Consider the following 1,153,433-nt stretch of genomic DNA (forward strand, 5'->3'; position numbering starts at 1 on the left):
CATGCCAAGTACCTCATGAGAAATGCCAGGCTGGGTGAAGCACAAGCTGGAATCAAGATTGCCAGAAGAAATATCCATAATCTCAGATATGCAGATGACACCACCCTTATGGAAGAAAGCGAAGAGGAACTCAAGAGCCTCATGACAGAAGTGAAAGAGGAGCGAGAAAAAGCTGGCTTAAAACTCAACATTCAGAAAATGAAGATCATGGAACCAGGTCCCATCACTTATGGCAAATAGACCGGGAAACAATGGAAACAGTGAGAGACTTTAGTTTTTTGGGCTCCAAAATCACTGCAGATGGTGACTGCAACCATGAAATTAAAAGACACTTGCTCCTTGGAAGAAAAGCTATGACCAACCTAAATAGCTTATTACAAAGCAAAGACACTACTTTGCAAACAAAGGTCCGTCTAGTCATAGCTATGGTTTTTCCATTAGTCATGTATGGATGTGAGAGTTGGACTATAAAGAAAGCTGAGCACCGAAGAACTGATGCTTTTGAATTGTGGTGTTGGAGAAGACTCTTGAGAGTCCCTTGGACTGCAAGGAGATCCAACCAATCAATCCTAAAGGAAAACAGTCCTGAATATTCATTGAAAGGACTGATGCTGAAGCTGAAGCTCCAATACTTTGGCCACCTGATGCGAAGAACTGACTCATTTGAAAAGACCCTGATGCTGGGAAAGATTGAAGGCAGGAGGAGAAGGGATCGACAGGATGATTGGCCGAGATGGTTGGCTGGCATCACCAACTCGATGGACATGAGTTTGAGTAAGCTCCAGGTGTTTGTGATGGATGGGGAAGCCTGGTGTCCTGCATTCCATGGGGTCACAAAGAGTCAGACAAGACTGAGCAAATGAACTGGATGCAAGAGTTGCTGGTTCGATCCCAGGGTTGAGAAGATCCCCTGGAGAGGGAAATAGCAACCCACTCCAGCATTCTTGCCTGGAGAATTCCATGGACAGAGGAGCATGACTGTCCATGAGGTCACAAAAGAGTTGGACAGGACTTTGAAACTAAACAACAAAAAACTTTCAAAGTTAGTGGAAGAAAATAATAAAGACCAGAGTGGTAATTAATGACAGAGTGACAAAAGAAATAAGTAAATAAGAGACATCAATAAAATTAAAAGTTGGTTCTTTGAAAAGATAAACTTGATAGACCTTTAATCAGATTCATCATGAAAAAAAGAAAGAGGGCCTAAATAAATAAGATCAGAAATTAAAAGAAAGTTTCAACTGATATCACTGAAAAGCAAACAACTATAAGGGAATAGTCCAAACAGTTTACACCAACAACCTGGATAACCTAGAAGAAATGGAAAATTGCTAGAAATATATAGCTTTCCAAGCCTAAATGTGGAAGAAATAGAGCGCATTCACAAATCAATTACTAGTAATGATGTTAAATGAGTAATAAAATCTCCCAACAACAAAAGTCTGGGACCAAAGAGCGTTACAGACAAATTCTACCAAATATTTAAAGAAGAGTTAATACCTGTACTTCTTCGGCTATTCCAAAAAGTTGAAAGGAGGAAACTTTTTAAATTTCAAAAAATTGAAAAGGGTTTCTCCCATAGCTCAGTTGGTAAAGAATGCACCTGCAGTGCAGGAGACCCCATTTTGATTCCTGGGTCGGGAAAAACCCCTGGAGAAGGGAAAGGCTACCCACTCCAGTATTCTTGGGCTTCCCATGTGACTCAGCTGGTAAAGAATCTGCCTGCAATGTGGGAGGCCTGGGTTCGACCTCTGGGTTGGGAAGATCACCTGGAGAAGGGAAAAGCTACCCACTCCAGTATTCTGGCCTGGAGAATTCCATGGGGTCACAACAAGTGGGACACGACTGAGCGACTTTTACTTTAACTTAATACCTATCCTTTTCCAGCTATTCCAAAAAATTGAAAAGGAGGAACACTTTCTAATTCATTCTACCAGGCCAGCAGTACCTTGATACCAATCCCATATAAAAATACTTCAAAAAAATAAAAATTACAAACCATTATCCATGATTAATATAGATGAAAAATCCTCAACTAAATATTAGGAAGCTGAATTCAATAATACATAAAAAAATGACACATCATGATCAAGTGGGATTGATTTCAGGGATGCAAGGAGGGTGCAGTATGTACAAATATCTCAACATGAGACACCACATTAACAAATGAGGTGTCGTTTTGTTAATGACATGAGATGACATGGTCATCTCAATAGATGCAAGTAAAGCACATAACAAAATTCAACATCCTTTCATGATCAAAACTCTAAACAAGGTTGATATAGAGGGGATATACCTCAGCAAAATAGAGGCCATTTATAACGAACGCCTGGTGAACACCACACTCAATGGTGAAAAGCTGAAATCTTCTCCTATAAGATCAGGAACAAAACAAAAATGCCCACTCTCACCATTTCTGTTTAACATAGTACTAGAAGACTTAGACTCCACAATCGAAAAAGGTATAAAATGCATCTAAATTGGAAAGAAGCAAAACTGTTGCTGTTTGAGATGATGTGATAATATATACAACTCTGAAGACTCTACCAAAAAACTATTGGAACCAATAAATGAATTTAATAAAGTTTCAGGATACAAAATTAATACACACTAATCTGTTAAATTTCTGAACACTAATAATGACCGATCAGAAATAGAAATCAAGAAAAAATCCCATTTGCAATTGCAACAAAAAGAATAAAATATTTAGGAATAAATTTAACCAAGAAGGTAAAAGATTTGTACTCCAAAAACTATGAACATTAATGAAAGAAACTCAAGATGATAGAAAAAATTGAAAGATATCCCATGTTCATGGATTAGAAGAATTAATATTATTAAAATGTCCATATTACCCAAAGCAGTCTACAGATGTAATGCAATCCTTCAAAACAACATGGTATTTTTCACAGAACTAGAACAAATAATTCAAAATTAGTATGGAACCACAAAAGATCCCCAAAGACTCAAATCAGTCTTGAGAAAGAAAAGCAAAATTGGAAATAATCACATTTCCTGTCTTCAGATTTTACTACAAAGTTATGATAATGAAAACAGTATGTACTGGCACAAAAACAGACACACAGATCAATGGAACAGAGTAGAGAACCCAAATATAAACCTGCACACTTATGGCCAATTTATGACCAAGGAAGCAATAATATAAAATAAAGAATATCGATCTCTTCAATAAGAAGTATTGGGGAAACTTTACAATTACATGCAAATGAATTAAGCTGGACTACTTTCTCATACCATATGCAAAAATAAATTCAACATGGTTTAAAGACTTAAATGTAAAGCCAGAAACCATAAAAGTCATAGAAGAAAATGTAGGCAGTAAGCGTTTTGAAATAAGTCTTAATATTATCTTTTGAATCTGTCTCCTCAGGCAAATAAAGCAAAAGTAAAAATAGATAAATGGAACCCAATCAAAATAAAGAACTTTTACAGAGCAAAGGAAAACAACACCAACTGAAGAGCAGTTTATTGAATGGGAGGAAACATTTGGCAAAAAATATTTCAGATAAGAGGTTAATCTCCAAAGCATGTAAAGAACTCATACAATTCAGTATAAAAAATAAACAATACGTTTAAAATATGAGCAGAGGACCTTAATTCTAGTGTTTTTTCCAAAGAAAACATGCTGATGACCAACAGACATATGAAAAGATACTCAACATCACTAATCATCAGGGAAATGCAAAACAAAACCACAATGGGATATCACCTCACAACTGTCAGAGTGACTGTCATCAAAAAGACAAGAAATAACAAGTGTTAGTGAGGATGTGGAGAAAAGGGAAGCCTGGTACAGTGTTGGTGGGAATGTAAATTAGTGCAGGCACCATGGTAAACAGTATGGAGTTTCCTCATAAAATTAACAATAGAACTGCCATTCAGTTCAGCAGTTCCACTGCTGGATATTTACCCAAAGAAAAGGAAAACATTAATTCAAAAAAAAATATGTGCACCCAAATGTTCATAGCAGCATAGTAGATACAATACCTATGAGATGAAAACAATGCTCGTTGACAGATGAACAGATAAAGAAGATACAGTGTGTATATATACAATGGAATATTACTCAGGAATAGAAAATGAAATTTTTCCATTTGCAGCAATGTGAATAGAACCCAGAGATTAATGTGTTAGTGAATAAGTCATAGAAATACATCTTACATGACATCTTAGATGTCACTTCCATCTAAAAAAATGAAGCAATGTGTAGAACAAAACAGAAGCAGACTCACAGATACAGGCTTCGGGTAGAACCAGGTGTAAGGCAGGGCTTTCCTTCTGCTTGGTGGCTGTCACCACCCTATCAGGGACAAGATCAAGTTCCACACTGCTGGAGCAGAAGCCCTGGGGGAGCTGATTCAATTCACTTTGTGTGTGTGCCCTTCCTGTACCCAACAACTTCTTGCCCCAGAGGGGAGCAGTGCTGGAGCAAGGGGGGCTGGTGGGGGTATTCCACGAGGGTCATGACACAGGCCATTACAGTTTGATCACCATCAGAAATGCAGATGGTCTCTGATGGATGACCCGTGCAATTGTCCATGGTCATGGCAACCCTCACTTTGGTGCTGGAGTATTTGCTTGCCTCAGGCTGGGCCAGGCACCTGCCTAGTCTCAGGAAACCTGTCAGATCACTCATTTCGTTTTAACCTATCCTTTCTGCCCTGCTTCGAGAGCAAGCAAGTGTTCACGCTCCCCGCAAGCAGAGTTCAGGTGTCCCCTGGGCCATCAAACAACCAAGGAGGCCTGTCTTCCCTTTGTCAGACCCCAGAGCCCAATATGTGGTTCTAACAGCTCACTCACAAGGGAGGGTCTCCGCTAATGTAATTTGCCATTTCCTCCGAGTTCCCTCCCAAAGGTATGGGTCCTGCTACTGCTTCTCTGCCCTTCCTGTCTGATTCTGTATGGATCTTTCTTGCAGCTTTGGTTGTACAGGAGTCTTTCTGCTAATCTCTAGTTAGTTTTTACTGAGAGTTGTTCCACACATAGATATATTTTTGATATGTTAGTGGGAGGAGGTAAGTTCCCCGCCCTCTTATTCTACTACCTTGATTTGAGTTCTAATGGATTCTAGTGCACTTTTCAGTTCAGTTCAGTCTCTCAGTCGTGTCCGACTCTTTGCGACCCCAAGAACGGCAGCATGCCAGGCCTCCCTGTCCATCACCAACTCCCTGAGTCCACCCAAACTCATGTCCATCGAGTCAGTGATGCCATCCAGCCATCTCATCCTCTGTCATCCCCTTCTCTTCTGCCCTCAATCTTTCCCAGCATCAGAGTCTTTTCCAATGAGTCAGCTCTTCGCATCAGGTGGCCAAAGTATTGGAATTTCAGCTTCAACATCAGTCCTTCCAATGAACACCCAGGACTGATCTCCGTTAGGATGGACTGGTTGGATCTCCTTGCAGTCCAAGGGACTCTCAAGAGTCTTCTCCAACACCACAGTTCAAAAGCATCAGTTCTTCGGTGCTCAGCTTTCTTTATAGTCCAACTCTCTCATCCATACATGACTACTGGAAAAACCTTGACTAGACGGACCTTTGTTGGCAATGTAATGTGTCTGCTTTAGGTTTATTAAATTTGAGTGCTAAACTCAGAGTTCTGTATATTCCCTCATTCCTCCCCAGTTTATACATTGTTAATATATTGCAATGTGTGTGGTGTATTTGTTAAAACTGATGTGCCAATATTGATACATTATTAACAAAATTTCATAGTTAATTTTAGAGTTCACTCTTTGGGTTATATATTCCATCAGTTTTGACAAATCTATCATGACATATATCCACCATTATAAAACCATACAGAATAGTTTCACAGCCCTACAGATCTGCTGTATCTCACCAATGCATTCCACTTTCTCTCCCCAAGACCCCTGACAACCACTGATCTTTTAAATATCTCCATCGGTTCAGTGGCTCAGTCATGTCCGACTCTTTGAGACCTGGTAGAGTGCAACACACCAGGCTTCCCTGTCTATCACCAACTCCCGCAGCTTGCTCAAACTCATGTCCATCAATCGGTGATGTCAACCAACCCTCTCATCCTCTGTCTTCCCCTTCTTCTCTTGCCTTCAGTCTTTCCCAGCATCAGAGTGTTTTCCAATGACTCAGTTCTTCACATCAGGTAGCCAGGGTATTGGAGCCCCAGCATCAGTCCTTCCAATGAATATTGAGGACTGATTTCCTTTAGGCTGGACTAGTTTGATCTCCTTGCAGTCCAAGAGACTCTCAAGACTCTTCTCCAACAGCACAGTTCAAAAGCATCATTTCTTGGGTGCTCAACTTTCTTTATACTCCAACTCTCACTTTCATACATAACTATTGGAAAAACCATAGCTTTAACTAGACGGACTTTTAATGTCTCTGCTTTTTAATATGCTTTCTAGGTTGGTCCTAGCTTATCTTCCAAGGAGCAAGCATCATTTAATTTCATGGCTGCAGTCACCATCTGATTTTTGAGCCCCAAAAATTAAGTCTCTCACTATTTCCATTGTTTTCCCATCTATTTGCCATAGTTTTACCTTTTCCAGAATGTCATATAGTTGAAATCTTCCAATGTATATAGCATTTTCAATTTGACTTCTTTTACACAGCAATATTCATTTAAGATTTCTCCATATTTTAAGGACTTAATCGGCCATTTATTTTTATCACTGAATAATATCACTGATAATATAATATTATATGGGTGTAGAGTTTGTTTATCTATTCACTTGTTGAAGGACATCATTGTTACTCCCAAATTTTGATAATTGTGAATAATGTTGCTATAAACATTTGTTTGCAGGGTTTGTGTGGACGTATTTTCACCTCCTTTGAATGTATGAATACCAAGTAGGGTGATTGGTAGATCATATAGTAACAGTATGTTTAGTATTTTAAGAAACTATCAAATTGCCTTCCATACTGACTGTACATGTTGCAGAGAATAAAAATGAATTCCTTTAGTAAATGATAAAAATTCCTGTTGGTCCACATTCTAAACAGTGTTTGATGTTGTTCATGTTTGGATTTTAGCCATTCTACTAGGTCTATAGATATATCTCATTCTTATTTTAATTTGCATTTCCCTGATAACATGGATGTGGAGTATCATTTCATATGCTTATTTTCCACCTGTATATTTTCTTTAAAGAGGTGTCTGTTAGGGACTTTGGCCCATTTTTAAATTGAGTTGTTCATTTTCTTATTGTGTTTTAATATTCTTTGTATATTTTGGAATCAAGTCATTTTTCCAATATATGCAAAGATTTTCCCCAGTCTTTGGCTCAACATTTAAAATTTTTTCACAATATCTTTCAAAGAGCAAAAGCTTTTTTTAATTTTAATGAAGTTCAGGTTATCAATTTTTCTAAATAATGAAGTGCTTTTCATTTTTTAGTTTCATTACATTTTAGCAAAACTATGTAAGACCAAGTGTTATGTACCATGAATTGCGATATTTGCCTCAGGTTATAGCCTTTGAGATGTTTGAAAATCTTATTAAAATCTGTGATAACATGTCTTCTCCTGACTTTCATGCAAATATTTCCTGCACAGACAGTCAAACACAGGCAATCTCTGTTTTCCTCCAGGGAGAATGTTCAGGAAAATTTTTTCTCTCAGGAAAGGTGTAATGACTAATGGGGCCCCTTGGAAAATCTAAATTCTCAAGAGAGTCATGAGAATTGTTTGTTTTGAACTGATGGTAAAATACAAACTTTGGTAGATCTCAAACATTACATTTAGAATGGATAAGCAATAAGGGTCTACTGTATAGCACAAGGAACTGTATTCCATCCCCAGGGATAAACCATAATGGAAAATAACATTTAAAAAAAGGATTTATGTATGTGTCACTGAGTCACTTTGCTGTACAACAGAGACTGGCACAACATTGTAAATCAACTATACTTCAGTTTAAAAAAAGAGAAAAAAAAAATACAACCTTTGCTCCCCAAAGTACAGACAGCAACATTTTTATTATTCTCCAGCATCATCAGAAAGTAAAGTAAACATTTTTAACCCTGGAATTTCTCACTACAGAAAGTGAAAGTGAAAGCACTAGTTGCTCAGCCTTGTCCAACTCTTTGTGACCCCATAGCTGATCCACTGGGGCTCTTAGAAGATGGAACAGTCTACCTTCTGTAGACTCTTAAGGTAGCAGCCTACCACTAACACCATCATGTATAGCTGAGATCTGTCTGCCCTGGTAGGTGGTTTGGGATAAGAATTATTGTATTAGGACGAGGAGGCAGCAGAATTCACCTGGGCTATGGTGAGAGGAAATTTAGGTCCTGGGTGTCTGTCTTTCTGAGCCAGAGTTTGTATTCAGTGCAGCTGGATTGGCAAATAAAGATGTTCTCGTGGGGAGCTCTTCTTAGCTGAGCTGTAAACATGAGCCTCTTGGATCTGGTTCCCATCCTTCTCCTCATCACCTCCAATAATGTGGTTAAGGATGGAGGCCAGAGCTGGCACTAATGAAAGGAGACAAAGAAAATGAGAGCCTCCTTGCCCAGGCTGTGACCTCTGCATGTGGCTCTCTGAACCCAGCCACGGAGGGAAAAGACTCATTAGGACTATGCTAAATACTTTGTTCTTCCTTTATAAATGTGGTTTTAAAATATTTGCTACATTCAGTTCAGTTCAGTTCAGTCGCTTAGTCATGTCCAACTCTTTGCAACCCCGTGGACTGCAACACACCAGGCCCCCCTGTCCATCACCAACTCCTGGAGTTTACTCAGACTCATGTTCATTGAGTCGGTGATGCCATCCAGCCATCTCATCCTCAGTCATCCCCTTCTCCTCCCACCTTCAATCTTTCCCAGCATCGGGGTCTTTTCAAATGAGTCAGTTCTTCACATCAGGTGGCCAAAGTATTGGAGTTTCAGCTTCAGCATCAGTCCTTCGAATGAATATTCAGGACTGATTTCCTTTAAGATGGACTGGTTGGATCTCCTTGCAGTCCAAGGGACTCTCAAGAGTCTTCTCCAACACCACAATTCTAAAGCATCAATTATTTGGTGCTCAGCTTTCTTTATAGTCCAACTCTCACATCTATATATGACCACTGGAAAAACCATAGCCTTGACTAGATGGACCTCTGCTGACAAAGTAATGTCTCTGCTTTTAAATATGCTATCTAGGTTGGTCATAACTTTCCTTCCAAGGAGTAAGCGTCTTTTCATTTCATGGCTGCAGTCACCATCTGCAGTGATTTTGGTGCCCAGAAAAATAAAGTCAGCCACTGTTTCCACTGTTTCCCCATCTATTTGCCATGAAGTGATGGGGCCAGTTGCCATGATCTTACTTTTCTCAATGTTGAGCTGTAAGCCAACTTTTTCACTCTCCTCTTTCACTTTCATCAAGAGGCTCTTTAGTTCTTCTTCACTTTCTGCCATAAGGGTGGTGTCATCTGCATATCTGAGGTTATTGATATTTCTCCCTACAATCTTGATTCCAGCTTGTACTTCCTCCAGCCCAGCATTTCTCATGATGTACTGATTTAAGTTAAATAAGTAGGGTGACAACATACAGCCTTGACGTACTCCTTTTCCTATTTGGAACCAGTCTGTTGTTCCATGTCCAGTTCTAACTATTGCTTCCTGACCTGCATACAGGTTTCTCAAGAGGCAAGTCAGGTTGTCTGGTATTCTCATTACTTTCAGAATTTCCACAGTTTATTGTGATCCACACAATCAAAGGCTTTGGCATAGTCGATAAAGCAGAAATAGATGTTTTTCTGGAACTCTCTTGCTTTTACGATGATCCAGTGGATGTTGGCAATTTGATCTCTGGTTCCTCTGCCTTTTCTAAAACCAGCTTGAACATCTGGACTTCTCAACCCTACTCTTAATTACTGTGTGTGGGCAACAGCACTTACTGAATGTAGAAACAAAGTGGGTTTTTATAGTAAGAGTTAAGGTTTGAATTAATCACTCAGTGTTTTAGACTCGATAGTTATATCGATCATTTACATGTATCATCTCGTTCAGTCATCATAACATATCCTGGAAGAGGGCCCTATTGTCAGTCTGTGTTATGTGTGCATGTACCAGAAAATAGTGTCAGACTTTCACCTGGACAGTCTGACTCTCGAGTCTTGTGTACTTAACCATAACAATGTCATAGGTCAATATCATTGTAATTCAATAAAGAAGTCTAAGCTATCCCAAGGATGAATATGTTAACTGAAGAAGTATCTCTGCACTGTCTCATGTATGCAAAGTGAGCTGCTCTTTGCTCTCCGAGGCCTGGAAGATCAGAGACCATTTATGAGAGGTTGGTTGTCCTGGACAGTAAAACCTATGGACAGAGTTGCAAAAGGTATTGGACTTCTAGAGGAATACAGACCATGAAGAAGGTGAGAATTAAGTCTAGTCTCACTGAGATTGGTGATTTAGTTCAACTAAGATCAAAAGTCATTACAAAGACATCAACACCCTCTGTCTTTCTCTCTTTCTATCTCCATCTCTGATTTTGTCTCTCTGTTCCTCTCACTACAGGCCAGGCACTGCACTTTACAAGAATTATTTCATTTCATTCTCAAAATAGCCCTTTGAGGCAAGAGACAATCCCCACTTTACACATAAGGATATGGAATTGGAGAGATTGAGTAACTCACCCAGTTCACAGCAAATGACAATCCAGTTCAGGATTGTACTAAGGTAGTCTGATTCTTGACCCTATAATCATTACCATTGGGTAATGGCCTCTTTAGAGCAGATCTATGGGTAAAAATCAGGGAAATCGAGAGGCTGAAACAAAGCAAGTGACTCATACCAATGAGGGCGTTGGGCTTTCGAAAGAAAGGACTTGCATTTGCCAAAGAAAGCAGCTTGACTCCAAAGAGATATGTGAACAGTGAGTGTAGTAACAAGGAAGAGCTGTGGCTCCAAGGGTCAGGGATGGAGGCGGTTCTCTGGGAATGAGCTGAGAAGTGAAAGAGAGCCAGTGCAAGAGAAGACTGACCCCGCACGTTCTCACTGGCTCCTCAGCAGCAGAGAACAGGCAGAATGGACGTTTGATAGTGTTTTGTCTAAAAAGAGCCCTTTCCCAAGACAAAGGAATCCAGATTTCATTTGCGGCATTCCCAGTGGTTAAAAGGGTGATATTTATAGAATGTTGCTCAGGTAGGTATCACATTTCACCTGTAAGATGAAGAGCTCCCCAAGGGCAGGAACTGGACCCTGCTTATCACTTTTCACCAACATTAGCACACTCCCTAGCACAGAGTGAGTACTCAACAAGCGCCATTCATGTGAATTTATGAGCCTTTATCAGTTAACTACTTACACAGAATTTTCAATGTTAAACTATCTTCTGATTTTTTTTTACATTAAAAAATTTTTCTCATTTGCAGAACATAGTATGTAGAATATAATTATAGCTAAAATGTATTTAGTACTGCCTGTGTACCAAACACTGTATTAAAATCTTTAGATTGTAATCATCACAACAAATTGTGAAGTAAGTGCTAAGAGTATCCTCATTTTTAAAAATTGAAGTTTAGAGAATTAACACACTCATTGTCACTATAAATAAAAAAGTGAAATCAGAATTCAAGTTGAGTCAATCTAATCTTGAGTAGGTGGCACAGTGGTAAAGAATCTGCCTGCCAAGGCAGGAGATGCAAGTTCAATACCTGGGTTGGGAAGACCCCCTGGAGAAGGAAATGGCAACCCACTCCAGTCTTCTTGCCCGGAGAATCCCATGGGCAGATGAGATTGGTGGGGGGGCGGGGGGCGTCACAAAGAGTTCAACACGACTGAGTAACTGAGCACACACAATCTATATTAATTGCAAATCGTTCTTTTGAAAAGGACCTTCTGATATTTACGTCTTCAATGGCTAGACCAGTCCTGTTTTATAGTTGACACTCAATAAATGACTAAATAAAATATGATCATTTCGCCAAAACTCCTATCCAAAAAAAGGTATGTACCTCCATAAAACATGTGACTTAAATATGTCAACCATTAGTCTTTCAAAGTTAGACATCTTATTGACCATTAAACCATTTTAGTTCCATATTCACTCAGTTCTTGCCAAAGTTTCTTATGGGTTGAATATTAGTAATTACATCCCATTTGCCAGTGATTCAGAGGTATTGCCAACATATTAAGACTGCCTAATTTAAAGGGAGCTATGTATATTCATTTCTATATTGTAGAACAGAGGTTATGTGCCTTTCAAAAAGAGCATACCAAATAGCTTAACCAGGATGGTGCTTGTACTAGCACAGTAGATACATAGAATGTGTTAACCCTTCTATGTCTTGTGTGATATGGTGGAGAATTAGGGGCTATAACTACTGCAGGTGATAGGGATGGGATGCTGGGGTAGAAACAAGTTCAGAAGCAACTAGAAATTGGATCCCACAAAGTCCTTGGCATTTCACATGGGCACTGCCACCTACTCACCTATAGGACAACTGTTCATTGCTAGGTTGTATAGACTTGTGCTTTTCTGGTGTCAATGTTGATACAAGTCATCTGTTGTTGTTCAGTTGCTCAGTCATGTCCAGCAGTTTGTGACCCCATGGAGTGCAGCATGCCAGGCTTCCTTGTCCTTCACCATTTCCCAGAGTTTGCTCAAACTCATGTCCAGTAAGTTGGTAATGCCATTCAACCATTTCATCCTCTGTTGTCCCCTTCTCCTCCTGCCTTCAGTTTTTCCCAACATCCCCATCTTTTCAAATGAGTCAGTTCTTCGCATCAGGTGGGCAAAGTATTGGAGTTTCAGCTTCAGCATCAGTCCTTCCAAAGAATATTCAGGGTTGATTTCCTTTGGAATTCACTGGTTGGATCTCCTTGCAGTCCAAGGGACTGTCAAGAGTCTTCTCCAACACCACAGTTCAAAAGCATCAGTTCTTTGATGCTCAGCCTTCTTTACAGTTGAACTCTCACATCAGTACATGACTACTGGAAAAACCATAACTTTGACTAGACAGACCTTTTCCAGTAAAGTAATGTTTCTGTTTTTGAATATGGTGTATAGGTTTGTCATAGCTTTTCTTCCAAGGAAAAAACCTCTTTTAATTTCATGGCTGCAGTTACCAGGCACCATGATTTTGAAACCCAAGAATATAAAGTCTGTCACTGTTTTCATTGTTTCCCCATCTATTTGCCATGAAATGATGGGACTGGATGGCATGGACTTAGTTATTTGAAAGCTGAGTTTTAAGCCAGCTTTTTCACTCTCTTCTTTCACCTTCATCAAGAGGCTCATTAGTTCCCCTTTGCTTTTTGCCATAAGGTTGGTGCCATCTGCATATCTGAGGTTACTGATATTTCTCCCAGCAATTTTGATTCCAGCTTGTGCTTCATCCAGCCCAGCATTTTGAATGAGGTACCCTGCATATTAAGTTAAATATACAGCCTTGACGTATACTCCTTGACAAGTAGTCTGAAGATCTTGAATAAATACTGGTTCTGATTCAGCAGGTGTAAATGCAATGGGCAGAATGCATTTCTGACAACTTCTCCTATCTTGCTGATGGTGCTGATCTACAGACCACTTTGAATATTTATGATATAAAAAGCTTTGTTAAATCTATGGTTCTTAGGAGGAAGAGGGAGGGAAATGAAAGAAGAGTTAGAATATGGTCTCACAGGATGTTATGGTTGTGATGCTTTATCACAGATTACAGGGAAGACATCATTTGCCTTGCTTTCTTGATGAACTTTGACGAGAGCTCTGGCTCACTTTGGTCTATTTCATTTGTTTCATTTTTTGCTTGTTCTCTGCTGTTTGTTTTTAATTTGAGTAACCCTTTTAGGCCAGGGAACAAGGTGCATCATTGAGCATAGTCTGGTTTAGTCCTCAGAGGCCTGACTCAGAGCCAGGACATCTAGCTTCTTATCCCAATTTTACCAGATCACTGTGTGCCTTTTGGAAAATCACTTAATTGCTGTGGACATCGGTTTCCCACTGTAAGATGAAATGTTGAACCAGATGATCTATAAGTTCCTCCTAGATCTCTAATTTTATGCCTTTCTGCTAGCTTTCTAGCATGTAGGGTATTTTTTTTCTTTTACATGAAAACAAAATAAAGTCGATTATCTTGAGAATTGAATAAATTTAATTCCTGAGCCTTGCACATTATAGAAGTTCAAAAGTAACCACCAAATTAAGAATACTAATACATATACACCGAGGAAACCAGAATTGAAAGAGACGCGTGTACCTCAATGTTCATCGCAGCACTGTTTACAATAGCCAGGACATGGAAGCAACCTAGATGTCCATCAGCAGACGAATGGATAAGGAAGCTGTGGTACATATACACAATGGAATATTACTCAGCCATTAAAAAAAATACATTTGAATCGGTTCTACTGAGATGGATGAAACTGGAGCCCATTATACAGAGTGAAGTAAGTGAGAAAGAAAAACACCAATACAGTATACTAATGCATATATATGGAATTTGAAAGATGGTAACGATAACCCTATATGCGAGACAGAATAAGAGACACAGATGCATAGAACAATTTTATGGACTCTGAGGGAGAAGGTGAGGGTGGGACGTTCTGGGAGAATAGCACTGAAACATGTATATTATCATATGTGAAACAGAACACCATTCCTTGTTCGATGCATGAGACAAGGGCTCAGGGCCGGGGCAATGGGATGACCCAGAGGGATGGGATGGGGAGGGAGGTGGGTGGGGGGTCCAGGAAGGGGAACACATGTAAACCCATGGCTGATTCATGACAATGTATGGCAGGAACTATTACAATATTGTAAAGTAGTTAGCCCCCAACTAAAATTTAAAAAATTAAAAAAAAAAAAAGTAAATGGCTGGAATGGCAAAAAAAAAAAAAAAGAATACTAATACATATCTAAGAGCTATGAGTGGCATAATGTGTGGAGAATTAAGGCATACATGAACTGTCCTCCCTAAGAAAAAAAGGATTTTGATAGTCTGTTTATAAAGGATTAAAATATCATTTATTTTCAAAGCATCCCAGATTTCTAAGTCTGTGCTGGTGTTGCATCACAAGTGTTAATAGCTTGCATTTATTGAGTGCTTATTCCATATCAAGTACTTTTCTCTGAGGACACAACCATTAATATCAATCTGATCTTCACAACAATTGCTGGAGGAAGGTTTTACTATTATATTCAATTTATACATGAAAAGAATCAAGGCACAAAGAAGTTAAGCACCCCCCAGGGATCACATTGTCGGTGAGTGGCAGAGTAGGACTCACCCAGATCTTCCAAAGGCAGTGTCTGTGTCTGTAAAGTAAGAGGCTGGGGAATGCAGCCATGTGCTGACAGTCACACCCCAGAGACAACTGTGCATAAGGAAGAAACTCACACATCTTCTGCGGAGCTGTCTTAGTTAAGGGAAGTGCTGTGCTGTGCTGTACTCAGTCACTCAGTCGTGTCCGACTCTTTGCGACCCCACCGACTGTGGCCCACCAGGCTCTGTCCATGGGGATTCTCTAGGCAAGAATACTGGAGTGGGTTGCCATGCCCTCCTCCAGGGGATCTTCCCAACCCAGGTCTCCCACATTGCAGGTGGATTATTTACCATCTGAGCCAGCAGGGAAGTCCTAAGTTAACACTAGCAGCTGACATTAAAAAAACAAAAGCAAAAACCTATAGATCGTCTTAGTAAATTCTGCCTCTTCCTTCTCTGTTGTTAAGGATCCCAAACAAAGTCTGTCCTTTTAATTCATAATTACTTAAGAAATACACTTTGGAGCATTGTCATTTTCATTCTTTGCCATCCGTTTCTTTTTTTTTTTTTTTTTTGATTTTTATTTTTATTTTTATTTTTTTTTGATTTTATTTTATTTATTTATTTTTTTTTATAAATTTATTTATTTTACTTGGGGGCTAATTACTTTACAATATTGTAATAGTTTTTGCCATACATTGACAAGAATCAGCCATGGGTTTACATGTGTTCCCCTTCCCGAACCCCCCACCCACCTCCCTCCCCCTCCCATCCCTCTGGATCATCCCACTGCCCCGGCCCCGAGCCCTTGTCACATGCATCGAACATGGAATGGTGCTCTGTTTCACATATGACAATACACATGTCTCAATGCCATTCTCCCAGAACGGCCCACCCTCACCTTCTCCCTCAGAGTCCATAAAATTGTTCCATGCATCTGTGTCTCTCATTCTGTCCCGCATATAGGGTTATCGTTACCATCTTTCAGATTCCATATATATGCATTAGTATACTGTATTGTTGTTTTTCTTTCTGGCTTACTTCACTCTGTATAATGGGCTCCAGTTTCATCCATCTCAGTAGAACCGATTCAAATGTATTTTTTTTAATGGCTGAGTAATATTCCATTGTGTATATGTACCACAGCCATCCGTTTCTGTTGCAATCCCCAAGATACATGCACTGGTGTCTTGGGTAGTTTTCACAATTTGTTTCCTGCTCTTTTACAGATTTACTTTGAAAAGTGATGGAATCCACCCATTTTATGCTGCTCTTTATCTGTATTGTGTTCAAGTGAACTCCAGAATCGAGTGCTAGCAGTATATTTATTGTAGGCATCAAATTATAAATTTATAAACTTTATAAATCAAGTTATAAAATTATAAATGTCTAATGAAATCAATGCCCAATGCTAACAAATAATGTAAATGTTTTCATTTCACCTAATACTGACTGTGTTGTCTGTCTGCTGAGTTCTATCATACACTTACATCATTTTTACTCTTTAAACAGTAAACACTATAAAGATAGTTACTACAGTTTAATTTTAACAGAATACAGACAATTTTGAGCTGTAGATATTTATCTTTATGTTCCTAAAAGAACTTTAGAAGTTTTAATTTTTGTGAAAATCCCAAATCTTGTATTTAATTACTGGTTGTCTTACTTTTAAGTTTTCATTTTTATGAAAATATTCATTTATAGCCAATATTTCTAAGTTTAGATATATTTCTCTAAATTGTTCTGTACACAAGTTTCTAGTTTACCACTTGTTCATGAAAGGCGGTTTCCTGATTTCTATAAGCTGGCATATAGTGTAGACATTTGAGAGCATATCCATGTCAAATAAGATAGGACCAATCTCATTGTACTGTTAATAGGTTCTTTTGTATACATTTATGTGGGCTTCCCTGGTGGTTCAGTCGGTAAAGGATCTGCCTGCAATGCGGGAGACTTGGGTTTGATTGTTGCGAAGATCCCTTAGAGGAGGGCATGGCAACCCACTCCAGTACTCGTGCCTGGAGAATCCCCATGAACAGAGGAGCCTGGCGGGCTACATACAGTCTATGGGGTCGCAAAGAGTCTGACACGACCAAGCAACTAAGCACACATACATTTATGTCTTGTATTTGTTCACATTTCACTCTGACCACTTGTAGAAGCTGTCCACAGGTTAAAAGTTGTATCAACTTAACGTGTAATAGAAAATACTGTATTTTGAAGTGATGTATTTCCAAAATTTTATACTTCTAATTATTATTTAAAACTTTTTATTTTTCTATCCTAAATTGACTTTTTATAAGTGATGTTTATGTGGTATTAAATATTGAAAGACATGTCCTGAAATATTATTTTCATGGAATTTAGCAGGATTTTTGTAGTTTACATTACTTTTCTATTTTTCAGATGTTTTGCAGTTCACCTGGGCATGAAAGGAGAAATCAAGAAAGTAGTCTTAATATTTATGGGTTGCCTGCTATGTACCAACTTTACTATATAATCAGGAGCACTTACCATGTCCCTAAATAAATACATGGTTCTTCTCATAATGGACCACACACCTGTGGAGCACAGGTAAGCATGTTCTCAAAATGTGATAATCTGTGAAAGATGTACCTCAAGTTTATGCCTCACTTCCAGCATGTCAGGGGTCACACTATAAAAACTCATTCATTTGTAAATTGCACAATTGCTTGATATGAAATTCATAACCTCGAATGTCCAGGATAAGACAAAAGGACAAATAAACATGCGGATACCTTAGGCAACAGTTGTCTCCACGCTCCTGGAAGAGGTGATGGTTTCTAGAGAAAGCCCAAGCCCTCTCCCTTCTCCTGAGGGAGCAGACTCTTCAGCACCTCTTCAGAGCAGAGACTAGAGAGTAATTCAAGTGGTTTACCTACTTTGATGGTTTGTGTCTTAGAAAATCCTCCCCTGGGCAGTATCTAATAAGACCCCCTGGGAAACCTTGCCTCTTTGGACTTCCCAATCCATTCCCTGCCTCCATAACCAACTCTCTGCATCTCCACACCTTGAGTGGTTACTTGGAATCAGCTGCTTTTTCAGGGTGCGTTCTGCCCACCTCTGCTCCACACAAGGGACCCCGATCACACTGGGGAGAAGAGAAGTTGACCTACAGAGGTTAATGCCAGGAGCTTATTCCATGTCACACGGGTTCAGCTTCCTTACGGGTTCAGCTGAACTATCTGAAGGCTTGAGAACCACAGCAGTGCTGGGATTCATGAAATCCAAATAATGCAAAGCATTCAGGGACTGTAATGAGTGATGTTTTCTCAGGGGTGTGCCCCGGGGCTGTCTGTGTTTCCTAATCTTGTCCTGCTGGGGATGAGAAGAGACACAGAAGAGGGGGGTTGCTCTGTCCCCCTCCCCAGGGGAGGTGGGCACGCACTGCATGTCACAGCCCACCCCTTCCAGGGAACCCTCTAGAGCTACAGCGAGGCTGAGCCCATCAGAGAATAAACCTCCTTTTCTGAGGATCTGGTCCCATTTCCAATCTGGAATAGAGGTGAGGGCTCTACGGCTCCCATAGAATCTCCCCAAGGCAGGACCCCATCCAGCCTTCAGGTGCTTTCCTCTTCTGAGGTCTTGAGTCCAAATGGGGGTGCTAACCAGGTTGCTGTATTTTATTTTACCATCAGTTCCTCTTGTACATGTAGTAACACCTAGTCTTTTGGCTTTGTTTTTTAATTTAATTTTTATTTTATATTAGTGTATAGTTGATTTACAATTTGTGTTTGTTTCAGGTAACAGCAAAGTGATTCAGTTATACATATATCCATTCTTTTTTAGATTCATTTCCCATATACATTATTACAAAATATTGAGTAGAATTCCCTGTGCTATACAGCAGGTCCTTGTTGGTTATCTGTTTTATATATAGTAATGTGTATATGTTAATCCCAAGCTCCTAACCCTCACTTTTACACTGCTATTCTTTTTAAGCACAGGTAAGAAAATTCAGTCTTCTATAAATGTGGGCTGATAATTATTCTGCTGTGGGGATAGTTTGAGGAAAGATTAATGCTAACTTTTTAACATATTGCTCACAAATAGTGTAAGGATGTATTTAATTTGGTTAATTTCATTCTATACAGTGGATAAGTAGCTGCATGAAAGCTATAACTTTGTGGACCCTGATGCTAGATAAAAGAATAAGAAAATACTGGGTGTTGAATTTAGGTTAAAAGTATGGAATAATTTTTATAAACTGAGGAAGATTTTTCTGGGATATATTAGGGTGTGATCTTTCATTTCAGGGAAACGGACATTACTTCAGTCTTTATGTTTATGTCTCATCAATATAACTACAATATATAATCTATGAAGCCCATACACATCTCATCCATTACCCATAACTTGGAGAACAGTGTCAGGCACACAGAAAACACTTTAAATATTAGACTTTCCCAAATCTAGAGTGTATATGAATGAAAGTGAATGTATGTGTGTGTGGTTGTGTGTGTGTATATATGTATATGTGTGGATGAGGAAAGTGCAGAAAAGCAAAAGAGTTGCTACTTAAAGGATAATCTCTTTAGTTGTAAATAGAATTGTCAGCTTTAAGCCCTTTTTAATCCCCAGTATCTCTTAAACTAATCATGCACTTTCCAAATAAAGACATTGAAGGTCAGAAGCCAAAAGCTGCCTTACTGATCCTTCAACCCTATATTATCCACAAAAGCACATTGTTGACTAACATTGTAATACAACCCCTGTGTAGTAGAAATATGCTCAATTTTTGTCTCAGTTAATTCATTTAATTATTTAACTTGTATTACCTCCATTTTCACAGCAACTTCATATAATAGATACTGTCACTTTTGTCCTTTCAAAAATTTTAATACTAGGGCTTGAGAGGTTAAGAATTCAGAATCATACAAGTAGTAAATGCATGTCTCATCCTTAAGTTTATGCTCTTTAATTACTACTCCATCATGCCTTTCTACCATAAATGATCAATCCAGAGGACAGAAAATCTGTAAGGATATAGCTGAATACCATCCATCACCTGGACACCTATAGACTACTTCATCCACAGCAAAATACACATTCTTCTCAAGCTCACATGTAATATTCGCCAAGATAGAGCATATTTAGAGCCAAAAAATGCACCTGAACAAATTTAAAAGAATAGAAATCGCACAATGTCTGTTCTTAGATCAAAATGGAATTAAAATGGAAATCATTAACAGATTTAGCTGGAAAATCCTCCAAATATTTGGAGATTACACAATCACTTTCTAAATAACACATGGGTCAAGGAAGAAAGAGCAACAGAAATGCTAAAATATTTTGATCTAGAAAAGAATCAAAGAAGGGTTCGATTGAGTACATTAACTGTAACAGACATTTTTTATAACTTGGAAGTAAGCATGCAGTACTTTGGTTGAACTGAGAGTTTAAAAATAGCTTTTGTTTTTAGGAATGCTCTGTGACTCACACCCACAACATTAGAAAAGTGTTTGTCAGCCCATCAGATCTTAAATTTTACTTTTTGAAATATAGGCCCCATCTAGTGCTGACAGGTTTGTTCATGTATAAAGAAATGATTCCAATCTTAGATATTTACTTTGAAACCACAGAGATCCTGGATAATGTATTAGTCATCAAACAATTTGCCAATTTTTAAATTGCTAACTTGTACATACATATCAGATGCATCATTTATAGCATAAAATGATGCTTGAATGTTGTATTTGAAATTGGGATGTATTTCATTTCTTTCTTAGTCTCTTCTTTCAGTTCTTATAGTCTTTAGAAAATTAATCCATTTGAGTTCAGGTAAGAGACTTCTAATACCATGTAGAATAAAAATAGGGCTTCCCTGGTGGCTCAATTGGTAAAGAATCTGCCTGCAATGCAGGAGACCCAGGTTCAATCCTTGGGTTGGGAAGATCCCCTGGAGAAAGAAATGGCAACCCACCCCAGTATTCTTGCCTGGATATCTGATGAACAGAGGAGACTGGCAGGCTGTAGTCCATGGGGTCACAAAGAGTCAGACACAACTTAGCGATTAAACCACCACCAGCATAAAATATGAGGGAAAAAAGAAAGAAAGTAGAAGTGTTTTTCAGGTGTTCAATGCTTAAATATTTTGGAGATTCTACAGTTGTTATTACCAAACTTCAGACAGCATTCTTTTTGGCCTTGGGAAGAATGTCCTTAATTTGGTATGATTATTCTCAATGACAGAGGATGAGATGGTTGGATAGCATCACCAACTCCATGGACATGAGTTTGAGCAAGCTCTGGGAGTTGGTGATGGACAGGGAAGCCTGGCGTGCTGCAGTTCATGGGGTTGCAAAGAGTTGGGCATAACTGAGCAACTGAACTGAACTGATGCTCAAAAACATTTAAGTAAGTCTGAAGTACCAGACCCAGTTCCAGGGTGGTCCAAGCATTCAATATTTAGGCATTCATTCACTCATGTGTCTCATTCATTCATTTGTTCACTTAGTAAACATTTGCTAAGTGCCAGAATTACAAAAATGGATACACCTGTTCTTTGTTCACAAGGGATGTGTTACAATCCAGTTGACAAATGTTCATAAAGAATTTTAATATATTCAATAGGCCCTCCTTCTCCTGTCTCTCCCTTTAGGTTTCAAAGAGATTCCTATTTTGTAAGCAGTGTTTCTTTTTTCTTTATGTAATTAACTTGGAAGTTACAAAAGGAAATAAAAGAAGACTTAATAAAGGGATGAAGCATTTTATAAGAGGTAGATTCAGATGCATTTTCACAGCTAAATGTTTTAATATGTTTTATGTATTTTCCAAATAAATTTAAAAGGTTGTCCTAGAACAATGATTTTTAATATAATCCTGAAAAAAATAGACCTTCATCATGTTTTAGGAATTCATAGTACAGTCGATTTAATTGTGTCTTGCTAATAATTTATTGATGTGTTAGTTGCTCAGTCATGTCAGACTCTCTGTGACCCCAGGGACCGTAGCCCACCAGGCTCCTCTGACCATGGAATTTTCCAGCAAGAATACTGGAGTGGGTACCCATCCCCTTCAGGGGATCTTCCCGACCCAGGGATCAAACCCAGATCTCCTGCATTCCAGGTGGATTCTTTACTATCTGAGCCACCATGTAAGGATCCTCATTTATTGATAATACTTATTTAAAAAAAAACAGTCATTTGTTGCTTCTAGAGAAGGATCTAATGGGAATGTCCTTCAGGATTTGGATTAATTCCTCAGAAAAGCTTTCCCTGGGTTGTATTTCAATGTGATTATCTCTGCCTATGACCTGGACCCCACTTAGTAGATCATACTGCTCAAATTTTAAAAAAAAACATAAATAACCCTGAATGAAATTATTTATTATAAAAAATTGGCAAGAACTTTGATTATCAGCACATGCTCTTTGTCAAAATGTCTGCATAAGAAGGCAAATGAATACCTCCTGGTTGGTTGGTGAGCGTGGAATCAGGGCGGGGGCAGAGGGGAATGCTTAACTGGAGGTCTTCCCAGTGAGAGTATTGATCTCTGATCACTGAAGCCATCTGACACAGGCCTGCAATAGGACAACACATTCATCCCATCAGGCCAGACGCCCTTGGACACTGCTGAAGATGTGCTGATAACCACTGGCGCATGGATCACCGCCTGCTTTATTCCTCAGTCTTTCCATAGACAAGGACCTCACACGATTGTTATATTTGGATTCCTGAGTCACAGTCAGATCCTCTCTTCCTTCTTCCACAAAAAACAATGAAGTGAAAGTGTTAGTCGCTCAGTCGTTTCCTACTCTTTGCCACCCCATGGACTGTAGCTTACCAGCCTCCTATGAAAATGGGATTTCCCAGGCAAGAATACTGGAGTGGGTTACCATTTCTGTCTCCTGGAGATCTTCCTGACCCAGGGACTGAACCCAGGTCTCTTGCATTGCATGCAAATTCTTCACCACAGAGAGCCACCAGGGAAGCCCTTCTTCCATGAGATTGCAGCAGAGCTCCTCGAGTGGAGTTTTTTTGGGTGCACTTAGAACTCTCCAGTTATAAGTCTACACAGTTCTCTTGTTTTCCTTCTCCAGTTCTTCCCATTCACGATGAGTAGACTTTACAAGTTTTATTTCTCTTTTTTCCGAGTTCCTCAGGGAGTATCTCATTATTGTCTCCATTGGTATTAATGACTGGTATTTATTTATATTAATGACAACTAGACCAGGATATTATCAACAAAAGCACCTTTCTGTACATTAATCCTAGAGAAGCTGCTTCTTCCGAAATAAGCAGGTCCAAATTCAATCGATCAGCCTCACGTCATGTTTGCCTAGCAGTAAGGTGCTAACTAAATGTTTGCACCAGCAAAGATGTTATATTTGTACATGATATTTTGCAGAAGCTGTTATCCAGGACTTAGGACAAACAAACATCACCAGTTCACAAAAGCATCAAATACTGAACCACCAAATTAATGCTATATACATCTCTAAAATGACAAATTTACTACATTACTTTCCAAAAAAATTAGCTATCTGTAAAGCAGATATCAGTTCTTATGTTGCTGAGGTAGGACCAAGTTGATTTTTTTAATGAATTGTCATTTCTTGTCTTTTTGAATTTCATGTATGGAACCTGATGCAAATGCTAAACCATCACACAAGCCTACCACAGACTTGTTCCAGGTATGGCCTTTCCCGCTTATTTTATGACCTAGATTTTCTCTTTTAATAGGAGTAGAGTAGTAGGGTTACAGGTAGTACATGGGAAACTACATCTTCAAGTGTTTCACCTGCATCCACACCCACCCACCACGTGTGAGTGGCTGACTTTACGGTCATTTACACTCTTGCACAAAAGGTCTAGATTCACAATACATAAATGCTGTGCAGCACTCCCCAACCCAATTCCTACAAATTGTAGAGGTTGTTATTCAAAACAGTTGTTTGGTAAATTAGTAACTATGATGGCATCAGTACACTCACAGCCAACGGTTGGTTTGATTTCATCACTTATTGTAAAATAAAGATATTCACTAGAGTTCATGTGGAGCATATCCACTGATTCCTTCTTAGCAACTTAAACAATCACATTGTCATAAAAGTTGCTCTTTATCTTTTTGTTCCTCCTGTTATCATGTAAACTGCTCTACATCTAGAGAGCAAAGGTTGATTTCGACTGCTGAAGGCAACACAGTTGATACCTCTATTGAGAAATTGGAATTACATCTCCTCTCTTGGACTACTCTAATCCTCATCTTTGGTGTTCTTCCTTTACTGATTACTTCTACATTCCAGAAATTCTCTTAGTAACAGATATGCAGCTTAGTAACTTGTCGTAATTTAGTAACGTGCCTTAGTAACTTGACACGTGCAGCTCCAGAATGATTCCTATGTCGTGGTTATTTTATCTCCTCTTTTGATTGGACATTCCTTCTTCCCATTATGTATCAGTGGCTCTGGTAACCTATCATGGTGACACAATCCCTTTCTGTAAAACTGTATGTCAGGTTATATTATTAACTTAATGTGTAACTAGTCATCACCTTAAAATCATGTCCTTTAAAAATGTTATTTTTTCAAAAAATGTCTAGAGGTTTTCTACAATTCTGTCCTAAGTGATCCCGTTTTATCATTTTCATAGTGAAATGGGAGAAAATCAGACGATGGTTACAGAATTCATCCTACTGGGACTTTGTCTTGGCCCAAGGATTCAGATGCTCCTCTTTGGGGTCTTCTCCCTGCTCTATGTCCTCACCCTGCTGGGGAACGGGGTCATCCTGGGGCTCATCTCACTGGACCCCAGACTGCACAGCCCCATGTACTTCTTCGTCTCACACCTGGCCATCGTTGACATGGCCTATGCCTGCAACACGGTGCCCCAGATGCTGGTCAACCTCCTGAGTCCAGCCAAGCCCATCTCCTTTGCTGGCTGCATCACACAGACCTTTCTTTTTCTGACTTTTGCTCTGACAGAGTGTCTGCTCCTGGTGGTGATGTCCTATGATCGGTATGGGGCCATCTGCCACCCCCTCCGGTATTCTGTCATTGTGAGCTGGAGAGTCTGCATCAGCCTGGTGGTGACTTCCTGGACATGTGGCTCCCTCCTGGCCCTGGTCCATGTGAGTCTTGTCCTGAGGCTGCCCTTCTGTGGGCCTCATGAAATCAACCACTTCTTCTGTGAAATCTTGTCTGTCCTCAAGCTGGCCTGTGCTGACACTAAGCTCAACCAAGTTGTCATCTTTTCGGCCTGTATGTTTATCTTAGTCGGGCCCCTCTGCCTGGTGCTGGTCTCCTACGCGCGCATCCTGGTTGCCATCCTGAGGATCCGGTCAGGTGAGGGCCGCAGGAAGGCCTTCTCCACCTGCTCCTCCCACCTCTGTGTGGTCGGGCTCTTCTTTGGCAGTGCCATCGTCATGTATATGGCCCCCAAGTCCCGCCACCCTGAGGAGCAGCAGAAGATCCTTTCCCTGTTTTACAGTTTATTCAACCCCATGCTGAACCCGCTGATCTACAGCCTGAGGAATGCAGAGGTCAAGGGTGCCCTGAGGAGAGTGCTGTTCAAGGAGAGTCATTTCCTGTTGGAGTGACATTTGAATCACACCCCACCTCAAGAGTCTACTTGGAGGCTTGGTACTGAGTACCCACCAAAGCTCATCCCTCTGTGTCTCTGAGACTAAGTCATCCAAGACACTCTGTAAAGTACTCTCTTTTCCTCCCTAAAAATTATTTAGGTTTTGCTGCATTTGTTATATGTAATTCTATCAACCATATTTACTTTTTCATTTAACTACTTGGTGAATTAAGTTGATCCAGAGAGGAAAAAAAAAAAAAAAAATTTCTCCACTGTTAAGGAAAAGGAGTACGTCAAGGCTGTATATTGTTACCCTGCTTATTTAACTTATATGCAGAGTACATCATGAGAAATGCTGGGCTGGAAGAAGCACAAGCTGGAATCAAGATTGCCGGGAGAAATATCAATAACCTCAGATATGCGGATGACACAACCCTTATGGCATAAAGTGAAGAAGAACTAAAGAGCCTCTAGATGAAAGGGAAAGAGGAGAGTGAAAATGTTGGCTCAGAAAACTAAGATCATGGCATCTGATCCCATCACTTCATGGGAAATAGATGGGGAAACAGTAGAAACAGTGTCAGACTTTATTTTTGGGGGCTCCAAAATCACTGCAGATGGTGATTGCAGCCATGAAATTAAAAGATGCTTACTCCTTGGAAGGAAGGCTATGACCAACCTAGATAGCATATTAAAAAGCAGAGACATTACTTTGCCAACAAAGGTCCATCTAGTCAAGGCTATGGTTTTTCCAGTAGTCATGTGTGGATGTGAGAGTTGGACAGTGAAGAAAGCTGAGCACTGAAGAATTGATGCTTTTGAACTGTGGTGTTGAAGAAGACTCTTCAGAGTCCCTTGGACTGCAAGGAGATCCAACCAGTCCATCCTAAAGGAGATCAGTCCTGGGTGTTCGTTGGAAGGACTGATGTTGAAGCTGAAGCTCCAATACTTTGGCCACCTCATGAGAAGAGTTGACTCATTGGAAAAGACCCTGATGCTGGGAAGGATTGGGGGCAGGAGGAGAAGGGGATGACAGAGGATGAGATGGCTGGGTGGCATCACCGACTCGATGGACATGGGTTTGGGTAAACTCCGGGAGTTGGACAGGGAGGCCTGGTGTGCTGCAGTCCATGGGGTCACAAAGAATCGGACACGACTGAGCGACTGAACTGAACTTAACTGAAGGAGCCCAAAGGCTAAAATAGACACTCTACCTCTGACTCCACTGGGTGTGTGCAATAATAGCAGAACAACAGGCATTAGTGATATAACCACATTCATAACAATTTTTCAAAATACTGTCGCTATAGGCAGAGACCCAGAATCCATGAATAACTGCCCATTTTCATCCCACATTCGGATGTTTCCTCTCATTTGTAAATCCTCTTACAAAGTGTGTGTGTGTGTGTATGTATGTGTGTGTGTGTGTGTTAGTTGCTCAGTCATGTCCGACTCTTTGCTAAGCCATAGACTGTAGCCTGCCAGGTTCCTCTGTCCATGGAATTCTCCAGGCAAGAATAGTGGAGTGGGTTGCCATTTCCTTCTCTACTTACAAATAGTAAATGTACCTAAATGCCCACTCAGACTTAGGGGAAATTGATTTTGTTGATTAAATCCTGTAATCAGCCTTACAATTTCTGTTATCAGAATGTGAGTCTCACATACAGTTGGCATCCCAGGGAACTGCCCAACAAAACCCATTGCCCAGTCTGCTCTGGTATTTTGATGGCCACTTGTTTCCAAACTCTCCTCATCGTCTCAAGAAAAATATCTTAAGATTCTCTCTGAATAGACATACACTCTTCACCAAGGAGTAGTTAGAAAGTGCTGCAGCCCAGCTTTCAATTGCTGGATGTGAATGGAGAGTCCTACACAGAGATAACTGAATGGAAAAAGGGGTGTAATAATAATAGTTAACAGTATTATTAAGTACTCCATGCCACATGCTTCACATTGATAGATACTTTATAGAGGTCATCTCCTTTCATCATCATAACAAGTGCATTTTTCATTATCATCCCATTTTATAGATGCAAACGTTAAAGCAATGGCAAATGTGAGACTCACATCCCAACAGTATGACTCCCAAGTCTTTTCTACCAACAAGACAGTGTAGTACCTCACTATTGGAGTTATTAAATTAAGAATAAGGTGAACCTATCCCAACATAGGATATGTTGGGAGGCTTTGTGTTTCTTCTCAGTCTGATGTGTGCCACGGTGAATCTCGGAGAACTAGGTATTATTTATTGAAGGCTTCTGGTCCTGGTCAGAGAGTTCTGTGGGCATGGTTACTAAAGATGTTCAGAATTTTGTAGCAACACAAAGAGGGTGGTAACGGAGGCTGTTGAGATTAGAGGTTTAGTTTAGACCTGCATGGTGTTAAGACCCAGAACTAGGACATTTCCAGTGTCACATACACTACTCACATGTTCATACACATGTGTGTGCATGTATGCACACATATTTACTGAGTGTTCACTATGGCGAGGCTCTGTTCTAAGCATCTTATGAGTATTACCTTTTTAAATCTTCATAGTAGCCCTATGAGATAGAGACTATTTACCACTTTTTAGACGTGGAAACAGAGGCACAAAGAGATTAAGTAACTTAACTAAAGCCTCACAGCTAGTAAGTACCCAGTCCAGAATCAGACCTAGGCAATCTGATTACCAAACCCATAGACATACCTATATATAAAAATCAAAAAGCTTGTGATGTTCTGGGAGAAGAAGGAAGTGGAGGAGAAGGAAAACTTTCAACATCCAGTCAAAGATAGGCCTTGAGCTTCACGAAGAAAAAGTACTTAAATTTGCTAAAGAAAGCAATTTCACTTTACACTGGTGTGAAAATGAGGGAGAAAGAAAGGATTGTGACTCCAAGGGTCCAGGGTAGAGGTAGAGCCTGTCAACCAGGAGGATAGTGAAACAGAGAACAGTACAGAAAGAGGTAACAATGAAGCTTTAAATTGATGGTTCGCCAAGTTCAAGAGCATTAGAAAGAGTGCTTGCAATTTGTCCAACATGGGTGTAATTTTTAATTTCAGTAATTCCTAACACAGTCTTTAAATGGTTGTTTCATTTCACGACGGATGTTGCATACTACGTTGCCATGTGCAGAAGCATATCCCCTTTAGCAGCACAGGGGACCACTCAGCCTTGGAGGGAACAACCTGATGAGGGGTCCCAGCCAGAGCTCAGGCGCAGTGGTCCCTCTATGGGTCAGTCGGCCAGAGGCTCCCGGGGACTGACATCTCTCCCTTTGAACCCATTCCTAGGCAACCAAATACTAAGAAAACACGTGAGACCTTCCCTTGGGCAAAGAGATTCATATTTTGTTTTTTTATTTCCAACATTTTCTGATCTTTCACCTGGGATCTACAGAACATTTCTCAATTACGTATCATCTCTCCATGTGGGGAAGGACAAGTATCAGTTTCTCTCTTTATCCTTAATGCCTTAATGCTCCTAACACAGAATAAGCACTCAGCAAACACTCCTTAAATAAAGGATGCTTTAACTATCAGCCACATTTCCAAATTTTCAGTGGAGCTATCTTCTGATTGCTATCTTCCTTAAGTCTCTCTAATTGTAAGTTATAGTTACAGAGTTTATCATAGCTGATAATTATGAATTGCTTACTATATGGTAAGAACTATATAAAATACTTTCAAATAATCTTCATATCAAATCTGTTGAGTGGGTACAGTTGTTATCCTTATATAATGATGAGGAACATGAACTTCAGGAAAGTGAATTGATTTACCCAAGGACACAAAATAAAATACATAAAATTTATTTTATTTAAATAAAATAAATAAAATTCAAGGTCAAGTGTTTGGCTTTAAAATAACTCTAAACCACTCTTTTCTAGAGGATCTGCTGATATTCACAAACTTAATGGCTGGCATCAGTACTGTTCATAGTAGACCCTCAGTAAACTGAATGAACTAATCACAGTCCCTGTGTCCAAATTTCTACCCATAACTTACAGGCCTTGGAATGGGTTACCTTGTATCTGTTTAAGTCAAAGATCTTACTATCCCTTAGGTTTATCCAGTTCTTGTTTTTAGTGTATGCTTATTTGATGAATATTAATAATCAAGAATGGAGTATTGGTCTAGGATCACAGAGAGGAAAGGAAACACATTTGGGTGGAAATTAAGCATTTACTGTGAAAACTGCTAGGACTGTTTATTCATTTCTGTAACAGGGAACAATGGTCCTTCGCTTTGCCGAGGAGCATGTGCGCTCGCTGAGCCTGTGATTCTGGAAGGTCAGGATGGGACTGGTGCTGGATGGAAAGGCATGGGAGGTGCTGTCCTTAAAAAACCCAGGTAAGAGGGTGGAGACTGTTATCAGTAATAGCTGCAGTAATGATAGGAGCGGGAATTCATGTGTGGCGGCGGGCTCATTTGCTGCCTGAGATTGGCACCTGCAGCATATTTGGCGTGTGGACTGGAGATTGCCAACCACAGACCTGGAGGATTGCTGTTTACCACTTACTGTAAATGTAGCTTTATCGTTTTTAATATGGGCTGTGGAGAGGGGGAAAAAACAAATGAGCGGAGAGCTGGAATGCTGTCCGACTGGGTGAAAACACGGCTATGTTTTCCCAACCAGCAAGGGGAGTGTCTTATACTCCTTACTTTCCTGACAAACTTGGAACAGCGTTGGCTCATTTTGGTCTTTCTTGAACCTGTGCTTCTCTTTGTTTCTAATTTTTGAAGTTGTGCTGGACCAAAAGTAGAGGTGAGTCCTTGAATACAGTGTGATTCAGTCTTAGATTCAGGACATCCCAGTTCCCATCCCAGTTCCCGCACTGACTCACCGTGTGACCTTAGAGAAGTTTTTTACTCCTCCGGCCTACAGTTTCCTCATCTATAAAATGAGAAGTTGAACTAGACAATCTTTGTGGGTCTTTCTTATTTTCTACTTTTTGTCTCTCTGTTGGTTTCCTCATGTTTCATTGGAATTTGGATGTTGAATTTTTCCAAAGGAATATAGAATGAGTTCCATGCAGAGAAAAGGAAATGAATTCTTGAGATAATTGAATATCTTGGGCTCTAAACATAGTAGGAACACAATAGTAATGGCTGAATTAATAAATGAGTTGAACATTTCATGTTCCAGGAAATAGGAATTGTATAAGGCTGGCTGAAGCATAAGGTGAAATGCCCACTCTAAGAAAAGTTAAATATTATTAGCCTTGTCAGATGTTGTTAAGAGTAATCTCACTGGATAGGTTCTGGGACCTGGAATAAACTTAAATAGTGTCTAATTTTGTATCCCTAAAATAATAATTTTAATATATAGTATTTATTGAGCATTATTAAGTTTCAGGTATTGTGGTGAGATACATGCATTATTTTTTTTTATGGCTGAGCACCTTTGCTGTCCACCTGAAACTATCGCAATATTGTTTTTTTAATTTATCTATTTTTTAATTGAAGGATAATTTCTTTACAGAATTGTGTTGCTTTCTGCCAAACATCAACAGAGATACATGCATTCCTATCTGGTCTAAGCTTCATAACAGTTCCAAGTTTAGTACTTTTATCACAGTCATTTTTAAAAAGAAGAAATGGAGGCACAGGGATGGTAAGAGTTACAGGAAAGTGTATGACACAACCTGAGTTCTAATCTAGGTCAGCCTGACACCACAACCACACCCATAATCACTAAGCATACTGCCTCCCCGTAGCCTGGACTTCTGGAATATTTTTCTACATGCAGTAAAGTAAGACTCAAGAAAATCACCCTGAATATTCTGAAATTCCAGTGTAAGAAAAAATTTAAAATATAGCTAACAGAGTTTCCAAAGAAATATAATGAACAAAGTGGTAATATACAAACAAATTGTTTAACTGAGCAAAAATTCCTGGATACAGTAGAGACATATGAACCACACACAGTAGAACAAGTGAAAACCACTAATGAATATTATGAGAGATGTACAGCCTCTCTAGTGATTAGAGAAACTAATTTTAAAGCATAGGATACCATTTGTTTGCCCATCAGCTGGACAAAAAGAAAAAGATTGATACTTTCTAGTGTGGCTGAGCATATGGGCAATTAGGAATTTCCCCATAGTCTTGGTGGGAGTATAAATTGATTTCATGGTTATTTGGGAATATGTCTTCCAAAATTAAAATTTGCACACCTGGGATGCAGCAATTCCAATTCTAGGAACATATCCTATAGAAATATTCACATACACGTGTTAAAAAATATGTATGTGTAAATTTATTTTAAATTGAAAATTTTATAATAGCCAAATGCCACAAATAAGCTTATATCTTTCAACATGGGGTTGTTTAATAAAACATTATATAAGCCTATATTTTGGAATATTTTGTAACTATTATAATAAACAAGTTTTAGTAATTAAGTTTAGTATGGGTAAACAAGTAATATTTGGAAGATTCTCATAAGTAAGAAAGTCATGTTGATATAGTTCAGTTCAGTTCAGTCGCTCAGTCGTGTCCGACTCTTTGGGACCCCATGAATTACAGCACGCCAGGCCTCTCTGTCCATCACCAACTCCCGGAGTCTACCCAAACCCATGTCCACCGAGTCGGTGATGCCATCCAACCATCTCATCCTCTGTCGTCCCCTTCTCCTCCTGCCCCCAATCCTACCCAGCATTAGGGTCTTTTCCAATGAGTTAACCCTTCGCATGAGGTGCCCAAAGTATTGGAGTTGGCCGATTCACACAAAGAAGTCTGGGATATATGGTCAGTGTATGTTATTTCCCAGGAATAATAGGAAATGGTTTTGTTAACCATCTAGTGGTCTCTGCCACAAGTAATCAGAGGCTCTGAGTTCCTAGCTCTCTGGCCCTTTAGGACATCAGTGAAACTTGAGAGACTTGGTGGTACTAAAGGTAGGAGTAGAGAGACTTGAGCCTCCTCCCAGGTCCTCAGCAGCAGCACTGCCAGTGATACAGATGGATTTGTGTTTGATGTTATGTGAAACACAATCCAAATAAAGCTCCAAGGCAAATCCTCTAGGCCCCACTACAGCAAACATTCTGAATTGCTAATACTCCCCAGATCACTTCCTGAGGGACCCAGCTGGTGTCAGCCCTGATCATCAAATCTTTAGATAGTAGGAAATCCCATGGACCTGAGTTCAGGTGTGCCATGATCAGTTTTGGGTTTTTTTTTTTTTGCCCCATCTTTGAAGTGTTAATAATATGCCACCCACCCTGTCTGTTCCAAAGAGGAGCTGGGAATTTCAAAATGGTAATATACACGTCAACAATTTTTAAGCTGAAAAGTACTAAACATTATTTTTAGACCTATAAAATAGAGATTCATTGGTTCTCTCCTCTCACCTTATTTCTTTTCTGCTTCCCTACTTTCTCTATGTACTTTTTCAGTTCAGTTCAGTTCAGTTGCTCAGTCGTGTCTGACTCTTTGCGACCCCATGGACTGCAGCACACCAGGCTTCCCTGTCCATCACCAACTCCTGGAGCTTGCTCAAACTCATGTCCATCGAGTCAGTGATGCCATCCAACCATCTCATCCTCTGTCATCCCCTTCCCCTCCTGCCTTCAATCTTTCCCAGCATCAGGGTCTTTCCAGTGAGTCAGTTCTTTGCATCAGGTGGCCAAAGTATTGGAGTTTCAGTTTCAGCGTCAGTCCTTCCAATGAATATTCAGGACTGATTTCCTTTAGGATTGACTGGTTTGATATCCTTGCAGTCCAAGGGACTTTCAAGAGTCTTGTCCAACACCACAGTTCAAAAGCATCAATTCTTCAGTGCTCAGCTTTCTTTATGGTCCAACTCTCACATACATACATGACTACTGGAAAAACCATAGCTTTGACCAGATGGACCTTTGTCGGCAAAGTAATGTCTCTGCTTTAGGCATCAGAACTTTTTACATGGCCCCTTATAAAACACACAGGATTTAAAATGTGCTCTCTTTAACTAAAACCCAGTACAATTCATTTCTTTAGAAGATTTTGGGGAAGATCCAAAGAAGACTGTCTGAACGAAAGTTATATCTGGGCAAAGGGTTAGATTTGAGATAACCCATTAGACAGATAAATGATCCTTTCTTCCAAGAAGGTAGGATGTGATAGGAGATTGGACACTCATGCTTGAAGATGGTGGAGAGAATGGAAAAGTCTGCATCTCCAGTTACCCAAAATGCATTTCCCATGTTGTTTGTATTGAGCTGGAAGAGCAGAAAGGAAGTAGTAAGTGAAGTTGGTAAAAAGTCAAGATGCTAAATGATTGAACAGTGTGCAGTAGTCATCCAGTACTCCATGCCTGGATCCTTCTCCATGGAATTCAGCAGAACAAATCGTAGTGTGTGTGCAGTGGGAATCCTTCTGTGGGCTGCAGCAATGCTACTGATAGACTAATACAGACTTCCTGAGCTATTTTTCCTTTTATGAAGCCAAGGCCTACCCTGTAGGATTTTAGAGGGACCCTAGGCTTACAATGATTTCTTCTTGCCTTCAGATACCCAGAATTTCTTTACCAAAACCTTTTGTTTCACAATCACAAATAAGCATGCAGATGCACGTATTTATGCTAGGTTGTAAATAGTAGGTACTAGGGAACCTGTTTTGATAAGAGTTACAGTCCTAGATGCCAAGAAACTGACACTCCTCTTGCCAATTTCATCTATTTTAATCCTCACCTCTTCTGAAGCCAGTGGCCACAGGAGATTTTTAGCTACCATCTAAGTCCAACCTAGACAGCATATTAAAAAGCAGAGACGTTACTTTGACAACAAAGGTCCATCTAGTCAAAACTATGGTTTTTCCAGTAGTCACTTATGGATGTGAGAGTTGGACTATAAACAAAGTTGAGCACTGAAGAACTGGTGCTTTTGAACTGTGGTGTTGGAGGAGACTCTTGAGAGTCCCTTGGACTGCAAGGAGATCCAACCAGTCAATCCTAAAGGAAATCAGTCCTGAATATTCGATGCTGAAGCTGAAACTCCAATACTTTGGTCACCTGATGCAAAGAACTGACTCACTGGAAAAGAGCCTGATGCTGGGAAAGATTGAAGGCAAGAGGAGAAGGGGTCAACAGACGATGAGATGGTTGGATGGCATCACTGACTCAATGGACATGAGTTTGAGCAAGCTCCAGGAGTTGGTGATGGATAGGGAAGCCTGGTGTGCTTCAGTCCATGGGGTCGCAAAGAGTCGGACACGACTGAGCGACTGAACTGAACTGAACTGAAGTCTCTAAAGTCTCTGAAACCTGCCAGAAGACAAGAAAATGGCAAAAACAAAACCAAGCAAAACAAATATCCACTAAGTTTCACAAGTGGGGGCCGATTACATAAAGAGCAGTAACCACCACCCCTCATACAATGGAAGGTCATGCAGTTAGCAGCAAACGAAAAACAATGTGATGGAACTTGCCTGGCAGTCCTGTGGCTAAGACTCTCCACTCCCAATGCAGGGGGCCCAGGTTCAGTCCCTGGTCAGGGAACTCGATTCCACATGCCACAACTAAGACCTGGCATGGCAAAAAATAAAACAAACAATGTGGATGCTCCTCTGTATCTTATATAGAAAAATCTCCAAGATACACTAAAAGAAAGCAAGTAATAGGAGACGTGGATAATCTATGGCCATATGTGCTTATATGTACATAAAATAACTCTGGAGGGATACATCAGAAGCCAAAGAGAGAGGCTGGAAACTTGAATGATGGTGATAAGCAACAGCATAACTAGGCTTACGTTTATAAAACTTCAACTTCTTTAAGAAAAAGAACATACATTTATGACTATCAGATTAGTTCTGGCCTTGAAAGGGGCCCTTGGTTGGGACTCTGAAGCTTAAGTTTCACCAGCATCACAATAAATCTACCTCTTAAAACAAGTAAAGGAAGCAGAATGTCAAGAAAAACTTTTGAAAGCTGCTTGTCATTTGAGCCACTTTTACCTATTGAAAAGCTAAATTAACAAAACAATCTATAAATTGTAGCAATATTTCCTTAGATCAGTCTCCCAAGGCAAAAGAATTAAAAGTAAAATAAACAAATGGGACCAAATCAACTTATAAGCTTTTGCACAGCACAGGAAACCATCAACAAAATTAAAAGACAGCCTACACAATGGGAGAAAATATTTGCAAAAAATGAAACCAAATGGTTAACATCCAAAATATGTAAATAGCTCCTACAGCTCAATATCAAGAAAAAACGAACAACCCATCAAAAAAGCGGGTAGAAGACCTAAATAGGCATTTTTCCAAAGAAGACATACAGATGGCCAAAAAGCCCATGAAAAGATGCTCAACATCACTAATTATTAAATCAAAATTACAATGATGTATCACCTCACCAATCAGACTTGCTATCATCTAAAAGCCTACAAATAATAGATGCTTGAGAGGGCATGGAGAAAAGGGAACCCTCCTCCACTGTTGGTGAAAATGTAAACTGGTGTAACCACTGTGGATTATAGGACTATAGAGTTTCCTTAAAAAACTAAAAATAGAGCTACCGTATAATCTAGCAATCCCACCCCGGGATTTAGAGGGATCTAAATCCGACTCCATTTAACCAGGACTTATATAAAAGGAGGGGCTTCCAGGTGGCACTAGTGGTAACACACCTGCCTGCCAATGACATAAAGACATAAAAGACGCGGGTTCGATCTCTGGGTCAAGAAGATCCCATGGAGAAGGGCATGGCAACCCACTCCAGTATTCTTGCCTGGAGAATTCCATGAACAGAGGAGCCTGGCAGGCTACAGTCCATAGGGTCGCACAAAGTCGGACATGACTGAAGCGACTTAGCATGCAAAGTAGGTCAAAGGAAAAGTTTTATACCTTTAAATTTCAAAACATGTCAATGTGTAAAACATGATTTTTTAAAAATCATATTTTGAGAAAGTTAAGACAGATTTTTACATAAAATTTACACTAACTAACCTAAAACTCTAAAGCAGCCTGAAACTGTTTAGAGGGCAGCCTATTGAAGTCCCAAACCTTCACAGGGAGAATCAATTCCATATTTGATGTAGACCAAACCAGAGTAAAGAGAGGTTGAGAAGCAGAGTGCTCACATTCAAAAGTCTCAGTAATTATTCAATGCTGCGATGAATTCATTATTCGAATTAAAACATAGTCTCAGGGATTTTTTTTTTTTTTAGTGGAACCAATAAAATTTCTAGAAAACAATTCTGTAAGCTCCTAGCAACTATTAATTCTTCCCTGAGCTCACCATCACAGTGTTTTAGCTCCCTTAATATAAGGGACCTCCTTTTTCCAACTCTGGAGAAGACTGAAAAGAGCCGTTCAGTCAGCGTTTCTTCCTTTTATTTTCTTTGGTGATTTAGAGTCGCTTTGCTAAATTCAAAGAGGACAGGATCCCTTGTGGTTCGTTGTTCAGTGGCTAAGTCATGTCCAACTCTGAACTCCATGAACTGCAGCATTTCAGGCTTCCATGTCCTTCACTATCTCCTGGAGTTTACTCAAACTTATGTCTATTGAGTTGGTGATGCCGCCCAACCATCTCATCCTGTCGCTCCCTTCTCCTCTTGCCCTCAATCTTTCCATGAACACAATGAAAAGGATCCCTTCGGAGATGGTTAAAACCCAAATCTGAGGATGCAGAGCCTAAAAGAAACAATTCTGAGATAAGAGAACAGTGGACCACTAAGTATATGGAATTATTCTGAAAATGAGAAAGCTGCCACTGATTGAGAGCTGCTAACTTAACCATTAGAATATATGAGATCAAGGTTTACAATATATGAGAAACCTTTTGTTACTTGAAAATGATGTGTTCCTAGCATGATTTAGAGCCAAGATAGCACTTCAAGATTGATCTCGGCAAAGACAGCTTCTGTGACCAAAGGCTTGTGACCTAAAGCATTTATTTCCACCAGATGGTGCTATAGCTTCTGCCAAGCAGAAGACTCAAATTTCCTTCAGGAACTAGAAATCCAAAGTATGCTAGGATTGGGGATCAAATTGGTTGATGAGTCTTTCAAAGAAGCATTTTGTACAAAGACATTCTGGTGGAGCTTGATGCGGGCTATGAGGGTGAAGGCTGTTTCCGATGATAATGGTTCCACCACCTCCACACATCCCTGGCTCAATGTCTCAAGGCTTCACACTCACCTGCTGCCCACGCCTTTCCAAAATGCTGCTCTAACCCCCGTCAGGCCCGTGTCAGGAATAGAACGTGCATATTAAGGAGTGGTGTAGAGTGTCAGCGATCATGGGAGTGTATCTCCCACACCCACCCACACTTTCTATCCAGGGGCAGCTCAAGACTCAGCCTTTCCTTACCACTTTACTCATACTTTCCTTTAAGTTTCCCTGGGTTGGTATTTTTATCTCTCTTCGGGCTTATCAGAGGCTGCTTTAGAATATTATCGTTTGCATCTAAATTCTCCAAGTTCTTCTGGGACAGAGTCCATGTCACAATCGCCCTTTGCCTATCCCACAATGAGCACCTTACCTTGAATTCATGCACAGTCCTGATATCACGAATGCAGACCATCTAAAGAAAGTGCCCAGTTGCCTTGGTAGCCTGACTAATCAGGCAGATGCTAACCACCTGGCCACTACCTAGGCGCTAGGGGTGTGATGTCTTAAGTCACAAGCTCTCTGGAACTCTTTGATCATCACCGAAAGAATAGGATTGAACTCTCCACCTAACTCTTAAATGTTTTGCTTCTGTATCTTTAATGGCTTCAGTATCCCTGTCGTGAGGGAGCCATGGAAGCAGGACTATCTGTACCATAAGGGAATTAGGACTTTTCTGCTAAAGTGAATGGCATCTCTCTCTCTCCATCTTTATTCTCGTCTCCATTTTTCTGTCTCCAATTCCGTGCCTTAGCAATCAAAACTGGGACACAGCAATACATGCTGGTCACTCCCTCTTCCTCTTGTTGCCGCAACCTCTTTGCCCCCACAGGGAGTTACAGGCAGGTAAGTGGGAACCTAGGGGTGCAGTGTCAACAGGATGCTCTGGGTCTGCTCTTAGGAGTAAGACAGAAAACGGGCTGTGCGGCTGAGCGAGTCGTGGCTGCCTTTGGAAGAATGGAATAATATGAATAAAGGTTGAAGAGTTATACTTATACCTAAGGACAATCCCTGGGGACTTTGAGAACTGGAGCAAGATACTTCAAGAGTTAGGCATTAAGGACTTGAGATTAAGAGTGAGGCCAATAACATGGTTATCAGTTTTTGCCATCAGAAGGAAAGGTGATACACAAAAACCCAACTCTTTCTTTCAATAATATGATGAGATTTTCATCTAAAAAAGATAAAATATTAAAAAAATACATATGCACATTTCCCAGCTTCTCCTAAATAAGAAAAAAATCAAATATATATCTACAAAATGATAGAAGAAAAATTTGACGTTAAGCCCACATCACAGGAATTTTTGGGACCCTGAGTCCCTCATCCTGCCACTGTTAAGAGCTGTATAAAAATTTATGTATATATGAGCATGTATTTGTGTATGCATGTACAAAAAGAATATAATGTGGCTCATAAACATATATATCCACATACACATTCACACATAAGGTAAAATTAAAGGCGGGTAAAAGAAGAAAATAGGGCAAAAGAAAAATAAAAGTAGAAGGGATAAGGGTTCACAAAGAAAAATGACTAGAACTTCAAAATTTATTCTGATTGGGAAAAGTGAAAAGCATAAGAGTGGATAGCACAATAGCATTTATATAAACTAAAAATATGTCTATAAGGAAAGCTGAGCACCAAAGAATTGATACTTTTGAACTATGGTGTTGGAAAAGACTCTTGAGAGTCCCTTGGACTGCAAGGAGATCCAACCAGTCCATCCTAAAGAAGATCAGTTCTAGGTGTTCATTGGAAGGACTGATGCTGAAGCTGAGACTCCAATACTTTGGCCACCTAATGTGAAGAGCTGACTCATTTGAAAAGACCCCGATGCTGGGAAAGATTGAGGGCAGGAGGAGAAGGGGACGACAGAGGATGAGATGGTTGGATAGCATCACCAACTCAGTGGACATGAGTTTGGGTGAACTACAAGAGTTGGTGATGGACAGGGAGGCCTGGCGTGTTGCAGTTCATGGGGTCGCAAACAGTCGGACATGACTGAGTGACTGAACTGAACTGAAAAATATGTCCAACAACACAGAGTTCTTTTTTATAATACAAAAGCAGTAAAGAAGCAAAACAAAGAAGGAAACTTGAAGAAACCAAAGGAGCCAGAGGAGACAGTGTGCCATGAAGATTGTAATCAATCCACTTTCTGCACCTGCCCACCCCAAATCAAAGTTAAACAGGAAATTATAGTAAAAAACCTAGGAAGTGCCATTATGGAGATTAGCTCCAGAGGGTGTGGAAGTTTGGAATAGAGAAGAGGGAAACTTCACCAAATAAAGTGACTTTAATGTTGAATCTTGAAGGATGTGTAAGAGTTTGCAGAAAGTAGGAGAAGAGAAAGTGTAAGCTGAGGGCAATGGAAAAGCAGGTTTCTAAGTACAATCAAAAGATAAGAAAGCAAAGATTAGAGATCATTTGTTATACTCTTTTTTAATATTAATTTGCTCCAGGTCTTAGCTGTGTCACGTGAGATCTCCGATCTTGTTTGTAGGATGTAGGATCTCTAGTCGTGGCATATGGGATCTAGTTCCCTGACCAGGGATCAAACCCGGGCCCTCTGCATTGGGAGTGCTGAGTCTTAGCCACTGGACCACCAGGGAAGTAGCAATTTGTTATACTCTTAAGTGACCATGTTGAGATGCAGATCTGGCCCTTAATCCCTGCTTTAGATCCTTGAATGGCTTCCCTTGCCCTCAGGATAAAGACTCAGATCCTAAATGTGGTCCAGCCAGGCCCCCCAGGATGTCTGGTCTCCACTCACATCATAGTTTCATTTTGTGCAGTTCCTTCCCCACATCCTCTAGATCTGAAACACTCTAGCTTTTGTTCATTTCCTAAAATGAGCCAGTGACCTTCCAGCCTCAGGGTTTTTAAATCCTTCACCTCCACCTGAAACCCTCTTCCCCATCCTCTTTGCCTAGTTCATTTCTATTCATCCTTCAGAGTCAGCTGAAATATTACTCCCAAACTATTGAATTCTCCAACTCCACAGACTTATTCTCTTAAGTTAAACATATAAACTTTCTGCACCAATTAAAATTATAATAGTTATTAAGTAATCACTTGTTTAATGTTTATGTGCTGTCATAATATAAGCTGAACATATTTGCCTGTACTCCAGGTATCTCTGGACTTCCTACTTTGGCATTCCAATCCCTGATGATGAAAAGGACATCTTTTTTGGGAGGTGTTAGTTCTAGAAGGTGTTGTAGGTCTTCATAGAACCATTCAACTTCAGCTTCTTCAGCATTAGTTGTTGGGACAGAGACTTGGATTACTGCAATGTTGAATGGTTTGCCTTGGTAGCGAACCGAGATCATTCTGTCGTTTTTGAGATTGCATCCAAGTACTGCATTTCAGACTCTTTCATTAACTACGAGAGCTGCTCCATTTCTTCTAAGGGATTCTTGCCCACAGTAGTAGATATAATGGTCATCTGAATTAAATTTGCCCATTCCCATCCATTTTAGTTCACTGACTCCCAAGATGTCGATGTTCATTCTTGCCATCTCCTGCTTGAACACGTCCAATTTACCTTGATTCATGGACTTTACAGCATTGGACTTTACTTTCACCACCAGACACATCCACAACTGAGCGTAGTTTCCGTGTTGGCCCAGCCTCTTCATTCTTTCTGGAGCTATTTCTCCGCTCTTCCCTAGTAGCATATTGGACACCTACTAACCTCGGAGGCTCATCTTCCAGTGTCATATCTTTTTGCCTTTTCATACTGTTCAGACATGACTTAGCAACTGAACAACAACAATGTAAGCTGACATGGTAAGGACTGTGTGGACCATGATATCCCCAGCCTCTTAGTCAATGCCTTGCACAAAATGGAAATACAACAAATACTATGTTGAATAATTGAGGAAATTAAATAATTGAATGAGAGTACCTCCTTGGGTTGATGAGGGTGACTGCTTGTAGACCAACTACTGGAAGTGATAAAATCTAAGAGTTGAGGTCCAATGGGATCAACTTTCTCCCATTCTTTCTATAAGGGATGAAAGGATATCCAGAGCAGGATGCTTAGTGGATCTACTGGGAGAATGGGATGAAAATATTAGAACTTGCCATTATATTTATATTCATCTCATTATTTTAAATGTCTGTTTTCTATATTATAAAGAAGTACATGTATATCATTTACAAATGAATAAAACACATATTGGGGATACTTATTGACATACTTTTATTGATAGAAGGTAGGATAAAAACTGTTTTAAATCTGCTGCTGTAGATGACAGTCTCCATTATCATTAGACATCCAAATCAGCAAAGAGCCATTTTCCAATAGCTCTGCTTGACCCAACACCACTGACAGTCCATGGGTTTGAAACAACAGCAAATTTGTAAAACTTGTTAGATGACTATGATAAAGGCCTCTGGTAAAGAACGATTGCTTTTATATCAAGAGTCCCCAATCTGGCTTCTCATCATAGTCACATGGGACACTTAAAAACAAACCAACAAACAATAACAAAGAATCTTCCCTAAATATTTTGCTGATTTGCCAGGTTTGGAAACCACTGCAAAAGAGCCAGAACTCCACTCGATGGACTTCACTGGTTTTAGGCTCTTTGCCAACAGGGATTATCACCGTTTTTATCCCCATCCTTAACAAGATTTGGGGATGGGAGAACTTCTGAAACATCTCCAAACAAAACGCTCAAAAAAAAGTCAGATTCTACAAATAATAACACTTCCGGAATTGCTAACTGAGTTGCTTACAGAATTGCAGGACAAGATTCTGCTGTCACTTTACAACTGCTGGCACACTCCGTGGCTGTAACCATTCTAGGGAAAGATATGGTCATTCTCAGATATTATTGCCCAGGTATTTTGTCCATGGGATTTCCCAGGCAAGAATACAGTAGTGGGTTGCCATTTCCTCCTCCAGGGGATCTTCCCAACTCAGAGATCAAACCTGTATCTCCTGTGTCTTCTGCATTGCAGGTGGATTCTTTACCCACTGAGCCATTGAGGAAACCCAAATAAGATGCAGATAATTAACAGTAATATATTAATATTATCCTATGATATATGTGCCCAAGTTAAAAATACCTATAGGTAAAATTTCAAGAACTGTGAACCTCTAGAGACCTAGGGAGAGTGTGAAGTCAAGCCATGAAGGATCTTGAAGGTCACACAGACTACTGAATTTGGACTTTATGCCTCCAGAGATGAGGTTCCTCTAAAGGGTTTTGTTCAGTTTTATTGAGGATAATGGACAAATAAAAATTGTGTATGTTTAAGGTACACAACTTGATGTTTCAGTATACATACACATTATGAAATGATCACCACAATGCAGCTTATTAACATTCATCACCTTACATAGTTACCACTTCTTTTTCTTTTTCTTCTCTGCTAATTCTTTACCACACTTCATGGTGAAAGGGGCTTCCCTGGGGCTTATGCTTCTATTTTGGGCATATTCCATTCCCACTATTGGTGTGCCTTTCCTCCTCTCCACCATGAAACAGAATACTTTTTAAAGACAAATCAACTCAAACATCATCTTATCCATGAAGCTTTTTCCTACTCTCCAAGCAGTACTTTCTCCTTTATGCCTGCATCACACTTTGTGTAGATCTCAACATAATACTCCTCACACTCAGTTATCCTTATTTGCTACTTGTTTCTCCTCAATTAGATTGAGAGCTCTTTTGGGGGCAGAGAGTTGGTTTTTGTATATTGAGTTCTAAAAAAAATGCATATTAATAAATGGAGGGAAAAAAATGTATTTATACATTGAATAGCATTACATTTAGGCTAGAGCCAATGTGCAAAGTTTGAGAAAAGAAATAAAGGGAAACCAGGGGAAGACATAAAGGGAAACCAAGGGTGAGAAAGAAAAACACGTTCATCAGAATAGAACAGGATAGTTAAGAACCACACTGGTCAAGTCAGGGTGGATTTAAAGGAGAAAGATGGAGCGACCACAGTTGGTCAAATTAAGAAAAGAACTGAGTTCAAAATCAGTTCAAAATCATTCAAAGGTGGGTCAGGGATCAGGTAAAAAGCAGATTCAAAAAGGCCAGAGAAGTATAGAAAGAACTGATCCTGGATGAGCTGAGGGTCATTTAACTAAGTGGGAGGCCAGAGAGCCAACAACGTGGGATGGTGGCACCAGGAAGACATCTGGTCAGGTCAGTGACAGCCCGGGGGAGAAATCCGCTGAGCTCCCGCTTCAAAAGGTCACTATAATAATCCCTTTGCTCTCAAAACCTAGAACTACACTGGACAGTTCTCTGACCTTCCCACACTGTGCTGGATCTCAAAGGCACTGACTCCAGTTAAAATGCCTGCACACCTCCCCCTCAAATCCAGACCCTTTTATTTTCTTCCCCCATTGAATACATCTCTCATTCTAAAATAACTTTCCTTTGAATTAGTTTACCTTTCCCAGCTCTTATCGCCTTCTTATTGTAAATGTATTCATTCAACGTGCACAACTACCAGGCACTGTTAGGAAAGGAAACCAGCCCATATCAATCACCTTCTACACTTGTACTAAGGCGATTCTATAGATGAGCTTAGTGAATCACCACGACAACCTAGGGAGGCAGGTGTTATTAAATATTACTTTCCCCACATAAGACAGTAGTAAAACAAAGCCTAGAAAGACAGAGGAAGCACAGGAAGGTTAATAATGCCAAATTTTTGCATTAAGTAAGTGGTGAGCTTACTTAATGACTGTGTGTTCTTAGTCATGTCTGAGTCTTTACGACCCACTGGACTGTAGCTCACCAGGCTCTTCTGTCCATGGAACTTTTCAGGCAAGAATACTGGAGTAGGTTGCCATTTCCCTCTCCTGGGGATCTTCCTTGGCCCAGAGACTGAACTGGCATCTCTTGTGTCTCCTGCTTTGCTGTTGGATTCTTTACCTGGTGAGCCACTGGAAAGTGGTGAGGATGGGATTCAAACCCACCCCTATCTGAATCTAAATTCCATTCTCTTTCTACTCTATCATTCTCTCTCCTCTCTGATCCTTTACAGAGAAAATCACCCAAGTAAAATATCAAGATCTCGGAGTAGGATGACAGACCTTATTAAGAAGCCCACTCACCAAGAACATGCATCAAGCAATGGACAAGAAAAAAAAAAGAACGCTAGCTTGCACAGTGAAGGGAAGAGAAAACTGGAGTGCTGGATGATTCCCACATTGCAAACACCCTGCAGACAGGGTTGCTCCATGGGGAAGATCAACTCCCTAAGTGGTAATTTTCAGCTTTCCTACATCTAACAACTAGTTGAAAAGTCAGATCAAGCCTTGTATGCCTAACTCTCAATGATCCCAAGATCACTGACTCAAGGGTAGTGACTTAAGAATAAAAAAAACCCAAAAACGCCGATAGGTCAAAGTTGGCAGATTAAGAGAAGGTCAAGTCTCTGAGACTTGACACTCAGAGAAGATGAAGGGCTAGAAGGAGAACCACGGGAAGCCAGAGTGGAGCAGGAAGAATAATCAGGCTGGTTTAGAAGGCAATGCCAGGGACTACAATGGTGGTCCAGTGATAAGACTGCTTCCAATGCAGGGAGCATGAGTTTAATCTCTGGTTAGGGAAATAAGATCCTACATCCCATGTGCCGCATGGTGCAGCCAAAAGATTAAAAAAGAAGAAGAAGGCAGTCCTAGCACCTCTGACCACACTACCCACACCCAGGAGATAGGACGAAACAGCAGAGATCAGTCACTTCTGCCCAGGATCCAAATGGCTCAGCTCAGCCATTAGAAATCAAGGGCTATCTCACACTCTGGACTGAGTTTTCTCTCCCAGTTGAGGAATAGACAGTTCTAGCTTAAACTTTTTGACTAACTGCACTCCCCAATCTTATCCTCTTGCTGAGCTTATGGCAAGTGAGAGGCCTGTGCTTACACACCTTAACTCTGAGTCCTGGTTTTCCCCATGTCCACCCACACCTTACACAGCAGCTCAGAGTAGGTTAAAGGCTTCTGGACTACTTAGGGCTTAACTCTTCAGAGTAATACAACCAAAGTAGCACATTCTTTAGATATAGAGATGTATCAGGACCCTACTGGAGAAGAGACCAAGTGACATTCTGTCCTAAAGCCTGTTCCGCATGCTGGTAGGCCTGGTCAGCTGGGATCAGTGCAGTAACCAATGGGCACAGTAATCTGGAAGTGGTCTAACCAACCAACTGTTGGGCTTATAGACCATGTCAGTCCTAAGAACAAAACAGAAAGCCCATTAAGATTCTACTTACCTTCTCAAGTGATGCTAGTGGTGAAGAATCCACTTGCCAATGCAGGAGCCATGGGAGACTCAGGTTCAGTCCCTGGGTTGGGAAGATCCCCGGGAGGAGGGCATGGCACCCCACTTCAGTATTCTTGCCTGGAGAATCCCATGGACAGAGGAGCCTGGTGGGCTACAGTCCAGGAGGTCACAAAGACTCAGACACAACTGAAGCCACTTACCACGCATGACTTATTTCATCACGGAAACCCATGGAGTAATGAGTGAGGTTATGGACTGATCTAATTGAAATGAACACACCAAAAATCTCTGTCCCCTACATGAGGGATCTTACCAGGTGCGTAGGGGACCACACCATAGAATGTTTTGGGTTTCCTGAAGTCTGTGAAAGTGAAAGTCGCTCAGTTGAGTCTGATTCTTTGCGACTCCATGAACTATAGAATCCATGGAATTCTCCAGGCCAGAATACTGGAGTGGGTAGCAGTTCCCTTCTTCAGGGGATCTTCCCAACCCAGGGATTGAACCCAGGTCTCCCGCATTTTGCACGGACCAGCTGAGCTAGCTACCAAGGAAGCCCTCCCTGAAATCTGTGAAGAGGCATAAAGATAGACCCACTCAACCTTGGTCTCAGAGACCAAGAAAACACAAAGTTTCCCTGAAAACATCAGAGAAAAAAAATATATAGGCAGGAGAAAATGCACAGACCTGAGATGTAGGCTTAGATATTTACATACCAACACACATACTTGTCCTGGGAAGAAGCCAGAAGGAACCTACGTCCTGCGAGATGTGAACTCAGATCATACAAAGAGGAAAGTCCTGGACAAGCTATTTTGGAGAGGCCTGGCACTGGGAGAGATGGCCTCCTAGGGAGTCAAGAGCCAAGAGGAAAGGGAAAGACAGGGGACTGGGGGATTGGGGTGGGGGGCAGGAGTGCAGGCAGAAAAGTGAAAAAGGAGCGGGATACACCCTTCTCCTGTAGGAAGAGACTGGCAGCCATCAAGCAAGAGAAATTAACATTGAAGCCTGATGATAAAGACTCAAATACAGAGGAACACAGAAAAACTCAAGAGACACAGACTGGCCAAGAGGCGAGCATCAGCAGAAAGAAGATCACCGAAGTGGGGGGCGGGGGGCGGTCAGGGGCCAGCTCAGGTAAAGACCTGGAGAAACACGCGGGAGAAGAAACCCCAGGCAGACCTGAGAGACCTAGCCGGCCCAGGAGAGGCCCCGCGATCCGCTCTCCGCTCCCACGCCCTCCGGCCGGCCCGCGGGCCCCGGGCTCCCGGCCCGGCCCGGCCGGCACTTCCCAGCTCTGACGCGGGCGCTGCCTTCACACCAATGAGGCCGCGGCGCGGAGCGGCCCCGGCCCTCCCCCAGGAAGGTGTGTCCCTGGTTTCCTCACCTGAAACTTCCGAGGAGAACCCGATCCCTCCCTCCCGGCCGGGCGGGGCGGCCGGGGCCTGCGCTGGGGACTGCCGGCCGGCGGGGGACCCGAGGGGACGCGGCGGGGGGGCGCCCGGACAGCATGTGACACTGATCCAGGTGGGTGCCCGGTGCCCGGCTCCGGGCGGGCGGCTGTGGCGCCCCGGCGGAGGGGAAGGGAGGGGGCGGGAAGCCCCGGAATCGAGGCCTTCACCTTGGGAGCAGCCCCCGCTGGCTCCGGGGGCGCGGGCTCCAGAAGTTGGGGGGGAGCGCGCGGGGCAGGTGGGCGGAGGTGGGGTGCGGGGCCCGAGCACCTGGATCTGGGAGAGGGGCGAGAAGCGGGAGGAAGGGCTCCTGCCTGGAAAACTTTGCTTCCGGCCTGGTCCCCGCCTCGGAAATGGGCACTCTGCCCCTAAGATGTTCCGCGGGCCGGTAATCAGGGCTCTTTCTTCCAAGTCTAGGCCCCGGGGAAAGCCCGCTCCTGTAATAAGGTGTAGCCGAGATTCCCTTTGTGGACGGACGCCCTCCCTGGAGGTGTTTTGCTGTCTCCTTTTTCCTACTCGGGCCGGGCCTTCCTTCGCTTATCTGCCTGTGGACTCGCCTACTGTGTGTGCGTCTAAGCTATTCGCTGGGAGCCGAGGAGGTGCCTCAACCTGTAAACAAGGGCTCGCGCCCTGCCCGCTCCCGTTTCCCCACACAGGGGAGGGCTTCCGAAGCCTCTCGCGGATCCCAGCATTGCCTTCAGAACTGGGCGAGGTAGGAAGGGCGCTGTTCAGAGCTGGGTGGGGGCGGGGGTGCTAGAACACCCTTCCGAGCCCCGATTCTGAGCATCCCTCCCAGCTCCGTTCCACGATTCTCAGATCTAAGCCCCTGCTCGCCTTCCTGAATCTGGGGTTCCCAAGCCAGATTTGCCCTCCTGTCTGCCTAGACGTGAACTCTGGCCAGGACTCTTGTCAGATTGAGGGGAAGGGTGTGTCCGACAGTCGAGGGAGGGTGACTTTTCTATCTTTTGTCCCCTTCTGTTCCCCTACTGCTGTCCAGGGTCTTGCATCCTTGGCAGCTCCAGAATCCCCAGCCCCTGACTAAAGAGCTCCCGATGTGGCCTCTTGTTCAGACTTCCTGGTTTATCTCCCAATCCCCTTACCCCCACACCCTGGGCCCTGGCAAAATGGGGATCATCTGTTCTCCAGTCTGTGGGCCTGAAACTGGAACCATGTCCATGGAGGGGGTTCTTGGGGGGCTGGGGAGGGGAAGGGATGTGGGGCGTCAATCAAATGAGACTGTCCTGCAGGAGGAATGTAGGTCATTGTTCTGGTGGGGCAGAAAGAGAAGGCAGGAGGTGGGAGGAGGAATCTCTTATCAGAAGGATGCGGTGGTTCTTAGTCAAGAGTCTTTATCATTTTGGGGTTCCTGGAGTGTATGGTTGTCCACAATGTGGTCTGTCTGAGGTTGTCTGCGGCCTCATTAAGCATAGTGTTTGTGGGATAGACGAGGAATATGTCATTCGTGGTGTCTGGAGCGGTCAGTCACAATGTGGTGTGGACAAGGATGGGATCGGGGTTACTCAAGTGGTGTATTCCCAAGCAGATGATTTACAGCATCTGGTGTAGACAGGGGTGAGTCATTCACCATGTCTGTGGAGTGAACTGGAGCTGGTCACGTACAGTGTCAACAAGGTGACCGTCAGGGTCTATGTTAAGGACACAAACAGGTCACTCACACTGCTCTGTGGATGGCACCGGGGCCACCGGTGGGTTTGTGGGGTCTGTGTTAGCATTGCCACTAACGATGGTCTGTGTGAGCCCATTGGGGCTACAAAGCAGTGAGTGATGTGATGTTTTCAGACATTAGGAAATAGATAGAGGTGTTTATTACAGCTTTCACTTGGATGGTGGGGCTTTCCTCAAATGTGTAGAATGCAGGTCTTAGCAGTTAGTGGTCCAGAAAGCTACTCTCATTTTGATGTAGCATTGAGGGCAGTAATGTCAAACAGTGAGTAAAGGCATCCGTCTATGGCTCTTATTTTGGAAAGCAAAATGAGAACATACCTTTTGATTTGGTGGGTATTTTCCTAAAATAGAATATAGATGACGCAGTGTAAATGTTACAAAGCAGTGGCTGATGTGATATTTTTAGACATTAGGAAACACAGGTGTTTATTACATTTTTCAGTTCGATGATGGGGGTTCTACCTTCCTCAAATAAGTAGAACACAGGTCTTAGCAGTTAGTGGTGCAGAAAGCTACTCTCATTTTGATGTAGCATTGAGGGCAGTAATGTCAAACAGTGAATAAAGGCATCCATGTATGGGTCTTCTTTTTGAAAGCAAAATGAGAACATATCTTTTGATTTGGTGGGTATTTTCCTAAAATAGAATATAGATGACACAGTGTAAATGCAGAAGTACCGTAATCGCGAGAGTATTTCAGTGATTTGTGGTGTAAGTCAGGATATTTGAAACTGACGCTGCTGGAAAATCCAGGAAGCATGGTCTTCAAAAGTACGCTTGGCACTTGGCGTTGGACTGAAGAAGCAGTACTGTGATGAGGGGTGCAGGTGAGGAGGAGGGATATCTTTGAAATACAAATTCACATCTGGTGAGTTGAAATAGACCAGAGCTAAGGTATTGGGGGCTCTATGGGGGAGGTTGAGTTCTGTCACACACTGTCATTGGGGTGACTTGGAGTTTTGTCCTGAAAGAAGTCGCATGTGAGCAGGGGCAGCAGATGCAAAAATGACCATGGCCTGGAGGAAGACCAGGTCACTGTGGAACCATGCTCTGTCTTTGCCTGTGCTTGAAAAATGATCATTCACCCCCAGTGCAGAAAGTGATGAGACGGTGGCTCTAAGATAATGGGAAGTGCAAAAAAAATCTCTCTCGATGCCTTTATGTGAGTAAAACCACATTTTACAGATTTCCTTTAGCTCTGTCACATTCTTGGTTTGTAATGCCTGATTCCTATAGGATTATAGCACAGGACCAAGAAGAGGCATATGGGGGCTGAGCCGGTGACCACCAGCAATGCCAAAGGGGTAAAGATGGTGTTAAGAATAGTGAGTGTCAGTGGGACACAGACATGCACTGTGTGACTAAAGTAGGACTGAAGATGTTTGTGCAGCACATTCTGTCCGTAGATACAACCTGAATGTAGCAGAAGTAAGCGTATGTATTTAGAGGCTGCTTATTTTGAGTACATGACAGTGTTTGGGTCTGTTCTTGTTGTTTAGTTGCTAAGACTCTTTTGCAGCACCGTGAACTGTAGCTCACCAGGCTCCTCTCTCCATGGGATTTCCCAGGCAAGAATACTGGAATGGGTTGTCCAGGCGATCTTCCCCACCCAAGGATCGAACCCACATCTCCTGCACTAGCAGGCAGATTCTCTACCATGGAGCCACCAGGGAAGCCTGTGTTATGGGTATAGGACTGGGATAATACACATGTCAGGGAGGCGAGACTACAGATTTAATCACAGGGTCTCCTTAGGCAGGTAAGAGCCAAGTTTCACAAAGTGTTTATGGTGAGCAAATATATTATTTAACATGTGGTTGGGAAAAGAGGGTCACGTCACAGCAGGATCATCTGTAGTGATTATAGTATTTTGTACTTAGGCTGAGTGTCGGGGGCAAATCACGCACTGTGTCAATTAACTGGAAAAGAACATAAAAGCCCTTGTACACGGTATGCTTGTGTTAGACACGGCCCTTTAGCCCATAGAGATGGTATCTGTGTGAAATGACCAGGAGCTTGTCACATGCGACAGCTGCAGGGTGGCTAGGTTCATGCTCGTTTGGTTATGTCAGGCTGTCCCCCATAGAATCTGCAAGGGTGGTTTAGTGTTTGTGTGTGTGTGTGTGCGCGTGCATGTGTGTGCTTATGTGAGTGTCTATGCATGTGCAATATCTCAGCAAGATAGCCGGCATTGAGGGTGGTGGGTTTCCTCTCTAAGCTTAGACCAGACAGGGAAGCATGAGTCCAGGTGGAGCTGTGAGTTCTATAGGGCCCCAGGGTCTCCTCCAGACTAGTGACCGGCCAGCTTGCTTACAGCTGGACTTCCGGTTGCTCATGGTAGACTGAAGTCAGGAGACCATAGTTTGAGTTCACCTGTACATTTGCTCAGGAAACTTGAAGGTTAGCTGACTTTCACTTTCCTCATCTGTAGATTAGACAAAATTTTCTTTGTGTCTCCAAAAGTCCATCCTGCTCATAAATCCTATATTTGTCTCTTACACTTTCTTTCTTTCTCCCAAAATACTTAACAATTCCTGACATTTCTATTACCATCAGTGTTACCAATCCTTTTTTTACTTTTTATGTTGCCTTCTTTAATCTTTATTAGAACTCTTTGCAAACGGTATATAGTATCCCCTTTCTGAAGGTAAGAAAAAAAAAAGTTCAAATACATGATTTCTACAAATCTGTTAAAATTAGCAAGACACGAAAAAGGCAGAACTTAAACTTGGACAACATTCTTGTAAGTCTGTGTTCTTCCTTCCTTCATCCGTGCAATAAATCTTTGTTGAGGGCCAACTAAGCTGCGGGAAGAAGGAATTGAACAGTTAACATGGTGGCATCTGTGTTTTCATGAAGCTCATGTAGTGTCTATTCAGATAACAGACACCACATGCGTAACTCCAAGTGTGAAAGAAGTGGTCAGATGTCCTCTGGGCAGGAGAAGAGGACTCCAGGTAGCAGAGCCACACCTGTGAAGGCCTGCAGGTGACAGAGGAAGGGGAGCTGAAGGCTCTGAAAGCCAGTGGGATGGGGGAGGTGCTGACCGATGAGGATGCTGCTGGAGGGAAGACAGAGGCCAGGTTGTGGAGGGCATGTAACCCACGATGTATATTTGGGTTTCATCCCAATAGTTAGAGACTATTGAAGAAATTTAACCAGAAGTGGGGCTTTTGATCACTCAGGCGCTAAGGAGAAAATGCCTTGGAAAGAGGGCAAGAGAAGCTGTGTGGAGGCCAGCGGCCAGCTGCAGTGACCTGGGTACGAGAGGGCAGCCGCATGGACCAGACTCTAGCAGTGGAGATGGAGAAAAGTGGACAGACTTGAGTGAGATTTAGGAGAAAGGATCCAGAGGACTTGGTGCTTGATTAGATATGGGGAATGTCAGCCAGGAGGGAAATAAGAATTTTATTCTATCATGGAAAAATATTTACCGAATGCTTCGTATGGGCCAGGTATTATGTCCTGTTGTTTAGTCGCTAAGTCGTGTCTGACTCTTTGCGACCTCATCATGGACTGCAGCTCACCAGGCCTCCCTGTCCCTCGCTATCTCCTGGAGTTTGCTCAAGTTCATATCCATTGAGTTGGTGATGCCATCCAACCATCTCATCCTGTGCTGGCCTCCTCTCCTTTTGCCTTCAATCTTTCCCAGCATCAGGGTCTTTTCCAGTGTTCGGCTGTCCTAGGTATAGACAGTTGAGCAAAACAGATGTTGTTCTTGATCTTGTGAAGCTCATTGTTTGAGATTGATGATAAACTAAAATACACACATAATTACATAATTATAATTGCATAAGTGCCACAAAGGAGAAATAGAGTGAAGTCTAGTTGATAAGTGCTACAAAGAGGAGCAAAGTAACCCAGTTAGAGGGTTCAGTCAGTCAGTCAGTTCAGTCACTCAGTCGTGTCCGACTCTTCGTAACCCCACGGACTGTGGCATGCCAGGCTTCCCTGTCCATCACCAGCTCCCAGAGCCTACTCAAACTCATGTTCAAGTCGTTGATGCCAACCAACTATCTCATCCTCTGTCGTTTCCTTCTCCTCCTGCCTTCAGTCTTTCCCAGCATCAGGGTCTTTTCCAATGAGTCAGTTCCAACGAGTCAGTTAGAGGGTTGGGGAAAACTTAAGAGGAAAAAATGTAGTCTCACAAATAACAAGAAAGAGTATGTGTAATGTCAAATTAGTGTCCACTGTAGTGTCAAATGTCAAATGCTGGCAAGAACCACCAAAAATAAGCATCCATAGAGATCAGTCCTGGGTGTTCATTGGAAGGACTGATGTTGAAGCTGAAACTCCAATACTTTGGCCACCTCATGCGAAGAGTTGACTCATTGGAAAAGACCCTAATGCTGAGTAGGATTGGGGGCAGGAGGAGAAGGGGACAACAGAGGATGAGATGGTTGGATGGCATCACCGACTCAATGGACATGGGTTTGGGTAGACTCAGGGAGTTGGTGATGGACAGAGAGGCCTGGCGTGCTGCAATTCATGGGGTTGCAAAGAGTCGGACACGAATGAGCGACTGAACTGAACTGAACTGAGAGTCTTGTTTAGAGTTAACAAGTTGAAGGTTGTAGGGGAGGTGAGCAAAGTTGTGCTGTTAAAGCTTGGTTGGAGGTAGGTGAGATACAAGGATATGAAGAGAGCAGGTGTGAAGAACTCCATGTACATGTTGGAAAGAGAAGAAAGACACAAAGATGCTTAAAGTCTGGTGGGATGGTTCCAACAGAGAAGGTGAAGGTGCTAGAGAATGAGCTAACCCACTGCATCAGGTCCTGAGAAAGCAGGCTACAGAAGATGGCACTTAGAGATGAGGATGCTCTGGCATAGTCAGAGGGGGAAGATGGACAGAGTGAAGTGTGGGTTGCTCTGAACTGCAAGAAATGGAAGCAATTCCTAAGAACCAAACCAATTGGTTTGTAAATTCTTTGAAAAGTAGCAAAGAGAGGTGGGAAGGTCAAAATGTGACCAGTGACGAGATGGGTTCATGCTAGAGAGAAGGGGAGAGTAAGATGGTGAGGGGGTCCCCAGTTTGATGGACCTCGTTGTAGTGGGTATCCATTGTATCTACTCTCATTCTCATCTAATCTCTCTGGTTCTTATCTAAGTCTAGCTATCATTCCACTTTACTACAGCTGTTCTATAATTGAAACGCAATTTTTTTGTTTTGTTTTGTTAATTAGTCACAGGCTTTGCTAGACACTCTGGAAAATAAGCTGAGTGAAATTCAGACCCTCTGTAAAGGAGATTATACGGTGCTGTGGTATGTCAGACACTGGCCATAATGGCCAGACCTGTTTTAATCCCGTCAGTAGTTTAGAAGGAGGATTCCCCTCCAGACTCTGCTCCTCTGGGCTGTAAGATCTAGGGTGTGTCACTCAGTGTCTGGGAGTTATATGGGCCTGAGTCACTCTTGGTGTCCAGAGAGTCGACGGGGAGACACCATGACGTCATACCATCTAGAGTTTAATGACCACTGGGGCATGCTGGGAGCTCTCTTGCAGCGGTCTGGTGCCCTAATGTAATTGTTTTTCATCTGTCTCCTTCACAAGACTGCAGCCTCCATGAGGACCCAGTCTTTTTGCCTCGTTTGCTCCTGAATGCCCCACCCTTGAAAGGGTGACTTGGCAAATATTTATTAAATAAACAAATCAATGATAAATTTTGTAGAAGCCACTGCTTACTTTGTGAAAGACTTTTTGTCCCAAAGAATGACTGCAAATGGCACCAAAGAATGACTGCAAATGGCACCAAAGAAATGCCCCATGCTTGTTCTTTATGGTCTGTCCCTCTGGATGAATAACAAATAAAGCGGAAGAAGGGGTGGAAACTTGGTCTCTTATTGCTCTTTAGGATTCAGCACTGATGGAGGCGGAGAAGCCCCAGCACGGAGCCTCAACTCCCATCCCTGCTGGAGCAGAATTCCCTGTTATCCGGGCAGCTCCCATGAGGAGCAGCCAGACCCTTGCCTTGGAGCCTGCAGCTGAAGAGGGCGAGTACCCGTGGTGTCAGTGGGCTGAGGACCGCACACTCTTGGAGACCCAGCAGAGACACGTGAGGAATGCAAATGGCCGTGCAGCTGAGAGCATGACCTCTCTCCTCAACGAAGCCTCTACAGAGGTGGAGACCGACCAGGAAACCCTGACGGCTGAGGCCTGTGGTGACACCCCCTCATGCCGGGAGGCCGGGCCCCGGAGCCTGGCGGACAGACAGGCAAGAACCCCAGCTTCCCTGGAGCTCCAGTGCTGCCCTGACCAGGGTGACTGTCCAGACACAGCCTCAGTATCCAGGGACCTGGATGGCAGCGTGGAGGTGGACTTTAGACCAGAACTCACGTCTTTGATATTGGAAACCAGACAAGCAGAATGGAAGGAGGAAATGTCCCCCGACGCCTGTGCCCGGACCAGAAGCGAGCCTTCCTGTGACTATGAGCACCCGACCGAGACCAGCTGGTCCCCGGAGGACTCGGAGCATGGACCTGCCAGCCAGGGAAGTCCAGGCCCCGTGTGTCTCCAGGGAACTGAGGGGCTGGAGGAAGGGGGACTTCAGGGAGAGGCTGCTGGCTCTGCTGGGCTTTCCGGGGCTCCGGAGCAGATGGGAGAGCAGGTTAAAGGCGCAGAGGAAGAAGGAAGACAGAAACAGCAGCAGATGCAAAATGAGGGCATGCTCGCAGGTCAAGGAGGAAGAGAGGGGTGGCGCTGTGGGGAGGAGTTGGGGGGTCTGAGTTATGGGGAGGGGGACTGGAGGACTCAGGGCCACGGGGATCTAGAACATGGGGAGCAGAAGGGGAGGGAGTCAACAGGGCCAGAGAAGAATGAGGTGGATGCTCAGGACGGGGAGAATCAAAGCTCAGCAAGTAAGTCAGAGAAAAGAAGTGGAAAGCCCGAAGATCCAGGTGCACAATGGGAAGCCAAGGCAGCAGAGGGGCAGGAGGAGGAGGTGGGGTCACCAGAGGAGGAACCAGGGGGCGGGGAGGGGGACACGCCCTGGGGAAGAGGAGAAGAGAGTCGCACAGAACAAGGAGAGCATGAGGGTCCCACTGCGCTGGCTCTGGTCGTCCCTGAGGTCTCTCCTCCCTGTGACGTGTCTCTAGAGGCCTCTTCTCCCCTGACCGGGATCCTGGGGACTCAGACAGGGCCTGGGGCCGAGGATCCATCCCCCGTAGCTCCAAGTCCCGCCCCGGAGCCCACAGGATGCTCCCACCAGCCCTTTTCTTTACCTGGTTCCTGTCCTACCAAGGAGTCGCCGGATCCAGAAACTGTTCATTGCCACCAGCAAGAGGGCTCTGAGCTGGGGCAGGAGACTGCATGCAGCTGGGGCACTGAGGTGGCCTGTGCCTGCAGACCCTCTGCGACTCCTCCAAGGAGCCCAGAGGCAGCTCCGCCCAGTCCTCTTGAAGGGCCCGCCTGCACGGCTGCCTCTCCCAGGAGGGAGCCCTCTGTCCTTGCCTGTTCTCCAGAAACCTCCAGAGTGTCTCGCCCGACCGACAGTCCATCTCCCCATGGGGCTCCTGAGACCCCCCCAGCAGCCCGCTACGGCTTCCCCCTGGTGGGCCGGGCCAGCCCCCCGGGGCCCCTGGGCAGCCCCACTGGAGCAGTCCAGCCTGTCAGAAGCAACTCCTTCCCCGGGTCTCACGGGACAGAGCCAGCCCCACACCTGGCGGGAATATCCCTGTCCTCCTCCCACTCAGAGTTGCCCCAAAGGCCCCCTAAACCTGTCATCTATGGCTCTGTGCTCCCAAGAAGGGGCAGGAGAACTGGAAGGGACTGTGCCATCATTCCAGAAGCCTCGAGTTCACCACCTGCTCCCGGGCAGGACTTTGGAGAACCGGCCTCAAATCCAGCCACAGCCAGCAGCGCCCCCGACAGTCAGCCGTGGGGCCCCGAGAAGCACTGGGCCTTTGCCTCCGGGTCTCCTGCCTGCGGCTCCTCCCCAGCCCCTGTCGCCCCCATAGACCTGAGGATCCATGAACCTCTGCCCCCGCCTCCCCCAGAGAGGAGGCACATCCAGCCCTCCACAGTGGAGAGAGACGGCCATCCCCCTGCAGTGGTCCCCATGCTGAAACGGTACAGCCATCCTCCGCCACTCACCCTGGGTCCGGGGCTCCACGGCCCCCCCAGGGGCCCCCCAGCCCATGTTCCCGACCCCTTGGTGGCAAGGGAGCACCGACCGCTGCCCTCCACGCCGGTCGTACCACCCCACACTCAGCACTCTGTCTCTCCCAGGCAGAGATACAACAAGCCGTTACCCCCCACCCCCCACACCCCCCAGCCCCACCACTCCCTTGTCTCCTCCAGCATCTCAAGGATCTACAAGCCTCTCCCTCCTGTCCCTATCCTGGATCCTCCTACTGAACCGCCCCCTCTGCCCCCAAAGTCCAAGGGGAGGATCAGGAGCTCGCAGGGAGGACTCGTGAATTCAGGGGACCAAGCCAGGCCGAGGCCTGTTTGTCAAGAGTGGACCATCTCCACCCCGCCTTCTGTAGGACGGGTCTCCTGGCCTCCAGCCACAGGCCGGTCAGGCGACGCTTTGGCTTCCGTAGGCAGGTGTAAGAGTGATGTGGCCCCAGGCCTGGCTTTCAGTAACATAACAGCCCTTCTGAATCCCTCTTCCCCGACCACCCCATGGACTCCGGAGGTCCAGCAGCCCACCTCTGAACCAGGGCTTTCAGAAGAGTCCGAAGCCCCTGCCAGAGGGTCTTGGAGAAGAACAGCCTCCCAGGAAGGAAGCAATGGCTTGAGGAGGTCAGAGGTAGGCCCAGCGAGGCAGCCGGAAAAACCGGGCCATGTCCTCCTGGAGAAGGCGTCCAGCTGGCCCCACCGACGGGACCCGAGAAGGCCAGCGGAGGACGGCAGTGAGGCGGCAGTGGCCCCCGGTGAGGGGTCGAGTAAGCACAAGGACTGGCACCGGCAGGGCCTGCGAAGACCCTCCATCCTCCCCGAGAGCCCTTCAGGTGAGTGTGGAGCACGGACCACAGCGACGTCGCCTCAGAGCAGACTCTGCCCGGCCCTCTCCTCCTCATCCGTCTTCTGTCCTCCAGGCTCCTGCTGGCTTCCCTCACCCACGTACCCAGCCCCAAGCAGAGGAAAGTCCTCTAGAACGTCTCTGAGTTCATGGCGAGGCTCTTTCTTCTCCCCTTCCGTCTCTCTCGCTCTTCTGTGGTGTGTACTTTTATTGTGCATCTCTTTTTACCCATGTTGTTCTGGAGGCCCCCCCCCAACCTACCACCACCACCCCTGAGTACTCTCCAGTTACAAATACTTGCTTGATGCCTTTCCACTAGCAGAGAAGGCATCTTCTACTTGTCCAGTTCACATTCTGACGCAGTGGATGGGGACAGACCTAGTACCCGTGTCTTCAAATGCCTTTGACTTTGGCTCTTCCCTTTCTCAAAGACTCCCAGTTGAACCTTTAACTCAACCCCCATGTCTACATCTCCCACTCTAGGTCTTAGGTTCAGTTACTTTACCCATTTTCCATTTTCAGACACAAGAGGTCCCGCCATGGAAGGATCCCCTGGCCTGTCAGACGCCATTGTTTTCCGGTGAGTCACCCTCTCTCGCATTGGATACAGTTTTCTCTCTTTCCTAGGATACTGAGATTTTCATTAGCTGACACAGGTGCTGGGACCATGTCTTTTCCAGGAGTAGGGAGGGGAAGGGACAGACACCAAGATTCCAGGGTAGGGAGATCTTTCATCTACCTGGTTTTTTCAACTGAATCCCAATCTCCCATCCCTCTAGACCCTTTGGCCGTGAACTAAACCCCGCTGTAAAAGTTCAACGTGACATCCATAAGATCTTCAAACCATGCAAAAGTGCACCAGGCTACAGCTTGCCTCTCCAGAGGCTTTGGCCGTGATATTCTAGCACGTGTCCCAGTGGTCAGAGGCTGTCTTATTTATCATTACTTGGGGCTTCTCCGTGTCTGACGGCCAGCAAGCACCATGGAGCCCTTCTCTATCCCACAGGGAGAAAAAGCCAAAGGAAGTCATAGGAAACTTTTCAAGACGGTGCTCCAAGCTCATCAATTCCTGTGAGTACCTTGAAACAGGACTGTGGACCCGCGTGAGTGTTCTGCCTGAGCTGGAGAGGGGGGTTCGTGGCCATCAGCAGTGAGACTTGGCCTTCTGTAGGGAGAAATGCCAGGAGAGCCACGCGGCTGGGTGACCTTCTGTTTCGGAGCCTCAACTCCCAGTCTCCCTAATTCTCTCCCTCTCCCGCAAACCTCTTCACCCCTGTAGCTCAGCTGCTTTACCAGGAGTACAGTGACGTGTTTCTGAACAAGGAGATTCAGAGCCAGCAGCGGTTGGACAGCCTCACGGAAGCACCAGGGCTCATCTCGCCCCGGCAGCCCCGAAAGGCCCTGGTCTCCTCGGAGTCCTACCTGCACCGCCTCTCCATGGCCTCCAGTGGCTCCCTGTGGCAGGAGATCCCCATGGTGCGCAATAGCACTGTGCTGCTCTCCATGACCCATGAAGACCAGAAGCTCCAGGAGGTACCATCAGGGCAGGGTGGGGCAGGGGCTGCAGAAGGGAAAGCAGGGTCTCCTCTGTTCACGTCCATGTCTCCTCCTCACCACCATCACTGCCATCTCCATCTCCATCATAAGCGGGCTGTCCCTACCACAGTCACCACCGCGACACCGGGTCATCCCCAGCGTGCTGGGTTTGAATTGCTTTCTGAACGTCACTACTCTCCCTCCTATCTCCCTCCTCCTCACTCCATCGACCATTTACTGCTCCATGTTATTGGTTTGAGCTCATACAAAGTGACCATGCCCCTGAATTTGATGGGAGGAGTATATGCTCAATCTAGTTAGTCTAGCTTCAGGCTAGACTTAAATTTCCCTCTTCAACCAAAGGTTCGGCCTACACTGAAGTTTTCCTCTTCAACCAAGGTACATGCAGGGGCTTTTAGGTGTTCCCTTGGTGAGTAGCCCGTGCAACTGTCCTGTGGTTCATGGGTCTCATAGAGGCTTTTGAATGACCATCAGGATCTGCTTGGTCCTTCCTTCTAATAGCAAGACTACAGTAAAGGCTGTTGGTCTCATGTTAAGTTACTATCATTAATGTGTTCTACCTGGAGAGCTTATCTTAATAAGCAGTCTAAAATATGGGTTAAACCTTTCTTCTTGGGAAGACAATATGGCACAATGGAAAGGCATTATGGAACAATGTTTAAGCATTTAGATTCTGGCTTAAATGACCTGGACCCATTTTAATATTTGCTAGCTATTTAACTTGAGCCAAATTATTGAGCTGGCCAAAAAGTTCATTCAATATTTTCCATAAGATGTTATGGAAAAATCCAAATAAACTTTTTGGCTGGCCCAATACTTGATCTTTCCAAGCTTCTGTTTCCTCATTTGTAAAACTTGGTTGCAAAGAATTCCTGGGAGAATCAGAAAAAGATAAATTCAATTTACAGTATTTACAGCAGTACTATTTACAATGGCCAAGACATGGAAGCAACCTATATGTCCATTAACAAGTGAAGGGCTAAAGAAGATGTGATGTGTATACCAATAGACTCACAGACATGGAAACAAATTTATGGTTACCAAGAAAGAGTATAAATTAGGAGCTTGGGTTTAGTAGATGCACACTACTATATATAAAATTGATAAACAACAAGGACTTACTGTGTATCAGGGACTATATTCAATATTTTATAATAAACTATAATGGAAAAGAATCTGTAAAAGAATATATATATATGTGAATGCATATGTATGTATCAGTCAGTTCAGTTCAGTTGCTCAGTCGTGTCCAACTCTTTGCGACCCCATGGACTGCAGCACGCCAGGCTTCCCTGTCCATCACCAACTCCCGACCCCACCCAAACTCATGTCCATTGAGTCAGTGATGCCATCCAACCATCTCATCTTCTGTCATCCCCTTCTGCTCCTGCCCTCAATCTTTCCCAGCATCAGGGTCTTTTCAAATGAGTCAGCTCTTTGCATCAGGTGGCCAAAATATTGGAGTTTCAGCTTCAACATCAGTCCTTCCAATGAACACCCAGGACTGATCTCCTTTAGGATGGACCAGTTGGATCTCTTTGCAGTCCAAGGGACTCTCAAGAGTCTTCTCCAACACCACAGTTCAAAAGCATCAATTCTTCGGCGCTCAGCTTTCTTTAGTCCAACTCTCACATCCATACATGACTACTGGAAAAACCATAGCCTTGACTAGATGGACCTTTGTTGGCAAAGTAGTGTCTCTGCTTTTTAATATGCTGTCTAGGTTGGTCATAACCCAAGGAGTAAGTGTCTTTTAATTTCATTGCTGTAATCACCATCTGTGGGGATTTTGGAGCCCCAAAAAGTAAAATCAGCCACTGTTTCCACTGTTTCCCCATCTATTTGCCATGAAGTGGTGGGACTGGATGCCATGATCTTCGTTTTTAGAATGTTGAGCTTTAAGCCAACTTTTTCACTCTCCTTTTCCACTTTCATCTAGAGGCTCTTTAGTTCTTCTTCACTTTCTGCCATAAGGGTGGTGTCATCTGCATATCTGAGGTTATTGATATTTCTCCTGGTGATCTTGACTCCAGCTTGTGCTTCCTCCAGCCCAGCATTTCTCATGATGTACTCTGCATATAAGTTAAATAAGCAGGGTGACAATATACAGCCTTGACATATTCCTTTTCCTGTTTGGAACCAGTGTGTTGTTCCATGTCCAGTTCTAACTGTTGCTTCCTGACCTGCGTACAGGTTTCTCAAGAGGCAGGGCAGGTGGTCTGGTATTCCCATCTCTTTCAGAATTTTCCACAGTTCATTGTGATCCACACAGTCAAAGGCTTTGGCATAGTCAATAAAGCAGAAATATGTATGTATCAGTTAGTTCAATTCAGTCGCTCAGTCGTGCCTGACTCTTTGCAATCCCATGAATCGCAGCATGCCAGGCCCCCCTGTCCATCACCAACTCCCCGAGTTTACCCAAACTCATGTCCATTGAGTTGGTGATGCCATCCAGCCATCTTATCCTCTGTTGTTCCCTTCCCCTGCCCCCAATCCTTTACAGCATCAGGGTCTTTTCCAATGAGTCAACCCTTCGCATGAGGTGGCCAAAGTATTGGAGTTTCAGCTTCAACATCAGTCCTTCCAATGAACACCCAGGACTGATCTCCTTTAGGATGGACTGGTTAGATCTCCTTGCAGTCCAAGGGACTCTCAAGAGTCTTCTCCAACACCACAGGTCAAAAGCATCAATTCTTCAGCACTCAGCTTTCTTCACAGTCCAACTCTCACATCCATACATGACCACTGGAAAAACCATAGCCTTGACTAGATGGACCTTTGTTGGCAAAGTAATGTCTCTGCTTTTAAATATGCTATCTAGGTTGGTCATAACTTTCCTTCCAAGGGGCAAGCGTCTTTTAATTTCATGGCTGCAATCACCATCTGCAGTGATTTTGGAGCCCCCCAAAATAAAGTCTGACACTGTTTCCACTGTTTCCCCATTCATTTCCCATGAAGTGATGGGACCAGATGCCATGATCTTAGTTTTCTGAACGTTGAGCTTTAAGCCAACTTTTTCACTCTCCTCTTTCACTTTCATCAAGAGGCTCTTTAGTTCTTCTTCACTTTCTGCCGTAAGGGTGGTGTCATCCACATATCTGAGGTTATTGATATTTCTCCCGGCAATCTTGATTCCAGCTTGTACTTCTTCCAGCCCAGCGTTTCTCATGATATACTCTGCATATAAGTTAAATAAGCAGGGTGACAATATACAGCCTTGATGTATATATGTATGTATTTTGCATGTGTATATATGTGTGTGTATAACTGAATTCTGTACTCTGGTATACACTTGAAACATTTACAAATCAACTATACTTCAATTGAATAATATTTTTTAAAAAGTTCCTAGTGCATAGTAATCAGTGAAAAAATGTTAATCACTTTTTTTTATTGAAGTATAGTTGATTTACAGTATTATATTAGTGGTTCAGCATTTTTATAGGTTATTTCTTATTTAAAGTTATTAGAAAATAATGGCTATATTTCCTTGTGCTGTGCAGTGTATCCTTGTTGCTTATTTATTTTATACATAATAGTGTTTACCTCTTAATCTCAAACCCTTATCTTGCCCCTCTCCTCTTCCTCATCCCCATTGATGACCCTGGTTGTGCTCATATATGCAAGTCTGTTTCTGTTTTATTGTATACATTTGTTTGTTTTATTTTTAGATTCCACATACAGTAGTCTATAGAACATGGACTATTTGTCTTTCTCTTTCTAACTTAGTTCACTAAGCATAATACTCTCTAGGTCCATCCGTGTTGTTGAACATGGCATGGTTTCATTATTTTGTATGGCCAAGTAATATTCCATTGTTTGTGTATGTGTGTGTATTTGTATGTAGGTATGTATACCACATCATCTTTATCCATTCATCTGTTGATAGACACTTAGGTTGCTTCAATATCTTGGCTCTTGTAAATAGAGCTGGTATGAACATTGGGGTACATGAATCTTTTTGAATTAGTATTTTCATGTTCTTTGATATATACCCAGGAACTCCTGAATCATATGGTAGTTCTATTTTTAGTTTTTTGAGATACTACCATACTGTTTTCCATAGTGACTGCACCTATTTACAATCTCACTAACAGTGTGCTAGGATTCTCTTTTCTTCACATCTTTGCCAATAATTGTTATTTGTAGACCTTTAGATGATGGCCATTTTGACAGGTGTGAGGTGATTTCTTATAAGTTTGATTTCCATTTCTCTGATGATTAGTAGTGTTGAGCATTTCTTCATGTGCCTGTTGGCTATCTGTATATCTTTGGAGAAATGTCTATTTAGGTCATCGGTCTATTTTTTAATCTGGTTGTTTGCTTTTTTGGTATTGAGTTTTATGAGCTGTTTATATACTTGGGTGTTAAGCCATTGTCAATCACATAATTTGCAATAGGTTGTCTTTTTGTTTGTCAGTGGTTTCCTTTGCTATGGAAAAGCTTTTAGGTTTAATTAGGCCTCGTTTGTTTACCTTTGCCTTTATTTGTTTTGCCTTAGGTGACAGATCCAAAAACGTATTGCTACAATTTATGTCAAAGAGGGTTCTGCCTATGTTTTTTAGGCATTTTATGGTTTCTGGTCTTACATTTAGGTCTTTAATTCATTTTGAGTTTGTATTTAATGTAATGCCTATCAAGAGACCCATGACATTTTTCACAGAACTAGAAAAAATAACCCTAACATTTATATGCAACCACAAAAGGCCCAAAATTGCAAAGGAATTTTGAGCAAAAACAATAAAGCTAGAGGTGTCATGCTCCTTGATTTCAGACTACACTACAAAGTTTCAGTAATCAAAACAGTTTTATACAGGCACTAAAACAGATACATAGATCAATGTAGAAGAGTAGAGAGCCCAGAAATAAATGCATTCACTTGTGGTCTGTTTGTTGTTGTTGTTCAGTTGCTCAATTGTGTTGGACTCTTTGTGACCCCATGCACTGCAGCACACCAGGCTTCCCTGTCCTTCACTGTCTCCCTGAGTTTGCTCAAACTCATGTCCATTGAGTCAGTGATGCCATCCAACCATCTCACCCTGTTTGCCCCTTCTTCTTCCCTCAGTCTTTCCCAGCATCAGGATCTTTCCCAGTGAGTCGGTTCTTTGCATCAGGTGGCCACAGCATTGGATCCTCAGCTTCAGCATCAGTCCTTCCAATGAATATTCAGGACTGATTCCCTTTAGGATTGACTGGTTTGATCTTCTTGCTGTCTCTCAAGAGTCTTCTCCAACACCACAGTTCAAAAGCATCAGTTCTTTGGTGCTCAACCTTCTTTATGGTCCAACTCTCACATCCATACATGACTGTTGGAAAAACCATACCTTTGAGTAGATGGACCTTTGTCAGCAAAGTGATGTCTCTTGCTTTTTAATATGCTGTCTACCTTTGTCATAGCTTTTCTTCCAAGGAGCAAGCATCTTTTAATTTCATGGCTGCAGTCATCAACTGCAGTGATTTTGGAGCCCAAGAAAATAAAGTCTGTCACTGTTTTCCTTTATTTCATGGTCTATTAATCTATGACAAAGGAGGCAAGTCTATGTAATGGAGTAAAGACATAAGTGGTGTCTTCATAAGTGGTGCTGGGAAAACTGGACAGCTCCAAGTAAAAGAATGAGGTTAGAACATTTCCTGACACTGTATACAAAATATTTACTATTTAGTTTCAAGTCAAACTGACCTGAGTTTGAATCCTATATTCACCATTTATTAGCAGTGTAACCTTAAGTTATATAACTTGACTAAATCTGTTTCCTCATCTAAAACTCAGGGATGATAATGACTACTTTTCAGAGCTGCTGTGTGGTTTAAATGAAACAACTCTCATATAACTTTGAGCATGGTCTTTGGTACATTGTTACTGTTCAGTCACTAAGTTGTATCCAACTCTTTGCAAGTCCATGGACTGTAGCCTACCAGGCTCCTCTGTCCATGGGATTTCCCAGGCATTATACTGGAGTGTTCCTTCTCCAGGGGATCTTCCCAACGCAGGGATCGAACTCGCATCCCCTGCATTGGCAGGTGGGTTCTTTAAGCCCTGAGCCACCAAAGAAGCCCATCTGGTATATAGTTTGATACATGTTAGTACCATACTCTTCCCCCCTTTCAGAAGTGGGAAGGAGTAAAATTTTGGCTGTAAGGACTTATAATAACAGTGCTTTTACCAAGCTAAATAGGTATAAATTTTTAGGTTTTTTGAAGCTCAGACCTGAGGGCCTTGTGCTGACTTCAACTTTTAAAGCATGTGGGAGATATTTAGAAAATCACTGGTCTGCCCATATTTATGGACCAATGAGTGGGCAGGTGATATGAACCCTATAGCTATTTCACCAACACCAGAATTCAAGGAAGTCTGCCAGCATTCCTGGGCCAGCGCTGGTCTCACGTTTCTGAGAAGACAAGCCTCTGTGCTTATACACATACATTCCTTTCCTGAATTAGCACTTCTGGGAAAAGGTGCTTTCACTGATTCCATTTCTTTTGACTGTCACAACATTTTTTTGTGAGGAGGGGGTCACTGTATCAACACAGACAAGAAACCTGAGGTTCAGAGAGGTTAAATGAGCCACCCAAAGTCATATAATGAGTGACTATTTGAGCCAGGATGCATGTGAAGCCCCCGTGTCTTGGTTTAGTGTTGTGTGTGAGCGGCCTCCAGCCATGTCGTTAGTTATCCACATCATCTCCCAGGTGTGTGCATGTCCTTTCTCTTTTCTGTCCATGCATCTGTCTTGAAGCTGCATGCTTGGGTGATGAACTTGACCAACCCAGCTAGAGAACAGGGCTGTGAGTCATTGTGCCTCCTGCTGGAACTTCCCAGCAATTGGGTTATTTCCATTAAACCACAGTTGCACCATCTAAACCTCAAATATCCTGCTTCCCCTCCATTGCTCCTCAAACTCCAAATTACCTTCATCACCTAAGTCTATTCCTCTTCCAGAGATCTCTAGTTCATTTAGGAACTCAATTATCACTCACCCAGTTAAAGTGTGTTAATCTCTCAGTCATGTCCTACTCTTGGCAACCCCGTGGACTATACCCCACCAGGCTCCTCTGTCCCTGGCATTTCCCAGACAAGAATACTGGAGTGGGTAGCCCTTTCCTTCTCCAGGGGATCTTCTCAACCCAGGGCTCAAACCCAAGTCTCCTGCATTGAAGGCAAATCCTTACCCTCTGAGCCACCAGGGAAGCCCCAGTTACCAAGCTGAAAAACAGGCATTAGCTGTGACTCTTCTTGTTATTTCAGCTTCTATTTCTAGCAGATAACCAAGCCTTTCCGAATCTCCCTCCTATATCATTATGAAATTGGCTTCTATCTTGCCATCCTCATGGCTATTTAGGCCTTCATCTCTCCTCTGGAATTACTATCACAGTTTCTTTAGGTGTCTTTCTTGCCCCTTTAAATCTTTTCTCCATGCTGTGCTCAGATATATCTTTATATAAAACAAATTAGACCAAGTTATCCCCCTACATAAAGGGTCTTTTCATATCCCCATTGTCGTGTTTTACCTTGTTTATATAATCCTCAGACCTCACTGCCTCTCCAGCTTCATCTCCTACTGCTACTTTGATACCCTTGCTTTCAATGATACTCAGTGTATCTGAGTTTCCTGAAAGCCTCATTTCCTCTTCCACCTCTGAGAGTTTGCACATATCTTTCACTCAGCTTCAAATGTTCTGTCTCCTGAGATCAGGTTGGATTCTGGTGTTGACTATGAGTTCTAATAGGATGTGTCCTGTGCCCCACTCTACCCCTGAAATATTACACAGTGGCTAACATGCGCCAGGGATTCAATAAATGTTTTTCATTAGTCTTCCTCCTCCCTAACCTCTTAGGCCAAATTTGAGCTGATTGTGTCAGAGGCTTCCTACCTGCGCAGTTTGCATATAGCTGTGGATCACTTCCAACATTCAGAGCAGCTCCGGGCCACCCTTTCCAACCAGGATCACCAATGGCTCTTCTCTCGTTTGCAGGATGTGCGTGACGTCAGCACCATGTGAGCGTCCCCTTCTCCCATAGACCACTCACTCAGCCTCACGCTCTTAGCCTGTAAACCTCTTGTTGGGTTTTTCCATTTTCAGAGCCCCCTCGTTGCTCCCTGCATGATTCCCAGAGGCTGTAGGGATAGGGAGAGCAAGGAGAGGAGGAGGAGGGTGGGTGGATGGGAACATTAACGGATAAATGAGTAAGAAATGCTTCCTGAATGGAGGTTTTGGTTGTCCTGGGGGCGTGCACAGCACTGGAGATGAGGCGCATGCATGTTCAGTCATGTCCAACTCTTTGCGACCCCATGAGTTGTAGCCCGCCAGGCTCCTCCATCCATGGGATTTCCCAGGCAAGAATACTGGAGTGGGTAACCATTCCCTTCTCCAGGAGATGAGGTGGGAAACAGATGACGATCAGAAAACCAGAACAAGATGAAAAGAAGGACAAGACATGGAATATTAGAACCAGAGACTTAGATCAGAGGCAAAGTAGCGGCAGGGAGAACCCTGGTGCGTGACAAGGACTCTAGAGCTAAGGACAGTCAGTAGACATTATCGACTAATGGAGAGAAGTTCCAAGCTCTAGCCACAGCAGGGGTCGGCCAAGTCCTCACTTGAGACTCACAAGTCTCACGAGACTTGTTTCAACTCTATGCAGGTTTCTTTCTGACCTGGAAGAGAACTTTGAGAATAACATCTTCACCTTCCAAGTGTGTGATGTGGTCCTGAACCACGCCCCCAACTTCCGCCGGGTCTACCTGCCTTATGTCACCAACCAGACCTACCAGGAACGCACCTTCCAAAGCCTGCTGTGAGACCTGATCCCCCGTTCGGTCCCCACATGGGCCCTGCAGTGACCCCCAATACCCAGCCCAGCATGCCCCCCAAGAGCCCTGCAATTGCCACCCCCACCGCACTTCCAGGACGCCCTCAGCCATCCCCCGTGGAGCTCCTGTGCATCAAGTCCCCACCATTCTTTCTCAACCTACAGACATTCCATTGAGCCCCCACACCCCACGCCTTCACTCTGTCCCCATACGCCCTGCGCCCCTCCTCACTCGAGGCTCCCTGCCCTGCAGGAACAGCAACAGCAGTTTCCGAGAGGTCCTGGAGAAGCTGGAGAGTGCCCCCATCTGCCAGCGCCTTTCCCTCAAGTCCTTCCTGATTCTGCCTTTCCAGCGCATCACCCGTCTCAAGCTCCTGCTCCAGGTACTGCAAATCCCCTCTCAGCCCGCTCCCCTGAACCCAAGGCTGGTCCTTCCTTGTGCTGTGCTCCTACTCCAGGTGGACAATGAGCTGTCTCCCCACGGCCCCCACCCTCCTTTCCCAGAAAGGTTGGCTGCTCCAGTTTGGTTCCTGACCATCTCCATTGACCTCTGCTTCCTCTTTGCCCATCCCTTCTCTCCACCTGGCTCCTGCCTACGCCTTGTTCTGTAGAACATTCTGAAGAGAACACAGCCCGGCTCCGCAGAGGAAGCAGAGGCCACGAAAGCACACCACGCCCTGGAGGAGGTAGGTGGCCACCATCCCTGATCAGACCCCCCAATTGTCCTTCACAGAGAAGTCTGCCCCCGCCCTGGTCCATGACGCCAGGAGTCACAGGTCCCGGCTAATGCGATCGCTCAGCTGCCTCACTGCACTGACCAAACCAAGCATTCACACCACCCAGCTGCAAGGACACCCCACACCAAGGGACTGTCCCCAGATTACATCTTCCTTTGACACAGCCAGGAATGTTCTAGCAGGTCTCCCCAAAGTAGACCATCATCCTTGCGCTGTCTTTGCTCAGTTCCAAGCCAGCAGAATGAGGAGAGCTATCACAGCCAGTTTCCAGATTTCTTGCAGTGGACTCAAAGCTAAAGCATCTTAACACGGTTCTCTTCCTTTCTCCTTGCCCTGCTGAACACACAGCTGATCCGAGATTGCAATAACAACGTCCAGAGGATGCGACGGACGGAGGAGCTGATCTACCTGAGCCAGAAGATTGAGTTTGAGTGCAAAGTAAGTTCATCCCTCAGGTACCCATGGGTCACCTTCTAACACAGAACTAGTCTCTCTCACAGTATCCCAGTCTCTAAGCTCCTTTCTGCACACCTTCTCTTCTGCCCTATTTCTGGAATACCCATATGCCTACTTCTTTTTTTTTTCTGTAATTAAATGTATTTATTTTTAATTGAAGGATAATTGCTTTACAATATTGTGTTGGTTTCTGCCAAACATCAGCATGAATCAGCCATAGGTATACATATGTTCCCTCCCTCTTCGTCCTCCATCCCCACTCCCCTCTCTAGGTTTTTACAGAGCCCTGGTTTGAGTTCCCTGAGTCACACAGCAAACTCAGTCTCTATGATATATTGTTAAGGGAAAAAGGGAAGATGCAGCTGTATAGGTATTGCACTATCTTACTTTTGGTGAAAAAGTAGGATAAAAATCTATATGTATTTGCTTGTGTATTCATAAAGAAACTCTGGAAAGATACCTAAGAAATAAAGGACAGTGGTTACCGGACAGGGAGAGAGTGCCTTTGAGACCTGGGCAGATGCTACTGCTGCTGCTAAGTCGCTTCAGTCGTGTCCGACTCTGTGCGACCCCATAGACGGCAGCCCACCAGGCTCCGCCATCCCTGGGATTCTCCAGGCAAGAATACTGGAGTGGGTTGCCATTTCCTTCTCCAGTGCATGAACAGGAAAAGTGAAAGTGAAGTCGCTCAGTCATGTCTGACTCTTAGCGACCCCATGGACTACAGCCTACCAGGCTCCTCCGTCCATGGGATATTCCAGGCAAGAGTACTGGAGTGGGGTGCCATTGCCTTCTCCGTGGGCAGATGAGAGAGAACTTATCAATGTATACCTTTATAAAGATATACTTTTGGTAGTTGAACTATTCAATATTTTAGTCTCCATCTAGTCTAACCAAGGCAATATAAAATTGAATCTAGATATAGGGCCAAAATGTGGCATCCAAATACAGATTTAAAATAGACATTCTACATTCAAATTTCGATTCAGAACAGATACTATCCTTACCTCCCCAGAGGAGAGGGAAAATCCCTCATCTACATGTTAATCAGTGTCCAGCACCCTTAACATTATACAAACTCCAGGCAGACCCCACTGAGTTCTCTGTATTCTCATCCACATCTGTTTCTGACTGCTCCTCTCACATCTCAGGTTATAATCAAAGAAAGAACAGATGTCGGAAGCACCCTAAACCTTTAACTTCTACAAGACACATCATATACTGTTCTCAGCTCTGGGGCGTTGTCCACACATCCCAGTCAGATTCTCCCATCTCTTTGTCAGTTCTGGTTTCTAAAGCTGAGCGTTCTCATGGAGTCACTTTCCTGGGTTGAACCATAGGGCATCTTCCATTTGCGTGAGCTGGGGACATGGGAGCCACCCAGCAGTAGTTGGGAGACAGCTGTAGTCAGATGCTTCAGAGAGAAGCAGAGTTTAAGTGGATGGGTCATGAGCAAGAAGGAAGATGTGAAGGGTTCATTGTCAGTGGTGGGACTTCTGAGGCAGAGGCCTGGTGAGGAGGGCCCGGCCTGGGAGAAAGCCTCACGTGTGTCCTGTGTGTGACGCCACCTTCTTTCTCTTCCCTGCTCCGTATAGATATTCCCGCTCATTTCACAGTCACGCTGGCTGGTGAAGAGTGGAGAGCTGACGGCCCTGGAGTTCAGCGTCTCCCAGGCGCTGCGGAGGAAACTGAACACCCGCCCAGTCCATCTGCACCTCTTCAACGACTGTCTGTTGCTGTCTCGGCCCCGAGAGTCAGTGACTGGAATGGGAGGCCGGAACATGAGGGGGACGTGGGATGAGGCAAGAGGGAAGGACTGAAGGGGACAGAGAAGGGTCCTGGTCCTATAGAGGAACCTTCTCAATGGCTCGCCCCATAGAGTCCAGGTCATGACTTAGAGAAGAGGAAAAAAGATCCAAAGCCAAAGAGGACAATCCCACTGAATTACATCCCAAGATCACCCAGCAGGACCTTTACCATGTTATAGGCAGGGCAGAATGCAGCATATTAGTCTATATCATGTTTGCAAATCAGTCTGTGTTGTCTCTGGGCTTCTTTGGTGGCTCAGATAGTAAAGAATCTGCCTGCAATGCAGGAGACCTGGGTTCAGTCCCTGGGTTGGGAAGATCCCCTGGAGAGGGAAATGGCAACCCACTCCAGTATTCTTGCCTGGAGAATCCTCATGGACAGAGGAGCCTGGTGGGCTACAGTCCATAGGGTCGCAAAGAATCAGACACAACTGAACAACTGACACCATTCTGGGCTGGGCTCAGCCTACTAGCCTAGCGATACTTCACCAGTTCCAGATCCTAACTCTTTGGTCCTTAGAAACTTTATACTGGTTCTGTTTCTTCAACTTGTTAAAGTGGTGAGCATCCATTGCCCTGGATATGTGGTTTGCCAAGCCATTGACAGATCCCTTCCAGGGGCACGCTGACACCATCTTATGGTTTTTCATGAGAATTTACAGGCTGAACATGCCAAGGACAGGGATTTTGAATTGTAAAGATAAGCAGGTGGATGAAGTCTGAGCACCCCAGCATCAGGCTGAAAAGCCTTGTGTTTTGCAGGGGTAGCCGATTCTTGGTATTCGACCATGCTCCCTTCTCCGCCGTCCGTGGGGAAAAGTGTGAAATGAAGCTGCACGGAGCTCACAAAAACCTCTTCCGACTCTTCCTGCGGCACAACGCCCAGGGCTCCCAGGCCGAGTTCCTCCTCCGCACGGAGACCCAGTGAGATGGGGCTGCTCAGTGGGGCTGCGGGGAGGGGGGGAAGACAGCCGGGCAAGGAAGAGGGACCAAGGCAGAAAATATGTCCAGAAAACAGCTACAGCACCAGGCAGTCCATTCTGGACCAAGGAGCATCCACAAGCCAGCCTAAACCCAAACTCCTAGGGCTGATAGATGACTTTGAGGAGCCTGGGGGTGGGAGAAGGTGTCAAGTCCCTGTTACCACCAAGGCTTAGCATCTGTTATGCTAAGAAGGACAAAGCGTGTAATTGATTTATTGACATCCATGACTGAATGTGTATGAGCCAGAAATTCCTCAGTGCCCAAGGCTGGAGGGTGTATGCATGAATAAGTCATGACTTAGATAAGCACTGGGTGCCTGTAGCTCTCTTTGCTCCCATCTTCCCACCCAGTCCTCTGTTGAACATAAATCCATAGTGTTGAGAACTTTTATGGGCTCATCTCTTTAATAATAATAATATTAATAAAATATATTCACACATGCATACAGTGCAAAGAGTATTCAAAATAACGTCTAAAAGTCTGGTACACAGTACCTCCCATGATGAACAGTTGTAGCTATTACAGCTGTTACAAAAGATATAAGAAACCTCTTCTTTGAAACTTTTGACCTGACACCTAATGGTCTGGGGGTCCTCACGTTGTAGATGCTTTACGGTTTTGTCCCATTGGAAGACGCTTCAGGGTAGGATCAGTAATGCTTGCCCTCACTTACGGGACAGAAGGGCTGTACAGATGCAAAATATCACCAAAGTCAGGTCATCGGATACAGACTCGCATTCTTTGTCTAGTGCTTTGGATAGCATCTTCCTGAAACAGTGATGGTGTCCTCTCTCAGTTACTCCAGCGTGGTTGGAGGCAGAGGCTCAGATAATACAGAAACCTTCAGATAATTGCAGAATTAGGCTCGGATCATATTGGGTTGGCCAAAAAGTTCATTTGGAGTTTTCTATACCATCTTACGGAAAAACCTGAAGAATCTTTTTGGCCAACCCAATATTACATCACCAAAAAAAAAAAAAAAAGGTAGATGCAGCCCCCTGACCCAGTTATGATTACAGAATAACTTCGTCTCTGCGATATTTGACTGAAGGAAGGTGGGCAGAGTGTCAAAAAGTATGCAGAGTAATAGAGGGAATCTCAACTGAGCTGAACATTTCACTCAGTAGACGTCCCCAGATGGAAAATCTCCATGTGCACAATTGACAGTTGACTTTATGCCTCTACTTGAAAGACAAGAGATGCCCTTAAGAGGGTCAGCTTGGAAAGAGAAAGGGAAAGATAAATGGTGACAAGATACATGAGCATGTAATTCATGATCCGGTCAGATTTCCATCCAAGTGGAGCCCCGTTGACTTTTGTCCTAGACATCACTGAACTAGACAAGTCTTTCCCATGGTCCCTCCACTTTCCCATCACCCGCCCCTGTCCTGTACCCCCAGTGACCCTGCTTTGTTTTCTCAGGAGTGAGAAGCTTCGCTGGATCTCAGCCTTGGCCATGCCGAGGGAGGAGTTGGACCTTCTGGAGTGTTACGGTGGGTGAAAGTCCAAGAGGGAGGGAGAGGTGGTCAGAAGTCTGCTTTGGATGCAGTTTAGGAGGCTGGGTGGTACCAAGATGCATCTGCATAAAACTGCTCATGCCCATGGCAATGCCTCACCCCACCCCCCATACACTCCTTGTCTCGTTCACACTTTTTGAATATTCATCCCTTTAAGTCTATCCTGCTACTTGTTTGCCTAAATTTCACTGACTTGAAGGTCTTGGGGAAATAGGGGGAGAAAGTCCGTGTGGAGTTTGGGGGGTAGCAATATAGTAGATATGTTCTGACCACCCCATCCCTGTACAGGATGACCTGAGACCCTGCCTCTACCCCAGGCTTCCAGGCACCCACAGGCAGCCGCAGACACACACGTTAGGAAGTGTCTGTGTTGAGCCTCATAGTTGTCCTCCATCAAGGACTCTGATTTATGTCCAGAGAGGAACTGAACTCAAAGGAACACTGAGCTTTTAGTGACTCAAAAAAACAAACAAATACCAGGCACTTTGGAAAAGGCCGTAGGAGAACTAGGATGTAGATGGAGTTCTGTTCAGGGTGCGATCCATCTGCTGCACTTCACTTTCTCAGAAGAGAGAGAAAGCGAGAAAATTCTTGCTCCATCACTGTGACTTTGTGCATGGGAGATACGGACAAGCTAAGTACAGGTAACAGTGCATGGTCTGTTTATTCTCTAAGAGAACCAGTGCAGTGTGGTAAAGTAGAAAGAGCCATAAACCTGTGTAAGATAGAAGACTGTGGATCAGGCATACTCTGGGGCTTCTTAATTGAACTTCAAAACTTTGGAAATTTCCCCTGGATCACAAAACCACAGAAAATCCAGAATGTCCTTGAGTCATCTTGATCAACTCAGTCATTTATAGAAAAGGAAACTGAAACGAAAGGGCATTCAGTGCTTAGATTATACCAGGAAGTCCACTGGGTAAGTCTCATTTAGTCCCACAGCGTGTCCCATGGAGAGAATGAGGACTGAGTCTCAGAATCTACCATGGAGTTGGAGGGGCAGAACACAAACTTGGAACAATTAGGTAAAAGATAAATGGTTTGTCGCAGACAGTTTTAAAGGAGTTCAAAATCCAATGAGGATGAAAGACACAGGGAAGATTTCAGTGCTTAGCAGAATCTCAATTCTTTGTAACAGGGGTCACTAAAAGACGGTCACAACCTGTTTCTCTATTCGTCTTCACTAGAGAGAGAGAATCTTTGGTTCATTTCGATGATGGCATTTCTATCTCCTAATCAACCGTCTTGTTCCCTGGGAGAAGAGGGAGACTTCTCCAGTTGTCTCTCTTGTTGGTAGCTTTCAACAGTTTAAACTCGCTCTCCTCCAAGAGAGGAGAACCAGTAGCTTTCTCCTCTCAAGCTACCACCCCTGCAAGTCCTCCTTCATGTTCTAGTTCCTGCCTTTCCTCACCCCTCTCACGCTCTTCTCTTCCAAGACTCCCCACAAGTGCAGTGCCTTCGAGCCTACAAACCCCGAGAGAATGATGAGTTGGCGCTCGAGAAGGCGGACGTGGTGATGGTGACCCAGCAGAGCAGCGATGGTAAGAGGGGAACCCACAGGGGACAGGCCGGGTATGGAAGATAGGACGGTGTGGGCAGATGTCCTCATTTCCTAGGGCTGCTCTAACAAAGCACCAGTTGGTAGAAATGTATCCTCTCGTGGTTCTGGGGGCCAAAAGTCCAGAGTCAAAGTGCTGGGCAGGCCGTGCTCCCTCTGAAGACTCTAGGAAAAGGTCTTTCCTTGCTTTTTCCAGGTTCGATGGCCCCAGCTGCCTTGGCTTTTGGCAGTATCACTCCAAGCTCTATCTGAATTCTGTGTGTGTGTAGGTGTCCAAATTTCCTGCTTTTAATAAAGATACCAGTTATGTTGGGCTTCCCAGGTGGCTCAGTGGTAAAGAATCCACCTGCCAATGCAGGAGATCTGGGTTTGATCCCTGGGTCGGGAAGATCCCCTGGAGCAGGAAATGGCAACCCACTCCAGTATTGTTGCCTGGAGAATCCTCATGGACAGAGGAACCTGGCAGGCTACAGTCCATGAGGTCATAAGAGAGTTGAACGCAGCTAACAACTAAACAACAACAACCAGTTATACTGAATGAATGGCACACTTTGCTCAGGTATGACCTCATCTTAACCTCACTAATAATACCTGCAACCACTCTACTCCCAAATAAGACCGCATTTTGAGCTTAGGACTTCAACATATATTTTAGGGGAATACAGCTCACCCATGAGTGGAGAAGGTTCAGAAGTGGGCAGCTGCAGACTGTATCAGGCCTAGAGCAGCCAGGGTGGGTACACGAGAAGGCTGAATTCCCCATGCTGGGACTCTCCAGTTCCTTTAGCCTTCAGGTCACAAGTACGTCCCGGAACGAGGTCCGGGAGAAATTATTGTGAGTTTTTTCCAGGTAATTCTTCTCCCCACCCATCCTGTGCCCGTAGGCTGGCTGGAGGGCGTGAGACTGTCAGATGGGGAGCAAGGCTGGTTCCCTCTACAACAAGTGGAGTTCATCTCCAACCCAGAGGTGCGCACACGGAACCTGAAGGAAGCCCACCGAGTCAAGACTGCCAAGCTACAGCTGGTGGAACAGCAGACCTAGCTGTTCTCTGGGAGGAAAGCCCTGAGCTTAAGGCCGAGGTGTTCCTGGACAGGGCTGGCCCGGGACGCGGTAACAGAGGCCTTCTGTGCATCAGGAACTAGACCTTCTGACGCTGAAAGACAACACCCAGCGGCCAGGAGCTAGTCCCAGGCCTCCTCTTTTTTTGTGCTTTGTACTTGGTGCGGGGATTTTGAGGGACTTTGCACTGGACTCTGAGAACCTTTTCTCATAGAAAAAGGGATCCATGGGGCCTAAGCCAAGGAACTTTACTTCTACCCTGCAGCTAAACGCTTTCAGAGTGCAGATTCAGAGCTGACCAGAGTTTCCATCGTGGCCGTGTGTTAAACAGAATCTGACCCCAGTCCACCGGAGGGAGATGTCTAAGGAGGATGGACAAATCAGATGGGAGGGTTAACCCGGTGACCTTTTAAGGTATCGTCCAACCCTGGAGATAGCCCGTGATTACGGGGCAAGGTCAGTGCCTGGGTCTCTGGGGTCTGTCGGCGGCTATGTGAGGTGATCCGCTCTCACTCTAATAAAGCTGGCACTTCTCCGAGTGTTTTCTCCCCAGACTCCTGAGCACTGAGCAAGGTTCAGAACATGGGATTCCGTGGTTCAGATGTCATGAAAGACCACGATGCTGACTGGGTTACAGCAATGGCCGATTCTCTCTTTGACTCTGGAGAGTTTGGGCAATGTTTCTGCTTGTTATGGCCTCAGAGTTTGTATTAGGAAGTAGAATGAGTTGATGGGTGACGAAAACTCCAAACCTTTTTTTTACTGAACCCACAAGTTAAGGTCCAGGCTAGTTTAGGTGGATTTGGAAATGCTACTCAGACCCCTCATGATTTTATATTTTGACTTTAGATACTGTAAGGGTGTCATCACCGCCGCTTCATCCTCTGTGTGAGAAAGAGCGTGGTGCAGAATCCTAGAATCCGGGTCACAGGATTACTTCCAGTTACTGCATCACCACGACACAGCCTGCCTACTTCTCGGTTTCCTTAAATGTAAAATGCAGAATTAAGCCACGTAACCTCCAGACTCCCATCCAGCTCCGTGATGTATGATTCTCCATCTATCATCAGGTTGCCTTTCTCAGTTGGAAAACATCCCCGCTTACAGTTTTTTCTCATATCGAGTCATCACACAGCAGTGGTACAGCCATCTTTTAAGTGGGCACATTGTGGTCCATCCCTGGACATTCTACCCCTCTGCTTTATCTTTAGTGGTGGTGGTTTAGTTGCTCAGTCATGTCCCACTCTTGCGACCCCATGGGCTGTAGCCCGCCAGGCTCCTCTGTCCATGAGATTTCCCAGGCAAGAATATTGGAGTGGGTTGCCTCTGCCTTTGCCATGCTTTATCTTTAGAGGGCCTCAGGGTATAATTGCATTGCAGCTTTGTACAAAGGTAAGAATAATACTCTAAATTTGGTCTTATACCCAAATAACTGTGATATGACATGATAGTATCACTTTTGATAACACATTTTGTTTACAGTCCATCCTAAAATGCAAGTTAGCCTACTTAATTTTTAGAAAAGTTATCACTATTAAGTTAATTAACTTCGGAATAATACTAATTTACCCTAAACAGGCTGACAATGCTAAAAAGTCTAAAATAGAAATGACTTTAGAGAAGTTCGATTGAGATTTTACATCTTTTCATAAAGCTAGCTTTTAAGTATTAATATATGTTAAATGTATATATTATACGTAAACTAACAACTGCTTTTTCTTAATAGCAATAACAGTTATTTTGATCCAGATCTTTTGTTCACACCAGTATTTGAACACTGGCTGTATGACTCAAAGAGAGCCATATCCAAGCTTATATTTTCTAGGCAAACTCTCCCTTACTCTCCCAGGGAGATAAAATATCAATTTCTGAATGATATACATGTAAAAAAAAAAGTTTTTAGTTAAGTGACTGCTTCTTTGCTTGAAGTTGCTAAGGTTTTCTGAGCACCTTTAAGCTAACTTCTATTAAGGCTGAAACTGTCTTGAGGTATTTAATATATGTTTGTTTAATCAGGTTATTCTCACCTAATCTGGGAAATTAAGAGACAATTGGCTTCTACTCATCTTTAGGTCTTTCATTTTAAAAACAAAAAGCAACAACAACAACAACAAAAAAGCTTAGGTATGAATAATGTTTCCTGAATTGAATTACTAAATTTTTATACTTTGGGTTTCAAAAAATTGGGCACATTTCTTGTTATTGTCCCTTCCTTCTTCAGATTTTCAGAATTTAACTCAATTTATTCTTTAGTCTTCATTGGCATCAGTGCATTAGAAACTGAGCAATTTCTTATGAGAAATTGTGAAAATAACCAACACTTTCTGGACAGACTGGATTTGACGTGTATATGACTATATACGGTATTTTGTTGGCATTTTTCTGAGGAAAACTGTGCACAATGTCTTTAGGAGTCCCATTTATTGCTCCTTTGCTGAATTGTAACAAGCTTGGAGCTTAAAATCCTATAGATATATGCTGAGTCACTTCCTTTGGGCTCTTGACCCTATTAAATTTCCGTCTGTCAATTTTATCCACTCACATGACTTAGAAAGCTGTTTTGTAATGGTTATTTTCACCATCAGCTTTTCATTTAGAGTTAACTGTGATGTTATGATTCTTAGTGTTCAGCACTTACGCTGGCACAGTCATTTATAATGACTTTAATAAGATCAGCTTACATGTCAGTATCTGGAAGGCTCACAGTTTGAGATGTGTTTATTTCCCCTGATTTCATTTTCTCTTAAACAACTTCTATATCCACAGCACTAAGTAAAATGGATTTTGGTCCTAGGATGACTGATTTTTTTTTGATGTGACCCATTTTTTTAACATCTTTTATTGAATTTGTCACAATATCGCTTCTGTTTTATGTTTTGGTTTTTTGGGATGAAGCACGTGGCATCTTAGCTCTACGACCAGGGATTGAACCCTCACCTCCTGAATGGAAGGCAAAATCTTAACCTCTGGACCTCCAGGGAAGTCTCTACTTTGTTTTTATTAGTCTTTGGGATAGAAGTTGTTTAAAAGTCTTCAAAAATGGAAAGAAATTACATTCACTGGCTCTCCTTTCACACACATATTTATCCCCCTGAAATAAACCCAGTTTCCTCTTGGACCCCGTGTCGATCTACCCATAATTGTCTCTATTTAGTGATGCCCTGCTTATTATAACTTCTTCTGGTTCATGAAGCTGGATTGGAAATGCAGTATTTTGGTGCAGCAGCCGTTTATAGGCGAAACCGAACCTCAGCCACCCACCCGGAGACACAGCTCTGAGACCCGGGCGTGCTTGCACTTGGTCTCCACACCTCTAGGTAAATATCCTTCTGCTGGTGGTGACTTGACCCATCACTCACACAGCTCAGTTCCCTTAGAGCCGCATCTGCTATAAATATGACTCAGGAGCTGCCTGATTGCAGAAGCTCAGAGCTTGCTGTTTAACATAATCTCCTGAAATCAGGTGTGCCAAGGGGCCAAAGGTTACAAGCAAATGAGCTAAAGGGAGACAGACGCCAGACTTAGTCATGTTTCAGGTAGACTGAAAACATCCTCTATCCCTAATGGCTTTCGACCCATTTCTTCCACCCGTTGCCAACGCCAATTACGGAGTGGAAATTTCTCCAGCCTCTTCCTCAGAAGAGGGTGAAGCTGTGGCAGAATTTCCAGGGAAACATCCCCAGAGTGAGGCTACGGCCGGAGGAAGACCCCTCGGGGAGTGTAGGTAAGTGAAAGAGGGTGTCTTGTCTCTTCTTTCCGGGAAGGCTGGGCACCAGGAACTGGGGAAGCAAAGGGGTTGCGTCGGTGTGAGCTGTAAACTTTTTTTTTTTCCCAAGCTGGTAAGGGAGCTGGGAGGGAGTGACTACTGATCCCAGCTGCTTGCTGAATGAGTCACTGCCCTGAGGGCAGAGCCTGCTACAGGGAGGGGCCTGAGTCTGGCCCATGGAGCTCCCCAGAAGCACCAATGGGCAGATAGATATTTTCCTGGCATTTTACCTGAGCAATTATCTCTGAACAATGCCGTTGGAGCCACGTTAGTTTGCACTGAATGACATGGAGGTTCTGAATCTGCTTATGGGCCTCGGGGCCCCAAAACGCCAGGGAGAGAGTTCCCACTCTGCTGGGGAAAGTGGCTGAGGGCCACAGACCAGGGAAGACCCTGGGAGAGTCTGTACAGAGTCCACAAGGCTGGCAAGAGATTTCAGCCATCACAGAGACAGCCTCCGGAAGAAAAGGAAAATGCAGGGAGGAAAGAGGGCCCCGTGGATGGGATGCATCCATCCAGTTGTAGAGGGTTTTCTTTCTGAGATCCACCATTGGGGATGGGAAAATCACCCGCTGTTGGAGTGGAAAGGACCCCAAAGGTCTTTGTGTCTAACCCCTTCCTGGTCACACAGGAGCTTGGTGAAGGGGGACAATTGGCTTAATGTCACACAGCCAGAGAGTTGCAAACTGCAGATCCAAACAGCCTGCTGTTTACCTCTAGGATTTTAGCACCTGATCTGCGCATTTGTGTTCTTCACAATAGGTTGAGGGTGACTTGCTGTAAAATGCAAAGGTTGAGTAAACAGAACATGGAGAGGCAGATAAGTTTTGAGAAAGTGAGAGGAGCTGGCGATCAGACTTGTGGAATGGTTAATAAACAGGTTTTAGTGATTGGACTAACTAAGCTTGGCCAGGCAACAGACTGGAAAGAAAGATAAGGTGTGGCTTTTGCAGTCATTCATCATCCTTGCACAGCAGAGCCTTAAGAACTGGAGAGTTTCCTGAGTGTGGTATGTGTGTGTGAACTGGAGAGTTTCCTGAGTGCAGTGTGTGTGTGTGTGTGTGTGTGTGTGTGTATGTCCTCCGCTTTAGGGGAGGAAAGGACAGGAGGATCCTTGATAGAAGGCGGAATGTGTGCAGAGATACTGGACTTCCTCTGTGAAATCAGTGATACTGGCATTAGCAAATAAAAGGGAAAAAAAGATGAAGGAGGAGTTTTCCAGTTGAAAATCAAAAAAAATGAATGTATAAATTATTTTTTTTCAAACATCTGACAATAGTCCTTTAAATAAGTTCTGGGGACACATTTTAGTTCCCTGGGTATGAAAATGTACCTGATTTCACTGATTCAAATAATGAAGAGTTATAGGAAATAACAGGGGTTCCCTGGAGGCTTAGTGGTAAACAACCCACCTGCCAGTGCAGGAGGTGCCAGAGACGCGAGTTCGATCCCTGGGTCAGAAAGATCCCCTAGAGAAGGGCATGGCAACCTCCAGTATCCTTGCCTGGAGAATCCCATGTATGGAGGAGCCTGGTGGGCTACAGTCCATGGGGTCACAAAGAGTCGGACATGACTGGGTGATAGAGCTTGAGCACCATGGGAAGTAAAAGTCAAACCAAAAATGAATAATGGACAAGAAGGCAAAATAACGAAATGGGAACAGATTGCACTCTTGGCAGCTCCAGGGACACAGATTGGGACAAGGGTGTCAAGCGAGAGAGCACATTGGCCAGAATTGGATGGAAGGGATGATGTAAGCAACAGCAGGGCGAAAGATTCCACCCGGGAAGGATGGGTGGAATCTCTGTGGGTGGAAATTCCATCTCAGACAACACACTGTGCAGGAAGGGATGTACTTGAGGCAACTTGACCAGAGCAATCGGGCTCAGAAACAAGATGTGAAAGTGATACACAAAGACGCCGCCGCTCTAGGGCTGAGGCAGAAGCCAGCTCCCCTGGATTTCCATATTTTATGACGCATTCTCCTCTCAGACGCCTGGGCACCATAACCCGAGGTCAGTTTGACAATCTCTCCCCCCTACCCAAACAGTGAAGTTCTGTTGATTGCTTCCCTCTTGTTCTCCTTGTTGTTTTTCTGTCGTTCAGTCTGTCCGACTCTTTGCAACCCCATGGGTTGTAGCCCACCAGGCTCCTCTGTCCATGGGATTTCCCAGGCAAGAATACAGCAGTGGGTTGCCATGCCTTCCTCCAGGGGGTCTTCCCAACCAAGGGATCAAACCTATGTCTCCTGCATTGGAGGCAGATTCTTTACCACTAAGCCACCAGGAAAGCCCCTTTGTTCTCTTGTGCTGTGCTGGGCTTAGTTGCTCAGTCCTGTCCAACTCTTTGTGACCCCATGGACGGAGGAGCCTGGCAGGCTACAGTCCATGGGGGTTCTCCAGGCAAGAATACTAGAGTGGGTTGCCGTGCCCTCCTCCAGGGGATCTTCCCAACCCGGGGGTCAAATCCAGGTCTCCCCCATTGTAGGCAGATTCTTTACCATCTGAGCCACCAGGGAAGCCCCCTTGTTCTCCTACCACTATTATAATCTCAATACCTCATTCCTGGACACTGGCACGATGTCCCACTGATCTATCTACTCCCAGTCTTTCCACCGTCAATCTTTGTGGAAGAGAGCCTTATAGCGATTTCAGGTTTGACTGTATCCTCTTGACCCCTCTGATTAGCTAACAGGTAACAAGTCTGGATCCACCCCAGCCCTCCAGCCCCACCTCCCTCCTCTCACATGTTCCCTTATCTATGATTCACTCCCCTCCAGGCAGGTGCCTCTCCAGCTTTGGAATATGAAGCTTCCTCTTCCCCTTTTACAGTGCTCTCTTCTCTATGTCTCACAACAATGTCCCTACTTCTTTTTAAATCAGACAGTACTGAGTGGATAAGTTACTTAAGTACAGACCAAGGGTCTATGGAGGGATTTGATTCTAAATCTAATCTAGATCACACCCATTGTTTTCTTACAGTCATCCCCACCTTCTGACCTCCTTTTTTTTTTTTAAATTTATCTCCCCCAACTCTAGTATTCTTGCCTGGAAAAATCCCATGGACAAAGGAGCCTGGTGGGTTATAGCCCATGGGGTCACAAAGAGTCAGACATGGCTGAGCACACACACACACCTATCAAAATACACTGCTTCTTGAAGTTGGCACCTCCTGCCATAGTTGACATCCCATCCAAAATTTACCTATTTTGCAACTTTGGAGAAATACATAAGCCTCTCTGTGTCTCTGATTTCTGCCTATCAAATGAATAATACATTCTGGGGTTGTTGTGAAATGAAATTCCCTATTAAAGAGCTCGGAGAAGGCAATGGCACCCCACTCCAGTACTCTTGCCTGGAAAATTCCATGGACGGAGGAGCCTAGTAGGCTGCAGTCTATGGGGTCGCTAGGGGTTGGTCACGACTGAGCGGCTTCACTTTCACTTTTCACTTTCATGCATTGGAGAAGGAAATGGCAGCCCACTCCAGTATTCTTGCCTGGAGAATCCCAGGGACGGGGGAGCCCAGTGGGCTGCCGTCTATGGGGTCGCACAGAGTCGGACACGACTGAAGCGACTTAGCAGCAGCAGCATTAAAGAGCTAGATACACAATAAATGCTAAATAAATGGCTACTACCATCATTAATATTTTGTCTGAAGACCAATTTCTGAGTAAGTGAGCTAGTTCGGTTCTTCCTGTCATCTCATAAAATATACCCAAAACTGTCCATCACCGATAGCGTCTTACCTATTGAGAGTTTTCAGCTTTTAGATGACATATTGGTGTTCAGGAAGCAAGAGTCTCTATCTGCATTTAGTGAGTTGGAAGATAAACTGAGAAGACTCCTCAGTCAAGGCATTCTTAGGAAATCATTGAAATATCAGTGTCCTCCTCTGTAGACTGGGATAAAGTGATCTGATTTGCAAAATTATTTGTCCAGCCTCCTCTCCAGATCCTTGATGGGCTTTGCATCTTTCCTCATCAGCACCTCTTTCAGCTCTTTCCACCCTAACCCTAACCCTCCTGCATTGCAGGCGGATTCTTTACCCTTGCCCATTCCTCACCAGTCTCAGTGCCACCTTTTCTTCTTATACTTTTCCTTTCATTGGCATTTCCCCGAGTCCATCCTAAGACCACTTTCTTTTGTGCTGCGTTCTGTCTGTCTGAGCCATTCTGCATGGTCTCTTGACCTCAACTAGTGTTTTCTATGCTGAAGAAGCTCAATAGTAGCCTCTAGTCTTTCTCACGGACCCCAGCTCCCCGTTTTCCTCCCTAGACATGTCCACCCAGACAACCGGAACGAAAGCCTCAACGTGCACAAACTAAATGGCTTCCCTGTCCTGGTATTTGCTCCAACCTCATTATTTCCTTTCACAATCAATAGCATTTCTTAATTACCAAAGTCTTTGTCTGCTTCTCTTACTCCTTGAGTCCTTTCAACTCATTTCTTATCACGTCATATTACAATGATTCTGATTCTGAAATATTTCTCAGACCTGACCCTCTTCTTTCTTTAGCTTTCTGTAGCCTCTCGTCATCTCTCACTTAGACTCACTCTGTAAGTAACCTGGTCCAGTTTCCCTGCGTCTCCTCTCTAAGCCCTCCAATCTTGTGCTTCCTTTGTCTTTCTAAAACCCAAATTTGGGCAGTAAGTGAAATGTGCATGAGTAAAAAATGCCACTGCCTCTCTCATGGCCCAGAGAATACAGCTCAAGCATCCCAGCACTGAATTTGGGCCTTTCCCCCTGGAATAGGAAATGGCAACCCACTCTAGTATTCTTGCCTGGACAGAATTCCGTGGTCAGAAGAGCCTAGCGGGCTACAGTCCATGGGGTTGCAAGAGTTGGACAGAACTGAGTGACTTTCACTTTCACCCTCTCACCCTGTCCCTTACCAGCCTCCACTGCCACAGTCCCTCCATTGGCCTCTTCTATGTACAGATCCAGCCAATGTGACCTCCTCCCTAATCGTCTTCCCAGTCTCAATGGCCTTCCGCTCAGTGTACCTTCTGCCTGAAGTGCCCTTCCTTCTCTGCTTATCCCACTTCTGCTCTCCTTTAAGAGAAATGCCCTGGACTCTGACGCTTTCTGAGCCACCGCGGACAGGGCTGCTGCAACTTCTGGACCTATATCTCACCTTGTTCTCATGGCTGAGTTCCTGCACAGCACCCACCTGTAGTGTAACTGGCCATTTGTGTTGTCTGACTCCCCAGTGAGACTGTGAGTTCACTGAAACCTGGAAAGACAGTTTGTTAATCTTGTGTTCGTTCACCCAGTGCTATATAGCTGCCTGTAAATCCTCACTGAATGATGGAATGAACATCTGCCTTCATTTCTCAGGACTTTGTTATGAAATTCAAGGGAGAGGGTATTTTTGAAAGAACATCATACACTAAACTGCAACTATAAGAAAGCTAACTATCCCAGATTGTCTCTCTGGCCTAAAACGATACCTCTTCTAGGTGAATGAAGGCGATTCTTCACTTCTAAGAAAGACTTACTCTTAACTAGTTAAGACCATTTACGACTTGGAATGAAATCAACAAAAGCCAAGTTGTCTTTTGCAGCCTATTTTCCTGTCTTCTGTTACTGCAAGTGATGTTAAAATATGCATTTCAAAATACATTCAAAAGGACTATCGCAGAAATATATAAATGAATAATTAATAATGTGACTAGCAGAAACAGAAAATAGAGTAGGATTCCAAAAGATTTTAGAGCATTTTTTCAGACATGTGCAGAGCAGGTATGGAAGGTTATGATGGCAGGGGGGAGGAAAATACTAAGTGAACAGGACTGTTTAGAGCCTGAAATACAAGAAAGCTGAGTGGAGGTACAGAGGCCAACTGCTGGCTCTTGGCTCCTGGACAGTCTGAACTGTGAAGCTATGGTGGATGTAGCCATCCCTAGGAAAGCGCTACAACTAGGGTTGCCAGCTTTAGCAAATTAAAATACAGGTCACCTCCCCTCTTGCAGGAAGTATACTAAAAAAATTTGTTGTTTATCTGCAATTCAAATTTAACTGAACACTCTATATTTATCTGGCAAACTAAGTTGCAACCCAAATGACCTGAGTATCTTTAAACCTGATCTCAGTGGCTCCGCGTTTTAGAGAAAGAATTATTATGGGCTTTGTTACTGTGTACACCCGGGATACTTTAGGGCCACAGTTACAGTGGTGGTGGATCGCCATCTAGTGGAAACATTGTGAGCTTAAATTGGAGGCATGCTGCTGCTCCTGCTGCTAAGTCGCTTCAGTGTCCGACTCTGTGCAACCCCACAGACAGCAGCCCACCAGGCTCCGCCGTCCCTAGGATTCTCCAGGCAAGAATACTAGAGTGGGTTGCCATTTCCTTCTCCAGTGCATGAAAGGGAAAAGTGAAAGTGAAGTCGCTCAGTCATGTCCCACTCTTAGCGACCCCATGGACTGTAGCCTACTAGGCTCCTCTGTCCATGGGATTTTCCAGGCAAGAGTACTGGAGTGGGGTGCCATTGCCTTCTCCCAATTGAAGGCATAGAAGAGTTTTATTCTGGAGTTCAAGGAAGGATTCTGCTCCAGCCAGCTGCACACTCTGAGATTGTACTGTTGGAGGGTAATCAGATTCAGAGAATAGGGGATTGGGGGGAGGGTTAGTGATGGGTGGGGAGGGTTGGTGATCGGGATGGGTGGTGGTTTAATGGCTAAGTCGTGTCCGACGCTTTGCAACCCCTAAGGCCCGTCAGACTCTACTCTGTCCATGGGATTTCCCAGGCAAGGCTAGTGGAGTATTTCATTAGTCATGTATGGATGTGAGAGTTGGAACATAAAGAAAGCTGAGCGCTGAAGAACTGATGCTTTTGAACTGTGGTGTTGGAGAAGACTCTTGAGAGTTCCTTGGACTGCAAGGAGATCCAACCAGTCAATCCTAAAGGAAATCAGTCCTGAACATTCATTAGAAGGACTGATGCTGAAGCTGAAACTCCTATACTTTGGCCACCTGATGCAAAGAACTGACTCATTGGAAAAGACCCTGATGCTGGGCAAGATTGAAGGCAGGAGGAGAAGGGGACGCCAGAGGATGAGATGGTTGGATGACATCACTGACTCGATGGACATGAGTTTGAGCAAGCTCTGGGCGTTGGTGATGGACAGGGAAGCCTGGTGTGCTGCAGTCCATGGGGTCGCAAAGAGTCGGACACGACTGAGTGACTGAACCGAACTGAATACTGGAGTGGGTTGCCATTTCCTTCTCCAGGGGATTTTCCTGGCCCAGGAATAGAACTCTCCTCTCCTGCAGTGCCAAGCAGATCCTTTACCTCTAAGGCACCAGGGAAGCCCCCACATGACTAATATGCGCATGCTCTGCAATCTAGGGAGAGGAGTAGCCTGGCCCTGGAGCTCCAGCGCAGTGTCAGCTCACTCACTCTCACCAAATCCAAAACGAAAGCTAGAGCTGACTTGCTCAAGAGCCTTCCAAGTGGGGATGGCTCAGAGGAATATGGAACTATGATGTTCTGTGTAATCACAGATAATTATAACAAAGAATGAAAGAAGTCATCTAAAAGGTCAAGAGCTGAAAAGATGTAAAAGTTAAAAGGAGGCACATCCTGGAATTTTAAGGATATTATCTCAGAGTGTTCAAAGAGTTCAGAAGAAACTCAGTGCTGCAAAACATGCTAAAAATCAATACTAACATTAAGACCAACAATGGTAATAGTAATAAAACCAAACTTGGAACAGGGAGAAAGGAAAAAATAAATATGCTTCTCGAGGCAGACATTATAAGGTAAACATGGAATTCAGAGAAAGCAAAAACAACTGACTCTCACTTTGGCCTGTCTTCTCCAGAAAGGATAACATTCTAGAAATGAAAAGGACAAAAAAACACAAGATTGTCTTAAAACCCAAACAGGATGCTTATAGCTGATTTAAACAATTCTATATTTCTTTCAGAGAAGAACAGGAGAGGATGCCTAAAATTTAATAGAAGCAATCCTAATTTTCAAAGAGATTATTTGTAGAAACTAAAGGAGAATAAACTTAATGCAATATTTTCATAAATTGCTAGAAGAGATTATTGAAAGATGGTTTGTGAACACTTAGATTAAAAAGAATCATAAAAGACAATAGGTGTTCCTTATGAATGACTCATGCCAAACTAATCTCATTTATTACGTTGTTAGGTTTCTAAGAATGTTAAATTATTAGGGTGCTATAAAGAGGATACTTTTTTTTTTTATTTTAGTGAGTCATACAGCAAAGGTTTTTTTTCTCAAAATCCTAGAGATGGCAAAGGATAGCCCTGGATAGTAACAGAGTTAAGGAACATTTTATCTAGTTTAACTCTGTACTCAAAAAAAAAAAAATGCTTATTAATATTTTCAAAGAGGTCAAAATGTTCCATATTTATTTGTATCTTGTTTACTAATTATAAATGACTTGATTGTAAAACTCATAAAACATACTTAACAGAGAGAACAAAATTGCAAAAATATGGCTAATTTATGTAAGGGCTCCAAACTACTTTAACAAGCTCAATAAAGGATAGTTAGATTGCTTCCACATCTTGGCTATTGTTACCGGTGCTACAATGATTATTGGGGTGCATGTACCTCTTCACATTATGGCTTTCTCCGCATATGTGCCCAGGACTGGGATTGCTGGATCATACGGTAGTTCTAGGTTTAGTTTTTCAGGAACCTCCATACTGTACTCCATAGTGGCTGTACCAATTTACATTCTCACCAGATAGTATAGGAGCGTTCCCTTTTCTCCACACCCTCTCTGCATTTATTGTGTTTGTGGATTTTTTGATGATAGACATTCTGGCTGGTGTGAGTGATATCTCATTGTAGTTTCAATTTGCATTTCTCTAATAATTAACAATGTTGACCATCTTTTCTCATACCTGTTGGCCATCTGTATGTGTATTTTGGAAAACTGTCTATTTAGATCTTCTTCTCATTTTCTAATTGGGTTGTTGTTTTTATATTGAGCTGCATGAGCTGTTTGTATATTTTGGAGATTAATCCCTTATCAGTGGCTTCATTTGCAAATATTTTCTCCCATTCTGTGGGTTGTTTATTTCTTTCCTTTCATTTATGGTTTATTTTTCTGTGCAAAAGCTTTTGAGTTTAATTAGGTTCCACTTATTTATTATTTTTACGGTCATTACTCTAGAAGGTGGATTCAAAAAATATTGCTATGATTTATATTAGAGTGTTCTGCCTGTTTCCCTCTAAGAGTTTTATAATGTCTGGCCTTACATTTAAGTTTTTAATCCATTTTATTTTTGTGTAAGTTGTTAGATAATGTTTTAATGTCATTCTTTTTAATGTAGCTGTCCAGTTTTACAAGAGCCACTTATTGAAGAGACTGTCTTTTCTCCATTGTATATCCTCACCTCCTTTGTCATACGTGAATTTATTTCTGGATTTTTTATCCTGTTCTGTGGGCACCACTCTTATAAGGAGCATGTGCAAGCCCATATTCTCTTGAAAAGAGGCATTTAAGGTGGTGAGAGTGAGACCAGGCTCCTTGAGGCCAGGGCTCTGAGGAATGACATACAGTCCTCAGATCTTGTGATACTAGGTTTATTCTTTGTAGCACTATGGAAAGCAAAACTCAGATTCAGTTAAACAATATTGACTTCCTCCTAGTAGAAGAAAGAACTTCATTACAACTACAGCTTTCAAAATTCTATAGGCTCTTATGTAAAGGAGTTAACTGCCCCCAACCCTGAAGCCCCCACTGGAAAGTTCAGACTTAATGATGCTCCATCAGTGGTGGTGTAGAGCTCATTCCTGCATCTGCCCACTGGTTGGACTTGTCAGCCCAGGATTCTGTGCTTCTGAAATGTTTTCCCCGTTTTCCCTTGGTTTGATCTTTTGTTCATTCTCAATTCTCACATTTTGTTTTCAGTACAGTGTTAGAGACTGCCTAAGATTTAATTGTCTATAAGCACAGATCTTAAATCCCATCACCCTCCAGTTCTTGGCTTTAGATACCTACTGTTTGCTAAAAATACAGGGCGTTACTTATCTAAGTTGTTGTTGTTATTGTTTAGTCACTAAGTTGTGCCCAACTCTTTCATGAGCCCATGGACCATAGTCCACCGGGTTCCTCTGTCCATGGGATTTCCCAGGCAAGAATACTGGAGTAGGTTGCCATTTCCTTCTTCAGGGGGTCTTCCAGACCCAGGAATGGAACTGATATCTTCTGCATTGCCATGCAGCTTCTTTACCACTGAGCCACCAGGGAAGCGCTTACTTATCTGAGCGGCAGGAGCCTAAATCAGTAAAGATCTGGATGAGAAAACGTCCAGCCTCTTTGCAGGCTTAGAAAGCAGCAGTGTGTTGTGGGAACTGATGGCAAGAGAGGAAAAATAGCATGGAATTGAACAGTTACTGTCTTCTACCCCTTATGTAGAATAAATTTTTCCCCTTACACGGTTTTTAGCCTGCTCATTTCATGGGTGTCATGAGACAAAATGTGAAAGCAGAAGAGAGATGTATATTTTAAAAGACCCAGTTACATCATAATTGTTGTTTAGTTGCCAAGCTGTGTCTGACTCTCTTGTGACCGCATGGACTATAGCCCACCAGAGTCCTTGGTCCATGGAATTTCTTTAAAACCCTACACAGATACCCAGACATGTGTTTGTGTAGCTAAGATGATTCTTCTCCATTTCTAAATACTTTCCCTTTTCAGTTCTTATGGGCCACGACCCTAGAACTAGTATGATGGATATAAGTTAATATGTGTTTTTGAAAAAAAAATTGTTTTCCAATAATCATAGCACTGGAGGTCCAGAATGACACCCCATGTACACTCAAGTGCACGGTGAAGTGGTTTGAGCCAATAGCCCTGAAATTCTAGTTATTTGGACACTGCAGGGTCATCAGAAGTGTGTGTGTTAGTTGCTCAGTTGTGTCCAACACTCTGCGACTCCATAGACTGTAGCCTGCCAGGCTCCTCTGTCCATGGAAATCTCCAGTCAAGAACACTAGAGTGGGTTGCCATTCCCTTTTCCAGGGGATCTCTCTGACCCAGGGATCGAACCTGCATCTCCTGCATTGAAGGCATTCTTTACTGTCCGAGCCACAAGGGAAGCCTGGAGGATCATCAGATGTGGGTACTAAATAAATATACATAAATATAAATATATATATATATATATATATATATAAAAGAGCATTCTCTTCTTGGTCTTCCCACCCCCTCAGTCCTACCCTATCCCTTCTCCACTTAGAAAAAGAAGAGTTTTGGGAAAATTAGTCATGGTTCACAATTCTAGAGACTTGGCCTAATTAGCCTCGAGCTTCTCTCGTCATCCTATCCCCAGTGAAGTGTTAGTTGCATCAGTTGTATCTGACTCTTTGCGACCCCGTGGACTGTAGCCCACCAGGCTCCTCTGTCCGTGGGATTCTCCAGGCAAGAACACTGGAGTGGGTTGCCATTCCCTTCTCCGGGGGATATTCCCGACCCAGGGATTGAACCGCAGTCTCCTGCCTTGTAGGCAGATTCTTTACAGGCTGAGAGCTACCATCCCTGCTGGGCCCAAATTCCAGAAAAAGGCCCAGGCTCAGGTTTGTTCAGGCTCACTTCTGGGTTTGAGACGAGAACATGGCTTAAAGGTAGGACCAAAGACAAGGCCCAGGAGGCCCCATTCCTCTGCCAGCAGGAGAGATGGGGCCCAGAGGGTTGCCAGGCTCCACTCAATCCTGCCCCATGGGGTCAGTCCCTCCCAGGCCGCCCAGGACACAGCTGCCCAGCTGAGTGGGCGGCAGTGAAGGACACGGAGAAGGGAGACACGTAACTACAGAGGAACCCAAGAGGAGGAAGTTTACTGGTTACGGTGGCCACTGGCTCATCTGTGAAGCAAGGAAAAGAAACAACATAAACGGATACAACCTTCAGAGGTGATACAGCCCCCCCCCCCCTTTCTTCAGGACCACCATCCAGAACTGTGGGGAAAGGATTCATGGGGCCGGGCCTCTTCCTTCTGAAATCAGTGTCTGGCAAAATGAGCCCTGGAGTCCAGTCTCTCCTTCAACTTCGAGCCCCGTCGTCTCCTCTGGGGCGCTCCAGCCGTCTCCGGCAGGGCGGCCTCTTGGTTCTTCGGCTCCACGGCTAGGGGCCATGGCTACTCTTGTCTTCTTCCTCCCGGCCCTCCTTGGGGGCCGGGGGCCGCTCCCCTGGGGCGGCCGGTGGTTCCTCCTGGGCTTGGCTGCGCGGGGGTCCCGCTGCAGGCTGGGCACTCTCAGGCATCTGGGCGAGGCCCGGAGAAGGCGGCCTACCAGAAGCCTGCGCATAGGGGGCGGCAAACAGGTCCAGGAAGCAGCTGTCCCCTCCCGGGGGGCCCCCCAGAGCCTGCGGACAGAAGGCACTGGGGAACGGCAAGTCTGGCAGGCAGGGGTCGGCCCAGGGCACCGTACCTGTGGGGCCAAAGCACATAGCACAGAGCGGGCGGCATGAAGGGGCCCCAGCACGTGGGGCCATAAACCCTGCCTTCGGTGACGGAGCCCCTCCCTGCTCCATGGAGACATGGGTCAGGACCCCAGAGTGGGTCTGCCCTCAGGACCAGGCACACCCTCGTCTCGAGGGCCTGTGGTGGGGTCACAGCGACACAGAGTCGGGCCTGGGGGTCGGGCCGGGCACCCTCTCACATGGGCGGGAGGAGCCCGGGAACCAGAGTCTTTCTCCCCCTTCTTCTTCTGAGTCTCCTAGGGCGGTCACTCCAGGCTATCCAGGGTCCAGGTGGCCCCTCGGACACTCCCATCAGCTGCCACCTACTCTGCACTGAGTGTTTCATGCCCGTCATTCCTAGTCCTCACCAAGCCCTCCAAGAGATGGGAATGGTATTCCCACTTGAGAATCCAGGAAGCTCAGGAGAAGCTCAGGTGATGGCTGAGCTGGACTCCATACTTGGCTTGGCCTCCCTTCAAAGCTCTTACTCTGCTCTGAAACCTCCAGGAAACTGGAGGATGAAGAGCTTCACCAGGACAGCTCCCGTCTTGGGGCTCTCTCCCCTCTCACCCTCCTCAAGCACCGGGCGGGGCGGGGGGCTTCTCTTCCAGCCCTGACTCACCCATGTTCCCGGCCGGCGGCAGCAGGATGGGCCCCGATGGAGGGCCTTGGAAATAGCCCTGGGATGAGCCCCCGCCGGGGCCACAGGACAAGGCAAAGAGAGGGTCTTCGGGCAGTGGCGGAGTCAGCGAGCTGGGCAAGGGAAAGGGGTGCAGGTATGGAAACTGGGGCTGGAGGGGTGGGAAGAACTGGGTCTGTGGTGCTTGGGGGAAGAGGAACGGTCCTGGCTGGCTGGCGCTGCTGGGTTGGTATTCCTGGGGCTCCAGGTCCTCTAAGTATGAGCAGGCAGGGGGTGGAGTGATGCTGTGGGGGACAGAGGAGAGCTTCCTGAGGCTCTGATGGTTTCATTCCTACCACGCCCTTCCCCCCACCTGCCTCTCCATAAACCCCAGGCCTACTGCCTCCTCCTCCTCTTCCTGCTCCAGCTTCTCGCCCTTCCTCCTCCTCTACAGCTGTGATGCCCTGATCCTTCTCCTCCGCATCCCCTCACCCTTTAACCCTCACTACATTTACTAACTCCTTGCTTCTCTCAGGGCTTGCCTGGTGGCTCAGACAGTAAAGAATCTGTCTGTAATGCAGGAGACCCAGGTTCGATCCCTGGGTCGGGAAGATCCCCGGAGGATGGAATGGCAACCCACTCTAGTATTCTTGTCTGGGGGCAGAAAACCCCATCTCTCAGTTACCCTCTCCCTGCCCAAGCTCCATCCATCTTTCCTCCTTCTGTGCCTCCCCCAGGATAGCTCAGTATGGCCCCCCGTGGAGTGGCGGACAAGTACCTTGTTCCCCACAACCCACAAGGGCCATCCTTGTGGCTGCTGTCACTGCTCAGGGAATCCAGCAGCAGCGGCATCAGCTGTGGGGCGTGGACAGGGCCGAGGGGAAAGGGAAGGCTGGCTCTTCGGACAGGTGGGGGGCTAAAGAGTGGTGGGGTCACAGGCCCTCTCTGGGGGCCCTCATTCTGCAGGTTTGGGCCCAGAGTCTGGTCAGACGTCAGCAGCATGGATGGCTCTGGGAACAGAAGTCCACGGGGGGTTGTGAGTAAAAGAATGGGGAGGGGGTGCAGCCTTGGCAGTGCTGGAGGGGGTCAGAGTGCAAGAGGCCTGGGCCCCCCTGAAGAGGCCCCACTGAACAAAACCTTGGAGAGTTCTGGCCGCTCCCAGCTCTTCCAAGAAAGAGCCCTTTGACTTTGTCTTCTTCCCCAGACAACCCTCAGAAGGGGGTCAGCTCACCTGGAAGGGAATCCTGAGGGAGGGTCCCAGGCTCCAGGTTCATGGACTCGCTAGGTGGCAGCTCAGCCACAGAGCTGGAGGCAGACAGATCGGAGACTGCAGGTCAAGGGGTCCCTGGTCTCTGACCGGGGCTTCCAGGTAGGGAAAGGGACCCACACATCCAAGCTCTGTCTCCCTACAAGGCACTGGCAACTCCCAACCCCACCTGGTCCAAATCCCTCTAAATATCAGCCAACAACTCTCGCTCGGACAGTAAAGAAGCCACCTGAGATGTGGGAGACCCGGGTTCGATCCCTGGGTCAGGAAGAGCCCCTGAGAAGGGAATGGCCTCCCGCTCCAGTATTCTTGCCTGGGACATCCCACAGACAGAGGAGCCTGGCGGGTCATAGTCCGTGGGGTTGTAGAGAGGTGACCATGGCTCACACACACATACCCCATCATGTGCCCAGCCTTCCGACACCTTCCCCCTTCTAGACCCCAGGATCCCAGCTTAGACCTCACCTCCTGCCCCCGGGGAGGGGCCAGGAAGAGGAGAAAGTCTTACCTGCGCTGGCTGCTGGCAGGGGCAGGGGTGGGACCGGCAGGTGCGTCCTTACTCTCCTTCCCATTCATTTTTCGCCACTTGGCCCGGCGATTCTGGAACCACACCTGTAGGGGAGGAGACACCTGAAGAGCTTGAGGAACAGGGCAGAGCCTGCGGCTCGGGCCCGCTGTCCCATGATGGCTGTGACTGAGGAGGCCCCTGCACCACTCAGACTGGTATGAAGGGTTCATCTAGATGGGGTCTGAGTCACCTCCCTGCGTCATCTAAGGCCGCGGCCCGGTGGAAACAGGCAAGAACACAGCCCTGGCTGAGGCCTTGCTCCAGCCCCTGTTGGGGAGCTGCTGAGTACTTGCTAAGCTCCCCTAGAGTCCCAGCACATGGGCTCCCCTCCACCCCCAGACTGGGGGAGTCAGCAGCCTTTACCATGATGCGTTGGGGTGTGACTCCCACCGTCTGGGCTATCTCCTGGCGCTTATCGCTGTCTGGATAGTGGTCGTCTTGGAAGAACTTTTCTAGCTCCTCCAGCTGGTCTGGAAGAAGAAAGCACTGGCTTTGAGGAGGACGGTGCAGTGATGAGGAAGCAGAGGAGAAACACACGCCTTCCAGGAGGAACCACTGTCCCCTACCCAAGGGCCTCCCACAGCCTGGTGGCTAAGTTCCCCCAGTGGGCTGGGGCCTCCTCTGGCTTGGGCTTTGTGCCAAGGAGCTGTGTGATGGTTACTTTCCTATTTCTTCTATGTTCCGATAAGAAAATGCAACCTTTCCCTCTGAGGGTCAGAAGTCACGGCCCTGCAGAGGTCAAGAGAAGTTCCAGCCAAGGTGACGCTTAAGCTAACTGCACTCCCGCTTCTTGGGGCCACCACGTTCTCCGTTGGGTCCACCTTTTCCCAGACACGACACCAGGTCCCTCAGGTCTCCTCTCACCTCAGAGACTTACCCGAGCGGTACAGGGTGCGGGTCTTTTTCCTGACCTGGCAGGTCACTTCCGGGGACCTCTTCTCCTGCTCCGTGTTTTGGGTGTTCTGGGGCAGTGTGTTGAGGAGGTTGGCCAGATGGCAGGACCCCCGGCCTAACCCACAAGGCACCGGGTTGTACGTGGTCCGAGCCGGGTTAGTGCTGCTGCTGGGAGATGCCGTCGAGGCCGGACCCACAGCGCTAGGCTTCTTCTGCTTGCCGGCGGCTGGAGAGTAGGGCCTCTTCCCCGGCCTCCCCTCTGTCCCCGGGAAGGGAGGCCCTTGCCCCTGAGGCTGGGGTCTAGGCGAGGCCAGGGTTCTGCCTTCGCGGAGAGGCCCTGGGCTGGGGCGCTGGCAGGCTCTCCCAGCCCCAGCCCCTTCCCCAGGGGCCTCTGACGGCTGCTTCTCCCCGGAGATGGTGCAGGAAAGGGGCACGTCCTTGCCTAGGGCGTCCTGAGTGTGGGGGGTTGACCTCTGCAGGGCTTCCTCCTCCTCCAGCCTGGCAGCGGGGGACTTGCCTCCACCCTCCCGGCCTGTGGAGAGCCAGCACCCTGACTTCAGCCCAGAAGAAGGAAGAGCCTGGCCCAGGAGGACATGCTGCTTCCTGGTCTGCAACTGGTGTCCTGTTTGACCTTAATCTTTCATTTGTCTACTTAGCAAACGTGGTAACAGTTCCAGGTGTACCTTCCTAACTCGGCTACTGTGAGGATCAAATGAGGGAATCCTTGCCTGGAGAATTCCATGGACAGAGAAGCCTGGCAGGCTACAGTCCACAGGGTCACAAACAGTCGGACACGACTGAGCTACTAACACATTCGTACATACATAGCTTGGAAAAGCAAAAGCACACAGATGCAACCATGAGGGGTCTGAGCTCGTGAACCTAGATGGTGGGGGAGCGATCCTAATTTGGGGGGAACTTACTCCCTGGGAGTTCCCAGTTTTCTCCCAGACACCTGGATTGTGAGTTTGAGATGGAGACTCTGCAGCTGATCAGACTGGATCCCAGTCCTGCTCCGAACACAGCGTCAGGGCTCAGAGCAGGGACACGGCAGGACTGAGTGGTGTCCGGAGGCCCAGACAGGAAAATCGAAGGGGAGCTAACAGGAATGTCTACCTCATCTCCCACAGAACTGGCTCTCTCCCCACTGACCCTCCTCACCCCTATACACACCCTCAACCCCTCCCTGCAAAGCGGGACCTCAGCCAAGGGCCTGGGGCCCAGGCCAGCCCCCCTTTTACAGGTCTGGAAGGGTGACCTGACGGGCACTGAGCGTTCCCATCACTCATCCTCCAGCTTGTCTGTCCTTTTCTGAGCTATGATTGATTCATCAGGAGTTTTACCAGGTCCTGGGCATGGTGCTAAGCACCTTTCAGGGATCAGTCCGGTCTGCATTTAATCCCTGTGAGGAAGGCATATGCATCTCTTCTTCTAACAGATGAAGAAATGCGGGTGGCAGGGTTCAGTGACTTGCCCAAACTCACAGCGCAGGGCTCTTGTTCACCAGACGGAGCCATTCCGAGGGTCACCAACCTGCCCCTCATTTCTCCCCCAGCTTATTCATAACCTCCAGAACTCTCTCAGGTCAAGGAGCTGCTGTATTATTTCTTACTAAACTGGAATTATTTTTTGGGGGGGAGGATATTTTTAAGTGGAGGCTCACTGGTGTTTTGCTTTGGCCTGCACAGCACCTGGGATCTTAGTTCCTCCACTAGGGGTCTACCCACGCCCCCTGCATTGGAAGGGCCAAGTCTTAACCACTGGACCATCAGAGAAGTTTCCAAGAGCTAGTTGTTTTTTTTTTTTTTTTAAATGAAAGTTGCATGAGATTGACTAGCTTAAGGAACGGCTTTCTAACACTGTGTAAAGAAAGATGTAGGTCACGGGCTAAGGTGCTTTGTCAGATCGTTTCCTAGTGTACAAGCTCAGGGTTTGCAGGCTTCAACTCCATAACTAAACCGAGAGGCTGGATAGGGGAATGCAGAAGAAGGGACAGACTGGTTTTACAATATTTTTGGAGCACTGGAGCCTAGCAAACCTGGTACACAGTAGGTGGTCACTAAATGCAATGTATCAGAATGATAGCCTTCCTAAAGTGGCTCAGCGGTAAAGAATCTGCCTGCCAATACAAGAGACCAGGTTCCAACCCTGAGTCAGGAAGACCCACTGGAGAAGAGAATGGCACTCCCTTGCCTGGAGAATTCCATGGACAGAGGAGCCTGGTGGGCTACAGTTCATGGGGTCGCAAAGAGTGGGACACGACTGAAGAACAAGTCAGGGTGATAGGCCCTGGTAAGAAAGATGATGGGTCTTGGAACCTAGAACAGCAGAGCCTCAACCCTGCTTTCCTTCCCTGGTGTAGAGAGATCAGAACCCCAGAAAGGAAGGGTGCGGTGGGGCGGGCTCCCTGGCCCGCGACACCCCCTCAAATCCCCCTCAGCTCCCAGCCCCGGCCCTCCCGAGCTCTAGAGGCCTGGCCGCTGGGCCCCCGGGCTCCCGTGCACTCACCCCGCAACTCCGGGCCGCGCTCCCGGGTGGGCTCCATGGCCTGGACTCCCGCACGGGGCCGCCCACCTGCCCGCCGCCTAAAGAAGCCTCGCGCGCGGGCAGGTGTGCGTCCGCGAGGCCCGCCCGGGAGGGAGGCGCGCGGGGCAGCTGCAGGGAGCGAGGCCCGGGGGCCACGCAGCTGCCCGCCCCCGCCGCGGCCGGGAGGGGCGGGTGCGGCCGCTCCCCGGGGCTGGGGGGCGATGCACGCCGGGCGTGGGCCACAGCCCGCCTCCAGCGCCGGCGTCCGGGAGGCTGCCGCGGTTATCAGCGCCCACCGTCTCCCAAGGCCGGCCTTGGCATTGGGCTCCGGTGGCGGCTTGCGCCTTGGAGACGGAGTCCTTCCTTGGGGACCGGGGAAGGCAACTTAGGGAGTCACTTATCCTGGGAGCCCCAAACCACTGCTCCACTGAGGTTCCCCCAAACCTAAGCCCCCCAAACCCCATGCCGATTGGAAGGTTCCCTAGAGCCCCGCGCTAGAAGAAGCCACGCCACGGGGCGAAGTCTACACGTCTCGGATGGACACAGTTGCAGGAGACCCGGAGGCCACAGGTAAGCGGGCGGAGGGCAGGGAGGCCATGCGTGCCGCTCAAAGTTTTGGTCTCAGTTTTCACCCGCTTGAGACCACTTTTACTCGCCGAAAATGGGTGGGGTGGAGGGCACAGACGAGAGATCTACAGGCGTGATGTTTGTGACTCTTTGTTCACGGAAGGTTTCTTGCCTTTTTTATAAAAGAGTTTAAGAATTTAAAAATCTCATGGCGTCGTCCTCTCATCTGCCGTTGAGTGGGAGGTGATGGCCAAATTGAAACAGGTGCGTGGGGGTGGGGGTGGGGGTGGGGGTGGGGGGCCGTCCAGGACCGAATCCAGGTGTTTTGCTTTTAGGATTGAAAAGCACGCTCTGGACAGCGCGTGCTTTCAGGCTGTAATCACCTGTTGGTATGTTTTTTTCTGCGCCTTAAATTCTTTTGAGGTGCTTGACCTATACATGTGAACTTTGGAAAGCTGGCAGTTCGAAACTATAGACATATGAGCGAGTTAATTTTGTGATAACATGATCAAAATTCCAGGCCCTCTGGTGTTTCATTCTGACTCCAGTAAGACGAATATCTTCAGGTAAATGAGCGGTTTAGAAATTGGGGCCAGTTTCAGCTAGAAATCTGGGCCATGTGAGCAAGAAAGAGAGGGCAGCTAAGTGGCTTTGTTTGTGAAAAGTCACCATTTGGTGACATGGTGGTAAATGAAATACAGTAGTCTGCTTGATTAAACATTTATAGGACACTGTCTGCCAGGCTTGGTGCAGAAGCTTACTGGTGAGAGGGGATTAGAACAATGATACAAGAGAAGGAACAGTGTCCATTCACCAGGGAGGTCAGTGGTGGGTTAGGAGGATGCACGGAGGAGCAGGAAGCTCTGCTGGACTCGGATTAGGGGTGGGGCAGGAAAGGCCTTCATGGAGGGGGTGACACAGATCTGTGAGCTGAAGGTTAAAGGGAGAGGCATTGCTGCTGTGTCACAGCCCTGCTTCAACTCTGCGGTGACCCCCATCTGCCTGTGTGATAAAAACCAAGCTCCCCGAACGGGAGAGGGGACTTGCGAGGTCTGGTCCTTTCCTCTGAGGCTTCAGCTCGCCTGCTGCCCACACCCACGTGTTCCAACTTTATTGTCTCCTTTGACCTTGTGTTTTTCAAGGAGCTATTGCTGAAACCCCTTGGATCAGAATTTCTTTGGAAATTTGTTTGACATGTAGCTTCCAGGCCCCATTCCCAGAAATTTTAATGGGTCAGTTCAGAGAGGCATCTAGAAAGTGTAGCAAGCCCTTCAGGTGATTCTTGTTCACATCAGAGTTTGAGACACTTGGTAGAGCTGCAAAAACAAAGTCAACTGAAGCCGTCCTAGGGCTGGGAGTGGGGAAAAGGGTGCTGGGGGTCTTTGTGGGGAGCTGGGGGGGAGGACCTTTTGTCCTTTACTGAGGTGTCTGCTGTAGTGCAGAATTAATCTCTTAATATTAGGTTATCCTATCTCATTAAGTTAAGAATAAATCATCCTTCCCCACCATCATTTACGTTGTATTTTCTCTCTGGTTGCCCTCTGAGGGTGAAGGTCAGAAGAGCAAAGACTTGGTTACCCATAGATGGGCTGCCACCCTTGCACAGAACTTTGAAAAATATGAGGTCTAATGTATAAAAGGGTTTGCTCCGAGGCTTAAGGAATTGAAGATGTTGGCATTTTCTCTCTTTTTTTTTAGAGTTTGTGATTTTATTAATAATCCTTTGGCCAAAAGTGAAAATACCGACTGAAGGAAGAAGATGTTGGCATTTTCTAAATATGTAAATGATTGAATTTGTTAGGCTTGGGCTATGACATTCGGGAAATTGAAGTTCTCTTTCATTTTCTTCTTTCCATTTTTCCTTCAATAACATTCTTGCCTTGCTGTTTTGTGGCTTTGCAAAAATGGTATGGTTTTGTTAATTTGCATGAATATTTGATTTAATTACTGTAAGTGAATTTAGTCTAAGAAGGCTTGGGAGTGTGTCTTGATGTGTTTGGTTGAGAAGGGAGTGTTTTTATAATAAATGCTGTGAAGAGTTCCATCTTTCACAGAGAACCTTCAAGGGAAGAATGTAGAGAATGGGGACTGCTCTTTATTGGGAGGACAAAAAAATTTCTATTTTGGGGTACTTGGAAATATTTATTTCTAAGTCTTGGTATAAGGCATCTTCATGATCTTTAGGCAAGTTCATGTACATAATCTCGTTTAGAGGGAAGGGTTTTCTTTTGGGGTAGGGGAGGGGGCTGTCCTTAGTTTTCAGAGCCAAACTGTAAACCACCTCCTGCACCCTTTTAGGAGGAGCCATTTATTCCAACATCTTTTCTTCTCCTCGATAGGAGAATGACAACAAAAAGGTAGAGGTCTGATGCTACTAAAGAATATAATTAATCTTTTTTTTTTTTAGTTTATGTGGAATTAACCATACAGTTAGTTTAAACACGTGAAATAAACATTATCTGTCCTTCCTCCCTCCTTCTCCATAATGAGAAAAATAACCAGTAGAAGGCAGTTGACTGAGAAAAGTTTTCAAAGCAGAAACACAGGGTAATTCATCCTTGGCCTCCATGGGAGTACAGGGCAACAGGTCATTGGAAGTCCTGGGACCAGAGGCAAAAATACAGTTGTGAAAGGCAGAAATCTGAACAGGCCCTGGGTCAGGAGCTCAAAATCTCCGCAAACATGGAGGTCAGGGCCCCAGGAAACAACCAGGAGGACAGCACCACCCAAGGCAGAGGAGGGCAAAGGGGACCAGAACGTCCCGAGCCTGAGGAAGGCACGTGGCTGGACGATCAGATGAATGCCGTGGGCTTATTGCGACGAAGCTGAGGGTGGCCACGACCGGGGGAGACACAGGGCTGCTAGAGTCTCTGCGGAGCTGCTTTGCTTGGGAAACCCCAGGAAAGGCTGGTTGGAAGTTGCTGGTGATGGGCATTGAGAACACCTGGCTTAGAGCAGAACCCACTCTGGCAGTGAGAAAACAGGTTCTGGCATGCATGCTCCTGATCACTTCTAATCCCGTGCCCCAGACTGTCAAGGTTTTATGCATCTAACAAGAATAGTGAGCCTGTCTAAGCAGTGTGGTTGGTGCTGCTACTTTTTAACTAGGCCATACTCATAATAAAGGGGCTTCCCAGGTGGCTCAGATGGTAAAAACGAAAACCTGCCTGCCAGTGCAGGAGATGAGGGTTCGATCTCTGGGTTGGGAAGGTCCCTTGGAGAAGGGAATGGCAACCCACTCCAGTATTCTTGCCTGGGAAATTCCATGGACAGAGGAGCCTGGCAGGCTACAGTCCACGGGGTTTCAAAGAGTCAGACCTGACTTGGTGACTGAACAACGACAACTCATAATATATCACCATGGCTTGTGTTTTTGTAACTTGCAAAGTGCTTTCCCTTCCACACTAATCCCCTCCCGATGCACGTCTGTTTTAGAGGCAGACTGTCTCCTTTCTGCTCCCTTCTGCTCCTCTCCAGGATTGCAAAGCTTGAGTTCTCACTAGAGCCTGGCATCCGAACTCGCCTCAAAACCTGGCCCCGACCTTCCCTCAGGCTTCATCTGTGTCTTCCTTCTCCTCATCTCCCCTCGACCCACCCTACTCCTGTCTCCTCACAGTTTCCTCTGGTTCTGACCCTCTCAACCTCGCCCTGAATGGCCTTCACCTTCTCATGCCTCAGGGCCACAGATCACACTGTTTATAGGCCTGAAACAATGTCCAGTCCCTTTGACTTCTGGCAAAGTCTTACACTTCAAAGCCCAACCCCCGTATTCTCTTCCCCGGGAAGCCTATCTTGGCTTTCCAGCGCCAGAAGGAATTGCTGCTTCCTGTGTGCTCCCACTGTGCTGTGTCCACAATGATGTATTACATCACCTAACCCAGGCTGTCCAGAGGAGAATTCTGTGGACTGTCCACCAGCCGGTGAGTTCTTACGCCTTAACAAACATCTGTTCACACCAGGCGCTTCCTACCTGCTCTACAAACATCAGCTCCCTGAATTTCCACAACCCCAGAAGGTTCTGTCGTTAGCCCCATTTTATCATGAAGAAACTGACAGAGAGAGCTTATGTGCTTTGCCAAAGGTCACAGAGCTGGTAAGCGGCACACCCAAGAGCTGGTTCCCGCCTGTACTCGTAACCACTGGGCTTTCCTGTTTATTTCATTTATATCTGTGTCAAGATCCTCCCGGGCTTGGCATGGCGGCTTGCATACGGGGATCAATAATTGCTCATTGACCAGAAATTGATCACCATTGCCAGGAGTTAGAGAGCAGAGGAGGGAAGGAGGTGGCTGTACCTGGGCAGGGGAGCAGCACTGATAGAGCTGTTCTGAATCTTGACCGTGGTGGTGGTTGCGTGAGTCTACACTGAGATAAAATGGCATAGAACTAAACAGAGTTGGGGGCTTCCCTGGTGGCTCAGGTGGTAAAGAATCTGCCTGCAATGCAGGAGACCCGGGTTCGATCCCTGGGTCTGGAAGATCCCCTGGAAAAAGGAATGGCAACCCACTCCAGTATCCTTGCCTGGAGAATCCCATGGACAGAGGAGACCGACAGGCTACAGTCCATGGGGTCACAAAGAGTCGAACACAACTGAGTGACCGACACACACTAAAACAGAGTTGACCCTGGAACAGCATGAGTTTCAACTGCACAAGTTCATAAGTGTGCAGATTTTTTTAAAAAATAATAAATAATGTAGAATTACATGATCCATAGTGTATTAGCAGATGTGGAACCTCACATAGGGAAGGGCCACAGATACAGAGGCCGATTATAAGTTGTGCGTGGATTTTCGACTGTGCAGAGGATTGGTGCCCCTGACCTTTGCATTGTTCAAGGGTCAAGTATATATGGGACTCGCCAGGCAAGAATACTGGAATGGGTCGCCATTTCTTTCTCCAAGGGATCTTCCCGACAAAGAAATCCAACCCAAATCTCCTGCATTTCAGGCAGATTCTTTACCGACTGAGCTATGAGAGAAGCCCCAAGTATATATACATGCAAATGAGAGGGTGTAAAACTGGTGAAATCTGAGTAAGGTCTGTGGATTGTACCAATGTCAGTTTCCTGGTGTGATTTTATACTGTAGTTATGCAGGCTGTTACCCCTGGGGCAAAGGAATATGGGATCTCTCTGTATGATTTCTTAACACTTCCTGTGAAACTACAATTATTTCTCTGATGTCTAGGTGTAGGGTCATGGCTCCCAGGAGAAGGTACTCTGCCAGGAGCCCTCAGGGTGCAGAAAGAGAACTCTGCCTTCTGGCCAGAGTGAGTTAGTTACTGTTCTTCTCTTGCTTTCAGGACATGGACTCATGTCCTCCTGGGCTTTGATGCCTTCATGGTCTCCTGTGACCTGGTTACCCACCCCCTCCAGATCCAGTGAATCGTGTGAAAGGTGAGGTCACATCATGGTCAGCAGGTTCCTCTGTGCTTTAAGGCACTGAGCTTTAAGGTCCACTAACATTCGAGTGACAATTTCAGCTCTTTGGAATTGAAGATGACCTGCCCTTGTCTTTAAATGTCTCCTTTTGCTTGATATCAATCAAGAGCAAGATCACTAGTGTAGGTTAGAAGCTACCAGCAACTGCCTTTGCCTGCTGGAGGGGATGGTGAAATATTAGGCGTGCGTTTAAGTGGGACAGAGAGATGAAGTGAGAGAAGACTGGATTGATTGCCCGAGAAATAATTAGGCCAGCAAAACCTGTCACAAAGTTTGTCGGAATGACAAGGGGGCAGTAGAACCGGACGGGCTGCTAGACCCTGTTTTAAGCTTGCAAAAAGACTTCTGATCATCTCCAACTTGTAACTGAGGCGCTGTGTGTGATTACATTGATACAAGGGAATGTGGGCCTTGCCTGGGCCACCTGGCGTTCAGTTAGGCTGTGTCACGCAGCGTTCCAAAGAGAGGGAGCAAAAAGCAACAGAGACAGGGAAAGACATATTTGGGATCAGAGATGCAGCAGACAGTACGGACATGAATTTGAGCAAACTCAGGGAGATAGTGGAGGACAGAGGAGCCTGGAGGCTGCAGTCCATGGGGTCGAAAAGAGTTGGACACAACTGAGCAGCTGAACAAAAACAACAAGAAGATGATGTTAGATCCATCTTCTTTAGTCGGGAGATAAAATTTCTGATCTGAATTCTTGGATATGCTGCTCCAAGGCCCATTTGTTTTGGGCTCACCAGCAAGGGCAAGCACTGTGGGCTTTCAGACTTTTCAAGCTTAACCTTATTTTCAAACTGAACTTCCAATTCCCACCTGAAAATCTGTAACACCCCCAAGACTCGCCCTCTTTGTATCAGTCACCCAGTTGGAATCACCCTTGATTCTGTGCTCTCCCTCACAGCTTATGTATAAGCTGCTACAACATTCAGCCAGTTCAACCTCCAAAGCCTTTAACTTTGCATCTCAAAGCTTTTAACTTCTCTCCATCATCACCAAGCCCCTCTCCTCTCGGGCCTGTTCTCTAGTGACAGCTTCCTAAACGTATCTCCTGTCTCCAATCCTATCCCACTGTAATCCATTCTCCACAGACTGGCTAGGGAGACAATCTTAAAATGAAAATTGTCATATGTGCCTCTGCTGTTTATATGCTTAATGACTTCCCATTGTACTGGGAGGAAAATAAAAACATCTTACCAAAGCCCTGTGCGATCTGGCTCCCGCTTCATCTCAGGTGACTGTTCTGGTCCTTCAAGCACCTTAGACATACTACATTCTTCTGTCTCAGGGTCTTTACATATCCTGTTCCCATGCCTGCAAATCCTCTTGGTGGTTTTACGGCTGATTCCTACCCAGGTCTTGGCTTAAGTGTTATTTTTCCAGGAGGAGTCCTTTGGCCACATTATCTGCCTAACACCTACTTCCTAATATTTTCTGTGTTTTTATTGCTATTCTTAACACAACATGTAATTATACTTTAGTTTACAGACTGTCTCCTCTACAGTATCTCGAGCTCCCCGGGTACTGAAACTACTGGTTTGTTTCGCCCGTATAAATCTATGTAAACAGCAGCCCTGGCATGGTGGCTGACTTATGCATGTTAGCTATTTGGCGTGTGTGTGTGTGTGCGCACGCGCGTGCACGCGCACACGTGCGCTCACATGCTCAGTCGTATCCGACTCTTTTGCAGCTCCATGGACTGTAGCCCACCACGTTCCTCTGTCCATGGAATTTGTCAGGCAAAAATGCTGGAGTGGGTTGTCATTTTCTCCTCCAGGGGATCTTGCCGACTCATCAATCAAACCCAAGTTAAGTTTCCTGTATTGGCAGGTGGACTCTTTACCACTAGCACCACCTGGGAAGACAGATGAATGGATGAATAAAAATATGGGTTTGTTTGTTTTTTTTTTCAGTTGGAAGGGAGAAAAAGATTATCAGATTCATGGTACAAATTGCAGTTTCTGGTAATTCATAACCTGATATCTAACAGGATTTGATAAGGCCGTTGAGTTGGAATGCTTCCTGAACGTGTTGGCCATTTTGAGAACTGGGGAAACCAGAATCCAGGGATAAAGTGTGGCATTTTAGTGCTTGTTGTAAGGAGTACAGCAAGATGTGGCATACCTCTTTCGTAAAGTCCATACTCATCAGAGGCCACGGCTTTTCAGAGAGAAAGCAAAAGCAGAGCTACAGCTTGTTAGGGCTTCTTCAGTCTTCAGAAAAAGACACAAGCAACTTTATATTTAGAGTGAGTGTTTTATAGACCACATATAGGTGAATCTTGTTTTTTATATCCAATATGACAATCTCAGCCTTAATTGTTTAAGATGTTTAGACCACTTATACAATGCATCATTCACAAATAATGGTTGTTAATATGGTTGCGTTTAGATCTACCCTCTTGCTGTTGTTTTCTGTTATCACATCTGTTTTTGCTTCCTCTTTTTATGCCTTATTTTTGAATTCAGTTCAGTCTCTCAGTCAATGTCCAACTTTTTGTGACCCCATGCACTGCAGCACACCAGGCCTCCCTGTCCGTCACCAACTCCTGGAGCCTACTCAAACTCATGTCCATTGAGTTGGTGATGCCGTCCAACCATCTCATCCTCTGTCATCCCCTTCTCCTCCTGCCTTCAATCTTGCCCAGCCTCGGGGTCTTTTCCAGTGAGTCAGTACTTCGCATCAGGTGGTCAAAGTATTGGAGCTTCAGCTTCAGCCCTTCCAGTGAATATTCAGGACTGATTTCCTTTATGATTGACTGTTTTGATCTCCTTGCAGTCCAAATGACTCTCAAGAGTCTTCTCCAACACCACAGTTCAAAAGCATCAATTCTTCGGCGCTCAGCTTTCTTTATGGTGCAACTCTCACATCCGTACATGACTACTGGAAAAGCCATAGCTTTGACTAGACAGACTTTTGTTGACAAAGTAATGTTTCTGCTTTTTAAAATGCTGTCTAGGTTGGTCATAGCTTTTCTTCCAAGGAGCAAGTGTCTTTTAATTTCATGGCTGCAGTGACAGTCCGCAGTGATTTTGGAGCCACCCAAAATAGTCTGTCACTGTTTCCATTTTTTTCCCCATCTATTTGCCTTGAAGTGGTGGGATTGGATGCCATGATCTTAGTTTTCTGAATGTTGAGCTTTAAGCCAACTATTTCACTCTCCTCTTTCACTTTCATCAAGAGGCTCTTTAGTTCCTCTTCGCTTTCTGCCATAAGGGTGGCATCATCTGCATTTCTGAGGTTATTGATATTTCTCCCGGCAATCTTGATTCCAGCTTGTGCTTCATCCAGCCTGGCATTTCCCATGATGTACTCAGCATATATGTTAAATAAGCAGCTGACAGTAAACAGCCTTGACATACTCGTTTCCCAGTTTGGTACCAGTCTGTTTTTCCATGTCCGGTTTTAACCGTTGCTTCTTGACCTGCATACAGGTTTCTCAGGAGGGAGTAAGTGTTATTTTTGAGTAATTAAGTGTTCATATGATTCAATTTTATCTCATTTGTTGGCTTATGAATAATAAGATTGATTTATGACATTTACTGACTTTTTTTAGTGATGGCTTTAGGACTTTGTGGGTACATGTCTAACTATCACTGAAGCTTACCTTCAAGTGACATTATACCATTTCACAAAAAATATAAGAGCCTTGCAATGGTATATTTCTGTTTTCCCTCCCATTCTTTCTACTATTGTCATACCTTTCTCTTCTACATGTTATAAAACACACAATACATTGTTACTATTTTTGCTTTCAACGGTCAATTTTTTAAAATACTTTTAAAAAGAAAATATCGTATAGTAACACGTATATATGGAATCTAGAAAGATGGTACTGATGAATTTATTTAGAAACAGACATAGAGAACAGACTTATGGACACAGGGTGGGAGAGGAAGTGGGTGGGATGAGATGTATGAAGAGAGTAACATGGAAAGTTACGTTACCATATGTAAAATAGATAGCCAATGGGAATTTGCCAAATGACTCAGGGAACTCAAACAGGGGCTCTGTAACAACTTAGAGGGGTGGGATGGGGAGGGAGATGGGAGGGAGGGTCAAGAGAGGAGGGACATATGTATACCTGTGAATGATTCCTGTTGATGTTTGGCAGAAACCAACACAATTCTGTAAAGCAATTATCCTTCAGTTAAAAAATAAACAAAAAATAACTATTTTATGTTTACTTAAATGTTTACCATTAGTAAGCATTTATTCCTTTGAAAGAACAGATCTCCGTCTAGTATCATTTTCCATGTTAAAGAAATTCCTTTACCATTTCTTGTGATATAAATCTGCTGATGGATTTTTCAGCATTTATATGTCTGAATAGTCCTTGTTTTACCTTTATTTTTGAAAACCGGGTATAGCGTGTTAGGCTGACAGTTGGTTTTCCTTTTGGTGCTTTATATTTTTTTAATTTTTATTTTAAAATTTTAATTGGTGGAAAATTGCTTTACAATTTTGTGTTGGTTTCTGCCATACAACAATACAAATCAGTCATAATTATTCATATATATATATATGCACACACACACATATATATTTCCTTCTCCTGAGCCTCCCTCCCCTCCTTCCCCTCCCTCCATCCCACTCCTCCATGTCATCACAGAGTGCCAGGTGGGCTCCCTGCGTTATTTAGCAACTTCCCACGATTTTACACGTGATAGGGTATATATGTCAATGCCACTTTCTCAACTCATCCCACCCTCGCCTTCCCCCACTGTGTCCACAAGTCTGTTCTCTACTAGCTTCATCAGGACCATTTTTTCTAGATTCCATATATATGACTGTTTTTCTCTTTATGACTTTTTTCTCTTTCTGACTTGCTTTATTCTGTATAAGAGGCTTTAGGTTCATCCAGTTCACTACAACTGACTCTAGTTTGTTCCTTTTTATGGCTGAGTAATATCCCATCGTAAAATGTACCACAGCTTCTTTATCCATTCATCTGTCATTGGACAGCTAGGTTGCTTCCATGTCCTGGCTATTGTAAATATTGCTGCAATGAACACTGGGGTACATGTATGTTTTAGAGTTGTGGTTTTCTCAGGATATACGCCCAATAGTGGGATTGCTGGGTCATATGGTAGATTTATTCCTAGTTTTTTAAGAAGTTGCCATCCTGTTCTCCACACAGTTGTACCAATTTCCATTTCCACCAACAGTGCAGGAGGGTCCCCTTTTCTCCACATCCTCTCCAGCATTTATTGTTTGTAGATATTTTAATAATGGCCATTCTGACTGGTGTGAGCATTTCTCTAACAATAAGCGATATTGGTCATCTTCTCATGTGTTTATTGGCCATCTGTATGTCTTCTTTGGAGACTTTTGGTATTTTAAAGATATGGGTCCACTGTCTTTTGCCTTGTATTGTTCCTGAAGAGAAGCCTGCTATCATTTTTAAATTTGTTCCTCTGCCTCTATGCCTTTAGTGGATTTTAAGATTTTTCTCTTGATTACTGGCTCTGCAGATTGATTATCACATACCTTAGTGTATATTTTTTAATGTGTCTTGCGCTTAGGCTTTGTATCACTTCTTGGATTTGTGCGTTCTTAGTTTCCAGCAAATTGGGGGATTTTTCATCCATTATTTCTTCAAATATTTTTTCTGTCTCTTCTTCTCGTCCCTTCTTTGGGGAGCCAAATTATACTCAGCCTTTTGAAATTGTCTTATGGTTCACTGGTGCTTCATATGCTGCTTTTCTCTTCTAGTAGGCCATTTCTTCTCTGTGTCTCATTTTGGAGAGTTTCTATTTCTGTGCCTTCACATTTTCTAATCTTCAGTATCTATGATTAGTTCCATTCAATTTTTTGTCGTCTAAGACATTGATTTTTTTTTCATCTCTATAAATTTGATTTGGATCTCATGTCCTCCATGTTTCTACTTAACATACACACATTGTCCTTTGCATTCATGAATGGAATGTAATTATGTGATTATCTTCTATGGAATGTAATTATGTCACTGAATGTTCTTGTCTACTGTTACTGAGTCTGTTTCTATCAATATGCTTTTGTCCTAATGATGAGTCATATTTTCTTCTTTGAATATCTGGAAATGTATTAGATGTCAGACATTTTACCTTGTATATATAGCAGACATGTATGTAAATAGATACATTTATATCTATATCTCCTATGTATACAACAAGATCTGTGTGTGTACACACACACACAAACATATATATATTAGTTAGTTTATTCTTGAGCTTTGCTCTGTGTTATGTTACTTGCAAACACTTTAATCTTTTCAAAACTCACTTCTAAGTTATGTTACATAGAACCTGAGAAGCCTTCAGTCTAAGACTAACTTTCTCTACCTCAAAGGCAGTATGCTTCTGAGTCCTCTACTTCAAGGCTTCTTCCACTCTGGCTTACAGGACGACAGCCTATCCCTGGCACTGTGTGAACTCCAAGATTGTTTTGCCTTTTCACTGGTTCTTTTCCCAGCTAAGATAATTTCCCCCCACACATGTAGTGATCAGTACTCAAGTGGGGATTTGAGGGGAACCCCCTGAAGATCTCTGCGTCTCTTCTGCAGTATTCTCCTCTCAATGCAGCTCTCTCCGCTCCGTGTAGGGCTTCCTTTCCAGTACTGCATCCTGTGAATTCCCTCAATTCTCAGTCCTGTATCCTCAACCCTGCCCTAGAATTTCCTCCAAGCAATAACTGGGGTAATTGTAGGCCTCAGTTCATTTATTTCTCTTTTCTCAGGAATCACTATTCTGCGTCGGCTGTTGTTCAGTGTCTGAAAGTCATTGTCTCATAGATTTTGTATAGTTTTTACTTGTTTAAGATGGTAGGGTAAATCTGATGCTGTCTGTTACTCCATATTGGCTGGAAGTGCTCACAAACTACCTTATAAATTTCAGTTAGTTCTCCCCTGCCTACAAAGTCAAGCTCATATTCCTTAGATTAGTATACCCAGTCCTTTACAAGCTGACCTCATGATGGCCCCAGCCCTCACCCTACCCATTTTCAGTAAATCAAAACAATTTGCCAGATCTTGTTTGTATCTAAACTTTTTCAGCTTCAGTGCATTGTTGTTGTTTGTAATCTCTAAGTCGTGTCCAACACTTTGTGACCCCATGGACTGCAACATGCCAGACTTCCCTGTCCTTCACTGTCTCCCAGAGTTTGCTCAACTCATGTCCATTGAGTCAGTGATGCCATCCAACCATCTCATCCTCTGCCACCCTCTTCTCTTCCTCCCTCTATCAATGCATTGCACATGCTCTTCTCTCCACCGAGGAAGACCTTCTTCCAGTGTGTCCCCCGTCTAGCCAAATTCTACTTGTTCTTTAAGACCCAGCTCAAGTATGTATTCCTCTCTTAAACATTTCCAGACCTCAGTGTTAGCTGCTACTGCATGTTCTCTCCGCGCTGAGGGCACACCTCTGTCATAGATGTAGGGCACTTTTATAGAGATCCTTAGTTGGGCTTCTACACCTGACTGAGGTCTCCTACTCTTCTTGAGGGTAATAACTTCTATGTCTTAGGCACACTTTTATCCCTCAGCCTAGCCCAGTACCCGACTTGTAGTAGATTCTTGGCAAGTGTTTGCTTAAGGAGTGAACGTCCTGTCTCAGTGCAGATAGTATTGGCTTGCCCATTTGCAGAACTTGGAAATTATAAATAAGGAAACCGAAACAGGACTTGCATTACAAGAGCTGCCATCGGGTAGCAGGTGTTCTACATGCTGTTTATCGGTGAGGGTGCTGAGCAGGTGCAGTTTTCTTCAAGGACATTATCCCACCATTAAAGCGATTTATAACCAGTAGTTTGTTTCTCTCTCACAGATGGTATACTTCTGTGATTTCTGTAAGAAGTATGAGCACAGGAAAAGTTATTTCTTGGGAGTTGCTTTGAGTTAATGAAATCCTTATTAAAGCATCAGCTTCAACTCTGAGAGATGATTGTCATTAGGATATAATTCTGACAAGATTGAAGGCCAGGATCTTAGAGACTTAGAACTGAGATATCCGTGAATTGCCTTGGACATGTACAATTAGGATAATGTATATTGGAAATTCAAGCTTCTTGATTGTTCTTTTTTTTTTTCACTTGTCATAATACTTTTGCTTTTTAATTTTATTTTTAACTGGAGGATAATTGCTTTACAATATTATGATGGTTTCTGCCATATATCAACATGAATCAGCCACAGGTATACTTATATCCCCTTCCTTTTGAACCTCCCTCCTATCTCCCACCCCATCCCACCCCTCTGGGTTGTCACAGAGCACCAGATTTGGGTTCCTCGCATCATACAGCAAATTCCCACTGGCTATCTATTTTACATATGGTAATATATATGTTTCAATGCTTGATTGTTCTTGAAAGCCAACAATTTAGAAAAGAGCAAACATTTTGGAAGCCTGACTCCATAATCAAGATGGGAAAGGGTAATCAGCTGTGTCACCAAATAAAACCCACCAAAAATGTAAAGAAAAAAATCCTGAGTTGATTTACTTGCTTGCCAGGCAAGAGAAGACACAGAACCAAAGAAATTCACTAAATAACTTGGGGGTGGTGGGAGCATGGATCGAGGTGTTTTATCTGCTAGAATGAAGGCTTCATAACATACTGAGCAGTGATTGAAGACTCCTTCGTCTCTGAATGGCTCAGGATACTCCATGTGTCTATATATGATTTACTAAAACAAGTCCATTCATCAGAAAAGTGTCTATAACTCGATCCCATAAGGGTCTGACAGATTACTCAAAATTCTAAGTCCTTGAGCAGCTTGGTTTGAATAATAGTTTGCTGAAAGTTTGCGATTGTTTAATGATATCACCTGGTTGGAAACTGTTTTGGTGAACCCTAGCTTTGATTTTGATCTCTCCTAGTCATATGTAGCTGTAAGTGGAAGGTTTCCTTTTATTGGGGTGATAGTGTGATTTTTCCCATGAAGAAATTTAGAGGAACACACCCAATTTCACGTAGAGAAGGGTATGAAATGGGCTTTGTATTGGTAGGAGAAAATTAATGATGTTATACACCTAGGACTCCTAACAAACTATCAAATGCTGAAGAAAAGAACTTGGCCTCTGGAGAAGGTAAAGGTTAGTTTTGCTTTGCAATTTAGCCACCTGTTAGCTTGACAAATTTACCTATGTCTCAGTTTTTTTCATGTAAAACAGTTATAACAGTATCGATCTCATTTCAGTTGATGGGAGGATTAAGTGAAATAATATATGTAAACCAAGTCCCACAGTGGCCTACCTGCTCCTTACATGATAAACAGTGAGTAGCTGATGGCTTTCCTGCCCTGCAAACCCCCATGCACATGCACCCCTATATAAGTGAATGCCTCAGCTTTTCCTCCATCCCCTCTGGAGTCCTGGTCTCCTTCTGAGCATTCCCCTCCCATACTTGCCCCCCTTTCCCTGTTTATCCCCTTTTATCTCTCCCTTCTCCTTTCAGTACTCGAGATCCTATTTGTAGGTCCAAAAGATATTATTGTTGTTCAGTCACCCAGTCATATCCAACTCTTTGCGACCCCATGAACTGCAGCACGCCAGGCTTCCCTGTCCTTCACTGCCTCCGTGAATTTGCTCAGACTCGTGTCCAATGAGTCAGTGATGCCATCCAACCATCCCATCCTCTTTTGCCTCCTTCTTCTCTTGCCCTCAGTCTTTCCCAGCATCAGGGTCTTTTCCAGGAGTCGGCTCCTCAGATCAAGTGGCCAAAGTATTGGAGCTTCAGCTTCACCATCAGTCCTTCCAGTGAAGATTCAGGGTTGATTTCCTTTAGGATTGACTGGTTTGATCTTGCTGTCCAAGGGACTCTCAAGAGTCTTCTCCAGCACCACAGTTCAAAAGAATCAATTCTTTGGGGCCCAGCCTTCTTTATGGTCCAACTCTCACATCCATACATGACTACTAAGCCCAACTGTAACTTGACTATATGGACCTTTGTCAGAGAAGTGATGTCTCTCCTTTTTAATACGCTGCCTAGATTTGTCATAACTATTCTTCCAAGGAGTGTCTTTTAATTTCGTGGCTGCAGTCACTGTCTGCATTGATTTTGAAGCCCAAGAAAATAAAATCTGACACTATTTCTGCATTTTCCCCATCTATTTGCCATGAAGTGATAGGACCGGATGCCATGATCTTAGTTTTCTGAATGTTGAGCTTTAAGCCAACTTTTTCTCTCTCCTCTTTCATGTCCATCAAGAGGCTTTTTAGTTCCTCTTCACTTTCTGCCATTAAAGTGGTATCATCTGCATATCTGAGGTTGTTGATATTTCTCCCAGCAATTTTGATTCCAGCTTGTGATTCATCCAGCCCAACATTTTGCATAATGAGTTCTGCATATAAGTTAAGTAAGCTGGGTGACAGTATACAGCCTTGATGTACTCCTTTCCCACCGCTGAACCAGTCCCTTGTTCCATGTCTAGTTCTAACTGTTGCTTTTTGTCCTACATAGACCTTTATTCATATTTTTCAATACTAATCTACAACTTGAGTACAGAATTCCTCTTTGTTACAAGGTTCTAAATGCTTAGTGTTGGAAATTGAGCTTCTTTAGGGAAGGAAAATAATCAAATGTAACTCCTAAGGAGTTTTAGATTTGGAAACATTAGAGAATCAGCGTCATAGATGCTCAGAACCAATAAGTATGTCTCCTTTTATCCCTCATCCCAAATACAGAGCCCTGTGTGGCCTATAACATCATCTTGATTTTTCCTCAAGCAGCAAAAACCTTCTGTGACTGGGTTGGAACTATTGAGCGAGGCTGGGTGGTCTGTCATTCTCTATGATCACAAAAGAAATTGGGCAAGATGTGGGGATTCTAGGAGACAGAAGAATTAGTGGAATTATGAACTAACAGATGCCCAAGTTCATGCAGAGCTAGTGGAGAACTGGGTACCTTGTTATAGGAAAGGAAATGATATGCCTTTGAAAATTTATGAGACTCCTGATTACTGGCCCTAAAACCTGAGCTGATTACTGGCCCTAAAACCTGAGAGGAACTCTCAACTTTTTCCACCATTGTCTTACCACATCTAGTTTGAAGCTTTCGTTTGCTAATGGAAGAATTTTCCTAAAGGAGTGACACAAATACATGGTAGGGAGTGATGCAGAATGATCACCATGTTGTTTTGCAACTTCTTTAGGCAAGTTTGAGATTCCGATGTTGACTGTACATAAAGCCCATCCATGAAAGACGTGTGCAGTGTGAATCTTGAAGCCGAATTTGTATTCTGTAGACTGATGTTGAATTAAATCTCAGAGCGAGAGAGTTTTGGGTGGCTCAGCGATAAAGAATCTACCTGCAATGCAGGAGTAGCAGGAGACATGGGTTTGATCTCTGGGTGGGGAAGATCCCCTGGAGGAGGGAATGGCAACCCACTCCAGTATTTTCGCCTGGGGAATCCCCATGGTGATAGGAGCCTGGGGGGCTACAGTCCATAGAGTTGCAAAGAGTCAGACATGACTGAAGCAACTTCACACACACACACACACACACACACACGAATAGCTTTATTGCTTTGCCAGGCAAAGGGGGCTACAACATGACTGAAGTGACTTCACACACACACACACACACACACACACACACACACACACACACACACACACACACACACACACACACACACGAATAGCTTTATTGCTTTGCCAGGCAAAGGGGGCTACAACATGACTGAAGTGACTTCACACACACACACACACACACACACACACACACACACACACACACACACACACACACACACACACACACACACACGAATAGCTTTATTGCTTTGCCAGGCAAAGGGGGCTACAACATGACTGAAGTGACTTCACACACACACACGAATAGCTTTATTGCTTTGCCAGGCAAAGGGGGCTACAACGAGCTAATGCCCTCAGAACTGTGTGTTCCAACCTGGAGCAGGTAGAGAGAAGTGTCGTAGTAAATGGTTCAAAGAGGGTGTGATCAGTTCATGGACATTCTTCTCACTGGTCAGTAGTGAAGTCAGTGGAAGTCAGCATTGTCAACCTTCTGGTTCCAGAGGGTCTGGGGTCTACATGCGGCCAGCAGCATACTGTTAACTTCTCCCACCAGGTAGGGGTTTCAGTATCTGCATAACAGCTCAAAGACTATGTTATGTGTATCCTTTGAGGGGGAATCATGACTCTGCTCCAAGGCTGCACTGTTTATCCTGACTATTTCTCACCTATCTCACACCCCGCCTATCTCACTTCCCTAATTAACAACTGATTGAACCTGCTGTTGGAACTCAGGAAAGGTAATAGAGGCTGAATTAAGCCCATTTCCTATAATAAAGAAATAGGGGACACAGGCTTTTGTACCCAGCAGCCCCACAGGGTCCTGGCTCCTCTTGATCTTGCCAACTAAAAAAATATTCACAACCTAAAAGTTGAGAGTTATGTTTTATTCAGTAGAATTTTTAGGACTTCAAGCCTGCGTGGCGACATCTCAAGTAACCCTGAGAGAACTGCTCTGAAGAGGAGAAAAGCCAGGTTATATTGAAGTTTTGCAACAAAGCACATGTCAAAATGATTATTGTTAATGAAAGAAAATCAGATATCTCCAATTAAGGAATTTAGTGCTTTTCCATGTATGGAAAGATGCAAGAGTCTGGGCTCACTGAAATCATTCCTTTGATATGCACCTCAGCCATTGGGGCCAATATCCTGTGTTTTCATATCAGAGTTTCCTTAGGGCTCACCAGCTCATTGTAGGCTGTGGCTGCAACCGCTAATGACTGACGTCCTTTGCTGATGCGGCAGAAAATATTCCAGTTCCGAGTCTGAAGATATCAGAGGTAAGAAGACAAGTTACCTGCTGCCCACAAACTATTACATGAAGGTAGAACAAGAAGATGTTAACTGCAGTAAACACTCACACTTTGGAAGGTCAGGAATGGAAGTTCTTTCCATTTACTCTTCTTTATGGCATCCTCTCACAAGAAAGAGGAACATTTTCTTCCACTTTCTGGCCTTTCTCTGCTGTCCGAGGGGAGTCTCACATTTTTAAATATAAGCTCTCCCACTACATAATTAGTCCAATTCTTCCCGTTTCTTTAGAAACTTCTACCCACCTATTTGCATTGTTAAGTCTTTCCCCAACCCCCTATGGCTTTCATCCCCTCTCCTTGAATGGATTTTATTGATGTATGTATGAAGCATTCTGTGTGCAAAGCAGGATGCCTAGGTTATAGAATAACATCGATGCAGAAGACTGTTGATCCTCAGTGGTGCTCATAATCTCATGGAAATAGGTAGGAGAGAGATATTGCCTGATAACTTTTTAAAAATTAATTTTGGGTTATGCTGGGTCTTTGCTGCTGCACTGTGATGAGTGGGGGCTACTCTTCATTGGGGTGCCTTCTCTTGTTGTCGAGCACGGACTCGAGGCACCCAGGCTTCAGGGGTTGTGGCGTGTGGGCTTAGTTGCTCTGAGGTATGTGCGATCTTCCCGGACCAGCGATCAAATCCACGTCCCCTGCATTGGCAAGCGAATTCTTAACTACTGGACCACCAGGGAAGTCCCTGCTAAGATAACTGTTTGAGCTACTGATTTTCACAGGCATATCTTGGCAATATTACAGGCGGGGTTCTAGACCATTGCAGTAGAGTGAATATCAGAACAAAGTGAGTCACATGCATTTCTTGGTTTCCCGGTGCATCTAAAAGTTATGTTTACACTATACTGTAAAATATTAAGTGTGCAATAGCATTGTGTGTTTTTAAAATGTGTATACTTTAATTTAAAAGCATTTTATTGGTTAAAAATGTGAAGCATCATTTGAGGCTTCAGGAAGTTGTATCTTTTTGCTGGTGGAGAGTCTTGCCTCAGTGTTGATGACTGCTGGCTGATCGGAGTGGTGGTTGTTGAAGACTGGGATGGCCGGGGCCATTCCTTAAAATAAGACAGCGATGATGTTTGCCACATCAATTGACTCTTCCTTTCATGAATGATTTCTCTGTAGCATGAAATACTGTGTGATAGCCACAGTAGGACTTGCAAAATTAGTGTTGATCCTCTCAAACGCTTTCATCAGTAAACTCTTAATTTCTGTGGTATTGTTCATTCTCAGTCCTTTTTTTTTTTTTTTTTTATGATTTTTTGACATGGACCATGTTTAAAGTCCTTACTGAATTTGTTACAGTATGTTTTATGTTTTGGTTTTTTCGGACACGAGGCATGTGGGCTCCCTGACCAGGGATCAGACTTGCATGCCCTGCATTGGAAGGCCAAGTCTTAACCGCTGGACCACCAGGGAGGGCCCCTCAATCCTTAAGCGATCCTTTGACCCTTTGCTCTCCAAGCATGCGTTCTCTTCTCTCTTTATATTTCTTTCTCTTCAGTATCTGGAGGAAATTATTATGGGTCCTAATTTTGGCCTCTAGTGTTCTCCAAGTCTTATAAGCATAGGCAGAAGAGGAATTTATTGAAAAGTACATGAGTAGTTCAGAACTTCAGGGATGGGGAAGGCTGGGAATGTCATATACGGAAAAATGACTCAGCAGAAGTCAAGTTCCCACCCAAGGCAGAGTCTGGGTTGGGCGTCCCCACAAGCATCTTGACACTAGGGAGGTCAGTGCTGTGAATTACATTTCTTCACTCTCTCTTGTGTCTTTGAGACTCTCCTTTAGGACCCAAAGTCCTGCGTAGCAACACCTAATTGACATGGTCTTGATGCTTCCTAACCCTCTAGCCGCTAAAGGGTAGAAGCGGGAATAGCTGGTTTCTAGGTTATCCCCTGGAGAAGGAAATGGCAAACACTGCAGTACTCCTGCCTGGAGAATCCCATGGACAGAGGAGCCTGGCAGGCACAGTCCATGGGATCGCAAGAGTCAGATACGACTTAGCGACTAAAACACACCACAGGTTCTGATAGTGAGAAGTAGAGGCCTCCTCCCACCAGAATCCACACAGTAAGGGTTCTTCCAAAATAGGAAGGTGTCTGGAGGCTGAATATATAAACAAACTTGCCCTCTGAGCGTTATTTCCTGCCTCTGTTCTATCAGGAAATTCAGGTTCATCCTTGATCTGTAACTCTAGCCCTCCTCTCTCTCTCCTTTGTCTCCTGTCTTTACAGTTACCTTCAGAGCCTTCCTCTTGATTGTTCCGTGGTCCTCCAGACTTATAAAGACTGAACACACCATCTCTTTCCCTCATTTCACCCTGTATATTCCTTCAAGAATCACCGGGGAAACTAGTTAAAAACGCAGATTTCCTTGATTCACTCCTCTCGCCCACAGTCCTGAAGTTGTGCTTCTGGAGTAGGGTCCAGGGTGCTTCAGGTTTTATCAGGTGGCCCAGGTGGCTTTTCTACTTGTGATGGATATTCTTTTTTGAGAAACAGGGTTCTCGTCTGCTATAAACTCCAGCTAACATTTTTTCTCAGCCATCTCTCTCAAATCTTTCCTTTCCTTAAAGCCGTATACCTTCCGTATTGTGCACGCTGTTTTCAGGACCACGTTTCTCCATTACTGGGTTCATTATCTGTGTGTGTCACCAGTGCTGGTGTAGAACCTCTCGTAGGCAGCTCTGGGGGGTCACCAGGCAGGTAGAGGGAGACTGCCTTCCATTTTCCACTGCCCTGGAGATTTAACTGTTTACCCAGAAGCGGGGTCCTGTGTGACTGCTCTGGGTGATACAGTGGGAGTTACCCAGAAAGGCACAGGTTTGGACCAATCAGTACGGATGCTGACTGTGAACAGTGGGTACCTGATGCAGACCTGACCTGAATCCTGATCATCATAAGTAGTACGTAACTCTCTGATTGGGCTTCTGGTTCTGCAGTCCCACAGGCCTTCACGGAGGCCCATCTGCACAGTCAGGCCACAAGTCAGGTGAGTTGTCAGATATTCTGCAAGATGCATGTTAAACGTGACCTGCAGTAGAAGCCATTCCCTTTCATTAGGACATTAGAACACGCCCTTATGAGTTCCTTTAGACACCCTCCTTTCCAAACTTCATGCTGAATCCAAAGCTTTCTTTTTCTCCTACCACGATGCCATTTGCAGGAAATTATTCTGAGGATTTTTTTTCCCCTTTTCACTGCTCTGCTGCTAATAGTACAGCTTTACCTCCCCTCTTTCCGGTCAGCAAAGGGTTAGAATCAAGAGGCTGCCTCCCTCTGCATGGACAGTTTTTTATTAAACAATTTTCTTTTGTACTTTATATATTGATGTGGTTTTGTGTCTTTCCTCACCTTGACATATTTTTGGTAGATTTTAATTTAAAAGTTGAAGAGGGAGGTCTCCTTTCCTTGATGCTTTGACCTCAGGGTTAGAAGATGGTTGTAGTAAATCATTAGAGGCAAAGAGGTGAGAAAGTACCATTTATTCCGGGCAGGCTCTACATCATAGCTTGACCTTCGACTCATAAGAATGCTAAACACCAGAAGAGAAGCGAGCACGGTCTCTGTTCCTGACCTTGAGCGAGGGGAGGACCTGCACAGGATCGCTGCTCCCTTGTTCCCAGACATTAGGAGAACCCTGCTCCTCTGGATCAGATCGGGAGCCTGGCGGTGGCACCAGCCACTGAGTGCACAAGCTGAATAAAGACAGAAACTTAGAGCATTTCCAGTTTACCTCGTAACTGGCACGTACAAATCGAGCTTCACACATCTGCGCTCTAAGAAATACCACGTTTCTTATGCTCTCCAAGTCATTCTCATTTTGATGATAAATGTCTGTCTAGGCTGCCAAGAAATTTGACGTGTCTTTCTGCAGGCTCCTCCTGGGTTCTGGGCCTTTTATACAGGAGGGAACCCCTGACTTTGGTCATCTATCCCTATAGGTCATCCTTGGGGCATCTCTTGTCCTTGTCCACAACGTCTCTGGCCCGAGAGCTCTCGGCATGGGGGGAGGGAGTCGTTGGCAGAGTGGACCAGGGATCCTGTCCTCTGTCCTCTCCGAGGCCTCACTGCTTTCCCCTCCCATAGTCTTCCCCTTGGTCTGGCCCTTTCTGTCTCAGAGGAAGGCCTTTCTGCTCATCTGCTTCTCTGACCCCCTCCACTTTCCCCCTCAGACCTTGCAGAGGGGGTGGGTTTTGTTTTCTTTCTTGTTTTTTGGGGGTGCGCTGTATGGCTGGCACAATTTCAGTTTCCCAGCCAGAGACTGGACCCGAACCCTTGGCAGTGTGAGCCTGGAGTCCTAACCACTGCACCAGCAGGGGATTCCCTCCAACCTTGTCCTTAAACTGAACTGTGAGCAGCCCAAATGTTAGTTTTCCTTTCCTTGAGAACCAGGCAGACAGAGTCTCAGCCAGTGAGCGTTCCATCCTCGGGGTGTAGGAGAGGAAACACAGACGAATAATGAAGGCCATGCCCTGAAAGGACTTTACGGCTTGGTAAGGAAATGGACTGCCCTGCACGTACTATTAGGAAGTGCACGCAGTGAGGCGGAGCTCAGTCCCAGCTCTGCTTGGAAGCAGCCAGCTTCAGTGTTCCCAAAAGGAAAGTTGGTCTTGAGCACGTGGAGCCTCTAAGGGGTAACACCTTTGAGTGGCAGAGTCGGTCGTCACCAAGGGCCGAGAGAACAGGCCGTCTTGTGCTCACAGCTGAGCATCCCCACTGGAGAGGCCACTGCAAATCCTCCTCTGTCAGCCTTGCTTTGTCTGTGGGACACCGTCACTCCAACCTTTGGAAGCAGCCATCAGAAACCATTAACATTAACCATTAACATTGTTGATCCTGAACATCTTGTAGAGAAGACCAGCCCAGGAGAACAGATTCAAGCATGTCCATGTGCCATTTGGTTTTGAAGCTACTCCTGTCTGTGAACCCAGGACACTTGTATTGACGTACGTTATAGTTAAGGCTTGGCTGCCATCTGGTGGAGGACGTTCTCTAATAGGTACATTTCAGTATTGAACCGGTAAGTAAGATGCCTGTGCCATCGGTCACTGGTACGCTTGGATGCCTGGAAAAGAGATTTTGAAATGGTTTGGTTGTCTGAGGGGAATTAAGGACCTTTGCTGTTGTTTAGTCGCTCAGTCGTGTCCGGCTGTTTGCGACCGCATGGCCTGCAGCCCGCCAGGCTCCTCTGTCCATGGGATTCTCCAGGCACGAATATTGGAGTGGGTTACCATTTCCTTCTCCAGGGGATGTTTGCAACCCAGCGGTCGAGCCTGAGTTTCTTGCACTGGCAGGCAGATTCTTTGCTGCAGGGCCACCAGGGAACGTGAATATAACTGTGTTTATGGCATGTATGTGGAGTTCTGTGTCTCTGCAAATAGGATTACTCATTAATCAAATAAGCCTCCAACAGCAGAGTCAGTGTCTTCTATTCCCAGCTCTGAGCTTGTGCAAATGAACACCTAGCTCTGCAGAACAATTTTGAGGCCAGATTTATTAGGATTCTTCCTTCCAGATGGAGCTCGAATGGAACCCTAATGATTCCAGCCCAGGTGTGAAAACTCCTGGAAACCACCCTCTCATAGAACAGATCACAAGGAACAAATTCCAGCAGGAAAGAAGCGCCATTTCCCTCTATCAGATGACTGCCCTGTAAGCAGAGAATGTGGAAAAAAAGGTAGAATGGAAAATCAGTCAAGGTTGATTTTTTGAGGGTGAGCTAGGTCTTCCTTGCTGTGCACAGGCTATCTCTAGTTGCAGTGGGTGGGGGCTACTCTCCAGCTGTGGTGCGCAGGCTTCTCGCTGCAGTGGCTCTCCTTTTGTGGAGCGTGAGTTCTAGGGCGCTGGGGCTTCAGTAGTTGTGACGTGCCAGCTTAGTGCCCCTTGGCATGTGGAATCTTCCTAGATGAGGGATCGAACCCATGACCCCTGCATTGGCAGGCAGAGTCTTAACCACTGGGCCACTAAGGAAGTCAGAGTCCGTTTTAACAATGCTAGATACCTGATAGATCTTCCTTAAGTTGACTTCTTCCTTTTAAGTGTCTGAAAGGACTACACAGGCCAAGGGAGAATGATCTATCTGCCTTTGCATTCTGGAACCATTGAGGATAGAAGAGACATCTTGATATTGTATAATGACTGATAGTATATTGCATCAAATTTATACCCCTTCCCAGATTCCCTTGGCTCCATTTTCCCCAGGCCTCTAGATGCTGAGTCCGTGAGAGTCCCACCACTGCTGTCCCCTCGCTAACACCACTGTCCACCTTGTTCTCCCCAAGGGTGACTAGGGGTCTAGTCAAGTCATGCATGGATACCAATGCTGCCCTCATCCTGGGAGAGGCCACAGCAGGCCACTAAAGTGCCTGGAATTTGGCTTCCCTGGTGGCTGCTTGGAAAGTCTGGTGGCAAATCTGGTGGAAATGCAAGGGGTAGGGACTGAGCTGTGGGCAGAGGACATAGCTTGTGCAGAGGCCTTGAGAGAGCAAAGAGTTCGGAGAACTGGAAGTACGAAGAGTGGCCGGAATGTGGCAAGCAGGCAGGAGAGGCAGGTGGAGGACAGGTGACAAGGGGCTTTGTGGGATGATCTGGGACCTTCACCCGCAGGCAGAGGTAAGCCAGGTATTGCTGCTGTTTAGTCGCCAAGTCCTGTCCGACTCTGTGACCGCACAAACTGTAGCCTGCCAGGCTCCTCTAAGAATACTGGAGTGGGTGGCCGTTTCCTTCTCCAGGGGATCTTCCTGACCCAGGGATCAAACCCCCCTTTCTTGCATTGGCAGGTGGATTCTTTACCACTGAGCCACCATGTATAGAAGAGTTATACCAGTGGGGTTGCCTTTGAAGAAGATCACTCTGGCTGAGGCATAGAGACGTGGTTGGAGGGAGATAAAACTTGGGAAAGGGAGACCAGTGAGGAGTTTGGGGGAACAGAGGCTGGAGCTGATGGTGGCAGGTGGTGACAGATGACTGGTGGACAGGTGACCAGAGACGCTTTTCTGACTCTGCCTCTCGATCTGGGTGAATTATTGCAACTTTCTGATGTTCTTATCCACGCGCTGGGGTTCAAGTTCCCTGCTTCCTGGTCTTATTCTGAAATGAAATAAGGTCATATGAACATCCTTGCTAAATAGTAGTTACTTTAGAAGTCCTATTTGGGTGTGAGGTATAAGGAAGGAGTGACCTCCCCCGATGAGCACAGCTCTCCTGCCAATTAAGCTTGGCCACCCCCACGGCCTAATCAAGGCAAATCCTGGCTTTCCTCACGTCGAGCAACACAGGTGACTTCCCTGAACATACAGAGGCTCATCTTTAAATACCGTCTCCACTGGGTTAAGGATGGAGGCCGAGCTACTTCTGGTAACAGAAATGTCAACCCCAAATGGCTGGCAGGCCACTTGAAACAGCCACACAGAGATGTGCCAGCTGGCATTTGCCGCATGCTGTGTGAGGCACGTACTAAAACACAGGCTGGTGAACATTGTCATTAACAATCCTCGAGCAATGATGTGTTCCTGCAGTGAAAAACAGGTGATGGATTTGAAATGCAGTTTGAACTTAATCATTTGGGTGAGGTTATTTCATAGTTGGCTAATTTAGCAAACCAATTTTAAGGGTGCTAATTAAAAATTGCCCGAGGTTATCAATTTGCTGCCAGAGTGCCAGAAAAAATGGACATGGAAGAGTTTCAGTCAAGCTAATTATTCAGTAAGACATAAGACTTGATTACCCTGTCAGGGGAATTTTTAAAATGGGGATACTTTTATTTGGAACACGTCTTTTTATTTAGGGGAAGAGTTATCAAAAGATTAGAATGACATATAGCATCACATATGACTTATTTGGGGCTTCCCTAGTGGCTCAGACAGTAAAGAATTTGTCTGCAATGCAGGAGACCCAGGTTTGATCCCTCGGTATTCTTGCCTTATTCATCATTATGTATTTTATATTTTGAATCCACCTGCCAATGCAGGAGACACGAGAAGTGGGTTCACTCCTTCGGTCAAGAAGATTCCCTGGAGAAGGAAATGGCAACCCGCTCAAGTATTCTTGCCTGGAAAATTCCATGGACAGAGGAGCCTGGTGGGCTACAGTCCATGGGTCACAGAGAGTCATGACTGAGCACCACATGCTCCAGTCTTTAGGGCAAACTCTTTTCTTGCATACTCACTGAAGGACCTTGGGGTTCTGGTTTCTAGTCTCTGGATTGTAGGGAATGGCACTGAAGCCTGAAACCCAAAGTACATAGTTATCATTTCTGTCACCAGACAGTCATCAGAGTCTGATGGTTTCGTTAGAGCATTTAACATTTAGCATTTCACACGCTGTTGGCTGGTGAACTTCTTCTTGATGCTTTTCCACTTTCTTTGGAAGTTTATACAAATAGTGGTGTTCAGGAAATCTGCAGAAGAATTAGACTGTAAGCTCCAAGGGGACAGGCACCATGATTGTCTTATTCTGTGCTTAATTTCCAGTGCATGTCATGTGGCAAATTTTCAAGAAGCACTGGTTAAATGCAGAAATCCATAATGTGCCAGGTGTTGCTCTAGGGACTTGGGATGTATCAGTGAATAAAGGAAAAATCCTTGCTCTTTTGGAGGTTACATTCTACCATGAAGAAGAAGTAATATCATAAATAAGTACCTTATCTGGCATTTGGGAAGTGATAAATTCTTTGGAAAAAAAGTAAAACAAACTAAGGGGATTGAGGGCTTCCCTGGTGGCACTAGTGATAAAGAATCCACCTGCTAATGCAGGAGACAGAAGAGATGAGGGTTAGATCCCTAGGTTGAGAAGATTCTCTGGAATAGGAAATGGCAACCCCCTCCAATATTCTTGCCTAGAAAATCCCATGGACAGAGGAGACTGGTGGGTAACAGAGCATGGAGTTGCAAAGAGTCAGACACAACTGAGCACGTGCGCACACACGCACACACACGCACACTCACACACACACACACACGGGATTGAACCCCAGAGGTGAAGATGTGGAGTTGGGATAGTTGGGCATGTTTCTTTATTAAAAACTTGCTCCAGGTAGGCCTCATTGAACAGATGAGATTCGAGAAATGATTTGAAAATGCCAAGGACAGTAGCCTAGTGGATATCTGGGGAGGAGCATTCCAAACAGAGAGAGAGCAAATGCTCTAAAGAACGAGTACATGTGAGTATTTCAGGAATAGCAGGGAGGCTCGTAAGGCTTGAACAGAATGAGTATGGGGCTTATAAACTTCTCTTAAGCTGCTGCAGGGTTTTGAGTAGAGAAATGCCCCTGATTAGACATGGCAACTGTGCTGAGAATACTTGGCGCAAGGGGAAAGAAAAGTAGAAATAGGGACCAATGTTGGGGGGGGTGCAGTGATTCAGATGAGAGATGATAGTGGCTCGGACCAGGGTGATTGTAGCAGAGGTGAGAAGTGGTCAGATTCTAAATGCATTTTGAAAGCAGAGCTAGAAATTGTAAGAGAATACGGAGAAACCCAAAGGATATAGTTTCCATGTCTGTATCAGTTATCAGAGTCTGATGGTTTCGTTAGAGCATTTAACATGCTTTGAAAGTGGCTGTTGCAATTCTCATTGGTGGCCTGGGCTTGAAAAGTGGGAAGGATGGGGTTGCTATCGCTGAGATGAGACGGTAGTATGTGGAGCAGATTTTTGGAAAAACAGCACAAGTCCAGTGGTGGATGTGTTGAGTGTGAGAAGTCTATTAGATATCAGAGTGGAGGTGTCAGGAAGACAATTTGATATGTGAATTTCCATGCAGATATTTTCTGAAGTCATAAGTACTAAATGAGATCATTAAAAATGAACACACATGGTGAAAAAAATAGTAATCTCTTTGATCCTTTGTATTCCTGTGGTCCTGGTTGTAACTTGTCCTTTTTCATTTCTGATTTCGTTGATTTGGGCCTAGAAGGCCATTTTTTTCTTGATGAATCTGGTTAAAAGGTTTGTCAGTTTTGGTTATATTTTCAATTAACTAGTTTTTAGTTTTATTGATCTTTTCTATTTTTTCATCTTTCATTAATTTCTGTTCTGATCTTTATATTTCTTCTTTCGGTCTCATTTGTTCTAAAAACTATAAAATAGTTCCTTTAGGTATAAATTTAGTTTTTATTTGATATTTGTTCTTGTTTCCTGAGGTAAGCTTATATCACCAAAAAATTTCCTTTTAGATATGCTTTTGTGGCATTACATATATTTTGGACTGTTGTGTTTTTGATTTGTCTCTAGGAATCTTTTGATTTCCTCTTTGATTTCTTCAGTGACCCATTGGTTGTTTAGAAGCATATTGTTTATTCTCCACTTGTTTGTATTTTTGCTGTTTTTTTTTTTTTCCTTATAGTTGATTTCTAGTCTAATAGCACTGTGGTCAGAAAAGATACTTGATATGATCTCAGTCTTTTAGAAAGTTTTGTGAATTTTGTTTAGAAATTTGTGGATTTTGTTTAGAATTGTTTTGTGGCCTAGCTTATGATCTGTCCTGGAGAATATTTTGTGTGTACTTGAAAAGAATGTGTATTTTGGCGCTTTTGGATGGAATGTTCTATGTACACCGATTATGTCTATCTTCTCTAATGTCTATCTTTCTCTATCTTTCATATAATGCCAGTGTTTCCTTATTGATTTTGTGGATGACCTGTCCCTTAATGTAAATATTAAAGTCTTACCAATATTGTGTTACTGTCCATTTCTTCCTTTGTATCTGTTAATATTCGTTTTATATCTTTAGGTGCTCATATACTGGGTGAATGTATACTTATAATTGTTGTATCTTCTTGGATTTATCCCTTTATCATTACGAAATATTTTTCTTTGTCTGTTATTACAGTCTTTAAAGTCTAATTTGTCTGAAATAAATATTGCTATTCCAGCTCTATTTTCATGTCCATATTCATAGAATATCTTTTTCCAACTTCTTACTTTCAGTCTGTGTGTCCTCAGGTCTGAAATGAGCCTCTTGTAGGTAGCATATATGTGGATCTTATTTTTGTATCTATTCAGGCACACTATGTTTCTTGATGGGAGCATTTAGTTTACTTAAAGAAATTATTGATAGGTATGTACTTACCATTTTGTAAGTTATTTTGGGGTTGTTTTGTGGCTCTTTTTTATTCCTTTTTTCTTCCTTTGCTCTTTTGTGATATGAGGTCTATTTTTAGTATTATGTTTGGATTCCTTTTTCTTTTTTGTATGTGTATCTACTATAGATCTTTGGTTTATGGTTACCATGCTACTTATTTTCTTAAACATAGAAAAAGACAGAAGTAGAATAAAAAGTTACCTACAGTTTCATTATTCAAAGCTAACCAAGGTAAAAATTTAAATATTCCTCTTCGAGTATTGTCTAATATTTACATAATTGTGATCAAAATGTTCATATGCATTGTGTCCTTTTTGTTCTTGACATTAACCTATTATCATAAACTTCTCACAAACATCTTTTTTTTTTTTTTACTGGATACATAAACATTCATCTTCTGCTATATTAACTGTTGTGTTAATATTTAAAGGTAATGCTCACTAGCATTACAAGTGGATTAGAAAGAGAAGCAAACTTCCCTCTCTTGTTTCCCCCATTTCTTTCATCCAAGATGAATGTACCACTTTTCCCCTCTTTTTCCAGTCTTTCTTGTCTCCATTCCCATGAGTATTTCCTTCCTTCCTTCTCTCTCTTTCTCATCTCTCTTCCTCCTGGCCTTCTTTCTCTGTCTCTCCCACTCTCCCTTCCTCCCCATCATCTATTCATTTAATTATAATGTATAACTGTTATGGCGTCATTGTACTTGTCTGCCTTGCAGTAGACATTCAAATTTGTGTTTAAGGATGGCGGTATGTCAGTTTGGAAAAGCTCATCTAACTGGATTTTCTGCTTTATGGAAAGTTAATTCATTATTAAAATGAAATGGCACAGGGTTAGTCTCCTCCCTAGGACTTTGGAATTCTCACTGAACCAGGGAAACTCATTTTCACCTACATTCTTTGATATGCATTCTTAAAGAGGTCAAAGACTTCACCAGCCATAAATATCCAACCTAAAAACCTGACTATCAGATGCAGCAGCAGTAAATTTTCAGTGAGGCCATAAGAATACATTTGTAAAAAATACGAAGTTAAAATTGCTTCTGATGCTTTTAGTTAAGCAGCACACATCTAGAATGTAGCATATCCTTGCCTTCAAGCTTCATATAGATATGAACTCTTGGATTCCAGGGGAGTTATTCAGTGTAGAATCTTGGAAATTAATTTAAAAGTGAGATACTGCAAGTGTTAGTCCGACCTTGGATTGAACACCCAGGAGTTTACCACGTCAAGAGGGAATGAGTCCATTCTGTGGTTGCTAGAGGGAAGAATTGTTTGGGGATTTTTTAAAAATCAAGATTAAATGTAAAGAGAAAGTGAAAGTGAAATGGTTAGTCGCTCAGTCGTGTCTGACTTTATGCAACCCTATGGACTGTAGCCCGCCAGGCTCCTCTGTCTATGGGATTTCCCAGGCAAGAATACGGGAGTGGGTAGCCATTCCCTTCTCCAGGGCATCTTCCTGACCCACGGGTCAGGTCTCCCGCATGGCAGGTAAATTCTTTATCTTCTGAGCCACCAGGGGAGCCCTAAGATGATATGTGCCTCTCCTAAAATCTACAAAAGGTCCTGGTATGTGGAATATGAGTAAGTGGAAACCTAAGTAACTTGCGGGCTCCTGTAGCTCCTGGTTCTTTGTAGTCAATCCATTCTTCCTGTCTTCTTGAATCTGATATTACTTACTGGTTTTTGTGTTGTGGAGCTTCAGCTCCTATAAATTACACATCTACCCAAGGGAAAGGTGAAGAAGCCTTCCAGCAACATGTGGAAAGCTAATATTTGTTCCTGAAAATTGAGATGAATAACCATAGCATCAATGTGACTAACACCATTTATATATTTATATGGATACACAGTTACTTAGCAACATTTAATCTAGAGAATTAATTATGAAAATGATTGCATAGCCATGTCTTATAATTTAGGGTAAATTTTAATTTTTGTGGAAAACTTACTTTTTTCCTAAAACATTTCTATCCTTCCATTTGGCCTTAAAAAGAATGTATTGCCTTCTTCATGGTTTTAATATATGACTTTTTCTCATGAAACTCATTGTTGGTGCCACTGACATACAAATATTCAAACTGACCATGCTGCTCAATTCCTTGCAATGGAGTTGAATAAAAACCTGGATTAAAAGGTCAACTTTAAACTATGCATAATAAATTCACTGAGTAAAAGCTATCCCAACAACTTTCTGCACCATTTCTTTCCATCTCATTATTCATGTAGGCTTCCCTGAATTTTAAGGAGTGCAAATAAAAGAGAAGAATGTGTAGACCATTGGGGCCTAGAAAATTTTTTTCGTGAATAGGGAATGAAATGCAGATTGAAAAGTATTTCTTAAACTAATGAAGTCGATACAGTTGAGAGAGAAATGATGAACACTTAATATTTCCTATAGTTCAAAAGAGTAAAACTTCTCCATTATTATAAAAAATCTCTTACTCTATGGCCTTCACATATTTGGTTCCATAGCCATAGTATTGAGAGCCTTACTGTTTTTGAGATGATTATTTTTAATAACTGATTTTTATAACTGATACTAAACTTACTGGGATTACCCAGCAGGGTGTAGTGGGACAAAGCATGGGGATTTCTAGAAGGGACAGGTGAGCAAAATTTCTTAATATTATATAGAATGCTTGTTCATGCATTATACAAATATAGTCTGAGTAATTGCTCGTGTTAATAAAAATAACATGAAGATAAGTTTTTTGGATAAGATCGAGGTTTCTTGATTTAAAAAAAAGCTAATTCTTTTGCACATTAATAATTTTTGTAAGTTAACAGTGCTATTTATTAATAGAGAATGCTGAACTAGACTCACAAAATAATGAGATCTTGTGCGAGTAATGCTGTTGGAGATAACGTACCATTTTTTAAAATGGTTTTAGACTCCCCAGGCTAATTTCATATCCATGTTACAGTTTTAACTTGTGAAACAAGTAGATGTATATATAATCAAAGAAAATAGAATTGATTTCAATGGTCTCCAAGTATTTGAAAATAACGTCTTCTTATCTGTAGTCTATTTCAACTCATGACAGCCAATCATTCCTGGACTCGCCAATGCTAGAAATAGCTCCAGTTATAAGATTTACTACTCTGAACATTTTCTTTGTTCCTTCTTATTTTTCCATTTTTTCCTGGCAAGTTAGCCCAATTAAAAGTGCTCTTCACATTTATTTTGATGGTGATTGTTTTAATCCAGACCATTCTTCCAAACCTCTATTATAACTTGCCCATGGCTTTCATTTTCCTTTATCTATTAATTTTGTGAAAGTGAAAGTTGCTCAGTCGTGTCCGACTCTTTGCAACCCCATGGACTATACAGTCCATGAAATTCTCCAGGCCAGAATACTGGAGTGGGTAACCGTTCCCTTCTCCACGGGATCTTCCCAACCCGGCAGTTGAACCTGGGTCTCCCACATTGCAGGCAGATTCTTTACCAGCTAAGCCACAAGGGAAGCCTTATTCATTTTAAGCAACTTCAAATTCCTTGCCTTTTGATTTCCTTTTGCTTACTGGCTCTGTTTTGCCTTGGAAGATGTCTTGAAGCCCAGCTTTGGTGCTGTGAACATTACTTCCTTCTTCAGATACGTGAGTGAGGAAGTTTATAACCAGGGCTGTCCAATCTAGAATTAGGACACTTATCTTTAGGACTGAGAAACCTATTCAAGAGAAACTTTATCATCTACTTAAATCTTGGATAGAGTTAGGGATCAAGGAAGAGCAAGAATAACATTTTTCAGGGGCTTGGAAAGCTGTAGTATTTTCCTAGGGCCTGGGTCCAAGTAAGGAGGTTAGTTAATGTACCTGTGGTATCACTCAAATGTTCTTTGTGGCAGACAAGGCCCTATTCTAAGATTGAAGGTACAGCAGATAACAAGGAATACAAAGTCCAAACACAAACTCTCCAGGGCTTTATATTCTAGCAAAGGATTCATAAGGCTAAACAACTAAGCACAAAATTAATTATGCTATTCAGATGGGACTCTGCTCAGTTCCTGAAGAGCTGTATATTCCTAATTGCCCATGTTGATTGTTTGAAACTGTTTGTTTTGATTGTTCAAACACAAAACTGGCTATTAAATATTCACTAGTCTTTAGGGTTTAAAGATACTTTTATAAATTTTATTCGTTTATTTTTGGCTGTGCTGAGTCTTTGTTGCTGCATGGGCTGCTCTCTAGCTGCAGAGCCCGGGCTTCTCATTGCAGTGGCTTCTCCTGTTGTAGAGCACAGGCTCTCAGGCTTTGGGCTTCAGTAGCTGTGGCTCCCAGGACCTAGGTCGCAGGCTCAGTAGTTGTGGCACATGGGCTCAGTTGCTCTGTGGCATGTGGATCCCTGACCTTCCTGGATTAGGGGTCGAACCTGTCGTCTCCTGCACTGGCAGGTGGATTCCTATCCACTGAACCACCAGGGAGAGTTCTGATGAAATGTGGTCCACCGGAGAAGGGTGTGGCGAACCACTTCAGTATCCTGGCCTTGAGAACCCCATGGACAGTATGGAAAGACACAAAGATAGGACACTGAAAGGTGAACTCCCCAGGTCGGTAGGTGCCCAATATGCTACTGGAGATCATTGGAGACATAACTCCAGAAAGAATGAAGAGACGGAGCCAAAGCAAAAACAACACCCAGTTGTGGATGTGACTGGTGATGGAAGTAAAGTCCAGTGCTGTAAAGAGCAGTATTGCATAGGAACCTGGAATGTTAGGTCCATGAATCAAGGCAAACTGGAAGTGGTCAAACAGGAGATGGCAAGAGTGAACGTTGACATTTTAGGAATCAGTGAACTAAAATGGACTGGAATGGGTGAATTTAACTCAGATGACCATTATATCTACTACTGTGGGCAAGAATCCCTTAGAAGAAATAGAATAGCCATCATAGTCAGCACAAGAGTCTGAAATACAGTACTTGGATGCAATCTCAAAAACGACAGAATGATCTCCGTTCATTTCCAAGGAAAACCATTCAATATCACAGTAACCCAAGTCTATGCCCCAACCAGTAATGCTGAAGATGCTGAAGTTGAACGGTTCCATGAAGACCTACAAGACCTTCTAGAACTAACACCCAAAAAAGATGTCCTTTTCATTATAGGGGACTGGAATGCAAAAGTAGGAAGTCAAGAGATGTCTGGAGTAACAGGCAAATTTGGCCTTGGAGCACAGAATGAAGCAGGGCAAAGGCTAACGGAATTTTGCCAAGAGAACGCACTGGTCATAGCAAACACCCTCTTCCAACAACACAAGAGAAGACTCTACACATGGACATCACCAGATGGTCACTGCCAAAATCAGATTTTGTAGCCAAAGATGGAGAAGCTCTATACAGTCAGCAAAAATGGGACCAGGAGCTGACTGTGGCTCAGATCACGAACTCCTTATTGCCAAATTCAGACTTAAATCAAAGTAAGTAGGAAAAACAACTAGACCATTCAGCTATTTCAAATCCTAAAAGATAATGCTGTGAAAGTGCTGCGCTCAATATGCCAACAAATTTGGAAAACTCAGCAGTGGCCACAGGACTGGAAAAGGTCAGTTTTCATTCCAATCCCAAAGAGAGACAATGGCAAAGAATGCTCAAACTACCGCACAATTGCACTCATCTCACACGCTAGCAGAGTAATGCTCAAAATTCTCCAAGCCAGGCTTCAACAGTATGTGAACCGTGAACTTTCAGATGTTCAAGCTGGATTTAGAAAAGGCAGAGGAACCAGAGATCAAATTGCCAACATCTATTGGATCATCAAAAAAGCATGAGAGTTCCAGAAAAACATCTGCTTCTGCTTTACTGACTATGCCAAAGCCTTTGACTGTGTGGATCACAACAAACTGTGGAAAATTCTTCAAGACATGGGAATACCAGACCTCCTGATCTGCCTCCTGAGAAATCTGTTTGCAGGTCAAGAAACAACAGTTAGAACAGGACATGAAACAACAGACTGGTTCCAAATTGGGAAAGGAGTACATCAAGGCTGTATATTGTCACCCTGCTTATTTAACTTATATGCAGAGTACATCATGAGAAATGCTGGGCTGGATGAAGCCAAGCTAGAATCAAGATTGCTGGGAGAAATATCAATGACCTCAGATATGCAGATGACACCATCCTAATGGCAGAAAGTGAAGAAGGACTATAGAGCTTCTTGATGAAAGTGAAAGAGGAAAGTGAAAAAGTTGGCTTAAAATTCAACATTCAGAAAACTAAGATCATGGCATCCAGTCCCATCACTTCATGGCAAATGGATAGGGAAACAATGGAAACAGTGACAGATTTTATGTTTTTGGGCTCCAAAATCACTGCAGATGGTGACTGCAGCCATGAAATTAAAAGACACTTGCTCCTTGGAAGACAAGTTTTGACCAACCTAGACAGTTTATTAAAAAGCAGAGACATTACTTTGCCAACAAAGGTCCGTCTAGTCAAAGCTATGGTTTTTCCAGTAGTCATGTATGGATGTGAGAGTTGGACTATAAAGAAAACTGGGCGCCAAAGAATTGATGCTTTTGAACTTTTGTGTTGGAGAAGACTCTCGAGAGTCCCTTGGACCTGCAAGGAGATCCAACCAGTCCATCCTAAAGGAAATCAGTCCTGAATATTCATTGGAAGGACTGATGCTGAAGTTCAAACTCTAATACTTTGGCCACCTGATGGGAAGAACTGACTCATTTGAAAAGACCCTGATGTTGGGAAAGATTGAAGGCGGGAAGATGGGAGGACTGAGGATGAGATGGTTGGATGGCATTATGGACTCAATGGAATGAGTTTGAGTAAGCTCTGGGAGTTGGTGATGGACAAGGGAAGCCTGGTGTGCTGCAGTCAATGGGGTCTCAAAGAGTCAGACAAGACTGAGTGACTGAACTGAACTGAGCCACCAGGGAAGCCCTAAAGGTATTTTTAAAAGAAAAAATTCAGTTATAAGTTGGAATCTTACTCTGATCAGTTCCTTTCACTGTAAGTTAAAACCCTTTTCAACCTTTGGACTAACAGTATTATGTGAGATGTCTTGGTTCTTAGGGACTAGCTATATGAGAAATTAGGAGAAATTTCTTAAACTTCTTGGCTGTGGGTGATCCTCAGTGCTTTGTGGATGTTTTTTAAGGTGTTTGCAGGGATGGTCTTACTTTTTCTCTTTTGTTTGCTGTGTATTGTACAAAGACCTTGCTTTCAATGGCAGAATTAAGTACACAGGGAACAAGTCCTTGGATCTGTTTACTTCTCCATTACCTGGGAAGAAAAATGGTGTGGCCTTGACCTCTCTCCCGGGTTGTAACTGTAGCCGTTTTGTGCACAGTGGTGAGATGGCACATTAGCTCTGAGCCCCCGGGGGTGCCAGGCCAATGCTGAATAACTGATCAGGGCTGCCTGCAGTACTGTTCTGAAATGACTCAGACTGGGGCTCATCACAGAAGAAAACTATGATTGATAAGTGCAATCTGCTGTGGGCAAGGAGGGGTAAACTCGACTGCATGAGCCAGGAAGTTTCCATTCCATATATATTGACTGCCAGGGAACGGCTTGACCTTGCGGCTTCAGTTTTAATCTTCCCCGGCTATGGCGATCATTTATTATGAGTAGAATGCTTTAGACACAACTTAAATAATCTAGCTCTCCTCACCATTCCTAATGAAGTTAAATTGATTTTATTATTCCCCAATAGGATCACATTTAGCCTGTTGTCACTGGTGGGTTATTCCTCTTAGCCCACATTTGAAAATTAAAAGCTATTATTAGGTGGTGAAGATAAAATGGTAATTTATACTCACATTGTCCTAAACTTGGGAAAGACATGTATGCCTAATGCAGAACCTTACAAACACTCTCTCTCTCTTTTAAAAAAAAGTCCCTGTATGCATTTTACTTTACCCTTTGCTGTTATTTTTTTCAATCTAGAAGAGATTTCTAGGTGTTTTTCAGTCTCGAATAAAATTATCATCAGAGGGCATGTGTGTGTATAGACTAGGTTACAAGACAGATTGTATTTCTTGTGGATCATGATCAAAACAATTTGAAAGTCACAATTCAGACCTTATTTCCTTTATAATCCCAGAGCCTTAGGGGAGAGAAGAGTGGTTTCTTGCTGCTTTATGGATTAGGCAGATAGTGTATGTCTCAGTCACATCAAATCCAGGCAGGGCTTTATTTTGGTTGTTCCAAAGCTTTGGAGGCATGAATTTGGACAGGAGTGGTAAGCCAGGTCTGTTTAAAATGCATTCTGCACATACAAGATACGAAATCTTGAGCAGTTACCTTCATGAAGGCCCAGGCGATCTTGGCCACCTCCTCCTTGCCTGGACCAATCCCCTGGAACAAGTGAAATGGCCTCAGTGCCCCGCCCAGGAGAAAACTGCTGTCTCCTTCGCAAAAGTTAAGGCATGAACACGTATTATTCTGCCTGACCTGTGTCCAGGGGTGTGGCCCATCCCCAGTTCCTTGAACCACAAAGAAAACTTAACTACATTTTACACTCCAGTATACAATAGGTGCAGACAAATACTGACTTGTGTAGAGGAGCAGCAGAGTGAAGTCAGAAGGGCCAAGGAGCACAGGCCACTTTGCTGGCAGAGCCTGGCTTCCTGTTTCTCTTCTGGCTGCAAGGGGGAGGTCAGGATCTGGATTAATAAGGGGGTGGAAGGAGGGGCTGCCTGAGGAGGCTTGGAAAGTTCACGGGAGGTCTATCATCAGTCTCCCTGTGTTAGTGTAAGAACAGTGAGTCCTTGTTTGAATGATGTGATGTGCTCAGTCTAGCCTGACTCTCTCTGATCCCATGGACTGTAGCCCACCAGGCTCCTCTGTCCACGCGATTTCCCAGGGAAGAATACTGGAGCGGGTTATCATTTCCTCCTCCTCCAGGTGATCTTCCCGAGCCAGGGATTGAACCCGCGTCTCCTGCATTGGCAGGCGGATTCTTTGCCACTGAACCACCAGGGAAGCAATGATGTGGTGAGGAAGCACATAAAGAAGAAATTGCACTTTGGGAGTTTAAGGGATAAGTGAACTGAAGTCACTCAGTCGTGTCCAACTCTGAGACACCATGGACTGTAGCCTACCAGGCTCCTCAGTCCATGGAAATTTTCCAGCAAGAGGGGTCAGATGCTTAGCTCTCCAGAAGCCTGGCAGGATCGGGAGAGGAGCCCTGTCCTGTGGGGAAGGCCTCCGATGGGGTGTCTGGGATAAATCCCAGTGCTTTTGTTCCCCCTCAACTTCAGCCAACTATATTCTTCTTGCCAAGCATCCACTTACTATTGCTGGCAAGATTTTCAGGGTACATACGGCATGAGTCTCTTGTAAGAATATCTTAGTGGACATACCTTCGTATTTCATAGGTTGTGACTACATCTTTAGTAATGAGTAGATGACAGATGAGCCTGGAACGGCCAGTGAACCAGAAAGCAGTAACTGGTGCTGGGAAGGTCACGCCCTCTCCCACTGCTCCTCCCTGCTTTCTAGCATCATACTTAAGGGCGGGCACCGTCCAGGGCAGTGGTTTGCAGGTCTTGTGTTTTCTGTGGGTTAGTCACTCAGTCGTGTCCGACTCTTTGCGATCCTATGGACTATAGCCTGCCAGGCTCCTCGGTCCATGGAATTCTTCAGGCAAGAGTGCTGAGTGGGTTGCCATTTCCTTCAGCTTTCCTGTTGGTGGTTCTCAGTTAAATGAGTTAACGAAGGAGTTGGTGCTTGACTGAGCTTTTTTTTTTTTAAAGTTTTTTAAATTGAAGTAGGAAGTACGGGCTTCCCTGGTGGCCCAGTCGTAAAGAATCCACCTGGAGACGTAAGAGACACGGGTTTGACCCCTGGGTTGGGAAGATCCCCTGGAGAAGGAAATGGCAACCCACTCCAGTATTCTTGCCTGGAGAATCCCACGGGCAGAGGAGCCTGGCGGGCTACAGTTCATAGGGTCGCAAGAGTTGGACACGACTGAGCACGCACAGGACACAGGACGGGATATAGCTGAGTGGCTGATTCACAGCGTTTCAGATGTACTGCTTCAGTTTTATGTGTATTTCTTTTCTAGATTCTCTTCCATTATAGGTTATTACAGGATATTGAAATACAGTTTCTTGGGCTCTACAGTAGGTCCTTGTTATTTTATAAATATACAGTAGTGTGCATCTGTTAATCCCAAATTCCCAGTTTATCCCCCCTCCCCGACTCCTTCCCTTTTGGTACAGGTTTGCTTTGTATCCCAGACCCTCTTTACAGCTGTCTCTGCGGTGGGCGGGGGTGGGGGGAGTTGGTATAGGGACGGGAGCTCTGGGCTCTGCATTTGTGCCAAGAGGAGGCAGAAGGTTGGAGAACCCGCTCTCCCACCGCAGCACTGGCTGTACGAGCCCTGCAGTACTCACACCCATGCTCTGGTCCCTTCTATTTCCCTAGAGGTCTTCCTCCACCAATTTTCTTCACTTTCTCTACCGTGGAACTAGTTCCTTTCCTCTGTTGGTTCTTTTTTCTCTAGCATGTGCAACGATCTTGGAAAGCAGTTTAACCCGTCCCTCCTTCCTAAGTCTGACAAGGTAGACAGGTGCTACCTATGATCCCCATTTTATAGATGCAGCAACAGGTCGAGAGAGATTTAAGTGTGAACACATGGCACCAGGGCTCTAGAAAGTAACTTCTGTGGAGGCTAGAGAAAGTATTCACCATCATCCTGGGTTGCTCTCAAAAATCAGGTGTGTGAAGAATTGCAGCTGTGAATCAACCTTTGAGCAGTTTTTTTTTGGGGGGGCGGGGGGTTATGTAACGTTTATTAAGAAAGATTGGTCATCATAAAATACAGGTGAGAATATGGATTGTCTTCTTGAAAAACAGATAGGCACGTTGATAACTAAATATTTTTATTTCACATCTGGATTCAGTTTCACATGTATTTGCATAAATAATTTAAAAATGATCTCTAATGATTAACTATGCACAACTGCATGCTAGTTCAACAGGTCCCACTTTCATTCTCTACTTACAACGCGACCCTCACTCTGTTGTAGCACCAGAGAGAAGAGAGAGGCTGGTCTCTTTTTCTACAGCAACACTGGGTTTGCATTATGTAAAGCAACTGGGTGGGTTCTACTTGTTTTAAATTTTAATAATCAGGCTAGTGATTTTTTATTTATCATTAAAAGATAATACCCCAAACTGTTAAGGTCATAATAAAATAGCATGGTTCTAGCATCTGAAGCTAAAAGGAATTATTTTTTCAGTGAAAGCGAATCCACATAATACTGAGAGAGCCAATCTTATTAGACAGAAGCAAGCACGTAAGGGTCAACAGGAGGAGGTGTGTGTGCTGGACACCACAAAACCTCAGAGCTTTCTCAGCTTCAAAACTGCAAACCATTTTCTGGGGGTACATGGAGTGATTAATAAGAGTAATCAGGACTGAATTTGAGAGGGAGATGATCCACGTTAGTTTTCCAACTGAATCTAACAGAGCATGTTTACTTTAACAAATAATGATTCTCCCCCACCCGTCACAGTAAAACTGAAATCTGTCATTTATAGTGTGACCTGAATGATCAGAACATGAACACATGAACAGTCTTTAAAACTAGCGGGCTTCCCAGGGGACAGGTTTAGAGTCCTGGCAGCCAAGGTGGACTGTTCTTGTTGAGCATGATGTTTTTGGCAAATGAGGTATTCAGAGGCACAGCGATGGGGGTCAGTACTGGTCAGTTTTTGATGGCCATGGTCCAGAGCAGGGGATGATCCGTCTCCACAGTCACAACACCAGATCCATCGTAGGTGTTGGAAGTGCTGACTAGTGTTCCAAAACCAAGCATCTGATTTGCTGTAAGAACATAAGAAAACAAAGGTTTGGTGAGACCCAATTTCCCTCCAGTGTAGAATGACTTTGTTGAGAGTTACCAAAAAGCAATTAAGCACACACTTGGAATTAATAGATGATCTATAAGTGAGATTCTAAAGCTGAAAGTTTCTATAACTTGCTGTGACCACTCCTCCTAGAGTTGGCTACAGGTTATTTATCCGTTTGGGGTATATGTCAGTCTCAACACTAAATTTCAGTAAAATGTTTTCTTTTTCTTCTTTACCAATTTTAAAACCAACATCCATTTCTGTAATAGGTTACTTACTTCTTGCCTGGGTGCAATTTTAATTTTTTTGATGATTCAGAATTAACATTTTAATATTTAATTAAGCTCTATAAAAAGGCAGTTTTAGTTTCGAGTATAAGTGATATGGGACAGAAAGCTAATTATTTAAAAAAAAAACAGTATAGGATTTTGGTCATTTTTCTTCATTAAGAAAAAGAAGCCAAAGTGAACAAGGCTCACTTTCTGTAAAATTAATCGGAACTCAGAGGTCAAAAAGCAGACTTCCAGGTCATTACTTGTCAAAACAAAGGTTTTGGAGTTATGTTGTATTATTAAAATTTATATATTTATAAATTACATTAATCTATAGTATATATATTTCCTAACAAAAGTTTGCTGAAGTAATGTAGGAATCTATTGGTAACCTCATTTCTCTTTGCCTATAAAAGAGCAGTTGACATTATCGACATGACTTTAAATCATGACTATCCTGTCAACGTGCCCTGATAAAATCAGAAGAAATCAGAAAGGGAAAAATAAATGTTATGCAGAGAAATAAACAAATGTCAAGAGCCAGAAAAGGCCTCTTTTCCTTCCAACAAAGTGCAACTATGAAGTTACACAGCTTTGAAGTAAATAAAATAATTCAATTATAATGGTCACTCCCCGCTAGAGGGAGCCTGTTATCTTTCTGAGGAAATCTTGAAAATGCAATTTAAAAACTCAGAACCAGTATTATAGGATAATATATCATCAGTATTACCAGTTCACACAGTTTACTTATTAAAACTCTAACTATTTCTTTTTCATAGTTGTCAACACGTTTACTACTAATGCAAACAGGAAGTTACAAAGCAAAACTGCAGGACTGCAGAGTCAACCTCATGCGACCGTTGCCCTAAGAGGCAATTCAGTGTTTTTGCCTCTCCAGTAATCGGGAGCTTTTCTTAGATGAGGTTTCTGAATGATATGAATAAGCATATACATTAAATTTACAAGTCCAGGCATAATTACATATTCAGAGTGTTAGGGATGATGCTTGTGGAGGGAGTCACAGGAAGTCTGTTAAGGAAGAAGCCTTGTTCTCCTAAAGGACAGGGAGCGGTTCACACATTTCATAGCGTTTATTCAGAAAGGCAATTTAGGGGGCTTCAGAGGACTAGCTTTAGAGTTGGAAATTCCCCGGTGAAGCACTGGGTACACACAACCCCCCTGGACTCGACATAGTGCGTTTAAGATTCTGGTGACTAATTAGGTTAAAATCCTAGTTTTTACCTGGGCTCAAAGAACAAGAGTACAAAATTACTTCTCTAGTTTGCTGTTGCACACAAATTCCTTTCTGATTTTCTGAAGGCAGACTTGGGACTTTGGATTATCCTGGGTAGACAACTATATTATATATATTGGTTTTTCTAAGACATTGTTGCATCCTAAATAATTTTTAAATAGGACAAGAACTGAAATAGATTTATTAGGATATAAGAATGTACAGTTTTTACTTTGCATGAAATATTTGTGTTAAGGCCATTTTTATCCAATCTTATAAATTTTTTTTTTCTTGCAATGTTTAAAATTCCACCAGGATCAGTTATTAAACATGTTTTAGTTGGTTTTGGTTGCTGTAACAAAAGGCATAGGCTGAGTGGCTTAAATAGCAGACATGATTTCTCGTAATTCAGGGGCTTGGAAAGTCCCAGATCAGGGTACCAGCATGGCTGGTTCTGGTAAGACCCCTCTTCCTGGCCGGTTTACAGATAGCTGCCTTCCTGCTGTATCCTCAACCGGTGGAGAAATCTCCTACCTCTTCCTCATTTTTATAAGGGTGCTAATCCCACCATGAGGGTCCCATGAGGTTCTCATTACCTCCCAAAGGCTCCAGCTCCAAATATGGTCACACTGGGGATTACGGCTTCAATATATGAATTTAGGGGGACACAAACACTCAGCCCATTAGGGGGACACAAACACTCAGCCCATTAACAATGGTTACAGTTAATGGAAAGGTTACAATGAAATTCATTTGTCTCCACCTCTATGAAAAGTAGAATAAAAAGGATAGAAAACAAAGATAAATAAGCTGAAAACACAAAATCATGAAACTCAGTTTACTACAGAGTTAACTACTAATCACTACAATTATTTTGGAGTATGTTTTTTTCAAAGAATTATGCTTTTAGACAAAACATTCAAGTCTCTTTTAGAAGAACTAAAAATTTTTAATAAAGTATTTGAAATTAGTACTGAACTCCCCTCTCCCCAAATGTTTGAGGGTCAATCATGAAATAAAATAAAATACATAAGATTGGCAGAGAAATAACTTCCTGTAGACAGCAATAAAATTACTTTTTTCCTTCTAGTTTTGAAATAGTTGACATAATACTGTATAAATTTAAGATGTATAGCACATATAATGACCTATGCATATAGTATGAAATGATTTACAAAATAAGTTAACATCCATTACCTTATATAATTACATTTTTTTCCTTGTGATGAGAACTTTATAATGTCTGTTCTCTTACCACCTTTCAAATACACCACACAGCATTGGCCAGGATTCTCACCATGTCGCACATTATATAGCCAGTACTTATTTATCTTATAACCGGAAGTCTGTATCTTCTGACCACTTTCATCTCATTCTCTCCACTCCCTGCCTCTGGCAATCACAAATCTGATATTTTTTTTTCTATGAATCTGAGTCTTTCAGATACCACGTATAAGCAAGATCATACAGTATTTATCTTTCTTATCTCACTTAGCATAGTACCCTCAAGGTCTGTTCACACTGTGGCAAATGGCAGGGTTTCCTTTTTATGGCTGAACAGGACTCCACTGTCTATACACCACAGTTTCTTTACCTACCTGTTCAGGGACACAGGTTTTTCCCATATCTTAGCTATTGTAAGTGATGCTGTAACGAAGATAGGCGTGCAGTTATCTTTGGACATAGGGATTTTGCTTCCTTTGGATATACACCCAGAAGTGGGATTGCTGGTAATATGGTGAAAGTATTGTAAGTAATGCTGTAATGAAGATAGGCGCGCAGTTATCTTTGGACATAGGGATGTTGCTTCCTTTGGATATACACCCAGAAGTGGGATAGCTGGTAATATGGTAGATTTATGTTTAATTTTGAGAAACCTCCATACTGTTTTCCATGGTGGCTGTACCAATTTACATTCCCACTAACAGTGCATAAAGGTTCCTTTCTCTCCACGTCCTCTCCAGAATTTGTTCTCTCTTGTCTTTTTGATGACAACCAGTCTAATAGGTATAAGGCAATAACTTGGTGTGGTTTTGAGTTAATTTCCCTGATTAGCGATGTAAACTACCCTTTTCATGTATCTATTGGCCCTCCGTATGTCTTCTTGGAAAAATGTTTATTCAGGTCCTTTGACCACTGTTTTTTTCAGTTTTAGGAGTTCTTTATATATTTTGAATATTAACCCCTTCTCAGTATGATTTGCAAATATCTTATCCCATTGCTCTGGTTGTCTTTTTGTTTTGTTATTGTTTCTTTTGCTGTGCAGAAGCTTTTTAGTTTGATGTAGTCCCACTTGTTTTTTATTTTGTTGCTTGTGCTTTAGATATCATATGCAAAAAAAATCATTGCCAAGGCCCATGTCAGGAAGCATTATTCCTGTTTTCTTCCAGGAATTTTATGGTTTTATTTATTTTCTCAACCCTTTACGAGTTAATTTTTGGTGAGTGATGTAAAATGGGGATCTAATTTCACTCTTTCACATGTGAATATCCAATTTCCCAGCACCATTTATTAGACAGTTTTTCTCCATTGAGTATTCTTGGCCCTCTTTTTGTATTAGCTCACTGTATATGCACTGGTTCTCAATTCTGCTTCATTGGTTTATGTATCTGTTTTTATACCAGTAGCGTAATGCTTTTATCACTTCCCTGGTGGCTCAGACAGTAAAGAATCCGTCTGCAATGCAGGAAACCTGTTTTGATCCTGGGTTGGGAAGAAGTAAAGAATCCGTCTGCAATGCAGGAAACCTGTTTTGATCCCGGGTTGGGAAGATCCCCTGGAGGAGGGCATGGCAACCCACTCCAGTATTCTTACCTGGAGAATCCCCATGAACCGAGGAGCCTGGCGGGCTACAGTCCATGGGGTCGCAAAGAGTTGGACACTGAGTGACTAAGCACAATGCTTTTGTTATTCTATCTTTATATAGTATAGTTTGAATTCAGGAACTGTGATACCTCCAGCATTACTGTTTTTTTCTCAGTATTGCTTTGGCTATTCGGGGTTTTTTTGTAGTTTAATATGAATTTTAGCATTTTTTTTCTTCTGTAAAAATGCCATTGGAATCTTGACGGGGACTGAGTGGTACAGATATTTTAATAAATATTCTTTCAATTCACGAGCATGGAATGTCTTTCCATTCATTTTACTCTTCAATTTCCTTCATCAGTGTATTATAGTTTTCAATGTAGAGATCTTCCATCGCCTTGGTTCAATTTATTGCTAAGTATTTTATTGTTCTTGATACTATTGTAAATGAGAGTATTTTTTCCAGATAACTCATTGTTAGTATATAGAAATATTTTTATGTATCTTGAATTTCATATCCTGCAACTTTACTGAATTCATTGCTCTAACAGTTTTTTGATTGAGTGTTTAGGCTTTTTTATATAAAATTATGTCATTTACAGACTAATTTATGTTTTCCTGTCCAATTTGGAAGACTTTTATTTTTCTGGCCTGATTTCTCTGGTGTGGACTTCCAGTGCTGTGTTGAATAGAAGTGATGAGAGTGGGCATCCTTGTCTTGTTCCTGATCTTAGAGGAAAAGCCCTCAGTCTTGCCCCTTTGAGTATGGTGTTAGGTGGGGCTTGATATACATGGCCTTCCTGTATTGTACTGAGGTGCATCTCTTTCCTCTAGCTAGTTTGTTGAGACTTTAGTATGAACAGATGTTAAATTATGTTGAAACTTTTCCTGCATCAATTGAGATAATCATATGATTTTTATCTTTCATTCTATTAGTGTGACATATAGAATTTATTGGTTTGGATATATCGAACTATTCTTGCATCTGGGAATGAATACTGCTTGGTCATGGTGTATGATCCTTTTACTGTGCTGCTGAATTCAGTTTGCTGTTTTGTTGAAAATTTTTGCACCTATATTTATCAGGGATAATTTATCAGGGATATTGGTCTGTAGTTTTGTTTTCTTGTAGTGTCCTTATCTGGCTTTGGTGTCAGGGTACTGTTAGCCTTGTAACATGAATTTGGAAGTGTCCTCTCTTCTTCAATATTTTTGATATTTTGAGGGTTGGTGTTAACTCTTCTGTAAATGTATGGTAAAATTTATCAGAAGACATCTAGTCCTGGACTTTTCTTTTTGGGAGATTTTTGATTACTGATTCAGTTCTCTCCTAGTAATTGGTCTGTTCAGATTTTCTATTTGTTCCTGATTGAGTCATGATAGGTTCTGTGTATCTAGTAATTTATCTACCTTTTTTGTTGTTGGTGTATGGCTGGTCACTGAAGCGTCTTATGAACCTTTGTATTTCTGTATTTTCAGAAAATCTCCCTCTTCCTCGTGGTTTGCCTCAGTAAACAAATATTTATTTTTTTCCAAAGAGCCAGACCTTAGTTTTGTTAATTTTTTTCCCTATTGGTTTTTTGGTCTCTATTTTGTTTTTTAATCCTCTAAACTGTATTTCCTTTTCTGCCTAACTTTAGGTTTCGTTTGTTCTTCATTTTCTAGATTCTTGAGGTGTAAAAGGTTATTTGAGATGTATTTTCTTGAGGTACACATTTATAGATATAAACTTTCCCCTGAGACCTACTTTTGCTTACCTCTTAAGTCTGTATGTTTTGGTTCTATTTTCATTTGCTCAAGATACTTTCTCTAATTTCATTTCATCTTTGATCTATTGGTTTTTCAGGACAGTGTTAAGTATTTAACTTCCATGTATTCGCAAGTTTTCTAGTTTTCCTTTTGTTATGATTTCCAGTTTCATGCCACTGTGGTCACAGAAGATATTTGGTAAGATTTCAGTCTTTGTGAATTTGCTAAAACCTGTTTTGTGGCCTAACATATGATCACGCTAGAAAACGTTCTGAGTGCACTTGAGAAGAATGTGTGTCCTGCTGTTATTGGACACAATATTCTGTGTATGTCTCTTACAACTTAGTCAAGTGTTTTTCAAATCCATTCTTTCCTTACTGATCTTCTGTCCAGATGATCAGTCTTTGTGACGCCATGGACTGTACAGTCCATGGAATTCTCCAGGCCAGAATACTGGAGTGGGTAGCTTTTCCCTTCTCCAGGGGATTTTGCCAACCTGGGATCAAACCCAGGTCTCCCGCACTGCAGACAGATTCTTTACCAGATGAGCCACCAGGGAAGCCCAAGAACACTGGAATGGGCAGCCCAGCCCTTCTCCAGCGGATCTTCCCAACCCAGGAATCGAACTGGGGTCTCCTGCATTGCAGGTGGATTCTTTACCAGCTGAGCTACCAGGGAAGCCCCCATTATTGAGCATGGGGTATTAAAGTCCCCAACTATTTGTTGTTGTTTATTTCTGTTTGCTTTCCTTGTAGTTCTGCTAATGTTACATTATATAGTTAGGTGCTCTAATGTTGGGTGGGTGCCTAAATATTTACAATTGGTATATCTTCTTGATGGATTGACCCCCTTGTCATTATACAGTGACACTCTTTTTATCATTTTTAGCTTCAGTTCAGTTCAGTCGCTCACTTGTGTCTGACTCTTTGCGACCCCACGGACTGCAGCACACCAGGCTTCCCTGTCCATAACCGACACCCAGAGCTTGCTCAAACTCATGTCCGTCGAGCTGGTGATGCCATGCAACCATCTTATCCTCTGTTGTCCCCTTCTCCCCCCACCTTCGATCTTTCCCAGCATCAGGGTCTTTTCCAGTGAGTCAGTTTTTTACATCAGGTGGCCAAAGTATTGGGAGTTTCAGCTTCAGCAGCAGTTCTTCCAGTGAATATTCAGGACTGATTTCCTTTAGGATAGGATGGACTGGTTGGATCTCCTTGCAGTCCAAGGGACTCTCAAAAGTCTTCTCCAAAACCACAGTTCAAAAGCATCAATTCTTTGGCGCTCAGCTTTCTTTATAGTCCAACTCTCACATCTATACATAACTACTGGAAAAACCGTAGCTTTGACTAGATGGACCTTTGTTGGCAAAGTAATGTCTCTGCTTTTTAATATGCTGTCTAGGTTGGTCATAACTTTTCTTCCAAGAAGCAAGTGTCTTTTAATTTCATGGCTGCAGTCACTATCTACAGTGATTTTGGAGCCCCCCAAAATAAAGTCTCTCACTGTTTCCACTGTTTCCCCATCTGTTTGCCATGAAGTGATGGGACCAGATGCCATGGTCTTAGTTTTCTGAATGTTGAGCTTTAAGCCAACTTTTTCACTCTCCTCTTTCACTTTTATCAAGAAGCTCTTTAGTTCTTCTTCGCTTTCTGTCATAAGGGTGGTGTCATCTGTAGATCTGAGGTTATTGATATTTCTCCCGGCAATCTTGATTCCAGCTTCTGCTTCATCCAGTCCAGCATTTCGCATGATGTACTCTGCATATAAGTTAAATAAGCAGGGTGACAATATACAGCCTTGACGTACTCCTTTCCCTATTTGGAACCAGTCTGTTGTTCCATGTCCAGTTCTAACTGTTGCTTCTTGACCTGCATACAGATTTCTCAGGAAGCAGGTCAGGTGGTCTGGTATTCCCATCTTTTGAAGAATTTTCCACAGTTTGTTGTGATACTCACAGTGAAAGGCTTTGGTGTAGTCAATAAAGCAGAAGTAGATGTTTTTCTGGAACTCTCTTGCTTTTTCAATGATCCAGCAGATGTTGGCAATTTGATCTCTGGTTCCTCTGCCTTTCCTAAATCCAACTTGAACATCTGGGAAGTTTACGGTTCATGTACTGTTGAAGCCTGGCTTGGAGAATTTTGAGCATTACTTTGCTAGCATGTGAGATGAGTGCAATTGTGTGGTAGTTTGAACATTCTTTGGCATTGCGTTGCTTTGGGATCAGAATGAAAACTGACCTTTTCCAGTCCCGTGGCCCCTGCTGAGTTGTCCAAACTTTCTGGCATATTGCTGCTGCTGCTAAGTCACTTCAGTCGTGTCCAACTCTGTGCAACCCCATAGACAGCAGCTCACCAGGCTCCGCCGTCCCTAGGATTCTCCAGGCAAGAACACTGGAGTGGGTTGCCATTTCCTTCTCCAGTGCATGAAAGGGAAAAGTGAAAGTGAAGTAGCTCAGTTGTGTCCGACTCTTAGCGACCCCATGGACTGTATAGCCTACCAGACTCCTCCGTCCATGGGATTTTCCAGGCAAGAGTACTGGAGTGGGGTGCCATTGCCTTCTCCGTCTGGCATATTGAGTGCTGCACTTTCACAACATCATCTTTTAGGATTTGAAATAGCTCAACTGGAATTAGCTTAGTGTCTATTTTTCCTGATATGAGTATGGCTACTGTTGCAGTGGAAAGGAAAAATGTGGAATTAAGTTTTTATTCTTTCCCTTTCTTGAGAACAAAGAAGATAAACAGAACAGTGAGCAAGGCCTGAACATTCCTAGTTTTCTTTTTACTTTAACTGCTTCTAACTCTGAATATCTATATGTTTGCTTTTCTGTCCCCTAACTCCATATGAGCTATACATTTCACACCTATTATCCTTTGACTCTATGCCAAATACATCCTGTAACTGGTGCTCATCTTTACGGCAGTCTCTTGTCTTGTAGTTACCCATTAGAAAGAAGGCCGCAGAGCCACGGAATCGTCAGACTCAGTTACTGGGTTACTGACACCGGTCTATGACTGGTTTTAAAACAATGCGAGAGGAAGACGACAAGATCCAAACACCTTTGTTCCTCATCACCAACTCCTGATGGCGAGCCTTCATCCTATATAAGCCCCAGACTCCTCACGGAGGGGCGAGCACATTTCTTGAGGGAGAAGCCTACTGTGTTCCCCTCTCCGCCAGCTGAGAATTAAAGGCACCTTTCTATTTCATCCAGACTCTGTCTTTGTATTTTTTATTTGGCTTTGGTGGGTAGAAAAAGCCAAATTTGGAGGCAACAACATTACCTTTGTTTTCTTGGTTATCATTTGCTTGAAATACCTTTTTCCATCCTTTCAGTCTCAGTCTCTGTCTTTAAAGTGAATCTTTTTGTAGGCAGTATATTTTTTTATTTTGCTTTTTAAGTCAGTCAGCCAATTCTGTGTCTTTGATTGAAGAATTTTATCCCTTATGGTTAAAGTAATTATTGCTGGAAGACTTACCATTGCCATTTTGTTATTTGGCTGTTTTGTGGCTCCGTTGTTCCTTGCTTCTTATCCTGCTGCTTTTTTTTGTGATGATGACTTTCTGTACTGATGTACTTTCACTTTTTCTTGATCTTTTGTTTAACAAGTTTTTCCACTGTGGTTAACCATGATCCTTATATAAACCATCTTACAATTATGATATCCTATTTTAAGCTGATGACGACTTAACTTCAGTAGCATTTCTGCAATTACAATTTACTTCTTCCTCTGTCACATGTTACAGTTTACATATTTTTTTATATTGCATATACAGTAACAACTATAGAAGGTATGGCTTCTTAATACTTTTTTTAAACTTTTAAACTAGAGTTGTAAGAGAATTATGTGCCACTATTACCATATTAAATAATATGATCTTGGTTATTTAGCAATACCAGGAAGTTTTATACCCACGTTCATCTGGTTTTATGATGTAAGTGAGCATCATTTTATTTCTGCATGAAGAACTCCCTTTAGCATTTCTTGTAAGGCAGGCCTGGTGGTGATAAACTCACTCAGCTTTTGTTTGTTCAGGCAATTATGCCTTCATTTCTGAAGGACAGCATTGCCAGGTATAGTATTGTTGACAGATTTTTTTCTTCCAATATTTTGAATATATTATCCCATTCTCTCCTGGCCTGAAAGATTTCTTTTGAGAAATCTGCCCATTATGGGAATTCCCTGAAATGTAATGTGTTGCTTTCTCCTGCTGCTTTGAAAAGTCTTTTTTGTCATTGACTTTTAGAACTATTTGGGTCACTCTATTGATATTTGATGTTCTTTGGGCCTCATGAATCTAAATGTCCATTTCTCTCCTTATTTTTCAGGAAGTATTGCTCTATATGGGCTTCCCTGGTGGCTCAGATGGTAAAGAATCTGCCTGCAATGTGGGAGACCTGGGTTCGATCCCTGGGTTGGGATGATCCCCTGGAGGAGGGCATGACAACCCACTCCAGTATTCTGACCTGGAGAACCCCCATGGACAGAGCCTGGTGGGCTACAGTCCATGGGTTTGCAAAGAGTCGGACTTGACTGAGCAACTAAACACAGCACACATTGCTTTTATATATTTTCTGCCCCTTTATCCTTCTGGGGTACACATAATGCAGATATTGTTTCTTTTGATGGTGTCCTGTAAGTCACATAGGCTTTCTTCAGCTCTTTTCCTCTGATGGAATAGTTTCAAATGCCCTGGCATTGCTTCTTTCTACTGCATGGTCAATTTTGATTTTAAAGCTCTCTACTGAATTTTTCAAGTTCAGTTATTATATTCTTTAGATCGAGGACTTCTGTTTGGTTTATTTTTGATGGTTCCTATTTTTTGTTGATCTCATTTTGTTCATGCATTTTCCCCCCCTGATTTCATTATCTGTCTTCTTATAGTTCACTAACTTAAGAGGATCATTCTGAATTCTTTGAATTTTGTGGATTTCCATTTCTTTAGGGTCCTTTATTGGCATTTTATTATAACAAATTCCACTGGTACTATTATGTTTACCTGATTTTTCCTGATCCTTGGTTTCTTACATTGGTATCTGCACATTTGAGTAAACGATCTCTTCTTCTAGACTTAACAGGTTACATTTGGCAGAGACAGTCCTTCCAGTCAGCTCAGCTTGGGATTGTGGACATGTGAGCTGGTAGACCCTTTGGGTAGGTGGGGCTTGCCATCAGGGTGGTCTTTGTGGGCAAGGCCACTGCCTGAGCTCTGAAGCTGTAGGGTGTGTGCTGTGGCTGGACAGGACTGCTGGCTTGGTTCTCTGGCCAAGTGAGGCTTTTGGAGGGGACTCGGTGGTTGCCTGGGTTCTCTGGTCAGGACTGGGTACTGTACTTGTCAGCAGCTGTGGTTATGGATTAGCTTGCCTGCTTGACCAGGACTGCTGATTGGACCCCAGAGTCAGCACAGCCCATTGTTTAAGGACCTAAATTGTGCACCTGATTCTCTGGCCAGACACAGCTGCTGGTTTTGCAGTGCAGAAGGTGAGACACACTGGTCCTGTTCTCTGCTCAAGAACCACCGTAAGTGGGGCTGTAGGACGGGCTCCGCAGTTTCCCATGTGCAGGAGGGTGCTTCAGCCTCACGCCTGCATTCTTGGATGGTCACAATGGTATCTTGTCTGTGGATAGTTGTTAGGGCTTTCTGTGAAGGCGACCAAAGTGGCGAATGACCTATGTTTCCATCTTTATGATGTCACTCCTTCACAAATTACTCTTTCATTTCTACCCCAGGGGACTGGCTGGCTGAACATTTAATTTCAATTCAACATTTAAATTCAAATTTTTTCCCATTTTTGTTTGCACAGAGTATAGAGGAGTTAAACAACTTAGTTGTTCTAAGACAACCAGTCAGTCTGATCAAGCGCTGTTTTTAACTGTAGACAAAAAATAAAAGTGATAGCTATATGTAAAACTATGAGCAACTATGTAGTGTGTGATAAACATAACCTACAATTGCTTGCTCTGTTTGAATATAAAAATTGTGTCTTATCTATTTGCTTCAAAGACATCACTATCAATTGTTTTAAGGAAAAACTGTAGTCTAATGATAATAAGAATATTGGCTTGTGAGGACTGGTTAAATTCCTCTTCCAATGAAATTTAATGTGAATTATATTACAGAACACAGAGGCATAGTCTGACTTATTGAGATTTTCATATTTTAGAGAAATAGAACTTAAAAATATGAGTAACATTAAAATTGATTTTATAATTTTCATCCATTATCTCAAACTTTTCTTTCCCAGAGCAAAGGATGAGAACTAGGCACTTAATACTCTATTGCTCTCAGTGATGTCCTGCAGCTTTTCTCCAAAGCTGGAAAGACTAAAGACTGCAAAGCCGAGGTTGGCAAATTGGCAGAATTCAAATATTCAGCTCTTTTCCTATCAGCTGGAGGGGAGGAGGGCCATTTGCCCTGGATTCCAGCCCACCTTATTTCTGTAAGTAAGAGAGTGAGGCTGCGTTTTTCTGAAGTGGGTGAGTGCGTGCGTGCGTGCTAGTCACTTTAGTTGTGTCCAACTCTTTGCAACCCTATGGACTGTAGCCCATCAGGTTCCCATGTCCACTGGATTCTCCGGGCAAGAATACTGGAGTGGGTCGCCCGAGGGATCTAACCCGCATCTCCTGCACTGAAGGCGGGTCCTTTACCGCTGAGCCACTGGGGAGGCCCCTCTGAAGTGGGTGACAGTGTGTACGGAGTCCTTTGGAGGCCTCTGATGCACTCAAGCATAGGAAAGCAAGAGCGGCGAGCGCTTGATCCCTCTGCCCCTGTGTGACTGTTCTGCTTAGATGCCACCACGGAGGCATCTCGCTGTCAAAACCTGTGAGCCCCTTCATGATGTTAGTAGGTCAGACCTAGGATTAAACCTTGGCTCTCCCACTCTCTAGTTCTATGAACTTGGTTATTTAACTTTCCAACTTCAGTTTCCTCATATGCAAAATGTTGATAATCATGTCTACTTCACAGAGAAGCTGTACAGATTATATAGTCAAAATTCTAACACATAATAAATATTCAAGACATTTTCATCCCTTTTGCTTTCTTCTGTTATTCTGCCAATAAGATCAGAATTTCCTCTCCTACCTTAACAGTCTTTTAAAATGAAAAGAAAGAGATGTCATGATTTGAACAATTAGCAAATACCTTAATTCAGCTACTAGTTTATAGCCAGCTGATAGACAAAATGAGATAAACTCTGCCAGGCTAGGTTATGTGTGGTACTTAAAATCATTTCAGGTGTTGTCTGCATACATGTATAAGCTTATGTGTTTGACATGTAATTATGAAGGTTATACCCTGTGCTGGCACTAAGGATACAGACATCAATGTGTATGCCTTCAAGGACTTTGAAGTTGCTCAGTCGTGTCCGACTCTTTGCCATCCCATGGACTGTAGCCTGCCAGGCTCCTCCATCCATGGGATTTTCCAGGCAATGGTACTGGAGTGGGTTGCCATTTGGACTTTACATTTTAGTAAAAGGTAAAGATGTGTATACTGTCTGATTCAGGAGATGGGATGAGATTCAGGAGCTAATGAGGCTGGAGCCAGAATGGGTTGTGTATTCTAATGGGAGGCCACAGACATCCCATCCCCCAGAAACCTGGCTTCCCCCAAATCTGTAAGTTTAATACATTATTAAAAAGGTAATGCAAAAAATCTGAAATCCAATAAAACTGAGGGAGTAAAAGAGAAGGAAGTGAACAAGCTTTGTCTGGGAGATGCTATGCAAAGAAGTGGTATTTTGGATGGAATAATTCTCCTTCATTCAAGACATTATCTGAGCACGCACTTTGTTCAAGGTACAGCAGGTTTTTATCTGCAATTTACAGATGAGGAAAATGAAGCTCAAGAGGTTAAATCCACAGGCTATGATGATCGTAAAAGTTGTTAGACACATGTTACTAAGGGAGGTTAAAGCAATACTTGGAAGAGCTCTAAAAGGAAACAACTGATGCTGGTCTGTTTCCCTGAAGTGCAGACCTGTCAGCACCTGACCGAGAAGGGTAAGTGGATGACTTAGTGAGACCGATAAAACTGCTCTCAAGACTTAAAGGAATACTATCTCTTCCATACAGACACATGTTTAATGAACCTATTATGATGAATCTCTAGGTTCCCTACCATCCTGGAATATTAGGTTAAGTTCTAGGAGTTAATTAGACTTACTGGACATCATTAACTATTTCGGACACAATGGAACCACTGTATGCTCTATGTCCATCAATTATTCTCTGAAGATGCTCAGCCTATTTAGAGTAATGGCTGTACGTTAAGAAAATGTGACTCAGGTTTCATTAGCAGAAAAGCAAACCATCTGCCTCTAAAACCAATTCTCTGTGATTGGTCTTTACACTTAATTTTTTGAACTACAGATTTTAAAATGTCTCTAGGTACATAGGTGAGACCATTTCTATTTGAAATTGCCAATTTACATTTTACAATAGGAACTCTCTGAGTAGGAGTATTATTATTAAAACAGCATTTATATTATTCTGTTATAAAATAGCACTTATATTATGGTGGTTCTTGAAAATTTTCAAAAATTTAATTGATATATTGCTTTTTCATTTTCTTGAAGGCAGAAAGTCAGACTGTTTCTAGTTTTGATGTGTAGAATACATGAAACTTCTACTTTCTTAGCAAGTTTCAAATATTCAACTCACTATGCATTATTAACTGTAGTCAGTATGCTGTATTATCACATCCCCATGACTTATTTACTTTATAGCTGGAAGTCTGTACCTTGTGATCATTTTCATGCATTTCTCCCATCCTTTCACCCCACCCCCCAACTTATGGCAATCACTAGTATGTTCTTCGTATCTATGAGACTGGTTTTTATTGAATATTTTAGATTCAACATATAAATCAGATCACCGTGTATTTCTTTCTCTGTCTGATGTATTTCACTTAGCATAATGCCCTCAAGGTCCATCCATTTTGCTACAAATGGCAAGATTTCCTTCTTTTTATGGCTGAATAATATTCTTCTGTGTGTGTATAAAATCTCACATTTTCTTTATCCATTTATCCATTGACAGACACAAAGTTCTTAAAGTTGTTCCCATGTCTTGACTATTGTAAATAATGCTGCAGCGAACATGAGGGCAAAGATAGCCTTTCAAGTTGGTGTTTTCCTTTTCTTTGGATTAAATACCAGAAGTGGGACTGCTGGGTTAGATAAAAGTTCTCTTCTCAATTTTTTGAGGAACCGCAATACTGTTTTCCATAGTGGCTGCACCAATTTACATTTTCACCGGAATGCACAAGGGTTCCCTTTTTTCCACAGCCTCAGCAACACTTGCTATCTTTTTTGATAAGAAGAGAAGTCCAACAGGTGTGAGGTGAATATAACTGACTGTGGCTTTGATTTGCATTTCCCTGAGGATTAGTGAGGTTGAGAACCTTCTCATGTACCAGATGGCCACCTGTATGTAGGTTTCCTATGGAAAAAAAGGCTATTCAGATCCCCTGCCCATTTTTTAATTGGATTGTTTGGATTTTCACTATTGAGTTGTATGAGTTATGTATTTTAGACATTAATACCATATCTATGGTTGGCAAATATTTTCTCCCTTTTAGTAGGTTGAGTTTTCATTTTGTTAGTGGTTTCCTCTGCAGAAGATGGTTTCCTTTCCTGCACAGAGGCTTTTTATAGTTTAAGGTAGTCCCACTTATCTGTTATTTTTTGCTTCTGTTGCCTTTGCTTTTGGGGTCAAATCCAAAAAAATTACTGCCAAGTAAACGGCAAGGCGCTTTTTCTGTACGTTTCCTTCTTGGAGTTTTATGGGTTCAGGTCTTATGTTAAAACCTTTAATCCATTTTCAGTTCATTTTTGTGTATGGTGTAAGATAGAGGTCAAGTTTCATTCTTTGGCATGTGGCCATCTACTTTTCCCTACAGCATTTGTTGAAGAGACTGTTCTTTCTCTATTGTTTCCTTGGCTTTATTGTCAAAAATCAGTTGCCCATATATGCATGGGCTTATTTCTGGGGCTGTTTGGGTCCACTGATCTGTGTGTCTTCTTTTATGCCAATATCATACTGTTCAGTTTCACTTTTTACTTTCCTGCATTGGAGAAGGAAATGGCAACCCAGTCCAGTGTTCTTGCCTGGAGAATCCCAGAGACGGGGGAGCCTGGTGGGCTGCCGGCTATGGGGTCGCACAGAGTCGGACACGACTGAAGTGACTTAGCAGCAGCAGCAGCATACTGTTTGATTATTATAGCTTTGTTATATAGATCAGGAAGCATGATGCCCCTGGCTTTGTTAAGATTGCTCTGGCAATTTGAGGTCTTTTGTGGTTCCATACAAATTATATGATTGATTGTTCTATGTTTGTGAAAAATGCCACTGGAATTTTGATAGGGACTGCAATGAATCTGCAGATTGTTCTGAGTAGTATGGACATTTTTAACAATAATAATTCTTCTACTAATGGAATATCTTTCCACTTATTTTGTTGCTGTTGCTCACTTAGTCGTGTCCGACTCTTTGTGACCCCCATGGACTGCAGCACGCCAGGCTTCCCTGTCCTTCACCATCTCCTGGAGCTTGCTCAAACTCATGTACATTGAGTTGGTGATACCATCCAACCGTCTCCTCTTCTGTTGTCCCCTTCCATTTATTTTAGTCTTATTCAATTTTTTCTAACTATGTCTTACAGTTTTCAGTGTAGAGATCTTTCACCTCCTGGATTAAATTTATTTAGGTATTTAATATCTAGGTATTCTTTTTGATGAAATTATAAATGAAATTTTTTTAGTTCCTCTTTCTGATAATTCATTATTAGTATATTGAAGCACAACAAATGTTTGTATTGATTTTTTGTATCCTACAACTTTACTGAATTCATTTGTTGGTTCTAACAAGTTTTTGGTGAAGTTGTTAGGGTTTTCTCTATGTAATGTAATGTCATGTCATCTGCAAATAGTAACAATTTCACTTTTTCCTTTCCAATTTAGATTCTTGCCTAATTGTTCTGGCTAGGACTTCCAATACTATGTTGATAAAAGTAGTGAAAGTTGGCCATTTTACATGCATTTAATTTAATATACAAGAAAATTATCATTTTAACATGTCACCAACATAAAAATAGTTGAGATATTTTTGCTTTTTCATATTAAGTCTCTGGAATCTGGTATGTATTATATTTACACTTACAGCATATCTTAATTTGGACAAGTCACATTTGAAGTGTTCAAGAGCCAAAGTAGCTAGTGGTTACCATATTGATTATAGACAGCACAGCTCTAGGTTATTTAAATAGGAACCATACTTAAGATTCAATTATCTGTTTTTCCAGAGGACAGATACTGATTCTCATTTCACCTGCATAAGGGGACTTTTACATTCAAAGTAAGCATATCAAATCCATTTGAAATGATTTTCTCATCATAGGAATGAATCAAGAAACACTCAGATACTTAACATATGCTCAGCAATGAGAAAGACTGCATCTTCTGCCCTTTGGGATGAAGGTTTAAAAATATGTAGCAGAAATGAAAAACAAACTGAAAATGCAAACCTAACTTAAAATCAGTAGCAGAATATATGTGTGTGTGCGCGTGCCCGTGCGTGCAGTCGCTCGGTTGTGTCTCTTTGCGGCCCCATGGACTGTTGCCCACTAGGCTCCTCTACTCATGGAGTTTTCCAGGCAAGAACACTAGAATGGGTTGCCATTTTGAACTTCAGTGGATCTTCCAGACCCAGGGATCAAACCTGCATCTCCTGCACTGACCAGGCGATTCTTTACCACTAGTGCCACCTGGACACCCTAGTAGAATATACACCACATCCCATAAGGAATATTATGACTCCTTCCTGGACATGTGGCAGATGGTCCTCTAATTGTACTGCTTACTCCAAATCATGACCTCTCCTTCCCACTCCTCTAAATGCCTTGTCTGATCACACCTCTCTCATGAAAGAATACCAAGGGACTCTAGTTGCCTATAACCTTCCTGCCCCCGATCCTAAACATAATGGCTTGACAATTAAGGCCTTTCATCGTCTAGTTCCTCCCCTATAACCTACTTGCCAGCCACCGCCATGCTACTTGCTTTTCCCTTAATAAACCTAAATGTAAGACTAGATACTATAAAATTCTTAAGGGGAGAACATAGGCAGAACACTCTCTGATATAAATCACAGCAATATCTCTAGATCCACCTCCTAATGAAAATTAAAAAAAAATTACACAAATAGGACCTAATTAAACCTAAAAACTTTGGCACAGCAAAGAAAACCATAAGCAAAACATAAAGTCAACCCACAGAATGGCAGAAAACATTTGCAAATAAAGTGACCAACAAGAGATTAATCTCCAAACAGCTCAATATTAAAAAAAAAAAAAAAAACCTAATCAAAAACGGGTAGCAGATCTGAACAGACATTTCTCCAAAGACAAACAAATAGCCAAAAAGCACATGAAAAGATGCTCCACATGACTCTATTAGTGACATGCAAATCAAAATTACAATGAGACATCACCTCATACTAGTCAGAATGATCATCAGAATGTCTACAATCAGTAAATGCTAGGGTGTGGAGGACAGGGAACACTCCTACACGGCTGAGGTAGAGAAGAACACTGAGAGTAACACAAATAATATATTCAGTAATAAAAGGAATCTCCAAAAGCATGTGGAGAGAGGAAAACCTCTTCTTTACTGAAGACTGTCAACTACTAAAGGAGTTAGCAACAGAAGTAGAATATTAACAAAGCATCATTTTATAGCTTCCGATGTAATAACTGGTTCAGGTAAGGACCGTCACTGGATGCTAAAACCACTGAATAAAATGTTGGGGAGCAAGATATATACAGTCTCCAAGTAATACTCCATGTAGTACTTTTAACTGAAAAAAAAAAAAGAAAAGGTAGCAGACAGATCCTGTGAACATCATCTTAACCAAGCAATCAAGCTCAGCATCACCAGTAAAAGGACAAACTGACATTATGTGCCTACTGATAACAATGCTGGTGTGAAAACAACATCACTTATTGTAATACTTTTTGCCAAAGATGCTTCAGCTGAACATAAACATGGGGAAAGTGTCAGAGTAATGCAGACTGGGAAGCACTTGACAAGCTAGAAGGTCATGTCAAGAAAGATGGAACAGAGATTTTTCTGGATTTTTAAAAGAGACTAAACTGACATGACATTAGACACAATGCATGGTGTTTTTTTTTTTTAAGTTACAAAGAGTACATTATAGGGAAAATTAAGAGTGTATTATAGAGTACATTGTAGTCTATCAGTATAGACTGCATAACACTATTCTATCAATGCTGTATTTTTTTGGAATAGATAGTAATAGTGCTGTTGTTTCATATGAAAAAATATCCTTGTTCTTAGGAGATACAAGCTGAAGAATTTCAAGGATCAAATATCATGTATTCAGCATAGTCTGAATTGGTCCAGAAAGCAACACACACAGAGAGAAATGGAAATACAGGAGAATTTCTTTAGGTTTGAAATGTTTCAAAATTAAAATTCAATATTAAAATTTGGACAAAAATTTGGGAAACAGGCTAAGAACTTGTAGAGGGAAAGTATTTTCATCTTGTTCACCTTGATTCCCCCAAAGCTGAAGTAATGCCATTATAAGAATCAAAGCAAGAGACAGATGTTCACTGATTTGAAGGGCTTTAAAATAAATCTGAATGGAAGACAATGAATGCCAAATTGAGGAAGAAGTCAGCTGGCCTTTGATACCTGCATCACAGCTTCTTGGAAGAGCCATAAGAAAGGTGGGTTTGAGCTCTGCCTGGGTCAGGAAGATGCTCTGGAGAAGGGCATGGCAACCCACTCCAGTACTCTTGCCTGGGGAATCCCCATGGACAGAGGAGCCTGGGGTCTACAAGCCCATGGGGTCACAAAGAGTCAGACACGACTGAAGCAAATTAGCACGCATGCATGTAAGAGAGATGCAGAGCGGTCAGCCTGCTATGTGGGAAGGAGTCCTTCCTCTGTCAACCTATTGAAGCTCAGCAAGGACAACCTTTACTTACACTTATTGATGCAGGGGGACCTGAAAATTAACCTGACTTATGTCCCAGAACTTTTCAGCTCCTGGGCAGTGATAAGAGGACACTTACTACTCATTGTTATGCAGGGCTCTGATAATAAGTCCTTTCTTTCAGGATGTTATCTCTCAAAATCCTCATCTGTAAGACTCCTCCCCAGGTGAGCACTGGTCACCTCTCTATCCTGACAACTAATCCTTCCTTGAACTCAAATGACTAAGAAAGGGCTATTATAATTCTATTTGAAAGTGGCTGCATTTATCTTCATCTCTCAGAAGTCACACATTCTCCTTGCCCTTGGATTAGAGCCTTCCTTAGAAGGCTCCTGATGTTCAATTTTTCTTCCATCTCCCACATTTCCTGTGTCCTGTCTCCACAGCCGGCTGTCCAAAAAACAGACCAAGAAAACGCAGCTGCTTGGGGGAAAATCAAGGCTGATTAGGCCAGTTAGAAAAATGCCTCTCAGCATTAGGACTTTCAAATGCTCAGGCTTGCTTCTCCAAAATAAACAAAGGTTATCATTTTCTTTGTTAAAAAGAAAATAAGTTAGGTCATTAAATGCACTAAATTCTACTCATAAGCCCCAGGTTGCAGTTAAAGAGCCAAATAAAGCTATTTTTAGGGGGAAAAAAATACTTTCTGGGTTTACGAAATAAAAAGGGCCCTCCAAATCCATAAAATGTGACCTGTTTACATTCATTATTGGTGGCAAAATGAATGATCTGTGTGGAACTGGCCCAAAATTTTTCAGTGTGAAGAGTCTGTATCAGATTTAAATGTGCATGCAAAGACAGGGACATTAGTCTGTCCAAAGGCTGCTCTGAGCTGATTTACTTTGCTCTGTTTTCCTTTGCCTCCTGGGGCCCTGCTCTGCCACCGGTGGACACTGGCATGCCCCCAAAACGTTCACACAAGGGGGAGAATGTTGGCTATATATGGCAAAGGTCATCCCAATTTGTTGCTGACCGGCTGCAGAACACTGGACAAGTCATTCTGTTCTCATGGCCTCAAGTACCAACCAAGAAAACAGGGTTGAACTTTCCACTGTAATATTCTAGGGCTTTTGCTAAAAGTTCCTCAGGTGACCTCAGCGTCTATGTGCAAAATGCCAATAATACCTGTCCTTGGTTACCTCTACCACAGCTGTTGTGAAGATGAAAGGGTTAATGTCCATGAAGGGCTTTGACTTTTCCATGAAAGTACTGAAAATTTGTTGTATTATCATCATTTAATCTGCATGGAATGCAGCTTTAAAGTGGCATTTGCTTCTATCCTTCAAATGTCAACAGAGATTATTCTAAGTCCATCAAACAGATGGAAATGGCATAGAAAAGTGAAGAAAGAAAAGAATATGTGAGGTAGCAAAGGATAATTACTTAACATCAATCTCAAACCTGCAGGTGACATCCACACAATCTATGCTCTTTTAGAATTTACCAGTCAAATCAGATAACCCTTAGCAGACTGACAAATAAAAAACATATAAACATTATGCTCAGAAAAAGGCATAAACATATAGGGAGGACTGTTACAGGATGCTGTGAGGGAGGGGATGAGAAGAATGACATGGGTGGGGTTGGAAAAAGACAGTGGCAACCTCCAAAAACTGCTTTGAAGGACATAACTCATTTAAATAAGATTCGATTAAACCAGTCTATAAACCAGCCTATTTATGTGCTCTGTGCTCAGCTGCATCTGACTCCTTGCAACCTCATGGACTGTAGCCCGCCAGGCTCTTCTGTCCATGGAATTTTCCAGGCAACAATACTGGAACGGGTTGTCATTTCCTACCTCAGGGGATCTTTGCCACCCAGGGATCAAACCTGAGTCTCTTGAGTCTCCTGCGATGGCAGGCGGATTCTTCACCACTGTGCCACCTGGGAAGCTCAGTCTATTCCTACTTCATGCATAATGACATGGGTAAGAACTAGGATACATGTTGTTCTAATTGGTGAAGGGACCTATTAACCTTATTGATAACCATATAGATTTCAACTGGAGACAGTATGTGACAGGTAGGAGGTAGATTAAAGCTGTCACCTTGGGTGTAGATGAAAGTGGTGAAAGTGTGGAAATCATAAAGACAAAGACACGTTTTGGCTTGTGACACTGGAGAGGACAAGATCGGGGTGTCCACGCAAATAAAGCCAGGCGACCGCAAAAGGAGATGAAGGCCTGGCAGAGGAGCCTGGCGGGTTACAGTCCATGGGGTCGCAAAGAGTCGGACACCACTGAGCTACTGAGCACACATATCATCATATATATTTAAGTTTTCCTGTTACTTAAAAAGAAAACAACTCAAAACAGAATGGTACGGATCTTCAAAATAACCCATGTGTAGAACGAACCTCTCCCTAAAGGGAAAACAGGACCACTTCGGAGAAAGGTTTACAAATTCTGAACACAAGGTACCCCCATTAGGTTACAATGAGGGTTTTTTTTTTTTTAACATATAATGGTGTACATATTTACACATATCCCTATCTCCCACCTCCAATACACACACCAATATGTGAAAAGAAAACTTGCTATTATTTTTACCACCTAAGAATTAGAAAAGTCTCTGCATGTATACACTGATAAATCTTAGTAGTGAAGGGCAGCTGCCATCAGAAGCTGATTCTCCCTCTGTGGCTTGCAACACTTAGTTAAATTAATCCGAGGACTCTTGAGTCCTTGAGTTTGCAAACGGTGTTGAAGTTCTGATGAACCATGTAAATCTCTCTGAGACTCTGGCTCAATCTGGATAACTCTGCCAGATCCACTGTTCCCCTGGGGCCCCCTTGCTGATGAAATGTCTGCTTCCCACAGGAAAGCATCTCCCTTGCTGCCTGGCTCCCCGCTTCCTCGCTGGCCACGCCCTCTCTAGATTCCATGTCAACTGCGGTTCCCTAGGACCGCCTCCCACTACCTCCTGTGCTCTTCCTACCAGGGGCATCAGTGTATCTCGACATCAACTCTAATAAGAGATGATCTTTCTGATACCGCTTAGCTTGAACCTCTTGTGAGACTCTTGAAAACGAAATCCCAATGGTCACAGTGGCTTTTCACTGCCTTGTAGAAAAATACTGACAAAACAGAAACAGTAGATAGGTGTTTACGATCAAAGCAGAGTTCATTAGATCATGTGGCTACTTTTAGAACAGAATTTCAGTTAGTGAGAGTCTGCCCACTGTCTTTTAGGAAAAACTACACTTACGTCAAATGTTTTATTACTAACAGAAATGATTTGTTACAGTGAGGGTAATAAAACAGTGTCTTCTTTATCCATAACTGTATAAATGTATACAGCTTGCTTCTAATAAATTCCATCATGACCTATTTCCATTTTTAATTTCCTCTCACTGATACACAATGATAATATTTCATATTAGAAATAGCTGGCATCTTACTATATGAATATTCTAATGAGTCTGAAAATATTAGCCATTCTTAAAAACAAGCTACTTTAATGCACAAGTAATATATTCCCTCCCGCTCTAGTTGTAATAATCAATCCACGTTTCAATATTCATACCATGGATTCTTTTCTGCTGGCAGCATGAACTTCTCTCCTTTCTTGATGGACTTGCTTTGCATTAACTATTTGCATACAAAGGTTGCATATTATCCCAGGCTCAAACTTAAGACTTTCTAGTTAGCATTTACTGTATCAGTGGAATAGTGGCATGTATATTCTCACACATTAAATGTTCAAATGTCTTTTTCTCCCCATCAGGTATGTGACTTGGGCTGACTTCTTTTATCACAGAATTTCTAATCTGGAAGGGCCCATGTCTATGATCTAGTTCAGTGGTTTAACACAGATAAAAATGAAGCTGCTCGCACTTTGACCAGTTAGGGTCTTAGGCTCAGGGCTCCGTCCACTTGGCTCTGTTGCTGTTTAGTCTCTAAGCTGTTCTGTATCTATAGGAAATGCATTAGGTAAAAATTAAGTTGAAATGCAACTAATCTACATTCACTTTTAATATGGGAAAATTATTTCATGGTATAGAAGAAGGCTTAAATGCCAGGGCTTTTATTTGTAATTCTAAAAAAGTGATCTCTATCATTAGAGAAAATGGAAAAAATTAATTTGTAATGAGTGGCTGTATTTTCAACTATCAGAATGAAAATTAATGTTTCAAAATATCTGACATCATTCCTCAAAACCTGAGTTATATAATTCTTATAAGCTAAAGTTATATCAAAGCTGCAGGTTAAGAAGTGATATTTATTTGGCATGATATAGCCAAATTTACAACAATCTATTTAGTAAAAACAATCATTGCTAAAAAATTGAATTATTTTTAAAAACTGTTAAACCACAAGTATATATATATAGAAGCAGCTTGAGAGTATCTTTTCTATATTGGTAATTAAGAAATAAACAATCCCATATACTCCCTGCTAGCATCTAGGCTGACAGAAAGATCCGTGCCTGGTTCCTCTGATGCCATCTGGCATCTAGTCGGTAAGAGGCCTCACCAGTAGGCCCCTCTGATTCTGGCCCTGGTTGTGCCTTGCTGATGAGCAGATCTAAGCTCCTCACTGGTCCCATCAGTAGTAGATGGAGCATCCCAAACCACCCTCTTGATGGTTGCAACTGTGACTTCTCAATTTTCTGCTCTTGAGCAGACTTTTTTTTTTTTCTGAGAAGCAATCCGAGGCAGTAACTCTCTCTCCCCATATTCTTCCTAGAACATCTCAATCATCTCGAAAAATGTGTCTGACCTGAGCTCCTGTGGACCTCACTCATGAACGCTAAGATGCCTGTGATGTCCTCCGATTGTGGGCAGATCCCCTGCTGCAGAGATGACAGACATGACTGTGATGTCTCTGTTCTCTGCACTTAATAGTTGAGGTTTTCCAAGGAGTGACTACAGAGTGGCTTCTCCTTGGGCACTGTGGCTGCCTGATGGATCTGGAATAATGTTTGTCTCTGATGTTGGCTTTAGGGTGGCTTCACTTCTGAGCCAGCAAGCCTCTTGTGTCACAGTCACATTCCATTAGTGCTAGAATGCCCATTTTCTATTTATTGACGGACATGGCAGTTTCCTTTCTTTGGAATCAAAGGGGCATTTCCTACAGAATGCATTGTAGGACTGTGGACTGGTTCCAAGTTGCTGAAGGCATTAATCTGAACTGATAAAATCTGTCTCTTCTGGCCCTCATTCCATAGAAGTCTTACTCTTCCAAATAAGCCCAGAGATACAGACAACCTAACTCAGTCCCTCTTTCCCTGTCAAGCGATGAAGAAGCCATCTTGGCAGACTGTCTTTCCTTCTAAACATCTTATGAGAGATGTGTAGACTTTCAGCTGGGGCCAGGGATGAGCATTCTCTAGATACAGGCATGAAGTCAGGCATCTGGACACACATCTGTCTCTGATGGGCGCCCTGGTGGACTTCTTCCTGGCACCCTGCTGGGCATTCTGCCCGAAAAGAGTGATCGATCTCTTCTTGATTCAGGATTTAAATATGCTTCAATGTTCTAAATAAATGCTACTTTGTTTACTAAGGCTGCTATTTTGATAGATCTTTTCCTCTCTATGCTGCTCTAATATTTTAAATTAAAAAGGGACAGATTTTTAAAAGTTTTGCACAAATGCAAAATGCTTTTTTAAGCAGTAATTAGTCTAGTATGGCTCTTATAGTGTGCAATGCAAGAATGGTGATGTGTTTATTTAGGACTATTTAAGGTAGCTTATGGGGCTTCCCTGACAGCTCAGTTGGTAAAGAAGCTGCATGTAAATGATTTTATACAACATGGAAAAATATGTAAAATCTAAGTAAAAAGCTATCTTTACTTTAAAATAAAAGGCTCATATATTAATCATATTGAACCTTTTATTAGAAGATACCTACCAGGGTTGGTGATATAAGCTCATGACCCTCAAATGCAGAGTTGTAATGCACTACTAAATTAATATACTGGTACATTCTGTAGGCAGAGACATTAAATTTTTAACAGTGCAATTGACTGCATGTAGTTCCACCTTCAAACAGGACGCTTGTGAAAAATTGCAAAAGCCATGTTCCTGGTATGTGATATATGTTACTGGTTTCTAAAATACTAAGATAAAAAGATCTACTGTTTTGATTTAGCCAAAACCTAGTGTGCAAAGGGATTTACACAGTCTCAGAAATAGTTAGGAGATCACTGTAGGAAAATCCAAAAATACTATACTGTCTTCTAAGTTTCTCCTAAATGGCTAATTCATGACATTTGGAGTTAAAGAGATGATATAATTACAATGGGGGAAAACTGTCCCTTAAAGCCCTTTTAAAAAAAGAGTATAGTAAATTTCTGTTGGGTTGATTTGATTGCCATTTTAGGATATCTGAAATATCTCTTTGTACACCTGTGATTTTAACATTTAAAAAATATATGACAAAGGCTAGTTACTGTCATCTGCATAGACATTCATATGCTTTATGATGCAAAAGACTAATTCTTAGGGGTAGAGTGGGGAGCTATATGTAGAGTCTGAAAAAAATTCTTAAAATTGCACTTGTGTTAAGTGTAAAATTTATTGTGAAAATCAGACATTAAGAGTGATCTTTTTATGTTTATTAAAATGAATCATGAGTTTTTACAAAGGTAAGAAACACTGGACTGAGCAAGCATTCAATAAGAATGCTTGAAAGGGGGTCAACCCTGATCCATTCTTTGTTGTGGTAATGGACCTGCTGTGCTCCATAGTACAAGACCGACATTACAGCACATGCTGGCAGGGCTCCTGGCTGGAATTAAGGGTGCAGAGTTACGTGTAAATGTAAAGCCTTGGTGCCAAGAACAAAAAACTTTATGAAAATGAGGTGAGGAATGCTATTTTATAATTATGCATAGAGCTGTTCTCAATTTGTAGAAGTTAGTCTGCCAATTTGACAAATTCCAGTAAAAACCAGGAATCCCTAATTGTTTACACCATGAGAAAGTACTTATCTTAAAAACATTAATTCTAAAGTTCGCTCACTACTCAGAATCATGGAAGGCCAGGAGAGACCAGGTTTGTTTTGCTCTCCATTGTACTGCATAGTTAGCAGAGTACTGGGTCTAAGGTGGACTTATTATAAATATTTACTGAATGAATAAATGAATACTGAATGAATAAATGAGTATCTGAATAAATCAACCAACATAAAGACTGAGAATGACTTTTGTACCGATCCAGAATGACTGTTGAATTGGGTATCTGTTCTACAAACATCCACTCAGGCCCGAGGGTCTAGGTATCAGGTAATGCATCCAGAAAGCCAAGACACAGACCAACCCACGCTCCTTTGGTATTGATCCATCCTGAGGATCTTTTACTGACTTCTTTTCCTAGAACTCAGCATTTCCTTACATGGTTATGATGACTGAAGCATACCGACCCCAGGTGTTCCAAAACTTATTTACTATTGCTTCTCAGCCACCTGAAAGGTGAGTCCGGAAGCACCAGCGGGGGAGGAGCGTGGCCAGAACCCTGTTCTGTTATTTCCCTTTCCATCCTTTGAGTTCATGTCATAAAATACCACACATCCACGGACAAAACTTTGAGAAATGTGTTTCTGACAAACTAACTGTTGTGTTAAGCTTTTCATTTTAGCACCGTGTTTATGTAGAAGTCGTGGCTCTTCCTAGCTGGTATCAAGGTGTTTCCCTCGCTAGATGTAAAAAGCATGTTTTCTATGGCTCAGTGGTTTTACTACTGGAGGAAACATCCCATTAAATTTTCCCATCAGGCAGTAAGGAGAAGAGAGATTCATTATGTGAAGAGAGGCAAGGTAAAGGTTTACTATATAATCAATCAGTGGTAATACACGCTTGTTTCTCTATCAGAGAAACTGCTCCTCACATGTCTTAAGGGAACAAGGGAATTTCTTTAACAGTAATCCTGAAAGTAGGCATATTCTGATATGACATTAATCATAACATTTATCATGCGATATGGTTATACATCTGTAAGTTTAAATTCACCTTAAACTCTCGTAAGCCCGAATAGCCAGTATGAAGAGTAAGTTTTCAGGATAGGTTTATCATGGTTTTATACAGCTCAGTGGAGTCATTAATGGAAGGTTTGGGTTAATATCCTGCATTATTTGAACTCTGTGAATCTAGATTTGAAAAAGAAATTTGCAACATGCTTGAATGATGGAAGTTCTTAGATCACTGAGGATGAGAACACTGGGCTGGAAACCAAGTCTCAGGAAGCGGAGACAGCCCTCATCCTGCCTGGGGTCTCAGTCTCAGTCTCGGTAGGTGATGTCCTAAGTCTCTACGTCCTGAGACATCAGGCCTGCTCTTCCACTTACACGGCCTAGGTTCACCTTATGCAAGGCGGGAAATGCAGTTTAAAAAACAGAAAAACTTTTCCTTTACAGTACAGCTTGAATTTCCATTAGTTCCTAAAATGTATTCCTATAGATTTCCTTATGCTTATTCCATTACTGACTATTTTCTGGGTCTCTTCTGTCTCTTTGAGTTCTATATTCTGAGATGGTAAAGCGCCCACCTGCAATGCACTGACCCAGGATCGATCCCTGGGTTGGGAAGATCCCCTGGAGAAGGGAATGGCAACCCACTCCAGTACTCTTGCCTGGAAAATTCCATGGACAGAGGAGCCTGGCGGGCTACAGTCCATGGGGTCACAAAGAGTCAGACATGACTGAGCAACTAACACACACACAAAGGAATAATAGATTCTAAGCAGAAGGACCTTTTAAGTTTCAGAATGATAAAGCGGTGAGAGACTGAGTATACAAATAGACAATGGAAAGACCACATGTAAAATAGAATCTCTGACCTACAACCTGCAAAATCTTGCCCAAGAAACCAATCTATAGTAACCAGCCCAGAAAGTCAGACTGCTATATCTATTAATAATCCAGGAAGCCAAACAATAATTTCTAACAACTGAACCCAAGCAGTTGAGACTTGATCAATAATTGACAAATTACCTAGTTTTTTGTCCCTGTTTTCAACTTTTAGACCAGCCAAAGAAATCCAAATATTGGAGGATGGAGGGGAATGAGAAGTGCTCACCACATTGAGAAGGTAACTTGAGACCAAAAAAATGAGGCAGGAAGCTCCATATAATTGATGGATCAGTTTACTGTAGGGTGACTTAGAGGCTAAGAGTGGGCAGACGTTCAGAAGCATTCGAAGGTGCACTCTGTACCACCAAGAGGCCGTTGGGACAATTTCATACTTAGGGTCTAGGGGTATGCGCTTGGAAACAGGAAGCACATTTCTAGGTCAGGATTTATGAATGGGTCACCAGTCTTGTGGGCACTGGGAATGTATCAGCAAAGGTTGTTGTCACTGTCTGGAAACTAACAAAGCATACAGGCCACCTGGACTTAGTGGTTGTTAAACAGTATCTATTAACTACAAAGCCCTTGACAACAGAGACATGATTTATCACATAGTCCTAGGTAGGGTCAGTGGAAGGACAGGAGGAACTGTCTGGGCCCAAGATGGCAACAGCTGTACATCAAACATGCTCCTTTAACCAGTTACATAGGAGGGTCCACTTCTAGCTAGCCTGGCCTGCAGCTTCTCCAGGCCAAGACTCTAATTAGGGTGACTTCAAGTCTTCCACTTCCCACTACAAAGCTTCCCTACTCCTCAGCCTGCCTTTGGGTCACGCTGCAAGTGACTATAAATAAGTAGTCTCTCTTGTTCTCATTTGGATGGTATTCATTTATTTCCACAGTGAGACTAAAAATAGACAAAGAGAAAGCACTCAACTTCTGCTAGGTCCTCTGTCGAGGCAATCTTTCTTTCTTTTCTCGGTTAATTATTTTTAATTGATAACTACTATTCAAAAACTTCCACATACTCAAAACCTCCTACACTATACCTTGTATTATCCACTCTGAGCATATGCTTCTATCTCAACTTCTTAGGGAAACACGTCCAAGAACTGCCTCAGCATCTTCTCAGCATTCACTGCCAACAGCTATAGTTTCATTCAGTCAATGAATTTCTCCCTTCCCCTGGTCACCATAGAGAAGGAAACATCTATTCTGTCTGATGCGCTAGATCCCACTGTCTCCAACCGGCTCACAGCTTTGACCTACCGATTACTGAGCACTCTCTCGTTTCTTCATACTCTTCCCATCTCTTTCCTTCTCTCTCTGAGCACCAAGATGTGTTCAAGGCTCTGCCACCTGAAACTCGGTCACTCCCTCCGTGACTCCAAGCCCCTTGCAGCTCTCCATCTGTCTCTCTTAAGCACGCTGGAGAACAGACACTGGGATTCCTTATCTGTTCTTCAGTTTCCATTCATTTCACACCCAGATGCAATGGAGGTTCTACTTGTTACTTCACTGAAACTGTACAAAGACTACCAATGACTTTTCCCCCCATAACAGTGTGTATTCTCAGTGCCTAGTATCATGACTGACCTGTGGAAGAAACTCGTTTTCCTTGATTTCTTACCTTTAAAAATAGTTCTGCATTACTGAGCTGTGAACTGGCTTTAGCTGTAGCTGAATTAACTTACACAATCTTTGTAACAAACAGATGAAGTAGGTGGTGTTATTGTTCTGGAAATTAGGGCTCACACAGAGATTAAATCTCCCTCACACCTGATCCATCCCAAGATCCATCCTTGCCTTTTCCCTCTGAAATAACAACAGGAGTAGACAGGAAAAAAATACCCTGAAAGACCCAGATTTCTGCTCATTTCCTGGCACATGAATAAGAGCTCAATATTTATGTTGAGTATTATTCTTCTTCTAGCACCCAAAGCCATGGTATAACATGGAGTGTACTAATACATTTTGACTCATTTAATGTGCCCAGAGGGATCAGAATAGTGATGCTTAAATAATTATTTCTGCTGGGAGCTATGGCCTGCTGGGGCTTTAAAGGCAAGGAGGGCATTTTTCTTGGACCGGGAGGCTGCCAGAGGCCTTTACCTGGTCACATTGGTCTTAGAAAAGAATAGGAAAAAAAAAACCCTCATTTTTCCTTTCTCTGCAATATGCACCTACTCATTTCTAAAACGGCAAATTTATGAATGGTGTTATTTGGTAACCACAGTCATCTTTTTGAGAAAAGGATTTATCTTTGTCTCATTATGGCAAATATTAGATTGTAGGTGTGAACTGAAGGGGAGAGCAGTTAAGTCTTTTTTCTTCTATTGTTTACAAATATTGAAATTCATAAGACGTAACTTTGAAAATCTGCTACTACAGGAAAATAAAGTGTAATTAGAGTTGAACAAAACAAAAGGGGAAAGACCATCGACTTCCTGATTTACGATCTTGCCTCCCTCCCACTGGAATCAATTTACAGTGGATGGGAAAGATCGGACAGCCGGAGGGACAAGGGCTTGTTAACACAAATTATAAGGAAAGGAGCTCCCTTCGAATTTCAGGAACTGAGCCAAGGGAGAAAATTAGAGTGGGAAACTATTTACACCACACCATAACAGTACTCACGTCACTGAGCTCCTCAAAAATCCCTAATCAAGTAAAAGCATTAGCATTTATTGTCTTTCTGCCTAAATATTGTTAAATGCTTAGGAAAAGTCCCCAGAAGACAGTTACCAGTTTGCCAAGAGGTCCCAGGAAGAATTGCTTGCCAACTGCGAGATGTATTTCCTTAGTGGAAGAGCGAGGGAATATGACAGGATCCATGCTGTTACAGGCGCTGTGTTACTTTAATGATGTTGCCCTCATGGAAAGAAAATTATACCAAGAAAAAGAGACAGGAAGAAGCAAACAGTTCACTAGCTGCTGACATTAAACAAAGGATGGGTTTCTGGCTTGAAATACAATACAGGCAAAAATCTGGGAAGAAATGTATAAATTATTTAGATAAGAGGAGTTTAACTCAAATGTGGAAGGGACAGGGAGGAAAAAACATCAGATAAACTGCCCAAAGCAGGAAACCTGGGTGGCTGTGATATCTTTTTGGAGCCAATGGAGGCCATGAGAGTATTCTGAAATTGTCATGAAAGCTAGCTGGGAGCACTCCCAATGGCTGAGGTGCTGTATACTAACAGAGAACAAACAAACAAACAGAACCCCTCCCAACAACAGGATTCTACATTTTATCATTGTTGCTTTTCAGTTGCTCAGTCGTGTCCAACTCTCTGTGACCCCCATCAACTGCAACACCTTAGACTCCTCTGTTCTCCCCTGCCTCCTGGGATATGCTCAAATTCATGTCCATTGAGTCAGTGATGCTTCTAACCATCTCATCCCCTGCCATTAATAGTAAATATTACTATCTTGTCATCATAACTGAGGATGGACTCATAACGGGAAAAAAAATGAAAGGTTTCCTTTATTTAAGTGAATTTAAAAGATGGGGAAATGGAAAAGTAAAAAGATCTGAAAGATCATAAAACCAAAAAGTGCTTACATTCAGTAACAGCTTACATTCAGTAATGACTTCAAAGCTACATTTGAACAAAGTGGAAAAAAAGAGTTGCTCTCTGCTTGGAGAAGATGGTGTAGCATCAGTGACTCAGCTCTTCTTGGGAAGAGGGTCTTGTGTGTCACACAGGAAACTGAGTTCAAGGTATGGGGATCACTGAAAAGGATGGTTCGATCATGCTTCAGTAACGGGTTACTTTTCAGAGACTATTCTTTTACTTTTATATATTGTCAAGATTAACAAGGTGAAGTGTGGGCTAAATTAGGACTATACAGGCAGAGGGATTGAGAGACGGTGAGTACCTTCCCCAAAGAGGACTGATCAGAGGCTCTCTAGAAAAGCACTGAATGATGCAAGGTTCTGTCCTTGGAACTATACCTATTCAAGTCTGTATCATCATTTTGGAATAAAACCCATAAGATTAATCAGTGGGTGACAAAATACTGAGAGAGATAAACTAAAGAAAGAAGCGAGATTCACAATGATCCTGAAAGTTAAAGTTAGGAGCCAAAAGCAATGGGGAGAACTGTATACTTTAAAAGGGTGAATTTTATGGGTATGCAAATTATTATTTCTTTTTACAAAAGCTATTATGTGAACAAACAAAAGCAATTACAGATGTTTAACTGGAAAATGTAAAGCTTTGTATTTGAGTTACAAAAAAAACCCACCATACATTCTGGATAGGAAAAGCTTAACTGGTTATACTTTATGGGTTTGGGTAGACAATGAGCTCACTTATTAGCCAACAGCAAGGTCCACTGGAGTCTCAGCTTCCTGAGAACCAGACTTATCCTTGAATCCTCAGCACCTCATGTCATGTGTGTACAGGATAGAAACATAATAAATATTTGTTACACATGTTGCTTAAAAACAACCAAAATAGCCAAAAACTAATGCAACTTTAAGTTACAAAAGCTTAAATGTAGGAGTTTCTTTCTGTGCACAGGATCGGTTATTTACCCCCATGGCGCCCTGATGGAGAAACATCACCTCCCAGAGTAAACTCTTCTGCACAGGAGGAGGTCACCACTCTCTCAGTCAATTACACGAGGCACTAAGGCAATAAAACAGAAGATAAAAGAAGTCCATCTACTCAGATGGGACGCTGGCCACAAGCTAGGGGAAGAAAACAGCCTTCTGAGGTCTTTATTTGTGGACAAACTTCAAAGGGAACTGGCTGTTTATCTTCCACAGTTATGGGGTGTTTCTGGGCCAAGACTCCCCAGATAAGGCATATTTCCTGGAGCCTCAGGAATTAACATCGGTAAGAGACTATATTTCTATTATTGGTCATACAAGAGACCCTGAAGTTTGCAATTACCATCTCTAGCCTAGAATTTCCCTAAGTTGTAGGCTTTTCTAGAAGGGCATTAAAAATAATCACAAAATAATGCAAACCCACAGCCAAGCAAACAGCCCTACATCACTTTCCAAGCCATAATTCTCTCTCTTATTTTTCCATTTTTTAAGACCTGCAGCCAGAAGAACTTTAATGGGAGACAGAGAGGTGAATTCCATGTGAGATGAACCAAGCCTCTATCATCTTGGTATCACTCTCAGAAATATTCTAGCTGAACGAGTAGGTTGATAGTGTGTGGCCATAAGCACTGTTTTAGATTATCTTGACAAGTCCAGTTAGTCAGTCCAACCAAGTCAGCTCAGAAAAAGGAGTCTTATGAGTCAAAATAGAGGATTCCAATCAGGTTGGGTTTCACAGACCACAGTTTGTATTGGCCCGAGACTCATGGAAGACGGTCTTAATTATGTAGCCCTAAAGATATGGAATACTTAGTCCAAGTATGGTTTGAGATTTAAAAACAAAGCAAAGAAAGTTGATACCAATTTGTAGTAGGTAGGACGGAAGAAACAATAAGGGATGAATCTGAATAATTATAAATGAATTCATTCAAGAAAGTGAATGTATCCTTAAATTCTTTAAAATGATTTGTTTATCCAAAGAATTCAAATGACCCGTTGTTTATCCTGCTATGCAAATCCTTTCTTTTTAAACATATAATAAAAAAAGATTTGATGGATAACCACATGTTCCAAATTAGTGACACTGACTTCAAAGAATCATTAAGCATACCACCTTCAAATGTAATAATAAGTATTAGAAGTTACAAAGTCCTTTATCCTGGCCAGTCTTCAAGATTTATTCGAGATGAGAATACAGACTTTTAATTATTATGGGTGATAATAATTATCATTCTTTATGAATCTGCCTTTGAATTTGAGAATTGGTTTGAAAGTTTAGGGCAAGAAACTGTGGTCTACTCAAGTCTCTCTATATATCTGAGTATACCATATTTAATATCCACAATCCGTTCCTGCCTCTGGCTGCTCTGTCTTTCCCTAAAACCTACGACTCATCTGAAAGCAATTAAAATGTACAATGCACTACTCACTCTGCTTTCTTTGAAAAATGTGTATCTTGGCTGTTGGGACACAGGGAGAATAGATGGGCCCTTACCAGCTCTGTAACTCTGTCCCCGTTTCAGTAGTATTCCACGACATACACTCAAATGTCACCAGTAATATTTATGCTTCTGCAAAGTGACATTTTCTTTCAAGAGACAGGATTGATGGGCCTAGAAAGAACCGGATCAAGCAAGAGTTGAATTCTAGACTATTAAGCAATAGGAAACCACTGTATAAATTTTCACAAGGAATGACTGGATGAAAGCAGTATTTTAGGAATAGTTGGCAAATATAGGAAGAGTTGGCAAATGTAGGAATTGGAATAGGATACTTTTGCATTTAACTTACTATATGCTGTTGCTCTGCTGAGGTTACTAGTCTTTTGTAAGCAAAAACCAGGCTTTAGATTATTACTCCCACAGCACTGAACTATTTACATTGATTGATATAGTCAACTGCTCATGTGAGAAAATGATGCCTTGAGAATGTCCAGCTAGTGTTAATGATGGTCAGTCTGGGATCTCATGATTAGCAAAGCAATGATTTCAGTTCTTGTGGCCAAGGCAGCTTCATTCACACATTTCTCCAACAAATATGCTCAAGTACTTATAGCTGTTGTGGAGGAGGAAATGGCAGCCCACTCCAGTACTCTTACCAGGAAAATCCCATGTGGTCACAGAGTCAGACATGACAGAGCATGCACACATACACACATCTACAGCTATTAAGTGAACATTGGCCATTTTTTTTTAAAGTGTAAAAATGTTCCTACAACTTGACCGCTTTTTGAGGAGAAGAATTAGGGGATGGAGATGTGAAGGCTAAACCTACTGTATCTGTTCCTTGGGCTAAGACTTTTGATGTATGAATTATGCAAAAACTAGAGGTTTTTTTTCCTCCCCCAAATATTTCACTGGAAGATTTTATAGGCTGATCTAGATTATCTTACTGCCTATAGCAGAGGCTTTCTTGGGTACAAAATATGGTTCAGTGTTGCAGGACTCTTCATCCAGAGCAGAGTCTGCCCCTTGACACTGGTGTGGCCATGGGACTTTTAGCCAATGATACATGAACAGAGAGGACAGTGCACCAAGTCAGAACACAGGTCCCGGGAGGCTCAGCATGTCTCTGTTTGCCATCTTGAGTGTCTGGCACTGCGCTGAGAATGGGCTGCACTAAGTCCAAAGAGAGAAGTCAGGAGCATGGCCATCCAGATGCCGCACCAATCTATTTTAAGAGGCAGAGCAGTGACACGGCAGGTGCTATGAAACAAGTCGTCTTCGATTAGCCAAATCCTACCTGAGCTGTAGCTGCATGAGCAAGGCAAGTGGCTATAGTTTTAAGTCACTAAGTTTTGAGTATGCAACACAGCATCTTTGGGCCAGTAGCTTATGGCTGCAGTGGCCAAAAATGGATTATCAGAGTCGAAGTTTGCAGGTTCTAATGTGGATTTTATCTGTCATTCTTTTCCCCCCATTACACTAGTTATGACACATATAGAACTTAAACTATGCACTTTTGGTGCCTTTTTTTAGCAACTTGTAGTTCTCCGTTTAACTGCCTTGGCTTCCCTTTGCCTTTCGTACTTTTTGTTAGTATGTATATATTTTCCTATATTTTGGAACCCCTTTTTTCCATCTGTAGGGAATTTTTTCCTTCTTTTCTTAGACACCAAAACTCAAATAAAGATCTCTTTAACCTTTCTTTCCTCCTTAAGATCTTTGTTGACCTTGGGGAGGGGCAAAGGAACCATTAATGATAATCTGTTACCCTCATTCTTACTTTTGTTGAATGGGACCCAAACCAGGTTATGACAATTTAGAAAATACCTCTAGAACTTGCTGGTTTTTTTTTTTTCTTGTAATAGAAGCTTATACATCAGAACGTGTGAATGAAAATGCAAAGGTAGAAACAGATCCCATGAAGTGTTTGGATACTCTGACAGCTGCAATTTTTCAACATAAATTACTGCACTTAGCTGCAAAGCCTCTGTCATAGGGAGACAGGACACTTCCAAAATTGCCTGCTGCCCTCTTTAGTAATAATCTGAGTTTTCACAATCTAGATATTCCATGATAAAAGACACCTCGATGCACACAGATGGAAGAATTCAGACTTTATGTATATCCCTCAGAGTATGCACATGCTACTCCTATTCATCTTCCCCCCCTTGTCTAGATGTGGCACAAGGTTATCAGGCAAGAAGATGTGGGCAGGAGAGGAAGCTTGGCAGTCAACAGGTGAGCCCGTCCACTCTCTTGCTTTCCTTTTAATCAAAGAAAAGACTTGACAGAATTCACTGTTAGCCTCTTACTGGTACCTTCCGACGGCATTAGGTAGGGGGAACTCTTTTTTTTCTAGCATCACACCAACAAATTTATTTTAAAATGCACAACACTTAACGTGTTCCTCAAGGCATTATCATTTCTGAAACAGTATGGCTAAGTATCTTTAAACTACTTAAGAGATTTTTAAGGACTAAATTTTCTCATTTTTTAAAAAAAGTATCAATCTGCCTTTTAGAGATATTTGAGATATACCATCACACAAATGCAAAGTTTCGTATGTATGCACGTTCAGTCGCTAAGTTGTGTCTGACTCTTTGCAACCTCACGGACTCTACCGCCAGGCTCCTCTGTCCATGGAACTTCCCAGGCAGGAATACTGGAGTGGGTTGCCGTTTCTTTCTCCAGGGGATCTTCCCCACCCAGAGATCAAACTCACATCTCCTGCACTGGCGGATTCTTTACCACTGAGCCACCCGGGAAGTCAGATGTTTTGTGCATATTAGTAAGAGTCTAGTTTTGGGGATGTATTAATAGTTGAATTCTGGTGACCTTTCAAATAAAGTAGGATGGGCTCACACCTTGTCCTAGATCCATGTAAATCAGAAGCCCAACGTCTCTCCCTGCACCAAGCTGCCCCTAAAGAAGTAAGTACCTGCCCACATGACCCGCTTCTAGGAAGCCAGTTTGAAGACTGCTATCTATGATGCCAAATTTCTGAGCTCCTTTCTTCCAGGACTGCAAGAATAGAAACTGCTGGTTTAGGGATTATAAAACAGGATTATGAAGAATAAATAATTTCCATATTTACCATACTTTCTGCCACAACCCAAACAGGCTTGTAGAGACAAGACCAAAGATATTTACTGTCAATTTATTTCAGATATGGGCAACGTCATGAGCTGTCAATAGATGTCCTGCAGTCCCCAGCTTTAGCAGCAGGTCAGCAGTAGGGTCATCTGTGATACAGGAAGGGTACCTGCCCAGAGATGCCCACCTCCTAACACCCGGAACCTATGAATACATGTTACCCAGTGAATGTAGTTTTAAGGTTGCAGCTAGAATTAGATTTTCTAACTTGCCAACTTTAAAATAGGGGGTGCACCCTGGATTATCCAGGTGAGCCCAGGGTAATCAAAAGGTCCCATAAATGTGGGAAAGGGAGACAGAGTCAGAGATTAGAGTGATAAACTGTGAGTAAGACTTGGTCCAACACTGCTGGCTTGAAGATGGAAGAAGAGAGCAAGAGCTGAGGGAATGTGGGAGTTTCTAGAAGCTGGAAAGATCAAAGAAAGAGATTCTTCCCTGGAGCCTCTAGAGAGACACTGGTCAGCCAAAACCTTAATTCTACTCTGGTGAGACCTACCTCACACTTCTGAACTACACTGATAAACCTGCGTTGTTTTAAAATGCTGCATTTGGGGCAATTTTGTCACAGCAGCCAAAGGGAGCAAATATTTCATCTCATTAATGAGACAGATTCAGGTGGTGGTGGTACCTTAGTCGCTCATTTGTGTCCGACTCTTGCAACGCCATGGACTATATATAGCCCACCAGGTTCCTCTGTCCAGGAATTTTCCAGGCAAGAATACTAGAGTGGGTTGCCATTCCCTTTTCCAGCAGATCTTCCTGACCCAGGGATTGAACTCAGGTCTCCTGCATTGCAGGCAGATTCTTCACCAACTGAGCCACCAGTGAGACAGGTTACTACCTAAATTATGACTAAAAGCTATCTAGACTATGCATAACTGAGAGACAACAAGAATTCAAAATGTAAGATAGCAATCTTATTTCAATGCAAACAGCTTTAAAAAAGAAAAGAAAAAAGCATAGCACCTAAAGAAAAAAGACAGAAAACTGGACTTCATCAAAATTTAAAACTTTTGTGCATCAAAGGGCAGTATCAAGAACATGAAAAGACAACTCAGAGAAAAATAAAGTATTTCCAAATCACGTATCAGATAAGGGCAGTATCCAGGGCATAGAAAGAACTCTTACAACTCAACAATAAAAAGATAACACAGTTTTTAAAGTGCAAAGAATTTGAATAGGTAGTTCTCCAAAGACAATATACAACTGGCTTGCAAGCATATGAAATGATGCTCACTATCATTAACCACTAAGAAAATTCAAATCAAAACCACCAGATACCATTTCAGACATCGAGAACAGAACTGGGGGTTGCCAGGGAGGAGAGTGGGTGGGGGAAGGATGGACTGGGAGTTTGAGATTAGTATATGCAAACTATTATATACAGAATGGATAAACAAGATCCTACTGTATAGCACACGGAACTATATTCAATAGCCTGTGATAAATTATAATGGAAAAGGGTATGAAAAAGGATATATGTATATATGTATATACAGAATCGCTAGGAAGTACAGTAGGAAGTAAAAACACTGTAAATCAACTGTACTTCAAAAAAAACCCCACTAGATATTATTAATAATTCACACTCATGATGGCTTAAAAAAAAAAAACAAGTATTGGTGAGGATATTCCTCCTACATTACTGATAGGATTATAAACTGTTATACCCACTGAGGAAAAGAGTTTGGCAATTCCTCAAAAAGTTAAACAAAATTACTACATGACCTAGTAAGTCTCTTGAGAGTCCCCTGGACTACAAGGAGATCCAAGCAGTCCATCCTAAAAGGAAATCAGTCCTGAATATTCATTGGAAGGACTGATGCTGAAGCTGATGCTCCAATACTTGGGCCACCTGATGTGAAGAACTGACTCATTGGAAAAGACCCTGATGCTGGCAAAGATTTCCTCCTTCAGGCAGGAGAAGGGGATGACAGAGGATGAGATGGTTGGATGGCATCACCGACCTGATGGACATGAGTTTGAGCAAGCTCTGGGAGTTGATTATGGACAGGAAGCCTGGCGGGCTGCCGTCCATGGGGCTGCAAAGAGTTGGACGTGACTGAACTGAACTAGCAATTCTACTCCTAGGTATGTTTGAGTCAAGAGGACTCAAAATGTAGGCTCACACAAAAACTCATACATGAATGTTTATAACAGCCTATTCCTGATAGACAGAAAGTGAAAACAACCAACCCCAGTGCCCTTGAACTAATAAATGGATAAATAAAATGTGTTGGTATAGCCATCTGATGGAATATTAATTAGCCACAAAAAAGAAAAGGATATTGTTACACATTACCATGTGCTCGGGCCTTTCACGCTAAGTGGAAGAAGCCAGACACAAAAGGCTACATATTTTAAGTTCCATATGAAATGTCCAGAATAGGCAAATCCATAGAGACAGGAAGTGGATTACTGGCTGCCAGGGAAAGGGAGAGTGAGGGACTGGGACTGACTGTAGTCTACACAAAGTTTCTTTTCAGGGTGATGAAAATGTTCTGGAAGTAAGTGTTAGTAATGGATACACTAAAACCCACTGAATTATATGCTGTAAAGTGATACATTTTATGTTGTACCTCAGTTAAAAAAAGAAGAATAGAATCCATCCACCTAACACACCATTAGAGCTTAGTACTGAATATCCAGGTCGTGACCATGGCCGTGTCACCTTACTAAGTTGAAATGATGTGACTTGCTAGCTGACTAACTCTCGGTTTTCCTGTGTACTTTAAGAGCCCCCATCACAGGCCCTGATCTTCTAACAAACCAAACTCCAATCAGAATACAAACACAGACTCAGCATTTTTCAGCTCAGTTCAGTTCAGTCGCTCAGTCCTGTCCGACTCTTTGCGACCCCATGAATTGCAGCACGCCAGGCCTCTCTGTCCATCGCCAACTCCCGAAGTCTACCCAAACCCATGTCCATCGAGTCGGTGATGCCATCCAACCATCTCATCCTCTGTCGTCCCCTTCTCCTCCTGCCCCCAATCCTTCCCAGCATTAGAGTCTTTTCCAATGAGTCAATGCTTTGCATGAGGTAGCCAAAGTATTGGAGTTTCAGCTTCAGCATCAGTCCTTCCAATGAACACCCAGGACTGATCTCCTTCAGGATGGACTGGTTGGATCTCCTTGCAGTCCAAGGGACTCTCAAGAGTCTTCTCCAACACCACAGTTCAAAAGCATCAATTCTTCGGCGCTCAGCTTTCTTCACTGTCCAACTCTCACATCCATACATGACCACTGGAAAAACCATAGCCTTGACTAGATGGACCTTTGTTGGCATTTTTAAATTCCTTCAACTGAAATCTTACTTTGTGAAGCACTTTCTCATTTTCTCTTCAAGTCAGTTTATGCCCTTGAGTTTCTCTTGTTCTTACATCCATCATCTCCTCATTGACAAGAGGCCCCCTCGATCCTGTGCTACCCCTTATGCTTTATCAATGTCTGAGTCCCTCAACAGAGTCATCCTGAAGTATCTGCCTGAGTATCTGTCTACCAGTTTAGAAGTGAGACACTTTCTACTCCTTTGGCGATTTCTTTAGAAATTTTGGCATGCTTGAAAGTGAAAATGTTAGTTGCTCGGTTGTGTCCAACTCTTTTCCTCCCCATGGGCTGTGGCCCACCAGGTTCCTCTGTCCATGGGATTCTCCAGACAAGAATGCTGGAGTGGGTAGCCATTCCCTTCTCCAGGGGATCTTCCCGACCCAGGTCTCCTGCACTGCAGGCAGATTCTTTACCATCTGAGCGACAAACTTATCAGAACACAAAGCCTAATATTCCTCAATATTTTTACCTTCATTCCAGACAAAACAAGAATCTCAGGACGCTTTAACTCCATTTAACCATCCTAGCTTATATATGTCTATATGTTATGGTTGTTGTATATTTTAATTCTGTGTATTTTATCCTTCAATTTTTAAAAACTTTTAAAAACTTATATTGTAAAATAATTACAGACATACAGGAGGTTGTAAAGAAATGTACAGGGAATTTCCAGGCACAGATAATTCTATTAATGACATCTATATAATACCCAATCTATAATGCTAAAAATATTATAAGATTACAGCCTGTTTTATTTTTTGGCCATGCCACATAGCATGTGGGATCTTGGTTCCTCAACCAGGGATCAAACCTGCTCCTCTTGCAAAGGTGGAGTCTTTTATCTACTGGGCCTCCAAGTAAGCCCCTGATCTCTTAAAAGTAATATAGTGATGACAGCCTTCTTCTTGGTCAAAAAATTTAAAAGGTCAAACAACATGGGTCATGGTAAGCATATAGCACTTTACTAATTGTACTAATAAGTCCAAGGGTCTGTGGAGAAAAACCTGGGTAATACATCTTTCTATGTTTCTTCCAATCAAAGAGGATTCATCTTTCTACTTTATAAAAAGACATACAACTTTCTCATCAGGTCATTGTCAAGTTATCTTTAAAATATAAAGAGTTATACTCCACCTCTTAACCAAAGGAAAGTCAAATATATGCAGGAGAATATAGAGGAATAGAACTAGCTGAGTACAAAGCCACATGTCTTCTTTCCTTTCTCCCCAAAATGCAAAGATCAGAATGCTAAGCAAGAATACATGAATGCATGTTCTGATTTTTCAGAGATAGCAAGGATGTGCAAATAATGAAAAATACCTCATTTTTTTTCCTGCATATATCAGCATAGTTGTGAGCATATGTATATAAAAATGTTAGAAATACAAACAGGAGCAGTTTTTTAAATTAAAAATATAATAATAATCCTTGATGGTTTCTGTCTTATATTCTCTCTGCTGTTCAGTGATATTTTCTTAATAACTTGAGAACTGTCTTTTTTTTTTTTAATTTTTAAGTACATTATTGACATGAACTCAATGACCAACACCATTTTCCTTCCCTAATATGAGTTGTCTCCTTATCACTCAGAGTGCATGACAGCCTTAAGGTTTGAGAGTTTTGATTGCTAGTATTGGAAAGTATCTAGCTCTTTGGCACATGCTTGCATTTATTGTACAATGCAAGGTACAATACATGGCAGGTATATGTGTATGTGTATGTACACCTCATACATGGCAGGTGCTAAAACAATCACGACTAGTTTTCAGATGTGCTGATTTGGTCTCCCAGCTCGATTCCACATGCCTTGAAGGCAGCATCTGGATCACCTGGGTTCCAGTTAGCAAAGCAGAGTCCCAGGCCTCACCCCAGACCTAAAGCCAGAGTCTACATTTAACAAAACACACTAAAATGTGAGAAGTGCTGACTTAGGTCATTCTTTGAACAATCAACCCCTCCATTTCACGTCTCTTTTCCTTCACCATCAGCTTTCCTTCTTTTTTGAAACATCCAGGGTTCAGTATTTTTTTAAAAAGACAAAAACAGAACCGAATTTCTGTCCATGCCCTACCACTTTCAGTGACTGAGCCCTCCTCTGCTGATCAGACTCCCAGTTTGGTTTCTCTGGTTACCACACTTCTGGGATGAATTCTGTGCCCCTGCTCCCTTTACTTTTAATTTTCTCATTTCCGTTTCTTTGGTTACCACACTCTTGGAATGAATACTATGTCCCTGTGCCCTTTACTTTTAATTTTCTCATTTCCTTCTTAAAACTCAGAAACTTGACTTTCACTCCTGTGTAGTTCCATACACATACAAAGCACTAAAAACATGCAGATAATTAACTAGAAAAATGCAGATAAAACTAAGATCCATTTTTCTAACATGCATTGTCCCTACTGCCAGCTAAAAATTGGCACTTGCCATCCACCTCTACAAGTTGTTGTGACCACTGACTTTCAGTACCCCCCAAAAGTTCAGGGTGGAGAGTTCAGGAATGAGGCACTCTGTGTTCTGGGAACAACTACTAATAGCAGAACAAGCCTTCAGAGAGTTGGATATTTTCAAGAGAAGATATATGAGCCCAATTTTCCACCTCCTCATATCTAGAATTGAGCACCAAAGAATTGATGCTTTTCAACTGTGGTGTTGGAGAAGACTCTTGAGAGTCCCTTGGACAGCAAGGAGATCCAACAAGTCCAAGCTAAAGGAAATCAGTCCTGAATATTCATTGGAAGGACTGATGCTGAAGCTGAAACTCCAGTACTTTGGCCACCTGATCCAAAGAACTGACTCATCTGAAAAGACCCTAATGCTGGGAATGATTAAAGGCGGGAGGAGAAGGGGACGACAGAGGATGAGATGGTTGGATGGCATCACTGACTCAATGGACATGAGTTTGAGCAAGCTCCGGGAGTTGGTGACGGACAGGGAAGCCTGGCGTGCTGCAGTCCATGGGGTCGTGAAGAGTTGGACATGACTGAGCAACTGAACTGAACATATCTAGAAAAGCACTAAAATCCTTCATGTTGACGACTGCTCCTTGTGAGTAGCAGAACCTTCTACAGAAACGTGTGCTTGACTACATGTACCCTCCACTTCACCAAAATCACATGTGTATATACAGACCTCCTCCCGCCTCTTTGGAGCAGTCTCTCAGAGCTGTCTGAGGCGCTGTCTCCTGGGCTGCAGTCCTCATTCTGCCCCAGGTGAAATTTAACTCAACTCTCACGTTGTGCTTTTTTTTTTTTTTTTACCCCAGTCAGCACTATACTGATTGGAAATGAATTCTCTTAGCAGCATTTGATGCCTGATGATTTTCTTGTGCCCACTCCTATCCTGTATCCACTCAAGATCATTCACAGATCTGTGCTCCTGCCTAGTGACTGGATCAGCCAAACTTACCACATGCTCTCCACAGCACTGCTCCAACCCTGACAAGCAGAAATGTTAACATCTCTACAGAAATAAACCATGAATATGGAAGCTCAGATGGTAAAAGAATCAGCCTGCAATGCAGGAGATGTAGGTTCAATCCCTGGGGTCAGGAAGATCCCCTGGAGGAGGAAAATGGCAACCCATTCCAGTGTTCTTGCCTGGAGAAGTCCATGGACAGAGGAGCCTGGCGGGCTACAGGGCTACAGTCTGTGGGATTCCAAAGAGTCAGACACCACTGAGCGACTCACGTTCACTGTATACAAAGAACTCATGAAAATAAAACAAAATGAGGCCTGGTAAGGAAAACTTATCTATTTTTAGATCTGCTACCTGAGGCTTCCAGTCTCCTAAATGCTAGAATGCAGGGGTTTACCTGTGTAGTCATGCAACAGAAATGAAGAAAAGGACAGAGCTGTCAGCGGAAGCCACAGTATTCATCACCATCGAGTGTTACAGGAAAAGCTGACACTGCTGAGGAACCCACAAAACCAAACCAAATTCTCCTCTTAATCCCAATGACTTTCTTTCCTTTATTCTTCCTTTTTCATTGTGGTAAAACACTTCACGTGAGATCGACCCTCTTAACAAATCTGTAAGCGCACAACATTGCTGTTAACTACAAGCAGAGTGCGGTAGACTAGAACTCTACACATACGCATCTTGTGTAACTAAACCACTGTGTCCTCAGAATGGTGTTTCATACAACAAAGGTCTGAAGACTGAGATGCTTTGAAATTCACTGGGTACCACAACACACTCACTGTCTATGGATTTCGAGCAGTCTGCTCGCTAGTGATTGGTGGTTATTCATCAGGCCGGTCTTTGATGAAGAAAAATGAAGAGCCAGAGAAGCAAAGAACCACAGGGGAAGCTAAGGTGCTCACCAGCCCCCCTCAGACAGATCGTGGAGCAGCCACCGATCTGTTTATCTGACGCATGTGAAGAGTTTGCTCACGCTTCGCCTCTGGAAATGGGCCATGACTTCTGCTGACAGATTATGAATTGTGGAGTATGGCCAGCACCTGGCCAGACAGAGAAGAGTTCATAAATCAGGCTCAAAGCAGAAATGCCTGACTAAAATTCTTGAATTCTCTGAGGGGCTCACAAAGGATGTATAAGCAGAGAACCAGGTAAACCTACATGTGTGTATATATGTGTGTATTGGAGGATATGACAGAGTACTGATTGTCCATAGGCCACTGTTAAGGTTCTGCAAAGAAGTATTTTTTGTTGTTATTTTCGGTTGGTCAAAGAGTTTTGCTTCATCATGGAACAGGGTGGGAGTTTGATGTCAAGAGTGGAGAGTTGCTTGCAGAAAGATTTGGGCTTGAAAAAGGAAACTGTCTTGAAAAACGAAACTGGCTAGAAAAGCATTTTCTAAGGCTTTAATAAATTCCAGGGGCTTTTACGTTTAGTCTAGCTCTGATTTTTTAATCTTGATGTTATTTCACCATTTCCTTCTAACATTTCTCCAAAGGAAATGACTGTCAGACGTGTATCTTAGAGAAATAACTGATTCAATAATTAATCATCAGCAATTGTCAGATCATTTTTAGTCAGCAATAGCCATCCTAAAAAATCAATTGCTCTACTTCAGAGAACTCTTCTATTTTAAGCTTTCTTATGGGACCCTATCTTTACACACTCAAGCATTAGTGACTGAGTGGCTTCCCGGGTGGCTCGGCTGGTAAAGGGCCCGCCTGCAACGCAGACCAGGAGACCTGGATTCCATCCCTGGGTGGGGAAATCCCCTCGAGAAGGGAAAGGCTACCCACTCCAGGATTCTGACCCAGAGAATTCCACGGACTGGATAGTCCATGGGGTCACAAAGAGTCAGACAAGACTGGGCAACTTTCACTTTTCTCCTTGCCCTCTGTATAAGGGGTATAATGCATCACGCTCTGTGCTATAATGAAAAACCCCAAGACATATGAAATGTAGAAGGGGAGACAAGCATAAATTCATAGAACGTTTAATTAGACTCAAGAAATAGTAACTTTTATATATAGTCTTGATTTCCCAAGTGGCTATGGTAAAGAACCTGCCTGCCAATGCAGGAGACGTGGGTCCCTGGGTCAGGAAGATTCCATAGAGGAGGAAATGGCAACACACTCCAGTATTCTTGCCTGGGAAACCCCATGTACAGAGGAACCTTACAGGCTATAGTCCATGGGGTCACAAAGAGTCAAAAAGGACTGAGCACGCATGCACACATACTAATATACAGTCTACCTAAGAGGGTGGATAAAAGGTCTTTCCCACAGTCTCAGATGGATGGGTAGCATTTGAGAAGTAAGAGGGAAAAGCATTTTGAGCACAAAGGCTTCATTTATTAATTCCTCCAAATCTTTAAAACAACAGAAAAGAAAAAAATATTATTTTTTTCATTTGTGAGCTAATATAGTATTTAAATCCTAAACTTTAAAATTTAACTATTTAAGATGTTTAAAATATATGAACCAATCCGTGATAAATCTGACAAAAAAACCTTGTAGGACTTTAAAATTAAAAGCTAGAAGTCATTGTTGAGAAAAATTAAATAAGGGCTAAAGAAATGGAGAGATACCCTGCATTCTTAGACCAGAAGATTCCAGATTGTTAAAAAGGTCAAAATGAGAGGATTTACACCGTTTGATTCTGAGACTTATGATAAAGCTTCAGTAACACAGACACTGTGGCAGTGGGTTATACGGACAGATGAGTGGAAGAGAATGTAAATGATAATGTATGAATTAACATGAATAATTAATATATGAGTAATTAATTTCAACAAAGATTTCAAGGCAACTCAGTGGGGAAAGGAAAAAAATCTCCTACAGCTGGTGCTGGAGCCACAGGAAAGCCATCTGGAAAAATATAAACATCGAGCCTTAACTCATCACTTACCAGAATTAATTTGAAATGGGTGATAGATTTCAATGTAAGAGTGAGCAAGCAAGCATTATGAAACTTATGGAAGAAAACACAGGAAAATATTTTAGTGACCTTGGGTTAGAAAGATTTCTTATTTAAGAAAAGGGATGAGTTACAAAAATTTTAAAAGATCAATAAGTTGGATTTCATAAAAACATCTGCTCTTCAAAAGAGACTTAAGAAATCAAAAAGTAGCCATACACTGGGGAAATATATGTAAAACGTTTGTCCCCAAAAGGACCTGTATCTAGAATATGTCAGAACTGGATTAACTCACTAATATCAAGAGTCTCTCTTGGTCACGGAAGCATGTTTCACAGCCTCCCTAGTCTCTACTCAACAGATGCCAACAGAACCCATGTTAACGACAACCAACAATATCTCAGGTATTACTAATGAGCCCATGAGAAGCAAAACTGCCCCAGATGAGAACCACTGATTTAAGTAACATTTTACTAAGAAAAGATATATGGTGACAAGAAAACCTATATAACCTATGAGTATCAGCTAAAAACTACTGAAAACCATTAGAGTGATTGATAAAAGTATATAATATACAAATATTAAGGTAAAATATGAAAATACCATGAAAGGTAAGATTTTACATTCAATACTAAAATATTGCCAAAGTAGAGGCCTTGTGGTAAATGATAATAGTATAAACAAAACCAGTGTTGCCTTCAGTTCTGGACTGCCTAAGTACAAGTAACTTTAAAGAAAACTTTTAAAAAATTCTATACTTTTCTACCTGAATACAGTATTTGAAATATTTATATATATATGTAAAGTAGGTTACATTTCATCCAAGTTGTCATCACTTCATCCAATCCTTGACATGATATGTAATTTTTAATGATGGGTAAAAAACTTTGGAAGTACTCTATCTAAAATTCACCTAAGTATTAATAAGACCAAAAGTTATAACGACACACTAAATATAACCAAAACTGAGGGCAATATTCACCCCCTTTCTGTCACAAAATAGGTAACTTTTGCTCACAAAAACACAGTAGGCAGGGAGTAAGAATTTTCTGTGGCATCTTCTGATAAGAAGAATCACTGCCAACCCCAACAAATTCCCAAGACATTTTAAAATGAGCGATGTAGTTACCAGTTCTGAAATAAATCATTTTTATCCATGCAAATTAGTCAGTCTTAGATCCATGGGGGAAAGTTTGCCTTCCTTCTCTCTGTGTCTGAGAGGCTGAAATATCTGATGGTCATCTCAACTAAAATGTTTGCAAGTCCAAAATCAGAATCATCCCCCATGTCTGTCATCTCTAGCATCCAAAGTGGTCGTCTGGTCCATTTTGTGCCTTGCTTAGTCACTCAGTCACGTCCGACTCTTTGCAACCCTTTGGACCATAGCCTGCCAGGCTCCTCTGTCCATGGAAATCCCCAGGCAAGAATACTGGAGTCGGTTGCTATGCCCTCCTCTAGGGGTTCTTCCCAACCCAGGTATCAAACCGTTGTCTCCTTTAACTCCTAAATTGCAGGCAGATTCTTTACCGCTGAGACATCGGGGAAGCCCCTGGTTCATTCTATTTAGTTCAGTTCAGTTCAGTCACTCAGTCGTGTCTGACTCTTTGCGACCCCATGGACTGCAGCACGGGAGGCCTCCCTGTCCATCACCAACTCCCAAAGTTTACTCAAACTCATGTCCATTGAGTTGGTGATGCCATCCAACCATCTCATCCTCTGTCGTCCCCTTCTCCTCCCGCCTTCAATCTTTCCCAGCATCAGGGTCTTTTCAAAGGAGTCAGTTTTTCGCATCAGGTGGCCAAAGTATTGGAGTTTCAGCTTCAACATCAGTCCTTCCAATGAATATTTAGGACTGATTTCCTTTAGGATGGACTGGTTGGATCTCTTTGCAGTCCAAGGGACTCTCAAGAGTCTTTTCCAACACCACAGTTCAAAAGCATCAATTCTTCGGCACTCAGCTTTCTTTATAGTCCAACTCTTACATCCATACATGACTACTGGAAAAACCATAGCCTTGACTAGACGGACCTTTGTTGGCAAAGTAATGTCTCTTGCTTTTTAATATGCTGTCTGCTGCTGCTGCTAAGTTGCTTCAGTTGTGTCCGACTCTGTACGACCCCATAAATGGCAGCCCACCAGGCTCTGCCGTCCCTGGGATTCTTCAGGCAAGAACACTGGAGTGGGTTGCCATTTCCTCCTCCAAAGTATGAAAGTGAAAAGTGAAAGTGAAGTCACTCAGTCGTGCCTGACTCTTAGCGACCCCATGGACTGCAGCCTACCAGGCTCCTCCATCCATGGGGCTTTCCAGGCAAGAGTACTGGAGTGGGTTGCCATTGCCTTTTCCAAATATGCTGTCTAGGTTGGTCATAACTTTTCTTCCAAGGAGTAAGCGTCTTTTAATTTCAAGGCTGCAGTCACCATCTGCAGTGATTTTTCTACTTAAGGTTAATTCAATAAAAGACAAGGGAATTATTCCACTAACGAGGATCTGTTAATTCCTTGTACTTCCTAAGAAATGCACTCTGCTTTCCACAAAGTAAATAAACTGAGTTTATACTACAGATTTCTTGTATGCCTGCCTACCTATGAGAACAAAGATCATTGTCATAGTCGCTATTTAAGGGGTAACAACCCAAGAGGAGCATGCATTCAACAACTAGGGACATGGTTCATTTTAGGTAGCCTTTGAAGGAATAATTTAATACCTTCTACAATTTGATAATGACAGGAAGAATGTACTTTGTCCCTTGAGTAGGACAAAGACTGCAGAACTTAAAAATTTGGATTCATATACAAGAGACCACTTATTTTGTTCTGCAAAATATGTTTCCATTATGCAAACAGTATTTTGGAAAGGCTAGAAAATAAGAAAAATCATGCCAAACCTTATTACTCTTAAGCATGTGACCTCGCTTTGTCTTTATGATTTATGAATGTGACTTTTTTTTGTTTTGGACAGTTCAATGCTGGCATATGCTGGGGTCCCAAATCTCCACCATCTACTGCCTAATGATCTGAGGTGGAACTGATGTAATAATAATAGAAATAAAGTGCACAATAAATGTAATGTGCTCGAATCATCCTGAAACCATCTCCCTACCCTGCCCATAGAAAAACGGTCTTCCATGAAACTGGTCCCTGGTGCCAAAAAAGGTTGGGGACCACTGTATATTCAATTTTATATTCAGCTGTTAGATTTATTTTCCCAATGAAAAATTGTTTCTCAATAGCAACTTTCTCTTTCATCAAGCCAAAAGTAGCCATTTAAAAAGGGATGGAGAGGATAACTTTTTAGCTCTCATCAGGAGTTTATAAATTGTTTCCTCTTCTTTTGAGGATATTACAGAATCTCAGCAGAGGGGCGGATTGTCTCCACGCCGTTCCTGATTCTGCTTCTCATCCAGTGACTCTGAGTCTACCCTGTGGTGCCATATTCCTGCTGGGATGCTTAGAGCTTCAAAAATTCAAGTAGACACTTGCATATTCTATCGTTCATTTCATCTTGACCATAACTGTGGTGATTTGCCCTCTTACATTTCTACTTTTATTTTTCTTGTGCTTTCTCCCCATCCCCCCTTTTTTTTCATGGTCCACTGTCTAATAGTTTCCTGCTTTCTATTTTTAAGGATCCATTTTTTTTTAAACTGCTTAAGAATTCTGTAATTTAATTTCTCCTTTGATCATTTTTATTTCTTTCATTTGACTTCCTTAGGTATACTGTATTGGGCTTCCCTGGTAGCTCAGTTGTTAAAGAGTCCACCTGCAGTGCAGGAGACCCAGGTTCGATCCCTGGGTGGGGAAGATACCCTGGAGAACCCACTTCAGTATTCTTGCCTGGAAAATCTCATGGACAGAGGAGCCTAGTGGGCTATAGTCCATGGGGTCGCAGAGTCAGACATGACTTAGCAACTAAACCACCATACTGTATTACTCCATTTATAGCCCGAGTTAAAAACAGATTCATTTTTTTTAAAGAGTGCAAGTATTCAAAAAGCTAAATATTTTCCTGAGCAAACTTTATTCTAGCTTATGCAGGATTTTTTTTTTTTTCAGTTCTTAAAATATGTTGTGTAGTCCTTTTGATTCAGGAGTTGCTTAAGAGTAAATTTTTACTTTCCAGAATGCTATTATGAATTTATGGATTACTACAATTTTTGCACTGGGACAGAATGTGGAATGTTTAATTTTTATTTCAGAGTAGAAACTGAAATTTCTGGTCACTGAACAGTCAATTTTGTAAATTTCTAAGGCGATTTAAAAATTATTTTGGCATATAACTTTATTCATATGCATATTTTTGCAGTATATTTCATATACATGTATAAATAAATATTATATATATTTGTATATATATATCTTTATCTATAATGTAAACCTTACTAACCATAATTCAGATATTTCACCTCTTTTTGTTATTTTGATCTGTCATGGGCTGATCGAGGTTAATTAAAGCCTATAATCACTATTGTGTTTCTATCAGTTTCTTCTTTCATATTCATATAATCTATGCTTCACAAATTTTGGTGCAGTAGTGTTTGGGTATATACTTACAATCTCATTATGCCCTTTAATATTACAAATTCCTCATTCATCTCTCTGTTGACATAGTTTACTTTGAATCTTGCTTTGTCTAATAAAAATCTCAACAGCAGCTTCATTCTTGTTAGTCCTTTTAACTTTGTTTAAATTTAACCTTTACGGGTCACTTTCCTTTTTAAATGGATTTCTTGTAATTATTTAGCGTGTAGATTTTTTTAAACACAATCTTTCTTTCTATTAGTTTTGTTTACTCATGTTTGGTTTAAGTTCTTATTTTTGAAGTTAGAAGTCATACAACATACATTTTTATACACAAAAGTGTCTGTCCATCTTCTAGATTGAAAATTCCTGGACAGTCCACACTTACTAACTTCTGAATCCTTACAAGTCCCAGAGCTGTGCATAAGGGTTGGATCCACAATATATTTGTTACCTGGCTTGAACTGAAATGTTAGAATGAGTGAACCTCCAGTGGTAGAGTTTGAAAAGCACTTGACAATCCAGGGGTGATAAATTTGGGACAAGAATCTTACTGGCCTCCCACAAAGCACAACACCTCCATTGCTACATTCCCAACAGCGGGTGCCTGCTACTTCTGCAGCTGACAGAGACCAATCAGACAGACACAACTTTGGTCAAGAAGAATAAAGCACAAGGCCCCTCCCTCCTCAGCCACTCTGCCATTATTGCCAGTCAATCTAGAGACAGTTCCAATTTGCAATGAGATTTTTAACTGCTTCACTTGCTTCTCTTAGATCAACGTGATAGCTGTAAACAGCAATAAAAGAATAAATCTAACAAGTTTAAAATTCAAAGGAACACAGACAACGCTTAGGCCTGGAAAAGAACCACATCAAGGCAACTATATTCCTTCCTTTTCTTGTTCCACTTAAGGCTCCTGTTATCTCTGCATCCCTCCCAAAGCCATTCTTCATTTACTTTAAATTCTAAGTTGGTCTTCCTAAACATCCTTTGAGAGACATATTTCTGAATTCTTTAAAGCAGTCTTTGAACGAATGGGACTACAGCCACCAGACTGTTCTTTTTTTTAAAGTGACTCTAAGGGTCTGCTGGCTCATCTGTTCTACCCACAGTAAAAACAGTACGACCCTGACAATCCTGAAGGAGATGGGAGAGTGGGGGGAAATGTGAGTGGGTTTGTTTTGTAGGAAAATAATTATTTTAAGAAGGCATATATGCTTAGAAGCTATTTTATTAAGTAATATATTATGGTTCTAGATGGGCTTCCCTGGTGGTTCAGATGGTGAAAAATCTGCCTGCATTGGGATAGACTCAGGTTTGATCTCTGGGTCTGGAAGATCCCCTGGAGAAGGGAATGGCTATCCATTCCAGTGTTCTTGCCTGGAGAATTCCATGGACAGAGGAGCCTGGCGGGCTACAGTCCATGGGGTTGCAAAGAGTCGGACACAACTGAGCAACTAACACATACACATGGTTCTAGATACAAGCAGAAAAAAACAGTCTGAGCTACATACAAACCCAAACGCTAGACCGGAACAGTCTGTGCTGAATGAACACTGAATAGGTAACCTGAATAGAGCTACAAGAAAGAAAATTCATGGTCCTTGGTATTGGGAAATATTTTTAGAATCTCAGGAAGAAAGCCCATTGGCCTAGGGAAGGACAATTCCCCTCCTCTCTGTTGAGGAGGACTGACTTTGAAAGGCCATTAAATGTGGTCTCCATCTTAATAAGTTTTGAAGATTCTTATGGGTAATTTCCTCACAACAGATTAAATGACATTGTTTTTTGAAGCAGATATCTAATCAGTCAAGCTTTGCATACTCTTTCATGAAGTAAATAAGCTAAAACAAAAATTAAAGAAATGAAAAGGGTGGTGGTGGGGGGTGGAAATGTATCAGGCGTCTGAAAAAGTAAAGATATTCAGAAACATTCTGACACTCCACAATTTAAGTGGTTTTACTAACAACAAGCTGAGAAGAAGATAGAAAATGTCCTTTACTTCTGGAACCTAATTAGGGTGTGAAGTTTGCTCTGATAGCTGTGAAACAAAGATTGAAAAGAAATAGAACAATATGGGACCCCAGCAGGGCATACATTTATATGTGATGGAAACTAAAGAAATTCAAACCCAGGTAAATGAACCTTTTTTTTCTTAGTGTCAAAACAAAATAGCACTTGGATTCCAATTCATTTGTACACTTTGGGTTTCTATATTTTTTATCATTCTTCCCAAGTTAAATTTCCAAACTTTGAAAAGTAACTGTCGGGTCATCCACTGTCGGTGATGGACAGGCAAGGAGAGCTTCGGTGCACAAGAACCCCCGTACCTATGTGCAAACTGCTGATCAACCTACAGTCTCACTTGTCAAAGTTTGCACATTCTGATGGATCTGACATTCTGATTCAAGAGACAAGAGAAGCCTACACCCCCACCCCAGTCTTTTCTTCATACTTAAATTTAAGGGGGAAGAAAAGCAAATCAGCTAAGAAAGAAATGTGACAATGATTCCTGTCTTTGAGTAATGAGTGGGTGATTTAAGATATCCACTCAGATTATTAGGCTCTTTATGTCAATTGGCTCAATTTCCTCCTTCCTATCGTTACTTGTATAAACATACTGAAAGCCATGAAGCTAATTCAAGACAGTAGGGCTTTACCTGGCTTTCATGGTTTGACGAATCATCACTTTTCTACTCCAGTTCTACCTACCTACAGAGTAACTCTCTATGAACCCCCCCTCCCCCACCTTTAATTAACAGTGTTCCTACACAAACTTCCTTTCATTCCGTGGCGGTAGATCTGGAATGGAATACAAACTGCAGAGTTAAAGATTTGGACTGTGTGCTGTATTTAGTTGCTCAGTCGTGTCTGACTCTCTGTGACCCCATGGACTGTAGCCCACCAGGCTCCTCTGTCCATGGGGATTCTCCAGGCAAGAATACTGGAGTGGGTTGCCATGCCCTCCTCCAGGGGTCTTCCTAACCAAGGTCTCCTGCATTCCTGGTGGATTCTTCCCCATCTGAGCCACCAGGGACTGCCCCAAGTCTAATCAAAAACAGACACATTGTGCAACCGTGGGTGATTCATGTCAATGTATGGCAAAAACCACCACAATACTGTAAAGAAATTATCCTCCAATTAAAATAATTAAAAAAATAAAATACTCTTAAAAAGAAAAACACAGCTGTCTGGTGGTATGTTATATAGTCTGTGTGAATTCCATCAGAGTTTAAATTCAGTTCAGTTCAGTCACTCAGTCATGTCCGACTCTTTGCAACCCCATGAATTGCAGCACGCCAAGCCTCCCTGTCCATCACCAACTCCCGGAGTCTACCCAAATTCATGTCCATCAAGTCAGTGATGGATTTAGAAATAAATGACTCAAGTAGCATAATGAAAACTGTGACAGATAGGAAAATATGCTGAGCAAATTTGTCAGTTCAATCGAGCAAGTGCTCAACAGTCTCCCACATTTTTTGGCCAAAGTCTGTAGGTCCTGGGGCTTCTGAGGTTAAAAGGAAGCAAAAACAATAGGAGCTATTCTCCGCATTGTTTGCAGTCTGGACAGAAACTGCTTATTGTCCCCTGATATCCAGGTTTCCTTCATCTAGAAAACCAGAACCGCTGATTCTTATCTGGGTACATAGCTCCTGAGAATAGAGATAACATTTCTTAGTCTCCCTTGCAACTAAGTATGTCCAGGAGGCAAAATTCTAGCTAAAAAGATTTATGCTGAGGTTTTATAGCAACCTAAGGGAATTTTCCTTAAAAAGACACCTGATGCTTTTGCTCCTTAATTTCTGTGCTGCTGCCTGGAACACTAACAGGATAGAGCTTGAGCTGCCACCCTGTGACCTGGAGAATGAAAGCCCCACCCAGGAAGAGTGGACTGGCAAGGTGCAAGATGCCAGTGTCTGGGACAGCTGTGTGAAATGCAGCTGCCAGACCCTGCATGGAGAGTAAAGAATTAGTTTCATATCCCAGATCAACCTCAAATTTCTTTTTATTATCAATGATATTTAAAAATGACTTAAAAAGTTTGCTGCCCAATTGTTCAACTGCTGAATGACTTTCATCTTACAGAAGGGTGAGATTAGAACGAAACCCAGCATTTTCCTGCATCTTATTAACGCCCCCCTCCCTGCTCCTGTATATCCACCCGGGGGTACTTGTGTTCTCGGTCAGTGAGAAACCTCCCACGATTCACTGGAACTCAGTGCAAGATGTCCTGGCTGGCCTTGGAGCAAGAGACTGCCTGGTAACTCCCACTTGTCCCTTGCATCTCAAAAGAAGAGGTATGGTTTGTAAAAAATATATATACATATAAAATGATTTTTTTTCAATAATTCAACAAGTTTAAATGCAGTGGAGGCCTAATTCATTGGCACTTGATGACTTGCAGTCTTTTCACAATACGGCAGCCCGAGTATTTCTTGTAAAGTATAAGTCATAGATATGTTATTCCTTCGCTTAAAACTCTCTAACGTAGCTCTTTCTGAACAACTGAAAAAGCAAAAACTCTTCTTAGATCCACAAGAGAAGTGAGATCGCAAGGCAAACCACTGCCCCGAGAGACCAACAGGTGGACACAGAGCGTCAAGTCTTACTGAAGTAGAAGCCCCTGGGCTGAAACCCCCACGGGAACCAGTGCTGGGGCAGGAAAACCTGGAACTGTCATCTGTGAACTGCTGGAGGCTCAGGATGGACCAGTCTGAGAGATAAAAACTCCAGGAGGACCCACTCATAAGGAGCACCCAACTTTTGTGAGTTTTACTTCTAGGAGCTTAACTAGATTTCCACAGTAAATATCAGAGAAAAATCTCCCGATGCTTCTGGCAGAGGGAAGGGAAAGAAACCTTTTGAAATACACCAAGAGCATTCTGTTCTTAGCAAGACCTGCCCTCAGGAGGAACTATTAATATTTAGCCAGAGCCTCATCTGCTGGGGTTTTATCAAAGCGTAACTGACCTGGGGAAAGGAAATACCCAACTCCAGCCCACATCAGCCATCCTCTCCCATCAAAGGGCAGAGGTGGGAACATCTGAGAAGCACATGTGACATTCATGGTCACAGGCACAGGCTCACCAAAAGACAGAGATCTAATCCCTGGATGAGAGAATACTCCCCTCCTCCTATGTCACCACCACATTACTAAAGCCGTACTTACAGCAATTCCTTTTACCTTGTTCGTCGTATCCAGCTATCAAGAAAAAAATGACAAGGGATATCGAAAGGCAAGAAAGCTTCAGGAGACAATACAAGGATCAGAATCAGACTCAGATATGATCGGGAGGCAGAAATTTTAAGTAACTATGATTAATGTGCTAAGAATTATAATGGATAAGGTAGACAGCATGGGAAAACAGATGGGCAATAAAAGAGAGAGATGAAAATTCAAAGGAAGAACTAAAAAGAAATGCTGGAAGTCAAGAACACTGTGACAGAAATGAGAATGCCTTTGATGGGCTTGTTGGTAGACTGGAGATGGCTGAGGAAAGAAGCTCTGAGCCTGAGGATATTTCAACAGAAACCTCTCCAAAACTGAAAAAGGGAAGAGAAAAAAGACACACAAAAAAAAACCTACAAAAAGAACTGCCCCCCCCAGAAGAACAGAATATCTAAGAACTGTGAGAGAACTAGAAACGGTGTAACAAACGTGTAATGGGAGCACTAGGAGAAGGAAGAGAGAAAAGAAGAAATATTTAAAACAACAATGACTGGGAATTGCCCCCAGCTTAGTGTCAGACACCACAGATCCTGAAAGCTCAGAGAACACCAAGCAGGATAAATGCTCAACATCTTCACGTAGGGATGTCATTTTCAAACTACAGAAAATCAGTGCTAAAGAGGGAAGCCTGAAAGCAGCCACAGGAAAAGCTCCAATTCCTCATGACCATCGACAGCAAAAGCTGAAGTCTTTAGACTCCCTGTAAGGCCATGCAGAGACCAGGGTAGGTGAGGATCCGCCTGCTTCTAGATAGATGTAGAAATCACACACTCTTTTATTCTGTCTTCTTTCAGGGACGCTTTGTTTGAATGTGTGTAGGTGAGTCCCCTGTTTGTCTATCAGTCCACATTTGGATTTTCACTCAAATGAAATAATAAGGTGGTACTGGTCAATACTTTAAAAACAACAACAAAGACAAAATGTTGTAAACAATAAGTCTATTCGGCTCCAAGTTTCTGCCCCTGAACCTATAACTATTTGATATATATATGTAATTAATACCTAACTTAACTTTGAAGTTATTTCTCTGCCATCCTCTTCAGCATTTTTTGACAAATAAATGGAAAAGACAATATCTTTAAGATGATCAATCTGCAGATTAACCACGTAGCAAGCAAAACATTTTAGTGAATAGGTTATAGATAGATATATGTTTCCATACCACGTAAGTATCCCTTAGGCCAGTTGAACATACATTCACTCATTTTTGTACCCACTTTTGCCTTGAGGACAGTGTTTATATACCAGTCATCATCTACCCTAAAGCACTTGCCTTACAGTATGAATGAATGTATTATGAATTTATTCTAAAGCAAAGCAGGAGTACTGTGGATAACAGTGAAATGCTGAAGTTGAAGCCAAGTACCAGCAGGTGCAAATTCTGGCTCCACCACTGGACTTCTTTCTCTGACTCACCTTCTAAGTATTATATCCAACCACCCATTTATTTATCATGTATTCATATATATTCATACATACATGTGTGCGTGCTAAGTCGCTTCAGTCATGTCTGACTCTTTGTGACCCCATGGACTGTAGCCTGCCAGGCTCCTCTTTGCATGGGGATTCTCCAGGCAAGAATATATATACCCACACACACATATATGTGTGTATATATACATGAGGGAGAGTGTCCATGCACCAAGGACCATCATACTAGCACTGTCAGTGAGAAACCACATTCAGGAATTGAAGGGCTTCCATGATACATCCAGAAAGGGGTGTGACAATACACAGGTAAATACAATTATGATAAACCACCAAGACAATTACCATTGTGGTAAGTGGGATGGAGGAAATTAGAAAATGAAAAATATTGAGAGCAACTGAGGAAAGTCACATTAGAGAAGGTTTCCATGCAAGGTCCCTTTGAGGAGGTGAGACCTAAAGAATGAGAAGTGACTTGCCATGCAGAGAGCCGCGGGAAAGGAATTCTGGGCAGAGGGAAGTATGAGCACTTCAGAAGGGAGAGGGCTTGGCACTGCTCAGCCTGCAAGAGAGGCCTAGCTGAGGACAGTGGCTGACCTGGGTGCGGGTCTGAGCTCAGAGGAGAGCAGGAAGAAAGCCTGTGGGCCTCGGGAAATGTGCGTGTTGTTCTGTTCTCAGAACCACCAGGATCCACCTCAGGGGTTTAGCCAGGGAGGGATGTATGAATAACACTTGAGAAAGAGTGCTGAGACAGAGGGGCTTCCCTTGCAGCTCAGTTGGTAAAGGCTCTGGATCCCCTGGAGAAGGAAATAGCAACCCACTCCAGTATTCCTGGGCTTCCCTGGTGGCTCAGATGGTAAAGCGTCTGCCTGCAATGTGGGAGACCCAGGTTTGATCGCCGGGTTGGGAAGATTCCCTGGAGAAGGACATGGCAACCCACTCCAGTACTCTTGCCTGGAAAATTCCATGGATGGAGGAGCCTGGTAGGCTACAGTCCTTGGGGTCACAAAGAGTTGGACACGACTGAGCGACTTCACTTTTTTCTCTTTTTTCCAGGATTCTTGCCTAGAGAATCCCATGGACAGAGGAGCCTGGCAGGCTACAGTGTAGTCAATGGGGTTGCAAGAGTTGGACACATCTTAGAGACTACACTACCACCACCATCAAGACAGAGGTGTAATTATACATCCCAGATCCTTCCTGACTCCTCCCTCATCTACAGTTCTCATACTCTTGCCTGTTGAGTCTCTCACTTTATCGCATGGACTAATTGGTCTCCCTGCCTTCAGTTCTGCTGCTGCTGCTGCTAAGTTGCTTCAGTCGTGTCCGACTGTGTGCAATCCCAGAGACGGCAGCCCACCAGGCTCCCCCGTCCCTGGGATTCTCCAGGCAAGAGTACTGGAATGGGTTGCCACTGCCTTCTCCAATGCATGAAAGGGAAAAGGGAAAGTGAAGTCGCTCAGTCGTGTCTGACTCTTAGCAACCCCATGGACTGCAGCCTACCAGACTCCTCTGTCCACGGGATTTTCCAGGCAAGAGTACTGGAGTGGGTTGCCAGTGCTTTCTCCAGCCTTCAGTTCTATGCCTTCAAAGATGTCTTTTACAAAACAAGTCAGACCAAACCATCCAAACTAGCCTGTCACTCTCCTTAAATGTCTGATGGATACCCATTTCGTGAAGTCCAAGCTCATTAACCAGCTTATCAGGGTCCTTTATGACATGACCTTAAGTGGTTTTAATACCCATTCCCCGCTATTTTGTGTCTTACACCTTTCAGTTTTAGTGACAGCAAACTGCACTGGATCTCTGCACCTCCCTTCCTGTCCCCACCTCCCTGTCTGTATTTATGGAGTGTTGAGAATATCCTCTCTCTTTCGGGCCAACTCATCATTTAAACAAACAAACAAACAAACCCCTTTCCCCTGTGCTCCCACCACCACCTCTTACAATGCAGAATTCACTGCCATGTTTCTGTTTCATGCCTGTATCTGTCACTGAGTTTCCCTGAAGATACTCAGAGAAAGGTGCCTGGCTTTCAAGTAATGCTGCTTGGAGATTTTGGATGAAGATGGCTGTGTGGGTGAGCGGGGTGATGTTGATCATGGGCGGAGTCAGCACAGGGGATCATCCTTAGCAGACAAGGATGCTCACCCCGCTGTCATTCATATGCATCCTTTTGCCTCTCCCTCTTTTTCCCTTGTCAACTGGGAAACTCCTGTTCTTTTTGTTACGTGCACACATTTTTCACTGGGCACTCTGCTGGCAGGCCTTGCAAACAGATGATAAAATCCTGGCTGGGTCTGTCTACAGGGGACTTGGGAGTCTAGTAGAACTGGGACAGATTCCTAAAAGAAAAAACAACTATATGAATGTGTAGGATGAAGTGATAAATGAGATTATAGATAGCAAGAGCTGACATCTTGAACTAAAAAGAAAGCCTCACCTCATTTATCTCTTAGAACAGAAGGCAGGAGAAATATTTTGCATCACTAAGCCTTCATTACTTTTCCAAAATATCCTGCAGAACGCTTACTAATATATTATGAAATTCTCATGAATAAGTCACTCTAATGTCACATCTCAAAATAAGTGAACAAAGGTTATTTTTCAAGTTTTTCTGCACACCTTGTTTTGCATGTTACCTCTAAGAGATGACAGATACCTAGTTAGGTATATTTATAGATTTGATGTACCATAAATCTTACTGTTTTTTTCAATAATCATGCCTAACTGCTGATGAATGTATAAACCCATTTTTATTACTTAAAATATGTTTAAGAGGATTCTAGTTTTGTGACATATCTATGTTCCAACCCTTTGCCAGTCCTACAGATTTGAGTGTGGGACTGGCACAGGGGAGATGGTAACCCCTGAAAATGCATTTTTCAATCTTGACCAAGTTTTCAAGCTCCTTCAGGATGCAAAGAGCAAATAGCCCTTTTAGCTGAAGAACAAAAGAAATTCAGTTGAATCTATTTGGAATGGCTTGACAGTACATTTTGTGCCCTTTCTCACTCCACATGCAGACTTCATCACTCAGCTTAGTGGGTTTAGTTAAAATTTCATTGGATCATAGAAAAAGTAAGGGAATTCCAGAAAAACATCTACTTCTGCTTCATTGACTGTACTAAAGCCTTTGACTGTGTGGATCACAAAAAAACTGGAAATTTCTGAAAGAGATGGGAATAACAGACCCCCTTACCTGCCTCCAAAGAAACCTGTAGGCAGATCAAGCAGCAACAGTTAGAACTGGACACGGAACAATGGACTGGTTCAAAATTGAGAAAGGAGTACATCAAGGCTGTATACTGTCACTCTGCTTATTTAACTTATACACAGAGTACATCATGCAAAACGCTGGGCTGGATGAAGCACCAGTGGAATCAAGACTGCCAGGAGAAATATCAATGACCTCAGATATGCAGATGGCACCACCCTAATGACAGAAAGTGAAGAGGAACTAAAGAGCCTCTTGATGAAGGTGAAAGAGGGGAGTGAAAAACCTGGCTTAAAACTCAACATTCAAAAAATAAAGATCATGACATCCAGTCCCATCACTTCATGACAAATAGATGGGGAGACAATGGAAACAGTGACAGACTCTATATTCTTGGGCTCCAAAATCACTGCAGACGATGACTGCAGCCACAAAATTAAAAGACACTTGCTCCTTGGAAAACAAACCTAGACAGTATATTAAAAAAGCAGAGACATTACTTTGCCGACAAAGGTCTGTCTAGTCAAAGCTATGGCTTTTCCAGTAGTCATGTATGGATGTAAGAGTTGGACCATAAAGAAGGCAGAGTGCCAAACAATTGATGCTTTCAAACTGTGGTGCTGGAGGAGACTCTTGAGAGTCCCACTAAGATAAAGCCTGATACGGAAAACTGACAAAAGGGGGCACAGGGTCAAGGAGGGGGACTGGGGAGGCGAGTGTGCAGGAGCCAAGAGGAAGATGAATGGAAGTACAGAGCAGCTCTGTGTAATTATGCAACTTCACGTGGCTGCAGAAATACAGGGAACAGGCTTCAAACCAAAGGCTGTGTTTCTTCACTGATCTGAAGAAATAGGGCACGCGGTTACCTCCATACGTTCACTGTAGTTCAGTGTTCCATGCCCTCCTTATGCACATGGTATTGGGGCGAGGGGATGTTAATTGTTTACTTTATGGAAACAGGAACAGGAGCAGGCATTTAGTTTTGACAGTGCTGGAGAATCTGTGGGTGAGTCTGTGTTACTTACCCTCGGTGTTTCTGTGTTAATCTGATTTTGGACTGTTCATGGGTGGTGGCTGCTGTAGGCTATGATTAGATAGATGGATGCATATAGCGATCGTTAACTGATGAATGACTGATGACAGTGTTATGTGTGTGTCATCCTGCACCCTTAGAAACAGCCTCTGGCCTCCCAGAGATGTAGCCTGTCAACCAGAGGGTGATGATCAGTTAAAACGGAGGCTCTGGTTGCTTTTCTTGGAGGTGCTGGGGTGGGGGCGGGGATATGGCAGGCCCCAGGAAGACTGAGGTAGTTTCCCCTGGCCTCTGTCTTTTCCAGGTTTCATAATTCTACCAGTCAGATCATGGCTATTAATAATAAGGGGACAGGAGAAGACTGTAGGATCTCAGCATGGGATTTGGGAAAATCTAGTAAGTACTACACGGCTGATTTCTCAATTAAAAATGCCTGGTACTAGAGAGCTCAAGAGCCAGGGCTGGAGGGTGTGCAGCCTATTCCTCTGCATGTGCAGCCTTAAGAATCACTGGCTGACCTTAGAGATTTTAGTGGTACTGCACTTCCTAAAGTTTAGATCAGATTAAACAGACTAGCTAATGCTATTCAAGTAAAATGGTAATTCTGGCATCATTCCAAAGGGGTGTTGTGTGTGTGTGGAGGGGGGGTGGTGTGGCTAGGAGGGCAGACATATTTTGGTCTCTTGCCTGGAATATCCCGTGAATGGAGGAGGAGTGTGGTAGGCTACAGTCCATAGGGTCGCAAAGAGTTGGACACAACTGAGCGACTTCACTTTTATTGAATATATTTGACTTCCTGAAGCAAAGACATGAACAATATCTATCTACCTATCCATCCATCCATCTATGCATCTGTCTGTCTTATCTATCTATCTAAGGGTGGGGGAAAAATAGAAGCATAAAATAGGGAATCAGGCTTCTAACAGGCAGACTGTACATCACAAGTTTCAAAAACAGCAGGTGAGGAGAGGCTCTTTCCTTTCTGAATCCAAGGAACTCAATCCTGTCTATTAGGCCCATCCTTTTGAACTTTAGTCCTACCCGAAAGATTCTAGCTGAAGTGAGGCTGTCAAGAAGACAAACATGAGCTGATGAAAAATCACTTCGGATTTAGAATGCCGAGAAACTGATTTATGCGACGAGGCTCGCTGGGGCCCTCCTGCATATGCAGCACTGTGTTCCCCGCTGGCTCCTGGGGTCTGGGCGGGAGAAGGATGGAGGAGCACTTGGGAAGGGCACCAGGATGGAGCAGGAACGGGCCTCCTCCTCCTCCTCCCCTCTCCCACTGAATCAGATGGGGTGACCTGGACCAACCCCGCAGGTCTTGATTTTCTAATGTTTTATGTAACATTTATATCCTACTTTGTGAAAAACACATAAAATTCTCCAAATAATGTCTATGTATTCAGGGAATCTTTTTATGTCCACACCCTTTTGGTCTAAATTTCTGTAAAAGTTAGGGAGTGCTCAAACCATATCTAAATAATAATAGACTGATTAAGATTTTCTGTATTTTCCTAAAAAAAATACATCCTATCAGATGTATCAGGAAATAACTGAGGGAGGGGCAATATTTAAAAAGTAACTTTTCAATTTGAGTTCAATTCAGTTGCAACTTCATCTTTATGCCAGAAGTTCTGAATTTTTTTCAATTTTATGAAATAAAGATTTCCACCTATATGGCCCCCACCTATATGGTCTTTTAAAAGTACCTCAGGAAATTATGGAGGAGGGAGAAAAAGAGGGTCTTACATTTCCTACATTTCCAGAGTTGTACGAAAAATTTGAAAATTATACTTGGGAAAAATTCCTAAATTTTATAGTGCCTCACAGTTCACGTTACTTCACCATCCACTATCTCATTTAATTTTCAAAACTACAGAAAGAAAGGAAGAAGGTATTGGCACCCACATATTAAAAGCCAGACCCTAAGATTCCAGGAGGGTAGCTGTCTTTCTACATTTGTTCTTCTTACTATCAAAACAGTGACATTTACTCATTCACTTATAAATATGTGAGCAGCTGCTTTTGTGCAGGCACTGTTCTAGGTTCTCAGGAAAAAATCCAGTAAAGTAAAAATCTCTTGCCGCCTGGTGATTGCGTTCTGACAAGGAGTGACAGAAACCATAGGCATGATAAAAAGTAAATCATGATCTAATATTAAGTGCCATACAGTCTACTGAAAGTAACCAGAAAGTAAAATACTATCTGTTACAAAGACTATCAAATGGATTTGTGAAACAAATGAATGGGATTTCCAATTAATTAATTCAATAAAACACAATATTCCATTATCTATACGTCTAATAGACATTTAAGTACTACAAAAGCATTATGCAAACAGACAACCTTTTTTTTTTTTTTAATGTAGCAACCAAGTCTTGCTGCATGTACACAGTGAACTCGAAACAGACACATCTTTATCCCCTTGGGGCTACATTATTTGAAGCAGAAGTGGAAGCGCCACTATTCCATCCGTCCTGTAGATGGCACTGCAGGTCCAACAATGATCCCTTGCTCACAGCCTTGCTGTCACCGTCTGGCACAGCTAAGTATCACCTTGGGTGCTATGAAAGCCCCATTCACTCTAAAAGCAGAACTCGCACTGCAATGGCAGGACACAACTTGAATTTGTACTTTCATTAAAACTTTCCTTAGGTCTAACAAACTCTTAGGTCTCACAGAGGCTGAACCCCTGCTGAAAATTACTGTTTATGCTGCTGTATCTTTTTTGGTTTGTTACCAGTTATAATGGCAACAAACTAAAAAAAAGTGTGTTCCCTGAAGTGGACACATGATTCAGTGATAAACTGACACATAGTCAATCATTCCTGTGAGTTATGGGTCTGACTCAACCCAAAGGATGCTTTTTTTGGCATTTGAATTTCCCTTCCTAACCCAGGAAGTTTAAGTAATTTTGTGCAAGGAGGTGGATTTAATGTCCGCTGAAGGTAAAGGACAATGGGATGAAGTGGGGGCTTCATACAGCAGTCAGACCGTGATGTCCATCCAGAAGGCGAGTCTGACAGCTGAAAGCAAGGAACTGCTCTGAGTCAGTAATAGAAAGAGAAAGCTCAAGGCTTCTGGCCCTGAAACTCGAGACTTTTATTTTATTTCATCTTGACTGACTGCTTGACTCACCTTTTGGCCAGGGTCACGAGTGGCTAAAGTGACAGGACTGATTAAGGAAGGGCAAATATTCAAAGCACGCCGTAGAAGATCAGACTACAATCTAAGATCTTTTCCCGTGCACCTGAATTACACTTGGCTTTTCTGGCTCAAGTCCTGTGCTAGAGAACACGTCACAGTTGATCAGATGTTCAACAAGCATGTTTCATTAGACTGGCCTCTTCTTTGCAGGTAAATCCTAAAATATGTGGGAGGCTGGCCAGTTTGGCTGTTAATCATCATGGCCATTCAAGTGTCAAGATACTGGTTTTCATGGAGGAAATTCTGTCTTCAACTAGACGGCCACAAAGTAACACAGTTCCCCTGTGGTCCCCAGCCTGTGGCTCATTATGCTCTGTATTCAAGGGGATGCCTGAACTCTCCCAGGTGTCAAGGACAACGTCAGTCCTGCCAAGAGAAGTCAAGCCATCTCTCCTGCCTTCTGTCTGAGCCAGTTACTCTGCAGAGCTGACACAGCAGTGATGTGGTGTTCTCTTTTTATCCCTTCCTTGGAGCTTGCTGCTTCATCCTTCCAGTCCACAGGGTCAAGTGAACCTTAGTGACAGAACTGAAGAGTGAAGAATGATATAGAAACAGATGTTTCATATTCAGAAGCAGTGAGGGCACTAGAACGCTACGGCAATGACAATCTGAACACACAGACAAAGAGAAGATGTAATCTATCAGTCCTGATCCACTGTTCCTCAAGCGGACCACAATGATTTTATTTTTCAATTATCTAGGAGCTGAGCTATTGAAAGGAATCCAGCAAGGACGACAGGGCTCTCAGAATCCTGGCGGTACAACAGCCTAGATCAGAAAACCAACAAATAACCTGTCAAAGCGATGACTTTCCTCTTCCTTCCTACATCCTAGGCTTTATTGGTGAGCTAGGAGGCTTCTTTTAAAAGAATTCCCCAATTTTGCTACATGGCAGGTGTATCATTTGACATAATCATTTCAATTACTCTAATATCACACATGACATTTTAGTTGAAAAAAATTTAAAGCACAACTTTTAAGGGATTCCTTGATTCAACACCTATTATTTGGTGCATTCACTGCTGGTAGTTACTATGGGGGAGCTGTCCCAAGACAGAATTCTGCCCTTCTGCCCTCCAGCTAAAAATTAAGAGCACTGCAGGCCACTATGGCCCAAATAAAGTTAAGACTTCAAACATATCAGTAACTGTTTTCCTCCATCCCTGTCTTTCTTGTGCAAATATTTGTCTTCCTGCTTTAAAGGATTCTGTTAATCCATGTTGTGACAAAATTCTCAGAAAAAAAGAAAACTTTATCTGCAGGAATATAAAGTAATGTAGAAAAAATTACAATCTGAAGGAGCAAAGGGGAAATAAAGTAAAGAAAGTCAAGGTATGGATTCTAATTTGTAATTCAAAAAGGAATACCCTTAATATGACCACATAGCGAACTTATTGGAACTAAAAATCATCATTTAAAAAGTCACAACATGCCAAAACTGATGGCAGGAGATGAAGGAGTGTATGGACAACATTTCTGGGGTGGAGTTCTAACACTAAACAAGTATTTTCTTTTTGAAAAGAGAATCCCTTGACAGCATATAATCTACACTTTAGCTATGTCCAAGAAACCAAATGAATATGTTTAATTATGCTGGATGGAAGCAGAGCTGCCTGGACAGGCAGTCACAGAGAAGAAATAATCTACTCGCCCAAATAACAATTTAGTGGCAGGCATGGACATCAATCTTTCCCTTTTCCTTCCTTCCTCTTTCTGCCCTTTCTTTCCTCCTCTCCCTTCCTTCCCTCCCTCCTTTCTTTCCCCCCAGATCTATGCATGTACACATGTATATACATATCAGTTCAGTTGCTCAGTTGTGTCCGACTCTTTGCAACCCCATGGACTGCAGCACAAAAGTCTTCCCTGTCCGTCACCAATTCCCGGAGCTTGCACAAACTCATGTCCATTGAGCCAGTGATGCCACCCAACCATCTCATCCTCTGTCGTTCCCTTCTCCTCCCACCTTCAATGTTTCCCAGCATCAGGGTCTTTTCCAATGACTCAGTTCTTCTCATCAGGTGGCCAAAGTACTGGAGTTTCAGCTTCAGCATCAGTCCTTCCAATGAATATTCAGGACTGATTTCCTTTAGCATGGACTGGTTTGATCTCCTGGCAGTCCAAGGGACTTTCAAGAGTCTTCTCCAACACCACAGTTGTATGCATGGATGCTAAGGCTGTGAGTCCCTCCCTAGACACTAATCATTTTGTTCCATTAGAGCTATAAGGAAGGCCTTACATATGACAGACCCTCTAGCTACAAGCAGCCATGTGGGCTACTATAGAAATAGTAAGTGCTCCATATGAGGGATAGGTTTTTACCACAACTGCTAACTAACATAAACAGATGTTCCCTTTCTACAGAATCTTCCCATTTACACCCAATGTTCTCTTATCCAAAATAATGCTTTTCCAAAATTGAAATTTTGTTGCTTTTCACATCACAAAGCGTAAAGCCAGGGGTTATAAAACATATGTACAATGAGAAGGACCATCCAGACTGGTTTCAGTGACCCACTAAGAATTCGGAGAGAGTGTGTGTGTGTGGTGTTGATATAAAGAAGAGTCCTTTAAAGACTCAGTATGGGGTAAAGAATCCACTTGCAATGCAGAAGACCCCAGTTCGATTCCTGGGTTGGGAAGATCCGCAGAGAAGGGATAGGCTACCCACTCCAGTATTCTTGGGCTTCCCTTGTGGCTCAGCTGGTAAAGAATATGCCTGCAATGCAGGAGACCTCGGTTCGATCCCTGGGTTGGGAAGATCCGCAGAGAAGGGATAGGCTACCCACCCAAGTATTCTTGGGCTTCCCTTGTGGCTCAGCTGGTAAAGAATCCACCTGCAATGCAGGAGACCCCGGTTCAATCCCTGGGTTGGGAAGATCCCCTGGAGAAGGGAAAGGTTACCTACTCCAGTATTCTGGCCTGGAGAATTCCATGGACTGTGCGGTCCATGGGGTTGCAAAGAGTCAGATACGACTGAGCGACTTTAAGGAAAGAAGATTAATAAGTGGTTCTATTAACTTAGGATGGCTTGTCTTTGGCCCCCCCATCCCACCCTGTTATGCACCTCCTGACACCCATCTCACATATACCCTGTGTGAGCAAAGGTGTGCACACAGCAGAAAAGCAGCTTTGCTTTAAATACAGTCCTTCTTAACCTTGACTGCATAGGAAATACCTGGGAAGCTTTGCGGAAAAACAGCGTCAAAGCCACACCTGAGACTGATTAAATCAGGCCTTCCAAGTGAGGGACAAAGTACAGGCACCAGTACATTTTATAACCACCTGCCCCAGGTGACTCCAATGTACAGACAAGGCTGATCCCTGCATTTGCTTCAAAAAAAGTTCAAGAGGTAGAAAAAAAGGTATGGGCTCATTTTCCAGAAAGCCTAAGGCAACTAGTTCTCTGCAAAATTTTCAAGTATGTCTGACAAACATCGCTCTATAGCAGCCTGTGCTTTCAGGGATCCTGGTGCGACGTTATTTTTATTTTAGGTTGAAGGTGGTACAGGGGTGGTAAGACATCAGTTCTGGAGCCAGCCATCCAGAGAACACTCCTAGCTCTGCTGCTTGAACACTCTGTGATCCCAGGCAACAAATTTGCTCGCTCTCTCTGATTCCCCACCTGTAAAATGGTACTCAACTCTTTTCAGATTACCTGAGATAATTCAAAGGATGTACTCAAAAGAGTCTCTAACATATATGGAAGCACTCAGCATTCACTTGTATTATTAGCTATTATTTCTTAAAGAAAAAATTAAGCAGAGGCCACAGCAAATTTAGAAAGACATATATACAATGTTATGAATGTATTTTAGTAACTTTCAAAACTGTATGTGATAAGTCACAATACAAATACAGCATTTGTATTATACTTCAATCAAAACATTTGTTTATCTAGCTTTATTGTTTAAGGTTCTAGGTAAAATTTTGGTTGAGCTAAGGGATCTAAAATTTAAGATGTTTAAAATCGCTGTGTTAACATGACTTACCCTTACTGCATAGATTTAAAACATATCATAAGAAATATTCAGAGGCAATAGAATGTTCTCATTGGGGTCTCTCTGATTTGTGTGTTAATGTGATGGATTCCTACTGTAAATAAGGGGAAAGCTCTCTGGCTAAGATTTTGGCTTTCACGTGGTTTACAAATCATTTTGCTTGGTACTGTACTAAGAAGCCTTGCTGACAGTGATAAAATAACACTAATTAGGCTGGTTTTCTCGGAGATGGTTTTGATCACCACCTCCTGTACAATGTTATAAACCTCCATCCTGAAAAACTATGGACTGAGGTTTGTTAACATTGTACAGGAGGCAGTGATCAAGACCATCCCCAATAAAAAGAAATGCAAAAAAGTAAAATGGTTGTCTGAGGAGGTCTTACAAATAGCTCAGAAAAGAAGCGAAGTGAAAGGCAAAAGAGAAAAGGAAAGATATACCCATCTGATGCAGAGTTCCAAAGAATAGCAAGGAGAGATAAGAAAGTCTTCCTAAGTGGTCAATGCAAAGGAATAGAAGAAAACAATAGAATGGCAAAGAGCAGACATCTCTTCAAGAAAATCAGAGATACCAAGGGAATATTTCATGCAAAGATGGGCACAATTAAGGACAGAAATGGTATGGACCTAACAGAAGCAGAAGATATTAAGATATGGACCTAACAGAAGCAGAAGATATTAAGAAGAGGTGGCAAGAATACACAGAAGAACTGTACAAAAAAGATTTTCATGACCCAGATAATCATGATGGTGTGATCACTCACCTAGGGCCAGATGTCCTGGAGTGTGAAGTCAAGTGGGCCTTAGGAAGCATCACTACAAACAAAGCTAGTGGAGGTGATAGAATTACAGCTGAGCTATTTCAAATCCTAAATGATGATGCTGCACCTAATATGTCAGCAAATCTGGAAAACTCAGCAGTGGCCACAGGATTGGAAAAGGTCAGTTTTCATTTCAATCCCAAAGAAGGGCAATACCAAAGAATGTTTAAACTAGCACACAACTCCACTCATTTCACATGCTAGAAATGTAATGCTCAAAATCCTTCATGTTAGGCTTCAACAGTATGTGAACTGAGAACTTCCAGATGTACAAGCTGGATTTAGAAAAGGCAGAGGAACCAGAGATCAAATTGCCAACATCTGTTGGATCATAGAAAAAGCAAGAGAAGTCCAGAAAAGCATCTACTTCTGCTTCATTGACAAGGCTAAAGCCTCTGACTGTGTGGATCACAACAAACTGGAAAATTCTTAAAGAGATGGGAATACCAACCACCTTAACCTGCCTCTTGAGAAACCTGTATGTAGGTCAAGAAGTAACAGTTAGAACCAGGCACGGAACAATGGACTGGTTCCAAATTGGGAAAGGAGTAAGTGAAGGACGTCACCCTGCTTATTTAACTTCTATGCAGGGTACATCCTGCAAAATGCCGGGCTGGATGAAGCACAAGCTGAAATCAAGATTGCTGGGAGAAGTATCAATAACCTCAGATATGCAGATGACAGTACCCTAATCGCAGAATGCAAAGAGGAATTAAAGAGTCTCTTGATGAAGGTAAAAGAGGAAAGTGAAAAAGCTGGCTTGAAACTCAATATTCCAAAAACTAAGATCATGTCATCCAGTCCCATCACTTCATGGCAAATAGATGGGTAAACAATGAAAACAGTGAGAGAATTTATTTTGGGGGGCTCCAAAATCACTGCAAATGATGACTGCAGCCATGAATTAAAAGACGTTTACTTCTTGGAAGAAAAGCTATGACAAATCTAGACAGCATATTAAAAAGCAGAGACATTACTTTGCCAACAAAGATATATGTAGTCAAAGCTATGGTTTTTCCAGTAGTCATGTTCGGATGTGAGAATTGGACTATAAAGAAAGCTGACCACCAGAGAATTGATGCTTTTGAACTGTGGCATTGGAGAAGAAAGACTCTTGAGAGTCCCTTGGGCTGCAAGGAGATCCAACCAGTCCATCCTAAAGGAAATCAGTCCTGAATATTCATTGGAAGGACTAATGTTGAAGCTGACATTCCAATACTTTGGCCACCTGATGCGAAGAACTGAGTCATTGGAAAAGACCCTGATGCTGGGAAAGATTGAAGGCGGGAGGAGAAGAGGACAACAGAGGACAGATGGTTGGATGGCATCACCAACGTGATCAACATGAGTTTGAGTAGACTCTTGGAGTTGGTGATGGACAGGGAAGCCTGGTGTGCTGCAGTCCATGGGGTCACAAAGAGTCAGACATGACTGAGCAACTGAACTGAACTGATGAGAAGGGGACCACAGAGGACAAGATGGTTGGATGGCATCACCGATTCCATGGACATGAGTTTGAGCAAACTCTGGGAAATAGTGAACGACAGGAAAGCCAGGCATGCTGAGTCCATGGGGTCGTGAAGAGTTGGAACCAACTGAGTGACTGAAAACAACAGCAAAGAGTGGTTTTAATAACAGTCTTTAACTGAACTAAAACCACTGAGAACATGATCGGACTCTGCTAACACAATGCTAAACCTGGCCTTGAGCTTTATAAATTTTAGAAGTTTCGAATGTTCATGGAAAAATTAATATTCAATTTTGGTAGAAATATCCCATTTCAGCTGCCCATTATGATCTCAAAGAAGACAGAAGTATAATTTATTACATGATCGGACTCTGCTAACACAATGCTAAACCTGGCCTTGAGCTTTATAAATTTTAGAAGTTTCGAATGTTCATGGAAAAATTAATATTCAATTTTGGTAGAAATATCCCATTTCAGCTGCCCATTATGATCTCAAAGAAGACAGAAGTATAATTTATTATTGGTACTACATTGGCAGGTCAGTGGAAACATGTTACCAATGTACAAATTAGAGCCTCTAATTCTAAAATAATTATCAGCCAATTTCAGAGTTGTTAACACTATTAAAATTATGAATGTTAGTGGATTCACCCTCACACATCAAATTTTGATTAGATAATACTACGTGCTAATAGATGTATCATCTGAATTTCTTAAAGACTTTTTAGTATAAAAACCTTGATAAAATTTTTCAATAATGTATGCAAAGCTAGGGAGAAGGAATACATGATTGATGGGTTTCCCCTTACAATGTTTATTAAAGGTCCTGATTTGGTTGGTCTCCAACTGTTTCAGCTCAGAATTAGGAATTCTAGTTCTGATGTCGGCTCAAGTGCACTGATTAGAAAAACATTTCACAGAGCTATTAAAAAAGCAAGCTAATCACCAGAAATATAGTAGTGATGAAACAATATTTCATACTGGAAGTTCCTAAAGATTCTGCTTTTCCATTTATTATAAGACATATGCTCTTAAAGAAACATCAATGAACAGTTAGTACCTATATATAAATACAGAGGAAAATATATTCATTATCTGTGGGTAATATTTGAGTTTTACCTACAAGATAATCCTTCCATCAAGAGCAGCGGGTGGTGAGAAACACAGTACACTGGATGTGCGGTTGTGGATCTGTAATTGTGATGATTCTCTCATGTCTCAGGAACTTCATCTGCAGGGCATGAGGCCCTTTCAATTGCACCACTTTGTTTTAAACAAAAGGATGGTAGGTTACCTGGTTGAGTCACAACAATGGCGCAGAATAAATTGCAGAAACAGACTTGTCACGTTTCACAAGGAGAAGCGACATTTCGAGTTTTGTGTTTGTTGTAAAGAACCAAATGATCTCACAGAGCCTATCCCTGAGGCAGAGAATTCCTTCTTTCATAAACAGTCATGGAAGTTTGAATTTGGAATTTTAAAGGTCAAGGATACATATTGAAAATGATAGTACAGATGATCCCTGAACAACCTGAGGGTTCATGCACCTGTCATTTATAGTCGGCCCTCCATATCCATGGTTTTTGCTCATCCTAGGACTCAACCTACTGCAGACTGTTTAGTATCTATAGCATTCACTACTGAAAACTTATCTGTATGTAAGTGGATCTGGGCATTTCAAACCTGTACTGTTCAAGTGTCAATTTTAAAATATTTAATAGAGCCATCAGTTTTTTTAAAAAGTCACTCAAAAAATCTTGTCCTTTTAGAATGAGTGACAAAAGGCTTCTTTTGTTTATTCAAATAATTAACATGAGGTTCTAGCTTTGTAAGTAGTCTGAATTTTTTTTTAAGTTATTTACTATATCTTTCTTTAATCCAATCCATAAAACGATCCCATGAATCACTGCTGAACACAATGGGGATCGTTTCCCTCCTCTATTTAAATTCTTTCCCACTTACTTACAAAACAGAAATAGTCACAAGTGTAGCAAACAAACTTATGCTTGCCAAGGTGGAAAGGAGAGAGGGATAAACTGGAAGACTGGGATTAACATACACACACTACTAGGTCATAGCTCAGCTGGTAAAGAACCTGCCTGCAATGCAGGAGACCCCAGTTCGATTCCTGGGTCGGGAAGACCCCCTGGAGAAGGGATAGGCTACCCACTCCAGTATTCTTGGGCTTCCCTGTGGCTCAGCTGGTAAAGAATCCACCTGCAATGCGAGAGACCTGGGTTTGATCCCTGGGTTGGGAAGATCCTCTGGAGAAGGGAAAGGCTACCCACTCCAGTATTCTGGCCTGAGAATTTAGTCCATGGGGTTGCAAAGAGTCAGACAGGACTGAGCGACTTGCACTTTCATCTGTAAATAGATAATGGGTAAGGACCCGCTGTACAGCACAGCAAACTCTACAGTCTGCAATGACCTACATGGGGAATCATATAAAAAAGTGTCGATACAGGCATATATACTGATGTTAGTTAATATATATATTAACTTTGCTGTACGGCAGAAACATAACGCTGTAAGTCAACTATATTCAATAAAAATTTTTTAAAAATAAAGTAAAACCTTCCCTCATTGCCTACAGAGTAAGATACAGATTTCCTCTCCTAATACAGAATCTGAGCCCATCTAAATTACCAACCTCATCTTTCAACTTTCCTCCACCTCTATGCACACTTCAGCTACATAAAATACTTCCTGACCTCTCATGACAAACTCTTACACAAGCCGCACCATAGTCCTGAAATGCACTGTTTCTTTTCACAGTTGCTCCAAAAGATTTCAAAGATTATTTGCAAATGTAATATATCATAGCTTTCCAAGAGAACAAATTAGCATACAAATAATGAGCCTTAGGCATCAAAGGAAATATTCAACTATAGGGAAGAAATATGCACTTATTCATAAGTTACAAAATATTTAAATCCTGTGTGAAGAAGTATGCCTTTTCCACACTTAAAAATAAACAATAACAAGGTCTCTGACTTGATCCTATCCATAGCCCCAGGGAAAAATAGAAATTACTATAATAATGGAAACTCGCAGAAAAACATGGACATCCTAACAGACTTAGAATTCGTTTAATATTTTTCCATGTTCAAAAAAAATCAGGCTGCTGTACTTCATATTCCTGTTCTCCTGGTTTTACGGTTCTTGGTAATTCTTTTGATTATTTTTGTTCTCGGGCAGGGCTGCCAAATCCTTTCCCAACCTTCATCCATTCGGTAGTCAGTCTCCTCAGTTCCAGCTCCGACTCTGCTGCCAAGCTCTCCTTCACTGCTTTGGCATCAAAAATGAACTGCTGCCTCACAAGAAAGCTGCCCTGACAACCAGTGTGTGCACGGCAAATAGTAATTTCCTTAAATCCCTCTCCTTGAAAAGATCAGATAGAACACAGTCTCAAACATTAGAGGCCTTTGGTCGACAGTTTACTTCTGCTTTTGATATCTCTGCCTCCTCTTTCTGGCACTTTTCCCTTTATGAATTCAGTGATACAACGATAAAATTTGTTTTTAAACAGGCAAGGACATAAAATACTGGGATTTTTCGTGTGTGTGGTTCCCATGATGAAAATGAAAACCTCCAATGAGAGCTGGAAATAACTGAGTAATGATTCTGATAAATATTCTAAACCTACCCTATAATCTACAGTTGAGTATATTGATTCTTAGAACTTAAATTGCCATGCCACACAGTAGCAGAGGTTGATAAAATCTTGGCACATATTTTAGGAGAAAGGTTGGCAAGTTTCAAACTTTTAAGACGTTTCTGCAAAAATTATGTCAGCCCCTTTGAGGCTCTTTTCTAACAGTTTCATTCCTTCCAGGGTCCATCTCTCCTTGGATAAACTTGAGATCCAGTTTTCCAAATCAATGAAACCAATGTGTACTTTGAATCTGAATTACTTTAAAAACAATTTAATAAAGCAAAAGATTCTGGAATCTGTTCTTATCAAAGGTATAAGGCACAAAACAGGGCATTGTGAATACTTCAGAACACACATAACAAAGGAAATCATTCAGCACCATTTCAGCTTATTCCCTCACTTAGAGGAGATTCATGCATATTTAAATGAATTAATTTATTTTCTGCAATTTGCTCTTTGAGAGCCTAAGTGGCCATTTGCTGTTGCTTATTTCAGAATTCTGTGCCCTTGTTCTCTGAGTCACCAACTTATAGCTTGAGTGCTCCAGGTGTATTTATGCTCCCAAGGTATTTTAAATTACCCATTAGGAAATCCAATTTCCTATTTATAAGACTCAGAAGTGATTTCCCACTGTTAACTTTTTCTTAATTAAGGCTATAGACCCATATTCACAGTTAAATTTTTGGTACAATACTATTGGCCCTATGACAGTCAATATTTTAGAATGTCATCAATATTCAAATTAAAGACAGTCACTTAAGATGGGCTATTCTTGGGGTCTCTTGGGACTGACATTTGGGGTATCCATAAAATCCATCACCATTAACATCCACTACTTATTACATTCTGTGACAATCACTATATACATACTACTTCATTTAATTCTTTTGATAGTCCTATGACGTGGTTATCATTTTCTCTATCATTAATTCTGTTTTTCAGATACGAAGATGCAGTCTTAGAGAAGTAAATCACAAGATCACACACCTAGTAAATGGCAGAATTTCTTCCAAGTTTTACACTGATTCATGAATGTCTAAGGCATGTGACTGTGTTCCAGAGCATATAGGAATGCTTAGGACTTGGATTCCGTCTTCATCTCTGATCGAATTAGGGTAAGGAACCTAACACAGTTATACAAATCTTACAATCCAAGGCTGGAATGCATTTAAGAGACACTCCCAAATGCTTTGAAGACTCAGAAAAATCAAAGATAGCAACTGGTTGGAGGTATACATCTTCAAAAGGTTGCTTTGAATGAGCCTAGAAAATAAGGTGGGATTCAGGAAATGGAAGCTGTGGAGTTCAGAGCTTCAATAAGTGGCTCACTCTTGGGCACTGGCCTTGGGCTATGAGTGACTCCAGCAATAACATACCAAAGAATATGGAGGATTTGGTTTTCCCGTGGATTGAGAGCCTACTGTCCAATGGTGGACTCCATAGAAGTGGAGGATTCCTGGATTTTGGACACAGCAGAATTGGATCACAGTGATAAACAGGGTTCCTTTAAGACCTGTTTTTCTGGATCTCTCAAACCACACCTTGGTTAGTCGGACTGTTTTAAATAGAAACATCTACCTTGGTAAATTTTAGATTCATCTCAAAAATCATCTCTGATTCGTCCTGGTGCTGCTGCTTCCACATTCCTCTAGGCTTTGGCCCAAAACAGTCTTCCAGGCACATCACTGTGCCCTTCTCCACCCCAACCTCCCACTCTGCTTTAGTGTCCACTGTCCCCTATTCTTTCTAAGAGAATTAACTGCAGCTTCGTCTTTCACTCTTCATGATGTACATGGAACATCAGGTTCGCAGGCTTAATGAGGCTAATCTTTCATTCCTGATTTAATTCTGGCACCTGCCATGTGACCCATCCCACAGGGAGTTAACAGTCATCAACTAGTTGCTCAGTGCTCGCTCTATGCAGGAACCAAGCTAAGTACTCAAGATAGGGCAGAGAACTAGACAGGTGATGTCATTGCTCTCATGAAGCTTACCTTTAAGTGAGGGGAAGAGAGATATCAACACTGCTGTATTTAAAACAGGTAACTACCAAGGACCTACTGTAGGAACTCTGCTCAATATTCTGTAATAACCTAAATGGGAAAAGAACTTGAGAAAGAATAGATACAGGTGTATGTGTAACTGAATCACCTTGCTGAACACCTGAAACTAACACAGCATTGTTAACCAAGTATACTCCCATATAAAATACAATTTTTAAAAATAATTTAATAAGAGGATATGAAACAGTGATGACTGCAAGGAAGAAGATGAAACAGGGCAATGTGCTTTGCTGGGATGGGAGGGTGTGGGTTCTCATTCAGATCTGCTTACTGGAAACAGTCTTCAAGGAAGAAATAACATCTTAGCTGAGATGCATGCTAGAACGGATACAATGTGGAAGATCCACTGGAAGGTAGGAAGAATGGTATTCTGGGCAGAGGGAAAAGCAAGTACAAAAGAGTCTAAGGCAGGAACCAAAAGGGCAGTGTGACTAGAGCCAGGCCAAAAGGTGCCAGTGGCTGCAGACAGAGGGAGGCCAGATCCTGGGGTAGGACCTCAGCACAGACAGGGATGTGGCTTTCTACTCTAAATATGAGGGAAAAGTCATCAAAGGGTTCCCTCTAGGGGAGGGGGAGACACAGTTTTGTTTTGCCTTTAAAATGATGGCTGTGGTTGCTCTGTGAAGGATGAGTTAATGAGGTGATAGAGGAGGAACCCAGGACAGATTCCAGGAGAGGTAAGAGGATGGCCTGAACTTGGAGCATCGAAGAGGAGACATGGAGAAAGGAAGTGTAAGGTGCCTCCTTAGACTTCTGTCTCAGAAGACTGTCTGAGGGTCTTGGTTCGCGCAGCTGTGTATGTGTATGTGCTGGTCTTCCGCCGCGGGAAACAGAGCGGGGGGCGGGGAGGGGGGACAAAGTGCAAGGATTAGCAAAGATTTAGTCCACATCAAGCTCGGCACCTGGCACTCCTCTGGGCAGGAGAGACAAGTTTTTAAACAAAACAGATGAAGTTTCTACAGCCTAGAGCAGCTTATGTTCCTGGGATCCCAGGCCTAGTGAAGAATAGTCAGAGAGGTCAGGGGCGGAGCTATACATTAAGGGAAGCAGTGGCACCGATGCATTTACGGCTACTGGCTTGATAAGATCACTTAGGGACAGTGTATGGAGAGAAAGGGCTCAAGACCAGACTAAACAAAGGTGGGGCATTTTCTTAATGAGAAATAAAGAGAGCAGAATAAATCTGTTGATGTTCAGGTTAACAATTTGGCATCAATTTGTTTGGTTTTATTGACAGACATGGCGAAGTAACCTCCTCATCTCTCCCCACCCGCCACTGAATTCTCAGACAGTTTAGGAGCAAGCACAATACAGTTATCGATGTACTACTCTCATTTTCTCCTTCTATTCCCACCTTCTTTACTAAAATTGTATTCAGGGTAAAGTTAAGCTGAAAACACAGTTAACTATGCATTTCAGCTACAAAACTCTAAATAATTTGTGACTGCCACAACAATTAGAGGTAAATCAGTAACAACACTGCATACACCATGAAGCGCCAGTAGGTGAAGGTGAAGGTACATACAATTTCCACAACCCTGACTCCAATCCACAGGGTACTTTTCGGTCCAAAGAAGTCTACTGAACTGCCAGTGAGAGACAGTATTTTAAAAGTGACCTTTGCTGCTGCTGCTGCTGCTGCTGCTGCTGCTAAGTCGCTTCAGTCGTGTCCGACTCTGTGCGACCCCACAGACGGCAGCCCACCAGGCTCCGCCGTCCCTGGGATTCTCCTGGCAAGAACACTGGAGTGGGTTGCCATTTCCTTCTCCAATGCACTAAAGTGAAAAGTGAAAGTGAAGTCGCTCAGTCGTGTCCGACTCTTCGCGACCCCATGGACTGCAGCCTACCAGGCTCCTCCATCCATGGGATTTTCCAGGCAAGAGTACTGGAGTGGGGTGCCATTGCCTTCTCCTAAGTGACCTTTAACATGCTTTAATGAATTTAAAAAATCAACCAAAATCATTAGTACTTATAAGAGTTGCAGATTACTTGTGGCGTAATTTAGAACTGATGGAGACCGTGTGGCACTCAAGAACTGCTGCCCCAGGTCACACTGCCTGTGATCAGTCACCCCAATGCACTCTGTCCACGTTCCGCACTAGAAGTCTTCTGGGGAGAAATACCGAATTGAAAACTCATCTATGTTCAATAATTAGTCCTTGCTGTGGTCTAAAGTTTATTCAAAAGTTTATCGCTCTCCTTGACAGCTATTTTAAACATTCTAAATCCTGACTTTACCCAGTGCCTTATCCACCAATGCTGTGGCTGATGTACTGATAAAGATTCATATGATCAATACATGCCTTCATCCATAAGCACTGTGACTTTAAACCCTAATTCAACATTTCTCATTTCTAGTTTCAAAGGTGGAGCTAAGCATGGTCTCTTTAAAGCCTCCCATTGCCTCCTATCTCTTCAGGGAAGGTCCTTCCCACGCTTCACCCACCATCTCCCCATCTCTCTGGGTCTCTGGAGTCGCTTGCCTCCTTTTGACTCTCAACGTGAACAGACTTCTTTCTGCATTGGACCTAAGGACTTCTTCTTTCTACATTGGACATAAGGACTTCTTTCCTTGATAACAAAACTTCAGATCTGTATTATTTCTTGAATCACTGATCAACTTTTAGAAAGCTTAGTACTTCTGCTGCCCCTGGGCTCTCAACATGCATTAACTCTTCTTTAACCACCTTGAACAACAGAAGCTTGGCCCTGCCTGTACTATGCTACTACTTTTCTACACTTTCAAGAGCAATCAAAGTATTTCCATGGTGAAATCCAATCAGTTAAACTCCCTTTTGCATATGATCCTACTCATTGGGTAAATGGTATCATCCTTGCCTCTTCCTGTCTTGCTCACTGTCCCCTCTGACTTACAACTGTTTTCTCCCCTAAACTTGAACTTACCCTTCATTATTCTAATTGTTTTAAAGGTTTATAATAAAGAACTCTTGCTTCAACATCTTTTACTATAATGCAGTTGACTCTGGGTCCCATTACAGAATTCATGTGGGTAGATGCACTGCACATTCAGCCAAGCTTGCTAATTACACAGAACATGCAAGGCTCTATCCCAGAGGATTAGGAGGAGACAAAGACGGTAGCACCAAATCCTTCAGGTGAGTGCATTCTAATAAAAGGAATAAAAAGTCTGCACAAAGAATGACACTAACAGGTACACAGAGTGAAGATCTGTAAAGCCCACTTTAGGAATTCAATGGGAAGAAAGAGAAATCGCATTTAGTTAGGAACACTTCATGAAGGATGTGATTTGAAATGGCTGTTGAAGATGAGTTAAGATTTTAGTGGGGGGTAGCAGAGAGGAAGACACTCAAGGGAGATCATACTCTGAGAACACTGGGGGTTGGAGGCATGTTTTAAGGGGGGAAATGCCACGTGTGTTGGACCTCAAATGCTTTTCACAGGCATCACAGGTACAAAACAGTCCACTTCTGCTACTGAGAATAAAGAAGAAAGACAATGCTAGGTGTGGAAAAGACTGAGCTCATTTAGTTCAAAGTCACACAGTTTAAAGGAAAGAGAGTGAAACCTCATGGCAGGTGAGAGCGGTGCTCGTGTACATCGAAACTCTGGCAGCAGAGGGTCAGGATGAACAGGAGACCAGCTCCCCTGTCTTTGTTCACCTTGTCCAACAAGTGCACGCCTGACACCCGCCCTCCTTGGTAATGTATCCTTCTAGAAGGGGTGTGTGGCATGCTTAGTCTCTCAGCCGTGTCTGACTCTTTGTGACCCCGTGGACTGTAGCCCACCAGGCTCCTCTGTCCACAGGGATTGTTCAGGCAAGAATACTGAAGTGGGTTGCCATGCCCTCCTCCAAGGGATCTTCCCAACGCAGGGACCAAACCCAGGTCTCCTGTATTGCAGGTGGATTCTTAATCCATCTGAGCCACCAGGGAAGCCCACTCTATAAGGAGGGAGCCTTATTTATTTAATTCACCTGGTAATTAGCATGCACCATGCAAGGTAGAAGGAAATGGCAACCCACTCCAGTGTTGTTGCCTGGAGAATCCCAGGGACGGGGGAGCCTGGTGGGCTGCCATCTATGGGGTCGCACAGAGTCGGACACAACTGAAGTGACTTAGCAGCATGCAAGGTATAGGAAATAAAACTTTATCTATAGAATATCAGCCTTTGGTGAGATTCAGGTCAACTGAAAACACCCCAGGTTTGAATTTGTGTTTTTCTTAATTATATGTCAGCTTTAAATTGCCCAAATTGTTTCTCTCTCCTGGCAGACTTAACACTAATATACTGCAAATAAATAATTTTTTTCTGATGGCTAAAAATAAAACTAGGTTATCAGTTGTAGCTAGTAAAATCAGAAAGCCTTCTTGTTTTGATAAGCATGTTTCTAAGACACACACACACACACACACACACACACACACGAAAAGCCAAATTTAGGAATAGTTGAGAGACAAGCTGTTAATTTGCAATTAAATGTAGTCTAGAAAACAGATGAGTGAAAAAAGCCAATGCGATTTCTCCAAAGTAAAACCTTGCGAATAAATTGAGAGGCAGCCAAAGTGTGATGCTGGCACTAGGGCTGCCAGGAGATCACAACAGTACTAATAAATCATTATCAGAAGGTGTTGTATTGCTGCAGCCAGAGCGTCCACTCTGGCTCAGAGTAAATGAGGAACACTAATCATCACCATCTCCCACTTCTAGCCTCACTTATGAACTTCTGAAGAGTGAGAACTTTCAGCAGGAGATGATAAAACTGAAATGAGGACACAGGGTGTCCTTGGTTGCGATGTTCAGCCACGGCCCTACGGTGAACCGCATCGCATGCCATCTATGAGATGGGGGGATGCACACGAGCCCTGACACAGCTTCCCAACCAAAGCCTCCTGAGTCTGGTCCTCTTGCCGCTTCTCATGAGGACTTTAATTGCCACCTCATAGGGAATTAAAGAGGCGAGACCCGTCTCCATGAAACATTAAGCTCCTGGCATGTATGATCTGGACCCGCTTATTTCTCTGGGGCTTCTCTGGGGGCTTCCCTAGTGGCTCAGCTGGTAAAGAATCCTCCTGCAATGCGGGAGGCCTGGGTTTGATCCCTGGGTTGGGAAGATCCCCTGGAGAAGGGAAAGGCTACCCACTCCAGTATTCTGGGCTGGAGAATTCCATAGACTGTATAGTCCCTGGGGTCGCAAAGAGTTGGACATGACTGAGCAACTTTCACTTTCAGCAGCCATGGTTCCAAACTGAAGAAAAGAAAACCTCTGACATCATCTAGCAACTCTTTCTATTGATGAAAGATCCACATGACATCCCTGTGCCATATAATTCAATCGTTTCAGAGTCAGAGCTTGAACCCCATTGTCCTCTTTCCTCCACATTAATAAGTGATGTAAACACCTGCATAAATGTTTTCCACTACATTTCAAGGGAAACTCAGGAATAAATTACAGAGAGAAGTTATAACATGTAAGTTAGATGTTATACAATCATTTCCAGGAAGTTACTTTGTTAACCGGTTTAAAGCATTGATTTGTTTCCTTCTGTGGTTGTTTTAGAATCTCCAATCCCAAAGAAAGGCAATGCCAAAGAATGCTCAAACTACCGCACAATTGCACTCATCTCACATGCTAGTAAAGTAATGCTCAAAATTCTCCAAGCCAGGCTTCAGCAATACGTGAACCGTGAACTTCCAGATGTTCAAGCTGGTTTTAGAAAAGGCAGAGGAACCAGAGATCGAATTGCCAATATCCGCTGGATCATCGAAAAAGCAAGACAGTTCCAGAAAAACATCTATTTCTGCTTTATTGACTATGCCAAAGCCTTTGACTGTGTGGATCACAATAAACTGTGGAAAATTCTGAAAGAGATGGGAATACCAGACCATCTGACCTGTCTCTTGAGAAACCTGTATGCAGGTCAGGAAGCAACAGTTAGAACTGGACATGGAACAACAGACTGGTTCCAAATAGGAAAAGGAGTACGTCAAGGCTGTATATTGTCACCCTGCTTATTTAACTTATATGCAGAGTACATCATGAGAAACGCTGGGCTGGAAGAAACACAAGCTGGAATCAAGATTGCTGGGAGAAATATCAATAACCTCAGATATGCGGATGACACCACCCTTATGGCAGAAAGTGAAGAAGAACTAAAGAGCCTCTTGATGAAGGTGAAAGAGGAGAGTGAAAGAATTGGCTTAAAGCTCAACGTTCAGAAAACTAAGATCATGGCATCTGGTCCCATCACTTCATGGGAAATAGATGGGGAAACAGTGGAAACAGTGTCAGACTTTATTTTTTTTGGCTCCAAAATCACTGCTGATGGTGATTGCAGCCATGAAATTAAAAGATGCTTACTCCTTGGAAGGAAGGTTATGGCCAACCTAGGTAGCATATTTAAAAGCAGAGACATTACTTTGCCAACAAAAGTCCGTCTAGCCAAGGCTCTGGTTTTTCTAGTGGTCATGTATGGATGTGAGAGTTGGACGGTGAAGAAAGCTGAGCGCCGCAGAATTGATGCTTTTGAACTGTGGTGTTGGAGAAGACTCTTGAGAGTCCCTTGGACTGCAAGGAGATCCAATCAACCCATCCTAAAAGAGATCAATCCTGGGTATTCATTGGAAGGTCTGATGTTGAAGCTGAAACTCCAATACTTTGGCCACCTCATGCCAAGGGTTGACTCATTGGAAAAGACCCTAATGCTGGGTAGGATTGGGGGCAGGAGGAGAAGGGGATGACAGAGGATGAGACGGTTGGATGGCATCACCGACTCGATGGACATGGGTTTGGGTAGACTCCGGAAGTTGGTGATGGACAGAGAGGCCTGGCGTGCTGCAATTCATGGGGTCGCGAAGAGCCGGACACGACTGAGCGACTGAACTGAACTGAAGGCAGAAGAAATCCACCCTCTCTTGCTAGTTCCCAAATGTACCTCTTTAGCTTGAGAACTTACTTTCTCTTTGTGTAATCTGTACCTGGAGTTTCCCAAGCACTATAGCAAAACCACATTATGCACATACTTCTTCACTACAAACTTACCCTTTTATGTAGATGCTTCTATTTCAGTCTGATTTGGGGGCATTTCCCCAGACTGACCTTCCCTTCTATTAATTTAAGCCTGAATGTGTGCATGCTAAGTTGCTTCAGTCGTGTCCAACTCTTTGTAACCCTGTGTAGCCCACTAGGCTCCTCTATCCATGGGATTCTCCAGGCAAGAATACTGCAGTGGGTTGCGATGCCCTTCTCCAGGGGATCTTCCCAGACCCAGGGATCGAATCCACATCTCTTACATCTCCTGCATTGGCAAGTAGTTCTTTACCACTGGTGCCACCTGGGAAAGCCTAGTGTTCTCTCAATATTTTCAGCTTTTTCACAATTTGGCCTCCAAGCAATCTATAGTGGCAGCTCACTGCTGAGAAACCTGCCTGCCACCTAAACCTCAGCAACCAAGCCTTTTCATCAAAAATCCTGCTTTAACTACTGTGGAAAAGTTTACCTAACTTCCTTTGTGAATGCTAAATACATCTTTTTTTTCTTCTTGGCTCCTTATCACACATACTCTGAGATCCAGGATGAATGACAACATTTAGTTTACAATCACCCTAGAAATCAGACATCGCAGTGAGCATACATTACACTTAAATTACACTCTTCTGTTCTGCATGGGTTCTGATTTATGGCTCACAGAGTGGAAAGGAACGTCTTAGGCAGGGCTCACATCATGATATTAATTGCTAAGGTGTTAATTCTCTGTCTTCTTTGTCTTTGAAACTGCCCAATTTGCAGGAAAATTCTACTTTCATTTAGAAAAAGGATGTTAGGGTAGGGTATTTCACTAAGTCTAAAACTTTAAAAAATAAATGACCAGAGATGGCTCCACTTTCTGTGCATGGAGGACTACGTCAGAAAACATGAACTTGGACAATTCAATTAACAGCCAGTGTCTGCTTCCTCACCTATAAAATGAGAATAGTACTTAACCTGCAGTAATCTACAAGCTGATTGTATACCTGGATGAGAATGAGTGTAGAAAAGACATAAATAGGAGAAAGTATATTCAAGACACAGAGTATGATTATTTCAACCCTGCTGAAAATTCTGCCCAGTGAGCTGTTCCCATAGTAAAAGTTTATTCACTTGAACCCTTGATTCTTTCTCTACAATTCAGGTAATGAGCAAAAGTTATTGCTTTCTTGTCTCAGTATATTAGCTGGATGGTTGAATGCACAGAGCTCACATCTGAATCAGCACAAAAGTGAAACGTGGAGGAGGGGAAATAGAAAGGGACCCTTGAGCTTACACCAGAGTCATTCTCATCTGTCAACCTGCCCACATAAATACCAGGAAATCAACTCATTTAAACAACTTGGGAGGCAAGCCCGAGTTACAATAGTGTTCTTGAATGCAAGTCAATGAAAAATTGGTCTGCTCACAAATTCCCATTTGTCATATTCCCTGCAAATGCACATTAATTGTTTTCATATTTAAATGCTGAGGAGCAACCATAACAAATGTGTGTTGTCAGGTTGTTGGGAGTTTTCTAAAAACAAAACAGGATGACTATAGCATAGAGTAAATTACTGTTGGTTCCATGTGCTCTCAGGCAGAATCACAGAAGGGTAAGGACTTAGGAAAAGTCATTCATATCTGGTTCAAATCCTATTAACATAGAATTGGAGCTGAATTAATATATAGTATTAAAAACATACACAGTATTTAATACAAATTTGTTGTAGGCCATTTGCCATTAGTTTTATATGCCTGAAAATGTAGTATCTGCTTAGCAGTGGGCTTCCAAGGTGTTGCTAGTGGTAAAGAGCTGGCCAGCGCAAGAGACATAAGAGACATGGGTTTGATCCCTGGGTCAGGAAGATCCCCTGGACGAGGGCATGGCAACCCACTGCAGTATTCTTGCCTGGAGAATCCCCATGGACAGAGGAGCCTGTCCATGGGATTGCAAAGAGTCAGACACGACTAAAGCAACTTAGCATGCGTGGAGAATGTTTGAAAATCTTTCAGAATACTGTAGTCTAAGAAAACTCTTGTTCCTCTTTGTACTTTCCCCCCCAGAGGAATAATATCTACTGTTATTAAGTTCCCTCTCATCTAACTTTGCCTTTTTCATAAAAGCTGGGTCCCTCAAGTTTCCCGTGACTGTTGCTTTGTGCAATGATTCTCCAGTGTTAATATACAGAACTTATGAACATATCAAAAGTTGCAGTTTTGTGCTCTATAAACCCAGACTGACCAAATATATGTATATAATAAGAAAACCCAAAGTTGCACCATATTGTAGGACAAGTATATTCATGCAGCACTGGTGTTTGTGCGTGTGGAAGGAGCAGGAATAAAAGCAATGCAGGTAAATAGTCAACCAGTAGTTTGTTGGTATGTATGTGCTCAGCAAACTAATGATACAAAGCTGGTTGATAGATCCATAAAAACCTGTAGAGTCCTGAGATTCTAACAAAATGTGACTAAGAAAGCAATATAAGGAGGAGTCAAATTTTCTGCCTTTTGTTTTTCACCATCTTAACCACACATACATGTACAGCCTCAAAGGCTAAGCAAGAGAAGTGATCACAAAAGGATAGAAAGGAGGAATATTTTGAATAAAAACCTGGTAACAACCCCCAGCTGACCAGAGCTTTTGTTCTGGTCCTGTGTGAACTCTGATTTCCTTCATGGCTCTCAGGGATCAGAATATGCACTGGGCTGAATTTGACTACACTTCTTGAAGAACAGAAACCAAAGGCAATAGAAATTGAGACCTTCAACCCACCCTTTGTGGATACCAAATAAATCATGTTCACACAATTTATTTTGTGTCTGTTTTTTCTAGAGTCTTTACCACAAGTTATCTGAGGCCAAGATGAATGACAACATAGAGATCCAGTTTCTCAAGGACAATATAAACAGTCTTCATACAGTAGTTTTAACTGTATGAACTGTAAAGATTCAGTGATGTAATAATTGCATTCAATATGTATTATTCCAAGAAATTATTAATTATTGATTACAGACTTATATGATAGGCTGAATAATGGCACCCCTAAAATGTCCACATTATAATCCCTGGAATCTAGAAAGAAGGTATTTGCATGGCAGGAGGAAGTTTGAATATTTGATTAAATTAAAAATCATGAGCTAGGATTAGCTTGGATCACCCAAGTAGTCTCAGTGTAGTCACAATTTTTTATTTTTAAAAAAGAATAGTTTTGAGTCTGAGTCAGAGAAGGAGATGTGACAATGGAAAAAGAGGTCAGAGATCTGATGATGCTGTGTTGATGGACTTGACAGTGAAGGAAGGAATCATGAGTCAAGAAATGTGGGCAGCTTCTGAAGGCTGAGATGGTATGAAAAGGATTCTCTACGGGAGCACCCGGGAGGAATATAGCTCTGTCAGTAACATAAGACCCATTTTGGAATTCAACCTGCATAACTGGAGGTAACGAATGTACTGTTTTAGGTCCTTAGTTTATGGTTATTTGTTACAGCAGCTATCTGTGTCTGACACAGCTACAAACTTACATTGTGAAAATTTTAACAAATATGGCTATTATTTTTAATCTACCTATCAAACATTACATTCTTAAGTTTACCTATCTTTATATATGTAGGCTTCCCTTGTGGCTCAGCTGGTAAAGAATCTGCCTGCAACGTGGGAGACCTGGGTTTAACTCCTGGGTTGGGAAGATCTCCTGCAGAAGGGAACAGCTGCTACCCACTCCAGTATTCTGGCCTGCAGAATCCCATGGACTGTAGAGGGTCACAAAGAGTAGGACATGACTGAGCGACTTTGACTTTATTTGAATCTATTATCAAATATCAACATTTTCTACACTGCTAATAGTGAAGGAACCTATAAGAAAAAAACTGTATTGGGATAGAGGCACTGATTTCCAGGAAGCCATGTGAGGAAGCCATGTGACTTGTGGAAGTAACTTTTAGATATTAGTTATTTCATTTGAAAACCGTAAGTTTAGACAAACAACTATATGCTTTTCAACATTATGATACTGTAATTATCCTAAATTCTAAGTAAAGGAAATATCATTCCTACAGTTTTGGACTATATATCATAGAGATTGTCATTTGCTGGTATTTACTATCAAGAGTGTATTTCAAAAAATCAAGATGTGGTATCAACATAATTCAGGTTTCTTTTTTAAAAATATATTCCATTAATAAAAAATGCAATATTGTACTATTTCCATAATTTAGTAAAAAAATATAAAATCACTAAAAATAGAGCTACTATACAATCTAGCAATTCCACTTCTAGGAATATATCTGCAGAAAACTGTAATCCCAAAGTATTTACATGCACCTTAGTTTTCAATGCAGAACTGTTTACAATAGCCAAGACATGGAAGCAACCTAAATGTTTACCAATGGAGGAATGGATAAAGAAGATGCGGTGTATACACACACACACACACACACACACACACACACACACACACACGGAGTATTTACTCAGACATAAAAAAGAATGAAAAATGCCATTTGTAGCAACATGAATGGACCTCAGATTGTCATACTGAGTGAGGTAAGTCAGGCAGAAAGATAAATATGATATTGCTTATATGTGGAATCTAAAAACATGGCACAAATGAACCTATTTACAAACAGAAACTGAATCACAAGTTACCAACCAAGAAAAGGGGAGGATAAATTGGGAGACTGGGACTGATATATACACACTACTATATATAAAATAGATAACATATAAGGACCTCATATAGAGCACAGGGAACTCTACTCAGAACTCTGTAATGACCTACATGGGAAAAGAATCTAAAAAAGAATGGATATATGTATACGTACAACTGATTGTGCTGTACACCTGAAACAAAACACTGTAAATCAACTATACTCCAATTAAAAAAAAATCATTTAATACAGCCTAGAGTAATAAACTCAGTACATACTGTTACACTTTAAGTCATACCAAATATTCACTGTCCTACAGATAGAAATGTAAAGCTTTCTTGAGAAACCTTTGCAAAATATTTATCTGTAATTGTAGTCTAATTTATTTACACATATAAACATTCTAGGTATAACTATCATAAAAGTAAATCTTTCATGCATTTAAATTTACATAAATTTCGGACAGAACTTATTATTTTCTGCGGTCTGAAAGATCCTTAGTGAAAAGTTATTATTGGAGAAAAATCAATATTGGAATTTATAGCTAGCATTTTCCACTTATAAATAAAAATGACCTATGGAAACATTAATGGCTTTTCTAAATTAATAACATAAAGCAGTGAAGATGTAAAGCCGCTGACAGCTAATTAAACACAGAAGGGGGAAAGGCAGCTTGTTGTCTGTATCCCTGTGTGGAGATAAGTGCTTTTTTAAAAACACTTAGAGATTATTCGATATTATCTTCATGTAAATGAAACTCCTTTCCCAGGAGGTTGGACTTAAATGTTCAGTGACCTACACTTGCTCCTTAGAAGGACTGGCCAGTCCCTATTGTTGTTGTTCAGTCACTAAGTCATGTGCAATTATTTATGACCCCATGGACAACAGCACCCCAGGCTTCCCTGTCTTTTACCATCTCCCAGAGTTTGCTCAAACTCATGCCCGTTGAGTTGATGACGCCATCCAACAATTTCATCCTCTGTCACTCCCTTCTCCTCCTGCTCTCAATCTTTTCGAGCATCAGGGTCTTTTCCAATGAGTTGGCTCTTCGCATCAGGTGGCCAAAGTATTGGAGCTTCAGCTTCAGCATCAGTCCTTCCAATGAATATTCAGGGTTGATTTCCTTAGGATTGACTGGTTTGATCTCCTTGTTGTCCAAGGGACTCTGAAGAGTCTTCTCCAGCATGACAAATCAAAAGCTTTAATTCTTCGGTGTTCAGCCTTCTTTATCGCCCAACTCTGACATCTGTACATGACTACTGGACAAACCATAGCTTTGATTATGTGGCCTTTTTTCAGCAAAATGATGTCTCTACCTTTTAATATGCTGTCTAGCTTTGTCATAGTTTTTTTTCCAAGGAGAAAATGTCTTTTAACTTTGTGGCTGCAGTCACCATCCACAGTGATTTTGGAACCCAAGAAAATAAAATCTATTTTTTATTCATTAGATACAAGCTGGCCCTTAGGTCTCGCTCTTCTCCTCCCTTCCCAGTCTCCAGCAGCAAGCACAGAAATAAAGGAGGGCAAGGTACAAGGCACCACGTATCTCTGGATCAGAACACACTTCTAGTGTGTCCTGCAAACTAGTTTCCTCTATGCTACCTCCTCCCCAAATCTGCATCCTGCCAGCAAGACTTGTTTCACTGCTGTTTCACTCTGGCTGCCTTGGTTGACTTCCCTGGAGCTTCCCTCTTGAATGCTTGGACCCTAAGAGTAGATGTCAGTGTGTGCGTGCATGCCTGTTAAGTCACTCCAGCTGTTAAGTCACTTGCAACTCTATGGAATTTAGCACAGCAAGTTCCCCTCTCCATAGGATTCTCCAGGCAAGAATACTGGAGTGGGTTGCCATTTTCTCCGCCAGGGAATCTTCCTGACCCAGGGAGTGAACCTGCATCTCCAGCATTGGCACGTGGGTTCTTTACCACTAGTGCCACTTGTGAAGCCTAGATGTCAGTACCACCTGGATAGTAAAACCAGTCAGATTTCACAAGGAAAAAAACCCTACAAAACAATGTATCTTAGGAACAAGTATGCCAAAATCCTCAACAAAACACTAGGAAACTGAATCCAACAACAAAGAGAAAGAATTATACATCATGACCAAGTGGAACTTCTCCCAGGGATTTAAATTTGATTTAATACCTGAAATCCAAGTAGTGCAATGTATTATTATATCAATAAGATTTTTTTTTTAATCACAGGATCATCTCAATAACCAAAAAAAAAACCCAGAAAAAGCAAAGTCCAATACCCTTCCACAATAGATAAAAACAAACAAACAAACAAAAACATCCAACAAAGTAGGAATATAATGGGCTTTCCTCAGTCTGATCAAGGACATTTGTGGAAAACCAACACTGAATGCTTTCTTTATATGATCAGAACAGGACAAGGGTGGCCACATTTGCTACTCTCAAACCTATCTGAATACTGTTCAATATTTGACTGGAGGTCCTAACAGGACAATCTGGCAAGAGAAAAAAGGTATCCAAATTAGAAAAGAAGTAAAACTATCTCTATTTATAGATGACATGATCTTGTAAATAGAAAATTCTAAGATGTCCACTAAAACACATTAGAACTAATAAATATGTTCAGCAAGGCTGCAGCATACAAGATCAACTGATACAAAAATCAATTGAATTTCATATACTTGCATTAACCAGTGTAAATATGAAGTTAAGAAAATAATTCCATTTACAGTAGCATCAAAACAATGTAATACTTAGAATACATTTAACAAAAGAACTACAAAACTTATACTATGAAAATTATAAAGCTTTGCTGAAAGAAATTGAAAAAATCTGTAGATACTGCAGTCCATGAAGATTCTGCATCCAGGGATACAACCAACCATGGATCAAAAATGTAGTACCATATTTAACCAAAAAAAAAAAATCTGCACATAAATGGATCCACGCAGTTCAAACCCATGTTTTTCAAGGGTCAACTGTACTTCTCAAACTGACTTAGAGTCAACATAATCCCTATCAGAATCCTAGCTGACTTCTTTACAGAAATCAATGAATTAATTCTTGACCATTACTTTATACCATATACAAAAATTAATGCAAAATGGATCAAAGACCTAAACACATGAAAAAAAGCTATTATAAACTCTTAAAAAATATAGGAGTAAATCTTTATGACATCAGATTTGGCAATGTGACACCAAATCCTAGATGTGACACCAAAAGCATAATCAACAAAAGAAAAGATAGATAAAGTAGACTTCATCAAAATGAAAAATGATCGCTCTTCAGAGAACACCATTAAAAACAGTGAAAAGAGAGCCTGCAGAATGGGGAAACAAATATTTGGAAATCTTACATGATTTGTATCTAAAATATATAAAGAACGCTCACAACTTAATAATAAAAAGACAACCCAATTGTAGAAGGGCCAAAGGATCTCCAAAGAAGGGATACAAATAGCCAATGAATACCTGAAAAATATATTCTACATCATTAGTCACTAGGGAAATGTAAACCAAAACCACAAGATACCACTTCACACCCACCAGGATGGCCAAAGTCAAAAAGTCAAATAAATATAAGCATTAGCAAGGATATGGATAAGTCAGACCTCTCACACAAGGTTGGCGGGACTTTGAAACAATGCAGCTCCTTTGGAAAAGAGTCTAGCAGTTCCTCAATGACTGAACATAAAGTTACAACACGACCCCACAACTAGGTGTGTACCCATGAGGAATGAAAATGTGTCCATACAGAAAGCTGTAGAATAATGTTTATTTTTCATAATAGACAGAAGGCAGATGTAATCCAAATGTCCATGAGTGGATGGATAGATAAATATGATATATTAATATTATACAGTGGAATATTATTTGATCATAAAAAGGAATGAAATACCATTAAGTTCTACAACATGGATGAACCCTGAGAACATGCTAAAGTCAAAGAAGCCAGTCACAAGAGGTCATTATATAATTCTATTCATATGAAAATCTAGGATAGGGAAATCTATGGAGACAAAGTAAACTGGTGGTTGCTTAGGGATGGAGGAGAGGGCTGGGTGCGGGACAGGAAGAGTATGGTGGCTGGTAGGTGAAGGGAACTTGCTTTTTGAGCTGATGAATATGTTTGTAATTTGACTGGCAATGGTTGCACATACTGGGACTTCCCAGGTGATTCAGTGGTAAAAAAAATCTACCTGCCAATGAAGGAGACTCAGGAGTTGTGTGTTCAATCCCCGGGTCAGGAAGATCCCCTGGAGTAGGTACTGGCAATCCACTCCAGTATTCTTGCCTGGAAAATCCCACTGACAGAGGAGCCCGGTGGGTACAGTCCACGGGGTCAGAAAGAGTCAGACACGCTGAGCACGACCATGCATGGTTGCACATAGTTGCAAATAAACCAAATATCACTTAATTTTAAATGGGTGAATTTTATACATCAAGTATATTTCAATAAAACTGTTTAAAAAATGTCTTTTCCTTCCAGCTTAGTTGACTAATATCAGAATCAATGCATGACTTCTAGAAGAGTGTACTGGTCTGATTACTTTTGCTTAAATGATTTGGTTATGGTCATGAACCTTTATAGATAGAGTGAACAGCTCAAGTATGGCCCTTTGTAAGACCTTTTCCAGATACAAATATGGAAGTGACATCATCAGACCTCTGTGCCAGGGCTCCCTCTGACCTAATGCATATAGGCAGAAGTTAAGTGGTACTTTGCAATAAAACTTTTTTTTTTTTTTTTAAAACTGCAACAGTCTGTGATCCTTTAAATATAATGTGTGTGTGCTTAGTTGTGTCCAACTCTTTGCAACCCCATGGCTCACCAGGCTCCTCTGTCCATGGAATTTTCCTGACAAGAATACTGCAGTGGGTTGCAATTTCCTCCTCCAGGGGACCTTCCTGACACATAGGTCAAATCTGCATCTCTTGTATCTCCTGCATTGACAGGTGGATGCTTTACTATTGTAGGTGATTACAATTTGATTTTTTTTTTAATTTTTAAAGGGTAAAATAATGACTCATACAAATATAAAATGAACACAAAGATTTCAATTAAGTCATTAATTAATGAGAAAACTAGTATGATATATATATAAAAAAAAAAACGGTTTCAAAGGTGACTACAAAGGATAAACCTACTAAGACAGCCAGGAATGCTGAAATGGATTTGCTAATAGAAAATCGGCAATTTACATAGGGTGATAATGCATGGAGTTTTCAAAACAAAAGCTCAACTGAATTATATGAATAGGAATCATATACAGTATGATCAGCCCTTTACCAGTCAACTTCCAATTCCACAACATTTCTAAAATAATCAAAGATGATGAAAAGCTAAGTGTCACACAGAACCAGATAACCCTTCAAGGGCCTCTGGACTAGGCCCAAGAATCCACTTAAAGATACACAGATATCTTTTTGCCCATATCAATGGTTTGTGCAATTTTTCAGGACAGATTTAAGAGTGGTATGTCTATGCATATAATTTGACTTTTAAGTTTCTATGCTATTTGATCTACCATATTTCACTAGTTTTAACACATACATTTCCCCCACATCTCTGCAATTATAATTGGTATAATTTTTTCTCAGTGCACATAAAATAAGGAGGCATCTTATAACTGATGACATCTTAGATATGATGAAATACAGTCATTTCACCAAATTATAAACTTGAGAAAGTGATTTTGGGGTGGGAAGCTTTAGCTAACATCTTCCTTGCAGAAAAAAAAAAAATAATTTTTTAAAAGCCATCCTCAGTATCATCACCTTTGACTATGTGTTTTAGATAAAAATTTTAACAATGTCTTCAACTCAAATTGGATTACTGATTATCAAACGAATTAAGATACAAAAGATACAGCCCTTTAATCAGAGAAGAAATGTTGACATCACAGTTTGAGTGCTTTTTTTTTAAAGCACTGGACTAGAAAAGCAATAATTAAAATAATGATAAATTTAAAAATACAAAACAACTCACACACTAGTGGCACTAGCTCACAAAAGTTATGGCCTAAGTATGTATGCTGCTGCTGCTAAGTCGCTTCAGTCATGTCCAATTCTGTGTGACCCTATGGACAGCAGCCCACCAGGCTCCTCTGTCCACGGGATTCTCCAGGCAAGAATACTGGAGTGGGTTGCCATTTTCTTCTCCACTAAGTATGTATAGCTATTGTCAAACCATGATAACTCACTAGAATCACTTTGTAAGGTATAATGGAGTGAGAAATAAGACTTTTCACTGAAACTACATTAATAGCAACTGTAGTTTTGTTTTTTTTTTAATAGATGCTTGAACTGTTCCCTTGATAGGCTGCCACTTAAAAATCCTCACAGAGAACTCCTGCAGGAAATCTTGGTACCTGTACACACTTATTACAAAGTATTTCCATAGAGATGAAAAATCTTTTCAAACTGTTTTCTCAGAATTTTTTTTCTTTCAAAACTCTTTCACTTGGGCTAGATTTGAGTCTCTTTCAGTCAATGCTATGAAATTATTTCATTCTGTCACTTATTTCTATACTTTGAAAAAACACAAAAGAAGGAACAATGGATGCATAATTTCAAACTCAATTTGAGTTATAAAGCAGATGCCTGGGCAAATGGAGGGCAACTCTATTTAAAATTTTTCTTAGGTAAAAGTGTAGTGAAGTTAAAATTTTGTCCTTCAGAATTTTTTATATTTCTTCCAAATTAATGTTAATTTCCTACCACTACGTCTTCTTTCCTGGTTCCTTTGCTTTCTTTCCCTGTCTACAGTTTCCTTCCCCTTATTTTCTTCTCTTTATCTCAAATTCACTTTAGTGATATTTTTAAAAACATCAACTTATTTTCTATGGAAAGTATATAAATAGCATTGCAGACTTGATACATAAATATAAACAGCACTGAAGACTTGAATTCACATTCTGAGTGCATCGATCCCTAATGACATGAATTTGGGCCCCCGCTAAGTAAGACTTTGAACTACCATGTCCTTATTTGAAAAACGGGGGGATCTGATAATTTTTCAAAATAAATGAATGACACCAAGCCACAGAGGTAAGGAAAACCAGATACAGCGGAAGTTAAACACGCTGCAGTAAAACTGCAGCACATCAGAGAAAAATAAAAGGTCTGTCTAAAGGGTAGAGTTAGACGCGGATTACAAACAAAATGAGTTTGACTGTGGATTCATCACAAACAAAAACAGAAATCCATAAGAATATGGCTGAAAGACAGTTTTTATTATGTTAATATATATGGCTAAAGTGTTCATCAAGATGGCAAACAAAGAAAAGACATTTTTTTGATAGAAGAGCAGACTCCTACTTATTCCTTCCTCACTGAAAGAATCTCAATTTTATTTGGGGTGACTATGTCCTCAGATTAAAAGACTTTCATATCCTAGCCTCCTTTGCAGCTCGGGTGGTATGTGATAGTTCTGGCCACCGAGGCAAACGATTAAATGAGGAAGGATTTCTGGAAACGCCGGGAATCCCTGATGCCTGTTTTCCTGCAGTTTGCGCCGTCCCACTTCCCCACCATGTTTTCCCACCTGATGCTAAACAGCGGACACTCGAGCTGCAACAGAGACATCTTATGTTTTGAGGCAAAGGCTGAATAAATCACAGAAGCTTTGCCCTGTAAATACTTAACTCTGCACTTTATTACACAGCAGTGGCAGGGTGGTGGGGGTGGGAGGTGGTGGTGGTGGTGTGCTGTTTAAAACTATTATTTCAGTTACTCATAACTGAACAACTATTTGTTACAGATGAAGAAGAAAGAAACATGATTACGAACCCAGGTCACATTTTTGGAAACCATACAAGTGTTCAGAAATATAGTAATCCAAATAAAATCAAGTGTATGTCCACACAGCACAGATTAACTCAGAGACTGTAATTTTTTAAAGGTGTACTTTACAAAGCAACACTAAGTATAAGGTTTCTAGAGATGAGTCCTTCTATGACTCATCAAGTACAGGATCTTATGGACAAAATTTCTAATTATCAAAAGCAATTCAAATTCTAATTAAATGGAAACAGAAATTATGTTTATGGATGAGAAGACTCAGTTTTGTACAAGAATTTTCGTTTCCAATTGTTCTAGTCTCCCAATGTAATCTCTAAATTAAGCCTGATTCTGATAAAAATTACAATGGAATTTGTGTGTGTGTAACATTTATAAAACTAAAAGTTTTTGAAGAAAAGAAAAAAGCCAGGTGTGTGTGCCAATGGGCTTCAGCTGTATCCGACTCTTTGCAACCCCATGAACTGTTGCCTGCCAGGCTCCTCTGTCCCTAGGATTCTCCTGGCAAGAATACTGGAGTGGGTTGCCATGCCCTTCTCCAGGGAATCTTCCTGACCCAAGGATTGAACCTGAGTCTCTTGCAGCTTCTGCACTGCAGACAGATTCTTTACTGTGAGCCACTGGGGAAGCCCCAAAAGTCAGGAATATCCATGAAAATTTTGAAGAACAAGGTTGGTAGGCTCAACCTAGCACATTTCTGTATTTATTATAAAGCTATGGTAACTAACGCAGTGTGCTATCAATACAGGTAAAAGAATGTGAGCCAAGGGAACAGACTAGAGATCAGAAGCATACCTATGAATTTGAAAACTTATGCAAATCACTGGAAAAAGGATGATAAATGATGCTAGAGCAACTGGTTATCAGTAAGGAAAAAAATCAGATCCCTAACTCATATTATACACAAAAATCAATTTCAGGTGAAAGAAGAGACCTAAAAAAAAAATCCCTTAAAGCTAAAATGTAAGAACATCTTTATGACCACAGGGAAGAGAAAGATGAATTATGACACAGAAATTACAAATCTGAAGGAAAAAGATTGATAGATTTAACTGTGTTTACCTTAGTAAGCTCTCTGTGTACAAAAATGCCATAAACAAATAGAAAAGGCGAAATGTAGCCTGAAGATCATCATGGTGTGAAGAGCTTCTAAAAATTAATAAGAAAGAAAAAAAATAGTCCAATGGCTAAAGGGCAAAAGAAAGTAGCAATGAATGAAAGAGGAACCTACATGGATAATAGCTATAAAGATATTTCCCCCCACCAGTCTTCAGGAAGGACAGTGAAATATCATTGACACTCATCAGACTGGCGAAAATGATTAAATCTGACATCATCAAGAATGCAGCGAGGACATGGAGCACAGGGACTCTTGGATACTCCTGGGATGAGTGTGTACGCTGGTATTTCTGCTGAGCCACACGACATGTTCAGTATAGGCGAGGGTGCATTTGCCCATGACGCAGCTATTTTATTCCCATGAGTACACGGCCTAAAGAAACTCTAGTCCCATATATGTGTGTGCGTGCTAAGTCGCTTCAGTAACCTGTGTCCGACTCTCTGCGACCTTATGGACTGTAGCCCTCCAGATTCTTCTGTCCGTGGGATTTTCCAGGCAAGAATACTGGTGAGGGTTGCCATTTCCTCCTCCAGGGGATCTTCCAGACCCAGGGATTGAACCCATGTCTCTTACGTCTCCTGCACTGGCAGGTGGGTTCTTTACCATTAGCACCACGTGGGAAGTCCCAGACACACATCACAGAATATCCACAGCATATTGCTATGAACTAAGATACTGATGCTGGGAATGACTGAAGTCAGGAGGAGAAGGGGACAACAGAGGATGAGATGGTTGGATGGCATCACCAGCTTAATGGACATGAGTTTGAGTAAGCTCCGGGAGTTGGTGATGGACAGGGAAGCCTGGTGTACAGTCCATGCGGTCGCAAAGAGTCGGAGACGACTGAGTGACTAAAGTGAACTGAACTGACTGAAGATACTGTAATATACGTGATTGCAACAACATCTGTAAACATACACTTGTGGGTGATGGTGCCACGATAGGGACATGTTGTTGTTTTTTTTTTTATAAATTTATTTATTTTAGTTGGGGGCTAATTACTTTACAAGGGACTTGTTTTAAAGACAGTCTGTGGTGTGACATACCACAAATTGAGCCATATGAATCAGACTCCTTTTAGAACTTGTGGCATAATATTTTACAGTGGGTATAGACAGAGAGAATGCCAGCCTCGAGACCACCTTAAGATGATTTTGATGCATTCCCTTCGGAGGACTTGCTTATTCTCCTTGACCCAAGATGTGAGCACCCCCTGACTAGGTTACTGCATCTCCTTTCTCCTCCTGCAGCCCCATCCTGCCATGTTGCAGATGTGACAAAGTGACAGGGAACTGAGAGCTCTGCTTTCACAAGGGCACCGGGTACAGCCCTAGTGGCTCAGACGGTAAACAGTCTGCCTGCAGTGCAGGAGACCCAGGTTCGATCCCTGGTTTGGGAAGATCCCCTGGAGAAGAAAATGGCAACCCACTCCAAAATCCCATGGATGGAGGAGCCTGGAAGGCTACAATCCATCGGGTCGCAGAGAGTCAGACATGACTGAGAGACTTCTTCTGAGTACAGACAGACCCACACTCTGTGAAAATAATCCATCCACTGGTCTCCAAGCCAACACAGTGTCATCTCAGTTATCTTTACTACTTTTTAATGAGGCAGTATTACCTATCAGAAGACCCTATTCATTAGCACTATTACCACAGATCATTGATAAAACACTTTGTCTCAACACTATTGCTTGTCACACCTTGTGAGGTTGCTATTACTTGCTTCCACAAAGTTGTAGAGAATAAAGTACCTATTTCAAAAGTCAAAGCTGTCTGTAAATATATAGATAAGTAATAGCGTAGAGCACTTTGGCAGGGCTGAGACTTTATCACAGACAAGAAGACTAAAATCTTGTCATGCCCAAGGCCCCTTCCTGGAGTAAACTTTATTATTCAGATATTGTATGCTATCACTTATATGTGGAATTTAAAAAGTACAACAAACTATTCAATAGAGCAAAAAAGAAGCAGACTCACAGACATGGAAGACAAACTAGCAGTTCCAGTGGAGGGTGGGCAACACGGGGTAGGATATACAAACCCCCAGGTACAAGACAGGCTATGAGGACGTACGCACAACACGCGGCGTATAGCTAATATTCTGTAATAACTGTAAATGGAGTGTAACATTTAAAAACCGCATAAGAAAATTTTAAGTTAAAACCATAAAAAAAAAAAGAATTAGGATGAGTACATTGTTGTAGAACACAGCGGCTCTGAGAACATTCTAAAAAACACTGACGATTCTCTTGTATCCTATGATTCTCACCTGTTCAACCCCTAAGATAAAGGAAGCAATATGGTGAAGGACAGGGGAGCCTGGCATGCTGCAGTCCGTGGGGTCACAAAGAGATACTTAGTGACTCAGTGACTGAACAACTGCAGCGTCAGCAGCCTGTTCACTGGGCAGAGCGCTCAGCCTGTCTTGGTGTCAGCCCTGGAAAGTGAAGTCACTACCAGATCCGGGAGGAAGTTCACCACTGGCTAGAACGGGTCCTTGGAAATAGTGGGAGCTCCAGACAGTAAACCAATGGTCTTAGGCTGGCAGTGTTTTCAAAAAAAGCTTCTGATGGGAGCTCATGGCAATTTCAGGTAACCGGCTTCAAAGCCTGTCACAGGTTCCTGTGCACTGGAGGAGATCTGTTCTCAGCGTCCTTTCAAATTCTGATAAGCTGGCCAGACATTTGCTTCAAAATATCTCTAGTTTTTCCTAATTGTGTCAGCAGTGGCTCCTAGAAAGACCTTTTAAAATATCTTTTGATCTTCAGTGCATTTATCTCTTGAGGTATTTATATCTTTGTGGGACCCCAAAAGTTTTACATGTTATAAAAGAATATCATGGTTCCATATTTTACTTTTTACAACCTTAGAGGTATCGGTCAATCATGAGATAATCCCTTTGACATTCACTCAGAGCTCTTTGATTAAATCGTTAACTGTTATTCTTGGGGACTAGGGGTGATTGGTTTCTGATGCCAGTGGTTTCAATGGCTGATGAATGGTGATTGGTTTCAATGCCTGATGGTTTCTTTTGGAATCAGCATTTATTTCAGGAACAGATCCACCTCATTTTTTGTTCTTTTCAAACCAGACAGTTTTAGAGTGACCTAGTACAGTTCTTAAGTACTAGAGAACATTTGAAAATTTAGTCAGAACAGCTAATTTTATAAAAATCACAGATGTTTAAATAACTACTTAGAAGAGCTACTTCTCTTGAAAAGCAAGGTAGGTTTCAAGCATACCAAACCACGAAAAAGGCTGGACAGACTGCTTAGCTATGACACCAAATGTATGACCCATAAAAGAAAAAAACTAGACATCAAAATTAGATTAATGAATTTAGTTAATTAAATTTCAGAAAATAAACACACAAGTCAAAGAGTCTGAGAAAATATTTTCAAATCATATTACCTGATATAGGACTTCTATCTAGAGTACATAAAGGAATCTTATAAGTCAATGTAAAAAGAGCGATAATCCAATTAAAATACATGCAAAGATTTAAAAAGATGTAACTCCAAAGAATACACACAAATGGCCCATAAGCACATGAAAATGTGTTCAGCATCATTAGTCATCAGGTAAAAGAAAGTAAAAACCACAATGAGACATCACTTCATACTCACCAGGATATGGAGAAACGAATCCTCATACATCACGGGTAGGAATGTAAAACTGGTATGGCCGCTTTGGAAAATAGTCTGGCAATTCATTGAAAGGCTAAAGATAGAGTTCCCATATGACCGAGCAATTCCACTTCTAATTATTTATGAAGATAAATTTTGTAAAAAAATAAGAAAGAAAGAAAACCTCCCTTTGTGCAAGGGTTTTACTTACTGAGGTTCCACTTTAGGCCTGTTGTCGTCACCTGATTGCAAGGCTGTCCAACAGGAATGAGGCCACACCAATCACCTTCCATCCCAGTATCCACATGCAATTTGTGCTTTCCCTGAGGCAGAGAAGGAATGATCATTAAGACGGGAGAAGAAAAGACTGCACGTTAATGTGCACTGAAGATCTGGTCATATGCACCAGGAACCATCCTAGTGATGGTTCACATAATTTATCATACTTAATCCTAACAACAAACCTAGGTTAGATAGCATCACCAACTCAATGGCCATGAATTTGAGCAAACTCCAGAAGATAGTGAAGGACAGGGAAGCCTGGCGTGCTGCAGTCCATGTGGTTGCAAAGAATCAGACACAATTTAGTGACTGAACAACAACATGTACTGAATCATCCTACAGAACTTTCACTTGACTTAATACTAGCAACAGTTTTACAAGGTATCTTACTGTTAATTATTACTTTAACATACCAGAAAATTGAAGTTTGCAGAGATTAAATTGTCCAGGATGCACAGATAACAAGGAGCAGGATCAGGATTACTCCCTATACCTTCCACTTCCAAAGACTAAACTGATTTCATGTGCTAAAGAGACAGCACTAAAGGATACAGAATTCAAGGGTCTTAATGAAATGCTTGCTAGAGGGTAAATACAACATTGCTTCCTAAGTAAAATCTCTGCTTTTTACCTGAGAACTGAGCTTCTGACCTTTAGAATTCAATGTCAACCCTACTAGTGGTGAGTCTGTTTCCTGCCCCCACAGCTCTAGGAGATGCTCGGTGACAAGTCTGTCTACCCGGAAACAAGAGTACCGCCCCTGGGAAGTGAGTATGCTCCTTCTATTCTGATTATGAAATCGGACGTAATTTAAAATGTTTTCTATTTTTCAGTTTACAAGAAAGTTAAAAGTAATGCTCAATCAAGGCCACAAGGCTTGCTTTTAAATAAAATACTTGGAAACTCTTCTACAAAGCAATGCTTTTCTATTCCCACCCTACTTGCTATTCTGTCTTTAGGGTTACACAGTCTTTATAAAAAAATATCTCAAGTTCTTATGAGACAATGTCAACATATGAATACATTCAATAATAGAGTAAAAAAGGTCTTTTCTTCATAATTCAAACAACTGTAAAGGAATAAGCTCCAAAATATATTCTTCATTTTAATAAAATAATGTTTTAAAGTATATTTAATATATGACATATTACCAGACTAAGGTATTTAGGTCTCCTTATACAATTATTTTACTTGTATTGTAACTATAGCTATTGTACTGTATATTGTAATCTCTGAGAACTTATTCTATGGTATACAGGCCTCAAGATACAAGTAGGATTTGTCTTCTGTAAAAAGACTGCTTTTATTAGGGAAAACAGTTTCTAGGTTACATGAGTTCTTGTATATAACACAAGTTCATTCAGACATTTACTACCTATACAATTCATATACATATATTTCTATTTGAGAATTCAAGCAGAGGGCATAAATTCAATTTGAAGGGCTTGAATATACATTCAAACACAAAGAAGATTTTTAAAGAAAATTTAAACTACATTTGAACTTGGTGTCCATAAGTGGAAGAAAGATAGGCAATATACGTAGATATACAACAAGCAATAAATTACATGCACACAGAGAAATGTGGGTGGATTAAAAACACAATGTACTGGGAAAACATAATGCATAGTAGGAAACAGAATCATGATAAATTAAAGAACCCATCTATAAAATGAAAATAAATGCAAACACAACACACTTCTTCTACTAACAAAATTAAAAATATATATTAAAATTTCAAATATATAAGCATATATACACACACTAACAATTTCCTCTCCCTAATGGGAATTGCTATCTTCCCAGGTGACTCAGTAGTAAAGAATCCTCCTGCCAATGCAGGAGATGTGAGTTTGATCCCTGGGTTGGGAAGATCCCATGGAGGAGGAAATGGCAACCCAGTCCAGTATTCTTGCCTGGGACATCCCATGGACAGAGGAGCCTGGCGGGCTGCAGTCCACAGGGTCGCAAATAGTTGGATACGACTTAGCAACAGAGCACAAGCCCAGTGGAAATTGATACAGGAACAAAAGGGAAGGGATGATCAATCAACCAGAGGACTATAATCTGGATCAGAGATGATGGCATGCTATGAACTAACAGGTATGACCAACACAAAAGGGAAGGGATGATCAATCAACCAGAGGACTATAATCTGGATCAGAGATGATGACATGCTCTGAACTAACAAGTATGACCGACCCAACATTGACATCTCATAAAAATAACAAATGCATATTTTACATATGAAGCAATACAAGATTTAGAAAATTTTAGACTTTTCTGGGGCTTCTTTGGTGCCTCAGCTGGTAAAGAATCCACCTGCAATGCAGGAGACCTGGGTTCAATCCCTGAGTTGGAAAGATCCCCTAGAGAAGGAAAAGAAGATTCCCTGGAGAATACTTTTCTGAAGGAAAAACCAGAGAAAATATTCTAATAATTCTAAACAGTAATTCAGGAAAGAGGAATGATTGGGAGGTAGCCATGGGAGAAACTCAAAAGTGAAATAAAAACTAATCTCATTCCTGAATAATGCTCTTTGGGGTTTTCATGTAATTTAGAGCACAGGCATATAAACTATATTATTATTATAGAAGTTTTCTACCTATTTCAGTGTAAAAGCAATGCTATAATTTTCAGAAGGCACAGGTAAGGAAAAGCACAGAAGAAAGTGCAACGGGCCTCATTTCCTCATCATTTCTGTCATACGGGAATTAGGAAACAGAGCCTAGAGTTGCGGATTTTTATAAAGGGGGATTTGAAAGTTCCTCCTGGCCTGAGTTATAGGTAATACGGGTAAGGTGCCCAAGTGGCAGCAATGGGACTGAGAGGTGGGATCTGAAACAGCTCCAACAGCTCCATTCTCCATCCTCAAACCAGGGTCACAGACGAGCTATTCACACAACTGTACACATGAAAGCTGTGACCAGGGCATGGAAGGCAAAGCACAGGGAGGAAAGAAAGGTACCAGATCAGAGATCCAATCAGGTCTAGGCGAGGGCAGCGTGTAAGCAAGGGGCACGCTTAGCAGAGACCCTCGTCCGGGAATCCAAGGATGAAGGAGCGAAGGGGCGTGCAGGCCCGCACACAGGCGCGGAGGCCACGGGGCGGCTCACGGAGCGGGTAGGGGGTGCCCAGGACCTTGTCAGAGGAGCAGAGCTGTTCTGTGTGACACTGTGCTGGTGACTAAGCGACCCGAGGCCTCCATCAAAACCACAGAAAGATCAACACGAGGAGTCAACCCTAATGCAAGTGATGGGCCTTCGTTAATGTATCAACACTGGCTCAACATGTACCACACTAATGCAAGATAATAGGGGAAACTGCTAGCGGGAGAAGCGGGTATGTGGGAACTCTAATTGGCTCAATTTTCTGTAAATGTAAAACTGCTGTAAACATAAACAGTATTATTCTTTTTTTAAAAAATGTCTCTCAATGACCTTTTCACTTTCTCATCCCTTAACGAACAGCAACAGGCGCTGGTGGGTTTGAAACCACAGCCAGCCAGATGAACCACACATGGGGAAACAGGCAGCGGCTTCTCATCTGTCTTTACCACTTTATTCTGCTGGGGTTTTTTCCCCTAAGAAAAAAGGTGTTTTTCTCTGTTTCCTTTTTATTTCAGATATGAGCTACCTTTATTTCTTTGTTTAGAATTTTTCCCTAAGCTTATTTACACTGAAATAGCTTGATACGTGAATTTTGAGTTTTGTTTCTCCCTACTAAAAATAATTCTGACAATACATAAGCTAAATTTAATACAAATTATTATCGAGAGGTGCCAGATGTAACGGCCTTTAACAAATTCAGAAAGTAGTTACAAAGCCTCTTTTCTCATCAACAGAGTTCATGAAGAGAGGGTACTGCAGAAATTCTGACCTCCTTCAAGTCGCTTTGGCTTCAGCAGTGAAAGACTAGGAATGATGGTCCCGTGTTGCACTGGCGGATCCCAGCCTGATGAGGGCTGGACTGCTGGGGTCCATCAGAAAGCATAGCACATCAGAGGGGCTGCAGGGACTCGCAGTCTCCTGGGCGCTGGGTGGCAGAGGACAGGGGACGAAGAAGGGTAGGAGATGCTCACGTGAACCAGGTGATTTTACCTCTGTCTCTGGTAATGTGTCTCTGACAGAACTGTCACTTCTTCATTTCTCATCAAAGAGCGACACATGGGTCCTTGGGTATCTTATTTTCAATGTGTTACTGTTAATTCCTGTCTTTTCATCTCGTTCCTCCTTCTGTGGCCTGCTTAATGGTTTGGAAGTGGTCGGCTGAATGCATTACCACGTTTGGTGCTCTGGCTAACTGCAGTCAAGAATGACAAAGGAAATAAGGAACGATTTCTCTCTTCCTCCCTAGGAAGACTCTTTAACTTCTATCGTACAATACAAAGGAAACAGCATAAACACATGTTAAGTTTTATTATCCCAGGGAGAGGGTGACTGTTACAAAATCCACTGATTTAAATGACAGAATGGTAAGCTTTCTTTTCCAGCACTGCTATATATTCATTGCCTTCCTCATTATTTTAAGATTCAACAGACCTTGAAATTTTCAATCTGGGGATAAATTAGTTTGTGGACCTAGAAAGTCAGATAGGTCTTTGTCTTCAACCAATTAATGTTTTTTTCTCCTGTTCCAAAAAGGAATTAGCTACAAGTGAACTGGTCTTTGTGTTTCTCACTATGCAAATTTAGCTTCCTATGGTTAACTGAGAGCAACACTATGCTTTTCTCCTGTATACTCAAGTCTATGTGACACCTTTACAGCGAACAACAAAAGGAATTTCTGTTCTTTCCTCAGATTTCTCAAGTCATAATATATTCTAGCCTATATGGGATTTGACACAGGCAGGCATGCAGCCTGACAGTATAGAACTTCCCTAAAGATTTATGTCATTACTGGAGACCAAAGGCACATGAACTAATCATTGACTTCCATCTACTCTCATGAATCACTGCTCAGCTTCCTATTCTGTTGCCTGTTCTGAGCTAAGATGACTCTTTGAAGTCAAAGACGGTTCTATAAGGTAAAGACAGAACAAAAATAAATCACAGACAGGTTGGTTTTCCAATCATGGTTATTTTTAACATATTACCAACTTCAATAAGGGATGAAACTGTAATTCAGTGAAAGGTAAGGAAGACACTGCTTGGCATCCATGCTGAAAATCCTACTTTCGAGCGGCTAAAGGACAGGCAACATCACAGTCACTGTCACTGTCCCTAGGCTGTAATGTCAACCTAGAGCAAAACATACACAAGTGGACACCTAGTGAAGGGGTAAAACAATCACTGTCCTTTTGATTGCATTTTACCTCTTCTGAAAATGACAAGGATATGACCGAGAGAAGAAAGAAAAGCTCACCCTGGAGTTTACTTTTGCAAAAATACCAAACATTGAGGCCTCTGAATCCAGTTTACATCTTTAAAACCTTTAAGTCCAATAACAATGCCAAATTTTATGCTAAATTATCTTAGTGGGGCACTCACAAAATACAGAGCAATTTTAACAAGCTCATTCACAAAGCAAGTGAACAGTGAACACAGGAAGAACACAAATGTCCTTTGTACTCACTGGAAAATATTCAAGGAGCAGATGCTGATGCTAGTTTATAAGGTGGATAACCTTTTATCAAATTGCTGTTAAAAATTGATATTACACACTCTGTGGCTAACTGAAACTAAAATTTCTGACACACAGTTAGACCCAGTAGGAATGGAATACTACTGTACATGGATTTAAAATACAAGGCTAACCTCTGGTAGCTCATCTTTCCTTAGTTTGTGTGGGTACTTAAAAGTTATCAGTGAATAACACCATGGGAATTTCAATAGCTGCAGGAAAGATCACTGAAAGAAGTCAATGGAAGGATCTATACTATATTTACTAGGGAAAGAGGTTACCCCTCCCACACCAAGACAGACTTTTTGTGCTGGTACATTTCATACTGTGACTACTCACATAATTTAGTCACACGAGAAATGGGCTTTCCGGTGAACTTACAACTATAAAATCTCAGAGTTAGAGGACTCATATATTTACTTTTTTTCTGCTCCACAACTGTAGAATTCAGAACTCAAGCATGTTAGTTTAATATTTATTCATTTATTTATCACTGATTCACTGATTGTGTTTCCTTCTGAAAATGCATTAATTCCTTGTTATAGAGAGCTTTCAGTTTCCAAGCATATCATAAAACCACATTTTCCAAAGTTTATCCCACAGAACCCTACTCAAATAGTCAGGAAAGATTAGAGCACTCGCTTGGATTCCCCTCCTGGAAGTCACAGCACACACCAGCACCCTAGGTGTTCTAGGCGTTTCTGAAGCAAAAAACTCTATTCATCTGAGCAAGTGTTTCCCAAACTTACTTGACTACAGATCCTTTCCCTGCCCCTTAAAATAACACTGCACAATTACCCATGAAACTTGCATTTCATAAAATCCACCTAGGAAAATACAGATTTGGAATGGTGATTTTGCACATGGCATCTGAAACTATGATTTTTGGTTGAATATTTCCACAGCCAGAACATTTCAGTGATATGTTTTGAAATTAATAACCTCCATCTAATTTTTGTTTGGGAAATTATTTAGTCACCTGAGGCTGAGATCACATGTATTTTGCTAAGAGGTAGGCTTACTTTCTGATTAAAAGGCTAATGACAATAACCTGTGAGGCTACTTTATTCAAAAGTCAAAAATACTTATGAAACACCCACTACTGGAGAAGACAGTAAAATACTATGACAGGCTGATTTTCTCCTGAACTCCCAACACTATAGTATTTCAAATTAAAACTGATACAATCCAAGTTTATCCTTTCTACCCTAGCACTTTAGTGTTGACTTTTTTTTTTTTAATACAATGTATCCTATCCTATCTCTAAGCCTTCCTTTCATTCCAGTTAAGAGAAAATCATCCGGGGAGTGCTCTCATGCTAAATTGTCAGAAACCTACTCTTTGCTCCTCCAAAAGATATGGACATTTTAAACGATGACTTCTAAAGACAATACTTATCCAAGAAGAAAGCATTTCTAACAGTGGAAACAGGACAGGTTACACTGAAAGATATATTTTGAGTCAAAGAGTGATCACAGAGTTTTCAAATAACTTCAGATAAATGTTACTCTATGGAATGTAGCATGTGAGCATGAGGCCCACGTTCCCCTGTCCCTTCTTAGGTTTTATCTCCATCCTTAACTGAGAGAAGCTTTAAAGCAAAGGTCAAACTCTACCTTCTTTTGAAAGCTCCCTCTGGATTCCAGTTAACATAGATCACTTGCTCTTAATGTCTACAATTTTTAATTGTTATGCTACAAAATAGAGAGCATTTTGTTACTGTCTTGCATCTCTTAAATGGGTGCATGTTATAGCCTAAAAAACAATAACATTTCCTTGAAGGCAAAACCCCACCTTTCATTTCCGTTAGATATTTGGCACAGGGGAAGGAACATATTAAGTATCCAATAAAGCATCTGAATATTGTTTTAGAGCAAAAGGAAAAAGTATCAATAAAAAGGCACCGATAAATCTTTATCAAAATTAAAGTAGAGGACAGAGAGCCCAGGTGAACTGAAAATTCTTAGGCACTAGATAGAATTCTTTGTGTACACAATGTCTGCTCAAATGGACGCTAGGATAAACCACATACAACCAACAATTACAAATACCCCACTGACAGGATTCCATGCACTTCTCTCTGTTAGAGCAGAGGCTGCAAGTCACTAAGACGGCTACAGGAGTGGAGGGTAATTGTGAGATAGCCTGACAGTGGACACACTCCTGGATAATCCTGTTCATTATCCTATCCAAATACACCCCAGGAATCGTGTCTGCTTACTGAGATGCAGTATGGCTGATGTTCAGCGTGTTTAACTGGGCTGAGTGTCTCCTTTGGTTTTGTTTCGCTTTCCACTCCTGCTCACAATGCTCATGGGATATTGTTAGTGCTACCGAAGAAGGGCAGAGAAAAAGAAAACTTTGCATTCATTTATTTATTTCAAACCCCAGCTTGACTATCAAACTTTACATACAAGAAGAAATAATGAGAAAGTTCCAGTTGAAGAAAAAAGAGAAGCAAGATAACAATTTTTGACTATGTGCTCTGACCTAATATTCTTCCAGGTACATAACTCTCCTAACAGTCGGGAGTGACAGAGTTGCTACCAAATTAGAGGCTGTGGACTCAGTATCATCATTAACTTGCTCAAGATCACTCAAGTATTCACTAACAGACATGGGATCTAAACCCAAGTATGCTGGGATTTTAATGTCTACTTCATTTTACTATATCCTCCTGCTTTTCTTCTTCAAAAGCCAGTCGACCATTTCATTCCTTTGTTTTTTTTCCTATTCTTGATTTTTGTTCCCTACAGTCAACCACCAAGTTAAGCTTTTGCATGATCTTGTCCAACGTTTATCCTAAATAATAAATACTTGTGCAGCAAGTGAACTAATATCTTCCTTGACCCCATCCATCTCTCTTCAACATTTCCCATTCTATTTACACATCCCCATTCATTTAACTGTCCTTTGCTAGTGACTGATCATAAGGAGGGTGCTGACAAGGATATGGGAGATGCTCATTTCTGTTTCCAAAACACGATTACTGGGTCTTCCAGAAGTTCATAAAGAATGGTTAAAGAAAAAAAAACCAAAGAGTGGGCTAAAAAAATTAAAAAGATTAACACACAAAAGTACTGTCTAAAAGATCTGAATATTTTTAGTCAGGAGCAGACAGAACATTTTGCTTCTTCCCCAGATCCTATGATGTATAAATTAGAAGCAGTAGTTTATTCAAGTACAAATTCCAAGATTTGGTTCATGCCTCACATCTTTGATGAAAGCACTTCTTCCCTGAAGCCCTCCATGAACCCTTAGCCTGGGTTACTTGCACATTCTCAAGGGAGAAACTGTAGCCCATTGATTTTTGTATCTTTAAAACACTGACCAACCTTGGACACATAGCTGGAACACAGTAGATGTTTATCGAAATGGGGTAGGGGGAGGCACTAAGCTTAGCGGTTTTCATGTAACTTCTCTTGACCTCCGAGTGCCAGCTATCACCTCACTGACCCATTTGTTCCTTTATAGATTAAAACTCCTAGAAAGGGTTCTCTAAATTCACCGTTCCAATTCTTTTACATTCATTCCAGTTAAGCCTTTGCTTAATTAACCTCTTTTCTACATCGGCTTTCACCAAAACAACCCATGACCTCCAAGCTGCTAAACCCAACGGTCAATTATTAGTCCTCTGACTTAAACTGTCAGTAGAATTTGCAATGGGTTATCAATCACTCCTTCGTGATATACTATCTTTACTTTGCTTCCAGAACACTACTCCTCTTGGTTTTCCTCTTCACCCACAATTTCCTTTGCTGTCTCCTCTTCTTCTCTCCAAACCCTATACCTGGACTGCCTCAGGGCTTGGTCCCTTGGTCTCAGGGAGATCTTCCTCTCTAATTTACTTAGTAATCCATGTGTCTTCTTTGTGAGCTCAGCTAAATTGTCTAGATCTTGGCAAATCCCAGATTTGTATCTCTAGCCAGAATTCTCTGGTCCTGAGCATACAACTGCCTGCTGAACACATCCTGATTTTTTACCTCAAACCCACCCCTATACACAGCTTTTGATCTGAGTGGACTTCTCATCTTTCAAACTGCTCAGGTGAGAAGTTCTTTTTTTCGTACCCCTGAGGAAATCCCATTTACTCTGTCTTCTAACTATATTCAGATTGCTATCCCTTCTCACGATTTCTTTCACTACTGCCTTATCCAAGTCACCATGACAGGATCTCCCATGGTCGCACCAGAGTCCACTCAGCTGCCAAGATGACCCTTTAAAACCAAGTCAGACCTGCTTGTCTCCACACTGACCCCTCCCTCAAAAGAAATACTCCTAGCTTTCCGAAAGCTTTCCATTTCCCTCTGCTAGCCCCTGAGGACTCCGGCAAGGCTCGAGATCCTGTCCATGGAGTGAGCCTGAGGAAAATGCTATCATTATCAATGAATCTTTGTTCTGGGCCAGCCTGAGGTAGTCTTTTCTATGTACAGGGCTACAGGTAAAAGGCACAGGTGCTAAAGAAAGGTTTTTGGATTTGAACTGCTTTTCACCATGTTAATGTTTTGTTTTCCTCATCCATTAAACCAGAATGAAATATTGTTGTGAGGATTAAATGGCTTGATATGTGAAGTGTGTACAATCATGCCTGCCACAGGTACCATAAGCTCTACACGCATTCACTGCTGTTATTTTTTATCATATACGAAAGGACTACAATGAGCAACAAAACAAAGAGTCTCTTGTAATTTTAGCTAATTTACCTGCCTCTCATTTTTTGTGTCATGAATGTTAGGGTAATTTCGTCTTCTGAAAGCAATCTGAAAAGTACCCCATAATATAGTAAGTATTATGTATTGGCACAAGGTTAAAATAAATACACCTTTGAAGTTATATATCAACAGATTGCAACCTTAGTTTTCACAGTAGTTTTATTTTGGTACCTCTTACAAATGAAGTAAGAGTCTTTAACATCAGAAAGGTAAAAGTGCTGATTTGGGTAGGGGGTAGTTTTTGGCTCTTGTTGTTATTCAGTCGCCCAGTCATGTCTGACTATTTGCGACCCCATGGACTGCAGGACACTAGGCTTCCCTGTTCTTCACTGTCTCCCAGAGTTTGCTCAAACTCATGTCCATTGAATCAATGATGCCCTCCAACTATCTCATCCTCTGCCATCCCCTTCTCCTCTTACCCTCAAGCTTCCCCAGAATCAGAGTCTTTTCCAATGAATCGGCTCTTCACATTAGGTGGCCAAAGTACTGGAGCTTCAGCGTGAGTCCTCCCAATGAATATTCAGGATTAATTTCCTTTAGGATTGACTGGTTTGATCTCCTTCTTGTCCAACAGACTCCAAAGAGTCTTCTCCAGCACCACAGTTTGAAATCATCAATTCTTCAGTGCTTAGGTAAAATTATGGTAAGATTTCTGAGAGAAATATCATGCCTTAATGCAGTTTAGCTTTATAGCTCTGTGCTGTTAAGGAGATTATCATCACACTGGCACAACTAAGCGACTGGGTGTGATGCATTGGGTCTGAAGTAGCAAGTAATATGGCAGCAGTCAATGTTTGTCACAAATCAAGTGATCATGGACTCACATTCACCTCACAACTGAACCACCGAGTTGTTACTCTCCTGTATTCCTACAGCCATGAAATTAAAAGATGCTTGCTCCTTGGAAGGAAAGTTATGACCAACCTAGACAGCATATTAAAAAGCAGAGACATTATTTTGCCAACAAAGGTCCGTTTAGTCAAAGCTATGGTTTTTCCAGTAGTCATGTATGGATGTGAGAGTTAGACTATTAAGAAAGCTGAGCACCAAAGAATTGATGCTTTTGAATTGTGGTGTTGGAGAAGACTCTTGAGAGTCCCTTGGACTGCAAGGAGATCCAACCAGTCCATCCTAAAGGAAATCAGTCCTGAATATTCATTGGAAGGACTGATGCTGAAGATGACACTCTAGTACTTTGGCCACCTGATGTGAAGAGCTGACTCATTTGAAAAGACCCTGATCTGGGAAAGATTGAAGGTGGAAGAAGAAGGGGATGACAGAGGATGAGATGGTTGGATGGCATCACAGACTCAATGGACATGAGTCTGAGTAAACTCTGGGAGCTGGTGAAGGACAGGGAGGCCTGGCGTGCTGCAGTCCATGGGGTCACAAAGAGTCAGACACGACTGAGCAACTGAACTGATTCCTACAAGTATATGTGTTCACATGAATCTAATGCTCTTTTATCTTATTTCGCTGTGGTGGTCAGTCTCCAGGGTAGCAACCAAGGAACATTACCTCCTGGCATCTACGTCCTTGCCTAGTGACTCTCCTACACTGAATAGGACTAACCTATGTACCAAATGGCTGTGCAGAGAGGAATGGAGCTGCTCCCTGCCTCCGAACAGCACCTGTTTGCCAGCTATGGGAGTGAGCCGCCTGGAAACCATATGATTGACGCCAGGACAACTGGACTTCATGAGACCTCAAGTTTGAAGGATCCAGAAGAGCCCAAACTCCAGATCACCAAAGAAATTCTTAGACTAAATAAATGTTTGTTGTTGTTTTATGACACCAAGTTTTGTGGTGACTTGTTACACAGCCATAGGTGACTCACAATCTCCAACTCTTTCTAGATGTCTCTTTTTGCACTGTTGTATCTTTGTATCCCCACTGTTTATTTTTCTTCATTTCCTTTGCCCTGTTTCTTTAAATATTCCTAAAACAGACAAGAGGTATGTATGTGTGTATATATAAATATATATGAAAGTGAAGTCGCTCAGTCGTGTCCGACTCTTTGCGACCCCATGGACTGTAGCTTACTAGGCTCCTCTGTCCATGGGATTTTCCAGCCAAGGGTACTGGAGTGGGTTGCCATTCCCTTCTCCAGGGGATCTTCCCAACCTAGGGATCAAACTCGCGTTTCCCCCATTGCAGGCAGATGCTTTACCATAGGAGCCCAATATGTGTGTGTGTGTGTGTGTGTCACACACATATACATGTATGTATATATTCACTTTTGTTCAAGAGAATATATGGATCCCTTTTAAAATATGGCAGTTTTGTTTTTCTTTCTTTCTAAAGGAAAACAACCGGCTTTTCTTCACCTCCTTCTCTGTGGGTTGTTTGCAGTGATTTTTCCATCTTATTTATTGTTTCCTAAACCATCAACTTGAGAAAGCTAAGGGTGAAGCCAGAGGAAAAAAGATTCCACAATTAATAGGTTTAGTTGCTCAGTCGTGTCCGACTCTTGCACCCCACGGACTGTAGCCCACAAGGTTCTTCTGTCCATGGGATTCTCCAGGCAAGACTACTGGATTGGGCCGCCATTTCCTTCTCCAACAACAATTAATAAATTGCATCTTAACAGAATTAAGATACATAACAAAATCATGAAAACACAGCATATTATGTTTAAGCATACTATACTATCTAAATTCACTATACTGAAGGTATTTTAAAAGACCATATTAAAACAAGAATGAGCCCTATTTCATGATGAATTTGGCATAATGGGGGGAGGAGGATCATTAAAAATATTATGCATTAACTATCTCACTTCCTACTCAAAGGTCACTTATTTAATTTCATGTAAATAAATGATAAAATACGACCAGTTATTTTTAATTTGGATACCATAAAGTTTCCACAGTTGGATCCTCTAATTCCAGACGTATTTCAGGAGCAACACATGAGAGGCTGCTCCCTGGGTTCTTGACCTTCTAGTTCCTCCTCTTCTAATTTTTTTATACAATAAAAAAATTTGTTTTAGTTCTGCTGGTACCAATTTATGGTATCCGAGAAACTCCACAATGATGGAAAAGAACAGGTGCTCACAACAAAGTAGAATTACCAACATATTTATGGCCCTATCATTTGACAGGGAAGGTCAAAGCTTCTCGGAGTTTATTCATAACCCTGTACCGGCTTTCAATTCTTGGAAAATTGCTCCTTGATACCCAGCTTCCCTGAAATCACAGAGACTGGCAGCCACTCTCTTCAGGCATAAATCAGATTCTAAATAACTGATAGCACTTTTCCGTCTAGCCCTGGACAAGAAAAGCACCGTATTTTTTCTGTAGAATGTGGCTGCTTAGGAAAAACAGCACAGGATGTTTTTAGGGTTTAATTTCTGAAGTCATCTGTAAGAAAACATTCTTTGGGATTATAAAAGACAAGGCCCTGCTCTTGAATGTCACTGTCATTTTTATATCCTCTCCTCTTTCATTCTCTAAATCCAAATTCAATACTATTATGGACTTAGTGCCTGCTTATCATGATTAATCTTGTCATGACTTTGTCATTTTGTACTTAAAATGTAAAAATGTGTGACTTTGGCACACTAAAATACAGGCCAATGACACAATGACAATGAAATAAGTGGATATATGTGTGTGTGTGTTCTTATTGTTGTTCAGTCTCCAAGTTGTGTCCGACTCTTTGCAACCCCATGGAATGCTGCACGCCAGGCCGTGTCCCTCACCGTCTTCAGGAATTTGCCCAAGTTCATGTCCACTGAATCTGTGATGCCATCTGACCATCTCATCCAATTAAAGAGAGATACATAGTTTTTTAAAAAGCCAAGAAAACATATTATGAGTGTTTTCCTGTAAGATGTCAGCAGTTCTTTGTTGCAAGGAATCTTAGGAACTAGGCTTGGGAAGACTTTATTCTAATAATTAGTAACATTATTTTTTAAAATACTTGGCATTTAACATCTGTCATGGTAGTTGTCCATTTCTTCTAAGATATACTGAATGTACCTGGGTCTTAAAAACAAAAAAACATACTATGTGAAAAATAGTTAAAAACTGTGGATCTTCAATCAGCAGGTATGGTTTTCAACTAAAGAGTTACCTCTTTCTATGTTATCAATGAAAATGATTGTTGTTTTTCATTAGTGGTGTTGTTCAGTCACTCAGTCATGTCCGACTCTTTGCGACCCCATGGACTGCAGCATGCCAGGCTTCCCTGTCCTTCACCATCTCCCGGAGTTTGCTCAAACTCATGTCCATTGAGTCAGTGATGCCATCCAACCATCTCATCCTCTGTCGTCCCCTTCTCCTCCTGCCTTCAATCTTTCCCAGAATCAGGGTCTTTTCCAGTGAGTCAGCTCTTCACATCTGCTGGCCAAAGTATTGGAATGTCAGCTTCAGCATCAGTCCTTCCAGTAAATATTCAGGGTTGATTTCCTTTAGGATTGACTGGTTTGATCTCCTTGCAGTTCAAGGAACTATCAAGAGTGTTCTCCAGCACCAAAGATCCAAGGCATCAATTCTTCAGTGCTCAGCCCTTTTTATTGTCAGGCTCTCACAGTTAAGAGGATTCCAAGCACAAGACTACTTGGAAAACCATAGCTTTGACTATATGGACCTTTGTAGGCAAAGTAACGTCTCTGCTTTTCAATATGGTGGCTAGGTTTGTCACAGTTTTTATTCCAAGGAGCAAGCATCTTTTAATTTCATGGCTGCAGTCACTGTCCACAGTGATTTAGGAGCCCAAGAAAATAAAGTCTGTCACTGTTTCCATTGTTTCCCCATCTATTTGCCATGAAGTGATGGGACGGGATGCCATGATCTTAGAGTTTTCTGAATGTTAAGTTTTAAGCCAGCTTTTTCACTCTCTTCTTTCACCTTCATCAAGAGGCTCTTTAGTTCCTCTTTGCTTTCGGTCATAAGGGTGGCGTCATCTGCATATTGCTATTTCTCCCTGAAGTTTTGATTCCAGCTTGTGCTTCATCCAGCCCAGTGTTTCTCATGATGTACTCTCCATATCAGTTAAAAAAGCAGGGTGACAATATACAGCCTTGACGTACTCCTTTAATTAGTAGTTCATCTTAATAAAAATTAATATGATGCTATTAAGGGCCATTCAGTTGACTGTTTTGTCAGAGAAGTCTGGCATTCAGTCCCAGTTGTACTATTTCAGCTTGTACTTGGCACTGGGTTGGTAATAACAATGCCAAAAGAGTCAGCAACTCCACAGAGCTTCTACTGTGGTGGGGGGATCAGCAGGGACTCGTGTCTCACTACCTGGGATTGAGAGCTGTCCTGCCACTTACTGGTCCTGTGACTTTGCACAAGTCTATTAATCCCTCACACCTCAATTTCTTCATTTGTAAAACTGAGGTAATGATACTATCTAACATCAGAGACTTGTTGCCAAGCTTAAATTAAGCAGCGCACATTTAACTTGTATGCGACCAGGGAGTTGCAAAGAGTCAGACACAACTGAGCGACTGAACAACAACAATGAAGTGCTCGTAACTGAGAGCACGATGCACAGTTTTTAAACATATCTCAGCTAGTCCACTCGCACCATTTTATCATGGCGAATAATAAAAATGACGGAGGTGGGACTAACGTGTGAATTTTGCACTTGTGTGAGGAAAGGGGTTTTGCTATTCATCGTTAACTTTTCTCTAATTTTGCCACATAAGCTAATGAAGAAAACAAGAGGCAGAAGACAGGTGACAACATGGTCCACATAGGCTTTTCTATGACATACATTCATCTAACTTCACCGCTGTCTACAGTACCTCATTCAGCCTCAACCCTGGTGCCATGGCCGGACTACACAGCAGTCTTATGTCACTTTCCCAGTTATCTCAAGGCTGCAGTGAAAACACAAATCAAATAAGTAGACAGAGAGCCTACTGCAGGAAAGAAAAAAAACATACAATCCAATCATTATGTATCTTTAAAAAATGCCGTAATGCTACTGCCTTAATTTATATCCCAGCACCACCATAAATGCCACTATGATTCAAGGTATAGCTCTGTTCGGACAAATTACCCTAGTAGTGGTCAAAACCTGAATCCTCACCTTCTAAGTTGAACACCACCATCTGGTATAAGATGCTATTTAGAAAATGTCATTTAGGGAAATTTTTAATTCTCAATGAAGTCTTAAATATTACTAATACAACTAACTTTTAGACCTAGTACTCCTTAGCCAACACTGAATAATTTAAGTCCCCAGTCCTTTCTCTCCTAACCTACATATATATCAGTTCAGTTCAGTTCAGTTCAGTCACTCAGTCGTGTCTGACTCTTTGCGACCCCATGAATCGCAGCACGCCAGGCCTCCCTGTCCATCACCAACTCCCGGAATCTACCCAAACCCATGTCCATCGAGTTGGTGATGCCATCCAACCATCTCATCCTCTGTCGTCCCCTTCTCCTCCTGCCCCCAATCCTACCCAGCATTAGGGTCTTTTCCAATGAGTCAACTCTTCGCATGAGGTGGCCAAAGTATTGGAGTTTCAGTTTCAACATCAGTCCTTCCAATGAACACCCAGGATTGATCTCCTTTAGGATGGACTGGTTGGATCTCCTTGCTAGTCCAAGGGACTCTCAAGAGTCTTCTCCAACACCACAGTTCAAAAGCATCAATTCTGCGGCGCTCAGCTTTCTTCATCATCCAACTCTCACATCCATACATGACCACTGGGAAAACCATAGCCTTGACTAGATGGACCTTTGTTGGCAAAGTAATGTCTCTGCTTTTAAATATGCTATCTAGGTTGGTCATAACCTTCCTTCCAAGGAGTAAGCGTCTTTTAATTTCATGGCTGCAATCACCATCAGCAGTGATTTTGGAGCCCAAAAAAATAAAGTCTGACACTGTTTCCACTGTTTCTCCATCTATTTCCCATGAAGTGATGGGACCAGATACATATATATATATATATATATACACTCAAACAGAAAACGTTTTTTAAAATCAGGATAATTCTGCTATATGAAGGGCTTCCCTGATGGCTCAGATTGTAAAGAATCTGCCTGCAATGCAGAAGACTCTGGTTCGATCCCCGAGTCAGGAGATCCCCTGGAGAAGGGAATCGCTACCCATTCCAGCATACTTGCCTGGAGAATCCTACAGAGAGCCTGGGAGGCTACAGTCCCTGGGGTCGCAAAATGCTGGATGTAACTGAGTGACTAACACTGCTATCTGAGAAGCCTGCATGATGTCACAGAGGAAGAGCATAAGGCAGTACACAGAGCACAAAATTAAGGCAAGTGAAGTCCACAGGGTCACAAAGAGTCGGACATGACTTAGTGACTGAACAACAACAAGCGTGCCTATGACCTCAGAGAAATCTCATTCTGCAGACCCACTTCGATATGATGAAGGTCTCCTTAGCTGCCCTTTGTGATTGACTGCATTAAGCAAACTACCACATGCCTGACAGGATCTTCTGGTGTTTCTCACTGAATAGGAAACTTTTAGGTTACTCCAGTTTTCAAATAAGGGGGTATGCAGAAGCTAACAGCATTGCAAAGTTAGTAGTGATGGGTGAAAAATGTGAAAGAACTAGGGCAGAAAAGAATGTAAAGCTTCTGGACGTGGGGGTGCTCAGAGTCCTAGCAGTGCTGGGAGAAAGTGCTGAAATTGAGAGGTGTCAAGATTTACCATTTCAGAGCTTGAGTCTCCGTTATGGTAAGTCTTCTAAGCACTTAAAACTTAAATGAATATGGAGTGGATAATGAGATTTCTTTCCTTCGAAAATGAAAGCCTGATGAACAATGCCTGAAAAGAACAACCAGTCATTTTTATGAGTGCTCAGCACAGCAATATAAGGAACATTTTTTTTTTTCTGTACTTAAAAGAAAAATTTTCTTTGTTTTGGCTTCTTAAGGATGGTGACATCCCTTGTTTGAAGAAATATCACTGCTATAAACTTATCTAGCTAAGATACTGTACTTTCTTCCTCAATACTAAAAATCAATTATGAATGTATTTTAAGATGTAAAACCATAGATTTGTGTTAAAGACTGTATATCCTAATTAGAATTTTAGTATTATTTACAACAACCAAAATGATTAGTTCTACTTAAAATATATGTATATGTGATAATGAATTGGTTACAGCTTGTAAGAAAATAAATGACAAATTTACAGACAATTGTACGTAACAGAAAAAACTCGTGTGTGATAAAAATAAGAAATAAGTCATGTAAAAAATCACAGTCTAGGAAGAACCTAGAGTTAAGGACCTTTGTGAGCCTTAAGAAAGAGAAAAAGTACTTCATGCTATTGTTTGATTTTTTTTTTTGTTTTGCAAGCCCAGTTCAGTTGAGTTCAGTCGCTCAGTCGTGTACGACTCTTTGTGACCCCATGAACTGCAGCACGTCAGGCCTCCCTGTCCATCACCAGCTCCCGGAGTTTACCCAAACCCATGTCCATCGAGTTGGTGATGCCATCCAACCATCTCATCCTCTGTCGTCCCCTTCTCCTCCTGCCCCAATCCTACCCAGCATTAGGGTCTTTTCCAATGAGTCAACTCTTTGCATGAGGTGGCCAAAGTATTGGAGTTTCAGCTTCAATATCAGTTCTTCCAGTGAACACCCAGGATTGATCTCTTTTAGGATGGATTGATTGGATCTCCTTGCAGTCCAAGGGACTCTCAAGAGTCTTCTCCAACACCACAGTTCAAAAGCATCAATTCTGCGGCGCTCAGCTTTCTTCACCATCCAACTCTCACATCCATACATGACCACTGGAAAAACCATAGCCTTGACTAGATGGACTTTTGTTGGCAAAGTAATATCTCTGCTTTTCAATATGCTATCTAGGTTGGCCATAACCTTCCTTCCAAGGAGTAAGCGTCTTTTAATTTCATGGCTGCAATCACCATCTACAGTGATTTTGGAGCCCAAAAAAATAAAGTCTGACACTGTTTCCACTGTTTCCCCATCTATTTCCCATGAAGTGATGGGACCAGATGCCATGATCTTAGTTTTCTGAATGTTGAGCTTTAAGCCAACTTTTTCACTCTCCTTTTTCACTTTCATCAAGAGAATCTTTAGTTCTTCTTCACTTTCTGCCATAAGGGTGGTGTCATCCGCATATCTGAGGTTACTGATATTTCTCCCGGCAATCTTGATTCCAGCTTGTGCTTCTTCCAGCCCAGCGTTTCTCATGATGTACTCTGCATATAAGTTAAATAAGCAGGGTGACAATATACAGCCTTGACGTACTCCTTTTCCTATTTGGAACCAGTCTGTTGTTCCATGTCCAGTTCTAACTGTTGCTTCCTGACCTGTATATAGGTTTCTCAAGAGACAGGTCAGATGGTCTGGTATTCCCACCTCTTTCAGAATTTTCCACAGTTTATTTTGATCCACACAGTCAAAGGCTTTGGCATAGTCAATAAAGCAGAAATAGATGTTTTTCTGGAACTCTCTTGCTTTTTCGATGATCCAGTGGATATTGGCAATTTGATCTCTGGTTCCTCTGCCTTTTCTAAAACCAGCTTGAACATCTGGAAGTTCACAGTTCACATATTGCTGAAGCCTGGCTTGGAGAATTTCGAGCATTACTTTACCAGCATGTGAGATGAGTGCAACTGTGTGGTAGTTTGAGCATTCCTTGGCATTGCCTTTCTTTGGGATTGGAATGAAAACTGACCTTTTCCAGTCCTGTGGCCACTGCTGAGTTTTCCAAATTTGCTGGCATATTGAGTGCAGAACTTTCACAGCATCACCTTTGAGGATTTGAAATAGCTCAACTGGAATTCCATCACCTCCACTAGCTTTGTTTGTAGTGATGCTTTCGAAGGCCCACTTGACTTCACATTCCAGGATGTCTGGCTCTAGGTGAGTGATCACACCATCATGATTATCTGGGTTGTGAAGATCTTTTTTGTACAGTTCTTCTGTGTATTCTTGCCACCTCTTCTTAATATCTTCTGCTTCTGTTAGGTCCATACCATTTCTGTCCTTTATCGAGCCTATCTTTGCATGAAATGTTCCTTTGGTATCTCTAATTTTCTTGAAGAGATCTCTAGTCTTTCCCAATCTGTTGTTTTCCTCTATTTCTTTGCATTGATCGCTGAGGAAGCGTTTCTTATCTCTCCTCGCTGTTCTTTGGAACTCTGCATTTAGATGGGAATATCTTTCCTTCTCTCCTTTGCTTTTCGCTTCTCTTCTCTTCCCAGCTATCTGTAAGGCCTCCTGAGACAGCCATTTTGCTTTTTTGCATTTCTTTTCCATGGGGATTGTCTTGATCCCTGTCTCCTGTACAGTGTCACGAACCTCTGTCCATAGTTCATCAGGCACTCTGTCTATCAGATCTAGTCCCTTAAATCTATTTGTCACTTCTACTATATACTCATAAGGGATTTGATCTAGGTCATACCTGAATGAACTAGTGGTTTTCCCTACTTTCTTCAATTTAAGTCTGAATTTGGCAATAAGCAGTTCATGATCTGAGCCACAGTCTGCTCTCGGGCTTGTTTTTGCTGACTGTATAGAGCTTCTCCATCTTTGGCTGCAATGTTGCCAAAGACAAATTTCTTAAATTACAAATCAAGCAAGAATTGTATAAAACTATCTTGTTTCTATTTTAAGAAGCATTCATTAATTAAGGTTCTGCTTTTTAAAATAGTTATCTTGAGGTAAAAATTGTTGCCATGTTAAAAATGATTCATATTTGCATACACTTAGGCATTTTTGTCTCAAGGAAGATGGTCCAAAAACTATAATATCCAATATTTCATAACTAAATCCCATGAACATACAGATTTATATCAAAACTATTTTCACATTCAATTTAAACATGAGTCACCTTGAGTTATTTTTTAGAATCTAAATGTGAGATAGAGAAATATTATCATTTAGAAGGTGAATAGAAAATGTTCTATGAAATATGCACAGGGAGTCCTTAAAACAAGTTAGAACTGCACATTTCCTTGAGTACCTATGACTCTACAAAGATCCAATATTTTGGATAATAAAAAATGAAATTATGATAAAAATTGCATACGTAGCAAAACCCCACTACAATACAATTTAAAGTGTCTTCAATTCCAATTTCTCAAATAAAATTTTTCTCAGTAACTTTAAACAACATAGCTCTAAGTTTTAAAACCTAAATGAAAAAAGAGAAAATCTTCACAGAACAGCAATAATTTAGAATATTAACAAAACCTCATGTTTGTTTCAGACTCTCAAATACAACTGTCTGTTCAAGGTTCAGTGAGCATCTCTAACAACACAACCACGTGGAACGCCTATTCTCACCTCTAGTTTTCAGTCCATCTTATTCCTCTCCCAGTTTTCAACATGTCAGTAAATGGTAACACCACTGACCAAGCCAAAAACTAAACTGATTGTTCCACTCAATAAAGGGCAACATGAACAAAGCTAATAGATGATGTAATGAGAAAGAATACTTCATAACATTCAGAACTGACTGGGGATTTATCTTTAAAATGTATCTGGAGTACCTGCAAATCAGCAATAAAAATTTGACAGTATTGCTGACAGAAAAATGAGTAAAGACAAACAAGGATATGAAGAGTTGCTCAGACTTGCTAGTAATTATAGAAATACAAGTGAAAACAATGAAATATCACTTGATTCCTATATACTTTATACCCAGAAATTTGGATAACGTGAAATGTTGGGGGGGATTTGGGGATGATTTTCAAAACACACATGCATGCAAATAAATGCACACACAAAACTCCCTCACACACGGCTGACTTGGTAAAACCATTCTAGAGAGCAATCAGTCACTAGTTAAATAAAGTAAACGTATGTCCCATTAACTCGTAATTCTTTTCCTGTGTGTATTTAGTTGCTCAGTTATGTCCAACTCTCTGCGGCCCCTTGAACCATAGACAACCAGGCTCCTCTGTCCGAGGGATTTTCCAGGCAAGAATACTGGAGTGGGTTGCCATTTCCTACTCCAGGGGAACTTCCTGACCCTGGAATCAAACCTGTGTCTTTTGTGTCTTCTGCATTGGCAGGAAGATTCTTTACCACTGGCACTACCTGGGAAGGCCAGTTTTTGGTTTTTTTTTCAGTTGCACATGTAAGTCAAAGAAAAGCTCACATGGGGGTCCATAAGGATGTATACATGAGGTGGTACACTGGGAAATTATTTGTGGTGATGTAACTGAGTGGGATTGGTGGGAGACGCAGGATTTAGAAGCAACTTGGTGTCCAGCACTCAGAAAGTAAATAAGCAAATATAATAGATATACAATATTTAGGGCTATGAAAAGTTAAAAGGAAGAGAGTCAATGTATACACAGCAACACAGATAAACCTTAAAAACATAATGCTGAATAAAAAAGATGAAGGAAGCTTAAAAACACATTGCTAAGTAAAACAAGCCAGTCTAAAAGGGCTACATATTGTATGATTCCAGTTATATGATATTCAGGGAAGGAGAAAACTATATAGAGACAGTGAAAAGATGAGTGAGATTCCTGGGGTAGAGGGGGAGTTGGGGAGTGATGACCATGTGAAGCTCAGTGGATTGTCAGGATGAGAAACTACACTGTGTGCATCATATTGTAAAGGTGGATGCACAACAGTAGGGGTTTGTCAAAACCTACAGAACTGTACAACACAGAGAATGGATTTTATCATATATAGATTTTAAAAACCATTTAGGAGAATCAAAGGATTTGGGGATAAAATTTAGACTCTGAAAAGACAGCCTAACTATATTACAAATATATGGAACAGCCTGAATAGAGGGAAAAGGAAAGGGTGTTAGCCTAAGTACTCTGGAAATGAAACGAGTCTGTAAAACTGAAGGCAAAAGAACTATGTAGAAGTACTGTCCTCTTGCTGATAAAGTTGTTTCTTATAGGGGTACAAGTTATTAACTCTAACACTGAAACACTTGCATATTTGAATTAAATAATTAACTAAATGGATGGTAGGTGCTGAGATCCACGTTTGACACTGTTTAAGTGAGAGGTTACAGACCAGCAAGAGAAATAAGCTAGAATGATTCATGTGATAGTGGATTACAGTTGGAAATATCAATAAGAACTCATGTGTAACTTAATAAATATGCAGATAGTTACATACAGAAGTTCGTATAAATATGAATATATACACAGGTTAAAATACACATCTACAGTTCTTTGCTGAGAAGGTCTAACAAGTGACACCCCAGGAACAATAAGCACAGTTAGCATCCAGATCTTGGCTCCTAAAGCCATTGTTCAAAAAATGTGAAACAGAACTCTGGAAAAATATGTGATTCCAAGACTAGGGCAGGAAATATACAAAATGAGCTTGGAACACCTTCTAGTAGAAGAAAGGAAGCATGTGTGTGAAGACATGTGTGCATGTGTATGCACGCACACACACATACACACACACTTAGAGGCTCTGTCAAAAATGCATAGGAATCAAGTGAAAGAGTTCCTAGAGACCAGCACTGGAACAATTTGAACAACTCAATAAAGTAGGATTAGAATACAAATCAAAGTATAAAATAAATATTCATGACCTCAATCTGACAAAAATAAATTACTGAATAAAATTTTAAATGGGGGAAAAAGAGGGAAATCTCCTACAAAGAATTTCAATTAATTGTGTAGCTACTCCACCCTAATGGAGGGACAATCTAAACCTCCACTCTTTAATGTACACTGCACACCATGACTTCCTTCAGAGTCAGATGGAAGGAGGCTATACATTAACCTTATGTGGAAAAAAAACCAGACACACAATATTTAACACAGGTGATCAAGTTAACAAAAAACCAGTCATAAGGAGTTCTTGTTTAGTGAGTACAGTTTCAGTTTTATAAGGTGAAAAAATTCTAGAGATCCACAGCATAATGATGTGAATACACTTAACACTACTGAAGTGTACACTCAAAAATGGTTAGGATGGTAAATCTTATGTTATGTGGGGGATTTTTAACTACAACTAAAAAAAAATAAAGACTAGACTGACATGAAAAAAAAAAACAAAAAAAACAGTCATAAATCATGTTGATAATATGCACCCTTGATATATGATAAAAATGGCACTTTAACTCTGTGCTCTTTCTCTTTAAAACAAAACCCATTCTATTAATGAGTAAAACATCAGACAAATTCCAACAGAGGGCTATGCTGCAATACATCTGACTAAGATTCCTCAAAATTGTCAAGGTCAACAAAAACATGGAAAGTCTGAGGGAAAATAACAACAACAACAATAACAAGAAAACCATGAAGAAAAGCACAAGGAGATACAACATCTAACTGTAACATAGGAACCCAACATAGAAAAAGGATACTAGGTTAAAAAGTAACGACATATGAATAAACTATGGACTTTTTTTTGTAACGACATATGAATAAACTATGGACTTTAGTTAACAACAATGAATCAACTTTCGGTTCATTAGTTGTAACAAATGCACATTATTTATAGGTTACTAACAGGGGAACCATGTGCAGGGGCCAGGGGGCATACATAGGGACTTTCTGTGCTACCTGTTCAATCTAATCTGTAAGTCTGAAACTGTTCTAAAATATAAGCTTTTTAAAAATTAATTGCATAAGAAGAGAGTAAAAAAAGATAAAACAGTATCACTTATACCAAGCATAAATACATACATACACCCACCCAACAATAAAATGATAAAGAAGAAAAACAGAAAAAATTACATGCAACATGTATTACGGACAATACGCAGAGCTTCTAACAATATACAAACAAAAAAGCCAACAACTTTACACAAAAGATAGGCAGTGCAGAGAAAAAGAATGTGAAGAGTTTTTAAATATGCTCAATCTCATCTGTAATAAGAGAAATGCAAATGAAAACTACTCTGGGATATTATTTCTCACCTGTTAGATCAATAAGACTGAGAGAAAACAGGGTACTCTTATCATTACATCTGACATTCTTATGGGGGAGCATTTAGAAGAAACTTTTTGAGGCAGTGATCACAGTTTCAGGGATCTATCCAAAAGATACACTGGCAACATACAAAGAGACACATGCAAAAGTCTCTCCAATCATATCACTGTAGTACTGGCTTAAAAACAACGAAACATCAGTGGAGTGTATCAGAAGGGCTAGAAATACATCCACATATACATGGATAACTGATTTTTGACAAGCTGCAGAGACAATCCAGTGGAGCCAGAATAGCCTTCCTGACAAATGCTTCTGGAACAATAGGATATCCATATGCAAATAAATGAATGTCAACCCATACCCCAAATTGTATACAAGAATTAAATCAAAATGGATCACAGATCTAAATGTAACACGTATAACTGTAAAGCTTCTGGGAGCAAACATTAAAGAAATCTTTGTAACTTTAAGTTAGGGAAAGATTTCTTAGATAAAAAACTAAAAGCATGATCCATGATAGAAGAGATAGATGGGAATAGGCTTCATCAAAATTTTAAAGATCTGCTCATCAAAAGATATTATTTTCAGGTGGTATTGAGTATAAATGGGAAGTCTAAGTATGAACTCATGTTATCTTTAAAAAAATTCTACCTTTGTCTATTGAATCAACTCAGTGGCTACAAGAACCCCTTAATGCCTACTTTATGGTCTCTCTCTCTGTGTTTCTTACTGAAAGAACACACTGCAGATATTGAAACAGTCAGCCAGGAAATGTACGAGATGAAGCCAGGAGCATGCTATAGAAACAGCAAGTATGCTATCAAAGACTACAGGATTTATATCAGAAAGATCCAGGAGCCAAATGAATTCCCCTCCCACTGGCCAAAGACAGGATTCTTTGAGTAGAAATAAAGATAACAGAATGAACTGATAATATGTATCAAATATGATTAAAACCATGAACTTAAGAACAATTAACTGATTCATGTGGAAGAATGCTAGAGAACTAACTCGTTATTCTGAAAATTAGTAAATAAAAGAAAAAAGATTTAAGTGTACATCCTACCTTCCTTTAAAGACTGTTCCATAAGATAGCATAGTAGCTGACCTGAAGGACATTGATCTTTACAGAGGCATTTCAGGAACAAAATTAAGCAGTAATGGGAAAACAGTTTATCATAGCATTGAGCAACCAGTAATAAATCCATGAAGGTGAGTGATAATCACCAATGGTGTAGAACATCATAATAAAGAGACAACCAAATGTCACGAGGCAATGTCACCTATTTCAGAACCACTCCCTCCCATTTTTTAATAGTACTGATCACAGTTCTAGAATTAACTATAAATTACAAAAAAATAAAGGAAAAGAGAATGTATTCAATGATACCTTGCCATGCAATGAACCCAGAATGTGGAAAATTTCAAGGAAAAAATGACAGTTTCCTCAACAAAAGTGCTGAGGCGTGAGGAAAGAACAACAAGAAGGAGAAGAAAAAGGAAAATAGAGAAGGGAACTCACTGATGAAAAGAGATAACAAAAATATTAACCAACTGCAATGCATGGATCTTGTTTGGATCCCTGATCATATAACAAACTGTAAGTACAAGCTAAGTTAGTTGTTCAGTTATGTTGGACTCTTTGCGAACCCATGGACTGCAGCCCTCCAGGCTCCTCTGTCCATGGAATTTCCCAGACAAGAATACTGGAGTGGGTTGCCATTTCCTTCTCCAGGGGATCTTCTTGACCCAGGGATCAAACACAAGTCTCCTGCATCACAGGCAGATTCTTTACTGTCTGAGCTACCAGGGAAGCTCATAAACAAATCTTAAAACAACAAAGACTATGTAAAAACTGTTACCAAGCAATTATTTTTAACTTTAGTGACTTTAGGTATGGTTTTTAGGAATCCCTTTCTTTTAGAGATACATATAAAATATTTTAATGGTCATAAAAAACAATATACATTTTGCAAAGCACAAACAAAAGGACAAATTATATTGGAATGGTTTCTTATGTGATAAATATGGAATCACAGGTGAAAATGGGATTTGAACCAACAAATCAAAATCAAACAATGAAACAATCTGACCAACGACAATGATATGCCAGGAAACATTTGATGAACTCCAACCTCTCCACTTGAAGCCAAACAGAAGCCAAACACAATAAAACAAAAAGCAGTTTTATATATAAGGCCCTATATGTTTTAATTTTCATGAACATCCTATGTAGTATCATCTCCAAGTTACAGATGAAGAAACTGAGGCTCAGGCAGTCCCCAAGAGCTAGTCAATACAACCTACAGTCAAGACCCTAAGCTCCCACTCAGAGCCAAGGCCCCCAGACAACGCATAAATCTGCACAGATTAACTGAGCTAGTAAACCACAGGATTATAGACATCACCTGGCTTCTTCAGATACTCAGTCAACTATTCTATAATTAACTGTGATATATGGTTTCCTTCTAACTCCCTTTCTAATGGTTCTGAATGTCTTCCTTTCTTGGAATATAACTTCTTTCCAAAAAAGTCTTGTTATAATAAACTCCTATTTTGGATATAAATGCAATTTTTCAGAAGAAAGGCATCGTGGATAAAAGGAATAAAGGATGAGATTTGTAGCATTAATTTATTTTTTTAATGTTGTACATCAACATTTTTATGCTAAGTAGTAAGTTAGAATTTGGTTCATAAAATTGTTTTAAATGAAGTGTGTGTTCAGGAGAGGGTGATTTTAGAGAATTATGTACTATTTGGCTTTAGAAATGAAATTCTTTATGGCAGCCTACTGGATGATATGCAGTATTAAGTGTTGCTGCTAATAATCTTGTGGCTATATTTAATACTATTCAAAACCATGTTATGCATGTGACTACAATGAATGGGTGCTTGTAAGGGCAGAAATCTTTCTATCTAAGTGAAGTCGCTCAGTCGTATCCGACTCTTTGTGACCTCATGGACCTGTAGCCTACCAGGCTCCTCCGTCCATGGGATTTTCCAGGCAAAAATACTGGAGTGGGTTGCCATTTCCTTCTCCAGGAGATCTTCTCCACCCAGGGATCGAACCCTGGTCTCCCGCATAGTAGACAGACGCTTTAACGTCTGAGCCACCAGGGAAGTCTCTATCTAAGATGTACGTTCAATGAACAGAATCTAAGATCTGCATACTGACTTGGGTCGATGGCCAATCTGCCTAGGCTTCTAGCACTGAAAAGAGCCTTAATTTGTTTTTCTCAGGAGAGCAGAATGAAGTAACGAGGAATACTTGAACCGTAAATGTGCAGGCAGAGCACCTGGGAACATCCCATCTCTACATCTACCTGGCTGTAAGCAAGACTTTCAGCTTCAGGGATCTCACCTGAGAAACAGGGAGAGAAGGAACGTCTTCAGCCTGGCACGTGCTGAGATTCAGTATTGGCCACCATCATCATTTCCATCATTACTAAAGAACCTGGCTGGCTACCTCTCGGTCGATGATTTCTGTTATTAACTCAAGGTGAAAAGTCCTATCGAAGAATACAGTGAGGCCCTGTCCCTACTAACAGGTAAGATAACGAGGTATGCGAGTATTTGTCGGAAGGAGTACGTTTTCAAATAGAACTCCAAGGACAGGCTCAGGGCTTCCATCAACTCTTAAAATATTTAAAACTTTCAGAGTGTGGAGAAGTGTACATTTTTCTGAACAGAAGGTTCAGACTTTTTCTCATATTCTCAAATGGACTCATAACCACCAAAAGCTATAAATCTCTGTCTAACATTGAAGGATTAAAATCTGAATTCACTAACAGGGCGGCAGAGGTGATCTTCAATTGCCTCTCCAACCTAGCTTCTTCCCCTTCATCCATCACCACTTCCTCCTCTTCTATCCCAGAAACATCAGGCTTTCTCCGGTTCGCCCAAATACGTGGCTTGGCTTCTCTAGCGTACACCTCTGCCCACGTCCTCCGTTCTCTGTCTTCTGACCTGTTACACATCTGTCTCCTTTTGAGACCATGCTCACACATGACCTTCTCCAGGAATCCTCCCTACCCCTGTCTATGGTACACTGCGTGCTGCTTCTCTAGGCTTGAGTAATAGTCTGTATGTATTTGTAATACTGCACATCTTTTATCTCATTGAAAAAAATGATCTAAACAGATTTAGTAAAGTTTTTTGACAGAAGCTTACTCATCATTAATCTAGCAAAACAACTGATACAAATAATGTGATGTGATGTGCTCAGTCATGTCTGACTCTTTGTGACACCATGTACTGTAGCCTGCCAGGCTCTTCTGTCCATGGAATTTTCCCAGCAAGAACACTGGAGTGGGTTGCCATTTCCTCTTCTGGGGGATCTTCCTGACCCAGGGATCGAACCCACGTCTCCTGCATTCACAAGTGGATTCTGAGCCACTTGGAAAGCCCACCTGATATAAATAAGTCCTTGTTAATATGCTGGTTGAATGAATACATAAAAAAAATTGTCCAAGTCTTTTAATTTTTCTGAATTCTGGCTCTGTTTCTGGAAATATTTTATAGTGTGAAATATGCTCAGAAAAAAATATTAAGCTCTATTCATAGCTTTTCAATTACTATTATCAAAATTTCAAAGAGGGCCCACTTCTTAATAGGCTAGCTTCACCCAGGAGAAAATAAATCCTTTTCCACTGTCCCTTGAGCAGCATCTCTGTATATTAAACTTGCCTGATAAAATAAGACCAGTGTTCCCTATTCTGTGCCTTTTACCTTGAGGGCTTCTGGTAGGAGTGAAATTGGCTTCCTATCTTCAGACAACTGGAAAGGCCAACGTGCATGCAATTAATCAATTCTGAGGCTCCTCTATCAATATGACTCTTTCCAAAAGAGAAAGGCTCGGGGTTCATTATCATTGTTATCTCAGCTATAATAGAATATTTTTCTTTCTTGATAAGGAAACTGATTAAGTCCATTCACTTCTATTTAAAACCTTATCTACACTCCATAAAAGTGGCAGTGAAGCCTGATTCTGTTAGAGAAGAAGTTGGCTTTACACGTTATACTTGCTTAATAAATTCACCTCTGAAAATTGCTCCTTCTACACCAAATGACATCATACTAAGCTCACGAATCATAAAGTCAGAAACAGAATTACAGAAGGGAGAGACCTAAAGGGCCAGTCGGACACGGACTTGGAACCTGGCTTGATTGTTAAATGGAAGACTAACCCTGGACAAGTCACTGCATCTTTCTATGACCGAGTTTGCTCCTTAAAATCAGGTCCTACTGTCTCCAACTCATAAGATGTTATAAGAGCAAAGTAGTTTTCTCATCAGAAAGTGCACAGAATAACCTGAGGAACATTTTCAAATATACATAAGCCACAGCTCAGAGAACTACCTAGTTGGAATTTCCAGTATGTTCCTTCAAAAAGCTATCAATACACATGGATAAATTACCATACAGAGGTGCATCCACACAATAGTGTTCTAAGTAGCCATGAATAAAAGAAAGAAGATGATCTCTATTACTGAATATAGAGCAGTCTCCAAAATTACCTTTCTTTCTGCAAGGATCTAGAATATTCTGAAAGAGGGTGGTGGTGATGAAGAGGGTAAAAATGAAAACAAGACATCTGATGATAACTTTTTATGAAGTTTTGACTAGTGTAATTACTTTAATAATTAAAAAAGAAAATCTTATAACTACAAATAAACTGTGACAACGGAGAAGGCAATGGCAACCCACTCCAGTACTCTTGCCTGGAGAATCCCATGAATGGAGGAGTCTGGTGGGCTACAGTCCATGGGGTCGCGAAGAGTCGGACACGACTGAGCGACTTCACTTTCACTTTTCACTTTCATGCACCGGAGAAGGAAATGGCAACCCACTCCAGTGTTCTTGCCTGGAGAATTCCAGGGATGGAGGAACCTGGTGGGCTGCTGTCTATGGGGTCGCACAGGGTCGGACACGACTGAAGCGACTTAGCAGCAGCAGCAGCAGCAGCAAACTGTGACAGGTGAACCTAAGAGTTAAATCTATAGCGTAACCACAGAAAGAACAATATTTATGATTTCAAATGACAAATTTTAGACACAATACTCTGGCTGGACTATAATTTAAAGACAATGGAAAGATCTGCAAAGAAATTTTAAATTTCCTTCAGTAGTTTACTATTTAGTGGTAGTTTAGGTATTATAATTTTTAAACTAGTACTATACACTATAGTGTAAAAGCATGTATAGTATACAAGCATGTTATTTCAAATCAGGAATTTTGAGGGCAGGCAAAAAGAAATAAAAATATAATAATGTGATAAGACATTTGCAATTTAATTTCAAATGGTCACCCTCCCCTCAAATACACCTATTCATAGATAAAGCATACAATGCTTAAAAATTTTAAAGTGATTGGGATGTGCTGCTTATTATACTATTCTTTCAAATTCTCTGCATATATGACAATTTTCACAATAAAAAGTTCACTGGGAAGAAACAAAAAGCTATGCACATGATTCCAGCACCAGCTCCTGAAAGCAGCACTCTCAGGGCATAGGAGAGACTTAAACTGGTTACTCTTCCTTCATGCTTTTGGGGCCTCCACAAGGTTCAATGCAATTCAGAGAAGAAGCGGGGATTCTGACAAGACAGCAGCTATGAAACAAAGGGTACAGGACTAGGTTGCAGAAAACTTCCTAGACTGTTGATGGATTTTCCACGCACTCAGAATGCTCTTCTATGCAGTTTCCTCATCTGAGAAACAGGAACAACGTACCTGTCTGCCAATTTAACAGGGCTGCTGAGAATCGAGTGAGATGATGATGAAGGTACTTTTTGTAAACTCTAAAAACTATTTTTGGTAATTTTCCAGCATTTCCAGTATAGGCGTTATTTCACAACTCATGCATGGCTCTCAAGAGTCTTCAGTGATGGTTTAATATTCAGCATGCCTTCGACATTCAGAGCATCCAACCTACTTAATATTGTATCAGCATTGTCTCCATCTGCATCAGAAGACAACAGGAAATCGGGGGCACCCCGGTGTTCCATTTTCTGTCAAAGGTTACCATTTTCACTCTTTCTCAGTCTATCGATTATCTTGGTTATGCTCTGCTTTGCTCATTTGCTTCCTTGACTCAGATATATTTTGAAAAATTTTATTGTTAAATTATAACATATGCATCAAAGTCAAATATTCTAATTCTGATGATGATAAAGTTATAAAGGACTAACAGGAGCTTTTAAAAGACTAATATATATGGAATAGTGGTTTTCAGGAAAAAAAATCCTCCCCCCAAAACCTTGCTGTCAGTCAGATTGGCTTGGAAGAGGTAAGACTCTTGGGCTACATGTGTGTGCATGTATAGTGTGGGAGAGTTGCTAAGTTGTGTCCAACTCTTTTCAACCCCATGGACTGCAGCCCGCCAGGCTCCTCTGTCCATGGGATTTCCCAGGCACGAACACTGGAGTGGGCTGCCATTTCCTCTTCCAGGGGATCTTCCTGACTCAGGAATCGGTTAGATGTGTTATATGTGTGTGTGTGTGTGTGTGTGTATGTATGTGAGTGAGGTACCTTACCCACTCCTTGTACCACAGCCATTCAAACTATGAATGCATAGTTTGAGTAAGTACCCTTGAATTCCAGCCCTCCTAGCTTAAGTTTACTTGGATAAATATTCCACTTTTTCTTCAATTTTGATTGCACTGGAACAAATAAGATCAAAACGCTCCCCAACTCAGGGGGAAAAAGAAATCTTAATTGGATGAGAAGTCATACAACTCGGCTGGAACTGTATGAAGCTCTCTATACAGAAGCTTTCACTGGTGCCAACGTTCTTCCCAGAGGCTCATTTCATTTCCCTGCTGGTAACACTCAAATCACTTCACAGTTCATTGATACTGCATTGGCAACCCTTTGTTTTCAATCAAAGGAAGACGCTGAAGCAATGCTCAATTGAACAAGTCTACATGACACAGTGTACTTGTGTCCTTGCCACAGAGGACTGGGGAGGGGGGGATAAAGGGAAATATGACACTCAGCATCCAATATTCCATGACTTTCCCCAGAATTGGATTAGGATAAATTATGATGACAGGGCTGAGACAAACGCTGATGCTATCTCTTCTATTGTTTCACCTGTACACAGCACTCTTTCGGATTGCATCGAGACCCCTAACCTGATTCTCTGTCACTCATGGTTGAAAACAAAGGGCCACTGTTCAAATAAGTTTTTAAACAGTTTCCATGGAGACTGAATTTTATATTTCCTCCCTTGCTGCTTTGGAATCACTAAGGGATCGCCATAGGTTTTTGCTGATGGGCATCTTTCTATAAATCTCCCTGAATGAAAGACTTCTTTAAGGTCAAAGAACTTGCATGTTGTGTGGGTGAGCGATGGGCATCAGGGTGGTCATTGCTCACCTTTAGCCTTGAAGCATCATTGTATTCAGGTTGCTTTAAAATCTACCACCCCTGCCACCATGCTCCTCATGTGTTTGCTCGAGAATTAGCACATCTGCACTTCCCTGGGTGCTCCAGTGGGTGAGAATCTGCCTACCAATGCAGGACACAGATTCAATCCAAGATCCCACATGCTGCAGAGCAACTAAGCCCATGAGCCACAACTATGAGGCCCATGATCTAGAGCTCACAGCTTGAGCTGCAACTACTGCGTCCACGTGCTGCAACCACTGAAGCCGACACACTTTAGCGCCTGTGCTCTGCAACAACAGACGCCGTCACAATGAGAAGTCTGCACACCGCTCTCAGGGGGTAGACCCCCACTTGTGCAATTAGAGAAAGCTCACACACAGCAACGAAGACCCAGCACAGCCAAAAGTAAGTAAGCAAATAAGTAATTTTTTAATAAAAATAAGAATAGAGAAGTGCAAACCACAGCCACTAAAAGAAGCTATTGCTCCCCAGGTGAACTTCCAGCAAACTAGGAAGAAAGCACATGCCCAGAAGGAAACAAGCAGATGAAGTCAGGGTCTCTGACTGCCAACCCGGGATGCCCAGGCACCCTGTATTGTCCAAGGGGTGGCACCAATGAACACTCTTGATGATGAGAATAGTACATGCTGCTGCTGCTGCTGCTAAGTCGCTTCAGTCGTGTCCGACTCTGTGCGACCCCATAGACGGCAGCCCACCAGGCTCCCCCATCCCTGGGATTCTCCAGGCAAGAACACTGGAGTGGGTTGCCATTTCCTTCTCCAATGCATGAAAATGAAAAGTGAAAGTGAAGTTGGTCAGTCGTGTCCGACTCTTCGAGACCCCATGGACTGCAGCCCACCAGGCCCCTCCGTCCATGGGGTTTTCCAGGCAAGAGCACTGGAGTGGGGTGCCATTGCCTTCTCCGGAATAGTACATAAGATCACCTGAAATTTCTATTTATTTGGACTTGCCGTGGCTGCCTGATGTGAAGAACTGACTCATTAGAAAAGATGCTGATCTTGGGAAAGATTGAAGGCAGCAGGAGAAGGGGACAACAGAGGATGAGATGGTTGGATGGAATCACCGACTCGATGGACATGAGCCTGAGTAGGCTCCGGGAGTTGGTGACAGACAGGGAGGCCTGGTGTGCTGCAGTCCATGGGGTCGCAAGAGAGTCGGACACGACTGAGCGACTGAACCACTGGATGAACTAAGTGTGGCTGTTGTTAGTTCACCTTTGATTAGAAACAGGCAACTCTGTGTTTTTTTCAGGTTTAGAAAATGAGAGAAGTTACAACCTAATAAATTTTGTTTTATGGATAAACTGCTCGAGGCCTATAGGAGAAAAAAATGATTTCAAAAAGTGAAGCAAGGAGTTCACATGAGGGAAGTTCAGAGGCTTGCTTGGAAATTCTGTGCAGGAGACACAGAATTTGAGTAGGGGTCACTTGAAAGAAGAAGGTGACTTTAATAGACAATATTTTGGGGCAGAGAAAGGAGTGATTGTGGTCAGTATGGAAAACAAGAGACAGGTCAGTTTCCCGAGGTCATGTAACACTAGAAGAAGATGGACCAGAAAGAGGGAGATGTCAAGGTCTGCCTCAGAGCTTCACACCGGTGCCCAGACCAAGGGGCCCATGGAAAGAAGGGCCTGTCGGGACTGTGGAGCTGGGCGTAGGCCACGAGGACCTTCTGCTTGCTTTGGAGGAGAATACGGATTTAGAACAGGTCACGACATACTTCACCAGCATTTAGTGAGACAATTAGGGCCCATACAAGTGTGACCCATCTTACAGAGGTGCAGCGTGGCAGCGGCACTCCAGGCTGTCCTGGAAAAGAAATAAAAACACAGTCCCCAAAACATTCCTGCTGTGGTTTTGAACCTGGAAAACGGGCTCACCAAAATAATTGTGTAGGCCATCATTAATTCCCAGTTAGTCAAAAAAAATCCAACTGCTTATGAGGGAACAATAAAAAAGGGCAAACAATAATAAAGAGAAATATATTTCTACCTGCTCTCCCATTTAATATTCAACCATAATAACTTGGCTTCTACCTACATTTTACCATGAAAACTGTACCTTATCAGTTGCCAAACTCATTATATATCATTTCTATTTTTTAATTCCTGACACCCTTGCTGATTACTCCCTGGTCTCTTAAAACTCTAAACCACCTTGGTCTCAGCGTCACTCTCTTTCAGTTCTGTGTCTTCTCCTTGAAGGTGCTCCGTAGAGCTCCACCATCTGCCACGGCTCTTTTCATTCTATACCTTCCTTCCAGGGTAAAGAGTCCAGTTCCAAGTTTTTAATTACCACATATATGTGATGATTCTTACGGTATTACCAGCAGGCCATGATATACATCTCCTGCAACCCTTTCAGGCAATTTTACTCCTTTCCAGGAAGAAAGACCAATCTCTTTATGTCCAAGATCAGCTGACCATCTTCCCATTTTTCCTGTTCTTCTCATATTCTCTCCTTCAAAGAAAGACAACACCCTAATCCTAGGCATTGCATTGACTCCATTCTCTGTGTTCCTGGGAAGACTTTAGAGTCCACATCCCAAGAAACCCTACCATCCTTTCTTCACGCCCATGCTTACTTAAGTTTACTTACTCATCATTTCCTTCGTGGATTTCTGTATTAGTTAAATGGCCTCCATTTCTACCCTAACCAATTTATCCTTCACATTGCTTCAAGAAAAAGAAATGCAAAAAAGCAAAATGGCTGTCTGAGGAGGCCTTACAAATAGCTGTGAAAAGAAGGGAAGAGAAAAGCAAAGGAGAAAAGGGAAGATAGTCCCATCTGAATGCCGAGTTCCAAAGAATAGCAAGGAGAGATAAGAAACCCTTCCTCAGCGATCAATGCAAAGAAATAGAGGAAAACAATAGAATGGGAAAGACGAGAGATCTCTTCAAGAAAATTAGAGATACCAAGGGAACATTTCATGCAAAGACGGGCTCAATAAGAGACAGAAATGGTATGGACCTAACAGAAGCAGAAGATATTAAGAAGAGGTGGCAAGAACACACAGAAGAACTGTACAAAAAAGATCTTCACGACCCAGATAATCATGATGGTGTGATCACTCATCTAGAGCCAGACATCCTGGAATGTGAAGTCAAGTGGGCCTTAGAAAGCATCACTACGAACAAAGCTGGTGGAGGTGATGGAATTCCAGTTGAGCTATTTAAAATCCTGAAAGCTGATGCTGTGAAAGTTCTGCACTCAATATGCCAGCAAATCTGGAACACTCAGCAGTGGCTACAGGAATGGAAAAGGTCAGTTTTCATTCCAATCCCAAAGAAAAGCAATGCCAAAGAATGCTCAAACTGCCACACAATTGCACTCATCTCACACGCTAGTAAAGTAATGCTCAAAATTCTGCAAGCCAGGCTTCAGCAATACGTGAACCGTGAAATTCCAGATGTTCAAGCTGGTTTTAGAAAAGGCAGAGGAACCAGAGATCAAATTGCCAACATCTGCTGGATCATCGAAAAAGCAAGAGAGTTCCAGAAAAACATCTATTTCTGCTTTATTAACTACGCCAAAGCCTTTGACTGCGTGGATCAAAATAAACTGTGGAAAATTCTGAAAGAGATGGGAATACCAGACCACCTGACCTGCCTCTTGAGAAACTTGTATGCAGGTCAGGAAACAACTGTTAGAACTAGACATGGAACAACAGACTTGTTCCAAATAGGAAAAGGAATACATCAAGGCTGTGTATTGTCACCCTGCTTATTTAACTTATAAGCAGAATACATCATGAGAAATGCCCAGCTGGATGAAGCACAAGCTGGAATCAAGATTGCTGGCAGAAATAGCAATAACCTCAGATATGCAGATGACACCACCCTTATGGCAGAAAGTGAAGAACTAAAGAGCTTCTTGATGAAAGTGAAAGAGGAGAGTGAAAAAGATGGCTTAAAGCTCAACATTCAGAAAACTAAGATCATGGCATCCGGTCCCGTCACTTCATGGCAAGTAGATGGGGAAACAGCAGAAACAGTGGCTGACTTTTCTGGGCTCCAAAATCACTGCAGATGGTGATTGCAGCCATGAAATTAAAAGATGCTCACTCCTTGGAAGGAAAGTTATGACCAACCTAGACAGCATATTGAAAAGCAGAGACATTACTTTCCCAACAAAGGTCCATCTAGTCAAGGCGATGGTTTTTCCAGTAGTCATGTATGGATGTGAGAGTTGGACTATAAAGAAAGCTGAGCACCAAAGAATTGATGCTTTTGAACTGTGGTGTTGGAGAAGACTCTTGAGAGTCCCTTGGACTGCAAGGAGATGCAACCAGTTCATCCTAAAGGAAATCAGTCCTGAATATTCACTGGAATGGCTGATGTTGAAGCTGAAACTCCAATACTTTGGCCACCTGACACAAAGAGCTGACTCATTTGAAAAGACCCTGATGCTGGGAAAGATTTAAGGCAGGAGGAGAAGGGGACGACAGAGGATGAGATGGTTGGATGGCATCACCAACTCAATGGACATAAGTTTGGATGGACTCTGGGAGTTGGTGATGGGAGGCCTGGCATGCTGTGGTTCATTGGGTCGCAAAGAGTCGGACACAACTGAGCAACTGAACTGAACTGAACTTGCTACCAAACTATCTAAAATGTTAACCTAATGCTATTTCCCTGATAAAAATGCTGAATACTTGAACTTGGCCCTCAGTATAAAGACCATCTTCCTGAGAATGTAAACAGGCCCCTCATGACCTAGAACCTTAATTCTAGCTGCATCTCTTATGGCTCCCCAAGATCCAGCATTTTAGAGTTCCCACAAAGGTGGCAAGTTCTCTAAGGCTCCTTTGCCTTTTAACATTAAAAGTCACTCATTCATTCATTATCTGGCTTTGCCCGATCTTAGGTGCAGCATGGAGAATCTTTGATCTTAGTTGCAGCATGTGAAATCTCAGTTGCCACATATGAGATCTAGCTCCCTGACTAGGGATGGAACCTGGGCCCCCTACATTGAGAGCGTGGAGTCTTAGCCATTGCACCACCAGGGAAGTTCCACATTAAATGTCTTCACTCCTTTCTTTGCCTGACTGCTCATTAGCTAGGATCTCCCTGAGACACTGCAAATTCTCACCATAAGCCCTGGGACCAATGTGGGTTAAATGTTTTTTCCATGCTGTCCTCATAGCACCCAGTGTTTCCTCATAACAAGTGTAAATTTTGCTATTTATTCTCCCATCCTTTCCTCTGAAGTCTACATAGCAGAACAGAAGCAGTGCCTTTTAGTTCTGCAGACGCACTGCCCACCGCTGTGTAATATCACATCATTGGTACATAAAGAATGTTTTTTGTTGAAGCATTCTATGCCGTACATTAGGCTTCCCTGGTAGCTCAGCTGGTAAAGAATGTGCCTGCAATGCAGGAGACATCAGTTCGATTCCCGGATCTGGAAGATCCCCTGGAGAAGGGATAGGCTACCCACTCCAGTATTGATGGGCTTCCCTGGTGGCTCTGATGGTAAAGAATCCACCTGCAATGTGGGAGGCCTGGGTTGGATCCCTGAGTCGGGAAGACCCCTGGAGGAGGGCATGGCAACTCACTCCAGCATTCCGGCCTGGAGAATTCCATGGACAGAGGAGCCTGGTGGGCTACAGTCATGGGGCCACAGGGTCGGACACGACTGAGCAACTAAGTACAGCACATGATGTACATCAACAAAAACAGAATCAGCAGAACAGAAAAGAAGCCTACAAAAGAAACACTTTGTGAGTGTGTGGTGTCACTTCTTAAAGAAAGCTATTTCATTAAACATGGGTAAATTCACAGAGGGAAAGTTCCTACAGAGATCTAAAGGGGACATTCGGGTGCTCACAAAATAAGAGTTTGCACGGCTCTAAAATTTTGTTGTCTTACTGCAAATTAAAATATAATGTTTGCAAATATGTTCATCTGTATTTGCAAAGCACAAATAGACACAGATGCAGAGAACAGACGTATGGATATTGGGGGTTGCGGAAAAGGAGGATGAACTTGGGAGACTGGGATTGACATCTATACACTATTGATCCTATGTATAAAATACATAACTAATGAGAACTTGCTGTATAGCACAGGGAACTCTACTCAATGCTCTGTGGTAACCTAAACAGAAAGAAAATCCAAAAAAGAGGAGATACGTGTATACAGTATAGCTGATTCACTTTGCTGTACAGCAGAAACTGATACAACATTGCAAAGCAGCTATACTCCAATAAAAATTTTAAAAAAGGATGTAGTTAAAAAAATCATATTAGTTAGCACACTGTTCAACAACAAGAGAGGTTTTTATGGTTTTTAAGTGGCATGTAGTGGAGGAGGAGGAAAAGCACGCAGACAGGGAGAGGGGAGGGGGCGTGTGGAAACATTTTGCCAGAAAGCTGGGCAAGGTCTGAAGCAAGGGAAGGAAGGGGTGCTTAGGGCAGCTGTGTGTCTGGGTGCAGTCCCTGTGGGAAAGAATCTGCTGCCCTGGCGTATGGAGCAGACAAGCCAAAGAAACAGCGCGAGCAAAGCAATGAGACGTTTTGAAGAGTGCCGTGCCTAGGTCAGACACTGAGCGGCAGGACTTCCCGGAGAAGGAAGCTCAGCCGGGCGCCGGACGGAGGAAGGAAGCGGGCTAGCGGTTTCCCTGGTGGAAGAAGAAAGGGAGACTGGGCGAGCTGCGTGTGACAGGCCATTCACAGACATGAAATGCCCTAGTGGTCCTTTGTTAGATATCGCTGCGTGAGATCTACTTCATTCGCAGCATAAATTTCCTCTCAAAGAAACGCTATGCATAACTCCGGGCAAATCATTTTACCTGTAAGTCCCTGCCACCGCTCATCCATAAAATGACCTCTAAGGCTTCATACTGTTTACGCTAATATTGAATGGCTGTATGCTTCAGGATAAATTATACAAAAGATTCTAAGATGCCACGCCACAACAAAAATTGAGAAGATAAAGGAGGAGAATGAAATAATAATTTTAAAGAAAGGAATTATAAGTGGATAATAAATAAGGAGAAGATTATCAGTGCTGTCTATAGGGTCTATTCATTCTGAGAATCACTTCTCTGAGTTATCACTGATGAGAAGGGGCTGGATGTGTGGACAGACAGACCCAAACCCTCAGCTCTCTGCAGAAACCATCATGCATACCAAATTTACATCATGAATATCCAGCTTTTCTCTATCAGACTATTAACATCTTTCTATCATATTCATTATCAATATTACAAATGTATATGGAGAAGGTGTCAGGACTTTATACAGTAAATAACAGATTCAGTGAGATGGAAAAAAAACAAGCAGTACGAAACATGACTATGATCATGAGGAATTAATATTTACAACATATTTGGAAGTTTGTTCAACTGAGTTAAAACCCGACAGCATCCATTCTGTAACCATTCTCTTGTATATCAGATACTGGAAGCCTGAATAGGAATCACCAAACGAGGTTTAGGATAATGCAAAAGGCATGCCTTATTAACTCTCGGACATCTCATTTCTTGGTCATAAATCCTATTAACTTGTATTACCAACTGCCATAAAACTTGGAGATAAAAGATAATTTATGCTCAGTGTACAGAAGCTAATGTTTCTGGACTTCTGAGAAGCACAGGACCAGAAAATGAGAAGTTGTGTATGTGAAGTCAGCAGCCATTCACACTGCATGGTGATTGTGACAAAAACGCTCTCAGCATCTGGCTGTCTTCATGAGGAACACAGCCTAACCCGTCACTGACATCAGTGAGGTTTCATGGCTAAAATGTCTCTCGCCAATTTCATAAAATCTGCTCATAAAAGGGCATGATGTCTTGTTAACAACACATTTTTTTTCGAAGTAAAAGAGGGATGCTTGCTCCTCAGGGAGGAGCTATTAGGCAGTCAATTTTCAATTTGCTACTTTAAAATGGCAGTTTGAACATCTCTTGAAGCAAGCGCTACCTACTGTGGTTTTCATTCATAATGACATCTGACCCCACAGCAAGTGCAACACGCCAAAATACTACCAAAAAGACATTATCTACTAAAAGTCAACCTGCTGAAAACTTCCGGTCTTCCAAATTTATATAGACCTGGAACTACACTATTGTCTCCTTGTTTTAAAATCCAATTTATAATAAACAAAAACAAGTCAGAGGAAGGGGGCTGAAAAGAGAATTAGATGAAAGATTTTAGGCTGCAACAATCTATGCAAATTTAAGTGAATGCACTCAAGACATACAGGCCAGTGACAAAGAACTAATATACCTTTAATGAATGAAGGATGATGGTTTATTTATACAGCAGTCTCACCAAACTCCTGTATGTAGACTCTCCGAAAGAAACGCAGAACATTACAGTAACACTAAGATGACTTGAGGGTAGGGAGGCTTTTTCCAAAAAATCAGGAGAAGCACATTTTAGTTCCACGGTCCAGGGGTATCCCAGGCACTTTAACCATCACGGAGCAGACATAGCACTAAAACATTTTTATCAGCTGAAGGCCACATCTCATTCCTCCTGCTATTATCTTCAATTTCAGACAACTAAGAATCATAGAACCAATTCTAGAAGATCTATGCTGTCCTCAAGATCTATGCTGTCCTCAAGATCTAGAAGATGCTGTCCTCAAAAACAACACTCATATGGTAATTAATATTTATACTGAATTTTTAGTTCAGTTCAGTTGCTCAGTCGTGTCCTACTCTTTGCGACCCTATCAACTGCAGCATACCAGGCCTCCCTGTCCATCACCAACTCCCAGAGTTTACTAAAACTCATGTCCACTGAGTCGGTGATGCCATCCAAACATCTCATCCTCTGTTGTCCCGTTCTCCTGCCTTCCATCTTTCCCAGCATCAGGGTCTTCTCAAATAAGTCAGTTCTTCTCATTCAGGTGGCCAAAGTATTGGAGTTTCAGCTTCAGCATTAGTCCTTCCAATGAATATTCAGGACTGATTTCCTTTAGGATGAACTGGTCGGACCTCCTTGCAGTTCAAGGGACTCTCAAGAGTCTTCTCCAACACCACAGTTCAAAAGCATCAGTTCTTTGGCGCTCAGCTTTCTTAATAGTCCAACTCTCACATCCATACATGACTATTGGAAAAACCATAGCCTTGACTAGATGGACCTTTGTTGGGAAAGTAATGTCTCTGAATTTTAAAATGCTGTCTAGGTTGGTCAAAACTTTCCTTCCAAGGAGTAAGCATCTTTTAATTTCAAAAACAATACTAAAATGATAATTAATTAACATTTATACTGAATTTTAGCACCTTTTTATGTATTTTAGTGGTTTGATGATAATCTCATTTAATCTGCTTAAATGAACAAAGATTTTTTTTGGAGGTAGATTTTGTTATAATTGAGGAAAACACATAGTATTATCTTTGTTTACTTTCAAGGTGTAGCCACAAGGTAGGATATACCCTTCAAGTGCAACCAAGGTTAATCTTTTTTGAAAAGAATGTTGTAGAGAACATACACACACACACACACATATACAATAGATAATGCCTAGTCTGTAGACTGTGACTTGTTTAAAGAGTGTCATTTCCATCTTAGCCCATTAATCCCATGAAGGAGGAAATGTAGTGGAGTGGAACAACTGTTGAGTCAAAACACTGCTGTGTGACCGTATGACTTGTCCTGCTTTCCTCCTCCCAGGATTGTTATGAAGCTCAAATAGATGCTTCTTATAAAAGTCCCCAAATTATCTCCTGTCTCAAGATCAAGTGTCTGATGACTTTCAATTTAAAAGTACATTTAAAACACTTTGAAACTATTCTTTGTCACTAAGGCATACCAGATTGATTTCTTCAGTCTAGTTCCAAAATATCTGCAAATGGTTTATGTTTATGGTGTGCCCATCCTGACTATGATTACAATAAGCCCTATCAACCAGGTACAGCATCCCACAGACATCCATCCTCAATATGCACACTACCGAATACAGACGTGAGCTTTACCACATATGCAATGTACAACATGGAGATATGTGAAAACACATATTACACAGTCATTTTAGCTCCAATGGTACATAACCCATTTCTGGGATGTAGGTTGTATTTCTACAATAATTTTAATATAGCTTTTAATAGATTTTTGGTGTTAATCACATTTCATAAGTATATCATTAAGACTGCTTAAAAATATGGTAGAGTGTGTACGACTGATTGGTATCTTAAGCCCTCAAACACACTCATTTGGGGTTTTGCAGTTGTCCTGGAAGCTGACTGATGACTCTGTCATACAGAGTGAAGTAAGTCAGAAAAACACGTAAGGTATATTAATGCATATGGGTGGAATCTGAAAAAGTGGTACAGATAATATTATTTACAAAACAGCAACAGAGACAGGCATAGAGGGAAAACAAGTATGGATACGAAGGAGGGATGGTGGGGAGGGGTGGGATGAATTGGGAGACTGGGATTGACATATATACATTATTGATGCCATTTATAAAATAGGTAACTAATGAGAACCTACTGCACAGCACAGGGAACTCTGCTCAGTGCTCTGCTGCTGCTAAGTTGTGTCTGACTTTTTGCGACCCCGTGGACTGTAGCCCGCCCGGCTCCTCTGTCCATGGGATTCTCCAGGCAACAGGACTGGAGGGGGCTGCCATGCCCTCCTCACTCAGTGCTCTATGGTGACTAAATGGGAAGGGAATCCAAAACTGGGGGATATGTATATCTGTATAGCTGTACAGTAGAAACACAACACTGTAAAGCAACTGTACTCCAATACAAAATGCAAGTGACTGAGAAGCAGGGACCCACGATGTGTCTCTGGTTGGCCTTGCTAAGCCCCAGACCAAAGTCTGCGCTAAACATTCTCACCGCTCCATATGATGGAGGGTATGGTCTTGCATGAGCTTTCTGCTTCACACTATGCAATCATTACTCACTTAGGATAAGGTAGTTTTCTAGCTGTTTCAATATAATAAAAACCAACAGACCAGAAAGAGATTCTAGAGGGCCTGGTGGCTTAGACAGTAAAGAATCTGCCTTCAGTGTGGGAGACCCAGGTTCTATCCCTGGATGGGAAAGATCCCCTGGAGAAAGGAATGGCAACCCACTCCAGTAATCTTGCCTGGAGAATTCCATGGACAGAGGAGCCTGGAGGGCTACAGTCCACAGACTCACAAAGACTAAGTGACTGACACACTCATAGTATGTGCAGGCATGCTCATCATGATCACTGTGGGGAACTGCAGATTCTCTTCTTTAATAATTAAACTTGGACACATATTACAAATGAAAAGAAATGATGATTACAACACTATACATTTTCTGTGGATCATGATCCCAGACTTTCTCTGCCAACATCAGCTTCTGGTCCTCTGACAGAGACAATGTCCTGTGCTCAGTCCTCTTTCTGACCCATGGCCTTCCCCTCTTAGACCACCTCACACTGGGCTGGGGCAGTGTAACTGTGTCCCCGCCAAAGGCGACACAAGCCACTGCCAGGCCTGGCCTTTAAAAACATGTGGTACCTGGTGGTCCAGGGGTTGAGACTTTGCACTTCCAAAGCAAGGGGCGTGGGTTCGATCCCTGGTTGGGGAAGTAAGATTACACATGCCACACAGCCAGAAAATAAATACATTTATAAAAATTTTAAAGAAGAAAACGTGCAGTGCCACTCCTTATAGTTATCTTTTTTTCCCCTGCTGCCTCCATGTGTCCCAGTTGGCTCAGATAGGAAGTGGACCATACAGACCATAGTAGATTCTCCATGAATGAGAAAAAAAAAAGTTAAGCTTAATCTCAGTTAAGCCTTTGAGATTTGGGAGTTAATTATCACTGCAACATACCCAGGGTAGATTAGTGCCCTGGCCAATTGACAACAACAAAAAGCTAGAAAAAAATAAATAAAGGGAATCTTTCAAAATGTATCAAACATCTCCTCTCCTCCCCTAAAGAATACTCAAAACTCAAAAACTAGGTTTTAATTGAAAAGGAACACCAAATCTAACTTTCACCTTCCAAGCTTTTTTTTTTTTTTTAACCGAATCATGAACTTGCACTTCACTTTCTTCAGCCTCTGAGTGTGTGGAAGGTCATCAGGAAAGTGAGCTTGAGCAAGGTAGGAGTGTAAAAGGAGACTGCACTGCTTAACCAGAGGCTCACGGAGCAAAGATGAATAGAAACAACACTCCCATGGGAATGCTAGGAAAACTGCCAACCAAATTCTGGATGAGAAGAGGAACAAGTCTTCCTGGGGCATCTGTAATCAGAAGTCAAACTCCCAGCAGAATTAGCTTCAAAATATATACCACCTGGATGGTCCCCCAAAAATCTCAAACAAAAGCTCTTAAGTTTCTAGGGTCTATAAATAACCAGGCTAGAGGTCCACTCAAGAGTCTCCTTGGACTCACTTTTAACTCCTATTTCAAGAAATTCCCAAGGGTAAAGTTCCCAGAAATACGAGGTCACAGAGAAAAATCACAAGATACAAAAAAAAATCAAGGTTACAAAATATATACAATAATTACATTTTAAGAGTTTTTAAAATGTGAGTAAGGGGAAAGTATGTAAGAGAGATGATTTACGACAGGAGTTTAAAAGGCTTTGCTACTAAAAGGATAAGTTCAGTAGCAAAATAGAACAGCTAAAGCAGAAGAGTGAAGTGGTTTGCAGAGGTGATGAGGAACTTCAGAATGCAGCCCAGAGAAACTAAGAAAATACGAAGGAGAAGTTTTGAGATATATGTGATGCAATTAGAGGATCATATGTATATAAATATGTGTGTGTGTGTGTGTATATATATATATATATACACATACATACACACACTCAATTGGAGTTGCAGAAGAAGAAAGAAAGAGAATGTGATGGGACAATACTTGAAAACATAATGGCTGTGAGTTTTCCAAACTGAGGACAGACAGCAATCTATAGACAGAGAATTAATTCTAAGAAATCCCAAGCTGAATACATTTTAGGAAGTCCATATTTATACAACAAAGGTACAGAACACCACAGACAATGAAAAGATCTTGAGAGTAGAAGTCATTTTTAGACATGACTTTTGCCATCAGTTAATGTTCCAATTTTACTTTTCAAAAATTATCCTATGATATCTAGTTACTTCTTAGCCAGAGTATTTATACAGAAACAAGTTACAGATGACTATTTTAGTGTTCATATAATCATATAAATAAAATCATAACAAAACAACAAAGCTCAATGCTTCACAACTGTAGAGAGTTTCACACTTCAGAAAGTGTTGGGAAATTCTAAGTATTTAACAAACACCTAAACAGAAATCTAAGAAGCATATCTGTGCATGTCAGACTGCTAACTGATCTATCCCAATGACTTTGCCGTAGCTTATGGCAAAAAAAATCACACTCTAGTATATATCATTCAAGGTTTTTCACAGTCAGGATCTAAATGAGTCTTCTGGATCTCAGAGTCTTCTGAGTCGGATATTTCAATATTTTCCATATGGCTGCTCAGTATTACCTGTAGATCCCACAACATGCCCTGCAGCTCTGTCTTTCTTTAGTGGCTCCTTCTAACTGGAATGACTTTCCCATCATTTCCCATAACAGAGATCTATTCATCCTTCCAGGGTCTGTTGAAACATAAGCTCAACATAATGCATGTTCCATGAAAGCAAGGGTTTTGCTACTGCTGGCTGCTATATGCTCGGAAAAGTACCTGACACACAGCAGGTACTCAATAAATATTTGTTGAGTTAATTGATTGAATAAAATGTGAATGCCTCTGTAAGCATTTCCTTACCACACCCATGACCAGATTATATAATCTTTCATCATCTTTATGTTCTAAACTTTTGATCTTGCTTTATTTTTGTGTTTAACAAATGTCTCCTTCACTGGACATGTACTACAGATCTTTAGAACTACAGTTCTAAAGAACCTGTTACTATTGCTGTTTAATCTTCAATTACCCAGCAGTGTAACAGGTAGGCAGCACGCACTCCATAACTGTTTGCTGACCAAATAAATGGACAGTATGAAGTTTGAAAACTGAATTCTTTGGCTTCCTTTTCACATCTCACAGAAAGTGTTCCAGAAAGCAACAAAGCCAGGCAGTGCAAAGAAAAAAAAAAAAAACAACGCTCAAGTGGCTGAACAATGGTGAGCATGCATTAAAACTTGCCATATTAACCAAACAACAATTTTTAGGTAATGACAAGCTACAGATGGCGAACAGCAGACGGAGTGAAAGCAAAGCTATATGTAGTACATTACAATGGAGGCAAAAAAGAAAAAACAAAACAACTGTCCACTGTTTTTAAGAAATGTTACCAAGCTATCATGTTTCAAACTGAAATACACCCATCAACCTCATAAAATATGTTTATATAATAAGAATTCTATTCTAAGCACTACATTGATAGAAAATTTCCTTGCTGTTTATCATGGGAAATGAATGACATCATCATGAAGGTGAAATTAACAAGGAAGCAACTTATGAACAGTAAAAGTTAAAGACTTTAAGTATTTCACAAAATCAAATACAGTTTCCAATTATGACAACACCGAAAATATTCGAGAATTCCATTTGAAATATTGCCAAGCTTTGTGCTTCCTGTGCTGAGATTTTTCTCAGCACTCATTCAGCTGCTCAAAATGCAAAAATGCTAAATTCAATTCTTAATCAATTTAATTAAAAACCTTAGTGTCTTTCTTTGGTTTTCTTTTTCTAAGTACAACAAAATGAAAGTTTTGCAGCTTCTCTTCCACCTATTTCCCCTTCAGTGACCGGAGGCAGTCAAACTTGTCAACTTCGCTCAGTTGAAACACATAAACTGGGCAGATGTTTTCACCTTATCTACAAAAATCTTACAGGTTTTGTAGAAGCAAAGTGCGGACACTGTATTTAATCCTCACTTACCGGTTGGAGCAGGTAGATGAGAGATTCCTCTTGGATTATTATAACTGGCCAAGAAGTTATTCGAGGCGCTTGGAACAAAGTGCTCACAGACGCCATGATCTGGTCAAAACGTCCAGCAAGTCCTCCCAAGGTCACAATCAGATCTACCTATGAAACCACAGGAAAATCAGCAGTCACATATTTAAGGGATTTAAAATTATTAAATAGCATTGAATACTTCCATAGAGCTTTTAATACTTTCTTTCATTAGATAAGCCATGAATAAATGGCAGACACTGGATGTGTTGTTTGATGAAGGAATTAAGTCCCATGATTGGTTAAGTAGCTTCTGAGAGCAACATTTTTGGTACAAATTGTAAGTTTTTCCCATTTGCCTATTCACCTGGAAAACTAGCCTACTCTTCCTTTAAAACTCTGTTCCATGCTTCTTCCACATGGAAGTCTTCCTGATTCCACAGCTGGTGCTGCTCCCATCTACCCACAGAGCATCCCTGTGGCCACACTGATGATACACAGCACCCAACAGGGAGTGAGCCTGTTTCACAGGTCTGAGGTCTGTCATTGCCCCCCACCACAATCCAAGTATGTTAAAGATCTGAACTGCCTTCACTGAACCTAGCAAGTTGCCTAAATTCTCTGTACCCTATTTTTCTGTTCACATGGAAAAACTGGCTAACAATGGCCAACTGACAGGGCTGTTCTGGGGATAAGATGAGGACGCTAAATGGGTTAATAAGTGCAAAGACTTAAAACATGTTCACAACACAGTGATTGTTTCAAACGTGTCAGTTACTCCTCCACTGTGTTATTTTTGGTATTATTACATTTATATTACTATTAATATGTTTATTATTGTTACATGTCATTTGATATGTTCATTTTTTTCACTTAACACTTTAAGGAAAGCATTTCCTATCATTACAGTGTAGTTTATTTAAACATTTCCCTATTGTGGATAACACATTTCCATGATATTTATATATAAAATTACTGTGATGCTTCCTAACTTATAAGAACAATGGTTGAAGAATGGCCACGCAGTGGAAGGGTGCAGGGTCACAGTCACCGAAGGTCTTCAGGAGAATGAAAGAGAGGTGTTGCCTGGTCTCTTCCCTTTGGCTAGTCAGCCTAATCTTCTCATGTATCAGCAGAGTCAAAGCTGCTATACTGATCATGAAAATGGAAAAGCTGGAGAGCTTAATCAAAATATTTTAAGTGAGAAATAGAGTATTTCCTTCCATATCAGTAAACAAGAATGTCACAGTCATCAGTGATTCCTGCCCGCCAAATATGAACCCCTGATCCCCAGGGGCACTCAGGAAGGAGAACAGTACCTGCTCAGTCTGGCAGCCTTCAGGCTGCAGCCACTCCCTGTGGTGAGCACTGAGGAACTCAGGATGTGATCAGTGACCAACACAGGATACTGGCCTCAGAGAGCTGAGAGGCATGTGGGAGGAATGATTTCAGTAAGCCCAGACTCTTGCATCTTCTCATACAGAGAAAAGTGCTAAATTCCTTAACTTAGGCTATCTGTTGTTGTTAGCCACTGTTTTGTCTGACTCTTTGCGACCCATGGACTATAGCCCGCCAGACTCCTAGATCCATGGGATTTTCCAGACAAGAATACTGGACTGGGTAGCCATTTCCTTCTCCAGGGGATCTTCCCAACCTAGGGATTGAGTCCAGATCTCCCACACTGCAGGCAGGCTCTTTATTGTCTCAGCCACTTGGTTTTCTTTAGTTTTTTTAACTTTTTAAATTTAATTAATTTTTCTTTAATTAACCTTTTGATGTTCAGACTACCTGCCCTCTGCTGAAAAACTTCTCTATAACCTGGCCCCTCCCCTCCTCAGAGCAGTCATCTCAGGCTCACCTGAGATGCTGCCTCCTGGGCTTGAAGTCCTAAAAATTCCCACCGGATAAAACATAACTCTCAACTTTAATGTTGTGACTATTTTTTGGGTCAACATAAGTAAACTTTACATACAATAAAAACTGACAGTTATACTACTCACTCTACCTGAAGTAAAGTTGAACTTATTTAAAGATAGGAAGTGTTTGACTATTAGTTTTTAAATAGTACATTTACTATGGTGGCTCAGATGTTAAAGCATCTGCCTACAATGCTATAATGCAGGAGACCCGGGTTCGATCCCTGGGTCAGGAAGATCTCCTGGAGAAGGAAATGGCTACCCACTCCAGTATTCTTGCCTGGAAAATTCCATGGATGGTGGAAACTGGTAGGCTACAGTCCATGGGGTCACAAAGAATTGGACACAACTGAGCGACTTCACTTTTAAAAAACTCAAATAACATGTACTCTGAAGAAGTCATGATTTTAGGAGAATAACATGACACCCCAGCACCGGTACAACCTGCTCAGTTTCTGGAGGAACAGTAAGTGGCATAAGTCGCCATAAAGCCGAAGGCTGTGCATCTCACAGGTTGTGACCCTGGTCCTCCTCACAGTGCCTAACACATGCAAGACACTCAAATGTTTGATGAATGAATAAATGAAAACACCTCAAGAAAGGACCAGTCAGCCAAAGGAAGAACTAGATTAACTACCATAAAATGAGAATATATACATCAGAAGGGGGATTTGTAACAACACAAAAAGTAAACTACACAGAAGAATCACAAGGTTGGGAACGAGTTTCCTATTTTTGACCTTTTCAGAGTGTAGGAAGAATAAGAATTTTGATTTTGAATAAGACACTTTGTGTCAAAACGATAGTATTTTAAAACAAGTATAGCACACATCTAGAGGATCTAATTTTTTTTGGAGATCTTTCTGGAACTCTGAGAATTAGATTTGAGGCAGAGGAAGATCATGCACCCTAAGATGCATGTATTACTACTAATACAAAGGTGAAGATTAAGACATCTTAGTCTTCAGAAGAAAGGGGTGACCTACAAGCCTTTTGGGTGTCAAGTCAGGTAATGGCTTTTAGCAGTGCTTAGAAAATCTTATTAGTAACGCTCCAGACCAGAGGGGAATGGCTCAGAAATTATATAGGAACTCAGAAGAATTGAAGAGAATTTGCCTTAAACTGAAAAGACGCTATAAGAAAGAAGATAAAACCAGTCAATCCTAAAGGAAATCACCCTGAATATTCACTAGACAGACTGATGCTGAAGCTCCAATACTTTGGCCACTTGATATGATAAGCCAATTCATTGGGAAAAAAAAAAAAAACCCTGATGCTGGGAAAGACTGAGGGCAGGAGGAGAAGGGGGCGACAGTGGATGAGATGGTTGGATGGCATCATCAACTCACTGGGTATGAGTTAGAGTAAACTCCAAGAGATAGTAAAGGACAGGAAAGCCTGGTGTGCTGTAGCCCATAGCTTTGCAAAGGGTCAAACACAACTGAGCAACTGAACAGTAATGGAAGATACAGTAGAGAAAGTTCTAAGGCAATAGTAAAAAGCACACAGCACAGTCCTATCTACATAATCCTAAATTCACAGCAGAACAAATACCTGATGGTAAAATAGTTTATTCACTATGTAGATTCTAAAATCCCTTATTTTAGGTTCTCAATTTTTCATTACTATACTCCAAGCCTTGAGGGATCCCATAACCTTGGGGCTGAAATTTAATCCCCATTTCCACACTGGGATATCATGATGAATAAGCAGTATCTGTAAATCAGTCACTGAATTTTTCAGAATAAGGAAGCAGCAAGATTACTTCTCATCACTACTCATTTTCTCTACAGGAAGTATTTAGCAAGACTGATTATAAAAACATTAGGGGATCAATGTAAGCTGTGGGGGGCGGGGGCAGGGAGGAGCCGGCCAGGAGCTGTTTCTGTAGTTGTCTAGCTCTGGCTGAAAATAGGACATCCAAAGAGACAGAAGAAAGAAGACAGACACCAACCCTGTATATTTGCATAGGGCTTCCCTGGTGGCTCAGACAGTAAAGAATCTGTGCAATGCAGGAGACCCGGGTTTGATCCCTGGGTCAGAAGACCCCCTGGAGATGGGAATGGCAATCTACTCCAGTATTCTTGCCTGGAGAATTCCATGGACAGAGGAGCCTGACAAGCTACAGTCTACGGGGTCCCAAAGGGTCGGACATGCCTGAGTGACTAATACTTCCACTTCACCTTACAAGCCTAGATGCCTGCCTTTAGGAAGGACTTTTCAGGCTAAAGCAGGCTGTTTACAGATGGCCAGGACACCTTTTCTATGTGGATCCAAAGCCTGGTGCATTACTTCTAACATCACCCAGTGTAACATAAATTTTTAAAACAGTATTTTCTGGATGCCTCAGCATTTCCACAGACTGTAAGCCCCTGACTCCGAGGACCAGGTGCACCGGGGTGATAAGACTGGTCTCTACCACAAGTTCCCCTTCCTGCCCTCCTCTGACTGACCCAGTGACACTCAAACACACCAAGTGACAGCCCCTCACACTCCTGCTGTGTCCCTGCTCTAAACCCCCCAAGGCACTTGCTCACAGGGCCTCACTGTCTGACGGCTCCCCACCTGCTTGGTTAAGCTCAGACCCTGCGCCGTCTGCCCGTAAGGCTCCTGCATGGCCCGCTGCACACCTTTCCCCTTTAGGACCTGTGAGCTCAGCAGCCATTTAATTTCAAACGCCTCTCCTTGGCGCTAACTCTGAGTCTGCATGTGTCTGCACCAGACTGATCTTCAAACCCCCCAGGTTATTCCTTACAGCACACACAGTCAGACTTTGTTACGACTGCTGATACACCTGTGTATCTCTCTCTCGTTCTAGAGGAGACCTAAGAAACACAGACACACAGCGTGTGCGACACAGCAGACAGTAAGCATTTCTGAGGTTCATCGACGCACACAAAAGCAGGGAAAATTGAATAAATAACCAGAGAGGCAAGAAGTTGATTATTAGGCTGAGTTAACGTCATCTAAACGGAGAAGGCAATGGCACCCCACTCCAGTACTCTCGCCTGGAAAATCCCATGGATGGAGGAGCCTGGTAGGCTACAGTCCATGGGGTCGCTGAGAGTCGGAAACGACTGAGCAACTTCACTTTCACTTTTCCCTTTCATGTACTGGAGAAGGAAATGGCAACCCACTCCAGTATTCTTGCCTGGAGAATCCCAGGGATGGCGGAGCCTGGTGGGCTGCTGTCTATGGGGTCGCACAGAGTCGAACACGACTGAAGCGACTTAGCAGCAGCAGCAACGTCATCTAAAATGTACAAAATAGTACTTCCATACTTGGCAAGCATTCCCATAGTTAGCAGCTTTTGAAAACAATAACTTATTTCACATGTGTTACCCCGGGGGGGGGGTATATATTTGCTGATCATTTACCATCTATTAGGTACTAAACACTTAAGATAGGTCAGTAAACAAGACAAACCACCACCAACCCTGTGTCCACACGTCTGTTCTTTAGGTCTGCATATGTATTCCTGCCCTACAAATAGGTTCATCTGTACCATTTTTCTAGATTCCACATATATGCATTAATACACAACATTTGTCTGTCTCTTTCTGGGCTTCCCTGATAGCTCATTTGTTAAGGAATCTGCCTGCAACGCAGGAGACCCCGGTTTGATTCCTGGGTTGGAAAGATCCTCTAGAGAAGGGATAGGCTACCCACTCCAGTATTCTCGGGCTTCCCTTGTGACTCAGCTGGTAAAGAAACCGCCTGCCATGCGGGAGACCTGGGTTTGAACCCTGGGTTGGGAAGATCCCATGGAGAAGGGAAAGGTTACCCACTCCAGTATTCTGGCCTGGAGAATTCCATGGACTGTATAGACCATGGGGTCGCAAAGAGTCGGACACAACTGAGCGACTTTCACTTTCACTTTCTGACTTCACTCTGTATGATAGACTCTGTGTCTGTCCACGCCTCCACAAATGACCCAATTTTGCACCTTTGAATGGCTGAGTAATATTCCATGGCATATATGTTCCACATCTTCTTTATCCATTCCTCTGTTCAAAGAGTGTCAGGAAGGTAGTCATGAGAACTGAATGCAAAATTAGGAGGAATCAGAGTAAAATCTAAAATCTAGATCTGAAAAGAGCCTTAGTAAGCCACTGTAAAGTCCTGACTTTTATAGCATTACATGGAAAGCCATTCTGAGCAGTTATCAGTTCTGATATTATTTGATCCATCAGCAACATCTGACAAGGTTATTTTTACCTCTTCCCAGATATAGTCCCTTACAGAAATATGGGCTTTCAGCAAAACCATGTTTCTTTGATCTCATTGGTTGCTTCTTCTTCTCAGGAACCAACATAACAACTTTGGAATAGCCCAGAGTAAGGTCCTTAATTCTCTTCTGTCATTACATACTCTGCCTTGGTGTTCTCTGGCAGCCTTGTGGCTTTAAATACCAACAATGTCAACACTTTCTAACAGTCTATTGTCAGTCCAGACCTTCTCTCCTTAACTCCAGACTCCCATATTCAGTGTTTACTTGACATCTGCATTTGGAATCCAACAGAGATCTCCACGTTAACCTGATCTTTCCCTGAATCATGATCTCCCACTGTTTTCCCCACAAAAGCTATTCTACCCCAAACTCCCAGGGTCATTCTTAACTCCTCTCTCTTGTACTCCGTAAAAAAATTCTATTGGTCCTAAGTTCAGTGAAAGTCACTCAGTTGTGTCCCGACTCTTTGAGACCTCATGGACTGTAGTCAACCAAGCTCCTCTGTCCATGGAATTCTTCGGGCAAGACTACTGGAGTGGACATGACTGAGCGACTTTCACTTTCACTTCACTTTCAAAAAATTAAACATAGAACTTCTATATGATCCAGCAATCTTTCTTCTGCTCCTTCTAGGTAATATACAAAAGAAGTCATGATCTCAAAGAGATAATTACACTCCGATGTTCACTGCAGCATTATTCACAATAGTCAAGACATGGAAACAAAGTATCTGTCAACAGATGAATGCATAAAAAAGATTAGAAAATAGGTGAGATGCATATATGTGTATGTGTGTATTATACATATAATACATACACACATACATACACACAATGGAACAATATTCAGACATAAGAAAGAAGGAAATTCTACCATTTGTGACAACATGGATGAACCTGGAGGCTTGAGATGCTAAGTGAGATAAACTGGATAAAGAAAGACACTGTATGACCTCACAAGTAAAATTTTAAAAAACTAAGCTCAAAGGAGAGTGGAATGTCATCTACATACTGCTATATTTAAAATGGGTAACCAACAAGATTTACCATATGGTACATGGAACTCTGCTCAATGTTATATGGCAGCCTGGATGGGAGGGAAGTTTAGGGGAAAATGGATACATGCATACAGATGACTGCATATCTCTGTTGTTCATCTGAAACTATCACAATCTTGTTAATTGGCTATACCCCATTACAAAATAAAAAGTTTAAAAATAAATAAAATAATTCTAAACTCAAAAAAAAAAAAAGAGAGAGAGGAGAATGTCAGTTGGGAGATAGGGAAGTAGAGAGACATTGGTTAAAAAGTACAAACTTCCAGGTAAATGATAAGCTCTAAATATCTAATGGACAGCAGGATGACTATAGCTAACAATACTGAACTACATACTTGGAAGTTACTAAAAGTAGACCATAAATGTTCTGTCACAACAACAAACAAAAGTAATCATGTTAGGTGATGAACTTGCTAACTAACTCTATTAGGGTACTCATTTTGCAATATGTATGTGTATTAAATCATCCTGTTATATACCTTAAATGTACACAGTATTATACATCAAGTATCTCAATAAAGCTGGAAAAATAGAGATACTTTATATTCTTTTTTTTTTCCTACTTGGTCTTCAAAATCCTCAATGTATTTCACAGTGATGGCACATCTTAAGTTAGGCTAGCTACACGTCAAGTGCTCAGGTGGCCAGTGGATCACACGGGTCTAGAAATAGCAAAGAACAGTGAAGTCATCCACTCCTACTTCTGGGGCCCCTTCTAGAAAAAGCAGTAGGAGAAAAGACAAAACATTCAATAGCACTACTATGGCTGCAGAGAACCACTGTCCTTAGAAAAAAGCCCACTTTCTGTTTTTGTTACACATGAAGACATTATAAATACAGGGGATTTTTAACAAGGATGGACCATGAGTTTCAGAGGGCAATGAGAGGGAGAGTGTGCATATTCGAGGGCAAGTCTCCTCATTTTAGAACACATCTACCATTCTCTAAAGAGTGAAAGCTACTCTCAGAGACTAACACATTTTCTGTTGGCTGTGATCCATCAAAGATTCAGTGTTTGTAACTCTAAAAAATGTTGCTACAATCCTATTAGATCTACAGAGAAAATATTTTAAATAACATATTTGTGCACACACAAGTGTGTTATCTATCATGCCATATTCTATAATATACAAAATGTTAAAGATCAATTTCTAATTGATTTCTATACATGTCCTACATCCAAGTCAGGGTATTTTACATGGACCTTTTTTTGTTAGCAAAGGGAAGTGGTGGAATAGAAACTGCTTTTGGCTCTTCATCTGGATTAAGGGTAGCACAAAAAACTCTGCAACCCTGGGTGAATACGCTGGAGACCTGACTACAGTATAGTGTTGTTGTTGTTCTGTCACTAAGTCCTGTCTGACTCTTTGCAGCCCCCATGGACTGTAGACCACCGGGCTCCTTCATCCATTCAATTTCCCAGGCAAGAATACTGGAGTGGGTTACCATTTCTTTCTCCAGAGGCTTTTCTGACCCAGGGATCGAACCTGTGTCTCCTGCATTGGCCGGTGGATTCTTTACCACTGAGCACCAGGAAAGCCCAACTATAGTACAGTATACTCTCTTAATAACCACAGAACCATATACGAGTCACATGACCCCCTTGTGACACAGGTGAGTCATCTATAAAGGCAAGGGACAGACTGAATTCCCTAACCTGTTTTTCAAGATTTCTTTCACTTCTAACAGTCCACATGAGATTCTCTGGTTTCCATTCTAATAGGTTAAATAATAATTGTGTCTATTTTGTTTAGAGAACAAATGAAAAACTTGGCTTTGTGTTATCTGCCTTAATAGAATCAGGACAAGACTGGCTGAAGGATATATAACACCAAAAGGAGAAGCAATTTCATTTTTCTATTATAGCAATGAAAGCCTTTTGGTAAACAAATGACATGTTTTTCTCCATTTGTCTTCAAAAAGACTTAGATGACTTAGATACAGCATGCATGAAGTCTACAGCAGGGACAATGGCTGTCAGCATATTTTAACTGCATTGACTCTTCATAAATTGAGTTTTGGAGATGCATAAATGGACAATTTCTTTGTGGCTATCCCTGATAGACAGGGTGCCCATACAATTTAATGCACAAGCTGAGACACCCTTGAAAGTAAAAGGGAACATTATACATAATTACACCAAGTATACAGGCACAAAACAGGACTATCCCATGTAAACCAAGACACATGTTTATCCTGCTGTTCGAGAATTCCAAGTATGTAGCCAAATGAACAAAATTAAACACGAGGGCCTCAAAAAATTTAGACATTATTCTTAAGCTTCCCTCAACCTTCAGAGATCCACACTATATGACAACTAGGCTTGAACAGAAAATGAAATTCTCTGGTCCAACTGTTGGATGCTCTAATTTAAAGATAGAAGGAAGACCCAATGCAGGCTGTGAAGGAAATCACTGGATCAGAAGAGAACAGAAACAATAACCTGACAACAGCCCAGCAATATCAAAGTATGTTTCAATAAGCCGATAAAATAATTCAAGTGATTGATGTGAAGGACAATGCGACACCAGAGAAATTAAAGACCTGAGGTTTTACGGTATAGGAATATACCATACTGACAAACAAAGAGTGTACATGGCTGGATCTTGGCAGCCTGCGGAAAACAATACTACAGGGACCCTATTTAAATTTCAACAAGGCCCAATGAGTCACAGTTTAATGGCAGCCTGTTTGGGTGAGAGAGAAATCATGCCTCTTGCAGTGGCAAGATAATAAGGCTCCAGATTTTTCCTCAAATAATTCACTCTCCATCCTCCTTGCTACAGCCTTAATTCAGTCATCACCTTCCTCACCAGGGTGACCCCACTGGCCTCCCGCCTGGCTTTCTGTAACCAAGTAGTTTCCTATCTGATTACAGAAGAAAGCTTTCTACATCTCAAATCTGATCATGCCAATGTTCTCTTGAAGTATTAGCTCTCCAGAATCTACAAACTAAAGTCCTGTCTCCTCTAATACTCACTTGTAAGTTGCATCCACAACTCTCACCCCCATTATATTCTAGAAGTACTTTAGTTCTCAGAACACATCACATGATTGCAAACTTGAGCGCTGGAACTATGCCCTCTCCTCACTCTCCCTTGTAAAGTATTTCCAAAGATGCCTACCTCCACTTCTTAAAAAAAAAAAAAAAGAAAGAAAAAAATAAAAAAAAAAAAAGAAAGAAAACTTGTTTGAACAGAGCATTTTCATCTAACTATGTCAAACTGCAAATATGTTATTAAGAGATGTCATAAACATATTTACACAAAGCTTGTTTTTGAACATATTCTTTGAATGAAAAGTTTAAAAAAAATAAAAAAAAGAAGAGGAAGGGGCATATTTATACCTGAAAAGTGAACAATGTACACACACTTGTTTGTATTTGACAGAAAACTATGGAGGCAATGAAAAGGGTCTATGCTAAGACTCCCAGCTGTTTTAAACTATAATCCCCCAGTAAAAGTTGTAGCAATAAAAGTCCAGGCAGTCCATACCCTCACTAGAGAGGTCGGCATGCCCAGATTGGAAGCAATTCTTTTTGCCAGAGGTCCTTGACACACTGGCTGCAAGTCCGCAGCAGAGGAGGCCAGGAGAGACGGGCCAGCCCAAATGACAGGTCCTCTCCCCGCCAGCGCATTCTACTAGCCTCTTAGAGGAGACGGGTAAATGGTGCGAGTATGCGTGTGTGATCAGGGCTTTTGGTATTACCTAACCTTGGATATCCCAAACCTTAGAGTTTCACTTCTGGTCTTGAACACTCAGAACAAAACCCTCTCTTGATTCTGGTTAGTTCCTAGTTCATCTTCCAGATCCAGCTGAGCTACCATCTGCACAAGGAGAGTCCAGACTAGAGAAGGTCCAATTCCAAGGGGCTTCCCACCTGTCCTACCCCACTAACAAGGGCATCCACTTCACAGACTGCAAGGCCTTAGGGTCAGAAACTGTCTCATTCAGGTTGCACTCTTCAACCTACAGTACTTCGATTGGCTGGCAAACATGTTACAGACATCTGTTAGCTGAACAGTTACAGTTTCCATGCTTTACCTCTGGTGAATAAGACTAAACATCATCAAATACACACTTGAAGTCTATTTTCCAAGGTCCCTATTTCTTTCTCAGGTTCTTGATGGAAAAGATGACTGAAGAGTTATCCTTCCAAGAATCCTGTAACTGGTTCTTTTATTACTATCATGAAATTTTCCATCCTTCAATTCAGCTTGCACACAGCCACGCCACTAACTTTCTAAATTGTATTACGATGTCTCATTCAAAATTTTCTAACAGGCTAATGTTACCTGTAGATCAAAATTCAAATTTTTAATCTAGAGATTAAAGATCCTTCCTTTGTGACCCCAAACAGTCTTTTTCATACTGATGTTCACTTCTTCTTAGAACTCTTGCTGCATACCAGGAGTTTTCCTTGCTTTCCCTCAGCCTGCTATTTGAAATCCTTGATAACACTTAATTTCAGCTGCCCTGGTCATGACAGAGAATAGGACAATGACTGAGTTCATGCCCAGAATAATGAAATGCTTTTTTGATTTACCCTGGGCTTTGAATTTTTCAGTTAAACATTTCAAGCCTGGTTGTAGTAACAGTGTTATCTTTCATTACAGATCTATCATGAGTACTAATATTTCCTTGATTACCTGGCCTGTAGGTTCTCAAACCATATCAATGAGAGACCCCTGGGGAAAGAACATTTTTTTCCATATAAACAAAAAGCACAATAGTTAAATGTGGAAATGTGTTATTTTTTCTTCTATGTAAATATACAGGGATGGCAAGAGCAGATTTGCATGTATTTACATTTCTCTATATCAGAAAGTGAATGCCAAGGAGAGCTGAATAGAAAAAATAAAACACAGTTCAGTTCAGCCACTCAATTGTGTCTGACTCTTTGCGATCCCGTGAACTGCAGCATGCCCGGCCTCCCTGTCCATCATCAACTCCTGGGGTCCACCCATACCTATGTCCATTGAGTCGGTGATGCCATCCAACCATTTCATCCTCTCTCGTCCCTTCTTCTCCTCCTGCCCTCAATCTTTCCCAGCATCAGGGTCTTTTCAAATGAGTCAGCTCTTCACATCAGGTGGCCAAAGCATTGGAGTTTCAGCTTCAACATCAGTCCTTCATTTGTGTTTTTGGTTTTTTTTTTACACAATTTAATTCTACTATCTCTGCTAAAAATTAAATTCTTTGAAGAGTCAGGAAATATTTACAAGTAAAATTACTTAAAATCATGGTCTGTATAAATAACATGGATATTATAAGTCTACTAGAGGTCATTATTGTCTCCAACTCTCATGTCATCTGAGGTCTTGAGAAATGGAAAGATGTATCATTTGTGGTTTAGAAAACCCAAAATACCTAGCATGGCATCTTCAACATAGTTGGTATTTAGTGCATAATGAAAACTCGAAGTATGATTTGTATCATATTCAGGAACCACTAGCTATTTGGAAGTAGAGTTTGAAAGTATATTACAGTTTGGGTAAATGTCGTCCATTGAAGTTAATTAACTGCTTGGTAGATGAATGAAAAAATTCACATCGGCTTTCCTGCCCATCCTACTGAAAAAGCACCAGATATTTTCACCTAGGCCAAAAATTCTGTAACATACATGATGTCCTACTAAAGCTAAGCATTGAGAGCGCCAAGCAGGCATTCTCCCCATTCGCTGGAACGTGGGTTATGAGGCACCAGAACATGGAACCCACATCCTCTTTCTCTCATCCCCTTTCATTCTCACCACTGAGCAAGCTGAAAACAATTTTCAAAACCTCTGCTTTGTTCCCAGAAGAGTAGTATTTCTGTACTTGTGATTATTTTTAAAAGCTATTATCCTATCTTGCATCATCATGATTTGCTTTCTATACTACAAATAATATTTCTTGCTTTTGCTTCAGCCATATAACAAGTCTTAGCTGTGTATTCTTGTCTAAAATGATAAATGAAACTCTTGGCTCCCATGTCGGGATGGATTAGGTTCGGCTATTCGTAGCACTTCGGGTGCATTATTTTCCCAAAGTTTAGTGGCATAAAACTCTCTTCATTTTTTATTGACCAGTTAATAATAGGTGGCTATCAGGCTTGCTGTAGTGCAATCCTTAGATTTTGCAATCTGGTGCAATATAAATAGTTTATGTTAATTACCCCCTTCCCACCTTCTGGGAGAATACAGACATTTTGATTGCAAATTTTGCACTTGGTCATTAACACTCTGGTTTCTAGATTATGCATTGGACCATTTTATGATGCCAAATGAAAATGTTAAAACTGCTACTGCAGTGACATTAATTACTTAAAGCTTATTTCTTGCAATGTAGTAAGTTTCCTTCAGCTAATACATGTATACAAAATAGCTGATCACCTCATCATCCCCAGGTTTACTTTTAGTTTTAAGTGAGGTCATTTGCTATTTTGCTAACTGTATTCCATCTCCATAGGCATCATAGTAAACCGAATGCCACCTGGGAAAAAATATTTGTTTAATGATAATTTCCTCTTTCTGAAATAACTTTCTTTATTTATACAGATGTTTTGAAAAAAAATCAAAACCCCTAGGGTCAATTTTATAGTCATCTAAAATCTCTAGTAGAAATGGATGAAGAAATAGAATTAAAATGTAACCAGTGAACTCTGAATTCAGATACTCTTATTTCTACTGTGTTTCAACTATTTTGACACAGCTGCTTATACTGTGAAGTACACACAGTCACATACATACTGACAGGGTAAGGTTCCTAGTGGACCCAGAAGAGATGCTGATATTATCTTATTTCTATGCCATCTATCTATTAAGGACCAGCATGCTGGCCATGGAATGCTAAAGCAGAACTTCTGGGGAAAGAGGCAGTCATGGAAACAAAGACATTTTCCACTTCCAACTACAAAGAGAGTGAACAGAGAGTGAATGCTATGGCATCCACCTTCTCTGATTTAAATGGAACTATCCGAGATAACCAGGCTCATCACCTAACACAAAGAAGGCATTACTATGTATATATCTCTTCTCCTGATTACTTGCTAAACTACCACCAAAAATGTATCAATCTGATGTGCATATCCCTGTGACATGCAGTTAACATCATTTCAGTTCTTCATCTATGACTTAAAACTATAGCACATCATTTCTTAAACATGAGTGTTACAGGGTTTTTAAGTAGCCTATTGTAAATATTTACCCTAATATTTAAAAAATCTAATATGAAATAAGTTATTCTTCTGTTGGGCAGGCAATCTTCAGTTGGTTAGATGAAAGGCTAAACTAATGTTTTCGGGGACTGCCTACTGCTTCCTCTCTATCATTCCCTATTATTTCCCCAATACCCTGTTCTCCACTCCCACTGTTGTCTTTTTTTCATTTTAGCCCTAGCATAAAGTTAGAAATAAAAATTTGTTTACGAAAGTCTGAAATAATCTTTTGCTGTTAAACCAAGACAAACTCTACACGTCTAGTCTGTAGCCTCAAATAAATGAATTTATTCTTTAAAAAAACGTAGATACTATCAGTGTGGACAATCATAATTATGAGGTAAGCACTGCTACATATGATATATCTGGAAAACAGATACCTAGAAAAAGAAGAAATTTTATAATCTACTAAGCAATTTCAGGATGTTCCATTATAAGTGGATGAATCTTTCAGAAGATTAACATAAGATAGTTTCCTCCTCCATCTGTTGTTTCTGCATCTCCACGATACAGTAACTCTAAGTAAAATAGTCCTTTTCACATCAGGTCAGTGTTCTCCTGCAAAGGAGTAACACACCAACCATATCTGCAATTCTCTGCATTAATAAGAAATTTTATCTGGTAAGTGAGTCATCCAGCTGAGAGTCCTGGTAAGCAGATAAACTTAACCCTTGTCCCGGGGCCCATAAAAGCACGCCTTTTCCTCTGGCAGGGATGAATTAGGCTGCCACAGCCTTGAGGGCAGTTAGCTTTTTATATCCATCACAGCATCTCCTGAGTCACTCCAAAGCACGGGGAATATCTATTTTCTCTTGTTGCACAGCACTATAAAAAAGATTGCTGGTCTCTAAGAAGAAGGAAAAAACAGAGATGTGAATTTCTCTTTTGAAGGCTTTTCCAAAATGATCTAGGAAACAGCCTGCTAGTTCACGCAATGCACAGAAATTTTTCTTCTCCTTGCTTCCTCCTGATACTTAGCTTGCACATCATTTGTCCCAGAACCTGAACATGTAAGTAGGTTTGTCACTTGACAAAGATAGCAATTCTGGTTATACAGTAAAAATTAAAAGGGGGTCTGTGTAGGCATACTGATGTATAGTCGAATGTGCATTTATGTGTGTGTGTGTGTGTGACATGTTGCTTTTTAGAACTTCACAAAAATTACCAATTAAGTTTACAATATCCCTTTGGGGTAGATAAGCACAGGAATGAAGGTAGAAAAACATGTCATGAGAGTCTTACAATGCCTCAGCTACAGAACTGATGTTGAAATTGTACAGTATTGCTTTCAATATCAATTCAAGGAATTTGGCAAGATTTATCCTTGTCAAGTTCACAATGGCCATGGCTTATGAGACAATTTCTATGTATTCTTGTTTGTCAGCTCTCAACTTTCTCAAGAAACTTAAGCTTAGAAAAATAAACAGGTCCCAGAAGTAAAATACCAATATTTTAATGAAATAAAAAGAAGATACCATGTGTACTGTTTTTAGAAACATACAACACACATCCCCTTCCCCTGCCCCATATAAAGAAGAGAAAAGCTGGATGTGTGTGTATGACCAAGTAACAGTGGATATATCCATGTACTGGACAAATTCAAAAAGTGTTCAATTACAGTGGAATGAGAGCTGGGGCAGTAGAATAAGTTTTGTTACTGTCAAAACAGATTACTAAATAAAGTTTACCAACGTTTGATATAAAGGATGTTCTTCCATATATGTATATATTCATTTGATGAATATTTATGGACTGCCAGGAATTGCTTTAGATGCTGGGAATACAGCAGAGAACAAACAAGCACAATTCCCTGCCCACACAAACTTTACATTCCAGCCAGTGAACACAGAGACAACTACCCTAAACATATCTGATGGTGACAAGTGGAACGCAGAAATTCAGCAGGAAAGGGGAAAGGCCTGCTGAACCTGGAGATGGAAGAGGAGGAGGGATGGGGGCGGGGAACTGTTTAAATCAGGTGGTCATACCAGGCTTCACTGGTATGAGGTGCAATTTCATTAGAAAAAAAAACTTCTTATTCCATTTTCTCAAATGTAAATTTAAAGGTGAAGCAGATGGACTTCCCTTGTGGTCCAGTGATTGAGAGTCCGCCTGCCAAAGCAGAGGACACAGGCTCGACCTGTGGTCTAGGAAGATCCCACATGCTGCAGAGCAACTAAACCTGTTCACCATAACCACTGAGCCTGCGCTCCAGGGCTGGAAGCCACACCTACCGAAGCCCACGCACCTAAAGCCTATGCTCTGCACTCAGAGCATCCACCACAATGAGAAGCCCATGCACCACCAACAGAGAGTAGCCCCCACTCTCCACAACTAGAGAAAGCCCGCACACAGCAACGAAGACCCAGCACAACCAAATAAATGAACTGTTGTTCAGTCGCTAAACCATGTCCAACTCTTTCCAACCCCACGAACTGCAGCACGCCAGACTTCCTTGTCCTTCACTATCTCCCAAACTCTGTTCAAATTCATGTCCAGTGAGTCAGTGATGCCATCCAACCATCTCATCTTCTGTCACCCCCTTGTCTTCCTGAGCTCAGTCTTTCCCAACATCAGGGTCTTTGCCAATGAGTTGGCTCTTCGCATCAGGTGGCCAAAGTATTGGCGCTTCAGCATCAGTCCTTCCAATAAATATTCAGGACTGATTTCCTTTAGGATTGACTGGTTTGATCTCCTTGCCGTCCAAGGGACTCTCAAAGAGTTTTCTCCAGTACCACAAATCAAAAGTGTCAGTTCTTCGGTGCTCAAATTTCTTTATGGCCCAACTCTCACATCTGTACATGACTACTGGAAAAACCATAGCTTTGATCATATGAATCTTTGTCAGCACAGTGATGTCTCTACTTTTTAAAACATTATCTAGGTTTCAAGTAAATAAATAAATAAAAATTAAATAAGTAAAAGGTGAAGTAGAGAAGAGTTCTATACGAACAAATCTGCTTTTTAAAAAGCTGGAACTATCCTGAAGAGGCAAGCCACAGCAACTATGACAGTCTGAATTAGTATATGGTGACCCATCTGTCTGTTTCCTTTATTAGACTGGAGACTATCTGAGGCCATTGGTTTGGCCACCAAATCATAGCACACTGACCTGGCTACAGGTACCACATGGAAGTTTGTTAAGCTTATTAGCAGAAGATGCCCAGAAGCTTCCACAGTATATCTAAGGGAAGAAAGTCTACCTTTGGAACTCTGAGGCCAACTTTTGACATATGTTGGGTAATACATCTCTTGGTGAGCACAAGCCACACAGTGAGCACAAAGCACATGCAAGCTGGGAGAAGCTGGAACACGCCAGCCCTCTTCTCTCTGCATCAGGGCATGAGGCCAAGAGTGATTGGCGGAGCTGTGCAATCGTCCTGCTGGTGGATTCCACCACTAAACAGACAACCCCATTCTCACTTCTTCCCCAGGGATAGGGAAGGCTGAAGGGCCTCCCCTAGAAAACAAGGCAGCCTGTGAGGAGCCCTCTGTTTCATTCAAGTGCCTTATAGGACAAAAAACCTCATAAAATTAGAGTATGTCCAAAAGAAACTGTGCTAGGGTGTTGGCTAGACTTACTGTGATGATTTCACAATTTACACAAACATCAAATCATCATGTTGTACACATGAAACATGGTGTCACACCTCAGTTTAAAAAAAGATACTTTCATTTGGAAAAAAAAAAAAAGGCAATGATGAGTCCATGAACCAGAGCTACAAACTTCAACTAATTAGTCTGATTGCTAAAAACATTATCTAATTTTAATATCATATTGCTCCAGGAAATTTATTATAAAATCAAAAGATTAACTATGCATATATTCTATAAAAGATATCTTATTTATATTTATATTAATTTTTATAAAATAGATGAAAGTATATATTTTATAAGATAAACATCATTATATATAGCTATGTGAATGCACGCATGCTCCTTTGCTTCAGTCATGTCCAACTCTTTGCAAACACATGGACCACCAGGCTCCTCTGTGCATGGGATTTTCCAGGCAAGAATATTGGAGTGGGTTGCCATTTCCTTCTCCAGGGGATTTTCCCAATCCAGGGATCAAACCCATGTCTCCTACACTGGCAGGCAGATTCTTGACCACTGAGCCACCTGGGAAGCCTCATATATAACTATTACATATAAAATATATTTTACAAAATTAAAGATATATAAAATATATTTGAGTATTTTATATTTCATTTACATAAAAATTTATATTTACATTCTATAAAAACACAAATACATTACATAAAATATACCCTATTATATAAAATATTATAAAAGATCACAAGAGCTAAGGTGTACAACAACATATGACTATTAATACCACCACTGCTGCTGTTATATTTTTATGAAGGACTTTATATGTGGCTGACATTGCAGTAAGTGCTTTGCCTCATAACGCCCTGGTATGTGCAGATTATTATTCTGACTTTACAGATGAAAGAGTTGAGTCTTAAAGAACCAGTCATGCAGCGAAAAGAAAGTCAGCCTACCCCAAGTCAGCCTACCCCAAGCATCAGAGATAGCCTTTAATTACAATGTGTTGGAGACCAATACTTTTCATAATAAACATATTCAATCTTTACAACTGGTACAGACAACAAGCAATGTAAAGAATCTGGAAACGTGTCATGGGAGAATTAGGAGGAACTGCTATTGAGGAGATTCTTTCAGAGGATACATGCTAGCTAAGGTTTGCCAGGATGTCCCTTGGAATCTGCCTTGATGTTCCTGGAAATAAATTTATCCACTGAACAAGTATTTATTGAATAAGTAACTGGGAGAAAAGATTTAAAGCAGATATCCATTTAAAATAGAGGCTATAAATTTTAGTAAGGGAATGGAGTGAATGGGGCAAACAGAAGACTAGTCAAATACCCCAGGTCAGAAATGATAAAGGTCTGAACTAAGACAGCAGCAGTAAGATTGGAAGGAACAAAGTGGGCACAGGAGATATCTGTAGGATTATAGCAACCGCAACTAGCCACTGAGGGATGGTACAAGGATAGTAAAATATAAGGTTACTCTCAGGTTTCCGCCAGGTGGATGGATGGCAGTGCCACTGAATGAGAAAATAAAGAAAGAGAAAATGAGATTTTGTGAGAAAGATGATGAATTTTGGTTTACACTGAAATGAAGTTCCTCTGGCCTTCCAGTTAGTGGTTAGAAATAGGGCTTTGAAGTTCGGGATTAGAGACATAAGTTAGAGCGTTAATGGCACAGAATGATAACTGAAGCCTAGGGAAACAAGATAGAAGTAAAAGGCAGGTGTGACAAAATATCAATATAAGAAGAGCCGGGGAGAAAATGCAGGAGGTGATGAAGGCCACAGGACTTTGATGGGTCAGGAGGGAACACGGGAACAAACAGGGTCACTCCTTAGAGAGTCAATCCTGATAAATTCACATCCTTGATTGAGTCTTACCGTACTCTGGTCTCTTGGGAAACTGGAATGGTTGAGAGGATCTGGGTTGTCACGTAGCTTAAAAACACCAATTTCTAGCTAAGATTTTCAAGCAGGCATGGTTTTCATGTCCAATAACTGCCTAAACGGGCAGCAGACATGACTTGAAACTTTCTGACGAAACACTTTAAAGTTGAAAGAGTCCACAGAAAGCTTTTCTGATTGAAGTTCATGCCTTTCTGTTCTATTTTACTATGAGACATGGCATAGGAAGATAACACCATTCTCTGGTTACAGCATCTTGAAGACACTGAAATATGTTTTGAATAAACATTTTACTTCGAAATAATTTGATTTTTGGGAAAAAGTCATGAAGATAGTTCAGGTACCATACCAATCACCAGTTCCCACTGATGTTAACTCACTGACCAGACATATATTAAAATATCTTTTGTTACTTGAGGTATTTCAATATACACTCACATAACAAATTGCTGGCCAAAGGTGTTAAGTTTCTGCAAAAGTCTCCTGGTCAATGATGTGCTAACATCTTATACAAACACGGCACATTTGTCACAACTAAAACTGACCCTGGGGCACCACTATTAATGATACTCTGGACTTTATCCACATTTCACCCGCTGCCTTTAGATGTCATGTCTCTCTTATTTACTCTGCTCTGAATTATCACTGATGATGTTTATTATGATCCTTTAAGGTGGTATTGACTAGGTTTCTCTAATGTAAACACAGTATTTATTCCTCTCTAGAAGACCTTTACACACATAACAGATTTACTGTTTTGCTTCAGATAAGACTGGAATCTTGACAAAGGTATCAGCTCATCAGAGTGGGCTTTACTAAAGACATCACAGTACCTTGGAAAATACTCCTGTACATATCTTATCATATTGAAAAAGTAATCAGTCCAATCAGATAGAAGGAAAGAGTTAGTGGCTCAGAGTCCAACTCTTTGAGACGCCATGGACTGCAGACCACCAGTGTCCTCAGTTCAGTTCAGTCGCTCAGTCGTGTCCAACTCTGAGACCCCATGGACTGCAGCACACCAGGCCTCCCTGTCCATCACCAACTCCCGGAGCTTGCTCAAACTCATGTCCATCGAGTCAGTGATGTTATCCAACCATCTCATCCTCTGTTGTCCCCTTCTCTTCCTGCCCTCAATCTTTCCCAGCATCAGGGTCTTTTCCAATGAGTCAGTTCTTTGCATCAGGTGGCCAAAGCATTGGTGTTTCAGCTTCAGCATCAGTCCTTCCAGTGAGTATTCAGGACTGATTTCCTTTAGGATGGACTAGGTGGATCTCCTTGCAGTTCAAGGGACTCTCTCACAAGTCTTCTCCAACACCACAGCTCAAAAGCATCAATTCTTCAGCGCTTAGCTTTCTTTATTGTCCAACTCTCACATCCATACGTGACTACTGGAAAAACCATAGCTTTGACTAGATCGACCTTTGTTGGCAAAGTAACATCTCTGCTTTTTAATATGCTATCTAGGTTGGTCATAGCTTTTCTTCCAAGGAGCAAGCGTCTTTTAATTTCATGGCTGCAGTCACCATCTGCAGTGATTTTGGAGCCCCCCAAAATAAAGTCTGTCACTGTTTCCATTGTTTCGCCATCTTTTTGCCACGAAGTGATGGGGAAAAATGGACCAGCCTCCTATGTCCATAGAACTCTCCAGGTTGCCATTCCATTCTCCAGGGGATCTTCCTAACCTAGGGATGGAACCGGGTCTCCTGCATTGCAGGTGGATTCTTTACCATCTGAGCCACTCAGATATAATGACTTAGCCAGTCAGATATAGTTAGTCTTAAATTTGATAAGCAGCAACAGTTATTTAGTATGAACATTAAAAAAAATTAGCCCATTACAAAATAATCATGTCCAACACTGACACTGGACATGGATACAAATAGTCTAAAACTCTCCAAGATCAGCAGGTAGGTGTGATCCAGGCACCTTTCAAATGACTAGTTCTCTCTTGGATCCCTTTAAAAATAGAGTATCTATCTCCCCACAGCCCTCTTGGTCTCTGAAAAGTAAGCCCCACTGGCCTTCGAAGCCACAAATCCTGGGGGATCATCTTCCAGACACAGGACCCCCATGATGCCGGGTTCACACCCCTTGCCTCCTGGGGAAAACCTCTGTAATTGTAATTAATCTCCTGTTTACAGGTTGCCCACCTGGGGGTATGAGTCTTGACTATACCAGAGTCCGCCCCTCCTACCTGTCTTGTTCCAGTTTCTTTTTATAGCTTTATTTAAGATCTTTTTCCGGTAGGTTTCAGTGCTTTTCACTGATAGTTGCTCTGTAAAGAGCTGTAATTTTGGTGTGCCCCAGAGAGGAGGTAAGCTCAGGGTCTTTCTACTCTGTCCTCTTTGGTTAATGATTATTTCCACAGTCTTTATGGATATTTAAGTTAGTCACTAATACTAGTCTCTGTGTATATAAAACTTAGGCATCTGCTCTTATTTATGTAATACTTAGGGCTTCCTTGGTGGCTCAAATGGTAAAGCGTCTTCTTGCAATGCAGGAGACCCGGGTTAGATCCCCGGATTGGGAAGATCCCCTGGAGGAGGAAATGGCAACCCACTCCAGTATTCTTGCCTGGAAAATTCCATGGACAGAGGAGCCTGGTAGGCTACAGTCCATGGGGTCCCAAAGAGTCAGACAAGACTGAACGACTTCAGTTTCACTGTGTAATACTTAATTTATTCAGCATCCTATGTCATTTAATTAAAAAAACTGTTTATAAAAATAACATAGTATACAGGGTTATGGAGAAGGAAATGGCAACCCACTCCAGCATTCTTGCCTGGAGAATCCTAGGGACGGCGGAGCCTGATGGGCTGCCGTCTATGGGGTCGCACAGAGTCGGACACGACTGAAGTGACTTAGCAGCATACAGGGTTAAAAGGCATTGAGGTTTTAGCAAATAAAACACATATGAGTTGAAATCTATACAGTTTGAAACATCAACTTTTCTGCCTAAATTTTGTCCAATACAAAGTCTCTTTAAAATAACAGAAATTAAAGTAACTGATTCTATTCCCATGTAATTCTAGGAAATATCCCAACCTACATTTTGGGATAACTATTCTTCTTAGGGCCTTATCATCTAGATATTTCCTGCTTCACCCTAAACAATGTATGTCTTACATTTTTTGAAACTTGGAGCAATAGCTTTTAATGTTTTCCCCTGTATTCCAGGGTTTAGATCTCAAATGTGCATCACAGCATCAAAAAATATATTTGCTCTTTGAAGACTCAGTCATATCAGATGGCATCCTGATAATGTATTATTCATGACTCAGTCACAGATAAACAATGTGGCAACATAAAAGCAAAGCATTGAAAAGCCGCATGTATCACAGAACCTTTCACAGAGGAATAAAAGTTCAGGAGGAGCAGGTTTTAAATAGATAAATAAATAATAAATATGGTAATTTAGGGAAATCTTTTTAATAAATAACCTCATGTTCTAGATAGTAAATTCCTTAAGGATAAGGACAGATCCTAATCCAAATTCTACAAAGTTCTAATATGTTACATAGTATGGCTCCTCAACATATTAAATACTACTTTAATTCATTTATACTATAGTTGATATTTTAACATATATGCTAATAAGATCTCACCAAATATAGACATTTGGATTACACATTCATATTTATAATTTAATAAGTGGAAAACCAGAAATCTTTGATAATTTTCTAAGATTTATTAAGCGGGGAAGAATAAAGGATTTTCTGATATAGCTCATGTGTATTTTAGGAAGAAATCTAAAAGTCCTCATGGTGATCTCACTTGAGGGTAGGAGAATGTGTGGAGGGAAATCTTTTATGATTTCCTTTCTAATCTTTCTAATCTTGCTTTCCTCCTACTATTATATTAAATCAAAGACCAAGCTGTCATTCCCAGGTTAAACATAAGCTCAGATGGAAGCCCACAGAGAGTCCTCAGATTTAACACAACGATCTCTTTCAGTCTGAACAACAGCTACTTTGTATGGTTTTCACTGTGAGTTATGCGTTCAGTTGACCTAACTGTGCTTCTAACAACAAAGTCATCACATCGTTCTCTGTCTTAAAATTCTTCAAAACATACACTGTGGCCTCACTGGAGTGCTAGCCATCTTTTCTGTATACTGCCATACTTGGCCACCACCTTCTCCCCTTTGCCATCTAACTCCTATTTTTTTCTTATGTCTCAGTCTTCTCTGAAAAGCCTCTCCCCTAAATGCATCATCTCCTGCTTTCCTGTGAGTTCCCTGAGCATCTCATATGCAAAGTGCTGCCATTGGATCATGAACAAAACAGACCTGATCTCAGCTTCATGGGCTACACAGTCAAGCTGGGAAGACGGGCCTTAGCGAACGGAAATAATTAACACAATTATCAAAAGTGTTCAGAGTATCTCAACAGAGAAAAGAGGGAAGGGTAGCAATGTAGAGTAGCCGAGCGTAACCCAGAGCAATGGTGGCGGAACATCCTTGAGGGACTTCCCTGCTGGTCCAGTGGCTAAGCCTCTGTTCTCCCAAAGCAAGGGGCCCAGGTTCCATCCCTGATCAGGGAACTAGATCCCACATGCCTCAGCTGAGAGCTCACATGCCACAATGAAAATCCCACAAGTCACAATTAAAGATTCCACATGCCACAACTAAGACCCAAGCCAGCAAAATAAATCAATGAATATTTTTAAAAAGCCCTCTGTGAGGACGTCAGGACTCCACCATCATGGCTTTGGCAAGAAAATCAAAATGTATTCAAGACATTCTAGGGGGAGGGAGCAACATATACAGAAACACGTTAAGGCAAAGGAGAAGAGGGAATCTAGAGTATTTTAGGAACAAGGAGAAAGAGGGGCTCACGCTGAGGATGGGGAATGCCCTGGACCCAAAGCATGCCTGCCACGGAGGTGCCCTGTTCCCATCCTCCCCACGAAGACCTCACTGCTGAGCTGTAAGGAAGGCAGCTGACTCTCCTTGCCCAGCAGCAATCCCTTTGTGACACACCGCAGCCTGCCTCTGGGGCCACACACTTTGCCTCTGGGGCCACACGCTTCCCCGGCAGCCTCCAGCCTAAGCACAGGGGAGCGGGAGGATGTGGTCCTTTCTGCCCAACGCAGGAGTCCTCGAAAAGGTCCTCTTGCTCTGGGCCTCCAATGGCTCGACCAACATTTTGCCCAGTTTGTTTTGCAGAACAGAACACCTGATTACTCTTTCCTCCCAGCTTGAGGCTCTCTCTAGACTTTGGTTGTTGAGTTTGAGATACAATGGTTTGTTTTGTAATTCAGTGACCAAATGCTGAATATAGATACTATCAGTTAGACACAACAAACGACATTCACATCACTGCCTTCCCAGCTTGCAGCGGCAGCATTAGGAAAAAACCGAAACTGTTGTGAAGATTTAGAACATTTTTCTAAGAAATTCCACATCAGCTATGTCTAGATGAAGCCGATAACTCTCAGAACGTTGCTTTCCCTTTTCCTTAAACAAACATATAATTACAGCAATTGACTGCTGGGAGTGGTACATTTGGTACAGCTCAAGCCACCACAGAGATGAGAAATGTTCACTCAATTACTTGTGGTGAGTTTGTAGAGTGAGCTACTTGCCAATTAAAGATGGTTACAAAGGCTTTCCCCTTCAAAGGGAGGAAAGGATCAACTGCTTCAACTTAGTAAATACACCTTAGAATAAATCTCCCAGAACTTCTGCGAAGGAGCAAGTTTTTATTAGGGGTGCCTCTCCACCACTGAGGCTGTCCCACCACTGTGTACCAGCCGTGGAGTTAGATTGTATGAGACTCGGGGGTTGACCCTACCCCCTACTCTGGTCCCAGACAATCAGGTAACTTTCATTATCCTGTGCTGAAACCAAGTATGGGTTCATGGAGAGGTTGCAGGACTGAGGTCTAATGATGGTGGCAAGTGACACCCCTACCCCTCATTCCCTCTAGATGTGAAGGTGTAAAGAAACTGCTATAAGCAGCCACTGCAGACAGTCAGGGAGACCAGACTGAAGGCAAAGGCTACCCGGAGCCAAGACATGAAGGAAGCAGACATGAAATCTGCCTGTGCTGGGTCTGAATTGGTCCCTTTCCAGTCAATTATTGAGGAAAGGCTGAAACACTATCCTGTTGTACTTTGAAAACCATCCCCAATGTACAGAAATGTTGTCCTTGTATTCTTCCTTTAAAATGACATGCTGGGGGCTTATCTGGCAGTCCAGTGGTTAAGACTTTGTGCATCCCCTGCAAGGGGCATGAGTCTGATCCCTAGTCCAGGAACTAAGATCCCACACGCCACCAAAAAAATTTTTTTTAATAAAACGACACACTGGATCATGCATCTCAGTTTATCTCCCTGTCCTTCCCAGGAAAATAAATCAACTGTCTTTCAAAGCTTCAGGTTTAATTTTGTGGATCTTCACTGGATAAAGGCTATAAAAAGTTTGCATATCATTTCAAAAACTGTCAAAAATACTGTAAAATATTAAAAAAATACAAATGTGTGCATTAGCTAAACAATGTGATTATATGATTATACACCTGGATGCTAGGTGAAAATCACTACTGAATACCTTAAAGAGTCCATGCATGCAAAGTAACAGATGCTTCTCTCATTTTTAAAAAAAGGTCAACAATATTTTATTTGTTTAAATAAGAATTTGCAAGGATGGCCAAATCCAGTCCATATATGTTGGTCTTGCCTACATACTATATAAACACACACACATACACACATAGCTTTGCAGAGTAACAACCATCTTGGGATGGAGAACAGCTACTTCCTTTAGGCTGAGAATGAGCTGTCAGTTTTGACTGCTATATATAAGGTCCACTTCACCAATTTTGGGACTTCACCACTCACTGAAAGTTTCTAGAATCTGTGACCTCTGATTCAAGTACACATGTTAATGTTCTGGCAACTAAGTATAGATTTATTCATATACTGAAGAAACCTGACAAGGGAATCCAGATAATCAGCACAAAAGCAAATAATGATTTCAGGTGAGTAAAAACAGGATTTTTCACATCCTTGGTGTAAGACTCATAACCACCAAATAGGCATTGATCTTACCTGTAGATCTTTTTCTTCTATCTTCTTCTGGAGCACTTCAAGGCACTTGGTAAAGTCAGTATGGTCTTGATCAGGAGTTGAAATAATTTCACAGCCCTGTGTTAAATAAGATAAAAGGTAGGAGTTAGTAATGATGTCGGCCAAGGAACAAGATCAAGAGCTATAAAAGCAAAGAGAAAGCATCACACGTATCCTGTGATGCCTGTGTTATACCTTGATCATTAAAATCATTATCATTATCTTTCTTATTTCACATAACAGGACCTCTCAGCAATGATGTTAGACTACCAAAATAATGATCTGATTATGACAATCATTTTACCCAAAAAAATTACAGATAATACTACATTAATGGTCTTTAAAACTCACTGCTGTGATGACATTCAAGATTAACATAAGGACATAGGTATGAGTATTATAAATATACTCACAGTGAAATGACTTGAAACTAAAATGAAACTACTTCAAATAAACGTTGAGTTTCTTTGAGCAGACTTTCTAAGTTTACTTACATGAATAGAAAAACTAATACTGAGCTAATGATGAGCTGATGAACTACATTTTAACTAAAATCAAGTTAGCTGTCCTATAAAATTCCCTTACAACACCTTTTTCCCCACGTAAAAAGAAGCAGAAGAGAGATGCCTGTGTAAATACGCCTCTTGGATTATCTTTCGGACATAATGAAGTGAATTTATAAGTTCTTTGCCTCCTCTACAACAGACATTTTACCTAGTGAAAAACACTGAAATACATTTATAACTATAACGCCACAAAAGTGCCAGCTTGCTGGTACAAGTGAACTGAGATGGTTTGAGAAACGGTATTTTTGAAATGACACCTTCTCCTCCAATGTCTTACAGAGGCAAAGGTATGTAAAACCAGAGCACAGTGAGACTTTGGACTTCTTAATTCAGGAATAAAACAATGTGAGATCTCTGACAAACAGCTGAGTAAGGGAAAGTTAAATATAATCTAGTATATAAAGTTGCCATTCAAAGAGTTCTCAAGGATACAAAACACCCATATTGGCTCTTAAATTATTCCAAAAACCATTCTCAGTAGATTTAAAGGTTCTTCTTTAACTTCAAGGTCTCTTGAAAGGTGTTGGGCTCAAGCTGTGCTTCATTCATTTATGACTGTCCTACAATGTAGTGACCAATGAAAGAATTAATTTCTCATCATTCAAAAATATAATATGTCCTAAAAGATGCATATGTCATTTTTACAAGATCATCGATAAATACTTTCCTGACCCTAAAAGAACATTGAAATTTACTGTAATGGCCAAGCAAGGATATAAAGTTGACTTCTCTCGCGCTAACACCCCTAAAAAAGAAGACACAAGAATATGCCGGAGCATACAGGAATATTACCAGAGAAGAGGATATGAGACTGTCACTAAACAAAAACACACGACACTGAAACTTCCTGGAGGGCAGGACTTATATTTTCACTACTGTTCCCAGTGCCTGGCACTAGTGTGCTATACAGTTAAGTGTTCAATAAACAAAATTCCTGAGCAATGAAAAGGTCTGTTGGCAAATGTGGTAGGAGAGCATGGCATCTTATTTTACTGCTAAATATGACGATGATAAATTATCTTCATTTTTTAAGTACTGACCATAGAAATAATCACTCCAACAAAGGAAAACAAAATTAAAAAGGCAAACAGAAATACCAAAACAAGAGATGACAACAGATCATCATTTGCTTTCACTGTTATCTTCCCAGAATCAACACAGATCCACAGGAAACATTATAGCTAAAGAGAATCCAAGACATCACCTATCTAGTCCCACTATAATATTTTGCAGATTAAGACAATAAAAAGAAGTTTAATTTGACTAAAAAACTGGACAGCAAGGTAGTAATTATCAGCAGGTCACATTTAGAAATCCTATTTCTTTACTCCCATTATGTGAGAACAAATTCCTAGATAACTGAAAGACCAAGGTCTTCACACATGCTTAGCAGCTCAGTCATGTACAACTCTTTGCAACTCCACAAGCTGTAGCCCACCAGGCTCATCTGTCCATGGATTCTCCAGGCAAGAATACTGGAGTGAGTTACCATTTCCTCCTCCAGGGGATCTTCCCGAACCAGGGATCGAACCTGCGTCTCTTGCGTCTCCTGAATTGCAGGCAGATTCTTTTACCACTACCCCCAGTTCTTACAATATCTCTAGAGAAGCCCAGGTCTTATGATATTTCTAAAGTAGGCTCCACAGAATATTAAGAAAAAAGCTACTTTAAATATAACACCTAGCCTTGAATAAAATCTTACTCATCAACTTAAGATGAACACACAGAGAAGCTTAAGTCAGGATGCAAAGATAGATCACCAGCACCGCAAAATGCAGACTGTATCTAAATAAACTACGAACGACTAGGAACTCTAACCAAGGCATTTATCAGTCATCCACAGATTGTTAGAATTTTGATTAGTTTAAATGATCCTAATATTATCACGACCCAGATAATCACGATGGTGTGATCACTCACCTACAGCCAGACATCCTGGAATGTGAAGTCAAGCGGGCCTTAGGAAGCATCACTACAAACAAAGCTAGTGGAGGTGATGGAATTTCAGTTGAGCTATTTCAAATCCTGAAAGGCGATGCAATGAAAGTGCTGCACTCAATATGTCAGCAAATTTGGAAAACGCAGCAGTGGCCACAGGACTGGAAAAGGTCAGTTTTCGTTCCAATCCCAAAGAAAGGAAATGCCAAACTATGCTCAAGTTACCACACAATTGCACTCATCTCACATGCCAGTAAAGTAATGCACAAAATTCTCCAAGCCAGGCTTCAGCAATACGTGAACCGTGAACTTCCAGATGTTCAAGCTGGTTTTAGAAAAGGCAGAGGAACCAGAGATCAAATTGCCAATATCCGCTGGATCATCGAAAAAGCAAGAGAGTTCCAGAAAAACATCTATTTCTGCTTTATCGACTACGCCAAAGCCTTTGACTGTGTGGATCACAATAAACTGTGGAAAATTCTGAAAGAGATGGGAATACCAGACCACCTGACCTGTCTCTTAAGAAACCTGTATGCAGATCAGGAAGCAACAGTTAGAACTGGACATGGAACAACAAACTGGTTCCAAATAGGAAAAGGAGTACATTAAGGCTGTATATTGTCACCCTGCTTATTTAACTTATAAGCAGAGTACATCATGAGAAACGCTGGGCTGGAAGAAGCAAGAGCTGGAATCAAGACTGCCGGGAGAAATATCAATAACCTCAGATATACAGAGGACACCACCCTTATGGCAGAAAGTGAAAAGGAACTAAAAAGCCTCTTGATAAAAGTGAAAGAAGAGAGTGAAAAAGTTGGCTTAAAGCTCAACATTCAGAAAACTAAGATCATGGCATCCGGTCGCATCACTTCATGGGAAATAGATGGGGAAACAGTGGAAACAGTGTCAAACTTTATTTTTCTGGGCTCCAAAATCACTGCAGATGGTGACTGCAGCCATGAAATTAAAAGACACTTACTCCTTGGAAGGAAAGTTATGACCAACCTAGACAGCATATTAAAAAGCAGAGACATTACTTTGCCAACAAAGGTCCGTCTAGTCAAGCCTATGGTTTTTCCAGTGGTCATGTATGGATGTGAGAGTTGGACTGTGAAGAAAGCTGAGCACCAAAGAATTGATGCTTTTGAGCTGTAGTGTTGGAGAAGACTCTTGAGAGTCCCTTGGACTGCAAAGAGATCCAATGGTCCATCCTAAAGGAGATCAGTCCTGGGTGTTCATTGGAGGGACTGATGTTGAAGCTGAAACTCCAATACTTTGGCCACCTCATGCAAAGAGTTGACTCTTTGGAAAAGACCTTGATGTTGGGAAGGATTAGGGGCAGGAGAAGAAGGGGATGACAGAGGATGAGATGGCTGGATGGCATCACCAACTTGATGGACATGAGTTTGGGTAAACTCCGGGAGTTGGTGATGGACAGGGAGGCCTGGCATGCTGCAATTCATGGGGTCGCAAAGAGTCAGACACGACTGAGCAACTGAACTGAACTGAACTGAATATTATCACAGAATGAGAATAAAATCACTAGAAGTAGAAACAGCCCCAGGAGTCCTCTCAGGGAAACTTTTGACACCTAGAAAGGAAACATGGAAGACAACACATAGGTCTTTGGCCAATGAAAGATGTTTTCACTGTTTTCTGGGTCTTACAATAACATATTAATATCTAGAAGAAGAAAAATGTAAAAGTAAAGATGAAAAACTATCATGATCCTGCAGACAAGAAAATTGTGGAAATGTGCTCATATTTATTTGTAATTATTGGTAATACAGAATAAGGTTCAATTCCTTGGAGTGTTAAGAACTGGGCTTTATGAAGATGATACTCAAGATATCAGACTTGGCCAATTAAGGTATGTAACATTCTAATAAACAGTTTCCAATTTTAGTTTCCATTAGATATGTGTATTTTATATTAAAAAACACAGGAATTTTCCAAAATTTCCATAAAATTCAACTACTACTATCTCTAATTTTTCTCAGTTGCTTGATACATATATATATATCATATATATATGATTTTAGGATATATATTTTTTAGGATACAAATGATTATTTTATAAGCCAGCAGGTAGCTCCAATCTCATACTATGCATTTTTTTTGGGTAATTTTTCTCACTCTACAAATAGAAATTTAAATAAGAATTCTAATAAATAGTTTGTTTTATGAATATACCACTTTTTTTCAAAATGGATTATTTTTTAATATTACATTTTATTGATTCTTTTATTGATTCTGTTTTATACTAGAATTGGAAAGAAAAAGACTTGGATTGACATTATAAATTTCATTGTGTCAAAATCAGAGCTATTCTGAATTTGTTCTAACCTAAAAAGGATCTTTTGAAGATGTAGAACCACAATGCCCAGTCTAAAATGCTTTTTAATAAACTGAGATTTTTTTTTAGCCCTAACAATATATAACTTAATTCTCTGAAAAATCAGAGAACCTCAAAAGCTATCTTAAAATAGGAATATTAAAATTGTGATCTATCTTTCTCATTGAAATCAATAATAAAAAGTAACATTTGATTACACATCTTGTTATTTGATATATGAGTCACTTTATATGAATTATGATCTTGAATCTCGAAGATAACCTTATAAGGTAAATGTAATTATTACATTTTACGATTTGTAAACTGAAGTATGTGCTTAGTTGCTCAGTCAAGTCCCACTCTTTGCAACCCTATGGACTGTAGCCTGCCAGGCTCCTCTGTCCATGGGGATTCTTCAGGCAAGAATACTGGAGTACAGAGACCTTAAATAACTTGCCCAAGGTCACACAGCTGATAAGGACAGAGTATGTGATCAAAGAAGCCCACACTCTTAACCTACCACGCTTTGTACTCAACCCTGTTTACAATAAACTTTGGGTATTTTGGAAGGTTTAAGCAGAAAAATGCCTTTATAATTTATGAAAAGTGAATAGTGTTGTCACACAGTTGTGTCCAACTCTTTGTAACCCCACCGACTCTAGTCTGCCAGGCTCCTCTGTTTAGGGACTCTCTAGGCAAGAATAGTGAGGTGGGTTGCCATTTTCTTCTCCAAGGGATCTTCCTGACCCAGGGATTGAACCTGGGTCTCCTGCATGGCAGGCAGATTCTTTACTGTCTGAACCACCAGGGAAGCCCAATTTACATGAATCTTTATTTAACTGGTTTTCTCCAGTTTTAAATACCTGCAGAGTCTTTAACTGTCAGGCAGACATGAAACCTACCTGACTCCACGCTGCTTCCATTGTTGCCCAAGGCTTGGAGGACTCAGTGTACCCACAAACATCTGAAATGGGCAGTGAATGCTTAGTTATCCTTTTCCTTCCTTTTTTCTGCATTTCTAACTCATTACATTGTCACTATATTTATCACTTATGATATAATTCACTTTTTTGGCTATTAAACATATCTTTCTGATCAATATCTCCGTGTAGAAGTGTTTATTTCTGATTATTTTTCTTAGACTTGAATTCTAAAAGGGAAACTACTGGAAAAATTATAAGAACATTTTTTATGATGCTTGATAGACTGCCAGAGTGTTTTCTAGGAAGGCTGAAAATACGAATATTCCTACTGGTATACGAGGATAAAAAAAAGTTTCTTTTAAAATGTAATACTAGGAAAGATAATTCATCATGAATTTCTTACCGATAATTAATTAACTTGCTATACTTCCTTCTTAATCACAAACAAATCATTAAGGAAAAGACTTTCATTGGAGAGGAAGGGAAAAGAAAGATAATTCTGGAGTGTGAAGCAGGGTTGGTACCGGAAGTGGTTCGCCCAACTGAGGACTAAGGTGCTAAAGGACAGTGTGACAGAAAAGGACACTCTGGGGAAGGGAAATAGGTGTCAATCAAGGGTAAAGAGGAGGAGGCAAGAAGATGTCAAGATCACCTTTCAAGTTGGCTCTGAAAACATGAAATTTACTATCCCATCAAATTAGAATATTGGTAATTTTTTTTAAAGCAATCATAATAAAAGTTTTGCGGTGTCTTAAAATTCCAGCTCCCACACACTATTTTCCCCTATCCACTACTGAAGCAGTCTTTCTTTTTGTATGTCATTTTTCAGTCCCTAAGTTGTGTCCAACTCTTTGCGAGCCCACGGACTGCAGCACGCCAGGCTTCCCTGTCCTTCACTATCTCCCAGAGTTTGCTCAAACTCATGTTCACTGAGTCAGTGATGCCATCTTGTTAGGATACGTTCAAAAATATTTAGGGAGATACACTCAAGAGTCTTACAAAATTGAGTATATTACATTTTTACTAATGAAGTTCCATAATCTTTTATTAAATTGAATTGACCAGAACTCTGTAATAAGAAATAGGCTGCCAGATCAAGAGAACAGCAGGCATAAAGCAAAATGACTTATACTCTGAATAATCAAAGATAGAGATCTAAAATTAGTCCAAACTTGTTCTCAAATTTGCTAAGAAGGGGAATAGTTACATAAAGCCAATTGGAATCTAAATGATCTATGTTCCTTGATACAGGTATGAAAATTGGCTTTTTACCCTGTAGAGATGTTATCACAAAAGTAACTATTTCCCACTTTCCTCTTTATTGTATAAGGCATACTATGGTAGATTGCTACTTCAGTTTTATTTACCAGACTTCTAAAAACATTTCTACTTTTCAAAGTAGAAATTATCAAATGACAACTGATGAGAAACAATTTCTTCAGCAAGAATGGCACATGATTAAACTCTTAAAAGCTCTTTAAGTAACAGACTGCTTAAAATAATCAAGTGTTCTCTTTCTGTTTTTCTAGATAGTATACAAAAGAAAAGAATAAATGTAATTTAACCTTGCAGCAATTCTCCATTCAATCCCAAACACAAAGAGACATTCTAATCTGCTATAATCTTCAGGGCCCTGGGTGCTGTAAAATAACCTTTCCTTTTAACATGGCCTTAAACAAAAACTTTAAACATTTCAAACAAGAAAACCACCACTTCTATCAACAGAAGTCGAGCGTCATTTTAACACAACACAGGGTCTCACATGATGGCTTCTTTGCTAAAAGCAGAGTCAAGAGTTCCCAGTGGAAGAGGGTGCCTAAAAGATTTAACACAGCAGGCTCAAGAATGCTTTTTTATAGCCTGCTTGCAAGGCTGCCCTTTAGACTAGTCCTGGAGGACCTGAATGGTAAACAGTTTCCTACACTGACAGACAAACAACTTTCCCCAACAGTGGCTCACTGTGCCTAACTTATTTGTACAAACAACACGGTTTACACTGAGAACCTGTTTTGTTATTGTTGTTGTTTGTTTGGCTCCCAGGAAAATTTGGGGCATTAAGTCACCAGTGAGCTTCCTTGGTGGTAGCGCATCACACTTGCTACAGTCTGATTAAATGCATCCTATGTGACTCCACTGGGAAAGGACTCTCTTGACCAGCGGCTCACTTTCTCCAGAATTTCCCCCCCAGTGCCTTTCCCCTTAGCTGATTCTGCTTCCCAGCCTCTCTCTGTAATAAATCACAGCTGTGAGTCTGACTATACACCAAGTCCCATGAGTCCTCTAGTCAATTACAGGCTGTGGAGCCTGTAGTGGGAACCCTCAAGACAAAGAGCTACAGATCCTTCCTCCCTTAGGAGGCTTGACTAAGCTTCTACTTTATAATGTTCCTACACGCACGCAGAGCCAGAGAGCTGGTCTTGTCCGGGTGCTGTTCCTTCACATCCACTACAAACATGCCAAGGATGGGACTGGTCTCCACTGGCTCTCTTCCGAGTCTCCCCCCAAAAAAGCGAGGATGTGGGTGCACTAGGAGTGGGAGAACTGAAGGAATCTGGGGGGATTGTTCAATTACTCAGACCTCAGCAGACACAGAAAAGGGAAACCGAATACTCACAAAAGGAAGCTGCAAGATTTCCTCAACCTGTGAAACTGATTCTCACTTTACTTGGAGAAAACTCCCTCTTTTCATCCAGAGAGTTATGGTGTAATGGCCAGAAAAGTGCATGCATTCTGCGGTCAGAATGCCTGCTTAGATCCTACTTAAACCATTTCCTAGCTGTGTAAGTTTGGGTAAATTACTCAACCTCTTTGCGCTTCCATATTCAACTGTAAAATGTAGGTGACAGTTCCAACCTAATAGAATGGGATGTAAGGATTAGTAAAGTGTTAATTGCTCAGTTGTGTCCAACTCTTTGCGACCCCGTGGACTGCAGCCCGCCAGGCTCCTCTGTCCATGGGCTTCTCCAGGCAAGAATACTGGAGGGGGTAGCCATTCCCTTTCTCCAGGGGATCTTCCCAACCCAGGGTCTCCTGGCAGGCAGATTCTTTACCATCTGAGCCATAAGGGAAGGCTCAGACTGTAAAGAATTACATGAATTTATAAGTGAAAGTAAGAAAGGATTACATGAATTTATAAATGAAAGTACATATAAAAGTGTCTGATATCCTGGAAATACTTCAAAGTAATTATTGCCTATTACTCTTTTCAAGATTATGTTGAGATGGGAGGGAGTTTCAAAAGGGAGGGGATATATGTATACATATGGCTGATTCATGTTGAGGTTTGACACAAAACAGCAAAATTCTGTAAAGCAACTATCCTTCAATAAAAAATAAACATATTTAAAAAAAAAGATTATGTTGAGAATTTATCACACCAATCTTTAAAGAAACCTGAAACACAACAAACTTATAAGCATGCAAATATATTTCAGCCTTTCAGAAACCAATATACACGGATAAAGGGTAGTTTCTCAACAGTCAAACTCACTTGAGAAGTATAATAGTAAGGTAAACAAAATTAAAATTTTGGCAGACTTACTTAAAATGATACTGTGCATGGTGAATTTTTAAGAGGGACCTACAGAATGTTTAAATTTCACAAATGCTTGTGATCACAGAAGTCTTTTTTTGTACTAAGTATTGTGTGGCACTTCAGGTGAATCTTTTTTATACCAAGTATCTAAAAGCAGCACTAGACACCTGAGTCATACAAACTTTCATGAGAATCTACTAATTGCTGGGATCCCAGAATGAATGACAGAATTCAGGTTGCAGGAGATCACATATTAATGGGATAAGGAGGAATTATGATAAAAATTAAAATTATGATAAAAATTATTTCAATCAGGTTCTGCAAGGAAAAAACAAACGAAGGAATACATAACAGCTACAGGTGGGGAACCTGGGGAAGAACTGATGAGAGGGGGGTTCCATGAGCCAAATGAGGAGAGAGAAACAGTCACAGAGACCCCACAGATCACAGAGTTAGAAGAGAAGCAGCAGGCTGGCCTGGCCCTGGAGCCATTGCTGAGGTGCTGGAGAGTGCTTAGAAATGTAAAGAGCTTCCCTGGTGGCTCAGAATAAAGAATCTGCCTGCAATGCAGGAGACCTGGGTTCAATCCCTGGGTCGGGAAGATCCCCTGGAGGAGGGCGTGAAAACCCACTGCAGTAGTCTGGTCTGGAGAATTCCATGGACAGAAGAGCCTGGTGGGCTACAGTCCATGGGATCACAAAGAGAAATTAAAATGGCATAGGCTCCCCCTTTTTAAATGCCTTGAGTATGTTAAACAAATTAAAACAAAACAGGCTTTGAAAAATAAAGACAATTTGAAAGGACTATGATTGAGGCAAGCACAGGAATGAAGGTGTATTCCTGAGACAGACTCACATAAAGTCCCCTGTCTGTCTCATCGTTCCCTTCCTGAGATGCTAATAAGCAGAAGCCAACCAGTTTTAAGAATATAAAGTGAAGAACCTGTCACTCAGTTGTCAACGGAAACTGCCTGTCTATAATTCCCTTAACAAAGCCTTTATAGCTCAGCATATGTTAATTAGTTTTAAAGCTTAAGCCTAAGAGATTACTATACTCAGGGGATATATATATGTATATGTATGTATGTATGTATGTATGTATGTATGTGTGTATGTGTGTGTATGTGTGTGTGTGTGTTTTCCACTTAAAAAAGTATATCGATAAATGGAATTGAGCTTTATATATTTATACAATTTTCTCCTTCTGGCGTTAAGAGTCAAACTTGATAATGTTTCAAATTTCTCGTAGTCCAGCTTGCCCTTTTCTCTAAATTTATTAATTTTGATTGCCCCCGTGGCTCAGATGCTAAAGAATCTGCCTGCAATGCAGGAAGGGGTTCAATCCCTGGGTCAGAAAGATCTCCAATATTACCATGTCTAAAATATGTTGACATGTGGCTGGGCAGAAGTGGGTAAGAGACACAGCTAAAGGAGAAAATAATAAGATACATGAGATTAGGCAGAACAATGCAGATGTTTTTCACTGAAGATTAAAAGCATCTGTCCAGATTCCGTTAAATTTAAACAGAATTGAACCCAAGGCATTGTCAAACTCAAAAGAATGTTTTCATTGATTCTGATTATGAATCAAACTAACATTCATAAATTATATACTTATAGAAAAGAAATGATTAGAAATCCCTTTAAAACCAATGTTGCTAAGGATAGTTATTCAAAAGCTCTTAAGTAAACAATTCTGCAAAGTAAAACAAAATACTACCACTTTACATTAACATATTCTTTAAGCACTTCCAGAGCTCCTCCACATGTGTAACATTCAGTTCATCAGTTCAGTCGCTCAGTTGTGTCTGACTCTTTGTGACCCCATGACTGCAGCACGCCAGGCCTCCTGTCCATCACCATCACCCAGAGCTTACTCAAACTCATGTTCATTGAGTTGGTGATGTCATTCAACCATCTCATCTTCTGTCATACTTCAAACTTTCTCAGCATCAGGGTCTTCAAATGAGTCACTTCTTTGCATCAGGTGGCCAAACTATTGGCATTTCAGCTTCAGCATCAGTCCTTCCAATGAATATTCAGGACTGATTTCCTTTAGGAGAGACTGGTTGGAACTGCCTGCAGTCCAAAGGACTGTCAAGAGTCTTTGCCAACAACATAGTTCAAAAGCATCAATTCTTGGGCGCTCAGCTTTCTTTATAGGTCAACTCTCACATCGATACATGACCACTGAAAAAACCATAGCTTTGACAAGATAGACATTTGTTGGCAAAGTAATATCTCTGCTTTTTAATATGCTATCTAGGTTGGTCATAGCTTTTCTTCCAAGGAGCAAGCATCTTTTAGTTTCATGGCTGTAGTCACCATCTGCAGTGATTATGCAGTCCCAAAAAATAGAGTCTCTCACTGTTTCCACTGTTTCCCCATTCATTTGCCATGAAGAAATTGGACCGGATGCCATGATCTTAGTTTTCTGAATGTTGAGTTTTAAGCCAACTTTTTCACTCTCCTCTTTCACTTTCATCAAGAGGATCTTTAGTTCTTCTTAGCTTTCTGCCATAAGGATGTGTCATCTGCATATCTCAGGTTACTGATATTTCTCCTGGTAATCTTGATTCCAGCTTGTGCAGCATCCAGCCTGGAATTTCTCATGATGTACTCTGCATTTAAGTTAAATAAGTAGGGTGACAATATACAGCCTTGATGTAGTCCTTGCCCAATTTGGAGCCAGTCTGTTGTTCCATGTCCAGTTCTAACTGTTGCTTCTTGACCTGCATACAGATTTCTCAGGAGGCAGGTCAGGTGGTCTGGTATTCCCATCTCTTTCAGAATTTTCCACAGGTTTTTGTGGAAAAGGCTTTGGCTAGTCAATAAAGCAGAAGTAGACGTTGTTCAGGAATTCTCTTGCTTTTTCGATGATCCAGCAGATGTTGGCAATTTGATCTCTCGTTCCTCTGCCTTTTCTAAATCCAGCTTGAATATCTGGGAGTTCTCGGTTCATGTGCTATTGAAGCGTCACTTGGAGAATTTTGAGCATGACCTTGCTACTATCTGAAATGACTGCAATGATGTGGTAGTTTAAACATTCTTTGGCATTGCCTTTCTTTGGGACTGGAATGAAAACTGACCTTTTCCAGTCCTGAGGCCACTGCTGAGTTTTCCACATTTGCTGCCATATTGAGTGCACAAATCTTTTAGGATTTGAAATAGCTCAACTGGAATTCCATCACTTCTACTAGCTTTATTCATAGTGATGCTTCCTAAGGCCCACTTGACTTCACATTCCAGGATGTCTGGCTCTAGGTGAGTGATCACACCATTGTGATTATCTGTGTCGTGAAGATCTTTTTTGCACAGTTTGTCTGTGTATTCTTGCCACCTCTTCTTAATATCTTCTGCTTCTGTTAAGTCCATACCATTTCTGACCTTTATTGAATCCATCTTTGCATGAAATGTTCTCTTGTATCTTTAATTTTCTTGAAGAGATTTCTAGCCTTTCTCGTTCTATTGTTTTCCTCTATTTCTTTTCACTCATCACTGAGGAAGGCTTTCTTACCTCTTTGCACTGCTATCTTTGCACTGATCACTGAGGCAGGCTGTATATTGTCACCTGCTTATTTTACATATGAAGAGTACATCATGCGAAATGCTAGGCTGTATTAATTGTAAGTTGGAATCAAGATTTTAGGGAGAAACACCAACAACCTCAGATATGCCAAAAAAAGTATCTTCTTGCAGTCCCCTGGACAGCAAAGAGAACAAACCAGTCAATCTTAAAGGAAATCAACCTTGATTATTCATTGGAAGGACTGATGCTCTGAACCTTCAATACTTTGGCTACCTGATGCAAAGAGCCAACTCATCAGAAAAGACCCTGATGCTAGGAAAAACCGAAGGCAGGAGGAGAAGGGGACAACAGAGGATGAGATGGTCGGATGTCATCACCGACTCAAAGGACATGAGTTTGAGCAAGCCCCAGGAAATGGTATAGGACAGGGAAGCCTGACATGCTGCAGTCCAGGGTGTTACAAAGAGTTGGACATGATTGAGCGACTGAACAACAGATATGCAGATGATACCGCTTTAATGGCTGAAAGTGAAGAGGAACTAAAGAGCCTCTTGATGAGGATTAAAAAGGAGACTGAAAAAGCTGGCTTAAAACTCAACGTTCAAAAAATGAAAACCATGGCATCTGGTCCCATCACTTCATGACAAATAGATGGGGAAAAAGTAGAAACAGTGACAGATTTTATTTTCTTAGGCTCCAAAATCACTGTGGACGGTGACTTCAGCCATCAAATTAAAAGACACTTGCTCCTTGGAAGAATAGTGATGACAAACCTAGACAGCATACTGAAAAGCAGAGACAGCACTTTGCTGAGAAAGGTCCATATAGTAAAGCTACAGTTTTTCCATAAGTCATGTACAGACATGAGAGTTGGATCAAAAGAAGTCTGAGCACCGAAGAATTGATGGTTTTGAACTGTGGTGCTGGAGAAGACTCTTGAGACTCCCTTGGGCAGCAAGGAGACTAAACCAATCAAAATATTCATCAGAAGGACTGATGATAAAGCCAAAGCTCCAATACTTTGGCCACCTGATACGAAGAGCCAACTCACTGGAAAAGACCGTGATGCCGGGAAAGATTGAGAGCAGGAAGAGAAGGAGATGACAGAGGATGAGATGGTTGGACGGCATCACCAACTTGATGGATATGAGCGTGAACAGACTCTAGGAGGCTGTGAAGGACAGGGAAGCCTGGCGTGCTGATCTTCATGGGGTTGCAAAGAGTCTGACATGACTTAGTGACTAAAGGACAAAAACTACATACTTTAATAACCTATTGGTTTGTTAGGTCACTCTTTGTCTAGCCCAACTATTGCAGTTCTCCTCTTGCCATCCCAGAATTGGGGGTGAAGGACACTGACATGATGGAAATGTGAAGGGAAAGTGTCTGGTTCTCAAACTATCATTGCTTTGCTGGCATTCTTTCCTGGGTATGTTAATTACCTTGTGCAAGAAATAACAATCCTGTCCAATAGACCAAATATTTAATAGGTTGAAAAGTAGTGCTAGGAACTGAATCCTAGTTTTCACAATATTCTTTTCATTAAAAAAAAAAAAAAAAAGGACACTGATCCAAAAGCTGTCTCTATCATTTTCCTAAAGACTTTTAAGTTTTTTGAGTCTGAGTTTCCACATCATAAAATTTGGCTAAATAACACAGTTCAATGTCTATTATATTTTAAACTATTTTACGTTTTTATCATTATATTTATAACATTATTATCTTCTATCCTACACATCTACATTTATGGAAAAACATTTTATTCTGTGACTCTTTAAGACATTAAATACTGCAACTAGTTCCTAAACACTCTAAGTATAAGGAAGCATGCTTTAAAATCCCATTCCTATATCCAGTAAAGACCCCAAAGACTATACAACAATGAAAGAATATCAGAAGTTACATGAGATATTACAGTTTCTTCAAAAGGTCTCAGGAAACTGAAACACATGAGGGCATGATTGATGGAATAATTAAAAAGACTGAAGTAGGTGATCTTAGCCTTGAATCAAGGAAACAGTGACTGACTCAGAAAGTGAAAGATATAAAGTAAAATAAAATATCAAGGGGAAAATCTGTAAGAGACATTCCTCATTCTGAGTTGATATCAGTGAACCAGGCAGAGAAGAACTAAGACAAATGGGCAAAAGGGGAAACACAAAGATGTCACAGCTATCTGAAAAGGAGGCTTTATGGAATAAATTAAGAATGGCATACCATATGCCTCGGGAAGTGGATGGCAATCAGTTGGTCAACTACAATCATATCATATCTATATGTTTAATATTAAAACTATCAACATGGAAAAACACATAGACAGTGACAAGTCACACTGCTACTCATTTGAAATTTCAGATTACGCTTTGGCATGGATCCAGTGGTACACCATGGCTTCACTAAAATATGCAGTTTTCAAACTGCTGCATGTTAACAAGAGGCATAAATTGTACATCCTGGTTCTTATCCCGTGGACCATATGGAATTAAGTGGTGGATCAGAGCTTGCCCCCCTTCTTGTCCAAAACCCAAAGGAATAAATAATTAAGGGTTATATACATAAAGACTAGTGATTAAGTGGTTGGGATGTAACCTAACTAGAAGAAGGTTATGCATATAAAGATCGAATCAAAGAAAATGTGCTAATGATAGTTTTCCTCTTTCTTCTTACATAAAAGTGAAAGTTTGCAACCCCATGGACTGTAGCCCACCAGGCTCCTCTCTCTCTGGAATTCTCCAGGCAAGAATGCTGGAGTGGGGTGCCATGCCCTTCTCCAGGGGATCTTCCAGACCCTGAGATCCATCCGGTGTCTCCTGCATTGCAGGCAGATTCTTTACCATCTGAGCCATCAGGTTACAAATTACCAATTAAAGACCAAGAATGCACTGTGATGATATGAAAACATTTTTCTCATTGCCTAACAACCCAGCTTTATCAGTACTAAGTCAGATGGTTTGTTAGCCCCTTTCCACATAGCTATCAAAGATCCTTGCCTACTGATATTGACGCCCTTTTACAGCCTTATTGCACACTTACCAGGGTTAATCTATATGACTAACAAGATCTGGCAGAAGAGACAGGAAGATGATATCACTGATGAAATCAAGTTATAAAAAAGACCGTGATTTCTGTTTTGGCAAGCTCTCTTGCATGCATGTTTTCTTCTCCCTCCCTCTTTTCCTGGAAAGCAGTCTGCCATGATGTGAGCAGCCCAATGGCAAGGAGCTGACACCTCCAACCAAGAGCCAGTGAGAAATAACAGCCAGTAAAACCAACAACCAGAGCAGTAATCTTGGAAACAATTTCTGTAGTCCCAAGGGAGCCTTGAGATGACTGAAAAACCAGGCTGTGTTATAACTTCATGAGAAACTTTGAACCAGAACCACCCTATTATTAAATAATTGACTCTCATATTTCTTACCAACAGACCCTGTGCAAGAGAAACACTGTTTGCTGGGGTTTTTTATTTTTTAATTGGAGATAATTGCTTAACAATGTTGTGTTGGCTTCTGCCATACAACCGATGTGAATCAGCCATAAGTATACATATGTCCCCTTCCTCTTTAGCTTCCCCACCGACCCTATCCTACCCCTCCAGGCCATCATAGAGCACAAGGCACCAGCTCCTTGTGCTATACAGCAACTGGCCATTAGTTCCCTGTTTAACACATGGTAATAAATAAGTTTCAATGCCACTCTCTCAATTCGTCCTACCCTCTCCTTCCCCTCGCCATGTCCAAAGTCTGTTCTCTGTGTCTGCGTCTTTATTTCTGCCCTGCAAATAGGTGCATCAGTATCATTTTTCTAGATTCCATATATATGTATTATTAATAATATACAACATTTGCTTTTCTCCTTTTGACTTTCTCCACTCTGTAACAGGCTCTAGGTTCGCCCACCTCACTAGAACAGACTCAAATACGTTCCTTTTTATGGCTGATTGTTTGCTGTTTTAAGCTCCTAAATTTTAGGACAATTATTACATAGTAATAACTAGTGAATACAAATGGCAAGAACTGGGATATACTCTGTTTAGAAGCTGACAAACTCACCACTTGATATGTTAGTGTTTTCAGAAGTTTATCAAGCAAACCAATTTTAAAGTCATATGAATCAGTGCTGGCTACGAATCCACTTCATGCTTTAAACAAAAATTTAGCATTTTAAATTTCTTTTTTATTTTACTTTCCACAATAGAGCCTCAGTTACACCTTCATTGAAGATTCAGAACAGGTGCAAAAAAAAAAATGTGTATGAAAGTGGAAATAACCTCCTTTCACTTGTAACAGAGAAAGTGCTTCAGTTGGAGATAATGGCTTATATGAATTGTGTGTAACACTGCATTAACTTGTTGTCATTACCATCATTATTAAACACAGCCAAACATTCACCATGTGCTCTACAGGGCACATAAGCTTCTACAAGATGTCACTGGCGCCCTCTAGGAACACAGCCAAAGAATTCAAAAGCAATGGATTCTCATCTATACATGAAGGGAAAAAAAAAAAAAAAACTTGACTGTACTCCATCAACTTAGAAGTATGCAGTGTAAGAATTAGAAGGTTCAGTTAATCTTCCTTTTCGAACTAATCCTCAACAAACGTAAATGACTTTTGGAGATTAAAATCAAAAGTGATGCAGGAAATGCAAGAGAAATTCATCTAAAGGTATTAATTCAAAATTTTCCTTTACCCCTGAGCCATTCAGAAACAAAAAACCCTGGCTTCCCCTTCTTTCCAGCTATGTCCTTTTCCTCTGCAAGATCTGTCAGGCTGACACTTGCCGTTTTGGCAAGCCCGCAGCATAAGGGTGGGTGGTTGGGGGGAGAGGGTGGGGGGGAGCGGAGGGGAGGGGAGAAAGGGAGGGAGAGAGAGAGAAAGAACAGACACATCTGTCCAATCTTCAACTGGTTTCTGAGTCTGCTTGTCCCTGCCTCTCCTGCTGTTTCTTCTGCTCCTGAAAATATGATTAATGTCTATGAATTGGCAAAACTCTGGTTTGTAAGCAAGGCTGAGGGCTTTCCGTCCCAACGAGGTTGAGGAGGTATGGAGTTAATGAGAAGTGAGACTGTGGGGAATGAACAGAAACATGCCAATGTTAAAGTAATTGAGCATGAATATCAAACACTGACTTGGGAACAGTCTTCATTTGCTGATGGGAAGTCTGATCAGCTGCCGGGTGGATGGCGTGGGTGCACAGATCTGCATTCATTGCTGGCCTCAGAATTTCCATCACAACAGCCTACACTTTATAACCTTGGTACCTTGTTTCCTCACCTAGATTCCTATTTCCCTTTTCTTCTCTTTCTTTTGTTCTTTTTCCCTCCATTGCCTCACTCTCTTCCTCCTCCTTTACTTCCATCCTACAAAAGCATTCCTCTTTCTTGTTTATGAATTTATCTCATCTATCCTCAAGCCTCACAAAGAATTTAAAGCTTCTCTCTATAATTGCTTTTTCTTTAAAATATGCATAATTTACTAATGCCAGTTCAGAATAACACAGATGATGGTGTTGTGGCTAGAAGAATTGCTGATGTTATAATTTTCATTTTAAAAACCTTGCACTGCCCTCTAAAGCCAGTGAAAGCTGGAATTATTAATTAGTGTAAGACACTACTCTGTCTTCTATCATTCTCAAATAGTTTACTTGTATGTTCTTAAGCAGCAAAGATCTTTGGAAGATTTGCACAATAGTGACAAAATGAACACCTTAATAAGCTCTACATTATTACTAATTTCAAGTTTTAATGAAGTGTTATTCAGAAGGGTAATAATAGTTTTAAGAAAACTAAATATTAAAAAAAAAACAAAACCAAACACCTTTGGTTCTAAAATTCTGTGGTTGTTGCTGTGTAGTTGCTAAGATGTGCCTGACTCTTTTGTGACCCCATGGACTAGTCGGCCAGGCTCCTTTGTCCATGGAATTTCCCAGCAAAGGATACTGGAGAGGGTTGCCATTTCCTCCTCCAGGGGATCTTCCTGACCCAGGGACAGAACCCAAGTCTCTTATGTCTCCTGCTTGACATGTGGATTCTTTACCATTGAGCCACCAGGGGCAGCCCTCTAAAATTCTAGGAATGCACAATAAGGCATTTTTACAAAAATTCATTTACAAAGATTTTTTTTCACTAACAATACAAATGGACAAAATTTAAATGTACATCAGCTGGAAACTGTTTAAGTAAAATTCAGTACCATTCATTAAATGAAATTTAAAATGATGTGTGAAAAATACATAACTAATGAAGATGTAGACAACACAGTATATTTTTAATGAATCAAAAGGTATAAATTCATTTAATATATACATGCTTAGAAGACTAAGCATTAATGCTTATCTGATGGCCACAGACTTTCTAAGATTATGTTTCTACTCATCAGTTTCTAAATTTCCATTTGAACCTGTAGGACAACTGCTAGAAAGAATACTTTTTAAGTAACAAAGTAACCAAGAAAAATGAGTTTCTCAATCCCTACATATACACCAAGGAAAACAGAAAAAAAAAAGGAAAAGCAATCACATAAGAAAAGACCTTAAATATAAAAGTGCTAATGGTTTACCTTAATAGCGTAGTATTCTCTAACTTCAGGCCTAATAGAATCAAAGTCTCCGCTGATGAATTCAGGCAGAAAGCTGAAAGAAAGAGTTCCAAGTAAGTCAACTATTTAAGACTATTTAGTAGCTAACCTTTAAAACTATGATTATAAGAACCAGAGAGAGATCTAAGGTACTCAAAAGGAAAAAGAAACAGAGTCTATTTTCAGAGTGAATGGGATGTTATCTCTTATGCACTTTATTTTCACTTAGAAAGACTGAGGGGAACTCCAGGTACCCAAATAATGTGTCAACTTAGTCTCACTATCAGTCAATATTTATCTTGCTTAAAAAAAACAGATGAAGATTAAAGAAGATTACTGCTTTAACAAAAGCTCCCAGTTCAAAACCCTAACACAAGGACTCTTAGTCTTTGCATAGTACTTTCTACAAATAGACAAAACTTTGACATTTTACCTTCACATCAGTTCAAAACTTTCAACAGATTTGAACAGAACAAATGATAATGAGGATGAGGCATTTTTGTAGTGCATAAGTCAGTTCAAAAACATTTTCCAAATAGCCTACTGACATATTTCTAGAAATAGGAGTCTTCTAGTTATGTCTGCAATACCACAAAGATCACGGTTACTAAATAGAAGGAGAGGATTCTCCAAATGGATGTTTCTAATTCTATCACAATTACCTTTTTTCTCTTTCCTACCATTTTCAGAACTCCTTTAGGAAAACCTCCCTTACTGTATCTACATAAGCCATCCTTTCCTATTATAAGACATCTGTATGACCTGGTAGAATTTCTTCCCACTAAAAATACCTAACGGTGGAGAAATAAAACATCCCTGGACTTCTCAGTGCTCCTGCCAAATGCCCTAGCTTCTGAGCTTCCAAAGCATATATGAGATAAAGAAGAGAATGCTTGCTTTCATGTTTTCCAGAAATATTCTGCTCTTCACATACCAACCATAAAAACTAGATACGGCTTTTTACCCCATTAATTGCTTTGACTCAAAATCCTAATCTAACTTCTGTATGTCTTCTCAAGATGGCCAAATTATTACAGAAAGAAATAGGTTCCTAGAGACTGAATATCATTGCTGCCTGTTATATGTCAAAAGAGGTAAAGCCCAGAACCTAGAGACATCCCTGGGTCACAAAAGACAAGACACAGGGAGGTATCTTTCTGCCGGAGAGATTTCACTGATATCAAAATAGGCTAGGGTTAAGATTCAGGCCCATAAAATGTTCCCAGAGAGACTTTCAAGAGGGGAGAAGCACTGCTGCCATCCCCCACTTAACAGTTGAGGGAAAATCTCATTTTCTCATCTTTCAGATATGAGTATGTGGCTATTTGCACAGGACCGCTGATCTGTAGCTGCATGAGTCAAGGGTTTATAAAAACTAAAGCACAAAACTCTGACTCAGAACACCTCATGTACACATTCAGGATAATATTTATAAAGAGGAGTATTTAAGAACCCATCACTGACCTTGTTCTTTTGTACAATGATTTTAAGTTCTTAACCCAACTGATGTGCTGCAGTCCACGGGGTCGCAAAGAGTCACAAACGACTTAGTGACTGAACAACCACCACCCAACTGGAACTGTTAATTCTTAGGTCAACTCTATCCATGTTGAACCAACTCTTCTTTGAGCTATTCATTCAACTTCTTAGGAGTAAATAGTTAAGAGAAAGTCCTTCCACAGAGTTCTGTACCACATATACTGTAGAGTTTTGACTTTTCATTAAACATTAATAGTTACTTATTAAAATTTTCAATCAATTGATTTCAGAAATGTTCACTGAACATCAAACCATGTGCAGAAGCAATAGTTCACTCAGAATAAGGTAAGATTGGGAAGTAAAATATCCACGTTTTTAAATTACTTTGCCTGGTTTGAACATTTTCCAACATACTTTTTTCCTCAAAATGTCCCTACCATAGTTATCTATGATTTTCAATTTCATTTTATACCTATTTAGGTAACTCCCTTCCTGATATCTTACTTAGGACTACAAAAAATAGACTGTTAGTTTGTATCACTTCTTTTTCCTGTTGCAAAATTTCATTCATTTTCAAAGTTTCTTCCAAATGCCTCCACCTACCACCATTTAACTATGAAAGTGTTACTCGCTCAGTCACGTACAACTCTTTGCAACCCAATGGAACACAGACCACCTGGCTCCTCTGTCCATGGAATTCTCCAGGCAAGAATACTGGAGTGGGTAGCCATTCCCTTCTCCAGGGGATCTTCCCAACCCAGGAATCACACCCGCATCTCCCGCATTGCAGGTGGATTCTTTACCATTTGAGCCAACAAGGAAGCCCCCATTCAACCATACACAAATTAAAACACATATGGATCACAGACTATTCATACTTTCTATGGTCTGAATGTGTATGTCCCCCTCCAATTAATATGTTGAAACCCTAACATCTAAATGATGTTCTTAGGAGGTGATTAGTTTAAAATGGGGGAGCTCTCATGAATAGATGAGTGCCCTTAGAAGAGAAACCCCAGAAAGCTCTCTTCCCCTTCCCATCATCTGAGGACACGGCAAGAAGAAAGCCCTTTATAAAACAGGGAACAGACCTCCCCATGCAATGACTCTGATGGCACTCTGACCTTGAACTTCCCACCCTCCAAAACTGGGAGAAATGTTTGTTATTTATAAGCCACCCAGTCTACGGTATTCTTTTAGAGCAACTTAAAAGTATTGAGATATTGTTGGAAAGGATAAAAGGAATCAGCCCTCCAAACTACCACTGTCCTCTAAAATAACTGAAATCTAAGAAGTTAAGTGAATTTGGTCAATACTTCACCATGTAGAGAAGCCACTTAAACTTAGGACTCTGGTTCTGTGCAGTCCAAATCATGCAACTTTCTAATAAGGCTGACTCTACATTCCTCTACAAAGTTTAGCTCTTCAGATATTTAGAATCAATTTGGCAGTTTCCAAATACTATATTTTTTGACAGTAAATAAAAATGAAAAATAAAGGCTAACAAATGTAGTCAGCTGAACATCTATCCCCATAGGATACATCATCTTAAAGAGTATTAGATCTTTTTCTTACTCTGTGATTAATGAAGGAAAGCGATCATGCAAACTCACTTACATAATCTTATAAAATATTAACAGGAAAGCAAAATTATATAGATAAAAAATCAGTTCAGTTGCTTAGTCGTGTCTGACTCCTTGTGACCCCATGAACCACAGCACGCCAAGCCTCCCTGTCCATCAGCAACTCCCAGAGTCCACCCAAACCCAGGTCCATCGAGTCGATGATGCCATCTAACCATCTCATCCTCTGTCGTCTCCCCTTCTCCTCCTGCCCTCAATCGTTCCCAGCATCAGGGTCTTTTCAAATGAGTCAGCTCTTCGAATCAGGTGGCCAAACTACTGAAGTTTCAGCTTCAACATCAGTCCTTCCAATGAACACACAGGATTGATCTTCTTTAGGATGGACTGGTTGGATCTCCTTGCAGTCCAAGGGGCTCTCAGGAGTCTTCTCCAACACCACAGTTCAAAAGCATCAATTCTTTGGCGCTCAGCTTTCTTTATAGTCCAGCTCTCACATCCAGACATGACTACCGGAAAAACCATAGCCTTGACTAGACGGACCTTGTTGGCAAAGTAATGTCTCCGCTTTTTAATATGCTAACTAGGTTGGTCATAACTTTCCTTCCAAGGAGTAAGCGTCTTTTAATTTCATGGCTGCAATCACCATCTGCAGTGATTCTGGAGCCCGAAAAAATAAAGTCAGCCACTGTTTCCCCATCTATTTGCCACAAAGTGATGGGACCGGGTGCCATGATCTTAGCATTCTGAATGTTGAGCTTTAAGCCAGCTTTTTCACTCTCCTCTTTCACTTTCATCAAGAGGCTCTTTAGTTCTTCACTTTCTGCCATAAGGGTGGTGTTATCTGCATATCTGAGGTTATTAATATTTCTCCCAGCAATCTTGATTCCAGCTTGTGCTTCCTCCAGCCCAGCATTTCTCATGATGTACTCTGCTTATAAGTTAAATAAGCAGGGTGACAATATACAGCCTTAACGTACTCCTTTTCCTATTTGGAACCAGTTTGTTGTTCCATGTCCAGTTCTATTTGTTGCTTCCTGACCTGCATACAGGTTTTTCAAGAGACAGGTCAGGTGGTCTGGTATTCCCATCTCTTTCAGAATTTTCCACAGTTTGTTGTGATCCACACAGTCAAAGGCTTTGGCATAGTCAATAAAACAGAAATAGATGTTTTTCTGGAACTCGCTTGCTTTTTTGATGATCCAGTGGATGTTGGCAGTTTGATCTCTGGTTCCTCTGCCTTTTCTAAAACCAGCTTGAACATCTGGAAGTTCATGGTTCATGTATTGCTGAAGCCTGACTTGGAGAATTTTGAGCATTACTTTACAAGCGTGTGCGATGAGTGCAATTGTGTGGTAGTTTGAGCATTCTTTGGCATTGCCTTTCTTTGGGATTGGAATGAAAACTGACCTTTTCCAGTCCTGTGGCCACTGCTGAGTTTTCCAGATTTGCTGGCATATTGAGTGCAGCACTTTCACAGCGTCATCTTTCAGGATTTGAAATAGCTCAAGTGGAATTCCATCACCTCCACCAGCTTTGTTCGTAGTGATGCTTTCTAAGGTCCACTTGACGTCACAATCCAGGATGTCTGGCTCTAGGTGAGTGATCACACCATCATTATCTGGGTAGTGAAGATCTTTTTTGTACAGTTCTGTGTATTCTTGCCACCTCTTAATATCTTCTGCTTCTGTTAGGCCCCTACCATTTCTGTCCTTTATTGAACCCATCTTTGCACGAAATGTTCCCTTAGTATCTCTAATTTTCTTGAAGAGATCTCTAGTCTTTCCCATTCTACTGTTTTCCTCTATTTCTTTGCACTGATTTCAGTAAACTTTTAATATAATTTTCTCCAATGTAACATAGATACTTTAAAAAAATGAATGAAAATGCATATTTCCAAGATGATTCATGGCAAAAATACACCTGGTTTACAGGTTGATATGGCTAAAATAATTATAACTTATCCTGATATAATATACTAGTTTTTGAAACTTCCTGAAAAGTGCTTTCATACATTGCAATCAAAAGCCAATGTAACACTGTCTGAGGCACCTGTGGCCAAGCACCTGGGTATTCTGAAGAGGTACTTATTGTGAATGACACTTCACAGACGTAAAGGAACTATACTGTGATACAAAAGACAATGTGCACAAAAGATAATTTTCAGAACTATTTGGGGACTGACTTCAGAGAGCAAGTGATAAATGGTAAATGGGTTTTTGTCTCCAGCGATCACATCTGTCTCTTGTTATGTACAGCACTCAAGCGGACCTCTCCTTGGTATCCTCAAATCTACCAGCACTGACTCAGTATTAAGATCCATCCCATGTAATTATTGAGAGGAGGTTGCTACATGTCGAAAACATACCTAGACATGGTGTGTTAGAATACAACTGTCTTTCAGAAAACATTTTCAGATACCGGTAAAGAAGGCTATCCCTCTACAGAGGCCTCTCTGTTCCCAAAGAATATACAACCACTCCTTTTCTATAGTAATAAATCTCTTACTTTCCATTTCATTACAAGCAGTTTCCGTAAATGTCTTTTAGCTTCTACTAGACTTAAATTCTCAGGGCAGGAGCTTTCTGATTGATTTTGGTATTCCTCAAAGCACCAAGTACATAGATGCTGATAATAACATCATAAAGTGAAAAAAGCAAAGGAGGAGAAGCAGGCGGGTTTGCGGGGATGAAAAGAGGAAGTAGGAGGGAAAAGGAGAAAAAGGAAGAAGGTCAGGGGTTAAGATGGTAGGGGCAAAAAGAGAAATGCGAAGAATTAGGGGAAAGGAGATGGGGAGAAGATGGTAAAAAGGCAAGAGAAAGGCCAGAAGGGGAACAAAAGGGAAAGAGAACAGTGGAAAAGCACCAGGGAAGACTTTCAACATAAACTTACTAGGATGTCCACTCCCTAATTCTTAGCTTGTCCACAATATTAACTTTTCTGAGCTTCATTTCACCTTATGTAAAATGAGGATAATTCGGAGTGCTTGTGAGGATAAGAGTTAATATATGTAAAGCACTTAGAAAATGCCTGGCACACAGTAAGCAGGATTTAAGCCACTCAGTTAAAATAAAATTTATTACTAGAGAAGCTAACTCACTTGCTTGAGGTTAGAAGGCTAATAAGAGCTAGAACCAAATTTCACACCCAGGCGGCACCATCTTTATTCTCTAACAGCCATGTCTACAGCCTTCCAGACACATGCATTTACGAAATGGAATAAGAGTTTCTTACGGAGAAAGTTCTCTACATAACTGCATTATCCTCCTGCTGATTTTATTAATCAGTGTTAATTTGGCCAACCTGTATATATGATAGAAGTAGCACTGAGACAGAAGAAAAGGATTTGTGCTCCTTGCAATGGAAAGGATAGGATGTTCATTAAAGAAATATATTAGGAGGAGAAATTTTGAAAACAGTGTTGAAAAAGAAGATGGCTCCAGATACAAGAAAAAAAAATGGTACCCAGTCTAAAGACACAGGAATTGATCATTCAAAGATCTGAGCTAATATTCTCTGCAAAACTGCCTAACTTAATAGCAAAGAAAAAAACCCAAGGGTGATCTAAAAAACAGTAAGTAAAATGGTACCGCATTTTGACTGTGTTTATAGATGCCATCAGTTCAACTGTTTTACTAAGTCTTTGATAAAAGTATGAAAGGTATTTAAATATGGATGGTCCCTGACTTACAATGGTTCAACTTGAGATTTTTCGACTTTACAGTAGTATGAAACAATGAGCATTTAGTAGAAATGAGACCTCAAGTTTTGAATTTTAATCTCTTCCCAAGCTAGTGATATGAGGTACAATACATATTCTCTCAGAGAAGCTGGGCGGATCCGAGGCAGCCACAAAATCACAAGGGTAAGCAATTGACACAATCATATCCATCCTGTTTTACTGGACTGGATAAATTATGTGAGACATTAAATACTTTATAATAAACTAGACGTTGTGTTAGATGATTGTGCCCAACTCTAGGTTAATGTAACTGTTCTCCTCCTTTTGAGTTGAAGGATTACCTCACCTGGCAAAGGAAAAACTTCCTTGCTACACTTCCACTAGAATATGCAATTTTACTTCCCCCCAAAGCCTCGCCCTTATTTGAAATCTGTCCTACTTGTACATCCAACCAGAGCTGCATGGTAATGAAGCACCAGGGTGAGTGCCCAGTTACTCCATACCATAAGCTGTCAATCCCTAGGCACGCTCTACTTATGCTTCTAGGTCTGTGATTTATTTTAATGAATAGAGAAGCGGTAAAGAGAGGCACAAGTATGAAATCATATGAGACTTCTTGAAAGTACATTTCATTCTAGGCAGTAAACACACAAACAAATGAATATTCAACTCTGTAACTGAGCACTCTAACTCAAAATATACCATGTAAATTTGATGGATCAGCCCATGACAGGGGAATTAACCTCTCACTGTAACCACTTGGAGAATCAGAAAAAAATATGTGAAACAATGGTATTCAGACAGTGGAAAGCAGGCAGCTCAGGACAGTGACTGCTGAAAAATGGGAAACAAAGAAGACGAGCCCTCTTATTCCTCAGCCTTCTTCCTGAGGCAGTTTCTAGCTTAGACCACAATGAGGGAAAACTCAGAGACCCGCAGCCTAACTAGGGGAGACCGAGATTAATTTTAAGGAAAGCTGAAGAGCTAGAAAAGGTAGAAAATGGAACCATAGGGAGAAAGATAGCTCCAGAAAGCTTCATTCCTGGTGAAAATGCTATGAAGACTCCTGAAATTACAATAAATGATTTTTATCAACTAAGTTTACCGACATAAACTTAGTCGATAAAGCAGTGGCAGGGTTTGAGAGAACCGACTCCAATTTTGCAAGATGCTCTCAGTCAGTTCAGTCACTCAGTCGTGTCGGACTCTTTGCCACCCCAGAGACTGCAGCACGCGAGGCTTCCCTGTCCGTCACCAACTCCTGGAGCTTGCTCAAACTCATGTCCATCGAGTTGGTGATGTCATCCAACCATCTCATCCTCTGTCGTCCCCTTCTCCTCTCGCCTTCAATCTTTCCCAGCTTCAGGGTCTTTTCCAAGGAGTCAGCTCTTCGCATGAGGTGGCCAAAGTATTGGAGTTTCAGCTTCAGCATGAGTCCTTCCAATGAATATTCAGGACTGATTTCCTTTAGGACGGACTGGTTGGATCTCCTTGCAGTCCAAGGGACTCTCAAGAGTCTTCTCTAACACCACAGTTCAAAAGCATCAATTCTTCGGCACTCAGCTTTCTTTATAGTCCAACTCTCACATCCACACATTACTACTGGAAAAACCATAGCTTTGCCTAGACGGACCTTTGTTGGCAAAGTAATGTCTCTGCTTTTTAATATGGTGTATATGTTGGTCATAGCTTTTCTTCCAAGGAGCAAGCGTCTTTTAATTTCAAGGCTGCAGTCACTATATGCAGTGATTCTGGAGCCCCAAAAAATAGTCTCTCACTGTTTCCATTGTTACCCCATCTATTTAAGAGCATCTATAAGCAAGATGCTCTACTGTGGGTAAGACGCTGTCAAACAGCATTGCATGCTACGAAGAAATTGTTCAAGAAAGGAAGAGTCCATTGATGTGGCAAACTTCATGGTTATCTCATTTTAGGAAATGGCCACAGCCACGCCAACCTGCAGCAACCACCATGCTCATCAATCAATCAATCATTGTCACTGAGGCAAGACTCTTCCACAAGCACAAAGACTGAGTCACTGACAGCTTAGATGATGGCCAGCGATTCTTAGTAAAAAAAAAAATTATTTAAGGTATATATATTGTATTTTAGGAGCTTCACTGGTGGCTCAGTGGTAAAGAATCTGCCTACAATGCAGGAGACCCAAGTTCGATTCATGGATTGGGAAAATCCCCTGGAGTAGGGAATGGCTACCCACTCCAGTATTCTTGCCTGGAGGATTCCATGGACAGAGGAGGCTGGTGGGCTACAGTCCATGGGGTCACAAAGAGTCACACACGACTGAGCAACCACACACACACATTGCATTTTAAGATATAATGCTATTGCACACTTAACAGACTACATACAGTAACTACATACAGACTACATACATAACTTTCACATGCACTGGGAAATCAAGAAACCCATGCAACTTGCTTTATTACAGTATTTGCTCTATTGTAATGGTCTGGAACCTAAATCATGTATCTCTGAGGTATGCCTGTGTTTATAGCAGGTATGTACATTCTTTCTCAACTGCACATGGAATAGTCTTCACAATGGACCATATTCTAGGCCACGGTCCAACATTTTTTTTTTTTTTTTTCTTAAGGACCCAGTCAGCATTTTAGCTTCTGTGGGCTCTAATGTCTGTGCTGCAACTATTTAACTCTGTCATGATAACAAGAAAGTGGCTGCAGAAAATAGGAAAACACTAGTATGGCACTGCTATGTTCCAATAGCTGTTCACTTACAGGCAGCTGGCCTGCAGCCTACAATTTGCCAACTCCTGTTCTACGCCAAAAGTAAGACTCAATAGATTTAATGGGATTGAAATCATACAAAGTATATTCCATGACATATAATATTCTCTTTTCACACTTGCTCAAAGTCATCAATTATAAATCAGTACTTCCTGAAATGAAGTATGACCACAAAGAGAATAAACTATTTGAGACTCTATAAAACCTCCATCTATATATACACAATAAAATTGCTCTTAAATAAATTCAATCATATGCCATTAAAGTAGGCTATCAATTTCAATTTTTCTAGATCTATTTACTATTCACACTAACAAACTGCCCCACTAAATTACATAAGTTTGAATTATATTTAATATTTATTTATATATACATAATGTATATATAACCAATTCAATTTTATAATATTTTATAGTTCAGTCACACCTCAAATACTGAAACATATATATTTTAGAAATTAATTTCCTCATTGACAAACGTATAATTTCAAGTGTGAATCAGGACCCAAAATGTTACAGATATTATTCTTTAAAATAACGTTTAACAGCAACTTTATAAATCACATGTTTAATAAAAAAGTGTAATATTTAGTATAACATTTGGTAATAAGTCACTACTACAATTATACCAAGCATATATTAGAATGTCACTTCAGAAATTATTTCACTGCCTCCCCAGTGCTGGCAGTTTCGTGTTGTACATGCATGCAGGTGGTGAAACTGTGATGTCAGGGGCTTTCATGACACATGGGAATGCATTTCCTCCACACAGAAGGATGACTTGGGTCTGCCTCTGTGGCTCTGCTAGATTTTCAAAGCTCAGAAAACTACACGACCCATTGGTAGTTTCAGGAATGAGATTATTTCCATTCCAGTGAACCAGTTTACATGTTTAATTAATGACCTGTCTAGTTGGTGCCAAAGAAGGATGAGATATAAAAAAAAAAAAAAAAAATTAATAAATTCAACAGCAAAATCTAAGGTAAAAAGGTTTCAGAAGGGAAGTAGTTTTAAAATTTAATGCCAACTCTATGCCCAAAATGTATTGCTTTCTTTGCTATAGAAAGAGTTGAAGAAAAATGAAAACGCTAAGAAATGAGAACCACAGAAGCAAAATGCACACAATATTTACACTAAAAACATAAGAACAGTATGCACATACTGAATCACATAAAACACATCATCAAAGATAATAAACAAGTCATTAAAATAAAGTTTTATATATTGCATATAACCTGGCAAGTTTTCTGTGAGGTAAATAATGTGTCAAGACCTAAATAAGAGTTTTTGTGAAAAGATGGTTTATTCTACTACATCATATTTATACAGTGAGTTTCCAGAAAACAAAATTTATAATATAAACTACACTTAAGCACACAGCCTCTTGTCATTTAATTCACTTTCATTATTCCTGCAAGATGCTATTCTTAAAAGACTCATTATCAAAATTCAGGATGGAAATGAGGTTTGGGAAGAAGAGATAAAGAGACTGGGTCACCGTTTAGCAGGGCTAATTTGCTGTTCAACTATACACATGGCAGGAACAGTGAGTCAGTGTGAAACTCTCTAACAAGGCACTGCATGTGAGGAACATCCATTCCATTAAGACTGACTAGTCATTAAGACATCCGTAAAAATGGTTCAGTCCACCTTTTGAAACATTTCTCTCAACATTCTCCAAAAACAGAAAACCATTTTAATTTTGAAAGACTAAAAGCAAGATTTAAGCCTCAGAAATTTGGTTTCACCTTTTTTTCTAATTGGAGGACAACTACTTTGCAATATTGGGATGGTTTTTGCCAGACATCAACATGAATTGGCCATAGGCATACCTGTGTCCCCTCCCTCCTGAACCCCCCTCCCACCTCCCTTCCTACCCCATCCTTCCAGGTTGTCAGAGAGCACCGGCTTTGGGTTCCCCGCATCATACATCAAATTCCCACTGGCTATCTATGTTACACTTCGTAATGTGTATGTTTCAATGCTATTCTCTCAAATCATCCCACCCTCTCCTTCTCCCACTGAGTCTAAAAGCCTGTTCTTTATGTCTGTGTTTCCTTTGCTGCCCTGCACATAGGATTATTGGTACCATCTTTCTAGATTTCAAATATATATGCATTAATATATGATATCTGTCTTTCTCTTTCTGACTTACTTCACTCTGTATAATAGGCTCTAGGTTCATCAGTTAATTAGAACTGATTTAAACGCATCCTTTTTATAGCTGAATAATATTCCATTATGTATATGTACCACAACTTCCTTATCCATTCATAATACCCCCCATTAAGACAAAATAATAACTAGATATTTAGACAGGTGGAGTTTGAGATTACAGAATACTTCAGTGCCCAAGTTCAGCTATAAGTTGTAAACGCAGAGAGAGTGCTGAGGAGTTTAGAGGCAAAATTATATACTTGTGAGTCTTCCATACACGAGATTCTTAATTCAACTTGTCAAAGATTCATTCAGTACCTACAATGTGTGCCACGCTGCAGATACCAAAGTTAACACAGATCCAAACAGCCTAAAGTCTAAATCTGGATACTACAGAAGACACTCACTGGCATTACAAGTCAAGCACAGAATACTCCAGAAGAACACAGATGTGCCAGACTAGGGGAAGCTGGCCAGTTGGAAAAAGGGAAGTGGAGACTTGGTAACAGCTGATCCTGCAGGAAAAGCTATAAATGAATGAGATCGTCACAAGAAGATGAGAGATAAAAATAATGGCTGCATTCAGGCAACAAAAAAATTAGAAAAGTAGACACAGTGGTGAAAGGAAAGCTAGGACGTGGAGGAAAAGCACATGCACACACATCATGAAATCATTTCTCAGATGACAGCTGATCTTCCATCACATGTGGCCAATGTATTCACATGTGGCCAACGGTGTTACAATCTCCAAAGTGCAGGAAAATGACTTAGTGCCTCTTTTAGCTCCATAAAAGAGCACTGTACACGATATACAAGTTGTACAAGTAAATATTTCCTCCCACTCTTAGTATAAGGTCACTTTCCCCTTCTGCCCTTTTCTGTAATTGAGTGAGTGAGTGAGTTCAGTCGCTCAGTCGTGTCCGACTCTCTGTGACCCCATGAACTGCAGCACGCCAGGCCTCTCTGTCCATCACCAACTCCCAGAGTCCACCCAAACCCATGTCCATCGAGTCGGTGATGCCATCCAACCATCTCATCCTCTGTCATCCCCTTCTCCTCCCGCCCCCAATCCTACCCAGCATTAGGGTCTTTTCCAATGAGTCAACCCTTCGCATGAGGTAATTACTTCTTATACAAAAGTGGTAAGGAGAAGAAAGGAATGAGAGAGGTTATTTGAATAGAAAGTAAGGTATGGGATTATTTTCCTAGAGGCAGCAGTGGTGATGGTGCAGAGCAGGGCCAGAAAATGCTATGTATATGGAGGGGACTCACGCTAAGGTCAACATAATGCAGAATGGAAGGTTTCATCTTGTCTTGTTTACAAACATGAAAAAGCCCCAAAGCATATATACAGGTTAATGCCAATTCTTCACTTTAACAAATATAAAAGGGTAGCTCACTGAGAGTGAATTACTTTGTGTAATTTATTTGCTTGACTCTCTGAGATTCAGGGGAGATATAATACACAGAATTCAGTAAATATAGCTAGTGATAAAAAATGCCATGAGGGTCACGAATAGGTTGTCTGCTCCTCCCAAGTATTCCAAAGCCAAGTATAATAAGCTGCCTAGCTAACCATTCTGCTAAAATAAGAGTTTTTAATTCTTATTCTTCCTTCTTCCTCACAGCGTCCTCCATAGCAGGAATTAAACCTTACTTAAGAAAATGACAGAAGAATTTAAGACATACGCTGACCTGCTCAAGTAAATGCTACATTTACTATCCTTGCGAGTTTCTGTTTGTACATTGCTGCTTCTACCCATCATATATGAATATGTGAACCATTATCCTAAAAGACAGGGACTAGAGCCCAGGAAGATCTATATAACATTTAATAATGATTTCTGTCTTAAAGGAATATGAAAGAATTAATAATCTGATGATAATGGCTTAGGTTTAGGTCACCTTGAAATTGCAAAATCATTAGACAATTAATACCTAACAAAATGAATATCTAAAGAATATCTAACAAAATGGCTTCCCACGTGGCTCAGTGGTAAAGAATCCACCTCCTAATGCAGGAGCTGCAAGAGACATGGGTTCAATCACTGGGTCTGCTTTCCTGTTCTCCTTATCACTGGTAGTGTACTTTATATTTTCATTATTTATCTGAGATTATCTAACTCCATGAAGTTTCAAAGAAGACAGGCACTTTGCTGCCTGCTGCATCCCAAGTTCCTACAATCATCTCTTTTGTGTGGAATGACAGCATTATTCAAAATATGCTAAAACAGCAATTGAACATAATTTCCTGCATTATACAGCAAAAAATTAACAAAGCTGGCCAGCATGGAGAGAGATGTATATGATCTTATATCATTGATAAAAGTGAAGATAAGCACAAATTCTGGAAAGCAAACTGTCAACTTGGATTAAATTTTTTTTAATACATAACTTTTGACCTCATATATTAATTCGCAGGAATCTATTTTAAGTGCCAGCAACTCATCACAAAGTTTTACTCACCAGAGTTATAAAAAGTTATGAACAACATACATTCCTAATATATGGAGAATGGTAAATAAATAAGAATGTAGCAAATAAATTTTATATTTCATGTCATAATATATTTATAATGCCATGGTAATAAAAGAGGTACAATATAAAATAATTATACGCATAAAAATTCCTATTTTTATTACATATGGACACACACACATATGTACACACACACACAACAAGAGAAACAAAAAGAAAATTGGAAACTGACAAGGGTGCATAAAAATATAGATGATTTCAGGTTATTTTTATCTTCACTTTATATATGCTGTATTCTCCAAGTTCATTATAATAAATTTGAATTACATCTGTAAATGGGAGGATAAGTTAGGATTAGAGAGGATGTGCCTTTAAGGAAAAAAAAGGAATATATTAAGTTAAAAACAAAAAACCAAAGGTAAATACTAAATAATTCAGATTTGATTCATTTAAACTAACTTGTATTGTTATTATCTGTAAATATGATTAGTTTTAAAAGCACCTGAATACAGTTTTGTTTAAAATTGAACAAATAAGACATCTGTTCAGATTTGTGCTGTATGATTTGACTAAAATCTCTGGTTTTGGTAACTTCTGTGACCGTATCCTAACATGATTCCATCCTATTAAAAGCATTAGAACGTGACAGAGCAGGGCATGACCACCACTGCTTTCTCCCACCATACCAGAAGCATGCTTGGAGAACAACTGCTACACAGAGGAAATTCACTATGAAGGCCCTATTACTGGTAATAGGGATCACCAGGCTACATCATTATATGAGAATATTCTATCCGCTGACTGATGTAATGTTAAGATGACAGAAACTCTAGTTGTTTATCTTGTTCCTAGCACAGAGAACTGCTCTCTAGTTACTAATAACCTACTAATTTACAGCCTAGCAGGAAGAAACTTGAATACACACTAGAGGCCGCTAGCGACAAATAAGTGAATTTTGCGTGAAGGAAAAAACATGATTATAGCTGCACAAAGAAGACTGCACTCTAAGCTTCTGAGTCTCAGTTGTCTTTTTAAATACTATGTGTCAAGTCAGAAAACATTCTTTTTTCCTGGTTATAAAATTTTTTGGTATTTTTTAATAAAGGAATACATCTCAGGAAATTTCATATTAAAAAAAAGACAAATCAAGGAAATTGTTTAAAAATTCTATGATTGTATTCTTAAGGCAAAACTGTTGTTTCAAATAATGAAACCCTTTCAAATATTACAAAAAAACTCAAAAAAAACAACTATTCTCTTACTCCCATGGACTATACAATCCATGGAATTCTGCAAGCCAGAATACTGGAGTGGGTAGCCTTTCCTTTCTCCAGGAGATCTTCCCAACCCAGGGATCGAACCCAGGTCTCTTGCATTACAGGCAGATTCTTTACCAGCTAAGCCACAAGGGAAGCCCACTCTCTTACTGAACCATCACAAGATCCAGATCAGGTGAAGAAATCCCTATATTGTGCAATGTAGTTTGTCTTGGTAATATTTCATTAAGAGGAACACTTTTTTAAAACAAAGCATATCTTAAATTATCACCCCCCCCAGGAAAATTATTAATCATAAGAGTGGGATTTAAAAGAGTTTACAGAGAAAAAAATGTATGCTAACATGAAGTCAGGGAAAATGCAGAGAGTCCTCTGATTAACAGATTTTTATAAAACTAAGGAAGTGTATACCACACACTTCTAAAATTTGGGAGGCATGTTATTAACTTTCTCTAAATACATGAGAAGTATTTTTATTACATACTCATGTTGTTATTTGGTCGCTAAGTCGTGTCCAGCTATTTGCAATGCCATGGACTGTAGCATGACAGACTCCCATATCCTTCACTACATGACAGGTAACCATTTAGTTCACTGTCATTAAGAGTGGGAAGAATAAAAAATTATCTCATAACTAGGGACAGTTTACATAACAATAAATAGTATGGGAGGTGCAGTTGGAGTGGGAAGTATGAAGGAGATTGGTAGAGACCATTAGGTGGTTTAGGGCATGACGGCAGCCAAAGGAAGATGCTGTGGGTGGAAACGCTTGGTTTGGTGTCTATCTGCATTTGGCTACCCCACCCAAACTTACAGAAACTAACTCGTGAGTACGGCTGGACACGGCCCCCTCCAGAACAGAATGGAGTCAGATATCGACTCCTGCTACTCAGAGAAACAAGGGCACGAAGATATTCCCTTAACTGCCTCTGCATGATTCATCATGTGTTCAGTGACATGCACAAGGATTGTGTGTACACAATCCCATACACAAGCAACCAGAGACTGCTGACACTTCATACGAAGCACTTAGTGCTGGGCTCACAGAGGTTGACCGCAAATCCTCTCTTGTTCATAGAACATAAATTTTGCTGTGGATCTGTTTTCCAGTTTCCTGCCGATTTCTCAAGCCCAACTCCCCAAGCTTCCTACTTATTCTATCAATTATGTTTACAGGGATTTTTTGTTGTCATTGTGTAAACTGGTCAAGTTTTTTTTGTTCTTCACAACCAGGAATCCACAGACACAAAAAGTTTAAATAAGTTCCTAGCAACATTAACAGAACAGCTTTTTATCAGTTTCTAATTCTCCTTTTGAAAAAAAAAAGTATGACTTTACTGAGTCAGAAATATGCTTTCATATTTAATCTGTGATAGAGAAACACATTACGTTTTTAAGGAAATCATGTCTAATCATGGTTTAATAACTATGAAGTACAGAGTGAACTAGTTGCTGAGGATGAGAGAAAGAAAAGGCCCGACAATAAGCATTCACTGGGGTTACAGGCTGGTGGAACATGCAAACAGGTGATTTCATTGTGTTTTGATAAATACTCTGATAAGGGAAGCACTGGATAAAAGACCATCCAGGAAGGACACTCAGCAGACGAATGGAGTAAAAGAGACGTAGGATAAATGGTAAACAATCTTCCTGCAATGCAGAAGACCTGGGATAGATGGCTGGGTCAGGAAGATCCCGTGATCCTCGCCAGTATCCTTGCCTGGGAAATCCCAGACAGAGGAGCCTGGTGGGCCACAGCCCGTGGGGTCGCAGAGCGTCAGACACACTGAGCAACTAACACACTAAGCTGCTAAAGAGGGCTTCCTGGGTGGCACCAGTGGTAAAGGATCCACCTGCCAATGCAGGAGACCTAGGAGGCTCAGGTTCAATCCCTGAGTCAGGAAGATCCTTTGGCGGAGGAAGTGGCAACCCAATCCACCATTCTTGCCTGGAGAATCCCATGGACAGAGGAGCCTGACGGGTTACAGTCCGTGGGGTCACAAACAGCTGGACATGACTGAAGCCACTTAGTACAACCTGGTAAAGTAAGAAATCTAGCCAACAAATATCTCCAGTTCATTCAGGTTTTTGTTTTTTTTTTTATAGTTTTCATAAATGAATCATATGTAATGTTTTGTTTAAAGGTATCTTCATTTGATGTTAAGACTGATTCCTTGATATTTTAAAAAACATATTGAATATAACTAATTTATAGTATTTTATTAGTTTCAGGTACACAGCAAACTGATTCAGATGCATGTTCTTTTAAAAATTACTTTCCATTATAGGTTATTACAAGATACTGAAAATAGTTCCCTATGCTGTACAGTAGGCCTTTGTTGGCTATTATATATAACGGTGTGAATATTTTAATCCCAAACTCCTAATTTATCTTTCTCCCTCACTTTTCCCTTTGACAACCATAAGTTTATTTTCTATGTCTATGAGTCTATTTCTGTTTTGTAAATAAGTTAATTTGCATCATTTTTTAGATTTCACAGATAACTGAATACTTGATGTTTGTCTTTCTCTGACTTATTTCACTTAGTATGATAATCTCTAGGTACATCAATGTTGCTGTAAATGGCATTATTTTGCTATTTTTAATGGCTGAGTAATATTTGATTGTATATACCACATCTTCTTTATTCATTCATCCGCTGATGGACACTCAAGTTGCTTCCATGTCTTTGCTATTGTGAGCGCTGGGGTACTTGTTGACATTTCAGTAGGCATTCTAAAGGTGTTTTAAATAACAGGCTGAGTAGGATACCAATATTTAGATGGCACAAATATTAAATTATCATTGACAGAGTGTTAATGCTTAAACAACTTCCTCTCTTCATGGCTTCTCTAGCCCTAAGATGCACAGTCCAGGTGTCAGGCACCCTGACAAGGTATTTGGCAGAAATGGATGGACCCTGATATCCAAGGTCAAAAATCAAGAGCTCACAGGTCTAAACCCCCTGGGGAGAGACACCACCTTCTTTGTCACAGTCCAAGCAGAAGCACTGCTCATCTCACTCAACAGAAGTGCTAACTGCAATCTGAAGTCCGAGTTTAGAGACTAAGTCAACGTTTTTATTAATCATGATTTTTTATTCTAGCTCCTTTCAGTCTGGGCATTTACAGATTGCTCATTATTTAAGTTCCCTTCCTGATTTCCTCTAGGTCTCTTCTACTTCCTAAGGCAAACGATATCCAAGAGTTAAAGAATTATGATATAAATGTGTGTGTGTGTATACATATATATATATATACACACATATATATACACACAGGTACACATACATACACTCATTATTTTTTCTCATGGCAGTAAAATATTTTCTTGTTGTAGTTTAGATGCCCTCTCTGAGATTCTTCAGCCTTTTCTTGAATTCTCTGGCTACAGAGGCAAAACTGAAGTTTTCAGGGAACACAACTCTTAGACCCACAACTGAGGTTTGCAAGTGACAGCTCAGGGCTCATCTTGGCGTAATTGTCACTTGGATAGTTTCCCACAAGGTTCATCGACTGGCCTCTGCTAGCTGAACTCCAGCTGCCACTTTTCCGTCCGTTAACAACAGGAAGGCCACAGCTGGCTTAGGTACAGTCCCATCATCAACTCAAATTTCATGTCATATAATGAGGTGTCAACAAGTCATATATGCCATCTAGTTGTTGAAGTTATTCCACTTCTCCTTGGTCCAATCACACAAAACCAAAATTTTAATAATGAAAAATCATGCAGGATGAATCAAGGTGTGCTATGTGTGTGTATAAACATACATGCATGTTCACTCACTTAAATGCAAATGCAAAATCAGATTCCATAATTTTTTAAAAAATAATATATATATGCACACCATTGTTTTTAAAAATTACATATATACACATATAATTAGATATATGGTTTCATGTGATTATATACTTTATACATACAATGTATAGTATATATTGCATGTGGTTTATATATGATTATATATTATAAATATACAACATATATGTGGTATTATGTGATTACTCTCAATTATTACTTAAACTCAGCAATCTAATAATATATTGAACATAAGCAAAAAAAGTGATGAAATACATGAGTTCTTCAATAGTATTAACAAGTGCTAAAAAAAAATTCAAGCTTTTTTAAGGAAAATTAATAGAGCCATGTGTTACTCAAAACTTTTGACAGATGATCCAGGTTTCTCTGAAAAATCATCTGAAGGTAATTTATTTCTGAAGACGCCATTCACAGTACAGGAAAGGAAAAAGTTTGTCAGGAACATACTTTATGAAATAGAATAGCCATAAAGAACAACGCCTCTGATTAAATTTAGTTGTAAACTGACATCCTGCAGCTGCTCAAAATGATCTCACTCTGAAAATTTATTTTGACTTCATGCATGATCTGACAAACACAGCATCTGGGCATACACATTTTTCCCCCTCTTCCAATACCCCGAAATGATTCAGAGTCATCCATGGATAACTTTGGGATCTCTGATTTATAGCATTTGATAAACAGATTAAAAAATATTACTGACTAATCCAATCAATAATTCAAGATAAACATGTCCTCACAGTTTGTTGTGTAGGGTTCTTTAATACCAAGACTTCTATTATAAATATGCTTTTAAATATACTAATCATGTTTACCTTCCATCATTTGATTCAAAGATACAATAATGTTGACATGCTTACAGAGCTTAGTAATTTGACTGCACAAATATATTTTAATAAAAACTTGCCAAAGAAAATGACTAAATATTGCTTACGGGTAGGCTTATAGAACCAAGCAAAACCAAAGATCTTTGGTTTCTCTTAAGCAAAGTACATCTTTCCTTTCTATGTATGTTAAAGCACAGTACTTTTGCAACTATGTCATGAATACTTGAAAATAAAACCCAATCACGGAGAAAACTATAGTCACAGGTAAGACAAATCAATTGTCACACATATTGGAGGTTATTAAGATTGAGATGTACGTTCAGATACTTGACACCAAGTTATTCCACAACAGTTTTACATTTATTGTCTTATTCCATAAAAACCTACAATATTGACCAAGCTTCTACAGAATTTTCACTTGAGAGAAAATATAGGTCTTATATATGAGTGTCTACTACTACTTACGTAACTGCTAGGGTTGAAATGACAACGCTGAAGTTTTTGTTTGGTTCCAACTAAAAGAACTAACATATCTCCCAAAGAAACATCTGAAAAAATAACAGATTGCCACTAAAAAGGCAATTCTTAGGAATCAAGTCCATCAATTGCATTATGTTGTTCAGTTGCTAAGTCAGATCTGACACTTTGCGACCCCAAGGACTTCAGCACGCCAAGCTTCCCTGTCCTTCACTATCTCCCAGAGTTTGCTCAACTCCATTGAGTTGGTGATACCATCCAAACATATCAAACCCTGGCGTCCCCTTCTCCTCCTGCCCTCAATCTTTTCCAGCATCTGGGTCTTTTCCAATGAGTCAGCTCTTCGCATCAGGTGGCCAAAGTATTGGAGCTTCAGCATTAGTCCTTCTAATGAACATTCAAGGTTGATTTCCTTTAAGACTGACTGGTTTAATCTCCTTGCTGTGCAAAAGCCTCTCAAGAGTCTTTTCCAGCACCACAATATGAAAGCATCAATACAAACAAACAAAATAGCAGTGTATCTATATAATGGAGCCCCACTCAACAGCAAAAATATTCAAACTACACACAACAACAAGATGGAAAGCATTTGATAGGGTAAAAAAGTCAGAAAAAAGAAACAAACCCTGTAATACCATTCTTATGATACTCTAGAAGGCTGCAGGAGCCAGAGAGTAAGGGATCAACTGCCAAGGAAACAGGAAGGAAATCTGGGGGATGACAGACATCTTGACTGTGGTCATGAATACAACTGTTCACCAGTTCAAAACCAATTTAGCTCTATGTTTAAAATCAATTTTATTGTGTGAAATTATCCCTGAACAAAACTGATTAAAAACAAAAAAGAAACACAGAAGCCAGACATCATATTCCATGATTTCAACCACAATATGATAAGCTCTTACAAGCTTCCTAAGTGGTTGTACAATTACTGCACAGAGAATATTAACTATGAAAGATTATTTATAGCTCATATACTTATCCAATTATTCTATAATTCATCACACACCATAGCTTTGAAGGGCCACCCCTCCATCCTCTTAACTCATCCAAGACTTATATAATCAGCCCCAAGAGTGATACGTTTCCTCATCACAATTTCTCTGAGTTAATGCTAGAAGATAGATCTCTTCCTAAAAGGTCACATTTCAAGAAACTGCAGCCCATGAAGTGAAATGACTTGCAACACATCTCATAGTAATAAAGTCACAGAATCAGATTCTGAATGCTGACCTAACTAATGAGTCTATACATACTCTCACTAAGCAATTCCCAACCTGGACACCAGGGCTACCTACCTGAAAAGAGAGGGACAGACAGCACAAAATTGCTACTGTTCCTCAAGTACGAATTAGAATACAGCATAACATAAGACACTCCAGAAGTAAGCGGGATGCACTACTACTCATAACTTCAAAAAATTTTCATAACGTTTTGAGACAAAAAAACACAAAATGTTTTGAGATATAAGCTATGGCTGGTTTATGCATGCTAATAATATTAAAATATATACTTATATTTACATATATCCTCAAAGCTTCTTATCTAGCACCAAGATACTTCCAATAGCTGATACTGTACCTTAAAAATCCCTGGCTGTTAAAAAAACAACTTACTCTTTGTGACATTTCTGCCAAAGTATCAAAGAAAAATCATTAATTCAATAAATCCTTGGATGCCCATTAGTGTACTGGGTATTACAAAGCACATAAAGAAGATTAATTATGATCACCACCTTCCAGGAGTTCACCACCTCATGAGGGAGATAAGATACATCTACATACAGCTAAATCACAAGATAAAATGGGAAAGTAAATAATTACCAAGTATTATGCAAAGTTACAGGACAAGAGATCACCAGAAATTTACAACCTAGTAAAAGGTATGTCTTTACAGCTCTAAATCAAGGTAAAATGTTAACATAACGTTGTAATTTAAAAGTATCACTATGGCGTAAGAGATGTCCAGGCCAGACAGAGAGGGGAGCCCTCATGGGGCAGAGAGCATTTCAGCTGGACAGTTTTCCTACAAAAAAAAGCTAGCATATGCAGTGAGTGAGTGAGTGAAGTCACACAGTCGTGTCCGACTCTTTGTGACCCCATGGACTGTAGCCTATCAGGCTCCTCCGTCCATGGGATTTTCCAGGCAAGAGTACTGGAGTGGGTTACCATTTCCTTCTCCAGGGATCTTCCTGACCCAGGGATCGAACCCGGTCTCCTGCACTGTAGGCAGATGCTTTTTACCATCTGAGCCACCAGAGAAGCATATGCAAAGGCTCTATAAATTCTCACCAGTAAGAATGGACAGCCACAGACAGTGGGAACGGATTATGGGTGGTACCAACGTGTACAAGCTGCAGATCAGCCTGAGAAAGGGTCTGGACCCAGGTAGTGGGGAGAAAGGGTTTGGGAGAACACAAGGCAGGAAACTCGGCATGGCTGACAAGATGGGCAAAAGCCAGACACTGATTCTTACGGAGCAGAGACTTGGTGCTAGTGGTAAAGAAGACCCCTTAGAGTAGGAAATGGCAACCCACTCCAGTATTCTTGTCTGGAGAATCCCATGGATGGAGGAGTCTGGCAGGCTACAGTCCATGAGGCTGCAAAGAGTCAGAAATGACTGAAGTGACTTAGCACGCACACATATTTATAAACCCATCCAAATGTCTAACTATTAAAGGTATTCAATAAATGCTTGAACAAATAAATGAATCACAAGTTAAATATTACATTCTTATTTCTGTCAATGGGTTATCATAGGGAGAAAAAAGCTTTCTGTTTAAGTCAGTTTACCTTAACTAGATTCTAACAGAATAAAGTTTACAATTGCTTACCTACCTTTAAAGGCATTATTTTTTTTAAATGATCAATATAAACTGTATCTCCCATATTGTCACGCTACTTATGTTGTACCATAAATTTTGTTATTGTTTCTGTACAGTTCTTATTTTCTCTTCTACTTGACTCTGTAACTCTCTTCATCTCTTAAAGTAATTAGTGTAACTATGATCCTCCTATAAGCACCTCCAGTAATGTTTCTTCAAATTTTTTTCATATTCAGAGAGCTGTGGAGTCTTTATCCCAAAAAATGTCCATCCACTCAAAATTCAATGTATTATGATTTTATTTTATGAAGCCCCAAAGTATAAAAGTTAATCTAACATTCACTAGGTCAGACAGTAGTTTCCTTTGAGGGAAGGCTGGCAATAATGGGGAACATGAGGAAGGCAGCCCAGTGCTGGGATGATACTTTTGCTGGTCTCAGTTCTGTTTACATTACTGTGCCCTCCTTTGTGAAAATTCACTGAGTTTTATCATTATACCTGTGCAATTCTCTGTGTGTCTGTATGCTTGTTTTTAATATTCATTATGTACTTCCCAGGTGGCACTAGTGGTAAAGGCAGGGGACGTAAGAGATGTGGGTTCCATCCCTGAGTTGGGAAGATCCCCTGGAGAAGGGAACGGCAACCCACTCCAGTATTCTTGCCTGGAGAATCCCATGGGCAGAGGAGCCTGGCGGGCTACAGTCCATGGGCGTCGCAAAGGGTCCGACACAACTGAAGCGACCTAGCACACACGCGCACACATACAGTGGGCAATGTTGGCAGTGACGGCCACAACTGACTACTTTTCAGACCCTGGTTAAAAACTGACTAGAGCAGCAACTGTTCTTCTCTTAGAAAGAAACAAAGTGAAAGTGAAGTTGCTCAGTTGTGTCTGACTCTTTTCAACCCCATGGACTGGAGCCTACCAGGCTCCTCCATCCATGGAATTTTCCAGGCAAGAGTACTGGAGTGGGTTGCCATTTCCCTTTCTTAGAGTATCTGTTAAAGATGTAGAAAAAAGAGTAACTGGGGTGTGGGAGGAGAGTGGTGGGGGTATGCAGGGAGAGCATAACCCTCTCATCGTCACTATCATTTACTAGTACAAGTGAACAACAACCATGCAATATTCTTCAATGTGGACAATTGACACTTTTCTGATCTAATACAGTGTCAATAAAACCACCAAATACAAAAATAAAACAAACCTCCAATGCCTATCGATGAGCAAGAAAAAAATCTGCTCCACAAAATCTTCCTAGCAAATCCTACCCTGCTTCTCTTGTATTTTCCCCCCTTATCTGTGTCCTGTGATTATTCTGACCATGAGGCCAGGCTTCACCATCTGGATTCTGGCCAGGATTCTACCTACTTGAGAGAAGACAGGAGGCCGATGTTGTGAGGCCGCCAAAGGACTTTTAGCCACAGACCACTACCAGTACACAAATGTGAGACTGGAGTCAGTATCAGGCTGCAGCTTTAGAACTGCGGGTATTAGTCCACACATCTTACCCAAACTCACTACTATTCCACATTTCCAAAAACAGATACCTGGGCTGAGGGAAACAGTCAGTTAAGAGTATAGGAGTCTCACTGTATGAAGACTGAGTCTTCATAAAATTCCTTCCTCTTTCATCTCAAGTCTACGACCACTGCTCAGATCCAGCTCTCACTGGCAGGGCCCATTCTGCGTCTCCCTGACTGGGTCTCCACCCTCCTCAGTCTGATATACAGACTGAATACACCCTGAAATCAGAACCTATCAGCTCTCAAAGCAGAAGTAATCTCGTTACCCAAAATATACAGGCCATCAATCAAAGTCACTCAAAACCTTAGGGAACAGAACAACTGTAACCAAATATTCATTAACAAATATTTTTAGAGTGTCTGATACTCTCAAGTAATTTTCTAGGCACAAGGGAATTTACATTCATTGAGGTTACATTCACCTGAACAAGAAAAGTTAGTCATATTTTCTGAAGTCCAATGGCAGAACTCAACGTAACTCTTTGCTATGTAGGAAGATGTAACAAGTAATTTGTATTTTCTTCTTTCTGTTTCTCCCAACTCACTAACACACACTCAAATCAGCACGCATTCCTTTCAACAATAAACAAAAACATTTAGGGCTTATTTAAAAGAAAAACACCTTGTAAATGGAGAGAGGTAAGCTTCAAAGTTGACACAAAGACAAATCTTTGTGAAAGATGCAGAAGACTGAATGCAGTCAGTACAGGATCAGACATGAGGTCACCACTGAATTTCCTTCAGCACCATCCCTCTGCAAATCCTGCTCCTCTGCTACTGTCCACATAAGTCTTCCTTCTTTCCATTCCTAATGTGTAAAGATCCCACCTTCTCTCCAATTAAAGATGATTCCGTACATATTCATGCTTTATTGCATAATTACAAGGTATTACATTGTAGATTAGGACACTGAATAAATAAAAATCAGCAAGCAAAGCAGTGGTCCACATCCCTAACTTGGCTTTCCAAAACTCATGAATATTTCTTCTCTTTTCATTGTAAAGCCTTTCTGTTTAAAATACAGTTAACAGGAACCATGTTTAGTCACCTATGTCCAATTAGTTTAACAGGTTAGGGTTTGGATTTAATGAGATTTATTCCAAGGCTTTAATTCCCCATGTAGCAGTTAGTCTCACTCATCTCCCCTTAAGGACTTTACTCTCACCCCAGCCAACCATGTCCCTAAGCTTCAGACTGTGTACCACGGCAAACTTGTCATTATAACTCGAAAATCAACACCAAGTACATTTTCTTCTTAAACATCTTCATATACGGACACATAGTTGTTAGATAAATCATATAAATCTTCTTGGACGAGTTCCCTAAGGTTACTTATAAATGTGTTCAGAAGTACTGGAAATGATTATTTTGAAATTTGGACAAAAATAATGGCACTCATTCCCAAATTGGTGATGTGCGTTACTTTCAAATGAGAGTAAATATGTTGGATGTTATCTGTCTTACTAGTGTCCAGTTCAATCCAATAAAAGTAATCGGTACAGAAATCTATATTTTTTCATAGGCATTCTAGATGGTTCTTACGATCAAAGAAGACTTACAGAGTACTGTGACAATTCCTTTCACAGCTCTGCTTCATACAATTATATTCATAAGCCACACCCATCATTAGAGAAATGGCACTCAGCACCAGATCGCTGGTCAGCAAGGAGGCTACAGGTAAGAAACAAAAAGCGCCTACTCAAATCTTCTCCTCATGGCCATTATGCTCCTCATGGCAATAACTCATTGCAATAGTGTCTCATTGCCAGACACTTCTTATAACACATACTTGAGTATTTTTTTTCACATACTGCCCATGTCAGGTCATAGAAAATACAGTCAAAGGAATCCACAAAGTTTAAAAATAAAGAAGCACAAGTCTATTCTCTATGTCTGTTTCTCCATTGTTGTCCTGTAAATAAATTCTTTAGTACCATTTTTCTAGATTCTCTGTATATGTGTTAGAATACAGTATTTATCTTTCTCTGACTCACTTCACTCTGTATAATAGGGTTCTAGGTTCATCCACCTCATTAGAACTGACTCAAAATCATTCCTTTTTATGGCTGAGTAGACAGCATATTGAAAAGCAGAGACATTACTTTGCCAACAAAGGTCCGTCTAGTCAAGGCTATGGTTTTTCCCATAGTCACGTATGGATGTGAGAGTTGGACTATAAACAAAGCTGAGCACCGAAAAATTGATGCTTTTGAACCGTGGTGTTGGACAAGACTCTTGCAACGAGATCCAACCAGTCCATCCTAAAGCATATCAGTCCTGAATATTCATTGGAAGGAGGAAGCTGAAACTCCAATACTTTGGCCACCTGATGCGAAGAGCCGACTCATTTGAAAAGACCCTGATGCTGGGAAAGATTGAGGGCAGGAGGAGAAGGGGACGACAGAGAAGGGGACGACAGAGGAGGAGATGGTTGGATGGCATCACTGGCTCAATGGACATGAGTTTGGGTAAACTCTGGGAGTTGGTGATGGACAGGGAGGCCTGGCATGCTGTGGTTCATGGGGTCGCAAAGAGTCAGACATGACTGAGCAACTGACCTGAATATCCCACTGTGTATATATATCACAACTTCTTTATCCATTCATCTGTCAATGAGCATCTAGGTTGCTTCCATGTTCTAGCTATTGTAAATAGTGCTGCAATGAACAAGGGGATACATGTGTCTCTTTCAATTTTGGTTTCCTCAGGGTATATGCCTAGGAGTGGGATTGCTGGGTCATATGGTGGTTTTATTCCTAGTTTTTTAAGGAATCTCCATATCATCTTCCATATGTAAAACAGATAGCCAACGGTAATTTGCTGCATGGCTAGGAAACTCAAACAGAGGCTTTGTATCAACCTAGAGGGGTGGGATGGGGAGGGAGATGGGAGGGAGTTTCAAAAGGGAAGGGATATACGTATACCTATGGCTGATATATGTTGAGGTTTGACAGAAAACAGCAAAATTCTGAAAAGAAATTATCCTTCAATAAAAAACAAATTATTTTTTTTTAAAGTACAAACTTCTAGTTATAAGTCCTGGGGGTGTGATAGTGTACAGCATTGTGACCATAGTTAACAATGCAGCATTACATGTTTGAAAATTGTTGAAAATAAATCTTAAAAGTTCTTATAAAACAAAATAAAGAAGCACAACATGTTAAGAATTTAAATTGCTTCCTATGCCATCACTGTGGCTATAGTCTCTGATTATACATCTACACATGTCCTTTAAGAATTTAAATTGCTTCCTAGGCCATCACTGTGGCTGTAGTCTGTGATTACAAATCCACACATGTCCAACCTCAAGGAAAAGTGCCTTCCTTCTATAAGCAACCAGGTGCTTTCAAAAAGCATCTCTATTAGGAATGTGAAGTAAAAATTTCATGTCATAAGGACATATTTTACATCATTTCAAAAATATGTGTATTTAATTCATACCTATGATATGCTGCATCATAATACTTTGATTTTTTTTACAGCAAGGAGGTGATTTCTCAAAGTGTAAATATTTTAGTACATTTAGTAACACATATGATAGAAGTGGAACTAAATTTCATAGCTAGTCTACTTGTATCTAGACTATAAATTGTCTTTGCCAAGAGGATGAACTAGACACATGCTGGCAGTGAGCTAGATTTAAATTTGTGCTTTCAAACATATTCTCACGTCTAAAAATAGCTCAGCATGTCTAAAAATAGCTCACCATGCCAAGATCAGGAAAAACAGAGTGTACAGGTAACAAATCATTAAGAAATAAATTATTTCTCTCTTAAAAGTGCATGTGTGCACAGCTCAGAGCTAAGTTAAATTATACTGAATTTTATTCAATACTATTATAAAAATCTTGGCAACTTCTACAACAGGATACATATTTTATATAAGATCAATTGTATTCCTTTAAATTATTTGAATAAAAACTCAAATTACCATTATTTTAGTCAATATCCAAAGTTCTCACACATATTGATATTTGATAATGTTATTTAAAAAGACTTTTGGAATAGAATTTTTTTTAAGAAGAGTATGTGGAGCAGGAACTGGCAACCCACTCTAGTATTCTTGCCTGGAGAATCCTGTGGACAGAGGAGCCTGGTGGGCTGCTGTCCATGGGGTTGCGCAGAGTCAGACACGACTGAAGCGACTTAGCATGTGTGCATGCATTGGAGAAGGAAATGACAACCCACTCTAGTATTCTTGCCTGGAGAATCCCAGGGACAGAGGAGCCCGGTGGGCTGCCGTCTCTGGGGTCGCACAGAGTCGAACACGACTGATGCGACGTAGCAGCAGCAGCAAGAAGAGTAAGATTGGCCTATTTCTATTAATAGATACCACTCAAAGCAAACACTAATACAACATGGTTAAGCAGCTCACTCGCTCTCTGAAGTGCTTTTCTGTAAGAATTGGAAGGAAAATGAACAATCACCATTTCCTAAGAAGAATATAAAACAAGCTCAAAAGCAGAACTGATGTAAACAGACACTGGCTCAAAGAAAGCTTACCTCTCCCTCTCTCCTTCTGTGACGTCATATAAGCGGTTGGCACCTCCATCAGCACAGGCTCTTAAAAGAGCTTCAAAAAGAAAAAACAAAGAATCTTTCAATATAGCAAGCTCAGAGCAGCATCTATCACATGATGAGTGTTAAAACATTCAGACACACACACAGTCATGCTTCCCTCCTGGGATCATTTCACATTCAGCCAACAATGTTGCTGGAACTAAAAACCATCCTACCCACCACACACACAAATAAGACAGAATCGCCTAAGATAAAGTGCATTTCCTTTTTCCATCTTTTTCAATTGCTCCTATTAAATAAAGAGGAAGACTGCATATGATGACCTCAGCAACCCTTAAAGCTTGCTTTTCCTTCTTACAACAGAAGACAGGCCTTGGGCTCAAAGACAGGCAACAGGACATAGCTTATAACTTTCCTCCTTAATTTTATGAGTTTTTATAGAAAGTTTCTATTTACGGCAGATTTTAAGAGTTTCCATGGGGCTTCCCTGGTAGCTCAGGCAGTAAAGAATCTGCCTGCAGTGCAGGAGACCTGGGTTCAATCCCTGGGTCAGGAAGATCCCCTGGAGAAGGAAACCGCAACCCATTCCAGTATCCTTGCCTGGAAAATCCTATGGACAGAAGAACCTGGCAGGCTGCAGTCCATGGGGCTGCAAAGAGCTGGGCATGACTGAGCGACTTTCACTTTCAAGGGTTTCCATATTTTATCGTGATACAGAAGGTTCCTCTTAAAAATAAATCATAAGCATAACATCGTTAAGTTTACTCTAAAATATCACGTAACTAACAATCTAGATATGTGTGACTGTGAAAACAGAGAAGGTATTACAAAACTGACTGAAACTTGGAAAAATCCTAAGATATCAAATAAGGCAAAAAAGCCCAGCTGCCTCTCTAACTGGGGCTTTTTATTGCTTGCCTTCTCATGCTTTTTCTGTGATATCACCCTAGGATTTGAAGTTGCCAATCATTCCTTGAAATTTTTTTGAATCCATGATCTACTATTTCTGTTGTGACTTCTCTAACATCTAATTTTCCTAGAAATGTCCGTCTTAGCATCAATTCACCCCCTTTATTCTTTTTCTTTTTTTAATAAAAAAAAATCCTTTACCTAATAGTTTCAAATCAAACTTTTTATTTTAAATCCTGGGTGATTTAAGAGTGAGTGCTAAGATGTCGAAGATTCTAATTCCTCACCCTGAACAAATCAAAGTCTTGTTTCTGTCCCCACAAAGCTGTTAAAACCAACCACAAGTCCATAAAAATAAGCAAAGAGCATGGACACCAGCAGTTTCAGAAGAAATAAACTATAGTTGGCCCTCTGGATCCAAAGGTTTCTAATATATGGACCACTCTTAGATCTGTGAAAGTGAAATCCGTGGATGCAGAGGGCCAACTGTATTCCTTTACTGCACCATTTCACATAAGTGACTTCATTGTTTGTGGATTTTGGTATCTCAGGGAATCCTGCCTCTCACAGAAACAAAGAGACAGCTGTATTTTTTAGAGCTACTTCTTCATTTTAGTGCACTTATGAGATCACCTTCCCATTCTGCCAATTTAGCTATACACTTAAAAGAGTATTTCTATTCAGTAATATCTACCTCCTGATATCTAGGTGTTCAATGACAGGTGGGGTGAAAGGATAATGAACTGATCGTATTGGCATGGTCAAGATCCCAGTGAATTTTCTGCTAATCCATGATATATATAAGATAGTTTTCTGGGTCCTACGTTACATCAGAAATAAGACAGAGACCAAGTTGGGGGGGAAAAAAGATATTCTTTTTTTTGCTTCAGCTTCTTCATCTGTAAATTGTATCGCCTTCAACAGAGTTATTAAGCAGTTAATGACAATAATGATATATCGCGCTCATCACAGTACTGGAGCATAGTAAGCATTCAACAAACATTTAGTCCTCTTCCACCACTCCTGTTAGAATGAAAATAAACACTAGAAAACCATTGTGTTCCTGGAAAAGAAAAGTCTAAGGTTCTTAAAAAGTGCAAAACAAAAATAAGAGTTTTTACAAACATATCTAAGAGAGACGTATCATTTTACCAATTAACCAACAACACACATCTCCCTTTAAAGAATGGGACTGAAATTCAAGTTATACCATAAACATAACTTGCAGAACATCATAAAATATTCTGTACATTTCCTAAATATCAAAAACTAAAATTTCAAAGACATCAAAAGCTAAATGGAGAAAGAATCTCATACAAAAGACTCAGCAGAACAAATGAACAGGGAGATGGAAAATACTGATAAATAGAAACAGATGGTAAACTATCAGTAATTACCCTCAGAGTATACAAAACATTTCTCTGTAAACAAAATTAACACATCTATGGGATCTTTTTATATAAAAATTGATTCACTGAAGTAAAATGAAAATAGAAAAGTAGTGGCCAAGGATTGTCAAACAGAGTGACTTGTCAAGTTATCACATTATGTTATTTTGCAAAGATCAGTTGAATTCAACTTTTATACCTATTATGTGGCAGGCTCTAAACAGAACAGAAAGATGAATAACAGAAAGAACTAGCTCTCCAGACTCTCACTTTTGTGGAAAAAGGAGAAACAGAATTGCACATATGCATTGCACTGCAGATGCTGACGAGGGCCATGACAGAAGGAACACAACGCAGTGCGACAGCAGGGAGAGGAGAGATTAATTTCAGTGGACAAATCTGTAACACTGTTGATTATTAACTCTTGTTCAGTTAAAAGTCAGTGTTCCTTTCATAATCCAAAATTGTTTTCCCATGCCTATTATTTCTCATACCCTGATTTAAATTGGTATTTTTAGAGCAGTTTATTAAAAGAGAAACACCTAAGTCATAGGAAGTAAATTTGTACACATTTATTCCTATTTTAAGGGCTTCCCAGGTGGCTCAGTGGTAAAGAATCTGCCTGACAATGCAGGAGACGCTGGTTAGATCCTTGGGTTGGGAAGATCCCCTGGAAAAGAAAATGGCAACCCACTCCAGTATTCTTGCCTGGGAAATCCCATAGACAGAGGAACCTGGTGGGCTACAGTCTGCGGGGTCATGCAAAGAATCAGACACGACTGAGTGACTAAGCAAACAAACAAAATTCCTGCTTTAAATGGCTATGCGAGTTAACTTTCATAAAATCTGTGGACCACTCTTTCATTACCTAGAAGCTGGAATCGGGGTGCAAGCCATCTGAAAATAAAAATAAGTTCCAGTCCCTCCTAAAGCTATTTTATTTTGTTGTAAATAAAGTTTATCAAAAAAGATACTTAACCACTTTTAAATCCAATTAAAGTATTTTCCACATACTTAAATAAAATGGCATTTGGAAAATAAAGTTTCAAGCATGCATTACATAATGTTGGCAGGAATTCATTGACAGCAACTTGAAAACTGAGTAAACAAATATCACTATTAATCAAAGTGACCAACTTAAAAAAAAAATCAGTAAAGAACTAAAAAAAGTAAAGGGCATTCTCAAATAAGATATTTTTGATAAATCATGAGTCAGCCTTAAACATATACTCACCCCATCATCATTTAAATTATTCCAAGCTTTAATGAATAGAAGTTACTGCGTGAGTTATTCTTAATGTAAAATTTTTATTGGCTTATACAGCAAAATTTTTGCAGATTTATCAAATACTACAACTTCAATGGTTGAATAGTTGTTTACTATGCATCAGTCTGATTTGAGCTGAAGACTAACATACATTAAAATCTCTACATCAACTTTATATATTGGTACTACCAATAAGGATATTAACTACATCTTTAACATATTTTTTTTAACCTGGCATAATATACATTACTGTTACTGACAAATACTGAAGAGTTCAACTCACAATCAGAGGCTAATCTGTTATTTCATTAATTTATATTGAATAAAGTTGGACATAAATAATTTGATTTTCTGAAAAGCAGACAATTAAATTGGTTCCAAGTATTAAGATGGAAGAAAAAATAAACTAAAGTGAAAGAACTATGTTTCTGTCTCAGTCGTCTGGAAGGTGCATTTCAGTCCTGGTCTAGGTCAGCTGCTCGTTAGTCTTGTGAATGAGCTACTCCCAAGTGCGCCGATTCCAACACAAAATAAAGAGTATTGTATATATTTTACCAAACTCACAGAATTTTTCAGGAACTGGAGAGATGACAAAGATGAAATGAGAAGGAAGTAACATGGGGAAACGAATTCTCTTACATGCTGTTGATAAAATTATAATTTTGAGAGACAGTTTGGCAGATTTATAAAAATTTAAATGTGCATGACCTTTGATCCAGAAATTCTATGTCTTCTCTATAAAACTTGCCCAAATTCACAAGGACATATAGACAAAGACAGTCACTGTAGTATTATGTGTAATCCTGAAAAAACTGCAAGCAAACTTAAATATCATCAGTTGAATATTGGTCAAATATATCAAGACCCTTGTACAGAACCATATTTTTTTTTTTTAAGTAGCCGATATGTATTTATATGGTACTTCTGCAGAAGACAGGGTTAAGGTAAAGATTTATTTTTTGCATAACTAATTTTCATCAAGGTAACCCCACTCTTGCACTCTCTACCTAAAAGTGGCATTAAATCTTACCCAGATTTGGCAACATGGCTCAATCCATGATGTTATATGCCCTGCCCAGACAGACTGATTCAGAGACAGGGATGGGATCCAATCAAAGGTAATGAATCCTAAGGAGACCTCCCAGGTTCTCTTTTCTGCTGTCGCCATCTGAGAGACTACATGGAAGTCTGACTCTGTGATGGACTATCACATCAGCACAGAGAACAGAGCCCATATACGAAGGCAAAGCTAAGAAACGAGTGCTGTCTGAGTCCCTGTAGGCCTAGCAATAGCCTTTTTGACTGCATGAGCTAATAAATTTCCTTTTTTGGCTCAGGCCAGTTTGAGCTGGGTTCTCTGTCATTCGAAACTAAAGGAGACTTAACTAACCCAAATATTAATTTCTACTTCAAAGACACAGAATCTTCCTATTGGTTGGAGAATACTACCTTATTACATCTCAAGTTGGTATTGGATCAAGGTCTTAAGAGGAAGTACATATTTTTGTAGGTAGCTGGCTTATTATTCGTATATACTCTCACCTGCAAAGCCTCAACTATGATCCAAAACAGTCAGTTCATGGTTAATAAATGGAGGAGTACCATGCTTTCCCTATTGAGAGGTCATTTCATGGGGGAAAACTTTCATTCAAAGCCTTTCATAGAAATCGTGCTTGCTGAAAGAGCAACAATTTACTTCACTCACAGGAGTACCAAAGTGCATAATTAATTGCTGTTTAGATAACTTTTTCATAGTTTTAGATGAAAGGTTTAATTTACAGTATATTTATGTGCAATTATTAAAAGAGCTCACATTATTTGTAATATCCACAAAGAGTGAGTGGAACACTCTTTAAATTTTAGTCAAGTCAGTAACACAGAATTATCCTTATTTCAAATAAAAAGCAAATGGTATTTATACTGAACATCTCCATGCAGAGTGCTGTGCAAGTCCTAATGGTCTGGTTCATGCCATGTAATGAAAATTTTTTATTATCTTTAAGTAAATGCTGCTGTGTAAATTCTATTATCCTTTCTCTCTGCCACCTTCTGCCTCCTCCTCTCCTAGTTATGCACTATGGAGATAAAGTATGACATTTAGTCATCTTTGATGCTATTTATAAAGTCTATAATCAGGTACCTCTTTAACACTTAGTGACACCAAATATCTCATTACTAAGAAATCTTAATAACAGCCAAACATCAAACTGTTTATCCTAAAGTGGCACAGGGAAATTTTTCTCAAAGATGAGTAAAGCTCATAAAGTATAAAAACTACAAAGAGGGAAGTGATGCAAAAAAACAGGGTCTTGTAAATGAAGCCAGCATATGCAGGTCTGTCCAAAGGTGAGTTGTTGGGAATGATTAAGGGTGAGTGCCTTCTCTATCATTAAATTTCTACTAAAGACTGGCCATTCTGTAAGGACAAGACAGCAAATATGCATACTCAATCTACAGGAAATAAGGAAACATAACAGACCTTTGTTGGTATTGGTTAAAATACAGGGTGGCTCAATCTTGCTACCAAGGCTATGCCATACAGCTTGTGGGATCTTAGTTCCCCAACCAGGGATCGAACCCATGCCCTTGGCAGTGAAAGCCCCAGGTCCTAACAACTGTACTGTTAGGGAATTCCCTGTGTCTTTGTTGTGAGGGGTTGTCCAGTACACTGTAAGATACTCAGCAGTGTCTGTGGCCTTACGCACTAGACGCCAGTAGTACCCGGGTTGTGACAACCAAAAATCCATAGACAATGGAAAATATCCCCTAGTCAGCAAAAATCACTCCCAATGCCTGAACTGGAAGACCACTTATAGTTCTTCAGGCTGCCCAGGATCCCATCACATCCAGCTGTAAGGCAGATTGCTCATCACTGTTCTTAAAAATTTCAACTTAAAACAAGACTATCACCCAGAAGCTACATTCAACCTAGGAACCAAATGTCAGGAGAATTAACAAAGCAACTTATGTCCTAGCTCAATTGCTTTCCAATCTATCCCAGATGCAAACTATGCAAACCTACCATCTTATCCTCTCTTTTAGACTCTCTGCTCTCTGAATCTTCAGTAAGACCTCTTCTACCAACTGTACATGTATTAATACCTATGCTATTCTAGGCAATCTTCCAGCAAAAATCCATACCCTCACTATTTGTGCCTCCTATTTGAGACTCCATTACTAAATTATTTGCCACTAGTGATAACAGTCAGGTCCTTCTGACTGTGTGCTGGGTGGCTCGCTTCATCCCCCATATCAGATGAGAAACTACCATCAGAGATATAACCGCAGACAGTGAGCATGAAAAATGACAACTTCTATTAGCTCAGTTCATTCTGTAATGCTGGTAAAGTGGCAGTGACAAAATAATGAGATGTGGCAGATTTCTACGAATGAGCAAAAATAATTAAGCGCCTAGAACTACCGAGAAGAGCTGGAATAAACGAAAACAGTAATGATAGTGGCTGGTTCACCTGGCAAAAGTAAAGGCTTTTAAACAAAAATTGGTGCAAATGTGTTACATAATGGAAGAAGACCCAAGATATGGAGCCATTCTCCCTCCTCTGTCTGTTCATTTAGCACCAGAATTCCCTCCCCTCTCCTTTCTTAATGAATCAGTGGTATTAGATCTCAGAACTTAATACCAAGACATATTTCAATTGAGAGATTTATTTCTGCATCAATAGTGAAAATGAGTCAAAATCAGTTATTTGTCATACAAATAAGAAATACATGTATCTTATTTTGTAGAGACAGAATACCTTGTCAGTTCATACCTGTACTTTTCCAAGTACATATGACATCTTTAGAAAAATACTGTAACACAATTTACTACATGAGAGTTTCAAGCAAACAAACTGATTCTTTTAAACAAAAATCATTAACTCTACGTGGTAATAATAGAATAATTTCATCAATTGGGCTTTAATACAAAATAACTAGAAACTGAGAAGTGTGTGCATATTTTTACTACCAACTAACAAGAATTTCATATATGTTAATTTCATAATTAACTATGCTCCTTTTCTAACTGAGCACAGTCAAGCTAATTCTTCTTCTTAGTTAGGGAAGGAAAAAAAGTGTGTGGGGGAGGACTGTTTGATGGCTATGAGTAAGAATAGAGGGGGAAGAATTAGGGATAGTATTTCTAGAAATAGATGAAAAGAAGAAGAATCATTGGGCTCCTGTTAAAAGCAAGAGATAATTACCCAACAATTCATTTTGGGCCTCCTTTAGGCCAAGAGTTATAACCAGGTGGAACAAAGGACAATTAAAGAGCTTCAAGGGGCTGAATAAATACCTTACTACGCCATTTCTTAGTTTTTAAGTTTTATCTGAGAACATTCTTAGAGATAAATTAGTCTTACTCTTTAAAACATGACTTATCAGGGCATGAAAAAGCTCATTTTTTAAATAATTAAAAGAAGGCCAGTTGCTTTGGAGTTTAGGCAGATAAGGGAATAGCTTTAAGAGATAAAACTGAGAGGCAGTCAAGGACCATATTAAGCGAGTCATGTGCTGAACAGAGTTCAAGTATAAAAGGAAGGCACGATGGGTTTTCAGTTCTAGAGTGCTCTATTCTGACTTAAGTGTTAAAGAGCTTTCTTCCTTTTAAGTTGAGGACAGATTAGAAGGAGACAAGAGTGGAAGTAATGACTTTAGGAGACCAGAGTTGACCAGCAGAGATAGTCGCTTAGATGAGATTTGCAGCACTTAAAGCAGAGACACTTGGGTATATTTCAAGATATATCTGGCAGTTGGAAGCAACTGGACTGGCTGAGAGACCTGGATGTGGAGGGTAATGCAAAAGGAATCAGAGATGACTCAACTTCCTGGCTTAAGCAACTGACAAACATGTTTACAACTTTTTAGTATTCCCTATACCGTCGTTTTGTCCAATGTTTGACCATATTCCATAAAATATTTTTTGCTATTCTTGGCCTTGTAGCATCGTTCACAGTTTTACTGTTCCATTGATAGTATACCCTACAGACTTGCCTACAATCTCCTTTACAATGAGACATGTAAAGTTTTAAATTTTTTTTATTTTATTTTTAATTGGAGGATAATTACTTTACAATATTGTGATCGTTTCTGCCATGGATCAACATGAAGCGGCCATAGGTATACGTATGTTCCCTCCCTCTTGAACCTCTTTCCCATCTCCCTCCCATCCTACCTTCCGGGTTGTAACAGAGCACCAGCTTTGGGTTCCCTGCATCATGAGACATGTCAAGTTTTGAATAGCTCTTCTCCCACAGTTCTCTACATTGTATTTGCCGAAAGGTGTGTCTGTACAGTGGAAATACTTTTTAACACTAATCATAGTTAAAAATTGAGAGCATTATCAAAAAAGTTTAATAAAAATTGAAAACACAAAGTTTGTAGGAGAGACATGTTATTAATAAGTGTTCACAACAGTTTTATTGTTTGGCTTCAGTTTGTTTGGGCTTCCTTGTTTGTTTTCGTTGCTCCTAAATCAAAGGAAACATGAAACCAAACTATTAGAAAGGACCTGAGATAACTGGTTATGTAAAATAACTTCTGGGGAAGAAGCGGCAATTTGAAAGCGCAGAAGCAATTGCTATGGCAAACACCAAACGAAAAACCTAAAACAGATCAGTTTCTCCTGTTCATTTTTTTTTTTTTCCCAGAGACTTGTATCAACATTACAAGAAATGTTATTTTTAGAAAATTCTTAAAAGGAAAACAGAGGCACAGAGATGGTAAATAAGCACAAGAAAAAGTGTTAAACTTCACTGGTTATTAGAGAAACTCAAAAACCACAAGATAACACTGCATCCTCATGAAATGGCTGAAATAAAATATAGTAATTTTGTATCAAATATTGGCAAGGAAACAGACAAACTGGATCATTTATACACTGCCATGGACAGAGGAGCCTGGCGGGCTACAGTCCATGGGGTCACAAGAGAGCAGCAGCAGCAGCAACTAAATAACAACAAATTGGTGCTTTACTCTGACACAATTAACCTTCAGTTCAGTTCAGTCACTCAGTCGTGTCCGACTCTTTGCGACCCCATGAACCGCAGCATGTCAGGCCTCCCTGTCCATCACTAACTCCCTAAGTCCACCCAAACCCACGTCCATCAAGTCGGTGATGCCATCCAGCCATCTCATCCTCTGTCGTCCCCTTCTCCTCCCGCCCTCAATCTTTCCCAGTGTCAGGGTCTTTTCCAATGAGTCAGCTCTTCACATCAGGTGGCCAAAGTATTGGAGTTTCAGCTTCAACATCATTCCTTCCAATGAACACCCAGGACTGATCTCCTTTAGGATGGACGGGTTGGATCTCCTTGCAGTCCAAGGGACTCTCAAGAGTCTTCTCCAACACCACAGTTCAAAAGCATCAATTCTTTGGCGCTCAGCTTTCTTTATAGTCCAACTCTCACATCCATACATGACCACTGGAAAAACCATAGCTTTGACTAGACGGACCTTTTTTGGCAAAGTAATGTCTCTGCTTTTTAATATGCTGTCTAATTTGGTCATAACTTTCCTTCCAAGAAGTAAGCGTCTTTTAATTTCATCGCTGCAGTCACCATCTGCAGTGATTTTGGAGCCCAGAAAAATAAAGTCAACCACTGTTTCCACTGTTTCCCCATCTATCTGCCATGAAGTGATGGGGCCGGATGCCATGATCTTAGTTTTCTGAATGTTGAGCTTGAAGCCAACTTTTTCACTCTCCACTAATTAACCTTACAACAACTCAAAAGGCTTGTATTTTATTTCTTATTTCACAGACAAGGAAATAAGCTCAAAGTCACAAAGTTATTTGTCCCAAGTTACGTAAATTCTCTTGTGGGCCTCAGTGAGAACTTGAATTTAGAAAATAAGATTTTTCACTTGTGTGCTGTGGAGTTAGAACTAGAATTACTATAACACTGGGGCCAGAATTAGAACCCAGGTTCTCCTGATAATGGAGCACACACTATTTCTGTTACACCAGAAGGCCTCCACTGTGCAGCTAAGTTGGTGCAGTAAGGCAAAGTGACATATAAAGGATGAAGCCACACAAGCTTAAAGCAAAAAGAACCTCAAGTATCAACTTCCCCAGGAATAACAATGCACACACTTTTCCAATGCAGTAAAATACATGGTAAGAGCCACACAGATATTCATACCTACTGATCCACTAACCCATTCACACACCTAGCTTAATGTCCTACTAAAAGAAAATGAACAACAGGCTGAAGAAACTCCTGAGAGGCCTTTTAAACAACAGTGTCACCTGTGCTGATCTTAGCATCCTGGAGGAGACACACTGTGCCTTCCATGCCATTAGGGTCCAATCAGGAGACACCATGCAGTGACTCAAACAGAGAAAGAAACAGGTGAGAGCAATGTGAATGCCGGAAAATTAATAACAGGGGCAGGAGTAACGGGGCTGGGAGTGCTGAAGACAGAATACAGAAGAGCAGATCTAGGAAGCAGACAACACTAGCGAGGGGGCAACGGTGGGAAACCCTCCCTCGGAAGCGCCGGGGGTGGGGTGGGGGTGGCGGGCAAGAGACACCACACTCAGCGAGGTGATGGCCTTGGGGTTCGCTGTGAAGCCACCTGAAACGGTCCAGGAGGACACTGGAATCAGGAAGAGAAGCCCCTTCATCCAGCCATACCTCTCCCATGCCCTCTGCGGACACAGCTGAACATCACACTCGCTGCAAAGGAGAAATGCTTACATGGCCAGGCTCCACGACCACAGAACAGATCATGAAGCATGGATTCGGAGCTTGGAGGCAGTAAATTAATAATTTCTCCAAAAAAATAAAAAAAGAAAGAAAGTAGGGTTGGCCAAAAAGTTCGTTTGGGTTTTGCCATAGACAGTATGGAAAACTCAAACAAACTTTTTGGCCAACCCAATAGGTATTGTTCTTTCCCCCTCTGACAGTGAATGTTTCTTTATTCAGCTGGACAGCTCCCAGCCGCTTCTGGATCCCGAAATGGCTAAAGTTTCCTCTTAAGTGTTACTCTCTTCTAGCCATCCCAAAGCCCCAAGCCCCAAGCCACAGACAGGTGTTCCGTAAGTGCTTGTCGACCTTAACTGAAATACACCATAGCTGACACGTCTTTTGAAAGGCTTAGGCTAATTCTAGATTTTAAAAATACTTTTTTTAATCTTAACTCACAAGGGTACTGTGCAGCACTAAGTTTATTAGGCATTTTCCTGCAGGGATATGGATTGAAATTCTAGCCTGAAATATAGAACAAAGTAAATTCAGTTATAAAATGCACTTTTGTACTTGTATACATCAAAAGGCTATTTCTCCACCTGTGTATCCTCTTCCAGCAAAGGGTTGAAATAATTCATATGAAGTATACCAAGAAAGAAAAATATCCCTGGCATGTTTAATCCTAAATTTTCACTTCCAAAAAAACTGACTATAGACCTCCTCAATGTATAAAACAGAAACTGAGAACAATTTAAAATATATCAAAGAATAAAGAATAAGATAACACCCCTGTGACCTCCATCTAGAATTGCCAATTACCATCATTCACTGTTTTGTATTTAAAAAAATAAAAATAAAAAAACTACAGAGGTTTACATTCACTAGAGCGCTCTTTGAAGACTCAATCTGTTCCCACCCCCCTAACCAGCGGTACACATTATTCTAGACATAGAGCTTACCTTTAGAGTCTTGGAGTTTGCTTGTTTTTTTTCCCCAACTTTTATATAGCAATATGCATCAATGAGAAATACCTGACAGTGTGTATACTGTGTGACATTTTTTATTTTGAGGGGAAAAAAAAAAAAAACAAAAAACGGGTGTTCCGAAGCTTGCTTTCCTCACTCAACCTTGAATTTTTGATGGCTTTCCATCTGGAAATACAAATCTAGTTCACTAGATTCATTTAATTCCTGTCATTTAATTCCTGTACAGAGTTAATGAGTGTGTCAAAAATATTTATCTGATCTCCTAAGACAGACAGGTAGGTGGTTTGCATGTTTTTAATTTTTAAAAATGCCACAGTTATCATTTAATGCTTCCTTGCATACATATGAAAACTTTTCTCAATGGTATATACCTAAATAGATAATCACTGGGTCACAGAATACAGACATTATTAATTTAGTACATTGTAATGAATTGCTATCCACATTGTACCGATTTATACAACTGATACAATCATACCGATTTTTAAGCAGCAAACTGAAGCCACATACCAGCCTCTTGGTATTCAAGGAGGGCACACAGGACTTGAGTGCAGTACTGTGGTAGGAGCCGGGTGAACCAGCACCCCAGGAGCACCAGCGGAAGTGAAAGGCGCTGTCAGCTACTCTGGATCAGGAAATCGCAGCTGGAAGTACATCCTGGATGGGGACTGGCCACTCTTTTCCTTCCCTCTCCTACCGTCTCCTGCAATAAGTTCTTGGCGATTCAACTCTTCAACTCCCACCCCACTGTCCTTCCACAGGACTGGAACGCAGGATCCTTCTAGACTCTGGATTCTCTTTCCAAACAATGTATCTTAGTTCTCTTGATAGGAGGCACTGATATCATTAGGGCTCTGCCATTAACCTATACCCTCCAGTATATTTTATTCACTCATTCATTCATTCAAAGGCACAGACTGAATGAGCACCAATGGCAGCAAGAAACACAGCAAAACCCACACGTGATTCCAGCCCTCAAAGACGCCACAGTCTAGAACCACACTGTTCAGTATGGTGACCAGTGGCCACGTGATGTACTGAGCATCTAAGAAGCAGTTTGTCTCCACTGAGATGTGCTGTCAGTGCAAGAAACACCGGATTTTGAAGACTGAATACAAAAAGAATATACAATTTATTATTAACAATTTTCACATTGGTTCTGTGTTGAAATGATAACACTCTGAATATATTGGATTAAATAAGACAGTATTACAATTAGCTTTTGCTATTTCTTTTTACTTTTTTCAGTGATTACAACAAGATTTAAATTTACATTTGTGACTCCCATGATACGGGAATATGGTACCCAAAACAAAATCTACCTTACGTGCTGTATATATGAAACTGTTATCCCCAGAGGAAGAATGCTGAAGAGTATTTTACAATCTTGTGGGGTTTTTTTGGTTCAATTTGGCTCTTTTGTACAACTGCTTTTGCACAGGTCTTGACTGATATCTACATGATAACAGTAAGATTTTCATATTACAGTGATTTTTTAAATTTATTTTATTTTTAATTGGAGGATCATTACAATACTGTGATGGGTTCTGCCATATATTACAGGGAATTTTAAAATCTATAATATTACAGCTTTTCTCTACTCTGGAGCCTACAGGTGACATGTAATTGTTTTTAACTATGAAATGAAAGAGATGCAATATTAGAATTTTGATCCACTTATCAAGGGAATGATATAGTATGTTACACAAAGACAAGAATTCCTTTTATTAATTCTATCCTATCTCAAACACCAAGGATCACTGAGAAGCACTTTTACTCATGAGTAAAAATAAGAACAAGAAAAAAAGTCAATGGAAATAAACGAAGAGCAAAAAGAACAGATTTGCTGTTGGATGATAGCTTTTAACAGGACCTAAAAAAGAATTAATTTCAACAGCTGGAAATTCCTCTCAGCTCATGTTTAAAGAAATGTTGCTGCTGCTGTTTGCAAACAGCATGAACAGAGAGCAGCTTGCAAGCATGAAGGATAAAAATAAATATTTCATTATGCAAAATGTTTCATTATTGTGTTTGTAAATTTGAAACAATTATAAGTACTGCATGGCGGCGCATGCTGTTAGTTATTTTCACCGACTGGCAGGTAGTGTTTTGTTTTGCTTCCTTTTTTGGGCTGCAGTGCATTTGAAAGGAACTTTTGGTACTTGGTGATAGAAACTAAAATAACTATCTCCTTTCCTATCAAAGTACAGAACCATGAATGTCCCCCCACCCCCATATCTTTGATCCTTGGAACATAAAAAGCAACACTAAGTAGAATTCAATAATAAAAGGAAACCAGTGCCTCCGGGATGGGGGATGGGACAGGCAAATAAAAGTTACTCCCATTCTTTTCAAAAGATGTATTCAAGCTTGTTTTAATAATTCTTAAGATATACCACCTCATAAATGCACAAAGAAGTACAATATAGCTGGGAGAAATGAACTCAGATGAAACTATTGATCCCTACAATATTCTTAATAAATGCAGTACCATGGTGTGCTCTCAAAACAATCCTCTCAGTCCAGCAATGCCCTGCTTGTTCACAGTTAACCCATCTCGGAAACCCAACCACAGCCAGTGAAATCCAGTCCTCAAGGAAAATAACTAACGATCAGGAGCAAAATCACCTAGCAATGAAAGGGAGAATGCAAAGAGCCAAGCAGCCAAACCCTAAATAGTACTCTGAAGAAGGCTTCCATCAGCCGACTAGCTTTGCTGAAAGATTTAAATAAAAAAAGATGACCTGTTTTAAGACATCAGGGTAAAGAAGTCTCTGTCCTTTCTTTATCCCAAGACAACAGTAGAAATGGAAATTCCATCTTAGATAAAACTACACAAAAATCTATAACCCAATCACAATGTATGTGAAAAGACTGCCAAGGGCAGTGAAAGTCAAGTAGGGGTATAGAAAGGTGCTGAGAGGAGGTCTTCGGCTAAAGGTTCGGATACAAAATCAGTGAAAGAAACACTCTGTCGCTGAGACAAGGTAGAGAAGGCAGACGAGACTGAACTGTGAACAGTCTCCTAGCTTCTGCTGGCATGGCAGCAACACAAAAAGGTTAAACACTCTCAACTATACAATTCTGTGTCATAAAGTGCTTTACTGTGAACAAGGAAGAATTCCTGCTATTGGGACTTCCCTGGTGGTCCAGTGGTTAAAACTCTCTGCTTCCAATTCAGGAGACGTGGGTTCGATCCCTGGTCAGGGAACTAAGATTCCACATGCTGCGGGATATGGCCAAAAAAAAAAAAAAATCTCATGAAGCAGATATCATGTTGCTCATGCAAAGGAAAAAAAGGGGGAGGGGGTTATAAGATCTGGGGAAATGCTCTTTCCTGACCTACGTATGTGCTCAATCGCTTCAGTTGCGTCCAACTCTTTGCAAGCCCATGGACCATAGACCACCAGGCTCCTCTGTCTATGGGATTGTCTAGGCAAGAGTACTGGAGTGGGTTGCCTACATTTCAGAGTAGACCAAAAAAAAAAAAAATAGCAAAAGAACTGCTACCCTTGCTCTCCCAGCCCCCACATAAACCACTTTCAAATCAGGGGTTGGGAGTGGGGTAGGGGCAGGGCTTGATTCATTCAAAGATTAATAAAAAGAAACTAGCAGAGGATGTAGAAGAGACCAAGAAGTTATAGGAGAGAGAGGCAAAGAGAGGAGGAAAGGAAGGATGAAGAAAGGGAGTAGGCAGTGACTGCAAAAACAGATGAGGAAAACTCACCAGAAAATATGCTGTTGCCAAGCAAATGAAAATCATGACAAGAAACACCACTACAACTGAAAGAACTTAAGGAAAGAGTGAAAATATCCAAAGACTTGATACAGAGCTTTAGAAAGATATGACAAAATCACAGAACAAGACAAAAGGAAGAGTTTGTCAAAAATTAAGTCTAAATAAAAAGTTGAAGTAGCATGAACATGTAAGACAAGATGGAGACATGAACAAAAAGAAACAGAAATTAATAATGAATTAGAAAAGACTGAAAAGAAAAAGAAATGAAAGACTCCTTTTTAAAAAAAAAAATTCATATGTTCAACTGCTTTCCCAAAAAGAATACAAGACAAATTAAAACTAAGTTTTCCAAACTAGAGGAAGATGCCAACCTGTAGACTGAGAGGGCACAGACATGGCTGGGAAAGACAATACAGGATGGTAATACTGAGTCAAGTCCAGTGAATATCGCTGGTACTTAACAAGTCTAGAAGAATTCTTTGGTGGGGATTGGGAAAGCGAGGAGCCTCAGACTTCCCTACAGAAAACATTCAACATACTTGAAATGATCTTTACAAGTGTTAGTCACTCAGTCGTGTCCGACTCTTTGTGACCCCACAGACTGTAGCCCTCCAGGCTCCTCTGTCCATGGGATTCTCCAGGCAAGAATACTGGAATGGGTTGCTATTTCCTTCTGCAAGTTGTCTTCCCAACCCCAGGATCAAATCTGGGTCTCCTGCCTTACAGGCAGATTCTTTACCGGCTGAGCCACCAGGGAAGCCCTGATCGCTTCAAGATCCCTAGTAAATCGAAGGACATCCAGTCAAACTGCTGTTTAAGTTTAAAGAAATAAATAGCTATCTTCAAATATTTTGAAACCCATCAAGTTTCATTCCTATAGAGCTTCTTGAAGGAAAAAAAAATCTATTTCAGGAAAAATCTCAGGTTACAAAAAATACACAGAAACACTGGCCCGCTGTCACCTTAAAAAGCCTTTGCTGCCCCCTCTGCCTGAAGAACCCCTACCACTCCCCTCTCCCCACCTCATACACCAAGCTCCTTCTTTCCTGCCATCAATGCTTAGCTCAAGCATTAGATTTTCCTTAAAATCTTTTCTGATACCACATATCCAGACTAGTTTCCCTTTTCCTTCTTTAATAAATTACCCAACCATATGCTGCAAATGACATACCTGAAATAAATTCACTTTAAAAGACTGAAAGTGCACAACAGCATACTTTGGAAGTGAAAGGAAAGGAAAGCAGGTGGTCATGTATCAGCAGTGGAAGAGTCCATCCCCTCATCTCAATCCAAGAAAATAAAGGACATGGAAAAATAAACAACTACTAAGGTAAAATGAAGCAAAGTATATCAAACACTCTAATCAGAAAACAGACCTTTTCCAGGGTCCATAGAAATTGACAAAAACTAACTGTATATCCAAACCACAAAGAAAATGCCATGAAAATCCCGAATAAGAAAAATAGGACAAATAACATTGTATGATCATAATCCAATAAAAATATGAATTAATTATAAAATAGAAAAAACAAAAACCTGAGAGCTGAAAATTTTTTAGTCCTTAAATCAAAAGAAGTGAGGTGGGAGATGCTTATAGTCAAATGATCCTAATTATTGGGGGGGAGGAAAAAAAAACATGAAAAATCTTTATACACGAATGTGAATATTAAAAATGGATCAAAAGATATGGTGATGAACAAATGAATGTAATGTTTATTTCTAGTTAAGAACTACTAAACCATACCTAAAATCATTTTTAGCAGCAAACTTTCAGGGTTCAAAAAACTGACTTTGCTCTAGGCAACATAGTTAAGATATTGCAGAACTGAGATTCAAATCCCATGTCATCTGGAGCCATATTCACTGTGCTTTGTTCCCCTACGTAAATTTTTCATACGGTCAATTAGTATAGTTCACTGAGACCCAAGATACAATTAACAGAAAGAAATAGCAGTGTTATAAATACCATCAGGAAATGGGTGGGGGAGAAACCACTACTATTTAGAGTATGACACAATGCTTTATTTTCACTAAGAATCTGTTTTGCTTATTTAAAAAGGTCTTTGAAACTAGATTTTAACATAATCACTCAGGTACCTAAAATTAAAAGAGTAAAACAAAGAGGATGTGACTTTGCAAAAAAACCCCATAGAATTGTTTCATGAATTCTTCCAAGAATACTGTCTTCACAAATATAAGGAATTTTTTTTTATTGTACAATGTCTACGTAACTACATTGTAAGCGACTGCCTTCCAACTTAAATCTTTCTGAACAGTCGCTATTCTTTGCCCCAACTACCTGTCTCTCGACTGACGGACCTGGTGTATGGCAAGCAGTGCGAGCTTGAACTGGGTAACACATTTGTTTTCCTTTTGCCTGGTTCTCTGTTCAGCTTTTCTTATCATTTCCTCCTCTTCCCCTTCTTCTTACAAATGACACATTTTCCAGTGGAAGAAAATTTAAAGCTTGCTTGCTCATTGAAAAGGTTGCTCCTTTAAAATCATTTTTAAAGAGGTTTATCTAATCTCAGAACCTTCTCCTTTCCTGACTTTTGGGTAAGCAGAATTGGAGATGGAGGGTGGGGAGGACCTCTAAGCACTCATACGCCTTAGGAGCACCCGTCCATCCTTCAGAGGAACAGCGTGATAACCATGACAGCTTCAGTGAGAAGATGCTAACTGCCTCTCCCTCTTGGTTCTGCTTTAAGAAGCTAAAGGCATGTGTACTGGTTCAATGATTAGAAGCAAATAAACAGGGAGAAGGAAAATAGTCTTCAAAAACGACATAGGAATGTGTATTATAAAAAAACCCAAAAGGTCAGTTAAAACAGTCCAGGTATACATCATATTCAAGAGTTTCCCAGGTGGCGCTAGTGGTAAAGAGCTTGCCTGCCAAGGCAGGTAGATGTAAGAGACCCAGGTTCAATCCCTGGGTCAGGAAGACCCCCTGAAGGAAATGGCAACCCACGCCAGTATTCTCACCTGGAGAATCCCATGGACAGAGAAGCCTGGTGGGCTGCAGCCTATAGGGTCGCACAGAGTCGGACACGACTGAAGCAACTTAGCCTGCATAGGCACAATCAACAGATATATGTGAAGTATACACTAATGTCCAACATTGTTTTGAAAACTCCCTGTCCCTGGAAGATACCTATCTAGTTTAGAAACACATATCCATAAGAAAACTGGAAAATAATACAAGAAAAATACAAAGACTCCATTTCATAGGACCAACTAGTCACGTATGTAAATTTTTTAAATAGGAAAGACCAGTACAGACCTGGAGTCATCAAGAAGCACTTGACACAACAGGAAGTAAATAAGCTGGCCTTTGATGCTAAGGCAAATTATAGATCAAAGGACAGAGAGGACAGATTTACAAACCAAGTAAAGAATGTACATCAAGGCAGAGAGGCAAGAATGAGCATGGCCCAGCACACATGAGGGGTACTCAGGAAAGCTGCCTAAAAGGTATATGTGTGTAAATTAAAAAATGATGAGGTTATGACAGGATCACCTTACGGAAGAAAGTACACATCAGAACAAAGAATTTAAGTGGGAAGGAATAAACACTATAGATACTACAAAGGGCTTTGGTGAAAGTTAGGAGGGGCAGTCCAATAGATGAACTGCCATGGAAAATAAAATGCAATTAGAGAAAATAGCTTAAGATCATATAATGATCAGTGAAGTCAGATAGCAGCAGTGGACATACAGGGCTAAAGGTGAATTAAGGAGACATTTAAAGAAAGACAAACATCCTTCGAGTTGGAAGACCTAAGAGCAAGCAGAGAAGGAAGAAGAGGAAGTGAAAAGGATTCAGTGTTTCTATGCAGAAAAACAGAGTGAAAGATCGGAGGCGTATTTGATCACAACATCTAACATACATAAAAAATCCATCTGCTTTCACATCTTTCCTAGGCATCTGGCTTAACTCGTGCATGCCAAATGAGGCCCTCCAGCATTTTTTTTAATAGAAGTCTATCATGCTAGTATTAAGTACAAACACATAAAACAAACTAAGACTACAAATAAAGTTTAAAAATAATTTTCTTTCTTCTGGATGAAAATGACATGAGATCTGGCATTTGCTTTATAATAACCAGGCAGGGAGGCATACAGATGAAGCAACGCTGGCTTTGAGTTAGTAATTGTGGAAGATGGATCATGTGTACATGGGGGCTCACTAGACTATTCTACCCACTTAAAAACAGACCCCATCACTTTTCTCTATTCACATGAATCTAACCATTCACTGAGAGTTCCCTTCTAAGGGAAATAATCGTAAAATCTGACAATGTAATTTGTACATAATTTTGAATAAAAGGCAACACATTATAACTATCACTAAACATAACTGTAAACAATATATACTAAAAAAAAAAAAAAAATCCGTAAACCCCACCTCTTCAACACTGCCCTTCTACATACCACTGTACTTCAGTTAAGTCAAGGTAAAAAAGAAATTTATTCAAATATTTTTTTAATTAATATCAACAAGACTCATGCACAGTATAAAATGTGCTTTAAGAAGTCGAAGGCATATTGAATGGCTCAATGATTAGAAGCAAATAAAAAGGGAGGAAGGAAAACCATTCTCAAAAAAGGACTGTTCATACTGTATACTGCATGCACGCTAAGCCGTTTCAGTCATGTCAAACTCTTTGCAATCCTATGGACTGTAGCCTGCTGGGCTCCTCTGTCCATGGGATTCTCCAGGCAAGAAATATTGGAGTGGGATGCCATTTCCTCCTCCAGGGGATTGTCCCAGGTACTTTAGGTCAAATACATTTAGGAAGGTTTACACCTTGGGTAGCTACAGTTATACCTCTAAATATCAACTGATATATTTTCTCTTTTGTCATTATACCCTAGTAAAAATATATAATTGAGCCCATGAACATTAAGTATTAATTCTCAATCTTAAACTTTAGTTCAGATTCTTAATTGTTCTTAATAAAATGTAAATGGTTGACTGATACCTTGAGACAATCTGAAATGCAACAAATCCTTAAAGCACCTGCTTTCACAGAATTGTTTGGGTATGTATAACAGGTTTGTGTAAACTCTTAGGGATGTAACCATTGCTGAAAATTTAAACAATGTAAAATCCAAAGATTCCAAAGCCTGAAAAACCTTGTAACACATTAAAAAGAACAATATAACTGTACCAAAACTTACAGGCTCACTCTTTTCCCTAGCAAGCTTTGGTAAATAGCTAACAAGTGGTTTTATGGGATCAAATATTCTATTGAAGGAGAATATTTTCCAAAAAGAAAAAAACTGAACCACTAGGTTCTATTATACTTTTTAATCATTAACTTTTCATATGACAAGAGGTATCACCAATGATTTATTAAGACGTTTTATTTCCAGAAGATACATGTAAATCAAGGACTGAATCCCAGCCCTGAGACCTGCGTGTGATGCTGAGTAAGTGTGACTTGCTATATGACCTTGAGCAAATCATTCAAGCTCTTCGTGTCTCAATTCCGTCATCTATTAGATGAGGCTAATAAGAGTATCAACTTCTGGGTTAAGATTTAAATGATTCAATCTATGGAAAGATCTCAGGAGAGTGCCTGGCACTTAAATACTTTAAAAAAATGTTAATTACTACTATCACCCCCATCATCACCATCAAATATTTGAATTGCTACTGCCTTGACACACACAAATGCAAACTTGGGTTCTTCTCAATTATTTCCTTGGTAAATAATAATCCAATCAGTCCATCCTAAAGGAAATCAGTCCTGAATATTCATTGGAAGGACTGATGCTGAAGCTGAAACTCCAATACTTTGGCCACCTGAGGCGAAGAACTGACTCCTTGGTAAAGACCCTGATGCTGGGAAAGATTAGAAGGTGGGAGGAAAAGGGGACGACAGAGGATGAGATGGTTGGATGGCATCACCGACTCAAAGGACATGAGTTTGAGTAAACTCCGGGAGCTGGTGATGGACAGGGAGGCCTGGTGTGCTGCAGTCCAGGGACACGACTGAGCGACTGAACTGAATGGCAAGTCTGGAATTTTGGATGGATCAGTACAATCTTCCTTGGTCTTAATCAGCGGAAGCCATCAAGCAGCAAAGCTAAAAGGGGTTCTGAAAATATCTAAGACCAAGAAAGTAGGTAATTGTGTACACACATAACTGCTATGGAAATTTTCAACAATCACATTTAACAACCTAAATACCACTGATAAATGATTGAAAAAAGACAATGTGGTATATATACACAATGGGATATTACTCAGCTATAAGGAAAGAATGAAATCATGACAACTGTGACAATAAGGATGGACCCTGAGGACTGGACATGGAAAAACAGACTGCTTCCAAACAGGAAAAGGAGTACGACAAGGCTGTATATTGTCACCCTGCTTATTTAACTTCTATGCAGAGTACATCATGAGAAACGTTGGGCTGGATGAAGCACAAGCTGGAATCAAGATTGCCGGGAGAAATATCAATAACCTCAGATACACAGATGACATCACCCTTATGGCAGAAAGCGAAGAAGAATTAAAGAGCCTCTTGATGAAAGTGAAAGAGATGAGTGAAAAAGTTGGCTTAAAGCTCAACATTCAGAAAACTAAGATCATGGCATCCAGTCCCATCACTTCATGGCAAATAGACAGGTAAACAGTGGAAACAGTGTCAGACTATTTTGGGGGGCTCCAAAATCACTGCAGATGGTGATTGCAGCCATGAAATTAAAAGACACTTACTCCTTGGAAGAAAAGTTATGACCAAATTAGACAGCATATTAAAATGCAGAGACATTGCTTTGCCAACAAAGGTCCGTCTAGTCAAGGCTATGGTTTTTCCAGCAGTCATGTATGGATGTGAGAGCTGGACTATAAGGAAAGCTGAGTGCCAAAGAATTGATGCTTTTGAACTGTAGTGTTGGAGAAGACTCTTGAGAGTCCCTTGGACTGCAAGGAGATCCAACCAGTCCATCCTAAAGGAAATCAATCCTGAATATTCATTGGAAGGACTGATGTTGAAGCTGAAACTCCAATACTTTGGCCACCTGATGCGAAGAGCTGACTCACTGGAGAAGACCCTGATGCTGGGAAAGATTGAAAGGGGGAGAAGAAGGGGACGACAGAGGATGAGATGGTTGGATGGCATCACCGACTCAATAGATGTGAGTTTGAGTCAACTCTGGGAGTTGGTGATGGACAGGGAGGCCTGGCGTGCTGCAGTCCATGGGCTCGCAAAGAGTTGGACACGACTGAGTGACTGAACTGAGGACATAACACTAAGTGGAGTAAGTCAGAGAAAGCCAAATACAGTGTGATCTCACATGTATGTGGAATCTAAAATACAAACGAAAAGGTGAGCTCATGAGTACAGACAACAGACTGGTGGTAGCTTGAGTGGGGGTGGGGGGGATGAAAAGGATGAGAAGAGTCAACAGATACAGATATGAACAATAAAATAAGTCATGGGATATAACATACAGCATGGTGACTACAGTTAATAATACTGGATTACATATTGGAAGTAGCTAAGAGAACAGGTCTTGAAAGTTCTCATCACAAGAAAAAAATTTCTAACTATGTATGGTGATGAATGTTAACTGGACTTTTGTGGTGATCATTTTGCAATATATACAAATACTGAATCACTACGCTACACCTAAAAGAAATTGTATGTCAATTATACCTCAATTTAAAAAAATTCTATTTAAGCTTTTGTGAGTAAATAACTCTGAAGGAGTATTTTTTCTGTAACTTTAAAGAAACAGTACTTATCGTCATCACTCACTACCCTTCAGCCACAAACAGGCTCCCTTGTATTTCTCAAAGCACCAGCCTTCTCTTCTCAGGGCCTTTGCATCTGCTGTTCCCTCAGCCAGGAATGCTTTGCCACCAGGTTTTCCATGATGAGACTGCCACTCAAATGTGGTTTCTTCAGAGGTACTCCCTGACCACTACACCTTCTGGTTTGCTTTGACTGGACCACTACCATGTATTTTCCTCCAGTTCTTGTATTTTTGCACGTACTGTCTTCCTCACACCACCCCAACAAACTGCATGCTACTTGACAGCAGAAATCATATGTTATCTCTACTGTATCCCCAAAGTAGAAAAGGAAAATTGGTTGGTAGAGAGCAGACATTGAACTAAATGTTTACTAAATAAATATTTCATTTTAAACTTTTGAAGTTTATGGCTTAAGGTTTTCAAGACACATGTGTTAAAGGATGGCCTACATACTAAACCATTAGGGTTGTCTGTCTACCCATGGAGCTATTATTAAAAATATCTTTGAAATTCAAAATTTATCAAATACCCAACTTCTGTCCTTAAAGAGATTAGGACCAATTGCCTTTCCGTATCTGTAAGCTACATTTAGAACCAGAAGTTATTAATAACCTACTTTTCAAAAAAAATTCTTTATGAGTCAGTTTAGCACAGTAACAGAAAAAAACATGGGGAAAGAAAACCAGTGCAAAGTGAAAAATACAGAAAAGCAGAGGCTGGGCAGTAGTTCTGCAAATGCCATGCTTAACAGACCAAAAAAAAACCCAAAAAACTACTTCCCACTTATGCTGCAGAACAGAACAGTAGGGCACTGGTTAAACTAACTATGATACGTCAATAAACAATTTTCAAAGAATATGTTGCAACATGAAAAATAATCACAAAATATTTTTAAAGCAAACTCAACTGTATCTTTAGCATAAATACTATTTTAGTAAACATAATCTCACACATACACACACACACACACACACAATTAAAAAGAAATAGTCCAAGGGGTTAGGAGTTAACAGGGGATATTTTTGGATGATATAATTACAAACATTACTATTACATTATCATTTCCTCTTGGTGCTCTTTTCTTTTCTTCTATTTTTTTTCCCAAATCATTAGACTGAACTGCAGCTGCAATCTTGATAGAAATATTGGGGCCTATAAGGTGAGTTGCCTTTTTGTTTTTGTTTGCAGTTTTTGTTGGGCTTTTTGTTCTTAAGGAAAAACTAATGGAGTACTGAATCCAGTCAAAGAAATAACCTAATTATAGTCCTGAAGCAGAACCAGGACAATAAGCCGTGGTGAACATCATTACTTGGATCAGGGATACACTACTTGAAACTCTGAAGATGCTGAAAGTAGGATCGCTATACTGTTCTCTAGAATAACAATTCTAATAATGGTTTCCACTTATCAAGTAATTACAACCTTCCAGCTTTAGATATTATCTCATTTTATCCTCACAGTAAGTCAATGAGGTAGTTTTATTGTTTCTATTTATAAAACAAGAAAATAAAGGAACCCAATTGTAGACAACTGGCAGAAACAGACGCATGCACACAGATACATCCCTCATTCCACTCATCAGATTCTCAGAGGGGATGCTAACCAGTGCCCTACTGCCCTGCTGCTCCCTAAATGTCTGAAACATCTCACTATAAAAACTCGATCATTCAACTCTTTTTCTAAACTTTTCTTGCTGGTTTTTAAATAATTTTATACATTTTTTTTCAGTCATAAACTCAAATTTTATGCCAACCTACACACCAGTGTTGTCTAGAAACCCCACTTAGAGGGGGACAATGGTCACTAAATCTTTGTTATTATAGCACTTAAAAGGACTGCTATAAAGTTTTGTGATCCCAGAATAATATTTTTGTTCAAGTGACTAAAAATCATACATTACGACATTCACTGTTAACATGCAAATCACACAGCTGTTGAAACTACCCACAGACTGACCCCTTAGTCTTGAAGCAACCAAGCCTCTTTCATTCTATCCGATTTCAGCCAAAAGATTTATCCCAATATCATGCCATTCCAGTCACCAAAAGTTTTCTTTCAGCTGTCAAAAGGTAAATGACCAGAACCTTAATTGTATCTACAAAAATGTCACTTAAAAGCTTTAACTGAAGAATACTGGTTCAAATTTCACATACCTGAAAACCCAAATTATGTAACATTAAATTTAAAGAACAATTCATACAGAAGATCTCTTTTTTTTTTCTTCTACACTCTAGCTCCTTATACAGGCAATATAAGCAAACTGCTTAGCAAATACCAAAATGGTAAGCATAATGAAATTTTCTTTATTTTGGATTGATTCCATTTCCAATAGATAGACACTAAAAATTACCTTCCTGGCCACATAGTGGTATTGCCTACAATGATATCAGTCAATCAAGCAAAATAAGGCAGCCGTGGATGTATCCATCCAAACTAGTTCACAGACATCATTCAACAATTTTAAAACGCCTTTATAATGAAAAGGCAGTGATCAACTTACCCATCACAAGTAGAAAAAATAAGCCTAAGCAATAGCAAAGGCGGGATCAGCAAGAACCCTCATTATTTATCTGGATTTTAACAGATCGGCGGGGGCATGAGCAGCGGAGCAGTGAGGAGACCTGGCAGCCAGAGCCCCACAGGGAATCCTGGGGGCCAGCTCAGCCGTGGGAGCTCCCCTTTCACCTATTTCCTTACTGGGAACTCCAAGAAGATGTCTTACTGAAGGTTTTGCTTGAACAAACGGATTTTGCAGCTACAACAAATGTAAAGCACCACAGGAGAATTACAGAGTATACTCATATATAAATAATCCTATGTTTTTGCATTCTAATCTTCAAAACAGGCATCTGAAAATGAAGCTGGACGGAGTTCCAACCAACACGCACACTAGAAGGAGTAAGTCTTAGCACTGCCAAAGTCTCAATTAGGCTAAAGATATTTCTATTTCGACTCAAGCACTTCATTAAAAACATTAAACACAATCTCTGCGTAGCATCAGTCAGTGCCTGTCCCTTTTGTCAAACTGTTACAGTGAAATGGAAGGATAAGATAAACAACACTTCTGGATCCTTTTCATCAAGCTTGAATAATAATAAAATGTCATTATTGAATCATCATTATTCTGAACAAATGTGATACAATTGTAAAAGACAGCATGTTAAGAGTAAAAATGTACATTTTTTCCCCTAAACTTGTTAAGGATGACCATTAAACTCCACTTTCCTCTGACAACAGTGATTTAGATGGTAACCAAAAATGCATGAAAATAAATTGTCTGTCCTGTCTCTCCCTTCTCTTCATGCTCGCTTTATTTATGGTGGTTGTAACTCTGCAACCAATAAAGAGAGGCAGTGAATACTGTGTGAATGCAGCAAAGTCAACATTAACTAATAAAGGCAGGCCTTATTGGACAATAACAAAGTTACTAGCAAGCCTTAGGTTCTGGAGAAAATAGTACATAAATCTACTCCAACATTTCAGATAAAAATCTGTGCTAATTACTGAATTTAACTAATTTGTATTTTTAAATAGAAAGAAAAGTGAAAGTGAAAGTCGCTCAGTCCTGTCTGACTGAGTACTGGAGTAGGTAGCCTATCCCTTCTCCAGCGGATCTTCCTGACCCAGGAATCGAACCAGGGGCTTCTGCATTGCAGGTGGATTCTTTACCATCTGAGCTACCAGGGAAGCCCTTTTTTTTTTTTTTTTAAATAGATGAGTGAGCAAATCAACATGTGGAAATTCATTTTAAATGTCATACAAGATGTCCAAAATCATTATGTTTAATGTAAGGGTCTATTCAGAAGGGGTGATTTTTACAGACAAGGATGATCAAACTGACTTTTTAAAACAAGAATATAATCAAAACAAATTTGGTCTAAAAAAGAGCAAAGAGAAAATTTTAAATTATTGTTCCTGCATATATTATACTATATTTGTATTCTAAAATAATATATCATGAAACATATCCTCATAAAATCATTTCTCTCAGTAAATATTTTCTTTGTAATATTTCTTCTGAAAATAAGGTTATATTTAAAATAATTCCTGTGATATGATTGAATGTTATATAAAATCTCAGAATCATAAAAAAAATTTGAAAATTTTGCCTAAATAAGAAGAGAGTCTTTTGTGTGCTTCATTATTTCCTGTGGGAACACAGTGTCACTTCTCAAATTTGGATGTTCCCCACTCAAAAAATCACATTTCTATATACTGATAATGAACACATCAGTACTAAACCAAAATTTAAAACACAGTATTATGATCACTTTAAAGAAATAAAAACACATATAAACTGAAAAATACATGTAAAGGATTTTGTATGGCAAAAATTATAAAATATTGATGAAAGACAACACAGAAAACAGAAATAAAAAGTAATTTTTTAGCAATGCCTATTTTTTAGTTTTAGGTAAATTGTGCATCAACAGCATATAAACATTACTATTAAAACTCACATTTAACAGGACTATTTACTCTCCTGGGCAATCATCAGTAGTGGCTTGAAGTCTATGTTCCAAATGTCTTGGGTGTGAATTGGAGTGTCCAGTGCTTCTCACTTCTGAGACTGCTAAAACTTCCATTTTCCTAATACCAAAATGGTATTTCTGTTCAGTCAAATAAATTTGGTTCAAATAAGTGGAAACCATGTGAGCAACCAGTAAAGAAATCCTTGAAATCTCAACTATCTTCTTGAAAGCAAATTTCAGGTATATAACAATTTTGTATCCACCCTTCTTATTTGGGCTTCCCTGGTGGCTCAGTGGTAGAGTCAGTCTGCCAGTGCAGGAGATGCAGGTTTCACCCCTGAGTTGGGAAGATATCCTGTAGAAGGAAATGGCAACTCAGTCCATATTGTTGCCTAGGAACTCTCATGGACAGAAGAGCCTGGGGGCTATAGTCCATGGGATCACAAAAGAATCAGACATGACCTAGCAACTAAACAATAACAACCTTCGTATTAGTACAGTCGCTCAGTCATGTCCGACTCTCTGCGACCCCATGAATTGCAGCACGCCAGGCCTCTCTGTCCATCAGCAACTCCCAGAGTCTATCCAAACCCATGTTCATCGAGTCGGTGATGCCATCCAACCATCTCATCCTCTGTCGTCCCCTTCTCCTCCCGCCCCCAATCCTACCCAGCATTAGGGTCTTTTCCAATGAGTCAACCTTTCGCATGAGGTGGCCAAAGTATTGGAGTTTCAGCTTCAACATCAGACCTTCCAATGAACACCCAGGATTGATCTCTTTTAGGATGGATTGATTGGATCTCCTTGCAGTCCAAGGGACTCTCAAGAGTCTTCTCCAACACCACAGTTCAAAAGCATCAATTCTGCGGCGCTCAGCTTTCTTCACCGTCCAACTCTCACATCCATACATGACCACGGGAAAAACCATAGTCTTGACTAGACGGACTTTTGTTGGCAAAGTAATGTCTCTGCTTTTAAACATGTTATCTAGGTTGGCCATAACCTTCCTTCCAAGGAGTAAGCGTCTTTTAATTTCATGGCTGCAGTCACCATCAGCAGTGATTCTGGAGCCCAAAAAGTAAAGTCTGACACTGTTTCCACTGTTTCCCCATCTATTTCCCATGGAGTGATGGGACCAGATGCCATGATCTTAGTTTTCTGAATGTTGAGCTTTAAGCCAACTTTTTCACTCTCCTCCTTCACCTTCATCAAGAGGCTCTTTAGTTCTTCTTCACTTTCTGCCATAAGGGTGGTGTCATCCGCACATCTGAGGTTATTGATATTTCTCCCGGCAATCTTGATTCCAGCTTGTGTTTCTTCCAGCCCAGCGTTTCTCATGATGTACTCTGCATAGAAGTTAAATAAGCAGGGTGACAATATACAGCCTTGACGGACTCCTTTTCCTATTTGGAACCAGTCTGTTGTTCCATGTCCAGTTCTAACTGTTGCTTCCTGACCTGCATACAGGTTTCTCAAGAGACAGGTCAGATGGCCTGGTATGCCCATCTCTTTCAGAATTTTCCACAGTTTATTGTGATCCACACAGTCAAAGGCTTTGGCATAGTCAATAAAGCAGAAATAGATGTTTTTCTGGAACTCTCTTGCTTTTTCGACAATCCAGCGGATATTGGCAATTTGATCTCTGGTTCCTCTGCCTTTTCTAAAACCAGCTTGAACATCTGGAAGTTCACGGTTCACGTATTGCTGAAGCCTGGCTTGGAGAATTTTGAGCATTACTTTACTAGCATGTGAGATGAGTGCAATTGTGCGGTAGTTTGAGCATTCTTTGGCATTGCCTTTCTTTGGGATTGGAACGAAGACTGACCTCTTCCAGTCCTGTGGCCACTGCTGAGTTTTCCAAATTTGCTGGCATATCGAGTGCAGCACTTTCACAGCATCACCTTTGAGGATTTGAAATAGCTCAACTGGAATTCCATCACCTCCACTAGCTTTGTTCGTAGTGATGCTTTCTAAGGCCCACTTGACTTCACATTCCAAGAATGTGTTAGCCATACATCAAATTAGCCATACATCAAAAACTGGGTCTGAAAAGGGATGGATTTAAACATTCTATTATTGATAAAAGATTATTTCTTTAACAACCACAAAGTTAAAATTCTTAAAAACCTCAGCAGTAAAAGAATCTTAACTCACAGAACTCAAAAGCTAACGAGAAAAAAAAAAAAAAAAAAAACAGGACAGGTTATAAAGTCAAAAATCACAACAACCTTTATGCATAATGGGATTTCTATGGTTTACTGTAAAGACAGGACACTAAAGATGAATAACAAAATTACATTTCACAAATTTTTAATGGGTCAGGCCAATCACAGCTTCAAAAGCAAAACAGGCAGATTTAGTTGCAAAAACCATTATTAGTTTTGTGGCTTCTGCTGCAGGTCCAGTCTCCTGAAATCCCAGGGAGAACATGTGGCCACAAGGAAAACTGAACTCCCTCCCATCTTTCTTAAACAGGGGCAATGGCAGAGAGGCAGCTGGCCTGGCTAGCTCCAGTTTAAAAAAACACTCCAAAAAATACTGACAAACTAGGTCATGTGTCCAAGGGATCTGCCATTGCAGCCACCGGCTGCAGAAACCAAGCTCCTGGGCACAGATGCCGTTCCATGTCCCCCATTTCTTGATTATAGGAAATAAGCTTTATTCATGACCTTTCCTGAGTTCCAACTAGCAGGATCAAACAGCAGCTAAGGGAAAGGAGGGTATGTGGAGACAAGCGAGAACAGTCAACAGAGACAACAGTGCAGCCTTGGGGCAGGGTCCTGGCTCCCTTCAAGGGGTGTACATAACAGTATTTCTGAGCTGTTTACAGATACTGAAACCCCCACCAGGTGGGAGAAGTTAACTGCATGCTGCCCACAAGCAGAGTTGGAACCACACGACGATGCTGACTCCCACTTATCTCACCATCAGCCAATCAGAGAATGTTCACAAGCTGATCCTGCCTCTTTGAACCATTACTGGAAAACTCCTCACTACCCCCTCCAGGTTGGGACACAACAGTTTTGAGGGCATTAACCTGCTATAGTCCGCTCTGCCTAGCAAACCAATAAATCTTTTCTACTTCACCCAAAACTGTCTTTGAGACTTAATTCGACATTGAGGAACTAAGGTCAGACTCAACTTCAGTATGAACACTGGCAGGTTCCCCTAGAACTAAATGGTTAAGAGTGAGGGAATCGATAACCCTATATGCGAGACAGAATAAGAGACACAGATGCATGGAACAATTTTATGGACTCCGAGGGAGAAGGTGAGGGTGGGACGTTCTGGGAGAATAGCATTGAAACATGTATATTATCATATGTGAAACAGAACACCATTCCATGTTCGATGCATGAGACAAGGGCTCAGGGCCGGGGCAATGGGATGACCCAGAGGGATGGGATGGGGAGGGAGGTGGGTGGGGGGTCCAGGAAGGGGAACACATGTAAACCCATGGCTGATTCATGTCAATGTATGGCAAAAACTATTACAATATTGTGAAGTAATTAGCCCCCAACTAAAATAAATAAATTTATAAAAAAAAAAACAAAAGAGTGAGGGAATTCCTCAAAAGAAGTGGTGTCCCACTGCCAAAAAAAATAGAAACAGAGAGAAAGAGAGAGGAAGAACTGCAGCAAAAAAAGGAGTATTGAGCTAACAAAAGAACAGCTCTCTGCATCATTCAGTAAAATCAAGTTCACTTTTTCAAAATGTTAGCATTCTGAAATTGTGTGTGCTTAGTCGCTCAGTTATGTCCAACTCTTTGAGATCCGATGGGCTGTAGCCTGCCAGGCTACTCTGTCCATGGGGATTTTCCAGACAAGAATACTGGAGTGAGTTGCCATGCCCTCCTCCAGTGGATTTACCCAACTCAGGGATCCAACCGAGGTCTCACATTGCAGGAGGATTATTTAGCAGCTGAGCTACTAGGGAATGTTTAAAAATCAGTGAAATTAATACTTGACCCAGTAACAATCACGATACTGTCTACATACGCACAAACTTGTTACCCCTGGTGATATATCTGGACCATCAGAATCCTTCCACGAATCAATAAACCATTTGAAAACCATGTGAGGAAGGAAAAGGAACCCTAATAGTTCACAGAAGACTTTCTGTTGACACACACTGGCAAGATCCAGAACCCTATTACAAAATGATTCAGAAGGAGTAAGACGATGTTAAGTTCTACAAAGTAACTGCAAACATTTTTTCACTTAGCGTTCCCTTTTCAGATGTTGTGGCTTCACAGTTATACCTACAAATTCCCTGCTGCTTCTCCTTTGATGCTTCCAAAGGTGAAGTCTAATTGCCCTCCCATCAAAAGTGGACTTTACCTAGTAACTTACTGCTAAGGACCGTAACAAAAGTAATGGTATGTGTCTTCCGAAACTAAAAGATATGATAGAACCCTCCTTACCTGCTCCCACAGATCACACACTCTGCGGAAAGGAACTGCCACTGCTGTTAAGACACTCAAGCATCTCCAGGAAGCATGAGGGATTCTCCTAATAGCAATGTGAGTGGGCCATGTTGAAAGTGGGTTCTCCAGCCCCAGAAAAGCCTTCAGATGACTGGACAGTATCTTCAGAGCAACCTTATAAGAGATGCTAAGCCAGAACCACCTATGCTAAATTAGTCCTGAATTTCTGACCCAGAGAAACCATGAGACAGAAATATTTGTGCAATAAATAGTGTAATATGCATGTCTTTCGCTCTTAATGACACACAGAATAATGCATCTAACAATCAATAGAATATTAAGAATCAATAAAATGCAGCAATTAATTTTCAATTATTTTACTTAGTTGGACTCCTTAGTTACTCCTTGGACTGCAAGGAGATCCAGCCAGTCCATCTTACAGGAAATCAGTCCTGAATATTCACTGGAAGGACTGCTGCTGAAGCTGAAACTCCAATACTTTGGCCACCTGAAGCGAAGAACTGACTCACTGGAAAAAAAGAGTTTCCTGATGAGTTTCATCAGTTTCCTGGTGCTGAGAAAGATTGAAGGCTGAAGGCAGGAAGAGAAGGAGACGACAGAAGATGAGATGGTTGACGGCATCACCGACTGAATGGACATGAATTTGAGTAAACTCTGGGAGTTGGTGATGGACAGGGAGGCCTGGCGTGCTGCAGTCCATGGGCTCGCAAAGAGTCAGACACGACTGAGCAACTGAACTGAACTTACTTACTTGATTCTGTTGCTCCATTGAACTTATCATAGAAATCCACACTCCTGACTTCTGTACTTCCTTCTATGCTGCCCTTCTGCTTAGAACACATCCTCTGCTTCCTCCTGGAAACCTGTGAACCATCTCAGCCAAATTATTTACCTTAGCTCATCTAGCGTTCCATTATATGCAGAACCTAATCTATACCGCACACATGTATTATTATCTATTTCTTCACTGAATTAATAATTGAGTAGTTTCTATACTAACCAACTTTGAGTGAGTTATCTTTTTCTAAACATAGTGGAGATGCAGAGTTCTAAATATATATAAAAGGGTTTACTCATCTTAAGCGGAAAAATACTAGAGAAAATCTTTTTGTAGTTGTCAAATAGAAGATATTTTTCAACATATAATTGACCAAAGCGTCTAGCCAAAGGAGACGTCCATGTTCAATCTCTTTGCACACACATCAGCTCTCTTTTTCATACTGTTCTCAACTGTTAAAAATGTTTAAATACATACATATTACAATGTACATAAATGTCTCAAAATTTACACATACAAATTTGTTCATCTCACAAATGCTTTTGTGAAAACTAGTATTTTAATTTTTTAAAATTATTTTATTTTCAATTGGAGTATAACTGCTTTACAATGTTGTGCTGGCTTATGCCAATACGTCAAGGTGAATCAGCCATAAGTATACATATATCCCGTCCCTTTTGAGCCCTTCCTCCCACTCCACGCCTACCCCACACCTCTAGGTTGTCACGGAGCGCCAGGTTGAACTCGCTGTGTATACAGCAACTTCCCAGTGGCTACCTACTTCTCACATGGTAATGTATATCAGTAAGTTTAGTCGCTCAGTCACGGCTGACTCTTTGCAGCCCCATGGACTGCAGCATGCCAAATTAACAGACATGAGTTTGAGCAAGCTCTGGGAGATGGTGAAGGACAGGGAAGCCTGGCGTGCTACATAGTCCACGGGGTCGCAAAGAGTTGGACGCGACTGAACAACAATAAAAAAGACTTCTTATATTATAAATAAAACCTTTTATCTATCATGTTTTCACCCTTACTATTCCAAACCTGTTGCTTTTCCCAATCTGTAGATTTTAACAATTTAACATTTTCTGATACAGAAAATTTACTGATTTTTTATTATAATCAAACATGCTTACTGTTTAAACCTCCATGTCTCCAATCCTAGTTGAAGTGAACTTTCCTTAATTCTACATTAATATATTATAAAAGACTGCCTGTAAAGATCATTTCTATCTTTTACATTTAAGTCTTTCATACATTTGGAAACATTTTCACACACAACTGAAGAGTCCAGTATTGTTACACAGTCATTTATGAATAAGAAAACCATTTTATACATCTCTAATCAGCAGTATTGAAAAGTTGGTGAAATTTAAGTTGATTCAAGATTCCTTATTAGAATATTTTGGGGATAAGGTAAAAAAATACAAATACATATTATGTACATATCCATCATATCTATAAATTCCTGACTGATTCACTTTAGCAAACATATTGTCTCAACTTAAAAATCTGAATAAATCAACGGGGCATACTTTCATGAACTAAAAGTCACAAGGCCCAAGCATGATTAATTTCAGTGAAATAAAATAATCCCAAAAGACAAACTGTAATTCAATATACATCCATACAACACCTATAACGCAAAGGGAATTTTAATGTTACATTGAAAGCATTTTAGCAGATATGCCCACCTGTGGTACACAGCATTCCTTATATTCCTGTTACCATTACACAAAGGAAAAACAATGCAAATCACTGAGTCAGAACAGATATTAGAAATAGAGCTTTGGGAAATTATAACCTGATGTTGTTCTAACATTCAGCTGCAGCAGATAAGCCCAAGATGTTAAGTTGCTTCTAATATTCTCTATATTACTATAATTTTCATTTTAATGTAACATTTTTTTCATTATGTTTCTACCTTTTTTCATGAAGTGGAATTCTTATCCTGGTTCATTACTTATTCCAACACTGTAAAACATTCTAACCAGCTGCCTGTTTTCTGGTTTCTAAGATTTTCTGCTCTTCCAAAAGGTTCCCCAAACTCTACGGTGCCAGCCAAAGCCCCATATAGAACGCCCTCTAACAATACAAGTGGCAAGAGAAGGACACTAAACTGGTCAACATGCATCAGGACTTTCCTCCATCTGATACACAACAACTGCTCCCTTCCACACCTGCTCATAAAATAAAGAATTCTACATCCTGTTTTCTTTTTCCTTTTTGAAACAATCACTTTTGATCTCCCTGCAATTTGTTATCAGAGATGGCATTTTTGCCTGCAGCAGTTTTCAGTGAACTCCTGGTATGCGTGCACACCCACAACCAGTTCAATCTCCAAAGTCCTTGTCTGAATTCCAATGGCATGCACAGCTACCACTGCAAGGAACACTGCGTGCAGAAGGTGGTCATTTCTTGTACAGGGTCTCATCTCAGTACAGGATAAGAACTCTCAGGGGCAGGGCCTTCCCTGTGTGCCTCTCAGAGCCCCTTCAAGCACTGTACCCAGCATTGGTAAACCTCAAATGCTAACTGATGGACAACACACATACACCAGATTGTAAAGCCCTTCCAGGAAAGGGTCCCAACTCATCATCTCTGTAATCCAAGCAATCTGCTGGGTCCCCATTTTACTGACTAATTTAATAACCATTTCAAACCATCACTAACTCCGAACACTGGACAAGAGGCTTAAGGCTTTAACAGCGACAGAATTCTGAGAATATTTCCCTTTCAGAAAATGTTTTGCTTGCTCATTTAAATCAAGAAAATACATTTCCTCAGAAAAGCCATTTCCTTCATTAAGAATCTAATGCTAATGAAGAATGCTTGTTACAATCTTCCACATAAAGCTTACCTAGTAAAAATATTTCAAACAAGAGTGTTCTAATTAAAACAAATTAAAGTCATGCTTTCATCTGGGAATTAAAATAAGTACTCAGAACAATGAAAGAAGCAAAAGAAGTAACTGACATGTGTTTCTAGCTTCGTAAAGTGTATTGCTTCATAAAGAAATCAGCTTTGCTTTTTTCTGTTCAGACTATTTTGTTTTGTGGAGCATTAACAAAGTTTCTGAACTGTTTGAGGTAGATATGCAAAGAAAATTGTAGCTACAAATGTTAAAGAAAATCAAGATCAAAAAGTTGGATAGTAAAAACAGTCTTACGCTCAAACATCAAGCCCATTATACAGACAAGAGGCACGACGTGGTCACAAAAGGAAACCAAATATAATACTCTAAAGCTATGTTCCCACTGATGAGAGATGTGGTATGAGAACAGCAGAATGAGAGAGATTTAGTTCAGCTCAGTCACTCAGTCGTGTCCGACTCCTTGCAACCCCATGACTGTAGCATGCCAAGCCTCCCTGTCCATCATCAACTCCCAGGGCTTGCTCAAACTCATGTCCATCGAGTCAGTGATGCCATCCAACCATCTCATCCTCTGTCGTCCCCTTGTCCTCCCGCCTTCAATCTTTCCCAGCATCAGGGTCTTTTTCAAAGAGTTGGTTCTTTGCATCAGGTGACCGAAGTATTGGCGTTTCAGCTTCAACATCAGTCCTTCCAATGAATATTCTGGGCTGATTTCCTTTAGAATGGACTGGTTGGATCTCCTTGCAGTCCAAGGGACTCTCAAGAGTCTTCTCCAACACCACAGTTCAGCTAAAACCTACATCTACTAAGGCCATCCACTCAGAAGCTAATAAATGTGCTGCTGCTGCTAAGTCGAGCCAGTCGTATCTGACTCCGTGCGACCCCATAGACGGCAGCCCACCAGGCTCCCCTGTCCCTGGGATTCTCCAGGCAAGAACACTGGAGTGGGTTGCCATTTCCTTCTCCAATGCATGAAAAGTGAAAAGTAAAAGTGAAGTCACTCAGTCATGTCTGACTCTTCGCGACACCATGGACTGCAGCCTACCAGGCTCCTCCGTCTATGGGACTTTCCAGGCAAGAGTACTGGAGTGGGTCGCCAGTACCTTCTCCGAATAAATGTGCTAATAAATAAATAAAACTGTTTTAAGACCTAAAGCACTAGTTCTCAAACCAGATCAGAAGCATTCTTGTTCAAAACTGTCAGAAGGGCAAATTCTTCAGCCCTCCAGATCTACCGAATCCAAAATGTTATGGTTGGGGTCTTCCAGGTCATTCTGACACAGACTTGATTTGAGAACCATCAGCCCAAACTACTGCATGAATACATGCAAAATTAAGACAGAGCGTCAGACAAATTTTGGTATAAATTAAAGTTCAAAGGAAAAGTGAACATGCTAATCAAGACAAATATTAGAAGTTATTAGGATAATAAAGATTAGAAGACACTAAATGTACCTTAATATCTATTATTTTTATAACAACTTAGATATAATTTCCATACCATAAAATTAACATATTAAAGAATTCAATGGTCTTAGAATATTCAGAGAATATTCTATCATCCATCACTAGAGAATAACTATCACCATCAGAGAATATTTATTCATCTAAAAATTCTAATTTTTAGAATGTTTCCATCAGTCTAAAAAGAAACCCCGTACCTTTTAATAACCCTCCCTTAACTCCTTATCCACTAATATATTCTGTTTCTGTAGATTTACCTGTTCTAGATATCTGATATGAATGGAACTGTATGTGTGTGGCTTTTTATGTCTAGATTCTCTCATTTAGACAAACGTTTTAAAGGTTCATCCATGCTGTAGAATGTTTCAGTATTTTATTCCTTTTTATGGCCCAAATAATTTTCTATTATATGGACATAACACATTTTGTTTATCCATTCATCCACTAATGGACTTCTGGACCATTTCCACCTTGTGGTTATTATGTGTAAACATGCCATGAACATTCATGCACAAGCTTTATGTGGACATATGTTTTCATTTCTCTTGGGAATATACCTCTGAGTGGAACTGTGGGGTCAATGGCAACTCCATTTGTAAGCATTTAATGAAGTGACCAACTGTCTTCTAAAGTCCCTGAGCCATCGTACATTTCCATCAAAAGCATATGAGAGCACGGAGTATTTCACATCCTCGCTAACACTTTACCTCCTCCTTGATTCCCGCAATCTTGGTGAATACAAAGCGGTACCACATTGGTTTTTTATTTGCATTTCCCTGACGGGTAATGATATGGTGCATCTTTCCATGTGCATGTTGGCCATTTGTCTATCTTCACTGGGATAGTGTCTATTCATTCAGATCCTTTGCACATTTTTCAATTGGGTCATGTAACTTCTTATTGAGTTGTAAGAGTTCCTGATATATCCTATACACATGTCTCTTCTCAAACATGTGATTGGCAAATATTTCTTCCCATTCTGTGGGTTATCTTCTCACTTCCCTGGAAGGGTCCTTTAAAACAAATGTTTCACTATTTTTGTCAAGAATCTCCTGAAAACATCAGCTTCGAATTCACTCTTTAATGCCAAGGGTAATTTTTATTAAGATGCTGGGTATTAACAGATGGAAAACACAGTTTATACTGGGGAAGTTTTACTAGATTAGGAAAGATACTGTACACTCTACACAGACATGACAGACCACCATCACCTGGAAGACAAATGTCTGAACTGTCCAAACAGCATTTGGAGTAAGTTGTTTAAATTTAAAAAGCAAGAGTTCTGTGACAACTTTACTAACAAATCATATTAACTTACCACTTTCACTGCAGGGAAGATAATCAAAAATACAAAGTATACAAAATGAAGACTTCATGTGTTTTCCACATTTTAAATGTGAAATACTGTATACTCTACAAGGTGATTTTCCTTGGCATATAATATACAGAGCTCTCATGTTATCAAGGACTCAGAAGACAATATAATAATGTTCTCTGAACAAAACTGGTTGTGGATATCTTGGAAGTCTAAAAAAACAAACTGGTGTCTACCAAAAAACGAGCAGGCCAGGTGAAATAGCTAGCTGACAGACTAACTTCCTCAGGTGGGAAATGTAGGGCATGAAATAACAGTAAACAAACTGGCACAGACTGGCAGGCTGACAGAAAGAAAGACGAGCAGGTAGGCAGAGGGTTAAGTAACAGAAATTCTATTCAAGGTGATGCAAGGTGCGGTGCTAAGCCCTGAAATGAGAGGCAGAAGCTGAAGACTTCAACGGTTAGGAGTCTACTTGAGAAGATGACATATATGAGCAAGGATGGTAAAAAGTGTTAACTATAAAAGCCCAGCAGCCTAAGCAATCAAAATTTGATTATGCAGGTGGTGGTGACACCTTAAAAGCTTAGAGACCTACCAAAATGACCTACCTAAATGAATCTAAAGGGAGGGGCAGTACAGGAGTAGGGGATTAAGAGGTACAAACTATTAAGTATGAAATAAGCTACAAGGATACATTGTCCACAAGGGGGATATATTTTACAATAACTATAAATGTAGTATAACCTTTAAAAGGTTGTATTATGAGTCACTATTGTACACTTGCAACATATAATATACAGTTACTCTACATCAATAAAATTTTTTAAAATAATAAAGAGGATACATAGGATATGGAGAGAAAATGATCAGAGGGAACCAGATAATTCTGACAACAACTCCAACTGACAAGGACAGGATTAATACCTCAAAGAGATTAACTGCTGAAGCTGAAGCTCCAATACCTTGGCCACCTGATGTGAAGAACTGACTCAGAAAAGACCCTCATGCAGGGAAAGATTGAAGGCAGGAGGAGAAGCAGACAACAGACGATGAGATGGCTGGATGGCATCACCGACTCAATGGACATGGGTTTGAGCAAGCTCCAGGAGTTGGTGATGGATGGACAGGAAAGCCTGGCGTGCTGCAGTCCATGGGGTTGCAAAGAGTTGGAGATGACTGAGCGACTGAACTGAACTTAGTTGGTGGGAAAAAGGAATTAATCAGTATATGGAAACACTGTAAAGAAAAAAACAATAGTGATATTTTTAAAGTTGAAAAAAGAGTATAGGGTTAAGGCTGGCTTCAAAGAGTGAAACTTAGGGAATAATAAAGGATGTTAAGGCCTCAGAAGTTCTGAATTTAAGAGAAAGATGAGGTGGTTTCTAATGTGCTAAGTACTTGAGAGACATGGAGAGCATATTTCTGGCCAGTAATAAGAGAGTTGGCATCAGTTAGCAATTAGAAAACAAATATTAATCCAATATTGAATGGTAAAAACTAAAACAATTCTTATTAAATGTAGTTCCCCATGAAAAACATCCATGCTGCTTGATTAAAAGCACCTACTGCGGTTCTCCAAGAAGTTATAAAGCAAAGCTGTGGAGCAGACAGGGAGGAGGTTAACACATTGTTTTTCAAGTCCTGCTTATATACTTACTAAAGGTAACAAATGAATTGGAAGCAGAGAAAAAATGAAGAGAGAAACATAGTCTCCATTTTTGATATTGTGTGTTTTAGTCGCTAAGCAGTGTCCAACTTCTGCAACCCCATGGATTGCAGCCTGCCAGGCTTCTCTGTCCATGGGATTTTCCAGGCAAGAATACTGGAGTGGGCTGCCCTTTCCTTCTCCAGGGGATCTTCCCAACCCAGGGATCAAACCTGGACCTCCTGCATTGCAGGCAGATTCTTTACCAACTGAGCTACAAGGGAAGCTGAGCCATTTCTGACATTAGTGTCCACTTAAAACTTGATTCTTTACTAACATACACACTACTATAGACAAACTAGAAAACCAACAAGGACCGACTGTATAGCACAGGGAACGATCCTTAGTATTTTGCAATAACCTACATGGAAAAGAACCTGAAAATAGATATAAATGTATAACTGAATCACTTTGCTGTACATATGAAACTAATGCAACAGTATAAATCAACAAAAACCTGATTGTTTCGTATGATCGCTGTTCCTGCTGTGCTAATGAATTTAAATCTCCTGAAAGGTCTTCTTGCTTTATTTACTACTATACTATATAATGCTTATCTCCAAAAGCTCAAAGGAACCGTGGCTCATTCAGCCTTATAAAGTCTGTTCAGGAAACATCCCATTTCCCTAATAAAATAAAGAGAAATGAATTTTTGACATTGGAAAATGTTCTCTGACTCTGCAGGTGTAGGGTTTTTTGCTTCTGTTGTTGTTTTGGCATATGAATATTGATAAACATTTGTATTTTTCCCTTCACAATGCTAGTTATCTACAAACTTACTTTCTAAATACTCAAGAGTAAAAATGTATTTTCCAATTCTTTCATTTCCTTCAGTAGTATTAACAAAACAGTTATTAATTTAAGAAAGTTTCTAATAGTTTAAAAAATTAAAAGTACCATCATCATTTATTATGTCATCTAAGGTGCCAAAATAAGATCTTAACCATTCCAAACAAGAAGGGGAGTGAAAAAAAAAAATGGATGAGGATCACGCAAATTTGAAGAAGCTGATCAGAATTTCATAAGTTAATGAGAAACAAAAACATGCATGTTTACTGACGTTTTAAGAAGATGAAAGTAAGTGGTAAACATCCATTAGCTTGTTTTGGAGAAATGTTTCTTCTCACTTTTATTTATGATACTGAAGCTGAAAATATAGTATTTGAAAAGGACAAATGAAATAAAGATAATGACAGCACCCAATTAATTAATCAATCAAGTATAATAACCTCTTAGTTTTATGAACCAAACATCAATCAGATGTCATCTTAAGGCTCTCTTGATAAATATAAGAAACAAAAAAGAGTACAGGTAATAAAAAGTTCAGCAATAAACGTACATGTTCTTCTATATATATCTCTAAGTTCACTCTATTTTACAATTTTTCCATTCCATGGCTGTGAATAACCTACTATTTATCTCTAATTTCTCCTAGTTTCTTTTGTTGACATATTTACTGTTTGCCTTAAAATAAGTTTCAGAACTATGCTGGTATCATCCATAAAACTAAAAGGAAAAAAAGTTCAGTTCACTACTAACAATTTTTACTAGAAGTAACATGTTACTTAGTTTTACAAAAGTGACACTATCCATGTACCACCATCAATAAATTGTGTTTTAATTTTGATTCCAAACTGAATATAAAAGGCAGGTGATAGTATTATTAGTTCAGTGTTCAAAAATTAAAAAAAAAAAGAAAAAGAAAAACAGAAAGACACCACCACCAACAGCGAGACAATATAAAAATGTTAGAGAGGGAAACAAAATGCTCGCTGGGAGGCAGAAGTAAATTCTACATTGACTCTAAAGTTGAAATGCAATAGAAATATCCACTTCCAGTTTGTTCCAACGAGTGCCAAACAAGGATTAAAGATCCTTGTATAAAATAATAACTGAATGTTCCTGACACAATGAGCACCAAATAGTAAACATAACTGAAATCCACTTCAGTGTCAAAAGATCTCCAAGTACCAAGGTCAACATTCAAAACAAGAAGTCTTATTAGTCTCACAGTGTGGAGAGAGAAGAAAGGAAAACGGGTAACTCTCCACCAACTTATTTTCATACTGATTGGAAGTCTGACATTTATGGTTTGTAACTTCTAAAAGTCAGGCTAGCAGAAAAAAGTCTCAGTTTGCAGAGAGATACAGTGAATGAATCAAAACTCACTATACCTACAACTGTTTGAATAAGAGACTGCATAGCTCAGTTTTCCTTCCTGAAACTTGAATGCCAATTGTGCCTAATAAAGAATAAAACATCCACATTCACATCTCATTCTTAATTTTTGGTTAAACTGAACGAATAATAGAGATGTGAAAGGTCTCAGGATTCTATATCAATGCGAAAGTGTTAATTGCTCAGTGGTGTCCAACTCTTTGCGACCCCATGAACTGCAGCCCTACAGACTCCTTGTCCACAGAATCCAACAGGCAAGAATAATGGAGTGGATTGCCATTTCCTACTCCAGGGGATCTTTCAACCCAGGGATCGACTTAGGTTTCCCACACTGTGGGCAGATTCTTTACCATCTAAGCTACTTGGTTATAACAGTTCATGGGTGCATGCTTACGGGAAGGTAAGAAATATCACCGACACAATATAAAAATAATTTCCTACAAGCAGAATCTCCAACCCATCTCTATACCTCAGGGATCAGTGCAAAGAAATAGAGAAAAACAACAGAATGGGAAAGACTAGAGATCTCTTCAAGAAAATTAGAGATACCAAGGGAACATTTCATACAAAGATGGGCTCAATAAAGGACAGAAATGGTATGGACCTAACAAAAGCAGAAGATATTAAGAAGAGGGGGCAAGAATACACAGAAGAACTATACAAAAAAGATCTTCATGACCCAGATAACCATGATGGTGTGATCATTCACCAAGAGCCAGACATCCTGGAATGTGAGGTCAAGTGGGCCTCAGGAAGCATCATTACAAACAAAGCTAATGGAGTGTGATAGACTTTCAGTTGAGCTAATTCAAATCCTAAAAGATGATGCAGTGAAAGTGCTGCACTCAATATGCCAGCAAATTTGGAAAACTCAGCAGTGGCCACAGGACTGGAAAAGATCAGTTTTCATTCCAATCTCAAAGAAAGGCAATGCCAAAGAACGCTCAAACTACCGCACAACTACACTCATCTCACACACTAGCAAAGTAATGCTCAAAATTCTCCAAGTCAGGCTTCAAAAGTACATGAACCAGTGAACTTCCAGATGTTCAAGCTGGATTTAGAAAAGGCAGAGGAACCAGGGATCAAATCGCCAACATCCGCTGGATCATCGAAAAAGCAAGAGAGTTCCAGAAAAACATCTACTTCTGTTTTATTGACTATGCCAAAGCCTTTAACTGTGTGGATCACCACAAACTGTGGAAAATTCTGAAAGAGATGGGCATACCAGACCACCTGACCTGCCTCCTGAGAAACCTATATGCAGGTCAGGAAGCAACAGTTAGAACTGGACATGGAACAACACACTGGGTCCAAATTGGGAAAGGAGTACGGCAAGGCTGTATATTGTCTCCCTGCTTATTGAACTTCTATGCAGGGTACATCATGAGAAACGCTGGGCTGGAAGAAACACAAGCTGGAATCAAGATTGCTGGGAGAAATATCAATAACCTCAGATATGTGGATGACACCACCCTTATGGCAGAAAGTGAAGAAGAACTAAAGAGCCTCTTGATGAAAGTGAAAGAGGAGAGTGAAAAAGTTGGCTTCAAACTCAACATTCAGAAAACTAAGATCATGGCATCCGGTCCCATCACTTCATGGCAAATAGATGGGGAAACAAGGGAAACAGTGACAGACTTTATTTTGGGGGGCTCCAAAATCACTGCAGATGGTGACTGCAGCCATGAAATTAAGACACTTGCTGCTTGGAAGAAAAGCTACAACCAACCTAGACAGCATATTAAAAAGCAGAGACATTACTTTGCAGGCAAAAGTCCATGCAGTCACAGCTATGGTTTTTCCAGTAGTCACGTATGGATTTGAGAGTTGGACTATAAAGAAAGCTGAGCGCCGAAGAATTGATGCTTTTGAACTGTGGTGTTGGAGAAGACTCTTGAGAGTCCCTTGGACTGTAAGGAGATCCAACCAGTCCATCCTAAAGGAAATCAGTCCTGAATATTCATTGGAAGGACTGATGCTGAAGCTGCAATGCCAATACTTCAGCCACCTCATGCAAAGAACCGACTCATTGGAAAAGACCATGATGCTGAGAAAGATTGAAGGTGGGAGGACAAGGGGATAACCGAGGATGAGATGGTTGAATGGCATCACCGACTCGATGGACATGAGTTTGAGTAAACTCTGGGAGTTGGCGATGGACAGGGAGGCCTAGTGTGCTGCAGTCCATGGGGTCGCAGAGTCGGACACGACTGAGCAACTAAACTGAACTGATACCACATTTAACTAAACATATGTAAAGTAATGTGTGCACAGCTTTTAATGTTAAATATGGAAAGATTGCTTTCTATTTACAAAGAAAAAAAAATTTATGTATGCTTTCTATTTATTTTTTTCCTGTGGAGAAAAAGAACATCACTTCTTTAAGACCCAGAAAGCAGATATATCTAGATTTGCGTATTTACTTTGAGATGATCAACAGTTCACCTCTTCACGAAAATATTAAGAAGCTATTAAAGCATGCTTATAATTCCATTATCATTAGAAAAAATAACAGTTAGACTAATTTGTAACATAAACATTATTTTTTGCTTAGTTATGTAAGACAAGTTGTAAAAAGGCACAAGTGGATTGGAAGTTATAATTGACGCCTCTGCTAAAAATGTTCCATAAAAACTAGAAACAGTGTTTCATTATGACAATAACCCTATCTCATTCCAACAAGAGATGGCATTTTATTCAACCAGAGTTTTGCAAGATAGTCATTAAAGGCCTACTGAATGCTACAAATTAAAACATATTTTCTCAAAGATGTCTTTCATTCAGTACTAATTGAGATTTTTAAAAAATGATAAAGGAAAACCAAACTAACAATCCTGCCTACATAAAGCAACAGAGAATCCTGTGAATTTAAGCATATGGACATGGATAAGCCATTCACAGTTAAGTCTATTATGTTAAATAAACTATTTAATGTAAACTATAAGCTTAGGCTGGCATATTCATATCTCAAGATCCCTAAATTTGCTTTCTATGGACATTCACAACCATACTCCTGCAAATTTCAGCTTATATTTATCTTTTTTTCCTCTCAGATGACAAACCTTGCTTATTTCTGGCCAGTAAAAAGATAATGCCTCTCTTCTTATTCCTGTAGTGTTCTGTATGCTATTGAACACAAAGGATGCACAATGCTGTGAATCATGATCACACTGCCAGTGAAACCCCAGGAAAAGGGCTGAAATTATAAAATCCATCACTGTAAATAAGATGTATAAAATAATCATAAACCAGAAAGACGGGCTTGGATTTGTAACCAATGATAAATTATACATCAAATTACTATTTGTCAAATGAATGATACAGGCTGGTAATGATAAATATGTTTTAAACATAGTATTACCAATCTGTTGGTTTTTTTTAACATAATCAAAAGTTGCTGACAATTGAAAATACACACTGCATCTAATCTATCCTGTACCATCTCCCTCTTAGACACCTAGGAACATCCCAAAGACATATCATGTCACTGAAGAAGTTGAAATACCCTCCTGTTATTAAAGGTAATGATGTAATACAGGAGGGGAGGGGCCATTTTTTGACACTTTGATCTTCATAACAAAATTACACAACAATTTTATCTTAAGGGCAGGATTAGAATTTCAAAAATATTCTGGAAGAGTCTATTATTTTCCATTAAGTTCTATTACTTTGGAATGTGTTTCACACATTTACAACATATATACATATATATATATTCAGGAAAAGGGCAACAGAGGATGAGACAGTTGGATAGCATCACTGATGCAATGAGCATGAACTTGAGCAAACTCCAGGAGATAGTGAGGGACAGGGAAGCCTGGCACGCTGCAGTCCACGGGATCGCAAAGAGTCGGATACGACTTAGCAACTGAACAACAACAACAACATATGTATAGGATAGATACACTCTAACTAAAGAATTTTAAATAAAATATTTTATAATTTTAATTCTTACAGTCATACATTTATGGCTGGAAAGTGAAAGTCGCTCAGTCATGTCTGACTCTTTGCGACCCCATAGACTATACAGTCCATGGAATTCTCCAGGCCCGAATATTGGAGTGAGTAGCCTTTCCCTTCTCCAGGGTATCTTCCCAACCCAGGAATTGAACCCAGGTCTCCCACATTGCAGGCGGATTCTTTACCAGCTGAGCCACAAAGGGAGCCCAACAATACTGGAGTGGGTAGTCTATCCCTTCTCCAGCAGATCTTCCCGACTCAGGAATCAAACCGGGGTCTCCTCTATTGCAGGCAGATTCTTTACCAACTGAGCTATCAGGGAAGCATATTTATGACTTACTGGGGAGGAAATAACATCATCAGCCTTTATTATTTTTTGACACCCAACAATGGGAAAAGATACAAATTAAAAAAGGAAATACTGGAATTTTTTTACTCTCAGGAACCATATTAGAAAATGCTATACTGTGAAACTTGGTATTTTAATATTACTTTTCTTTTTTAAATATCAAGTACAACAGTTCATGGGCTTCCCAGGTGGTGCAGGGTAAAGAATCCATCCACCAATACAGGAAAACACAAGAGATACAAGTTCGATCTCTCAGTAGGGAAGATAACCTGGAGGAAATGGCAACCTACTCCAGCATTCTTCACTGGAAAACTCCATGGGCAGAGGAGCTTGTTGGGCTACAGTCCATGGGGTGGCAAAGAGTCAGACACGAACTGAGCAAATGAGCACGTGTGCACAGACACAACAGTTCATACAAAGTACCATGAAATGAGGACGTGTGGCAGGAGAATGCTAAATGCTTTACAACTATGAAGTACTTCAGGCTTCGGTATCAGTTTCATCAGTGCCCTATGATAACGTACTTACTGAAACAAAATATCACAAAACACGATGACCTGAGAGTGAATCCTCAGAAAATAACACTGAGGTCCTTAATACCTGACATTTATAACACCCAAAATAATGAAAGATCGAATTCAACAGAGATGGGCCATCATCTTGGGATGAGAGTCGTAAATTATATTTCCAGCCTCAAATCAGACTACACGCATTTTGCTCTGTATCACTAATATGTTAAAATGGCATCTATTTAAATGACTTTTTGTAGTCCTCAAATGTTTCTGTATGATTGGGACAGATCTTTCCTGCCAGCCTTATTTACAGGGACTACAGCTTGTACATAACTGTTTTGCTTAATGGACCAGAACCAAGTATGCAAATTGCTCATCAGATCTTTGGCTCAATGTTCACTTAAATGTGCTCAAAACATAAGTTCAGTGAACCACTAAGAACAGAAAATGACACAAATAGTGTCAATTTGGTAGTTCAATAAACTGTGCTAAGCCTCACCGTTATAGGATTCTTAAGTCTAATGACTAATCTACTCATCAGTAGAACAGATGCTTCCTGGATCATCCGAATGAAAATTCAGATACCCTAAAGCCTAGCATTTTCCCAGCTAAAGTATCAGCTGGATCTTTGCTTGGATGCAATTAAATGACAAAAATGCACACGATATTCTACCTATCCAGGTAGTCATAACGAGCAAATCCCTTAAAAGCCAAATTTATGATAATGATTGAGATGGCAAGGATGTCTTATTAAAAGGTATCACTATTTCATTTCCACAGAGATCCTGCTATTATAGTTATCTAACACTGCACACTGTTCAGTTCTATTGAATACATTCAAAATTATAGACTATTTCCTCCACTGAGCGCTGAAGAATTGATGCTTTTGAACTGAGGTACTGGAGAAGACTCCTGAGATGCCTTGGACAGCAAGGCGATGAAACCAGTCAATCCTAAAGGAAATCAACCCTGAATATTCACGCAAAGGACTGATATTGAAGCTCCAATACTTTGGCCACCTGATGCAAAGAAACAACTCATTAGAGAAGACCCTGATGCTGGGAAAGGTTGAAGGCAAAAGGAGAAGGGGACGGCAGAGAATGAGATGGTGGATATCATCACCAACTCAATGGAGATGAATTTGAGCAAACTCCGGGAGAAAACGAAGGACAGGAATGCCTGGCATGCTGCAATCCATGGGGTCGCAAAAGGTCGGACATGACTTAGCAACTGAACAACAACAAATAGTTACTCCCCTACTAGCTTAAACAAGTATTTTGCCCTATGATTTACCACTATGATGCCCCATTCAGTTTGTTCCGAACACTGCCAGTAAATTCAGATACAAGAGGATACAGATCAGATTTCCTCACAACCAAACTTCTGAGTAAAGCAGGAAAGAGGTCATCTTCTTACTAGCTTTTCTGCTTCCCAATGGCAGCTTCTTTATGAGACTCTGAGCAGCTATTACTGGGAAAGCAAATGCTCAGAGAGGCTCAGCTTCCCCCAAAGACCAGGACTCCAAAAAAGTTCACCTTAGTTTTACTCTGTAATTGTAGACAAATATTAGCCAGTGGTAATGTTCTTTAACTGACTTTCAGTTCAGTTCAGTCGCTCAGTCGGGTCCGACTCTTTGCGACCCCATGGAATTCAGCACGCCAGGCCTCCCTGTCCATCACCAACTCCCGGAGTTTACTCAAACTCATGTCCATTGAGTTGGTGATGCCATCCAACCATCTCATCCTCTGTCGTCCCCTTCTCCTGCCTTTACTGACTTATATTCAACTAAATAGCATGATCTTCCCAGGTACAGTGGTAAGGAATCCACCTGCCAATGCAGGAGATGTAACAGATGCAGGTTTGATCCCTGGGTCAGAAGATGCCCTGGAGAAGGGAATGGCTACCCCCTTCAGTATTCTTGCCTGGAAAATCCCATGGACAGAAGAGCCTGGTGGGCTGCACTCCATGGGTTTTCAAAAGAGTCAGACACGACTGAGCACCCATGCTCTCTGTCTAAAGATAAACTTTCAGATGCAGCTTTCCTTCAAACAAACTATTACAAGGGAGAAGCCACTAAGCAAAGCAGGGCAAAAATTAACACACATAGGAACATTAATATTTATCTAACACATAACAGTACTTAGAGATCAAACTTTGAAGCAGAATGGGGTAAAAATAAATGTTTCCAGATTCTTAAGGGTAAGATACAATTCACAAAGTGGGGAAAAGGAGGTGATTCACACCATGTTTCTCTGACTGCTTCTCCAAAGACTACTCTTTCAGAAGACCTTCAAACCATCTGAATAAGCTCTGTGTTACAAGTGAATGGAGAAAAGCCACCATGGAGAAAACTTTATGTCTCTGTAACAAATTTCTGGGAAGCGCTGTGAACATGACAACATCTGCATTTCAGGGAAGGCCCCCTAAGACCTGAACACTCTGACTGGGAAAATGACAGGATACCTTCTACAGAGTTGGACACCATCAACTTTAAGAAATGCAAAATGTTGAATTCACTTTTGGATAGCTGACCCAAAGGTGATGCTTTATTTTTAACTAGGTTTCTGTAGCATTCAACCATCTGCTTAGTGCAGAGATAGAATCCTAGAATCCTTCGGAGTTTTTTGTTTGTGTTCTACTTTTACACCGTTTCAGTGAGGACACAGTACCACAAAGGTCCTGCTGAGCCTCCCTAGCAAGGATGACTGTTAACAACACGCTTAGAGTCTTGCAACTAATCACACATCAGGCTTACTTTATTGGGCTTAACATCAGCAGAAAAGTCTGTGTGTAAGTGTGAGTGTGCCTATAAATTAACATGGAGCAAATGTAAGTAAATAAATGAATGAACAAGTTTAAAAAACGTACGTTCACATAATATATATATTTATTAAAATATAAGTAGCCATACTAACTTGAAGTCATTTTCTAGTTACATTAAACATCAATGTACCAGTAAGGACACAGATCTAAATGGCATAAAAAACACAGTAAAACAGGCAGTCAAAACCTCTACACTAGCTGCCATAAAGGATACAGAATCACACGGCCTGGCAATCCCTATTTTAGGGGCACTTTCCTATTTAGTCACAGCATTTCATCTCCTACCTTAACTGATGGTTAAAATACACATAAAAATCATTTCATGGGCAATAATGAAAAATAAAAAATGCAAGTATAAAACAAATAATGAAGGAAATATTAAATAGCTAATGGGGACTGTCACTGTCTCATTATAAAAAGCAATGTTTTAAATCTTTAAAATGCACATATATTTCTATAATTAAGGATGAAAATCTAGGGTAAAACTGAGGCATGTATTTTCTCAAAAATAAGGTCAATCTACCATTCTCACAAAGAAATTAAGAAAGGAGCATTACAAGCACTGCAGTAAAAATATACAATAAATCTCTTTAGAAATTAAAGTCAGAAGATAAGGGTGTTGTTTAATTGCATAATTTTATGTCCTTCTCTATAATAAAAGATATACCTTACCATAATACCTTAATGGACAAAGAGGATATATTCCAATGACACATTTGTTACTACTTCAATTGTCAATGACATAAAATGAAAGAGGCAAAAAAGGAATATATTCCTTGCACATGAGCTATGAGGAAAGGAGGTGAGATTAATGAAAACAGCAGTTCTGATCGGTTACACTAGGAAATACAAAGTAAGCATTTGGGAGTCTTAGAGCAGAGGAAAAAAGAAATTGATCAACAGAGCTCCAGTTCAGCAGAAATAGAAAAGGGACCCAACCTAGGCTGAGAAACGAGAGGAATCTTGGTTGCAGGGGAAGAGAGAGTGTGTGTGCATGCATCTGCTGCCCGCTAACTGGTTCACAGCAGGGCAAAAGGATTTCCAGAATCTAGAAAGTACCAAAGACAGACCCTGACCTTCAGCAACTGTTAGGATGACCTACAATGGCTGCTCCCAGGCTAGTCTCACAGGCACCAGGAGGAAAACACCTTTGCTAAGCATTCTGTATCCCTCTTTAAGAAGCTGAACCTCAAGGAGGGATCAGGTGATACTTCTAAGTAAGAGAAGCGAAGGACAAATACTAGGGAGAAAATCTCTACCTGGGCACTCTAAGTAAGGAAGCTTTTATACACAGCATTTGAGTTAGACCTTTAAACATGAGTCAAAGTTTGAAAGATGAATAAGTATAATAAAAATCTATTTCAGGCAATAAAAAAAAGAAGGGAGTTCAATTATATCAGTCATTGAATACACAGGATGGGGTAGCAGCAGAAGATGAGGACAGAGGAAAAACTATATTAGAAACACTCCCCCTCCAAAAAAAAGAGATGGACTATGACTAGCTCTTTCAGAGTCAGCTTTAGGAATAACTCTACGGTGATTCTGAAATTTCAAGGTGATTATCAAAAATGTTTCCTTTGAAATCCTTCTAATACACATAATGTATACAAATACATATAATAGGAATGAAATAGCTATTTCTTTAATATACCAAGTATTTTAAAGCTACCAACCAATTCAACCGATCTACTCATAAAAAATTACAAGTATCCAATTTCTCCTAATGAAAATAAACAAAATGGACACCAGAAGTGAAGGAAGAAAGTCCCACAGAATAGAGAGATGGTCAATGGCAGCCCACTCCGGTACTCTTGCCTGGAAAATCCCATGGACGGAGGAGCCTGGCAGGCTGCAGTCCATGGGGTCACTAAGAGTCGGCCACGACTGAGCGACTTCACTTTCCCTTTTCAGTTTCATGCATTGGAGAAGGAAATGGCAACCCACTCCAGTGTTCTTGCCTGGAGAATCCCAGGGACGGGGGAGCCTGATGGGCTACTGTCTATGGGGTCGCACGGAGTCGGACACGACTGAAGCGACTTAGCAGCAGCAGCAGCAAAGGAAAGGAAAAAGAAAACTTTACATACTGTAAATGTTAACTTTGGTTGAGCTTCACTTCAAGTCATCAAGGGAAAACAGTCCTGGGGTGCATAATTTACAAAAGAAAGGAAAGGGACAGTACAACAGGTGCTTTATAGCAGATCTATGTCACTTCAAACTTCAACCTGACGGCAGTACTGATCACTAGCACAAAATCGTTATAATTTGTGGAGCAAGTCATGATTCTGTTAAAAAATATTTATTCAGCTAAAGTGTTTTTCTTTAAAGAAAGACAAGCATACAGACATGAGCCAAGCAGATGCAATTAATCAAACGCTACAATAGGTTCACAGCTGTTGAGAAGCGGGGATACAGCACGTTCGCTCTGAGGCCTTGTGGCTCTTGATGAAGATGCTGTCATCAAGAACAGGCTGCAACTGTACGCCTCCACAACCCCATCTTCCCGCCCCACCAGGGAAGTTCCAACCACAACTGAGAGCCCAGAGTCCCACCCACACCTTCCCCGCCCCACCAGCTCTCCATTCCAACCAAAACCCAGAGCCCAGAGTCCCACCCCCAGCTTCGAGCCCCATGCCTGGCACAGAAGGGCCTCAACAGGTCCATTACAAACAGAACAGAAGGGGGAAAAATGATACTACAAAACCAAAAACATTGCTTGTTTTTCAATTCATGAAATGTCGCATGTGCCTCCCTTTAACCTGTAAGACCCACCGAGTATGTCAAATATCTTATGACTTAAGCCTCATCCAAAATGAACAGAGCATGTTGCCCATATCTTCGTGTGATCTTAAGGTTGGTTTCCAGAGTAATGAGAGAGACAGACACCCAGTAAAGGAAAGTAATTCCTTATTAGGGGAAAAAGCTATAAGGCCAAGGATTAAACACCTGGCATTGACATATGTGATCATCAATTCGTAATCTGATTAATATGGTCACCACTGTTCTGTGGATCAAATGCAAGAGGCAGGGTGAGGCCAGGAACTCATGTTAAAAATGAGGATATACTTCAGGAAGTCAAACTCCTTAGAAACCTCATATATGATCAATCTATGCAACCTTATCCCACGTAAATGAATGTCTGTGGGTTTCTTATTTCTTTTTTGTATTTCAATTTCATGTAACTCAGAGACCTCTCCTACTACCTGTGAGGACCCGGTAAGCTTGGTGACCTTGAGATGAAAAACACTGACCCACAACAAGAAATAACCAGAACCATTCAAACACAGACATCCCTGTTTCTTTCACTTACTGTATATTTCAGGGTGAAAAAGACATTTACTGGAAGAGAAAGCCTGGCTCAAGAAAAAAAAAAAAAAGAGCGAGGGAGGGAGGGAGAGAGGTTAAGATATCTAACAGCAATAGTCACAAAGGCCAATAATCTCTGATTGCCATAGAACACTTAGTGAGATACTAACTAGACTTCTGTCGTTTTATCTAACTACCTACCTATCAAATATTTATTTTATGCCCCCAGATTAAATGCAGAGTACATAATGTTAGACAGGTAGGGATATATTCCAAGAATTGTGACCAAAAAGTCCTTAAAACTTCATGACGTAGTAGAGGGAAAACACACTCAAAAACTTTTATAATTTTAATCTCCCGTGAAGCCTTTCTTTAAGTCATTTAAACTAGATTTTATAACATGTGAACTAACATCTTCAAAGTAGTCTTTCCTTTGAAAGGAATCTCAAGAAATACCTACTCAACAGAAGCCTTTCACATACAGGTTAAAGGTAAAATATAGACTTTTATATAAGAGACTTATGCTATGCACTAGCCTTCAAATTTTCATGTGTATTGGTTTTGCGGTCAGCTCTCACCACTTAATTTCTGCTCTTGCCAAACCTTCACATCCACAGAAGTTACAGAAAATGCTGCATGCATAAATAAGCTCAAGAGAAACAGCAGGGCAGCCTCCAGCCATGACTTACTTGCTGAAATGAAATCTTAAGACACAATTCTGTCTCTTCCCCCAAACCACCGATGCTGCTTTTTTCTGGGACACTCTTTTGTGAAAATGAGCTAAAGCTCAGAGTTTCCCTATTTCATTGCTATTTCTTAGAAGAACAGCAACACAAGCCCACAGCCTCTGTTATGAGATTCACAAAAAACCTATTTTTTAGTCATTGTTAACAGAGCTGCTTTTTATAATGGTTCATGGCTCCAAAATGACAAGAATTATCCTGGAGACATACATGAAAGAATTTAGCATTTCAATAACCTAAGGAAAAGTTATTTGGGAAATGAGAGTTATCCAACCATTTCACTATACAGGACACTTTAGATACCTTTACTTCCCTTCATATACATGTACTGACCAAGTGTTCATTTTTTAATGCAAACCAAATGATCACTCAAGAGGGCCTTAGGAAGTATCACTACAAACAAAGCTAGTGGAGGTGATGGAATCCCAGTTGAGCTATTTCAAATCCTAAAAGATGATGCTGTGAAAGTGCTGCACTCAATATGTCAGCAAATTTGGAAAACTCAGTAGTGACCAAAGGACTGGAAAAGGTCAGTTTTCATTCCAATCCCAAAGAAAGGAAATGCCAAAGAATGCTCAAACTACCGCACAATTGCACTCATCTCACACACTAGTAAAGTAATGCTCAAAATTCTCCAAGATAGGCTTCAGCAATACGTGAACCGTGAACTTCAAGATGTTCAAGCTGGATTTAGAAAAGGCAGAGGAACCAGAAATCAAACTGCCAGCATCTGCTGGATCATCGAAAAAGCAAGAGAGTTCCAGAAAAACAACTACTTCTGCTTTATTGACTATGCCAAAGCCTTTGACTGTGTGGATCACAAAAAACTGGAAAATTCTGAAAGAGATAGGAATACCAGACCACCTGACCTGCCTCTTGAGAAACCTGTATGCAGGCCAGGAAGCAATAGTTAGAACTGGACATCGAACAACAGACTGGCTCCAAATAGGAAAAGAAGTACATCAAGGCTGTATATTGTCACTCTGCTTATTTAACTTCTATGCAGAGTACATCATGGGAAACGCTGGGCTGGATGAAGCACAAGCTGGAATCAAGATTGCCGGGAGAAATATCAATAATCTCAGATATGCAGATGACACCACCCTTATGGCACAAAGTGAAGAAGAACTAAAGAGCCTCTTGATGAAAGTGAAAGAGGAGAGTGAAAAAGTTGGCTTAAAGCTCAACATTCAGAAAACTAAGATCATGGCATCCAATCCTATCACTTCATGGCAAATAGATGGGGAAACAGTGGAAACAGTGTCAGACTTTATTTTTGGGGGCTCCAAAATCACTGCAGATGGTGACTGCAGCCATGAAATTAAAAGACGCTTACTACTTGGAAGGAAAGTTATGACCAACCTAGACAGCATATTAAAAAGCAGAGATGTTACTTTGCCAACAAAGGTCCGTCTAGTCAAGGCTATGGTTTTTCCAGTAGTCATGTATGGATGTGAGAGTTCAACTATAAAGAAAGTTGAGCGCCAAAGAATTAATGCTTTTGAATTGCGGTGTTGGAGAAGACTCTTGAGAGTCCCTTGGACTGCAAGGAGATCCAACCAGTCCATCCTAAAGGAGATCAGTCCTGGGTGTTCATTGGAAGGACTGATGTTGAAGCTGAAACTCCAATACTTTGGCCACCTGGTTCGAAGAGCTGACTCCTTTGAAAAGACCCTGATGCTGGGTAAGATTGAGGGCGTGAGGAGAAGGGGATGACAGAGGATGAGACGGCTGGATGGCATCACCGACTCAATGGACATGAGTTTGGGTAGGCTCCGGGAGTTGGTGATGGACAGGGAGGCCTAGCGTGCTGCAGTTCATGGGGTCACAAAGAGTCGGACACAACTGAGCGACTGAACTGAACTGAAATGATTAGCTGGTGAATGTCAGGCCTGAGACATTTTCAAATCAAATTCACTACAGAAAAACTAATAAAATGAAGAACTCAGTCAGCTCAAAAATCTACATCATTTCACACTATGTGCAAAACATGACAATTAACCTCCGCAAAATATGAGGCTAAAGATGTGGTTTTCATCATCCAAGGTTTCTAACAGCTCCTATCAATCAATATTTTATCAATTTCTAATGTTTGCAGTAAAACACAGTTTTACACACTCTCCTAAAAATATTATAAAACATGATACAATAAGTTCAGGTAAAAAACGATGTGCCTAGTCAGTCTGCTTTGGTCTTTATGAGCAATATCAACCATATAAGATTCTTTCTTTCAATCACTGTAATTAATAAGCAATTATGTGCCACACACAGCACTAGACAATAGAGATAAAGTGACAAAAAAGACCTTTTGGCTTTAAGATACCCAAATAACTACCTAATTACAGGTAAGTAAGCAGTAAGTGCTATGAAAGATAAGTTAATAGTTAAGTAACTGTTTACTTTTAGGGCAATGTTAGTACAACTACAATGTGAAATTTTAAGTTAGCTAATTTAAAGATGGCTAAATTTGGAATACCAAGAGTTTTCATCCTGAGCATATTGAACAGGAAAAATTCTTTCCACAAAATTATCTATATAATAATTTATTCCCTTTAGTATCACAACTATCTTTGTCCAGATGTGAGCTGATTAACGTAACAGATTTGCATTCTGAGACACACAACCTCAACAATGAGAACACTATTCTGGGCTGGTAAAAGAAAATCAAGAATATGCTACAATATATCATGAATCAAGATTTCTGTTTATCTAATTTGATCCAAAACTTATATTGAAAACATAGCAAAAGTATCCCTTAGGAAAAAAAAACCAAGACTTCATTAAAGAAGAACAGAGGTCCAAAATGGCAAATGCTATTTAATACTCTTTCTATAAAAATCAAAGAATAATGTGTAAGAGTTAATAAAGCCTATTTCTTACATGAAACTTCACAGAAGTTTAATTTGGTAAAAATATTCCATTTTTAACTATATTTTTCTGCACCCCTAGAAATTCTAATATACTGGTAATATCTTCCAGTCATCCTGAAGATATCTAATTACTGAATGCTGGAATGAGTGAGGCTTGTGGAGGTTTTCTGCTGTCACGGGAGCCAAAAATATTTACACTTGAACAAACACTTGTAAGTACTTAGGACAAACATCCACATAATAGCTCTGATATACAGTAGAGTGATGCGATATTATAATTCTGTCCTTGGAGGTCCACTCCTTGGAAACCACATGTATAAACAGATTAGCAGAGAAGCAATAATAATGTCTTCTGATAACTCAACAATTAAATCAGCATATTATAAATTCCACTTTTTAGTATTCCAGCTGGCTTCTGGGATATTTAACCGTCACATTAGTCCAAAGAAGAGTAAGAAAAAAAAGAAATATAAATGCTAATTAAGGTTACCTTTGTGCCAGAGATGACGAAAACATTTGTCCAAAGGCTGGTTCAGAATCACAAGGCAGTATTTCAAACTCCCTATGGGAAAGAAGCAAAATCAAGTAAACAAGTGAAGTTAAGTCTTTTGTTCCCTAATTTGAGTCTGGAATCGTACTCTTATTAGTTTAGGTTTTAAGTCTACACAGAGCTAAATTTTAATCACGGCTGATTTCTTATACCTGGATTTTAAAAGACACCGTAGGTTAAGTGGATCTACTTTATTCCATATGTCCATCACATCACTATATTGCTGAGGAATTTATTATTAAAATAGTTCATCATAAAAACAATTGCAGTCCATGAAGCTGTAAAGAGTTGAACACAACTTAGCGACTGAAAAACAACAACAACAAATGCTTCTTTTTGTAGGGGTGCACAGCAAAAATGCCTCTTATGTGAATTCTTATCCTCATGATATACACAACACTTTGCTACAAGCACCCTTCTACCTGGCTGGTTTGGTATCACCTTGATGTCTGCCAAGCTGCTTGGGTCTAATGGGAGTGTCCTTTTACATGCATTTTCATCCTCATTTAGTCATAGTCGCTCTTTCCCTCTCAATCTCTCCCTCGGCCACAGCTGAACTCACCCATGGAAAACCTTTACTTCCACAAAATCCTACTAGCTCTTTTCATGACTCTTTTATTCCAACGTTTTAGATGACACTCAAAAGACCAAGAAAGATGGAGAAACGTTACTTCTCCAGCAATCATTTCAAGCCTTCTATAATGTACTGTAAAAAGTGCAAAGCAGAACACAATAAGGCTGGCTGAAAATCTGTCATTCAGCTCAGTCCAAGCACTTCATTTCATTTATGGAAAAGAAATGTTTGTTTGGTGATAAGAAAAATTAATTGTTTTTTTTAGGCAATCTCAGTGTTAGAAATGGAACAAGATAAGGAAATGAAAAGGGGATGCCATCATCCACAGCAAATATTATTAAGTGCTGATTATATATCGAGCACTAGCAGTACGAAGAGGAATAAGATTACAGGGTGTCTAGAGCAAGATAAGACATTTATAATAAAGACGGTTTATTCCACATACAGTACAACACAAGGATAGGAGGAGTGCCGGGTAACAGATAAATGAATGTGGCAGAAGTTCAAAGCCTAGAAAGTCAGTAGGGTCTAGTGTCATCCTAGAAATCTTGGTGATATGCAGATCTCTGAACTTGATCTTAAAAAGATAGCTGGATAGAACAAAGAAAAGGGCATTACAGACAGAAAAGACAATGCACAGGAAGCTGCTAACCTTTGCCAGTAGGATTGTTATCATGGCAAGTTTAGGAGGCAACACCCTAATGATGGGCACCTGAGACACGTATCCTAACATTCCAAATTTTACACATGCTCTTTACGATGACCGAGAAATTTCAGTCCTGGCATCCAGGAAGTATTTAAGAGTGATGCAGAAATGAGTAGTAAAAGCAATTTATGTATACTGGAGGATCAGCCATACGGAGACGACAGACGAAGGTCAAAGTGCAGACACGCAGCTGAGATACTGCAAAGAAAGGGCAGAGAGAGAAAAGAACAAATTGCAAACATAAATCATCATATTTTGCTCAGTGTTACAGAGCAGAAGCACGTCAACAAAGGAAATATAGAAGAAACAGCTACAAAGGTAAAAAACTAACAGTATTTCCAAGAATGTGGCGTCAATAACGCAGCATCAAAGAGACTAGACAATGAGAAAAGGCTAACAAGGGGGCAAAAATGTCAAAGAAAAGTCTGAAAATTCACAGAGAACAGTAAAGAGAACAAGGAGTGAGAAAACTGTGAGAGATGCCTCTTCTTAAATAAAAAACTGAACTGTGAGAAATGCGGGAGAAAGAGGCAGCAAAGTCCAGAGAAAGTATTTTAAATATAGAATATATTGTATTCTAATTAGGAAGAGGGAAGTAAGAGAGAGAAGGGAAATGATTCATTCATTCAACAGGTATTTATAAAGCACAAAGTAGTCTCCTTTGGGAGTTAACATCCCCCCACCCTGGCCCAAAGGCTTACATACTATTGATAAAAACACGTATTGAGACTGAAGCAAAGGATGACATCATAGCGATACACGAAATTGAGGTAGAGGCCGAGGATGACTGATTTACTCATAAGAAAGTAAACAAGATCAAAATCAAAATATGGAAGGCGAATGGACATCGAAAATAACTGCTTCAAGAAATGGGCTACAGGAGCTGAATAGTCACAGGTTTAAAAACAGGAATTCAGTTGGGGTCAACTAGCAGACATAGGACATCAGATCTGTCTCAAATTCAGGACTTTTTCCACTCATTCTGGGATGTTGAAACAGGAGTTGGTGTAAACAAGATGGTGATGACGGCTGGTTTGAGAATGGGCAAAATCACTTGTCCAGAGGTGAGGGGAAGCCAGGAGGCATCTTTGGGCTGCATTAGAGTGAACGATAGTGGCAAAAACCAGTGATTACCGCAAAACATTCCTCCTCTTATTCAACAACAGAATCCTGAGGGGCTTTTGTGGTTTTGGTTTTGGTTTTTGCTCTGACTTTCTGGGGTTTTTTTTGTTTTACTGGGCACATTACTGTCCAGATGAAAAACTACCTCTTAGATTCTCTCCAGCAAAACGTAGTCATAGCACTAAGTTCTGGCCAAGAAAATGTATAGAGGAGCCTGATATGTTACTTTTAGGCAGTCTCCTTAAAGTGTCGCGGGGCGGGGGGGGGGGGCACTTTTTCTTCTGTTTTTCTTCCATTCTGCCATCTGGAGCCAGACTGATGAATAAACAACTGTCTAACAGCCACCTGGGATGCAAGGAACAAAGACAACAGGCTGAGAGAACCTGGGTCCCTGATTACTCCATGAAACCTCTGGGCCAGCACTTCAAAGCCTGACTCCAGACTTCTTTTATACGAGAAAAAAACTAAACTCCTACTTTAAGTCAATAATCCTTGGGGTTGCTATTCTGTAGAGAGAAACTGAATTTTAATTAATGGGGTGATCATGGTCTTCACTAGGTTAAGGTAAAGATGATCAAGAGAGAAAGCGAAAAAGACAAAGAGCAGGCAAGCTTCAAAAGACAGGAAGGAAGACTTCAACTCGTTTATTCATTCAACAGGGATAAGAGATTCATAGCCTGTAAGTGCTTGATACGACGTTAATGGCAAGGAGCTAATAGTTAGGATAAACCAATGGTCCTTTAATCTTTGGCAAGGTATGCACTGCTAAAGGAGGCATTCAACAATACTGCATGTATGTGTAAGTGAAAGAACAAACTGCTTTCTGTCACTGATTCTTTGATATGTGAACTCAGTATTTTTGTGGCTCAAAGAACAATCTGATGAAGGGGAAAAACATTATTATCCACTTTACTGCTCCTCTAAAACCAGTACTTTCATTAAGGCGTTATCTGTGAAAGCATTTTCGAAAAGAACGAAGATGTCTGAAAATGTATAGTACGGTTTGCTAATGATGTTATCCAAGAATTAACTACTCCAACTATTTCTATACATAACATTTATGTTAATCTGGTTCTATACATATAGATCTTTAGGTACTAGGATCTGATATTCTTTCCTCTTCTAATCTAGACTCCTCTGCAATTAAAACTAAATGAAGTTAGTATGGCATTTATTTTACCCTCAAAACCCTTATGGTTACTAGTCCCTACTAGGCTGCAGACAATGTAGTACCCAGAACCACCCACTATTCCTAAATAGGTTATGAGAGAATCTCAATGCAAAGAGAAGTCCACGTCAGCTGCAGACACTGAACCACGTGACCTTAACTTCTGACTCTAAATGTGTAGGAATTTAGAAAATAGTCAGGACCATAGCAGTAAGGAAACTAATAGTCTCGTATCAAGTACTGGGTTGGCCAGAAAGATCACTCAGGTTTTTCTGCACCATCTTATAGCCAACCCAATATTTCTCAAATTGTCACACTGATGCTATCCCTGCTGCTAAGTTGCTTCAGTCGTGTCCGACTCTGTGCGACCCCACAGACAGCAGCCCACCAGACTCTGCCATCGCTGGGATTCTCCAGGCACGAACACTGGAGTGGGGTGCCATTTCCTTCTCCAGTGCATGAAAGGGAAGAGTGAAAGTGAAGTCGCTCAGTCATGTCCGACTCCTAGCAACCCCATGGACTGCAGCCTACCAGGCTCCTCCATCCATGGGATTTTCCAGGCAAGAGTACTGGAGTGGGGTGCCATTGCCTTCTCCGATGCTATCCCTAGGATGTACAAAAAGACTTAAGAGAAAGGCTAGGAAGAATTTCTTCCTTATGCTATGAAAACTACAACTTTTAAAATCAAATGTACTAAGTCATTCTCTCTCAAAGAGAATACAGGATAAGTCAAAATCCTTGATTTGCTTTCTCAAAAGGATTTCAATTATCAATGATGGAAAATCCCTGATCCTGGATGGATCAGAGCTGAAGTACTCCAAGACGCCTGGAAACTCTGAATTAAGTACAAATGTCCAAGTTCATGGCTCAGCAGGTAAAGAATCTTCCTGCAATGCAGGGGACACAGGAGATGCAGGTTCAATATATGGCTTGGGAAGATACCCTGGAGAAGGAAATGGCAACCCGCTCCAGTATTCTTGCCTGGGAAATCCCATGGACAGAGGAGTCTGGGAGGCTACATTCCATGCAGTTGCAAAGAGCTGGACATGACTGAGTGGCTAAAGGCATAAGCAACACACACGAGTCCAAGTTCATGACATGAAAAAGACAATCAAAAATGAGATTAAATCATCAGCCTTGAGCTAATAAGCGAAGAGGTCCTCTGACGGCTAAGGACTAGTTAAACAAGTTCAGAAGGTAAGAAAGGTGGGAAGGCATGCCAACTCGCCTTCATTCTTACGTAGTTCTCTCCTTGCTTTTATTATTTAAAAACAAAACAAAATAACAACAACAACAAAGAAACACCTGCTTCTTAGGAGAAATGGCTGATTCTATGTTTTGTGATTGGGAGAAAGGAAATTCATAATACAAGCCTGTATCATCAGATAGTGCCAGAAAGTAATGAAGCACTCCCTCAAAACCCAAAAAACACCACACCACATTGATGGAAGTATGTCAAAGGGGTGTAAGAGAAAATTCAAAGAGCTCTCAATACCCCAATGGTCAAAACTGGAACAGCTTAAGTAACAAAATAGTTTTGGCTAACAACCCCAGGTATAGAGATAAAAATTCATGACTCAATACTGATACAACAAAAATGACTGAGTTAATTATTAAAACAGGAGGAAAGAAACATATCCCAAGCAGAACTCCTCCAAAGAAATCACTATTTACTTGAGGAGATACTCCATCGTAAAGGGTGGAAGCCCAGTGTGGGCTCTGCATATTGTGGGTTGCACAGAGAAGTTCCCTTCCAAACAGTGTACACTATGAAAACGGGGGTAAACCTTTACAGAGGAGAAACCTGACAAACACCACTTCAGCCAGGTGATCAAGGTCAGCATTAACAGTCATAAATAGGGTGATGAAAACAGGATTCTATCTCTTCATCTTCTTCTCCAAATTCCACATCCCCAGTCTAAGCAGGAAAAATAAATTCAGAAAAATTTCAACAGAGACACATACTACAATGCGCCTGCTCAATACTCCCCAAAACCACTAAGGTCAACAAAAACAAGGGAAGTCTGAGAAATTGCCACAGCCAACAGGTTCCTAGGAGACATGACAATTAAACCTAATACTGTGGGCTGAATGAAATCTTGGGACACAACAGGGTCATTAGGTAAAAACTAATGAAATCTGAATAAGCTATGGAACTAATAATAATATATCAATACAGGTTCATTAATTGCAACAAACACTCCATACTAATGGAAGGCGTGGATAAAGTGTAAAATAGGGAAATACATTGGAACTATTTTTTACCATCTTCTCAATTTGTCTGTAAATATAAAGCTGTTTTTTAAAAAATAAAGTCTTAAATTTTTTTTTAACACACTGGGGCAGGGGAAAAAACAGAACTGAAAATTATTCCATAAACTAATTCAACAATTATTCCATAGAAAATAACTGTCATATAAATAGAGTCCAAAAGTGTTTCTGGACTTCAGGTATAAATCCAAGAAGAGGGGGGAAAAAAACAACCACTGCATCAGAAAGCAAAGATTGTTCTGTTTCATCTTTGGAAAATAATTATATCAATATTTTCTTTTAATTAAGAAAATAAAAAGACAACAGCAAATCTCAAGAAAAGCAATTTCTTTTTATTTCAGATCTCTGAGAATAAAAATTATCTGGATTATATACAGAGCTAGATCCTATTGACATCTATGATACAATTATCAAAACAGTAATCCAACTCAAGAGTGAAAGGGTTAACATTTTTTTAATTAATAAGAAATTAACACAGTATTAGTTACTATGCAGACTGGCACTGGAACCTCATTTGTCCTTACAGTAGCTGGTCATGGCTTACAAATTACCCACGAGATCGCCTAAGGGAAAAAAAAAGTGAGCCCCACACAATGGCAGCTGCCCTTCACCCTCATTTCCCTCATTTATTCAGCTTGTTAGGAGTTTTTTCCAGTGGTCATGTATGAATGTGCGAGTTGGACCATAAAGAAAGCTGAGCACCAAAGAACTGATGCTTTTGAACTGTGGTGTTGGAGAGGACTCTTGAGAGTCCCTTGGGCTGCAAGGAGATTCAACTAGACAATCCTAAAAGAAATCAGTCCTGAATATTCACTGGAAGGACTGATGCTGAAGCTGAAACTCCAATACTTTGGCCACCTCATGCGAAGAATTGACTCCTTGGAAAAGACCCTGATGTTAGGAATGACTGAAGACAGGAGAAGAAGGGGATGACAGAGGACGAGATGGTTGGATGGCATCACTGACTCAATGGACATGAGGTTGAGCAAGCTCTGGGAGATAGTAAAGGACAGGGAGGCCTGGCATCACAGTCCATGGGGTCGCAAAGAGCAACATGACTGAGGGACTGAACAACAACACAAACTGCTGCTGCTGCTGCTAAGTTGCTTCAGTCGTGTCCGACTCTGTGCGACCCCACAGACGGCAGCCCACCAGGCTCCCCCGTCCCTGGGATTCTCCAGGCAAGAACACTGGAGTGGGTTGCCATTTCCTTCTCCAGTGCATGAAAGGGAAAAGTGAAAGTGAAGTCGCTCAGTCGTGTCCGACTCTTAGCGACCCCATGGACTGTAGCCTACCAGGCTCCTCCGTCCATGGGATTTTCCAGGCAAGAGTACTGGAGTGGGGTGCCATTGCCTTCTCCGACAACACAAACTAATCTTTACCAAATGGCTGAGTAGATTTTTTTTTTTCAATGATCCAATGGATGTTGACAATTTGATCTCTGGTTCCTCTGGCTTTTCTAAAACCAGCTTGAACATCTGGAAGTTCTCCATGAAGGTACCGTTGAAGCCTGGCTTGGAGAATTTTGAGCATTACTTTGCTAGCATGTGAGACGAGTGCAATTGTGCAGTAGTTTGAACATTGTTTGGCATTTCCTTTCTTTGGGATTGGAATGAAAACTGACCTTTTCCAGTCCTGTGGCCACTGCTGAGTTTTCTAAAGTTTTCATAGCTTTGACTAGACGGACCTTTGTTGGCAAAGTAATGTCTCTGCTTTTTAATATGCTGTCTAGGTTGGCCATAACTTTTCTTCCTAAAAGTTCCTTGATATCTCTAATCTTCTTGAAGAGATCTCTAGTATTTCCCATTCTATTGTTTTCGTCTATTTCTCTGCACTGATCACTGAAGAAGGCTTTCTTATCTATCCTTGCTATTCTTTTGAACTCTGCATTCAAATGGGTATATCTTTCCCTTTCTCCTTTGCCGTTAGCTTCTCTTCTTTTCACAGCTATTTGTAAGGCCTCCTCAGACAATCATTTTGCCTTTTTGCATTTCTTTTTCTTGGGGATGGTCTTGATCACTGCCTCCAGTACAATGTCACAAACCTCCATCCACAGTTCTTCAGGCATTCTGTCTATCAGATCTAATCCCTTGAATCTATTTCTCACTTCCACTGTAAGGAATTTGATTTAGGTCATACCTGGTTGGTCTAGTGGTTTTCCCTACTTTCTTCAATTTAAGTCTGAATGTGCCAATAAGGAGTTCATGATCTGAGCCACAGTCAGCTCCCAGTCTTGTTTTTGCTGACTGTACAGAGCTTCTCCATCTTTGGCTGCAAAGAATATAATCAATCTGATTTCAGTATTAACGATCTAGTGATGTCCATGTGTAGAGTCTTCTCTTGTGTTGTTGGAAGAGGGTGTTTGCTATGACCAGTGTGTTCTCTTGGCAAAACTCTATTAGCCTTTGACCTGCTTCGTTTTGTACTCCAAGGTCAAACTTGCCTGTTACTCCAAGTATCTCTTGACTTCCTACTTTTGCATTCCAGTCCCCTATAATGAAAAGGACATATTTTTGGGGTGTTAGTTCAAGAAGATCTTGTAGGTCTTCATAGAATCGTTCAACTTCAGCTTCTTCAGCATTACTGGTTGGGGCATAGACTTGAATTACTGGGATAATGAATGGTTTGCCTTGGAAGAGAGTTACAGAGAAACATCTATTTCTGCTTTATTGATTACACCAAAGCCTTTGACTCTATGGATCACAACAAACTGTGGAAAATTCTTGAAGAGACGGGAATACCAGACCACCTGACCTGCCTCCTGAGAAATCTGTATTCAGGTCAACAAGCAACAGTTAGAACTGGACATGGAACAACAGACTGGCTCCAAATTGGGAGAGGAGTACGGCAAGGCTGTATATTGTCACCCTGCTTATTTAACTTATATGCAGAGTACATCATGAGAAATGCTGGGCTGGATGAAGCACAAACTGGAATCAAGATTGCTGGGAGAAATATCAATAACCTCAGACATGCAGATGACACCACCCTTATGGCAGAAAGTGAAGAAGAACTAAAGAGCCTCTTGATGAAAGTGAAAGAGGAGAGTGAAAAGGTTGGCTTAAAACTCAACATTTAGGAAAATAATATCATGGCTTCTGGTCCCATCACTTCATGGCAAATAGATGGGGAAACAGTGGAAACAGTGAGAGACTATTTTTTGGGACTCCAAAATCACTGCAGATGGTGATTGCAGCCACGCAATTAAAAGATGCTTGCTCCTTGAAAGAAATGTTATAACTAACCTAGATAGCATATTAAAAAGCAGAGACATTACTTTGCCAACAAAGGACCATCTAGTCAAAGCTATGGTTTTTCCAGTAATAATGTATGGATGTGAGAGTTGGACCATAAAGAAAGCTGAGTGCCGAAGAATTGATGCTTTTGAACTGTGGTGTTGGAGAAGACTCTTGAGAGTCCGTTGGACTGCAAGGAGATCCAACCAGTCCATCCTAAAGGAGATCAGTCCTGGGTGTTCATTGGAAGGACTGATGTTGAAGCTGAAACTCCAATACTTTGGCCACCTGATGCGAAGAGCTGACTCATTTGAAAAGACCCTGATGCTGGGAAAGATTGAGGGCAGGAGGAGAAGGGGGCGACAGAGGATGAGATGGCTGGATGGCATCACCGACTCAATGGACATGAGTTTGGGTAGGCTCCGGATGTTGGTGATGGACAGGGAGGCCTGGCGTGCTGCGGTTCATGGGGTCGCAAAAAGTTGGACACAACTGAGCAACTGAACTGAACTGAGTAGTTTTAAATATTCTTCAACACATACTGAAGATAATACAAATTCTGCCAAAGCATCATACAAGAAACTGGCCAAACTGGTAACTTTTAGAAGTAGTTCTTGTTGTTTAGTCACTCAGTTGTGCCCAACTCTTTGTGACCCCACAGACTGTAGCCCACAAGTTTCCTCAGTTCATGGGATTCTCTCTTAACAAGCTTCAAATATAATCTAATTAGTCCTGGCCAGAACTTAGTGGAAGGAAGGAAAAAGGAGGGAAGTAAAGAGAGAAAGGAGAGAACAGAGAGAGAGAGAAAGGAAAGAGGAAAGGAAGGAGGCGAGAGGAAGTGAAGTATTTACCCTTAAGTATATAGAACAGTGATCTCAACTTCCCTGTATATCAGAATCAAAGATCAAACAACAACAAGCCAATCACCTTTCCTAGAGCTTCTGACTCAATGTATCTGCAGAAGGGCATGAGTACCATGATTTTTTTAAAAAGCATCATAAGAGAGTCTAATATTGTACTGCAGTGTTAGACGCTCAGTTGTGTCTGACTCGGTGACCCCAGACTGTAGCCTGCCAGGCTCTTCAATTCATGGGATTCTTCAGGCAAGAATACTGGAGAGGATTTCCATTCCCTTCTCCAGAGGATCTTCCAGACCCATGAATTGAACACAGGTCTCCTGCATTGCAGGAAGATTCTTTACCACCTGAGCTACAGGGAAGCCCCTGTTGCTGCTGCTGCTGCTAAGTCGCTTCAGTCATGTCCGACTCTGTGCGACCCCACAGACGGCAGCCCACCACGCTCCGCCGTCCCTGGGATTCTCCAGGCAAGAATACTGGAGTGGGTTGCCATTTCCTTCTTCAGTGCATGAAAGGGAAAAGTGAAAGTGAAGTCGCTCAGTCGTGTCCGACTCTTCGCGACCCCATGGACTGTAGCCTACCAGGCTCCTCCGTCCATGGGATTTTCCAGGCAAGAGTACTGGAGTGGGGTGCCATTGCCTTCTCCAGAAGCCCCTGTAGGCAATCATAATTGAGAACCACTGGTCCAGTGCCTCAAGCTAGTGATAGAAGAAAGCCAACATAATCGCAACATTATTTTAAAATACTGTCCATTTCATCTTTATCTCACTTTTTAATTGCTGTTATCTGAAAAAAATGTGTATATATATCACAATGATAATCATTTGCAATTATTTTATAAATAAACATAAATAGGTTGCTTTTATCTTTAGCTAACATGGTATGAGATCAAAAAAGGATTGAACACCACTACTCTAAATGAAAATAATTGAAATAAAATATAATTTACAATAGAAAAATGATTTACTGAAATGAATTACCAAGTTATCTAGGGTTTAAAATCTGTTTTTTAAAAATACTGGAGCTCAGATAAAATCTATATTAGCCAAAACACATGCCAGTCATTATACATAATAGTTATGTTGTCAGAGCACCAAAGACCATTATTATGAATCTCTCATCCCTAAAAGTATTTCAATTAAACAAAATTTCATTTCATTTCACTGAATTTCATTTTTTATCTTGCACAAACTTCTATATATAAGAGCAAGTTTTTTTTTTTTAAGTGTGCATAGGGAAATCCAAACTGTCAATTCGTTCTTTGAGGAAATAAATTGCATGTAGACAAAGCAGAACTATTAAAAAGCTCTGAACAAATATTCCATACTAAAAGTCTATTAAAATAATCAAATTACCAACAGACTAAGAATTGGTAAGTCATAGAAAGTAAGAAATTGCTTCAGAGACAGAAAACATAGAGACAAAGAGATGCTTCCTGAGAAATCTCTCTTGCCCGCCCAGACTGAGAGTGGCCATTCAATACAATTTAGATACATAAGCATAATAATAAACTGTGCTCTCTTCCATGGGCAGTGTCCTGGTTTGGATAATAAGTTACATGGTCCCTTCTTCCCTATATCTTCAGCTTCCACCCTGTTTCTCTGCTTCATTCTTGAGCAAAACCTACTTCAGCATCTCCTGAAAAGAACCATTGCCAGGGTCACTGATAACCTCCTGGTTGAAAAATTCAACAGCTAAATCCCAGTCTCATACTGCCCAACATGTCTCAGTAGCATAACAGAACAGACCACTTCTCACATCGTTCCTGAAACATATTCTTCCCTTCACTTATTCAGGTGGTGGTGGTTTAGTTGCTCAGTCGTGTCTGACTCTTTGCGACCCCATGGACTGTAGCCCGCCAGGCTCCTCTGTCCATGGAATTCTCCAGGCAAGAATACGGCAGTGAGTAGCCATTCCCTTATCCAGGGAATCTTCTTGACCCAGGGATCAAACTGGAGTTTCCTGCATTGCAGGTGTATTCTTCACCAACTGAGCCACCAGGGACTCTCAGGATACACCCTCTATTGGTGCGTTTCCTATCTGACAGGCCACACCTTTCAATTTTTTTGCTGCTTACTCCTCATTTGCATAGAAAGCACTCTACATGTATTTTCTGAGTAGCTCATCCAACTCTGACTTCAGGCCCAATAGGCTGACGTCAGCTACTCTATCAATCAAGTGATTCCTTCTAATTTGCCCAGAACAAGTGTCTCCATACACAATACAATTCCTCACAGAATGAAATAACAGCCTTATAAAACACAATGACTCTTTCTAGGTCCTGGGACCCACAACACTACTCTTAAATGCATATTATACATAATAATCCAGTAAGGACACTAGAAATGACAGCAACAAAACCAATCATCTTGCCTTGAAACAGCAAAATGGTATTTTGACCATTGTAACACACACACACACACAAAGAAATGGGAGGCGGTCTGCAGAAATACAACCACAAAACTGAAGAATTCTGAGATATTTCCTATGAGAACGGATTAAGTCTTTTAAAGTTAAATTAGTATTTACATTTAGCACCTATTTAGGGAAGAAAGAGATTGTTTTAATAATATCCCACTGAGTCCTGTAGACCTGAGAACATATCCAGTTACTGTCATTTGAGCTTTCAGGTTCTAAGTGTAAATAGATCCTAAATCTGTTAAATCCATTTCCCCCTAAGAGCATTAGCTCCCTGTAGCAGGAATGAGTATGTCTGGGTTTGGTAATCTTACTATAAAACTAACCACTGGACAACCAAGGAAGTCTCTAAGTACATTTCTAATATGCAGTTAGTCTGAAATTCTTTAATATTCTATTCATTCTCAGTTAATGGGCCATTGAAAAATGGCAGTTTGGTTATTTGTTAGGATTTTCCTAGTAGCAGTTCATGGATATTCATAATCTATTGCATATATTGTATCCTTTTCACTGAGAAGCATACTGTTTTGGAGACTTTTTCCATTTTCCATTCTATCGAACATTGGGAATACATTTTATGTATGGCAAGGATGTCAAAAAGTATCACTTCATGTAAATTATGCTTTGTCTTTCCATCTGGCTGATATTTAGTGAATAGATTACAAGACTTGTGATAATACAAAATATCTAGAGTTGGAGATACTTTGCCTGTGAGTAATATTAGGACCTAGACTATCCAGAATGCATCTTCTTTTTAGTTCCATGTCATCATTCACTAGTAATTTACCTGTGATTTAAAAACAGATTTAAAGGAGATACTTTTCTGATATTGGAGCCCTCACAGTAGGAGAGAGGTATATACACTAGGAGCTTCGAAGACACCATCTTCCAGCCTTTTTTCCAGATTCTGTGTCCCTATACTCAAGAGTTTTGTCAATATTGGGCTTCCCTGGTGGCTCAGTGATAAAAAATCTGCCTGCCAATGCAGGAGACACGGGTTCCGTTCCTGGGTGGGGAAGATTCCCTGGAAAAGGAAATGGCAACCCACTCCCGTATTCTTGCCTGAGAAACCCCACGGACAGGGAAACCTGGAGGAGGGAAACCTGGAGGAGGGAAACCTGGAGGGCTACAGTCTGTTGTTGTTCTTCACTTGCTCACTCGTGTCGGACTCTTTGTGACCTCACGGACTGCAGCACGCCACACTTCCCTGTTCTTCACCGTCTCCCGGAGTTTGCTCAAACTCATGTCCTTTGAGTCGGTGATGCCATCCAACCATTTCATCCTTTGTCGTCCCCTTCCCTCAAAGCTCAGTTGGTAAAGAATCCGCCTATAATGCAGGAGACCCTGGTTCGATTCCTGGGTCAGGAAGATTCCCCTGGAGAAGGGATAGGGTACCCACTCCAGTGTTCTCGGGCTTCCTTTGTGGCTCAGCCGGTAAAGAATCTGCCTGCAATGCAGGAGACCTGGGTTTGATCCCTGGGTTGGGAAGATCCCCTGGAGAAGGGAAAGGCTACCCACTCCAGAATTCTGGCCTGGAGAATTCCATGGGCTGGATAGTCCATGGGGTTGCAAAGAGTCGGACACGACAGAGCGACTTTCACTTTCTCTTCCTGCCTTCAAACTTTCCCAGCATCAGGGTCTTTTCCAATGAGTTGGCTGTTCGCAACAGGTGGGCAAAGTATTGGAGCTTCAGCTTCAGCATCAGTCCTTCCAATGAATATTCAAGGGTTAATTTCCTTTACGGCTACAGCCTATAGGGTAACAAACAGTCTGACTCAACTTAGCGACTAAACAACAACAACTGTAAAACTATGCCAGTAAAAACAAAATGCCCCAATAAATTTTCACAGGAATCCACCTATGCCAGAAATGTGTGTTTTAAAAAAGAACAGTTCGTATTTTAAAACTACTATAAGCTTCCACTGTGTAGGCAACAGAGCAAATAGGGAAGGGAGGGTAAGCCTGACAAAGTTTTGAGTCTTTCAGGACATATAAGAAGGTAACCTTGCCAACGGGAGCCACATTCTTGTTCCCAATGAACACATCCTCACTATAACCCACAGGAAGGAGCCTGTGTTCTTCCACCTGGCACGCTGACACTTCAAGCTGCTGACACACTTCAAAGCTGCTTCATCCACTATTGCTGGCCCCGCTGACCCAGGCCACAGTAAACCACATTCCCCGTCAATCAAGAAAATCGATCATTGCCCAGCAAGCTGGGGATGTAATGGCATAACCCTAAGGATTCATCATCAAGCACTGAAAATTTTAGTCCATCACACTGCTTCTGATGTGTTGACAGCTGGGCCCACAACAGAGCTTGCATTTGAAAAGTCAGTTCAAAATGTTTTCTGAGAGCAGAGTCCATATAAGTTTGGCACGTGCTTCTAAAACAGGGGCCTACGTGTTATCCTAAGGCTACCCCTGCCACCTCAATACGTTTCCAACCACCTTCAAAAGCACAGACTCCCTTTCATGGGCCAGAAACAGAAAGAGGATCAAACACATTCAAAAGGGTCCACCCTGCCAGTAAACACTCCCTTTTAACACTTTTCTAGACTCCCTGCTTGAGTTTGCTTAGTAATGGTGACAGCCATTCGGGGCGCAGGTGCACAAAGCTTGGTAGGCTTCACTAATAACAAAACCATGAATAAATAATAACATGGAAACCGCTCCTCTTTCTTTTAAAATTCCTTAAAAAAGGACTGAATCGAGTCATACCGATATTAATAATCAAAATAAGTCGAAATCAAACTAAATTGGGACATACTCAAGGCACTGAATTATGTTCTGAGACCTACAATTTGTAAGGAGAAAACAATGAACTTATTTGGAGTTTCAGAGTTTACTAAACACCTTCAACAACCTCAAATTGACACTGATTACACAGCACACAACCAAGGAATCAAAGTACTTCTGAACAGAGCTCTTTATGTTTGCTCTTTTGAAAGATGAAAATGCACAGATTTAAACTCAGAAGAACTGTGTGCCACTGATTCTGATTACACACACAGAGGCCACTATATTCAGAGTCAAATCCACAAGGAGGAAATCTCAGAATAGGTGCGCACTTTTATCCCATGGGCACTATGGGCTGTCAGAGAATTCAAGAGGAACGCCTACAGTCATGAGACCATCCTAAAAGATGCACACTAGGTCAACAGGTAAGCTCTCTGACACAACATCTTATTGGCATCAGTCAGGGGCAGGTCCAGGTGAAGTAAACAGAAAAGGTCAGGTTTCTCTACTACTGTTTTTTTTTCCTTTTTCATAAAAATGATACCTATGCAAAATAGCCTATAAGCAAGAATATCCAAGAGTTGTTTCTTTTTAATAGAGAAACAATGAAAACAACAGCTTTTGACTATATGGACCTTTGTCAGCAAAGTGATGTCTCTGCTTCTTAATATACTGTCTAGGTTTGTCATAGCTTTCCTGCCAGGGACCAAGTGTCTTGTAGCTGCAATCACCATCCAAGATGATTTTGGAGCTCAAGAAAAGCAAAATGTCCGCCCACCCCAAACAAGACAATGGCCAACAATCTTTATAAACACCACACTGGTGTTGAAAGCACTAAAATAGTGCTTTACTGAGGTTTCAGAATAAGAATTTAAAGCAGATAATTTGTGGAACACTATCTAGCTTTCTTCCTGAGCAAAATTATCAAATAAATTATGCTAATTAGACTAAGTAGATTTAAAAGTCTTTTACAAAGCTAGGAAAAGTGACTTACAATAGGATTCTCAGGACAGCAAAGGGAGACTCAATTTACTTTACTTCAAAGAGCAAAACGGGGGGGTTTTCGTCCACTGAAATATGTGGTAGAGGACTCAAACAATATTTGCTCTTCAAAGCTTAGGGTAAGATTTTTATAAATCAGTGTTACACTTAAGAATTTACTCATGTCCCAACTCCCAATTCTATTAGTATTTTTCTAGTTCTCTCACACAGAACATTTCTCTTCATCAGTAGTTACCAGAAATGAACAAGAAAAAGGTATAACACGTTAAAATCAATTACCTTAGTAAAATGAGAATAAAAAGGGGAGAAAAATTATTAACTTTGTCTGCATTTCCTTTTATGTCATATAAATGCTTAAATCAAGTCTGCATAATATTTAAAAGCTTTTTTAAAAGGAGGTAAAAGGGAAAATTTGTGAGCCAAGGTAGCAGATTATATAAGATTAGAAAACTGAGAAATGTGGGCCTAGACCTCAAAACGATGTTTCTATCAGAAAAGAAGCAGCACCTGAAAAAGTGAGATGCTTGGGAAGAGGGAGGAAGCAGTACCAGCCACAAATCACTTAAAACAATCTGCATTTCTGTTCATTTATTCACAAATTAGTATTTGTTGATAGAACTTTACAAAGAATTTTATCGGGATGCATAATGCACTTTTAAGTCAAGAGCTAGAGCACTGAAATTATGAACCACCTAAAATATCAAAGCAGCAAAATTCAACAGGGAAAATGAAGGCGCCTCCTACTTAGAAGAAAATTGAAAAGAAAGGTGCTATTAATTCCCTGGCTCGAATCACATAGTGAAATTAATTCTAGAAGAGAGTTATGAAACTACATGTATATAGCATGTATATATATAGCGTGTATGTTTAGAGACTGTATATATATACACACATAGACTTACATATTTAAATATAGTTATATCTATAAAATACAAATAGAAAAAAATTATCTAAAGACTGCATAAGGAATTTTCTAGGCAAATGCACAAAGCAAGACATCATAGATGAAAATAATGGTATCATGACCATACTTGAGTTTTGAAACCAAAGTCTTATGCTCATTTCTGAACCTCCAGCACCATGGGAAATGCCTAGTATACAGTAGATGCTCAGTTAACATGGATCTAATAAATCAATAAATCTTCAATAAATCTTCACAACCCAGATAATCACAACGGTGTGATCACTCACCTAGAGCCAGACATCCTGGAATGTGAAGTTAATTGGGCCTTAGAAAGCATCACTACGAACAAAGCTAGTGGAGATGATGGAATTCCAGTTGAGCTATTTCAAATCCTCAAAGGTGATGCTGTGAAAGTGCTGCACTCGATATGCCAGCAAATTTGGAAAACTCAGCAGTGGCCACAGGACTGGAAGAGGTCAGTCTTCATTCCAATCCCAAAGAAAGGCAATGCCAAAGAATGCTCAAACTACCGCACAATTGCACTCATCTCACATGCTAGTAAAGTAATGCTCAAAATTCTCCAAGCCAGGCTTCAGCAATACATGAACCGTGAACTTCCAGATGTTCAAGCTGGTTTTAGAAAAGGCAGATGAACCAGAGAGCAAATTGCCAACATCCAATGGATCATCGAAAAAGCAAGAGAGTTCCAGAAAAACATCTATTTCTGCTTTATTGACTATGCCAAAGCCTTTGACTGTGTGGATCACAATAAACTGTGGAAAATTCTGAAAGAGATGGGAATACCAGACCATCTGACCTGTCTCTTGAGAAACCTGTATGCAGATCAGGAAGCAACAGTTAGAACTGGACATGGAACAAAAGACTGGTTCCAAATAGGAAAAGGAGTCTGTCAAGGCTGTATATTGTCACCCTGCTTATTTAACTTATATGCAGAGTACATCATGAGAAACGCTGGGCTGGAAGAAACACAAGCTGGAATCAAGATTGCCGGGAGAAATATCAATAACCTCAGATGTGCGGATGACACCACCCTTATGGCAGAAAGTGAAGAAGAACTAAAGAGCCTCTTGATGAAGGTGAAAGAGGAGAGTGAAAAAGTTGGCTTAAAGCTCAACGTTCAGAAAATTAAGATCATGGCATCTGGTCCCATCACTTCATGGGAAATAGATGGGGAAACAGTGGAAACAGTGTCAGACTTTATTTTTTTGGGCTCCAAAATCACTGCTGATGGTGATTGCAGCCATGAAATTAAAAGATGCTTACTCCTTGGAAGGAAGGTTATGGCCAACCTAGATAGCATATTGAAAAGCAGAGACATTACTTTGCCAACAAAAGTTCATCTAGTCAAGGCTATGGTTTTTCCAGTGGTCATGTATGGATGTGAGAGTTGGACGGTGAAGAAAGCTGAGCGCCGCAGAATTGATGCTTTTGAACTGTGGTGTTGGAGAAGCCTCTTGAGAGTCCCTTGGACTGCAAGGAGATCCAATCAATCCATCCTAAAAGAGATCAATCCTGGGTGTTCATTGGAAGGTCTGATGTTGAAGCTGAAACTCCAATACTTTAGCCACCTCATACGAAGGGTTGACTCATTGGAAAAGACCCTAATGCTGGGTAGGATTGGGGGCGGGAGGAGAAGGGGATGACAGAGGATGAGATGGCTGGATGGCATCACCGACTCGATGGACATGGGTTTGAGTAGACTCTGGGAGTTGGTGATGGACAGGGAGGCCTGGCGTGCTGCAATTCATGGGGTCGCAAAGAGTCGGACACGACTGAGCGACTGAACTAAACTAAATAAATCAATGGCTTAAGAGCAGCTCCTGGTTGGGTAGGGGGCTGTATCAGAGACTTGGCTTTAAAGGTACCATCTCAGCTACACTGCGTCCAGGAAGCAAGTCTAGACAAGGAAGCAAGTCTAGACAAGTCTAGGAAGCATGTCTAGACAAGTTCATCTTTTGTGAATCCAACAGGCACTTTTAGTTTTCATGTCTTTGTACATAGTTTTCCCTCCATCCTTTTTGCTATCTAAGATAGTACGATGATTAAGAACATGGGCTTTGGGATCACACAGACCTAGTTCAAATCCCAGTACTGTCACTTACCGACCGTGCGACTTGCAATACTTAATTGATTTAATATCTGAGTCCACCAAGTGTGGACTATAATAATGAAAGATTCAATGAGCTATCACACACAGCCAAAAATGGTGCCTGACACAAAGTATTAATAAGTAAATTCTCAACAAACAGCTTTCTGCCCCCAGCAAGGACCTCCTTATCACTCACAACTTAAGAGAACATGTTCTCTTTTTCCATCGTCTTTCCCTATTATCCCATTAATCATCCTCACCTAAAAACCGTAATATTTAATTCCTTTTGCTAATAATATTTACCTCCTTCTCACTCAACAATGGCTGATATACTTTAAGCATGTATACAGAAAAAATAATTTACTCATCTGTTTTCTCTTCAAAATTTCGCCTAGGCCCTGGCACAAAGAAGTCATGACATAACTGTTCCTAACATAAACTTTAAAAACCAGTCATTGTACTGTTTATCAATAAATAGTTACATTAAACTAGCCATACACATTTGTACACACTTAACCATCATAATTTTACAGTGTCCTAAATATTTCTTTCCAATTAATTTATTTTTTTAAAAATTTATTGAGGTACAATTGGCGTACAATGTTGTGTTAGTTTCAGGCCCAAGGAAACTGATTCAGTTATACAAATGGAGCTGGCGAACAAGTTCATTCGGGTGTCTGGTAAGCTCTTATGGGGAAACCTGAACGAATTTTTTGGCCATATCTATAATGTATTCTTTTTGAGATTCTTTTCCATTATGGGTTATAACAAAGTTAGAGAATACAGTTCCCTATACAGTAGGTCCTTGTTGGATATCTATTTTATACATAATAGTGTGTATATATTAATCCCAAACTCTTAATGAACTCCCTCCCCACCGCTTTCTCCTTTGGTAACTATTCTTTGTTTCCTATGTCTGTATGTCTATTTCTTCCCAACTAAACTATAAGACTTTCGGTGTCTTAAAAACTTGCTTCTAATGTCACCATACCCTGTATGAACAGAAACACAATCTTAGAACTTTTTTTTAATGTAAAGAACAAATCGGGGCAGGCTCCCTATGGGTGCCCTTCACTTAATGAGGCATACAGCCCAGTTCTAAACCAGCTACAAACTGAATTCCATTTCGATGGCACTACAAAGTAACAGACTGAGTCCACGAAGAGGAAAGGGTTAAGTATTATTATTTCTAACCTCACCATCAAAAAGTCAACATCAAAAGAACTCAAGGCCCAGTGAGGTAGTTCAGATTTAAAGAGTTGATTGTTGCCAGAGGTTGAGGTGAGACTAGACTTAGACCCTCTCATCCTTGAGTCCACTGTTTCCCTACACATCAGCTCAAAGTAGGAGTGTTGGTGCCATGTCCACAGTCCTCTGTGACCCCAATATTAACATAGAACAATCAACAGCTGTCAAAGTACAGCATGGAAAAAGCTGGCAGAAACCTGGAGAACCACCAAAGCATCACCAGGGTTTCCTTATCTCCACCCAGCATATGACGAATCCTGACACATTAGCTGAATCGACTGAAATGAAACCAATCTTCATGCCCTTATAACTGACCTTTGAACCAAGCAATTACATGAGACTGAAGCAAAACAACTCATTTCTCAGTAGGCATCAGTGTTAATTTTAGCTACAAATCCTTTTGCAGGGCAATGTGTACTGTTTCTCATAAATATGTCTTGTAATTCAAACTTTTCAAACACGATGACCATTTCTTCAAAATTTTTATGAATATGCATGACTAATCAACTCCGCTTACAACTCTCTTACCGTGTTTATTTGTAGGTTATGTCTAATATTATGAAAGCAGTTAGGTAATCTGATGGGTGCCCAGATCCTCTGAAAAATCAGTCCTCCAACTTCCAGGCATCGGGCACTTGACAACTTCTTTCATTAAAGACTTTGGTAGATACACACATCTACCAAAATGGAAATGCAGGAAAGGAAACTAAATGGAAACCAAATTTTCATTGTGTCCCTTCATGATTTCTTAAATCTTTTTAGAAGGCACAACATGACCACATTTCACTGACTTATAAGTGAACATTTTTGCACATTTTAGCATTTCTAAAATGCAATTTAGGATGCATTCAGGATGTATTTTAGAATCAGTGGTATCTTAGCACTGTGTCAGTTTTTCTTTTTCCGCTTTTTAACGGCATGTCTAAAAAATGGCGCATCTTACAATGAATGGCTCCAATTAAAACCAGTATTTAAGCTACCCTTCCTATTATTTTATACCAAGGTCACAAAAATTTGTGAGTTGCATCTAGTTTATAAATAAATCAATTAAAACTTATGGAATTAAGGTGCCAGGATAAGAGACACTAGAGTATTAATAGAGAATGATCATCCTGTTCTCTGCTTTTCTAACAGAAATGAATGTTTATATTTAAAAGCCATTATTTCCCGGGGATGCCATGAAAGAGCTGAAGATATTAAGATGGTGATTCATGTTTTGTGGCCAATGAGGGAAAATAAGTCCCAAAATAGACAGTACAAAGAACAATAGATTAAACCAACCAAGCCCAATGTGCTAAGTACAATGAGATCTCACAGGAGGGAAAACACACATCCCCCAGCGGCACAGGGCTGTCACAGAAGATGCAGTCCAGCTGTCAGGTGAGTATGAATGCCCAGGGCAGGAGAGGTAGGGCATTTCAGGCAGAGAAAATGCCAAAAGGGGTCAAGGAAATGGCAACACATTCCAGTTTCCTTGCCTGGAAAATGCCATAGATAGAGAAGCCTGGCAGGCTACAGTCCACAGGGTCACAAAGAGTCGGAAATAACTGAAGTGACTTAGCACTCAAAGGGAGTCAAACACACAAAAAAGGTTGCCAACACTGTGAATGGGGAAGACGTGTTAAACAAGGAGGTCATGAGACTGGGGTGGCTCTAAGGCCTTCACAGCCTATGTAAGCAAATGCAAATCTAAGCCAGAGTCAACTATAATTGTACCCTCAAATGAGAAAATTAAACGTAAAAACAACAATCACAAACACCCAACTGCGCTTTCGCAAATAAGGCAACCACACAAGCAATACCAATCGATCATTTCCTTGTGTTGCTTCTGTATCTACCCTATTAATAGCCTTCCCCCAGCACCTGGCAACTGACTGCTCCTCACAACCAATCAGAGGCTGCCTGATCCCAAGAGATGTCTACTCAAATGAACTCTTGAAAATTTTAATATGCCTCAACTTATCTTTTAACAGAAGTTAACAGCAGTAGAAAAACCTAGAGAGAGAAGTGGCAGCCCCAAAGTAAAATATATTTTAGGCCATTTTAAGTAATAATGATCACCATCTCCCCTTCTCTGATCATTTCAGCTAGAGATTCCAAAGACTCAAATAATTGCTTGGTTTTTTTTTTTTAATCTCCAGTCTGATATGGCTATTATTGGCCTTATTGCTTAAGAGCAAAGTCAAGGTGTTCCAGATAGCTGTAAGGTTGTGAATGTCTTCTTTAGACTTGACATGCTGAAGTTAAAATGGAATTTTTTTAACATTATTTTTTGTTAATCACCTCATAATGGTCCTCACAATTATAATTCAGCAGGTAGGGTTTCTAAAATTACAGGCCTCTCTAACAAGCTAAAAGGAACTTGTGAATAAGATTATGAATGAAATCTAAAGAAGACAGATGAAATCTGCTCCCAAGTATAAAAGCCAAAGAATTTATCCCATTAGCATCTGAATAGTAAGTGCCAACGCAGCAAGCTGTCATCTGAAACTCTTGGCACTTCCTCCATTGAGCCCTGATGAAGCAGCAGCCATTGTAAGGATGTGTGAGGAGATAATTAGAACTCTCCTTTCCCAAGTATTGACAGCCCAAAGAGAATAACAAGGTGCCATGATTTTATTATACGGCAAGTTCTACTGTTACATAAGCTGAGTTATAATAACTTCTTAGACAACAAGGTAACATCTACTAGCTGCTTATTATGTGTATCAAGCACTTAAGATTCTCCCCCACTAGGAAAGATGCTCGTGGAGGACATGCAGCTTTGTCTTATTCACTGCTGGTACCTGGCACAGAGGAGATGCTCCATAAGTGCTCATTAAACACAAGCATAAAAAAAAACAAGAAACTGAAGTACGGTATATCCACTATTTCATTTAACCCCTATGTAGGAGAACAGAATTTTCCACCCCAACCTATGAATTATTTTAAGCTGTTTATTATGTAAGAAACAGCAGACAGTGGAAGAACTCTGAAAATCAAGTAGGACTTAACCCTTCTGAAGAAACACTGACATTTACAAGGAAAACCTCCATTGGTAAGGGCTTCCCTTGTGGCTCAGCTAGTATCCGCCTGCAATGAGGGAGACCTGGGTTCGATCCCTGGGTTGGGAAGATCCTCTGGAGAAGGGAAAGGCTACCCATTCCAGTATTCTGGCCTGGAGAATTCCATAGACTGTATAGTCCATAGTCGCAAAAAGTCAGACATGTCTGAGTGCCTTTCACTTTCCATTTGTAAGGGTGTCTTCCTGGAGGTACCAGGAAGAGGAAAAACTCCAACTGATAGAGATGGCAAAGGCAATGACCTAAATCTACACTAACAACGTCACCTATGTTTACTGCGCTTAACCTGGTAACCTCTCATAACCTACTCTCCACCCTCAACATCTTTTGTTTTTAGTTGACGACGGTGTCTAAGATGACAGCTTCAACTATGTCAGTGAGTTTTCCTGGATCTCGCCCATGTACGCATGTTCTTAAATTTCTGTGTGCTTTTCTTTTCTATTAAACTTTAAACTTTTGTTAATCTGTCTCATGCCGACTGAATTCTTAGGTCAGCCAGAACCTAGAAGCACAGAGGAAAATCTCTTCCTTCCAGACAGCTGCAAATTATGGAAAGAAATCCTGAATTACTTTTTCCATTTTGCTTAAGGGAAAACTAAGGCTTGAGACGCAAGTGACTGACTTAACGGCAGAACAAAGCCAGACTCTCACACCCAGACCTCTGTGCTTAACCTCCTTCCATATCTATGTATGTTTCCTACTGTGTACTATATTACACTTCATGCAAATCTCAAGAAGTCTGAGACATGAAGTTTGATTTAGAAAAAACTCAGGAAAGGCTAAGTGGGAGATTCTCAGTAACCCATCAACAGCCATTGAGCTTCCAGCAGAATCACGGGCTGCCTAATGAACTTTTCAAAGAAGCAGAAAACATATGAGAAAACTGAAGGAACAGCGAGGATAAAGGGCATTTTAATTTTAGCATCCTGTTGTGTCACAGTCTTAAGTTCTCCTGTTTACCAAAGTAAAGCTTCTTCTTTATACTAGTACTTTTCCTTCTATCAACCTTCTAAAATTGCTTCCCAAATTATATAAAATGAATATACTATTTTGATTTTTTCAGTAGTATTTCATCAAATCTAAGCCAGAGTTTACCACAATGACCCAAAGAATGATACAACCAGGTCGTGAATTACCACCTGGCTGACTGTGAGTACAAGCGTTATCCCAGTTTTAGGAAGGCAACATAATAAGTTAAGTCTCTGAGAACCCGTAGAAAAAGAGAGAAACCACCAGAGGGTGAGCAAGAGTGAACACGTCTCAAGAACAGAGGATTTTAAGCTTGTTTCAAACAGCCTTATACAGAATGGAGGGCAAAGTACCAGCTCAATAAATATCAACTAAAAATACATAGAATAACTACTGATTTGCTTCAAAATTCTGTGTATGAGGATAACTTCTTTCTTAAAAAAAGTTAATCTAAAATAGTATCCAAAATTTCTCAGCAAAAGCATGCTTTAAACCGTTTTTTTAAAAATAAAGGACCAGATAAACCGGAAAAATGGGTCGTTCCTAAACCCTGGGTGTGTTAATATTCCACAAGAGACTACATATTTAATTTTTTTAAATAAAGAAAATGCAAAGAATGCATGGAAGATGCAAATTACTTCGTACATAGATATGACTTGGTGCACAGGGGGCCAACAAATGATGAAAGGTTTCCAAGAAAACAAAAATAGTTTTACTTGCACAGACCATTGAGCACACACTCACTGTAGGTAACAGCAGTTACTATCGTTACTGTGGGTTTCCATTAGTTAATTTACATACTACTTTATACCACTACATAGCCAATTATTCTCAATGCACATTGTATCTAAAATAAGCAATGAACAGAACACATCAGCTAATACAAAGCTCAAGATAAAACCCGATTTCTTCAAATACAAGAAAACTACTATATGTATTTCTGAAACAGAACAGCACCCTATGGTCCTTGCCCCTCACCATGTCCTCTGCCTACTTTTTGTCTGTGGAAGACTTTAGTCAAAGAGTACGTTTAATCAGAGAAGTGAGAAATGTGGAAACAAAGGAAAACAGTCAAAGGAGACTAAATAATAGTAAGGCAGTCATTAAGCACAGTCAAGGACCTTGAGTTCCTTCTCAAGGGCTCTAGATAATATTCTGAGCCATATTCTGTGAGCTGTCAGAGATACTAAAACCCCAGGTGCAGACGTTAACTACTTGACGACCAGACTGTATCCAGGACATGAGCTGCCACAATTCTAAGAACTGGCCTCAGAGAAATGGGAACAAACGGACCCTGGAAATGAAGATTAACTGTACCTAAAACAACCAAGATGATGCTGAACAGACCACTGATGACCAATTTGAAGATGACCATTAGAGATAATTGTGTCGCTTCTGCATGTAGCCCCTTCCATCTGTCTATACAAGCTCTTGCCCCACTGGTTACCGTGGCGGGGCGAGGTGGGAGGGAGGCCTTTGAACAGATGTCTACCACCCTCCCCACCAGTTGCCGATATCTGAAATAAAGGAAACTTTCCTAGCACCAACCTGGCTTGTTTACCGGCTTTTGGGAGGCAAGCAGCCGGAATCCCCACACTCTTTCAGAAGTGTGTGTGTGTGTGTGTGTGTGTGTGTGTTGCTTTAAACCAAAATAGAACTACAAGAACTTGAAGGTATCCAAGCAAGCAACAAAATAAAAAGCCTCCTGATGCAAATGGTGTGCCACCTGCGACAAAGATTCTCTGAACTCTAATCAGACTATCCTGAACTCTTTTTCAAGTACATCTAACTTTTGGGCTTCTGTGGTCATCTCTGCATTGTCCAGTTTTAGCATGAATCCCATTAAGTCCATTTAACCAACCCCACCCCCGCACCCTGCTCAGCATCTGATGGGGCTCCTGGTCCTCCACCGTCCCCCTGGTGATAAATGGTCACCCTGGCCTGCCTTCAGCAAGAATCCTGTCAGGTCAGTTTAGCCAGAATCCTCTTTTGTCCCCTTATATTTCTTCTTAGTAATTTTCCATCCAGAGACCCCTAACCTGCTCCTCGGCCATAAATTCCCACTTGCCCTTTGAGTTCAATTTCTCTCCCATTGAAGTGGTCCTACACCTAGTACTGTTGACCTCTCCCTAAAGTCTTCCTTACTGCACTTTAACAAGTGTTACTGAATGATTTTTTTATTTAACAGTTTGAGTATTTTTTCTTTGAAACCTACTAGGTAACAGGGAGAAAGTGAAAATAAAACATCTATTATAGTGCATGGTTAGACATGCAAGGACTCCCTTCTTTTTCTGTACAATTTTTATAGAAGAAGCAAAAATATTAGTAGACAAAGAATCAAACACAAGAAAACACAAAAGTTCGAGGTCAGGAATTTTAACAAGGTAATTATGACGGAAAAATTGGCGAATAGCTATAAAAGATTTTGATAAAGGTACATATAACAGAAGCTCAAATTGAGTCCCAAAAAGTTGGGGTGACATTCTGTGACAGAGAGTTAAGACATGCAATGATTAGGCTTAATGGCAAAAAAAAAAAAAAAAGGATACTGATTATTGAACAGAAAGAAAAACTGGGCTCATCCCCAGGTTAAATATACTGTATCTCAGTATCACAGGGCTGACTAGGGAGAAAGGGAGGGAGACATCAGAACTGATAAACATGTGTATTAGGAGCCATAAAGCAAGTAACCACAAACCTATTTATCTTTGACTACTAAATGGGAAAATCTCAGAGACAAACAAACTGAGTCTAACCACAAAACTTAACAGATTCACCTATTACAACTATCTTACACTTTTTCATCAGTACCCCTTGGTATAGCAAGGTGAAGTAGACACAGATAAAATACTGGACTTGGGTTCCAATTCTGCCATAATGAACAGAGGCTCCATAAAATCTGGAGACACCTTTATCTGCAGTACTCAATCAATAATAAATGCCCTTCTTAAGTTACTGACAAAACCTTTAAAAATAATAATAATAATAGTAAATGCTCTTTAGGTATCTATCTCTCTTTCTTTAGTCGGTAAGTCGTGTCTGATTTCTTGTGACCCCAGGACTGTACCCTGCCAGGCTCCTCTGTCCATGGGATTCTCCAGGCAAGAATACTGGAGTGGGTCGCCATTTCCTTCTCCAGGAGATCTTCCCGACCCAGGAATCAAACCTGGGTCTCCTGCATTGCAGGCAGATTCTTTACCAACTGAGCTATGAGGGAAGCCCATTTAGGATATCTATAAGCTTTCTCAGTTTCTGAGTCTCAATTTTCTTAATATCTTTTATTACACTTGGTATTTTCATGAGCTTGACATAAAGGTCCTGGAGATAGAACACTGTACCCGTGCTCAAACATTCCAGAGTCTAGCAGGAGGCAGATGATTAACATAAGATTGTATGAGAGAAATAAAATAAAAACATAAGAGCGAAACTAAGACTGGCCTGTGTGGCCTTGGGGCCAAATCTATCCTAAAATTTTTCACTAAAATTAGTATTTATCCAAAGAGTTAAATGATGTCCATCCATTGTTCAACATATAATTACCACAAACTATCTTGAGTTAAAAATTATATCTGAATAAAATTAATTATAAAATTGATTCAAATTTAAAACTATTTATAAGAAGTGAAGAAGGGAAAATCTCATGCCCTTGAACTCCATTCAGGGCTCAAGTTTAATAAGGACCTTCTCAAACACTCCACCGCTAGCAATGAAAATTCACATTTCCTCTCTACGATGTATCCATCACCCATCATGAGGCCTGCAATTGAGAAGAATTCCTTCAAGGGAGAATCTGTATGGATAAACGAGCCACACAAGTATAAAGGAAAACTATACCAGCCTATATCAATCCGGGATGTCTTTCATTACTAAATATATCTTTTTTAAAAGTTCAAAGGAGAAGAATATTAAAGAAAAAACAATAAATATAAAACAACCACCTCAAGATGATATGCAGGAATGAAAATGAGAGCTTCTTTAATAGATACCCTCAGAGATTTGAGGATATTATGAGGATAACAAGGCAGGGAGAAAGGAAAAAAGTAATAAAGGGAGAGAGTAGACAGACACATTAAAAGTAAACAAATTCAATACAATCAATAAACAACACAGTCTTTGAAAAAGCCATTTATAGATACAAAAGATACATTCAGGAAACCTCAGAAAAGGCAAAATGACAAAAAAGCAGGAAATAGGAAAGAAAATGGGTATAAGGAAATACATTAAAAATAAATATAATAAAATTGAGAAAATACAACTCAAGCTTTTTCCTCTTTGGTGAAGGTAGTACTTAAAAAATAAATATAAATAAATAATTAAAAGATACTGTTTAAAATAAATTTAACCCTTAAGCAGAAATGAAGTTTTTTCTGAAAATCTGGTTAACAGGTTCCCAATTCCTTTTTTGAAAGCAAACATATACTCAATTATTTGAGTTATTCTGTTTAAAATAAATTTAACCCTTAAGCAGAAATGAAGTTTTTTCTGAAAATCTGGTTAACAGGTTCCCAATTCCTTTTTTGAAAGCAAACATATACTCAATTATTTGAGTTATTCTGTTTAAAATAAATTTAACCCTTAAGCAGAAATGAAGTTTTTTCTGAAAATCTGGTTAACAGGTTCCCAATTCCTTTTTTGAAAGCAAACATATACTCAATTATTTGAGTTATTCTGTTCAGAATTTGTTCACCGTCAGCCAACTGTGAGACACTTGATTTGCTCTTATATTCCACCCACCTCTTTGTCCAAAGTTCATTACTAGTTGGCATTTGATATTGAACACCTATAGTGATCATTATTATTTTTGGTAAAGATACTACAACCAAGGGAAATTAATTTTGTTCTCTGAAGACAGATTTATTATACAAAGTGAATCCAAAAAAATATCTGTAAACTCAAGAATTTAGGGCCCGTTTCTTTTCACTAGTTGGTATAAAAAAAAAATCATTTTCTTTTGTTTGTTAAATAAACATGTTCTGTTTGCTATGCCTTTTGTGGGGCCAAGGCTGCAAAAATCTGGAAGAATAAATTTTAAAAAGCATTATATTTAAACATATCCTGTAAATATATACTCAAGATCTTCCAAGAACAACGTAAGGTTTGAAATGTAGTCAATTTCTTAGCACTATTATACTGAATTTTAGGACAAATTCCACTCACTATAATAACAGTATTTTCTGTGTGTTTGTGTGTCTGTTTTCCTCTCCTTTGGACATGCATAATCAACAACAAATCTTAAGAGTTGCAAAGGCTCTTGGAAATAAATAACCCAGAATTGTTCCCAACACATCAAACTCCTAAGAACTTGTCCCAATTTTACTTTTTGAGTAGGCAGTTCATGTACTGGGAATCAATATTAAGAGATATAATAGGATATAGAGTGAAACATAAGTCATTCTCTCCAGTCTGCTACCAACCAGTTCCCCTCTTTGGGATGAATAATTTTATTATTTCTTAAAATGCTTTTTGAATATAAAAAATGTATTTTTCTTTTTACTATCTTTTCACTGGAAGTATTCATATAACAAAAAAAAAGCAAGCACTGAAACATTTAAATAATGTCATATTTATCTCAAGGGCATGCATGTACCACCATTCAGTTTACAAGCATTATTTGATATCCAAGTGGGTTTGTCACCTCCTGCAATAATTGTGACCTGTCCCAGTATCACCAGCACAATGCAAAACTGCTTCTCTAAGATTTCCAGAAGACAATCACACTTTGGCTTAAATAAAATACAAATAAAGATCTCACTAAATATGTCATTTTTTAATGGGCAGGAGGAGGGATAATATATTTTACACTGAGAACGTACCTAGCTATAACTTCCCTTCACAATTTCTACTTGGCTGTGGCCTCCAGAGAAAGTTACTGAGTCACTGATTTCTAAGCAACATTGTGAATGACATTCCTTAAAAAATGCCATATATATAAATGTACAAACAGATTAAGGAAGTGAGGTAATGTACTCTTTAAAAACATATATTCATTACTCTTTTCCTCTTCATGAACGATTCAGATGAGCCAGATCCTGGCAAGTGTGCATGTGTGTGTGTATTTTTGGGGGGACATGGGATGTTGAGGCATCAGAGCCGAAGGTAAAGTAAACCACCCACCAGGAGACGTCAGAGCTCCCCTAAGGAGGAAGGATAATGCTCCTCTCAGGAAGCTGTGGTGAGGAGGATATAATACCCAACACTAAGCACACATCTAGCGGAGTAAGCCGATCCACAGACAGAGGGTGTCTTACCTGCTTTGTTTCTGCAGCCACAGGGCCTAGAAGCTGAGTGCCATACAACAGACGTGCAATCCTATTTTCAAACAAATAAACGTAAAACCTCTTCTGAATAGCAGAGTGTAGAAGAGTGTAAAATTACATTAAGAGACGTTAAAACGAGTTAGCAAAGACCAAGAAGGCACAGTGAGTGAGAAAGAAACCAGAAAACAGGGCTCCTAAAAGCCAGAGAGGGAAATTTGAATGCGTTGTCAGTCAGAAAACTGGCCTTTCTCAGGATCACTTTAAAGTAACAACCCTGATACATAAATGACTAAAGTAGAGTAACAACAGTGAATCAAAACTTGCGCCAATTTGCGAAGACATAAAATAGATGCGACCACACGGACAATAAAACAGAATGCCGAGAACAGCTCCAAACCAGGAGCACAGTAGAAGGCAACAGGGGTCCAATGCCCTTGGTGCTGGAGACAGTCCTCCAGGAGGGGCTTGCACTTCGGTCCACCTTGTGAGTGAAGCATTGACCGCCTTTGGTTTAGACAATCTTTTCAAGGGTCTTTGCATAGTCAGACTTAAGAGAGAGCATGTCTGTCTCCTTCTGAGGCTAAGAGTAGGTGACCCTGCAGGGGGCTCTTCCCTCCACTGTCACCGTCATTTCTGCATCTGAACCTAGAGCAGGTTCTTGTGCTTCCTGGCCCACAAGTGCCAGAGGTGACCGATTCAGCTGAGAGAGCAGCAGGTGATGAAGGGCTCCTCAGACACATAAACTGCTCTGCCTGTCAAAGTTCAAGGTCCAAGGTCCAGCAGAAACAAGAAGGAAAATCACAGCTTCATGAAGGACTCAGAGGCAGCGGGGCAGAGCAGGCAGAAGAGAAGATCTCAAGATCTCAAGGACCATGGCCACATGTGGCCAGTGGGAAAGGCGAAGGGGAGTGGAAGGCTGAGGGTGGATCACCGCTGCCTGGATCCAGCTGTTGCTCCTGACCCTCCCTGCCCCTGATACAAAGCCGAACCCTCCAGAGACTACGACCAACACCTTCTTTCCTCTCCCACGGGGCCCTGTGGCCCAACACCAACCGGCACTCGCGTGTAAGGCCTCCAGGCATATCCCTGGGAACCTCAACTCTTCAGGCTATTTGCCAACCGCGGAGAGGGGAAGAGAGTCTGGGTTTAGCATCTTTTGACACCCAAAGTCTTCCTGATAGCTCAGGTGGTAAAGAATCTGCCTGCAATGCGGGAGCCCCAGGTTCAATTCCTGGGTCTGGAAGATCCCCTGGAGAAAGCATAGGCTACCCACTCCAGTATTCTTGGGCTTCCCTTGTGGCTCAGCTGGTAAAGAATCCTCCTGCAATGCGGAAAACCTGGGTTCGATCGCTGGGATGGGAAGATCCCCTGGAGAAGGGAAAGGCTACCCACTGCAGTATTCTGGCCTGGAGAATTCCATGGATGAGTCCATTGGGTCTCAATGAGTAGGACACGACTGAGCGACTTTCACTTCACTTCACTGTTGAAGAGATCCTGTTAGTGACCAAGTCAGAAGGCTCACTCTCCCAGCCCTGCCCGGGGTTTTATCACACCTCCGCCTGCGAAGGCAGCCCAGAAACCCTCACAACATCAAGAGCCTTCTCCAGTTACATTCCTTGGGGCTACGCAGGCAGATTCACGATCACCTCAGTGCCTCTGGCAGTCGAGGACCCCCATCATCAAAAGGGTCCCGATATCTTATTGGACTCTTTGGGCTCCAGAAACAGTAGGTGCCACACTTGAGCACTCCATGACGTTCTTAATATGGACTACTCTACAAACCAGGACTGGCAACCCTGTTCCCAGCGGCATCTCAGCTCTTCATGAAGCAGTGACAACTATGCCCCTGGGGAAACTTTATCCTCTGACTCTGCTCCCCGAAGCAAAGGCACTGGCTTACGCAGCTCTCAGCCAGGCTGAAACCCCATGTCCACTGGGCTACCGCAACTGTTCAGTCTCAACACCAGCTCTGCAGAAGTTCAACAGACATGATGCCTCTGTCAGCAGGCAAAGCTCAAGCTGCTCGCTAGCCAGGGTGGCCTTGATGAACCTTATTATATTTTTATTACTCTGGGTCCACTACCAGTGAGTGGTCTAGCTCAGGCCTCATCCTGCTGCTTTGGAGTATGACCGATCATGCTTTGGTTTAATTTGTATGAGATAAACTGGACAGATATGGTCAGAGCTTCTGTCGATCTGATTAGCCAGTGGCCAACAGAGTGGGCTATCCTGTAAAAGCCCATCAGAGGGCAAGACAGTAGAAACAAGGTAGATTACTGCCAAAAGGTCATTTTCTTGCAAAGGAAGCGTTCAACTGTTTTTCCTCCAGACTAACTTTTCATGATAGCTTAGAAGATAAGAGACAGTGCAGTGTCGGTTCTGAAGCAAAGTGCAAGCCTCCTTACTATCTGGTATAATATGGTATCTCCTTCCGTGGCATTTACTTCCATTATAAAAAACTAGAGATTCATAAACTCTGAGTTCCTCTCATATTACAACCCACAGCATAAAAACCTGCCACCTGACCATCTTCCCACCATCCACTGGAAAACAAGATTGAGGAACTGCACTCTGGCTGTTGCTGTGAGTAGTAACTGTCCTGCATCTCTGATCTGGGAGTCCAGGTTTTTAGCAGTATACACCAAACTGTGGCAGCCGACTTGTTAGCTTGCAAGTGGGGTAGTCTAAGGTTGCTCACAGTCCTTAATATTTATAGCATCAAGAAAAACTAAATTACCAGACACGACTGAAGCAACTTAGCACGCGTGCACACACCAGCTGTAGGCACAAGAATCAGGTGCATGGAACCATTCATAAAATTCCTAAAAAAGTTAAGAAATGTTACTCTCCTCTGCTCAGCTCTTCCCCTACAAGCATCAGCAATACTTGTAGGTGTACAAATGTATTACCTACATCATGCCAATTCAACTTTATAAATTTTCAGTATTTTGTTTTTAGCTATGAAGTGACTCAGAGTAAAATCATATAGCTGAGGAACCTTAGAAAATTGACTATCAAGGATTTATTTTCAAAATTCTAGGAATTAAAAAAAAGCACTGATGAATACCTAAAATATTCTCTTGAGAATTTGTAGTTGTTTTAATATGGATATTTCTAAGAATTTACAACTCTAGTTTATGCTATAAATAATGTATCAGCACAGGATAAATATTATAGATGTCACATTTCTGAAATGTTTAAGAATACCATGGTTTATAAAAATAGTAAATATGCCAGAAGAATACATATTCAGGCTTACGGGTAGAAAACATATGTCTGTGTCAACAAGACTCCTGAAATGACTGCCAATTTTCTTCCCTTCCAGAAGACAGTATTAACAATCTCATAAAGCACAAGATACTTTCATCCACATCATAAACTACCAAGTCAAAATACATGCCTTTGAGTGTAGCCATGGAATATGTCTCAGTAAATGTCAGTTATTTTCACCATAAATTTCTAACATCTCATTATAAACAAAACCCAGGAAACAAGAGTCAAAATTACATTAAAGACAGGTCATTGCTCATGATGAATAGCTTCTGTACACAGCTGAGATAGGGGGCTACTGGATAGTAGTAACTTTTATACTCCAAGAACCAGTGAGGTTCACATCTTTTGAGAAATTTTTTTCCACACAAAGACAACAAAAACAACAACGTTAAAGTAAATCTTATACACATGGTATCATTTCATCTGTAAATATTTCAGCATGCATCATCTCTAAAACATAAGTTCTTTTTAAAAGATAATACCAAATAAATTTATTTAAAAAAAAAAAAAAAAAAAAAAGAATAGAAGGCCTGGGTCCAGTGTGTAGTGTATAAAAACAAAATTCTGATTCCCTTCCAAATAAAATTCTTTTTTAAAAATTAAAAAAAAATAAAAAAAATAAAAAAAAAATAAAAGATAATACCATAATATAATCAACACATTCAAAAAAGCTTTTTTTTAAAATAATTGCTTGATATCAATTACTCCATGTGTTCAAATTTCCTCTTGTATGAAAAAAAAAAAATTTATACTTGGTTCATTCAAATGAGATTCAAACATACTCAGCACATAAGTCTCTTAAATCTCTTTCAATCCAGGTTTGCCTTCCATTCACTTCCCTTTAGATGGCCTCCCCTCTCCCCTAAAAGTGATGGTGTTAGCAGTAGGTAACGGGTCCTTTGGGAAGCAAGTAGGTTCTCAAGGTGGAAGCATCATGAACAGGATTAGCGACCTTGAAAAAGAGACCCCAGGGAGCTCCTTCTCCCCGTCCCACCAGTGCACACACGGTGAGAAGGCACCAGCTGTGAACCAGGAAGGCAATCACGCTGGCACCTTGATCTTGGACTTCTCAGCCTCCGGAACTGTGAGAAATAAATACCCAGTCTGCAGTATTTTGTCACAGCAGCCCGAATAGATTAAGACATCTTTCCTTTCGTTACGATCACAATCTACATCCATTATTTCATCAGCAGTTGAAGTTCTAATTCTGTTACTGCTCTTGACTTCTAGCACTGCTCATTAGGAGTTGAGATTCTAATTCTAGCATTACTCTTACTACCTGGCATATTTCTGTTAAAAGAAACTTCCTCATATGACTTATTTGTTGTCCCTGATATTTAGTCTAATGGCAAGGTAACACTCTTTTTTTTTCCCCACATACTTGCTCCACGAGGTGGATTTTCTTACTTGTTTTGTCTCAGGTTTCGTGTGTGTTTGGTTTTAATCCCAGGGGGCAGAGCTGGTCTGGGGAGGGTTTTGGTTTTTGTCACTGCAGTACGGAGTGACAATCAGACTGATAATTGACTTGCAGCAGGAACAGTGGAAGCCAGATGACGCGGGTGGGATGCTATGAAGTATGCACACCTCAACACTCGGCAAAATGAACAGAGTAGGTTAAATCTAAAGAAAGGATAGCACAGTTAGAATATTCTTAGATCCTAGAGTCTGCTAAGAGGCTAAACATAATTAACTTTATACTTTGAGTCAAATATACATGTTAGACATTTTAAAATAAGAACAAAAAGAAGACACACAAAGTATACAACTTCTCAAAGAGTAAAGCAGAATACAATAAGAATTATAGCAAAATACCTAGAGATGACAGACTAGTGAGGAGGTTTAAAAAAAATTATAACACTTGACACATATGACACCTAACAGGAAAAACTGGTAAATTGGCCCTTGTCAAAATTAAGAACTTTTGCTCTGCAAATGATCCTGTTAAGAGAATGAAAAGACACGCTATAGTTAGGAGAAATATTTGAAACCCAGGTAGCTCACAAAGAATTTGTATCTAAAATACAGAAAGAACCCTCAGAATTCAACAGTACAAAAACTATTAGAAAATGGGCGAAAAAAACCAAACAAACATGAATAGACATTTCACCAGAGGCTGTACAGACAGCAAATAAGCAAATGAATTCACCATCAGCTATCAGGGATGCAAATTAAAACCACTGTGACTTATCATCACACACCTGTCAGAATACCTAGAATTAAAAATAGTGACAATACTAAATGCCCAGGATAGTGCAGAGAAACTGGATCACTCACACAATGCTGGTAAGACCAATCACTCTGGAAGAGTACGGAAATAGAAAGAAAGAAAAAAAAAAAATGCAACTACCATATAATCCAGCAACTGTACTCCTGGGCACTTATCCTAGAGACAGGAAGACTTAACGCTCACACAAACACCAGTACACGAATGTTTACAGCAGCTTTAATTGCAATAACAAAAAACTGAAAGTAACCCAAATGTCCTTCACGGGAGAAATGATGAAACAAAACAATGAGGCATTTCTACCATGGAACAGTATTCTGCAATAAAAGGGAATGAACCATTGATACAGTCAACTTGAATGGATCTCAAAGGAATCATGCTGAGTGAAAAGAGACCAACTCAAAAGGTTACACAATGGGTGGTTCCACTCATATAAAACCAAAATAAAATCACAGAGATAGACAACAGATGAGTAGATGCCAGAAGTTGGGGATGGAGAGGGAGGGGGAAGGGTAGGTGAAGCTACAAAGGTTTGGTGCAAGGGAACCTGTGGTGATGCACAGGCTGTATCTTGAATCTGGTGGCGGTTACAGAAACGTACACATGAGTAAAACTGCACAAGTACACGTGTGTGCACATGCGCACACACACATACAGAGACGAATGCATGTAAAACTAGCAAAATCTGAATTAAGTTCCATGAAAAGTTCTGTCAATTTCCCAGTTTGGGTATTGTTCTAACATGTACTATATAAATGCGGCTGCTACCATTACGGTAAACTGGGTGAGGGGTACATGGAACCTCACTGAATAACTTTTTTTTTTTTTACAACTTCTTGTAAATTTCTATGTCAAAATTTAAAGTGATAAAAACACACATCCACACAAGAACATTCATACTTAAAAAATCAGAAATCAACCAAATTTAATCAGTGATCATAGTCAAGAAACAAAGTAAAATCTCTAGTTCAAAGAGATTATCAGACTGGATATAAAATTAAAACCCAGCTAAATTATATGCTGTTTACAAAAGAGACATTAAAATATTAAGGACCAAAAGAGCCTTTAAGCACAAAATTAGAAAAATATATATTAAGTAGGAAAATATTAACCAAAAGATGACAAATGCTATCAGACCTCACGACTAGTTTGTTAACAATATTCATTTCAGGATATATCAATACTTTATCAACTTGGCACAATTCCTGGGGGAAAATAGTGTTAGAAAAATATATGTCAATATTGCTGACATTTCTCTAACTTTTCCAATGCCTACCAGGGTTTGGAACCATAGTAAGTACTAAAATACTGTTGACTGATCAACTGAATGGCAAATACTTCTAGAACTTCCAAATAATGTGAAACCCCAGGCAATGGCGGTGATGGGTCAGCTTGGTAAAATATTTATTACCAGGTCTCAACCAGGCCTCAAGGAGTACAAGGTATTTAAGTTCGATACCAGCATGCACTTTATCCTCAAAAACATACAAATAGCAAGAGACTAGTTTCTTAACATTTAAACAAATAAAATAATATATTTGACACTGAAAAAAAACTTTATGTTGAAATCAAAATTTTCACCTACAACTTGCTACTGCCTTTCTATATAAGAGTTAATTTTTTCTAGTTAGGTTAGGTCTATCCAAGAAGCAGTTACATATTATAACATTGCTATTCTACTCCAGTCTAACTTTCACTCAATATTCCTAGTAATCATTAAATCAGATAATTAAAATTTTACTCATTTATTATTCATTATCATGAGGTATTAAAATGCTACCCTTCCAAATTCTTATTTCAATATTCTGTTATATTAAATGATGATACAATATTCAAGATACCATTTTAGAGCAAATTTTGCAGATTACATTCACTTTATAAGTATACATTATCTTGATTTTCTTAGAGCAATACTGATTTTCTTATAGTAATAAAATTCACTTACAAATAAACACAAAATTTTAGATTCTTGTCAAGAATGGAATTCTAGTCTTTAAAAGGCAGCTGTAAAAAGGATGGCTAAATATTATTGCAAGAAGGAAAGTGTCCACAAAATTCTACGGAACCAACACAGCAAGAATAAAATTACTAGCTTAAGAAAAGCTCAAAAATTGAAGCCTGTTTGGTGGTAAATGGTTTCCTGAATTGGCTATATCTTCCTCCACAAAAAAGAATTCCTAAACTGATTAAAGGTTCTGTAACCTGAGAAAGCAAGGAGATCCAACCAGTCCATCCTAAAGGAGATCACTCCTGGGTGTTCATTGGAGGGACTGATGTTGAAGCTGAAACTCCAATACTTTGGCCACCGCATGCAAAGAGTTGACTCATTGGAAAAGACCCTGATGCTGGGAAGGATTGGGAGCAGGAGGAGAAGGGGACAACAGAGGATGAGATGGTTGGATGGCATCACTGACTCAATGGACATGGGTTTGGGTGGACTCCGGGAGTTGGTGATGGAAGGGAGGCCTGGTGTGCTGCAGTTCATGGGGTCGCAAAGAGTCGGACACGACTGAGCGACTGAACTGAACCTGAGAAACCGTAATTATGTGGTAACTATTGTGAAAATCAATTGGTTAAACTCTGGTAATCAATTGGTGCTGTGTATCATGGATTTAAAAAGGGGGAGGATAGACTAAATTAAATAAATCTAAAATTTTATACCATCTTTACTCCACACCTCAAAAGGAAGAAATCTTGCCTTTGCTTCCTTTCTATCTCCCTAGTACAGGGCGCTGTGTTCAGCATACGATCAATAAACGCTTTTTAACTATAAAATAGCTAAGAATCAGGCCCAATGTCCCATGGCTCCAACTACTTTCATAAAAGATTTCCATTAGCTCCCACTTCACGGCCCCATGGTTCACTGAAACTCAATTACAATCAACTATTTCACAAAAAAGGAAAAAAAAAAAATCTCATTTTAACAAGTAGATCTCTCCTACTCTCAGTAAAACAGAGCATTTTGTGCACCCTGTAAGTTTAATCCTCTGGTACGTTTGAATTTTTCGAGGGTATTGGCATATCAAATAAATTTTTATGCTAAATGAACGTTCCTCAAAATGTCATCTTTCCTCAGAATACCTATAAATTCTCTGAGTTTTTAAAAACTAAGACATCAGTTTAGAAGAGGTTTCCAGTTTAAGGCAAATATATAGAGATGACAAGCCTTTTTTTTTCTTCCTTATCCCAAAAGGAAGAGCCAATTCACTGGGTATTTTAATCACAATACAGAGAATCATATTCACGGTTCAAGTCTACTTTGTTCAGCCAGTTCTTGGTGTTTAACTCATCTGATTGCAGACCCAGGAAGAAGCATCCAAGTCTCTGTGTCACATGACCATCTCAAACACAGCCAGAAGAGGCTATTTGTCAACTCAGAATCCCAAGAAAAGTGTTGGTCACTGTCACAGCAGGCTGGGTGTGGGCCACACTTATTACACAGAAACAAAAATTTTCAATTTGAGTTCTGCATTTTTACATATTACAGATAAACAGATAGGATCTATAAGAAGAAATCAGATCCACAAGAGTCTACCTCCTTTCACCGGGGAAAATTCAAAAAGCTCATTCTCCTACAATATGGAAGAAGAGAGGTGTGGCTAATGGCTGTTTATAACTAGCATTAGCTGAGCCTTTACTGTTCTAAATGTTTTGTTTAAAACGCACACAACACTATGGTTAAGTGCTCTTTCCATTCCCTGTTTTTAAGGTGAAAAGACTCAAGAGGTTAGTTAATTTGGCCAAAATCCGAGAACTGGCTGGCAGTGGGGAGTCTGTCCCCAGGGTCTCCCACTCTTCAGCAAAGCACTGGATAAATTCTGTACACTTCTGGACTGAATCTTTGGGAGGACACTGACTGAAAGATCTTTCTTCCAGTTTTTATAACAGCAGAGCTATAGAGCCTGGGGGCATTTTAAATACATTTGAATTATACATGAAGATTAAATTATTTGGAGGCTGAGGGAAGTAACCAACATCAAACCAAATGAAAAAATATTAATAAGTCACTGATGTGCTTCTCAGGGACAGAGAGATGACCAAACATGAATTAACTGGAACACAGGTCCACACGTGGTCTACACTCTGCCGCCCTCTTTTAGACAATTCCACTTCTGTCCTCAAACCTCCTTCCTCACTCTCAGGCTCATCTTACAACCTTGCATTCTTCTTCAGTGATACACTGAATCAGTAAACAAAAATGCACACAAAGGCATGCACTCACTTCCATCATTTACATACGCTATACACCGCGCTCCTTCACACATAAATCACTGTTTATGCTCCTAAGACCTAACTCCTCCTCCTGTGTCCCAGATCCAGCCCCTCTGGTAGTAGGATCTCATCAATTAATCCCATGATTTCTCTATTTCTTCCCTCTTCTCTCCGACAGAACTATTTACCTTTTCTTCTGGAACATTCCTAACAGTATATATAATACTATTAAATATCCATGTTTTAACACACACACTGTCTAATTCTTCCTCAGCCTATCTCCCCATTTCTCTGTTCTATGTTATAGAGAAATGCAAAAAAAAAAAAACACACCTCGAGAACTCCAGTCGCATTTTTTTCCTCAACCCTTAGTATCTCATTCTTTAATTTCACTCCAAACAGGCTTTCAGTCCCACCCAATGAAAACGCTCACATCACAGTCAGCAATGACTCCGCTTTGTTCCATCTGTGTCTTCAGTCCTTACCCCTGTAACCATGACCCCTGTAGCCATTTAGGTGACCACTCCTTCCTCCCCAGAAGCACTCGGATGCGTCCCAAACACCTCAGCCTCCCAGCCCTCCTCCGGCCTCACTGTGAGTCCCTCACACTCTCTTTCCTGGTTCCTCCTCTTCTCCCCAGTCTCTGAAAGTCAGAATCCTGAGTTCAGCCCTTGGCCTGCTTCCTGTCTCTATCTGCCATTCACTCCATTGATGATCTCATCCACTATCATACTTTTACTACCATCCGTGGCTGCTGATTTCAAATGTGTACCTCCAGCCCTAATCTCTTGGCAGAACTCCAAGTGAACAATGCAAAGTAACAGAGGAAGCAATAGAATAGGAAAGACTAGAGATCTCTTTAAGAAAATGAGATATGCCATGGGAAAATTTCATGTAAAGATGGGCACAAGAAAGGACAGAAACAGTATGGACCTAACAGAAGAAGAAGATATTAAGAAGAGATGGCAAGAATACACAGAATAACTATACAGAAAAGATCTTCAGTTCAGTTGCGCAGTCGTATCCGACTCTTTCTGACCCCATGGACTGCAACACACCAGGCCTCCCTGTCCATCAGCAACTCCTGGAGTTTACTCAAACTCATGTCCATTGCGTTGGCGATGCCATCCAACCATCTCATCCTCTGTCGTTCCCTTCTCCTCCTGCCTTCAATCTTTCCCAGTATCAGGGTCTTAAAAAGATCTTAATGACCCAGATAACCACAATGATGTGATCATTCACCTAGAGCCAGATATCTTACAGTGTGAAATCAAGTGAGCTTTAGGAAGCATCACTACAAACAAAGCTAGTGGAGATGATGGAATTCCAGCTGAGCTATTTCAAACCCTAAAAGATGCTGCTGCTAAAGTACTGCCCTCAATATGCCAGCAAATTTGGAAAACTCAAACAGTGGCCACAGGACTGGAAAAGGTCAGTTTTCATTCCAATACCAAAAAAGGGCAATGACAAAGAATGTTCAAACTACCACATAATTGCACTCATTTCAGATAGCAGCAAGGTCATGCTCAAAATTCTCCAAGTGACGCTTCAATAGTACATGAACCGAGAACTCCCAGATATTCAACCTGGATTTAGAAAAGGCAGAGGAACCACAGATCAAATTGCCAACATCCACTTGGATCACAGAAAAAGCAAGTGAATTCCAGAAAAACATCTACTTCTGCTTCATTGACTAAACTAAAGCCTTTGACTGTGTGGATCACAACAAACTGGAAAATTCTTCAAGAGATGGGAATACCAGACCACCTTACCTGCCTCCTGTGAAACCCATATGCAGGTCAAGAAGCAACCGTTAGAACCGGACATGGAACAATGGACTGGTTCCAAATTGGGGAAGGAGTACATCAAGGCTGTATATTGTCACTTATACGCAGAGTACATCAAGAGAAATGCTGGGGTGGATGAAGCACAAGCTAGAATCAAGACTGCCGGGAGAAATATCAATAACCTCAGATATGCAGATGACACCACACTTATGGCAGAAAGCGAAGAAGAACTAACGAACCTACTGACCAAAGTGAAAGGAGAGAGTGAAAAAGCTAGCTTAAAACTCAATATTCAAAAAACTAAGATCATGGCATTTGGTCCCACCACTTCATGGCAAATAGATGGGGAAACAATGGAAACAGTGACAGATTTTATTTTCTTGGGCTCCCAAATCACTGCAGATGGTGACTGCAGCCATGAAATTAAAAAACACTTGCTCCTTGGAAGAAAAGCTATGACAGCATATTAAAAAGCAGAGACATTACTTTGCCACCAAACGTCCATCTAGTCAAGGCTATGGTTTTTCCATTAGTCACATATGGATATGAGAGTTGGACCATAAAGAAGGCTGAGCACCCAAGAATTGATGCTTTTGAACTGTGGTGTTGGAGAAGACCTTGAGAATCCCTTGGACTACAAGAAGATCCAACCAGTCCATCCTAAAGGAAATCAGTCCTGAATATTCACTGGAAGGACTGATGCTGAAGCTGAAATTCCAATACCTTGGCCACCTAATGTGAAGAGCTGACTCATCTGAAAAGACCCTGATGCTGGGAAAGACTGAAGGCAGGAGAAGGGGACAACAGAGGATGAGATGGTTGGATGGCATCACTGACTCAATGAACAGGAGTTTGAGCAAGCTCCAGGAGATGGTGTAGGACAGGGGAGCCTGGAGTCCATGGGGTCGCAAAGAGTCAGACACAACTGAGCGACTGAACGACCACCACCACCCCCACCAAAGTTCTGATCCGCTCTTCAAAACTGCTCCTTAATAGCAACTCCTTCTGTTCAGGCAAAAAAAAACTGACTCACCTCTGACTCCTCTCTTCCTCTCACGCTCCCATCAGCAATCATCCATCAGCAAATCTACTCAAGGCTATTTTCAAACCACACCCAAGATCCTACATTTCTCCCCATCTACACTGTTTCTGCCCTGATCCAATCCACTGGAGCCTTTCATCTGGACTACAACATCCTCTTCACTTGTTCCTCTGCCTCCCTCTTTATCTCCTAAATCCATTATGGACAAAGCAGATTGCTTATGATTGAATCAGATCGTGTCAACCTTCTGCTCAAATTCCCTCCTTTCACTCAGTTTTTGCTGTTGTTCAATCACTTGTCCGAAGTTCGTAAAGAGAGGTCTGCCCTTGCCCTCAGCTTCTGGGAGCTAATCTCTAAACCCTTGGCTTATAAAGCCTGGTAAGTGTGCCTCCACTTGCCTGGGGACCTTGGGTCATGGAAGACAGGAGAACAGTGTGATTCAGGGTGGGGGTTTTGGGTCATCTTGACCTCTGGAGGGGCCATGCATCTGAGATCAGCCATAAGGCCAGTCAATCACGCCTGCGTGAGGAGTCCCAGTAAAAACGGTGGACACCAAATGCTGGCACACCCAGGGCTAGTGTCACACGAGGCTGCCAAGGACATCATCCATGGTGCTGAGGGATTCCCAGGAGTCCACAGCTGGGCGCTTCACATCTGTAACTCTCTTGGCCCCACCCTATGTACCACCTTCCTTGGCTCCTTTGTGTTCACGCATATCCTTTCCCTGTAAGAAACCATAACCATGAGCACAACAGCTTTCTAGAGCTCTGTGTGTCCTTCCAGCAAATTTCAGAAGCAGCGGACAGTCTTGAGGACCCCTGAATTCACAGCTGGTGTGAGACGTGAGGGCAGCCGCATGGCCCGCACTAACTTTGTACGACCCCTGCCTCCCCTGCCCCTGACACTTCCAGTCTTTCTAACCCCTCTACTTTTCCCCATCACATTTACCACCTTCAGACATGTTACTGTGTTTTCTGGATTGTAACTGTTTTATTTTCCATCAGCAAAACAGAAATCCCACAAGTACAAATGTAGCTGCAATGCCTGGTCAGAGTACGCCTTCAGCAGGCAACAGCTGAGTGAACCTAGCAACTCCGGTCAGGCAACTTGTTTAAGCCAAGGAAACAATTTTAGCTTGGTTGCTTATAAACAGCTCTCTTACTCATCTCTTTCATCTCTTAATATATACGCATTTTATTGGAGTACAGTTGACTTACACTGTCTCAGGTGCACAGCAAGGTGTGCCAGTTACACATACACATACATATTATTTTGGAAATTATTTCCCATTATTGCTGATCACAAGACATTGACTCTGGTTCCCTGTGCTATACAGGGGTAAGCCTTTGTTGTTTGCTGCAGGTCTATTTTTTTTTTTAATTAGAAATCTAACATTCTACTCATACTAAGTCAAGCAAGTGGAATCAGAGTGTCATTTTTTAGTTAGGCAAAAAAATTCTTAAGTTTTCTAAAATATATATATTATACATATTACTTATATATATATGTATAGAAAAGCTTTTCTACCAAAAAAAAAAAATAAAGCAAGAAGCAAAAAACACTGTAACCAAAAAGAAAAACTTTCATTACAGGCTTGTTCCCACCATTAGTTCCTTATCAGGAACAAACTGGTCATCTCCTTCAATGTAAACTCAACCCTACTGACACTGTTATGGTACTCTACAGTATCACTGGTTTGAACTAGTGTAAAGTTATTCAGCAACTGTCCTCCCAGCATGGCAAGCACAATGATGGCTGTGTCCAAGATAAAAGCTATTTAATCCACATGCCATTTTATGCATCTTGATGCCAACTACTACATACCTGAATTAGTACTATGACAGTAGTACTACGATTATTCTATCAATATTTCAGACGTCCAGTTTGACCATATACTTCTGAAAACAGACACTACATCTTACCCGCACTATCTCATACACAGCACTGTACCTGGCCTATCATCAGTGGTCAAAACTAGTTGTTAAATTTCATATCTATCATGCCTGAAGTCCACGGGGTCACAAAGAGTTGGACACGACTGAGCAAGTGAACTGAACTGATGCCTGAAGTAGATGATGAAGGCTGACATTGGCAAAGACCCTATAAACTATAATTCTCATTGTAAAGTCTCATTTTCATCTTACTATCTCTTCAAAATAGCCCTTATTCTACTCAGCCATTAAAAAAAATACATTTGAATCGGTTCTACTGAGATGGATGAAACTGGAGCCCATTATACAGAGTGAAGTAAGCCAGAAAGAAAAACACCAATACAGTATACTAATGCATATATATGGAATTTGAAAGAGGGTAACGATAACCCTATATGCGAGACAGAATAAGAGACACAGATGCATAGAACAGTCTTACGGACTCTGAGGGAGAAGGTGAGGGTGGGACGTTCTGGGAGAATAGCATTGAAACATGTATATTATCATATGTGAAACAGAACACCATTCCATGTTCGATGCATGAGACAAATGCTCAGGGCTGGGGCAATGGGATGACCCAGAGGGATGGGATGGGGAGGGAGGTGGGTGGGGGGTCCAGGAGGGGGAGCACATGTAAACCCATGGCTGATTCATGTCAATGTATGGCAAAAACTATTACAATATTGTAAAGTAACTAGCCCCCAACTAAAATAAATAAATTTATTAAAAAAAAAAAATAGCCCTTATTCCTCTTTTGTTGAAATAAAGTAGACATGCATGTTTATAGGTAGAAAAAGAGAGGACAGAAGGACAGTCAGATAAAAGTTTTATACAAAGCTCAATCAGACCTTCGTTCAAGCTAGGACTCAAAATCTGAATACCTTACAACTATTTAAGCGCACTCCGTGGTTCTGTTTACAGTTGCAACTATACACCAGGATGACCAGGTAACCTTAATGACGCACCAATTCTGCTTTGGGGCGGAGAACAATGCTTCCATCCTATCCTTCTGGCAAATACTCCAGTACCAAACTCTTATTACAGCAATTCTTGTGCTAATTTGTCACTTTACTTCTCTCTCCTGAATCAGGAGGACCTAGATGACTCCTCATTAATGTTACCCTTAAGATTAGCACAGTACCTGGAACAAATTGAAGAGTTCTGGGGTTTTTTTGAAGTGCTTGTTTGAACTGAATACTATATGGAGCAGGGAAAGAAGCAGAAATAAGTACACGGAATTTTACCAACATTCCAGTATCATATCACTCCAGTGTTCTTGCCTGGAAAATCCCCATGGACAGAGGAGCCTGGTTGGTTACAGTCGATGGGGTCACAAAGAGTCGGACACGACTGAGTGACTAACCACACACAGTATCACTAAAAAAAAAAAAAAAAATCACTAACATTTTCTTTTAAAGCTACACTAAGATTCCCTGAGCTTCAACATTTTCACTAAGTACCTTCAGAAAAATTAAATAATTTTTAATATTCTGGTAAATATATTAGCTAGTATAGAAATATTAAAAAGTCTCTAAGGACTCTAACCTTCATTGAATACTGTCCAGATGGGGGTCTCCACAATCTGATCAGGCTACTTTTCTGGTTATTATTCATCAATAACTTAATAGTAAGTGGAGGCAAATTCAAAAATTAATTAAAGAACACTTAAAAGAAATGTAAGGTCTTTAAAAGATAGGCAAACTTGATCTAGTTTTGAGTAAACATTACTAGGTTGAACAGGTCAGTAATGGGTACCTAGAATAACTGATAAACTTTAAAATAGGAGTTAGTTTGTTCTTCCTGATTAATTAGAAGGCTACTCTCAATTATATTTCATGCTGCTTTCCCAAACAGCTAATTTTCTGCTGTCAAAACTCAAGCCACCTGCAACCATGGAGCCCTAATTTCATCATCTTGTATTTTCCAAGGATGGTATCAAATGACTTTCTCGCAGTTCACTTTAGACATACAGTATCCACAAATTCCCTCCCTCTGTAAAATATGCCTGGCTAGAATACAGTTGGCTCTCCACATCTGTAGGTTTTGCATTTGTGGATTCAACTAATTGCAGACTGAAACTATTAGGGGAAAAAATTCCAGAAAGTTCCAAAAAGCAAAATTTTACTTTGCCAAGCACCAGCAACTCTTTACAAAAGATTATTGAATTTCAACTATTCAGGTAAAGTTCACATTATATTTAGGCATTGTAAGTAATCTAGAGATGATTTAAAGCATATGGAAGGCAGTGCATAGGTTATATGCAAATATTACACCATTTTATATAAGGGACTTGAGGATCAACTGATTTTGGTATCGACTGTAAGTCCTATAACTGTTTCCTCACAGATATGAAGGGATGAATGTGTTAATTTCACATTTATTATAAAAATACTAAACAATATAGAGCTTCAAAAATGTTCAGTTAGTTGCTCAGTCATGTCCGACTGTTTGCGACCCCATGGACTGCAGCACATCAGGCTTCCCTGTCCATCACCAACCCTCAGAGCTTGCTCAAACTCATGTCCATCAAGTCGGCAATGCCATCCAACCATCTCATCCTCTGTCTTCCCCTTCTCCTCCTGCCTTCAATCTTTACCAGCATCAGGGTCTTTTCCAATGAGTCAGTTCTTCACATCAGGTGGCCAAAGTATTGGAGCTTTGACTTCAGCATCAGTCCTTGCAATGAATATTCAGGACTTCACTGTAATCTGCTGCATATAAGTTAAATAAGCAGGGTGACAATATAGAGCCTTGATGTACTCCTTTCCCGATTTGTAACCAGTCTGTTTGTTATTCCATGTCCAGTTCTAACTGTTGCTTCTTGACCTGCATACAGATTTCTCAGGAGGCAGATAAGGTGATCTGGTATTCCCATCTCTTTAAGAATTTTCCACAGTTTGCTGTGATCCACACAGTCAAAAGGTTTGGTATAGTCAATAAAGCAGAAGTAGATGTTTTTCTGGAATTCTCTTGCTTTTTCGATGATCCAACAGATGTTGGCAATTTGACCTCTGGCTCCTCTGCCTTTTCTAAATCCAGCTTGAACATCTGGGAGTTCTCGGTTCACATACTATTGAAGCCTTGGTTGGAGAATTTTGAGCATTACTTTGCTAGCGTGTGAGATGAGTGCAATTGTGCAGTAGTTTGAACATCCTTTGGCATTGCCTTTCTTTGGGATTGGAATGAAAACTGATCTTTTCCAGTCCTGTGGCCACTGCTGAGTTTTCCAAATTTGCTGGCATATTGAGTGCAGCACTTTCACAGCATCATCTTTTAGGATTTGAAATAGCTCAACTGGAATTCCATCACCTCCACTAGCTTTGTTTGTATTCTCCCTCAATTACAAGTTTTCTTAAATATACTGGTGGCTCAGACAGTAAAGAATCTGCCTGCAATGTGGAAGACCTGGGATCAATCTCTGGGTTGGGAAGAGCCCCTGGAGAAGGGAATGGCTACCCACTCCTGTATTCTTCCCTGAAAAATCCCCCGGACAGAAGAGACTGGTGTGCTACAGTCCATGGGGTCACAAAGAGTCAGACATAACTGAGCAACTAACATGTATCTAAGTAAAGGGAGAAAAGAACATACAGCTGTACCAATCTTTCTGATTGTGTCAGAGAGGAAAAAGTTTTCCTACACCCTTAGACATTACTTTGGTGGTCTAGTAATTAAATTGACAACAACAAGACACATTAACCAGGGGAAAACAAATTTAATTACATATGCATGAGATCCCATAAGAGTATGGGATCCAAGGGCAAATACGGAAGCTGAGGCTTTAACATGCCATTCTGAGCTAAGGAATGGGATAGGGACCTGGGGCTTCAAGGAGAGGTGGGCAATTCACAGGACAATAAGAACAGATGTTTGGTATTTAGATGTTTGCTATGCTACACAGATAGGCCATTCAGATACAGTTATTTGGAGTAACAGTTCTCTCTGAGCCAGAATTCCTACCTAAATTCTTTCAGGTAGTTAGGGAAAGGTGAAGTTTTTTTCTTGAGTCTTCTGGGTCTTGATTGCCTTCAGCTCAAAATTATCCGCGCGTCAAAATGTCCTATTTTGGGGTCACGTACTCTGCTCCTTTCCAATTGCAAAATTCAATTTACATTTTTACCTCCAACCTGTACCAATCAGCATTATGCAAATTTTAACATAACTTCATGCAACATAAAATCTCAATTATTGCTAACAAAATTTTAGGGAGAAAAACTTTAAAAGTTCACTTTTCAAGAGTAAGATTTCAATTTTTCAATTAATTCCAACTGAATATAAAGGAAATATTTCCAAACCAATCCCAAATTGTACATGTTTATATATACTAAATGAGCGTAATCCCAATTTATTACCATAAAATTCAAGGAATGGATAATCAATCACATAGATTCTATTTCCTCAACAACTGGAGTGAGTTCATGCTTCTGGATTTGTTTGTTAATAAACAACCAATTACATTTATGCAAGGTTTTTTTTAAAGTGAAATTTTATAGTAATGATAACTCTGACTATATAAGAAAAATGGTAAGCTTTTACTCTTGTTGTTATGACATTCTATTAAACAATTTATCCTCCTGTAATTTGTTTCATTTCTCTGTGCCTTAGTTAAGTGTGCAACTAAATTTATAATAAAATGGATTCCACACAAATGTGTAAATATCACTGGAGGTCCAAATAAAAATATTTTCATAGCAAATGATACTCACTCCTCTATATGCACCCTGCAGAAGCAAAAGGAAATGTACTTATTCTTGCCTGTACATTATCATCAAGTTTTACTTTATAAAAACGACTTTATTTTGAACCCTCAAGTTACTGAAAAACTCCTGCCCCATATGTGACTTCTGTTAAGCCTTTTCCTTTAATGACATATCTCTGCATTTGATTTCAGATTGCTATGGCATTTTTTTAGTATTCTATTTCAAAGATGTTGTCACTTTTCATATTTTCTTACTGTTCTTTGAGGCTTTAAAGGCTCAGTCATAATTGTCCAGATAGTCTTCTTTATCTGTATTTACATGAAATAGAAAGCCGACTCCTTTTCAATAAAAAATACTTTCTTCAACATGTTAGCTACTTCTCCCTATTTAGTCAGAGCAGAAGCCTACCGGAATTCAAGTCTGAATTCCTTAGTTCACAGCCATTCTCTACCATATACCTTACTGTATGTCTCAGCCCCACGGTGTGCTTATCAGAGGAAATAAATCTGATTTCTTCATCACTGACAGTCAAGCTCTCCAGGACCCCCACTAGCTGCTTGTGACCACAGACAACGCAGTGCACTCTGAATGGGCAGGCCAGGACCACAGGCTCCTGGGGTGAAAAGGTAACATCACCTAATCCAACCACCCAGATGGAGCACAACACGATTTCTCTTACGAAGAGGCCATGAAAACAATGCCTGAACGTCTTAGGAGAAGTCAAGAGAATTGCAGCAGTAGAACGCACCAGAGAAGTACTCCTCCTACAAGGATTAAAAATGTGCAGTGCAAGATCTAAAGAAAAGACAGGCTCAATCTAAAGTGAGAGGACCGTTTCAAACTGAAACTAATGCTATACCCTCCAGAGCCTACCCAAAATGACTGTTCAGAATTACCAGACTAGAACTGTAGCCATCTGATCACTGTTAAATTAACCAAAGTTTATAAAGCATTTGCATCTCCAGGTTATTTCTCTTTAGAGCAAAGAAATCTTGTGTGCTCAAGGGTTAACCACAGCTTTATTAAATTAGCCTTAAACAGAGGAAAGTTTAGGGAAAGAAGGATACGGAATTTGAAGATTACAGGTTTAGAAGAAATGCAATGACACCATTCCTTTGGAGAGCAGAAAGCTGCCAAAGACAAAAAACCATGAAACCTTTAATTTTGGACTAACTCAGCTCATTCAGTTGTCCCTTAGAAACTTTACATGGGAACGTTCAATAAAAATATAATAAACTTTAAAATGTTGGCATGTACAAAGTATCAGATCAACTGCCTAGATTTCAAGCTTCCATAAAGACTGAATATACTTGAAATTACATGTGTAGGATACTAATAGTTACAGCCCACAAGGATTATTCGCGTCATTCTACCACTAGTTTGACAGTGTTGCCATTAAAAATGGAGAATTACTTTTCAACCTTCAGTGAAAATTTAGCCTGCTATCACTATACGTGGAATTCTGACATTATGAGAGAGAAGAACAGCTCTTCGGAAAATTAGTTCTTATCTTAAAAGCTTAAGATACTGAACAAAGATAAAAGAAATTAAAGTAATTTTCAAAGAAAAACCTGTCAATATATTCCAAGCTTCTTCAAGAACACTCCGATTTCAGTTTCACATTATAATTAGCTTTCACAATTGAAAGTTACAATTGCTCATGTGAAAGGAAAAGACTAAAATATTATAATGCAGCCTATGATTTATTGGGCAAGCAGAGCTTTAACGCAAAAAAAAAAAAAAAATGAGACTCAAAGAAGAAAAATGAGTTGGAACACAACACGGGCAATATCGACTCATCAAGAGGATTTAGAGCCCACATATGTACCAGCCACAACTTTCAGTGCTGTTACTTCCCAGCTGGAGGTTATTCCGTCCATTGCCACTTTCGGAGCTTCCTGCCAGAATTTCAGAAGCTAGGAACAGTATCTGATTACCAGTATTATAATTCTGCTTCATTACGCATTAATTGGGCTTTTATGGGCTAGTCTAAGATTTTAACCAACACTGTATTTTCATTTCCGTAAGAAAATATATTCTGAACTGAAAACTACAAAGAAAAGATAAACTCTGGGTACAGCTGTCTATAGATGTAAAGTTCCTGTTAATTAGAGACAATCAGCAAAATATTTCTTTTACAAACTTGAATCTGATGTTTTCCTAGGATCACTGCCCACTGACTTTTATTTACATTAAACCAAGCCAAATATCTTATTCTCAACTATGCACAAAGGTCAAAAACTGATTTAAAAATTCACAATAACTACATCCAATAACTTACAAAATGCTTGGGACCCATAGCCCTCACTTTCATGTAATTCTACAGCAGAGAAAACCATTTAACATACAACTACCACGCAATCCTGTACTGATGGTTTTGCAGTAATTAGTTTTGGATTGGGCTTCTATGTTTTCAAACACTGTCTAGTTTTGTCAAAAATAGAGTGAATATGTTGGAATAAGTAATTTATTAACAGAATTTTATATAAAAAGAAACCTGTCTATTCATAAAAGGCTCTGTGATGAGGCAGGACTCAAGTAGAGCAAATGGTTGTTTAGACAAAGGGACAATTGACAGCACAAGTGATTTTGAGAACTTGTGTATTTATCTTCAGTCTACTTCAAAAATCTCTTTTGAGGACTCCTTTATTTCCTTTCATTTATCTCCCAAACTCCTTTGAAGATCAAGAGCAGCCTGAAAGGCAGCCTTAAAGGAAAAAGCAAGGTAAAGTTCAAAAAAAAAAACAAAACAAAAATTAAAGGCTCAGAGGGCAAAAAGAGGAAGGAGAAAGAGACAGAACAATCTATAACAAATCATTTTTGTAAACAAATGGGACCTACTCAAACTTATAAGCTTTTACACAGCAAAGGAAACCATAAACAAAAAGACAACCTACAGACTGGGAGAAAATATTTGCAAACGATTCAACTGACAAGGGTTTTATTTCTAAAATACACAAACAACTCATACAACAACAAAAAGGACTCAATTAAAAAATGGGCAGAAGACCTAGATAGACACTTCTCCAAAGAAGACATAGAGATAACCAATAGGCATATGAAAAGATGCTCAACTTCGCTAATAAGTAGCAAACTGCAAATCAAAACTACAATGAGTTATCACCTTACACCAGTCAGAATGGCCTACAATCAAAAAGTCTACAAACAATAAATGCTGGAGAGGGTGTACAGAAAAGGGAACCCTCCGACACTGCGGGAAGAAAGATAAATTGGTGTAGCCACATGGAAAACAGTATGGAGGTTCTTTACAAAAAAATAAACAAAAATAGATTTGCCATATGATCCAGCAATCTCATATGGGCATATATCTGGAAAAAAATCTAATTCTAAAAGACATATGCATCCCAATATTCACAGCTGCACTACTGACAATAGTAAAGACATGGAAACAACCTAAATGTCCACTGACTGATGAAGAGATAAAGAAGACGTGGTATATATAAATAAATACATGTGTGTGTATGTGTGTATATATATATATAATATATAAACAATAATATAAAGAATATTACTCAGCCATAAAAAAGAATGAAATAATGCCATTTACAGCAACATGGATGGAACTAGAGATAATCATACTATGTGAATTAAGAGAAAGACAAACATCGTATGATATGACTTATATGTGGAATCTAAAATATGCTACAAAGGGTCAGATCATATTTGATCGCTTAGTCATATCTCAACTCTTTACAACCCCATAGACTGCAGCCCACTAGGCTTCTCTGTCCATGGAATTCTCCATGCTAGAGTGGGTTGCCATTTCCTACTCCAGGGGAACTTATTCACAAAGCAGAAACAAACTCACAGACATAGAAAACACACTTCTGATTACCAAAGGGGAATAAGGATGGGCAAGGATAAACTAGGAGTCTGAGTTTGGCAGATATAGACCTACCATATATAAAATAACAAGGTCCTGTTGTATAGCACAGGGAACTATATTCAATATCCTGTAATCAGCCATAATGGAAAAGAACATGAAACAGTGTATAACACAATGACTATGCTGTACACCAGAAACTAACACAATATTGAAAAACAACTACACTTCAATTTAAAAGTAAACAGAATAAATCATTTTGTTTTAATACTACTACTTACTGTAACTTATAAGATGCAGCTGGCACACAGTTTTAATTTTGAACCACATTATTAAGCCAAAGAAATGATTTTTATAGCTTTTCGGAGATCCCACTTTGTATTCTGTATTTTAAGTCAACTCTTTAACGGACACAACTTTAATGAACTCAAACCAGCAACTAATCCATACAGGAACCACTGAATTTTGTTACTAAGCAAATCCTTCCAAGGTACACATTAAAACCTGATTATTTTGGGTACATAGAGTACTAACACATAGTAACGAACAGATTTACATATTCATTAAACTGTAACAGCATGTTTTCTCTAATAGGGTATTTATCTAGTATATTAAAAACTGTAACATATACTGGATTTGTTCAATGAGCTGGCTATTTATGTGGCATTTACCCAGATGCTAAAATCAAGTTACTTTTATAAGTTGACTACGTACATAGACATTTTTCTATGAGTTGTGACACATAAATGTGACTCAGAGAAAATATACCATTATTTTTAAAACTCTCCTAAATATGCAATCATCATCTCTTTTTACAATGCCTTTCCAGTTCAAATGTTTTATTTAGTCCAAACTCCTATCCTAATCTTATCTTTATTAAATCATTTCCAATTTACCCTATTCAATGATAATCTTAGTTCATTCAACATTTCAGTCACTACTGTGTAATATTCAAATTAGACACTCCACTAAAGACAAGAAATATTTTAGGCTTTTAGCCTTCATTTCTTTTTTTAATTTTGCTATCCATATATAACCAATAGACAATAGTTACCAACCTTTCTCAAACTCAGCATTTTATAGAAAAAGAACTATAAGACAATAATTTGGCCACTATAAGAGAGCTTCAGTATATCACACTGCATTCACTTCTGCAAAAATACTGTAGCATTCTAGTAAATGACCTTTAGTGTAAGAAAAGTAGTTTACTCAATTATATTAAAACAATTGGTAACAGGGATGAGGCTGAAAATATATAATGTGCCATTCTTATGCGTACTATAACCTAACTTTTTGCATGCACATCAAAAGGGAAGCTTTTAAATTCTTACATGTTAAGCTTTGATAATATATCAGTAAAATATACAAACAAAGAAATTTAAATACTGCATTCACCTCTCTGGCAAACTCCAAATTGAATCAAAATTATCTATAAAATACCTCTGAGCAACTGACACAAAAGTCAAAATGTCAAAAATTCTAAGAAACATAATGACACATACAGTTTCCTTTAAAAAGAACCTTAACTCCTAGATTTACTCCCTAGATTTTTCCCATTTATTCTACTTTAGACTCAACTTTAACTCAACTATTTAATGTGTCAAATAATAGATTAAAAGTAACTTTGGAAAACAATATTCTGACTGCATACAGTAAGGATTAAGACAACAAGAACTACACACAAATTCAGTACATTAGCAAATTTGCTTCTCAGAGGGTTATACGATAGCAGTTCTCAAAGTGCTTTATATGGTATATATACCAGGTTTGAATGAATAAACAAACATATTGCAGATAATGAGAACCAGCTTTCTCGCTGTCAGAGAAATTACAAGTAAGGTACGCAGGAAGGCTAGAATGAACCATGATATTGACTGAGAATCCAAGACAGACATCAGTGTGAATTCATGGCACTTTAATATACACACAGATAGATATTAAAAGAAAGAAATGTAGCTCTGTGTGTTTGCAAGAATTACAAAACGTACTTTCCTGGCTCCATCTACTGAGAGAGCCTTGAAGCAGTTGACAGCAAAGCAGCAATGAGCACAGGCACCCCTGAGAACTTGGCGTCTAAACACCATTCTCCAGTTAAAGGAACCAAAGCCCCTTAAGCGGTGGATTCTAGGACTGGAGCAGGGAAAATACAAGATGAGCCTAGAGCACTTGAAATGCCAGAAATGAAGAACACTCCAAAAAGATAAATATGTCAAATGAGCCCAGAAACTAACCTGAGTTCTCACTGGTCAAAACTACAACAATTCGGGACACAAATAATTGTGCTGGATTATAACCCATAAAATAAAATACCCATGAGGTCCTGAAAGTTAAAGTCGCTCAGTCGTGTCCGATTCTTTGTGACCCCATGGACTATATAGTCCATGGAATTCTCCAGGCCAGAATACTGGAGTGTGGAGCCATTTCCTTCTCCAGGCGATCTTCCCAACCCAGGGATCGAACCCAGGTCTCCTGCATTGCAGGTGGATTCTTTACCAGCTGAGCCACCAGGGAAGCCCCATGAGCTCCTACTGATATAAATAACTAAACAAATAGAGTACGAACAGCTCTTCCTTACAAAAGAATTTTAGTCAAAATGCAAAAGGAAGGAGGAAATAGAAATTCACCATTCAAACACTTAATAACTGCTGCAGACAAAACTGCACCAGTGTACACAATCACAGAGAGCCAAAGTGTGAGGACAAACAAGATGTGAATAACTCCAAAGTATCTACCTAAAGATATTAACTAACTGCAAAGGGAAAAACGTGCCTCTACATAAAAACTGAGGATAAGCCACCTTAATCAAGTGTAAACGAGGTTAACGGCACCAGGAATAAGACATATTCACATCACATGTCCCTGATATGAAGCCTTGAGAAGGGTTATATCATTTATACAGCACACTTGCAAAAATGCATTATCTAAACCTAGTCATGAGAAAAATTGGACAAGTGCAAATCAAAGGACAGTCTACAAAATAACTGATAACTACTCTTCAGAAGTACCCAGGCCATGAAAGCCTTAGAAAGATGGAGGAGACGTAACTAAATGCAATGTGGGATCTGGGATTTGATTCTGAAACAGAAAATCTATCCATGTTAGTTGAAAAACGTATAGCAATCAAATAAAGTATGTGGTTTAATAAATAGTATTTTACTGTATCAATATAAAATTTTAGCTTATGGTTCATAATATGTTAGCATTTGTGGAAACTGGATAAAAGGTATTGGGAAATCTGTATTATATTTTACAACTTTTAAAAGTTTAACAATATGCTTGTAATTTAAAGGATACTTACTAGCAAAATCTGAAACAAAATGGAATAAAATGAATCCAGTAAAGACTGATAGCATGAGATTATATACAATGTATAGATAAACCAGGAAATGCATTAACATTGGTGGTTTTCAATAAACCACACCTGGTATTCAAGACCATGCATAGCTAACTCTCAGCTTGGTTAAGAAACTGCTTTGACCAAAGCAATAACAACAAGCACGAAGCAAGCAAGGGGTTAAGCACCTCCGCAGTGGGGCCTGCTTTGCCAGTATGCACTTTCTTAGAGCCCTTGGCAAAGAGGTCGGGGTACCACGATGGAGAGACCATGTGGAAACAGATACCCAGCCAAGTCTGTTCCAGAAAAGACACCACATATATAAGTAAAGAAGCCATCTTGAACATTCCAGCCCCAACAGGGAAGCTACTGGAACAGAATTGCAATTTCCTAATCCAGCCCAATCACAGAAAGAAAGTGAAAGTGAAAGTGAAGTGGCTCAGTCGTGTCCGACTCTTTGCGACCCCATGGACTGTAGCCTACCAGGCTCCTCCGTCCATGGGATTTTCCAGGCAAGAGTACTGGAGTGGGGTGCCATTGCCTTCTCCAGAAGACCTTCCCAACCCAGGTATCAAACACAAGTGTGAGGAAAAAAATACATCATTATTGTCTCAGGCCACTAAATTGATGATTAATGTACCAGAAGTGGGGGAGGGGGGGAAACAAGCTATCCATAAAAGATTTAAAGTGTGTAAGATACTCTGCTTAAGACAAGGAAGACACAGAAACACAGCAGACTGACCTTGTACAGAATGCTATTACTATAAACACCTCAAAACACTGACTAAAATAGAGGAAGCACATAAGACTGTTCTCTATAATAATACAGCTGGCCTTTCAAGAGAGGGAATTCTCCCAAATGTGGGGACAGGGGTGGCGGATAACAAGAGGAAGTTGAAATCTCATGAGAGATTTCGTCAGAGTAGACTCATGTTAAGACCAGGAGCAAGAGAGGAAGTAGAGGAAGTCAAGCAGAAGTGGGGTGTGATTTGGTGCCTGTTCATTAGGGTTTTGAGACCGACACAAGGACAGGAAAAGAAATCATGGTATATGCAAGGCAGAGATTTGGAGCTGAGCATCCTGGCAAATCAACTTAAACAGTCTACCTCATTCTCCAAATATATGTAATAGAACACAGTACAGGAGATACAAAAATAAATAAGCAGTCCTGTCTTGCCCTCCAACAACTCAGACAAGTATACCAACCAATCACAGCACCACTCAGTAAGTACACTGCCTCCTCAACCTCGACCTGCTTCTTTGGTCTCAAGTCCCTTGCCTTTCCCAAACTTCAGAACTAGACAATCCTTCCTCTTAGATATAAATAGCAAACTCAGAAATATCAAGAAGAATCCCCCCCAATACTATAAATATGAAGACAAAACTAAAATCATGCCCTGACCCACTCCAACTGAAGTCTAAGTATTTATGACAGGTATCACTGCCTTGCTAACTCAACACACTGTCGAGTCGTCACATACTTCTTAATGTAAATGTCTGGACATCCATGTTAAAGGAAAAATCGCTTTCAGCGTAACCGTGTCCCATATGTTGTTTGCTAAATCTTTTTTATTTGCTAAAACTGGTGACACTAACCATTTATATAATACAGGATCTAGGCTCCTAGGGGGAAAGCAAAACAAAACAAAACTCAAGGATTTTTCAACCACTTTGATCTCAGTTTACCTGAGCATTCACTGATCAATTATCTATGGATCTACTATTGGCAAAGCATTAGTAGCACGCTCCTAGCGTTTTATATGCTTGTCACATAATCATACACTGTAATTATCCTAAAAATAGTGTCTAGTCAATGATTAGAGACACGATGAACAAAACTATTGCATTAGGAAGGCTCAATTAAGCAAAATATCCTGACAAGCAGCTGAGGCAGGGGAATTTTTTAAATCTCAGATTCTAGCTGAAGATGAAAGACAGCGTTAGAAAAACCTTTCAAGAAGTCACAAGACCTCAGTCACTAGACTGGAACTCAGCAGGACTCTCCATCTGACATACGTTAGAATGGGTAGAAAGCAAAACAGAGGTAAATTTCTAGATCCAAAGAAGCTAGACTCCTGGGAATATTAGAAAAGGCCTTCCTTTGAGAAAAGCAGAAGCGAGCCACCTCATGTGAGATAAAAAATGACAAGTGTATCCTGGAAATTCTTACCAGGACAAGAGCACTCAGATCCTGACCCTACCGTTACAGTGACAGCAATTCCTGAGGACTGGGTTGGAGCTCCAGGACGTCATCTCTGTGGTCAGCTTTGTCAACTGCCCCCCCCCATACCTACCCTATCCAACCTGCTTCCCCTCTGTCAACAGAACTCCCATGTACCTAGGTGGTAGTATGTCTCTACCCCAGTCCTAAGTGATAAGCTGTGAGTCGTCACACCTGTCATCATAACATGACTCCACGTGACTGGTCTCTAGAAACAGCCATGTGACCAAATTTGGGACAAAATGACATAAAACAGAAGTCAGTTATGTGAATCTTCTGGGAAAAAACCTTCCTCTTATAAAAGGATAAATGAGGCTGCCTGTCCGTTTTTTTAAATCTCAGCATCCTATCCTCTCCTTTTGCCTGGAATGAAAACATAAGCACCAAGTCCACAGCCAACACAGTAAGGACGGGCAGGCACAAAGAACAGAGCTGCGTCCCTATCAGCAGAACTGAGCGGCTCCACCAGCCCTCAGCCACCTGCCTCCAGACCCCTCAACACCGCTAACTGTTTAACCTACCATAAGACGGGTTTTTCTATTACTTAAAACCAAAGGCATTCTGAACTGATACACTGTTTCCCAGCTAAAGGTGGCAGTGGTCTCATTGCCCAGGATGGAGCAGGACTAAAGTGCTCCCGCAGAGGACTTCCCTGGGGCCCAGGGGTTACGACTCTGCTTCCAGTGCAGGGGGCAGGGGTTTGATCCCCGGTTGGGGAAGATCCCACATGCCGTGCAATGCAACCAAGAAAAAAAAGAGAGAGAGACAGAGATTTAAAATAAATTTTAAAATAAAGTGGTCCCACAGAGAAGAGATACAGAGTTTGGGAAGGCTTTCAAAGGAAAGAAAGAAAAATATATCAGGCATTCTGCATGTACACATACACTGCAGAGTGCTTATATCTCAGGCTCTGCAGCCACACTGCCTAGGTCTAAACCATGACTCTGCCACTTACTAGACATGAGGCCTTGGGCAAGATAGTCAAGGTCCTCATACCTCAGTATTCCAATCTCTAAAATGGGAGTAACACTATCCTCCTCCTAAGACTGGGTTGTGAGAATAAACAACATAATACTTATGAAACTCTAGGAATAGCTCCTTGCATACAGCAAGCTCTCAGTAAATATTCAAAATCATCACCATCATCTTTATGCTCAAAATGCAAACAAAAGTTGTTATCACGCAGACACAAAGAGATAAAAAGGAGTGAGCATAGTTTATGCAGCTCACACATGGCTCAAACTGTGTGGTACAAGTGAGCAGAAAATTCCTCACAGAACTCAACCATTGTCCAAGTGTTCTCGTCTCAACTGAGTAGTTCTGTGTCTGTCAATAGCTGCCATCAGCAACTCCAGCTCTTAAGAGGCCATAAAAATGATTCGATTTCATAACTAGAAGATTGACTAAACATAAGCCATTTGCACTTCAAAAAACAGTTGAAGGGCAAAAGTGTAATGTCAGACTTTATCTCAAGCATTGTTCTTACCTGGCAAGTGGAAACAATAATTCATCTCCTAACAGTATTAGAAAGGGTGGATTTACGATCAATTTCAAGTATACATACTACAGTATGCATAATCCTTTCAGTTTTCTAATATCACAGACCAATACACACTTCAGCTGAACCATTCGTCTTTATGAATGATACTAGCACAAACCAGCACATACCTGGGTTCCTTTCACATGAGATTTTTTTTTCTTTTTAATCAACAGGAATTACTGCAGGCACATAATGACAGGTCCACTGAAAACAGGCAACACGAATTCAGGAAGATGAGTTGATAACAGGCAATGGTGAACTTTGAAAAACCAAATATTCCTATGACAACAGTCATTTCCATCAAGAAAGAGACAGCAGAAATTTAGAGGTAAACTATTGTGCAGTGTTGAAAAAAAACTGTATTAAAGTTTCCACCAGGCTTCAATACTTACCTGGTTTCGAAAATTATAAAAGTCATTGGCACTAGATACCCGTAAATCCCCATCATCATCTTTTTCCCCAGGCTTACCCCATTCCTGATACTGATATGTCAATGTTCCTAGCCTTTCGAGTCTATCACAAAAATATCAGTTTCTCTTACCCATCATTCTTTGGGTACCTCACCAATCCCAAATGCATCCTATCCTAATAGCAAATCTCAGAATTAAAATTGAAGTTTTACAAAATTTATAAATTAAAAAAATTTTAAACCTGGAGACAAAACATTTTTCAGAATTGATTTTGACACTGGTTCAGAAAAAAAGTCATTTCCTTAATTAAAAGGTAACATTTAGCACATGGAGATCAAGCATACAGAAATTAAAATGCATACAATTATACAACTGCTGCATAAATGTAAAGTTACTAACTGCTATACCCCTTTCACATTTTTAGAAGATAAGTTGGGGAAATATACAAAGAGAAATCCAGATGGCCCTGGAGGTTCCTTCACCTTCCTCCCTGCTCCAACTTCTGGATCTTGTAGAGAACTAGCTCAGCGGGTCACAGTCCATCAAAGAACAGGCTCAGCTGAGTGGCCAAGAATCCAAGGATTCCACTTCAATCAACCAGTAGTTCCCACTGTGACAGAGTCAGAGAGAGGTGGCGTTCCCCACCTCGGGGATCTAATGCCTGAGCATCTGAGGTACAGCTGAGGGTAATAACAACAGAAATAAAGTGCACAGTGAATGAAATGCGCTTGAATCATCCGGAAACCATTCCCCACCTCTTCGTCCATGGAAAAATTGTCTTATGTGGAACCGGTTTCTGGTGTCAGAAAGGTTGGGAATGGCTGACCTAGAGGTTCCAGCAAAGATATGGAATCATCAGGGGATGAAATTTCTCTCTTGGAGTCATTTTCAAGACATACCTCAGTCCAGGTAAGCACCTCTCAGGTGGATGACAGCCCAGGGAATCATGTGTGATTTTCTGGGTGTCTGCTTGTATGTTTGGTCCCCCAAACAGCTGCACTGTGTGCTGTGTAGTCTGGGGCATGTGTGTCTCACCCACTTTACCCCTTCTCCTGCAAGGCCCTAGGCGGGTTTCCAGATGCTTTTTTTTTTTTTTTTAACTTGTAATGCTCACAGCCCATAATAGATCATTTATAGATAAGGAAATAGATTTCAAAGAAATTTAAAACTATCTACTTACTGACCTTTTAAATTAACAATAAAAAGAATTTAATTAGTGCTAAAGTGTAATTTTCCACAAATTCAAAAATAAGACTTCCATGCAGACATAAAATGAGCAAATGCCAAAGATATTATTTGACTCACTAATTAGGGTAATGGTTCAAATTTGAGTATAGGTCCAGGATTACTGAAAAGAATTTGCTAACAGATGCAAAAATGGTGACTCCACTGTAAGAAGGAGTCAAGAAATGAGCACCAAAGTGCTCAGGATGGCTCAGTTAACTAACACAAATGGCGATCAAACTATTGCTTAGTTCTTTGGACTTAACTGCTTAATAAAAACAACCATCAAGTATTTCTTTCAGCCTGGTGGCACCATGAAAAAATTACTGATATACTAAGAGTGCTACAAACAGAAAAAGTTTAGAAATCTCTGCTACAGGGCAATGGCTTTTTTCGCAATCTCTTTTTCAGACTTTAAATCAATTGCAACTCTACTGGATAAAAACGTTTTGCATTGTGATGGATAAGAGTCATTTGCACAACGCTATCAACTTCCACACCTACAGAGTTGCCAAGTAGCCTAGACAAAAGAAAATGAGTAAAAATTATACACCCCAAATACAGTCACTGGAAAGTCCACGAAGACAAGCCCAGCATTCCACTGAAAAGACACCAGGTAATCTCTTTTGCTCATTTTCAAGTCTGGAACAATTTCTCCACCTTAGGTTTCAGTCAGTGCTAACAGAAATAAAGCAAAAATCACACAAGATGGGGGCAGAGCAGGGGCAGCAACAATCCAGGAGTATTTCCATCAGGAATTACAGAGCATGCCGTGCCAGCATGGGTGTGCTGTAAGGGACACTCCGATCATCTGCTATTGGACACATAATGGTACAGCTCTTCTGAAAAAGACATTTGGTGACATGTCCTATTAATAGAAACTGCAGAGACTCAGATCTTTGATTCTGTAATTCAACTCATAAATTTTTATTCAACATATAATAGATTACATCTATCTCATAGCATTAATTACAAAGTAATTTTAAAGGATGTAAAACAATTTAAATAGATTTCCCAGCTGAAATGTTCTTTTCAGAAGCCTTGTAAGTCTCAAGTCCTTTCTATGTGATCCACTTAATACCCGGGATTTCCCCTAAGATGTTTATCACACTGCATTCTAACTTCTGATTTGGTAATCCATTCACCCTATTAGCCTATAATCTCCATGAAGGCCTGGGCCACATATTTCCATCGCATCAATTTAGCACAGTACCACATGTATAGCAGGCACTCAAATGCTGGCTCAATGAATGAAATGTTACACAGCCTAAAGTATGTTTCCTCTGTGGAGATGAAAAAATAATTACAAGTATTAACAACAGAGATTATGTCAGAGAAAAGCCTCGAGTTATATCCCAACTATACTGATAGACCATCAGAAACATTTGCATGTATTTTGAAAATCGTAAGACTGCCAAACATGATGTGCACACAGATACCGCTGGTGACAAGAATGACACCACAGTGTCCCACTGAGGAGACCATTCTCTGCCACTGTATGTCCTGAACACATTATCACACTACGCATTTCCACAGACAACAATAAAGCGCAAAAGAAAACCATCATACACTTCTAGCTTAAAGGAAGTTTTTAATAATGATAAATATCATCCTTAAATATGATGGAGATTTTTTTTGTTTGTCTTAATCATGTTAAAAAGGAATCTTATATGTCCCTTTGGTCAGTGCTTCTCAAACTTTACAGGAGCCAAGACTCATGTAGTGGTCGTGTTAAAATGTCGATTCTCATTCTATCAATCAGAAGTGGGGCCTGAGACCGCATTTCTCACATGTCCCAGGTGATGCCAACACTGCTAGCATTGCGATGGCAATCTAAGTAGCAGGGTCTCATACAAGGAAACTTACAAATGTAAAGAAGGGTATGAAAAGCTCCGTTCTCCTGCAGGGTTGTTTTGGAACCCTAAAATACTCTCTCTTCTCTGATGATTTATCAGAACCTTCATGATCAGGATTCTCAACATCCTATGGATGCTACAGTTTAAAATACGGAAAACACAGAAGAGAGGTCATCACTCCAGATTCCATGCAAGTTAAAAGCATATTAAAGGAATAAAATGAACAACTCTATGCTCACAAATTCCAGACGAAATGGACCAATTCCTTGAGAAGACACAGTCTGCCAACACTCACACAAGAGTAAATGATGTGAATAAATCTATCAAAGAAATTGAACCAATAAATAACCTTGCAAAACAGAAAACATGAGACCCAGATGGATTCACTGGTAAATTCTACAAACATCTAAGGAGGAAATCATACCAACTCCATAGAATCATACCAATTCTATCTCTTTCACAGGATAGAAGCAGGAAGACTTCCTACCTCATTTGATGAGGCAACCATTACCCTAATACTAAAACCAGACAAAGACATTACAAGCAAACTAGAGATCAGTATCTCCCACGATCAAAAATTCAAAAATCCTCGACAATACATTAGCATACTGAATTCCAAAAATGTATGGAGAGAATTATATACCACAACCAAGTAGGCTTTATTTCAGGTGTGTAAGACTGATTTGACAATCAATGTAATCCAACATACAAGCAGAGTAAAAAAGAAAAACAACATGATTATTTCACTTCATGCAGAAAAATCATTTGAAAAATCCAACACAAAAGTAGGAACAGAGGCCAACTATCTCAACTTGATAAAGACTACCTACAAAACACCTACAGCAAACATCACACTTAAGAGTGAGAAACTCGAAGTTTTCCCAGTGTGGTATTGACAAAAATATTAGACAAATATATCAATGGGAAATAGTAACAGAGAGCCCAGAAATAGCCCCTCATATAAACAGTCAACTTATTTTTGTCAAAGGAACAAAAGTAAGACAATGGAGTAAAGATATGGTTCCAGGACAAATGAACACACCCCTACAAAAATGTGAAAGTAGATACAGACCTTATAGCTTCACAAAACCACCTAAAAATGGATAAAAGACCCAAACAAAAAATGCAAAACTATAAAATTACTAAGCTATAAGAAGTAAACCTACATGACCATGGGTATGGCGATGCCTTCTTAGGTACAACAACTAAAAGCATAATCTATGAAAGAAATAACTGATAAACTGGCTTTCCTTAAAGTTAAAAACTTCTGCTCTGCAAAGGACAACATCAAGAGAATGAGAAGACAAGCCATAGCCTGGGAGTAACTACTTTCAAATGATACATATGATAAAAGACTGTTTTTCAAAATATACAATACAAAGAACATTTAAACTCAACAATAAGAAAATAAAACAACTCAATTAAAAAATGAGCCAAAGACCGTATTAAATGCCTCACCAAACACACTATACATGTGCCAACTAAGCCCATGAAAACAAGCTCTGCTTTGAATGCCATCAGGGAAAAAGACACATTAAAACAATACCACAGATACAAATACACACCTACTGGAATGGCCAGACCTGGATTACAGACAACCTCAAATGCTGGTGATCAACAGGAACTCTCATACCCTGCTGGTGGGAAAGTAAAAGTGACTTTGGAAGTGACTTCCAAAGCCCCTTTGGAAGACAGTCAGGTGGTTTCTTACAAAACTAAACTTAATCTTACCATGCAATCCAACAATTGCATTCCTTGGTTTTTACCCAAAGCAGTTGAAAACTTATGTCCACACAAAACCTACACATGGATATTTATCACAAGTTTATTCCTGTCAAAACTGGGATGCAACCAAGAAGTCTTTCAGCAGGTAAACGGGTAAACTGTGGTGGCACCAAGAAGAAACGAGCTACCAAGCCATGAGAAGACATGGAGCAACCTTAACTGTATATTAACACATAAAAGAAGCCGATCTGAAAAACCATACACCATATGATTCCTACTATCATGATATTATAGAAAGGTACAATCATAAAAAAATAAAAAGATCAGTGCTGCAGGGATAGATAAACAGGCAGAGCACAGAGGATTTTTAGGGCAGTGAAAATGCTCTATATGATTCTATTAGGATGGATATATTTCACTAGACATTTGTCCAAAACCATGGAATGTACAACAGCAACAGTGAGCCCTACTGTGAACCATGGACTTTCTGGGTGATTCCTATCTACCACTGTCAGCTCATCAAACACATTATAACAAACGCACCACTCTAGTGGGGGATGTTGACAATGGAGGACACTGTCGATGCTTGTGTACAGGGCATATGAGAGCTCTATACACATTCCTCAATTGTGTTGCAAACCTAAAAATCTCTCTAAAATATAAAATCTTTTAAAAAATGGAAGACAGGCTCTCAATAAGCATTCTTGAGAAAAACATATGATTACTAATGCCTACATTGGCATAGTGGATCTGAGAAGTATGAAATGTAAGGAAAATTGTTGGTACCTCTTCCATAGTCTAAAAGAGTTTGTGCTACATAACAGACACTCAAGTAATTGTTGAACAAATAACTACAATATTTAGCCTGGAAAAGGAGAGGGAAAAGAAAAATCTGGTTAAGGTATGTCAGTATTTGGAGGCAATTAAGACAGCATATTAAGAAGCAGAGACATCGCTTTGCTGACAAAGGTCCGTATAGTCAAACCTATGGTTTTTCCAGTAGTTATGTACAGATGTGAGAGTTGGACCATAAAGAAGGCTGAGGGATGAGGAAGTGATGCTTTTGAACTGTGGTGCTGGAGAAGACTCTTGAGAGTCCCTTGGACAGCAAGGAGATCAAACCAGTCACTCCTAAAGGAAAGCGACACTGAATATTCATTGGAAGGACTGATGCTGAAGCTCCAATACTTTGGCCACCTGATGTAAAGAGCTGACTGACTGGGAAACACCCTGGTGCTGGGAAAGATGGAGGGCATGAGGAGGAGGTATAACAGAGGAAGAGATGTTTGAATGGCATTATTGACTCAATGGACATGAGTCTGAGCAAACTCCAGGAGATGGTAAAGGACAGGGAAGCCTGCTGTGCTACAGTCCATGGAGTCGCAAAGAGTCAGACATGACTAAGCAACCGAACAATAAAAAGTAGAAAGCAGGCACCCCATCTCCAGCTCAGCAGGTAAAGAATCCTCCTGCAACACATGAGACGCAAGACACACAGATTCGATCCTTGCATCAGGAAGATCCCCTGGAGAAGGAAATGGCAACCCACTCCAGTATTCTTGCTTGGAGAATCCCTGGACCGTGGAGCCTGGCAGGCGACAGTCCATGGGGTTACAAAGAGTCGGACACAAAGGAGGGACTATGTACAAGTAGAAAGCAAGTGAAAGTCTTCTGTCTGATTTCAGTTAGAAATAAGAAAACTATAGGTCAATTTCAGCTTATTTTAAGCACACATTTTTCACAATCAGTTGACCAAAAATAGAATGTATTTTCTCAAAAAGACAGAGCTACCTGAACATGTTCAAGCAAGAAAGGCAGACAGCCATCTCAGAGAGGCACCACCAAAGACACATTGGCCCCAGGAACACGAAGGGTCTCAAAGATCTTCTCTCCCAGCACAGTATTCACTACTCACAGTGTTTGTACTCACATGAGCTATAAACTGCAAGAACAGTTTTCCTACTTCGAAAAAGAAAAATAAAGTCACCTCAACATAAACATCAGCAATTGGGCCACGAGCCCAATTTATACAACTTACACATGACCTAAGAGTAAATCAAAGCTTAAATTCTCTAAAGACATAAAAACAAAAGGAACTATTCCCTGCTGATAAATGAACACCTTCAAAGACAATGGTGTGATAAAGATACAGGAATACTCTCAGAATGAAATCCATTTGTTTGAGCATCTGTTTGCCACCTACAAAGAATAATAACTCTTTCTGATGAATTTTAACAAGAAGAAAGGGAAGACAATTCATTTGAATGAGAAGTTAAGGCACAAATACACCTCATTTTCCTAGAGAACCTTCAAAGACATCTAGTGTTAATGTATCAAAACCCACAGAAGATTTTTTTTTTGGAGTGATCAAGCCATAACATTTGAGCGCTGCGAATGTTAGAACTGCCCCCACAGCTTCACTCCATATTTTCAATTCTTTTGTTTAAAAGAATAGTATTTCTGAAAATGCTACAAAGGACCAATTTACAAGATTTTTTTAAATTGGGATTATTTTTAAACTCTAGAAGCTTTCCTTTAGGAAAGCATGCAGCTATTAAAATGCTAATATATAAGGATGTGGGAAGTGGGTACTGCAGAGACTTAACACCACTAAAACAAAGGAAATTGATTCTCTAGAAGATGTGGAAAAGATGGCTTATAAAGTTAATGAGATATTACTTATGGCAAAAGAAACAATTTGGCCATTAAGAATGAGGATGAACCAAACATTTTTGTCATCAAATATAATGAAACCAATTAAAGCAACAAAAATTAAGGCAAATATAAAAATCAAGCAAAATATATGGAAAAGTTAAACTACATCAAACACATATAGTTGTGACAGCAAAGTCTTTGTAAATTAGAAATAAAGAGAACAAAAAGGAAGAATTCCAACAATTATGAGTTATACACCAAGGAAGAACAAGAAGAGTCAGCAACATTCAAGAGACTTGAAAACTACCTAGAATGGATTTCTAATTGGGCAGGAAAGTAAAGAAAGAGGTTGTTGTTGTGTGCGTGTTCAGGCGTGCCCAACTCTTTGAGACCCCATGGACTGTAGCCCGCCAAGCTCCTCTGTCCAAGGAAATTTCCAGGCAAGAATAGTGGAATGGGTTACCATTTCCTCCTCCAGGGGATCTTCCAGACTCAGGGATCAAACCCATGTCTCCTGAGTCTCCTGCAATGGCAGATGGATTCTTTACCTGGGAGCCCAAAATAAGAGGATTAACCCCTGAAACTGGAAAATCCACTAGTTTGCCTGCTGGATATCTTAATTAGCCCTGGATAGCAAAGGCATCACAATCCTTAAGCTGAAGCTTTAGCCTGAGGTCTACATGCTATCTACAAAGGGATGAAAATGTCTTAAAAAAAAAAAAGCAAGTTTCCCAAGTTTCAAATCAGGCATACTATACTGCCTTAAACAACAGAAAAGCTGTGCTGATATTAAGAAAAACATACAGTCAAAAAACCCAGGTGCAGTCCTAGTTCTGTCTCTAATTACTGTTTCCAAAGGCTTTCCATGGAAAATAAACATTCTATTCCCTGTGTATGAAGCTTGTTCCAAAAGTCCCAGTCTGTGAGCTGGCTCTTACTGATATGAATAAGAACAAAATATCTGACAAATTATCACAAACTAGATGTAAAGTGTTTCTAATGAAAATTTAGCATCTAAATAGAGACATGCTAGAAGTATAAACTATATATTGTGGAGTTTGAAGGTTTAGTACAAAAATGTCAATAATTGTTTATTTCTGATTGCATGTTTAATTATATCACTTTAGATATATTAGGATAAATAAAAGATAAAATTAAGTTCATCTGTTTTCCCTTTTTAAAGAGGCTACTAGAACAATTTAAATTACTTATGAAATTTAGATACTTAGGAAGTCTTGAACGAATAAGAGGACATATTGTATAGAAGGACAGAACAGCAACTACGTAAGACTGAAATCGACTCTTTGTGATTCATCTACCAGTGTTATGATCGGGTCTTTAAAAAGTTAATTAAGTTAAAATGAAGTCATAAGAGCGGCACTAACCCAATAGGACAGGTACCTTTTAAGGAACAGATGAGAACCCAGGTGAGACACAGACCAAGGGGGAACACGTGAGGACACAGAGGAGGTAACCGTCTGCAAACAAGGAGAGGCCTCGAAAGAAACCAAACTTGAGTCTCTGACTTCTGGCCGGAGAACTGTGAGAAAAATTTCTTTAAGCCACTCAATCTATAGCACTTTGTTATGGCAGCTCCAGTAAACTAATACATTGTTCCAAATAATTAAAATGTTTTCAATAACCGATGGAGTTTTATTTCTCACAGTGAAGACTCAGTGCTTCTGTCACACTAGCCATATTTCAAATGCTCAACAGCCACATGTATTAGCCCAAATCTAAAGAAAAGTACAAACCAGAAACTTCTAAGAAGAACGCTTAACTACTTCAGATATGTGACCAAGAAGCATCTTACTACTATACTGAAGAATTTTAATCTGTAATTCAAAAATAAATCCAAATAACTCAGACCTACCCTTACATCATTCTTATAAGGATTAACTAAATATAGATTAAAGAAGGGAGTTAACAGTTTAGGACTATGTTTGGTATCAAGCATGTCATCACCAAGGGTTCTTAAGAGGTCTGCTGCTGAACTAGCGATGCAGGTGGCCACTCATTTATATTACAAAGAAGTCCGAACTCTAGGTACAGATTACCCAGGGATGCCCAAACCAGCCTCAAGTAAATCAGAGAATGCTACTATCCATCTTCATGTTTTATACTTCTTTTCAGGGTTTAATCAGGCATTTTCAATGGAGAATAAGTTCGAGAAATAGGAAAACTAACAGGAATGCTACACTGAATGAGATATTCCCAGACACATTTCCACTTAACCATGAAGCATCAAAAAACTATAACCATTATTAAAAGTTTCATGTACCTAGAAATAATAAATTCAGTAAGTATAGAAGAAAACTACACACAGAATTCAGGGAAAAGAACAGGTAGCCCTGCCTAACTGAACACCTTTACTAAATAAATAGCTATCTCCTTTGAGAACTATAGAAAAATGAAGGATTTCAAAATTTAATTATTAAAAAGTTCATTTAGTACAAAGTATTTTCCATTTGCATTGATTCTATTTCTTAAACTTGCTTTTTATACTTTACAGTAGCCTAAATTGGACCAAGGACTTCATGTCTGTATGATTTTTACTTTATATAAAAAAACTAAGGCTCTAAGAAATCGAGAGACATGTCCAAGGTCACATACCTAGTGAAGAGGATAGCCAAAACCTAAACCTAGACTCTAGGTCCACAACTTTTCTACAGGTTTTACAGTGTTGAAGTATTAAAACCATGCCCAGCACACAGTGCTACAGAAATGTTAGTTGTTATAAGAACGTGTAATATAATTATGCTGATTTAATCAAGTGTGTGCCCATAATACATAAAAGGGTAATTCAATTCATAACAAACCTCAACAATGGTAATTCAGCTGAGAAGAAATAAGTCCCAAGAGCATTACGGTCATAGAAATCTTTTTAAAATTTAAATATATATAATCTTTTTGCAAAGAAAGGTAGAGTGATAGATAAAAGGTTTTCTAGCACAAATTTATGATGAAATTATGTGGGGAAAATAAAATGGAATTTTTGAATTAGAGTTTATCATGTATTTTTAAGTGAATGATGGTTCATACCAAACTGCTGTATTTTTTATTCCATCAGATCAACTTAAGAGGGACATAAAAGCTTTATTTATCAATACTCAACATTAAAGGACATTTAAAATGTGAAGGACAATGTTTCGAGATTTAAAATCCTGAACCCAATGCATAGGTAGTCCTAGTTTGGAACAAGCACCTGGAAGCTATTTTGAGAATGAGAAAATTTAAATATGGTGGGGTATTAGATACTTTGAAATCTGACATGGAACTGAATAAAGCAACTTACATTATGTTCTCATTTTGGTTTAAAAACATCAGTGTATTCATACATAGAAATATCTGGAGGAACACAAATATCAATGTATACACAACAAATGCACACAAATGTGGAGAATAGTGGCAATCTCAGAGGCTGAAATACAGCAGTTTTATTTCATCTTTTTATCCATATCTTTTTATAACACATATATACTGTGTTGTAAAAATATACAAAAATGCCTAAATACCAGAACTTTAGTAAACTAGAAATTAAAGTCTCTGTAATTGGTTGCTCTATGTCTTAAGTTTATGAAATAAGCACATGCAAGTTAATGATCCCGAGGAAGGTTTTACTCTTTTACTTCAGCTGCAAAGTGTTTAAAATAAATATACTTTACTTTCAAGCATACGGAGTTCCAAATATAAAGATTCATAGTAAAAACTGAAATGATCAGACACTACAAGAAAAAAAAAATTCATGAAAACGCACCTATATGAACAGAGTTTAAAATAGCAATAGTATGTGCTTACCAGTTAAATATTATTCAAATTTAAAAACCTTTAGATAAAATGTTAAGGCAATGAACAAAATAAAATGTCTGCATTCTTATACAGACTTATATATACTGTATCAGTATTAAATGCTTTACAGATACTCTTTAATCTTCGTATCTCTCCTTGAAAAGTGTCCTTCTCTATCTCATTAATGAGAAAATCAAGACAAAGAACTATGTATCCAGAATTCATAAACTCCTACTTGTAATTCTTTTGCAATGTATACATGTATCAAATCAAAAATAATACATTATATATCAATTGTATCTCAAAAGAAAAACTCCTACAAGTTAATGTTAAAAAAGTTAAATGTTAAATGTTACAAAATTAAATGTTACAAAATTAACAAGTTAAATGTTAAAAAATCAAAGACAACCCAATAGAAACATGGCAAGAATGATCATCATCAAAAAGTTTACACGTAATAAATGCTTGAGAGGGTGTGGACAAAAGGGAACCTTCCTACATTGTTAATGGGAATGCAAATTTGTGCAGCCACAAACGAGAACAGTGTGGAGCTTCCTTAAACTAAAAGTAGAGTTACCAGATGATGCAGCCATCCCTGGGCTTCCCAAGGGGTGCAATGGTAAAAGAATCCACCTGCCAAAGCAGGAGACGCAACAGACACGGGTTCAGTCCCTGGGTTGGGAAGATCCCCTGGAGGAGGAAATGGCAATCAGCTCCAGTATTCTTGCCTGAAAAACTCCATGGAGAGAGGAGCCTGGAAGGCTACAGTCCATGGGGTCCCAAAGAATCAGACGTGACTGAGCAACTGAGCATGCACCAGCAATTCCACTCCTGGGCATACAACCAGAAAATGTGAAAACTTTAATTCGAAAAAAGATAAACACACCTCAATGTTCACAGCAGCACTATTTACAACAGCCAAGACGTGGAAGAAACCTCAACGTGGGGTGTGTGTGTGTGTGTGTGTGTGTGTGTGTGTGTGTGTGTGCAGCAGAGTATTACCCAGCTGTTAAACAATGAACGGACATAGAAATTATCATACTAGGTCAGATAAAGACAAATATCATATGATCTCATTTATGTGGGATCCAAAAAAAATGATACAAAGGAACTTATTTACAAAACAGACTCACAAACATAGAAAACAAACTTGTGACGGCCAAACAGGAAACAGGGGGAAGGGATAAATTAGGGATTTAAGATTAATCCTTAATCTTCTCTGGTAGCTCAGGGCTTCCCTGGTAGCTCAGTTGGTAAAGAGTCCACCTGCAATGCAGGAGACCCGGGTTCGATTCCTGGGTCAGGAAGATCCGCTGGAAAAGGGATAGGCTACCCACTCCAATATTCTTGGGCTTCCCTTGTGGCTCAGCTGGTAAAGAATCCACCTGCAATGCAGGAGACCTGGGTTTGATCTCTGGGTTGGGAAGATGCCCTGGAGAAGGGAAAGGCTACCCACTCCAGTATTCTGGCCTGGAGAATTCCATGGACTGTATAATCCAAGGGGTCACAAAGAATCAGACACTACTGAGCGACTTTCACTTTCAAGATTAACAGATACACACTATTATATATAAAATAAATGCCCAGGACCCACTGTATACCACATTACAATACCTTATAATAGCATACAATGGAAAAGAATCTGAGAAATAGATACATAGACATAACTAATAGATGTAGGTATAACTGAATCACTTTGCTGTACACCTGAAACATTATAAATCAACTATACAAAGAAAAAAGTAAAGTGGCAAGAGACAAACATTTCACGATTAACAACAGACAATATCCCCATTCTGCCATAAGGAAATGCAAATTAAAATCAGAGATTCCTCTACACACCCACCAGAATGACTAAAGCTTCACAATAAGAACTCTAACATTGAAAATGAACACTCCAGAGGATTAGTGTAGCATGAGTTAGGGTCAAAGTACTGAGGCTCCAACCAATGTTCACATAGTAAATAGTGGTGAGTTCTGCTTGGCTTAGACAGAGAGGTGAGTAATTAAAAAAAAAAAAAAAGTATTCTGAAAAAGCAGTTAAGAATCAGATGGTGAAGGGCCTTTAAAGATCAGGATAAGGACTTTAACCTGTATACAATTAGCAATTCTGAACCATGACATGGATGATACAATTTAATCGAGTTTTAAAGGTATATAAAAGGTTGTTTCATAGAGAATATTCCAGAGATGGAAGGACACAGAAACTTTCAAAAATCTTTCTATCTCCTATCCTGAAATAAATTTCTCTGTCCTCTGCAGTTTGGTTTAACCTCACTGCTCAACCATTCTTCCAAAACCTCCACTGGTTCTCTCAACCTTCTTTCTTCCTCGCTAGTCACCAGATGGACTGAATTAGTTCCCAGACACAGGACTGACCTTTCAATCAAGGAAGGCCCAGGACCTGCAGTGCTCTTGGGCTTCCCCTAGGCCTCTTGCGATTTAAATCCAGTGCTTTTCTGGACGACCACCTGACACCTGTCCACCCATGGTTTCTCTGCCTACTCCAGCCTGCCCTCCTCCCAAGTCCCTGTGGTTCCTATGTGGATCCCATCACACAGTTCAACATCTAACTAGCATCTATCTTGCTTTGTTCTCAGTTCCAATAAGACTGTAAGCTCCTTGATAACAGAGATCAAGAGTATCCCCCACAGCAACTGGTATCAAAGGCAAACACTAGATAGTTGTCAGTTCCTCTAGATAACAGAAATCCAGACATATCCTTTGATCCAGTAATTCCATTTCTGGAAATCTATCATATTGATAAACTTACATAAATATGCAAAAATACAATCAAAGTTATGCATCCTAGATATTAATAAAAACTAGAAATAATCTAAATGTCCTTTAAGAAAGCCTAGTTCATTGTGTCTATAATGTCCATTTAAAAAAACAAACAAACAACTTGGGATACCTACACATATGGACCATAACAAAGTAGTAAGTGAAGAAAGTTGCAGGAAAGGGCTTAAAACAAGTCCTATATTTATCTATACATGCACACAATTTAGAAACACACAAGATTTCAGAAGGACAACCTCTGTTAAATAGGATGGACTTTTTCCTGCAGTGTTAAAAACAACAGGCCCAAAATGGATTCATTTATGTTAAACCCCACATCACCAAACACAGACTTAATAATTAACCCAATTATGTGCAGTTTCAGCTCTACCAAAAATGGGATCTTAAACCAGCCAATCAGAAGTCACTCTATCAGAGCTAGCAAAGTAATCTGCCTGACAGACCCTTTACCAGACCCTGAAGAAAAGGGACCTTGCTAGAACCAAACTACTTTTGGCGAGTGTAACTTCCTTGTTCCTGCTCATTTCTGCCTATAAAGTCTACCACTTCACACAGCTCTTCCAGTTTCTTTCTACCCACCAGACTGGATACTACCCAATATATTAATTGCTGAATAATCGCTGAATTAGATTTGTAACATTTACTCGCCTGAATTGTTTTTTAACATTTACAAACACTACACTGTTTTTAAAAAAAAAAAATGAACAAAGAGCAAGATGTTTGAAATCAAATATTGATATATTTTTACTCACTGCTCCAAAACAGTAATTTACAAAACTTACGATATAAATCCATTTTATTTAAAACAAGAGGAATGGTATATTGGTTATATGTACATAAATACAATTTTAGAATATATGCCAATTGTTAATAATGGTTATTTCTCGAAGAGAGACTACAGGAAACTTTCATGTTTTAGGTTAGCTGTTTTTCTTTAAATAATAACCATTTACTTTAGTTTGGGCTTCCCTAGTGGTTCAGATGGTAAAGAATCTGCCCACAATGCGGGATACCCGGCTTAGATCCCTAGGTTGGGAAGATTCCCTGGAGAAGGGAATGGCAACCCACCCCAGTATTCTTGCCTGGGAGAATCCCGTGGACAGAAGAGCCTGGCAGGCTATAGTCTATGGGGTCGCAGAGTCAGACACGACTGAGAGACTAACACACACTTCAATTACAAATAACAAAGATTAAAAAGATTTTATATTTCCCGTGCTGGTGATCATTAGAGGTGAGCATTTTGGTGTACCTGACAATTAGTTAACCTGGAGAGAACCAGTTTGTCAGGTTGTCCACCACACGAAATCTGGGTAAACATTACAGGCACATCATGCCAAAAATTACATTCACAGAAGTTATTCATACAAACAGCTACCTCTCTGCTAGAAAATATTAACTGTCTATTTGATGAAGGGAACCTCTCTAAACGTAACGTTAACCTCAAATATTTACCGAATTAATCTGAGCCAGGTATTGCAAGGGCCCCTCGTGATACACTGTTCTGTTTTTAAATATCCCTAATTTATCTAGAGGAAAGTAAACTTGTAGGGAACCCATGTTTCTAGGCCAGTGTTTGAGATCAGATGGGAATCTCTAAATAATTGTACCCTTAGGAGCAAGAGGAAGAAACGAGGCAAACCACTAAATGCCACAGATGTCCTCAGAGCTCAGGATTCTACCTGCCGGATCTGTGCTTCATACAGGACATCACAGTCCTTAACGGTTCCCCTGTACGCCTGCCCCAGCGCGGAGCCTACACATGTCTGACCTGAGGAGTCATGGCCTTCTCCCTAAGCCTCTGCTTCAACCCACAAGGAGCAGAACTGCCTGTCTTTCCTACTAATCTGTTGCTCCAAACCTTTTCCATCTCAGCATGCAGGCATGTTGTGCTCTGCAGCTCAGTCGTGTACAACTCTTTGCGACCCTATGGCTTCTCTGTCCATGCAATTCTCCAGGCAAGTATACTAAAGCTGGTTGCCATTTCCTCCTCCGGGGGATCTTCCCAACCCAAGGATTGAATCCATGCTTCTTGCTTCTCCTGCACTGGCAGGTGGATTGTTTACCAGAGTCACCTGGGAAGCCCTTTCCATTTCAACACTGACCCTGAAATCCAACCACATTAGCCTGACCACTGAATCTAATTGCTTGCCGTAATTAAAGCTAAGTGCTTTACATGTTTTACAACTCATCTATGCTCACAAGAACCCTGCGAAATATTCCTATTTCACAGATGAAGAAACTGAAATACAACCAGGAAATCTAAGACTTAGACCCAGAAACCCTGTTGCCTCACTCCAACCTTCCCTATGTAGCACTGAGAAAACATTAGAAATCTTCCAGCAGTAAAGTGCTCACGCTTAGTAACAAATCTGAAAGTCAACAGGCCAGCTGAATCCAATGTTTACTCTTGGAAATACTGTTGGTCCCCGCTACCCTTGGATAACCAACAACTACAGAAGTTTCAACTGCAAAATGTTTATGTTTGCCAGTGCTTTTCCTAACTTAGGAAAAGCTGTTTTCAAAAATGATTAGACCCTCAACCTCTCAACAAGTCAAACATATCTGGGTTCAGACTCTAGTTTCTTACTACCTGTAAAGTAATACATAAAGTATATGTTAACAGTGTCGCACAGAAAGTGACTGGGCAGAAACGAGTCAGGGTCCCCTGCTGTAATTATTTCTTGATTGTTTTACCATAAACACTCCCAGAATGTGGGGAAACGGACAAGTTCAAATCAGATTCAATACTCCCGCCCCCAAAAAACTCATGAATTCATAGGTTTACAGAAAACTGTAAACACTATCAAGAGTTTTGCATTCTATTTAAACTGATGAGCTGATAAACTATAAGTTCTACACAAGAGAAACAAAAGTAAAAACCGGTACATAAAAAATGTTTTAAACCATGAAATTAGCACTCGGGTCAGTTACTACACATGATAATGAAAGCGACTGACAATTCCCTCAGAAAAACTCCTTCTTCCGTCTACTTCCACGTGAATTACAATGACTCCACACTTCAAAATAAGAAAAATCCTCGACTATTGTATCTTGAAAGCATTTTTATTGGGTAACTGAGGCATTTTCAAAGGATGGCAAATGGGCACAATGGGCAAGCGATCATAAAGTCAATCAAGACTGATCTTTACCCCTTCCGTCTACTTTTCGGCTCCAATTGCTGTTAGGAGCCTAAGAGCTCACGTTACAGGTAGGGCTTAGTCTTCTCCAGGTGAAGGGCATCACCTTCTAGTCCTCACACGACTCTACAACGCAAAGACTAATGACTGTGCTCCTTTGTGTGTGTGTGTGTGTGTGTGTGTGTGTGTGTGTGTGTGTCGGATAAGGAAACTGAGGCATCAGAGAGGCTGAGTAATCTGCCTAAACGTAGGAATCTGAGTCAGACTGGACACCACTCTGGGCCTCGAGTCCGGCCCTTTTAACCTGATCAAGGCTTGGCGTGGGGGAGCGGGGAGCGCACATCAGTCGGGCTGTAAAACGTGTGGAGAAGCAGTTACCGGAGGGAAGCAGGGGTTCCAGCGGGGTAACGGCACGCTCCATAACGGACTGCTGCTCTCTGCGTTAAAAAACACATAAAAATGCCACATGAGAACGTCTCCTAGCTCATTACACAGCACGCGAACACGCCGGGACGTGGGGCCGCGGGACGGGCCGGTGTGCGGCCGGGCAGGGCCGGCGGGGACGCGGGGGGCCTTCCCTCCCAGAGCGCGTGGGGGCGCAGAGCGCGCGCCACGCCTGCCTCGACGGGGTCGCCCGGTCCAGCCTCTCCCCGTGCCGCTGGCACCGTCCCGGGGCCGGGGGGCCAGGGGAGCCAGGGGAGCCAGGGACGGCGCAGGCAGCCGGAGCCGCCGGCCCCCCGCCCCACGCGCCGGGAACGCGGCGGGCGCGCCTGGGCTGCGGTCTCACTTACACAATGGCGGGCGGAGCCCCGGCGAGCGGGAGCTCAGACTGCGGAGCCGCGCGATCGACGGCGCGGCACTCGACTGGGGCGCCTCGGCGGCGCGGCCTGAGGCCGCAGGTTTAAAGGAAGGGCGCGCGAGGCGGCCCCGCCTCCTTCCGGGAGCCGGGCAGCGGGCGAGCCGCGAGGCCCCGCCCCCATCCCTCACGCTCGCGGCTCCCGCTGCCTCCACCACCCAGCCCGGGCGTGCCCGGCGTCGGGCGCCGGGACCTGGGGCCGCCCTGCTGCCGGCTCCCTCACGTGCCGCCCTCTTTTCTAGGCCAGTTCTGCCCTGGAGCCATCGCTGGTGTGTTTGAGGAACGCTGATTCCTGCCAAGCGTTAACTTCCCCCATCATCCTTCGTCAGCTTGGCATCAGAGTTACCCAAGTTACCGAGAGAGCCCTTTTTCTCAATCCTCATTCTCTTTAATCTCTTGCTTGCAGCTCGTGTGCCTCAGGAGCATGCCTTCGTTAAAGTCTTCCCTGGGTTGCAACAATAACAGAATGTTATCGTTGGCAAGAACTTGATGCAGCTTTTGCAGCTCCGCTGGCTCCCAACATTCACGGGTTGAAGATCTCTTTCTGTGGCCACGCAGCCTCTTCCAGGACTGAGCAAGCCAGGTCTCTAGACTTAGTAGACTCCCTAGGCTTTATCTTTTCCAGACTAAACTTATTCTTTCGAGGTTCTTAGAGGACTTGGTTTTTAGCCTCCACTGTCGTGGTTCCCACCCTCTGTATTTAATGTTGCCCATACATCGTGGTTCTGAAAGCTGATGAGAACTGCACAACTGTCAGTATCTGACAACTCTTGTAGACCCCTGCCCTAAGAGACGTGACCAACTCTAGCATGGCTTCTACCAGCCTAAGGCCCGTCCCCAGGACACACACACTTTAAAATGCCTGCCTGAGAAAGTCCTAACGAACCCCTGACCTCCCAAGGATTTGCGGTTGTGGATATGTATCTTAAGACTCAGAAGGGTCTCTACCAACCTGAGAGCCATTCCCTGCAAATGCAGGAAGGGTAGCATCTTTGTGGGAGAAGAGACTCCTTGCTTTGGCAGCTGCCAGCTACCAAGAGAAGCTTGTGTAATCGCCCTTAATACTGACCAACCCTTTGCCCACTCTTCCCCTCCCTCACCCTCCCTTTAAAACCAGTCCCAGTAGCCTCTGCACATAGAGGAATAGAGCTCAACTCTTTCCCGACCGTCAGTAGTTACTAAACAAAATCTGTTTTTGATGCTTGGGCTAGCACCTGGCTGTGTTTATCTTTGACACTGGTCACCAAGTTCCAGGGGTAATCCAACCATAGAAGAGTACATTGCTGATACTCATTAACTTTTTCAGCTGCCAGATCAAATAGAACTGACAGGTATTTTTCACATTCACCATGTTAAGCCAAGTATACACCTACCTCACAGTCAATTTTAGACCAAACTACTAGGGACTTCACATTTATCGTAGTAAAGTTAAATATTAGGTCTTTACCATCACAATACAGCAGGTGAGCCATTTCCACTATGTGCTTACTAACTGTGGGGCTTAAGAAAACTACTTAGGTTTCCTCGGATATAAAATGGAAACAATGTTGTCTACTTTGGAGGAGTTCTATAAGCACCAAATGACTAGGTTTGGGTAAACACTTGTGTGGGTGCCTAGTGCATATAGGTTTGCAAGAAAACCCTGTTTGTCCCTGTCCATCAATATGAGAACTATCCAACTTACATCTTATAACATCCCTGTTTATATTTATAGCACACTTCCTTGCAAAGTTTTTATGTGTAATCTAGCTCAGGTTTCTCCCAAAGAAAATTGAAATATTAACCACAATAAGTTTCAAAGGTCCACATGTTTCAAGATGCCCGTAGACATCTAGAAGACAACACACTGGAGGTGAAGGGAGACTGTACCCATGTAACAGACAAGTGGTTGCTGTATCTATTTCAGTAGCAAGCAAATGGGGGCTTCCCAGGTGGCGCTAGTGGTAGAGAACCTGCCTGCCAATACAAGAGATGTAAGAGACGTGGGTTTGATCCCAGGGTCAGGAAGATCCCCTGGAGGAGGGCATGGCAACTCATTCCAGTATTTTTGCCTGGAGAATCCCATAGACAGAGGAACCTGGAAGGCTATAACCCATAGGGCCACAAAAGTCAGACACGACTAAAGTGACTTAGCATAAACACAGCCAACAAGCAAGTGGACCATTAAAATGGTAGCACTGCATGACAGACCAATAAATCAAGAGATGAATTGTTAGGGCAAGGAATACTGACTTCATTCAGAAAATCAGCAGACCAAGAAGATGGTAGACTAGTTTCCCAGAGAACCATTTGTCTGGGTTTGGATGCTAGTTTCTTTTCTAGAACAAGGAGAGGGCAATGAGGAGGTATAGTAAAATAGGGCAATGAATTGTTGCAAATACTTCCTGGTTTCAGCCAGACTCTGGAAGATGTGTGTTCCTGCAACCATACAGGTCAGAATGTTTCCTATGAGCTAAACAAAGGTATTTTAGCTTAACACTCAGACATGGGAGGCAGAGTTCCCTGAGATAGGCCACTATGTATACTTTAAACCATAGGCAGCATCTCTTTAGTGATTAACTTATAGCAAAAGCAATAGAATAAAACTGAAGTTGCTCAATCCTATCTGACTCTTTGCAACCCTGTGGGCTCTGGCCCATCAGGCTCCTCTGTCCATGGGATTTTCCAGGCAAGAATACTGGAGTGGGTTGCCATTTTCTTCTCCAGGGTTATCTTCCTAACCCAGGGATCAAACTCAGGTCTCCCGCATTACAAGCAGACTCTTTACCCTCTGAGCCACCAGGGAATCAAGGTTAAAGCAAAAGAAACAGATTCAACATGGAGTCAGATTGGTTCTTCCCTATTACAAGGATGTGCGTGCTTATGCTAAGTTGCTTCAGTCGTGTCCAGCTCTTTGCGACCCCATGGACTGTAGCCCACCAGGCTCCTCTGTCCATGGGATTCTCCAGGCAAGAATACTGGAGTGGGTTGCCGTGCCCTCCTCCAGGGGATTTTCCCGACCCAGGGATCAAACCTGCATCTTTTACGTCTCCTGCATTGGCAGGCCAGTTCTTTACCACTAGTGCCACCTGGGAAGCCCCATTACAAGGATATCTACAGGCAAATTACAGAAGGTACTCAAATGGCAACTAATGTGAAAAACACAACATCTCTAGCATTTGGAGAAGCAAATTTGAACAATGATATAAATTTACTTAGTAGATTGCAAATAACATTGTAAATTATCATACAAATTTACATTTGTTCAATAATTATTATGTTCCAGTAACTCTGTTGAGGTCTTTGTATTTTATTTAATTACCCTAAAATGTAGGCTGCAAGAGAACAAGGACCAGATTTTCATTGTTCACTTTTGAATCCTTACACTGGGGCACAGTTGCTGGCAAAGAATAAGCAATCAATGAATATTTACTGAATGTTCATAATGAAATGTTTGCAATAGCCTAGAATGTTTCTTCTCACATTCATCCAGCCTCAGCACAAAACTAACTTTCTTCCTCTGGTTACTCTTTATCTTACCTAGGATTGTTTGCTTTCCTGAAGAGCTATGTTCACAATCTGTAGTTATTTAACTTGTTTACGACTTTTCTCCTCCTGCTAGAGTGAGAGCTTGCTAAGAGCAGGAACCATATCTGTTTTGTTCATTGCCATTTATCCAGGCAAACAAGAATACCTCACCCATAATAGAGATTGAATAAATGTTTGTTAAATGGATTAATGCATGGTGGGGAAAAAAATGAAAAATTGAAGTATAGAATTCCAGCAATTATTAAAAAGAATAAGCTAAATCAATGTTCCCTCATGTGAAAAAATATCCATGATACAGTAAATTTTAATAAATGGAAGTGGTAGGAAAAACCCTACCTATATTTTTTAAATATATTTGGATATCCATACACGAATTGTTTAAAATGACCTCTGAGATAAAGGGATGGAGTACGTAGAAGGCAGCAGACTTAGGGAAATATCACCATTATTTTACATGCGTTAATCATTATTTAATATTTTGTAGTATGCACATTAAAGAAATTTAAAGTTGTGAAATGTATATTAAAAGGAAATTAATGGTCACTATTGTTAATCCTTGTCATATTTTGGGCTTCCAAGGAAAAGAACATACATAAACCTGTGGTATAATTTTCAGAGGAGCAATTTCATAGCTTCAAGCAAGTTTTCAATGGATCCTAGTATCCCCAAAAGTTCCATGGAGTAGGATGGAACCTCTAGCAATAGGTTATACATTTTCTCCAGGATACAAAGATGGCTCTCTAATCTCCCTACTCAATTATCTTCTACTCTTAAGCCATTTTCTTGAACTGGTGAAGTTCAAAATTTATGATGTTCCAAAAAGATTCTATAATAAAAATTTTCTGCAGCAAAATAAAATTACTGCACCCTGTTACCAACCTCCTTTGAGACTTACAGCACATTATCCATCTTTAACATCTCACAAAGATCAGAAATAAACAAGTTTTTTTACCTCCAAACCCAGAATGTCTCAAAGACATTGGAGCGTGGAACATGCTTGGTATATCTTTCAAAATCTTGCAGAACAGTTTTTGCTCCAAACAACTGGTGGGGGAAAGCTGAGAGAGGCTATGAGCACAGGTGCTAACACCACTTTGCTTCAACAGCTGTTCTCCCTACTGCTGCCACTAAGCAGTCTTATAATTTCTAGTCTTTAATCAATTTCTATCAGCTCATGTACTTCAGCATTTTTTGTTCAGAAAATGAAATCATTCTCGCAACTTCAAGATGCATGTCTGTCTTGATCTCTTGAAGCAGTATTTCTAACTGCCTTTAGAATATTTACACTTAAATATTTCACCATTACCTCTGATTCAGGTGGCTGAAACTAAAATCATCAATTCATTCCTCCCCCTAGAGTCTTCATTTCTTTTCTTAGCATCATTATTCTTCTGCACTCCTTGATAAACAACTTTAATTTGCCTTTTATTTCATTCCATAAACTCAGTAAGGTGTCCACTTTTGTTCTATTCCAGCCTATTGAAGTCAGTATGGATAAAGATTCAATCATTCTTGTCATTTCCTCTCAACTATCAATCAAAACTTTCATTATTTTAAGTCCTATCTAAAATATCATCTTCTCTGAAAAGTCTTCCATGAAATTCACTCAGGCCTCTCACAATTAATCTCACTTTGCTCTGTAAGCTCATTACATTCTTTCTGTGCTTCTTTTTATAGTCCTGTGATCTGGTATCGTATGATTTTAAATGTATGCCACCTCATGGTCCTGGAAGGCTGCTTGAGCTCCAGCCTTCACCTATACATTTCAACCATTAGAAAGGAGGAAGGGCAAAAGTACACCACCTGCCTTATAAAAATATGTGAAAGACAAAATGCATCTGTCAGTCAAGGAGATGATTTTATTCAGGCTACTGGGGGCACACCCTAGGTCCTAAGATCCAAGTGTCCCCACTGTATGGTTTTGCTTTAGATGTTTATAGGGAGGCATAGAGAAATCTCAGGTGGGGTGATTTGCAGTTGAGGTCATTTTACAATTAGGGGAAACCTCAATCAGCTGAACAGAAATGTTTATCTCTGTGTTTAGTTACTTTCAAGCAGACAAACCTTTCTAATATCAGCTAATCATTCATGAGACAAAGAATGCAGAGCTGAATATACCTGGAACTAATGTCAGGTATATCTCATTTGGGGGGGAAAAAAAAAGGGAATGGGGATTTGGAAGGACTGTGTCTGGCCTCCTCAGAGGTTGAGGCAAAAGTGAAAGACATCTGAGAGTTTCATGGGAGCCCTGACAAAGTGTGGATGGCACTCTTACCTGAGTCATGTGGGGAAGAGTAGTTCTTTGAGATAATCCTTTTCCTGGAACATAGAAAGGTGAGGGATTAGAAAACAGCAGGTGGGGGAATTTCTTAGCCATCACTATTTTCCCAGAGCAAAGCTTCAAATCAAGTTCAACATTTTAAAGGCTTCCCAAAAGCCTCACACAATGCTCTGTCTAAACATAATTGTCTGGTGTCACTTAATCACATGGTTCCATCTTGCTTTAAGGGAAGCTGGGAAAAGTAATCCTTGAATTAGAGTCAGTAAGGCCAGATAAAAATGGGTGCTATTACTAAACAGGTAAGGGTGAGCTATTAATGCTTTTGAACTGTGGTGCTGGAGAAGACTCTTGAGAGTCCCTTGGACTGCAAGGAGATCAAACCCGTCAATGCTAAAGGAAATCAACCCTGCATATTCATTGGAAGGACTGATGATGAAGCTGAAGCTCCAATACTTTGGCCATGTGATGCAAAGAGTCTACTCATTGGAAAAGACCCTGATGCTAGGAAAGATGAAGGCAGAAGGAGAATAGGGCAACAGAGGATGAAATGGTGTGATGACATCACTGATTCAGTTGATTCACCAGTTAAGGGTCAGAGAAGTCTGGCATGCTACAGTCCATGGGGTCTTGAAGAGTCCGACACAACTTGGCAATTGAACAACAACAACAAAGGTTAAACTACCCAGCTAGCATGTCCCTCACAGGGCTCTGTAATGCTCCTGACCGCTACCCTTCTCCACCCTTGCATCTTTCTAATCTAGTCCTCACATGATAGCCAAAGCTCCCTTTTTAAATTGTGAAATTGATCATGTCCCTGCTTGCTTAAAACTCATCAGCTGATTTAAGAATAGAATCCAAACTGAAAAGGTCCAGAACAATCTGGATGTCTCCTATCTCCAACTCTATCTTATTTCATTCTTCTCTTCACGTGCTTGTTATATGAAGGTCAATAAAAAGAGACTCTCCTACTAGGTATAGAAAAAAATATGTATCACCATAGTAATTTTAAAAAGGTATTATAAGCATAGAAACAGACAGTTTGATAGAACAAAATAGAGTTCAGAAACAAATTCATATATGGGAATTGTTTACAAGTAACATTTTAAATCAGAGGGGAAAATATCGTGGTGTATTTAATAAATATTCTTGATGGAATTATCTACACATAAAAATGATAAAAATCAATTTCTACTTCACACCATATAAATTTCTAATATATTAGAAAGTGAAATAATAAACAAAAATCTACTGTGTAGCAGAGGGAACTATGTTCAGTATCCTGTAATAACCTATAATGGAAAAGAATTTGAGAAAGAATATATAATATATTCTTTATATTATGTAATATGTTTTATACATATGTACGCACACATATATGTAGTTCTGTTTGCTGCTGCTGTTTAGTTGCTAAGTTATGTCTGACTCTGTGACCCCATGGACTATAGCCCACCAGGCTTCTCAGTCCATGGGATTTCCCAGGCAAGAACACTGGAGTGGGTTGCCAGTTCCTTTTCAAGGAGATCTTCTCAACCCAGGGATGAAACCCGAGTCTCCTGCTTGGCAGGTGGATTCTTTACCACTGAGCCACCTGGGAGCCCATTGCTGTCTACTCATGTTTATTTTTTCTAACTACTGCCAGTTGTGCTCTGCTGAAAACCGCCTGATCCCTGAATAGGGAATATCCTATTCCCACCTGGTTAATACGAGACTGGTTGAGGACATCACTCCAATTTGTAATTTTTTGTCACTTTTAGTATTGAAATATGCTTCTTGTAGTATTAGAATATGCTTATTGTGGGCTCCCCAGGTGGTGCTAGTGGTAAAGAACCTGCTTGCCAATGCAGGAGACATAAGAAATGCAGGTTTGATCCCTGGGTTGGGAAGATTCCCTGGAGAAGGGCATTTCAACCCATTCCAGTATTCTTGCCTGGGAAATCCCACAGACAGAGGAGCCTTGTGGGCTACAGTCCATGGAGTCACAAAGAGTTGGACACGACTGAAGTGACATAGCAGCAGCAGCATGATTATTTTAATGCTGAAATTAAATGTTAAGTTAAAAACTAAATACTGAAATAGGCTCAGTTATTAAGATTCAGAGCTTTTCACTGTAAAACTCGGATCTCATATTTGATTCAAAACTTTCATTCTCTCCCACCTCCCAGACTAGACTTGTGGAGCTAGCAGTTTTAAGTGGAGGAGAAAAGCATCCTGCTGTCTCTTCACTCCATACTCCTTTGGGATTAAGGCTCAACTTTGGAGCATGAAGAGGGAGAGGAAGACAGACTGCCAAGGTGAAGTTGCTGCCCCCTCTTTGTTGGTTGTCTTTTTTTTTGCTTGCAAACGTCCATGTGAATTGAAAGTGACATCCTCACACTGTATTGATGAAGGAATCACAAGGCATCACACATAGAAGGTTAAAAGCATCATTTCTAAACAGCTCCTGTGTGCTTAGCCTCGTACCACATGTTGCAGCGACCTGGGCAAGCCTGCATTCCTAATCTCATCTGTTTGCAACCTGGAGCCTACCGGCAAGGCAGCAAATGTTTTTTTTTTTTTTTTTACCTCCAAGGAACTACTCACTCAAGAGTTTGGTTATTATTTCCTGAACTCTGTTGTTGCTGTTGTTGTTTAGTCACTCAGTCGTGTCCAGCTCTGTGCAATCCCATGGCCTGTAGCCCGCCAGGCTACTCTGTCCATGGGACTCTCCAGGCAAGAAGACTGGAGTGGGTTGTCATTTCCTCCTCCAGGGGATCTCCCCGACCCAGGGATTGAACCCAGGTCTCCTGCGTCTCCTGCATTGGCAGATGGATTCTTTACTACTGAGCCACCTGGGAAGCCCTTCCTCAACACAAGGTCACACCAGATTGTCATATGCTTTGGTTTAGGTTTCCCAGAAGCAAATCTAAAACTGGGATTTGAGCACAGATAATTTACTTGGATGTGCAGAACCCATGTAGAGAAGGCAGCAAAGAAAGGGTACAGAAGCCAGGTACCACTGTAGGAGACTGGAGCTGAATCTTGTGGGAGGTGTGTTGGTGTGTGTGGGTGTGTGTGTGTATATTTCAGGGTTATCCCACTTAAGGGATATTTGTACATAGTGTTAAACATGATTTGTTTGTTGTTAGTATCTAGAAATACAATTTATTTTTTTACATTAGCCTTGTATCCTGTGGTCTTTTTAAATTCACTTATTAGTCATCTAACTTTTTTTTGATAGATTTGGAATCTACCGATCAGATTGTCTGCAAATCTATTGATCACATTGTCTGCAATAAAGACAGTTTTATTCCTTTCTTTCTCATCCATATGCCTTTTATTTATTCATTTTTATTTTTCCTTATTGTACTAGATAGGAACTCCAGTATAATTTTGAAAGGAAAAGCTGAGAACACAATGGTATGGGAACTGTGGGTGTGCTGTGGGCTTAGTCGTGTCCACCTCTTTGTGACCCCATGGACTGTAGCCTGCCAGGCTCCTCTAGCCTGGGATTCTCCAGGCAAGAATACTGAGTGGGTCACCAGTCTCTTCTCCAGGGGATCTTCCCAACTAAGGGATCGAACCCAGGTCTCCTGCATTGCATGCAGATTCTTTACCTTCTGAGCCACCAGGGAAGCCCATGGGAACTATGCCTTGTTCCTAAGAGTAGGCATAGAGTAGAGAGTCTTTCAGCATTAACCATGAGGTTAGTTGTGCACATTTTTTGATACATGCTTTTTCATGCTGAGAAATTTTCCTCCTACTCCTTAGTTTGCGAAGATTTTTCACTGTAAACGTGTGTTAATTTTGTGAAATATCTCTTTTTTTTGCACCTATTTTAAGAAGATTATATGACTTCCCTACTTAATTTGGTTACTATGGTTATCATATTGATTGATTTTAAAATATTAAACCAACCTTAACTCCTGGAAATAAATGCCACTTTGTCATAATGGATTCGGAGAAGGCAATGGCATCCCACTCCAGTACTCTTGCCTGGAAAATCCCATGGACGGAGGAGCCTGGTAGGCTTCAGTCCAGGGGGTCGCGAAGAGTCAGACACGACTGAGCGACTTCACTTTCACTTTTCACTTAAATGTATTGGAGAAGGAAATGGCAACCCACTCCAGTGTTCTTGCCTGGAGAATCCTGTGGATGGAGGAGCCTGGTGGGCTGCCTTCTCTGGGGTCACACAGGGTCGGACACGACTGAAGCGACTTAGCAGCAGCCGCAGCAGCAGCATAATGGATTATCCATTTTATATATTGCCGTTTGATTTGCTCACATTATGTTAAATATTTTGCATCTATGTTTATAATGTTTATAGGGAAATATTGGGGCTTCCTTGATAGCTCAGTTGGTAAAGAATCCGCCTGCAGTCTGAAAGACCTGGGTTCAATCCCTGGGTTGGGAAGATCCCCTGGAGAAAGAAAGGCTACCCACTGTAGTATTCTGGCCTGGAGAAGTCCATGGACTGTACAGTCCATGGGGTTGCAAAGAGTCGCACAAAACTGAGCAAGTTTCGCTTTTCACTCTTTTTTTTTTATGAGGAAATATTAGTATTGGTATTCTTTTCTTGTAAAGTAATTGCTTTTTTGATTTTTGTTTCATGATAATTCTAGCCTCACAAAGTAAATTGAGAAAAGTTCCCTCCCCTTGTATTTTCTGAAATTTCGTGTAAGAGAGGTTTTATTTCTCCTGGGAAAGAATCCACCTGCAATGCAGGAGACCCCAGTTCAGTTCCTGGGTGCGGAAGATCCCCTGGAGGAGGGCATGGCAACCCACTCCAGTATTCTTGCCTGGAGAACCCCATGGACTGAGGTGCCTGGCGGCCTACAGTCCATGGGTTCGCAAAGAGTCGGATGCTACTGAGCAGCTAAGCACAGCACACAGCACAGCTATCTGATATAATTCATTAGTGAGGCCACTTGAGCCTGGAGTATTTTAGAGGGGCGAATTTTAAATTACATATTCAATTACTTTAAGAAATATAGTGTTATTCATGTTTCATTTTTATTCTTACACCTGGTTTTATAATTTCTGTTTTTCTAGAAATGTTTCCATTTCATCCACACTGTCAAATTTATTAGCATAATAACACTAATATTCCTTTATTATCCTCTTAAAATCTGAAGGATCCAAGGTGATGATCTTTGTCTTTTTTCTGATATTGGCAATTTAGTTTTGGTTTTTTCAGTTGCTTGCTAGTTTTACATTGCTTCGCTAGAGTTTTATCCACTTTATTAATATGCTAAAAAGATATTTTAATTTTGTCAATTCTCTCCGTTGTTTTCTCTTTATATTTTATAAATTTGAATTTTTATTTTTCTTCTTTCTTTCTACTTATTTTGGATTTAATTTGCTCTTCTTTTTAGTTCCCTAAATAGGAAGTTTTGGTTAGTAGTTTTATACTCTCTTCATCAACTGCTGCTGCTGCTGCTGCTAAGTCGCTTCAGTCGTGTCCGACTCTGTGCGACCCCATAGACGGCAGCCCACCAGGCTCCGCCGTCCCTGGGATTCTCCAGGCAAGAATACTGGAGTGGGTTGCCATTTCCTTCTCCAGTGATTGAAAGGGAAAAGTGAAAGTGAAGTCGCTCAGTCGTGTCCGACTCTTAGCGACCCCATGGACTGTAGCCTACCAGGCTCCTCTGTCCATGGGATTTTCCAGGCAAGAGTACTGGAGTGGGGTGCCATTGCCTTCTCCGCTTCATCAACTATAAGAATTTAAATCCATAAATTCTCCTTTTAGGATTCTTTAAGTGCACCTGCAAATTCCCAGATGTTGTGTTTTATTATCATTCAGTTCAAAATATTTTCTAATTTTCTCTGATTCATGTGCTGCTTAGAAATGTGATATTTAATGTCCAAATACTCAGGGATTTTCCAGATGTATTGTTGTTATTGATTTTTAGTTTAGTTCTACTAATGTCTGAGAACATGCATTGCAAATTTTTATATTTGCTAAGAATTTTTTTGAGATTTAACTTGTGATTTATCCTAGAGAATGTTCCACGCATACTTGAAAAGAATGTGTGTTCTGCTGCTGTTGAATGGAATGTTTCTTATATGTCTGTTAGGTTCACTTAGTCTAAATTATAGTTCACATCCAATGTTTCCTTATTGATTTTCCATCTGGAAGCGCTATCCATTATTGAAAGTAAGGTACTGAAATCCCTATTATTATTGTATTGTTGTCTATTTCTCCCTTCAGATCTGTTACTATTTTCTTAATATATTGATATTTAGGTACTCTGATGATGGGAGCATATATATTTCCAATGTTCTTCTTAATAAATTGATCCCTTTGTCATTATATAATGATTTCATTTGTCTTTTCTTACCATGTTTGGCTTAAAGTCCATTTTGTCTGGTATAAGCATAACTATCCTGCTCTTTTTTGGTTTACATGTGTATGGACTGTCTTTTTCTATCCCTTTACTTTGACCATATCTGTGTCCTCAAAGTGAACCTCTTACAGGGAGCATGTAGTTAGTTCTTGCCTATTTTTTAAAAAATTCATCCAGTAACTGCATATCTTTGATTGAAGTATTCCATCCATTTACATTAGAATTATTGTTGATAGGTAAAGACTTGCTAGAACCATTGTTTTCTGGCTCCCTTGTTCCTTTTCTTCCACTCTCACTGCCTTCCTTTTTGAACTGATGGATTTTCCATAGTGCTATGCCTTGATTCCCTTCTCTTTATTTTTTGTGTATTTACTGTAGGTTTTTGTTTTGTGGGTGCCATGAGGCTTACAGAAAACATCTTATGAATATAACAGTCTGTTTTACACAGACAACTTCAATCACGTATAAAACCTCTAAACTTTTATTCCTTAGCCCCTGTCACTTTATGTTTTTGATGTCACAATTTAACCTCTTTTTATGTTCATCTGAAAATTATTATAGTTATAGCTATTTTTAATACTCTTGTTTTTTAACCTTTATTCTAAAGTTAAGTGGGTAATATGCCACCATATTACAGTATTCTGACTTTGAATATACACTTACCTTTACCAGTGTACTTACTGTTTTCATGTTTTCCTGTTACTAATTAGCATTCTTCCATTTCAGCTTGAAGAGTTCCTTTCAAGATTTCTTATAAAAGATCTAGTGGTGAAAATTTCCTCATCTTTTGTTTGTTGTGAAGTCTTTACATTGCTTTCATTTCTGAAGGACAGATTTTCTGGTTAAGGTGTTCTTGGATGGCAGTTTTTGGCCTTTAGAACTTTGAACATATCACCCCACTCTGTCCTGGCCTATGAGGTCTGTGTTCAGAAATCTGATCACTGTAAGGGGGTTTCCCTGTAAGTTACAAGCTTTGTTTTTCATTTCTTTTAAGATTCTCTCTTCGACTTTCTGTTTTGAGTTTTTGATACTGTGTCTTGGAGATGAACTCTTTAAGTTGATTTTGTTTGTTAACCTTTAGCTTCATGAATTTGGATCTCCAAATCTCTTTGCTTTTATAATAAGCTTTCATTCTTTAAATAAGCTTTCTGACCTCTTTTCTCTCTTCTCCTGGAACTCCAATAATTCACAAACTGGTTCTTTGTTTAGTATTCCATAGATCATGTAGGCTTTCATCATTTGTTTTCATTCTTTTTCTTTGTTTTCCTCTGACTGGATAATTTCAAAGTCTCTGTCTTCTATCTCCCAGATTCTTTCTTCTGCTTGTTTTATTCTGATTTTGGTAGTCTCAGTTGCAGTGAAAACTGCGTTTTTTTGGTATTCTTTACATCCAGAATTTATTTGATACTTTTTAATGATTTCTATCGTTTTGTTAAATTCCTCATTTTTCTCATATGTTGGTTTTTTATTTCATTGAACTGTCTTTCTGTGTTTTCTTGGCATTCATTGAGTTACCTTAAAATAGCTATTTTGCATTCTTTATTGGATAAATTGCAGGTTCCCATGTCTTTGTGTTTGTTTACTAGAAGATTATTGTGATCCTTTTATGTTGTCATGTTACCTTGATACTTCATGTTCCGAGAAGTTGTCTGTATTGCTGTCTTCACATTTGGAAGTCAGCAGTCTTCCAGTCACCTTCTCCAGTCCTTACTAATGGCTTTCAGGAGACAGATATCTTCCGTAGCCCTGCTGAAATTCTGAGGCTATCTCAGACTTTCTATGGGTACAGCAGCTCCACACTTCCTTCTTGTGGCAGAATTTTAAAGCAGTATGCCTTCTCCGAATCTTGCAAAAAACCAGGTGTGTGCTGACAGCCTCTTTTGTTTTCCAAAAGATGATGCTAAATCTTAAGTCTATGGTCTCTCCCTAGCCCACAGATTTGAATCCGGTTTCTGTGTGCTTATAATGAAAAGTGGTAGTTGCTCAGTTATGTCTGACTCTGCGACCCCATGGACTGTACAGGCTCCTCTGTCCATGGAATTCTTCAAGCAAGAATGTTGGAGTAGGTAGCCATTCCCTTCTCCAGGGGGTCTTCCTGACCCAGGGATCATACAGACCCAGGTCTCCTGCACTGCGTGCTCACAGCCATCTGCCAAAGATTATTCTCTCCTCCATTGTCTAGAGTGTCCACAGGGAGCCGGCTACAGGCTTGGGAAGTGTGCAGGTTACATGCATGGAGAGCTGTGGGTGCCTGCGGGCTAGCTGGGGAGATTTGCGTGTTAGGTATTCCCAGTGGCTTGCAGATGGGCTTGTAGATGGAGTCTGTGGACAGTAAGTATGATCTGCATCCTTTTAACGCCCGCTTAGTCCTATGATAGTCCAGCTGTCCCATCCTCTCCCTGTCCTTTAGTCATGTAGCTCACGGCTCTATACTCTAGGTGGAGCAAGAGAGAAATGAGCCCCATAGGCAACCAGCCTACAGTTGGGGAAGCCAAGTGCTTTTTTCCTCTAGGATAAATCACAGCTGAGAAGATCTCTCTTGACCTTAAGCTGTGCCACCATAGGGAAGGTATAAGGTGGGTAAGATCAAGCTGCTCTTTTTACCTACTCAAATGCATCCAAATTTTATAGCTTTTTTTTTTTTTTTTTCTCCAGTTGTGTGCTGGAACTTCTTATCTGGAAACCTGTACTTCTACAAAGGATCTTTCATTCAAGGGGGATTGTCTAAGACAGTGTTTTAGACTGTGGCTGAGGGGGGCTAGAATTGGTACATAGGCAACTGCAGAGTCCACAGCCAGGACTGAGATCTGTCTGCCTATTATCCAGGACAATAGTGGGAAAGATTCCTCCTGGGTCCTTTGACATATGCTTCTGGGTCCCACAGCTCCCTCAAAGGCATTTTTGTCCATGGGTAGATGGCAACTTTTTGTTTTTGGTGGGGTCACAAATACGAGGAATTTCTCATGCCACCATGTTGCTGATGTCACTGAGAATTTTTCATTTTAAATATTGTAATTTTAAATGCCAGAAATTCCATATGTTATTCTATATTGCCTTAAAATCCTTGAGCATAATTATAGTAGCTATTTTAGAATCCTTATCTGCTAATTCCATCATCCCTGTCATTTTAGGATCTCTTTATTGGCTTTTTCTTCCTTCCTAGAATAGATCAAATCTTTCTGCCTCTTTGCATGTCTAGCAATTTTTGGTTGGATGCTGGACATTATTTTTATGTAGTTCAGTGTTTGAATTTTATTTTATTCCTTTAAGGATCTTAAAATCTATATATTTTTTCAGACAGTTAATTGAGGATCTGTTTTATACTTTTGAGGTTTTCCTTCAGGCTTTGTAATGACAAGTCTCCACTGACTGAATGGACATGAATTTGAGCAAACTGTGGGAGATAGTGGATGACAGGGGAGACTGGCATGCTACAGTTAATGGAGTCACAAAGAGTTGGACATGATTTAGCGACTGAACAACAACAATGACACAATAGCCTTTACTCTAGGATTATTTAACTGTAGTACTAAGGTTAGCTGTAGTACTAAGGCATGACTATTCTGACGTCTCTAGTGAGTGTCTTATGTATTTAGTAGTTCTCTTCTCTCTACCTGAAAGGAACTCCAATATCTCCCAATCCTGTGTGAACTCTGGGAATTGTTAGCTTATTGTTTTTATGGATGTTATACTTTGGCTGTACTTGTAGACACATGACCAGAATTGAATTCAGGCAAGACCTGAAGAGATCTCTGCAGATTTTTGTATCTTTTTTTCTGCGTGGTTTCCTGGTATGAGTCTCTGCAAATCTCAGCATCCTCAGCCTCCTCAATTTTTTATCTGTCTTTTCATCTCAGTTATTTAATTTTACTTATTATTCCCTATCTATACTGTAAACTGGAAATTGGTTCCAAATAGAAAAATGAGATGATCACCAGTTCAGTTCAGTTCAATTGCTCAGTCGTGTCTGACTCTTTGAGACCCCATGGACTGCAGCAGGCTAGGCCTCCCTGTCCATCATCAACTCCCAGAGTTTACCCAAACTCATGTCCATTGAGTCAGTGATACCATCCAACCATCTCATCCTCTGCTGTCCCCTTATCCTCCTGCCCTCAATCGTTCCCAGCATCAGGGTCTTTTCCAATGAGTCAACTCTTCACATCAGGTGGCCAAAGTATTGGAGTTTCAGCTTCAACATCAGTCCCTCCAGTGAACACCCAGGACTGATCTCCTTTAGGATGGACTGGCTGGATCTCCTTGCAGTCCAAGGGACTCTCAAGAGTCTTCTCCAACACCACAGTTCCAAAGCACCAATTCTTTGGCGCTCAGCTTTCTTTATAGTCCATCTCTCACATCCATACATGACCACTGGAAAAACCATAGCCTTGACTAGACGGACCTTTGTTGGCAAAGTAATGTCTCTGCTTTTTAATATGCTATCTAGGTTGGTCATAACTTTACTTCCAAGGAGTAAGCGTCTTTTAATTTCACTACTGCAATCACCATCTGCAGTGTTTTTGGATCCCCAAAAAATAAAGTCAGCCACTGTTTCCCCAACTATTTGCATGAAGTGATAGGACTGGATATCATGATCTTAGTTTCCCAAATGCTGAGCTGTAAGCCAACTTTTTCACTCTCCTCTTTCTTTCGCTTTCATCAAGAGGCTCTTTAGTTCTTCACTTTCTGCCGTAAGGGTGGTATCATCTGCATATCTGAGGTTATTGATATTTCTCCTGGCAGTCTTGATTCCAGCTTGTGCTTCTTCCAGCCCAGCGTTTCTCATGACGTACTCTGCATAGAAGTTAGAAAGCAGGGTGACAATATAAAGCCTTGATGTACTCCTTTTCCTATTTGGAAACAGTCTGTTGTTCCATGTCCAGTTCTAACTGTTGCTTCCTGACCTGCATACAGGTTTCTCAAGAGGCAGGTCAGGTGGTCTGGTATTCCCATCTCTTTCAGAATTTTCCAGTTTATTGTCATCCACACAGTCAAAGGCTTTGGCATAGTCAATAAAGCAGAAATAGATGTTTTTCTGGAACTCTCTTGCTTTTTCGATGATTCAGCGGATGTTGGCAATTTGATCTCTGGTTCCTCTGCCTTTTCTAAAAGCAGCTTGAATGTCTGGAAGTCCACGGTTCACGTATTGCTGAAGCCTGGCTTGGAGAATTTTGAGCATTACTTTACTAGTGTGTGAGATGAGTGCAATTGTGCAGTAGTTTGAGCATTCTTGGGAGAAAGCAATGGCACCCCACTCCAGTACTCTTGCCTGGAAAATCCTATGGACGGAGGAGCCTGGTAGGCTACGGTCCATGGGGTCGCTAAGAGTCGGACACGACTGAGCGACTTCACTTTCACTTTTCCCTTTCATGCATTGGAGAAGGAAATGTCAACCCACTCCAGTGTTCTTGCCTGGAGAATCCCAGTGACGGCGGAGCCAGCCTGGTGGGCTGCCGTCTATGGGGTCGCACAGAGTCGGACACTACTGAAGCAACTTAGACTTAGACTTGAACATTCTTTGGCATTTCCTTTCTTTGGGATTGGAATGAAAACTGACCTTTTCCAGTCCTGTAGCCACTGCTGAGTTTTCCAAATTTGCTGGCATATTGAGTGCAGCACTTTCACGGCATCATTTTTTAGGATTTTCAATAGCTCAACTGGAATTCCATCACCTCCACTAGCTTTGTTCGTAGTGATGCTTCCTAAGGCCCACTTGACTTCACATTCCAGGATGTCTGGCTCTAGGTGAGTGATCACACCATCGTGATTATCTGGGTTGTGAAGGTCTTTTTTGTACAGTTCTTCTGTGTATTCTTGCCACATCTTAATATCTTCTGCTTCTGTTAGGTACATACCATTTCTGTCCTCTATTGAGCCCATCTTTGCATGAAATTTTCCCTTGGTATCTCTAATTTTCTTGAAGAGCTCTCTAGTCTTTCCCATTTTACTGTTTTCCTCTATTTCGTTGCATTCATCACTGAGGAAGGCTTTCTTATCTCTCTTTGCTATTCTTTGGAAGTCTGCATTCAAATGGGTATATCTTTCCTTTTCTCCTGTGCTTTTTGCTTCTCTTCTTTTCACAACTATTTGTAAGAGCTCCTCAGGAAGCCATTTTGCTTTTTTGCATTCCTTTTTCTTTGGGATGGTCTTGACCCCTGTCTCCTATACAATGTCATGAACCTCTGTCCATAGGTCATCAGGCACTCTATCAGATATAGTCCCTTAAATCTATTTCTCACTTCCACTGTATAATCATAAGGGATTTGATTTAGGTCATACCTGAATGGTCTAGTGGTTTTCTCCATTTTCTTCAATTTCAGTCTTAATTTGGCAATAAGGAGTTCATGATCTGAGTTACAGTCAGCTCCCGGTCTTGTTTTTGCTGACTGTATAGAGCTTCTCCATCTTTGGCTGCAAAGAATATAATCAGTCTGATTTCGGTGTTGACCATCTGGTAAGGTCCATGGGTAAAGTCTTCTCTTATGTTGTTGGAAGAGGGTGTTTGCTATGACCAGTGCCTTCTCTTGGCAAAACTCTGTTAGCCTTTGCCCTGCTTCATTCTGTACTCCAAGGCCAAATTTGCCTGTTACTCCAAGTGTTTCTTGACTTCCCACTTTTGCATCACAGGGCTCATCTTTTTGTTTCTCTTCTCTTAAGCATCACAGTTCTCCTTTGTCTGTTTCATATTTTATTCAGTTTTTTAGTTGTTTATGCAAGAAGGTAGGTCCTGTACCAGATTCTTCTATATGGGAGTAAGATCTTTTCATTAAGTTGAAGACTGAAACTTAAAGCCCAAAAAGTTTGTTGGAAGCTCTGTGCTTGTGATGAGAAGTTTTGACTGCTGGACCTCGTAATATAAATATCATGCATGATTGATTTCATTACCATACCCCATAATAGTTATTATCTCTAAAATCTCTATTTTGGACATCTCACTTCAAAATTCAATTATTCCTGAGTTCTTTTTTCAGTTAAATAGCTCCAGATGACAAACCTCTCATTTTCTGTCAGGGTGTTCCAGCAGTTCTCCCTTTAATTTTATTTTTTCCTGTTACATAGCCTTATTCTGAAGATATTTTTCACTTAATTATTTGATACTTTCAGAATTAGTTTTTCAAGTTATTAATATTTAAAAATCTGCCAGATTCTTTATTTGTGCTATTTTATATTACTATAGTATCTATTCTTCCTTTTAGTCCTTTAATCATTTACTGTTTATTTTATAATCCTTTTCAGATTGTTATATCATCTTCAGTTTTTAGGTCTTAATTCTCTTGTTGGTTGTATCTATAGACACTTTAACATTGTTATTTGTTTCCTTATGTGGAAACAAAATTCTTGATTACATGTAAACAGCAGTTGTGTATTTGCTTATGACAGCATCCTTTGGATTTCAACATTTATGAATTAGGTTTTATTTTTAATTTCAGCTTACAGTTTTTATAATGAGTAGCAGAAATATAATTCTCATTAGTTCATTCACAGCTGATTTTTTAAAAATTTCCTTTCCATCCAAGGCACTGAATAAGTACAAGGAAGCTTCCTTGTGGTTTTCTGGGCTGAGTTTATGAATAAAGTAGCATCATGCAAGGTTTTTTTTCTGGCAGTCCCATCACATAAATCCTAAACCTATGCCTTTTGCCTCAAATGTTCTATGGTGTACTAGTCTCCCACTGTAAGATCTATGTGAGGGTCTGAATCCCTATTAGCAACTGAGTCAGCACACATATATATATGTTTGTGTGTATACACATATTTATACACATAAATGCATAAAATGCCCATATACATATGTACAAAAATCAAAGGCATATGTATAAACAGTTACACATGTATATATTTAAATATACTCAACATTTCAATATATATGTAAAGAGAGGGTGTATCTTGTCTATCAGTTACCTGACATATAGCTGGAATGTGCCTGAAATTCCTTTGAGATGCTGGGATTTCTATGTATATGCATGTGTAATGTGTGAGCAGGGGAGAGGACTAACGAAGGGACAGTTTTGCTTTCAATTACAGAGAAAACTTCACTCATGTCATGATGAAATCACATGCCTTCTCCCTTCAGAACTACTCTTCCTTTATGTCCAACTCTCAACCTCTCCCTTACAATCCCTCATACAACCACACATCAAGTCCTTCCATCACATCTTCTAAGAATTTCTCCAGGTTGTACACTCTCTTGTCCTTATTTCAGGTTCCATCATATTTCACCCAGGCAATATCCCCTGAGAAAAATCTACATTCAGTCTTGTCCTGACTCTCCTCAGACAGATGGCCTAGTGATCGCTCTTAAACACAATTCTAATCATGTCATTCTTCTGCCTAAAATGACCAAATGGTCTCCAAATATTCTTGGAAGATAGGCCAAAACCCTTAACATGACCCAGCTCATTCTGCTCTAGCCTAATGGAGTACATTTCTTTAGCACACTGACTTTTAAGGTCCTTGAGTGTGCCAAGTTCCCTTCTAACTAGAATCTTCTGCACATACTATTTGCTCTGCTTGTAACATTGTTCCTGAAAATAATTACTTATTCCTGTAAATTTTTGTTAAATATTTGTATGTCTTCAGAGAGTATAAGTTCCATGAAGACAGGAACCAGTCTTGTTCCAGTTCTTAACAAGACATACTTGAGATGTAGAATATGCCCCAAAACTATCTGTTGAAGGAAGAAAGGAAACAAGAAGAAGAAGAAAGAAATACAATATTACCAGACTTAATTGGAATGAACATTTGATAAAGTGAAATTGATCCAACTATCAGTTCAGTTCAGTTCAGTCGCTCAGACGTGTACAACTCTTTGCAACCTCATAGACTGCAGCATGCCAGGCTTCCCTGTCCATCACCAACTCCCAGAGCTTGGTCAAACTCATGTCGGTGATGCCATCCAACCATCTCATCCTCTGTCATCCCCTTCTCCTCCTGCCTTCAAGCTTTCCCAGCATCGGAGTCCTTTCCACTGAGTCAGTTCTTTGCATCAGGTGGTCAAGGTATTGGAGTTTCAGCTTCAGCATCAGTCCTTCCAATAAATATTAAGGACTGATTTTTCTTTAGTATTGACTGGTTGGATCTCCTTGCAGTCCAAGGGACTCTCAAGAGTCTTCTCCAACACCACAGTTCAAAAGCATCAATTCTTCGGCACTCAGCTTTCTTTATGGTCCAACTCTCACATCCATACATGACTACTGGGAAAACCATAGCTTTGACCAGATGGACCTTTGTTAGCAAAGTAATGTCTCTGCTTTTTGATATGCTGTCTAGGTTTGTCCCAGATCCAGCTATAAACAACTGCAATTAATTGATCTTCAATTCCATTTCATTTTTGGTAAGGGGGGGGCGGAATAAACAAACTTATTTTCTCAGTAGAGAAAGGAGACATTTAGAAAGAGGAGATTGGGAGCAGAGTTCGAAGTTTATGGACTTTACTGCACTTCATATTTTAACTCATTTACTTATCATGGAGTAAACAAAAAAGTTCCAACCCCAAACTCTGAGATAATTTCCTCCCACCACTATACCACCAACTCCAGTTAACATGATTTATCATGTTTTTGGAAAGTTGTTTTAATAATGGTGACTTAAAGTAGCAACTTTGGGGATAATGTATAACAATTTAAAAAAAAACTACTTATTCTTTTTATGTTACCTTTGTGCTTTTTTTCTTCCCAAAACAGAGTTTTCATTTGGTTTTCTGCTTTTCAGTTAATAAAAACACTGTATACATCTTGGCAGCCTTGTAGAAGTTATTGATACAGTAGAGGGCAGTATAGGAGCACATCTCAGGATGAAAATACTGGGCTGCCTCTGGGCTCCCCTTGGAATGATGTGTGGCAAGGTCAGTTAGAGGAAGACTTAAGCAATTTAGGAAGCTACAAGTTGAGAAGATATAGTAAGTATCAAGTCATTGAGTATCTCAAAATGTGGAAAACGCATGAAATTTTAATCGTTGATTTTTAGAAATTTTATATTTGATGCTCATAAACAGGAATACACACACTATTCTTGACAATGGTAGACACTGGCTTTTCTTATTTTGTTTTGCTAATGATCCATCCTTATTTTTATTGAAAAAGCAAAAGTGATGAGTTTTAACAGGTTGGGTTTGTATTCACGACATAGACAAAGGAAGTTTAAGTATGAGCTATAAAGATTTTTTATCCTTGCAAAGATCACACCTAGGAATTTATTTTTATGTTATGTGGTCTCATGTTATTCTTACTTGGTTGAGTGAACTGGGAAGGTTACTGAACTTGGAGAAATAAATTCTGCAGTACTGTATGCCATGCATTATGAGCCACCAAAAATGAATCACAGAGGGGAAGCACATGCCAAACAATTCCAAAGATCCTTCTATTGACTGTGAAGCAGTTCAGTGCAGTGTTCAGCTAGGATGAGGCCATCAAGTTAGAGTATGTAGCTTCAGTGGAATTTATATAAAGCTCTAAAGTCTGTAAAGCTTGACAGAATTGAGCTATCATTTTTTTTAAGGTTCCCTGTCACAGGAGGAGGTAGACGTTGAAAGAAAGCATGTAGGATGGCTTGGCTTATACACTTAGGTGTACCTATAGGTCAGTCTCACAGTTACTGCTAAAAGGTACTCATACCTACTTAATTACAGGGAAGTCTATGCAAAAGTGGTGCTGTCCGTGGTACCTGGAAGACTGATAGCTCCAGGCACTCAGGGAGAAAGTGAAATAATTGGCTATTGGGTTACCCATGACATGAGGCCAGAGAAGCTCCTACAAAAAATTTATGTTGGAAGAAATAATTTATTTTCTCTTCCATACTCAAAAATTAACTTTATCTCATGGTTTTATGAGAAGTAGATGATCTTTGGATGTTCATTTTGGAATATATTCATCTGTGCTTTACAAATGATTTTGATAATAATAACCATAAAATAATAACAATGAAAACAATAATTACTTATATTGATAATAACAGAATTATACACTTCATAGAGTTTAAGGCTTCACATATTGACACTTTCAACCTTAGAAGCATCTAAAATTGATAGAGGGTTATAATCATTGTCAGCCAAACACCATTGCCTGTGAATTCAATTTGGTTATAGCTTTTTTTAAAAACTGTATTGAGAATTATTGTGCACACAGAAGATAATAGAGACAAATGTGCAACAAATGATTAAATATGTCTAAATAAAACAACTAAAAAAGATTTTTTGATAAGTATAAAACAAGAATTCTAAGGGATAAGAAAGTATATTATAGTTAAAGTAGTATTCTGTTTCCCTTAGTGGTACATAAAACAATGCTGTATGTTACAATCAGTGGTGTCTTAGGTTTGATAAAATATGACATTTTTATATCCATTTTATGAGTGGAGAATCTGAGGCCAAGAAAGGCCAAGAAAACTCCCAGGAAACATAATAGAATACAGTTTCTCATCTATCATAGTTTGCTGCATATTCTGAATAGAAAGGCTAAAAGTGACTATTTCCCTCAATTCTTACCTTCCTTTCCAATGAAAACTTCATTTATAATTGTTCACATGCTTATAACTATTTAGTGAAAAAAGTTATACTTTCAAAAAAGAACCCAGAATGCCTATTTTGAACATAGGAAGCAAGTAGTACTGTGATGTTGTCACATCACAGAAACTGAATTCTGAAAACCACAAGAATTAAAAAGTTTATTTTGGCTCATCATTAAATCAACCCATAGTTATAATAAATCTATGGAGATACAGAAAGTTCACAGAGTGAAATTGTTTTAAACACATAACAAAATTTAAATGTTAAACCTGTCCAAAACTTGATTGCCTGAAGAGCATCCTTAAGTGCCTTACATTTCAAAAAAAAGCATAGATATAAAAGAGACAAATGTAATATTTTGGCTCTTCCTTATAACTCAAACAGTAAAGAATCTGCCTGCAATGCAGGAGACCTGGGTTCTATCCGTGCATCATGAAGATCCTCTGGAGAAGGGAATAGCAACCCACTCTAGTATTCTTGCCTGGAGAATCCCATGGACAGAGGAGCCTGGTGGGCTATAGTTCGTGGCTTCACAAAGAGTTGGACACGACTGAGTAACTAACATTACTACTACTATTACCAACATTGTATTCTTTTGTGTCAGCAATTTCATGTCTCTTGTCTCTCCAAGTAGAGTCTCAGAGTGTGGGATGAAACTTGGAAGTCAATACACTTAAAAGGCCAATTTTGCCCAGTGAAACCAGCATCAGGCATATTTTGTAGAATCATCTGACAGTTTTAATGTCCAAATAACCACCAGGCTTTGGATCTAGTTCAAATTCACACTTAGTCTTTACCTCTAGCAACCAAGTTCCAGATGCATCCTCATTTATCACATCCCTACAAAGGAGAAATTTTCAGGTGCTGTGGGCATGCATCATTATATAAGCCAAGATTTTGTTTGATCCTGCTCAGTGCAAACAGAGATGGAATTCAATTTGAATATTGGCATTTGAAAGAAAGAGGCATATTACTCTGTGACCTTGAGGATAACTTCCTGCTGGAGAGGTAGAAGCTATCTCATGCTAGGTTCTGGAGTTAAAGGCATTACTTCCTGCAAGGTGCAGAGCTATTTGCAAACAGTGTGTGACTCTGCATTACTAAGCAATGTGAATAGCTCTGTGTATTTTACCCCCTGGCAGTTTACTTGGGATAAATGGAGAGGTCAGGGGTTTCTCAGCGTGAAAAAAGTACCAAAATACTATTTTCTTTACATTTCACCAACTAGATAGTCACTTATTCTAACCAACATCTCTTTGGAATAACAATATAATTTGCTTTAATCAGAGAGAGGTGTGTGTGTGTGTGTGTGTGTGTGTGTGTGTGTGTGTGTGTGTGTGTGTGTGTGTGTGTGCGTGTTAGTCAGTCATGTCTGACTCTTTGCAACCCCATGGACTGTATCCTGCTAGGCTTCTCTGTCCTTGGAATTCTCCAGGCAAGAACACTGGAGTGGATAGCCATTCCCTTCTCTAGGAGATCTTCACCGCGCAGGGACTGAACTCAGCCTCTTGCTTTGCAGGCAGATTCTTTACTGTCTGAACCATCAGGGAAGCCCAATCAGAGAGGAACCCAGCTAAAGCCATTTCCAGAGGAAAGGAGTTTTAATTTCAAGGAAGAATGTCAATCCCAATCTCCCAATGCATCCCACTGCCCCCTCTTTCCCCCTTAGTATTCACATATTTGTGTTCTCTGTATCTCCATTTCTGCGTTGTAAATAAGATCATATATACCAGTTTTGTCAGATTCCACACATGTGAGTTAATATATGATATTTGTTTTTTCTCTTTCTGACTATACTATGTATAAAGTAAATAACCAATGAGAACCTATTACCGAGTCCAAACTTGCCCTGCTCACCGCAGGATAAGTCATTGAATCTGAGATGAGGTGTTGGGACTAGGAAGGGATTAGCAAGTTTTGCCAAGCACCTGGTGGGTGCTGTGTGTGCCACACAAAGAATTCAAGAATATCAATTCAATATCAATTCAAGAATATTCAGTACTGCACAGGTGAGCAGGGTCAGGTTATCTCCCAGAGGCAGGCCATTATGTATGCTTATAATGACAAAAGCAGGAAGATAAAGGGTTAAAGTCACAGAAACAGATCCTGTGCAAATTCAAATTAACCCTTCCTGTGCTACAAACCTACTGTATAGTGCTGGAAACTCTCCTCAATCCTCTCTGGAGAAGTAAATGGGAGTGAAGTGAAAGTCGCTCAGTCGGACTTTCAGACATGAGAGTCTGAAATGCAGTTCTTGGGTTCAGTCTCAAAAATGACAGAATCATCTCTGTTCATTTCCAAGGCAAACCATTCAATATCACAGTAATCCAAGTCTATGTCCCAACCAGTAACGCTGAAGTGCTGAAGTTGAACGGTTCTATGAAGAACTACAAGAACTTCTAGAACTAACACCAAAAAAAGATGTCCTTTCATTATAGGGGATTGGTGTGCAAAAGTAGGAAGTCAAGAAACACCTGTAGTAACAGGCAAATTTGACCTTGGAGTAAGTACAGAATGAAGCAGATCAAAGGCTAACAGAATTTTGCCAAGAGAATGCACTGGTCATAGCAAACACCCTCTTCCAATAGCACAAGAGAAGACTCTACACATGGACATCACTAGATGGTCAATACCAAAATCAGATTGGTTAGTATTTGCAGCCAAAGATGGAGAAGTTCTATACAGTCAGCAAAAACAAGACTAGGAGCTGACTGTGGCTCAGATCATGAACTCCTTATAGCTACATTCAGATTTAAATTGAAGAAAGTGGGGAAAACCACTAGACCATCCATGTATGACCTAAATCACATCCCTTATGATTATACAGTGAAAGTGAGAAATAGATTCAAGGGATTAGATCTGATAGACAGAGTGCCTGAAGAACTGTGGATGGAGGTTTGTGACATTGTACTGGAGGCAGTGATCAAGACCATCCCCAAGAAAAAGAAATGCAAAAAGGCAAAATGGTTGTTTGAGGAGGCCTTACAAACAACTATGAAAAGAGAAGCTAAAGGCAAAAAAGACAAGGAAAGATATACCCATTTGAATGCAGAGTTCCAAAGAATAGCAAGGAGAGATAAGAAAGCTTTCCTCAGGGATCAATGCAAAGAAATAGAGGAAAACAATAAAATGGGAAAGACTAGAGAGCTCTTCAAGAAAATTAGAGACACCAAGGGAACATTTCATGCAAAGATGGGCAGAATAAAGGACAGAAATGGTACGTACCTAACAGAAGCAGAAGATATTAAGAAGAGGCGGCAAGAATATACAGAAAAACTATGCAAAAAAGATCATGACCCGGACAACAACGATGGTGTGATCACTCACCTAGAGCCAGACATCCTGGAATGCAAAGTCAAGTGGGCCTCAGGAAATATCACTACGAACAAAGCTAGTGGAAGTGATGGAATTCCAGTTGAGCTATTGAAAATCCTAAAAGATGATGCTGTGAAAGTGCTGCACTCAATATGCCAGCAAATTTGGACAACTCAGCAGTGGCCACAGGACTGGAAAAGGTCAGTTTTTGTTCCAATCCCAAAGAAAGACAATGCCAAAAGATGCTCAAACTACTGCACAATTGCACTCATCTCATACACTAGCAAAGTAATGCTCAAAATTTTCCAAGCCAGACTTCAACAGTACCTGCATGGAGAACTTCCAGATGTTCAAGCTGGATTTAGAAAAGGCAGAGGAACCAGAGATCAAATTGCCAGCATTCACTGGATCTTTGAAAAAGCAAGAGAGTTCCAGAAAAACATTTACTTCTGCTTTATTTACTACGCCAAACCCTTTGACTATGTGGATCACAACAAACTGGAAAATTCTGAAAGAGATGGGAATACCAGACCACCTGACCTGCCTCCTGAGAAATGTGCATGCAGGTCAAGAAGTAACAGTTAGAACTGGACACGAAACAACAGACTGGTTCCAAATCGGGAAAGGAGTACATCAAGGCTGTATATTGTCACCCTGCTTATTTAACTTATATGGAGAGTACATCATACGAAACACTGGGCTGGATGAGGCACAAGCTGGAATCAAGATTGCTGGGAGAAATATCAATCACCTCAGATATGCAGATGACACCACCCTTATGGCAAAAAGTGAAGAAGAACTAAAGATTCTCTTGATGAAAGTGAAAGAGGAGAGTGAAAAAGTTGGCTTAAAACTCAACATTCGGAAAACTAAGATCATGGCATCTGATCCCATCACTTCAATACAAATAGATGGGGAAACTGTGGAAACAGTGAGAGACTTTATTTTTTGGGGCTCCAAAATCACTGAAGATGGAGACTGCAGCCATGAAATTAAAAGATGCTTGCCCCTTGGAAGAAAACTATGACAAACCTAGGCAGCATATTAAAAAGCAGAGACATTACTTTGCCAACAGAGGTCGGTCTAGTCAAAGCTATGGTTTTTCCAGTAGTCATGTATGGATGTGAGAGTTGGAATGTAAAGAAAGTTGATCACTGGAGAATTGATGATTTTGAACTGTGGTGTGGGAGAAGACTCTTGAGAATCCCTTGGACTGCAAAGAGATTCAACCAGTCCATCCTAAAGGAAATCAATCCTTAATATTCATTGGAAGGCCTGATGCTGAAGCTGAAACTCCAATACCTCGAACCACCTGATGTGAAGAACTGACTCATTGGAAAGGACCCCGATGCTGGGCAAGATTAAAGGTAGGAGGAGAAGGGGACGACAGAGGATGAGTTGGTTGGATGGCATCACATACTCATTGGACATGAGTTTGAGCAGGCTCCAGGAGTTGTTGATGGACAGGGAAGCTTTGTGTGCTGGAGTCCATGGGGTGGCAAAGAATCAGACACGACTGAGAGGCGGAACCTAACTGATACTCTAATAAAAACATTTCAAAAATAAAGGAAGAATGAAGAAAACAGAGGGAAGGCCACAGAATTGGGAGGAAAAGTATTTGCAAATATCTTTTGATCTCTTGGATGCCAATAATATAACTTTCTTCATATTAGGTTTTCTTGTGCTGGTTGAAATTCTAGTAAAATGCGTTGGAAGTTTCATGTACATGAATTAGACCATTTAATCAAGAATTCAAATAAACCAAGTTTAAATGCATTTCTTGTCATTTACAATATTATTTATATGCAGTTTTTCTTTCTGCACAAGGAATCAAATTCTTGGCTATGTTGGCCATACAGAATTGTTTGTCTAATATTGTCTTGGCTCAGTTAGGAACATCAGAGTTCTTTGTAACTTAAATTTTAACATGTACACTTCATGGATTTTTAAATTATTCTGTTTAGAATAACTTTCTGGGCTGAGGATTATATAGGTCAGCCTTAGAGGGAGATGTGCTTCGCTAACCTAAAAGGATGAAGAAACATTAGTGCTCAGAGGATATAGAAACCTATTCTTGCTTAAGTTTTCATTTTCACTCTAGCTATAAATAGCCTCACTTAAGTGAAAGGGTGCATTCTAAGTCATCCTCTGTAGCAGATGAAGACTTCAGCACATTGCATCTACCTTTTTGGTCTGGCTATTTAGGGTTTCATTGTAGGCTGACATATGACAGAGTTCCCATTTAAATTTTGGAAATAAAGAGCTTCAAAAGCAACCTTATTAAGGTTAAAAGAATGAACTTACAATGTCTGTGTTTGGAGTAAAGGTAATGAGATACCCAGTCAATTGCTCACTAAATAGTCTGTCGTCTCTGTGTCTGCTTTTGGAGCTCTACCACTGGACCATTCCATTGCAAGGAATGAGCATGATTCTCAAATTTTAAGGTACTCAAATATAAGATATCATTCTATCACTTCTTAAGTAGCAGTTTGAAGGCTTCTTAAGTAAATGTACTATTAAACATGTTTTATTAGATATATTACATAGATGGATGAGGTTATGAGCTCAGTAGTGAATCACCAAACTTATCTAAAAGCTACAGAAAAATTTGGAATTAATTTGGCTTGTTCCCTCTCTTTTCATTTACAAGTAGATTCACAAGTTTTAATATGGTTTATGTACCATATTAGTTTGAGTCAAGTTTAGGTACATGGCTGAATAGAAATCTTGACATAAAATGTAGAATTAATCACTATCCCCCAGAAGCAAGAACTAGCATATTTAATCACATCATTACTGCAACAACAGTATAAGCAAATAAAGACATTCAGGACCAAGTTGAAGGTCTACAGGTAGAAAAATTTAAATAAATCACTTGAGTATTTCAGTTGTTACTCTCTTTATTGCAAAGTGGCTGGTTGTTTCTAACATTTTATAATTCAAACCTTAATATAGTTAGACTGCTCATTCACCCAGCTCACTAACTAATGATGTTTATTAGTTTTACTGCAAGCATTTTGCCCAGAGAAGTTAGTACTGTGCTGCCATTAATAATATCCCTGGAAGGTGATGACTGGTGGATTCTGGAGAATCAGGTTTAATCTCAAAACATTGTTATACTTAGCAACACAAGATGAACCCACACTTCTGTGTTTGTGACCTAGAGGGGAATATTTGCTTTGTTCCTAATTAGTGAAGCAAAGAGAAAATAGGACAGTACAAAAACTAAAATTGTCATTAAATGTTATGAAGCATGTAGAAAGAAGAAAGGAAGTGAATGCAATGGTGACTAACTCAGAAAAGTCAAAGATTCTATCTAGAAAAAAGTGTGAAAGGAAGAGAAAATGCTACAAAAGTTAGTTGAAGAGAAACATTATTTTTTTTTAACACCAAGAATCAAATAGTTATAGACATGTAAATAGAGTAATCATTTTATTGTTATCTCCATCTTTAGGCTTTGAGCTACAGGCAGAAAATCTTTCATGTTACTAGAAATAAATTTATAATCTAGTAGAATATACCATTGACATCAAAATAAAAATATATTGCTTTAGAGGCTGTAATTGTAACATTTCATGAGCACAATTATTTGGCCATGAATTTCCATGTATTGAGTATGGTTTGCTCAGATATTACACAAAATTATGAGAAGAACAATATCAAGTTTGGTTATTCTCAGTGGAAGTTAATGTATCATTTTTATCCCTATGCATTTGTGAAAACGTTCAAGAAAATGTTTCTTCCATATACTTCTATCCTTGTCTACACATTTTCCCTTGGTGTGGTATTAGTCTCTGCTGTCATCCGTGAGCCAAGATTGTTTTGAGCAATTTTGTCTAATCTTGCTGATCAACAAATATTTACTGGCATATCTACAATGTGGAAAGTCCAGGTTTTTTGGTGCTATAGGTGAAAATTTTAAAAGCACAGCATACAGTTTTCTTTCATTAAAATCAGAACTTTTATGTTTGTGAAACAGTAATATTAATAGCATGAGTACTCATGGAGAGATCAGGATAGGCTGGTGCAGAGCAGAGTCAAGGTAAACATCTACAGAAGACACACAAGACATGGGCAACTGGTTGCCTCTAGGAAAGGACACTGGGAATTTGAAGTGGAAGGAGATCTCTGCTTTCCACTGTACACCGTTTTGTGTGGCTGTAATTATTTACTTGTGTCCATATAACTTTTAAATTAAATATGTTTTCCCCTTATTTGTTGGTCACATGCAGCATGAGGGGATCTTAGTTCCCCAACCAGGGAATGAACCCACATACTCTGTAGTGGAAGTTCTGTGTCTTAACCACTGGACTGCCAGGGAAGTCCCTGACTATGTTTTCCAAAGGTAGTGTAAAGCTAGATTGTGAGGAAACTTGAATTCCAAACTAAGGAGTTTTAATTTTTCTCTGTAAGCTCTGGGAACACAAAGACAATTTTAAATTTGTTAATATTATAAAAAATAATGACGCTACAGTTTTGGAAAGACTGGAGCAAAGAAGGATGAGATGAAAATGCGTAACACATTAGACAGTTTATAGTATAATTTTCTTTACTTTCAGATTATTGATATGATACATTCAATTTTTTTTTATAAAGCAGCATTATTGGGATATAATCCACCCATGAATGGTATATGATTTCAAGTATTTTTCATATAGTCAGAGGTGTATGCTATAGTCAGTTTTACACACTGCATCACGTCAAAAAGAATCCCTATGCCCTTTAACTCTCACCTCTCTTTCACACATAACCCCCAACTCTAAGCAATCATTGAGCCCTAAGAAACTGCACTTTTTGTCTCTATAGATTTGCCTGTTCTGGAGTTACACATGAATGGAATCATGTAGTATGTGAACTTTTGTGACTGGCTTATTTCACTCACCATAATGTTTCAAGGCTCATGGTGTTGCGGCATGTAACGTTACACCTTTCCTTTTTCTGGGAAAATAGTATTCTGTTTGGAGAAGGAAATGGCAACCCACTCCAGTGTTCTTGCCTGGAGAATCCCAGGGATGGGGGAGCCTGGTGGGCTGCCGTCTGTGGGGTCGCACAGAGTCGGACATGACTGACACAACTTAGCAGCAGCAGCAGCAGTATTCTGTTAAATGGATATACTACATTTTGTTTATCTATTTGTCAGTTGATGAATATTTGTGTTGCTCCCACTTTTTGGCTATTATAAATAATGCTGCCATAAAAATTCGTGTACAGGTTTTTATGGATCTAAGTTTTCATTTCTGTTGGCTATATACCTAGGAGTGGAAATGCTGCTTCATATGGTAAGCCTATGTTTGATTGTTAGAGGAACTGTCAAACTACTTTCCAAAGCAGCTATACTATTTACATTCCACCAGTAATGTATGAAGTTTCTGATGGCTTCACATCCTCACCATCACTTGATATTGTCTGTCTTTTTGATTCTAACTATGCTTGTGGGTATGGATTGGTACCTCATTGTGGTTTTGATTTGCAGTTCCTTGATGACTAAAGGTTTTGAGCATCTTTTTTATGTGCTTGTTTGCCATTTGTATGTTTTTCTTGAGGAAATACCTATTCAACATCTTTTCCTATTTTAAAAATTGGCTTGCTTGTCTTTTTGTTGTTGAGCTATAAGGTCTTTTCATATTATGGATATGATTACCTTACAACACAGTTTTTTTCTCCCACTCTGTGTAATATTACTTTCTTCATGGTATCCTCTGAAACACAAAAGTCTTCAGTTTTGAATACTTTCAAATTATCTATTTTTACCCAGTGTTGCTCATTTTGTGGTATCATATTTAAAATTCCTTTGCCAAATTTGAGGTCATGAAGATCTACCCCTGTGTGGTATTATAGTTTTATACCTCAAGCATTTACATTTAGGCCTTTGATCTATTCTGAATTAATATTTTGTGTATGGTGTGGGATGAGAATTAAATTACTTTCTTTCTCTTTCTTTTTTTTTTTTGCATACAAGTTTATGACGCTGTGAAAGTGCTGCACTCAATATGCCAGCAAATATGGAAAACTCAGCAGTGGCCACAGAATGGAAAAGGTCAGTTTTCATTCCAATCCCAAAGAAAGGCAATGCCAAAGAATGTTCAAACTACCGCACAATTGTACTCATCTCACATGCTAGTAAAGTAATGCTTAACATTGTCCAAGCCAGGCTTCAGCAATACATGAACCGTGAACTTCCAGATGTTCAAACTGGTTTTAGAAAAGGCAGAGGAACCAGAGATGAAATTGCCAACATCCAATGGATCATTGAAAAAGCAAGAGAGTTCCAGAAAAACATCTATTTCTGCTTTATTGACTATGCCAAAGCCTTTGACTGTGTGGATGACAATAAACTGTGGAAAATTCTGAAAGACATGGGCATACCAGACCACCTGACCTGCCTCTTGAGAAACCTGTATGCAGGTCAGGAAGCAACAATTACAACTGGACATGGAACAACAGACTGGTTCTAAATAGGGAAAGGAGTACATCAAGGCTGTGTATTGTCACCCTGCTTATTTAACTTATATGCAGAGTACATCATGAGAAATGCTGGGCTGGAGGAAGCACAAACTGGAATCAAGATTGCCGGGAGAAATATCAATAACCTCAGATATGCGGATGACACCACCCTTATGGCAGAAGGTGAAGAAGAACTAAAGAGCCTCTTGATGAAAGTGAAAGAGGAGAGTGAAAAAGTTGGCTTAAAGCTCAACATTCAGAAAACTAAGATCATGGCATCCGGTCCCATCACTTCATGGCAAATAGATGCAGAAACAGTGGAAACAGTGGCTGACTTTATTTTTTTGGGCTCCAAAATCACTGCAGATAGTGATTGCAGTAATGAAATTAAAAGACGCTTACTCCTTGGAAGGAAAGTTATGACCAACCTAGATAGCATATTAAAAAGCAGGGACATTACTTTGCCAACAAAGTTCCATCTAGTCAAGGCTATGGTTTTTCCAGTGGTCATGTATGGATTTAAGAGTTGGACTATAAAGAAAGCTGATCACTGAAGAATTGATGCTTTTGAACTGTGGTGTTGGAGGAGACTCTTGAGAGTCCTTTGGACTGTAAGGAGATCCAACCGGTCCATCCTAAAGGAGATCAGTCCTGGGTGTTCATTGGAGGGACTGATGTTGAAGCTGAAACTCCAATACTTTGGCCACCTGATACGAAGGGCTGACTCATTGGAAAAGACTCTGATGCTGGGAAGGATTGAGGGCAGGAGGAGAAGGGGACGACAGAGGATGAGATGGCTGGATGGCATCATCGACTCGATGGACATGGGTTTGGGTGGACTCCGGGAGTTGGTGATGGACAGAGAGGCCTGGCATGCTGCGGTTCATGGCATCGCAGAGAGTCGGACACGACTGAGCAACTGAACTGAACTGAACTGAACTGACCCAGCATCCTTTGTTGAGAAGACTATTCTTTTCTCATTAAATAGTCTGAGCACTCTTGCTGAAAATCAGTTGACCATAGACACATGACTTTATTTCTGGACATTCAAGTGTGTTTAATTGGTCTGCATGTCTTGATTACTGTTGTTTTGTAAGTTTTGCAATTGGAAAGTGTGAATTTGTTTCGGCAATCTGTGTCTCTTGTAATTCCACAGGTGTATAGACTCAGTTTGTCAATTTCTAGAAAAAAGCTGAGATAGATCAATTTGGGGAGTATTTGTATTTTCCACCTTCTTTAATTTCAATAGTATTTTGTAGTTTTCAGAGTATGTTTAGCACTTCTTTTGTTAAATTTATTACTATTTTATTCTTTTTGATGTTACTGTAAACGAAATTGCTCTCTTAATTTCATTTTTAGATTGTTCATTGCAAGTGTATAGTAACACAATTGATTTTTCTTGATATTGATCTTGTATCCTGCAACCTCACTGAACTCACATATTAGTTCTAATAATTTATGGTGTACTCTTAATTTAAAAAAAACACAAGCAAGAAATGTTTATCTGCTTGAAGATTCTGTGTAGGGAGAAGAAAGGGCGACAGTCACCATAGTTATATCAGAGTCTGTTCTCGTTTGTATCTTCCTCTTACCTCTCTGGACGTGGCATCCTCATTGTCAGTTCCCTAGTACGTAACCAACCTACCCAAACATGTGTTAATTCAGCTCATGGCAGTCACCTAATCCTTGTGTATCTAGGTTGAGCATACTTGATTTCTGAATCAAAATGTGAAAGGAAAGAATGAGAAAAGAAATTCTGAATATAAACTCTATATCTCAGACATTTATATATCTTTGCTTCTCTGCCTCTTACATGTGCTCTTACTGAAGCATGTTTTACTTTCTAGCAAACACTTGCCTTCCAGAGAGAAAATTGCTGGCTAATTTGAGTTTGCTTGCTGCTGTTGCAGTTTAGTCGCTTCAGCTATGTCCGTTTCTTTGTGACCCCATGGACTGTAGCCTGCCAGGCTCCTCTGTCTATGGGGATTCTCCAGGCCAGAATACTGGAGTGGATTGCCATTTCCTCCTCCAGGGGATCTTCCCAATCCAGGCATTGAACCTAGGTCTTCCACATTGCTGGCGAATTTTTTACTGTCTCAGCCACCAGGGAAGCTCTGAGTTAGCTTACTACTTACTATTCACTTTCTAATATCCAGTTGGTCATTATTTCTTAGTATGAAGACTGAGAATGAAAAATTAGATCACTTCTGAGGTTGGGCATTAGCTTCTCAACATCATTTTATTCTTCGAACTTTTTCATGTGCAAATATCTGCCAATGTGATAGATAATCATGACTCTTTCCCAGGTATTAACTTTTAGTTTCAAATTCTGCTTTTCTCATTTGAGTCTCTTGAAGCACATTTTTTTTTCATATTACAACATTGTGGCTTGCCAAAAATGGTTTTAGGTTCAATGTCTTATTTTTGTATTTCGTTGTAATTACCATGAAAAGTGTTTATTGGTCCTCCCCTCTCTCCTAATTAAGTCTTAGGATTTAACTTTAATCTTTGAAAAATATTCTTTATCAAATTTTTAAGCAGATATATAATTCTATTTGCAGTATTTATAATCTTTTCCCTCTATCAGTTCAGTTCAGTTCAGTCGCTCAGTCGTGTCCGACTCTTTGCGACCCCATGAATCGCAGAGCGCCAGGCCTCCCTGTCCATTACCAACTCCCAGAGTTTATCCAAACTCATGTCCATCCAGTTGGTTATGCCATCTAACCATCTCATCCTCTGTCGTCCCCTCCTCCTCCTGCCGTCAATCTTTCCCAGCATCAGGGTCTTTTCCAATGAGTCAACTCTTCGCATGCGGTGGCCAAAGTATTGGAGTTTCAGCTTCAACATCAGTCCTTCCAATGAACACACAGGACTGATGTCCTTTAGGATGGACTGGTTGGATCTTCTTGCCGTCCGAGGGACTCTCAAGAGTCTTTTCCAACACCACAGTTCAAAAGCATCAATTCTTCAGCACTCAGCTTTCTTTATAGTCCAACTCTCACATCCATACATGACTACTGGAAAAACCATAGCCTTGACTAGATGGACCTTCGTTGGCAAAGTAATGTCTCTGCTTTTTAATACGCTAACTAAGTTGGTCATAACTTGCCTTCCAAGGAGTAAGAGTCTTTTAATTTCATTGCTGCAATCACCATCTGCAGTGATTTTGGAGCCCCCAAAAATAAAGTCTGATGCTGTTTCCCCATCTATAGACAAGCCTGAAACCTTGAACTTCAAAATTTCTAGATCCTCAAAATTAACTAACTTGGTGATACATTCAAAATAATTAAATTATTGTACAGTATCCCAAACTGGGGTTCTCCAGTGGCTCAGTTGGTGAAGAATCTGCCTACAATGCAGGAGGCTTAGTTTGATCCCTGGGTCGGGAAGATCCCCTGGATAAGGGAATGACTACCCACTCTAGTATTCTTGCCTGGAGAATTCCATGGATGGAGGAGCCTGGCAGGCTACTGTCCATGGCATAGCAAAGAGTCAGGCACGACTGAGTGATTAACACAGACACACACCCCAAACTACCACCTTTATTCTCATTTTTAAAAAGTGTCTAGGAGGAGCTGGGATAGAAGGGGAAGCGTTTCAAGTTTGGAACCAGCCTTCAGAAACTATAGAAAGCAAATACTTATAATAGAAATGTGAAAAAACAGGTGTCTTTTCTTTTTTTAAGGACAGAATCAAGCTATGTAAAACCCATTACAGGAGTAATGTCAGATGTCATCATCATTCTCTTCTCCATCCTCTCTCCTCAAATACTCAGGGAAGGAAAATTAGAGAGTGGTGGGTGGCTGACACAGAGATGTTTTTGTTTGTTTCAAGACTGAACTTTAAGGAAAATGAAAAAAAAAAAGTCCATCTCAAGTTTATGTGATCTGTGACTATGCAGAATGAAATGTTAAACAGGTTTATTTAGTTGCTATGTAAACCAGTAAAGAAAACAGCTTATTAATCAATGTGAATCTCCAGAAATGTAGAGTATTAGAACAATCTGAAGATATTAATGGCTTGCATCCCCCAGTATTCCAACTTAAAGCTTTGGAAAAAAGTGATTTTCTGTGTTTTTAAGAGAAGGAAATAGGCAGGTGGGTCAGATCCTATTTCTTTCTTTTTCCCTCTGTGTCTCGACTGAAGCAGAATCTGAGACTGCCTGCTCTTTTCACCTGCACTGTCAGCGCAGTCAGCAGCAGCCTGAATAGCTTGGGGCAGGAGGTGCGAGCACATGGCAGCCCCTTCTGAACATCAGCTAATCCCGCGCTCTGGCTGTAGCCTTGGGAACCCGAGAAATCCCAGACAGATGCTTTTTCTAAATGTAAGGGAGAACATAAAAACTGATCCTCCTAAAAAAGGAGATAAAAATAAAAAGTACATCTGTGTATTTGAATCCAGCATGAGGAAGGTAACAATGAAGATTTCATTAGCAAATTTAAACACCTCGGTGCAGGCTCCTGATAATTGGATTTTTCAGCTACTTTATGCAAATTTATCCTCTAGTCATTTTTTTTTTCCAGTTTTCTTTCCAAAATCAAGTATCACAAACTAAAGTTTATATCTATACATACATGTACGTATTGTATACTCAGTTGTGTCCGACTCTTTGTGACCCCATGGACTGTAGCCTGCCAGGCTTCTCTGTCCATGGGATTCTCCAGGCAAAAATGCTGGAGTGGGTTGCCATTTTTCCCTCCAGGGGATCTTCCTGACCCAGGGATTGAACCCATGTGTCTTGTGTCTCCTGCATCGGCAGGCTGATTCTTTACCACTGCACCACCTGGGAAGCCCTGCATGTGTGTATGCATGCGTGTGTGCTAAGTCACTTCAGTCATGCCCGGGACACTGACCCCATGGACTATAGCCTGCAAGCGTCCTCTGTCTGTGGGGTTTCCCAGGCAAGAATACTGAAGTGGGTTGCCATTTTCTTCTCTGGGGATCTTCCCGACCCAGGGATTGAACCCATGTCTCTTAGGAGTGTTCTTTACCACTAGAGCCACCTGGGAAACCTATAGTCAACTGGTATGAATAAGACAAGTTAACATACTGTTTAATTTTCAGTCAAGCATTCAACCAAGCTTCATAGCCACTTCCTATGTGCCAGCATTGGGAACCTGAGAGAATGCTATTGCGTGCTGTTGTTCTGATAGAAAAGGTATAGACATCCGAGTTGGGCATCTTTGAGTTGGAATCATGGCTTCACTCCTGGTAATCATGTATTCTTAGAAATTTCTTTCACAGATAAAAAGAATCTGCTCCCCATCAAGCCTTCAGAAGGATTTTGATATTGGGGTTTCCTCCTGGGCCCTGAGTAGGAGAAACACTGTGTGCACATAAACAGTGGTGGAATCCACTGAGGATTTCTTTTAGGAATCAGGCTACATGGTCCCCGAATCCCTGCTTCTGGAGAGAGGGAAATTTTTGTGAAGAACAAAAGGTTGCTCTTATTTCAGTGTGTTAGTTTACTATGGCGGCCATCATAAAATACTGCAGTCTGGGTAGCTTAAAGGATAGAAATTAATTTTGTCATTGTTCTGGAAGCTGGAAGTCCAAGTTGTAGTGCTAGAAGAGTTGCTTTCTGGTGAACCGTCTCTTCTTGGCTTGTGTACAGCCTTCTATCCATGGGACCTCACATGGGTTTTCGCTTTTGTTTTTTCTGTGAGCATGCGCTCCTAGTGCTTCTTCGTCTTCTTCTAAGGTTACCTGTTGTATTGGCTTAAAGCCTCCCTCTTATGACCTCATTTAACTTGAATTATCACCTTGAGGATCCTATCTCCAAATACAGTCACACTGGGGGTTAGGACTCCTATGTATGAATTTTTATGGGGACACAATTCAGTCTATAAAATTTAGGAAAGCCATTTTTTATTCTTTTGTAGTATACATGATAAACTGTAACCTGGCAATTACTATTCATCCAAAGTCTCTTTTCACAAATCTCACTCTGTCAATCACACCTCCCCCCCGCCCCGCCCCCCCCCACTCATACATATTGACATCCCTGCCTATCTCACAGGTGCACAAACAGCCTTGGTTTATGTTGTCTCCATTTCTGAATTTTATTTTTAAAAATATTTTCTTTGCCACACCACATGGTACATGGGATCTTAGTCCCCCAATCATGGCCTTTGCATTGGAAGCACTGAGTTTTAACCACTGGACCACCAAGGAAGTCTCCATTTCTGAATTTTACACTAGTGTTTCTGACAACCATACTGCATGGCTAGTGATTGATAATTTATTTTTCCAGAACAAAGTTTTTTTTTTTCATTTTACAAATTTGGCTGGATGATAAGAATCATTATTTTCATCTTATTTGGTAATACTACTACTACTACTATTATTCTTTATTGAGTCCCAAGGATTGTGCTTCCTTTATAACCTTAACCTCCGTCTTACAAAGGAGGAGATAAGCTTTGAGAAGTAGTGGGTTGCCTAAGGCCTCAGAGCTGGTAAATTCCATGCTGTCTCACTCAAGGCCAGAGCTCTTAACCTCATACAGCAGAAACTTAACACACCAAGGTCGTAGAGTCAAAGCTATGGTTGTTTTCAGTAGTCATGTGCAGATGTGAGAGTTGGACCATGAAGAAGGCTGAGCGCTGAAGAGTTGATGCTTTTGAACTATAGTGCTGGAGAAGACTCTTGAGAGTCCCTGGCACAGCAAGATCCAAACAGTCCATCCTAAAGGAGATCAGTCCTGGGTGTTCATTGGAAGGACTGATATTGAAATTGAAACTCCAATACTTTGGCCACCTGATGTGAAGAGCCGTTTCATTGGAAAAGACCCTGATGGAGGGAAGATTGAAGGCAGGAGGAGAAGGGGATGACAGAGAATGAGATGGTTGGATGGCAACACTGACTCAATGAACATGAGTTTGAGCAAACTCCTAGTTAAGGACAGGGAAGCCTCGCTTACTGCAGCCCATGGGGTCGCAAAGAATCAGACACTACTGAGCAACTGAACAACAACAACAAGAGCCACAACAACAATGAGTTTTAGAGAGCCCTGACAAATCTCGTCTATCTTTATCTTGCAAATGAATTTCCCCTATTCAGTCTTAGTTGGAGCTAGATTTTTCAGCCTGTCCCTCAGTGGGTGAAGCACTGGGTAGAGTCTCATGTCTGTATGTCATTAAAATATTTCAGGCTGTTTATTTCCATCATGTTTACAACTGCTCGTTTGTAGTCTCTCCCCTCCCTGTCTGTCATGGCTCTGCCCCAGAAGGACTACGAAGATGAATAAAACACAATTCCTGGGCAAAACTCAAAATGCAACTAGGTAGTAGATGTATCTGATTATTTAAAATACCTCATGATGAACAGCGGAGAAGGCAATGGCATCCCACTCCAGTACTCTTGCCTGGAAAATCCCACGGACAGAGGAGCCTGGTAGGCTGCAGTCCATGGGGTCGCTAAGAGTTGGACACGACTGAGCGATTTCACTTTCACTTTTCACTTTCGTGCAGTGGAGAAGGAAATGGCAATCCACTCCAGTGTTCTTGCCTGGAGAATCCCAGGGACAGGGGAGCCTGGTGGGCTGCCGTCTATGGGGTCTCACAGAGTTGGACACGACTGAAGTGACTTAGCAGTAGCAGCATGATGAACAGAGTACTTTATACAGTCAGTTCATACTGTTGTGGCAGTAGTAAAATAAAAATAGACAGAAATATCTGGGGTGGCCATAAAATAGTTTATTCTGGAATAGCTTTGAGGCATAAATGGAAGGTAAGTAAAAGTTTGCCAGGCAAGGCAGAAGGTGTTCCAGGTTTGAGCACAGTGTGTTTCTATGTTATGGTATTTGTTTAACGGTGGGTTTTTGTTTTGCAACATTTAAAAAAAGAACTAATGTACGTTGGCCCTGTCCCTTCTACATCCTCACTCCCCCAGTCAGTACTAGTGTTTCCTGCCCTGCAGGTATGTCCTCCAGGTGAAAATAAAGTGTCAGGCATTTGATAACTAACCAGCCAGGCAAATTTAGGATTATGTAAATTGGATGTACACTGATAACAACTATGGAATGCTTTTACTTTACTGCTAATAGATAGTAATGGATAAACACTGAAATTAAAATATCAGTTATTAATTGAATCAACATTGTGTGCTGTGCTGTACTTAGTTGCTCAGTCATGTCTGATTCTTTGTGACCCATGACCTATAGCCTGCCAGGGACCTCTGTCCATAGGGATTCTTCAGGCAAGAATACTGGAGTGGGTTGCTGTGCCCTCCTCCAGGGGATCTTCCCAATCCAGGAATTGAAACAGGGTCTCCTGCATTGCAGGCAGATTCTTTAACAGCTGAACTACCAGGGAAGCTGTCAAATCAGAATGCCTCCTGTTACTCCCATTCCTTGGCCGGGGGAAAACAAAATATTCACCCACCCAGTATGAAAGGCCTCTCATTTATTCCCTACTCACATATGATTAGTTTGAGGTTTATTAGAACTGGGCTGATTTTACAAATGAGGAATTTTATTCCTGCATGACTTATAGCACAACAAATAATCTTGTTTTCGAGATCACAGACTTCATCCTTCCTGACAGCCTGGTACAAGCCCCTTAGCTGCTCTTAACCCAGGTCAATAGATCTCTCTCCATCTATTTTTCTCCATCTTTGCTCTAGTCTTAAGGTACAAGGCATCAATCTTTTGATAATGATATTCTTTCTGTCTGTGCCCTGGTCTCTTCCTCACTCTTGCTCTCGTAAAACCTTTCCACCATTATCTTCAAATTGCAACTTCCTGCTGAAAGAGCAGAGCCACCAGGGCTGGGAAGAGATAACTAGGGAACTTCTTAACGCTCTTCTCTCGGACACGTCTCATCCTCCAGATAAACATGCGTCTCTGGCCACTTCTGTGACAGGTTCCTTCTGCAAGCATCCAGCTCGGGTGGCGAGGGAGCAGAACAATTTGGACCTGAGGCCGAATTGGAAAGCAGGAGGAGCAGAAAGGCCTGGATGAGGTGAACAGTGGAAAATGAGAATTTGGGATATTTTCATGGAAATTCACATGGAACACTGGCAGCAGGAAACAGATCTACTGAAAAAAAATATATAAAAAAGGCAAATATGTAGTATGCAAGTATAGGCTAAGTAAATACCTGCCAGGAAATCAACTTGTGGTGTTAGTTCAGTAATAGTTGAGATAGAGACTACATGGGTTAACCTTTGGGCAGACATTCTTAGGATCAAAGAAAGAAACTGAAGAGTAACGCTGGCCGACTGCAGTGTTCCGTGAGGAGAGGGAAAGGAGGGGAGGAGAGCTATCATTTTCCGGTGATAACAGAGTTAGTGCTTTAAGCAGCGGTTTCTGAATCTGGCTGATCATCGGAATCATCTGAGAAGCTTTTAAAAAATATATTATGTGGCCTTCCGTGGACCTATTTAGTCAGAATCTCTAGTTGTGAGACTGTGAGATCCAGGAATATGTGTATATATATAATATATTACGTATATACATAAAATTGTCATGTTAATCACTTGAGGTACTTTTCAAATGATTCAGACAACCAGTGATTTGGGAAAATCACATTCTCCTGTAATCTTTTCACTAAGTCAATGAGGGAGGTTAAGGAGGATATGCCTGCCACACGACAACTTTGGAGACGCGTGTGAGAGGCTGCAGTGCAGTGGAGAGTGAATTTTGTGCAGACGGGTCGGGTGGTTAATGAAATAACAGAGAGGAGCAGGCTCATTAGGGCTCAGCCTGTGGAGCCACCTCTGCCAGGTGGAACACACCCGCTCGCTCTGTTCACCGCTCTGCTGTGCTGACTTCGGGCTCTGTGGAGAGGATGGTTATGGCTGATCGGTGTTTTAACAGAACGTTCCATCAGGCTGACCATCCTTTTCAGATAAATCCTGGGACGTGGATGCATAGGAGAAGCCGTATGATTTATTATCAAGGTGAACAGTTCATCAAGGTACGTTTCCACACTCGGAGGAAGCATCTAGTGTGAACTGAGAGTCAGGCTTGGAAGTCAGATTCTTGGTTCCACTCTTTGCTGCCCTGTGACCTTAGGTGCATTCCCTAAGCTCCATAGACCTCAGAATCTTCAGATGTAAAATGAGGATTATAATACTCTCTCCTTCATATAAATTGGTGTGAGGATTCAATGAGAAAATGCATGTAAAGAGCTTAGAGTCATGTCCAGGGACAGGTTTTGTGCTCAGTAAGGAGGTACATACTTCCTGAAGAATTCTCCAGTCCATTCCCTAATGTACAGTGGCACATTGACGGACCAGGGGGTTACATGGCATGAGAGCACAGAGCCAGTGAGTGGTAGGTTTGGGTTTTACGTTCAAGCCTGACTGACTTTAAGCCTGTGCCCTTCTTGCTGCTCAGCAGTGACCCTTGGCCACAAGAGATTTATTCAAGTCAGAGGTGGTCTAAGCCTGGTAGGCTGAGGGCCCTGAAGAAGACAAAGACGGCACATGATAGAACTGAAAAGGACAGATTACAAAAATCCCTGCAATTACCTCTCCCTTCCTAAACAATTCAGAAATTGAAGGAGACGAAAACACAGGGGAAATTTGCAACTGAAATAGAAACTATTTAGAGAGTTACTTTCTCTTGGTAGAAAATATGCAGTGACCAGGAACTCGGAAATTTTTCAATTACTGAGAAAGATATGTAGTGGAAGAACAGATGAAGAATCAATTTAGGATTCCAGGAGAACAATTGGTTATATAGGAATGGAAAAATAATCGCAAGATATTACTTTACTCTGTAGTAAACAACAAGAAGCTTATGGGATCTCAGTTCCCTGTGCACGTGTGTTAAGTAAGCTGCTTCAGTCATTTCCAACTCTGGGACCCAATGGTTTATAGCCCAGTTAAAATACAGCATCTATTAAAAATTGAGTTTCTGGTTTTCCAAGTGTTCAATGAAAGCAAAACACACAACGTAAGAGTTCTGAGTTTAAGCTTTTTCTCAGGGATCTCAGTGAGGACTCATAGCCCAGGAAATAGCTTCTCAATAGCTCTGAGGGAATTGTTCAAAGAGGTAGGGGGAGAAACTAGTTTCATGTGTGTATATGTATGCATACGTGTGTATATAAACTGTGGAAAATTCTGAAAGGCATGGGAATACCAGACCACCTGACCTGCCTCTCGAGAAACCTGTATGCAGGTCAGGAAGCAACAGTTAGAATTGGACATGGAACAACAGACTGGTTCCAAATAGGAAAAGGAGTACATCAAGGCTCTATATTGTCCCTCTGCTTATTAAACTTATATGCAGAGTACATCATGAGAAATGCTGGGCTGGAGGAAGCACAAGCTGGAATCAAGATTGCCAGGAGAAATATCAATAACCTCAGATATGCAGATGACACCACCCTTATGGCAGAAGGTGAAGAACTAAAGAGTGTCTTGATGAAAGTGAAAGAGGAGAATGAAAAAGTTGGCTTAAAGCTCAACATTCAGAAAACTAAGATCATGGCATCCGGTCCCGTCGTTTCATGGCAAATAGATGCGGAAACAGTGGAAACAGTGGCTGACTTTATTTTTCTGGGCTCCAAGATCACTGCAGATGGTGACTGCAGCCATGAAATTAAAAGATGCTTACTCCTTGGAAGGAAAGTTATGACCAACCTAGACAGCATATTAAGAAGCAGAGACATTACTTTGCCAACAAAGGTCTATCTAGGCTATGGTTTTTCCAGTGGTCATGTATGGATGAGAGAGTTGGACTATAAAGAAAGTTGAGAGCTGAAGAATTGATGCTTTTGAACAGTGGTGTTGGAAAAGACTCTTGAGAGTCCCTTGGACTGCAAGGAGATCCAACCAGTCCATCCTAAAGGAGATCAGTCCTGGGTGTTCATTGGAAGGACTGATGTTGAAGCTGAAACTCCAATACTTTGGCCACCTGATGTGAAGAGCTGACTCATTGGAAAAGACCCCGATGCTGGGAAGGATTGAGGGCAGGAGGAGAAGGGGATGACAGAGGATGAGATGTCTGGATGGCATCATCCACTCGATGGACATGGGTTTGTGTGGACTCCGGGAGTTGGTGATGGACAGAGAGGCCTGGCGTGCTGTGGTTCATGGGGTCGCAAAGAGTCGGACACGACTGAGTGACTGAACTGAACTGAACTGATGTGTGTATATATAATATATATATGATTTATCTTATATATATATGATCTTTGGCTAGGGCATACGCACAGTCAAGCACTCATTCTTGGTAAAAGATTACTGATAGTTAACAAAAAACAGATATGTTAACAATTTTGGTTTAGTCATGAAGTTGTGGCCAATTCTTTGTGACCCCGTGGACTGTTAAGTTAACAGTTTTAGTGCCTTTTCTATGTACTGTAAGAGGCAAGAATCTGGGTTCATTAAACTTCTTCCTAAGATATACCTCTAACTATCCACAGGGCCTATTTTTCCAAAGCACTGGTCATTCTGTTATCCATTGTCTGATCCCCCCAACCCTCTCCACTGCCAACTTCTTCCTTGGCTGTAAACTATCACTCGTCCATGCTATACTTGGAATAGAGCTCAGTTCTATACAGAAGTCTCTTTCCTCCTATTGCAGTTCCTGAATAAAATCTGCTTTTACAGCCATTACTACTGTTCAATTCTCTTTTTCTTTGACAGTGGTCAAACCCCTGGCATCTATGGGTGGCCAAATTATTAGCAGATTGCTGCAGAAACTACTGAACAATGTCTCCTTTGGGGATGTCTCTTATTTTGATCAGACGGCTCTTACCCAGTCCCTAATCCTGATACCCCTCTGTCCTCAACCGCATCTGCCACTCTCCCATCTCCCCAGATCACAGAGTGCGTGCATATGGGCTCAGTCACGAAGTCGTGTCTGACTCTTTGTGACTCCCATGGACTGTAGCCTGCCAGGCTCCTCTGTCCATGGGATTCTCCAGGCAAGAATACTGGAGTGGGTTGCCATTTCCTTCTTCAGGGGATCTTCCCCACCCAGGGATGGAACCGCGTCTCTTGCATCTCCAGGTTGGTTCTTTACCACTGAGCCACCTGGGAAGCCAAGCTCACAGAGCAGATATCTGGAAGTCAGAGCTCCAGATGAGCAACACAGCAGACCTCTTAGAGTAATGAAAGCCACATTGGCTGAAGTTAATAAGACAGGAATATGATGATGATGATGAATATATACGGAGAGAGGGAGAAAGACGGTGTTCTTATGCCACTTGATGACTGATTTTAAACATTTAAAATATTCTCTTTTCAATAAAATTTTTTGATAACCCAATTTGGAGCAAATTCAGTGCAAAATATACAGTGTGAATAGAAGAAATCCAAGAAGCTACTTGGGAAATTATCCATGCTATAACTAAAATAGATCAATTCCATGTAAGTTTCACTAGGGAGATCAACTTTTTAAAGTATTTTCTCTCCTACTTCTATTTTCTATACTTTTTAAGGGGTTATTTTGTCTTTTCAACTCCCAGCTTTCTTAGTGATTAAAAAGTTTTTTTCTACTCTATTATAATTTCCAAGAAACTTTTCTTTATTTTTAAATGCTCTTCATTTCTTCCCTAGCAATCTGTTCTTGTTTAATGAGTACAATTATCGTCTTTCTGAAATTATTAAATAGTTTTACTTAAATTTTTCTAGCTCCTTTTTCTTTACACTCAAAATTATTTTTGTTCATTTTCATCAGAGTCCTTTATGCTAAAATCTTTAAAATGCCTGTGATCCGTGAATATTTTAAACACAATTATTAAAAAGCCAATCTGTGGGTAGAAGGCATATTTGGCTGGTGGGTCAAGTTGTTCTCACTCTAAGACAACTGATTGGGGAAACTGTTCATTTGCTTACAGGATATTCAAGTGTCAGTATTTGTAGGTCCTTTCTTCTGGTCTGGTTCTTTCATCAAAAGGGAATTGCCTTATTCCTAGAGTGGGGTTAGGAAGGGAGTCTCTCACTCAGTAAGCTTACTTTCACTCAATCCCCTCTTTTAAGTGCAGCTGTCAGCTATGCTTGGAGTCCCATGTTCAGGGAATTACTGACTTAATCACTCAGGACCAGTTGTCTGGTTGTATAGATTTAGGATCATTTGTCCAGATCTGTGGTGTTGGAGAAGACTCTTGAGAATCCCTTAGACTGCAAGGAGATCAAACCAGTCAATCCTAAACGAAATCAACCCTGAATATTCATTGGAAGATCTGATGCTGAAGCTGAAGCTCCAATAGTTTGGTCACCTGATGCGAAGAACTGACTCATTGGAAAAGACCCTGATGCTGGTAAAGATTGAGGGTAGGTGGAGAAGGGGGTGACAGAGGATGAGATGATTGGATGGCATCATCATCTCACTGGACTTGAGTTCGATCAAACTCCAGGAGATAGTGAAGGTGAGGGAAGCCTGGTATGCTGCAGCTCATGGGGTTGCAAAGAGTGGGACAAAGCTTAGCAGCTGAACAACAACAACAGGGTCCCAGCAGGTCTAACTGCTCTTTAGCAGACTCTCAGCTGACCCTTCTGCTTTCACTTCCACTTTGAATCCTACTCCTCAGTTCAGGTCTGCTGAAAAAGTGAAAGTGTTGGGCACTCAGTTGTGTCCGACTATTCGTGACCCCATGGACTGTAGCCCACCAGGCTCCTCTGTCCATGGGATTCTCCAGGCAAGAATACTGGAGTGGGTTGCCATGCCCTTCTTCAGGGGATCTTCCTGACCCAGGGCTCGAACCCAGATCTCCCACCCTGCAGGCAGATTCTGTACTGTTTGAGCTACCAGGGACTCTCCAATTTCTGCTTTCGGGTTCCCCATACCCTGGTTGCGGTCACTTTAGGTTTTGTTCTCTCCACTCGGCTAATTCAGTATCTGCTTATCCCCTTAACTTTTCCCCCAGAAATTTGTTGCTACCTTCCATCAACTGTTGTTTCCTTTGCTCTTTCTCTTTTTTGGGAGGAAGGTCCATATCATTAAAAAAAAAAATATTTACAGTTATTTTAAGCACAGTTTTCCTGATAGGCAGAGATAAACACATATTGTGTCTGCCATGTTTACTTCAATTGCCGCCACTCATTTTTATCTTTCAACAATAGGCTAATGATGGTATCAATGAAATTAGAGATTTCATCAGTGTTTTTAAAGCTATTAATGCCATTAACAAAGAACAGGTCATATTGAATCTATTTTTTCAAGCAAGTTTCTAGATGACTCGGGGTAAAATTGGAGATCTATAAATTTAATTATCAGAGTATTGAAAGCTAAACCCAATTTCAGATAACGTGGGAAAGAACATTAGATTAGAAGTTGCAAGTTCTCAATTCAAAATATATCTTTGCCTTCTTGGGCAAAATACTTTTTCCCTTGGCCTTACTAAAATATTGGCAATTTGATTACTTGGCTTCTAAGATTCCTTCTCAACTAAACATTTTGTGTTCCTATTAGGTAATTTTAAATCTCTACTTGGACTCACTATTCCCTCAAATACTGTTGTGTGTGTGTGCTAAGTCATTTCAGTTGTGTCTGACTCTTTGTCACTCCGTGGACTGTAGCCTGCCAGGCTCCTTGGTCCATGGGATTCTCCAGGCAAGAATACTGGAGTGGGTTGTCATGCCCTCCTCCAAGAGATCTTCCCAACCCAAGGATTGAACCAATGTCTCTTGCATCTCCTGCATTGGCAGGCAGGTTCTTTACCACTAGCACCACCTGGGAAGCTTATGATAAATGCTCAATCAATATTTGTTATGGGCAAATGTCTCCTGTAAATTGATTTCGTTTCAGCATGTGTCACTAACTCCATGTCAATGGACGCTTTCTATATCTTATCAGTTCCAAAATGCAATGCCCACAAGAACCCAGAGCAGGAAGAATAGGCTTAATGGGAGAGCTCAAAAATAAATAAAAACTGTTGGAAGCTTTTGAGAACAGTCATGGATTCCGGTACATTTGAGGAAGGAAACTTTTCAAACATCACTGAATTCTGAGATTCAGTGACACTGGGACCGTGGGATCAGTGGCCCTTCAATAGAAATGGACATTGTCTTCCATTAGAGCAATTTATATTTTGTGGACCTTATACTATAAAATCTAGGAAGTCTAGAATAGTTTGAATTTATGAAGCATTTCTATGCACATCATTTAATTTTATCTTCACAATAATGCTTTGATGTTGACATAACAGAAGGGGAAAGTGAGGTGAGAAAAGTTAGTTAAATGATTTTCCGAATGTCACCCAGCTGAGCATTGGCTAGACCAGGTATCAGTAAACTATGATGTGGGTTAGGAGGGTGGAAGGGCAACTCTGGCCCACGTTTTGTTTTTACAGTTATACTGTAACACAGACTCACCCCTATAATGGATTAACTATTTGCACAAGAAGAAAGAATTGAGGCAAAGAAATGATTATTACTAGACAAAGTCATACAGGAAAATGTTGACATTGGAAGGATTCAACCCAGGCAACCTGACCCCAGTGCCCTTGTCTCCACGCCTATGCTAGTGCTGCTTCTGGTGTCCAAATCCTGAATCTAGCTCTGGGACCTTGGGAAATTCACTCCCTTAATCTCTTGTAAATTAACACCTCGTCAAATGATTAAAACAGAGCTTGGCACATTATGAGCACTCAGTAAAATTATTATTTTCATTAACATTTATTCCAAGTCTTTCATTATCCTGTATCTTTCCAATAATAAAAATCACTCAGAACAGTGGGCGAGATGTTCAACATATGCTGTCTTAGGTAAGTTTTGTAGAAAATAGTAACTAGTTTCATTTTAGAAGAAAAGAATGGAGGTTCTGAAGGGTTAAGTGACTTGTTCTGGTATGATTCCTGATCTCTGGTTTTTAAGTCCACCTTCTCTGCACTATTCCTTTCAATCTTATCATTTTCCTTTCTTGAACCCAGTGCTTAAAAAATACAATAAATGAATGGATCATCTCTTTGCCCGCTCTTCTGACCAACCAACCAACCAACCAGCCAAGCTACTAACCAGTTGATCAACCAGCATCAGCAAGAGGCAAGCACACTCACTCTACTCAAACGTGTCTAGCGGTCATCTGCCTTATTCCCGTTAAGCAAGCTGCCTCTGGAGTCTGATATATATCGTTCCTGCAATTCCCTTTGTTAAAAGCTTATTTATCCTTTGAAGTCAGATTCAAATGGCACTGAGCCCTTAAGGAGTTTGCTCATCCCCAAGGACAGAAATAGTTTCTTCTTTTCAGAATCCAATAGTATTATTGTTTGCATCCATGTTTATGGAGTTTATACAATATATACTTACTTGAAGTACTATTTTCATATGTGCCTTCAAGTATCCTCAGAAATTGGCAACTTTAAACACTTTTGTAGCGGAAGGTGAAATATACAGACATACTAAATGAAAAAGGAAGACTTCAGGGAATATAATGAAATGTTTCTTTTTAAAAATATACATTTTGAATGTATTTATGAAGATATGCTCTCTGCAAAGTGCCTTGTATCATTAAATGGTAGGTATTCAATAAATAGTTACTCTAGATCCTAAGTTCTTTTTATAATGCTAATTTCCTATTTCCATTATTTCAGTACAATTAATTTTAAAAGCACCAAGATAAAGATAAATAACGTAGACAAAATAGATAATTTATTTTAACACCTTATCTCTATGTTTGTCGTTTGAAAGTATCTACCTCTAATTCATTTTACATCCTGTGTTAGTAGCTTCAATATATTTTAAGTTATTTTGAAAAATAAAAATGACTTTTGGAAGATTTCAGCCCAGCTTTCAATACTCATAAAATGAGCCATCTATCATTCAAAATGAGTCTTTTTAAACAAAACAGCGTGGTATTCTATTTATATGTGTTTATGCCTTATCAGCAATCTTTATGCATCTCAACTTAGTTTTGCAGTCTCTGCTTTATTTTTAATTTGATTTGCTTAATATCATTCTTATTTGGAGATGGAGAGTGCCACAACAGTGAAATAGGACCTGCTTAAATTAATATTACAGAAGTAGGAGGGGCAGTTTGAGAGATAGTCAGGTTGAGTTAGTAAAAAGCTGTATTATAGGAAATTATTTTAAACAAAAAAATAATTTTTTGCCAAGTACACCGGCAACTAACTGCCAGCATAGTATTTTTCAAGTAGAGGCTTCAATGACATTTTTTAATGAAAATTTTGTATTTGTATCATGATCATTTAATCAAAATTTATCCACAATTTTAAGTTTATTCTTGGTAAACTTAAATTTGTCTCAAACATAAATTTGCCATTTTTCTTTAATAGACAAATGTGATTTGACTCATGGTAAATTATCATAGATTTTGAGTTTGTAAATATATATTCTATGTCTGTAAAATATATTCGTATAGTCTGTGTCAAATGAATTTACTCAACATAGTAAATCACTTCACCTAATTGGCTTGTATAATTGTCGTAGAGGCTTAGTCTTAAAACAGAATTTGATAACCCCTGTAAGCCAGTAGAGAACTGTTCCCTACTTTCTCCCCACCCACTACAATTCATCCTAGAGATTTTATAGTCATCTTAAAAGTAGAAAGATTTAAATGAGCAGATAATCTACTTGTCAGTTTTACCTGTTCCTTCCTGTAGGAAATTTAGATGGTTTCAGGCCTTATTGTGCCTAAGAACACCACATAGGATCACATTTTTAAAAATGAAAACTTTTTGAGTGTAAGTGACTTTCAAAGTCAATTTTAACTAAATGTAATTCTCACCTATTAACTCTCTTTAGGACTCAACCTTCCCTATGTTCCCTTATCATTAGCCTTACCAAATGCCTTTCATGATAGGGTGTCAGCGTAGCTTTCAGTCCCATGGAAAGGTACTTTTCTTCTGACTGATGGAGTCAATCAGATTTCCACACAGATTTCCCCTGTGTGGACATCCTACACTTCTGAATTCTACCATAATTTTACACGTAAGAATTGAAATGTCCTTCTCTGATTAATGAGCTTTTATTTTGAGGCTCAGCTTTAACCTTATCTGCTCTGGGAATTTGTCTTGGGTCTGACTGTTACTAATTATTTGGATATACTTAAAGAATATTTATTAAGTTGTATATTGATTGTAAGTTTCTTTTTCTGTCTCCTATAACACACTATGTATTGGTAGCAAGTTGCATATAATAAGCATTTACAATGCTTAATGATAAAGTATGGAAATAAGGAGGTTATACGCTTAAAATAGTAAATGACTCTTTTGGTATCATATGTAATCTTTTATGGGGCTTCCCTGGTAGCTCAGATGGTAAAGAATCTGTCTGCAATTCAGGAGACCCAGGTTCAGTCCCTGAATCAGGAAGATCTCTTGGAGAAAGGAATGGCTACCCACTTCAATACTCTTGCCTGGATAATCCCATGGACAGAGGAGCCTGGCAGGCTACAGTCCATGGGGTCGCAGAGAGTCAGACAAGATTGAATGACTAAACATGCATAATCTCTTGTATTTTGCTTGTTTCAACAGACGAATTGGGAAAATACAATTTACATGTCCAAATAAATCTTTGATTGTTAAAATATACAACTTTAAAAAGGTTGTGAAATGTCTGAAAAGGTTAAATGGAAAACAAAGTATTTTGGGTAGTTCAAACTTAAACATCACACCTCCACACACAAAGGACTGCTGCAGAATTTCATGGTGTGGAAGCAGTAGTGTTCCTTCCTGATAGCTAGGATAATCACACATCCCAGGTTGCTCAGGATGGCATCTGTTTACACCTGATAGCACTTCCTTTCTTCTCAGAAGTGTCCAGGTTTGGGTGATAAATTATATGGTCACTCTACATATAGTCTCTACAATGGCTTTAAGACTAATGGGGAAATCAAAAATCCTATAGAAAAAAAAATCACATTAAGAAAACTAACAAACCCCTTGGAAGCAATCCTTGCAAATATCCATTACATTACAGACCTTAATATATTTTAGCACAAAAGGAATTCACAAGTGACTAGGTCATAAATTCAATCTAAAATGATAATTTTAGAGGATTTAGGAATCCCTTGACACTATTTTTATGAATTGGACCTACTTCTGCTAAGATGAGTTTAGTTTGTTTCTTAGGGATTAAGATACTACACTGATCTTCATTTTCCTACTTTCTGGCATTTATTCTTGTAGGAGACAGGAAGAATAAAAGAAAAGCAGGCCCCGGCAAGGGCCGCAAAAGAAATTTATAATTACTGATAAACTGGATGCTATAAGACATGAGACTCTTGGAACAAGTCCAGAGGGAACAGCTCATAGTCTTGAAAACAAGATATGATCCTGGGGTTGGAAAACCGACTCCAGACTGTTTCCCAACTGGCGTCTCAGAGTCACATGTTTTATGTATCTGGTGGGAAAATCTATCAATAAGAATATTAGTCTTAGTTACTGACTTGTTATTGATTACTGTTTCTTAGTTACTCAATGATTAATGATCACTTTGTTCTTTGGCCCTGAAGGCCACATGAATCATAGCTTAACTTCCCGCATATTCTTTCCTTCATGGTTGAAAGTATAATAAAGCTGGCTTGGATTCAGTTTCAGCACCTTCCCCTTGGAACGGTGTTGGTCCCCTGATCCTCGCTTTTCACTGAATTCTTGTGTCTTGATTCTCATTCTCTCGCTGTATCATGCTTTCGGAAACCCTGCTTGTCGAGCTGGTCTCGACAATTCTATGCTTGTATAGCACTTTGTAGTGTACAGAGCATGTTTATACACATTTTACATTTATATTAACGTAAGCTTTACCTTTAAGTGCTGTTACTTTTAGTATTTATTGTGTTAGAAAAGAAGTATTTGATTTTCCTCCAGCTTCTAAACTGAATAAAATGGATATTTGCCATTGTTTACACATAATAAAAAGATTAAAGGGCTTCCCTGGTGGCTCAGCTGGTAAAGAGTCTGTCTGCAATGCAGAAGACCCCAATTCGATTCCTGGGTTTGGACGATCCCCTGGAGAAGGGATAGGCTAACCACTCCACTATTCACGGGGTTCCCTGATGGCTCAGACAGTAAAGAATCAGCCTTCAATGAAGAAGACCTGGGTTCGATCCCTGGGTTGGGAAGATCCCCTGGCGGAGGGCATGGCAATCTACTCCAGTAATCTTACCTGGAGAATCTCTATGGACAGAGGAGCCTGGTAAGCTACAGTCCATGGGCTCACAGAGTCAGACACAACTGAGCTACTAAAGCACAGCATAGTAAAAACATCACAGTAAAAAGGTTACATGGCACAGTATAAAAGTTAACATGACTAAATCTGTTAATATAGTGTGATTGTTCTCAGCTATTAGCTAGTTTGGGCTAAATGCAGAGTTAAGTTTCAGAACTGTTCTAACACTACGTTGTCTTGTCTTTCCAACAGATATGAGTATATCCCTCTTACTAAGTATTGCAATATCTATTGTCAAGTTAATTTGCTTCTATTCCCATCAGTTATAATAGTGTGTTATAATCAACAGAATTTTTATAACTGGAGAAAAATTTCTGTCTGTATATAAGGTAGTGAATTCTAGACTGAAGAAATATACAAATAATAGAAATGCTGACTGAAGTAAGTGAAGTAAGCCAGACAGAGAAAGACAAATATCATATGATATCACTTATATGTGGAATCTAAAAGAAATGCTATAAATGAACTTGTTTATAAAAGAGAAACAAACTTGCAGACATAGGACACAAATTTATGTTTACCAAAGAGGGCAGGCGGGGAAGGAAGAAAGGGATAAATTAAAAGTCTGGGGTTAATATATACACACTACTGTTGATATGTATCTATGTATCTATCTATATATATAATAGATAACCAGTAAGACCTATTGTATAGCACAGGGAACTGTTTGCAATATCTTGTAATAACCTATGGTGGAAGAGAATGTAAAAAAAGATACAGACACAGACACACACACATTTGTATTAACTGAGTCACTTTGCTGTAGGGCTGAAAATAATACAGTGTGGTAAATCAACTATATCTCAATAAAAATTAGCAAACAAAATAATAATAATAATGTTGAAATTTTCTTAGTAAGATGATTTATCACAGTATAACTTCAGCCAGGGGACTACAAAGAAGAAAAGTGCTAAAAAAATAAAGAAAAGCCAATTGTTTCTAACTTTAGCATTTAATATGAATTTATATTTTAAATGTGGCATCATCTTACTACTATTATTTGAATATATTTAAGTGTTTTTATTATAAAATTATTTCCTTTTGTTACATGATTAATAGTTTTTAAAGCTGGCTCAACTTAAAAGTATTGATTTTATTATATTTATCTATATTATATATATTGAATTATATATTTATATCAAATATTTAGTATATTTATGATTTTATTATATCAAGGACAATTATTTTTATACCCTAGGGGACTCTTTGCCTGGTTTACCTATTTTGAAATGATGATATTTTACAAGTAAAGAAAAATGGCCTTAACTGGATCATTGTCAGCTTGTTGTTAACAGTAGAAAGCTTTCTAAACAGAGAGCAAAGCTTTCACTTTATAATTTTTTTAAAAGACTTATAATTTTCACTTTATAACTTTTTAAAAAAGACTTAAAGTGATGACAGTACATTCATTCATAGCAGCCTCAAGTAATAAATGATTAATTTTAGAGGCTTTCCTTAAAGCATATTTTGGTAAGGAAGGGACTGAAGCAAAAATGCCCGAGTCCAGAAGAAAGATCCAGCCACTGGAGCAAAGGATACAGAAAACATCATCAAAGATGACACTGGATTATTTCAAATTTTGCCACACTTGCCTCTGACCACTTGAATACAGGATGGTGTTGAATCCGAGAAACTGAGCGGAGGGGTATGAGTTCTGGTGGGTCTGATTCTAAAATTCTTGGACAAGCAACAGGGGTGATGGCCAGGGATGACAGTGAGTTTCTCATGCTGAGCACAGTCTCCTTAGTGATCTTGCTTTGCTCACCTACCCAGATGCTTCTCCTTTTCTAAAATTTTAATTAATTGATTATTTTGGCCATTGCCCTCTGCATGCAGGATCTTGGTTCCCCAACCAGGGATTTTGAACCTGCACCTCCCGCAGCAGAAGTGCAGTCTTAACCACTAGACTACCAGGGAAGTCCCTTCCCAGACTCTTTTCCTGTTACCTCTGGCTTCTGAAATGTTGGAATTTTCCTGAACATGTGATGCTTTTTCTCTACTCTGAATTTTCCCACATTCTCTCTGGAACACCCCTTCTTTACAGTCATACTACCTACTAAATATTGTTTCCCTCTTCTGTCAATATTGGCACCTTGTCTCCTGTGCCAGTATGAGCTGTTTGCTCCCTAGATTGGAGGCATGGCTATGATCTCAGATCACCCTTTAACTGCTGTCATTGGGAGGCTGTATCTTCTCTTTGTTTTCTCCTTCATTTTGCTGGAGTACATCTTCAGGCATCTTTCAAAGAATGGATATGTGAGAAGTAAAATTTAAGTGTCTTATAAATCTAAATTTATCTTTATTCTTCCATCCCATCAATTGACAATTTAGCCAGATATACAATCAATATATACTCAATTATTTGATAGTTCTTCCCTCAAAATTTTAAAGGTAGAGTTCCCATACTGCATTGTATTGATATGAAATCAGTTTTGTGCATTTGTAACAGGTTTTCATTGCTTTAGAACACTTGAAATAAAAAGACATATTTCTTCATTTTTCTTTCAATGGCTATTTTACATATAGAAAGTCCGATTCATTTTTAAAGCAGTAACAGTCCGGTTTTACAATCCTAACCCTAAGTCACAGATTTGGTTATTCCCATGGGCCATGGAACTCCAGATCTCTGCTGTAGCTGTTCATTTATAAAAAAATTACTTATTTATTTCTTTGGCTGTACTGAGTCTTAGTTGCGGCATGTGGAATCTTTAGTTTTGGCACGGAAACTTTTAGTTGTAGTATGTGGGGTCTGGTTCCATGACCAGAGATGGAATCTGGACCCCCTGCATTGGGTGTGGAGTCTTACCCACTGGACCACCAGGGAAGTCCCAGGAGTTGTTCTTAATGTTTATGTCACTTGGAGATCATTTTTCTTGTTTTTGAGATTGGGTCTAACAAACCATTTTTAAACTAAATATTTTCAATTGCATCTATTTGTATTTGGAGTTGGGGTAGAAGAAGGTGGTTTCCAGGAATTGGGTTATTTTGTCATTTTGATTAGAATCTTCTTTACTTTTCTAAATCAAATAGACAATGTAATTAGAACTCTACTCTCCAAGTTTGGGGACAAATTGCAGCAGACCGTCTTGGTGTCCTGCACATGACCTCTGGGCTCACCTTGAAATGTACTTGTAGGTAGTTTCAGCTTTCTGTGTCTGAGAGCATTCTCTGGTTACATGAATAATGTTGTGGGCAAGTTGGTGCCCAGTGGAAGATAATGCTCAGGAGTGACCCTCAAAAAAGAGAGAGAAAGTTGGTGGATAGACATCCAGATCCCTCGTTCTTTGCTGCTTCTGCAGTCTCTCAGAGGGTAAGATGCGGCCTGGTGGCCCACAGCAGAAATGTGCTCTTTGCAATACTTGTGTCTGTTTTCTGGCTTTACTGTCTCACTCCCCACGTCTTCACTTTGCTTCCTGGAATCACCACCAAAATAAACTACTTCCACGAAAATCCTAATTCTAGATGTACCTTAAGATGTAGGTCTGTTAGGTAGGTAGGATAGGAAAAAGGAGTCCAGAATGGCGGTGGCTAAAAGACAAGGAAGGGAAAAGCCCATGAAAACAGAACAAAGGAAAGTCCGAGGACCGGAGTGAGGACCTCAGGTAGAACAAACAGCACTCCCGGCTAGCCCAGTTTACATAGGGCAGACCCAGGGGGAGGAGAAAACATATACAAAAGGAGCCAAAGTCAGGGGTCTCTCTCTCTCTCCTGCGCGCGCACACTCGTTCTCTCTCTCTTCTCTTCGCGTCTTTTAGGTCGGCATGCTCTCACGCCTCAAGGATGTATTTTCCTTTGTTTTCTAAATAAAACTGATCTGTCTACTATAACACTGACTGTCCTGAGAGCTGTGACGCTCCAAGGGCTTTAACGTCCATCGCTTCAAATCTTTGTTGTGAGGAGACAGAACCGAGGAGATTACACTCCCCTAACATCTATGGTGCCCTGACTTGGATTTAACCTGGCTGAAACAACCTTGGTGCGGCCCCCCGCAAGGAGGAGGCCAAGCACAGCAGGAGCCCAACTCAGCGAAAACTCCCGCAGTAGAAGCAGAAAGTGAAGAAAACCCAGCGCAGGGGAAGTGACAAGAAGCCCAGCGTGCTGGAAACCGGGACAATGAAAAACGAACTCAGCAGAAAGCTCACGAGGCTCAGTCTCATTCCAGAGGACCTCTGGTTAAGGTACGAGGTCCTCGCTCCTATGGCTGGAGGGACATATGCCTAACGAAATCTTAATTCCTTTACAAGCTCTTGTTTCTTGTTTCCTTGAACCCCCCGTGACCAGGTGATCGGCAGTGGGCACAACTGAGGGACTCTGGAGAAGTTACTCCTTGGTATGTCCCAAAGGCACCATCTGCTGAGCCCCAGTAGCTGTTACCCAAGCCATTGGGGGTTCTTCTGTCCTTAATCTTCTTTGTGCCAAGGATCAGGCCAATGAAAACTGTGAGCAAAGGTTAGGTTGTTAGCAGATTTTCCGACAGGCTATTTAACTTATATGCAGAGTACATCATGAGAAACGCTGGGCTGGAAGAAACACAAGCTGGAATCAAGATTGCCAGGAGAAATATCAATAACCTCAGATATGCGGATGACACCACCCTTATGGCAGAAAGTGAAGAAGAACTAAAGAGCCTCTTGATGAAGGTGAAAGAGGAGAGTGAAAAAGTTGGCTTAAAGCTCAACGTTCAGAAAACTAAGATCATGGCATCTGGTCCCATCACTTAATGGGAAATAGATGGGGAAACAGTGGAAACAGTGTCAGACTTTATTTTGGGGGGCTCCAGAATCACTGCTGATGGTGACTGCAGTCATGAAATTAAAAGACGCTTATTCCTTGGAAGGAAGGTTATGGCCAACCTAGATAGCATATTTAAAAGCAGAGACATTGCTTTGCCAACAAAAGTCCATCTAGTCAAGGCTATGGTTTTTCCAGTGGTCATGTATGGATGTGAGAGTTGGACGGTGAAGAAAGCTGAGCGCCGCAGAATTGATGCTTTTGAACTGTGGTGTTGGAGAAGACTCTTGAGAGTCCCTTGGACTGCAAGGAGATCCAATCAATCCATCCTAAAAGAGATCAATCCTGGGTGTTCATTGGAAGGTCTGATGTTGAAGCTGAAACTCCAATACTTTGGCCACCTCATGCGAAGGGTTGATTCATTGGAAAAGACCCTAATGCTGGGTAGGATTGAGGGTGGGAGGAGAAGGGGACGACAGAGGATGAGATGGTTGGATGGCATCACCAACTCGATAGACATGGGTTTGGGTAGACTCCGGGAGTTGGTGATGGACAGAGAGGCCTGGCGTGCTGTGGTTCATGGGGTCGCAAAGAGTGGGACACGACTGAGTGACTGAACTGAACTGAACTGATGAGGGGGATTCCTTGGCACGTTTTTCCCACTGCTTTTTCCTCCAGTGGTTCAGCTCCTCTCTCCCAGGACTCGAGCCTGGCCAAAACCTGGGATGCCTGGCTTCAGGACCTAGTGAAGCTCAGGCTCTGATGTCTCATTGCAAAAATTCAGTGAGAGACACAGTGATAGGTAAAAGGTGGATTTGTTAGGCTTCAGAGAGAAGTACACTCTCCTGGGTGTGGGCCATTGCCGAGGGCAAGTGCTCTGGCCATGGAATGCGGCCTGGCTAGGTTGTGCAAGCTGGGTGAATTCATATGCTAATGAGTGGGAGGATCATCCCAACCATTGGGGAACCACCCACTCCTCTGTCTTTTGACAGTGCCTTGGAGCTGTCCTGCCACCTCTGGGTGTGTCATTTAGCTTACAGATTGGGGATTAAAGTTTACTTGAATTTGACTTGTCACCTTTGACCCAATTGATTTTAATTGGCTTATGTTATGCCCTTGTGCTATGTCATTCTTTCACAAGTTGTGCCCTGCCCGCTTCCCCTTCATGCTCCTTTCCTCAGCCCCATCTGCGCGCCTCTACAATCTTTTGGAGGGACAACCAGAATATATCTGGCCCTTGGGAAGGAAATACTGTATAATATCCAATCCCTCTAGATATTCAGGCCTTCATCTTTCATGTTTCCTACACCATGTGCAACATCAGCATCTCTCAGTGAACCCGCTAAGGGTGGTCGACAGGCACACAATGCCTGCCAGAAGTCCTTCTGTTGGCATCCCTTCAAAGGCAATTGGGATAATGTTTGTCACTTTGGGAATTAGCCCTGCAGGCCGTTTGGGCCCAAACCTTTACCACCCTTCTCCTAAGGTTACAAACATAACCCAGGATCAAATCTCCACTCCACTTTTATAGAACATCTTGTCTGTTGCCTCTTACCAGTTTGCTCTTAAGCCAATTATTCCTACAACGAGGACCCTGCTCCCTTGTGGGCAAACATTGCTCCACCCAGTCTATTATTAAAATACTCTTAATGCCCCTAACAAAGCCAGATAACCCACTCCTTTGTCATTACTTCTGTTATTACCTAAAGTGGGTCTATGACAATGAAATGTTTACCTGTGAAGACACCCTAACCTGCTCTTATGGAGGACAAGGGGAGGAAATCAGTGACTTACAACCCCTTAGAGCAGTAAGAAGATAAGGCTTATGACTGTTTCACTGTTTCCCAGTCTCAGGACACAGGCTTGGATTGCTTTACATCAGGGTATCTATTCCCATCTGCGGTGGACAAATTGGCAATGAGTTAAAATTACAACCCCTTAATCTTACTCAGCACTGGTCATGCTGGAGACCTTGGAGACACCCAACTCCAGTCCAGGGGTCCCAGGAGGTCAACCTGCATTGACCTGCCTAGGGATCTGGTCCTCGATAAGTTGTCATGCTCTCAGGAGGTCGACCTGCCTTGACTTGCCTGGGGATTCGATCTCCAGGAGGCTGTCATGCCTCAGCCTACCTGGGGATCTGTACCCTGACCCGGGGTCGCCTGGCTCTCAGGTTGCAACAGTACTGGGTAGGATAAGCTTTGGAAAGACTCATCCCTAAGGAAGTCCACCAATGGAAATAGAAGGAAGCCTAATACTTGTGGGACCTACCCAGGAGAGGAATGGCAGATGGAATTTACACAGATGCCAGTTTCTCCAGGGTATAAATACCTATTAGTCATGATAGATACATTCACAGGATGGATTGAAGGCTTTCCCACCCAGACTGAGAAGGCTGAGGAGGTGGTAGAAAAACTGCTCCATGAAATCATTCTAAGATTTGGTCTGCCCAGGTCATTACAAAGTGACAATGGGACATCATTTACTTCTAAGGTCACCCAAGGGGTCTCTAAAGCATTGGGCATTACTTATTATCTCCATTGTGCCTCAAGGCCTCAGTCTTCAGGAAAAGTAGAAAGAGCAAACCAATTCTTAAAATCAGTGATAAAAAAGATAACCCAGGAGACCTCCCTGGGATGGAAGGAGGCTTTACCAATAGCTTTCCTCTGCACTGGTATTGCCCCTAAGGAACAGGTTGGTCTTAGTTCTTATGAGATGCTATATGGAAGACCTTTTGTTTATGTCAATGATCTCTTCCTAGATCCAGAGGTTCAGACCCTTCAGTCTTATTCCATGGCCATTGGTCAATTCCAACAGGATATACGCTTGTGGGGTGTGAACTAGGACCCAAAAGATTCTAAGGAGTCACCACTATATGCTCCAGGGACTCTGCTGCTGCTAAGTCGCTTCAGTCGTGTCCGACTCTGTGCGACCCCATAGACAGCAGCCCATCAGGCTCTGCCGTCCCTGGGATTCTCCAGGCAAGAACACTGGAGTGGGTTGCCATTTCCTTCTCCAGTGCATGAAAGGGAAAAGTGAAAGTGAAGTCGCTTAGTCGTGTCCGACTCTTAGCGACCCCATGGACTGTAGCCTACCAGGCTTCTCCGTCCATGGGATTTGAAAGATGGGTCCCCAAAGGCTCAACTCCAGCCCACATGGAAGGACCCCCTACCCTGTAATACTTTCTGTCCCCACAGAAGTCAAGGTACCAGGACATGACTCCTGGATTCACTCCTCACCAGTCAAGCCATGGAAGAAAACAGAAGAGGACACTCAATACACCTGTGAGCCCCTGGGAGACCTCAGATACCTATTCAGAACCACAAATGAGTGCCATTCTAATGAACACCCCCAAAATCTAGTTTCTGGGGATAAGATTTCTCAGGACAGCTCTAAAGAGCCAACACAGCTTGGCAGGGGTTGTACTCCAAAACAGACAGGAGACAGATTTTCTGATCCCTGAACAAGGAGGGATTTGAGCCATCCTGGTGATGGAAATTTGGAGTTGGCTAATGCCCCTATCCTTGTTAAGCCATATTGATGCTGCTTATGATTGCTCCATGTATTATCAATTGTCTAACCTGTTTTTTCTCTGCCCAGGTCAACAAGCTACAATATGCAGTGCCAGTTCAACAAGGATATATAAAACTACAGCTGACCACAGAAAATATCACTCACCCTTAGATGGACACCGCTATAAGGACTCTGAGGCCTGAGACTAGCAAGAGGGAGGCCCAATAGCCCTCGCCGTCCCAGTTCAGCAAGAAATAGCCAGAATGACGTCGACGCTCCTATTCCCAAAGAATTGGGCCTCCCATTTCTTGAGGTGGGAATGTTAGGTAGTTAGAATAGGAAAAAGGAGTCCAGAATGGCAGTGGCTAAAAGACAAGGAAGGGAAAAGCCCGTGAAAATAGAACAAAGGAAAGTCCGAGGACCGGAGTGAGGACCTCACACAGAACAAACAGCACTCCTGGCTAGCCCAGTTTACATAGAGCAGGCCCAGGGGGAGGAAAAAAACATATAAAAACAGGAGCCAAAGGGCCGCGGGTCTCTCTCTCCTGCGCACACATGCTCGTTCTCTCTCTCTCTTCTCTTTGCATCTTTTGGGTCGGCATGCCCTCATGCCTCAAGGATGTATTTCCCTTTGTTTTCTAAATAAAACTGATCTGTCCAAGAACTATAACACAGACTGTCCAAGAGCTGTGATGCACCAAGGGCTTTAATGTCCGTTGCTTCAAATCTTTGTTGTGACGAGATGGAAATAAGGAGATTGTGCTCCCCTAACAGGTCCAACGAAGTCACTTTTGGAGACATGTAGTCTCTTCTCAGAGTTGTATAGGAGCTGCAGGATCTTAGAGTTAAGCTCAAAGAAGGTTTCTTAGTCCACGTTCATGACCCTGTTGATCTCCACATGTCATCTGGCCGGTGTTGATCGTCCACTGTAGGGAGCTTCATCTGTAATGAATGTTTCTTGTTCTGCTTCCTACTTACATGATATAACTTCGTCATGAGTGTCAACTAAAACACGGCACTTGCCATCTGCCTCGTCAAGGATTAAGTCACAAGCTGCTGTGAACTGCTGACCTTCAACACCCCATCAAAGGCCTTCAGGGTAGAGATCAAGAATGAGACACTCCATGCTCTGGGAAAAATTGGCAGAACAGGGCTTAAGATAGATATTTTCAGGAGAAGATTTTTATGAACCCAATTGCTGCATCTCCTCGTATCTAGAAAAGCACTAAAATCGCTAACAGAGACATTTGCCCCTTGTGACTAGCAGCAACCTTCATGAGATGAGCAGCAAACTTCTGCATAATATCTGCTTAATTGCATGTACTCCTTTCCACCAAAATCACATATATACTGACCTCCCCTGCTTCTTTGGAGCAGGTTCTCAGAGCTATCTGAAATGCTGTCTTCTAGGCGAGGCAATAGTCCTCGTTTTGCTCCAAATAAAATTTTACTCACAACTCTCACATTATGTTTTTCTTTTCAGTTGACATTAGCATATGAAGCTTGACTAGCAGCCTTACTTCTTCTGTGTCAGACTCCTCTGCAGGAGAACCTGCTTGGATCCCCAAGGCTCCAGCACTCAGTGTGTGTGTGTGTGTGTGTGTGTGTGTGTGTGTGTGTGTGTGTGTGTGTGTGTTAGTTGTTCAGTCGTGTCTGACTCTTTGCGACCCCACGAACTGTATAGCTCACCAGGCTTCTCTGTCTATGGAATTCTCCAGGCAAGAAGACTGGAGTGGATTGCCACTCCCTTCTCCAGAGGATCTTCCCAACACAGGGATCAAACCCTGGTCTCCTGCATTGCAGGCAGACTCTTTACCGTTTGAGCTACAGGAAAATCCTCCAGCACTCAGTGCCCATCTCTAATCCCCCAGCATGCAGATCACTCCTTGTAGGGGATCTGATGAAGTTGCTTCAGTCCAGTATCCATCTCTGAACAAGAATCTGGAGAACTTTTTGCCATTCATATCCACTCCTATGGCATGCAATTGAAAGTTCTAGTTGTTATTATCAGATAGGGAAGAGGCAGTTAGAGGAAAGAAGAGGTTTTATAACAGAATAAAGAAGAAATGAAGAACAGGAAGAAACAATGGATGTCTGTTAGATTTCACCTCTTGATTCCTACAATGTTGTGATTTATAAAAAATAATTTCGCCACTCAGATGACCAAAAGATATTTCTCAGATATATTTGGTCTTGGTCCACATCCGCAGTTCCTGGTTCACGGCTTTGAAATTTCCTGAGGGCCAAAGAGCACTGGGAGCATCTTTTGTTATAATATTTGGTCTCTTGCCCTCAGTTCCTGGAATCACTTCAGAGCCGTAAAGATGAAATGGGTTTCTTGTTATTCATAACAAGGTCCTTTCCATCACAACTTTTATGTTAATAAGATTACTTTTGGATCCAATTCCAGGATGGGGACTGGTTTCCAGGAGAAACTATCCTGAATAGAGGGTTGGAAATTTCAGAAGCTCCCCCCTCCATTTCCAGTTTCTGGGAGGGAAGGAGGTTCCCAGGTGGGGCTAGTGGTAAAAGACCCACCTGCCAATGCAGAGACTTAAGTGTGTCAGGTTCGATCCCTGGGTCAGGAAGACCCCCTGGAGGAGGGCAGGGCAACCCACTCCAGTATTCTTGCCTGGAAAATCCCATGGACAGAGGAGCCTAGTCTATAGGGTCACAAAGAGTCGGGCATGACTGAAGAGACTTAGCATACATGCCAATGGTCAATGACTTAATTGATCACCCCTGTGTAATGGAGCCTCCATGAAAATCAGAAGGACAGGGTTTGGTGAACTTCCAGGTTGGTGAACATAAGGAGGTGACAAGGGGATTGTGCACATGGAGAGGGAGTGGGAGCCCTTTCCACAAGCCTTGCCCTGTGCATCTCTTCCATCTAGGTCACTCTGAGTTATATACTTTTATACTAAACTGGTAATCTCTTAAGTAAAAATGTTTCTCCAAGTTCTGTGAGCCGCTCTAGCAAATCAATGTAACCTGAGGAAGGGGTCATTGGAATCTCTGGTCTATAGCTGGTCAGTCCAAAGTATGGGTGACCTGGGACTGGCATGTGAAATTGGGGAGGGGGGCAGTCTTGTGGGCATGCTTAGTTGCCGTCATGTCTGGCTCTTTGTGATCCCATGGACTATAGCCCATCAGGTTCCTCTGTCCATGGGATTCTCCAGGCAAGAATACTGGAGTGGGTTGCCATTTTCCTCCTCCAGGGGATCTTCTTGACCCAGGGATCAAACTTGCGTCTCGTGAATTCCAGGCTGATTCTTTACTTGCAGAGCCATCAGAAAAGTCATCTGCGGAATCTGATGCTAGACAGTATCAGAAGTGAGTGGAGTTGCAGGAACCCAGCTGGTGTCTGAGGATTACTTAATGGTGTAAGAACAACATCTCCATCTGTACACACACACTGGGATTGAGGGCAGAACCATTTAGCTGCCAACATACATAATACATACTTATATTCATAGTTTCAAATATGCTCCATAGGCATGTATATTTGCTCCAAAAATGAGTCCAAATAAGGCAATATATATATATATATATACTCAGAAATGCATTCACCCTCTCCTAAGAGTCTCATCCAGTTACGGGTCCTGGATTCCTGGGTGATGCATTCTTCTTGGACATGTGCAGATATATTTCCTAATCATGTAGCAACTTATTCTTAAATTATACATTTAGTCACCCCAACACATACAGGAAACAGGATAGAGGGGAAAAAGAATGACTACAAAAATATACCCCTTTTGGAAATAAGAGAATGGAAAATGGCACACGTGGTCACTACATCCAGCATCTGTGGCCTGTCTCTGGTAGGGCAGTGGGTTCTTGGTTGGGCAGCCTTGCCTCTCCAAGCTCTGCTCCATGGGAGAATCTCCTCCGACATCCTCTTCCATGGCTACATCTGAGAGCAGTGTTGGGGAGCATTTATCTGGTGTATACCTGATAATATTTCTAAGGGATCCTAAATATTTGCCTAAATATTTGTTGAGTGAGTGCCTAAATAAATATCAGCACATGGTGGAACTTGTGAGATTTATCTGCCTGTATTACTGGCTTGCTAAGTTATCACTCCCACTTCTGAGTCACAGAAGTACCCCCAGGGAAAACTACAATATTGAATTTTAAGGTTTTTTTTGATTTAATAGATTCTTTAAAAACCAAACGGGGCTCAAAGAACTGTACTTGTTCTATGGATTGTCAAATATTCTTCTGTTTTTTTTTTTTTTTCTATATATGGAATAAGTTCGTAGAATGCTCACTAAGATACCAGGGCTTGCCAGTTAAAGCCCACATTGAAATGTTATAAAAAAAGAACAGTTTGCTGTAATCACAGATACTGTACATACACAGCAATTTGCTTCTTGAAACCTAATTACAAAAGTTGTTCGAAATAATCAGGCCCTTATTCAGCAGCTCAGGGATGAGAACAGCTGTATAAATACCATCGAAGCAACAGCAAGAGGGGAAGGTGGGAAACAAATAGGTTAGTTAAGAGTTCAAGCAGAGTTAAAAAAACAAAACACGAGTTCCCTTAGATCTGTAAAGTAACTATAAGGAACATTCAAGGGCATAATGTTCCAGGTTTTTGATATAATACTGAAAGACACTTTTGACATGACCATGGATTGTATTAGAATTATAAAGTCTATCTTACTGTTGTTGTTCAGTCGCTAATCATGTCTGACTCTTTGTGACCCCAAGGACAGCAGCACACCAGGCTCCCCTGTCCTTCACTATCTCAGATTCATGTCCATTGAGTCAATGATGCCATCCAACCATCTCATCCTCTGCTGCCCCCTTCTCCTTTTGCCTTCTGTCTTTCCCAACATCAGGTATTGATTGCATCCAAACTTCCTGGAGCTCTTCCATTCTCACCTTACATTTGTGTAGCATGTTGATTCATGTTAATTTTCTCTAGAGAAAGGATGGAAAAGATATTCCAACACAAAATATGGCATTTAAAGGCCAACAATCTCACTCAGTGGAACAACTTGGCACGTATAATATGTTAGCAAACCTGCTCTCTTTTGCATGGCCATTTGTAACAATAAGGTGGGCTGATCCACAGGAAATGATTCTTTGTTCCAAAGGCATGATTGTGCATACCCGAGAAAAGCCAGTTTCTTAACTGAGTAATCAGCTGTATTCCCAGAATACAATTTAATCACTCTATCATACCACAAGATAAGGCCCAGTGGCATTGTCCTCAAAAGGAATAACCACAATTTCACAAGTTAGTGGAGTCCTGACAACCCAGAACATGTGCCTTCAATGATTAAATGCAACAACAGCACGACCATTTCATCAGGGCAAGCTCTTCAAGCCACCAGATTGCTAGTCGTAGGTTTCAAATATAGAGTAAGAATCACTTGATTTATAGCCTCTTTGACGAACGATAAAGCCAGTTCCTACATTTAACAATAAGTGCTTCTATTGTTCAAGGAAATTTATTTTTTTCCAAAAGAGAAAGTTATTTGGGCAACAGAAAAATAAGGTTATTTGCTGAGTTAAAAGAGCCCAGTGGAGTTATAAATATATATGCACACTGCATAGATAATCTCTACTGAGCTTCATTTCTTTAAACTTCTTGATGGTCTCTCTACACTCATAATAAATCCTAGCCAAGCCTAATTAAATTGGGGTTCAGGATCACTAATGTTTTATCTTTTAGGGAACTTTTAACAGCCTCTTCATTATTCACTAGAGTGGGTGGAATACACATATAAATAGCAGAGAATAATGCAATATTTATTATCTTCTTTCTGGTACACTACTTTACACAGTTAGCAGCTTTTTAAATCTCAAAATTAGACTTGTTTTCAGTATTTATTACCACACTGAGCAAACAGGGTATCATGAGTATTTATGGGTAAATTAATTAAATAAATATTTTGAAGCATTTGAACATATATTTTAAATAAAACGTGGTATTTTGGTCTACAATCTTCTACAAAGACCTATGGGGTTATATACAGACTTACCACAGCACAAGAATTAGGTACATATTTTTTTAAAGAAAGCAAGGCTTAAATATATCAAATGATTCAAAAGACATTACAAATCTTTTATTTACTAATTCAGTGCTAAACACGTATGTAACATATGTCTTATATGTTTGATTCTTTTCAACTTCTCTACAGTATTTGGTAACTACTTCGCTTAGCTATATGTTTACTAAGCAATGATCCCATTTGTTTAGAAGAATTTATGGCAATGACTCTCCCTAATTATATTCCCAGGGGGTAGCAGCTTTTTACTTCCCTTCTTCCCAGGTGGTGCTAGTGGTAAAGAATCTGCCTGCCAGCGCATGAGACATAAGAGACCTGGGTTCCATCCCTGGGTCAGAAAGATTCCCTGGAGGAGGGCATGGCAACCCACTTCAGTATTCTTGCCTGGAGAATTCCATGGACAGAGGAGCCTGGTGGGATATGGTTCCTGGGGTTACATAGAGTCGGACACTACTGAGAGACTAACACACATACAAATTATTAAATGTATGATTAAATAGTGCATAAGCATATTAGTGAATCAATTTCCTGTTTTTTGAAATGGTTTCCTTTGTTGGTTTCCATGGCAGTATATTTTTAGTCAATTAATAAATATAGGATCTATTAGATGTCTTATATATACTGGTTGGTATCACAAATGTAGCAGAGAACAAGAAAGAAGTGGTTCTTTAAGGAGCTTCATCTTTGAAGGAAATGCAAATATTAACAAACAAAAAATGGTATAATAAGTGCCATAAAAATGGAAATATGGAGTGCAATGAAAATTTACTACAGGAAATTATATCCCAAATCTGGGGGCCTGAAAAAGGCTTTCCTAAGGGAATAAGATCTTAACTGAGGCTTGAAGAATGAGGAAGAGTTAGTCAAATAAAATATGGGAAGGAGACAGGAACAAGGGAATAAATTTGATAGAGACAGGAGAGATTTTTGAAAGATTCAACTTGATCTATTTTTTCAATCATTCTTTCTCATTCTGTTATAGCCTCTTAACCATGGATTGCCAAAATCTTTTGTCCCTTGGTAAAAGAATTCATACTCATGACTGAATCCGTACTTCAGTTAACACTTGCAGGTTGATGACTATCAAATATGCAATCTCAGTTTTGATGTACTGCGCTTAAAGCATTGGGAGATACAAAAGATACATAAGTCTATAGTGTAAAATTTAAAACTACTTGGCTGGGAAGAAAAACCTCAGACAGAGGGCAAAAATCTTATCTAGATTGACAGATAAATAGATTGAGAGAAAGAGAGTTGGGGGAGAGAGTGGGTCTTAATTGGAAGCCACAAATCCAACTTAATTCAGCTTAAGCAAATCAAACCAAAACAGAAACACCCAACTCCCTCCCCCAAATCCCCAAATATCAAAAACAAAAAGATACACTCAAAGAATCCTCTAAATGTTAGCTTTTGGGAAAGTCCAAAAGGGCAGGAGCAACTTTCCCGAAAGATCTCAGGAACTGCTAGCACTAGGACCTGAAGGCAAGTAGACCTCTACCATCTCTGCTTCTTTCTATCTGTTGGCCTTATCTCACTTTGAAAACCACCTTGCTCCAGTTGGTGGGACATATGGAAATAGAGAGCTCCTGAGTCAACTTTCAAGTCTTCAGTTGCAAATGGAGAATTATTTTGACTCTCTGGATGTCAAAATCCAAAACCCCAGAAAAAACACTCATGGCAAAGCTTGAGTCAAATGTACAGTTAACTGTGATCAAGGATGTCTCATGTAAGATAAGAACCAGACAGCTCCTTTGCTACCAATATAGTTGGGGGGAGTTAATGAGCCAATAATACTATGCTGCTGCTAAGTCGCTTCAGTCGTGTCCGACTCTGTGCGACCCCATAGACGGTAGCCCACCAGGCTCCGCCGTCCCTGGGATTCTCCAGGCAAGAATACTGGAGTGGATTGCCATTTCCTTCTCCAGTGCATGAAAGGGAAAAATGAAAGTGAAGTCGCTCAGTCATGTCCGACTCTTAGCGACCCCATGGACTGTAGCCTACCAGGCTCCTCCATCCATGGGATTTTCCAGGCAAGAGTACTGGAGTGGGGTGCCATTGCCTTCGGAGTATGCTAAAAAGCAGTATCATAGTGATCCACTGTGATTTCTGAATCTTACTTATTTAAGAATCAATTATGACATGTCTGTAAAAACATTTTTAAAGACAACGCAATTTTATTACAGGTTACCATCAAAGTGTGAATTCCTAAAAGCCTGGAGAGAATGCCTAATGCAGTGCTTTGCACAGAGTAGATACTCAATAAATGTCTCTTGAATTAAGTTGCTTTAAGTAGGCATCTTAATAAGAGGCTGGGAAAACTGATCAGACAGACTTGGCTCTGAACTCTTGGACCTTAAACTATGAAAGGGATAAGATTACTAAAATTAAATGAATAAAACTGAGAGAAAAAAACCTGCAGAGTGGAAAAATGTTCAGTTCAGTTCAGTTCAGTCACTCAGTCGTGTCCGACTCTTTGTGACCCCATGGACTGCAGCACGCCAGGCCTCCCTGTCCATCACCAACTCCCGGAGCTTGCTCAAACTCACGTCCATCAAGTCGGTGATGCCATCCAACCATCTCATCCTCTGTCGTCCCTTTCTCCTCCCACCTTCAATCTTTCCCAGCATCAGGGTCTTTTCCAACGAGTCAGTTCTTCTCACTAGGTGGCCAAAGTATTGGAGCACATAGTTCAGCACAGTTAAAAACTAATCTCAAGCAAAAGAAAATGAAATAGTTCTTCTCCAGAATAAATAGGACCATTTGGTTCAAAGGATATGGCAATCCCATACTAATTGAGAAAGTATTTTCTTTCTTAATATGAGATTACACTATTGTATTAGTTGGCTTGGGCTATCACAGCAAAATACCACAGACCAGGTGGCTTAACTAATAGGAATTTAATTTCTTAACATTCTGGATGCTGGGAAGTCCAAGATTAAGGTGCAGATTGATATGTTTCTGGTGAGAGCTCCCTTTCTGGCTGGCAGAGGGCCACAAGGCACAAAGAATGAGCTCCATGGTGTCTTTTCCTAGAAGGATATTAATCTCATAAGATTTAGGGTTCCATTCTTACGACTTTGTATAACCTTAACCTTTGTGTAAGTTCCTTATTTCAAATACATATTGAAGGTTAGGTTTTAACATATTAATTTTGGGACATAATAATTCAGTTTACAGCAACTATGTAGTCTGAAAATGATTAATGAGAGTTTTACGTAGGTGAGCTTACTTTAAGGACAACTTGATAAAAATTAAAGAATTGGGAGACTTAGAGTTCACATTAGCAAGAATATAGAAAAGAAGCTCAAACCAGAGGATCCCAAACCTGCTTTCCAACAGTATTTGAGGCCATTCTCACCCCACCTGTATAAAGATAATGGGGGTTATTGTCCATCTGACTGAAGCCATCTGATGAGACCCCAAGCCTGTTGATCTACACTGGGACATGGTATTGGGTCAAGGGAAGAATGGTTTGTAAGAAGAGCTTTCTTTCTGTAGGAAGAGGTAGTGGTTTCCCCAAGGGAAAAGAATTGAAAATTCAAATTTAAAAATTTAAGGGACCACTTGGTAAATGAGACATAATCCTGAGGGTGGTGGAAGATGGCCATTTTGGATCAGATCATTTACATTTTAACTAATCTTACTTTAGAGTTGGGGCCTCCCTGGTGGCTCAGACAGTAGAGAATCCACCTGCAATGCAGGAAACATGGATTTGATCCCTGGGTTGGAAAGATTCCCCAGAGAAGGGAATGGCTACTCACTCCAGGATTCTTGCCTGGAGAATTCCATGGACAGAGGAGCCTGGCAGCCTACTGTCCATGGGTTCGCAAAGAGTAGGACACGACTGAGCAACTAACACTTTCACTTTCTTCACTTTAGATTTACAAGAAGTCAAAGAACTTTAACCTTTTTCTTTGAATGTGTACCTTTTTCTTCCTACTGTAATTCTCTTTTGAGACTGTCTTAACTCTTCAGCAGAGCAATTCATGTATATCCTTATTTTTTTCTTTTGAATTTTTTATTTTCTATTGGGATATAATTTCATGTATATATTTAAAATTAACGTTCCATCAGTAGACAATGTTATGGCCCTACTGAAACTAACACAACATTGTAAATCAAATACACTCCAATAAAATTTTTTATAAAGTGATAGTTTTACTATTATTGGTTATACTAGGTCCAGAGGTTGAATAAGCCTTCATCTAACTTCTAAAAGAAAAGTAAAAATGCGTTCATTTATCAGTGTCATATACTGCATGTAAATTATCTTAAATCCTCATGGCAATTCTGAAAAGTAAATATTTCCCATTTTATAGGTGAATAAACAGAGGTTCAAAGAGTTGAAACAACTTCTTAACACTTAACACTTAATTATGCTGGTGTTGGAATTTGAACACAGGCATTGCTAACAGCTACATACGGACTTTTCATGATCACTTTTACTGTCTTTAAGGGCTGAAATTGTGCAGTCATAGAAAAGTTGGGAATTTAGTCGCATGCCCTTAAACATAAGGATTCTTTCACCTTTGAATTTCAAGATTAGATTGTTCTAAAACTCAGTAATATCTACCAATTAATTGACTTTTAAGTTAGAAAAGTGCTCCCCTTTACCCACTTTTGTTGTCCAAACATCTTGATAGGCTGTTTGCCACACTGCTAAGTCACCTCAGTCGTGTCTGACTCTGTGCGACCCCATAGATGGCAGCCCACCAGGCTCCGCCGTCCCTGGGATTCTCCAGGCAGGAACATTGGAGTGAGTTGCCATTACTTCTCCAATGCATGAACATGAAAATTGAAAGTGAAGTTGCTCAGTCGTGTCCAACTCTTAGCGACCCCATGGACTGCAGCCTACCAGGCTCCTCCATCCATGGGATTTTCCAGGCAAGAGTACTAGAGTGGGGTGCTGTGGGAGTCATTACAGAAAAAACTGACAATTCCTTTTGTTCATTTACTACTAATAAAGCATTTTTATGCCTCATCAGAAGCCAGAATTTCATGTGCTATATTTTTAAAATAACAATGATTTAACTGCAATGAATTGTTTTTCTCCTTTTCAAGCATACCCATTTCTGTAATAAGAATCTACTTTTTAGCTGTTGTTTCTGAATGAGACTCAGTTGGTTTTAGCACTTCTAATTGCAAGTGAAAGCTAAACCCACTATTGTTGCATAAACCACCTACCACTCAACCATATAGCAGATGAGGTGTAATTTTGTAATTAACAATATAATGATACTTCCTAAACTATGCTCATGAAGCATTACGGAGAAGCTATTCTTCCCAAAGTAAAGGAAATAAATTCAATGCACAAAGGCTGGGTATTAACAGAGAGCTCATAGCAGCACATTTTCTTTCTTTTTTCATTGTGGTAAAATATACAAAACACAAAATTTACCATTTTAAAGAACACATTTAGTGGGTGTGGATGTGGAGGGGAGTAGCAACATACATGTGTGTGTGTGTGTGTGTGTTCAGTCGTGTCAACTCTTTATGATCCCATGAACTGTAGACCACCAGGCTCCTCTGTCCATGGGATTTCCCAGGCAAGAATACTGGAGTGGGCTGCCATTTTCTACCCCAGAGGATCTTCCCGACCTAGGGATCGAAACTGTGTCTCCCACATAGCCTGCATTGCAGGTGGCTTCTTTACCGCTGAGCCACTGGGGAAGCCCAGTAGCATTAAGTAATATGGTTAGTAGCATTAAGTAATTCACAATCTTATGCATCTATAACCATCACCATTTGCAAAAATTTTTGTAACCCCAAACTGACTTTTTACCTATTAAAAAATGACTACCTATTCCTCCTTCCTAAGTCCCTGGCCACTATTATTGTACTTTCTGTCTCTGAATTTCACTATTTTAGGTACCTCATGTTTCTTGACTCATGCAATATTTGCCCTTTGGTATCTGGCACAAAAAAGTAAAATGGTTCTTTAATATGTTTTATGTTTATTACATGTTTGAATGATAATATTTTGGCTACATTGGATTAGATAAAATATATTACTAAGATAATTTTACCTGTTTGCTTTATCTTACTTTTTTAATGCAGGTCCTAGAGAAGTTAAGACTGTGTAGGACTCAAATTAGACTTTTATTGGACAGTGCTGATGCAGAATCAGTTCTTTGGGAAATTGTCCTCAGGTGTGTTTTACTGATTTATCCATTCTATTCAGCTCGCAGGAGATAAGTTTATCCAAAGGAATGACTGTCTAATTGCAGAATATCAGACAAGGCAAAGATGAGTAATATTTTGAATGTCAGAAAGTCCTTCTCTTCAAATTTTACAACAGAAGACACTGCATCCTCTTACCTTGAATCATGAGGTTGTCATAATAACACTCCTTGCCTTCAAAGTAAACAACAGTTACAGGAAAGCACAAGCTTTCCTCTCTCATATTTTTCTTCTCTACTTGCATTATCCCTCTTTATTAGGAACTTTCTGTTCACAGGGACTCATTTTATTTGTTAGAAAATGTGTCCTAAGTTCCTATTAGGGATTTGATTAAAAGGTCTCAAGGTAAAAAGTACACTGCATGGGCATTAACTGACTCTACTGTTTTGGTTGATTAGCCTCTCAGAAAAATACTACCAGTCCTTAAAAGAGCAAAAGGAAATGCTGTGCCCTTTTATTCAAATCAACACCATTGTAAGAGTCAGGAGTCCTGCTGCCTGTCCTCAGCCCACACAATGCTCTTTCTGCTTCTAGAACAGAAGTTCCAAGGGTAAACAAGGTCAGGCCTTGAAGCTAAAGCAGTAAAAGAAATGGTAAGTCATAATTACTTAGGTAGGCGGAATATTACATATACTTTTTTCTACTTCAGCTATTTTAATACATAATCTTATTACACTGAGGTGTTATGGTTTTGCTTCACAAGACACTTTATCTGAATATGTGCCTCCTCTCAGCTTCTCAAGCTCAGACCCAAAGAACACATTCTGTTACCAGTGACCATGTCTCTTTTTTAACCTGAAAGATAAACTATTAAAATAAGGTTTTGTAGATGTTATTGACAGTTTTAATTCAAACATGAAGTTTTCTTCAGAGACACATGCAGATTTCAGAATCATTGTCCAGAAAATAAGATACTTAAGTACTTACGTTTGATACTTCCCACTTAACAATGGTCTGAGTGATTAGATTTCCCTTGTGGACAAATTGGGGAAATATAGATCTAGATCATTGTCTCTATTTAAAGAAAGGTCTATTTTGAAAAACAAATGCAAGGCAGGGAAGTGGAGTGAAGTTAATGGTAGGGGTTGCAAGAAGGAAGGTGAGTGGGAAACAGAACCAGAGGTGTAATAGGGAATGGGGAGGTGGGTACTTGTAAAAGATAACATAAGAGATAAAAAGAAAAGAGGAGAAATTGAAGAGGAGCCAGAATCTGGAGAAAAGGAAAGAAAAGAGAAAGAAGAATTGAAAATGCAAAGGAGGGACAGAGAAACAAGCAGACAAAGATATAGGAAGAAGGAAAAGGGAAGAATTGAAGAAGAGATTGGAGGAGAAGCAGGCCTCTTATGGTTTATCCCTGCTTTCTAAAGCACAGGATTTTATTTGAAAAAAGGACTTACAAATATGAAATAATAATAACATATATGCATTTATTATTTCAGTGATATAGCTAAAATAATGTACAAGCACTTTCTAATTATCAAATGGTTAACGGCTGTTAATTTTTTTCACATCTGTGCGATAGCTGTAAGTTGCTTCGCCTTACTTAGAGTATAAACAATGTCACTTGGGGGTTTTTATTTTGGCACAGGAAGACCCTGAACTCATCTCCTCCCACAGAGACACTGAATCTACACCTACAAATAGAGCAGTTCCTCCTGAAGGAGACCTGAGAGCTGATTGAAGAACTTCTGTACAACCAATGATAAAGGGCCACACAGAAGTGAGTAAGAGAGATGGAAACAAGGTGTTGACAAGAACCCTGTCCCCAGCAGAGTGACCTGCAGTAAGGAGGGGCCCATGCATAGACTGACCTGCTCTGCTACTGCTAAGTCGCTTCAATCGTGTCCGACTCTGTGCGACCCCATAGACGGCAGCCCACCAGGCTCCGCCGTCCCTGGGATTCTCCAGGCAAGAATACTGGAGTGGGTTGCCATTTCCTTCTCCAGTGCATGAAAGTGAAAAGTGAAAGTGAAGTCGCTCAGTCATGTCCAACTCCCAGCGACCCCATGGGTCTGCAGCCTACCAGGCTCCTCCACCCATGGGACCTTCCAGGCAAGAGTACTGGAGTAGGGTGCCATTGCCTTCTCCGACCTGCTCTGGGGTCAGCAAAAAAATAGTAGTTTAAAGGAGAGTGAAAACCTGGCTTAAAACTCAACATTCCAAAACTAAGATCATGGCATCTGGTCCCATCACTTCATGGCAAATAAATGGGAAAACAATGGAAACAGTGACAGACCTTATTTTCTTGGGCTCCAAAATCACTGTGGTTGGTGACTGCAGCCATGAAATTAAAAGATGCTTGTTCCTTGGAAGGAAAGCTATGACAAACCTAGACAGTGTATTAAAATGCAGAGACATCATTTTGCCGACAAAAGTCCTGATAGTCAGAGCTACAGTTTTTCCAGTAGTCATGTACAGATGTGAGAGTTGGACCATAAAGAAGGCTGAGAACTGAAGAATTGATGCTTTTGAACTGTGGTGTTGGAGAAGACTCTTGAGAGTCCCTTGAACAGCAAGGAGATTAAACCAGTCCATCCTAAAGGAAATCAACCCTGAATATTCATTGGAAGGACTGATGCTGAAGCTGAAACTCCAATACTTTGGTCACCTGATGCTAAGAGGCAACTCATTGGAAAAGACCCTGATGTTGGAAAAGATTGAAGGCAGGAGGAGAAGGGGATGACAGAGGATGAGATGGTTGGATGGTATCACCAACTCAAGGGACGGGAGTTTGAGCAAACTCTGAGAGTAGTGAAGGACAGAGAAGCCTGGAGTGCTGCAGTCCATGGGGTTGCAAAGAGTATGACATGACTAAGTGACTGAACAACAACAACAATATTTGATAAGGGAGTAATATCCAAAATATACAAAAAACTCATATAACTCAATATAAAAAATCAATTAAAAATGGACAAAGGACCACACACATTGAGAATCACTATCATTAAAAAGACAAGAACTAACCAGTTTTGTTGGGGATGTGGAGAAAAGGAAACTCTTGTGCATTGTTGGTGAGCATGTAAATTGGTACAACCTCTGTGGAAAATAGTATGGATGTTCCTCAAAATATTAAAAATAGAACTACCATATATTCCAGTAATTCCACTTCTGGTTATTTATCTGCAGAAAATGAAAACACTAATTTGAAAAGATGTATGCACCCCAATGTTCATTACAATTTTTTTTTTAAATAGTCAAGATATGGAAGCAACCTAAGCAATTGATAAATGAGTGAATAAAGAAAATGTGCCATATATATATGGGTGAACTTAGAGGGCATCATGCTGAATGAAATAAGTCAAGCAGAGTAAGGCAAATACCATATAATTTCACTTATATATAAGGTCTAAAAACCAAAACAAATGCCGAAACATTAAACTGAATCAGACTCACGCTTACAGAGAACAAACTGGTGGTTGCCAAAGGAAAGAGGGGGTGGCAGATGGGTGAAATAGATGGAGACATAGAGGTGCAAACTTCCAGTCGTAAAATAAATAACTCATGGAGATGTAATTACAGCATAGGGAACATGTTCAATAATATTGTAGTAACTTTGTATGATGACAGATGGCAACTAGACTTACTGTGGTTGATCATCTCTCAACGTATAAAAATAATGAATTACTATGTTGTAAATCTGAAACTAATATAATATTGTAAGTAAATTATACTTCTGTTAAAATATTCCCCCCTTTTTTTGATTTAATTACAAAAAGTGCAAGATGTTTCACTTTCTCACCCTCAAATAGAAAAAATACTGTTGGCTCAAAGTCCAACCTCATGGTTTTTCTAGTGGTGATTTTTCCTTTTCCTTGGAATTTTTCAAGAATTCACAGGCCTTTAAATGCTCCATCACTTTTCTAACTTCCTAGTAAGGAGGAGCTTTGGTCTTTTGGGCTATGACTACCACACCGCTGGGGTTGCTCTCAGTCCTACTGTGAACTGGAAGTGAACTGGTCACCCACCATGACTCTGTGACTGTTTCTTGGTGGCACTGACACGCTCCACCCCCAGAAGATGAGCAGATTTTGTTTGCTAAGCATAGACCTAGGGCCTCCAGAAGGCTCCCTAAGCAGCTCCCCTCAATTAGTGGCACCTCACCACCATCTTGAAATCCTCCCATCTCCATTTGAGCAGGCTCCAGGCTCTACCCTCTAAATTCCTAGAATTCTTCAGATTCCAGGCATCCACCCATGAACAAGCTGCCTTTATCTTTTTTCCTTCATTAAAATAAAACAAACCTTAACATTTCATCATACACATTTCTCCATCAATAGAACTTGATGGCTAATCAGCTGGTGTTTGATTTCTTAAGAAGCCAGGCTTCAGATCCAAGTAACACAAAAGAGACTACTTACCTTTCTTGATGGTTAAGAAGGCTTTGTGCTTAAAAACAAAAAATGCCTGGTAAGTCTCCTGGGAGGGATAAAATAACCTTTCTTGCATCCCAGATGAATCTAAAGTGGTGGAAATACAAAACAAAATAATTATTTAACAGGTTACCTTTTTATAATATTTTTTATTAAATGCATAAAATGTTTTATACAATTTCTATTCTTTAATGCTAAAAATCTTGCAAAGGTGTTACATTTTTAAATTTTAGGGGGATGAAAGAACTGAGGTTCAGAGGGATTCAATAGTTTGTTGAAGATCACACCAATAGTAATAGAGTCTGGATTCAAGCTCAGATCTGACCTCAGAGCTTGTATCAGTTGTACAACATCATACATTAAGAATTACTTAAACCAGGTAAAATCCAGGTAAACTTTACTCATTTTGAAGCCTACTCTTCCAAATAATCATGCTTAAACAATAAATTATAGGCATATAAATTAAAGGTCAAGTTAAACCTTGATATAAATTTATAAAAGATCAAATGTTTATTTGCATACCAATTAGAAATGGCTGAGAAATTGTTTTGCTTTAATAATGAGCTTTAAATCTACTTGTAGATAAAGTAAGACAGAAAACCACAAATGGTCAAAAAAGGGCCATACATTATGTGAAATAAATATCTAAAATAATAAAACAAATGGTACAACAAATGCCTGGAAAAATAAGTAGAATTTGAAATAAAAAGAAATAAAAAATATAAAAAATAGATTTCATATAATCAAGTCCATCTAAACATATTTGAATGTTTGATGTAGCTTAGTAGAGAGGCTAATAGGCACAATAGGCATGTTTAACAGGATACGAACTTCAGTAACATTAAAATAATTAGTATTTTAAAAATTTTAGGAAAATTATTTTTGTTTTCTATAAGGAAAAATACATTATATTTTTGTTTTCTGAACTCCCAGAAGCTTCACTAGAAGCTATTTTTTAGTGTGGTCTGGTCTGACAGAAAAGTTGAGATAGAATGAAACTCTTAATGCGTTGCCATAAATCCAACATCTCACTGTTACACACATTCCCAGCAAATAAAGTTTATCTACCAACCCACCTCCCAACTTCCTCTGCACTCACCATTTTCGAAAACCTCTGAATTAAGTACCTCGTGGCACTTAGAACAGGTGTAGATTTATGACTTATTTGTGTGATTGATTGATAACTTCTTTATCATTATATGGTAAGTCCTAAGATGGTAAGGATTTTATCTCATTTTGTTCACAACTGGAGCTCCAACAGTTTCCATAACTAGAGTCTGGCTATAGGAGATGCTCAGTAAAAAATTTTTGTATTGAAAAAATAAATTGTCTCGTAATCGTGAAAGCTGAGTAGTATGGGACTTCAGAGAAATAACTTTTTCACATTCACAAGTAACTTTGGATAAAAGAATAGAAAATGAAGATGGGGTGGAGGTAAAGGGGCATATTTGATGACTACCATTTTGCAACTGAAACCAGCTAAAGAAAGGAATTTCCAAAAGTTTCATGTTAAACTGTAAGGATGTATAGATATGTGGATTGCATAAGTAGTCTTTAAATGTAAGCCTGTGTGTCTGATAGAATTTATTTATTTTTTTAGCTGCCTTGCCCCTGACTTCTTCTTTGGTTTGAGCTTTTTCTGTGATTGGTCAGATCTGCTTTTTTCCAAGAAGAAGTTGAGAGACAATGACATATAGTCTTCCACGATCATGTAAATATTGTTCTGGCACCTCTAGGTGACTATAACACCCATTAAGGTGTTAAAAATATCCACTAGGATGGCCAAAGCAAAAATGTCAGATAAAACAAGTACTAATGAATATGTGGAGGAACCAAAATCTTCATTCAATGAAGGCAGAACTGTAAAATGGTGCAGATACTTTGAAAGTTCAGTAGTTCCTCAAATGATTAAAGAGAATTATCATATGATACAGCAGTTCCATTCCTAGGTATATAGTCAAGAGACATAAAAACATATGTATGCACAAACACACACATATAGAAATGTCTATCATAACCTTGTTCACAGTAGCCATAAGACTGAAGCACCCCAAATGACCATCAATGGATTAATGAAGAAACAAAATATGGTACATCCAAACAATGTAATATTATTCAGCTATGAAAAGGAAAGAAGTACTGACACATGCTACAACTTGGATAAACCTTGAAGACATTATGCTAAGTCAAGGAAGTTAGATACTATGATCCTCAGGTTATATGAATCTCTTTGTATGAAAGTCCAGATAGGAAAATCTACAGAGACAGAAAGTAGGTTAGTTGTTGCTTAGAGTTAGGGAGAGAGAAGTTTGGAAGGGGTCATAGCTGAAGAGTACAAATTTTCTTTTTGAGGTGATGAAAATATGCTACTGTGTGAGGGTTATACATATATGTGAATATACTAAAAGTCATTGAACTGTACACTTTAAATGAACCCAGTATGTGGATTATATCTCAATAAAACTGTTTAAATAAAACAACTGGGTACAGTTGTACCCTCTCACTCTTGCTCAGTTTCGATGTGATACGTGACGTGGTATGACACAGGACAAACCTAGACAGTGTATTCAAAAACAGAGACATCACTTTGCCTACAAAGGCTGGTATAGTCAAAGCTATGGTTTTTCCAGTAGTCATGAACAGAAGTGAGATTTGACCATAAAGAAGGCTGAGAGCTGGGGGATTGATGCTTTCGACTTGTGGCGCTGGAGAAGACTCTTGAGAGTCCCTTGGACAGCAAGGAGATCAAACCAGGCAATCCGGATTGACTTCTATTCCTATTCTAAATAGAAGAAAAATATTTACCCATAGAGTTTACAGTTCAGTTAAAAAAAGTCCAAGGAAAGCATTTAAACATCTCGAAGACAAGTTCATTCTGTTGCCATCTCCATCTTGACAAAGCAAATGTATGCTGTGTCAAAACAAAGTTCAATATTTGCATGATCTGCTTCACAAAGGGTAAGTCTGAACCAGAGTTTTCACTTGGCACGAAGACATTTGTCCCAAGCATGGTTTCCTGTGTAAAGATTGCTGTACTTCTAGTTGTAGAAGTGTTTTTTTTCTTTAATTTTTAATTTTTTTTGGTCATGTCACGCAGCATGTGGGGTCTTACTTATTAATAGTTCCCAGACTAGAGGTTGAAGATCTGCAGACCAAAGATCTGCACCCATTGCCTTGGAAGTGTGGAATCATAATCACTGGAGCACCAGATAAGTCCCACAAATGCGTTCTCTTATGCACTACTCATAACAGTGAAAAATTGGAACTGTCCTAAGTGCTCCAAAGTACGGAAAAGGCTAAGTTAATTATCCTCTTGTATCATGATTATGGGGCTTCCCAGGTTGTGCTAGTGGTAAAGAATCCACTTGCCAATGCAGGAAACGCAACAGATGCGGGCTGGATCCCTGGGTCGGGAAGATCCCTTGGAGGTGGAAATGGCAAACCACTCCAATATTCTTGCCTGGAAAGATCTCATGGACAGAGGAGCCTGGAGGCTACAGTCCCTGGGGTTGCAAAGAGTTGGACACAACTCAGCAACTGAGCATACATCATGATTATGCAGTTATTTTGTACATATTTTTCTAGACTTTTATAAAAAAGAAAAATGAATGAGATAATGTTAAGGAAAAAATAGAATAATACACATAAACGTGTATTTAACAAATACTACTTACTACAGCCTTCTAAGGGCTTCCCTGGTGGCTCAGATGTTAAGGAATCTGCCTGCAATGCAGGAGACCTGGGTTTAATCCGTGCGTTGTGTGAAAATCCCCTGCAGAAGGGAATAGCTACCCACTCCAGTATTCTTGATTGGAAAATTCCATGGACAGAGGAACCTGGTGGGCTACAATCAATGGGGCTGCAAAGAGTCAGATATGACTAAGTGACTAAGCAGACACACACAGCCTTCTAAAATATATATATCAATAAATAAAAAGGAAGTTTGGGAAAGAACATAAAATCAAATAGCTCAGACTTTATTATGTTGATGAGACCTTGGTTGCTTCTTATTTTAAGAAATTTACATTGTTTTAAATTTGGTTTAATAGTATACAGAAACTGTAGTAGGTTAAAAATACCTATTGCTGCTTGTCCTCTATTTTATGGACTCTATTAAGAGGGATAAAACAAAAGTTAATTATAAAGGAAGGTGGATAGTATTGACGAAACTCCTAGCTCTTAGGAAAGGAGCTTTCTTAAGGGTAATAGGTTATACTTGACAACATACTAAAAGGACATTTTTAAGGTTGATGAATGATGTCTGCAGGTCTGCTAATTAGCTGTGTCCCCATGAGCAAGCCATTTAACCTCTGAGGATCTTAATTCCCTCATTTGTAAAATAAGAGATTAAAAAAAAGAGAAAAGCATTTTTGACATACAGAGATGTGAAGGCTGGTGGCTTGAGGAGAAAGCTGCCATCTTAAATCCTCAGGGGAAATGCATGTCTTATAAAACAAAGTGATCTGCATTGCATCCTGAGGAAACAAAGCTCAGGGTTCCATGACCAGGGCTACATCCAGAGATGAGGAGACCATAACTGCCATTTTTTTCACGCCTAAAGGACTGCTGTTTCTTGTCCTCTATACTGAGGACGATGTTAAGAGAGATTTTTTAAAGTTAATTGTAAAGGAAGGTGAACAGTAGAAACACATCATGAAGAAATAACTCTGTGACATAATATTGCATATAATTTTTCTTGAAATAAAAGCCCTTATTAAGTTCATTTACCTTAACATGATGCTATATTAAGGGGAGTTAGGCAGACCCTGTTTCCTCTGGTAACCTACCATTAAAGAATTTACGGCATCGCGGAGGCACATGGATTTAAATGGCAGGCAGACCAAAGAACAGACATTAAATAGGCACACGTGTAAAGCGAACATGCAAATGCTTAAGCACAGGAGAAAACACAAGAGATTCTGGTAGAATTTGTAGGAAGGAGGGTAAGGTAGGCAGTCATTATTTCTGTGAGGGATACTGAAAGGCTATTCTGTAATCTCCTGATGATATTTTGTTAAAATACTAAGAATCTCTGTTTAAAATTTGTATATTATATAAAATATAAACCACATATTTTATTTTTTATATTATATATACAATATATATTTTTCTATTTTTCTTTTTTGTTCTAAAGTGTTAGTTGCTCAGTCATGTCTGACTCTTTGTGACCCCATGGACTATAGCTCATCAGGCTCCTCTGTCCATGGAATTCTCCAGGCAAGAATACTGGAGTAGGTAGCTTTTCCCTTCTCCAGGGGATCTTCCCAACCCAGGGGCTGAACTTGGGTCTCCCACACTGCAAGCAGATTCTTTACCATCTGAGCCACCAGGGAAGCCTATAAAAATCATATTAAACAGTTATTGGCCACTAATACAGTTAATTCCAAATTATCTATCAAGCTGCCTAACCTGTCAATGCTTAAAATTAAATTCTCTGGATATAGGATAGTGGGACTTTAAATTAAAGTTAGAGATTTGAGAAGCAATGACAGATGAAGTTCATTCTTAGGGCAAAAAAGGGAGAAAGAATCCATATGAGATACATAAGCTTTAGCCTTAGCAAGACGTCACAAAAGCACAGGAACAATTTCTTCACACATCATCAGGGATATTTTGACATCTCCAGGAACTTAGATGTGAGAGGGGTCGTATAAAATTGGCATCCCTTCTAAGATGAAATGCCAAGCGCTGTGGACTCAAGAGAAAAGGCAGTGGCCCAATCACAACTGACTGTGGGGTCAGACAAAACAACTGGGAAACGAGGAACTGTCACTCTGTAATCTAGGTCTCAGAGTTAATTAGAAGGATGAAAGAGGACTGTATATTTTAATTTATATATTGTTACTGCTGGTCTTCCATTAGCAGGAATCTTCCCATAGACAGAACACCTTATGTAAATTCCGAGGCCTCAGAATTAAGCTTGTAGGGTTTTATTGGCTCTTGGCATCAACCAACAAAATGACACGCATGCTTGGCTGCAGGTTCTGAAGCAGAGATGTGAAGTCTTATTCCACCCTCCCCAACGGTATGCCCATGTGACAAAGAGATGCCCCATCACAAGGCCCTCCCTTCCCCGGGCACACCCCCCCGTTCTCCACTGGCCCCTTCCTCTGTGTTCTCTTGTTCCTGTTCTCATCCCCGATAACCCTGATAACCCTGTAGCTGTTGCTTAGTTGCTAAGTTGTGTCTGACTCTTTTGCGACCCCATGGACTGTAGCCCACCAGGCTCCTCTGTCCATGGGATTTTCCAGGCAAGAATACTGGAGTGGATTGCCATTCCCTTCTCCAGGAGATTTTCCTGACCCAGGGATTAAACCCTGCCTCCTGCATTGGCAGGCAGGTTCTTTACCACAGAGCCACCAGGGAAGCCTGCTAGCCCAGTTAGCCCACCACTGGCCTTCCTGCCCTTCTTTAGAAGGGTTCCTTAGGATGCTTATCCCTAGTCATCCTCAGGGGTTTATTTCATCTCTATTTTCCTACTTAAAAGGGCTTCATCAATACCTACGTTGTCTCATTCAGTCCTGAACAGCAACACGAGGGGCAGTAAGAAAGCCCGTGTCCCTTCTTATGTTGGAGAATCCTTTACAAGGTTTCTTATAACACATACTCTATGTCTTAAAAATTCTTAACAGAGTGCTATAAAAGTTTTGGTAATTCCTGAGAGAAATTTGGTGCTTAGGTAATGCTCTAGTCACAGAAAATGTGACTTTATAAAACACAAGCACAATGCAGTATTTAAGAGAAACCCTGTGAATCTTGATTATAGATTCTAACATCTTTTCTCATGCCGAGGGAAAAGGCTATTCTTCACAGTCAATACATAATTCTAGTCAAAGAATGAGGAAAAATAGCCATTTTGATTGTATTTTTAATATCATTTTGTCATGCTTAAAAACACTGTCAGCAGGAGGGAAGACAGACAAGACATGATGCTGGAGAAAGAATGACAGCTGTTTAAATTAAATCTAAAGAAAACTATGAAAGAAAACATAGAATATGATTTAAATAAATGAGTACTGTTATCTTTGGCAATCAGTGTTTTCATAAAACCTTTAAAATATTAAAGTGGAAAATTTGCTTCTTTCTCCATCTCTGTATAACAATTTCACAGTAATCTATTTAGAAGCTTTCTGTTTTGCCAAAAATATGCCATATAGAGGTAGCTTACTACAAAGGATGTGGGAACCAGGAACATGAAAGCAGGAAAGGGACCAAGGTTTATTGCCAAGCTGTCCTGTGGTTACCTCCACTGTGTATGTGTCAGGGACACGTGTTTGTCAATGCCCCTAACATACTTTGCCAAGGAAACTGTTAATGTTTGTCTCTCCATGCAGAGAGAAAATGCTCCTGAAATCAGGAATCATGCAATAGTCATCTCTATATCTTACACATTCCCCCTATCTCATTCCAAATCTTCCCCAAGCCCCTCCCCTAGCACAGGGCTGCGTATTCTAAGTACACAGTAGGTGTTTGGCATAACTGAAGTGATATGAAATGGGATGTTTCTTGGATATCCAGAACCTAGCCTTTTTTGCTTCTTTCCAAACAAGACTTCATATTTCTCAGCTACTTGAGTTAAAGGAGAGGGAACTCACTGTCAAATCCTAGTTAGAATCTACTTCCCCTAAATCAATCAACATGTCCCATCTCCTTGTCCTCACGGTTGGTTAAGACATTTGGTCTCAAGTCTGGCAAGAAAGGTCCAAATGAGACTCAAAGCCAGGATTCTTGTTTGAACTCTCCAAGCAGTGGACTTTTATGGACTCGAAACCGGGAATCATGTAGTTCTGTGAAGGGTGGAAGTTACTTTGGAGTCTTACGAGGAGAGCCCAACAAAAGTGGAATCTATATTAAATAGGCAGAGGAAAAAAATACTGAGAAAAAAAATTGGGTCCAATTCACATTTTTAAGCCCCTGAGTCCTACCCAAAGCCCAATTGTCTTGGGCTCTTCAGTGAAATAAGGCAATGAATTATTATTGTGATTTAAGCCTCTGTGTGTGTGAATTTTCAATCAAAATCAGCCTATCTATGCTATAGATTGTCTAGAAAGAAAGAGGAGTGCCTTCAGAGGCCAGTGCCTCAGTAGCTGCAGATGTCCTCACTCACGGCTCTCCTAGCTCCTCACTGTCCTGGGACGGACAGGGCCCACAGAAGATGCTCTGAGAAGGTCTCTGCTGTTCTCCAGACCCTGGGATTGGATTCTGCCCAGAGCATCTTGTATTCAACTACATTTCATCCAGGCTCAGAAGGAATCTCTCCACCATGATGAAATGATAACACGTCCTTTCATCTCATTGGATCCTTTCTAATACATGGGTGCCAAGCTGTTTGTTTTTTCTGGCTAAATGTTTAAAAATATATTTGCACATAATTATTGAACATTTATCACTTTCTCAGTTATTGACTTATGAAAAGTCCATCCGTATGGATATATAAAATTGATCTCTTGAGCAATTGCAGAACTTAGAGAATGCATTCAATTTATTTTATCATATTAGCAAATTTTAGAAATTTAAACAACTCAGTTTTGGAGACAATGCTATGACTGCTTCCTTCCATTCCCCAGAATAATGCATATTTGAGTAAAGCCATTTGTGGAAGAAGTAATTATGTTTTAGGTAAGCCTTTTAAAAGCTATTATAAACCTGCTTTGTACTTATATTGATATATTAGCTGATTACTAATAATGGAAGAATTGAATAAAAGATTAAATCACTTTTCTAAGATTTACATGAGCAAGTCCAGTAACATATATCAAGTACTTATTTAACTAATAAGTTGCTCTCTAACAAATAATGAAGTTCCTTTCCCACCTCACTTTTAGTCTGTTTGCTTAGGTAGGTACATTGGTTGCAATCAGTTGAGATACAAAAATTAACTTAACTGAACAAATGTCTTAGCCAAACTGGAAAGTATATTGTGCCAGCTTCTACTGTTATTTCAATTCACTGGTTACATATAAGGATTCCATAATGAATTATCCATTTTTGAGAGGCGTGTATGTGCAAGTGATGTCTCAATATATAGTGTTACTTCTGGGTGGTGGTCCCAGTCCGCGAACAGCTCAGTGTAAGCTGACAAACTGGAAAAAAGACGGGTTCAACCCTCAGAAGGGTTGAACAGTAAAGAAGTTTTAGGCGATCTCTTAGGTGATTGTAATCCTTCCGTTCAAGAAAGTGAATAAGAAGGGAGAATTAGATTTCAATATCAAGTTGGCAGTGTCTAAGCTAGTCCCTAACTTAGATATAAGCTTTAAAAATTAACTCTGCATCAGCTAGCCAGTTTTTCGCCTTTGCTGTCTGTCTGTCTGGAGTCCAAGTCATGTACCCTCTGTGGAGGTCAGCTTTTCTACTTGTGATTTAAAAACACTGAGCACTCTTTCTTCTTCTTTTTCTTTCTCATTTTCACTGGCCTGTCTCTCTTCTTGCATTTGGAGTTCTTATGTGCCAAAGGACAGAATACTATTCAAGATGATCATATTCACTTTCATGGATCTTGTAGTCGACAGAGTATAACCAGATAAGGAAACCAGCACAATTCATGTGAGAAGATCTGCTATAGAGGATGTAGTCCTAGCCAGCATTTTTTTTTTCAGTTGCAGCTTGAGTGATCGTTTTAGTTGCAGCATGCAGAATCTTTAGTTGTGGCATGTGAATTCTTAGTTGCCGCGTGTGGGGTCTAGGTCCCTGGCCAGGGATTGAACCTGGGCCTGTTGCATTAGGAACATGGAGTCTTAGCCACTGGACAACCAGGCAAGTCCTGAAAAGGTCTTATCCAGGACAAAGTATAGGAGAAGAGTGTGTTCAAAATAGAGAACACAGAGCAGAGATTTGAGGAACTTGCAGAAACTCAGTATCACTGGAGGCGTACAATGAGGGGTTAGGACAGCAATAAAGACGGCTGCGGGTGTGAAAACAATGACTAGATAATCCAGCCTCTTGTAAAAAAATATGTTGAACATTTTCTAAGAACAATGGAAAAACTTTGAAAGGTTTAAAGAGGAAAATTTCAAGACTAAACGTGAATTTTAGTGACATCATTCAGTCCCAAGTACAGCCCGTGGGCTCGCAGAGTTGGACACGACCGAGTGACTAAGCAACTGAGCATGTGTGCGCACGCAAACACACACACACACACACACACACACACACACACACACACTACTGAGAGTGGGTCAGAGAAGACCAGTTAGGGGGCTGCCTCATGACTCGTGACAAACAGCAAGAAGGGTTAAATTCAGTTTGGGCTTGGTGAATATGAACTGGTTCTGAGCCTTTTAAATGTAAATAACTGGAAAAGAGATAAATGCATAGTTCAGAAGCTGAAGATGTAAATTTGGGGCCCTCCATAAAGTCCTAAAGAAGTTGAAATCTCTCTAAAGAGGTATGCAGAGAAGTAAGGAGGATCTTGTGAATAACTCTTGTGAATACCAGCATTTGAGGGCCCGGCGGAGGAAGAGAAGCCAACAAAGACAAAGCCATGTTTCACACCTGATTTCTTCTCTCATTCACCTGCTGAGCTTCCTGGACCTCAGCCTGATGCTCCATCCATCCTGGAGTCTTAACTCACTCAGGCAGAATTAATCCATCCTGGTCCCATTTGCTCTTCATCTGCTACTGTGAGCAGCAGAGAAGGAGCAAATGCATTATAATTATTTTTTTACTTATCTTTCTTCCCTTTTAGATGATACATTCCTCGGGGATAGGAATCCTCCCCTAATTTTGTTGGCATTCTCACCAGTGTAATGGCATCAAGCAGAGTTCTCTGCTTGCTGAGTAAATAATGCATGTATTCTTACTTATAAGATCATGTTTATACCAGGAAAGAGTATAAATATGAAGCAAGATACTTGAATTTAAAAACCACTTCTTTCTTTACTCTGGTTTTACAAAGATCAAACATATGCTATACATATTGTGAATGCGGAGAAAGTGTCTATTGACTAATGAACATTGATCAGAGATCCTCGGATCTCATTTAACATTCAGAAAGTGGACTGGGAAGGGAGGTGTGCCAGATACACACTCACCCAAGGGTAAGATACAGGGAAGCCAAAAGAAATGAGGTGGTGCTTGGTTCAACGTCCCTGAAAGAAAAATCACTAGTAGGTCGGTTCCTTGTGACCCTGAAATATTGTTCAGTAACAGGCTATTTTATTTTCAATAAATCCAAGGATAATTTTTTTAGACCAGGGTAAGAAACTTAAATTTTTTTCTTTACTAAACCAGTGACTCATTGAAACTAAATTAATTTTGTGTTGCATACAAGTAAAAGTAGCAATTTAGTTGATGTTTTAGAGAGAAAGACAAGTAATATATATATATGTGTGTATATATATATATATATATATATATATGGTTAGTTAAAATACCACATACATATAATATAATACATACTATATGGTTAGTTGAAACACCACACTATAGACAGATAAAACAGTGATAGAGAAGGCTGAAAGAGAAAAAAAGGTAAAAATAAGGAAAATAGGTGAAAAGGGAGGGAGGAAAATTGAAACAGGAAAGGAGACTTAAGGAAAATGAGAAAGAGATAAGGGAAGAGGCCCCATGAAATGTTAATAATAATAACAAATATAATTTGTAAGCTTTCTTTGGCAGAAATTTCACCTTGATCTTTTGCTTCTTTTGATAGACCATGAGTACTTGTTCTGGTTTTACAGAGAAGAAAATGCATATAGTCAGTGGCAAAACTGGAGCTGGAGTTTGGTCTCTTTATTTCTAATCCTCTGTGCTTATATGAGGTTTAATGGATGTAAATTACACTTGTTCTGCAGTTCACTAGGTTTGAGTGTCTCTGCGTAAGTTGTCACCTGTTATTTCTGCTCTTTGAAATTCAGATTATAGTACCTCTGATCCTGTAGAGCCACGTTTTCTTATAAAAGAAAACAGCTTGTCTGTTTTTATTTCCAAACTTTAAAGTTTATTTTTGAAATAAATGTTTACTTCCCCATGGGCTTCTGAATCTTCTGCAGGTGTGTGAAGGAATGATTCTGGCTTTAGAAAATTGCTTTGGAACATTGAGAGATATCTCTCAATTTACTAGCTATCACCTGTAGTCCCTTTGGCGTAGAAAGCTGTCAGCTTGCTTTATTTTATCCTCTCAGTGATCAGAATTTTTCTACTACAGAAAATTTTAAATTTAAATTTATAATTAGTATCTATTTGCTTTGAAATGAAAGTATTTCCCTATGCTTATTTAAAAAAAAAACTAAGCCGGAGGTCATATTCAAACTATCTAATAAGAGGTGTGGAATAGATAACACCCATTGGAATAAATGTCTTCCCTGCCTATACAGAGAGGCTAAAAATATCAGCTCTGTTCTAATTCCTATTGGGAATAACACAAACAAGAGAACCTCATGTCCTATGTATTTTCCATTAAGAAAATCCTTTAGGAATGTGCAATAGTAACCACACTATTAACTACTCTCAGGGTCTCATCTCTCTTCCTTTGCCAAGCAGACTTGAAAGAAAGGGGTGGAGGAATAGGGAAGCACAAAGGAAAGGTAGGGGAAATGAATGCTTGCGTAATGCTGCTTTCTAGTTTTCTTTGAGTGCTTCCAAAAGCCAGAAATTTTGCTGACCTTCAATTCCGTCGGATTTTCGGGAACCCTTATGAAAAATTTTCTGCTTTTTAAAAAAATAACTTTCAGGGGACTTCCCTGTTGGTCCAGTGGTGAAGACTCACTATCAATGTAAGGGGCCTGGGTTTCATCCCTGGTCAGGGAACTAGAACCCATATGCTACAACTGAGAGTTTGCATGCCACAGCTAAAGATTCTGTGTGCTGCAATGAAAATCTGGCACAGCCAAATAAGTGAATGAAATAAAAATAAAGGTTAAAAAAATAAATTTTGAATATAAAATATATACACTAAAGTATGCAAACCATGATTGAATAGAACCTCATTTTCTAAAAGATAAACACACCTGTGTGACCACTCTCCAGATCAGTGTCGACTGTGACTCAGACCCCCGATCGGCCTCCTTCCCACTCTCTGTACCCCTTTCCCTTGCCAAAGTAAGCATTATCCCCGCTTCTAACATCATAGTTTAGTTTCATCGACTTACATTTTTATTTCAGTGGAATCAGAGTAGATGTTCCTTTCTGTCCGGCTTTTTTTTTTTTGGCTTAAAGCTGTGTGTGGAATCACCCGTATTCCAGCGTGTCAAGGAGGTTGATACATTCTCATGGCCATGTTGAATTCTATTGCATGCATATGCTGTAATAGATAATTATCTATTCTAATGTTGATAACATCTGGGTGGTTTCCAGGTTTGAGCTCCTAAGAATAATGCTAATTATGTGATGTGATAGAGGTGTTAGCTAACACGATGGTGGCAATCATTTGTAATATATAAGTCTATCAAATGAACACATTGTATAATTTAAACTCACACAGTGTTACATGTCAATTGTATCTCAGTAAAGCTAAGGGAAAAATAAATAACTATGTGAAGTGACAGAGGTGTTAGCTAAGACTATGGTGGTGATCACGTTGTAATATATAAATATATCGAATTAACATGTTGTACACCCTAAACCTGGGGCTTCCTGGGTGGCACTAGTCATAAAAAATCTGCCTGCCAATGCAGGTTTGATGTAAGAGAAGTGGGTTCAGTCCCTGGATCGGGAAGAACCCTCTGGAGGAGGGCATGGCAACCCACTTCTGTATTCTTGCCTGAAGAATCTCATGGACAGAGGAGCCTGATGGGCTGCAGTCCTAGGATCGCACAGAGTCGGATATGACTGAAGCTACTTACAATGCAGCAGGCACGAACATCCTAAATGTACAGAGTATTGTACGTCAATTGTATTTCTTTTATTTTTTTTTTTTAACTCTTATTCATTTAAAAGAACGTTGGGGCTTTCCTGATGGCTCAGTGGTAAAGAATCTGTCTGCCAATGCAGGAGACATGGGTTTGATCCCTTATCTGGGAAGATCCCACATGCCTGGGAGCAGCTAAGCCCGTGAGTCACAACTGTTGAGCCTGTGCTCTAGGGCCTAAGAGCCGCAACTACTGAGCCTCTGTGCTACAGCTACTGAAGCCTGTGTGCCTTAAAGCCCAAGCTCTGCAAGAAGAGAAGCCTCCGTGATGAGAAGCCTGCACACTGCAATTAGAGAGTAGCCCCTGCTTGCTGCAACTAGAGAAAAGCCTGTGCAGCAATGAAGATCCAGGGCAACCAAAAATAATTGAATAAATAAATGTATTAAAAAAGAAAGCAAGTACATTACAGATTTTTATTTTATTTTAGTTGATAAAAACTATACTCCAATATAAAGGCAAATGTCTCTAACTTTGTAGCCTATTTGTTGAGTTAGTTTCAGGTGTATAGCAAAGTGCTTCAGTTATGCATATTGATGTATCTATTCTTTTTCAAATTCTTTTCCAGTTAGGTTATTACAGAATATTGAGCAGAGTTTCCTGTGCTCTACAGTAGGTCCTTGTTGGCTATCTGTTTTAAATATAGAAGCAGGTATGTGTCAATCTCAAATTCCCAGTATATTCTTCCCACCTACCCTTCTCCCTGGTAACCATAAGTTCGTTCTCTAAGTCTGTGAGTCTGAAAGCCAATTATATATCAATTAGAAAGATAGAAAGAAAGACAGTGGAGAGGAAAAACAACAATGCTGCTATGAACATTCTTGAACATATCTGGTATACTTGAGTACACACATTTCTGTTGGGTACATAATTGTAGGGGAAAAAAATTCCTGGATTTTTCAGGGTTCATGTAAATAGTTTTAGCCGTGGACACAAATGTGCTATGAGGTTAGAGACATTGCTTTTACTTCTCTTAGAAACATGTTCACATACCATAAAGATTAGATCTATAGTCATTTGTTTCCCTAATGAAGGAGCTAATTGCTCTGATCCAAAAGGATAATGGAACTTCTCTTATGTCCCCCAAACCAAAGGGATGGGCACCTGGGTAAGCCTCAGCCCAGAGCCTGGGGCTTTATCTATGTGGATATTCACATTTCAGAGACCAATGAGGCCCACAACTCTAGGTCTCACAAAACTAAAAGTTATGTAGCTAATGGTCTTCTGGAGAGATTTTATTTATAAACACAGTGTCAGGAGGAGACACTTTCAGAAGAGGAGATAAAATCCTTCCTTTCCTCTTCCTTGGCCTACGGAAAATCCTGCTGTTTGTGTACTGAAAATATCTGTCTGCTCTCACTGTGTGGTCCCAGAGCTGAGACCTATCACAAAAGGCATAAAATAGGCAACACACTTTTTATTTACTGAGATAATAAGTAATAAAGAAGAAATCTGTCTCTGATCCAGAATACTTCATGTGTGCATTCAGGGTAAACTTAGTAAAAATGAACATTGAATATTCCCAAATAACTAAGGGTAAAATTGTTGGGCCTTGGAGTCTGTATATATTCAACCTTCGTGACATTCCCAACTCCCAAGCCATTTTCCAAAGTGATTGTGCCAACTGATACTCCCACTGCTGCTGCTGCTGCTGCTAAGTCGCTTCAGTCGTGTCCGACTCTGTGCGACCCCATAGACCGCAGCCCACCAGGCTCCCCCGTCCCTGGGATTCTCCAGGCAAGAATACTGGAGTGGGTTGCCATTTCCTTCTCCAGTGCATGAAAGGGAAAAGTGAAAGTGAAGTCGCTCAGTCACGTCCGACTCTTAGCGACCCCATGGACTGTAGCCTACCAGGCTCCTCCGTCCATGGGATTTACCAGGCAAGAGTACTGGAGTGGGGTGCCATTGCCTTCTCCGGATACTCCCACTAGCAGTTTTCAAAAGCTCTGTTTGCTCAAAAACACTAAGTGTTTTCAGTCATTTTAAGTTCTAGCCATTCTGGTGGTTCTGCAGTCTTATTTCCTTGTACTTTCAATTTGATTTTTCCTGATGACTAATTAAGTGATTACTCTTTTGTGTTTATTGGCCCTTTGGATTTCCTTCTTATGAAGAGCAGTTTAAATTTTTTGCTGACTTTTTCTTTTTTTAATTGAAGTATATTGACTTACAATATTATGTTATTTCAGGTGTGTAGTTTTATAGTAGTTCTATAGATGATACTCCACATAGAGTGATAAAATATTGACTATATTCCCTGTGTGAATATCACATCCTTATTACATCCTTGCAATTTATTTGTTTGACATCTGGTGGTGTGTACCTCTTAGTCTTCTTCACCAATTTTGCCCTCGCCTCCACTCCCCCTCTCCCCGTAAGGTGACCACTAGTTGGTTCTCTGTGCCTGTTTCTATATGGTTATATTTGTTCATTTGTTTTATCTTTTAGATTCCACATACAAGTGAAAACATATTTTCTCTGTCTGACTTATTTCACTAAACATAACAACCTCTAGGTCCACTGATGGTGTTGTAAATGGCAAACAAAAATTTCACTCTTCATTTATAGCTGAATAACATCCCTTTGTGTGTATGTGTGTGTGAGTGTGTGGGTATGTATACTACAGCTTCTTTATTTCTATTGATGGACACTTAGGTTGCCTCCATATCTTGGCTATAGCAAACAATGAAGCTGTGAAATTCGGGTGCATATATCTTTTTCAATTTATGTCTTCATGTTCCTCAGATATACCCAGGAGTGAATTTGCTGAATTTTATGGTTGAGTTCAGTTGCTCAGTTGTGTCCGACTCTTCATGACCCCATGGACCACAGCACGCCAGGCCTCCCTGTCCATCACCAATTCCTGGAATATATTCAAACTCATGTCCATTGAATCTGTGATGCCATCCAACCGTCTCATCCTCTGTCATCCCCTTCTCCTCCTGCCTTCAATCTTTCCTAGCATCAGGGTCTTTTGAAATGAGTCAGCTCTTCGCATCAGGTGGCCAAAGTACTGGAGTTTCAGCTTCAACATCAGTGCTTTCAATGAACACCCAGGACTGATCTCCTTTAGGATGGACTGGTTGCATCTCTTTGCTGTCCAAGGGACTCTTAAGAGTCTTCTCCAATACCACAGTTCAAAAGTATCAATTCTTTGGTGCTTAGCTTTCTTTGTAGTCAAACTTTCACATTCATACATGACTAATGGAAAAACCAAACTTTGACTAGATGGACCTTTGTTGGCAAAGTAATGTCTCTGCTTTTTAATATGCTGTCTAGGTTGCATATAACTTTCCTTCCAAGGAGTAAGCATCTTTTAATTTCATGGCTGCAATCACCATCTGCAGTGATTTTGGAGCACAAAAAAATAAAGTCAGCCACTGTTTCTACGGTTTCCCCATCTATTTCCCATGAAGTGATGGAACCAGATGCCATGATCTTAGTTTTCTGAATGTTGAGCTTTAAGCCAGCTTTTTCACTCTCCTCTTTCACTTTCATCAAGAGGCTCTTTAGTTCTTCTTCACTTTCTGCCTTAAGGGTGGTGTCATCTGCATATCTGAGGTTATTGATATTTCTCCTGGCAATCTTGATCCCAGCTTGTGCTTCCTCCAGCCCAGTGTTTCTCATAAAGTACTCTGCATATAAGTTAAATAAGCAGGGTGACAATATACAGCCTTGATGTACTCCTTTTTCTATTTGGAACCAGTCTGTTGTTCCATGTCCAGTTCTAATTGTTGCTTCCTGACCTGCATACAGGTTTCTCAGGAGGTAGGTCAGGTAGTCTTGTATTCCCATCTCTTTCAGAATTTTCCACAGTTTATTGTGATCCACGCAGTGAAAGGCTTTAGCATAGTCAATAAAGCAGAAATAGATGTTTTTCTGGAACTCTCTTGCATTTTCGATGATCCAGCAGCTGTTGGCAATTTGATCTCTGGTTCCTCTGCCTTTTCTAACACCAGCCTGAACATCTGGAAGTTCAAGGTTCACATATTGCTGAAGCCTGGCTTAGAGAATTTTGAGCATTACCTTACTAGCTTGTGAGATGAGTACAATTGTGCAGTAGTTTGAGTATTCTTTGGCATTGCCTTCTTTGGGATTGGAATGAAAATTGACCTTTTCCAGTCCTATGGCCACTGCTGAGTTTTCCAAATTTGCTGGCATATTGAGTGCAGCACTTTCACAGCATCACCTTTGAGAATTTGAAATAGCTCAACTGGAATTCCATCACCTCCACTAGCTTTGTTTGTAGTGATGCTTCCTAAGGCCCACTTGACTTCACATTCCAGGATGTCTGGCTCTAGGTGAATTTTATGGTAGTTCTATTTTCAATTTTTTTAGGAACTGTTATTTCCATAATGCCTGTACCAATTTACATTTCTCCCAGTCCTTGCCAACACTTGTTATTTGTTGTCTTTTTGATGATACCCACTCTGTCAGATGTGCATACTGATTTGAAAAGATGTAAGGACACTATGTTTATTGAAGAATTATTTATAAAAGCCAAGATAAGGAAGCAACCTGCATCCATAGATTGATGAATAAATAAAGAAAATATGATAAATATTATAATATATAATGGAATATTAGCCATTAAAAATGAAATCTTGCTATTTATAAAAACATGGATGGACCTAGAGGACACTATGCTAAGTGAACTAAACTGGACAGTGAAAGATGAGTAGTATATCATCTCACATGTGGAATTTAGAAAACAAAACAAAATGAAAACAAACTAAAGATATAAAGAACAAATGGGTGGTTTTCAAAGGGGAGAGGATAGTAGAGGGTGAAGCAAACTAGTTGCAGGGGATTAAGAGGTACAATTAAGATGTACAAACCTCCAGTTATAAAATAAACTATTCACTGGTATGTACAATACAATATAAGGAATATGATCAATAATATTGTAACGAATTTGTATGAGGATAGATGACTACTATATTTACCATGGTGACCATTTCATAATGTATGTGAATGTCAAATTAATATGTAGTACACCTGAAACTAACATAATATTGTACTTCAACTATATTTCAATAAAAAGAGGTACCTGAAACATCTGTGCACTATTGAGTTTCAGGAACCAACACATTCTGTTTTAATTAATATAGTAGAATTGAATTTTATGCTGCTTTCAACCAAAAGCAGTCTCACTAATATTGGCGGATCCAATTAACCTCCCAGTAAAATTCTCAGTGCCCTGCTCGAATGTTCTTCATCCACTGTCTAGGTCACCTGCATCATTGTTGGTTTCCTGTCTTAAGAATGCAATTCTCTGAGACCAGACACTATAAAACTCCTGGAGGAAAATGTAGACCAAACACTCTGACATAAATCACAGCAATATCTCTTTCAATCTGTCTCCCAGAATGACGGAAATAAAATAAACAAATAGGTCTTACTTAAACTCAAAAGCTTTTGCATAGCAAAGGAAATAATACACAGAATGAAAAGACAAATCACAGGTTGGAAGAAAATATTTGCAAATGATGTGACCAACAGATAGGTCTTCCTTAAACTCAAAAGCTTTTGCACAGCAAAAGAAATTATAAACAAAATGAAAAGACAAATCACAGATTGGGAGAAAATATTTGTAAATGATATGATCAATAAGGGATTAGTCTCCAAAATTTACAAGTAGCTCATGATGCTTAATAGTGTCAAAACAAAGAACCCAATCAAAAAAGACCTAAATAGACATTTCTCCAAAGAAAATATACAGATTGCCAAGAGGCGCATGAAAGGATGCTCAACATCACTAATTTTTAGAGAAATGCAAATCAAATCTACAATGAGACATCACCTCACACTGGTCAGAACGGCTATCATCAAAAAATCCATAAACACAATAAATGCTGGAGAGGATGTGGAGAGAAGGGAACCCTCCTATACTATTGGTGGGAATGTAAATTGGCAGAGCCACTATGGAGAACAGTATGGCTGCTGCTACTGCTGCTAAGTCGCTTCAGTCGTGTCCGACTCTGTGTGACCCCATAGACGGCAGCTCACCAGGCTCCGCCATCCCTAGGATTCTCCAGGCAAGAATACTAGAGTGGGTTGCCATTTCCTTCTCCAGTGCATGAAAGGGAAAAGTGAAAGTGAAGTCGCTCAGTCGTGTCTGACTCCTAGCGACCCCATGGGTCTGCAGCCTACCAGGCTCCTCCACCCATGGGATTTTCCAGGCAAGAGTACTGGAGTGGGGTGCCATTGCCTTCTCCGAACAGTATGGAGGTTCCTTTAAAAACTAAAAATAGAGCTACTATATGACCCTGACTTCCCACTCCTGGACACGTATCTGGAGAAAAACATGACCCAACAGGATACCTGCACTGCGATGTTCATTGCAGCACTGTTTACATTAGCCAAGACATGGAAGCAGCCTAAATGTCCATCAACAAGGAGTGGACAAAGAAGATGTGGTACATATACATGATGGACTGTTACTCAGCCATTAAAAATAATGAAATATCGCCATTTGAGCAACATGGATGGGTCCAGAGATTGTCATACTGAGTGAAACAAGCCAGACAAAAGGAGAAATATCATATGACATCCCTTATATGTGGAATCTAAAAAGAAATGATACAAATGAACTTACAAAACAATAAGAGACTCACAGACTTAAGAGAATGAACTTATGGTTGCTGGGGTTGGCAGGGGAGAAAAGGGGAAGGGATAGTTAGGGAGTTTGGGACGGACATGTACACAATTTTATGTTTAAAATGAATAACCAGCAAAGATCTACTGTATAGCATATGGAACTCTGCTCAGTGTTATGTGGCAGGCTGGATAAGAGTGGAGTTTGGGGGAGAATGGATACATCTATATGTACGGCTGAGTCCCTTAGCTGTTCACTTGAAACTATCACAACATTATTTGTTAATAGGCTACACCCCAATACAAAATAAAAATTTAAAGAAAAAAAAAAGAATGCAATCTTCTCCCCAACGGCCTTCTTTAAACACAGGATCATGTTTAATAACTTAGCAGTCTCATTTTAAAATGTACATAGATACAAGCATAAATACCTCAATAATATAGTTTAACTCAATATAGCCAAATATTTTAATTTGAATTTGTAATCAAAATATAAATTACTCATCATATATTTTACATTTTTTTATACTAAGTCTTTGAAACCCAGAATACATTTTTTATTTGCAGCATATCTTGATTGGGAGTAGTCACTTTTCAATAGCTACCTCTGGCTAGTGGCTTTTGTATTGGATACTGTGGTCCCAGAGCATAAAAGCTATTTCCTTTTTTTCCTGTTTTTGAAAATATGTAGGGAAAATTCACAGGTAATGCTTTGTTCTTTATAGGTAAGGCTCTATCGTCTTCTCAGATTTCTCTGTGAGTGCAAGATTTTGTTTTCTTATTTACCATTTGGACTATAGTGAATATAATATTTGTTACTGTGATCTTTTCATTTCTCATGTAAGTTTACATGAGACTATGATTTTCACCATCATTATTTTAAATAATTGATACGTATTTAAGCCTGTAACGCTATATTAGTTTTCAACAAAGTAAATTTAAAATTAGAATTTTCTTTGTTAATTTAGTAAGGTAAAGTGACTTCTCAAGGTTGGTATGATCTGTATATCTTTTATTATCCTTTAGGATAAGATCATATCATGTTTTATTTTTTAAAAAATTTTATTGAGGTATAGTTGATTTATAAGTTGTGTTTAATTTCTGCTGTACAGCAAAGTGAATCAGTTATACACATATCTATTCTTTTTCATAGTCTTTTCATTATGGTTTATCACAGGTATTTCATGTTTTCTTAAAACTTTTACAATCTTGTAATATATTGTATTATATATATATATATAGTAAAGAACATATTTTTATTAGAGAAAAAGGAAACAGATTTATATATTTTTCATTAAATCACTGAGTATAAAAGGAAAGGTTTTATAAACTTAGAAAGGAATCCACAAAATTAAGTGTGTTTTTCAGAGTTGTCATTTATACTGTGGAAATCAAAAATATATCAATAGTTCCTAGATTTCCAAATAGTAATCTGAGTCAAGTCAGGAGTTATTAAATTGGTTTTCCATTCAAGAAAGTGAAAAAAATTCATTTGATGGCTTTATCTATACAAACAGAATTATATCAAAATAAATGAAAACCAGATAACATCTTTAAAATCTAATATGGTGTGAAAAAAAAGTTTTAGAATGCTCTACTTGCTGTGATCTCCAATAATATTAGACATAGTGGCATAAATAAAAAGTAGGGGTTATAAGAACCAATTTTCATGTGGATGAATAAGTCAAAACTTTTGCAATTCTTCTCCAATCTTTCCTCAAAGAAATCAGCTAGAACATTGTGATGATACTCCAGTTCAGCTTCTGTGTTACAGAAGATCAAAAACGGTATAACCCTCTCCTTTGTCTTCTCGGTCCATTACGTTTCTCTAGTTGTGTTAATTGTGAAACAGGCTGACCCAAAAAGAAAGAAAAGTTAGAATTGCTCAGTTTTAAAAATATCCCCACTTTCAATTACACAATTATTTTAATATATAGTAAATATATTCATGTCTAAATTTACATATTATTTGACTCCATTTTTACTTTTTATGATATCTTTTTGTATCATTTTCATTAACTCACATGTATTAAAAATAACATTTTGGAATACTAGTTGTGTCTGATCTGGCTAGTCTAATTCTAAATAAAGTCCCAGAATGGTATTGTTTGGCATTTCCCCCTGAAAATGACAGTTGTTAAAGATTGAAACTTCACTATTATGTGGGCATTTTAATAATGTCACATTTCATTAATAGTCAATTTTTTGAAGAACCGTTTTTGCTAGGCAAAATTTTTGATAAGTGTATTATGGGAAATGATCCATGTTTCAGGCTGGTTGCTTATCCAGCAAACTGGCCAATGACACTACTGCATTTTTTTGCTGTTGTCAGAACCCTTTAATCAATGCATAGTTAAGCTCTCCAGTTTTTAATTCTGAAATGATTTCCTTGTTTTCAGTGGTTCATGTCATCACTGTCAACCATAAAACTTCAACATCTTGTCTCTCTTTAAATCATGTATAGTGACAGCTCCCAAGCTATATTCTCTGCTAAGATGTTTTAGTCACTATTAACTCTGTTTTCTGCACTGCTGATGATGACAGATGCTTTCTTTTCTTCCAAGGTTACCTGTACTTTAATTTTTTTTGAAATTTTTATCAATCAGTTAAACCAAATAACAAGATAAAAAACCAGTAATCAGTACTGGTGTATATTTGTAGGAGGGACCTTGAGACACCAGTGGCCACTCATGCCAGTTCAGGTCTGGTTTTATTACCAAATGAGATTTGGCAGAAAATTTGCAAAAAGTTTTGGGTTTTAGTGGTTTTCAGAATGGTGGATAAGGGATTATGTATCTGTGTATGGAGACTGTTAGCATCTGATACTTATATCTTTATTCTAAAGAGAGACTGCAAACTGAATCATCTTTATTCAGAAGACATCACAAAAATATTCGGTTGGGAAAACCTTTGTTCAACAGTAACATTCAAATTTTTGTTTCCTTAAGCCTCATTCAATATACATTTCTCTGGGCTGTCGGTCTATCTCATAAGTAAATGTTAATATATAATCCCAGCGCTCAGGTAGCTCAGGCCCTAGTGTGGGAGGAGATAAGAAAAAAGAAAACAAGAAAGAGGACAGATGTCCAGTTCTGACCATGGAGCAGTGATGAAAATCACACTTGCTCTGCTGCCATAAACAGCTATAACACTGCACAAAATCCACCCAGCAACTGTTCTCAAGAATTTCACAACAGATGTTCGGGGTGTGGTTCTTGCAAGAAAGCAAGCACAAACAGTGAGCTCTCTCCCTGTGGCTACTTTCCAAACTGTGACATAGGGAAGTGAAATGCAAGCAAAGAGCTCAGCCTTGCTGGACTGATAAACCTGACTGAAGGCTGGGCTGGGTTTTGTAGGCGGGTACAGGAGGGGAGCTGGGGAGCATTTTTATCTTCCCGTTGGTGCTAAGGAAGGCTGCAATATGAGCTAAGAAAATCTTTTCTCCCTTGTTAGATCTTTAGTCTATGTGCCTCTCCTAATATCTATGATGTGTCCTTCACACAAGTCCTCAGTAACTATCTTAAATTCCTTGGGATATTTCAGGTTGTTCTTGTTGTCCATCAGGAATTCTCAAGTTCAAGCACCATTCAGTTAAATTTCCTGTGATTTCTGATTTCATCGCAAGTACTTCTGCATGCATTTCTGGGGAAAATGGGAGGTTTCTGTTTAGAACTACTGATAACATAGTAATTTAGGAATGAGAAAAATCTTATAACGTCAAGACTAATTTTTGAAGGTTTCTATTGACACGTGCCATTCCATTGAAAGCTTTAAAAGATAGTAAATTAAACTCAAAATTATCCATTAGCAAAATAATGAAAAATGTTTTATCCCTATTATTACTTTTTGGCATTGCAGTCTTTCTCAGTATCACATTCATCCATACGCTGTTTTATAGAAATTCAAAAGACCGTTTCCCAGGTAGTGAATTATACCTCTCAGAAATCAATTACATTTCAGGACAACACTAATACTACACATATTTTTATTAGGAAATAAAACCACAGGATATGGATAGTAATAAAACTGGAATTATTCTACTGGCAAAGTCCATAAAAGTAACCAATAATTTCAAAATCAAACAGAAAAACATATCCAGGGTCTGCTACTGAACAATATTAGCGGTAATATTTTCCCCAAGTTCACATTAATTTCCTCCCTCCATTTCTGATATATTGCACATATTTGAAAAACCATGTGTCATTTGCTTACTTCCCAGATCAGGAATGCTGGGAAACTTTCTCACATTATGCTAGAGTTGGTGTCTTAATTCTCCTCCCTCTTAATTGATTAATGAGTGAGGAGTGAAGGAAACAATGTTACAGAAATTTTCATTAGGTATAAATTGCAAGACATTTGTTTGAATGAACATACTATCTCAGCTCTGTCTCGATGGGCCTTGCGGGAATGCTTTAAGTATTACTGTAAGTGCCAGACCAAGCACTGAACAATTCAATGGGGCCATTCGAGCATGGCCTTGTATCTGGTTTTTGTTTCAAAACGTTCTTGGGGAAAACTTCACTGCCTGATAATAGGGAACCAAAGAATTCTTTCAAGTTTATGTGTTGCCAACAATATTTCTGAAGGGAGTCATTTAAGGTAAAACAACAAAAAGTCTCTTTTTAAAGCTTGAGCCATTCTAATTTACCTCTTCTATAAAAAGAAAACCTAGATGTTTCAAATCAGTATCTGACCAGCCATGTGACCAGTGATCTGAGTAGATCCACCAAGTGACTTGTGACTTATGATAATACTTGCAGTGACCCAAGATTTCCTCAATTATTTTTCACTGCCACAAATTTGTCACTAGTTAAGCAAACATTGATTTTTTTTAAAGATTTAAGGTATTTAAAAGAACAATAGAGGATAAAGAATAATATACAGTTACTTTTTTCCATCTAACATTGACACACCTTAATGTTTTACCTCAAATCTCTTTTGGTATTTTTCTCTTAAATAAAACATTCTAGATTAAGCTACACCATCCACAGTTCTGACCTTGGAGTAAATTCTTTGATGTTTACACTTCCATTTCTTAACAACAAACACATACATGCATGTGTTTTGTATATTGTATTTGGTGTATTTGTATATATGTATGTCTGTATTATATAATTCTACTATATATATTTCATATTTGCTTTTTATAATTTGCCATCATGTTAAGCTCAAACCATGTGTGTTTATATATATATATATAAATATAAATATATATACATGCAATATAGATAGATAGTTCTAGTTTATTCTTTCTAATGAATACAAATATTTCATCATAAAGATACTGCAATTTGTTCCTTCTTGCTTTTATGTACAATTAGTTTCCCCTCTTTATGTTGGCTATTAAAAATACACTGCAGCAAACTTCCTTGAATATGTCTCCTTGTGCACATATGTAAAGTATTTTTGGGGAGGTTGGGGAGGAAGAAGTTATATATCCAGAAATTAAATAGCAGGGGTTCCAGCTTATAATTATTTTCAATGTTATTAGATTCTGCTTAATTCTCATCTGAAGGGACTTTACTTATTTTATTCCTATCTGTCGTGGATGAGAATTTCTTTCCTTCATAGCTTCATCAGCACTTGACACTGGCAGATTTGTTTATATTTGACTTGATGGAGGGAAGATGGATTTGCTTGATTATTGCTGCAGTCAAACAAACTCTTTTTATGTTTACTTTCCATTAGTATTTCCTCCTCTGCCAATTGTCTTTTCTCTAATTTTCCTCAATTTTACTATTCAGTTCAGTTCAGTCGCTCAGTCATGTCTGACTCTTTGCAACCCCATGAACCGCAGCACGCCAGGCCTTACTGTCCATCACCAACTCCCGGAGTTCACCCAAACCCATGTCCATCAAGTCGGTGATGCCATCCAGCCATCTCATCCTCTATCGTTCCCTTCTCTTCCTGCCCTCAATCTTTCCCAGCATCAGAGTCTTTTCCAATGAGTCAGCTCTTTGCATCAGGTGGCCAAAGTATTGGAGTTTCAGTTTCAACATCAGTCCTTCCAATGAACACCCAGGACTGATCTCCTTTAGGATGGACTGGTTGCATCTCCTTGCAGTCCAAGGGACTCTCAAGAGTCTTCTCCAACACCACAGTTCAAAAGCATCAATTCTTTGGTGCTCAGCTTTCTTTATAGTCCAACACTCACATCCATACATGACCACTGGAAAAACCATAGCCTTGACTAGATGGACCTTTGTTGGCAAAGTAATGTCTCTGCTTCTTAATATGCTGTCTATGTTGGTCATAACTTTCCTTCCAAGGAGTAAGCGTCTTTTAATTTCACGGCTGCAATCACCATATGCAGTGATCTTGGAGCCCAGAAAAATAAAGTCAGCCACTGTTTCCACTGTTTCCCCATCTATCTGCCATGAAGTGATGGGACCAGATGCCATGATCTTAGTTTTCTGAATGTTGAGCTTTAAGCCAACTTTTTCACTCTCCTCTTTCACTTTCATCAAGAAGCTCTTTAGTTCTTCTTTGCTTTCTGCCATAAGGGTGGTGTCATCTGCCTATCTGAGGTTGTTGATATTTCTCCCAGCAATCTTGATTCCAGCTTGTGCTTCCTCCAGCCCAGCGTTTTTCATGATGTACTCTGCATATAAGTTAAATAAGCAGGGTGACAATATACAGCCTTGACGTACTCCTTTTCCTATTTGGAACCAGTCTGTTGTTCCATGTCCAATTCTAACTGTTGCTTCTTGACCTGCATACAGGTTTCTCAAGAGGCAGGTCAGGTGGTAGATTAATGTATTTTTTGTTATTGATATCCAAGAATATCTTATACATTCTAGATAATTTTTTCTGGTCTTTCCCTGATCTAAAATAGTGTTTATAGTTTCTTTGCTGCTGTTTAGTTGCTAAGCCATGTCCAATGTTTCATGACCCCATGGGCTGTAGTCTGACCTCTGTCTGTGGGATTTCCCAGGCAAGGATACTGGAGTGGGTTGCCATTTGCTTCTCCAGGGGATCTTTCCAACCCAGGGATCAAAGCCACACCTCCTGCACTGGCAGGTGTATTCTTTACCATTGAGTCACCAAGGAAGCCCATGGTTTCTTTAGCCCCACAAAAGTTTTGAGTTGCAACATAGTCAGACTCATCCATCTCTGTTTTATGTCTTTTGATTATTGTGACTTAACAACATCTTCTCTCTGACGCATGGTCACTCTCTCTTTGTTTTCATTTCTAAAGACCGTCTTGAGTTTGTATACGTTTTTACTTTTTCCCATGTGAATTTTAGCAGCAACTTTTGGTTGGAATTAAGTTGAATTTATAGTTATTTGGAAGATAATAAATTTAATATCTTCTCCTGGTAAACATGGTGTACATCTTCATGTATTCATAATTCATTTGCATAGTTTAGTAAATTTAAATAATTTTTTCCACTAAACTCACAGCCTCCTGCTCATTGCCAGGAGCAGCTCACAACCAGGCCTCAGGGAGACTTGTGTGTGTGCACAGCACATAGGATTCAGCTATGAACAAGATGGAACCCTCTAGAGATGTCCAGAGCTAGTGCTACCCACAGTCCATGTCGATAGAGACCAGTTCCCTCAAAGCCCAGCCTCCAATCAGTTTCCTCATCCCAACATGCAGCATTCCCTTTGAGTCTCATTTCTCTGTGTCACAGCTTGGAAAGCAGAGCTCATTTTGTTTTTTCTTGCTCTTAGGGACCACATCCTGCAAGTCTATTGTCCAATTCTTGGAAACAGTGGCTTCGTCCTGTGTTTGTTGAGTGTGATATCTTCTCAGCAGTGATAGGACAAGATCCGTAGGCATCACCACTCCACTGTTCATTAATATTTGTATATTTCTTAATCTTATTTCCTTTCTTCATGTCTTATTTTATTGACTATGATTTACTGAAGCAAAGAATCTGGATGCCAGAATGACCTCATGGAGAAGAATCTACCCGACTCCTCTACCCTAGATCAGCTGGAATGATATGTGGAAGATAAATAAGCTTCTATCTTATTTAGGTCATTGTATTTTGGAGCCTCTTATATTAGAAGCTTAACCTTCTTTTTAAATTTGTGTCAAATCACAGAGCAGTAATTTGAGCTAGGAAGTAAGTTTATTCATTTTAATGGAGAAACAGAAGTGTGAAGCAGACCCAAATTCTCATGTTAAAGATCAGCACATTACCAAAGAGAGACTCATTCACTTTTTACATTGTAGTAATGAGCTTTTGGTTCTTTTGATTATAAACATGACAGGACATAAAATTAAAGAATTAAGGAATATTGAGACTTGAAAGGATTTTAGAGATGGAAAGAGAAAGTGGAAGCCCAGATAATTTAAGTAATCTCTCCAGAGTCACATTATTACTTAGACAAAAGATCTGTGGCTAGAATTGAGTAGTGGTATTTCTACTCCCTATTATTTTTTTAAGAAAATCTTTTCTACTAACTTCCATTGTAATAATTCAAGGATGTTAAATTTTCTATATTTTCAGTGAAAGATTTCTTTATTTATGTTGCAAACTGTTTCATTCTTCAAATATACTATGTTTTGAAACTTTGTCAAGACATGACATCAGGGTTTTTGCTGAATGATAGTGATATACTTAGTTGGGTCAATTTAATTAACAGAATGCTAGAGGAGGCAGAGTCTAAGATCTCCAAATGGTGATTTGAAAATCAATTCCTAATAAGAATCATTTGTTTTGAAGAGAAATGATAATGTTATTTTGTACTATGTGCCATTTCTAAATATGGATAGTGATATATTGAAGTTCAATATTTTGAGTGATGGCAATTTAGAATTCTTTCTTTCATAGCAGGAATGGGAAAGACTCATGCTTAGTGAAAGTTATGTCAGCATACAAAAATTGTCACTAAAATAAGACTATTATAATTAGCTTACTTTCAAAATCGAAGTGGAAATAGTCATGCTGCTGCTGCTGCTAAGTCGCTTCAGTTGTGTCTGACTCTGTGTGACCGCATAGACAGCAGCCCACCAGGCTCCCCTGTCCCTCGGATTCTCCAGGCAAGAACACTGAAGTGGGTTGCCATTTCCTTCTCCAATGCATGAAAGTGAAGAGTAAAAGTGAAAGTGAAGCCGCTCAGTCGTGTCCAACTCTTAGCGACCCCATGGACTGCAGCCTACCAGGCTCCTCCATCCATGGGATTTTCCAGGCAAGGGTACTGGGGTGGGATGCCATTGCCTTCTCCAGAAATAGTCATATGAAGTGTTAAAACTTTTCTTTCTTTAGTTTAGTTATTTGGATCTACAAAAATGTATTTTTGAAAACTTTTTCTATCAAAGGAAAGTTAACTTACAACATGTTAATTTCAGGTGTACAGCAAAGTGACTTGTTTATGTATATACATATTCTTTTTCAGATGTTTTGCCATTATAGATTATTATAGGATATTCTATATAGTTCTTTGTGCTATACAATAGATCCTTTTTGTTTATTTTATGTATGGTAGTACATGTATGTTAACTCCAAAGTTCTTATATATTATTTTTTATCACTAATGAGAATTTTTTGGTCATGAAATATTAATACTATAATAATGAACATGTAAAATCTTTAAATCTTAAAACCTCCTAACATTATCAAGTATATCTACGTACAAAACATACATACATTTCACTTTATTTAAAACATATAAGAGAGAGAATTTCAAATCACACTAAACATAATAAATACATAACTTGCTTTGTTAAAAATCTATAGTGTACTTTCAAGTAAAGGTTAGACTTCCAATGCCAAAGACAAAATTAAACAATTATCAGTTTCCTAAAAGTGCTATTTTAAAGAATATTGTTAAGAATAATAAAGCCTCCTAAGTGTAAATTGTCTTTATCAAATGAGAAAAAAAGCCTAAATTTTATACTGAGAATAAAAAAATGTTAAAGCTTTTTTTTCTATGTTATTCCATACCCTGTTACCAGATCACATACTAACAACTACATAGATAACAAAACAATCCAGTGTGGTTTGCTGATAATAATTTTGCCATCTATCACTTGGGCCTGCTTTCTGCCTTTTGGTCTGAGCTAGATGACAATAGATTCCAAGCTCCAGATTTGGATATTTATCAGCATATTTGAAATGGAAATTATCTAAGAATATACAGTAAGAATCCCAGGTATTGGGGGAAAATCACTCCTTTCCTGAAGGATTTTTTTTTTCACTGTATGAAAGATATTATCAATATACTTATAAACTAGTCCAGGCCTGCGAATTTCAACTCTTAATGGGAGGAGGTGACCTGATTAGCTCTGAGTTGAGTTGAGTTGAGTTGCTCAGTCATGTCCGATTCTTTGTGATCCCGTGGATTGCAGCACAGCAAGCCTCTCTGTCCATTACCAACTCCTGGAGCTTGCTCAAACTCATGTCCGTTGAGTCAGTGATGTCATCCAACCATCTCATCCTCTGTCATCCCCTTCTCCTCCTGCCTTCAATCTTTCCCAGCATCAGAGTCTTTTCCAATGAGTCAGTTCTTTGCATCAGGTGGGCAAACTATTGGAGCTTCAGTTTTAACATCACTCCTTTCAATGAATATTTAGGAATGATATCCTTTAGTATGGACTGGTTTGATCTCCCTGCAGTCCAAGGGACTCTTAAGAGTTTTCTCTAACACCACAGTTCAAAAACATCAATTCTTCAGTGCTCAGCTTTCTTTATGGTACAACACTCACATCCATAAATGAATACTGGAAAAACCATAGCTTAGACTAGATGGACATTTGTCAGCAAAGCAATGTCTCTGTTTTTTATGTGCTGTCTAGGTTGGTCATAGCTTTTCTTCTAAGGAGCAAGCATTTTTTATTTCATGGGTGCAGTCAACATCTGCAGTGATTTTGGAGCCCAAGAAAATAAAGTCTGTCACTGTTTCCATTGATTCCCCATCTATCTGCCATGAAGTGATGGGACTGGGTGCCATGATCTTCATTTTTTGAATGTTGAGTTTTAAGCCAGATTTGAGTTGCCTGTCTACTAAGTCCCTTCAGTCATGTCCAGCTCTTTGCAACGCTATGGACTGAGCCTTCCAGACTTCTCTGTCCATGGGATCCTCCAGGCAAGAATGGTGGAGTGGGTTGCCTCTCCCTCTACCAGGGGTCTTCCTGACCCAAGGATAGAACCACAGCCTTCTTTGTCTCCTGCACTGCAGACAGGTTCTTTACCACTAATGTCACCTGGGAAGCCCCACGTTTGGTTTCTAAAGTTCAAATTCTGTCTGGATCTTGAGATCTGAGAGCTCTCAAGCTGCCTGAGAAGCTCAGTGTTCCAGCACATTTCCTTCCCTAAGTGATTCAGGCATTCTGATTTATTGTGTTTGGGTGGGGTTTGGGGATGGGGAGATTTAAAAAATATCTCGGTTGATTCCATTATGAAGTCAATATTGAGAATCACTTAATTAGATGAAGCAAATCTTAGCATATCAACCTATCTTAGTTTCCCAGATCAACCAGTTTTTTAAGAGAGGGTTCCTTTTATTTTTTGGTCAATATTTTCTTTATGCTTAATGTTATTGTTATATTTTCATATTTACTGAGCTCTTATTATATGTCATCTTTCTTAATATTATCTTGTTTAATATTCACAAAATATTGTTTTATAATGTAGAAACTAAGGCTAAAGGAGATTAAATGCTGTAATTTTGTCAAAGTAACTTTGTAAGTGGTAATCATAATTGTGAAATATAAGTCTTCTGATTTCAACCTCTATACTATTGATCCCTGATTTTAAACCTGTCATGCTTAGTATTAGAAGCAGACTGAAAAGAAAATAAGAGAATTAGGTTTTTTTGTCTTTTTTCCATTTTTAAATTAATTAATCTATTTTTTAAATTTATCTTTTTATTGAAGGATAAATTGCTTTACATAATTTTGTTGTTTTCTGTCAAATCTCAACATGAATCAGCCATAGGTATACATATATCTCCTCCCTTTTGAACCTCCTTCCCATCTCCCTCCCCATCCCATCTCTCTAGGTTGATACAGAGCCCCTGTTTGAGTTTCCTGAGCCATATGGCAAATTCCCATTGGCTATCTATTTTATATATGGTAATGGAAGTTTCCATATTACTCTTGCGATACATCTCACCTTCTCCTCCCCTCTATCCATGTCCATAAGTCTATTCTCTACGTCTGTTTCTCCATTGCTAACCTGTAAATAAATTCTTCAGAGCCATTTTTCTAGATTCCGTATATGTGCATTAGAATACGATATTTATCTTTCTCTTTCTGACTCACTTCATTCTGTATTATAGGTTCTAGGTTCATCCACCTCATCAGAACTGACTCAAATGTGTTCCTTTTTATGGCTTAATAATATTCTATTGTGTATATGTTTCACAACTTCTTTATCCATTCATCTGTCGATGGACATCTAGGTTGCTTCCATGTTATAGCTATTGTAAATAGTGGTGCAATGAACAATGGGATACATGTGACTTTTTCAACCCTGGTTTTCTCAGGGTATATGCCTACGAGTGGGATTGCTGGGTCATGTGGTAGTTTTATTCCTAGTTTTTTAAGGGATCTCCATACTGTCTTCCATAGTGGCTGTATCAATTTACATTCCACCGTCAGTGCAAGAGTGTTCCCTTTTCTCCACACCTTCTCCAGAATTTATTGTTTGTAGACTTTTTGCTGATGGCCATTCTGACTGGTGTGAGGTGATATCTCATTGTGGTTTTGATTTGCATTTCTCTAATAGTGAGCATCTTTTCATGTGTTTGTTAGCCATTTGTATGTTTTCGTTGGAGAAATGTCTGTTTAGTCTTTTTCCCATTTTTTGATTGGGTTGTTTGTTTGTTTTTCTGGTATTGAGTTGTATGAGCTGCTTGTATATTTTGGAAATTAATCCTTTGTCAGTTGTTTCATTTGTTATTATTTTCTCCCATTCTGGGGGTTGTCTTTTCACCTTGCTTATAGTTTCCTTTGCTGTGCCAAAGCTTAATCAGGTCCCACTTGTTTACTTTCACTTTTATTTCTTTTACTCTATGAGGTGGGTCATAGAGGATCTTACTTTGATTTATGTCATTGAGTGTTCTACCTATGTTTTCCTCTAAAAGTTTTATAGTTTCTGGTCTTACATTTAGGGCTTTAATCCATTTTGAGTTTATATTTGTGTATGGTGTTAGGAAGTGTTCTAATTTCATTCTTTTACATGTAGCTGTCCAGTTTTCCCAGCACCATTTATTGAAGAGGCTGTCTTTGCTCCATTGTATATTCTCGCCTCCTTTGTCAAAAATAAGGTACCCATAGGTGCATGGGTTTGTTTCTGAGCTTTCTATCTTGTTCCATTGGTCTATATTTCTGTTTCTGTGCCACTACCATACTATGTTGATGACGGTAGCTTTGTAGTATAACCTGAAGTCAGGAAGATTTGATTCCTTCAGCTCCATTCTTCTTTCTCAAAACTGCTTTGGTTATTTGGGGTCTTTTGTGTTTCCATATGAATTGTGAAATTTTTTGTTCTGGTTTTGTGAAAAATGCCATTGGTAATTTGATAGCGATCTCATTGAATCTGCAGATAGTGTTTGGCAGTATAATCATTCTCACAATATTGATTCTTCCTACCCAGGAACATGGAATATCTCTCCATCTGTTTATGTTGTCTTTGATTTCTTTCATCAGTGTCTTATAATTTTCTGTGTACAGTTTCTTTGTCTCCTTAGGTAAGTTTATTCCTAGATATTTAATTCTTTTTGTTGCAATGGTGAGTGGGATTTATTCCTTAATTTCTCTTTCTGATTTTTCATTGTTAGTATATAGAAATGCAAGTGATTTCTGTGTATTGATTTTGTATCCTGCAGCTTTGCTAAATTCACTGATTAGCTCTAGTAATTTTCTGATACTCTCTTTAGGGTTTTCTAGGTACAGTATCACGTCATCTGCAAACAGTGAGAGCTTTACTTCTTTTCCAATTTGGGTTTCTTTTATTTCTGTTTCTTATCTTATTGATGTAGCTAGGACTTCCAGAACTATGTTGAATAATAGTGGTGAAAGTGGGCACCCTTTTCTTGTTCCTGATCTTAGGGGGAATGTTTTCAGTTTCTCACCATTGAGAATAATGTTTGCTGTAGGTTTATCATATATGGCCTTTACTATGTTGAGGTAGGTTCCTTCTATGCCCATTTTTTGAAAAGTTTTAATCATAAATGGGTACTGAATTTTGTCAAAGGCTTTTCTGCATTGATTGAAATTATCATATGGTTTTTATCTCTCAATTTGCTAATATGGTGTATCACATTGATTGATTTGCATATATTGAAGAATCTTTGGATTCTTGGAATAAACCCAACTTGTTCATGTTGTATGAGCTTTTTGATGTGTTGCTGTTGATTGGGTTTGTATTTTTGTTTTGTTGTTTAGATGAGAGGTCCTGATGCCGGGTCTTGTATTAGTGGTTTCTTTTGTGTGAGATCTCACTATTTGATACCCCCTAGGGTTAGTTCTTTGGTAGTGTAGGGTCTTGGAGTCAGTCCTCTCACTCCAAAGGCTCAGAGTTTGATCTCTGGTCAGGAATGAAGATTCCACAAGTGGTTTGTTATGGCATTAAGTGAGATTAAAACAAATATCCAAAAATGTGAAACCAAAGATGAACTCCAGACAAATGGCAGTTACAAAATCAGGCAAATGATAATTAAAATAATGGAATATATACATATACATATACACGCATGAGCAAAGTCAAAACAGTCCAGCAAAAATAAAGTACAATAGATTGACCTGACAATCAAAGGAAATAAAAAATTATATTTACCAGTTAAGAACAAAACTAACTAAAGTACAAACTGGAAAGCAAAACTAAAGCAAGGTGCCAAGTGGGGAATAAAGCAATGAAAACAAAACTAACACATGTTGAGAAGAAAGGAAAGAAAGAAAAGATAGAATAGATAGGCAAAGTTAAATAGAGGTAGATGAAGAAGATTTATATATATTAAAGATAAACTGCAAGGGGAAAAGAACAGTAGGAAAGGCAAACAAAGGAATAAATGTAGAAAAAATATAATAGGTTTAAGAAAACTAAATATTAAAATTATAAAATAGAGAAAAGAAAAAACCAAACAGAAGAAGAAAGAGAAAAGGAAAACTCCACAGAACTGCAAAAGCCCAACACAGAGGCAGAGGTTTATAACAATAAAAAGTGTGACTGAATATACACCCATAAGCAAAATCAAAACAGTCCAACAAAAACAAAGTACAACAGACTGACCTGGAGAACAAAGGGAACCAAAACTTATGTCTACCAGAACAAAACTAACTAAAGCACAAACTGGAGAACAAAACTACAGCAAGGTGCCAATTGTGGTATAAAGCAAAGAAGATAAAATTAACAAATATGTTGAGACTAAAGGAAAGAAAGGAAGAAAGGAAAGAACTTTGCATAGAGGTAGTTAAATAGAAGTAGATAAAGAAGATTTATGTATATTAAAGATTAACTGCAAGGGGAAAAGAACAGTAGGAAAAGCAAACAAAGAAATAAATGTAGAAAAAATGATAATAGATTTAAAAAATTAAAAATTGAAATTAAAAAGAGAGAGAGAGAGAAAAAAAATAACCTCCCCAGAATGGCAAGAGCAGAGGTTTATAACAACAATAAAAAATGTGACTGAGAACAAAATGACAAAAGCTCAAAAGCTTAGTTAGATTTCATAGTGCCAATAAAATCAACAACTACAACAGAGGGAGGAAAAAAAAATTCAAAAGAATCTACACAGCAAGTCAAAACATAAGAAAAATAAATGTTTTTCTTGAGTCACTGCTGTCAGAGTCCTTTCCCTCGCTGGGAGTCACAGTCCACCTCACCTCCCTAGGATGCCCTCCAACCCTGTGTTGACCTCTGGAGCTGCTGTGGGGGCAGCTCAGATTCCAATCTGCTGCTACTCCTCTGTGTTCTTGCCTCCAACGTCCACAGCTATAAGACTTGGTGCATTCTCTTTTGTGGGAGCTCTCAGTAATCTTTTATATATTCGACAGACAGAGAGTCTGCCTAGTTGATCCTGTGGATTTAATCTGCAGCTTGTACAGCTGGTGGGAGGGTTTTGGGTCTTCTTCCTTAGTCACACTGCCCCTGGGTTTCAATTGTGGTTTTATTTCCACCTCTATATGTGGGTCATCCACTGCGGTTTGCTCCTGAGGCTGCCCTGGAGGACTTGGGTTTGCCCCTGTGAGGGCCAGGTGTGGAGGTGGTGCAGCTGCTTTTGTCCCAGGGGTTCTGGCAGCACCATGTACTCAGGGGAGTTGGCAGCGAGGGTAGTAGGAAAAATAGTGCTCTAGAAGGGTATGGCCACCATTACTGGCCAATACGCTCCAGTATTCTTGCCTGGAGAACCACCGCCCGCACCCCCCACAACCCCCGGCCACACACACACACAGAAGTCTTGGCAGGCCACAGTCCACCAGATCGCAAAAGGTCAAATACTACCGAAGTGACCCTGTGTGCAGAGGCCCAAGATATTTTTTGCCTGTGGCAGCTCTGCCCCAGTGAGAGTTGAGCGTGAAGGTAGCGCAGCTGCTTGGCTTGCGGGCACCCTGGCGGCACCAAGTGTGCAGGGACATGGACTGCCTCCCATGCAGGAGTTATGGCCCTATCAGAGTTTTTTTTCGAGTCTCTTGTAGCTGGTGATCAGAAGGCCTCTTTGACTAGTCTTTCTCTGTAGCTCCACCTATTCAGGCATTTAAAGCCCAATCTAATGAAAAAATGGGCAGAGGAACTAAGTGGACATTTTTCCAAAGAAGACATACAAATGACTGATAGGTATCTGAAGAGATGCTCAACATTACTAGTCATTAGGGAAATGCAAATCAAAATCACAGTGAGATATTACCTCACACCTGTTGGAATGTGTGTGCTCAGTTGCTCAGTCATGTCCAACTCTTTGTGACCCCATGAACTGTAGCCCACCAGGCTTGTCTGTCCATGGAATTTTCCAGACAAGAATACTGGAGTGGATTGCCATTTCCTCCAGGGGAAATTGCCACTTACTCCAGGGGATGTTCCTGACCCAGGGATTGAATCTAAGTCTCTTGTGTCTCCTGCATTGGTAGGCAGATTCTAGTGCCACCTGGGAAGCCCGCCTATTAGAATGGTTATTATAAAAAGATAAGAAATAATGTGTTGGCAAGGATGAATAGAAAAAGAAAACTTTGTGCGCTATTGGTAAGAATGTAAATTGGTACAGCCACTATGGAAAACAGTATGGAGGTTTCTCAAAAAACAAAAAAATAGAACTACCCCACGATCCAGCAATTCCACTTATGGTTATTTACCAGAAGGAAAAACAAAATCACTGTCTCAAAAAGATATCTGCACCTCCATGTTCATAGCAGCATAATTTATAATCCCAGGTCATAGAAACAATATTAAGTGTCTACCCATAGAGAAGAGACTGTGGTTGCCAAGGGGGATGTGGGGTAGGGGAGGATTGGATTGGGAGTTTGGGATTAGCAAATGCAAACTATTATACATAGAATGGATAAATGACAAGGCCCTATTGTATAACACAGGGAACTATATTCAGTATGCTGTAATAAGCCATAATAAAAAATAATAAAAATTCAAGTGTCTATCATTGGGTGAATGGATGAAGAAAATATGATATTCATATATGTGATTATATACATGTAATGGAATATCATTAAGCTGTAAAAAGGATAGAAATTCTGTCATTTGCATCAACATTGATGGACTTTGAGCAGATTATGATAAGATGCTAAGTGAAATAAGTCAGACAGAGAAAGCCAAATACTGTATGATCTCACTCATATGTGAGATCTAAAAAAACGGAAGTCATAGGTAAAGAGAACAGATTGGTGGTTGCCAGTGGCAGGGGGTGGGGAAGTGTGTGAGGGAGGGGTAAAATGGATGAAGTGAATCAAAAGGTATAAACTTTCGTTATAAAATAAACAATTCATGGGATATAATGTACAGCATGGCGACAATAGTTAATAATGCTGCATTGTATGTTTGAAAGTTGATATCTTAAAAGTTCCCATCATAAGGAAAAAAACTTTACCTATTTGAGATGATAGATGTTAAATAATTTTTTGTGATCATCATTTAACAATATATGCATAAATAGCAAATCATTATGCTGTATACCTAAAACTACTACAATGTCATATATTAATTATGCTTCAATTAAAAAATATTCTGCTTTGCTGAATAAGTGGACAAGTAATTTAATGAATATTATACAGTAATTGTCAACCACAGAAAAGACTGTGCTATAATAATGCTTCCTTCAGTTACTGAGTACATCTTGATTTACATGGTCGACCATTCATCTCAGACTTCACTTGTCTCTCTCTCAGCCTGGACTCGTCTGCCCCATACTTCCAGCACTGGCACACCTGCTTTCTCTTAACTCTCTCTTAATTCTGCCATTTGCCACGTCAGTTTTTAGCCTTACTCCTATTTTATGTTGCTTATTTCATTTTATTTTATTTATTTTCCTCTTTTGATCCTATTCTTCACTCTCCTTGATAGCTCAGTTGGTAAATAATCCACCTGCAATGCAGAAGACCGCGGTTTGATCCCTGGGTTGGGAAGATCCTCTGGAGAAGGAATAGGCTACTCACTCTGATATTCTTAGGCTTCCCTTATGGCTAAGCTGGTAAAGAAACCGCCTGCAGTGCGGGAGACCTGGGTTTGAATCCTGGGTTTGGAAAATCCCCTGGAGAAGGGAAAGGCTACCCACTCGAGAATTCTTGCCTGGAGAATTCCATGGACTATACAGTCCATGGGGTTGCAAAGAGTCAGGCACAACTGAGTGACTTTCACTTTTACTTCACTCTCACCCTCACCTATTCTGCTCCAAATAGGCATATTCAATATACTTTTTTTTTGGTACATGTTCTTGGAAATGTAGGTATCCTGTTGCATTTGTACTTTAACATTGGGATATATGTGTCTTTACAATAGTGCATTCAGCTCACAGTACCTTTCTACTTTTTATTGGTAGAGGATACAAAGATCCTGTAGTGGTTAAAAGCATGCATTTAAGGTAGATGGCTTGGTTCTAATTGTTTTGTTTTCCACTTATTAGCTATTTTATCTTAGACAAGTCACTTAATCTCCCTCTACTTCAATTTCCTCATACATAGCCTCATAGGGTTTTTGCATCAAGCAAATATGCTAATACACATGAAATTGAAAGAGAAAGTGTTAGTCAATCACGTCCGACTCTTTGTGACCCCACGGTTTGTAGCCCACCAGGCTCCTCTGTCCATGGAATTCTCCAGGCAACAGTGTGGGAGTAGGTTGCCATTTCCTTCTCAGAGGATCTTCCTGACCCAGGGATCGAACCTGGGTCTCCTGAATTGCAGACAGATTCTCTGTCTGAACCACCAGGAAAGCCCAATAAATGTAAAGTATGTGAAATAAGTAGTATCTGACATGTAATGTGTTACCTATATGTTAGCTATTGCATTATTCTATTTGCATTTTGTCTCAGCTCTGTTTTTGAGCTCAAACCATGTACTTTCACACATATCCTTGCTCTGATAGCTGCCCAGTGTTTCATGGTATGTGTCTACTGTACTTTGTGTATGTGTTTTATTTAATAATCTAACAATAAATGTCTAGACTGCTTTCACATTTGTGCTATTACAAACCCATTTGTAATAAAAATTTTCTTTTATAAGACTGTATAGGAATTTTTCTCATATTAAGGGGTCATAAGATATACCCACACTTGATTTCACTAAGCACTGCCAGATGTTTGTAGAATGACTTGACCGATTTACACTCCCATAACTGTGTATTTCAGCTATTCCGCGTATGGTTAACTTTCATTGGCTTCTATTCCCAAGTCTAATACAGGACCTCTGTGTATATAAAGTCACCCCATTGGCCCTGAGTTATTTCTCAGGGTCCCCAAACATATTGCACATGCACTTATGATACAAGTTTGTGCTACCACTTTGCAATATAGTTGTTTTCCTCATTCTTTCTCCAGCTCATTCAGTGCAGTTTCCAGCACACAAAACTGCCTGGGAGGGCCTTACAGCTGCATAGTTTTATTGCCAGTTAGAAGAAATCTCTCGTCTAGTCAAGAAAGCTCTGAATGCTTCCAGAGACGGCGGCATTGGCTCCCAGCTCCGCCTCTGCTTTCCTCTGCTGGCTGCATGCCATCGCCCTCCTCCATCCGCCTCTGCCTCTGCTGCCCTGGAGTCCGTCATCTCCACTCCTCGCACTTTACAGGTCCAGTGCTACCCTGTGTTCTCTGGATCCCTTAAAGCTCTAGAGCCATGGAATTTTCCATACCAAAGGGGCAAGGCTGCCTGGCTCTCCTTCTCTATTTCCCTCTATTTAGGCTGCCATAATGGTATGTTTGTGTGTGGGATGTGTTGTATGGAAAATAGTCCACTTGGCATCATTATTATTTTTTAGATTTTTTTATTGAAGTATAGTTGCTTCACAAAGTAGCATTACTGTCTACTGTACAGCAAAGTGAATCCGCTATACATATACATATATCCCCTCTTGGGGGATTCTTTTCCCATTTAGGTCACTACGGACCACTGAGTAGAGCTCCCTGTGCTATACAGTAGGTTCTCAATAGTCGGTTACCTACACATAGTATCACTAGTGTATATATGTCAATCTCAGTCTCCCAGTCCACTCCCCTACACCCCCCTTGGTGTCCATATGTTTGTTCTATACATCTGTGTCTCTATTTTTGTAACAGCCCTTCACAACCTCTAAGACTCAGTTGCACTGCTGTTGTAGTATGTGGGCCAGTGAGGAAGTGTGAGATTATTTTAAGCAACATAAAGATAAAAGCAAGTTGCTTAAGTAGTCTCAAAGTCAATGCTAAGAAAAATACTGAGCAAACAATAATTCAGGTAATGATTCACAGATATAGAGAACAAACCAGTGGTTACCGGTGGGGAGAGGCAAAGGGGGAGGAACAATGTAGGGGAAGGGGCCTATGAGTTACAAGCTATTAGGTGTAAAATAAGCTGCAAGGATATATTTAAAACTTGGTGAATATAGCCACCATTTTATAATAACAATAAATGAATATAACCTGAAAAATTGTGAATCACTGTATACTACATCTGTAACATATAATATTGTACAGCAACTATACTTCAATTAAAAATAAAAATTAAAAAAAATGAAAAGGTGAAAAAAATGGTAACAGTGGTATGCAGAGTAACTGAAATTAGAAACACTTATTTGGATAAGTTCTCTTCAGAATTTCCTCAGTCCCTCATGTAAACGTTCTTGTGAAAGACACGGCTCCACAGTCTACTAAAAATTCTCCCTAAAGTCTAAATCTCCTTGTGTGCATGCTGCGTGCTAAGTCACTTCAGTCGTGTCTGACTCTTTGCAACCCCATGGACTGTAGCCCGCCTGGCTCCTCTGTCCATGGGATTCTTCAGGCAAGAATACTGGAGTGGGTTGCCATGCCCTTCTCCAGGGGATCTTCCTGACCCAGGGATCAAACTCTTGTCTGTCACGTCTCCTGCATTGGCAGGTGGGTTCTTTAACACTAGCACTGCCTGGAAAACCTAAAGCTCTTTGGTGGGATGCACTTAGGCTTAAGCTGACCCCTATCCCTGACACTGCCTGACATCATCTTTTGGGATTCTTTCGTGGCTTTATTTCCGGGGACACACTGTTGTCTTTCCTTTCCCCTTCATTGCATTTTCTCCTCTATCTTAAATTCTTGGAGTTTAATTCATTTCAATGCAATTCAATTCATTTAGTGAGAAGACAACAGATATATTTAGACAAGCTAATTTTTAAATACTAATTTTGAAATCATTTAGGTCTTACATAAAAATTTCAAGAATAAAGCAGACATCTTCTCTCTACCTTTCCTACAGTTTTCTCTAATGTTGACTGTGTACATACTACCATGCAATCACCAGTATGAAGAAACTGATGGTGGTGCAGTACTATTAAGGAAACTGCAGACTTTATTTGGATTTCAGCATTTTTTTCACTAAAGTCCTTCCTTTGTTCAAAGATCCAGCTCACAATCTCACATTGCATTAGTTTTCCTGTGTCTTTAGTCACTCCAAGCCTGTGACAGTTACTCAGTCTTTCTTTGTCTTTCAGGTTTTTTAATTAATAATTGGGCTTCCCTGGTGGCTCAGATGGTAAAGAATCTGCCTGAAATGTGGGAGGTCTGGGTTCAATCCCTGGGTGGGGAAGATCCCCTGGAGAACTGGGAACTATCTTGAGGATATGGTTTGTTCATCAAATTCCTATTTACTCATTATTATAGCATCCTTCAGTAGATCTTGCCTGCACATTATTTCTACGATGTTGGAATGGTCGATTTCCCTAATTCTTCCATATTTGATAATAAGAATTCTGCTGTAAGCAAGAGCTATTTCTTTTTTTTGTTAATTGTCACTTATTTTATTCAATGGATGATGATCTAAAATTATTAGTTAGGTTCTGACTATTTCAGTCATTGGGAGATTTTTGGTGGTTCCTGTGCCCTTCAACAAGCCTTCCATCCATTTTGGAGCAGTTCCTTACTTTATAGCCCCTCAATATGTTACAGAGAAGGCAATGACAAGCCTCTCCAGTATTCTTGCCTGGAGAATCCCAGGGACGGGGGAGCCTGGTGGGCTGCCGTCTACGGGGTCGCACAGAGTCGGACACGACTGAAGCGACTTAGCAGCAGTAGCAGCAAGATGTTACAGGCTCATCTTATTTTCTCACTACCCCAGCTCTGGAATCAACCAAATTTTCCTTGTATTAGAGAACAGTATATTTAAATCAAGATGTGGTTGCTAAGACGTGTTAATTCCTACTGGATGTTATTGCTTCTAGGCTTTCTCAGCAGACAGAATTAGAGAACATGTGTATAAATACTAACCCATGAACACACAGTGTTACTATCTACCTACCTACATACCTACCTATCATCTACCTCTGTTTATCAGAAGACCATGAGTTCATACTAATACTTCTGATCCTAATCCAGTAGCACATAACTCATTCTAGTCTTTCCCTTTATTTGAACTTTCTTTCTCCAATAATAAAAAACCTGAGTTTCAGAATCTATAGAGTATATACTTAGTTGTTCAATTTTAGCATATATTTTAGATTCAAACTTGCCATGCTCCCATAAGAAATACATTTACTAACTTGAGTGCAGCATTCACGTATCCCTTTGTCTTTAGCCTGAAAACATCGAGTTAAAATATTGCTTTAAAATTGTACTTAGATTTGTTTTTTCTTTTCTTGAATCCCCTCATTGTGATTGGGAAGAATATTTTGAAATCGAAACTGCAGTACTACAGGCATGAAAAATTTCAAAAACATAAATTCTTTCAGGTGTGCCGTCACTAAAATTTACAGCAAACTTCTTTGGTCTGTGTCCCAGATCTGGCCTGTACACAACCTTATAGCTTTTCTCTCCTAGAACTTTTTAAGAAATCTTTTCATTTTTTTCTAGTTTCCCTGAGATTCAATCATGGAACCCGTTTCCATTTTTCCGTAGGCCATTCAAGGAAGCAGTGGTCAAAGTGGCTGTTTTTGCTTTCCCTGACACTGCACAGTTTGCTTATCTATCTTCTGTAACCCCTTGAATGTTTCTCTGGTTTGTGCCAGAACCTCAGGTAAAAGCTCAGCTATAGGATTGGCACTCTTATCTTGGGACAGAGCTAACAATGAAAGCTTTAAGAGACTCAGAGCCTCCACTGACTTCTTGGGAAATGCTCAAAGCTATCTATGATGACTAGTATTTAGCATGGATCTAGAGAAGAGTTGGTTAGATGAGAATAAAACCACAGCCTCTGGGTCTAAGATCCTCCTACTAATAAACAGTGACCGGGACCAGAATTGCCAAGGGAATCTCTGTCATATCTCCAGATGAACTATCACATTGAACTAAGCAACAATAAGAATCCTTGGGAAGACAGAATTCAAATGTCATCTAAGATATTTTTTCTCAGATGTATTGTGTTCTTACTTTTTTGACTGTGATCTCTCTGGTCCTAGATAAGTATGTCTTGTCTAACTCAGCTTCTTGACATTTATTGATGACCATATTACTGCTTTCTTATCTCTTCTCACTTGCTTTGTCATCGAGCCATGACCCCACTTTCCCCCGTCTGTTTCTCTGTTCTGCTGCTGCTCATTGTAATAGCCTTGACCCTGGTGGTGACTCTGATGCTGGGTGGGCCCCTTTCTGAACCCAAGCAGATCCTACTGGCCAAGAAGTGTCTCTGTATCTTGTTTTTGCATTGTTTGGCTGTGCTCTGCCTACTTCCCTTCAGGTTAGACTTTTTCATTTCATCTGTTTTTCCATGGAGTTTTTGTTTGATTCTCCTGGTAAGGGATAGTAAGTTCTCTTGCCTACCTATTATCAAAAGAGTTTCAGATGTCTGGAGCTATAGGTCTGGAGTCATGTATTTCATCTCTCTTTATATCTATCTTGAGCTTTAGGATACAGATATATATTTTATATATATATATATATATATATATATATAAATATCAACATATATACACAATAAATCCTGACTACAAGGAAGATGTGACACAATGCAGGGGAGGGTTGAAGATTTTAGTCTGAGTGAATCACAAACTAAAGGTCTTGTTGGCATAAAGCAAATTATTTCTCTCCACTAATCCTAGGTTCCTCCAGCTGTATAAATCTCTAAACTCCCTCAAGTAAACCTTCAAATTAATTCATTTTACTTTACATCCAAAAAGATTATTTATACTTCTTTAGTTACTCTGACCTACTCATCAGAACTGCTCCTAGTAATTAAAAATTTAGTGAGAAACTTTAAAAGGAAAAATTTCACCTCATCCTCTCTTCAGACATGGATTGGGGGCATGAAGTGAATTCAAGGGGAGAAAATTTGTGAGGAGACAGAGTTTAGCCTTTTGTGAAAGGGATTTTTAGTGCTACCACTCATCAAACTTTATTAGGCTTCTGGTCAATTTCTAATTAAAGAAAACATGAATCCTCATATGACAAGGGGAGAAGGTGATTCCTAAGTCAGGTACAGAATGTCTTGTTTCTGGTACAAATCTGTCAAAACAAATCAAGACACTCCTTGATAATTTTAATCTAGTTTTTTTCACAAGACTTTATTTTTTTTTTAGGTATGAGAAATCTCATAAATTCTTCTTGAGTTTTTATTCTATTGCTTCAGATCCTTTGAGGAAATAAATATGCTTCAGATCATTTAGTGAAAAGATGACTGATGTTAATTTCATTTCAGACCTCATAAATATAATTTTATATTGTTCATTAGCGATATATTTATTACTTTCAGACTTTTGCTCTTGTATAGCATAAGAATTGATCCCATATTTCCTCAGATAAAACAGTAAGGGATATATCACTTTGATACAGTGTAACTCTATAGGAAAAGAAACTATTTCTCTGTCAAGTATTAAGTATAAATTTGTTTAATCAAATATAGTTGGAAGGCACATGAAGAGGAAGATGAGCAATGATGAATGATAAAGTGATAATAAGAACAAGCTCATGCTGATGACCAATTAATGGAAATGCCAGTTTATCAGGTGGCAGTTGTCTCCATTTTACATTATTAAGTCTGTTTCTCAAATCCAGACATTCATAAATAAACTCTGGGCTTGGTTTATGTTTTCCTGCTATCATATAAATTATATTTATGGCTAATCTATTCATAGAACTACCAAGCTTGAGGTGATCTTACAAATAATTTAGCCAACTTCTCATTTTATATGTGAGGAAACTGAGGAAAAGTCAATAGATAGCATCACAGTATCCTTGGTTACTCTTCAACTTTAATAGCTTTTGCCTAATACAAATCATACCATATTTACTTACATAGCTTTGCTTACACCCCGAAGTCCTGGTGCGCTGCAGTCCGTGGGGTCATAAAGAGTCCAACATGACTTAGCAACTGAACAGGAACAACAACTCCTTGCTTTTAAGCAAGTGTTTATACTAAGGACTTCCCTGGTGGCTCAGAGGGTAAAGCAACTGTCTACAATGCGGGAGATGCGGGTTCGATCCCTGGGTGGGGAAGATCTCCTGGAGAAGGAAATGGCAACCCACTCCAGTGTTCTTGCCTGGAAAATCTCATGGATGGAGGAGCCTGGCAGGTTACAGTCCATGGGGTCACAAAGAGTAGGACAGGACTGAGCGACTTCACTTCACTATACTACATGAAGCAGATGGAGACCAGGAGGAAATACCTGCCAGTAAACCACTACACTTTTCCATGAAGGTTTTGTGAATCTGGTAATATAGCCCTTGAGGCAGAATGAGAATGATACTATTTTCCAGATTAGTAGGATCCTTTATCCTTGAATAAGCTTGTAAATAAGCTTGTAATAAGGTGGTCAGTTGATTCCCATTCCAGTCTTTTTTTCCCCTGTCTTTTGTAACACATATTAGAATTGATACTTTACATTTATTGTTCCAGAAAATAAGCCAAAAACTGTTGTGATTACAGCCAAAAATATGGCACCAAGTGAGGCACTTCACTGAAGGGTGCATCTCCTTTTACAAAGTTGTTTGAAAGGAGATTTAGCAAGTAGAGAGAAGAGTGGGTGACAGTGCCAGGTAGTGGAAAGAGACCTAGTGTAGGGGTCCAGCTTGAGACCCGATTCTAAATTTGTTACTAGCTATGTGATGCTGAGTTGACTAGTTAAACTTCCTGGGACCACTTTTCACTTAATTCAATAAATGAGAAATTGGATGTGATTCAAATTAGTTGCCTAGTTTGAAAGCCTCTCAGGCCCGTGGACTTAAGTTGTGAATATGAGACGGTTAGGTATAAGACAATGGGGAGCTAAATGGACTGAGGAAGATGCTTACAGTTCCTAGATATATTCAAATTCAATTTTATTGAAAGCAAGTATTTTACTTTACCAAGTATTGGTAAGGATGTGGAGCAACTGGAATTTATATTTTGCTGGTGAGCATATAAATTAATTCAATCATTCTGGAAAACTGCATAACTGCATGGCAGTTATAAGCATAATTATGAACTATTTATAATTTGTGATCTATCAGTTTATTCCAGGGTAGATATACATTAGAAAAAGTGCTTATGTCCATCCAAAGGCATGCACAAGACTATTCACAGCAGCTGTATTCACACATACAAAAGATGACATACTATATGACTCCATTTATGCATAATTCAAAAGCAATCAAAACTTATCTTTGGGGATAGAGGTCAGAAGAGTGATTATTTTGGGCTCTGCTCAGATGGGAAAGAATCTGCCTGTAGTATGGGAGACCTAGTTTCAATCCTTGGGTCAGGAAGATCTCCTGGAGAAGGAAATGGCAACTCACCTCAGTATTCTTGCCTGGAAAATCCTAAGGACAGAAGAGCCTGGTGGACTACAAGTCCACGGGGTCGCAAAGAGATGGACTCAACTGAACGAATGAGCACTCAAGCACTCAATAAGCAGTGAACAGCACAAACAAGGTCTTTGGTGTGCAAAAGCTTTTAAGTCTCATTAGGTTCCATTTGTTTATTTTTGCTTTTACTTCTTTTGCTTCAGGGAAAAGATCCAAAAATATCATTGGCAAATCATTGGAGGATTTTGAGCAGAAGGGTGCATAATCTGATTTACGTTTTGACTGGATTATTTTTGATACTGTATTGAGAATAGATTGGGGAGAAATAAGGGCAAAAGCAGAGATCTATTGGAGACCACTGCAGTCTTTCCCATGAGCTATAATGGTGGCTCACATTCTCTGACAGATTTTGGTGGCCATGGCTGTGATGGAGTTGTAAGTAGTGAGGAGGGGAGAAATTTTGAATACATACTGAACTGAGATTTCTCTGGTGGCTCAGATGGTAAAACAGCCGCCTGCAACGCAGGAGACCTGGGTTTGATCTGTGGGTGAGGAAAATCCCCTGGAGAAGTAAATGGCAATCCACTCCAGTATTCTTGCCCGGAGAACTCCATGGACAAAGGAGCCAGGCTACAGTCCATGGGGCTGCAATGAGCTGGACACAACTGAGAGACTAACATTTTCCCATTCATTTTCAAGAGGGCTATAAGAAAACTCTGCGGAAATTTCCAGTATCTTCACTGGGGCGTGGTTTACAGAGGTATATGCATATACAAACATTCACTTAAGATCTGGGCACTACTTTGGGTCATACTTTGATTTCAAAAAACAGAAATAAAGAAATGAGCAATAACAAAAAAGAAAAGAAAAAAAACAGAAAGATGAAAAAGAGAAAGAAACATTTTGTTGGGAGACAATAAAACCATCTGTAGATAGACTTCTGCCCAGAGATAGCCACTTTACTCTCCCTGGGTTTTGTGGTCTCTATAGACCTCTTCAGCTATAATTGTCAATGATTGTTTGAATAAGAGGAAAAAATCAGGTGAAAATTTGGGAATGGCAAAGTAAAGTTAACACCAAATTTTATGGCCCAAGATTATGATTACCAATGGACCCACTAACAAGAAAATGATACTAAGTATAAAAATTCTAAATTGCTGTGTCAAGTCCCCACTTTCCTTATCTGAAAGCTATGGTTACCTTGTGCATCATAACATTGACTATAAATTAGAATCCTCACTTTTACTTCCTACATCTGCAGAGACCAGCGCTTAAATAAAGAGTACTTGAAATGGATTTTACAATTCAAATTTGGTTGCACAAAATCTTACCACTCTGAGTAAAAATACAAAGCTTTCCCCTGCAGTTATAATCAGGACAGTACCTTGGGTTTACAGATTAGCTCTTTGTGGCTAATTGTAAGTAGAGTGTGGTTGGCTTAAACTCTGATTCAAACATGGAAGCTATTTCGGAGCAGCCACTTCACTAGTGTGTTGGGTGGGGGGGATGGAGGTGTCACCCACCGGCAGCACAGCATCACCTTCTTTCACAGATTCACACAGGGACAGAAACCACAAAGTCATCTTTTATAAGTTATGGGATTGAGTCATTACACCTTAGCATGGTTATGCTTTCTTTTAGATAAATATGGCCTCTAAATTAAGATGAAAAACTCTGAAGAAATAAAGGGACTAACAGTTATTGAGCTTGTAACACGTATCCAGGATTTTAACTTCAGTTGTTTTGCTGTTTAGTTGCTAAGTTGTGTCCAACTCATTGCGACCCCACAGTCTGAGCCTGCCAGGCTCCTCGGTCCGTGGCATTTCCTAGGCTAGCATACTGGAGCGGGTTCCATTTCCTTTTCCAGGGGATCATCTCGAGCCAGGGATCGAACCTGCGTCTCTTCCATTGGCAGGTGGATTCTTTACCTCTGAGCCCCAGGGAAGGCCCTTTTAACGTCTATCCCTCATTTAACCCTAAAACACCATCTTCAGTTTATAAATGAAGAAAGTGTGCCTTGGTGAATATGAGCACCTAGCTATTGGAGGAATCCAGGATTCACCCTGGGTGTATTGGACTCCAAAGCCTGTTTTCCTTCCCCTGCGTTTTGCCATAGGTTCCTTTAAGGGAAGGGACACCGCAATTTTCTCTGCTTTTACAGTCTCCCACAACTTTAGGTAAATGCTAAAGCACTGGCATAAATACTAGACCACAAATCCAACTATGCAAGAGGCATATTTTTCTTTCAACTTCTATAAATAGAAGTTATTTTATTTTTGCTCTCATTTTTCTATTTGGTAGACATTTGCCTTCAGTCAATTCAAGACGTCCTCACTTCAGGGTCCACACCCCACCCATGCCTGAGGCTGCCCATAGTCTTGGGAGATTGCTAAGTATGATAACTTGTTATTACCTACTCAGACTGGATTTTTTTTTTCATTTTTTTTTCTCTAACATATAATTTTTAATTTATATTTTTAATTGAAGGATAATTGCTTTACAGAATTTTACTGGTTTCTGCCAAACTTCAACATGAATCAGTCAGGCTAGCTTTTGTTCCATCTTATTGAACCACACAGGTTGTAGTTTTGCCATCCAAAGTTTAGGACATTCTCAGGTCTGGCTCAATATCTGATAATTCCTTGATCCTTTCTAGGACTTGAGAAAATTTGCTTTGTTTTCTACATAGAACTGGGCTTCCCAAGCGGTGCTAGTGGTAAAGAACCCACCTGCCAATGTTGGAGACATAAGAGCCCTGGGTTTGATCCCTGGGTTGGGAAGATTCCCTGGAGGAGGGAACAGCTACTTACTCCAGTATTCTTGCCTAGAGAATCTCATGGACAGAAGAGTCTGGCAAGCTACAGTCCATAGGGTCACATAGAGTAGAATATGACTGAAGCAACTTAGCAGCAGCTACTATGAAGCAGCTCCAGGGAAAGCCTGAAGGCTCTCTCTGGCCATGCTGCCACTTTTCCGCTAACAATTCTAATGCTATAAGGGTGCATATGTGTGCTTTTCTGATGGGGGTTGTTAAGAACAGGAAGATAACTTTGGATCTTGCTTTTATCCCAAGCCCTCTTTTCTTGAATATTTAAACATACCTGGGTGTTCTGTCACTTTTCCCTCCTCACCCTCAGTACAGAAAGTTTATCACCTGAGAAATGGTGGGTGGACAAAGGGAAAAGGAAAGGAAATATATTTGTCAAACAACACATTCCTTCAAATCATTTTCATCTTCTATGGAGACTTCCATCTGCTCTCTTAAACTGGTTTACCCATAACAACTCTCCTAGAGGCAATGAATGCCCAGTAATGGAAGATGCTAGCGGTACAGGGGTCACCATTGGGTGGGAAGGTGGGGGAGTTTGCATACACTATGAAATAATACCTACATATTATCCCCCTATGCTAAACATGTAATCAACACTCAGTGAATACTTAATTAATTGACATAAATGAAATGCCAAAGAGACCACATATTTGCCAGGCTAGAGTTTTCCAAACCTGAATGAGCATCAAAACCACCTAGAATACTTTAAAAAATTCATATATCTAGGACTGGCTTCCCTGGTGGCTCAGATGGTAAAGAATTTGCCTGCAATGTGGGCACTGGTTTGATCCCTGGTTGGGAAGATCCCCTGGAGAAGGAAATGGCAACCCACTCCAGTATTCTCACCTGGAGAATCCCATGGACAGAGGAGCCTGGGGGGCTACAGTCCACGGGTTGCAAAGAGTTGGACACGACTGAGCGACTAATACTTTCACTTTCATACTTGGAGTTTTAAGCTTAAACTTTGAGGAAGGATTGAGAAATTCTTAAAGAAAATACTCTTCCTCAGGTATGGAAGAGTCCATACTCTAACAAGTCCATATTCATACAAGAGTACTTGTCCATATTCATGGACAAGTATGAGATCTACTGTTTTAACAGTCTGATTACTTAAGTTTATCTGGTATTACCCTGGGAAGTACAGAGCAAGGGCCTAAGGAAATGAGACATTAATAGCCACATTTTTGTAGTAGAAGAAAGAACATGAATTTAGCAGAACATTTATGGAAATATATTGGGTTGGCCAAAAAGTTTGTTCAGGTTTTCTGCACCATCTTATGGGTAACTCGAAGCAACTTTTTGACCAACCCAATATAATATAAAATTTCTTCTACAGACACAGTTCATTTGTACAAAGGAATGGATTCATCCTACCAGTAGCCCTACTTCTTCAGAGACTCATTGCTTCTTGGTTTTTAATCCTCTCCTTACACTGAAACTGGAAATAATTCACTTTAGCAATAAAACTAATTTACATACATTGTTAATTCCCAAGTCATTTGAATTCTAGCATTTTTTTTTGGTCTAATAATGAAGTGAAAGGTTTGGAAAAAAGTTTTAGTAAAAAAATGTTACAATTAAATGTATTTCAGTAATTTTGCTTTATATATGGTGGTGGAGAGGAAGAGGATACAAGGGTTGGGAAAGCAAAAGCCTAGAACAATCCCACTTGCTTCTTTCCCTTCATGTCAGTTAATTTTAACTTCTGTCATTCATTTCTTTATCCAGCTGCTATTGCTAGATATTATTGCCAGTATTTAGAATCAAGAAGATCAGTAAGTTATGGTCTTGACATGGGAGAACTCAGAGTCTAGTGAAGGAGAAAGATACATAAATGTTAATTTCAATAAATCATGAATGGTATGATAGAGATCTGAATGAAGTACTGCACAATCATGTAAGACATTGAGCCCTGTTCAGGAAAAATAAGGAATGTTTTCTAGAGATGATGCATCTGAATGGGGTCTTGAAGAATAAATGAGTTTCCAGGGGAGGGAAAGAGGAAAAGAGGGAAGGGCACTCCATGAAGAAAACACTGTGTGTGCAAAGGCAAAGGTTATGAAAGTAAATGATGTTTGTTTAGGGAAAGTATCATGAATTAATTAATGGGAAGCCACGGGGAGCTTGGCAGGATGTAAGACCAAAAAGCTAGGTTGGTGCAAATTTAGGAAGGGCCTAGTATCCCATATCACTGACATTAACTTCATTCACGGACAAGAAGGTAGACATCAAATATTTTAAGCAAAGGAATGACATAAGAAGGTTTGTATCTTAGAAAAAATGTACTCAAAGCATATAAGCGATGGTTTAGAGGGAGAAGGTAGTAGAGCCAGTGAGACGAGTTAGTACAGGAGCCAGAAGATGAGTGTTGAAAACACAGCAATTACAGAAAGGGGCAGGGGGAGGAAAGAGAATACTTGGAAAGAAAGTAAAGAATTAGAATGGACAGAGCTTGGCTTGAAAATGTTTCTTCTCAATTTAGGTTCTCTCAGAAGCAGACTCTGAAGTGAAGACTTGGGTGGATAATGTTTAGATGACGTAGGTCACCTCCCACCTCTAGTGGGAGGTGACCAGTGAAGTGGATGCAGCCAGGGAGCAGTGCCCACCCTGGGTGAGCCCAGCCTAGCCTGGGGAAACTCCGGGAATCTGAGGAAAACGCTTTCCTCGGACTGCACTTCTGGAGTGAAAGACTCGGGTATTTGATACCTCCCTTTCTCTTCAAGTGGAACAATGGAGAGGCAAAAGTCATACTGTAGTGTTTTTGAAGAGTAAATAGGAGGTACCGAAGAGATAAAATCTGTTAAAGCTATTGCTGAGGACAGAGAGAAAGCAGAGCTTGAGGAAGATGCAAGACCAAAAAATTAAAAAAAAAAAATTATTTTGGAGATTTTTGGCCAAAGGGAATGATCAGTTGAGATGGAAATACTGACAATGAGATAGAGGATTGTGAAAATGGATAGAAAAAGTTTCCAGAAATGTTGGGGGTGCATGGAACCAGAACCAGTTTTGGAAGTTGGCAGTTGATCCGAGAGGAGAGAATAGACGTTCCTTCCTCTGAGGTGGAATGGAGAGAAGTGAAGATGGAAAGGGAACAAATACATTCTGAGGAAGAGAGAAGGTTATTTTTGGGAGCTCATGTCTGATAGCTTCATTTTCTGTGCAGCAAAGAAAAGAACATGGATGAACTGAAGAGTTTTGTCTTCCTTACAGACATTAAGATTTGAGAGACCTGAAAATTTGTCTGTTCATCACTATGTCTCCAGGATCCAAGAGTATGTTGCAATACAGGAGACTATAAAAATTAGTTTGTAAGTTGAATGAATGAATTAAAAATGGAGCATTGTATAACAGTGGAAAAAGAGTCAGAAGTAACTGGGTTCAAATCCCACTTCATTGCATCACATTGTATTACTTAAGTGTTCATTCTCAGGATTCTTTTGAGGATTACATGAATGAATGAATGTATAATATTCAATGCACATAACAATAAAATCAAAAGTAATTAAACATTATTTTTAACTGTATATTATCACAACTCCCAAACACTACATATATCTTGACTTTAGGATATAAACTTTTCTTTTTATTTTGTCCCATTGTAAAGGATGGCTAATATTGAAGCTTCACTTTTTAGCAGATTATTCTTAAATGTTATAATTTGCTCCAATGAAGCAAGAGCAAATTATTGGAACACAAAGAATTTTCCATCCTAAGGTAAAATATGCATGCACATGTTTTCTCATATAATTCAAACTAAACATAGCATCCAAAATTTGAAAGGGAGGTTATTCAATGTTGCTGGATTTTAAAACTTTCTTAAATGTTACCCAGTGCCAGGAGGGACAGCTAATACCACAGAAAACAGAATTAATATACAGCAGGTTTCTGAGAAGTTAGAGAAAGGACAGGAATCGATAGAGTGAGGTTTAATCAAGATAAATGAAAAGCAATTCACTAGGGAAAGACCAAATTTGAAGGAAAAAAAAAGTGAAAGCCAGCAAACTGTAGGTTTTGAGTCACTAATATAAAAAAGTGCTAAGGTGATTCAGTTCAGTTCAGTTCAGTCGCTCAGTCGTGTCTGACTCTTTGTGACCCCATGAATCGCAGCATGCCAGGCCTCCCTGTCCATCACCAACTCCCAGAGTTTACCCAAACTCACGTCCATCGAGTCGGTGATGCCATCCAACCATCTCATCCTCTGTCGTCCCCTTCTTCTCCTGCCCTCAATCCTTCCCAGCATTAGGGTCTTTTCCAATGAGTCAACTCTTTGCATCAGGTGGCCAAAGTATTGGAGTTTCAGCTTCAACATCAGTCCTTCCAAAGAACACCCAGGACTGATCTCCTTTAGGATGGACTGGTTGGATCTCCTTGCAGTCCAAGGTACTCTCAAGAGTCTTCTCCAACACCATAGTTCAAAAGCATCAATTCTTCGGCTAAGGTGATAGTTGTCAATAAATTTTATATGAATTTATAATAAGATAATATTGCAAACAAGGGTATTTTATCAGAAATTATTAACTGATATATATACATATACACACATATATATATATGACTGGGGGAATAACAATTCTCTTTTCTTCTAACTATATGGATGAATCCATATGTAAAATACAATACTTATTCAGCTATTCTATGGCCCTTAATTTGTGTTCCTTGAATTGGCTCTAAGGTTAGAAAATAAAAACAGACAAGCAAACAAAAATAATTCATTTAACTGAAGAATTATAAAGCTTGTCACATGCATTGGATCATCACTCTTCCTCAAACTTCATCCTTCTGTAACCTTCACTGTTTTTAGTATATCTACATAGATCAACTTTCCTCCATTCTGTGGTCATATAAACTCAATCCATTCATCTAGGCCAACCTCAGATATAATCTCACATTGGTGAAGTCTTGATTTCTGCTGCTGAATCCAAATGTCATACAGCCTCTGTCTGATTCCCCTCCCATGAAAAGCAGGATATGGGTTGGGAAAGTTCTAGTATGAGAGGGAAAATAGAGGGGGCTATGGGTGTGACCTGGATAAAACTGGGTCTAGAAATTGAGATTTCAGAAACATCTACATCTAAGTATGGATATGATTTCAAAGCAATGAGAACATGTTTTGAGAGATGCTATAAAGGTTAGAAAGAGATGGTTTTTAACAGAGATGGTTTCGGGCATTAATGACCTGAACAGACCTCATTGGAAGCATATTACTAGGCCTTTTCACCAGCTATCAATGTATTTACTGTTTGTCAGCTCAAATTCTTGAAAAAGGGGACAAGAAGGTAAGACCAGATAAGCAAAATTCATTTGCTTAGTGACTCCTTCTTGGAGCATGAGGTTAATATTTCATCAATAACCTCAGGAGATAGGGTGCTCTCTTTCTTTTTCCTTTTCCTGCAGTATTCTCATTCCAGGTTACTTGTATCAAGTTTCACATATTTCCTAGAACTATATTGGCTTTAAGTAGCAGAAATTCATATAGGTACCTTAAGTTAAAGCAAAACAAAGCTTGATATGAAGATGCTGAATGATATCTTGGAAACTAATGAGCACTGAGAACCATTGGTCCAAGGATAAAATTCTAGTGACACTTTCTCTAGATGTCATCTTTCCTTCTGCGATCACTTTCCATCTCTCCTCCTTCTCTTTTTTCTTCCCTCCCTCCTCCTCTTCTCTTTCTGACCAGCTTCCTTCAAGTCATTCTGTTCTGAAATTGCACATGGTAGAGTCTAAAACAAAATGCTCATTAGTTCTCAGGTAACATCTCTTCTATGGCGAAACTAACCTGACTGACCTGAAAGTTTGTCCAAGTCTTCATTAACTGGATAACAAGTTTATTAGCCCAGCTATTTTTCACCCATGGTCCAGTCATCTGTGACCCATGCACTGGAGTCATATAGTATCAAAGTCATGGTTACCACATAGATCAGAGTAGAAAAATGTTTCTCTACTATAGAGAATGATTCACTTCTCTAGAGCAGCGAATGCTTGTATGGTGTCAGGATGGGGCAGGTGGTGAGCAGTAGGGAGGAAATGGATGGACAGGCAGTTCAGTTACCAGATTTGTACTCACTTTCATCTAGTATGGATGTTTCTACTTGTAATACCTGACTCTTTAAAAATATAAACAAACCATTGGGGTACATGTATCTTCTATAATTATGGCTTTTCTGGATATATGCCCAGGAATCGGATTACTGGATCATATGGTAGTTTTATTTTTAGTTAAGTTTATTGCAGCACTATTGGCAGTAGCCTGGAAGCATTACAGGACCTGGAAGCATTAACAGATGAGTGGATAAAGGAGATGTGGTACATATAAACAATGAAATACTATTCAGCCACAAAAAAGAGCAAAATAATGCCATTTGCAACAACATGCACAGACCTATAAATTATCATATTAAGAGAATTGTCAGACAGAGAAATCAAATATCACATTATATCACTCATATGTGGAATCTAATTTTAAAAATTACACAAATGAACCTATTTACAAAACAGAAGCAGACTTACAAATATAAAAAATAAGTTTATGGTTACCAAAGGAGAAACATAGTGGAGAAGCATAAATCTGGAGCTTTGGATTAACACACACACACTACTATATTTAAAATATTAGTAAATAATCTAGGAGGATTTACTGTTCTGTAATAACTACTCAATATTCAGGAATAATTTATATGAGAAAATATAAAAAAGAATGGATATATGTACAACTGAATCACCTTGCTATACACATGAAACTAACACAACGTTGTAAGTCAACTATAATCCAATAAAATTAAGAAAAGATATAAACAGAGCAGAAAAATAGAAAGTTCAATCTTGAATAAACACTGCTGACCAGGTTCTTCCTGTCTCTGTCACTGCTGGCTCTTCACCTCTCCACGCTGTAGAAATGACAGCTGCCAGTTTTCCTCCTGCCATTGCCGATTCCCTCCACTCTCTCCGCACATGTACTGATTGGAATTTGGGGTTTCTAACTAAAAATGGGGAATGAGTTACTGGTGGGTGAAAGTATATCTTAGGCCACTTCAGATATATGTAGGACTTGGAACAAAATTTTGGTTGTTTCAAGGCATAGACAAAGGGGACGATAAGGAGGGATATTTCTACTTATATTTTTTGGGGGGAGGTGGTGGCATAGCACACTGGACCCCGGGTGTTTTTCTATCTAGTTCTATTGGTCTTGTTATTGATGGACGTTTATTACTGATTTAGTTAACTTTCACCCCTTATTTACAATATTGTACGTTTTCACCTTTTTATTTTCTTCATATTGTGAAAGTGGTAATAAGGCTTGTCTGTACCAAAAAAGACAATGAAATAATGATTACAGTAGAAATCTATGCTTGCTCCTTTTGACAATGGAGTTTCTTTTCTCTCTAATTTACATCTGTTAGAAATGCTTAGCTAATTGGGAAGGACCGCTTATTTTTCTATTAACTTGATTTGGTTTTTCTTCATATTCAATTGCTAAATAGCAGAGCACTTTTAAACATTATAATTAAAAATAAAATAGGTTAAATAATTCAAAAATCTATGTATTATTAAAAATAATCAGGATATCTATCTGTGCTAGTTAAATACATAATTTGTTTTAAAATGTGAATATAAAAAATATAATAATTTAGAAAATCAGCATGGGAAATAACTGAAAAAAAACTTTAAATAGGATTTCCCATTTGATTACTATTTTTGAAACCCTAGCAGCATATAAAAGGAAATTAGTATTTAATAAAGAATTAGAAGCAGTGGGTAGAGATTTAGTTAAGTAAATCAAGGAGAGGATTTTGAAATATGAATGAAATAGCATCAGTAGTATTTTGTGGAATATTAATAAAATCTACCAAGCGATTTCAGAAACATTTTGTGCAATTTAAGGGCTGTTGATTCTTTTAGGTAATGATGCTCCATTATATGAAGAGTCAGTATTTGGATGATACACGATTAAATAGTAGATTGTCTGAATTGGCCTTGCTTATTTGACTTGCAAGATAATATCCCCTGAATTGAGAAGCTATATTAATATTCATTTTGAGTTGAAGTGCTAAATTAGGCTAAAAATCCAAACTCAAATGTAGCAATGAAAACTTGGAAGCACAAGAACCATTCACCATTTAGGGTCAAGAAACAATAGTAAAATCCATGCTAGCCAGTAAGTTTTTAACTTGAACTGCTCTAGTGGAGCAAAACTTGACCACTGGGATGAGAAATTCATAATTGAGGAAAGTGATATGTAATAAAAGAAGAAATCAGAGAAAGCTTTGGCAGATATATTGGAAATTGGTAATAACATGAAAACTGTGAAGCATAATAATAAAACAAACATATCTGCAGCTACCACCATTATAACCTAAAAACTTAGCAAAAGACTTATCAATGTAACATGAAAACTGTGAAGCATAATAATAAAACAAACATATCTGCAGCTACCACCATTGTAACCTAAAAACTTAGCAAAAGACTTATCAATGCCATTGAAATTCCAAATATGTCTACCAGTAAGAGCCCTCCAATTTCCTCCATCCCAGTGGACTGAACTGAATTTTGCTACTATTCTCTTGTTTCTCCTTAAAATTTTACAACATACATATTTATTCTTAATGCATTATTAGGTTTTGTAGTTTCTGAATTTTTTAAAATTGAATTCATAATGAGATTTTTGAAATTTGCATCTTTCACTCCACTCCACATTTTAAAGATTCAGTCATGTTTATGTATAAACCTATAGTCCATTAACTTTCACTGTAGTGTTAAGAATCTACTTTGTGGATATGTCATAATTTACTCATTCCTCTGTTGACAGACCTTGTTTTGCTTTTATCATTTTTAAAAGTCAGAAATGATGCTCTTGTGAAGATTCCTGTATATATTTACTGGTGCACACTTGAAACAGTTTCTCCAGAGCAGCACTGTCTAACCAAACTTGTCGTACTGATGGAAATGTGCTATCTACACTTCGTAACATCATAGTCAATACCCATATAGGGCTTCTGAGGACTTTCAATGTGTGGTTAGTACCACTGAGGAACTGAATTTTTAATCTAACTTAATTTTAAAAAATGGACTTTATGCATTGAATTTCCTGTCCCAACTCTAGAATCAGCCATTTCTCTAAGGACCCTGGTTCCTTTATTTAGTAAATGGTGTAAGAGACAAGTGTTTGGGTAGGTCTGCTTGTTACTATTGGGTACTCTAATTTTCTAATAGTCATGTGCAGATGTGAGAGTTGGACCATAAAGAAGGCTGAGCACCAAAGAATTGGTGCTTTCAAACTGTGGTGCTGGAGAAGGCTCTTGAGAGTTCTTGGACTGCAAAGAGATCAAACCAGTCCATCCTAAAGGAAACCAACCCTGAATGTTCATTGAAAGAACTGTTGCTGAAGCTAAAGCTCCAATGCTTTGGCTACCTGATGCGAAGAACTGACTCACTGGAAAAGACCCAGATGCTGGGAAAGATTGAGGGCAGCAGGAGAAGAGGGTGACAGAGGATGAGATGGTTGGATGGCATCACTGACTCAATGGCCATGAGTCTGAGCAAACTCTGGGAGATAGTGAAGGACAGAGAAGCTTGGCGTGCTGTAGTCCATGGGGTCACAAAGAGTCGGACATGGCTGAGCGACTGAACAATGAACAACGACTGTTTCTGAAGTATATGTACTCACTTACTCTCCCAGTAGCAAAGTTCAAGTCTTGGGAACTCCACACTCCACCAATATTTTGTATTTTCAGATTTTCAAGCTTTTCCAGTATGGTGACATCTTTATTTTTAGCACTACTGTTTTCCTTCCAGAATGCAATTTAGGAGGGAAGTCTTTCTGGATTTTTTTTTTTTTTTTTTACTTTTATAAAGATTTGTACATTAGTATTATAAACAGAGATAGATTTTTAACTGCATATTCATATACTGGCTTTACTTTGAAAAGGCTTGAAAGCAATTTTGCTGTTGTTCAGTTGCTCAGTCACGTCCAACTCTTTGTGACCCCATGGAGTGCAGCATGCCAGGCTTCCCTGTCCATCACCAACTCCCGGAGTTGGCTCAAATCCACGTCCATTGAATTGGTTATGCCATCCAACCATCTCATCTTCTGTCGTCCCTTTCTCCTCCCTCCCTGAATCTTTCCCAGCATCAGGGTCTTTTCCAATGAGTCAGCTCTTCACATCAGGTAGCCAAAGAAACTTCAGTTTCAGCAACAGTCCTTCTAATGAATATTCAGGAAAGCGATTACAAGACAGTATAAAATAGGAAAGTACTTATTTTGGCTGAATCTACCTCCAGAAAGTGCTCTCTTTTATCCAGAGAAGTAATTATTTACTATAATAATTGTCTTACATCAGTGGTATTTTGAAGCAAAGGAAAAAATCAAAGCAGTGTCCTTAATTAAGTACAGAAAGTGCCTGCATTACAGGAAAGCAAGGTCATCTATAGACTGAATTAATTGGCCCAAAACAGAAATTTGAGAGGCATTCTTACCTTAGAAATATAAGTTCTTACATATACATCTATTTCGTTTTCTCTAAAATTTGGAAAGAGTAGAAAGAATTGTTTCCTGCAGCAGGCTAGGTTGGCTTCTGAGGGAATAGCATTTGAAATTCACATGATGGGATGATGTCAGCCATCATCAGCTTAAAACATTCATGATAGCAAAATAAAACAACATTGAAAATAAATTGTTGATGAAGTAGGGATAAAGTGAAAATTGGAGTGGGAAAAATAAAATGAAGCAAATGTGTGCATCAATTAATGAAGTATTTGCACCCCTCCCACCCATAAAACCACTTGGGAGTTGGTGTGTGTGTGTGTGTGTGTGTGTGTGTGTGTGTGTGTGTGTGTGTGTGTGTGTGTGTGTGTGTGTGTGTGTGTGTGTGTGTGTGTGTGTGTGTGTATGTGTGTGAGCTCAGTCATGTCTGACTCTTTGGGACCCCATGGACTGAACTGCTGGGCTTCTCTGTCCATGGAATTTTCCAGGCAAGAATACTGGAGTGGTTGCCATTACCTACTCCAGGGAATCTTCCCAACCCAGGGATCGAAACTGAGCCTCTGTCTCCTGCATTGGCAGGCAGATTCTTTACCAGCTGTGCCACTTGGAAGTTGGGAGGTGTTTCTCCTCACCTTTCTCAAAATTATCCTCTAAGGTATTGCTATGGTTCATGCAATCCCTTTATTATTTGAAATTCTGAACCTACCTTATGAAACACAGTTCTAAGGGAAAATGATTTAGCCCTGCTCGGTTGATACAAAGGAAGGGGGTGATATAAGTTTTGAAAATAAGTATTCAACAGATAAAAATTCAAATTCTTTATGAATCTCTGCTCTGCTCAAGGCATTACTACATGAAAAGATATTGCACTGAAGAAGGAAATCAATATCAGCCTGTGGAAAACCCAAGTGAAAACATCTTGAAGAAAGTCTGGCATTCAGTAGAAAGTTCACATTTAAGGCCTTCTATTTGTCCAGTGAAAAGAAATAATGATTCTTGACCTTCTTTAGATCATAGCCCATTAGAAGGGTTTTATAACTGTGAACACAAAAGTAAGGATAAAATAAGAATGTGTTTCCTAAAGAGCTACTCAAAGTGAGTAAACAAAAAATGCTCAAATAAAACTTCGAACAGATCAAAATATTGTTATACTATATATTTTAAAAAGAAAGTTCAAGAATAAATTGCTTTTATTATTTTTAGTTAATCTGCATTATATAATGTCATAAGAGACAATCTACAAAACACACCTATGCATTAAAGAACTTCATCTTGGAGAGTCTTTTTGGTTTGAATTTGCAAAGGGAATTCATAGTTCTACTTATGCTGAAGTCCTTAAAGTGAAGGTTTACTATTTCCTAATTTTTATAGTTAGAAGTCTTTCAAAGTTTTATCATTATTTTGTTCTTATCCCAATTATGTCCAATTTCCTTTTCCATCTCTTTTAACCTGATGTTATCTGAAAAATACACTGGAAAAAACAAAACAAAATTCATTGACATAATATTTTTTAAAAAATAAAACTTTTTTAAAATTATAAAGTTGGACCTTACCATGTATTGTTGAGGATGTTAGAGTGACAAAAAAATCTCTTATGTATATGATAGAGGTATAAATCAGTAAATGAGTTTGAAGAATAATTTGGCAATACCTAGCAAGGCTGAAAGTAACCCTATAACCAGGAATTACATCATTCCTGCCCATGAATTGAAGGATATATATATATATATGTAAAAGGATATTTATTACTATGCTGTTTGCAATTAAGCCGAAAACACCAAAAATACCCAACAATAGGAGAATAGGTACATTGTCATATATTCTTATAAGTGATTAATACTAATAGCAGTTAAAGTGAATAAACCAGAAGTATGTATATCAATATGTATAAGTCTCAAAAAACAACTTTGAACAAAGAACACAAGTTGTATAAGGCCACATGAAAAATGAGACAATTTATACATAATTTGGATAGTTTGAAAAAACACTATATAGTTTAAGAACATCCAGTTTTTGGTGGTGTGTGTGCTCAGTCGTGTCTGACTCTTTTGCAACCCCATGGACAGTAGCTTGCCAGGCTCTTCTGTCTATGGAACTTTCCAGGTGAGAATGCTGGAGTGGGTTGCCATTTCCTACTCCAGGGATCTTCCCAACTCAGGAATAGAACCTGCAACTCCTGCACTGGCAGGTGATTCTTTACCACTGAATCACCTGGGAAGCCCCATCCACTTTATAGTCAAAGTATAAAAACATGAAAGAAAAGAATATGTCAAATTCAGGGTAGTGATTATCAACAGAAAGGAGAAAGGTGCAACATTTATATTTGTAATATTTTGTTTATTTTTTCAATACGCCTAGTTCAGTGTATTACTTTCTACATATATTTTGTATGACTGAAAATATTTCATAATAGGAAAAAAATCTTTTGGGGGGCTATTCTTTCTATAGGGCTTGTTGCCCAAAGTAAACCTGTTCACTTCACAGAGAGTTAATTCTCTGGTATTTAAATATGAAAAACCTACTTTTTACAGATATTTACCCCAATTGTCTTTTTTTTTTTTTTTTTTTATTCTAGTGAACTGCTGGGTCCTTTGAGCTCATGAACTCCAAATCTTATACTTCCTATCTCACTCATCCTAAACTTACTTAACTTTCCTGTTCTTTCTCTCCCTTCCTCCTTCCTTTCTTCCTCTTTTGTGGAAGTTTTTTTGTTTTTGTTTTCTTTTGTTTTACTGCTTTGAGGTATGCTTTCTTGATATTTTATGTCTTAATGTTCCCAACTCTTTACAAATTACTTGATAAATTGAGACTTCAGAACTTTTTGTCTTTATTATATAAACAACACTCAACAATGGAAGTTATTTTAAACTATTTATCTCATGGGCATTATGGAAAACTGATAAATGAGAATTTTCCCTTGGTATACTGATACAAGTTATACAATATGCACTGGTAGAGGTAAGTTTCTTTCTTTGAAGTCACAGAATTTTAGAAATGATTTGGAAATTAAAGAGAAAGAACACTGTGGAAGTAATGGAAATAAAGTGGATTTCTGGGTCAGATTTTTTTGAATTTCAGCTCTTCCACTCTTTTGTTGTATGGCTTTTGGCAAAACATCTTATTGTTTTACTATACTGCCTTGCTTGTGGGCATGCTAAGTCATGTCTGAACTGTGAGACTATTTAAAGTGTTATATACCAAGGGAATATTTCATGCAAAGATGGGCATAATAAAGGACAGAAATGGTATGGAACTAACAGAAGCAGGAGATATTAAGAAGAGTTGACAAGAATACATAGAAAAACTATACAAAAAAGATCTTAATGACCCAGATAACCACAATGGTGTGACCACTCACCTAGAGCCAGACATCCTGGAATACGAAGTCAAGTGGGCCTTAGGAAGCATCACTACAAACAAAGCTAGTGGAGGTGATGGAATTCCAGTTTAGCTATTCCAAATACTAAAAGATGATGCTGTGAAAGTGCTGCATTCAATATGCTAGCAAATCTGGAAAACTCAGCAGTGGCCACAGGACTGGAAAAGGTCAGTTTTCATTCCAATCCCAAAGAAGGCAATGCCAAAGAATGATCAAACTACCTTACAAGTGCACTCATTTCATATGCTAGCAAAATAATGCTTAAAATTCTCCAAGCCAGGCTTCAACAGTACATGAACGGAGAACTTCCAGATGTTCAAGCTGGTTTTAGAAGAGGCAGAGGAACCAGAGACTGAATTGCCAACATTCTTTGGATCATAGAAAAAGCAGGAGAGGTTCAGAAAAACATCTACTTCTGCTTTATTGACTATGCCAAAACCTTTGACTGCATGGATCATAGCAAACTGTAGAAAATTTTTAAAGAGATGGGAATACCAGACCACCTGATCTGCCTCCTGAGAAATCTGTATGCAGGTCAAGAAGCTACAGTTAGAACTGGACATGGAACAATGGACTGGTTCTAAATTCGGAAAGGAGTACTTCAAGGCTGTATATTGTTACCATCATTATTTTAACATATGTGCAGAGTACATCATGCGAAATGCCGGGCTGAATGAAACACAAGCTGGAATCAAGATTGCTGGGAGAAATATAAATAACCTCAGATATGCAAATGACACCATATTAATGGCAGAAAGTGAAGAAGAACTAAAGAGTCTCTTGATGAAATTGAAAGAGGAGAGTGAAAAAGTTGGCTTAAAATTCAACATTCAAAAAATGAAGATCATGGCATCCAGTCCCATCACTTCATGGGAAATAGATGAGGAAACAGTGGAAACAGTGACAGACATTATTTTCTCGGCTCCAAAATCACTGCAGATGGTGACTGCAGCCATGAAATTAAAAGACAGTTGCTCTTTAGAAGAAAAGCTATGACAAACATAGACAGGATATTAAAAAGCAGAAACATTACTTTGCTGACAAAGGTTTGTCAAAGCTATGGTTTTTCCTGTAGTCATGTATGGATGTGAGAGTTCAACCACAAAGCAAGCTGAGCACCAAAAAATTGATGCTTTTGAATTGTGGTGTTGGAGGAGACTCTTGAGAGTCCCTTGGACTGCAAGGAGATCAAGTCAGTCATTTGTAAAGAAAATCAGTCCGTAATATTCATTGGAAGCACTGATGTTGAAGCTGAAACTCCAATACTTTGGCAACCTCATGCGAAGAACTGAGTCATTGATAAAGACCCTGATGTTGGGAAAGATTGAAGGTGGGAAGAAAAGGGGATGACAGAGGATGAAATGGTTGGATGGTATCACTAACGCTATGGATATGAGTTTGAGTAAGCTCTGGGAGTTGGTGATGGTCAGGGAAGCCTGGCATGCTGCAGTCCATGGGGTCGCAAAGAGTCGGACACAACTAAGCAACTGAACTAACCTGAATAAAAATAATATTTTTCAAATTTGATCTAAGGCAGCATTTTCCAAAATGACTTCACTTAAATCTAAAAAGAAATAGTTCCATTGTCAAGTTAACATAAGAAACTTTAGGATGACTAGTTTTGCAGATTTTATTTTCACTGTTGATTTCCTCAGATGTTTTAATATGTGAATGTGTTTTGAGAATCCTTCAGTCAGGAAACAGTTTGAAGCAGTTCCCAAATCATCTAATTCCCCAATCCTATTTTTTGAAAAGAACCTTTTAGGACACTTCATCTCCAAGAATATATTTTTGGAAAATACCTATTTAAAATTTAAAAATAATACATTCAAAATTTTTGTACTAATTTAGATACATTGTAGTAGTTTCTATTGCTATTATAATCAACTTAAAAATATAAAGGGCTTTATAGGAGAACTAAGGGGTGTCAGAGAAGAGGGCAGGCAAACAATAAGTAATTAATAAATCTTTTCCCAAATGGTTTTAGGAAAAAACCTTACTCAATACATGGGCTTTAAATTATAGCAAAGATTTGGAGAGTTTAAAAAGCGAATGTCAGAGGTATTAGCTTTCAACACAGATATATTGAATTTCTCCTGTCTTTTCCATCAAGGTCCCATGTGTGAGCATATTAGCTTGAGAATAAAGAGCTCTAAATAGTCTGTAAGCACAAAGAACAAAGTGATAGAACAAGGGCCTCAATGACAAGGAACAGGGCAGGCATTATGAAAACAGGCATGTTGAGAATGGGACACTGAAGAAAAGAAATTGGTAGGTGCTATTTATCCCTCAAATTTGATATATTTAGTTTTGTTTTTCCCCCACACATTGACAAATTCTGGTGAAAATAATGATCTCTGTTGATAATTTTTAATTCAGGACATTTGCTTTAAAAACAGTAGGAGACTATGGATTATTTCTGGTATCTTCTAATTGTCTGGTGCTTCTGATATTATTCTATTGATTGCACTTTTCCATTGTGTGTCCCAAAGGTAGAGAAGGGCAAACAGCAATCATGAAATATGAATGAGATGCCTCATTAACCTTTGGGCTTTTGAGTACTTGGAAGCATCTAATCTATGTTCTAGGGAAGGGAAGCCTGGAAGCACTGCAGGGGGTTGAGGGGAGAGAGGAAGGACAGCTTACTTTGTGGCTGGCAAACTCCTCTATGCCAAGTGCTGGCATGGTGCCTGCTCTGACACAGTGGGATCCTGCATTACACTAGAGATGCTGACATTTTAGTGAACATAAATGTACTACAGGAAGCTTGTTGAAGTTCATAATATCAGGCTCGTCTCCAAGGTTTCCAATTCAGCAGCCTAAGGTAGATTTCAGGAATCTGCATTTAACAAACTCCCAGGTGATTTGTATGCAAGTGATCTGTGGACCACACTTGGAAGAACATTATCCGGCTGTTGCTCAGTCACTAAGTCGTGTCTGACTCTTTGCGACCCTATGGACTGCAGCACATCAGGCTTCCCTGTCCTTCACTCTCTCTCAGAGTTTGCTCAAACTCATATCCATTGAGTCAGTGATGCCACCCAACCATCTCATCCTCTGTTGCTCTCTTCTCCTCTTGCCTTCAATCTCTCCCAGCATCAGGTCTTTTCCAACAGTCAGTTCTTCACATCAGGTGGCCAAAGTATTTGAGCTTCAGCTTCAGTATCAGTCCTTTCAATGAATATTCAGGGTTGATTTCCTTTGGGATTGACTGTTTGATCTTCCTGCAGTCCAAGGGACTCTTGAGAGTCTTCTCCAACACCACAATTTGAAGGCATCAATTCTTCAGCTCTCAGCCTTCTTTATCTTAGACCCCCTTCAAAGGAGGGGTTAAACTGACTAAATTTAGATTTCTTGTAGTTTTTACCAGGACATGGAGAACTGTTTATATTTTCACTTGGAATAAATTTCCAATCAACTTATGTGATACTGGGTTATGGCTATTATTTCCATATAATCAGCAGCTGCTCTGTCAACCGAGGTTGTCATTTAGACTGTTTAGGGCTCTTTCCCCCCAGAATTCAGTGTAAACTGGCAGTTGTATTTGATGTTCACAGTCACTCAGTCATGTCTGTCTCTTTGCGACCCCATGGACTGCAGCATGCCAGGTTTCCCAGTCTTTCACTGTCTCCTGGAGTTTGCTCAAACTCATGTCCATTGAGTCAGTGATGCCATCCAACCATCTCATCCTCTGTTGTCCCCTTTTCCTCCTGCCCTCAATCTTTCCCAGAATCAGGATCTTTTCCAATGAGTTGGGTCTTCACATCAGATGGCCAAAGTACTAGAGCTTCAGCATCAGTCCTTTTAATGATTATTCAGGGTTGATTTCCTTTAGGATTGACTGCTTTGATCTCCTCACTGTCCAAAGGACTCTCAAGAGTCTTCTCCAGCACCACAGTTCAAAAGCATCAATTCTTCAGCACTCAGCCTTCTTTATGGTCCAACTCTCACAACAGTATATGACTACTGGAAAAACCATAGTCTTGACTATACGGATCTTGGTCAGCAAAGTGTTGTCTCTGCTTGTTAATACACTGTCTAGGTTTGTCATAGCTTTTCTTCCAGGAGCAAGCATCTTTTAATTTCATGGCTGCAGCCACCATCTGTAGTGGTTTTGGAACCCAAGAAAATAAAATCTGCCACTGTTTCCATTTTTTTCCCATCTATTTGCCATGAAGTGATGGGACTGGATGCCATGATCTTTGTTTTTTGAATGTTGAATTTTAAGCCAGTTGTGTAGCCATAATTGTAAGAGATAATTCAAGAAGTTAAAAATTTCAATCCATTACAGGAAGAAAATTCAAGCAGCTGAAATTTTCAAATGTTAACAAAATTGCTGTATGTCTCTGGAGGTTGACTATGTATGAAATGAAAGTGAGTGAGTGAGTGAGTGAAGGTCCAGTTGTGTCCAACTCTTTGCGACCCCATGGATTGCAGCCCACCAGGCTCCTCTGTCCATGGAATTCTCTAGGAAATAATACTGGAGTGGGTAGCCATTCCCTTTCTCCAGGGATATCAAAGTAAATAATACAATAGATCAGGCTTTTATGATTCCAAAAGGTGACAAATAGACCATAGTAACAATGTAAGAAGACAAGAAGATGGGAAGCTCAGTTTTGTAGGGATCCTGTGAAAATGCTATTAATATACAAGAAAGAGGGAATTACTTCCAATCGCTTATCCTGAAACAGATCTATATCCCCCTCTGATTCCCTCAGAAACCACCCATAGTATCTTGAACTGATGGTGGCAGGGGTTTGATTCAATGTCTTCTTCCTACTGTAACTGAGCAAGACCCTATGGGACTTTCCCAAGACAGACCCCGCTCCCAAGTCCTCTGCTTTAGCTCCTCTCTGAAGTACCCAGATAATAGTATCTAGTGCACATTTTCTGAGTTGTTTGAGCACACAACCCCCAAACCTACTGGAGTCTAAGGATTGATAATGCTAATCCCGTGACACCATCCTGTTATCTTACAATCAACCAATCAGAGAATTGTGCACAAGTTCATCACACACCCTGAGATTCCCCTCTCTCGCTTTGCCTTTAAAAATGTCTTGCTGAAACTCACTGTGGGGTTTGGGGTTTTGGAGCACTAGCTGTGCTTAGGCTCCTTGTTTGGCACCTGCAATAAACACTGCACTTTACTTCACTACAACCTGGTGTCCGTAGACTGGCTTTACTGTGCATGAGTGAGTGGACCCAAGTTTGGGTCAATAACACCACCTTCTCTCTTCTTTGTCCTTAGTAATCCCTCTGAACCAGTGATTTTCCTCTTATAGCTAAATGCTTAGTCAATTCCTTGTTAACAGTTACTTTCTTGTAAGAGGAACACATGCTGCTACTGTCATCTCTAACTCCTTTCTTCCTTGCTTTCCTTGCACTCCTGTCTCATGCTTTGGCAACATTTATAATCACCTTCGTCTGTCTTTCTTCAATTGAGAAGGTCAAAGAATAACTTAGCACAATTGTCAAGCACAAAATTTATGACAGAGAGGCATAGTATAACAAGAAAAAAGGAAGTCGTACATTTTGAAATATTAGATATAATAATAAGAAGAAGAAGTAAATCTGTCATCAGGATACAAAAGGTCTTGGAAAAGATCAGAATATTTTCAGAATTCCTAAAATAGTTTTTATCTACTAACTCATTCTCCACTAATTAAAATTACGTTGCCTCAAGCAGCTGTTTCAAGATAAACTATTAATATGTTCGATTAGATAAGCTAAGTTCAATTCTATTGTTTTCAGTTTTATTCAATTCTTGAGTTGGGCTGCTTGGTTTTTCTCTCTCTCTCACACACACACACATTGTGATTTGTTTTAACAAATTAAGTTCAGGAAAAAATAGCTTTTCTCTGTGAGTAGTTGAGATTTTGCTTCATTTGAAAACATTGACTCTGCAGGGATAAAACTTTCTAGCTCTAAATGCTATCTTAAATGAATTTCTGCACACAACATAGAAAAAAAAATCTGAGAGGTTAGCAAAGGTCATGAGAAGTCATCTAACTCAGCTCCTTCATTCTATAGAAACTGAAGTTCAGAAAGGTTAAAGTCACATCAATAATTAGTGGCAGAGCTGGCATTGAAAACCATCTCTTCTAATGTGATTTCTTTATATTATGCCTTACCTTTGTACATTAGGCTTGTCTATAGAGAGATTGTGCTGATTATTTGATGCAGAGAGCAAACATTTGTCATGCTGTTATTATGTGCATGAGTTCTGTGCTAAACATCTGAAATACCAAGATGGGAAAAACAAAATAGTTTCTGCTCTCATGTTTCTCACAATGATATTTATATTATTGGTATTTTTTCAGATAAAAAGTGATCTGTATCTGAATGTATTTGTTCTCAAGCAACCACTGCCAGAGTCTAATAATGAATAAATCCATGTTCAGACAAAATTATAATAGAACCCTGTGCCTTTAGGCTACTGCATAGATTTTTTTTCTTACCAATATCCTTTTTTAAAAATGATTTGATCAGTTAATTGTCTACCCTTTTCTAGAAATGCTGTAGTTACATACAAGCCATTTCTTCTTCTTCATTTTTTAAAAGTCTAGTGTTGCCTAAGAGACATTTGCAAGAAGGTTTAACATAATTGGGGGCTTTTCTGGTGGCTAAGACAGTAAGGAATCTGCCTGCAACGCAGGAGATCTGAGTTCATTCCCTGGGTTGGGGAATGGCTACACACTCCAATATTCTTGCCTGGAGAATTCCATGGACCTGAAACCTGGCGGGCTGCAGTCCATGGGGTCGCAGAGTTAGATAGGATGGAGTGACTAACACTTCACACTTAACATAATTGTTAAAATTCAGTCATTCATTTAACAAATACATATCAAGGGCCTATTATATTCCAGGGATTCTCTATTTGTAAGAAAGACAAAGAACCTCCCCCCACCCCTTTTTCTGGAGCTTGTACTCCAGAGGTAGAAACATATGACAAATAAGGAAAACATACTTAAACAAAGAAGATACTCTCAGATTCTAACTGTGTGATTTAAGTAAGCAAGGTAATGTAGTAAAGAGGAGGAGAAATAAATGAAAAATCTGCTTTAGATAGCATGTTGAGGGAGGATATCTGAGAATTGACATTAAGATTGAGATGTGTAGGATAAGAAGGAACCAACCAAATGAAGACCTGAGACAAAGGATGATCTGGGAGTATGATGGCAAGTGTGACAGCATGAAATGGGGAAGGATGCACTTTACGAAGAATCCTGTGGCTACAGCTTAGTGAACTATGAGATGAAGTTGGAGACAGAGGCAGAGGAAATACCCTGTAAAACTTTATAGGACATGGAGATGAACTTATATTTTAACTGAAGTGTTGTAGAGGCTATTGGAAAGTTATTTAAAATTTAGGAACTGTAAAATATACTGTTTGTGGTGTACAGTCCTATGGATTTCGGCAAATATATGAAGTCATGTGCTTACCTTCCCAGTCATAAAACAAAACACTTTGTTATCCCCCCAATCCCTCACACCATCCATTTGTGGTCCACTCCTTCCATCTCCTTTACTCTGACAACCACTGATCTGTTTCCCTTCCTATAGTTTTGCCTTTTGCAGAATGCCATGTAAATTTGTTTTGGTTCAGTTAGTTGTGTCCTACTCTTTGAGACCCTATGAGCTGCAGCATGCCAGGCTTCCCCGTCCTTCACTATCTCCCGGAGTTTGCTCAAATTCATGTCTGCTTTTTAATGCTGTCTAGGCTTGTCATAGCTTTTCTTCCAAGGAACAAGTGTCTTAACTTCACAGTTGCGGTGACTGTCTGCAGTGATTTTACAGCCCAAGAAAATAAAGTCTGTTATTGTTTCCATTTTTACCCCATCTATTACCATGAAGTGTTGGGACTAGATGCCATGATCTTAGTTTTTTGAATGCTGAGTTTTAAGCCAGCTTTTTCACTCTCTTTCACTTTCATCAAGAGGCTCTTTAGCACCTCTTCACTTTCTGCCATTAGGGTGGTGTCATATGTGTCTCTGAGGTTATTTATATTTTTCCTGGCAATCTTGATTCGAGCTTGTGCTTCATCCAGCCTGGCAATTTTCATGATGTACTCTGCATATAAGTTAAATAACCATAGTGACAACAAAGAGTGTTGACATACTCCTTTCCCAATTTTCAACCAGTTCGTTGTTCATGTCCATTTCTAACTGTTGCTTCTTGACCTGCATACAGGTTTCTCAGGAGGCAGGTCAGGTGGTCTGCTATTCCCATCTCTGTAAGAATTTTCCATGGTTCGTTGTGATTCACAGAGTCAAAGGCTTTAGCATAGTCGGTGAAGCAGAAGTAGATATTTTTCTGGAATTCTCTTGCATTTCTATGATCCTACGGATGTTGGCTATTTGATCTCTGGTTCCTCTGCCTTTTCTAAATCAAGATTGTACATCTGGAAGTTCTTGTTTTATGTACTGTTGAAGCCTAGCTTGAAAGATTTTGAGCATTACCTTGCTAACATGTGAAATGAGTGCAATTGTGTGGTAGTTTGAACATTTTCTGGCATTGCCCTTCTTTGGGATTGGAATGAAAACTGACATTTTCTAGGTGGCCATTACTGAGTTTTCCAAAGTTGCCGGCATATTGCATGCAAAACTTTCACAGCATCATCTTTTAGGATCTGAAAAAGCTCAACTGGAATTCCATCACCTCCACTAGCTTTGTCTGTAGTAATGCTTCCTAAGGCCCACTTGACTTCACGCTCCAGGATGTCTGGCTCCAGGTGATGCCAGATAAATAGCATTATACAAGATGTAGCCTTTAGATATGACTTATTTTACTTGGCACAATACATTTGAAATTCATCCATATATATGTTGATACTTATTAGGAGGATGTGAGTAAATACAAAAAAATCCAAAGGAAATTTTGTTTGCAGTTGGATTAAAAAAAATCCATGTATTAAAAATTACATCAGCAGTCCTTAGCAAATCTTTCCAGAAGCATCCCATTCCAAACTGAGATTTAAAGGTCAGTCAGTCAGTTCAGTTGCTCAGTCGTGTTCGACTCTTTGTGACCACATGACTGCAGCACGCCAGGCCTCCCTGTCCATCACCAACTCCTGGAGTCTACCCGAACTCATGTCCATCGATTTGGTGATGCCATCCAGCCATCTCATCCTCTGTTGTCCCCTTCTCCTCCTGCCCCCAATCCTTCCCAGCATCAGGGTCTTTTCCAATGAGTCAACTCTTTGCATGAGATGGCCAAAGAATTGGAGCTTCAGCTTCAACATCAATCCTTCCAATGAACACCCAGGACTGATCTCCTTTAGGATGGACCAGTTGGATCTCCGTGTAGTCTAACAGACTCTCAAGAGTCTTCTCCAACACCACAGTTCAAAAGAAACAATTCTTTGGCACTCAGCTTTCTTTACAGTCCAACTCTCACATCCATACATGACCACTGGAAAAACCATAGCCTTGACTAGATGGACCTTTGTTGGCAAAGTAATGTCTCTGCTTTTTAATATGCTGTCTAGGTTGGTCATAACTTTCCTTCCAAGGATTAAGCGTCTTTTAATTTCATGGCTGCAATTACCATCTGCACTGATTTTGGAGCCCAAAAAAATAAAGTCTGACACTGTTTCCACTGTTTTCCCATCTATTTCCCGTGAAGTGATGGGACCAGATGCCATGATCTTAGTTTTCTGAATGCTGAGATTTAAGTCAACTTTTTCACTCTCCTCTTTCATTTTCATCAAGAGGCTTTTTAGTTCCTCTTCACTTTCTGCCATAAGGGTGGTGTCATCTGCATATCTGAGGTTATTGATATTTCTCCTGCCAATCTTGATCCCGGCTTAGGCTTCTTCCAGCCTAGCGTTTCTCATGATGTACTCTGCATATAAGTTAAATAAGCAGGGTGACAATATACAGCCTCGATGCACTCCTTTTCCTATTTGGGACCAGTCTGTTGTTCCATGTCCAGTTCTATTTGTTGCTTCCTGACCTGCATACATGTTTCTCAAGAGACAGGTCAGGTTGTCTGGTATTTTATCTCTTTCAGAATTTTCCACAGTTTATTGTGATCCACATAGTCAAAGGCTTTGGCATAGTCAATAAAGCAGAAATAGATGTTTTTCTGGAACTCTCTTGCTTTTTCGATGATCCAGCGGATGTTAGCAATTTGATCTCTGGTTCCTCTGCCTTTTCTAAAACCGGCTTGAACATCTGGAAGTTCATGGTTCACGTATTGCTGAAACCTGGCTTGGAGAATTTTGAGCATTACTTTACTAGCGTGTGAGATGAGTGCAACTGTGTGGTAGTTTGAGCATTCTTTGGCATTGCCTCTCTTTGGGATTGGAATGAAAACTGACCTTTTCCAGTCCTGTGGCCACTGCTGAGTTTTCCAAATTTGATGACATATTGAGTGCAGCACTTTCACAGCATCATCTTTCAGGATTTGAAATAGCTCAACTGGAATTCCATCATCTCCACTAGTTTTGTTCGTAGTGATGCTTCCTAAGGCCCACTTGACTTCGTATTCCAGGATGTCTGGCTCTAGGTGAGTGATCACACCATCATGATTATCTAGGTCATGAAGATCTTTTTTGCATGGTTCTTCCGTGTATTCTTGTCAACTCTTCTTAATATCTTCTACTTCTGTTAGGTCCATACCATTTCTGTCCTTTATCAAGCCTATCTTCTGATTAACTTATGTGCTTCTTTAAATTCATGAAGAATTAACCTAAACTCAATTCATTGTTAGGGAGATTCAAGAGAGAGGGGACATATGTACACCTATGGTTAATTCATATTGATACAGGACAGAAATCAAACCAATATTGAAAAGCAATCATCAATCAATTAAAAATAAATAGATATTAAAAAAATCATTGTTGGGAAAGTTGATAACTTTTAGAGCTATGTAAGTGTCAAAAGAAAGGAAATAATTATGATAGAATCTAGAAAAAGTACAACTGTTGAGTATGATTATTTTTTAGCATTATTGCACATAGTTTCTTTTATTCTTCCCTTCTTTCCTCCCATCCTTCTTTCCTTGAACCTTCCCTTCCTCTCTTTATTTAATATTCATTAAGAGCAAACTGCATGCCTTATCACATTTACATAAATGTTAGTGTCTTTACCTTCAGAGACCTCATAACTTAGTAGAAAATACAAATGAATGGAAAATGGTAAAATAAAATATGATAAAAATAAACACTCAGAGATGGGCAGGAAGAATATTGGGTAAGGAGGCTTTGGGAAGGTTGTATTCCAATGCAGCTTTGAAGGACATGTAGGAAATATGCAGGAAGGAAAGGTAAGTCTGATCCTTATTATTCTGTCTTGCTCAGAAGATAAGTTTCACTTTCATGATAAGAAAACTAAATTAAAATAATCTTCCTTATTTTCCTGTGTTTTTATTCACTTGTCAGTTTTATTTATTTATTTTTAACATTTTCTTTCTATTCTGGGCAAAGAGATAGAACTAGGATGACTGATCTGAGATGAGGGGACAGAGACTTTTCTTATTACAAATAAATGTGTTCACATTTAAATTTATAAATTTTTTTTGTTTTGTTGAGTCAGTAAGTCTTTGAGGTCTAAATTTTTTGTGGATTAAAATATGGTTTCTATATGAGGAAAACTTCAGGTGAAATTTGGGTACAGATTCAATTCTTTTTTTAAAAAAATTTTTTAAAATAAATTTATTTATTTTAGTTGGGGGCTAATTACTTCACAATATTGTAGTGGTTTTTGCTGTACACTGACATGAATCAGCCATGGGTTTACATGCGTTCCCCCTCTTGGACCCCCCTCCCACCTCCCTTCCCATCCCATCCCTCTGGGTCATCCCATTGCCCCAGCCCTGAGCATTTGTCTCATGCATCGAACATGGAATGGTGTTCTGTTTCACATATGATAATATACATGTTTCAGTGCTATTCTCCCAGAACTCTTGATGGTCAAATGATTCCTTCTATCCCACAAAACCAACTACTTCATAGGCTCTAGCATGATTGCAGAAACCCTTGAGGAAAACATGCCTCCTGCACAGAAGAACAGAACATTTGATCAGCTTGGTTTAAGACACTCTGCTATTCCATCTATAACAGACAAAAAGAAAATGTAATCTTTGCCTAAGAAAGAGAACTGAGAGTTATAGGCTGAAAAAGTCTTGAGGGAGGAAAAAATCTTGTAAACTGAAAATAATTCTATTTAAATCCCATGTTGAACAAGTGAACAGATGTGAGAAAGGGAAGTGTTGAACAGTGAGGTTATGAGAATGAATACTGTATAAGCTTTACTGATTAAAAAGGTAACTCTTCATTTCAACGTACTGGCAGAGCTGAGAATACTATAATTCAAAAAACCTTTTTCAAGAGATTTGGACTTGAGTAAAATATTAAAAACTTTTTCCATTACAGTCCTTCATAAGGGCAAATCGATTCACTGGAATACAACCTCGTATTCCTTGAAGTTTTGATGTCCATTTTATTGGACAAGTGGTCCTCATTTTCCAAGTCTACAAGAACAAATAGCAATCCATCTCCTGTGTGAGGAGAGGCTACATTGTGAAAGAGGCATGTATGAATGCTTCATTACTTTTTTTCTTCTTCAAGCTATGATGAACTATACGAGCATAATTAGTAATTAACATAATACAGAAGAGTGCTTGGTTTACAGTGGTGTTCAAAGGTTTCTAAAGTGCACAAATATGAAAATAAACACCAATAAAACAGGTTTATTTCTTTGGGTTAATTATCATTTTTATCTTCTAGAAACTATCTTTTTATTTAGGTTCATAAAATATTGTTACTTGACAAAAAGTCCAATGTAATATCCTGGAGACTTTATTAGACATTTCATATTATTTAGGTCCTATTGTCTAAAATTATCTTGCATCTAAAATAATTGTTTAAAAAATAAAATATTTTTACTGAAATCCAAAAAAAGGAATATATGTATTATATGTGTATAGCTTATTCACTCTGCTGTACAGCAGAAACACATTTAAAACAACTATACTCCAATAAAATTAACTATATAGATGACTGATTATAATCTTTTCTTAAAGCTCTTTTAGTATATGGTATATCTGTTTTAATTTTGATATATAAAATAATTTTCTACAAATTTTAACATACAAAATGAATTGGCTTTAATTCTTTTATATTTTATTATCTATTATTGCTTGGATTCACTTTTCATTAGATAATTATTGACTGATTCATGTTTTCTACTGCAAATTCTATTACAGGTTGGCCAAGAGTCTGTTTCTTACAGATGGAAACAATAATATTCCATTTACACAGCTGGTCTGAAGATATTTGTATTAGGAGTTCTAATGACTCTTCTTTTCTCTTATCTATCTTACCCTTTTATTTTTTAATTGCAGTTGCTATACAATATTACAGAAGTTACAGGTGTACAATATGGTGATTCATAATTTTTAAAAGCTATACTCCATTTATGTTGGTGTTTTAAGTGGCCAAGTTGTGTCCAACCCTTTTGTGACCCCATGGACCGTAGTTCCCGGTGTTCCTCTGTCCACGGGATTACCCAGGCAAGAATACTGAAGTGGGTTGCCATTTCCTTCTCCAGGGGATCCTCCCGACCCAGGAATGAACCCGAGTCTCCTGCATTGGCAGGCAGATTCTTTATCGCTTAGTCACCAGGGAAGTCCACATTTACAGTTAGTATAAAATACTGGCTATGTGTTTTATATAGTTAGTATAAAATATGGCTATTTTACATATTGTAAAATATGTCCTTGAAGCTTAATTTGCAGCTAACAGCTCGCACCTTCTCAACCCCTACCCCTGCATTACCCCTCCTACCTTCCATCTCCTGACTGGTAACCACTGTTAATTCTCAACATCTGTGAGTAATGACTCTTTTTAAAAATAAAAGCGTTATTGAGTTACAATTCACACACTATAAAATTAATTCTTTTAAAGTGTACCATTCAAAGGTTTAGAATATATTCACAAAATTGTGGATTCTAGATCATAGTTATTACTCCTCTGCACTGCCAAAAATTCATAGCCCTGAATTGTAGCCTGCCAGGATCTTCTGTCCATGCAATTCTCCAGGCAAGAATACTAGAGTGAGTATTCTTCTCCAGGGGATCTTCCCATCCTAGGGATGGAACTTGGGTCTCCTGCATTGCAGGTGGATTTTTTTTCCATCTGAGCCCGCAGGGAAGTCCTTTTTCACTTTCACCACAAAACAATCATACCTATTAGTAGTCACTTTCCATTTTTCCCTACCCCTAGCCCTTGGCAACCATTTTGTCTCAATGGATTTGCCCATTCTTGAAATTTCAGAGAAACTGAATTGTATAATATGTGAAATCTTTTGTGTCTGGCTTCTTTCACTTAGCACAAAGGTTTCAAGATTTATCCATGTTGTAGCATGTGTCAGTACTTTACTCCTCTTTATAGTTGAATAATATTTTGTGATGTGGCATTAACAAGGTGCTACAGGGATTTGTATGAAAGTATAATCTTGTTTCTAAGATGAGAGATATTGGCTATGTTTATATACTATATAATTTTTCCTTGGAGTGGAAGGGGACAATGATATTATGAGGTTTTCAAAGAATCAAAAGTGATGTGACACAGAGCACAGTAGGGGAAATGAGAAAATACTTTATCTGCAAGAGGGTAAACATATCTTGAGGGTGGGAGGGAAACAGCAGAAAATTGAGGTGGTTGTGCCTGATGGTCTTTACATCTCTGTGATATGGGAAGCTTGATGCTTCTCAGAGGATGCAAAAAGGACAGTTGAATATATGAGCTTCATAGGGGAACTTGGAGGGGCTACCTGAGGCTATAATTCATACATTTAGAACAAAACTAATCTGTCTAGTTTTGAGTTTTTATTCAGCAGAGCTCAGCAGCCAAGTATTGGGGCAGATAAGGAATATTACAGAGTTGATTCAATTTTTGTGTCCTGTAGATTTAGAAGTAGTACTGTGGGAAGACTTGATTATAGGAATTTGAGATCCTTGGCAAACAATAATTATGTAGAACTTTATGGGATATAGGCTAAAAGAGAAAGAGTGGAATACAATGGAGAGATACTGATTGAGGAAAAAATGGAGAGTTGATGCACTGGACATGATGCTTTTGAACTGTGATGTTGGAGAAGGCTCTTGAGAGTCCCTTGGATGCAAGGAGATCCAACCAGTCCATCCTAAAGGAGATCAGTCCTGAATAGTCATTGGAAGGACTGATGCTGAAGCTGAAACTCCAATATTTGGCCACCTGATGTGAAGAACTGACTCATTGGAAAAGACTCTGATGCTGGGAAAGATTGAAGGGGGGAGAAGAAGGGGACGACAGAGGATGAGACAATTGGATAGCATCACCGACTCGATGAACATGAGTTTGAGCAAGCTCTGAGAGTTGGTGATGGACAGGGAAGCCTGGCGTGCTGCAGTCCATGCAGCATGTGCAAACAGTGCAAAGAGTCGGACATGACTGAGCAGCTGAACTGAACTGATAGGATTAAAGGATTCATAGGAGTTTGGAGTGATGGCAAGGTCAACCTGGGATCATGGGAATGAATGGAGGGCAAAGTGAATTCTGTTCAGTTAAGAAAACTGAGAGTCATCCAAATGAACATTGAATTTTGGCCATCTCAATAGATGAACAGGATGGATCAGTTGCCAAAGTTATCCTCTGTAGGTTAAGTTCATCAGTTCAGTCGCTCAGCCTTGTCTGACTCTTTGCGACCCCATGGACTGCAGCACGCCAGGCTTCCCTGTCCATCACCAACACCCAGAGCTTGCTCAAACTCATGTCCATGGTGTCAGTGACACCATCCAACCATCTCATCCTCTGTCATCCCCTTCTTCTCCTGCCTTTAATCTTTCCCAGCATCAGGGTCTTTTCCAATGAGTCAGTTCTTTGCATCAGGTGGCCAAAGTATTGGAGTTTCACCTTCAGCATCAGTCCTTCCAATGAATATTCAGGGTTGATTTCCTTTGGGATTGACTGGTTTGATCTTGCAGCCCAAGGGACTCGCAAGAGTCTCTTCCAACACCACAGTTCAAAAGCATCAATTCTTCGGCACTCAGTTTTCTTTATAGTCCAACTCTCAAATTCATACACGACTACTGGAAAAACCATAGTTTGACTAGATGGACCTTTGTCGGCAAAGTAATGTCTCTGCTTTTTAATATGCTGTCTAAGTTGGTCATAACTTTTCTTCCAAGGAGCAAGAGTCTTTTAATTTCATGGCTGCAGTCACCATCTGCAGTGATTTGGGAGCCCAAGAAAATAAAGTCTGTCACTGTTTCCATTGTTTTCCCCATCTATTTGCTATGAAGTTTTGGGACAGGATGACATTATCTTAGTTTTCCTAATGTTGAGTTTTAAGCCAACTTTTTCACTCTCCTCTTTCACTTTCATCAGAGGCTCTTTAGTTCTTTCTGAGTGTTAGAAAAGAGCCCACTTTCAGGCCCTAGAAGGGGCCCCTTCCTGCAACATATCCACCTACTCTACCAAGAAATCAGTGAGACATATGAAATGATGTGTTTGATTGTTCAATTAATGTGAAATAATTTAAAATTCCTTCTGGGTGGTTGAAAGAATAGAAAGGTCACATGACATCTGCTCCAAACTCAGAGCAACAAGGTCTTGATAACTGTTTATTTCAATCTGTGAAAATTCCCAAAGTCTGGAAGTTGAAATTTCCATTGAACTGGGGTTGGCAATAAGTTTCAGAGTTTAAATTAAATTCTTCAAGACTTTGCTGACTCTTAGGACACTGCATCAGTCATTGGGAAATCCAGTTCCACCACTAGATATTACGTATCTTTGTGAACTTTACTTCAGTTCTATTATAAACATCACATACCTCTCTTTTAAATGAGGAACTTGAACCATCTTATTTGTAGGGTCATTGTGTTCTAAATGTTTTAATTCTTTACTGTGGCCACCTGAGGTGAAGAGTTGACTCATTGGAAAAGACCCTAATGCTGGGAAGGATTGGGGGCAGGAGGAGAAGGGGACGACAGAGGATGAGATGGCTGGATGGCATCACTGACTCGATGGGCATGGGCTTGGGTAGACTCCAGGAGTTGGTGATGGACAGGGAGGCCTGGCGTGGTGCGATTCATGGGGTCGCAAAGAGTCGGACACGACTGAGCGACCGAACTGAACTGAAACTTTCTTCAAGCTCAGTAATGAATGCTAGTGAATCTCTGTATGTGGATGAACTGTAAAAGTAACTACTAGAACTGTGTGGCAGTCATTTTACAGGGTGTGGACCAAGAAGAAAAAAGATTGGTCTGCAGAGATAGGAAATAATCAGACATGAAAAAGAAGCCAAGATGAAGTACTTCAATATCTTTTTTTTTAGCTCAAATTTTATCCTGAAAATGGCTATGTTCATGCCCTTATTATTTTTATAATTATTCTTTAAAATATGCTGGAGTTGTTTTCTGACACTGCAATTGAAAAGTCTCAAATAATATATACTTAGATTAAGGGCTTGTCCTGGTTGGAGAAGACAGCAAAAGAGACACTGTTGTCAATTTAAAAGGAGTGAAAGATGAGAGATGGGAAAGACTTCGTTGATGTTAGCTGAGCTGTGAGTGATGATAGTGTTTCTCCATTGGATAGACTGGGAAGTTAGGAAGTAAATTGTAGAGACAGTTGGATAGAAAAGCAAAAACCCAGAACTGGATTTATGACTTTGTGATTCTGCACTCTTCTATCTGCTAATCCTTAATAATCTTAGACTGAATTATAAAGTTCCTGGGTATATAGACAGCATTGAAAACAATGTCTTTAAAAGAAAAAGAAAGCTCCACTCTTTCACTACATGAAAGTGCTTGCTGGAACCTGAATGATGGGTTCTGTTAAGGAACAAAATCCATCAATTAAATCAAATCACCACAGAGTTGAAAGGTGAGTGCATTTTGTATCTATGGGAGTAAAAAAAATAAAGAAAACCCACCAAAGAGTTTTCCATTCATGTCCTCTGTAGATAGAATTTTTAACCTTTGAAATATCTTGTTTCATTTCAGTAGTTATAGAAAGCCATGCATTTTGAAATGAAAGAATTTCCAGTTTACCCCACCATTGTCTTGATTGTCGGAGCTTGAAGTTCTTCTGGAGGGGTGGTCTTTAAAGAGTGAGCACTGTGGCTTTTGTGAACCGGGTCCCCTGCTGGACCCCTGCCTGACTTTCCGTCTCTTATCATCTAATGAGTTGTTCCCAGATGAGAAGGAATCATGGCAACCCTTCAACAGTCAGCAGTACTCTAGCTCACAGAAGGTCTTAGAATGTACAAGCTATTGCTCTTCTAGTGATTACCAGATTCTAGTCTCTAACATCATATGTCACAGAGTATGATGTGGCCAAATATGGTTTATGTTCACTTACCTTTTCCTGATCCATGTTCATTCCTGAATGAGGAGCACCTTTGGAATAAATATGAATAATGTAGTTAATTTATGTTGTGAAAGGCTATCAGTCTTTATGTCTTATAGATTTTCTACTCTTAGAGAGTCTCAATATCTCATCTTATTCAACTCAATGAATAGATCCAATGGTAGGCTCTCATGTAACTCACAAAAGATGGAGCCTTGATTCCTACCATCAAGGAAAACTAGAAAGACTCAAGGAACATAAAATAAGGAGAGAAGATGGAGAATGATCTGAGTGAAGTAAGTACCATTTAATCATCAGAGGTGCACTTCTATGGACCTGAGATGTTATCTGCACATTCTTATAATCTGTGTTTCCATCACTATTTAATACCAAAGGTGTTTGCTCTTCATTGCAGGTCCCTACACAATTTTTAGAACTAAAAAGGGAATAGATTTCTGTTCTTATGTTATAGATCTCATTCCTGCCTGTCTTCAATCTTATGTTTTACTCCTGCCTTGTTGGAATGGTCAAGCTCTGGTCAAACTGATTGGCAACCAAATAGGTAGCATCAGTAGATATTAAGTTTAATTTAAACTGATTTTATCATTAAGAATGACCATGAGGATATCACAGTTTTATTGCCATTTTTAAAGCTATGCAATTTCAAAGTGTAAAATGTTAACCAATCTGATAGTAACTTATTTTAATTTGCATTTCTATAAAGTTAAGATTTTTCACATCTTTTCAAAGGTGTACAGGCCATTTATTTTTCTGTGTTTACTTTTTCATGTTATTTATAATATTTCTTGTTGCTTTTTTGTTTTGTTTATTTGTTTGTAAGTCTTTTATATATTAAGAAATGTATCTATACCTGTCATGTTTGTTACAAATTATTTTTCTAAGTTGTTTTGTCTTTTGACTTATTATGGATATACACTTAGATATAAATCAGTAAAGATTAATATGATAAGATGGTAAGCTAACTGGATAAAAATAACCTTATAAAATTCATTAGGCTTTATCTACATTGGAAATGATTTGTTTGTATTGAAAATGAAAAAATAAAACAATGACAAAACTATACAATGCTGTGGGATAAACTTAAAAAGATATAATTCAGTATTACTGTATAGAAATCTACACATTATACTAAGGGACGTAAGGAGATCTGAACAAAGTTCAAAGCATACCAAGTTGCAGGATGTAAAAAAATCAATTTTTGATTCCTAAATATATACATTTAACAAATTGCCTCTTCATATTATTTTGTTTGTTTGTTCTTGAAATGGAATACCAAATCTAAAATTCAAATGGACAAATACATATTGGATAATAACACCCAAAATTATGAAACAGTCAAATACTGAAAGGCCTATCGTATGTCCCCAAATTCTCTGAAATAAGTATAATGAGAGCAAAGAAATAGATAAATAGGCCAGGAGATAAGAGCATTATCCACAAATATATCCAGTATATACAGAAAAGATATACATGACTAAACATGGTGTTTTAATTCTGTTCTGGAAGAGGGTGATTCATTTAATGTATTGCTGGCAAAAATGGCTCTCCATTTGGAAAAGTACAAGTATAGACTTCTCATCACATTATGGAGAAAGGGAAATGTAGCATAGATAATACCAAACATTAAAGCAAAAAGTTTGCAAGAAAACACAGACAAACATTTAAAAGTCATAGACTGATTCAAGCAAGCAGGAAAAGCAAAAAACTTTACAATGAGAGGCGTATTTGACTATACAATGATTGAAATGTGTGTAAATCCAAAGAAATTTTAAGTAAAGTTAAAAACAATAGTGTTGGGGAAATGTTTACAGTATTATGTCAGATAAAGGTTAATATACAGAATTTACAAAGACCTTCTATGTACTAATAAGAAAAATAGAAGTCAGTCAATTAAAAAAGAGGCTATATATATATATGTATATATATATATTAATAAACAGGCAGCTATGAGGAAATCCAAATGCCAGTAAAACGATTAGTGAAGAGGCTTAACTTGCATTGTAGCAAGTGTAAATTAAAAATATAGATTCTACTTTCTCCCTTTTAGATTGTCAAAAAAATAGAGATAAAAATTACTGCTGTTAAAAACGTGGGCAAAGGCACTTACATAGTACTAGTAGTAGTTGTGGGTTGTCATGTCGTAACAATGAAAATTAGTAAGAAATATGTATATATATATGTACCCTTATGTGATATATATATATATATATACACACACACACATACACTCTTATGTATCTGTGTATGTATGTATGCATGTATGTGTGTGTGAGTATCCATATATTCATTTATATAATGACTATCAGAGATGGGATTGCTATATAAAAGGGTGTATATATATGTATGACATATACATGTGTGTATATATACACACACAGACACACACACACCTTTTAATATAGCAATCCTATTTCTGGTAGTTATTATATAAATGAAAGCACTAGTATATAAATATGTTACCCTATAATATTTATTGCATTATTTTTGTGGTGACAGAAAACTGGAAACAATATCCATTTATATGGAAATAGCTAGAAAACTGTTCAGCATATTTGAGAATCAATTATAATTAACCAGTTTTCTTTTCTGTTTTTGATTTTTGCATTTGTTTGCAGAAGATCATTCTAACCCATCAATGTTGAGGCCATAACAATTGCTTTTCTTCCCCCAGCTTTCTTGAGATATAATAATTGACACTTAATTTCTAAGTATTTCAAACGTTGTTAGCAATTCTATGGGATATTACATAGCTATCATAAAATAAGTCTGATCAATATTTATTGATCTGAAAGGATGCCCATAATAGGAAAAGTCAAGTAACAGAAAAATGGGTATCACATCATCTTGTTACGGTAAAAACAAAAGACAGAAAGAAAACTAGACAGAATTGGGGATGGAGGCCAGGAAAAGACAAGAGAAGCTGAAGAAAGGGAAAATGCTTTAGCCAAATGGAAAAAAAAAGGGTAGAATATTAAGAAGTGGAAATTCTACCTATCTTTACTCCCTTATGTGCCTTTGGACAAAGACTAGAAGGTATAAAATGAGGAAATGGAGAAAGAATGTTAGCATGTTTAAAGCTCTGAGTTTTTGCACACTGAAGATGACAAGTCCATTTGACTTAGTCCAACACTTCTCAAACTTATTTTACTGTAGCATCTTTCAAAAAAAAAAATCAAATAACATTTGGAATCCAGTTGAAGAGCATGCTGCTGAATATGGTGCCCTGGAAAGTGGTGACCATATGATGCTTTCCTACATGCCCAAATCCAAGGAGAAATCCTCAAACTAACAGGTGTTCATTAGTGTCATTTCAGTGACAAGCTTGTGTATACCTTTCAGCCTCAGAGTGACTCTGAGCCCTAACACAAGCCACACATCAGTCGTTTCCAGCAACAGCAGTGCAGCCTGGGGGTCAAGAGCACAGCCTTAGGCTCTTAATCTCTCTAAACGTGTATTTTAGAAATAAAATATTTTTTATGATATAATTAATTCTTTATCTTGTTTTATTTCCTTCTTTTATTATATGCATTTTTATTTACTAGTACAGTTTAAGAGAAACTTCCCTCTGGCATTTTAATCAAATAGAGGTCTTTTTTTCTGATTATGACTCTTAAATTTTTGCTTTCCATTCATAGTACCAGTTTCTTAACTTGCTCTGTTTATTTTATGCAATATTTTCCAAATCAAGATCTTCAAAGAAATCTTCATGTGAATCAATTAAAATATATTTTCTGATTTCTTTGGTCAAATCAAAACATAGTATTATTTTACATTTAATGTTAGATGAGATTATTTTACACAATTTTCAGAGGGGGTTTTATGGGGATTAGTATACACCAGAAGTCACTGAAAGTTTTAGTGTAATGAAAATCAATTTAGTTAGTCCTTTTTTTCCCCAGCTTTATTGAGATATAATTGACATAGAATATTGTTTAAGTTTAGATTGTAAATGTGATGATTTGATAAATGTATATATTGTGAAATAATTACCACAATGAAGTCAGTTAACACATCCATCATCTGACAAAAATGCCCTTTCTTCTTGGTGGGAATATTTGAGATCTACTCTCTTAGTAACTTTCAAAAATAAAATACAGTATTACTAACTATAGTCATTTTATACATTAGATCTGCAGAACTTATTCATCTTAAACTTGGAAGTTTGTACCTTTCCCCCTACTATCTCCCCATTCCTCCCACCCCTAGCCTCTGGCAACCACCAAGATAATCTTTATTTCTATGAGTTTGGCTTTTTAAGATTCCACAAAAAGGGATTTCATATGGTATTTGTTTTCCTCTTTGTTAAGTTCAGTTCAGTTGCTCAGTCATGTCCGACTCTTTGCGACCGCATGGACCGCAGCACGCCAGGCCTCCCTGTCCATCATCAACTCCCGGAGTTTACCCAAACTCATGTCCATGGAGTCAGCGATGCCATCCAACCATCTCATCCTCTGTCGTCCCCTTCTCTCCCTGCCTTCAATCTTTCCCAGCATCAGGGTCTTTTCTAAGGAGTCAGTTCTTCACATCAGGTAGCCAAAGTACTGGAGTTTCAGCTTGAACATCAGTCCTTCCAAGGAACACTCAGCTCTGGTCTCCTTTAGGATGGACTGGCTGGATCTCCTTGCAGTCCAAGGGACTCTCAAGAATCTTCTCCAACACCACAGTTCAAAAGCATCAATTCTTTGGCACTCAGCTTTCTTTATAGTCCAACTCTCACATCCATACATTACCACTGGAAAAACCATGGCCTTGAGTAGATGCATGATGCTCTCAAGGTTCACTTATGTTGCTGCAAATGGCAGGATTTCCTTCCTATTTACAGCTTAACAATACTCAGTTATGCGTACATCACATTTTCCTTATTTCTTCATTCATCTGTCAATGTACATTTAGGTTTCCACATCTTGGCTACTGAGAATAATGTTGCAATGAACATGTGTGCCAACGTTTCTTACAGATAGTGAGACTTCAATTTAACCCAGAAGTAGGATTGTTGGATCTTATGGCAATTGTATTTTTAATTTTTGGAAGAACTTCCATATTATTTTCTATAACATCTGAACCAGTTTACTTTCCTAGTAACAACGAATAAGGGTTCCCTTTCCTTCCTATCCTTGCTAAAACCTGCTTTTTTTTTTTTTTTTTTGGTTTTCATAAAACTATCCTTATAAGTATGAGGGGATACCTCACTGTGGTTTTGATTTGCATTTCAAATCAAATCAGATTTGCATTTGTATCATTTGCATTATGATGTTGAGCACCTTTCATGTACCTACTGGCAATTTATATGTTTTCTTTGGAAAAATGTCTAGTTCTTCTGCCCATTTTTTAATACTTTAAAAAAAATTGTAATATAGTTGGTTAACAATGTTGTAATAATTTCAGGTGTACAGCAAAGTGATTCAGTTATACATATATACGTATCTATTCTTTGTCAAATTCTTTTCCCACTTAGGTTGTTACATAATATTGAGCAGAGTTTCCTGTGCTATACAGTAGGTCCTTGTTGGTTATTCATTTTAAATACAGCAATATGTACATGCCAATCCCAAATGCCCCACCCTTTCAATATCATTTATTGAAGACATCATCCTTTTCCCATTGAGTATCCTTGGCTTCCTTGTTAAATATTACTTGATTGTATTTGTGTGGGTTTATATATGGGCTCTTGATTTTGTCCCATTGGTTTATCTTGCCCAAGTCCATTTTTGTCTATGCCTGTTTTTAATGCCAATATCATGCTGTTTTAATTATTACAGTTTCATAATATAGTTTGAAATCAGGCAATATAATGACTCTACTTTTGTGCTTTCTGAAGATTTCTTTGGTTATTGGGACTTTTATGGTTATGGATGGATTTTAAGATTTTTTTTTTCTATTTCTAGGAAAAAGGGCATTAAATTTTTCACAGAGACTGAATTGAATCTATAGAGTTTTGGGAAGTATGGATATTTAAACTGTTTTCTTTTTCTGATCCTGGGACATGGAATATCTTTCCATTTATTTGGGCTTTTTTCAATTTCTGTCTTACAGTTTTCAGTATACAGACATTTCACCTACTTGGTTAAATTTATTCCTAAGTATTTTATTTTTTAGTATATTGTTGTAAATGGGATTGTTTTTATATTCTTTAATTATATTTCTACAAATCATTAACAGTATATAAATGTGAAACTTATTTTTGTACATTGATTTTGTATCTTTCAACTTTACTGAATTTGTTTATTGGTTTTAACATTTTGTGTGGGGAGTCTTTAGGACTTTTTACATATACTATCACATTATCTGCAAATAGAGATAGTTTTCCTTCTTCCTAATTTAGACCCTTTCAATGTGATTTGACTGTGCATGTCAATGTTAAAAGTGGAAGTAAGTAGGAGAGTACCAGTTTGATCTCAAGAATGGCATGATTTACTATGGCTTGCAAATGCAAACTCAAGAATGCTCTTCACAGTGACACAATTTATGTTCACCTGAATGATATAATTTTAAGGCCTTGGTCATACCCCTCTCACAGAAATAGCCCTCCAAGAGCTCATCATGGATGCCTGACATTCCATTGTTGTCAGATAATCCTTGTAGTTACTAAAATAACAGTTTCTGTTTGAAATACATACACTCTTGAGAAGTCATTTGAATAACTGTAAGGCATTTTAAACTCTGGGAGTTGGTGATGGACAGAGAGGCCTGGCATGCTGCAGTTCATGGGGTCGCAAAGAGTCAGACACGACTGATCGACTGAACTGAACTGAAGGCATTTTTAAATGAGAGACATAAAGATGATAGGTATGGAAAATATAGGAAGGAGGAAAAGAAAGGGAATTTCTACTTGAGAAAGAAGAATCAATAGTAATGCTGTATGCTACCAGATTCTGTAGCTTTAAGAGACCTTGGTCTTTGAGTTACTTCACTAAATGTGACCCTTGATGCTTACCATACTCCTAACTATTTATATTGTTTAAAGCATTTGGAATGCAAAAGAGATGTGTTAATACATGCTGCTGCTGCTGCTAACTCGTTTCAGTTGTTTCCGACTCTGTGCGACCTCATAGACGGCAGCCCACCAGGCTCTGCCATCCCTGGGATTCTCCAGGCAAGAACACTGGAGTGGGTTGCCATTTCCTTCTCCAGTGCGTGAGAGTGAAAAGTGAAAGTGAAGTCGCTCAGTCGTGTCCGACTCTTAGCGACCCCATGGACTGTAGCCTACCAGGCTCCTCCGTCCATGGGATTTTCCAGGCAAGAGTACTGGAGTGGGTTGCCATTACCTTCTCCTGGTCACTCACAAATCCAAAGGTTGGAAAGGTCCAAACTTTCTCCTAAATTCTGTACCTGCATTTCCACAGGTCTTCAAACACCTCTACCAGGATAATGTTCAGATACATTAAACTCAAATTTCCTTTCTCAAACTTTGCATTTCAAATGTCTATTGTAACATTTTAACGTAATACTTGGTTTATATTTCTTGAATTAATGAGTGCAAAACTTTTGTTGAAATTGATTTGCTTGCACCAGAGGTTATTATTGAATGAGTGCAGACCTTAATCACAGATGGTCAGATGTAGAGAAGATCCTCTCCACCGTCTAATTCAACCCACGGTTTTTATTTGAGGAGAAATGGCACACTTGGAGGGGAAGTAAATTTCACCAGGGAGCGGAAGTAGGAACAGAACTCAGGTCTTCTTGACTTTCAGTCACACATACTTTCCAGTTTCAATCCTACATAGTAATTTGGATCATTCGTTGCCTAATTACTTTCTGGTTTAATCCTTCTTTCATACCCAAAGGCATTCTTTAGCTTCACAGCTAATTTATATCAATATCAACTTAAGTTATTAATCCCTTTGCTGATTTTAGATTCAATTAACAGCATGGAGTTTTATTTTTTTGCACTATTTCCCATTTCAGAAAAAGCACAACTGAAACTGTTCAAAATACCCCTTATTTAACATGACACAATTTTTGAATGCCATGTAGTCAGTCAACCATCTCCCTAGGAAATATGCTCAATTTAAATGGTACTGATTTAATCTAAATGCACAAAAGTCCTTGTCACTTTGTAAAATATCTTGTGCAGTGGGAATCATTTTTTAAAAAGGTCAAAAATCTTTAGGGTTTAGTGAATCAATACCATTTATTCAAGGATGAACTAGTGCCCACATATTCATGACAGAAGATGTACACATTTATAAAAGCAATAGAAGATGCCTGTAGGAGAGGGGTGACACATTTTAATTTCATGTAGAGTTGAATACAAACTTGCCACACTTGAACAGATGAAGAGATAAAATGTCATCGCCAAAGAATTTTGGAATACAGGAAGCTTTAGCCGGTAGCAAAAGAGGTAGCAAAAGAGGGATAAATGTTACAAAAGAAAATGGATTACAACTCACCTCTGAAACTGTGATCACATCTTCTCTTGCAGTAATCTTAAGTTCTAAGCATATGCTGGTGCTGTACTTCATAAATTCTAAAGTTGGTCATCAATGAACTCTGAAAAATATATTGATGCAATAGAAAATAAAGTTACATCATAAATGATTTATGATTAGTTGGTATCCAATTCTTTGAACTAATATAAGGTTTAACTTTTAAGCCATTTGTCTCAAAAAGAGGTAATGAAATTATTAGTTAAGAAATAAGGTGTTAAACTTAATAGTATTTTGGAAGTAAAATATTTAATTTTTGTAGTCTATTGTACACATTGACTGCTATTTTAAAATTCTTAAATAAATTTTCTTTAAATTCTTCAAGGGGTTACAAAGAAAATTTTCTTCAGAGTTTAATTCATGTTTCTGTGTTCTATCCTAAAACTTCATCCTGTTAGGTACAACACAGAGCAATATTTAGAGGTCAATGTCAAAATTCAGGGGTAGGTATTCCTCTTCATTTTAAAATTTTTGGTGCAATGCCCTCTCAGATCACCTAATGTTTTCTGAGTGTCTACTCCATGTACATGAATTATATTTTGATTAAAGGACTTAGGCTGACTCTTAGGGGAAAAAATGAACCTATTATACATCTTTGCTACATAAACAGTAAATTTCGATTATAGGTTAAAATATAACTCAATGAACAACATTTTGTTTTTTAATGTCTAAATTCCCCCCAGCTTCTAGAATCATGGGCCACATGGGCTGACAAGAACTCTGTGGTTTGCATCCTTTCTATAAATTTCAGATTAGTTGTTGTCCAGCTTCTGTGTGGACACCCTTAGTGGTGGGAAACTGAGGCGTTCTTAAACAAGCCCTTTGTTCTTCACACAATTGGTATTTTGGATATTTCTTTAAAAAAGCAATCATTGACCAAATAGTGGTCTAACTGGGATTTTGTTTAATCTCTGACACATATCAGAGGTTCTTTTCCTTCTTTGAGGCTGAAATGAGATACAACAAAAAGAAAATTTTGGATTTACCTAGGGATGGAATTACTGTATCAGTTCAGTTCAGGTCAGTTGCTCAGTCATGTCCAACTCTTTGCAACCCCATGGACTGCAGCACGCCAGGCCTCCCTGTCCATCACCAACTCCCAGAGTTGACTCAAACTCACATCTATTGAGTCGGTGATGCCATCCAACCATCTCATCCTCTGTCGTCCCCTTCTTCTCCCCCCTTTCAATCTTTCCCAGCATCAGGGCCTTCTCCAGTGAGTCAGCTCTTCGCATCAGGTGGCAAAAATATTGGAGTTTCAGCTTCAACATCAGTCCTTCCAATGAATATTCAGGATTGATTTCCTTTAGGATGGACTGGTTGGATCTCCTTGCAGTCCAAGGGACTCTCAAGAGTCTTCTCCAACGCCACAGTTCAAAAGCATCAATTCTTCTGTGTTCAGCTTTCTTTATAGTCCAACTCTTACATCCACACATGACCGCTGGAAAAACCATAGCCTTGACTAGACGGACCTTTGTTGGCAAAGTAATGTCTCTGCTTTTTAATATGCTGTCTAGGTTGGTCATAACTTTCCTTGCAAGGAGTAAGGTTTATTACCCATTTTATTTCATGGCTGCAGTCACCATCTGCAGTGATTTTGGAGCCCAGAAAAATAAAGTCAGCTACTGTTTCCCCATCTATTTCCCATGAAGTGATGGGACTGGATGCCATGATCTTAGTTTTCTGAATGTTGAGCTTTAAGCCAACTTTTTCACTCTCCTCTTTTACTTTCATCAAGAGGCTCTTTAGTTCTTCTTCACTTTCTGCCATTAAGGATGGTGTCATCTGCATATCTGAGGTTATTGATATTTCTCCCGGCAATCTTGATTCCAGCTTGTGCTTCTTCCAGCCCAGCATTTCTCATGATGTACTCTGCATGTAAGTTAAATAAGCAGGGTGACAATATACAGCCTTGATGTACTCCTTTTTCCGTTTGGAACCAGTCTGTTGTTCCATGTCCAGTTCTAACTGTTGTTTCCTGACCTGCATACAGGTTTTTCAAGAGGCAGGTCAGGTCGTCTGGTATTCCCATCTCTTGAAGAATTTTACACAATTTGTTGTGATCCACACAGTCAAAGGTTTTGGCATAGTCAATAAAGCAGAAATAGATGTTTTTCTGGAACTCTCTTGCTTTTTTGATGATCCAGCAGATGTTGGCAATTTGATCTCTGGTTCTTCTGCCTTTTCTAAAACCACCTTGAACATCTGGAAGTTCAGAGTTCATGTATTGCTGAAGCATTACTGTATAAATAATGCTAAAGGAATCTAACAGATTTGATCAAATACAGCTTATTTCCCCTCAAATATGCATGCACTCTAGACATCTATAATTTATAGATAAATACTGCTCTAGTCAGTTCAAGAACACTCTCAGGAGACCAGAGAGGCATCAATGCTTCCTGGAAGACTTTCTGTCTTCCAGACCCTAAACGCAGTAACTACTACCTCTTCACTGGCTGCTGGACAAGCTATCTAGAGGCCAACCAGGCAGTCCAGTAGAGCTCTCACATCTCAGCCCATGCTGTCTCCTGTTTGAGTCTCCTTTTCCTAGTTAAAAGCAATTCCTTTGTTCTTGAGCAGAAAGAATGGAATAACTTATGTACATATACGTCAGCACCACCCTACATTTAGAATTAATCTCTTCTTTAGGCTTAGAGTCTTCTTCATTTTCCCCATTGTTTGTCCCCTTCTCCATCCTAGGATAATAGGGAAGTTCACAGCTTCCCCGCAGGAGCTTAGAAAGTGCCAACCTGTAGAGTGCTGGCAGGGAGCAGGTGATAAGCAAGGGGTGGCGGCCTGGACTGCAGAGAAGTGGGATTCCAGAGGCTCAGTAGGACCTTCTAGGTACAAGAAGGCATGAGGATAGAGGTGCTCCAGAGGGAACTGGGGTGTGAGGCTTCTGAAGTGCTCTTGCTGGCAGGAAGCTTTTGAGAGGTACAGGTTTCTATGGTAAGCTCATACTCATGGAGGTTGCAAGGTGGCCCAGGCTCTGGAATGGCATCTCAGGCCTAGTTCTGTCCCACATCCTGACATCTACACCATGGCAATGCCAAGCTGCAGCCAGAGATTGCAGAAGGGCCCCTTCCCTTTACAATGTCCCTCCCAGCTCCTGGAAACACTGCTCACGCTAAAGGAGAAATGTTCCAAGGGATTCCATCATTTATTACAGAATAGCTACTGATGTTTGCATTTTGAGCTGAGCCAATGATTTGATAACTGGCAAGGAAGAACTGGGTGCAAGTCAACCTCTGGCCTTGCCTTGTGACCTTGCACAGATCCAGGGCTTCTGACTGCAAGCCTCACCTTCCTTAGAGGTCAGCACAAGGCCAGAATTGGGCAAAATGTGAGCAAGACTGGAACATACTGGAAAGTCTGAGGACAGAACATGAGAAAACATGAGAGAGAATTTGCTGGTTTGAATGCATCTTAGTGAAAGAAATGTACGTTTCTTTGATTTTTGAAACATCAACAGAAGACCTTAATGATAGTGGCTAGGTCCATGACAGTTCTGGCTGTAAAACAAGACCTATGCACTTAAATCTGACTTTGTGGCTTAAGATGTGAGTCAATTCACAATAGAAGTAACAGTGTTACTATGAGGAAAGTTTCATGTTTAAAAATCAGTTTATAAACAGAACACAGTCAAGTTTTTAGGCTGGGGGATGCTTTTAGTTATCAATTAGACATACAATTGATGTGGTTCAAGTTTAAATAAAAGCTACCAGAATAACAATGCAATAAATATCAAGTTGTTATTCATTAAAACTTGATTTGGGAAAATATCATGCATTGTTTTCTGGTGGTACAGGTTCAAACAATAACATAATTATAATGATTGATAGGGGCATCATTAAAACTTCAGAATGACTTTCCTTCATGAAATAAAGGTTCCAAACTTCTCCATAACATGTTGTTATTATTCTGATGACTTCTTGCTGCCATTTTTAAGCAGTCTTTATCCCAAAACAATATAAGAAAGAAAACAATCTTTCAAGAAGTAATAAAACTGTATGATGAGTAATAAATAAAAAAATGAAAAATTCTAAGATGCCATATTATTGAGTACAAGCATTCAAGTTTAAATCATTGAAAAACCTCACCATTTTAGCAGGAAGAAAATAAACCAAAGAGAAGCACAAATTTAGAAATTAGAACTCATGAAACCAAATTTAATAGAGATATTGTGGAACATAGATTCTCAAATTGTATAAATAAATTGCACTATGGTAATGGGGAACATGATGGAGTGAAATAAAAACTATTTGTTCCTACCTGGAATCTTACAGTTTTATTGCTTCTCCTCATTTCTAGATACAATAGAATGTAATTTTCCCACAACTGATGGCACATTTCAAAGGAATCTTTCATGTCTAGAATTTAAGTTTTAATTACTAAAATTTTGTTTCTTTATTCTTTCAAAAATGTTTTTATTTTGAAATTGCTATAAATTCATTTTTATCTTATAAGAACAGTACAAAGTGTTTCTGGTACCTTTAGTCAGTTCCCCAATGGTTCCCTCTTACATAGTTATAGTACAATATTAAAACCAGGAAACTGAAAGTAGTACACTGTATGTATATAGTTTTATATCATTTTGTTATATATGCAGATTCATGTAAGTACCAGTGCAATCAAGATATAAAACTACCCCATCGCTACAAAAGACCTACCGCTTAGTCACACCCATCTCTCCTTCCTCATCATCCCTATTTGGGGAATGTCATATAAATGGAATCACACAGGATATGACCTTTGGGGTGCAGCATTTTGCACGCAGCATAATGTCCTTTTGATTCATCTAAATCCATCTAAGTGGTGTGTATTAATAGGTTGCTCACTTAAATTGCTGAGTAGAGATTCATTCACTCTCACAGCTTTTGACTGATACAGATTTTGGTTCCAGGCATGGTCTCTCTTCTTCTAATGAGGCATAGGAAAATTACCTAGATATCACTACCTTATGAGAGGAGTACAGTAGCCAGAGAAAGAAAATACCAAGGGAAATCGAGATATGTTCAAAAAATCTTTCAGGTTTGTGAGGCCAAAGTACTTGAAGAATAAAAAGTCATATGTAAATATTTGAAACAAATTTTGCTTTGAAACTTAGAATTAAAAATCTGTTAGAAAAAGTATTCTATATAATGCAAGAATAAAAAACAGGGTTATATTAAGCAGTTTTTGATAACAAAGATTAATAAGAACGATGTCATATTCCTCTTAGAAATTATTTTTCAAAGCAAAATGCTCACTTAAATGGGAACTACACCCCTTACTATGACATATTTAAATATTTAGACTCTTCAATAAAACACTTCTTTTCATAAATAACATGAATAGAAACTTGAATAGATAAGCATTGTATCTCCTTCGCAACATGCAATTTGCAGACATCAGAACTGATACCAAGACCTACCGCCTGGTGGCAGTATTTCCCAGCCACATCCTTCAAGTGGGTGGGCATTAAGAGTCGGGTAGGAGACAGAGGCAGCTGTCTGAGGTTTAAACCTGCCGAACTTCAAGTTCAGAGGTAGTACAGTCTTCACAAAAGCCCCTTGTGGTTGGCTAGGTGGTTCCTACCTGATTAGATGAAGGAAGCAGGAGACAGTGTACTTTCATGGAGAAAAAGTTTTGAAAACAATTCTGGTCCCCATTAGTTTTCCAAATTCCAAACTTTTACACAGTGGTGGAAAACTAACAACATTGTTGGAACTAACAACATTGTTCTTTTATTTAGCATTTCCCAATATGTTTATGGAACCATGCCAAACTATAAAACAATAAAAGAACTTTTCTAAAGAGTGCAAAAATAACACAGCTTCCCCTACTCCCTCAGAATACTAAAGATGTATTTTCTTTTTCTTTTTTTTTTAAAGATTTATTTTCTTTAGTGGGGTAAAACTCAGGGTTTTTGAAACGGGGAACACCAGTTGGAATTGAAAATGGATATACTATATTGAACACTGATTAAGTTAATATAGGCAATATGAAGCTGGTAATCTCTAGTCACAATTGCTTACTTGCCTCCTAGAATTGAATAGTCAGTCTTTTACTCTTCAAACAGGAGAAGAGAAGAACCTTCTTTGGAGAGTCTTACCGTTTCAAGTGGAAAGTTCTAAAGGTATTGACATCCCTAGTTCTTCAATAAAATGGTTCTGTCTGCCTTTCCAATGACAAAGTTAATGCTTGAGAGACTTAACCCACATACTAAGTGAAACAACTCTTCATTTCTTACTCTTAAATAAGAATAGACCACTGAGCATTGCTGGATAATTGAGGTAAGCCTCTTTACATAAACAAAAATAGAGACTAAACAAGGGAAGGAGGGAAAAAAGAAATTTAGAGGCAACAGATTATACAGAAAGGAGAAGATTTAAAAAATACCATCATGAACATTCTTAGAGAGGTAAAGAAGACACTATCATATCACAAGGTCAGGTGCAGTTAAAAATGGTCATGCAGGAAACAAAGAGCTTCTCAAAGTTAAACGTGTACTAGCAGAAAAGAATAGTAACGCAACAGAGAGTGTTGAAAAACAAATTTCCCAGAAAGCAGAACTAGGAAATGGAAAAACGGAAAAATAAGTTAGAGGACCAGGACCACAGATACATTATCTGAATAATGAAAATTTTAGAAAGAGACAACACAGAAAATGGAAGGAAAGATGAATTATGAAGGCAATAATTGAAAGAATTTTCCCAGAATTGATACTCATGAGTTGTCAAGAAAGAGGACCAATGAGTGCCTAGAAAAATGGGCACAATTTGGCCCTTACCAAGGCAAATCAGTAAGATTTAGAATAGCAGAAGCAAAGAAAATACCCTAAATGCTTCTTGGATTCCATTGTCCAGTAAGTAGTCACTACCCACGTGTGGCAGTTGAGTGCCTGACTAGTCCAAACTGAGATTTGTTACCAGTGCAGATTTTGCAGATTTAGATAACTTAAACAAAAAGTCTGTGAAATATATTATGTTTTATATTATTATTTGTTAAGATGGTAATATTATAGATATATTTGATTAAATAAAATATTAAATTTCTTCTGTTTTTAAAAAATCTTTTAATGGGGCTACTAAAACGTTTAAAATTACATATGTGGCTAATATTTATGCATCAACAGAAATTCCTATTGGACAATAATGCTGCCCAAGAAAAATTAAAAATGAAAATCATAAACATAAGATTAGGAAACTTATGGGTTCTCTATGACACTGAAAACTGGAAAACAAAATTCTTAAAGAAATGATTTCTAATCTATAATTATAATGATTTCTAATCTATAATTCCCTGGTGGCTCAGCAGAAAAGAATCTGTCTGCAATGCAGGGGATCTGGGTCAGGTTTGATCCCTGGGTTGGGAAGATCCCCTGGAGAAAGAAATGGCAACCTATTCCAGTATTCTTACTGGGAAAATCTCATGGACCGAGGAGCTTGGTGGGCTGCAGTCCATAGGGTCACAAAGAGTTGGACAGGATGGATGGACTGAGCACACACATAATTCTGTATTCAGGCAAATTATCAGTGAAGTATGAAAAAGTAAAGCTTAAGTTTTCAAAAATTTACTTTCAAGGCATACTATCTTGGAAGACACTGGAAAATGTCCTCTGCTAAAATAAGGAAGTAACCCAAGAATGAAGAAGGTATAGGATTAAAAAAATAGGAAAGCCAGTATAGAGGGGAGACAAAGGAAATCTCCAGGAGGCGATGAAGGCTTTGCAAGCATCCATATGAAAACACCTCAGATAACTAAAGGAGACAGTTCTTAAAGAAGATGAAATAGACAGACTACTATATTCATTTGTTATTTACCAAAGGGAGATACAGGATTGGCAGAAAGTTAAGGGGTAAATTAGTGATAATTATCTAGAATAATGAACAATTGTACAATTAACTCCAGGAAAAACAAAGAGTTGTGCAGTAAACTCAAGCAATCATGGTTTATGGCATAGCTCAGTGGAGAACAGTGTTCACACAGTCCTATAAATGTAAATGTTGAATAATGATCTATTTTAAATTATAACTATACTGGGAGGCTAGGAAGATGAGGAAGAGGCAAGTGTAGAGGGGTAGGGAGAAAAATGAAGCTTCATCTTTTGTAATGGGTTTCTTTTGAAAAAACTAAAACTGACTCAAGGTTAGTAAACATGTTATTTAATGATGTTAGGTTTTTTTTTTTTTTAATGACAGTTTGGAAATAATCGAATGTGAGGGCATTCAGATCAAGATAGCAGGACTAAGAGGACGTGGAGCTCATCTCATCCCATAAACCCATCAAAAATACATCTATATGTGGAACAATTCTCATTGAAAATGAACTGGAAGCTGGCGGAAGTACTCCTGTACCACCAAGGCTGAAAGAAAGACACACAATCAGGTAGGAGGGAAGACAAGTGATTGGAGTGGGGCCCGGGCCCCTGGGAGGGGTCTCAGAGGAAAAGGGGGGATTATACGGGTGGACACCTGGCCTGGGGAGTGCGCAGTGTGCCCCGCTGATTGGGCACCCGGTGCTGGGAAACTATGAGCGGGAGACCAGCCACCTTGGCTGGTTGGAGAACCCTGAAACTCACAGAAGGGCTGGCTGTGGGAAGCCTTGACTCCACTCTTGAGACAGAGGCAGCGCAGAGACAGGTCTGCTCTAGGATCTGCTGGACTCTCTGTGATCACCTTGCTGTGCCCCAGAGCCAAGCGAATGCTCCAGCCCACCCACTCCCCATCACAGCACGGCCTGGATCTGGGGGGTAGGGGGGCCGTGATCAGGGAAAAGAACTCAGAGGCCACTGGGTCCTGGGCAGAGACAGGTGAGGCCGCAGCAGCTACTGGTGATGAGGGAGAAGGTGGCTTGCGCCTAAGGCTGCGTCTGAGTGGAGCGGTGCCCACACAGGCCACGCTCCAGCCCTCCGTCTGGGGCCTGCACAAGCTGAGGGCCCGTGGGACCACACTTGCTCCAGCAGCCTTCCCTCTGGGGCAAAGGGCCTGGTGCAGGGAGAGGGGAAAACATAGCCTTAAAGGGAGCAGAACCAGCTCAGACCTGACCCTAGAATATTCCTCAGCTGTTAAAAAAAAAATAATGAAATTTTTTCACGTGCAGCAATGCAGATGGACCTAGAGAATAGTATGCTTAGTAAAATAAGTCACAGAGAGAAAGACAAACACTGCTTAATGCAACCAAACTGTGTAGCAAAATAAACAGACTCACAGACAGAGAAAACAAACCAGTGGTTACCAATGGGGAGAGGGAAGGGGCCAGAGGGAGGTTCGGGATATGGGATTAAGAGATACAAATTACAAGGTACAAAATAAATAAGCAACAAGAATATATTATATATATACCAGAGGGTAGGGAATATAAACTTGTAAAATTACTGAATATCTAATAATAACATATCTAATGGAATACAAACTTGTAAAATACTGAATCATTACTTTGTACATCTGAAACAAATATAATATTGTAAATCAAGTATGCATGCATGCTAAACTGCTTTAGTCGCTTCTGATTCTGCGTGACCCTATGGACTGTAGCCTGTCAGGCTTCTCTTTCTAGCTTCTGATTCTGTGCGACCCTATGGACTGTAGCCTGTCAGGCTCCTCTTTCCATGTGATTCTCTAGGCAAGAATACTGGAGTGGGTTGCCATGCCCTCCTCCAGGGGATCTTCCCCACCCAAGGAAGGAACCAGTGTCTCTTATGTGTTCTGCATTGCCAGGCAAGTTCTTTATCACTAGTGCCACCTGGGAAGCTCCAAATCAAGTAAACTGCAATAAAAAAAGAAGAGTGGTAAGAAAATGAATGAAGATGCTAGATGGATGAGGGGAGCTAAATTTTGGAGGGCAAATGTATCGAAGTTACTACAGTATAGCAGAAAGGCCTGGGTTTGGATCCCAGGTATACCTCATCTAGTATTGTAACTTGAGCTAATAAACTCACTTCTGTGGGTCTCAAACTATTTAACTATAAGATGAGGGTATCAGATTATTACAATTTCAAATGGCCTCAAAGCCACAGGAATCTTTATAGCACTTTGTGAGAAAGTATAGCCACTAGAAGTAAAGGAAGCCAGGCACATGAAGATAGCGGTACATGATACCCTAGGGAAGATGAAGGATTAGATTCTCCTTTTTGTGTCCTCTCACCAAGAGTCTGCCTTGATGTTCATCAAAGTAACAGCCTCTGTTTATCAGGCAGGTAGGAGATAGTCATGATATAACTGTCAAATATTATCCTTCCATGTATGCCTTTTAGTATGGTTGTTTAAAAAACCTTATGAAATATTTCAGCAAAAGGCATAGTATAAAGAATAACATATAAAAATAATGTAGCAAACTATGTACCCAATACCAAGATTAAAAAACAAAACATGAATACAAAAAAAATTGAATGTGGCTGCTTATGTAGAAAAGGAAATGGGGAAATGGAATTGATGAGGGAAATTATTGTTTTACATAACAACATTATGAAAATACTTAAAATACAGGCATACATATTTTTGAGAAAAGTGAATACTTATAATTAAAAGGTAGAATTAGGGTCATTTGAGTAATAGCTGTGTCCAAAGTGTGCATGTAGTTCTAATGACCCATAAGCTTGAGAAGTATGCTACTTATCAATGCATTTTAGACAGATTGTATAACAAATTTCATAAGTCTACAAATTTGGTAGAAGGAAGTAGTGAGTTGCCTTTTAAAATTTGCAGTGTCCTGTCCTTTGCATGTAAGCAGCTGGAACCAAGGCAATATTTTGAGTAAAAAGAAATGACAGCCAACCATTAATGCTCACAGTTCAGAGAACTCCTTGATCAGTTCTTGCGTTAGGAAACCTACCCCACGTGATTTTTTTAAAGGTTTTTAAATAAAGTTTTATAAAATTAGAGAGCATTGCAGGAACTTAGAAAGCAACTTGCATCCTTAAAATTGAGAGAATATGCATTTGTCTCAGTTGGGAAACTATGCATGTATTATAAAAATCTCTTTTTGTAATGTGACAACTTCTTGGTAAATAATTGGATCCAAAGTCCTTTAAAGTGAATTATTTAGGAAATATGATTCTTCTCAGGGATTTTGGAACTGTATTAAACAAACTAGTTACTGTGAATATAAGAAGAAGTTCTTTCAGATCATCAGGAAACATCTGGACAAGTTTTGTTTTTAGAGGAAAAAAAGTCCAATAAGTTGGTTAGAAGCATTAAGCCAAAGGCATAGATTGAATCCATGTATAGGTCACTTTGTATCTCCCCTTCTATGCTCTGACAGTTACTTTGGGGGAAATGAAGTGGAGGAACATAAATGGGTCAGCACAAATACATCAATATTCTTCATGGATTGGGAATGTTCTATTAGAATGTATATTCCTGTGGAAGTGAGAATAACTTTGAGGTCACAACTTTATAGTTGTGAATGACAGGTTCTGTTAACTGAGCAAAATTTTGTTCTTATGTTTACTACTATTCATAGAAACTAGCCACTGAAATTTTTGTAAAGCTATTTTTTGCTTCCCATTAAAGCTTACATTTATTTACAAAAAGAGTCAGTATTTCAGCACATTGAGGGATTTTTTTTTTAAAAGAGCAAGATTAAGATTTATTCATTACTTTATAAACTATTTAAAAAACAAAGAGATAACTATTAATACTTGAACCTGGTAGTCTTCCCACAAGGGAAATTGCCAAGGGGTTTCTTCTTAAGAGGCAGCACAGTGATTACAGATTCCTGTCCCCTACAGCAAACTCGCTATCTGTGGTACGTTTCCTAAGTATTCAATGCAGTTCCTGCAGAGGAAACTCTGCCTTTATTACTGCTTATTAGAAATAACAGAATTAGAAATTGAAATCAGGCTGGGCTGCTGTGTGATCCTGGCCAAATTATATAGCCTTTCTGGATTTTTAAGAAACTGAAGAGCCACAGATTGGAAAATATAATTTCAAAATACCTATCTAGCAAATCACTTGTGTTAAGACTGTATTAAAACTCTTACAAGTCCGTAGGAGTCTGGCAGGCTACAGTCCATGGGGTCTCAAAGAGTCAGACATGACTGAAGTGACTTAGTACCAGTAATAAGACCAAATACCCAATTAAAAACATGCAAAATATTTGAACAGACACTTCATTAAAGAAGACACACAAACGGCCAAGAAGCACATGCAAAGACGCTTCATGCCGTTGGCCGTTATAGAAATTCAAGTCAATTCAGCGATAACGCAAGACTCGAGTAGGTTCAAAACAGAGACAAAGCGCAGAAACTCAGGGCTAATTTGACTATTGTCCAGGCTCCCGGCTATTAGTTGTCTTTCAGTAATTCTATCCTTCCCAGAAGAATATCCAGCGGTCCTTTAGAATGAACACCTTCACCCACCCAGCTTTGATCTCAGAATTTTCCTAGAAAGAGCCAAAAAGCAAGGCCTAAAGTGAAACGTTTCTCTCTGCTCTCTAGGTTCTGATATGTTTGCCATCCTGGGACTGTCTAATATAATCCACAACAAAAATAAAACTCATTTCCCAGAATATAGATAAAGTTTTCATTGGAAGCTTCACCTTTCCTCACCTAATGAGTGAAAAAAAATCACTGGATTTCCACACAGGGAGCACTCTGTGGTGAGAAGGGAATCGACACAATCAAAAAAATTTATTGAGCTTACAAGTGTAACTAGAATTTGTCTATGGTTCCTCTACTGTATTACTAATTATAAGTAACCGCCAGGTTTATTATCATCTGGTCTGTTCAGGTTTCAGGCCAGGGGGAATGACTTGAGAGTTTTGCTTGAACTTTGAGTTGGCAGAATCCCCAGGCTCTTGTAGCACATGCAGAGATGAAAATGTCAAGACATCCCTTTTTCTGCATAAGGCTTGGACAGTTAGAGATTTTTATGAAGAAAAGCCTACCTAAGAACTAAACATTTTTAAGAGTTAACATATAGGTTAGATTGTATGTCTTAAGTCTGTTTTTTAACTTTTATTATTATGAGGTATGGAGTCTGAAGTTCCACAGGTGGACAGTGGTAAACAATGTGCCTGCAATGCAGCAGATGCAAGAGATGTGAGTTTGATCCCTGGGTCGGGAAGGTTCCCTGGAGGAAGAAAGGGCAACTCACAGTATTCTTGCCTGGAGAAGCCCATGGACAGAGGAGTCTGGCAGGCTCCAGTCCAGGTGGTTTCAAAGAGTCGGACACAACTAAGCACACACATACACACACACACACACCCCCACTCACTGTGGAGACTAGGAGATGTGTTTGGAAAAGCCAGAAAAGTAAGGATAAGGACAACTATCAAAGTAAAACCTTCCCCTTCCCCTATTTTTTTGATGATTTAGACTCATTATGTAACATACACACAAGTGGATCAAGGTTCTCACCATATATTATGAAAAGATATAGAAAAAAATGACAGGAGAGGAGCAGTTGGGAAACTAAGTTATAAAAACCTCTAAGAACATAAAATGTCAACAGAAGAGAAGTTAAGCACATGAGAGTATGACATTAACTCATTGTCTCTTAAACACAGCAGAGCTGAGAATAAGAGAGTCCAGCATGAACGCTAAACTTCTAGATTTCAGACAAAATAGATTCAGTTAAAAAAAAAGGCTAAAACCAAATCCTAAAAACATTAGTACAGAAGTAGTAAAAAAAAATTAAGCAAAATGATAAGAAGCAATGAGATGGAAACCTTAACTGTTATTTGAGATGGAATTGAGGATAAGGAAGAATTAAGAGCTAAAAATATGAAAGTGGAAAAACAAAAAGTTAAGGGAGAAAAAATGTGAGAATATTTTAAATGAAGTAGAAAATAAATCACTTGGACATATTACCACCAGAATTATTCTTCAAAATGGAGTAACTGTACAAGGATTTATAAAATTACCAACCTTTAAAAAGCTTCAGTGTTCAGTAACAGAAGGATGATTTGCACACATATGCTGTGAGCCATTGGGCTGTGAATGTCAGATCACAGATGTCAAGGCACCCAACCCAATCCATGCGGACAGGATGGTAGGCTCTGGGTGGTGTCACCCAGAGGAGAGGCGGGACCTCTGGGAGCCTTGCCAGACTCAGAAAGGCTGAATTTGTAATAACTATTGATAGATTTTATATTTAATGGGTCATTAAGTACCAATTTTAATGCAAAGAAATGATCTATTTTTAATATTCTTTACATGCATTCTATTCCTTAGTTCATACCATGGGACAAATATTAAAATAACAACATAAAGAACACTCCTAGAATGTGTTTGTGCTCACTCATGTCTCTTTTTCTAGTATTGTACCATTTTGGAGTTGATCTCAAAACTCCAGAGGTATCCTTAAGATACAATTCAGTTCCAGACATGTGGGTTAAAAGTTTACAGCTGAGTTTGGGATGGATGTGTGCACACTGCTGTATTTAAAATGGATAACTGTATAGCACATGGACCTACTGTTTAGCACATGAAACTCTCCTCGATGTTACGCGGCAGCCTGGATGGAAGGGGAGTTTGGGGGAGAATGGATACATGTATATGTATGGGTGAGTCCCTTCGCTGTTCACCTGAAACTGGAAGCTATTTGTTGTTAATCAGCTATTTGTTGTTGTTCAGTCGCTCAGTCGTGTCTGACTCTGTGACCCCCTGGATAGTAGCACTCCAGGCTTCCTTGGTCCTTCATTATCTCCTGGGGTTTGCTCACACTCATGTCCATTGAGTCGGTGATGTCGTCCAACCATCTCCTCCTCTGTCGTCCCCTTCTCCTCCCGCTTTCTTCCCCAGCATCAGGGTCTTTCCCAATGAGTCAGTTCTTCGCATCAGGTGGCCAAAGTATTAGAGCTTCAGCTTTAGCATTACTCCTTCTAATGAACATTCAGGTTTGATTTCCTTTAGGATGGACTGATTTGATCTCCTTGCAGTCCAAGGGACTCTCAAGAGTCTTCTCCAACACCACAGTTCAAAAGCATCAATTCTTTGGCAGTCAGCCTTCTTTATGGTCCAACTCTCACATCTGTACATGGCTACTGGAAAAACCATAGCTTTGACTATATGGATCTTTGTTGGCAAAGTGATGTCTCTGCTTTTAAATACTCCAATATAAAACAAAAAGTTTAAAAAAGAAAAGTTTCCAGCTGAATAAGCTGAGCTTTTGATGAGAGATTAAGAGAACCACAGAGAGCCAGACAGAGACAAAGGTCATCTGCGATGTGGAAAGAGGGAAAAGTGAGAAGAGATGAAGAGAGAAGAGAAGGGAGAATAATAAATCCCTGGAAACAGAGTTGGGCCAAGATTTTATAACTGAATTCCCTGGGTACACCTCCATCTACACACTGAGATGTTTGTTGAGGCAGAGAGAGAAGACTCCCTACAGCAGTTTTATGACTGCTTTCTTACTCTGTGTTTTTTTCTTAATGGCTCCTGGCCTTTAGCAGCTGTTACTTATAAAGACAGGGACTGAGATTTGATGGAAAGATGGAGAAGGAGGGAGGGAGGGAAGAAATGCTGGTTTTTCAACACAAACAAACAAACAGATGCCTTTTCTGGTGGCACGACCAGGGTATTAGGATTTTTCAGTTCATTTGCAGAATTTGTTGTAGAAGAGTGACCAAAATCTAAATATTTAGTGTGCATAAAGAAATCAAACTGTCAATAACTAAAAATATATATTTTTTTGAAAACACTGAACAAAGAGAAAAAACTATATAACTGTGTCATTAGGACAGTTCTGAATAACAAGCAATTTGCAGAAGGCAAATACACATCAGGAAAGTTATTTAATAAGGCTGTATTGTATAGTGTTGTCTATTTCAGAGAGCCTACATTTTCTAAATTAGCCCAACAAAATTGTGAAATGCATGCAGCTGTTCTTCAGCAGTTCTGACCTCTCCTTTTTGTTAAACTCCTTTGTCCCCTTGGGTATATTCTATTCTGCTTTACACTGTGTTATGGCACCCTGTGCCCTCAAGATCCCAGTACTGGGAATTCCCTGGTAGTCCAGTGGTTAAGACTCCACGCTTCCACTGCAGGGGGCATGGATGAGTTCAATCCTGATTGGGGAACTTAGATTCTGCATGCAGCTTAGTGCAGCCTAAATACATAAATAAAAATAGAAATCAAGGGGGAAAAAACAGTTCCAACTCCTTCTCAGTTCTGGTTTCCCCCTACACAAAATATTCATTTTCAGCAACCATACTTCTTTTGTACAAAGGAGTTAAAAATCAGTCTCAACTCTATATTTTTAAACATGTACATTTGTAAATAAAACATTTGCTCCTGTCAAAGAACTTTTACTCACCTATGAGCAGTTGAGCAGAGGGAATTTCAGAAAGCTGAGAGCATTTTCATTGTACTTAAAACTTTATTTCAGCAAGAGTTTGTTTAGTCAGTGGTGAAGCCTGGCAATGGGATTTCTACTTTCTGAAAAGAAAACAAACAAGAAAATATCAGAGGATTTCATATAAATAAATATCTAGAAAATGTATACAGTGTATATATTATATATGTGTGTTTGTGCTCAGTCGCTCAGTCATGTTCGACTCTTTGTGACCCTTTGGACTGTAGCCTTCCAGGCACTTATGTCCATGTGATTTTTCAGGAAAGAATAGTGGAATGGGTTGTCATTTCCTGCTCCAGGGGATATTCCTGACCTGGGATGGAACCCAGGTCTCCTACATTGGTAGGCGGATTCTTTACCACTGAGCCACTGGGTAAGCCCCATACATGTATGTGTATGTGTAAATATATATGTGTGTTCAGTTCAGTTCAGTCACTCAGTACTGTCCGACTCTTTGTGACCCCATGAACTGCAGCACGCCAGGCCTCCCTGTCCATCACCAACTCCCAGAGTCGACCCAAACCCATGTCCATCCAGTCGATGATGACATCCAACCATCTCATCCTCTGTCATCCCCTTCTCCTCCTGCCCTCAGTCTTTCCCAGCATCAGGGTCTTTTCAAATGAGTCAGCTCTTCGCATCAGGTGGCCAAAGTATTGGAGTTTCAGTTTCAACATCAGTCTTTCCAGTGAACACCCAGGACTGATTTCCTTTAGGATGGAATGGTTGGATCTCCTTGAAATCCAAGGGACTCTCAAGAGTCTTCTCCAACACCACAGTTCAAAAGCATCAATTCTTCGGCGCTCAGCTTTCTTTAGAGTCCAACTCTCTCATCCATACGTGACCACTGGAAAAACCATAGCCTTGGCTAGATGGACCTTTGTTGGCAAAGTAATGTCTCTGCTTTTTAATAAGCTGTCTATTGGTCATAACTGTCCTTCCAAGGAGTAAGCGTCTTTTAATTTCATGGCTGCAATCACCATCTGCAGTGATTTTGGAGCCCAGAAAAATAAAGTCAGCTACTGTTTCCACTGTTTCCCCATCTATCTGCTATGAAGTGATGGGACCGGATGCCATGATCTTAGTTTTCTTTATGTTGAGCTTTAAAGCCAACTTTTTCACTCTCCTCTTTCACTTTCATCAGGAGGCTCTTTAGTTCTTCTTCAGTTTCTGCCATAAGGGTGGTGTCATCTGCATATCTGAGGTTATTGATATTTCTCCCAGCTATCTTGATTCCAGCTTGTGCTTCTTTCAGCCCAGCGTTTCTCTTGATGTACTCTGCATGTAAGTTAAATAAGCAGGGTGACAATACACAGCCTTGACGTACTCCTTTTCCTGTTTGGAACCAGTCTGTTTTTCCATGTCCAGTTCTAACTGTTGCTTCCTGACCTGCATACAGGTTTCTCAAGAGGCAGTTCAGGTGGTCTGGTATTCCCATCTCTTGAAGAATTTTCCACAGTTTATTGTGATCCACATAGTCAAAGGCTTTAGCATAGTCAATAAAGCAAAAATAGATGTTTCTCTGGAACTCTCTTGCTTTTTCGATGATCCAGCGGATGTTGGCAATTTGATCTCTGGTTCCTCTGCCTTTTCTAAAACCAGCTTAAACATCTGGAAGTTCACGGTTCACGTATTGCTGAAGCCTGACTTGGAGAATTTTGAGCATTACTTTACTAGCATGTGAGATGAGTGCAATTGTGCGGTAGTTTGAGCATTCTTTGGCATTGCCTTTCTTTGGGATTGGAACGAAAACTGACCTTTTCCAGTCCTGTGGCCACTGCTGAGTTTTCCAGATTTGCTGGCATATTGAGTGCAGCACTTTCACAGCGTCATCTTTCAGGATTTGAAATAGCTCAACTGGAATTCCATCACCTCCACTAGCTTTGTTCGTAGTGATGCTTCCTACGGCCCACTTGACTTCACATTCCAGGATGTCTGGCTCTAGGTGAGTGATCACACCATAGTGATTATCTGGGTGGTGAACATCTTTTCTGTACAGTTCTTCTGTGTATTCTTGCCACCTCTTAATATATTCTGCTTCTGTTGTATGTGTGTAGGTGTATATATATATGCATGTGTGAACATTTGTGTATGCAGATATATGTACACATATACACATGTATGATAGCAAGCTGGTGTTCTTCTAGGTAGTCTACACAGAGGGTTATGTTGAACAAGTTATTTAGTTTCTTGGGGCTGCTGTAGAATCTATCACGGTGATCTGCAGAGGCAAGAGGCTCAGTTGAAGAATGTCTGGCTTGTATTTGGCACCAGGTTTGGAGCACCATGTTCAATGTCAGCATATACTCCTCTGCATCAAACTGCTAAGTGTATTCTCAAGTTTGAAATGTGTCTTAAACATCACAGTAACAAAATGGTGCTTTGAGGGAGGCACTCTAGAAGCACTTAATGTTTAAGAAACAGATTTCCAGGCCTTGCTGTATATATACAACACGAGAAGCACTAGACTTCTTCTTCGAATTCTTCACCACAGCCCTTCCAACAGCTTCCCAACTCCCTGCCCTTGCCCGGGTGCCTGGGAGGTGCTGTCTGCCCCCTCCTGTCTGCCCTGTGTTGGGACATCAGTTGGTTGTGAGGCTCAGAGTGAGGCCAAGCCAAGAAAGAGCAGCCAGAGTACTGTTTACATAACAGGACAAACTGTATGGGGTGCCTATGAAAATACACTAAAAATATTCACTCTGCAAGTAAACGATTAAGGAAAAGCCACGAGAAGAATTTTATCATTAGTGCCTATCTTTGTTGTGTGGGAGTTCACATGAAGTATCTCTTCCTGGGGCATCTTTGCTCAATTACTCTCCCCTCCATCACCCCCCCCACACACATTATCTCAGCTTCTTATTATATTGATAAATCAGTGAATTCAGGTTTTTGCTGCTGCTGCTGCTGCTGCTAAGTCGCTTCAGTCGTGTCCGACTCTGTGCGACCCCATAGACTGCAGCCCACCAGGCTCCCCCGTCCCTGGGATTCTCCAGGCAAGAACACTGGAGTGGGTTGCCATTTCCTTCTCCAATGCATGAAAGTGAAAAGTGAAAGTGAAGTCACTCAATCGTGTCCGACTCTTAGCGACCCCCTGGACTGCAGCCCACCAGGCCCCTCCGTCCATGGGATTTTCCAGGCAAGAGTACTGGAGTGGGGTGCCATTGCCTTCTCCGTCAGGTTTTTAGTTAAGACTTATTACCAGGCCAGTGCTGTGCTAGGGACTGTGGAGGTGTTTTAGAAAGTCAAATGATCCATTTCCTTGCCAAGCAAATTGCAAGCCTGTTGGGGGAAGAGCCATTACTAGACTCCTGTTAGATCTTATTTTGCATATCAACCATTGGGAACTCTGACAGTTGAGTTGCTGTTGACTATTTACGTAATTGTTCCTTGCCCTAAGAGGGATAGGAAGAGGCTGGGGAAAATGTACACAGTCGCCCTCTGTATCTGCAGGTTCCACATCTTTGGATTTAACCAACTGCAGATAAAAAGTATTCACAAAATTTTCAGAAAATTCCTAAAAGCAAAATTTGAATTCGTCCTGCTCCTGAGACTATTTACATAGCATTTATACCATTTTAACAACCATTTACATAACATTTACATTATATTAGGTATTTTAAATAATCTAGAGATTGTTTTAAGTACATGAGACAAGGTGCATAGGCTATATGCAAATACCATGCCATTTTATTTAAGGGACCTGAGTATTCATGAAGTTTAATATTTGTGGGGATTGTGGAACCAACTCTCAGCAGATATGAAGGACCGTACTGTGAATTTCCATGGGCTCTGATTATCTGAGTTAAAGATTAAAGAAAGAGCTGTGACTGGATTCCTCTCAAAGGTAACTTTGCCCTCTTTGCCTCCTAGGACCCAGGGCTGTTTCTATTATAGTGGAAAGAAATGCTGGAGACTAAATCTCCTTTGCTTGCACATGTGGGATTCTTGACAAGTGTTGTTGCAACTAGACCACATTTTGGCTCTCATCAATTCTATTTCTACCTGGTGCCTCAGCCTTCACTGGCTTTAAGACAGTGGTTCTCCCAAGTATGGTTTGTAGATTCCTGCCGGTCTCTGGGACTCTTGGTCCCCAGATCCAAATTTTCATAATAATATAAAGTGTTATTTTCCCTTTCATTCTGTTGATATTTACACAATGATGCAGAAATCAATGGCTGGTAATTCTTCTAGTGCTTTAGCACAGATAAAAGCAGTTGGCCCATCCTGTATTCACTCTTCTACATGATATTCTTCCCTACCACCAGACACCCAGAATTTTAAAAAGTTAAGAATATCTTGATGGAATAGCTTGAGGACTTAAGAATGTCCTGATGAAATAGAAAACATACCCATTTTTGATCTTGCAAGCAGTGTCATTCATCTCACTGTTTTGAAAATATGGTTATTTTCCATAAGGTGTTATTTGTTTTAATATTTAGTGAGTATTTTCCATATTCTGTGTGATGAAAGGGAATGTATATGTGAAGTACTTCTGCTGCATATCAAAGTATGAAGATTGTGTCCAGGAAAAGTACTGTGGGACTGAGTTACTCTAGTCTCTTTTCCACAGAATATCACTTTTGCTTGAAAGAACAACTGATAGACACATTGTGGTTTTTCAGACATGGAGATCTGACAGGCATCGTCTCAAAAAAGAATGAAGGGAGCCTGCAACTCTAAGAAAAATAACTGACAGAATTTGTTGCCAATGATAAAATTCATGTCTCTATGAACAATTAGAATTCTAGAAAACGTTAAAACTGCCCTGTGACAGCTTCTCAATGCTGAAAGAACTTTCTTGGGAGATGGGTGGTAAGAGTAATGAATGTGATTTTTTAATATTGCCTAATGAAATGTGTAGGTAACTGGAAGATGTTATAAAATCAAGGATGGATAAAAAGATCCATTTGAAGTGCAATAGAGACAAATGGACTTTTAAGTATCTAAGTATGAAAAGTTTGTTGAGGTGATTTCAGATTCCAAATTGCAACTAATGTTTAAATAGCCACTAACTGTTGAATTTTGGTGTAGTATCAAAGGACAGGCACCACAATTATTTGAAAAGTATATAAAAATATTTCTGCCTTTTCCAATTATATATCTATGTAAAGCAGGATTTTCTTTAAATACTTCCATTGAAATAACCCATTTCAACAGTGAAAGTGAAAGTGAAGTTGCTCAGTCGTGTCCAACTCTTTGTGACCCCATGGACTGTAGCCCACGAGGCTCCTCTGTCCATGGGATTCTCCAGGCAAGAATACTGGAATGGGTTGCTGTTTCCTTCTCCAGGGGATCTTCCTGACCCAGGAATTGAACCCAGGTCTCCTGCATTGCAGGCAGAGGCTTTAACCTCTGAGCCACCAGGGAAGCCCAGTTGAATACCAAACAAACACATGGTATACCTCAGGGTCTTTTCTTTAGTTCTTTCTCCCTTAATAGTTCTTTACTGTATGGTCCAAGTTTGGCCAGATCCTAAGTATATCCATTCTAATTACACATTAAAAAATGGGGACCCATTGACCCACTGTGATATCTTCTTGGGTCAGGGTTTAATTTATCTTCTGGCCTCCATAAGTCCTAACCCTAACAGGCAACATGATGGCCTTTGGGATTCCCAGGTATCACTGTCAGATTAGGCATCGTATCCAATAACTCACAAAAATGTTTGGGTATTCCCCTTCTCAGTTATTCTGGAGATAGCCGAAGGCCAATTTAGGGGAAGATTAGGGCAAGAGTGATGTTTATACTTTATATACTTGTAAGAATATTACAAGTTCCTTCCTTAAAGGAACAATATCTCCTTGTTTATTAATGGGTTCTGGGTCTGTGAACTCAGATTTAGTAACAATGTGAGGTCACAACTTTCTAGTGTTGTAACTTACATTAACAATTCTCATTTTTTTCCCTTAAATAAGACAAATAATTGGCTTCCCACATTTTTAATCCCTAGGAACACCATGGTCTATTACCCTTGGTCATAAATCTTTGTGGATCAAGGCACCTTGGTAAATAAATCTTGCTACCCATTACAGTAACCACATGTATTAGGTTAGGGATTTCCACCTAGTCTCTGCCGTTCCAGAATCCCATCATTCCTGCTGATTCTACATATCTTAGTTCTAGGACAGCCATCATCAAACCATCAAAATGAACAAGCCATCTGTACCTGAGCATCCTTCACTGTGTTGGTGAAGTGTTTGTTCTCTGGGCCCTCCTGAGAAGTGTGGTCAGATGGCAGGTTCTCCAATCTTATTGTAATAAATTCATTTTAACATTCTTATACTCTGGAGTTTTCCGTCAATAACTTTGTTAAGGCAGTTCTGACATCTCTACAACATATGTTGTAGGTTAGTGTTGTGTCCTAACTTTAAAGAGTCATCTTAGAAACATAGTTGGACTGGCACTCAGTGTCCTTGGTGAATCCTGAGGGAGTCTTCCTCATGACTGCCGCCAAAACACAAGTCTACGGGCCTGATGCACAGTGAGGCCAAACAATGCCAAAATGCTGGAGTTTGGAACAGAGAAAGGTTTATTGAGGGCTCTGCAAGGAGATGAGTGACTCATGCCTTAAAAACCTCGAACTCCACAAAAGCTCTGGGCAGAGCCCTTTTCTAGGAGAGGGAGGAGCACGGTGAGTTGTTGCAAAGTCTTGCTGTCAGATCCTATGTTCTTGAGGTCAGGTCATGGTCAGATAACGATGTTTCTGTAAATCCCTATCTAACAAATGTTATCCTTTGTTCTGACAAGAAAGGACAGGGTTCCCTGGCACAACTTTCACCCTCTGAGGTCTAAATCCTGGCTGAAGAGGAGGCAGATTTCAGCTGGCAACTCTCTCAGGGCTGGGTCCCCACAGTGCTTTCTATGCAGACTGCCGCTGCCATCAGGTCGCAGAGGCAGGGATGGGGGAGGGGTTCTTTGCCGCCTTAAGGTCTGGGCTGGGCCCGTGGGTGGCCCTGGCAAGGGCTGTGGAGTCTGGCAGGATACAGCCCCCGGCTGTTCCCTGTGGCCTCCCAGTTCACCCTCACTGACCTCAGTCAGGTGAGCTAAAGGCCCCTACCTCCCAGAAGGCCAGGATCAGCCTCTTACCTCAGTCTCCTCCTAAGGACCAGCACTCCGCTTCGGAGAGTAGTGGAATGCCTCCCTAACGGTTGCTCAGTGACAGTTGCTTACTTGGGGGAGGGGCCAACTGCAGCACTGACCAATGGCTGAGCAGGACCTCTAACGGTTGCTCCTGGACAGTTGCTCACTAGTGGGAGGGGCCCATCCAGTACCCAGCAACCACCGCGTCGTCTCACTGTAATGGCGTTGTAACCGCTGCCTGGTGGACCAGAGATACTACCATCTGACCAGGTCAAGAATTTACTCTCAAGAGTCTGCTTTTTAGGGTCGATTCTGAGATGAGTTTCTTTCATCACAGTTTCTGTCAGAAAGCTTAAACTATGACAAGGCAAGTAGTTTATTCAGGGGGAAGTCTTTTCAGGGAACAGAATCCGGGACTGGTAAGAGTAGCCAGAGAAGGTGGGAAAGCCAGTATAGGGTGCATTTTGTCCGTGTTCCTACTGTGGGCAACTGAGGCTTGACCGTCCTTGTATAATAAATCTCAAGGTTATCTACTGGCAAATCAGCACACAGAATGGTTGTGCACAGCCACCCTGACTCCATGGAATTGAACTTGCTCTTGGAGTCATTCACACAGGCTCCCCAAGCAGCAGACTCTAGACTCCGGAGCAGGGTAAGAGTGCAGTGCAATTGAGAACAAAGTGCTATTTGATAACCAATCCTAAGAAGGATGGCACTATTGATGGCTGATGCATATGGTGGAACCATAAGATGGGAGGTGAGGCAAAGTGGGTGTTCAACACAAGACTTTAATGATCTTTAGGTTTTTTTGTTTTTTTTTCCATTTCTGTCTCTCATGACCATGGCCATGATCTGGACATTGACTTCACCTGTAATTGCCTTACTCTGAAATACTTAGCTCCCATTTCTAATTATTACAAATATTGCCAAGTATCTTTAACCAGTATTCACAGTATAATGCCTGTTGATAACATAAAAAAGGTAATAAAACAGTAAATAAAACTACAAAAACAAACAGGGTTCCCAAAGGGAAAGATCAGAGGAGGGATAAATTAGGAGCTTGGGATTAACATATATACAAAATAATCAAGACAGACCTAATGTATAGCACAGAGAATTCCACTCAATATTCTGTAATGACCTATATGGGAACAGAATCTGAAAAAGAAGGGATATATGTATACGTATAACCGATTCCCTTTGCTGTACACCTGAAACTAACACAAGTTATAAATCAACTATACTCCAACACAAAATAAAAATTAAAAATATTAATACATATCCATTGGTATAGGGAGCTCTTTAGGAAACACTTTTAGAGCTCCCTTATATTATTATTTCCCAGGCTGTTATTTAGTGAGCTTGACTTTATTCATGCATCACATTTTTCATACATAATATAGGCCAGGCACTATGCCAGACACATGAGTCCAAAGATAAATATAATAAGAAATAAAAAGTTTACAGTGCTGAAACTATAGTAAAGCATGCATGTAAGCACCTAAATAGTGAAGGACAGGGAAGCCTGGTGTGCTGCAGGCCACAGGGTCGCAAAGAGTCAGACACAATTTAACAACTGAACAACAGCAAGCACCCAAATAAACCATTTCAGAAGAGTGTGAGAATTCTTGGTAGATAAATATGCACTAGGCTGTGGGATTAAAGAGGAAAGAGAAACCTATATTGGTTAAAAAGGCAGAAATAAAGTTTCACTAAAGAATTAAATTTTGAGGTGGATTTTGAAGGATAAGTTGGACCTGGATGGATGGAGAAGTAACAAGGACATTTGCAAAAGCACAGAATCATGAAGAAGTGTGCCATGCTCACAAGGTGGGAATTGAAGCAATATTTTGGGGGTGGTATCAGGTGAGGGCAGAAATAAGAGATTTAAAATAAATATTGCATGGGAGGTTAGAAGTGGATTGTGACAAATCTTGTATAGTAATATTAGGGAGTTCTTTCATTGTCAGGAAATGACAGATTTAAATTTTGGCTTTGTGATAGAGAGGAAGATAAATTGGAGAAGAGGATTGAAGCTAGGAGACTGGTTAGAAAATTGTTAAAATAAGTCAAGAAAGAGAAGATATATGAACCAGGGCGGGGACAGTAAGAATACAAAATAGTGGATGGAGTTTTAAGATACATATGAAATAGAATCAATAGAACTTGCTTAATTGATTGATTCTCTTGACTCTCTTTCATAAGGACTCTTGTCCCAAACTCAATAATTCTATATTAAAGTATGGAAGAGTTAAAGTTTCCATTTGGATGACTGATAGATAGTACCATTAACTAAGATTGAGATATCAAGGGAAAATCCATATGTGGAGATGATGGGGAAAAATGAGCTATTTTTGAGAAGTTTCAGGTATAAATGGGGCAACCCAGTGATGATGCCAGTAAGGAACCACACTCAGTTTCTAGAAGAGCTCTTCTACCTCTATGATCTCAGTTACCAGCTGTATGATTAAAATCATCAAGTTCATATGCCCAGGACAAACAGCCCTTTGGAATTCCAGTGTCTCACAAGCATCTCAGACTCATCATATCCTAAACAAAACCTATTTTCCCCTAAATACTCTCTTTATCAAGTGTTATTTGTATTAGAAAATGGCATTTACTTATATTAGAAAATAGCATTACCATTCAACAGTTTAAGAATTTTATGTTTATTCGAGAAATATGTACTAACACATGCCAGGCACTGTTTCAGGATGCTGAAAAAAAAGCAGTGGTGTTTGAAAGCAAATGTGTTCTTATATGCAAAAAAGTAAAACCTCAAAAACAAACCAAACCAAACCCCTAAACTCACAGATGAATATAGGCATTAACAGAAAGCCAGCTTAGGGGCTAGAGAGTGAGAGGAGTATTTTAGATGCTAGGGTTAGGGAAAATTTCTCTCATGAAGTAAGAGTTGAGCAGAGTTCTCGAGAAAGTGAAGTGGTTTGCTTGTGAGATTTGTACCACTATTATTAATACTATTTGTACTATTACTAACAATATCAATTTATTATTAAAATAATATTAATAAATAATACTAATTGTATTATTAATACTATTTGTACACTGATATTAATACCTGATATTAGGAAATGGCAACCACTCCAGTATTCTTGCCTGGAAAATCCCATGGATGGAGGAACCTGGTAGGCTATAGTCCATGGGGTCGCAAACAGTCAGACACGACTGAGTGACTTCACTTTCACTGGGTATTAATACCTAATTAATACCTGACTGACTCATTGGAAAAGACCCTGATGCTGGGAAAGATTGAAGGCGAGAGGAGAAAGGGACAACAGAGGATGAGATGGTTGCATGGCATCACTGATTTGATGGACATGAGTTTGAGCAAGCTCCGGGAGTTGGTGATGGACAGGGAACCCTGTTGTGCTGCAGTCCATGGGGTTGCAAATAGTCGGACGCGACTGAGTGACTGAACTGAATTGATTAATACATTCATATGGCTGCTGTGACAAATTACCAAAACCTTAGTAGCTATGGCAACCCACTCTAGGACTCTTGCCTGGAAAATCCCATAGATGGAGGAGCCTGGTAGGCTACAGTCCATGGGGTCACAAGGAGTAGGACACGACTGAGCGACTTCACTTTTCGCTTTCACTAGTAGCTCAAAACAACACAAATACCTTACAGTTCTAGAGTTGGAAGTCCAAACTGGCTCTTCTTGGTCTAAAATCAAGATATAGGTTTGAAGTTCATTCCCTCTGGAGGCTGAGGAAAGCTTTGCTCCTTGCCTTTTCCACTTTTCGACGTTAGCCACGTTCCTCAGTTCATGCTTTCTTCTCTTTTTCCAGCATAACACCTTCTGCCTCTCTTACAAGGATGCCTGACTATATTGGGTCCACCTGAGTAAGTCATGGTAATCTCTCCAGCTGAAGACACTTACTTATATTTGAAAAACACCTTTCTCTATGTCAGGTATTCATAGCTTTTGCAATCTAGAATGTGGTTATCTTTGTGTGTGTGTGTGTGGCAGTGGTGTGTGTGTGTATGGCGGTGGTGTGTGTGTAATTATTCTATCTACTATATACACTAATGTGCATTCTGGGCAGTGGGAGGGTAACATGATAAAGCTTTGAGGTAAGAGCATGCACAGAGCCTTTGATAGGAAGCTAGTGTCTTACATCTAATCATTAAATCTTTTCAATGAAAACTTCTAATCATTTCTTAATTCTGTGTATTTCTCTCCATATTCACTTCCAGAACCTCTGATCAAAACACAACAATCATTTATGTGGACTAACATAACCATCTCTTGAATCCATTCTCGACTCTTATAAATCTATTCTCTTCAGAGAAGTAAAGATATTTTCAAAATGCAAATTGAGTCATGTAAAATGCCTAAAGTTCTTAGGTGAATTTATGGTTGTCCCTAAGTTAATTGGCCATCCACATCCAAATTTTCTGCACAATCTCTGGTATGCAGGCCATTCAGTATGGTTGTTCTCTTGCTCTCTCTATATCTCGTCAGACCAGTGCCTGCTTCACCTCCACCCAGCTCACAAGACTGACCTTCCTGCATACTTGCCCCAGGCCCCAACAGTGATTTTCTTAACAAAGGGGCAGTGATCAGGTGTCCCTCTGCTGGTTTCCCTGATAATTAATGGGCCCACCTGATATTAATTCCCCTATAACTAGTAATCTCCCCTCCTCCCCGGGAGCAAAGATCGCTGTCATGTCCTGCCATCTCCCACTGCCAGTTGCATAGGATGGGGAGTTGCTCCAGAACCTTCCTCAGACCTGTAAATCCCCTCAACCATTAACCACTGATGTCTCTCTTGCTGACTCTGAGCTCTTTCTTTAGTCCTGAAGCTGGGCAAGTTCAGGGCCCATGGAGTGCAGCCCAGCATCGCCTAAAAACTATTCAGTAACTTGTAGGTACAGACAAAAATATCCACTACGTAAATAACAGCAGAAGTATCATTGGAGCCCCTGATGCCATGACCAGCCTGCAGGCATGAGGAGTATGAGAGGGTGAGGTGAATGACTGTAAATAGAAGACTGAGAAGCTAAGGACAGAGACCAAGCACAGTCAGAATCAACCCTGAAAAGACAACATTGAGTGTTCAAATACTAGGCACAGCACTGGTTACAAGCAAGGGAAGGGTCTCGAGAGTGTGTGGACCTGAGTGGCTGCTTCAGAAAAGCAGTATTTCCAAGTTTCTTTGTTTAGTCACTCAGTCGTGTCCAGCTCTTTGTGACCCCATGGACTGTAGCCTGCCAGGCTCCTCTGGCCATGGGATTTCCCAGTCAAAGAATACTGGAGTGGGTTGTCATTTCCTTCTCCAGGGGATCTTCCTGGCTCAGGGATGGAACCTAAGTATCCTGCATTGGCAGACAGATGCTTTACCATGGAGCCTCATACTGGAGTGGGTTGCCATTTCCTTCTCCAAGGGATCTTCCCGACTCAGGGATCGAATCCAGGTCTCCCACATTGCAGGCAGATGCTTTACCCTCTGAGCCACCAGGGAAGCCCACCACCGAGCCTCAGGAGAAGGTAAATAGGAAGGGTGGGAGGACTTCTGTGGCGGTTTAGTGGTTAAGGATCCACACTTCCACTGCAGGAAGGACATGTTCCAACCCTGGTCAGGGAACTAAGATCTCGCATCCCCTCCAGTGTGGCAGAAAAAAAAAGAGGGTGGAGGCATTCTTTTTAAACATGTAGTGGGAAGGACAGAGATGTTCAAAGAGAATATCAGGGATACAGAAGAAGCACTAGAGAACCATATGAAAAACCAACTTGCCTCTACTGCTCACCGTGTTGTCCAAGAATGAAGTTGCCCTTCCCCTTAGTAAAAGCCAGTACTTTTGATCAAGAAATTCTGTCCAGAAAATAAATTGGAACAAGAAAAAGCCTATCACATCCATACAGAGTTGCAGTAGGAAGAGAAAATGAAAACCCAAACTCTAAAGCTGTTGAAATTTCCCCCACAAATCTCAAGCACAAAGCAGAATAAAATGATAATGCAATACTCTAAACTGAATGAAACAGCCTCAGACAAGCATTTCATGATTTCTACTATACCTGGATGTAACTAAGAACCTAACTAATTAGGAAGGAACAACTTTTCCTTTTAGTAGAATGCTAAGTAACAATGATGAAGCTAGAAAATTGCTGTTTTGAAACCATCATAGTTATAATTGGGGCAAGAATTTTCAACAGGTTTTAAAACTAGTGGGTGGAAATTTTGAAGAGAAGCAGCATCTTTGCATAGAATCAAGAAACTTATTACATAAAGAAAAACAGTAACTCAGTGGAGGAGACTAGTGGTTACAACTTTAACCTAGTGATCACAGTTAGCATCTCTAATAAAGGTTGTTTTGGTTTAGTTGCTAAGTTGTGTCTGACTTTTGCAACACCAATGGACTGTAGCCTATCAGCCTCCTCCATCCATGGGATTCTCCAGGCAAGAATATTGGAGTGGGTTGCCATTTCCTTCTCCAGGGGATCTTTCTGATCCTGGGATCGAATCTGCATACCCTGCATTGGAGCTGGATTCTTTACTGCTGAGCCACCAGGGAAGCCCCTAATAAAGGTTCCATTGACATTATCTGTATCCTGATGTGAAACAATGAGGAGACACATCAGTTATTCAAAACTCAAGCCATACGTACATAAACTGACTTAATCATGAGGAAACATTAAACTCAAACGAAAGAAATACCATCCAAAAATGTCAATGTTAAGGGGAAAGAAGGGAGGTGAAGGAAATCTTTCAGATTAAATGAGACCAAGGAGACATGATAAATAAAATTGATATAATGCTTGATCCTGGATTGGGCCCCAGATAGGAAAAAAACAATAGTATGTAGGACATTTTTGGATGTCTGGTGGTCAAGTAGACCCAACACAGCAGCACAGTGGCTACTGAGGTCAGGAGGTTTACTCTTGAACCTGTCGGGTTGACCTGCCACTACCGGTATGTGGCCAATCAGGGGACAACAAGCCCAGATGGACTCCGGCAGTTCATTCCTGACACTGCACACATGAGGTCATCATAGTCAGCCCCCATGTCTCTCATCTTACAAGATGATGCCAACTGGAGGGCCCAGGCACAGGTGGCCAATTGTAAGGTAGACCGAGGAGTTAAGCAGATTATTTAGAGGCCTGCAGCTGTGTCACAGTAGGTTGGGGAGAGGAAAGTCTTGGGCTCAAATGAAAGTATGGAGAGAGATGAGACACAGCTCTATGGCAGCTCCTCTCAAGCCTGAGTATCTCCCCTTGATCCAGGAGGAGTCTAGGATGTCTCCAGGACTCACGTGAGACTGTGGTCAAGCCTTGCCATATAGGACTACGTGAGGTCAGGCAAGGCATTAGGCTGCCGTGTGGCAGAACTCCTGCCCTGTGTTGCAGACAGACTAATGCTCCCCTCTCACCCCTTTCATGTCTTCACCCTAATCCCAGACCTGTGACTATGTCACTTTACAAGGCTAAGAGACTTCCCAGCTGTGAGTAAGGTTACAGATCTTCAGGAGAGATTATACTGGGTTATTACCATGGGTTTAGCTGCGTTACATGAGTCCTAAAAAGTGAATATGGAAAACTCAGCAGTGGCCACAGGACTGGAAAAAGTCAGTTTTCATTCCAACCCCAAGAAAGGCAATGCCAAAGAATGCTCAAACTACTGCACAATTGCACTCATCTTGCAAGCTAGTAAAGTAATGCTTAAAATTCTCCAAGCCAGGCTTCAGCAATGTGTGAACCATGAACTTACAGATGTTAAAGCTGGATTTAGAAAAGGCAGAGGAACCAGAGATCAAATTGCCAACATTTGATGGATCATCAAAAAAGCAAGAGAGTTCCAGAAAAACATCTATTTCTGCTTTATTGACCATGCCAAAGCCTTTGACTGTGTAGATCACAATAAACTGTGGAAAATTCTGAAAGAGATGGGAATACCAGACCACCTGACCTGCCTCTTGAAAAACCTGTATACAGGTCAAGAAGCAACAAATAGAACTGAACATGGAACAGCAGACTGGTTCCAAATAGGTAAAGGAGAACATCAAGGCTGTATATTGTCACCCTGCTTATTTAACTTATATGCAGAGTACATCATGAGAAACGCTAGGCTGGAGGAAGCACAAGCTGGAATCAAGATTGCCGGGAGAAATATCAATAACCTCAGATATGCAGATGACACCACCCTTATGGCAGAAACTGAAGAAGAACTAAAGAGCCTCTTGATGAAAGTGAAAGAGGAGAGTGAAAAAGTTGGCTTAAAGCTCAACATTCAGAAAACTAAGATCATGGCGTCCGGTCCCATCACTTCATGGCAGATAGATGGGGAAACAGTGGAAACAGTAGCTGACTTTATTTTTCTGGGCTCCAAGATCACTGCAGATTGTGATTGCAGCAATGAAATTCAAAGATGCTTACTCCTTGGAAGAAAAGCTATGACCAACCTAGACAGCATATTAAAAAGCAGAGACATTACTTTGCCAACAACGGTTTGTCTAGTCAAGGCTATGGTTTTTCCAGTGGTCATGTATGGATGTGAGAGTTGGACTATGAAGAAAGCTGAGTGCCGAAGAATTGATGCTTTTGAAGTGTGGTGTTGGAGAAGACTCTTGAGAGTCCCTTGGACTGCAAGGAGATCCAGCCAGTCCATCCTAAAAGAGATCAGTCCTGGGTGTTCATTGGGAGGACTGATGTTGAAGCTGAAACTCCAATACTTTGGCCACCTGATGCGAAGAGCTGACTCATTTGATAAGACCCTGATGCTGGGAAGGATTGAGGGCAGGAGGAGAAGGGGATGACAGAGGATGAGATGGCTGGATGGCATCACCAACTCGATGGACATGGGTTTGGGTAGACTCCGGAGTTGGTGATGGACAGGGAGCCCTGGTGTGCTGCGGTTCATGGGGTCTCAAAGAGTCGGACACGACTGAGTGACTGAGCTGAACTGAAAAAGTGAAGAACCTCCCAGTTGTTAAAAAGGGAGATCCAGCAGTTCCTGATCCACTGCTGCTGGTCTTGAATACAGAGGAGGAGGATCACAAGCCAAAAAATGGCAGTGGTCTCTGAAATCTGGGAATGACTGTGGTCCTGCAATCAGCCAGGAAACAGAGACCTTGGCCCTGCAACACCAAGGACCTGGATTCTGCAAAACTCAAGCAAGCAAGGTAAGAATTCCCTCCTAGAGTCTTTGGGAAGAAGCTCAGTCTGCCAGTGCTTTGTGCCTCTCTGTGCTCCAGTGAAAATGCTAACAAATTGTGACCTATAGAGTTATTAAAAAAAAAAAAGTGTGTGTATTGTTTTAAGCCACACAATTATTGATGACTTATTATAGCAGGGATAGAAAATGAATATAGCCTACAATGTGTTAATTGGCTAAAAATTGAAATATGGGCTCTGGTGTTATAACCCTCACTATTCCCAGAATTTGATACTATACTATAATTGCGCAAGAGAGTCCTTTCGTTCTTAGGAAATTCTATGAGGAATTTAGAGGGATGGGAATATATATTGGAGTTTACAGTCAAATGGTGTAACCAGTGTGACAAAATGTTAATGCATGGTGAAATCTGTGTAAAGGGTACCATTCTTATATCTTTCTTGTGATTTTTAAGCTTGAAATTATTTCCAAATACAAAGTTTTTTTTTTTTGAGGAGTACTAAGTGATATCATCTGTGTTCCTCCTTATATCAGCCTTAATTAACATGACCTACCAGCTCTGTGGGCTTTGCTGGTGGCTCAGATGGTAAAGAATCTGCCTGCAATGCAAGAGACCTGGGTTCTATCCCTGGGTTGGGAAGATCCCCTGGAGGAGGGCATGGCAACCCACTCTGGTATCCTTGCCTGGATAATCCCCATGGACAGAGGAGCCTGGTGGGCTGCAGTCCATGGGGTCACAAAGAGTCAGACACAACCGAGTGACAGAACGCACCAGCTCTGTGACTCCAACTTAGCTTTTTAGCCTCATAATGTCTGCTTCACCCGCCCTTTCTCTGAGTATGGCCTAGCCACACTCCTGTTGCTCAGAGTTTTCATACAGGTGGGTCTCCCTGCCTGGTGCGTCTTTGTTCCTTCTTGTTTAAAAGCACAAATACCAAAGAAAGATAAAGCAGAAAAGAATACAACAAAACCCTTTCAACCATTAACCATGAAAAGTATTAGTGCTCAGTCATGTCCGACTCTTTGCCACCCAATATAGCCTGCCAGGCTCCTTGGTCCACAGAATTCTTCAGGCAAGAATACTGGAGTGGGTTGCTGTTCCCCTTTTCAGGGAATCTTGAACCTGGGTCTCCTGCATTGCAGGCAGGTTCTTTACTGTCTGAGCCACCAGGGAAGCCCAAAGACAAAAACTGTAATACTTTAAAAGACTAAATAAAATTTTCAGTGCATTTAAAAAAACTTAAATACTTGACTTAGGAATAAAGAACTCGTATAAGGAACAGATGTTTTCTCGGTTAAAGGCTTGCATTTTATATACAGAATGTTTGTTGTAAAACCTTACCTTTAATAGTAAGGAGAAAGGGGTGGTGTTAGGAGAATATTATTTTTTGCAGAACAAGACTGGAAAATGCTAGGCTCACACTGGGCAGAATGGCTTTCTCTGAAAGTACCTCCTCAGGGCTATTCTAGCCACACATATGCTCAGGAGAACAGGGTCATGTGATGTTACATTACACTGCATACAACATTACAACTTCATGTCCACTCACTCCATTACATCCATACATTTGTGGTGGTTGTGGTTCGGTCACTAAGTCGTGTCCTACTCTTGGGACCCCATGGACGGTAGCCCGCCAGGCTCCTCTGTCCGTGGGATTCTCCAGGCAAGAATACTGGAGTGGGTTGCTAAATCCTTCTCCAGGGAATCTTCCCAACCCAGGAATTGAACCCAGGTCTCCTGCACTGCAGGCAGATTCTTTACCGACTAAGCTGCAAGGGAAGCCCACATCCATACATTACACAGCATAATATCATCTAGGGTCATACAACATGACACTCACAAAGTTCAAGGTCCAGTCTCAACACTGTTTGGAGCATCTTCTTACATCCAACTTAGATAACAGAGGTTCCTTTCTTCTTGTTCTCATTCACTGAACAAATACTTACCTGGGACAAACATTTGCTTTCTTCTATGTCCAATACACTATATGTTATAAAGAAATGGTGATTAGAAAACAAATATATGTCCACATCAGATCAGAAGATGTGTGAATCCAAAAATGAAAACAATTGTTTTAATATACCTAAGATTTGTCTTTGTTAATTTTATCCTGAATGCATACAGAATCAAAGACAGATTCCTCATTAATTACACATAGTAAACAAAAAATGGGGTTTCCTAGGTGGCTTATTGGTAAAGAATCCACCTGCCATGCAGGAAATGAGGGTTCGATCCATCCCTGGGTCTGGAAGATCCCCTGAAGAAGGAAATGGCAACACACTCCAGTGTTCTTGCCTGGGAAATCCCTTGGACAGAGGAGCCTGGTGGGTTACAGCCATGGGGTCACAAAACCCAGACACGACCGAGCCACTGAGCAACAACAAAACAAGTGCCTCTGCCCCCTGCTCCACGCCCTGCCGCTCGATCAGGCACGAGGGCAGATGGAAAGGGTGAGGAACGGGGAACAAAGGGTTAGCAATGCACTGTTAGATAGGTGCCCTTCCTCCCTCCTGAAAGGAGATAAAACTCTCTTGTTCCTTTGAGAAGAGATGGAAAGAATCCTGGGTTTTCACCCTAACCACTTGTCAGGTAGATATATCTTTCCCAGATAAACCATGGGTACCTCAGAATTTTATGGCATAGAGATGTCTCCAGGGTCTGGGTTTCAGACCTTTTGAAATATAGATGCCTAGGGAGATAGTCCCTGAGATTTCCCAACAACTTGGGAGCTTAATTTAGGGACCTACTCCGGGCTGTTTAAGAGAAGTTTTATTCTCCTTTCTGATCTCTGAACACTAAACAAATGGGTACAGACCTAATTCTCACAGCATGTGAAGAGTCTAGGGAAGGTGTGACTTTTATAGGAACACAAAAATCCAAGAAGTTTTAATTCCCTTCCAGAATTTGATAAAGAATTTCAAATACAAGAGACATAGTAAAGGATTATGACGATACGATATGTAGGTGATATGTAAAATCTTCAAAGAAAATTTTCTTTTGATTGAAGGTTGAATGGTGGATATAATTTCAATAGTGCATATAGGAGATGGTGATGATTTCTTATAATTTATACATAGCAAGTTTGATTTCTTATACTTTATATATAATAAAGTATAAATTTAAGAATTACTGTTAATTTACAAGGGTTAAAAACAATGCAAAATTTATAATTGGTCCATTTTTTATGCTTGCATACCTAAATAAACTTTGCAAAACAAGAATCTTAGCAATCATATATCATCAACTTTGTATATAAAAAAAAATTAAATGAATTTGATTAAAAAACTTAGGTAAAAAACTCTTAAACTTTATTCTCCTGTGATATTTCTTTGTCAGCTCATCAAATTGAACTCTTACTCATTTTTCCATTTGGGATCACACTGAAGCAATATAGATACATTTTTATTTTCCTTAATTAAGAAGCTGGTATGAATAGTCTTCTAGCTAATTATGTTTTTTTCCTTTCACTTTGGCATTTTTTTTGGATTACATGGGGAATGGGAGAAGGCAGTGGCACCCCACTCCAGTAATCTTGCCTGGAAAATCCCATGGACGGAGGAGTCTGCTAGGCTGCAGTCCATGGGGTTGCGAAGAGTCAAACATGACTGAGTGACTTCACTTTCACTTTTCACTTTCATGCACTGGAGAAGGAAATGGCAACCCACTCCAGTGTTCTTGCCTGGAGAATCCCAGGGACAGCGGAGCCTGGTGGGCTGCCGTCTATGGGGTCGCACAGAGTCAGACACGACTGAAGCAACTTAGCAGCAGCAACAGCAACATAGGGAATTAGAATATTGTTCTGGATTTACTGCTGTAAAATACTTCAGATGACAAAGCATACACTGTGAGAAAAGGCATGTGAGAGGATGGCTAGTACAAAACAAAGATCAATTTTTCTCTAGAAATTGAGGAGAATATATCATCACATAATATTTAAGAACTTTCTTATGGCTAAGTAATCATTCAATGCAAAAGACAGTTATTATAAACAGGTCCAAAGAACAAATTACACTGCTAGTTGTCAAAGTGGAGGCTAAACACAATTTGAAATTGAGCATATCATGGAAAATGAAATATATGTTCTTGAAGATGACCAAATTTACACGTACTACAAAAAACTCTTTTACTTGAGTATGTTTCTCTGGTGGCTCAGATAGTAAAGAATCCACTTGCAATGCGGGAGACCTGGGTTCGATCCCTGAGTTGGGAAGATCCCCTGGAGAAGGGAATGGCTACCCACTCCAGTGTTCTGGCCTGGAGAGTTCCATGGACAGGGGAGCCTGGGAGGCTATAGTCCATGGGGTCACAAAGAGTTGGACACGACTGAATGACCTTCACTTTCACTTTTTTTCATGAAGTATTCAGTCAGAAATTTAAAATCAGAAACACTACACACAACTGAACTTCCATTCACATCTTTTGCTTTTTCATTCATTAAACATTGTATATATTATGTTGTTTAATTCAACAAAGCAGTAATAGATGCAAAAGCCATTCCATTTGAGAAAATACTTTTAAATTTAGTTTCTTAAAACTGAAATTTTATGTTTGAATATTTAGTTAAAAGCCATTTTAGAAATAATGTTGATTAAATAATCTGATTTTTTGCCTATTAAAATTCAACTATTTTGTTCAAAATATTACTTAATATTCTTTCAATATGGAATTTACATTGTATTGTATTTAAGCACTACTGTATTTTTAAAAATAAGACATTTGCCTTTGAGATCAATGTGAACTTAAATTTCCCTCTTATTACAAGGTGCTTTCTATAAATGGAAAGCTTAATGCACGGAAGTTATCAGAAACATCCAAAATTCATGGAGAAATGAACAGTAAACACAGCAAGTCCTACAGGGTTTTAAATAACTGTCTTCTGAACTATAAAGCTTTGTTGACCTTATATGAATTGTTCATCCCACAATCCATTGATGAAATATCAGTCCTCCTCTGCAGGCTGTTTTAAAATCCTGAATGATATATGGTGCAATGACTACATTTCCTCTTTGCTATGCGTGCTTCAAAAAACTCCACTAACACGGAGATCTAAAGTGCCTGCTAAAATCTTTCTCAAAGATTGTTTGATCTTAAACTGTATTTAATGCTGAAGTGAAACATATTCCATGTCCAGGGAAATCATTCTAGTGATGAAACCCTTTGAAGCTTAAAACAGTATAGAAAGAACCTGCCTGACTTCCAGAATTAGACTGTACGGAGGTAATTGAGCCAAATAGCAGTTTTATCCCCAAGTGAAATTACTTCCCCTGCATAGAATATGAAGCATCTGAAGATTTATCTGACATTCCTGATACCTCAGCAGTGACACTGATATTGGATGACACATTTGACACCAGGGAAGGATCATTTCTCTTTAGAATCCTCTATGTTTGTTAATCAAATGATCATTGCTGGGTGCATCTTCTTCATGAATATAAATTACTAGCCCAGGAAAGGACTTATATTTGTATAGCATCTTTTATTATGAAGAATCTTCCAGGGTGCAATGAACGCATTTTATATTGCCATTTGACATGTTTAGAGACTGCTTCATTCAGCATTGTGACATCATCCTTAAGTTACTGTTACATTTAGGATGTAGTTTAGTAAATAGACCAGTCTTCTCCTGTCTTGGGGAAGTTAATTTTTTTCTCTTAACTAGGCACACATTGCCAGCAGAATTCTGCACACTCAGACTTTTGGTAATGGACTATGATAATTATCCATATTTCTTTCAACACCCTATTGACAATGCTGATGTGTTATTAAATTTGACTGTTGATTTTAATTTCCTGTTTGGCACTATTACTTAAACTCAGTGTGATTTCTGAATAACAGACTATGCTCCCATGGCTAGGTTTCTTATCAGACTATAAGCTTCATGAGGGCAGAGGTTTTTGTTCATTTCCTATGTATCTCAATGCATCAAACAGTGCCTGGCATATAGTTAATGCTCAAAAGTTTTGGTTGACAGAATTGAGGATATAGATAAACAAGAAATAAGAAATATGTATATTTATAATATTATATTTGTTGAAATAGTATGTAATAATGGATTAATTCCAAATTATATACTAGAAGTCATTTGTAACCTAATGTAGACTTCCCTGGTGGATTCAGTGGTAAAGAATCCTCCTGCCAGTTCGGGAGATGTGGGTTCCATCCCTGGGTTGGAAAGATTACTCCAGTATTCTTGCCTGGAAAATCCCACCGACGGAGGAGCCTGGTGGTCTACAGTCCATGGACACGACTGAGTGACTGAGAACACATGCAAACATGGAATAAATATTACAGAACTACAAGTAACTGGAAAAAGTCTAATAACATCCCCATCTTAGTGGGCATTTATCATGCTTTTGTCATTCAATTTCTTTTTCATATCTCTTTTTATATTGGGAACATTCTCATGAGAATCTTTAAGAGTCTCATTTCGAATCTAGTATTCCCCACATTTTAGCCTCTTTTTCAGATATATTGTGAATTGTGTTTTATTGTCTAGAACACAGATTATTCATTATACTGTTTGCCTCATATATTTTAAAAATTTATTTTTTATGAAGAATAATTGCTCTACACTATTGGTTTCACTTCCGCCGCACGTCAGCATGAATTAGCCATAGGTGTGCATCTGTCCCCTCCCTCTTGAGTCATCCTCCCACCTCCCATCCTTTCCCACCCCTCTAGGTTGTTACAGAGACCTGGTTTGAGCTCCCTGAGTCATACAGCAAATTTCCATTGGTTATCTGTTTTATGTATGGTAGTGTATATGCTTCCATGCTACTCTCTCCACTTGCTTCACCCTCTCCTTCCTCTCTCCCACCCAAGTCCTTAAGTCTGTTCTCTCTGTCTGTGTCTCTGTCACTGCCCTGCCAATAGGTTCATCAGTACCTTCTTTCTAGATTCCATGTATATGCATTGACAAACAATATTTGTTTTTCTCTTTCTGATTTACTTCACTCTGTATAATAGGCTCTAGGTTCATCCACCACCTTAGAATTGACTCAAGTGCATTCCTTTTTATGGCTGAGTAATATTCCACTGTGTATATGTACCACACCTTCTTTGTCCATTCATCTTTGATGGACCTCTAGCTTGCTTCCATGTCCTAGTTATTGTAAATGGTGCCACAGTGAACAGTGGGGTACGTGTGTCTTTTTCAAGTTTGGTTCCCTCAGGGTATATTCCTAGAAGTGGTATTGCTAGGTCATACGGTAGTTTTATTCCTAGTTTTTAAAGGAAGCTCCATACTGTCTTCCATAATGGCTGTATCAATTTACATTCCTTCCAGCAATGCAAGAGGGTTCCCTTTTCTCCACACTCTCTCCAGCACTTGTTGTTTGTGTATTTTTTGATGATGGCCATTCTGATCAGTGTGAGGTGATATCTCATTGTAGTTATGATTTGATTTCTCTAATAATGAGCAATGTTGAGCATCTTTTCATGGTTTATTGGCTATCTGTATGTCTTTGGAAAAATGTCTGTTTAGATCTTTTTTCCCACTTTTTAATTGGGTTGTTTGTTTTTCTGGTATTGGGTTGTAAGGGCTGCTTGTATGTTTTGGAGATTAATCCTTTGTCAGTTGTTTCATTTACTATTATTTTCTCCCATTCTGAGGGCTGTTTTTCACCTTGTTTATAGTTTCCTTTGCTGTGAAAAATATTTTAAGTTTAATTAGGTCCCACTTGTTTATTTTGTTTTTATTTCCATTATTCTAGGAGGTGGGTCATAGAGGATCTTGCTATGATTTATGTCATACAGTGTTATGCCTATGTTTTCTTCTAAAAGTTTTATAGTTTCTGGTCTATATTTAGGTCTTTAATTTATTTTGAGTTTATCTTTGTGTATGGTGTTAGGAAATGTTCTAATTTCTTTCTTTTACACGTAGTTGTCCAGTTCTCCATTGTTATATTTTTATTGTAGTTGGTTTTGGTATTAACTTTGTCTCATCCTCCTTTTATATATTTTATTTTTTGCAAAAGTTTGCAGAAAACATTTTCTTCAATGTTTGATAGAATTAACAAATGTAACTATCTGAGCCTGAAGTTTTATTTGGTAGAGTTTTATTTTTGGTCTCTTTTGCTGAACTTAACTGTTGATATAAATGGGTGTTCTGCATTCATCTCAGTTACTGTGAGAGTGGCGTTGCAGTATTCTGCTATGGTTGTGGAATTGTCTATTTCTCCATTTAATTCTTTTATTTTTAATCGTTCATGTAGTTTCAGTTCAGTTCAGTTGCTCAGTCATGTCCGACTGTTTGCAACCCCATGGGCAGCAGCACACCACGCCTCCCTGTCCATCACCAAATCCCGGAGTCTACCCAAACCCATGTCCATCGAGTTGGTGATGCCATCCAGCCATCTCATCCTCTGTTGGTCCCTTCTCCTCCTGCCCTCAATCTTTCCCAGCATCAGGGTCTTTTCCAATGAGTCAGCTCTTCGCATCAGGTGGCCAAATTATTGGAGTTTCAGCTTCAACATCAGTCCTTCCAATGAACACTCAGGACTGATCTCCTTTAGGATGGACTGGTTGCATCTCCTTGCAATCCAAGGGACTCTCAAGAGTCTTCTCCAACACCACAGTTCAAAAGCATCAATTCTTTGGCGCTCAGCTTTCTTTTAGTCCAACTCTCACATCCATACATGATCACTGGAAAAGCCATAGCCTTGATGAGACGGACTTTTGTTGGGAAAGTAATGTCTCTGCTTTTTAATATGCTGTCTAGGTTGATCATAACTTTCCTTCTAAGGAGTAAGCATCTTTTAATTTCATGGCTGCAGTCACCATCTGCAGTGATTTTGGAGCCCCCCAAAATAAATTCAGTCACTGTTTCCACTGTTTCCCCATCTATTTGCCATGAAGTGATGGGACCGGATGCCATGATCTTAGTTTTCTGAATGCTGAGTTTTAAGCCAACTTTTTCACTCTCCTCTTTCACTTTTATCAAGAGGCTCTTTAGTTCTTCTTCACTTTCTGCCATAAGGGTGCATATCTGAGGTTATTGATATTTCTCCCAGCAATCTTAATTCCAGTTTGTGCTTCCTCCAGCACAGCATTTCTCATGATGTACTCTGCATATAACATTTTGGGCGATATCAATCTCTTTCTCTTCTTTTTCTGGGACTCCACTTACATATATATTAAACTGTTGATATTGGCCTATAGGTTCTCAATTTTGTCCATTTTTTTCTCAATATATTTTTTTCTCTCTTCCTTCAATTGAATATTTTTGTTTGTTTGTTTTATCTTCAGATTTACTGCTTATAATTCCTGACATGTTCATTCCGCTCATAGATAAGATGTTCTGAAATTTCCATTTGGTTCTTTTTTACTATTTTTTATTCTTCAACTAATATTTCTTTTCTTTTTATTCATTTGAAGTGTGTTTTCCTTACTTCATGGTTCATATTTATAGTAGCTGCTTTAAAGATTTTGCCTGATAGTTCTAACAGTTTGGATTTTCATCAGATTCATATGTGTACTGTTGCTTCCCTTGAGAAAGGGCCACGTTTTCCTAGTTATTTGCCTGTGGAGTAATTTTAGATTTTTTATTGGACAGTTTTATGTTTTGTGGTATAGTCTGGGTTGAGTTATAATCTTCTAGATAATATTGATGGTTTTTTTTAGAAGGCAGTAAAGCAGTTAGGTTTATACCATGTGATCTGTCTCTCACTCTGTGTATGGTGTTCAAACTTCAGTTAAGCCTTTATTTTTGGTTGGGAGCTGTCCCACACGTGTGTCATTCAAGTGTTAAGACTGTTACTTGTGGAAGTTCATGTACAAAATTAGGGGATATTCTGTTATTCCCTTAGGTATTTCTTTTTCTTTTCTCCTCTCAGGGGCTCTCCCAGATTCCACTCAGAAGTATGGTGGGGTGGCTATTGGAGTCCTTGGCTAGGTATAACTTTTCATTACTCTCCATTACTATGACTGACTCTTTGGGAAAGTCATGTGATGAAAAAAAAAATCTGAAAATCCAAACCTGTGCAAGTCGCTTCTCTAACTTTAACTCACTTGAAGAATCAGACTACTTTACTTTTCAGAGTTTTCATGTTGTTCGTTTTGAATTTTGTCTAAAATTTATCACTGAAATCAGAAGAAAGAATGGACCACAGGAAGTTTGTACCAATAAAGTGGGCTTCCCAGATGGTGCTAGTGGTAAAGAACCCACCTGCCAGTGCAGGAGATGTAAGAGAAGCACTTTCGTTCCCTGGGTCCAGAAGATCTCCTGAAGGAGGGTGCAGCAACCCACTCCAGTATTCTAGCCTGGAGAATCCCATGGACTGAGGCCCCTGTCATGCTACAGTCCATGGGGTCACAAAGAGTTGGACATGACTGAAGCAACTTAGCATGCATGCAGACATGCACCCCTAAAGCAAAAGCAAAACTCCTATGTCTTGTCTCCTTAACCTCTGCCATAATTGTATTTTTGTCTCCCTTTTCACTGGAGATTTTATGTATTTTTGTTTTGCTTTTTAATGATACTTGCAAGATATTTGTTTAATATTTTTCAATTGAATCTTTATTTTCTATTTCTTTAATTTCTGATTTGTTCCTATCATCCTTTATTGCTTTTTCTAAATTTAAAAAATATTCTAAAATGAGAGATGTAGCTAATTAATTTTAACCCTTTCCCTGGTGGCTCAGATGGTAAAGAATATGCCTGCAATGCAGGAGACCTGGGTTCCATCCCTGGGTGGGGAACATCCCTTAGAGAAGGGAATGGCTACCTACTCCAGTATTCTTGCCTGGAGAATTCCATGAACAGAGGAGCCTGACGGGCTATAGTCCAAAGGGTTTCAAAGAGTTGGGCATGACTGAACCACTAACTATATTAAAATATAAGCATTTAAGTGATACAGTTTTCTTTTTTACAGCTTTATTGAGGTATAATTGATATACAAAGAACTGTGCATATTTAATATGTGCAATTTGATAGGTTTGGGCATATGAAAGCATCCATCATTACAACCATATCCATCATAGACATACTCATAGAGTTTCTTTGCATATCTCCCACTTTTTTTTATAGTAAGAATACTTTACAGATTACTCTTTTAACAAATTTTGAAGAGCACAATGCCATGTTAACTAAAGACACTGTTGTACAGCCCATCTCTAGAACTTACTTATCTAGCATAGCTGAAATTTTAGACATTCTGAACAATTGTTGCCTATTTCCCTCAACCTCCAGTTCCTGGAAAACACTATTGTATTCTTTGCTTCTATGAGTTTGAATTGATGCTTTTGAACTGTGGTGTTGGAGGAGATTCTTGAGAGTCCCTTGACTGCAAGGAGATCAAACCAGTCCATCCTAAATGAAATCAGTCCTGAATATTCATTTGAAGGACTGATGCTGAAGCTGAAACTCCAATACTTTGGCCACCTGATGCAAAGAACTGACTCATTTGAAAAGACCCTGATGCTGGGAAAGATTGAAGGCAGGAGGAGGAGGGGACAACAGAGAATGAGATGGTTGGATGGCATCACTGACTCAATGCACATGAGTTTGAGTAAGCTCCGGGAGTTGGTGATGGACAGGGAGGCCTAGCATGCTGGAGTCCATGGGGTCGCAAAGAGTCAGACACAACTGAGTGACTGAACTGAACAGGTATGTGAAAAGATGTTCAACACCACTAAACAATAGGTAACTACAAAAACCTCAATGTGATATCACGTCACAGCCATTAGAATGGCCATGATCAACAAAAGAGATAATAAGAAGTGTTGAGGAAGATGTGGAGAAATTGGAGCCCTTGTACATTATTGGTTATGAGAAATGGTGCAGCCACTATGGAAAAAAATATGAAGGGTAATTAAAAAAAGTAGAATTGCCATTTGATTAGGTGATCCTTTTGAATATTTATCCAAATGAATTGAAATCAGGATCCTTAAGATATATTTTTACTCCCATTGTCCACTGCAGCATTATTCACACAAGCCAAGAAGTAAAGATCTAAATGTCTATTAATGTATGAATGAATGAAGAAAACATGGTATATACATACAGTGGAATATCACTTGGTCTTACAAACAAGGGAATTCTGTCATATGCTACAAAAACATGGATAACTTAACTAAATGGAATAAGCCAGCCATAGAAGGACAGATACAACATGATTCCACTCTTGTGAGTTCTCAAAGTAGACAAACTCATAGAAGCAGAAAGTGGAATGGTGGTTGCCAGGGGTTGGCAGTGGCAATTTGGGGAGATGCTGTTTAATGGGTATAGAGTTTCAGTCATGCAAGGTGAAAAAATTCTAGAGATTTGCTCTACAATACTCTGCATCTAAAACTACATTGTGCTGTATTCCTTAAGAAATGTTAAGAGGCTAGATTTCATGTTATGCATTATTTATTATGCAGAAAGTTAAATCTAAGATTACTGAATGAAAATAACATTATTGTATTTTGTTCTTTTTTCACAGTACTTTGGATAATTTTAGACCTGTACTAGGTACTATATGGATATTACAGAGTTCTTAGAGTTTATAAAACATGTCAGTGCTGCCATATTTTATTAGGTTGGCCAAAATGTTCATTTGGGGTTTCCATAACATCTTATGTTAGATGTTGTTGATGTTAACATTTAACATCTTGTGGAAAAACCCAAATGAACTTTTTGGCCAACTAGTAGCCATAGATCCAGAGATGTAAAGAGATTAATTACAGGTCTACAGTGGACGCTAATGGTATAGAACCTGCCTGCCAATGCAGGAGACATAAGAGATGTGAGTTTGATCCCTGGGTCAGGAAGATCCCCTGGAGAAGAGAATGGTAACCCACTCCAGTATTCTTGCCTGGAGAATCCCATGGGCAGAGGACCCTGGTGGCTATAGTCCATGGGGTCACAAAGAGTCAGACACAACTGAAGTGACTTAACACACATGCAGTCAACTCTAAAATTGGAGGGTTTTCCTTCAAGCTTTGTACTTTTTCTACTGTACCATCAATTCCTTCTTTTCTAAATTGCCTTAAATGAGGCAGTCTAATTCTCCAACTGGTAAAATTAAAGCATTTTGGTACCACTTTTGGCATCAATTACTATCTTAAGAAATTGCAAAGAAAAGAAGATGCAAAGAAAAATAGAAATTGAGATTATAGTCTTATACAGTAGTCTCAATAAGAAAAAAACTACTTAAATTCAGAGGGAATGATTTTGTGTGTGTATTTGTTGAGACTGGTAGAAGGAATTTGAATCTAAAAAATTAAAATATGTAAATGAATTATAAAGATGTCTTTCTTTGGCTTCCTTAGGACAGGGAAAGCATAAAAAGTGTTCATGTGAAACATTATGAAAAAATTCTCATTTTATAGTTGCCGACCATTAAAACTTAATCAGATGGGAGATTGTTAGATAACAAATATGACTTCTGTTTTTAAGAAATATGATCAATAGAGTAAAAAACTACCTTTTGATGTTGATTATTTTCAGTACTGCTTGGCAGTAATGATGGTATCATATGATAATATCCCTCTGATTTTTCTTTATGTCTTAGAAGAAAGTATAAATGATTTCAAGTCCTTCTCTCATATTTTCTCAAATGTATCCACAAATTAGGCTAAAGAATGGGAATTGTTTCTCGAAGGAAGATAACCTTCAGGCAACATTTTTGAGTTGATTTTTTTTTCTCATGTACTAGAACAGTAAATCTATGAGACTTATGACCACATAAGGACTTGCATTCTTTTTATATGAAAACATTTCTATTTCTAAAGCTGAATAATATTCCGTTGTGTATCTATACCACCACTTGTGACTACATGGATGAACCTTGGGGACACTGTGCTAAATGGAATATCCAGAAACAGAAAGAAAAATATTGCATAATCTTACTTGTATGTGAAATCTAAAACAGCCAAATTCACAGAAGCAGAGATTATAATGGTGGTCCCCAGAGGTGGGTAGGTGGGGTAAATGGGTCAGAGTGTCCACAGTGGCAGTGATGTAGGATGAACACAGCTTCAGAGGTCCAGTCTACAGCAGAATGACTAGAGTTAGTAATAATACTGTATTGTAGGGCTACCCTTGTGGCTCAGAGGTAAAGAATCTGCCTGCCAATGCATAAGACACGACTTTGATCCCTGGTCTGGGCTGATCCCACATGCCACGGAGCAACTAAGCCCATGTGCCACAATTATTGAGCCTGTGCTCTAGACCCTGGGAACCACAACTACTGAGCCTATGTGCTGCAACTACCGAAGCCCACATGCCCTAGAGCCTGTGCTTGGCAACGAGAGAAGCCACTGCAATGAGAAGCCCGCGCACCACAACTGGAGAGTAGACCTGGATTCCCGCAACTAGAGAAAAGCCCGTGCAGCAACAAAGACCCAGCACAGCCATAAATAAATAAAATAATACTGTATTGTATACTAAAAGTTTGCAGAGAGTAGATTTCAGATGCTCTCATCACTACACCCGCAACAGTAACTATGCTCAGTTCAGTCGCTCAGTCGTGTCTGACTCTTTGCAACCCCATGGACTGCAGCACACCAGGCCTCCCTGTCCATCACCAACTCCCGGAGTTTACTCAAACTCATCTGCATTGAGTCATTGATGCCATCCAACCATCTCATCCTCTGTCATCCCCTTCTTCTCCTGCCTTCAATCTTTCTGAGCGTCAGGGTCTTTTCAAATAAGTCAGCTCTTTGCATTATAACTATGTAAGGAGATGGATATGTTACTTAGCTTGACTGTAGTAATCATTTCACTATATATATCAAAACATCATATTTCACACTTTAAAATTATATTAAAATTAAATGAACAATGGGAAAAAGTATTCTTCTTGCATTCATATTGAAGGAGAACCCCTGGTATTCTGAATATCATAGACCATGACTAAGCCTTGACTACCTATGGAGGGACAGGATTAAGAAGAGGGACCATGTTTTTCCAATACTACTTCCCCGTCCATTTTTGTTCATAAAGCAGGGTGAAACCAAATGTCTAGGAGAATGATTTCCAGACTTCTTTACCAGCTGCCTGAAATGTTATCCTCAATAACACTCTGATAAGAGTCTCTTTGGCATCATATAGCTGCTGTGTTCCCAACAAACTGGGCTTCCTGCAGCATTAACTTTGCTTAAATAAACAGGTTAGCATTGGCACCTGAGGCACAGAATATCACGGAACATATGGGTAATCAGCAAAGCATGTTACTTAGTAAATAAGTAGCACTCAAAGATGGAAATAGAACAGAGAGAAAAGTAGAAAATAAAAATATTAGGTAGATAGATGTGCATTTATATGTATATCTATATCAACATATATCAATATCTTCATATATTTAGGAGATAAGAAAGGAAAAATAGTTTTTCTCTTTTCCTCTAATGACAAGGAAGTGGTCCAGATGTGTGCATTCATCTCTGATTTGAATGAAAGATGTGAATATATTTTCAGGAATAAAGCGTATTTTATCTCAAAGAGCACTGCCTTATCATTCATACATTTATACTAGGGAAAATGCATCAAACTTCCACTTAAAATTCAGTATATGTGGTAGAAATTGTAGAATTGATCATCAGAATCTTCAGCAGATTGTAAATTTTTCATTTGAATTGGTACACTCTATTTCTGGTCATTATAGCCATCTCCTCTTCTCTGCCAGTTTTATTTTTTAACAGGAAAAAGGTTGGTGGAGAAATAGCTGAGTGAATTACTCATTCAGAAAGAATGTCTACTAGGCAGATTTTATTACGAACACATCTATAAGGTCATATCATAGAACAGAGATCAGTGTCCCAAAGCAAGAGTTTCTGTGACCAAGAATACAAATATCTTTGGAAGGCCTGATTCTCTAAAAATATTGTTTTTTCATTTATTGACAGTTCACATGTTATCACTGACAATTTTGTCAATGGTCCAAGTGATGAAAAAAGTGCACTGTCATTGTATCTCACCACAAAACCAAGCACTTGTCAGATATTCAATACAAACTTGAATGAGAAATATCCTTATCAGAAAATATTTTTAGTGAAATAGATAAAAGTGAAACCACATAAATTGTGTTAAAACAAAAACAAAACTGACTACCATTGGTCTACTTCAGGGCTTCCCTGGTGGCTCAGATGGTAAGAATCCGCCTGCAATGTGGGAGACCTGGGTTCAATCCCTGGGTTGGGAAGATCCCCTGGAGAAGGGAACAGCTACCCACTCCAGTATTCTCACTTGGAGAATTCCATGGACAGAAGAGCCTAGCAGGCTACAGTCCATGGGATCGCAAAGGTATACTTCAGGGCTTCCCTGATGACTTGAAGGATAAAGAATCCACCTGCAATGCAGGAGATGTGGGTTCGATCCCTGAATCGGGAATATCTCCTGGAGAAGGAAATAGCAGCCCACTCCACTATTCTTGCTGAAAAATCTCAGGACAGAAGAGGCTGGCAGGCTATTGTCCAAAGGGTCACAAAGAGTAGGACATGACTGAGCATGAGCACAATCAGGCATGGTATACTTCAACAAGATACAAGCGGAAGATGTTTGAGTATAGTTTGCAGGAAAATTGTGCTTTCTAGTAAAAGGTGCAAATACAACTAGAACTGTGCCTTTAGCCCTTCCTCCCAGTTTGAAGACCTGTGCTGCATCATCTTGTGACTATAAATAAAAAGTTGAAAAATTGCAGAGAAGTCAGTCCTGACATTTTTGAGCTGCTGAACCAAAGAGAGAGATCCCCTAACTTTAGAGAGTCTGAAATGTGAGAAAAATAAGACTTATATTTTAATGCCACTATTAGGCTTTATCTTGCTTATACTTGAATGCATTTCTGATTGATACAGTGACATATGGAGTGAACAAAAGTTGCCAGTTCAATTGAACACATTGAAAACGTATTAAAGAGGGAAGAGATTTTTGATAAAGCAGCATCTTAAAAGACCAGAAAGGACAGAACTAAATAACAGTTTCTTTTTTTTTTTTTAAAGAAAATAATGAACTAAAAGGATAATGGAATAGACATCCCTGATCTTCAGGATTTTTGGCTTCAGGTTCATCAACTGTAAAATGAAAAGGGCTCAGAATAAATGACCTTCCAAGTTCCCTTTATTTCTATAACTCTGTGATTATAATAATAGCTCTATTCTTTCTCTGAGCCTGGAAGTTGTGTAAACATAGGGGCATTGATTCTTGGATGTGAAGAAGAAAGCGTATATGGCCTCAGTTTTCTCCATAAAATCAATGCAGGTTGAATAGAGGGATCGCTGAGTGCCGGTGAAGGTCAGATTGAAGTTGTATAACATGAATTATTCATGCATTAAGACTGTAGTGTTATGGTCTTCCTCCAAAAGCACTCTTCAAGGAAGACCAGAAGTAGAGGGGTGAATTGCATAGGGGATTCTCTGACAAACGTGGGTGTAAAAAAATCAAAGTGCAGGATGGAAGGATATGTGTACAACAAAAATAAAATATCAGAATTGTCTATAAGTAATGTCTATAGTTTTTTTAAAAAGCAAATTATTTGACACTTGAGAATATCAAAAGTAAGAAAAGTTTATTATATATATTTTACAGTTCTTTTTAAGCATTAAGATGAATGAGGAAAGGATAGGTAGCATAGTATTTACAGATTTTATTTATTTAACAAGTATTTATTTATTTAACAAGTATCTACATTGCTTACCAAAGCACAATGATATTGACAAGAAGAATGCAAAGATAATTGATTCTGTTTTATTTCTCTTTTCTCCACTAAAGAAAATTTTCAAAAAAAAAAGAGTTTAAATTCTTTATCGACAACAAATAATCAAATAGCAGGATCATACAAAATATACCGACAGTGTTTAATCACTTCGTTACTCCGTTTTCTAAGTCCAGGTTCAGTATTTGGGAAGAGTCTGAGGTTTTAAAGGTGGGTTCTCAGAATCTCTTGAAATCTGAGAGATTATGGTAAATGGAAGTACTGTTTTAATACTGGAACTAATTGAATGTTCTAATTTGTAAAATGATAAACTCAAATTGGAAGTCTTAACAAAATCATCAAACTCTATCCGGAAAATGCAAATTAGGAAAACTTGAGATCAATATCCACCAAAATTACACAACGTATTACCCTATAAATGAGGTGAAAGCAGATGGAAAGTGAAGAAGTGAAGATGAAGAGCCGTCATGGGCTCACTAAGAACAAGTCATGTCAAACTAATCCATTTATATTTTCCTGATACAAACTCTACTCGATTGATGCACAGTTAGTGTAGTGGTATAAAGCAGGATCTTCAAATTCTGCTGGATTGGTAAATTAGCATTAATCCAGATATTTGGCTAAGATTTATTGAGGGTATGCTCTGTGAGAACATAGTGCTAATTCTGAAGTGTGAAAATGTTAGTCGTCCAGTCACGTCTGACACTTTGCAACCCAATGAACTATAGCCAGCAAGGCTCCTCTGTTCATGGAATTCTCTAGGCAAGAAGAATACTGGAGTGGGTAGCCATTCCTTTCTGCAGGGGATCTTCCCAACCCAGAGACTGAACCTGGGTCTCCTGCATTGCATGCAGATTTTTTACTGTCTGAGCCACCAGGGAAGCCCTCAAAACAGAAACCAGTGAAATTGGTACTTTGCCAGGCTCCTCTGTCCATGGAATTCTCCAGGCAAGAATACTGGAGTGGGTAGCCATTCCCTTCTCCAGGGAATCTTCTCAACTCAGGGACTGAACCCAGGTCTCCCACATTGCAGGCAGATTCTTTACCATCTAAGCCACCAGCGCTAGTTTTGAGTAGTAACTCATATCACCAATTCTGCCTTTAACATTTTACTACACTGTAAAGATAACTACATGCAGAAAGCACTAAATATTGTGAATTTTTTCTGAAGATGTAGACTGTTACTATAAGGAATAGAAGATTAACTTTGATTGGAGTAATTATGAAAGGCTGTAAAGTGGTCAGTAGTATAGAAAACTGAATTTTGAAGAAAAGGACCTACCACTATTTATTATTACTACTATTTCTAGCACCATCTGTTGCTACTGTTTGAATTATGGGCCCCAACCTATTGTCCCCAGCCCATAAATGCCATGTCTAAAGGCCCCACAGGTGTGCTTTCAGGTGATGAATCCACTTTGCTCTTCAGGTCCTGTGAGTTGAATGTCAGTCCTTGTACTTGTTGTGGCCTCTGGAAGAGGCTAAGGGTCAGTGGCTAAGTCATCTTTAAAGACTAGGATGGCTATAATGACCTGAAAAACAGGAGACTTTGGGGGAAAATCCACCCAGAATAGAATTGCTTGCTTGTTACTAATAGCTTTGAAGGGCGCTTTCAGGACAGGGCAGGATCTGCTGCAGGGAAAGCTGAATGCTTGATGAAATTATAATTTGAAAACTCTGACAAGTTATTCTGAAAAACATGTTTCTTATTTAAAGAGTATCACATAACTTTATTCAAATGGACCAAAGAGACCAATTACCCTCTGATTAGAAGGATCAACTCAAGACAGCATAAGTTGCTATTAATAGAATGCTCCATGTTTTGATTCAACTGAAGCCACAGGGGTGTCTAAAGGACATGGCCCATGGAACTGTACTCTTTATCCCATCTCAGTAGGAAGAGGGTTTCAAGAAAGTTGACAGCACCATTGGTGGGTCTCCCTAGGAAGGGCCCATTTTGGAAGGCAGCATGGCTGAGGGGTTGAGCTTGATTTTTATGTAGAGAAGACAAGTGTGGTTATACTGACTATGTCATCAACTCTCTTGCTATACTAAAAAAAAATTACTGGGATCCTAGGACTCTGTTTGAAACCACATAGGGATGGGAACAATCAGACCACTTAGCAAAAGTAATATTAGGGGACAGTGTAAATGATTCAGAGGACAAGAAGTAAAGGATCGGGGGTGGGGAGAGGGTGGGGAGAAGGCAGTGGCAAGTCCTTGCTGAACTGATCTCCCTAAGTATGAATTGGCTTATGTTCCTCATCGGTAGGTAGTACACAGTTTATACCAGTGGAGATAGGATGTGGAGTTATAGATTAAGCTTAAGCTTCTTCTTTGGTGTGTCTTTCACAGATTGTAGGCTCCTTAGCTCAGCACTATACTTACTCATAAATTCAGACTCTGAAACTTTTTGGAAGGTGTCATATCATGTCTTTAGGAGAAAATTTGATTTTGTGTGTGTGTGTGTGTAAAGGAGGTGAATCCTGATAAGGTTCCTTGTTTTTCTTTGTGAACACACACACACAAACACACACACACACACACACACACACTCCTAGTCCATCCTTTCCTTTTGAGAATCTCTGCTTTTTGCAGAGTGTTAGGTCAAATGCCTTGTGTATCTAAGGGTCAGTTTAGTTCAGTTCAGTCGCTCAGTCGTGTCCGACTCTTTGCGACCCCATCGACCGCAGCACACCAGGCCTCCCTGTCCATCACCAACTCCCGGAGTTCACCCAAACCCATGTCCATCAAGTCAGTGATGCCATCCAACCATCTCATCCTCTGTCGTCCGCTCCTCCTGCCTTCAATCTTTCCCAGCATCAGGGTCTTTTCCAATGAGTCGGTTCTTGGCATCAGGTGGCCAAAGTATTGGAATTTTAGCTTCAGCATCAGTCCTTCCAATGAATATTCAGGACTGATTTCCTTTAGGATGGACTGGCTGGATCTCCTTGCAGTCCAAGAGACTCTCAAGAGTCTTCTCCAACACCACAGTTCAAAAGCATCAATTCTTCGGCACTCAGCTTTCTTTATAGTCCAACTCTCACATCTATACGTGATTACTGGAAAAACCATAGCTTTGACCAGACAGACCTTTATTGACAAAGTGATGTCTCTTCTTTTTAATATGCTGTCTAGGTTGGTCATAGCTTTTCTTCTAAGGAGCAAGTGCTTTTAATTTCATGGCTGCAGTCACCATCTATAGTGATTTTGGAGCACAAGAAAATAATCTCTCACTGTTTCCGTTGTTTCCCCACCTATCTACCATGGAATGATGGGACCAGATGCCATGATCTTAGTTTTCTGAATGTTGAGCTTTAAGCCAACTTTTTTCATTCTCCTCTTTCACTTTCATTAGCTCACATACCATTCTGATTTTCATTTTCTTCTTTTCTTGTTTTGGGAAATGTCTCTTATTTTCTTGTAATAAACTTATTGTGTGTGCATGCTCAGTTATTTAGTCATGTCCAACTCTGCGATCCTATGGACTGTAGGTCTCCAGGATCCTCTGTCCATGAGATTTTCCAGGCAAGAATGCTGGAGTGGATTGCCATTTCCTTCTCCAGGAGATCTTCCCAACTCAGGGAGTGAACCCACATCTCCTGTGTCTCCTGCATGGGCAGGCAGGTTTTTACTACTGTACTACTTGGAACGCCGATGCACTTATTAGGAGATTTGTAATATTTATTTTTAGCAGTTTTGTACTGATAGGATTTTTTTTTTTCAGAATAACTATTCCAACATGCTGCTGCAAGAGGCAACCTCTAATACATTATTTAAAGTAGTTTTATTGAAGTGTAAGATACATGTAAAATACATTTATATTACATACATGCAGAAAAATGTACATGTCGTAAGTGTACTACTAAATGAAAAGTCAAAAAATGAACTTAACCATGTGAGATCACCCAGATCAGTTACTGGAACATTAGTAGCCTCCAGAATTTCACTTCTTGCCCCTTATAACCACAACCTTCTCCTTCTACCCAAAGATCACTAGAGAATTGGTTTCTAACACTATGGATGAGTTTTTCCATGAATTTGAATGTGATCATACTGTATGAATTATATTGCGCTTGGACTTTTTTCAGTACTTAGTTTACAAGAATTATTCATTTTGTTCCATGTGGCTGTATTCATTAATTTGCACTGCTGTTGTTCTATTATATGAATATATTTATTCACAGTGTATCTACTTTACTACTGCTAAAGGGCATTTGAGTCGTTCTGAGTTTTTATCATTTAAAGTAATGCTGCTATGAGCATCGTTTACATGACATTTGGACATGTGTGCGAGTGTATTTCTGTAAGGAATTACCTAAAAAGAAATGTGAAAATACTGAGTCATAAGGTATCTGCTGTTTGGTGTTAGTAGGTAATGCCAAACAATTTCCCTAAATGTTTATATAAATTCACAGTGTGATCTGAAATAAAAGAGTTCCTTTGACTTCATATTTGCCAATACTTAGTGATTCAGTTAAAATATTTTTTAGCTAACTTATTGGGTGTGTATTGGTATCCTACTACATTTATAATGTGCATTTCCCTGATGTCTAAATAAATTGAACAATTTTCACTAGTTTATTGGATGTTTCATATTGCCTTTTGTAAGTTTCTAATTTAAGTGATTTGCTCATTTGTTGTTGTTTTCCCCTTACTTAGTGATTTATATATACACAGGTAGAGGGTTTTGTTCTACTTGTTATTTTTTCTTTTTATTTGATGACTTTTTACAAGCATACATTGTTATTAATATAGTCTGTTTTATCAGACTTCATAGTTAGTGCCTTTCGGTTTAAGAACTTACCCCATTCCTATGGCATGACAATATCTTATCACCTAGATTCTAGTTTTATCTTTTTGTGATCATATATAACATTGATCTGATATTGATTTCTATACATGTAAATTTCCTTCTTTAGTGGTTTGCTGAGTTGGTGATGGACAGGGAGGCCTGGCGTGCTGCGATTCATGGGGTCACAAAGAGTCGGACATGACCGAGTGACTGAACTAACTGAACTGAATAATTTATCTTTGTTTTTGACATGAATTGATGTTTGATATTTATCACTTTTTTTGCACTTACTTGGGTGATCACATTTTTTCTCCTTTATTCTCATAATGTTGCAAACTACAGTGAGTTTTTTAAATATTAAAACTCCATTCTATTCTTGGAGTAAATCCAACATTGGTTATAATGTATATTCTTGTATTGATGGATTTGATTTCCTGGTATTTTCTTTAATATTTCTATCTATGTTCAATTAACTCTTTGTATCCAGATTTTGCTGAAATTTTAAAATAAATTGAGAAATATTCCCTTCTTTATTATTTTTTTCTCGGAAGAGTTTGTGCAGGAATTGAACTATGCCTGTAAATAGAATTCACTGATTAAGTAATTGTGGCCTAGAATTTTCTTTGTGGAAATTTTATAGTTATGAAATCAATCTGTTAAACAAATATTGGACTGTTTCAATTTCCTATTTTGGGGCTAGGGTCTTTAAATTTTATTTTCTTGGAATTTTCTCATTTTATCTAAAATTTCAAAATTTTTGGAATATATTGATATTATTATACATACAGCCTCCATTTGTTTTCTAATGTCTACAGATGCTGGTGATATTTACATCCTTAATTTTTGTTGCTTTCTTTTCTCTTTAAAGTTTTGCTAAAAGTTTTAAAATTTTAAAATTCTTTTTAAAACACCAAATTTTGCTTTTGTTGATAGACTCTTTTGAAATGGTTTTAATGATTTCATTGATGCTTTCTTTTATTATTTTCTTCTTTCTTTGGAGGGAATTTAACTTATTTAACATTTTCGAATTTCCTGAGATGAATAATTGAAGTTTTTGATTATCTATTGCCTTATAACCAGTTACTCCAAAACTTAGTGGCTTGAAAAAACAGTTAATTGTCACTGCTTATTGGTCTATTAGTTGGCAGGGCTTAACTGGGGTCTTTTGTGCCACTACAGATAGCACCTGAAGGGTTATCTGGGAGGGTCATTTAAGTATCTTCTTGATTTACATGTCTGACAATTCATATTGGGATGGTTGGAGCAGTAGGGGGCTTGTCATACATCACCCTTGCCCCACACTGCCTCTTCATTGTAGTTGCCTTGGGCTTGCTCACAGCATGGTGGTCTCAAGATGAACTTTTTACACAGTGGCTGGCTTGCGTCAGAGTGAGCAAGCTAAAAGAGACAGATGGAAGAGTTCTAGGAGAGCATGTAGAAGCATGCTCTCTTAAGACTTTTCTCGTAAAAAGGAAAAGTAGAAGCTAAAAGATTTTCTATGACCTGAGTTCAGAAATTATGCACATTCACATTTGCTGCATTCTGCTGGTGAAAAGCGAGCCAAAGGGCAAGGTTAAATTCAAGGGCAGGGACCACACAAACTTGTGAATATCAGGTAGCATTTGTTTCATCGTGGGGCCATCTCTGGATTAAGGCTAACACACTTTGTTTAGTAAGTACATTTTCTAATGTGTTTATTAAAAGACATAAATTTCTTTATAAGCACAGCCTTTTCTACATTCTTCAAGTCTGATATACTGAATTTGCATAAGCATTCAGTTAAAAATACTTTCTAATTTCCATTGTGGTTTCTGCCATAACTCACAGGTTATTTAGAAATGTGCTTGTTAACTTCTAAATATATGGAGATTTATAATGCCTTATTTTTTGTTGATGTCTAACCTATTTCTCTGTGATCAGAGAACACGGCCTATATAATTTAAATTCTTTGTTTAAAATCTCAGAAGTTGTTGATTATCATTAATATTCATGTGTATTTAAAAAGAATGTGTATTTGGCAATTTATAAATGAGTCACTATATATAATTTAGTTGAATTTTGTGAATCATGCTATTCAAATCTTTTCTATCACTACTGAAATTTTGTTTCACTAAAAGGTCTCCCGATATCATATCATGGTTTATTTAATCATTTTCCTCTTATGTTAGTTTTTGGTTTATATTTTCTGAATCATATTCGGTAATGCAAATTTAGAACTATTTTCTCTTCCTATTAATTAAAACCTTTATCTTTAGGAAGTGTTCTCTTTATCTCTAGCAATGCCTTTTGCTTTATCTCCAGAGACCTCATGCTGAGATTGGTTTATCCAGGGGTGGACAGAGACTAAATCCATTTGCCAATCACCTGCCTCTGTCTCATCACTCTGTATGCTTTTCCCATTTATTCCTGCTCAGTGTTACCTACACTTGTTGAGCAAATTATTTTCAGCTCTCTTTCTCACTTTTGAAGGTATTTTGAAAAATAAACCTTTCCTACATACTTCAAAAATCAGATCATGTTTTATTTTATTTTTTAAAAAGTTTATTTTACAGAAACATGGTTGATTTACAGTGTGTTCATGTCTACTGTACAGTGAAGTGATTCAGTTATATATACTTATATACATATAAACCATAATGGGAAAGAACATGAAAAATTACATATATATTCCATTTATAAAATATATGATATTTCCTTGTGCTATACAGTAGGACCTTGTTGTGTATTCACTCTATATATAATTGTTTGCATCTGCTAATCCCAAAGCCCCAATCCATCCCTTCCCCACCCTCCCTCCCCCTTGGCAATGGCAAGTCTGTTCTCTACAGATCATATATTTTAAATGATTGAAAACATTTTTATTTGCCTCTTAACAGGTTAAATATTCACCTGAAAATTCTCTTTAAATGAGTTTTCCCTTCAAAGGTAGAAAAGGTAATTTTCTATCTACTTTTATTTCAATAAACATATGGTTTGAATTAAAGTATTATAAATTAGACATATGCCTTCTCAAAGGAATTAACTCAGACTGAAACTATGGACCCACAATCCACAATCTGAAACTGCAATGAACCATGTTTACCTGGTGAAGGAAGTATTAAGCCCAGGTATTGCTTTTCCACAACTAGATTGTGAATAGAGTAATTATCAAAAATGAAAAATGAAACCAAATAAAACTCAAAACACCAAGTCCTAATGATTTGCCTAATACTCCTGATAAACATGAAATTATGAAGTCATAAGAAAGCAGCCATTTCATTCCTGGTCCATGAGTTTCAGAGCTTATATGATCTTGAATATATTACGTCCATAGTCTATTTTTTTTTTTTGTGGTATTTCCTAATTGGGTGGTAGAAGATGCTGCTGTCATTTGAAATATGTTTCTATAGCATCCCAGAAAACTTAGTATATTTCAAGGATTTGTGAGCTCACATATTTTTAATAGGCAATTGTACACCTTTAACTTTATTTTCTTCTCCTCACCATAAATATCAGATGCTATAATTAAGGAAAGGCATAAAGCTGGAGTGCAAAATAGATGGTGTGTCTCCCCAAAGTACAACTTTGAAAGAAAAAAAAAAATCCTTGTAAAGCAACAGGAACGTACTCTGTGATTATGTGCTCTGGGGCAGTTACACAGCAAGCAGGATGGGGATTACAAATTTGCTTGCTCTGGCAGGAAGGATATGCCTATTAACAGAAACCAGCTGTTTGGAAAAAATGCCATGTCCAGAGTAGGGAAAGGATGTCTTAATTTAGCTCTGGGCCACATTTATTACTGCTGAAAAAAATTACAGCAACTATCTACTCTATTCAATTAATGACATTCTTGCAAATTGATGTAACACAAAGAAAATATTAAGAATAGTTCATCTAAAGTAAATCAATGTCTATGGTTTAGCAACTTCTTTGTTTCACCACACGATGTCTCTAGGCTTTCTAACTTGTTATTTTTCATCCAGGCCTATGCAAGGAGGGAATTTAATCAACTCAGTAGAAAATGTTTGCGCTTTTCTTCTTGGAGTGATCAACAGACTGGAGAGGTCACTTAGAGCCCTCACAGAGCATTCAGAGGACATGAGAATTGCATTTAGGGTTCCCCGAGCATCGAATCTATTTTCTCGCTCGATGGCATTTGTGCAAATAACTGCTCTCTTCCTAAATTTGAGTGAAGTCATGTAGTGGCTTTTAAAACTATGGTTTTTGGAGATATTTAACTCAAAGATATATAACAAAATGAACATAGATAGAAAAGGTCTAATTGGAATATGTAGAGTCCGGATGAAAAGCTCTTATTTGAAGCTCTGAGATGTCGGCTTTTCCACAATGATCTCTATTTATTTTGGCATCTAAGACTTCCCTGTAGCTCAGATGGTAAAGAATCTGCCTGCAATTCGGGAGACCCAGGTTCGATCCCTCAGTCAGGAAGATTCCCTGGAGAAGGAAATGGCAACCCACTCCAGTATTCTTGCCTGGAGAATTCCATGGACAGAGGACCCTGGTGGGCTCCATAGTCCATGGAGTCGCAAAGAGTCAGACATGATTGAGTGATTAACACACATAATGTGAGGATTTTTATTGAGAACTTATTAATGGCTGAATTATATAGTAAGGACAGTTTATACAACTTTAATAAGATAGATTTCTTTTTGCAACTCAGTTGAGGTGAATGATCAGTGATTACAAACCTAACTGATAAACATTGTGTAGATAGAGTATAATAAGAGCAAAGAAAAACAGCACTTAAAAAAAAGACACTTGACTCAGGCTTGCAGTGGCGTATGTGTGTGTGCGGGCATGCACATGTGTGCGGACACACATGTGTGCTTGCAGCACATGTGTATTCTTCCACAGGAAGTAAACACTGAAATCAAGTTTGAACTATTAATTGAATTTATTCAACTTAATCTGGTGGATAATACAGGGAAAGGAATTCTAGAACAAAGAACAGCATGGGCAGAGATTTCTGAAGACCTGAGCTTCAGAGCTCCTTCAAAGAGTTTGAAATGACTGAGGCAGAATGAAGCCAGGAGGTGTGCAGAGGTTTAATCCAGCAGGGCTTTGTGAGCAGTGTCAAGAGGTTTGAATGTTATCCTAAAGACTGGGAAAACCCTGAAGGATTTTAAGCAAAAACATAAGATTTAAGAATATATATAGCAACCCTCCTTCTCTCTCAGGCTACTCCTCAGCTTAGGTGGTCAGAACTTAGGTGAAGCTTGGACCTCACAAGATCCTGGAGGTCAAGGACTCATCTGTTGAACACTAAGTATCCAGTGGTGGTGGTGGTTTAGTTGCTAAGTCGTGTCCAACTCTTTGCGACCCCATGGACTGTAGCCTGCCAGGCTCCTCTGTCCATGGGATTTCCCAGGCAAGAATTCTGGAGTGGGTTGCCATCTCCTTCTCCAGGGGATCTTCCCCGCCTCGGGATCAAACCTGGATCTCCTGCAGTACAGGCAGATTCTTTACTGACTGAGGCACCAGGGAAGCCTTAAGTATCCAGATCTGAGGTCATTTGCTGGAACTCTGGATGAGTTTGGAAAATGTTTTTTGAATGGCTAAATAAATATATGAATAAAATACCTATGAATAATTACCTCTCTTCTCCAGACTTAATAAAGAAGTTGAACTGTTGCCTGATCTTGACCTCTGTCTACTATTTAGTTTGCCCCGTGCCTCAGTACTGTCCATGAACAAGCTCTCAAATATCTCAAAGGTTGGTTTTTATCAGTTGTTTATTTAGCTTATTACAAAGAACATTACTGAAATTACACCGTGCATGTCACTGTGCCGGATGCAGTGGTCATGTAAAGACAACAACGCTAGGTCTTTATCACTAAGCAGCTGGTAATCTCACCTCTTTTCTCCTATAAACATCATTTTTCTAAATTTTTTGTCTTCCTTTTTATATTCAAATGGAATTTTCATTGTATCAGGTTAATTAGGAGCTATCATCTTTATTAAATATGTCATTGTATTAATTTTTGGTATGATTTTATTCTCATATGTTCACCAACTCTGCATGTTAATTAAAAAGCATTCCCTTGTAAGTTTATAAATAAGTCAGTCATTTAAAACTTGGTTGTATTTTGCCATCCCTAGCATATCATGGTGCACTCAGTTTCATTATCTGTATCATTAAAATTTGAGTTTTAACAGATGGCATCTGGTAATCCTGCAACTGCAGAGAGAAATGCATATTTTTTTTTGACACTTTAATATACACAGACTTGGTTCGCTTTATACATTATTAAGCTGATGTTATTCTACAATCTTGGGCTTACCTGGTGGCTCAGTGGTAAAGAATCTGATTGCCAAGCAAGAGATGTGGGTTCGATCGCTGATTTGGGAAGATGCCCTGGAGAAGGAAATGGCCATCCACTCCAGTATTCTTGCCTAGGAAACCCTATGGACAGAGGAGCCTGGTGGGCTATAGGTCATGGAGTCGCAAAAGAGTCAGACACGACTTAGCAACTAAACAGCAACAACAACTTCTACAATATTAACTTCTGTTCTAGTCATTTTGGATTTGTTTTCCACAATACAATTTTCTTAACTGCTCTGTAGACTCATAATTTTGAAAGTGACTGCGATTCTTATAATCTTGAATAGATACTTTGGTATCTTCTAATTGGAGAAGGCAATGGCACCCCACAACAGTACTCTTGCCTGGAAAATCCCATGGATGGAGGAGCCTGGTGGGCTGCAGTCCATGGGGTCGCTAAGAGTCGGACGCGACTGAGCGACTTCACTTTCACTTTTCCCTTTCATGCACTGGAGAAGGAAATGGCAACCCACTCCAGTGTTCTTGCCTGGAGAATCCCAGGGACGGCGGAGCCTGGTGGGCTGCCGTCTATGGGGTCGCACAGAGTCGGACACGACTGAAGCGGCTTAGCAGCAGCAGCATACAGATTAATTGTACTAGGGCTTGCCTCATAGCTCAGTTGGTAAAGAATCTGCCTACAGTGCAGGAGACCTGTGTTCAATCCCTGGGTTGGGATGATCCCCTGGAGAAGGAAATGGCAACCCACTCCAGTATCCTTGCCTGGAAAATCCCATGGAAAGAGGAGGGTGGTGGGCTGCAGTCCATGAGGTCGCAAAGAGTTGGGTGTGACTAAGCGACTAACACTTCAAAAAGAAAAAATAGTGTTAAATGCATAGATATGGAAATTGTGCATTAACAGTGAAATATTAGAACAATGGAATGCTTATAATCAATTGTTTTGATGCTTTCATTTTGGATGCACAAGGTCGAAAATAGCATGGAAATCTATAGTTTAAATTTACCTTGAAAGCTAACACTTTTAAGGCACAATACTTGGAAAATGCAAAATTTCCATTTTCTAGATTGATACATTATTGTAGAAATTATAGTAAATGTACTAGACTGTACATTGTAGGATTACTACCCCATTACTGTGAATTTTTGAATGTTGAATGCTTATTTTGCCCATTTCAGTAATTTTTTTTTTGCATTCATTTTCTTTACAAGTAAGAGAAAAGAAACATTTAAATCTGTAAGAAAATTACATGGTACATTCAGAGTTCTCAATTTGGGGGCCAAATTGAAGTTTTTTTAGCTATGCCATTAAATAAGCATTAAGCACATTTTATGAATTGAAAAAGAGAGAGTCCAAAACTTTCTGTGCTTGAATGATATCTAGAAGAGTATTTTCTGGGTGATGAATCCTGATGAGCTTCATATATGGATAGTAAGTTGCCAAGAGCATTTAAGAGTCTGGAGTTGGCCATCTTGTTCTGAGCTAGAGCACAGGCATTTCCTTGTTTTAAAGGTTAGTCTTTTGATGATGTTGGAGAGGACAGTGAAGGATCTCAGGGAAATTGAGGAGCCTCCTCTTTAGTAGACCTACATCTTGCCTCTCTGTTGAATTCTTTGCTTTCCCGCTACAGTACCTGAACCAACAATGAAGGGATGAAGGCAACTGATATGAATTAATGGATTATCGGGGCTTTCCAGGTAGCATAGTGGTAAAGAATCTGCCTGCCAATACAAGAGACACAAGAGACGTAGTTTCGATCCCTGGTTCAGGAAGGTCCCCTTGAGTAGGAAATTGCAATCCATTCCAGTATTCTTGCCTGGAAAATTCTATGGACAGAGGAGCCTGGCAGGATAATGGATAATCAAGTGTCAATCTCTGTTGCTTTATAAACATCACCTTCTTGAATCAGCTAAGTGAAGTAGGTTTAATGTCCATTTTGAAGAAACTGGAGTCTCTAGGAATGATGCAATTTACCAAAAGTCACAAAAGGAGTTAGTAGAGGGTATAGTAAATTTAAGGCTTCCCAGGTGGTGGTAGTGGTAAAGAACCTCCCTGCTAATGCAGGAGACATAAGAGACATGGGTTCAATCCACAGCCCATGCCTTCAATCATGGCATTCACAGTTTCTCTCTTGATCCCATCTCTTTTGAAGTAGGCACACGCTCTCCATTTTGCATTCCTCCCCATCATAATCAAGTGATTCCATAGCATAGTCATGAAATTATCTCAGCATTAAAGTCTTCTCCCAGAGGGAATCTGCACTCCAGTTCTTGGTCAGTTGTCAGCACATTTACCCCAAGTCTCTGAGTTGATTTTATGGGGCTACTGATAGAGGGTGGCATCTCACCCCTCCTTTGCCACATTTTTAAGGCTTGGGATGTTTTTTTTACAGCTCTGTCTACATCCCTTCTCTCCTAAATTTCTGATGCAATTCTCCATGTAAGGGAGAAGTCCCACCATAGGGAGCCACTATGTGATCTGTCAGTGTGGCTATGTGCATCCCTCAGGTGTATTAGAACTGAATAAAAAAATAAAACGGTTAAAAACACTTTTTCATTGTGCGAGAACTGGATAAGTAGTCTTGATTCAGTTGCATTAAGAAGATCAATCATCAGATAATGACATGACGCACTTTTCTCAAACAACAGCCTCACTTGCTGATGTAATATAATTCCTGGGCAGCTTCAGCCTTTAAATGATTGACCCTCTCTTCACAGCTATTGCTCAATTCCTCCCAGGGACTGGGTGTTAAGCTTTCTCTGTGATTATTTCTCTGCTTATGTTACCTCTCTGGAAGCCAAATACTGTTATTCTTTGATGCAGGAAAATGTAAAATCAGAAATGTGATCCTTCCTTTAAAAAAATCAGCTAGGCAATTTCCTGGGCTGGGGGTGGAGGGGAATACTTGTCCATTCAGTGTCTATCTTTTAAATAGCTTTTGAATACTTCTAAGAATACTGAAATCTTGACCTAGTAAATTAGACAAAAAAGCATTAGTTGAGTACTAATCTTTGAAGTAAATTTCCTAAACAAGTTTAAGCTTGACTGTACTCTGCCTTTGGGATGGTGATGGTTTCTCTGCTGTGTTTACCTGCCGGTCAGTGTGAAGAGGTAAGGACACACCTAGTGTCACTTTCCTCAGCTGAAATGTAAGGTCTTAGTATTTCAAACTCATTGCAAGTTTGTGAAACACATTTCAGGTAAACTCAGGAAAATTTTAGAGCCTGACAGTGGGGGAGGAAGTGATAATTTACAGTTTGCTCTTATGGTTAGGAAACACAGAATCAACTTAAATGAATTTATTGTTTTTAAATCATTACCCCATTTCTAAGCCAATTTCTTTATTGTGAATGCCTATGAAAATCTTAGTAAAATTTCTAATGTTTGCAAGCAGACTGATTTCTTGTCTTCAGGCTGCAGACATTTAGAATAAACTTGAAATGCTTCTGACAGTTTCAAATCCAAATTGTAGCATACAACTTGATTCATATTTTAACACGTACCTGCAAGCTCTATTAATTTCAATTTCCTCCAACACCTAAGCTAAGTGTTCACAACCCATATGTACTCCTGGATTTGGACATTTTGTTAGTCTCACATCATCCAGTGGGTAAGAGTATTTTATTTGAAATGGGCCTCCTTGATACTTCTGAAATCATGTTACACAAGTAGCTAAATTTTTTTTTAATAGTAGGAAGGAAAATGGTAATTGATGATGTTCACAACCAGACAATGTTAAAATAGGGTGCTTTTGAGCAATTATTATGTAACAGGCCTTCTATTATGTCAACAAAACCTTTTGAAAACATGTAATCTGATGGTATAATTGGCCAAATTATAAGGTCCTAAGAGTTGGAGGCATATCTGTCCTGTGGACTGTTCTTTCTCCAGTGTTTGACACAGACCTGTGTTCTATCAATATTTATTTATTTTAAAACATTAAAATTTTTTTTTGTTGAAGCATAGTTGACTTACAGTGTTGTGTTAGTTTTAGGTATCCAGCAAAGAGATTGTGTGTGTGTATATATATACACATATATGTATATACATTCTTTTCCATTATAGGTTATTACAAGATACTGAGAATAGTTCCTTGTGCTGGATAGTAGGCCTTTGTAGGTTATCTATTTTACATATAGTAGTGTGTACATGTCAGAGTATTTTAGTTATGATATAGCACATAGTACTACAGACAGGCCAAAATCCAAAGAACTTACGCTACCACAGTTACTATCATTGGAAGAGGATGTATCAATATTTAATTGTTGAATGGCTGTTTTCAACCCTGCTTTACAGAGGTGGAGACAGAGCATCTAGAGGGTATGTAATTTCTCCAGAGTTACATCATTTATGTAACTATGGCATCACCAACTCAATGGTCATGAATTTGAGTAAACTCTGGGAGTTGGTGATGGACAGGGATGCCTGGCATGCTGCAGTCTATGGGGTCTCAAAGAGTCGGACACGACTGAGTGATTGAACTGAACTGAACATAGTTTGTGAGCCCTAAAGCCAGGATATCTGATTTTACAGCCCAGACTTAGATCATTATGTTCTAAGTGTATATGTAGTTGCACACTATGCATATGCGTAAATGTAGTTCTGATTCTATGTTGTTGTTCAGTTGCTAAGTCGTGTCTGACTCTTTGCGACCCCATGGACCGCAGCACGCCAGGCTTCCCTGTCCTTCACTATCTCCCAGAGTTTGCTCAAACTCATGTCCATTGATTCAGATATGCCATCCATCCATCTTATCCTCTGTCAACCTCTTCTCTTCCTGCCCTCAATATTTCCCAGCATCAGGGTCTTTTCCAGCAAGTTGGCTCTTCACATCAGGTGGCCAAAGTATTGAAGCTTTAGCTTCAGTATCAGTCCTTCCGATGAAGGACTATGTTCTTCTATGTTAAAAGTGTATGAAATCAGAAGAGTAAGTTAAGAGATACTCCAAGAGTATACAGAACTTACAGTCCTATGGATAGTGCCTTGCCAGATAGAACTTGGGGAAACCAAGGGAGAGATGGAGTGAGGGAGGGCTAAATTAGGAGTTTGGGATCAGCAGAAAAAAATACCAAATATAAAATAGATAAACAACAAGGTCGTACTGTATAGCTCAGGGAACTATATTCAACATCCTAAATAAGCCATAATGGAAAAGAATACATATATTACAGTATAGCTGAATCAGTTTATTGTACACCAGAAACTAACACAACATTTTAAATCCACTATGTTTAAAAAAAAAAAACACACAATAAATAAAATCAGAAGAGTGGAGACTCTGAGGGATTTGTAATACAAAAGCAAAAAGGTTGATCTCAAATATACAGCTGTTTTTTCTCATAAAAGATAGTCTTCACTCATTCTTACAGGACATAAAACACCACATCTTGACAGTATTTAGCTAATAATAATGGCCTGAGTTCAGTGGGAAATGGACTTATTCAGCCTGCATCAAGGGGATCTGTCCATGCTGGTGCGGAAATTCTTTGCATCAAAGTACGGGCTGTTTTTTATTAATCATTCAAGATCTCTGCCGCAGAAAGCTTAAAATGATGTGTGGATGAAACATATCTTCTCAACTGCAAATTTCACAATGCCATCTCCTGTGTCTCCTCCAGACCTAAAGTGTATCAGCCAAGCTTAAATTTTATTCCAGTGATTTAGTTTGTTAGTTCTATATTCGCTTTCTACCTCCTGAGATTGCATTCTTCTCCGTGAGAATTCAAACTCCTTGCAGCCCCAGAATTTCTCTGACATCCCCCGGAACCATCCATCTTCCATTACAGAGAGACAGTAACTCTCTTTCAAGTCTTTTGCCTTCTCCCTGTTCTAGTGAACATAAAACCATTCTGGGAAAAATGTCTTTTAAAAGTTGTGTGCTTTTGACTGAGATTCAGATCAGTTCTGAACCCCAAAACTTCTTAAAACTTGTTTCCCCATTAGAATTCAGAATCAGCTTGAGATTCTTAAGAGTAAACATTAGAAATCTTGCCATGGTTACAGTCTGGCTAAAATAGACTGCAAATTTGAGGGAGAATGAAAAAATGGTAAGCCATCTTTTTAAGTCCCATTGTTTTTAAAAGAGAACTACCTCTCTCACTTCCTGTTGTTAGAAGGTTAAATATGGAAATATGCTACTATGAATTAATCAGCTCTCTGAAGACATTAAAATAAAAAGAGATTAAATGCCTTTGGAAGCTTTCTGTAAAATAAGAAAGACGGACTATTTGTTGAAACTAGAGGCAGATGTTATTGAACTGAATGGGCTCCTTGGATAATGAAAAGACATGACTGGTAGAGAAACGTGGGCACCAAATCTGTTTCCTGCTGTGCTGTGAGGGAGCCCTCTCCAAGTGCATCATGGGAGAACTGAAGCTTCTATCTGGCAAGGCACTTTCCATAGGACTGCCATTTCTGTATACTCTTGGGAGTATCTCTTAAGTTGTTTTCTATATATAGGTCTTCCTGGCATTTGAAAGGCTTCCCAGGTGGCTCAGTGGTAAAAAATCTGCCTACTAATGCAGAAGACTCTGGATATGCGGGTTTGATCCTTGAGTCAGGAAGATCCCCTGGAGGAGAAAATGGCAATCCACTCCAGTATTCTTGCCTGGAGAATCTCATGGACAGAGGAGCCTGGCAGGCTACAGTCTACAGGGTCACAAAGAGTTGGACATGACTTAGTGACTGAGCACACATAGTAGTTGAAATGTTCATGTAATTCATCAAATTGACTGGGGGAGTAGTGAACCCCAAATCAACCTTGTATAAATTTTACAATCTTGATTTATTCATTTTTTCCAGAACCAGGTGTTGAAGCTAATTATATTAGGGTACAGAATATAATAGGTCTACATGCTAAGTTGCTTCAGTTGTGTCCAAGTCTTTGTGACCCTATGGACCTTAGCCCACCATGCTCCTCTGTCCATGGGATTCTTCAGGCAAGAATACTGGAGTAGGTTGCCATTTCCTACTACAGAGGATCTTCCCAACTAAGGAATCCAACACATGGTCTCTTACATCTCCTGCATTGGCAGGTGAGTTCTTTACTGGTAACACCACCTGGGAAGCCCGGTATAGAAAGCTACCAGAAGCTTATGAGTTCCTAGGCATTAATCTTGAAAAAAAAAAAAAATCACAATATCAGATTAAGATGTAGAAAATTCACCCAGAGGCATTTACTTTCTATTGTAAATGAATACTTTGCAAAATTTTAGGCAGCTCCCAAAGCAGCTTAGTGTTAGACAGAGGTAAGGAATAAGTTTAGATTAATTAAAAATCTTTTGAGTATGCTAATTATTTATTATAATCCTGAGAGAATTTTTTTTCTTTGTTTTTAAAAATTGTTCTTCTTCCTGGTATCTAAAACCATTTCAGGTATTTCTGGCAAAAGATAAAAAAGAATGTAGGGAATATGAGACATTTAAATTAAGTTTCTGAGTGTTTGTGGCTGAAACTCTTTATTGGCCCACAGCATCATTTTCTCCATCTTCCTTTTTAACAATAGAAACCCTTAAGTTTTAGCTCAAATATGACTGGCCACAGACAACACCTGAGGAGATGGCAGCCACAGGATGGAAAGAACCTGGTCCCTGAATGATTCTGAATGACCTTGTGGAGCATTAACTTTTATTCTCTTTGTTGCAGTATCTCATCCTGGACTCTAACTGATATAGTGGTAGAGGACTGTTTATGTAGGAAATTATTTTATCTACAATTCTTAGACTTTAATTCATTTCAATTCAGTTTTCAGTGAGAATATAATAGACTTCCACTTTCAGCTAAGATGAAATAAAAAGGACTTGACTTACCCTCCCTCCTAAAACAACCAAGAAAACCAGATACAGTATGTAAAACTGGTTTTGAAACCACGTGTCTCAGGTAGTGAGGAAGGATGATTCCTGAGAGATGGGAAGCAAATGAAGTGAATCCTAGACTGTCCCAGCTATACTGGCTGAAGGAATTTCCAGGTGCCCAGGCTAGGAGGGAACTCAGGCAGAGCTGGGTAGGATCCCTGTGTTGAGGAGCCTTATCTAAGAATTCAAGGAGATCAAGGTGCTAGAGTTTGCAGGGAAGAGTGCCAAAGAAGAGGCAAAGAGACCCTCCAATATGTTGAGTCAGCCTGGTGTATTCAGATGAATACTATCAGCATATTCACATGAGGAAACTACCCAGGACTAGAAAAAGAACTTCTCTCCTAAAAAAAAGAAAATGGATTAGAGGCAGTGCCCTGTACTCACAGCTGATGATAGTCCTGTCTCCATAGTCAAAATAGAAAACCTTCTAAAAAAAAAAAAAAAAAAAAAAAGAAAACCTTCTGAGTCACAAGGTACTGCATAGAGTACAGTGGCCCCCCACCCCCCCATCCAGGGGATACCTCCCAAGACCCCCAGGGGATGCCTGAAACCACAGAGATTACTGAACCCTATGTATAGTATTTTTTTCCCCTATATGTCATACATATCTAGGATAAAGCTTCATTTATACATTAGGCACAGTAAGAGATTACAACAACAATAATAAAACAAGACCCTGATAACAATGTACTGTAATGAAAGCTATGTGAATGTGCTCTGTTTGGTTCTCTTACTAAATATCTTACTGTATTGAACTCACCCTTCTTCTTCTGCTGATTTGATGTGAGATGATAAAATTCCTTTGTGACGAAGTGAGATGAATGGCATAGACATTGTAACACAGCATTAGGCTCCTGTTGGTCTTCTGTCTATACTCAGAAGGAGGCTCATCTGACTTAGGTGACCCTGGATCATCCAGACGTGACAATGTTGATAATTGGATGCCAGGAGCAGACAGTGTTTATGGCTGGAAACCCTGGGTGGGGTGAAATGGACAACATGAAATTTCACCATGTTACTCAGAACGGCACACAATATAAAATTTATGAATTGTTTATTTCTGGAATTTCCCACTTGGTATTTTTGGACTGTGGTTGACTTTGGGTAACTGGAACCAGGGAAAGCAAAGCTGTGGATAAAGGTGGAGACTGCTGTCCTGGGAAGTGTCTTGACTCAGCAGAAGGCTAGTTTGATGCGTGACTATTAACACTGCACTTGTCCCACCTAACAGATCTTAAAAGCAATACCTGAAAGGATCAAAAGGCTTCTGACTAAGGTATACGAGGGGATATAAAAAGATCCAAAATTTAGTTGTCGGTTCGTGCATGCTCAGTCACGTCCGACTCTTTGCAACCCCACAGACTGTAGCTCGCCAGGCTCCTCTATCCATGGGATTATCCAGGCAAGAATACTGGAGTGGGTTGCCATTTTCTCCTCCAAGGTATCTTCCCAATTTAGGGATCAAACGCATATCTCTGGCATCTCCAGCACTGACAGGTAGGTGGATTCTTTAGCACTGTGCCACCTGGGAAGCCCCTGATATTTAGATAGTTGCTGAATAAATCAGTTTCTGGACTGGATAGAAGGTTATAGATGGGAAGAGTTAAGCAGGCTGGATATATACAGGGCAACCAAAGGTAGTCTATGTGAGGCAGAAACTAGAATTTTAATGCAGGGGAAACCAATTTTAATCTTAAACTGGAGCAGAGATTCTCAACCTCATGTAGAGGGATCCTGGTAGATTGTTCCCATATTCTCAGACACGCCAGTTCTCCCCCTTATTTCTTTGGCCTTCCAGGTGGCTCAGTGGTAAAGAAACCACCTACCAATATAGGAGACACAGGAGATGTGGGTTCGATCCCTAGGAGAGAAAGAAATCCTGGGGTAGGAAATGGCAACCCACTCCAGTATTCGTGCCTGAAAAACCCTGTGGACAGAAGAGCCTGGCTGGCTATAGTCCATGGGGTCACAAAGAGTCGCAGACAGCTGAGTCACTGAGCACGCATGCACATATCTCTTTATGTATACCTAGTAATATGATTTTTATTTAGATGACAATAAAAAGGTTACAGCACACTCAATAATGCTGATGGCCAAGGTATAATCAGGCGGCGCCATAACTCTGCTCTCATTAGTACATGTGTCTGTGATGACTTTGTCCTGAAGTAATCCTTTAAAGTAATAATGTTAACTGCAATGCTACAATTCTTAACTGAAGACTGGAGCTTTCAAGTGCAATATGGGTACTTTCAAGTTCTCTGGTTCCTAATTAGTGGTCTAGAAATGTATCATTATCAGTCTTTGTTGAATGAATGAATGTATGAATTATGGGAAAATACCACTTATGTGCTAGGAAGTTAACATCTTGAAAGATAATAAAGGTTATTATGTTTGTGATGCTAACAGAACATTGTTAGTTTTATACAGCTTCTTGAAATGTTTAGGGAAGAAACAATTTTTAGTTGCACAACTGGAATGGAAAAGTTTAAAAAGAAACCACAAGAACATAGGAGAACACAGGTTTTGCAGGGTAGTAAAGCATTGTTCTACTTAGAGCATTAGAATTGCAAAATGAAACATTTCAGCTGCAGATTAAAAGCAGTTTTTGATGCTCAAAGCAAAAATGGGACAAAGCAAAGTATGTATCCTTAAGACAGAAAGGGAAAGAAACAAATTTAACTTCGTTCAAGAAAGAAGGTAAATAACATATATCTTCTGTCTTATTTTATATAACTTCTATCTATATTGGGCTTCCCTTGCGGCTCAGCTGTTAAAGAATCCGCCTGCAATGGGGGGGACCTGGGTTCGATCCCTGGGTTGGGAAGATCCCCTGGAGAAGGGAGAGGCTACCCCCTCCAGTATTCTGGCCTGGAGAATTCCATGGACTGTATAGTCCATGGGGTTGCAAAGAGTTGGACACGACTGAGAGACTTTCACTTTATCTATACTGGGCAAATAAAGTGAATTGGAAAATTTGTTGCCATTATTTTAATGGTCTTTTATAACAGCAACTACTATATTATCTGCATCATATATACGGTTCACTGTGTCCAGAGATACATTCTATTGATCTGACTTGCCTGTTAGCAATCATTATTACTACCTCTTGAAAGATGATGAAATAGCATTACTTCTTACTTAATGGCCAGTAAGAAGTAATCAGCATTTCTAGGCCTTATCTAGGAAACAAATGTACAAAGTCACAGTGAATGACATGGACCTCCAAACTAAGATGCCCATGAATATAGTAGTTTCTATAGTCAATACTGAGAAAATGTTGAGTATCAGTGGATTTTCTTTTGTTTTACAAAGTAGGTCTATAATTTTTAAATTATTCATATTTGGAGAAATTCTGCAGGATTTTTACAGTGTTCATTTATTAAAATTATGAAGAAATGAGTGTACAAATATTTGATTCGAATATCCAGTTCTTACTTTTGCATTGAAACTAAGCTCCATTCTTGGGTTATAAGGTTATAGGGATTTCAGGCTATGTTTTTCTTTTTTAAAAATCCTAAATTTAATATTCATTTTGCCTTCTTCGCTCAGTGCCTAGTAATTTTACATAAGAAAAGAATTGAACATTTTTACAGCTTTGTGACATTCACTCCCTCTTACAATTTTGTCAATTCAAACCTTTAAAGCCTCTAAATTTACATTTCACATCTGCACATCAAAGTGCTCATTTCATCATCCTGTCTCAGAAAGGATTAGAATAACCATAGGAAATCATCACAGAGCACTAGCTTTAGAACAGATTCCTATAGGACGAGTAAGTATATCTGTTGAGAACACTGCTGCAAGGCGAGAACTCCACTAAGGAGATGGCTTCCAATACTAGGAGGCACTATGCAGGTCATTTTTTTCTTCTGTAAATTTCTCCATGACTGTAACCTGGGAAGTATTTGAGGACAGATGGTGATTGGTTCTATCAGTTTATCTTTATACCTTGTGATTCCATATACTATACTGCACCAATATACAAACAATATACAAACTTGGGTGGTGTGTATTACCCTTGCTATGTCAATGAGTGGCATTTTTCATATAACCACCCTGAGACGCGCGTGCATATACACACACACACATACACATTATTGGCTTATTGCAGTGATCATACAAGAGCTGCCTTCTGGGACTTCCCTGTTGGTCCAGTGGTTAAGAATCTGCCTGCCAATGCAGGGGACACAGGTTTGATCTCTGGTCTGGGATGATCCCACATGCCACAGAGCAACTAAGCCCTCAGGCCACAACTGCTGAGCCTGTACACTCCAGACGCCAGAGCCCATGCTCCCAACAGAAGAAGCCACTGCAATAAGCCTGCACACCACAAGGAAGAGTAGCCTCCCGCCTCTCCACCGGTCGCCACATCTAGAGAAAGCCAGTGTAGCAACAAAGCCCCATTACAATCAAAAATAAAGAAATAAATGAATAAAAGGAAAAAAAAAAAAAAGCTGCTTTCTTCCCCAGAGGAGATCAAATGACTCTGGATGGAGAGATGTATTTATCAAAGATAAATCCAGAAATATTGTTTAAAGGGATGAAGTCATTTGGAGAGAAGAAAAAACCATTTGGTTCTCCAAAAACTGGAGACCATGAAGGAAAGCTTGTGGAATAGTCAAGGGAGGAAGGTCAGTTCAGATGGGGCTGAACCAAAGAACAAATAAGAACAAGGGCTGGTCCTGGGAGGGTAGCTGCCAAGCCTGGCAGCCTGGTCTACCTCAACTTAGTGACTTGAATACTAACATTTTTCTGAGCTGTGATTTCCTTCAGTTCATCTCTCTGCCTTCTTTGCTTCAACTGGGCAGATACACAATTCTTTTTTCCACAGTTCCCTGTAGCCCTATAGTTATGCGCTTGTATCTTACAGTTTTTCCCCCTAGATTACAACAAGGTGACTACCTTTTAAGAGAAGAGTGATAGTAATAAAATCTTACATCTTTAATGAGCTTTTAACTTTTCCAAACAGTTTCATATCTATTAATTCTTAGCATGTTTAAATCTCACAACAACCCAGGGGCTATGTTGTACAGTTATGATTTCCATTAGATCCATAAGAAAAAAATACTTAAGAACTATAGAGTAGAAATGGAGGAGAGATATGTGGAAATGAAACTCGTAGCCAATGAGTTTACTTCCTAATAAACTAAGAATGTTAGATGTGAAGGGGAAAAATGAAAAAAATATGAAAAAAGAACTGTTTCCATTTCTTGGGTATATGGACAGAGCTATGAAAATTTCTAGGGAATTTCAGCTCATTGATTTTCTATGCCTTTGAGCTGTATTCTTTATGTACTTTCTGTGGCTATTTTTTTGATCTTACATTCTCAAACAATACTACAAGATTCCTGGTGGCATTTACAGCTTTTGGGATACTTCAGGGTAGGATTCTGAGGTGGTTAAAAAGATAAAAGGTATCACACAAATAAATAAATAACTTTAGTATCATTTAGCCAAACATAAATTAATAAAATATGATAAGATAGTATACTGGGTTATGTTGCCCTGCAGTATTCATCTCTAATTGTAAATTTTGGCAGGAGATTGATTCTTATTGAATTACCTTATCTGGAAAATGATGTTTGGGACTATATGATCACTACTACTTCCTTCTAGGTCCAATAGTCTCCAACATTTTCTAAAGTTGTTCTTGGAATTGGGGTGGATTATAATTGTAGAAAAAGCAAGTAAGGAGGAATGACATAATTTGAATATTTTTAAAAATTGAAATAAAGTTTCAATATATATTCTCCAGTCCTTGATACTCAGTTTTTAATAGAAGTAACTACAGACATGTTTAGTCAAAGTCAAGTGATGAACTTGTATATCATAAATGTCTATAAACTCTAAGGGCTTCTCTGATGGCTCAGATGGTAAAGAATCTGCCTGCAATGGGAGACCTGGGTTCAAACCTTGGGTTTGGAAGATCCCCTGGGAGATGGCATGGCAACCCCCTCTAGTATTCTTGCCTGGAGAATCCCCATGGACAGTGGAGCCTGACAGGCTACAAACCATGGGGTCACAAAGTGTTGGCCATGACTGAGCGACTAAGCACACACAGCCATGAATTCTAAAATTCAGCTAAACGAGGCAAAGTGTAAACAATTCCCAAAATTTAATCTATTATGTAAATACTTTCTATAAGAGTGTTTATGCATGTTGAAAAACAATTTGATGGGGCCAAAAATGAATTCTAGAATCCAGAGATGCATGGTTATAGAAGGTTGTTTTAAAGTGCTAGCTAGCTTTTGATAGTAAAAACCATGGTTTTAGCTGACACAGGGATTTGATACATTAAAAAAAATAGCTTCTTTTCCTAGCAATGTAGGTAGATAGTACATTGCTGCCAGTAGATAGAGGAGAGCTGATATCCCAAGTAAAAGTCAAGAAATTCTGGTCTGCTATGAAAAAATACTTTGCTTTAATAAAATAACCGAAAATTTTTTATTTATTTAACAAGTATCATTGAGTGATTGGGTCTTCCCACGTGGCACTAGTGGTAAAGAATCTGCCTGCCAATGCATGAGACATAAGAGATGCTGGTTTGGTCCCTGGGTTGGGAAGATCCCTTGGAGAAGGAAATGCAACCCATTCCAGTGTCCTTGCCTGGAGAATCCCATGGACAGAGGAGCCTGATGGGCAAAGAGTCGGATACAACTGAAGTGACTTAGCACCCATGAACTCACGCACTGAGTGATTAGTATATAATTAGCACTGTGTTTGCTAAAGGGAATGTGAAAGAAATGCTAGGTGTGGCTACTACACTTCTCAGGTATTTGGAAAATAATTAGGGAGAAATAACTTATTTGCTCCAAATCATTGTTTAGCAAGGTACGATACTATTTGGTCCAAATGTCTGAGGTAAGCAATAATTCAACTAGAGGTCAATTATTGTTGGGAAAGCAAACGAACGTTGTTTTGGAGACAATGAAATGAGCTTCAATAGACTTGAAAGAAATGGGTAGATTGGGGCTAAGAATTAAAACATAGTAAATTTAATTGTAGTAAGCAAATGTTTACAAACTATAAAGAGTGTGGTGTGTGCAGGAGATTGTGATGCTAGAGTGAGGGGTGTGGGGATTGTATTGAGATTTGGTGGAAATAACAGTAAGTAAAGTAAGGCCAGATAATTGAGCATCTTGAATGACAGTGAATTTGGATTGTATTTTCAGACAAAGGAGAAACACTGGCAGCTTTCAAGGAGTTGAAATGATTGTTCGAAGCAGATAAATCTGAAAGCAGAATAATATATAGCTGAGTGTGATAGAAAAACTATTGCATTGTCAGAGAGATTTCCTTGGTTATAACTTTCATTTTGGAGCTCACCAACTGTATAATGTTACATAGTTCACTTAACTTTTCAGGGCTTCAACAGAATTGGCTATAAGATCTGTATGAAAGTGGGTGGGAGGGCCTTTGTTAGACGTTTTTTTTTTTCAGGTTTGCTTCCAGCTTAGCCTGGCTAAGAAGACCAAATATAAAATTATACTCTTCTTCCAAGTGTGAGTTAATAATGAGCTGGGAAAGTAAAAGGATATACAGGAACGAGGAGATGTAAGGGTCAGAGAAGGCCTCATTTTGAATTAATTGATTTTTTTTTTTTGGAGTATAATTGCTTTACAATGTTGTGTTAGTTTCTATTATAACTTGGAGTGAATCAGCTATGTATATACATATATCCCTTCTGTCTTAGACCTCCCTCCCACCTCTCCCCCCATCCCACCCCTCTGTGCTATATATACAGCAGGTTCCCACTAGCTAGCTATTTCACACTCAGTAGTGTATATATATATATAAATCCCAACCTTCCAATTCATCGCTTCCCCCACATGCCCACATATCTCTTCTCTATGTCTGCATCTCTATTCCTGCCCTGCAAATGGATTCATCTGTACCATTAACACATATATATGTGGAATCTAGAAAAATGAATTATTAGATTTTTAAGAACCATCAGTAGAAGTAAGTTAGAGAGATATGGTGTGAAAATGATTAGGAGAAATCCCTAACTAATCCATTGATTGTGATATGACCTTAGGACATTCAATTATACCTGACCTAATGTGAATGAGTGAATAGTTTTTATTAAACCCTTAAACAAAGCTATTCCTCTAGGTTATGTTCTTTCCTATTTACCCTGCTTTCCCTCACCCCAGTATCTACCCTATTACCTAATCCTATTATCTATCCAAGATAAATACTTGTTCTTGTCTAGTTCTCTCCATCTGACTTTGCCTCTAGTGTTTTGGATTACTGCTGCAGACTTTGTGATCAATTGACAAGGAAACTAGTTATATTAAGGGTTACAGCAATCTAAGAAAATTAAGCTATTATAAGTCACATTGTTTTCATAAAATTTCAAACAATTTAATAATCTTAAATGATTTAGGGAAACAAGAGAATGTTCAGAGAATATCAGTTCAGTTCAGTTCAGTCGCTCAGTTGTGTCTGACTCTTTGTGACCCCATGAATTTCAGCATGCCAGGCCTCCCTGTCCATCACCAACTCCTGGAGTTTACTCAAACTCATGTCCACTGAGTCAATGATGCCATCCAACCATCTCATCCTCTGTTGTCCCCTTCTCCTCCTGCCTTCAATCTTTTCCAGCATCAGGGTCTTTTCAAATGAGTCAGCTCTTCCCATCAGGTGGCCAAAGTATTGGAGTTTCAGCTTCAACATCAGTCCTTTCAATGAACACCCAGGACTGATCTCTTTTAGGATGGACTGGTTGGATCTCCTTGAAGTCCAAGGGACTCTCAAGAGTCTTCTCCAACACCACAGTTCAAAAGCATCAATTCTTCAGCACTCAGCTTTCTTTATAGTCCAACTCTCACATCCATACATGGCTACTGGAAAAACCATAGTCTTGACTAGACGGACCTTTGTTGACAAGTAATGTGTCTGCTTTTTAATATGCTAGGTTGGTCATAACTTTCCTTCCAGGGAGTAAGCGTCTTTTCATTTCATGGCTGCAGTCACCATCTGCAGTGATTTTGGAGCCCCCAAAAATAAAGTCAGCCACTGTTCCCACTGTTTCCCCATCTATTTGCCATGAAGTGATGCAACCGGGTGCCATGATCTTAGTTTTCTGAAGGTCGAGCTTTAAGCCAACTTTTTCACTCTCTTCTCTCACTTTCATCAAGAGGCTCTTTAATTCTTCTTCACTTTCTGCCATAAGGGTGGTGTCATCTGCATATCTGAGGTTATTGATATTTCTCCTGGCAATCTTGATTCCAGCTTGTGCTTCTTCCAGCCCAGTGTTCCTCATGATGTACTCTACATATAAGTTAAACAAGCAGGGTGACAATATACAGACTTGATGTACTGCTTTTCCTATTTGGAGCCAAGCAATATGAACATATTTAATGAATAAATAACTGGATAATATGTGCTAAGTACTGTTTTATATATATAATTTCAAGGTTATTAATATAAAAGTTTTGATGTATATGTAACACTCCTATTTCCAGATAAAGAAACTTATAAAGTAACTCACTAGTCCAGGGTTGCACAGTTGACATATTGCAGACCTAGGATTTGAATCTTGTTATTTTAAATTCCAACATCCATGCACTTATCAACACATGAAACTACTACAGAAAGCAGTTGAAGATGGGACACTGAATCAAATGAATGTTTGGGGTTGTAGTTGCATATTAAGGACTCTCTAGTCTAAAACTAGTAAGTGAACATTCAAAATAGAACCACTTCATTATGGAAAAGGGAATAGAAAAGTTGCAGGAGAGGGCTGAGATGTGTACCCCAACATTCTTCACTGAACTATGAAACTGAATTTTTACAGTCTATTACACATAGCTGACAATTGCTTGTGGTAGCAATCATTCAGTTCCGTTCAATTCAGTTGCTCTGTCATGTCTGACTCTTTGCAACCCCATGGACTGCAGCACACTAGGCTTCCCTGTCCATCACCAACTCCCGGAGTTTACTCAAACTCATGTCCATAGAGTCAGTGATGCCATCCAACCATCTCATCCTCTGTCATCCCTTTCTCCTCCCACCTTCAATCTTTCCCAGCATCAGGGTGTTTTCCAATGACTCAGTTCTTCGCATCAGGTGGCCAAAGTATTGGAGTTTCAGCTTCAGCGTCAGTCCTTCCAATGAATATTCAGGACTGATTTCCTTTAGGATGAACTGGTTGGATCTCCTTGCAGTCCAAGGGACTCTCAAGAGTCTTCTCCAACACCACAGTTCAAAAGCATTAATTCTTCAGCACTCAGCTTTCTTTATAGTCCAACTCTCACGTCCATATCTGACCACTGGGAAAACCATAGCTTTGACTAGACGGTCCTTTGTTGGCAAAGTAATGTGTCTGCTTTTTAATATGCGTCTAGGTTGGTCATAGCTTTCCTTCCAAGGAGCAGGCGCCTTTTGATTTCATGGCTGCATCATTACGCCTTTCATTTCCTGTATGACTCTCCAGAATGCAAGTCACTTTTTCATGAGATCCTATCACCTTTACATCATGAACAAATTCTTCTTTATGGTCAAGATTAACTCCAAATGGGCACCTTCTCTACTACTGCTGGTACTTCTGAGCGGCAATTTTTTGTTCTAGCAAGTCAAAATAACCACAATTTCTTTGTTCAGAAGACTATATTTCTAATATCTTTATATTCTAGGTTCTTCTGTAAACTGATTCCATCACTTTTCATGGAGATAGTTTATTTGCTTCATTGGATGGGTGGTTGTAAAAGCTATGGGTGGATCTTCAATTTTCTATGTCTGTCTTTCGTAAACTCTTGTTTCTCATTATTATGCAATGTTATCCATAAGCCACTTCTCATCATGCTCTGAATTTGAACTTTCTGCAATGTCTGGAAAACAAGAGAGTTGAACTACATTAGCACTGCCTAACAGTCAACAGTTCTGTTTTGTCAGTATTGTTAATTCATACAGTAGTGTTTCTTCATTATTTGAATATTTTATTGCATTTGTCCTTATTCATTTATCAAAAAATGAAGTGATAAATAGGAAAAGTGATAAGCCTAAGTCTTAAAAACTTCATAAACTTGAGACAAAGATTGAAATAATTGTGTATTAAAAAATGATGAATTTTTAGCTCCAGCTGAGTATTCAAGTTAGTTTTGTTCTCAATTATAAGGAAAAGAATAAAATCAAAGAACATGTGCAAAATGTTTGGGAATAGACTGCCAAGATAGAGTCCTGGAATTTTATTATGATTTTTAAATCATAGGCAGCTAGGTCTCTATCAACAAGATCTCTGCCTTAAAAGTTTCAGTTTTGCCATTGGAATTTTTGTGGGAAGAAATCATAATCAAAAGCAGAGTGTTGCCTCTATTGAGTTACCCTTTACCCTGTTAACCTGTCAACCTTGTTAAGAATTTTTGTAATTAGGAAGGAAATAATACTCCTTATAGACCACACGAACACTACACATCATAGAAATCTTCTCTTTCTACACATTAGAAATACATATGTCCAGTATTACATACTATTCTGTTTTATTGTTTGTTTATCTCCATGCCTGTTTAAGCTGCTTGTGTGGAGAGTTGTTCTAAGTTAACTAAACTTCAGTAACAGGCTTCAACTTTTTCAGTTACTTATTAGATTTTTTGTTTTAAGTATGTCCCATTGGCCCTCACTTGATTTTCTTGGGTATAGTTTTGGCTGGTTCCCTTTGACCTGGTGTAGTTCAATGATTCTTCTCTCTCTCCCCTGACAAATATTTTTAAATAATTTACTCGTTTATGGGAAACTGAAATGAGTACCTCTAGTCTCTTTTCAGTCTAGGTCACTCTATATACATTTGTCAGGAAAACAGCCCTCAAATATTGTTTGCATCACAGCATCAGTTTACTCAAAGAACTTCACCCCCTTTCAACTCTCCAGATCTGGATTTTAACACAGTCATTTAACACAGTCAGTCCATACTTCCCTCATTATTCCCTTCCTTACATAGCTTATTTTTCATCTTTTTTTTTTTTTAGTTCATCAATGAACTCAAATTCATCTTGTTGGCAATGCATGTAACACTCTTTTTAGCATTCAGGAGGCAGGAAAGGGAAGGGGGTTGAGAAAGGAGACAGGCAAGGGGGACGTGGAAGAGGGAAGGAAAGCAGAAGGAAAAGAAGGCACGAGGCTGGAAGGAGGAGTGGACAGGGCACGACTCTGGTGTTACACGTAGCATCTCAGGATGAATCTGAAGACCCCTCTCCTTTGGATGGAGGCAGCCCCAAGCCGGGTACACAGCTTTATGAGAAGAACATGGACTAGACCTCTGCAAACACACGCACATGCCTCTCGCTGTGTAGGGAGCTCTTCTGCAGGTGCCGTTTTGTGCAGCTGCCCACGTTGTGTATCTTGATGCTCTCAGAAAGCACATTGGTCTTCCTGGTGTCAATTCCCTTTCTCCCAGATCATGAGCCAGTCCATGTTGCCTTCCTCTGAACCTCCCATTCCTGGAGTTCCCACTTCCCCCTCCCTCCCCACAGGCCTAGACCTTATCGTCTTGGTCCCCACGGTGTGTGTTCCTCCCTGTTGAAGCACCGGCAGCTCACCAGCAAATGCTAAGGCAAAGGGTCCCTTCTCTCTAAACTCCGTCAAAACAAACTTTCAGGTGGGCAAATTGAGTCTGTTTCACTTAATACTAGTGGCAGTGAGGAGACTGGCACACAGAATATTTCATTTTATAATACTGCTATGGACCAGTTAAAATTAAACAGATGGCCTTTTCTCTTTATTTTAAACTCCTAGAGCATCCCAAATTTGTGTAATTGGATTATAATGAAATATAAATACTAAAGAAACTTCCTTATGTCTGGGATAAGTTAGAAATCACAGCCACTCTTCTCAGTCTATATCACGGAGTTACAATTACATAATTGTACATAAAATTCAAAAAGTACCAACAGAAATGAAAAAAGAAGAATGCATTCTCTTATTGTAGGGAAAATACAGTGGTACAGATGATCACAATTCTTCACACTTCCTTCCTTGAATCTTAAGGATTGACTTCTCAGAGAGGACAGACAGGGTCTGTTAGGGAAGAAATCCAGTTCTGTGATGTCAGACTCACGTTGCGCTTCCTAAGTCTCAGGGGAGCATTTGTTACTGTCAGAATATAAACAACTAATAACCCGGAAAGATTTTCCTCTGACAGCCCCTGTAGCTTAAAAATCTTCTCAGAGATATATTTCTGGTATATCAGGAAGTCTGGTCTCATGGCATGACCTGTTCTCTCACTAGCATTTTCCAAGAAAAGTTGTTTTCTAGATGCCTTGCCTATACCAGAGTATATTAGCATCTGTATCTTTATCCATACATTTAATTGCCTCCAAATGCAAAAGCTGGAAAAGGATAACAGAATTATTTGGCCGATATGTCTTCACATCTACTTGAGTTTCTTAAGAGAATGCATTAAAAAGCCAATTCAACCAATTGACTCACTACAGGCCACATTTACCAAACGTTTTTTCCCTTTTATTTGGGTGCACAGTACATGCATATGGGTTTTCTGGAGGATAATTTTAAATATTGCAGCATCCACAAAACATCTCCATTTTCAGAGACAAGAAAGAGTCACCTCTTGGTCATACAGAAGAGTTTTGACATTGATGCAAAGAAAGAGAAACAAATCGAAGGGGGAAATAATTAAGACAGGAATCTAAGCACCAGGCTTTTGGGAGGTCAAGTAGTTAGAATAAAGACAGGACTCAAAAATTCAGGGAATCCGAGAATTATGATAATTTATATAATAGGGGTAATGACCTGACAGAGGAAACAAAGACGGTGTGGAACTTAATAGATGAAAAATTTAAAACAGAAGAGGTTGCTTAGGATGAGCCAAATGAGGAAGAACTTGATGAAGAAATTCAGGACTAAAAAAAATCTGGTTGGGTTACTTTTCCGTATGGGGATGTTATCGTGATTTTAAAACTGAACTCACTTCTGTGTATACCTATTCGTTAACCATTCAAAGAATATTTGTGTATAGTTTACCCAGAATATTTGTTTTACTCAACGTCATTTCCTCCAAAGTCTTATCTAAGAACTTGATTTCTCTATTATCCCATCAGAAACACTAGACCCGGGTAGACTGAATGAGCACCTTTATCCCTGACTAGAGTCTACCGTTCTGTGCTTGTGTAACACAGAAGAGTGACTCCTGTTTCAGTCATGATAGTATAACCAGTGTCAAATTTACCCTCCTACTTCAAACAACGATAAGAATGGACAAAATATATGAGGCAATTGCTTTCAGTCATTGAACCTTAGGCATCTCAGGACTGTGACTCATGTAAAAGGAAACATGCCAGGTGAGTTTTCTATTGCTGCAAAAAGAAAAAAAAAAATGGCCATAAACAAAGGAGCTTGAAATAGTACCCAAGGCTCACAGTTCTGTAGGTCAGAAGTCTGTCATGGCTCAGAATATCACAAGGCTGAAATCAGGGTCAGTGAGGCTAACTTCCTGTCTGCAGGCTTGGGGGCAGTGAGTGAGGGCGGTCTTCTTTCAGGATCCTTCTTATTGTTGGCAGAAGAAGTTGTCCGTCCTTGCTGTTTTAAGAAAGTTTCCAAGTTCTTTGCTGACTGTCAACCAGGGGCTGATCTCAGCTCCTAGAAACCACTGGTAGTCTTTGCCAGATGTCCTCCTCCATCTTCAAGTCAGCAAGTGCCCATCACATCCTTCTGGTTCTTTAAACCTCCGATTTCCTCTTCTGCTGCCATGGAGAAAACCCTTTGCTTTTAAAAGGCTCATGTGATGAGGCAGGCCACCTGGAAAAATCTTTCCATTTTGCAGTCAACCGTGCCATATAACATGACTAATCATGGGAGTAAAATCCATCCCCTAGTCTTGGGGATTTTGCAGGGGCTTCCCTGATAGCTTAGTGGGTTAAGAACCCACTTGCAATGCAGGAGATACAGGAGACGTGGGTTCAATCCCTGGGGCGGGAAGATCCCTGCAGTAGGAAATGGCAACCCACTCCAGTATTCTTGCCTGGAAAATTTCATGGACAAAGGAGCCTGGCGAGCTATAGTCCAAAGGGTTGCAAAGAGTTGAAGATAACCGAGTAACTAAGCAAGATATGGCATATACACAGGGTAGGGGATGGGAAATTGTCGGGGACAACTTAGAATTCTGTCTCCCACCAGCCCCTGCTGCCACGCTCCATGGATACACACATGTACGCGCGCGCGCACACACACACACACACACACACACACACACACACACACACACCTTGGATCACTTCTCCTTCCACACAAAGTGAATGAACAGGTGGGTGAAAGCTCTGTCACTTTGGAGTGTTTTAAAACTTCCCTGGAGGAGGTCTACACTCCTGTACCTAGATGGTGTGTCTATGACCAAGCTCATGTGTTTTATCTAACTTTGAATTCCTTATTTCATAAATTAAAAGACTGAGGTCACAATGAGGTCACAGCCCAAGGTCACACCAGAGGGGCACTGGCAGATCTGAGATGAGAGCTAGAATCTTAAGTTCATCAGTCTGACGATCTCTGCTTTCTATAGGCTGTGTTTGCTTGATAATGCTAAATATGAAAGAAAAAACTCTCTGCTGGCCAGCTTACATTATTCTTGGTGGTTGGTAGGTTAGTTGCTCAGTTGTGTTCAGCTCTTTTGCAGCCCCATGGACTGTAGCCTACCAGGCTCCTCTGTCCATGGGATTCTCCAGGCAAGAATACTGGAATGGGTAGCCATGCCCTTCTCCAGGGGATCTTCCCAACCCAGGGATCAAACCCAGGTCTCCTGCCCTGTAGGCAAATTTTTTACCAACTGAGCCACCAGGGAAGCATAATTATGCTTGACTACCCGTTACTGGTTTCTTGGCCAGGAGGGACAGTGGGGGCAGATCCCAAGGAGAGTCCATGTCGCCTTGAGAGGGAGACTTTGGCCGCTTTCTTTAAGCAGGGGCTGGTGCTCACATCTCCTATAAACAGGAGGAGCGAAGGGAGAGTGGACCACGTCTGCAGTTCAGAGGGTTTAGGAGCATCTGAAGACTCCAGACTCTGGGGCCATCACACTTGATATGTCCATCTCCCATGAAGGCCCATTCTTTACCAGCCAGGGCTCTGTCCTTGCCACAACATGTAACCAAAATTCAGGTCCAGGTGTCTGACACTCAAAAGCCAATAAAGAGGCAAGGTTGGTAGAAAGGCAAGACCTGCCCTGGATGGGAGTTTAACGTCCTTTAGAACTTGGCTTCTCTTACAGTTAAGTTCTTGCTCTGGTTCTCAGTTTTTGCTCTTGTTCTTTTGCTGCAGACAAGAACTCCTTTATATGCAATGAAGGAGCATTTTGGTCTTCACATAACTTTTAATTACTAATTAGTGCACCCAGCATTGTGTTACCCTTTTTAAAAAATGAATTTTATTGGCATATAGTTGCTTTACAATGTTGTTAGTTTGTGTGACCCTTTTTGAAAGTGTCTATTTTACTTAACAATAGCCACTTAGTTCCATTATCCTTAGAGTTACTAATTCCCCCATATTTCTCAAAAGCTGATATACTCTATCAGCTAATATCTTTCATTCCAATGGTATGCATGCATATGTGCTAAGTCACTTCAGTCAAGTCTGACTCTTTGCAACCCTATGGACTGTGACCCACCAGGTTCCTCGGTCCATGAGATTCTCCAGGCAAGAATACTGGAGTGGATTGCTATTTCCTTTTCCAGGGGATCTTTCTAACCCAGGGATCGAACCCGCATCTCCTGAGGCTCCTGCATTGCAGGCAGATTCTTTACCACTGAACCACCAGGGAAGCCCACCACCAGCAAAAGCTTTAACAATTACATGGGTACCTTTTGCCCAGAGATATCTGTGCCCAGGTACCACTGATGGAGTCTTTATTGCCATCCAGGTGGTGGGTGATCCAGCTCCCAGATCTCTTAGCATTTGCTGTTATGGACCATGCCTTGGTTCCCTGGGAAGCTGACTCTGAAAGAGATTAGCATGCAAGGCATTTATTGAGGGGGGATCATGAGATTCATACCTAAGGAAGGGAGAAAAGAAAGGAGGAGGAACAGGGAATATTTGAATAGTGATGCAATTTTAGCAAAGTCTCAGCTGATTTCACAGGAATTTTGCAGTTGGGATGCTCTTTATAGTTGTCCAAAGTTGGGTCTAGGGGAATAGGCCTTTATAGGGACCCTCCATGTCTATCCCTTGACCAACCTTTGAGTGCAGGCATACTCTGAAAAGGGACTTAGTCTTGGGTGGGGCAGCTTTACTCAGCTGAGGTTGAAGCTGTGGGCAATCATCCAGCAGTTCTATCAGCTTAGAAAACAGGCCTTTTATACCTAGAGGAGGATCTGGGCAGCATATTACGACATCTAGTAAGTTTCTACTTTAATAAAGATTTTCTGTTGTTGTTCAACTGCTAAGTCATGACCGACTTTTTGCAACCCCATGGACTGCAGCAAGCCAGGCCTCCCTGTCCCTCACCATCTCCCAGAGTTGGCCCAAGTTCATGTCCATTGCATAGGTGATGCTATTCAACCATCTTATCCTCTGTCTGCCCCTTCTCCTTTTGCCCTCAATCTTTCCCAGCATCAGGGTCTTTCCCATTGAGTTGGCTATTCACATCAGGTGGCCAAAGTATTGGAGTGTCAGCTTCAGCATCAGTTCTTTCAGTGCCTATTCAGGGTTGATTTCCCTTAGGATTGACTGGTTTGATCTCCTTGCAGTCCAAGGGACTCTCAAGAGTCTTCTCCAACTGCTAAGTCGCTTCAGTCGTGTCCGACTCTGTGCAATCCCATAGACGGCAGCCCACCAGGCTCCGCCGTCCCTGGGATTCTCCAGGCAAGAATACTGGAGTGGATTGCCATTTCCTTCTCCAGTGCATGAAAGGGAAAAGTGAAAGTGAAGTCGCTCAGTCGTGTCCGACTCCTAGTGACCCCATGGGTCTGCAGCCTACCAGGCTCCTCCACCCATGGGATTTTCCAGGCAAGAGTACTGGAGTGGGGTGCCATTGCCTTCTCCGTCTTCTCCAACACCACAGTTCAAAAGCATCAATTCTTTTACGTTCTTAATAAAGATAATTCAGTGGAAAAATTATGTCCCCATCAACTCTAGTTTCTCATGTGGCTGTTAACCAAGATACTGCCATTTAAATGGGGACAATAACTGCTAATTTCAGATTCAGTATATCAGAGGAAATTAACAAATTCAATAGTGCTTGTCTTTTATAAGCAAATCTATTCTGAACGGCCAATATTATGATTATGTGGAGGAAAGACAATCCAGCAACTCAGCAGCATTTATTTAGAAATAGTTCAGAAATCATATTTTATCTATAACATCAGTAAGACAAAAGCAGCTACTAATAACAGCCAACATAGAAAGATAAAAGAAATGTCTGTAAGGACGAATTACTAAGTTTTTTTAACCATTGCATAGCTCCCAATAGAAATTTCTCAGCCTCAGTGGCTTTCCTTCATAGATTTACCCAAGTCTTCTCTGCCCTTTCCTTGGCTTCCCAGGTGATGCTAGTGGTAAAGAATCTGCCTGCCAATGCAGAGATACAAGAGATGTGGATTTGATCCCGGGATGGGGAAGATCCCCTGGAGTAGGAAACGGCACCCCACTGCAGTATTCTTGCCTGGAAAAATTTCACGGGCAGAGGCACTTGGCGGGCTCCAGTCTATGGGGTTGCAAAGAGTTGAACACAACTGAACACAGTGAACAGCCAGCACCCAACCATATGTGCCACCTGTTCAGCTTTTGTGCAACTGCAGAGCTCAAGCCATTTCACTTACATCCCTTGCAAATTCTCCGTAGCTCAGCTTTGTTCTGCAGATAGCTTTTGTTGGCTGATTCCAACAGCTGCTGCTAGAAGGCCACTGACAATGAATCTGAGTTGTTCAACAACAGTCAATTTGCTGTTCATCCCTGTGGCTACCCATGATGGAACTGTCTGGGATTGCTAGCTCAGATCTGTTTATGAGAAGCCTCTGCTTCAGATGAATGCAATTATTTTAATGCACCTGTAGGTGACATTTACTCCTCTTTTCTCCTGCTGATCCACTGACAGAGCATCGAGTCCACTTTAACCAGAACTAAAAAAAAATTGTTTTCTTTTTTGTTTTGAATCAGAAGTGTTTATTGCAGAAATTTGCCTCAGGTTCTGATTGAGTGGCCCCAGCTGGGATTGGCTTGGGGCCCTCTGCCTGGGTCAGGCAGGTGAAATAGAGAAGGAAGGGGAGAAGGAATACCTCTGGACAGAGACCTCACAGCTGCGCATGAGGCTGCCGGCCAGGCTACAGGTGAGGCCTGGGCCAGGGGACCCTGTTCATGGAGTTCATGGACTTCCCCTTCCTCTGTCAGAAGCAGTATCTCTTGAGCCATTAGTTCCCAAATAGGAACACCAAAGAATCATCTGGTAACAAACCTGTCTCCCGCCAGAAGTCCCCAGTGGGGTCCGCAGGGAGCTCACCCTTGCCTTTTGCGTTGTGGGCTCATTCCTGCCCTTCAGTCACAAAGACATTGTTTACCCTCAGACCTGCCAACATCTGGGCCCTTCAACCTTTGGAGCCCCAGGCTGCCCTGCAAACCCTGGAAAGTGGGTCTAGGTAGCGCTGAGGGTAAAGGCCCTGAGGACTCCAAACTGCACCCCCTCTTTGCCCTTGACCTCTGCCAGGTTCAACTTGTTCCAGGCTCACCTTCACACACTACCACTGACAGCTGAATGGCGGCTCCCACCTTGATGGGACCAAGGATATGAAGGCGCTTCTGAAACCATCGACCCCCCCAGCGTCCACTCTCATCTGCATCCAGGCACCTCCTGCTCCATCTGGGATATCCAGACCCGCCAGCCATACAACCACCAGCCCCGTTTCCTCTTTTGCTGTTTTGTTTTTTAATAAAGAAAAGTTTGTGGTGACGGCGCTAAGGCAGTTTGGGGTCTGTGGATGTAGGCAATGGACGTTTCAGTTCTGTGATATTTAAAATCATATCTGCATGTGGAAACAGTACCAACAGTCACGTAAGAGTCCTCAGCCCCAAACAAACGTGCTACCTTGTATTTATTTGAATATTTTGTTTCTTACATGAGTACATGATTTTACCAGTTCTCTAATGCTTGATTAGTTAGTAGCCATAATCTCCACTAGGCATTTTCCAAAATCAAGCAGTATTTCCTTCTATCTAATCAAGCCTAAATTTTAGACCTTTTAAATAAAAAAGAGGCATTCATAAGACCAAGAAAATTAAAAATATATCTTTTGTTTTCTGTGAGAAACAATCATACACAGCATTCAGATGCCAGTCGTCTGGTTTCAGTTCTCTCCTTTGTCAGTGGACTCTCTTCCCCGTATGTCTGCACAGACTGGACTCCTTGTGTTTAAAGGATGAACACAGTGATTTTGCCCATCGCCAGGCATTTACTTCAAGCAGGAGAGGTTAATGGCCCCTCTTATTACTGGAACTGCTAGGTTCAGTGGTGAGACCAAGCAAGCCTCTGTTACTTCATCAGAGGAGGGTTTGACAGGATCTTTCTGTTCCTTAGCAGCAAAAATAAATAGCATCATAGAAACTCTGCAGGCATCAAACCATCTCGCAGTTAACACACAATCTCTGTAAGCTAAATACACATGCTTTTATTGTGGTAAAAATATACCTTTCTAAGAAAGGTGCACACAGATCTTAGTGTCACTTAACTGAGAACAATAGTTAACTGTCCCAAACTCCTATGTTCATTTTTTAGCTAAGATGAAAGTAAAGTATCCTGATGTTTGTGGTAGGTGTTAAGAGGATGTGAAGCCTTGGCTGTGGCATTTTACTAAGTATATATTGATCAGAAGCTATCAAAACCAAGTGGGGAGGATTGTGATTTATTTGACAAAAGGCAAGTTCAACTTCAGAGGTCTTGATTATATATGTCTAAATCTAAAATCTCAATAGGACTTTGCTTAAACAAAATTGCATATTTCCTGTAAAGAAGCCATGTTTATTTATGTATTGGTATGGTGAAACTAAGAAAATAATTATCTTAAGAAAAGGACTCAAGCTTTATACTTAAGGACCACTTAGTTTGAATATATATATTTTTGGCAGTCTCAAAGAGTGGTGTTTTTGAATGTTGCAAAGTAGTAATTAGAATCTTCTTCTGCTTCTGAATTGGGCAGAAATTACAGCTGAAATAGCACACTGTTGGAAGGAAAGGCACTAAATTCATTATGGCAGAGATATAAGAAGGTCTCATTATAGGAGTGCAATTCTCTGAAAACTGCCAGGAGTGAAAGAATGTTCAGTAGCCTTTACCATGAAAGAGATAGGAAGGGCAGGAATGAGGAAGCCTGCAGGAATTGGAGATTTCTGTGTACATACAGAGAGACTATCCCCAGATGGTCATCGATATCTACCAAAAGCAACCTGATAGTCATGAAGGTGCAAATATGCTAAGGTTAGTTGTCCTATCTCAGGGGTCCCCAACCTCTGGGATCTAATGCTTGGTGATCTGAACTGGGGTGGATGTAATAATAATAGAAATAAAGTGCACGATAAATGTAATGGTCTTAAATCATCCCCAAACCATCTCCCACCCTGTCTGAGGAAATACTGTCTTCCATGAAACCAGTCCTTGGTGCTAAAAAGATTGGCGACGGATCTTGCAGTACCAGACTTGGCTCCATTGTAAGGTGCGCCTGATGGTGATGTTGAGGCACAGGCGGTCCCATGCCTTCACCTGCCTCTCCTCCATGCTCTTGCTAGGAACCAGGAGCTGGAGATGATCACCGATTGGGGTTATTTGGCAGAAGGAGGGACCAACCCCTGTTTTCAGTGGGTTGGTTTATGAGGGAGGTTATTAGCACTGGGAAGAGAGAACAAGAGTCAACTCAACTTGTAGTTGGATCATGCGATATAATGCCCTGGGGCATGTATTGAACTGATACTTTGAGCTCAGAGGACCCCCTGATGTGAATAGGTGGCTGTCCTCACCAGATTTTATATTCTTAAACATGGAAGGGCAGAAGTGTGTGCTCACTGTTTGTAACCAAGCTACTTTTCTTTTTCTCTTTTAATTTTTTAAAAATTTTATGGTAGTTGATTTATAATGTTGCATTAATTTCTGCTGTACAGCAAATTGACTTAGTTGTATATATATGTTTTGTTTTTCATATTCTTTTCCATTATGGTTTGTCACAGGATATTGAATATAGTTCCCTGTGCTATACAGTAGGATCTTGTTATTTGTCAATTCTCTGTATAATAGTTTGCCTGTACTAATCCCAAACTCCCATTCCTTCCTTCTGCCACTGCCCCCCACCCCCATCTTGACAACCATAAGTTTGTTCTCTATATCTAAGAGTATATTTCTGTTTCATAGATACGTTGATTTGTATCGTATTTTAGATTCAATGTGATGTTTGTCTTTCTCTTCCTGATTTACTTAACTTAGTGTATCTCCAGGTCCATCCATGTTGCTCCAAATGGCATTATTACATTCCTTTTGATGGCTGAGTAATATTCCATTGTACGTATCTACCACATCTTCTTGATCCATTCCTCTGTTGATGAACATTTAAGTTTGTTTCTATGTCTTGGCTATTGTAAGTAGTGCTTCTGTGAACACTGGGGTGTTGTATCTTTTTAAATTATGGTTTTCTCTGAATATATGCCCAGGAGTGGGATTGCTGGATCATATGGCAACTCTTAGTTTTTTGAGGAACCTTCATACTGTTTTCCACAGTGGCTGCACCCATTGATATTCCCACCAACACTGTAGGAGGGCTCCCTTGTATCCTAACCCACTTTTCCTATGACATTGCTTCCAAATGCTAGTTATGGAAACTACGAGCACCATGCAGATAGTGGTGGTCAAAGTTTGTAGAGGCCAGCTCTGGAGGCTGGACTCCTAATTAGTGTTTTTTACATAATAATTAATGTACCGCAGCATGTACTTCTCTTGAAGGTACTTCAAGTGGTGTACCTGCTTTCAGTAAAGACCAGAATTTCCCAACCTATTTGTATTTTGGACTGAATATTTCTTTGTTGTATGTGTGGACCGTCCTGTGTATGGTAGCACGTTTAGAAGTATCTCAGGCCTCTACTCACTAGATACCAGGAGCACCACCCTCAACTGTGACAACCTTTAGACATGTGTCTTTAGACACTGGCAAATGTGCCATGGAAGCAAAATCTCCCAGTTGAGAACCAAAAGTGTAGGCAAGATCTAACACACCCATACATGGCACACTGTTTAAGTGTTTGGAAACATTTACAGACACCAATATGACAAGCAGTTGCAAGTAAGGTGTCTCCTTTCCTTCTTTCTTCTTCCAACCTCAAATCCAGAGGGATCAGCTTAAAGAAAGTTTTCTTCTGCAGGCCTGAAAGTTACTTTTAAAAAAATCAAACAAAAGTTCACATCATTTATTCCTAAATACTATTTCTTCAATGGGGACATCTAGAGAAATGTATTTTGGAGGCAAAATTTTTCCTTACATATGCACTTTGAAATTATCAAAAACTCAGCAGATTGTAAGGGCTGAGAACTATTCAGCCTTTTAAATAAGTATTTTTTTTTTTTTTATTTAATTATTTTTGACTGTAGTGGATCTTTGCTGCTGCACACAGGCTTTCTCTAGCTGTGTCCGTCAGGGACTACTCTTCATTGCAATGCATGGGCTTCTCATTGCAGTGGTTTCTCTTGCTGCAGAGCATAGGCTCTAGGGCACAGGGGATTCAGTAGTTACAGCTCATGGACTCTAGAGCTTGGGCTTGGTAGTTGCAGCACATGGACTTAGTTGATCTGCAGCCTGTGGGATCTTCCTGGACCAGGGATCAAACTGGTGTCCCTTGCAATGCAAGGCAGATTCTTAACCACTGGACCACCAGGTAAGCCCTGTCCAGACTTTAACAAGTATCATCCCTCACAAAAATGAACAAGTCTGGTTAAAACATTTGCCACTCTCCTATCTCCGGATCACCAAATTTCATCTGACAGATCTTCTGACAACAAACACGTTTCCTTTCTCCCCAGTTTGTCTCTTGGCTTTCTTCCAGCTCTGCACAATTGTTTGAAGAAGAGGACCTTTCCAAATGGAACATTGTTCTTTGGTCAAAGCGACATGCTGTCCACTGGAAATTCCTGTCAAGTGTCTTCAAGTCCATTTTTAAGAAATCAAACTAGCAGCCTCATGGAAATCTGGATAGACCCTGGAACCAGTTATGACACCATCCCAGAATAATTGTTTGGCAATTACAGAGTATTTGGTAACTAAAAATTGGACCTATTAGACCTGATCAGTCTCTTGTTTATCTTCTTCTTGCAAGAATTTGATGAGACTTTTGGCATTTGGCACTCTCTTAAGTTTTCAACTGTTCTCACTTGATTTTACCCTGGTACAGGCTCTGCACATACAACCAAAATAACACTCTAGTTTTCACACCTAAGTTTCAATTGGCTTTTTACTCATCTCAGCTTGTCATTATCTCTCAACAGCACATCAGCGCGGTGGTTCTTAGCAAAATCCATTCAATACAACTTCCCCCATATGTTTCAAATCCTTGGCACATCATACCTACTAATGGATTTTCTCCCGTTAGTATGTTGTCCCAGTTCAGCACCAGGGAAGGTGTTAACAATTGGACCACTATCCTGTACTGTGGGATGCCTGGATGCATTTACCACAGTGACAGCTTAGAAGTGAGGATTGATCTCCCCAACTCCCCAACTCAGATTGTTTCTGATACCAACTGTCACTGGTAGGATTTGATGGAAGCAGATGCTGGCACAGGATTTGGGGTAAATAAGGTATTTACTAGATACGACTAGTAATGAAAGGAAGGGGGAAGGAGTAGGGTTGGGCAAATGTTTTTTTTTTTTTAATAAATTTATTTATTTTAGTTGGGGGCTAATTACTTTACAATATTGTAATAGTTTTTGCCATACATTAACATGAATCAGCCATGGGTCTACATGTGTTCCCCTTCCTGGACCCCCCCCCCCACCTCCCTCCCCATCCCATCCCTCTGGGCCATCCCATTGCCCTGGCCCTGAGCCCTTGTCTCATGCATCGAACATGGAATGGTGTTCTGTTTCACATATGATAATATACATGTTTCAATGCTATTCTCCCAGAACGTCCCACCCTCACTTTCTCCCTCAGAGTCCATAAAATTGTTCTATGCATCTGTGTCTCTTATTCTGTCTCGCATATAGGGTTATCGTTACCATCTTTCAAATTCCATATATATGCATTAGTATACTGTATTGTTGTTTATCTTTCTGGCTTACTTCACTCTGTATAATGGGCTCCAGTTTCATCCATCTCAGTAGAACCGATTCAAATGTATATTTTTTAATGGCTGAGTAATATTCCATTGTGTATATGTACCACAGCTTCCTCATCCACTCGTCTGCTGATGGACATCTAGGTTGCTTCCATGTCCTGGCTATTGTAAACAGTGCTGCGATGAACATTGGGGTACACGTGTCTCTTTCAATTCTGGTTTCCTCAGTGTATATGCCCAGCAGTGGGATTGCTGGGTCATATGGCAGTTCTATTCCCAGTTTTTTAAGGAATCTCCACACTGTTCTCCATAGTGGCTGTATTAGTTTGCATTCCCACCAACAGTGTAGGAGGGTTCCCTTTTCTCCACACCCTCTCCAGCATTTATTGCTTGTAGACTTTTGGATAGCAGCCGTTCTGACTAGTGTGAAATGATACCTCATTGTGGTTTTGATTTGCATTTCTCTAATAATGAGTGATGTTGAGCATATTTTCATGTGTTTGTTAGCCATCTGTATTTCTTCTTTGGAGAAATGTCTGTTTAGTTCTTTGGCCCATTTTTTGATTGGGTCGTTTATTTTTCTGGAATTCAGCTGCAGAAGTTGCTTCTACCTTTAATTTTTAAGGAACGCTGATACTGTTTCCACAGCGCTCTACCAATTCATATTCCTACCAACAGTGTATAAGGGATCTCTTTTCTCCACATCCTTGCCAATTGTTACCTTCTGTTTTTTGAAGATTGTCTATTGACTGCATTCTCCTTGGTCAGCCAGAAACTCCTTCCTTAAAGGAAGTTATGAGAGAGCATTTCCTGTTTATTACATTACAGTGTGTTCCTTTTCTATGCCTGCAAAACTTGTGATCAAATCAGCAGAACCAGGTGGTCTAGTCTCTCTGCATCTACTCTGTGATTTCAGAATCTGTGATGGCAATCTAACAGTGAAAGTAGGAGTGGATTGAAATAAAGGACAGTTGTGGCCACACAATCCACATCTTACTAGATTCTCTTAGCAGGCACATCTTTACCTGTGGAAAATTAGTCAATTCTTATTTTCCTTTCACCTATGTACTTTCCTTTGGAATTTTTATTTTAATAAACTGTTAGTTCTCTAGCTTGTGGATCATGTTTGGCTAGCTGATCTTCCTGCTTATAACTCACCTTCAGGTTTATTTAGTCTTTCAAGTATAATGAGTTTATGACCACTTTTTCCTATTCCCTTTGTCTCAAATCAGTCTCTACCTGGGCTCACCACCTGCCTGGTCATGCTGACTTATTGCAGCTCTGGCTGTACTGATGGTTCTATTCAGGTCCACAGGTCTGGCTAAGACACCCCGACTCAGTTTCTCCTGTGTGATGTGGCATTTCCTTACCCTTGACCCCCATTATATTCTCAAAATAAGTTTGGAAAAGAGAAGGATTAGATGAGCCCATTTGCACATTAGCTTTTCTATGTATCCTCTCCTGTCTGTAGTTCTTCATCTGGCATTCAGGAAATTACATTCTATAATAGTCTTTTTAAAAGATTATTAGCCCATGGAAAAAGACTTCCATTTATGGAAATTTAGGCGTTATACAGGTTGGTGTGAGCAAGTCTTCCTGACTTTTCCATATTATTTTAGTATAACTTCCTATGTAGACTTCCAAAGTGGGCTCTGATTATATTATCTACGTGAGAAATGGATATACAATCAGGTGAGAAAATAGAATTCTGATAAATTAGCTTAGGGCATTGCTCAGATTCTTTTGTGTTGTCCCACAAGAGGAGAACTTCTTTATTTTGTTCAGGCTCAGACTTTATTTTTGGACAATTCCAGGCTAGTAGAAAAATAGCCATAAGACTACCAAGCATACTCCTTTTTTTCTTAAACCATGTGAGAGTAAGTTGCTGGCTTGATGACCTGTCACTTCTAAAAATTTTAGAGTATTTTCCTCCAAAGCAGGAAGTTCTGTATAACCAACAGACACACATGAACAGGGTGAAGAATACCTTGCTGTGTCTTCCACTTCAGACCACATTACGTTTTGCCAATTGTCCTTTATAGCAAAAGGAGGTATAATAATAGTTCAGGATCTGTTGTGAGGTTTCTTTGGTCACTTCAATCTGAAAGCATTCATCAGCCTCTTAATTTTCATAGTCTGACACTTTTGTAGATTACAGGGGAATTTCTTTATAGAATTTATCTCAATTTGGGTTTTTCTGATGCTTCCTCAGATTAGATTTAGGTTATGGATCTCTGGCAGGAATATCACTGAAGTGATACTGCATTCTTCTCCTATTAAGTAGTATGCAATTTTGATTTGCCCCATTACTGATTGGAAGTATAGAAATTAGGAGTTTGGGATTAACATAAGTACACTGCTGTATATAAACTAGATAACCAATAAGGGCCTACTGCATAGCACAGGGAATTCTACTCAATATTTTGTAATAATCTTGGAAGAAAAACTATGATAAAACTAGACAGCATATTAAAAAGCAGAGACATCACTTTGACGACAATGGTCTGTATAGTCAAAGCTACGGTTTTTCAAATAGTCATGTATGGATGTGAGATTTGGACCATAAAGAAGGCTGAGTGTTGAAGAGTTGATGCTTTCAAAGTGTGGTGCTGGAGAAGACTCTTGGGAGTCCCTTGGACAGCAAGGAGAAAAAAACCCAGTCAACCGTAAAAGGAATCAACTCTGAATATTCATTGGAAGGACTGATGCTGAAGCTGAAGCTCCAATACTTTGACCACCTGATGCGAAGAATTGACTCATTGGAAAAGACTCTGATGCTGGAAAGATTGAAGGCAGGAGGAGAAGGGGACAACAGAGGATGAGATGGTTGGTGTCATTGACTCAATGGACATGGGTTTGAAAAAACTCTGGGAGCTAGTGAAAGACAGGGAAGCCTGGCGTGCTGCACTCCATGGGTTCCCAAAAAGTCGGACACAACTGAGTGACTGAACAACAACAACAAGGGAAAAGAATCTGAAAAAAAAAAAAACCATATATGTATATATATGCACATAACTAAATCACTTTGTTATACATCTGAAACTAACACACATTGTAAATCAATTATACTTCAAAAAAATTGTCTTCTAACAAGTAGACCAGATATACAGCTGTCTGGAGATTAGGCCCTTTCTTTAGCAGATGACCAGGTCTGTGCTCTTGAGCCAGGGGCCTCATTCAGATTCAGGGAAGGGAGGTCTGCTTCCAATTTCTGACTTAAGAAAAAAAAGAAGTGTAATCATTCATTTTATCAAGAGGTTGTCTGCCAACCTTTTTTGTAAAAGTACTCTCTGTCCTTTATAGTGAATAAGTAAATTGTGGAAGTTACAGTAAGACTATGCGATTATCCTGTTCTCTACCAAAATTTCAATTTATTTCTATCAATATAGATTAATAGTTTCCTATTATAAGTATGGGTTATAATCTATCATCATAATTTGTTTTGATGTTCCAGTTCCCAGATGTGTCTATTGATAGCCTCTTCAAGCAGGCCTCTGTGTCCTCTGGCATATGTCTAGCTTTCTTTGAATAATACTTCCTTACTTTTTGACATCATGGTATGTTCAAGGCTCGTCTTATACTTAGCCTGCACAAGCTCTGAAATGAGCCATTTCTCCAAGGAGCTCTGGTCACTTTAAATGAAGAAGGGGTGAATGGTGTTTATAAACTGGAATCTGGAAAGTAGGTGTGCTCATTGCTATTAGGATGTCACTGGATAGAGCTAAGAGATGTATACATGAGTATGTATGTATATATTCACATCTATATTTATTTCTATATGTTTCTATTTATTGAAATGTGTATACTCGCAGAAATATCTTCAGTTTTAATCTAACGCCAGAGTTTGTTTCTCTCTCCACATGTGTGCACTGATGGTGAGAAAACCGTCTTCTATTACACTGAATATATTTACCTATTTGGTCAAAATCTCTCCCCCTCCTTCAGCCTATATCCAATCTTCCCTGCTGTTGCCACTGCCTTTCCTCCCACAGGACAACTGTCAACACCTTACTTTAGCTCAGAAACCCTGAGGTAGGCTGTTTCTACTGTCCTCTAACTTGGCATACTCCCCACCCCACCATGCGTGCCTCATCATCTCCTCAAGTCACCCCACAAATATGGGAACTCTTCTCATGTGGCTTGGGCTCTGACATTCTTCCTGGCCTGTCCTCGGTGTGGACATTCTTTTACCCTAATTGTTGTTCAGTTGCTAAGCCATGTCTGACTCTTTGCAGCCCCATGGACTGCAGCATACTGGGATTCCCTGTCCTTCACCGTCTTCTAGAGCTTGCTCAAACTCATGTCCATTGAGTCGGTGATGCCTTCCAACCATCTCATCCTCTGTCGTCCCCTTCGCCTACTGCCTTCAATCTTTCTCAGCATCAGGGTCTTTTCCAGTGAGTCAGCTCTTTGCATCAGGTGGCCAAAGTATTGGAGCTTCAGCTTCAGCATCAGTCCTTCCAATGAATATTCAAGGTTGATTTCCTTTAGGATGGACTGATTTAATCTCTCTGCGGTACCCTAATTAAGTTCCCCTGTACCACATAGGATGCCCCCACTGTGGATGCCTTCTCACTTTGTTGGCTTCTGATCATGACTTATCACCATGACTTCCTATCCATGCCTCCCCTATGCCTGTGCAAATGCCCATCTCATTTGGTGGCTTCATGGCTTTTGTATTAGAAAGAAAAAGGAAGGAAAAGAAAGAAAATGGAAGAAGAGGAGTAGCTCAGTATTTAATTATGTTTCCCTATAATTCAGAGTTGTGGGTAATTGGTATCCAATCTGAGTCCTTCAACTTAATCTTTTACAAATTTTTTTCTCACCATAATTTAACTGAAACATATTATACATGTGTTAAAATCTAAATAAGCTCAATTTACATTCATTAACTCAAATTATGAGAAAATAAGAAAAGTGATGTGAAATAGAGCTTACTAATAGTCAAGTGTGAGAACATATTTTTGGCAAAGATATTGATTTTCATTTAATTCCTTTTCCAAATCACTGTTTATGTACCTATAAACATATATGTATTTTGGAATGAGTAATGAAAACACATAAACTCTAGAAAAAGAATCACACAATTGATCATTGAGGAATATTGTGAATTTTATTTCCCAAGTAAAAACTATCTGGAGCATGATCTTACAAATATTTACTAAAACACCTAAAACGAAAGCAATAAGGCAATTTTTATTTAGGATTTTTATGACATATTTTGCAACGTTAGATTCTCTGCACACCAGAAATCTCTTTCACTGAACTATTAATACTTTGTAGCTGCTCAACAATGGCTCTCAAACTAGCTAAATCTAAAAGTCTTTGTAAAATAGTGCTTGCGGTATTTGGTTAATTCTTAAAGGAAGTTCTTAATAGCAAACTGGCAGTCATTAAAATGTCAAGTTTAAGGTTAAATATCATGTGAGGATAGGTGGGGAGCAGTGAGTTTCCTCTCAGCTCCCACAAAAATCAATTCTGAGCTAAAGGAAGGTCTGGAAATGAAAGGGTCTGACGTGTGTGAAGCCATGTCACAAAAAAGATGGGCTGCAGATTTGCTTTCTAAGAACTCACTTCTTATTCCCCTCATTTACAAATGAAACACCCCTGAGCACAGCTGTGAGGCCATAAAACTCGGCTTTTCTGTCAGGAAGACTAGCTTACCAGCATTCTGTCAGGCAGGAATCACAGAGAGCCTCAGGAATGCAGCCTTCTCTTGCTCCTCCTGCTATTAATATTTGTATGTCCCCCAGGGGGTGCTCTCCTCTTCCAGTCTAGACGCGATCTCCTTGCCATCACCACCCACCTGCCCTCAAGACTCTCTTTGGTAACTCTAGCTACTTATAATTTCATAATTATTTTCTCTCACCTCTAAGCAATTAATAGCTCACACACTGCTTACGGTAGTGATGGGCACCAGGAGGGTTAGAGCCCGGAACCGCGTAGTCTCCGCCCTGTAATTCACCATTTAATGCGGGAAGAGAGCCAAGGCGCATGCCTCAGCAGGGACACTAGCAGAAAAGGTAACAGACTTAGAGTTTAGTTTGAGTGAACATTTCTATGGCCAGGTGCAATAACTGAAAGTTCTGAGGCAGGAATTACTAATGAAACCTTACTTCTTACGTGCTTTTATTTTTAATTATAGAAGAAGCTAGCAAGCTCTTCAATAAGATGTTTTTTTCCTCCTTCATTGACAAAATGAATTTTTTTTATAGTGAAAAACACTTGTGGAAAGCTTTAGGTTTTTTTATAATGCTGAAAGATGACAAGGTAGTAATGAGACTGATTTGAATTACTATTGAGTAGGCCTCAGTGTTCTTTTGATAGTCTGGTTTAGATGATAATAAATATATACCCAGTTCTTCTTTTTCCCCCTTTTATTTTTTTATTTATTTTAATTGGAGGCTAATTACTTTACAATTTATTTTAATTGGAGACTAATATTGTGGTGGTTTTTGCCATACATTCACATGAATCAGCCATGGGTGTACATGTGTTCCCCATCCTGAACCCTCCTCCCACCTCCTCCCCAACCCATCCCTCAGGGTCATCCCAGTGCACCAGCCCTGAGCACCCTGTCTCATGCATCGAACTTGAACTGGTGATCTATTTCATATATGATAATATACATGTTTCAATGTTATTCTCTCAAATCACCCCACCCTCGCCTTCTCCCACAGAGTCCAAAAGTCTGTTCTTTACATCTGTGTCTCTTTTGCTGTCTCAGATGTAGGGTCATCATTACCATCTTTCTAAATTCCATATATATGTGTTAATATACTGTATTGGTGTTTTTCTTTCTGACTTACTTTGCTCTGTATAATAGGCTCCAGTTTCATCCACCTCATTAGAACTGATTCAAATGCATTCTTTTTAATAGCTGAGTAATATTGCATTGTGTCAGAGTTCTTAATTCATAAGATTTGCATTTATTTTATTCATTTTGGCAAACCACTAAAAATCACACTTAATATTTTCATTAATAATTAATAATAGTTTTTCTTTGTTACAATAATGACTTACAAGACTAAAATATATAAATACTATTGTATTAGAGTGTGCTAAATTTGGAAATATTTTTATTAAAGCAAAGCTCAATTTTTTCATAAAGTCATTTTATCCTAAAACATCTAAAATTACTCAAAATTATCTATTATAATAGATGGATAACTACAATTTTTACAAATTATAGTTAATAAAAACAAAAAAATAAAAAAAAATTACATCAACATTTAAATGAAGCCAAAATTTAATTAAGTGTTTTAAAAATTTAAATTGTATCAGATATTTTAAATTTTGGTATAATATGACTATCTAGTTGTTTACGTAAAAAAACTTTATCATACTTCATGCATTCTATATCTGTGAAAATAGAATTGCTATAAACAAGTGAATTTAAGAAGATACAAATATAAATGAATTTAAGAAAATATGAACTTTTTGGCTTTGCTAAAAGCTTCTAGTCCCTCTTGCTAAGTGTTGCATGTACCATGCTAAACTTCAGATACTTTCACAGCTACTAATTAGGTTGGTAACTGAAGCAGGAAAAGGGACACTTGGCAGTTCTGGTTAATGATACTGGTTATGCAGGGCTCCATTGAGAGTGTGCAAACTGAGTGTATAGGCTTGACTAGTTAATTTATCTTGTCTTTTACCAAAGCACATTTGGCCCTGGTGTTCTAAAGCAGGATTCGTGTCACACATTGACAGTGCTCAAACCCAAATCATTTGTGGTACTCATCAATTTTTTGTGGGGAGAAGGGGGCTCCAAAATCACTGCAGACGGTGACTGCAGCCATGAAATTAAAAGACACTTACTCCTTGGAAGGAAAGCTATGACCAACCTAGACAGCATATTAGAAGTAGAAATATTACTTTGCCAACAATGGTCTGTCTAGTCAAAGCTATGCTTTTTCCAGTAGTCACGTATGGATGTGAGAGTTGGATTTTAAAGAAAACTGAGTGCCAAAGAATTGATGCTTTTGAACTGTGGTGTTGGAGAAGACTCTTGAGAGTCCCTTGGACTGCAAGGAGATCCAACCAGTCCATCCTAAAGGAGATCAGTCCTGAATACTCACTGGAAGGACTGATGCTGAAGCTAAAACTCCAATACTTTGGCCACCTGATGCAAAGAACTGACTCATTGGAGAAGACCCTGATGCTGGGAAAGATTGAAGGCAGGAGGAGAAGGGGAAGACAGAGGATGAAATGGTTGAATGGTATTACTGACTCAATGGACATGAGTTTGAGCAAGCTCCGAGAGTTGGTGATGGTCAGGAAAGCCTGGCGTGCTGCAGTCCATGGGGTTGCAAAGAGTCAGACACGACTGAGCGACTGAACTGAATCGAACTCATCAATGGTCAAAAGCATGATGGGAAAAACTAAGTAAAGAATGTGTCTAGGGCCTGAGCAGTGTTAGTCATAAAAATGGATGTTTAGGTTAGAAGTTTTCCTCTGCCAGTACTGTCCCCTGGACTATGAATGACAGAGGTATCTGTGTGTCCTTTAGTGAATGGTGTGTTTGTGTGTGCGTGTGTGTGCGTGCGTGTGCATGTGCACGTGCGCACTGGCATGCGTAGCATCTGAAGCTTAAGGCCCTAGGCAAGGAGTTGTCTTGCCAGTGTCTTAAGTAGTCTAGCAATTTAGGAACTGGAAGCATCAATCAAATTGAGATAGATCTTTGGAGAGAGAATCGGAAGTGAACCTAGCCTTAGAGAATATGCAGGATTTAAACAACAAAAGTGAAAAGGGATTCAGCATTCTGGGCAGAGGTAACAACATAAATACTAGAACAAATTTACTGTGACAAATACTAGGGACCTGCCAGGCTAGAGGGGAGAATTTCTTCTGTTGGAAAGAAATGGCATGAGCTCATGAAAACAGAGACTGCATGAAGGAGAAAAGGAATTTGATTTCAGGTATTAAGTCATTGGTTCACATCTTGGTAGTGACATGCTAATCGTGGTGTTTGGGGAAAAAAAAATAACTGGAAGCACAAAAGATACTGATGAAAGAAACTGCTAGAAAAAGAGAGAACAGTTAGTAATCTACTATGATGAATCAAATTAGGATTGATAAAGGCTAGGGTAGAGGGTGAATGGCAATGGGGCTGGAGAACACAGGACAAATCTTAGCACTATCACAGGAAGGGAATAAAGAGTTAAGTGTGTTCTTATTTTGTTTAAAATCCTAACATTAAAATTAAAAAGTTTAGTCAAGTCTGTTTAAGAGAAGACCTACTAATTTCATGGAAATTTTCATGTTTAAGTTGAGTATGGAGGAGGTGTGTGTGTAGGTGGAGAGAGAAGGGTGTATGAGTTGATTAAATCCAGGGAAGATGGGGGAAACTTCTGTTTCACATCTCTCAGTGGGTTTCACATCATACTAAAGTGGTTCCACTGCCTCCCTTCTTTGCCAGCTTTTCTAAATCTTTTGTTTGTGCTGTTAGGTTTCTTGTGTTATTTGGCCTTCCAGACAAAGCTAAAAGGAATTGAAAGCAAATTTGAAGAGGGTAGTTTAATAGGGTTGGAAATATAAGCTATTGTGAAACTAGTTCTTTGGCCAAGAGATAGAAGAGGAAATGTTTTATCATTAAGATAAAATGACTAGCAAGCCTAAGTCATAACATTTTCTTTCTAATTTTTAAAAAGTAGGTCAGGTTTTCTCCCAAGGTCTAAAGCAGGCTATTAATACATGACATTTCAGGCCTTTTGATAGGGCAGATAGTATTTGTATTAGTTTAGGAAAAGTAGAATCTCCCATGTCAATGTTGTGTCCTTAGTTTCTCTCATGCCATCCAAAGGGGTTTCCTTTTCAAAAGTGCAAGGATTTTGTCTGTCCTAGTCTGTGGGTGAGCATATTTTTAGTGAGCTATGTTTCAAAATTAGTGAATAACTTTGAATTGTATATGTATATACTTCCCCTTGTATTGCTGTTATAATTCCATAAATTGGCTAAATGTGGTGGAAAATTTATTTAAACTTGTATCTAACCTGAAATTTACATGTCTGTATTCTTGATATCTGAGCTCCAAGAGAGATATACTTTATTACAGTGAAGTAAAGTGTGTTTCAGAATTATGACTTGAAATCTCAGAAAACTCCTAGGGAATTAGAATAAAAAATATGAATATGAAAACAAAATAAATTTGTTAATGGTAAATTATGTATATTAGTTTTATATAAGGCTATAAAAGGAATCCTATATATATTTGTGTGTGTATATAATTAAAATACATATAAATTAAAAATATATATGTACAAACATACAAGGAAACATCACATGTATTTGTGTTTGTGTATATTTTGTATATATGTATACACATGCATCACACAGACATACATAAATACAAACCACTTTGGAAAGAAGTTATATAATTATTAAGCAGTATTGTTTTACTGCTGATTTTCAGTAATACACATCTCCTCCAGAGGAACTCAAATCAAATCTACAAATATTTCTTCAGTGTTTATTTGCAATGGTTTTATGCTAAGCTTTAGATCACTTGGTATAATCATATATATATGGAAACAGCTGAGGACAGCTGTGTTCTGCTAGAGTTCTCCATAGTTGGAGAATATATGGTTCCAGGGTCTCTTGTGACAAGATTGTGTGCAAACCCATGCTGATGGGTTGTTTATAGTTGTTAAATAGATCATTTTTGAGGAGGCACATTTTTTTAATGGGTAAACAAAGTACAATTTACTGACTTCTCTAAGAGAGACAGAATCGCTTTTTGTTTTAGGAAGTCACTGATGACAAAACTGACACCATGGCGCGTAAAGGGCTGCTCACAACTGAAGGAGTAGAGCCTGGAGATCCTTAAAAACCAAGGCCAGAGGGGGGTTCACTACTATTTTGAACAGTGATGGATCTTAGCTGATCAAGGAGCTTTGAGAGAACTCATTCTGATTGGAGAGGCAGAATCGGAATTGGAAGGTGGAAGATGATTTAATATGAACTGATGAGAAGAGAGAAGATCTTGAGTAGGCTGGTTAGTATTGCAGGGTATTCCTGCCACATGTTAAAGCCTGTTATAGCAAATTCTTCTCTTAGCATCTTCCCGGATCACGGGTCTGAGAATGGAGGTATTTCCTGCCATATCAGTAAACAAAAATGTCACAGTCATCAGTGATTCCTGTCCTCCAAATGTGAATCCCTGAGCCCTAAGGGCACTCAGGAAGGAGAGCAATACCTGTGATCTGGAAGCCTCCAGGCTGTAGCCACTCCTCTGGTGAGCACTAAGGAACTCAGGATCCAGAAAACAAAGGATACTGGCCCCAGGGTGCTGAGATGCATATGAAAGGAATGATTTCAGGGAGCCCAGACTCTTGCATCTTCCCATATATAGAAAAGTGGTAAATTCCTTAACCTGAGATATTTGGTTTTCTTTAATTCACAAAAATACTTTTGATGTTCAGACTACCTGCCCTTTATTGCAAACTTCTGTATAACCTGACACCTCCCCCCAGCTTCTTTGAACATTTCTCCCAGGGTCTCTTGAGATGCTGTCTCCTTGGCTTGAAGTCCTAAAAATTCCCACTGAATAAAACAACTCTCAGCTTCTAGGTTGCAACTATTTTTGAAGTTGACAGATCTTATAACTCATCTCTCTTCCTGACTTCCCTGGATTTGCAGGAGGAAGCCTCAGGAACAGTGGGTGTCCTATGAGATGTGGCCCCTAGACCAAAGCTTGCTGACCCAGGCCTGGATTCTGACCCAGGTAGCCAAACCAGATTCTTATTCCTAGGCATTTGGAGTACAGCGTCAATGACACAGGGACAGAAGTTATCCACTTAAGCAGTATCTTAAATAGTACTCTTTAGAGAGTTCTGGGCTTGAAAATTAACTTTAGTATATACTGGGAAAGCCACTCAAGATTGAGCGATAACAGGTCTATGATGCCCTTAGATGTCCAGGGCTGCACGCATGCTACCCTGACTGGCTCAACATGTGCCTACCCTACGCCTGCAGGCACAGGTAACCTGTTGAACCCCATTCATAATGGGGATCGGGGATTGCAATTATTCTCCATGAATGAGGAATTCCCAGTAAGTACAGGCCATAAGCTTGTGTTGATTAAGTCCCTGCCCTTTGTACACACCGTCCATCACTACTACCCATTAAATCTCAGTTTCCCTGTTTACAAATGGCAAAACAATACATCCCTTAAAATTTTGTTGTAAAGAAATGAAATTCAGGGTCTATAAATGCTTAGCTGAATAAATGACAGTAGTCATTGCTCAGTAAGTGTTGCTTTTCTTCAATTTATTCTCTTATTTTAAGGGCAGGGATTCCAGAAGTTTCTAAAATCATTCAGGCTTTTGGATCTTGGTTAGGTTCTATTAAAGCCAGTAAGAGTCTTTCTTATAACAAAAGAAAAGTACAGTACTGAAAAGAGTTTTAGCACCCGCTAAAATCAACTTTATTTTGCAGTCAGAGCTGGGACCGGATGGAAAGGAGAAAATAAACTCTCCTGGAAGATGACACATGTGATGATTTTTATTTGCAGAGTGCTTTATAATAGTGCAGCAGTTGAAAGAGTCAGGTAAGGTCTGGGGAGTCCTTTGAATCAGTCTCAGAATCCAGTGGAAAATAACCATTTCTTTAATTTATTTCACTTAAACATCAAAATCTGAGCATCACACCCTAGATCTGAGGGCCTTGAGAACATACGCCTGGATTAATAAACTCTTTGCTCCAACTTCTTTCCTGGTAATTCCTGAAAGTGGAGGCAGCATCATCTGAGAAAAAAGACAGGTGGGTACATAATTACAGCAAAAATATTGAAAGGGTAGTTAATAAAAACCAGCCATGGCTCTAACTTGTGTTTGAAATGAGGGAAAAGCAGTTAACATAAATTGGAGATGAAGATCAAAACTTTTAGGATAATAAGGCTGTAAAATTCTTTCACCAAAATACTGATCAGGATTTACATAAAATATTTCAATTTCTGCCTTCCTGCAAAAATGAAAGGACTACCTCCATTGTATATAGAGCTTACAAACTCAAATACATGGCAATTCTATTTTCCCAATGATAATATCATCTCCCAAAGTTTTGGTTAAGATGAGCGCTGGGGAGACACAAAACCTTGGCTCTGAAATATGCATCTGGGAACTTCTCCCCATTCTCCTTTTTGTGAAATGACATTAAAGCCTGGGCTGATATTTCAATGAAACAGTCTTTAGGTGGCCCCAGGAAGCAAACCAGGGCTATTTCCTGGTGTGGAGATCCCACATTATATTATTTTTCAGAAAACCAGATGTTCCCCTTCTCTTCCAACCTGTATGTATATGATGTTCTATGGAGCAAAGGTGCTCACTATTGTTCTTTAGTTGCTCAGTCGTGTCCCACTCTTTTCGACTCCATGAACTGTAGCCCACCAGGCTCCTCTGCCCATTGGATTCTCCAGGCAAGAATACTGAAGTGGGTTGCTATTTCCTTCTCCAGGGGATCTTCCTGACTCAAGGATCAAACCCACATGTCCTGCGTTGGTAGGAGGATTCTTTACCCCTGAGCCACCAGGAAAGTTTGCTCACTAATAGGCTTTTTAAAAACATTTTACTTATATTTTGGCTGCACTGGGTCTTTGATGTGGTCCACAGGCTCTTTGTTTCTGTTCCCTGTCTTCTCATTGTAGTGGCTTTTCTTGTTGTGGAGCACCGACTCTAGGGCCGACGGGCTTCAGTAGTTGGGGCACAGGGACTTAGTTGCCCTGAGGCATGTGTGACCTTAGTTCCTGGATCAGGGATGGAAACCATGTCCCCTGCAATGGCAAGCAGATTCCTAACCACTGAACCACTAAGAAAATCCCACTATTAGGCTTTTAGACCCCTTGCTCTGTCCAGGTAGGCACTTCTCCTGCAATGGTGGGTTGGAGAATCTGTGCTCCCTCCTTGTCCTTCACTGTATGTTGTCATCAGTAGATCTCATTTCAAAATCACATGACATTAGTACTGTGAACACAGGACAAATAGGTGAAATTTGAGGCGATTCTATGATGTCATCAAATATCTACTTATATCTAATTTTTAAATTTAATTACACATGTTTGAGGTGCATGAGATATGTTAATTCAGAAATATTGCACTTTGGCACGTGTGTTTGTAAAATATTTTTAATCAGACTCTGCAGTGCTTTTAAATATCGGCATTTTTGCTATCACTAAAACATTTTGAACCATCTAACAGTATTTTTCTTACCACTTTATCTTGCTGTCTAGTGTGAGATACTGCAATTTTTGTATCTGTGTATGGTGCTGTCACTGGAAATTTTATCTTGAGTCCCAGCTTTAGAACATTTGGTTTTTTATTCATCCTGAGTGTGCATATATGTGATCTCTATTGCTTTTTCAATAGATCTTTTAAAAGGCTGGTTTAAAATGACAACTGCAGCAGAAACAGCTGGGTGTTCACCAAAAATGTATGCTTTACTTTGTACTGTTTAGAATCATCACTAGAAATCTAGCTTCCTAGACAAATTACATTTTCCAAGCCCCTCCCAACTAGGTGGTACCCTGTGAGTAGTTCTTGCCCGTGAAATATCAGCGGGAATAACTGGTGATGAGACATTTATAGGGGGAAGTGACTTGACCACAATCTCTTTCCCCAGTTGTGAACTGGTCAGCAACTGACCTTTATGGAAAGGACCAGATAGTAATATTTTATGCTTCTCTGGCTGTGTGGTCTCTGCAGCAGCTACTCAGTCCTGCTGTTGTATTATCAAGGTAGTCATAGACAGCACATTAATGTAAGAGCAGGGCTGTATTCTATGGGCCCAACTCTGCCCAACCCTGTTCTACAACTCTATGAAGGGATCTAGACACCTGAATCACTGCTGGAGGAAAACCTCTCTGGCCATCTGGGAATGAGGTTGGTTTGTTATTAACCTAATAAAAAGAACTGCCATATGACCCAGCAATCCCACTACTGGGCATACACACGGAGGAAACCAGAATTGAAAGAGACACGTGTACCCCAATGTTCATCGCAGCACTGTTTATAATAGCCAGGACATGGAAGCAACCTAGATGTCCATCAGCAGATGAATGGATAAGAAAGCTGTGGTACATATACACAATGGAATATTACTCAGCCATTAAAAAGAATACATTTGAATCAGTTCTAATGAGGTGGATGAAACTGGAGCCTATTATACAGAGTGAAGTAAGCCAGAAAGAAAAACACCAATACAGTATACTAATGCATATATATGGAATTTAGAAAGATGGTAACGATAACCATATATGCGAGACAGCATAAGAGACACAGATACATAGAACAGTTTTTTGGATTTTGTGGGAGAGGGCGAGGGTGGGATCAATTGGGAGAATGGCATTGAAACATGTATATTATCATATGAGAAATGGATTACCAGTCCAGATTCTATGCATGAGACAGGGTGCTCGGGGCTGGTGCACTGGGATGACCCAGAGGAATGGGATGGGGAGGGAGGTGTGAGGGGGGTTCCGGATGGGGAACACATGTACACCCATGGCAGATCCATGTCAATGTATGGCAAAACCACTACAATATTGTAAAGTAATTAGCTTCCAATTAAAATAAATAAATTAAAAAAAAAACACTAAACTCTTGTTGTGTTAAACAATAAAAATTTAGGGATTTGTGAATTTATTTGTTATAGAATCAACTATTGACCTATCAGTTGTCCCAACCTTTTTGGCAACAGGCACCAGTTTTGTGGAAGACAATATTTCCATGAATGGAGATGGAGTGGTTTTGAGATGATTCAAGGATATTACATTTATTCTGCACTTTATTTCTAGTCTGATGCTGCCGCTGATTTGACAGAAGGTACTGGTCCATGACCTAGAGGTCGGGACCCCTGACCTAACCAATGCAAAAATCATCACAAGCCTTGGAAATGTCCTCCCAGAATTGATTACTAAATGTGTATTGTATTTATTTGCAAACTTCAACATTTTTTTTATTGAAGTATAGTTGATTTACAATAATATATATTTCAAATGTACAACATAGTGATTTATAATTTTAAAGGTTATACTCTATTTATAGTTATTATAAAATATTGGCTATATTCCCTGTGCTGTATATTATTATAGCTTATTTATTTTGGACAGAGTAGTTTGTACCTCTTAATCCTCCACCCCATCTTGCACCTTCTCCTTCCCTCTCCCTACTGATAATCACTAGTTTGTTTTCTACTTCTGTGAATTTGTTTCTTCTTTGCACTTCACTAATTTTATTTTTAAGATTTTACATACAAATGATATCTAGCAGCATTTTTCTTTTTCTGTCTGATTTATTTTACTAGGCATAATACCTTCCAAGTCCATTCATGTTGTTGTAAATGGCAGAATTTTCTTCTTCTTATATTTTATTTCATATATATATATATGAGATAAAACCACATCTTATCTACTCATATATTGATGAACACTTGGGTTGCTTCCATATCTTGGCTATTATAAACAATGCTGCTATAAACATTGGGATACATGTATCTTTTTGATTTACTGTTTTAGTTTTCTTCAGATATATACCCAAGACTGAAATTGCTGGGTCATATGGTAATCTATTTTTAGTTTTTTGAGAAACCTCCATACCATTTTCCATGGTGACTGTACCTATTTATGTTCCCACTGACAGAGTATGAGAGTTTTTTGTCTCCGTATCCTAGCCAAAATTTGTTATTTATGGTATTTTTGATGATAGTCATTCTGACATGTGTGAGGTGACATACTGTGATTTCGATTTGCATTTGTCAGATGATTAATGATGTTGAGCATCTTTTCATGTGCCCGATGGCCATCTGTATGTCTTCTTTGAACAAAATGTTTATTCAATTCTTCTGCTTACTTTTAAATTGGGCTTTTTAAAAAAATATTGAGTTGAATGAGCTATTTATATATTTTGGATATTAACTCCTTATTGGTCATAACATTTGCAAATATTTTCTCTCACTTAGTAGGTTGTCTTTTCATTTTGTCGAGGATTTCCTTTGCTGTGCAAAAGCTTTTAAGTTTAATTAGGTCCCATTTGTTTATATTTGCTTTTATTTCTTTTGCCCTTAGGAGACAGATTCAAAAAAATATTATTGCAATTTATGTCAAAGAGTGTTCTGGCTATGTTCTCTTTTAAGAGTTTTACAGTTTCCAGTCTTACATTTAGAGCTTTAATCCATTCTGAGTTTATTTTTGTATATGATGTGAGAAAACATTCTAATTTCATTCTTTTACATGTAGCTATCCAATGCTTTAAAAAAAAATACAGATTCTACCAGATGGCCATTATAAGTACTCAAGAATAGAAGGTTGTTTCAGGGTAATATGCTTTCTCCAAACAGCACTTTGACTGCTCAGAATAATGTAAATGCCAGTGTATTCTGTAGTGTAATAGATTTTGTTAAAACTCAAATAGAAGGTGACTCCTTTACTGGGATATAACTTTAGGGAAAAATTCACTCTATATTTCAGTAGATGTGGCTGATTACTTTTGCAGATTTTTTTGGTACCAAGTTTTGGGAACTAAAGAATGCAATGTCGGAGAGAATTGTAGCAAAGTCTGAGTGAAATTAAATCATTTCTCTTTCTCAATGAGATTCTGTGCTTTACAATGAAAGAACATAAACTTTGAATTTGGATAGACTTTGGCTGAATATATTGTCTCCATCTTTAGAAAACTTATTCAGTTTCTTTTAGCATGAGTTTTTACCTAGAAGTAGGTATAACCTAGCCTCCGGGAAATGATTTGCATATTAAATAAGGTAATATACACATAATGCCTCGTTGACCTTCATTTAACAAAACAAAATACATCCACTCTCTTATTCTTCACCTGAGCCAGGAAACATACCTTGCTATATGCTGCAGTATGGTGTTGTCATTCAGTTGTCGAGTCCGACTCTTTGTGACCCCATGAACTGAAGCACACCAGGCCCGCCTGTCCTTCACTGTCTCCCTGAGTTTGCTCAAAGTCATGTCCGTTGAGTTAGTGATGCTATCTAATCATTTTATTCTCTGCCGCCCCCCCCCCCCGTTTCCTTTTGCCTTCAGTGTTGCAGTAATCAAGCAGATGTAATGATTTTTTTTTAAAAATCTGCCCATCAAAAGACAATACTGATGAAATTATGCAATGAGCTACAAAGTAAGAGAAAATATTTTCACAGTGAAGAAGGGAGCCACAGACTGAGAGAAAACCTTCACAGTTTATTTATATGTATCCAGAATACAAAAAGAACTCCTACAATGAATGATAAGAGGAAAAGGAAGAGAATGAATTATAAGAGGAAAAAGAAAACAATGAAAAATAGGCAAAGACTTGAATAGACCCTTCACAGAATATCACTAAGATATTCAAGTGGTCAAGAAACACACAGAAAAGTTCTCGATGAGATGTCTATCAACACCTACAAGAATGAGTAAAATTAAGAAGACTGAAATCAGCAAGTGTTGTTGAGGTTGTGCAACAATTGAAAGCCACTGTTGCTAGTGAGAATATAGAATGAATGGCATGTGTTTTGTAAATCTTAAGTGGACTATGCATATACACAATGATATAAAGAAATCCCACGTTCTGTTGTGCAAAGGAAACCAGACACAAAGGAGTTCAAATGTGTGATTTACTCTATATGAAGCTCTTGAACATGCAAAACTAAATTATGGAGACCGAAATCACCAAGGTGTTGTCCTCTGGTGGGAGGGAGGGAGTGGAAAAGGGCCAGGGAAACATTTTTAGGTAATAGTAATGTTCCATTTCTTGATGGGAATGTTGGCTATAAGAGTATTAGAATTCCTCAAAACTCACCAAACCGCACTCTTAAGCCCTGTGTTTTTAGGGTATGCAAATATTCCTCAAAAAACATTATGAAAAAAGAAAAATAAATGAACTCTGTTTGCTGTCCACCAGCATTAATTTAACATATAGTGGAGATACATCTGTATCTTATACAGGATATCATTTCAAATTTGATTTACTTATGGTATTCTAGATTTTTTTTTAAGCATTTTACTGCTCATTCTTCCATTACATTGCCACCTTCATTTATGCTTAGATTAATTGATTCCTAATAAAATAAAATCTAAAACTGCCTCTTTTTGCTTTAGGTATGGGCTTCCCTAGTGGCTCAGCAGTAAAGAATCCGCCTGCAATACAAATGATATGGATTCAGTCCCTGGGTCGGGACAAGTCCCCTGGAGAAGAAAATGGCAACCCACTCCAATATTCTTGCCTGGGAGATCCCAGGGGCAGAGGATTAGATGAATTGATTTCCGATAAAATCTAAAACTACATCTTTTTGCTTTAAAACACATTATTTTTCATTATTTAAAATACCATATTATGATACATACTAAATATATACTTAATGATTTCATAATCTTTTAAAATTCTTTTCTTTGGAATGAAGTTTCCCAAAATGTGTACAAATTTGCAAGACATTTTACAGTTTTCTCCAAGCCATTGTCCAATATGCAATGCCATTTAGTTTACAGGTCTGATATAAAAAGAAGGGAAGCAAAGTAAATGTGTGGATCAGTTGAGAATTATAACTTCCTAATCTATACTTCGCAGAGAGAATGGAGACAACAGGGAAAAGATCCCTGCTTTTAACCACTTTGTGTATCTTTGTTGTTGTTTTTTTCAATGCCTAACAGAACACCCAAATTTCACTTTATAAACCCAAATTTATGGTTTATTTGTTGGTGATAGCAAACATATTACACATTAAGGACTACATATACACTTATTCAGGATTTTACCTTGTGGACTTTTGAATGGTATCTTGGTACCTTTCAAAGTACCTAGGTATCTTGTCTGTAAACCATAGTTCGTGCATAGAAGACACTCAGTCAATATGTAGTGAGTGAGCGAGACAGTAAATGATTTTTGCAGTTCTTTGTAACCCTAACCCTCTTAGGACTCATACTCTGGGGCCACCTTGGGCCAGCATTACTCATGGTGAAGTGATAGACTTTCTTAATCCACCATTTAGATACGACATGATATGGCAGAAATGTAACCTATTTACTCTGTTTCTGTCTTATTTGGTCTTCTTCATTGCTCAGTCACTGAGAATGACAGAAAAAAATAGTTTTTAGTCTAAATAGATTTAAAACAACCACATGCAACAAAGTAGAAAGTACCATTGTGGTGATGGTGATGGTTTAGTTGCTGAGTCATGTCTGACTCTCTCAAATCCATGGACTGTATCCTTTTAGGCTCCTCTGTCCAGGGAATTCTGCAGGCATGAATACTGGAGTGGATTGCCATTTCCTTCTCCAGGGGATCCTCCTGAGGAATTGAACCTGTGTTTCCTGCACTGCAGGCAGATTCTTGATCGAATGAGCTACCAGGGAAGCAGAAATTACCTCTAGGTACTTTAGAAAGTACTTTAGGAAGGAGATTCAAAACACTTAATGATTAGTATAGTACAGACACCAACTAATCAGAGTGGCCCCCTGAAGCAATGGAAGAGATGCTAGAGTTCAAAAGTCAGTGCAAGCAGAAGAATGGAAGGGCTAGCTGAACACACGTTCTCTCCTTAGAGAGTTTTCAGGTAAGAGTTTCAGGCTCTCAGGTTTCTATCACCATCCTTCTTCTCCCCAAAATGATGTTTTATACAAGGATTGTGTGGAGAAGGCTGTGTGGGTGCCACTGACTACATGCTTCCCCTTGATGGTAAAAGTCCATTCCCTGCTCTTTCTACTAACATCTTGGACTTGGGCTGATTTTTCTTAGATTCTTCAGGAACTAATTGTCTTCTGCTGACTCAGCACCACCTCAGCTTTCGCTGGGGGGAATCTTTCCTGAGGTCCTGGCGCAGGCCCAGGTAATAGAGCAAACACCTACAAGAGTTCCCCTGGCAAGGGCTTCAATCACACCCGCACATGTTTCTGCACACTTCTTATCCATATTTTATGGTGGCAAAGGGCAATTTGGTTTCTCTTTGCATAAAAAATAGTTATCAGCAGGGTCTTCTGATTGGTGGTACAGACCGGGTTGGGAGCAAACAAAGTGAATCAAAGCACAAGCCTTCTGCCCTTGAAGTTCCTCCAAAGTACTTGAACATTTCTAAAGCCACCCTTCACTCTCAAGGTGGAATAAAGGGAAAATGCCAACCTCTGTGTCTTCCTCTGTCTGTCTCATCTCTTCTGCACTATGTGCTATGGCAGACTCTTGGTGCTCATCCAATCTCTACCGGCTACTCTAGAATTCCCGGCTTCCTCTGCAGTTTACCTGGGGACACAGGACCAGTTTTGGCCAGTCACATATAATATGTGCTATTTCTTAGACAGGTTGTGCCCTTTTTTTTTTTTTTCTCTTTTGCCTCTTGGTTCAATGACTTTAGATGTTACATTTCCAGATGAGATAGTCATAGGGTGAACAAGGGCCCCAGCACAAAACAGACTGCAATATGAAAGAAAATAAGCCTTTTTGGTTAAACCATTGGTCGGGGGGTATTTGCTTTGCAAAAAGCTGTTATAAATTACTCGTATAATATCATTCTATAACAATGATCATTTACTTTTCATGTCTTTCCTTCTTAGCTAGAATGTAAGTACCTTTATGATGAGTGTATTGGTCTCTCTTATTCACTGATTTATCCAACTGCCTAGCTCAGTGTCTGGCAAACAGTAGCCACTCAAGGTGGATTTGTAGGATGAATGGAAGAGCTAGTAAAATGTAATTTTTGTATTTTTCTTCCTAGTTCTGAATAAATTGTATCAGTTTTCCTCCTCGCTCATAAACTTTATTTCATTTAGTCATTTGATTAAGTGGGGTCTTCTGGAGGTGATTAGGGTATTTGAAATGGGATATAGGGGATGAGTGCATGCACAGATTTTAGGTTTTCTTTATCTCTTCTCATCATGAAATGTAAAAATCTATCATCTCGTTGTAGACACAGTAGTTTAGAAGGGCCACAGACCTTGCTTTTGTGAACTAACCACAGGTAAACATCCAAGAGGATTTTGTGTTCCAAATTAGACGATTTCTTGCAACAAACCCATATTCCCAATTGGCAGTGTTGCATACATAGGTGAAATCCAAACATACATATGGAATTCTATCACAATGGCAGCAAAGGGTTTTATTGGAAGGTTTGCCCTGCAGTCACTGACCGTGTTGGCTCATTGCAGGGTTACTTCCTGCTGCATCAGCCTAGATTCCAGCTGAGACCCAGCTGTTCCTCCTACACTTTGGCGTCTGTCAGCCTTCAATGAGGAGGGGAGGGTGGGGGGAGAATGACTTGAATTCGAGACTGTTCCTGAATGTCAGCTCTAGGGAATTTTTAGCTCTAGAGACTGAGATCTTTGTGATGCCATTACAAAACAATATGTCCCAATCCTTCTGTTTCCTTAACCGTGTGGATATAACAGCAAAAGCACATGCACTCTCCTGGATATTATTGTAGTGTTAAAGTCACTAGATGAGACCCAACATGGAGTTGCTCATGCTAAGCCCTGTGTCAGCAAATAAGGAAGGTCCAGGCCACCCTGGCAGCACTTGCCTGCTCAGCTCAGGGTACCTGTTGCTCCAAGTCTTCCCTCTGCTCATGTGTAGGGAGCAACCCTCTTTCAGCCAATCAGCACATGCCCAGTATAACTTCCTGATCCTGCTCCCTTTGGTCTATAAAAATCTCTTGCCTTGCACAGCTCTTCAAAGCTCCTTTCTCTCTGCTAGATTGGAGGCTGCTTGATTCATGAATCACTGAATAAAAGCATTCTTGCTTTTATGATATTTAAAATTTACTCAGTTAAATTTTGTTCCCTAACAGTAGTAATTACTTTCTCTATTTTTATATAATACACTGCAAAACACTTTCACTTATATTATTACTTTTTATCATTGAACCAGGATCTTGGACAGTCCCTGCAACAGAGTAAGCACATAATAGTCATTTTTGAAGAAAGGAATAAATAAGTAAAAACCTTTTAAAGATAAACCTTATACATAAACTATGGGGGAAAAGGCAATTTTTGGTTTCAGATCTGCCATTTCATCTAGAGCCACTCTTGGCATTTTCTTTCTTAACAGTATATGTGCATTTATCCCCCCATCCTACCCCTGCATCTTATTTGCTTTTATTTATAAATAGGACATGTTTATTTTTTTAAGGTTTTGTTTGTTTGTTTTTGAAGCGGACCATTAAAAAAAAAAGTCTTTATTGAATGTTACAACATTGCTTCTGTTTCATGTTTTGGTGTTTTGGATATGGGGTCTTAGCTCCCAGACCAGAAATTAAATCCATGACCCCTGCTTTTGGTGATGAAGTCTTTTTTAAAAAATATTATTTATTTATTTATGCAGTTTTGGCTGTGCTGGGTCTCATTGCTGTGTGGGCTCTCTCTAGTTTCAGAGAGTGGGGGCGACTCTCTAGGTGCAGTGCGTGGGCTTCTCATTGCAGTGGCCTCTCGTTGCAGGGCATAGACTTTACAAGCAGGCTTCCATAGCTGTGGCATGTGGGCTCAATATTTGTGGCTCCCGGGCTCTGGAGCACAAACTGAATAGCTGTGGCACGCTGGCTTAGTTGCTCTGCAGCATGTGGGATATTCCTGGACCAGGAATTGAACTCATGTCTCCTGCATTGGCAGGCAGATTTTTTTTTTTTTTTTTATCAGAGTCACCAGGGAAGCCCCTGATGGTGAAGTCTTAATCACTGGATGACCAGGGAAGTCCCAAATGAGACATGTTTAATATATTTAATACAAATGACCTCTAAAGAAACTATTAGGATGGATTGTGAGCATGCAAAACGGAATAGATAGAACTTAAATTCATTTTTGTGAATACTGTTTCTACTGTTTCTCCTATTAGAAGGTATAAGTCATACTGGAGTAGAGTCTCTCTGTTCTGGGAAAAAAATACTTCGAAGGGCCCCTCTCAGTTATGCAGATGTTAGAAAAGAACAACTAATTGCTCTAAAGAAGCAAGGAGCTATTACCTCTGCCTTGTTTTGACTTGAGACATACTGCCCTTCCAACAGTTTTATGTATTTAAAGCTTCTCCTCTGGGACAGAGTGAGCCAATTTGCTTTAAAAGGAAGAGAGTTGAGCCTTCCAGCCTACCTTTTTTGAGATTCGCTGCATTCAGCCATTGATGAATGGCTGTTTTGGCCTGAGGCTGATTCAGAGAAAAGTACACCAGGACCCTCCAGAGAGTACTCACTGTGAAAGCAGAGATGCCTTCTGCCCTGATTATCTCAGCTCAGCTCAGCATGAGGAGGGGGAACCCTTCCAGATCCAGCCTCCTGGCACGGAGGGAGGACTTCGGAAACTAGGTGAATTTAAACTAAATTTGTGCAACATTGGGACTGATGGAGGTATAGTGTACCAACAGGTCCAGCAATCTAACACATAGGCATATGAAACTCAGGTCCTTCTTACTCCGGTTAACAGAAGACTAAGATTAGATCTGGCTAGAAGGTTGGTTGAATCTGCAGAGAAAATGTTACATGTGAGTGGAGGGAACTGATGGATGACAACTGATATTTTATGGGAAGACATGAGACCTTGATGCTGGGAAAGACTGAGGGGAGGAGGAGAAGGTGCTGACAGAGAATGAGATGGTTGGATGGCATCACCGAATTAGTGGACGTGAGTTAGTGGACATGAGTTAGTTTGTCCACTGAATTAGTGGACATGAGTTAGTTTGTCCACTGAATTAGTGGACATGAGTTAGTTTGTCCACTGAATTAGTGGACAAACTCTTGGAGACAGTGAAGGATGGGGAAGCGTGGTGTGCTGCAGTCCATGGGGTCACAAACAGTCAGACATGTCTTAGTGACTGAACAACAACGAGAATTTAGATATGAATTTTTCTTTTTCCATTTGGGCCTCCTCTCTCCCCTTTAGAGTGTGTTGTGCATCTGGTTTTGAAACTGTACAGCTCAGATTGAGACTTGAACCCACCCTCTTTGGACTTGAGGTCACACACCTGGTCTCAGGACTTAATGAAGCTCAGGTTCTTTATGTCTCACTGCAGAAAGAATTCAGTGAGAGACAAAGTGATAGGTAAGAAGTGGACTTATTTAGAGAGAAACACACTCCACAGACAGAGTATGGGCCATCTCAGAAGATGAGAGGCCCTGAAATACAGGTTGGTTAGTTTTTACAGGCTGTGTAATTTCATAGGCTAATGAGTGGGAGGATTATTCCAACTATTCTGGGGAAGGGGAAGAGATTTCCAGGAATTGGTCTACTCCTCACTTTTTTACTTTTATGATTAGCTCAGAACTGTCATGGAGCCTATGTGGTGATTTAGTCGCTAAGTCGTGTCTGATTCTTTTGACCCCATGGACTGTAGCCTGCCAGGCTCCTCTGTTCATGGGATTCTCCAGGCAAGAATACTGGAGTGTGTTGCCATTTCCTTCTCCAGGGGTTCTTCCCAACCCAGGAATCGAACCCGGGTCTCCTGAATTGCAGGCAGATTCTTTACCGACTGAGCTACAAGGTTAGACTTAAGTCATGGAGCCTATAGGTGTGACATTTAGATGTTGCGTTACAGTGCGTGTAAAATGAGGCTCAAGGTTCACTGGAAGTTGGATCATCCACCATCTTGTACATTTGGTTCTAATCAGTTTATGTCGCATCCTCGAGGGCTAAGTCATTGTTTTAGGGGTTGTACTCTTCTCTCCTCTCTCCTGTTTTACTTTAACCAGGCCTCCTTAGGAGAGAACCTTTCTTCTTGATCTTATAAGGCGCTACAATGACCCATGACTTGTTTTGTACATGCAGATCTGGATTGTGTAAACTGTAAATAAAATATCATTTTATATATAACCCTTTGTCTCAAAAACATGTGTAGCTATGCTTTGACCTCTCGTGGGCAGAACAGTCGTCAGAGCTTTCTGAAAGAGACTGCCTCCTAGGATATAATCCTCAGGTTGGCTCAAAAAAAATTTTCCATTTCTTTCTTTGATTGACTATTGATTATTATTATTGTTATTATTTTTTGTCAGCAGAGCCTATCTAGGAAACTGCTTGTCAGTGTCCAGTTAGGAAAAACTGGGGTTTCCCTGATAGCCCTTTCCTCTGTGGAGGTCTCTGTGCCTCTTAGCTAATAAATGTTCTGTGTAGAAGAATTTTCTGGAGACTTGTTTTATCTTATACCATCAATCCCTGGGTTGGGAAGATCCCCTGGAGGAGGGCATGGCAGCCCACTCCAGTATTCTTGTCTGGAGAACCCCATGGACAGAGGAACCTGGTGAGCTACAGTCCATGGGACCACAAAGAGTCAAACACGACTGAGCGTGCATGCATACACCCACTATAAAGAGATGTGTAGGTGGTTCCTCTCTCCCTCTGGTTGGTGGCAGTGACCCTATTTAGCAAAGCAATCTGCTATTTGTTGGAGGGGCAGACTAGCTCAAGACAGTTTGTAAGGAAGAAATTAAAAAATTAATCATCATAACTGTACTAAGGAGTAAAGAAAGAAAATATGAGTTTTTATGAAATCTAACTTGCTATGTGAATCAAGCAAGTTTTCCAGAGGCAGTGATATTGTGGAATTAGTTTGACAAAGAGATGTGAAAATAGCACTCCATGCTGAAGATCCAGAGGATTTAAGGAAAGTCACAGATTTCTGCAGTCAGGAGAGAAAGACTGTGACATAGGGCTGGATAACCATGATAAGGTTCAAGGAGAAATGGAAGCCCAGGCAGGAAGTGACACTGGTCAATCCACATTTTAATACATTATTATTTTTTATTCAAAATATTATTTTGACTATAGCGGGGCAAAGAATTGGTGAAGGGAGATGGGCAAAGAGTGGATGAATGAGTTAAATCTGAGGTTACTACTGAAATCCAGGCAGCTATCCATGGTGGCTTGAATCAGTAGAAGCTATAGATGGAGAGAAGTGAATGGATTAGAGGAAATACGTAGAAAGAAAAATTCCTGGGGGTTAGTGATTTGATGGAAGTAAGTTGGAGAGGTTTTCTTTGTTTTGTTTTGTTTTGTTTTTAAAGAATGGCCTTAAGGCATTTTACTTTGTTACTACCTACATGGAGATCGAATATTAAAACTGAAGAAGTTATCAGAGAATTTCTGGTACAAATTTCTCTCCAGTTATAGAGAAGTTGATACATCCCAGGGTGGTAAAGGGAACTATCTCTCTTTGTGTAACTGGTGAGTTAAAGAAGTTAGATGCAAATCATAGTCACTTGCTTTTGCTTACTGTTCCCTTGACTCAATGGAGTACCATTTTCCCTTTTTCACATATTAATATTCACTTGTGGATATTAAATCACCTTCTGAACATACATGCAAAAGGGCTCACCATGGAGGGTTATTTTCAATGATAAAATCTCAGAATTTTTCCTTCTTTGTTTGTCTAAAAATGTTGCTGTGTGTGTGTGCATGAATGCTCAGTTATGACCAACTCTTTGTGACCCCATGGACTGTAACCTGCCAGGCTCCTCTGTGCATGGGATTTTCCAGGCAAGAATACTGGAGTAGGTTACCATGCCCTCCTCCAGGGGATCTTCCCAACCCAGGGATCAAACCTGAGTCTCCTGCATCTTCTGCATTGGCAGGCATGTTTGTTACCACTAGTGCTGCCTGGGAAACCAAAAATGCTGGATATTTACCTAAAAGATAATTCATACATGCTCAGTCACTCAGCTGTGTCTGACTTTTTGTGACTCCATGGACTGTAGCTTGCCAGGCTCCTTTGTCCATAGGTTTTTCCAGGCAAGAATACCAGAGTGGGTTGCCATGTTCTACTCCAGAGGTCTTCCAGACCCAGGATCAAACTCACATCTCCTGCATTCACAAGTGGAATTTTTACTCTGCTGAGCTGCCTGGGAAGCTCCTGTATGTTGACTCAGGGGGCCACTAAACCACAGTTTATAATTATCCATACTAATGACATATGTGCATAAAATGCCACATTTAAAGGCAGCCCTCATAGTTCAGTTGGTAAAGAATCTTCGTGCAATGCAGGAGACCCTGGTTCAATTCCTGGGTTGGGCAGATCCCCTGGAGAAGGGAAAGGCTACCCACTCCAGTATTCTGGCCTAGAGAATTTCATTTACTCTATAGTCCATGGGGTTGCAAAGAGTCAGACATGACTGAGCGACTTTCACTTCACTCACAACTTATTGGGCCTCAATCCAGTTCAGTTGCTCAGTTGTGTTTGACTCTTTGCAACCTCATGAACTGCAGCACACCAGGCTTCCCTATCCATCACCAACTCCTGGAACATGCTCAAACTCATGTCCATCAAGTCCATGATGCCATCCAACCATCTCATCATCCCCTTCTTCTCCTGCCTTCAGTTTTTCCTAGCATCAGGGTCTTTTCTAATGGGTCAGTTCTTGGCATCAGGTAGTCAATGTACTGGAGCATCAGCTTCAGCTTCAGTCCTTCCAATGAAGATTCATGACTGATTTCCTTTAGGATTGACGGGTTGGATCTCCTTGCTGTCCAAGGGACTCCCAAGAGTCTTCTCCAACACCACAGTTAAAAAGCATCAATTTTCCAGTGCTCAGCTTTCTTTATATTCCAACTCTCACATCCATACATGAATACTGGAAAGAGCATAGCTTTGACTAGACGGACCTTTGTTGGCAAAGTAATGTCTCTGCTTTTTAATATGCTGTCTAGGTTTGTCATGGCTTTTCTTCCAGGGAGCAAGCATCTTTTAATTTCTTGGCATCAGTCACCATCTACAGTGATTTTGGAGCCCAGAAAATAAAGTCTGTCATTGTTTCCCCATCTATTTGCCATGAAGTGATGAGACTGGATGCCATGATCTTCTTTTTCTGAATGTTGAGTTTTAAACCAACTTTTTCACTCACCTCTTTCACTTTCATCAAGAGGCTTTTTAGTTCCTCTTTGCTTTCTGCCATAAAGTTTGTATCAACTGCATATCTGAGGTTATTGATATTTGTATGGATGGATGTATGGCTGTGAGAGTTGGACTATAAAGAAAGCTGAGCACCAAAGAATTGATGGTTTTCAACTGTGGTGTTGGAGAAGACTCTTAAGAGTTCCTTGGACTGCAAGGAGATCCAACCAGTCCATCCTAAAGGAAATCAGTCTTGAATACTAGTTGGAAGGACTGATGCTGAAGTTGAAACTCCAATACTTTGGCCACCTGAGGCGAAGTACTGACTCATTGGAAAATACCCTGATGCTGAGAAAGATTGAAAGTGAGAGGAGAAGGGGATGACAGAAGATGAGATGGTTGGATGGCATCACCGGCTCAATGGACATGAGTTTGAGTAAACTCTGGGAGTTGGTGATGGACAGGGAAGCCTGGCGTGCTGCAGTCCATGGGGTTGCAAAGAGTCAGACATGACTGAGCCACTGAACTAAACTGATATTTCTCCTTGCAATCTTGATTCCAGCTTGTGCTTCATCCAGCCCAGCATTTCTCATGGTGTACTCTGCATATGAGTTAAATAAGCAGGGTCACAATATACAGCCTTGATATACTCCTTTCCCAATTTGGAACCAGTCTGTTGTTCCATGCCTGGTTTTAACTGTTGCTTCTTGACCTGTATATAGGTTTTTCAGGAGGCACATAAGGTTATCTGGTATTCCCATCTCGAAGAATTTTCCACAGTTTGTTATGATCCACACAGCTAAAGGCTTTAGGGTATTCAATGAAGCAGAGGTAGATGTTTTTTTTCTGGAATTCTCTTGCTTTTTCTATGATCCAGTGGATGTTGGCAATTTGATCTCCGAGCCTAGCTTAGATATTGTATCTAAAATCTAAAAAAGTCATACTGTTTGATCATATAATTTGATGAAGATATTAGATAACTTTTTAGTTGGATGTGACCTTGCTTAGCCAGAATTTAGTCTAGCTGATCCTGTTTTCCACCTTTTGGGTATAAGCTACAGTGTTGCAGAAACTCAGATGTCATTACCACTAAGACTTTAGTACTTTTATCTTGCTATACCGAATAAATGCCAAGAACATTAGAATTCTTTTTTGGATAATTCAGCTTCAGTGCAATCTACTATAAGTTTAATCAAGGGAAACCAAGGGAAAAATGAAATAGATGTTGCTATTCAAATGGCAGCATTTAGATAAAGGACTGCATAAACATGGACATTTAATTTTATTGAAATTTAAATGACTTTACTACTCACTGGATATAAGGTCTGTTAATTAAGGCATGAGTGCCTTGTAAATCCTGGATGACTGCATAGTTGCCACATCCAGTTGTGGCTGACAGCAGTCCTTTGTACAAAATGAAGAGTAAATCTAAACCAATTAAGATACTGTATGTGTAATTATGAATATTGTAAATGAAATGAGGTGACTGTGGATTGTGTATTTTAACATGTGTTAGAATGGAACTACATTGCATTAATTCTTGATAACTCTTTGCTGATTATCATACTCCATTGGAAAATATGTTATTAATTAATCATCTCTTGGACAGGTTAGTATAGCCCCCAGTAGATAAAGAGATGTTATCTGAAATCTATATAAATTTGGTCTATGTTCACAATCTATGATAATGATTTTAGGGAATATATTCTTCAGTGTAGCATATAAGAAGGGCTTTAGTGATACTTAAATTATAGAGATGTAGTCTTTGTATCAGAGAACTCGTAATCTTTTGAGAGAGAGATCCAGAAATGAGTTATTGTAACTGCAGTTATAATAAAAAAATGCAGATAACCCAAAGGGGATAGCAGTCCATTCTTTTTAAAAAATTAATTAATTAATCAATTAATTAAGATGCATCAGGTCTTAGTTGTAGCATGCTGGAAGTTTGTTGCATCATGCAGATCATCATTGCAGTGCACAGACTCTAGTTGTGACACAAAGGCTCATCACATGAGCTTAGTTGTTCTGAGGTATGTGGGATCTTAGTTCCCCAATCAGGGATTGAACCTGTGTCCCCTGCATTGGCTGATAGGTTCCTATCCACTGTACCATCAGGGAAGTACCTGCAGTTCATTCTAATACGGGGCAGTGGGGAGGATTATTGGGATTCTTGACCTGGGTTTTCAAAGATGAAAGGCTTATAATAGATGGTGAAGAACACCCAAATCTCTACAACTTTCTTGAATCCCCTGTTAAGAAAAGCAAAAGAACATTTCTTGAGAGGAAATCCAAGTTATCTGGATAACTTAGAAGCTGCTAAGAAAAATTACCTAGAATTTGAAAATAAGGCAGAAGAATAACAGCTGGTTTTCTTAATGTTGTAACAGAACACTGTTTTATTTAATTCCTTTGTGGATATACCTTTGTTTTGACTTCAGTTCAGTTCAGTCACACAGTTGTGTCTGACTCTTTACAGCCCTGCAGACTGCAACACACCACGGTTCCCCGTCCATCACCAACTCCCGGAGCTTGCTCAAACTCATGTCCATCGAGTCGGTGATGCCGTCGAACCATCTCATCCTCTGTTTTGACTTACTATTTACTATTTATTAGAGTCAAGTTTGTGTGATATTACATGTTGTTAACATGTAGACTTTATCCTGTAAAGATGTAAAACATTTCTATTTCATGGAAAAATGACTCTGAGATGTATGGTTTTATTGCCTAGCAGAACATTAGTTTTGCAAGCCTCAAGAAATATCAACAACCTCAGATATGCAACAAATGTCTGTATAGTCAAAGCTATGGTTTTTCCAGTAGTCATGTACAGATGTGAGAGTTGGACAGTAAAGAAGGCTGAATGCCAAAGAATTGATGCTTTCAATTTTCTCCAGCACCACAAATTCTTGAGAGTCCCTTGGACAGCAAGGAGATCAAACCCATCAATTCTAAAGCAAATCAACCCTGAATATTCACTGGAAGGACTGATGCTGAAGCTGAAGCTCCAATACTTTGGCCACCAGATGCGAAGGGCCAGCTCATTGGAAAAGACCCTGATGCTGGGAAAGACTGAAAGTAAAAGGAGAAGAGAGTGGCAGAGGATGAGATGGTTAGATAGCATCATGACTCAGTGGACCTGAGTTTGAGCAAACTCCCGGAGATAGTGGAGGACAGAAGCACCTGGCATGCTGCAGTCCTTGTGGTCAGAGTCAGACACTACTTTGTGACTGAACAGCATCAATAATGTAACTGCAGTGTATTACAGCTTGCTTTCTTTTTTACCTCAGTCTTTTGAATTACACTTTGAACCACCATATCATCCTGCTGGTTTTATTTTTATTGACCTGAGTATATCCTTGACATGTATTTTATATTATTGTATTTATTTTATACTTGAAGGATATTAATATTTTTAATGTATTAGAAATTATAGTTTGATAAAACATCCAGTGAAATTCTTATTTTTTAAGCCATTTCTCCATCCCATTAAGGAGTTGCTCCCATCCCACCAAGAAGAAAGGAGGATGGCATTCCTGCTCTAAGCGTCCTCTTCATTCACCTCCCTTATTCTTCATTCACCTGCCTTAGATCTCTGGAGAAGCCTCAGAAAATGATCTGCCCTTCGCTAGACTTTGCAGGACCCTTCCATTTATAGAAGCGTTCTAGGAAAAGAGGTGATGCAGATCTTGGCATTGTATTAGTCACTGATGGATATGAGAAGGGAGCAAGTATGTTTCGGAACTTTCTTTCTTCTGTTGGAGTATCCTCAGCAAAGCACGCCTCATTTGTTAACTCTGGAACTCTGAAGGGAGAACTACTTGAAAGACTAATTTTTGTTGCTTAATCACTACTTTCCCATGGAATATCTGGATCTGATGCAAAAATAAGCACTTTTAAACTTGCTTCATAATATCTTTTTGGAATAAAATTACAATCCATTTCTTAGGGGAAAATAGATGGTACCAGAAAACCTTTTATGAACTGATATAAAACAAAAATGGCTTTCCATCCCTCTTTGCTGAGACCTGGAGACTATCCAAAATTTTTGTTTACTGCTGCTTTTTGTTCCATATAAAACAAACAAAAGATTCATTGATTGAATGTTTACTCTGAGCCTGCATCATATTAAGCATTGCATTATATATATGTGTGTATGTATGAGTGCTTTATACAAATATATGTGCCTTATACAAATATGTGTGTATTATGCAAATATATGTACATTGTATATACATATACTATATATACAAACTTGCCTTCCAATGCGGGAGATGTAAGAGACAGCTTCAGTCCCTGGGTGGGGAAGATCCCCTGGAGGAGAGCATGGTAACCCACTCCAGTATTCTGGAGACTCTCATGAACAGAGGAACCTGGCAGGCTATGGTCTATATGGTTGCAAAGAGTTGAATACTACTGAAGCAACTGAGCGCCCAGCACACGTGCATGCATAATATGCACACATGCACACAGAGTTCATTTTATCCTCAAACGTAGTTTACCTGGGCTCTACCACTTTTTGAAATGGATGTAATACCTGTCTTTAAATTTAGGATGATTATTTCTTCTTGAATTTGTTTTTTATGAAAGACTCCTTCATGATATTATCCAAGGCTGAGCCACAAGGGCCTGTTCACAGTCAGCACAGTTTATACCTTCTGCTGTGGCCTCAGATATGAGAAAACCTGTCTGAGGCTTAGATGGAAGCATAGCTCTTCCTCATTTCCAAAGAATCCCAAACAAGGAAAATTAAATATTTTAATGGGAATACATGCAAAAATATTTATTACATGATGAGTGTACATTTAAATTCTCCCCACTACTGCTCTCTCCTTTTCCCCCCACAGATCTTATTTTCTATTCAAAGCAACAGTTTGCTCAAGGCATATTTTATTAGCATTTGTGTTAGTAATGTACAGTATGCAAATTGGATATGAGAGCCTCAGATGTAAAAAAAGAAAAAGTCAATCTAATTTGGGAATCTGATGTCTATTTGCAGTTACTTACCCATGTCACTGCTGCTCAACACGCATCCTTGGGCTAGATGCCAGATGCCCTGCAGAGTATCATAATACTCAGTTGTTAATTTCATAGTCCAGTGTAGCATCAAGGAATGGCCAAAGCCGCCCACAGCCAAATACAGCCAGCTGTGAAGTGGTTAAATGTTTGCCTTCCTCTGTGAATGCTAAGTGAGTCTTTCTAAGACAACTACATTGACTTCAGAACTTGAATATTTATGCTACAGAGGAAATCAGCCATAAATTTGCATTTTTAACAGACTCTAGTAGGGATGGAAAGAAAGAATAATAATTTTTAAAAGGGCAATGGCAATAAAATCAATCCAGATTTTATAAAAGCTGACCCAATTTTAATAGATAATTATTGAAAATAGAAGTCCCTTTGCTCCTAATTAAACCAAGAATTGTTCTTAATGCAAGTTGTTCTTAAATTCATCCTTAATCAAATTTGTTCAGGGATTAACACACTATTACTACAGCAATACATTATTTATCTGTCAGGGAATGCACCATTCTACATAAATGAATTTCATAGATAACCAAAACACACTTCAAGTGCAAATGTTAAAAAATAAGTGATTTTGATGAAAACACTCCTAAAACATATCATGTAACACCTGCTCTCTTAAACAGCACATGTCAAATAATTAACACTTTTTCTTAATGTAGTCAATATTTCCCTAGAACTACCAGATGGGATCTAGAGTTGGGCAGGGAATAAAAATAAAGTTACAGTAATGACAATAGATATCATTCTTTGACTCTAACCTCCATTTGTTACTGTAGCATTTTTCTTCCCTAATGGTTTGTACAAGTACTAAAGGGAAAAGATATTTGTACAAGCAAGATAGGCTTGCTCCTTGGAAAGAAAGCTATGCCAAACCTAGACAGAGTGTTAAAAATCAGAGACATTAATTTGCCTACAAAGGTCCCTATAGTCAAAGTTATGGTTTTTCCAATAGTCATGTATGGATGCTAGAGTTGGACAATAAAAAAGGCTAAGCACCAAATAATTGATGCCTTCAAATCATGGTATTGGACCAGACTCTTGAGAGTCTCTTGGACTGCAAGGAGAGCAAACCAGTCAATCCTAAAGGAAATCAACCCTGAATATTCACTGAAAGGACCGATGCTCAAGGTGAAGCTCCAATACTTTGGCCACCTGATGCAAAGAGCTGACTCACTGGGAAAGACCCTGATGCTGGGAAAGGTTGAAGGCAAAAGGAGAAGTGGGTGGCAGAGGATGAGATGGTTAGATAGCACCATCGACTCAATGGACATGAATTTGAGCAAACTCCAGGAGATAGTGAAAGACAGAGGAGCCTGGCATGCTGCAGTACCTGGAGTTGGAAAGGGTCAGATGTGACTTAGTAACTGAACAGTCACCACAAAGGGAAAAGGGACAGTTCTTTTCAATACACTGTGAGATCTTTTCTCTGCTCCTGAGCTCTTGGGTGCTGTGGGAAGAGGAAGGCTCCTCCACTCTGTCACTCCTGCCGGTCCTGCAGTCACGGGTGTCTTTATTGTCTGCTGTGCTCTCAGACTGTCGTGCTGCAATGAATTAAGATGTCACTAAAGCGACCGTCGTCTCTTGATGCTTCAGGGCCAGCCACGGCTTCTGCCACCAATGATGAAGTGAAGCCCATGATACTTGTGGTCCTTGGGTGGCTGGCTGCTCCTGGTGCCACTTCCTGTGATGACCGCAAGCTCCTTCTGTGGCAGGGTCACATCCCTGTGGCTGCTCTTTATAAATGGGGGGGACATTCTCCCCCACTTTTGCATTATTTTGCTCCTAAAACTCACAGAGGTGATATGTGGAAACACATCTCTCCTTTCTTACTTGCCGCCTCAAGTTTCCCTAAGAATAGACAAGTTCATGGCAGCTTGGCTAAAGAATAAAATGAGTACCAGTAACTTTGGGGGTTCCCCATCTTTTCTCTAGGGTCCTCCAAGATTGTTCTCTAAAACAGATAATCTGTGGGTACCTCAACAGCCCTTCTGAAGTGCCCACACATGGCTGAGTCTCGATAGGAACACAACTTAGGCTCAAGGAATTTCAGAAATACCTGAGAGTTGCTATTATTAAGACAAATTAGTTCTTTACCGGGAAGCTTAATAGTGGTTAGATGGCTACTTCCTTCTTACCAGGCTGTCAGGTCTAAGTGTAGTTGCCCTGTTCAGTCCTTCCACCTCCTCTAGTTGACTGTCTTCAATCTGTTATGATTTGACCACACAGCTAGCCAAGTTGGTGGTGCTTTGCATGAAATGTGGGTCTGTAAAGCATGATGAAAAATCTTACTGCAACAGATTTCAACATTTTTGAAATTACACAACTTTTAGCAGCATACACCAAGTGGTCAAAAGTCTCCCCAAGCAGTTTTAAACATTGGGCTTAATGACAACATAAATAGGACTTCAGTCTTACAAAATACCAACAACTAATCTTGCTGTTATCTTGGGCCCATTTAAACACACTGTGACTCTGTTGTTTTCTTTAGAACAGTTCATTTCTCTTACCTCGCTCTCCTAAAATTTTCATATTCTGGAAGACATAAAACCTTTCTTTGAAATGTGAGGTTCTATATAGCTCAACTACACGGCACAGGACACACTCAGCTCAGCCCTCTCTGAAGCATTATGATGATAACCCAGGAGGACCAAGCTGTGGTTGCCTACCTTGGAGAGAGCCACAGTGTGTGTCATGGATGCCCACTGAGAACCGTGTTGCTACTTATAACGCTGTCCCCCAGCTCACTGATCACAGCCATCAGGGTTGTACCTCTGTGTCCAAGGTTCCTACTCCTCAGTAGAAACATCTACAGATGTTCACTGTCTAGGTGTGCTGAAAAGTTCCCTTATATTGTGCTTCTGGACAAATACTGTGTCTCTATATTGCATGATATCTAATAGTTCTTTCAACCCAAACAGTTTATGTTACAGTCAGAGACTGGCATCTCCCATTAGAACTTTGGGACAGTTCCTGACCCATCAATGTCATTTCCAGGCCATGCGTGTGTGATAAACTTGTTCCCTTACCTTCCTTTTTTTTTTTTTTTTTTTAATAAATTTATTTATTTTAGTTGGGGGCTAATTACTTTACAATATTGTAATAGTTTTTGCCATACATTGACATGAATCAGCCATGGTTCCCTTACCTTCCTTCTTTTCTCTCCTTGACCACTCCTCTCTAATTTATTTCTTTATTCCATTAGTAATAGTTAATAGTAGTAATCCTATCAAGGTCAATAGAAGGAAAACTTGATATCTTTGTTTTCTAACTGCCTTTATAGATAGATTGATCTTTCATACACAAGCTTCATATGGATCTTGAAAAAACTGAGAAAATATGATGTAACTATGAAACTTTTAAAAAACCATATCTCCTCTGAATTCCCAAACACACCCCTAAAGGAACGGAGAACAGTAATTACGATGTGTTTCTCACTGTTACCGTCACAGTGGGGAGGATTGGAATAATGACTTACTGGGTGGATATGGATGCTATGTTGGCTTCCTTGGGTGTCTCCCACAAAGTGTTGGGTTAAAGCAAGAGAAGTTTATGATCTCATAGTTCTGGGGGCTGGAGGCCTGAAATCAAGGTGCTGCCAGGGTCCTGCTCCCTCTGAAGTCTATAGGGGAGAATCCTTCTTTGTTTCTTCCTGGCTCTGGTGGTTGCCTGCCATCCTTGGGATCCCCTGGAGGCTCAGACAGTAAAGAATCTGCCTGCAATGCAGGAGACCCAGGTTTGATCCCTGGCTCGAGAAGATTCCCTGGAGAAGGGCATGGCTACCCACTCCGGTGTTCTTGCTGGGGAATTCGGGGGACAGAGGAGCCTGGTGCCCTACTCCATGGGGTGGCAAAAAGTCAAAAATGAGTGAGCAACAAACACACTTTAGCAGTAAAGAGATGTATTTCAGATTAATCCTCAGTGCCCCTTGTCTTGCCGTTGCATCACTTCAATTTCTGACTGTTGCCACATGGTATTCTCACTATAACTTTAAAAATTTTATTCTTGTTGGAGTACAGTTGATTTACAATGTGGTGTTAGAGTCACATGGACAGCAAGGTGAACCTGTTATATACACACATATATCCACTCTTTTTTAAATATTCTTTTCCCATATAGGCCATTACAGAATATTGAGTAGAGTTCCCTATGCTATACAGTAGGTTCTTATTAGTTATCCATTTTATATACAGCAATGTGTATATGTCAGTCCCAGTCTCCCAAATTATCCCTCTCCTCCTTATCCTCTGGTAATTATAATTTGTTTTCTACATCTGTGACTATATTTCTGTCTTGTAAATAAGTTCATTTGTACCCTTTTTTATGTTCAAGTTGTAAGTGATATCGTGTGATTAGTATCTTTCTGTGTCTGATTTACTTCACTCAGTATGACAATCTCCAGATCCATCCATGTTGCTGCAAATGGCCTTATTTTGTTCTTTTTTATGACTGAGTAATATTTCATTGAATATATCTACCACATGTTCTTTATCTATTTACCTGTCAATGAACACTGAGTTTGCTGCCATGTCCTTGCTGTCATAACTAATACTGCACTGAACATTGGGGTGAATGTATCTTTTCAAATTATGGTTTTCTCTGGGTATATGTCTAGGAGTGGAATTTCTGGGTCATACGGTAGTGCTATTTTAAGGAACTTCCATACTCTTCTCCATACTGACTGTACCAATTTACATTCCCAGTAACAGTGGAGGTTCCCTTTTCTCTACATCCTCTCCAGCATTTATTGTCTGTAGATTTTCTTAACTTGGTCCCTTTCAATCCAGCCAGGCAGTGCTTCTGCTGATACATAATTCTCAAAAACATTGTCAATTTTCTGTACAATTAACAGGAGTATAAACCATAAGACAGGAGTAAAGTCCACAGTTTCTCCTAGATAAACCTGTTTTTTTGTTCCTGGCTTCTGTTTAGGTGGTTGATTGGCTCCATTAGTCACAAGCTGATTCTTTCCAACAAAAGGTTATCTGGCTACACCCGGTGATATTGGAAATTCAATTCATGTTGTAATTTAGCCACTTGCAAGATGAAGGATGAGTCTTTGGGTTGGTTTTCAGAAATCTTAACTCCTCAGCCACAGGAGGTAAGAATTTTTTTCAGAGTAGACACGGAATCTTTCAGGTCATTAAAGCTGCAGTTGAGCTGGGAATTTGAAACCCTACACTCATCCTTTTCTTTCCCCACTTCCTCCAGCAATGAGTCAGTTTCATTATTATTCTTTGGTTTGACAGAAATGTTCTAAGGTATCAAACACATGGTCACCCAGAACCTCACCTTTTATAGGTGTGATTTGTGGTACCAATGGTGATATCTTGCCTGTTTCTAGTCCTACTGTGGATGGTGATTGCAGCCATGAAATTAAAAAAAAAAAATGCTTGCTCCTTGGAAGGAAAGCTATGACATACCTAGACAGCAGATTAAAAAGCAGGTTTATCACTTTCTCAGCAATGTAGGTGAGCAGGCTGGAAAGTTTTAGACAAGAATCAGCATTGCAGTTTTGAGGCAGAAGTTTTTCCTTCTCCCTTCTCTGAGAAACCTCAGTTTTTGCTTTAATGTTCCTCCGACTGAAGAGTTAAACCCATCCTTATTGTCAAGAATAATCTCCTTTACATAAAGTCAACCGATTTTCTGGGTTACCTGCCTCTACAAAATACCTTCATAGCAGTACCTAGATTAGTGTTTGATGGAGTGCCTGGGTCCTATAGCCTGGCCAAGATGACACATAAGACCAAGTATAGTTGCAGAGAAGAGAGTAGAGGGGTCAAGAGAAGAAAAGTGCCCATCACCTCTGGGCCTCCTGCTGTAGGGTGCCTGTCCTGTTCCACACAGAACAGATTATGAAAAGGTACTCCAACAAAAGGCATAGAGAAAATCACTCGGTCGTGTCCAACTCTTTGCAACCCCATGGACTATACAGTCCATGGAATTCTCCAGGCAAGAATAGTGGAGTGGGTAGCCATTCCCTTCTCCAGGGGATCTTCCCAACCCAGGGATCGAACCCAGGTCTCCCGCTTTGCAGGCAGATTCTTTACCAGCAGAGGCACCAGGGAAGCCCAACAAAGGGCATGGTGGTTCTCAAATTCTACTGGGAGGAAGAGAGGCAGTGACTGTGAGAATACATTTATTTCTTGTAACGATTTTGGAGTTTTTTCATATAACCACATTGCTGAAAATTTACAAAAAGAACAACAAAAACAACACCCCCCCCATATGTAGTTTCTCTAGCAAGTATGCACATGGTTCCAGTTAAAAACACCTGCCAACTTTCTGCTAGCACATCTCTCCGAAGAAATATTTGGTTTAATAAGCCCTACATGTGCTCTGTTTTAAAGCTCTGTCCCGCTAACACAACTAATTCAATAATGGCCCAGGTTCTATTGATTTCTTCTGAAGGATCTTGGATGATCACTAGAAGATTTTTCAATGCATTGGCTCCAGGCACCCAAGAAAAATTTCCCTGGGTTCCTGTCACACTCCCCTATGTATGTATAGCACGCTTATCTTTCAAAGAGCTTTCACCTACATTTTCCGCTCGGTCATCTCTCTTCCTCTCCTGTGACTCTGCTTCCCTGCACTGTTTTCCCCTCTGGGGTTCTAATTCTTCTTAACAGCTCAACTTTCTTACTCTGCCTCTTTCCCCCCTTTCCCTTTCCCTTTTTAAACTGACCGCGGTGAGATTTATTTTTTTGCTTTTTAACAAATATTTGTTTACATTTCTATGTATATATAAAGTGTCTGAGTTGATGTTTATGTTTTAGTTTTATTTAAAAAGTAAGTTAATATTATTTTATTGATTTTTTTTTCTTGCCTGTGTCTGCTACCTTCTCTCGCTTGTCCTCATAGAATAGCTTTTTTCTTTATCTGGACTGTGAGCTGTTCTCTCCTGATAAAACCAGGTCTGCCTTATGCCTCAGATGGAGTAGACACAGGGCTGAGAGTTCATGATAATATCAGGGACCAAAGAAAATGTTTTAATATCAGAGAAAAATGTATATATATTTTATGGATACAATATACATTTATATTATATAATATAAAATGTACATAATATATGTTATATATATTATATATGTGTATGCACACAGACACAATATAGTATAGCCTGGATTGTATTCATCTTTATGCCAACCCAATGATATATATAGATATACATATTTAATTTTACATAATTTATATAGATATTTCATATTTATAAATAAAGTATTAATATTAATAGTAAAGTATATATATACATATAAACAGTATATACATGTATAAAATATATATTATATATGTTATATATATATATACATATACACACACATATATATATTGCAGGTGGTCTCCTGAATTGCAGGCAGATTCTTTACTGACTGAGCCACCAGGGAACCATGTATCTATATGGCTGTATATGGTTGATCATTGAACCACACAGTTTCGAGCTGAGCAAATCTTAATGTGAGTTTTTTCTCATCAAATATGTATTATACAACCCAAAGCTGGTTAAATCTGGGATTCAGGACCAAGGTTGGTGGAGCCTGATTTTGCAGAATTCGAGGATGTGGAGGGTTGGAAATTGGATCAGTAACCCTAACATCCACACTATTCAACGGTCAACTCCAAAAATAAAGTGGAGGAAGGGGAGCATCAAGGAAAAGTGCTTTCAACCCACGGAAGGCCTTTGCAGCCTTGGATAAAACAAAACAAGCTTAAAAACATACAGGCAGGCCCAGGTTAGTCTGCTCTGTGAAAACTCTTATGACTTCTTATTGCATTTAGGATAGAGACTCAAGACCTTCCATGTAATGAAGCTTTACACTCTTCAACTTTATTGTATATCCTTCTCCCTCAGATTACTATTTTATTTAATCCATGCTTTAAGTTTCTGAACAAACCTATCCCTTTTCACCTCGGGGCCCCTCGGCCTGGGAGAGACTCCCTCTACAGTCTTCAGTCTTGTGTGCTTTCTTTTGGCTTCAGAACAAATGCTCCTGGTTTAGGCAACTCTTCTTTATCACTTAATCTAAACTGGAACTGTTTTCATAACCTCAGAGCCATAATTTGTACTGTGTAGTACTGATCACCCAGTTATTTGATTACTGTTAATATACACGCTACCAACCCATTGTCTAGTTTAGGAAGGAATGGATACTGTCCACTTTGGTCCCCAGCGTTACTCAGTGCCTAGGACACTGCCAGGCATGAGTACTCAGACAATATTTGTAGAACCAATGAATAGCCTTGAAGTGGTTAAATACACTAAGACGTTTGAGAATTTCTAAGGAAAAATAATGTGAAATGTTTCATTGTTTCAAATTTTTGTACAATGACCTCTAATTTCCTTCTATTTTTACTCACTCATTAGGAAAGGTATTAAACTATACAACCATGAACTAAAAGTTTAACAGCAGACTTGAGGACCCAAGGACTTGAAAGCTGAAAATACAGGAAGGCAGGTTTTAAAATGTTATTAGCTTTAGTTGAAATTCTGGTACAAGTGAATCGCATTTTTTCCTTTTCTTTTCAGAGAAAAAGAAGTCGTTAGTAACCAGTAGGGTCAGTCCTATGAAACATATTCTCCAAAGGCATCTTCGACTCAGTTAAACATTTTCCAAATAAAACATCTTATGTAAGAGTTTCCCTTGAAATTTGTTTTGCAGAAAGCGATTGTAACTTCAGATAGAGGCTGATTTGACCAACAAAAGAAGTGATTCATTCCAGGTAAGGAAACTCAGGTCATTCCAGGCAAATCATATGCCTTTCATTTGATTTGGTTCAATTGCCTAAGCGAATGTCTTTCTGTAGAAAAATGGTATAATTTATTTTTTCTTATGGAATCCTACTGGTGACTGGGTGGTCCCCTGTGATGAAGGGTGGACTGGGTTTGGCAGATGTAGGTAAAGCATGCCTGATGGAGCCTTGGCTTTAGCCCAGTGTTAACAATACTCCAGAAAGAAAACGCCTCAGTTGCCCAAAGGCATCTTGAACTTTCTTCCCTACTCTTGAGGCAAAGATTTTCTAAGTATAGAAGCTGGAGGAAAAGCTAGGAAGTAATTCAGTTTACTGTTCACCAGAGACAGCTCCAGTAGGAGAGGAGGGAAAGAGAGAAGGGAAAATACTAAAGGATCTTCCTTTGGTATAAACTTGTTGGAATGATTACAAACGATGCTTCTTTTTATCTTATTTTAAAAAAAAATTATTGCTCTAAGAATCGTGGTATAAAATCTACTCTCGTAACACATTTTTAAGTATACATTATGTTGACTGTGGGTACAATGTTATACAGTAGATCTCCAATCTCTATTCATCATGCTTTTGATTATTCCTTTGACTTTTAATTTATTTCTTTGTCATTTTAAAAGGAAGCTTTGTTTCTGAAACAAAGCCCAGATTAGTCTCAACCCTGTTATTCTAATTTTATAAATATTATTAATTGCATAATATGATAACTATATAATATGTCATTTATATATAAATTATGTGTGTGCTTAGTCGCTCAGTCATGTCCAATTCTTTTGACCTCATGGACCGTAGCCCACCAGGCTCCTCTGTCCATGGGATATTTCAGGCAAGAATACTCCAGTGGGTTGCCATTTCCTCCTCCAGGGGATCTTCCTCATCCAGGGATCAACCCATGTCTCTTACATCCCCTGCATTGGCAGATGGGTTCTTTACTGCTGAGCTATTGGGAAAGCCCATATATAAATCAGTTTATATTTAAGTTAAATATAAACCATAATTTATATATAAATAATACATAATATAATTAACATATTTAAATAACATACTATTTTAAATATATCATAAATATTTAAACATGATATTCAAATGTATTAATTATAAATATACTAATTATAGTTTATATGTGATTATGAAAGTGAAAGGGTTAGTTGCTCAGTCATGTCCTACTCTTTGCCACGCTTGGACTGTTGCCTTTCAGGCTCCTCTGTTCATGGAATTTTCCAGGCAAGAATACTGGAGTGGGTTGCCATTTCCTTCTCCAGGGGATCTTCCTGACCCAAAGAGTGAACCCGGGTCTCCTGCACTGCAGGCATATACTTTATCATCTGAGCCACCAATGATATATAATTTTATAATATGTATTTGTATTATTACATAGTTATTATTTATGTATTATATATTGCCATGTACAATTATTATACATGTTGTAATGATTATTAATATATTATTACTTCAAGGTGGTCAAGTCTTCTTTATCTATAGGAAAACACACACCAAATGATATTAAATGATGAAGTTATGTGTTGGGAATCTTAAACTTTCAGGAACAAGGCCAAATAGTAAATGCTGTGGTACTTCTCAAGAGCCATTCTCAGACATAGTAAAGCCTGAAGCTACAGAAAGAAGCAGTTTGTTCAAGACTGACTCAGATATAACATTTCTTTTGCAAGGAGTGAGCTGGCAGCTAGGGTATTTCTCTCCTCAAAGAGTCAGGTCATGGCAAGCCCTTTGTTCTGATTTTGCTTTGCCTCTGGGACTTTGGTTGTGAGGGTTTCTGTGTGTTTCTGCCTTTGTGAGAAAGATTCTTTGGATTATCTTTGGATAATCATATTCTTTGGATAAGAATATGATTCCCTCTCAAGTGTCAATTATTGATTAAAAATCTATCCAAAAACACAAAGTCCAGCCAATTCAATTAATAATAATTTAAAAACTATTGATCTCATTTTTACTATGAATATCTATGAAGAACTTAGTAACATAAATGACTTCACTTATTATCTATTTTATCTACAAAGAATGTTACACTTATGAGAACTTAGCAAATAGTGTTTATTAAACACTAGACATATGCTGAATTTGACTAATTTTGATAGAGTTTGGAAACAAGTTATGCTTTTGTAGCAACTAATCTAAGACAATATACATTATTGGCTTCCTTAAAAAATAAATGAAGTAAATTCTTTCCCTTACCAATTAGGTCTATGGAATTAAGCAATTCATTAGGACTCAGTTTCCCCATCTATGAAACAATCGGATGAGGAATTTGAATGAGTTTTCAATTATATTTGCTCTAAATTGCCTTCCAGCTCAATCATTCTATGACTCTTAGTAATATATCTTCATTTCAACTTAAATTTTTCTCACCAATAAAACACTTAGCTGCTCATTTTATAAATATAATTTAAGCTTTTTAAGCCAGTGCTGCTTTAAAAAAAGCAATGAGAACCCAATTTGGTGAAAGTGAACTAAAGTGTTCACATTTGACACATTACCTTTATAAGTAAGTACTAATAAAGAATCAAATATATTATACCCTTCCCCACCCTTCAATGATTACAGAGTAAGGAAGCACTCTTACAGTTTCACAGGCATGCTACTTTTCTCTTTGCCATTATTATATGAATCAGTAGCAAAAAAAAAAAAAACTCCCTTTGAAAGAATAAGCAACTTCCCAGTTTTATTCAAATAGCCATAGCTATTCATTTTAAAGGGAAGACCTCAAATAAAAATCACTGATAGAACTTTAGCATTAGTGCTAAAAATGGGACTTTTCAAGACAGATAATTTTTATAAAATCCATTAGAGCAAAAAGTTCTATTTGGAGTAGCACAGATTATCATTGAGGAAATACGTCCATGGCCCTTTAAATGATCCCACTATTGTAAAATGCCAGATCACTCTGAGCTGTAGGATCTCAGTCTTTGTGGGTGGAGGGAAAAAGAGAGTGACAGTCTGACTGCAGTGATGGGGAGAAATGACAATTACAGGTAAAGAGGAACTATCTTTGTGCTAAATAGGTTAATTTTTGGCAGAGAGACTCTTTCTGATCTAGTTAAGTTAATGAGGTTTTTCCTGAATTAAACTGAGTTGATGTGCTTTGCTAAATCTTTGGAGGCTGTCAGAGTTCTGCCAACAATAAGCATTTGAAGTATTTGAGAAAGGGAGAATAAACATTTTGTGAAAATCAGACACTGCCTTGAGACATAATAAATGTCTCAATGAACAGAATTAAGAACTTGAATATATATCATAATGACTAGTCACATTTTTAGAGCCTGATAAAATGTTTTTCTTAAGCCTTTACTATGATACTGCTTAAAGAAAAATGTGAAGAAGAGAAAAAACAAGCAAAAAATGCCTGGCAATCGAAACCACAGTTATATAAAACCTAAGAAGGAAGTAGAAGCTGTGTTTAGCGACCTGTGTCTATGCTGTCTAAGCTGTGTCTTTCCAGAATTTGTCTCTTGTTGAGGAAACATGCCCACAAACCTACCAGATCACTGTGCAGTAAAAGGCCAGGTACAGACCTATTTCTAAGCAAAACTGTGAGTCAGTCTTGTTACAGCTTCTCTTTCCAAATTCAAGTAACTCACCCTCCCGCCCCTTCTCATAAACTGACTCCCTCACCAGTTACTCTGTTTCCCGAACTGGCATCTCACCAGGATCTGTTGGCCTACCAACCATATTTCATAATTAACAGATTGTACTCCTATTGGCAAGAGACCAATGGGAAAAAGGCCCCAAAATAGCTCATTCCTTTCACATCCTGTTATTTTCATCAACTATGTCAATGGTTCCTAGACTTGTGGATTTTATAGTCCTGTAAAACTTCAACAACAACAAAAATGGGATTGTGGGTAGTGGGGAGCAGTGAAATAGGGCTATCAGGTTGGTGTTGGATCTCTAGCAAGGGAATATGAGACGCACACACACATGCATGCACGCATCCAATTTATTTGTCCAATGGTACGGAAAAGAATGGATGCGAGACAGCTGCACAGAGAAGAATAGATGTAGCGTGTTTCAGTGCAGATTCTCCCTTGCTCTTATTTCTCTGCAGAGTATTTACACCTATCTCTGTAGAGTATTCGGTGATACTTCCACTTTCTGGTGGAAGACTGCCAGAATTGAGGAAAACCCCCAATTCTTCCTTTACCATAAGTCTTTTGTGGCATTTTTATTACCATTTAAGAAGCAGTTACACTGTGCCTCCATAAAGACAATATCTGTATCAGATGTACTGAAGTCCAGATTTTGAAAACTCAGCCTAAGAAAGGTCCTGTCCTCATGATGGGGAGAGAAGAAAGCAAGAGATGGTACCTGGTATCTCTTAACACCTCCCTTAGCCTTCTCCAGAAAGGATGATCAGCTGTCCCAACTTTATTTGCCAAGTAAGGGAATCAAAATATAATAATAAAATGAAACACAACTATCTCTTTGCATCAATCATTAATATTTTATTAAAATACATTTTGACATTATTATAAGAAAATCATCTCAAAACAAAAGGAAGCCCTTTTAATAGTTTCTGAAGGCTAGAGAAAGCCATAGTAATGAATGGAGACGCTCCCATATGATATCTGTGTCAAAGGTATACCTCTGATGTATCAAAGGTGTTTGTTCATAAATTGATTATCTTCAATCTTAACATTGATAAACTGGTTATAGTTGCCTTTTTCTTGCAGTATATTAGCATACACTAGGTGGCGGTAAGGATGCATATATTAATAAAAGCTAGTAGCTTTCATCTGAGACGAAAATTCATGAATTTAAAAACACCCTCTTAAGTCTCAAAATTAAATTAATTTGATTAGTGAGAAAAACTAATCACTATGATAAAATCAAATTTATAGCACAAACTCCACAAACACCATAACCATTAAAAATGAAGATTTGTTCATGTTTTTATTTAAATTTAATTTTTTTGGTATATTTTCCTCTGATTTCCATATTCTCAAAACAGATTTTCTAAAATATGTATTCCATCCAAAAGTTAGTCTTTGTTACATTAAAGCCAAATCAAAACTTCTAACTCTCTTTAGTTTCTCGAGTCTCTGTCACTGTCTTTGTCTGCTTGGATTCTGAAATCCCTGTGTTGTTTTTAGTCCACCTTTCACAATACTTACCTGTGCAATGAGAGATGGTTGTTACTCCTACTCCTCGCCCACTTTCAGCTATCAATTCTTCACAGTGACATATCTACAAGCTGCTTACAATGCCACCCCACAAAGTCAGTTATCTAACTGACAGAAAAGGATCAATTGCTTAGAGTTACCCTTCTCATAGGACGTTTGACTCATGAACAAGTCGCTTCAGCAGTGCCAATGGAGGAGATTTGAATCATCAGTATTTTTAATGCAGGTGAGAGCTAAGAACAATTAGATTAGTATAAACAACATGCAAGTCACCATCCTCTGGGTATCCAGTTTAGTTCAATAACAGAAAACAGCCAGTACAATGGCAACCACTGTTGACTTAGCATTCCCTTTTAATCTCTTGCCTCTGTGTTCCTCTCTGTAGGAATTGAATGTCCCCCCTTCAAAAGAAAAGTTCATATTTTGAAGCCCGGATCTCCAAGGTGATGATAGTTGGAGATCTTTGGGAGGTAATGATGTTTAGATGAGGTCATGAAACCTCATGGAGTCCCCTGTGATGGGATCACTGCCTTAGCAGAGGAAGAGACCTCAGCCTGAGAAGGTGGTCCTCTGTGAGCCAAGAAGAGAGCTCTCACCAGACCCCAACGATGCTGGCACCCTCTATCAGACTCCCAGCCTCCAGAACTATGTGCATTAAATTTCTGTTTTTTAAGACAGCCAGTCTCTGGTATTTTGTTTTGGCAGAACCAACCTAAGACATTCTCCAAACTTCACACTAGTTCATCTTCTCTTCCTTCATCATCTTCATAGTCCGTAACTGAGAACCACCATGAATTGTGGTTTAGACAATCCCGATTTAGAATCCCTCCGTTGGCACTGCTAAACTGCCCTACAGCAGGGGTCCCCAACCCCTAGGCCATGGGCTTGTACCGGTCCTTGTCCTGTTAGGAACCAGGTTGCACAAGTAGGAAGTGAGTGCTCGGTGAGTGAGCTCTGAATATCTGTATTGTAGCTGCTTCCCCATCATAGGCATTACTGTCATTCCACCTCCTGTCCAATCAGTGGTAGGGTTAGATTTTCATCGAAGTGTGAACCCTACTGTACTTGAATCACCTTGAAACCATTTCCACTCCCCACCAATGTCTGTGAAGACATTGTCTTCCACAAAACCAATCCCTGGTGCCAAAAAGTTGGGGACTGCTGCCTTACACTTGCCGATGCAAAATTCCTATGATTTTTCTCATTTTTTGATTTCCTTGATAATTTCCTTTTAATTTCCCTGATATTTGGGGAATATTAGGTCAAGAAAAATGGAGGACTTTGGTAAACATGGGGAAGTACATGAGTGGAGGACTTCAGGCACATCTCTGAGGGGTAGCAGTGTTTGAATTTTATTATATTACATAAGAAGTAAATACATAGGATTCTCTTGTAAGCCATAGTAAATAATAGACTTCAAGTTCAAGGAGATTAAAATATGGGAGAAATAGAATTCAAATCTATAATTCTGGTATCAGCATAGTAAATTCTAATACGTTTTGTCATCATTTGACCATTTTTCATACATTTTTTTCATTTGTTTCTGTTTTCTTTCATTCTTTTCCACTCTGCTTTAAGAATCATGTTCCATCTATTAATCAAAAATCCTTGCTTTGGGAAGACAATATTGGTATTAAACTGCAGGATGGATTAAGACATGGAGGGACAGGAATGAGAAAAAAAGATATCTGTGGATTTTGGAATCCAGCTGGTAGGTAATGAAGTCTGAATTAAGTCAGTCACAATGATAATGAAAGAACTTCCTTTGTGATCCAGTGGTTAAGACTCCGTGAAGCCAATGCAATGGGTGTGGGTTTGATTCCTAATTGGGGAACTAAGAGTCCACACACTATGCAGCGTGGGCAAAAGATTAAAACAAATAAATAAAAAATAATGCTAATGGAGGCAGAGAGAATCCATGAAACCAGTTAGGTTGCATTAGACTGAATTGGGGAAGACCCTGATTATAGCATGGTAATTCTCAAAGTATGTTTCTTCATTTATATCTTAATCACTTAGGATCTTTGTTAAAATTCACGATTTTCTGTTTTAATTTTTAGTCATGGTAAAATACATGACTTAAAATTTGCCATCTTAACAATTTTTCAGTTTACAGTTTAATAGGGTTATGTATACTCACAATGTTGTATAACCAATTGACTGAACTTTTTCAACAAGTAAAACTGAAGCTCTAGACCCATTAAATAATAACTTCCAATTTCCTCCTCTCCCCAGTCCCTGACAACCACCATTCTACTTTCTTTCTCTATGAATCTGACTACTTTATTTATCTCAAATGAGTAGATTCATACAGTGTTTGGTGTTTGTCATTCTGTGACTGGCGTATTTCACTTAGCATGATGTCCTCAAGGTGCATCTATGTTGCAGTTGGTTCCAGAATTTTCTTTCTTTTTGAGGTTGGATAATATCTTGTTGTTTGTAAAGGCCACACTTTGTTTATTCATTTGTCTGTCAATGGGCATTTGAATTTCTTCCACTTTTTTGCTCTTTTGAATAATGCTGCTATGAACATAGGTGAACAGATATCTCTTCAAGATCCTGCTTTCAATTCTTTTCGATATATACCTGGAAGAATAGGGCTTCCTGGGTTGTGCTAGTGGTAAAGAACTGGCATGCCACACACACACACACATACACACACAGAGGAAATATGGACAGTATACGATTGAAAACAACTCCTGTATCTTCAGGTACAAAAAAATGAAAGGGAATTATTAGTAAATGTTTGAAATCTAAGGTTTAACAAAAGGTAGTTTAACTTGGGAAATGCATATGTGCTCAGTCGCTCAGTTGTGTCCAACTCTTTGCGACCCCATGGACTGTAGCTAACCAGACTCCTCTGTCCATGGGGTTTCCCAGGCAAGAATACTGGAGTGGTTTCCATTTCGTACTCCAGGGTATCTTCCCGACTCAGAGATAGAACCTGCGTCTCCTGCATTGGCAGGCAGATTCTTTAATCTGCAGAGTCATTTGGGAAGCCCTGAGAAATGCATCACACACACACACACAAAAAAAAAAATAGTCTGTAAGATCTTATACAGCCTAGGAGGGCAGCAGAGTCTTTTTTATGGAGTGACTAAGATACGTGTAAACTAAGATCTGAAGGACTTGGCTAGAAAGATGCTGTGACCATCACTGTGATATAAAGTCAAAATTCATGCAGTCATATACAATAGTTTACTGACTATAGTCATTATGCTTTCCTGTTTTAATTCCAGAGAGAGAACATTTGGTCAATTGATCGACTGTCCTTAGGGCAGGTGTCCAGTTCTGATCCTTCAGTAGAGGCTTGGGGAATGGGAGTGTGTCACATGGACTCTGGTTTCCAAGGACTCAGGGAGATACTGCTACGCTTGAAGCTGGGTATGACAGCAAATTGACTTCTGTGTCTAATATAATCCTCCGTTCACCTTTGCATTCCCAAAGCTTAATGGAGGACCAGGAATATAGGAAACACTCAGTGTCAAGTGATTAAATGAATAAAGGCAATTTAAGAGATAGGAGGCAATTTGGGGCTTCTCTTAAGCAGTAAGGAAATCTCCCAAATCAATCATGACTACATTTTCAATGTATTACTACTCTCACCCCTACAATCTTTTGCAACTGTGCCTCACTAACAGATGAGGGAATGCTAACACTAATGGGTTAGAAATATTTGGGTTGTTATAAATGCCTGAAGTTTTTCACATCATAATCCACTTCTTCTCAAACTTTTTAAAACAGAAGATTCACCAGGGCAGCATGTGTTAAAATGCAAATTCTTGGGTCTAGTCCATTTCAGTACAGTCAGAGTAGAAACCAAGAATGTGGATTTCAGTATGCTCCCTCAATTATTCTTCCAACATATGTGATAAGTTGCTTCAACATATCTGACTCTTTGCGACCCTATGGACTGTAACCTTCCAGGCTCCTGTGTCCATGGAATTCTCCAGGCAAGAATACTGGAGTTGGTTGCCGTTCCCTTCTCCAGGGGATCTTCCCAACCACAGAGATGAAACCCAAGTCTCCCTCATTGCAGGCAGATTCTTTACTGTCTGAGCCAGTGGGGAAGCCCCCACATTTCCCATATCTATTAGCAAATACTGCAAACTCTACCATCAAAACCTAGGCAATTTCACCTAGTTATCTCTGCCATTATGACTGTCATTTTGTTTTAGGTCATATCCTCTCCCACCTGGACCACTGCAAGAGCCTGCAAACTGTTTTCCCTCTTTCTGCTTACCCGTCCCCACCCACCCCCCCAGTAATTGCCCAAGTAATGTTTTGCGAAACCAGGTCCTTGGACACACGTGTTTCATTTCTACTTTAAGGCTTTTTGTTTAGCTTTTATTTCTTCCCAGAATGCTCTTTGGTTTCTTCTTTCCATCACTAGTTCCTTCTTATCATTCCCTCTCAATGCTACCTCTCAGAGATGCCTTCCCTGACTACCCTATCTAAAAATCCCCTGGGCACAGTTATAGCATCATCCTATGTAAATTCTCTTCCTGTCCTTTTTCACTATGTGTTATTATTCTTGTTTCTTTCATATTCTTATTGTAGTCCCACCCCTCTGAGAAACTAAGTTCCATGAAAACAGAAGCTTGGCTCTCAAATTCACCTTGAGATCCCTGGGGCCTAGAATATTTTTCTGGGGATGACGTGGTTTCAATACATACTTGTTGCGTGAAGATGTAAAGATTCTAATCTATAACCCCTCCATTTTCCGTCGATTGGAAAATTCACATAAATACACTTATTCCAATTGAACAAAGATTCTTGCCGGGATAACATTTCATTCTTTAGTAATTAGTGTGTGCAACCTCCAGTCTTTTCTGACATCAGTTGTGCTAGGGAAGAAAAAGCATTTTCATTGTTGCATATGTCAACTAGAATAGGAACAGCTTCAGACAGAAGAACCCTAGAGGTGAGAGCTTGTCCTCCACTCATCTCCTCGGAGGAAAGGATGAATCACTTAACCTTGTGGCACTCTGGCTCTGCCTTCAGGTTAATCACACTGACCTTTCTAGCTGGGATTGTGCAGTTAACTAATCAATGTCTATAAAGCATTTGGATAATGAAGAAGGCTGCAGAAATAATGATAATAATCTCTTCTGCTGACACATGGTGTGAACCAAAAAAAAAAAGCAAAAAAAAAAATGTATGCTATGAAGACTTCCATGGTTATGTGCAATTATTTTTACAACGTTTATGTTGTACAACCTATCTTATTCTTTGGGACGTAGACCCTTAAATTGTTGCCCCCTTTAAGGCAGCTATCCTAATATTATTTAGAAAAAAAACAACAACTTGTTCTGCCAGGTTGGAGTAATTTTCTCCTTTTCACTTGCTTGCAAGTGGCAAATTGTCACCTTTTAATTGCAGTGCTCTTTTGTGTCAGAGAAGACATAAAACATGCATTTAAAATTACTATAGACTGAAACCATCCAGGTGGGTGTTCTGTTCAGGTTTAATGTGATGAAAATGACTGGGCATGTTGACCCTGTGTTCGTATTTCTCAAAGAGGAACCTGTTTACCAGGTGTCTGATTGCCTTCTCCCATCCTCCTTGGTCATGTTAAGGTTGGACAGTGGCAAGAATTTTAACCATTTGCTTTTTTGAAGGTAATTTCCTTTTTTTAATTTATTTATTTTTATTGGATTAGAGTTGCTTTTTACAATATTGTCTTAGTTTCTGCCGCACAACAAAGTGAATCGGTTATATGTAATACATATCCTCTCCCTCTCAGACCTCCCTCCCGTCCTCCCCATCCCACCCCTCCAGGTCATCACAGAGCACCCACGTGAGTTCCCTGTGCTACACAGAAGCTTCCCACCAGCTATCTGTTTTACACACGGTTGTGTATAAACGTCAGTGCTACCCTCCCAGCTTGTTCGACACTTGCCTGCCTTCTCGGTGTCCGCAGTCTGTTCTCTTTGTCTGCCTCTCTCTTTCTGCCCTGCAAATAAGTTCATCTGTGTCATTTTTTCTGGATTCCATATATATATATGTACTAATATACAGTGTTTGTTTTTCTCTTTCTGACTTACTTCTCCCTGTATGACAGACTCTAGATCCCTTCACATCACTACAAATGACCCAGTTTTGTTCCTTTAACCATTTGCTGTTGCATATAGGGCTGCCTCTAGGACAAACATGAAAGAAATATGTTTAGTGTGGTTTAGCCGTCATTTTCCAGGACTTTAAGTCCTTTTCTAGCATTTCATTTATTTTTCTGCATCCTCATTATTCAAGAATCCAAGAGAAAGGTGTTGCAGAAACTCAAGTGAAAATAACCCATGTTTCACAAGTGTGCCCTTTCAGAAATGGTGCTTAAGGAAAACTGTGGGGATTCAGTAATATTTAACCCAGAAGAATGGGTCCACTAATGGAGTCTACCTGTGAAAATATTAGTATTTTAAGCAGGGAAGCTCATGGTGTCTTATGACTTATATCACATAATACTGCCTGATTTTACCAACATTGTCAGGGGTTAAAACTGGCCCTGTTTCAGGTTCGATAACTGTGACAAGGCTGAATTCAAGACCACATTGCTTCCCTTTGATAGCACCATTTTTATGTGCTCTAGAATCTTGCTTCCTCAAAGGCAAAATGAATGCTCTACCTGACAGGACTTGCTGCTAGCTTTCCTTTGCTTTTTGTTTTTAGGAGAGTTGTAAATTATGAAGTTAGACTGAAGCTAGATTGAACAGAGGGCATATCAAGAGTAAGACCTACAATGACATAATGAAAAAAAATCAGATTTCTAATATTACCAATTTGGAAAGATACCAGCAAAGTTGAAACTCTCGCTGACTTCACAGAGGCTCTAAGACACAATTTTCTCTGAGGTGTTTTATGTCCTTTCAAGCATCCAGAAAGTCATGTAACTTTGGGCTGCTATTCAAAAATGTTGAGAAAAAAATAGAGTTTTTCCACATAGGAAACTATCAAGCTGGTCAGAAGATCATTGTATTATGGAAACTTTAAAAAGCTATTACCCAGAAAGGAGAGAAATATGCTTTTTAACAAATTTAAGTATCAGAGAAAGTGTTCATCACAGCTGTTTGATAACCTCAATCATGCTGTGTCCAGGTTCCCTTTCATAATTAGAAGTGCAGGAAGCAAACACGACTCTCCCACACTGCAGGGGATGTTTCATAGAACAATAAAGGGCTGCTCCCATATATTCTCAGTCTCCCATATATTCTCGGTCGACAGACAATAAAAGAGAAAATTGGTCTACTAAAAAATGATAGTAGGGCTTAGGAGACAAGAATGGTGGCGGTGGATGTGTTAAACAGTTATTTTGGCTCTAATCTTTCTAGAGGACAAAGAGGATTGAGAGGAATTTCTTTCCCCCTTTTTTCTTGTTCCCAAAGACCCCATGTTGTGAAAAGTGTTATCTACCAAAAACAAGAGAAAACACAAAACAAGTCCTGTTATTAATAATGTAGACATTCATGTAAGAAAAGCAGGTAGGCAGTCAGAATCCAAAATGAGTGAAACAAGGGTTTGGAGTCCTTCTATCTGTTCTTGAGGACTTCAGTTTCATTCTTCCTTCCCCTGCTCCAGACATCCACAGATCTCACTCCCTTACTGCCTCGGGTCAAACGTCCAAAGGTTCAAAGTTTCAAAAATTTGACATATTGTCTAAGATCCCCTGGAGGAGGGTATGGCAACCCACTCCAGTATTCTTGCCTAGGAGATCCCATGGACAGAGGAGCCTGGAGGGCTACAGTCCATGGCATCCTAAAGAGTCGGGCACGACTGAGCAACTGAGCACAAGTCAAACGTCCAAGTTTCAAATGTCCCCTTTCCAGAGATGCCGTCTGCATCAAAGAGTCCATATTCACCAGGACACCTCTGCTTCCACCAGCATCTTGTTTCCTCCTTATTCTTTATATTTCTTTATTTCACTTTAAAAATATTTTATTTTTATTGATCTAGTTTTCATGCTGCTAGGTCTCCATTGTTGCATGGACTTTCTCTAGTTGCAGTGAGCAGGGACTACTCTCTAGTTGTGGTGCGCAGGCTTCTTATTGTAGTGGTTTCTTTTGTTGCAGAGCACAGGCTCTATGGCAAGCAGGGTTCAGTAGTTGCAACACGTGGGCTCAGTAGTTGTGGGTCCCAGGCTCTAGAGCACAGGCCCAATGGTTGTGGCACATGGGCTTAGTTGCTCTGCAGCGTGTGAGATCTTCCCGGACCAGGGATCTAACATGTATCTTCTGTAGTGGCAGGAGGATTCTTTACCGCTGAGCTACCTGGGAAGCCCTTCATTATAGCATTTATCACCACCAGACATAAAAGTTTGGTGGTTTATTTTCTGCCACTCTCAACTATAATTTAAGCTCCATGAGGGCAAATACTTTTCACTTTCCTTTACTGTCAAGTTCCTAGAGCCCACAGCAGGGTGGGGTATATTGTACTGGCATCACATGACATGTCTGTGGAATGGAATGGGTGAGTTGTTCAAGAATCATTGATGCTATATGATCATTCCCTCCACTGTTTACTACATTTAGTTTCAACCGTTTTCCTTGAGACTCAAGGCAAAAAGTAATTCTCCAAATCGTTTTTCTAGCATTATTTTAAATTTATGTTCTGTGTTTATTCAACAGTTAACCAAACCAGACAGTATTTATATATTTTTCCAAATATACCCTGTACTATAGTAGGAAATACTAGTTTTAGACATATTTATTTGATTATTTTTAAATTAAGTTTTACTGGAGTATAGTTGACTGACAATGTCATATTAGTTTCCGCTGTACAGCAGACTGAGTCAGTTATACATGTTTTTACTCTTTTTCAGATTGTTTTCCCATATAGATCATTACAGAATATTGAGTCAAGTTCCCTGTGCTAACAGGTTCTTATTGGTTATCTATGTTATATATGGTGTGTATATACCAATCTGTATTTATAACCTAGTTCTGCCTAGCTGAGTCTTGTTTCTTTGACATAAACGATAGAGACAAAGTTATGTAAAGCTGCCTAAACGACAGTGGTCTTTGTGAATTAATGATGGTTCTTTAGTTGTTTCTGTTGACAATACATCATCTGGAAGTGCAGTACACTTCCTATCATATAGCAGGAAGGTCTCTGGCCTCCAAAGAAAGTGCTGAGACAGGTAACCTATAATTTCATCTACATGTAGAAGGGGATGGGAACTGAAGAGGAAGTCTCCTTTCTCTGTTGTTATGCTCAGTGCTGGTGGCTCCATGTCACAGTTGGCTTGTATCCTATTGACCTTCTTGGCACTGCCCTTCAGGAAGCACAGATTTGTCATTTCCACCTAAGGGGCCAGTCGCTCAATTGTTTCTGACTCTCTGCGACCCCATGGACTGCAGCCCACTAGGGTCCTCTATCCATGGGATTTTCCAGGCAAGAACATTGGAGTGGGTTGCCATTTCTTTCTTCAGAGAATCTTCTTGACCCAGGGATCAAACCCGGGTCTCCTGCATCGGCAGGTAGATTCTTTACTGCTGAGCCATAGGGCCGTTCAAAAATATATTGTCATCAACAACTACCTTTAAATGTGAGGAGGGTGCTCTGTTAGTCTCATACCCAAAGAGCTATTTATCATTCCTCTATCCATTTGCTTGTGAGCCCAGGACATAAATGCACTACTTTGAGGCTGGAAGTTCTATCACCTCTGTTTCCAGCTTGATGTGCTACTGGAGGTTTTAGTTGCTTCCACATGTCCAGGGGCAGCTCACCTCCAACAGAAGAATCACACCCAAAATCTGTTCCAGTGCAGGGTTCTTAAGGACTGCATGAGTTCTACCTCAGCATGCCTGACAATGAGAATGGTATTTGGTTTCCCCATGACATCTTCCTGCCCCTCTGTGACTCATTATAGGAAGGACAGAGCAACAAAGTCAAGCATCTTTACATTTTTCCATGATACTGTGATTGACATTTGCCCACAGTCCCATAATGATAAGTAAAATGACAGAATCTGGAGTTAGAGCTCATCATGTTAGAAAGATGATGAGTTTGGTCTGGAAACCTTGAACCTTAAAACCTCCTCTCATTCTGTTGACTCTTCCAGGGTGATGGCACCTGATGTATGGTTCCATTTACCACCTCTGTCTACCTGTGCTCTCACTGTGAGCTGTACATTGGACTCACCAAGGGGAGAGCCGAGACAAGGATATTTTCTAATGCTTCTGGATAATTGTAACGCAGGATCATGATTGAGAAGTATTGTCCAATATGATGATATTTCAAAAATTCCTTTCTCTGGCCCATACTTCTCTACTGAGCTTTGGAACCCATTTAAAACTTCTTGAGTGCCTCCAGTTGGATAAAAATAATGACAATGAATAATATTATTAGTTAACTTTTGTGTATCAGGCCCTGTTTTATGAACTTTTATATGTTTACTCAATTACCACTGACTATAATCCTAAGGGGCAAACATTATTATAACCACCTCTTTTTATAGAAAGTCTGCTCTCTTAACCACTATTCAATATTGTCCCTCCTTTCTGAATGATCTAAAAGGGCACATAAACTTAGCACATTTAGATCACACATCAATTTTCCCCCCTCATAATCTACTAAATTTACTCCTTCTCTCAGAGGGTATGATTAGATCACAGAAGAGCTTGCTTCCAGAAAGGTCACACTATAAGTGATTGGTTCTGTAAAAGACGTATGGATAAATAACCAGCAAAGCTACTGAACAGAGGCTGGTTTATGATGATTGAAATAATTCTCAATGATCAGAACACTTCACTGAAATTAAGTATCATTTAAAATTATCTCTAGAAAGATATTTGAGCTAAATTCAGGTCAATTTAGTCATTGGAAAACACCCTAATGCTGGGAAGGATTGGGGGCAGGAGGAGAAGGGGACGACAGAGGATGAGATGGTTGGATGGCATCACTGACTCGATGGACATGGGTTTGGGTAAACTTTGGGAGTTGGTGATGGACAGGGAGGCCTGGCATGCTGCAATTCATGGGGTCGCAAAGAGTCGGACACGACTGAGTGACTGAACTGAACTGAGTCAAATCTTACTTTGTGATTGCTAGCTTATTCCACTGTTCTGAAACCGTTATACATTGGGAAAAATGTTTAGCCTTTTCTCTGTAACTCAAGGAGTCACCAACCACATGGTAGCAGTTTCAAGAATTACAGAAGTGGCATTTAATAGGTGATAGTAGGCTTCTTTCTGGTAAGCAGCAGGAATAGCAGGAGGGTTCAGGCTTACCCATCAGTCATGAGGCCATTTTGTAAGACATACTCAATGAGGAACTCAAGGAGCTTCATTTGACTTTGAACATTTATTTGATAGAGAAGAAATATATATGAAGTCTTTGCAAGTGAAGTCACTCAGGTGTGTCTGACTCTTTGCGACCCCATGAACTGTAGCCTGTCAGGCTCTTCCATCCATGGAATTTTCCAGGCAAGAATACTAGAGTGGGTTGATGTTTCCTTCTCCAGGGAATCTTCCTGACCCAGGGATGGAACCTGGGTCTCCCGCACTGCAGGCAGACTCTTTACCATCTGAGCCACTAGGGAAGCCCTAAGAGATCACTGGTTAACTTTATTTAGCAAAAACTTTGACTAGATGGAATGTTAAACTAAATAAAATTTCACATAATTCTATATTTTCAGTGAAAAGATAGAATTATGTGAAATTTTATTAAGCCCCTTAAATGTGTATGTGAAATTATATTCCACCTATTTGCTTCCCTTAGCATAGTATTGATCAAATTAATAAAATTACATAATTGATCACATTACTTAAGTGGTGACCTTGCTTACGTTTTTCAGAGCAGTCCTGACTTCTGTACAGTGGCATGTGCTCTGCTGTGGTCAGCTGCTTAGTTATGTCTGACTCTTTGTCACCCCATGGACTCTAGCCTGCCAGGCTCCTTTGTCCATGTACAGTGGCATCGAGAAATCCAAAATAACTGATTAAGAATCAGAAATAATGTCCAAAATAGGAACATTGTCCCTAAGATTCATTTGATTTTGGATACATATTGATATTAAAAACATAGTTAGAATAATTGCCTTCATATAACTGCTCTTGCATTGGTGTCTTTCATAGGCCAAACACACCTGATGTTTATAAAAATGTTCTCCAAATTCTCTTAAGGCCACCCGACCAGGTTCTGGCTATGAACATTTTATGTAGTGTGACAGACTTCTTTGTGAATTGTTAATGTGCATTTTCTATATTCCCAAGTGTTTCCATTTTTTAGGATGCAATTTCTGTTCTTTGTGAGTCTGTTCAGAAAGCTCAACACATTTCATATCTAGTGCTAGTATGTCCTGAACTACTTCTAAATAATCTTCTCATCTTTGAATATCACCTTGATCTTGTTGAGATTAAATTTAAGACAGAAGTATATCTTGTAGGAACTAATTTCTGACAGATACTTGGAAAGAGGGGAAAGCATTTCTCCTGCACCTAATGGAAGGAAGGAGATTGTGCAGGAGGAATTTGCATACAGGTTGTGAAGATTTTTATAGTGCTTCACTATACATCTGAAAATTCACATAAAATAAATTGACTATCCTGAAAAATTTCCAAGAACTATAACAGGTGCCATTTGAATTTGAAGTCTGATTTAACTCAGGTTTAAAAAATGTGACATTCTGATAAAGTACATTCATTCTACTGCCACACAGCCTGAGTTTAGATCCCAGCTGGACCATTTATTGTCTCTGTGATCTTAGGCAACTTACCTCTCTGAGCATCAGTTTCTTCATCTGTAAAATGGGAAGTATTCTATTTTACAGATTTTATAGCCTTATCTATTTTATAGGCTTATTTTGAGACTAAAAAAAGTTAATATTTATAAAGTACCTACCTTTGTAAAGTTTAGAAAGAAAAACTTGAAAATTTTGTTCATTGTGGCTGCAATCTGTATGCTTAGAAATATTTTCATGCATGTTTCTATGTCAGTATTTTTCTGATGAGGTTCCTTTACTTATGGCAGAAAGAAACCGAAACTTCAAACAAAAATAAAGGGAGACTGTAAAGGTCCAGAACTTCCTATTTCTGCTTTTAAATTCTTACAGTCAATTGACACAGGATAGATCAACGTGGGTAACAAATCAGTGGTTTCATATGCATGAAGGAAATTGAATGTTACAAGTTAAAAAGTAGATTTTTTTTTTCATAATTATCTTATTTAGCACAAAGCTAAATTTCACAGGACCTATTTCTAGATTCTTTCTTTGAAACAATCAATGATCAAAATGTGTGTCATTTATTGTTTTAATCTGAATACAATGAAAAGAATATTTTAGATTGGAGTGTATTCATATTAAACTTACTAAAGAAAATGTAGCCAATTAACAGGATGAAAATTCACTTAGATCCTCTCACTGATTTTAGTGCGGAAGTAAGTTTCAAATTTAGAGAAGAGTATACTCTTTAAATGTTAACTCTACTTTTGCAAGATGAATTCATGGACTGGTTCTTGTATGAACCAAAACTTGTGTTCACTTTGGGGTGAAGTTTTGTCCACAGGGGCCTGTTATGCTATTAAAAAAGTAAAATTATTTAGGTTTAAACTTTGCACTATTACAATTAATGTCAATTAATGTCTTTGAATGCAGAAATGGAGAATGGGAAGACTTAAAGATGACTTTCAGTTTGTGGCTTGCCAATTGGGTGAATGATGGTAACATTTAACAAAAATAAGAAACAGGAGACTACTGGGGAAACATGATGAATTCAACATCAGATGTATAGCATTTGAGGTGCTCTTACCACATCTGATTAAAGATATCAAGTAAGCAGCTGAGCAGAAGGGATACAGCTTTGGAGCTGTGTGAGCTGAAGACGTTAATTAGCTGTGGTGGCTCAGACAGTAAAGAATCCGCCTGCAATGCGGGAGACCTGGGTTCGATCCCTGGGTGGGGAAGATCCCCTGGAGGAGGGCATGGCAACCCACTGCAGTATTCATGCCTGGAGAATCCGCATGGACAGAGGAGCCTGGCGGGCTATAGTCCATGGAGTTGCAAGAGTCGGACACGACTGAGTGACCAAGCACAAGGTCATGCACACACAAGAGTATAGATGGTACCTGAAGCCAGGTCTACAGACAGGGCTGTTCATGAGGATTGTATAATGTGAGTCAGAAATCAGATCTTGGGCAGAGCCCTGAGGAAGATGGGAAAAGGCTAGATGAGAAGCCAGCAAAGTGGTTAGAAATCTAGTATAATATTGTGTAAATCAAAGAAGTGCAAAAGGGTAAAGTAGTCACAGTGCCAAAAGCATCCATATATTATTTTTAAAAATAGAATATGATTCAGGATTTAAATGAAATACCTTCAAGTAAGGAAAACATCAGATAATGATTAAGTTAATCACAATTTTAAACACTTCTCATTTTGTAGACAGCATGTTAAACTTTGCAGGAAAGTACAAGTGGTTTAATCCAACTGAAAAGACTTCATGAATTTAGAGAGTGTTGTAACTGAAAGTTTATAACCATCTATCCCTTTTATAGATAAAAGATTAAGGCCTAGAAGGGGAAGTGATATGCATAAAGTCAGATGAACAGTAAATAGATGAGCAGGCCAAGAGTTAAGGATTCCTGAATCTCAATATTTGTTTGGATAAAAAAAAATCATTAAAGCCAAAATAAAAGTTTACAGTAATGAGGTTGCATTAACATTACTCAGACAGTAATGATGACATGAAGTGCATAAGAAAAATCAATGGCCTATAAAAGAGAAGTAATAAGCAAGTCATAATATCCCAGCAGAAATGGGGAAAGGGATTTGTTACCTGTCTGGGAATGATGGAAGTATTATAAGGTCTGTCTAGAGGTAGAATAATGACCTTCTGTTTCCCTTTTGTCATGTTGAGAGGTACCTGCCACAGAAAATCACAATCTTCTAGGTCTCTGCTCATAATCTTTCAGAGCTTTATTCTAAGTATCAGTTGAACTCAAAATAAGATAAACAGATGTGAGCTTCAGGTATGATCTATACCTACAATTGAAGATGGGCAACACTGATAAACAAGGTGATGAAAGATACACAATCAAATAAATAAACATTGACTATTTAATCCTTAATATTATATCTGAGGACAAATTTTATCTGAAGAGTAGTGAGGGCAAGGAGAATCATAGAAATTGTATTCTTAGATTTGTGAGACTGAAGAGTCATTCCTGCTTTCACAAAGCAATGAGTTTCATTGTGTTGTCTCAGGAAGCAAAATTCATTTTAAAAAAGTCATCTAGTTATAGAGCAATAAGTACTGAGATTTTAAGGAAGTGTCTTAAAGTATATTCTCTGGCATTTAATAGAAGAATGTGTCTGTGCACATAATCTCCCACTCTATATGAACATTATACATGAAAAATATTGACCTAGCACTTTATATTCATTGATAGTAACTACTAAAATTTGATCTCTAGAACTTCCCTGGTGGTTCAGTGGTTGAGACTCTGTGTTTCCACTGTAGGGGGCATAGGTTCGATCTCTGGTTGAGGAAGTTCCACGTACTAACCACATTTGTTGTTATTCTTGTTCAGTTGCTAAGTAGTGTCCAACTCTTTGTGACCTCATGGATTGCAACACTCCAGGTTTCCCTGTCCTTCACAGGTTTCCTTGTCCTTCACTATCTCCTAGAGTTGGCTCAAACTCATGTCCATTGAGTCAATGATGCCATCCAACCACTTCATCCTCTGTGACTGGCAAAAAAAAAAAAGAAAATGTAGTCTCCTAAATACTTTGATAGTGTAACCCATTAGTAAGACATTTAAAGAAATCCAGGGAGGCTGGTCTGTAAGCACTGTACCACCTACCTTGCTGTTGAGTTGGCTTCCATTTCTCCCAATAGGGATGGCTGGTTAATTTAAATCTAGATTCTATGGTCATTAAGTGTGGGCTACTGGAACTACTAGAATTTCCTGGTATACTATAAAACAAAAACAATACAAATGAACTTATTTACAAAACAGAAGTAGAGTCACAGATGTAGAAAACAAATTTATGATTACCAGCGGGTAAGAGGGAGAGGGATAAACTAGAAGATTGGGATTGACATATGCATACTACTATATATAAAACAGAAAATTAATAAGGACCTACTAAGAGCACAGAGAGATCTACTCAATACTTTGTAATGGCCTATATGGGAAAAGAATCTAAAGCAGAGTGGATATGTGTATATAAATGATTCATGTTATATATACATATATATAAATATAACAAAGTGGATATATGTATACATAAACACATATATGTATAACAGAGTAGATTTGTGTGTGTGTGTGTGTGTGTGTGTGTGTATAAAGCTGATTCACTTTGCTGAACACCTGAAACTTACACAACATTGTAAATTAACTATGCTCCAATAAAAATAAGGAAACCAGGGGGAGAAGAAGATGGCAGAGCAGTAGGCAGACGTGGAGTACATCTCTCTCCATGGATAGATCAGAAATACACCTTCAGACACAGAAGTGCACGCAGAACACCAGCTGAGATTGGACAAGAGTACCTGACCAGTGGAAAAGAATATATAGAGCCACGCAAAACTCAGTAGGATGAAGGAAGTAGGGGGAGAAAAAAGAGTGTTAGTAGGACTGGATCTGCCCTCGGCAGCTGGGAAAACTGAAACAGGGGTCCGATCCCTACATCGGGGCACTTGTCTGAGTCAGAGGAGAAACATTTAAGGCTGAGAGTGAAACAGCTGACCTGTGGCAGCCTAAGTGGAATGAGAATCAGACAATCCTTGGCACAGACATACATACCCCGATGCTGGTCTCCTGGAAGGTGTAGCAGCTGAGAGCTGGAGTTTAGGGGTTGTAGGGGGCTGCTGTTGACTGCAGAGAGACAGATCAAGGGGATGTGTGGGAGGAGATCATGGTGGGAAATACCCATGGAAGAAAGCCAGGCAGTCATTGGCCTGACTTTGTAACTTCCATTTGCCTGGGGTTCATCTTTGGTTTCTCATTTTTGGATATTTGTTTTAATCTCACTTAACGCCATAACAAATCACTTGTAGAATCTTCATTCCTGACCAGAGATCATGCCCTGAGCCTTTGGAGTGGGAACACTGACTCCAAGACCCTAGACTGTCAGAGAACTAACCCTAGGGAGTATTAAATAGTGAGAACTCACACAAATGAAATCACTTGAATACAAGACCCAGCGTCATCCAACCACCAGTAGCACCCTGTGCAGGGCTCCTCATTTAAACAACAAATGAAACAAAAATACAAACCCAATCATCACTAGACAGGACTACCACCTCACTCAGCCTTGTCCTTCAGAGGAAAAACAAACAAAAACTCAGCACAAATCTCACCCTATAGGAAGCTTACACAAACCACTGGATCAACCTTAGGAGGGCAGAAACCAAAAGAAAGAAAGAATTCAACCTTCTTCAAGGGAAGAATTCAACTTTCCTTGAAACCTGGGAAAAGGAAACCCCAAACACAATTTCTCTGAAAAGGCAGAGAAATAATATACAAATTAAGGAACAAACTAGAAACACAGAAGTCCAAATAAATGAAGAGAAAATAGGCAAACTACCTGAAAAATAATTCAAAATAATGATAGTAAAGATGATTAAAAACCTTGAAAACAAAATGGAGAAAATGCAAGAACCAATTAACAAAGACCTAGAAGAATTAAATAATAAACATACAGAGACGAACAACACATTTACTGTAATTAAAAATACTCCAGAAGGAATAAATAGCAGAATATCTGAAGCAGAAGAACAAATCAGTGAGCTGGAAGATAAAATGGTGGAAATAACTTCTGAAGAGCAGAATAAAGTGAAACGATTGAAAAGAACTGAAGACAGTCTCAGAGACCTCTGGGACAATATCAGTCAAATGCACCAACATCCGAATTATACGGGTCCCAGAATATGAAGAGAAAAAGAAAGGGTATGGGAAAATTTTTAAAGAGATTATAGTTGAAAATTTCTCCAACATGGAAAAGAAAATAGTCAATCAAGTCCAATAGGCACAAACAGTCCCAAACAGGATAAACCCAAGGAGAAACACACCAAGACACATGCTAATCAAACTAACAAAGACTAAACACAAAGAAAGAATATTAAAAGCAGCAAAGGAGAAGCAACAAGTAATATACAATGGAAACCCCTTAACAGCTGAACTTTCAGCAGAAACTCTACAGGCCAGAAGGGAATGGCAGGATATATTTAAAGTACTGAGAGTGAAAAATCTACAACCAAGATTACTGTGCCCAGCAAGGATCTCATTCAAAATTGATGGAGAAATAAAAAGATTTTCAGATAAGCTAAAGTTAAGAGAATTCAGTACCACCAAACCAGCTTTACAACAAATGTTAAAGGGACTTACATAGCAAGAAATATAAGAGAAGAAAAAAATCTACAAAATCAACCCCAAGCAATTAAGAAAATGGCAATAGGAACATATATATCAATAATGATTTTAAATGTAAATGAATTAAATGTTCCAACCAAAAAGCACACTGGCTGAATGGATACAAAAACAAGACTCATATATATGCTGTCTACAAGAAACCCACTTCAGACCTGAAGACACGTATAGACTGAAAGTGAGAGGATGGAAAAATACATTCCATGCAAATGGGAAGCAAAACAAAGCTGGAGTAGCAATCTTCATATCAGACAAAATAGACCTTAAAATAAAGAAGATCACAAGAGATAAGGAAGGGCACTACATAATGATCAAGGGATCAATCCAAGAGGAAGACATAACAGTTGTAAATATCTATGCAGCCAACATAGGAATACCTCAAAGTAGAAGGACTGAAATCATAAAGACCTGAGCAGAAATAACTGAAAAAGAAATGAAAGAAACAATAGTAAAGATTAGTAAAACTAAAAGCTGGTTCTTTGAGAAGATAAACAAAATTGACAAAACTTTAGCCAGACCCATCAAGAAAAAAAGAGAAGAATCAAATCAACAAAATTAGAAATGAAAAAGGAGAGGTTACAACAGACAATGCAGAAATACAAAGGAGTATAAGAGACTATTACGAACAACTATATGGCAATAAAATAGATAACCTGGAAGAAATGGACAGATTCTTAGAAAAGTTCAATCTTCCAAGACTGAACCAGGAAGAAATAGAAATTATGAACAACTCAAATAAAAGCACTGAAAGTGAAGCTGTGATCAAAAATCTCCCAAAAAACAAAAGCCTAGGACCAGATGCTTCACAAGAGAGTTCTATCAAACATTTAGAGAAGAGCTAATGCCTATCCTTCTAAAAATCTCTCAAAAAATTGCAGAGGAAGAAACACTTCCCAACCCATTCTACAAGGTCGTCATCATCCTGATACCAAAACCAGACAAAAACAACACAAAAAAGAAAACCACAGGCTGATATCACTAATGAACATAAATGTAAAAATCCTCAACAAAATTTTAGCAAACAGAATTCAGCAACACATCAAAAAGCTCATACACCATGATCATGGGTTTATTCCAGAGATGCAAGGATTCTTCAATATACACAAATCAATCAATGTGATACACCATATTAACAAATTGAAGATAAAAGCCATATGATAATCTCAATTGATGCAGGAAGAGCCTTTGACAAAATTCAGCACCCATTTATGATTAGAACTCTTAAAAAACATGGGCATAGAAGGATCCTACCTCAACATAGTAAAGGCCATATAAGATAAACCTACAGCAAACATTGTTCTCAGTGGTGAAAAACTGAAAGCATTGCCCCTAAGTTCAGAAACAAGACAAGGGTGTCCACTTTGCCACTATTATTCAACATAGTTATGGAAGTCCTAGCTACAGCAATACCAGAAAAGAAAAAGAAATAAAAGGAATCCAGATTGGAAGAGAAGTAAAGCTCTCACTGTTTGCAGATGACATGATACTGTATGTAGAAAACCCTAAAGATAGTATCAGAAAATTACTAAAGCTAATCAGTGAATTCAGCAAAGTTGAAGAATACAAAATCAATACACAAAAATCACTTGCATTTCTATATACTAACAATAAAAATCAGAAAAAGAAATTAAGGAATCAATCCCATTCACCATTGCAACAAAAAGAATTAAATATCTAGGAATAAACTTACCTAAGGAGACAAAATAACTGTACACAGAAAATTATAAGACACTAATGAAAGAAATCAATGACATAAACATATGGAGAGATATTCCATGTTCCTGGGTAGGAAGAATAAATATTGTGAAAATGACTATACTACCAAATGCAATCTACAGATTCAACACAATCCCTGTCAGATTACCAACGGCATTTTTCACAGAACTAGAACAAAAAATTTCACAATTCATATAGAAACACAAAAGACCCTGAATAACCAAAGCAGTCTTGAGAAAGATGAGTGGAGCTGGAGGAATCAACCTTCCTGACTTCAGATTATACTACAAAGCTACAGTCATCAAGACAGTATGGTAGTGGCACAAAAACAGAAATATAGATCAATGGAACAAGATAGAAAGCCCAGAAATAAACCCATGAACCTATGGGTACCTTATTTTTGACAAATGAGGCAAGAATACACAGTGGGGCAAAGACAGCCTCTTCAATAAATGGTGCTGGGAAAACTGGACAGCTACATGTAAAAGAATGAAATTAGAACACTTCCTAACGTCATACACAAAGATAAACTCAAAATGGATTAAACACCTAAATGTAAGACCAGAAACTATAGAACCCTTAGAGGAAAACATAGGTAGAACACTTGATGACATAAATCAAAGCAAGATCCTCTAAGACCCACCTCCTAGAGTAGTGGAAATAAAATCAAAAGTAAACAAGTGGGACCTGATTAAACTTAAAAGCTTTTGCACAGCAAAGGAAACTGTAAGCAAGGTGAAAAGACAACCCTCAGAATGGGAGAAAATAATAGCAAATGAAACAATTGACAAAGGATTAATTTCCAAAATATACAAGCAGCTCATACAACTCAATGTCAGAAAAACAAACAACCCAATCAACAAGTGGGAAAAACACCTAAACAGACATTTCTCCAAAGAAGACATACAGATGGCCAACAAACACATGAAAAGATGCTCAACATCACTCATTATTAGAGAAATGCAAATCAAAACTACAATGAGATATCACCTCACACCGGTTAGAATGGCCATCATCAAAAAGTCTACAAACAATAAATGCTGGAGAGGGTGTGGAGAAAAGGGAACACTCTTGCACTGTTGGTGGGAATGTAAATTGATACAGCCACTATGGAAGATGGTATGGAGATTCTTTAAAAAAAAACTAGAAATAAAACCACCATATGACCCAGCATTCCCGCTCCTAGGCATATACCCTGAGGAAACCAAAATTGAAGAAGACACGTCTAGCCCATTGTTCATTGCAGCACTATTTACAATAGCTGGAACATGGAAGCAACCTAGATGTCCATTGACAGATGACTGGATAAAGAAGTTGTGGTACCTATACACAATGGAATATTACTCAGCCATAAAAAGGTACACATTTGAGTCAGTTCCAATGAGATGGATGAACCTAGAACCTATTATACAGAATGAAGTAAGTCAGAAGGAGAAAGATAAATATCGTATTCTAACACATATATACAGAATCTAGAAAAAATGGTACTGAAGAACTTATGTACAGGGCAACAATGGAGAAACAGACATAAAGAATAGACTTATGGACATGGGGAGAGGGGAAGAAAGGGTGAGATATATGGAAAGAGTAACATGGAAACTTACGTTACCATATGTAAAATAGATAGCCAGCGGGAATTTGCTGTATGGCTCAGGAAACTCAAACAGGGGCTCTGTATCCACCTAGAGGGGTGGGATGGGGAGGGAGATGGGAGGGAGGTTCAAAAGGGAGAGGATATATATATACCTATGGCTGATTTATGTTGAGGTTTGACAGAAAACAACAAAATTCTGTAAAGCAATTATTCTTCAATAAAAACAAATAAATTAAAAAAATAAAGAAACAAAACAAAACCAAAAAACCAAAAACCTGCTAATGACAGCCTGTGGCCCCAAGGTCAAATGTGGTATGTTACCTACCAATAAAATTTCATAGCAACACAGCCACGTCCATTTACTACTTGTTGTCTGCGGCTGTTTCATGTTATAATGGCAGAGTCAAGTAGTGGCCAAAGAGAATATGATGTACCAGGTAAAATATTTACTATCTGACCTTTTAAGAAAAAAGTTGCCTCTGCCATAAAGGAAGATATTCAAAAGATTAGTAAGATGGGGATTTTGAAGTGATTCTATGTGCAGCCTGCTTGACTACACCAAAAATACTACTACAACTTATCCCTCACTTTACAGGGGATATTATGACATGTTTTAGAGCCTGAGACCTAGCACTTTTGATATGGTAGGCCCCTGACTTTTCATGGGAATTGTCTGTGACCTGCTGACGTATATGTGTCTTCCTAAGTCTTACTAAAAGAATATGACTTAACCAGATGTAATTAGCATAATGCAATCATATGAAATACTAGCATGATGTTCTCTGGAGTACAAGAATGTGTCTGTAGACTCTATGAGGACAGAGATGAGGAGAATATAAACAACCCTGAGATAAGACAGAGCGGGTAGATTTTGCACCTGCCAGGTAGAGGTCACCTTCTTCTGATTGTCCTCACATAAAGTAGGATGAAGAAAAAAAAAATTCATCAGCTCAACGGGTGCATAAATGCATACCAGGTGCAAGGGGCACCAATGATTTGTATCAGTAAAGATACCATATTTGCAATGGGATCTGTGATTGCAGTTGGGATCTGTGATCTCTGATCAAGTTTACGATGAGCTACTGTCCAAAATCCATTAGGTCCCTATATTGGCTGAAGAGTTGGGTTATTCAGGAATATAGTAGGAACTAATACCCCTGCATCTTTCAGGTATTTACTCTTGGTATTAATCTTTGGAATTCCTCTAGAAATGCATATATTTATTTATTATTATTTATTCTGGAAGAAGTAGTTATTTTTCCTCTTTTCTATGAAAGCTTTTATCACTGTTATACCCATCAGAACCTAAGCTCTACACTTTTTGAAATTTTAGGGAGAGTGAGCCTGTAGTTTAAAAATACCTTAAATAGCAAAATTTGAACAACATCTTCCAAGTGCTCTTCTTTGTAAATCTATTTAGAATGAAGCTTAAAAATCACCAGCAAATCATTTTTGTAGCCTATATGGCAACTGAACTTTCTTCTATTTAATTTTCCAGCACTGCTTTATTATAAAATTTAGGTTTCAAAAATAATAAGCTATTTGTATCGTAAGCTGAATAGAATGAGAATCACAGAGTAGACTTGAAGCAATCTCTTCTGAGGATAGCAAGAAAAATAGACATTTCAACTTCGCCTTTAGATTTGCAATCAGGTTGATGGAAACAAATAGCCCCAGGTCATTCACCTTAAAACCTAAATAAAGGAACAAACAATTGGCCAACCAGAGGTGTAGAATTGATATAGAATTTAAAGACTCAAGAGACAGTTTTCTATGCCATGTTAACCTGGGGTCTCCTCTAATGCACGTTAATGGAGTCTCCTTTATGTATGGTTGGGAAGGTCCCCTGGAGGAGGAAATGGCAACTCACTCCAGTATTTTTGCCTAGAGAATCCCATGAACAGAGGAACCTTGACGAGCTACAGTCCATGGGGTTGCAAAAAGTCGGACATGACTGAGCAACTAATACTATAATAGCCCTCAGAAGCGCGTGCACACACACACACACGCACACACACGCGCACTGATGGCTGTGAAGTGTGTTTTCCAAAGTAAAAGAAACTCAGAGGCTTCTCTGGTGGTCCAATGGTTAAGAATCCACCTTTCAATGCAAGGGACACCAGTTAGATCCCTAGTCTGTTAGGATCCTACATGCCTCGGAACAACTAAGTTTGTGCACTACAACTACTAAGCCCATGTGCTGCAAATACTGAAACTAGTGTGCCCTAAGAGCCTGTGCTCCACAACAAGAGAAGCCACCACAATGAGAAACCCGTACATGCAAGGAAGTGTAGCCCCTGCTCGCTGCAACTAGAGAAAGCCTGCACGCAGCAATGAAGAACCAGCACAGCAAAAATAAATAAATAAATAAATAAATATATCTTAATAAAAAAGAAACTCATAATGGTCTCTCAGGTCCATAGGACTCATTGTAAGATGGAATACTTGCAAGACTCCAAATATATCTGACTTCCACAATTCCCCACTCTGCCTGATGGATGAAAGTGGGCATGGTGAGTCCTGGAGATTACTGTCACCTGAGAGCCAACTGCCGATAATGTCTCCTGGAGACACCACCTTCTACATTCGGGTGTCCGATTGTGACCCATCTGCCAGTGTTAACCCATCGAGTCGTGAATTCTTGAATGAAGCCTGGAGAAATAGAAAGTTCTGAAGCACCAGGTCCAGGCTGCTCTCTCTTTCCTCCTTCAATTTTTATACTCACATTCTTTCTACTTTGTCAAAACTTATTGTCTTGTTGGTCTGTGTGGATACTGGGAGAATCTGTGCAAGAATTTCAATCTGTATAGCTGCCATTCTCCCTGAACTTCTGGAAATCCTCCAGCACACTCTTAAAACTCACTCTTTCTGAAAGAAAATACTTCCTTGGTTAAAAAAAAGTGTTATTTCCTAAAGCATAAAATAATGTCTATCGTCCTTGTCCTGGCACACTGTGTTCTCCATGGCTTTTTAAAGAAATTTTGACTTCATCCAAGGAGGACTACTAGGAAAAAAAAAAAAGCCAATCCAGTTCTGTTCTGGAATAACCTAGCTAATGCTATTTTTCAGCCTAATCCATCCGTGGTCAACTTTCACTTCACTGTTTTAGTCCCTAGCCTTTTGTATAGTTCAGTTTAGTTTCCACTTTTTCTATCAGATCTTCTCTTAGTATCTGGTACAGAATAGCCTAAGTTTTTTTGTGCACTTAATGTAGCCATCATCAGTTTATATGTACATACAATATGATATATTTCTTTGTAATTCTCCATGTATGTATATTTATCTTTCCATTTACACACACATATATAATGTAAACATGAATATGTATCAGTATCTAATTATTAGCATATGTTAGTTTATTTATTTTTTACTCAGACTGTCTGACTCCAGAGCCTGTGCTTTAAACCATTTCGCACCCTGCCAATCATGTGATGATCTCACTGCTCTCTCCCATGACAATGACAAGCTTCAATAAATAAAAATGGCTCCCTTTCCTGTAAAGCTTTGGTGTTATATCAGCTTCCTTTGCTATACAGCACTCCAGGAAATCCTTTAAAATTAATCATAGCACTCATGGTAAAGCCTATCTCCTACCCCTGATTGCTAAACTTTAAGCTTAGTAAGGACAGGGCACATTTCTTAGATCTGTTTTTATCCTTGTGCTTAGAATAACACATGCACACAAGAAGTGCTTCATTTATGTTTGTTATCAGAATTTTGATAATGGTTTAAATTTGCTCAAAACTAAAAGTTACTTTACAGTTCCATCAAAATTCTTCGGCAAATTATCCTCCAATTTCCTTTTCCTGAATAAGTTTTAGCTCTTATAAAATCCACAGTGATGTGCTGTAAACTGACAGCATTGTTTCTTCATATCTGTCTTTTCTATCACAATATCCCAAGGTGGAAATCACAAGTTTCTGTTTGTTAATTAGCTCCTTGTCCTAGAATCATAACACATTGCTTGATTTCTGTTAAAAGACCAATGTTTTCAGAGTTGATTGTTGCATAAAATGAATCATTAGCTTCTCTGAAAATTGAGAAATGTATTTTACAACTAATATCTATTGTTAGAAAAATGTGAGCTATTTGACCTTACTAGTCACTTTGTAAGAGTTTTTTTTTTTTTTAAAGACGTTAATGATACAAAAGTCAAGTCATGTAAATTTTTTAATAAAAAGATTTGGGGGACAAGATTTATTGTTCTCTAACTGGTTAGTACTTTGCTTTTTCAAATGAATGGTACATGAGTAGTTTCCACCATTTTGAGATAGATAAAAGCTGTTTTGGATCTTAGCAAAAAGAAAAAATGTTGTCTCTTTAGGGAGCAGATAACACAAAAATATTTACCTGATTTCAATAACACATCTGATGTTCATAACAGTTGTAAATTATCTAGTTTGAAAACATTAAAAATTTTATTTAGCACTTTTCTCATCTTACATTATTTATATTTTGGCTAAGACAGAAAAAATGTGCAAACTGTGTTATGAAATACATACGACAATATATTATTTTTTCCAATTTATTAAATTGAAGCCAAAAGTAGTCATGCAAGATATCCATTTCCTTAATTCAGGATGTATAGATATTACTTAAGATTTTAAGTGACACTAAATTATATGGCACAGGGAGGTCATGAGACAAGTTACTAAAATATATTGTTGTGAATTATCTTTATGACATCATTAATTATCTGAGCTTTCAAATAACAGAATAAGGTATAAGATTCATTTGTTGAAATTTATTCCACAAAGGTTGTAGCATTTTGAATTTGGTTTTCCTCACTAAGTTTTTCTAAATCTACTCTAGTGAGCAAATATATCATTGTAGGGATTAAAATATGTGCATTGTTTTCAGGTTCTGTGAACTCCTGTGAGAAACCACAGTGACATTCTGTCCGTTAAATGATCTATCCTAAAGCAAATAGATGGGGAAGCAGTGGCTGACTTTATTTTTCTGGGCTCCACAATCACTGCAGATGGTGATTGCAGCCATGAAATTAAAAGATGCTTATTCCCTGGAAGGAAATCATGACCAAACTAGACAGCATATTAAAAAACAGAAACATTACTTTGTCAACAAATGTCCATCATGTCAAGGCTATGGTTTTTCCAGTAGTCATGTATGGATGTGAGAGTTGGACTATAAAGAAGGCTGAGTGCCAAAGAATTGATACTTTTGAACTGTGGTGTTGGAGAAGACTCTTGAGGGTCCCTTGGACTGCAAGGAGATCCAACCAGTCCATCCTAAAGGAGATCAGTCCTGGGTGTTCATTGGAAGGACTGATGTTGAAGCTGAAACTCCAATACTTTGGCCACCTGATGTGAAGAGCTGACTCATTTGAAAAGACCCTGATGCTGGGAAAGATTGAGGGTGGGAGAAAAAGGGGATGACAGAGGGTGAGATGATTGGATGTCATCACCGACTCAATGGACATGAGTTTGAGTAAACTCTGGGAGTTGGTGATGGACAGGGTAGCCTAGCGTGCTGCAGTCCATGGGTTAGCAGAGTTGGACACAACTGAGTGACTGAACTGAACTGAAGTTTGACTCAGATCATCTTAATAACAGTATTATATCATTGTGCTTGTGTGCATGTGTTCTCAGTCATATTTGTCTCTTTGTGACCCCATGGCCTGTAGCCCACTAGGCTCCTCTGTCCATGGAATTTTCCAGGCAAGAATATTGGAGTAGGTTGCCATTCCCTTCTCCAGAGGATCTTCCCGAGATCTACCCTGTGTCTCCTTTGTCTCCTGCATCCATAGGTGGATTCTCTATCACTGAGCCGCCTGAGAAGCCCTTATTATAATGTTAGACTCTCATAATTGAATAATCTGCCCAATGCAAATCCAATGCCTTGACCAGTTATCAGGAATTATGCAATTCCTTTTGAAAATAAATCTATCACTTCTCATAAATCTATTAAATGTCATCTTGTACTAGACAATCAAAAACATCTTAATCATTTTTGTATAGTAGACAACCTAGTACATAGTGTCTGCTCTAGGATATTTTTTGAGTAACTATTGCTGAACTAGATATCTTTGAATTTTCTTTTAATATGTGATTTATTAGCACTATTTTAATGTAACATTTATAGGAGATTTTATAAGTACGATTGTGGGCTCCAGTCAATTCACTGACATAAATATTATATAAGACAAGGTCAAGGATAGGGCTTGATAACAATCCATCAGGGACTCCCGAGGGCTTCAATTAAATTCCACAAGAATTTATCAGTGCTGAATTATGTGGCAGCCTCGCGTAGGTCTGAACAATATGTTTCCTATAAAAATTGCACAGGGTAGTTTGACACAATCCAATTAATCAACACTCATTGGGTACAATGATTCAACTAGCTATTAATTCATCTATCTATACCATCATTTATATCTCATTTCACCTTATACTTGTAAAGCTATTATTTGAGATACTTTGATGCATCAAGATAAACTATGCCTTCAGCATTCATATAATCTTCCAGCATGAAAATGTAAAAAAATATATAAAGTTTGATTTTAATAATTGATTCATAATAAAACTACCTCCAGGAGGCTGTAGATTTTGGCATTAAAAAGTTCCATGTTTAATCAGCTCCTCCAACTACTGTCCTTGTGATCATAGATGAGTTACTTAACATTTCTTTCTTAAAAGTTTCATTTTATATTACAGTTAATTAACAATGTTGTGTTAGTTTCAGGTGTACACGCAAAGTGATTCAGTTAATACGTGTATGTATTCCTTTGTAAATTATTTTCCTACTTAGGTTATTACAGAATACTGAGCAGAGTTCCCTATGCTATACATCAGATCCTTGTTGGTTATCTATTTTAAATATAGCAGTGTATACACAAAAATCCCAAACACCCAATCTTTCCCTTTCCTTCTGCCTTTCCCCCTGGTAACCATAAATTCATTCTCTAAGTCTGTGAATCTGTTTCTGTTTTGTAACTAATTTTGCTTGTATCATTTTTTAAAGATTCTGCATGTAAGAATATCATATATTTGTCTTTCTCTTTCGGACTTACTTTACTTAGTATGACAATCTGGAGGTCCACCCCTGTTTCTTCAAATGGCATTATTTCATTCATTTTAATGCTGGAGTAGTATTCCATGGTATATATGTATGACATCTTTATTCATTCACCTATCAGTGGACATTTAGGTTGCTTCCATGTTTTGGCTATTGTAAACAGTGCTGCAATAAACATTTGGGTGCATGGATACTTCCAGATCATGTTTTACCTCTACATATATGCCAAAGAATGGGATTGATGAGTTACTTAAAATTTTTAACCTCAACTCTTTCCTCACTTGTGAAGCCAAAATACTAGTAGAATATACCTGAGAGACGTGTTTGCCAGATTCAATAAGATAATCAACTATTTCAGGTCAGTTTCCTTGGGAAATGGATTCTGAAACTTTGATATTTGCATTACAGAATAATGGAGAAACTTCTGGGAATTAATATCAGTAGGAGACTGAAGAAACTGTAGAAAAGTGGGTTGCTTTGCCATTGTAGCAGAAGAGACAGCTGATTCCATGGGAGACTCCAGAGCTGGGATGTCTGTAAATTCTCAATCAGAGCAAGGGGGTGGGTCTTTGCAGTACTGTCTGGACCAATCACTGGATTCAAGTAAGCCCTTAGAAAGGAGGCATAATCTTGGGTGGGCATTTTCCTTTGACATGGGCAATACTAGACAGCAACACAATTGTGAGCTCTTGACAGCCAACACTGCTGTCACCACAGCCTACACTATATGTTCCAAAGTAATTATTATAAATGCCTCTTACACATTAACTGAATACAGCATGTGTGTGTGTGTGTGTGTGTGTGTGTGTGTGTGTGTGTCTGTGTGTGTGTGCACTCAGTCGCTCAATTGTGTCTGACTCTTTGTGGCCCCAAGGACTGTAGCCCGTGAGGCTCCTCTGGTCATGGAGTTTTCCAGGCAAGAATACTGGAGTGGGTTGCCATTTCCTACTCAGCAGATCTTTCCAACTCAGGGATTAAACCTGCATCTCTTGCATCTCCTGCCATGGCAGGTGGATTCTTTATCACTGCACCAACTGGGAAGCCCAAATAATGCAAATGACCTGTTATTAGTATCATAATTGTTCTTTTATTTCTTAACTCACTTTGTCCATCACTTATTTAGCTCTTTTGTTTCTTTGATCTTCTGCTCAGAATTTTTTCCTTAGGTATTCTGTTAAATTAATATGTTTAATATTTTCTCTCTTCTACTCTCTAAGGAAAATCAACTTACCTTTTAAAAAAATATTTATTGATTTATAACTACCATACAATTACCTGTACATGTTTAAAGTGTACAACTTAACCCTTTTCAGACATACACACATACTTGTGAAACCATCACTATTATCAAGTTGGTGAACATTTCTGTCACTGCCAAAGGATTCTTTATGCCAACTCATAAGCTATCCTCTACCTAGCCCCCAAGTAGAAACTAATATGTCTTCTGTCATTTTAGATAATTTTCCTCATTCTAAAATTTCATATAAATGAAACAAACTACTGCGTACTTTTGTTTGAATCAGGCTTCTTCCACTCAGCATGATTGTTGGTGTTCATTCTCTAAGTTGTGTCCAACTCTTTGCAAACTCATGGACTACAGCACACCAGGCTCTTCTATCCTCCCCTCTTTACTGGAGATTAATGAAATTCATATCCGTTGAGTCAGTGATGCTGTCTAAACATCTCATTCTCTGTCACTCTCTTCTTCTGCCTTCAATCTTTTCTAGCATCAGGGTCTTTTCCAATGAGTTGGGTCTTTTCCAATGAGTCGGGTCTTTTCCAATGAGTCAGGTCTTTTCCAACTAGTAGGCTCTTCGCATGAGGTGGCCAAACTATTGGAGCTTCAGCTTCAGCAGCAATCCTGCCAATAAAAGTACAATGTCAATTTCCTTTAGGATTAGTTGGTTTGACCTCCTTGCAGTCCAAGGGACTCTCAAGAGTCTTCTCCAACACCACAATTCAAAAGCATCAATTCTTTGATGCGCAGCCTTCTTTATGATCCAACTCTCACATCCTTATGTGGTTACTGGAAAAACCACAGCTTTGACCTTTGTCAGCTAAGTGATGACCCTCTTTTTAATACATTGTCTAAGTTTGTCAGAGCTTTCCTTCCAAGGAGCAGGTATCTTTTAAATTTCATGGCTATAGTCACTGTCCCCAGTGATTTGAGGCCGAGAAAATAAAATCTGTCGCTGCTTTCAGTTTTTATTTTCTACTTACCATGAAGTGATGGGACTGGATGTCATGATCTTAGTTTTTTGAATGTTGAATTTCAAGCTAGCTTTTTCAATCTCTTCTTTCATCCTCATCAAGAGGCATTTTAGTTCCTCTTCATTTTCTGCATTTAGAGTGACATCATTTGCATGTCTGAGGTTGTTGCTGTTTCTCCCAGCAATCTTGATTCCAGCTTGCAATGCATTCAGCCTGGCATTTCACATGATGTATTCTGCATATAAATTAAGTCACCAGGATGGAAATATCTAGCCTTGTTGAATTCCTTTCCCAATGTTGAACCAGTTATTTGTTCCATGTCTGGTTCTAACTATTGCTTCTTGACACACATACTGGTGTCTCAAGAGACAGGTAAGTTGGTCTGGTACTACCATCTCTTTAAGAAATTTCCACAGTTTGTTGTGAGCCACACAGTCAAAATTTAGTGTAGTCAATGAAGCAGAAGTAGATACTTTTCTAGAATTCTCCTGCTTCCTTGATGATCCAGTGAATGTTGGCAATTTGAACTCTGGTTTCTCTGCTTTTCTAAATCCAGCTTGTACATCTGGAAGTTCTTGGTTCATGTACTGCTGAAGCCTACTTGGAAGATTTTGAGCATTACCTTGCTAGCAGGTAAAATAAGTACAATTGTATGGTAGTTTGAGCATTCTTTGACATTGCCCTTCTTTGGGATTGAAATGAAAACTGACCTTTTCTAGTCCTATGGCCACTGGTGAATTTTTCAAATTTGCTGGCATATTGAGTGCAGCACTCTCATAGCATAATCTTTTAGGGTTTTGAATAGCTCAGCTGGAATTCTGTTATCTCTACTAGTTTTGTTCATGGTAATATTTCCTAATGCCCACTTGACTTTACACTCCAGCATGTCTGACTCTAGGTGAGTGACCATACCGTTGTGGTTCTCTGGGTCAGTAAGACCTTTCTTGTACGGTTCTTTTGTGTATTCTTGCCACTTGTTCTTAATCTCTTCTACTTCTGTTAGGTCTTTACTATTTCTGTCCTTTGTCATGCCCATCCATGCATGAAATATTCCCTTGATATCTCCAATTTTGTTGAAGAGATCTCTAGTCTTTTCCATTCTGTTACTTTCCTCTATTTCTTCACACTGTTAATTAAAAAAGGCCTTCTTATCTTTTCCTGCTAGTCTCTGGAAGTCTGCATTTAGTTGGGTATATCTTTTCCTTTCTCCCTTGCCTTTCACTTCTTTTCTTTCCTCAACTATTTGTAAAACCTCCTCAGACAACCACTTTACCTTTAATTTCTTTTTTTTCAGAATCGTTTTGGTCACTACCTCCCGTACAATGTTATGAACTTCCATAGTTCTTCAGGCATTCTCTCTACCAGATTTAATCCCCTGAATCTATTTGTCACCTCCACTATATAATTATAAGGGCTTTGATTTAGGTTGTTCCTGAATGGTCTAGTGGTTTTACTTAGTTTCTTTAACTTCAGCCTGAATTTTGCAATAAGCAGCTCATGATCTGAGTCACATCAACTCTTTTTTCTGCTGACTGTATAGAGCTTCTCCATCTTTGGCTACAAAGACCATAATCAATCTGATTTTGGTGTTGATCATTTGGTGATGTCCATGTGTAGAACCTTCTCTTGTGTTGCTGGAAGAGGATGTTTGCTATGACCATGTGTTCTCTTGGCAAAACTCTGTTAGCCTTTGTCCTGCTTCATTTTGTACCCCAAGGCCAAACTTGCCTGTTACTCCAGATAGCTCTTCATACTTTTGCATTCCAATCCTCTATGATGAAATGTACTTTTTTTTTTTTTTTTTTTGTGTTACTTCTAGAGGGTCTTGTAGGTCTTCACAGAACTGGTCAACTTCAGCTTCTTCCACATCAGTAGTCAGGGCATAGACTTGGATTACTGTGATGTTGAATGGTTTGTCCTGGAAACAAACTGAGATCATTCTGTCATTCTTGAGATTGCACCCAACTACTGCATTTCTGACTGTTTTGTTGACTAAAGAATCTCGTTTCTTCTAAGGGATTCTTGCTCACAGTAATACATATAATGGTCATCTGAATTAAATTTGCCCAATTCCGTCCATTTTAGTTCACTGATTACTATGATGTCGATGTTCACTTTGCCATCTATTGCTTGACCACATCCAATATACCTTGATTCTTGGACCTAACATTTCAGGTTCCTATGCAACAGTGTTCTTTACAGCATTGGATTTTATTTTCTCCACTAAACACATCCACAAATTAGCATCGTCTCCAGTTTAATCCAGTTGCTTCATTGTTTCTGTAGCTGTTAATAATTGTCCTCCACTCTTCCCCAATAGCATGTCAGACACCTACTGACCTGAAGGGTCCATCTTCTGGTGTTATATCTTTTTGCCTGTTCATACTGTTCATGAGGTTCTCGTGGCAAGAATACTGAAATAGTTTGTCATTCCCTCCTCCAGTGGACCACATTTTGTGAGAACTCTTTACTATGACCTGTCTGTCTTGGTGACCCTGCACAGCATGACTCATAGCTTCATTGATTTATACAAGCCTCTTAGCTGAACAAAGCTCTCATCTAAAATCAGGGAAAAGCCATAAATTTGACTATACCGAACTTTGTCAGCAAAACAGTCTGTGCTTTTTAATGCAGTCTAGGTTTGTCATAGCTTTCCTTCCATCGAGCAAGTGTCATTTTCAGGCATCAGTTCGGTTCAGTCACTCAGTTGTGTCTGATGCCTTGCATCCCCATGGACTGCAGCACACCAGGCTTTCCTGTCCATTACCAGTTCCCACAGCTTGCTCAAACTCATGTCCATCGAGTCGGTGATGCCATCCAACTGTCTCATCCTCAGTCATCCCCTTTTCCTCCCGTCTTCAATCTTTCCCAGCATCAAGATCTTTTCCAATGAGTCAGTTCTTCACATCAGTTGGCCAAAATATTGTTTCAGCTTCAGCATCAGGTCTTCCAATGAATATTCAGGGTTGATTTCCTTTAGGATGGACTGGTTTATCTCCTTGTAGTACAAGGGACTCTCAAGCATCTTCTCCAGCACCACAGTTTGGAAACATTAAGTTTTTGTCACTCAGTCATCTTTATGGTCCAACTTTCACATCCATACATGACTACTGGAAAAACCAGACCTTTGACTATACAGACACTTGTTGGTAAAGTAATTTCTCTGCTTTTTAATATGCTGTCTAGGTTTGTCATAGCTTTTCTTCCAAGGAACAAGTGTCTATAATTTCATGGCTGCAGTCACCATCTGCAGTGATTTTGAAGCCCAAGAAAATAAAGTCTCTCACTGTTTCCATTGTTTCCCCATCTATTTCCCATGAAGTGATGGAACTGGATGCCATGATCTGAGTTTTCTGAATGTTGAGTTTTAAGCCAACTTTTATACTCTCCTCTTTCACTTTCATCAAGAGGCTCTTTAGTTCTTCTTCACTTTCTGCCATAAAGGTGGTGTCCTCTGCATATCTGAGGTTATTGGTATTTCTCTGTGCAATCTTGATTCCAGCTTGTGCTTCATCCACTCTGGAATTTTGCATGATATTTTTGCACATAAGTTAAATAAGCAAGGTGACAGTATACAGCCTTGACGTACTCCTTTCCCAATTAGGAACAAGTCTGTTGTTCCATGTCTGGTTCTAACTGTTGCTTCTTGACCTACATACAGATTTCTCAGGAGGCAGGTAAGGTGGTCTGATGTTCCCATCACTTTAAGAATTTTCCATAGCTTGTTGTGATCCCCACAGTCAAATGATTTAGTGTAGTCAATGAAACAGAAATAGATGTTCTCCTAGAATTCTCTTGCTTTTCCTATGATCCAATGAATGTTGGTAATTTGATCTCTGATTCCTCTGCCTTTTCTAAATCAAGCTTGAATCTCTGGAAGTTCTGGTTCATTAACAGTTGAAGCCTGGCTTGGAGAATTTTGAGCTTTCCTTTGCTAGGGTGTGAGATGAATGCAATTGTGGGGTAGTTTGAACATTCTTTGGCATTGCCTTTCTTTGAGATTAGAATGAAAACTGACCTTTTCCAGTCCTGTGGTCACTGCTAAGTTTTCCAAATTTGCTGGTGTATTGAGGGCAGCACTTTAACAGCATCATCTTTTAGGTTTGAAATAACTTATCTGGAATTCCATCACCTCCACTAGCTTTGTTCATAGTGATGCTTCCTAAGGCCCACTTGACTTCACATTCCAGGATGTCTTGCTCTGGGTGATTATCTGGGTCATTAAGATCTTTTTGTATAGTTCTTCTGTGTATTCTTGCCACATTTTCTTAATATCTTCTGCTTCTCTTCAGTCCATACCTTTTCTGTCCTTATTGTTCCCATCTTTGCATGAAATATTCCCTTGATATCTCTAATTTTCTTGAAGAAATCTCTAGTCTTTCCCACTCTATTGTTTTCCTCTTTTTGCACTGATCACTTAGGAAAGTTCTGTTATCTCTCCTTGCTATTCTTTGGAACTCAGCATTCAGATGGATATATCCTTCATTTTCTCCTTTGCCTTTCACTTCTCTTCTTTTCTCAGCTATTTGTAAAGCCTCCTCAGACAACCATTTTGTCTTTCTTCTTCTTGGGGATGGTTTTGATCATTGCCTCCTGTACAAACCTCCATCCATAGTTCTTCAGGCACTCTATCAGATCTAATCCCTTGAATCTATTTGTAACTTCTACTGTATAAATATAAGGGATTTGATTTAGGTCACAACTGAATGGTCTAGTGCTTTTCCCTACTTTCTTCAATTTAAGTCTGAATTTTACAACAAGGAGTTCATGATGTGAGCCACAGTCAGCTCCCGGTCTTGTTTTTTGCTGACTGTATAGAGCTTCTGCATCTTTGGCTGCAAAGAATATAATCAATCTGATTTCATTGTTGACCATCTGGTGATGTTCATGTGTAGAGTCGTCTCTTGTGTTGCTGGAAGAGGGTGTTTGCTATGACCAATACGTTCTTTTGGCAGAATTCTGTTAGCCTTTGCCCTGCTCATTCTGTACTCCAAGGCCAAACTTGCCTGTTATTCCAAGTATATCTTTACTTCCTACTTTTGCATTCCTGTCCCCTGTGATGAGGGCTTCTCTAGTGACTCAGTTGGTTAAGATTCTGCCTGCAATGCAAGAGACCTGGAGTTGATCCCTGGGTTGGAAAAAAAAACCCTGGAGAAGAGACTGGCTGCCCACTCCATTACTCTGGAGTATTTCCAGTATTCTGGCCTGGATAATTCCATGGACTGTATAGCATATGGTGTCTCAAAGAGCCAGACACAACTGAGTGACTTTCACATCACATCACTTCCCCTATGCCCTACGATGAAACGGCTATTTTTTTTGGGGGGGGGTGTTAGTTCTAGAATGTCTTGTAAGACTTCATAGAACCGTTTATCTTCAGCTTCTTCAGTATTAGTGGTTGTTTACAGACTTGGATTACTATGATATTGAATGGTTTGCCTTGGAAACAAAGAGGGATCATTGTGTTGTTTTTGAGATTGCACCCAAGCACTGCATTTCGGACTCTTGTTGACTATGAGGGCTCCTCCATTTCTTCTAAGTGACTCTTGCCCACCATAGTAGATATAATGGTCATCTGAATTAAATTCACCTATTCCGGTTCATTTTAGTTCACTGATTCCTAAAATGTCAATGTTCAGTCTTGCCATCTCCTGTTTGACCACTTCAATTTACCTTGATTCATAGACCTAACATTCCAGGTTCCTATGCAATATTGTTCTTTACAGCCTCAGCTCTTACCTCCATTACAAGTCACATCCACAACTGGGCATTGTTTTTGCTTTGGCTCCATCCCTTCATTCTTTCTAGAGCTATTTCTCCACTCTTCTCCAGTAGCATACTGGGCATGTACTGACTTGGTGTGGGAGTGGGGCTTCCCTTTGTGGCTCAGATGTTAAAGAATCTGCCTGCAACGCAGGAGACTGGAGTTTGATCCCTGGGTTGAGACGATCCCCTGGGGAAGAAAATGGCAACCCACTACAGTACTTGCCTGGAGAATCCCATTCACAGAGGAGCCTGGTGGGCCACTGTCCATGGGGTTGCAAGAGTCAGACACAACTAAGCAACTAACACTTTACTTTCACTGACCTGATCTTTCAGTGTTGTATCTTTTTGCCTTTTCATACTGTTCATTGGGTTCTCAAGGCAAGAATTCTGAAGTGGTTTGCGATTCCCTTCTCCAGTGGGCATATTTTGTCAGAACTTTCCACTATGACTTATTTTTAGGCATATAGGTATCCAATTATTCAGTACCATTTGTTGAAAAGACCTCCATTTTCAACAGTATTTGCCACTGCCCTTTTATCAAAAAACAATTCATCATAAATATGTAGACCTGTTTATAGACTGGTTATATGGATTGACTTTTTTCTACAAAAGAATTTTTTAAATAGCCATGACTTTATTCAGGTCGTATATTTCTGTTTGAATGAGCTTTTGGTAGTATATATCTTTGAAAGAATATTTCATTTCATCTAATGTTTAAATTATTATTATTTAATAATTCAAAATTATCATTTAAATTACGTTCCTGTATGTAGAATCTGTGATGATGTTACCGGTCCCATTTTTGATATCGATAATTTGTGTCTTCTTCCTTTCCCCCCAATCATAGTAGCTATAAGTTATCTGCTCTATAGATCTTCTCAAAATAATGGATTTTAATTTCATTTATTTTATCATAATTTTTCTGTTTTCTATGTCACTATTTAATGCTCTGGTCTTCATTTTATTTTTTATGTTTTTCTTTGGAAAAAATTGATCCTTTTTTAGTTTCTTCAGTTATAAGTTGATATCACTATATGAAAATTTTCTTCTTTTCTAATATATAGGCTTTTGATAGTTTAAGTTTCTTTTTAAATACTGCTTTAGCTTTATCTGGCTTCCCTGGTGGCTCAGACCATAAAAGCATCTGCCTACAATGCGGGAGACCCAGGTTTGATCCCTGGATCAGGAAGATCCCCTAGAGAAGAAAATGGCACCCCACTCCAGTACTCTTGCCTGGAAAATCCCATGGACAGATAGAGAAGCCTGGTAGGCTACAGTCCATGGGTCGCAGAGTCAGACACAACTGAGCAACTTTACTAGCTTTATCTCACAAATTTATATATGTTATCTTTTTCCCTTCACATAAAGAATGTTATAATTTGTTTTTAGATTTCTTAAATCTTTAAGTTTAGAACATTTTTCAAATATTCTGGGTTGTTTAGATATCTTTCTATTATTAATTTCTAATTAAATTCTACTAGTGTCAGAGAACGCACAATTTAAGTTTTCTTTAAAAAAAATTAGTCTTGTTTATTGCCCAGAAGAAGGTCTATCTAGTTACACTTTCAATGTGCAATTGAACAGATTGCATATTCAGGTACTGTTGAGTGTGTTATAAACATCAATTAGATCAAGTTGATCAACAGTATTGTCTATGTCTCCTGTATTATTACTGATTTCCCTTTGTTTTAACAACTTTTGAGAAGGTAAGAGTTGAAATATTTTTTTCTAAAAATTTTGTATTGGAGTATAGTTGATTTACATTGCATTGGTTTCAGGTGTATAGTAATAGGATTCAGTTACACATATACATATATCTATTCTTTTCCAGGTTCTTTTCCCATATGTTACAGATTATTGAGTAGAATTCCTGATGCTGTACAGTTGGTCTTTGTTGATTATCTACTTTATGTATAGTAGTGTGTATATGTTGAGGCTTCTTAGTTGGTGCTTGGGATAAAGAACCCACCTACCAATGCAGGAGATGTAGGGAGCCACAAGTTTGATCCCTGGGTTGAGAAGATCCCCTGGAGGAGGAACTGGCAACCCACTCCAGTGTTCTTGCCTGGAGAATTCTATGGACAGAGAAGGCCTGGTGAGCAACCATCCATAGGGTCACAAAGAATCAGTCATGACTGAAGCAACTTAGCCCACAGGCACACAGTGTGTATATGTTAATCCCAGACCTTCAATATCCCCACTCCCTTTCCCCTTTGGTAAACCGAAGTTAGTTACCTAAGTCTGTGACTCTGTTTATGTTTTGTAAACAAGTTCATTTGTGTCAGTTTTTTAGGTTTCACATATAAGTGGTGTGTGATATTTGTCTTTGTCAGACTTATTACACTTAGATAGTCTCTATGTCCATCCACAAAATTGCTACAAATTGCATTATTTCAGTCTTTTTTATGGCTGAGTAATATTCCACGATATTTATGTACCACATCTTCTTTTTCAATTCCCCTGTCAATGGACACTTAGGTTACTTCCATGTCTTGGCTATTGTAAATAGTGCTGCAGTGAACACTGGAGGGCATGTATCTTTTCAAATTATGGTGTTCTCTGTATATATGCCCAGAAATAGGATTCCTGGATCATGTTGTAACTGATCTTAGTTTTTTTAAGGAACCTCCATACTGTTCTCCATGGGGTCTCCCCAAATTTACATTCCCACCACCAGTGCAGGAGGGAAATCTCTAACTATAATTATATATTTTTCTGTTTCTCCTTATAGTTTTATCAGGTTTTGCTTAATGAAATTTTAATTTCAGTTCATAAAAATGTACATTTATTATGTTCTCTTGGTTTATTGATTCATTTTAAATTATGAAATGATACTCTTTGTCCCTGTTAATGTTCTTTTTCTCTTAAATATACTTGTCTGCTACTAATATAACCACTCAAAGCTTTCTTTTATAATTATTAGCATGATATGTCATTTCCATTCTATTGCTTTTACCATATTTATGTTTTTATATTTACTAAGTTTTTTTTTAGGCAATGCATAGTTTATTTTTATTTTTTCATCCAGGTTGACAATTTATGATTTCAAAAATGTGTTTAGATTATTTACATTTAATCTGAATATTGATGTGGTTGATTTTCAGTCTGACATTTTTCTATTTGTTTCCCTTTTATCCCATTTGTGTTTTATTCCTTTTTATCTCTTTTTTTGTCTCCTTTGGTGTTACTTGCTTTTCTATGATTACATTGAATCTTCTTTGGTTTTTCATTAGCTATAACCATTGCTTATTTTATGTTAGTGGCTGCTTTAAAATTTATGGCATGCATATTTGCATGTTTAAATTGTCACAATGTACATTCAAGTGATAATTATACCACTTCACATACAGTATATGAATTTTGTCAAGTGTACTTTAATTGTCCCATCTTGTCTTTTGTCATAATATTGTTGTACACTTTAATTCTATACATTATAAACTAGAAAGTGTATTGATATTTTACTCAAAGGAGTCATATAACTTTTAAAGATATTTAAGCAATGAAAAAAAGTTAAAAAATTAACACGTGTTGTTACTCTTTCCAGTATCCTTTGCGTAGATTCATATTTGCATCTGGTATTATTTTTCCATTTTCTGAAGGGATTACTGCACTGTTTTTTATAGTACAGATCCAATGCTGATTAACCCTTTTAGCATTCTAACGTCTGAATAAATTTTTACTTTGCTTCATTTTTGAAAGCTGTTTTATCTGGCTGTAGGATTATACGTTGAAAGGGTTTTTTGTTTTGTTTTGTTTTTTATTTTCCCTCTTGCTATTCAGTGTCTGTTTATCTTGCATGGCTTATAATGTCTTCTTTCATTCTTACTTTTTATTCTCCACACAAACTATCTTTTTTACTTGAATGTTGGCAGTGTTTTCCCTTTATTACTGATTTTAAGCCCTTGATTTTGGGGGATCTTGGTGTGTATTTTTCTCTTACTTCTCCTCCTTCTCTTCCTCTTCTCCTTTCTCTTCCTTTATTGTATTTCTTGAGTCTGTAGGTTAGAATATTCATCACATTTCAAAAATTTACAGTCTTATTTCCTCAAATATTCTTCTGTTCTCTCCTCTCTTTGGGAGATACCAATTGTATGTATATTAGGCAGCTTGACTTTTCACCAGTGATCACTTCAAGTATCATTTTCCCCCTCTATTTCATTTTGAGTTTTTCTATTGCTGCATATTTAAGTTTGTTGATAAATTGTCCTCCAATGATTCATCTGTTATCTATGCCATCCACTGTATTGTTCATCTCAGACATTGCATTTTTAATCTCTAAATGTTTGGTATTCATCTCTTTAATATCTTCTATGTCTCTACTTATAATGCTGAGTATTTCTGCTACCTTCTTGAATATTAACTCTTATTAGCTGATTTACTAATTCTGTCAACTCCTCCAGGGTTGTTTCTGATTGATTTTTTTGCTTGCTTTTTAACATTCCTGGTAAATTTTTATTGAATACCTAACAGTGTGTCTTTGTGTTCTTTTTTCATTCCTTTAAATATTCTTCTGCTTTAGTTTGGGGTGTAGTTAGGTTACTTACAAATAGGCTGGTCCTTTCTGGCTTGTTTTAAAATTGTATTAGACCATGTCAGAGCAGAGTTAGTGTAGGACTAAGTTGCCATTCTACTGATAAAGAACCTTCTGAGCCTTGTGAATGATGGGAGTTTTCATTTAGGCTCTTATGAAGAAAACCTATGCTTGGTTTATGTAAACTCTGGAAATTGGATCCCTTCAACTTGCTGGTTGGTACTCTCCAGACGGTGTGACTTCCTCGCACACATTAACTGATGAAATCTTAGCTAAAGATTCACTCTGGAGTTTGCACTTCCCTGCTGTTTTCTCTCTGGAGAGCTCTAGCTGCCTGTTCCTCTCCAGAAACTGGTTTCATCTCCTCTACACAGGAAAACCACAAGGCTCCATTTGCATTCCCTTTCTTTGAACCGTGGCCTAGGAACTCTCTCCAGGCAACAAGCTGACAAGCTTTCACTATCTTACAATGCTTCTTATTCTTTCTCCTGTATATTATAGATCATGCTCCTTCCTTGCCTGATGTCCAATGTCTTGAAGAGTCGTCATTTTATGTTTTTCTATTTTTTTAGTTCTTTCCAGTAGGAAGATAAATCTGGTTCTTTTTTACTCCATTTTGGCTTGATGCTGAATCAACAATGTATTTGATTTCTTTTTTTTCATAATTAATAGACTTTTTAAAGAGAATTTTTAGGTTTAAAGAAAAATTGAGCAGAAAGCACAGACAGTTCCCGTATTCTACTTCTTACCACTGCTCACTTCCATACAATTTCCCTTATCCTTTTTCTTTTCCTTTTTCTTCTTTTTCTCCTTCTGGTCTTCCTCTTCCTCCTCCTCCCCCTCTTTTTTTCTTTCTTAGCGTGTAAACTTGCTATTATCAATGAACCAATATTGATACATTTTTATTAACTGAAATCTTTATATTAGGGTTCACTTATGTATTTTACAGTTTGATGGGTTTTGGAAAAATGCATAATGTCAAATATCCACCATTACATTATCATACAGAATACAATATTTTTTCACTGCCCTAATAATCTCCTGTGCTTTGTCTATATATTTCTCCCTCTCCCACCCCCAACCCTCAGAAACCACTGATCTTTGTACTATCTCCATAGTTTTGCCTTTCCCACAATATCATATAATTAGAATCATACAGTATGTGGCCTTTTAAGATTGGTCCTAGGATTTAATTTTGTTCTCCTGGTTAGGAGCTTTCATGATGAAAAATAACTCTTCACATCCTTCACTTTTTTCTTCTATGCCATGAGGGCATTTGTTTAAATCCTTATTGTTTTCACTAATTTAGTGGGAGAGACCCTTTGATCAACTGTATAATATTTATACAACAAAGGATTTGTGATATAAGGTGTCAGAATATGGGGTAAGTATGCACATGGATCTAAAGTTGCTGGCATTATAACACCTGGATCCTGGGATGGTTGAGGCTAGATCATAAAATGTAAAGAACACCCAAAACTAACACAAGGACATGAGAGGTGCACCTTTACTGAAATCCAAATGCTTTCCATTGTGCCTTTCTAGATAGCAACAGTTTATTTTGATTGTTCTAGTGTTAGGGGTGCTGAATGGATGAGAAGGAAGGGATATTACAAGTTTTATGCTCAACTGTAGAATCTTTCTAAAATGTCCTTCCCAGAAGTGAGCTTGTTATCAGTTGGCTTCCACATGATAAACAAAATCTTCCCAATTATTCTGAGCTAAAGTAATCTTTGCCTTCATTATAGGAAAACAGTCACCAAAAGGTAGGCAATGTGTGTTGGTTGTTAAGAACTAAGGTCGGAGTAGGGGGAATGAGAGGTGAGGCCAGAGTGATGACAAATAGTCTGATCTGAAAGACCTTAGATGCAGTGTTGGAGAATTTGGACTGTTTTATGAAAACGAGCTATATGGCACTTTAAGCAGAAGAATGACACAGCCATATAGAAGTTTAAGACTAATCAGTCTAGCACAGTGGTTTCCAACCTTTGCTTCATATTAGGATCACCTTGGGAATGTTAAAAAATACAAATATCAGGTCACACCTCATACCAATTAAATCAGGTTGTCTAGGGGTGGGGGTGAGGAAGCATCACTGTTTTATACAGGGAAAACTAAGAGCATAAGCCCTGTATAATACTGCCAATACATTGTTGCATGAAGCTTTAACCTGCATCCAAATCCATATAGAAACATTTACTGCCTGGACTGAAATTAGAGATGCCATGAGCGTGTCTATAAGAAGACCTACCATGTAAATTTCCTTGTCTGTTAGCAGTGTTCGTGTTTTATAAAGAACTTTGAGTAGTGAGTCCATAAAAATATTTCTGTACTTTTAGTCAGCTATCAATAACAGATGGACATTTGTTCCCACTGAAAGGACTATTAAAGGCTTGTGTTATTATTTTTTAACCTAGATTTTGAAAACATTTCAATCTTTCCAATGTGGCCCAGGAAAGCTACAGCAGTGTGCAGAAAAGTGGATGTTTATGGTTCATATACAGAATCTTGCAATCCATGTGTAATCCTTCTACAATCTTCCAACAGTTTCTGTCTGAGGCGCCTATGGTTTTTCTTAGTGGTTGTCTGTCTCTGGAATGTTTTGAAACTTGTGCAACAAAATAGGAATTTATGTGATGTATATGAGCTTCCTACACTTCAGAGACCAAGTTTGAAAAATGTACATTCATGCAGGGAACCATTGACTTATTAAGAGTGTGTTCTTTCTTCTCAAGTCCTATAAATTGAATCTTCCAGAAGACATACATAGTGCCTACAAGAAGTGAAAGATTCTCTTGGGTTTATTACTATTTTGCAATCTTAGTGGCAAGTATTGTAGTATTTACTAAGGATCTATTTTACAGTGGCTTCCACTTCCTAAGATGGCTCTGTGCAACTAAGAGCAATTTTCTTCTCTGCCCTTATTTCTCTTTACTCAGATATTATTTACTCTGTAAAACAGGAGAAATTTCTAATGCTGGCATTGACACTGTTTTGACTCAATGAGATAAGTCTCCAGATTTGTCCCATTTATTGTGCTTTTTTGTTTGTTGAATTAACCCCCATGGAGAAGAATCATGATATTTTGCAAGAGCTTTTAGCAATAAAATGGGCTTTAATGAAATGCTGGAAATTTTTTGAAAAGCCCCATTGCTTTATTTGAAAAGCCCTATGTTGAGCCAATGGACATTGAATCACTTCAAGTATTTATCCATTTATCAAGTATTTTGAAACTGTAAATACTTACTGAACTGCCTGGCTAATTTGCTTGTTGGGACACAGAAAGCTTAACAGAGATGTTAGTGGATGTAGGACAGGTCTGTGGGGGTACCAGCAAATATTGATGTAGCTTCTGATAATTTGCAAGACTGAAAATGCTGGGAGAATCTGTTTGGGATTTCCTCTACCCAGCAGTTCTTTCACATCTTCCTCCCCTCAACACCACGAGAACAACCACCACCTCTTCTATAATCACAGTTACCCCATCTCTCTGATGTTAACTGACCTATTTATTGAAATGACGTTTAAGATCCATATTTGATACTTGGACCCCAACCCCAGGTGTTTTAATCTATGTGGTGGGTCTCAGATAGTCAGTATTTTTCAAAAGCTTTCCAGGTGATGGGGAGGTAAAGCTAGGGTTGAAAATCACTAGGCTGGTCACAGAGGGTGATCAAGACTTTGGCACAGAACTGGAGATGTTTCCAGAGAAATAGTACATTCTCATTGCACTTGTTGCCCTGTGGTTTGTATAATGTCTTGGGTTCAAATGTGAGTTCTTATCTATGTACCTTTTCTTTTCGTCCCTTGTCGTTCAGAATATTGTCCTTGGCCTCAAACAGTTTCAGTTCAAATTATGTATATGCATTCAATCATGAACAGACCCTAGGTAAATCACCCTGAATCTTCCTTTACTGCTTGGCAAAATAGGGACAATGAAAGATGCGTCTCCGAGTTCTCGTGCTGTCTGAATAAATGAGATCAGTGTATGAAATCCTTAGCAACATCCATGACAGCACGTACGCTCAGTAAATGGTAGCCTCTGCTACCAGCTGCAGGTGCAACAACAATATTTCCCAGGCAAATGTGACTTTGAGTTTCTCCAAGACAAAATTTGGGACAAAGAATTAGTCTTTCCAAGTTCAACAAAATGTTCAAGTATTGTTGCTATTCCAAAAAAGCATTAGAAAGTAAAATGTTCTGTAGGTCAGCAATTTCAAGCTTCATTAAGCTCTGAAAAAGCAGAATTTTTAAGTTGAAGCTCTTTACACACAAACAAAAATTCAGTGCACGAAAGTGCTTTTCCCTGTGTACAATTGGCAGAAATCTGAAATCATCTGCCAAGGTGATTGATAGGGAGAGATCCGATCTCTGAAGTCATCGGAAATAAACGGCAAGGTCAAGTTTCATCTAGTGGGTTGTTCTGGGTCCCATTTACTCGCAAGTGCTCCAGATGAAGATAAATGCTCTGGGGTCCCTGGAGGCATGTATTCTAGAAAGACAGTGCAAGATACAGAGCATAGGGGCAGGGCCAGGCAGTGAACCCAAACAGGTAAACTCCAGAAGCTCTGCCAGCGACTGTTCAGACCTGGCCTTCACTGCAAATGTAAGTGAAGGACAAAGTTGTTTAGTGTAGAGATTTATATGTGTCTCCTGTAATTCAAGTCCATGGCTGGAATTTATGACTATTTCCATGTTTATCAAATTTGTGTTATCATCCAGACTTATAAAGAGGTGAATTTCAGATGATTTTTTCACTTTACACAAAAGTTCTACCATGTAAAGTAGATTAATGACAGACAATACAGAAGAAGGGAATACATGTTGAAATCAGAAAGACTCGATTTTGAATTCCAGCTCTGCATCACTTATTACCGAATTACTAAATTTCTCTGTATCTCAGTTTTTTCCAGTGACCAAAGGGACCTTTTAATACCTGCTTCAGAAACAAAATTAGTTACTGAGTTACTACTTACAATGTGCTTAATTCCAAGTTTTTAGTAATTCTCAGTGTAGATTTGTTTGGCTTTCACCTTTCCTTCTTTATTTGGTATGTATTAAGGGCAACACCCCCCTCTCCCACCCACCCTGCCCCTCCTTTTATTTCAAGGCTCATTTGGAAATAACTTTGGTACGTAGTATTTTGAGACAGAGGGTCATCCCATGCAAGTAATAATAAACATTTCTGCAAGTCATATATGCTGCTAAAAGTCCATAAGGATGGCTGAGGAAAGAGTGGAAGGGAAAATAAAGGCAGCTGAGAACAACCTGCCATACTGTGTAGGCTTCCCACAGCACTTTATACTTGTGGACTCTTATTTGATCCAACACCCACTAGCCCTTGTATGCACGGGGCATCTGCTTGGGACATGAATGTATGGGAGGGAGGCACTAGGCACTGGGAGAGTCACATGAAGACAGTGAGTTCATTGGTCTGAGTGAGCTGGGAGTAGGGGATGTCAGGGTGTGCAAAGCTCCCAAATCTAGGGAGAAGGGAAAAAGAAGATGAGGGCCTGTTGGCAGCCTCCTCACGATGTCAAACGTTGATTTCCACTGTATGTAGACGGCCCTTTATTTTTAAAAAAGTAGTCATTTATATTATTACTTTATATACTTTTGGCTGGACTGGGACCTTCATTGCTGTGTGGGCTTTACTCTAGCTGTGGCCAGCAGCAGCTCCTCTCTCGAGGGGGCCAGCCTCTAGTTGTGGTGCACAGGCTTCTCACTGCAGTGGCTTCTCTCATTGTGAACACCAGTTCTGGGGCACGTGGGTTTCAGTACTTGTGGGATGTGGGCTCGGTCATTGTGTTTCCCGGGCTCTAGAGGACAGGCTCAGTAGCTGTGGGGCACAGGCTTAGTTGCTCCACAGAATGTGGAATCTTCCCAACCCAGGAATCAAACCCGTGTCTCCTGCATTGGCAGGTGGACTCTTTACCACTGAGCCATCAGGGAAGCCTATTGTTAGGCAGCTGCAACTAAAGAAAAAGTTAGTTAGTGTGGAATCTGCACATGGCTACAACTTTCCAGCCAGAGTCCAGTTATTTCACCCTTCGCCTAAAATGAATGGTGATTAGAGTGTTCTCAAACTTGGAAGACACATTTCACTTATCAACAGCTTCAGAGGACGAACCTTTGGGTAGGAACCCAAGGGATTTCAGATAGTATGTCTTGCTTGTTCCTAGGCATGGGATAGTTCAGATGTGTTTATGTGTCTCACACACTAGGTAGAAAATACATATAAAATTTCAAAACATATTTACTTTTTAAGATTCATAGACATTGTCTGAAGTGAATTATATATGTAGGTCACCATCATGCCTATGAAATATTTGGTCCTTTGTACCTTTGGTTAATTTGTCACTTCTAGAGCTATGGCTCTGATTTGAGAGTTGAAAGAGGCAGTCAGTGCTTTTGCACATCTTTTACCAGTGTCAAGAATAATAATGTTAGTGAACATAACAATAATAAAAACTTAATTAGAAACATTTTTTAAGGGTTTGCAATGTATCAGTCATTGTGCTGAGTGTTTTACATAATTCTTTCATTTAATCTTCACACATCTCTGTAAGATCAGTATTATAACAATTCAAAAACAAAACCAAATTATAACAATTTACAATGTTATCAGTATTATAACATTATAAAATTGCTAAAGTTCAGTTGAGTCGCTCAGTCGTGTCCGACTCTTTGCAACCCCATGAATCGCAGCACGCCAGACCTTCCTGTCCATCACCAACTCCCAGAGTCTACCCAAACTCATGTCCATCAAGTCAGTGATGCCATCCAACCATCTCATCCTCTGTCGTCCCCTTCTTCTCCTGCCCCCAATCCTTCCCAGCAATAGGGTCTTTTCCAGTGAGTCAACTCTTCACATGAGGTGGTCAAAGTATTGGAGTTTCGGCTTCAACATCAGTCCTTCCAATGAACACCCAGGACCAATCTCCTTTAGGATGGACAGGTTGGATCTCCTTGCAGTCCAAGGGACTCTCAAGAGTCTTCTTCAATACCACAGTTCAAAAGCATCAATTCTGCAGCGCTCAGCTTTCTTCACAATCCAACTCTCACATCCATACATGACTACTGGAAAAACCATAGCCTTGACTAGACGGACCTTTGTTGGCAAAGTAATATCTCTGCTTTTAAATATGCTATCTAGGTTGGTCATAACCTTCCTTCCAAGGAGCAAGCGTCTTTTAATTTCATGGCTACAATCACCATCTGCAGTGGTTTTGGAGCCCAAAAAAATAAAGTCTGACACTGTTTCCACTGTTTCCCCATCTATTTCCCATGAAGTGATGGGACCAGATGCCATGGTCTTAGTTTTCTGAACGTTGAGCTTTAAGCCTACTTTTTCACTCTCCTCTTTCACTTTCATCAACAGGCTCTTTAGTTCTTCTTCACTTTCTGTCGTAAGGGTGGTATCATCTGCATATCTGAGGTTATTGATTGATATTTCTCCCCGCAATCTTGATTCCAGCTTGTGTTTCTTTCAGCCCAGCGTTTCTCATGATGTACTCTGCATATAAGTTAAATAAGCAGGGTGACAATATACAGCCTTGATGTACTCCTTTTCCTATTTGGAACCAGTCTGTTGTTGCATGTCCAGTTTTAACTGTTGCTTCCTGACCTGCATACAGGTTTCTCAAAAGACAGGTCAGATGGCCTGGTATTCCCATTTCTTTCAGAATTTTCCACAGTTTATTGTGATCCACACAGTCAAAGGCTTTGGCATAGTCAATAAAGCAGAAATAGATGTTTTTCTGGAACTCTGTTGCTTTTTGGATGATCCAGTGGATATTGGCAATTTGACCTCTGGTTCCTCTGCCTTTTCTAAAACCTGCTTGAACATCTGGAATTTCACAGTTCACGTATTGCTGAAGCCTGCCTTGGAGAATTTTGAGCATTACTTTACTAGCGTGTGAGATGAGGGCAATTGTGCAGTAGTTTGAATATCCTTTGGCATTGTCTTTCTTTGGGATTGAAATGAAAACTGATGTTTTCCAGTCCTGTGGCCACTGCTGCATTTTCCAAATTTGCTGGCATATTGAGTGCAGCACTTTCATAGCATCATCTTTCAGGATTTGAAATAGCTCAATTGGAATTCCATCACCTCTACTAGCTTTGTTCGTAGTGATGCTTTCTAAGGCCCATTTGACTTCACATTCCAGTATGTCTGGCTCTAGGTGAGTGGTCACACCATCGTGATTATCTGGGTTGTGAAGATCTTTTTTGTACAGTTCTTCTGTGTATTCTTGCCACCTCTTCTTAATATCTTCTCCTTCTGTTAGGTCCATACCATTTCTGTCCTTTATTAAGCCCATCTTTGCATGAAATGTTCCCTTGGTATCTCTAATTTTCTTGAAGAGGTCTCTAGTCTTTCCCATTCTATTGTTTTCCTCTATTTCTTTGCACTGATCACTGAGGAAGGCTTTCTTATCTCTCCTTGCTATTCTTTGGAACTCTGCATTCAGATGGGAATATCTTTCCTTTTCTCCTTTGCTTTTCGCTTCTCTTCTCTTCCCAGCTATCTGTAAGGCCTTCTCAGGCAGCCATTTTGCTTTTTTGCATTTCTGTTCCATGGGGATGGTCTTGATCTCTGTCTCCTGTACAATGTCATGAACCTCTGTCCATAGTTCATCAGGCACTTTGTCTATCAGATCTAGTCCCTTAAATCTATTTGTCACTTCCACTGTATAATCATAAGGGATTTGATTTAGGTCATACCTGAATGGTCTAGTGGTTTTCCCTGCTTTCTTCTATTTAAGTCTGAATTTGGCAATAAGGAATTCATGATCTGAGCCACAGTCTGCTCCTGGTCTTGTTTTTGCTGACTGTATAGAGCTTCTCCATTTTTGGCTGCAAAGAATATAATCAATCTGATTTCGGTGTTGACCATCTGGTGATGTCCATGTGTAGGGTCTTCTCTTGTGTTGTTGGAAGTGAGTGTTTGCTGTGACCAGTGCGTTCTCTTGGCAAAACTCTATTAGCCTTTGCCCTGCTTCATTCTGTTTAGAACTAACACCCAAATTGCTAAAGAGCACTTAGCAAAATTAATTTCTGTCAGAATCAGTGTTCAAATTCCTGTATGTTGACCTTCAGAGTCTGATGTACAAACTTCTGAGTTATCCATCCTCTAGAGCAGGGGCTGGCAAACTTCCTGTAGAGGGCTAGATAGTGAATATTTTAGAGTTTGCAGGGCATATGGTTTGTTTTGCAACGAATGATTCAAGGTGGCTGGGATAGTACAAAAGCAGCCATAGATAAGGCATGAAGGAATGGATGTGGCTGTGCATCAATAAAACTTTATTTACAAAAACACTTGGCAGGCTGGCTTCCCAACAGGCTATGTATGGTTGCTGACCCTTAGTCTAGAGCAGGCCTGTTTTGTATAACCCCGCACAGTGACGATAATGTTCTCAATCTGCACTACCAAATATAGCAGCCACTAGCCATATGTGGCTATTGAACACTTGAAAGGTGGATAATATGACTGAGAAACTGGATTTAAAATCTTATTTTTGTATTAATTAATGTATAGACACATCTGTGTAGAAGTTATGGCATTGGGCAGATTTCGGCATGTACGCTTGTCAGTTCTGGCCATTGTGAAATAAATGAGATGATTAAACTGATACTCTTTTAAAACTATAACTTCAAAGAACAGATAAAATCATCAGTTATAAAGCACACAAAGAAAGAAAAAATATCAGAATAAAATAAATTTTGCAGAATTGTTATCTCAGCTTTGCAAAAAATCATTCTCATTAGTGTAAAAATGTGGTTTTCTTCTTAATTTGTTCTGTAATACACAGAACTTTAATAATAAATATATATATATGTCTTTTATATTTTTTATTTTAATTTTTAGACTTCTAGGCCACCTAACGCTGATTGAATGTGAACTTCCATTCAGAAATTAGCTATGGCAATAATATAAAAGTTATCATCACTTGTTTCTTTCTCACTCCTGTGGTTTGAATAATTTCCCAAAACTGACAAATCTGCTAACATGGATAAAGATATCAGGTTCTGAATTTTGTCCCCCTAAAATGTATATGTTGAAACCCTAATCCATAATATAGTGATGTTTGGAGGTAGGGTCTTTGGGAGATAATTAGGTTTAGATGAAGTCTTAAGGGTGAGAATGTAAGTGGGATAGTGTCCTTACAAGCAGAAGAAGACAGAGCGCTCTCTGCCACGTGAGTACACAGTGAGAAGGTGGTCATCTGCTAGGCAAGGAAGAGGACTCTCACCAGGGACCAAATCTGTAGGCACCTTGCTCTTGTATCTTACAGCTTCTGTAGAAATTAATATCTCTTGTTTAAGCTGGTCAGTCTGTGGTACTTTGTTATAATAGCCAGAGCTATGACAGATCCTGTAATGTCTGAGTCTCTTAGAGAGAGCACGTTTAAGCTACATCTCATATCCACCTGTAGCTTCATCAGAAAAGGGAAATTATGCACCTGTTTGAAGATGTTTGCAAATCAATTGAAAATGCTATAAAAATTATCTTGGCATGCACCATGGAGTCATCTACATGTCAGGGAAAATTGTGTCCACTTAAAACTACCATATGAGCCAAAGTGATTATAGGTGTTAAATAAGCTACTAAAAATATGGCATCATGATATTTACATAGGTGAAAATATTTTGAAGGTACAGAGGAAATATGTTTGACACTTTCAAAGAGATGCTTCAATGACCATCAGTTTTTCACTGCTCAGCATTTGGTCACCGAAATATACTCATTGAGTTCATACAGAGCTTAAATATATCTATTTATCAAGATTCACATGCCACCATACACAGGATATAAAGATGTGAATATGTACACTTGCACAGTACTGGGAAGCTTTCTGACTTGCTGTATTAAAGATGATACCACTCATTCAACTGCTAATATTGAATTTATGTAACACAAAAATTGCCATTATGTTTGGAGGCTAAGATGAAGAAACAGCACTACTTCACATAAACATTGTCTCAGCGTCCTACAGCTGCTTTCAGGGGCATATCTTTATGCATATTTAAAGTTTATAGCATAACACGAGGATCAGAGTTTCTTTTCTTATTCAAACTTTATAGCAAAGCCACAACTACACATTAATATAGCAGCTGTAATGTATTTCCAGTTAAGCTGTCATAAAGTCTAGGGCTTTTCACATCATCACTTTTGAAGGTCGGCGCCACAGAGAAAAAAGCCATTTGTACTGGATCACCATGGTGGTTGGTAATATACACGGTAATAAATATCACAATATATTTCATTTTTATATGTTTTTGATGAAGAGGTAAAAGTGCATCTTCTACAGTTGCTTTTCAGAAATTGCTCATCTGTTGGGAACGAGAGTAAAAGAGACTGAAGCTAAACATTATTTACTGAGACATTACCACTCTTCACTTACACCACAGCTGAAATGAGAAGGGGATGCCAATGATATTTCATTTACAGTGTTGATTTCCAGAGCTCGCCCTATGAAAGTACTGCACGTGTATTCAAGATAAATGTGAGAAAATGGAGATATGCTGACAGGCACGGTTTCCTTTGTTTTTTATTTTTATCATTCAAATAATTTATATCCTTTTGAAACGTAATTGAAAATGTCTTTCAGATGTCATTTCACTGCTTTCACGAGGTGCCTGAGGTTTGTGAGTGCATTGGAAATGTTTAAATCCTCACAGATACTAGTGTGTATATACTTATAGATACATATTTTTAACACAAGTATAGTTTCTAGTCAAAGCTATCGTTTTTCCAATAGTCAGGGATGGATGTGAGAGTTGGACTATAAAGAAAGCTGATCACTGAAAAATTGATGCTTTTGAACTGTGGTGTTGGAGAAGACTCTTGAGAGTCCCTTGGACTGCAAGGAGATCCAACCAGTTTCCATCCTAAAGGAAATCAGTCCTGAATATTCATTGGAAGGACTGATGCGGAAGCTGAAGCTCCAATACTTTGGCCACCTGATGTGAAGAGCTGACTCATTTGGAAAGACCCTGATGCTGGGAAAGATTGAGGGCAGGAGGAGAAGGGGACGACAGGGGGTGAGATGGTTGATGGCATCACCAATTCTCTGGACATGAGTTTGGGTAGACTCCGGGAGTTGGTGATGGACAGGGAAGCCTGGCGTGCTTTGGTCCATGGGGTCGCAAAGAGTCGGACATGACTGAGTGACTGGACTGAACTGAATTGAACTGAACGGTTTCTTATGGGCTTTCCTGTTGGCTCAGTGGTATAGAATCCACCTGCCAATGCAAGAGATGTGGGTTTGATCCCTGGGTGGGGAAGATCCCCTTGAGAAAGAAATGGCAACCTATTCCAGTATTCTTGCTTGGGAATCTCATGGGTACAGGAGCCTGGTGTCCATGGGGTCGCAAAAGAGTCGTACATGACTTAGCGGCTAAAGAGTTAGTCGGTCATAGTTTCTTACAGTAATAAAGATCTCCACTGCTCTGTTCACTTCAGCTGGATCTCCAGCATGCAAAATCTTTACTTAAGGCACGCGAGATCAATCTAGTTCCCTGACTAGAAGTGTGTAACCAACACTCGGCGCAGTCAAATAAATTAAACAAATAAAAATAAATATTAAAAAAACCCCAAAGAATAATACAGTTTAAAAAAAAAAAAAAGATGGATGGCTGGGAAAAGGCGTGAATATCCATTTCCTCCCTAGCTTTCCCTGTTTTGCTCCAGTTGGATTTTCCTCTTTGAATCAGTGGTTAATTGCACTCACCCCTTTGTGAAATCAAATGTCTCTGTCAGCTCAGCTAATCCTCTTCCTTTTTTCATTTTAAGTTCTGTCCATGAGAACTTCTTATGCACAGTCAGACCTGATATCCTGCCTGATCTTTCATTGCCATGAACATCTATTAGGACGACAAGAGTGATTTTAAGAAATAAGACAGCGATGAACATAAAAATCATCAGATCAGTGCAGAGGTGCAGGAAGGCATGGGAGGGCTGGATGCTCCAGAGGTTTGTGCACCTGCTAGGGCTTCTCTGAGCCAGACCAAACTGCTCCCAAACCCCATTTCCCTCCTCTCCTCTTCTAGCCCCCAGTGTGAAGCACCCAATGTGCAGGGCCTTAGCCGGGTCTGAGGATGCAGGCAACCATCCTGATCTCTTCCCCTTTCCCTTCTCAATTCCGAAGTCAGGCGCCTGCTCTTATTCACAATTCTTATTTCTAAGTTTTCAGGGTTTATTTCTTTTATTAAGAATGATGGACAGTAAGCAGCAAAGCTCTTACTTTTAAAAACAATCAAGAAGTTCAAACATGCATACACACAGTTTCGATAATTATCAAAAGCCTGTATCATACAATAGAAATTAATGCAGCTTACAGATGAAGGCACATCACTGCTGGTGTTAGCAATTTCTGTGTGATCTTGGAATATTTGTTTACTTTTTGATTAGCACAATCCACTCATGTATCACTTTGATATATACTAATACAAAAGCAAAAACAAGGAAATACTAAAGATGGAAATATATTCCCTATCTACAATTTTAGAAATAGTGTGAGGTTTTCAGCCAAGTACAAAAAGTTCATCACATGAGAATTTGTTGTTGTTCAGTCCCTCAGTCACGTCCAACTATTTGCGACCCCATGGACTGCAGCACACCAGGCTTCCCTGTCCTTCACTATCACCCAGAGCTTGCTCAAACTCATTTCCATTGAGCCAGTGATGCCATCCAACCATCTCATCCTCTGTCGTTCCCTTCTTCTCCCGCCTTCAATCTTTCCCAGCATCAGGGTCTTTTCTAATGAGTCAGTTCTTTGCATCAGGTGGCCAAAGTATTGGAGCTTCAGCTTGAGCATCAGTCCTTCCAATTAATATTCAGGGTTGATTTCCTTTAGGATGGACTGGTTTGATCTCCTTGCAGTGCAAGGGACTCTCAAGGGTCTTCTCCAACACCATAGTTCAAAAGCATCAATTCTTCACATGAGAATATATACTTTTAGTGACTAGGATTTTAGAAATAAAATAATTGAGTCACATATATCTAGTTTGTGAAATCAAAGATTTGCAGCGATATATGTCTGTTCTATGTATGTGCATTCATGTGTATTGAAGAAGACTACATGATAGATAGACCCTCACCTTTCCCATACATAAGCTTATGGGTGTTATTTTCAGAAATGGAATTTATCTGTGTTACTTCTGGGTGCCTGATCAGGAAGTCATGCAATGAATACAACCAAACTCTGTACAAAGAACAAGACAGGATTTAGTCTGGAGGTGCAAAATTAACGGGATGGAAAATTAAATCTACTACAGCTCATTGATATAATTAACTTTATCATGTAGGTAGCTATTTAATGTAATTCTGAACACTGAGATTATATATAGTAAAATTTTTTTTAAGAAAAGCATTTAAAATGCAATTTATTCAAAATTATCAGGTAATTCACACCACGTATTGAATTAGTATAGGGCATCTCTTTTTAAAAAGATTTTTAAATTAAAGTTAGTTTTTCCAGTTTTATTAAAAAACAATTGACATATATCACAGTATAAGGAGGATGTCACAGTGGTTCAATTTACATATATTGTGAAGTGACTACCACAATAGGTTTTGTCTTTATTTATTATATGAATATGCAACTTAACAAGCTATGAGGGTGCAGTGAGCATAGACAGATATCCTTGAGAAAATTCCCTACAGGTTGTTAGTTGATTGATTAAATTGATTAGTATTGCTTCAGTTCAGTTCAGTCACTCAGTCATGTTGACTCTTGCGACCCCATAGACTACAGCACACCAGGCCTCCCTGTCCTTCACCAACATTTGAGCACTACTGGTATGTCTCAGTTACAGTGCCTTTCTTAGGCTATCATAAGAAGGCATGATTTAGCGGTTGTTTAGTCGCTAACTCCTGTTTAACTCTTTACAACCCCATAGACTGTGGCCCGCCAGGCCCTTCTGTCCATGGGATTTCCTAGCAAGGATACTGGAGTGGGTTGCTATGTCCTTCTCCAGGGAATCCAACCCATGTCTCCTGCATTCTTTATCACTGAGAGGATAAGGAATGCAGGCGGGTTCTTTACTACTGAGCCACCTGGGAAGCCCTGATTTAGCAGTACCTTTTACTAAACAAACAATAAAGAAACAGGCAGACAAACAAAAGGATCAGAACAAAACCCTAGGGGCCTTAGTTGAATTCAGGATATGAGTTCTTCAGTATTTTGGCTCTTCTCTCTCACAATGTAGTGCAAGGATGTTAAGGTTTCCAAGCAGACTTATAAATAGATTATACTGCCCTCTACTTATCGCTGTAGCCAGAACGCCAGGACTGGGTTGAACAGAAATGGGTTGAAGAGAGCAGGCACTTGCTTTGCTCCTGTTTCCATGATAGTGAAAGACAGGGAAGTCTGGTGTGCTGCAGTCCATAGGGTTGAAAAGAGTCAGAATCGACTGAGCAACTGAACGACTGTACAGAAAGCATTCACTCTTCCGCTATTACAAATGATGTTAGCTGCAGGCTTTCCATAGATTCCTGTTTTCAATTTGAGGAAGTTTTTTCCATTCCTAACTTGCTGAGTGTTTATCATGGTGATTGGGGAATGCTGTTCAGTATTGTTTCTTCTTTTATTACCACAATCAAATAATTTTTAACTTTAATGTCACAATTTTGTGATCACATTGGTTGATTTTCTAATGTTAAAGTAACTTTGCATTCTAGAGTGAATCCCAATTGGTCATAATGTATTTCTTTAAAAATGTACTTTAGATTTAATTTGCTAAAATTTTAAAATGATTTTTTATGACTTTTCATTATAGATAGATCTTGTTCAGTTGCTAAGTTGTGTCTGACGCTTTGCAACCCCATGAACTGCAGCAGGCCAGGCTTCCCTGTCTTTCACTATCTCCCTGAGTTTGCTCAAATTCATGTCCATTGATTCAGATATGCCATCCAACCATCTCATCCTCTGTCATCCCCTTCTCCTCCTGCCCTCAATCTTTCCCAGCATCAGGGTCTTTTCCAATGAGTCAGCTCTTTATGTCAGGTGGCCAAATTACTGGAGCTTCAGCTTCAGCACTGATTCTTCTAATGAATATTTAGGGTTGATTTCCTTTAGGATTGATTGGTTGGATCTCCTTGCTGTCCAAGTGACTCTCAAAAGTCTTCTCTAGCACCACAGTTCGAAAGCATCAATTCTTCAGTGATCAGTCATCTTTATAGTCTAAATCTCATATTCATACATGACTACTGGAAAAACCATAGGTTTGACTATATGGACTTTTGTCAACAGTGTGATGTCTCTGCATTTAAATACACTTGTCTATATTTCTCATAGGTTTTCTTCCAGGGAACAAGCGTCTTTTAATTTCATGGTTGCAGTCACTATCCACAGTGAGTGTGGAGCCCAAGAAAATAAAATCTGCCACTGTTTCTACTTTTTCCGCATCTATTTGCCCTGAAGTGATAGGACCAGATGTTACGATCTTAGTTTTTTGAATGTTGAGTTTTAAGCCAGCCTTTTCACTCTCCTCTTTCACATTCATCATGAGGCTCTTTAGTTAATCTTCACTTTCTGCCATTATAGTGGTGAAATCTGCAAATCTGAGGTTGTTTATATTTCTCCTGGCAATCTTGATTCCAGCTTGTGTTTCATCTAGCCTGGCATTTCACATGATGTACTCTGCATATAAGCTAAATGAGCAGGGTGACAATATGTAGTCTTGATGTATTGCTTTCCCCATTTGGAACCAGCCTATTTTTCCATGTTCAGTTCTAACTGTTGCTTTTTGACCTTGCATACACGTTTCTCAGGAGGCAGGTAATGTGGTCTGGTATTTCCATCTCATCAAGAATACTCCATAGTTTGTTGTGATCCACACAGTCAAAGGCTTTTGCATAGTCATGAAGTAAAAGTAGATAATTTTTTGGAATTCCCTTGCTTTTTCTATGATCCAGCGTATGATGGCAACTTAATCTCTGGTTCCTCTGCCTTTTCCAAATCCAGCTTGTACATCTAGAAGTTCTCAGTTCATGTCCTATTGAAGCCTAGCTTGAAGGATTTTAAACATAATCTTGCTAGCATGTGGAATGAGTGCAATTGTACAGTAGTTTGAACATTTTTTGGCATTGGTTTTCTTTGGGACTGGAATGAAAACTGAACTTTTCCCATCCTGTGGCCACTGCTGAGTTTTTAAAATTTGCTGGCATATTGAGTGCAGCACTTTAACAGCATTATCTTTTAATCTGAAGTTTTCTTTCATGTTTTTGTCTGGTTTTGATGTTAGGGTAATGCTGTCTCATAAAATTAATTCGGAGATGTTTCCTCCTCTCCTTGATCCTGAATAAGTTTTTGTAGAATGAGGATTATTTTCTTCATAAGTGTTTGGTAGAATTCAACAGAGAAGACCTGTGAACCTAAAATTTTCTTTGTTGAATGATTTGTAACCACAAGTTCATTTAAGATTATTCAGGTTAGCTGTTGCTGCTAAGTCACTTCAATCGTGCCTGACTCTGTGCGCCCCCATAAACGGCAGCCCACCAGGCTCCCCCATCCCTGGGATTCTCCAGGCAAGAACACTGGAGTGGGTTTCCAGTTCCTTCTCCAATGCATGAAAGTGAAAAGTGAAAGTGAAATAGTTCAGTCGTGTCTGACTCTTAGCGACCCCATGGACTGCAGCCTACCAGGCTCCTCAGTCCATGGGACTTTCCAGGCAAGAGGACTGGAGTGGGGTGCCATTGCCTTCTCCATCAGGTTAACTATTTCATCTTAAATGAGCTTGACAGTTTTTATCTTTCAATGAAATTGTCCATTTCATCTATTTTCAAGTTTATTGGCATACAGTTGCTTATGATATTTATTATGTTTTTAATATCTATACAGTTTGAAGTGTTTGTGATATTGGAATAAGCATGTTAATTCCTTATTTTTTCAGATGTCTTACTAGCAGTTTCTCAAGTTTAATAATTTTTTTGGGAAAGAACCAACTTTTGGTTTAATTTCTTTGATTTCTAGACTCATATTTTGTATTTCCTTTCTTCTACTTGCTTTGAGTTTAATATATTCTTCTTTTCCTAGTTTTTAAAAGACTAAGCTTAGGTCATTGATTTGAGAACTTTGTTATTTTTAGAGTAAGAATTTACTGATGTGATTTCCCTTAAAACCACTATTTTAGTTGTAGCCAACAAATTTTAACGTACCATGGTTTCATTTTCTTTCAGTTCAAGATATTTTCTAATTTTCTTGCATTTCTGCTTTGATCTATGTATAATTTAGAAATACGTTGTTTATATACCCCACTTGGGGATTTTTTTCTATATCATTGATTTTTAGTTTAATTTCTTTTTGAATAGCAAACACTTAATATGTTTTCAGTCATCTTACATGTACTAAGCCTAGTTTTATGGTGCTGTATATGCCCAAGTTTAATGAATGTTGCAGTATGCTTGAATGCCAAATACACTCATTTTGAGTTATCCATAAATATCAATTAGGTCAACTTGGTTAATAGAGTTGTTAAAGTCTTTTATATTCTTACTAATTATCTCTCTACATTTTCTGTCAGTTACTGAGAATTGAGCACTGAAATCTCCAACTAAAATTGTTGACTGATTCTATTTCTTTGTTCAACTCCACCAGTTTTATTTCCCCTCATTTATTTTGAAGTTATGCTTTTTCGTTACAAATATTTCTGATTTTTATATCCTGATGAATCAATCTCTTTATCAGTATGAAACATCTTTCTTTATTCCTAGTAATACTCCTTTTAAAAAATCTACTTTTCTTATATCAATTTTTATCACATCCTTTACTTTTATCCTCATTTTGTTCCTTCATTTAAAATTTCCCCCCAGTTTTATTGAGGGATAATTGGCATACAGAACTGTTGCAGGAAGGGGGATCCCTTCCGGGGCCTGAAACTGGGCCCTTGTCTAACACTCGGAAATGAATTGTCCAAGGAGACACATGTGCTGACAAAGCAAGAGATTTTCTTGGGAAAGGGCACCCAGGTGGAGAGCAGTAGGGTAGGGAAACCCAGGAGAACAGCTCTGTCACATGGCTTGCAGTCTTGGGTTTTATGGTGATAGGATTAGCTTCTGGGTTGTCTTTAGCCAATCATTCTGACTCAGAGTCCTTTCTGGTGGTGCACGCCTTGTTCAGCCAAGATGGATGCCAGAGAGAAGGATTCTGGGATGTGGTCGGACATGTGGTGTCTCCTTTTGACCTTTCCTGAACTCTTCTGGTTGATGGAAGCTTATTAGTTCCATGTTCCTTACCAGGACCTCCTGTTGTAAAACAACTCATGCAAACAGTTACTATGGTGCCTGGCCAGGGTGGGCAGTTTCAATCAGTGTGCTTCCCCTAACAGAGCTGTGTAAGTTCAAGGTGTACAGCATAATTGTTTGACTTGCAAACATCATGAAATTATTACCACAATAAGTTTATTTAACACCCATCATCTCATATAGGTACAAAAGAAAAAAAATCAGAAAAAATATGTTTTTTCTCTTGCGATGAGAACTCTTAATATTTACTCTTTTAAAAACTTTCAAATATACCAGGCAGCAATGTAAAGTTTGTTTCGTTGACAACATATAGTTGTTTCTAGCTTTCAAATTCTAATGATTTCTGATTTTTATTCAGTGTTATTTATATTTAATGTTAATTTTTAAATTTAAATATCAATACAGTTAATTTTAAATCTGTAAATGTATTGTTTATATATGCCCCATATGGTCTCTGTTCCCTTGTTTCTCTTGCTTTCTCTTGTATTAATTTCTTTCTTATGACTTCATTTTATTTCTACTTTGTGCCTTATTAGCTACACCTCATTATTTTCTTTTTATTAAAGTGGTTTCTTTAGGGATTTTAATATATGTCTTTAACTTGAGTCTACCTCCAAATAATATTTTTTCACTCCACAATAATGTAAGAGATTTGCATAAAGCTACCCCATCCCCCCTCCATCTTTTATGTTATTGTTGCATATTTTACTTATAAATATGCTAAAATCTTTGGTATATTGTTATTATTTTTGATTTAATTAGTGGGGTTTGAAGATTTGCTTCAAACTTGTTGAGGTTGGTCTACTTCTCACTTTCTGAAGTCATACCAGAGTTCCTCTCAGTAACTGATTGATAGTCACTGGTCAATAAGTAGCCAGACTATCATGTTTTCTCTGATCCTTTGCACTTGTTTCTAATTATTTCTTATTAAGTCATCACTCAATAATTGAATCATTTGCTTGAACACTATCTACATAGATATTTGTTTCAATATATGCATTTCGCTCTTCTGAATATTACTCTGTAACTCCTTTTCTTTACATATTTTATGTCTCCTAAGTTGTAATATGGTTAGTTTTACATGGCTATAATTATGATTTTAATATGGTTAATTTTATCATATTTTATATAAATTTAATTATAAACTAAGGCCTACTCCAATACTTCTGCACATTTTTCTTGTACTCTATCATGACGTCAAGTTTAACCTATTCTTACAAAGTTGTTGAAATATCTTAATAATTGCCATTTTTTGAGCAGTTTTGTTGTTTTAAAAGTATAGCCAAAATGTTCAAATAATTGAATTAGAACTAAAACACTAGTGTGCTGCTATTAGGTAGGTATCACGGAAGAGATATTTTTAGAAATTTAATACTTGAGCATAAATTTATATGATTTCAGCTCTAGGAAAAGTGAATTAGTTTCTCCAAAAGCGCTGAGCACATTGATTTGAAAATTTGTACCTTATCCAGCAGCACCTGCAGTAAAACACTTCATTGTATAAAAGTCAAGAAAAACATTACCTGAAACTATGTTTAAATGAGGTGATTTTTCATTCAAGCTGTAGCCTGGTCATAAAAATCTAGGGGTCACATTTACAATAGGACTTTAGATGAGGATTTAGTTCAAATAAAGACCCAAGTTATATCTGGGCATCCTGTCAAACTGACCATGAATAAAGTAAATCTCTTTTATTTTCAATATTTAATACTTTTAAGGTAGATTATTTTCAGGGCATTCTGAGCTAGTATGGCAGCAGGTATATCAACATTTCATGGAATATAATACAAAGATTAATTCCATCACACTTGAATCTAATTCTCTTAGGTACATCAAAATCACATAGGGATGCCTCCATACTTTCAGGCTCATAAAATTGCTATAGGGGGCCATAAATTGGCTCTATGAAGTTCACTTTGCCCCCAGGAGAAACCATGAAGAGCAGTAAGATTCAAGTTATGCTGTGTGTGGTAGAAAGAATTAATTCAACAGGAAAAAAAATTCCACTTTAAGCTCAAATTTAGCTTCACAGTAGCAAAGAATACAATGCGTGAATAAGAATTAGGTATTCACAGTGACTGAAAGTATGACCCTTAGTCTCTCCAAAGATAACCAGCTGCCTAAGAAGCCATTAGAAATGTAGAAGAAGAGTATTATTTACATCAAAATTTAAATATAATATTTAGAAATCTTTAGAGACCAAGATGGAGGAGAGCACTCATTATGTCTAGTCTTCTTGCTTCTATTTGACTAATTCCTCATTAGAATTGTGTTCTCTGCCTCTGGGGACCTAATCAAGGGAGGCGGGATGGGCTTTCTGGCCCTTTCATACGCTAATGAATAGGAAGGAAGGACAATGTAGTAATTTTCCTCTAAAGTGATAATGAATTTTGTTGTTGTTAAGAAAACTGTAGATGTGGTTCAATTCATCTGCTATCATGGGACATTCCTTTGACACTATTAAAATCTATTTGATTTCCTTTTTATTTTAAGGTTTGGACATACATAATTATTCAGTCTTTTTGTCCAACTAAATGGAATTTGAGGATATAATTCCTAAAACATATTTCTTTTTAGTTTCCTGCAAAAACTCTTTGGTGGGACTCTCCTTACCATGACTTTCAAGGGCTCCATATTCTCTTCATTTCATTACTCCACTCTTATTTTTAACTACTTTCCTTCGTGTGTCCTAAGTTTCAGCAAAGGTGATTCATTTTTCCTGTGCTTCTTTCTCTTTATACTTCTGCTGACGCCACTCTTTTCTTGTATCTGTGTCTTTAAACTCCTTTCCCCTCTCCTCCAAGTTCTTCATGGAGTCTTTTCTAATACATCCAAGCATGAGGCAAAGAAAATTCTTTCCATAATTTTCCAAGACTCACTTTTGGGACATTTTATTATAATTCTGGTTTCATTCTAGTGGACACTCTGTTTTTGTCTCTCCTATAGTATTTAATGCATAGTTTGAATTCAATGAATACATTTTGCATGAATGCTAAATAAATTGATAATTAAAAAAAACAGAAAAAGAATAATCTTAGGACTATATGGGCAGAAAGCACATCTTGCAATTTCTCAGCTGCTTTTTGAACTAGTATTAAACTTTTTTCTTCAATCCGTAAAATCTAGACAAAATATAAGTGGGTATGGCTTGTTTCTGAAGGGTAATTATCTTATTGGGGATTCCCTGGTGGCTCAGGTGATGAAGACTCTGCCCGCAATGTGGGAGGCCGAGGTTCAATCCCTGAGTTGGGAAGATCCCTTATTGCTTTTGGACTGCTGTAATGAAATGCCACAGACTGCTTAGCTTATAAACAATAAAATTTTATTCCTCACAGTTCTGGAGGCTGGAAGTCTGGGATCAAGGTGCCAGATTCGTTATATTCTGGTGAGAGCCTCTCTCTGCTTCCTAGCTGTTGCCTTCTTGCTGTGAGGTCCTTTTTTTAAGGCACTGATGTCATTCACAAAGGCTCCACCCTCATGAGGGAGTCATTTCTCAAAGGCCCTGCCCCTTAATACCACCATCTGTAGGGGTTAGGTTTTCAACATATGAATTTTGGGGCTACAGCAGAAAGGAACTTTTAAACATAAAAACAATGAAAAAATTTTAAAGAAAAAAGTATACTTGCATTTATGAAAAAAATAAAAAAGTATTTAGGCTGAAATGACTTAAAATAAGTAAAACAGATGGGGAAATATTAGCAATTAATATTATAAGATAATATCCTTAACGTAATAAGGATTCTCAGAGTTGACTTCATGAGGCCATGGGCAGGGGATAAGAGCCTGATTGGGAACCTGTTTGGGGATTGAAGGGACATCTGTTTTCCCAGAAGCACATGGATTCAAAAATATAACCAGATATTTTTAAGAAGTAGGAATGAATTCTGAAAACAAAATCAATACTCTCTCCCACTGCAGTGGGACTGTGGTTGATTTTCATTATCTTCCTGTTCTTTTCTAGGTTTTTTTATGATCAGAAAAACAATTCTGTGGGTGTATATTATTTTTAAAAAATAAAGTCCACTCCTTTGAATGTAAGCTGGCTCCAAGTGCCTCTGCAGAAAGGGAAGAGTTTGTTCCTTAGCTGTGCATGCTAAGTCGCTTCAGTTGTGTCTGACTCTTTGTGACCCCATGGACTGTAGCCCACAATGTTCCTCTGTCCATTTGATTCTCCAGGCAAGAATACTGGAGTGGTTGCCATGCTCTCCTCCAGGGAGTCTTCCCAATCCAGGGATTAAACTCGCGTCTCTTATGTCTTCTGCATTGCAGGTGGGTTCCTTATGACTAGTGCCACCCAGGAAGTCCCCACTTAGCTGTAACAGAGCCCAAAAAAGGTGCCTTGCAAGGCACTGATGTTTAGTTGAACTGAGGGGCTCACCATCTTCAACATCTGCTCAAAAGTATTGCTATTATTCCTGTTGCTTTCACTAAGCAGTATTCAGGAAATCTGCATTTCTTAGAAAGAGACATTTTTGGGTAGAAAATGCAGATGAATCAGGAGCTTAAATATTGGGATTTATTATTACTTTTTTTGGTAAGAAAGGACTTCAGTGAATTAACATGAAAATAAGATGTGGAGAATCCTTCCTCACATCATTGGGAAAAGACCTTATCTTGCATAGAACGCATGAAATTTTCTGTGTCATTATCCAGTTGTGTGCATGTGGTGTGTGTGAGTGTGCACAAACCATTTAAACTCTAGGGCATTCATTTCTTCATTTGTGCAAACTGTTGTGTTAGATTATCTTGAGGTGGATTCCCTCAGCTCTCAAATTTCTGAAATTCTGAACCATATGTATTAGGTTTCTCTTCATGCAGTTTTCTCCTGTGATGCATAGTGAGTAGGCACAGAAGAAATCATTTTCTAGGGTGGTGCCATCTATGCTAAAGGCATCTTTCCTTGAAATTGTCCCTGACTTGATACCAAAAATAATTCAGAGAGCTTCTAACTTTCAGTTTTCAAGTCTTAGGGCCCATAAGCCTCTGAGTAAAAGAAGCAATTTTTAGAGAAAAGGCAAATGTTACCTTTCCAGTACAAAATTCAGGCAGTTTTTCAAATATCGTCTTTTCAGGTCTGCACTCTGACTTGGCTTCAAGCTAAACTGACAGATGCTGTCACCATTTTCATTGGAGTACCTGATACCGCAGCCCAAGACCTCAGGTAGCTCTTGGCTCTGGGATAGGATTTTATGAGCATTTTTGCCCAAACCTTACTATTTGGGTAGCAGTACTGTTGTTTAAGATTTTTTTTTCATTGTTTAATACAGATATAGTACTATGATACTATATAATACTACTTGTTGTTGTTCAGTAAGTAATTGTATCCAACTGTTTGTGACCTCATGGACTGCAGCACACCAGGCTTCCCTGTCCTTCACCATCTCCTGGAGTTTGCTCAGATTCATGTCCATCGAGTTGGTGATGCCATCCAACCATCTCATCCTCTGTCATCCCCTTCTCCTCCTGCCTTCAATCTTTCCCAGCATCAGGGTCTTTTCAAATGAGTTGGCTCTTTGCATCTGGTGGCCAAAGTATTGGAGTTTCAGCTTCAACATCAGTCCTTCCAATGAACACTCAGGACTGATCTCCTTTAGGATGGGCTGGTTGGATCTCCTTGCAGTCCAAGGGACTCTCAAGAGTCTTCTCCAACACCACAGCTCAAAAGCATCAATTCTTTGGTGCTCAGCTTTCTCTGTAGTCCAACTCTCATATCCATACATGACTACTGGAAAAATTATTTCGATAAAATTTATAATTCCATGAATGAAAAACTACATTCTTGTGATATATATATATATATATATATATATATATATATAAAGTAAGCATGAAAATACACGTGTATCCAAAATGTTACATATGTGTAACCAAATATATACATGTATAACCAAAGCATACTAGTTATTGACTTTAAAAAAATTCAAAAATAAGTAAGACAAAGGAATAATGCATGTAATTAATTTACAAAATTTGTAAGCTGCAAACTAGGTTCTTCGATGAAAACAGGAAAGAAAAACAGGGTCTGTTGGTCACTAATAGTTATATAGTATGTTGTCACTTTGAGATGAAAATGAGGTTTAAAGTTAATTATACACAGCTATTTTAAAATTTTTAATATCAACCAGCATTATCTATGTAGTAGAAAAACATAAAACATATTTAGTTATTCCTCCAAAACTAAAAGTTAATTCTTATTCATAATGACTTAAGTTGTTTTTGTTCAACAAACTTTTATTTCCAGAAGCCATCTGAGCATGTGGTTATTAAATAACTTATAAGTATCAATTTAGAATGTTTAGGATATTTGCAACAATATTTTCATATAGTTAATAAGTAATTCAAACAATTGTTATTGTTAATCGAAAGACTGAATGAACGAAGTGGGTTTACAACCAGAGTTCATTCTTTTCTTCTCTTTTCTTTTTTTTTTTGAGCCAATTCTTGTGCTCACTGTCTCATAGGTTAGTACTCCTGCTCATATCTTGTTATTGAATCTCAGAGGGATGCCGTGATACATCTAGTTTCCCAGAGCTGTGTGTCTCAGCCAAGACCAGAATAGAATCCTAGTAGGCTCTGGAGCCTCTTTTACAATAGTTCAGCTCAGCTGACTCCGAAAAGCTGAAATGGACTCTAAGACTTCAGCCTTGCCTTCATCTTCTTAAAGCATGTGGTCTTGGATCCTAGCAGTGCCTGGCAGGAGCTGCACTTGACTTCTCTGTGGTCATGTGGGCTTCCCTGGTGGCTCAGCTGGTAAAGAATCCGCCTGCAATGCGGGAGACCTAGGTTCAATCCCTGGGTTGGGAAGATCCCCTGGAGAAGGGAATGGCTACCCACTCCAGTATTCTGGCCTGGAGAACTCCATGGACTGTATAGTCCATGGGGTCACAAAGAGTTGGACACGACTGAGCCACTTTCACTTTCTGGTCGTCTAGTCTCAGTTGGTCCAGCCCTGCTCTGAAAATCCTGACAGGACTGTTACAGGAAACTGGCATAAATGTATGAGTGTGTGTCTGTGTGTGTGTGTGTGCACGCACAAACAGTGAGTCAGGCAAAATAAGTCACATGGAAAAACGTCAGCAGCCTCTGGACTTTCTGAGCTTTTCTCCAATACCACACGCCCCCTCCCTTCTCTCCTATCTGTACTGTGTTCCTCTTACTTTCCTTTCAAATAACTTGGCCTTACCTTTCCAGTTGGGTCTCTCTCTATCACCCAATCCCTTACTATTTAACTAGTACTTAAACTGTACTTCAGCATGTAGCCATCATTTAAAAAATTTAGTGTCTGATGAATTTTTGAATATTTTAAAAAGCTGGTTTATAAATTTGTGGATAAGTCTTTATTGTTTCTTCGTTCATTTCATTATATAATTTTGACCATTTCTTTTTAAAGACATTAGTTACATTTCATAAGGGACCTATGGAAAGGATGACATTACATATATCTCATGACTTGCTAACAGCAATGGCTGTAAAATAAATTAGTAGATGAAGGAAAAGAGAGAAGATTGAGATTCATGGTCATCATGGGGATTGGGGTTATGCCAAGTTTAATCTTTCTCTGCTGACCCAGTTCTTTGCTAATAAGAACAATAAGGACTGTTCTCCATTCATGAGCCTGAAGGGCCAGGGTCAGATCAGTTCCGCAGTATTTTAAAACATCACTTTTCAGCTTGTGGATTCTGTCTCATACATCACGGGTCCTTCTCACTCAACCATTTCATCTCCATCAGCATGCACACGTATCCTGGAAACATCCATCTTAAAATGGATAAAACAAAACCAACCCCAGAGAAAAAACAAAAACTTCAAATGTCCTTTGACTCCACGTAATCCACCAGGTAACAGACACATATTTCTTCCCTCTTTTATAAAAAATTTTTTTCTTAAAATTGTGATCTCTCTTCATGGCCTCCAACTCCTCCCTCTCTTTCCCTCTTAAGCCTATCACAATTTTACTTTATCCCAACTTCAGTACTCTTGAAAAAGTCATTACATTTCTCCACATTGCCTAGATAGCAGGGAACTTTTTTCTTATCTAACTTTTCAGTAATAGTCAATCCACTTTACCATCCCTTTTTTCTTTAAATATACTTCTATTGTTTTCTGTGATACCACAATCTCTTCCTTCCTAATATTGTATTGACTACTTCTTGGTCATTTTTGGCCACTCTTCTATTATACCTTTAACACTTGGAATGTTTTAGGATCAGATCCTAGTCTGTCTTTTATTCTTTAACTACTTGGGCTCTTTGATGATATCTTGTTTTAGAAAATATCTTGTCTTATGGATTAAAAACTAGAAAATGTCTTACTTAGATATTTCTCTGTTGTCCTTCCAATAGTATTTGTGATCAAGAGAGGTGGATGTCTTGTCTCCATAATGCTTGAAACATAGGAGGCACTAGTTAAACATTGATATTTGCTGAAACCTGAGTCATAGAAACTTATAGCTGATTTTGGGAAACCAAGATGTGAAACTTCGGTATTAGTTCTAGGGAAGCATCAAGTAATACTCTTTGTGATCACATGTGCTATACAGTCCACGGAATTCTCCAGGCCAGAATACTGGAGTGGGCTGCCATGCCCTTCTCCAGGGGATCTTCCCAACCTAGGGATTGAACCCAGGTCTCCCACATTGCAGATGGATTCTTTACCAGCTGAGCCATGAGGGGAGACCAAGAATACTGGAGTGGGTAGCCTATCCCTTCTCCAGTGGATCTTCCTGACTCAGGAATCAAACCGGGGTCTCCTGCATTGCAGGCAGATTCTTTACCAACTGAACTATCAGGGAAGCCCAAGTAATAGTTCAGTATACATTTTATTGGAGAATGGTATTAGCCATCAAGATCTAAGTGCTAGGTGTGCTAATTTATAGTAGAATGTTGTTGCTTCTATGTCCTCTAAACTGACAGAGCAAAAATATATCTGTGTGTACACAACTGCCTTTTCAAGAACTAAAATATTATCTATGTATTAATTATTACAGTTAATATATACTTCTATGAAAAATTGTTCATTGTTTTCCTATAAGGATATAACCTCCCAAGGTTTGTTATCTTGATGCTCAGTAACTATAAAGATACTTTATGTATTCATTCTTAAAACTGAATGTTTGGAAGAAATAATTTCTTCCCCATGTACCACCTTTATTAGTGCTTTATTACTGATATATTGCCTGGAAGTAGTATTTAAGACATAGTTGGGGTCACTTAAATTAGAATAACTGTCACTAATTCCCTGATTTGAAAAATCACATACTATTTTGATTAAAACCTTAAAAAAATCTTCTAAAGAAACCACCTAGGTAAGTAAGCCATACCGTGTTTTTAAAAGAAATATCATAACTTTAATAGAGAAGTCAGGAAAAACTTGCAGAAAATTCATAGAATACAAATATATACATGATGTTTTAAATAATGTAGTTTTAAGAAAATGTAGTTAAAAATTACAATGTACTAAAAACTCTACTTGGCAAATCAAGCATCAGGTGTTCCATACATGTGATTTTCTATAATAGCAGAAATTACTATAAGCATCAAGGTATTCTAGCCTAAAACATCAGCTTTATTTTCTCTTTGAAGTATAAAATGTCTACGGATTCTTCAATGGAAATCTGGACTGAAGTTAATTTTTCTCTTTTTGACTTGTTTACAATTATTGTTATGTGCATAATTTAGGGATACTAAATTGTATAATTTATTTTTGCCCCTATTAAATATCCTTAGAATGCCATGTTGCTTGACTTAAAATGTGATTTTGAAATATTTTTAGAGTGTAGAGAGCAATATGAATATATTTGCAGCCAACACAGAGTTTAAGAACAAGAGTCTTTACTGATAGAGTTGGCACCTCCTGTTCCTCTTCATCCATGAACCTTCTCTTCTGAGGTAGCCATTGCCAGGAATTTGTGTTGATCCCTCTTTGGCATGTCCTTGTATTTTCAGGGTATGTGTGTGGATCAATAAACACTATATGGTGAAGTGTTGCTTCCCTTTTTACTTTAATAAATATGTGACATCACCCTGTCTATATCATTCAACAACTTACATTGTGGGGTGCTGAATTACACTTTTTGAGGCTTGTCCACACTTCTTCACTTAACTGTACATCAGGGGGTAGTAACTATAACCTGCATGCCAAATCTGTACTGTTGCATGTTTCTGTAAATAAAATTTTACATTGGAATAACAGCCCTGGACCCTAGCCTGGTTTATTTGGGTTGGCCAAAAAGAGCGTTCAGATTTTCCCCTACACTGTTAATGGAAAAACTCAAATGAACTTTTTGGCCAACCCAATACCTTGTCTTTGCTGCATTTGTGCTATAATAGCATAGTTGAGTAGTTGCAACAGAAACTCTATGAATTCCAAAGCCTAAGATATTTATTATCTAGCTGGTCTTTCATAGTAAGTTTGTTGACTCCTGCTCTAACTCATCCAGCTTCTTTGCTCTTATGTTATTCTAGTGTATCATAACTTAATTATGAACTGTATTTAGTTTTCCTTCTCTTGCTAGGCAATTATACTTTTTCCATGGTAAATGTTTTCAGCTTATTTGCCTTTCTATGTGGCTTCTGACTTTCTTTCACAGGTTTTCTAGTTTAATTTTGTATGGAACAGCAAGTTATACAACTAGGCTTACCTACACTGAGTGTAAAAGATGAGTAAGAGAACGTTGATGAAAATTTGGAAGTTCCCCTAAATATTTCATTTATTAGTTTAGGGCATATATTGCAGCATAGATATATGTTTTTCTCCTTATTTCCATTATTCAGCTATATCCCTGATTGGTAAGGTTTCTTTGGGGGCAGCAAGGTGTTCCTGTTTTTATATGTGATTAAATATGGCAGGGGCTGTGGAAAATGTGAAACTGAAGAAATATAGGTTGATCCCTCAGCACATAACCCATTGCTCTTGGCACAATATCAACTCTGCTGTAAGAAAAATATAATACAAAGGTGTGACCTTCAAAAGAAACCAATGAAATACTAAGACAGATACCCAACAAAAACACTTCCTGAAATGAATTACAGATTGATGATGGACTTGAAAAGAGAAGTTAATGCTGAAAAAATCCTTCAACTGTTCTTTAAAGGATCAAGAGAATGAAATATACCTGCCTGCCAGTAAACATGCATAGCAAGACTTTTCCATCTATCATTTCATGTTCTGAGAGGCAGCAACGATATTCTGACTTCAGAAGCTTGAATTTCCTTAATGAGTTCTCTACTAGACTTTCACAGGCTGTTCTATTATATCAGTTTCAGGAGACTTAAAGAAGGATTTGTATTAAAGTGATTGTATGTCTATCATTTTTGTAAGGGAAAAAAGGAATACTGGATAAAGGAGAATGCACTGTGCCATCCCCACACCTGAATTTATTCTATTTTTCAACTTTCTCCTAATACAGGTGATTCCTAATGTAGGTTGAAGCCATCCATTTAAGCATGACCTATTCATGCTCACAAAATGATTGATTTAGACAACCACTGAAATGCTGAACTCCCCACTCCTATAGCTTGACATTCTTGCACTACAGATATTGAAGGCTTAAGGCAAGAAGATTTACTATATAAAGGATCAGCTAGAAAGCCAAGATGGCTCAGTGACAGCCATGTTGATTTTTGAATGCAGTTATAACCATAAAAATGACTGGTATTGTGTGAGTTCATTTATCCCTCACAGGGACTTCAATAGAGAATATGTTAAGTTTTCAAGTCACAAGAGGGTGTGCTTTTCTGACCAAGGAGTTGGCAAAAATCGATCAACTGAAATCTGTTTTTAATATTACCACCAGATTGTTACTGCTGTTCATTTGCTAAGTCATGTCCAACTCTTTGTGACCCCATAGACTGCAACACACCAGGTTTCCCTGTCCTTCACTATCTCCCAGAGTTTGCTCAGATTCGTATCCATTGAGTTGGTGATGCTATCTAACCATCTCATCCTCTGTCACCTTCTTCTCTTTTTGCCTTCAGTCTTTCCCAACATCAGGAACTATACGGACCTTTGTCAGCAAGGTGTTATCTTTGCTTTTTAATATACTGTCTAGATTTGTCATAGCTTTTCTTCAAAGGGGCAAATGCCTTTTAATTTCATGGTTGCAGTCAATGTCCATAGTGATTTTAGAGCCCAAAAAATAATATCTGTGACTGTTTCTACTTTTTCCCAATCTGTTTGCTGTGAAGGAATGGGACCGGATGCTATGATATTATTTTTTGAATGTTGAGTTTCAGCCAGCTTTTCCACTCTCTCTTTCACTCTCATCAAGAGGCTCTTTAGCTCCTCTTCAATTTCTGCCTTTAGGGTGGTGTAATCAGCATATCTGAGGTTGTTGATATTTCTCCCAGAAATCTTGATTCTAGCTTGTGATTCATCCAGCCCTGTATTTCACCTGATATACTCTGCAAGAAAGTTAAATAAACAGGATGACAATATACAGCCTTGTTGTACTCCTTTCCTAATTTTGAACCAGCCATTTGTTCCATGTCCGGTTCTAACTGTTGCTTCTTGATCTGCATACAGATTTCTCAGGATACAAGTAAGGTGATCTGGTATTCCCATCTCTTTAGCCACCATATGCAAAAAATTAGTAAAAAATTAAGCACAAATGAGGATGTTAGGAAAGGGCAAAGTTATTTTTTCCAAACCTGTATTTCAAGGTATCATTTCTGGGGATCAAAAATATTTTCCCAATTTTAGTCAAAGTGAAAACAAACTAAACAACTCACCAAATCTTAAGGAGTGGAAGAAATGGTGTTCTCTTTATAAGAAAAATTAACCTTTTCTGGACAAGAATTTTAATTATATTCATCTATCTATAGGCAACATTTACTTGCTGAAAAGAAATTTTAGAAAGCTTTCTGCTTTGCTTTCTTTAGCACTTCCACATGGAAGTCTACATATCAGCCAAACATATTTTAGAATGGTGGAGGAAATCTCAACAATTCTTTCCCCCCTCCCTCTCACTTTCCTTCTTTCCTTCTGTTTACATTTAGGCCAATATCCTTTGGAATACTAATGATTGGGCACTAAACCCTAGAAGAGCTGATAATCATATGCAATACACAATCGTGTACATCTAGCATCTCTTATGACTGACTTATCCACATTTTATAAGTGACCAAATATTCTATCAGCATGGATAATAGACATATTAGTCAATTGCATACTCAACATATATAGTTTCTGCCCTCACTGGGTTTGTGCCTCGTGATTTTTTCCAGGGACTTTCCATTTAAAGAAGTGGTCCAGGCATTATTTTAGGGACAGGAAACAGTTTCTAAGTATTAATTTGAAAAGTCAATTGAGAAGCTAAACAGCATTAAGCTTTTCATCTTGTTTGTCTTGAATCTATTAGGATACCTTTTATGTGTTCACAAGTGTGTACTAGACTATTATTCTCAGTTTCACACATTTTGCTAGATACTAAGGATATAAGAAATATCAGATCCACACCAGAACATAAAAAGGTAAACAAAAATATGACAACCTGCTAGTAAGAATCTTTCCTACCTAATAGGATATACGAGCAATGGTGATGCAAGGTACCCCTGTCTCTACAAGGAGATCAGTCTTCTGTCCAACAGCAGCACCATGGTTCCCTAGCAACACACTCTAGCAACGAGAGACTTATTTTTGTGCTGGCAGCTGAACATCTCTCCAGAGGAACCAAAACTTTGTACAAAATATACATTTCAACTGAATTTTGACTTTATGCCTTTTACCTCCCTTTTAAATAATAGTGTCTAAGTGATGAAGCAAAGATGGTGGAGTAGAAGGACTTGAGCTTATCTTCTGCAAGAACACCAAAATCACAACTATCTGGCAAACAACCATTGACAGGAGGATGTTGGAACCCACCAAAAAAAAAAAAGATACTCCATGTCCAGGGACAAAGGAGAAGTCACCACAAGACAGTAGGAGGGGTGCAATTATGTTAAAATCAAATCCCTTACCTGCTGGGTGAGTGACCCACAAACTGAAGTACAATAATACCAAAGAAGTTCTCGTACTGTTGTGAACATTCTAGACTCCACATCAGACTTCACAACCTGGGGATCAGGCAAAGGGACTGGGAATCCCCAGGGAATATGTCTTTGAAGGACAGCAGGATTTCATTACAGAACTTCCACAGGACTGGGGAAACAGAGACTCTTGGAGGGCACAGAGAAAACCTGTGCACACACCAGGACCCAGGGAAAAGGAGCAGTGACCCCACAAGAGTCTGAGCCAGACCTGCCTGTGAGTGTTTGAAGGTCTCCTGTGGAGGAGTGGGTCAGCAGTGGCCTGCTGCAGCGACAGAAGCAATGGCAGATTCAGTCCTGGGAGACACATGTTGGCCTAAGTCCTTTTGGAGGTCAGCTTTAGCTCTACCACAGAGCCTGTAGACTCCAGGACTGGAATACCTTAGGCAAAAATACTAACAGCAGAAAATTGGAGGATAGATTTACTGAGCATGGACCTGCCCAACAGAGCAAGACCTAGTGTTCCCCATAGCCATTGCCTGCCATCAAGAAGCTTGCACAAGGCTCTTATCCTCATCCATCAGAGGAAAGACAGAAGAAGCAAGAACTACAATCCCACAGCCTCCAGAATAAAAAACCACAATTACATAAAGCTAAGGAAAATGATCACATGGCTCACAGCTTTGTGTAACTTACTGGAGCTATGAGCCATGCTGTGTAGGGCCACCCAAAACAGGTCATGGTGGAGAGTTCTGACAAGGTGTGATCCCCTGGAGAAGGAATGGCAAACCACTTCAGTATCCTTGCCTCTAGAACCTCATGAACAGTAAGAAAAGGCAAAAAGATATGACATCAGAAGATGAGCCACCCAGGTCAGTAGGTGTCAATATGCAACTGGGGAAGAGCAGAGAAATAGCTCCAGAAAGAATGAAGAGGCTGGGCCAAAGTGGAAACAATGCTCAGTTGTGGATGTGTCTGGTGGTGAAAGTAAAGTCCGATGCTGTAAAGAACAATATTGCATAGGAACTTGGAATGCTATCAAGGTAAGTTGGATGTGGTCACACAGGAGAAGGCAAAAGTGAACATTGACATTTAGGAATCAGTGAACTAAAATAGACAAGAGTGGACAAACTTAATTCAGATGACCATTATATCTACTACTGTGGGCAAGAATCCCTTTGAAGAAATGGAGTAGCCCTCATAGTCAACAGAAGAGTCTGAAATGCAGTACTTGGGTGCAATCTCAAAAGCAACAGAATGATCTCGGTTTGTTTCCAGGACAAATCATTCAACATCACAGTAATCCAAGTCTATGCCCCAACCACTAATGCTGAAGAAGCTTAGGTTAAACAGTTATATGAAGACCTATATGATCCACCCCCACCCCACCAACCCCCCAAAAATACTTTTCTTCATAGGGGATTGGAATGCAAAAGTCAGAAGTCAAGAAATACCTGTAGCAACAGGCAAGTTTGGCTTTGGAGTACCAAATGAAGCAGGGCAGAGGCTGACAGAGTTCTGCCAAGAGAATGCACTGGTCATAGCAAACACCCTCTTCCAACAACACAAGAGATGACTCTACACAAGGACATCACCAGATGGTCAATACCAAAATCAGATTGATTATATTCTTCACAGCCAAAGATGGAGAAGCTCTATACAGTCAGCAAAAACAAGACTGGGAGCTGACTTTGGCCCATATCAAGAACTCCATATTGCCAAGTTTAGACTTAAATTTAAGTAGGGAAAACCACTAGACCATTCAGATATGACCTAAATCAAATCCCTTACAATTATACAATGGAAGTGACAGATTCAAGGGATTAGATCTGATAGACAGAGTGCCTGAAGAACTATGGATGGAGATTTGTGACATTGTACAGGAGGCAGTGATGAAGACCATCCCCAAGAAAAAGAAATGCAAAAAGGCAAAGTGGTTGTCTGAGGAGGCCTTACAAATAGCTGAGAAAAAAAAGAGAAGCTAAAGGAAAAAGAGAAAAGGAAAGATATATCCATTTGAATGCAGAGTCCCAAAGAATAGCAAGGAGAGATAAGAAAGCCTTCCTCACTGATCAATGCAAAGAAATAGAGGAAAACAATATAATATGAAAGATTAGAGATGTCTTCAAGACAATTGGAGATATCAAGGGAACATCTCATGCAAAGATGGGCTCAATAAACAACAGAAATGGCAAGGACCTAACAGAAGCAGAAGAGATTAAGAATAGGTGGCAAGAATATATAGAAGAACAATAAAAAAAAAAGGTTTCAATGACTCGAATAACCATGATGATGTGGTCACTCACCTAGAGCCAGACATATGGAGTGTAAGGCAAGTGGACCTGAGGAAGAATTACTATGAACAAAGCCAGTGGAACTGATGGAATTCCAGCTGAGCTATTTGAAATTCTAAAAGATAAGGTTGTTAAAGTGCTGTGCTCAATATGTCACTAAATTTGGATAACCCAGCAAAGGCCACAGGACTGGAAAATATCAGTTTTCATGCCAGTCCCAAAGAAGGGCAATGCCAAAGAATGTTCAAACTACTGTACACTTGGGTTCATTTACAAGATTATGTTCAAAATCCTTCAAGCTAGGCTTCAACAATCTGTGAACCTAAAACTTCCTAATATATAAACTGGATTTAGAAAAAGCAGAGGAATCAGAGATCAAGCTTCCAACATCTGCTGGATCATAGAAAAAGCAAGGACATTTCAGAAAAATATCTAATTTTACGCCATTGACTATGCTAAAGCCTTTGACTGTATGGATCACCACAAACTGTGGAAACTTCTTGCAGATGGAAATACCAGACCACTTTATCTGCTCCTGAGAAATCTGTATGCAGGTCAAGAAACAACTGTTAGAACTGGACGTGGGAAAATGGACTGGTTCAAAGTTGGGAGAGAAGTATATAAGGCTGTATATTATCACCCTGCTTATTTACGTGTATGCAGAGTATATCATGACAAATGCTGGGCTGGATGAAGCACAAGCTGGAATCAAGATTGCTGGCATAAATATCAACAATCTCAGATATGCAAATGATACCATTCTAATGGCAGAAAGCAAAGAGGAACTAAAGAGTCTCCTGATGAAGGTGAAAGAGGACAGTGAAAAAGCTGGCTTAAAACTTAACATTCAAAACACTAAGATAATGGTGTCTGGTCGCATCACTTCATGGCAAATAGATGGAGAAAAATTGGAAACAGTGGCAGATTTTATTTTCTTAGGCTCCAAAATCACTGCAGTCGGTGACTACAACTATGAAATTAAAAGTTGCTTCCTCCTTGGAAGAAAAGCTGTGACAAATCTAGACAGCATGTTAAAAAGCAGAGACACCACTTTTTTGACAAAGTTCCATATAGTCAAAGCTGTGGTTTTTCTAGCAGTTATGTATGGATGTGAGAGTTGGACCTTAAAAAAGGCTGAACACCGAAGAATTGATGCCTTTGAATTGTGGTACTGAAGAAGATTGTTGAGGGTCCCTTGTACAGCATGGAGATCAAACCAATCAATCCTAAAGGAAAGCAACCCTGAATGTTCATTGGAAGGACTAATGCTGAAGCTCCAATACTTTGGCCACTTGATGAGAAGAACTGACTCATTGGAAAAGACTCTGATGCTGGGAAAGACTGAGGGCAGGAGGAGAAGGGGACAGTAGAGGATGAGGTGGTTGGATGGCATCAGCAACTCAGTGGACATGAGTTTGAGCAAACTCCCAGAGTTAGTCACAGGGAAGCCTGGTGTGCTGCAGTCCATGGGGTAATGGCAAAGAGCCAGACATGACTTAGAACTGAATAGCAACATCAGTAATATATAGATTGGGAAAGTTTAGGTATAATTAAAAATAAATCTAATTATAACAGTTATCTATAACTATGTAAGCTCCAATTTATTTATCTGAAACATGAGTTAGCAGTATTTACAATTTTGTATAGGTTTTAAGTAAGATAATCCATGCAAAATATTTCTTTGGTGCCTGTCTAATGACTAGTTCTCAAGGAAAGTTATGGATTACTAGTCTACTACTTGCAACACCACTACTATTACTACCCATCAAAGTAATTAAAGTGTAGCCTCAAACAGAAGAATATAAGGTAGGTTTGAGGATTCCAATAGCCACCAAGATATCTACTTTCTACTTTTACATGCAGGATGATTGATCTCCATTCTAAGTTAACAAACAATTCTTATTTCTATTCAACATTGAGTCATACCAAAAAGCTTATAATTTTTGTAATCATGACTGATGGTTTAATGAGATTAACAAAGAGAATTTTGTTCCATAGCACACAAAATTTCACTAATAAAAGCCACATAAATATTTTTATCTTTCAAATCCCCTACTTTTTACTCTATCCATAGTAATATCTTTTCTTCTAACTCTGTACAATGTCCACACTTGTGTTCCCCTCTCCACTTCTTGCTCTGGACACAAACTTGAGTATCACCCATCTAAATTTTCTCTTCAACAAAATTCCTTACAACAAGCAGAATGTCCTTGGCTTGGAAGGAACTTCTTTTGCTGTCAACTGGGATTTATTAAAGTATTACATCCAAACAGAAATGACAATATATTCTCCATGATAAATTCTAAGCCAAGAGGGTATAGTTTTCTGCACATCATTTTGCCAAGTAGGAGAAACTTGAAAAGGAGTTAATCAGTAGTGGTAAATGCTTTATAGGAGTTTTTGAAGTGAGAAAATGTCATAGAATTTGGTGATCAGATAGCTGATCTCTGATGGAACAGTTTTAGCATAGTCTTGGAGACTGAAAAATCAGATTCTGATATTTCTTCATCAAAAAAAAAAAGTGTCTTTACTGCTTCCAAATCTGTGTGATAATGTTGTAATTTTGGAGCCAAAAAGAAAATGTTTAAGATAGAACAGATGGTAATTAAACGGATACAGGCGCCAAAATCATTTTTTTCAGCGTTTGCTAGCTAAAAGAAAAGTGGTGGACCAAAGATTGCATAGTATCAAGGAAGAGCTTTTAAAAAGGAAAAGTGGAAATGAAGAGATTGAAGATGCGAAAGAAATGACATGGAAAGTAAAAAAAAAAACAAAAACAAACAACTTTGGAAAGTAGTTTTTATACTGAGATAGGAGGGGAAGACCTAAGAATGGATGAATATTTTGAGAAATTTTGGAGATGGTACAATTAGTGGAGTTATGGAGAAGTACTAAGGTGGCCAGCAAGCTGAGAGGAATTGGCATCCAGTATTCTATATTTCCAGATTTTGAGTGAGTGGGAGAAGCTTTTTAAAAATCTAATACAAAGAATAAAAGTTACTATGTGTGGGTGCCCCATACAAATCCTCGTTACTGGTTGTATACCCAACCCTGACTACTCTGAATGTTGTTGTTGTGTTGTTGTTTAGTCACTAAGTTGTATCTGACTCTTTGTGACCCCATGGACTATATAGCCAGCCAGGCTCCTCTGTCCATAGGATTCTCCAGGAAGGAATACTAGAGTGGGTAGCCATTCTCTTCTCCAGGGGATCAAACCCAGGTCTCCTGCATTGCAGGTGGATTATTTACCATCTGAGCCACCAGGGAAGCCCTATCCTGCTTCCTCACAATTTTACTCATGAGGGTTTTAAGTTTAACAAATGTCTGAATGTGAACGTCCATCTCAGGTCCAATTTTAACAAAGCATTTTTTTTTTTAATTTCATTACAGATATTGTATTTACTCTTTTAAAAACTCATAGATTTAAAATATTTATTTCCTTTCTAATGTAGGCTTCATTCTCTTTGATGTGGCTAACGTAATTTTTTTAAACTAATTTTTATCGGAGTGTAGTTGCTTTACAATGTTGCATTAGTTTCTTCTGTACAGCAAAGTGAATCAGCCATACGTATATCCCCTCTCTTTTGGACTTCCTTCCCGTTCAGGTCACCACAATGTGTTAAGTAGAGTTCCCTGTGCTATACAGTAGGTTTTATCAATACTTGTATATGTCTTGATTGAAGAAATTAGGCAGGGTTGTTTTATGGAGGAGGTTAATTCATCAGGGTATTGTGGTGGTTGTTGAATTTTTGTTTATATTACTTTTCTAACTGTCCTCAGCCCTCAGAAATGGGAGCAGTGAAAACGGCTGGTAGGTTCACAGAGTAAAATGAAAAGTAATTGATTGTTCTTAAGAGGTTAACTTTGAAATATCTGACCACGAAATGGAAGCTGGGAGGAAAGATGTAAAATCCAAAGGTAGAGCTGTTAGTTAAGAGGGCTAAAATGAGAAAGCAGAAACCCTCTCACTTTTTTTATATTTTCTCTTTTTTTATATTTGCTCTTTACCTGCATGTTCTCTGCAATTCTTCAAGACTCTTTGACCCTGAATCTCCAATAGTCCTGTATACCCCAGAGGAGCAAGATCACGCCTTTGGAAAATGGCAGTGTTAGCTGTCTTCAGCAATTTTATGGACCATTCTTTATCCCAGGAAAGATGAAGTTATATGCATGTAGCCTGATATGATAAATACACTTGAAAACAACCGACAGTTAACTGGAGCAGTTAACATGTCACAAAAAAATAGCATCAGTCCTTGCTGGAATTCTTTTCTCTTATCTATGACATGAAAGGTTTGATGATTGAACTAATATGACCCTTTCACTGAGTTATTTTTCAGATATTCTGAACAATTCCATCCAAATCAAGTATGTGTTGTGTTAGTCACTCAGGCGTGTACAACTCTTGCGTCCCCATGGACTATAGCCTGCCAAGCTCCTCTGTCCATGGAATTTTCCAGGCAAGAATATTGGAGTGGGTTGCCATTTCTTTCTCCAGGGGACCTTCCTGACGCAGGGATTGAACCCAAGTCTCTTGCATCTCCTACACTGACAGGCAGATTCTTTACCCTTAGCACCTCCTGCTGCTGCTAAGCGCTTCAGTCGTGTCTGACTCTGTGCGACCCCATAGATGGCAGCCCACCGGGCTCCGCCATCCCTGGGATTCTCCAGGCAAGAACACTGGAGTGGGTTGCCATTTCCTTCTCCAGTGCATGAAAGGGAAAAGTGGAAGTGAAGTCGCTCAGTCGTGGCCTACTCTTCGCGACCCCATGGACTGCAGCCTACCAGGCTCCTCTGTCCATGGGATTTTCCAGGCGAGAGTACTGGAGTGGGGTGCCATTGCTTTCTCCAGCACCTCCTGGGAAGGCTCAAATCAAGTACATGTAATAGTCTATTCAAAACTGTCTTTGCTCTCTCATCTCATATGTCAGAACTGTTTGGGGAGGGGGAAAAAGGATCCGACTTGACTGGGTATTAACACGACTGAGCGACTTTTACTTTGCACTTTTATTTTTTTAGTCAAAATGTGGTCAATATTCTCATATCTCAATATCTACACAAAGATCATTTCCCTCTGATTGTTAGCAACACCTGTGCATAGGATTAGACACCATAGCATGGATTTTGAAAGCATATTAGAACAGGAATCTGGACGACAAATTTTTAATCTCTATTTTATCATCTCAGCCGCAAAGTTAAGCAATTCCTATATTGTCCAAGCTCTTAGTTTGATCATTTGACTGATTAAGAAAAGTTAGTCCTTCCTAGAATTTATAATTAACTTATTGAATATCTATGAAAAGCTTATTCTGTGTGGAGGAATGCAAGTACCACACTGGGGATTCTTGCTCTGAAGAATAACACTGTTCAGAAAGATGCTATACAAGCCCGACGTGAGTCAAACGAAGTACCTGAATTTTTGGAAGGGACCTGTGAAAGTACTTTGAGGGGAGTACAAGGATTTTTAGGCATATGAGGGGACAGAGAGAGGAGCATAGAGATATCATCAGTGGAAAAACTATAACTCACCTGAAGTTGTAAAGCATATTCCTACAAAACTGCAGGTACCTCTTATAATGTAGTACAAACCAGACTCAGATTAATACCTGAGAGATGTCACTGAAAGACTAAAAAAAATAATCTGATGCATTATATTAAATTTATTAATATTTCATTTGTTACTCTCAAGTATTAGTAGGTTTTCCTCTCTCAGTTATAAAAACGTCATCCTAAATGTTGGTATTGCTATCCATCTGCTGTACTTAGCATAAATAAAATACAGAGAACATATTTACTTTCTATGGAATTATGCTTATCATTGTCATTTTATGATTCACAGAAAACTTCCAACTAGTTATCACAAAATATAATTGTGGTCTTTTTTATGTATTTCATTTAGGAAAGACATTTTACTCAAGAGCTGAGTCATAGTTGGTAGAATTTTCTATAGATAGAACCGCTGTTGCTAACAAGGTATCTTCAGCAGAATTGGAATAACAAATTAAACACTGGAGACAGGAAAAAAGGTAGTAAAGCAGAGTTCTCTTTGATACGTGCTTACACCCAGATGTTGGGAAAATTGCTTGGGAAATAGACACAAAATTCTGTTCCTCAACTTATGTGGTTGAATGAACATCAATATTGTGTGATATTTTAAGAAAATTTCAAAATGGTAGAAATTATTTAAAGGATGGCAAAAGGACTTCTACCTTTTTGCATCTTGAATATGATGTGGTTTTGGTGAAAATAAAAAGTACAGTTTATTCAAATTATGCCAACTAGAGTGAGGTAAATGAGACAGTAGAAAACATTGTTGTCCTGCGTGTGCGTGTAAGCTAATTGGGGAAGACAGTGTCATCATATGATAAACGTTGCATTTGTGGTACAAACCACTAATACTGCAGAAGCATAAGAAGAAGACTTTATTGACTAACCACAGAGACTCTAGGAAAGAAGTTCAGTATATTTGAGTTGTTAAAGAATATGACTTGATTGGATAAAATGGAAAAGAATGGCAGATACATATGCTGATGTCAAGACTAAATGGTGACATGAGAGAAGAGAGGCTTGACATTCTGAAGGTTAGAATTTCATAGAGTTGACCATAGCTGCCACCATTTATCCCTGACTGTGTACCGTGAATAGTGTTAGTGTCTTACTATTTCAATCTTATAATAGGTTTATAGTTATTACTCCCACTTTGCAGATGGAGAAGCAGAAACTCAGCAAGTGTTTCAGTTGTTTTAGGTCTAACAGCTAAGAAATGATGATGCCAGCTTTTATTTCTAAATATGTATGGCTCCAGTCCTAATTATTCTTTATTCTATGGCCTATTTTTTGAAAGTTCTTAAGCAAAGTGGAGTTGTGTTATGTTGATAGTTACAAAAAATTGCTTTGTTAATGATGTGGTCAGTGAATTAGAAGGGAAAACAGACTAAAGGTAAGGATGTCACAGAGAGCACTTTGGTTGTAATTCCAACATTTCCATTTAGTTCCTTATTGTTTCCATCTCTGCTGAAATTACCTATCTAATCTTGCATGTAGTCTACCTTTCCCACTGCAGACTTTAATGTACTAATCATAGTTGTTTTATTTATTTATTTAAAAATTTTATTGGGGTGTAGTTGATTTACATTGTTGTGTTAATTTCAGGTCTACAGCAAAGTGAGTCGGTTATACACACATCCAGTTCTTTTAAAGATTCTTTTCCCATATAGGCCATTACAGAGTATTGAGCAGAGTTCCCTGTGCTATATGGTAGGTCCTTATAAGTGATCTATTCTATATGTATATATGTCAATCCCAGTCTCCCAGTTTATCCCCTTCTTACCCCCAATCATAGTTATTCTTAATTCCCTGTCTCATACTTAAAACTTCTGTGTTGTATCTGAGTCAGGTTCTGATGATGGCTTTATCCCTTCAGACTGTATTTTCTTGCTTTTATTGCATGCCTTGGAATTTTTTGTTCGACATGTTTGAGGGGGTAGGTGCTGAGGTAAATTGGCCTCTCGGGTGGGAATTTGAGTTAATCAACTTAGGAAGTGTGCTGTGTTTGAAGTACATTGTTGCTGTGAGCACCAGAAGTTGCCATTTTCTCTAGCAATTTTTCCCCTGTTTTTGGCTTTTGAGCATCCCTTTTGTAGCTCTCCCAGCTGTACTGAAGGCATGGCAGCCAGGTGTTGTGATTAAATCTCCATCTCTGGCAAGCTTACGGGGCTTGCATCTTAAGGCAATAACTTTCACAAAGGTTTCTGTCCTTCTTTGAGGATAGAGGTTTTTTCCCTCTGTCCACAAGAATGGGCATCCTTCAGAGTTCTCTGTTTGTCTAAAAAAATGATAAATTATGGAAATGAGGGAAAATATGGTTATTTCCAGAAAGAGAAATAGAAATACAGTTGGAGTAAAGCATATTTTCAAAAACAGAAGAGCAAAGGGTTGCAAAAGAATGGGCCAATGTATAACTACAAGCCACATCATAAAAGGGAAATTAAGCCAACTGTTAAAGTATGGGCTTTAGCTCTGGTGGCTCAGACGGTAAAGAATCCGCCTGCCAATGCAGGAGACCAGGGTTCGAACCATGGGTCAGGAAGATCCCCTGGAGAAGGGAATGGCTACCCAATCCAGTATTCTTGCCTGGAGAATTCCACAGACAGAGGAGCCTGGCAGGCTCCAGTCCACGGAGTCGCAAAGAGTAGGACATGAGTGAGCAACTAACATTTTCACTTCAACGCTTTCAGCAAGGAAGAGGGTACCTGTGATTGAACTTGATAATAGCAGTATATGAGCCTGTTTCTTCTGGCCAGCTGTTTTTCTCGCCTCTTCTTTATCCTACTTCTGATATGAATCCCCACGGACTTTTAGTTCCAAATGAGGAAACTTAAAATCAAGAAAAGAGTCCTTGGAAGAGGTAATGTTTTCAGATGACCCCTCTGTGTAGTGACTCCAAGAAGACTGAATATATATGGTGGAAATACTGTAAGGTGAAATTGGCAAAATAGGTTAAATGTAGCTTACAGTGGATTTTTAAAAATTGTTGTAAAAAAACTCCACATAAATTAAATTCACCTTAAAACCATTTTTAAATACATAGTTCAGTAGTGCTAAGTATATTCATGTTTGAAACACTTCTCTAGAAATGTTTCTTCTTGCACATTTGTAATTCCATACTCATTAAACAACAACTCCCCTTTCCCTCCTCTTCCCAGCCCCTGGTAACCTCTGTTCTACTTTCTGTTTCCATGAATATGACTTTTAAGATCATCATATAATTGGAATCATAGAGTGCTTATTGTTTTGTAACCGGATAATTTCACTTAGCATAATGTCCTCAAGGTTCATCCATTTTGTAATACATGACAAGACTTTCTTTTTAGGGCTGAAAAATACTCCATTGTATATATAAACTATATTTTGCTTATCAATTCATCTGTCAATGGACATTTTTTTCCTTCTACTTCTTCACTACTATGAATAGTGCTGCTACGAACATTAAGGGTATAACTATATCCTTCAGACCCTGGCTTCAATTCTTTGACATACATACACATAAGCACAATTGCTAGATCATACTGCAGCTCAATCTTTTATTTTTTGAGGAACTTTTATTGTTTTACATATGGCTTGTGCCATTTTACAATCCTACAACAGTGCACAAAGATACTAATTTCTCTATATTCCTGTCAACACTTGTAACTTTCTGAACTTTCTATTTTTTAATATTTTTACTAGAAATCCAAATGGATATGAGGTAATTTATTATTATTATTTTGATTTATGTATCTCTGATGATCACTGATGTAGTGCATCTTTTCATATGCTTGTTGCCTATTTGTATATCATCTTTGGAGAACTATTTATTTAAGTCCTTTGCCCATTTAAAAAGTTATTTGATTTTGTTGTGGTGGTTAAGGTGTAGGAATTCTTCATGAGTCAGTCCTGGTAGGCTGTGTGTTTTTAAGGATATATTTGCTTCTTCTAAGTTATACAAACTTTGGATAGTTTTTATAGATACAATCTCTTTTGTCCTTTCTATTTCTGTGGCACCAGTTGTGATGTCATCTTTTGTCTGACTTTAGTTATTCGAGTCTTCTATTTTTTTTTCTTTATCTAGCTAAGAATTTATCAATTTTGTTGATCTTTTCAAAAAACAAACTTTTACTTTTTAGAGCTTTGGTGACTTTTTTCTATTGTTTTTCTATTCTCTGAATTATTTTTTGCTATAATCTTTATTATTTCCTTCCTTCTGCTAATTTGGTTTGTTCCTTTTCTAGTTTTCTGAAGTGTAAAGTTAGGTTTTTGATATGAGATCTTTCTTTTTCTTTAATGTTCATATTTATAACTATACACGTCTTCCTTTGAACTGCTTTCTTGCATCGTGTCAGTTTTGCTATGTCATCTTTTCATTTTTTCTTATCTGAAGATATTCTCTAATATCCCTTGTGAGCTCTGCTTTGATCCATTTATTGCTTAACAGTGCATTGTATTTCCACATAACTGGATTTTCCAGTTTTCCTTGAGCTACTGATTTTTAATTTTACTTCATTATAATCAAAAAAGATACTTTGTACAGTTTTAATTTTCTTGATTTTTTTAAAGGTTTGTTATATGCCTTAACATGTTAGCTATCAGAGAGAATGTTCCATACACACTTGGGAAGACTATATACTTTGCTGTTGTTGAGTGGATTGTTCTGTAAATGACTGCTAGTTTTGAATGGTCTTCAAGCGTTATCCATGCTTCCCTGGTGGGTCAGCGGTAAAGAATCCATCTGCCAATGCAGAAGACATGGGTTCCATCCCTGATTCAGGAAGATCCCCTGGTAAAGAAAATGGCAACCCACTCCAGTTTGCCTGGAAAATTCCATGTATAGAGGAGGCTGGTGGGCTACAGTCTGTGGAGTCATAGAGCTGGACGTGACTTAGCAACTGAACAGCAACCACAATAGCAGTGTTGTTCAAGTCCTCTGTTTCTTTACTGATCTTCTGTTTGGTTGTTCTATCCATCATTGACAGTGGGGTATTGAAGTCTCCTACTGTTATTTTGTTGCTATCTATTTCTCCCTTCAATTCTGTCAGAATTTACTTCATATATTTACAAGCTCTGAAGTATGTTGCCTAAATAATTATGATTGTTGTATATATTTTAGTGAATTATCACTTTTCTCATTATATATCCCTCTTTGTTTCTTATAGAAGTATTTTTATTTAGAAGTCCATTGTGACTAATACTAATATAGCCATCCCTGCTCTCTTCTGGTTACCGCTTGCTTGGCATATTGTTTTCCATGGGAAATTTTCAGTCTATGTGTGTGCTTAGATCTAAAGTGAGTCTTGCAGATAGCATGTAGTTGGATCCTGTGCTTTATCCAGCCAACCAATATATATATCTTTGATCAAAGAGTTTAATCCGTATGCATTTAAAGTGATTATTGATAGGAAGGGGCTTACTATTGCCATTTTGTTGTTTTCTGTAGGTCTTGTAGCTCTTTCTTCTCCTATTGTCTTCCTTTTTGTCTTGTTGATTTGGGACAGTGATGTTGCCTTCTCATTTCTTCTGTGAATATTCTATAGCTATTTTTTTTGCAATTACCATTGCAATTACATAAAACATTGAAAAGATGCAGCACTCATTTTAAACTGATAACAACTTAACTCCAATTGCACATAAACATTCTACTTCTTACAACTCCAGCCCCTCTACTTTATGTTATTGATATCACAAATTACATCATTATATTTCATGTCTATTAATATAAAGTTGTGTTAAAGTATTTTGTCATCCAAGTTCTATGCACAAAAATTACAACAGTACAGATTACTATATTTGTTCGTGTATTTTCCTTTACTGAAGAAACTTATAGTTCTGTATGGCTTTTTGTTGCTGTCTACCACTCTTTCATTACAACTTGACAAACTCCTTTTTGCATTTCTTGTAGAGTAGATCTAGCAGCAATGAACTCAATTCCTTCAGCTTTTGTTTCTTAAATTTTTCTTTATTTTTAAAGGATGGTTTTGTCAGATAGTGTTCTTTCTTGAAAGTTTCCTTTTGTCTTTCAGTATTTTGATCCTATTTTCTTACTCACTTCTGAATTACTAAGTTTCTGCTGAAAAATCCACTGATAACCTGGTGGAATATCCCTTGTATGTGACAAATAACTTCTTATTTTGCTTTCAGGATTCACTCTTTGTCTTTAACTGTAGACAGTTTAAGTATAACATGTCTCAGTATGACTCTGAGTTTTTTTAGTTGGAGATTTTTCATTTTCTTGTATCTACGTTGTTTTCTCAGATTTGGGAAGTTGTTTTTTTTTGGTTTTTTTTTTTTGTTTTTTACCATTATTTCTTCCAAGTTCTCTTCCACTTTCTCGCCTCCTCTTCTCTTGAGATTCTCATAATGTGTGCGTTCATTCCCGTGATAGTATTCTGTAAGGCTCTTAGTCACTCTGTACTTCCCTTTATTCTTTTTTTGTTTTCACTCTTCTGACTCAATGATTCCAAATGCCTTGTCTGCAAGTTTGCTGATTCTTTCTTCTGCATAATCAGTTCTGGTGTTGAATACATATAATTAATTTTTCAGTTTATTTATTTTCTTTTTCAGTTCCAGAATTTCTGTTTAGTTCATTTTAATAGTCCATCTGCTGATATTCTCCTTTTGTTCATTCATCATTTTCCTAATTTTGTTTAGTTGCCTATCTGTGTTTTCTTTTACCACATTGAGCATTTTATGACAGTTAATTTTTTGTTAGGCAGCTCATAGGTCTGCATTTCTTTAGACTTGGTGTCTGAAGCTCTTTTCGATTGGGCCATGTTTCCCTGTTTATCTGTATGCTTTGATTTTACTTGCTTATTTTTGGCAGGTGGGGATTGATTGGGCATTTCCTGGTAGCTCAGCTGGTAAAAAATCTGCCATTCATGTGGGAGACCCCAGTTCAATCCCTGGATCAGGAAGATCTGCTGGAGAAGGGATAGGCTACCCACTCCAATATTCTTCTGCTTCCCTGGTGGCTCAACTGGTAAAGAATCCGCCTGCAATGTGGGAGACCTGGGTTCGACCCCTGGGTTGGGAAGATCCCCTAGAGAAGGGAATAGCTACCCACTCCAGTATTCTGGCCTGGAGAATTCCATAGACTGTATAGTCCATGGGATCACAAAGAGTGGGACACGACTGAGCGACTTTCACTCACTCTCCTAGTCTTTGCATACTGGCTTCTTGCGGGGTAAAGCCTTTACCAGTCAGTTGGCTGGAGATTCTAGGATCTCATAAACGTCTTCTGATCTATTGCTCTAACTGAGATCTGCCTGTGGAATTCAACTCTAACATGCTGCTCACTTATATTCTCAGCAGCTTCTAAACTATAGTACTCCCTTGTTAGTGGTCTGAATCAGGTGAGACTGAAACAATTCCTTTAGGTAGACCCCTGACAAACCTGAACGTTGGATTCAGGATCCACTCCTTTGGTTCTGTCTTGAGAGGGAAGCCTCAGTATGGGGGACTTCCTACTGGCTGACTCACGCTATGCTGCATAGCGAAAGGAGCACCAAGCATATGACAAACACTGCAAATTTTCCTGCATGTTTCATTGGAATTCATCCTTGATTTTACAATAGCCATGATGCTTTAGCTTCTCAATTGGTCTCTAGAACTCTCCCAGATGTATTCTGGTCCATATATTGTTGTTAACTTCATTTGTTTGTGGGGAAAGGATGGCCTGCAGCTTCTTACTCTGCCATCATGCTGATGTTCCCAAAGGAACTTTTTATACCTGGGTTAGAAGTTGAATCTTGTTTCTGTGAAAATAAAGAATCAGGAGAAAGTTCTATAGAATGAAGCAAAAAGATTCAGTTAGTATGGAAGAATGGGAATTCTAGTTCCACACTCAATTTTTGGATGAGAAAATGAAGGAAATGAAATGATTTTTCCAAGATGTCTAGTGACAGAGGCAAGTGTGTGACTCCCATTTATCTTCCTTATAGCACATGTCATATGACAGCATAAATGATGCTTTGTGTACAGTGATGGTAATAAGTGGTAAATAAATTTTAACTTTGAAATTTTCATTACTTACTTAAAAAACCTGCTGGTTATGATAATCATAAGTTCAAATTGGGCTTCCCAGGTGGCACTAGTGGTAAAGAACCTGCCTACCAATGCAGGATATATAAGAGACACGGGTTTGATCCCTAGGCTGGGAAGATCTCCTGGAGGAGGACATGGCAACCCACTCCAGTAGTCTTGCCTGGAGAATCCCATGGAGAGAGGAGCTTGTTATGGGGTCACAAAGAGTTGGATATGACTGAAGCAACTTAGCATGCACATGCGCAATTCAAATTACAAACTTTATCTCGTTCGATTCACCTCTCTAGGAAATCCCTCTGGTTATTGCATCATCTTCACAACTGTAGATAGTAGATTTTCTATTTTAAAAGTGCGTTTCTTAATTTATTTAAGTGGCTTCTCTAAGGCATTTGGGGCTTTCCCTTTCTGATATAGTTCATATTTTTTAGTGTTCATTACTAATAGCTGAAGGGCATAGGGATAGAATTCTGCAAAGCAGAATTATCAGATGGTTAGAGTGCTAATGAAATTTTTTAAAGAAAGTTCTCTTCTCATTGCTATGAATAATAACAATCTTTTATAAAATAGTCACTTGAAGTACAAAAAATCATGAAGTATAGTGAATAAAGGCTTGGAAGAGCAAGACGGGAAAGTAGACATTGAATATTCCTAACAATCACATGCTTTTAGAAATTATATGTTGTATAATATTAATAGCATAGTTGATAAATAATCAGGGTCATCTAAGTCTTGGAAAGGGAATTTTCATAAAGAAAAACTGTAGTATGTTGCAATGTATTAAAGAGTTTGGTGGATAAGAAGTTTCAGATGTGTGGTTCTGTTCAGCTTAGTAGATAGAGATAGTAATAAAGAGAGCTCTATATGGATGAGAATCTTTGGGGAAAATGGAATAGGGGAAGCTTGATCTGAATCATGAGAAAGAGTTTGTATTTGGATACTAAAAGAAGGACTGTTGGCCTTTCCAAACTCAGCAAGTGAAATGACTAAAGGTACCAGTCAAAAATAGTCATTGCCATTGTAAATGATAACAAGAACTGCAGCATAATTTGATTGGAATGTTTAAGATAGTCATTGAGGGTATATATATGAAGATATATAGTGAGGGCAATAGAAACCATTAAGGCTAAATGGAAGAACTTGATTTTTTTCCAATTTTTGGAAGGGATCAGACCTTTATATTTGAAAAAAAATGTTCAGAAAACATGGCAAATCAATTAAGATTTCATGACACACATACATACATATATACACACAAACTCACAATTAAAACAGCTTTAACTGCATAATATGGGGCACAGGGGTAGTAAGTAGTTAGTTAGCTTAAAAAGTGGGAAAAAAGCCTAGTAATAATGGAATAATCAAATGATAGTAGGTGAAACCTACTTGTATAGCTTACAAAAGTACTAATTTTTTTTTTGTATTTGTAGACTGGTAACTCTTGTAGTAATTAAGAAATAGCTTGATGCTTAATATGAATTTGAATTAGGATTTTGGAAATGAGCTTGGATGGTATAGAAATCATTATTAATTATTTCATTAATTTGCATTATGATGTTATATTTTATCTCAACCCATTTATTCATAGAATGTCTATAATTGTAAGAGCACTATTCAACCCTTAAAATACAAAATGTCCATACTTTTATGTGTTGAAATCTGTTATAAGTTTATAAATCTGAGCCATAGTTATAAATGACAATGCTCCAAAAATACAAAGTATAAGCATTTATTAACAGTATTATATCTCTTGTTCCAAATATTACAAAACAAATATGTCTACCTTTAATGAATATTAAAAATAACATTTCTAGCAACACTACAAAGTTTTAATTCCATGTGCTTCCATGGTTAAGCACATTCTAGTTGGCTGTCCACAGATATTTTCTTTTATATATTCTAGTTTGTCTAAGGATTTCTCACTATTAATCTCATTATGTACTTAATAGCAGTTCATTTAAGATGTATTTCAGTATTACTGGGGAAATGTAACTAAAATCACAATCCCCTCTCAACTCAGAAATCTTCTCTACAAGGGTAGGAAGGAAAGTAAACAATTTTTACTACTGACTAAGCACTAAACCAGAATGTGACATACATCACATATAATCCACTAAAAAGAGTTCATGGATTATAAAGAAATCTTACTCTTTTATGTAACCAAGCAGATACACCCACTGTACACATTTTCTCAAGATAAACCAAACCAGTCTTCACATAAGCACACTTGTCAGCTCCATTTACTCATCATAAATTTATTTGTTAATTGGAGTGACCATCTGTGTTAGTTAATTGGCTTTATCTACAGGGGAAAAAAAGTGAACTTCTCATATCTTTCTACTGGAAGGCAGTTCTGTGATTTGGAGAGAGGCAGCTTTGGCTGAAGTTAGGCTGCAAGGGGAGTCCCCAGTGACTCAGCAATAAAGAAGGCACCTGCAATGCAGGACACACAGGAGACATGGGTTCAGTCCCTGGGTCAGGACGATCCCCTGGATGAGGGCATGACAACCCGCTCAGGATTCTTGCCTGAAAATTCCCATGGACAGAGGAGGCTGATGGGCTACAGTCAATAGGGTCCTATAGAGCCAGACACGACTGAAACAAGGGAATGGCTGCCAAGCTCCGATGGGGACTGGCAGGTAGGGTTACCACCCTGGATGATTACGGTTTCCAGGCACTTGAGAAACACAGTTCTAGGCTGTGAAACTGGTAAGAGGCTTATTTAGCTTTTAAAGAGATTTACATACATTTCAAAGAGATGGAGAAAGAACTTAAAAGTTTTCCAAAGTACATATTTTAAGAGAAGGGAGAGGGAGACAAATTTCTTTCCTTATTTTTAATGGGGAGAATTAAGTCTCTTATTTTAATTTTTGTGTACCGCTACACTACCTAGAAGTCAAGATTTCATTTTACAACGAATTTATAGCTAGTTTCTAACGAGTGCCAAAAAGAGTCATAATCTTATGGTGAAACATTAGTTATAAAATAGAACAAAAGCCATATGCTATAGCAGGATTAAGAATGCCAATTTCAAAGTCATCTGAGGTTAGCCTAAATTACTTCACAGTGGGGTTTTATCATTCAAGTGAAAGGAATATATTTAAAGTAGAATTTTAAAAAAGGTATTACTTACACTTCTAAAAGCATTTACATCTAGTATCTACCAACATTATCCACATTCTTGTCAAAATACGTATTTTAACATCAAGGGTATTTCTAGTTTTTGGTAATGAAAGATAAGGTTACTTAGATCAGCTCTCCAACTGAAACTAATAAGAGTTGCTGGAAGAAATGTGTTGTCAGAAAAGCATATTATAAATTAATGTGGAGTCAGATAGACAACTAGGTCCAATATTTATGTAACACCTTGCTAGTAGAGAAAGTAAGAGTGAAAGTGTTAGCTTCTCAGTCATATCTGACTCTTTGCAACCCCATGGACTGTAGCCCACCAGACTCCTCCATTCATGGAATCTTCCAGGCAAGAATACTGGAGTGAGTTGCCATTTCCTTCTCCAGGGGATCTTCCTGGCCAAGGGATAAAACTTGGGTCTCCTGAATTGCAGGCAGACTCTTTACTGTCTGAGCCAGAGAGATGAACACTAAATCTATTTTTGCCTTGGGTGCATTTGCTGATAAAGTTCTGGGGTTTGGTGTGATAGCATCACACAGCAAGAAAGACAGAACTTAAGTCCCAGGACCTGACCAAGGTCTAGTGTCCTATAGAATTCCTTTTCTCAATAAAGCTGGGGTCTCAAAGACCCACATCCACATGTGTGTTAGTTGCTCAGTCGTGTCTGACTCTTTGCGATCCCATGGACTGTAGGCTGCTAGGCTACTCTGTCCATGACATTCTCCTGGCAAGAATACTGGAGTGGGTAGCCATTTCCTTCTCCTTGGGATCTTCCCAGGGATTGCACCCGGGTCTCCTGCCTTACAGACAGATTCTTTACCATCTGAGCCACCAGGGAAGGCTGGATAATGGCATACTAGATTTAATCCACTTTCCCCCACCTGATCCTGAAACCCCAGGGACTGCAGAGAAAGCTGTTATGGCTCTGAGGAAGACAGGAGAACAAAATGGAAAGAGAAAAATAAGGATTTATTACCAAGGACCTGCCTTTTAATGAATCTCTTCTCCAGGTATGCTTAGTCCAGGATTATCACGGAATTGCAAGGCATGGGTTTTATTTGAGGTGATCCCTCCCTTGCAGTAACTCTTTGCACCTGGCAGAAGCACATGGAAAGTGTTCCTGAAGGAGGCTCATGCCCCCTAGACCCAGAGAATGTTCACAAATAATATATCAAAACCAATGACTCTTAATTTTTAAAAAATTAACTAGTCACACTGAGAAACAAGGCATCATGAATATGAATTAGCAGAACTAAACAAATTGCAACCCTCAGACATAAATTTTTAAACAACTATGCTTATTCTGCTTAAATATATAATGTCCAACATCAAATCACTTGCAGGTAAGGTTTTATAAATATGAAATAGTAGGCTTGAATAGTAAACAGACTTTATTTCAATGAATATCAAGATACCACAAATTAAAAACTTAATGTTTGTATGTGGCAAGAGATTTAACACAGCAGAAGAGAGAACTGAGAGAAAGATGAAAAAATAAATAATCATTCAAATATATCACACGAAGAAAAAAAGTAGAAAATTCAGAACACAGGGTAAGACAGAAAACAAGTGCTATTCCAGGTTTGGTTGCCAGACTAGCAACATTGGTCTCATCTGAGTATTTGCTTAAAATATGAATTCCTGCTTATTGATTTGGGGCTTGACCATGTGTATTGGCGATGCAGTGTTAGGAGAGAATATACAAGCAATGGTATACAATATAATTTTGTAATGAACCTCGCTTTCTTGCACCCCTGACATGAGATGAACATGCATGAAACATGCTTCTAAACTGTGGTCCCAAGCCAGTAGCAGAGGCATTACTCAGAAACTTATCAGAAATGCAAATTTTCTGGCCTCCACTGAAGACCTACTGAATCAAGAACCCTGGGGAAATCTCCAAGGATATATAGTCCATCTTTCTGTGCTCATTACAGGGAAGTAAATAGCTGTGGATAACAATTCAAATTACTATTTAAAATTAATGAGAAGTTGAAAGACTGTGAAGAGATATACCGAGTGAATACTCATACCAAGGAAGTGGGTGCAGCTGTATTAATAAAAGACAAAAGCAGATTTTAGGTCACGGATCTAGAGATAGAAAGTTCAACTCACTTGGAATATGTAGCAGTTCTAAGTATATATTCTTTGATAACATAACCTCAAGTTTATAAGGATTGAGGTATAGGGTTTTTGATGAGACATTATGTGATATTTCTGCAAAGTTCTGAAATGTGACACACAGTTTATCTATCCAAACACTTATTCATTCATCAATCACTTCATAAACACTATATGCCAGACATTATTCTAAATATTAGGGACATAAAGAGGAACACATGATTTGTATCAATAAGATCACTGTTACATGAGTTTAAAATGTTTTTTGCTTTTAATCAAATTTCATTTAAATCTGAATGTTTGGAAAGAGAAACAATTGCTCTTTCTGCTGAAAATGGTAGCAAAATATTTGACTACGGACATGGTCTTAGGAAGCAGTGGTATGCTTCAGTGGACACAGACAAGGCCATCTGAATTTTTTTGAAGAAATTGCCTAAGTGGGGATGAAAACTGTAGGAAGAGTTCCCTCTGAGAAACTGCTAAGGCTCCATGACAAGTAATGTGACCCTTTATGTCTTAGAGTCAGTTCTTGAATGGTGTGAAGAGAGAGTCTTAAGAGGTAAATTGGTGTGCAACATACAAAGCTGATGATGTCTCTCTAGTATTAACTCAAGAGATAGGCAGGCTGCACACCCTGAAACACAGAAATATGATGAAACAGCAGACCTTTGTAGCCTCATCTGCTGCTTCTCCCCAGAAGAGAAGTGCTAGTGACAATGGATTCCCAGCAAGCAGTGCTTCAATGAGCTTATTATCCAGATGGTTAGCAATGCTCTCAGCTAGCTCCCCAGCCTAGTTTCTTTGTGTGTGTGTGTGTATTTATATAGGCAGTACATTCACATTGTACAAAAATCAAGATAAAATTAAAATAAGATGTATACTGTTCCTATCCACCTCTGCCTTCTTCCTTAAGTGTTGCTTATTGTTTTCTTTTCTGAAAATATAAGCAAATAAGAATATATGTTAATAGCACTCACTTTTTTTAACACAGAGGGTTGAACAGCATATTTGCAATTCAGTTGCTTGTTTTCTTCCTTCATAATGCATTTTAAAGATCTTTTGATGACTGAGCATAGATTTTCATTCTGTTTTGCAGCTTCATGGCATTTCACTGTGTTCATATACTATTATATTATTGACTGTGTCCCATTGATGGCCATTTGTTCTTAATATTTTGCTATCATAAACAATTCTGCAAAACCATTAAAATACAATAGACACATTTGCTTACAAGTGGTTGCAAGGTGTCAAAAAACAGTCTCAATTTAGGAGATTTTGTTCAAAATGACTACTGCAATAAAGGGAGAGAGGTTATTACAGTAGGGGGAATTCTCCCATTAGAAGATATGCAAACATCTAAAAGTCAGGCAAAAAAAGGGTTATTTTTCATAAGAAGGGTAAATAAGGCTAGAAAGAACTGGGTTTGGGGAAGTGGAGAAGTGAGTAGTATAAACAAACAGCTGAAATTTCTCTCTGAAATCAAGGGTTGTTTTACATCTCTGGGAACAGACTTTTTACAAAATAGCATGCCCTCTGCAAAGCGCTGTAGTTTGATTTCATCCGTTCATGTATGGAAAGGATGTCTGTCTGTCTTGCCTTATTGTCCTGGCTGGAAGCTCCAGTGCTGCGTTGAATAGAATTAAGAGAGCAGACATCCTTGACTGGAGAACCATCCAGTCTTTCATCATAAATTTCTGTCTCTTTACTGATAGCCACTACTTGATGCCCTCTAGTTCTCACCGTGTTCCTTAATTCTCCTGAATTCAGTAAGTATTTTTGTGACTTTGAACCCTTTATTAAGTAACTTGCTAATCATTGTTTCATTTGGGATTTTTTTTTCTGGGGTTTGTCTTGTTCTTTGTCTGAGAAATATTTCTCTGCCTTCTCATTTTGTTTGACTTTCTCTGTCTTTAGGAAATTAGGCAAAACAGTTACCTATCCTGGTCTTAATTAAGTGTGTGTCTTTGTGTAGGAGCATCACTATGCAGATTGTATGTGCCCAGGGGCTTTGGTAGAACGACTGGAGCTGAAACAACTGCATGCTGGGGCTTTTTCCAGGGCATGTCGTGTCCTCACCTTGTCAGGGTGATCTAGATTCAAAGCCTAGCATGGGCTGGGCTGCTCCTGGGGTGCACTGGTGGCTACCACATTGGTAAAGGATGTCTGGACACAAGAGGCTGGAGCTGGAGCCCAGAGCAATCTGGGGCTTCTTCCCTGATTCACTGAGGGTTGCCAGCATGATGAGGAGTAAGGATGAAGCTAGAACTTATCATAGACTGGGGTGCTGAGATGATGTGAACAGGCTGGCTAGAGAGCTTACTTTTTTTTAATCTGTTGCCTCTGCTCTGGAACTTGATGAGAGTAAATCTGTTTGTATGCTGTTTAAGAGCAAAGTTTTCTGTAGTCCTGCTGTTTTCTGCAAACTTCTACAAAGTACAAAGTTTGCTGTAGTCCTGTAGTTTTCTGCTCTCCTGGTGATAAGCCCTGCCTGTTTTCAAAACTATTTGTTGTTGTTCAATTGCCCAGTCCTGTCTGATTCTTTGCAACCCCATGGACTGCAGCACTCCAGGCTTCTCTGTCCTTCACCATCTCCCAGAGTTTGCTTAAACTGAAGTCCACTGAGTCGGTGATACCATCCAACCATCTCATCCTCTGTTGCCCACTGCTCCTCCTGCCTTCAATCTTTCCCAGCATCAGGATCTTTTCCAATGAGCAGACTCTTCACATCAGGTGGCTAAAGTATTGGAGCTTCAGCTGCAGCAACAGTCCTTCCAATGAATATTCAGGGTTGATTTCCTTTAGGATTGACTGGTTTGATCTTCTTGCTGTCCAGGGGACCCTCAAGAGTCTTCTCCAACACCACAATCTGAAAGCATCAGTTCTTCAGCGCTCAGGCTTCTTTATGGTCCAGCTTTCACATCCATACATGACTACTGGAAAAACCATAGCTTTGACTATATAGACCTTTGTAGACCTTTGTTGGCAAAGTAATGTGTCTGCTTTTTAATATATTGTTTAGCTTTGTCATACTTTTCTTCCAAGGAGCAAGCATCTTTTAGTTTCATGGTTGTAGTCACTATCTACAGTGATTTTGGAGCCCAAGAAAATAAAATCTGTCACTGTTTCCACTTTTCCCCTCATCTATTTGCTGTGAAGTGATGGTATTGGATGCCATGATCTTAGTTTTTTGAGTGTTGATTTTCAGGCCAGGTTTTTCACTTTTCTCTTTCACCCTCATCACTAAAGGCTCTTTAGTTCCTCTTTGCTTTCTGCCATTAGAGTGATATCATCTGTGTATCTGAGGTTTTTGATATTTCTCCCAGCAATCTTGGTTCCATTTAAGGGGGCTTGTCTTTCCAGGGCTGGACCCTATGTCTAGAGTACCCAATATAGGGTTTAAACACCATATTCCTAAGGGAGGACCTCTGAATTTATGATATCTTCTTCTTCTTTTGGGTTACCTTCTGAGGGTGTGAGTCCTAACTAGATCACTTCCCTTCCCCTTCTACATATTTCAGTGTTTTTTTTTTTTTGAATATCCTAGTTTTAGAAGAGCCATTCTGTTATTTTGCAAGACAATCTCAAGAAGAGTTGTTCTACATGTGTATAGTTAGAAAATATATATAGTTGTAGTTTTAGTGTGTCTGTGGGAGGAATTAAGAGTCTTGCTACTCTACCATTCTGTTCCCTTATTACTGGTTTTTAAAATTTTCTTCTGTTTGTTGTTAATTATAGTGACATGAGGTATTCTACTTTTTAGTTTTGAGAATTTGTAGTGTTTTACTATCTGTTGTGGCTGTTCCCATCTTCATTATTATATCTTTATATTTATTGATTAAAATTTTATCTTTTAGTTCTCCCCAATGAAGTTTAGAATGTTACCCTATCTCTATAACAATAAATACATATTAGCATTTTTATTAGTTTTAAGTTAATTTATAAATGACTCTGATGAGAATGATGTCCTATTGGCTTCCTGCCTAAGGCAATTCTTTGGTTTCCACTTGTTCAAGTGTTATTTTTTGAATTTTTACTAGTGTTTAAAATATTCCCTCATGTATGATTTACATATTCCTTGTTAAGCTTGTTCCTAGATATTTTATATTTTTGCTTGCTGCTATAAATAATCTTTTCTCCTTTTGTGTCTTTTTTTTTTAATTCCTAACTTTTTCTTTTTTTCTTTTTTTAGTAATAACCTTTCAATATATTCTTGCCTTTTGCCAGGTTATGGTCATATCCTCTAAGATGAGAAATTTTAAACTAATTTTTTATTTCTAACTATATTGGTTTACACCTAGAGTACAATATTAAATACTATATTTAAAATTTTTTCCTATTTTTGATGGAAATGTCTCTAATATTTCATATAGTCAAACATATCATGTATTATATTTAATCCTAGTTATACAATTATATGTAAACACATTTATGAAGTTAGTTTTTCCTATATAATTGAATAATTTCTAAAGTAGGTTTTCAATTTTCTCAAATACCTTTCTGGCACTTATGAAAATTATCATGTAACATTTGCATTAGCTCTATTAGTATGGAGAACAATATTTTTATATTTCTTAATATTGGCTCATTTCCAATCTGGGAATAAACACCAAACATTCATGACTTTATTCTTTTAACATATTGCTGATTTTTGTTCAGAAAGATTTTATTATTTTTGCATCAATATTTATAATTATAGTTTGTTACTTTTCTGTGTGTGAGAACTATACATAAAATATTATTATAAAACAATAACCAAAACAAATACACATACACATCTAACAACTGTTTAGAGAATAATTCAAAAAATTGATTTATTGGGAAGGGCACAGAAATGGCACACAGTAACATTATTTTCTTTAATACTTATCTCTCTTTTGGGAGAGATTATGCAAAGGTTGACTTAAGTATATGTGGCAGGGAAATAAATAGGAATCTGAAATTTGTAGGTTAGAGGAAGAGAAAAGGATGGATGGTCATTATCTGGAAAATCCATGGTTATCTTAGTTCAGTTCAGTATCTCAGTAATGTCCAACTCTTTGTGACTCCATGGACTGCATCACGCCAGACCTCCCTGTCCATCGTCAACTCCCAGAGTTTACTCAGACTCATGTCCTTTGAGTCGGTGATGCCATCCAACCATCTCATCCTCTGTTGTCCCCTTCTCCTCCCGCCTTCAACCTTTCCCAGCATCAGGGTCTTTTCCAATGAGTCAGTTCTTTGCATCAGATGCCCAAAGTATTGGAGTTTCAGCTTCAGCTTCAGTCCTTCCAATGAATATTCAGGTTGATTTCCTTTAAGATGGACTGTTTGGATCTCCTTGCATTCCAAGGGACTCTCAAGAGTCTTCTCCAACACCACAGTTTAAAAGCATCAATTCTTCAGCGGTCAGCTTTCTTTATAGTCCAATTCTCACAACCATACATGACCACTGGAAAAAGCATAGCTTTGACTAGATGAACCTTTTTTGGCAAAGTAATGTCTGTGCTTTTTAATATGCTGTCTAGGTTGGTCATAACTTTTCTTCCAAGGAACAAATGTCTTTTAATTTCATGGCCTCAGTCACCATCTGCAGTGATTTGGGAGCCCCCCAAAATAAAGTCAGCCACTGTTTCCATTGTTTCCCCATCTATTTGCCATGAAGTGATGGAACGAGGTGCTATGATCTTAGTTTTCTGAATGTTGAGTTTTAAGCCAACTTTTTCGCTGTCCTCTTTCACTTTCATCAAGAGACTCTTTAGTTCTTCACTTTCTGCCATAAGGGTGGTGTCATCTGCATATCTGAGGTTATTGATATTTCTCCTAGCAATCTTGATTCCAGCTTGTGCTTAATCCAGCCCACTGTTTCTCATGATGTACTCTGCATATAAGTTAAATAAGCAAGGTGACAATATACAGCCTTGATGTACTTCTTTCCCTATTTGGAACCAGTCTGGTGTTCCATATCCAGTTCTCACTGTTGCTTCTTGACCTGCATACAGATTTCTCAAGAGGCAGTTCAGGTTGTCTGGTATTCCCATCTCTTTAAGAATTTTCCAGAGTTTATTGTGGTCCACACAGTCAAAGGCTTTGGCATAGTCAATAAAGCAGAAATAGATGTTTTTCTGGAACTCTCTTGCTTTTTCAATGATCCAGCAGATGTCTAGCCCAAAGGAAAATTCTTAGTGGGTGTTGCTATGATAAACTTGCAAGAGCCAAGGTACACTGAATGGTTTTAAAACTCACTCATTCCCTCTGCCACAGTGTGTTATAATTTCTCCTCCAAGATGCCTAATGTTTCTTAATCTGCTGATGCAACCACCTTGCATTAGTTATTTGTAAAACTAAGGGCAGGGAAGGGGAAAGTACAACCCCTTCCTCTGGTTCTGCTTTGGCAGGAGCATCACCTTATGGAAGGATTCTAGGGTGAGACCATAATACATGAAACGGAGCCCAAGACAGAAAGTCATACCTAGGAATCAGAAGAAGGTGTATAAACTTGTTTAGGAATGAGTGTGGAACAGACCATCTTATCTTGAAATACTATGGGAAGGTGACACTTGAAAGATGAAGAGGCAAAAATGTAGCAGGGTGATAATCAAGTCTTCTCTTGAACAGCATTTAAGACTGGAATTTCACGTTCATATGCATAATTTCATTTTAACTTTATTGGCATTTCTTATGTTTGGTGGAGCAAGCTATATTATTTTCTAGATGATTATGAGAGGTATATTCCTAGTCCGAGATCACACAGCTAGCAAGAGATGGGACCAGGTTTACATCTAGGTCTTCTGAATATCTTCCATTTTTTAAAAATAATAATTCAGACATATATAAACCATGTGTGTCTAAGACAACTCTTCTGCACTCACCTTGGGATGTGTTTGGCTGTATTCAACTATCATGAAATGGATGTAATTCTTTGAGACCTTCCTGGGTGTTACTGAGCAGTTCCAGCTAGATTCCTAAATTAAGAATGGCATTGTGGCTCAGATGGTAAAGAATCTGTCTGAATGCAGGAGACCCGGGTTCGATCCCTGGGTTGAGAAGATTCTCCTGGAGGAGGCATGGCAACCCACTCCAGTGTTCTTGCCTGGAGAATTTCAGGGAGGGAGGAGCCTGGTGGGCTACAGTCCATGGGGTCACAAAGAGATGGACATGACTGAGCGACTTTCATGCACCCATTGATCCTCAAAAAGAAGTTGGTTCTTGATTTGCTAAAACTTTTATTACACTTAAGATGCCATTTCTGTGCAAATTTAATGCCCTTTAAGGTATTTTCAACTGCAATCAAAATGCATTTGTATGCTTTCTTGCTTTGAAAAATGATTCTGCTGCTAAAAGTAATTCAGTAGAGATCTCTGATCATTGCCAGTTTGACAGGTATGGATCAAAGTGAACTTCTTTGAGAGAAAGTAAGTTGCTCAATGATTCAGTAAACTGAACTTTAAAATGTGCTACTAGTAGTCTATGAATATAATGCTATGCGTGGATGACACCTCAGATTTCTGCTTGGCTGCTTGCAAAGATTAATGACCAATGTCTCAGGCATGAAAGAAAAATTGTACTGATTCTGGATAAATGCACAGCATACCATATAGTTTCTCTAAATAGCACTTAAGTTTTTTTCCCCCTTGTGTAAAGCTATATTTTTAATCCTACCAATAAGTGAGAGCATATTCTAGGTGCTCAAAAGGCTTTATTAAAAATATACTGTACTGTGTGACATTCTGTGTCATGTCGGTAAGCCCTGCCCCCTTTTTGAATTAGGGTTACCTTCTTGCATTCCAAAATGCTTGACTCTACAATAGGATATATTTGACAAATGTGCTTTTGATATATTTTGCAAAAATAATTTTAGAGTACAAGTTTTAAGCTTTTTGATTATGAAAAAATAAGAGTCCTTTAAAGCTCTTTAGGCATTTAAGAAGATGAAGTGCTATCCTGTGAAGTCTACCAGTCTTTTTAGTGGTACCCTCTTATGAATTATATAAGGTTTTAAACTGAATAGGCAAATTACCTTTACATAAGCTGATACTCAATTTCAGGCTTTGGGAGACTTGTTACAATTATTTTTCTTCTAGCTTAACATCATGGACTATAGTGGGCTTCAGCCAGTGATACAGGCTGTTCAAATGATGCCAATTAATTCTACTTGTGACAATACCTAGACCCTTTGTAGGGTTTATAAAAAGTAGAATCTACAGGAATATATTTCCCTAACTTTCTATATATGGCTAAACTAAACTATTACGTACTAATGAACTTTAGACTAAAGAAGGCCAAATGGATGAAATAATAGTTTCCTTCTATGCTACTGTCGATTAAAAAGTATAGTCACAACCTGAAAGTAGAGAGTTATTTTATTTGATGGGAATGTTTAGGACTCCGCTGAGCCAGATGGGGAGAGAGCAGTAGCTTTGATAAAATTGTTCCAAGGAGGCAGGCGGGGAAGTCAGGCTACTTACAAGTTTGCAACAAGAGAGCAGGCAGTCTGAACATCAAAGATCAGGTATTGAGGTAAAGAATTTAGTGTTCTATGCATGGGAAGATGCAAGCCTCTGGGCTCACTGAATTCACTCCTTTCGTATGCACCTCAGCTATCTGGGGCCAATCCTGTTTCCTTGTTCACTTTGTTTCTTGCTTTCCCCCAGCTCCTCAGAAATCACTATGGGCTGGGGGTGGGGGTGGGGGTGAAGTGGGAGTGGGGTGGGGGTGGGGTGGGGGTGGGGGGTGGCAACATCCCCCGGATTGCAGTTTTGCCAGCCCTCATTCACATTTGGAGGCCAGAAATTGCTGATGGCTGTGACATTTCTTGTTTATTTATATACAGAAGACATTTTCATTTCGCACTACAAAATGAAGAGATTTTAAGTTAGTCCTCTTTATTTTTAGACTGACTTTTAATTTTTGAAGACTAACTTTCTTAATAAACTTTCACCTCAATTAAATAACTCTATAGTAGTAGTAGTGTTAGTCGCTTAATCATGTTCAACTCTTCGCAACCCAATGGACTGTAGCCCACTAGGCCCCTCTATCTGTGGAATTCTCCAGGCAGGAATACTGGAGTGGGTTGCCATTCCCTTCTCCAGATCTTCTGGATAACTTACTTAAAAATCAATTTCAGTTGTTGTTAATTATAATGAAATATTTTAATATTAAATCACTGCTATAAAACAAATATAATTGTTTCTCATTTTATTTTTAATGAAAAATTTAAAACTATTATATTTTTGTACAAAAGTAAGGAGATTGAAAGCAAGAACTCTCATTTTTTAAATTTCTTATAATGCTAATGGAGCTTAGAAATATATGTTGTATTTGAGTTAATTGGATGGGGTGGGTGAAAAACTAGTAAAAGCTAGTATGCAGAGCCATATCTGTGCATGCTGAGGGGTAGATATGAATCTAGATCTGAAATAATGCTTTTTCCTAATTCTGCTCCTTAGGAGCTTTCACGAAGTGATCCCCAAGTTTTCAGTTCAGTTGCTCAGTCCTGTCCGACTCTGTGAGACCCCATGCACTATAGCATGCCAGGCTTCCCTGTGCATCATCAACTCCCTGAGCTTGCTCAAACTCATGTCCATCAAGTCGGTGATGCCATCCAACCATCTCATCCTCTGTTGTCCCCTTCTCCTCATGCCTTCAATCTTTCCCAGCATCAGGGTCTTTTAAAATGAGTCAGTTCTTTGCATCAGGTGGCCAAAGTGTTGGAGTTTCAGCTTTAGCATCAGTCCTTCCAATGAATATTCAGGGTTGATTTCCTTTAGGATTGACCGGTTTGATCTCCTTGCTGTTCCAGGGACTCTAAAGAGTCTTTTCCAAAACTACAGTTCAAAAGCATCAATTCTTTAGCACTCAGCTTTCTTTATAGTCCAACTAGCAAATCCATACATGACTACTGGAAAAACCATAGCTTTGACTAGACAGACCTTTGTTGGCAAAGTAATGTCTCTGCTTTTTAATGTGCTGTCTAGGCTGGTCATACTTTTTTTCCCAAGGAGCAAGTGTCTTTTAATTTTGTGGCTGCAGTCACCATCTGCAGTGATTTGGAAGCCCAAGAAAATTAAATCTGTCACTGTTTCCATTGTTTCCCCATCTATTTGCCATGAAGTGATGGGAGCAGATGCCATGATCTTAGTTTTTTGAATGCTGAGTTTTAAGCCAAATTTTTCACTCTCTTCTTTCACTTTCATCAAGAGGCTTTTTAGTTCTTCTTTGCTTTCTGCCATAATGGTGGGGTCATCTGCATATCTGAGGTTATTGATATTTCTCCCAGCAATCTTGATTCCAGCTTGTGCTTCATCCAGCCCGGCATTTCACATGATGTACTCTGCATATAAGTTAAATAAGCAGGGTGACAATATACAGCCTTGATGTACTCCTTTCCCAATTTGGAACCAGTCCATTGTTCCATGTCTGATTCTAACGGTTGCTTCTTTACCTGCATACAGATTTCTAATGAGGCAGGTCAGGTGGTCTGATATTCCCATCTCTTGAAGAATTTTCCATAGTTTGTTGTGATCCTCATAGTCAAAGGCTTTGGCATAGTCAATAAAGCAGAAGTAGATGTTTTTCTGGAACTCTCTTGCTTTATTGATGATCCAGTGGATGTTGGCAATTTGATCTCTGGTTCCTCTGCCTTTTCTAAATCCAGCTTGAACATCTGGAAATTCATGGTTCATGTAGTGTCGAACCCTGGCTTGGAAAATTTTGAGCATTACTTTGATAGTGTGTGAAATGAGTTTTGCCCAGTTACAAACTGCTGTATAGTTTCCTCTGAATGTCCTACGGTTTCCATGGAACTGGGATTTAATTGGCTGGGATCCTGACTGTTCTACTCATTTTGCCAGATTTTTCTCCCAGGGCAAGATGTTGTTCTGTCTTTGGTGTTCTATCCCAGTGACTGGGTTCCCGTTTCAAACTTGGTAAATTACATGGAAATCTATCATTTCACTTTCCTGATAATTTTTTACATGCTATGACAGATTAGACTGTCAGCTAATTCCAAATGAAGACAGGACTTTCTAATTATGGCAAAATATTTTTTGTTGTTTTTATTTTTTGCTTTAGATCCATGTTGCAAATTTGGAAGCACAGAGGACATCATGGAAAAGACTCTCTTTGGCATCCTCAGATACCATCTTTTTTCACATAATATGGTAGCAAGTTGATACACACACTAGAATTCCTAATTTTAGATGGGGAGCGGTTGTGGAAGGCTGATTAATCACTCTAAGAGGAAAATGGGTCAACCATGGTTATTCTATGATACTTTGGTTGCCAGTATTCAATATTCAAAAAGAGAGCAGAGAAAAACCAATAAGATATCTAAGGGAGGTTGGTTGTCACACTTTTTCTGTATCTCATTACTTTTCATTTTCTTCCAAATAGGAATAAGACATCAAAAAAGTAAGGCTAAAAATCCATTTCTGCTTCACTAACGTTGATGTAGATCAGGAATATATATCCTCTGTTAAATAATTTCATCAACAACATCGCAACTGCCACTTCCAAAAACAGCTAATGCTTGCCTGTTGCTAACTATGTATCAGGCACTGTTTTAACTGTTTGACATATTGTTGTTGTTGTTCAGTCACTCAGTCGTGTCCAGCTCTTTATGAGAGTTGGACTGCAGCACATCAGGCTCCTCTGTCCTTTACTATTTCCTAGAGTTTGCTCAAATTCATGTCCATTGAGGTGGTGATGCTGTCTAACCATCTCATCCTCTAGTGCCTTCTTCTCCTTTTGCCTTCGATCTTTCCCAACATCAAGGTCTTTTCCAATGAATGGGCTCTTCCCATCAGGTGGCCAAAATATTGAAGCTTCAGCTTTAGCAACAGTTCTTCCAATGAACTTCCAGGGTTGATCTCCTTTAGGAATGACTACTCTGATCTCCTTGCAGTCCAAGGGAATCTCAATAGTCTTCTCCAGCACCACAATTTGGAAGCATAAATTCTTTGCCACTCAGCCTTCTTTATGGTCCAGCTCTCACATCCATATATGACTACTGGAAAAAACCATAGCTTTGACTATATGGACCTTTGTTGACAAAATGATGTCTCTGCTTTTTAATATGCTATGTTTGTCATAGCTTTCCTTCCAAGGAGCAAGCGTCTTTTAATTTCATGACTACAGTCACCATCCACAGTGATTTTGGAACCCGAGAAAATAAACTCTGTCACTGCTCCCACTTTTCCCCCTTTTATTGCCATGAAATGATATGACCAGATGCCATGATATTAATCTTTTGAATATAGAGTTTTAAGCCAGCTTTTTCACTCTCCTCTTTCACCCTTATCTAGAGGCTTCACATATATTTACTCATTTTGTCTTGATAAAAATTTGCTAATCAATTGTATAAATGAGGAAACAGAGGCACAGTATGGGGCATTTTTCTTATGGGTTGCATAACTATCACGTAGTGAAGGGTTTTTGTTCAAGTAGTGTACAATTGCCAATCTGCACTTAGCAGTGTTCGGGACAAACTCTCCTTAAATTTAGTCTATTGGGGTTTTCGTTATCTTTGTTCTCAGCTATGAGATGAGCATTTCACAGGAAAGCACATACTTGCAGTTGAGTATGCAAATGATAAGACATCTAGCAGGTAGCAGGAAAATGGTTCTATTGATGTAACTAATCACTATGTAACAGAAGTGAAAAGCATCAAAAGTTACACAAATTATCATTAATTAAAGTTGAAGCCTCTGATTGAACACCATGTATGTTTAGACTCTGAGGCCCAAACTTAGCAATAGATGGGGGTAAGCCCTTGATACACTCAAAAGAATTAGGTTGGGCAAAATTATTTTGAGTCAACTGTTGATATTAATACATGTGAACCACGGAGACACTCAAAATAAGTAAGCAAAAGAAGTCCAAGAATTGAGTATGTTGCATTATTCAATTAATTCAATTCATACAAAATTTTAAAAAAGGAAAATTGATCCCTAGTGACAGAAGGCAAATTACTGCTTGCCTGGTGACAGGGGACTGTGGGATGATGGGGGGTGGTGAAGGTGGGGAACATAGGAAAAGAATTACAAAGGGACTCAAGGAAATTTTTGGGAATAATCCATTTTTTGTTATCATGGATCTATATGTGTACTTTGAATGGGTACAATGTTTTGTGGGCTTTCTTCATAGCTCAGTTGGTAAAGAATCCACCTGCAATGCAAGATACCCCGGTTCGATCCCTCGGTTGAGAAGATCCCCTGGAGAAGGGAAAGGCTACCCACTCTAGTATTCTTGCCTGGAGAATTCCATGGACTACATTGTCCATGGGGTCGCAAAGAGTTGGTCGGACATGACTGAGCGACTTTCACTTTCACTTATATGTCAATAAAGACAAAAAAATAAGATTATAACAAAGAAAGGACATTGAAAGGATTGATTACAATGCTGCTGGTTTCTCTGACCCTCCTGGACTCTTCTTCCAGAATCAGACAGAGCTGATTCCTTGTGAGTTAGGGAAGCTGCTGTGTTTTGGGGAATCCTCCTGTGATCGTCTCTCCCATGAGCTGGTTTTCTGTACTACTTGAACTGCTTTAATGATTCTCAGGAATAAAGGAGGGAAGGGTAGGGAGAACACTCTGTTTTACTTTGATTTCTGTTCTCAAGCCTGCATTTATGGCTCTTACAACTCCCCTGTGCCCCCACTCCATTCATGTTCCATAACCCCTTCTAACAGTCCATGCCTTTATGTGGCAGTTCTAGCTTGATGCATGCTGGTGGGTTACTACTATACCAACAATGAATACACCATGTGTATACAGCATAAATGGGCCAGTGAAACATGGTCTATTGCTTCTTAATGCCCTATGTCTAGCTGTAATAGGTACTTAGCAGCGAAGCCTCTGAAAATGATTTGTGTGGTATCATTTTTGCTTATTGCACAAGAGTAGATTTCTGCAGTTTTTTGGTATACTTATGAGTCCAACTCAGGTAGACAGATTTTTCAGCTCTTAAACTTAAGGAGGAGAGCATCTTAATTTTATTGGTGTTTCTAATGCTGTTAACAGCTGTCCTGACAATAGCTTTTATGAGAATGAATGCTTTCTGACAAAATTTCCTTATTAGCATACTCCTGAGAAACCCTCCATCAGATCAAACTAAATCAAATTTGTCTCATGCTTGATATAATATCTCTCTGCAGCCTTATTTAGATGTCTGGAGCTCTCGGGACAGCCTCTTGTTTTATGAGGAGGTATTGTGCTTAAGCAATCTTAGTCAACACTTCCATACAACTAGGTTTAACACAGAGTTGTCCTTAATGTGTGCAAAAATACACCTCTTAGGAAAGCGATGCTGTATGTTAGGAAAGTGACAAATGCAACCTTTGCTTCTATTGTTTTTGTCATTCTTTCTAAGGCAGAAAACTGGGCCAGGTATTTTCCTTGCCACTGTTTTCTATTGCTCTTTGTTGTTTCCTTGACTTCATGGCACATTGAATTATCCATCAGAGCAAAACTTGAAAATGCACGCATTTTTTTCAGCAGGTGTAAGAGAAGAAAAATTTTCTTCTTGTCTACTTTTCTTCTAATTCTGGCAAACGCAAACAGCTCTTCATTGAATGGGCAGCACTTCTGTTTGCCCTGTGTATCTCCAGCTGTCCTTGAATTCTTTGTTTTCCTTCCTTTAGTATTGGAAGTTAGTAGCAATGCTATTTCTGAAATGTTGTTCATGATTCATTTTTCAAACATATTAAGAAAAGTCTTGTCAACTTGTGCACTTTGTGCATTAGGAAAAGGGATTTTGAGATGGAATATTCATAGAGCACTTCACAATACATTTTCTCTTACTATGAAATCAATTCATCAAATGCAGAGAATTGCTTTAAGCTCCTAAATAAAAATAGGCCCCAAATGAGCAGTCATAGACTTCCGATAGAGTGTAAATTGACATTGAGATCCAAAAAAATGGAAGGATGAATATAGTACAGCTAATAAAGTGAAAATATCTTAAAGCTAATAGGAATACAAAAACAAAAGAAGTAAAAAAAATAATTAACACAAAAATGCAGAAGCTAAAGGTAGAACATTGCAGAGAGATCCCTAATGAGGACTAGTGAGAGATCATTAAAGCAGATGAATGTAGTGTTTTTGAGGATTGCAACAGGGAGTTGCCATGAAATAATGAGTCATAGTCTCTGGAGTTCTATCACTCCCCGAGTTTGAGTGAAGTACTTTTGAAACTGGAATCAACTTTTTAATGTACAGAAACCTTCCCTAGTAGCTCAAACTCTAAAGCATCTGCCTGCAATGCAGGAGACCTGGGTTCCATCCCAGGATCAAGAAGATCCCTTGGAGAAGGAAATGGCAACCCACTCCAGTATTCTTGCCTGGAGACTTCCATGAACAGAGGAGCCTGGAAGGCTGCAGTCCATGGGTTGCAAAGAGTTGGACATGACTGAATGACTCACACATACACAAATCTCACCAGAGCCAAGTTTACTTTCCAAAAGTGTGCTGTACAAAATGGGACTTTTATGGCCTCTTCCAAAGGAGTTTAATTAAGGAAGAAGTAGGAGGTTTTTATTAGGAAACATGATACAACAAGCTATCCCAATGCATATACCCCAACCAAAGCTATGGTTGTTTGTTGTTGCTTAGTTGCTAAGTCTGATCTGACACTTTGTGACCCCATGGATTGCAGGACACCAGGCTTCCCTGTCCTTACTGTTTAAAATTCCAGTTTGCTTAAACTCATGTCCATTGAGTCAATGATGCCATTCAACCATCTCATCCTCTGTTGCCCCTTTCTCCTCCTGCCTTCGATCTTTCCCAGCGTCAGGATCTTTTCCAATGAGTCAGCTCTTCCCGTCAGGTGGCCAAAGTATTGGAGCTTCAGCTTCAGCATAAGTCCTTCCAATGAATATTCAGGGTTGACTTCCTTTAGGAGTGACTGGTTTTATCTCTTTGGTATCCAAGGGACTCTCAGTGAGAGTACCCGGTGTAAAGTATTAGGTTGGCCAAAACATTCCTTTCAGTTTTTTCATAAGATGTTAATGGAAAAACCTGAACAAACTTTTTGATCAACACAATAGAACCTAGTAAATTACACCTTTATTATGTGAAAGGACACAAAATAAACTTAAAATATCTCGTGTCTTAACACAGAACTAGGAGTTTAGAAGGACATATACCCTTTATTTTGTATTTTTCTACATGTCAGTTGACTTAACAGTTCCCCCAAAGAAAGAAAGTACAGAATAAACCCTATAGAACAAATAACTGTAGGAAATTCAGAGCGGACAGTTAATTTATTAAATGTTCTGTGTTACAGAATATAAATGACAACATTACACCCACACACTAATTCCTGACTTTAAAATTTATTATTTGTATTGTACCATGGTCATGTTCTTGCTTTAAATATCTTGCAAAGTAATTATCTTTTGAATGGGAGTGTTGCCTTTTTAGACCTGGAAGAACAGAATCATATTACTAGAAGACAACCTCTGTTGTTTGTAAATGTGATTCTATTTCTTGCTAATCTCTTCAAGAAGCTTATTGCTTCTATTTAAGTCTCTTTGGAAATTTTTTTCACTTCTGGAAATTTTTTCCTCAACTAGCCTTAGGTAATTCAATTTTAAGTTGAATACTTGAAACTTAATGGCAAAACCCTTGGAACCTTTAAAAAATCATCTTGCATAAACACCTACATTTTCCTTATGCATAATGGTTATTGATGTTAAAGTACCATCCCATTAATAAAAGATCATAAATAAAACCACTTAGAGAGGACAAGAGAAATAAAATCAGAAAAGGATCTTAGTAGGATGAGCTATTGAATAAAAATAATATCTTCTTAAAATACAGCAGAGTTTTCAATGACAAACCAAATTTTTTTATGAAAATTACTGGACTGTGTTAAAGATGCCCTTTGTGAAAATACTCAGAAGCAGAGGATAGAACCAGGTCTATGAAGTTTGACATCTAATAAACCTAAGACTCATGCCCTCCTCTCTCACCTCATGCCCCTTGGGCTTTATGACCTCTCTGATCTTATCTTATAATACTCTTTCTTTTTTTCTTTTGTAGAGGAAATGTGAACAATCTAGAATCTCTTCTTTAAAGTGATTTGAAATAGTCCTAAAACATAGGACATTTTACAGAAGATTGCTCAAAAAATCTAAAGTGCTAGAAATATTAATAGTTATCTTCTCTATCAATACCCACTTCACTTGCATAAAGTTCAATGCCTTTAGAAAATAAGAAGGAATATGATGGGCTCTTGGTGGGAATAAAGAACAAGGCCTTTGCTGTATCTATTTTGCTGTTCTCAAGGAAAAACAGGACTCTTTCTGAACATCCTTTGACAGCTAGAGAGCCCCCAAATTGAATTTATATTGTAGGTGTAATTTACTCAGTTGGAGGTAATTAAGAATAATTAATCATTAATCACAAATTTTTCTCCTATTCCTTTTCCTTTTATAATAAATAATGGAAGAGTGCTAAGATAGTTTCAACACAAAAACTCATTGTCCTGAAACACTCTGAGGACCAAGTCATTGTATGTCACCAGAACTTAGTGGGCAAGTCCAGTTGTCACTAACTACTTACTGTAAAACAGTGACAATAAAAACTCCACAGCAACATCTCTTTTTCTCTTCTCCCTCCTTGCACCAATATTCTTTTTCCTGCTTTTTTATTTCTTTACTTTCTTTCTTCTTTTCCCCTTCACTTGACTCTATCCTCTCTCTCAACCACAATATCACATTATTGTGTGCTTTCCGATACCGTCTTTCTTCTAAACTCTCTGCAGCCTAGTTTTTTTTTTTTTAATATTTATTTATTTATTTGACTGCACTTAGTTGTGGAACATGGGATCTTCAATCTGATCTTCCTTGAGCATGCGAGATCTTTAACTGCAGCATGCAAACTCTTAGTTGAAGCCCGTGGGATCTAGATCCCTGACTAGGGATTGGACCTGGGCCCCCCGCTATTGGGAGCATGGAGTCTTAGCCACTGGGCCACCAGGGAAGTCCCGCTGCAGTCTAGTTTTGTTCCTGAGGCCTGCCCTATAACTGGTTATTCACTCAAATACTAATGAGCTCCTACCATGTGATAAGCACTGTGCCAAATGTTACAAGCCATAATGAACAAGACAGTTATTGAACTCAGAGAGGTCACAGCCTAGCTATTCTAGGTTTCCAACTACTTAATGCAAGTCCGGCATGCTGCAGTCCATGCGGTCACAAAAGAGTTGGACATGGCTGAGTGACTGCACTGAGCTGAGCTGAGTGCAAGGCTCTTCTTCCTCAAATCATCCTCCTTGACCCCTGCTTCTTTTGACTATTTTGTTCAACCTCTTTTTGAAAACCGCCCTTTCTTTCACTTCAGTTCAGTGCAGTTCAGTCGCTCAGTCGTGTCCGACTCTCTGCAAACCCACGAACCGCAGCATGCCAAGGCTCCCTGTTCATCACCAACTCCCTGAGTCCACCCAAACCCATGGCCATCGAGTCGGTGATGCCATCCAATCATCTCATCCTCTGTCGTCCCCTTCTCCTCTTGCCCCCAATCTTTCCCAGCATCAGGGTCTTTTCCAATGAGTCAGCTCTTCGCATGAGGTGGCCAAAGTATTAGAGTTTCAGCTTCAGCATCAGTCCTTCCAATGAACACCGAGGACTGATCTCCTTTAGGATGGACTGGTTGGATCTCCTTGCAGTCCAAGGGACTCTCAAGAGTCTTCTCCAACACCACAGTTCAAAGCATCAATTCTTCAGTGGTCAGCTTTCTTTATAGTCCAGCTCTCACATCCATACATGGCCACTTGAAAAACCATAGCCTTGACTAGATGGACATTTGTTGGCAAAGTAATGTCTCTGCTTTTTAATATGCTCTCTAGGTTGGTCATCATTTTCCTTCCAAGGAGTAAGCGTCTTTTAATTTCATGGCTGCAATCACCATCTGCAGTGATTTTGGAGCCCAGAAAAATAAAGTCAGCCACTGTTTCCCCATCTATTTGCCATGAAGTGATAGGACCAGATGGCATGATCTTAGTTTTCTGAATGTTGAGCTTTAAGCCAACTTTTTCACTCTCCACTTTCACTTTCATCAAGAGGCTCTTTAGTTCTTCTTCACTTTCTGCCATAAGGGTGGTGTCATCTGCATATCTGAGGTTATTGATATTTCTCCCGGCAATCTTGATTCCAGCCTGTGCTTCCTCCAGCCCAGCGTTTCTCATGATGTACTCTTTCACTTCAGTGGCCTCTAATTAAGTAACTCTCAAATGAAGTGAGAGACATTGATATGAGACCTGTGTAATTGGTCTCATTACTTTATAATTTCAGCATTTTTTCTTATGACTTCTCGCCTTTGGCAGGAAGATAACATCAACTGTTATCTTTAGGCTCATAATTCACAGATCTGTAGCATCTTGTTTATCAATTTTCCTAGTTCCATTTTATTATTGATTTCTCAAAATAGAACCCTCACTCCCTCTCCAAAATATTTTTTTTTGGTAATTTTGCTATTCTTCCCTTTACTGAAGTAATCTCAGTTCTAGTTTTCCTGATGTATCGATGGCATCACTCTTCTCTCTGACCTAGAGCTTAAAATCGTATTTATGATTGGTTTGCATTCTCTATAGATTAATGATTCTCAGACTTTCTCTTTTGTACCCCTTTACTAAACACAATAAAATACTTTCTCCTTGAGTTGAGAAGAAATAATACACACAAAATAAATCTTTGGTCCTGTTCTCATCAGTCAAGATAATTTTGAATTCTATTTATGTATCTTGAATTTTAAAAAACCAGCTTTTTAATCAAATGTAAAATTATTCCACAAAATCTATTATGCTTCTTAAAAGACACATACACACACACACACACACACACACACATACACACATACACACTGTTCAGATATCTCATATACTCACAAGTGAAAAGAGACTTTTTAAAAAAATTCCATAAATTCCCCTATTTTCATAATCCTCCACCTGAGAATCACTGTTTTACCTAATCAACTGGTTTTTTTTTTTTTGCCTGACTGCTCAATGTTTTGGGGCTTCCCATTCCCAGGTGGAGCTAGTGGTAAAGAACTCACCTGCCAATACAGGAGGCATAAGAGACACTGATGTGATCCTGGATCAGGAAGATCTCCTGGAGGAGGGCATGACAACTCACTCCTTTCCTGGAGAGTCCCATGGACAGAGGAGCCTGGCGGGCTACAGTCCATGGGGGTCATAAAGAGTCGGATATGACTGAAGCAACTTAGCACTTGTGCATTGCTTTTATTTATTTATTTTTTAAAATATGACTCTAATATAATTTACACATATAATAGCAATAAAAGTACTGCATTATAAGTCTGCAGTGAGGATAGACTATGTGGACAAGACATTATCCTTTATTTTTTCATTCACATTATAAGTTTTTCTAATACATAAGACATTTTACTTATATTCACATAAAGCTGCTTTGACCCAGAGGGATGGGATGGGGAGGGAGGTGGGTGGGGGGTCCAGGAAGGGGAACACATGTAAACCCATGGCTGATTCATGTCAATGTATGGCAAAAGCTATTACAATATTGTAAAGTAATTAGCCCCCAACTAAAATAAATAAATTTATTAAAAAAATAAATAAATAAAATAAAATAAAATAAAATTAAGCCCTAGAAAAAAAAAAGTAAAAAAAAATAATTTTTTAAATTTTGGATCAGTTTTAGATTTACACAAAAAATTGTGAAGGTATTTAGGTTGATTCTGTGTCCTGATTATTGTAAACACTGCTTCAGTGAATATTGGCATGCATGTATCTTTTCAAAGTACGGTTTTCTCCAGATATATACCCAGGACTGGGATTGCTGGATCACATGGTAGCTCTATTTTTAGTTTTTTAAGGAACTTCCATACTGTTCTCCATAGAAAAGAGTGAAATAGTGCCATCTGTAGCAACATGGGTGGACCTAGAGTTTGCCATACCGAGTGAAGTAAGTCAGATGCAGAAAGACAAATATTATATGATATTGCTTATATGTGGAATCTAAAACAAAGTAAAAATGAACTTATCTACAAAACAGAAATAGAGTTACAGTCATGGAAAATTAACTAATGATTGCCAGAGGCTAGGGGGGTGAGGGATCAATTGAGAGATTGAGATTGACATATACACACCTGGCCTGGTGGCTCAGGCAGTAAAGAATCTGCCTGAAATGCAGGAGACACAGGTTTGATCCCTGGGTTGGGAAGATTTCCCGGAGAAGGGAATGGCAACCCACTCCAGTATTCTTGTCTGGGAAACCCCATGAACAGAGGAGCCATAAGGGCCACAGTCCATGGGATTGCGAACAGTAGGACACGACTGAGCAACAACACATACATAAAATAGGCAACTAATAAGGACCTACTCTGCAGCACCGGGAGCTCTACTCAATACTCTGTAATGGCCTATACGGGAAAAGAATCTAGAAGAGTATGTATGTTGATATCGATAACAGATTCACTTTATTGTATACCTGAAAGTAACTCAACATTGTAAATCAACTATACTTCATTAAAATTTTTAAAAAAGAGAGAGAGGGATGGGTGAAATATAAGACCACACCACCCTTTCCACTAAATTTTGTTTGAAAAATAATTTTTGTTATTAAAATGTAAAGTATAATGGATTTATCATTGTTGTTTTATTAATGAATGAATACGTTTTTTTTTTAATAAATTTATTTCTTTTAGTTGGGGGCTAATTACTTTACAATATTGTAATAGTTTTTGCCATACATTGACATGAATCAGCCATGGGTTTACATGTGTTCCCCTTCCTGGACCCCCTCCCACCTCCCTCCCCATCCCATCCCTCTGGGTCATCCCATTGCCCCAGCCCTGAGCATTTGTCTCATGCATCGAACCTGGAATGGTGTTCTGTTTCACATATGATAATATACATGTTTCAATGCTATTCTCTCAGAACATCCCACCCTCATCTTCTCCCTCAGAGTCTTATAGACTGTTCTATGCATCTGTGTCTCTTATTCTGTCTCGCATATAGGGTTATCATTAACATCTTTCAAATTTCATATATATGCATTAGTATACTGTATTGGTGTTTTTCTTTCTGGCTTACTTCACTCTGTATAATGGGCTCCAGTTTCATCCGTCTCAATAGAACTGATTCAAATGTATTCTTTTTAATGGCTGAGTAATTGAATACGTATTTTTTAAAATGAAAAAAAATTGTGAAGATAGAAGAGTTCCTATATATTCCACACCATTTCTCCTAGTATCAACATGGTATGGTACACTTGTTACAAAGAATGAACCATTATTGATAAATAATAATCTAAGAATATGTGCTATTGACTCGATGGACATGAGTTTGAGCTAGCTCTGGGAACTGGTGATGCACAGGGAAGCCTGGAGCGCTGCAGTCCATGGGGTCGCAAAAAGTCGGACATGACTGAGCAACTGAACCAAACTGAACTGAACTGAGACATCACCAACTTGCAGGTACAAATGAGAGCACATTAATATATGTGCCCAAATAGAAATTAGTTAATTTATACTCCTACATACAAGGTGACAGCTTCCCTTCTTGAGTGTTTTTCTCCCCTCCTCCCCCTCTCTAGAGTCTCAAGAAGTCGTGGGCTATAGCATTAACTAGCACAGTCAGCTTCTTGGGCTTCTTCCTAAGAAGTGCTTGCTTCTCTGTCAAGCATTGCCTATGGGATGAATAATCAAGCATCTTGGTAGTGGTGGTTTAGTTGCTAAGTCATGTCCAACTCTTGTGATCCCCTATGCTGTAGCCTGCCAGGCTCCTCTGTCTGTGGGATTTCCCAGGCAAGAATGCTGGAGTGGGTTGCCATTTCCTTCTCCAGGGGATTTTCTCAACCCAGGGATTGAATCTGGGCCTCCTGTGTTCCAGGTGGATTCTTTTCAACCGAGCCACCAGGGAAACCCGATTCCTCCAGAATTGACTCTTATAGAGTCTTGTCACAGTGGGATTCTGGAACTCTATGGTGCCAGAGTGTATACATTGTCTGCAATGAAAAATCTAAGAGAGTAAAATTAGAGAATAATTTAAGATTCCTATTAGAGTCCACTTAGTAAGATATTTAATTAGGATCATTCAAGGCAGGCTTATTTACAAAGTGTCATATGATGGAAGTGTGGGCAGGGTGCTAGGGAACCACAATAGTACAGAGACCTGGAATGGTAGCAGTGGAGCTGATACTACTCCTAGGGCCAAAGAAACAAAGAGATGGCGATAAAGTCATGTCAAGCCACCTGCCTTGAATAGAGAATAGGCTTTGGTGGAGAGACGATCAGCATAAGGAAAGAAATCAGTGGAGTATATGGTTTACAAATTGATAGTACCAGACTATAGAGAGCAGAGAATGAATATAACCAAAGAACTTATGTTCCCTCCCTTTCTCTGATTATTCTAGAACTCATCATTGGCTGAACTCAACTATTGATTTGTTAGCCGATTGATGCAATCCATACAGGTAATCCTCAGGGGCCCAGAACAGGATGGAGAGTGGTTGTAGGGTGGCTGTAGAGTAGATTATGAAAATAGTTGTCACTGCCAATCTTGACTAGTCATATCTGCTGTATATTAAGCAATCAGATACATTTCTTTTGTACTAACTGACAATTGTCAGAATTAGCCACAAACGTCAGGGTCACAATTAGCCACAAAAATCAGACTGTCATAAAGGACTGAATTTCATATTGATGAACCTTGAATTTAAGAGGAAATTTAAATGTCACAATAAAAATAATAATGACTTGCACTTTGCATAGCACTTTATAATCTTAAATATTTTTCACATATTCAATAGACATTGAATAGACAAGTAATATCTATTGGTCCCATAGTATAGAATGGGTGCTAATCTGAAAGATTTAATTCTGATGATTCCAGGAAGTGGTCCACTTTATAGATAAAGAAAATGAGACTCAGTGAGATTATCTCAAGTTGTTAAATAGTAGAGCCTTCCCTCAAAACCATGGCGATATACTAGTGCTCTTAACATGCACAGTGAAAAGGGAGAATAAATGTGAATTCATGTTTATTTTGCATAAGAAGAAACTGAGGCTTTAAGATAAGATGAAATGCTTTTGAGCAAAGAAGTTTGCACTAGGACAATAATCTTAGACTATTCTAAGTTCAGAGCTTTTTTCATTTTTTCTCATTCGTAAGAAAGATTTCTTTGGAGGTCGTGATGAATTCATGTTTCCAGATCTTGTTAGAGTTAATGCAAAAAATCAGATATAAGTAGCTAAACATAGATATATTCTAGTTTTCATGTAACACATAAATACAGAATTGAATTCATTTAATTTAGATATCCTTAAGTAGATGTTGATGCCAGTTCCTCTGGTAATGCCTCCAATTTCCTGTGATGGGTGGCTGTCATCATTTTTATAGCACTGTGTGTGTAGACTTTGTCTTGCTTTCTTAGTACTTGAAAGATGTTACTACCACTTAACACAGCTGTGTAGAGCTGCAGAATCTATGATATTCTGATGCACCATACATTGTTTATGAATATTCCACTTAAGCAAACAATTTCAACCATTTTTATAAGAGTTATTTGTGATCCAAAGTTTCTTATCTTCTGCATGAATATGGAACAGCTTGAGTTTATATTTGGTACATATGTTCTTTACTTATTAATATTCTTTGTTGTCTCTAGCCTAGTATCCTTAAGATTCATATTCCTTAAGATGCCTGTATATCTAAAAAATCTTACAATCTCTACATTTTAGAAGAATTCACTTGATTCAACATATTCCATTTTTGGAATTGCTTTCTTTGACTTACTATGTACTTCAAAACATTGGTCTGGTCTTACCTTGTACTGAAAATGAGTGTTTATTCTTTAGAATATAAATCACAAAGGGGGGAGAGGAGGGGAGTAAGAGTTATAAACTATTGGGTATAAATAAAGCTATAAGGATATATTGAACAACACAGGGGACACAGAAAAGTTTTATAATGACTATAGATGGAATATAACCTTTAAAATTATGGATCACTCTATAGTACACCTGTAACATATAATATTGTATAGCAACTATACTTCAATCAAAAAATCAAAATCTTTAGACCAGTAGACATGACCTAACTGTATAATACCTACTGTGCTCCACCTACACTGGCCTTCACTCAGCAACCCACATACATCAAACCCACATACATCAAAAGCGCAGGGCTTTTGCATATCCTCTTTTCTCTACTTGAACTGCTCCCAGTATCTCTCAATACTTGGCCAATACTCCCTTCATATTTCAGATAATACATTGATATTAGTGTCTAGAGGTCTGTGAACTCCTAGTTTCAATATTGAAACATTGCTTTATAACACCATAATTTATATTTGGAAACTCAACCTCTCAAGTTATATTAGTTTATGAATCTGTGTGGCATCTGGTCCCATCACTTCATAGAAAATAGATGACGAAAAAGTGGAAACAGTGAAAGATTTTATTTTCTTGGGCTACAAAATCACTGTGGAAGGTGACTGCAGCCATGAAATTAAAAGACACTTGCTCCTTGGAAGAAAAGCTATGACAAACCTAGACAACATATTAAGAAGCAGAGACATCACTTTGCTGACAAAGGTCTATATAGTTAAAGCTATGGTTTTTCCAGTAGTCATATACAGATGTGAGAGTTGGACCATGAAGAAGATTGAGTGTCAAAGAATTGTTGCTTTTGAATTGGGGTGCTGGAGAAGACTCTGGAGAGTCCCTTGGACTACAAGGAGAACATCTCAGTCAACCATAAAAGAAATCAACCCTGAATATTCACTGGAAGGACTGATGCTGAAGCTCCAGTACTTTAGCCACCTGATGGGAAGAGCCAGCTCATTGGAAAAGACCTTGATGCTGGGAAAGATTGAGAGCAGGAGGAGAAGGAGCTGACAGAGGATGAGATGGTTGGATGGCATCACCGGCTCAATGGACATGAGTTTGAGCAAGCTCTGGGTGATAGTGAAGAACAAGGAAGCCTGGCATCCAGCAGTTCATGGGGTTGCAAAGAGCTGGACATGACTTAGTGACTGAACAACAATGAATCTATGTAAATTTTTTTTTCATCATCTGTTGCTCCCATGGACAGTAAGCCCCCATGAGATCAGGGATCATATTTCCTTTGTTCAGTGGCACTTTATAGATGGCAAAAAGCCCAGGGATCAGCACATAGGAAGTATTCAACAGATAATGGCTGGGTAATTGAATGACTTTTGATTGTCAACTGGATTTCAATGTTATCTGTAGTAGGAATAGTATTTGGACTCCCTATAATATCTAGAGATTTTGATTTAATTAATCTTCATCCTATGTCCTTTTCTCTCTCTCTTCCTTTCTCCCAAAACTTATCTACTCATTGCCTTGCTTGATCTAATATATGAGAGCTTACTTGGGCTATGTTAAGCTTCTCACATGTCTTCTGCTATTTTAATCTGCCTAAAATTTCACACTTAGTTTACCTTCTTTCCTTTCTGATTTTACAATTTTTTTTATTATTCAAATCTCTAAAAAATTCATGTTATTTCCCCAGATTTGCCTTTTGAACAAGCATGTTTCCTTCCTTCCTCACTCCCTTCCTTCTTTTCATCATTTTTTCTTGGTTTTTTTTTTGGGGGGGGTTCAATTCTGAGACTTTGTACATATCATTACACTCTCACTGCCCTCACTCCTGACGTGTTCACTTAACAAACACAGCTGCTGCTGCTGCTGCTAAGTCGTTTCAGTCGTGTCCGACTCCGTGCAACCCCATAGACGGCAGCCCACCTGGCTCCCCCATCCCTGGGATTATCCAGGCAAGAAGACTGGAGTGGGTTGCCATTGCCTTCTCCGATAACAAACACAGCTGCTCTTGTATAATTACATCTTGGAAGTATTCACTTTTAATTAGAATGGGCTTACCTTCATATCCACAAGGTCTGAATTGTCTTTTCACCCCTGAATAGTACCCTGCCCCCCAAATGTGAGTACAAGTGTCCTGTTATCTTCTGTGGCTAGAAGATTTAGGGAATTTCTCCATGATCTGTGTTTTGTTCACTTTACTAAAACTAATTGTTCCATAGTGCCTGGCTTCTGTGATAGCCTCTTTATTTTTTGTCTAGGCTTTGCTTATCTCTCTCCCTTTGGGCTTTTTGTTTGTTTGTTTTTTAGAGCCTTCTCTTACCTTCTGTCCCCAGATCTTTGATTAACCAAGTTCTGCCTTCAATACCCAGTCCTTGTTCTCTAAAATCTGGATTAGAGCCCCAGGTCTCCTGCCTCCAGAAGACAAAGAGTTCACAGTCACAGCAGGATAGCATTCATTTTCTAACATCATGTGTAAAAAGTAAACAAAAGGTTAAAAAGGGATAAAAGTAGAGAAGAGTTGGTTGAAGTGGAAAAGCAAAATGTAGGTTCTGCATGAAATGGATCCTATTCTACAATTTCTGAATATTGTAATTAAGTTTCGTAAATTTTCTCCAATTTGTGTGACAATCTTAAAAATATGTGAATTATCCATCCCCTTAAGTCAGAATATGTCTATATAGCCTCTGCAAAATATATTAATTCCTGCTATAACACATATTCTATAAAATGTGTAGATTTGAACAACTCATCCCAGAGAAGATGAGCCAAGTTTTTGATATTAGCAAACTTGCCTAGAATATGGGTACAAGTGGAGTCCATACACCATATGTGAAAATATCTTTTAAAATTGAAATAAAGCCAGAAAACTATTTTCTTGCCTAGACAAATGTCTTCCAAAATGGCCTGAAAGGCCCGTTTTACATTTAAAATTCTTGGGTTCTTATAGTGACTTGCAGGATGATGGTAGTCTCAACCTTCAGCTCTTTACACCAGCCTACCTGTCCTTTCTTCCTATCCTTCCTGGACCCCACACTGTGAGAGGCCTTGTGCACATTTGTGGACACAAAGCCCCTGTGCCCAAGCTCTTTCCACACCTCTGCAAATGGTGGCTCCTTGGACCTGGGGATAGATATGTATGCTACATGGTCCCTCTCAGGAGTATAGAGCTTAAGAAGTCTGCGCGTGCCCTGTATGCAGGTCTGGGATATTTGAGCAGTGGTCTCTGGCTCTAAGAATCTGAATTATAATTGAGAAAAGTACTGGGTAACTTGAAGTGGGAACATCAGTTTGATTTGCAAACTCACCATGTTTATTGGAAGAGATATAGCCAATAGAAGGTTCATGAATCAAGACAAAAATCTTCCTTCCTGGGTTGAAGGGTGGATTGGACTTCAGGATGGGGGCTTCAGGGCTTATTAAGAATTTCTGCTTTGCAAATAAATCAAGAAATATATTTTTTCTTCATCTAGAATAAGAATTCAATGGAAGACTTTAGATTGGGTAGGACTGTTCAGAAGATTAAAAGATTATTTTGTTTTCATTTCGTAAACACTTCTAGAAACATTGTGTCCATCATCAAAAATCAAATGACTTATAGTGAAATTAGACAAAGCTGAGTGCCACTAAAGTGTAGAGTAGCATTGGACCTGAATGGGAACTAAATTTCCTTAAGGCTTAGGGACACAATATTTCAGGAAAGGTGTAGGAAATTTAGTCTTAATATAAAATAATCTGAAGTATAAGGTGGAGCTCCAGGACTACTTAATAAGAATCTTTATCCCTAATAAGTCTAGAGTCAGGGAAATTTGACAGGGCCAGAGAATTACAAAATACAGTGAAACTCAGGACTAAAGGTGATATTGAAGTCACATTTAGAAAGACCAGGAAGTAGCTTGGGAGAGATTGAGACTCTCATTAGACTTCACAACAGAACCCACTGAAGTCATCTCATATTAGAATTTACTCAGACAGAATTAGGAAAGAAACTGGTAGTCATTGCAGAGTATTCAAGTCCTTAAAAAATTATGCTAACCTTGAAATCTGTTACTAGACTTTTGTTACAAACTTAGAAATGTTCCCTACAACTATTCCTTTATTTCTGTATTATTTAAACTTCTTAGTAGAATTCTTACATAACCCAAAGTACTTTGTTGAAAGCAACATCTGACTCAGGAAAAATTTAACATACTTAATTTGCTGAAGAAAAATTGTATAGCTTGCAGAAAAATTGGGAACATGGGTAGAATTAATCAAGGCTAGAGCTATCTGGGGTCAACATTCAAAAAACTAAACACTCAAAACTCAGCATTCAAAAAACTAAGATCATGGCATCCAGTCCCATCACTTCATGGCAAATAGATGTGGAAAAATTAGAAACAGTGACAGATTTTGCTTTCTTGGGCTCCAAAACCACTGCAGAGAGTGACTGCAGACACAAAATGAAAAGACACTTGCTCCTTGGAAGAAAAGCCATGACAAACATAGATAGCATGTTAAAAAGCAGAGACACCCCTTTGCTGACAAAGGTCTGTATAGTCCAACTAAAAGCTATGGTTCTTCCAGTATTCATGTATGGATGTGAGAGCTGGACCACAAAGAAAGCTGAGCGCAGAGGAATTGATGCTTTTCAGTTGTGTTGGAGAAGACGTTTGAGAGTCCCCTGGACGTCAAGGAGATCAAACCATTCAGTCCTAAAGGAAATCAACCCTGAATATTCATTGGAAGGACTGTTGCTGCAGCTGAAGCTCCAATACTTTGGCCACCTGATGGGAAGAGTTGACTCATTGGAAAAGACCCTGATGCTGGGAAAGGTTGAGGGCAGGAGGAGAAGGGGGCGACAGAGGATGAGATAGTTGATGGCATTATCGACTTCAATGGATGTGAATTTAAGCAAACTCAGGGAGACAGTAAAGGACAGAGAAGTCTGGTGTGCTGCAGTTCATAGGGTTGCAAAGAGTCAGACACCACTTAGCAGCTGAACAACACTTGTTGGGTTGCTCAAACACTGCACATTCCAAAGATCTTCAGAATTGGCCCCTGGATGGCCCCTGGGAGGTAACTTCTGAGCCAGTGGATTATCCTGTCTGATAAGAATATCTTTGTATAACTGAAACCTTGGTCCACATCGGATAGATTATGCTCACATGATTTATGGTAAATGCCAATTTTTTCGTGTATGCCTCAGGCCTTGAGCATGTTATATCAGTTTGCCCTCTGGGAGGCTCACGCTGGAGTAGTTGAGGTTAATCCCACAGGTGCTGCATGCCTAGATGATTGGTTCTCAACTAGTATAGGTACCAAGGCTCAGGTGAACTTTCCTGGCTGGCAGCACTTCCTAGATCTTGTCACATGCTATTTGGAGAGTTAAATACTAACTGTGTAAATACACTGGGAGAAGACAACTGAACTCGTGCCTGATTTCTTCTGGACCTGTCCGATACAGTTCTTTTTTTTTGCTTTGCTGAATGTAATCTATATATTCTTTCTGTAATAAACTAAAACCACAGCAGCGCTTCTGGGTCATGTAAATCCTTCCAGCGCATCACCAAACCTGGGGTTGACTCTGTGGACCGCTGACACACACAGGAAACAGGATTTAAATTACGATTTCCAAAAAGATCTTTAGCTAAAAAGTAGAGGCCATTTTCTCCTCTTATTAAACGTTTTCTTAGAGGCTGCTCTCCTAATGAATTGTGTGCATTTACGTTCTGTTTTCGGAGAAGGCAATGGCACCCCACTCCAGTACTCTTGCCTGGAAAATCCCATGGACGGAGGAGCCGGGTGGGCTACAGTCCATGGGGTCACTGAGAGTCGGACTCGACTGAGCGACTTCACTTTCACTTTTCCCTTTCATGCACTGGAGAAGGAAATGGCAACCCACTCCAGTGTTCTTGCCTGGAGAATCCCAGGGACTGGGGAGCCTGGTGGGCTGCCATCTATGGGGTCACACAGAGTCGGACACGACTGAAGCGATTTAGCAGCAGCAGCAGCACGTTCTGTTTTTATTTAAGGATAAATGTAATGCCTTTTGGATAGAAGGCAAAATACAGTAAAATGGAGAATGAATACTTGACCAAATGTTTCCATAAATACTGTGTGATAATGTAAAGAGCAGAATAAATAAGAAACAAATGGAAGAGACTTAGAAGTTTATTTCCCATACAAAGCAAAACAACAATACAACAGTTTACATCATCCCTTGCTTAGAATGGAGTTTATTGTACACTATTTTGGCATAAGCTGTTTTTGTTGATGCCTTCCCTTGTTACCTTCTGTATTTGTCCCTTTATTTTTTGTGAGATTGAGTTGGGGAAATGTGAGTTACAGTGACAAAACAAACATGATAAATTTCTGCTACTTTGGTAAAACTTGTTCAGTGTAGAGTTCTTTTGCTATTTTGAATCCTAATGTTATGCTCAAGCAGTCCTTTCCATCCATCAGATAGCATGCTGCCATCTGTAGAAGTGCCACAACACCAAGATTTATGTGTTACTATTTAAGGAATTTAGGTTTGGCAACTCCTTACTGTTCATTTGGCCAAACAATAATATGCTAATTAACCTGCTTGACCTAAATTATACAGCAGGAGGATGTGCAGTCAACTCAATTGCTCAGTTGGCTGAGCATTCCTGACCCTACAGTTTTGCATTTAAGGGGCTTTACATCATAAAACAAATGGTTATTGGACTTCTCCACTTCATCATCTGGAAGGGAATTAATTATCTTCAGTTTACTAAAGGAAATTTATATTTCATTTGGTTTGTTATGATTATACCAATATTTCACAATTAATGTACATCAGCAGGGACCAAACATTCACTTTCTTTCCCAGGACAATCTGTATTTTTCAGTTGTTTAAAACACTGATAAGGAAGTGTAGATAATCATATTTATTTAGCTTGACCTTAGGATATGGACTTCAAGATCCATATGTAGGTTTCAGAGAACAAGGATGCCCAGAAGCTATATGCAAAGCTTTAAACACCTGTCTAAAGCAGTTTACTGAGAAAATTTTTCTTAAGACTCTCAAAAATGGATTATTGATCCCCCCAATAAAATTTAAAAATACTCATTAGATATTTAACACTAAAAATCCTTTTTTAACTGGTTTTCTTATGATTATTTACCATGTAATACTGAAAAATTATTGCAACATCTCTTACTGCCCCTACTACTCAGCAGTCTGCCACCTCAACAGTATCCAAATAAATGACACTCTCCCATAATCAAAAACAAATTAAAACAGTAGAGATTGAAGAAAATTATTGCAAGGAAGTTCGTAAATTGTTACATTTTCTAGTATAGGTTAAAAGTGTGAGAATGAACGTGTTAGTTGCTCAGTAGTGTCTGCAACACCGTGGACTGTAACTTGCCAGGCTCCTCTGTCCATGAAATTCTCCAGGCCACACTGGAGTGGGTAGCCTTTCCCTTCTTCAAGGGATTTTCCTGACCCAGGGATCAAACCTAGGTCTCCTGCATTGCAGGCAGATTCTTTACTGTCTGAGCCACCAAGGAAGCACCCAGCATAGGTTAAAACAGTACAAAATTGCCCAGATCCCACAGACTAAAAGTCTCTTGATATCTTGATAACAGAAGAACAGGAAAAGAACATAGACAAAGAAAAACATTCAGCAGGGAAAAGAAAAGCTGAGAGAGAAAGAGAGAGAGAGAGAAATGGTAAATAAAATGCAAGGTAGAAAAATTTACAGGAGACTTTAAAATATGTGTAAATACTGCCTGTATATATTGTTGTTGTTCAGTCGCTAAGTTGTGAGTAGCCAAAAAAGCTAGGCGTATTGTTCTGTAAATCAGTGCTTCTCAAACTTCACAGGCATAAACATCATCTGAGGCTCTTCTTAAAATGAAGATTCTGACTCTACACTTCTGTGTTGGAACCTTCCTTTCTGCATCTCTAATAAGCTTCCTGGTGATACTTCAGCCATACTTTAATTACTAAGCTGTAAACTAAGATCAAGGTCTACTGACTGCCTGAATTTCATAACATCTGAACGGTGAAATCAAAGCTGAGACACTTTTAAAAACCTATACTAATAGCAAAAGGAAACTTTGTCTGAGCATGTCTTATGAGAAAGCAAGAATGAGTTTAGTAAACAATGCAGTATTATCTCATCAATGCTAATAAGCATCATGTGAAGATGCTTTCTGTCTTCCCTAGTACAGTATCATGTAATGATTGTAAACATCTTGAATCATTGTGATTGAATTTGTGCATATGGGAAAAGGTATTTAAATATTTTCCAATAAAATGATCAGGTAAATATTCATATACTTTGCCTAATACTTACTAAAGAAAACATAATAACAATAGAAGAAAGCAATTTGCTAGGCAGTATAGGAGGCTTTAAGGTTCTGTCTCATCTTCCCAGTACTTCTGCTCTTTTACATATAACCGTCATTTGTATTCAAACATAGATTTCTGATTCAAATCTTAATAGAGAAATAAGCATTTTTATTATTTTTCCATAAAAATCTGCATAGCATGCATACTCTTCTAGACTTTGCTTTCTTCAAACACATGACATTATGTACATCTTTGTATTAATATATCATTATACTGTGGTTCACCTGATTTTGGGGCTTTCCTGGTATCTCAGATGGTAAAGAATCTGTCTGCAATGAAGGAGACCTAGGTTTGATCCCTGGGTCGGATAGATCTCCTGGAGAAGGGAATGGCATCCCACTCCAGTATTCCTGCCTGGAGAATTCCATGGAGAGACCATGGAGTTGCAGAGTCATACATGACTGAGTGAGTAACACACACATAGGATGTTCTTTTTCATTTTACAGTGGGATAGTACAGTGATTTATTTAACCAGTCTCCTATTTACAGACTTTTTTCCCCCTAACACAGCATCATATCCAAGACATTTTGTAATGTGCAAGTATACTATAGGAAAATTCCTCAAAAGTGTGGTTGTTGAGTTAAAAGGTACATTTGTGTGATTTTGATAAACACTGTTAAATCATTCTCCATAGAGGTTGGTAGCCATCTAATTAGTATCAATAGTATATTTTCCACTAGCCTTACCAACAGAGGGTGTTAATGCTTCATTGGATATTTTCTAAACTGATAAGTGAAAAAAATGTAAACCTATGCAGTTTAAATTAGCATTTCTCTTGTTATGAGTTAAATTCAGCAGCTTTTACATGATAAAGAATCACTTCACTTTGGGGACAAGTATTTGCTCATGCTTTTTACTTGTATTTCTATTGTGTTATTGACCTTTTGTGATTGATTTCTGGAGGCTTTTCGTATATTAAGAAGATTAGCTTTTGTGATGTGAGTTGCATGTTTTTTCCCATTTCATGTTTTTACCTTGCCTATTTTCCCTTATTGCTTTGCCAAGAGGTTTTTTTTATACTTTTAATTTTGTATTGAGTGGGGCTTCCCTGGTGACTCAGATGGTAAAGAGTCTGCCTGCAATACCCAGGTCCTCAGGTTTGATTCCTGGATTGGGAAGATCCCCTGGAAAATAGAATGGTTACCCACTCGAGTATTCTTGCCAGGACATACAGTCCATGGAGTTGCAAAAAGTCAGACGTGACTGAGTGACTAACACTTTCACTTTCACATAGCCCGTTAACAAGGTTGAGATAGTTTTGGGTGAACAGAAAAGGGACCCAGCCATACATATATATGTATCCATTCTTCTCCAAACTCCCCTCTCTTCCAGTTTTAGGTTCTAACGGTTCATTAGCAAAAGAAACTACATGTTACACACAAAGAAACAATTTCAATTTTTATAGAAGTTTATTTGACTTAGTCTTAATATACAATCATTAAAAGAAAAGAAATAGAAGCAATAGAGAGAAATAACAGCGTATACATCACCAAGTTGGGCCAAGAACCTACATCCAGACTTGAACAGGGCTGGGAAGGCCCTCGTTAACAGCAATCTCTGGAGTCCCTACTGGGAAAGGGTCCCAGGTAGTGCATCAACTCCATGGGTAAGACTTCAAATTGCAGTTTTGCGGGCTCCCATTTATAATCCCAGGCCACAGACTGATATCATTATCAGTTAGTATGCAAAAATGGAGCTTTAGTTTTATTAACTTTTACAAAGCTGTTTGTCTCACTTTGTGATCATAAGACTTCTTAGACCCCATGGCAGGGGGGTGGTGGTTGCCCAGAACTCCAGGGGCTTAAGAAATTCCAAAACCTACTCCCTTGCTTATCTAACGTTCCACATAACTTGCTAGTAACAACTGGAGTGTTCGTAAGCAGGCAGGTAGTCCAGGTGGGGTCCAGGCAAGGTCAGAAGTTGGTCAGAAGTCTGAACAAGACTACTTTAATTTTAATTTCCTTAATACTTATAGAAGTTTTTTATTTTTATTAGGTTGGTTTTATCAATCATTTATTTTATGGCTTCTGGATTTTGTCTAAAATCAACAAGCCCTTTCCTACTCCAAAATTATGAAGCACTATGCCTGTTTCCTCATCAAACATTTCTTCACACCATATATTTAAGTCATTTATATAAAGTTTATCCTGGTTTATGATGTGAGTTTTGGATGAATACTCTATTGAATAAAGATATTCCCTTACTAATTTGAGATGCTATTATTTTTCATATATCAAAGTTTCATATATATATATATTTGTCTGATTTTGTTATGTTTTGTTTCTGTCCCAATGATTTATGGGTTAGTGCCATATTATTTCAAATATTGAGACTTCATATGTTTAAATTCCTGGTGTTTAGACTTTCTTCATGGACCTTTCATTAAAAGGCAGTGAATATTTTTATTTTTTATAAGAACTTCAACATCTGCTTTTATAGGTCTGAAGAAAGTTTATTGTTATTTGAATGTGTTTTGTATGTGTAGGATAATTTATTTGGTACTAACTCTGTGTTAGGCACTGTTGGGATGCTGGGAATACAGGGTGAACGAAAAAGAAAACAATCATTGTCCTTAAGGAACTTAATTTTAGTGGTGCTATATAAATAATAAGACAATAAAATCGATCAATAGTATAATAAAGGTTTTCAGTGCTATGGACAAAACTTAAATAGGGAATGAGGTACAGAAAGCTAATATGAATCTGTCTATTGATCTATCTAATGTTGATTGTACTTATACAAGAACCTGGTATATTTTCCCATTTATGCAACCCTTTTTGTGTCCCTTGTTGTGTTCAACTTGCTAATTGAATACTTATTATGCACTAGAACTTGTCTAATTGATGGAGGTCAACTGTGCCTAGGGAGCTCACATCATGGTGAAGGGAGAGAAATGATTCTGGTGAAAAAAGAAAGTACAATGAGCAAATGAAATAGTATATTCAAAGGTGAATAAATAATTGGTGCTAAAAAGGCAGGAAAAGGGCATAGAATTTAGTATGCTTCTGTGTGTGTGTGTGTGTGTGTGTGTGTGTGTGTGTGTGTGTGTTGATGCAGATGGGGGCAGAACATGGTGTAGACATATTTTACAATGCAGTGTTTTGAATTCAAAATATTCAGTATACATTTTCATTTGTTCAATCTTCACTTAATGTATTTATGTACTGTTTTAAAATATTCTCCATATGTCTTATGTATTTTCTTCCAATTCACAGCAAGATATTTTATCCTTTGCTTTTGGTGTTTCTGCCATTAAAAATAGAATCTTTTCTTCCACCATATCTTCTAAACACTTAAATGTGTGTGTATTTATGAGAGTATATGCTGATTTTAGGTTATTAATTTGGTACTCAGTCATGAAACTGAATCCATTGATTTTTTTATAGTTTGAACTCAAAACAGAGTTTAGCAAGCTTACTGTAACCAGAATCATACAGGATATATATATATATATATATATATATATATATATATATGTTTAAATATATGTTATATGTGTGTCCACCTGCATGCACTATGTATATATATGCATAAACTATATATATCAACATATATATATATACATATTTTGTTCAGTTGCTCAGTTGTGTCCAGCTCTTTGTGACCCCATGGACTGCTGCATGCCAAACTTCCCTATCACTGTCTCCCACTATCTCCCAGAGGGTACTCAAACTCATGTCCATGGAGTCGGTGATGCCATCCAAGCATTTCATCCTCTGTTGCCCACTTCTCCTCCTGTCTTCAATCTTTCCCAGCATCAAGGTCTTTTCCAATGAGTTGGCTCTTCTCATCAGGTGGCCAAAGTATTGGAGCTACAGCTTCACTATCAGTCTTTCCAAAGAATATTCAGGGTTGATTTCCTTTAGGATCAACTGTTTTGATCTCCTTATCATCCAAGGTTCTCTCTTTGTCTCTGTCTTTGTTGCTCTCACTTTCATATATATATATAGACTATGCTGACAAAGGTCCAAGAGTCAAGGTCTCTCTCTCTCATATACATGTAAATATATATATGTATTGACTATGCTGACAAAAGTCTGTATATATGAGAGAGACTGACAAAGAGATATACAGAGGGACAACCTTGTAGAAAACAAAATGTAAAATATCTCTTTAGGGAAAAAATATTGAAAAACACTGAAGAAGATAAGAATAAATGAAGTGACATACCATACTCCTGGACAGAAAGAAAAAAGATCAAGTATTCAAATCAATCTTTAATGTTAATGTGATTGCAAACCAGCTCTAAGAGTCTTACAAGAAAACTTGATTAGTTGGTTCTATCATTTCAGATGGAAGAAGAAAGGCTAGAATATTCGTGAATAAAATAATCAGGTCAGGGGCTTTCTTTTCCAGATGTCAAGACATATCATAAGGCAATGATAATTAAATATGGCATTTGATGCACAGATAGATAAAAACATTAATAGGACAGAACTCAGAGTTCATTGCATTCATAAAATTCTTGTATAAGACAGATTAGTAGAGTTAGAGTAGAATGCTCAACAAATGTGCTGGGACGATTGGTTAGTCATAAGAGAACTAAATGAAAAGTGTCTCTATGTCCAACCATACACAAAAATCAATTCAGAAAGATAAGGATTTAATTATGAAAAGTAAAGTCCTAAACTCTTATAACAAAATATGGAAGAAGCTATAACTTCTTTTTTAATTTAATTTTTATTTTATATTAGAGGATAGTTGATTTATAATGTACTAGCTTCAGGTGTATAGCAAAGTGATTCAGTTATACATATATATTCTTTTCCTATATAGACTGTTATAAACTATTGACTAGAGTTCCCTGTGCTATGCAGTACGTCCTTGTTGATCTTCCTAATTTACGCCCCCCTACCTTTCCCGTTTGGTAACCTTAAATTTGTTTTCTATGTCAGTCTGTTCCTGTTTTGTAAATTGGTTCATTTATATCATTTTTTAGATTCCACTTATAAGTAATGTCATATGATATTTGTCTTTCTCTGCCTGACTTACTTCACTTAGAATGGTAATCTCTAGGTCCATTCACGTTGCTACAAATGACATTATTTCATTCTTTATTATGGCTGAGTAATATTCCATTGTACTTATGGGTTGGGAAGGTCCCCTGGAGAAAGGAATGGCAACCAACTCCAGTATTCTTGGCTGGAGATTTCCATGGACAGAGGAGCCTGGCGGGCTACAGTCTATGGGCTCGCAAAGAGTCAGTCTTCACTGAGTGACTTTCACTTTCTTTCATATATGTGTTATACCACATATGCATTTAGTCATTTAAGGAAGGCTTCTTTGAAAATCACAAGTTTAGAAATAAATATTTGTTCTAAACAGAAAAGAAATCTGTGCAGAGTTGATCCATTATTTTGAACAAAAGAACTTCATAGAGGTACAATATAATGTTAAAATTTAACACTAAAATTTATATCTGTGTTGTATACTTGTTTATTTACAACAAAAAAGAAAGTCACTGTTAATCATAATTTACAGATATTCATATTCTTATATCCTTTTTCTCTTTTTCCTCTCTTAAACCAGAGGAAACTAGGGATAATCTTCATATCATAGAGTTTAGGTCAGGCCCGAAGCAAAATTATTTTAATAAATAATAGGTGTCACTGAAGTCACCATGGAAACACATAAATAAATGTTTCTATAGAAACACTATGCTTCCCTATTCATATTTATGGTGGTATCTATTTATGTTAATATTAATATTTGTTTTTTATCACATATAACAAAAACCTGAAGCTAAGTGCATTAGGATTGCAAATGTGTCTAAAACATGATGTCTATCCATCCAAATTAGATGTCTACCCATCTAATCATTAACCATCTATCCATGCATTCATTCAGCAAATATCTACTGATTCCACTATTCTCTATCCCAAGGATAAAGTAGTAAATAAGAGAGATAAAATGTCTAAGACCTGAAAACTTTGATATTCAAGACAATAATTTAAAAGTAAAATAAAATCAAATATAATTCTATTTTATGGTTTCACATGTGCTAAGGGCTCAGAATTAATGTTAAAATTTTGGGTGTGTTAAATGTGTACTGTTAAGTCATTTTTATCTTTCTTTTTTTCCCTCAACATCTTCTGATCTATTTAGCTATTTAATTATTTATCTTCTTTAGAAAACCAGGTCTTTTTGCTGAAAATATAATTTTCTTTCCTGTTTCAAACAAGCCCCTTATGCTGTGTGTTGATACTTCTTCACTTTATTTCCTGAAATAATGTTTCTTTTTTGCATTATATTTTAACTAGAATGAGTAAGCTTATCTGTTCAAATGTCTAAGTTTGTTTGAGATGGAAGGGAGTGCGGGAGCCCCAGAGATAATAAAGAAGAATTCTGTACCCTATAGGGGAGAATCAAATTTTTCTTCTACCCTTCTAGGTGCTTTGGCTGGTCTAGTAATTAATTTGACACAAGACAAATTAATAGGAGAAAAGTTTAATTGTGTGTGTATGGGAGCCCAATAAAAGTATGAGACCTAAAGACACGCTGACAAATGAGACTTACACACCATCCTGAGCTAAGAAATGGGATAGAGGCCTGGGGCTTCCTAGAGGAAGAGGGTAATTCACAGGAAGACGGGAGAGTCAGATATTAGGTAATCAGATTTCTGCCCTGCCAAGCAGATGATTCATTCAGATAAAAAGTTACCTCTAGTAACAGCTCTCTTTCCGGGCCAGGCCCCTTATCTACATTCTTTTAGGCGGTTAAGGGAGAGGTAAATGTTTTTCTTGCATCTGCTGGATCTTGATCACTTTGGGCTCAAACTAATTCACAGGCCAAAGTGGCACATTGTGGGGTGACATATTCTGTTCCCCTTCACGCCCAAGGCTGAATCTAAGGACAATTTTTGGAGAAACAAGACAAATGGTGTTAAGCTGCTGCTGCTGCTGAGTCGCATCAGTCGAGTCCGACTCTGCGCGACCCCATAGACGGCAGCCCAGCAGGCTCCTCCGTCCGTGGGATTCCCCAGGCAAGAACACTGGAGTGGGTTGCCATTTCCTTCTCCAATGCATGAAAGTGAAAAGAGAAAGTGAAGTTGCTCAGTCGTGTCCGACGCTTAGCAACCCCATGGACTGCAGCCTACCAGGCTCCTCCGTCCATGGGATTCTCCATGCAAGAGTACTGGAGTGGGTGCCATTGCCTTCTCCGAATGATGTTAAGAGTTGGCCTTAATTGCAGTCAGTATGGAGAAGGCAATGGCATCCCACTCCAGTACTCTTGCCTGGAAAATCCCATGAACGGAGGAGCCTGGTAAGCTGCAGTCCATGGGGTCACTGAGTCGGACACGACTGAGCGACTCCACTTTCACTTTTCACTTTCATGTCCTGGAGAAGGAAATGGCAACCCACTCCAGTACTCTTGCCTGGAGAATCCCAGGGACGGGGGAGCCTGGTGGGCTGCTGTCTGTGGGGTCGCACAGAGTCGGACACGACTGATGCGACTTAGCAGCAGCAGCAGCAGTCAGTATTACTATGCTTAAAGTGTAGCTTTGCACAGGTGTTAGAGGACTATGCATGGATTAAGTATAAAAACTCAGGATACTTTGTAGACACTTAACATCTTAGAATTTGTTTATATTACTTTATATGTTATTAAAATATTAAGTTTTTATTATATATTATCCTTATTTGAAAAGTTAGAGACCTGAAACAGGGATGTGTGCATGTTCAGTCTTATCTAACTCTTTGAGACCCCATGAACTGTAGTCCACCAGGCACCTCCATCCATGGAATTTTCTAGGCAAGAATACTGGAACGTCCTACTCCAGGGGACATTTTTGACCCCAAGGATCGAACCCACATCTCTTTTGTCTCCTGCATTGGCAGGCAGATTGTTTACCACAGCACCACCTGGGAAGCCAGGAAGGTTGCATAATTTGCACAAGGAAATATGGCTAAAAGTTGGGAGAATTAATAATCCAAACTCATGATTGTGCTGGTGCCCAGGACAGGCTGCTCCAAATGTGCCTCAATGGCATATTTGTTACTCTAAATTAAAGTTACTTAAGAGAGAACCAATGCAAAGGATATACTCTGCCCATTCTTTCTGTCTCCATAAAAGCAGGAAATGAATCTCTCATGTAAAAATTGCTCTCCTGCATCTGGAGGTATAAGGACGCCCTTATCATCAGAGATAGGGGATTGGGGCCAAGAAGCTTATACACAAAGAAACCTTGTTACTTCTTTAACTTACTACCCCAAGTCCAAAATGTTTAGATTCTTCACTAATTGAGTACCCCAAACCTAAGGTTTTTGTCCTGTCAATTTCTTGCAAATTTATTGTTACCATGTTTGAAAAGTATAAAAGTTGCCTGCTTGGCCACAGATTAAAATTGGCAAATTAAAATTTGTTTCTTTCTCTTCTGTTAATCTGTCTTGTGTCAATTGTATCATTAGTGCAGCCACAAGAACTCAAGAGAGGTAGAAGGTGGAATTCCCCACTTCCTGACAATTGCAAATTCTGATCTTTTTCACCATGGTGTCTCCAAACTGGGGTCAGAGAAGGAAGAAAGAGAATCTTTTCTTACACATTATCCCTTCCATCTGCCTTGTCTGCCCAGTTTATGAAATTCTTACTGATATACATACAAAAGTAGGTATGGATCTAATGACAAACAGGCTAATAACTTATTTTTGAAGTTGTAATTTAAATGGAAAACATCACACCATACAATTTGCTTTCTTTTTGAAGAAGGAACTATTTTGACCAGATGTGCCATGACATTAAACCTACTTATTGACCAGATCAAATCCTATGCTTGGTGCTGATATCTCTAGGACATTTCATTGTAAACTGTTTATATATGACCAAGAATCATATTTTCCATATTCTGCAAGGATACTTTATAGGTAATTGAATTTGGATGATTCAAAAAAATGAATGAATTCTCTTATTTTAGCTTGAATTTTTTGATACTCATAAATAACCAAATACAGATCATCAGAAACTTACCTTTTGTTCATATCTCGCATTTTCTCAGTAAATTATTGTATAATGGCGAAGAGACACTTTGTCACTATTACTTGCTGTTGTTCAGTCACTAAGTCATGTCTGACTCTTTGCAATCTCATGGACTGTAGCACACCAGACTCCTCTCTCTTCCATTATCTCCCTGATTTTGCTCAAATTCACATCCATTGAGTTGGTGATGACTCATTCCCGTATTCTTGCCTGGAAAATCCCATGGAGAGAGGAGCCTCGTGGGCTACAGTCCATGGGTTGCAAAGAGTCAGACACGACTGAGTGACTGAGCATCTAATCATCTCATCCGCTGCCACTTCTTCGCCTTTTGTCTTCAATCTTTCCCAGAATTAGGGTCTTTTCCAGTGAGTCAGCTTTTCATCTCAGGTGGCCAAAGGATTGGAGCTTCAGCATCAGTCCTTCCAATGAATATTCTGGGTTGATTTCCTTTAGGATGGACTGGTTTGAGCTCCTTGCAGTCCAAGGGATTCTCCAAGCATCTTCTCCAGAAGAAGTTCTCTTAGTTATGGCAAATGCAGTTTCCTTTGTCATAAGAAGAGAAACCCATAAAGGAAACGTCTAGCAGGGGTCAAGCTTTTAGTACTTATCATTAAAAGTGAAGAAAGCTTAGCAAGGAAAACAAAGTAAGAAAAAAAAAGGAAATAGCTTATTTTTATTGATAAATATCTTTATCTCACTAATTTCTGAAGGTCTGTTATAGTGAAATATTTTAATATTCTCTCATGCTCAGGAACACATATGGACCCACAAATAAATACTGCTTTGCTCTTGTTTAAGACATTAACATATACCCCAAAGGTCTAAACTCTTGTTTCATTTTGTAGGTTTACCCTTGAAACATAAGACTTTATCTCAATAATGAAGTATAAGCTCATCCTAGATTTACAAGAGTTACTTTTAAAATAGAGTTAAAATATGGGTAGATAACATATTTTTCTCTAGCATCATGCATTGAACTTCCAAGGAGGAATAACTATTTTAAGTAATTCCCAACAGCATCATTTACTGGCACTCTGTAATCCTTCTCTATTATGGAAGACAAATCATTTCCAGTCATGTCTAATAAGGGAGAGTTACCCATCCATAATAGTTACAAAAACTATTGATATCTTGACATTTTATCTTCATTACTGATGAATATACCCTCTGCTAACTGAGCAAGGCCACCTCTGACCACAAAGGTTAACTTGTTTTCCTTGGAATGGAGTTAATGTAGCCTATGAACCCTCATATTCAATTCATATCATATCATTCAATTCAATTCAATTCATATCTGTTAAGGGCAGAGATTGAGAGAGACTGGCCACTGACTAGTCATAATGAGAGTGGCACTATACAATCAAGGCCAAGATCACAGCTCCATTCTAGGGGCAGTGAGGTCATCTTAATACTGATAATGTAATTGCAAGAGGAATATTTTTCTGACCTTCTTTCATGTCACTTGACATGACATGAATCCTGACATGACAACCAGGATTTTCAGTTTTCCCAAGTCATAGAATACATCTAAAAAACTAATTTTTCAAAACCTTTAGAAAATTAAGAATCTCTAAAAATATATTAAGCCATATATATTTATTATAATAACTATCAACATTTAATTATGTTTACTGTATGTTTGCAAGCCGAAACCAGTATTTATGATTTTCTGGTGAGCATTTTTGTATGATTTACTGATTTATTATTTTTCATATTATTCAATAAACCACTATCTCAATGTCTTCTTTTTTTTGGTACTTCCAAAAATAGAAAGAACTTTTATACATCTATGGTTTACTAAGGAAGCTACTGTAAGAGAGTAAATCATTTTCAGGTACAACTTCTAAAATCTTGGTAAAGAATTTGACCATGTTACTTTATACTTACATGTCTTAGCTTTATTCATTCTGAGTAAACAAGTTTGTTGGCCTTCCTTAAAAAAATTGCTTGAAGTCCATGAACATTTGTTTTGGTAATAACAAAGGGATAACTCAGAAGCATACCTTTAATCCTGGGAAAGTATTTGTTGTTTACATGGCTGAACTTTGTGTTTTTATGTTTTTAATCTGGTTTTGCAGGCATTTTTAAAATATATATTTAAAAATGATGAATACCAGGAAAAGATGATGTATATTACCATAAAGATAAACTGTGAAATCCTTAAATTGCTGTTAATTTAAAATATTTTAGACTGCAGGTCTGATCCAACATATAGCAGTCAAGGAGAGCTGACTGTAAGCAGTATTGCTATGGCAGGAAATATTTCATGAGAAGATGGGCACAATAAAGGACAGAAACAGCAAAGACCTATCCATCAGAAACAGAAGATATTAAGAAGAGGTGGCAAGAATACACAGAAAAATCATACAAGAAAGGTCTCAATGACCTGGATAACCATGATGGCATGGTCACTCACCTAGAGCCAGACATCCTGGAATGTGAAGTCAAGTGGACCTTAGGAAGCATTATTACAAACAAAGCTAGTGGAGGTGATGAAATTCCAGCTGAGCTATTTCAAAGCCTCAACGATGATGCTGTTAAAGTGCTGCACTCAGTATGCCAGCAATATTGGAAAACTCAGCAGTAGCCACAGAACTGGAAAAGGTCAGTTTTCATTACAATCACAAAAGGCAATGCCAAAGAATGCTTTACTGTAAAATGGTGCTCATAGCACGTGCAAGTAATGCTCAAAATCCTTCAAGCTAGGCTTCAGCAGTACATGAACTGAGAACATCCACATGCTCAAGTTGGATTTAGAAAAGGCAGAGGAATCAGAGACCAAATTGCCAACATCCACTGGATCATAGGAAAACAAAGGAATTCCAAAAAACTATTGATTTCTGCTTCATTGACTATGCTAAAGCTTTTGAATGTGTGGATCACAATGAACTGTGGAAAATTCTTCAAGAGCTGGGAATACCAGACCACCTTACCAGCCTCCTGAGAAACCTTTATGCAGGAAGAGAAGCAACAGTTAGAACCAGACATGGAACAATCGACTAGTTCAAAATTGGGAAAGGAGTATTTCAAGGTTGTGTATTGTCACCTTGCTTATTTAACGTATATGCAGAGTACATAATACAAAATGCCAGGCTGGATGACTCACAAGCTGGAATCAATATTGCCAGGAGAAATAGCAACAAGCTCAGATATGCAGATAATACCACTCTAACGACAGAAACAGAGGAGGAACTAGAGAGCCTCTTGATGAGGGTGAAAGAGGAAAGTGAAAAGGCTGAATTAAAACCCAACATTCAGAAAAATAAGATCATGGCTTTTGGTTCCATCACTTCATGGCAAATAGATGGGGGATGATTTGAAACAGTGACAAATTTTATTTTCTTGGACTTAAATGAATGGTGAGTGCAGTCACGAAATTAAAAGACACTTTCTCCTTGGAAGAAAAGCTATGACAAATCTAGACCGTGTATTAAAAAGCAGAGAGATCACTTTGTGAACCAAGGTCTGTGTAGTCAAAGCTATGGTTTTTCCAGTAGTCATGTATGGATGTGAGAGTTGGACCATAAAGAAGGCTGAGTGACAAAGAACTGATACTTTCGAACTGTGGTGCTGGAGAGAAGTCCCTTGAGAGTCCCTTGGACTGTTAGGAGATCAAACCAGTCAATCCTAAAGGGAATCAGTCCTGAATATTCATTGGAAGGACTGATGTTGAAGCTGCATCTCCAATACTTTGGCCACTTGATGTGAAAAGCCAACTCACTGGAAAAGACTCTGATGCTGGAAAAGATTGAGGACAGGAGGAGAAGGGCGTGACAGAGGATGGGGTGGTTTGGATGGCATCACTGACTCAATGAACACAAGTCTGAGCAAATGCCAGGAAACAGTGAAGAACAAGGAAGACTGCTGCTGCTTCTGCTGCTGCTAAGTTGCTTCGGTCGTGTCCAACGCTGTGCAACCCCATAGATGGCAGCCCACCAGGCTCCCCCATCCCTAGGATTCTCAAGGCAAGAGTACTGGAGTGGGTTCCCATTGCCTTCTCCACAAGGAAGCCTGGCATGCTGCAGTTCAGTTCAGTTCAGTTGCTCAGTCATGTCCGACTCTTTGCAACCCCATGAACTGCAGCATGCCAGGCCTCCCTGTCCATCACCCAAACCCATGTCCAGAGTCCACCCAAACCCATGTCCATTGAGTCGATGATGCCATCTAACCATCTCATTCTCTGTCGTCCCCTTCTCCTCCTGTCCTTTCTCTTTCAGGCTTCTCCACAAGGAAGCCTGGCATGCTGCAGTTCATGGGGTCACAAAGAGTTGGATACAACTTTGTAGTGAACAACCTGCCTTCCCAGGTGGCTCAGTGGTAAAGAATCAGCATGCCAACACAGGAGATGCAGGAGACATGGTCTGATACTTGGGTCAGGAAGATCCACTGGAGGAGGAAATGGCAACCCTCTCCAGTATTTTGCCTGGAGAATCCCATGGACAGAGGAGCCTGGTGAGCTACATTTCATGGGGTTGCAAAGAGTTGGACATGACTGAGCACACATATACACACACATCTCCTTATCACATGTAAAACATTCTGGAAATTCAGCTCCAGGTCAATTGTCAGAATATATAGAAATTAATATTGGTCACCCAAGAAAGAAGAGATGCATATTATTTCTTGAAACTACTAAGTTTCCATGCATATACTTGACTGCATATGGCATAGAACAGAATCCTTATTATCGTTTTTTTTTTCCTTCAACTATTAAGCAACTATTAATGTGCTTGCCATAGTTCATCAAATTGGCTTTCTGTCATTGATCTCATACTGTAAAAATAACTACCTGTTCTTTTGGACTAGAGAGCTCAATGCAGAAAATTTTAGTTGTCACTATTATTTGTGAAAGTAGGAATTTGAGTAGCCATCAAGACTATTCCTAATGGTAAGTATTAGGACAATGGTAAATATTAGGCACATATTTCTAACCATGAAATCATTTTTTTCTCATATTTCTTCAAGAATTATGAATTGTGCCGCTCTCCAAGACATTGTCTAAGCCACTCATGTTTTTGGATACCAAACAATATTTGACCTTAGCATTTAATTATTCTTGGAAACACTTCCTTGTAAGAGAATTATTGCAAATGTCTGGTATTTACCTATGTGTATAGTACAAGAGGGAAGACCATTTTTGTGTTTACCCTTCTTTGTTGTTTTAGTCACTAAGTCATGTCCAATTCTTTGTGACTCCATAGCTGTAGCCTGCCAGGTTCCCCCTTCCATGAGATTTCCCAGGCAAGAATGCTGCAGTGGGTTGCTATTTCCTTCCCCAGGGGATCTTCCCTAGTGAGGGACTGAACCTGTGTCTCCTGCATTGACTGGCAGATTCTTTACTGCTGAGCCACCAGGGAAGCTTTACCCTTCTTCAGAAACTTTTAAGTATAGGACTTGGGATACTGAGATGCTTGAGAAAAGATTGGAAAATGTGTATTGGGAAAAACATACAAATTGTTGTTCTGGTAAAACATTCTTCAATACCATTTGGTGTTTGGCTTCTTTGATAAAGATCATTCTTACTGAATCGAATGTTCACCCTTAAGGTTTTACAAGATATTTTTCAGCCTTCAAAAAATTTCAAACTCATTTGAACCATTTTTTCTGCAGCTGGAATTTGAAAGTTTCATTGCTTTGTAAGGAAAATTCGTGTTAAAATTTTGCAGTTCTTTACATGTCCTATATAAACCCGTTTAAGATAAACTCAAACACAAAATATTTTGCTGTAACCTATTCAAAAGTTGTCAGATTTAGTATAATAGGTTATGCTAAAATAGAAACCTATTTTCATTGTTTCAGTTTTTTACATATACATATCCTGTATATGTATGCATATCCTCTCAAGATTTAAATTCTGGAGAGTGCAGATTATGAATTACCTTAATCATAATTGTCATAATCATAACTTACAAGTCAGTTAGGTGCTGAGTAAACAGACATGGAGAGTTCCTTTAGTTGCTGTTGAGGTCCCACCCAGGTTTCCTTTACAAAGTTCAGAGACCCATCCTCAGGTGCTGCTGATGTGTGTTACAAATGCGTCTCAGTTGCACCCATACCTGAAGGATTGACTGGAGCTGTTGGGAATTGCCTTGCCTGATGATCCCGTGGAGCAAGTGTCCCCAAACATTTTGTCATCAGTTTCATGGAAGATAATTTTTCCATGGACCTGGGTGATGGTTTCAGGATGATTCAAGCATTACATTGATTGAGCACTTGATTTCTATTATTATTATGATAAGATCATATCATATAATACCATATAAGAATATTCGTATTCCCTGGGTTTGTTTAGTCCCCTTGATTTAGGTGGTGCAACTGTGGTACAATTTCTGCTCCAGAGACCTCAGGGACCCAGCTGATTCTGGCTTCTCTTAGAACGACACCTTCTTCCTAGTTTCATGTCCCAGTTAGTGCTTCTCTCTTTCACTTATAGATTTCCTTCGAGAGTAACTTGATGTTATTACAACTCTGTATTCTTTAGCACATATGAGAGTAGTTTTTTGAGAACATTTAAAGAAAGAACACAGGAGCATGAAGACACAGGCATCTTCTGATGGAAGCATGAGCTTCAGGGTTGGTGAGGGTTAAAATTAGTGTGTAGGGTCTTAGCCTTTCTGAGGTTGATGCTATTTTTGCTTTTGCTATTGTCTGTGTAACACTCTATTTTTATTATTGTGTAATGACAATAATTAAGATGTAAGTGGAATGCACTCATGCTTATTGTTCCCAGAGGTGGCCACATAAATAATTTCAGTGTTTTTCTGGTGGTTAGAACTCAGAATGGAAGTTCCCATCATTTTCCTGAGAATGCATAACTCTTGCTTTTCCCGGGAGATGCTGCCTGAGCAGGCAGGAATTGTCTGCAATGTGGCAGATTGCGTAGAAAACTGTGGGAGAATGGGAAGGAAGGAAGGAAAGCTATTTTGAAAGTTACATTAACTCTTTCAGGCCTTTCGGGTATTTAGGATAATTTAGGGCTATTGTTAACTGATTCCAAACTGGTGATTTACTCTAAATGATACACCAGAGCCTTGAATGAGTTAGTACAACTTACAAACATGTCATATGAACAAAAGAGCAGCTGAGACACAGAAAGAGCCTGGTGCACTGCGTGGGTGAGGCAAGATTCAGGGCAGGACAGTTCTGGTCGGTCCTTTCAGAGCCCAGAGTGGCTGGGGCCAGCCTTATTCCCAATGTGCTCCCTCATTTGTGTTGTGGAGGTGAATCTTCCTGAATGATAATCTATGAGTCTGAAGGAACTGATGGAGTTTTCATTTATTTAGAAATAGATGAGACTTTGGCTTAGTTTAATCTGTGATCTAACAAGGGAGATTAATTATTTCCAGTCTTTAAACAAAATCCAGGTTATTCTGAACCTTGTGCATGTCTGCTAAATCTCTTCAGTCCTGTCCAACTGTTTGCAACCCTGTGGACCATAGCCCGCCCAGCTCCTCTGTCCGTGAGAATCTCCAGGCCAGAATACTGAAGTGGGAGGCCGTAGAGCATTTGGCCGTAGGCAGTTTTCTGGGGCTGCCATAACAAAGGACCACACACTGAGTGGCTTACAGGACAGAAATGCGTTGTCTCACAGTTCTGGAGGCTGGAAGTTTGAGATCAAAGCGTCAGCAGAATTACTAAGCATGCACAGGAGGTCTGTGAGCAAACTCCATTCCATGGTTATCCCCTCACTTTTGTTCTTTTGCCGGCAATCATTGATGTATCTTGGCTTGTAGAAACATCACTCTGACCTTTGCCTTCACGATGTCACGGTGTTCTTCCTGTGCATCTCTATCTCCAAATTTCCCCTTTTTAAATGGTTACCAGTATTTAGTATTTATTGGATTAGAGACTTCCCTAAATACATCATTGGGATCTGATTACCTCTGTAAAGACTCTATCTCCAAATAAGGTTGCATTCAGGATATGACTACCATTTGAACTTTGGGGTGAACTCATTAAACAGTATTAGAAAATTCTTTTGTGTTGGTGGCTGATACAGTTTGAAGTCACAAGACTTCAAAGATAAGCCGTATTTAAGGATACATCTGACATGAGAAATGACGTGCCAGTGCACTGAAAAACAATTCATTGATAAGAGAAATTAAATAAGATATGAATAAATAGGTAAAAGATATCCCCTACTTGTAGATCAGATGACTTAATGTTGCTAAAATGTCATTTTCCCTCAAATTGCTAGATTTAATGCAATTCCAATTTTAAGGCAATCAAATAAAAATCTCAGCCTGTTCTTTTGGAGAAATTGAGGAGAAATTTAGGTATTTATGTTTAGATGTTAAAAAATTAATATCATAATTTCTCCAGGGTCAGTCATCCCCTCCTTTCTTCTCTATCTGCATTTAGCACTGTGATACTCTAAGGGAAAGAACAACAGTTTAGTCATCACTAATGACTAATCCTCCCATCATGCCTAGAAAATCAGGTGAATTAAAAACATACATTTATGCAAAATAATCATTGAACTGTTCAATGGCTTTGCCTTCTATATTTGAAAGAGGGGGGCTGAATATTAAGGTGTATGAGGTCAGTCAAACAGCTATGGAACAATGTTGCATCCTCAGCATAGTGCCTGCTACATTGTAAATACACAGTATATTTGTTTTGAGCAAATCAGTTACTAAATGAGTGAATGTGTGAGCATGACAGAATAGTGAAATAATTAATGAAAGTGGACTTGGAAGGCTGTGAGAGAATGTCTTTTACCCTCAAGTCCCACACCCATCAGCCTGAAGGGCAGTCTTTCCCAGCAAAACTAGGATACCATGATCACTAATGTTGGCAACCGTGTTCTAACATTGCCTATTCTTGGGTTTTTCAGTTGGGAAAATTATGACTCAGAAATTTTCCACAGAGTGTAATTTATTTATTAATTCATGCTGTTTTTCTCCTTATCATTTTGTTGTTGTTCAGTTGCTAAGTCACTTCTGACTCTGCAACCGGATGGACTGCAGCACGCCAGGCTCATCCACCCTCCGCCATCTCCCAGAGTTTGCTCAATTTCATGTGCACGGAGTCGGTGATGCCGTCCAATCATCTCATCTCAACCAGCTGCCCCTTTTTTTCTTTCGTCTTCAGTCTTTCTCAGCAACAGGATCTTTTCCTTATTGTAAATATGAATAAGTAGAATCTGCTGAGAGAAACAATGTTCCCAGTAATATACATAAGAGGAAACTTTTCCTACTGGATAGATGGAAATAGGTATTGAGTTAGGAAAATTCCTAAGAGAAGTAGACATATCACGTATGTTGGGACTCATGAACATTTTTCCAAAGGAGCCAAGGTGATTCTTGTACACATCAAAGATTAAGCATCACAGTCTAAGGGAGTAGGTGAAAGAAAGATTAAGCACCACTTTTTTCTGTGGCTAGGGTAAATCCCAAAGAATATATTTTCCTCTAACAAGTTTTGGAGTTTATTCCCCCCAGTCCCGGAGAGTTCTAAGCATAGTTGACAAATGTCAATATAGCTTTAAAAATATTTAGCTTGAATTAATACAGTAACAAAATTGTCTCTCACATTGTTTATTAGAAAACTTGTGACGAATTAATTATCCTTCAGATTGTGGAGGCTCCATACCTACCAAAAATTAGAATTCTACTTGGGATTAATAGTTTGACAGAAATGTTTTAAAAGGAGAAATGAAATAAAATGTGCACACACACACACACACACACAAATGACAGACTTAATTCACAAACTCTGTAGAGTATCCTTGGTGCCTTCTTACATGGTTTTTAATGACTGTCTAGCAACAAGTTAGCAATTAATTTATCACTGACCATTGATTGAGGTATGAGCAGAAAAGGCACTAAATATTAAATGAAACTATTTAATAATCCTCAAATCTATCACCTTTTCTTTTGAAGATATACATAGATTTATTCTCAGGCAATAAAAAGTAAACTAGATTCATCAGTACCATCTTTCTAGATTCCATGGATATATACATTAATATATGATATTTGTTTTTCTCTTTTTGACTTACTTCACTCTGTATAATAGGCTCTAGGTTCCTTCACCTCATTAGAACTGATGAACCCATCTGCGAAACAGCAACAGAGACACAGACATAAGGATCAAACTTGTGGACACAGGGGGCACAAATTGGGAGAGTAGCATTAAAATATATATTTACCATATGTAAAATGGGTAGCCAGTGGGAATTTGCTGGGTGATGCAGGGAGCTTAAATCTGGAGCTCGGTGACAGTGTAGAGGGGTAAATGGGGTGGGAGGGAGGTTCACTTGGGAGGGGACGTGTGTATGCCTATGGCTGACTCACGTTGATGTATGGCAGGAACCAGCACTGTATTGTAGAACAATTATCCTCCAATTAAAAATAAATAAATTTAATTAAAAAAACAAATTAGAACGTCATCAAAAAGAAACCACTTTTTAGTTTGTTGCCTAGTTAAACTCAGCCTAAAATAGTACAGTTTTACCCTAAGATATCAAGTTCATTTACTTTCCTAAACAATTTCTTTCGAAACTTTGGCTTAAGGAGTTTTCTTGCTAGATTAAAACTAAGATTGATTCAGCTGTAAACTTCCTCTTACCTGAAATAAAAAAAAAAAAAAAAATCAGGAGATCGTCTAAAGTCTTAGTAGCCAGAAGCTATTGTTATGACTTTGGTGGAAATAGCTTAGCATTTCCAAACTAATTACTTTGGTCTAGACTTTAATTAACCAACTTTAATACATTCTTTTTACTCGGTTTTCTTTCTCCTTGAGTCAGCCTTTCCAGAAACTCAAAGAGAAACAAATGAAAGCTGGTCACACTCATTTTGTTCAAGGCAGTTGATTTTTGAAACCTGGTGAAAGTTCGTGAGTAGAATGAGGTCGCTCGCTCTTCTGGGGAGTTTTGTGGCACTGAATAGCACGCTTCAGTCCATGAGCACATATTGAGCTTCTTCAGCACAGACTCTCTGTGCTTAATGCTGTGGGTAATACCTGGGTTTGTAGCTATTTTTGTTTTTGCAAATGAGAAAACTACATCCGGAGAAACTTCTGTCCCAGGCTACAAAGGGAACTTTGGGACTTTGAGCCAGAAACATGTCTCAAATTGTTTCCTCATTCCCAGTCCTGAGTTTTGCACACCTCAGAATTTCATATTTCAGTGAAATTGTGTATAATTTCTAACCGAAATAATCCCAATGGTAACTGTTAAATTCCCATCATTAAATCCTCACTCAGAGTAATAGAAGAATCAGGATTAGATGCAATATTTCAGGTCATTTGCTTCAAACATGACTTCTCTGAACTGAACTAAAAAGCAGGCCATGTTATCTTTTTTAACTCCAAATAAAAACAGACAAACAAATGAAAAGAAATCAAAACTAAACAAACAAAACCTCCATATTATCTTCTGGAATGACTTATCTTCCATAGTATGAGTTTTTCATAACTTTTTCCCTAAATTAATTTTCACATGAAAAGAGGGGTACATAGGAGGATACTGAGAAAGACAAGCTGGAAAAATATCATTAGAGGTGAGAGGGCATAGAAATTATTAAAACAAAAAATGCAATCCACATATATCCCCAGGACATTTTATGTAATGTCATTTCTAATCCTAAATCCAGGGTGTGTTCTTTTTTTAAAAGCAAGTTTTCCTTATCATTGCATTGACAAAAATTGACTCACACTTTCCAAAAGTTATTGAAAATCTTGGAGTGCTTTGAGGTGGCAAGGACTTCTCTGTATAAAGCAGAATTAAGAATTACCTTATGTTATTAGTAATAGTAACATACAATTGCCTTATGCTATAAACAATAACTCTACCCAGCTGGATGACTAGATTTCAAATGCAACTGGAGACCATCTCATTTTCTAGATGAAAAGTTATATGAATCCTCAGAGAGTAATACAATTTGATAATATTCAGGCAAAAAATGTAAATGAAGAGTAAAAGACAACAGAATATATGAAAAATTATGGTAGTATTTAGAATATTTTATCGACAAGAATCCATACCTAAATTGTATATTCAGTAAAGTAGACAATTATGGAAACAGTGCTAGATTTGGAAAGGAAGACTCAGCTGTGAGATTCCAAACCAACTTCTCATAATTTTGTGTTTGTTCACTAAATAGTGTTTGTCCCCCTACACCCAATACCTGGTAAATAAGTAGAGCATATATAACCTTCCCTACTTTATAAAAGGAGAAAGACAGTTTTATAGTGATTTATCAAATTATTTGCCAAAGTTGCTATAGTTTGTTAAAAAGAAAAAAGAAAAAAGCTGTGGACATGATACTGCTGGTCAAAATCCAATTAGAATTTGAATTCAGATATTCTGTTTTTAAATATGATGCCCCTTTGCAATGATATGAAAATGAAGGTGTTAAAATAGCCTTGGGAAGATGAAATAACAAGAACAGACTTACCTTTTACCTGAAAAGATTAAAAATCAGACAAAATATACAAAAGAATAATTTTCAGACTTCTTCAAAGTGGCTGAAGCTTTTAAATTGCATATATGAAGTTAAGAGTCTTGTGGAAATTTCTATTCTGATGCTGGGACTTTGAGTCCACAGGAAAGCATGTGAGAAGAGAAGATGGGTAAGTAGAGGATAGAAAGGACTACATGGAACCACAATATGGCCCGGAGTCCATGAGGACTTGAAACCTGAGTCAGTTTATTGATGTCTGATCTTCAGGGTATGGGAGTCCTGCAGAATAATTTTTATAGCTTTAGGGAAGTATAACTGACATACAATTAGCTGCATATGAATATATATATATATATATATATATATATATATTTAGTCAATTATAATCAGAGAAGGCAATGGCAACGCACTCCAGAACTCTTGCCTGGAAAATCTCATGGACAGAGGAGCCTGGTAGGCTGCAGTCCATGAGGTCGCTAAGAGTTGGACACGACTGAGCGACTTCACTTTCACTTTCCACTTTCCTCTAGGATTCTTGATCTCTTTTCTGAGATGTGAAAATTTAAGTATACATGGACAACATCACCATTCTGGGAAGGCTGCCTTCAAGATTTCAAAGCATACATATTGATGCAGGCTGGTTCATACAGATGTGAGACACTTGGCATCACATTGAACAGAGTGGATTTGAAGATGACAGGCCAAACAAAGAACATTCCTATTTTGTTGAAAACTAATGCTTTTTATGAACTCCCAGTCACAAAATAGTAGTAAAGAATCTGTCTGCTAATGCACAAGACCCAGGAGACACCAATTTGATCCCTGGGTTGGAAAGGTTCTCTGGAGTAGGAAATGACAACCAACTCCAGTATTCTTGCCTAGAAAATTCCATGGGCAGAGGAGCCTGGCAGGCTACAGTCCATGGGGTTGCAAAAGAGTTGGACATGACTGAAGCGACTGGGCACACATATTCACAAAATAGCATAAGGTGCTTTAATAGATTTTTAGCCCCGTTTGAATAATTGAGTTTACCCCACAGCATAAGGCAAAAATGTTCATAAGAAAGGGTGTTGTTTTTTTTTTTAACTTAGATATTTCAATTTTCCCTTTAGCCTCTGTGGAAGACCTTAGAATTAGCACTCATTATCTTTGTAATTTTTCTAATAGAGTATATTATTCCTTTTGTTTTTCAGTCTTTAGAAATTAGCTCAGTGCTAAATACAATAAAATATACTTCCATCAGTTCTGTCTTTTGTACTTGTGCAGATTACCCTGTGGATGCAAGAAGACATCATGTTATTTATTAAGTTTGAGTTTCCAGCCTATCCAAAGATTCAGCCATCCTACATGTGGGTAAAGCCCAATTCTTAGAAGTCATTGAATAAAATCCTCAGTCTATCAGTTCAGTTCAGTCGCTCAGTCATGTCCGACTCTCGGTGACCCCATGAATCGCAGCACGCCAAGCCTCCCTGTCCATCACCAACTCTCGGAGTCTATCCAAACCCATGCCCATTGAGTTGGTGATGCCATCCAGCCATCTCATCCTCTGTCATCCCCTTCTCTTCCTGCCCCCAATCCTTTCCAGCATTAGGGTCTTTTCCAATGGGTCAGCTCTTCACATCAGGTGGCCAAAGTATTGGAGTTTCAGCTTTAGCATCAGTCCTTCCAATGAACAACCAGGACTGATCTCCTTTAGGATGGACTGGTTGGATCTTCCTGTAGTCCAAGGGACTCTCAAGAGTCTTCTCCAACACCACAGTTCAGAAGCATCAATTCTTTGGTGTTCAGCTTTCTTCAACGTCCAACTCTCACATCCATACATGACTACTGGAAAAACCATAGCCTTGACTAGAAGGACCTTTGTTGGCAAAGTAATGTCTCTGCTTTCAAATATGCTATCTAGGTTGGTCATAACTTTCCTTCCAAGGAGTAAGCATCTTTTAATTTTATGGCTGCAATCACCATCTGCAGTGATTTTGGAGCCCCCAAAAATAAAGTCTGACACTGTTTCCACTGTTTCCCCATCTATTTCCCATGAAGTGATGAGATTGGATGCCATGATCTTAGTTTTCTGAATGTTGAGTTTTAAGCCAACATTTTCACTCTCCTCTTTCACTTTCATCAAGAGGCTCTTTAGGAAGCAACAGACAAACAATTAATCTCAAAAATATACAAGCAACTCCTGCAGCTGAATTCCAGAAAAATAAACGACCCAATCAAAAAATGGGCCAAAGAACTAAACAGACATTTCTCCAAAGAAGACATACAGATGGCTAACAAACACATGAAAAGATGCTCAACATCACTCATTATTAGAGAAATGCAAATCAAAACCACAAGGAGGTACCATTTCACACCAGTTAGAATGGCTGCTATCTAAAAGTCTACAAGCAATAAATGCTTGAGAGGGTGTGGAGAAAAGGGAACCCTCTTACACTGTTGGTGGGAATGCAAACTAGTACAGCCACTATGGAGAACAGTGTGGAGATTCCTTAAAATACTGGGAATGAAACTGCCATATGACCCAGCAATCCCACTGCTGGGCATACACACCGAGGAAACCAGAATTGAAAGAGACGTGTGTACCCCAATGTTCATCGCAGCACTGTTTACAATAGCCAGGACATGGAAGCAACCTAGATGTCCATCAGCAGACGAATGGATAAGGAAGCTGTGGTACATATACACAATGGAATATTACTCAGCCATTAAAAAAATACATTTGAATCGGTTCTATTGAGGTGGATGAAACTGGAGCCCATTATACAGAGTGAAGTAAGCCAGAAAGAAAAACACCAATACAGTATACTAATGCATATATATGGAATTTGAAAGATGGTAATGAAAACCCTATATGCGAGACAGAATAAGAGACACAGATGCATAGAACAGTCTTATGGACTCTGAGGGAGAAGGTGAGGGTGGGACGTTCTGGGACAATAGCATTGAAACATGTATATTATCATATGTGAAACAGAACACCATTCCATGTTCGATGCATGGGACAAATGCTCAGGGCTGGGGCAATGGGATGGCCCAGAGGGATGGGATGGGGAGGGAGGTGGGAGGGGGGTTCAGGATGGGGAACACATGTAAACCCGTGGCTGATTCGTGTCAATGTATGGCAAAAACCACTACAATATTGTAAAGTAATTGGCCCCCAACTAAAATAAATAAATTTATTAAAAAAAAAAAAAAAGAGGCTCTTTAGTTCTTCTTCACTTTCTGCCATAAAGGTGGTGTCATTTGCATATCTGTTTATCTTTGTGTTTATCAAAGTGTTTATCTTTGACCTCATTATCTTCCACCAAGACCTAGGGAAATCTTAGGAAGGGGAAAGCAGTTGTAGGCACAGAAATTAATCCACAGATTAGGATTAAAGAGTAAACCCATCTGAAGTTAAGTTTAAAAAACGAATGCATTTTGAAACTCTTGAGGAATGTGCATATGTATGCACATCAGTTCAGTAGCTCAGTCTTGTCTGACTCTCTGCGACCAGTGGATTGCAGCACATAAGGCTTCCCTGTCCACATCAACTCCTGGAACTTGCTCAAACTCATGTCCATCGAGTCAGTGATGCCATCCAGCCATTCCATCCTCTGTCGTGGTATGTACATAGTGTAGTAAAAATAGAGCTTTTGTTCTAGAAACACTGTTGGCTTTGAGGACCTCACTCACCTCTCTTGTCTTGTGCGTGTCCTGAAAGCTTGCAGCTGTGTACTACTACAGGATCGTGAAATCACCAAAGGGGACTGAACTCCGCAGAAAGAAATTTCAGTATGAATTGAGACTAGAGAAAGGCTAAGCTATTTGTCATAAATTTGGATAGATTCAGATACAGCTGGAGTTTCCCTTTACTAATCATATTCATTTCTGAATTGTTTTATTAAAAATAGGAACAAAGGAAACCCTTCTGGAAATATTGGCATTTTTCATTACCTGATTTTGATGGTAATCTTGGTAATACCAATGATCTAAAAAGACAAACATTGCTATTTGATTAATTTTTTTCCTTTTAGGACAAATTATTTTTTCTCTTTTATTTACACTTTTTTTTTTATCTGGCAGAGTAAAGTATAATAGATGGGATCAGGAGAGATAGGCTCAAATTTCAGATTTTTCATGTCTACTGTACTATTTAATGTGCTGTTTTCTTGACTGAGTTAAGAAGCTGGATTAGATGTCTCAAAATTATTTTCTGTATCTAAAATTTAATTATTATTTTCTCCTAATACTCACATGTAAAATATTATCCATTTTTGGTTACATTTGTATTAGATCATCCACATGACAACTGCATTTAATGTTATCAGTGAACTCACCCTTCTATATCAGCTGTCAGATGGTTTCATACCCAAAACTATTTTGCCAGCTCTCAAAACTTTTATCTGCTTTCTTTAAACTTATCAATGTTATAGCAATGAAACAAGACTGAGAAAGAACCTTGGTAGCCTGAAGAAGTATAAGAAAGGGAGATGGGTTATATTTTCAATTTTATTAAAATTCTTATTTTCCACCAGCTATATACTTTTTATGCTTGGCCTAATTTCCTTTTGGCTGTGGGCAACTTTTCATGGGTTTTACAATCTCTTCATAAACCACAACCTATCCCATTATCATATTATATATAACTTCATAGGCATGTAATATTTTGCTCAATTTAGAAATGGGGAAATAAAGGTAAGAGCAGTTTTCAAGGATCTGAACTTTTCATTAAAGTATAATTTATTGAAATTTGCTTCTAGTCACATATTAAACAATATGCATGATAAACTACTTGAAATCTTTTTATTTACAGATTACTATGCATCTCTTGGGCTTCCCAGATGGCGTAGCGGCAAAGAATTTGCCTGCAATGCAGGAGACTCAGTTTTGACCTCTGGGTCAGGAAGATCCCCTGGAGGAGAGCATGGCAACCCACTCCAGTATTCTTACCTGGAGAGTAGCATGGACAGAGGGCCCTAGCAGTCTACAGTCTATAGCGTTGCAAAAAGTTGGACAGGACTGAAGCAACTTAGCATGCAAGCATATATGTATCTCTTATTTTTAGATACATGAATCATTTTAACATGTAATTTTGTTTTCATTTTTATAAATGACACATATGAATTGATATTTACTATACTAATCTATCAAAGTAAAAATTTAATTACTCTTTACTCAGTTGGGCAAAGGAAGTAGATTCTTTATTTCCAATGTTGAATGTACTCTCCACTAAGTGGCAAGGGAATTTTTGCACATTAAGATCTCAGTGCTTCTTAGCTTAATGAGCTTTTTTCAGCCTGGTTAGTAATAGTTGCTGCTACTGCTGCAGCTAAGTTGCTTCAGTCGTGTCCAACTCTGTGCGACCCCATAGACGGCAGCCCACCAGGCTCCACCATCCCTGGGATTCTCCAGGCAAGAACACTGGAGAGGGTTGCCATTTCCTTCTCCAATGCATGAAAGTGAAGTCGCTCAGTCGTATCTGACTCTTAGCAACCCCATGGACTGCAGCCCACCAGGCTCCTCCGTCCATGGGATTCTCCAGGCAAGAGTACTGGAGTGGGGTGCCATTTGTACTCTACCTAAATTTTAACTGCCTATCAAAATTTTTTTTAATATTTTATTTTGATATGGACCATTTTTAGACTCTTTATTTCTTACAATATTGTTTTTATTTTATTATTATTATTTTTTATCACAAGGCACATGGAATCTTAGCTCCCTCATCAGTGACTGAACCACATCCCTGCATTGGAAGGTGAAGTCTTAACCACTGGACTATCAGGGAAGTCCCTACGGGAATTGGTTTTGCACAACAGACTGTGTTATTAATTATTCTCTTTCTGTCGAGAGTCTTGAAATTTCACTCCCTACACTGCTACACATCAGGATCACCTGTGATTGAGCTGACCTATATCAGGATGAATAGAGGGAGGCCTTGGTTGATATACTGTTCTCTGGATTTGGGTTGATGGTAGAATGGAGTTCCCTGTAGCTGGAGGCTGAGGTCCAACACTGTTCCTCACTGCATATTGGCTGAGGGTCTTTCTTCCCATTTTGAGAGACTGTCCACATTCAATTCTGCGTGACTCCCTCCATCCTCAAACTCGTCACTGAAGGCCGAGTTCTTCCCATATTTCAAACCTCTCTGATGTCTTCTCCCATTCTGCCACCAATAGAAGAACACTGCTTTTAGTGGCTTTTATCTGATCTGATCAGATAAGATTACCTAAGTAATTTGCATATTTTAATTTAACTGATATGGCACTTTAATTATATTTCCAAAATCCATTGAAATCAGTACCTAGTTTAATATTTGAAAATTCACAGGGACTGAAATCTTGGGAGGGTTGTTCCTAGAATTCTGCCTGCCACAGCCTGCCTTCTGGTCCCCAAAGATTCATGTCTCTCCCCAAAGCAAAATACATTTAACCTGTTCCATGGTATTCAAACGTTTGATTTCATTATAGCATCATTTTAAGTTCAAAATCTCATCTATATCTCCTTGGCTCAAAAATTCTAAAATATCATTGTCTGAATCAGATGCAGATGAGGTTACATTCCTTTTGAAGACTCTGATGAAGAATTTGCTTCCTGGTTCATTCAGGTTGTTTTAGCAGAATTCAGTCTTTTGTGATTGTAGGACTGAAGTCCTGTTTCCCTGCTGGCTGTCCATCTGTGGTTGCTCTCCACTCCTTGAGACCAGCTGCATTATACCTACAAAGTGCTCTTGCCATATAACATAATGTATTCATGGGGTTATTATATTCATACCATATTCATGGATTTGTTTCCAAGGTAAACCATTCCACATCACAGTAATGCAAATCTATGCCCCAAAGCATGATGCTGAAGAAGCTGAATTTGACTGGTTTTATGAAGACTTACAAGACCTTCTAGAACTAATACCAAAAAAAGATGTCCTTTTCATCATAGGGGATTGGAATGCAAAAATAAGAAGTCAAGAGATACCCAGCAAAGTTTACCAAACAGGCAAGTTTGGCCTTGGAGTACAAAATGAAGGGCAAAGGCTAACAGAGCTTTGTCAAGAGAACATGCTGTCATAGCAAACACCTTTTCCAACAACCCAAGGGATGACTCTACACGTGGATATCGTCAGATGGTCAATACTGAAGTCAGATTGATTGTATTATTTGTAACTGAAGATAGAGAAACTCTTTACAGTCATCAAAAACAAGACCCAGAGCTGACAGTGGCTCAGATCATCAGTTCCTTACACAAAATTCAGGTTTAAATTGAAGAAAGTAGGGAAAATCATGAGGCCATTCAGGTATGACCTAAATCAAACCTGTTATAATTATACAGTGGAGGTGATGAATAGATTTAAGGGATTAGATCTGACTGCCAGTTAGTTAGAGGGCCCGAGAAACTATGGACAGAGTTTCATAACATTGTACAGGAGGTGTGATAAAAACCATCCCAAAGAAAAGTGCAAGAAGACAAAGTGGTTGTCTGAGGAAGCTTTACAAATAACTTAGGAAGAAAGAGAAGTGAAAGTCAAGGGAAAAAGGAAAAGATGTACTCAATAAGAAAAGTAGAGATACCAAGGGAACATTTCATGCCAAGATGGTAACAATAAAGGACAGAAAAGGTACGGACCTAGCAGACAAAGAAGAGATTCAGAAGAGGTGGCAAGAATACACAGAAGAACTGTACGAGAAAGGTCTTAATGACTTGAATAACCACGATGATGTGATCACTCTCCTAGAGCCAGACATCCTGGAGTGTGAAGTTAAGTGGGACTTAGGAAGATTTACTATGGACAAAGCTAGTGGAGGTGATGGAATTCCAGCTGAGCTATTTCAAATCCTCAAAGGTGGTGCTGTTAAAGTGCTGCACTCAATATTTCAGCAAATTTGGAAAACTCAACAGTGGCCACAGGACTAGAAAAGTTCAGTTCTCATTCCAAACCCAAAGAAGGGCGATGCCAAAAAATGTTCAGACTACCATACAATTGCACTCATTTGACATGCTAGCAAGGTAATGCTCAAAATCCATCAAGCTAGGCTTCAGCAGTACATGAACTGAGAACTTCCAGATGTTCAAGCTGTATTTAGAAAAGGTGGAGGAACCAGAGATCAAATTGCCAACATTCGTTGGATTAAAGAGAAAGCAAGCGAATTCCAGAAAACCATCTACTTCTGCTCATTGACTATGCTAAAGCCTTTGAGTGCATGGATCAAACAAACTGGAAAATTCTTCAAGAGATGAGAATACCAGACCACCTTACCTGCCTCCTAAGGAACCTGAACATTAAGAAGCAACAGTTAAAATCAGACATGGGAAAAAGAACTAGTTCAAAATTGAGAAGGGAGTGCTTCAAGACACCCTACTTATTTAACTTCTATGCAGAGTAGATCCTGTGAAATGCTGGGCTGGATGAGTCACAAGCTGGAATTAATATTGCTAGGAGAAATATCAACAACCTCAGATATGCAGATAATACCACCTTCATGACAGAAAGTGAAGAAGAACTAAAGAGTCTCTTGATTTAGGTGAAAGAGGAGAGTGAAAAAGCTAGCTTAAAACTCAATATTCAAAAAACTAAGATCATGGCATTCAGTCTCTTCACTTCATGGCAAATAGATGGGGAAACATGAAAACAATGACAGATTTTATTTTCTTGGATTCCAAATTCACTGTGAATGGTGATTGCAGCATGAAATTAAAAGATGCTTTCCACTCAGAAGAAAAGCTATGACAAACCTGGACAGCATATTAAGTAACAGAGATATCCTTTTGCCGACAAAGCTCCATATAGTCAAAGCTATGGTTTTTCCTGTAGTCATGTATGGATGAGGGCGTTGGACTATAATGAAGACTGAGGGCCGAAGAAATGATGCTTTTGAACTGTGGTGTTGGAAAAGACCTTGAGAGTCCCTTGGACTGCAAGGAGATCAAACCAGTTAATCCCAAAGGAAATCAACCCTGAATATTCATTGGAAGGACTGATACTGAAGCTGAAGCTCTAATACTTTGGCCACCTGATGTGAAGTATTGACTCATTGGAAAAGACCCTGATGCTGGGAAAGATTGAAGGCAGGAAGAGAAGGGGACAACAGATGATGAGATGGTTGTATGGCATCACTGACTCAATGGATATAACTTTGAGCAAACTCTGGGAAATGGTGAAGGACAGGGAAGCCTGGTGTGCTGTAGTTCATAGGGTCACAAAGAGTTGGACACGACTTTGGGACTGAACAATAACAATACTCAACCGAATGCAGAGTTCCAGAAAATATCAAGGAGAGATAACAAGACCTTCTTTAATGAACAATGAAATGAAATAGAGGAAAACAACAGAATGGGAAAAACTAGAGATCTCTTCAAGAAAACTGGAGATATCAAGGGAACATTTCATACAAAGATGGGCACAATGATGGACAGAAATGGTAAAAACTTAGCCTAGACAGAAGAGATTAAGAAGAGGTGACAAGAATACACAGAAGAACTATACCAAAAAAATGTCTTAATAACCTTAATAACCAGGATGGTGTGGTCACTCACGTATAGCCGGACATCCTGGAATGTGAAGTCAAGTGAGCCCTAGAAGCATTACAATGGTTAAAGGTAGTGGAAGTGATGGAATCCCAGTTGAACTATTTCAACTCCTCACAGATGATGCTGTTAAAGTGCTGCACTCAATATTTCAGCAAATTTGGAAAACTCAGCAGTGGCCGCAGGACTGGAAAAGGTTTTATTCCATTCCCAAAGTAGGGCAATACCGAAAAGTGTCTAAACTACCATACAGTTGCACTTATTTCACATGCAAGTAAGGTTATGCTCAAAATCTTTCAAACTAAGCTTCAGTAGTATGTGAATCATAAACTTCCAGATTTACAAGTTGGGGTTAGAAAAGGCAGAGGAACCAAAGATCAAATTGCCAACTTCATTGGATCATGGAGAAAGGAAGTGAATCCCTGAAACACATCTGCTTCATTGAGTACTTCATTGCTAGTGGATACCTAGGACAGAGAATCACAGGTGACAGGTAGGGAAGAGTTAGGGCAGTGGCTCTAAAACAAGACTATGCTTGGAATGTTCTAGGAACTGCAAAGAGGCAAGTGTTGTCAGAGTAGAGGACGTGATGCCAAGAGTGAGAGGACACATGTGGAGGGGTGGATGGGGTGGGAGAAAAGTCAGGTAGAATTATGTAGTTATGCTAAGGATTTCAGGCTTGACTTTGAAAGAAATGGGGAGACCTATGGAAACTTTGAAGTCGGTTTGATGTAATAATTGAACTCACATTTTGAAACAATCACTCTCATTGCTTTATTGAGAGTGCTTGTATGGGGCAAGGCTTGAGGCAAGGACCTGGATAGAAGTCTACTGTGATAATCCTAACCAGAGAAGATGATGCTTCGTATTAGGGTGTTAGACGTGGAAATGTGAATGGTGAAAAAATTGTTGATGTATTCCAAAAATATAGTCAAGAGAATTTTTGAAGGATCAGCTGTAGATGTTAAGAGAAAGAAGGGATTCTAAGATAAAGCAAAATTTTTGGCTTGAACATTTAAATTTAGAAAGATGGAGTTATCAACCTAGATACAGGCACAGGCAGTTTGGAGGATATCAGAAGTTCAGTTTGAAATATTTATGAGATGTCCAAATGGAAATGTTTAATAAATATTTAAGTAGAATTTTCATTAGATGTGTGTGCTAAATTGCTTCAGCCGTGTCTGACTCTGTGACCCCACAGACTGTAACCTGCCAGGCTCCTCTGTCCATGGGATTTCCCAGACAAGAATACTGGAGTGGGTTGCCATGTCCTGCTCCAGGGAATCTTCCCAACCTAGGAATTGAACCCATGTCTTTTATGTCTCAGGCATTGGCAGACAGGTTCTTTACCACTAGCTTCACCTGAGAAGCCCCTTTCATTAGATATCCACCTACAAATGTTCACTAGAGATGCAAGAAGAAATGAGTAGAGATTTGAACACAGGGCTCTGAAGTTCATGAGAGAGGTGTGGGCTGGAGATAAAAATTTGTAAGTTATTGGTATAAAGACTGCTTTCAATTCCAAGAGACTATACAGAATCACTGATGCAGTGAGTGTAGATGGAGTAGAAGATTAAGGACTGAGCCCTGGAGCGCTGTGATTTTCAGAGGTTGGGTTGAAAGGAAGAATAAGAAAAGGATACTTGAAAAGAAGAGGACAGTGGAGTAAGAGGATATCAAGAGTGTGTATTGTTCTGAAAATCAAGGGAAGAGAGTGCATCAAGAAGGAAGCAGTTAAGGAAGCAAGGCAATGAAGGTGAAATAGTGCTAATGGGTCAAGCAAGATGAGGACTAAAAACTGACTCTTGGGTTTAAGAAACTGACTTTGGCAAAATTAGCTTCATTCATGTGTGGAATGATAGTTGACGTGGATTGGGTTTAAAGAAAACTGGAGAGAGAGGAATGGGATCCATTGAGTTTGGACAGCTCTTGGATGAGCAGAAATAGGGAGCTTAGCTGGCTTCTGGTAGAGCCAGAAGGAGATTTCCCTTTTTAAATGAGAGAAAAACACAATGTGTTTCTCTGCTGATTAGAATAATCGTGTAGGAGAAAACTAATTATGTGGAAGAGAGAATTGCTATGGTAAAATTCTTGAGTAGCTGAGAAGGAATAAGATGGAATACTCAAGTGAAGGAAATGTTCATCTATTATAATACGTGAGAAGTTGGAGCACATGGATACAGATGCTGTAGGTCTCTATATAAATAGTGTGGGAATGGCTTCAAATTTCACAGTGGAGAAGGATGTAAGGTCATGCACTGAGAATGAATATGATGGAAGAAGTGGAATATTTAAATTTATTTGAAGAGAAATTAAGTGAATATATATAGGATTTTACTTGCCATGCATGCATGTGTGTGCTCAGTCATGTCTGACTCTTTGCAACCCCGTAGACTGTAGCCCACTAGGCTCCTCTGTCCATAAAATTTTTTAGGCAAGAATACTGGAATGGTTTGTCATTTCCTGCTCCAGGTGATCTTCCTGACCCAGGGATCAAACCCACATCTCTTGTGTCTTTTGCACTGCCAGGCAGATTCTTCACCACTAGTGCCCCCTGGGAAGCCCTTTGAATTGTCATTTCATATTATATAAAAGCATTTCTGTATAATTTATATAATATTTTCATTGTCATTTCATATTATATAAGTTATACAGAAATGTTTTTATTTTTTATCTTGTTTACCTTTTCTTGTCATCTCTTGGTAGAATTTTGAGTCAATACACTTGTTTCCCGAGTATTTTCTCACAAGTGTGTGTTGGAACAGTAGTCTATCTATTCCAGAAATGAGAGTATGTTCTGTGTTAGATATTTGCATTTATGCTATGACATTCATAATTTATTTTCTCTTAATGACTTTTAGTCATATGCATTAATTTTTGTTTCTTATATAGTTTTCCCTTTGGATATGAGAGCACTTTGCAACTTAATTCTTAAACATTTAACATAAAGAGAAGCAAGGTCTATGAATGAGAAATTAATTAGTATACTTATTCCAGCCGCAGAGCAACACTGTGTGATGATAGTGAGCAAGAAGGAAGAGTATTGCTGTCATAAATAATGCTGTATAAAAACTGGCCACATCATTATATTTATATTCAACTCCTTTAACACAAAATAGGAATTAGTGCATTTAAATAAATACTGTAATAAAAAGGCAAGTTGTTCTTCTTCTTGTTCTTCAGTCACTAAGTCATGTCTGACCCTTTGCGACCCTATTAACTGCAGCATATCAGGCTTCCCTGTCCTTCACTATCTCCCTGAGTTTGCTCAAATTCATGTCCGTTGAGTCAGTGATGCCACCCAACCACCTCATCCTCTGTTGCTCCCTTCTCCTCTGGCTCTCAATCTTTCCCAGCATCAGGGTCTTTTCCAATGAGTCAGTTCTTCACATCAGGTGGCCAAAGGATTGGAGTTTCAGCTTCAGCATCAGTCCTTCCAATGAATATTCAGTGTTGATTTCCTTTAGGACCGGCTGGTTTGATCTCCTTGCTGTCCAACGGACTCTCAAGCATCTTTTTCAACAATGCAGTTCGAAAACATCAATTCTTTGGCACTCAACCTTCTTTATGGTCCAATTGTCCCATTCATACATGACTACAGAAAAAGCCATAGTTTGACTATATGGACCTTTGCCAGCAAAGTGATGTCTCTGATTTTTAATACTCTGTCTAGGTTTGTCGTAGCTTTTCTTCCAAGGAAGAAGTGTCTTTTAATTTCGTGGCTGTAGTCATTGGCCACATGATTTTGGAGCCCAAAGAAATAAAATGTGTCACGTGTTAAATTCCTAAGAAAAGATTTTAGGGCAATAACCGGCTAGACATTTAGATACAAACCAGAAATATTATCTTTATTTAGACTCATTAGAACAAAGATACTTGTAAATAGAATTTTTTGGATATCCTTATGCATTATTCTCACATTTGCATCACAATAAAGGCATTAAACATAAATACTTACATTGCTATTTCATTGGTAAACTACAGTGCTTTTAAAACACTACAGATCAATAGTTTAAACCTAGCAATACCATTTGGGTGGAAGAGTAAATCCCTATATGAATTTGGAGTTATATATTAAGGAAACTGTATGCAACATAAAAGCTTATTGATCAAATACCATTAAACAGAGGAAACTGAATTCTTTCCTCTGACACGAAAATGTATTTTGTTGTCATAAATAAGAAGTAAATTTCTATGTTCTTTCATTCTTTACTATGATGTATTTCCTTTAGATTTTCCTCTGAATCTCAAATTCACCAACATGAACAAATACATCAACTCTAATACCCTACCTATAATTTACACTTTGGTTGCTATGTATTTTTTCCTTTTCCTCTCTCTCTTTTTCTCTTGAATTGCTCTTGCTCTTAGGGCCATGATGTAGGTTACTATTGAAAGAAACCAGAGATAAATAAAATATAAATGTAGGTATGCATGCTAAGTCATTTCAGTCGTGTCCAACTCTTTGTGACCCCATGGACCATGGCCCACTAGGCTCCTCTGTCCATGGAATTCTCTAGGCAAGAATACTGGAGTGGGTTGCCAATTCCTTTTCCAGGGAATCTTCCTGACCCAGGGATTAAACACATATCTCTTGCATCTCCTGCCCTGGCAGGCGGGTTCTTTACCACTAGAGCCACATTGGATTGCCATAAATGTATATACAATATAATTACAGACTCAAAGGGACTTAGACACATATACCAAGCATAGAGAAGGCAAACTATGTCTAGAATAAGTTTAAGTCTAAGCAATCTAAATACTTTAAAAATGTTGCATATATGGGAAAAAAAAATCCATGACAGTAAATAATATACTTATGCAAGGCAATCTTTTGCTGTGCTGTATACGAGGGGGTGATTAATAAAGCCTACAGGGAAGATATGTAGGATAAATCACTCAGCTAGAAATGTTTAAGCAGTTTTGGATTTTTCCTGAAAATGTTCCTTCTTCTAGAAAATACTGAGCACCTGCTGATCAAATTGACACTAGAACTATTTCCTTGTGCATGGAATTTGGATTCTTCTGTCTCATGTTTGTTACAGGTGATTAACCTGTGATGGTCTAAGTCAAAGTTTTTGAAATTTTTTGATACAGGTTATATAACAGTCTGGATAACAAGTTTTTCCATAGAAGTAAATGTATATTTGAAGTATAAACTAAAAAATTGTACACTACATTTTAAAAAGATAGTTTACTGATGTTGAACTATAGATACATTATTTTTGTTCCTTTGTTTTCCATGATCAGTTTCTACATATCTATCAACTGTACATTGTAATCATTTGTATACCTGTTTTTGTTACTTGGCTAAGGTGTTCTTGAGGACAGACACAAGTTTTATTGATTTTGATATTTCATGTGGCACGTTTGTAGTCTTCAGTGTTATACAGGGGTCATAATCTATGTCAAAGATTGACCAGTGGGTAATAAAGATCTGGGTTAGTGGGTAATAGACACCTGGGTTAGGCCTCAGTTCAGTCGCTCAGTTGTGTCCGACTCTGTGACCCTGTGGACTGACTGCAGCATGCCAGGCTTCCCTGTCCATCTCCAACTCTTGGAGCTTGCTCAAACTCATGTTCATCGAGTCATTGGGAGAACTAAGAAGACTGAGAACTGAATGGACATTGAAACCACAGGCTACAGAAGCCAAGTTGGAACTTAAGGCCTAAACTTAATAAGGTTAATTAATTTTAAAAACAAAATGCCATTATTCTCTATAGGATTTATATAAGACAAAGAGTCTTGACATAATATCCAAAATTCATAAAATAAAAAATGACTCAACATACAACAAAAACATGAAAATCTCAACTCATAAGCAAAGACAATTAGCACAGATCAACAATAAGAAGGCACAAATGTTGAAATTATGTGATATTGATATTAGAACCACCATTGTAAAAATACTTGCAAAAATATTTTGTGTGGCTTGCATAGTTGTAACATTTTTAATAAATACATTTAAGTACTTGAGAGTTATAACCAACTTAGACAGCGTATTAAAAAGCAGAGACATTACTTTGCCAACAAAGGTCCGTCTCGTCAAGACTATGGCTTTTCCAGTGGTCATGTGTGGATGTGAGAGTTGGACTATAAAGAAAGCTGAGCGCCAAAGAATTGATGCTTTTGAAGTGTGGTGTTGGAGAAGACTCTTGAGAGTCCCTTGGACTGCAAGGAGATCCAACCAGTCCATCCTAAAGGAGATCAGCCCTGGCTGTTCATGGGAAGGACTGATGTTGAAGCTGAAACTCCAATACTTTGGCCACCTGATGCGAAGAGCTGACTCATTGGAAAAGACCCTGATGCTGGGAGGGATTGGGGGCAGGAGGAGAAGGGGACGACAGAGGATGAGATGGTTGGATGGCATAATCAACTCGATGGACATGGGTTTGGGTAAGCTCCGGGAGTTGGTGATGGACAGGGGGTACTGACGTGCTGTGGTCCATGGGGTCGCAAAGAGTTGGATAGAACTAAGTGACTGAACTGAACTGAAGTACTTGAGACACTAAAACTAGGAGCTCCTTTCTGATCTAATCACTGACTAGATTTACTCATTGAATTGGTGCTTATAATAATGAGATTTTGTACCATTTGAAATAGGCTAGATTTTTTTAGTTGTGATGCTGTTCAGTTCTTAAGAGGAGTTTAAGAAATTCTTGAGAGTGCTTGGGTGTTAATAATTGCTGGGAGTATTACTTGCAATTGATTATAGGCTGCAAATGCTGGGTATTCTGCAATGTAAAAAACACTCTGGTATGGCAAAGTCTTGCCTCTTTCAAGGATTTATACACTTATCTAAATGTAGGTGAAAGAGTTATTTGTGTTGGCCTTAGTTGAAAATTTAACTCCATATTAAAAATGAATGTAAGAAATACTGTATGTATTATTTTATGTAGATTTTTAGGAATGAAGATGTTGTGCAAATTGAGAACAGATTGTACCTTGTTTTTCAGAACGTTACCAAAAGTTGATTACCATTTTGCTATCGTGAAACCAATGACATATCAATTCATGGATTTGAAGCCTCCAATACAGCAAGAATATAGCTGTTGTTCATTTCAGAATAATAGCTAGAGAGTTACAAAAGTATCTTTTATAATCAAGGGTACTTTAGTTATTATATGTTGTGATCATGACATAGATCTTCTGATACACATATGTTTCAATTTGTTTCTCAGGTGTCTGACAACTTTTTGGAATAGTTTTGTGGTGGGGTTGGAGATCTACCTAAAATATATAACAAAAGCACCTCTCTTAATGTGCTCAAAGGACAGTGGATCTAGGAATTTAAAAACACTAAGATCTAGGGACTTCCCTGGTGGTAGAGTGGATAAGAATCCACTTGCCAATGCAGGAGACACAGATATGATCCCAGATCTGGGAAGATCCCACATGCTATGGAGCAACTAAGTCTGTGTGCCAGTTACTGAAGCCAAAGCAGCTAGACCCTGTGCTCCACGACAAGAAAAGCCACTGCAATGAGAAGCCCAAGCGCTGCAATGAAGAGCAACCTCCACTTGCCCCAACTAGAGGAAATGAAGCAATGAAGACCCAGTGCAGCAAAGAAAAAAAAATTAAATAAATGAATAAAATTTTATAAGGTACATACTAAATAATTCTGTTAAAAGACAATAAGATCTAACCTCACTTGTAGTAAAAAGGCAGAGAAATTCTACCACTCAAAGCAAACACACAAACTGGAAAAACAAAGCCCCAAGTCATTTCCCTGTAACTCATCCCAGTTGTATTACATTAGGGTGGACACTGTGGATATTACATAGTAATCCTATTCATAAGTCAAATAGCAATTAAGTAATAACTTCCATATAAATTAAATGTGAAATTGATATAATTCAATATCCTGTTGAGATAAAGCTCTAAATAAACAAAACAACTTTGACCCAAACTTCATACCTCATACAAAAATGGACTCAGTTATTCTGCCAACTTTTTAATCAGAAAGTTGCTAAGAGACTAGATCTTAAATATTTTCACATGAGAAAGAAATGACAGTTTTGTGATATAATAGAAGTGTTAGCTAAGGCTATGATGGTAATATTATTACAATATATAAGTGTATCAAATTAATACCATATTAACCTTAAACACAATGTTATAGTACATCTCAATTCAAAAATAGATAACAATTAAATGAACTGTGAAATAAATGTTAAACATAAAACTACATAATTTTTAAGAAAGAAAATGAGAATTTGGGGATTCAGAGCTGGACAATGAGTTCTTAGACTTGATTCAAAAGCATGATCCTTAAAAAGAGAGTGGTCAAGTGGACTTCATCAAAATTAAAATATTTTGTTTTGTGAAAGTCTGTGTTAAAAGGATAAACAGCTACAAACTGGGAAAAAATATTTGCAAGCCTCATATTCAACAAACACTATTATCTAGAGCAATAAAGAATTCTCAAAACTGCATAGTGAAAAATCAAATAATACCATCAGAAAATAGGAAAAAGGTATGAAGAGACATCTTACCACAGAGAGTTTACAGATGGAAAATATGCATTAGCCATTATGAAGATGCAAATTGAAATGACAATGAGATATCACTACCGATCCATTGGAATGACTAGAAAAAAAAAACTTCAATGGCCCCAGATGCTGGAAAGGATGCTGAATAATCACACAGCTGGTGGAAATGCCAGCCATTCTGAAAAACAGCCGCATTTCCAGCCATATTAGAAAGCAATTTAGCAAATTCTTATAAAATTAAATGTAGGTTTATCCAAGACTGAGATTATGGTGAGACAGGAGGCACACTCACCTCAGGTACATGATTTTAAAAGAGTGTGGGTTGCAGAGTTGGACACTGCTAACGCGGCTTAGCAGCAGCAGTAGCTGAAAACTCAGTAATCACAATAAGCAACATTTTGATGTAGTTTTTTTGTGAAATCAGGATTGACAAAAGCCTGTTTTTGTGAAAAATATTTCAAAGTGTTAAATAAAGACAAAATAATATAATTTAGCAACTGCATTCCTGTGCATTTGTCCCAGAACAATAAAACATTTTGTCCACAAAAACCTGCACATCATTGTTCACAGCAGCTACAGCCCCAAATTGTAGTCAATGCCATGTCCTTCAGAGGGTGAAAGGTTAGATATAAATATTGTGGTACATTCATGCAGTAAAACAAAGGAACAAACTGGAGATTCCTAATATCACTTGGGTGGATCTCAGGGGCATTATTACCCAGTGAAAGGAGTCACTCACAAAAGTTACACAGACCAGCTTCTCAAGACAGAATTCTCAAGGTTACACACTAAGATGAGGCAATCCTGCAGTCAAGCAAGTGCCATGCTTTTAACTTCTCATATATTTTGCAGAGGAACTTCCCTTGTGGCTCAGTGGTAAAGAATCTGCCTGCAATGCAGGAGACTTGGGTTCAATTCCTGGGTTGATAATATCCCCTGGAGAAGGAAATGGTAACCCACTCCAGTATTCTTTGTCTGGGAAATACCATGGACAGAAGAGCCTGGTGGGCTACTGTTCATAGGGTCACAAGAGTTGGACAAGATTTAGTGACTAAATAGCAAAAAAAATATTAATATTTTCCAGAAGATATTAATCCTACATGCAGATTTTACTAGGGTATTGACTTCTCCTCAGGTGATTAGAATGCTAATAGAGCCATGCTGTAATTTATTCCCTCCTGGAGCATCTTTACTATTGAAATTTGAGTACATTAGGTTATTTGAATATATTCAATTAAATCATTGAGACAAATGAAAACAATATGTTGCCTTCAAAAAAGGTTATATGCTGTATGAATCCATGGATGTAATATTCTTGAAATAATAGAATTATAGAGATAGAGAGCAGTTTAGTGTTTGTTGGAGACAAGGGGAGGGTGTTCCTTTGGGATGATGGACAGATCTGTATCTTTATTTTGGTGGTGGTTCTATAAGCATATACATGGGATAAAATTGCATAGAATGACACACACAAGAGATACAAAGCACTGCATGTAAAAACTGGTGAAATATGAATAAGGTCTGTATACTAAACCTATGCCAATTTCCTGGCTCCTATTAACTGTTGTGGGGCTTCTCTGGTAGCTCAGCTGGTAAAGAATCCACCTCCAATGCAGGAGACTCTGGTTTCATTCCTAGGTTGGGAAGATCCCCTGGAAGAGGGCATGGCAACCCACTCCAGTATTCTTTCCTGGAAAATTCCCATGAAATGAGGAGCCTGGTAGGCTACATTTCATAGGGTCCCAAAGAGTCAGACATGACTGAGTAGCTAAGCCCAGTAACTGTTGTACTATAGTTATGTAAGTCATTAAAATTCTCCAAAGATTATAGATGACTTTACTATTTTTGCAACTTCTTGTGCATCTACAATTATTTCAAAATAAAACATTTTCAAAAAATGAACAAGGGATTTCCTTTGTGGTCCAGTGGCTAAGACTCCATGCTCCCAGTGTAAGGGGCCTGGGTTCGATCTCTGGTCAGGGAACTAGACTCCACATCCCTCACCTCAGAGTTCCCATGCCTCAGCGAAGAAAGATCCTGCACGTTGCAAGGAAGATTGAAGATATCACATGCTGATTCTAAGACCTGGTGCGTGTGTACGTGCTAGGTCCCCTCAGTTGTGTCCGACTCTTTGAGACCTTATGGACTGCAGCCCCCAGGCTCCTCTGTCTAAGGAATTCTCCAGGCAAGAATACTGGAGTGGGTTGCCATGCCCTCCTCCAGGAAATCGTACCAACCCAGGGATCGAACCTGTGTCTCTCGTGTCTCCTTCATTGGCAGGCAGGTTCTTTACCACTAGTGCCACCTGGGAAGCCCTAAGACCAGGCAAGGCCAAGTAAATAAATAAGTAAAAATAAATATGAAAAAAATGAACAGAAGGGTATTCCCTTAGTTGATGAAATTGTCTTGACTGAAATTATGCTTATTGTTGACACAAAGGGTATATGCCTGGTACAGTGCTGCCTTAGTAAGACTTCTAAATTATAATGTGTTTCCAGAAGAGCTGTTCATAAATACGCTCTGTATTCCTTTGGATGGTATGTTTACTTTCTTTAATGATGCTGAATTAATTTCTTCAGAGTTGCAGTAAAGTGCTCTACGTCTAGATGAATGCACTAAATTAATGAGATTTGGGCCAGAGAAAAGCTCTGCTCACAGTTCGCCCTTGCTCCTTTGTCTCCTTGGAAGGCACTCGGGCCTACGAGGGGCTGCGTGGTTCTTCAAGGTAGTGGTGAGGGGTGAATGACCAACAGAGAAAATGAAACAGGCAGCTCAAAATCTACAGGAGTAAATATGACCAATCATATGAAAAAGTACTAAATTGCTTGCAAAGTGATGGAGGAGTTTGGATGATGAAATGAGAACTGGCATCATTAAGACATACCAAAAGATGGTGAAGACAATTTTCGCATTTTACCTTCTTTGTTAGTATTACAGAGGCTATAGAGGATATTTTTTCTTCCTTTGCTTTAGTAGCATGTTAAAGGTGCTTTCATTACTGCTGTAGTCATTCATAATTTAGTTCATCTTCTACAAGCACAAAAAAAGACATCTTCAGGTAAAGTTGCCATGTCTTCAATATGAATTTTACAAAGCAGTGTTAGTAGCATTAGAATTATACTCAACGTAAAATTTCTCAAGAAAACAACAGAATACATTTATAAAATTAGGGATGGTTACAACTCTTCATATAGCTTAATAAAGGTAAATGTATTTTATATGTAATTATATAATTTTCACTTTGATGGTAAAAGTTTTATAAATGGCATCTCACTACTCTCCTTTAATGATAGCAGGATTCAAAAAAGATAGTAATTAGAAAATTCTTGTGTCATTCAGAATAGAACAAAATGATCAAGCCATGATCTCCTTTTATAGGACAACATACGAGAATTCTAGGGCCAACTCTGCCAAGACCATAACTGGCAATATTAAGATCTGTCACATTAATTTTTGGCTCTCTCTGAAAACTGATAGCGCTTATATATTTAATATTTATTTAGTTGGGTGCATGGACAAAAACTTTTCCTAAAACTAAAAGTTTTAAGCCTGTTCAAATAAGGAATTTCTTAGCATAAGTTTTTCTGAACAAGTCCTTAAAAGGCATCTTAATTCTATATGTATATATTTAATTAAATGTACACGTAACATATACTTACATGTGTATCTATATCTGGGTTTCCATAGCAGCTCAGTGGTAAAGAATTCACCTTTCTATGCGGGAGACATGGGTTCCATCCCTGGGTTGGGAAGATCCCCTGGAGAAGGAAATGACAATCCACTCCAGGATTCTTGCCTGGGAAATACCATGGACAGAGGAAGCTGCTGGGCTAAAGTCCATGGGATCGCAAAAAGAGTCAGACATGACTTAGCAACGAACAACAAACATATCTCTATCTGTCATCTAGCTCTCTCTATGTACATATACACATAGATACATTTGTCCCTAGCAAACTGACACTTTGCCATTCTTCCCTTTTCCCGCTCAGAATATCAGTTTCCTGTGAATGACAGCTTTAAGGGATCATCATTTGGCTGATGTATCATATAGTTGTGTACCTCTTCCAAGTGTTAGTCAGTTTGTACTTTCCCAGTTGTGTAAGGTGTCATACGTGCAAAGCTTAGTTAACTGACATCCTATTTCCAACAGATTCCATTAATGTAGCATTTCACACCTACTGGAAAGCTCCCACGAATTTGTTAATTCTGTTCTGCTTTCTGCTCCCCCCCCCCATATTTACCCCATAAAAGTAATTGTTCCCTATGTAGGAAGTACACAGAGTGATGTCATGAACTTGGACAAGTTGCTCTGGATAGTCTTGAACTTTGAATACTCTGGAGAATTGTGGTTAAAAATCTCAATGAGTAAACAACTCAGGTGGGTTCCCTGGTGGCTCAGTGGTAAAGAATCCACCTGTCAACGCAGCCGATTTGGGTTCAATCCCTGTGTCGGGAAGATCCCTTGGAGAAGGAAATGACAACCCACTCTGGTATTCTTGCCTGGAAAATCCCATGAACAGAAGAGCCTGGCAGGCTACAGTCCATGGGGTCACAAAGAGTTGGACAGCATTTAGTAAGTAAACAACAACAACCACCAACTCAGGTAGCTCTAAAGCTGTATGGAGGACTACATGGTTGGCTCCTGGCTGTACCACATTGATTCTAAAGATTCTGGAAGTTCAGAATTGTATTGTAGCAAATTGTCAGCACACCTAATTCTCAATAAACAGTAGGTAGGTTTACTTAGCCAGTTACTAAGGATGATATAGTTCTCCTAGGAGATAAAGACACTGGCTTCTGGGGCATTCTGTTTTTAGAAAGAAAAAAAAAAAAAGATGGTAAAGTAGAAAACATATAATAAAGATACTGTCTCATTTATCATAAACATTCTGATCCATTCCATTTTCACTCCAAGTTTATGATTCCTGACACTCAAGGAAGATTTGGTCGGTGCTGGAGTCCACCAGAACACCTGGAGTAATGTAGTTAGAAAAGATTTAAGAAGCACCAGGGGTTGTCACCTGAATTTCACTGTGAATGATGACAAGAAGCTAATGCAAGCAATGAAGAAAAGACTGCCCCAGGATCATAATTTAGCCAACTGAGAGTTTCAACTACCTCCTTACTATTTTAAGTGTTTAATGACCACTGAATTTGAGTCGCATGTGGCTATTATGTGTGCCAATTGACAATTCAGCAAACGCCTTCCCCAATACACACTCTTGTAGTATTAGACAAAGTGAGCAAAACCGGGGAGTGATTTCTTCTGTGACTCCTGACCAAAAAACTGCAATGGCACTTTGTATTACTTTAGATTGAGGGCATAGTATGGATAGGAAGCAAGGAAAAGAACACGTCTTGAAGATACCTTAGCTGGGTAATCAATAGTTCAATAGGAATGAAAAAAATGAAATAGATATTCACATACATATGCTTTTTCTCTATGTTTGATGAATAATTCATTTATAGAATTAAAAGCAACAGGTAGTTGCAGATTTTAATGGTTTATAGCATGTACCTTTGACAGTCTTCAAAACTTTTCTCCAAAACTTTTTCTCTTTTTTTTTTTATAACTTTTGTGAAGGTGCCAGGCAGCTGTCAGGCAACTTAAAAAATTTTGGTGATCCCTAAACATACTTTCCATTAGGAAAATGTTTTCCCTTTAGGGGAAAAATCACAATTAAAACCAATTTTATTCCTGCATTCTCTTTGGACTTATAATATTTTAGTTGTCTTCCTTTTATTAAAATCCTGAAATTTTATCAACTGAAAAAATTGCAGCATAGAAATATTTTATGCAATATTTGCATTGCTAATTAAGTATGGGATTTATTTAAGGGTTATAATTTCTCAAACAGTGGAAATAACAGCTGTGACGGTTCATGTTGTGCATTTGAGACTCCATACTCTTAGGCAAAATGTGCAGAGTATAAAATAGTCTGTATCTAAATATGGGACACTTAAAACCATTATATTGTTCTCTCTATGGTGAAAAAAACCTGACATTCTCATTCTGCTGTTAATAACACTTCTTTCTCTGTCTCTCTCTTTGTCTCTCTCTCTCCCTGCAACCTAAGAGATGGGTTTGTGGAAAGATTAATTGGATATTCCTAAATATTTTTGATTTCAATTCTAATGAAACATTGTAAAAAATGAGAGTGACTTTATGGGATAAGTATGAAACTGATCTGTAATATTATTTATGTTTTAAAATGGTGTCTACATTTTTCAGAAAAAAAGCTAAACAGTCCTAAAGATTTCTCATATTTACATAGAAACAGGAAATGTGGAAGTGTTAGTCACTCAGTCCTGTCTGACTCTTTGTGACTCCATGGACTGTAGCCCACCAGACTCCTCTTTCCATGGGATTCTCCAGGCAAGAATACCGGAGTGGGTTGCCATTCCTTCTCCAGGGGATCTTCCTGACCCAGGGAGTGAACCCAGGTCTCCCGCATTGCAGGCAGATTCTTTACCATCTGGGCCACCAGGGAAGCTGCAAAAGACATGAATATAAATCTATTTTGCCACTATGTGTTCACTGGGATTCTTTAAACTCTGTCTTTGCTTGGCCCTATCTGAAAATAGGAATAATAATAACTAAAACACAGAGGATTTTCTAAAGATTAAATAAAACTGTGCTTATGGATGTCTTTTTTAAAGCTTTCATGTTCTATAATTACACATTATGAACTTGGTTTGTTTTATGTTCACATTTCAATGTTTTCATTTACAGAGTACTATGAACATCATCACAGTTTTACTTATTTTAAATTAAATGTTTGCTGCAGATGTCAGAATTCTAAGATGGCCCTCCAAGATTCCTGACCCTTGATTATTCAATCAAATATTTTCTTTGGACAGCATCCTAGATCATTTGACTTAAAGATATGGAAGTGATCTGAGTGGGCTGGAATAATCACAGAAGTCTTTTGAAAATGAACAGTTTTCTCTGGCTGGAGACCAAAAAGTTAGAGGGATATGGAGCGTGAGAGAGCTTTGACATGGGAGGGATCCTCCCCCACCGACATGGAGCAGGCTCCTGGGCAGGGAACCGACAGCGGTCTCTAGAATCTGAGCGTGGGTCCCAGCCAGGGGCCAGCAAAGAAATGGGAGCTTCAGTCTCGCAAAGAAGGAGTTGGAGTGCTTTAGAGGGGAGATGTCAGGTCAGCCAGTTGAGGATGGGAAAAGTGAAACGATAGTGAGAAGGTGGCTAGTAAAGGGTACTAAATCCCGCTGCCACAAAAGACGCCTTGGCAGTCTTCTCCCTTTGACTCTTCCTCATCTTCTCACGTTCACTTACTTCCTGCCATCACTTTTTGATTCTTGAACTCACGCATGTCTCAACTGTGCATTTTCATTACCTCTTTCCAGAAGACTTTTCCCTAATTACTCAAAGGTGTCTCTACTACTTTATTCACATCTTTGCTCATCAGCCTAAATGTTTTAGCACCTGTCACTCTGACACTCCTTATTCTTTTTTTTTTTGGTCTTTTTTGAGTTGAAGTAGAGTTGTTGTACAATATGCTATAAGTCACAGTTGTACAGTGTAGTGAGTCACAATTTGTGAAAGTTATACTTCATTTATACTTATTATAAAATATTGGCTATATTTCCTGTGTTGTAAGATATATCCTTGTAGCTTATTTTATACCTAATAGCTTGTATCTTTTACTTTTCTACCCCTATATTGTTCCTTCCTCCTTTCCTTTCCTCATTAGTAACCAGTAGTTCTCTATATCAGAGAGTCTGTTTCTTTCTCTTTTTTTTTTATTACGTTCACTCCTTTGTTGTATACTTTAGATTCCACATGTAAGTGATACCATGATGCCCTCCAAGTCAATCCACGTTGCTGCAGATGGCAAAGATCATTCTTTGTAATGGCTGAGAAGTATCTTTGTTCTTTATCCTGCTTTTTAACAGCAATTATCACAGCATTTGGAAATTTATATTTTGTTCCTCAACTAGACCGTAAAGCCCAAAGGTTGCAAACTTTTTACAGTAAATCCAATTCCTAGATTATTGTTTGGTGGCGCTAGTGGTAAAGAACCTGTCTGCCAATGCAGGAGACATAAGAGACGTGGATTGACCCCTGGGTTGGGAAGATCTCTTGGAGTAGGAAATGGCAACCCACTCCAGTATTTCTTGCCTGGAGAATCCCATGGACAGAGGAACCTGATGGGCTACAGTCTGTGGGGTCACAAAGAGTCAGACAGGACTGAAGTGACTTAGCACTCCCACACGAAGGCACAAAAAATACTGATTGCTTATCTACATGAGTGAATACTTCTATTATTAAACCATTGGTAAGAAAGTAAAATATCATTTTTACGTGGAAATACACATGTACTAATAGCACAAACTTGCGTATGAGATTGAAAATAGAATTTCTCAGGGCAGAGAATGAGACAATTGACCTAAGTGGGGGTAGAAATCAACTCCCTAAATAATGTATGTTTTTAATTTAAAAAACCTGAAGATTTGCCAAATATTAGAATTAGGTAGAGGAGGATGATTGGGAATTGGGTGTAGTTTTATGTCTGTATATTTTAGAAAAAATATTTTGACAAAAATGATTAAACAAATAACATAATTGAAGACAATCAGACATTCGTTATGTACAGTGCTAACTTTTTTTCTTCTTCTTGCTTTAAATGAATATTTCTACTGCCTTGATGATGCAAAAGTGCATTTAGCTTTATGTGAAAGTGAGCAATAATGAGAATAGGGAAATTAAAGAAAGGAAAGTGCTTACATAAAATTAAATTGTTGACCTTAAAGCACCACAAACGTAAATTCTTAGACAGCAGCATTTTCTGTTTTAAAGTGGAAGTCACTATCTACATGGAGAAATAAAGGGGCAAAAAATGTTTAAAAGTTTTAGACCTTGTCCTCCAAATTGGAAAGACTATTTTTAAAATTCTAGTGATGCTTAGTTAAATATGGAATACAGATTATCTATTACATTTTAACCAAGACAACAAGAAAATGGCACGTTAGGTTATATGTCTAAGCATTGTTCAGATTTCATATAGAAATCTGTGAAAATAGCATTAGTAATAGAATAAACAAGCATTCCTCCTGATAAAGCTTCTGTCTTTGCCTTTCTTTGTTTTAAGCACTGTTTCAGGCTAAGAAGAACAAAAAAACATTCAGGCAATGTCTCTTATAAATTATACACCGAGGCAAAGTGAACATTCTCATACCTTAGACGTGCAATCCTGTGGCTGCATGAATGAGGGTGGGAGGGTAAACAATTATTTGCAATTGCAGTTTGGTTTGTTGCCAAGATGCACAGCCTTACAGGAAACAGAGCTAATCACTCGGTCAGGGGAGAGGCTTCCAGAGAGGAGGGAAGATTGTATGCATCAGACACTTTCCTTATCCTGATGCTCACCTGTCAAAATATGCACGAAGTGGATTAACTCTTTGCACAGCTTCATTTTGTTACCTGGTGCAGAGCAGCTGCTAGGGGAAGCCAGAGCTTCTCTTGTTGTTGTTGTTGTTGTTTTTCAGCCACTCAAGTCGTGTCCGACTCTTTGCGTCCCCATGAACTGCAGCACGCCAGGCTTCCTTGTCCATCACCAGCTCCCGGAGCTTGCTCAAACTCATGTCCATCCAGTCAGTGATGCTATCCAAACATCTCATCTGTTGTCCTCTTCTCCCCTTGCACTCAATCTTTCCCAACATCAGGGCCTTTTCCAGTGAGTCAACTCTTCCCATCAGGTGGCCAAAGTACTGTAGCTTCAGCTTCAGCACCAGTCCTTTCAATGAATATTCAGGGTTGATTTCCTTTAGAATGGACTTGTTTGATCTCCTTGCTGTCCAAGGGACTCTTAAGAGTCTAAGACCCCACTTACACACAGAGACTGCTGGTGCTGTAGCACATTTGATGCAGGTCTTGTAGAAGAATCATCCCCATGCCTGGGAGAGGCCGATATAGCTGGGGTATCAGATGATCCCAATCAGAGGTCATCTGAAGTAGCTGAGGCTCTTCTTTGCGGAAATGGGTGAGTATGGGGGGCAGAGGAATTAAGGGAATCTAGAGGGCACAGAAACTGGGCTGTAAAGTGTAGGAACTCAAAAAGATTTTTCCAGAAAAATTTGAATGGATAGAATCTTCCTTAGCTGAACAATGAATACATGAAAACACCTTACATAAGCAGAATCTTGTTTTGGATACATACACTTCTTGTAAAATGAGGAAGGAAATGAACAGTAATATTAATCTAATGGAAGTTTTGACTTAAAACTTTTGAGCTTTAAGTAAAAAAAAAAAAAATTCCGAGAATTCTTTTTTTATTCTTTTGTAAAAATGTTTTATTGAATTGCAATAAAATATTGTTGATTTACAATATTGTGTTAATTTCAACTGTACAGCTAAGTGTTCAGTTATCCATACATATATGTATTTATTATTTTTTTATTATTTTCTGTTATGGTCCATTAATAGGATATTGAATATAGTTCCCTGTGCTATACAATAGGGCTTTATTGTTTATCCATTCTATATGTGATAGTTTATATTTTCTAATCCTATGCTCCCAATCCAGCCCTCCCCACCCCCCTGCCTGGGCAACCACAAGTCTGTTCACTATGTCTATGAGTCTGTTTCATAGATAAGCTCCTTTGTGATATATTTTAGCTTCCACATGTAAGTGATATCATATGGTATTTTTCTTTCTCTTTCTGACTTACTTTACTTGTATGATAATCTCTACATCCTTCCATGTTGCTACAGATGTCATTATTTCATTCTTTTCATGACTGAGTAATATTCCACCAAATATATATATCACATCTTTATCCATTCATCTGCCAATGGACATTTAGGTTGCTTCCATGTCTTAGATATTGTAAATGCTGCTGCAGTGAACACTGGGGTGCATGCATCTATAGTTTTTTCTGTATATAAGGTCAGAAATGGGATTGTTGGATCCTATGGCAACGCTATTTTTAGTTTTTTGACTGTTTTCCATTGCAGCTGCATCAATTATATTCCCACCAACAGTATAAAAGGGTTTCCTTTTCTTGAGGAGAATTCTTCAGTGAAAAAGACTGAGATGAGGCTGAGAATCCATTAAGAGCAGCCTAGTGTGTGACAGTCTCCAGCTGGGAAGAGCTACTTGGAAGACATGCAAATTGCACTTGATTTCTGTGATTGGGGTCAGGAAGCTTTTTATCTGATCTAATAAATTCCTGTTTTTCACAGAAAGAATCTAGAAATGCTCATGAGAGCATGGCCAAAGCATTTTTAAGGTTCTTCTGGCAACTCTTCTGGGGTTTCTCACAGGGACATCCAAGGCTGTCTGTTGAGACATTACTGAAATAAACTGACTGAGCTCAAACGTTAACCTGGGTATTGGCATTTTGTTTTTGGCAGACTGCCTGAGAAGATCTATTTTGGACAGACTCTTCTCTGAGGCTTCAACAGCTATATTCTTTAATAGGGTTACAATCACATGTCTCAGAAACAGTTAGGAGTACATTGAGGACTTTAAACGCAGAAAGCAGAGTGTCTGAGTCCAAAGGCTTCAGAGTCGTAGCTCCACTTCACTGTGTGACTTTCTCCAGATTTCCTTCTCTGTCAACTGTGAGGAGGGGATAGTCATATTTAACCCATAGGTCTACAGTGAAAATTAAATGAAAGATTCATATATAATGATATATATGTGTGAGTGCATGCTCAGTCATGTGAGACTCTTTGTTACCCCCTGGACTGTAGCCCACCAGGCTTCTCTGTCCATGGAAGTTTCCAGGCAAGAATACTGGAGTGGTTGCTACTTCCTTCTCCAGGGGATCTTCCCAACCCAGGGACCGAACTTGCATCTCTTGTTTCTCCTGCATTGGCAGGAGAATTCCTGCCAATTCCTTCTTTACCACTAGAGCCACCTGGGAAGTAATGGTATATATACAAGCACTTGATATGAGTTGATTCTATATATTACACAGTTCTTCCCACACACCCTTAGTGCCTTGGAGTAATCTTGACCAGTTTTAATGTTTTGCAGCACATTAAATTTCATAAAAGCATAAAATGATAACAAGGTAGGGAGGGACTTTAGGGTAAATTAGCTCATCCATTAGTCTCCTCAAAAATTCCTGTTTTCTGTGTTAGACCATTTTTAGTGAATGGTTATCTAGTCTCTGTGTATTACTCATGGTAATGAATGACTACCTTGCATGGCTGCTTCAGTTCAGTTCAGTTCATTGGCTCAGTCGTGTCTGACTCTTTGCGACCCCATGGACTGCAGCACACTGGGCTTCCCTGTCCATCACCAACTCTCGGAGCTTGCTCAAACTTATGTCCATTGATAATGCCATCCTACCATCTCATCCTCTGTCTTCCCTTTCTTCTCCCACCTTCAATCTTTCCCAGCATCAGATTCTTTTCAAATGAATCAGTTCTTCGCATGCAGTGGTCAAAGTACTGGAATTTCAGCTTCAGCATCAGTCCTTCCAATGAATATTCAGGACTGATTTCCTTTAAGATGGACTGGTTGGATCTCCTTGCTGTCCAAGGGACTCTCAAGAGTCTTCTCCAACACCACAGTTCAAAAGCATCAATTCTCTGGTGCTCACCTTTCTTTATAGTCCAACTCTCACATCCATACGTGACTGCTGGCAAAACCAAAGCTTTGACTAGACGAACCTTTGTTGGCTGCTTCACTACTGGGCAAACTTCCTTCTCCTTGCTAAGTGGAATTGATCCTATGTCTCTGCAGTGAATTATATTGTAGTTTTCTGGAAATAGCAATTAGTCACATTACATTCAATCTTATTTGTTGGCCATCTTCAACTGACATTGGAAAAACACAATTTTCTAGATGGAATAAAAAAGAGAACAAAAGTAGTAGTAATTTATGTTTTGATTTCTTATTCTGTATCACCAGTATTTAAACATTTTTAATGCCAGGAGTTGAGAATAGGCCTCTACAATTGCATTATGAATTCTTTTTTGTTGTTTTAAAATTTTTTCCAGTGTTCTCTGTTGGTTTCTGCTGTACAACAGTACGAATCAGCCATAATTATATATACATCCCCTCCCTGCGTAGCCTCCCTCCCCTCCCCCACATCCCATCCTACAGGTTATCGCAGAGCTCCAGACTGGGCTCCCCGTGCTACACAGCGACTTCTCACCAGCTCTCCATCTCACACCCAATAGTGTATATATGTTGATACTACTTTGTCCATTCGTCCCACTCTCTTCCTCCCACGCTGTGTCCACAAGTCCATTCTCTACCTCTGCGTTTCCATTCCTTCCCTGCAAATAGGTTCATCAATACCATTTTTCTAGATTCCAGATATACGCATTATGCATGAATTCGAACTTGGAAGTGACCTACAAAATTAGAGAATTCTTCTCAGATCAACACCACCATCACCACCACCATCATTATCAACAATAAAACCTGTCATACTGAACCATAGGCACAAAATAAAGCTTTTAATTAACCTGTCCTATTACCTGAAAGTCTAGGATATGTTGCCTTAATTGTTCTCTTTAGGAATCTACAGTAGGAAGATAAAATGAATATTGCTTTCTTCCAGTTGTCAAATGGAATTAGATAAAATAAGTTGAATAAATGCCTCTTTTCATATTATCATATTTTCAGCTTGCATTATCTATTCTCTGTGGAAATGGATGGCATATTTTCTTCTAATAGAGGGGAAGCACTGACAGCCCACTGTCCTTAAGGTTAAGTTATTAATGATTACTTTGGGGGTTGGACAGAGAGGAAAAGGAGACTTGTACATAGAAGTCCAATAAGTAAACTGCTGTTTCCATCATCAGTTCAGTTCAGTTCAGTCACTCAGTCACGTCCGACTCTTTGTGACCCCGTGAATCGCAGCACGCCAGGCCCCCCCGTCCATCACCAACTCCTAGAGTCCACCCAAACCCATGCCCATCGAGTCGGTGATGCCATCCAACCATCTCGTCCTCTGTCATCCCCTTCTCCTCCTGCCCCCAATCCTTCCCAGCATTAGGGTCTTGTCCAATAAGTCAACTCTTCGCATGAGGTGGCCAAAGTATTGGAGTTTCAGCTTCAACATGAGTCCTTCCAATGAACACCCAGGTCTGATCTCCTTTAGGATGGACTGGTTGGATCTCCTTGCAGTCCAAGGGACTCTCAAGAGTCTTCTCCAACACCACAGTTCAAAAGCATCAATTCTTTGGCACTCAGCTTTCTTCACCGTCCAACTCTCACATCCATACATGACTACTGGAAAAACCATAGCCTTGACTAGATGGACTTTTGTTGGCAAAGTAATGTCTCTGCTTTTAAATAAGCTATCTTGGTTGGTCATAACTTTCCTTCCAAGGAGTAAGCATCTTTTAATTTCATGGCTGCAATCACCATCTACAGTGATTTTGGAGTCCAAAAAAATAAAGTCTGACACTGTTTCCACTGTTTCCCCATCTATTTCCCGTGAAGTGATGGGACCAGATGCCATGATGTTAGTTTTCTGAATGTTGAGCTTTCAGCCATCTTTTTCACTCTCCTCTTTCACTCTCATCAAGAGGCTCTTTAGTTCTTCTTCACTTTCTGTCGTAAGGGTGGTATCATCTGCATATCTGAGGTTACTGATTGATATTTCTCCCAGCAATCTTGATTCCAGCTTGTGCTTCCCCCAGCCCAGCATTTCTCATGATGTACTCTGCATATAAGTTAATAAGCAGGGTGACAATATACAGCCTTGATGTATTCGTTTTCCTATTTGGAACCAGTCCAGTCTATTGTTCCATGTCCAGTTCTAACTGTTGCTTCCTGACCTGCATACAGGTTTCTCAAGAGACAGGTCAAATGATCTGGTATTCCCATCTCTTTCAGAATTTTCCACAGTTTATTGTGATCCACACAGTCAGAGGCTTTGGCATAGTCAATAAAGCAGAAACAGATGTTTTTCTGGAACTCTCTTGCTTTTTCGATGATCCAGCGGATGTTGGCAATTTGATCTCTGGTTCCTCTGTCTTTTCTAAAACCAGCTTGAACATCAGAATTTCATGGTTCACGTATTGCTGAAGCCTGGCTTGGAGAATTTTGAGCATTACTTTACTAGCATGTGAGATGAGTGCAATTGTGTGGTAGTTCGAGCATTGCCTTTCTTTGAGATTGGAATGAAAACTGACCTTTTCCAGTCCTGTGGCCACTGCTGAGTTTACCAAATTTGCTGGCATATTGAGTGCAGCACTTTCACAGCATCATCTTTGAGGATTTGAAATAGCTCAACTGGAATTCCATCACCTCCACTAGCTTTGTTCGTAGTGATGCTTTCTAAGGCCCACTGGACTTCACATTCCAGAAAGTCTGGCTCTAGGTGAGTGATCACATCATCTTGATTATCTGGGTCATGAAGATCTCTTTTGTACAGTTCTTCTGTGTATTCTTGGCACCTCTTCTTAATATCTTCTGCTTCTGTTAGGTCCATACCATTTCTGTCCTTTATCGAGCCCATCTTTGCATGAAATGTTCCCTTGGTATCTCTAATTTTCTTGAAGAGATCTCTAGTCTTTCCCATTCTGTTGTTTTCCTCTATTTCTTTGCACTAATCACTGAGGAAGGCTTTCTTATCTCTCCTTGCTATTCTTTGGAACTCTGCATTCAGATGGGAATATCTTTCCTTTTCTCCTTTGCTTTTCGCTTCTCTTCTTTTCCCAGCAATTTGTAAGGCCTCCTCAGACAGCCATTTTGCTTTTTTGCATTTCTGTTCCATGGGGATGGTCTTAATCCCTGTCTCCTGTACGATGACATGAACCTCTGTCCATAGTTCATCAGGCACTCTGTCTATCAGATCTAGTCCCTTAAATCTATTTGTCACTTCCAGTGTATATCATAAGGGATTTGATTTAGGTCATACCTGAATGGTCTAGTGGATTTCCTTACTTTCTTCAATTTAAGTCTGAGTTTGGCAACAAGGAGTTCATGATCTGAGCATCAGCAGGTACAAAATTCTGTCTGGAAGCCTCAAACATGTAGTTGATTTTGATAGGAATTAAAATACAACAACAGCATAGCTGTAGCAAGTAATTCAACTTTTTGCATATTATCTAAATACTTTCATCTGATTATGTATCTTAAGATGTACAGCATTTGGAGAGAAAAAAAATGAATGCTTAAATATTAAATCTTCCTGAGTATTCACATTAATACAGAAAGAAAAAAAGCATAATACTCATGTTTGGACTGGTATAGTTTACAAATGCTGATGACTAGCTTTATACTTTAAACCACATTTATTTTATTTGTTATAATTATATAGGTAGTGTAAGTGTGAATGAGAAGGGTCAATGTTGTATTTATAATTATTTTCCTTTCATATGAAGAATTATTTTTTAAAGAATCAATAGGTGTCATAGAATGGAGCTTCCAAGGCATAAGTCAAAGAAAGCTTATGAACTAGGATAACATTATTCTCTTTTGCACATACCTTTCTATTAGTCTTAGGAAAGCCATAGAATCAATTTGGAGCCATTATATTCCCATTGGTGAAAAAAAAGAGAGGTTACAGTCTATACTCTCCTTACATCACTGAGATTTTGAGATCAGAAGACATATGTTTTAAAGAACTTTGTTTTGATAATGAACCTCAATAATACAAAGAATTGTTTTGATATTAAATGAAATTTGATTAATTTGGTGTTTAGCTTGAAGCATCTAGACTTTTGAAATTTTATCCCTGGAAGTGTTATTAAAAGTTCAATATTTTTAAGTGGTGATATTTTTCCCTCTCTAGATTAACAATACATCACTGTAAGTAGACAAAATGAGTAATTTATAAATATTTCAATATTCACATATATATATTAAAATATAATATGTTCACATATTCTGGACTGATTCCTAGGGCTCTGATAGCCTGCAACTTGTTTTACCAACCACATATTTCTGTACTATATTAAAACAATTTTTTGCATATTTAATTCATTTAAAATTACTACGAAGTCTATAAAAGCTGCTCAATATTGGAAATTGTTCAAGACATATACTACTTGTTTCTCGTATCAATCTTTTGAGGTGGAATACATTTTTTGTAGATGAGGTAGTTTGTAGATGAGTATGCTATGGTTTATGTTTTTATTCCAGACAAGAAAGAAAATAGTATATACTAACAGCACTCACATAAGATTTATATGGAGAAAGTTTAATTTCCACATGAAATAAAGAACATAGTGTTATATACGCTGCTTGATTTTCTCAGAAAAGTGTAAACTATATAATCATAAAAATGTTTGAAAAATAAAGTAATATATTTTTTAAAAGAAGTAAGAATACTTAATCATGATTCAATAATGCTAAAACATGAAGACAATTTTGTATATGAATATAAGATGTCTGTATACTGAGTATATTTCAGATAGTAAACTTAGATAAAAGAGTTCTGATTAAAGAATTATAAGAAATAAGAAGGATAAATCTGAGTATTGTTGTTCAGCTGCTAAATCATGTCCAACTCTGTGACCCCACGGACTGCAGCACGCCAGGCTTCCCTGCCCTTCACTGTCTCCTGGAGTTTGCTCAGACTCATGTCCATTCAGCTGGTGATGCCATCCAACCATCATCCTCTGTCACCCTCTCTCCTCCTGCCCTCAACTTTCTCAGCATCAGGGTCTTTTCCAATGAGTCAGCTCTTCACATCAGGTGGCCAAGTTATTGGAGCTTTAGCTTCAACATCCTTCCAAAGAATATTCAGGGTTGATTTCCTTTAGGATTGGCCAGTTTGATCTCCTTACTGTCCAAGAGATTCTCAAGAGTCTTCTCCAGCACTACAATTTGAAAGCATCAATTCTTCAGCGCTCAGCATGTGGTCCAACTCTCACATCTGTACATGACTACTGGAAAAACCATAGCTTTGATCTAAATATACCAGTGCAAAAAACTTAGTCTCCTGAGCATTTCTAAAAGGAGAAAGTTCAGAATGAAATACAAATCTAGTAATTATAAGTAAATGTCTGAAAGGTATTCTACATAAAATATATTATCTCTCTCAATTCTTTCAAAAATTATCTCCCTCCATTTCCCCAATCCTTGTATTTCTATATTTCAGGTATGGATATGATGCTTAGTTTCAAGACCAAACAATGATGTTTTTTAGTCCTTACCTAAAAATTACTAAGGAAGCTTTGTTGGCATGTGACTAGGTTTTCTTCTATAATATAGTTTTCACTGAGTTCTTTTTGGCCTTTTTGAGGCCAGGGACAGAAACAACCATCAAATATAGTCAATAGCTTTTATAGAAAAATATTTTTATGTGTGTGATGTGGAAAACGTTGTCTTTCAAAACTTAAATTTGTTCATCTTCTAAATTGGAGGAAGATTTTAATTGTTAAACTTGAGAAAATATTAAAATAACTTAAACTACTTGTATGATAAGAAAATAATAGTAATAATGGTGTAGTAAAGACCCCCAGGTTCCAGTGTTGATTTACCTTATTGCTAGTCTTTATTTATGTATGTATTTATTTATATTTTGCTTTGCCAGTAAACATGGTACACTTTAAGTTCTTTCTCCCTGTAACATTTTTTCGATAAGAAGCTCAAGTTTTTCTGGTCTTATTCAACTGAGCATTTTTATATAATTTTAAGAAACTTTTCCTTTATAGATACTTTATAAATAGACTATCCACTTACAACCAGAAAAAAATAAAGCAATTATGGATAATTCACGGTTGAGCACTTCTGAAGCCTATAGGAGTACTACAGGAAATTTTAGCAAAGTTACTGTTTAAATCCTCCAAGAGGATGGTAGTCAAAAAGACTCTGCCTCCCAGGAGTGCTTGATAGCCTGCAGCCACGCTAAAGAACTTCTGTTAGTGGTTCAGTGCCTAGAAGCAAGAGCCTGTAAAACAGAAATAAGGAAGAGATAAATTGACTTAATTGAGCCAGAAAGTCAACTGAAAAGGCAGAGTGAAACAGAATCTGGGGGTTGAGGGGAGGGAATTGTAGGAAGACAGTAATGAAGGGGACAGAGAAATAGCAAGGTCAAGGTCAAAGAAAGAGTAGCCTGTGGTTTAATATCTCTCAGAGCATTCTTTTTCCATTTGGTTAACAGAGTCATTTTGCTTTTGCTATCAGTGTCAGAAGTATGCCAAATATCAACTCTTGAGTTCTGACTACAGAATTTGACAAGCCACTCCTTGGCTGCACTGATTTTATGCCTAATCTATGTTACACCGGCCAGTTTAGTGGAAGCCCTTTTGTTTTTCTGACATAGTTGATTAACACCATGTTTTACGCTTAACTGAGTAACACTATATTCTTAAATATTAATATTCACCCTGATTTGAAAGTTTAGTTTTTCTGTCTGCTCCTGCAAACTTCGCTTCATCTTCTCTTTTATTAATAGAGCCAGAGAGAAATTTGCAATTTGAAAGCAATATGGTGCCAGCTGTGATTCCAGCTATTATGCCCTTGGCAGATTCAGATTTGCCCAATGGAAGATCAGGCTGAGACTAAACTCAGCCTGGTGATTTCCTAAAAGACTCATGTGTGGTGGTAAAAAGTTAGATTTCTGCACTCAGCTAGATCTGTATGAAAAATTGGAGGTTATATAATTCTTAATCCTAAAATGCTTTGCAACCAATAATCCTATGTTAGCCCACTTGCTCTGGTGATTTCTTTATTCCATTTTGTTTCGTGGTACTGAATTCCATGAGTTATCATGGACTAGTGCCTTAGCAATGTTTTCAAATTACATGATGAGCTCTAGTTATTTTTTTTCTGCACTACATTATAAATTCCTTGAAAGCAGACAATTTCATCTTTCTTAAATATTGCCAAATGCATTCTAGCAGAATTTTCTAGAAATCAACCCTTAATATTCATTAGAAGGACTGATGCTGAAGCTGAAGCTCCAATACCATGTGATATGAAGAGCCAACTCATTAGAAAAGACCCTGATGCTGGGAAAGATTGAAGGCAGGAGGAAAGGGGACAACAGAGGACGAGATGGGTGGATGACATCACCGACTCAATGGACATGAGTTTGAGCAAGCTTCAGGAGATAGTGAAGGACAGGGAAGCCTGGCATGCTGCAGCCCATGGGATTGCAAAGAGTTGGACATGACTGAGTGACTGAACAACAACAACAAGAGTTTGCTGCCTATGAAACACTAAATCAATATTTTTTATCATTCTTAAATGAACTCATATTACTTGTGATTCCCAAATGAATCACATTTGAATTCAAAATTTAGTTATTAACATATATATGTTTTTTTCTAATTAAAAAAAACTGATTCCTGAAATTTGGGCATTGAATAATCAATTAGTAAGTTAAATGATAATCAATTAGTTAGTTAGTTGCTCCATCATGTCCGACTCTTTGGGACCCCATGGACTGTAGCCCTCCATGCTCTGTTGCCCTCCATGCTTGTTGTCCATGGGATTTTCCAGGCAAGAATATTGGAGTGGATTGCCATTCTGTTCTCCAGGGGATCTTCCGCACCCAGGGATTGAACCTGGGTCTCCTACATTGCAGGCAGATTCTTTACTATCTGAGTACATTAATTTACTATTCAGAAGTGTCATGGAGGGGAAGGGGCTGAGATTAGAGCCTCTGTTTCAGGAATTGAAAATGTGAGCAAAGCAGCGGGGCGCTCAGATTTAAACTGGGGACGTCTTGATCTGCAGTCAGATACTCTACCCCTGAGCTATATTCCCTCTAATTAGTTAATAATTGATTTTTAATAATAATCAATAATTAATCAATTAATTGGTTCTGTTAAATGTTATATGTAACATGGGAAATATTTAAATTCTGGACATAGATGATCTGTCTGGGTGTATTGCAATACAACTTGTTGGACAATTCCAAAGCAGTTCAGTGCATTCAAGAGTATGTTTTGGGATCAGCTGTCTTCATTGTATTCAACACTTGCTTTCAAATATATTGAATTTGATTTTACAGTTTGGACCTTGTTTGATCCTTACTTACTTATGACAGTGTGCTAAGTCATATCTCAGGCCAGCAGAGTGAGTGCCATGTTGAATACTGCAGCAACAGCTATTTCTTTTCCTTCTCCTGAAATATTGATGATTGCTGAACTTCCTATTGCGTTTAGCTTTCAGCTGTGTCATGGCCTCCTCCAGCAGAAGCTTAACAGCCCAAAGAGCTGGTTGACCAGTGGGAAGGAATATGCAACTACAGCCTAATATCAAGGTTTAGGCTTCCGAAAAATAGTATTACAAAAACAATTTATCAATATCTCTTTAAAAAAACTCACCTAGAAAGATTTTTCCAGGTAACTTTTCTTCCATGGAAAAAAATGCAGATTGTATAATCATAAAAGAAAGTTTTGCTCAAACAAATCAGAAATGATTGAAATGTGAACAAGAAAAGTTTAAACCGAAGCTGCTAACTTTTCAAATGCTGGTACATTTTAGAAGGAAAAGAAGAACCTAGAGAAGATGGTAACCAATCTAGCATATCAGCCAAGGTCGAAATGCTGCTTGGTCAGAATCAAGCTAGGAGTGATGGATGGGGTAATATATTAAGTTGAGCAAATATTGGAAAAAGTGCTTGAAGAAAGCAAACCCAGTTTAATCCACTGTTATCCAGCCTCCTTTCAAGTTATACTCTTGGATCTTAACAGATATTTTTTGTCAGTAAATGAAAAAATAACATTCAGTCCCCAGTTGCTTGGATTCCTGAAGAACTGACTAGTTATTAATGTTTATTTTACTTGGAAAATGATTCTATAAATCATTTTGTACATAAAGACAAAATATGTGCTCAATCGCTCAGTCACTCAGTCATGGTGACTATGGACTATGTAGCCTGCCAGGCTCCTCTATCCACGTAACTTTCCAGGCGAGAATGCTGGAGTGGGTTGCCATTCAGTTATAAAATGTAGAATTACAAAAAGATAAGAGCTACTTTTTGTACTAAACTGTATAAAATGCTGAGCAATGACACATATGCTGTTTTTCTCTATGCTCCTATTTTCAGGTCTGCTTTATATAATGTAACCATGGTTAAAGTAAATTTTTAAGATGCCTATTCTTGTAGCTTTTGAGGCTATTGCCTTTTGATAATTATCTTTGATTCATATGTTTACTTATATACTGTAAAACATTGAAGCCCAATTTAAAAGAAGAATGTCTTACCTTGCTGGGAAGTTTCCTTTACTCTGAAGAAGTTTTGTAAGCCTTCTGACAAGTTTAGTATTAAAGAAGGTATCAGTTAGGAAATTGTTAGGAAACAATACAGAGGCCACTGAAAAATCTGAAATGGAGTTTAAAGTGTTGAATTTTATGAGTAAGGTATGTAAGTGCCATTAGAGAGGCTAATTCTGTACCGTAGATATCATGACAATATATTGCCATTAATCTCCTAAAGTGAATTTTTCTAGAAGACCTTGGGAAGGTGTGTGGGAGCAAGAAACAGGAAAGGCTGCATTAGTTTCCTTAGATTAATATTCTCTGGAAAAAGCAGAGACTTTTATCATTTGAAGACTACTCTAACAATACATTTGGAAAACAAGCTAGAAATTTAAAGAAATGTTTACTAATATCAACCTTTTTAGTCTAGTAAATTATCAAATCTTAACATTGAAAGAAGTATTTTTTTTAAAGAACAGATTTCTTCTTTCCACTCAATGCAGAAAGCCCTTTCATTCTATCTTTTATAACTGGGCAATTGACAGCAGTTCACTTACCTTCCAATGCAAAGTAATCAGAGCCCAGAGGTAAAGTCACACCCTTCATTCTGGGTGAGCCAGTTTTGAATTTAAATCTTGGCTTTGTTGTTTAAACCTTTCTGAATCTCTCTGCTCTTATCAGTAAACATTCCTAAAATTCTTACAGAGTATGAGGATTATATTAGTCTCTGTATATAAAGGGACTAGGTTAGCAGTGTGTGTGTGTGTGTGTGTGTGTGTGTACATATAGTTGTTCAGTCCTCAGTCGTGTCTGACTCTTTGCAACCCCATGGACTGCAGCATGCTAGGCTTCCCTGTCCTTCACTATATCTCAGTTTGCTCAAACTCATGTTCAGTGAGTCAGTGATGCCATCCAGCCATCTTATCCTGTTTTCCCCTTCTCCTTCTGCCCTCAATCTTTCCCAGCATCAGGGTCTTTTCCAATGAGTTGGCTCTTTACATCAGGTGGCCAAAGTATTGGAGCTTCAGCTTCAGCATCAGTCCTTCCAGTGAATATTCAGGGTTTATTTCCTTTAGGATTGACTGGTTTGATCTCCTTGCTGTCCAGGAACTCTCAAGAGTCTTCTCCAACACCACAGTCCAAAAGCATCAGTTTTTGACATTCAGCCTTATTTATGGTACAATTCTCACATTGGTACATGACTACTGGAAAAAACCATAGCTTTGACTATATGGACATTTGTCAGCAAAGTGATGTCTCTGCTTCTTAATATGCTGTCTAGGTTTGCCATAGCCTTTCTTCCAAGGAGCAAGCATCTTTTAATTTCATGGCAGGAGTCACATTGTGCAGTGATTTTGGAACCCAAGAAAGTCTGTCACTGTTTGCCTTTTTTACCATCAATTTGCCATGAATTGATGGGACTGGATGCCATGATCTTAGCTTTTTGAATGTTGAGTTTTAAGCCAGCTTTTTTACTTTCCTCTTTCACTTTCATCAAGAGGCTCTTATATACAGGGTTTCCCTGTTGGCTCAGATGGTAAAGGATCTGCCTGCAATGCAGGAGACTCAGGTTCAATCCCTGGGTCAGGAAGATTTCCTGGAGAAGGGAATGGCCACCTACTCCAGTGTTCTTGTCTGGAGAATTCCATGGACAGAGGCATCTGATGTGCTACAGTCCATGAGGTCACAACGAGTCAGACATGACTGAGTGACTAAAGGAATAAAGAAAAAAGCTCATGTTCTTTTTTCCAGTGCCAATTAAAACTGTCTTTTGTTTTAAAAAAAAAAAAATCCATCAAAAACTGCATTACTCTAAATTCCATTCGTTCAATTCTTGTTGTATTACCAAGAATTAGTCTATTTCATGTATATTGTGATATGTTTTAAATATTTAAAGTCAGCCTCAAAATTTATTTTATTGTTTATAGACCAAATAAACAACCACCCACTCCAACAAAACAGCAAACCCCTTGATTCTCAAGAATTCCTCAAAGACAGTATTCAGATCTTCATTCACACACATTTATAATTTTTCTGTGTCCCTTTAAATAAAAAATTCTCACCTTAACTCAGAAACTAGGAAGAATAGAAGAACAATTTTGATGTGAAGTGCTCCAGAAGCATCATTTTAGTGAAACAGCAAATAGTGTGGAATATGATTGACAAAAGATTGAATGTGAAAAGTGTGATTGAGAGATTGATAAAAAGTTATCTGGGAATTAAACTGAGACAGGTCTTGAAACCACACACACATTTAAGTAGTTTCAAGTTTCCTTTCAAGGAAAGGGAGAAATATTGATGATTTTCTTTAAAAGAGGAAGAAAATGTATCTGGATATGCATTTTTTGCATAGATTAACCTGACAGCATTGATTGGCAGTGGAGGCTGCAAAATATAAAGTGACAAAGATCTCAGATATTTATACAATAATCTAGATCAGAGCGATGGGACCTGAGTAGGAATGACGACAGTGAACTTGGAAGATGCAGAAGCAAGAGAATTCTGAGATTTAGAAGAGGAAGCAGGGAGAGTTGACAATACAGACTATAGCCCACCAGGCTCCTCTGTCCGTGGAATTATCCAGTAGGAATACTAGAGTGGGTAGCCATTCCCTTCTCTAGGGGATCTTCCCAACCCAGGGGTTGAACCCAGGTCTCCTGCATTGCAAGCAGATTCTTTATGGCCTGAGCCACCAGGGAAGAAGCCTCTTATTTGAGCGAGTGTGAACAAATGGAGACTCTGATACAACTGAGACTCTGGGAAGGAGTAGGGTAGTTGAATGAACAGATGGTGATAAATCCACTTAGAACATCCTTACCAGGAAACTCTTTTTCAGATGCTCTGATGAAATAGTGCAACTCTACATCTCTTTAATTTCCCTCATTCATTTGAAAATGTTTGAATTTCAGTTTATGCTCCACTTGAAGTAAAAATATCTCCTAGCATTTATAATATATTCTGAAGTTCCAAAAAGATCTCAGAGGAGCAGAATATTCATAGAGCAAGAAGTCTCCAAGTGCCCATGTCCTGTGGCAATACTTCCTAGAAGTGTTTAGTTCTCACAGAAACAGAAAAAAATGTGAAAAAGTTGAAACATGTTCAAACACCATATCATTAATTATTTCTACATGACTGAATCAATAATGTCATTTTCTGTGTCTTTGGAATAGAAATGAAATATCAACATTTGAATAATAATTTTCCAAGCACATAGGCATGTATATGCCATATACATTCCTTACAAAGTCTTTTGAACAAACCTAAACGAGGCCTGAAACCATCATTGCTTGTTAAAAAAAATGCAAAAATAAATGCAAAAAGAGATACTTTTTTCTAAGGTCGATAGTTTTTCTAGGTTATTGGAAAAACATATATAACTATTAGCAAAACTTGAAAGTAAGCCTGGGTCTCCAGGTGAAATCTAGTGAATATTCATTTTAATTCATTATGATAAGCAATTTTTAAGGTAATGCATAAACTCTGCCACAAGAAACTGCAAGATTCTTATACTGGATTAGCCAAAAATTGTGTTCAGGTTTTTCTGTAACGTCTTCAGGGAAACCTTTCGGCTAACCAATGATTATCAAAATCACTACCAATGGCGATGTGAGGAATGAGGAGACACTGCAGGATCAAGCGGCTGGGCAGGGCAGCATTCTGATGGAAACAACCACTGCAGACAATTGTTGCAATAGCACTGGCAAGAGTTACCAATTCCTGGCAATTGTTACAGTAGTGTAATGAGGGTTCCTGGGACCTACAGGAGGCAAAAAATGAAAGCAGCTTTTAGAAAAAGACTGCTTATGTATATTTGAATATTAAGAAGTTGTTTAGACATTTGCCTTAAATGTTGAGTGTAAGATCAGGCTTCAGAGGAAGACAGTTATATTTTAATTGTATATAATTAGGATTGATGGTTCACTTCAGTCGCTCAGTCATGTCCAACTCTTTGCGACCCCATGGACTTCAGCATGCTAGGCTTCCCTGTCCATCACCAATTCCCGGAGCTTGCTCAAACTCATGTCCATCCAGTCGGTGATGCCATCCAACCATCTCATCTTCTGTCATCCCCTTCTCTTCCCGCCTTCAATCTTGCCCAGCATCAGGATCTTTTCCAATGAGTCAGTTCTTGGCGTCAGCTGGCTGAAGTAAGTATATTCCTCAGCCAGGGACTCCGCGGAGGGGAAGGTGGGAGTGGGGTGGGGGTAGGGTCGAGAGCGGGCTCCGACCCCCAGCCGAGGGAATGAAGGGAGCAGGGCGCCAAGGAGTCACGAATCAGATTCCTCAGCTACGAGCATGTGCTGAGGAGAGTTACGGATGTAGAGGTGAAACGACTGAAAGATGTAGAGGTGAAACGACTGAAAGATGCCTTCAAGAGGACTTGTGGCCTCTCATATTACATGCGCCAGCACTGCTTCATCAGGGAAGTGCTTGGGGATGGAGTGCCTCCAAAAGTTGCCAAGTGATAAATATGAATATGGCATAAAATGGCAGGGTAGAAGGGGGTGTGCTCATCTTCTCTTGCAAGAACTCCAAAACTACAACTTGCTGCTGAACAACCGTCCACTGGAGAATGTTGGATCCCACCAAAAAAAGATACCCCACTTCCAAGGGCAAAGGGAAGGCCCCAGCAAGATGGTAAGAGGGGCAAAATCGCATTTAGAATCAAACCCCTTACCCGCCAGTTCAATTCAGTTCAGTTCAGTCGCTCAGTCCTGTCTGACTCTTTGCAACCCCATGAATCACAGCACGCCAGGCCTCCCTGTCCATCACCAACTCCCAGAGTCTACCCAAACCCATGTCCATTGAGTCGGTGATGCCATCCAGCCATCTCATCCTCTGTCGTCTCCTCCTCCTGCCCCCAGTCCTTCCTAGCATCAGGGTCTTTTCCAACGAGTCAACTCTTCACATGAGGTGGCCAAAGTATTGGAGTTTCAGCTTCAACATCAGTCCTTCCAATGAACACCCAGGACTGATCTCCTTTAGGATGGACTGGTTGGATCTTCTTGCAGTCCAAGGGACTCTCAAGAGTCTTCTCCAACACCACAGTTCAAACCATCAATTCTTCGGCGCTCAGCTATTCTCACCGTCCAACTCTCACATCCATACATGACTAGTGGAAAAACCATAGCCTTGACTAGATGGACCTCTGTTGGCAAACTAATGTCTCTGCTTTTAAATATGCTATCTAGGTTGGTCATAACTTTCCTTCCAAGGATTAAGTGTCTTTTAATTTTATGGCTGCAATCACCATTTGCAGTGATTTTGGAGCCCCCCAAAATAAAGTCTGATACTGTTTCCACTGTTTCCCCATCTATTTCCCATGAAGTGATGGACCAGATGCCATGATCTTAGTTTTGAGATGCTCAAATAAACCTTGTGTGCACCAGGATCTAGAGATGCCACAGACACTGAGACAGAACTGTGTTTGGGTGTCTCCTGTGGAGGTACGGGTCAGCAGTGGACTGCTGCAGGGGCAGGGGCTCTGGATGCAGCCAACTTGGGTATGGCATAAGCCCTCTTGGAGGAGGTTGCCGTTAATGCCACCATAAGAGCTGCCAGAACTTACACAGGCCTGGGGAAACAGACTCTCGGAGGGCACAAACAGAACCTTGTACACACCAGGACCCAAGAGAAGGAGCAGTGACCCCAAAAGAGACTGACCCAGACTTGCTCGTGAGTGTCCAGGAGTCTCTGACGGAGGTGTGGGTCAAAGGTGGCCTGCTGTAGGATTGAGGCACCGAGTGCAACACTGCAGCATGGGACCTTTTGAAGGAGGTTTCCATTATCTTTATTACCTCCACCACACTTTGGTCTCCCAGGTGGCTCAGTTGGTAAAGAGTCCGCCCACAGTGCAGTGACCTGGGTTTGATCCCTGGGTTGGGGAGATCCCTTGGAGAAGGAAATGGCAACCCACTCCAGAGTTCTTGCCTGGAAAATTCCATGGACGGAGGAACCTTGTGGGCTATGGTCCATGGGGTCACAAAGAGTTGGAGAGGACTGAGTGATTAACTTTCTTTCCACTTTCAGTTTGACCTCAGGTCAAACAACAGGGAAGGAACACAGCCACGCCCATCAACAGAAAATTGGATTAAAGGATTAACAACTGGTGAGCAAATTTATCATGGTAACATAATTACAGGGCACCACCATGCAGTGTTCAGTGTCTCAACCTATGAAAAGGAAACTGGGGGTTAAAAATCAGGCACTCTAGGTAAAGGAAAGACAGATCAATGGACATAATAATCCAGAAATAGACCCTCATGAATATAGTCAACTGATCTTTGACAAAGGAGCACAGGTAATACAACGGAGAAAAGACTTCAAAAAACAAATAATCATCTGTAAAAGAAAACTATCTAAACACAGATGATATAACTTTACCAAAGTTAACTGAAAATGGATCCTAGATCCAAATATAAAAAGTAAAACTCTAAAACTCCTAGAAGATAACATAGGAGGACAATATAGGTGACCTTGGGTATGGTTATGATTTTTGAGCACTGAGTATTTTTTCATGTGCCTGTTGGCCATCTGCATGTCCTTTCTGGAGAAACATCTATTCAGTTATTCTGCTCATTTTTAAAGTGAGCTTTTTTTTTGATGCTGAGTTGTATGAATTTTTCATGTATTTTGGATGTTAACCCCTTATTGGTTCCACCATTTGCAAATGTTTCTTCCCATTAGGTAAGTGGTCTGTTCATTTTGTCAATGGTTTACTTTGCTGTGCAGAAGCTTTTAAGTTTAATTAGCTTTCACTTGTTTATTTTTGTTTTTACCTCCTTGGCTTTAGGAGATAGATCCAAAAAGTATTGCTAGGTATTGCTATGATTTATATCAGAATGTTCTGCTTATGTTTCCCTATAGGAGTTTTATGGTTTCTGGTCTGACAATTAATTCTTTAATCCATTTTGAGTTTAGTATATAGTGTTAGAGAATGTTCTAATTTTATTCTTTTACATGTAGCTGTCCAGTTTCCCCAGCAACACTTATTGAAGCGACTGTTTTCCACATTGGATATTATTGCCTCCTTTGTCATAGGTTAATTGACCAAAGTGTATGGGTTTATTTCTATGGTCTCTGTTCTATTCCAATGATCTACATATCTGTTTCTGTAGATAGTACCATACTGTGTTGATTACTATAGCTTTGTAGTATACCCTGAAGTTGGGGAGCATGATTCCTCCAGTTTGTTCTTCTTTCTCAAGGTTATTTTGGGTATCCAGGATATTTTGTGTTTTAATACAAAATTTAAAATTTGTCAAGCAACTGTATTTATAAAGTTAACATGGACCTTAATGTATTGATGCCACAAAAATAATAGAAAGAATTCTGCAGGTTATCTCTAATGCACAGAAACTGATACTATCACTGGGCTTTCCCCATATCTTCTGAAAGCTGACCTTTCTCACATATACTACATATTTCTGATACTATCAAAAGTACCCTCCATTATAAGTAAAACTGACCATGTAGGTATCAATCAAAAATGTCAGCTGAGTGAAAAAATGAGACTGAATGAATCCATCTCGGCTAACTCCATAAGAGTGGATGAATTGTTATAGAGTCAACAAAGAAAATCGTATTAGGGTAATGTGAGTAAAGAGTGGACTCTGTATAAAAATTTCAACTGATATCTTTCCTCAACATGTTTCTTACCCTTTCAATAACACACTGATATTGCAATACCCAGGAATTCTTTAAAAATAATGCTTTTATTCTTTGTGCAATTTCTTTTTTAAAAATAACATTAGCTTCTCTTAGATTTGGATGCCTATTTAAAAGGCAATAGTGTTATAAGAAAGGCAAGCAATTGAATTGACTCCAAGAAGTGTGAAACTTTTACCAAGTCGTTATCTAACACTAGCTGTCTTTGCTACTGTAAATAGTAAACAATCCAACTTGATTTGGATCTCCTAGAAAAAAGGCTTAGGTCAGACAATAAGGTGTTGAATTCTGTCTTTTTGATTAAAGAGAAAGTTAAAAAGAAAAGTAGGGTAAAACTTAGACTCTCTGAAAATATTACATTCTGAGCAAATGAGTAGTAATCATAAAAAATCATGCAACTTCAGTGCAAATATACAAATATGCTTTATTGTCTTGGAATTAGAGTAAGTTATTCACAAAAGAAAAAGTAGGTCCTTATATATAAAAATTCTCTGTAATGATTCCCCTTAGGCAAATGATTCTAATATACTAAAGAAATACATGCAAAACAGCAAGGAAGGGAGCTTTTTAAAATGACATTTAAATTGTAATTATAAATAGAAAATCGATTTCTAAAGTGATCTGGTGAGTTTTGAACACATTTATTCACTCTCAGTGACTTTTATATTGAATGTTCTCAGTTGATAAATCAAAAGATCATTTTTTTCGCTGCCAGTGTTGTAAATTCCACCTGCAATCTATTAATCACGCTATGTTCCTTTCCTCTGACATCATCAGCAGTAATAAAGATTCTGCAAATGGAACTTAGCCGACAGTGCTGGAGTTGATGTATGAGATGAACAGAATCCAGCCTGATCTTTCATAAACTGCACTGGCTCAGCAGGAGGTAATGGTGTTAAAAACTTGCTTTCCATTACTGAAGTCGGTAGTACTGGGCCAAGATACCTAAGGAGAAAAAAGCATTGAGTGAAGCTCTGCAGATTTCACCATCTGGCATCAGCCATGCTTACGGTTTGCTTCCATTCATTTGGCTCCCTTTTCATTAAATTGTATTTTGTTTCATTTTAACACAAGTACAGATGGGAAGGGTGATAGGCAAAACAAAATCAGAGGATTTCCTTCCAGTGTGCAGATTCATAATTCCTTATAATGGTTTGTCTTTTCTCTGTTGTAATTGAATAATCAACCAGCACAAAATTTTCATTATGTGGCTCAAGAGAAGAGCCCAACCCAAACTCCAAAGAAATGTCTACCCTTTAAAAGATAATACTGTATTCTAAAAGAGAGGCAGGTAAAGTGTGTACTGTACCAAAATAGAAATACAGAATATCTTTAGAGAAGATCCAATTCAAATTCTTCATTACAGATAGGAAGAAAATGATGTTGGTATACACCTCAAGTTCAAAAGCTAGTTAGTGTGAAAGAAGGTATCTGAATCTGAATTCTCTGAATCTTTTCTGATCCCAAGTGTTCATTCTGTCACATTTTGCGGTAAAGTATCCCTGAGTCTCACTCCTGATTGGACCATATATTGTCTTGTTGTTCAGTTGCTAAGTCGTGTCCAACTCTTGCAACCCCATGAACTGCAGCATGACAGGCTTCCCTGTCCTTCGCTATCTCCCTGAGTTTGCTCAAACTCCTGTCCGTTGAATTAATGATGCCATCCAACTATCTCATCCTCTGTCAATCTTTCCCAGCATCACGGTCTTTTCCAATGAGTTGCTTCTTCACATCAAGTGGCTAAATTTTTTGGAGCTTTAGCTTCAGCATCAGTCCTTCCAATGGATATTCAGGGTTGAGTTCCTTTAGGATTGACTGGTTTGATCTCCATGTTGTCCAAGGGACTCTCAAGAGTCTTCTCTAGCACCACAGTTCTAAAGCACCAATTCTTTGGGGTTCAGCCTTCTTTACGACCCAACTCTCTCATATCCATACATGACTACTGGAAAAACCATAGCTTTGACTGTATGAACTTTTGTCGGCAAAATAATGTCTCTTCATTTTAATGCACTGTTTAGGTTTGTCATAGCTTTTCTTCCAAGGAGCAAGAGTCTTTTAATTTCATGGCTGTAGTCACCATCTGCAGTGATTTTGGAGCCCAAGAAAATGAAATCTGACTCTATTTCCATTGTTTCCCCAAATATTTGCCATGAAGTGATGGGACTGGATGCCATGATCTTTTCATGTGGAGTTTTAATCCAGCTTTTTCACTCTCTTCTTTCACCCTCATCAAGAGGCTCTTTAGTTCCTCTTCCCTTTCTGCCATTAAAATGGTATCATCTTCACATCTGAGGTTGTTGATATTCTTGCTGATATTTCTCCTGGCAATCTTCTTTCCAGCTTGTGAGTCATCCATCCCTGCATTTCACATGATGTATTCTGCATATAAGTAAAATAAGCAGAGTGACAATATACAGACTTGATGTACTCCTTTCCCAATTTTGAACTAGTCCATTGTTCCATGTACAGTTCTAACTGTTGCTTCTTGTCCTGCATACAGGTTTCTCAGGAGGCAGTTAAGGTGGTCTGGTATTCACATCTCTTCAAGTATATTCCACAGTTTGTTGTGATCTACACAGTCAAAGGCTTTAGTGTAGTCAATGAAGCAGAAGTAAATTTTTTCTTTTTGGAATCCCTTGCTTTTTCTGTGATCCAATTTATGTTAGCAATTTGATTCTGGTTCCTCTGCCTTTTCTAAATCCAGCTTGTACATCTGAAAGTTCTTGGTTCATGTACTATTGAAGCCTAGCTTGGAGGATTTTGAGCATGACCTTGCTAGCATGTGAAATGAGTGCAATTGTGCAGCAGTTTGAACATTCTTTGACATTGTTCTTCTTTGCGATTGCAATGAACACTGACTTTTTACAGTTCTGTGGCCACTGCTGAGTTTTCCAAATTTGCTGGCATATTGACTGTAGCACTCTCACAGCATCATCTTCTAGGATTTGAAATAGCTCAGCTGGGACTGTCTTTGTGACTTTGGACAAAAATCGCTTTTCAGGGAATCAGTTTCCTCATCTCACAAGTGAAAATGGCAATAGATAATTCATAAGCTTGTATTGATGATTACAAGGGACTCCTCACTCAAAGCAGCAAGAAAATCTCCTGTGACATTTTAGGTACTAAATAACTGGTACTAAAATGAATACATATCATCACTTGTTGGTTAATCTTATGTGTCAACTTGGCTAGGCTGTTGTACACTGCCCTATGAGTTTTGGACTTGCTATCCGCCAGTTATGTGGGCCAGTTTTCTCTGTTACCTACTGTTCTCTCTCTTCTCCTTTGAAGAACCCTAACTGATACAGTCATTAAAAAAACAGATTTAATAAATGAAACAAATGACTCCTTACCCCTATAACACAAAGTACTTTGTTATTCTGGAAACAATGTCTAACTCCGTGTTCCACATTTACACAGCTGAAGCTAAGCTCCACTGACAGATTTACATGAAGCTATTTTACCCTTGGAAATCACAACTCGGAAGGTGTTATTGACTCTAATTATTAGTAGGTAATTGGTATTATTTTATAATAGGGAAAAGAAGGATTGTGATTGGTCCATGAACAATCCATTTAGGTGCATCTTGATTTTAATGCCTGGTTTTATTTGTAAACGAACAGGTCAGTATCTTCAGGCTGAGAAGGGTTTGGTGATGAGAGGATTCAACAACCCTCAGGGGTCAGGTCTAGGTCATATCCTCAGGTAAGACAACAAGGCCAGTAGGGGCACAGTTCAGGGTAAGGTGACAATATGCTGTAGGTTAGAGCAGATGCAAATGTGCTTGTTGTCAGGGTGTCAGTGGAATCGTAGAAACTAAGATGAACAAAGCAATGGAAGAGTAGGATTATTGATTTTGATAGTTTAAGTCTAGGCTAGATTTTTGTTTTGGGAACAAAGATTGTTGTTTTTCCTCTGTATGTTATGATGATTGGGGGTGTAAAAGTACAGGTTCTACACTGAATAATGGGGAGAGAAATCTATCTGCTAGTAAAGTTGAAGGGGACAAAGCAGAGTGATCAAGAAAGATGGCAGTAGAGGGGATCAGTGACAGGAAGTGGAAAGGAGCCTGTGGTGGGGAGGATGGAGACACACCAGAAGTGGTCCCTCCTGGCCAGGTCACTGAATGTGGCCATTTGTCAATAGTTGCCTTTGTCACTTGGGTTTGTTGATGAACTGGGGTATCTTGCTGAAAAAATGCACACTCCTACTTTATTCTCCAGAACTGTTCTATTCAGACTTGAGTTCTGATTAAATTATGATTTAATTATCAATTTGTATTTAAGATTCTCTGGCAAATGGTAATTTCTATGACTAATGAAGTAGTGTAAAAAAGTATTGTTGTTGTTCCCCTACTCAGTCGTGTCTGACTCTTTGCGACCCCATGGACTGAGCATGCCAGGCTTCCCTGTCCTTCACCATCTCCCAGAGCTGGCTCAAACTCCTGTCCATCAGGTCGGTGATGTCATCCAACCATCTCATCCTCTGTTGTGCCCTTCTCCCCTTGCCTTCAGTCTTTCCCAGCCCCAGGATCTTTTCCAATGAGTCAACTCTTCATATCAGGTGGCCAAATTATTGGAACTTCAGCTTCAGCACCAGTCGTTCCAATGGATATTCAGGATTGATTCCTTTAGGATTGATTGGTTTGATCTCCTTGAAGTCCAAGGAACTCTCAAGAGTCTTCTCCAGCACCGTAGCTCAAAAGCATAATTCTTCAGTGCTCAGCCTTCTTAATGGTCCAACTCACATCCATACATGACTACTGGAAAAACCATAGCTTTTACTATATGGAACCTTTGTTGGCAGAATAATGTCTCTGCTTTTTAATACACTGTCTAGGTTTGTCATAACTTTTCCCCAAGGAGCAAGCGTCTTTTATTTCGTGTATGCAGTCACCATCTGCATCGATTTTGGAGCCCAAGAAAATAGTCTGTCACTGTTTCCATTGTTTCCCCACCTATTCACCATGAAGTGGTGGGATCGGATGCCATGATCTCATTTTTTGAATGTTGAGTTCTAAGCCAGCTTTTTCATTCTCCTCTTTCACCTTCATCAAAAGGTTCTTTAGTTCTAGTTCCTCTTCATTTTCTGCCATAAGGGTGGTGTCATCTGAGGTTATTGATATTTTTCCTGGCAATCATGATTCCAGCTCGGGCTTCATCCAGCCCAGCATATCACAAGATCTACTCTCCATATAAGTTAAATAAGCAAGGTGACAATATTCAGCCTTGACATACTGCTTTCCCAATTTGGAATCAGTCTGTTGTTCTATGTCTGGTTGTAACTGTTGCTTCTTGACCTGCATACTGGTTTCTCAGGAGACAGAAAAGGTGGTCTAGCATTCCCATCTCTTTAATAATTTTCCAGTTTGTTGTGACCCACACAGTCAAATTTACCGTAGTCAATAGGAAGATGGAAAGGATAAATAGAGGAAAAGAGGCAAGTAGAAAAAGAAAGGGGCTTCCCTGGTGGTCCAGCAGCTAAGACTCCTTGCTCCCAATGCAGAGGGGGTGGGTTTGGCCCATGGCCAGAGAACTAGAGCCCACAAGCTGCAACTAAGACTTTGCATGTTGACTAAAATGAAAAGACATCTGGTGTGCTGCAATGAAGACCCACACAGCCAAATAAATGAATACGTTTTTAAAAAGAAAAAGTAGAGAAGAGAGGAAAAGGAGAGCTGAGCTAAGAAGGCAAGGGAAGGAGAGAGAGAAAGTGGGAGAAACAGAGTGATCAAGAGAAAGACAAAGAAATTGGAGAAAAAGAACTCTTTTCCACACAGAGATGCTGAAACGATGAGCACTTTTAAACTTTGGACTCTTAGACATCTATTTTCATGAACTTTTAGCACTCGATTTGAATAATCACAGAAAAATACAATCCCATTACAAATAATTTCATAAAGGTCTCAGGAGCGCATACTGTGGCTATAATTTTATAGAGGAAAAAAACCTTGGCTTTGGCTTTCATTTGACCTAGAATCTAGCTCCCAGGGAGACTGAGGAAGTAGACATCTCTATGCAGGCATTCAAGGTTATGAAAGAGGTTAAGAAAGTCTGCATCACTTACGCCTACCTCATTAGTTTTTCAGGTTTTAAGTGGGGAGATTATATCATGTTGATTATTTTAAAGCTTTTCCAAAAAGCAAGTGAAGTTAATAAAAATAAAAGGAGAAAGCGCTTCTACAGAATTCTCTGTGAGGTTAGTAGATATGTCAGGTTTTCTAATGATAGGATCTTGACAAAACTCTGAACTCAGAACTGTGCCCAGTGGTTGAGCAAAGTGGATCCAGTCGTTGCCTAACTTGAATCTGAGAGGAAAGTGAGCCAAAAAAATAACATGACATGCAGAGGAGGGTCAGAAGGGTGAGTTTATATGCCAAATACAACTTCATTAATGAAGGTCAGCTCATGGGAGTTGAAGAAATCATCTAACTTGTCCGAGTACAAACTGTGTAGAGTGAAGCCAGAAAGGAGAGGTGTTCTATTGCAGACCTTCCTCAGAAACCATGATTCCTGTGGCCGTCAGGCATTGCTCCTGGTTTTCATCTGGGGGCAAAGAAGGCTAGAGAATTTTCAGGCAGAGGGCAGGGGGAAGGCAGTGCTTGAAGGTGAGACTTGAAGGATGTCTGGGGGCAAAGGAGAGACAGAAGGCTTCATTTGGGAAAAGAGAGAGAAAGCCAACCGACTAGTCAAGAAAGTGTTAAGATTGTGCTCAGTGTAAGGATTTCAGACACGATGTAGCAAGTACTCAAGAGATTGTTGTTAGGAAGAAATGAGATAATGAATGGGAGAGTACTCTGTAAATGGAAAAAACCTCTGTGCTAATGTGAGGCATTAATACTATTATTCTCATCTATTACAGGTTCCTGAGCAGGGGAGTGACATGATAAAAGCTACGTTTTAGAAGATTAGTGTGGGAGTGATGTGCAGATTGGCTTGTAAAGGAAGGGAGAGTGCAGGCAGGGAGACTCACGGGATTCTGCTAAGGCCAACAGAAGCGAGAGTTGGAAAAAGTGTTAGTTGCTCAGTTGTGTCCAGCTTGTGACCCTCTGGACTGTAGCCCACCAGGCTCCTCTGTCCATAGAATTCTCCAGGCAAGAATACTGGTGTGGGTAGCCATTCCCTTCTTCAGAGGATCTTCGCAACCCAGGAATCAAACCTGGGTCTCCCACATTGCCAGTGGATTCTTTACCATCTGAGCCACCAGGGGAGTATTCGTTTAAAGGTAAAAGTCCTCCATTCTCTCCTCTTCCTCCCTCCCCATGCCCTTCTAGAAAGCATCCTTTTGGTCCCAAGAGCCAGCTGACAATCAGATCTTACTTCATCTTAAGGTAAACAGAGAAAGAATTGTAAAGGGTGCTGCACCATTACAAACACGGGTGATAGTGTAGACCTATCTGGGCTTCTACTTCTTCATTTGATTCAATGTATTTATCTCCTTCCTACACTTCTTGTTCAAGAGAAACAGGTGCCATAGTGCTAAGATAAATCCATACATGATTCTAGGAAAGAAAACTGCATGAAAACAGAACCTGGACCTCTCTTTATGGCTTCCTCATGCCTTGGGTGTTTCTGAGTATGCAGTTTATACCACTTGTGCAATATTAAGGTTAATCGAGTGGCTTTTTCCTACTTCCTCAAAAATCAAGCTTCTAAATCAATCCCCCTGTGTGCCTTGTAACAAAGTTTAATACCTCATTAACAAAAATATCATGAAGAAACATGCATTTTAAACAAGCTAAATCCTTAGGGAGAGAAAGAACCCTGAGGTATATAAAAAAAAAAAAAGGAGATAACGTTGCTTAGAATAAAGGATCAAGATGGATAATATGAAACTTCAATTCCCAGAAAGAATAATGTGTCTTACAAGTTGAATGATGAGCTGCCAGCAACAAAATTAGAAATCAATATTCTGTAGAAGAATTAGTCAGTGTAAGACCAATAGCAAAATACAGTAATCATTTTCAGAGATGGGATTGAGAATAAAAACAGAAGTACTTGGATCCAATTGAAGGCTGCCACACATTTGTCAAGGGAAAAATACTGAAGACTGTCAATACATCATCATCTTTTATTCTTCTTGGTTTAAATAAACAAAAGCCCCCAAAGAGTCAGCCTTTATTTGTGAGCCAGGAAAAAAAAAAATATTAGATTAGCATTTGCTCATAAACCATACTGTTTCCACACATCATTTGTCATCTACATCATTGTAATAAGTGTCTATTTGCAGGCTGGCTTGGAAAGCTAGAGACAAGTTACTATGGGTTACTTGCCAAACTTCACTGGGGAACCAGGAAGAACGACTGAGGAGATCTGAGCCTCTCAATATAGAGGTTCTTATTCAGTCAAAGCATGTACCTATGCACACACACACACAACCAACTATTCAAGTGGTCCTCACTCAAGGTAAGTATAAAAAAGAGATTATAGGATTTCTCACTTCATAATGGTTCATAGCAAAGTGTTCATAACTTATGTTATAATATAAATATATGCTAAAACATAATTATATTTTATAACTTATAATTAAAACATAGTTCACTTATGTTATAACTTAGAATGTTATTATGAGTCAGCAAAAATCAATTAGAAATCCTAAGATACCCTACTTTTTCCATATGGATATTACAAGGCTATGGAACTATCTGTTTATCTCTCTTAGAGAAAGCAACAAAATGTGCACAAGGTCAAGAGAAAGAGAAAGAGAAAGGAAAATAATCACTTCAAGTGAAAGAAAAGTATGTATTCAGGAGTGTAAAATATAAATGTTCCTAAGACTACATGACTTATACTTTATAGATCATAAGAGTGAGCAGTTGTTTTGTTTTGATAGTATTCTTGTTTTGGTCCTGGATTAACTTGGCAGAGTGTTTTGGGAAAAGAAATGATGGGACTGGGCCTAAGAATAAGACTCTGTTACACGTGGAGCTGGATCTGCCTCATCCTGGGGAAAGGATCCTCTAAGAAGAAGTAAATATCTCCAATTTGAGAGGGCGACTCCTTCTCCTAATTATTTATGTATGGCTAGGGATTGGTATATACAATGACTTGTTAATGGAATGAAGAAAAACCATTAATAATGTGTAAATGGATTTTCTACTCACCCGGACAATGTTAGGTTCTTCAGGAACACAGGACCAAAAACATATAGATGAATAGTTGATAGAGACAGAAGAGAGAGAAAAGAGAGAGATTGATTATAAGAACTAGTTCACATAGTTATGGAGGGCAAGAAGTTCCATGATATGCTGAGAGCAAGATGAAAAAACCAGGAAAGAGGTGGTGTAATTCAGTCTAAGTCCGAAGATCTGAGACTTGGGAGCTAACGGTGCAGGTCTCCATCTGAGTCTGAAAGCTCAAGAACCAGGAACATTCATGTCTAAGAGCAGGAGACGATGGATATATAACTCAAGCAGAGAGAGTGAGTTTGAGCCTCCTCTACCTGTGTGTTCTACCCAGGCCCTTGAGGGACTGAATGATACCCACCTACATGGTTGAGGGTGACTGTCTTTACTTAGTCTACTGATTTAAATGCTAATCTCTTTTGGAGACACTCTCACAGACATATCCAGAAATTATGTTCTACCAGTTACCTGGGGATCCCTTTGCCTGGTCAAGTTAAAATATGAAACTATCATCACGAGTCCACCCCTTATCCATTTGGCACTCACACTCGTCTTGTTGGGACTTCCCAGGTGGCTCAGTGGTAAAGAATCCACCTGCAAATGCAGGAGATGTAGGAGATGTGGGTTTAATCCCTGGGTTCCATCCCTGGGTTGGGAATATCCCCTGGAGTAGGAAACGGCAACCCACTCCAGTGTTCTTGGCTGGACAATCCCATGGGCAGAGGAGCCTGGTGGGCTACAGTCCACGGGGTCACAGGCTGGGTATGACTGAATGACTGAGCACACACTTGTCTCCTTAAACTTAATCTCCAAACAAGACAATAGCAAGGCTGTGATTCCAACTAACATGATATAATTATCCTAATTCAAACCAAAAATGTACTAATCTCTTCCCCAGGAGAAGAAGTATTTAAGTGTTATTTATTCTTCTTCTTCTTTATTATTTATTCTTTCTTCTTATTCTATAACTTAAATACTATAATATAAAATTAACAATAATTAAATACTGATATAAAGTCAATACATCTTATGCTATGAGAGAATGAAAGAGGAAAACAATCCAGAGATATTTGTTTAATATATGTATAAATGCATACAAACATATTTATTATGAAATAAGGAGAAAATAGCATTGACCCTTGAATGATGTGGGTTTGGACTATGTAGGTTCATTTATACAGAGATTTTTTTTTCAATAAATACAGTCACCCCATCTGTATCCACAGGTTTTGCATCCATAGAGTCAACCAACCATGGACTGAATTTTAATCCAAGGTTGGTGGAATCAGTAGATGTGGAGCCATGGACACAAAGCATTGATAGTGCTGTGCCATTTTATATGAGCGACTTGAGCATCCTTGGATTTTGGTATCCACAGGGGTCTAGGAACCACTCCCCTGCACATACAAAGGGATGACTGTACTTACAGTCTTCATTTCTGTGACTGCTCACAAGGTTGTTGCTGCTGCTAAGTCGCGTCAGTCGTGTCTGACTCTGTGCGACCCCATAGACGGCAGCTCACCAGGCTCCGCCGTCCCTGGGATTCTCCAGGCAAGAACACTGGAGTGGGTTGCCATTTCCTTCTCCAGTGCATGAAAGGGAAAAGTGAAAGTGAAGTCACTCAGTCGTGTCCGACTCTTAGCGACCCCATGGACTGTAGCCTACCAGGCTCCTCCATCCATGGGATTTTCCAGGCAAGAGTACTGGAGTGGGGTGCCATTGCCTTCTCCGTCACAAGGTTGTAGGTGGTATTTATAACTACCTCCTTCTACTATTCATTCTGTAGTCTCTTTGCCTTCATCAAGCACCTCAGCTGATCATGGTTCTTTACCTGATGTTGTTCAGTTGCTCAGTCTTGTCTGACTCTGTGACCTCATGCTGTGCAGCACGCCAGGCTCCCCTGTCTTCCACCATCTCCCGGAGTCTGCTCAAACTCATGTCCATTGATTGAATTGGTGATGCCATCCAACCTGATGGAGTGAGCCAAACCTTCATTTTAAAAGCTTCTGGCTGAGTAATATTCCACCATATATGTATACTGCATCTTCTTTATCCATTCATTTGTTGTTAGACATCTACATTGCTTCCATGTCCTGGCTTCTGTAAATAGTGCCGCAGTAAACATTGGGTCATATGTATCTTTGTGAATTGAGATCTTCTCAGGTATAGATGCTCAGTAGTGGAAATTCTGGGTCATATGGTAAATTTATTCCTAGTTTTTTAAGGAGTCTCCATACTCTTCTCCATACTGGTTGTATCAATTTGCATTTCCACCAACAGTGTAGGAGGGCTCCCTTTTCTCTACATCTTCTCCAGCATTTATTGTTTGTAGGTTTTTTAATGATGACCATCCATTTTGGCTGGTGTAAGATGATACCTCATTGTAGTTTTGATTTGCATTTCTCTAATAATGAGTGATGTTGAGCATCTTTTCATGTTTATTAGCTATCCGTATGTCTTCTTTGGAGAAATGTCTGTTTAGGTCTTCTGGCCACTTTTTGATTGGGTTGTTTGTTTTTCTGGTATTGAGCTTCATTTGCTGCTTGTGTATTTTGGAGATTAATGCTTTGTCAGTTGGTTCATTTGCAATTATTTTCTCCTATTCTGAGGGTAGAATGAATTTGAGTCAGTCTCAGTGAAGTGGATGAACCTAGAGCCCATTATACAGAGTGAAGTATGTCAGAAAGACAAAAACAAATATTGTATATTAACACATATATATATGGAATCTAGAAAAATACTACTGATGAACCTATTTGCAGGGAAGTAACAAAGATGCAGATATAAACAGACTTGTAGACACTGTGGGGGAAGCAGCTGCGGCTGCTGCTGCTGCTAAGTCGCTTCAGTCGTGTCCGACTCTGTGCGACCCCATAGATGGTAGCCCACCAGGCTCCCCATCGCTGGGATTCTCCAGGCAAGAACACTGGAGTGGGTTGCCATTTCCTTCTCTAGTGCATGAAAGTGAAAAGTGAAAGTGAAATCCCTCAGTCGTGTCCGACTCCTCACGACCCCACGGACTGCAGCCCACCAGGCTCCTCCATCCATGGGATTTTCCAGGCAAGAGTACTGGAGTGGGGTGCCATTGCCTTCTCCGGGGGAAGGAGAGGGTAGGACAAATTGAGAAAGCCACATTGACATATATACACTATCATATGTAAAATATATAGCTGTTAGGAAGCTGCTATATAACACATGGAGCCTAGTCTGGTGCTCTGTGATGACCTAGAGGGGTGGGATGGGAGTGAGGAGGGAGGCTCCTCAGGGAGGGGATATAATTATGGCTGATATGTATGAAATTATGGCTGTTTCCCATTGTTGCATGGCAAAAACCAACACAACGTACATGTGTGCTAAGTCACTGCAGTCCAGTCCGACTTTTTGCGACCCTGTGGACTGTGACCTGCCAGGCTCCTCTGTCCATGGGATTCTCCAGGCAAGAATATTGGAGTGGGTTGCCTTGCCCTCATCCAGGGGATCTTCCCAACCCAGGGATCAAACCTGCATCTCGTATGTTTCCTGCATGGCAGGTGGGTTCTTTACCACTAATGCCACCTGGGAAGCCCAATAATCCTCTAATTAAAAAAAAAAAATCTTCTGGACCATTCTGCCCTGACTGTGTTGTTAGTTTTCCACTGACTCGAATTACAGGGCATGGTAATACTAAGAAATGCCCTAAGGGATTTTCTATTTTCCAGACATACTCTTTCTTACCTCCACTGCAGAGTAGTCCTGCTTTCCCTTGGTGGTCAGCATCCATTACCCCAGCCACAGTGTCCTGCTTTCTCCTCCTGTTGATTTAGAGGCATGAATGCCCCAAGTGACCAGGTAGCAGTCTTAACTTCTGGCTCAATGGGGTCATTGCTGTGTCTTCTAGTGAAACTATTCTTCCAACAGGAACTAAGATCTCCAGGCCAGCCAAGTACAAATTTGAGGGAACAAGAAGCAACATTTTGCTTGTGGCTCCTAGGGGAAGAGTGCCTGGTGCCCCTCCAATTATCACCCCTTGATTTGTGGATTCAGAGCACTGACTCAGCCTTTTAGAGCAGCAGTCCCTAAACTTTTTGGCACCAGGGACTTGTTTTGTGGAAGACAATTCTTCCATGAATGGGGGGCAGGGATGGGGGATGGTTTGGGTGGGGGATGTTTCAGGCAGTAATGGGAGCATTGGGGGAGCAATGGGGAGCAACTGAGAGTGCCTGATGAAATTCACTAGCTTGTGCCACTCACCTCCTGCTGTGTGGACTGGTTCCTAACAGACCAGGGACCAGCACTGCCCCAGCCCTGCCCGATATTGCCTGGAAAAGAACCTTTGCCAGAACCCAGTCATTCTTGAACCTTGATCTTGTATTTCCAGCTTTCAGAACTGTGAGAAATACATTTCGGCTGTTTATAAGCTACTCTGTTCCAGTCCATGGTATTGGGTTGGCCAAAAATTTCATCTGGTTTCAAGTGAAAAAAATAAAAGACCTATTTTCATATTCACCAAGAATTTCATTGAACAACATATTCACTAATCAAACAGACTTTTTGGCCAATCCAGTATTTTGTTATAACAGCCTGAACAGGCTAGGATGAATCCTAATATATAATGAGATATATAGGGAGATGTGCATGGTTTTTAAATTTTGCTTTATGATTGCCTTCTTTATTCTTGTAACAGATTCACTAACAATATGGGCTAATTAACTTTACGCTATGGCACAGCTACAGATTGTAATTTAATTTCAGACAGTTGTTTTGGGATGAAGTACAGATCTTAAGAGGGGAGTGGGAAAGTGTGCAGATGGTTGTGTGTGTGCCAGCCCCAAAAGGCTGCGAAGGCAGCGCAAAGCACAGGGCCTTTGGTGTATTTGTGTGAATGAACAGTACCACTTCTAATTATTAATGATAAGATTGAATTTCAAGGATAATGAAAATCTCTAGCTGTGTGATAGAAACCTTGCATTCTTGATTATAGTAACAGCTCGCGTTTGTTGTTGTTTTGTTGTTCGGTGGGTAAATCACTTCCCACTCTTTTGTGACCTAATGGACTGTAGTCTTCCAGGCTCCTCTGTCCATGAGATGTCTCAGGCAAGAATACTGGGGTGGGTTGCCATTTCCTTCTCCAAGGGGTCTTCTCGATCCAGGGATCGAACTCGAGTCTCCCGCGTTGCAGGCAGATTCTTTACCACTGAGCCACCTGGGAAGCCCACCTCACTTTTCAGAGACCTCTGATTTCAATTCAGATATTTGGAACCCACCCTGTAAACCTACAATGAACAACAACAAACCCATTATCAGAACTAGAGTAACTAATTAAGAATGATTAAAGTGTATTTAATTTTTTGTGGGAGTATACATTTATTTAACTGCTAAAGAAAGAATTTGACTTTTGTAACTATTGCCTAAATTTTTCATAAACTTAGACCATGACTTCACAGATAATCTATTTTAGTTGGATAAAAATGATTTTCATAGAATTAGATCCAAAAAATGGAAGCAATAGCAATATTATGTGGAACCAAGGAAAAAATTAAGTAAACTGTGACATATTCAAGTCATGAAGTTCATGCGGAAATCAAAATTAATGTGTTTGAAAATTTTTTATTGACATGGGAAAATATTTCAATTTAAATTCTAAGTGCAAAAAAGCAGGATATAAGCTGTTCTCTTTATATATAATAAAAACTTTAATGATAATCACACTAATAGTAATAATATTAAAATATACAGAGATGAAAATATGCTAAATATTGAGTTATCTGGCTGTTGAGATTAAATATGACATATTTATTCCTCCTATTTAGATCGTTCTACATTTTATTTTTTAACTAGTGAGCATGGGTTACTTTCAGTCAGAAAAAAGTTATTAAAAGCAACCAAATATCTCCTGTAAAATGCAAGCTCATACGGTTTACTTTTAAATGGTCTCTCATAGCCAGCAGATTCCTATTTTAAACATTTAATGATTGGATTTCGAGCCAACAGCAAATTGGTAGCAGGAATTTAAAAGGGGGAATTATGGGAGCTGCTATAAAAAGGCAGAGTAGCAAAAAGATGAAAAGTAACTGACAACTTGTTCCCCATGGGAGGAGCAGGAATATTATGGGAAAGTGTGCATGTCCTCTAACATCATTGCTTCTTCAGTAAGGCCATTTTGAGGAGGGACAAAAGAGCTACCAATTTCAGCAGCCTTTCAGGAAATCAATAATATGTGGAGGAAAGATTTCTGCACCAGAAATTAAAATAATTTGATTTCCATCCTTGGCAGACACTTCCTAACTTACAGTCCTTAAGATAGCCATGTAAGATATTTAAGACAGGATTCTCAGCCTCTAAGTGGGGACAATTATGTGTTCTTTGCAGTTTGTGCAATTTGGGTTTGGTTGTTGTTGTTTGTGTCATGTAAAAGCACTTTAAAAATAATGATGTGCCAGGCATATGTGCTTGATGTTAATAGCCCACAGCGTATTAACTGACACAAACAATAAGTTGGATTCAATACACATTTTAAAATCATTTATTTTCTAAGTAGTCTAAGAAATTAGAAAGAGGTACAACATTCTTTAGAAATATGTTTTTGCAAGCAGGTTACATTGAATGTTTTTGTATTTGGCCCATCTCTGTTACTACTCCTTTTCTCGAAGATAATGTGTCATGGTGGAAAGAAGTTAGGGTTTAGCTAACCACTAATATTCTAAAGAAATCAGTATTACTTGCAATTCTATTAAAGAATTATACTGTGGTTTTCTATTAGAAATGTTAATTTATTTAAAAAATACTGTGACATCTGCTATGTCCATCCAGGAGGGGAAGTATCGTAGTCTCTGAAAATTAGCTCCTGAGCTACAGAGATTGAGACCCTTCTATTCCTAGCACCTTTAACATATTTCAAAACTGAGAATAAAAAGAATTCCAAACATCCAATGCAAACCAAAGTCAATATTTTAAAATTAAATTATTGCAACTGATTAATGAAACTAATCACGATCATTTCCTAAGGTTTTATGAAATGTTAATGTCATTAAGGAGATGGAATTATTGGCACTTCCCTGGTGGTCCAGTGGTTAAGATGCCATGCTTCCATCGCAGGGGGTCGGGGTTCAATCCCTGGTCGGGGAACTAAGATTCCACATGCAGTGAATCTGGCCATAAATAAATAAACAGATTGTAGGCAATGCTTAGGTGACTTTGTAAAATTGATGTGCAAAGATATTTAAGAAAAAAAGATGGAAATATTTACTTCAAAGGTTATCAAATTTAGGAAGGTTGTTTCAAAACAATGAGTTCTCACCTTCTTAATCAATTAAAAAAATATCTTATTCAGGGAAGCCACACACATGTTAGATGTTTTTGAACTGTGTCTAGAGTTAACAAACCAGTCAATCCTAAAGGAAATCAGTCGCGAATATTCATTGAAAGGATTGATGCTGAAGTTGAAGTTCTAATATTTTGGCCACCTGATGCGAAGAACTGATTCATTTGAAAAGACCCTGATGCTGGGAAAGATTGAAGGCAGGAGCTTAGCTTTAGAAATTTGATATTGAACTTGATTAAATGAGAATTTGAAATAATTAAAAAATTTGTTACATAAAACTGTCTTTCATTTATAATTAATTTTTATATTTAGAAAGACCCAACCATGCTCTCCAAAAGCCAAACTCCCTTAATCTCTTTGGTACAGACTCTTCATTTCTATTTATTTTATCTGGACCAAAGATACTGATGTTTATTTGGTCTCAAAAAAGCTTGTTGAATTTATCAGGATTTACATAACCTAGCAATTTTGGCAAACTGGAACAGTCATCTTGAGACCAAATAGAAGAGAAAGAAGGGTAAAGCACAGTTTAAAAGGATAGGAGTTGAGATCAGACAGTTTTCCACTAAAATCCCTCCTGTGCTCTGGGACTTTGAGAAAGGTAGTTGAGTTCAACATGCCTCAGTTTTCTCCTCTGAAAAATGGGGATCATTGTATAGTTGAGTTCAACATGCCTCAGTTTTCTCCTCTGAAAAATGGGGATCATTATATTAAACTCATATAGCTACTTTGAGTGTTAAATAGGATAAAACACTGGACACAATGCCTGGAGAATTTCACTGTTTAATATCACTGTTTAATAAATGGTAATTATTTTTTATTATAATAGTAAATCGATTAGACCTCAGTTCAAGGTTCTGAAGTCATTTTCTGGGAGTCACCCAGAAAATAGTGACCAAAGTTGTAGTTTGTACTTAATACTGGGTAGTGTCTGAGGAAATAATTTAGATAACTAGTACAATGGTATTATAACCATGGGTGATCTTTTGATAACAACATCCTTATTCATCCATCTTTTAAGTCACAAAGAAACCTTCACTATGAGCATTTTTGGAGGACGGAGTGGATGGGGCAGGATTCTGCATCTAGAAAGCATGTAAAATTCAATTGAGCCATTGGTTTCTAGTCATTGGAACTGGAGTATCCTATTTAAAGTGAAAGTGAAGTCGCTCAGTCGTGTCCGACTCTTTGCGACCCCATGGACTGTAGCTTACCACGCTCCTCTCTCTATGGGATTTTCCAGGCAAGAGTACTGGAGTGGGTTGCCATTTTCTTCCCCAGAGGATCTTCCCAATCCAGGGAGCGAACCTGGGTCTCCCGCATTGTAGGCAGACGCTTTACCACCTGAGCCACCAGGGAAGTCATCCTATTTAAGGATGTTTTAAAACAACCGAAGTCATAACAACCCAGCTGCCAATATTGGATTCTGACTGAAACATCTTTGGTAAACTTGGTAAAATGAATCTGTTTCTCGATTCTGGAGAACAGAGTTGTCTATCGGCAAAGTGTCAATTTGAATATTTGACAGTCTTGTTTTTTGTGTTTTGGTTTTTTTTTACTCCTTATCTTTCTGCCTACATAAACTTCTAACCATGGCATCGATACATTCTTCTAAGGGAAGCAGATAAGACAGAAAATAATAATTTTGGAAGAGAAGAAAATGAAACACCAATTCTGATGAAAATTCTGCTAGTTTCACAGGGTCAGTAATTCCTCAAGTATCCTAGAGAGAGCACCTAGACAGCATCTTCTATCTGCCCTAGAAATGCAGCCACCTGTGGGATGAGAAGGGAAATAAGCTCTCCTGGAGGTCCAATGAATCCACTTCCCTATGATTCACCAGGTTATCAAGCACAGCTGAAACCAAAGAGCCTGAAAGTAAGTGGGATTAGAGAGGTAAACATTTTTGTGATCATTTAACGCCCTCCTTCATGCCTTATGAAAAAGTTCTCTTCTCTAGAAATCTTATGACCAAGAAATATGGAAACCCATTCAATTTTTTCTCCTTGATTACAGCTCCTAACACTTAGCTGACATGCTTGTTCTGTTGAATCATTTAGGAAACATTTCTTCTTGGAAAATAGTTTTTAAATGACGTTCGGTCTGCTCTCGCACCCCGCCAGGTTAAAATTGAATTGGTGAAGCTAGTTTATTTTTGTTCCGCAGCTGTTTTTCTAAAATGATAAGTAATAGACCTCTACATTAGGAATATATTTTTGAGTATTCTCATACAACTAATGATGAGCAGAACAACAATAAAATGATGATTTTGTTAAATGTATGACACTCAACACTTCAAACTACCTGTTTTGAGTTTCAAGATGGAGTAACATTTTTTTCATAAATTATATGATGGCTGGGTAAGAGAATTTATAGAGAGTATTTTAACAACTGGATGAGAAGATAATAAAACTACATAGGTAATGACAGTGGAGAAAGAGAAGACTTTGTGTTTTTGAAGGTAGTGTAGGATTCCAAGGTTCTGTGCATGATTTAAAAAGTCAATGTAGGAAATAACAGGCATAAATAGAATTAAAGAGGTATTTGTGGTGGATCCATGAGAATTTACTTTCCTCCTATCCAAAAAAATGATCTCTAGTCAGAATAAATTTGACTATTTCTCCTGTAGTCAAAATAAATTAAACTTTTTGGGAGGAAAAAGTGATGCTGATCTATGACAAAGAAGAGCCAAGCAGTTCGTGGAACTTAATCACTGTCCTGATGGATCTTCAATGTCACAGAGCAGATGACTGAACAGTTTTTATGTTTACTTTTATTCCGACATACACTATGTTTGATATGAGCAAATTCCAGGAGACAGAGGAGGACAGGAAAGCCTGGCGTGTGGCAGTCCATGGGGTTGCAGAGTTGGACATGACTTAGTGACTGAACATGCTAGGTTTTAGAACAAACCTGAATTTTCAGAGAAAGGCTCGCACCCCCAAAGTAATAGATTTCATTTATTTCAATTCTTTACTTAAAATAAAAGTTGAATCATTACCACAGGGATATCAGTTATGAACATTCTGAATATGGACGGAGGGACTATCTCTTTATTTAAAGAGCAATATCCAGACCTTTGCTTAGAGGCAGGTCAGCAAACCATTCTTTAGGAGTTTACTAGAAAATGTAATTTCAAAATAGCATTGCTATGGGCTTGCCAAAGCTAACTAATTGCAAATTTCTTTCATTCATAAGAGGGTATGGTGGGGTTTGGAAAACAAACTGGAGAGTGTATGCTCTGAGATTTGCCTCAGGACGTTGTGGCCTTTGTGTAACGAGAAAGAAAACAAAGTCACTCTGTGTTTTCTCCAGATAGAAGCTTCATTCTCTAAAACTTAGTAGAATTTTCTTGCATAGCATGTACTAAATATATCACAACTTTAAATTTCTGAGACAGCCATGAAAGTGCCATATAGCAGAGAGAGTGATCAAGCTAACTTTAACTCACATTATAAGTAATGATTGTTGTTTAGTTGTTAATTCATGTCTGACTCTTTTGCGTACCCATGGATTGTAGCCCTCCAGGATCCTCTGTCCATGGGTTTCCAGGCCAGAATACTGGAGTGGGTTGTCATTTCCTTCTCCAGGGGATCTTCCCAACCCAGGGATCAAACCTGTGTCTCCTGCATTGACAGGTAGATTCCTTACCACTGAGCAACCTGGAAAGCTCATAAGAAATGATATAATTCTATAAACATTAATTTTCAAGTATAGTATTTATTGTCATTTGCCTAATGTCTTATGTTTACTACTAGGTTTGGCCAGTCCTTTGTGGTTTAAAATGGAGCTCCTTTATATTCAACAGATTATAAAGATGTGCTTAAATCAGAAGCCTATAATTAAGGCTAGAAAAGCCTAGGAGAAGCCAAATGTACAAGAAAAGATACAGACAAACAGACTATAGCCCTCTGAAAATATGCACAACCATATGAGTTAGGATCTCACCTTGATACCTTCTGTCATATGTTATAATTTTTTTTTAGTTTCTCTGCAGCAATGTTATAAAGGGATAGCTCATCATACTATCTATTACTTCATTCCAGAATATGGATACAAAAAAAAAAGAATTATAACTCTTTTGACTGGTTGCCTATTTGATAATAAAATGAACGTGTGAAAAGTAGCCTTAGGAAGAATATTTTATTAGATCAATTAATATTGTAGAGGAGTTTTGCTCCTGGGTTAATCATTGGTATGAACTCTGAGCTTGTAGTTGAGGTTTGGGGCTAGTCATAAAAGTGACTTGAAAAGGACACCTCTGTTCTTTATTCTCTATCAAGGACTTTAACTCAGATTTATTCAATTGGGTACCTGCAGATTTCTCAAAGTACATATTGAAAAAGGAATTCTAAGAAGAGTGTTGAGCTACCTTTCAGGGTGTTTCACTTGTTTTCATTCGGGTGTTTTTGCAGATGAGGAAAACATGAGAACAGCGAGGTACTCTCTAAGTTTTATTGCTCATAGCTGTTTTTAATGAAAATAATATAAATTTCAATTGAATGGAAGTGCAACCTAGATGTCTGGTGCTCTTTCTAACTCTCCTCTTTTTCCAAGGCATCACCTTTGCTCACCATAGGATGGTCTTACTAACTAGTTTGCTCCTTCCTATTTTTTGCTATCTAGCCTGCCTGGGGGTGTGGGGCTGTGGACCAAATAAATCCTTTCTTAAGCCTTTCTGTGTCACATCCTCATGCCCTCCCACAAGGAAGAGGGACCAGACTTCATTTCATCTTAAGGAAGATTTTATCTTTCATAGGAAGAAATCTTACTCCTTAATAATTTCCAGAGCCTTCCACTTTCTATAAGTGCCCTAGACTTCAGCTCGAGTGTGCACTGATTAATATTTTCTTCTCCCTAATTTTCTGTGCTTCTGTCTGATGAGAAATAGTGAATGAGTATCCTTCAGTTCTAGGTCAGCTTTCTCAATATAGAGAGCACACACTCACTAATTGCTTTATGAACTGATGTTTTAAGTAAGAACACCTCTCAAAGATAAGTGTTATTTGTTTCTCAGTGTCAACACACTTTAAATTGATGATAAGAGAGGAATATTTTCCCTAGCATTGGAACATACCATAGAGCGGCTGTTCTTTTTTTTCCCAGCTCATCTGAAGGTTTGGTGCACTAAAGATCACAGAACTTGATGTCTGCACAATCTGATTCTAGGAGAACAATACTGTCTTGGTCTCATACAGACACACACACACACACACACACACACACACATTGTGCTCAGTCACTCAGTTGTGTCAGACTCTTTGGGGCCCCATGGACTGTAGAACGGCTGGCTCCTCTGTCCATGGAATTTTTCAGGCAAGAATACTGGAGTGGGGTGCCATTTCCTACTCCAGGAGATTTTCCCGACCCAGGGATCGAACCTGAATCTTTTCCATCTCCTGCATTGACAGGCGGATTCTTTACCACTAGTGTCACCTGGGAAGCCCCGTATACACATATATGTGTGTATATCTTATCTGTATATGTGTATATGTAATATATATAAATTTCCCCTTTCTTATTAACTCAAGTAGAAAATTGGAGGAGAGAAGCAAGCTATTGATTCTTTGCCACAATATAAAAATAAAATCTTATTAAAATTCTGGCTGTACCCTGAGGAAATCATAATTAAAAAAGACACATATATGCCAGGGTTCACTGCTGCACTATTTACAGTAGCTAGGACATGGAGACAACCTAGATGTCCATCTACAGATGGATAGATAAAGAAGCTGTGGGACAGATACACAATGGAATAGTAGTCATACAAGGGAACACAGTTTACTCAGTTTTAACGAAGTGGATGAACCTAGAGCCTATTATGCAGAGTGAAGTAAGTCAGAGGGAGAAAAACAAATATCACATATTAACACATATATATGGAATCTAGAAAGATGGTATTGATGAATTTATTTGCAGGGCGGCAATGGAGATGCAGGCATAAAGAACAGACTTGTGGACACAGCCCAATGAGAGGAAGGAGAGGGTGGGACAAATTGAGATACAAGCATTGAAACATACACATTACCATGTGTAAAAAAGATAGCCAGTGATATCAGGGAGCTCAAACCCAAATCTTTGAGACAACCTAGATAGATAAGATGGTGGTGGAAGGTTGGAGGGAGCTTCAAGATGGAGAGGACATATATTTACCTATGGCTGATTCATTTTCATGTATTGCAGAAACCAACAAATATGATAAAGCAATTATCCTCCAATTAAAAATAAATACATTTTTAAAAAGTAAAACAAAAAATTTCTGTTCAAACCCAGTTCAATGAAACCTACTCTGATAGCAATGTGTAAACACATCTTCAAAAGTTAGCTAATATACTTGTCAGAAAATATTTAATAAATCTTCTAATTAATGCTGCTTTTGTTCAGAGGAAAATAGGACATTAAAAAATACTTGTAATTTAAAATATAGGTAAATACTACAAGTATTAGGCATTATAAGTGTTTCTTAGAAGTGAAACCCAAAAGGCACATCTACTCTTGAAGACTTCTAATAAGATGCTAATAATTTAAAAAGAAAGTGGGCTTCCCAGGTGATGTTTATGGTAAAGACCCCTCCTGCTGATACAGGAGACATAAGAGATGCAGGTTCAATCCCTGAGTTGAGAAGATCCCTTGGAGGAGCGCTTGGCAACCCACTCCAGTATTCTTGCCTGGAGAATCCCCGTGGACAGAGGAGTCTGGTCGGCTGCAGTCCATATGGTCACGTAGAGTTGGACATGACTGAAGCAACTTAGCACAATAAAGGAGAGTAATAGAAACTACATGTCTCAAGAGAAATAATTGGAGTGCAAGAAACAAAATATTGTTATTTTATAAAGCTTTATAAAAAGGGTAGTCTCACCTTTCATTCTATTTATATTTACTTAAGAAAATATTGGCCTCCTGTAAGCACCAGGCCCTCTCTTGGTGCTGAAAAAACAGTGGTGGAGAAGATAGTGAGGTTGCCGATCTCTTGGGGGGCATGTAGTTGATGAATGAATATTTTTTTCTTGTTTTAACATTGGAATCTTCTGGATTTTACAATAAAAGTAAAGAGTTTGAGACTAAGAGATACTTATTTTATTGAGAGGTATTCATATTTTAACATTGGCACAATTTGAAATTGGAGGGAATTTAGCCTCCTTAATAAATGTTGATGATAGATGCGAAATCAATATTATTGTGTACCTGGATCAATATCAGGACTCACAAACAATTCTGATTGGTTATGACCTTTTAATTAGTTAAAACACAGTGAAACAAATACTTCAGTACTTGGTGACTACAAAAATTTGAGATGATTCAGAAGATTATGGAGCAAATAAGTGCAGTACACTTATTTCATGAGAATTTCTATTTTTCTCAAGTACATATTCTTCCCCACAGATCTTTTATGGAATCATCATAGTTCTTCTAGCTTGGATTTTCAGTAACTGCTGTATAGTATTCCAGAATAGAAATTTGTCTCCATATATGCAAATGTATATTTGGGTTGTTTAAAATTCTGCAATATTAGAAATAATTCTACAATAATATAAACTAGACTGCAGTGAACACCCTTGTAAATGTGTCTTCAACTACACATTTGCCTTCAACTACACAAATGCTCAGAATATTGGTTGGCCATATTCTTTCAGGTGAGATTGTTGAGTTAGAGTCAGCAGATTTAAAATTTTGATAGATGGTAGAAAATTCCTTCCAGAATGTCCTCCAACTCATACATTGACCAGCAATATTTGAGAGTGCTTGTTTTCTCACAACTGAATAGTAAACATTATTAAATGCTTTTAATTTTTGCCACTCTAATGAGTAATGAATAATTTATCATTATTGCTTAATTGAAGTTTCTCTGGTTATCAGTAAAGTTTGATTTCATTCATGTATTAATTAATATTCCTGTATTAAGTGGCCATTGCATTTTTCTCTATGCCAGAAGTATATTTTAATTAAATATTTTTTTATGTTTTTATTGAAACATTTCTTACACACTATATTGTGGACATTAAAATTTTTGTTATAAATATTGCAAATATTTTCTTTCAGTCAACTGTGTATCTTTCAACTGTGTGCATGATCTTATATCCTAGTCATATATTTTTAATGTAGAATTTTTTTTCACATTTTACCATTTGCATTAGGATTTTATACCTTTATTTAATGGCATTTGTTTGCTTTTTAGTGTGGTAGGAATAGCCAATATTCTCCTTTGCATTTATTGAGTAGTTCAATTTTTCCACTTATTTAAAATGCCATGCATATTATATACAAATTCCCACGTGTGCATGGGTTCTTTTCTGTACTCACTACTGTATTCTTCTAATCTATTTGTCTATCTCTGCATAAGTGATATACTTTTTTAATTATGACATTTTTATAGTTTTTTTTAAATTTGGTAGCTTTTGTCTTTGTTCTTATTCATAATATCGTTAAGTATATTAGCACATTTATTTTTCTACAGAAATGTTAGAATCAGCTTGTCAGGTTTCAAAAATGCCATTGATAATGAATTCAAGGAATAGATTAACTTGGGAAAATGAATATCCAGGTGTGCCATTTATTAACTATTCCCTTGTGGGTTTCAATAATGTATTTTCATTTTTCTCATATGAAACTTTGATGGTCTTATTGGGTTTATTCATGGAATTTTGCAATTTAGGTGTAAAATCGATTGTTTTGGGTCACTTTTGGGTTTGTGGTAGGTAGGTTGGGTACTGAAGTATGATTCTTTTCTCTATGTTTATCCCGCCATATTGAATACATTGTAGAGTCATTTCCCCCCTTATCTGCAGTTTCTCTTTCCAAGGTGTCAGTTATTTGAGGTCAACTGCAGTCTGAAAAATATTAAATGGATAATTCCAGAAACAATTCGTGTTCTAAACTGTGCATTATTCTGAGTAGTATGAAGAAATCTCACAAGGTCTGGCTCCATCCTTCCCTGGACATGAATCATCTCTTTATCCAGCATGTCCTGCTCTTTTGTCACTTAGTACCTGTCTTAATTACCAGGTTGAAAATTATTGTGTTGTGGTGCTTATGTTTGAGTAGCTTTTATTCCACTTAATGTTATAAATAATGACCCCCAAATTACAAAAATAGTGATGCTGGCAATTCAGATATGCCAAAGAGAAGTCATAACATGCTTTCTTGTGGTGAAAAGTTATTGAATTAATAAGGAAAGAAAAAATTGTATATGAAGAAGGGAAAAGAAATTTGTTCTAGTTTTGCTGTCTCCCCTCAAACTGCAAACATTATGGCCACAATTATTGATAAGTGTTTAATTACGATGGAAAAGGCATTAAATATGTACACTAAGATATTTTTGTATGAGAGAAAGCCTACATTTACATGTTTTATTATAGCATGTTGTTATAGTTGTTCTATTTTATTATTATTAATTACTGTTAATCTCTTACTGTGCCAAAATTATAAATTAAACTTTATCATATGTATGGATAAGAAAAATCACAGTGTATATTATCAGTAGTTTCAGGTATCCACTAGGGGTCTTGAAACATAGTCCCTGTGGAAAAGAGGGGCTCCTGTAGTATTGGGTTGGCCAAAAAGTTTATTTGGCCAGTGTGGTAAAGTGAAGTGAAAGTCACTCAGTCATGTCTGACTCTTTGTGACCCCATGGACTATACACTCCATGGAATTCTCCAGGCCAGAATACTGGAGTGGGTAGCCTTTCCTTCTCCAGGAGATCTTCCCAACTCAGGGATCAAACCCAGGTCTCCCACATTTCAGGCAGATTCTTTACCAGCTGAGCCACAAGGGAAGCCCTTGGCCAGTGAATACGCTGTTAAATAAAATTCCTGATGAAAATGAAAAATGTCTTTTTACTTAAAACCGGACAAATTTTTGGCCAGCCAAATATATTCCTGTTCAACATAGATGTTGGATGCTTTGGTGAGACAATTAGTTATAGTTCTCCTTTTGCTGTTGTTCAGTTGCCCAGTCATGTCTAACTCTTTGCGACCCCATGGACTGCAGCACACCAGGCTTCTCTGTCCTTCACCATCTCCCAGAGCTTGCTCAAACTCATGTCCATTGAGTCAGTGATGCCATCCAACCACCTCATCCTCTGTTGTCCTCTTCTCTTCCTGCCTTCAATCTTTCCCAGCATCAGGATCTTTTCTAATGAGTCAGCTCTTCACTTCAGGTGGTCAAAGTATTGGAGCTTCAGCATCAGTTCTTCCAATGAACATTCGGGATTGCTTTCCTTTAGGATTGACTGGTTTGATCCATATACAACTCTTGGAAAAACCATAGCTTTGACTATATAGAGCTTTGTCGGCAAACTAACGTCTCTGCTTTTTAATACACTGTCTAGGTTTGTCATAGCTTTTCTTCCAAAGAGCAAGTGTCTTTTAATTTTGCAGCTGCAGTCATCATCTGCAGCAATTTTGGAGCCCAAGAATATAAAGTCTGTCACTGATTCCATTGTTTCCCCATCTATTTGCCATGAAGTGATGGGACCTGATGTTATGATCTTAGTTTTTTGAATGTTGCATTTTAAGCCAGCTTTTCCACTCTCTTTCACTTTCACCAAGAGGCTCTTTAGTTCCTCTTCACCTTCTGCTATAAGGGTGGTGTCATCTACATCACTATCTTCTGTTATTGATATTTCTCCTGGCAATCTTGATTCTAGTTCTTCTTTACCAGATTGTTAATTCCAATTTGTAGAGAGAAGGAGCTTTTTAAAAAATCATCTCTATTAAGAATAAGTGAAAGTGAAAGTCACTCAGTCATGTCTGACTCTGCAACCCCATGGACTATACAGCCCATGGAATTCTTCAGGCCAGAATACTGGAGTGGGTTCTCCAGGGGATCTTCCCAACTCAGGGATCAAACCCAGGTCTCCTGCATTGCAGGTGGATTCTTTACCAGCTGAGCCACAAGAGAAGCCTGATCAAGAAAAAGAACAGGTTTAAATGGCAAAATGCTACTTGAAACATGAGCTCAGGTTGAGCTCTCTGATCTTTCAGTTTGAATCAGAAGAGTTTTAGAGCTATTTGCCTCTCCTGAAAAAAAAGGGGAGCAGCTAGTATTGGCAGGTCTTCTGCCTTTGTGGGCACTGGAACAGGAATTGGAGGAAAAAATACACTTGCTCAAAGGGAGGTAAAACAGAGTACAGGAATCTGTTTGGGTAGGTCAGGGAGTGTAACACAAATCTGAATTTCTTTTTTCCCCCTACTTTTTGGGAAAGAGGGAATGGGGAAGAATTAGACAGAGGACAGTTTTGAGAGACTTTGGGGTCTTTGTGTGATGAGAGTTTTGGAATAATCAGAATCTCATCCAGCTAAGCTCACTTTGCTCACAATCTCAGTCCTGTCTGTCTTCTTGGATAATGGCTTTCCTCCCTCATGTGAAGACAGACACTGTTAGTGCCTTGTCAGAGGAGTTTACCTTTTAAGAGGAAGTTAATTTTCTGCATGTCCCTTCCCCATCACTCCTCATTCTCTCCAGGCCTATAATTAGAATCCAATTCCAGTATGTGGAGGGGACCAATTGCCAACTCAGACAAGTAGGGAGGAGGCTCACAAGACAAAGAATTTCAGAATTTAAATATTTTTCTTTTTCTTTCTTATCCCTTTCCTCCATTATTGTGTGTAGGATTTGTTTGTGGGGGCTAATTATACATTCTGCTCTATAGATAGCTGATTATTGAAACAAAATGACAAAAGAAGCAGAAGGAAAACAGATATGATTCAGCGATTTTTAACTTGGAGCTGAATTAGTTAAGAGTTAAGAATTTGAATTATCTTTTTTGGTGGGTTGGTAAGAGTGTGTTTTGGGCTATTTATGCAGTTACTTTAAGTTAGTTAGGAGCTTTAAAATATTTTATTACCAAAAAGAATGTATTTAGCTATTGCAAAGGTAGCTAGAACATGATAGGTATTAAAATATATATATATATATTTGTTGAATGACTAAATGTGTTGAGAGGCCAGTGAGGTGAACTACAAGATAATTTGAATTTTTCAAGGTTTCTGGCTTATTAGCACTCAAATTTCCTTCCTCTTTAAGGTAATTACCCATATTGTATGAGTCTTGGTGAATGGTTGTGTATGTCTTTAAATTAATTCTGTTCTTTGAAACTCAGTTTTTCATCAATAAAATTTGCTCTTTTGAAATGATTTCCTGTTTTCAATTTCCTTGATTTCTGCTCAAATTCTTACTATTTCTTCTCTTTTGCTTACTGTGAAATTCATTTGCTCTTCTTTTTCTAGTTTTTTGAGGTGAGAGCTTAGATTGTTGACTTTAAATACTTATTTTTAAATTTCCCTGGAAGTCCTCCTTTCACTGCACCCCATAAATTTTGATGGTATGTTTTCATGTTTTCATTTTCATGTAGTTAAGAATGTTTGAAAATTTCTCTTGAGATTTATTCTTTGACCCATGTGTTATCTCAAAAGTTCCACATATTTTGGGACTTTCCAATTATAGTTCTGTTATTGATTTTAAATTTAATTCCACTGTGCAGCCATTGTATGATATCTACTCTTATACCTTGTTAAAGTGTATATTATGGCCCTAAATGTAGTCTATCTTGGTGACTGTTCAATGTGAGCTTGAGAAAAATGTGTACCTAATATTGTTAATGGGCCTCCCTGTTGACTCAGTGGTAAAGAATCTGCCTGCCAATTCAGGAGATGCAAGTCAATCCCTGGTTCTGGAAGATCCCCTGGAGAAGTAAATGGCAACCCACTCCACTATTCTTGCCTAGAAATCCAATGGACAGCAGAACCTAGAAGGCTACAGTCCATGGGATTGCAGAGTTGGACATGACTGAGCAACTAAACAACAACAACAATATTGTGGGGTGAAGCAGTCTGTAGATATCAATTCCATCCAGTTGATTGATGATGTTGAGTTCAATTGTGTTCTTACTGATTTTCTGCATATTGGATCTGTTCATTTCTAAGAGTGTTGAAGTCTCCAACTATGATAGTGGATTTATCTATTTCTACTAGGAGTTGCGTTATCTTTTGCTCCACAAGTCTGATGCTCTGTTGCTAGGCATATGCACATTAAAGACTATTACGTCTTCTTGGATAATTGACTCCATAATCATTATTAATGCCCTTCTTTACCCTTGATAACTTTCCTTACTTTGAAGTCTGCTTCGCCTGAAATTAATACAGCTACTTCTGCTTTCTTCAGATTAGCATGGTATGTATTTCTCTATTCCTTTACCTTTAATGTGCATATTTCTAGATATGTAAAGTAGGTTTCTTGTAGATGACATGCAGTTGGGTTGTGTTTTTTGATCCATTCCAACAACCTCAGTCTTTGAATTGGTGGTCTTAGACCACTGACATTGCAAGTGATTATGGATATAATTGGATTAATATCTACCACATTTGTTGCCCTTGTTCTGTGTTCCATCTTTGTCTTCCACTCTTTCTGCCTTTTGTTGTTAATGGAGAATTTTCTATAAATCCATTTATCTTCAGTCTTAGAATATCAGTTATACTTCTTTTCTTTTTGTAATTTCTGTAAATTTTGCAATATACATGTATAACTAATCCAAGTCCACTTTAAAATAACACTGCTGCGAAGACCTGACTGATTTGAAAAGACCCTGATGCTGGGAAAGACTGGAGGCGGGAGGAGAAGGGGGCAACAGAGGATGAGATGGTTGGATGGCATCACTGACTCAATGGACATGAGTTTGAGAAAACTCAGGGAGACAGTCAACGACAGAGAAGCCTGGCCTGCTGCAGTTAATGGGGTATCAAAGAGTTAGACATGACTTAGAGACTGAACAACAACAACAACTGAGCTTCCTGGGTAGTGTGAATACTTTTAAAAATAAAATAATAGTAATTATTTCCTTTTGTCCCTTCCTAGATCTATAGTTTGATATCTGACATGAATTTGGGAGAAATTCTCAGTCATTATTGTTTCAAATACTTTTTCTGTTTCTTTCCTTTTTTAACCTTCTGGTATTCTCACACTTTCTTTTCACTAATCTCACTATATGTAGGTTACAGCTTTTGTGGTTGTCCCATGGTCTTAGAGAGCAAAAAAGATGTCCTTTTTATCATAGAGGATTGGAATACAAAAGTAAGAAGTCAAGAAATACCTAGAGTAACAGGTAAGTTTGGCCTTGGAGTACAAAATGAAGCAGGGCAAAGGCTAACAGTGTTTTGCCAAGAGAACACACTGATCATAGCAAACACCCTCTTTCAACAACACAAGAGAAGAGTCTACACATGGACATCACCAGATGGTCAACTCTGAAATCAGATTGATTATATTCGTTGCAGCTGAAGATGGAGAAGCTCTATTCAATCAGCAAAAGCAAGACCTGGAACTACCTGTGGCTCAGATTGTGAGCTCCTTATTGCAAAATTCAGGTTTAAATGGAGTAGGAAAAATCACAAGTCCATTCGTTATGACCTAAATCTAATCCCTTATGATTATACAGTGGAAGTGATGAATAGAGTCAAGAGATTAGATCTGGTAGGCAGAATACTTAAAGACCTATGGTTTCAGCTTTGTAACTTTGTACAGGAGACAGTGCCCAAAACCATCCCAAAGAAAAAGAAATGCAAGAAGGCAAAGTGGTTGTCTGAGGAGGCTTTACAAATAGCTGACAAAAGAAAAGAAGCAAAAGGCAAGGAAGAACAGGAAGGATATACTCAACTGAATGCAGAGTTCCAGAGAATATCAAGGCGAGATAAAAAAAAAACAACCCTCTTTTATGCAAAAAAATAGAAGAAAACATTAGAATGCCAACAAAGGTCTGTCTAGTCAAAGCTATGGTTTTTCCAGTAGTCATGTATGGATGTGAGAGTTATGGATGTGAGAGTTGGAACATAAAGAAGGCTGAGTGAGGAAAAATTGATGCTTTTGAATTGTGGTGTTGAAGAAGACTCTTGAGGGTTCCTTGGACAGAAAGGAGATCAAACCAGTCAATCCTAAAGGAAGTCAACCCTGAATATTCATTGGAAGGATTGATGCTGAAGCTGAAGCTCCAATACTTTGGCCACCTGATGGGAAGAGCTGACTCATTGGAAAAGATCCTCATGATGGAAAAGATTGAATGCAAAAGAAGTGAGTGGAAGAGGATGAGATGTTTAGATAGAATCACTGACTCAATGAAAATGAATGTGAGCAAACTCCAGGAGATACTGAAGGACGGGGGAGCCTGGCGTGCTGCAGTCCATGGAACTGCAAAAAGCTGGGCATGACTTAGTCACTGAACCACTGAACCACAAGAACTATATGTTCTTGGGTATTCTTTTATTTTTCCCCTTTCAATCTTTGTTCTCTTTGCTTTTTTAGTTTTTGAGGATTCTATTGAAGTATCTTCTGAGGGTTTCTTTCCTCAGCCATTTCCAGTATAACTACAAGCCCATCAGACATTCTTTATTTCTCAAACAAGCCTTTTTAACTCCACCATTTCTATTTGTTTGTTTTTTTCCTTCTTTCTTATGTTTTCTATCTCTTTGCTTGCATTCACCATCTATTCTCTGCTGCTTCTACTTTACCTATGAGAGCGTTAATATCTTAAACACGATAGTTTAAATTCCCAGCCTGATAATTCCTACATTTCCACTATGATTGGTTTTGAGTCTTACTCTGTCTCTTTGGATTGTGTTTTTTGTTTTTTGGCATGCCTCAGGGTTTTTTCTTGTTAGTAGAACATGTCCCAAGTGAAAGGAACTGCTATAACTGAGTCTTTAATAATGTGGTGGTGTAACTTAGGGGGGTGGGGAATATCTACACATTTATATTTGCCATTAATGTTTCATATTATATAATTTTCAGTTAGCGTACTTATCTCTATGACTACAACTATATACATACTATTGCATTTCGTTTCATGTTTTGAGCTATATTATATTTGTGTTAGTTGCTCAGTCGCGTCTGACTCTATGCAATCCCATGAACGGTAGCCTACCAGGATCCTCTGTTCATGGACTTCTCCAGGCAAGAATACTTGTGTGGGTTACCATTCCCTTCTCCAGGAGATCTTCTGGACCCAGGGATTGAACCTGGGTCTCCTGCATTGCAGACGGACTCTTAACCATCTAAACCAAGGAAACCTACTTTGTATAGCAAAATTATTTTTGTTTAGTTGTATGAAATACTTAATTTTGTTGTATATTTAATCTAACAAAAGAGATAAAATTGCTTCCCCAAACCACACTCTTAAGCACAAGCTACAATTACTTTTTTTCGTTGTTAAAAATGCAAACCCGAAGTTTTATGATTAGGTTTCAGTCTTTTAGAGAGTCTATGGGTATCTGGGCCATGAACTTCACAAAAGTTTATTTTTTACTTTCTCCTTGAATGTGAGAGGATGGCTAGAGTGGGCTGGAATTGGGAATTTCCCACTTCCTATGCAGAAGACAAGACCCAGCTGGAGCTGGTTATCTCCCTTCCCCAGGTCAATTAGACTCTGATAATATGCAACTGGTTGGGCTCTAGTCAAATACTTCTCGCTGCGGGTAGGCCTTGTTGAGCAGTTAGGCAGCTCTAGAGTGTTTCAAGATGGCTCCTTCTCCTCTTTCCTTGTGGGAAGTCTGAGGGAATTTCTGATATTTACTGTGGGAATATGGTTGAGCGCCTGAAAGCAAACCTCACAAAATTGTGGGGGCCTACCTATGACATCGCTCAGAACTGTCTGCAATGAATCTCCAGCAATTCACCAATTTTGGTTCCTGTTCTCCTACGCAGCCATGGTTGGTGCAGTGATTTCAGCTTGTGACTCTCTGCTTCCGTAAGTCTTGAATCCCTGTGTTTGTCTGTCTCCAATTTTGGGGGACAACTGCTTTCCTGTGTGCCTTCCTGTCTCTTATGGGTCCAATAAGAGTTGCTGATTTTTTTTTTTTTTTTTAGCCTGTAGAGTGTTTTTCTTTTTTTTTATCTGTTGTGAGGACAGGATGGCGACTTGAAAAAGCTCTTTGCATGTGGAGCCTCTAACATGATGTTTCTTATCTGCTTTTTCATTCTTTTATATGTGTGTATGTGAAGTTATCCTGGGCTGATCCAGTTTGTGGGGATTTCTACCTCTGTTTTGTTATAGGGCATTTATATTTAGCTTCACAAACTGCCCTGAGATGTTTTTCACATTTTTGTTCTGAATGGTAATTTCTCCTATATATTACAGTTTTTTATAATGTTTATTTATTTATTTTTACTACCTAAATATTTTTCTAAGTTCTTTCAAAATTAGTTGGTTTCTTACTTGTTTACATTCCTCTGCCCCATTTCCAGAAACTATAATTGAACCTTCAATAAAGATGAGAGGGCTAATTCTCAAACCTTTCCTTTGGAATCTCTCTGCTTGCTTCCTAGAAGAGCTTATGCTGTATATTCCCACTCCATAAACATTGGTTGCTTTTGCCCCATTCTCTCCTCTTGGGATTGGGTCAGGCCACTAAGTTACAGATAAAATCTAAGCATGATCAGTCAACAGTTTATGTCCCTAGCTGGGATAAAATGGTTTATTCAGTAGTAGTTTAGGGTTGTATGCATAATCTGTTTCGTTCTTTATATTATTATCTTCTCTGAGACTCTTCTATGAGAGGTACTGACTGAGAAAGATGTTCCTAGAACTAGAAGGTGTATGGTTAGTTAAATATGTGTCTTCCCGCTGGCCTCATTTCTAACCAGGTAGATACAGCCTCAGGAAGATGGAGGGGTGCTGTCAGACGACAGTATTTGAATCTCTAACTTCAGCACCTTAATCATAGCAGTGTGTATATGCTCAGTCATGTCCGACTCTTGGTGAACCCCGTGGCCTGTAGCCCACCAGGCTCTGTCTGTGAAATTTTCCAGGCAAGAATACTGGGGTGGGTTGCCATTTCCTCCTCTGCGGACTGTGTGTCTCATCCATCTCCTGCATTGGCAGGCAGATTCTTTACCACTGAGCCACCTGGGAAGCCCATAACCATAATTTTAAGTGGGTTTCAATAATTTTAACAAAGTTCTGTCAATACATTTCCTCTGTTTCTATTGTTCTAGTGGTTCATTTTTCCCCATTTTTCTAGTGGTTCATTTCTGAAGCTTGTACTTAGTCTTGAGTACATCTCACTAAGCCCTCTCTGGACTTGTTGGGTTTTTTTCCTTCTCTTTTCATTAAAGCTTCTGGAAAACACATGTAGAGCTTTTGATATATTCTCCACTTCCCTTTCACAGTAGTGCTGATTTGGCTTCAGTCTCTTCCATTCCTTTGAAAGTGCTATTGCTAAAATTACTAATGCTTTCACATGGGGAAATCCATTAATTGTTTCTCTGGCTTTACATCATTTATTGGTTTTGCTACATTTGGCATTGAACAGTCTTTCATTCACATACCCAGCTTTACCATTATTTCCTCTGATACTGGTTTCTTCTGTTTCTTTTCCAAATGATTTACTGGTTTATCTTATTTTCATAAACTCATTTGTTCAACTTTTTGACATTTTCAAAGATTTGTCTTCAAACTTTTAATCTGTCACTCTATTGATGTGGTTGCCTCATTTAAATCCATGACTTCACATATATATATACACTTGTTAAACATTTGAAAATTGAGAATTCTAGTTTTTTATAATGATAAATTAGGTAATTCAGACTAAATATCCCAATGAAAGCCATTGAAAATGCCATAGTAAAAATAAAAATCTTTGGTTCTCCAAATATCAAAATCCCAATAAGATTATAAAACAAATCCAAATAAAATTTGAAACAAAATCAAAACAAGAAAGCAGAGAGATAAGCAGAGCACAGAAACTGCTCTTACATTAAGAACACTAAGCTTTTACCCAGTGGCTTTGTCCAGCCTGGGCTGCATAAATCCAGGCAAAGGAGGAGTTCTAGTAGAGACATGCCCCACTAGAATCTGGGAACTCATAGGGTTGAACAGTAAGGAATCAACACTCTGTGGATCGGCAGCTGTAGTTCGTATTGTCTTGGTTCAAGAAAAGACCTGATTTTTCAAAGGGATGTTGGAGTTTTAGTTAAAGACCTCAAAGCCCTTCAGTTCAGTCAATTTAACTGAATGTGTCTCTTCAGTAGGTCTTTTAACCAAGTAGTGAGATTCTGCAACACCATTAAACAGACAAAGGATTTGTCTCTTCTTACCTCTTCTTACTAGAGGTCTAGAGTTTCAAGTTTTAATTTAAAGAGAATATGCTATAATAAGTTTTTGAATTTTTTTTTTCACAACACTCAGTAATAGAGGTTAACTTTAATTATGAGTTTGAATCTTTTGAGTCATTGTTCACTAAGATATATTTTTTATTCTGAAATAGTTTAATTAGGGTGACTTAGTTGAGAAATCACTAATTTACCTTTTATAAAGAAAAGATTTGTTTTCATACTACAAAGAGAGGATACTCTAGATATCTTTAGAGGCTAACCAATTTCCCTCTTTCCCTTCATAATATTGTTTTCTCTACTAATTTTTTATACTCGGTTTTTCCTTATAAGTTCAGTTTCTGCATGATTTTGGCTTTCTGTAACTTCTTTTCATTTTGCTGAGCACTTTAAAAATTTTTCAAACACACATGGAATAAAATTATGGCAGATTCACATTTTATAATTACCTTGCTTCAACAATTATCAATTTTGCCAATACCTCTTCACACATCCTTTCCAATTTTATTTGTTCATTTATTTATTGTTGTTCAGTCACTAAGTTGTGTCCAACTGTTTGTGAACCGACGGACTGCAGCACACCAGGCTTCTCTGTCCTTCATTAGCTCTCAGAGTTTGCTCAAATTGATGTTGATTGAGTCGGTGATGCTATCTAACCATCTCATCCTCTGCCTGTGTTATTTTTTGTAAAAGTTAATTCCAGTTATTATGTATGAATCAGGCTTTTTTCTTGATGTAGCTAGTATCTCATGAATTAATAGTAGTTCATTAATATCATTTAATAACTAGCTCATATTTAAAGCACCCAGATTGTATCAGAGATGCTTTTGAATTTGCTGATTGTTCCCTCATGGAGTTACTTTGCTTCTCTCTCCAGTATTTCCTGTAAATTGAAGTTACATCTATAGACTTGGTATTTAGGCAAGGATTCTTTATGGATGACTCTAATCTTTTTACATTATATCTTTAAGTTAATGATGAATGCTTTTAGCACCCATTGACTTAGTATTTTTAAGTGGAAATTTTCTAGTACTATCTTTCTTCTGCCTTTATCTCCTGGAATTCTATGAAAAGGAAATTTACCACATCCACTTTTAGGTATTCTGCATCTAAACATAAGGCACACATAGAATAAATACTTCATACTAATGAATTGGTGACTTAGCAACTTCAGTGATGTTTGATACTAATTTTTTTAAAGTGCAATTATCTTATGAATTTTTATACTTTTAACAAACTTCATTGTAGTCATTTCTTCACACTGTTTAAGTTGTCCAGTGGGAGCTCTGTCAAAGTATCTTTGTTCTTTTGTCATAACCTCATTGGACATTTTTTGCTTCCTAGCACAAAAAGGTAGCCTACACTCATCTATTTGTTTCTAGATCTTTTCAATTCATAAGTCATACTATTAATATTTTAAAGAGAAATATCATGCATGTATTCTGGTATTTCAAATTCAAATTTAATATTTCATAAGCATTTGAATATTTTTTATACTTGATAAAAATATTGCTTCTTTTTTTATTGAAATAGTCAACTTACAATGTGCTAGTTTTAGGTGTACAACAAAGTGATTTAGTTGTACACACAAACACATGTATTAATAAATTGTGATTCTTAACAATAGTAAGAAAATTATTTAATATTCCTACAACATGTCTATAATAGTTCCAAAATAACAGCTCCAAACCTTTTACTTTTTAGTAATTGGAAACAATTATTTTTCTCTCTGACTTGCAGACATTGTTATAAAGTTAGCTATATTTATTTTAGCCCCGACCCCTAGCCTCCACCCCAGAGTTTAAGGGTGTCATGATTTGATTTTTTAACATATGTAAAATATTCAGCTATCTTCAATGTCAAAATAAATGTTGTTTAGTCACTAAGTCGTTCATAACTTTTTACAATCCCATGGACTGTAGCCCACCCCGTGGACTATTGTTGTTTAATCACTAAATTGTGCCTGATACTTTCTGTGATCCCATGGGCAGGCTTCTCTCTCATGGGATTTCCTGGGCAAGAATATTGGAGAGGGTTGCTGTTTCCTTCTCCAGGGGATATTTCCAACCCAGGGATTGAACCCGTTTCTCCTGCTTGGCAGACAGACTCTTTACCACTGAGCCACCTGGGAAGTTTCCAAATAAATAATAAAATGTGTTTTCCCATAAAACTTGTTTTTATCCCTGTTCTTTCTTCTATTTTCTCTATTTAGCTGTAGGAAATCATTATGATTGTTTTTCTTATTCTTCCATACTGATACTCAAAAACAATTCTGAAAATTAATCAGCAATTTAGAAGCAAAGTTCTTTTTTTTTTTTTACATCTTGTCATATGCCTAAATAAATACCTTAGTTAGTGAATAGCTACAGGTAAAAATTAAATTAATTTAAATAAAATGGCATTTATTGTTGACCTGAGTTCTAAAAGAAAAAAAATTATCTAAACATAGATAGCTCTAAAACAAAAACACACTGAAACAGAAAACATTCTTCAAAATAAATTACCAAGTTGAATGATAAATTATCATAGGAAATTTTTGCAATAAATATAACAAAAGTAAATTATTAAAAAAGTACTATTTATTATCTATTCAATTCCAGGAACTTTTAAAAATCATCTTATTTGATAGTACTTCAGTGATTCTTTTAACTTACTATTTTAGAAATGGAGAAAGCTTTAGAGAGACAAATTAATTTGATGTTTAGACTGAATGTGTCCCTGCAAAATTCCTGTTGAAGCCCCTTCTCCCCAGCGTGACTGTGTGTAGCCATAGAGACTTCATGGGGTGTAGTTATGATGAATGAAGTCACAAGATTGGGTTGGCCTGCTTTCTGATTCCCCATTTTTTCTGGGATCTTCATGGTGTTCAAGCACCATATGCAAATCTGATCCCAAGGGTGTCTTGGTGCTGTGGGGAGGTGGGGAGGTCTAATCTTCTTAGAAGGTCTCTTTATACCCATGGGTTTCTTTCCTATAGCATCTTCTTGATGAATACAAGAATATTTGACCTAAAGACACTCAAATTTGGGCTTGACATTTCTCACCAAAAAAGTGAAATAAAAGCTTAACTGGGAAGCCCAATATAATTTGATTTTAACTGATAAATGGAAGTCATATTAGTTCAAAATAAGAAAGAGACCTCCAACAGAAGGAGGACACTTAAAAAAGAAGTTCTCTGTTTCAGTGCATTGAAGAAAGGCTCAATGACTTTGTCTCCAGGAGACCACACACAGGATTCTTACCCCAGATGACTCCATGAACCTTGGAAGTTTCCTTTGGCTCTCAGCTATGTGAAGTGATCCTATGTCATCATTTTTATTTTCAGGGCCATATTACTTTCTACTATATATTCTTGAGTCAGTAGTTTCTTTGAAATTAAAATGTTTCATCCCAACAGTATCTTATAGAATACAATCTTTCCCCTTCATTCAGTTTATGGTTGTTAGCATTTATTTAGCCTAAGTTCTCTGTTCCCTCCCTTTCATTTTCTTCCAGTTCTCTGCCTCCCTGGACACTTGTCATTTTTCTTTTCCAAAGGGAAACACGTTTTCATTTTACAAGTATAAAGACTTGAGGTATAACTGGGTTATTGAAAGTGAAAGAGACATATATTTTTTAATAGCTATTTCTATACTTGAAAAAGGGCTCGAATACTTTCCTTCTCCCTATAGATGTTTCTTTCACTTAACTGACTTGATATTGTATATATATTTCATCTGAGGCAAAATTAGAAAGACCAGGAGACAGAGCAGAAATGATCCTGCTGCCAATTCATCTTCACTTGCACTTTTTTCATTGAGCCTGTCAGATGCAACATGGAGAGGAGATAAAGCTGCAGGGTGACAAATAGACCCCATGATTATTTTCAACAAGTCACACAAAAGTAGGACAAAATATCTTAATGTTTTCCTCTTCCCCCTCATCTTTCATTCAACAGAGATTTGCTGTCATTTATAAAGGTCATTGGGCCTGTGAGGAGTCAGGTGGTGAAAAAGTTTGGTCATTGCTCAAGTAGATTTCTAAATAGTGACTCTATTGAAATACCACAAAATAAGAGCTTGGATATAGAATGTGTCCGTGTCTTTCAGGGGAATAGGTTTTATTAGGCCACTCACTGACTTCTATGTACCTGGGGCTGTTATGAGCATAAGATAATACAGCATTTTCACATGGAAATGATGGGAATATTAAAAACCCATTTTTTCCTTTTGTTTCTCTCTAGAAATAGTTCAGACATGGAGTTCTAAAGGAAAAAGAAAGTTCACGTAGGACACTCTTTGGCACTTAATATATACACTGATTTATTTAGAAACTTTTTTCTCCTCTTGGGAGGCATTTTGAAGTAATAGACTCCTCAAACTGTAAATGTGAATACAGCTAACATGAATAAAAGATGGACTGAAATGAATATCTATAACCACTTAGCCACAGTCACTTTGGTCTTGGAAATGGGCATCGTACCTGAAGGATTTATACTAATTGAAGAACTTTTAGAGGAGATATTGAATATAGTGCCTTCAATTTACTCCTGAGATAAGCCACGACTGTACTTTTACTAGGAAACTTGTCACTATAAATTTTTATGTGACACTGTGATGTAGCAGCAACAAAAGGAAATGGCTAATGACTACTTACTGAATGTCTAGTCTGTGAAAGGCATGAAAGGGGTGGTGGCATGGGGATCAGAAAACTATTCAAGGGACTCCAAGCCATCAATATTATATTAGTCATCATCTTGCTTGATTATGGCAGCATTTGAAACAATTCGGTACTTCTCTTTGGAAACACTTTCAGCTGCCTCCTACAACTCTTTATACTCATATTTCCTTAGCTTTTCTTTGTGGTCTTCTGTATTGACTCTTTAAAAGTTGGGGTGCTTGAAGGATCAGTTCTGGAATCTTGTTCTCTTTTGACTGTCAGCCCCTAAGTAATCTTATTTGCATACTGAAGGCTCCCAAATTGGTATCTCCAGTCAAGACTTCTGCTTTTCATTCCACTTCTACTGTAACCTGACTAATCCTCATTCCCACTTAGATGTATGATAGAAATACACAAGTAGAAATTTTCGAAACAGAATTTGTGATTTTCTACCATGTAACTGCCCTTCTTTCAGTTTTCCCCATCTCTCTTAATTGGATTTGTATTCTACTAGTTTCTCAAGTAAAAATCTTAAAACCATCTTTGAAGCTTCTCTTTCTTTTCCCTGTACTCTAATTCAATCCATCAGAAAATCCTCTCAACTTTGTCTTCAAATTATATTGAAAATCCTAGCATTGATTCCCCAGTCCAGTACTACCATTAGTTTAAGTCTTCATCTGTCGTTGTCTGATCACTTACACTGCCTGCTTCCTCATAGTCTTCAATAAAGATGCCTAATATGATTTTGATTTTCTTGATTTTCTTGAGGCTTGCTTCTAGTCCACCTCATGGAGAATGTTCGATGTGCACTTGGAAAGAATGTGTTTTGTGCTGATTTCTGATGACATGCTCTATAAATATCAATTAAGTCCATTTAGTCTCAAGTGTCATTTAAAGACTGTGCTTATTGATTTTCTGTCTGAATGATCTGCCCATTGATGACAAGGGGTGTTAAAATCCCCCACTATTATTGCTTTATTGTCAATTTCTCCTTTTATGGCTGTTAACATTTGCCTTACATATTGAAGTGTTCCTAAGATATGTGTGTGTGTGTGTGTGTGTGTGTGTGTGTGTGAGTGTGTTTAATTGTTATAGCTTCTTCTGGGATTATCCCTCTATCATTATGTGGTATCCTTCTTTGTCTCTTGTAACAGTTTTTATTTTAAAGTCAGTTTTGTCTGATGTAATTATTGCTACTCCAAGCTTTCTAAGAATGAATGTGAAGAAAGCATAAGCTAAATGATTGGGGAACAAGTTGAGGGGATAACTGAGGGCAGTGGATCAACAATTACAGCATATTAAGGAGAGAAAAATCATATAATAAATATAGGTCAAGGCCAAATCATGGATTGACTTAAAATCAATCAAGATTTAAAATCAAAAGAAGTATAAATTTTATCCAAGCAGCAAGGGGGCCTAGGAAACGTTTAAACAGAAGGCATTATGAAAGTCCTATTTTAAACTGTTTACTGTGACTATATCAGAAAGAATGTGTCTGCCTTAAGCAACATGAGCCAGCAAACTAGGTCATAGGTGAAAAACAAAAAGTTACTATTCTGTATACTGGTAGAGTGAATTAAAATGATGCAAGATGCATTGCAAACATACACTTGAGTATTTAATAGGTTGAATCTAACAGCTGGATGTAGGAAATAAAGGAGAGAGATAATGCTTACAGTACAACTTTAAGTTGGGAGAATGTAAGTAAAATAAGCAGAAGATTGTGGACAATGGGGCTTTACTGTTCTAGCTATAGTTGTTTTGAACTTCCTGTAATAAAAGCCATTAAGAACATCCAGTTGACAGTTACTAGTAAAATTCTGGTCCCTGAATTAGTAGCTATCAGATTTTTAACAGAAATAATGCTGTCAATATTGAGGGTACTGGAACTCTCTAGTAGAAGAACTTATTTAGAGAACAGATATTTGCATTGTGAGACCCAGGTTTTGGGTTGCTAAATGTATTGGGTTAGCTGACTACAAAAATTGAGTGAGAAGAATGATCAGAGAATTACAAAAGGAAAAAGAACAGCTTGTGCAATGCTGTAATACAAAAAAGTTGGAAGAAAGGATTTTCAGGCAATAAGGAACACTACCAAATGGTTTAGTTCAGTTCAGTCACTCAGTTGTGTCTGACTCTTTATGACCCCATGGACCGCAGCATACCAGGCTTACCTGTCCTTCCAACTAGTAATGAAGAATAAAGATTTTTCAAAAAGTATGTGTATTTAGTGTCTGTGGCATCATTGCTAATATTCCATTTTTCTGTTATCATGTTAGAGGAAGCTCACAAAAAGTGAATGGGTCATGACAAATCTCATGTGACTGATGTGATAACATTTGCTGGAGAAATTTCATGGTAAAAAGGATAGAATTAGGTGGGGCAAAATAAACTTTTCCAAAACTTGGAAATGTAAAAGTGATGATAAGTCTTTAGTTTAATCTTGAGTATTGCCTTACAAATCCATCTGAGGTCAACACATCTATTGGTCATCTGACCCTAGGGAAATGTAAATTCACTTGGCTTGCCATTTATTATTGATTATGCATATTTTCTTGTAATGTTTTTTGGCAAAGCTTATTGATACTCTGCAACTCTAAAATTAGAGATATATTTTTAGATTAATGATGGAGGTTTTCTTTTTTTTGCTGTCTAGTAGAGAATTTAATCCCAAATTCATGCCTTTAAAAAATTTGCTCTGGAGGACATTGACCTGTTTTGTTTCTAAACTATCTTATTTTAACTTTTTTTTTTTTACTACTGAATATAAAATACAACCTTTCCAAATTTCCTTTTGAACTGGATTTGTCTTCTTTTTGCATTTTTCTTATTGAGTTAAATGAGTTTGGCATATCCTCATTCCCATTGGTATGGGAATTACACTTTAACTTTTTTTAGAAAAAATAATACTTTTACAGTAGCAAGGTTATTATTATTTAATTTCTGTTTTTTTTTAATGGAGAAGATCTTTGTACATTAAAATAGGAGGGTAAAATGCCAGGGGATAAAAGGAGGTTGTGTCTGAAAGTTAGACTGCCCTCTCATTGTCAGCAAGAATGTGAGTTGAGTTCTGTAATCAAGTATTAGAAATAGATGGTCCAAGAACAAACAAGCCCCCCAAAATGTGTTCTGTGGGTTAAAATTTTTAAGAAAAATAAGCAATTTAAGCTAGTCCAAGGAAATACAATCTGCAGTTTAGGGTTCAGAAAGAGAAGTTAGATTAGAGACTTGCAAAACTTGGAGCAGGAATTGATTAAAATTTTTCTTCATATCCCCTATCTCCCAGCTTTTTATTCATCTTTGTAAGTCTTTATTTCTGGGTACTTGGACAAAGAAAAATCAAGAAAAAAACCTAAAGACAGTAGAGGAAGGTCTTAGTAGAACCAGAAGAGATAAAACAAAAATATTAGTGTAAATATTCTTTATTTAAAGATCTTTATTTAAAGAGTAACTCAGTAAGTCATATGCCTGAGCTTTTGTTTTTTCGTGTATTAAATAAGAGTATTGACATTACCTTAATACTTTTTCTGGTGTGAATTCATTCTGATTATCCTAACATAGGGATAGGAACTTAAGTATGCCATTCTTTTTTCATTCAACAGAATGAAATATATATATATATATATATATACTTATCTATTATATACTTTAAGAAATATATAAAGGATAGTTCCAGAATCTCAGAAATCTATATTGATAGATGAGCATTTATGTATAAATAGCTTTATGAGTACAGGATAAGTCATGATCCTTTCTATTCAAGAAAAATTGGAGGCTGAAGCACCGTGGATAAAATTCGCCAGTGTTTCCATGTTTAAGTGCTCTTGTATGATCTAGATGGATATAAAATAGTGCTGGTTCATGGTGGACGCTCAGTACACAGCAGTCAAATGAATAATTTTCCAAATGAACAAATGGGTGAGTAACTTCAGGAGAGAATATTTTTATATACCACATTGACAAAACATAAAACAGGTAAACAAAAAATTGAAAAAAATTTCCTATTATGGTAAATGCTATGAAGGAAATGGGGATGAGATGGTTAAATAGCATCATCGACTCAATGGACATGAATCTGAGCAAACTCTGGGAGACAGAGAAGGGCAGAGGAACCTGGCGTGCTGCAGTTCATGAAGTGGCAGAGTCAGATATGACTTAGTGACTGAACTACAACATCGTGAATGAAATAAATATGTTCATGAGTCAGAATATTTGGAGGAGGCCTTATCCCAATTGCTACCAGAGAGGTGACAGATAAAAAGCCCTAGGCTCTTTGGGGTCTCAGCCTCAGACAGAGAATTTTTGTAGCCCGAGGGAAACGAGTCTTCAGAAAAGAGCGACACCTGGAGGGCTGTGGAGGCAAAAGCATGCTGAAGCCAGGAAGGAGTACATATTAATAGAATTAAGTATTCCTAGGGAACCTGGGTGGACCGTGTCCATCAAAACGGGCAAACTTAGGTGCAAGTACCCTTTATTGTCATTTACAGATAAGATAATCCAAGTAGCTTTGTGAGATATTTGAGTCATTTTGACTGGAAAGCTGTCCTTGGAATGTAATCACCTATATGATTGTAAAATTGATCCAAATATATAACCTGATCATGAAATGAAAATATTTTCTGTGTCATCTAAGTTAAACTTCATTGTGATTACTCTGTACTGCAAAACAAAACTGGCCAAAGCATTTTCTAAGATGTTTTATGTGACTTGCAAAATGGAATTTTTTTAGACCTGTGGGCTCTATTCACTTTTTTTTTTTTTTTTTTTTTATAAATTTATTTATTTTAGTTGGGGGCTAATTACTTTACAATATTGTAATAGTTTTTGCCATACATTGACATGAATCAGCCATGGGTTTACATGTGTTCCCCTTCCCGGATCCCCCACCCACCTCCCTCCCCATCCCATCCTTCTGGATCATCCCATTGCCCCGGCCCTGAGCCCTTGTCACATGCATCGAACATGGAATGGTGCTCTGTTTCACATATGACAATACACATGTCTCAATGCCATTCTCCCAGAACGTCCCACCCTCACCTTCTCCCTCAGAGTCCATAAAATTGTTCCATGCGTCTGTGTCTCTTATTCTGTCTCGCATATAGGGTTATCGTTACCATCTTTCAAATTCCATATATATGCATTAGTATACTGTATTGTTGTTTTTCTTTCTGGCTTACTTCACTCTGTATAATGGGCTCCAGTTTCATCCATCTCAGTAGAACCGATTCAAATGTATTTTTTTTAATGGCTGAGTAATATTCCATTGTGTATATGTACCACAGCTGCCTTATCCATTCGTCTGCTGATGGACATCTAGGTTGCTTCCATGTCCTGGCTATTGTAAACAGTGCTGCGATGAACATTGGGGTACACGCGTCTCTTTCAATTCTGGTTTCCTCGGTGTATATGCCCAGCAGTGGGATTGCTGGGTCATATGGCAGTTCTATTCCCAGTTTTTTAAGGAATCTCCACACTGTTCTCCATAGTGGCTGTACTAGTTTGCATTCCCACCAACAGTGTAAGAGGGTTCCCTTTTCTCCACACCCTCTCCAGCATTTATTGCTTGTAGACTTTTGGATAGCAGCCATTCTGACTGGTGTGAAATGATACCTCATTGTGGTTTTGATTTGCATTTCTCTAATAATGAGTGATGTTGAGCACTTTTACTTTGCCTTATTGTTTTCTTGCTATAAAATACATAATTCTTAACATTTAGATAATAACAAGTAAAATTTACCCTAAGGAAGTTAACTTTAGTCTTAATATGTAAGTTAGCTTTCAAGTATTTACTTTTCTGAAGGTAAAGGAATTTTAACTTGAAAAGTGTAATTCAATTTGAAAGAAATTATGGCTCTGGTAGCCAGCGCTTACTCAAGCAAAGGGCTTTCAAAGGCATTTCTTGAGTTATTGCAAGGTAATTGGAAGTTTAAAAAATCTTAAAAAATTGTTTTGAGTTTGGTCTTACCCATATGACAATGTGAAAAATTTATAAGATACTGAGTTGCTGAAAATCTGTCAGTTTCTACATCTATATGCTAATGCTATGCTAAGTCGCTTCAGTCGTGTCCGACTCTGTGCGACCCCAGGGACAGCAGCCCACCAGGCACCTCTGTCCACGGGGTTCTCCAGGCAAGAATACTGGAGTGGGTTGCCATTTCCTTCTCCATCTCCATCTATAAAATGGAAATAATAATAGTAACAACTTCATGAGATTACTGTGAGCATTAATTATGCAAAAACATATATTTCTGTGTTTGAGAAGATAGGAAATACTTCATAAATGAAGTTCATTTCTTTAGGGACATTGTCTGCAATGTCCCTAATGCAGCCGGCTGCAGCCGGCAGAGTAGTAATGATGATGGTAGTAATATTAATGGCTGGAGAAGTAATGCAGTAGTAACATTAGCAATAATGACTAATACCAGAGTCTAGTGTATTTATTTGCACGTTCAAACAGTTGTGGTTTATTACTGCTTACATTACAATTATACTACAAGGTCTTCTAACACATCCCTTCCTCTCATTCTGCTTTCTATTTTTTTTTTTTTTTTAACATAACACCCATCACTCCATAGGGGCTTCCCAGTTGGTCCTAGTGGTGAAGAATCTGCCTACCAATGCAGGAGACCTAAGAGACACCAATTCCAACTCTGGATTGGGAAGATCCTCTGGAGGAGGGCATGGCAACCCACTCCAGTATTCTTGCTTGGGAAATCCCATGGACAGAGGAGCCTGGTGGGCTACAGTCCATAGAGTCTCAAAGAGTTGGACACAAGTGAAGCAGCATAGCGTGTACCTATAACTCCTTAACATATATTATATAGATATAGATAGATATAAATATATCTACTGCTTATTTATTGTGTCTTCCCTACTTCCATCCTACCTGAGAATAAGCGATAGATCTTTGTTTTGCCAATGCCAGCATAGTTCAAGCAGTGAAAAACTACTCTTCTTGAGGCTGTCGGTGAATGAATGAGTTGTTGGACAGCTTTCTGTATTTCTAGTGGTCCTATAGGGCTTCCCAGGTGGCTCAGTGGTAAAGAGTTCACCTGCCATTGCAGGAGATGCAAGAGACTTGGGTTTGTTCCCTGGGTTGGGAAGATCCCCTGGAGGAGGGCCTGGCAACCCACTCCAGTATTCTTGCCTGGAAAATCCCATGAACAGAGGAGCCTGGTGGGCTATAGTCCATGGAGTCACAAAAGAATCTGACACAACTGAGCACAACTCAGCACATAGGAAATAAAACAAGTATTTTTCTGAATTTTTAATTATGACTTTTCTAATTTTGATTTATATTTCAGATGACTTATAGATATGTCTTCAAAAGCTTTTTTTTTACTCCAAGAGAGGATAGGAGACATTTTTTTTCAATCTTCAGATATAGAGATGTTTCAATCTTCAGATGTTTTTGCTGCTTTCACATGATCACTACTGGACAAAAAACAAGTTAGGTCTAAAATTATTGGGTTACCAAATTTTGCCCCAGAGTCCATAAGTAATTGCTATATTGTCACCTGAAGTTTAGTTTTGTCATGGAGTCTAAAGCTAACCATAATTTTCTTCTTTTTAAGTGATTTGTTTACCTTCACTTTTTATAATTCAAACATATTCAATGAGCACTTTAATGCTTCAGTTATGTTTTACTAATTGCCTTATTTTTTTCTTTCAAAGACATCAATAAATCATGAGTTGAATTTGTGTTGTCACTATGCCATATGTATCACATTTCAAAAATATTTTAGTCATCTTTAATTCTTTTTCATGTTCTTATTCAGTGGTAGATTTTAAACTTTGCTCTTTTTTGAAAAAATATTTGAGTATTAATTGAGCACTTAACCATCCCTAATATTGTTTTACAGTATTCTAGTTAATTTTCTATCTCTTTATATCTTATCACTTCTTTCAATTTCCAAGTCTTGTGGATGTTACCATTTTTTTTTCCTCTCCAAAAACATGGATGACATCAATGCTTGTTTCCAGCATGCCTTACTATCACAGTTCTTTCCTATCTCTGACACTCTTAATGCACTTTATATACATGGGGATTAAACCTGCAAGTGTGTACAACAGCATATGGTTTAGTCACTAAGTCCTGTCTGCTTTAAAAAGAGGTATAAAGTATATTCCTTTCTATACTCATATAACACATGTTAATCAGAAGTTATATTTCTCAATTGTGTTAAAATAGTTCATATTTCAGAAAAAAAAGCTTTTATTTTTGGTTACAGCTCTAAGTTTAATGTTGCAGTTAGTAATTTGAGAATTATGTACAATAATATGTGCACGTATGCATCCTTACTTATTTTAAACACGGTGACTGGATTTTTTAATGGTGTTACAGGTTTTCACCTTTTTTTGCCTTTATGTTTATTTTTGTGGGAAGCCATAAAAATAGCATGAAGGCAATATTGCTGAATCAATTTTAAATCAGAGGTTACACTGTTTTTGTCTTACAATGTGATTTGAAAGATTCATGATAAACTAGAAATTATTTGAAGATTGGAAACTAGTTAAAAAAAAGAGCCTAGGAAAAATCAGATAAATATTTTGCTGCTTTTCTTTTCTGTAGAAAGAATATTCTTTACCTTTTAAAAAAATGAGGTATGCTTATTGTAAAAGTGTTAAACATAAAGGTATGTATACAATGAAACATTAAAGGCTTCTCATCTACCTCTGCAAAGCTCTTCTACTGAAGTAACTATACTTCAGTATACTCTAGTATTTTTGACAAAAACTACAAAATCCATATAAACTATTATTCCTTAATAGCTACTGAATACCTAAAAAAAGATCAAGATCCTGTTTTAGGAATTGGAACTGTACATAGACATGAAGAGAACGTCTAGAAGAATCATGGGCCAAACTGAGTTATGCGTAACATTGGAATATAGATAACTTCTAATCCCTCACTCATTCCATTTCAGAATTCACTGTTGGATTAACCAAGGCTTCTGACACTGTATTCTGGTTCTATTTTTCCCTCTGTCCAATGCTGGTTCCTTCTCCTCCCTTCCAGAGGTTTGGATCTCAAAAACACCACCTACACACGTTAATCTCCATCTCAGGGTACATTACAGGGAATCCAGTCTATGGTGCCATCCTCCTTACAAATTTGTTTATTCAGACTCTGTACATACCCTTCTAACTATTTTTAAACTTACAGGCACCATGTCAATAGTACATCTCCAATAAAGATAACCCAGCTATCTTTCATACAATCAAATATGCGTTCTTAACCCCAAAAAGATAAAAGCCAAACTCCCATCTGTTTCATGTATTCATCTTATAATGACCTACATTCTTCTCTTTCCTTCACAGTGCCCTTTGTTACCCTGTAGCTTAAAGGTATAATTACATGATTAACCAAGTTCGGTCTTAAAATAAACTATTAAGGAAAGAGAGGGGAAAACTATAGTATATGATGGTGTATTTGCATAGCCACTATAAGTTTTATTTCTGCAAGTGGTCACAAAAATCATATTTGATACTTATATTTCTGTCTTGATGTTCCTTTTGCTCTCCATGAATACCACCATAGGCAATATAATTTTTAGCTAATGCAATAACCCAAACTTTTATTCCTGTAGAATCTAATAGTATAGTTCCTGTATGTAATTGTGATAATATTTTACCTTTATTACTTCACAAGGAAGTATTAAGAGATACAGAATAAAATCTGTTATGTTCTAACAGTGAGATCTCTTGTTTCTTCTATGAAGAAAGCCTCCATATTCCCATGGTACTAAGAAACAATTATCCCAGTTAATATAATCAGTAGCCAGCATTCACTATATCAAATCAGCCCTTAAATTTCCGTGACTTACAAAAATAAATATCTACATCTTACTCATGGTTGTGAGATTATGCTTGGCTCAGTTTTGTTTCTATCATCTTGGGAGAGCTCTGTTCCATGTGTCTTCTCATCCCCAAACTCAGACTGATGAAACACTCCCTGCTGTCCCCAGGGAGACAGGAGCACGTTGGTCTGAGCCAATCCACTCATTTAAGCTTCCACTCCATGGTGGTTTCCTGTTGAGCAAAGCAAGTCATATAGCTGAGGCGCACATTCATGAGTTTTATAACATGGAATTACAAGTTCTCATTGTCTTTGTTTCACTAAAATGCAGTTTTCCTATAAAAACCACTTTTTTGTATAATGGTGAATCAAACCAATTCATAATTATTATAAATTGAGCTAATTAATAACAACTATCATTTCTGTTGCCTTTGGTCCTTTCTCCATCTTCTTCTTTTAGCCTCTACCCTCTTTCCATCTTTCTTTTTTTCTCTTCCCTTTTCCTGTGTTCCCTACTGCATTTATTGTTTTTCATCTTTGTGTTGATTTGATACAGGGAAATGCTAGTAAACACTTACAAGGCCGAAATTCACTCCATAGGGTGCCCTCTTAGCTCATGACCTCATCAGTGGAGCCAAAAGATAGCCTTAGAACACACAACAGGTTAGAAGCTCACAACACCCCAAGGGATAACATAGGCTTGTGCTACATATGTAAAATCATACTAATTTCGTTCATTTATGTTAACTGCTTACTCATTGTCCCTACTAACTATATGGCACAATAATCATTCTTATCATTAAACGTGATATTAATGTTTAGGTCATACTCCTTTGGAATACTAAATTTGACTCATGAAAATCCACTGACACAGATTTTCATTTTAAAACATAGAAATAGGTAGATAGTTAACTGGGAATCTTTGTGAAAGGGACCCAGGCATTAGTATCTTGTGAAGCTCCCCAGGTAAATTTTAGTGAGTGGCCTATTTGAGACTCAGATAACCTGATTATTTCCCGTGTTACAACTCTTCTCCAAAGAGATGAGTTCCTGACAAGAAACTGAATTTAGCTCCTTTTCCCTCTCTTCAAGCCCTGTCTTCTGAGATCTGTGATCTACCACTGATACAGGACTCAATCTCAGAGAACTTTTTTTTTCTCTAGGAATGAATAGGTCCATCTATTAAGCAGTGAATTAGTTAACATTGATTTCCATCTTCTTGACTCTTCAGTACCTCTTAATCAAATCCAAACTTGGAGAATAAAGTCTTTATATAATCCCATATAATAACAATAATAGTCATTATATAATCATTGAAAATACAATACACTAGACATTCATATTACAACGACCTCTTAAGGTACTTACATTTTTGAGATTTCTTCTCTGCTCACATTTTTCACTGGAGTGGTTGACATTTCCTTCTCCAGGGAAACTTCCTGACCCAGGGATCAAACCCACATCTCTTAATCTCCTGCATTGGCAGGTGGGTTCGTTATCAGCTGAGCCACTGGGGAAGCCTTTTTTACTTTTAGTCTACTCCTAATAGGAAAACCTATTCAATGATTTTATCCCCTCTTTTTTAGACTTACAAAAAGAACTCAATATTAAACACATATGTAATCTATTAAAAACTTTTAGTGTTTCTATACATAGTAAGAATTGTTAATCGTCCCAAGACACTAGGTACATTTAATATTAGAACAAGGAGAGTGTATAGTCTAATTCCCACCCCCCTTTGTACTCTGCATTAAAGGAGATTGAAGAATCTCATTTTTTCCACCTCAGATGACAGGAAGTTAGGACTAGTAAATAGGACAATGGAAGTTTTAAACTCTACTAGTAGGTTGTCAATAATTGAAAGTATTTCCAAAGTTATGGCATTTACCTATATGTACTGTCAATAGAGCTGCTTCCCAGTGAGAAGGTGAGTTTTCACATGGTGTATCTGAGAACAGCAATGAAACAAAAACATTTTTAAAAAGTCTTATATTTATACTCTTCACAGTAGAGAGATTAATAAATCAATTAATATTAAAGATACTATTTTATGTGACTTATTTTCTTAGACAAGATATATAATTATGTTAGAATAAAGCTCAACTACTACTTTAATGGTCTGAACTTAGAAGAGTACTAATATAAATCAAAGAAAACAGAATTAGAAAGGCAGAGAAAAAAATTAACTGATAATGGAAAGTAACCAATATACATCTTAATATTTTCCTAAGCATGAGGTCAAAATGGAACATGGTTCTTTTAAAAATAATTTGTATTAAAGGTTTATCCCATAGTGTTTTTTTAATACTCATTTTATAAAAAGAGAAATGCATATTCATAACAAATTAGAAGGAGGAAGCCTAGAAGTCAGATATTCAAATGGTTCTTTTCACTGGAAATTCCCTCAGGCCATCATAATTCATCACTCCTAATTTCCTTTTGACAGAAAATGTCAGGCAGAAATGCTTAACAGAATTTGAGCTTTAAGTGTTTTGAAAGATCAGTGAGTAGATTTGGAGTAGGATCTTTAGAGTTTTCTGTGTGCTGTGCTCTGCTTAGTAGCTCATGTCTGACACTTTGGACTATCTGTCCATGGGATTTTTCAGGCAAGAATACTGGAGTGGTTGCCATTTCCTTCTCCCAGGGGTCTTCTTTACCCAGGGATTGGACCCACATCTCCTGTGTCTCCTGTATTGTAGTCTGATTCATCACTGCAGCCATCAGGGAAACCCAGAGTTTGCTATAGAAAAACTTCTGAAGCCAAATAAATTCTTTTAACAAATGCTTTGGAGAACACAATAAATTTATTTATTGAAAACTCTGACTTAAGGTTAAGTGTATATTGATTTATCAATAGGTTTTATGATTGTGTGTAGGGAAAGGATGCAAAGGAGTGAGAAGTTAACACTCTCCAGATATGGCTATTTTTTTGCATTATCACAATGGGAAAAGCTACTACAACACTGTTTATAGGGAAAATATTAATAGACTGTTGCATGCTAAAGTGTTCAGTCATATCTGGTTCTTTGCGACCCTACAGAATATAGCCCACCAGGCTCCTCTGTCCATGGGACTCTCCAGGCAAGAATACTGGAGTGAGTTGCCATGCTCTCCTCCAGGGGATCTTCCCAACCCAGGGATTGAACCTGCATCTGTTATTTCTCCTGCATTGACAGGTGGGTTCTTTACCACTAGTGCCACCTGGATAGACTTGTTACACTATTGCAAACTTTGGCTTTCAATATGTGAACCTTCCAATGAGTCTTTCATTGGAAGGACTGATACAGAAGCTGAAACTTCAATACTTTGGACACTTGATGGGAAGAACTGACTCATTGGAAAAGACTCTGATGCTGGGAAAGATTGAAGGCGGGAGGAGAAGGGGACAACAGAGGATAAGATGGTTGGATGGCATCACTGACATGATGGGTATGAGTTTGAGTAAGCTCTGGGAGTGGGTCATGGACAGGGAGGCCTGGCGAGCTGCTGTCCGTGGAGTCTCAAAGAGTTGGACATGACTGAACCGACTGAACTGAATGTCAATCTCTGGGAATTGTTTGCATAAAAGTGATTAAAATTGATTTTTTTTTCACAGAAATGAGATAAAATTAAAGGCTTGAAGAGTTTCTCTTTATTCACTTAAAAAGAGTTGTGGATTTATGGGCTTTTTTTTTTTTTTTTACCTATATAATGGTTTTAATGGGGAAGAGGGCAGGGTACAACCTTCAAAAGAATGACACAGCTGTAGGACATGACAAAAATTGGTTAGAAACAATGAGGCCCAGGATGACGCAAGATTTAACTGACAGTAGACATTGGGCCTCATCATGTGCTCATTGTAATACGTTTGCAAGCTAAATGCACACCCACCAGCATCATGACAGTTCTGAGGCTAAACATAGAAGGTCAGACAGTGGCAACCATTGGGTGGTTGCCTAGTTCCTGGAAATATTTACTCATTAGTGAATTTCCCTCGAATAATTTTGGAAATTTCCCTCAAATAATTGGAATAATCTTCCCACTCATTAGCCTATGAAATTACCCAGCCCATAAGAACTAACCACATCTATTTGGGGCTCTCTCACCTTCTGAGATGGCCCATACTCCTTGGAGTGTGTTTCTCTCTAAATAAATCCACTTCTTAGTTATCACTTTGTCTCTCACTAAATTCTTTCTGCAATGAGACATCAAGAAACTCAAATCTACTGTGAACAATTTTACTTTTGCTTTTTGTAGATATTAGCTCTTTAATCTTTCACTGGATTCTATTTCCTTAAAACTGTGTCATATGGCTGGCTCTGAATAAACTTGTCAAATTCCTTAACTTTTCTTCATCTGTTCTGGCCTCTAGCACCCTCACCACCCACCTTCTATCACAGCCACTATACACACAAACTAAGCCGTTCTTGAAAAGTTGGATTGTTTCCTGGTTTTATATTCTGACATCACTGATATTTCTAAAGAGTTGAGTTTATACATTAGATCCTCAAGATCTTAAAATGCAGTCTTTGAAAACTTCATTGTTGGGCTTCCTGTCAGTATTAACAGCACAAGATTATCGTCTTTTTCATCTGCTTCATCATCAGTGACATCATCTTTGTTTAAAAAAAAAAAAAATTCAACTGAGTGCATTTTAAAGATCTTGCTAGCTTTATTCAACAATTCATGAATTGGCCAGCATCTAATCTAGCATATAGAAAGTGGATCCAGAAAACCATACAAGTCGAAAGATTTTATAGACAGAAGGCAGTGGGAACAAGGAAGTTATACTGGGCAAAATGTGGTAGATTATTGCACGGTTACTTTCCTTATAGGGGTTGGGAGGGGATATCTGGCAGATTACCTAATAATGCTGATCAAATGCTCCCTGATTAACAAGTAAAGATTCCATTTCTGGAAGAACTGAAACTAATTAAGTTAAATCTTGCTTTGGTGACATAGAGTTTAGTGAGGAACTCTATTTAGGGCTTTTTGTCTGTTTTTTACATCTTCATTAGCTTTATTATTCTTGTAACTTACTGAGCTCTTACTATATGGCAAGCAACTTTTAATACACTTTATATGTATTATGTAACATAATCCTCAGTTCACCCTAGGGGTGGTTATCCTTATGTCACTATGAATGGAGATGTTAGGGATTAAAGGTTATTGCTTAATGTGTCACTCTAGTATTTAAAGGTTCAATTCAAATTTAGGCATCTCTATTCTAGGGCACAACACACTAACCTATGAACCTATTATGCTGGGCATTATGTTATACTTTTATGGTATTTAAAAATAACTGTAATTATCGGGAGTTCCCTGGTGGGCCAGTGGTTAGGACTTGGTGCCTTCATTGTTGAGGGCATGGGCTCAATCTCTGATCAGGGAACCAAGAGTCTGCAAGATGCATGGCAGCAAAACCAGAAAAAAAAAAAGTACAAATTATGAATTAAAAGAAAAAAGCAAAGATATTAAAAACATTCTGATCTGTTAGTTTACCAGTGATCAAGTGAATAAATATCCAGTTCTTTGCTAATATTTGCCAAAGTAGAGTTTTCAATATTTACTCATTCAAAAGCATACATTTTTAAAAGATATGTGTTACTGAACTCAAGTTCAGCTACTCTTGAAAGCTGATACTTGAGAGATAGGTGTTGGTTGGAAAAGGAAAGGTTGCTTTATTCAGGAGGCAAGCAACCTGGGAAGAAGGCAGATTAATGTCTAAGAACCAACTTCAAAGCGTCTGCTTGACATAAAATTTTTAAAGGGAAAAAGGGGAAAGAATCTCACTTAAACATTAAGGTGTGCATCAGATTCTTCATCGCCTTTCACCGTGTGCAGACTGGCTGACTCCTCATGATCTTCCTCTAGATGCTCTCTTGTTCAAGTAGTTTTCTCACAGGATTACTGAAGGGGAAGCTGGGGAAAAGATCTAGTCATCCGTTAACTGCTTCCATAGTTTAACACATTATTGACCAGAGACATATTAACACATCTTTTGTTATCCGAACGTTATTGACTGGAGTGTTTCGATATTCACTTATATAACAAATTGCCAGCCACAGGCACTAGTTTCTTCAAAAATCCCCTAGTCAATAATGCGTTAAAAAAAATCAAGATGTTAGGCAAGGCATTGTATGATCAAAAACCTTGAAAAGTGTACTAGGGCTGAAGGTTAGTGAAGCCTGGGAGAACATGCTGTAGAGGTTAAGTTAAAATACCGCTTGGTGAAGTCTGTTAGCTGTTAGCTTTTAAATGCTGCTTACGCATGCGTTCCAAAATACTTTCCTGTTTATAAGTTACAGAAACAAAAAATAAAAATAATCAAATCACAAAATTTTGAGGTAACCATTAGTTGCCTTTTATGGCTGTAACAAATTATCACAAACTTGAAACACATATTTTCATTGTATAGTTTTAGAAGTCAAAGCCTAACATTAAGGTGCTGGCAGGACTGCATACCTTCTAGAGGCTTCATGAAAGAGCCCATTTCACTGTCTTTTCCAGCATCTAGAGGCCAAACATATTCTTTGGCTTGTGACTTCCTTTTCCATATTCAAAGCCAACAGAATAGCATCTTCTGTCCTCTCTGAACTTCTGCCTTTCTTCTATAAAAATGTTTATAATTATATTGGCCCATTTGTATGGACCAATCCCCGGATAATTCCTTTATCTCAAGATGATTAATTTAACCATATCTGCAAAACTATTTCAAATTTAAGGTATATATTCACAGGTTCTGAGGCCTGGGAGATGAGCATCTTTGGGGGTCAGTATTTAGGACCTCATAATAACATGATGTTAGGGGCCAGGGTAGGCTGTCCCAAATGGGCCTCAATGTCATATTGGTGATTTTGAATCAAACTTACTTAAGAAATGGCTCAGACTAGAGCGACACTCTGACCTTCCTTTCTGTCTACCAGAAAGAGAAAAAAATCTCTCATGTGAAAGGTACCCTTACTGTACCCAGAGGTAAAAGAACACTGTTATGGTCAAAGATACAGAGTTTGGGTTGAGTTCAGTTCAGTCACTCAGTCGTGTCCGACTCTTTGCGACCACATGAATTGCAGCACACCAGGCCTCTCTGTCCATCACCAACTTCCGGAGTCTACCCAAACCCATGTCCATCGAGTTGGTGATGCCATCCAACCATCTCATCCTCTGTCGTCCCCTTCTTCTCCTGCCCCCAATCCTTCCCAGCATTAGGGTCTTTTCCAATGAGTCAACTCTTCGCATGAGGTGGCCAAAGTATTGGAGTTTTAGCTTCAACATCAGTCCTTCCGATGAACACCCAGGACTGATCTCTTTTAGGATGGATTGATTGGATCTCCTTGCAGTCCAAGGGACTCTCAAGAGTCTTCTCCAACACCGCAGTTCAAAAGCATCAATTCTGCGGTGCTTAGCTCTCTTCACCGTCCAACTCTCACATCCATACATGATCACTGGAAAAACCATAGCCTTGACTAGAAGCACTTTTGTTGACAAAGTAATGTCTCTGCTTTTAAATATGCTATCTAGGTTGGCCATAACCTTCCTTCCAAGGAGTAAGTGTCTTTTAATTTCATGGCTGCAATCACCATCAGCAGTGATTTTGGATCCCAAAAAAATAAAGTCTGACACTGTTTCCACTGTTTCCCCATCTATTTCCCATGAAGTGATGGGACCAGATGCCATGATCTTAGTTTTCTGAACGTTGAGCTTCAAGCCAAATTTTTCACTCTCCTTTTTCACTTTCATCAAGAGGCTCTTTAGTTCTTCTTCACTTTCTGCCATAAGGGTGGTGTCATTCACATATCTGAGGTTATTGATATTTCTCCCGGCAATCTTGATTCCAGCTTGTGTTTCTTCCAGCCCAGAGTTTCTCATGATGTACTCTGCATTGGGTTACGCCTATATAAACAAAGTTCTTTAATTTAATACCCTAAGCCCAAGCTCTGTTTACAGGTTCTTCACCAATTTGACATCCCAAAACCTAAGTAATTTTGCCCTTTCAATTCCTCACCAATGTATTATTTCTTTGCCTAAAAAGTAAAAAAAAACAAAAAACAAAAAACTGCCTCTTTTGACCACTTCCCGCCCCTCCCCACCCCTGCCCAGTTCTATGAGACCTCCAAATGCATGATTAAAATGTGTTTTTTTTTCCCCTGTTAATTTGTCTTCTGTCGGTTTTATTATTAATCCTGGTACAAGAATTCAAGAGGGGTAGAAAGGGAAATTTCTCCCTCCCTGACAACAATATAGATGATGTTTCAGAATGATACATCTGTTTTTTTTCATGTATGATGTTGATGGTGTTAATCTGAAAAAAACAGACGGACAGATATTTCTATAGCAAGATAGATTCAGATTCAGAATCAGCAGAGAATTGCATCTTGGGGTCTGCCACCATGAGCCAGATGCAAGTCCCCACATGGCAAGGGGAGAATGCATTTAGAGAGAGGAAAAAAAAAAGTTGGGAGGATTGCAGTAAACAACAAGTTCTCAGCTTTGCATTGGCTGAGTCCTCGCCAGAAAAGAAGAGGAGCCCCTCTTCTTCCTGTTGGGCTTTGCTCTTATCACAGAAAGGAGCTCCCCATTCTGGTCTCTCAACTCTATTTAATTGAGATTTCTGTTCACTATTTTTTTTACATTTTCCCCTTTTGACCAAGGTTTTTCTCTGAAAGCATTGCTAATCAAGAGTCAAATTTTCTAGTTTCAGGTTTTTTTTTTTAATCCTTTCTCAGTGTCAGAAAAGACCATTCATGTGAGTGATGTTTCACTTCAGAGGGAAAGTAACACAGACTAGAAATCTATTAAGGACACATTCAAATAAAGGAGGAGTAGGAGAGCAATTTCTCAGGCAGTTTTTAAATCTAAATTCCGTATGTTACTAAGATCATAGACATTGGGGATAATCTGAAGTGTTATGTCATCATCAAAGATTTGGCAACAAACTTCCAGCAGGCCTGGTCCAGCTACCTTGGGGAAGCTGTATCATTAGATGTCATCTGCTTTACTTCTAGGAAATCTTTACTTTCAAATGAAGTGCATATCCAGCCAGAGATCAGTGCTTTCTCTCGGTGTGTCACATGAATCCAAGAGTCTAGTCCTTGGACTTTGGCAGCATAAGGGTTGGTTAGCAGTACCTGATAAGAGCCTTTCCCGAAAGCTTGAAGAGAGTTCTTATTGAAGTATCTTTTCCAGTAGAAAAAACCTCCAACTTGAATGGTGTGATGCTTAAGGTCTTTATGTCCCAAAGGTGCACTGGGAAAAGATTGCTCTCTTGAAACATGGTTATTTTTAATAAAAGCGATTAGGCCTTTGCAATATTGGATTATCTCTCCTTTTATCAGAAAAGAAGCAGAAGCTAATCCATTGAGCATCATGTAACTATCCCAAAGAGTAAAAGTTTATAAGTTCCTGAAGGAGTGGGACCAAAGGCAATGCTTTTTACCAAGGTAATTTGGAGGATCTTGACAAATTTTGCCTGTCAAAGCACCTGGACAGCAAAATGGGTTCCTTGATCACTGTGAAGTTTGAGAGGATTTCTGCAGTTAGGGCTAATATTTTCCAAAAAGGCTTTAGCCACAGGAGAGACAGTAGCCTGTCTGCAAAGGAAGACTTTATTCCAGTGTGAAAACCATGACTAAAATCCATTTATATCCATCAGATGAAGGAAGTTGTGTGAAATCCACAGTCATGTGAAATGGGAGCCAGACATCAAATGGTCCATTAGACAGTTTAAAATGCCTGGTAGGAAAACAGACTTCTCTGTGTTGTATTTTGGAAAAGTGGGACAAGTGAGGTGTGGCACTTTTTTTGCGGCTTTCTTAATATTTCCTCAGCAATATTGATTGATGATGGCTATCGTTTTGTCAGTAGAACAATAATTTAATGAAGGTGTAGTAGTAAGAAATAGAAATTTTAGAGTCTCCAATAAGCCCGTGTGGTCATTTGGCCTAAATAAGAGCATTGTCCATAAGGAAAACAGTAGCTGATTCAATATGGTCAAATGATCAGTATTTCCAGGTTTTGTTCTAGTACTATCAGAGACAGTACAAATCAAAGATGCTAAGGGTCACTTAATGTAAAGATGGGTTACTCTGAAGACTACTGCCGAATTCTATAATTATTTTCCCTTTTTGGGAGGAACAGTTTTGGCTTGAAGTCTCAACCCAGTAAATGGGAACTGGCAGAGAAACTATGGATAAAAGGGTGTGTATCTCTTGAAGGGCCTACAAAAAGGGATAGGTTGACAGATAGGAACCTCTTGAAGTTCGTTAGAGATTCTGACTGTCTGAACTGTTTTAGTGCTCCAAGACAGGGGCTATGTTACAGTATTTTGGTTGAGTACCATGCGTGCAGTTCTGATGTCAGTTGGGATTGAAAGAGATTTATCCCACACCTGGAGAGATGTTTCTCTGAGCTGAATAAGAAGGAAAATTGGGAAGAAAACCTGTGCTTTTCTGGAGTGTCATCATGAAAATTGGGAGGACATTGAAAAGGCTGGTTAGACAGCTGAAAGAACCTCAAGTGCTTAAGTTTGTAACAGTCTCTTTTTCAGTGTCCTGAATCTTTGCAATAATAGTAAAACTAGGAAGCTTTGGACTTCATTTAGGAGACTTCTGCTGGAAATGAAGATTGAGAATTTTGGTGGTGTTCCTTTGCAGTCATTCATATAGACTGTGAGAGAGGTGCTTGGCAGGTTAAATCTAGAGTGGACATAGTTTTTCATTTCATTTTGATATAATTAAAAGCTACTCATGTTGAATCAACGTCTGAAGGAACACCAAAATTTCTTTAAAAACAGTTAGAAGTTAATGGTGATATTCATGAACATGTTCATCAGATTTCTATGTGCAAGCCTAAATTTTATTCCAATCAACGGTCTCTGGGAAAGCTGTAGGAATTGCTCAATGACTTTGCCTAGCAATTCCCTGAGTCTGATCAAAGAAGGTAGTGCCCTGGTTTCCTGGTTGTAACTCTAGAAACCTATCAGAACTTTTCCAATGAGCAGTTTTCATTCAATACTTGGCCTGAACTTTACCAAAAAGCAGATAAATTAGCTGATATAAATCAGAGAAACCACGTTGGTCAGTTTGAAAATCTGTTTTAAATTCCTCAGAAGATCTATGAGGATCTTCAGTTAATTTGGAAAACCTTTGACTATGGCTCACAGTTGAGCTTCAGTTCAGGAGTGTAAGAAATTAAGGGATTATTCTGACCAGTTTGAGGTGATATCTCTTTGCAGTTTTGATTTGCATTTCTCTAATAATGAGCGATGTTGAGCATCTTTTCATGTGTTTGTTAGCCATCTGTATGTCTTCTTTGGAGAAATGTCTGTTTAGGTGTTTTTCCCACTTTTTGATTGGGTTGTGTGTTTTTCTGGTATTGAGTTGTACGGGCTGCTTGTATATTTTGGAAATTAATCCTTTGTCAGTTGTTTTATTTGCTATTATTTTCTCCCATTCTGAAGATTGTCCTTTCATCTTGCTTATAGTTTCCTTTGATGTGCAAAAGCTTTCAAGTTTAATCAGGTCCCACTTGTTTAGTTTTGTTTTTATTTCCATTACTCTAGGAGGTGGGTCATAGAAGATCTTGCTTGGATTTATGTCATCAAGTGTTCTGCCTATGTTTTCCTCTAAGAGTTTTATAGTTTCTGGTCTTAGGTCTTTAATCCATTTTGAGTTTATCTTTGTGTAGGGTGTTAGGAAGTGTTCTAATTTCATTCTTTTACATGTAGCTGTCCAGTTTTCCCAGCACTATTTATTGAAGAGGCTGCCTTTGCCCCATTGTATATTCTTGCCTCCTTTGTAAAAAAAAATAAGGTACCCATAGTGCATGGGTTTGTTTCTGGGCTTTCTCTCTTGTTCCATTAGTCTATATTTTTGTTTCTGTGCCGGTACCGTACTGTCTTGATGACTGTAGCTTTGTAGTATAATCTGAAGCCAGGAAGCTTGATTCCTCCAGCTCCATTCTTCTTTCTCAAGACTGCTTTGGCCATTCAAGGTCTTTTGCATTTGCATATGAATTGTGAAATATCATTAAAAAGTCTACAAACAATAAATGCTGGAGAGGGTGTGGAGAAAAGAGAATGCACTTGTACCATTGGTGGGAATGTAAATTGATACAGCTACTATGGAAGGATTGTATGGAGATTCCTTAAAAAAACTAGTAATAAAACCACCATATGACCCAGCAATCTGACTCCTAGGCATGTTCCCTGAGGAAACCAAAATGGAAAGAGACACATGCATCCTATTGTTCATTGCAGCACTTTTTACAATAGCTAGAACATGGAATCAACTTGGCTGTCCATCGACAGATGAATGGATAAAGAAGTGTGGTACATATGCACAATGGACTATTACTCAGCCATAAAAAGGAACACATTTGAGTCAGTTCTAGTGTGGTGGATGAACCTAGAGCCTATTATACCGAGTGAGGTAAGTCAGAAAGAGAAAGATAAATATCATATACTAATGCGTATATACAGAATCTAGAAAAATGATACTGAAGAATTTATTTGCATGGCAGCAATGGAGAAAAAGACATAGAAAATAGACTTATGGACATGGGGAGAGGGGAGGAGAGGGTGAGATGTATGGAGAGAGTAACATGGAAACTTACATTACCATATGTAACATAGATAGCCAATGGGAATTTGCTGTATGGCTTAGGAAACTTAAACAGGGGCTCTGTATAAGGGGGTGGGATGGGGAGGGAGATGGGAGGGAGGCTTAAAAGGGACGGGATACATGTATACCTATGACTGATTCATATTGGGGTTTGATAGAAAGCAACAAAATTCTGTAAAGCAATTACCCTTCAATTAAAAAATAAATTAAAAAAAAAAGAAATTAAGAGTTTAGTCTCTGGATCCTCAGAAATCTTAATTTTAAAGGGACAAGTTCTGACAATTCAGAGGAAAAGGATTAGAGAGTTTCATAGAAATGGGTAAGTTGGGTGAGAGAATTAGTTGAGGGGGGAGTTGACAGTATAGTGGAGGTGTAGGCGGTATAGAAGGGAAGGAAGAAGATGGTGTCAGAGATAGAGCCTAAGGCTTTGGATGCCATTTTATCTCTCTTTATTCTTTCTTCAGTTAATCTTAAGATTTTATTTTGCAGAGAGGCAATGTTAGACTCCTGATGACAATGGAAAGCCTCAAAATACCAACTGAAATAAACATTCCACTCAGTTCTGGAAATTGAGTGATTGTAATCCAAATCAGTTTTAAGAACATTAAGTTTGGGAATTTCAAAAGTTTATTAATTTTTTACAATGCTTATTGCTTAAATCCTTGTTTGCATAGCAGATAAAAGGATAACTATATGAACACTGTGGTTATAAAGAGAATAGAGAAGGAGGCATATTGTAGAAAATAAAAATCATCATGTATTTGTCTTTTCTTCTTATTAACTTAGCAAATCTGAAAAACAAATCTAACTAAAATGTTTACAAGATTCCATATTTAGATTTAGTTGAAAGTGTATTTTAAATAATACCATCGGTGCCAAGTACTATAAGAAATTCTCTCTTTCATTTAGAGTTTTAGAAGCATTTCACCACAAGAAACACATTAATAAATTATCAGTGATTCTATATAATAGTATTCAGATTTTTTAAGTTGGGCAGAATATTATGTGATAACCTGGAAGAGAAATTAATATTGCTAATAAAATTAATATTATTAAAGTCCTTTGAAAATAATAAAATGGATTTGTACTTTACTCAACACATGCAGTAAAAAAAAAAAAAACAGAGAAAAATAGTTTTCACCTGGTTTGTACTCCAAATAAATCAAGAGAATATTTTTTTTCTAGTAGTTTAGATTGCTTATAAGCATCACATTATTTTTGGCACAGTAAGCTTTGTCACTGTTTCATAGAGAATATTGTTGTTTTATATTTAAATGCAACCACTGAGTGGTTGGCAATGCAAATCAGATAAGCTACTTCAAAATATGTAAAAGCTTTGTCTTCTTCACTTGAAAAAAAGAAGCCAGTTTTCAAGCTTTCAAAATGGTATTTCTCACTGACACTAAAACTTAAGAACCCTATGTTGTAAAGTTAGAACGGATATAAAAAGAATGCAGAAATCTTGTCATAGCTTCAGTAAATAACAGTTTTCTTATATGTTGTCTTATTGAGACTAGGTTCCCTATTTCTATTATATTTAAAAATAGATTTTCTTTGGAGATAAATTTATTCTCACAATAAGCTTGCAACTGGAATTTTGAAGCACATTTTAAAAATGCTCTGAATGGAATGTAGTGTTTTTCCTGGAAATAAAATCATTTGGATTTCACTTAACTTCTTTCTTTTCATGAACTTTTCAAAAGACAATTTGCATTGGCATCAGTGGTTATAAAAACCAAAGTTGTTTCAAACTGTAATTACTTCTAACAATTAAGGAACAATTTCTTCAACGAAGTAAAATTTTCTCTGGATTTGAACCTACATCAGATTTTAGAAAGCCAAAGAAAATGCCAATTAATATTTCAGATGTGTAGGAATGCAAGTAAATTCTTTGCATGAATGAAGTTTCAGCTAATAAAGTTCAGACTTAGTGTGACTGCTACAAGCATTATTTTAACATTACAGAAGGAGGTGAACACAAAAGGAAAGTAAAAATGATTCTTTACTGTAAAAACATTAACATATATTTTCTTCTTAAATTCTCACTGCCTGGTCAGATTTCATTTGTATTTCCCATTTTATACAGTAGAAAAATGAGATTCAGTGTCTACGGTTGCAGAAATAATGAGGACAGGGCTATGATTCCAATTGTGACCTTCTTGATCGAACCTATATTTTTATTACTCTATCTATGATATCACAAAAATAAGTTTCACACTTAAATCCTGCCCTCCAAGAAACACACAGACCAAAATAAAAAATGTCTAACAAGGTAAGATTTTATATTAGGTAGTACAATGAGGTCTGGATAAGTAATCAGAATTCTAGGAGCTTAGAGAAGAGGGACTTTGGTATTTAATGGATATTAGGTGAAGGGGAGATTTTTAGGACATTGATGGTTCTTGAGACAGTCTCCAAGAATTAGAGAGGAGTTGGATGATCATGGAGGATGGTGGGAAGCAGTATGGAAAAAGGGAATAGCTAAAACAAAGTAACATTTCGACTTAGGATTTTGCAGGTTGATGGTAGCACCAATGTAACCATCGGGGATATTTATTGAATTAATTATGGAATGGAAAAAATGGGCTCAGGCATAGCCAAAGATGAAATATACAAATAGATAATGCCCAGACTACTTATTACAATAGAAGTCTGATCCATAGTCTACAACTCTGAAAGTCAAACTACAACCTCTGTAGCAGGTTGAGTCCTTGATGCCAAATAAACTCCCCTAACCAGTTACGTAAGATGTCTTGCTTCTAGTTAGCCTGCACCCAACATTCCTAATGCCAACAATTCCAATTAGGCCATACCTTAAGTCTTCTTTTTTTTTTTTTCCTGCTATTACTATAAAACTTTCTCATTCTTCTTCCTGCCTTTGAGTCTCTGTTAAATCCAAGTGATGATGATGGCTGACTCTGTTACTACTGCTGATTTAGTCACTAAATCATGTCTGACTCTGACCCCATAGACTTCAGCACGCCAGACTTTCCTGTCATTCACTATCTACCAGAGTTTGCTCAAACTTTTGTCCATTGAGACGGTGATGCCATCCAATCATCTCAGCCTCTGTCACCCCCTTCTCCTCCTTCCCTCAATCTTTTCCAGCATCAGTATCTTTTCTGTTGCTATAGAAAACCCTGAATAAATAGCCATTGCCTGTTTTCATTTGGGTGGTCATTGTTTATTTCTACACAAGTTATGCTTGATTGGAGGCAGTAGAGTCATACAGGCAAATATTAGAAATATAGTGACCTCAAAGATTGTTATTGTAGAAGGATTAATTGCAGGAAGAGTGAAAAGTCAAACCTGAGTTAAGACTGAGTAGTTAAATTATTGCAAGGTTAAGTATAAGATGAGAGTCCATGAGTAGGATAAAGAAATGGAAATAAAATAGAAAAATAAAAATAGAATTGTCAACAATTAATTCATTCTGTCTACAATATTTACTGTACTTCTACTTGGCCACTTAGTTAGAATCTTCTGGGTAAATTTATTTCCATGAATGATATATTTTCCATAATAATGAACATCCTCAAAGTAGTCCTGCCCTATTTCCCCAGCCTTTATTCCTGCTACATACTTGGGTCACAGAGGACAATTATTGCATTTAGGGGCATAAAAGCTGTTGACACTGAGGGCCCAGGGGATATGCCTCTCTTTTATCCTTTTTTCTGTAATGCAATCAGTGGGTAGTAGAACTTGCAAATGTGTATTTACTCTATAGACATTTGGGGAAATATAATTTAAAACAAAGTCTTCTCCCAACCCAGAAAACCTCTCCACAAGGTTTGAAGGGAAAGAAAACAGTTTTGTCATTGGACAAGCATTAAACCAGAACTAATTCACATCACAGACATTTTCCTAAGAGACTAGCTTCCCACTTGATCTCTTTTGACGCCCTGAGTAAATGGTGGATGTCTCATTACTGCTGAGCAGAAATGGGATTTCAGATTCTTCAAGAATCTTCTGCTAACTCTACCTGGGTGGCAGAAGGTTAGAACCTTGTTCTTTCTCTCTGTGTAGTGTCTACAACATGGTGGCAGAGCACCATGGCTCTGCCATGGCTCTTCTGACTCTAGCAGGGACTCTGGGTACACCTTGTTACTGCCAGACAAGGTAAAAGTTCAGAATCCCTGCCTGGTCCCCAGTGATGCCATGCTCATGGGGGTCGTCGCTGAGTAAGGATGAAACTCTTGGCTCCTCAGTTTTTGCTGATACCACCCCAGCAGAGAGGAGGCAGTAGGGGCATCTTGCCATAGCCAGGCATAACTTTATGCCTAGTATCCTTACTTGGCGTGTGATGACAGGGTTGTTGCTGGGACTGCAATTTTTTCCCTGGTGTTTGCTGGGGTAGAGTTCTTATTGTCTAAAAGTTGGTTGTTGTTTTTTTTTTTTTTTTACTAGGTTGTCCTTCTCTCCGTATCCTTTCTCTAGAAACAGAAGGCTTTCCTTGGGTCTCTCTTGTATGGTCTGCTGGCGTTTCTGTGTTTTTGATACCTCTAGCACCCAGTTTGGGAAATGTGAGTGGAAAATAGAAAACCCAACAAACTCACTGGTGTGCTGTCCTTCAAGTACTGATGTTCCTGGCAAGTGTACCTATTTCGCTTCGCTTTTAAGAATTTCTTATATTTTTGTTTCATATGAGTTGTCCAGGGTTTTTAGCTTAACTTAGCAGAAATAGGGAAAAGTGTGTCTCTCTCATATTGGCCTGGATATTCCTTTGAATATTAAATATAAAATGTTAAATCATAACTTTAATATATTGCCCCACACCCCAATCCAAAATATCTTATTATTTGGGGAGTATTTTTAGAAACCTATTTGATTAGGTAAACCTTTTCCTTATAAGTAATGTGTAGGATCTCTCTGAAAGAAGAAGTTATCTGTAGTGTCAGGACATTGATAATCATACGAATACAAACCAGAAATGGATGAACAAACTTTAGGAGGAAATTTTCTCCTTTAGTCTTGGTAACAGCTAAGAAATAAAGATGTCTGAGAAACAGTCTCTGAGAAACAGTCTCAGGTAGTCGAAGTTGAGTGATACTTTTCACAAGAAAAAGATGTCTTTAGAAAGCTTTGGGAATTACAGCTCACTTAAGACAATGTATCCAAACTCCGAGAGCATGGTATTGTGTCATAGGGCCTGTATATTCCAGGCTGGTGAATACTTGTTCCACTGTGAAGATAAATGTTCGTAGTGTTGCAAAAGCCAATGAATTGTGGTGCAGCATTGTAAAATGTACTGATAACAAGGATTCTGAAGATTTTCCCAGTTAATGGAGAATGGAAAAAATATGGATCAAATGTTTGGATCATTTTTTAATGTGTTCTGAGCAGCAAATGTTATTGGAGACTATCTCCTTCACTGACTGTGAGGAGTGGCAGAGCTTGAATCTTTCACAGAAGATCAGAGAGAAGTTAAGGTGTCTTCAACGTTCATTGATACAAAGGGAATAAAGTGGGAGATTTGCGCAGGTTATGTGAGCATTAGTGGTGTTCCACAGAGCAGAAAAAAAGAGAATAATAAAATGGGATATTTAGCAGAACAGAGAGGAAAGTCCAGGGCAGTAAAATGGATGACTGAGGAATTTGAAGAGAGAAAGACACATGATAGTAATTGTGGGTGAAGGATAGTTTCCACTCTATCTCATATCCATTGTAGAGAATTAATCCTATATATACTGTTTTATTTTTGGACAAGTGATACGTGTGTCATCTTTTCACAGGAAAGATTTTGGACATGGAAAAATACACTCCTAGGTTGGAATAAGAAACTGGCATATTAGATTTCTGAATATATAGTCAATAAATATGCTTTAAAGAAAATGTAATGATCAATTTTTATACCCATTCTTAAAAAATATTTTATTATGATTTCTTGATGAATATTTCTAGGTTTATTGCATTCTAACTCAGTATTATAAATTAATTTACTTACTGCAAAAATATTGATGTTAAGCTAAAAGTTATTAAGATATTTTGGATTCCTCCCTATTTTATCGGTCTTAAGTTGTTTTTCTTTTTATTCACTTTCAGTCAGTATTAGGCTCCCTGTCATTAATCATGCCACAGTTACTGTGAACTGAATTCCACTAGTCAGTTCTTGATGACTACTTCTACCTGTAAAACAATGCAATAAATCACCAGGAAAGTGCTTTTATTAAATATGTTTTTTCTATGGAATTTTAGAAAACCAAAAATTAATTTTTTTAAGTTTTAAAATTATGGACACAGGAGTTCCATCCCCAGAAAAAAATGGAATCAGGGCACCCCAGCCTGTCTCTCCCACTGAATGCACAATAGAGCCTTGACAAGATGCATGGACCAACTATTTGAGATGGCAGTACCATCAACCTGGCTGTGAGTTTACTATTACTTTTTCTACAGTATTCCCTGCCCTTGGTTCAAGCCCATCCAAAATTAGGAAGTTCTCATTGGCACCACAGAGATTATTCCCAGAGAAACAGTTTAGTTCTGGCTCAAGGTAAAGCTAACTCCTAAAGCCCAAAGAAACAGGGAATTTTTTTTCCCCACTTTCACACAAGTCCTAAGGCAATTCTCCCATAGCATAATATCCTGGTCCTAGCAATAGCTGTAGCAGAAGGGACTGCAGTCACCTAAAGTTCTGTCTTCCCTTGTAGCTCGGTAGACAAAGAATCTGCCTGCAATGCAGGAGACTCAGGTTCAATTCCTGGGTTGGGAAAATCCTCTGGAGAAGGAAATGGCAATCCACTCCAGTATTCTGGGAAATCCCATGGACAGAGGAACCTGGTAGGCTATAGTCCATGGGGTTGCAAGACACAACTAAGCAACTAAACTACACCCCAAAATTCTGAGGGAGGGGAAACTTCTACTTTGATCAGAGGAGTTGGTGTCTCAAGTTGGTGAGTCAGGCTTCAGTTGCTTTTATTTTCTCTCTATCCTGCTGCTTGGCCTTAGATGTGGGAGCATTTTCAGGAAGTGCACAGGAGAGTGAATAAATAAAGACACAGATTTCACATTTTTCCACAGAAGATGGAAAAGTGAGTCCCAGGGAACTGGGATGTATTTGAGAAATATATCTAGCTAATTTTTTAAAAATGCTTTAGTAAATAAGTACCAACATACCTGAAATAAATAAAAGGGTAGAAAATCTTAGCAAAGATTTAGACTATACAAGAAAGAACTAAATGGAGATTTCAAAAATGAAAAATACAGTAACCAAAATAAAACAATTCCTCATTGCATTAAAGCACAGCAAAATGGAAATATCAGAAATGAAACTAAAGATGGAGATGTATTAGTAGAAATTACACAATCTGAAAAACAGCTTCCCATAGACCGAAACAGCAAACTTTCATGTTTTTGAAATCACAGGAAAAATCAAGGCAAATATATATTTATGTAACTTATATAAATGAAATTTATATATATATAAATTAATGAATTTATATAAACTCAAATATGATATATATATATATGAATTATATAAATTAAAGGGTAATGCTTGAAAATCTCACAAATGTGATGAAAGCCATGTAACTACATATTAAAAGAACTCAGCAACTGCAAAACCCTCAAATTCATGCCCACATATAACCAAATAATAAAAACTAAAGTAAAAAAGAAGAGTTTGAACAACATTTCAGAAAAATAATACTTATAGAAAACAATTAGAATTATCAGTGTTTACTCATACGAAACCAGGAAGGCAAGAAGCAAGTGAAACATCATTTTAAAGTACTTTATAAAAATTAACCCACAATTCTATTTCCTTCACACATGAAAATATCCTTCAATGATGAAGGAAAAATAAATAGTTAAAAATCAAAGTAAGATAATGTATACCCAGAATTGCTGTTGTTCAGTTGCTAAGTTGTGTCTGACTCTCTGGAACCCTGTGGACTGCAGCATGCCAGGCTTCCCTGTTGTCCTCCGTCTCCTGGAGTTTGCTCAAGTCCATATCCATTGGGTCAGTGATGTTATCTGGTCATCCATCCTCTGCTGCCTTCTTCTCCTTTTGTCTTCAGTCTTTCCCAGCATCAGGGCTTTTCCAGTGAGTCAGTTCTTCACATCAGGTGGCTGAAGAATTGGAGCTTCAGCAACAGTCCTTCCAAGGACTACTGCAGGTTGGTTTTCTCTAAGATTGACTGATTTGATCTCCTTGTGGTCCAGGGGACTCTCAAGAGTCTTCTCCAGCATCACAATATGAAAAGTCCTCGGCACTCAGCCTTTTTTATGGTCCAACTCTCACATCCATCCATATATGACAGAGTCAGATATTCAGCCAAAGGGAAATAATGCCATAAAAATTTTGAATATCAAAATGAAGAAACAATATAAATTGTAAATATCTGTGTGTATTTCTGACTTAACAAATCACCCTTAGCTTTGTGGCTTTAAACAATACAAGTTTATTGTCTTTTAGTTTTTGTAGGTCAGAAGCCTAGCACAACATGCCTTGACCCTTGGCTCAGAGTTCCAGCAGGCTATCATCAAGTTGTCATCTGTGACTGTGGTCTCATCCAGGCTTTGAGGTCCTTCAAGTTCACTGGTTGTGGACTGAACTCACTTCCTTTCCATGGTTTCCGTGTGGGCCCCTACATCTTTTAGGCGACATTGCACTGAGCTCTTGTGCCTTATATCTCACTGCCTACTCTTTCTGCTACCAGTCAGGGAAGGATTTCTACTTTACAAGTCTCATATGATTGTACTGGGTCCACCTGGATAATATCCTTAAAATCTTATTACTAATCTCAATTACATCTGTAGGATCACTTTGCCATATTACATAAGCTGAAGAGTAACACCAGAAGAGATTATGAAGGTTAGATCTGCTTACTGCATCAAGTAAATAAAAGAGAATATTCGATTACTGAATTATTGAAAATTTAGGAGTTGAAACCAAACTATAGAAACAGATTTGTATCTGCTTTTTATAGTTACTACCATTCTTTCAATTTTCATTGAAAATTACCAGTTGCTGAACTTTCTCAGAATATTCACCAAGTATTGCTCTAGGTTCCTCATTGCTTTCATTTCTGGCTATCCTCGAGGCATAAAAGTATGTAAAGGCTATCATTAAGGTGCTGTGTGCATGTGTGTGTATGTGTTTGTGGCAATTAACAGAAAGATAAATAAAATTGTGATATTGATCAGGAACATTTATTTCACCTCGTAACAATTCAGAAGGAAGGTTGCTTCAAGGTTAAATCTGTATTTTAACAGATAGGAAACAAGAATCTTTCTTCCCTTCAATAATCATGACATAATAATTATGTCTAATAAGTTTTTTAATATGTCTTTGGGGATTTGGGGGCTATTTTTATTACTAGAATATAAACTTCTTGAAGAAAGAGACCATGTCCATTTTCTTCATACTTAAATGTATAGTTTCCTAGTATAATATCAAGCATACAGTAGACATTAAATGTATTATTTTTTGAAATACATTTTTCATGCTTGTTGAATGAATGAATAAATAAACTTCTTAACTTTCCTTTTAATACTGACAAGTAGCAACTGATAATTTCTGTAAATGTAGGTTTTCATCCTTTGACTTTAAAGACTATAATGCTTATAATCAGTGTAAATTTTGCAGTTCTTTCTGTGTCCCAATTTTATGTAAAATATTTATTATCCTCAGATTTTGGTCCTAAAAATTAGGTGTTTGTAATTTTCAGATTCCTACAAATAATCATAATCTGCATTCATGCCTCTTAGTGATTTCTCTATACCAGGCATTGTATTATAACTAAATAAAAGCAGAGACAAATGTATGTTGATGATTAGATTACCAAGGGGAGAAACAAATATAGAATAATAAGTGTGAAAACAAAGGTACTCCCATGAAGAAGAATCAATTAAAAAATTATGAAAGGCTTCTGAGAGGAGGTGATATCTGAGTTAAGTGGAGAGAAATAAATTGGGGAAAAGAAATCTTTAAAAGGGAGCATTTACAGTCTAGAAACACTGACACATTCTTGTAGATTTACCTACTTAATATGACCCATTAATTGGTTTCTAAGGAAGAGATAAATGACAAGATTTGGAGATGGTTAAGACTTCATTTTAAATTAATAGACATAATTTTCCTACAAAAAGCTCCTTATTTTTCCCTTCCACAATGCTGTCCTCGTTTTACCCTCTCCAGAGACATTTTCATTCCCACTTCTGTAGGATATTATTGTGTTGTTTAGTCACTACGTTATGTCCAACTCTTTGCGACCCCATGGACTGTAGCCTACCAGGCCTCTCTGTCCATAGGATTTCCCAGGCAAGAATACTGGAGTGGGTTGCCATTTCCTCCTCCAGGGGATCTTCCCTACCCAGGTATCAAACCTACATCTCCTGCATTGGCAGGTGCATTCTTTACTGCTGAGCCACAAGGGAAGCCCCATATCTGTATTACAAATACACGTATATATTTGCTATATAGACATTCATACTATACATAAAATATAGGTGCATGTACTATATTTAAAGTGCTATTTTGCATATGTTAAAAGTGTTGTTGGTAGTGTTTAGTCACTAAGTCATGTCTGACTCTTTGCAACCCTATGGACTATAGTCTGCCAGGCTCCTCTGTCCATAGGATTTCCCAGGCAAGAATACTGGAGTGGGTTGCAATTTCCTTCTCCAGGGGATCTTACAGACCCATGGATCAAACCTGCATCTACTGCATTGGCAGGCAGATTCTTTACCCACCTTTACTTGCCTTAAAAGTGTACATCATTCTATATTTAGCATAATTATTTTCTTTCATATTATATTCATGAGATGTATGATCTTCATAAGTGTATTGGTTTGTTTACTTTTACTGCTATATATTGAGTTGGCCAAAAAGTTTGTTTGGGTTTTTCAAAAATCCCAAATGAACTTTTTGACCAACACAATATTATCTTTAAAAGAAATAACTATAATTTATTTAATCTAGTTTTGATTAAATCCTAGATTATTTCTAATTTTATTCTTTTAAAAGCAGTGCTTCTATGCATATGTTCTCTTGTGCATAAGAACAGGAATTTGTTTAGAAAATATGACTAGGCATGTTATGACTGAGACCAGGATATAAACATGTTCAAATTTCCTAGACACTAACAATTTACTTCCCAAATGTGTTGTTGCAATGCCTATGCTCACTTACAGTTGACAGTGTCTCCATTTTCTTGCCAACAGCTTATGTTATCAGAATCTTAAAATTTTAAGACTTAACTAGATATGAAGAAGTATATCATTGGTGTTTTAATTGCTCTTTCCTAACTATCAACCAGAATCCAATAATTTGAGTGGTATTAAAAACCTAGGTGAACTGTGGTTAACTAATTAAGGAATGGAGAGGAATTTGCTGTGAAGTGACTATTCATCCCTGGATTGTGAAGGGAATTTGATAAGAAAGGAACCTGGAAACTCAAAGGTGGGAGAATGGCAAAACTAAAGTTCAGACCACTGAGGAGAGGATGTACTTACCCCAGGAATATACTGCCTGGGGCTGTGGTGACAAAGAAACTGACTGCCATGGTGCTATGGCAGCAAGAGCTGCTGCCAATGTTGGAAGCATAAAACCACTAGAAGGGTGGCAGCTGCTGAGACATGAGAGCCAAGACTATCTCTCAGTGTGGTAACAAAGAAACTAGCTGAGTGGACTTCGACACTAAACTGCAAAATCAACCTGCCTCTGTGGTCATCTTGCTGGGACTCAGAAGTCACTGGGAAACAAAGTCTATTCTTCATCTTCCAGTTTGGCAGGGTCATTCTAGGGTCCTCTGTGAAGCCTAACATTGATCCAGCTGGCAAAGGGTAATGTAGTTTGCAGAGTCTGGTTCCAATATCACAAAGGGTGACACAGATGAGTGGGCTGGAAGCTGAAAGGAAATGAATTTTAACTGGCACAATCCACCCCTTTGACTACTTTGACTACTACTACCCATTCCACATGAATGTGGACTTCTCTACAGCAACAAAACAACTCCAGCCAGCCAGTTGCCTCTCTTCTTTATAGAAGTGATGATCTCACCCTTTTCCCCAAATAAGGAGACACAATTTCAAAAGTTATATTCATGGCTGCTTCAAATTTAATTACAGACCCACTGAATCTTCTCTTACCTAAAGACTGAACTGTAGAGCCAGGCACCAACAAACTTGTATAAAATAACACAGGGGGAAAGGAGAGAGAGAGAGGAAAGGAGGGAATGGGAGAGAGGAGAGGTGGTAATAATTCATATACTCAAATAAATATATGCATGTTATAAGCAAGGAAGCTGTATGTAAAGTTTCTACATTGATTCCTGTAATTGGTCCAAAGCTGTGCTTGGTATTTATCACTGCCTACTATCACTATACTTGCCATGTGTCCTTCGATTTAAAGTAAAAGCTCAACTGATCAGAATTCCTTACCTGGTAGATAACCCTATCTTCATTCCTGGAGAGTCTCCTTCTCTATGGGCTTGCCTATTTTGGCTGTTGTATTTTTCTATGACACTTAGGAAGGAAATAGTATTGATAAAAACCACTCAGAGTGCTCTGGCTTGTAAATATTGTTTTTGTCTCAGAGTCAGTAGCAACACAGTTTCCTCTTGTTAATTGAAATCAGGTACGCTCCAAGTAAAGTAGGCTCTGTTTTCTGATTGGTTCTTTGGAAAAAGGAGCCCAGAATTCCCGTCACAGTTTTATCTCATAGTTCACTAGAACCATTGTTGTATCCCCCGGTGAAATCTTTCTCCCTCTGGTAATCAAGATCTCTAAACCAACAGAGGTCAAAGTCGGGGATCCAGTTCCACTTCCATCCCTTAATTCTTGGACTCGTATTTATTGATAGAGGGATAATGTCTCTGATATAAAGCATATACTTTCTCCTATGAGATTCTGTCTTATCCTACTTTTTAAAAAATATCGACTCTTAACTGGCACCATAACTCTGTCTTCGTTAAGCAGTTTCATCTTTCAATTTGGTATAGGTTTTCTGTGTAATAGGACATGTGGTCAGGCCATGTAATTACACAGGCAAGAGCTCAGGGCTTTACTTCCTTTGCATTGAAATGAATTCTTTGATCAAAAGATATGCTGTTAGTGCCATAACACCATCACTGGATATACCCTGTGATATGAATTTTTCTTTCAAGTCTATAATGTCCTTTCAGTACCGCCATCCATGCCCCCATGGAATACCTTATCTCCTATCATATTACCATTGAAGTTTCATGACCAAATAATTGACGGCCACTGGGGCTACTTTGCTCATTAACTCACTGAGCAAACAGTGGAAATCAACGGCATGGCTTGGGTAACAGGCTGATTGTTACGTTGTCACATAACATGTCACATTGTCAACTGCAGGAGATGTTCTTGGATAAACATTTAAATAGAATATGAATATCTGCATTAGCTGTTTATTCTGAGCCACTCATCCACACAGTTCTTCTCTAGACTTCCTTGTCACCATCCTTCCTCATCCTTCCAACTCATTATGGTCCACCAAAACAATAGCAATAGTTTTTCTAATATTCTGGACACTAATTCTTTACCTAGAATTGAGTTTGCAAATATCTTCCCTCAGTTCTGGCTTGTCTTTGTATTCAGCAATATACTTTAATTCATAGATTTTGAAATTTAATGTACAGTAATGTTATTTCTTGTGTTTTTAAGTGTTTTTATTTTGGAATAATTTTATATTTATAGAAATTTGTTCAGTTCAGTTCAGTTGCTCAGTCGTGTCTGACTCTTTGCAATCCCATGAACCGCAGCACGCCAGGCCTCCCTGTCCATCACCAATTCCCGGAGTCCACCCAAACCCATGTCCATTGAGTCAGTGATGCCATCCAACCATCTCATCCTCTGTCGTCCCCTTCTCCTCCTGCCCTCAATCTTTCTCAGCATCAGGGTCTTTTCAAATGAGTTAGCTCTTTGTATCAGGTGGCCAAAGTATTGGAGTTTCAGCTTCAAAATCAGGCCTACCAATGAACACCCAGGACTGATCTCCTTTAGGATGGACTGGTTGGATCTCCTTCAGTCCAAGGGACTCTCAAGAGTCTTCTCCAAATGTACAAAATTCCAATGTAATATTTACCTAATTTCTTCCACTTATTAACATTTTATTATAAAGGTGCATCTGTCAAAATTAAGGCATTGACCTTGGTATATTATTATTAACTAAACTTCAGACTTTATCTGTATTATATCTGTTAGTTCATTTTTCTGTTGCAGGTTCTAACTCAGAGTACCATATTGCATTTAATTCCCTTGCCTCTCCAATATCTTCTCTTCTGTGGCAGTTTCTTAATTGTTATTTGGTTTATAATTGTGATTATTTTGAATAGTATTGTCCAGATATCCCGTGAAATGTCCCCCAATCTGGGTTTTCCTGATGTCTATCAGAATTAGTCTGGGATTATTTGGCTTTGGAAATAATATCACAAAACAGAAATGTTCTCTTCACAACATAACAATGTGTACATGATATCTATCTGACATGGTTGGTGACATTAATTTTTACTGAAAGTTAAGACAATTTTTGGAGAAGGCAATGGCACCCCACTCCAGTCCTCTTGCCTGGAAAATCCCATGGATGGAGGAGCCTGGTAGGCTACAGTCCATGGGGTTGCTAAGAGTTGGACATGACTGAGCGACTTCACTTTCACTTTTTACTTTCATGCATTGGAGAAGGAAATGGCAACCCACTCCAGTGTTCTTGCCTGGAGAATCCCAGGGACGGGGGAGCCTGGTGGGCTGCCGTCTATTGGGTCGCACAGAGTCGGACACGACTGAAGTGACTTAGCAGCAGCAGCAGCAGCAAGACAATTTTTCCAGGATTCTTCAATGTAAAATTACTATTTTTCCTTTTCCTACTCTGTTCTTTAGAAGTAAGTCATTAAATTTAGTTCACCCACAAAAGGAGGGAAGGACCAGTAATTAAGCTCCATCTCTTGGAGGGAGGATAGTTAAGTATGTTTTTTGGAATTCTTTTATAAGAGTATGTCTCTTTCCTCTGTTTATTCAGTCATTATTCACATCACTGTGAATTTCAGTTCAGTTCAGTTGCTCAGTCGTGTCCGACTCTTTGCAACCCCATGAATTGCAGTACGCCAGGCCTCCCTGTCCATCACCAACTCCCGGAGTCTACCCAAACCCATGTCCATCGAGTTGGTGATGCCATCCAACCATCTCATCCTCTGTTGTCCCCTTCTCCTCCTGCCCCCAATCCTTCCCAGCATTAGGGTCTTTTCCAATGAGTCAACTCTTCTCATGAGGTGGCCAAAGTACTGGAGTTTCAGCTTCAACATCAGTCCTTCCAATGAACACCCAGGATTGATCTCCTTTAGGATGGACTGGTTGGATCTCCTTGCAGTCCAAGGGACTCTCAAGAGTCTTCTCCAACACCACAGTTCAAAAGCATCAATTCTGCGGCGCTCAGCTTTCTTCACCGTCCAACTCTCACATCCATACATGACCACTGGAAAAACCATAGCCTTGACTAGATGGACTTTTGTTGGCAAAGTAATGTCTCTGCTTTTAAATATGCTGTCTAGGTTGGTCATAACCTTCCTTCCAAGGAGTAAGCATCTTTTAATTTCATGGCTGCAGTCACCATCTGCAGTGATTTTGGAACCCCCAAAAATAAAGTCTGACACTGTTTCCACTGTTTCCCCATCTATTTGCCATGAAGTGATAGGACCAGATGCCGTGATCTTACTTTTCTGAACGTTGAGCTTTAAGCCAACTTTTTCACCCTCCTCTTTCACTTTCATCAAGAGGCTCTTTAGTTCTTCTTCACTTTCTGCCATAAGGGTGGTGTCATCTGCATATCTGAGGTTATTGATATTTCTCCCGGCAATCTTGATTCCAGCGTGTGTTTCTTGTAACCCAGCGTTTCTCATGATGTACTCTGCATATAAGTTAAATAAGCAGGGTGACAATATACAGCCTTAATATTCATTTATAGCTTGGATTATAATACTCTGTGTGTGTGCATATGTGTGTGCATATGTGTGTGCTTGCATGTACCTTCCTGCTCAGTCGTGTTTATCTGTTTGCAGTCTCATGGACTGTAGCCTGCCAGGCTCTTGTGTCCATGGAATTTTCCAGGCAAGAATACTGGAGTGGGTTGCCATTTCCTAGTCCAGGGGATCATCTTGAACCAGGAACCGAACTCATGTTTCCTGCATTGGTCCGTGGATAATTTACCACTGAGTCACCTGACTTATTTTGTTTAAAATTGTTCCAGCTATGGATGTAGGAAGATTTTTAAGGTTAGCTCATCTGTCTCTTTGAAATAACTCTATTTTTTTACACTTTCTTTACTTTCTGATACAATTAGATGCTTGAGTCTCATCCTATAGTTTCCCTGACCTAGTATTAGATTCAGACATTTCTCTAAGGAGTCCTGTTCTTTCTATTTGAAAATAATATTTAGAAACTAAGTTCTGGGCTCTGTGTGTGGTCCTTGCTTATGAGGTGTTTTTGCTTCTAGACTCAGTATGGTCAGAGCCAAGTAATAAATGTATTAATACCAATTTATATCTAGCAAACTATTCTTTGTCTATGTTTATCTATATCTACACAAACATCCATATAAATATTTTATATATATGCAAATATATATATGCAACTGAATAAATTCATCTTTTCTTTCTCTCACTGCTAATGTTCATTTTTTTTATACACCCAGCTCTTGTGCTCTCATATTTATGCTGGTCTATGTTTACACTTGCTTTCAAGTTTCACTTATCTATTTTCCATGTACCGACTTATAATCTTAATACATCTGGATAAAAAAGCAAATACATAGCAATTTAAATTGCCATATTCTTCCCCTTCTTCTAAGTTTTAGATGCAGTCTACATGGTCCTTTGCTCTTTCATATGAATTCTAGGATCAGTGTTTTGAGTAAGACAAAACTGTGGGAGTGTCAGTTCAAGTAATATTTTACTTCAAGAATAATTTAGGGATAATGGAGACTGTTTCAGCATTCAGCATTCCCATCCATATCTCCAGTCACTCAGGTCTTTTTAAAATAAGCTTTAAAAATACTTATAGTAATCTCAGTGAAGGTCTTATATCTTGCATAAAGTCAAAGATGCCATCCATTTTATTTACAATAGTAGAAAAAATAGGCATTTATTTGCTTCTTTTTTTAACTTTCTCATACACAGGTTCTAAGTCTCATAGTTGTCATTGACTGCCACCATTATCTGCTCATATTTTGGGGTTTGGGGAATAAAATCGTCATCTAATTTGTTTGCATATGCTGCTATAGTTTTCAGTTTTGATGTTTTAGCTCTCTGTTGTTTTTTTTTTTTTTATAGCAGGATTTGGGGAGATTTAAAAATAATAGCGATGCTTCTATCTTCTCTGATTCTCCCGTGTTTGGTTGAGTGGGGTGGTGTAGATATTGGTACAGGAAATCCAGGTCATGTTTTCTGTGCAATACTTACATTCAATAATTTTGTAGTTTTTGCACCTCTAAAGGATATCCTACATGAAGTAACAATAAGGAAACTCCATAAAAAAACATGGCCCTTACATATGTGCCCACCTTCTTCACATTGGCATTCAGATTTTATGCTTTTGGTTTCAGTGGGACACAATATTTTTTTTTTCTTTTGCTTGTTTGTGTTTACTTACCTGGTAGCATCAATTTCTGAAGCCAAGTAGGAAATTCAAGAGGAATCTTCTTGAAAAGGATCACTTTAACTAAAATTAGATATATCACCATTTCTTAATTTTGCAAAAAAAAAAAGAGAGTAGATATCTTATTTTTTTGGGTTTTGGTCGTTTCATTGATAAAAGGCCTCTCTTCTTTATATCCCAATAAATATCATAGTACCTGATAATTTAAGTAGATAAAATTTGATATAGTACATATTTTTTGCATTACTATGTACCAGATACTTTGCAAAATGCTTTGCCTATAGTAGTGAATAGGAATAACATGATACCTCTTGTTTGATCAAAGAAAATGTTAGTGGGTGAATTATGACTATCTGTTAATATCAAGCATCAGACCCACTGTATTAGCCTACATACTAGTCAACCCTTGTTTCTAATCAGAACTAGATATTTACTGCACAATTCCAGGGACTCCAATTCTAATTAATGCTTGTATATTTAATGTCTTATCCTTTCCCCTCACTCCAATAAATTGTAAGCTCATTGTACACAAACTAATGATTTAGTCACCTTTGTCTTTTACTAGTCACAGCACAGAACTTAAGTATTCAGTCAATTAATGTAAAGGAAGTAGCAACACAGGGAAGGAAAAGACAATTAGGAAGTAGAAGCAGTGTTAATGTTAATTCTCCTATTAACTCATACTTAGGTTTTTTATTAACTGATATAGAACATCTGAGGGTGAGTTAATGCATTCATAAAATGAACTGTCTCAGAGAACATACCTCTCACCTTCTGTTACCAATGTTTTGTGGAAACGTGGAGGAGGGCACCAAAGTCGTGTTGATTTTATTGGTGAAATGAATTAGGAGAGGTGATAAGTAAGATATTAGGGTAAATAAAAGCTGTCTTAAAAGTGATTTAATTATTTTTCAACTTTATTGACGTATAATCAACAAATAAGCTTGTATGTAACTTCTGCAGAGTAATGATTTGACATATGTAGATGTTGTAAAATATTTTTAAATCAAGTTAACACATCACTTTACATAGTTAACATTTGTGTGTGTGTGTGTATTTGTCTGGTGATAATGCTTAAGATCTGCTCCCTTAGCAAATTTCTAGTACACAATATTATTGATAATCACCATGCTGTAAAAATAAACAGGAAAAATGTATGAAGGGTACATGTTAAGTTATATAGTTTGAGACCCATATAAAAATGGATTTCACAAATTTAGGTTCTGAGAGATTAAGATTGTCCCAATGTTATATTATAAAGAATATTTGGTTACAACTGACTGCAATCTTTGTAACTCCAGAATTTCTTTCCAGCCAAATATACTTTGTAACTCAATAAGCTAGGCATTGCACCAGGTATTGAAGTACAGCATTCAAAACAAAGGAAAGATAGACTTAAGCTGACATTTCTCTTTACTTCTTGGATGGAGGGGATATATTTGTGCATGTTGACAAGCCAAGATGTGCTCATTAGAAAAAACTGGAGGGCATAATTTTTATATATAAAGCAAGCAGATGAAGAATGGTAAAACAGGAGACAAAGTTTAAGTGGGTACTTGGAATTTTTAAACAATGATTCAAATAGAATGAAGATAATTCAGTTATTAATATTCTAGGAAGATTATACTGTGGATACATCTTTAAAAGTCATATTTCAACTGTTATGGATACAAAATAGAAAATAATGTATAATAAAAATTCTCTTAATTAAATGCTTCAAGCATAGTCTTAACAACCAACTTCTTTGAAATACTGAATTGTTGGTTAAATCTCATTAAGTTCTCTCTTAAGTCCCTTTTATAGCTAAGACTCGATGGCTAAAGAGTATCATCTGTATTCATTCTGTCTACTTAATTGACATTATGTGTTGCTTCATACATGAAAAGCTCATTAAAAATACACTCTCTGGGGCAAAGAGTAAGCCTGGCAATATAGCATTTTTATGTATAAAGTGGCCTTAATGTAGAAAGAACCTCATTAAAATTATAAGAGAAAATTGCTGATTCTGTCTTTGAAGGACATAAATACAAACACACACATAAGCACACACACTAATACACATATCCAATATAGATATATTCTCCTGCCAAAACCTTAGGAAACTTTCTGTCTTGACAGGAGCTATGTAGTACCATGACTATACTTTAAGAATAGTGATACTAATGATGTCCTGGAAAAATAGAACTTATTTTGTGGTTTCTCAGGTGACTCAGTGGTAAAGCATCCACCTGCCAATGTGGGAGACTTGGGTTTGATCCCTGATCCAGGAAGGAGGAGAAAATGGCAATCCACTTCAGTAATTATTGCCTAGAAAATCCCGGGTACAGAGAAGCTATGTGGGCTACACAGTCCATAAGGTCATAAAGCGACAGACAGGATTGAGCTATTGAGCATCCACACATACATCCATAAAAGCATTACATATTCTTGGAATCAACATTGATCCTACTAAATCATTCTGAATTGGATTAACATGTTCATACACTTTGATTAAAAATATTTTAACTTGCCAACCAAACCATAGAGCCTACATATTCTTACAAGATATTTTGGCTATGTTTGTTTCACTTAAGAAAAAGTTCTATAAAAATATTGAAAAGAACTTTAAGATGGCCATTGTTGATAGGAGAAAAAATAGAACTAGATAAATAGGAGTTTAGAAATACAATCAGATACAAACAAAACACAGGACAAGAATAATCTAGCCTGTCAGAAAGCCAAGATATTGCCTTTTTGTTTGTCCTTGAGGGTGAATACATTATCACAGATTAGTAATGCTATAGAAATTAGATCCTAGGGAAAATGTCACACCTCTTTGACAATAACTACCATTCAGAACCAAGCAGTGTGAAGTCTGGATTCTGGGTATATCTTTAAATGAGCCATAGAGTGACATCACATCATTTGTTTTCCTTTTTTGTGACTTAGTAAATGGACTTGGCCTGCAGTAGCTGATTTTTGTTTTCAATTTAAAGAGGTATTCAGTTGTGTTCATAAAACAGAATAAAGGTTTGGCTTGATTTTGTTAGTGTTGCACATCACTGCATAGAAATCTTTTTTAAGGAACAATTCCTATTTACCTATACATCTGCCAGAAAAGCTCTGATGACTGTTCACCAAGCCCTTGAAAAGACTGATGAACAAAACACCACGCCAGGTAGCTTGTATGTCTTTTAAGTACTAACACAGTATCTGCATAATGTTTCCATTAAAATGTTTAGCATCCAATAATAATATAATTTTCTAAAAGATAATCTATTTGAAAAGAAAGATCATAGGAAAGAAGAACCTTAAACACAGCAAATTAGAGGTCAAAATAGGTTTTCAAAGTCCATTGTTCACAATTTTGTAATTCAGAGACACTCCCTCAATTTTAAAAATTGGGGAAAAAATCCATACATTCTGCACAAACTTATTTGGAGGCAAAATCTGACCCTGGAGAAATGTGAGACTGTCAGTTTATTTTAATTTGCTTACGTGAATATGTTTTCTCTTCAAATATTGAAGTGTTTGATGATAGGATGTAGCTTCAAGTTCTGCAAGGATGAACTGTGGTGTACAAAATATATCACCTTTTCAAATTCTGAAACATTTCAGATATAATACTCTCTGGGCTTCAAATTATAAATTATTGACTTGTGTCACCATTGTTGATTGACTTGAATGTGAAAATCATCAGGGTAAATCTTGAGGAGTCATACCTACTAGGAGAAATAAGCCTGAGTGATGTGTAATCTAGACTAGAGTATTATGATCAAAAATCCTAGTGTGTATTTAGAGTGAGAAGTGGGTTTGATTGAAGACAAAAGGAGAAGTGGGTGGCAGAAGATGCGATAGCATCACCAACTCAGTGGACATAAAACTAAGCAAACTCTGGGAGATAGTGCAGGGCAGAGGAGCCTGGTGTGCTGCAGTCCATGGGGTCACAAAGAGTCGGACATGACTTGGCGACCGAACAACAAAAACAACAACAAAAATCACAATGGAGTACCTGTGGTTCAGGGATGTTGCAGATGGCATGATGGGAACTTCCTTTGAGGAATCCTGTACCTAACTGAGATATCCTATGTGTGTTTGGTTTCACAGGTTTTAGTTAAGGGAGGAGTTAAGAGATGAAATCATTCTGAGTTAACCTCCCTCTTTCAGTTCTTTTAGAGAAAACTGACTGTTTTCTCTAAAAGTAGTGGTCTTGTCCCTTAAGTCCAAACATAAGCTTTTGTTCTTCTGAACTGTTCCAGACTTCATGAATCTAAATATTACATACTTCCAAACAGAAAAACAGTAAGAGGTAAAAAGTAGAATTACGTCACCAACATCAAGTTATACACCTTAAATATGTACATTGTTTATTTGTCAATTATACCTCAGTGAAGCAAAAAAACAAGGTGTAAGCTGCTGTGTACTGTATTTTCAGTATATAGCAAATGATAATATTTTATGTACTTTTAAAATTATTTCATGACCTGTATTATATTCTCTATAATATTGATACCAGATTTTTCCTTTTTTCATTCAATGCTATTTTGCAGACGCTTTATTTGGTTGAAATTTATCTTTTTAAATGGCTTTAAAAATTTGGTAAGAACGTTTAACATGAAATCTATTTTGTGGCTCAGTGGTAAAGAGTCTGCTTGCCAGTGCGGGAGACGAAGGAGATGCAGATTCAATCCCTGGGTTGGAATGATCCCCTAGAGGAGGAACTGGCAACCCCCTCCAGCACTCCTGCTTGGAAAATCCCAGGGACAGAGGGTCCTGGTGGGCCACAATCCACGGGGTGACAAAGAGTCACACACGACTGAGCACGGGCACACACACACTTCAAAACTTAAATGTACTATTTTGTTAAGTATGTTTTACAGCAAATTTCTAAGATGAAATTCATTAAGTTAGAATTTAGTTTTAACAAATATTATTTTTATGAAGTATTAATATAGCTCAGAGTTTATTAATTCAATTAAGGCTATAAATTATTATCTCTTGACATTTTCAAAAGAGCAAAAATATCATGTACTATGCTTAGTCACTCAGTTATGTCCGACTCTATGTGACCCCATGGACTGAAGTCCGCAAAGCTCCTCTGTCCATGGGGATTCTCCAGGCAAGAATACTGGAGTGGGTTGCCATGCTCTGCTCCAGGGGATCTTGCTGAACCCAGGTCTCCCTCACTGCAGGCAAATTCTTTATCATCTGAGCCACCAGGGAATCCCATACTTTCTTTCTTAGATTTCACACATTTACAATTTTGAATTTGATGGATATCAAGCATGCTACATGCTACATGCTAAGTCGCTTCAGTAGTGTCCGACTCTGTGCGACCCCATAGATGGCAGCTCACCAGGCTCCGCCATCCCTAGGACTCTCCAGGCAAGAATACTGGAGTGGGTTGCCATTTCCTTCTCCAGTGCATGAAAGGGAAAAGTGAAAGTGAAGTCGCTCAGTCGTGTCCGACTCTTAGCGACCCCATGGACTACATACAGGAAAAATAAAATGCAGAAAAAGCTTATTTTTCCATTTACTGAAGATTGTGTCTGATCATTGTTTTCCAGCTCCTTCTCGGAGTAGAAGAGGCTTGTGTGTGACATGGCATTGCTTTCAGTATGGGTGCTGCCTCAGTAGTAGCACTTCTGTCTCTCGCAAGAAGGTTGTTCCAGGGGCTGGGAGCTGAACCCATGATGAACTAGGCTGGGACACTCATTTTGGGGATTGTCTGGAAATTTTTTTCTCAGTTGGAAGGTGGTATTTGGCAAGGTTGAGGCTCAGATAATGCTATACTTTTCTTGTTTTGAACAACTTTATTGAGGTGTAATTGGTATACAAAACTGCACTTGTTTATACAGTCTGATGAGTCTGGACATACACATTTACCTGTGAAACCATCACCACAATCAAAGCAATAGGTATATCCATCACATGCAAAAATCTCCTTGTGTTCCTTTTATTTTTTTTGTAGTAAGACACTTAATATGAGGTCTACCATCTTGACCATTGTTTACATCCATAGTACAATGCTGTTAATTATAAGGACTCTCTCTGCATTCTCATATTAACTGAAGCATTCTCACTATTGCCAAGATACAGAAACAGCCTAAACGTTCATTAACAGATGAATGGATAAAGAAAATATGATATATACACATCATGTGACAACATGGATGAACCTTGAGGACATGATGCTAAGTGAAATAAGCCAATCACAGAAGGACAAATACTGCATGATTTCACTTATATGAAATGTCTAATATAGCTAGTCTCATAGAAGCAGAGAATGGTGGTTTCCAGGGCCTATGGCAGGGGCAGAGTGATGGGGGGAGGAACGTGAAGTAGTTGTTCAATTATAAATTTCAGTTAGGAAAGATAGTTGTAATTTTTTGGCATATTTGGGATTGTACTTTTGGATGAGTTTTCTGATGCATCCATTAAATTAATATATGCAGGAGTCTTGAGTTTTCATAGCATGAAGAGAAAATTACATGAATAACAACCTTGTTTATATCATATTTTTAAGTGAAATATTATTTGACACACTCCAGGGAAGAGTTTTGTTTTTATGGTGTTTCCATCCTCTTATTCAAGACTGCCAGTTATAATAAAGTTGTATTTGGGAAGAATGTCTACTACAGACAGCTTCCTGAAGCCAGATTTCATTCATTAATGAATATTCTATTTCTTGAGAAGGTTAAAATGTAGCAGCTGCTCTGAAGTTCAGGTCAGAACATGTCCACTCAGTGGCCAGTGGTCAGGACACATAAAGCAAGTCCTGACATGGTGAACTTGGACAAGCCAGATGTAAGCTATTAGATGCAATTAGTGATTCTGAGTCCAAAGAGTATTTTCCTGTGCCGATGGCAAAAATGGAAGATATTAATTGCACTGCTTAGAGTTTGAGCCTCTTCAGCTGAATGAGATATTTTGTGATTTCCCCAGGAGCATGCAGGCTTGAAGCTGAAATATATTTCATGACAGATTGACAAATAGGGCAGCCTTTAAAAACGTATTTGAGATTCCAGAGTGTAAAACAAGAACAAATAATAAAGGGTTTTATTTTCTCTCTCCAGTACAAGTAAATTATTTTTGAAGAATTCTCTCCTTTTATAACGTTTTCTTATTTTTTTTTTTGCAGAAAGGTACTTGTTTTTCTTCTATTTTGTTTATTTATGGAAGTACATTAATACTGCATTTTAGGAGTTTTAAGGGAAGCAGTAATCAGCTATAATTATAATTTATGGATATTCAGGTTGGGGGTACATATGAAAAATAATCCAGTATTTTACCTTATATGTTATCAGTTGTGATATTTGTTATGAAGTATGTGCCCTATCCCAACTGCCAAAGATGTCCAAATAGAGTCAGTGGAACCTGTGAAGATGTTACATTATATGGCAAAAGGGACTTTACAGGTGTCATTAAGGTTATGGAGCTTTAGACAGAAAATTATCCTGAATTATTTGGTTGGGAACAATCTAACTGTATGAATCCTTTAAAGCAAAGGATTTTCTCTGGCTGGAGTAGAAGAGAGATGTGGTAGAAGCCAGGTATATTCCAAGACAAAGGGAATGGCTATCCTATCCAGTATTTTTGCCTGGAGAATTCCATGGGAAGAGGCTACCGTCCATGGGGTCTCAAAGAGTCCAACACGACTGATTAAAAAATTGGGACTTTAGGATTTAGGGGCTTAGGGGCCTATGCTCAAGGACCATAGCATGACTTCAAGGGATTAAGCATGGCTCCCAGATGGCATGGGCAAGAAATTAGATTCTGCTAACAATGTGCATGGACTTGAAAGCAGATTTTTTTTCCCCCAGAGCATCTTGATAACAGAGCAGTAGTAGACACCTTGATTTCCTATAACCTGTGTAACCTGGAGAGGAAAAACTAGGCCAGCCAACCCAGACTTCTGACCTATGGAACAATGAAATAATAAATCTGTTGTTTCTAGGTGCTAAGCTATGGGTAATTTGTTGTGTCAGCTATAGAAAACTGACACTAATTTATGTCTTGCCTCCTTTAAAAAATGATATCAGGTCAATTTTAATAAACAGAAGCATGAATAAGCTATAATGAAATATTTTAATAATTTAAGGTTAATAAAATATTTAATATTGATAAGGTGATGATTAATTTAATGTAAAATCAGCAATAAATGCAGCTAACTGTAAACATATCAGTTTTTCAGAAGAAATGTGCTTTTCCTTAATTTGAAAGTCAAAAAGGGTATTTTTCATTAATTTTAATTAGCTTATTTTAACATAATTGTCAAACAGCAGCATAATGGGCTTTACCTATTCGTAGAAAACACAGGAAATTCATGAAATAGCTACTACAGAGTTTCTCAGTAGATTTAAAGATGATAACCACAATTCAAAGATAGTCCTTCATGAAGCATAAATTAAATGTGCATTATATACATGCTTTATGGGACCTAGGAAAAGGTAAACTGATAATGGGGAAACTTATTTCAAGTGCTTTTACCTGGAGTTTTCCAGATAAATTGACATAATATAATAGTAAAAATAACAATCATAATGATCATTCAATAGGGTTGTCATTTTTAGTGAAATAAGATGCTAAAAACAATTTTTCATTGCTGAACATTTTTTTCATGACCAAAAGAGAATTAGCATCAAAATGTAGATATATAATCATATAAAGAAATAAAGCAACATTTATAACTTTAAAACATTTAAATATATGTATTTATATGTGTTCTTTGTTCAACTATATAACATAAGCATATGATAAGCATTAATAAGACCTAAAAAGGGATAAATTGAAACATCTACCCCTGCTCTTGTGTCCATATACCCCACAATCCCTTTCCTTAAATAGGACCTCATCACTGTTTTTTATGCAGATTGAGGCAAGTACAAATATGCTGTACATTCCTTCGTGCTCCTATCTTCTTTCACATAAGGCAGAACACTATGTACTTTCTATACCTTAAGTTTTATTTGTCATTTAACTGTTCATGTGAGTACAAAAATTTTACGGATTCTTTCTATAGCTGCATAGTATTCAACAGTGTGGATGTAGCTTAGATCTTTCATCACTATAATCAAAGCTGCAACAATTGCTTTGTATATATGTAAGTGGGTTTTTTTTTTCAATTTGGTTTTGGTTTTGTTTTATTTTTTTACTTATATTGTTGTATCGGAAAGATAAAACTCCAGAAGAGGGACTCTTGGGTAAAAAGATAATTGGGTTAGTAATTTTGATAGTAGTTCCTCCAGTTTCTTTCCAAAGACCATGAAGAAATTGTGCAATTCTAACAGCAACATATTAGAACAGCTAATGCACCTACATTGATATTGAGAAACTTTTGCAGTTTTTCCTTAGATTTGGGGGAAATGGCATTGTCAGTTTAGTTTTAATTTTCTTTTTTCCTAATTGCTAGTGAAGTGTCCATCTTTGCATATATTAGAGAACCATGTATTTAAAAATTTTCCTATCACTTGTTTATGGATTTGAAGTTCTTTATATTCTAAATACAGATTCTTTCATGTATTCTCAGTCATATCCGACTCTTTGTGACCCCATGGACTATAACCCACCAGGCTCCTCTGTTTGTGGAATTCTTCAGGCAAGAATTCTGGAGAAGGTAGCCATTCCCTTTTCCAGGGGATCTTCCCAACCCAAGAATTAAACTCAGATCTCACACATTGCAGGCAGATTTTTTACCATCTGAGCTACCAGGGAAGCCCCTCTTTAACGTATATGTGTGTATGTAAATACAAGAGTAAATAAAAACATATATATAAACACAACTAACAGCTTCTCCCCCTTTGTGGCTTGTTTATTGCTTAACTGAATAATTTTCTTTTTCTGGGTGGTTGAAAATTTTCTTCTAAATATCTAGGACTCCAGACACTTACATTCCACCTTCCACTTGTAATGTAATAAATACTACCAATCAATTTTCAAATATTAAACCAATATGGCATTACTAAAATAGACCCCATAAGGTGAGGATGTATTATATTTGGTTGTAGTTACCAAGTTTAATATAATTGTATATTTGAGGAGGTTATTATATTTGTAATCATAAGAGAGATTTGTCTGTGTCCATAACTAATTTTTAATCTTGGTTGGAATTTGATTTGAATTTGTTGTTGCTTTCTGAAACAACTTGGAATTGGTCCCTCTCTTCTGTATTACAAAATAATTATTATATAATAATATTAATTCTATATATTAATACATAATTAATGATATATAATATCATAATTATTATGGAATAATTTGTGTATAATGTTATTTGTTTTCAAATGTTTGCAAGAATCCATTGAGCAAAGGTATATTGAGTCTTCTGTATGGGAAAATATTTAAAAGAAATTCAGTTTTTCTTGTAAGTATTGGACAATTAATTTTGGAAACTAGTATTTCTCTGAAAATTTGGACATTTCATAGAATTTTTAAAAGTAAATTGACATAAAGTTTTTCTTATATACTCTGGTTAACTATTTGATGTCTAAGAACAGTAGTGATATCCTCATTTTTGTTCTTGACCTAAATGAACTATATTCTCTCCTTTCTTGCTATAAAATCTTTCAATATTAATCAAATTTTTGAGTCAACACTTGGCTTTGTTTTTACTTTCATATGTTTGTTTCTATTTCATTTTTGTCTTCTATTATTTTTGCTAATTGATTATGAGGTTGTTTTCCTCCTGTATCTTAAAATAAATATATGACTTCTCTCCTTTTGATTTATTTTCTATCATCTGTTTAAGGTGACTCACTTGATTATATCCCTACTTTTAGCAACATCTATAATGTTTGAGTTTTTTTTTTTTAATGTATGCTGTGATGAACTTTTTATTTGTCATACATTGTTTATATTTCTTTTACTGTCTGCCTTGCCTTCTTTTGGACGAGTCAGTGTTCTAATATTCTACTTTTCTCCTCTATTAGCTTGATGCTATATACCTCATATAGTCTTTGAGAGACTGCCTAGAGATTAGAGCATTCATCTTTGACTTCTTAGAATCTAATAAAAGTACTATTTTTGACAAAAAATACACTTTTCAAAATCAGATTTCCAGGGTTATAGGAGCTCTGTACCAAAAATCAAGGAACAGAGAACAATATACATATATATTTTCTATGTTTTTTTAAGCAAGTTGTCTTCTTTAAGAGCATATACTTCAAGCTGGGGGTTAGCCTACTACTTATTGGCTTTATATTTTCCAGGCCTTTTATTAGTTTCATTTTTAAACTTATGGTGGTTCTAGAGTTGTTGCTGTTCAGTTTATGGATCATCTCCTACTGTCTATGACCCCATTGACTGTGGCATATTAGGCTCCTCTGTCCTCCACTATCTCCCAGGGTTTCCTCAAGTTCATGTCCATTGAGTTGGTGATGCTATCTAATCAGCTCATCCTCTGCCAACCCCTTCTCCTTTGGCCTTCAGGATCTTTTCCAACGACTTGGATCTTTGCATCAGGTGGCAAAAGTATTGGAGCTTCAGCTTCAGTATCAGTCCTTCAACTGAATATTCAGGGTTGATTTCCTTTAGGACTGGTTTGATCTCCTTGCCATCCAAGGGGACTCTCAAGAGTCTTCTCCAGCACCACAGTTTGAAAGGCTCTATTCTTTAATGCTCATTCTTCTTTATGTTCCAACATTCACATCCAAACATGACTACTGGAAAAACCCGTAGTGTCCAACTCTTTGCGACCCCATGGACTGCAGCACTCCAGGCCTCCCTATCCATCACCAACTCCTGGATCTTGCTCAAACTCCTGCCTATAGAATCGGACATGTCATCCAACCATCTCATCCTCTGTCATCCCCTTCTCCTCCAGCCTTCAATCTTCCCAGCATCAGAGTCTTTTCCAATGAGTCAGCTCTTCGCATCAGGTGGCAAAAGTATTGGAGTTTCAGCTTCAGCATCAGTCCTTCCAATGAACACTCAGGACTGATCTTTAGGATGGACTGGTTGAATCTCCTTGCAGTCCAAGGGACTCTCAAAAGCCTTCTCTAACACCACAGTTCAAAAGCATCAATTCTTCAGTGCTCAGCTTTCTTTATGATCCAACCTTCACATCCATACATGACTGCTGGAAAATCCATAGCCTTGACTAGATGGACCTGTGTCGACAAAGTAATGTCTCTGCTTTTTAATATGCTATCTAGGTTGGTCATAGCTTTTCTTCTAAAGAGCAGGTGTCATTTAATTTCATGGCTGCACTCACCATCTGCATTGATTTTGGAGCCCAGGAGAATAAAGTCTGTCACTCTTTCCATTGTTTCCCCTTCTATTTGCCATGAAGTGATGGGACTGGATGCCAAGATCTTGGTTTTTTGAATGTTGAGTTTTAAGCCAACTTTTTCACTCTCCTCTTTCACTTTCATCAACAACAGGCTCTTTAGTTCTTCTTTGCTTTCTGCCATAAGGGTGGTGTCATCTGTGTAGCTGAGGCTATTGATATTTCTCCCAGCAATCTTGGTTCCAGCTTGTGCTTCATCCAGCCCAGTATTTCACATGATGTTTTCTTCAAATAAGTTAAATAACCAGGTGACAATATACAGCCTTGTCACACTCCTTTCCCAATTTAGAACTAGTCTATTGTTCCTTTGACTATATGGACCTTTGTTGGCGAAGTGATGTGTCTGCTTTATAATATGCTATCTAGTTTCATCATCGCTCTCTCCAAGTTAGGTTGAGCCAAGTCAACCTGTAAGTTTCTGGCATTGTGAGCATGTGGTGACTGTTATTGACTTCGTCAAAAATTTTATTTGGATTTTTCCATAAGATAGGGCAGAAAAAACCAAACAAACTTTTTGGCCAGTCCAGTGAAACAGAACACTTCTGGGATCTACCTGAATGCTTTGTGTATTTAATACAGTCTCTCCAGTTTGAGTTTTAAGAGTTCAACTATCTCCTGGTCCTGTGTGTGCTGGAAAAATTATTTTATTTTTTATATCCCTTTGTTATTTCCCTGAATATTATATCTTTCACCCTAAATATTATAGCTTATTATTCAGCAGCACACTCTGTCAGGAGACTTCCGTAGATTCTTCTGTCTATGTAGGGCCTTTCTCCACACTAATCTTCCCCATCAATTCTAGCCACTTTGGCCTCCTAGGATTTTGAAAATCTGTCTCCTCACCCAGTCAAGGCATCATCCATGCTGATTTTCCTCTCCCTGTGCTGCAGTCAAAAATTGCCTCTAAGAAGAAATTCAATAGTCATACGCCTCACTCATTTATTTCCCTAATATCATGAAATGAAATTCTGCAATGCCTTTGCCCCATATCTTAAAGTTTTTCCACCTGTCAAATTGTTTACAACAGGAAGGCGAATCCTGTAGTGGTTCCCCTATCATAGCAGAAGGGGAAGCCCCCACAGCAGGGTAATTTTTAATTGGAATTTTCTAAAGCCTCTTCTCTGAAATTATGCTTACATCCTTATTGTTTGGAACTTTGTTCATGCTGTTGCCTTTTCCAAGGATGAAAAATGACAAAGAGGCTTGTTTTGAAAATTTATCTACACCTTTCAGAAGTCTTGGCCGACATGTGACTTTTGGACCTACAACGGGAGAATTATTTCATTGCCATCGTGATTAAAGTCTTTCACTGCCTTCTCTACCAGGTAGAACAATCAGGGACTTAGGTTCAATAGAATTGTAATGGCAAATGTCAGGCTATAAACATGAAGGAACGATGAAATGTGAAGGAAATGGAAGCATTATATATTGACTACTGCTTTTATGAAATTTTTTAGAAAAATGAAGGAGAGTAGTACCTTTTGATGGGATATCTGAAGTGGCAGGATTGGAGAAAAATTGCTTTTGTTTGAGGTAAGAGGACATGTATATTCTTTTACACTTAGGGAGTAAATCATTTGAAAGCAAGGTAGAAGATGGGGAGGCAAATATTTGACAGAGGAGAACCCAGCAGAGTTAGAATAAAAGAGGGAATAGGGGTTAGGAGTGAAATTCACTTTGAAAGGAATAAGAATATTGCTTTATCTAACTCAAGAGGAAGAAATGCAGAAAAGAAAACATTTGTTACTGATATCTTACTATGTGTTAGATATCATGCATACTAATTTAGTCAATGCTCATGGGACACCCTAGGTAAGAGAATTCCTATTTCAAACATGAAAAACTGAGATTAGAGAGTTTAAATAATTTGTACATTCTCTATCAATAACCAGTATGAACCTTTTATAGCAACAACTATATTCAGGCCACTTTTCTACTCAACACCTCCAAAGATTCCCCATCCTGAAAGAAAAAAGTTGAAGTGTTTGTCGCTCAGTCATGTCTAACTCTTTGCAACTCCATGGAGTGTAGTCCACCAGGCTCTTCTGTCCATGCAATTCTCCAGGCAAGAATACTGAAGTGGGTACCATTGCCTTCTCCTAGGGATCTTCCCAACCCAGGGATAAAACCAAGGTCTCCTTCTCCTGCATTGAAAACAGTTTCTTTACCATCTGAGCCACCAGGGAAGCCCTCTCCATCCTACACAGATTCAAAACCAATATGGTCTGGCTTACAAGGTTCACACAACCTGACTTCCACAAGTTGGTCTGAGCTCATCTGCCCCCTCTTTTCCATGATGCATTCTGCTTTTGCCACCTGGACGTTCTTTCTTTCTCCTCTTCAAACTCCCAGAGCTCCAGTCCTTCCAGAGCTTTACACTCACTCTTCCCTCCACCAGGAATTTCTGTGAACTTTGTTTCACTCCTCATTTGTGTTTTGGCTCAAATACTATTTCCTCAGAAAGGCTCTTTCTGCCCATTTTATTAAAAATTGTACTCCTATCATATTCTCGCAATGTATTCCACTTTTCATATCTATATAGCTGCCCATGTAATGGATTTGTTTAATTTCTGTCAGGTCCACTAGAATCTTTGTCTCACAAGGAAGGCGATATATTGTTTGGTTGATTCACTATTGTGGCCCCAGAGTCTGGTGGGTACCTGGTACATGGTAGCTACTCAATAAAAACACATTGGATGAATAAATGAAATGAGACCCATACCAAATAAATCACAAGAACCTTATTTCTATTTATTTTTATTCCAGCCAAATAAGGGAGAGTGAGGATTCTCATAACAGGTGAAAAAATTATGAAAAATTTTAAACAGCAAAATCAGGAATAGCATTTTCCTTATGGGAGCAGAAGCAGAAGTTTAGTTCAGTTCACTCACTCAGTCGTGTCCGACTCTTTGCGACCCCATGGATTGTAGCACACCAGGCCTCCCTATCCATCACCAGCTCTCAAAGTTTACCTAAACTCATGTCCATTGAGTCAGTGATGCCATCCAACCATTTCATTCTCTGTTGTCCCCTTCTCCTCCTGCCTTCAATCTTTGCCAGCATCAGGGTGTTTTCCAATGAGTCAGTTCTTCGCATCAGGTGGCCAAAGTATTGGAGTGTCAGCTTCAACACCAGTCCTTCCAATGAACACTCAGGACTGATCTCCTTTAGGATGGACTGGATGGACCTCCTTGCAGTCCAAGGGACTCTCAAAAGTCTTCTCCAACACCACAGTTCAAAAGCATCAATTCTTTGGTGCTCAGCTTTCTTTATAGTCCAGCTCACACATCCATACATGACCACTGGAAAAACTATAGCCTTGACTAGACGGACCTTTGTTGGCAAAGTAATGTCTCTGCTTTTTAATATACTGTTTAGGAAGAAAGTTGGTGACATCTTTTTTCGTTATGGTGGTCACATTAAAAGCTAAACTTAATTGAATGTTCCACATAATATGGCCTTTAAAATGGTGATTAATAGATATGTGAGAAATTATTAGCTTTGACGACTGGGAAAAAAAATGAAAGGGCAGAATCTAGGCATCTGAACACAGAAGTTGTGTTGCAAATTTATATTATGGGAAAACAAAAATTTTGTTTTAGAATTTAATTTGAAAACAAAGCATTTCAATAAACTTACTTTTCAATTTGGTTAATTTGTAGCACTCTGAAGTTTACTTAGATTGCTTTATTTTTTCATACTTTTTTTTTTTTTGCATAGGAAGATACTGCTTTGGCATACAATGTATTTTCCTAGATAATGTTTATCACATTATATGAGGGTTTACAGAGGACAGGTCAGGCTGACAAATAAAAAAGCTAGACTAGATTATACATCTGCAGAAATCAATAAGTACATAAAATCACCTTTAGAAAGTAGGCAGATTCGTTAACACATCAGTGCTTCATTTACATTTCAGTTTTTTCGTGATGAAATTTACCTTGAGGCACTCACCCCTTTAATAATCTTTTCTACTTCAGAAAAGAACAAAGAATTTGCTTAGCATATGAAATAAAATTGTTTTACTTTCCATGTGCTTTGATTGTTTTTGAATTTGAGTGGTATTGATTATGGTGAATAAACATTAAGTCACAAAGCAGTTTATCCATGAGCACAGTAATTCTTCATCCTGTTTATTGAGGGCAGGTTTGAAATTGAAATGCCATACGCCATTATAAGGAACCAGCGGTTTATGCATGAGAGCAGCCTAGAATAGTTTGCTGGAATTAATGTCATGGAAACTCTTAGAACTCTGAAGAAATTTGTAGTTTTTCTACTCTCATACTTTATCCATTGTTACAATATTGATTTTAAAAAATAAACTTAAGAATAATAATCATAAAGATAACATTAGATTAATAATCACTCTTGCTATTTCATTATTTCACAAATTAATCAAGGGAGGAAAAAGTTAATGCTGTATCTTTCTATTGACTTCTTGGGCTCATAAAAAGCCATAATCCTATAGCCATATAATCAGCACAAATCAGGATAAGTTAAGTAAATCAGAAATAGACTGAGGTCAATGGAAATTTTCTTTTGAAACTTAAAAGAATTCTTGATTTTACCTGACCTAATTTAGAGAAAAAGCTAAGAATGTGTTTCTCCATTCATAAGAGATCTCACATATATACATACTACCAAGCTTCAGGGAAAAATGCATTTCTAAATACTGTTCCTGATTCATGTAAATGACCAAATAAATTTAAGGAAGGGAAAAGAGGATATATGTTTATTCTATTCAGTTAAAAGCTAATCCTAGGTGTTTACATCTGAGGGAAAAAAAAAATGTTAAAATATAAATTCTAGTTGTCACTTGTTCAGGTCAAATTTGATTTCTTCAGTGCTAGAAATATTTTATTAGATCCATACTCAAGAAAAAATTTTGAAACTTAAATGTTTTATTCTCAAATTATGGTTGAACTGATTCTGATGTTATATAGATCTATTAAAACATTATATTAATCAGATTATAAATAAAGAGCTTTAGATATAAACTACCAAAAAATCTTGGTCATAATTTTTTAAAAGGGGTTGGGAGAGGGAAGGGTTGGGAGTTTGGGAAGGGATCGAACCCAGGTCTCCTGCATTGCAGGCAGATTCTTTACTGTCTGATCTAAAAGGAAAGCCCATATATATAAATTTAATTACTTTGCCGTACAGCAGAAATTAACAGAAAATTGTACACCAACTATACTTCAGTAAAAATTTTAATTCCTGAGGTAGCAGTTAGGAGACCTGGACTATAACTGTCTCCCTTTAAAAAGATTATTTTTGATTCATTTTCATCTTGGGAAAATTATTAAATATCTCTCTACCTGTTACTTCATCTGAAAACTGGGTACAATAATATTTTTGCATTTCAATGATATCTTTAAGAGAATCAAATAAAACTTTTTCAAAAGATGTGAATGAAGACTCAATGAGGACATAGCTATATACGCGTTGATAGCTTAGGTGACCATGGAGATATTATTGCAGCTCCAGCAGATGGACTTGCAGGTGTTGAGAAAATAGAGAACATTCATGGAAAGAAAACCTTCAGAACAATCGTTAAGATGTCCTCTCTTACCCATCAGAAGAAAATATGAACCTTAAAGGGTTAAAAAAAAAAAAAGATAAAACTGAGTTAAGATGGAGGAAAGGAAGAAAAAAGGGATGTGGAGAAATGTGAACAAATAAAAGAAAAATATTATTTTGCAGATTATTGATAATGGAAGAAGAAGAAAACAGAAACAGAAGTGGCAGTATTGATGAGTGTCCAAGAGTCTGTGAACAGCCAGTTTTCTGAAAGCCCCATGAGATACGGTAGGTCCATCATCATTGTAAACTGAAATGAACCGAATGAAAATGTTTGGTTAAAATCTCTTGAAAAAATTACTTATTCATCTGTTGCAAGTATATGTAATCATATTAAATTGAATTAGGGAAATATTTAAATCACATAAGCTTTCATTTATTTTGAGAGGTTACTGTCTTTCTTAGCTGGAATAGATTACTATATTTAATGGTTTCAATCACAGCATGCATTTAATAATTAGATTTTTATGCAGAATGAAATTAATATTTTTTAAAAGCTTCAATCATAATGTGCATTTATACAGATTTTTAAAATAAGTTATTCACTTATTTTGCACAGTTCGATTTGAGGTTGGTTTCTGCAAATCTTAAGTTTTTTCAGTGTCAGTAGTGTCTTTTATGGCATCAAACACAGTAGGAATTAAGATATTTCAGTATGCGTATGGACACAAGAGTAAATCAAGATGGCAGAGTGATAGAGATGGTACAAGGAGAAAACTGTAAAGCTGGGTGACATGGTATTAATAGAACATGTTCTGGGTGGGGCAAGGGTTGGGTGGGGAAAAGGGGCAATGGTTTTTTGTGCTGGCTCTTTCAAGTATTACCTACTAATCTGGGTAAACATTTTAATCTCACTGAACCTCAGTCTTGCCATGCATAAAATGGGAAAATGCTTTATGTGCCCTATACTGGCAAGAGACAGATGATGTGTATTGAAAACACTTTGTAATCTATGAAACACTATATGCATGTAAGATGACATAATCTTTCCTGGAGCAACTTTGTGCTGCTGCTATTGAGAGGCAGTATGAAAAAGTTTCTGGTAGTCTCTGTAGCATAAACTCGTTGCTAGAGATGGCATTCTTTCAGTGCCATGACAAAAGTGTGATCCTCTAATATTTTGGAGATTCCAGATAAAAGACAGGATAGTTTGAGATTTGAAATGGAGATTATACATGGGAAAGAAAATTTTTGCACAGCACGTGAAGGATGGAGTTAACCACCTGTCAGGCTTGAGTCCCATAAGCAGAGAAGGATTATGGTTCTACAGGGGACACTCAAAGACATGCTGTAAATGTGACTCAGAAAATCACATGAGTGTAAATGTGAATTCAGGAAAAGTGTTCCAGTGTGGAGGACAATACATAGCTGTGCTTTCTGGAAAAGAGATTTTCGGATAACCTCTGTGACGAAGGAAGGTCATACATAAGCAAACTATTCAAAAACTTATTTTAATCACCCTTTCTCTAATCGTTCTTGTTTAATGAATTGCAATTCTTGAAAATCCTCTTTTGACTTAGATTGACCGATATTAACTGTTTAAACTAGGGAAACTTTCATAGGATTCTATCTGGTAAACCAAATTGTAGGTGCTGAAGACAACTCATTGGGTCTTAGTAAACATAACCCCTATAGGATACTTAAAGGCAATGAGTGCTCATTGGGGAATTTAATCTCATGATTAAAATGAGGCATATCTATTTTGCTCTGTTTTCTATTTGACAAGATTATAGGTGATACTTTTTATAAAATTTAGCAAGATTCCCAAGTATGTCTGTAATTTGAGTTTTAGTATTGGCAAGTTCATGAAGCTTAGCCAATTCATCCATTTCAGTAGATGCTAAAGTTAATTCAGAACCTACATTACAGACGTGCAAAAGACAAATAGCATGATCCTTAGCTTTTGTTGTATAACTTCTAGCGAATTTTGGATATCTATTTGGGAGAAACTGAATTGTGAGCCTCTTACAGATTGTTGTGCGTTTATTTTTATATTCTCCCATAGTATCTGAATGTTTTTCTTTTTTTCTTTTCTTTCTTGACTGTTTGTCTGTCTGTTGTAGTGACTAGATATACTTTGGATGTGTATGAGGGTGGGGGATTTTCTCTCAAACCTGTTTACCTTTTATGTATTTCTTCCACCAGAGAGATGGGAATTAGTGTCATCAGGGTTAGGGGTCTCACGACAACGGTAGGCGAAGGTGAAAGTGAAGTTGCTCAGTTGTGTCTGACTCTTTGCGACCCCGTAGTATGTACCTGCCAGGCTCCTCCATCCGTGGGATTTTCCCAGCAAGAATACTGGAGTGGGTTGCCATTTCCTTGGTAATGCCCTGGGGGTGGCATGGATATTCTTCTCTATAACCCTGAGGCTCAGGACCTTATTTCAGCAGTGCCATAGGCAGCAGTGGCAGCAACTAGGGCATTTTGTAGGGTCTTAATGAGTCATGTGATTTTAAGAGTGTGGCTCTCAGTAATTTTTACATGGTGATTGTTCCTCCAATGTACCTGCTCTTCCTACACATGAGCCACCATCTGAGAGGCCCTGCGATTGCACAGGGCTTGGTCTTTCCTCTTGAGCCCTCTATTAGAAGGGGGGCCAGGGCCTGATTGAGACACAATCTGCCACAGGTGAAAGTCATTCCCCTGACTCTGGCATAGTTACAGCTTATGCTACAATTAACATACACGGTTCATTCTAAGACGCAAAGATAGTCGTAGGCCAAGAGATATGGCCTGGGCCACTTTTAAGAGAGATCCAATCCCATACTCTCGTCCCTAAATGTTAATTGGTTACCAAAACTCATGACATAGCTCAATTAGATTTATAATAGAAGATCAGTAAAACCCAGGAAATGCAGCACAAAGCACCACAATGTGAGGCTCCAGCCATCAAGCAACAGGTATATGCTTGTCATCAGGCTGTAATGAGCCAGTTTGCAAGTCAGCATAAGAGAAGACTGACCCTGCTGGACATGGCCATTATGTAGACAGTCTTGTTCACAGTACCAATTGTTGTGACCACTCTGAAGAATTAGGATGCTCCCCACTTCAAAATTTGGTTTGAAAATGAAGATTTATGACACATACTAAGAGGATCTAAAACAGTTTATCACTTTCATGATGAGACTCTCTGGGGAGAACAGGGTATGTCTCCTAAGCCACTCCGAGAACGGGTGGAGAAGACTGAAAACAGAGACGGACTCGGGTTTTGATTGTGAATGAAGTGAAGTGAAGTGAAAGTCGTTCAGTTGTGTCTGACTCTTGGCGACCCCATGGACTATACTCGTGTCCATGGAATTCTCCAGGCCAGAATACCAGAGCAGGTAGCCTTTCCCTTCTCCAGGAGATCTTCCCAACCCAGGGGTTGAACCCAGGTCTCCCACATGGCAGGCAGATTCTTTACCAGCTGAGCCACAAGGGAAGCCCTTTAGGTGCTGCATTTGACCTGGCACAGGCTGGGGCTTCTGTCCTTGGAAACGCCCACTGCCACTACAGGAGGCACGCTCAGGCTTTCTGAAGAGCTGCCAGATGTGAGGCAGAGGAAGAAGAGGGAAGAGTGGCTCTGAAAAGCTGTTAGCAAACATCAGAAATGGAGTCAGACTCTTTATTACACCTCTAAAGTGACTTAGAGATTTTATGCATTCACAGTCAAGAACCTATCAGGGTTTTTGGTAAACATCTAAAAACTAGCTGTGTTCAGTCACTCAGTTGTGTATGACTCTTTGCCGCCCCAAGGACTGTCGCCCTTCAGGCTGCTCTGTCCGTGGGATTTTTCCAAGCAAGAATACTGGAGTGGGTTGCCATTCCTTTTTCTCCAGGGGATTTTCCTGACCCAGGAATCAAACCTGCGTCTCTTGCACTGGCAGGCAGATTCTTTACCACTAGCCCCACCTGGGAAGCCTCAAGCCTAGTTATGTATAGGAAAAACCAAAGTACCTAAAAAGGGCAAAAAAATTTTTTAAAGAATAAAATTGGAGGGCTTACATTCGCTGATCTCAAGACCTAATACACAGTGGTTAAGAACACAGTATGGTGTTGGCATGAACAGAGGAGCCTGGCAGGCTACAGTCCCTGGGACCGCAAGGAGTCACACATGACTTAACGATTGAGCACGCACGCAAGCATGGTGTTGGTGTAAGGCTAGACATACAGATCAATGGAACAAAATGGACTTTCTGGAAATGGGCCCACATTTGTATGATCAAGTGATGTGTGATCAAGATGCCAAGGTAATGCAATTAAGAAAACATAGCTTTTTCAACAAATGGTACTGAAACAACAGGCTATGTATATGGCAAAAAATAAACTTGACCTTCACCTAACATCATCATAAAAGTGTGAATCATAGCCCCAGTTGTAAGAGAGAGAATTTTTACATTTCTGAAAGAAAACTTTGGAGAAATCTTGGTGACACTGAGTTAGGTAAAATTTCTTACATAAGAATAAAAGATGTATATGAGCTATAAACAGAAAAACAGTTGTTAAGTAGATTTCCTCAAGATTAATGACTTTTGGTCTTTAAAAGATATATTTGATAAATGAAAAAGCAAGCCATAGAATATATTTCCCAGATTCTGTTAAATAAGAGGCTTTTATCAAAAACATACAATTGATAAATGCAGAGTTCAAGGGTACTGATCATGTGCATATAATTTATAGGTAGCCCTCTGTATCCAGGGTTTCTCAAACTGATAATTCCACCATATCTGTGGTTTCACATCCAGGGATTCAGGTAACTGCTGATCCTGTAGTACTGTAGTATTTACTATTGAAAAAATTCTGTGCATCAGCGGACCCATGCAGCTCAAGCCTGTATTGTTCAAGGGTCAACTGTACAAGTCTTAAAAATCAATAGTAGACAATTCAATTAAAACTGGACAAAAGGTTTGGAGAAACACTTCACTAAAGACATATAAATGACCAATGAAAATATGCTTAATTACATTAGTCATCAGATAATTATGAAATAAACTACAATGGGATACTACTACACACTCAGATTAGCTAAAATTAAAAAGGCTGACAAATACCTACTTTTGGCAACAACATGGAGTAACCAGAACTCACAAACAGTGCTAGTGGAGATGCTAACCATTTTGGAAAAGAGTATAATGATATCTTTATTAAGTGGAACATATATTTATGACATCAATCAGGAACTCTGATATTTTCCACAAGAAAAATGTGAAAGTATTTGTCCATCTGAAGATTTCTGTATACATTCATTTACACCAGCATTATGTCTAACAATTAAAAGAATAAAAACAGAAAACTAAATTCAAAGGTTTGCTAACTAGTGAAAGGATAAGCAAATTGTGAGATTACCTATCAGGAAGAAAGAAAATACTTATAAGAATATGACTAAATCTAAAAACATGATCAGTAAAAACAATCACACAAGACTATATCCTATGTGATCCATTCATATGAACTAATAGAAAAAAAAAATTATAGAGACAGAAAATTGATGGCTGCCTTGGCTGGATATTGGGAAAGGAGATAGTCTGTGAAGGGTCATGAGAAAACTTTTTAGTACAGTGGAACTCTTCTTTTGGACTTTGTGGTAAGAGATAATTGGTGGTATACAACTACCAAAATGCCTCGAACTATATACGGTACTGAAGTATGTGAATCCAATTTGAACAATTTAAAAAGTACTAGAGATTTAGGTTTTAGTTTTACCTTTGCCAGTTTTTACTTTTGTGACTTTAAGCAAGTTATTTTCTGTGTAAAAATGGAGAAAATGGTACCTACTTTGCATCGTTGTTGTGGTTAGTGTCATATATACAAAGTGCTCATAATTGGGCAGGTCACATAATTTATTATATAAAAGAAAATGAGGATGTTTACTTTTATCACTGGCATAAAGACATCTTGAGTAGGAAGAGAAAACCTTGGGTGGTTTTGTGTATCTAATTATTTGGTCATAAAATCCAAAGAATTTTCATAATAATGAGTTAAATATGAAGATTGTTTAAATGCTCTTTAAAGTGTAATTATTTTAAAAAGCTTAAATTCTACCAGGAGTATTTTGTAAAACTAAATGAATTTGATGAGTACCTACAAATTCATGGAGTAATCCAACTTCAAGTTTTTGATTGTTTTACAAAAATAAAACTGTGCCCTGTATCAAAGAAAGGTTGACAAGATAAGAGCCCACAGAAATGGAGTTTGTTTAACATTATTGTTCATGGAGGCATGGTTTTTAGACAGTGATATAGTAGATTTTGTGTCTGTGTGTGTGTATGAGGTGAGGATGATAGTGATGGTTACTATTTGTTAGATATTTTATTCAGGGATTTGTAACTCCCTTTCCAGAGCAAAGTGCCTAAAGGTATCACCTGAAAAGAATGTATCTTTGGCTTGTTGTTTAGTGGCTAAATTGTGGCAAACTCTTTTGTGACCCCATGGACTATAGCCCTCCAGGCTCCTCTGTCCATGGGACTTTCCAGGAAAGAATTCTGGAGTGCATTGCCATTTCCTTCTCCAGGGGATCTTCCCAACCGAGGGACTGAACCCCTGTCTCCAGCATTGGCAGGCAGATTCTTTGTCAATAAGCCACCAGGGAAGCCCGTACCTTTGGCTAGGTATATCTAAACTATTAGTATGAAGAGAGAATGATGGTGATAAAATAAGTGAGGGAAGGGAAGAGAGACTGAAGAGATAATAAACGAAAATAATTTATGATGTTATAAAATGTCCTCCATTATGTGCTCTGTGATCTGAAGTACCTGTTTCAATGATTTAAAAGTAAGTCATATAGTGTATGTCACAATTGATGATTTAAATGGATTTTATGAGTTATTATGTGAATCACATTCATAATATTGTCTGAGAGTTAAGGGGAAATCTCCAGAATATTTCTTAGGATTACCCCTTGTGATTGTCTATTCTAGACAATAGAACAAATATGAATTTGATGCTAACATCACTATCTTAAATTCCCATCAGCCACCCCTTGGATAGGAAATTTTGTTCAATGTAGCGATCATCTGTGGATGCTCTGGAAACTGCTAGGTCATGTGGGGAATGTTTCTGCCCCAAGAACCTGCCTTTGCTCTTCATATTTTCTTTTTCATTCAACTTTACCACTACATTTTTCTCTGACTTCCCTAGTTATTAAGAGTTTTCTTCTTAATTTTTAAATTAAAGCTACTCTACTTTTTCTCTTTTTCTCTACCTATATCACACTGTAGAGTGGAGAGAAAGTAGAAGTTATGGGTAAAATGAGTTTATGTTTCACAGAAAATTTGTCCATCTTGGTGTTTGTCTAAACAATAGACTATCTCATTTCATAAATATATTATTCTACTTCCTAAGGAATAGAATTGGCTTGGGCCAGGGTTTGTCTTGAATGGTGTGTTTTTCCTCTTCATTAGTCATATAGTAATTTGTGAAGTTCAGTATTCAATAAAGAAATACCAATTAAAACACAAATGCTGTTTCTCATAAAAGTAAGAGGAAATCATAAAATTCAATGCTGACAAGAGTGAAATGAGATGTGCTCACTCGTGTGTGGCTGTTGGACATAAGACCCATGATATCGATCATATTATTAATCTCCATTTATGGATACAGAATGTATGATTGTATTCATTTTCCTGTTTCCCCATCAATATTAAGTTCATCTTTTTAACTTTTACCAGCCTGAAAAATACAGATTGTAACTGCTTATTTTAATTTATGGGCTTCCCTGGTGACTCACTGGTAAAGAATTTGCTTTCAATTCAGGAGACAGACTTTTAATCCCTGGGTCAGGAAGATTGCCTGGAGAAGGAAATGGCAACCCACCCCAGGGCTCCTGTCTAGGAAATTTCATGGACAGAAGAGCCTGGTGGGCTACAGTCCGTGGGGTCCCAAAGCGTCTGACATGACTTAGTGACTAAACAACAACAACAGCTCTGCCTGGAGCCAAAGCTTGTGCTGTGCTCCTACAGGCCAGAGGTAGTCCTACAAGGTGAATTTGGGCTTCCCAGGTCACACGGTGGTAAAGAATCCACATGCCAATGGGGGAGACAGAGGGGATGCAATTTTGATCTCTGGGTTGGAAAGATCCTTTGGAGTACGAAATGGAGACCCACTCTAGTACTATTGCATGAAAATTTCCATGGACAGAGGAGCCTGGCGGGCTATAGTCCAGGGGGTTGCAAAGAGTCGGAAAAAACTAAGTGCTTATGGAGCATTTAGGAGCACATACTATACATTATAGTGTACACCAGGCTTCCCTGGGGCTCAGTCAGTGAAGAATCTGACCTGTGGTGGCAGAGTATACCCATGGTTCTGACAGGTGTCATGTCATCTGGCAACACCAACAGTTTACATAATATAACATTGTCCTTTCTGCAATTCGTAAGGAGCTCAACAGAAAAGTATCTGTAATGTGTTTCCAAACCAATAGAAAATATTGCTTTATTTAGATCTATGAAATTTTAACTGTTGCCAAAAGAAAAAAAACTATATAAGTATAAAGCAAGTGGAGATGAGTGACATGATGGGAAATAGATGGTTCACTGGGGAAGCAGGATAAACTTCAGAGCAGGTAGATACTGGCTTATTAATTAACTTTCTCTTTTACTATACCTATTCTCTATGTTTTGTAACCTACTCCTAGCCAGGGAAGCACTTTATGAATAATAGCATCCTAAAATGTAATATAGGGCTTCCCAGTTAGCGCTAGTGGTAAAGAACCCGCCTGCCAATGCAGGAGACATAAGAGATAACAGGTTCAATCCCTGGGTCGAGAAGATCCTTTGGAGTAGGAAATGACAACCCACTCCAGTATTCTTGCCTGGATAATTCCATGGAAAAAGGAGCCTGATGAGCTTCAATCCCGGAGAAGGCAATGGCACCCCACTCCAGTACTCTTGCCTGGAAAATCCCATGGAGGGAGGAGCCTGGTAGGCTGCAGTCCATGGGGTTGCCAAGGGTCGGACACAACTGAGCAACTTCACTTTCACTTTTCACTTTCATGCATTGGAGAAGGAAATGCCAACCCACTCCAGTGTTCTTGCGTGGAGAATCCCAGGGATGGCAGGGCCTGGTGGGCTGCCATCTAGGGGGTCGCACAGAGTCGGACATGACTTAAGTGACTTAGCAGCAGCAGCAGCAGAGTTACAATCCATGGGGTCACAAAGAATTGGACATGACTGAAGCAACTTAGCATGCAATGTATAATATGGAACTGCACTCTTGAAACTTTAATGTAGCAACAGGTATTCCATCACACACACCCTCTAAGATGATGGTGGCTGAGGACAAGGGGTTAGTGGTGGACATGTGAGAAGTTGTCAGATACAGGGTGTGTTTTGAAATATTTGATACAAGATTTTCTAGGGAAATTGATTGTGAGATGTGAAAGCAAGAGGAAGCCAGGATGATTCTAAGACTTTGGCCTGAGTGACTGGAAGAATATAGTCACTGAGATGGAAAACAGAGTTAACTGAGATGATGAATAAAGATAGAACAGCGGGATGGAGTAGGAGCAGAAGATGCAAATTTCAGCTTTGAAGATAATAAGTTTGAGATGCTCATTAAACACTGTGATAGAGACAATGGGATATATGAGACTTGAAAACAGGGGAAGGATCTCAGCTGGAGAAATAAATTTGGGAGTCTTCAGTGAATGGATATAAAACTACATAGTACCTGCTTTGCAGATAAATGTTTTGAACATTGAGTTATTTTAGTGTTTGCTCTCATGTATTGGTTTAGTTGCTGAGTCATGTCTGACTCTTGCAACCCCATGGCTATAGCCCGCCAGGCTCCTCTGTCCATGGGATTCTCCAGGCAAGAATACTGGAGTGGGTTGTCATTTCCTTCTCCAGCTCTCATGTACTGAATAATTTCTATAAAGTTCTAGAGTTTTTGTGAAATGATAGGACAAGATTAACTTCTGTTATGGAGAGCATTTTAGGAGCACTTATGGACAACAACAAACTGGGCTTTAAAAGGATTGCAGATAAAGAAGTATAACGTATTCCTTGTGATATTACTGCAGGTGAAAGAAATACTGTGCTGAAAGGTTATATAGATAATTTTACTATAGCTTTAACAATGATGAACTAATATGGAATGTTCAGTATAACATGGAAAAGCTATTTGCTTATGTATAAGAATGGCATTGTTTTTAGAATGCTTTGACTGTTAAGATCTTTTTGTGATCAGGAGCAATCCAAAATTTTAGAAATTTAAAATTGTACTACTTTCACTGGATTTAAAATTTCAATTGTGTTTAGTTAAATTGAATTAGCACAATTTATTTGGAAGCACTAGGCATAAGGCAGAAAAGTTAATATTTATCAACTTAAAGTACTCAAAATAGAAGATGACTAGCTGGAATTTTTTATTGAAGTATAATTAATTTACAGTATTGTTTTTTTGGACATGACTGAGCGACTTCACTTTCTTTCTTTCTATAGTTTCTTTTGGAGAAGGAAATGGCAACCCACTCCAGTGTTCTTGCCTAGAGAATTCCATGGATGGAGGGGCCTTGTGGGCTGCCGTCTATGGGGTTGCAAAGAGTCGGACATGACTAAGCAACTAACACACACACACATTGTTTTTTCAAGTATACAACAAAGTGATTCAGTGATACATATACACAGATAGATTTTTTTCAGATTCTTTTCCATTATAGATCATTACAGGATATTGAGTATAGTCCCCTGTGCTTTACAGTTGGTCTTTGTTGTTTACCTGTTTTGTGTATAGTAGTAGTGTATATACATATATTAATCCCTGAGGTATCATTGTTTTAGATTCCACATGTAAGTGATATCATATTATCTTTGTTTTTCTTTGTCTGATTTACTTTACTCAGTATGATAATCTATAGGTCCATCCATGTTGCTGCAAATGGCATTATTTCATTCATTTTCTATGGCTGAGTAATATTCAATTATATATATTTGCCTTCTATAATATTTTATTGTATATAGGGCCTTCTCAGGTGGCTCAGATGGTAAAGAATCTTAAGAATCTGCCTGAAAGGCAGGAGACCCAGGTTTGATAGCTGGGTTATGAAGATCACCTGGAGAAGAGAGTGGCAACCCACTCTAGTATTCTTGCCTGCAGAATTTCATGCACCGCGGAGCCTGGCAGGCCACAGTCCATGGGGTTGCAAAGAGTTGGACACAACTGAGCAACTAACACTATCACGTCTTCTTTATGCATTCACCAGTCAGTGGACATTTAGATTGCTTCCATGTCTGGCTATTGTAAACATTGCTGCTGTGAACATTACTGTGCATGCGTCCTTTCTAATTAGAGTTTTCTTTGTCTACCATGCCCAGAAATGGGTCATATATTAACTCTAATTTCAGCTTCTTAAGGTACCTTCATGCTGTGTTGCATAATGGATACACCAATTTATATCCTCACCAACATGTAGGAGGGTTCTCTTTTCTCCATACCCTTTCTAGAATTTATTATTTGTAGACTTTTTAATGATGATCATTCTGACTGGTGTGAAGTGATAAAGAATTTTTTAAATTTATTTTGTAATATGTCATGCATACAAAACTTTTATAAGAATTCTGTAATAATTGCCTGATAAATACTCCAAGAGAAAGTCATAAATAAGAATGTCACTGAGCACAGTTGAAGGAAGTGGAGCAGATAATACATCATATACTGTGTGATTGGAAACCTAAGGGATTCTACATATCCCCTTTCTGTCTAGTTTATAAAATAGGTTGTTTAGTCTCCTACTTTCCAGAGCACAGTCTTCGCAGATGTACATGAAATTCCTCTTGTCAGTTTCTGTCAAGTTGGAAACTGCTTGTTTTGCCTGCCAAACAGTTTCTTCTCACCTGCAGATACCATCAGAAAAGAATAAAACTGCAGTTTTGTATACTAATTGGGCTTATAAAATCTTGGGGGAAAAAACATTTCCTTGTAGCATTTCTAAAACATAATGAACATGGTTACACCTGATCAAACAAGATCTTCTCTTTGTCATTGGTGTCTAGATTTGTTATTTTCTTTTCAAAATTCACATCCTTATGAACACATATTTGTGTACTTATAAACACAGGGCAATATACTGTGTTCAGAGAAATAAATAAGTTGACTAAATGTCTCCTAACCTCAGAGGATTTATAATTTTTATAAACCAATAGGAAGTAAGTAAGAGAAAATAAATCTTGATAATAAGAGGATAACTAAGTTTCATGAGAGTGATTAGGCAATTAAAAAAGAAGTCGTTAGTAAAATTTGAAAAAAGATTTGTGTAACATTTGAAATTGCTCATGTAGAACAGATAATGACTTAATAGATAGGGTAAAAATCATGAAGAATATTCCACTTGGGAAAAAGTGTACATAAAAGAAGATGCATTAAGTTGAATGTAGAACAACCAGTAAGCCAATTTGTCTTGTAGGAATGTCATATAGGAGTGCAGTAATAAACAAGGGTAAATGTAGGACTTAGACTATGATAGACTTTGATTGCCAGTTGGCTTGAATATTATTTTCTATGTGTTGAGGAACCATTGAAGGTTTTTGGATTAAGAATGTAATATCCATAAAGCAGAGATTTAGGAAGCTTAATCTAGTGCAAATTTATAGTCAGTGAGGTAACAGTTAAAAGTGAAGGACTAGGGCAGCAAGCTTAGTGGAGAAACTGTCAACACTCAAGGTAAATAGTAATGAAAATCCACAGGGAGGGACAACATCAAAGACAGAATGAAAACAGATTTAACATTGAGTGCTTTAATTTGAAGGCTTATTAAATAAGAATCTTAGACTATGATCTGGGCTGTAATATCAATCAATCCATAAGAAATATTCATAAAGTTTATTTTCTATAGGAGTGAGGAGTTTACAATGTTGTGTTAGTTTCAGGTACACAATAAAGTGAGTCAGTTGTACATATACATGTTCATGGGCTTCCCAGGTGGCTCAATGGTAAAGAATCCACCTGTCAATGTGGAAGATGCAGCAGACATGTTCGATCCATGGGTCTGGAAAATCTCCTGAAGAAGGAAATGGCAATCCACTCCAATATTCTTGCATGGGAAATCTCATTCCATGAACAGAGGGCAGGCTACAGTCCAAGGGGTCGCAAAGAGTCAGACACCATTTAGTGACTAAACAACAACAATACATATACATATGTCCACTCTTGGATTTTTTCCCCATAAGGTCCATTGTAGAGTGCTGACTAGAGTTCAGTTCAGTTCAGTCGCTCAGTCGTGTCTGATTCTTTCAGACCCCATGAACTGCAGCACACCAGGCCTCCCTGGCCATCATCTACTCCCAGAGTTTACCCAAACTCATGTCCACTGAGTCGGTGATGCCATCCAACCATCTCATCCTCTGTCGTCCCCTTCTCCTCCTGCCCTCAATCTTTCCCAGCATCGGGGTCTTTTCAAATGGATCAGCTCTTTGCATCAGGTGGCCAAAGTATTGGAGCTTCAGCTTCAACATCAGTCCTTCCAGTGAATACCCAGGACTGATCTCCTTTAAGATGGACTGGTTGGATCTCCTTGCAGTCCAAGGGACTCTCAAGAGTCTTCTCCAACACCACAGTTCAAAAGCATCAATTCTTCGGTGCTCAGCCTTCTTTATAGTCCAACTCTCACATCCATACATGACTACTGGAAAAACCATAGCCTTGACTAGATGGACCTTTGTTGGCAAAGTAATGTCTCTGCTTTTTAATATGCTCTCTATGTTGGTCATAACTTTCCTTTCAAGGAGTAAGCGTCTTTTAATTTCATGGCTGCAGTCACCATCTGCAGTGATTTTGGAGCCCCCAAAAATAAAGTCAGCCACTATTTCCACTGTTTCCTGATCTATTTCCCATGAAGTGATGGGACCAGATGTCATGGTCTTAGTTTTCTGAATGTTGAGCTTTAAGCCAACTTTTTCACTCTCCTCTTTCACTTTCATCAACAGGCTCTTTAGTTCTTCTTCACTTTCTGCCATAAGGGTGGTGTCATCTGTATATCTGTGGTTATTGATATTTCTCCTGGCAATCTTGATTCCAGCTTGTGCTTCTTCCCGCCCAGCGTTTCTCATGATGTACTCTGCATATGAGTTAAATAAGCAGGGTGACAATATACAGCCTTGACGTACTCCTTTTCCTATTTGGAACCAGCCTGTTGTTCCATGTCCAGTTCTAACTGTTGCTTCCTGAACTGCATATACATTTCTCAAGAGGCAGGTCAGGTGGTCTGGTATTCCCATCTCTTTCAGAATTTTCCACAGTTTATTGTAATCCACACAGTCAAAGGCTTTGGCCTAGTCAATAAAGCAGAAATAGATGTTTTTCTGAAACTCTCTTGTTTTTCGATGATCCAGCGGATGTTGGCAATTTGATCTCTGGTTCCTCAGTTATACCTTTCTAAAGCCAGCTTGAACATCTAGAAGTTCACGGTTCATGTATTGTTGAAGCCTGGTTAGAATAATTTTAAGCATTACACTACAAGCGTGTGAGATGAGTGCAATTGTGCAGTAGTTTGAACATTCTTTGGCATAGCCTTTCTTTGGGATTGGAATGAAAACTGACCTTTTTCAATCCTGTGGCCACTGCTGAGTTTTCCAAATTTGCTAACATATTGAGTGCAGCACTTTCACAGCATCATCTTTTAGGTTGAGTAGGGTTCCCTGTGCTGTATAATAGGTCCTTCTTAGTTTTCTCTTTTATATATGTGCTCTGTGCTTAGTCACTCAGTCATGTCCTACTCTTTGTGACCCCCATTGACTGTAGCCTGTGAGACTCCACTGTCTATGGGGATTCTCCAGGCAAGGATACTGGAGTGGGTTACCGTGCCTCCTTCAGGGGATCTTCCCAACCTAGAGATTGAATCCAAGTTTTCTGCATTGCAGGCGGATTCTTTGCCATCTGAGCAACCAAAGAAGTCCATTTACTGTGTAGTAGTGTGTATATACACGTCAACCCCATTCTCCCAATTTATCCTTCCCCCTCTTCCCCACTGGTAACCATAAGTTTGTTATCTACATCTGTAACTCTATTTCTCTTTTGTAGATAATTTCGTTTGTACCTTTTTTTTTTTAGAGTCCACATATAGGAGATAAGCAATATCGTATGATTTTTTTCTTTCTGCGTTTAACTTACTTCACTCAGTATGACCATCTCTAGGTCCATCCATGTTGCTGCAAATGGCAGTATTTCATTCTCTTTCAATATTTGAGTAATATTTCATATACATATACGTGCCACATCTTCTTTGTCTTTCTCTCTGTCGATGGGCATTTAGGTTGCTTCCATGTCTTGGCTGCTGTAAGTAGTGATGGGATGAAACTTGGGCTGTATGGATCCTTTCCAGTGATGTTTTTCTCTGGATATATGCTCAGGAGAGGGATCGTTTGATCAAATAGTAGCTCTATTTTTAGTTTTTTAGGGACATCCATACTGGTTTCCTCAGCGGCTGTACCAAATTTACATTCCCACCAACAGTGTAGAAGAGTTCTCTTTTCTCCATATCCTCTCCAGCATTTATTATTTGTAGAGTTTTCGATGATGGCTGTTCTGACTGGTGTGAGGTGATACCTCATTAGAGTTCTGATTTGCACTTCTTTTATAATTAGTGGTGTTTAGCATCCTTTCATGTGCTTTTTAGTCATCTGTGTGTCTTCTTTGGAGAAATGTCTATTTAGATCATCCTCATAAATTTTACAAGATAACTTTGGTAATGGAAGCTTATTTTAGGCATACATGGCAACGTGGGATAGCAAATAGTCTGAGTCTACGTGCTCTGTGGCTTGTGAGCTCATGAAAAACCAAAACAGTTATACCTCATCTTCTGGAATATAACTTAAAATGTCCTTGGTTTAACCAGGTTTTGATGAAGTTAATGAAGGCTAATTCTCAGTGTCTCTCACTTAACCTTCCTTTAATGAGCCCTGCATTGCATTGAGAATTTAGAAATTTATGTCTGTTTTTTATTTATAAACATCCCCACAAAGTGCATCAGTTTCAGATCCCATAGAACCTGTGTATATCAATGCAGCACAAGTAATAGGAATGCTTGCAGAAAATAAGAGCTTTATGTTATTTAAAATATCTGTGGAGATAGAAAGTTCTTGTGCAATTAGGAACTCTTCCTGCATCCAGTTCAGTACAGACCATTGAGAGAACCATTTCAATGGGTGAAGTTCAGTGAAGGGATGAGTTGGTGCATTAGTTTTGATTGATTCTGACATGTAGAATATACGGAGATAGTCTACATATAGCAGAGGGGAACACTGCATAGAAACATAAGAAAGGCCAGAGCAACTCAATTCTTCACTGCCGTTCTTGGCTTTAGTTCAGAACTGTCTAATATATGAGTGTTTATTCTTATTTGAAAGTGGTGTCCTGACAAAAGGCAGACACCAAATCTTTGCATGGTCTGAAATGGAATATCAGGAAACTTTTAACTTGCATTTGACCTAACTTTTTGCATTCGAAGTTTTCATTTTGAAACCCTAATTCTGGAATCCCTGGGGATTTGGTTATTTCAGAAGAGTACTTTCCCGGTAGTGCAGTGGTAAATAATCTGTCTGCCAATGCAGGAGGTACAAGAGACGTGGGTTCGATCCCTAGGTAGGGAAGATCCCCTGGAGTTGCTGTTGTTGTTCGTCACTGAGTTATGTCTGACTCTTTGTGACCCCATGGGCTGCAGCATACTAGGCTTCCCCCTCCTTCACCATCTCCCAGAGTTTGCTCAAGCTCATGTCCATTGAGTTGGTGAGTAGGAAATGGCAAACCAGTCCAGTATTCTTGTCTGAAAAATTCCTTGGATTGAGGAGCCTGGTGGACTACAGTTCATGGAGTCACAGAGTCAGACATGACTGAGCACACACACATGGAGAATACTGGTTAAAGAGATACCTGTGATGTTTCTAACGTGGAATCTCAGTAGGCAGTACTGTTCTCTTCTATTTAAAAAGGAATCCTTCTATCTGTCCTCATGAGCCCGTGTCCTTCCTTTTCCACAGGGATATTATCAGTAGTTGTGCTCTCTCCTGTATATTCAATTTTTTTCTCTCTAGTGGTTTCTTAATAAAGATTTTAAGGATCCCAACATCTTCCTGCACATCAAAAACTTAGCTTTGTTATCTGTTTTATCCATTGGCTACATTCTTATTTTTCATCTCTCATACTCCACTAAATCCTTCCTAATTTTCACATCAGGAAGATGTACAACAAAGCCAATCATTGCCCCCTAAGCTTCTGCATCGTGCTCTCTAATCTTATCAACTGCTTTTGGGTTTAAGTTACTACCAGTCCAGGGAGATCACACTGATCACTGCAGTTGATGACCTTACTAACTCCAGTGGATTCTTTCCAGGGATCATTGTCTTTTCATATCTGCACTGCTTGACAATATTAACCATGGGATTCTTCCTTAATTACTACTTATTCCTTTGACTTCTACCTATGGATTACACCTGGTTCTATTTCTATTTTTCTGATGCTTTCTTCACAGAATTTTTGTAGGTCATTTACCCTCTGTCTATTCTTAGATGTTGTGACCTTCAAAATTTCTTTTTATTAAGTTTCCCCTCATTCTGCATTTGTATTCAAATTCAGTGGTCATATTTAATACTATGGCATTTTCCTATGAAAATCTAAAAGGTTGTTCTGGCCACCTGTTTCTTTAGATTGACCTCACATGAGATTAGTCTTTCTTATGCTTCATTCCACAGATAACTGATGGTAAGTCTTGTTGATTTTGCTTCCAAAATGTTTTACCTGTGTTTTTCTCTACTTTCCTATTCCATTCCCTCATTTTCTCTACTGTAAAATAGCTTCCTATCAGATATCTCTGCCTTTAGTCATTTATCCTTTTAATTTACCATTTCTGTTGTAATCATCTTTCAGAAACATAAATATAACCACCCTACCCTTTTGAATGAGTCCTCATCAGTTGTAGAACATCATCAGTATATTCCAGAATTTAATATCCTTCACAATTTGGTCCTAACATAAATTTCTAAACTATACTTATGTGTTTGTATAAACATAATACCCTGAACACACATGACAATTAAGGCAATTTTCTTGGTATTAAAAACCCTGTTAGGATGGATGCACAACCATAGAAGTTTATAGTCAAAAAACATTAGGCCAAATATAATTGAGACAAAAACACTAAAGCTTAGAGATGTAATTTGAGTTTCTATGCGTGAAATTTGTTGTTGACAAAATAAGAATCAAAACTTTAGTCTAATTCATTGGAGCTATTAGTCTCTCACTTGGCAGTGCAACTATATACTACAAGTCTATAAAACTATGACATTGTTATTTAGGTACAGATACTCTGGGCAGCAGAAATACACAATGATTGTATTGATCCACTTGTTGCTACTTGGTGACTGTCAACTCTGCCATCTAGAACCCATCTTGGAATATCTAATATCTGTAGTTAAAAATCTTTATGGAAACAGATTGTTTTTCCTTTGTTGTCTTTAACTTCTAATGGAAAATGAGGTGATTATATGATTATAATTTCATACTAAGGCACTGAATACTGACCAGTATTAAATAATAGAGAAATTCATGCTAGTCATTAAATGCTTTAGTATTAACGTAGAGTTAGAGTGAGGGGAAAAAAGAGCTATTAGTTCTTTCTTCTCACCATTCTCTTCCAGCAAGATTGCTATCTCTTCAATATGAAATTATCATAAATGTTGATATGTTTTCAAATGCTTATTTTTGTTCCCTTGTTAATTGACTATGGATTGTTTGGCTGTGTTAACATGGAAAGCCAAAACTTAAGTCTTCTGGACATAATAAACATTAGATACATGACCTTATTATCCTTTGGTTGTAAAGATAGGAGGAAGGATAATTTCAAGATTTTCTTACAACTTTGTGGGTGCTTTCTTATTTGAATCAAAATTTGGCAGGTCATCTACTTATTTGCTTTGCATGGTGAATAGCATACGGCTAAGACAATTTCTTACTCTTGTTTCAAACAGTGAAATCTCATTTTTAAAGTTACTCATGGTTAATAGGTTGAGAGGAGGTGTGTCCTGTCATCAGAGATAAACTACTCATTCAAAGGAGTTTTAAAAAATAGTTCTAGTGAACCTCATGGTATCTTTTCAAGCATTTCACAAAAATAACTTACTTTCCCTCCTAGTTGCTTACTGTGGAATTGATAGATAACAGAATCATTGTGCTTTGGATCCTGGAATGTACCATGAAATTTGCCTAACAAAGCTTTGGATGTTAAAGGGTTCATTCTTTCACATTAGTTAATAACTGATGGGCATAGGCCTCAAAGTGCTATTTTCTCTGCATAGATTATGCATTTTGGAACTCTTTGCTCTTCAATTTAGCTTTCTAAATTAACTCATATCATAGCCATTATTGAGGGAGATGACCACCTGCCACCCCCATATGTTGGCTTTAATTATAAATATTTCTATTTGAAAGTCATAGAACTTTACCCAGTCCTCTACTCTGTATAGGTTCAAACCAGGAGAACCAAAATTTCATGAAACATTTTTGAATAAATAATACCTAATTATGAGGGTCTTCATGTCAGACAAGAGGATGACTTGTGAAAAAGGTAATATCAGAAACATAGCAGATGGCTCATAGCAAGATATCTGTTACCCTAGTTACATGAAGCTTCAATAATTTTTGACAGCTAAGAATGAATGATAATATATTTTTGTTTCCTGCTCATTATAATATCTCATATAATTTTTTTTGCTTGCTTAATTGTGGAATAATTATTTTTGCCCCTTTCTTGCCCCTTCTTTCCCTCCTTTCCTTCCTTCCTTCTTTCTTTGTATGGTATATCAAACAACAAACACCATTAAATAAATGTTAGCTTTAGACAAAATTTTCTAAGCAAAATTTGTTGTCAGCACTTGATTTTCAGATTCCCTATCAGCAGCTATTATTTTGCTTCTGGGTTATTTTCCAGCAGGATTTATTGCACTGTTTTTATGTTTCAGATACTTTATAGTTGCTGAGGGTACAAACAATATTAAAACATGATTCTTTCATTCAGTGACCTCTCAGGGTAAAGCTGAAACAGACATGTCAACATAAGTGTCCCAATAGGGTTACAAATAAGCTATACAGTTATTACTAGCATGAAGCACTTACTGGCCTGGAAATATCAGGAAATTTGACATTAAAAATGCAGATGACATGATCCTCTACATAGAAAACCCTAAAGACTCTACTAGAAAATTACTAGAGTTGATCAATGAATATAGTAAAGTTGCAGGATATAAAATTAACACACAGAAATCCCTTGCATTCCTATACTCCAATAATGAGAAAACAGAAAGAGAAATTAAGGAAACAATACCATTCACCATTGCAACAAAAAGAATAAAATACTTAGGAATATATCTACCTAAAGAAACAAAAGACTTATATATAGAAAACTATAAAACACTGATGAAAGAAATCAAAGAGGACACAAACAGATGGAGAAATATACCGTGTTCATGGATTGGAAGAATTAATATAGTGAAAATGAGTATACTACCCAAAGCAATCTATAGATTCAGGGCAATCCCTATCAAGCTACCAATGGTATTTTTCACAGAACTAGAACAAATCATCTCACAATTTGTATGGAAATATAAGAAACCTCGAATAGCCAAAGCAATCTTGAGGAAGAAGAATGGAACTGGAGGAATCAACCTGCCTGACTTCAGGCTCTACTACAAAGCCACAGTCATCAAGACAGTATGGTACTGGCACAAAGATAGAAATATAGATCAATGGAACAAAATAGAAAGCCCAGAGATAAACCCACGCACATATGGACACCTTATCTTCGACAAAGGAGGCAAGAATATACAATGGAGAAAAGACAATCTCTTTAACAAGTGGTGCTGGGAAAACTGGTCAACCACTTGTAAAAGAATGAAACTAGAACACTTCCTAACACCATACACAAAAATAAACTCAAAATGGATTAAAGATCTAAACGTAAGACCAGAAACTATAAAACTCCTAGAGGAAAACATAGGCAAAACACTCTCCGACATAAATCACAGCAGGATCCTCCATGACCCACCTCCCAGAATATTGGAAATAAAAGCAAAAATAAACAAATGGGACCTAATTAAAATTAAAAGCTTTTGCACAACAAAGGAAACTATAAGCAAGGTGAAAAGACAGCCTTCAGAATGGGAGAAAATAATAGCAAATGAAGCAACAGACAAACAATTAATCTCAAAAATATACAAGCAACTCCTGCAGCTGAATTCCAGAAAAATAAACGACCCAATCAAAAAATGGGCCAAAGAACTAAACAGACATTTCTCCAAAGAAGACATACAGATGGCTAACAAACACATGAAAAGATGCTCAACATCACTCATTATTAGAGAAATGCAAATCAAAACCACAATGAGGTACCATTTCACACCAGTCAGAATGGCTGCTATCCAAAAGTCTACAAGCAATAAATGCTGGAGAGGGTGTGGAGAAAAGGGAACCCTCTTACACTGTTGGTGGGAATGCAAACTAGTACAGCCACTATGGAGAACAGTGTGGAGATTCCTTAAAAAAGTGGGAATAGAACTGCCATTTGACCCAGCAATCCCACTGCTGGGCATACACACCGAGGAAACCAGAATTGAAAGAGACGCGTGTACCCCAATGTTCATCGCAGCACTGTTTACAATAGCCAGGACATGGAAGAAACCTAGATGTCCATCAGCAGACGAGTGGATAAGGAAGCTGTGGTACATATACTCAGCCATTAAAAAAAATACATTTGAATCGGTTCTACTGAGATGGATGAAACTGGAGCCCATTATACAGAGTGAAGTAAGCCAGAAAGAAAAACAACAATACAGTATACTAATGCATATATATGGAATTTGAAAGATGGTAACGATAACCCTATATGCGAGACAGAATAAGAGACACAGATGCATAGAACAATTTTATGGACTCTGAGGGAGAAGGTGAGGGTGGGACGTTCTGGGAGAATAGCATTGAAACATGTATATTATCATATGTGAAACAGAACACCATTCCATGTTCGATGCATGAGACAAGGGCTCAGGGCCAGGGCAATGGGGTGACCCAGAGGGATGGGATGGGGAGGGAGGTGGGTGGGGGGTCCAGGAAGGGGAACACATGTAAACCCATGGCTGATTCATGTCAATGTATGGCAAAAACTATTATAATATTGTAAAGTAATTAGCCCCCAACTAAAATAAATAAATTTATAAAAAAATAAAATAAAATAAAAATGTATGGGAAACAACCTGAAAGATGCTTAGGAATTTACTAGGAAGAGCCATCCTGGTGGAGATGGGAGTGCAAGAAGAAGTGTGAATTTCTTAATGTTGACACTTACTCCCTTGGGAAACTCACCTCTGCCATAGTTTGTAGGAAATCATTGTTGTCTATTTCAACCTAAATTTTACCTGAGAGCTTTTATTAATCTGTCTCAAGTGCTTTCTGTTTCTACAGTGCTTTTCTTTAGAAACCTAAAAGTCCTATAAAAGAAAAATGGTTTCAAGCACTGTAGAAAGCATTAAAAAAAACTTATTAAAGGCTAAGAATTATTTACTTTAAACCTTTCTAAAGTATTATTCCCTGGAGTAGGAAATGAAAACCTGCTCCAGTATTCTTTTCTGGATAGTTCCATGGACAGAGGAACCTGGTGGGCTGCAGTTCATGGGGCCACAAGGTGTCAGACATGACTGAGCACACACACAAGTATTTAAATTATCTATTTACTTTAAAACTTTCTACAATATTATTAGGGATCAGTTCAGTTCAGCTCAGTCGCTCAGTTGTGTCCGACTCTTTGTGACCCCACGGACTGCAGCACACCAGGCCTCCCTATCCCTCACTATCTCCTGGAGTTTGCCCAAGTTCATGTCCACTGATTCAGTGATGCCATCCAACCATCTCATCCTCTGTCTTCCCCTTCTCCTCCCGCCTTCAATCTTTCGCAGATTCAGGGTCTTTTCAAATGAGTCAGTTTTTCGCATCAAGTGGCCAAAGTATTGGAGTTTCAGCTTCAACATCAGTCTTTCCAATGAATACTCAGGACTCATCTCCTTTAGGATGGACTGATTCGATCTTCTTGCAGTCCAAGGGACTCTCAAGAGTCTTCTCCAACACCACAGTTCAAAAGCACCAAATCTTCAGTGCTCAGCTTTCTTTATAGTCCAACTCTCACATCCATACATTACTACTGGAAAAATCTTAGCTTTCACTAGATGGACCTTTGTTAGCAAACTAATGTCTCTGCTTTTCAATATGCTGTCTAGGTTGGTCATAACTTTTCTTCCAAGGAGCAAGCACTTTTAATTTCATGGCTGCAATCACCATCTGCAGTAATTTTGGAGCTCACAAAAATAAAGTATGTCACTGTTTCCTTTGCTTCCCATCTATTTGCCATGAAGTGATGGGGCCAGATGCCATGATCTTAGTTTTCTGAATGTTGAGTTTCAAGCCAGCTTCTTCACTCTCCTCTTTCACTTTCATCAATAGGCTCTTTAGTCTTGTTTGCTTTCTGCCATAGGGGTGGTGTCACCTGCTTGTCTGAGGTTATTGATATTTCTCCTGGCAATCTTAATTATAGCTTGTGCTTCACAAGCTAGGCATTTCTCATGATGTACTCTGCATATAAGTAAAATAAGCAGGGTGACCATATATAGCCTTGCCGTACTCTTTCCCGAGTTGGAACCAGTCTGTTGTTCCATTTCCAGTTCTAATTGTTGCTTCCTGACCTGCATACAGGTTTCTCAAGAGGCAAGACAAGTGGTCTGGTATTCCCATCTCTTTCAGAATTTTCCACAATTTATTGTGATCCACACAGTCAAAGGCTTTTGCCTAGTCAATAAAGCAGAAGTAGTTGTTTTTTCTGGAACTCTCTTGCTTTCTCGATAATCCAACAGGATGTTGGCAATTTGACCTCTGGTTCCTCTGCCTTTTCTAAAACCAGCGTGAACATCTGGAATTTCACAGTTCATGTATTGTTGAAGCCTGGCTTGCAGAATTTTGAGCATTATTTTACTAGCATGTGAGATGAGTTCAATTGTACAGTAGTTTAAGCATTCTTTGGCATTGCCTTTCTTTGGAATTGGAATGAAAACTGACCTTTCCACTCCTGTGGCCACTGTTGACTTTTCCAAATTTGCTGGCATATTGAGTGCAGCACTTTCACAGCATCATCTTTTAGGATTTGTAATAGCTCAGCTGGAATTCATCACCTCCACTAGCTTTGTTCATAGTGATGCTTCCTAAGGCCCACTTGACTTCGCATTTCTGGATGTGTGGCTCTAGGTGAGTGATCACATCATTGTGATTACCTGGGTCATGAAGATCTTTTTTGTACAGTTCTGTGTATTCTTGCCACCTCTTCTTAATATCTTCTGCTTCTGTTAAGTTCATACCATTTTTGTCCTTTACTGTGCCCATCTTTGCATGAAATTGCCAAAGAATGCTCAAACTACCGCACAATTGCACTCATCTCACATGCTAGTAAAGTAACGCTCAAAATTATGCAAGCCAGGCTTCCACAGTACATGAAGTGTGAACTTCCAGATGTTCAAGCTGGTTTTAGAAAAGGCAGAGGAACCAGAGATCAAATTGCCAACATGTGCTGCATCATAGAAAAAGCAAGAGAGTTCCAGAAAAGACATCTATTTCTGCTTTATTGACTAGGCCAAAGCCTTTGACTGTGTGGATCACAATACACTGTGGAAAATTCTGAAGGAAATGGGAATACCAGCCCACCTGACCTGACTCTTGAGAAACCTGTGTGGAGGTCATGAAGCAACAGTTAGAACTGGACATGGAACAACAGACTGGTTCCAAATAGGAAAAGGAGTACATTAAGGCTGTATATTGTCACCCTGCTTATTTAACTTATATGCAGAGTACATCGTGAGAAACACTGGGCTGGAAGAAACACAAGCTGGAATCAAGATTGCCAGGAGAAATATCAATAACCTCAGATATGCAGATGATACCACCCTTATGGCAGAAAGCGAAGAAGAACTAAAGAGCCTGTTGATGAAAGTGAAAGAGGAGAGTGAAAAAGTTGGCTTAAAGCTCAACATTCAGAAAACAAAGATCATGGCATCCAGTCCCATCACTTCATGACAAATAGATGGAAAGCAATGGAAACAGTGACAGATTTATTTTGGGGGGCTCCAAAATCACTGCAGATGGTGACTGCAGCCATGAAATAAAAAGACACTTACTCCTTGGAAGAACAGTTATGACCATCTAGATAACATATTAAAAAGCAGAGACATTACTTTGCCAACAAAGGTCCGTCTAGTCAAGGCTATGGCTTTTCCAGTAGTCATATATGGATGTGAGAGTTGGACTATAAAGAATCTAAATGCTGAAGAATTGATGCTTTTGAACTGTCGTGTTGGAGAAGACTCTTCAGAGTCTCTTGGACTGCAAGGAGGTCAAACCAGTCCATCGTAAAGGAAATCAGTCCTGAATATTCATTGGAAGGACTGATGTGGAAGCTGAAACTTCAATACTTTGGCCGCCTGAAGTAAAGAGTTGATTCATTTGAAAAGATCCTGATGCTAGGAAAGATTGAAGGCGGGAGGAGAAGGGGATGACAGAGAATGAGGTGGTTGGATGGCATCACTGATTCAATGAGCCTGAATTTGAGTGGACCCCGGGAGTTGGTGGACAGGGAGCCCTGGCATGCTGCAGTCCATGGGGTCACAAAGAGTCAGACATGACTGAGTGACTGAAATGAACTTGAATGAAATGTTCCCTTGATATCTCTAATTTTCTTGAAGAGATCTCTAGTCTTTCCCATTCTATTGTTTTCCTCTATTTCTTTGCCTTGATCACTGAGGAAGGCTTTCTTATCTCTCCTTGTTATTCTTTGGAACTCTGTATCCAAATGGGTATATTTTTCCTTTTCTGCTTTGCCTTTCACTTTGCTTCTTTTCACAGCTATGTATAAGGCCTCCTCAGACAACCATTTTTCCTTTTTGCATTTCTTTTTCTTGGGGATCATCTTGATCACTGCCTCCTGTACATTGTCACAAACCTCCCTCCATAGTTCTTCCGGCACTCTGTCCATCAGATCTTATCCCTTAAATCTATTTCTCGCTTCCACTGTACAATCAATCGTAAAGGATTTGATTTAGGTCATACCTGAATGGTCTAGTAGTTTTCCCTACTTTCTTCAGTTTAAGTGTGAATCTGGCAATAAGGAGCTCATGATCTGAGCCACAGTCTGCTCCCAGTCTTTTTTTTGGTGACTGTATAGAGCTATTCCATCTTTGGATGCACAGAGTATAATCAATCTTATTTCGGTATTGACAATCTGTTGATGTCCATGTGTAGAGTCTTCTCTTGTGTTGTTGAGAGATATTTGTGTTAGAGATATTTCTTACAAATGAGTAAGCTGAGTGATATATCAAGTAAATCACACAGAAAAGAAGAGATTTTGTCAGAGTTTGACATTAAATCAAACTAATTTGTTTTCCTAAAATGGAAGAAGATCATAAGACACAACCTTTGGCCCTTTGATTTTCTTGTTCTTTCTTGTAAAATTCTTTTGTAAAATTCATCTGAATCTCCTCATGATCATTTTTGTGTCTGCTATTCTCCCATCATTGTCACTCAAATTGTTCTAGGTGTTTCAAACCTCAGGTAAAATACATTTTCTCCATGAAATATTTTCTGATTACTCATTACAAAATATTTTCTTTCTCTGAGTTTCTAAATGATTTGTCGCTTTTGCCTATGAACAATGATCAAGGCCCTGATTAAATAAATAGCTTTTGTGAACTCTAATACCACAAATCAAAAATTTTAGAAAACAATTAAACTATTGTCTCCCTTCCATCAGTATCTTCTGCATATGACAAGCATTCCCTCTTTCACGGAACTAGAGAAGTCCAACATAAAGATGTGATTTATCACTATGAAGCTGGATATACCTGCCTCCTTAAAACAAACCCCGCTTAACAAAAGATACCACTTTTGAACAAGTTTCCATGAGTATACCCAGTTCTCTTAGGAACAATCTTGGTTGCTCTTTAGACTACTGAAGTAGCCTCCTTTGCTCCCTCTTATTCCATCTTGAAAATCAGATCTTTGACAGACTTCCTGAATTTCAGCAACAACTTCCTACTCATGATAATAATACATCCTGCTATAGCTGAACTTCTACTTGGCTGAATAGGTCTCCATATTCCAACTCCATTTGGAGTTGAGATCTGCAGAATTTCCATAATTGATCATTTCATCTAAATATTTTCTTGATTAACCCATCCTTGACAAACCCATCCTTGACCACTTGCCTGGTGTCAGGGTCATCTTGGTTGAGTGTTTTTTTCAACCACAGTTTAGAGGCAGGGAATAGAAACCTCTTTATTTTAAGCAGAAATGGATGTGGGAGTCTGCCACTCAAGTTTATTGTCATAGCTATAATCTAGCATCTGCTACCACACCTACATGCCCTTGCTCTATAAACTAGACACTGGTTCCAATGTAAAAATTTTTATGGTGGCATGTTGGTTTGTAATTCTCAAAGGAATGTGGCATTAATTTTGCTTTACTATTTTGCTAGGGAGAGAGAATTTCAAAAACTTTGACTTGGAACTTTCTACCAAATAACCCATGGATCAGGGAGCCATTATTAGTGATTTTTTCTTGCTAAATATTTATTTTATGTGTAAATGCAGAATAAGTTTATAGAACCATTAAAACAACTGTGAGGTGGTTCATGCTTATTAGCTTTGCAGTAAACCACATCTGAGACACAAGACATATTAAGGGAAATCACATGTAAATTACATTCTTTTAGACCCAGTCAAAGCTGAAGACACCTTTTTACTTTTATGTTTTGGTTTTTGTTCAGTAATTTAAAAAAAAACTGAGATATAATTGACACATTGCATTATATTATTTTCAGATGTATAACATAATGATAATCACAGTAAGCATAGTTAACATTCAACGCCACACATCGTTCCAATTATTTTCTTCTCATGAGAATTTTAAGGATGTACTCTCTTATCAACTTCTAAATGCATAATACAGTATTATTAGCTATAGTCACCCTATTATACATCATATTCCTAGGAATTATTTATTTTATAATTGGAAATTTGTACCTTTTGATCTCTTCAACTCATTTCACTTATAGTCAACTTCTGCCTCTGGCAATCATCTATCTTTTTTTTGTTTCTATAAGTGCATTTTGCTTTTGTTGTTTTATAAGATTCCAAATACAGTGAGATCATATAGTATTTATCTTTCCTTGTCTGACATATTTTACTTAGCATGATATCTTCAAAGTCTATCCATATTGTGGCAAATGACAGGATTTCTCAATTTTCCTAATGGAGTAATATATATCTATATCATCTGTATCTATATCTATATCTCTATTCTCTATTTCTGTCTATCTTAAAACTTCTTTATCCATATCCATGCCATATCCATGTCAATTCATACTTAGGATGCTTCCATGCCTTGATTGTTGTAAATAATGTTTGCTATGAACAAAGGGGTGAAATTATCTTTTTGACATAGTGTTCTGAGATTTTGATTTCTTTAGATATATTCTCAGAAGTGCAATTGTTGGGTAATATAGCAGTTCTATTTAAAAATTACAATTCTGTAATTGTCTATACCAATTTAAATCCACCCAACAACACACAGAGATTCCCTTTTCTCTACAGCCTCACTAGTATTTAACTCTTCTTTTTGATAAGAGTCTTTCTAACAGTCTTTTGATTTCCATTTCCCTGATGAGTAATGATGTTGTGCACCCTTTCATGTACCTTTTGGCAATTTGTATATATTCTTTGGAAAAAATGTCTACTCAGGTCCTTTGCCCATTTTTTAATTGAATTATTTGTTTCTATTACTATTGACTTGTATGCATGCTTTTGTGAATGTTAACCCCTTGTCAGATACATGGTTTGCAAATATTTTTCCTATTCCACAAGTTGTCTTTTCATTTTGTTGATTGTTCCTTTTGCTATATAAAAGCTTTTTAGTTAAATATATTCCTACTTGTTTTTTATTTTACTGCTTGTGCTTTAGGTGCCATATCCAAAAAGAGCCACTGTCCAGACTCATGTCAAAGACCATTTTTTCTATATTTTCTTCCAGAAGTTATATGGTTTCCAATGTTACAATTAATTCTAATCTATTTCAAGTTATTTTTCATGAGTAGTCTAAGATAGGAGTCTAATTTTATTATTGTACATGTGAATATCCAGTTTTCCCAGTATCACTTATTGAAGACATTGATTTATTGAATATTCCTGGCTCTTTTGTCAAATATTTCTTGAATATGTATGCATGGATTTATTTATAGGCTCTAAACTCTGTTCCACTAGTCTATGTGTCTGTACCATACTGTTTTGATTCATATAGCTTTATAATATATTTTGAAATCAGGTGATGTGATGCCTCCCACTTTGTTTTTCATTTTTTTCTACTTCTATAAAAAAAATCATTGAACTATTGTTTGGATTGCATTGAATATACAGATGGTTTTGAGTATTTTAACAATATTAATTATTTCAGTCCATGAACATAATCCAGTTTTCCATTTATTTGTATTTTCTTCTGTTTCTTGTATCAATGCCACTGTCTTGTTTTTAGTGTAATGATCTTTTCCCTTCCATGGTTAAATTTATTTCTAAGTATTTTATTGTTTTTGATGTTATTGTAAATGGATCATTTTCTTTATTTTCTGTTCAGATAATTACTTACTATTATATAGAAGCACTACTGATTTTTGTATGCTTGTTTTTCATCTTGAAACTTTATTAAATTTGTTCATTAAATCTGGGAGTTTTTTGGTGGACTCTTTAGGAATTTCTGTATATATAAATGTTACCTGCAAATAGGGCCAATTTTATTAAAACTTCTTTCTTTCCAATTGTTTCCTTTTATTTCTTTTCTTGCCTAACTGCTTTGTCTAGAACTTCTAGTACTATGTTGAATGAGAGTGGTGAAAGTAAGTGCCTTTGTCTTGTTCCTGATCATGGAGGAAAATCTTCCAGTCTTTCACCATTGAGTATGATGTTAGTTGTGGATTTATCCTATATAGACTTTATTATATTGAGGTGCATTTCTTCTGTACTTAACTTAATAGTCTTTATCATAAATGGACATTGCATTTTGTCAAATGCTTTTTCTATGTCCACTGAGAAGAGTGATTTCTTCCTTTTATCCTATTAACATGATGTCACATTTTTTTATTTGTGTATGTTGGAACATGCTTGCTTCCCAGGGATAACTCCCACTTGGTGATTATGATTGATACTCTAACATGCTGCTAGATTTGGTTTTTAGTATTTTATTGGACATTTTTGCATCTATATTTATCAGGATTATTAGCCTATCGTTTTCTTTTCTTGTAGTGTCCTCTTCTGGCTTTGATATTGAAATAATGGTGGCCTTGTAAAATGAATGTGACAGTGTTTCCTTCTTTTTTGTTTTTTGGAAGAGTTTGACAGATATTAGTATTAAATGTTGGGTAAAATTCACCAGGGAAGCCATCTGGTTCTGAGCTTTTCTTTGAGCAAGAATTTTGATCACTGGTTCCCTTTTATTAATAATTTGTCTGTTCAGATTTTCTATTAGTTTCTGATTTAGTTATGGCAGGTTCTTTTTCAAAGAATTTCCCCGTTTCTTCTAGGCTTTCCAGTTTGTTGCCGTATAGTTTTTCGTAATAGCCCCTTATAATTCGTTGTATTTCTTAGTATTAGTGTAATGTTTCCTTTTTCAGTTATGCTTTTACTGATTTGTATCCTACCTACTTTATCACTGGTACTTATTCTGCCTGATCAAGTCTGCTTTGAAGCTCTCTATTGAGTTCTTCATTTCAATTATTTTATTTTTCAGCTATGGAATTTCTGGATTTGTTTTGGTGGTTGTTGGAGTTATTTTATGGTTTCTTTTTCTTAGTGAACTTGTTTTATTCATGCATTACCCTTCTAAGTTTGTTTAGTTGTTTGTCTGGGTGTTCTTGTAGTCCACTAAACTTTTTAAAGAGGATTGTTCTGAATTCCTTGTCTGACAGTTCATCAGTTCAGTTCAGTTCAGTCGCTCAGTCATGTCCGACTCTTTGCAACCCCATGAATTGCAGCACGCCAGGCCTCCCTGTCCATCACCAACTCCCGGAGTCTACCCAAACCCACGTCCATCGAGTCGGTGATGCCATCCAACCATCTCATCCTCTGTCGTCCCCTTCTTCTCCTGCCCCCAATCCTTCCCAGCATTAGGGTCTTTTCCAATGAGTCAACTCTTCGCATGAGGTGGCCAAAGTATTGGAGTTTCAGCTTCAACATCAGTCCTTCCAATGAACACCCAGGACTGATCTCCTTTAGGATGGACTGGTTGGATCTCCTTGCAGTCCAAGGGACTCTCAAGAGTCTTCTCCAACACCACAGTTCAAAAGCATCAATTCTTTGGCACTCAGCTTTCTTCACTGTCAAACTCTCACATCCATACATGACCACTGGAAAAACCATAGCCTTGACTAGACAGACCTTTGTTGACAAAGTAATGTCTCTGCTTTTAAATATGCTATCTAGGTTGGTCATAACCTTCCTTCCAAGGAGTAAGTGCCTTTTAATTTCATGGCTGCAATCACCATCAGCAGTGATTTTGGAGCCCCCAAAAATAAAGTCTGACACTGTTTCCACTGTTTCCCCATCTATTTCCCATGAAGTGATGGAACCAGATGCCATGATCTTAGTTTTCTGAACGTTGAGCTTTAAGCCAACTTTTTCACTCTCAGATTTCCATTTTTTAGGGTCAGTTATTATTGGAGCTTTATTAGTTTCCTTGGTGATGTGATGTTTATCTGATTTTTTTTATGATCCTTGATTCCTTATGTTGGCATCTGTGTATTTGAGCAAACCGTCTACTCTTCCAGACTTTACAAGTGCACTGTGGCAGAGACAGTTCTCATTAGTCATCTTAGTTTGGGTTTCTGGACATGTCCATTGGTAATGTTCTTGGACAAATAGGGCTTGCTCTCCGGGCCTATTTTTGAGTAATGTCATTGCTCAGACCCTGAGATCTGGAGGGAAGGGCACCTGTGGATGATTGTTGAATAGGATGGCTTACTTGATCCTCTGCAAGCGAGTGAGTCTGCAGGAAGGGCTTGAACATTGCCTGCGTTCTTTGGTCAGCCTTACTAGGTGGGTGGGGCTGGGTACTATATTCAGTAGTAGGTAGAGTTATAAATTAATTACTCTGTGCTGGTAGGGCAATAGAACAGATTCCAGGATCTTCACAGTTCATTGCTTCCAGACTTAAATCAGGCAAGACTATGCACTGAATTCCCTGGCCAGACAGGGCCAAAGGTTTTGCTCTGTAAATGGAAAAATCCATAGGCTATGTTCTCTATTCAGGAATCACAGTAAGCAAGGCTGTTGGGTGGGTTATGAAGCTTCCTGTGTGCTCTGTTATGTTCCATGGTTGGGAGGGATGAAGACTGTATTTAGGAATATGTGAGGCTATAAATTAGTCACCGCCTAGGTAGAACAAGCGAACTGGCTCCAAAGTCTGAAAGACTCTTTGTTTGTGGTCTTGACTCTGAGCTGATCCATGTCACAAGTTCTCTGGACAAACAGTGCCCCTGACTTTACTATGTGGATGCTCATCTCTGCCTGCTGTACTCTCCGTTCAAGAATTTCAGGACTACACAACTTCTAGATATTCTGGTCAGCCTTTCTATTCAGATAGGGCTGGGAGCTACACTCAGCCCTCAACTGAGCTATGACTCTGCTCCCCAAACTGATTGGAAATAGATGAGGATCCAGTGCTGGAAAGGCTTTTTGCTTGGGGACCCAAGTCAGGCAGACTTGCACCCCACCAGCTTCCCTACTTAGATGGTAGATCGTATTGGCTCTGCAGGTAAGCAAAGCTGCTGGTTGGACACTTGGGCACTACAGGTATGAACTTGTCCTGCCATAATCCAAGTGCTGATGTCGCAAGCCCTTCTTTCTTCTGCACTATAATCAGATTTCCTATGTTCAAACCCTGTAGATTCCCATGCAATCCATGTGGTGGTGAGATCACAGTGGGGACTCCCAACAATTGACACACAGCTGGGTGAGCTGGATATCCCAACCTGGGCTCTCTTTTCCCACAGGAGAAACTTTAGGTTCAGTGGAGACCATTCAGCATGGTGTTACACTGAAACAACTGGTACAGGGGCAACATGGTCAGCCTATAGTTGCTCCTCTTATCCTTCTAATGTCATCTGTTTGGGTCTCTCTGGGACAGAGGTGTGCTTTAGCCTCACCTCCATATTCTAGAAACTTTTTCAGTGGAGTCTTGTCTGTGAATAGATGTTAATTACTGTTATTTTGAAAGGAAGGGAAGTCAGGAGCCAGCTACGTCAACGTCTTGGTGACGTCACTGTTTCTTTCTCTTGCTCTAACAGTAAAACTTTTGTTGCTTTGGTTAAGTCCTTGGCATTTCTCCACTTGAATTTTTACATATAAAGAAAGGTGAATGATCTGGATGACTTCTGAAGTTCCTTTTAACTTTAACATAGGGTATTTTGTGTTTGTTTTTACTTCTCAATGCATCCTTAAATGGCTAAGATACTTAGCCAACTGTTTGTGCTGGTCTGTATTCTTCCCACTATAATGTAGGCTCCATAAGGATAGAGAAGATAAACATTTTTTTTATTGATGAATGTCCATAAAATATTATTTAAATATTCATTCTTGATTATTCATTTGTACTTAAGCTATATTTTCTTTCATTCATTCAACATATATCAATTTACTTAGCAAATACTTAATGATCACCTCATCATCTGCTTCTTTTGATTCTTTAAATTCTATCTGCTTTCAATGTCAACTGTGCTTCAGCTTTTCTATTAAACTCTGCTGAACATTCTAGATATAGTGAATCTCTATCTTATTTGAACTCCTTCCACATACATAGTAGTTGTTATCATGGACTTAGGAATAAAATCTTCAAAGATTTATTAATATTCTGCTCATTTATACTATGCTTATTATTACTGTACTATTAAGAATATACTATACTACTAATATTCTGCTTATTTATACTATGTATGCTACTAATTTAACATATACTTTAATATTTATGATTTTCTCATAGTCTGTGGATTTTTCAAACTCAAGGATATTACAATACATGCTTTCTAAAATTTACCGATGACATGTAATATCAGTTAGACATAGAATCTGAAAACTGTAATTTAACACATTCTCTTTTTCTTTCCTCTTCTTTCTCTTTTCCTTTCTCCCTATAACACTTGTGTAAGCACACACATATACACATACAATTTTGAATGGCACTTTAGTATCCTTGATTTATTCTGATAGAAATTGAAACAGAAAAAAAGGAAAAAGTGATATTGAATAGCCAAGAAATGGATATTCACCAAGAAATGGCTATTGAATTTTTATCTAACTTATGGGAATAATGTTTAATTCATAATTACCTAAAATATATCATCCCATTTCTTGGCTTTTCCCATGATATGAAAATGTTCTTTCTTTCCTTGTCTTTGCAACCATTTCTCTTTTTGTGGTGAGAGAAGCCAAATAGTCTGTAGCTATGCCGGTGCACAAAGCAGTTTAAAATAGCCTTCATTTATGAGCGATCATCTATGAAGGACTAACATTTAGGGAAACTTGCTGTGTCCTTTTCTGAGATTACAGCTTCTATACAACTGACAAATATATTTAGGCAGAGCATAAAGAGTTCTCTGTACAGTTTTTGATTGGTATTGTTAGCATTCATGGGGAAATGTTGAAGAATACTAATAACTACAAATAAATAACTAAAATAGTTGTTCTCCCAGAAGGGTAACAGCAGGCCATACTTCTGGGGAATACATTTGGATACATGATTTATGATTCCTTTCTGAGGAAATATTGTTAATAGTTTTTATGATTGCACATTTCCCTATTCACTTAAAAAACTCAGAGTGAGATGAGGAAGAAGAGAGAGAGAGTGAAAAGCAGAGAGAGAGACTCCCAACAGGTTGTTTTGTGTCTACTCCTTCTGTTAATAGATGAATACTATCTAAGACAAATCTCGAAAGAAAAACAAATTTATGGTAATGTATCAATAATTCCCTATTTATGTATTTCTTTTGGCCAAAGCTCTACTTATCTGATAAACCTCTGTTAAAAAGAACGTTATATAAACCATTCCTAATCATAATGATGACAAATAGACAATTATATAAAATACAGGATCAAACTACATCTCTCTGTTATTCTTACTTAGAAAAGATTATAAGAAGATCTCACTGAATTTGGGTCTTCTCCATATTATAAAAAATGAGCAATATTCTGGATAAGAATAAATAAAAGTGAGAACTCTCTATGTTAAGAGAAAGTTGCTCATTTAAAGGTCTGTTATATGACATTTGTTATAAATTTAAACGAATGCCAAAACTAAAAATAATAATGATTGCCTTTAGCATAACACAGGAGATTTCTGAATATCGGAGTTGGAGCCTGACAAAAGATGAATATTCAGGCTAAACAGAGCCTTAGAAATCATCTTGTGACTCATATCCGATGATTTTGAAACCTAGGGAAGTGTAGTGACATGTCACAGATTTACGCAAGGACCTAGAAATCCACAATACAGATTTCCTCATTCTGAGATATACAGTGTCCTTTTCTTTTGATATTTAAATTGATTAGTTGAAGCTCAGTAGGTATTTTGAAGTACATTTATTTTTATTTACAATTGTATTATTATACAATTCTCCTTTTGGAAAGTAAATTAAATGCTAAATTTAGTGCCCTTTCAAAGCTCACCAAAAATAAGCTCCTGACATAGCTTTTGTTTTCTTTGTTTTTCTGTCAATGATGTTGGGGCAGTAAATACATGTAACAAAAAATTGCCCATTTTAGTCATTTTTACGTATACACTTCTGAACAATGTATACACCCATTGTTCTGCAATCATCACTAAAATCTCTAGAAGTTTTTCATCCTCTTCAACTGGAACTTTGTACTCAAATCACCAACATCCCATTTCTACCTCCACCCAGCCCTGGAAACCATAGCTCTTTCCATCTCCATGAATTTGGCTACTCTAGATATTTCATATAATTGGAATCAAACAATATTTGTCCTTTAGTGAACGGCTTTTTTCATGCACTATAATGTCCTCAAGATTCGTCTATGTTGTTATTCATATTTGTTTTTTATAAGGCCTATTTTATTTTTGCCCCATATCTACTGTGGTATATCTGACAAAAATATATATATTTAAGGTATGCAACTTGATATTTTGATATACGTATATATTGTGAAATGATCACCAAAATTAAGGTAACTAACATGTCAATCTTGCATAGTTATTTTCCTTGTGTGTGTGTGTTGTTTTTTGTTTTCTCTTCTTGGTGTATGGTAAGAACACTTAAAATCTATCAGCTTAGCAAATTTTGAGTATATGATGCAGTATTATTAACTATATGCTACTAACTATTTAATATATTAACATTGCTGTACATTAGATCTCAAAAACTTATCTTGAAAGTGAACATCTTTGAGAAGACAGTCTGGGGAAAAAAGGATGTCAATACTTCAATCACAAGACATGCAAAAGACATGGAAACTGATCCAACCACCTTCTATTATTTTTTTCATTTATTACTAGAATCATTAATGTATTCATTCATCCTTCTCCTCCCCTTTTTCTACAATTTATTCAGTGAATATCCCATCTCTTTGCCAGAAACTGCCCTGTTCTTCCATAGTACTCTATTTCAGCCAAATGGAATAGATCTTTCTATTTTAAAGCAACCAATCCATTGATTTTTCTACATAATGGCAATGTCTTTTCTGATGCTCTTCTTTCAACTTAAAAAATCCTCTAGGATTTACTTCTCCAAATTGAAACCCTCTGCTTCTCTCAAGTAATATGATACTCTATTCATTATCCACTTGTTTTTTTCCTGATTCTTATGATTGGAACTGAACATCTACTTTTGAGTTTGTTTAACAACACAGCTTACACTCTTAGAACACGTTTTGAATGCTTGCTTTTTTTGACATTTGTCAGAGTTAACTTAGATAAATACTAACTCCCTATCTTGGAGGGTAAGTTTGGTGGGAAGAGAGCCTATTCAGTCCTCACATTTTTAATACCCTGTGGTGCTTTGTAGTTTCTTCCTCAGAGTTGGATCCTACATTCTAATTAAAACTGATATATTTGGAATTTGGTCTGTGTTGCAGCTGGGCTTTTGGTATGCAAAATTACAGTGATTAACAAGTGGTTACATCATTTCACATTTTTATCAATGCACTTTCGCTTTCATAGAGTATATCTAACATGTGTTTCATACACACACATATATATATATTTTATGTAAAACACAAATGGCATAAACAGATAGATACAGGTATATCACTGTATATATGCCATATACATTATCTTTCTATCTATCATCTACTTATATGCCTTATATGTAAATTACTTAAATTTTTGAAGAAGGATAAGGATATGGAACTATGATTTTGGTAAAATGAGCAAAGCCTGAGGCCTAGGACCTGGGGACTGGAAAATGCTCTGGGCATAGTTCATATTTTTGGTATGCTGCCCAAGGTAAGAGGTGAAGTACAGGATGAGAAAATGCTGGAGAGAGTTATGTTTTGCACTGTAAAGGGTAGAAAGCAATTCAAGAAAGCACAAAATAGAGCCTAAGTCTAAATAGGAGGAAAAATTCAGAGAAAATAGAACTAGAATTTCTTTATATGCAGTTTAGGGAAATAGATGTGCCTGATGAAAAAAATCAAGACTGAATTCTCGTACTAATACTTGAGTTTAGACTAAAAACAGAGATCTCATGAGCAACAGTGGAAGTCAGTAGGTAAAGGACTAATATCTTCAATCATTAGAAAATTAGTGAAAGTCAACTTGGAATTTTAGATGGAATACACTTACCAAGAATGAGGAAAACAATGCAGTTTCAAAAACCAACAAAGGAATTTACTATTAAATGTCAGTTTTTCAAAAAAAGTTAGAGTATTCTGTGTAAGACGGAGAAGGAAATGGCAACCCACTCCAGTATTTTTGCCTGGAGAATCCCATGGACAGAGGAGCCTGGAGGGCTACAGTCCATGGGGTTGCAAGAGTTGGACACGACTGAGCAACTAAACCACCACACTGTGTAAAAAGTGTGATCAAGATTAGAAAATTGGAGATATATGAAAAATGGTGAGAAAATAAATTGACATGGAAAATTTAAACACGTATTGATGATTTTTAACTACATAAAATAATTATGTCATCGTATTGACAAAAGAAGACATTAAAATAGTTTAATAGTAGGGTTGTGATAAAAGGTAAGCATTCTAAATTTCTTGTATTTTTCAAGACAGTAAAACATTGACTAATTATATACACTTCATTATATGTAATGTGCATATTAAACTTGACTAAAATAACTTGATAGAGTGAACTTCAGTGAGGTAATGAGAATGCAATATTAATAAAAACAATAATTTTATTGTGTAAAAAGGTAAAATTACAGTGAAATGAAAAAGCAAATAAAAACGTTTAACATAGATGCAATATTTCTATATATTACCAGTCACAATAACAGTAAATAGATAAAAGTCTTCCGTTAAAGACAAATCTATTTAGGTTAGTTTAATAAAACACATATGCTTAGTCACTCAGACTTTTGTGACCGCATGGACTGTAGCCCACCAGCCTCCTCTTAAATGAGATTCTTCAGGCAAGAACGCTGGAGTGGGTAGCCACTCCCTTCTCCAGGGATCTTCCGGACCCAGGAATTGAAACTGAGTCTCCTGTAGCTCAGTTGGTAAAGAATCCGCCTGCAATGCAGGAGGCCCGGGTTCGATCCCTGGATCAGGAAGATACCCTGGAGAAAGGATAGGCTACCCAGTCCAGTATTCTTGGGCTTCCCTTGTGGTTCAGCTAGTAAAGAATCCGCCTGCAATGCAGGAGACCTGGGTTCAATCCTTGGGTTGGGAAGATCCCCTGGAGAAGGGAAAGGCTGCTGCTGCTGCTACTAAGTGGCTTCAGTTGTGTCCGACTCTGTGTGACCCCATAGACAGCAGCCAACCAGGCTCCTCCGTCCCTGGGATTCTCTAGGCAAGAATACTGGAGTGGGTTGCCATTTCCTTCTCCAATGCATGCATGCATGTTAAGTCGCTTCAGTTGTGTTCAACTCTGTGCGACCCCATGGCATGAAGAAATCCATGGACTGTATGGCCCATGGGGTCACAAAGAGTCTGACACGACTGAGCAATTTTCACTTTCACTTCACTCCTGCATCGCAGGCAGATTCTTTACCATATGAGCCACCAAGGGAGTCCAATAAAACACATATCACCTTCTAAACAACTCAAGAGTCAAGAGTGAAGTAAAATTGTCTATAAAAATATTTAGAAATAAATGTAAATAAACTATTGATCAAATGCTAAAAATGATGCTAAATATTTTATAGGGGAGGTAATCCAAGTCTATGCCCAGACCAGTAATGCTGAAGAAACTGAACTTGAACAGTTCTATGAAGACCTACAAGACCTTTTAGAACTAACACCCAAAAAAGATGTCCTTTGCATTATAGGGGAATGGAATGCAAAAGTAGGAAGTCAGGAAACACCTGGCGTAACAGGCAAATTTGTCCTTGGAATACAGAATGAGGCAGGGCAAAGGCTAATAGAGTTTTGCCAAGAGAACGCACTGGTCATAGCAAACACCTTCTTCCAACAACACAAGAGAAGACTCTACACATGGACATAACCAGATGGTCAACACCGAAATCAGACTGATAATATTCTTTGGAGCCAAAGATGGAGAAGCTCTATACAGTCAGCAAAAACAAGACCAGGAGCAGACTGTGGCTCAGATCATGAACTCTTTATTGCCAAATTCAGACTTAAAATGAAGAAAGTAGGGAAAACCACTAGACCATTCAGGTATGACCTAAATCAAATCCCTTATGATTATATAGTGGAAGTGACAAATAGATTTAAGGGACTAGATCTGATAGACAGAGTGCCTGATGAACTATGGACAGAGGTTTGTGACATTGTACAGGAGACAGGGATCAAGACCATCCCCATGGAACAGAAATGCAAAAAAGCAAAATGGCTGTCTGAGGAGGCCTTACAAATAGCTGTGAAAAGAAGATAAGCAAAAAGCAAAGGAGAAAAGGAAAGATATTCCCATCTGAATGCAGAGTTCCAAAGAATAGCAAGGAGAGATAAGAAAGCCTTCCTCAGTGATCAATGCAAAGAAATAGAGGAAAACAACAGATTGGGAAAGACTAGAGATCTCTTCAAGAAAATTAGAGATACCAAGGGAACATTTCATGCAAAGAAGGGCTCGATAAAGGACAGAAATTGTATGGACCTAACAGAAGCAGAAGATATTAAGAAGAGGTGGCAAGAACACACAGAAGAACTGTACAAAAAAGATCTTCACGACCCAGATAATCACGTTG

At 39.3% G+C, this 1,153,433-nt stretch overlaps 5 protein-coding genes and 3 long non-coding RNA genes across 24 annotated transcripts; 6 read left to right on the top strand and 2 right to left on the bottom strand.

Moving 5' to 3' along the window:
• The first annotated feature begins 17,595 nt into the window (after positions 1-17,595).
• LOC145523722 (olfactory receptor 2A1/2A42-like) lies at positions 17,596-25,997 on the top strand. Its single transcript, XM_081534503.1, has 3 exons — positions 17,596-17,763; positions 23,825-23,845; positions 24,804-25,997. The coding sequence occupies exons 1-3, from the start codon at positions 17,705-17,707 to the stop codon at positions 25,747-25,749; spliced, it is 1,026 nt and encodes a 341-aa protein (XP_081390629.1). The 5' UTR covers positions 17,596-17,704; the 3' UTR covers positions 25,750-25,997.
• A 21,946-nt stretch (positions 25,998-47,943) lies between these two features.
• On the top strand, positions 47,944-76,902 carry ARHGEF5 (Rho guanine nucleotide exchange factor 5). Of its 2 annotated transcripts, XM_081534489.1 has the most exons (16): positions 47,944-48,232; positions 55,059-57,271; positions 57,503-58,158; positions 58,692-58,749; positions 59,176-59,240; positions 59,449-59,702; positions 67,563-67,723; positions 68,371-68,523; positions 68,792-68,921; positions 69,150-69,224; positions 69,624-69,713; positions 71,327-71,484; positions 72,302-72,463; positions 73,946-74,016; positions 75,477-75,581; positions 76,483-76,902. In XM_081534489.1, the coding sequence occupies exons 2-16, from the start codon at positions 55,071-55,073 to the stop codon at positions 76,638-76,640; spliced, it is 4,497 nt and encodes a 1,498-aa protein (XP_081390615.1). In that variant the 5' UTR covers positions 47,944-48,232; positions 55,059-55,070; the 3' UTR covers positions 76,641-76,902. The 2 variants fall into 2 exon arrangements, with proteins under 2 accessions (XP_081390615.1, XP_081390616.1); XM_081534490.1 differs by lacking the exon at positions 47,944-48,232 and having other exon boundaries at positions 55,071-55,878; positions 56,299-58,158.
• A 15,319-nt stretch (positions 76,903-92,221) lies between these two features.
• NOBOX (NOBOX oogenesis homeobox) lies at positions 92,222-98,860 on the bottom strand. Of its 2 annotated transcripts, none has more exons than XM_081534525.1 (8): positions 98,727-98,860; positions 96,202-96,750; positions 95,688-95,794; positions 95,265-95,368; positions 94,721-94,794; positions 94,268-94,499; positions 93,493-93,794; positions 92,222-92,839 (listed from the first exon to the last, which is right to left on the bottom strand). In XM_081534525.1, the coding sequence occupies exons 1-8, from the start codon at positions 98,761-98,763 to the stop codon at positions 92,535-92,537; spliced, it is 1,710 nt and encodes a 569-aa protein (XP_081390651.1). In that variant the 5' UTR covers positions 98,764-98,860; the 3' UTR covers positions 92,222-92,534. The 2 variants fall into 2 exon arrangements, with proteins under 2 accessions (XP_081390651.1, XP_081390652.1); XM_081534526.1 differs by having other exon boundaries at positions 95,715-95,794; positions 98,727-98,822.
• A 40,638-nt stretch (positions 98,861-139,498) lies between these two features.
• Positions 139,499-698,598, bottom strand: TPK1 (thiamin pyrophosphokinase 1). Of its 14 annotated transcripts, XM_081534536.1 has the most exons (16): positions 698,565-698,598; positions 691,440-691,561; positions 675,163-675,262; positions 666,764-666,801; positions 634,827-634,879; positions 584,009-584,107; positions 510,538-510,581; positions 504,257-504,315; positions 425,473-425,544; positions 367,414-367,483; positions 338,005-338,077; positions 324,364-324,425; positions 318,605-318,700; positions 291,669-291,815; positions 243,193-243,304; positions 139,499-140,462 (listed from the first exon to the last, which is right to left on the bottom strand). In XM_081534536.1, the coding sequence occupies exons 12-16, from the start codon at positions 324,382-324,384 to the stop codon at positions 140,344-140,346; spliced, it is 495 nt and encodes a 164-aa protein (XP_081390662.1). In that variant the 5' UTR covers positions 324,385-324,425; positions 338,005-338,077; positions 367,414-367,483; positions 425,473-425,544; positions 504,257-504,315; positions 510,538-510,581; positions 584,009-584,107; positions 634,827-634,879; positions 666,764-666,801; positions 675,163-675,262; positions 691,440-691,561; positions 698,565-698,598; the 3' UTR covers positions 139,499-140,343. The 14 variants fall into 14 exon arrangements, with proteins under 14 accessions (XP_081390662.1, XP_081390661.1, XP_081390665.1 ...); XM_081534535.1 differs by lacking the exon at positions 634,827-634,879; XM_081534539.1 differs by lacking the exon at positions 504,257-504,315.
• Positions 241,760-251,947, top strand: LOC145523742 (uncharacterized). Its single transcript, XR_014066864.1, has 4 exons — positions 241,760-241,947; positions 243,970-244,030; positions 245,070-245,366; positions 247,108-251,947. It is a non-coding gene; the product is annotated as an uncharacterized LOC145523742 (long non-coding RNA).
• LOC145523744 (uncharacterized) lies at positions 354,472-361,254 on the top strand. The gene is made up of 4 exons (XR_014066867.1): positions 354,472-357,028; positions 358,279-358,350; positions 360,306-360,445; positions 360,747-361,254. It is a non-coding gene; the product is annotated as an uncharacterized LOC145523744 (long non-coding RNA).
• Positions 504,345-539,137, top strand: LOC145522511 (uncharacterized). Its single transcript, XM_081531187.1, has 5 exons — positions 504,345-505,003; positions 505,141-505,317; positions 512,706-512,834; positions 537,641-537,718; positions 537,833-539,137. Exons 1-2 carry the CDS (start codon positions 504,345-504,347, stop codon positions 505,169-505,171), a joined length of 690 nt encoding a protein of 229 aa, XP_081387313.1. The 3' UTR covers positions 505,172-505,317; positions 512,706-512,834; positions 537,641-537,718; positions 537,833-539,137.
• Positions 698,599-698,771: 173 nt separating the features above from the next.
• LOC145523743 (uncharacterized) lies at positions 698,772-936,424 on the top strand. 2 transcript variants are annotated; one of them, XR_014066865.1, is made up of 9 exons: positions 698,772-698,925; positions 702,371-702,494; positions 732,998-733,055; positions 735,729-735,834; positions 781,126-781,210; positions 781,924-782,035; positions 782,217-782,247; positions 785,179-785,303; positions 801,752-802,454. It is a non-coding gene; the product is annotated as an uncharacterized LOC145523743 (long non-coding RNA). The 2 variants fall into 2 exon arrangements; XR_014066866.1 differs by lacking the exons at positions 698,772-698,925; positions 702,371-702,494; positions 732,998-733,055; ... (2 more) ...; positions 785,179-785,303; positions 801,752-802,454 and adding exons at positions 742,399-742,446; positions 743,201-743,433; positions 810,618-810,737; positions 811,940-812,000; positions 936,077-936,424.
• Positions 936,425-1,153,433: the final 217,009 nt, after the last annotated feature.

Source organism: Giraffa tippelskirchi, chromosome 10 (assembly GCF_054371585.1).
Source record: "Giraffa tippelskirchi isolate mGirTip1 chromosome 10, T2T-mGirTip1v1.2.pri, whole genome shotgun sequence".
NCBI classification, from domain to species: Eukaryota; Metazoa; Chordata; class Mammalia; order Artiodactyla; family Giraffidae; genus Giraffa; species Giraffa tippelskirchi.

What these genes read in the sequence shown, in the direction of transcription:
- TPK1 (XM_081534527.1), bottom strand. Translation starts at nt 504,299, where the DNA reads ATGGAGCGTGCCGTTACCCCGCTGGAACCCCTGCTTCCCTCCG. An exon ending in GGAACCCCTGCTTCCCTCCG is followed by an intron (nt 425,545 to 504,256) that starts GTAACTGCTTCT and finishes TCTTTCCCATAG; the next exon opens with GGAGTTTGAAATACTGCCTT. An exon ending in TCGTCATCTCTGGCACAAAG is followed by an intron (nt 367,484 to 425,472) that starts GTAACCTTAATT and finishes TTCTTTTTGAAG; the next exon opens with CTCTTTTAAGAGCCTGTGCT.
- ARHGEF5 (XM_081534489.1), top strand. Translation starts at nt 55,071, where the DNA reads ATGGAGGCGGAGAAGCCCCAGCACGGAGCCTCAACTCCCATCCCTGCT. An exon ending in GTCTCAAGCTCCTGCTCCAG is followed by an intron (nt 68,922 to 69,149) that starts GTACTGCAAATC and finishes CTTGTTCTGTAG; the next exon opens with AACATTCTGAAGAGAACACA. An exon ending in TTGCTGTCTCGGCCCCGAGA is followed by an intron (nt 71,485 to 72,301) that starts GTCAGTGACTGG and finishes TGTGTTTTGCAG; the next exon opens with GGGTAGCCGATTCTTGGTAT.
- LOC145523722 (XM_081534503.1), top strand. Translation starts at nt 17,705, where the DNA reads ATGTCCCTAAATAAATACATGGTTCTTCTCATAATGGACCACACACCT. An exon ending in CACACACCTGTGGAGCACAG is followed by an intron (nt 17,764 to 23,824) that starts GTAAGCATGTTC and finishes CCATCACACAAG; the next exon opens with CCTACCACAGACTTGTTCCA. An exon ending in CTACCACAGACTTGTTCCAG is followed by an intron (nt 23,846 to 24,803) that starts GTATGGCCTTTC and finishes TCATTTTCATAG; the next exon opens with TGAAATGGGAGAAAATCAGA.
- NOBOX (XM_081534525.1), bottom strand. Translation starts at nt 98,763, where the DNA reads ATGGAGCCCACCCGGGAGCGCGGCCCGGAGTTGCGGG. An exon ending in GCGCGGCCCGGAGTTGCGGG is followed by an intron (nt 96,751 to 98,726) that starts GTGAGTGCACGG and finishes GGCTCTCCACAG; the next exon opens with GCCGGGAGGGTGGAGGCAAG. An exon ending in TCACACCCCAACGCATCATG is followed by an intron (nt 95,369 to 95,687) that starts GTAAAGGCTGCT and finishes CCTCCCCTACAG; the next exon opens with GTGTGGTTCCAGAATCGCCG.
- LOC145522511 (XM_081531187.1), top strand. Translation starts at nt 504,345, where the DNA reads ATGAGAACGTCTCCTAGCTCATTACACAGCACGCGAACACGCCGGGAC. An exon ending in CTGCCCTGGAGCCATCGCTG is followed by an intron (nt 505,004 to 505,140) that starts GTGTGTTTGAGG and finishes TCTTGCTTGCAG; the next exon opens with CTCGTGTGCCTCAGGAGCAT.